At 52.8% G+C, this 1,126,561-nt stretch overlaps 21 protein-coding genes, 5 long non-coding RNA genes and 2 other non-coding genes across 61 annotated transcripts; 16 read left to right on the forward strand and 12 right to left on the reverse strand.

Annotated features, from left to right (window-relative positions):
- The first annotated feature begins 8,112 nt into the window (after window positions 1-8,112).
- LOC106980719 (NADPH--cytochrome P450 reductase) lies at window positions 8,113-70,917 on the forward strand. The gene is made up of 16 exons (XM_027041976.2): window positions 8,113-8,267; window positions 41,742-41,932; window positions 59,996-60,044; window positions 64,135-64,263; window positions 65,646-65,795; window positions 66,321-66,445; window positions 66,753-66,842; window positions 67,112-67,210; window positions 68,150-68,266; window positions 68,369-68,487; window positions 68,707-68,888; window positions 69,003-69,152; window positions 69,440-69,710; window positions 69,790-69,935; window positions 70,028-70,113; window positions 70,209-70,917. The coding sequence occupies exons 2-16, from the start codon at window positions 41,754-41,756 to the stop codon at window positions 70,351-70,353; spliced, it is 2,037 nt and encodes a 678-aa protein (XP_026897777.1). The 5' UTR covers window positions 8,113-8,267; window positions 41,742-41,753; the 3' UTR covers window positions 70,354-70,917.
- LOC128313679 (uncharacterized) lies at window positions 41,939-49,997 on the forward strand. The gene is made up of 2 exons (XR_008294693.1): window positions 41,939-46,678; window positions 47,226-49,997. It is a non-coding gene; the product is annotated as an uncharacterized LOC128313679 (long non-coding RNA).
- Window positions 70,846-76,765, reverse strand: TMEM120A (transmembrane protein 120A). The gene is made up of 12 exons (XM_027041977.2): window positions 76,558-76,765; window positions 74,782-74,900; window positions 74,431-74,547; window positions 72,744-72,803; window positions 72,408-72,503; window positions 72,245-72,334; window positions 71,994-72,059; window positions 71,822-71,883; window positions 71,628-71,720; window positions 71,455-71,519; window positions 71,280-71,348; window positions 70,846-71,201 (listed from the first exon to the last, which is right to left on the reverse strand). The coding sequence occupies exons 1-12, from the start codon at window positions 76,636-76,638 to the stop codon at window positions 71,088-71,090; spliced, it is 1,032 nt and encodes a 343-aa protein (XP_026897778.1). The 5' UTR covers window positions 76,639-76,765; the 3' UTR covers window positions 70,846-71,087.
- A 1,376-nt stretch (window positions 76,766-78,141) lies between these two features.
- On the reverse strand, window positions 78,142-148,568 carry STYXL1 (serine/threonine/tyrosine interacting like 1). Of its 2 annotated transcripts, none has more exons than XM_015078796.3 (9): window positions 148,350-148,568; window positions 136,709-136,812; window positions 121,083-121,144; window positions 117,461-117,596; window positions 112,205-112,350; window positions 103,730-103,875; window positions 95,537-95,634; window positions 93,740-93,852; window positions 78,142-78,394 (listed from the first exon to the last, which is right to left on the reverse strand). In XM_015078796.3, the coding sequence occupies exons 2-9, from the start codon at window positions 136,809-136,811 to the stop codon at window positions 78,263-78,265; spliced, it is 936 nt and encodes a 311-aa protein (XP_014934282.2). In that variant the 5' UTR covers window position 136,812; window positions 148,350-148,568; the 3' UTR covers window positions 78,142-78,262. The 2 variants fall into 2 exon arrangements, with proteins under 2 accessions (XP_014934282.2, XP_014934283.2); XM_015078797.3 differs by having other exon boundaries at window positions 136,709-136,815.
- Window positions 148,569-148,605: 37 nt separating this feature from the next.
- MDH2 (malate dehydrogenase 2) lies at window positions 148,606-164,188 on the forward strand. The gene is made up of 9 exons (XM_027041978.2): window positions 148,606-148,789; window positions 153,450-153,618; window positions 155,378-155,461; window positions 155,967-156,076; window positions 157,586-157,711; window positions 160,370-160,447; window positions 161,572-161,671; window positions 162,030-162,181; window positions 163,873-164,188. The coding sequence occupies exons 1-9, from the start codon at window positions 148,724-148,726 to the stop codon at window positions 164,002-164,004; spliced, it is 1,017 nt and encodes a 338-aa protein (XP_026897779.1). The 5' UTR covers window positions 148,606-148,723; the 3' UTR covers window positions 164,005-164,188.
- A 34,108-nt stretch (window positions 164,189-198,296) lies between these two features.
- SRRM3 (serine/arginine repetitive matrix 3) lies at window positions 198,297-241,267 on the forward strand. Its single transcript, XM_053213539.1, is given in 18 exon segments — window positions 198,297-198,431; window positions 205,956-206,220; window positions 212,788-212,889; window positions 221,829-221,957; window positions 222,058-222,138; window positions 222,654-222,683; window positions 223,135-223,197; window positions 223,317-223,352; window positions 225,160-225,210; window positions 225,676-225,780; window positions 226,134-226,311; window positions 236,360-236,520; window positions 236,522-236,707; window positions 237,576-237,800; window positions 237,901-238,038; window positions 238,389-238,428; window positions 238,430-238,468; window positions 239,733-241,267. Coding segments are annotated over 17 exon segments (2,538 nt in total). The 5' UTR covers window positions 198,297-198,431; window positions 205,956-205,987; the 3' UTR covers window positions 240,474-241,267.
- A 5,915-nt stretch (window positions 241,268-247,182) lies between these two features.
- HSPB1 (heat shock protein family B (small) member 1) lies at window positions 247,183-248,686 on the forward strand. Its single transcript, XM_027041982.2, has 3 exons — window positions 247,183-247,675; window positions 248,201-248,264; window positions 248,366-248,686. Exons 1-3 carry the CDS (start codon window positions 247,312-247,314, stop codon window positions 248,553-248,555), a joined length of 618 nt encoding a protein of 205 aa, XP_026897783.1. The 5' UTR covers window positions 247,183-247,311; the 3' UTR covers window positions 248,556-248,686.
- Window positions 248,687-262,491: 13,805 nt separating this feature from the next.
- On the reverse strand, window positions 262,492-290,949 carry YWHAG (tyrosine 3-monooxygenase/tryptophan 5-monooxygenase activation protein gamma). Its single transcript, XM_027041983.2, has 2 exons — window positions 290,631-290,949; window positions 262,492-265,975 (listed from the first exon to the last, which is right to left on the reverse strand). Exons 1-2 carry the CDS (start codon window positions 290,715-290,717, stop codon window positions 265,319-265,321), a joined length of 744 nt encoding a protein of 247 aa, XP_026897784.1. The 5' UTR covers window positions 290,718-290,949; the 3' UTR covers window positions 262,492-265,318.
- Window positions 290,950-310,160: 19,211 nt separating this feature from the next.
- On the reverse strand, window positions 310,161-321,748 carry SSC4D (scavenger receptor cysteine rich family member with 4 domains). 3 transcript variants are annotated; one of them, XM_027041984.2, is made up of 10 exons: window positions 321,517-321,748; window positions 319,930-319,965; window positions 319,354-319,659; window positions 318,571-318,648; window positions 316,841-317,155; window positions 315,649-315,726; window positions 315,011-315,085; window positions 314,584-314,895; window positions 313,667-313,744; window positions 310,898-313,044 (listed from the first exon to the last, which is right to left on the reverse strand). In XM_027041984.2, exons 1-10 carry the CDS (start codon window positions 321,680-321,682, stop codon window positions 312,728-312,730), a joined length of 1,761 nt encoding a protein of 586 aa, XP_026897785.1. In that variant the 5' UTR covers window positions 321,683-321,748; the 3' UTR covers window positions 310,898-312,727. The 3 variants fall into 3 exon arrangements, 2 of the variants coding, with proteins under 2 accessions (XP_053069245.1, XP_026897785.1); XM_053213270.1 differs by having other exon boundaries at window positions 310,161-313,044; window positions 314,584-315,102; XR_008294599.1 differs by having other exon boundaries at window positions 312,912-313,044; window positions 313,559-313,744; window positions 314,584-315,102.
- Window positions 321,749-338,228: 16,480 nt separating this feature from the next.
- On the forward strand, window positions 338,229-345,506 carry ZP3 (zona pellucida glycoprotein 3). Its single transcript, XM_015078784.3, has 8 exons — window positions 338,229-338,719; window positions 340,558-340,676; window positions 342,412-342,515; window positions 342,592-342,769; window positions 342,861-342,978; window positions 344,597-344,688; window positions 344,815-344,951; window positions 345,272-345,506. The coding sequence occupies exons 1-8, from the start codon at window positions 338,414-338,416 to the stop codon at window positions 345,490-345,492; spliced, it is 1,275 nt and encodes a 424-aa protein (XP_014934270.1). The 5' UTR covers window positions 338,229-338,413; the 3' UTR covers window positions 345,493-345,506.
- Window positions 345,507-365,701: 20,195 nt separating this feature from the next.
- Window positions 365,702-389,990, forward strand: DTX2 (deltex E3 ubiquitin ligase 2). 2 transcript variants are annotated; one of them, XM_015078791.3, is made up of 9 exons: window positions 365,702-367,705; window positions 370,056-370,692; window positions 376,509-376,609; window positions 381,282-381,422; window positions 384,456-384,529; window positions 385,876-386,034; window positions 386,705-386,866; window positions 388,113-388,202; window positions 389,339-389,990. In XM_015078791.3, the coding sequence occupies exons 1-9, from the start codon at window positions 367,438-367,440 to the stop codon at window positions 389,564-389,566; spliced, it is 1,860 nt and encodes a 619-aa protein (XP_014934277.2). In that variant the 5' UTR covers window positions 365,702-367,437; the 3' UTR covers window positions 389,567-389,990. The 2 variants fall into 2 exon arrangements, with proteins under 2 accessions (XP_014934277.2, XP_026897786.1); XM_027041985.2 differs by lacking the exon at window positions 381,282-381,422 and having other exon boundaries at window positions 365,703-367,705.
- A 44-nt stretch (window positions 389,991-390,034) lies between these two features.
- UPK3B (uroplakin 3B) lies at window positions 390,035-400,023 on the forward strand. The gene is made up of 6 exons (XM_053212892.1): window positions 390,035-392,075; window positions 392,193-392,342; window positions 392,562-392,799; window positions 394,082-394,161; window positions 395,015-395,144; window positions 395,599-400,023. Exons 1-6 carry the CDS (start codon window positions 391,988-391,990, stop codon window positions 395,756-395,758), a joined length of 846 nt encoding a protein of 281 aa, XP_053068867.1. The 5' UTR covers window positions 390,035-391,987; the 3' UTR covers window positions 395,759-400,023.
- Window positions 400,024-402,508: 2,485 nt separating this feature from the next.
- Window positions 402,509-413,566, reverse strand: LOC128313636 (uncharacterized). Its single transcript, XR_008294604.1, has 3 exons — window positions 412,899-413,566; window positions 411,117-411,284; window positions 402,509-407,053 (listed from the first exon to the last, which is right to left on the reverse strand). It is a non-coding gene; the product is annotated as an uncharacterized LOC128313636 (long non-coding RNA).
- On the forward strand, window positions 405,735-413,597 carry UPK3BL2 (uroplakin 3B like 2). Of its 5 annotated transcripts, none has more exons than XM_027041993.2 (8): window positions 405,742-405,862; window positions 406,501-406,634; window positions 406,967-407,078; window positions 411,062-411,214; window positions 411,404-411,623; window positions 412,138-412,214; window positions 412,478-412,598; window positions 413,458-413,597. In XM_027041993.2, the coding sequence occupies exons 2-8, from the start codon at window positions 406,593-406,595 to the stop codon at window positions 413,564-413,566; spliced, it is 834 nt and encodes a 277-aa protein (XP_026897794.1). In that variant the 5' UTR covers window positions 405,742-405,862; window positions 406,501-406,592; the 3' UTR covers window positions 413,567-413,597. The 5 variants fall into 5 exon arrangements, with proteins under 5 accessions (XP_053069248.1, XP_026897798.1, XP_026897794.1 ...); XM_027041994.2 differs by having other exon boundaries at window positions 406,967-407,062; window positions 411,430-411,623; XM_053213273.1 differs by lacking the exon at window positions 406,501-406,634 and having other exon boundaries at window positions 405,735-405,862.
- Window positions 413,598-430,562: 16,965 nt separating this feature from the next.
- On the forward strand, window positions 430,563-454,508 carry RASA4B (RAS p21 protein activator 4B). Of its 7 annotated transcripts, none has more exons than XR_008294737.1 (22): window positions 430,563-430,724; window positions 435,595-435,651; window positions 437,661-437,774; window positions 438,208-438,350; window positions 439,499-439,631; window positions 441,203-441,284; window positions 441,805-441,936; window positions 442,185-442,276; window positions 443,538-443,655; window positions 443,911-444,061; window positions 444,317-444,381; window positions 444,690-444,802; window positions 445,044-445,236; window positions 445,452-445,589; window positions 446,132-446,276; window positions 446,635-446,801; window positions 449,015-449,152; window positions 450,155-450,290; window positions 451,812-451,932; window positions 452,917-453,069; window positions 453,688-453,748; window positions 453,885-453,960. XR_008294737.1 is itself a non-coding variant. In XM_053213740.1 (22 exons), exons 4-22 carry the CDS (start codon window positions 437,755-437,757, stop codon window positions 454,004-454,006), a joined length of 2,274 nt encoding a protein of 757 aa, XP_053069715.1. In that variant the 5' UTR covers window positions 430,585-430,724; window positions 434,596-434,800; window positions 435,595-435,651; window positions 437,661-437,754; the 3' UTR covers window positions 454,007-454,508. The 7 variants fall into 7 exon arrangements, 6 of the variants coding, with proteins under 6 accessions (XP_053069712.1, XP_026897800.1, XP_053069713.1 ...); XM_053213740.1 differs by lacking the exon at window positions 452,917-453,069 and adding an exon at window positions 434,596-434,800 and having other exon boundaries at window positions 430,585-430,724; window positions 453,684-453,748; window positions 453,885-454,508; XM_053213739.1 differs by lacking the exon at window positions 452,917-453,069 and adding an exon at window positions 434,596-434,800 and having other exon boundaries at window positions 430,585-430,724; window positions 437,666-437,774; window positions 453,684-453,748; window positions 453,885-454,508.
- A 1,834-nt stretch (window positions 454,509-456,342) lies between these two features.
- Window positions 456,343-459,854, forward strand: POLR2J (RNA polymerase II subunit J). The gene is made up of 4 exons (XM_027042011.2): window positions 456,343-456,493; window positions 457,588-457,677; window positions 458,882-459,056; window positions 459,649-459,854. The coding sequence occupies exons 1-4, from the start codon at window positions 456,441-456,443 to the stop codon at window positions 459,682-459,684; spliced, it is 354 nt and encodes a 117-aa protein (XP_026897812.1). The 5' UTR covers window positions 456,343-456,440; the 3' UTR covers window positions 459,685-459,854.
- A 278-nt stretch (window positions 459,855-460,132) lies between these two features.
- LRWD1 (leucine rich repeats and WD repeat domain containing 1) lies at window positions 460,133-466,898 on the reverse strand. 2 transcript variants are annotated; one of them, XM_027042006.2, is made up of 15 exons: window positions 466,669-466,898; window positions 465,892-466,126; window positions 465,675-465,791; window positions 465,051-465,191; window positions 464,707-464,811; window positions 464,325-464,447; window positions 464,123-464,237; window positions 463,816-463,925; window positions 463,422-463,629; window positions 462,849-462,921; window positions 462,616-462,759; window positions 461,226-461,317; window positions 460,682-460,837; window positions 460,482-460,594; window positions 460,133-460,401 (listed from the first exon to the last, which is right to left on the reverse strand). In XM_027042006.2, the coding sequence occupies exons 1-15, from the start codon at window positions 466,746-466,748 to the stop codon at window positions 460,261-460,263; spliced, it is 1,953 nt and encodes a 650-aa protein (XP_026897807.1). In that variant the 5' UTR covers window positions 466,749-466,898; the 3' UTR covers window positions 460,133-460,260. The 2 variants fall into 2 exon arrangements, with proteins under 2 accessions (XP_026897807.1, XP_026897808.1); XM_027042007.2 differs by having other exon boundaries at window positions 462,616-462,756; window positions 466,669-466,897.
- A 56-nt stretch (window positions 466,899-466,954) lies between these two features.
- Window positions 466,955-473,335, forward strand: ALKBH4 (alkB homolog 4, lysine demethylase). The gene is made up of 3 exons (XM_027042008.2): window positions 466,955-467,113; window positions 469,434-469,631; window positions 472,388-473,335. Exons 1-3 carry the CDS (start codon window positions 466,991-466,993, stop codon window positions 472,973-472,975), a joined length of 909 nt encoding a protein of 302 aa, XP_026897809.2. The 5' UTR covers window positions 466,955-466,990; the 3' UTR covers window positions 472,976-473,335.
- A 4,869-nt stretch (window positions 473,336-478,204) lies between these two features.
- ORAI2 (ORAI calcium release-activated calcium modulator 2) lies at window positions 478,205-495,138 on the reverse strand. 2 transcript variants are annotated; one of them, XM_027042010.2, is made up of 5 exons: window positions 495,001-495,138; window positions 494,728-494,901; window positions 490,278-490,423; window positions 483,504-483,791; window positions 478,205-479,033 (listed from the first exon to the last, which is right to left on the reverse strand). In XM_027042010.2, the coding sequence occupies exons 4-5, from the start codon at window positions 483,726-483,728 to the stop codon at window positions 478,494-478,496; spliced, it is 765 nt and encodes a 254-aa protein (XP_026897811.1). In that variant the 5' UTR covers window positions 483,729-483,791; window positions 490,278-490,423; window positions 494,728-494,901; window positions 495,001-495,138; the 3' UTR covers window positions 478,205-478,493. The 2 variants fall into 2 exon arrangements, with proteins under 2 accessions (XP_026897811.1, XP_026897810.1); XM_027042009.2 differs by lacking the exons at window positions 490,278-490,423; window positions 494,728-494,901; window positions 495,001-495,138 and adding an exon at window positions 487,011-487,177.
- Window positions 487,231-490,815, forward strand: LOC113594481 (uncharacterized). Its single transcript, XR_008294738.1, has 3 exons — window positions 487,231-487,399; window positions 487,531-487,685; window positions 490,303-490,815. It is a non-coding gene; the product is annotated as an uncharacterized LOC113594481 (long non-coding RNA).
- On the reverse strand, window positions 495,039-527,459 carry PRKRIP1 (PRKR interacting protein 1). 2 transcript variants are annotated; one of them, XM_015078764.3, is made up of 6 exons: window positions 527,169-527,459; window positions 526,393-526,471; window positions 525,048-525,148; window positions 518,076-518,161; window positions 516,702-516,769; window positions 495,039-496,369 (listed from the first exon to the last, which is right to left on the reverse strand). In XM_015078764.3, the coding sequence occupies exons 1-6, from the start codon at window positions 527,442-527,444 to the stop codon at window positions 496,263-496,265; spliced, it is 717 nt and encodes a 238-aa protein (XP_014934250.2). In that variant the 5' UTR covers window positions 527,445-527,459; the 3' UTR covers window positions 495,039-496,262. The 2 variants fall into 2 exon arrangements, with proteins under 2 accessions (XP_014934250.2, XP_053069716.1); XM_053213741.1 differs by lacking the exon at window positions 495,039-496,369 and adding an exon at window positions 503,444-504,559.
- Window positions 527,460-548,394: 20,935 nt separating this feature from the next.
- Window positions 548,395-548,467, reverse strand: TRNAR-CCU (transfer RNA arginine (anticodon CCU)). The gene has a single exon. It is a non-coding gene; the product is annotated as a tRNA-Arg (tRNA).
- A 936-nt stretch (window positions 548,468-549,403) lies between these two features.
- Window positions 549,404-576,858, reverse strand: SH2B2 (SH2B adaptor protein 2). Of its 7 annotated transcripts, none has more exons than XM_027042020.2 (10): window positions 574,879-575,160; window positions 566,696-566,835; window positions 563,775-564,535; window positions 560,644-560,745; window positions 558,851-558,942; window positions 557,466-557,557; window positions 557,219-557,383; window positions 556,521-556,729; window positions 553,916-554,087; window positions 552,872-553,403 (listed from the first exon to the last, which is right to left on the reverse strand). In XM_027042020.2, exons 3-10 carry the CDS (start codon window positions 564,504-564,506, stop codon window positions 553,060-553,062), a joined length of 1,908 nt encoding a protein of 635 aa, XP_026897821.2. In that variant the 5' UTR covers window positions 564,507-564,535; window positions 566,696-566,835; window positions 574,879-575,160; the 3' UTR covers window positions 552,872-553,059. The 7 variants fall into 7 exon arrangements, with proteins under 7 accessions (XP_026897822.2, XP_026897821.2, XP_053069788.1 ...); XM_053213813.1 differs by lacking the exon at window positions 574,879-575,160 and adding an exon at window positions 567,421-570,198; XM_027042021.2 differs by lacking the exons at window positions 552,872-553,403; window positions 566,696-566,835; window positions 574,879-575,160 and adding exons at window positions 549,404-550,231; window positions 576,705-576,858.
- Window positions 576,859-577,705: 847 nt separating this feature from the next.
- On the reverse strand, window positions 577,706-953,556 carry CUX1 (cut like homeobox 1). Of its 9 annotated transcripts, none has more exons than XM_053213805.1 (25): window positions 942,551-943,476; window positions 941,928-942,049; window positions 865,323-865,433; window positions 777,049-777,096; window positions 747,913-747,991; window positions 728,069-728,206; window positions 723,642-723,765; window positions 719,873-719,949; window positions 718,380-718,446; window positions 686,122-686,170; window positions 671,561-671,665; window positions 664,608-664,790; window positions 656,020-656,078; window positions 652,929-652,977; window positions 652,028-652,124; window positions 650,341-651,012; window positions 649,181-649,246; window positions 647,723-647,824; window positions 644,348-645,177; window positions 642,252-642,417; window positions 641,702-641,758; window positions 619,929-620,231; window positions 616,312-616,500; window positions 610,395-610,659; window positions 599,148-605,120 (listed from the first exon to the last, which is right to left on the reverse strand). In XM_053213805.1, the coding sequence occupies exons 1-25, from the start codon at window positions 943,257-943,259 to the stop codon at window positions 604,403-604,405; spliced, it is 5,385 nt and encodes a 1,794-aa protein (XP_053069780.1). In that variant the 5' UTR covers window positions 943,260-943,476; the 3' UTR covers window positions 599,148-604,402. The 9 variants fall into 9 exon arrangements, with proteins under 9 accessions (XP_053069785.1, XP_053069784.1, XP_026897816.1 ...); XM_053213804.1 differs by having other exon boundaries at window positions 664,608-664,796; XM_053213808.1 differs by lacking the exons at window positions 941,928-942,049; window positions 942,551-943,476 and adding an exon at window positions 953,191-953,556 and having other exon boundaries at window positions 664,608-664,796.
- Window positions 734,168-734,269, forward strand: LOC113594607 (U6 spliceosomal RNA). The gene has a single exon (XR_003415010.1). It is a non-coding gene; the product is annotated as a U6 spliceosomal RNA (small nuclear RNA).
- LOC128313700 (uncharacterized) lies at window positions 907,292-932,306 on the reverse strand. The gene is made up of 3 exons (XR_008294757.1): window positions 925,445-932,306; window positions 917,239-925,205; window positions 907,292-913,793 (listed from the first exon to the last, which is right to left on the reverse strand). It is a non-coding gene; the product is annotated as an uncharacterized LOC128313700 (long non-coding RNA).
- A 104,980-nt stretch (window positions 953,557-1,058,536) lies between the features above and the next one.
- LOC128313655 (uncharacterized) lies at window positions 1,058,537-1,060,105 on the forward strand. The gene is made up of 2 exons (XR_008294654.1): window positions 1,058,537-1,058,709; window positions 1,059,217-1,060,105. It is a non-coding gene; the product is annotated as an uncharacterized LOC128313655 (long non-coding RNA).
- Window positions 1,060,106-1,072,644: 12,539 nt separating this feature from the next.
- Window positions 1,072,645-1,089,389, forward strand: MYL10 (myosin light chain 10). Of its 3 annotated transcripts, XM_027042024.2 has the most exons (10): window positions 1,073,053-1,074,183; window positions 1,074,743-1,074,856; window positions 1,075,629-1,075,828; window positions 1,079,484-1,079,572; window positions 1,081,907-1,081,999; window positions 1,082,442-1,082,517; window positions 1,083,362-1,083,466; window positions 1,086,567-1,086,645; window positions 1,088,794-1,088,842; window positions 1,089,141-1,089,389. In XM_027042024.2, the coding sequence occupies exons 4-10, from the start codon at window positions 1,079,570-1,079,572 to the stop codon at window positions 1,089,237-1,089,239; spliced, it is 504 nt and encodes a 167-aa protein (XP_026897825.1). In that variant the 5' UTR covers window positions 1,073,053-1,074,183; window positions 1,074,743-1,074,856; window positions 1,075,629-1,075,828; window positions 1,079,484-1,079,569; the 3' UTR covers window positions 1,089,240-1,089,389. The 3 variants fall into 3 exon arrangements, with proteins under 3 accessions (XP_026897826.1, XP_053069360.1, XP_026897825.1); XM_027042025.2 differs by lacking the exon at window positions 1,081,907-1,081,999 and having other exon boundaries at window positions 1,072,645-1,074,183; window positions 1,075,629-1,079,572; XM_053213385.1 differs by lacking the exons at window positions 1,081,907-1,081,999; window positions 1,082,442-1,082,517; window positions 1,083,362-1,083,466; ... (1 more) ...; window positions 1,088,794-1,088,842; window positions 1,089,141-1,089,389 and having other exon boundaries at window positions 1,072,645-1,074,183; window positions 1,075,629-1,079,567.
- The last annotated feature ends 37,172 nt before the right edge of the window (window positions 1,089,390-1,126,561 follow it).

Genomic DNA, 1,126,561 nt, shown 5'->3' on the forward strand with positions numbered 1-1,126,561 from the left:
CTTCTGTTTCTGCGAGGTGGCCGCTCAGGGCGGGCGCACGGCGGGTGCTGTCAGTACCTGTGGGCGAGCCGTTTGAACTGCGCGTGAATGGAAGCCAAGCAGTCTCCTCCTCAGAGGCCCTTCGAGATGGTTGTCAGCGGGTTCTGGTCGCCATAGCAACAGCTGGCCGCAGCTCAGCGATTTGGGGAAGTAACCACTTACCAGGCTCTTTGCGATATTGGGGAAAGAGTGCAGAGGTCCTGTCCTAGAGCACGTGGACAAGAACGTGGGCAATGTGGTTTTCGAAACCTCCCTTTGCCAGGCCACTGTTTTGCTGTTTGCTGGCAGTGAACCTACGAAGGATTTAAACTTTGGTTGCATAACAGAGAAAGGAACAAAGGGAAGGGTGGGTGTGTGGCTGGGTAGGGAGTGGGAAAGAGGAAGGAATCCTTATTCCTGAGAACCACAATGCGCTTGGCCTTGACACACATAGACCTGTGTTATCCTCACCCAGGCCCTAAGGGACCACATCACAAGGGCCCTCCTGGGACCCTTCCAAGGCCACACAGCTCACAGGGCCTTGGCAGTCCAGATTGGAAACCCAACCTGCCGTTGCCAAAGGCCATGTTTGTTCCTTCACTTCAGGGCTGCCTCTTTGAAACTGTTGAACTTTGGACATGGTTTGAGGGACCCGGGGGTGTGGGAGTAGCAGGGAGGCGGTGAGGAAGCCTTGGGGGGAAGTGTTTTCAACACCTCCGGGAGCCAGGCCAGTAGGTTGGTCGTATTCTGGACTTCGCCCTTTGTAGCAACCGCCCCCTCCTCTTTATTCGCTTTCGTGTTTGGATCCACCTGAGCCAGACTTCGGATGACGCACCCCCACCCCCAGTTCTGGCCAATTTACCCAGTAAGGCAGTGGTTCTTGTATTCCCATGTGCTGATTGATTTAAAGTTTCAATTTCTGTCTTGCCTGCAGAGATCCTGACCCAGTGGCTGGGGGTAGGGGTGCCCTAGGATTTGGCATTTAACAGGCCCCGTGATGACTCTGTTGGAGGCAGCCCATTACCTGCCCTTTGAGACATCCAGAGCCTCTGCCTTCCCCCGTATGTTCCAGATGCCTTCTGGAAGCCCCCAGGTTTCAGGGCCTTCTTATTCTAGTGCCCCAGCCGCTTCTGCCCTCTCCTCTCTGCTGTTCCCTGGGAACAATTTATCCAGCCCCCACAGCACTGTGTACACACAGGAGAGCCACAGCTGTCCCCAGCTGGCCAGCACACCCTGCAGCCAGCTCGGCCACATACACCTGGCTCATTAAGCCCAGCAGTCCGCCCCTCTGCTCTGTTTCATAAGGACCTGGCTCACGACCAGAGGCCTGAACTGGGAGGCTCTGCGCAGGCCAAGCCAGCTGTCCCTGACATCAGAAAGGAACTGTGATGTCTTGAGCCCTTTGGAAAAGGGATTTGGGCAGAGAAGCATCCCATCTGTGGAGAAAAAACTGACTTTGGGGTGCCCCAGCCAGAAGGGGCTGCTGCTCTAGTTCCCTGCCTCAGTTTCCTCCCCTGTAAGAGTGGGGACAAGACCAAGGGCTCATCGAAGAGCTTCAGGAAGTCCAGGGTCCTAGGCATGAGGTTTGGCCGTGGGCTTAGAGGTCAGGGAGGTGCGTCTTCGGGCTCTACCCTCCTCTCCTCTTTGACAGTGAGGCTCACCTGTGTACTGGCCTTCTACCCCGCTGTCACACAACCATCCTTTTGCTCATGATCACAAGCCTCAGGATGCCTGTGAGAAGTGGCAAAGGCAGGCACAGGATACCTGCCCCCGCCCCCACCCCCCATTTTGCGGATAAGGAAACTGATTTCTTATCCAGGAAGGGAAATAAAGAGACTAACCACGCATCTGGTTAGCAGTCAAAGCAGAATTTGGCCCTTGACCTCCTGATGGAGGTTCTGTGCATCTGTGCTTGGGTGACTGCCTCATCCCTGGCCCTGCAGATATCAGGAAATCTGCCTGTGGCATCGGGAAATCTGCAAAATCGTTTCCCCTGCATGCTTACGGAAACCTCCCGAGGGAAGAGGGCCAGGGCAATGCTTAATTTGACAGACTTGGAGGGCCCTGGTGGCATTTCAGACACCACGTCAGAGAGCTGGTGTGACACTTAGCATTTTTGAGCAGTGAGGAAGCTGCCTTCAGTTTACCAGCCGCACCCCTCTGCATCTGTGGGCAGTGTCAACCCAACTTCTCTGAGCGCCCAGCTGACCTACGACCCACTTTGCTGTCAGCACAGAGCCCAACGGTGGGGGCCCGAACCCACAAACCGTGAGATCATGACCTGAGCTGAAGCTCCACGCTCAACCGACTTAACCACCCAGGCGCCCTGGGCATGAAGACTCTTAAAGAAACTCCAAGGTCATGGGGCACCTGGGTGGCTCGGTGGGTTAAGTTCAAACTTCAGCTCAAGTCATGATCTCACAGCTCGTGAGTTCAAGCCCGGTGTCAGGCTCTGTGCTGACAGCTCAGAGCCTGGAGCCTGCTTCAGATTCTGTGTCTCCCTCTCTCTCTGCCCCTCCCCATTTGTGCTCTCTCTGTTTCTCTCTCTCTCAAAAATAAATAAACATTAAAAAAAAAAAAAAAAGAATCTGCATGCCCATGAAAGAGGAAGCCTGAGTCAGAAGGAGTAGAGAAGAGTCAGGCCCCTGGAACAGGGGCCCCGAGAGGCTAAGGCCAGAGCCCTCAGCAGAGGGGGCTGCCTGGGCACAAGTGTGGGGAGTCCATACCAACCTGGGGAATGGTACCACTCCAAAGTAAGAGCTGAACAGAGACCTCAGGAGCTGAGTGGGTATCCCAGGGTAGGGGTTGGGGGGAAGTGGGGTTGGGGAAGACCCAGCCTGACACTCCCAGGGATGGGGTGAGGTGGGAAGGGTTTGAACAAACTTGACAAGCTCACATGGGCACCAGGTTTGTCATAGTTCACACTTACTAGTTGTAGGATCTTGGGGAACTTGGGACAAATCCCTTCACTCTCTGAGCCTTTGTTTACTCATCTGTCAAGTGGGGATAAAAGTGTATACTTTTTTTAAAATGTTTATTTCTTTTTAAGAGAGAGCGAGAGAGAGCACGCAAGCAGGGGAGGGGCAGAGAGAGAGGGAGACACAGAATCCGAAGCAGGCTCCAGGCTCTGAGCTGTTAGCACGGAGCCCAATGCAGTGAGATCATGATCTCCCCTGAAGTCGGACTCCTAACTGCCTAACTGACTGAGCCACCCAGGCGTCCCACGTATACTTCTGAGAGAAGATTTGCAGTAACATGTAGAGAGTGATGAGCCCAGAGCTTGGGATCTATTTGGTACTCAATAAATGGTAGTTAGTCCCCTCTATCCCATAGCAAGTGGGAGCCCATTACAAGTGTTCAATAAGCATTTGGTTCTATAGAACAAGAGAAGGTTCCAAGGGATCATGGTGATCAAAAGGTAGTGATACAAGGTAAGATTAGCTTTGGAGGATGCTACAGTTTAAAGGCTGCTCCCAGGGAAAGACACTTTGTCTGTTGCAGGTGCAATGAGTTTTCACATTGTTCATGTTCTGGAGAACCTTATGGGGGAAATGTGTGGGACTGGACTGCCTGCAGCAGATAATAGCCCTGGTGCCCCCCCCCCCCATCACTCCCTTAAAAGATCACACATTCACAATGAACTGTTAATGCGGTCACACCTGCACCTGTTCAGTGGCGATAGCTCCCCTGCTCCAAAACCCAATAAACCAGGGCCCTGGGCAGGCCACCAAGTCCTTGTCCTGCAATGACCACAGTCCAGTCCCTAGCTCCCACCGACCCCAGTCTAGTCTCTGTAACTCCAGCCCACCTTTCCCGAATCCTCTGTGGCTCATCTAACACATGCCTCCTGTTGCCTGTATTTGGCAAGACTTGGGGGCAGAGAGACAGACAGAGGAGACCCCAGACACAGACATGACCTGGACGGACTCCAGATCAAAAGGAGACCAATATTCTGGAGATGTGACTTAAAGTAGGAAATAGTTGGGGCCTTGGAGGGCTGGACAGTAGTAAGAAGCCATCACTCCAGGAGGGCTAAGGGCAGCTTTTCGGAGGTGGGCACATTGGTGGGACACAGACATATAAACATGAAACAAGAATGACATTCCTGATGGCTCAGAGGAGTAAAAATACACAGCGCATACCAGGATTTGTTCAATTTTGCTGGAGTATAGAGTTTGTGGAGGAAAGTCATAAAGACCAAACTGGAAAGATAAGGCTGGCTTTTGAACACCCTTGCATTCCAGACTAAGGAGATCTATCCTTTCCACACACTTTGATTGTGCACCTGCTTGAGGACTGAAACAGATAGGAACTCACACTCCGTCCTTGACAGTGACTTGTCTGGATGGGGGCAGGGGGTTGTTCAAGAACCCTGGAGGGGGTCTCTGCAAAAAGCTTGATAAACCAGATCCAGGGAGAGACAGAAGACCTGTTTCTTTTACATCATGCCTGGGTGGGGCGGGGGGGGGGGGGAATGAACCTTTGGAAAGAGGGCAGCTGCACAGGAAGAGCCCTGAAGTCACAGGGCTGATTGGCTCATCTGTGCACACTCTGCCCAGTGTTACAGCAGTGTCAATGCCGCTTGTTGCCTGGACTTCCCACGTGAGACAAAGCCAAAAACACGTATAGAATGTAAACATTATCAAGCTCATTCGTGAAAATGTCAAGGGGCAGACGGCTGAACGTGGGAAGCAGAGGTGGGGGCACAGAGCAACAAGGACAAGGATACATCATGATAACATCATGGAGTATGAAGAGATATGCCTGCAGTGGATGGATGGAGAAAGGTCCAAGGCTGCTGCTTCAATTATAAAGATGACTAGTAGAGGAAGTAAAGTAAGTTATTAGTAATTATGTTGAAATGCGTGGGCAAGGGAGACAGGTTGTGGTTTTAATGACCATTAGCAGGACTGAAGAGGTAACACCTCAAATATGGGACAACAGTCAGCCACAAAGACATTTATTTACCAGCATGGAAATAAGGACCAGAATAAAGTGCTAAACAAGTTAAGAGGTGATTCTTTCTGGGCAGTGAAGATAAAGGGGAAAAGGAGGAGAATTGGCAGGAAACTCTTGTCTGAAACCCACATGTGTCTGATTTTGATTTCAGAAAAATCAAGTGTGTAGTTACTAATCTTTAGGGACTGGGAGCCAGTAAAAGAATTGGTTCTTTGGCCAGAGACAAGGTTGTTTGGGTATTTTTAAAAAGTGTGTATGCATTCAACTTAGGGTAAGTAAATAGTGCTTTCTTTTTCTTCTTTTTTAAATGTTTTAAATGTTTATTTTTGAGAGAGAGTGAGACACAGAGTAGGAGTGGGGGAGGGGCAGAGAGAGCCGGAGACACAGAATCGGAAGCAGGCTCCTGGCTCTGAGCTGTCAGCACAGACCGGGACAGTGCGGGGCTCCAACTCACGAACCTGCAAGATGGTGACCTGAGCTGAAGTCGGACGCTCAACCGACTGAGCCACCCAGGCACCGCAGCAACTTTCTCTAAAAACACAAACAGTAGGTCTCTACAACTGCTATCACTTTCATTTTTTAAAATCAATTTATTCGAGATTGTTCTACGTCAGCAGTGAACTTCCTCATTTGTCCTTTTTATAGCTGGGTGATATTCATGTACTGATGTAGCAACAATAAATGACAGTGTCTATTTCCCCATGGCTCCGCCCACAGTGTCTCATCAAGTTTTTGGGGTTTGTCATCATCATAGATTAAAAAGGTTATCCCAACTGAGTTTTGATTTGCATTTTTAAAAAAAAAATTTTTTTTTTTTTAACATTTATTTATTTTTGAGACAGAGAGAGACAGAGCATGAACGGGGTAGGGGCAGAGAGAGAGGGAGACCCAGAATCGGAAGCAGGCTCCAGGCTCTGAGCCATCAGCCCAGAGCCCAACGTGGGGCTCAAACTCACGGACCGCAAGATCGTGACCTGAGCTGAAGTCGGACGCTTAACCGACTGAGCCACCCAGGGGCCCCTGATTTGCATTTCTTTTACGTGTGGGGTTGAAAAACTCTTCCTATGGTGAAAGGCCATTTGTATTTCTTTTTTTCTGTGAACTGATGATTGATATCTTTTGTCCACTTATATTAATTTGTTTTTTCTCATTAATTAGTGCAGCTCTTTATGAGGGAAACTAGTCCTTTGATTCTTAATAATAGCAAATATTTTCCATTTGTCTTTTGACTTTGCCTGTAGGTCTTTTTTTTCTTTTTATGTTTATTTTTGAGAGACAGAGAGAGAGTACGAAAGCAGGCGAGTGGCAGAGGGAGAGGGGGGTGGGGACAAAGTATCAGGAGCAGAGAGCCCGATAGGGGGCTTGAACTCATGAATTCAGAGATCATAACCTGAACCAAAATTGGATGCTTAACCAACGGAGCCACCCAGGTGCCTCCCGTCTGCAGGTCTTTGGCACACAAGTTTTTATTTTTATGTAGGCAGATTTCCCAACCTTTCATTTATGTCTTTTGGAGTTTGTCATAATTCAGAACTCCCTTTTGGAGATTAACAGGAAATTCTCCAATGTTTCCTTGTAGGACTTTGCCTTTTTCTTCTTTTTTACATCCTTTAAATTTTTTATCCATCAGGAATGTATATTGGTGTGGAGTGTGAAGTGTGTACCCAACCTACTTTTTTTTTCCAGCGGGCCAGCGAGAGTGTGTTCTGGGGAGGACGAGACAGGGACAGGAAGGCAGGGCAGTGAGCAGAGAGGTACTTGAAGAAGCTTCCCTGGAAGTGGGTGTAGAAGAAACCGGAGTGACACGCACAGTCTTCAAGAACCGCTGACATCATCCAGGTGAGAGTTGAACCCAGGGAAGCCTGAACTAGGGCAGAGGCAGCAGATAAGGTGAGAAGGGGGAGGGAGGGTCCTGGATATAGAATCTATAGGACTCGGTTACTGGTTCATTGGGGAAAAGCACCAAGGTGTCTGTTCCTGCCTCAGTGATCTATGATTAGCGATTAGTGTCTAATTTGTGGCTTCACGGAAGCAGGGTACAAAGATTCAGAGTCAAAGGCTGAAGCCTCCCAGGGACACCCAGGGAAGATGTTCAACAAGATATTGGGAAGGTGGGAGGGAGTAGCAGAGATCTGGAAGAGGAATTTCCCCACCCCTCTCTTGAGGGCCAAGTGAAAGAGTTACACCTTTCCTTGCTCGGTTGGACAGGGTGCACCTCACCCTGAGGGCTATTACATTTATCACATCTGTTGGAGGGACTGGTTCTTGACAGACTGGCTCCAGAAGCCTAGAACTGGGGCCGCAGGAATAATCTCTCTCAAAGTATTGTTGTTGGTTGGCTGGTCCCGTCTTTAAAGATGGAGAATGGGCTCTGAAAGAAGTGAGTTGCCCACCGTTCCAAAAGGAATTTGCAACAGAGCCTCTACTACTACCGCTATGACGACTACTACTACTGGCAACGACTTCCATTTCTAGACCACTTACTACTGCACTGAGTTAAATCTTTTAGAAACACAAGTTATATCGCCTAGTCCTCCAAAATCAGTAACAGGCTCCCAGAGGTCAGCGCACAGAGCTGATGCGGGGCTCAAACTCACAAAACCGTGAAATTATGACCTGAGCCGAAATCAGGAGTAGGACGCTTAACCGACAGAGCCACCCAGGCGCCCCCAGAGGTGGGGTTCTTAACCACGACCAAAGCAGCCGGACCTTTCCAGCCAGAGGCGCCCTCTGCCCTGCCCCCTCTCCGCCTCCGCGGTCCAGTGCTCGCCCCCAGCCTGATCACTTCCCGTCCCCTACCCCAAGCGGACCCGCATTCCCGTCCCGGCCCTCCGCGAACTGGGTTAGGGAACTGGGCCGCGGAGGAGAGGAAGCGCGAACACACGCAAGCGGCAGCCGGCAGCAACAAGCCAGACAATCTCGGCGCACAGCCACGGCCCCGCGGTGACCCACGAAGCGGGGCAGCCCGCCCGGGTACCGTCAGCGTAACGAGCACTAAGACGCCCGCCGCCAGGAGACCCCAACGCCAGGCTCTCTGGCCCGGCGGCGGGGCGGGACCGCTAAGGGGGCGCGGCCGGGCTGGACCGTACCAACAGCTCGGATTTGCGGGGGGGGGGGGGGGGCGTGGGCGGAGGGCCCGGCTCTGACCGCGCGCGCGCGGCTCGGTGGGGCGGGGCGGAGTCCCGAAGGCCACGCCTCCACCCCCGCGGCCGGCGCGGGCTGTGGTAGCGCCTCAGTGGTGCGGGCCTGCGTCCTGCTCAGGTGGCCACAGTGTTGCCGGGCCGCCCGCGGTGAGTGCTTGCTTTCGTGGGTGTGGGGTTGAGAGGTCAGGGCGCCGGGGCTCTGGGTGTCGGCGCTCCTGGGCCCGACCGCTTTCGGCCGCTTCAGCTGCCCGAGCCCTCGGCGCTGGGGCGGGCTCTCGGGCCGGGTCGCTGCGTGTCAAAACTGGCGCTCTCACGGAAAGCGCGGCTCCCACCCTGGCTCTTCCAGGGGCGGCCTTTCCCCTCGCGCTGACCTCTCGCGGAGGCTTGAGGGTCGTGGTTTTCACGGCCGAGGGCGCCCGACGGGTCCTTCCGCCGAGGGCCGAGCCTCGGTGTCAGAGGGCTTGAGCTGCAATCTCCGCTCCGCCACCCTCGGCCAAGCCGCTTTTCCCCTCTGAGGCTCAGTTTCCCCATCTGTACAATGGGCCTCAGGAGAAGGCCAAGTTATTGCGGTAACTCACGTAGGAGATGCTCTGTGAATGAGACTGGAACCCGAATCCGACCCTACAGCATCAGGTGGACTCAGTCGAGGGCTCAGGGGAGCCTACCAGCCCTTCCTTTACTGAGAATCGCCCGGGGTGCGGGCAAGGGCATCCCTGGGGGGCAATGCCCCCTCCAGGGCAGGTGCCTTGGCGGCCGCTGCGACACATCGTTGCCGGGGTCTGCTAGTTAGTCGTGACCCCCTTAGCTCCTGGGAGGAATTGGGTAAGAGGTCAAGGTCCCCTGGGAGATGAGGGGGCTGCAGGGAACTTGACCTCGACATTTTGCTTACATTTCTCAAGCCCATTGTGTAAGCTGATGACCAGTACGGAAGAGTTTGGGTCCCTTTCAGTGAAGGTGGCTGCCCCTTCTCTCAGACCCACAAAACACAGCCTTTCCTCTGAATTTGGCTGGGCTGGGATTCTAGAGCTCTAGCATCCAGGGAGATGGGGCTGGAGTGGGCAGTTCTGGATTTGAATCTTGGCACCTTGGCAGGACCCTTAACTTCTTGGAGCCTTTGTTGCCTCCTCGGGAGTGCAGCTACTGATACAGCCCCGTCTGCCACCCACACAGGTGTTGAGGTTCTGAGCATCAAAAAAGGCTTGGAGGGTGCCACTGAGAACGGTGACCTTCCGTGTGAGCAGATCAGTTAACTAACCCTCTGGGATCCAGTGTCCTTACTGCGCTGTTACTCCTCGGGCCCTCTCGTTTGGGGAGGAGACATTGGTTCCAACTCCTCGCAAGTTCTGCGTATGCCGATGGCTCCCCTTTGGGTGGTTGTGAGTCCTAGTTGGTAGGTAGAGCAGTGAACCCAGAAGGCAACGCGTTCTTTTCTCGGTGGCCCTCTGCGGAGGTCTTCTTTTCTTTTTTGAGAGAATGGACAGTCCTTGCGTTTCTCCTGGTTTGTGTACCAGCTGAGATGAGAAACTGTTTCATTGGGCAGATAGCTTCATCATTGTCTCGAGTGTCCAAAAACCAGGGCTGCGTTTCAGAGAATGGAATATTAGCCTTCAGTTGTGTTGGGGTGTTGAAAACTGCAGAGGGGTCTTAACTGTCCCAGATTCTTTGTGGCTAGCACTTGGGGGAAAACAGCAAGTAGGTTTGAGACAGAGAGAACCCCAAGGATGTGCCTCAGCACCTGGGAAGAGCATTGACTGAAGCCGACGTGAGTAAGGCAGGTGAATACTTCTGGGTGGTATGAGTTTGTGAAAGGCCATGGGTTTGGTTGGTTGCCTGACAAACCTACCATTTTGGGACCTGCCAGTGTCTCTGAGTTGGTTCTTCCTTAACCCCTTGAAAGTCAGGATCTGAGTTACAGAAGTCCACCTGTGCTCAGGAGAGTATCTGGAATCGGGACTGCTTGGCAAATCTAGAACATTTATTTGCTAAACCTATAGAGCGTTTCAGGTTAAGAAGAGTTTAGCTTTTAAACAAAAAATTTTCCCCCTGATGGAAGCTTCTGTAGCTGTATGACCTTCCGTGGTTCCAGAGATCCCAGCTGCCCCTGCAACATCTCTGCTTCCTTGTGCCTTAGGAAGGAGCAAAGCACAGGGCTGGGGGTCACGGAACGTGCCTTCCAGCTATGGCACTAGCACCGTGTGCCTTTTGGCAAACCACATCGGGCCTGTGGGCCCTCAATTTAATGCTTTGGGATTTAACTTCTATGTCGGATTCATTTGAAAATTAAAATCAGAGGGTTTCCTGGGTGGCTCAGTTGGTTATGCATCTGACTGGATTTTGGCTCAGGTCATGATCTTGCGGTTTGTGGGTTTGAGCCCAAGCACAGAGACTGCTTAGGATTCTCTCTCTCCCACCCCCTCCCCCTCTGCCCCTTCCCTGCTCATGCTTGCACTCTCTTTCTCTCAAAATAAATAAATAAACTTAAAAAAAAAATTAAAATCAGAAAAAAATGAGATGGAAAAATGACTGTTTTTATAAAAATGTATTTTTTTCTGTTTACAAAACTATTAAGTGCTCATTATTAAAATTATAGAAATACACAGTGTATCCAGTGAACATCCCTCATAGCCTTACACTGAGACAAAAAAATCACCACTGGTGGTATAATACGTGTTCCCAGATATTTTCCTTCACGTATAAAGACACTTATTATCTAACTTTGTTTTACTTAAAACGACAGAAATCTTTTACTAGTTATTTTTACTATTTAAAAAAATTTTTTAAATGATTGTTTATTTTTGAGAGAGAGAGAGAAAGAGAGAACACAAGTGGGGGAGGGGCAGAGAGAGGGAGGGACACAGAATCCGAAGCAGGCTCCAGGCTCTGAGCTGTCAGCACAGAGCCTGACACGGGGCTCAAACTCACAAGCTGTGAGATCATGACCTGAGCCCAAGTCACACACTTAACCGACTGAGCCACTCAGGAACCCCTTATTATTTTAAATTTTAAATACAGAGTCATACTGTTAAACAGTCATACTGTTTTGAGGCTTGCTTTTTATTCCTTACCATGATGTCTCTATCACTTTGTAAAGATCTACCTCAGTCTTTTTTAAAATGACAGAATATTCCAGTAACCAGAATTATTGGGAAAAAATGTATTTTTTGCAGCTTTTTGCTATTGTGAATTCTGCGGCAGCCTTTGTTCTTTATCTTTGTGCCATTGGGCAAATATTTTTGTAGTATGAATTCTTAGAATTAGAAGAGCTGGAACAATGTTTATGAGCTTTTAAATGTATTATTTAACAGATACTGAATACCATATACCAGGCACTACTTAGGTATCGAAGGTTTGGCTATGACAAAACAGACAAACCCCCCATGAGTCTGACCTCTTATGGGGGGCAAACAACATAATGGTTTATCAAATGATACCTAATTTGGGATTTAACTTTTTATTACATAGCAGATTCACTTAAAAATGAAAATCAAAAAAAGTGAAATGGAGAAATGACTTTTTATAAAAAATGTATTTTTTCTGCTTACCAAAAAAGGAAGTGTTTTTTTTACTTAAAAAAGACTATTACAGATATATGCAATATAGACTGTGAATGTCCTTCATAGCCTTCCACTGCGACATTTTCTTTATCGAGAAAAATAATACAAAGGAGTGTGTGTATGTGTGTGTGTTTATAGAAATGGTGTGACTTTAAATGTCAATTGGTATTAAACTCCCCTCCAAAAACAGTACCTTATTATGCTCCAGAGACTCAGCATTTTTAAATTCAGAATTCTCAGGTCAGTCATGACAATGCAATGCTAATGGCAAAGAGTGTTTTTATTTCAGGAGAATTTGTGCCAGACTCTGTGTTAAGTTTGTATTATGTATGCACACGTGTGTGCATGCACACACCCAATATTGTGTGCGTGTGTGTGTATTTTTAAGTTCTTCCGATGACCCCAAAAGGCTAGTGTTTTCATGACCACCTCACAGCGGGGGAGGCCATCTCAGAGATGCAGTCATTTGCTCAAGGCTGAGGGTGAAGCGGAGGCCTCACCAGGGCCCCTCTGCCTCCAGAACCTTCGCTCTCCTATTGTGCTGTGTTATCTCATTTTCTGACTGTACAGGATTTTTTTTTTTTTTTGGGTGGAAGGGAAATCACATAATCCATGTAGTTGTTCAATAATATGATTGTTCCTCCCCACTTCCAATACCAAAACACCAGTAAGTATGTCTGTCTTTTCTTTTTTAATTAAAAAATATATATATATATATTTTTTTTTTTAAGTAAATTCTACCCCTGATGTGGCTGAAACTTACACCCGTTGAGATCAAGAGTTACATGTCCTTTCTACTGAGCCAGCCAGGTGCCCCTCAGTATGTTTTAATACGTCTCACTGTATGTTATAGTGTAAGAAACATAAATGAAATGAGTATCTTATATATAGAGAGACAATGCCTGTCCATTATCATCATTATCATGATCATCATCATATAGGCTACAGAACAAAGCTTCTTTTTCTGTGTAGTTCTGTTGTCTGGCATTCGATAGAGATTTAGACTCCCCTGGCAGGTGGGAGAAGCTCCTGGGTCAGAGGTAGCATACCAGCTTATACAGGTGTTGGCTTGCTCCAAGCCTTATTTGGTTCAGCCATGAAGTGGGAGAAAGAATCCACACTCCACCTGCCTCCTGGAACAGTTCAAAAGGTGTTTATTTTCCAGCGGTTAATTCTCCCCATTCTTGGCAGTGTTTCCATCCCTGTGGAATGATGCTTAAAAAACACGTATTTGGCCCTCAGGTTCTAAGAGTCTGTTTAGAGCCTGGTGCAGGCGCTTGAGAATTCTGTCAGGGAGGAGAGCAAACATAAAGCGAGCAATTACGGCAGAATGTGTTGAGTTCGTTCTGGAGATAGAGCGTTGTGAGATGCTTATCCTTGGTGCTGAGCCCAGCATGTGCTGGGGAACACTCAGGGTGAGCTGCTTTTATATAGGGGTCATGCAAGGCTCCACAGAAGAGGTGACATTTAATTTGGGTCTTGGAGGGTAGGTGGGATTTCACTGAACCCATGAAGGCACACTTCCCCCAGGGGGTGTAGGGTAGAGGTTGCCTGAGGCTTGGAAGCAATCTGGGGCTTATCTGAAGGGGTCTTGTGATCCATGCTAAGTGATGGGAAGGCTTTGAATTAGGTGGATGATGTGACTAGGACAGAGCAGCGTATTCTTGTAGTGGGTTTTCAGACCCTCTCACTGCCAATATCCTCCCTTCTGGGTGAATTGCTCATTTGGGAATCTTACTCCGCTTAAATCTGTACCCTACTGTTTTAGTCTTTTACATCCTGAAAGCGTTATTCCTTTCCCAACCCCCTCCCCGGGTGAGGTGTTCACATTAGTCGTGTACCTGTCAGGGTGTGTGTGTGTGTGTGTGTGTGTGTGTGTGTGTGTGTGAAGGTGGTGGAGGAGTCCCATGAGGCAGACTGTGGCTCTTAGAAGGCTGGTGGCTCCTGTGGGTCGGGTCCACTGGCACCAAATTCATCAGCCTGTTATGCCTGATGCTGGTTGGTGTGGCCACTCGGTTGACACTGGAGTATATTGTGAACAAAGCATCTCGGGGACCTGGTCCTTGTGGGTGTCTTGTGGAGAAAACTGCTGATGTGGGGGCTTTCTTTCACTTGTAAAAAGGTGACTGTGGAGGGGGGAAATCTCCTTTGATTGGGGTGCTGGAGGGGGAGGGATTCTGATCTTTGCACAGCACCTGCACATGGCTCAGAGGACTGGACACGCACCTCCCAGAAACTAATCAGTTTCTTTTTTTTTAATTTTTTTTTTAACGTTTATTTATTTTTGAGACAGAGAGAGACAGAGCATGAACGGGGGAGGGTCAGAGACAGAGGGAGACACAGAATCTGAAACAGGCTCCAGGCTCTGAGCTGTCAGCACAGAGCCCAACGCGGGGCTCGAACTCACAGACCGCGAGATCATGACCTGAGCCGAAGTCGGCCGCTTAGGCGACTGAGCCACCCAGGCGCCCCGAAACTAATCCATTTCAAGGCTAAACTAGAATATAATGATGGGCCAAATGGTGGTATCATCAGCCATGGACTGTTTCTCAGGGAATTGGATTCTTTCATCTTTATGTGTTTTTGAGAGAGAGAGAGAGAGAGAGAGAGAGAGAGAGAGAGAGAGAGAGAGAGAGAAAGAAAGAATGATCAGGGGAGGGTCAGAGAGAGAGGGAGACACAGAATCCAAAGCAGGCTCCAGGCTCTGAGGTGCCCTCTGATGTGGGATTTACATAATTTGCTTCTAGGTGAAATTTATGAACTATGTTTAGTCATTTTTTTTTTTAATCTCCCCTCATTTAATCTTCAGTGCCTTTTCCGGTGCCCTCCTACCCCCTGCCTCCCTTCTGTATGATCTGTTCCTTTGGTGCTCACGTAACAGCACTGTGACCTTGTGATACTTTGATCCTCACTGGCATACCACCTCACTGCATTGGGTAGGCTGAGTCTGTACAAAGGTTTGAGGGCGGTGTTGGAACACATGAACTTATGCTCACCTCTGAATCCAGAGGCGTTGACTGTATCTGTAGGTCACTTGGGGTCGGTTTTCAACACTGCAAACAGGGATGGAATGTGTTAGCCAATTGGGCTCAGCTGCTTCTGTGGGTGGGGTTTGGGTTGGGACTCATTCCAAACATCAGCAGGTTTCCTGGCTGGGATTTGTAGTCTTGTGAAGAGCATCGTTGGTTTCAGTTAAGGGTTTCAGAACCTTTGTGATTGTTTAAGAAACCACACGGTGTCATGTGGATAGGTTGAGCGCCGTCCTTTATGTAATGTGATTTGCAAACTCTAAAAGGTCGTGCGTGTAGCATGGCAACAGAGATGGAAAAGCTCGCTCCACCTGCCTGGAACCCCACCAGCAAGGTCTCTCTCCCTGTTAGTGACCTCACCCAGTTCCTGGTCCCTGAAGCTCTAAAGGCAAAAGACAGGTTGACCTCTGCCTTCCTCTTCATTCTCAGTTTCCACCACCATGCAGTCCTGTCTGTTTTTAGTCTTTGACTCTCTCTCCCCTGCTGTGGTCTTATCGCAACTCCTTCATTTCCTGCTGCAGTCGCCCCTCATTGGCCCCCCTGAATCCATAATTCCTTCCCACTCCTCCCTAGCACTTCTCAAGATCTATCCATGCTGGTTGATCTCCAAGCCCTGCTTTTTTTTTTTTTGAAATTGTTTGTTTGTTTATTTATTTGTTTGTTTATTTTGAGAGAGAGAAAGTGCATGTGTGCAAGCTGGGCAGAGAGAAAGGGAGAGCCCCCCAAGCAGGCTCCGCACTGTCACTACAGAGCCCGACACAGGGCTCGATCTCGAGAACCGTGAGATCACGACGGGAGCCGAAATCAAGAGTCGGATGCTTAACTGACTGAGCCACCCAGGCACTCCCTCCAAGCCCCCCTTTTATCACCCCCCCTTTGCTCAAAAACTCATAGTCGCTCTCACTGATATAATTGTTTGGTGTTTTTTCCTTTTTCCTCTTTTTTTTTCCTTTTACCCCTGTAAAGGATATGGAAGTGGCTTGTAATAAAAGGAGAGCCTACTTCTCTCTCTCTCCCTAATGGCAGTGTGGTTGGACTAGAACGTGAATTCAGTAAGAACAGGGAACCTCCCCATCATTGGCATGAGAGTCAGCCAGTGCGTGGTACAGCGCCATGTAAGGCAGGCACTCTTGCTGAATACCAACTGAAGAGGAATGAATGGGTGAATGAATGATTATGGCCCCTTTCTCCCTATTATCCTGCTAAGCTTCCTCCTACATTTTGATTGAGCCCAGATGCCAATGTTGGGTCTGATCTGTATTTTTTGAGATTATTCTAAGATGCAATATGAACCTTTTCGAGGATTTTAGTTTCCCATCTAGGTATGAAGATTTAAATGTTTCAAGTTCCTCCTGCAATTAGTCGCTTATTCAGTAATTCAACGATTAATCATTTTAGGGGCGCCTGGGTGGCTCAGTCGGTTGAGTGACCGACTTCAGCTCAGGTCGTGATCTTGCGGTTTGGGAGTTCGGGCCCTGCGTTGGGCTTTGTGCTGACAGCTCAGAGCCTGGAGCCTGCTTCGGATTCTGTGTCTCCCTCTCTCTCTGCCCCTACCCCACTCATGCTCTGTCTCTCTCTGTCTCAGAAATAAACATTAAAAAAAATTTTTTTTTAATAATTAATCATTTTATAATTGAAAAAGAGAAGGAACTTGGGTACCTTCCCTGTAATATTCTAGGTCTTCCTAGATATTTCTGGATTTGATCTGCATGTCAAAAACATGAATAAATGTGTTTATTTAAAAAAATTCTGAAGTGAAAAGAGGGTTCTAGTGTAACCTTTGATTGCTTCTCGGCCTTTTGGCTAAGATCAAGTATGGTGTAACCTTTGAGTGTCTGTTGCATGTCAGGTCCTGTGCTGGGTATTTTATATCTCATGTAATCATCCTAACACCGTGAGGATGGTCAGTGAGGGGACTGAGGCTGAGTGACAAGAGTGCCTAGGGTCCCACCGTGTGTAGGTGGCGTATCTGAACCACGGTCTGTCTGCCTACAAGGCCCATGTTCTTTCATGTCTCAGCTGGGTTTTAAGTTAGTTGAGTTCCAAGGCCAATCCTCTCCTCAGCCAAACCCCAAACCAAGGAGACAACTAAAAGCCGAGAGTCTAGTCATTGAGAGAAGTACACCGGGAGGCAGGTAATTGCACCAAAAGGTGGTCAAGGGAAGCTATTGGGTTAAGCACAAAAACACTCAGCTCAGCACTTCCTAGAAGGCAAGCCAGAGAAGGATGGGAACGAACAGCAAGCATTACTGAAAAAAGGAAGTGGGCCAGTTTAATACAAGAAGCCCTTTCCCTGGGCCTTCATCTGAGGCTCACTGAATAAGGCAGCGGAGCGGGTTCTGTATCCAGCAGGTGTTGGTAGAGCACTTGTGAGTACCAGGCCCTGTTAGAGGTGCTGGGACTGCGCCCATGTGTGGACACGACCAACGGGATGAAGGCGGCTCAGGCCTGGGCAGAGGGAGCGTTCCATAGAACAGAGGAGCATGGCCCACAGGGAGCCCTTCCTGGGACCCGCTTGGGTAAAGGCAGAGAACTTCAGTCTCCGTTATACTCCTGCAAGGGCAGATCTTTGGGGGGTGGGAGCAAGAGAAGGCTCGGCGTCATGGGGAAAGCAGTAGAATCCAGGACAGTGAGTGTGGAGAGTCCCTTTGCCAGAAGCAGGAGGCAGGCAGGCCAAAGTGGAGGCCCTGAGGGTCTTGGCACCTCCCACGTGCAGTGTCCTGCCATGCTGCTGTGGAAGTTGAAAGGCCTGGCTTGGCTTCGTGCCCCCTGAGTGGCCATGGGCAGAGCTGAGATTTGTCAGAAAGCAGTCCTGATTCTGTTCCAGTGCTCCTGGCTGAAGGGCCAGCAGGCTGGGCCATCGGGTGTGGAGTGGCGAGCCTGGCCCAGGAGATTTTGTTGCTTCAGTCGTGTAGCAGCATATTCTGAGCCTCACGTTATGCCAGGCCTCCTGAGCACTGGGGGTACAGAGATGCGAGGTAGCTCCAGCCAGACACCAGCCTCTGTGTGTCTCCAGGGATGGTTGAGTTTTGAGCGATGCTTTCACCTGTCAGTACAGCCAGGATGTTAACTGCACAATGAACTCTCATTCAGTGAAGCAGTGATGGAAGTGTCAATAACTCTGCCCTGCTCTGAGAAGGTTTTGAAAGGCAAATAAATGGAGAGGGTGGCTGTGATGCCAGCTGGTCTGGGTTTGAATCCTGGTCCTACCACTTATCCTTTCCCTGCCTTTGGACGAGGTACTTTAGCCTGTGTGGTAACTACTGCTCCTGTGCCTCAGAGGGTTATTGTAAGGATGAAATGAAATAATAGAATGTCATCTTACAGGTGCTTAATACATGTTAATTTTTGCAATCAGTATTTGTTTAGGAAAAAAAATAAATAGACGAGGAAAACAAAATGATGGCAGTGGGGGGACCCAGGATTAAGGATGGTGTGTGTGACTGCTAGAGGCTCTTTAAGTTTGTCCAGAGTTCCCTGATGTCCAGAGAAAGGGGGGGAAGACAAATCAGGAATGGGGAGTGACTACTGATGGGTAGAAGACTTCTTTTGGGGGTGATGGAAATGCTTATGAATTAAGCAGCAGTGGTGACCGCACAGTGGGTGAATATTCTGAAAACCACTGAGTTGCATACTTTGAAACGATGCATTTTATGATATGTGAATTAGATCTCCATTTTTTAAAGTATATTTATTTATTTTGAGAGAGAGAGAGAGGGAGAGATAGAAGCCCAAGCAGGCTCTGTGATGTAAGTGCAGAGCCCAGCACAGGGCTCGAACCCACGAACTGCAAGATCATGACCTGAGCTGAAATCAAGAGTCGGATGCTTAACCAGCCGAGCCACCCAGGCGCCCCGAGAGCTCCATTTTAAAATTAAGAGGCCATGAGTCTTTGAGTAGCTGGACTCCCTCTGGCTCTGCCACTGGCCGCCCGTGCCCTCTAGCAGGTTCCGTACACCTGCGGCACACACATTCACTGCTCGCTGTGTATTTCTGTGCTTCCCCACGTTTCTTAGCCCCCTTGAGAGCCGGTGATGTGTGTCACTTCCAGCCGGAAGCATTTAAGAGCTGGGGCTGACCCCTCGCACAGTCTTCTCCCCACCACAGCAACATGGAATTTATATGGCGAGGTCGTGGAGTCACAAGGAAAAAGCTGCTTGAACTACTGAGTCCCCTTATGGAGACCAAGAACCTAGTGGTCACCTAGCTTGCTTCCACTAGACATTGCATAACGTTAGGCGTTAAGCCGCCTGGGGGTATGTCGGTGTCAGAGGAGGACATCTTTTCCTAGTAGGGTGGCCTGGAGAAATGTCCTCATTTCCCTCGTCCAGGTGCGCTGTGTGATGTGGTGCACATCTTCTCTAGCAGGAAGCCGCTGCAGATGCAGTGAAGCAGTAGCATTCATAACCCAGGTGTGTCCCCGCAGCTTGCTGTGGCCAAGTACGTGGCAGCTCTCCTGGAAGCATCTGTCAGAGGGAGCATGAAACCGTCAGCCTCAGGAGCCTCTCATGCAACCTGGTACCCCAAGTGACAGCACGGCCCCAAAGGACTTTGTTTTCCTAGTCTCTAGGAGAACGTGGTTCTTGTCTGTGGGTAGCATAGCAAGGGTTGTAACAAGCAGTGACAGAGAAGGTCTCAGGCCCTTCACTGTCCCTCTGGATTGCTGGCTGTGGGACCGCCAGTAATTTGCTCGGCCCTTGGGTCTTTGAATCTGTGTCTGTAAAATGGGTGAAACAGGTTTATCATAAGAATTTAAAGGAAGAGCTCTTATGAAGTGCCCGACCTTGTGTTTGGCACATAGTAGGTGTTGAGTTAGTGCGAGTTCCCATTGCCTGCCTCCTGCTTAGTGCGCGGGCCCTGCACTTGGCACTCAGTAGGACTCCACGGGCCTTTCTCCTGCAATTCTGACAATTTGTTTTTTGAGACCCAAGGGCACCAACCCTTGTCTCTTGGGGTTCATGAGGAATCCAGGTCATCAGACATTGATTCAGCACTTGGCTGGAGGACTACAGAGATGAATAAGCCATAATTCTTGACCCTAAGTTGTTCATGACCAGGTAGGAGACGTAGATGTGGAAGTAAGGAACTCTCTTACAAGGTGCAGCTTCATGGCGTCACTGAGCATGGGTAGGAAGGAGGGCAGATTTTATGGAGGAAGTGGCGCTTGAGTTCATCCTTGAAGACACAGCTTTGATAGCTGCAGACAGAGAGGGAAGAACATTCTTAGTAGGGAGAACAGTGAAGCAAAAAGAGGCAGCAAACAGTGTGTAAGATGTTGGGAAGCTGATGGGAAGACCTTGGAATAAGGATGCCACTGGATTATTTCTTTTACACTTTTTATTTCCCACCAATTTTGGACTTATCGAAAAGTTACAAAAACAGTACAAAACAAGATTCCTTTTATTTCTCACCCACCTTCCTCTGACGCTAACATCTTATGAAATTATAATACAGTTACCGAGAATAAGAAATTAACATTGGTACAGTATCATTAACTATTAACGGAAGGCTGGCAAACTTTTCCTGAAAGTTTGGGGCCAGAAAGGAAATACTTTAGGCTTTGTGGGTTGTAAGGTCTCCATCACAACTCCCGACTCTGGTGTTTTAGCAAGCTGTAGTAGGTCATCTGGGTATGAATGAGCATGACTGTGTTCGAATGACACTTGATTTTCTTTCTTTTTTTTTTTAAATTAATTTATTTTTATGTCTTTTATTTTTTTTTTAATTTACATCCAAATTAGCATACAGTGCAACAGTGATTTCAGGAGTAGATTCCTTAGTGTCCCTTCCCCATTTAGCCCATCCCCCCTCCCACAACCCCTCCGGTAACCCTCAGTTTGTTCTCCATATTTATGAGTCTCTTCTGTTTTGTCCCCCTCCCTGTTTTTATATTATTTTTGTTTCCCTTCCCTTATGTTCATCTGTTTTGCCTCTTAAAGTCCTCATATGAGTGAAGTCCTATGATTTTTGTCTTTCTGACTAATTTCACTTAGCATAATACCCTCCAGTTCCATCCACGTAGTCGCAGATGGCAAGATTTCATTCTTTTTGATTGCCGAGTAATACTCCATTGTATATATAGACCACATCTTCTTTATCCATTCATCCATCGATGGACATTTGGACTCTTTCCATACTTTGGCTATTGTTGATAGTGCTGCTATAAACATGGGGGTGCCTGTGTCCCAAAACAGCACACCTGTATCCTGTGGATAAATGCCTAGTAGTGCAATTGTTAGGTCATAGGGTAGTTCTATTTTTAGTTTTTTGAGGAACCTCCATGCTGTTTTCCAGCGTGGCTGCACCAGCTTGCCTTCCCACCAACAATGTAAAAGAGACCCTCTTTCTCCGCATCCTCACCAACATCTGTTGTTGCCTGAGTTCTTCATGTTAGCCATTCCGACAAGTGTGAGGTGGTATCTCGTTGTGGTTTTGATTTGTATTTCCCTGATGATGAGTGATGTGGAGCATTTTTTCATGTGTCGGTTGGGCATCTGGATGTCTTCTTTGGAGAAGTGTCTACTCATGTCTTTTGCCCATTTCTTCACTGAATTATGTGTTTTTTGGGTGTTGAGTTTGAGAAGTTCTTTATAGATTTTGGATACTAACCCTTTATCTGATATGTTATTTGCAAATATCTTCTCCCATTCTGTCGGTTGCCTTTTAGTTTTGCTGATTGTTTCCTTCGCTGTGCAGAAGATTTTTATTTTGATAAGGTCTCAGTAGTTCATTTTTGCTTTTGTTTCCCTTGCCTCCAGAGACGTGTTGAGTAAGAAGTTGCTGTGGCCAAGATCAAAGAGGGTTTTGCCTGCTTTCTCCTTACGGATTTTGATGGCTTCCTGTCTTACATTGAGATCTTTCATCCATTTTGAGTTTATTTTTGTGTATGGTGTAAGAAAGTGGTCCAGGTTCATTCTTCTGCATGTCGCTGTCCAGTTTTCCCAGCACCACTTGCTGAAGAGACTGTCTTTCTTCCATTGGATATTCTTTCCTGCTTTGTCAAAGATTAGTTGGCCATATGTTTGTGGGTCCATTTCTGGGTTCTCTATTCTGTTCCATTGATCTGAGTGTCTCTTCTTGTGCCATGAAACCTGATTTTCAAAAGGAGTCAGCCAGCGGGGCCAGTGCTTGACTGTGATTTGCCAGCCCCGGACTACACAACATCCCTTATTTGGAATCGATCAGTTTTTCCACCAAAGTCCTCCCTCTGTTCTAGGATCCTGTCTGACATCCTGCCTGGCACTTAGTTGTCATGTCTCCTTCACCCCTTCCCATCTGGGACAGTCCCTTCACCTGTCCTAACCTCACTATTTTGAGAGAGTACCAGTCCATTATCTTCTAGAACACACCCCACTTTAGGTTTGACCAGTGGTTTCTCACGTTTGGAGGGAGGGAGGCAAGAATACCACAAAGGTGGTGTGTGCCCTTCTGAGTACACTGTTGAAGGGGGTTCATTACCAGTGACATGTGCCTTGATCTCCTGGTTGGGTTCGTGTCTGCAGGGCTTCTCCTCCGTAAAGTTTCTGCTTTACCCTTTGTAGTTAATGAGTATCTGGGGAGTGGTAACTTTGAGACTGTGCAAATCCTGCTTCTCCAGGGACTTTTGCCCACTAATTTTAGCACATCCAGTGGTAGGTCTTATCTGCAGTAGTACTTACTGTGGATCTGATGCTGATTTTCTGTTTCCCTCTTCCCTCCTACATTTATTAGTTGGAATTCTGTGAGGAGGAGCTGTGTCCGTTTATTTATTTGTTTATTTGACTATTCGATTATTTATATCAGGATAGACTCATGGATATTTATTTATTCTACTGTTAAAAACCCAGTACTCCTCTAGCTGTTAACAATCCAAAGAAGAAATTGAGAAAACAACTCCATTTACAACAGCATCAAAAAGAATAAACTACTTAGAGATGAATTTAAACAAGGAGGTGGAAGGGTTTTCCACTGGAAACTACAGAATGTTGCTGGAAGAAAATGAAGACAGTGGGAAGACATTTTGTGTTCATGGACTGGAAGTCTTCATATTGTTAACGTAGCATCACCCCCAAAACAGCACACAGGTTCAGTGCGGTCTATCAAAATCCCAGTGGCTTTTTACGCAGAAATGGAAAAGCTGATCCTAAAATTCCTGTGGCATTGCAGAGAACTTCAAATAGCCAAACCGTCTTGAAAATGAAGAACAAAGTGGGAGGATTCCTACCTCCTGATTTTAAAACTCACCACAAAGCTATAGTCATTAAGGCAGTGTGGTGCCATTATAAGGACAGACCTATAGGTCAATGGAATAGAATTGAAATCTAGAACTTAATTCATGTGTATGTGGTCAGTCGATTTTTGACAAGGGTACCAAGGCCATTCAATAGGGGGAAAGTCTTTCCAACAAATGGTGCTGGGACAACTGGATACTCACATGCAGAAGGAATAAAGCTGGACCCCTTACTTTACTTTACACCATATACAAAAACCAACTCATGGTGGATCAAAGACCTACACACATGTCCAAGATAAAACTGTAAAACGCCCAGGAAAAAACATAGAGGTAAATCTTTTTTTTTTTTTTTAATTTTTAATGTTTGTTTATTTTTGAGAGAGAGAGAGAGAGAGAGAGAGAGAGAGAGACGGAACATGAGTGGGGGAGGGGCAGAGAGAGAGAGGGAGACACAGAACTCGAAGCAGGCCCCAGGCTCTGAGCTGCCAGCGCAGAGCCTGATATGGGGCTCAAACCCATGAACCGTGAGATCATGACCTGAGCCGAAGTCCGATGCTTAACCGACTGAGCCACCCAGGCGCCCCATAGAGGTAAATCTTAACAACCTTGGACTTGGCAGTAGTTTCTTAGGATGTCAGAATCATAAGCAACAAAAGAAAAAGCACATAAATTGGGCTGTTATGAACTGAGTGTTTCTGTGCCCCTAATCGGCATATGTTGAAATCGTCATCCCTAATGTGATGGAATTAGGTGGGGCTTTGGGGAGGGAATTAGTTCATGAGGGTGGAACCCTAGTGAGTGGGATTAGTGCCCTTATAAGAAGTGACAGGAGGGCTTGTTTCCTCTTCACCTTATGAGGCTGCAAGAAAGCAGCTGTCAACCAACTGGACAGCAGGCTCTCACCAGACACTGGATCTGCTGATGCCTTGATCTGGACTTCCCAGTCTCCAGAACTGTGAAAAATAAAGGTTTCTTGTTTAACTGCCTCCTCTAGGATATTTGTTACAGTGGCTTGAGCTAAGACATGGACTTCATAAAAAGTAAAAACTTTGGCGCGTCAATGCTATGAAGAAAGTGAAAAGACAACTCACATAATGGGGAGAAGTATTTGCAGATTCTGTATCTGATAAAGGTCAAGTATCTAGCATATGTAAAGAACACTCATAACTCAACAACAACGTGAAAACAACCCAATTGAAAAATGAGTGAAGGACCTGAATATTCTTCCCAAGAAGATACACAGATGACCACAAGCACATGAAAAGATTCTCAACATCATTCGTCGTTAGGGAAATGCAGATCTAAAGCGCCAGGAGCTACCACTTCACACTCCACCAGCATGGCTGTTAACAACAAAAACAGAACCAGCAAATCACTGATGTTGGTGGGAACATGGAGAAATCGGACCCCTCGTATGCTGCTGATGGGAACGTAAAGTGGTGCGTTCGTTGTGGAAAACAGTCTGGCCGTTCCTCAGGGCGTGAAGCATAGCATTACCACATGACCCAGCAATTCCACTTGTACTTATATACCCTGAGAATTGAGAACAGGCACTCAAACTGTACTTGGACATGAATATAGCAGCATTATTTACGATAGCCAAAAAGCGAAAACAGCTCAGATTCTATCACCTAGTGAATGTATAAGTAAAGTGTAGTAGGTCCATATGATGGAATATTATGCGGCCATAAACAGGAATGAGTGGCTGACACCTGCTACAACATGAATGAACCTTGAACACATTCAGCCAAGTGAAAGAAGCCAGTCACAAAGGACTGCTGAATGTGTGGTTCCCTTTATGCGAGATGTTCGAGATGTTCATAATAAGCAAATTGACAGAGACGGAATGTAGAGGAGAGGTTGCCAGGGGCTGGGCAATGGGGATTGATTGCTTCCTGGACACAGTGTTTCCTTTGGGGTGATGAAAACCTTCCATAACTAGATAAAGGTGATGGTTGCACAATATTTTGCATGTACTTAATTCCACTGTACTGCAAATTTAAGATGGCAAATTTTACATGTATTTTGCCACAATAAAAAAAAATAACCTTAGAGATGAATTACACCTCCCTGATCCAATAATATTATTTATTTGGGTGCTTAAATTGTTCTAGCTTTAGCCGTTTGGGACCTCCTTTGGGAGGTCTTCTGGTTCTTTCGATAGCCTCATGTTTTCTTGAGCTTTTCCTTAATTTCTGGCACTATGCTGATGTTCCATGCTTGTTTTTTTGTTTTCCATGCTCCAGCCCTGGAACCAGCTTTTTCTTTAAAAAAAAAAAAAAAAATTTTTTTAACATTTATTCATTTTTTGAGAGGCAGAAAGAGACAGTATGAGTGGGGAAAGGACAGAGAGAGAGGGAGACACAGAATCCGAAGCAGGCTCCAGGCTCTGAGCTGCCAGCACAGAGCCTGACGCAGGGCTCGAACTCATGAACAGTGATATCGTGACCTGAGCCGAAGTTGGACGTTTAATTGACTGAGCCACCCAGGCGCCCCAGAACCAGCTCTTTCTTTAAGGAGCCCTGGTTCTTTTTATTGGAGAATGGTCTTTAGAAACCAAGATGTGGGTGCTTGGTGACACTGCTGATTTTCACTCTGTTTTGCCCCAAAGAATAGGAATAGGAGGGCCAGTAACCCAACGTTCTTTGAGCGTCTGCCATGTGCCCTGTGCAGTTTCCCCCCTGTGACTCGCCCATAGCCCTGGTAGAGTTCTCCATGGTGATGACTCTCCATTTTAGAAAAAGTGGCCAAGGGAGTTGAGATTTGTCCAGCGTCCTGGAACTATTTGGTGGCAGAAGCAATTTTGAACTTGCTTTTATTTTTTTCTAAAGCTGCGACACCCCCGCTGCCCCCACTTGCCCTTCAGATCCTTCTGGATACTCCTCCCCCGACCTTTCTCATTTTGTGCCTCCTTCGTCAGGAAGCCCTCCCTAGCCACTTTGGCTCACACCAGCCTCACCCAACTGTGAACTGGCACTGGCCTCCTGTGCCATTCATTTTGGCAAGGAAGTCACTGCCACTTGTCTCTTTTCAGCAGAAGGGCAGAGAACATTCCCTGACTTAGTTTGTCTTCCCTTGTCCAGCTGGCATGGTGTTGAGCACTTGACGGATGTGAAAGAGCCACTGTCTGGTATGAGTGTAGTGTTTCACCTCAAGGCAGCCTTACCTTTGACCGTCGCCCTCAGTGTTTCTGTGACACTTCACAGAATGCTTTCACATGCATCGTTTGTAGCAAAGCCAGACAAGGATTGATAGTCCATCTCATTGGCTAAACCTCGGCGAGGAGAAGTGATTTGCTAAGACTATGGTAAAGCCAATACCCAAATGTGATTTTTTGAACTCGACCCTTTTCACTCTGACCCTCTGTCTGCTTTGCTACTAATACTGTTTTATAATCCAGTGGACTAGAGAGAAATCAAAGAAAAAAACTGGGGCTGTTTGCCCCCGTCATATTTTAGTTGAAGCTCAAATACTACTTTTGAAAAAAAATTTTTTAGTGTTTTTATTTATTTTTGAAGGAGAGAGAGACAGAGCATGAGCAGGGGCGGAGCAGAGAGAGGGAGACACAGAATCTGAAGCAGGCTCCAGGCTCTAAGCTGTCAGCACAGAGCCGGATGTGGGGCTCAAACTCACGACCTGTGAGATAGTGACCTGAGCCGAAGTCGGACGCTTAACCGACTGAGCCACCCAGGTGCTCCTCAAATACTACTTTTGGAAAGTATTCGATTTCCTTTGCTGTGCCTAAAATCTAGGGGAATTCCAGGGTCAATAGATGACATAGAAGTAAGTAATTACTCCCTTTCCTTAGGGGCTACTGGAATGGGGGCATTTGAAAATTTAATATAGTACTATCGCTGTGGAGGAATATGTAAAAGGTAGGTAGGTTTTTGTTTTCTTCTGTGTTCCTGCTGAAATGGTCTGAACAAGTAGAGGCTACCTTTCATGCTAGAAAACACGTGAAGTGGGCTAAAGGTGCCATCACTTTTCCATTCTGGCTAGTGGGAATTCACAGAGACTGAGGTTTGCAAAAGACTAGCCTCGTCTACTGATGGTAGACACAGGCTTGGCAGGATTTCAGAATCCTAGCCTATGAGGCTGGAGGGGCTGCTACAGTCCCTTTTAGAGGGACTTTAGACCTTCTGGGCTCTCTTCTGTGCCTGCCCTTTGCCAGGCGTTGTCTTCTGTCCCCCTCACAGTAGCCGTTGTTCACTCCCTGCCCCCCGCCCCTTTAGCTAGAAGGATTTGTACTGTATCAAGTGACTAGGCTTAGACATATCTAAGGCTTTCCTGTTGGAAGTCAAGGTGAGTTGATCAAGGACTGTTGAAAGACGATGCGTGCGAACTCACCCTGCTCCTGTGGGCTGTGGGGTGGGGGTGGGTGGCAATGGTAGAGGGAAGGGAGCTGGTCCCTCCAGGTCCAATTCAGCTGGAGGCAGATCTCTGGGCAAAGTCCTGGTAGATGAAAGCCAGAATTGGACAGATTCTGGGAGTTCTAGACCTCAGAACCCAAACCTTACTTTCCCTTCAGTAAAGAAAGGTTGGCTTTCTCCAGAGCTTTTTGGGTTTCTCCAGATCCTGTTTCTCTAAACTCTTAAGGAAATACAGGAGCTTCTAGAAGTCACCCACACTGGCTTCCAGGGGGTAGAGCTGATGTATTCCACCATTTATCTACAAGTATTCTCATAGTTTGAGGCACAGAAGCAAACAGCAGAGGTTCTTTTCTTCACTATTTGCCTTGCACACACCTTGGTCTTGTATGATTCCACCAACAGCCCCTGTGAGGTAGGTAGTAACAGCCCCATTTTATAAAGGAAGAAACTGAGGCTCAGAGAGGTTTTGAGATTCGTGTGTGTGTGATGTTGTCATGACGTAAGGAGTTTAAACATACCTGTTTCCAGGCATAAGTAGTGTAAATGATTATTGAAATGTGCTTCCCCAGGACCCGGCTTCTTCCTTTCCATGTCACCCACTGCCCTGCCTTGACAGTCTCCCACCGGGAAGGGCTCAGGGGACAGAGGGGCAGCAGGTAATGAGTGCCTCACCGCAAGTGGAGGGCTAAGCGGTGGAACTTGTGTGTCCCCAAGCTGTGATCCTTGGGTTGGTGTGTAGTCATGACCCTGGGCCAGCACCTCCCCACACACACCTTTCCCACTTTATACCAGAGGGGTCTTATTTCCTGGGAATGATTTCCATCATTGAGAAGGCCCGTCTGGTCTGCACATCCATGTTCCCGGTCTCCTCTCTCTTTTTGCCCTTCTGGGGCACACGTGTCATGGCCTCCCTGGAGTGCTTACTGATTCTTGGATTTTGGGTTTGGTTTTCACTTGATTTCCTCCCGGGCTTCTGTGAGCACGGTGCTTTGTAAAGTCGTTCCCTTCTCTCCAGGTCAGCAGGTGTCCTGCAGAGGGAAAGCTGCAGAGAACTGTTGTAAATTACTCTTTGGAAAATAATTTGTCAGTAAGTCTCCTGACTTACCTTAAAAATATTTATTCTTTTTGGGGCGCCTGGCTGGCTCAATCAGTAGAGTATGTGACTCTTGATCTCGGGGTTGTGAATTTGAGCCGCACGTGGGGTGTAGAGATTACTTAAAAGAAATAAAAATATTTATTCCTTTTGACTCAGAAATATTTCTAAGACATATTCAGAAATTCCATTCACAGGAAGTAATCAGAGGCATGTGCAGATTCATCCTGAAAAGCTATCACTCATCATGATTATCACGGCATTGTTTGTAATAGTGAAAATATCCAGCAAGTGACTCTTACGTTCATAGGCTAGAATAACATTTGAGAATTTATAATGTTCACAATTTAATACATTAAAAAAAAGTGGGACCAAATTATATATGGTATAAAACCAATAATGATAAAAACGAATTTATAATATACACATAAACAGATTGGTGAACCAGGGGCGCCCAGCTGGCTCAGTCAGTGGAGCATGGGACTCTGGATCTCAGGGGTTGAATGTTCGAGCCCTCTGTGGGGTGTAGAGATTACTTAAGAATAAAATCTTAAAAAAAAAAAAAAAAAGCCTGTTTGAACAAGAACAACTAGTACATGTGTGGGTTGCATTCTTTAACTTCATGTGTTTAAATTTAGCATATTTTTTTCAATGGTCGTATATATTTAAAAAATTTTTTTAATGTTTATTTTTGAGAGAGAGAGAGAGAGAGCGCGCACAAGCGTGGGGGAGGGCCAGAGAGAGGGGGAGACACAGAATCCGAAGCAGGCTCCAGGTTCTGAACTGTCTGCACAGAGCCCAACGCGGGTCTTGAACTCACAAGCTGTGAGATCATGACCTGAGCTGAAGTCAGATGCTTAACCGACTGAGTCACCCAGGCGCCCCAATCATGTATACTTTTAACTTGTTTTATTTTGAAATAGTTTTATTTATAGGAAAGTTGCAAAAATAGTGAATTCTTGATTACTTTTTACTCAGTTTCCCCCAAATATTAACCATGTTTGCTAAATTTTACCATGTTTGCTTTATCATTCTCTTTCTCGCCACATATATATGTATATTTTTTAAACATTTTTTCCCCTGATGTACTTGAGAATAAGTTACAGATAGGGTGCTCATTTATCCATAAGTAATTCAGTGTTTATTTTCTAAAATTCAAGGATTTTTTTTTTTACATAACCATAGTTTTTCTGAATGTGGAGTTTATTCATATTTTGCCATTCATCTCTCTTATAGCAAAGGAAACTACTTTCTTTTTCTTTTCCTGGCCCAAGATTGCATTTGACTGTAACCACACTTCTGTGCCCTAAAGCAGTTCATTATTTCCTTATAATATTTGCCCTTGACATTTTCCAAAAAGGCCATACTTTGTAGTATGTTCCTCAGGGTGGATCTGACCATGATAAGATTCAGATTATATATTTTCGGCAGAGTATCACAGAAATGGCATTGTGTCCTTTAGAGCACCATGAAAGGTGGTGGGCAGTGTCACTTTGTCCCAGTATTGGAGCCATTACTTTTTTTTATTTTAATTTTTTAATGTTTATTTATTTTTGAGAGAGAGACAGACAGTGAGTGAGGGAGAGGCAGAGAGAGAGGGAAACACAGAATCTGAAGCAGGCTCCAGGCTCTGAGCTGTCAGCACAGAGCCCAATGCAGGGCTTGAACTCACAAGCCGTGAGATCATGACCTGAGCCAAAGGCAGACACTTAACCAACTGAGCCATCCAGGCACCCCTGGAGCCATTACCTTGGATCACTTGGTTACGGTGGTATCAGCCAGGCTGTCCTCCTTCTCATCAAACTTTGACTTGCAAGTTATTTATATCAGTATTGACTTGTGTCCTGTTCTTTTGTCCAATGGGTTCTAATCTGTCGCTCTGGTATTTATTTAGGTGTTCAAATTGTCCCAGATTTGGCCAGTGGGAACCCTTTCCAGGACCCTACGTCCTTTTGACGCATCCCCCTCATTCTTTAAGCCCTTCGTTACTTTTCTGCACTGCAAGGTGACCCAGGCCCAGTCATTATTTTCCTGTCCCAGTTCTGGAGTCGGCCATTTCTGCAGGGAGCCCTGGTTCCTTCTGATGGGGAACACTGTTTAGAAACCAGGATCTGGGGGGCTAGATGGGTCCTTGGTCCTGGGGTATCCTCACTCGGCCCTCTCCGCAGACAAAACTAAGAAATACACCCCGCACACACACGTTTCCATGCCCACACACACCCTCCAATTCCAGTGCAACAATGCAGCTGGCATCCCGTTTCTGTCTGCATTTGTAGCTCCCTTCTACAGCAGTAAGAAACCCAGCTGCCGTGTATTTATTTTTAATTTCCGATGTAACATGTGAATGTCACAAATGCCTGCCATCTCATTAAAGCGGACAGACAGGGACACCTGGATGTCTTAGTCTCTTGAGCATCCGCCTCTTGGTTTCGGCTCAGGTCATGATCCCAGGGTCATGGGATCGAGCCCCACATCTGGCTCTATGTGGAGCACAGAGCCTGCTTAGGATTCTCTCTCCTGTCCCTCCCCCACCATTTGCACAGGTGTGCACACTCTCTCTCTCCCCCCCCCAAAAAAAGACAAAGCAAAGAGCTCTTTAGACACTTATCTCTCTGGTCATAGTGTAGACATTCCCTAGAGGAAATCCCTCTGGATCATTTTTCTGGAGAAATACATAATTTTTCTATTTCATTAGTGGTTTCACAAGAGGAATATAACTTTTCATGTTTGGTAGGTTTTGGCCGTCTTCCAGTGAGAGGCCTATAGTTCTCCCTGCTTAGAGCCCCCATTGTGTGGCTTGGACACCTGAGCGTCCAGCTTGGGGTTCTTCGAAGCTGCAGTGAGCATGCTGTCAGTCCTAGCGAGAGGTGTAGCTCGCGAAAGGGCTCCCTAGACCCAGAGGCCTGGGCGTTTTTGTTTTTTTTTTTTCCCATGAGAAAACAGCTTTCAAATATTCTTCTGGCCCAGTAAGTAACGCACACTCATTATTTAAAATGCAAACAAATAATACGTTAAAAAGGAAGTGAGAAAAAAATTAAAACCTCATCCCTGAGGCACTGTTTTTGGGGCGATCCTCTGACGTGTCACTTTATGTGTACATGTACATGCTTTTCTATCACTGAGACCAAGCACACGTGCCTTTGTATTGTGGACATACACTCGCGCTGCGGTGTGACTCGCACGCGGTCAAGGGCACAGACCGTGAGTGCGCCACTCGCGGGAGTTTTATGCGGACAGACTCCCTGCTGCTGCCACCCCAGAGCAAGATAGTGCACATCGCCCAGTGTGCCAGGAGCGTCCCTGGTGTCTCCCGCTCGTGACTCGGGCCCCAGAGGTAACCACGAGTCTGATGCCTGTCCCTGTAGATTACTTCTGTCTATTTCTTGAAGTTCATCCATAAGCGGTTGGTGCTCTTACATATTTGACTTCTCTCGTTCAGCATCGTGTCTGTGAGATTCAGCCCTGTTCCCGTGGGTGGGGGTAGTGCACTCCTTTTTCATAGCTGCAGGGATCGATTCTTTCTGTTGTTGCTCTCTTCTTCAGGACTGCTAACAGTAACATTTTGAGTCTGTGCAGACCGAGGTGGGTGGGTAAAGACGCAGTGTAGACATGATGATGGCGTCCCTGGGAAGGCAGAAGCCCCAAAGGGGCTCCTCATTAAAGCTGAAAGCCCCACTCTGTGTGAAGTCCCAGTGTTCTTGGGACTGGTGTCTTAATCCAGAGAGTCAGTACGTCCGCCTTCCTTTTTCAGAGCTCTCTTCTCAGCCTCCCTGTTGTTCTTCCTCTTTTCTGAGTCCTTAGGCTGTGCTGTGGGATCTCCCATCACTGTGTCATCATCTGCCTTTGCTTTCCATGGCTCTTGTTGACTATGAACTAGAACTGTGTGTGTCTGTGTGTCTCAAAGGGTTCCGTGAAAGAGATCCAAGAACCCATATTTCAGTATTAACTCAGGTCAGAGACTTGGGCTTTGCCCCTCTGGCCTTAATCACCAACCTCAACCAGTCCAGGTTAATGAGCATACACTTGGCTGGTCTATTCCCAGGCTTCGGGGATGGCAGGCACTCTCTCTGTCATTGAGTTACCCAGCCTTCTGTTGACACATCTCTTATGATGGGGGCCCTGCTTCACAGCTACTCATTCTCCCTTCAGACTCCTTTATTAGAAAGTTCTCCTTGAACAGCGTATAAATCTCTGTCCCCCATTACCAGGGCTCACTTCTGCCCTCAGGAGACCTCTCCCTCCTCTGTTCTCTGATTACCCAAAGAGCAGATGGTCCCGCTGCCTCTGAATCCTCTTTACGGTAAACCTTCCTGTACTGTTTCTCATGTGGCATGTTTTGAGGACCGCTCCATCCTGGGACTCTTTTTTTTTTTTTTTTTTTAATTATTTTTAACATTGATTTGTTTTGAGAGAGATAGAGAACAAGCAAGGAAGGGGCAGAGAGAATCCCAAGCAGGCTGTCAGCACAAAGCCTGATGCGGGGCTTGAACTCACAAACACTGAAATCATGACCTGAGCCTAAATCAAGGGTTGGACCCCTACCTGACTGAGCCACCCGGGTGCCCCAGGGGACTTCCCAGCCCAGGGACTCTTTCTGATTGTGTTTCAATTTGTCTTTGATGATAAATGTGGAGCCCTTCTGTAACTCTCCCTCTCTTTTTTTTTTTTTTTTTTTTAAAGACATTTTTTTTAACGTTTATTCATTTTAGAGAGACAGAGACAGAGCCTGAGCAGGGGAGGGGCAGAGAGCGAGGGAGACACAGAATCTGACGCAGGCTCCAGGCTCTGAGCTGTAAGCACAGAGCCTGACACGGGGCTCAAACCCCCAAACCATGAGATCATGACCTGAGCTGAAACCAAGAGTCAGATGCTTAACCAGCTGAGCCACCCAGGTACCCCTTATTATTTTTTTTATTATAGAGAAAGAGCTCAAGAGCAAGGATGAGCAGTGGAGGGGCAGAGGGAGGGAGGGGAGAGAGAGAGAAAATATCTTAAGCAGGCTCCACACTCATTGCAGAGCTGATGTGGGGCTTGATCTCACGACCCTGGGATCATGACCTGAGCAAAAATCAAGAGGCGGACGCTAAACCGACTGAGCCACCCAGGGCCCCCCGGTCCCACTTCCGTCAAGCGTAGGAGAGTACCATGGTCCGTGCTGAGGCCTCCTGCGTGGATGTGCCGTGTGAACCATAACCTGCCCTGCGGGGAGGGTTCTGTTGGGGCTTCTCAAAAGCCTGTCGCTCCTATTCCTGCTGATGCTCTAGAGGCAGAGCAGACTTCAGAACTGGTCTGCCCAGTGAGTAAACTAAGGCATGTCCTCCAGCTTCCTGTGTTTCTCGTTTCCTCATTTGTGTTAAGAATTAATTGAGGCAAAGGTCTAGGCAGCAGGATGAACTGGTATGACCTTATATGAGAAAAGCCCACACTCACAGCACTTCTGACCCCAGATGTGGGGGTGGGGGTCCCCCACAACAAGCAATTCTGTGACAGGAACTGGGTACCCTTACAGTTGAACTCAACTCTGACTCCATCTACCTGGGGCTGATGTCAGATCCCGCACGTGAAGGGCTCAGTCCCACAGGGCTGCTCCCCCCGACTTCAGATGCCAATTGCAAATCCAGGTTGTCACCTGTGCATATGACTAATCAGCAGTAAAAGTGGGGGGGGTCCTACAACCCTCTCCTCAAGTTCAGTTTACTTGCTAGAGCAGTTCACGCCACGCAGGGAAACACATTTATTAAAGGACATGATAAAGGATACCGGTGAACAACAAGGTGAAGAGATACGCAGGGTGGGGTCTGGGAGGGGCCCCAAGTGCAGGAGTCGGGGGGCATCACCCGTGCTGGTATGTGGACACCCTCTGAACCCTGTACTATTGGGATCTTGGTGCTCCCGCTTCCTCGGGTAGCATGCTCAGTCATTAACTCCCTCTCTGGAGAAGGGGACAGGCAGGGCTGAAAGTTCCAAGCTGCCAGTTATGCCTTGTCTCTCTGGTGGCCATCTCCCCTCCAGGAGCCCACCCAGAGTCTCATTAGAACAAGAGATGCTCTTTGTGCTTTTTATTGCTTAGGAAATTACAAGGGTTTTAGGAGCTGTGTCCCAGGAACTGGAGGCAGAGACTGATACATATATTTTCTAGTATCTCATAGAGCTCCTGTGAAGTATGTTGTGCCCATCAGTTGCCCTGTGCTAACTTTTAAAACATTTTCTTTCTTTCTTTTTTTTTAATGTTTATTTTTGAGAGAGCATGAGTGGAGGAGGGGCAGAGAGAGAGGGAAACACAGAATCTGAAGCAGGCTCCAGACTCTGAGCTGTCAGCACAGAGCCCGACGCGGGGCTCGAACTCACAGACCGAGAGGTCGCAGATCCCTGAGTCAAAGTCGGATGCTCAATGGACTGAGCCACTCAGGCGCCCCACCCTGTGCTAACTTTTAGTGGTGTTACTAAGTATCCCCACCAAATGCCCTGGAGTATTTGCCAAGAGTGTAGGAGAGCTGTGGGTTCACCCCACTTGGAGTTCAGGCCAGGTGGCCGTGGCCCCAGAGGGAGTGGTGGGAGCAAGCCCGTGTGGTCCTCTATGGCAGCTACAGTCCCAGTGGTCTGCTCCTCTGGGCTTTGTCAGCTCAATTTGTGCTGAGTGATGCTGGCTGTCTTGCTTCCTTCTTGCCAAGTCATGCTCTGACACATCTAGTTCTCCTGGCTTCCTTCCTCTTTTACATCATTGCATCAGATACAGGCCCAGTCATGTGTCTCCAGATCACACCCACAAGTCCCATTTTGTGGGGGGGGGGGGGGGGGGGGGTAGGTCATCAGCGTGCTGTGGAATGTTGGCCTGAGCACGTGCCAGATCAGGATGCCTTGGTCAAGGCCTCGTGATTGTACTGACATGGTGGGTGGAGGCACCATTGTCCAGGTTCCCACCAATGGCATAGGTGTTAATCATGCCACACCCCTGCCCGGTTGTCCCTGGCTGCCCAGGGCCCAAAGGCCCCAGACACATATAGAGGGCTCCTGGCCCCTTTGCACACTGGTCTCGGCCTATTTCCAAAAGCTTGTCTCTTTCTGACCACCTGTGCACCCACACATACAAACACATCCCATCGTAGCACACTTGAGGCGCTCCAGATTCTGTAGCTACTGCTCTTCTACGGTTCGAGCCTTGGTATGCACTTCCCCTGTCTAAACCCTCTTATCTTCCTTATCTGGCTGCTGGGCCGGGGTCATTTTTTCATGATGTTAGTCCCTGGGTGTCCCTTCTTTGATTGTCTCAGATGATCTTACCTTCACCTTCCTCAGAGCTCAATTTATTCCCCCATGACGTTGTACTGGCCGGGACATGCTTATGAATGACAGCAATGAGTTGGCGCCTTCCATCCCCCAACCCTCATGGTGGCAGAGAAGACCTGATGAAAGAGAGCATATAAATAAGACTCAGAGTGTAACAACGCTCTTCCCAGAATGCCCAGGACACAGTCACAAATCACTCCCCGTACTGAACACTAGGAAAATTTCAACTTGAATGAGAAAAAAACAGTCAACAGTGATCAAAGTGACATCGATGTTGGAATCCTACAAGATATAAAGGAGAGCCAGACAATCCTCTTAGAACTGAAAAATACCATGGCGAAAGCTCCATGGATGGCGCCATAGTAGAATGGTGAAGACAAGGGAACTTGAAGGTAGAGTGCTTGATGGAATTATCTAGTCAGCGGGGAGCAATGGAGAGACATGAGGCGGAAAAAAGTGAACGGAGCCTCAGGGACTTGGAGGACCCGCCACAAAACATGTTTACGTCATCGTCATCCTGGCAGTAGAGAAAGGGGGGTGGGGAGCTGGAAAGATAGTCAAAGAAATAATGGCTGCAAGTCCTCAAACCTGCAGATTCAAGAAACCAAGTGAACCCTAAAAACGGTGACTCCAGAGAAATCCACAGTGGCCGTGTCTCGGTTTGCAGGGTCAACTTGGTGGGCAAGTTGCTAGAGAGGAATCTGCTGCTTTCTTGAGCCCTGCTTTTTAGAGGCCGCCTTGGGGAGGGCCCTTCCCCTGAGCACCCCCTCCCCCCCATCTCTGGAGGATAAGCTGTTAGGCGGGAGCAGGCTTGGCTCCCTTGAGGGTTTTTCCTCACCTTTTTTTTTTTTAAGACTTTTTTTTTTTAAGTTTATTTATTTGAGAGAGAGAGAGAGAGCGCAAGTGGAGGAGAGGCAGAGAGAGGAGAGAGAATCCCAAGCAGGCTCCACAGTGTCGGTGCAGAACCCGATACAGGGCTAGAACTCTTGAGATCGTGAGATCATGACCTGAGCCAAAGTCGGACGTGTAACCACCTGAGCCACCCAGGAGCCCCGGTCTCCCCTCATCTTGAAACCACTACTCATTGGCAGAGATTTGTGAACTTGAGCAGATGCTATTCCCACCGCAGCTGAGGGTGGACGCCATAAGGTGCCGGTGACTGCCGCTGGGTGATGTGCACGCCTGAGGGACAAACTAAATCGCTTGCTCAGGCTTCTTCCCTCCTCGTTGCTGCTTTAGGAGACCGGCTCACCCCGGTATCGGTGCCGGGTTGCTCAATCAGTCTTGTTTACTGACCAGAAATTGCATACAGTAAACGCAAAGCCATAAGTACTTCCTTGAGGATGATTTTACACTGCGGTGTTGTGAAGAGTCAGATGGAGAAAGGGCCCTTCTGCCTTGTTTGCCTTTTCAGACGTGCTAGGACGAGTCACCCTTGGCCTGCGGCATCACCTGTTGAAATTCAGGAGGAATGGTTTCTCTCATATCTGTCTGCCTACCTACGTGTGTCCTTTTCTGTATGTAATTGTCTTCTTCTTTTTTTAATGTTTATTTATTTTTGAGAGAGACAGACAGACAGTGTAACTGGGGTTGAAGCAGAGAGAGAGGGAGACACAGAATCCGTAGCAGGCTCCAGGCTCCGAGCTGCCAGCACAGAGCCTGACGGTGGGCCTCGAACTCCAGAGCCGCAAGACCATGACCTGAGCCGAAGTCGGACGCCCAACCGACCGAGCCACCCAGGTGCCCCATGTAATGTTCTTTTCTAATAAAAACAAAAGCTCTATGTACAGACCTAACTTGTAGTAAAAGATCAGATCTGATGTGCCCTTTTTTCCGTGCCTAATTTTCCAGAGGAGAACATTCAAGCCGCAGCCCTGTGGCCGAGAGCCTGCTCCGGTTAAGAAGTTGCTCTGTTTTCTCATGTACATTTTCCTTTTTGGTTTTGTTTTTTTTGTTTCTGCTGCGGACAAGTGTTGCCTTTGACCCCAAGAGCTCTGCACTTCCCAGCGTTCCTCCTCTTCACTAAATGTGGGAAGAAGAAACGGCCTACGGATTAGAGACTGTTCCAGGGCAGAAAGAGTGCACAGGGCTCCCAGAGTCTCCTTGGAGGGTCTCTGACGGACTGTCCTGCAGTCAGTCACCCTGCCATACTTGAAGTGGGGAACATTCTTGTAAAACAGGACATCCAAGATTTTCTTATCACAATCTTTCAGCCATCAGAGGAGAGTGGTTTTATACCAGACCGTGCAGAGGTGGCTCAGGGCACACTCCCAGAGGCACCTAATCTACCAGCGCGGTGCAAGTGACATCTGTCAAACTCTGCGTGAAGTATACCAGCTTGGGTTGCTAGTTTTGAACATTAGCTCACGCTGCCTTTCTTTGGCCGACTTGTGTCTTTGCCAGGCTGGGTTTTCAGGGGCTGTTTGGACCTGACTGCTTCATAAACAAAGTAGCCACGGGCCTGGGGAGACCGTGGAAATTTTACTAAGCTACCAGGGGCTCCGTGAGCAGAGAAAGTTTGGGAACCTCTGTCCTAGCAGATCACCACTTGGGCACACCGCCAGCACCAGATGCCTTTTAAATCTGCTTGTTATGTATTATCGGTTCATGCAAATTTTATATTTCACATGTCATAATATATTCACTGACACCTTCCATCCATTCCACGGGTAGTTATTCTGCATTAGATTGTGTGCCAGGCACTGTGCCAGGAAAGTATGACCCTGGCACAGTGCTTGGTAGTGACAGTCGAGCTGAGATTGTCAGGAAGCAACTGGAGGAAAAGCGTCTCAGGCACGTGTAAAGGCACTGGGGCAGGGGTGCAGAGACTTAGGCTGGGGATATAGGTGGGTGTCTTGTGTGTGTGCTTCAGTGTGAAAACAGTGACTCGGTGTGAAAATAATGGTTTAGCAGCTGTTCATGGCTTCTGCCCCAGTCACACTGCTGCTGTTCTCGTATGGGAAGCGTAGGGGTAAAGGGCTTTCCTCTCAGCGTGGCTTCCTTCTTGCCAGTCTGCCAGTCCTTCCTTTCCACTCTGTGCCAGATACAGAGGTACTTCCAATACTATTCCTCGTTCGGGAGCTCACAGCAGAGCAGGGGAAAGGCTCGTGTCTCTTAGATCATCCTGCCTACATGGGTCCTGAACACAGCCCTCCCCTGGGAAGCTGGGGCCCCTTTCTTGGTTTCAGCAGTCCTTGGAGCCTTCACTTCCCCAGAGTAGAAGGAGGCCTCGGATAAAATGATCATGATCTCCGGGTCTTTTCTACTGCTCCTCTGCCGCTCTTGTCTGAAGTTTTACACCTTGCAGTCAAAGCTGCTCTCAGTGCTTTTGAGACCCCTGAGTGCTGGCCTTGTCCCCCGTCCCGGTCAGGCCTCAGGGCCTGAGCCCCACCCTGGCTTGCTGCAGGGAGTCAGCATCCCGGTGGGCAGTGCCTGGTCGTCTCCCTGGGGTGCAAGAATGTATGGGGTTGTTCCTCTGAACTTGAGGGGAGTGGCGCAGATGCCAAAGGAGGCAGTATGGTCAGGTATCAGAGCCAGAGGGAAGGAAAGTGAACGTAGCCTCACAAACTGCGGTAATGATGTGTTATCTGTGTGATGCTTTGCAGATTATAAAGCCACCCGGTAATCTGTATGTCAGGCTGTGAACAAAATGAAGTCCTGCTCTTGTGGGCTGACCCTGCAGTCAGTGGAAGGAACGTATAACGTAATGCCAGGTAGTGATCAGTGCTGAGACGGAGTATGGGGAGGGAGAACGACCAGAAACTATACTGAGGCAGAGTCTCTCTGAGATGGTGACATCTGAGCAGAGATCTGAACGAAGTGAGGGAGAGAACCCTACAGATAACTAGAGGAATGGAGTCCAGGCAGCAGCATTAACGTGTGCAAAGGCCCTGAGGCAGGAGCAGACCTGGAGGCTTGAGCAGTAGCAGGGAGGCCAGTGTGACTGGTGAGGCGAGGTGAGAGCGGTAAGAAAGGTGGAGGGGGCAGAGCTTTTAGATTTTGTGCTCAGTAGGACATGAAGCCATTTGAGGATTTGGGTTAGGGAGGTGACTTGATCTGGCTTACTTTTTAAAAGGCTCCCTCTGGCTCCTGCATGGAGCAGGCCCCTTAGAGGTCTGTGGCAGTGGCCTGGGCAGCTGGAACCAAATGTGGGACTGTGAATCCACTGCCCTCCGACACACCATCCCTGCGGGAGCCCCCTGCAGAATGAGCTTTCTAGATGGCGTGGGCAGCTCACATAGGTGTCAGGAAACGATCATTGGTCATTTTCCTTCATGGCCAGGAGTCTCCCCGCAGTAAGGGGGGCTGGGTGGCCTGAGTCAGGGGGAGAAAGGGCCATGGGACAGGGAGCTGACGTTTGCTGTTCCTTGAGCCGGTGGGGGACAGGGGGGCTTTCCTGTGTCAGCCGGGCTCCGAGGGTCTGCACGGCATGACCCTGTGGGACGGATCCTCTCCCTCCATGGTTCTGTGAGAGCTTGGCAGACAGAAGACCTGTGGGTGTGCCAGACCACACTGGCAGGGTTGGACAGGAGGACGTGCAGAACAAACATTGAATAAATCTTCAACGTGCGTGAGTTCATCCTTGAATATGAAATATATCAAATATGATTATCGCAGGAACTGAGTCATTAGAAAAGCACCTCAGATGAACGAGAAAGCAGACAGCTGAGCCCAAGAGTCTGCTCTGAGTGGCCCGTGCCCGACAGGCCACAGAAGGGCAGAGCTGGTGCCGGGGCCCTCGGATGCCAGAGTGGCTGCGGGGGCCAACCTTGGAGTTGTTTCCCAGCGGCCGGGACAGCGAGCGGAAGGCAGATGTGAGGCAATCTCCCGTGCCTGAGCTGCCGAGATGTGACGAAGGCTTTCCCCGCTGAGGCTGGGAAGCCTGGTAGTGGTGAGAGCTGCCCACTTGGTTAACAGCGGCAATTGCAAAATCGAGTGACGAGGTTGCAGAGGTGAGCTCAGCCTCGATAAGTGGCAGAAGTGTCCTGCCGGGCTTTCAGGTTCCCCACGTTGCCCTTTGTGGACTCGGACCTGCCTCTCTGCCGGGTTTCAGTGGTGGCAGGACCAGGGGGGGCATCTTTCCAGGGAACGAATGAGGTTGGTGTGCTGAGGGTCCCCGGGACCACTGTCAGGCTCCATGATTCGCCAGGACTCGCAGAGAAAGCTCTCTCACCCCCTGTTGCAGTTTATTATGGCAGAAGGATATTATGGCACAGACAGAAACCAGCAAAGGAGAAGGCTCCATAGGCCGAGTCCGGCAGAAACCAGGCACGAGCTTCCAGTTGGCCTTGCCCGCTGGAGTCAGCAGCCAGGGCTTAACACTCCCAGCAACGACGCGTGGCGACACGTATAAAGTGTTACCAACCAGGGGGGCTCACCGGCCGCCTTCATGTGTGGGGTTTGTATGGGAGTCAGCCTAGCAGGCGTGGAGCGCCGCATCGCTAACCTCATCTACCCTGTCTCCCGCATCCCGGACGTCAAACCCAGACGATGCGGTCCAGAACCCCAGCCCTTCATCCTGAATGACATGGTTAACGTGAACCATCTGAGCCTGGCCGAGTGCCTCAGTAAACCATCTGTAAGGTCCACGCTCATCAGGCGGCGTCTTCCCAGGGCTCAGAAGTGATTTCCCAGCAGCCGTCCAAGGGCCAGCCCTGGAGGCCTTTGGAATGTGCAGGGTTTAGGGCCACCCAGGCCTGTCACACAGTTGGGGAAAAGATTTGCCTCGAAATGGTCCCCGTTCTCATGTGGAACCAAGCCCATGTGGGGCTGGAGGAGGCTCGGTGTCCCTGGGAGCCTGTGGCTTCTGTTCTCTGTTTGCAGGGACCCCAGTCCCAGCTCCATCTGTAGGACGTCCTTGGGCTCCACAGGGCCATTTAATATTTTAGTTTCCACCCAAAGCTGCAGCTGTGTCTTGGAGGGGCCAGCAGCTCCTGCCCCGGTGCCTTGCCTGCTGCTGTAGCCCTTGGGGCCCTGAGACCCAGGCTGAAGCTTTGAGGGGTGGGGGTGCGCCCCCGTGGGCCTCAGGCAGACCCCACTTCTCCCTGCTCATACGTGTCCCTTTCTCTCCCTGCAGATTCCTCTCGCCATGGGGGATTCCAACGTGGATGCCAGCGCCACAGTGTCTGAGACAGTGGCTGAAGAAGTGTCTCTTTTCAGCATGACAGACATGATTCTGTTTTCACTCATCATGGGCCTCCTGACCTACTGGTTCCTCTTCAGAAAGAAAAAAGACGAAGTCCCCGAGTTCACCAGAATTCAGCCAGTGTAAGTGACTGTGCTCCAGATCCCTCTCTGCATTCCAGAGCCCGTCCATCAGTCCCAGCGGTGCCCTGTCCTCAGACCTCGGTCAGGAGAGAGCCAGGCGACAGAGGTGCAGGTGGCCTTGCCGCATTTGGGGCTCAATCGGGGACATCGCCTTATCGGTGGCCTGTGCCTCAGAGCTACCTTAGCCTAACCCCTCATGTTTCCATAGCACGTTAGGGTTTACGAGGTTCTTTTACGTCTGTCCGCTTGTTCGAATCTCTCGTTGGCACCTCACAGGGACCAGAGTACAAGGTGCCATTTCACAGGTAGATAAGCTGAGGTTCAGGGGCACTACAAGTACTGCCCGAGGTCCTTAGCACAGGGCAGAGCTGCAGCCGGCACCCGGTTCATGTTTGACCCCAGGCCCGTGATCTTTCTGTCTATGACAGTTTTGTGAACATATGGGTCGTAGCGGAGCTATTGGCAAAGGACCACGTCGGGAGGCGCAGCTCACTGTCTTTCCGTCCTGTTGCATCACTGACATGGACAGGGTTGCAGTTTGGTGCTGATGCATCTTTACCACCTAACGCTTGCCAATTTCCCTTTTCAAATGAAGAGAGCAGCCTCAAGCTTAGAGCTTTGGGGGCGACAGCAGAGGAGGAAAACTGGTTTTCTCTTCTCCTCGAGACCCGCACTGAATAGTTCTGTGACCAGATGTATGGGGAGTTCTTGCACACCCTTGGGATGCCTCCATGTGTGAAACCGTCTGCCTGGAGTTAGCCTCGGGTCCTCTGGGTGGGGGACCTGGTCCCACAAGACTGCCCCCAGCTTCAGACACGAGTCTCGAGTCCCAGCATCACCTGTACTTATCAGCCAAAAACCAGAGCTAGAAACCAGCCTCCTCAGGTTTGATTCATTGGCTGCTGTGGCTCACAGAGCTCAGGAAAGCAGTTTCCTTATTACAAGGTTACCAGTTTATTTTAAAGGATAGAAGACAGTAATAGCCAGGGGCGCCTAGGTGACTCAGTTGGTTAAGCGTCCGACTCCGGCTCAGGCCGTGGTCTCACGGTTCATGGGTTCAAGCTGCACGTCAGGCTTTATGGTGACATCTGCCCCTCCTCCAGCTCCTGCTCTGTCTCTCTCTCTCAAAAATAAACATTAAAAAAAGAAAGAAAGAAAGAAGTCCTTAACAGCCAGATGGAAGAGATGCAGAGGGCAAGGTATGGGGAAAGCTGCGGAGTTTTATACCCTCGGTGGGGGCGCCACCCTCCCAGCACCTCCAAGGAAGTGTTCAGCAGCCTGACACTTGAAGTTCTCCAAACCCTGTGCTCTTGGGTTTTAATGTAGGTGTAGGTGCGACTGATTAAATCATCTGCCACTGGGGGTTCATTCACCCACCAGTTCCCCCGTCCCCAGAGGTCAGCAGCAGGCCTGGAAATTCACACCCTCTGACCACATGGTTGGTTCCCCCTGGCAACCATCCCCATCCTTCAGGGCTTTCCAGAAATTGCTTTATTCACATAAACTCCAGAGTGGCTGAAAGGGGCTGGTTATGAGGAAAGGAAGACACCTTTATTGTTTTTATCACTTAGGAAATGCCAAGGGTTTTAGGAGCTCTGTGCCAGAAACAGTACAAAACCCAAATTCGTATTTATTATAAGTCACGATATCACACACAGTCTCCGGCTTGAGTTTACTAATGGCACTGTTTGTTTTTTAATGTTTTTTTTTTTTTTTTCCTAAGTTTATTTTGAGAGAGAGAGCGTAAGCAAGGGGAGGGACAGAGAGAAAAGGAGAGAATCCCAAGCAGCCTCCTCACTGTCAGCACAGAGCCTGACATGGGGTTCGATCTCATAAACCTGAGCCAAAACCAAGAGTCGGACCCTTAACCAACTAAGCTGCCCAGGTGCCCCCATATTCTTTTTACTTTACTGATGTTTTTCAACCTTCCAGAAAGCTTCCTTGTAAGAAGTTTAAGTACAAAGGTAAATTAGCTTAATGAAAATATTAAGAGTACAGATGGTCATTAGCTATAAAAACATGACAGTGAAGGAGTGATATGGTGACGAAACCACTGTCCCCCCAAGACTGAGTTCCGAATCCTTCCTGCAGTCAGGTCACTTCTTCACATTCGCTGTTGGCTATGTTCTACCCAAACTCCAACCCTGGACACCTGCAGGCAGCTTTGAGTGAGGCCCTGTGCTGAGGGAGCCCTGGGGCCCAGCCCTGCCCTTGGGGGCTCCCTGAGTCCTGCTGGGAGTGGGTCTCAGGTGCAGGCCGTGGTTTCACACACTCGGGGCCAGGATTCCCCAGGCTGGGCAGGCTGGGCGCTCAGGGTCACATCCCCTCCTAATTCCCTCTCCCAGTTTTGGTAACCATTGTCTCCCCTGGAAAAGTTACGGTCTTCAAGCGTCACAGGAGATATTCAAAGGACTCAGTTCTTGTACCACTGACAGGACATTAGTTTCCTGTTTGCCGAAAGCTCAGCAGATATCCACTGAGGCCCCACTGTGTCCCAGGTAGCCACAGATAAAATAGAGGAAGTCCCTGTGTTCGAGCTCACATCCTGGGTGAGGTCCTCCCTTCACCTTGCCTCAGTTTTCCCCTCTGGAGGGGAATGACCCCACCTCCCGGGGCTCATGTGAGCATTAAGTGAGGTGCTGGAGGTGACAGCACCTAGTATGTTCCTGGTGCTGGTGGCTGCTGAGTCTGTCAGAGTATATTTCGTGTCAAGAAGACAAAGGTGGTGTTTACATTAACAAAACTGAGCCGTCAGGACGTTGAGTGGTACCTGTAGAAATGCTTTATGAAATGCTTTTGTGTGCATCGCCTAAGCATGGCCTCTGCGACAGCCCGGCACGCTGGGCAGGGCGTGGCTGGGAAGTCTCAGGGCCAGGCCAGGAGACACAGGCTCCAGGAACTCTGAGAAAAAGGGGGCAGGAGGGTGTGCTGAGGGAGGTGGTGTTGAGCAGGTCCTAGAAGGTGCTGCCACATCCCGAGGCTCAGAGGGCTTTGCCCGCAGAGGGCCAGCGGGTGGGACCGGCAGGCGAGCAGGAATCCGGCCTCTTGCATCCGGGGTTGGTCCAGCCAGGTACCTTCCTGGGGTGGAAGGTATTTTGGGCGGGGGGAATGTGGTACTCAAGATAAGGGATCAGTGTCCGGGTCCCAGTTTCCAGTGGCCCTGAGTTTCCTTGTCTGTAAAGCGGAGATGTCCCACCGCACTCCAAGAGAGGACGTGGGCGTGCCATACGAGCACATGGAGCCACCATCCTCCCCGTCACCTCTCCAGCCTCATGAGATGGACCTGAAATAAAACCAAAAGCCTAAAGTTTGTAGATTCTGTCTCTTTGCGGGGATGCTAAAACTGCCCTTCCCTCTTCGTAATCCTAAAGTTTCAGCCTTCCTGTTTCTGTGTCCGCTCACTCCACAGGGTCTCTTGTCCCTCGACATACCATGTGGAAGCCTGCTGGGGCCGGGTCATGTGTACCCTCCGCAGGGGACCCCTTCACAGTGCAGGGGATATGTTCTAGGGCCCAGAGTTGGGTGACAAAGGTTGTAGTCCTGCCTCCATCACCTAGAAGGCACGTGAAGACGTTGGCCGTGACTTTATCTTTTTTATGTCTGTGCTCTGGAAACGATAAGCGTCCTTATCTCATGGGACTGGCACTGAAATGACATCATCAGTGAGCGCTTTGCCCAGGTCCTGGTGCTCTTGGTCATGGCCTTGCCCTTGAATGGCACGTATTATTGTTTTTATCCTTACTATTAATATCACATCCTGTCTCACAAGAGCCCTACAAGGAAGGCTTTATTACCCCACTTTGCCGATGAGGAAGCTGAGACGCAAGTAGCCTCGGAGTTTGCCCAAGTCACGTCACTTACAAGTCGCAGGGCCAGCTTATCAAGCCACACCTGCAGACTCCACAAGCCACACTTCCCCCTTTGCCACGCTGCCTGATTTCAGCAGGGCCCCTCGTGGACTGCGTGGGGGGCGGATGGAGGGTCATCGGGAGGCAGGTGGTGGGGGGCGCTACAGGACGTGGGCCCGAGAGAGATGGGGAGGCCAGAAAAGGGAGTCCCGGGGCTCGCACAGTGAGGGCACAGTTGATGGGACACGCGGGCCTGGCTGGGCGTGAAGAGTCTGCACCAGGCAGCTGCTCAGAGCAGGTTTGGGAAACGGGGAGACAGGATGCCTCTGGGCGTAGGCGGAGCAAGGGAGCAGAGCAAAACCCAAAGTGTAGAGATTTGGACCCTTTGCAAGCAGCAGGGGATGGGGTGACTAGAGAAGAGAGGCCAGGCTGCTAGAAGGAAGACACTGGCTTTTTCTCTTAGGCTTTTGTTTCTCTTGTTAAGGCTGAGCATGAGCTGTGGGTAGCAGGGTGAGGCCACTCGCCGCTCCTCTGTCTCTCTGGTCCCTGTGGCCGACGGGGGGAGGCGAGGAACAAGAGACCAGGGAGGGTCAGAGGGAAGGTCAGTTCTGGAAGGACTGTTTTGTTTTGTTCGTCACCTTTTTGCTGAAGTGTATATAACATGCAAACAGAAGGACACGGGTCGTAGTGCACGGTTTGAAGGACGTGTGTAACCAAAATGGCCCCATGTTGTCTGTGTCACGGAGCATGCACTCTGAAGTTTACGTGGAGTTCTTTGGTCTCATTTGGTATTCCATTCTGTGAATAATCTGTGATTTATTCTTTCTGATGATGACGGACATTTCGCCGGTTCCCGGTCGGGAGAACAGTTGCAAACAGTGCTACCGTGAACATTCTGGTAGGTGTGTTTTAGTCCCCATAAGGCCATGTTTCTGTTCCGTGTGTGCTGTGACGTGGCACTGGCAGGTCATGGGCACGTCCCCTCCTCACGCTTACTTTTATCACCTTTTTCATCGTAGCCACTCAAACAGGCGTGCAGTAGCATCCTGTCGTGAGTTGCGTTTCCCTGAAGACCTACGACCTTGTCTGTCATAATGTTTATTGGCCATTTAGATACCTTTGTGAACGTCTGTTTGCTCAAGACTTTGCCCGTTTCTTCCACTGGGTTGGTGGCCCTGTTCATTTGCCAGGGTTCTTTATAGTCTAGATATGAGGCCTTTGTTAGATAAATGCACTGCAGATACGATCTCGCTTCTGTGACTTGCTCCTTACTCTCTTACTGGTGCCTTTTGATGAGCGGAAGTGCTTGACTTACACTTAGCCCAATTCCTCAACCTTTTGGTTGACCTTAAACCTTGACGGTTGATGTTTCTGTGTCCAGTTTAAGAAATCGTAACTTATCCCATGGTCCTAAAAAACGTTCTCTTTATGTTTCCTTCTGAAAGCTTCCTTGGTGTAGCCTTTAAACTTAGACCTCCATGCAGCTGACGTCGACTTGGCTTTGGCAAGTTGTGTGTGGTGCTTCGAGGTTCATTTTTCCCCCATCGGATATCCATCCACTGGTCACAGCACGAGGTGTTATAAAGGCCAGTCTCTTCCCACTGCCCTTCAGTGTCACTGGTGATATAAATCAGGTAACTGTCTGTATGCGGGTCAGTTTCTAGACTGTTCTGTCCTATGGATCTGTTTTCTGTTGCTTCATCGGGACCACACTATTCCATTTTCTGTGATCCCATAGTCACTCTGGACTTGATATCTGTAGGCCAAGTCCCCCAGCTTTGTTTTCTTCTAAGATTCTTTTGTCTTCTTCAGGCCCTTGACATTCCATGTAACTTTTAGACCAGAATGTCAATGTCCACCAAAACCAAAGCGGGGAGAAAACAAACCCTGCTGGGGTTTTAGTTGGGATTGGATCAAATCTATAAATTAATTGGCACTTTACAGTATTGAGCCTTTTATTTTTTTATTTCTTTAATATTTATTATTTTTGAGAGAGAGAGAGAGAGAGAGCGCACGCACGTGTGCAAGTGGGGTAGGGGCAGAGCGAGGGGGACAGAGGATCTGAAGCGGGCTCTGCGCTGACAGCAGCGAACCTGATGTGGGACTCAAACTTACGAACCGTGAGATCATGACCTGAGCCAAAGTCGGATGCTCAAACAACTGAACCACCCAGGTGCCCTTCAGTATTGAACCTTTTAATCCACAAACATAGTTGTTTACCCCAGGGAGATCTTCTGAGTTATATTAATAGCAATTAAAGGCTTGTTCAAGAGAGCAGCACGTTCTCTTAGTGACGGTGGTAATAATTCCGAAAGTGGCTCCTTGCCATCCACTCACACTTAGTCCTCAGCCTTCACTCAGCTTGTGCCTCTGGACAGAGCATTCCACGCTAGGGCAGCTCTTAGTCGCAGGGCACCCGGGGTGTGATGGTTCCCACGGGAGTCTGAAGCTCCAGGACCCCCCCGGAGCCCCCACTTAGCTCGCACACGTAACACAGCGCTCTGAGTGGAGCACCCCTCTTGTCGCATGGCCATTTGTATTTCTGCCTCCCATGATGCAGAGACAGCGTCCCATTCCTGTCCGGGTCCACTGTTGGACTAGCACTAACATGTACCTGTGGCTGCCTCTTGGGCAAAGTGGCCCACAGGCTGACCTTGGCTTACATGGGAGTTTTACATTTTTTAATTTATTTTATTTCATTTATTTATTTTTTAATTAAAAAAAAATTTTTTTTTTTAATGTTTATTTTTGAGAGAGAAAGAACTGTGAGCGGGGTAGGGACAGAGAGAGAGGGAGACACAGAATCTGAAGCAGGCTCCAGAGGCCTGAGCCGCCCAGGCGCCCCAAGGGAGTTTTACATTTTTAAATTACGACATTATTTGAAATTAGAACGTTGAAAAGGGTGGCATATCAAACCCAGACTTTCAGCTTCTCTTGAAAAAGAATCCGAGGCTCTGGCCCCACGGTGACGCCCGCCAGTGGTGGTAAAGCTGAGCTGGTGGCCAGCCCGGCCCAGCCTGGGCCGCTGGGCTCCTCCTCTGCTCTGCTGGAGGCAAGAAGCGCCCAAGTGGCCTCCACACATACCTCTGGCCTCACGTCTGGTGCCTGAGCTTGAAAGAAAAACAAAGCTTTTTATTGTGGAACGTTTCAAACAAACGCCAAAGGACAGAGCCCAGAAGATGTGAACACAGCCCCCCACCCACCGTGGGGGCTTGTTTCCTCCCGTCCCCGCTGCTCCTGGCTTATCTTAAAGCAGTCCAATTTCATAATTAGTCATATATGGATCTGAATAAAGGAATCAGGATTTCTTAGCAAATTGGAAACACTTCATGTGAAATGTGAAAATAGTTCGGCCTTCTCCTCTCCTTTTTGAACACAACTCTCTGCCATTGTCCTCACACCTGAGAGCCAGCGGCAAGCTTCGGGACTCTCAGGCACCCAGGAGCGTTTGTTTGTCGTTCCCTGATTGACTGATACGTATCTATTTTTTTCACACTTCTTCAAAAATTCAGGATCTAAACAAGATTGCAGTTGCACTGCCGTTGATAAATAAATCTTAAAAGTCTCCCTCCCTCGGAGGGCCAGGTATGTGGAGGTATAATTTATGTGCAGATGAGTCCTAAAAGAGGTATGCGGTTGTGCAGCCAGTGTTACGATCAAGATCTAGAACATTGCACGTGTTAGGGTGGCCGGTGATGGTGGGCGGCAAAGAATTGCACAAAGAGCGGGGCAACAAGCAGGACAGAGTTTATTCACTCGCCAAGGGAGGAGAGGGGCCAGACATCAAGAGAGGTGTCACCCCCGGTCGGGCTGGACCTTGTAAGCATTTTTTGTTTTAAGGATGTGATAAGGGTCGCAGCTGTGCCGGCGGGGGTGGGGGGGGGGGAGGGTATGGGGAGGGGCTTGATTCTTGGCCAGGCAGAACAGAAAGTGGCAGGTTTTTTGGGGGGGCTCATCTAGGATGCAGATTGTAGTCAGGCTAGAGGAGAATACATTTTGTAGTTGGGTCTGTTTTCTGAGAATGTAGGGCACCTTGACCTAGAAAAACAAAGAGTTAGGGCCAAGTGCAGACACCTGTGAGTTTTGTCTTTAAGTTTGATTGGGGGCGAGGGGGAGGGACTTTGAATAAATTCCTTTTACCCAAAGTCCCCGTGACCCCCTCCCCCCACTGTGTCCCTTTGCAGTTAATACCCACCCACCCCCACCTCTAGTGACCATGATCTTATTTGTGTCCCTGTACTTTTGCCTTTTCCCAAATGTCATGTGAATGGAATTATGTGGCTACGGCCTTCGGGGCCTGGCTTCTCCTCAACATGACAGGAAGTCTCTCACTGAACAGGCTTCCCCTCCATCCCTGGTTTTTCCCTGCAGCGTTTTTGTTCCAGAACCAGATCGTTTGTTTCAGTTTCCCACAGTCTGGATTTTGCCCATTCCATCCCACTGGGGCTTGCTTCTGAAAGCCACAGAGGAGCTCATTTTCCTATGTGATCTTTATCTGGGGGCTTGCTCTCGACAGAAGGGCCAGGAAATCCAGGAGCCGAGGCCGCCAACTTCGTTTCCATCCGCCTGCGTCTGGCGGGTGCCGACAGATGGAGAATGAGCCGGACTTCGTCCGCATCCAGTTCAGGGTCACTCTTGCTAGAGAGACGTCCTTGGCTCTGCCGAAGGTGAAAATAGAAACACACAGGAGTTGTGCAAAGAGGAGAGTGTGTAGGATAGGCTTCTGTGGACGCGGAGGGTGGACAGTGCCTGAAGCCTCCCGCCGTCGGGAAGTGGCGAGAAGAGGGGCTCTGGGGTATTCACGCCGCCCCCGCAAGCGCAGACCTGGGTTTTCCACTGCCCCCCCCCCCCCGACCGTGAGCGGCTTCACTGCCTCTCCTTCCTCCCTGTCCCCTGATGAGACCGGAGTGGCTTTGCCATTCTGCCTTGTGCCTACAACTCCAAAGGTGGCCTGTCCGGGAAGGCGTGGACCTCTCGACCTCACTGAGTAGCACCCGGTGCTCACAGCCCGTGGTTCCCTCTCTGTGCCAGGCACCAGGGCGCAGGGGTAAGCAGTGTCCTTGGGGGCTCTCGTGCATGTGGGAGAGAGGAGTGTTGCTAGAGGCGGTGGGAATGCAGAAGAGGGTCAGCCCTCCATGGGTGGGCACGTCAGGATTGAGGTGCCCCCAAACTGAGTCTGGGAGGCTAAGTAGAAAGCTGGCGTTGGCATAGACAGGAGGACATCGGCGAGGGTCCGTGGCACAGACAGAGCAGGGCACACAGAGCAGAGACGTGTGCAGAAGCCAGGGCTCCGCTGGCAATGGTGTGTCTGCCAGAGCCCAGGTAGAGGTCCCTGAGGGAGTTAGGTGTCATGAAGGGAGTCGAGGGTCGCTGACGGAATTGGGAATCATGAAGGAGTCGGGGGTCAGCAAGGGAGTTGGGGGTCACGGAGGCATTGGGGCTCGTGGAGGGGACTGAGGTTGATGGAGGGGGTCGGGTCATGGAGAGCATCAGGGTTACTAGTGGGTTGGGAGTCACAGTGGGGGTCAGGGGTCACCGAGCTGAGACAGGAGAGAAAAGGCTGGGGGTAAATTTTACAGGGCCTCGGGCCTTCCCCGGGGTGGGTTTTATCTGACACTAAAGGGGACCCAAGGGAAGGACTGAACCGGGGCAGAGTCCTGAGAGCAGCTGGAGTGGCTTGGAGGAAGGTCACCCAGTGGCACTGGCATTGACCGGCGGGCACTGGCAAGGGGCCTGAGGTTCCGAGGAGAACAGCGCACGCAGAGCAGAAGGTGTCAGCACTGCAGAGAAAGGGTTCTGGGCTGGGGCTTTTGTAAAACAGGGCTGTCATCTCCATTTGCAAATGGCAAAGCCGATGGAGACAAGAGACAAGGCATCTGAGCAGAGGATGACTTCTGTCTGTCACTGTCACTGGCAAATAACCCCGAGCAGGGCCGTGGACCTCAGTGTCTCTCTCGCTCTCCTGCACAAGAGCGCTGACCCTGCCCGCACCCAGTCTTCCAGAGGCACCGCCCCGGGGGTCTGTAGGGCTGGAAGGGAGAGGCCAGCGTGCTGCCCCGCGGTGTTGGGAAGGCAGGCCACCTGGGCCACGCACGGCAGGTGTGGAGGCCTGATGTGCGTGTTGGTGGATACGCGTTGAAGGCTGTATGGTAGGACGTCCCTGAAGGAAACGGCAGCCCCCTCGAGCCTCCGAACATGCCAAATGACAAGGGCCGAGGATCCCCGGGAGGGGCTGGGAAGTGTGCTCTCTGAGCGTGCCTGGTGACTCCTGTCAGCGGTGGTTGGCCCCACGGGGTGGGATGGGGGCACACAGTCTGCTCTGCTCATGGGGGCGGCCGTGCGCTGCTGTGGCTCTGGGCTTCCACAGGCCCGGAGTTGGCTTCCCACTGTCCCCAGAGCCTCGCTGCCCTTGGCTGTGAAATCCAAGAGGCCATCTGGCAGGGTGAGGAAGATTAAATGAAATACAGTATAGAGTTCCTTGAATACTAACTGTCATACAGTAGGCACTCAATAAGTTATACTTCCCATTCCCTGCTTTGGCTTTGACTCATGACCTCCCACCTGCCAGAGGGCAGCCACTGCTGGTGGCAGTGTCCTCCCGGGGTGCCCCCTGCTGATCTGCCCTTGTTCACCTGCTGGTTCTTATTTAAGCTCCGGGGAATCACTTTGTATTCACAAAAGGCGGCTCTTGCACACCGTTTGCTTTCAGCCACAGCCCTGGCTGGCCTGCCCCGGCTCACCCCTCTCTGGTGGCAGGCTCCTTGCCCCTGGGGGTGGAGAACCGGCCACCACACTGGCCCCAGAAGGCAGCTGTTCCACAGCGGCTGCCTGGCTGCCTCTTGTGTCGCCAAGGGCAGGGGAGAGTCTCAGGAGAAATCCGTGCTGTAGAAAAGGACACTCGAGTCGGAGTTTTCCAAACTCCTCTGCGTGTTGCCGGGACTGGAAAGGAAATGAATCACTCCGGGGACATCTTGGTTCATCTTCATGCAAGTGACTCAGTGCTTTCATCCGCCCTCCCTTTCGTGCATCCCGCAGTTGACTTCTGAAGCTTGGATGGAGAGACTCCTGCTCCCAATTTGGGAGTAGAAAATTCTAATTGGACCCGTGTGGTCTCTGGGCTCCAAGCCCGACCCAGCTGCCATCTCCTCTGCTGGCTTTTTGTCCTGGGGGGCCTCTGATGGGCTGCCCCCCCGCCCCCCCCCCCCCGCCGCCGGGAGGAAATGTCTCCGCAGCGAATGTGGGGTCCACCTTGTGGGGGGCAGGCCTGCCCTCTGCATACATGCTGCTCCCAGGTGACCTGGGCCCCGCATCTTGGGCTCTGCTGCCCATAGTTCTTTTGTGGGGAGGAAGACAGGAACCAGAACTAATTTAATATGATCCTGAGGCGCCCTGGCAGCGGGATCAATGCCGCTTCCTTTGTGGAGAGACAGCCCAGCCATAGCAACCTGCACAGCTGCCTTCTAGTGTCTAGAAGAGCTCTATTCAGCCTCAAGACTTCCCTTTTTTTTTTTTTTTTTAATTGGGAAAGGGGGAGGAAGTAGGGAGAAAGGACTCCGATATAAACAGTTACCAAGGAGACCCGAGTCGGGGTTGGAAAGGTTTTCTCCTTCCCTCGGTCCATACAGAAGGAGGAGGGGTGTACGCCCAAACGCAGGGGATCACGGGAGGTCTCAGGCTGGAGTCCCAAGTCCTGCCTGCGCCCGTGGGGACAGACGTAGGCAGGGGCTCAGCAGACACTTCGAGAGGGCTGGGGAGAACTTTTAGAGTCCCGGGCCAGTCTGCCGGCCTGCGGAGAGATGGACAGAGCCCGACTTCCTAGCCGCAGGCTCCCTGCCTGTTTCCCGGAGACAGCCGGAAGCTGCCTCTTCCCTTAAGTCCCGGGGGTCAGGAGAGAAACCATGGGGTGCACGTACTCCTCTCCGCGGGACGAGCCAACCTTGAGAAGGTCAGTTCCAGACGTGTCTCTGCTGCAGACCACGCTGATGCCCCTCGGGAGGGGGCCCCTTCCTGGACAGGGACACCCCAGATGCATGAGGAGGGTGCCCTGTGGAGTTGACCAGCAGAGTTGGAGCAGTCCCCTGGGGGGCTCAGCAGGGCATAGGACCATCAGCCCCTTTGGTCCTGGCTTGCAGGCTGCATTTCCCCACTTCCAAAGGAAGGGATTTGGACTGGAAACCAGGAAGGCCCCAGTCACCGAGTCTTCCACCTGGGGAAGATCAGGTTCCAGGGGCACATCCCAGGATGAAGCTGTCAGGTTGGGTTAGACCTTTTGAGGGCGCTCAGGTGTGGCCTTGCACAGGCCAAGCAGATGAACTCTGCCACCTTGAGCCTGGCATCAGGGCTTTGCGGGAGGTGGGGTGGGGGGGGAGGGTGGATTCTGCTGTTCCTCGAGGCCACATGTGACCAGTAGGAAACTGTACCGTGTCATGTCAGGCCAATGACTGGAGGCAAGGGGTCTTCCTTAGGGTCCTCGGCTTTCCCTTCCCCCCATGGGGTGCAATCTGCCCCCGATCTCTGGAAGCCAGCCCTGAAGCCAAGGGGAAAAGATGGGAGCATGCCTCCTTTCCCAGGGGCTGAAGCACAGAGGTGCTCAGGCTTCTTGGGAGAACTTCCTCTAGGGGCAGGAGGGCTAGCCCATCTCTCCCCACCTCGAACATTCTCAGCCAGACCTGGAGGGCCCCCCGGCTCCCAGAGCCGCCAGCCTGGCATTCCAGCCCCATGCGTCTGGGTCAGAGGCCACGCACCCCTGGGCCGCCAGGGCTGAGCTCCCCGCTGGCTGCACGGGCCTCATCCAAGAGCCTGTCAGCTGCCCGGTTTCCGTGGCTTTCCCTTGGGATCTGTTTTCTGTCTGAGAATAGAGCCCAGCCCTTCTGGGAGGCCTTTCCCGGTTTCTGCAGATGCCCTGTGGGTGGACTGTCTGGTCCCCCCTTTTGGTCTTAGCACTTGCCACTTTGTGCCACTCGGCGTTTTTGAAATTACAGAGTGACCCAGGTGGCTCTCTTCTAGGGAACACCCTCTTCATCCCTGAGAGTTAACCACACTCCCAATGCTGTACGAGGAACAGGGAGGGGACGTTGCAGAAGCCAAGATTCAATGTTTTCAGTAAGAGAAGTCCAAGGCCTTGCGATGCCACCACAGGCCCAGTTGGTGGCAGATCCAGGATTCAAACCGGAGCCTCCTCCCCTTCGGAGGGCTGGGCCCTTCCCTCCTCCATGATGGCCCTCGGAGCCTGTCTCTCCCCTAGCTGGTGGGAGGCCTTCAGAAGGCGGAGGCTGGCGCAGGCACTCAGGGCGGCAGGGCACCCCTCGTGTCTTCAAGCCCCCCTTCTTCAGATGCGGCTTCTATGGAAACCTCAGTCCTTGAGAAGAGACAAGAGTTGGCTTTTCTGCTGATGGCAGACCCTGACCCCTCCAACAGCCTCTCAGGCCTGACGCCCCAGAGGCCGTGCCCAGTGCCAGGCACGGTGCCCAGTGCCGAGGCCCTGACAGATCCCCCCAGGCCTCAGATGGAGCCATGAGTCGCGAACATGGAGTCGAGGGCCTGAACCGAGGCCTGTGCCCTATTGAAGGTGGTGACAAACAGGGTGCTCTGAAGAGGAAAGTGTATGTTGTGTCTTCAGAGATGGGGTACATAGGAGCTCGTGGGACAAAGTTAGAGAAAGGGCATAGTGGGCAGAGACGGAGGGCGACCCAGGGCAACGGTGAGCAGGAGGTCAGTGAGGCCCAGGGGATCTGCAGGGTGGAGACGCGCTCTGCATCAGAGGCCTCTGTGTTCCTCAGCCCTGCATCTCTGACGCCATCTCTACTCGGGACTTAGCCATTCCAATTGTCCTTATCGGACGGAACCTCCCAAATCTGTCCATATCCACGCACGTTTCTAAACCTAGAATGTAATTCTTATTTTCTTATTACAGAAGCATTACGTGTTCACTGTAGGAAGAACAGGGGTGAGGGGGTTAGGAGTAGAAATCAGCCGTAGAAGGAAACAAAAGAGACTCCCAGGCGCTCAACACGGGGAGAGAACAATCCTTAACGTGCTCACGCGTGCCCTTTTTTTTTTATTAAAACTGTTTATGCATTTAATTTCATTTCAGAGACCATGTGAGAGGGGCAGAGGGAGAGAGAAAATCTAAAGCAGACTCCACACTTAGCACGTAGCCTGACCCAGGGCTCGATCCCACCACCCTGGGATCATGACCTGAGCTGAAATCCAGAGTTGGATGCTCAGCTGACTGAGCCACCCAGGCGTCCATCACATGTGCGCTTCTGTACCCTCCCTTCTAAACAAAACGGGATCGTGTCGCCTGCATTATCCTATAACCTGCTTTTTTCCACTTAGTGAATCAAGAACATCCTTCCACGCCCATAGAGGCGATCCACACTTCCCTGTTCAGTAGTGAACAGTGTCATATTGTGCTGCGTAACCTGTCCAGCCTGTCCCTGATTTTTAGACATTGGAGTTGCCCCCAGTTTTATAACTATAAAATGTATTAAAAAAATTTTTTTTAATGTTTATATTTGAGACAGAGAGAGAGAGAGAGAGAGAGAACGCACAGTGGGGGAGGGACAGAGAAGGAGATACAGAATCCAAAGCAGGCTCCAGGCTCTGAGTTGTCAGCAGAGAGCCCGGCACGGGGCTTGAACCCATGAACTGTGAGATCGTGACCTGAGCCAAAGTTGGACGTTCAACTGACTGAGTCACCTCGCGCTTTTTAGGTGTCAACTAAATGCATTTAGTTTGTTCCACTTTTCAGTTGGGGAGAAATTCACACCTCTTAAACTTCATCTTTCTGACCATTTTTTAAAACGTACGATCAGTGGGTCTTGAACAGCCACAGCACCGTATAAATGGAAACTGCATGTCCTTGTGTGCCTGCTCTTTTCTTAGAGTATCTAATCAAAAACGCTCACCTAGCTGGCTGATATGTAAGCATCAGTTTGGATTTGAGTTTGATTTATGTTGAAATGCAGGCAGTCTGTTCTCCTAGCTCAGAACTCAGAAGGTGAGCCGCGGTGGGAGTCCCAACCCTGTGCGCCTTGCTGTATTCACCTGACGGGGTCCTGGGGGAGCATGCGTGTGAGCGCACGGGTGGGCACAGGTGGCAAGCGCTCTGGCTTAGGCAGAGCATAAACCGGAAGGGCAGGGAAGACGTGGCTGCTCGTGGCAGGGCAGGGACAGAAGTCGGACATGCGATCTGAGATGTCCAGACAGACACCAGATTCTTCTGGAGTACGGGTCGGAGTGGGGGGTGGGGGGGCCCGGCCTGAGGGCCTCCATTCTTGCTCTTGCCCTGGCCCTGCCGCCCTTAGGGGTGGGCCTTCCCCAGGGGGTGCTGGGTGGGGTAACGGGGAGTCAGGGAGGGCCTGCTCGGGGTTCCTGGGCAGCTGGGCCATCTCCGGGTGGGAGGTCTGGGCAGCCGGCCCCCAGCTGCCTGTCGGGGCGCCTCTGGGGTGGAGGGAAGAAGCTGGAGTGGCCAAGACGGGCGCCAGGCCTTGCCGCCCCTGGGGCCCCACAGGTGATGTTATTTCCCTCTGGGGCCCTAAAAGTGGCTCTGGTCCTGGAGCTGCCAATGTAGTGAGAAACCCAGGGGAGCGTAACCAAGTCTGTTATCTTTATGTCTGCAAAATCACGTGTCTAAGCAGCTTTGCAGAGGCGTCCTGAGAAGCAGCCTTCACCGAGGTCTTTCCACAGACTCCAGGCCTCTGGCCCCAGCAGATACCACATTTATGCGGTTGTAGGTTGTGTACACGTGTGTGAGCACGCACGTGCGGGTGCGTGCTGACTCCGCTTTTGCTTTATTGCGCTTTCCCGCATGCAGGAAGCCACAGGATGTAGTGGAAAGAGCAAAGACCTTGGAGTCAGACCGCGAGTCAGGCCTCCGGCAGCCTTCCTGTAAAGTGGGCGGCGGGTGCCGCCGAGAGCCTGCGCTTGCCGGACTGCGTGCTGCGTGCCTGTTGTGCTTTTTCTTCGTTTGACATTTGGAGAAGCCTCCGAAGCGGTATTTGTTGGTCCCGTGTTCTGGCTGAGGTTCAAGTTCACGCAGCTGCAAGGTGGCAGGCTGGGAATCGCACGGCTCCAGAGCCGCTGCTCGGCCCTCCACCTCGTTGCCACCCCTGCCTCCCCGAGGGTCTTGGTTGCCGGAAAAAGTGGATTTGGGGAGCAAATTGTGTAAGCGCGAGTGTTCTTGAGATACAGTATCTGCAGAAAGGTACACACAGGGTGACCTCGCCACGTGAGCGGGGGTGGGTAACCACCACCCGGATCAAGGCACAGATTGTTCGAGCACCCCGGGCGCCCCTGCTGTCCCTCCCCGGGTCCTGCCTCCTGTTCCTGCGTGGGGACCTTGCATAACAAAGTCACACGGGTGCCTTCCCTTGCATCTGGCGCCTCGAACTCAGCATTACGCCCTGAGGCTCCCTCCTCCCCGTGTGCGTACCGATCGTTTGTGGGTTTCCACTGCTGCGGTGGAGAATATTCCATCGTGTAAATGTGCCACTGTTTGTTTGTCCTCCTGCGGATGGACATCATTAGGGTTGTTTCCTGTTTGGCACCCGCGTGTCTAACGCTGCTGGAACCTTCTCTACACAGCTTTTGGTGCACAGGCACCAATGTGCTCTGCCCGCTGTCTACCAGGGACCGAATTGCCGGGTTGTAGGTTTAAGGAGATACTGCCGAATGGTGTTCCAGGGCAGCTGGGCCGTGCTGTGCTCCCCACCAGAGCTCTGCCTGCGTGTGATGCGCTCCGTCTCTCCCATGGTAGCCATTCTGGTGCGTGTGCAGATCTCACTGGGGTTTTGTTTTCCGTTTCTCTGGTTACTACTAACGTCCAGCACCTTCCCATATGTCCTTTGGCCATTTAGAGACTGTCTTTCAGAAAGCGCTTGTTCAGGGGGCGCCTGGCTGGCTCAGTTGGAAGAACACATGACTTTCAATCTCGGGGTTGTGGGTTCGAGCCCCACACTGGGTGTAGAGATTACTTAAAATCTTAAAAAAATAAATAAAAAGGAAAGTGCTTGTTCAAGTCTTTTGACAGTTTTTCTGTTGGATTATTCATCTTTCCCTAATTGACGTGTAGGGATTCCTGAGATTCTCAGCTCAAGTCCTTTGTCAGATAGACATAAGTTGCAAACATCTTGTCCCATGCTGTGGCTTGCCTTTCATTTCCTTAATCGTGTCGTGGTTTTTTTTCATTTTTATTTTTTTAGTGTTTGTTCATATTTGAGAGAGAGAGAGCGGAGGAGGGGCAGAGAGAGAGAGGAAGACACAGAATCCAAAGCAGGCTCCGGGCTCTGAGCTATCAGCACAGAGCCCAACGTGGGGCTCAAACTCACGGATTGTGAGATCATGACCTGAGCCAAAGTCGGACACTTAACCGACTGAGCCACCCAGGTGCCCCATTACTCATTTTGTTTTGAATGGAGACAGCCATATCTTAGACGGGCTGTATTTCACACAATCTAAAGATTTGCCGTTCAGAGAAAGGTATGTTTTTTGCACCTTGCTGGCATAGGCCTGAGAGTCCCTGGCGCGGCTCACTGGGCATCTTTACCTGGCCCTGCAGGCCTGGGGCAGGGAGAGAGAGAAGGGAAAGGATAGGAAATGGGAGGGAGTGGGCACGAGGCCAGCAGCAGGGAATGGAGAGTAGACGGGCTCCTCTCTGGAGAGGACGAGGTCTGGGGCTTTAGAAGGTGCCATGGTCACAGAGGAGGGAACAGGTAATGTGGCCCAGTGTGGGGGACGGAAACGGGGTTCAGGGGTGGAGCAGGGGTCTGTCAGCAGAGGAAGTGGCTGGAGGCCGCGGTGGGACAGAATGCTGAGGGCCATCACGAGGGAGCGGCATAGAAGTCGGTGCATCCGAGTGTGGAGCAGAATGTCAGGCGAGGCTGGGACAGCTTCTGAAGGGACTTGCCTGCCCCGGTCTGTGGCCCTGGGAGCCTGTGGGGATCAGAGGGGTGACCGGGCCATCGGAACTGTTGGCTGGATGGCACGGGATGGGAGTCAAGCCCTCCACCCTCGTTCTCCTCTGTCTGGGGCCGCAGGTCCTGGCTCTGAAGGTGGTGGTGTCTCCAGAGGCTTCGGGCCTGCCGTAGAGGACACGGGGAGGCCCCGCCCAGGGTCCTGTCCCCCAGCCCGAGGCGCGGCTCGGGCCGGAGCTGGGGCTCCCCTCCATGCTGCCACATGTGCCCCCTGCCCATCAGCTACTTCTGTTTTTCAGGACCTCCTCTGTCAAAGACAGCAGCTTTGTGGAAAAGATGAAGAAGACGGTGAGTTTTCTGTGTGTCTGTGCTCTTTGCGGGGGGTCGCGGCCCTGGCAGCCGGGGGAGGGAGGTCCAGCAGAAGGCCAGCTTCACTGGAGCCGAGGGAAGAGCGGGCTAGAACATTGTCATCTAACCAAAGCGTCAAAGGTGCTCTGCTTTCCTGGGACAGTTTACCCTCCGATGTTTACTTGGTGAACAAACCAGACTGTAAGGGTCTCCCCTCGCTCTGACTCTGGGGACTGTCCCTCGTCCTCCCTCCCGGTCCAGGCTCTGCCCACGAGCAGACGGAAACCTCACATAGCTGTGGCCGGAGCGCAGCTACAGCCTGATCCGGTTTTGTTTGTTACATGTTACGAGAAAGTACCTCATGTGCATGGTCAGAATCCCAAACTATTCAGGGGAAAGCCTCTCTCCTGCCACTCATCATCGTTGTTAGTATTTTATGGATCCTTCTAGAGCTTCTTGATGCACACGCGGGGAAAAAAAACCCAGATTCTCATTTTACATCTTTAAAACACAAAAGCTGGCCTATTACGTACACGGTTATAAACCGTGCCTTTTTTTTTTTTTTTTTTTTTTGGCTGATCTATGTTGGCGTTTCTTCCCTAGCGATTCAGAGACCCCGCCCTCGTTCCTTACTGTAGCTGCGTAGTGATTTCATCCCGTGACCGTGAATCCTAGAATTTGTTTGGACACTGCCCTGCCAGCGGGCACTTGGACTGTTCCTAACTTCCACCTCTTACAAACGATGCTGCTCTGACTCTAGGCCAATTTCCACATCTGCTAATACGATAAAATCCCAGAAGTGGAATCGTTGGACCCAGAGGTGTGTGCATTTGTAGTGTGATAGAAGCTGCCAGATTGTCCCTCCCCCGACCCCGGCTCACACCAGGGCACTCTCGTTAGCCGTGTGTGAGAAAACCTGTTGCCCCAAAGCCTTGCCAGTAGAGCGTATCGCGTGAGTCGGGGGGGGGGGGGGCAGTTTTCTAGGTTAAAAGCAGATATTCCTGTGCACTTCTAATTTGCATTTTCCTTATGAATGCATTTCAGCAGATTTTTGTAGCTGATGATGGCATTTCTTTCTTTATGGATTCTCTGTTCAAATCTTTTTTTTTTTTTAAGTTTATTTTAGAGAGCAAGAGCAGGGGAGGGGCCGAGAGAATCCCAAGCAGGCTCCACAATGTCAACGCAGAGCCCAACTTGGGGTTCGATCTCACAAACCGTGAGATCATGACCATAACCAAGCGTCAGATGCTTCACTGACTGAGCCACCCAGGCGCCCCCTCTCTGGTCAACTCTTTTGCCCACTTTTCTGTTGGGATTGAGCCTTCTCGAGGAATTCCTTAACATTTTAGGGAGATTAACCCCTTGTTTGTGACACGAGTTAAAGATATTTTCCCCAGTTAGTAGTTTGTGTTTTCACCTGGCGTTGTGTGTGTGTGTGTGTGTGTGTGTGTACAAGTTACACAGTGCACTTTATTGTTCTTCCTGCGACTCCTGGACTTGGAGTCATTGACTCTAAGGAGACGAAAGAATTCTTGCACGTTTTCTTCTGGTGCTTCCTAGTACTTTTTCCTTGTTCATAATTAACGTTCAGTCTGCTGGGAGTTTATCCCGGCATCAGCCGCGCAGCATGGATCCGGCTCCTTTTTGTGCACCGCTCAGTTCCGTGTAGTAGCATCCGCCTTTTCTCCACTGCTTTTATCAAATACATAATTCCCGTATGTATTTGGACCTTTTTCTAGATTTTCCTGTCCCAGTTCTTTGATCTGGCTTTCTGTGTTCAGTATCCTACAGTTTCAGTTACTGAGGTTTTAGAAAGCTTATTTTGATCATCCTTACTGCTAGGCCCTGCCCCACCCCCACAACTCTTCCCCTTTCCCTGGCCATTATTTCATATGTATGCATTTGGGGTAACAGCTTTAATGAGACAGTGTGCATTCCACACAGGTCACCCTTTTAAAGTAAGTATACACTTCAGGGCGCCTGGGGGGCTCAGTCAGTCAAGCGTCTGATTCTTGATTGCGGCTCAGGTCATGGTCTCATGGTTCATGAGATCGAGCCCCACGTTGGGCTCTGTGCTGAGCGAGAAGCCTGCGTGGGATTCTCTGTCTCCTTCTGCCCCTCTCCACTGCACTCGCTCTCTCAGATTAAAAAAAAAAAAAAAAAAAAAGCATATCCTTCAGTATTTTTTAACGTTTTCCCAGATTTATGCAAACCATCACCACTGCTTTAGAACCTCTTCAGCACCCCAAATGGCCACCCCATAGCCATTAGCAGCCACTTCCCACTAATTCCTAACCCCCACCCACAGCCCAAAGCAACCGCTCGTCCACTTTATTAATTGCCTGCATCCCTTACAGAGTTGCCAGTTTGGGACATTTCGTGTAAGTGGAATCATTCACTTAGTATCACGTCTTCAGGGTTTGTCCGGTCTGTGTTGCACATCAGCACTTCGTTCCTTTTCGCTGCTCAATCCTGTTCCAGTGGATGAATTTATATTTATTTTTTGATATCACTTTGAGGAAGTAAAAAGAGCTGTTCAGATTTTTTGCCAGCTCATGTTGCATTTCTGGATTGATAACGGAGAACTGGACCTCTTCTGTGTTGAGACTTCCCCTGCAAACCCAGGGCCTTTCCCTGTGGTTGAACCCTTTATCCGTAACTTCTTGCAGGTTCCTCCTAAGGCTTAATTTTTTTTTTAAGTTTATTTTGAGAGAGAAAGAGTAGGTGACGGGCAGAGAGAGAGTGCGAGAGAAAAATCACAAGCAGCGTCCGCATTGCTGGTGTGGAGCCCGCATGGGACTTGAACCCACAAACCTTGAGATCGTGACCGGAGGCAAAACCAAGAGTCGGATGTTTAACCGGCTGAACTACCCAGCGCTCCTTTTAAGGCTTATTTTGAAGTTCTTCATATGTTTTGATGCCGCTGTAAACATTTAGCTGCTATTTTATATCCTGTTTTGTCCCCTTAGCCTGATATTCTATAAGCCTTTCTTTTTTATAAAGTAGTTTTTGTAAGTGATTATTTTAAAATAACTTTTTAGGGGTGCCTGAGTGGCTCAGTCCGTTAAGTGTCCGACTTCGGCTCAGGTCATGATCTTGTGGTTCATGGCGTCGGGCTCCGTGCTGACAGCTCAGAGCCTGGAGCCTGCTTTGGATTCTGTGTCTCCCTCTCTCTCTGCCCCTCCCCAGCTCACGCTCTGTCTCAAAAATAAACATTAGAAAAAAAATTTTTTAATAAAGTAAAATACCTTTTTAAATGATTGGTAGAAAATTCAGGAAATGTAAAAGGTATGCAGACATTTTAAAGCAATTATAATCCATACATTTTTTTTCCTTTGTACCTATATGTAGGGCTCCATGCAAAAATCAGAGACCCCTCTAGGGGTCAGGGCACTGAAATCCTACTGCTGAGAAACCTCATGGCTACATAAAGGGACCAGAAGGTGGCCTGTACCTCACTTCCACCTTCCAGACCTCGTAAAGCACGTTGATTTGCTGGACCAAATTTGCTGCCCCACCTTGAGAGTCCGGGGAGTAGAGTTCCAGCTGTAGAGGCCACAGGAGGAGGAGGGTGGAATGAAGAATGTGGGAGCCAGCCCATTGGGCACCTTTCCTTTTATCTAGATTTTTATAAAGAATAGGTATTCAGAAAAACTTACCCATAATTCTCCATTTGGAGACTCTTGGTATACTTCTTGCTAGATTTTTTTTCCCTTGTGCGTGTGTGTGTATAAATGTATATATGGACACCATTGTGCGTAGAGAACAAAATTGGATTACGCTAGAATACTGTTTGGTCTTTTTTTTTACTGAACATTACATCGTGCTTTTTAACGTGTCTTTTAAAAATCTGTCCAAAGTGTGACCTTGAGCAGCTGCATGTCTGGGTGGCCTTTGTCACTGTCCTCCACAGTAGCTGGGGCAGTGGGACGATAGCCCCGGAGTGACTTAGGAAGACTTGGGGCAGGAAGGAAGAGGATGCCTTGGAAAGACCTCACCTGCCTAGCCCACCCTATGGCCACCTAGAGTCTCTGGAGAAGCCTCTGGGCTCTTGGTCCCTCACTGACCCCACGTGTCTGGCCTTCCCTAGGGCAGGAACATCATCGTGTTCTACGGCTCCCAGACGGGGACGGCGGAAGAGTTTGCCAACCGCTTGTCCAAGGACGCGCACCGCTACGGGATGCGGGGCATGGCTGCAGACCCCGAGGAGTATGACTTGGTGAGTAGTCCCCACTCCCGACCCTTCTCCTGGCTCCCCCAGTAGCACTGACCAGGGCATCCGGATCGTGGACGTGTGTAAAGGGCAAGTCAGCCACAGGGACGGACGCGGACGGGCCTCTCCTGTCATTTGTCCAGGCAGCCAGCTGGCTCCAGGCATGCGCATGGGCGCCTGGCACCGCCCACGCTCAGCCTTCCCAGCTCGGCTCTGGGCGGGGCTGGGCGGGGCTGGGCGGGGCTGGGCGGGGCAGGGCGGGGCGAGGGGATGCAAGCACGGGAGGGGGGGCGTGGCCTGTTAATGAAGGGGTCTCAGCAGTCTGGGGAAGAGGGGTCTCCGCTTCTTCCTCCACTCCCCTGCAGCCATCTCAGGGAGCCCTTCACTGGGCTTTGAAATGAGGCTGCATTAACTGGTGTGTCTGGCCACTTGGGGAGGGGCCCGGGGAGCCTGGGGTTTGGGGGTAGAGGCCCCCATTTGCCGTGGACCTGTCGCTCCCTCCGGCTACCACTGGACTCAGTCTGAAGGACTCAGTGTCCCTTCCAGGTGCTCTGCCCCCAGCGTGGCGCCGAGGGACAGGCTCACCTTGCTCACTGTCCTCAAGGGATCGGTTCTCTGTCCTTCCCCTAACATGGAAGCAGCTCTCAAAAGCCCAAGAAACTTCTAGCCGCCTGCTTGCCTCTTTCTGGGTCAGGGAGCTAATGACAGCCAGGCCACCAGCCCCACATAGACGCGGTGGACAGTAAGGGAAGAGGCTGATGGGCAGGAGGTCCTAGTCGCCATCTTTCTCCTCCCCTGATGGGGCTGCTGCCAGATGTACTTTCCCCCAAAACCAGTCTCTCCTGAGTTCACCACACGAGCTCTTCCCAAACCCAACCGTCTCCCAAACCCAACCGTCCCCCACCCGCTCCACCCCCACCCTTGGGTCTTGGGGACCAGCACTGCCGCCCGTCTGTCCGCAGACCTGGGTTTTAAGTTAGCCAGCAGCTGGTTAGGAATTTGCGAGAGCCCAGGCCCTGCTGTGGTCCCAGGACGTTGTGGGACCATGAGGTTCTCCCCCAGGGCCCGGTGCACAGAACCACGTTCTGCGCACTGGCTGGTGGCCCAGAACCCAGCCTGCTTCTGCCTGTCAACACCCAGGCCCTTACCCGTGTTCTTTTGTGCCTGCTGTTCCCTTTCCTTTGGAAAGGCACTGGTTCAAATGTCAGTCCCCTCCATGCAGCCTTCTCCGACTGCTCGTGCCCCTTCCCAACAGAATCATTCCCTCCCATCCCACAGCAGCCACCCTGGGCAGGGCCTGGGCTCTCCTGTCTGCATCCCATCAGGCACACCCCTGACATAGGCTCAGTCATGGTCGCTGGGCCCGGGCCCTGCTCTCGTCTCTCCAGGCCGACCTGGGCAGCCTGCCGGAGATCGAGAACTCCCTGGCGGTGTTCTGCATGGCCACCTATGGTGAGGGGGACCCCACGGACAACGCACAGGACTTCTACGACTGGCTCCAGGAGACGGATATGGACCTCTCCGGAGTCAAGTATGCGGTGAGCCTCCCCATCTTCTCTCCCATGGCTTCTGCACCTTACGGTGCCTCTGGACCCTCAGTTCCCACCTCGTCCTGATGAGCCAGGGCAGGCCAAGGTGTCAGAACAGAGGCTTAGAGCGGGGGACCTGGCGGGGAGGGCTGCTCACAGGTCAGGCCTCTCTTCTGCCCTGGGCCCCAGTGCTGACAGTCCCTGCTCCCGGGTCCCCAGCCCCGCTTTGCTCCAGGGGCACTATTTGCAGTAGACCAAAGACAAGAAGAGTGCAGCAGGCTGACCGCTGTAGGCCGGGCCAGGGACACCGGGCGGGGAGGGTGAATTGACCCTGCTGGCCGCCCAGGGTTGAGGCCTAGGGGCCACATGCCACTGAAACAAAGCCGCTTCCGGGGGCCAGAGGTGGCCCGCCTCACAGTGCAAGTTGTCTGCAAGATGTAGAGGCCCACGGGTGCGGTGTACCCTTGGGGGGCACGGGGGAAACCCACCCCTGACCGCTGACCAGGCCTCAGACCCGTCCCTGGGTCCACACAGGTATTTGGTCTCGGGAACAAGACCTACGAGCACTTCAATGCCATGGGCAAGTATGTGGACAAGCGGCTGGAGCAGCTCGGCGCCCAGCGGATCTTCGAGCTGGGGATGGGCGATGACGATGGGAAGTGAGTGCCCGGGCCCCCCTCCCCGGAGCCCCGACCCCGGCCGGCATGTCTGGGGAACCCACAGGGTCAGGGCCGACTCTGGCACGTGAGGGGAGCGCAAAGCCACCTGTACAGGCATCACCGAGGGCAAGGGAAGGCCGGCGCCATCCCCCCCTCACTTTTCTACATCCTCTGGGCTCCCAGCGCCCCTGCTTAGCACAGACGCCCCAAATGCCACCTGGTGGCTCGGGCCCCATCCCAGGGGGCTCCTCGGGCTGGGCGGGGAGAGGGGCTCCCTGGGGCCGGACTCATTCCCTCCTCCCGCCAGCCTGGAGGAGGACTTCATCACGTGGCGAGAGCAGTTCTGGCCGGCCGTGTGCGAACACTTTGGGGTGGAAGCCACCGGAGAGGAGTCCAGGTGAGTGTGTGTCCGCACACGGGGTGGGAGACCTGGCCCGCTGGGTTCCGGCGGGGACGCCGGGAGAAGGTGGCAGATGCTCAGTCACAGGACCAGGGGGTCCTGGGTCCCGCGTTAAGGCACTTGGGCTTTGCCTGGAAGGGACGGGCACTGGGGGGGCTTTCCTCACCTTCTCCCAGAATCACCTCGAAGCCTGTAGCACCCCGGGCTCCCCAGCCCTCCCACCATCCTCCGGACCCTCCCCACCTCACCCTGTCTCCCCTTGCCAGCATTCGCCAGTACGAGCTCGTGGTCCACACAGACGTAGACGTGGCCAAGGTGTACACGGGAGAGATGGGCCGACTGAAGAGCTACGAGAACCAGAAACCGTGAGTAGAGAGCACGGTTGGGGGCCTGTGGCCGTGGGTGCCCCCAATGGCTGGCAGTCCTGTGAGTCCCTGCAGGCCCTTGCCCGTGAGTGGGTGTGGGTGGGAGCACCCATGACTTCACCTTCACCACACGGGAGGGCGTAAGGCCCAGAGCAGAGGAACAGAGGCAGGCCCACACCTAGGCCCTGCCCCCTGGCTCTCTCCCAGGGGTCCCTCAGGCCAGGGCGCGGCCACCAGGAGACAGACACTTGCTCAGTTTGTACTTAATGTGACATTTTGCTCTAAGTATCCGGGGGCGGGGAGGCCCCTACCAGTGCCTGGAGCAGGACATCCGGAGTATGGCTATGGGTCCAGGTTGAGCCCTGGCAGGAAGGACTCGCTTTCTTAAAACCTGCCTCAGTATTTGGACTTTTTATCCAAAAACAGCATTCCTCTCTTGGGCCCCTGACTTGCCTTACCCCGGGGTGGTGCCCAGATTCCTGGAGCCGCCCAGGAAAAAGTCCCCCTAACACCCTGAGGATTTAAGACCAGTGGCCCTGCTTTAACAGGAAACCCAACATTTCAGTGACTGTGCAGGCAGAACCCAGGCGCCTTCTGTCGTAGGGAGCCATCTACAAGGGGCCTGGTCCTCCTGTGCACTCAGCCCACAAACAGGTAGTGGGTGAAGGGTCTCCCCCACATTTAGGAACCGGCTTCAGTTTCCTTATCTGTAAATGGAGACACTGATAACCTAGCTCTGCCCACTTCTGGGGGTCACTGGGGGCACTGCCTTGAATCTGGTTGGGAGAACCTTTTACATAATTGGAGAGGTTTCCTGGGGCCCTGGGAGGCTGGCTCTAAGGTTCCCTGTGTTCTGTGAAACCAGAAGGGTCCCTTGGGGGCAGGGAGATTCAGATTGAGGGCCTGGCCAATCACTGAGCTGCTCTCTTTCCCACCCAGCCCCTTTGATGCCAAGAATCCGTTCTTGGCTGAGGTCACCACCAACCGGAAGCTGAACCAGGGAACTGAGCGACACCTCATGCACCTGGAATTAGACATCTCAGACTCCAAACTCAGGTGCTGGCAGCCACCCCCTCCCCCAACCCACCCCTCTCAGAGCTTCCGGGCCCTGCCTTCCACCCCGTCCTGAGCCTCGAATCCACCCCCCACCAACCCTAGGTATGAATCTGGGGACCATGTGGCCGTTTACCCAGCCAATGACTCTGCCCTGGTCAGCCAGCTCGGCAAGATCTTGGGTGCTGACCTGGACGTCATCATGTCCCTGAACAATCTGGACGGTGAGTCCTGGAATCGAGGCTGCCTGCCCTCCAGCCCGGGACCCGAGGCAGCCGGCCGGAATGGGCCCCTGGCAAAGCTGTAGATAGGTTGAGCTGCTTAAGCCCAAAGCCCTGGTGCCCTCGTGGCCCTCAGACACAAGACCCCACGATTCCAGGTTCTGGAACAGATTAGCTGGGCAGCGGCCACTAACCCCAAATGCTTTTCCCCTCGCCCTGCAGAGGAGTCCAACAAGAAGCACCCCTTCCCCTGCCCCACCTCGTACCGCACGGCCCTCACCTACTACCTGGACATCACCAACCCGCCACGCACCAATGTGCTCTACGAGCTGGCACAGTACGCCTCGGAGCCCTCTGAGCAGGAGCACTTGCGCAAGATGGCGTCCTCCTCGGGCGAGGGCAAGGTAAGGCCTGCTGCCACTGCACCTGGGGAGCCACCACCTCAGCCCTGTCACCTGGGCCACGGCGCCTCCCTTCACTCCCCCCCCAGGTCTCACCCCGCATTTGGCCTTCCCCAGGAGCTGTACCTGAGCTGGGTGGTGGAGGCTCGGCGGCACATCCTGGCCATCCTGCAGGACTACCCGTCCCTGCGGCCCCCCATCGACCATCTGTGTGAGCTGCTGCCTCGTCTCCAGGCCCGCTACTACTCCATCGCCTCATCCTCCAAGGTGCGAGGCCCAGCCCACGTAGGGAGGGCACAGCCGATGGGTGCCCTGAGCTGTGGCCCCAGCTCTGCCCCAAGCGCCTCATGTCCAGCGGGCTGGACCACGAGACCGCAAACGGCTCTCTACTGGTGTTGAGAGCCAGCCAGGACAGCTGCTGGAAAGGGGCTTTCGAGGTTTGGGCACCAGGAAGGGTGAGAAGAGCCCCCGTGCTGAGGAGGCTGGGGTGACAGGGCCGGGGGGGCAGGAGAGAAGGGCCTCAGGTGTCTTCACCCCTGCCCCACTCCCACCAGGTCCACCCGAACTCCGTGCACATCTGTGCCGTGGCGGTGGAGTACGAGACCAAGTCTGGCCGAATCAACAAGGGGGTGGCCACCAGCTGGCTACGGGCCAAGGAGCCTGCAGGGGAGAACGGCCGCCGGGCCCTGGTGCCCATGTTTGTGCGCAAGTCCCAGTTCCGCCTGCCCTTCAAGGCCACCACCCCTGTCATCATGGTGGGCCCTGGCACAGGGGTGGCACCCTTCATAGGCTTCATCCAGGAGCGGGCCTGGCTGCGGCAGCAGGGTAAGTGTGTGGGCATGGGGTGGGGTTCCGTGGGGTTCCGTGTGCCTGGGTACCTGCTCACCCCTGCTCACCGCCCCAGGCAAGGACGTGGGGGAGACGCTGCTCTACTACGGCTGCCGCCGGTCTGATGAGGACTATCTGTACCGCGAAGAGCTGACTCAGTTCCACAAGGACGGCTCCCTCACCCAGCTCAACGTGGCCTTCTCTCGGGAGCAGCCCCACAAGGTGAGGCCTCGGGCGGCCCCTCTGGGCTGGGCCTCAGGGCCGCGGGACCCGCCTCGTCACCGTGCCACCTCTGCCCACCCCCCCCACCCCAGGTCTACGTGCAGCACTTACTGAAGAGGGACAAGGAGCACCTGTGGAAGCTGATCCACGAGGGGGGTGCCCACATCTACGTCTGCGGGTGAGTGGGGGCAGAGGAGGGGAGGGGCGGGGTGGGGTTTGCCTGCCCGGGGTTGGGGGGGCCCCTTGCCCAGTGCCACCTCCATCCTGCCCCAGGGATGCTCGGAACATGGCAAGGGATGTGCAGAACACCTTCTACGACATCGTAGCCGAGGTGGGGGCCATGGAGCACGCCCAGGCCGTGGACTACATCAAGAAGCTGATGACCAAGGGCCGCTACTCCCTGGACGTGTGGAGCTAGGGGCAGCCCGGCCCTGCTCCTCAAGCCCCACAGACTTGCTTCTCCCTGTAATCACCTTCCTCGCCCCCTTCTGCCAGTCTCCCGGCTGGTTTCTTGCCGCGGGAGGTGGGCCGAGGGACCATCCAGGCCCCAGACGCACCCTCTGGAGCACCCCGGCCCCAGGGCATGTGGTCAGGGGAGACCAGGGCCTGTGTTTTGTGAACATCTCCGGCCCTTGGTGGCTGTACAGAAGGGGCTCTTCTCAGCTGAGCTGGGGCCCAGCCCCTCCGCATTATTTTCAATGACTGTAAATAATTTTAAATAATCTCTGGTCCTTGGAATAAAGTTCTCTGTTTTCTGTATTTTGACTGGTATTGCTTGAGCAGATCCGGGGCCTCCCCCTGGGTCTACTCAGACCCCCCAGAGAGCAGCTCAGGAGCCCCGAGAACCCATGCTGTGGTGGCGCGGAGGCCCTGCCTCACCCTTTGGAGAGCACACGCCTCAAGCCACCTCTGTGCCGCTCTTCCTTTATTGAGGCTGCTGGCCCCCAGCTCCCCGCAGGCCTGGGCCATAGGCCCAGGCCCCTCCTCTCCAGCACAGCCTTTGGGGCCCACAGAGCCCACAACACCCCAGGGAGAGCAGAAGAGACCCTCCCGGTTGAGGGGAGCCCCCTACCCCCTCAACACAGGGGCCAGAACCCGCTTCCAGGCCAGGGGGTGTCGTAGGGAGCCGGGCGGGCGGGGGAAGACCCAGGCTCATTCTTTCTTGCTCCCACGCCTCTGACTGTGGAATTTCTGGTGCACAACCCGCAGGGTGGTGAAGAAGTTGCCAAGGAAGAGTAGGAGGAAGGGGAAGCCGCACATGAGCACCTGGGGGAGGAAGTGGGGTCAGGACGGGGCCGGGCGCCGGCCCTCCCGGCATGCCTCTCCGGGGGCCCCCCCGCTCACCTGCCACTCCTTGCACTCAGGATCCCGGGCCAGGTTGAACAACGTCAGCGCGTTAAAAAGCTGCCAGAACTGGGAGGAATGGGAGGTTTCAAGCAGCAGATCCCGGTCCCCACTCGGGCCCCAAGCCAGAACACGGGGATGCCCAGCCAGACGCGCAGGGGCAGGGACGACTTACGTGTCCAAAGAAAAGAAAGGGCAGCAGGAAGGTGAGGCCCCGCCACATCCAGGACTGGAAGCCCTCTGCGGGGAGGAAAGACGACGGAGATGGGCACGGTCTCTCAGACCCACGTGGACAGGAGAGGACTTCCCTTTCCGGGCTCCCAAGCAGGGCGGCCACGCCCGACTCACCCACAGTGAGGTCCATAGTGTGCCTCTCGCCCAGGGCCCGCAGGCGGTACAGGCAGCCGCTCTGGTAGTAATACTGCAGGAACTGCACAAAGCCTGGGGCGGGGGCATCAGAACCAGGCTGGGGCCCCAAGTCCTCGGCCCGCCCCTCCCCGTGGGGGATTCCTGAGCCGAGCGGGGCCCTCTGAGATACTCACTCTGGTACATGGAGAAAGACAGGAATTGGTTCCGGAACTTCTGGTACATGAGGCCGTCAGGCCTGAGGTAGAAAGCGGTGGGAAGGGTAAGGAGCTCGGGGGGCACCACCTTTCTGGCCCGCACTCACCCCCTCGACCCCCCAGGGCCTGGGAGCCAAGCCCTGCCACTCACCACGTCAGCATGACTCCCGACAGGAAGGTGGACACGTAATGATGGAAAACCCACCAGCCTTTGATCCTGCATACATAGGGAAGCCAGTGTCACTCCTGTCCCCTCAGCCCCCAGGACTGGTGCTCAGGGACAGGGAGCAAGGCCGAGGCGGGAAGAAAGCAGCACCCCGGTCCAGTGCCTGCTTCTCGGGGGCCCGGGGCACGCACCCCCTCCCCGGGGAGCTCCAGTGCCCGCCTCGCCCCCTTGCCCACCGGGAGCCGTTGTTGATGAGGATGCTCTCTCGGATGGTCAGCGTGCAGTAATACCAGACCAGCAGGAAGTTGAAGGCGGCATCTGTCACCCTGAGGAGGGGACAGAGGGTTGGTGCCAGAGCCTGGAGGGGGGCGGGGGCCTAGTCCTGAGCAGCGCACCCACCTGGAGTTGAGGAGGAAGCGGCAGGTGAAGGAGATGACGATGAGGATGATGGTGAGGTAGAGCTTGAACTTCTCGTACTCGTCCTTGTAGGCAAACCTGGGTGGGCACACACTCGTGGGACAGGCCGGGGTGCCGGCAGGGCCCACCCTCGCCTCCACCCGGAAGGGAGGCTCCTGTTCCAGACACACTTCCGCAGGAGGCACGGGCTGGCCCGGGACAGCGACCCCGGCGCTGACCGCTGCGCCCCAAGGCTTAGCCGGGGCAGCTGGGGCGGGATGGAAAGGACCCGGGAGGGTGGCGAGCAGGGTGGGGACCCAGCCCACGACAACAAATTACTTAGCCTGCTTGCTCAGGAGTGTCACGTTGACATTGCCCAGAACCAGGCTCAGGTACAACCTAGGAGAGGGGACACCAGGTGAGGAGAGGCTCCGACGGGGAGGGCAGCCAAAGGCGCAGAGCTGGGGCCGCCATCCCTACCCGGACTTCCCGTGGCCTTGGCCTAGGGTTCCGACCTTGGGGGTGCTGTGGACCCACTCGAGGGGAGGGAGACGCCAAGGCCCAGCCTCTCTGCCTGCTCCCCAGTCCCGCTCCAGGGTAAACCAGCAGCGTCCCCTCCCTCGTCTCTCCCCAGGGCCTCCAGGGCGGCCTGGCTCTCCCACCCTCTGGCAGCCATGCCCACATCTCGGATAGCCCCTGCGAGCCCGGGGCAGGGCTCGGTGCCTGTGATTGCGCACACCCGCTATCACCTCCTCCATTCCTGCTACCTGACAGCCTTCAGCCCCCAGTCCGCCCCGCCAGGGCCCCCTCCCGGCCCATAAGGGCTCCCTCCGAAATTCAGCCTGTGCTCTGACCCTGAGCCTCCCAGGTGGGTTGCCCCATGTGGACCCTGGCCCTCTCTGAGGCTTCCAGGCCCCCCAACCCCAGGCTCCTTTCCCAAGCCAGCTGAGGTTTCGAGCCCCCCTTGCACGTCAGCCACTTCGTCGACCCCATAACCCCCAGCTCCCTATGCCATCCCTGCAGTGGCCTCGTCAAACCCTCCCTCCAGGCGGCTGACCTCTCCTGGGCCTCCCTCCTCACCCTCTCAGCACGCCCTCCCTTCACAAATGAGAAGGGCCCATGCCCAGCCCTGCCCACCTCCCCAGGGATTTCCCTTTACTGGGTCTCCCACTCCGAGGGTCCCACCTCCCCGAAGGTACATGTGCCCAGGTCTTCCCCAGGTACAAAGTAACATACTCACACACACACACAAACGAGGGTGCAGCAAAAGCACTCCCCCACCCCCACCCCTAGGCCAAGTTCCAGTTGCTGGTTTCCCCTTCCACTCACAGCCAAGCTTGGGAAGAGCTGCCTAAATGTGCCCGTCCCCCAGCTCTTGGTCACCCGCTTACCAACTTCCACCTCCACCATCCTGTGGAGTGGTTCTCTCCAAGGCCGCCCTGACTTCCAGGAAACATTTCCCTTCCGTATGGCATCTGACCCCCCTGGGCCATCTGGTCTGAGGCTGCTGTCCCCTCCTTCTGGAACATGCTCTTTCTCAGCTGTCTTGCTGCCTGCGGTCTCTTTTACTCGGCCAAGGGTTGTACACCGTCCCCTGCCACTCTCCTCAGTGACGGTGGCTGATCTAAAGGTCCCTCTGCACGGCCTACTGGGGCCGAAGCAAACTCCGAGGCCTGGTTTCCCCTCTGGTCGCCCACCACCTCCCTGAGCTCTGGCCAGACCTGCGGTTTCCACCCTCCCATGCCCACCAGGCTCACTCCTTCGTGCTCCACGCTTTCCGTGACCTTCAGGTTGGGTGAGGCACCCCTCACTGTCCTCCTCTAGTTCTTGTCCTTCCTCCCCAAAGCACCCATCTCCGTGAACTGTCACTGTCACTCGTGCCATCTCCCGGACACAGGGCTGGGCCTGACTGTTCGGCCCAGAGTAGGTCGAGGGAACATTTGCCAGCCAAGCAACCAAAGGAAACTGCGCTTCAGGCCGCCGCCCAGGAGCATCTGTGAACGGAGCTTGGGGGAGGGGGTCTCACCCATTCTTCTTGGGCAAATAGGCCTCCATATCGAAGAAGAGGCCTTGGCGCTCCTTGATCTGGTTCTCCAGTTCCCGTGCAGCCTCCTCAGCCTCCGACTGAAGGGAGGGTTTGCATCTGCAGGTAGACAGAAGCCAGAGTCAGGGCAGGGGGCCCCCAGGTATCACCAGCCGACACCCGTGGGGCAGGAGGGTCAACAGGACCCAGCGAGGGGAGACGCCACGCCCGGGACACTCAGGAGTCAGTGCCAGCTCTCCCCCCAACCCAGATCCGACGCCCACTCCCCAGCCCTAGGCCAGGGCGGTACGGGAGGCATGGGGGACTATGGAAGCGGCGGGGGAGGGTCCTAACTTCTTCAGGACAAGAGCCAGCTCCTGGAGCCGCTTCTTCTGCCGAGTGATAGAGCTGGTACAACTGTTCTGCAGCTTGATCAGCTCCTCCAGCTTCAGGCGGTACAGCCGGTGGGTCTCCTGGGGAGCAGGCAGGGGAAGGCTCAGGCTGGTTAGAAGGCCCCTGAGCCAGCGCCTGCTGGACAGGGCGTGGGGCAGAGACGCCCCAGGGGCTCCTCTGGAGGGTCTGAGAAAGAAAGGAGACAGCCGGCCCAAGGACCTCCCTGAGGTTGCCCTCTCCCCAAGGCAGGCAAGGGGATGGGGCTCCTCCTCAAAGCCCAGAGGCCATCACGACCCCCTTGTCCCAGAAACAGACTAGTTTCTGAAAGTTTCTTGGTCTCAGCCCACCTACTAGCTCCCACCTCGAGTTCAGATCCTAGGCCCAAGGTCTACCTTCTGGACCAATCAGGCTGCCTGAAGCCATTCTGGTCCTCTCGGATCCTCCTGCCTACCCGGCCTGCTAGCACAGGGGAGCTGAGGTTGTCCAAGACGCCTGCTGCTCTGGCACTCCCCGCATCTGCTTCCCAGGTTAAAGGTCATCAGGCTCCAGCCCTTAGACCTCCAGCTGTAAGATCAGTCCTTCTACCCCTCCCCCAGCACCTTTGGCCCAAAGCTTCCCAGAGCACTTTGCCCTGGTGGGTGAGTTTCCAGAGGAGAAGCCTGGAGACAACCATAGGAAGTGTGAGGAAGGTCAGGCAGGGGTGGCCAGGCTGGGAGACTAAGTCTGCTCTGCTCAGGACTCCAGGAGAAACTCTAGTGACAGTAGCCTTGGCCAGGCCCAGGCTGGGCTACAAGGCTTCAGGGCAGACAGGAAGGAGCTGGAACCAGTACAGGAGAGATAAAGCCATGACCAGGTACCCAGCCGGCCTAGGTACTCTACCCTTTCTAGGTCTTCTTTTGTTTCTCATGGCCCAAAGGGGCCACCACACCCCCCTCAGAACCCAACACGTGCTACATCTGCCACCCCTACCAACCAGTTTCTCCTGTCCAGAGGAGACCAGCAGCCTTCACCCCTCCCCTCGGGGCTCCCCACAGAACAGCACAGGGTGCATACAAGTCAGATCCAGACACTTCCTCCCATGGCTCCCTACTGGTATCAGAAAGATTCTGATCCCGTCCATGAGGTCCCTGCAGGGTCTGGCCCACCCACTTCTCCCCTCACTCTCTTTACAGTAGCCACATAGTCCTGCCTCCGTGGCTGCTGTCCTTCACCCTGGATGGGCCCCGCCCCCATCCAGGCACTTCACCTACACACCACTACCCTGCCTCCCGGGGGAGCCCAGACCTCCCAGCGCTGTCCTAGGGCGGGGACCGCGCTGCTGGCGCTGCTCTGGCTCCAGCCGTGCCGGCGCCCGAGGCATGTTTGCGAGGTGACCGACCCAAGACTGGGCCTGGCCGGCTTTGACTCAGGAGGCCGCTCTCCTGGGAGAGGACGGGACAGGGACCTCTTTCCGAGGCCCCCGCACAAGGCCCCAGGTCCGCTAGGTGCAGCGGGTCCCCACCAGGGTCGCAGCGGCAGCGCCGGCGATGGGGGCTGCCGCCGGACACTCATTTGAGGCCGAGAGGAGGGTCCAGCTAGGGCCACCAGCACCCAGGGCCTCCTCGCCCTCCGGTGCCACACCAGCGTCCTCAACCCTTGGCCCTGAGCCCCCACTGCCTGACCCAGGGCTGCCCGACCCTTGACCTCGAGCCAGAGGGACATGGCTCTGGGCCAATGGACGCCCGCACTGGCACTCACCTGGAGGCTCTGGAAGTCCTGCTGCAGCTCCTCCCAGTCCCGCAGGCAGTCGCCTAACGGGCCCGGGACCTGGGAGTGCATGGCTGCCGGGCCACACGCCGGACAAGCCGAGTCTTGGGACCTCGCCGCAACCCCAGCCCGCCCGAGGCGCCTCAGCCGCCTCCGCCGCCGCCCCCGTCCGCTTCCGGGCTCGCGCCGCCAAGACCACCAATGGGAAAAGGCCTGAAGCTACCAGAGCGCTAGCCCCGCCCCCTGCCTGAGCCAATCCGAGCCCTGGGCGGGGCGGGGGCGGGGCCACGTGTGCTGGGGCGCTCTCCCCGCCGCTCGCAGCTCACAGCCCATCCTGGGGCTGGCGCGCGCCGGGGTCGCCGCCTCCAGCTCAGGCTCCACGGGATCATGCCAGCCACGTGCTACGCCCCGCAGAGCTCCGCCCGGTCACGCTGACAGTAAACTGAAGCCCACGGGGGTGACCCCTGCCTCAAACACTTTCGTCCTTGGGAAAGCAGCACCTCTGCAGGAAGAGGATTCCAAGCCTCTTTTCTGTCTTGGATTTTTACAGCGGCAGCCTTACGGTCTCCCAGCCTCCAGACTCACCGCTACTGTCCTTGCAGGAGCCACCAGACTGCCCGTCCTAACACACAAGGCTGATCCCCACCAGGTCCCCAAAGAAAACGTGCCAGCGACTCTGCCCTTCCTGCCAGGAGGTCCCTAACCCACAGAGCCATTGTTTGCAGCCTTCCCAAACTCTGTTCCAGTTCCTAGCCCAACGGATTTCAGGCCTGAGCTGGCTGGAAAGCCCTTATCCGTCGGGCAAAACCCCACTCCTTGAGGGCTTGGGCTTCCGTTGGGGAGGACAATTTCACCCTTCTGCAAAGAGTCCTGGAAGGTGAGATGGCCTTCACCTCTAGGTCCCTCCCCAGCCACACGTGGGTGGCAGAGAATGTTTGCTGACTGAACAGGGGCAGACATCCCAAATTCCCTGTCAGTCCCATCGTCTGTGCCATCTCCTGACTTGTGCTGTGGGTGCTTCCAGGGCTTGGAAGCACATTCCGAAGAAAATCCCCGTAAGGCCTGAGGAATTTCTAGAAGCATGGGTGTGGGAGATAGGAGGGGCGGAAATCTCTTCTTGGGGAAGCCAGCCAGGAGGAAACGAGTGGGGGGAGAAGGAAAGGAACTCTGAAGAAGCCATCAGACTGGCTGGGGAGTTCTAGGACCAGGGATGAGGCAACGGTGTGCCCCATGCCAGAAACCTGTCAGAACTGTGGAGACTGACACCTGGGCTGGCATCTCTGGAGCTGGGGGGGCGGGGGTGGATCTCTGCCCATAGGTGGGCACTGTGACACCCCTGTGGACCAACGTAAGGCAGTTCCCCTGGAACTCCTCCTAGGTAGCCTCCAAAGGGTCCAAGTCACCGGGGCATGTGGGATAGCTGTTCAGACAGCCCAATGCTTTTCCAGAGGCAGCCTCAGGAGTGCAGGAAGGGTGTCCAGGATGACCCAGGGATGGGAGGATTCCTGCTGAGTCTTGCCTGCTCTGTGGCATGAAGGAGGAGCCGGAGAAGAACCACCACAGGAGGCTGCTACGTGACTTCAGGCAGCAAAGGCCTTCTCTTTCCACACCAACCTGGTTACACATCCTGGCCCAGTACCCACAAGAAGCCCCCAAGCGAGGTTCTTCGGGACCCATAGCTGGGCCACAGAGGAGATCAGTTGGGTGGATCCAAGATGTCTGTGACACGGTCTCCGAGGACGACCTTCTCCCACTCTGACAGCTGAGCCACCAAGCCCCGGTTTGGACGCATGTTGGTTTTACACTTCTTGACATAGGCCCAGGACTTCTGTCAATGCAAGGAGAGAAAGCAGACCTCAGGGACTGGACCTGAGCCCTTCCACCTCTATCACAGCCAGCTCAGGAGGGACAGGAGGCACCTGCCCGTGGGCCAGCAACGCGGCTTAATGGCTGGACACAGAAGCAGCAGCAGCCTGGAGTAATTACATCAGGGCAAGGAGTCATAGGAGCTGGCTCTGCTTTGAGCAGGCACCTCTGCGCATCTGCTGCTGGATATGGAGGCAGAGATCATTCTTAGTTCAGACGGCTCCTGTGAAGGCTGAGACAACATGGGTGAAAGCTTCTGTGGGCAGGAGAGTACCATGCCCATGCCCGGCACACAGTGCAGCCCCAACAAAGGTTGGCATTGTGAACGGCTAAATGAACGGAAAGGGGAAGGGAACTGTGGGGAAATTCTCTGAAGAAGGGAACTTGCAACTGCTTTCCTTCAGGTGTCCACCTTAAAATGAAGGAAGGGTCATTACCCGAAGGAAGAGGACAAACTGGTCTCTATCTGGGTTGAGGACAGAGGAAAAAGGAAAAATGGGCCTCAGCAAACTAGGAACCGAAAAAACATACCTCAACATAATAAAGGCCATATAGGACAAGCCCACGGGTAATATCATACTCAACGGTGAAAGACTGAAAGCTTTTCCTCTAAGATCAGGAACAAGACAAGGATGCCAGCTTGCACCACCTCTATTCCACATTGTACTAGAGGTCCTAACCAGAGAGAGGAAGGGAGGGAGGGAGGAAAGAAGGAAGGAAGGAAGGGACACCCAAATTGGAAAGGAAGAAGTAAAATTACCTCTGTTTGCAGGTGACATGATTTGATGTGTAGAAAACCTTAAAGATTACACCAAAAAATCTGTTAGAATAAATGAATTTAGCAAAGTTGCAAAATTACAAAACCAACACTCAAAATTAGTTGTGTATCTATGCACTAACAACAAATGATCTCAAAAGTAAACTAAAAACAAAATTCCATTTACAGTGGCATCAAAAGGAATAAATACTTAGGAATAAACTTAACCAAGGGGGCGAAAGACCTGTAACCTAAAAATAATAAAACATGCTGTAAGGTATTTTAAAAGACACAGATGGGGCGCCTGGGTGGCTCAGTTGGTTAGGCGTCAGACTTTGGTTCAGGTCATGATCTCGCAGTTTGTGGGTTCAAGCCCTGCATTGGGCTCTGTGCTGACAGCTCAGAGCCTGGAGCCTGCTTCCGATTCTGTCTCCTCTCTCTTTGCCCCTCCCCCGCTCATGCTCGGGGTCTCTCTCTCTCTCTCTCTCTCTCTCTCTCAAAAATAAATAAACATTAAAAAAAAATGAAAAGACACAAATAAATGGAAAGACAGCCCGTTCACATGGACAGGAAGCCTGGATACTGTTAAGATGTCAGTACTACCCAAAGTGATGTATAGATTTAATACAACCTCTACCAAATCCCAACAGCATTTCGTGCAGAAATTGAAAAGCCCATCCTATAATTCTTATAGAATCTCAAGGGACCCCCACATAGCCAAAACAGTCTTGAAAGAAATAGAACAGCACTGGAATTCTCATATTCCCTGATTTCAAATCTCTGAAGCTATTACAAAACTATAGTAATCAAAAACAGCATAGTAGCGGGATAGACATTTAAGCCAAAGGAATAGGATAGACAGCCCAGAAATGAGCCCTTGTATATGTGGCCAAATGGTTTCAAGGAGGGTGCCAAAACCATTCAATGGAGAAAGAGCAAGGGGTGCTGGGAAAACTGGATACCCACATGCAAAAGAGTCAAGTTGAACACTTAACCTTACATCATATACAAAAATTAACTCAAAAACGATTGAAGACCTAAGTGTGAGAGTTTACACTACAAAAATCTTAGAAGAAAACATAGGAGAAAAACTTCGTAACACTGGATTTGGCAATGATTTCTTGGATAGGATACCAAAAGTACAGGGGATTAAAAATGGACAAATTGGACAAATCAAAAACAAACAAACAGACAAAACAAAACTTCCGTGCATCAAAAGACACAATGAGCAGAGTGAAAAGGCAAGCCACAGTTTGGGAGGGAACATTTTCAAGTGATATATCTGATTGATATCCAGGTGCTAATATGAAGAATATAGAAAGAACTCCTAAAACTCGACAAAAAACCAAACAGCCCAATTGAAACGTAAGCAAAAAACTTGAATAGACATTTTCCAAAGAAGATACGTGAATGGTCAATAAGCACATGAAAATACTTGCTCGACATCACCAATCAGTAGGGAAATGCAAATCAAATCTGTAGTAAGATAATGCCTCACTCCTATTAAGATGGTTATAATATTAAAAGAAAAACAACAAAAAACAACAACAAGCATTGGTGAGGATGTGGAGAAAAGGGAATCCTCGTGTACTGTTGGTGGGAATGTAAAATGGTACAGCCATGGTGGAAAAACAGTATGGAGATTCCTCAAAAAATTAAAAACAGAGATACCATATGATCCAGCTATACACCCCAAAGAATTGAAAACAGGGTCTTGAAAGAGATATTTGTACACCCATATTCGTAGCATCATTATTCACAATACCTCAAACACGGAGGCAACCCAAGTGTCCATCAACGGATGAATGGAAAAACAAAATGTGGCATATATACACAATGGAATGTTATTCTATCTTTAAAAAGAAGGAAATTCTTGGGGCACCTCGGTGGCTCAGTCGGTTGGGCGTCTGACTTCGGCTCAGGTCATGATCTCGCAGTTTGTGGGTTTGAGCCCTGCGTCAGGCTCTGTGCTGACAGCTCAGAGCCTGGAGCCTGCTTTGGATTCTGTGTCTGTGTCTCCCCTTCTCTCTCTGTCCCTTCCCTGCTCATTCTCTGCCTCTCTCTCTCAAAAACAAATAAACATTAAAAAAAATGTTTTTAAAGAAGGAAATTCTGACACGCTACAACATGGATGAACCTTGAGGACATCGTGAGAAGTAAAATAAGCCAGTCAACAAAAGAAAAAATACTGTGTGATCTACTGATATGAGGTAACTAGCAGAGTTAAAGTCATAGAGACAGGAAATAGAATGATGGTTGCCGGGCTTGGGGGGAGGGGAGAATGGGGAATTACTGTGTAATAGAGCTTAAAAGAGTTTCAGCTTTGCAAGATAAAAACAGTTATGGGGATGGATGATGGTAATGGCTGTACAACACTAGAAAGTATTTAAAGATTTAAAAAATTTTTATTTGAGAGAGAGAGCCCAGGTGGGGAAGAGGGGCAGAGGGAGAGAGAATCATAAGCAGTCTCCACCCTTAGCACAGAGCCCAACACAGGGCTCAATCCCATGACCCTGGGATCATGACCTGAGTCAAAATCAAGAGTTGGACACTCAACCGACCAAGCCACCCAGATGCCCCTAGAAAGTATTTAATACCACTGGACTGTACACCTTTTCAAAATGGTTAAGATGCACATAAGTAAATAAATGGTTAAGATGATAAGTGTTACATTATGTGTATTTTAACACAATAAAAAGAAAAAAACTGCAACGAGATATCACCTTACACCCATTGGGATGGCTACTATTTAAACAACAACAACAACAACAGAAAATAAGAAGTGTTAGTGAGGATGTGGAGAATCTGGAAACCTGGCACACCATTAGTGGGAATGTAAAATGGTGCAGCCGCTGTGGAAAACAGTACAGTGATTACTCAAAAAAGTAAAAATAGAATTACCATACGATCCAGCCATTCCACTCTGGGTGTACACCCAAAATAACCAAAAGCAGGTGGTCAGTGGGGCTTGTGTTTATGGGTTCAACAGGACAGTAGCAAACAAAGAAATAGCTCTTAACTGGCTATCATCCCAGTGGCTCAGTGTAAAAGGAGCAGACAGAAATGCCTATGTTCCCATCTTCCCCTGAAACGGGTATATTTGCATACTGTTTAAGCTGCTGCCTGAAGGTCAGGCTTCCAATCAGCCCGAATCTAGATGCAGACTAAGATCCTCCCCTGGACCCCTGACAGGTCTTGGCACACCCTCAACTATGGGGAGCCACTAAGAACAAAGCAAGCTGCTTTGACAATCAAAAAGGTGTGAGAGACAACCAAGAAATAGGGAAGGGTTGAACAATAAGGTTCATTTCCTACACCAGGCCATTCCTTCAAGACTGGGAGAGGTGGCTGTTTTCCCCACTGCATAGAAACCAACAGAGTCAAGGAAAATGAAAAAAACAAACAGAGGAATACATTCCAAATGATTGATATCCAGGTGCTAATATGAAGAATATAGAAAGAGCTCCTAAAACTCAACAACAACAACAAAAAAAAAACACCCCAATTGAAACATAAGCAAAAAACTTGAATAGACATTTTCCCAAAGAAGATACATGAATTGTCAATAAGCACATGAAACTATTTGCTCACAAGATAAATCTCACAAAACAAGATAAAACCTCACAAAAACATCCTCATGAAATGGGGATAAGTGATTTAGCTGATAAAGAGTTGATGTCATAAAGACGCTCACCGAGGTTCTCCTGAATCCCCTTGGTGGGAATTCCAGCTAAGAGACAGAAAACATAAGAAAGTACCAAACAGAAATCACAGAGCTGCGGGATACAATAACTAAACTGAAAAAGTACAACTAAAGGATTCAACTGCAGACTACATGAAGTGGAAGAAAGGATCTGTGGACTCAAAGACAGTGCAGTGCATCCAATCAAAGCAGAAACAGAAGAAGAAGAAGAAGAAGAAGAAGAAGAAGAAGAAGAAGAAGAAGAAGAAGAAGAAGAAGGAGGAGGAGGAGGAGGAGGAGGAGGAGGAGGAGGAGGGGAAGAGGAGGAGGAGGAGGAGGAGGAGGAGGACAAGGAGGAGGAAGAAGTGGGGGAGGAGGAGGAGGAGGAGGGGGAGAAGGAAAAGAAGGAGGAGGAGGAAGAGGAAGAGGAAGAGGAGAAAGAGAAGGGGGAGGAAGAAGAGGAGAAGGAGGAAGAGGAGGGGAAGGAGAAGAAGGAGGAGATAGAAAAGAAGAAGGCAGAAGAGGAGGAGAAGGAGGAGAAGGAGGAGGAGGAGGAGGGGAAGGAAGAGGAGGAGAAAGAGGAAGAGGAGAAGGAAGGGGAGGAGGAGAAGGAAAGAAAAACAAGAATACCTTAAGGGACTTATGGGCAATATCAAGAAGATCAATGTTCGCAGTACAGGGGTCCCAGAAGGAGAAGAAAGAGAAAGGGACAGAAAACTTATTTGAGGAAATAACACCAAAAACTTCTCTAACCTGGAAAAGGAAACAGATACCCAGAGCCCAGAGAATTCTAAAAAAGAGGAACCCAAAGATCCACACCAAGACATACCACAACTAATTAATCAAAAGTTAAAGACAACGAGGGAATCTTAAAAGCAGCAAAGGAAAAACAACTTGGTACACACAAGGAAGCCCCATTAGACTCTCAGCAGTTTTCCAGCAGAAACGTTGCAAGCCAGAAAGAAGTGACATGATATATTCAAAGCTGAAAGAAAAAACTGCCAACCAAGACTACTCTACACAGCATAGCTGTCCTTTAGAATTGAAGGAGAAATAAAGAGTTTTCCAGGCAATCAAGAGTTGAAGGAGTTCATCACCTCCAGAACAGTTTTACAAGAAGTGTTACAGGGACTTAAAGCTGAAATGAAATGGCACTAATTAGTAATAGGAAAAAAGGCAAGTATAAGAATCACTGGTAGAGTAAAATTCAAAATAATCTAATGTAAAGGTGGTAGGTTCACTTATAAATCTAGTGTGAAGGTTAAAAGACAAAAATACTACAAATAACTAAGACAAAAATATGTAAATTAGGATATCAAAAACATAAAACATTGGGAGGGGTAGTAAAAATGTAGAGTTTTAGACTGCGTTCAAACTTAAGTTGTTATCAGCTGAAAACAGACTGTTATAAGTTGTTTTATGTAAGTCTGATGGTAACCACAAAGCAAAAATCTGTAATAGATACACAAAAGAGAAAGAGAAAGGAATAAGCAAACCACTACAGAAAATCATAAATCACAAAGGAAGAGAGCAAGAAAAGGAAAAAAGGAATTATAAAACAGCCCCCCCCCCGAAAAACAGTTAAAATGGCAGTAATCCCAAACCTATCAATAATTACCTTAAATGTAAACAGACTAACTTCTCCCATTGAAAGACACAGAGTGGCAAAATGGATTAAAAAAAAAAGAGAAGACTCATCTATATGCTGCCTAAGACACTCACTTCAGATGTTAAGGAGACACACACACACACACACGCACGCACAAAGTGAAGGGAGGCAAGAGATACTCCAGGCAAATGGAAACCAGAAGAAAGCTGAAGCTGCTATATCAGACAAAATAGACCTTAAGACAAAGACTATGATAAGAAACAAAGGTCACTATATAATGATAAAAGGCTCAATCCAACAAGAGGGTGTAAAATTTGTACATATTTATGCACCCAACATAGAAGAACCTAAATACATAAAGCAAATATTAACAGACCTAAAGAGAGATATAGACGGCAATATAACAATAGTAGGGGATTTTAATACCCCCACTTGCATTAACAGGTCATCCAGACATAAAATCAATAATAAAACATTGGACTTGAAGTACACATTAAGCCAGATGGACCTAACAGACATTTACAGAACATTCCCTCTCAAAGTGAAATACACATTCTTCTCCAGTGCACATGAAACATCCTCCAGGACAGATCATATGTTTTGCCACAAAACAAATAATAAATTTAAGAAGACTGAGATATTATCAAGCATCTTTTATGACCACAATGGTATGAAACTAGAAATCAATTACAAGAAAACTGGAAAGTACACATATACATGGAGATTAAGCAACATGTTACTAAACAAACAATGGATCAATGAAGAAATCAAAAGAAATATCAAAAATATATCGAGGGCACCTGGCTGGCTCAGTCAGTGGAGCATGTGACAATCTCAGGGTTGTGGGTTCAAGCCCCACGTTGGGTGTAGAGACTGCTTAAAAATAAAATCTTTAAAAAATGTCTTGAAACAAATGAAAATGAAAATACAACATATCAACATTTATGGGCTGCAGCGAAAGCAGTTCTAAGAAGGACATTCATAGCAATAAATGCCTACATTAAGAAACAAAAACACCTCATGCAACTAGAAGAACAACAAACTAAGTCCAAAATTACTAGGAAGTGGGAAATAACCAAGATCAAAGTGGAAATAGAGACTAAAAAAGACAACAGAAAAGATCAATGAAACTAAGAGATGGGTTTTTTTTTAAAGATAAACAAAATAGACAAACTTTTAGCTAGACTCACCAAGAAAATAAAGGGCTCAAATAATATCAGAAATGAAAGTGGAAATGTTACAACTGATACCAAAGAAATGCAAAGGATAAGAGATTACTGTGAACAATTATACACCAACATATTGAACAAAATGGAAAAAATGGATAGATTCCTGGAATTTACAACCTACCAAGACTGAATTATGGAGAAATAGAAAATCTGAACAGACCAATTATTAGTAACGAGATTGAATCCATAATCAAAACCCCCCAAGAAACAAAAGTACAGGATCAGATAACTTCACTGATGAATTGGACCAAACATTATTAAACACTTCCTTATTAAACACTTCCCAAAAACAGAAGAGGAGGAACACTCCCAAATTCATTTTACAAGGCCAGCATTACCCTGATGCCAAACCAGACAAAGACACAACAAGAAAAGAAAATTACAGGCCAATATCCCTGATTAACATAGATGCAAAAATCCTGAACAAGATCTTAGCAAGTCAAATTCAACAATACATTAAAAGAATTATATACCAGGATCAAGCGGGATTGACTTCACGGATGCAAAGATGGTTTAACCTTTGCAAACCAGTCAATGTAATATACCATCATAACAAAATGAAGGATAAAAACTGTATGATTATCTCAACAGAGGCAGAAAAAGAATTTAACAAAAATCAACATCCAGTTATAAAAATTTTCCAAAACGTGGGTATAGAGGGAATACAATACACTGCAATGTAATGATAGCAATATATGACAAGCCCATCATCGTACTCAATGGTGAAAAGCTGAATAGCTTCTCCTTTAAGATCAGGAACAAGAGAAAGATGCCCACTCTTGCCATATTTATTCAACATAGTATTGCAAGCAGGAGCAATTAGGCAAGAAATAAAACGCATCCAAATTGGAAAGGAAGTAAAACTCTTTACAAATGGTATTATATTTGGAAAGCCCTAAAGTATCCATCAAAAAAACATCAGGAATAATAAATTTGGTAAAGTTGCAGGATACAAAATCAATACACAAAAATCATGTGCACTAATAATGAACTATCAGAAAGATAAATTAAGAGAACAATCCCATTTATAATTACACCAAAAAGAATAAAATCCCTAGGGATAAATTTAACCAAGGAGCTAAAAATGTATACACTGAAAACCGTAAGACATGAATAAAAGAAACTGAAGAGGATACAAATAAATAGATATTCCAGGCTCATGGATTGGAAGAATTAACATTGTTAAAACATCCCAAGTACCCAAAGCAATCTACAGATTCAACACAATCCCTGACAAAATTCCAATGGAATTTTTCACGTTAATAGAACAACCAATCTTAAAATTTGTATGGAATCGTAACAGACCCTCAGATAGCTAAAGCAATCTGAAGAAAGAAGAACAAAGCGGGAGGCATGACATCCTGATTTCAAACTATATTACAAAGCTATCATATTCAAGGCAGTATGGCATGGACATAAAAATACACACATAAGTCAATGGAACAAAATAGTCCAGAAATAAACCAACATGTATAAATCTTAATTTATGACAAAGGAGACAAGAATATACAATGGGTAAAGGACAATCTTCAATAAATGGCATTGGAAGGCTAGACAGCCACATGCAAAATAGTGAAACTGGAACATGTCTTCCTCCATACACAAAAATCAACTCAAAAAAAATTAAAGGCTTGAATGTAAGACCCCAAATCATAATGATCCTAGAAGAAAACATATCTGGTAAGCTCCCTGACATCAGTCCTGGTGATGATATTTTGGATTTGATACCAAAAGCAAAGGCAACAAGAACAAAAACAAACAACTACATCAAACTAAAAAGCTTTTGCACAACAAAGAAAACCATCAACCAAATGAAAAGGCAACCTACTGAATGGGAGAAGAGATCTGTAAATCATATATCTAATAAGAGGTTAATATCCAAAATATATAAATAACTCTTGCAATGTAATAGAAAAAAATCTGATTTTAAAAAGAGCAGAAGATCTGGATGTCTTTTCCCCAAGAAGACATACAGACGGCCAATGGGTACAGGAGAAGATGCTCAACATCACTGATCATCAGGGAAGTGCAAATCAAAATCACAATGAGGTAACAAATCACAGAATGGCTATTACCAAAAAAAATGTAAGAAATAACAAGTGCAAACAAGGATGTGGAGAAAAGGGAACCTCGATGCACTAATAGAACTGTAAATTGGTACAGTCACTATGGAAATAATATGGAGATTCATAAAAATTAGGAATATGGGGCACCTGGGTGGTTCAGTCTATTGAGCATCCAACTCTTGATTTCAGCTCTGGTCACAATCCTAGGCTCCACACTGAGCACGGAATGGAGCCTGCTTGAGATTCTCTCTCTCCCTCTGCCTGTCTCCCCTACTCACATGCACTCTCTCTCTCTAAAATAAAAAAAACAACAATAAAATAAAAAGAAAAGAATTACCATATGATCCAGAAATTCCATTTCTGGGTATTTATAGAAAGGAAACAAAAACACAGGGCGCCTAGGTGGCTCAGTCAGTTAAGCATCTGACTTCAGCTCAGGTCATGATCTCACAGTTCGTGAGTTTGAGCCCCACATAGGGCTCTCTGCTGTCAGCACGAAGCCCGCTTTGGATCCTCTGTCCCCCTCTCTCTCTGCCTCTCCCCTGCTTGCACATGTGCACTCTCTCAAGAATAAAAATAAACATTAAAAAAAAGGAAATACAAACACTAGCCCAAAAAGGTATCTGTACCTCATCTTCACTGCAGCATTATTTACAATAGCCAAGACATGAAACAACCATAGTGGCCACTGATGGCTGAATGGATAAAGACAACATGGAACAGAATGGAACACATAATGGAATATTATTCAACCATTAAAAAGGAAGGAATCCAGCTATCTGCAACAACATGGATCGACCTTGAAGGCATTATGCTAAGTGAAGTCAGACAAAGAAAAATACCATATGATCTCACTTATATGGAACCTAAAAAACAAAACAAAAACACACAGAAGCTGAACTCAGACACAGGGAATAGACTGAGGGTTGCCAGAGGTAGGGGCCAGAGGTGAGCAAAATGGGGAAAGTGGTCAAAAGGTACAAACTTCCAGTTACAAAATATGTCATAGGAATATACACAGTATGGTAACTATACTTAATGCTGTACTGTATAATTTACAGTTACTAAGAGAGTAGATCTTAAAAGTTCTCCTTACAAGAAAAAAATTTGTACCTATATGTGGTGATGGATGTTAACAAGACTTATTGTGATCATTTTGTAGTATGTACGTAACACTGAACAATTGTTATATACCTGAAACTGATGTTATATATTAATTATATCTTCACAAAGAATAAAACAGGAAAAAAAGAACTGAAAGCAGGATCTCAAAGATATTCACACACCCACAGTCACAGTAGCATTATTCAAAAAATAAACAAAAGGTAGAAGTAACCCAAAGGTCCATCAACAGATGAAGGGATAAACAAAATACGTATATACATACATACAGTGGCATGTACCTAACAACATCAATATATGTGAGGCAAGGAGAAATAGATGAATCCACTGTTCTAGAGACTTCATCACTTTTCTATCAGTAATGGACAGATTTGGCAGGCAGAAAATCAATAAGGTCATAGTTGAACTCAACAGCACCATTAATTAACTAGATATAACTGACACCTATAGAATATTCCATCCAAAAACAGCATATACATTCTTCTCAAGATCAAATGGAACATTCACAAGATGAATGTTCATCTACATCAATCCTCTAAGTTTTCCTTCTTAGGAAACTAAGAAGAGTAAATTAAACCCAAAGTAAGTAGAAAAAAATAAAAATTAAAGCCAAAATCAATGAAATTGAAAACAGAAAATCAACAGAAAAAAAATATCAATGAAATCAAAAGCTGGTTCTTTGGGGGAAAAAATCAGCAAAATTGATCAGCTTCTAGCAAGACTAAGAAAAGGAGGGAAGATACAATTCATTAATATCAGAAATGAAAAAGGGACATCACTACAGAGCCCATGGACATTAAAAGGAGACTAAAGGAATACTATGAACAACATCATGTCCACATAGCATCTAGATAAAACAGACCAATTCCTTGAAAGACACAATCTGCCAAAACTCACACAAAATCACACAATCTGAATAGGCCTTTATCTATTAAAGAAAAACATATCTTCCAAAACACAAAGCACCAGGCCCTGAAGGGCTCACTGGTGAATACTACATACAACAGAATATCATTCAGCAAGGAAATTCTGGCACATGCTACAACATAGATGAACCTTAAGGATATTATGTGAAGTGAAATAAGCCACTCACAAAAGGACAAATACTGTATGATTCCACTTATATGAGGTACCTGAAGGAGTCAAATTCATAGACACAGAAAGGAGAATGGTGGTTGCCAGAGGCTGGGCGGAGAGGAGAATGTGGAATTGTTACATAACGGGTATAGAGCTTTAGTTTTGCAAGATGAAAAGAGTTCTGGAGATCGGCTGCACAATAGTGTGAATGTACTTAACGCTGCTGAACTGCATGCTTACAAATGACAGAATGGTAAATTTCATGTTATCTGTATTTTGCCATTTAAAACAACAATAACAACAACAGTGGTACCTGGGGCAGAGCTATGCAGTTGTAAGGTTTACTAAGTCCTGATCAGGTCAGATGGGGCCCCTGAGGACAAACTATAATCACAGTCCCCCACACTCACTGCTCACAACCCCTTTCAGCCCACAAAGCATCTGCTTGGACTCACAGAAAACACCAGTGAGATCGAAGGATGAAGGTATGTGGCCAGGTCACTCTTGGTAAGAGGCAGCAGCCAGCCCACAGCCCCATTCTTCAGGGTGCAAGGCCAATGCTCTTCCCACCACCTTGGGCTCTGTGTAAAGCCCAGATTCTCAAACTGTGCCGTGTGGTGGTTTTGGATTCCAGCTTTGCCACTTACAGCTATGGAGCCTTGGGCAAATTACTCAGCCTCTAGAAGCCTCCTGCAAAACAGGGATAATAACAATCTGCGGGGTCCTTGTGGTTTCATTATGCAAGAAGTATTCACAACGACCTGGCACTCTGCCAATAGTAGCCATTACGGTGCCTCAGGAGTTGGGTTTTGTTTTATTTTGTTTTGTTTTTTCTCTGAAGATCTTTTAAGGGACAAAGTTACTGTCATCAGTTTAAAGGAACTGAAATAGATTTCTTAAGGACTTGCTGGCTCTGGGATCCCACACAACCTTGTGCCAAAGCTTTGAAAGCCCAGGACAAGCAGGGTGGCTCAGGGTTCACCCCTTAACTCCCCACTTCTGGTCTTGGTGCCCCAGTGAGCTCAGCTGGGACCATAAACCCCAGGAAGCAGTATATTGCCCCAGTGTGGCCCACACTTTTTTTTTTTTTTTTTTTTGCCAAGCCCATGGGCTCTGACCATCTCAACTGAGCTGACAACAGCCAGGGACATGGCTTCCCCAGTGCACGGAGGAGGACCCCAGGACCACACAGACAACAGGAGGAGGGAATGTCTTTCTGGACCCCAGGCAGCAGCAGAGCTGAGCCCAGGTCAACCTCTGTCAGTAATGCAGGGCACTGCTTGGTAATGGTTAGGAAAACTTAACCACCACACACGACTAACTCAGTCTGGAAAAGACCCAGCAAGGTCACAGTGGCAGTCCTTGCTGTCCACAGCTCTGGTTGCATAGCATTTTTTGTCAAGAGTTATCTAGATGGCATCTCAGGGCAGAACCCCAGCAACAGGACATCCCTGCACACAACACAGATTACTAATCCCAGGTTCCTCCTGAGAGGAGGACTTGGGTCCTTCAGGGACCCAAGCACCTGTCCTCCCACTGAGCAGGACAGCCACACCCAGATGGCCCTCGAATTCACTGCTAGAGTTATGTGGGGACCCGTGGGTGGGCCCATGGGTGCCACCACATTGCCGAGGGGACCTGGCCTTCGCTGCTAGAGAACTCAGAGGAGCCAGGTGGGTGAACCCTCCCTCTTGCACTCACCCCAGCCAGCTCTGGAAGCCTGGGAGCAGAGAGAAGACTGTGATGTGCTTGTCAGGGCTGGGAAACATCACTAAATATCAGAACTGCAAGATTCTCGCTCGACCTTTTTGTACCCAAACCTCACCGTGAGCCGTAAGGAAATCAGGGACCCCAGCAGGCCAGGGCTCCCATTGGCCCCATTCGAACTCCTGGGGAGCTCCCATCCTAGAACACCCCCTGCAAGCAGTGAGCTCTCCACACCTCCTGCCAGCTCCAGTCTTCTCCACATTCCAGCTCAACAAGGCAGCAGAGAAGGGGCCCCTTGCAGGCCAGCGCCCATTCCTGGAGAGGTGGCTGGAGAGGCATCTCTACAGGAGCAACGGCACAGGCCTCCCTCCCCAGATTTATCAGCAACATCGCGCCCTTCCCTGCAGCACACACCAAAACACTCAAGCAGGCAATGACCTCCGACAATTCACCTTGCACGGGGTGAGAACAGGGGTCTGGTTCACTCACTCCAGGCCTGCGATTCTGCATCCAGATGCTTTTCTTTTTCAATGGTGTCAATTGTGGTAAAATACACATACAGAAAACTTACCACCGTAACCGGGTTTGGACATACAGTTCAGTGGCATTAAGTACATTCGCTGCATCACACAACCAGCACCACCATCCATCTCCAGAACTCTTCCATCTTCCCAAACCAAAGCTTCATGTCCATTAAACAGCTCCCCGTTCCCGCTGCCCCCTGCCCTCGGCACCCACCATTCTACCTCCAATGTCTGTGATTTTGACGACTCCGGGTACCTCATATAAGCGGAATCATATGGTATTTGTCCTTTTGTGACTTATTCCACTCCACACAATGTCCTCCAGGTTCATGCATGTTGCAGCAGGTGTCAAAATGTCTTCCCTTTTTAAGGCTGAGTAATATTCCATTGTGTGGATAGACTACCCACTTATTTTCCCATCTGTCGATGGACACTTGGGTCACTCCCTCCTCCCGGCTACCGTCAGTGCTGCTGCCAAGAACATGGTTCTACAAACTTCGGAGTCTTTGCTTTCACTTCTGCCAGGTGTGTACCCACAGGTAGAATTCTTGGCCGTCTAAGACTCCTTCTAGCTTGCAATTTCACCCCCACAGAGCATGTGGGGTCAATATCCAAAACCACCAGCAGTAGGCCCTGACCATGGTCATTCTTCGATGCTCCCCTTCCTCCAAGCACAGCCCCGGGCATATATGGGAGCTGTGTGGGTCCTACCCAAGTCCTCGGAAATCAGGCACAAGCTGTTCCTCCCCTCAGGGCAGATCTGCCATTTCCCAGCGCACTCAGAACACACTGCCCTTGGCACCAGGAGCCCTGGTTCCACAGGGTTTGTGGAGATAGGTCTCTGCCCCCTTCTCCAATCTGGGTAAAGACTGTCAGAGTAGGTGCCCTTGGAGCCTGGGGGTGCTACAAGTCTCTGGCTCCAAGCAATAGCCAAAACTTACCTCCCTGGGAGAAGCCTGAACAAATGCTAGTAGTCAGATTGAGGAGGGACATGACAAGGGTGTGGCTGGCCATGGCCTTGCCCAGCCTGAGTCTCTGGGCTTGCCTCACACGCCAAGCCTCAGGTCTCTCTTTTTCTTTTTTTTTTTTTTTTCAACGTTTATTTATTTTTGGGACAGAGAGAGACAGAGCATGAACGGGGGAGGGGCAGTGAGAGAGGGAGACACAGAATCGGAAACAGGCTCCAGGCTCTGAGCCATCAGCCCAGAGCCTGACGCGGGGCTCAAACTCACAGACCGCGAGATCGTGACCTGGCTGAAGTCGGATGCTTAACCGACTGCACCACCCAGGCGCCCCAAGCCTCAGGTCTCTAATGTCACAGCCTCAGCCTCTGGCCCAGACTTCTGGGACCTTGCCCCTGGGTGTGTATGCTGGATAGAGCCCTAGACTTGGAGCTCCCTTCCCTGACCCCTCTCCCTCCAGCCCCCCAGTTAGGGCCCTAAGGTAGTGCCTGGGCCCCCTTCCTCCCAGGTCCAGCTCTGACACTGCCTGCTGGAGGTAGCTGCAGTCTGATCCTCGCCTGGGGAGTGCGTACCTTCAAGGTCTGCTCATTCCAGTGCATGAGGAAGGCCAAGATGGCCGCACAGCTGCGACTGATGCCCAGGGTGGAAAAGACCAGGATGACAGAGCCAAGCTGGAGGTGAAGTTCTGCAAGAGGAAGGAAAGGTGAGGGACCTGCATGGCCTTGTTCCCTGTGGACCTTAGTTGCTGTAAGCTGACTGGCTTCAGGGGCCAATGGTCCAAGAGTGCGTTCAGACCCAGCACACCATGGCATAGGCTAGTCACGCAACATCTCTGGGACACTGTTTCATCACCTGGCACATGGAGGTCCTCAGACCTCACTGGCAGTTCAAGAGAATCACACTGGGTATTCAGCATTATCATGCAAAGGTCTTTTTTTTTTTTTTTTTTTTTTTTTTTGGCTCTCCAGGTTTCTAGCCCAAGAAGCTCAGTTACCAGCTGGCCTCCTGAGTGGGATGAGAAGATGGTCCCCCCAGGACATGGGGGTGCTGACAGAGGCAGTACGGCCTGGGTATGAATCCTGGCTCGGCCACTCACTGGCTGTATGGCCCAAGCATGTTACTCTAAGGCACAGTTTTATCCTCCAGAAAATGGGGTTACAGTATACTACCTACCTCAAAAGGTTTTGTCCTGTGCTTAGCCCCATGCCTGACATGGAGAGGTCAGCTATGATCACACTTAATAACGCCCCTGAGGCTGAGGCTCACCCAGTGAGGGGTGGGGAGGAAATCTAAGCTGGTATCCTGAGCTGATCGGGTAACCTCTGAGAACTGGAGATAAACATACCACATGCAAAACTGCAGACCGTAAGCACTGGAGGAGATGGTTAAGGCCAAGTGCCTCATCATATGGACAAGGAATCAGAGACACAGAGCAGTTAAGGACTGGCCCAGCAAGTCCCACCCAGCAAGGTAGGGCTGGAGAGGGGGCCTCTATGGCACAGGACTCTGCCATCCCAAGGTGAGACACAGGGCAAGTCACAGTCTAGATACTGGTCAAGTGAATGTTGCAACCTCCCAGGCAAATAAGGATGTTTGGGCCAAAAAGCCATTCTCTGGCCCCTGGTGTGGCCATGTGGGCTGGGGGCTAAAGTGGTACCCAGCAGGCAGCCCTGGGGTAGGGCTCCTGACTGGACTCAACCTCAATCTCTCCAGCCATCTTGCTCTCCTTGGGCAATCACGAGCCCTGGGGTGACTGAAAACTGCACCCTCAATGAGGTAAGTGATTGGTGGGCACTGCCATGTGCGATGGGAGAACCAAAGGGACACTGGGCACACACACTGGGGATCCTGGAAGTCAGAGCTGGAGGGTTCTGGAATTTTCCATCCATTCCACCCATTGACAGGACAGGAGGGCAGGGATGGAGTATGATTCACCTCTGGGTTCCCAGAGCCCAGAGCAGGCTGCTCTGACCATATGCACCCACAGCAGGTGGTGGGGGGAGGGAGGCGGGCAACACTCTCATTTCCCAACAGGTGCAGTGAGGCCGGGACCAAGGCTTAAGTGGACCCAAAAGGGCTTACTGGTCCAGCCAGGGTCAGAATGCAGGGCGCTCAATCTGCAATCCAGTGGTCTTATCTGGCCCCACTACCCCCAAGGTAAACATGTGGCTGCCCTCATTGTCAAGGGCTCCTGAGGGACAGCTTGTCCTGGGGCTTGGCCCCACCTAGCCGGGCTTGTGCTGGGCCCCACCCTTTCTTTCCTCAGTGCTGACAGTCACAATCAGAAGCAGAAGCGTGGACAAGGTACCACAGCCCTTCTGGCCCCTGGGCACAGACCAGTGGCTTCCTGGTTGGAGATTGCCCCTTACCGAGAAAGTGACAGAGGTGCCTTAAAAAGGGGGAAAGGTTGGCTTCCGGGGAATCTTCTATCTTGATGTGCAGGAGGCTGTCAGCGTCATCTACAAAACTAAACAGAAGGAAAGCAGGCAATCGGGCAGCCTCACACACAGGCTCGCTGGAGCGGTCCTCGTCCACAGCAGCAGGCAAATAACTGGACCTCTTGCAGAAAAAAAAAAAGCCCCTACCCCATAGGTGTGTCATGTGGGTGAAGTTCATTCATCTATGTAAAGCATTTGGCAGTCTGCTTGGCACACTTACTGAATAAACGCTCAAGAAACAGGACATCATTATTATTATTAACCAAACGTGGTACTTTCCTAGAATATGGTGCAGAAAATAAAATGAGGATGGGAAGGAATAGGTAATGAACTTGGAGAATGAACCTGTCATGTTAAACGGAGAAAGCCCCAGATAGGAGATGGAGAGTGGTAGGTGGCTGTTTTAGCGGTCAGGGAAAGCTTCACTGAGGAGGTAACATTTGAGCACAGGCTTAAAAGAGGTGATGGAACAAGCCAAGCAGTCATCTGAGGAAAGAGGGCCCTGAGCAGAGGAGAACAGGGCAAAGGTGCAGAGATGGAGTATGTGTGATGGATTTGAGAACCAACAGAGAAATCAGAGTGGCTAGAACTTTATGAACACAGGAGAGAGAGGAGGAGAGGAGGTGTGTGACATGTTTAACGAGAAGATGCCTGCAGGGAGCTTGCAGAATGTCCAGCATGCCGTAAGTATTTGGTCAATGTTATTTATGAAGACTGCGGTCTACTGGTGACATTCAGCAGTATGCAGACCACTGTGGCACGCAGGAAGTTGCAGCAGATTCAGAAACAAAAATAGCCTGGTTTAGCAAATACAATTCCCATCCATCCGTCCATCCATCCATCCTTTCCTCCTCCATCTATCCCTCCCTCCCCCCTCCCTCCTCCATCTATCCATCCACACCCATCTATTCATTCTTTCCTCAGACACTCACTCAATGACTATTTATTGTGTGCCAGACCGTGGGCTGGACCCTAGTGGGCACAAGATGAACTAAATAGGAGCTGGCCTCTCCCAACGTCAAGGAGCTCCCGGTCTGATGGGGGAGGCAGACACAGAAACAAATGGTCCCAATCCAACTGGCTAGGTTTGGGGATAAAGACCTGCATGTGATACTGGAGAAGAAGAGCAGAGAGAAGTTGAGGGAGCTGGGGAAAGCTTCGCAGTGTAGGAGGCATCTAGATGGAGAAGGTAGAAGGGTACAAGCTTACTAAAAAAATCAACTGCATTTCTATATACTAGCAATGAACAATCAGAAATTGACATTTTAAAAATACCATTTATAACCACGTCAAAAATATCAAATACTTAGGAAGAAATCTGACACGAAGTGTGTAAAACATGTACACTGGGAAATTATAAAACATTTTTTAGAGAAATGAAAGAGCTAAGTAAATGGAGAGATAGACTATGCTCATGGATCAGGAGACTCAATGTTGGTAAGATTCTCCCCAAACTGACCTATGGATACAATTCAAACCCAATCAAAATTCCAGCAGGCTTTTTGTAGAAACTGGCAAGCTGCTTCTAAAATATATACAGAGGAGCACCTGGGTGTCTCAGTTGGTTGGGCGTCCAACTTGGACTCAGGTCATGATCTTGCAGTTTGTGAGTTCAAGCCCTGCGTCAGGCTCTGTGCTGACAGCTCAGAGCCTGGAGCGTGCTTCAGATTCTGTGTATCCCTCTCTCTCTGCCCCTCCCTCGCTCGAGCTCTGTCTCTGTCTATCTGTCTGTCTGTCTCTCTCAAAAATGAGTGAACATTAAAAAAAAAATTAAAATGTATGTGGAAATGCAAAGGAGACAACTTTGAAAAAGCTACAATAGTCAAGAGTGCAGAACTGGTATAAAAATACAGGCCAGTGAAAAAGAATAAAGAATCCAGAAAAAAAAAAAAAAAGAAGAATCCAGATATAATCCCCCACACACATGGTCAATGGATTTTCAACAAAGGTATCTAATCAGTCCAACAAGAGAAGAATCATTTTTTTTTCAACAAATAATGGGGGCCCCTGGCTGGCTCAGTTGGTAGAACATGTGACTCTTGATCTCGGGGTCATGAGTTCAAGCCCCATATTGGGTACAGACCCTACTGAAAAGCAAAACAAAACAAAACAAAAAAACCAAAAACTATGAACTTAGCTCTACATTTGGCACCATATGCAAGAATTATTTCAAAGTGGATCATGGACTTCTGGGTGGTTCAGTTGGTTGAGCATCTGACTCTTGATTTTGGCTCAGGTCGTGATCTCAGGGTCGTAGGATCAAGCCCCACACCCGGAAGAGATAAACCATGAGATCAATGACCTGAGCCGAAATGAAGAATCAGATGCTTAACCAACTGAGCCACCCAGGCACCCAGAGATGATCTATTTGTTATCAGGTGATTAGATAGCTTGAGTCTTTCAAGGAACGGGTTCATTTAATTGAAATTTCAAATGTGTTGGCATAAAATTACTCGTAATATTTCCTAATTATTTTTAAATTTTTAATTAAAACTTTTACTGAGGTCACTCTAGATTCACCCGCAGTTATAAGAAATAACACAGAGAGATTCACTGTATGCTTTGCCTAGTTTCCCCAATGATAACATTTTGCAAAACTGTATTATGATAGCCCAGGATATTGATGCTGATGCAATCTACCAACTGTATTCAGACTTCCCCAGTTTTGCTTGTATTGTGTGTGTGCGCGTGCATGTGCACATGCATGTAATAAGTTCTATACAGATTTATCACCTGTGCGGATTTATGTATCCGGGAGATACTAGCCAAAATACTGAACAGTTCTCGGGCACCTCAATGGCTCGGTTGGTTAAGCGTCTGACTTGATTTCAGCTCAGGTCATGATCTCACAGGCTTATGGGATTGATCCCTGTGCTATCAGCACGGAGCCTGCTTTGGATTTTCTGTCTCCCTCTCTCTCTGCCCCTCCCCTGCTTGCACATGCACTCTCTCCCTCAAAATAAAGAAACTTAAAAAACAAAAATACTTAACAGCTCTAACACTAAGGATTCCTCACGCGTGCCCTTTTGTAACCATACCTGCCCCACCCCGTGCCCCAAACTCAAACTTCCCTAATTTCTGATAACCACTAATCTGTCCTTTATTTCTAAAATTTTGTGATACCAAAAATGCTATACAAATGGAACAATAGGTAACCTTTTGGGATGGCCTTATTATTATCATTATTATTATCATCATTATCATCATCAGCTTGGTGTTAATTCCCTGGATATTTACCCAAGTTGTTGCACGTATCAGGAGTTCATTCCATTTATTACTGAGTAGGATTCTATGGTATATGTACACCACAGTCTGTCCAACCATTCATCCGCTAAATAGCCACTGTGGACATTCACACACAGGTTTGTGTAATTATAAGTTTTCACCTCTGTGGGATAAATGCCCACAGAATGCTTTTTAACATTTGTAGCATCTAGAATGAAAATTTTCCTTCCTCTGTACCTAAGATTGATGATTTTTGTCTTGTCTCTCTTCTTTTTTGATCAGTGTGGAATGGGTTTGGCAATATTATCGCTCTTTTCAGAGAGCCAGCTTTTGGTTTCATTGAGTTTCTGGAATTGTTTTGTTTTCTATTTCACTTATTTCTGCTCTTAATCATTTCCTTCCTCCTGCTTACTTTTTCTATTTTTTTTTTTTTTAAGTGGAAGTTTAGGTCCTTGATTTGAAACTCTTCGAATATAGGCATTTAGGCTATAAATTTCCCTCTATGCACTGCTGTACCTGCATCCACAAATTTTGACATGTGGTGTTTTTATTTTCATTCCGTTCAAAATACTTTCTAACTTCCCTTTTGGTTTCTTTTTGACCCATAGGCTACTTAGAAGTGTGTAACTTAGTTTCCAAACATTTGGAATTTTTCCGAGATATCTTGTTATTGGTTTCTGACTTAATTCCACTGTAGTCAGAACATAAAAACATAATTTTTATAACAAATTATTTGTCTTTTGACACTTGTTTTAATGCCCAGAATATTCTATCTTGGCAAAAAATGTTCCATGTTCCCTTGAAAAGAATGTGTACTATAGAACACATTCAAAGACCAGAAGAACACTACTTTTATTGGGTAGAGTGCCTTATAATTGTCAACTAGGTAAATGTGGATGGTAGTGCTCTTCTAATCTTTAAAATTATAACCTATTGTCTGTCTGTCAAGAGAGATGTTGAAATCTCTGATAATAATTGTGGATTCTTGGGGCACCTGGGTGACTCAAGTCGGTTGAGCATCCAACTTCATCTCAGGTCATGATCTCGCAGTTTGTGAGTTTGAGCCCCGTGTCAGACTCTGTGCTGACAGCTCAGAGCCTGGAGCCTGCTTCGGATTCTGTGTCTCCCTCTCTCTATCCCTCCCCTGCTCACGCTCTGTCTCTCTCACTCTCTCAAAAATAAATAAACATTAAAAATTAAAAAAAAATAATTGTGGATTCTCTAGAATCTAGCACCTAGATTAACTGACCACCTTCCCTTAATGAAATGAGGGGAATTTTTATGTGGTAGTATTCTTTGTTGTGAAGGTCAATTTATCTAATAATGGAGTCGCTCCAAAAGTTGTGTTTTTTTTTTTTTTAATTAATCTTAGCCTGAAATGTCTTTTCCCATCCTTTTATTTTTAACCTCTCTTTGTTTTGTATTTAAAGTATGTTTCTGGGGCACCTGGCTGGCTCTGTCAGAAGAGCGTGCAACTCTTGATCTTGGGGTCATGGGTTCGAGCCCCATGTTGGGTGTAGAGGTTACTTAAATAAACTTTACAAAAAGAGTACGTTTCTTATAAGCAGCCTACAACCTCTGCCTTATAATTGGGGTATTTAGACCATTTGCATTTAGTGTCATTATTGACATGATCGTCTTGCTATTTGTTTTCTATTGGTCTCATCTCTTCTCTGTTCCCCTCATCCTGCCTTCTTTGGATTGATTTTTTTTTTTAATCTTTATTTATTTTTGAGAGAGAGACAGTATGTGAGCAGGGAAGGAGCAGACAGAGAGGGAGACACAGAATCCGAAGCAGGCTCCAGGCTCCGAGCTGTCAGCACAGAGCCTGACGTGGGGCTCGAACTCACAAACTGTGAAATCATGACCTGAGCGGAAGTTGGACGCTTAACCAACTGAGCCACCCAGATGGCCCTGGATTGATTTTTTTATGATTCCCTTGTATCTGTGTCTTATTCATTATAATTCTTTGTTTTATTTTTTGTTCTATCTTTTGGTCACTGCCTTAGAGTTTCTAGAACACATCTTCAACTTTTTACTACATTGTACCACTTCATGTAAATAGGGTAAGAATCTTCCAGGTGTATACTTCTATTTTTCCTCTTCCTGCTTTAGTAAACTGTGGGCCATATTACCTCTACATATGTTATAATCCCAAAGTACATTGTTACTATTTTTTCTGTGGTCAATTATGTTTTGAAGAGATTTAAAAGTGATGGGTAAAGTATTTTATATGTATCCACATAATTATTATTTCTAGTGGTAAATTTTATTTATAGTTTATCAAATTTGAAAAACTTTTGGCCATTATTTCTTTAAATATGTGTTCTGTCTCATTTTCCTCTCCTTTGTAGATTCCAATTTACACATATGTTTGGCCTCTTGAATTTTCTTAATCTCACTGAAGTTCTGTTCTAGTTTTTCTTTTTATCTTTTTCTTCTCTAGGTTTTATTTTGGACACTTTCTACTAGTATGTCTTCCAATTCACCAACATTTTCTTCTGCAGTGTCTTATCTGTCATTAATTCCAGTCAGTGTATTTTTCATCTCAGACATTTTCTTTTTCATCCCTAATCTAGGCCTCACAACTGAGGCAATACTTTTTTCTTTTTAACAACCATTTATTTTTAAGTAATTTCCACACCCAACGTGGGGCTTGAACTCAGAACCCTGAGATCAAGAGTTGCATGCTCTACCAACTGAGCTAGCCAGGCACCCCGAGGCAATACTTCTCTGAGTGCTCTATGTGATGCCCAATATATAGTCAGTGTTGTCTCCTCTGATTGGAAACGCATACTACTCTGGCCGGAGATCAGTACTGGAGATTGTACTGTTAGCTCATTTCTATTGGTTTTTCTCCCAGCCTTGAGTAGTTTTCTCACATTCACGTGTTTAGCAGTATCCAGCTAAAAACTCGGGGCGATTCAAGAGCTTTTTCTTTTCAGTTTATCTTATTTATTTTGAGAGAGACAGGGAGTGCATGCACAGGAGGGGCACAAAGAGAGAATCCCAAGCAGGCTCCACACTGTCAGCGCAGAGCCCGATGTGGGGCTTGAACTCAGGAACCATGAGATCATGACCTAAGCTGAAATCAAGACTCAGACACTTAACTGAGTGAGCCACCCAGCTGCCCCAAGACCTTTTCTTTACATTCAGCTCTCTATTCTCCATGCAGTTCCCTCCCGCAAATTCTAGCCAACTTGACCTCTCTGAATTCTCAACTTCGCACCCTCAACTCAGAAAGAATGACGCAATCTGTCGTGGCCCTCTTACTGTACTGTGACTTGCGAACAGTCTCCTACCAATACACTGGATCAACTGAGGGGCTCATCTGGCTTTGTTTTTTTTTTTTTTCCCTTGTCTGAGGAATCAATCTCCTGTGCTGTCTGCCGGCCATTGTCTGAAGCCCTTGCTTTCACGTTTTGTCTGGGATTTGGGGGTTGTTCAAGTGAGACTGTAAATGGGAATGCAAACTGGTGCAGCCACTCTGGAAAACAGTATGGAGGTTCCTCAAAAAACTAAAAATAGAGCTACCTTATGACCCAGCAATTGCACTACTAGGTATTTATCCAAGGGATACATGTGTGCTGTTTCAAAGGGACACATGCACCCCAATGTTTATAGCAGCACTATCGACAATAGCCAAAGTATGGAAAGAGCCCAAATGCCCATCGATGGATGAATGGATAAAGAAGATGTGGTCTATATATACAATGCAGTATTACTCGGCGATCAAAAAGAATGAAATCTTGCCATTTGCAACTATGTGGATGGAACTAGAAGGTATTAATGCTAAGTGAAATTAGTCAGAGAAAGACAACTATCATATGACTTCACTCCTATGAGGACTTTAAGAGATAAAATAGATGAACATAAGGGAAGGGAAACAAAATAATATAAAAACAGGAAAGGAGACAAAGCATAAGAGACTCATAAATATGGATGACAAACAGAGGCTTACTGGAGGCGGTATGGGAGGGGGCATGAGCTAAATGGGTAAGGGTCATTAAGGAATCTACTCCTGAAACCATTGTCACACTATACGCTAATTTGTACGTTAATTAAAAAAATAAAATTTAAAACAAAAGTGAGACTATAAATCAGTCATGAGGGTGGAGCCCTCATGGATGGGATTAACACCCTTGTACAAAAGGCCCCAGATCACCCCCTTGCCCCTTCCACCATGTGAGGACACAGTAAAAATAGGGGTATCTATGAGTCAGGAAGCAGGCTGTCTCCAGGAATGAAATCGACTTGATCTTGAATTTCCCCAGCCTCCACACGGTGCAAAAGTAAATTTATTTTATGAATCACCAGAACCATCAGTCTATGGTAGTCTGCCATAGCAGTCCCAAAGGACTAAGACGGGGGTCATTTCTCAGAGGGCCTGAGATAAGCAAAGCAGGGCAAAACAGGATACTTTGCTCCATAATGCTAAATGCCAGGAAAGCATTAATTGTGGTGAGTTTTTTTTTTTTATGAGTACATTTTTATGAGTACATTTTAATTTTTTTTTATGGTCTATGTTTGAGAGAGAGACAGAGTACATGTGAGGGAGGGGCAGAGAGAGAAGGAGACAGAGTCCAAAGCAGGTTCCAGGCTCTGAGCTGTCAGCACAGAGCCCAATGCAGGGCTTGAACCCATGAACTGTAAGATCACGACCTGAGCCAAAGTCAGAGGCTTAACTGACTGAGCCACCCAGGTGCCCCTGACTGTGGTGAGATTTAAAGGGCAAGTGCTGAGTCTCAGAGGCAGAGGATGCCATGGCCAAGCCAGGAAATAGACTATAAACCAGGAACAGATGATGATAAGTACAGAGCCTTCAGCTCTATAAATGCACAGCACCAGGAATCTTATATACATACTTAATTTTTAAAAATCAGTAGTATTTCTACTTACAATGGCCCTGCCTCCATGGAGACGTTGACATGTGCTTTGATTTTCAAATCTTTCTGAATTTTCGGGTCGCAGGCTTGCCTGAAATTACCCAGGTAGATTCTACCTGGAATTATTTCAACAGGGTAGGGCTGAAATGCATCCAGTTCCTGAAAGGAAGGAGAAAGTACTATATAGAATATGTATGGTATATAATAATATAATAGTATTTTCTTTCCCTAGGGAAGAAATTTTTTTTTATTTTGTTTTTTTTGTTTTTTTGTTTTTGTTTTTTTGTCTCTCAAAATGTGGCTTAGCAAACAAACTTAAAAAGATAATCCAGAGGGGCATCTGGGTGGCTCAGTCAGTTAGGTGTCCAACTCTAGATTTCAGCTTGGGTCATGATCTCATGGTTTGTGGGTTTGAGCCCCACACTGGGCTCTGTGCTGGCAGCGTGGAGCCTGCTTGGGATTCTCTCTCCCCCTCCCTCCCCCCCCCCCTCTCTCTGCCCCTCCCCAGCTTGCTCACTATCTCTCTCTCTCAAAGTAAATAAACTTAAAAAAGGGGCACCTAGGTGGCTCAGTTGGTTAAGTGGCCGACTTTGGCTCAGGTCATGATCTCGCTGTCCGTGAGTTCGAGCCCTGCGTTGGGCTCTGTGCTGACAGCTCAGAGCCTGGAGCCTGTTTCGGATTCTGTGTCTCCCTCTCTCTGACCCTCCCCCATTCATGCTCTGTCTCTGTCTCAAAAATAAATAAACGTTTAAAAAAATTAAATAAACTTAAAAAAAAAAAAGATAATCCAGAACAGTGAATGAGATGGACATGTGGGCATTCAGAAAGACTGACAAGAACTTGAATAAGAAGTTAGAAGGCTGGTAGTAAGAGACGGGCAGAGCCAATGAATCATTGTACAGCACACTGCATCTGAACACCAACATCCCACTTACCCCCACGGCACCTGTGTGCACTTTTCTGGGTGCATGAAAATTGGTGTCTAATCCCCCTTGATGCAGAACTGTGTAAATCCAGGGTGTGCCCAGTAGGATAGGGAGAGGGGACAGCCCTATATTATGATATATCATAATTATATAATTACTGAAAGGATAGCCTTTTAATTATATAACTGTATATTATAATTATATCCTATTATTTTTGGAGGCCACCAAACTTTTAATACCTTCTTTAAAAAAAGAATGAAACTACCCACATAGAGCCTATTTGTCATCAGGAAATAAATTCTGAGGAGTTCTGATGTAGACAGGTAGGGAGAACAGGACACCACTTAAATGGAGACTCACTGCATTCCAGGTCCAAAGTTATGATATGAAAAATTGGGGTTTCTTTGAAAAACAAAGATCCTACATTTCCCAAAGCACGTTCTAGGAAACAGTGGTCCCTTCGCAATGCACTATGAAAAAAGCTTCAGAGAATCAAGTACATATGGGAAGCTGTACCTGACATCCCCATCTCAGAAATTGACAATGTACAGGGGTGCCTAGGTGGCTTAGTCGGTTAAGCATCCAACTTTGGCCAGGTCATGATCTCATGGTTTACGAGTTCGAGCCTCTTGTCGGGCTCTGTGCTGACAGCTCGAAGCCTGGAGCCTGCTTCAAATTCTGTCTCCCTCTCTCTCTGCCCCTCCCCCTACCTCTCTCTTTCTCTCTCTCTCCCCCTCTCCCTCTCTCTCTCAAAAAATGAATAAATGCTAAAAAAAAAAAAAAAGAAAGAAAAAAAAAAGAAAAAAAGAGAGAGAGAGGGGTGCCTGGGTGGCTCAGTTGGTTAAGTGTCCAACTTTGACTCAGGTCATGATCTCGCGGTTTGTGAGTGCAAGCCCCGTGTCAGGTCTGTGCTGACAGCTCAGAGCCTGGAGCCTGCTTCATAGTCTGTGTCTCCTCCTCTCTCTGCCCCTCCCATGCTCATGCTCTGTCTCTCAATAATAAATAAATGTTAAAGATAAAAATTAAAAAAAAAGAAATCGACAGCGTACATTACCAAGTAAAGGTTCAAGAAAGTCCTGTGATTAAAAAAAAAAAAATCCGCTCATTACAGTCACTATAGAAAACAGTATGGAGTTTTTTTAAAAACTTAAAAATAGAACTACCATATGATCCAGCCATCCCACTTCTTGGTATATACCCAAAAGAAATGAAATCACTATTTTGAGAAAGGAGTATCTCCCATGTTCCTTGCAACATTACCCATAGTAGCCAAGACACAGAAACAACCTACGTGTCCATCGACAGATGAATGGGTAAAGAAACGTGGTATGTATACAGAACGGAGTATTACTCAGTTACGAGAAAGAAGGACATCTTGCCATTTGTGACAACATGGGTGGACCCTGAGGGCATTATGCTAAGTGAAACACAGGAATACCTCCTTTTATTATGCTTCACTTTATTTTACTTCAAAGATACTGCCTTTTTCTCTTTCTTTTTCTTTTTTTTTTTTTTTTACAAACATTTGTGGCAACGCTGCATCGGGCAAGTCTATCAGTGGCATTTTTCCAACAGCCATCTGATCACTTCTATCACATTTTGGTAACTCTCACAAAATTTCTAACCTTTTCATTATTATTCTATGTATTATGGTGATCTCTGATCAGTGATTATGACTCACTGAAAGCTCAGATGATGGCTAGCATTGCTAAGTAATAAAGTACTTCAAAAAAATTTTTTTGATGTTTATTTTTGAGAGAAAGAAAGAGCACACAAGTGGGGGAGGGGCAGAGAGCTAGGGGTACAGAGGATCCAAGGCAGGCTCTGTGCTGAGAGCAGACAGCCTGATTCAGGGCTTGAACCCATGAACCATGAATGACCTAAGCCAAAGTCAGATGGTCAACCAACTGAGCCACCCAGGCTCCCCAGTAATAAAGTATTTTTAATTAAGGTACATTCATTGGTTGTTTTTTTTTTTTAGATGTAATGCTATAGTGCACTTAATAGACTACAGTATCGTCTAAACAGAACTTTTATATACACCAAAAAAAAGTCATCTGATTGGCTTTATTGCACTATTTGCTTAATTGTAGTGGTCTGGAACCAAACCCACAGTATTTCCAAGATATGCATGTAAGTCAGATAGAGAAAGATCAATACTGCCTGATCTCACTTATATGAGGAATCTAAAATGGCCAAATTCATAGAAACAGAGAGTGGAATGGTGGTTGCAGGGGGCTGGGGGGTAGGGAAATGGGAGATGTTGGTCAAAAGGATACAAACTTCCAGATATAAGAGGCACAAATTCTGCAGATCTAATGTACAACATGGGAACTTTACTTAACAATACTGTAATACAGGGGCACCTGGGTGGCTCAGTTGGTTAAGTGTCCCACTTTGGCTCAGATCATGATCTCATGGTTTGTGGGTTCAAGTCCCACACCGGGCTCTGTGCTAACTTCTTAGAGCCTGGAGCCTGCTTAGGATTCTGTGTCTCCCTCCCTCTCTCTCTCTCTCTCTCTGTCTCTCCCCTACTTGTGCTCTGTCTCTCTCTCAAAAATAAATAAACATTAAAAAATAATTAAAAAAAACCAATACTATATCGTACTTAAAAGTTGCTGGGAGAGTAGATCTTAAGTGTTCTCACCACCACACCAAAAAATGGTAATTACTTTTGAGGTAATGATTAACCCCACTTGGTGACCACTTCACAATATACACGTGTGTCGAATTAACACCCTGTACCCTTTAAACTTGACACAGGCTCTGTGTCCATTATATCGCAATAAAACTGACTAAAAAAAAATTACAAAATCTGTTTCAAGGAAAGAGGACGAGAGTGTTAGAAAGTGGTTAGAAAAAAAATTGTCATCAAATGCTAATTTATAAACTAGTTGGAAAACAGCCAATAAAGCATGCCAGTCTAAGACTACTCTCAAAATGTGCCTCCAGGAAACTGTTGAAAATCTTCCCAGTGGTTCCCTGGGCTGAGTTTTTGTAGCTCAGATGCTTGTAATAATACAGTAGCTACATATTTATTGTTGGTATGGGTTGAAAATCTACTTGTGATATTTAGTAAAATAAAACCCAGGCATAATGTCAAGAAAACAAACAAAACCCACTAACATTGTATACACTATTGTTTCCAATATGATCTGTTTAGAGGTCCCTTTTTTCCATGAGTGTTTCACGGGAAATGCTGATCTATGTAATTTCAAAGGTCAAACCTAGCTCTAAAATGCCTCTGGCCCCAAGATGGACTCAGAAATAACATCTGGGGCGCCTGGGTGGCTCAGTCAGTTAAGGGTCTTGATTTCGGCTCAGGTCTTAATCTCATGGTTCATTGAGATCGAGCCCCATGTCGGGCTCTGACCTGATAGCATGGAGCCTGCTTGAGATTCTCTCTCCCTCTCTCTCTGGCCCTCCCCCATTTGCGGGCATGCTCACTCTCTCTCTCAAAATAAATAAACAAACGTTTTTTAAAAAGAGAAAGAAATAACATTAAGTGATGAGGGACCATAAGGCAAGCCACCGATCAAGCACCAAGCACGAGCTAGCACAACCTCCCCACCCTCCAGGTGGGATATGTGTGACATTCCTGAGACACTCCGGCTGCCCAAGGACAAAGGAAAGGACAGGAAACAAATGGTTAAACTGATAGCATCTCCATCAGTTTACAAATATCTCATGAATCGCCTAATCCCCAAGAACTCCCTACTATCTTAATGATAATGCTTTCCTAGAGGGAAAAACAACCTTAGCTGGACAATAGCTAGGGCTCCAGTAATCTGTAAATCCTCTTTGGCATATGGAAATCCCTTTAAGAAACTTCCTCTGGACTTCACCTCCCCCACCTCCACAGGATACGGGCAGCCACTCTGCACAGCCCCAGTGCAGCTCTTCCTGCCCACGGGTTCTGTCCCTGTGCTTTCATAAAATCACCTTTTTGCACCAAAGACGCCTTCAAGAATTCTTTCTTGGCTGTCAGCTCCAAACCCCACCATCACCCAAAAAGTTCATCATTAAGTCCCGCAGGCTACTTGGCTGTTCACTTCAGAGACTTCAGAACCTTCTGGCCTCAGCACATGGGCCCTCCCAGTAAGCCCACTGCAAACCCACATTCTTCCCAAGCTGTCAGCCTCAAAAAACCTTTCTCCAAGAGCAGACACCAAGCCGAGCCAATTCTCAAGCATGTGAAAGGGACGAGTGACCCTTCCACCTGCAGGCAGGCCTGCTACTGACCCAAGGCTTCCCCAGAGCCCAGGCTGACACCACCCAGGATGCTCAGCTTGCTGGAGCCAAAGGAAACCCTCCTAGTTTCATCCGGAAAATCTCACTGAACACCTGACACAGATCTGTCTCCTATTCCCACTGCTTTCAAACCAGCTTCCTTCCCTGTGGCCGTGTGACAGGGAGAAAACACGCTGTGCTGTAAAGGGCAAGGGCATGTTAATTCTAGATGACATGGTTTTGATACCTATGTCGACAAGGATGTCCAAATGAAGCCCACTGCCCTTGCCCCACACTGCCGCCTCCTCCCGTGTCCCCCCACCAGTCACCCACACCGGGAACCAGGGCACTATTCCAGGCTCCTCCCTCCCCCACCATGTCCTGCCCCCGCCCCCTCCCTCCCCAAGTCTAATCAGTGCCACTGCCTAAGTGCTTCTTAAAGCTGCCCTCTCCTCACCATTCCCAGACCCACCTGCCCCCCACGGGTCTGCTTTCTGCACCGCAATCACCATCTTTCTCAAGTGCGATCTGACGGCACCAGCCACCCTGGGCTCACCACCATCTCTCTCTAGTGTGGTCTTCACATTTTAGTCCCAGAAGCTTTTGCTCTGAGCGAAACTTTATTTAAGGGAGGCCACATGTAAAATAGAGGAAGTTGCCAGTGGCTGCGTCTGAAGCGGGGTTCAGTGCCCCCATCACCCCTCCTGGGAGTTCCTTGGGGAGCAGCAGGGACACCCCTGCTTTATAGCACATCAAAGCACATAGCAGGAGGTGAGTGGGGCTTTCATCCTTGCCCAGGAATTACTAATGAAGGTCCCAAACAGAGACAAATACTAGGTGCCTACATTCTATAGAGGGCCACAGATCCCGGGGCAGAACTCACCCCTGCAGGCACTGCTAGCTACCACCACCAGCCACCCCTTTTCCCAATCTATGCTAAGACTGGGGCCAAGGGCAAGTCACAGGTGTGTACACATGTCAACGCTGACCCAAATGTACATTTAAACATGTGCAGTTCATCCTATGTCCGTTGTACTTTACTAAAGCTTTTTTTTACAAAAAGGGCAGGGGGTGAGTTATCAGCAGTGTGATGTTTGCAGAGAAATGCTTATTTCACACACTAAAAGGCCAATAACGGGGGGCTCCTCTCGGAGCAAGGAGTGTCTGGCAGGATGGGGAGGCTGGCTATACACCTGGTGAGCTGGAAATCAAACCATGGTTACGTCAGACGAAGGAGGGCAGGTAGACATGAATAGCCTGGATATGGGAACACGTACAACCTCAGACAGGAGTCTCTGCCTTTGTGCCCAGGCTGGCTGGGGCAGCTGAGTCAAGATAAGGAGCAGCTGCAGCAAGGTTGGCCTGGGTCTCTTTCCTTACCATCACTCCCTTGTGGCTCCTTCAGGGATTCAGGTGAAGGAGTGTGGACATGGTCAGGGGTCACGGACTGCCAGAGGAAAACAAGGAATTGGGGTGCTTCTGGCAGGAGGTCTCAGCGGGGTTTCTCTGAAAGATCCTTAGTAATAAATGGGCCCCCTGAACCAGGTCCCAGGAAAACCAGCAGCTAAGGCCACCAGCAACAGACAGAACAAGGCTGGGCCAGAGTAAGGAGGCATTTCCCCACCACTGAGGGCAGCCAGTCCGACAAGACGGGTCCCACTCTGGACCCCCAGCACCACAGTCACAGGCCCAGGAGCCGGGAAGAGAACAGAGGTCCCTATAGCTAACTCACCCCCCTTGTGACTCCCACCCCCACAAACCGAAGACTGTCTTCCAGCTCTGTGGGATGGAAGCACTGAGATTTGATCCAGATCTGAGAATGGAATGGTACACGAGCCTAGCTTGCACTGGACTGAATCTTTTTACTCTCCTTCAAAAAAATTATTTCACGAGCACCTGGGTGGCTCAGTCAGTTGAGCAGCTGACTTCAGCTCAGGTCATGATCTCACAGCTCAAAGGCTTGTGAGTTCGAGACCCACGTCGGCTCTGTGCTGACAGCTCAGAGCCTGGAGCCTGCTTCTGATTCTGTGTGTCCCTCTCTGTCTCTGCCCTCCTCAACGGCTGCTCACGTTCTGTCTCTCTCTGTCTCAAAAAATAAAATAAAACATTAAAAAAAAAATTTTTTTTAATTATTTCAGGGGTCCTTAGGTGGCTCAGTCGGTTGAGTGTCCGACTCTTGATTTCGGCTCAAGTCATGATCTCATGGTTCGTGGGTTCCAGCCCTGCGTCAGGCTCTGTGCTAACAGCTCAGAGCCGGGAGCCTGCTTCGGATTCTGTGTCTCCCTGTCTCTCTGCCCCTCCCCCACGGTCTCTCTTTCTCTCAAAAATAAACATTAAACTTTTAAAAATTATTTCAAAAATATACAAGAGCAGAGACGCACATCATAAACCCCTGAGAAGATCACTCATTTGCAAACGTGACCAACTAGTGGCCAATTTTGTTTTCTCTATTCCCTCACCAACTTCCCAACCCACCCTGTATTATTCTGAAGGAAGTTCCAGACGTTATATTGTTTTACCCATAAATATTTCACCATGTATCTCTAAAAAAATCCAGGTTATATGCACACTTCCCCAATCATTTTAGGATTATATTGGAAATGGCCAGAATTTATGAATCAGCCTAAGACACTAAGGGCAAAAAGCTAAAGGCAATTATCGGAAAGAAGGAAACCGCCCCCCCCCCGGGAATGTTTACATTCCACTGTCTTCAGACCCTCCAATAAGCTTGACACTGCCTTCCAGGGACCAGCCCCCCCCCCCCCCCCCACCCAGCCCCGGCCTGCAGGTCAAGGCCACTCCTGCATCCACTTCTCCTGCTCACCAGCTCCTCCTCCTTCCGGTTTGGCTCTAGGAGGTGCCTCTGGAGGCTCCAGATACCTAGGGTGCCCCTGGTCTCCCCTGCTAGCCAAGAACTCCTCATAGGTAGGGATGCTAGCTCACCCTTTCTTGGGTCCTCTGGACCAGTCAGGGCTTGTGGGTCCAGACAGCTGCCAATGGAGAGGCAGCCTCAAATCATGGTGCCCCTGCTGGTCTTTGGTGATGGCCCACCACCTGGAGCCCCCTCCCCTCAGGGATCCCTCCACTCTGGACGGGCCCTACCTCTTAAACACCACGCTAACTCTGGCTTGAATCTGGCGATGATAAATTCGTCACAGTGGCCTGGACCTCCTGCTGCCCCAAGTTCATTTCCCAAGCACAGGCTCCTACATCCCTTCTACCTTTCCCTGTCACTGGCCTCCTCTTTCCTCTACCCCAGCTCCCTACCCCTCCGTCCCTTGGGAAAACCGGGCTCCCACCTGAGCCTGCCTGTGCTGGATACCCTGCCTTACCTGTGGCATCCAGATGATCTTCTGCGTCCGGAAGAAGTGGTATATGGCCGAGAAGCCCTGATAGCCTCCTCTCAGGATGCAGACAGGGTGGCGGGTGAGGTTGGCCAGGGCTCTGCCACACTCGACGGCAGCTCCAGGCACCAGCCCTAAGAGCGGAGACCAAAGAGGTGAATGTCCCCTGTGTGCGCACCATTCACCCTGAGCTCCAGTAGATGGTCACCTGTCTGGAAAAGCAGCGGTCTAGGAAACTGAACAAATATAAATGGAGAGGAGTGTTAATAACTAAAATTTAAGGGGCCCGCCTGGGTGGCTCAGTCGGTTGGGTGTCCAACTTCGGCTCAGGCCATGATCTTGCGGTTAGTGCGTTTGAGCCCTGTGTCGGGCTCTGTGCTGACAGCCTGGAGCCTGCTTCGGATTCTGTCTCTCTCTTTCTCTCTGTCCCTGCTCACTCACTCTCTCACAAAAACAAACATTAAAAAATAAAATTTAAAAAGCCACTTGCTACTAATTAAGTTCATGCTTCTTTTCTGTAAACTCTTAAATTGTATAGATCCCCACGTTATTGCAAGGAAAGATGATTTAACAGAGAAATCTCTCTAATATATACACACAACACATATCGTATACCAGACAATTCACCTAGTTAAAGTGTATAAGGTAATGGTTTTTAGGGTATTCACAGAGTTGTGCAACCATCACCCCCCAAAAGGCACTCCTGCACCAGTTAGGTTTCGCTCCTTATTTCCCTTCAAACACCCTCAAACACCCAGCACGAGGCAACCACTGATCTAATTTCTCTCTACAGATTTGCCCATTCTGGACGTTTTGTGTAAAGGGAATCATGCAAATGGTGCTTTGGGTCTGGCTTCTTTCACCCAGCATAAGATCTTCAAATTTCATCCGCGTTGTAGCGTGGGCCAGTACTCTGTTCTTTTTTAGGGCTGAATACTATTTCATCATGTGACTCTACCGCCTTTTGGTTTATCCATTCATCTGCCAATGCACATAGGGCCATGTCCACATCTTGGCTATTGCGGATGGTGCTGCTGTGAACACTTGCACGCAAGATTCTGTGGGCACGTTTTCACATACGTACCGAGGAGCAGAACTGAACCATACAGTAACTCTACATTGAACTTTAAAAAAAATTTTTTTAATGTTTATTTTTGAGAGAGAGAGGCAGAGCATGAACTGGAGAGGGCAGAGAGAGAGGGAGACACAGAATCCAAAGCAGGCTCCAGGCTCTGTCTGCACAGAGCCCGATGCGGGGCTCAATGAATCATGAATCTCAAACTCATGAATCATGAGATCGTGACCTGAGCCAAAGTCAGACGCTTAACTGAGCCACCCAGACGCCCCTACAATGAACTTTTGGAAGGAAATACCAAACTGTTTCACAGCACCTGCACCACCTTACACTCAGACCAGCGAAGCAGGAGTGCTCCAATTTTTCCACACCCTCACTGATGCTCGTTAGCATCCATCTTTTGGATCGTGGCCATTCTAGTGGGTGTGAAGTGATAGCTCACTGTGGTTTTGACAATGTGTTCATCTTAAATGCCCTCGCTGATCCACAGAATCACGAGACCATATGCATGCATATAGATAGGTATAGGTATAGGTATAGGTATAGGTATGGCAGGAAGTTTACATAATTAAGGCTAAGCCAAGATATCCCAAGGCCAGGATCTGAGCCTTAAAGAGAAATACCATGCAGTAGACTCTGGAGAGCCAGCTAAAGGAGAAAGGGAAGGGCACAGACTCGGGCTTCTATATCGAACCTTTGTCCAAAGAGAGAAAGCCAATTCCAGCAGGGGCTGCTGAGCCCAACAATGGCCTCCAGACCTGTCGGGAGAGACTGTATCTAAAGAACCTGTAGCTGGCAAGACAGGGGCCAAACCCTATCCTAGAAGGCTGGGCTTGGAAACCAGAATGCTGGGTGTCTCAACACCATCTCCCTCTTGAGCGAGAGGCTGAATAATGGCTAAAGGGTCAGAGGGCCTAGGAGAGGGGAGTCCCCAGACACACTGCTGTTGCCTTTAAACCAGACAGCTGCTCCCCCGCCAATGTCACATGACTGGCTGGAGGCCTATCCATTGGGGTGCCATGGGGTCAATGGAAGAAGGCCAGTTTCCAGGAGAATAATTAGAGATTCCAGGGGAGAGCCATGAGAATAGCCAGGGGCCCAGGCTACCCAGCCATGGATACCATGGGGTTAATATTTTTAAAACCTTAAATTCATTTTTAATCCCATTAACCTTCAGTTCTCCACTGACACGAGGCTTCATACATGTTGAACTGGGCACCCACTGCTTCAAAAGGCCGGGACGACTTCCAGGCCAAGGGGCTTTCCATTCAGCAGGGAGCTTTAAGTTCAATTATTTTTGGTCCTCAGCACGAGGACAATTGGCTTGAAAGTCAGGCTGTGTTGAGAGAGGAAGAAAAAAAAAAATTCCCAAAGCTTCCCCCCATGGTTGTTGTGAATGCCCCAGCCCAGGGAACTCTACCCACACATATCAAGAGCCCAATTTGGGCAAGGGTGGGGAGTGTCTGTAATCCACATGTTACAAGGAAGGAAGGATGGTTTAACATAAGGGAAATGTCTCTCCTACAAGAAGGGGGCTGCCCTTGGCCTGGTAAAAGGAGTTTAGAGAAAGAGCCCCAGGGCAACATGGGTGGCTCCATCGGTTCAACACCCAAGTCTTGATTTTGACTCAGGTCATGATCTCATGGTTCGTGAGATCGAGCTCCATGTCGGGTTTCATGCTGAGTGTGGAGCCTGCTTGGGATTCTTTCTGTCTCTCTCTCTCTCTCTCTCTCTCTCTCTCTCTCTGCCTCTCTCCCCACTCACTTTCTCTCAAAATAGTAAAACACATATTAAGAAAGAAAGAAAGAAAGAAAGAAAGAAAGAAAGAAAGAAAGAAAGAAAGAACGAACCCACCGCAGAGGCCAAGACAAGGAAAGGTACTCTCCAGGTTCCTGAGAAGAGATCCAGCTGAGAAAGTGAAAACACCTCATCTGCAAGAGCTGGGGGGTCCTAAAAACCACCTGTGCCCCATTTCTGCCACAGCAGGACAGGAGGGTGGTTAACCTAACGCTGGATAGGAGAAAAGTAGCAACAGCCCAGGGACGAGCAGCACTCATGGAAAGCCTGAGAAGGAGGGCACAGAGCTGGGGGGCAGGGAACTGCTCAGGACTCACACTAGATGGGGACATGTCAGCCACAGACACAGCAAGGACAAAGGCCCGTGGCCACAGGCCACACAGGTGAGCTACACATCACCAGGAGGTCAGGAGAGATGGACCCCTGCTTCTAGGATGTGTGATGGAGGCTCCACCCACAAACAGATTTCCTTGGAGGGGGTGGGGAGGTGTGTGCTTAACAGTAGGAAGGGGAAAGGGATGGTGAGAGAAACCTCGAAATGGTCTTTTACCCCAAAGACTGCGTTCACCTGAAAGATGCCATTTTAAAGGAGAAAAGAGCCTTGACTGGGCAAGGTGTAGATATACGTGTGCGTGCGGTTTGAGGTCTTGCTGTGTTGTTTTGTGGTTGTGGTTTCCTAAGGAGTGAGAATGGGGGTCCCGTGGCAAGGTGAGGTCAGCTATAGAACGTAGAGGGGGTTATCTTTATTGACAACCATTTCCTATGGCTTTAGGGTCCAGCCCGCAATCTTAGGATTGCAGACTGGAACCCAACAAGATAAGCTTGGGGGAACAGGGCACAATTTCCTGACTAAGGACCTCCAGAAGACTGGTTTTATTAAAGGTGGAAGCCTGGCGCCACCTAGTGACCACTGTGGTGTGAATGCCCCGGGGCCATGGAAACACCCACACCTATTCACAGCTGAGCCAGAAGAAACAGAGCCTCTGTGCCCCATCCCTCACTCTCTGCCCTTCCCTGCTCACGCGTGCTCTCTCTCTCTCTCAAAATAAATAAACATTAAAAAAAAATAAAGGTTGAGGGGCACCTGGGTGGCTCAGTCTGTTGAGCATCTGACTCTTGATTTCGGTCAGGCCATGATCTCACGGTTTGTGAGTTCAAGCCCCACATAGGGCTCTGCACTGGCAGCACAGAGCCTGCTTGGGATTCTCTCTCCCTCTGCCCCTCCCCTGCTTGCTCTCTATCTCTCTCTCAAAATAAATAAAAAATGAACTTTAAAATAAATTTAAAAAAAATAAATAAGGTTGAGTCTGATTCTCCATCCCTTCAGAGTAAGCTGCACTTAGTGACTTCCTTCTAATGAACAGAATGTGGCAGAAGTGACCTTGGAAGTCTCAGGAGTCAGTTATAAAAGGCATGTGCCTTTCCTTTGCTCTCTCTCCTTCTTGGACGGCCCACTCTGGGGGAAACCAGCTGCCATGTCGCAAGGCCACGCAAGCGGTCCTATGGAGAGGTCTAGGTGGTGCAGAACGAAGGCCTCCTGGCCCTACCTGTGTGAGACACCTCAGATGCACATCGTCCTGGCCCAGCAACACCTTCAGATGACAGCGACCCTGGCCAGCATCTCGACTGCGATCTCGGGAGAGACCTGTGCTGGAACCTGGTACTGGTTAATTAATTAACCTTTGCTGCATTAAGCTACCAAACTGAGGGCTAACTCGTTATGTGGAAATAAATAACTCAACATGTGTGGGACCCTGAGTGAGTTACTGCACGTACCTTTCTGGGCCTCAATTTCCCCTTCTATAAAATGGGGGATGTTACCTATTAGGAAACCATTCTCTGTAGCTTCTCACGTTTCTACGTGTCCTTTGAGCAAAGGTACTGGCTTTTCAAAAACATCCGTATATCAAACAGCTTTGGAAGACAGATGGCTTCTCCCTCCAGAGTCAGGGGCGGGCAGGCTTTCTGCCCATTATCAAAGATTCAGGCCCCTGAGCTCAGAGTTCTCCTGGAACACAAGCCACCGTGTAGGTGGCTATTACCCGGCCCTCCTTCCTGGCACCCTGTGAGAGTCGGGGCTTGGGCACCAGCGTAGAGAATGGGGACATTCTGGAAGTGTTCAGTGCTCTGAGTCATGAAGTCCGTCGACTCGGACTCCGGAGCCTCAGGTCTTCTGCCAGCATCTGTGACACTGTGGCAGCCTCGCCTATCGTCTTGTGAGGAAGGGAAAACCTGAGCCAGACCCACCCCCGTTCTTGACATGCCCATTTCTCACAGGGATGTTCTACGGACTGCAGGCGTCGACCCGGGGAGAGCCTTTGGTATGGTTCCCAGCACGCGGCAGAAGTTATTCCCTAACTGTCAAGACCTACCCGGCCCGTCGTCACAGTTGTCACCTTCCTCCTCTTTTAAGACGATCTCCAGGGTGCTGGTGTTTTGGTCATACACCACACAGTATCTCACGCACTCCAGATCCACAGACTCTGGGAGAAGATACTCGCTCGCCTTCTACAGAAACCACAAGACAGGTGTGTGGGCAGGTGGGTTCAGTTGAGCAAATGCCCCCTGCACACCAGCACCAGAGGTCAGACCGTGCCCGTTCCCCTGACTACACCCACAGGCACGGAAGCACCGAGAAGGGACCGGAGAGTTTGCAGAGCTCCAAGCGCCTTCCGCACCCACGTGCCCTGCTGTGAATAGCTGACCACAGCTGAGCGGACCACAGACAGCGCCTGACCGAAGAAGTGCTGGTCCACTGACAAGCCCGCAGCCCGCTAGGCGGCCTGGCACGCTTGCCATCGAAGCGACCCTGGCCAGGCTGATGACACCCTCTCTGGGGGACGGTCATTGGCAGTGGCGGCCAAATCCAAAATCTGCCATAGAAAGGGCAGTAAGCAGAGAGCTTGGATAAGCAGGTCACGAGCAAGTGGCTATAACGGGGCCAACTGTACGCTCAAGTGTAAGCTCTCTGAGAGTGGGAACTTATGCCTTTTTGTGGTTGCAGATGTACCCTGACTCTAGAAGAGTGCCCGGCCTGTGGCTATAAATCCAGTCAGAGAGAGGAAAGGGCAAACAGGAACCAGGACGTCATGAGTAGTCGGGGCCGCTGAGTCGCCAGGGTGGTGGACAACGGACGCAGGAACAATGCCCAGGATGCCAAAGGGTGTTCCAGAGCTCGAGGAGGCCTGGCTGGGCACCGGCTGAGAAGTTAGTCTTCACTCGTTCGTAGTGCTCCCCCAAGGCCCCCACTGCTTAAGGGATCCCGAGCCTGCCTCTGTCCCTTGGGACCTGGTCTGACTGACAAAGATGGCCAGACAGAGCACCTGCCGGTGGAACAGGGAGAGTGTACGTCGACTCTACCTGAAGGCAGTCAGGCAAGGCCCGTGGAGGGACAGACCAGGAAGTTGTCTGGGACTGAGAGGGGAGGAATCACATTTGTCTGGAGGCACCAGGAGAGCGAGCGAGTGCTCAGGGGACCAGCAGGGTTTGGACAGCTAATGAGGGGAGGGGGTTTCCGGAGATGGAGAAGACACGAGCAAAGGGGAAGGAGAGGAGAGCCCACGGAGGCCAGAGCAGGCGGGAGAGCAGGAGAGATGTGGCTGGACATTCACGTGCCCTTTCACTTAAGTATTCACTGAGGATGCACTCTGCACGTACCCCGTGTGAGGTTCTGGAATACAGAGGTTCAAAAAGGCAAAGGGAAAGAGCCGTGTCAGCCTGGGAGACTCAGAAAGGCCGTGGAGGGCAGGGAGGTTTGGCGATGGGACCGCAAGGGCGAGGGGAAATTTGCCAGATGGACAAGGGTGGGGGGGATGTTCCAGGCAGAAGGAACAGCTTCCAGGTGTTCATTTTAGTCAACAAACAAGTGTTGAGTTCATCCCAGATGCCAGGGACCAGACTGAGCATCGGGGACACAGTGATTAGCAAAGCTGGCACATACATCCCTGTGCTCCCAGCAAAAGTTCTGGAAGCAGTGTGCTCAGGGGGCCATGAGAACTGGATTTCCTAGATTAAGAGACTGTTGGTTATGGGCGCCTGGTGGCTCAGTCGGTTAAGTGTCCCTCTTCGGCTCAGGTCATGATCTCACGGCTTGTCAGTTCGAACCCCGCGTCAGACTCTGTGGTGACCACTCAGAGCCTGGAGCCTGCTTCAGATTCTGTGTCTCCCTCTCTCTCTGCTCCTCCCTCACTCACACTCTGTCTCTGTCTCTCTCTCAAAAATAAATAAGCATTAAAAAAAAAAGTTTCTGGGGTGCCTGGGTGGCTCAGTTGGTTAAGCATCTGACTTCAGCTCAGGTCACAATCTCGTGGTTTGTGAGTTCGAGCCCCACGTCGGACTCTGTGCTGACAGCTCGGAGCCTGGAGCCTGCTTCCGATTCTGTGTGTGTATCTCTCTGCCCCTCCCCAACTCATGCTCTGTCTCTCTCCAGCTCTTAAAAATGAATAAATGTTAAAAATATTTTTTTAATGAAAAAAACTTTTTTTTAAATTTTTAAATAATAAAAATTTAAAAAAAGACACTGTTGGTTGTCAACACCACTAATTTGATCACCATTGCCGTCAGGAGTGAACATCCAAGGAAGGATTTACTGGCATCTAACACATCCGGCAGGGGTGGGGAGCAACTGATCCCCAGGAAAACCTGAACCAGGGCTCTGAAGCCCAGACCTCCCCCTCAGGTGCTCCTCTCCACTCCCCCTGCACACAGACCTCACCTTCTCCGTCAACGTGCTCCTGAGGCCTGTGACACAGCCACCAGTGATGCCCAGACGCCCACCCTCCAAAACTCAACTGCTCAATAGAGGAGGAGCCTGCTTCTCCGATCACAACTCCGTTTTGCTCTTTTCATCCTAGGCCCATGGCCAATCACTGAGGCCCGGATCTGAATACTAGTTTAGGGCCTATCACCAGACACCCGTGATTTGGGCAGGAAGAGTTCCCCTCAAAAAAGGGTGGGGGTGCTGCAACAGAAAAGGAACAGATATCCACCACATCCACTTTTCGGGGGAAAAGATACTGCCACATTAAAGTGGAAATCCACTGTAGGACACATTCCAATTTCGGCAGTGTTAAAATATGGGGGACTTATGTGCGTCTGAGAACCAAGGAAACGTGGGAGGGCAAGGTCATTGGGGGACCGGGTGAGAGTAGAAGCCTGTGTGCCCAGCGAGGGGGCTGGAGGGGGAGGCCATGAGCACCGAGTTGGGGGCCGTGTGTCCTGCTGGGGCTGCTGGTTAGAAAGTTGGGGAGGGGAGCCGGGAGGCGTCAGCCTGGCTGAGGCCCAGAGGAGGTCTCTTTCAGACCCAGGGAGCTGCCAGAATCAAAAGAATACGCAAATCTGAGAGTGGAGCCATACATCATCCCGAAGGAGCTCTGGACAGGCTGCAGAAGGCAGAGAATATTCTGAAATGGGGACTAAGAGCTAGAGTATGGAGCCAGAGAAGTGACAACCCCAGGAGGAAAAAAAAAAGCAGATACTGATGGGTAGGGGTGGGGAGAGGAGGGTGTTAGGTCGCAAGCTTACCCTGCAGTCAAATGCTCTACTGCTGAGCTACACTCCCAAGCAGTGAGCTTAACCCGGAAAAATGCCCGAGGCAGGGCCCACTCTGGCGAGGTACATGGCACAGGGCCAGAGACGGAGTATACACCCGCAGGGCGGCAGTGGGAAGGGGAGGGGATAGTTTCTCCAGACAAAATTTTACAGGTAAAACTGACAGCTCAGGTAATCGCGGATGGGTAGTCGAAACTGGAAGCCTGGGTGAGATCTCTGAACGAGAAGGTACACGGACAGATCTGAAGGAGACCCAGGACAAACCAGTGGTTGTCTTCACACAGCAGCTGGCGAAAATGAAGCTGAACCAGGCAGACAGAGGAGACACCAGGGAAAGAAGGAACGAACTTGGAAGTCAAGGGTGGAGGATGTGGTTGGGATGACGGAGGACAGAGACAGATCCTGAGTGAAGGCCCGCCCCACATTCTGACTCTGCCGGTATACCTTCTCCACTCGACGGGCTGTAATCACGTGGCTCTCGTCATACTCCCATTTGGAACGCACATCTGGAAAGGAAAAGTATTTTTTTTTAATGTTTGTTTTTGAGAGAGAGCACACACGTGCAGGGGAAGGAGAGTGGCAGAGGGAGAGGGGGACAGAGGATCTGAAGCAGGCTCTACACTGTCGGCAGGGAGCCCGATGCCGGGCTCACACCCACAAAACGTGAGATCATGACCTGAGCTGAAGTCAGACACTTAACCAACTGAGCCACCCAGGTGCCCGGAAAGGAAAAAGTCTTTTTTTTTTTAACATTTATTTATTTTTGAGAGAGACAGTGTGCATGCACAAGCAGGGGAGGAGCAGAGAGAGAGAGAGAGAGAGAGAGAATCTTAAGCAGTCTCTACACTGTCAGTGCACAACGTGATGCCAGACACGAACTCACGAACCATGAGATCAGGACCTGAGCCAAAATCAAGGGTCAGATGTTCAACCAACTAAGCCACCCAGGCACCCCATGAAAAGTATTCTCTTTAAATGTTTATTTATATTTGAGAGAGACAGACAGAGCTTGAGCCGGGGAGGGGCAGAGGGACAAAGACAGAATCCAAAGCAGGCTCTACGCCGTGGACCTGTGTGTCAGCACAGAGCCCAACGCGGGGCTCGAACACGAGCAGTGAGATCATGATCTGAGCCGAAGTTGGACGCTTAACCGACCAAGCCACCAAGGGGCCCCAGGAAAAGTGTTTTTTAATAACTGTATTTACATATGACCAAACTACTTAGAGTACTTGCACCATGTGCAACGTGTATTTGACAGTGAGGTGACAGGAACTGTAGTTCCTCCATTCCAGGCTGCCTGCATGCCTCTCCTGCCCCATCAGACTCACACTCACACAGCCCCTTAAGCAATGAGGCTTGGTATCTTTGATTTAGGGGAAGTTTTCTCTGAGGTCCAAAAAAGTGGGAAGGGGGAAAATCAAAGCCAGAGTGAGCTCATCCCAAACGCTCCATGGAATTTGAGACCCAAATTCAGACTCTAAAACCTACGAACTGAGGTTCTAAATGTCCCTGCAGAAGGTATGACACTGATGCCCTCAAAGTTGGGAGGAATGTGGAACAGGAACGGAGTCTTATGTATAAATTCTAAGAAGGACTGTTATCCAAAACATCATTTTTTAAGATATTATTTTTTTAAGTTTATGTATTTTGAGAGAGAGAACACACATGAGCAGGAGAGGGGGAGAGAGACAGAGAGAGACAGAGACAGAAAGAGAATCTAAGCAGGCTCCGCACTGTCAGTGCAGAGCCTGACACAGGGCTCAAACTCATGACGTAAGATCATGACCTGAGCCAAAATCAAGAGTCAGCTGCCTAACCGACTGAGCCACCCAGGTGCCCCTAAAATATCCTTTAAGTAATCTCTACATCCAACATGGGGCTCAAACTCACAAACCCAAGATCATGAGTTGTTTGCTCTATTGACTGAGAGCCAGGACCCCCCAAAACGATTCTTAAATTCAACAACAAACAACCCAATTTAAAAATGGGCAAAAGATATGAACAGACACAGCACACCAAAGGAGATGTGCAGGTGGCAAATAAACATAGAAAAAGATGCTCCACATCATGTCAAAGGAATGCAAATTGAAACAGTGAGATACCCCTACATGCCTATTTGTCTATTTGAGTGTCAAAAACCTGGGGCGCCTGGGTGGTTCAGCCGATTAAGCGTCCGACTTTGGCTCAGGTCATGATCTCACGGCTTGTGAGTTCAAGCCCCGTGTTGGGCTCTGTGCTGACAGCTCAGAGCCTGGAGCCTGCTTCAGATTCTGTGTCTCCCTCTCTCTCTGCCCCTCCCCCACTTGTGCTCTGTTTCTCTGTCTCTCTCTCTCTGTCTCTCTCTGTCTCTCTCTCTCAAAAATAAACATTAAAAAAAAAATCCAAAACACAGACAGCACCAAATGCTTGTGGAAACCAGAACGGTCCTTCACTTTGGAAGACAGTTTGCAGTTTCTAACAAAACTAAACATACTCTCACCAGCTAATGGTGCTCCTTGGTATTTACCCAAAGTAGTTAAAAGTTTATAACCACAAATGTTTATAGCAGCTTTTTCGTAACTGCCAGAAGTTGAAAGCAAAGATTTCCTTAAATAGGTGAATGGATATAGGGGTATATCCAGACAATGGAACACTATTGAGCATGCGTGCCTGCACGTACACACACACAGACACACACAGCTATCAAATCTGGAAGAGACATGGAAGAAAGTTAAATGCATGTAGAGGTGAAAGAAGCCAGTCCGAAAAGGCTATATATTGTATGGTTCCAAGTATAGGACATCCCTGAAAACACACAACTGTGTAGACCATAAAAAGATTAGTGGTTGCCAGGGGTCAGTGGGGAGGGAGGGATGAATACACAGAGCACTCAGGATTTCTAGGGCAGTGAAATGCAGGATCCTGTAATGATGCACATATGTCATCCATTTGCCAAAACCCAGAGAATGTACGACACTAAATGTAAACTCTGGGCTTTAGGTGATAACAGAATATCAATGTAGGTTCATCAGTAATAACACACACACCACTCTGGTGGGGGATGAGGACAGTTGGAGAGGCTGTGTTTAGGTGGGGAACGGGGAATTTAGGAAATCTCTACTTTTTAAAATGTTTACTTGAGGCGCGCCTGGGTGGCTCAGTCGATTGGGAGTCTGACTTCGGCTCAGGTCTTGATCTAATGGCTCATGAGTTCAAGCCCCGCATTGGGCTCTGTGCTGACAGCTCAGAACATGGAGCCTGCTTCAGATTCTGTGTCTGCCTCTCTCTCTGCCCCTCCCCTGCTCATGCTCTCTCTCTCTCTCTCTCTCAAAAATAAAGATTAAATATATATATACATATATATATATTTAAAAAAAGATTTGCAAGACCTTAAAAATAAAATGTTCGAGAGAGCACATGCACATGAGAGGCAAAGAGAGAGGGAGAGAAAGAATCTGAAGCAGGTTCCGCCCTGCCAGCGCACAGCCCTACTGGGTGCGATCCCACAAACTGTGAGATCAGCACATGAGCTGCAGTCAGGAGTTGGACGCTTAACTGACTGAGCCCCCCAGGCGCCCCAAGAAATCTCTACTTTCTGCCCAATTTTGCTATGAACTTAAAACTACTCTAAAAGTATTTCTTTAAAAAGACAGAAGAGGGGGAGGTTTCTGGGTGAGTCAGTCGGTTGAGCATCTGACTCTTGATTTTGTCTCCAGTCACGATCCCAGGGTTGTGGGTTTGAGCCCCGTGTTGGGCTCTGAGCTGAGCCAAGCCTGGACCTGCTTGGGATTCTCTGGTTCTCCCTCTGCCCCTCTCCCCACCTTGTGCACACCCGCTCTAAAATTAAAAAAAAAAAAAAAAAAAAAAAGGACATAAGAAAGCACAAACCAAAAAATACAGGTAAACCTAATTATATTAAAATTAAGAACTTCTATCTTTTTTCATCAAAATACAACATTAAGAAGGTGAAAGGGCAAGCCACAGAGTGAGGAAAAAGATCTGTGATACAAATAACAAAAGACTTGTAGCCAGAGTTTATACAGAGCTTGTGAGTCCATGAGTGAAGACATAAAACAAAACATCTCAGACATGTGACCATATCTTTATTTTAAATAAAGGCCACATCCCTAGGCTGACCCCAGCCTCCCTTAAAGCACCTTCCTGAGAAAACTCAAAGTTACCAAAAGAACTTTCTGTTTGCCCAGCCAACACCTGAAGGTAGGGCCCCTGTCTCCCAGCCTCTGGGGAAGGGTAGGAATCTAACTTTGATAAGCTCCAGTCAGCAAACCCAGATGGATTTCACAGGGATCACACCCCTTCCGCTTCTTGTAATTTTTCACTTTCCCCAGTCCCCTGAGCCCCACATTCCCTCTCCCTCTCCACCCGCCTCCCTCACTCCCTTAAATCACCCAGTGACCTCTGTGCAATCCAAAGCAGAGTTCAGTTCACACTGGACTCCTTCCTATTGCAACAGTATATTATTGATTAAAATCTGTCCTTGCCTCTTTAACTAGGGTCTGGCTTTGTTTACCTGTGGTGCTGTGCAAGCAACAAAAATGAATCAAGTACATGTAGCTAATGTAACATTACCAGGGAATTTTGTGTTTTGTTTTTTTTTTAGAGAGAATGCACGGGAGCGGGAAAGAGGAGCAGAGGGAAAGAGAAAATCTTAAGCAGGCTCCACATCCAGTGCAGAACCCACCGCGGGGCTTGATCCCAAGACTGTGAGATCACGACCTGAGCCCAAATCAAGAGTTGGACGCTCAAAAGACTGAGCCACACAGGCGTCCCAGGAATGAATCTTAACAATATAAACTTGAGCAAAAGAAGTCAGATACACGGTCTGTATGGTTTAAAAACAAGCAAAACTAAGCAGAGTAAACTGTAAGCTCATTTCACTCATTAATATAGATGTGAAAATCAGAAATCACAATAAGCCAAATCTAACAGCGTGCACATGCTATGTGATGATGGAGTAGGAACTATGTAATACTAGAAAATCACATTATTAAAGGGGCCCCTGGGTGGTTCAGTCAGTTAAGCGTCTGACTTTAGCTCGGGTCATGATCTCGCGGTTCGTGGGTCCCAGCCCCGCGTTGGGCTCTGTGCTGACAGCTCAGAGCCTAGAGCCTGCTTCAGATTCTGTGTCTCCCTCTCTCTCTCTGCCCCTTGGCTGCTCACACTCTGTCTCTCTCTCTCTCTCTCTCAAAAATAAATAAATATTTTTTTAATATTTTAATTGAAAAAATATTGTAATATTGTGACCAATCACTGTGGAAAAATAAATGCTATTTTCCCATACCCCTGAGCCTTATCCCACAGTCTGGTTTCAATGTTTCCAGTTTGCAAACTGTCTTTTCTGTGTGTATACAATAAATGTTTACTCGTTATTACTTCAGTGATTCACTGATTTTGCTTTGGCTGTTTGGAACTTTGGCAACAAAAGTTTCAACTCATGTCATGAAAAAAGTCTGTAGTAAAACTTCTTTAACCTGTTGGGGAAAATTACTAAATAGCTACAGCAAATATCATAGCAAATTGGTAAAGGCAGAAAAAAGACAAAACGCTCAGTCACGGTCCCTTGTAACACCAAACGGGAGAGCCAAGGGCACAGCAATGCAGTGAGATAAGGGGGGATAAAAAGTAAAATGTATAAGAATTTAAAAGGAAAAAATCAAACTGCCATTATACATAGATAAATATGGTGGTCTACATAGAAAATCCAACACAGGGGCGCCTACATAGAAAATCCAACACAGGGGAGCCTGGGTGGCTCAGTCGGCTAAGCCTCTGACTCTTGGTTTCGGCTCAGGTCACGGTCTTGGGATTTAAGTTCAAGACCCATGTCAGGCTCTGCACTGACAGCGTGGAGCCTGCTTAGGATTCTCTCTCTCTCTCCCTCTCTCTGCGCCCCTCCTCTTTCTCTCTCTCTCAAAATAAACTTAAAAAGAAAGAAAATCTAACAGAACCGCAAATAATTAGGATTAACAGGATAGCACATCAAGATCGCTAGATACAACATAGACGCACACATGCATATATATAAAACAATGGGCTGTAAAAGCCGGGGTGGGGGGTGGTGGTGGATAACATTTCAAAAGAGAAAAGACTTGTGGAAATACCTAATGATCCAAGGGTCTACCAGAACTCACAAATCAGTAACAGAGACTAAAGAAATGGATGTGCAGGGGCGCCTGGGGGGCTCAGTCGGTTAAGCGTCTGCCTTCGGCTCAGGTCATGATCTCCCGCGACGGGCTCTGTGCTGACAGCTCAGAGCCTAGAGCCTGAGCCTTCATATTCTATGTCTCCCTCTCTCTGCCCCTTCCCCACTCACACTGTCTGTCTGTCTGTCTCTCTCATAAAACAGCCAATGTAGGAAGTGTGCCCTTGGGAAGAATGCAGCAGTGCACTTGAAGCAAAGCGTCGGTGCCCAGGAGGCAATTAAGATCCCCGCACTTGGAGATCCAAGAGGCTTTCTGCCTGTGTTTGCATCTATAATCGTGGTCACCAGGAGCAGTGAGGAAGGGAGACCGTCTGCTCTCTGCAGAGGCCAAACATCAAGGTTCTCGTCCTGCAAACCCAAACAAGAGATGCGTGCTGGGAACACAAGTGGCTATTGGGAAACAGGTCTTCTCTTCTTTCCAGGTTTTTCTTCCCCTTAAACATATGACATTTCTAGAGGGCATGGAGAAGTCCAAATGCCATCACTGTGAAAAGTTAGATAAATTTTTCTCTACTAGAAACATGATTTGATTATTCCTTTGGAGGGATCTTTTCAGGAAACAAAAAAAATCATGCCCATGGTTAAAAAAGATCAAAAAGGGCAAAAGGAAGGGCGCCTTGGTGGCTCAGAGGGTTAAGTGTCAGACTCTTGATTTTGGCTCAGGTCATGATCTCGGGGTCATGGGATCAAACCCCACGTCAGGCTCCTCACTGAGCGTGGAGCCTGCTTGGGATTCTCTTTCTCTCCCTCTCTCTACCCCTCCCCCATTCATGCACACGCGCTCACTCTCTCTCTCAAAACTAAACACTTTTTTAAAAAAGACAAGGGAAGGGGCGCCTGGGTGGCTCAGTCAGTTAAGCATCCGACTTTGGCTCAGATCATGATCTCATGGTTCATGGGTTCGAGCCCCACGTCAGGCTCTGTGCTGATAGCTCGGAGCCTGGAGCCTGCTTCGGATTCTGTGTCTCCCTCTCTCTGTGTTCCTCCCCCACTTGCACTCTGTCTCTCTCTCTCTCTCTCTCAAAAATAAATAAAGATTTAAAAAAAATTTTTTTTTTTTAAAAGGACAAGGGGCGCCTAGGTGGCTCAGTCGGCTGAGCATCTGACTTCAGCTCAGGTCATGATCTCATGGTTCATGAGTTCAAGTCCTACGTTGGGCTCACTGCTGTCAGCACGGAGCCAGAATCGGATCCTCTGTCTCCCTCTCTCTCTGCCCCTCCCCCACTTGCGCTCGCTCTCAAAAATAAACATTTAAAAAAATTATGTCAATTAAAGTATCTTAATAATATGAACATCCAGTTCAGTTGCGAGTTCTTCCATTTGACATATGTAATATTTATGTGGAACTGCTGGAATCTTTTATTTTCTCAGTTTTTCCCTGACTGGATAGGACTGAAGCTAGAATTTTCCCTTTCGATAAAAGGAACACAAAAAAATGAACATGTTATGATGTACAACATGAGGACTGTAGCTAACACTACTGTAGGATATGTGGGAAACTTTTTTTTTCTTCTAAGAATTTTTTTAAAGTAATCTCTACACCCAACATGGGGCTCAAATTCACGACCCCAAAATCAAGAGTCATGTGATCTCCCATCTGAACTGGCCAGGCACCCCTGTGGGAAAGTTCTTAAGAGTGAATCCTAAGAGTTCCCATCGTAAGGAGAAATGCTCTATTCTTTTTATTGTATTTATAAGAGATGATGGATGTTAACTAAATCTATCACGATTTCACAATACATGCAAATCAAACCATCATGCTGTATGCCTTAAACTCCTACAGTGATATATGTTGATTATTTCTCAAGAAAAGTGGGGGAAAAAAGATTTGAAAAACTGAACATGTTATTTGTAAACTGATGTTTAGTAACTAGTCATAAACTTGAAATACTAGAATATATTAGAAGCCTAATTCTAGGTAGTCTTATGAATGGATCTCTTTTGACTAATGTAAATATAAATTCAAAAGACAGTTTCAAGATTATTTTTTAATTTTTTTTAAATGTTTATTCATTTCTTAGAGAGAGAGACAGAGCACGAGCCGGGGAGGGACAGAGATAGAGGGAGACACAGAATCTGAAGCAGGCTCCAGGCTCTGAGCTGTCAGCACAGAGCCCGATGCGGGGCTGGAACCCATGAACCAGGAGATCATAACCTGAGCCGAAGTTGGAAGCCAACCGACTGAGCCACCCAAGCACCGCTCAAGATGTTTTAACATGTAATTTTTTTCAATTTTAGAGAGAGAAAGAGAAACAGAGAGCAAGCGCACTAGTGGGGGAGAGGGGCAGAGGAAGAAAGAATGTTAAGCAGGCTCCACACTTAGTGCCATGGGGGTTATCATGACCCAAGCTGAAATCAAGAATCCGATGCTCGACTGAGCCATCCAAGCACCCAAATAAAAAAACTTAAAAAAAAAAAAAAATGTAGCTTCTTGTGAATCACACCTGAAAAAAAAAAAAAAAGAGGTGCTCCTGGGTAGCTCAGTCAGTTAGGTGTCCAACTCTTGATTTTGGCTCTGGTCATGATCTCACAGTTCATGGGTTCAAGCCCTGTGGTCAGACTCTGCGCTGATAATCCAAAGCCTGCTTGGGTTTCTCTCTCAACCTTGCTCTCTGACCCTCCCCCACTCACATGCTGACTCTCTCAAAAAGTAAGTAATTTGGGGGCACCTGGGTGGCTCAGTCAGTTGAGCGTCCGACTTCGGCTCAGGTCATGATCTCTCGGTCCGTGAGTTCGAGCCCCGCGTCGGGCTCTGTGCTGACAGCTCAGACCCTGGAGCCTGTTTTGGATTCTGTGTCTCCCTCTCTCTGACCCTCCCTTGTTCATGCTCTGTCTCTCCCTGTCTCAAAAATAAATAAAACATAAAAAAAACTTAAAATAAAATAAAATAAAATAAAATAAAATAAAATAAAATTAAATAAAATAAAATAAAATAAATAATCTTAAACAAAGGAAAAAGTAGCTCTGAAAAAAAAATATTTGTGGGGTACCTGGGTGGCTCAGTCAGTTGAGCATCTGGCTCTTGATATCAACTCAGATTATGATCTCAGGTTCTTGGGATTGAACCCTGCATTGGGCTCTGCACTGAACATGGAGCCTGTTTAAGATTCTCTCTCTCCCCCTCTGTCCCTCTCCTCTGCTCACACATTCTCTCGGGAAAAAAAAGACATTTAAAGTAGTTATTCATTTATTCATTTATGTGTTCTCTACACCCTATGTGGGGCTTGAACTCATGACCCCGAGATCAAGAGTTGCATGCTGTTCCAACTGAACCAGTTAGGCACCCCAAAGCTACAGTTTTTGATAAGGCTTTGAAACCATGCTCCATAGGGTTAATGGGGTTGAAACTAACAGGAAATTAAAAAAAAAATTTTTTTTTTTAATGTTTATCAATTTTTGAGAGAGAGAGGCAGACTGCAAGCAGAGGGAAGGGCAGAGAGAAAGGAAGTAGGCTTCAGGCTCCAAGCTGTCAGTGCAGAGCCCGATGCGGGGCTTGGACCCACAAACTGTGAGATCCTGACCTGAGCCAAAGTTGGTCGCTTAACCAATTGAGCCACCCAGGCACCCCGAAACTAACAGGAAATTTAAAGCTTGTTTTTCAGAGACCTGTTTCTCCCTAATCAGCTATGGCTTTTTTTTCCAGACCTCACTAACAAATCCACTACTGTCTCTGCAGAAGCCTAGACTCAAGGTCACTGATAGGGTTCCAGCCGATGAACATACAAAGCCCTGCATTCCTGACTGGAAATAAGAGCCCAAAACCCCATCCCGCTCTCAGAGCATGCACAGAGCCCCTTCTCTCTGCCCTAAGACGACCTCCTGAATTTTGTCTCATTTTAATGCTGTGTCCACTATAAAGTGAACATGAGATATATATTAACATACATTTGTGTGATATGAATGCTCCACCTTTCCTCATAAACAGTCTTAAGTCTCCCCATCCTTTTCATCAATATGTATGAAATCCCAACCCCTAGGATTATCAAACACTTGTTCTCTTCCCCTTCAGGAAGGCAGATTTGAGGCTCGCCCTCCTGTCATTTGGCTGTTCTCAAACCCTTTCCTCGCTGTAGGATTGGCTTTGCTGTGCCATGGCGGGCAGACAAACTGGGTTTGGTTATAGCTTCTTAACAAGAGGACTGGGAGACGCCTGGGGGGCTCAGTTGGTTAAGCAGATCTTGATCTCAGCTCAGGTCATGATCTCATGGTTTCGTGAGTTCGAGCCCCACATCGGGCTCTGTGCTGACAGCATGGAACCTGCCTGGGATTCTCTCTCTCCTCTCTCTCTGCCCCTCCCCTACTCGTGCTGTGCACCCCCCCCCATAAACAAACATTTAAAAAATTAAAAGTGAACAAACCAAGAGGATTGGATGTGTTGCTCTAATCTTCCAAGAAGGGCCATTTTATTTTTTTTTTAATTTCTACAATCATGTGGTCTTTAGCTTTGGGGACTATTGTGCATATATGTGCAGATACAAATTTAAATCAGCACAGACCTCATCACATGTGCCCCAGATGACATTGACTTAAAAAAAAATAATCCATGAAGCCAACAGTTGGCTCTTTGAAAAATAAAAATCAACAAACCTTTAGCTAGATGGACTAAGAAGAAGAAAAAGAGAGAGAAGATCCAAATTACTAAAGTCAGAAATCAAGGTAGGGACATTACTACCAAGTCTACGGAAATAAAGAAGACTGTAAAAGAGTACTATCAACAATTATATGCCAAAAAATTAAATAACCTAAATGAAATTGACAGATGCCTAGAAACACAAACCTACCAAGACCAAATCACAAAGAAGGAAAAAAATCTGAGTAGACCTATAACCAGTAAGGAGATTGAATCAATGATCAAAAATCTCCTGGGTGGCTCAGTTGGTTGAGCATCTCTCTCTTTTTTTTTTGTTTTTAAGTTTATTTATTTTGATGGGGGTAGGGGGGAGGGTCTTTCTGAGAGAGACAAAAAATCAGAGGGGGAGGAATCGGGGGGAGAGAGACAGAAAACCAGAGGGGGAGGGATGGGGGTGGGGGGAGACAGAGGATCAAAGTGGTCTCTGTGCTGACAACAAAGAGCCCAATGTGGGGCTCAAACTCACAAACTATGAGATCATGACCTGAGCCAAAGTTGGACGCTTGACCAACCCAGGAACTCAAGCATCTGACTCTTGATTTCCGCTCAGGTCATGATGCCAGGGTCATGGGATCAAGTCTGGCATCAGGTTCCATGCTCAGTTTAGGTTCCATTTCCCCCTCTCCTTATTCCCTGCTTGTGCTCTCTAAAAAAATTTAAAACTCTCCTGACAAAAAAAAAAAAAAAAAAGGAGAAGAAGCGTTGCATAGACCACTCAACCACTCTAATTATCAGGCTGGATCTATACAGGATATATATTCATAGAAAAGAGTTTAAACTACATTCAATATTATTATAATTCACATGTATATTCTTGTACTGGTAGAGTTGACCCAAAGCATAATTATAAGCCAGGTATAGTGCATGCACTGAGGTTTTTCCCTGGTCTGTACTCTCCCCAAGTCCACTACTCTGAAGGGTCTTTCCCATATCTGACCAAAAGCAGATCCCAGAAAAGATCTCATCCATTGCTTCTTACCAATCTAACACTTCAGAATTCAGTGTATTGTCTTGAAAGATGATGATAAACCTTTTGAAATCCCTGACCTAGAGATCTATTCATCCCCAAAGAGAAGAATTTCATGTGTTTATTAAAATATTGATTTAGAGTTCCTGGGTGGTGTAGACAGTTGAGCGTCCAACTCTTGGTTTCAGCTCAGGTCATGGTCTCATGGTTTGTGAGTTCGAGCCTCACATTGGGCTCTGTGCTGATGGCATGGAGCCTGCTTGAGATTCTGTCTCTCCTTCTCTCTGTCCCTCTTCCACTTGTGCTTGCATGCTCTCTCTCTCTCTCAAAAATAAATAAACTAAAAAAAAAAGATTTAAAATACAATTTATTTAATAAAGAAAAATCAGCCCTGGACCTGATGCATTCACTGGTGAATATGTAAAGAAGAACTAATCCCAATACTTCTCACTTTTCAAAAAAAATTGAAGAGGAAAGAACACTTCCTAAGTCATTCTATGAAGCCAACGTTACCCTGATACCAAAGCAAAAGAAACTACAAGAAAAACAGAGAAACAAAAAACCTACAGGCCAGTATGAACACTGATGCAAAAATTCTCCAAAAAAATATTAGCCGCATATTAAAAGGATTACATACCATAAACAAGTGGGATTTATTTGTGAAATGTAAGGACAATTCAACACACCAAAATGTCAATGTAATATACCACATCAACAGAATGAAAGAAAGAAACCACATGATCATTCCAACCGATGAGAAAAAGCATTTGACAAAATGTGGTACACTCTCATAAGAAAGACGTGCAACAAACCAGGAATAAAAAGAAACTACCTCAACATACTAAAACCACATGTTAAAAAAAAAAAAACAAAAAAATGGAGCAAACGTCATATTCAATGGTGAAAGACTAAAGACATTTCTTCTACGTCAGGAAAAACACAAGGATGTGGACTTTCACCACTTTTATTCAACAAAGTACTAGAAGCCCTAGCCAGAGCAATTAGGCAAGAAAAGGAAATAGAGGGCATCTAAATTGTAAAGGAAGAAGCAAAATCAGCTCAGTTTGCAGATGACATCATCTCATATGTGTAAAAACAAAACAAAAAAAACAAAAACAAAAAAAAGCAAAACAAAACAAAAAAAAACCCTAAAGGGCACCTGGCTGGCTCAGTTGGAGGAGCAAGTGACTCTTGATCTGGGGTTCATCAATTTGAGACCCATGGTGACTGCAGAAATTACTAAAAAAAAAATAAACTTCTAAAAATTCCATACATTAAAATATATTCTTTGTACTGTAAAGTTCAATGAGATTTGAAAAACCCTGAAGATCTGACCAAAAAAAACAAAACAAACAAACAAAAAAAACCTGTTAGAACTAACAAATGAATTCATCACAGCTACAGGATATAAAGTTAACACACAAAAATCAGTTGTGTTTCTATACACTCACAATAAACAACCTGACAAAGAAATTAATAATTCCATTTTCAATTATGTCAAAAGGAATAAAATACTTAAGAATTAATTTAACCAAAGAAGCAAAAGACTTGTACGTGGAAAACTACAAAATGTTGCTGAAAGAAATTAAAGGACAAATTAGTGGAAAAACTCTCCATGTTCATGAACTGGGAAACAATGTTGTTAAGATGTCAATACTATACAAAACAAAATTTCAAAACAATCTATAGATTCAATGCACTATCTATCAAACTCCCAATGATTTTTTTTATAGAAAGAGAAAAACCCAGGGTGCCTGGGTGGCTCAGTTAGTTAAGTGGCCGACTGATTTTGGCTCAGGTCATGGTCTCAGGATTCATGAGATCAAGCCCCACATCGGGCTCTGCACTATATCTTCCCCACCCCCTCCCACCCCCCCAAAATAAATAAACATGGAAGGAAGGAAGGAAGGAAGGAAGGAAGGAAGGAAGGAAGGAAGGAAGGAAGGAAGGAAGGAAGACACATCCTCTAAAATTCGTACAGAATCTCAAGACACTAAGAATGGGACAGTCTTTTCAAACAATGGTGCTGGGAAAATTGGATATCCTCATGCAAAAGAATGAAGTTGGACCTTTATCTAACACTACATACACAAATTAACTCAAAATGGATCAAAGACCTAAATGTAAGACCAGAAGTATAAACTTGAAGAAGAAAACATAGGGCAAATCTTCATGACATTGGATTCGGCAATGATTTCCTGGATAGGACACCAAAGGCATGGGCAACAAATGAAAAAGAATTAGGCAAACTGAAATTCATGACAGTTAAATTTGATAAGGTATTAATATCCAGAATATGTAGATAACTGATAAAACTCAAAGGTAAAAAAAAAAAATGATTCAAAAACGGGCAAAGGACTCGATCCCATATTTCTCCAAAGAAGATACACAAATGGCCAATAAGTACATGGAAAAGATGCTCAACATCACTAATCATTAGGGAAATGCAAATCAGAATTATATGGAGATTCTATCTCCTTCCTCTTAGAATGATTACTACCCCCCCCCAAAAAAAACAGAAAATAACAAGTGTTGACAATGACATGGAAGAATTAGAAATTTGTGAACCTTTGTGTTCATGTAAAATGATGCAGCTGCTGTGGAAAACAATGGGGCAATTTCTCAAAAAATTAAAAATAGAATCACCACATGATGCAACAATTCCATTTCTGGTTTATATACCCAAAATAAATAAAAGCAGGGGCTCAGAAATATTTGTACACCCATGATCATCATCATTCACGATAGCTAAAACATGCAGGCAACCCAAATGTCTGTTGACAAATAAATGGATAAGCAAAATGTGGTATATACATACAACGGAATATTATTCAGCCTTAGGAAAATTCTGCAATATGCTACAACATGAAGAACCCGGATGATGTGATGATGCTCAGTGAAATAAGCCGGTTGCAAAACACAAATACTGTATGGCTCCACTTACATGACCTGCAATGGTCAAAAATCATAGAGGCAGATGGGGCGCCTGGGTGGCTCAGTCGGTTAAGCATCCGACTTCGGCTCAGGTCATGATCTCACAGTTTGTGGGTTCAAGCCCCGCATCGGGCTCTGTGCTGACAGCTCAGAGCCTGGAGCCTGGCTTCGGATTCTGTGTCTCCCTCTCTCTCTGTTCTTCCCCTACTCATGCTCTGTCTCTCTCTCTCCTTCAAAAATAAATTTTAAAAAACATTCAAAAATTTTTTTAAAAATCACAGAGGCAGAAAGGAGAATGGGGATTTCCAGGGGATTAGGGATGGGAGGGATGGGGAGTTAGTGTTCAATGGGTGTAAGTTTTAGAGTTTACAGGACGAGGAGTTATGGAGATGGATGGTGGTGTGCATAATACCGTGCAACATTATGAACGTATTTGATACACTGAACTGTACAATTAAAAGTGGTCAAAACAGCACATTTTATGTTATGTGTATTTTATTGTGATTTTTTTAATTGGGGGAGAAAAAAAAATCACAAGTTCACACGAATCAGAATGCAAAAATTTTCCAGGCTGACAAAAGGTGTCGGTAGGTATGGGTCTTACACTGACGATGGGAATGCAAAATGATCATCTTTTTGGAGGCAATTTGACAATACTGTAGTGAAAGCAGAATCCGCAACTTGTCAATTCCATTTCTAGTTAGGTACCCTGAAGAAATTCTTGCCCATGAATAAGAGTCGCACAAGGCACTGTTCATCAATAGAAACACAACGCAAGCAACACATCGCGACTGATTAGCAATGGGCGCTACCCTGACAGTTAAAACAGATCTTCACATTTAGACATGGGGCGGGGAGGTGGGGCAGATCTCAAAAATTCTAAGAAAAAGCAAGCTGCAGAATGATTGTACATTACGGTGCAATTTGTATAAATGATCAAGCCACACGTTATTTCAGGATGCCTGCATATATAGTAAAAATGTAAAAATACAGAACCGATCATCTTTGGGGAGGAGAAGCGATGGGATCAGGATGGGGGACGATAGAGGGGTACATCTATGTGTAACGTTATGTACGCTGAATCTGAGTGGTGGGTACATGGGCATTTATCAGCATCACTATGTATTTGCTGGATGTTTGAAATGTTTCACTTGACAAGAACACAGGTCTTCCAAGAACTTCTAGACCTAACCTGGAATGATTTCCAAGTCATATGACAATTAGTAGCATCATTTTAAGCTATGTCGAAGGAATCTAAAGGTTTTCTAAAGTCATTTATTCCCTCATCCCCATAGATTTGCTGATTCACCAAAAATCGTATTTTTTAAAGCACTTACCCAATAGGCAGAGATAGTTGGGTTCAGTCAGTCGCGACAGTTTTGTGACCTGATTCAAGATGTTGTAAAGCTCTGTTGGTTCACACAAAACCAAACCAGCCATCCTACTGGGAAGAATCAACAATGTATAAGCTTAGTACCTCTTTATTTTATTTATTTACTTTAGAGTGAGAAAAAGCGCAAGAGCGAGCAGGGGAGAGAGGGAGAGGGAGGGAGAAAAAGGGGGGCAGGGAGGGGAAGACAGAACCTTAAGCAGGATCAATGCTCAGCATGGAGCCTAGTGGACTAGTGCCTCTTTCCATTTTATTTTTTATATATATATTTTAATTTTTTTTAACGTTTATTTATTTTTGAGACAGAGAGAGACAGAGCATGAACGGGGAAGGGTCAGAGAGAGGGAGACACAGAATCCGAAACAGGCTCCAGGCTCTGAGCTGTCAGCACAGAGCCGGACGCGGGGCTCGAACTCACGGACCGCGAGATCGTGACCCGAGCCGAAGTCGGCCGCCTAACCGACTGAGCCACCCAGGCGCCCCTATATATTTTAATTTTTAATGTTTATTTTTAAGAGAGAGAGTGCAAGCTGGGGAGGGACAGAGAGAGGGAGACACAGAAACGAAAGCAGGCTCCAGGCTCTGAGCCGTCAGCACAGAGCCCAAGGTGGGGCTCGAACTCACGAACTGCGAGATCGTGACCTGAGCCAAAGCCGGACGCTTAACCGACTGCGCCACCCAGGCGCCCCCTTCTTTCCATTTTAAATGAATGGCCAGGGGCGCCTGGGTGGCTCAGTCGGTTAAGCGTCCGACTTCGGCTCAGGTCACGATCTCGCGGTCCATGAGTTCGAGCCCCACCTCGGGCTCTGTGCTGACGGCTCAGAGCCTGGAGCCTGCTTTCGTTTCTGTGTCTCCCTCTCTCTGCCCCTCCCCCGTTCATGCTCTGTCTCTGTCTCAAAAATAAATAAAACGTTAAAAAAATTAAAAAAAAAAAAATGAATGGCCAAAGATACTGGATTAAACTCTTTAACACACCTTCAAACAAAGATGAAAATAATCATGAAGGTGATCCGGAAAGCTTCAAAAATTTGTAGTAACATGTGCATCACAGAGAATCAAGTATCGTACACAGCATATCTGAGCCAGAGAAATACACAGTAGGCTGTAATACAGTCACCGATTCCTTTCTTCTTTCATTTCCTTACTGAGCACCTACTGTATACCAGGCACTGGAAATAACTGGTGAAACAGACTACCCTCATGAAGGTTACAGCCTAGCATGGAGTACAGACATTGAGCCAAAAACCACATTATAAACAGGAAAAGCACTACAAGAGTCAGCATCCAGTGTTGGAGGACAAGCTAACAGGAGGGCCTCATCTGGCTGGAGCAGACAGAAAGGGCTGAGATGCGACTGCTAGGCTGAACCAGGTGGCTGTGCAAGACTTAGCCAGGCAGAGAAGGGAGAGAGGGTGAGGAAGGGAAGAAATTCAGTCCTTGACAGGGTCCAAAGGAGGCTGGTGGGACAGCAGGTAGAGAGTGATAAGCCACGACCCTGCGGAGGGGCCTTGCAGGCTGAGGACAAAGGTCACGGAGGCCAAAGTTGGGTGGAGAATCGCTGACGTGTACTGACAGAACTGCCTGCCCGGGCTGGGCTGGGCTCTTGTGCCCCAAGAACGTGGAGGGGGAAAGGTTGGGCCTGTGCAGCCACTTCTACAGGAAGGCTACCTTTTAGCAGGGGTGGGGGCTACAAAGAGTTAGCCAGCAGGCCTCCGGCGGCCAGCAGGGGGCACATGGGAGAGAAGTTGAGTCTAGGGATAATCTTGCTCAGGACAGTTAGGACCCACTTCAGAGTAACCAGTAGAATGCTCTTGGGAAAGGCCACCCCCCTCCCCATGGGCCCTGGATCCTTCCCACTGAGTCAGACTTTGGTTCTCAGCCTCCCCTCCAACATCACCAATTGCAGCCTCCACATGGATCATTCCTATCAGCAGGCAAACATCCTGGGTACCCATCTCTGTTCTCTACAGAGAGACATCTCACTCCCTCCACTTCCTCGCTTCCAGACCCTCTAGGTCCAAATCCTGGCTGTGCCGCTTACTGTCGGCGGCCTGATCAGGGGGGAGTAATTAGTCTCTCTGCGCCTCAGTTTCTACCTCTATAAAACGGGGCTATTAGTAATATTGCCACTTCTGTAAAAACGAAGATACTAGCACCTCCCTATTGTGTGTGGATTAATGAAATTACACATGTGAAACATTCTGAACAGGGAAGAAATACAATCTTCTCCCCTGGAGCCCATCAAACCGTAGGAATTGTTCTTATCAAGGTCATCAACAATGTCCACCTTGCCTCAGCCATTAATCACTTCTCCCTGGGCTCAAAGGATGGAGCCTCTTAGCACTTAACCCAGTTCAGCACCCCTCCCTCCCAATACTCTCTACTCTCAGAACACTCCACTCCCCAGGCTTCTCTTCTCCCACTGTTTGTTGCTACTTGGTCTTCTGGGTGGGAGGCTCTACCTCCTCATGTTAAGAAAGTCCATGGGGCTCCTGGGTGGCTCAGTGAGTTTTCAACTCCTGGTTTCCGCTCAGGTCACCATGATCTCACAGTTCAGGAGCTGGAACCCCTCATTGGGCTCTGCACTTGACACTGAGGAGCCTGCTTGGGATTCTCTCTCTCTCTCCCTCTCTCTCTGTTTATTTTAAGAGAGAGAGCACAAGTAGGGGAGAAACAAAATGAAAATAAAAAGATATTTAGATACATCCGGTCATGATCTCACAGTTCACAAGTTGGAGCCCCGCACCAGGCTCTGTGCTGACAGCTTATATCCTGGAGCCTGCTTTGGATTCTGTGTCTCCCACCTTCTCTGACCTCCCTGGCTCACGCTCTGTCTCTCTCTCTCAAAACATTAAAAAAAATTTTTTTAAAGATATATTTAAAAAAAAAATTCCTTAGGCAGTCATCTCTTTCCTTCTCTGTCTACACTGTCTCTGTAGGACAGGGCTCTCAACCTCAGCACCATTGACATTGACATTCAAGGCCAGATAATTCTGTGCTGTGGGGGGCTGACCTGTGCATTGCAGGATGTTTAGCAGCATCCCTGGCCTCCACCCCGTAGATGCCAGTAGCAAAGCCCTCCCCACCCAGTTGTAAACAACCAAAACTGTTTCTGGATGTTGCCAAATGTCCCCTGAAAGAAGAGGGTAAGTCACTGCTACTTGAGAACCACTACTAGAAGATCTAGAGCCTAGGGGTGCCTGGGGGTTCAGTCGGTTAAGTGTCTGACTTTGGCTCAGGTCATGATCTCACGGTCCATGGGTTTGAGTCCCATGTCGGGCTCTGTATTGACAGCTCAGAGCCTGGAGCCTGCTTTGGATTATGTGTCTCCCTCTCTCTGCCCCTCCCCCACTCATGCTGTCTCTGTCTCTTTAAAATAAATGTTAAAAAAGCAACTAAAGAAAAAAAAAAGATCTAGAGTCTAAGTGATTTGAATACCATTTATAAACCAATGAGTCCCAAATCGTAGTCCTGCTTGACCTCTCCATTGAGCTCGACCCACCTGGATGCCTCATTGGGCCTCTCAAACATAACATGGCCAAAACAACTTTTAATTCACACGTGCCCATACCTTCAATGCCTCTCTTTTAGTTTCCTCAGCCTCAAAAGACAGCACCATTATCCACCTAGCTATTCAAGTCCATACCCCGAATCCCTCTTTCCCCCGGCCCCTCACATCCAATCCATCAGCTCTAGTACTTAAACATATTTCAAACCCATCCACTTTGCTCCAGCTCCAGAGCTAACCTTCTACACCAGGGTACTATCATCTCTCTCCTGGTGATGCCATACTTCCCAACTGAGCTTCTGGCTTCTTGCCTTCTCCCTATGATCTCATCTTTACATGGCACTCAGGGCGATCTTTTCAAACTATGGGTGTCTTTGTCTTCACCTCACTGCCACCATTCGACACAATGCACTCATCGGTTTGCTTGCTTTACCACCAATCTTATCCTCTGGGAATGCGCGGGGCATACATACAACAAAGGGCAGGGACCTTGCCCTTTTGTTCACTGTATCCTCACCCAGTGCCCACGATTTTTGGTGAAGGGTGTTCAATAAGCACACGTTGGATGAACAGTCACCATTCCTGCCTTCGCCAATGGGGCCATCTTGACTTGAGGCCACACAGACGCGCCTAAGGACCTCCCCACTCCCACCCCCAGTCACATCCCAGATCCTCTGCCTCTGAAAGCCCGGGTTCACTAGTGGCGTCCAGGTGAAAACCCAGCCCCGGGGATCAACTCCTCCAGAGTTCTCTGCTTCCCCAAGGGAGAACTCTCCCTGGTCAAGCAAGAACTGCCCTCATCCGCTGATAAAGTATGGGAGGGATAAGAATGGCTCCTGAACCTAACAGCACAGTTTTGTGGGGTTTTTTAATGTTTATTTTTGAGAGAGGAGAGCATGAGCAGGGGAGGGGCAGAGAGAGACAGGGGAACAGAGGGTCCAAAGCGGGCTCTGTGCTGACAGCAGAGAGCCAGATGTAGAACTCAAACTCACGAACCAGGAGATTGTGACCTGAGCTGAAGTCGAACGCTTAACCAACTGGCACTATCACCCCTGCCCCTAAACGGCACAGTTCTGAAAGAGGACACAGCCCTGTGAGCTAAGATCACGGGCACTGCTAGCCTGGGCAGGTGGAAGGCTTTCCACCTCTTTTAGTGCTGCTCCCACCTCTACAAGGTTGGCAATGCTCTTGGCTCGGCTGTTGGGCCCTGAGAATATTTTGACATTTTGAGCTTTTACACAGACCATTAAACTAATGTTGGCAAGTTTTTGCCAAAAGTATTTTCCTTTGTGAGTTCCACTAAAGCGGACTGAATTCCTTGATTTCATTTCATAGTTAACTAATTCTGATTTTTTTCAATTTTGTTTAGCCAAAATTAGTTTCCCCAAGATCAAGCCTTTTTTTTTCTGTGTGATTTTTACAATAAAGGTTTGATCCCTCAGTCAGATGTTTATCCTAGCAGCATTGACTATGATTATTTCTATCAAGCATCCTTTTCCTAATGGCCTGTTCAAAACACTAGTGCCAAAATGGCAAGTTTAGGACATCCCCCTGTGGACTCTTTCAGCAGAGATAGAGATAGGCTCTTTTTGAGACTTTGGGGGTGGGGGTCAGTGTGATGGGTTTTGCAGGGGAACGGGGCAGGCAGATGGGAAGAGTGGCCAGAGGAAGCTGGCTTCAGGGGGTCAGAGAGACCAATCTTCCTGTGAATTGACCAGTTTGGGAAACCCACATGGCTTTGTGGGTGGCAAGCAGAGCCACTCCAAAACACTTGCACATTACACACCCACAGTAGGGAAGTTCTTCACCCTTCACTGTAAAGGCCTGGCCTCTCTCCGAACCAGGTGTGTGTGCAGTTGTCGGCCCAGAGCTGCCTGGATGCAATTGGGCTGGTAAACTCCACTCCAGTGAGGACACAAGGTCTATATTCGGGGAAAACTGCCAGTTAGGAAGGGATGTTTCATTAGGGGTTGACACAGCCTGAGATGAAGCTGGAAACTAGCCAGACCCAGCCCTTCTGGCCTCCCGGTGCTTGAGGAAAGGCTGTACCAGATCCTTTGGGTACACAAGGACTTCCACTCTGGCTGATGGCATCGCCGACAGAGGCTGGGCCTCACATCAGGCTTTTCAAAGGACTTTCAGGACAGAGTTTGGTCGACTCTTGGCCTCACACAGTCTGGGTGGACACAACTGATGGGCTTCCGGTGGAGAAGAGGCAATGCTCCATGCTCCTGGAGAAGCCAGCCCATAAGCTTTACTGTGGGTTCCTGGCTCGGGCTAAGCAGGAACCAGAGGACTGCACAGATAGGGTCCACAGCTAACCCCACTGTGCCCTGGTTCTCTGTGTGAAGCAGAGGCTGTGCCAGGATGACCAAGGCTTAAATACAGGAACAGGCTTTAACACTATAACTATCACCTATAAACTGAAGCAGTTTACACAGGATTACACTGGAAAGACTATAGGAATGTGACGTTGAAACAACAGACGTAAATTGCCCAGCACTGGCCCTGGTGTGGAGCAGGAGCTTAGGAGACAGAAGTTCCTTCACTCCTACCCTCTCTCTCCTTTCAATTTCACCTAGGAGCCTCTGACAGCTCCAAATCCAGTAGACACAGAGCACCATTCAGAGAATCTCAGGCCAAGGAGCGAAGCAGGAGCTAGCCAAGTTTGTAAGTAGAGGGAGCCTTTGGTGTTGCTGTAGAGTCAAGATCCCCAAGGATCTGGTATAGCCTTTCTTCAATCACAGCCTGCCCCTTGACAAAACTAGAGCACACAGCACCAGGCTATAGCGCCACGGGGTTGTGGAGGCTACCCGAGTGGTCTCGAAATCAGAGGCGCACCAGGTCCTACTGTTAGCGATGGCCAGAATCTCTGTATTTTGGAAGCAACAGGTATGGGCCAGGGGCCCAGACCCAGCCGCACACATCCCCATCCCTTGCCTTCTACCTTGCCTTCACTCCCATGTCCCCACACCTAGGTACACTACACACCTGAGAGGTACCCTAGTAGTCCTGAGAGTGACAGGTCTTGCAGGCAATTCACCCGTCAGAGGTAGGGGCTGGTGAACTGCAACATAGTCTCCCAAAGGCCATGACCATGACATCTGGTCTCTTCTCCTCCCACTCGGCCACCAGCATTTGCCTCTCCTCTGCTCCTTGATCAGGCTTAGGCCTCCCTTTCTGCTCCTCTGGCACGGGTCCTCGGCCCTGACCAGGCTCTGGACTGGGCACTGCTCCTACTTCCCTGACCTCTGGCTGACCTGGGAGACGGAAGGCTCTGCTCCTGACTCAGATCGGCCACCGTTGGCGACTCTCAGCTCTTGGGACCTCTTGGGAGCTCCCTGCCGGTGCTTCTTGCTGCCGTGCTGCTGCTGGCCCACCACCTCCTACGTGTTCGGCCGGAACAGGTCTTGGAAGCCAAGTCCTTTGACTTCTGGCAGACATGAGCCACAGCTAAGTTAAAGCTATTTATCCCGATACAGTTCTGTTTTAAAACATCCAAGAGCACCTAGAGAAAAATAAACTCCCATGCAAGGTGGAATGATTACCACCTTTCTAACTTTTTCTTTTAGCTCCAAGGATCTGAAAGGAGAGATTGAAAATACTTCACTTGAGGGGAGCCTGGGTGGCTCAGTGGGTTAAATGTCCGACTCTTGGTTTCTGCTCAGGTCATGATTCACGGTTCAGGAGTTCTAGCCCTGCATCTGGCTCTGTGCTGGTGGTGCAGAGTCTGCTTGAGATTCTCTCTCTCCCTCTCTCTCTGCCCCTCCCCTGCTCACACTCTCTCTCAAAATAAATAAATAAACTTAAAAATTTTTGAAAAAAAAAAAAAGACTTCACTTGAGGTATGATTTTAGTGTTGAAGAGAAGATAGGTTAGCACATATACTGCACATATATATATTCATATGGGATATGTATCCAACATATATATAGGTTAGCATATATAGCAGCTAATAGAGACAGGATAGCCCATGACCATGGTCTAAGTCTATTGTAAGGCACAAAACGGTCAGTATATGTGGATGTGGATGGCTTGTGTACGTGAGGGGTAGGGCAAGGAGGAGGGGGTCAACATATTCGCATATCATATATAAAAACATACAATGAAGAACAAACAAAATGAAACTATGGTGACAGAAGCAACAGTCTTGGGGGGACTGATGTAAAGGAGCATGAAGGAACTTTCTGGAATATTGAAAATGTTTTATAGATTGTGTTGGGGGGTGGCGATTAAGGGTGTAAATAGTAAAAAACAGTCAACTGAACACTTAAGATCTGTATCATATACAAACCATACAACAATAAAAATAAATCCCCCTTGTAGATTCACGTTTGTGTGTTCAAAGATATGAATACGCAGATGTGTATGTGTGGATAGGAGTGTATGCAGCCCCATTTGTACATTGGTGACCTTGATCTAGGGTCTGGGCTGTGGAAACCATGTGGACTTGGACACACAGAAGTACACACTGCAGAATTCAGCTTGGCCTCCACAGCTGTCAACTAATCCCTTTCTCACTATTCATTTGCCCAGAATTTTCCCAGTTGCTGTAACTGTTATCCAAACCTCCTCAACCCTCCTGGGGTCCCCATGGAGCATATTCTCTCATTTCCTATTTCTTGCCTGGGAAAGTTAAGGCCACTAGGTGTGAACAGCCCTTCTCAGCCAGCTGCACCCCCCCCCCCCGCCCCGCCAATCTCCGTTGGGGGCGGGGGGGGGGGAGGCTATATGCTTTCTCCTGGAATCCTCTGACTTTATCCTCTCCCACTTAATCTTTCTCTCCTTTCAGGATCTCAGAGTTCTCCCCCCTCCTCCATTAGCATCTTTCTGAATTCCAAAATTCACAAGCCTGAGCTTTCTTGAAACAATTCATAAAGCCAGAAAGAAAATCCCTAGAATAGCTTGGCCTATGCCCTTTGAAGCTAGTGCAGGCAGAGAGGAAGGTGCCAGGCCCCAGCCCGGAAAAGTCTGAGGTTGGCTAGCTGTTAGCAAAGCAAGGAGAGTCAGATGCATTTGAAATGCCTTGCGCTCACCCAACTTCCACCCCAGGATTTTTTGGGGCAAAGAATGTGTGTTTCCTATAGATAAAATGTGGGCAAGAGAGAAGGCCAGCTAGAAGCCATCATAAAGGGACTTTGCCCAAGATGACCACTTGGAGGCACAATGGGCCAACTGCAGGTAGTAGGGAATTTCAGAAACCAGGGGCTGAAGAACAACTGAAAGCAAGACTGAGGCATAACCACTTAGGTCAAAGGAACTGCAGCTAGAGACCCACACAAGCACCACATGGAAGATAATCAGCTACAAACTCCTGTCAAGCTCAGAGAATACTAATACCAGATGACACAGGGACCTTTCCTGCCCCTACCTCTACTCCTACAACTGCAGTCTGAAGCCACAGTCTTTCGGGGGAGGTGGGGGTGTGAGGAAGCAAGATGGGAGAAATGGAGAAGTCAAGCACTCTCCCCTCCAAGGGTGGGAGCCTAAAGCAAGCTTAAGAGAGGAAGAGGAAGGGCTTGGACACTGAATTCGCTTGATTTGACTACTAATGTAAACGGGACATTACGGCTATTGCACGAAGTCTGTTTCGATGACTGGGGTGATCCGAGAGCAAGCAAAGAAATAAAGCAAGCATGGGGACGACAACAAAGCTGTTTCAGGACTGCAGTAGGCTTTCTGGACGAGGCCCTGCATGTTCGGTGTAACAGTCACACATGCAAAGGACAGCAGAGACACGCCGTTTAATACAGCAGCTGTTAATGCTGTTATGAGCAATCTTGGGATTTGAAGGGAAGCAGCTGTGAACTGAATGCGAGGCTGGCTTTTCTAACAGTCAAGTTGCTTGGGATGGCCCGAGTAGACAACTTGGCAAGGAGAGGGAGGGTGTAGCCCAGTTGTAGGAGTATGAGACTCCATGATTCACATTTTTCTCAGGGCCTCACCTCTCTCCCCCCTCTACAGGGATGCCTTTGGCCCTGGCCTCTCTCATGGGTTTCAATCCCACATTTCATGTTGGAGTAACTCCCAACCTGTCCACCGATATTTCTATGTGGACAAATCATCATCACTTCTAATTCAACCCAACTAAAATGGAGCTATTTTTTGCCTCTCTAGCCAGCTCTCCTTCCACATAACCCCCAAATCCCATTTCTGTACTTATATACTTCTCAGTCTGATCTTCCACATTTCTTTCATTCCTTTTTTTAAAAAAAATTATATATATAATAATGTATATGCACATATAATTATATATATGTATATACATATGTATATATAATTTTATAGATAGACAGATAGATAGATAGATAGATATAAAGGGAGAGAGGGAGAGAGAAGGTGCACACGCACTGGGAGGGGCAGAGAGAATCCCAAGGGGGCTCCATGCTATCAGTGCAGAGCCCAATGTGGGGCTCGATCCCACGAACCATGAGATCATGGCCTGAGCTAAAATCAAGGGTTGGATGCTTAACTGACTGAACCATCCAGGCGCCCCCATCTTTCATTTCTTAAACCCGCAAACTAATCAATTTTTCCCTGGAGACTTCTCCCTCATTGGCCCCACTCCCTCCATGTCTATGGCCACCGTAACTCAGATCTTTAACATCTCCTAGGATAGCCTCCCAAACAATTTCCCTGCCCTCCAGATCTTGCCATCCGAATCCTTGGCAGGTTAAGGTCAGTTCAATCTTCCCCCATAGTGCCAGCGGCATCATCATAAACACTTGCTGCCTAAGGAATAAAATATAAACTTCTCAGCTAACATTCGTTGCTCCTGCACAATGTTTGTTCATTTGTTTTGCAACCTGCTTTTCTCAGCCTTATCTAAAGCTATTCAACTCTTCCAAAATTCAGAGATCTATGCTCAGTCTGCTGGACAGTAAAGGCTCAGGGATGAGAGATGTACTGGACCACAAGGTAGTCTCGGTTCTAGTGGTAAAATAGAGGGGTAAATAATTAACCAGAGAACAGTTGGTGGTAAGATACACTGCTCGTCTGCAGGTCCCCACTCCAACAGAGAGGATCTATTCACCATCTGTAGACTTGGGCTTTCCTAGCCCCAGGTTTTACTTTGGGCTCTTCTTCCTCAACTCAAACACTTGCACCCCCACAGCCAGGCAAGGCTCTCTCTCTTCTCTGGAGTCGAATGGTCCCACTGAGTAACTCCCTCCTGAATGTCTCAGCTTGTTGCAGGGTTGGATGCACCTCCTGCTCTCATCGCACCTGGTAACTCTCCTGGTGTTGCCCGTATCATGCTGCCTGCAATTTGCCCCTCTCTCCCACTAGACCCAGCTCCCTAAACGCAAGAAAATGGGCGGATCTTGTTAAACCAACAACCTGCTGCACCTCTATCTGCCCCCCACCCCCACCCCTTGACTGAGGGCAAGGAACTCTCTGTGTACCCAGGAAACAGTTGGGGGGAAATGAAGCTTCTATAATTCAGCTTATAAATGTAAGTGATAAGTTCCTTGTGAGCAAGAACCACAGCTTTACTTCCTGTCTGGATAAACTCCAAACAAATCCCCTTATAACTGGGTGTCAAGCGAGTTTCTCCGTACCTAAAGCAGAAACAACGTGGCCATGTTCACAGCATGGCTGGGTAGACCTGAGGAGTAGGGATCGGGTGACCATGCAAGTTACCACCTAGATACCGGTTTTCTCCTCTGCAACACGGGGCTGCTTTCCTGAAAGCATAACGGTGCCTCGCCCAGCAGTGCTGTGTCCGCCATTCTCAGTGGTGGTGTCTGTAAAGCTCTCTGAACCCTAACAGAGGGTCCTGTGCACCTCCAAGGACTAGGGTACTGGTGGGTGGGCGGTACGTGTACGTGACCCGGGGGAAGGAGGGGTGCATCGAAGTGACTGATGAGAGGGGACCCCATTCTCCCACCCCACCCCCAGGGCTCAACCTCCTCTCCCCTTTTCTTTTCCAGAGCTTTCCAGAGCTCGGAGGCCCTGCGGCCTCCCGGAGCAGGCTGGGTGGTATGGGCTGAGGTCTAGGGCCCGGACCGCACCCCCTCCGCCCGGCCTGCAGCGCGACCTCGACCTGTCTCCCTGTCAGGGCCTTTGTCTGGAGCCCCACCTGTAAAACGGCTCCTCTAAGGCTCTTCCAGTCTAAATCTCGACCTCTTCCACCGCTCTGGTGAGAACTCTCCCTCCCACTCGCGACCGCGGCTCCACCACCGGCCGCACGGAACGCTTCGCGCGCTACGACCCTGCCCTGACGGCGCGTCCTGCGCGAAGAAATCGATCCCCGGCAGCCCTTCTCCACCACAACCCAGAGATGGACGTGATACCGCGAGACTTGGGGGGGGGAGGGCGGGGCCGGAAGCCGGGCCATTCTCGCGAGGCCGGGCGGAGCGGAGCCGGCAGGGCCTGTACACCGTGGAGGTCGTTGGTGTCACTTGCCTCCGCCAGCTCCTTTGCCTGCCGGTCCGCGCCCCTCCCGCTACAGCCATGCTGTCCGCCCTCGCCCGCCCTGCCGGCGCCGCTCTCCGCCGCAGCTTCAGCACCTCAGCCCAGGTAGGCCCGATGAGGGGCTGCCTGCAGGCGGGGGTCCCCTGCCTGGGCCACGTGGGTTCTGGGCTCGCGAGCAGCCCTGATCCCCGGGGCCGCCCTAGATCGCAGGGCGGCCCGGTACCGACCCGCGGCTGTGGCGCCCTGGGCCGGCCCGGTTACTGTGCGGGAAGTGCCAAAAGAAAGCCCGGGAGAACGTGGTGGGGGGAGTCCCCCAGCTCGTCCTCCGGACCCCAAGAGGACCTGTTCTTGCCCTGCATTCCTTCAGGGTTGAGAAGCCCGGGCTGCAGGGCCGAAAGTAATTTATGCTTGTATGCAACTGTCTATAGTACTAACCTTGTTCTTTCTGTAGCATCCGTACAAATAACGTGTAATTATTAACTCCATAGTACAGAATGAGATACCGAGGGTAGGGAACTGGTCCAAGGTTGTTACACAGTCATTTAGCCAGAGGATTAAAAGCCAGCTTTTCCGCTCACCGTCAGTGGCTTTTGAATTACCAAGCTTCCTTTTAAGAACCTAAAGACGCTGCTTCCTCTTAAGGACTCTTTTGAAGGATCCTTCCTGCTGTGGGCGGACTGGGCCTGACCCCAGGTGTGGTGACTGTGCAACACTTGGCCTGGGAGTACTTAACCTAAGCTATTTTTAGGCATCTTCTAGGATGGTGGTTCTCAAACTGGTGTGTGTCAGAATCACCTGAAAGCTAATGCAGACCAGACCCAGGTTCATTGAAGGGAGGGTAGTACCTGCACCTTTGTATGTTTATCAGGTGTCCCAGGTGATTCCAATATAACCAAAGTGTGAGAACCCAGGAGATGCCTACGTTGCCTCTTAAGCACTGCATCCAAAAGGGAGGTGATTAGTAAAGGAGATTCCAAATTTCTGCTTTAGCTTCTGTCCTTCAGGTCAGTTTCTTGTGTATTCAGTTCATTTGAAAAATAAGTACACAATAATAGCATTGAGTATCCATGCTTGCCAAGATCTGTGCTGGGTGCTGTAGGAGATAAGATGTCTAAGAAGTGGCACTTGAGATAGGCTCAAAAGGAGTAAACTTAGGACAGATGCTGAAGATTGATGCTGAGGAGTGGGGGGAAGGGAACTGATCACAGGTAACACCGTAGGATTTGCCGACAGATGGTCTGATAAAGGGTTCCAGACGGAGGACACCAAGACTTCAGGCTTTGACATTGCTGATTGCTGAGATGGGAAAGACTGCTGGCAGAGAGTGGATTTGGACAGGGGGAGGCTATCAGGAGCTCAGTTTGAAATGTTGAGTTTAAAATGCATATTGGAGGGGCACCGGTTGAGCGTCGACTCTTGATTTTGGCCCAGGTCATGGTCCCAGAGTCATGAGATTGAGCCCCGCGTCAGGCTCCGTGCTGAACATGGAGCCTGCTTAAGACTGTCTCTCCCTCTGCCTCCTCCCCCACTTGGCACTCTTTCTCTCTAAAAAATTAAAATAAAATGCACATGGACATGGAAGTGGCAATATTGATGAAGGCATTAGAGTAAGTCAGAAAGATGAGCTTGAGCAAAGTAGATAACATTGGTCTAGAGACTTTGGATCCTCTGTCCTTAACAGTAAAAGTGAATCAAGTGCACAGCCTCAATATATTCATTTCTCCCTGTGTGTACTAATATATGTGTTACAACACAAGAAAATAGAACTTTAAAAAGAAACTATAGTAAACTTACATCATAAAGCACACCGAGCAGTGTGCTGTTGACCACCACTCCTCAGCGCAGAAAAGGTCAGCAAGTTTGGAGACTGGTCTTTTAGGAAGAGATCACCAGTTAATCTCTGCAGTACCACAGATTCTCATCACATTGTAAAGATTCTGCCACTGAAGGACTGTGTTTTTATACATGTTAACTAAATTAACGAAACCTTGTAATAGACAAACAATGGCATCACCTCAACATTGAAAGTAAAAGAAAGAGCGAGGAGGTCATCTTATGTATCATAAGGGAGGAGAGTATCTTATGTATCATAAGGGACCGATTCACTTAAGGACCCTGGTGAGGGCATCAGGTCAGTCTGTTTCTTTTTTATTTTATTTTTGAGTAATCTCCATGGGGCTCCATGGTGGATCCACTGCCCTGGTCAGCCTTGGAAGCCGAGCTGAGCAATCTGGGCATGAGGAACTTCAAGGAGATTTTTGAGCAAGGAAGTGAAATGCCCAAAAGTTTAATTTTCTTTTTTTTAATAAAATTTTTTATTATATTTTGAGAGAGAGACAGAGTGTGAGCGGGGGAGGGGCAGAGAGAGAGAGAGGGAGACAATCTGAAGCAGCCTCCAGGCTCCCAGCTGTCAGCACAGAGCCCCATGCAGGGCTCGAACCCACAAGCCGTGAGATCATGACCTGAGCCGAAGTCGGATGCTTTACTGACTAAGCCACCCAGGCGCCCCTCAAAAGTTTAATTTTCTGAAGAATGGTTGAAGGTGGTGGTGAGGGGCCTAAGATAGACAATGGAACAGGAACAGAAGTCAGGGACAGGTTGGGAAGATGTTTGAGATGCCAAGTCCTTCCTGTCTTAACTGGGGGAAGGGAAGGCAGGATAAGGGAAGAGGCAGGAAATGCTTCTAAGGGTTTGGATTTGGGAGAACACAGGTACTATTTGGGAACAGGGTAGGAGAGATAGCATAAACTTATTTAGACAGTTGGAATGTCTGACAGAGCTGGGAATGTGGGAGTTGGAATTTGAGAGTTCCAAGGATTAGAGACAAGACGTGAGAGTGATAACTGAAGGTCTGGAAGTGGATGACATTGCCAGGCCTTGGGTTCTGGTTGATGTGGCTAGTGAAGTCTTCTGGGAAGTCAGGGGTCCCCCTTTACAGTACCAATTTAAAAAACAAAACAAAACTGAGTTTGAATTTTAGTTGTGTATGCTTTTAGGGTTTACCTTTCTTAAGCAGATGGCACATGATGGGCGGTTGGTTGGGCTTGGTTTGGGGTTTAGTTTCAGGTTTTGATAACCAAAGTCCATAATTACCAGCATCCGTTGCCGTAGAGATCTGTGTCGATAGTATAAGGACCCTAGATGGCCACATGCAGTGCTTTGGATTTTTGTCTCTGTTTTCTCAGTTTGTCTCCTTCCCTGGCACCTGCCCGCCTGCCTGCCAGGGATAATCCCCCTTCTCATTTGTTGGGTTACAGCAGAAACCAGCTCACCGAGGAATTTTGGTTAGGCCTTGAGTGAGCCTTATGGAGAAGGGTACCTTGTGTATAATAAGAGCGAGCTTCAGAGCACTGCTTAGAATAGATCTGTTCTTCTAAGACTTAGTTTTTCTTCTTTTCCTTTCTTTTCTTTCTCTCTCCTTCCTTCCTTCCTTCCTTCCTTCCTTCCTTCCTTCCTTCCTTCCTTCCTTCCTTCCTTCCTTCCTTCCCAAATTGAAGAATCAAATTGCCTGTGTTTGGCTTGTATCCCACTTCATCAATTCCTTTCATAGGAAAGGTTACCAGGAGGCAGTCATTGAATTAGTCATTCAGGATGGCTGGGGTGAGGGTGGCCTTAATTTAAGTCTCACCTGGTCATCATCCTTCACAGACTCCTCTTCCTCCTTTATGCTGGTATTCATAGGGCTCTGTCTCTAGTGCTCCTGTCACTCTGTGTTCTCTTTTGTGCCTTGTCCGTGGCTACCATTAATCCCAGTGCAGATGGATAGGACCTCCAGACCAAGCTTAAAGGCAACATTGTCTACTTAAGCCAGGAAGCTGTCATCCCAGATTTGTCCCTCTGCTCACCATCTGGATAGAGGGAGAGGGGAGGGAGTAACTGAATCACTTGTAGCTCACCCATCCTTCATGCTTGCCTTTATCCCACCCTTGAATCATGCTTGGACTATTGCAGTAGTCTCCCTGCCTCCATTCTTGAAGATCTACAGTCTGTCTTCCATTCTGCCTCATAACTTTGTAAAACACAGTTCTGGACATGCTTTTCCCAGCTTTTAAGGCCTTTCAGTGGTCCTCCTTTGCCCAAAAGAACTAGATGCACTCTGCTAGGCCCTTAGCTTTGGCCCTACCTTCTTCCTTCCTCCACGTGTGTCCAGCAATGCTTGAGCCATAGAGGACTGTTTCCCTTCAGTAGGCCATATTCCATACTCCTCCCCCTGGCATCCATCTGGTAAACTCCTACTCATCCTTCAAAATCCCCCCCAAACAGCTCGTTCTCTTTGCACCTCTGCCTTTCCCGGCATCTACCTGTGTAGCGCTTGTCACACTAGATGCCCCTTACCCCGTTTGCACGTCTTTCAGCTCGCAGGCCTTGTTGTAGTTTGCAAGTCATTCTAGCGTGTGGCAGGTAGGAAGTCCGCATCCCGTACTGTGACAGCCTGCTGGGAGGTGCTTGCATGCATGTGTGTATAGTTTTTAAAACTACAGGCTGCAGGGAAGGCAGCCTGAGTGAGGCTTGTTCCCCTTGCGGAGGGTGTGTGCAGTACGACCTGGACCATGACAACATCTGTAGACCTAAGTTCCTCATTTTCCTGAGATAAGCTTCTGTGTTTCAAAAGAAAACTGGACCTTTGGACTGGTCGAAATACAATTGTGTCTTCTTTGGCACCATGGCCATAAAGGAGGCCCAGTGTGGTATTTTACAGGCTGTCACGTGAATACTTTTAATGCCGATTCTATATTAAGAGTCCTTTCTCTGTGCCCCTTTACAGAACAATGCTAAAGTAGCCGTGTTAGGGGCTTCTGGAGGAATTGGACAGCCCCTTTCGCTTCTCCTCAAGAACAGCCCCTTGGTGAGCCGCCTGACCCTCTACGACATTGCTCACACACCCGGAGTGGCTGCAGATCTGAGCCACATCGAGACCAGAGCAGCTGTGAAAGGTACTGGGCACGCTGACCCTGGACTCTGCTTCTCTTCTCCCCGGTAGACCGGGATCCAAGCCGTAGAATAGAATTCTTCGACGAAACTACATCAGAGCCAGGGTTTCCAAGTTTATCGTAAAACTGAATTTCACAAGTAATTAATGTCTTTCTGGACTTGAGCCTGTAAAAATTATATAGCAATATCTTTCAGAAGAAAACAAAGGTGGTCTAATCTTCCCATTTTTAATTTTTTCTAATTTGAAAAGACAATAGGATCAGGAAGGGGAATTTGGGGGGGACTTATATATCCTGGTTATTTTAACTTTTTTTTTTTTTTTTTAGAGTTTACTTTTGAGAGAGAGAGAGCATGCGAGTGGGGCAGGGGCAGAGAGAGAGCGGGACAGAGGATCTAAAGCAGGCTCTGTGCTGACAGCAGAGAGCCTGATATGGGGCTTGAACTCAGAAAACCATGAGATCATGGCCTGAGCCGAAGTCAGAAGTTCAACTGACTGAGCCACCCAGGCGCCCCTTACCTTTACTTTGTAGCAGTATTTATCCGTGTTACCAAATTGGTTAAACCATTTTTTTTTAAGTTTATTCTTAGAGCGAGAATATGTACACACACACACACACACACACGCATACACATGCACGAGTGGGGGACGGGCAGAGAGGGACTCCCAAGCAGCCTCCACACTCAGCGCAGAACCCAACATGGGGCTCAATCCCACAACCCTGAGGTCATGACCTGAGCCGAAATCAAGAGTCGGATCCTCAATCGACTGAGCCACCCAGGTGCCCCTTGGTTAAATCATTTTTAAGGCAATTCTGTAGTTGGTCACTGATTTATTATGCCCGTCCTGTTGGCCTTTGGGCTATTTCCTGTGTTTCTCCACTGGAGACACAAACACAAGCTGTGACGAACATCTTCATCTTCACATCTTGTTTCTTAGGATTCCAAAAGTGGAATCAGGAGGTGTGACTATGTCAAAGATTATACCGTATTATACACCAAATGGCAGTGATCCGTCTCTGCTGACGGTGTATGGAAGTGCCCTGTGTGGTGGTGTTTACACGCATCCTCCGCTGGTGCAAACAGCTCAGGAGGTCAACTGTCAGAACTTACGTTTATGTGCCTTCCATAGCCTCAGTTGGTTTGCTCGTCCTCTTTCAGGTCTTCTGGAAGGTCCTGCAATAAGGAAAAAGTTCAAATCAAAGCAGATATTGGTCATTGGAGCAAATTTCCCTTGAAATCTTTGAAAATGGACCTTTTCCCCTACGAGCAAGCAAACTAGATCCAAATGCTTAGAGGTCCTGCGTTGTCAGCTCTGTGACTTTCTTTTCATGGCGTGCAGTGTGCCTTCTGATCTGACCCCGAGATGGAGCTTTCGTCAGGATGATTGGGGAGGGAGATGAGCAGCTCTTTGACCTGGGAGCTGAGAAGGCCTTTCAGGAGCTAGCGGGTCAGGTGAAGGCAAACAGCGGACTTGGTTTGGTTTGGGGAAAACCTCTAGGGTTGGTCCATTCTGAATGGGTCGGGGGCTGGGCAGTTGGCGGCTGGAGGAAAGTAGCGTGAGAGAGTGCCGGGATTGTCAAACTCATGGGCATTAGTGGCCAGGAAGCACTTCACAGGTGGGCCTTACACCTGAGGCCTTCAGTCGGCGTCGGACCCGGGTGGGGCTGGCCATCTTCCCCAGCTCTGTCCCCAAAGATGTGCTCGCCTGCCCAGGTCAGAAACGGTGAACTTGCTCTTTCCTGGGGGGATGGTATTTTCTAGGCTACCTCGGACCTGAGCAGCTGCCAGACTGCCTGAAAGGTTGTGATGTGGTGGTTATTCCCGCAGGAGTTCCGAGAAAACCAGGTGTGTGTTTGAAAGCCCTCCCTCGTGTCTCCCTGCGGGTCAGGTGAGGAAGTGGTTTTCCTTTAAACTGGATCAAGTCATTGTTTCATGGCAGAGAAAAATTCCAAAGGCTCCCCAGTACCTGCGGGATAGAGGGAAATCTCCTCCTTGGCCTGGCTAAAGCCTTACACACGTCTGCTGTGTCTGTCCCCTGCTCAGTCTGGTGCTTCTGTGCCCGCTGTCTGCGTGGAGTGCCCTTTCCTTCACCCGCCCCTCGGGAGTTCTCACTGATCCTGGATGATCCTCCTCAGATCCCTCCCTCCCTGGCTCCTCCCCACACTCCACCCCCTCCACCAGCCTCTGTTTGGGCACGTGTCACACTAGGTTGTTTCTCCTACAAGATAGATTTCCTTGGAAGGGGGACCCTGTCTCACCCAGGGTATCTAACAACCGTAACAGAGCACTTGCTACACCTTTGGCAATTCCTTCCGTGCTCTGTGAGCATGTTGAATTGGATCGTTCTCAGGCATGACACGGGATGATCTGTTCAACACCAATGCCTCCATCGTGGCCACCCTGACCGCTGCCTGCGCCCAGCATTGCCCCGAGGCCATGATCTGCATCATTTCAAACCCGGTAAGTGCCTGTGGCAGGTAGGCCGTGAATACTGTGCCGAAAGCTCGTAATTAGCAAAAGTGTGCAGATATGCTTACAGGGACAAATATCCGGTTAAGGTGCTGCAGGGGACAGACTGGATGAAGTAACTGGGAATTTCAGCCTGGGTTTTCCACCATTTGTGTGCCTTTGGGCAAATCACTTCCCCTCTCTGTCTTAGTTTCTCCACCTGAAAAGTCCGTCGTTGTTGTTTTAGTGTTTATTTATTTATTTTGAGAGAACACGTGCACATGTGCAAGAGGAAGAGGGACAGAGAGAGAGAGAATCCCAGACAGGCTCCGCTGTCCACACAGACGCGGGGCTCGATCCCACGACCCTGAGATCATGACCTGAGCTGAAATCAAGAGTTGGATGCTCAACCGACCGAGCCACCCAGGCACCCTGAAAAAGTCCATTCATTAGGCTCCATTCCACCCTGATGGTTGCGGCCTGTTGACTTCTTTTACTGTATTCTACTCGGGGTTTGCCCTTCCTGGTTCCCTGTCACACTTGCACAGCCACCCCAGGCCCTGCTCGCGGGTTTTTGTAGGGAGCTTATCCTCCAAACCTGAAAGCACGTGTGCTGTCTCCTCCCTGAGAAGACGGCGTGGCCCCCAAGCCTCCCCAACAGCCCGGGTTGCATTTAACCACAGCCCTCTCCGTGCCTCCCTCCTGGGCGAATCTGGTCTCTGAGGATCGGGTTCTGGGTAGAAGTGCAACCACAGTGGTGTTGACTGGGGATGTGCCTGCCAATCCACGAGATTGTGCCCCACAAGAGGCTGTGCCCAGTGCCTCTGAGAAGCGGATCTCCACCTGGCTCGCCCTCCTCGGGGCATCCAGTCAGCCATGGAAAGCAGCTGCTGCCGGGAAGCTAACCTGGTGCCTGATAGAAGTCCTGCCGTTTTCTTTCGTTTTTATTATGTGTTTTCTACGCACCCGGCAACGTGTCCGCACTTGCTGTATATTAAGTCCTGTAACCCTCACAGCCTCGTGGGGTAGTTGTCTCCTCTGTGTGACGGTGAGGAACCAAGCCCTAGGAGTTGAGGAAGCTTGCCCAGGGTTGCCTCGCAGAGCAGCAGAGCTGGGACTTGACCCCGAGCCCTCGGTCTCTGGCCGTGTGCGATGCCGTCCTGTTTTAGGAATGGCCGTTCAGGTGTCAGCCCCAGCTGGGGAGGACGGTGTCCGGTGGAGCCGTCCTCACGATTTAGGTCGATAGCTGGCAAGGCACGTGCCCATTGGAGCTGTGGGCCCAGAAACCACTAGGGGTAAATAGCACCTGCCAAGACGAAGGGCTCTTTGTTCACGTCAGGGGGAAAAGAGGAAGTTGGCCCACGGTGACCTGTTCTGTCTTGAGGGTGGCTTGCCTGTAAACAGCGGAGCGGTTTGGCACCTTAGGACTTATTAATGGTCTGGGGAAGAGACTTGTCCTTCGGTCGCATGCCTCTTCTCTCAGAATGCAGGGCAAGTTACGCCACTCTCTCAATCTACTAGGTTAACTCCACCATCCCGATTACGGCGGAAGTTTTCAAGAAGCATGGAGTATACAACCCCAATAAAATCTTCGGGGTGACAACCCTGGACATTGTCAGAGCCAACACTTTTATTGCAGAACTGAAGGTAAGAGCTGCGCCGGATATTTTTCAAGTTATGTTCCTGGCTGCTTGGCTGACCTATGGGCATAGGAGACCAGGCACTTACACATCACTTGTGACTCCAGAATCATCAGTGTTCTTGGGGCTTGCCCCTGTTGGGGAGAGTTGCCCTCACGCTTTCTTGGGCAATCCACACAGGCCCATGCAGGTTTGAACCGTGGTCAGCTTCAGTCTTGACTCGACTCTGTCTGTCCTCCCTGGTGCCTTATGGGTCCAGGCTTTTCCTGGGTTTCTCGCTGGCTCAGCTGGGTTGTACTCTCCAATTTCATTGCCTCTGAAAATTAGAACTAACAGGATTTACCTGCTGATTGTTAGACAAATGGTAAAGTTGGCAAACACGAAGAACTAAGGAAGGTTCCGGAAGGCCTGAGGTGTCAGGACTTTCATTCCTGATCGATAGTTCTGGCTCCCGTCTTGGGTTGCCTCAGCGAGTTCGCATCTGGCCAGTTGCCTGCGGCTCCTTGGGCTGCCGACTGAGCTGCCAGGCCCGTCCTGGGGTGGGTTCGACATGGGCGCCAGCTCTGGCGTCCTCGGTGCCTCTCGTTGCTCGCTTCCGAGTCTTGGGGTGTGGATCCAGCAGAACCACTTCCTCTGACCTAAAGAAGTGCCCCTCCTGAGCTTCAGGCCATTTTTTTTCTGACTTTGCAGATGAGGGGGACTCTAAAGTAGGAACAGGGGTCATGCGCACGGCCAAGCAAGGAGGGCACACACGACACCGTTGACCTTCGTTGTACCCCCTGCTCCCTGTGCGCCTGGCAGGTTCGCCTCTGAGGGGTGACACCCTGCTTTAGCTCGTGCTGCAGCGTGTCCCCGGCTTCTGTGCTAGGCGCGGGTGTCCCAGAGATCCAGAAGATAGGGGAGCCCTTGGGATTCAAGAGACAATATTATCGAGTAACCGGTTCGGCGCGGGTGTGTAGGGTGGTTGTCTGAGTCAGGACCAGCTTTCTGGGCAAGCTTGTGCTCAGCTGAGTCTGACCGAGAACGGGCCGAGAGGGTGGGGTTCGGGCTTCCTGAGGCTCCCAGCCCGGTTTCATGGAAGCCACAGTGTTCATTCCCTTTGGGCTCTCGTGGTGCTACCAGCTCTTGGCCGAAGCACACCATCTCCCCCAGGCCCCAGTCCTGCGGCAACACACCGGCTACATGGGGCTGGTTTGGTTACTTAGAATTACATAAAACTAGAAATCCATGTCCTCGTTGCACTGGCCACATTTCAGATGTGGCTTCTGTGTCCTTGCAGAAAGTTCTGGACGGTGCTATCGTAGCCAGAGAAGTTCTTTTTGAGGTGAAGGAAGGGGGGGGCGGGTCTTGGCCCCTGGCAGAGACTCTAATGCTTGTCAGGCTTCAGTTCAGTGAATTGCCCTTTACCTCAGGTCTCTGGCGTTCTGAGAAAATCCTGAATTGTATCAGGAATGAAAGTTGGCCCTTAAACCTCCAGCATCTGGACCCTCCTCAGTCCCTCGGCCATCTCTTGCCCCCTTTGCCACCTTCTCTTTGCATTTCTGCTGATGTTGTAGGTATTTCTTGTACCCTAGGCCTCTGCTCATTTAGCCATAGAAAACGCTTCCTTTGGCAAAGTCCTGCTGCTGCTTCCCAGATGAAGTTAAGTCTCTCCCAAAAAGGCTCTCCCAGGCTAAGGAAGTGCTTACCCTTCCGAGGCCGCCCCATGCGGCTGTCTTAGCACATGACAGTGGGACGTCATTTGTGTCTGTCTTGTAATCGACAGTGAGTGTCTCAAAAACGGGGGCTCTGTCTGTCCACGCCTGCGTCCCTGGTGACCAGCACACTGCCTTGGCACAGAGGTACTTCCACGTGAGCCCCCTGCTCCGTGAACTTGATCCAGCCGTGTCCCCCTTTCCGGGCAAGACTGGTTCCTAACTGAGGGCTGCTCTCTTTAGCAGCCACGGCATTTGAGAAAAGTGGCGTCATTTGGGGACTGCTCACTTCCCTCCCAGGACTCCCACCAGATTCCTTTTTTTGACCGTCTTAAGAAATACCTGGTCCACAGATTTGTGGGGGCGTTGTGCCTCCGGTTTAACAAACGAATCAGCCTCTTCTGGCAGGCCCCCACAAAGAACCATGGGGTTTTGACCCCTTACAACTCAGTTTTATTCTGTCCTGATCACAGATTGAGCTGACAGAGTTCTCACCCCCAGGTTTCCTAGAATTGTTTTTGAATTTTGCTCTAGAATGAAGGCAAGGGAATTTGACTTGTTGTCTCTGACACAGTGTAGGGACATGAGTCTGGGCTTGTGCTAGGAGAATGACATTAGCTCTGGGGAAGACGACGGTCATCCTCAGGTTCTGAGAAGATACCAGACCGACGGGGACCGACGGGGACCACCGGGGGGGACCTACATGGAGGCCGTTTTCTGCTCACTGTAAAGGAAGACCCTCGTAGTAACCTCCCCGGATGACGCACCACTCCACGCTGCCCCGTTCACACTGCTGCTCCACCATGTGGTGGGGCCGGGGGAGGGACTCTAAATACAGCTGGACTCAGTCTTTTGTGGTTTCTTTGTTCTGAGTTCCGTGGGTTTTTCCAGGATCGGTGCTTTAGGTGGATATGACATTTTATACTCAAAGAGCTTTAAAAATTAACAAAGCTTCATACTCTGGTGGCCAGGGTTTAGATCCAGCTCGAGTCAATGTTCCTGTCATTGGTGGCCATGCTGGGAAGACCATCATCCCCCTGATCTCTCAGGTAAGTGTGTCACCTTTGCCAGGAAGCCTTAGGATCACGAACGCCTTTCAGGGGTTCCGCTTTGAGGCACTAAAGACAGACTGACAAAGAACTCAGCATCTTTGTATTTCGAGAGGATTCCTGCTGTGGTTACGGCCCGCCCATTGTCTGGGGGGCTCTCGAGTGGCCTGTGGGGCTGCGGTTGGGCTCCAGCAACTCGGGGTCCACACCTGCGGGAGCGAGCGCGGTCAGAAGGTGCTCGTGGCAGCCTGCTCCCAACACGGCGAGACTGCCGCGGGGACCGCTGAATTCCCGGGTAGGTCAGAGCAGGCAAAGCTGTTGTGTTTAAAAACGAGTAGAGACCAGGTGAACGCCACTGCGAATGAGGAAAATGAAACCAGTGTCCTGATCCCCGAGTTTAACGCACACGGAAGGAGTCAAAATATTTGTGGTGTCCTCACCAAAAGCGCATAACGTTGTAAGAAAAGCATGAGGGAAACCTCCCATAAATCTAAATTGAGAGACATTCTACAAAACGAGCAGTCGGTAGGTACTCTTGACAAGTGTCCCGGAAGACGGGACCACTAAGGAGTAGACTGAGCTGGGATAACCGTCCGCTGGGGTCCTGGATCAGAAAAGGGACAGGAAAGGGACAGCAGTGGGGAAGTGGGTGACCTCTGGGTGGGGCCCGTAGTCAACATGTCAATGATGATTTTCTGTTCCTTAGAATTGCCCCGTGGTTATGTGAGATGCTAACATTAGGGTAGGCTGGGTGAGGGAAATCTTTGTGCTGTTTTTACGACTCTTCGCTAAATCTAAAATTAGTCCAAAATACTAAAAGTTCTTTAAAAATGAGTAGGAACCGGGAGCACCTGGCTGGCTCAGTCGCTGGAGCCTATGACTCTTAATCTCGGGGTCGTGAGTTCAAGCCCCAGGTTGGGTGTGGAACCCACTTAAAAAAAAAAAAAAAAGAGTAGGGACCGCACTACACCTCCCAAAAAGGTGACGTACTTTAAAGCGAAGGTGGTCTTTGCTTTAAGTGCAGTGGCGGTGGGGGGGGTCCTGCCATGACAGGGGGAGGGGACACGGGGTCTGGGAGTGGCAGCAGCCCCTGCTCACGTGCTCCCTGTGACTTTGGCCTGCAGTGTACTCCCAAGGTGGACCTACCCCAGGACCAGCTGACAGCCGTCACTGGGCGGATCCAGGAGGCCGGCACAGAGGTGGTGAAGGCCAAAGCTGGAGCAGGTAGATTCTTGGGGGACGACCCCCGTGTGGGGTGCTGATGCTAGAGGCCCTCCAGCTCATGGCTGAAGACCGGAAGGGCCCCGGGCAGGCAGCGAACCCTTCTCTTAGCTTCAGGTGTGTTCACTGGGTGAGCCCGTCCCGCAGCAGAGGGCAGCTCGGCTGTGTGGCATGGAAGGGCGTCTGAGCTTGGCGAAGCCAGTTGTGTGCCATTCATGAGTTTGTAAAACGAAGAAACGCCGACTGAATTCTTCACCGCTAAAGGGGAAGATGTGGAAGATGTTACTTAGCTGACAGAGCGGCCTCTCCTGGGCTTTACGGTCCCGGTGCTGGCTTGGCTAACTTGCCCGTGCCCTCCTAGGCTCTGCCACCCTGTCCATGGCATACGCCGGAGCCCGGTTTGTCTTCTCCCTCGTGGATGCCATCAACGGAAAGGAAGGAGTTGTCGAATGTTCCTTCGTTAAATCCCAAGAAACAGACTGTCCCTATTTCTCCACACCTTTACTGCTGGGGGTACGTATCCTGGAGGCTGTGTCTTGGGCTCGTGGAAGGAGGCTCATTGTCTATGCTTAAGGTCGGGAGCCCTGGCTGTTTGCTCCGTAATTCGGTTTCCCGTTGTGCGGTAACTGCATCCCGGTGCCTGGCCTGTGCTGGGGTTTGGAGGGTGGACGTACATCATAGAATTAAGAGCAGGGAGAAACCTCAGGCTGAGGGGGGCTGGGTAGGAACCCGCTGGCATGTGAATCCCTTCCCTGTGGCTCTGCCGGCTGGTCAGCGCAGCTGTCTCACTGTGTTTCTTTCTTTTTTGTTTTAATTTTTTTTTTAATGTTTCTTTTTGAGAAGGAGAGAGACAGAGCACGAGCTGGGGAGGGGCGGGGCGAGAATGAGACACAGAATCCGAAGCAGGCTCCAGGCTCTGAGCTGTCAGCACAGAGCCCAATGCGAGGCTCGAACCCACAAGCTGTGAGATCATGACCTGAGCTGAAGTCGGACGCTCAACCGACTGAGCCACCCAGGCGCCCCTCACTGTGTTTCTCGATGAGACACGTGTTCTGTCTCCAGGCGGCCGTGGGCACTTCTGGAGGAAAAGGCTTCCCTTCCCCATCCTGTGTGACGTCGCCCCGTGGCTCATGCTTGTTCGTTCTTGCTCTGACCTCGGGGCGCGCCGAGCCCCTTCCCTCTTCCAGGGAGGCCTGAAGAGCTGGCAGAGCTGTGATATTTTCCAGCTCAGGTGTCCCTGCTCCCTTGCTCTCGCCCCTACCGGTTTTCTTCCTGGAACGTGTTGCAGACCCCCTTGGAACCGTGGTGTCTGGGATAGAGCCCCTCTGGCCCCAGTGCTTGGCTTCAGTCAGGCTGTTTTGGAGGCAGCTGTCCGGTCTGATGACCCTCCCCAAGTCTTCAGGGAGCAGAAACCCCTAAGTCTCACTCTGTTTCTGATGTGCGGGTGGCTGCTGACGTCAGGCAGATGTGTGGTTGCCTTCATCTTCTCCCCAGAAAGGAACTGTGTGGTGACATGCCAAGCCACCCAGGGGCCCTTCCCACAGATGCCCTGGTGTCCAAAGATCCCGGAGACATTGGCCCCGGGCCTCGGGGACTCCGTGTGGCGGAGAGACCCACTAAACAGACTAATGCCGTGACCAGTGTGGTGGGGCAGGCCCTGCAGGCCCTGGAGTCAGGGAGGGCTCTCCAGGGAGATGGACTGGAAGCCTCCCCTGCTCACACAGACACCAGCTCAACTGTGGAGGTGACACGGTGACAGACACCTGTTGTTTTCCTGATGTCACATGTGTGCCTACTTGATTACATTGGACCCGGGTGGCTATTACCAACTCGGGGAAAAGACTAGAACCCAAAAGTATGCTGTGTGTTGGGAAGAAGAACATGCGGCGCTGCTAACGACCGAGCACCCTGGGTGCCAAGTCGCCCGCGTGTGTTCTCACCGCCTCCTTTGAGGTGGAAAGTATGCCCGTTTTCTAGATGAGAAACCGCCTTGGCCAAAGTGCACATGGTGTGAGTGACCGAGTCCAGATCCTAGCCGAGGATCGTCTGCCTGAAGCCCGGGCTCGGGGCAGAGCCGTGAAGTTACATGGCAGGTTTTGTTCAACAGCCTCGTCCACAGAAACCGGCTGTAAAATTTACAGTATTTTTAGCGGTTGTTGTTAATTTCAGAATTGTCCGTTTTTACCACCTCCTCTCTCCTCCAGAAAAAGGGCATCGAGAAGAACCTAGGCATCGGCAAGATCTCTCCTTTCGAAGAGAAGATGATCGCCGAAGCCCTCCCTGAGCTGAAGGCCTCCATCAAGAAAGGAGAAGAGTTCGTGAAGAACATGAAATGAGAGGGCAGCTGGTGAGCGGTCCGCGTCCCTAACTTATGAAGGCATCATGTCCCTGTAAAGCCGTCTCACACCCCTTCGTGTTTCAGTCGCGTTACCCACGAGTGTTGTGTTAACGTTGCTGCCCCTTCCAAATCGTGGGTCCGTCTGTGGGTGCCTCAATAAAAGCAGGCTCTGAATTTCTTTATCAAGGTCTCCGTAAATGTGCTTTCTTCCCCCTGCTTCAGAGGGTCTGGCATCACGAATCGGAAGATGTTATTTACATATTAGACTGACGCATGATGGTCTCATCAGTAGCTTCGAGAACATCTAGAATCTTTATCAGTGGCTGTTCTCCCCCCAACCCTGCCCTGCAACAATGTGTCCCTCAGCTGTGCAAACTGAGGAGGGCTCGGCTCCAGCCCGATTCCTCAGAGTCCTTGGAACGCAGCTGTGGCGGGGTGACAGCTGGTGGCACTTGCCCAGCTGCCCTTTCCCATCCCCAGTTCTTCCCACGTGGTGGTTTCTGCCTAAGCAGACCGCTCCATCGTTTACGCTGGAGCTGCCTTGGCTGACCTCCGTCTCGCTCTGAACCCCATCCTCCCCTCACCAGGCCCGGGTGTTCAGAGACGGGGACTGCCCCAGGCAGAGTTGTGAGGAAAGCCGGGGCAGGAGCAGAAAAAACCAAAACGCCAGCTGCCGTGGCTGCGCTGGGGACACAGGAAGGCTGGCTCCGTGTCTTCATCAGAGTCCTAAAAAGGAACTTGGTTGTATTCTCTGGCCTTAGCGTACATGGAGGGGACCTGTTCCCATTGTCCGCGCCTGAGAAGGAACGTGGCGGCGGCAACTGGATGAACTTACGTGAAGGGCAAAAGGGCTGGTGGGGGCGGAGCTGAGCCCAGCGCCCAACACCCACGTGTCTACAGCAGCTTCTCTTTAATGACGGACGTGATCATTACATCGTTGTTTTGTTACGAGTCCTCAGTATGTGCTGCTTAAAACCTAAAACAGCAGCCAAAAAATAAAGCAGGAAAATAATCGCTGGTAATGGAATCTGTCCTCTTACTTTTGCTTATTTCGTAAGTTAACACTTCGTGTGCCCGTTTGCATGCAGCCCACGCTTCCGGTTCTGTTACTGTAAAACAACCCCCCCCCCCAGTCTAGTTGCTCAAGAGCCACTTTATGTACCTCCCCCCCTTTCTGCATGTGGACAAGGTTCCGCTGGGTGGTCCCCACCCCACCAGGTGCAGGAACTGGCCAGTCTGGCCCACTGGAGACTGTAGCTCGCCACGGCTGGTGTTGGGGGGACCCTGGGGCAGCCAGGCTTGTCACTCTCCACGGGGCCTCTGTGCAGAGTGGGCAGACTTCTTCCTTGACAGCTCAGGGTTCCCAAAAGTGCAAAAGCAGAAACTGCCAGGCATTAGGACAGGCTCAGAACCGGCCCGGCATCACTTCTGCCACATCCTCGTGCTTAAAGCAGGTCCCCCGGCAGGCCCCGGCGTGTGGTGGGAGCGGACTGGGCAGGGCAGGCAGGCCTGGCTCTTCAGGGGCCCACTTAGATGAGCGACCACACGTGACTCCTGTAAGCACAGATACATCTTCCCTTCCCACTTGTAATAACGGAGTAACCCTTAAGGTGAGCCCACAGTAATCTATTCCACTGCCATTAGATAATTCAGTTGCTGAGTTTCACTACTGTAGTTTATAGTTTCACTACTATAAAGGGCACGGCTCCGGACACCACCTTTGGAGTAATTCCACATGTGCAGCACCACGCTAGCTCTCTCGGGTCATTTGCTATGTCATGGGATCCTTGGGACAACCCTGACAGGCAGGACCGAGTGCTGGTGACTCAAAGCAGGTTGTCTTGTTTAGGATGGTCGGAGCCCTTCTCCACGTACCAGCAGTCACCACACAAAGGCCTCCCAAGCCCGTTTGCCAAAGATGCAGCTTCCTGGGGCGCCTGGGTGGCTCAGTCATTTGCGCCTCCGACTCTTGGCTTCTGCTCAGGTCATGATCTCAGTTCATGAGTTTGAGCCCCAAGTCGGGCTCTGCACTGACAGGGTGGATCCTGCTTGGGATTTTCTCCCTCTCTCTCTCTGCCCCTCCCCTGCTCACACACGCTCTCTCAAAATAAATAAATAAACTTAAAAAAAAAAGATGCAGCTTCCTGACTCCCACCTCTCAAAAGTTCTGATCTAGCAGTCTGAGAAGGGGGAGTGGGGGACAAGAATGGAGAATGCTCCAGATTCTTCCAGACTGTGCTGGGGAAGTGGCGTTGGCCCACCCATCCCTTTGGACACTGGCTACCTCAGAGCTCTTTCTACATAGGTAGGCCTCCTGCCCTTTGGGGCTCAAGTCAGGTACGTTGAGAACCAGAGAGAAAAGTACAGATAAAGTAGGGCAGGACTCAGGACAAGGTTATTTCTGGATATTTTGGCAGAGGCAAGGATCCAGGGAGAGGCCCCACCGAGGTATTCGGGAGGGGGAGGAGGCTGTGAGCTGGGTAGGATTCCCACGGTCAGGGGAGCAGGATGGGCTTGTCTGGCAACAGCAGGGGTGGCTGGACTTGAGAGAATGGGCTCAAGATGTGCTTGAGGAAGGGCCAAGTGTATGGCTGGCAGCCTAGGGCACAGGCGGAGGGAGCTGGCACTATTCTGGGGATGGTCTTAAATGCCAGGTTGAAGAGCCTGGGCTCCACTCTGGAAATGGGGACCGGGAGGAGGATGCCAGAGGCGCCCACTCGATCCTAGGATGGGGCTTTTAACACCCCACTGGGGGGGGGGGGTGCAGGTGACAGCCTTGCTACAGGCCTGGAGGCTGCCCTTTAAGTAGGGAAGATGCAGCAGCAGAAAGGCTGAAGGCCCAAAATAGGGTGGCAGTGAGTGGGAGGGAAGGGATGACAAGGACATGGAGACGCACCAGCATCTCCCAGCCCCGTCCCCACCACGCAGAAGTCCATCAGCCAGTTATCGGTGAGGGTGAGGCGAGCCGCACCCCCACTTTCAAGCTCCAATTATGTGCCTCCGGGTCCACACAGACCCGCTGCCTCCTGACACACGATTCCGGTCCCCCTGGGCGAGGAACAAAAACCCAGGGATTGAGGGTTTGAGGGTTTGGTGTTAATGACCATAATGAGCTGGCTGAGCCCTTTGCAGGAGGAAGCCAAGAAGCAGCCTTTAGAAAGCAGAGGGGAACCTGGCGTGGAAGCCGCGGGGCATCCGTGCCGAGGGTAATTGCATGGCCCAAGAGCTGGTCCCGCGGAGGAGCTGCGTGGATGCGTGGAAGTCCCGGGTACACACGGCCAAGTTGGCTAATGATGAGAGCAGAGGGGTTCGTCCGCGCCGCTAGGGCAGTGGGGGGAGGGGGCGAACATCTTAACCCCCGCAAGGACCCTGACCTCGCTCGGGAGGGACCTGGCGCGCAGCCCAACCTCCCCTGCAGTTCTCCCCGGTTACCTGGAGAGGGCGCCGGAGGCTGGTGCTGCAAAGCGGCTCCCGGGGACCAGCAGGTCAGGTGGTGGAGCGAGGATTAGCATTCCAGAGCCAAATCCGGCTCTCTGCCCTGTCTGGTCTCTGCTCACCCAGACCGGGAGGGGCAGCCACCTCTTCCAGGGTGGAGGAGTTGGGAACCAGCCCAGAGAAGTCGGTGGAAACCGGCCTGGAGACACAATAGGCAGGGAGAGGGTGGCCGGAGGGGAGGGGTCTGGGAAGAAACACCCCCTTCCCCCGAGAGCCTCCCTGGAGACTCAACGCCTTGCCCCTGAGCTGGTAGAGGGGAGGGAGGGTAACTTCCCACTTCAGTTAACCGGGTGACCTTGGGCTCCTCCTGTCTGCAAGTGCCCCGTGTGGACGGCAAGGGGCAGACCACTGCTTCTGGCACCCCGAGGAAGTGGGGATTAGTTAACCCAGACCCAGGGTGGACAGAAGCTGCTGGATGGCCAGGAGAGAAAGCCCCGGGGCCTGAGGCCTGCAGCCCCTACAGGTACCCCGGGGCCACTTACCCAGTTTCTAATCCCGCAGGGTCTCAGAGGGGGCTCCCCAGTTAACCCACTTTCAGAGGCCAGCCACACCCTCCCCCAACCTGCCTTCCCGGCCTGTGCGCTCACTGCGTGGGGGAGGGGGGAGGGGGAGGCGGCGCAAACTCCTAAAAGCAGCTGGAGCTAGCCAACCAGAAATGTTCTTGCATCCCCTTCCTTTTCTTCTGGATGCTTAACGAAAGTCCCTCATAAGGGTGCCTGGGTGGCTCCATCAGCTGATTTTGGCTGAGGTCATGATCTCACAGTTCGTGAGTTTGAGCCCCCCCCCCCCCCATCATCAGGGCTGGCTATTGTCAGTGCAGAGCCTACTTCAGACCCTCTGTCCCCGCCCCCCGTCCCTCCTGCACTGTGCTTTCTCTCTCAAAAATAAATAAAAATAAAACACATTATTTAAGGTCCCTCATAAAATCCAACAGGGTCACCCAGAACCGGATGCCCCAAGCAGGGCCAGGTGGGTTGATGATCTTTGGTTGGTTTGCACCAGTACAGCTGCTCTGGTTGTGAAATAGATCCTGGAACCCACTGATGAGCAGCTCCTGCCCCAGTCTGCTAGCCCCTCCCCCTGGGACCCCCTGGACCTCCCCACGGTGAAGGGGTAACTTCTGGTGGCATGGCATCATCCAATGGATTAGCCATTGCCAAAGTGCTTTTGGTCATTAAATTTTTTTTTAATGTTTATTTCTTTTGAAGTGGGGGAAGGGGCAGAGAGAGGGAGAGAGAGATTCCCAAGCAGGCTCTGAGCTGCCAGCACAGATCCCAGTTCGGGCCTCAATCCCACAAATCGTGAGATCATAACCTGAGATGAAATCAAGAGTTGGAGGCTCAGCCCACTGAGCCACCCAGGTGCCCTGCCCCGGTGGTTAAATATTTTAATACTACCCTGGAGGGGGTCCCTTCTGAAGAGGAACCAGAGAATAAGGCTGGAGAGTAAGCTCCCCACCCCAGCACAGGGCACCCCCCCCCACCACCACCACCCCAGGCCTTGCTTCAGCTGGGGGTGGGGTGGGCGTGGGCGTCCAGGCACTGGGCTTTCCAGCAGTTCACCTCCCCGACCGCCCTCCCTGGGCCCAAAGCTAGTAAATGAAGCACTGATCTAACACAAAAGCCTCCCTACAACCTATTAAATGGAAACAAAAGTGCATTACATGATTCCATGTAAAGTAGAAAAGCCACGAAAAGTCTTAAAGCCCTGCAACCCACCCCCCCCCAAACCCATTTGTGTTTAAATATTAAGTGCACTGGGGCGTCTGGGTGGCGCAGTTGGTTAAGCGTCCGACTTCAGCCAGGTCACGATCTCGCGGTCCGTGAGTTCGAGCCCCGCGTCAGGCTCTGGGCTGATGGCTCAGAGCCTGGAGCCTGTTTCTGATTCTGTGTCTCCCTCTCTCTCTGCCCCTCCCCCGTTCATGCTCTGTCTCTCTGTCCCAAAAATAAGTAAACGTTGAAAAAAAAAAATAAATATTAAGTGCATAGAAAAAGGTCTTGAAGTTAGCCGGGTATTAACTTGAGGAATGAGGAAGTTGCTTCTGGAGTGCATGCTGTACATAGCGTGCCCTCAGCTTTTCCTTCTATATACTTTGTCTTATATAAGGGTTGAATTGTGTCCCTAAAAATTCAGATGTTGAAGTCTTAACCCCTGGTACCTCAGAATGTGACCTCTGGAAATAGGATGGTTGCAGATGTAATTAGTTAAGGTCGCACGGGGGTAGGGTGGGTCTCTAATCCAAAAAACGGCTGGTGTCCTTATAAAAAGGGGAAATCGGGGCCACGTGGGGTGGCTCAGTTGGTTAAGTGTCCAACTCTTGATTTCGGCTCAGGTCATGAGTTTGAGCCCCGAGTCAGGTGCATGGAGCCTGCCTGAGGTTCTCTCCCTCCCCTGCCCCTCCCCTGCTCATTCTCCTGTCTGTCTGTCTGTCTGTCTGTCTCTCTCTCTCTCTGTCTCTCTCTCTGAAAATAAATAAACTTTAATAAAAAGGGTAAATTTGCACACAGACATGCGCACAGGGAGAACGTGTGAACACAAAGGCAGAGATGGGCGATGTGTCTGTCTGCAAGGCAAGGAATGCCAAATATTGCCTAAAAAACACCCGAAGCCTGGGGAGAGACATGGGACAGAGCCACCCTCATGGCCCCAGAACAAATCAATACCGCAGACGCCTTGATCTGGCCTCCAGGACTGTGAGACCATAAATTTCTGTTGTGGAAGCCACTCCTGTGCAGTAGTTTGTTATAGCGGACCCAGCACAACCAACATACTTTGTACAGTTAAATATTGCACAGTGAGAACGAAATCCTTCCCAACAGAGGTCAAAATGCACAATGAGTATCACTTATGAAATTAAAAATCAAATCAAACTGAGCCTGGGTGGCCACGTCGGTTATGCATCCGACTCTTGGTTTCAGCTTAGGTCATGATCTCACGGTTTGTGGGATCGAGCCCCGCAACAGGCTCTGTGCTGACAGTGTGGAGCCTGCTTGGGATTCTCTCTCTCCCTCTCTCTCTCTCTGCGCCTACCTTGCTCACTCTCTACCCCTCTCTCTGTCTCTCTCAAAATGAATACACATTTTTAAAAAACTCAAATCTGTCTTTCCAGAGAACATTATTGAGCTAACCCCAGACTCTAGCACCACGTGGGTCTTGTCATGTAATGCGGCAGCCACCCAGTGCTGCCCCTTTCACGGACAAGGGTGACCTGCCCAAGCTCACACAGCTTAAGTGACAGTGCAGGACGGGGGCCCAGGCTGCTCCCCAAACCCAGTGGCCTTTGCTCTTCTCGGGGCACCATGCCCACTCCCGGCGTCCTGACCACACTTCTCAGCTGTGGGGGGCACAGAGGCACCTGGTGTGTGGTGGGAAGATCCCCCAGACTTAGAGTCCAACAGCCCTGGATGCAGCCCTGGTTCTGCCATTTATACCCGAGTGACCTTGGGGGAAGGTCATGCTGAGCCTCAGCAAGCATGATTTCTTCTCTTCTATGAGATCGCGAAAAGCCCTTTCCAAACTGTAAAGGGCCGTGCACCAGGGAGTTGTAATGTCCCTGGTACCTGATTCTGATGTCACGTTCTGCCTAAAACAGGGACAACTTTTCCTGGCAGCCTCTGGAAACCCCTATTGACGCAACCATCTCCCACCGCTGTCCAGGCCGTGAGCACGTTTTGCCCTCTCTCACATCTGTTAAGCCCTCCCGACTCCCCAAGATGCTGCTCTGAGCCTCTACAAAGAAGGAGGAGGGGTCCCCAGCTGAGGAATTCGGGCAGCCTCGAGGAAGGCAGGCAAGGGAGACGGACCCTCCCCTAAAGCCTCCAGAAGAACAGCAGCCCCGTTGACCCTGGTTCTAGAACGTCTGACCTCCAGAATTGTTAGATAATTGGCAGATAACAAGCCACTGAGTTTGTAGTAATTGCTGCAGCAGCCACAGGAAGCTGGTGCGCCTCCTAGGGGTTTGCAGGCATATTCCTCTTAACCCTCACCACAATCCTCTCAAGTGGGTACAGTTTGCATCTCCATTCCACAGCCAAGAGAACTGGTGCTCAGAGAGGTTGAGTACCTTGTCCAAGGTCACACAGCAGGTAAAAGGAGCTGGGATTTGAACCTCTTCAGCGAAGAGCCTGCGGCTTATACAGGGCCGTGCCTCAGACATCTTGGAGCTGGGCAACCCTCCCTGCACATGGGTTGGTTGACCCTTGGATTTCTTGGGTTCCTTGGCTCACCAGTGCTCTGATGTCTTACATGCTTGTTGGGGGTGGGGTTCCACTGTGACCCCCCAGGAGGCAGAATCTTGGGGGCACTCCACAGGGGACAGATCCCTGCTCAGGGCAAGAAGTCACATCACAGTCCCTGCCTGCCACTGCCCAGCTACTCTCAAAGGCCTGACAGAGAGGCCCCGCCCTGCTCCCACCCTGTCTCTCTGTGGGTGTGGGGGAGGGGCTGTCAGATCACACAGAGCCTTCTCCCCAGCCCCTCCCCCACCCAGGGGACCGCTCTGCTAGCTAGTGTTGGCAAGTTCCTCCTGCCTTCACTCAGCCCCTCCCACGTCCCTGGGAGCCCCAGGTTGGCCTGGTCCCTCTTCGGAGGCCAGAGCCAGGCTGCCTCCTCCTCCTCCTGACCTGAGCCCTCCCTCCCTCTGAGACCCCTCCTCCCTAGGCCAGGGCCCCCCTCCACTGCAAACCCCACCTCTTGCCTAAAATAACTCTCTCCTCCCTGCTCTCTCCCTCCCGGGCTCCTGCTGGTGTTAATATTCTCCCAGCCAGGCTACAGGCAGACCAGGCCAGTAATTAGGTTAGCCTCCTGCCAGGGAGGTCTGCTGGTTGGGTTCCTGGGGTGGGGGTGATTGGAAATGCTCCTTTTGTGGGCTGGAGTGATTGTGTGTGTGTGTGTGTGTGTGTGTGTGTGTGTGTGTGTGTGTGGTGTATGGTATGCATGTGTGTAGTGTGTGGATGTGGTGTGTGTGTGCACGTGTGTGGTGTGCATGTGTGTGTGCGTGTGCGTGTGTGTATGCAAGAACCGCTCCCTCCTTTGTCCCTTTCTGCCTGCCAATTGCCCGGTGTGAGATGGCGGTGGCAGGGGCGTGGTGTGTGTGTGTGTGGTGTGATACGTATGCATATGTGTATGTAGTGTGCATGTGCATGGTGTGTGTGGTACATGAGTGTACTGTGTGTGTGTATATGTGTGGTGTGCACATGTGGTGAGTGCATGTGTATGTGTGGAGGGGGATGCGTGTCTGTGTGTGTTGGGGAGCCGACATTGTAAGCTTCAAAGGCAAGTGCAAGACGCACCTGCGCTGGGCTGGGCTCGACGGTGCACTGGGACCTTGAGCCGCCGCTGCTGCCCGTTTGGAGCAAACCAGGAAGTGCCTGTTTGCATCAAAGAGCATCTTATTCTCCGGAACTTTCCACATCTGCCATCTCACAGTGTGCCTGAGCGGAGGCCTCTGTTACAAACAGGGAAGCACAGAGGGCCTGCCCAGCCGCCCCCTTCCCCGTGCGAGCCTGGAGCAACTTTAGCGCCTTTATAGGACAGCTCCTCTGTGCCACGCTCCCACTAGATGTGGGTATGGTGTGAGGACAGTTAGCAAACTGAGGCTCAAGTCAAGTGACCTTGCCGGTGGTGATTCGTGGCCGGAACCTGAGACTCCATCCCAGGGAGCTTTCTATGGGGAGAAGCAGGGTCATAGTCTGGCTGTCGGAGAGGAGGGACTGTCTCAGCAGCTATGGGAGGGGCCGCAGGACAGAATGCACTGACCACACGCCGTGGAGTCCCGGCCAGTGCTGGGCACCCGGCCAGGCCTCTCCACGGGGCCCTGCCGTGGTTTAGGCACATCTACTGTGATGTGTGTCTAAATGTTGGGAACCAGCACGTCAAACCTGCCATGTCCGGGGCAGCATTGCTCAAACACGGCTGAGGACAGACAGCAGCCAGTTTAAAGAAAGCGCTCAACAGCGGCCCAGAAGGTGCTTGGAGGAACAAGAGTGTGGAGACAGAACTCCAATTGCCTAAGTTCCACTGGCAACATGCTACATTATAAATGACTCTATACTTCCCAGTGCCACAGAACCTTCCAGAAGGGAGAGTCCAGCAGGGCGGGAGTCCTCCGGAAGGACAGCCTGGAAGATGAGGTTGCTGAGGGTCAAGAGATCACTTCACTCCAGACCCCAGACCTCTTCCCCAACCTCAACCCCCCAAGGCTGTGGAGCCTTGAGCAAATGACTTAATTTCCCGGGGCCCCAGCTTCCTCACTAGTATCGCTGAGAGGACTAAGTATACTAAGTCCACAACATAGTGTAGGCACTCAAGAAATGGTGGCCGTCCTTATGATTTTCCTCACTTGGGGGCCGGGGCACTCTTGGGGCTCACACGGAGGCTCCTGGCCTGAGAATGGGGGCTGCTGGGAGGAGGGCTCTGGCTGGACCCAGTGGGAGCCAGAGATAAAGAACCGGGGGTCCACAGGGCAGCCACAGGCAGAGCAAATGTGCAGGGCTTACCTGCCCCCCCCCACCCCGGTCCCCCCACAGGGCTGGGCTAGAGCAACCTTTGTCTGAGCTGGCCTCTGGCTGCAGAGGCAAATGCAGCCTGCTAGGGTCCCTGGAGGAGTAATTAAAGCAGGGCCGGGGGGAGAAGGAGGGCCTGCTGCCGTCAGGGCATCAGGAGACTTCTGGGTAGCGTGCGATTAAATGCACCATATTTATACCAACTGTTGTGTCTGTGCGCACATACACACACGTGCGGCTCTTTTCTGGGTAGCGGGGCTCCCTCCCTGTCCATACCGACAGCCTGCCCCAAGCCACCCGCCACCCTAGTGGGCATGCTGAGGTTGTCCCAGTCCAAGGACCCTGGAGCTCCCCAGGGGCTCCCACCTGGCCCTGCCCCCAGCTCACTCTGACTGCTGCCCAGGCCGCGGTAAGGGTGGGGGGAGGGGGGCTCTGGCAGATCCCAACAAGGACGTGAGTCATCTGTCCTTTCCTGTAAGGCAGGATTTCTGCAGCTGGACAGTCAGCAAAGGCCTCGTGGAAGAGGTGGCGCCTGGCTTAAGACCCCACGAGAGGACCCTCAGTCGATCCACTGCTGCCTCTGGGTTCCTGGGAGTCTGTGTCACTGTGGGTGTGCTCCTCCCCAGTCAGGCCATCTCTAGCCATCTCTGTCCCAGGGACACTTCGTGTCACCTGACGTGCTGGTGTGTTTCTGCACACGTGCACCCGCGTGGGCCCCGTGTTGAGGCCACAGCGCGTATGTGCACGCTGTGTATCTGGGTCGTACCGGTGCAGAGGAGGAGCTGGTATTTCACGAGTGTGGCGTGCTGGCTGAGCGGATATGGCATGGGAAGGCGTTTGTATGAGGCACGTATGTGATATGTGTGTGGGCATACGTGTAAGGTGTGTACCCGAGGCATGGGTATGGGACCTGCGGGGGGGACGTGTCTCTGGGGCATGGGTATAGGTATGAAGGAGTGTGGGGGCATGTATGTGGCACACGTATGGGACGGGGCATGTGGCATGTATCGAGATACATGGGAGTTGTGTACGAGTCTGGCGTGTGGGTGCCATGTAGACGTGTACAGGGTGTTCAGGTGACCGGGCTCTTTTCTGCTAGTGGACGGACGCTGGACGTGAAACTGGGTCACCTCCTCCAAGACAGCCTCAGCCACCTCTGCAGCCGCCCTGCCCCCTGCCCTCCCCCCGACCCTAAACTCACCCCATGTGCCCTGTCCTAATCAGAACACATGGTGTTCAGGCCTCCAAGAAACGCTTGCTGCACACTCCTTGGGGGTGGGGGTTCCCAGGCCATAGCACCTGCCCAGGGGGGCGGCCTGGATGCTTTCTGGACCTGGACATAGGTGCCTGTGTGGGATGGAAGGACAGTGGGTGGTGTGTGATGGCCTATGGTGGCCTGCCAAGGAGAGAGAGGAGGTATCCACCCCAGGTCACAGTGACGGGTGCACCCCTCCCTCATCCCTCTGCCAACACCCTCCCCTCGTTTCCACCCCATCTTCTTCCCCCTCTTTCTCTCCACACCCTACCTTCCCTCTGCTGGGCACTTAAAATGTTTTTTTTTTTCTTTTTCTTGAAATACAATACATACAGAGACAGTGTGGAAATTGTACGCATACAGCTCACTGAATTTTCACAAACTGAACACACCCAAGTACCCAGCATCTAGATCAAGGAACAGAACATTCTCAGCCTTCCTTGCCCCCCTTCTAGCCCCACCCGCACCCCCCACTCTTGGAAGAATAGTATCCTGACTTCTGACACTGTAGATAAGTTTGGGCTAATTCGACATTTTTAACCCCAACATCTGAGTCCTTCATCCAACACAGAAGCAACATTAACTCTTCCCCGAATGTGGGAGGTGAGGAGAAAGCTGCGAGGCCATGCCATGCTCAGGCAAAAGCGGGGAGGGCCTCACTGGCCCTCCTCACAGGCGCCTGTCATCTTAGCCCCTACTAAGTTCCATAGTTTTACCTTGAGTAATAGCTTCTATTGAGTGTGTCAGTTAAGGCAATGCTAGCTGCTGTGACAATAAACTCTGAAGTGTCAGTAGCTTATCACTACTTATTATTTCTCATTCTCTAATGGCCCTAGGCTGATATTCCTGGTAGACAGGCAAGCTTTCTTCCATGTGATAGCATAGGGACCCAGGCTCCTTCCATCCTGTGGCTCCCTCTCCCCTCTCCAGGGCCTTGGAGTCTTGTATGGTCTTCCAGCGGGGGGGCGGGGGGGGGGGCAGGAGAGGGGGTAGGAAGGGAGGGGAGAGAGGGCACACCCACTTCTTAGGCTCCTCTTCCAGGAAAATGTCACTTCTGCCCACATCCCATTGGTGAGCATTAGTCACATGGTCTATCTACATGCAAAGTATGCTGGGAGATGTAGTCCCTGGATGGGCATTCACATCCCATTGACAACTATACACTCTGGAAGGGGAGCATGAACATGTGGCGGGCGTCTCTGTCACAGCAGGCCTCACGGGAAGGGAGAGCCCCAAGAGGGCACAGTCTCTGCTCCTGGTTCTACCTTGCCTGGCACACAACACCTCATTCGCTTGTCCATTTGAGTGACTTATTCATTCATTCATTTGCAAATTCACACTCATTTCTCACCCACATGCTTTAAACACGCTATATGCACTCATCTGTGCACACACATCCATACACATGGCTAGACCTCCCATACACCTGTAAGATCTATTCGAGCCCTAAGGGCACAGCGGCTGAGCCAGCCAGACTCACATACCCACCATGTGCACAGCTCAGGGGGATTCCCAAAAGGCCCAGGGGGAAAGAGGGACATACTGAGGAACCAGGGAATTGGTACCCTGGTTCTGGGAGGTCTATCCCTCCCACAAGGACTATGTTCAAGGGCCTAAGCGAGTTCCAGCCTTGGTGCAGAAGAGAAGCTGGCTGCCCCGGTCAGGGCAGTGGTAAGACTGTGCACAGCTCCGAGGCCAGTGGTCCCAGGAGAGAGCTGGGTTTTGGATTCAAGGCATTGCCCTAGCCACCTACCGACTGGGTGGCCGCAGGCAGCTCTGAAACCCTCTGGTCCTTGGTGTCCTCACCTGTGAGTTGGGACAATGATCTCCAGCTCACAGGCTCAACATGAGGATTCGAGGTCATGAGGATGAACACAATGCTGGGATCAGGCCAAGTTGAGAGTGTGAGCCACTCTCCCTCCTGAGCCCACTTGCTGCTGCTGTTGCTGCTGGCCCCCCAACTCCAGTCCATGAGAGCCTCGCACCAGGGTAGGGGCTGGACCACTGGGACAGTTGTGAAGCCTTGGTGGGGTTGATTCCAATGGAAAGCTATAAGGCAGAAGCAGGCAGGGCCCACGGCCTCAGAGTATAACCCACTCTCCCCATACCCTTCCCCAATGCAACCAAAAGCTTCCTCCCTTCATGCTCCCGCATCCCAGGGATCAGTGCCCTCCAAAGTTCCCTAATGAAGGCAGTGCTTAACCAGAGCAAGGGCTCCTTATGGGGGATTCACAGGCAAAGAGAAGAGAGCAGGAGGTGGGAGGGAGGAGGGGAGTGCAGGGGAGGCGAGCGAGGGAGGCTGCCGCCTCTGCTCATTTTTTATTAAAGATCCACTTCAAGGTCAGCCCAGCCTGTCTGCCACAAGGGACTCTTCAATTTCCCAGGCTCTGCAGAGAGAGAGAGCGAGAGAGAGAGACAGAGACAGAGACAGACACAGAGATGTGCCAGTGGAGGGGAAGGAAATGGAGAGGAAGAGGCCTGGGGTGGGCTGGGCAGAGGCACAGCGAGGGAGAGGCAGTGGTCCCTGAATGAAGTGTGGAACCAGCATACTGCTGGCCAAGGAGGGGGCACCAGGGCGGCAGGGATGGGACCCAGGAGAGAGGGTTGGGCCAGGGGCAAAGAGTGAACAGTTAAGGTACCAGGACAAGGGGAGTGACCTGGATGCCCAGGTCTTGTCATTTGCCAGAACATCATTGGCCCTTCACCCATATCACCACTTTGCTGCAAGCTATGACCCTGAGGAGATCTATAATAATTCAAAACGGAGCACAACACTCGGACGGGTATTATCAGCCCCGTTTTGCAGATGAGGAAACAGGCCCAACGAGGCTTACATCATTTCTCCAAATCTACCGCTAGTCAGCAGCAAATCTGGCTCCAGACCCCACTCTTCCCACTGAGTCTGTCACACCCTCCCCACACTTTGGGCCCAGCTCAAGACTCTCCTCCAAAAATACCTCCCAGATTGCTTCAGGAGCCTCCTGAGGGCCCAAGTCCAGCCAGTCTCAGAAGAAGTTTTAGGCCCCTTGACCCCTCCCCACACCTGCCTGCATGGGAGGACGGTGGCAATGCCTTCAGAGTCCCTAGGCCCACGGCCAGCCAGGAGCACCCCAGGCACATGCTCATCGCTCACTGGAGGATCGACAATTCCAGGTGGCCTCAGACCATCACCTCTGGTCTTATGTGCCCGGGTGGCTTTGCACAAATCCCCTGGAGTTGAGGTTCAAGGGACTATTTTTATCTTCCAGTTCCCAGCCTTTCTCTCCAGTGAGAACAGGCTTATGCAATCACTCAGCTTCCACCGCATGTCTGGTGCAGTCTCTTGCAAATGCCTGCTGGCCGCTCATGCTTGAATCCTGCCATCCTTCTGGGGCCTACCCACATGTCTCGCACAAGTGTCACTGTGGGCTCTGGGAGGTAGGCCAAGGAAGGAGACTGTTGAATGACAGGGTAAGCCCAGGGTGACGGGGCTGTGAGGCATGCCAGGCAAAGGAACAGCCTAGGGGTTGAGGGGCATGAGCTCTTGGACAGATGAGGGCCATTGCACTGGGTCTTCAAGTTCAGGCGCACGATCATGGGTCTACCAAGGTGTGTGACTCAGTAGATATGGTGGTTTAAAGATGGCCACCAAGGGGTGCCTGGGTGGCTCAGTCGGTGGAGCATGCAACTCTTGATCTCAGGGTACTGAGTTCAAGCCCCACGCTGGGTGTAGAGATTACATAAATCTTAAAAAAAAAAGATGGCCACCAACTCCTTGCCCCTCCTCCCATGTAGAGGTGTCCCACCTTTGAATATGAATGATGAAGCAATTCTCTAAATGGAGTGGGGTGGGGGGTGGGGGAGGGCGCCTGGGTGGCTCAGTCAGTTAAGCCTCCATCAGCTTAGATCATGATCTCCTGGCTTCATGGGCTTGAGCCCTGCATCGGCTCTATGCTGGCAGCACGGAACCTGCTTGTGATTCTCTCTCTCCCTCTCCCTCCCTTTGCCCCTCCCTCACTCATCCTCTCTCTCTCTCTCTCTCTCTCTCTCAAAATAAATAAACTTAAATGAATGAATGAATGAATGAATGAATGAATAAGTGGAGTGGGGTAACTGCTTTGACCAATAGAAAATGGGGACGGTTATGTCATGCCTTCTGAGGGAGGGCCTTAAGAAATTGGCAGCTTCTATATCCCCTTCTTTGAAGCTGGCGTTTTCAGAGCCCTGAGCTGCCATGTGAGAAGTCTGATGACCCTGCTTGGAGATACCACATGGAGAGACCAGAGATTATTTGCAGAAGGAGAGAAAGCAAGCTGAGCCTAACCCTCCAGCCATCCCCACCGGGGGCCCCAGACATGTGAATGAAGGTATCCCTGACCTTCTGGTCCACAACCCATCCCTCAGCTGAAAGCCACCCCATGAGGGGCGCCAGGGGGGCTCAGTCGGTTAAGTGTCAGGCTATTGATTTCGGCTCAGGTCAAGATCTCGTGGTCCGTGAGTTCAAGCTCCATAATGGGGCTCCTCGATGACAGGGCAGAGCTTGCTTGGGATCCTCTGTCTCCCACTCTCTCTGCTCCTCCCATGTGCGCTCTCGCTCAAAATAAATAAACTTAAAAAAAACCCCACCCTATGAAAAGTGGGACCCCATTCAAAGCCTTGTGGTACAAAAGAATCACCTACCCAAGCCCTGCCCAAATTTCCAACCCCCAAACTTGTGACATGTAATAAAATCGTCATTATTTTGAGTCATTACGTTTTGGACTATTTGTTACCCTTGTAGGGTAAGTCTGCAGAGAGGCTCAGACACGAAAACATTTAATAAGCATTTAAGGTGGTTCTGATGCAGAGGGTTGAGGGGACACTTGAAGAAGCACCAGAAGAGGGGAGCCTGGGTAGCTCAGTCGGTGTCCGACTCTTGATTTTGGCTCAGGTCATGGTCTCAAGGTTCATGGGTTTGAGGCCTCTGTGCTGACAGTGTGGAACCTACTTGGGATTCTACCCCTCCCTCCCTCACTTGCACACGCACTCTCTTTCTCTCTCTTAAAAAATAAGTAAATAAACAAACAAATAAATAAACTTTAAAAATTAAAAAAAAAAAAAAAGAGGAAGAGGCACCAGAAGAGAGGGACTAACTCTAAGGTCAAGTGCCCCAAGGTACAAGTCTACATCATATCATACAGAAAGATAAATGGACAAGGCAGAGCCAGAGAAAAGAGGAGCAGAGTAGACTGAGGGGCAGAGAGGCAAAAAATTAAAATTAAAATTAAAAAAAGGGGGGGGGGAGACAGAGAGCAGCTTGAAGGCAGACAGAAAACTAAACAACTCGATTCAACAAGCAATGACTCTTGCCTTCCGTGGCTGGTGTGGGAGATGCAGAGACAGGCATGACCGAGTCCTGCCTTCATGGAGTTCGTGCTCTAGACACAAGATGGCACAGAAAGAGGGTGGCAGAGGCACAGCAGAGTAAGAGAGAAAGGGCAGCTGTACTGACAGCTCAGAGCCCAGAGCCTGCTTTAGATTCTGGGTCTCCCTCCCTCTCTGCCCTTCCCCTGCTCACTTGCTCTCTCTCTCTCTCTCTCAAAAATGAACAGTAAAAAAAATCAAACATGGAATTACCATGTAATCCAGTCATTCCACTTCTGGCGATGTGCCCAAAAGAACTGAAAGCAGGGACTCAACCAGATATTTATACACTGATGTTCACAGCAGCATCACTCACAATAGCCAAAAAGTGGAAACAACCCAAATGTCCATTGATGGATGGATGGAGAAACAAAATACACTATTTTATCTACCATAAAATAGTATTCAGCCTTAAAAAGGAAGGACATCCTGGCGCGCCTGGGTGGCTCAGTTGATTAAGCGTCCAATTTCAGCTCAGGTCATGATCTCACGGTTCGTGAGTTTGAGCCCCACATTGGGCTCTCTGCTCTCAGCACAGATCTGTTTCGGATCCTCTGCCTGCCTCTCTCTCTGCCCCTCCCCTCCTCTCTCTGAAAAATAAATGAGCATTTTAAAAAGTGTTAAAAAAAAATAAATAAAAGGAAGGGGCGCCTGGGTGGCTCAGTCGGTTAAGCGGCCGACACCAGCTCAGGTCATGATCTCGCGGTCCGTGAGTTCGAGCCCCGCGTCGGGCTCTGTGCTGACAGCTCAGAGCCTGGAGCCTGTTTCAGATTCTGTGTCTCCCTCTCTCTGACCCTCCCCTGTTCATGCTCTGTCTCTCCCTGTCTCAAAAATAAATAAAAACGTTTAAAAATTTTTTAAAAAAATAAAAGGAAGGACATTCCTACACCTGCTACAACATGGATGAAACTTGATGACATGATGTTAAGTGAAATAAGCCAGACACAAAAGGGCACACGCTATATGATTCCTCTTATATGAGGTTCCCAAAGGAGACACATTCACAGAGAACAACAGTAGAGTGGCAGGTGCCAGGGCACTGAGGGGAGAGGAGACGGGGAGTTAATGTTTCTTGTGTACAGGGTCCCAGTTTGGATTTGGGTGATGCCTGTACAGCATGTGGACGTACCTGATGCCACTGAACCGTGCACTTGAAATGGTTAAATGGTAAATTTTATGTCATATATTTTACCACAACATTTTTTTTTAAGTTTCTTTATTTTGAGAGAGAGAGGGAGCATGCAGGCTAGCAGGAGAGGGGCAGAGAAAGAGGGAGACAGAGAATCGCAGACAGGCTCCATGCTGTCAGCGCGGAGCTCAATGTAGGGCTCGATCTCACGAACCGGAGATCATGACCTGAGCCAAAATCAAGAGTCAGACACAACCGACTGAGCCACCCAGGCGCCCAATAATTTTTTTTAAAGGAGGGTCAGAGGGGAAAAGATTGCTGGGCAGGGAGATGCTATTCTACACGGGGAGGTCTTTGAAGGGTTCATTGGTCAAGTGCGATTCAAGTAGAGATGTATGTTCCAGGGGAGAGAGAATGGGGAAGGGTGGGCACGAGACGGGGGTCCGGGACCTGGGCCAGGCAGACACCATGGAGGTGAAGAAGGCAGTTCCAGGAGGGGGAAGGTCTGCAGGGAGAAGGGGAACCAGAGGGAGGGCTGGAGGCCTCACAGGGCTCTGACTCGGAGGCTGGGCTTGGGGGTGGGGGTGTAGAAGTGAGTGGAGCAGGGACCCAGAATGGAGTAGGCAGCACCTCCAAAGTCTTAACTGAAGAGAGTGTAATAAAGGGACAGTGCACAGAGCTGCAGGTGGGGATATCAGAACAAGCCAACAAGGACAGAAGAGCACCCAGATTCACAGCAGTAGGAGCCACCCCCAGTAGGCCTGATGTGCCACAGGGAGGTAACAATGCCAGAGCCTGGCCAGGAGCCCTGGAGCTGTGGACAAAGAGCCACTGGACCAGAGCTAGAGAAGAACTCAGTAGGGGAATAAATACCTAGCTTCTCCCTCCTCCTGTTCTTCATTCTCCTGGTGACACTTCCCCTCGAATGAACCCAATCAGTAGTCAAGGGCAAGGGAACCTGGCTAATCAGTCTGCAGAGGTCAACCTCCCAAGGCCTGGAGGAGGGCAGAGAAGGGAGAAAAATGGACCCAGAGGGGCAAATGGAGAAAAACCAGCACAGATGGTGATGCCGTTTGTTGAAATGAATACAAGGGAAGGAGCCCTTTTTGGAAAATTAGCTGGCTGGTAGAGAGCCCAAGGTAAAGGCTTAGTCCTCGGAGGCAGGGCAAAGGAGTACAAGGCATGAGGGGGCTCCTGGGGCTGAGGGGCTACCCAGGTGTCCAGGGTTTGCGAATCCCAGGTCTGGTAGAATAGAGGGCCTAAGGGAGCTGGGGAGGCTAGCTTGAGCCAGCTGCAGGCCCTCCTCCCCTTGTGTACTGAAGTACCTCCCACTGTGAAGCCAGGGGGGCAGCGTCTACAGAGGCAGCTGAGGGGAGGGCAGGAGGAAGGGTGCCCAGCTAGGGCAAGGTGTTCCCAGACACTAGTCCCAAACAGTTGAGGTTTAGGCCAGGGCTGGTCAGGAACCAAATCAGTGTGGTGAGGTTTCATAAAGCCAACCTGATTTCATCAAAGGAACAAGCTTCCCTCTGAGGATGCCCCAGCCCTGCACCGCCTCTGGCCTCGCCTACTCCCCCTCTGTACACTCAGCCATGGCTCCCCAGGTGAGGCCAGGCCTGTGGGCCCTTCAGGGGCCCTCTCCCAGCCCTTGGTCTGTCTACTGCCTACTCTGCTTTGGGAGGCCGAGCCAGGCAAAGGGGGCAGGAAGAGGGAGCACACTGGTGCTAGGCCAGCCCAAGGCCCCAGCAGATGAAATATTCATGCAGCCAGAAGGCAGGAGACCAGCAGAGGACTTGCCCCTGGGGCCTTGGGTCTGTGGTAATGACAAAAACAGCTGTAGCTCCTCTCCCCGACCCCAAGCTTTGTTCTGCAGACTGGAATGGGCCTGCAGTGCCAGGAGGCCAATCATTCAAACACACCCCAAAGACGCATGTGGATGAAGAAACTTGGGAGAGTGGGGAAGGGAGGAGGGCACACACAGACACACACATAGACAGATTGGGCACACATGCACATAGACCTGCACAGACTTACAACAAACATACACTCCATCCAGGGATGACTCTCAGGGTCGTATACATGCCTTCTTAAAACCTACGCCCCAAGAGCCTCACCTGCCTCACCCTAGTCTGGGTGCCGCTCAAGTCTGCTCTGGCACTTCCAGCCCTGTTGCCTGGGACAGGAAGCTTCCACCAGGACACCACTAGTGGGTTCCAAGCAAAGGCCTCCTCCACGTTCCTGGCTTCCATTAAAGAAAGGTCTCCGGGATTCCAAAGCCTCTTCAGGAGCCTGCCCTACCCCTGAATTTCCTGCATTCAGCTGGCTCACTGTTCAGTCAAAGAAAGAAAGGTGGAAGCTGCAGGACAGACAAACCACCCCAAGGTCTTGAAGAGAGTAACCAAAGGGTGACTTCGACTCACAACTCCAGACGCCCAACCAAGCACCACCAAAGGCCCAGCAATTCCATTCCCAAATTCCTCTACCAGTTACGATGGCCCTCCCCCTCCACCCTTCCCAGCCTCTGTCCAGCTACCAGGATGCGCGATAAAAGGGGCCTCCTGGGACATCTCCCGGCCGGATCCCAGGGCCCTCTTAGACACCAGCTGCTCAGTCAGTGTCCTGGCGAGAATTCAGGATGCCGAGTTCTTTTTCCAGTTCCAAATTAATAACCTCCCTAGCCCCGGGCGACTCTGGGGACTGGAGTGCTCCCACCCGCAAGGACTGGACCTGATGTAACTAAGGTGAAGGAGAGTCCAAGCCGGACGCCCGTCCCTGGCCTCCGCTGTGGAGGGCCCTCCGGGCCTGCGGAGGGCGCTGTGGAGGCAGGACCGCTCTGGCCGGCAGGCGGTCAGGGAGACCGCCTCCATGGTGGTGCGCTGTCCAGCATTTCAGCGATCGGCGGCGGCGGCGGAGAGACGGAGGGCGCGGGGCCGTGGGGGCCGCGGAGCTGCCCTGTCGAGTCGAGCGGAGGAGGAAGCTGGGACTAGCGGGGCCGGAGGGCCTGGCTTCAGCACCCGGCGGAGCGCGGCGGCCAGCGGGGAGGTGAGAGCCCCTAGTGGGGCGGGGGCATTTCCCATAGGGGCTGGGGCTGGGTTGAACCTCGGGCCTCCACAGTCGGACAGGGGCTCGAGGTCCGCAGGCCCGCGAGCAGATGGTAGATTGGGGGACTGCAAGAGTGTTTGATCGAGGGTGCCAGGCACCTGGGAAACAGAGATGAGGAACATTGTTCATTTCACTGAGAGGAACGGAGAAAGTGGGAACCCTGTGGGGTCATGGGCAGGACTCCCCTGGGCATAAATGGCCATGGCCTGGCCCATGAGGATGTTAGGGAGACGCTCAGCTGCAGCCCAGTTGCCCTCCCCCAGCTGAGGAGAAGGACCTGCTCCCTAGGGAAGGGAGAGATTAACGCAGGGACCCTGTGGAGAGGCTGGCCACTGGGAGGGGTGGAAGGCGCAAGCCCCCACCTGAATGCTGGGCTTCTGTCCAGAAGGGGGTGGCAGCATAGGGGACAGCCTGGCCCCTTTCCCAGCTGCCCAAATGCCCCTAGGGAGGCAGGATCTGGCAACGAGAACTGGGTCTCACACAGGATGGCATTTACTCTCACACTGGGAAGAGGATGGAGGGCACAGAAGAGAAAATAGCCACCAGGAGTTTAGGGGGGTTCTCTGTGGCCTCTCTGAATGCCCAGGGAGAGTTTCTGAAGCTCCGAGTGGGCCCAAGCTCAGAGCAAATTCCTGGTAAAAAGGAGAGATAAGAGAAGAGATGCAGCCTCTGCCTTGCATCCTCTCCCCCCCACCCCCCCTCCCAGGGCTCCTGCCTGGGCAGTGTTGAAGCTTCCTGCAGTTCCTGCTCCTGGCAGCAGGTCCATTGTGGGGATGGGTTTGGCGGGTAGAGAAAGAAGGGCACCCAGGTCTGGCCTGGTACTCCAATGCCTATGCTCTGTCCCAGCCATGACTTCTCACTCCCCTAAGACCACACTCACTTGCCCACTTCTGGCATCAGAGGGCCTGGGCTGGCCTTTTGTCCTGTGTCAAGGGAAAAGGCAGGAACTTAGGCGGAGAGCAGGGCAGGAGCTGGAGAGTTTGTCTGTGCATCTTAAGGTCATGGCCCCGGCATGTACCAAATTCTCCCCCAGCCAGAAATAGGACCAAGCTGGCTAGGGAATCGCTCCCACACATTACCAGCTTTTTGGTTCCTTAACTTTATGCCCCATCCCACTCTCCTGTGAGGGGTGGAGGAGGAATTCTTGAAGGGTGAATAAAGACTTGATTGGATCTTAAGAGGTGGGGGTAGGTGGGTACGGTGTCATGGACTCTGAAGTCTGAGAGACATGGGTTCAAATCTAAGCTACATGACTTCAGGTAAGCCACTTAACCTTTCGGAGCCCGTTTCCTAATCTGTAAAACAGGTGTCATGTTAACAGTCTCTACTTGGCTATTCCAAGAAATAATCCAGATAAGGACTGAGAAACTACTTTGGGGCTGTAAAATTCTGGGGGAGTGTTTGTCAGTTGAATGCAAGTAAGAATTTCTTAAGGAGGAGCTGGATAAAGGTGGGAAAGTTCTTAGCATTGTTTGAAGCACATCTTTCTCTTCCCAGAGGAGGGGGACACTGGCTGAGGGAGGGCCTTGGAGCAGGCTCCACGCTTGGCACAGTGCTACTGTTGATTCAGTCAATCCTCACAAAAACTTCCCAGGGAAGCCATCGCTGTCCCTATTTCACAGCTGAGAAATGAGACTCGAGTAGCTTTCCCAAGGTCACGAAGCACCCAAGCTGTCTTCCCTGGGTGCAGCTGATGACCTGTCCCAGCCCCTTGATATCAAGGCCCACTTAAATGCCAGTTTCTTGATTCATGATGCCCGCTTTCCAGGTGGGGAGCCTGAGGCATATGAGTGAGGGTGTGCAGTGCAGTGAGGAGCTGACTCCCCCAAGGTCACTGGGATATTTGGAGGTAGAATGTGCTTTGAACTGGCCAGCTGCGTGCCCCCACCGCAACCCACCCCTGCCACTGTCACGCCTGCCAGAGGGGGAGTCTGGGTCTGGCAGGCCCAACTGCTCACTGCCGTATCCACTTCTCACCTCCTCTGCCTGCCAGCCTCTTGCTGACCTCAGCAAGCCAGTGACTGCCTGTTCCTTTCTGAGCAGTTAGCGCCCCCCCGCCCCCCCCCCCCCCCGAGATGGGGCCATGGTCACAAGCCACTGCTAGTACTGCTGGGGTCAGCCTCCCCTACTGACTTTTCTCTTCCTCCGCCCACTGCTTGCTGCCCCAGGGGCAGAATCAAGGCTCCTCCTGTCCCAGCAGCCATCAGGGGTTCTGCTAAAGAGATGAGGGGAACTCACCCTCTCCCTTGACTCCTTCCCATATTCTGAGCCCCTGCCATGGACCTGTCACTTCATGTACGTTGCTTCACTTCATCCTCACGTAACCTGGTATCAAAGGTGGCCTTGATCCCTTTCACAGAGGAGCAAAACCGGGCCTGGAAGTGATGTGACTTTCCCAAGGTCACAGAGCAAGGTCTTGGTGCAGCCCACACCCACTGCCGCAGGGGCCCAGCGAGGCTTCCACAACATCACTCTGTCCTCAATTCCCCAGGCTCTCCTGAGTGAGGGTCAACCAGGGCACTGTAGGCCAGCGGGAGGTGGGAGGAGGTGTGTGGCACAGGCATCTGAAGGGCTCTGGGACAGGATCCCAAGGACCTTCCTTCTGGGCCCATCTCTGACCCTGGCTGCTTGTGTGACCTTGAGCAGGTCCCTTCCTGTCTCTGGGCCTTGGTGTCCTCAGCCATAAAATGATGGGGTTTGACCGAATGACCCCCCGAAAGCCCTGCCATCGTGACGATTTTAAGATCTCTCTGCCCTATAAATCTGTATATCGGGAAGCCCGTGGTTCTATTGGCAGAGATAGGAGTCACCGCCAAGTGTTTCAAGGTTTGAGTTATTAGTTGGAGCTGAGATTTAAAATTCACCTGTCCCTCCCAGCTACGAACTTGGGGTCTTAACTAAAGGGGGGGAACAAAGCTTGGAGAGGCCCAATGGCTTACCTGGAGACCCCAGATTCTTTGGCTGAGCCAGGATTTAGCTTTCCTGGCCCAGGACTTGAGGTGACCTGCAGGGACACTGAAGGTGCCCTCCACACGCCCCCCAGAGTTGTTCGCCAGACTCTAGGAGGCTCCCAGGACACACATACACAGGCCCCAAATCCACGGAAGCAGCAGGAGTGCAGTGGTTGAGGCTTATTCATGGTGTCGTGGGGAGAGGGAGGGATTTTGCAGCTGATGCTCTAAAGACAGGATGCAGGGCCCTGTAGAGGGAGTGAGTCTGCCTGGTGACTAGTCTAGTCCGAGTGGGGAGGGAAAGCCAGGCAAGAAAGGGAAAAGTTCCTTCTCAATTCTAACACCCACCTGGGCCCAGCAGAAAGGTCAGGGGCTCAGAGAGGTGGGAGGATCAAAGAGGGCACTCAGAGTGGGTACAGAGAGGAAGGGGGGTGTGCTGCCCTATGGTGGGGGTGGGGGGGAAGAGGTCAGTGAGAAGGTAGGAGGCCCAAAGGAGCTGAGGGGGCTTATGACAGGCTCATCACCAACAGTTATAGACCCCAGCCTGGCCCAGGCTAGGTTTTTCACTGTGGCTTTGGTGCCTGCTGACACCTCTGGGTTCTGCCCCTTCTCCTTCTTCTGGGTCATGAGCACAGGAGGGTGACAGCTCCACCCCTAGAGGCCAAGCCCTGTTGACTCCATGTCATCCAGAAGGGGGGGCTCAGGGGGCCTGGGCAAGTGACCAGGTCCAGGCTACCCAAGCTGGCCCTTGGCCTGGGAGAAAGGCCACAGTGGCCATGTGTGCTTTGGCTCCAGAGCAGCCCCCGACCCCCAGGGACACCCCTGTCCCCCACCAAAAGCCGCCAGCCCATCCACCTGCGGCACTGCTTCCTGGGCACTCAGCCTGGCCTCAGCCTCCTGCCGCCCCCAGCCTGGCCTCTTGCCCACCGCAGAGGCTTCTGTGCCAGCTGGAGCTGGCAGGCAGAGCACACTTCCCTTAGCATCTTGCCGGGGTCTTTGAGGCCTATGAGGCGGTCTGGGCCCAGTGAATCGAACCCCGGGGTGCAGGCAGCTCACTGAGCTGGGGAGCTCTTGGCCTATCTATTTTATTCCTAGCTTTGAGTATGGCCTGTGGCTCCGAGACCCCTCCCATACTGAGCTCCATCCCCACCACCATCCCCCCAAACTCCCCGGGATGGAGACAGGTAGATAAAAGCAAGTTTCATTGGATTCTTGTGATTCTAAACATAGTACACCTTCCTTGTGTGAGACCTGAGAAGTAGAGAAGCCAAGGAGAAAATGGAAATCATCTGTAGTCCCACCACCCAGAGACAGCCACTGTGAACATCAGAAGGTGGGGGGCGGGGGGAGGGTACTTTTTCCAGGATTTGTCCATGTGTTCATAGATACATAGAGTTTAAAAACCGGGAGCACACTGCTGAGGGAAGCCAGCATCCCATTTTTCACTCTATCATGAGAATTCTCTGATGTCTTTAAAGATTCTTTAAACAGCTGGCTTTTAGTGGCCATTTGAAGGCTGGACATGGGAAGAGCCACTTCCCAAGGGAGCCCGGGAGACCTGTGGGGAGAACCTTCCACCACCCCCCCCTTCCCTCTTAGGTGGAGCACACCTTTGGAGTCTGCTGGCTGTGGGTTTCCCTTGGTGAGGATGGCTTTGGGCCCTGTGACGCTCAGCCCGGGACCAAGGTGGGGAAGGCCAGAGCTGCTAAGGGGAAAAGAGGAGCATGTGAGGGTCACACATCCCCCAGGAAAGGTGAGAACCTGAATCCAACAAGACCTAAGAAGAAAGCTGAGGCGATTGCCAGTCTCCTGGACTCTGATCTCATTTGGGCCCCAACCTCCACGACCACATCTGTTTCCTCCCTTGTAAAATGGGCGTAATGCTACCTGCCCCCAAGTGTGCTATGAGAAGTGACTCAGGAAAGGATTAAACCCAGTGCGCTCAGTGGCCATCATCTGAGTGTGAGACCACACGGTCAAGATCTACTGAGTGCCTCCTATTTTCTGGGTCCGGTCTGAGCACTGAGGACACAGGTGAACCAGACAGCAACCCTGAACTTGAGGAACTCCCTGACTAGTGGGAAAGGCAGGCATGAGGGAACTGACATTGACGACCTGCTGAGGTTCTGCCAAGGCTAAGATGACCATGGTGATGTGGGCAGCCAGAGGAGGCTTCTGGGAGGGGGGCATTTACGTTGGGCTTTCAAGAACGACAGGGAAGGTGCCAGACAGAGAAGGCTGGGGCATGACACCCAGAGAACAGCATAGGCACAAAGGTATGAAAAGTCCTGGTGAATAATCTAATGCAGCCGTAGCACACAGGGAATGCCTGAGAATAAACGGCGGAGGGCAGCCCAGTGGGGAGTGAAGAAGTCCCAGCCAGGTCGAGAAATACCTTAGGAACCACTGTAAGAGCAGAGGATTTATTTGGAAAGCAACAGAAGTCATGGGAGGCTTTGCAGCATTGTCATTAACTGGTCAGATCTGCCCTTTAGGAAGCCCACTCTGGCTGCACTGGGGTGGAGGGAAGGATGGAAAGAGGACAAAGAGGCTGGGCGTTGGGGGGAGGTGACTGCAAAGGGGACAGGTACCGGAGACATGCCTCTGGGAGATTTGACATGTATGTGTACGTGCACGTGCACCAGGCTAGACTCATTCAGGGAGGAAGAAAGACCCATGGGCCAGGGGCAGGGCTAGAATGGGGTGGGCAGCCTGTCCCCGCACCCAGCCCCAGCTGCTGGCACAGCCCTCGGTATCAAACAGAGAACCCCAGGCTGGGGGAGCGGGCGCCCGCTCAGGGCTCCCAGCTTCAGGGCTGGGAGAGGACCTGAGCCACCCCTTCTCCCAACAGGATGCCACTTCTGGGGACTTCTGGGACGGGAAGGAAGCTAGGACACCCAGCAGGTCCTGCCTCCAGGCAGCCCTGTCCCCCCTCCCTGTCTGGGCCTGACACATGCTTATTGGTCTTTGTGAGCCATCCTTTAGTGTCCCCAGAACATCTCTCTTCTCTGCCTCCAAATTCTCTCTCCCTCTGTCCCCCTGCTCTTCATGTATCAGAAAGCAGAGAGGATCATTCGCTCATTCATTCAAACACTCATTCGTTCATCAAACTTTTGCTCAGCGGCTCCTCTCACCTTAAAAGCTCAATTATCATTGTCATCCCCAAATTCTGTGCTAGGCACTGGAGAAAGGGAGGAGCATTCCCCAGCCTGGTGGGGAACAAGGCCCATAAACTGGTGAATGTTTTGAGACAGAATATGGGTTAAGGGGGGAGCATTCCAAGGACAGCTAGGGCCCTGGCGGTGGGGGAGGTTGCCTGCCCAGTGGACTTTGGGGCCAGCTTCACAGATGGACTTGCTAAGAGGAGTCCAGGTTTGCCAGGGAGAGGGGGAGAGGGGAAGGCATTTTTGGCAGAGGGAACAGCATGTGCAGAGATATGGAGGGAACACCAGGCACTTGGGGAACGGCATGGCTGGAGAGTCGGGGTCTGGACCCAGGCTGGGGAGGGAGGCCTCACGAAGGGCCACAGTGCCGGTCCGGGGAGCCTAGCCTTTCTCCTGTGGGCAGCAGAGAAACCATGGGATGTTTCCAGCAGGTAAGCGAAAGGCCAGAGCTGTTTCGGGAAGGTCACCACTGAAGGGCAAGCATGATTTGAACAGATGGAGAGAACTAGGGGCCTGTGGTGTGTTTTCAGGACATGGGTCACATGGCCAGGGGCCTCTCCTACTGTCGCTCAGCTCCTCCCAACCTGGGACACTCAGAACCACTGCAGCCATGGTCTCTAGGCGTAGAGTACCCGCCTCCGGATTTCTAGAACAGTCCGTGAAAAGCAGATTCCTGGGACCCACCCAAAATGATGCGTTCAGAATCTGTGTGTGGGGCCTGGGGGTCTGCAGTTTTTTAAAGCTCCCAGGTGACTGTCCATGCTAGAGTTGAAAACCGGCGCCTTATCACTTCGCATATGCTGTTGCCTTTGCCTGGATGCCCTTCCTCCCTCTTCTTCTACCTCTTCGAATTTCAGCCTCTGCTCACAAGTCTTCTGGACAATACCTTGTTCCAAACTCTCCTCCCTCCATGTGCTCCCGAGTGTCCCATGCTACTTCCTTCTCGGCCCCTTTTACGTTCTGTCCTGGCAGGTCATTTAGTCACCGTGAACACTCATTTGGCATTTCCCGCTCAGTCCTCAAAATATCCTATGAGGTAGCCAGGTCACAGCAGGGGATACTGAGGCACAGAGAGGTTAATAAGGTCACCAACATCACCCAGCTAAGACATGGCAGGAACAAAGAGGCTGCACCATTTGATGGTACCCCAGGAGCTCTCTGAGGGCAGGGACGCTGCATTACTCACCGTTGCAGGTCCCGGGTGCGAACACAGGGTCTGGCATATGGGAGGTGTTCGGTTTCCACATCTGAAGGATGGGCTTAAGGATGACGATTCCCTTCCAGGGCTACTCTGCAGCTCGGGGAAGTCCATGGCCCCGACAGGGGTCGAAGCAGCGAGGTGCCCAGTCTGGAGCGGGTGTGGTGGCAGCAGAGGCAAGGACTCCTCTCTGCGATTTTAGAGTGGAACAGTCTTCCAGACAATAGGCCTCTCTCCCTCCTCTGCTGTGCTGAGGTGTGGCCTCTCCCACATAAGTCAATCCTGGCCAGGGAGCAGGGGAGGGCATGTTACTGGGGTGGGATCAGATGAGGCCCTGATGAACATTCTGGGGCTCATGGCAGAGCAAGGTGAGACTTGGAGAGGCTACAGCTGCACAAGCCGCCCCCGCCCAACCTGACCTTAAGGGACTCACCCCTTCCTGGAGCAAGGAGAGCCCCCCACCATTCCTGCCTCCCACCCACAATCCCTCAGGAGCCGTAGGTTATTGTCAATGATGTTGTTAATTAACTGCTTAATTAACTATTTAGGCTAATCAGATTAATTGACATTAATTGGCTACCATTTGTCAAGGACCCTGGAAAGCTGTGCCTCTCAGAGTTGACGTGTGTGACTGGGGCTGAGCAGGGGAGGCAGCAAGGAGCTGTCACAGTGCCGCAGAGCTGGGGGAGCAGGTGGCAGACCGTGGCAGGACCAATGGCACCAGGACTGTGGCTCTCAGGGCTGAGCCCGTGAACTCCTAAGTCTGGCTCTTTATACTTCAGGAAGTGCATCCCTCTTCCTGCCCCTCAGTTGCATTAAAAAAAAAAGGTCTGATGAGGGACCAGAGGGAAAAGGGAGATGCTTTCCATCCCTAAGGGCTCTAAAGACCTCGGAAGGGGGAGAGACCTTAAAATCCTAAATAAGCCATGATATAAGTAGGTCACCACAGAACAACTGCGGGATGGCATGCATGTATTCAGTTAAAGGAAAAAAAGGACAGATGAGCAGGATAGGGTAGATGAAATGTGCACAATATTAAATGTGATAAAATGATCAGATTTGTATTATTTAGTCAATTACAGCCCCCAAAACCCACAGTACATTTTTGTGCCTGTTTTAAAACACAACTTACAGTTTTAAATTATAGCACTTGAAACAAAAAAGAAAAAACTACTATGAAATGCATCCTACGTTTTGGAAAAAGAAAAAAAAATGCCAACCCACTCAAAACTGGGAGTGTGAATTTGTCTTCAGAGTCGTTCTCTTAAGATTAAATGGCTCCCACATCTATTGCAGCGCTGGGCTGGAAGTTGGTAGCCTTGACTTTTTCGCTGACCCCTTGAGTGTCCCTTCTCCTCTCGAGAATCCCTGGCCTGTCTTCCTGAGAGAGTGTGTATGTGGAGCACAGGAGGTGTGAATTTCGAGTATTCTGGAGATGAATACAAATGTGGGGGAAGAAAGGGGTCCATTTTTGCAGGAGGGTCAACCTGCCAGGATGAGGGAGGTGGCTTTCTGGGTAAGAGAAGGGCTTTTTGACAGAGATCTCTAGCTTGGTAAGGAAAGACCTGGAGAACAAATGTGGGGTCTCTCTTCTCCCCTTACTGCCCGATCCTGCAGCCCCTGGGGGAGGAAGGACCAGGAGAGACTGGAGGCTGTTGCCTAGCAACGGGAGGCGCATCTGGATCGATGGGAATGGCAGGCGAGGCTCCAGCCCCCAGCCCGGCTCTCTCTTTGATCTCACCCGGCCCAGCAGAAACCTGGGGGGGATGCCCAGGGCAGCCTGCTTGATTAGAGCTGAGTCAATAGAGGGAATTTTCCATAATGAGATTGTGTGGGCAATGGAGGCAGCTGCCCTGGCTTCTCCTGTCACCCTCCCCAGTGGGTGGAAGGGGCTTGTCTGTCTGTCCTGCACACACCCCTCCGGCTGATTACTCCTGGAGCTGCACATCACCAGCAACTTTGATTCTTCTAAGTCTTGCACTGCCAGAGACTCAGAGCCAGCCCTTCCCTGGCCCCAGTAGTATCCAGGCTCCTGACACTTCGTCCAGATGGGGAAACTGAGGCTCAAAAAGGAAAAGAGATCTGGTCACACAGCTTCTAGCTCATCTTGCCCTTCCTCGGCCCAGCTCCTGGGTGTGAGCCTGAAGGATCGGGTCCTTGAGGGGAGAAGGGGGCAAAGGGGATAATGGAAGCTGATGTCAGCCCACGGGCTCCTCTGACTTCACTCCACATTCAGCCCCAGAGGCCAACTAGGAAGAGTCCTCAGAGAGCAGGGAGTCCTGGCACACAGATGCCTCTCCCTAGGATGCCTCACCAAGGCCACCTGGCTTGGACCCTCCCCAGGACACAGAGATCACCTCTCTGGCAGCCCATGCCACCAGTGACAGGTCAGCCATACAAAGCTTCTTTCTCAGGCTCCCTATGCCCGAACCTCAGATACCCATTCTAGCTCAGGCAGCCACAGGGACACTGTCTGCTCCCTGGCTGAAGACTGTAGCTCCCGAAGGCTAGCGAGGGCCCGGAAGAGAAGTAGAGTGGGCTGAGTGGGATGCGTTCCTTTGTTCCACTAGGGTGAGGGGAAGGGAGACTAACGAACTCCTTGTTTGTGTGGTCTCAGCACTGGTCTACACACGCCTGCCTTCCAGGTTGAACTGGTCGGCGTTATTGTCAATGACCAGTATTACACGTCCTGCTCTGGTCCACTGATCTATAATACTGATCTGCGTGGGTCTGTGGGTTCCCGCACTGTCCACTGTTGATGTACCCAGTCTGAACTCCAGCTTCAGGCTCTCCATGGCCTGTCCTGGGCTACACTGGTCTGTACCGGATCTCACCTGGGCTGAATTGCCTATACTGTGTGCTCCTCTGTAGGGAGCAGAAGGCCGAGGCCTCCTTGTCTCTAGGGACCGGTCACCGAAATCCTCTGCCCTGGGAACCCAAACCAGAGCCAACAGGAGCAAGGACAGAGGTTCTGGGCTGATAGGCAGGGGCCTGGGTCCCAGGGCAAGTCCTTTGTATCCATTCAAGACAAGCTAAACTCCAAGGTTTGCAAAGTATATGACAATGTGACCTGTGTGAAAACGTGAGCACACGCAAAGTCTGGGCATACTAAGAGCAGTAACCAGGGACCTTTTCTGCTGAGGTCTCTGGCAGTGGTAAAAACAAAAAAAACAAAAAAACAAAAAAAAAACAAAAGGAGTGAGCTCCCCATCAGTGCAAACACAGGCTGACTTTCAGCGAAGTGTCACAGATGGTTTAATAAAGGTTCACAGCTCGGTTGCTTTGTGCCAAGCCCCATGCGGGGCACAAGGGACACAAAGATGGATGTTACCCTTGGTGAGCCCTTGGAGTCACTGCCCTCACTAGCCCAGGGAGCAAACAGTCACAGTAGGACGAAGAGAACTGGAGAGTAGTAGCCAGTGGGTAAGGTTCTGAGGGCACAGCAGAGGAGCGTCCCCCAGTGGAGGTTGCAGAAGGCTTCCTAGAGGAGGTGATGCTTGCGCAGAGTCTTACAGGAAAAAAAAAACGGAAAGGGAAGGGCATTCGGGGCAGAGGGAGCAGCGTGGGCCAGGGTGTTCTTAGGTGGACCAGAGTGTCGTGCGTCTGAGACACAGGGCACCTGGACAGATTGTTCAGGACCCAAGGGCCAGCTAAGCTGCCTGGGCTTTGTCCTGTGGACGGTAGGTTTGCCCGCCCTCCCTTGCCTGCCCTGGACAACCCATCCTGGCTCTTAGGGACTCAGATAGCCCGGCCGCATCCATTCCACGGCAGACCCAGACTGCAGGGAGGGGACAGCTCAGAGCCCTGCCCGGGGCCCAGTGCAGGGCTTGGATGGGGGGGACCGGAGTGGGACCACGAGTGAGCGCTGCAGCCCAGGCTGTGGTGCCAGCACCCCTACGGGCCAGGCTGCCGGCCCCTCCTAGAACCAGCCATCCAGGCCCAACCCAGCCAGACCCAGCCCAGGGGCTCCGGCCAGAGCCTGCCTCTGGCTCCAACAGGGGCAGCAGGAAGCTCTGACTGCTGAATAATTGAAAGGAAGGCTTTCAGTGATTCTCCCTCCCCCCTGCCGCGTCTTCTCGAGGCTTGGGTAACAAATGGCAGTGCCAGCACCTCCCAAGAGAGGCTCCAAGGCAGGGACGAAGCTCACGCTGCTAACCCTCTAGTTGCCAGGCTGGCTGAGTACTTCCTCCCAGGCCTCCTGCCGCAGCAGGTACCGGTCTCAGTGGGTGGCTGGCTGTGGAAAGCCGCCTTGTTGGCCCGTCTTCACACGTTGGTGCTGATTTGGAGAGGTACTCATCTACCTGGTCCCGTTCTGATTTAGACTGATCTATATGCCTTACTGGTTAACTCACGCCTGTCGTGGTTTAGGCCGGTTGGCATCATTTATGGGGAAAACTAGCGGTTAACACTTACTCATAGAACTTACTGTGTACCCTTAATTTAAAGGTGAATTACGTCACCCCTAAGCAGGGGAGGGGTGTAGGTATTTATAGGAGTCCCATTTTACGAATGAGGAAACTGAGCACAGAGGTTAAGTCGTTTTAAGGCACACAGGAGAGGACTTGAACACGGGCTGGCTCTTCGGCCACTTGCTGGTCTGCGCCTGGCTAATGTGCATCGGGCTGCCCTTAGGGCCAGACCGCTCCATCCAAAGGGCAGGGATCACCAAGAGTGAGGGCACTGGGCGGCAAGAGAGAGCTTTCCAAAATGCAAATCTGACCATGACCTCCCCAGCTCAACAGCCTTCACTGACTTCCTATTGCCTGCAGGGTATGATCCTAGCTCCTTCGTTCCCACTCCCCAGCCCCCTGGCCCGCTGTGCTCAGCCCTGCACAGGCCTATGCTCTTCCCTCTTTCCTCTCCAAGCCTTCTTCCCACGCACCCCCACACTGTGCCCACAACTTCCTTCCTTCCCTTCTTTGTCCCACCAGCTCCTACTTCCACTTCAAGATCTCGCCTCTGGGAAGACCTCCCAGCTATGCCCCTCCCCACACACCCCAGCTCAGTTGATGTCTCTGCCACATCTCCCATCCCAGTACTTATCTTGCTATATCATAGGCATCGGTACATTTTCGCCTGCATCTCTTATCCTCTGAGGGGCCCTGGAGGGGCCACTTGCTGAATAGCTATGACACGAATGAGTGACCCGAACCTAGAGCTGAGGGTGCTGTTACCTGGCCCCGTGGCCCGTGGCCCCCAGCCCCACCCTCTTGCCTGGGCAGCATAGGTCTTCCAGTTTGTTGCACCCACTACTTGATTATCTTTACCCCCCTCCCCATGCTCATGCTTGCGGGCTGGAGGTTTGGAGAAGGGTCCCCACAGGGAAGGGAGGGGTCAATAGCGTCAGTGCCAAGGGTGGGAGGAGGCTAGAGGCACACCTGGATTCCTCTGCACAGTGGAGATGGTCTTTCTTTTCCAGCTTCATAAAATATCTTGACACACAATTATTGTTGCACACTTCCTTCTACAAAGACCTGGACCCAGTTTCACAACCTAAGTACCTGGGTTTCCTGTGGGTAAGGTCCATCACGTTTCTGATAGCCACCAAGAAATTTTTTTCCTCCAGGAAACTCAGGAGGCGTGTCCCTCCCCACTGCCTTCTCCACACACCGGGCTCACCCTGTGTTCACAGACCCCGCCTGCACCCCATCATGCAGGCCATGCCACCCTGCCCCTCCTAGTCCCAGGTCCCTGGACCCTGCCGTGTCTCTGCCCTCTGCCCGTGCTTTGCCCTGCCTGTGCTCCCCCTTCCTTACATGGACAAGACTCACCCTTCAAAGGGCCAGTTCAAACATCCTTGCCTTTGTGAAGCCTTCTCTGAGCATCACCAGCAAAGACAGGCCCTCTCTGGTCTCTCTTTTTGCTCCCCCAGCATGGAAACCAGGATCTGTTTTCATAACAAGCATGTCACTGAAAGAATGAATGATCCTACCACGTCATCAAGTAGGGAGTATTGTCTTCAGTTTACAGATGAGAAAACTCGAGGCTTGGGGAGGTTTAATGACTTCCCTTGGTCACCCAGACAGAAGCGATAGAACTGGAATTCAGGCTCAAGTCTTCTGACTCTGAATTCAGAGTCTTCTTGTCTACCCCCCATCCCTGTCCTGGGCCAACAGGAGACAGCGGAAGGACCTTACTGGCAAGATGGCGGCTAACTTGTGTGTGGCCATGGATCTAGAGCTTGCTTGAAGCTGTGGCCTGTACCTTGAGGGGGTGGTGGCCCTGAGTCCTGGCACTATCGCTGGGAAGGTGGGTCTCTGGCGCGCAGGGGCAGGGAAACGAGCCCCCAGGAGAAGGGTGCTGTGCTCTGGGCCAGATAGGTTTCTGAACCCCAGGAGCAAAGGCAGCCCCTGGGGGCCTGCCTTGGGGTGCCCCGGTGCTGGGGGCTGAGAAGATGGGGAGGGGGAAAAGTGGCCTGTAGGGAGGGAAGGGAAAGCGGCCGGGGTCAGTCCGGCAAGCCCCCTGGAATGGTGCCCATCCCCTGCCCTGGCCGGCCTCTGCCCTCTCCTCCCTCTACAATTAACTCCCTGGTTCACTCTGGGGTTTCAGTCTTCCCGATGTAATGACAACCCCCAAATCAGGCCCAGGTTATGGGCTCCCAAGTGCCAGACCCCCTGACCTGGGGCTTCCTAGACATCTTCACCCAGATTTCCAGGGATTCCTCACACCCACCGTGTCCAAAAAGAGGACAGTCAACAACCACCAGTATTCACTGCACGCTAGGCACCCACTGTGATACCATTTCCCAGGGGTTAGTCCTTTACAGCAAGTCTCTGGGGAGGATGCTATCATTAGTTCCATCTTACAGGCAAGGAAACTGAGGCACAGAGTTTCAGTCACATGACACTCAGCTCATGAGTTCCCAAAGAGCCACCCTGTCTCCCCATCAAACCAGAGTTCCCCAGGACAGGGCCCACGCTCCCCCTCAGACGCACATGTGTCCTGTGGCCACCTCTCCCAGGCCTGGCCAGGCCGCTACTGACCTGAGCATCCTACCCCTCTGAGCCCCGGGGTGAGTGATGATCTCATTAGCTGAGAGGCCTCCGGCCCTGTCAGCAGACTGGACCCCACAGCACAGAAGGGCTGCTTCACTTTCACTTAATCTCTACCAGCAGAACTGGACTTGGAGGTACCAGCAGCCAGAAAGTGTTCCATCCTGTTCTCAGCCAGGCCTCAGCGGAGCCCAGCTTGGGTTGAGGAAAGGAGGCAAGCCCAGGGACTCAGTCAGGGCTCTGGCCCTGGAGTCACTTCCTGGCCAGCAAGAGAGGAGATGCTCCCCTGCCTGCCAGCATTAAATTAGAGTTCCATGACTTCATGTGCACATGGGTGTGGCTGGCCCGTGGGACCTGACCCAGTGCTGAGGACAGCCTCAGGGCTGAGCTCTCGAGGTGGCTGGTGTGGCTCTGACCACTGACTACATCAGCAGGAAGAGGATGGGCTGAAGGCTTGGCAGTATATATACAAGTTAGCATTACCTAGATTTCTAGAGTAAGAAAGGACCCACGGGACCTTTGAGTCCAGTGTCCTCATCGTCCAGAGAGGGAGAGTGACTTCCTCGGGGTCTCACAGCCAATCAGCAGCAGAGAAAACATTTCCCATTTTCTGCTCCACCTCTAAAGGACTCAGTGTGAATGTCCCCAAGGACCTCAACATGTTATGGCTCAGGCCCCACATCTGCCTGCTTGACCCCCACAAGCTCCTCACTCCCGACGCACCCCTCATTTGCCCTCCACGCTCCCCATCACAGTAAATGGCCTGCACCATCCATCCGGTCTCCCAAGCTAGAGACCCACTGTCATTCAAGACACCTCCCCCTGTCCTACATCCAGCCAGTCATGGTCCCGCCAAATCTACCCATTTCTTTCTTTCTTTCTTTCTTCTTTCTTTCTTTCTTTCTTTCTTTCTTTCTTTCTTTTTCTTCCTTCCTTCCTTTCCTTCCTTTCCTTCCTTCCTTCCTTCCTTCCTTTCCTTTTCTTCCTTCCTTCCTTTCCTTCCTTTCCTTCCTTTCCTTCCTTCCTTCCTTTCCTTCCTTTCCTTCCTTCCTTCCTTCCTTCCTTCCCTTTCCTTTCCTTTCTTTTTAAGTTTATTTATTTATTTTCAGGAGGGGTACAGAGAGAGAGGGAGAAAGAATCCCAAGCAGGCACTGCACTCTCAGTGCAGAGTCCTACATGGGGCTTGAACTCATGAACCATAAGATCATGACCTGAGCCTAAATCAAGAGTCAGACACTTAACTGACTGAGCCACCCAGTCGCCCGCATCCATTTATTTCTTGAATTGAGGTCCAGGCCTCATGTGCTTTAGTGTCCCTGTCTCCAGCCCTGCCTCACCCCTTCTGGGAAGCCATCCCTGACCAACCAGGTTGAGCTGCAAGAAACTCCTCGAATCCTTTGATCACACTACACCACTGGTCTCCCAACCCAGCCCATGAGCTCCCAGACTTTCATAGGGTAAGGCCCAGAGTAGATGCTGGGTGGGTATTTGCTGAGTGAGTATAATGTCTATCTCGTGTTGGAACATTCCTGTGATGGGGAATTCACTTATCCTGGGACGAAATGAACTGCTTAGTTGTTGTTTTTTTTCAAGGTTTGATTGCTAGGAAAAAAAAAAACAAAAAAATCCTGTCTCGGACTTAGCTGAAGTCTGCTCTAGATGACTTCCCTGCAGGAGTCCTGGCTTCCTTCTGGAGCAGCCCAGATTGTCTAGGTCTTTCCTCTTCTCAGTGTGATCGAGGACTCACTCACAGCATCAAGGGCACTCGAGAACTTGTTAGAAATGCAAATTCTCAGACACCACCCCAGACCTACTGAATCGGAAACTCTGAAGCTGTGTTTTAACAAACCCTCTGGGTGACTTTGACGCCTAATAAAATTTAGCACTGCTGTTCTAGACGCCAGCCCCCAGCTGCCGGTCCAGAGATAGTCTGTTGTCAGAATCACTGGGCAAACATTAACAATGCCCCAGAGACTTGGATTCAGTAGGTCTGGGGTGGGTCCCAGGTAGGATAGACATATAAGATACAAGACACCCAGTTAAATTTGAATTTCAGGGGTGCCTGGGTGGCTCAGTCGTTTAAGCGTCCGACTCTTGACTTCAGCTCAGGTCATGATGTCATGGTTTGTGAGTTCCAGCCCCACATCGGGCTCTCTGCTATCAGCACAGAGCCTGCCTCAGATCCCCTCTCCCTCTCTCTCTCTCTCTCTCTCTCTCTCTCTGCCCCACCCTCGCTCTCCCTCTCTCAAAAATAAATAAGCATTAAAAAAAAGATTCCCTCTTGGGCGCCTGGGTGGCTCAGTCGGTTCAGCGTCCAACTTTGGCTCGGGTCATGATCTCACGGCTCGTGAGTTCGAGCCCCGCATCGGGCTCTGTGCTGACAACTCAGAGCCTGGAGCCTGCTTCTGCTTCTGTGTCTCCCTCTCTCTCTGCCCCTAACCCACTCGCATTCTGTCTCTGTCTCTCTCATAAATAAGTAAACATTTTTTAAAAATTAAAAAAAAAAAAGATTCCCTCCTAAAAAATTTCTGAATTTCAGATAAACAAGGAATTTTTTTTGGTATAAGTATGCCCCAAATGTGAAATTCATGAATTTCTGGTTTAATTTTACTGTGCATCCTGTATTTTCATTTGCCAAATCTGGAAGCCCTACCTCATTTTAACAAGCTTCCCCACAGATTCAGCCAGGTTTGGCCTAAATCCTCCACCATCCTTCAAGTATTTCGAGATGGGGATTCTGACCACCTATATATTCTTATCACCTCCCCTTTCTAGACATTGTGTTTTTGTTGATGTAGCCTAAGAGAACACGCACTTCTGGCACCACGCTATGATACTGACTCAAATTGGGTCTGTGACCATTGAAAAACCCCTAAATCCTTTCTAAATACGCTGCTTTAAATTATGTCTATCCCATTTTTAGAAAGTGAATTCGGGATCCAGTTTCCAAGTGAGGGATTTCTCACTGTCCTGCTCAACCTTCTTCAATTCCTCCCATCTTTCCAGCCTGTTGAGTCCTTCTAGAAACTGATTGTATTTAGAAGCTTTCCCACATGCTGTCCTCTATGAATCTGATCATCAGATTATCAATGTTCCATCCAGTCAGTGGTGAACATACTGGATCAGACATGGGTGAGGACAGAGCCCTGTTTTGTGGTCCTTCACTAAATACCTCCATCTAATGTGACATCAACCCATTAATCAGCTCCCTTTGAGCACAGGTCAATCTATCCGCCAATTACAACGGTGCAGAACAGGATATTAGTTCCAATAAATCGCAATCTTTCTCTCTCTTTATGCAATTTCACAGGGATTCCATAAAAAATAATGTGAAATGCCTCTCAGAGAGACCGTGTGTCTGCAGTAACTCCCTGGTCTGCAGGCCCAGCAACTGCAACTTGGAAAGAAGCGGGTTTCACGTGCAATGACTCTTAGGGGCCTGGCCCCTCGTCTTGGGGTTCAGGGGTCGTCCTCCAATCACCTGCCTCTGATTCCTGTCTAGTGGCCTCCAACTCACCAGGTGAAGCTGGGAGAATCCACCGTCTGTCCTAATGAAAATCCAGACTGTCCCTGCCCCCATGCCTATGCACCTCTCTCTTTTACTTCTTAGAGACACGTCTGAAAGATTACCTGGACAGTCCAGCAATCTTACTTAGCCGGGCGTTCTCCTGATTCTAGGGATAGAACAGCTCGGGGTCTGGAGATGTGTGCTCAGCACTGCTCCCACCAGCTTCCCCTCCCCTGCCTTCAAGGAGCTCAAACAAACTTCTAGGCAAGGGCACCACGCCCATGTCAGAAGGAAAGAGTGCAAAGCAGCATCACTCAGAACCTGGCTCCCCCGAGGCCTAAGCACTTTATCCCTATACCCTCAGCACGCCTCTTCCATTGCCAGTGCTGGGTAGGCTCTGGGGAACCAGAAAGAAGGGATCCATCCCCCCAAAGCGCTCACAGTTCAGAAGGGGGGTCAGATGCAAAGAACAAGTCGAACTTCCGTTATCTATAGAGGTGAGGACAGAGCTAGAGCACAAGGAGATAATAACTCACCCTTCCTCAGAAGCAGGGACAGCTTCCCGGAGGCGGTGACATCTCTGGGCCCTGAAGGATGAACACAAGTCCCCCAAGTGGAAAAGTGAGGAAATGGAATCCCAGCATAGGGGAACCATAGGACACAAAGGAGTGAGCACATGCCTTGGGACAGATGACCAAGGCCGAAGGGCTGGATGTTGTTTGCAGGAGGAGGTGTAGCAAGGGATAAAGTTGCAGGACAGCGTAAGGCAAAATGCGAAGGGATCTTGCAACCCATATTAAGGACTATACCAGGTAGTCCTCTGTCCCGCCTCGTGTTGTGATATCTTCTGTTTGTTCCATCCACGTGCACTGGGCACCACCTGCTCGCTCAGGCACTTTGCTGGCACTAGGAGTTGAAAGCCAAACTGTCCCCAGCACAGAGGGAGCCAGACCCGTGAGTCCACAGTGACAACAATGAGCGGCAAGGGCTCTGGCAGGACGGCACCAGCCACGGGGTTTAAGGGAAGCCTTCGAGAAGGTGGTGATGCCTATGGGCAGTGACTCTGGGGACACAAAGGAGTCAGGAGAAGAGAAGGAGTCCCAGGGAAAGGGAGCACTGAATGAAAAAGCCTGGACACAAGAGAGATGCGGAATCTGTGCGGCAGGGTGTCCGTGGGGTGGTTACAGCTAGACCAGAAGGCAGGCCGTGGCACGACTTTAAGCGACCGGAAGCCACCAGAAGCTGTTACTCAGGTCATGACACAGTCTGATTTGCTCCTGGACTGATCTCTCAGGTTGCTGATGAGGGGGCGGGGAGGCGGGCAGGATGCCGGAGCAGCAGATCAGAGTGAGGGGCTTGGATTTTGGTGGCAACAGGAGGGGAGCGAGTGGATAAATGGAAGTGATACCAAGAAGGGATGGAGGACCAAACTTGCTGACAGGTGAGCTGTGATGGGCCGGGGCAGCAGGGATCTCCAAGCTCCACATGTGTTCCTGGCACAGGTGACCAACAGCCAGAAGGGTCACCCATGGGCCAAGCACTATGGCCAAGGCAGGTGGAGAACAGGGCTCCCAGAGCTCTGTGCGGGGCTTGATGAGTGTGGGATGCTTGTGGGTGACCCCAGGAGAGGCCCCGGTGGAGCTGGGGTGCAGGGCTGGGCTAGGACAGAGGCAGGAAGCTGGCAGGGCTTAGGGATGGAGAGAGAGGTTAGAAGAACAGGTTTGGTCTGTAAAGTCCCAAAAGCCTTCCTCTCCTGAAAAATCTGGATGATGCTCCCAGGCACAGGTAGGGACCAGAGGCTCGGAAAGGGTCAGTGACATCCTCAGGGTCACACAGCAAGGAGTGAGGAGCCTGGCCTAGAACCCAGGGACTTGGGATTTAGGGGGATGGACACATGAGCTTATGTTCTCATCGCCACCTCATCATCCCTGTCTGTCACTCTGTCCCCTTCTCTACCTTCCAGGTTTTGTGGCTCTGAACACCTCCCACCCCATCACTCTGAGGCCCATGAGGGGAATGTGTGTTGGGAGGTTATGTTGCAGGAAAGGCCCCGTCCAGGATGTCCAGACATGCCCAATCCCTTCTTCCCACCTCCCTCCACCCCTTCCCTCTCTCCCATCCCACTCGCTGGGAAGAAGGCCTCCCTGTTGCTTAGCAACTAGCTGGAGCCTAGGAGAAAGGAAATGGAAATAGCTCAGGAGGTGCCTCCCCTCTGTCAAGATAGGTCCTTGGTGTGTGTGTGCGCGTGTGTGCGTGCGTGTGCTTGCACGTGTGTGTATGCCGACTCTACTTTGAGCCTAGTGTGGAGTCTTATCTTTCAAGACATGCTGACGCCCACCTCGCCCTGAGCCTGAAGGAGGATGTGGCTGTCTGGAAAGCTAATGTCAGTGCCAATTTGGTTGTATCTTCAGAAGCAGTGTTTCCAGAACAAAGGAGGGGACAGACCTGTGGGGCTTCAGTCTGGATCTGGCCCACTGCTGGAAGGCTGGCTTTGGAAAAGTTGACCAGATCAACTGCAACCTGCATCTGTGGTGGGAATGCAGTTGACTTCATCTTCATATCTCCGCAGGGCTGCCCTGGGAGCTGGGGACACACGTGACCGCATGGGCCAGCAGGACAATGGGTGTTTGGGGGGAGGAGGTGGGGGGTTCAACTGAGGCTGAAGGGAAAAACAAAAATAAAACGAACAAATTTTACCTGGGGCACCTGGCTGGCTCTGTGTGAAGAGCATGTGAGTCTTGATCTCAGGGCTGTGAGTTTGAGCCCCACGATGGGTGTAGAGATTACTTAAATAAATAAATAAACAAACAAACAAATAAGCAAGCAAGCAAGTAACCAAACTTAAAAAAACAACAACAACCTAACACGTTTTCCCAGAGACCAATGTGGTTGCCTACAACCACAAGGGAGTTGCAAGCAGAGGCTAGGATTCAGGCCCAGGAACTGGTACAAGGGAGAGAGGGTTGCCCTAAGCGATTGCTAGGTCCCTCCCTGGAGAGGACTATTCCAAGCACAGGGCCCTTAGAGGCCATCTAGTCCAACCTGCATGAACCCACTTTACAGATGGGAAAGCCTGGGGTCCAATCTCCCCTCATGCCCTGAGGCGTGACCCGAAGGTGCTAACCTGACGTCCGCCCCCCTCTGCAGCTTGAGGGGGAGCGGATTAGAGCCATGAGTGGGCCTTTAAATCTCCAGGATTAACCCGCGCGGAGAGGAGCTTAGCAGGTGGCCGAGAAGTGACCATCCCGCCTGGTGTCTGTGTCTGTCTCGCAGGGCCGAGGCCAGCGGCTCCGGGGCCAGCCGCCATGTCCTCCACCGTGAACAACGGGGCGGCCGGCATGCCGTCCCCACCGGACGCGGCGAACGGCTTCCCTCAGCCGGGGGCCTCCTCGGGGACCTGGCCGCGGGCCGAGGAGGAGCTGCGCGCCGCGGAGCCGGGCCTGGTAAAGCGCGCGCATCGCGAGATCCTGGACCACGAGCGCAAGCGGCGCGTGGAGCTCAAGTGCATGGAGCTGCAGGAGATGATGGAGGAGCAAGGGTGAGCGGGCCACGGGGCTGGGCGGGTCACGGGGCGGGGCGGGGCCGGGCGAGGCTCGGACTGCAGTCAGGCTGGGAGGGGCCGCACTCGGAGCCAGTCCAGGTGGAGCCACTGCAAGGCCAGAACTTGCCTTCTTGTATTCATTTATCAACCGTCTTGGCCGCCTGCTCTACGTCAAGCTCTGAACTAGGCTCAGATTCACAGAAGCCAAGGAGACACACAGTCCATGTCTTCCAGAAACATCCAGTCCGGGGGGGAGAGAAGCATGCAAACACCTATGCTAACCAACTCAAGGTCTCAGTTTCCCCTTCTCTAAAACAACTCCATTGAGCTTCCTGGACTGTGCCAAGGTGGGTGCTGCAGCCAGGCAAGAGGGGACGATGGGCTTTTTTTAGTACAAGGCTACCTGTGGTTTCAGCAGAGGAACCCCAGCCAGCAGCCACACCCAGAAGCTTCAGTGTTACCTGTCCAGTTCAGACCCAGTCACAGGGACACACAAGTGCGCCAGCCACCGTGCTGCACAATGTTGGAGCTGGATCAGGGTCACTTCCTCAAAGACTGCCCCTCACTCCCTCCCCGACTGAGAAGAGAGACAACCATGTTTAGAGCCAACTCCGGTATAAAACGGATCGGAATCGTGGTTAAAGGACAGGACAGGAGAGGACCAAGCACTTCAGGAGCTCAGAGGAGAGATTCTGAGAGGAGACATTCGAATGGGCCTTGAAGGATGAGTAGGGGTTCGCCAGGGCTTGTGCATCGATCAGTCAGTAAGGCTCTTTTTAGGGACTTTCCTCAAAAGTCCAGTGGAGACAGGACAGGCCTGACACATGGGGCTGGAGGCAAAGAAACAGAACAAAGCCATTCCCATTTGTGCAGCTCTAAGGAAAGCTGGTAGTCTTGAGTGTCCATTTTGTATCTACCCTGAGGATTTTGAAACTATTGGGCTGGCTATTGAGGGAGTCAAAGTGAGGAGCAGGGCCCGCCCATCAGACTGGCACTGTTGGGGAGCTGACAAGTTGGAAATGCCCAGTGCACTGGGGCCCGGAGCCACACTGGGACAGACAGCCTGTGTACAGAAGTGCTTCTAAGCCTCGCCTTTGTCCGTCCAGGCCTCTGGGCTCCCCAAGAGGCAGCCAAGACATGGTTCACCATCACTATAAAGCCCAGGAAGACACTGAAGCTCAGACAGAGACAGTCCCTGGCTGCAGGCAGAGCCAAGGCTGGGCCCAGATCCAGGGTCCTCAGGGAGGCTGCCAGGCAGGGCCCCTGAGACACAGAGACTTGGTGTTCATCTCCAGCTGGGGACCAGGTGGGGGTGGGGGGGTCCCTGCCGAGAGGGATAAATGGATGGAAAGCAGCTGAAGGCAGACGGAAAGGAGGCTTCCAGCTGGCAATGAAACCAGGTTTGATGAGCCGTGGATGTGGACAGAGGAAATGAGATCCCCAGGGGTGGGAAGAGGAGAGCCCACGGACCTTATTTCAACCTGCAAATCCCAATAAGTTGGGGCGACTTGGGCAGTGAAGGGTTGACAGGCAGGTGGGCGAGTTGAGGGAACAGGAGGGGCGCCTGGGCCAGAAGAGGGCCAGCCTTCTGCGCTGCATTCTTGGAAACTGTCCCCTCCCCCTCCCACAGCCCCACCTCCTTCCTGAGCCCCCTCTCTCCCCCTTGAAGAGCCCCATCCTCCCAGGGAATCCCTAAGGCACCCCTCTCATGGGGCTCCTCCCCTCCCCAAGCCTCCTCCCCTGGCTGAATCTCCCTCTCCTCCAGGAGCCCCCCAGACCCTCACGGCACACAAGAAGGTCATCGCAGGATGAGGGCAGCCTCACACAGAGGGGATGGTCAGGCAGAGGTCATTTGACCATGACCTCAGTGTTGGTCCCCTGGCATCAAGGACCGTGCCTCTCTGGGACGCACCCACTAGGTCTCCAGTCAGGACCCCTTACCCTACCCAAGCCCTCACTCCAACGTTTATTTATTTTGGGGACAGAGAGAGACAGAGCATGAACGGGGGAGGGGCAGAGAGAGAGGGAGACACAGAATCGGAAACAGGCTCCAGGCTCCGAGCCATCAGCCCAGAACCTGACGCGGGGCTCGAACTCACGGACCGCAAGATCGTGACCTGCCCAAGCCCTCACTCCAGATGGTCCTTAGCCTGGAGTCTCCTGTAAAGCTAGCTCTCAAGTCACCAGTGCCCCCCAGCCCCCAAACCCCTAGCGGCAGCCTGGTCAGTGGAGGGCACAGCCACTCTGGAACCCAACAATCCAGAACTGAGCAAGCTATGGCTACTGGAAGTTGTTCTACGTCCTGTGGGCTGAAGATGTACAGGGCTCTCCCACCTCCAGCCAGTCCCCAGAAGGTGCTCCACAAACACTGGGGACCCTTGCTCTGTTACAAAATCCGGTCATTAATATCCATTTCTACAAACACGGGTTCATTCGAGTCTATTTACCAGGTTCTCAGGCATTTGACAGATATTCCCACTCGTCACAGGAACACACATTCTTTGGCCCCATTAAAAAGCAATCCCTTCCTTAATATTGATGGATGGATGGCTAATTCATTGGTGATTGATGCTGCATTGGAATCACCTTCACGCAGCCTGCAATCACCATGGGGCCAGGGACAGAGTCCCTCGCCTGTGTGATGTGCTGTTCCCACCCCAGCCCCAACCTGTGCCCCTTCCTCTGCCCCGGAGGCGGGCAGAGCCATGCTCTGGGGCTTGGAGCTTGGAGCCTCCCTTCTCCCTGTTCTGTTTCCAAATCCATCAAATGGGAAGAGGAAGACCGTCCACCCTCTCCGAGCTGGAGTCAAGAACAAATTAGTGACCCAGGGACCCAGGAAGTGATTACATAGGAGCATCCCAGTCTGGGTGGAGACAGGCAGAAGGAAACATTTTCAACTCTGAGGACCTCTTTTAAAATGCAGTATTCTGGGGCACCTGCGTGACACAGTCAGTTGGTTAAGCGTCTAGCTCTTGATTTCACCTCAGGTCAGGATCTCACAGTTTGGGAGTTCAGGCCCCGCATCGGGCTTTGCGCTGATGGCGCAGAGCCTGCTTGGGATTTTGTCTCTTTCTCTCTGGCCCTCCATCGCTTGTGTGCTCTCTCTCTCTCTCTCTCTGTCAAAATAAATACATTAAAAAAAAATTTAATGCAGTGTCCCCTCACCCTGCCCCAGCCTCAGAGGGCGGTCCAGGAAGCAACGACGAATTTGGCACATCGTTCCCTCGTGGCCCATAGAGTGGAGGCGAGACAAGGGAGCCAGATTGCCTGAGCCAGGCAGCTGGGGCACTGAGACAGGTGTCATTGCTGTCCCTGTCCCCAGTCCCCTGGCCAAGCCTTCGACTTCCAGTCTGGCTTTGGCACGGCTGCCAGGCCTCTGCATGGCAGGCACTGCCACCTTCACAAGGACAGGGTAGCAGCCTCCCTACCTCGGCCTTTGCCTCTGGGAGAACAGGGAGATGGACCGGAGGTGATTCCTGACCTGGGACACTGCTGACCTGGCAGGGGTGTAGGGTGGAAGAAGGCAGGGAGCCTGGGACAGCTAGACCCTCGGTCCCTCCTGCTCTGGGACAAAGGGTCCTTGGTCACTACTATTTATTGGGCAGCTATTATGTGCCACGCACTGCGCAGAGTGCTTTGTAAGCATCATTTCCCTTAATCCTTGTGACAGCCTTGAAAGACAAGTCACTGTCCCTTTTCACAGATGTAGAGGTCAAGGTCACAGAGCTAGAAAATGGAGGGTGCCAGGACTCAAACGCAGGACCGCCTGGTTCTCGGACCTCTTCCCTTAATCACTGTCCAACGTGGCCTCAGCTGAGGGCTGACCTCAAGAGATACGAGGGAACGGGAGACTTGAAGGCAGAGGTTGTACCTGACACCTCTTTGCCCAGCAACCAGACGGTCATCCCTGGGTCCCCACCTTCTCCTAGCAAGATGCTCTGGGGCATAGAGGGGTCCTCCCTAAGCCTCCAAGTCGATTCAATCCAGCACTCCTGGCCTCCCAATGGCCTGCGCTGAAGTTCGTCAACTTGCCTCAGACCTGCCTGCTCTGGGATGGGCCCTAAATTCCTGCACATGTCCTGCTCTAGGTCTTAGCGAACCCTGAGTCCTGCTCCTACCTCCCGGCCCCCTATGCTCCATAGACTCCAGGAGTCTGGGGAACTTGGGCCCTGGCCTGAAGCCCATCCCACTCAACTGAGGATGCGGCCCAGCCTCGCTCTTGGGCCATCTCCCCAGCCCCACCAGGTCCAGGGCCCCATGGCCTGAGACAGCCGGCCTGTCTCTCCCACCCAGAGATCCACGAGTCAGGGTCTGGGCAGCGTGGAAGGGCCTCTGCTGCCTGTCTCAATGTTGGTGCCAATGACAAGCTGGTCCCCTGAGGAGAAGGCGAGAAGGAAGCAGTTCCCATGTGCCTGCACTGCTCAGAAAAGGGGCCACCACCCCTTCTTCCCGGGCACCAGGACAGCCCAGCCGACCAAGGGCTCTGCACTGCCCAGCAAACAAGGCCAAGGCACCTGCAGCCAAATGCCCGAGTCTGAGCCTAACAGGGACAGAGGTGGACATTGATGAGCATGAGCCAGTCGGCAGGCGGTCCCCAGGTCCCAGCCACCCTGCATCCTGGATGCCTTGCTGTCCACTTCTTCCCCTGGGTCCTCCCGCCCACTCCCCACGCCCACTGCCCAGCTCTGACTTCACGGTCTCCCACACAAAGCCCTGCAGTAGCCAGTGCCGGCCTCCCTGCCTCCAGATCCCCCGCCTCTAGCCACGCAGCCACCAGAGTCAAGTGTCCAAAACGAACATCCAACCTTCGAACTGTTCGATGCCTCTCCGTCACCAGTCACTCATTTGTCAAAGCAATTTGGAGGCCACATGTGGCAGGCAAGGTGCCAGATGCTGGGACACAATGGCAATCCAGACAGACAAGGTCTCTGCCCTCAGGAACCCCCAAGCCAGTGCAGGATACAGAGGAGTCGGTCAACAGGTAACAACACAGGAGCTACCTGCTGGGACCTGGAGGCACAGGTTGCTATGGAAACACAACCTAACCTGGTCGGGGGTATCTGTCCTGCGGTAAACAGCCCATGAGTCACGTCTTTGTGCTTAGCCATGATTATTTCCACTGGCTAAGCCAGGAAGTTAATTTTGTGAGGCAAAAGATGTGCTCATTTCTTCTGGCTTTTGAAAGGAATTGCCAGATTGCTCTCCAAAAAGGCTGGGCCAATCCCAAATGCTTGGTGGAGAGGGTAGGAGGGGAGGGGAGGAGGGTAGGAGAAGAGAGGGGAGGACAGAGATGGGGTCCCTGAGAGGCAACAACGTGCCATTTTCATGGACAAACTGAGTGCAGAGGCCTGGGTCTGCTGTGAGGACAGAGTGGATGGTGAGTGAAGGACAGAGACAAGACGGGACCCCGGTCCTATTTTGCCACCATGTTTCCCATCCAGGACAATGACCTGCAGCCCAGAGATGGGAGGGTGAGGGGATTAGGAGGCCAAGATTCATCCGGCAACAGACGCGATATCGGCTGTGCGCCAGGCACAGGGCACGGGGCTGAGCGCTGAGCGAGCGAAGGCCCCCACACCCTGCCCCGGAGCAGCATGGACACAGGCTGGAGGGGGAAATGCCAGAGGAGCCAAGAGGCTGTCACGGGGATGCAGTGACAGGGGATGATGACTGACCCCAGGGTGGGAGCAAGGGTGATAATTCTGGACTTTGGTCCTTAGCCTGAACCCAGGCTTAGGGAGGGGGGGAGGGAATAGAGAAGTTGGGGGACTCCATTCAAGACCAGACTTGGGGCTCCCGGGTGGTTCAGTCGGTTAAGTGTCCGACTTCGGCTCAGGTCATGATCTCACAGTTTGTGGGTTCAAGCCCGGCATCGGGCTCTGTGCTGACCGCTCAGAGCCTGGAGCCTGCGTCAGATTCTGTGTCTCCCCTTCTCTCTGCCCCTCCCCTGCTCGCACTCTCTCTCTCTCTCTCTCTCCCTCTGCAAAAATAAATAAACATTAAAAAAAAAAAAAGACCAGCCTTCACCCACCTCCCCCCCCAAAACAGAGAAGCAATGGATCTGGTACTGGGATCTGGGACAAGCCGCTTGCAGCCTCGCTCTTGCAGAGGTTGGGATGAGTTGAGGACTTCCCAAGGCTATTGTAAGGATCAGGAAAGCGGAAAAGTCCTGGACCTTCACTTCTCCCTTAAAACGTCTCCAGAGAGTGACTGCGGCCTGGACGTGGGAGGGTGACCTGCCCTGGGAGTGGGGGGGACCAGGAGGAAGGGCACAGCTTCCTCCCCACAGTCTCCCCCCCTTCCCCCACCTCCCGGGACAACTCTTCCCTTTTTTTCATCCATTTGTTTGTTTGGCTGGTTGTTGCTTGTTTGTTTAGTTGGTTGATTGTCTGGTTTGGCGCAAAAAGCCTTGAGCTTCCCCAGGGCTGAGAGCCTTGCTTGGTTGTGTGACCTCAGACAGGTCTTTGCAAGCTGGAAGGTGCACTTGTGATGGGGGGGGATGGGGGGGGTGGGGAGGGAAAGAAAGCCAAGAGGACAGCCCTCACCCACCCTGTGCCCCTGCAGGTACTCGGAGGAGGAGACCCGACAGAAGGTCAGGACTTTCCGGCAGATGCTGATGGAGAAGGAGGGAATGCTGACCAGGGAGGACCGGCCTGGGGGCCACATGTGAGTGCTCACTGCTTGGGGGTAGGGGTGGGGGAGGGAGGGTGATCCGGAAACTTCAAAAACATTCTGAGCCCAGCGTGGCCGCTGGCTGACAGTGTGGCCCCAGGCTAGTCCCACTTCCCCAGTTATTACCACCTGTAAAATGGGCCCCGGAGTAAGCACGTGTTCCGGAAAGTGGGAACCGACACACCGAATGCCATTGCTAGCGTGGCCAAAGAACCATCAGGTAAAGAGAGCAAGGGCTCCGCAGGGGTCACATCTTGCGCCCCTCACAGGACAGGAGGAACACCAGTGTGCCATGGGCCATGGGCTTGGCATCCAACAGGGGAGCTATGGGGAGGCAGATTTATCTGGGGTTAGAGAAACTGGGGACAAGAATGCCACACAAGAGTGCAGCAGGCTGCTGTAGGAGTGTGAGGGCAGCCCGTCCCTGCGCCAGTCCCGGCCCCACTGGATGGCTGACCGCGCCCCATGCCTGGCAGGCAGTGCGCACTGAGGGGGCTTCATGGAATCCACTCAATGGGCCTTCCCCTCCCCTCACTGAGCCTCAGAGCCCTACCTGGTTCTGGCTCTGGGCGGGACAGAGGCTTCTAGAGCAGCCAAGGTAAATACTCCTGGCATTTCTTCTGGGGGGGGGGGCGGGGACTAATTTGAGGAGCAGGCATTTTGCCAAGGCCCCTAAACCCCTGTCACTTTTGCTTACACCCCAAACAAAAAGAGAGCAGCATGTTCTGAGAGATTCTCCTGTTGAGGACAGAGAGAGAGACAGAGCACAAGTTGGGGAGGGTCAGAGAGAGCGGGAGACACAGAATCCAAAGCAGCCTCCAGGCTCCCAGTGGGTCAGCACAGAGCCCAACTCGGGGCTTGAACTCACAAGCCTTGAGATCATGACCTGAGCCAAAGTCAGAAGCTTAACCGACTGAACCACTCAGGCGCCCCTCCTGTCGCCAATGTCTTAAAGACAAACAGCATCGCAGGAGTAGCCAACCTGGGTGGGCAGCGGGGAAGCCCTTTCTTTGTCCTTCTGGATGGCTGGGGGCTCCGGGGGTGGGGGAGTCCCGCCGTACCCCACCTAAACCTCACCTCTCTGGTTCAGGTATGGAGAGGAGCAAACACAGGGCAGTGGAGGCTTGCGAGGGGCTCATGGGTGATCTCGGGGAGCCAGGCGATAAGGTGGCGCTAATCACCACCTCCCTCTCTGCAGCCGCCCTCAACTCACAGCACCCTCAGCCACTCCCGTGCCCTCCCTTCAGTGATGCCCATCCAGCCCCCTGCCCCCCACCCCCACCAAGAGCAGGACAGCACCTCTCTTCCCTTCCTAAAGCTCCTGAGAGCCGGATCCTCCTGCTGCTGCCCGCACCACCTCCAGACTCGGAGGTCCTGGCTTTCCCACTTGTGCCCCCTCAAATCACCCCAGTGCTTTTCTGGAAAATCGCCCTCCTCTACACAGTGCAAGGGACAGAGGCCTGTGTGGACTCTCCTGCCACTTTCCCTGGCCCTTTCAGCAAGAAGCGTGCCCTTCTCCGCTCTCCCAGGCTCCTTCCTTCCTTCCTTTCTTTTTTATTTTAATGTTTATTTATTTTTGAGAGAGAGAGAGCGCACATGCACCCGCCTGCTCTTGAGCAGGGGAGGGGCAGAGAGAAGGGGAGAGAGGATCTGAAGGGGGCTCCATACTGATAGCAGAGAGCCTAATGTGGGCCTTGAACGCACAAACCACGAGATCATGATCTGAGCCAAACAAAGTTGGACACTTAACTGACTGAGCCACCCAGGTGCCTCCCAGGCTCCTTCCTTTTAATTGAATTCCCCGTCCTTCCTCAGCTCTGCTTCCTCCTCTGGCCACTGTCCCATGTTTTTCTCTCCTTTTTCAATCGAATTTCTGTAGACCATGAGGCACGTGTTGCCCCTACTTCCTTAGGCCACGCAGCCGTGGTCGGCTTCCGCCCCAATCCCTGGGACCTGCTGACACCAAGGCCTCCAGAGTCCTACTTCCGGTGGCCCGTGCTTCTCGGCAGGCCTGGCCTCTCTCTAGTCGGGGCTACCACTGTGCTTCCCCTTCTGGAAGCCTACTTTTCCCCTGGCTTCTGTGTTTCCTCCTGCCTCCCCTGGTGGCTCTCTCTGTCTCCCTTTGCCCCTGCCCTCCTCCCGGATGTTGGGCCCTTCCCTCTGCCTTCCCTCTTCTCCCCAGGAGGGGGGGATCTCACCTGTTCCCCTGCTGAGATGCCTCCTGTCAGGGGGTGCTCTCAAGTCTTTGCCAGGGGTCTTGATCATATCTTCCCCTGTAAGAACCAGGATGCACTGGGAAATTCACCAGCGTGTCCATCATCAGAAGAAATGTCCTTGAGGGTCTGTGCTGGGTGTCCCCCCCCCCACCCTTCCCTGTGCTAGGAGCAGGGAGGAGAGGAGGAGGGGAAGGGGCCCCCTGCCTCCCCCCCCCCCCCCCCCCCCCCCGCCGTGGCAACACAAACCTGAAACCTGAAACCAGGAATCACCAGCAACCCCTGACAAGAAACACCAGGGCCGCTTGAACCACGAAGCCCTTGTGTGTGCTCAGTAGAGGAAGAGAGAGCGACAGGCTGGGGTGGTCAGTCAGGAAGGGTCCCTTGGAAGAGGCAGTGTCTGGAAGATTCGATGATCAGGGAGCACTCCTGCTTTGGAGGCAGAGAAGAGTGTAGACTAGGCTGGGTCCTGGGATTCCGCTAGCTAGCGTGTTAGAAGATGCTATCAGAAGACTGATCTTTATCGGTTTTGTTTACTGCTCTATCTCTGGTACCTAGAACACTGCAGCTCGCCTGATTTTCCCCAAAGCCTGGGTTTCCTCCTCTACGTGGGAAAAGGGGTGGGGCCGGAAGGTTTCTTCTAGCTCAGGGAGCCAAAACGATGTGAAAATAGCACTCCAAACGGTGACTGAGGCAAGCTAAGGAGGCTGATGGTGGCCTGGATAATAACTCGCAGGCTGGGAGGAGCCCGAGGCCCAAGGCAGAGAGGTGACAGGGAGCTGGTGACCGATGGGTCGTGTGCCTTCCTGTGGACCTGGCATCAGACCGTGGATCTTCGCTTCCTAGCTCGGAGTCTGGGGTAGTGGAGGGAGAGTGTGGGCTCTGGTGTCAGACACGTCACCTGTCCCAACCTCCAAGCTCCATGTTAACCCCCCGGGCCCTGGATCCCAGCTCGACCACACCCCGGCTGTGTGACTTGGGCACGTCCTTGACTTCTCTGGGCCTTTACTTCTTTACTTATAAAAGGGACCACTCGGCAATCTCTGTGCTTATGCCTCTGGCTTCCTGACCCCGATACCCCAACCCCCTCATGGACTGGATTTTGAGACATGGAGAAATCCAGTGCCCTCTTAGAGGGAGGTGACAATGCCAGAGCCAGTAGAATGTCACCTCTCAGGAGGAAGAGAGGAGGGATATCTGATTTTAACCCTCCATGGACTGTAGGAGCCTATGGTACCTCCCCTTCAGGAAAAGGGTCTTAAAGGGGCAGGATCACTCCCAGCGATCTTAAATTAATCTACCAGTTTGAGTGACCGTCTCTTGAGACAGACCGCCAGGACACCATATTGCTGCAGTACCTGGACTGGATTCCATAGACGGTGGCAGCCGGTGGAAGGTTTGGGGGAGGTGTGATGTGGTCAGACAGGTGTTTGGGGACTTTCTTCTTGGAAAGAGGAATCAGAAGGGTGACAGGCGGGGAGAACCGTGGGGCAGCTGGCATGGTAATCTGGAAGCCAGATGACAGACAGGAGTCAGGTCCCAGAGACATTGAGAGAGGACATGCCTTTGTCCTTGCAAACTGACTGATGTTGGGAGCCTATCTTACCCCCGAAACCCTCTGTGGTTCCCCACCATCCATGCAGCCCTGGACACCCTGGCCTCCTACTGAAGGGTCTCCACACTCTCAACCCAGCCCGGTTCCCGGCTCCCAGCCTCAGGCAGCAGCCATCCCGACCTGCAGTTCCCAGCTCCCTCCTGCTGTTCCCAGGTCCATGCCTTTGCTCACCCTGGGCCCTCGGTCTGGAACACCCTGGGCCCCTCTGCACTGGCTCTAATTCACCCCATCATTCAGGGCTGCCTCTAAAAACCACTCCACCAACATTCCCGGGATAAAAGTAAACCGTTTTCCTCTTTGGAATCCACACAATGCTTTCTTACTTCTCGTGGTTGCTCTCGGTTCTATTTTGTTTTTTCCCTCGCTCTAATAGACAAGCTTTAAGAATAATTGTTTTCCTAGTTATGTAACATTAAAAAAAAATGCTCGGGAGAGAGGGTTTCTGGAAAACAATATTCATAAGCTACTCCCTAACACAGTGAGCAAATTCCAGTCTTTTTTTTTTTCCTGTGCATCCGGTTTGCTGCATAGTGTGACATCTCTGTGCCTCATGGTTTTATCTATAAGATGGGAATTTTCATGATGGTACCTATGTCACAGAGCGGTTTGAGCATTAAATGATTAAATGAGATAAATACAGACACAGTGCTTAGAATCGTGCCTGACAATACGCCCCCATGCACTGTGTGGAGCAAGGGGAGGGGCCTCAGGCCTGACTCATCCCTGTTCCCGCCACCTGTCCTGCCATCCTGCTCATCCCTGTTCCTGCCACCGCTGTCCCTGTCCCAGGCCCCAGGCAGACCTGGCATGCCGGCTGAGTGAATGAGCTGGGAAAGCAGACCCTTTGCCTGGAATCCTCCCCTCCTCTGTCTGGACTCATTCATCTGTTGATTGGCCATTATGCTCTTGGCTAATGGGAAACAGAACCAGTTAATGAGAGAAGCTGCTGGCATGAGGAAGAGCGTGTGACAGGCAGTCTTTACTCAGGTCAGAGCCTTGGCCGTGGCGGCCGGTCCAACACATGTCCTGTGCGGTGAGGACCCTTGGTCCGTTCGTTCTTGGTCTCTCGTCACTAGACCCAGACTGTTTGGCTGGCTTTGCTCAGCTCTGTGGGGGCTGGGTTCATTGTATCACAGGGGAGTAACGCCTCCCGCACCTATTCCACAGATGTGGTGAGGAGTCAACTAGATGACAAACTCGAATTTAAAGGCAGGAAGTACTAGGGGCACCTGGGTGGCTCAGCTGATTAAGCATCAGACTCTTGATTTTGGCTCAGGTCATGATCTCACATTTCGTGAGTTTGAGCCCCACATGGGGCTCTGTGTTGACAGTGCAGAGCCTGCTTGGGATTCTCTCTCCCTCTCTCTGTCCCTCTCCTGCTCACATACAGGTGCATGCATGCTCTCTCTCTCTCTCAAAATAAATAAATAAGCCTAAAAAAAAAAAAAAAAAAAGAGCAAGGGGGTACCTGGGTGGCTCAGTTGGTTCAGCGTCTGACTTCAGCTCAGGTCATGATCTCGAGGTTTGTGAGTTTGAGCCCCATGTCAGGCTCTGTGCTGACAGCTCAGAGCCTGGAGCCTGCTTCAGATTCTGTGTCTCCCTCTCTCTCTGCCCCTCCCCTGCTCACACTCTGTCTCTGTCTCTCAAAAATGAATAAACTTTTAAAAAAATGTTTTAAAAAGAGGAGGAAGTGCTACACAAATCTAGAACTCCATGCATATCCAGAACTCCGTGAATACACCCACAACGGTGTCTATAAAGTAGAGGCCAGGGCTGAGCTAACATCGGCAGCAGGGGCTGGCCAGTGAAGTCAAGGCCTGTCCTGTTTGCACATGAATTCTCAAAGCCAATTGCATAAGTGAACTTGTATCCTTTAGTCAAAAGTTCCCAAACCAAAGGGGATGTTCCTTTCCTTCTCTGGGCCTCAGTTTTCTCCTCTGTAAAATGGGGAGGTACAATTTCTCTAAATCAGGCAGTGACTCTGATTGGGATTTGTGGACATTCGAGGGCAATTGAAACATTAGAGAACATTATTGTTGGTGATATTATCATCCAGGAAAGGCAGGCTAGGAGAACACAGGGTTCTAGCCTTGGGAGATCCTGAAAAACAGATGTGCTGATATCAGCTGCACAAAGTCAGCAAGAGAAGCATCAGCCTAGGCCCTTTTATACCCCTGGAACCTGCAGGACACAGAGGTTCTGGAACCAGAAGGCTCTGAGAACTGTGCCCCTCCCTGAGCCCACTACTTAATGCCCTGTGCTTGTACTTTCAATGCTCCCAGCAGCCGAGAGCCCAAGTAAATCTCTCGGAAGGGACCACAGACTGAGAAAGGCCAGCTGAGAAGTCCCCAAGGAGGGAGAATACAGAAGCTCTGTCCCCAGGACAGAGGAAGAAAGATGTCTGTAGGGGTGCAGCCGGCAGAGCAGGAGGGCACAGTGTGGGGAAGGAGGAGTTCGGATGTTACAGGCAAAAAAGGATCCCTGCCCAGGGCAGTGCCCAGATGGAGCTGTTTTATTTTGTAAATAACCTTTATCACATTTTCGTCAGGATAGACTCCGGAGCTCCCTCCTGCCATCGGCTCACCCACAGTGTTTGAGGTGCCCTTAAGTTTTGCCAAAGACCGTGTTTATGTGTCAGGCATTTGTGCGGCTGAGGACTGTGTGGGGGTGACACCGTCAGGGTAGGGGACAGTGGGGGGGGGGGGGGTTGGCGCACGGGACAGGCCGAAGAGCTGGAGATTTCAGGAACAGGAAGGAGGCCACTGGCTTCAGGAAGAGGAATGTGGGGAAGAGCAGAGAGGTCTGAATGGAGGGGTATGGGGATGTTTGGCTCTGTGGGGTGCAGGGGGAATGACGTGAAGCCCCCCCCCCCACCTCTGTCGCCCCAGAGAAACCTCCCACACTACCCGTGCAACTTCAGGGTTGCCCCGGGCCAGGTCGGGGTTTAGGAACCAAACAGCATTCTTAATACTGGCCTCCAGGCTAGCTAACACTGTCAGATTTGGGTTACGTTCTTTTTTTGTTTTTGTTTTTTTAAGTTTATTTTAAGATAGGGAGAGAGAGAACGAGCAGAGGAGGGGCAGAGAGAGAGAGAGAGAGAGAGAGAGAGAGAGAGAATCCCAAGCAGGCCCCTTGCTGTCAGTGCAAAGCCCAATGCAGGGCTCGAACTCACAAACTGTGAGATCATGACCTGAGCCAAAACTAAGTCAAAACACTTAACCTACTGAACCACCCAGGCTCCCCAATTCTTTTTTTTTTTATACAAGATCAGTTCTTTATTATTATTATTTTTTTTTTTAGTTTTTTGTTTTATTTTTGAGAGAGAGAGAAACAGAGTGTGAGCAGGGGAGGGGCAGAGAGAGAGGGAGACACAGGATCCTAAGCAGGCTCCAGGCTCTGAGCTGTCAGCACAGAGCCTGACATGGGGCTCGAACTCATGAGCTGTGGATCATGACCTGAGCTGAAGTCAGATGCTTAACCAACTGAGCCACCCAGGTGCCCTACAAAATCAGTTCTTCAAAGAACAGATTAGTGGGTGCTCTACTAGAGATTTGCTCCTGGAAATTCTTTCACCTTGTAGCTGTGGGGAGAAGGTGAGGGTGCGTTAGTGTCTGACAGGGGTCCCTCTGTCTAACAGTGGCAACCATGTGTGGGACGACCGTCTGGGGCCAGGCCTGTCGCTCATGTCAGGAGCTTCATAGAGCGAATCTCACTTAATCCTCTCCTCAGCTGGGATATTCTTTTCGGGCTTGTGGAGATAAAGGCCTGGGGACTCAGTGAGCATGGTCATGCCTGGATTGAGACCTGTCTGTGTGAATCCAAAGCTCGTGTCATGTCCTTAATGCTCTGCCACCCCCAGTGCTGGCCTGCCTTGCTCCGGGCAGGGAAAGAGTGAGCCTGGCGAACAGCACCCAGGAGTGAGGGTAGTGGTACCTGAAGCAGGGCTGAGCCTCCATCTGGGAAGGGCACTGTCTGAGCCAGAAACAAAGAACGGAAAGTGGGGAAGCCACCACCTTGAAGCCATTACCCTGGAGATGGGCTTTGGAGGGTCGCTTCTGGGCTTGAAGAAGAAGTTGCACAGTACTGTTTCCCCCAGAGAATCCCCCAGCGGCCCTGTGACAGTTATCACGCTCCTCTCGGAGAAGGGGCTCAGAGAGGGGGGATGACAGGTACCAAGTCACACACGGACTCAGGGCCAGTGCACGATGAGGCCACGCCTGCGGCTTCAAAGCTCATGCTCCAGCCGCAAGCCCCGCTGCCTTTAGGAAGAGAGCATCCCTCGGCGAAGCGCCCGCAGGGAGCGAACATCTGTGGCGGAAGACGGCTGTGGGCTCCAGAGCCGAGAGCAGGGACGGGACGCTGCGGTCCCTGCTGAGCGCAGGGGAGGGCTCTGCAAGATAGATGGGGAGCCGCGGAGGCGGCGGAGTGGCGGGGCCCGCGCCGCTGCCACCGGGCGGTGATTGATGACAGCCCGGCAGCGGCAGCGGGAGAAGAGCAGCCGGGCCTCGGGAGGCTGCGGAGAGGAGGGCGAGAAGAGGCCATGAATATTTCAGAACCGCGGCCGGGGGCGGGGGGACCGGATGGGGGCCGGGAGGGAGGCGCTCGGCGGGGAGGAGGGTGGGGACCAGGCCGGCGAGCGGGGTTAGGGAGCTAGGAGGGTGGGGAGAGCGGGGCTCACGAGATGAAGGGGGGCTGCGGACGGGGAGTGGGCTGAGCGAGGGGCAGGCGGGTAGGGGTAGGACAGTGGGGCTCAGGGGCACAGGGATCGGTGAAAGGGGCTCTGTGCGGGAAAGGGGGGCTGGGGAGGGCAGAGGAGCACTATGAATGGGAGTGAGGGGCTTGGCGAGGGGAGGGGGCTCACTGAGAGGTGAGACTAAAGAAGGGGACGAAGGGGCCGAAGGGGCGGGAGGGCCCGGCTGAGGCCGGGTGTCTGCAAGGGAGGCGGCTCTTTGGGTCGCCCAGATCCCCGACTGACCTTCTAGGGGTCGGGGCCGCATCCCGCAGACCTTGCGGGAGGACCAGGCCTCGGGGCGCCGCGCTGAGAAAGGGGCAGGCGGAAGGCCCGGCCCTGGGGCGCGGGTGGTGAGCGTCCCTGTCGCCGGCAGCGTGGCGGAGACCCCGCGGCTGCTCGAGGGCGCGGAGCCGGGCCTGGAGTACGCGCCCTTGGACGAGGACGACGGCCCGGTGGACTGCGACTGCCCGGCCGCCTGCTACCGCGGGCACCGGGGGTACAGGTCAGCGCCCGCCGCGGCGGGGAGGGGCGGGGGGAAGGGGGCCGGAGCCTCCCCTCCTCCCTCACCGCCCACCCCCAACCCCCCACCCCCTCTCACCCAGGACCAAGCACTGGTCCAGCAGCTCGGCGTCGCCCCCTCCCAAGAAGAAGAAGAAAAAGAAAGGCGGCCACCGGAGAAGCCGGTGAGAGCGCCGCCCGGCCGGAAGGGGCGGGAGGGGCACGGTGGGGTCCCCCAGGTGCGCACCCTTCTGCGGGCAGGAGACCCAAAGTTGCATTTGTGAGCCCCGCGCCTCGCCGCGACCCTTTGCCCTTACAGATTCCCGCCCCCTCACTGTGGGGGGGGGGAGGGGGGGGCGGCAACGAAGGGCCCGCCCCCTCACCAGGCTCCTCCCCCTCGCGGAGCCCCTCCCTTTCGCCCAGCCCCCTCCCCTTATTGGCACTCACCTACCCCAGAACTAGACACACTGATCCGGCTCCTGGGTCGACCGCTAGACCCGCGCTCGCAGTCCCCCCTTCTCGCTCCCCCGGCGGTCCTGCACTCACCACCACAAGTGTGAGTGGCCCGGGGAGGAGGGGTTTAGCTGGGTCACATCTGTGGCTCCCCATCTGTGTGTCCCCCTCTCCTATCCCTTGCAGACTTCTGGAGCCCCAACTAACTCTGTCCAACTGTCTGTCCTTTTCTCTCCCTGGCCCTCAGCAAAAAGAGGAGACTGGACTCTGAGTGCAGGTCAGTATCACTGGTTACCAGGGGCGGGGGGGGAGGGGGGGACAGGAGTGGGGATGTCTGTGGGTGGGCAAGACTCCAAGACCATCCCCCAGAGGCAGGAGGCCTGCCACATCAGGCCCTGGACACTGCCAATGTGCCAGCTGTGCCTACGGAGGCCAGAAATCCCACCATTGGAGCCTCTAACATTTGGGTTTGAAACAGCCCTCACTCAAAATGCCAAGGAGGCTGAAGGGTGGCTAGGGGACAACACAGGCAGCTCGATCACCTACCTTAGGGACCTTGCTGGCCCTCAGGGCCTCGGTTCGCTTTGTACAATGGGCAGCCGCTTTGTACAATGGGCAGCCGGCTTCAGCTAGATGCCCGAGACACCCAGGTTTCCCCAGCATTTCCAGCTGCCCCTCCCCGTCCCGGGCACCAGTTCACTAGAACCTACCCCACCCTGTGTCCGCAGCTGTGGGAGCTCCTCACCCCTGCGCAAGAAGAAGAAGAGTGTGAAGAAGCACCGAAGAGACAGGTACCTTCCCTCCCCTGGGGCCTCCTCTCACTCCTGTCGGCCCAGGACCATGGCTTTGCAGATCTGTGTCCCCAGGCCACCCCAGACAAGCTCAAGAGAACCCTTTCGTGGCCCTACAGGTCTGATTCTGGGTCCCGGAAGAAGAGACGACACAGGTGAGTGATGCCCTGCTAAGGATGTGGACAGAGGCTAGTGCCACCCCGTGGGGACCAAGGCCCAAGGGAAGCAGTGATGGGAGGGGATTGGTGAGGGTCTTCCCTTGCTCCATCCTCCCTCCGGGACTCCTTCCGGGAGGCAGGCAGGGAAAGTTGGGGGTGGGGGGCGAGAAGGAAGGCCAATTGTTTGCAAAGCTTTCTGGTCCCATGAGTCAGCCTTGATGTCAGGAAGGGAGAAGCTCAAGACCCCACATTTGCAGGGAAAGGGCATCCATACAGAAGGAAAGCTCAGTGGGTGGGAGACAGGTGGGCGAGCTGTGGCTGTGGCTGGCAGTTGTGTCTGGAGGACAGGTGCCAGCCCCCAAAAAGACCTGACTGACAGGTCAAGGAGCTGGCCTCCAACCAGGCGGGGCTGGGAGCCAGCATGGGGCTCTGAGCAGGACAGAGATTGTTCAGGATGGATTAGGGGAGGGGAGGGAGGAGGTGAAAGTCAAGAGCCCTGGCAGAGGCTGGAGTGGGGAAAGTAGAGAACTCAGCATGGAGGGAAGGAAGATGTAAGGCCGTCCCAGCCCCAGGGTGGGCATGAGGGCCAGAGGACCTCCCAGCAGCCCTGAAGAGGGACAGAATCCCCAGTCTCATTCCTGCAGTGGGAATTCGCCGAGGGTCATTTGCCAGGTGGGGTAGGAGCCTAAATAAATAATCCTGAATCTCTAATTTCCCCAATTTCCCATCTTCCCTTCCTCTCTTCCCCCCTTCTCAGGGGCCAGTATGGGCCCCTACTGCCCCCTAGTGGTCACCATCCATCTGCACAGATCCTCTGGCCAGCTCCCAGGAGTCCTGGGAAGGACCTAGAGACCACCTAGGGCTAGAGCAGCTCCAGGTGGGGAGACTGAAGCCCAAAGCAAGCAACATGGGTTCTAGAACTAAAATCTTTGGCCTCCTGGGCCTGCCCCCACCCACTCTGCTCCTGTGAGAAACACATCCCAGTTTTTTCTTAGCATCACTTCATATTTGGTCAGAAAGAGGCATCTGTTCAGGACTAGAAGCATCCAGCTGGAAATCTGGTGGCATCAGGGAGAGTGGGGCTAAGAGATCTACAGGGATCAGGGGTGCAGTGAGACCTTAGACACCTACTAGGAAACTTTTCAATCCTTTTGTCAAAGGTAGAAGGAGAACACTGTGGGGCCTGGCCCAGGGAGCTGGATGGGATGGGACTATAGGGGGCAGGACTGGGTGGGATGGAAAGCTTTGGGAACAGCGCTTGATGAGAATCCAGAGGACTCAAATGCAGGGAGATCATGCCCAAGGGAAAGCATTTCTTTCCTAAACCCCCGGGGAGCTAGCCCAGAGTTGGGCCACTCTCTGAGGGGGCAGAGAGGCAGGAAGCCTGGGCTCTGCCCTAGAGAGCCCCATCTGAGGGGACCTGGGAACAGGGGACACAAATTAGGTGTGGAAGGGCCACCCCCACCACCATGACTCATAGAGGGGCCTGTCCTGAGACCAATTCCAGAAGGAAAGGACAAGTCAACCTTCTGGGGTGGTGGACACATCGCTTATGGCACCCCCAGGAGGAGCAAGACTCTGGCCCAGATGGGCAGTGATCCTGGGAGAAGGAAGGAAGGAGGCTTGGCTGTGTGAAAAGGAACCAAAGCAGTGAGGTGGGATGAGCGAGTCCACACCAGCTGGGGTAGGGGTGGGGGGCTCAGATCCCAGACAGGAACAAATCTCAGCTCCCTCAGCTCCCTACCTAGGCACACCCCCTGCTGGGCTCAGGCCGAGCTGTCCCCTCAGCCTCTGCTTTCTGCAGATCTCGAAGCCCCAAGAGCAAAAGGAAAGAGAAGAACAAAGAGAGGAAGAGGTGAGAACCTGTCACCATTCTCTAGCTCCTCCGCCTCCCTCCACTCTTCCCCCACTCCGGCAAACCTGGCCTTCTAGAAGCACGGAATTGGGCCCTTGGAGATAGTTCGTTTGGTCCCCATTGCCCAGATGAAAAATTCCGACCCAGAGAGGAAGCCAAGAGCCCCTGTGTGTCAGTGGCAGAGCCAGAACTGGAATGGGGGCCTCTTGCCTCCCAGTCCTGGGTTCTTTCAAACTCTGTCTTTGTTACTCCCCGCGTCCCTCACCCCCTAGTCACAAGAGCACCAGCTGAGGAGCCGGTGAGGTCTTGGGGGTCCGGGCTGTCTAGAGAAGAGGGTGCTTTCTCCTAATTCCCACAAATGACCCCCATGGACTAGAGAGGCTATTTCTGTAGGGTACTATAGGGGGCGGGGTCCCCCGTGGGGCAGTCAGGCGGAACTTAGGTACTGGCTGGTTTCTCTCCCAGGCCACACGCGGAGTCCCCAGGTCGGAGGCCCCGTCGCCACAGCAGCGGCAGCTCCCAGAGCCCCTCCCTCTCCTCCCACTACAGCGATTCCAGATCACCCAGCAGGTAGGTCCTGGGCCCCTTCGAAACGCTCCAGAGGACGTTCAGCTCGGTTCAGCTCTGCTGGGGGGTGGAGAGTTGCAGATCGAACCCTCCCAAGGGCTGGGGAAGAGGCTGGTGGACAGAAGAGCAGTTGGTGGGTGGAAGTCTACCAGGAGGGTGCAGGTGCCCACCCCCCTGCAAATGGGCGAGGAAGAGCTTCCGGCCGCGGCTCTTGGAAGTCGAGGCAATAGGTGGGCCAGGGCCTTGCTCTCTAAATGCAAGTGAGAGGCAGGAGAAGGGGCAGCGGTTCCGCTCGCAGAGGGGGCGGTCCCACGCCGGCTGCCCGCCACGTCCCCTCCCCACGCCCCACCCCCCAGGCTGAGCCCCAAGCACCGAGATGACGGGCGGAAGACGGGCAGCCAGCGGTCCAGCGGGAGCCGGTCGCCTTCCCCGTCCGGCGGCAGCGGGTGGGGGTCGCCCCAGCAGAACGGCGGCAACAGACAGCGGAGCGGAGCGCACGGGGGCCGCCCCGGCTCGGCGCAAAGCCCGCCAGATGTACGTACGCTTCGCTTTGCGGAGGGTTCCCGCGCCGTGCGGGCTGCGCCGCGCTGGGTGGGGTGTCACCGCCGGGCGGGACGCGGTGAGTGTGTAAATGGGGGAGGGAGGCGCCGCTTCCCCCTCCCGGCTCGGGAGCGGCCTGGAATGCTTGGTTGTTGCGCCCACCTGGCCCTAGTGTCAGGGCGAGGGGGGCCTGCAGGCTTGGGCCACCCTTGAGCTTGGCAAACTGATGGCCAGAGGGGGTTGACCACTGGGACTCCCAGCCAGTTGGGTAGAGAGCTGAGGAGAATCCGGGGTCTCCTGCCTCCCTCTCTCCAGGCATACTGGGGTGGGAGGGGCATGGACAATGCTAGGGGTCGCAGTCAGGAACCGGATTCAGAGACGGGGTCTCCCCTGGGCACCACTTAGGCCCTGAGCCTCCCTCTCCCTCTCCAAGCGCCCTCCCTCCCTCAACCCTCTCACTGGCCCCTCCCTCTCCCTCGAAGCCCTCCCCTTTCTCTGTCCCCAAGCGGCCACCGAGCTGCATTTCTGAAGTCCCTTTTCCAAGGAGAGTGTGTCCTTTCCCCCAGGGACTGGCTGCCCACGTGTGGACAGATGTCTCAAACCTGCAGGCGCCCTTGTTCCCCGTGTTCCAACCTTCCTAAAGCACCTGCCAGTGTCCCCATTGCTCCCTCAGAGACTCCACACCAACACCTCCCAAAAACTGTTCCCACCCATCCTCCAAGAGGGGCCAGGACTCCTTGAGACCCACAAGCAGCTGTGGCGATGGCAGGGGCTGGCAGAACAGACAGGCTTCTCGGCCTTTCCCAGGTGGAGGGGCTAGGCTGGGCTGGGAAGGGGGCGTTCTCCCAAGCCCCAGGGGAGCCCCACATCCCCTTGTATCCGTTGATCTCAGGGAGACGGGGCTGCAGTACTGGCAGGGGCACTGGGTGGGCAGGGGGACTTGGGGTGGACAGGCCTGCAGGTGCCCCCACCCCAGACCCTAAGGCTGCCTCCCAGCAGGGAGGGTGGGGGCTGCCCCTCCCCAGACCTCCGGTCTCAGCAGCAAATATGTCCGTGTTGGTCAGTTTCATTTTGATTTTTGGCTGTTTCCTTCACTCCCTTTATTTTCTCAAACACCCTCACCGCCAAGGCCTTAGTGAGGAAAGCCAAAGGCCGCAGACAAAAGGCTCTTGGCGTCAAGGTTAATTTTTGTTTAAGGACGTTACCTGTTTCGGGACTGCCCCACTTGGACAGGGTGCCAGGCTCCTGAGCTCCCAAGGGCCTGGCTGGGCCACATAGGGAGGATCACACCAGTGTCCCTGGATCTGTCCTGGGGGTGGAAGAGGACACACAAAGGTAGCTGAAGGCAGCCAGGACAGAGACGGTGGACAAACTCAGAAGAGAGTGTGCCCGTCCCCCCACCACCATGGGCACAGAGCCCCCAAACACCTTCTCAGGGGAGCTTATCATCCTCCTGGAAAGGCACAGAACGAAGCCAGGGCCAAAAGGAAGCTCCATCCCACTTCTGGTCCCCTCCCCTCCCTGAGCAGTAGGCCACCAAGAGCCCTGGACACGTACAGACAAAATAGCCACAGCAACGAAGTAGACCCCAGGACAGAGCAACCAGGGAAGAGGGTGTAGCCTCCAGCCTTGGGGAGGGTGCCCTGTCGGCCGCACCCAAATCTTGACTGCCTCCCAGAATGGGATTCCATTTTGACATTGCTCCAGGAGCCTCCTGGGAGACGGCACTCTGTTACCCCTTTCACAAAGCATGTTCCCCAAATCCTCTCCCTTCCCTCGGGCCCTGCGAGATCTGGGACCTCAGGACATCCAGGCCTCTCACCTGCACCCTTCCAGGGAGGTGAGATGGGGGCGGGGGTGTGTGTGTGTGTGTGTGTGGAGACTTTGCCAGTCACCAAAAATGTCTTTGGGGACAAGTACTGGGGGGCGGGGGTATTCTTGGACGCTACCTTAAAAAAAAAAAAAAAGAGAGAGAACAAACGGAAAAAAAGAAAAGCTCACCATTTTTAACCCCGTCTATGTTTTTGCTTGTTTTTTTAGCCTCCCATTTGAACCGTGGTAATATTGTGATTCCATTTTCCTGTTCAGTTGGCAAGGGAAGAGGGTGGGGAAGTTTATGTAACTTTTTCCTGTTTTGTTTTTGTTTGTATTTTCTTTCTTTTTTTTTTTTTTTTTTCCTTTGGTAATGTACAGAAATGCAAACTATCTCTCTGGTTGTTTTTTTCTTTTTTTCTATCTTCTATGTTGCTCTAGAATTTTGCTTTTGTGCGTGTTACTGTGGGAGCCTCTCCTCCTAATGCAGAGATGGGTCCTGAATCTCAAGTGAATATTGACCATATACATATGTCTTTATACTTATTCTTTTTCCCTTTGTAACCAGAATTTAAAAGGGAAGATAACTCTTAAAAAATGACTCCCACGCCAGCAGCCCCTGCGAAATCTGCAGCGGCAGCCAATCAACCCCTCAACCCCAGGGCATGTGCTGGAAATGCCTCAGCTTTTAAATGAACAGAAGTGGGCCCCCGGCCAGGCCATTCTTCCGTGTCCCTGTCTCTAAGGAACGTTGGAGGGAAGCTGGGAGACGGGAGGAAGAGAGATATTTCCCAGGTCACCGGAGGAACATCCAGGGGCAGTGAGCACCCTATGGCTCCCCAGTTCCTTCTAGTATAAGATGGCTGGGGGAGACAGGGACAGGCTACACAAGGCCTTCAGTGCCAGGCCCCAGATCCTAGAGGAGGGAGCTGTCCACACCTGTAGCCCAGGTGAGGGCTTCAGAGCCGGACATTCCCAGGCAAGACAAAAATCCTCATCTTGAGACAAAGGCCAGCTGGGTGCTGGCTCCCGCCACGGCTCTCTTGTCCCGTCCCAGGTCAGGATTAAACCCCCAAAGGGATTTCTGGGTTCTGCTATTTACTGCCAGGAGCTCAGAGAGGTCAAGTGACCGGCTCAAGGTCACACAGCTTTTTAGAGGTAGATCCAAAAGGAGACTCCAGCCCCCTCACCTCGAGACCACCAGCCAGTGGAGAGAGTAGCCAGTGGAAAAGCACACTCTGGGAGCCCTGAGTAAGGGGAGGAGGGCTTGGAGGTGGGTGCTGGTTGTCTCAGCTCCTGCCTTCCCCCTGGGGACCCCTTCAGATGTCCACGGCACACTCCCAGCTCTCAATTCCCTGGCACTGGGGCCCACCCACACAGAGACCAGGGAATAGGTGGGCCCAGCATTAAGCAAACCCAACTCTATAAAACTGTCACCTCAGTGACTCAGAAACCCTAAGCCCTCACAGTTCACACACGTATGGGGACAGAAATAGTGAGGCAGAGAGGGAAGGGGGCTGCTCATGGTCACGTGATTTGGCGATGGAGAAGTAAGATGCTGAGCCCAAGTGCCAGAAAAGGTGTGAGGTGTTTAAGGACTTAGAAGGAGGGCCCCCTGCCTTGGCTCCACCTGTCCCTGGCATTGGAAGTGTCAAGGGAAGCCTCTCCATTTGGTGAGGGTGACAGAGAAGGTTCCTGAGCGAGGCCCCCAGGCTCTCCCTGGCCTCCGCCTCTGGCTCAAATTTCATCACGAAATGGGCAGCCTAGGGTGACCCAAGAAGAGGTGTCTGTGGGACTGCCTCACCTGCTCCACCCCGGCCCCCCCCTCCTGCCCCCAGGAAAGAGCAGTAACCACAGCTGGGGTGGGGGGGGGGGGTGGCAGTCTGAATAGGAAGCGGCATCTTGGCATTTCTCCCAGGCCGAAGCCAGAAGGCAGGAGGGATGGGTTTTGCTAAAATGACGCCTAAGCAGAGGGGGAAAGCAGTTGACCTGAGGCAGGTTCAGGCCTCCAAACTGAATCTGTGGTTGCCTTCCCTTTTAAATGCACTGATCCCTTCACCCCATCTGTCCACTCTGCCTCATTGTAATAGCTTCTCTCTCTTTGTTCTGTCTGGGCCCGCCTCTCTCTATTTCCCTGCCTGTCTGTTTCCTTCTGCCTTTGTTTCCCTCTCTCTCTGCATCTCTCTGTCTCTGTCTCTCTCTCCATCTCTCCCCCCACATGGGCCTCTCTCCCCCTGCTGCCAGCCCCTCCTGAGCCCACCCTCTGGTTCTGCTTCCATCCGCTGCTTCCTGCATGCCCTCTGGAGGTTTTCTGTTGTTTAAAGAGTTAAGGAAAGCTTGGCTATTGGAGCCTGCGGGTTTAAACACAAAAAGAAAAAAACAAACAAAAAAAGCAGACCAAAATGGCTGGGCAGGAGCCCCCTCCCACCCCTGGGACTAGACCGAAAGCCACGCTGGCTGCACATGCAGGTGCCAGTTCCCAAGGGGGAGCACAGCTTAGAGTCACCGTCTTCCCCCCCACCTTCTGCATTCCCAATGCGGAGATCTTCTTTTCTTTTTTATTATTGCATTCCTGTCCCTGACCACTGAGAAGGTAGGTATCCCGGCCCGCTGTGCGCCCCGCCCCGCTCGCTCCCATCTCCAGATAAGCCCCCTGCCACTCTGCTTGGTTTGAATGTGGTTTTCTTTCTCTCTCTTTCTCTCGATCTCGCTCTGGTTGGTTTTCTCTCCTTCCCTTTTCTTTCTTTATTTTAGTGACTCCTCATTTGTAACTTGCATTTTTTTCTCCAAATGAGCTACGTACGAAAGCTGTGTTTCCTGGTTTGTCGTTTGGTTTTCTTGACTTTCCCCGACAACTTTTCTGGTTCATTTTCCCCCTCCTTTCCACCTTCCCTGCTCCTTCTTCTTCCTCTCCGACCCCACCTCCACCCCCACCCCTCCAAGCCCCGTCCCCCCACTCCCTCTCTTTCTCATTTTGTTGTCCGAATGCATTTCTGTGTGGTTAGCATTTCCAAGTTTGTGTTCTCCTCCTGGACTGTATGCTGCGGTTGAGCCAATTTGATTTCTGTTGTCTGGAGTAGCTGCTAAGCCCCCCACCCCTCACCCCTGCCAGCCCCCGGGGCCCATTTTGGCACTAAGCAGTGGTGGAGGAGCGTGTGCTGGCCTCTTGGCCTCCAGATCCTGGAAGAAGTTCTGGCTGAGGCCAAACCTGAGGAAAGAGCCCTGCCCCACCCTCCAGGGCCTGCTGGGCTCCCAAGGGTCCTGCCCTGGTGGCAGCTGGAGCTTCCAGGCAGGACCTACAGACTCTGGGGCAGCAGCTGGCACCAGGGCTGAACCTCACAGCTCCATCTTTTGGGTGTAATGGTCGTTGAACTTCAGGGGCCCAGTGAGCTGGCACTGGACTCAGAGGGCCTACTTAGTAAAGTTTCAGTGGGGCAATGTGGGGGACGAAGGGGACTCTCAGCTCACCCTCCCCCCTGCCTGGACCACTACTCAGCTCAGACAGGGTCTCCCTCTGCCCCCAGCATCGTTCCATCTTCTGAATTTGAGTTTAATGTGCAGAATGATTCGGAAAGGACAGTCAGTGAGAGCCGGGGTTCCCCGAGGTGTTGGAGCGGAACCGAGCTTAGGTCCTGAGACTTGCGACTCCCAGGCCAGTGCCCAATCCAGCCACGTTGGGGGTAGGTCCTAGGACCCCACCGCCCACCCCAGCTCTTTAAACTGTTTCCTGTCCCACCTGGGAGTAGCTGCAGAAGTTTGACATCCCAGCCCTTGTGAGGCATCAGCGGACCTCCGTCCTCAGCTCTGGAAAGAGAAAGTCCGGCTCTTCACCCTCCTCGCCGCCCCGCCCCCTACCCCCCCCCCCCCCCCGCTCCCCTATGTTGACCCCAGGGGCAGGTTGTGAGGAGCTCACCCACTCAGAATATTGCTCGGCTGTGAGTGGTGTTGGGAGGGCAGACAGGAAGTTGTTCAGGGAGAGAGAAATCACTCTGGGTCCCACGGGGAGACTGTCCCAGCCTGATGGGAGGAGTAGAGGACCTGATGTGACCAGGGACCCAGAAACGGGATCGCCACATGCTGAGCTAGAGGGGGTAGTTAGCTGAGCCCTGGGGGAGAGGGGGTGGAGCATCTCAGATGCTCACTGTTCTCGTCCTTAAGAATCCCGGGATGGGGCTGGCACATCATCTTTTGCCTTACTCTTTTCCATTGCCTTTTCCCTCCAAACATTTCTTATGTAAGCTAAAGAGAAGGTATCAGAGAGCAGGTGGTACGAAGGAGCAGAGGGGCTCCTGGAAGCCTGGAAGCCGGGCTCAGAGACAGGCGAGGTCCTCTGTGTTCACTGACTCATTCGCTCACACACACACTCAGCCAGCATCCGCTGAGCCCTCCTCGGTGCCAGGTCCCGTGCTAAGTGTCCGTGCCTGGGTTTGAGGGAACTGGTTTGCGGCCCCCACCTATCAGGCTGGGGCACTGACAAAGGTCACTCAGAACAATTAGAGGGGAAAAGCCGAGCCAACAGGTGGGGAACTCTGCTCACCACAGTAGGCCTCACAGCCCTGCACTGTCCAGACTGAGAGAAGGCCCAAGGGTCTGTGGGATCACAGAGGAATGCACCTGTTTCAGGGTGAGAGTCGGGGAGGCTTCCTGGAGGAGGTGGTCTTGATTGAGCACAGGGCCCACAGGCATTAGCCAGGCTGTGAGGGGGTGGTGAGGGCAAGGAAGGGGAAGAGGGAACAGGAGTCACAAAGAGCAGGCTTCTGGAGGAGATGCTTGGAGGTCCCTGGCCACAACAGTCCCGTCTAGCTATGAAATCCCATGGTGTCTGGACTGATTTCTCCCTCAGTTCCTGGGAAAAATGAGACCCGGCCAAGCTGAGGAGGGGGCTCTCACTCTGGCGGGACCATGGCGACCCTTTCTCCAGGGAGGTATGGGTGGATAAGAATGTGAGATTGGCCCAAGGAGTCTTCCCCCAGGGAAGGCGCTGTCTGCCACCCTGCCCAGCAGCGCCTTCGTCCCGTCCTCTGCCATCCTGGCACGTGGCCATGCCCAGACCTTCCTGCGCTGCTCTGACCCCGTTCATCCGTGAGGGGACTGTGAGTCACTTGTGCTCTGAAAAGAACCTTTCGACTCCTATACAGGCACCTCCCCCAGCAAAGACCCCAGTTATCCCCACTTTATCGATGGGGAAACTGAGGCCCCCAGAGTTAGATCACAGCAAACTCATATCAGGGCTGATTCCAGGTGTGCCACTTTTCCACTTACCATCATCTTAAGCTATGGCATTTGGCTTGGAGGAGGGGAGAGGGAGGAGGACTTGACTTCAAGGCATGCCAGGCAGGAAGCTTCCAGATAAGCACAGGGGGTCTGGCACAGAGGTTTGGGCCTCAGTGGTTGCGGACAGCAACGTGATGCAGGTGGGCGTCCACCCAACCCAGACCCTTTTGCTCCTAACAGTCCCACCACACGCCCAGCCCAACAGTGGGAAGTAGAGAGGACCCCCCCCCCCCAGTGTCTGTGGGAAGGAACACTGGGGCCTTCAGTCTCCTTCCCCCACTGCTGGCCTGTCTCCTGGAGTCAGAGAAGCTGGCTCAGATCCAGGGTCTAAGCTGGAGCCAGGGTTCACAGCAAGGTCTTGACCCCCATGTTTACTATTCTGCCCGCTTGCCTGGCTGCACGCCCCCCCCCCATCAGAATAGCAAGCAAAGGCTTCTTTAGGGTGGGGTCCAGCGTTTCCTGGGTTTGGGTACTATGCCTTGGCCACCAGGGCCCCCACTCCCCTGCCTGGGATCTGTTCACTTTCCACTCTCAGACAACCCAGGAGATAGGAAAGAACTTGGAAATGTGAAGATTCTGGAGATTTTTCTCATTTGCCTCCTCTGGGGGCTTTGGAGCTGTAGGCGCTGGCCACCCGCTGGGGTGCAGGGGATATGTGTTAGGAGAGCCAAGTGTCTCCTGGTAATGTCTCTTGACTTTGGAGCTGCCGTCTCAGAGGGGCCATGGCTCCTAGCCCAGGATGAGAGGTGAGCTGGTCATCAGGAGAGCTGGGGTGCTCAGATATCCACCCTGCCCACCTATGCCTGCCTGAGCCCCCAAGGGAGAGACGCCAGGCTCTCCCAGGAGGCCTTTATGGCCCATTTGACTCTGGACAGCTGCTCTCACCTGCTATGGCTAGTGTTCATTGGCTGCTTCAGCCACCAATCAGAGCTGGCTGTGCCTTTCCTCCCATGGGACCGACTTCTTGGCTCTGCCTCCAAGCCCTGGCTGGATCCAGGCTTGCAGGGAAGGGCCTGGGCACCACCCCGCCTCCTGCAGGAAGCATAGGCCATGCCAAGGAAACCACGCTCCTTTCAGTCTCTGGCAGTAAGGTGCCCTGAGGGGTGGTAGGTAGCTGGTTTTGTTCTCCCATCCCAGGAGCCTGCCAAAAAAGCTTGGCCCAGACCCTGCCCCTCTTTTAGTACTACCTGGTTTGGCCCCGACCCTTGTAATGATTCCTTCTTCAGCAACGGCATTGAGGCCCTACTAAATGCCAAGTTCTGCGATAAAAACTGAGGTTACGGAGCTGAATCCAACCAAAAATTTCTGCCCTGGAGGTGCTTCGAAGTCAAGTTGGTGCTGGTGGTTGGGGGTGGGGTAGACAGGTGGAACCAACTGTTACCAGATAGACAGAAAGCTGGAAACCCGAGGACAAGAGGAGGGGTCTGTTCTGTGAGGGGAGGAGGATGGAGAGGGTGGTCAGGGGTACACAGAGAATCCTGGAGTATTTGCTCTGGTAGGGACATCAGGAAGCAGAGCCCAACCCTCTCGTTTTGGGGATGGGGAAACTGAGGCCCAGAGTGGGGAAGTGACTTAGCCAGGGTCACTCATTGAGGAAGAGGCAGGCTCTCAGACCCCTGGTTGCCAGCTAGGGCCCTTTTGATGGTACCAGGCTCCCTTTCTGGTTTTCTGTACCCCAACCCTTGTGTCCTAACTGCACTTTTGGAAGAACATTGGACATCTCTATCCAGCAGTCACCCAAGAGGTGCCTGCTCAGGCCCGAGGAGCCGGGCGCGGCCAGTCCTTCCTCCAGAGGCGGTGTGGCCTCCTCTCGGCCTAGAATGGGGTGGTTGCGTTTTTTTTTTCTCTCTCTCTCTATCTCTCTTGCATTTTTGTGAATCTAATGATGAACTTACGCTACCACACTTTTCCCTTCTCTTACACACCTTACCTACTAAAGGAGGAAGTGCCACTTTATTGGTAAGTGGACGTTAACCAAGAGGGACTTAAAAAAAAAATCAGAACTTTAAAAAAAAAAAAAAAAAGGAAAGGAAAAGAAAAGAGAGAAACAGAAAGACAGTCGGGTGTTACTGACAGTTCCACAGGTCTCTGCAGGGCCGGAAAACAAAGAAAGAAAAATGTTAACAGAAAAAATGTCAGTTCCCCAGGAGTTCAGACATTGTTTTTGATTTTGGTATCTAATGACATTTGTGGATTTTGTTTTTTATTTCTGTTTTTCCTCCCTTTCTTCGGTTCAGTTTTGAGTTCAGTTGTCCCGCCCCGCCCCCACCCCCATCTGTGTGCCGTGTGCCCCTTCCATCCCCTCACCCACCCCCCACGCGCTGGGGGGGGCCTGGCCTGGGGGGCTGGCCCCGGCCCGGCCTCCCGGTGCCCGCCCTCTCTCTACTCTCTGCCGGGATCGTCCGTCCCATCGGGGGGCAATGCCAGCCCCCGTGCCCGTCCTGGAGCCCCCTCCGTTTCAACCCCCCTCCCCCCACCGCTCCGTCCCTCTTGTGTTTTGCATGCCGAGAACCTTGCATGAGCTGCACTGTTGAGGCCAGAAGGTGGACACTCAGGAGAGGCAGAGGCAGGGCAGGCGCGGGGAACCGTGTGTGCGATGCTCCGGGACTGGCAGCCCCCGGCCTGGGCCCGGTGAAAGCCCCCTCTCCTTCTCTCCCCCCCCCCCCACCCCACCCGTCCGCTCTCTCACCCTCGACCTCGCTCCTTCTCTTGGCCTGTCCTCTCTCTGTCTCTCCTCTGCTCCCCCCCCCCCCCCCCCCCCCCCCCCCGTCTCCGCCTTTTCTCTCTGCTTCTCTAACTTCCCCTGCTCCTCCGCCTCCGCCTCTCTCTCTGCTCTGGACTCTCTCGACCTCCTCGGTTTCCTCTGTCTCTGCGGGCATCTCTTCCGTCCCGTCTCTGTCTGCGCCCCCGTCCCCTCCACCCCCCTCCGTGCCCTCTCTGCCTCTCTCCCCGTCAGAAGCCCAGCTCGCCCTCGCCCAGGGCCCGCGACCAGGCGGAGGCCGGCGCAGCCACGCCGCCCGCGCGGGGCAAGGAGAGCCCGAGCCCGCGCTCGGCTCCGTCGTCGCAGGGCAGAGGAGGCCGCGCGGCGGGCGGGACGGCCAGGCGGCGGCGGCGGCGCGCGCTCCCGGTCCTCGGCGTCCGCGCCCCGCCGCAGGGGCCGCCGGCGCGCCCGGCCCGCGCCGCCCCGGGGTTCGTCGCGCTCGCTCAGCAGGGCGCGCTCCAGCAGCGACTCCGGCGGCGGCGGCGCCCCCGGCCCCGGGCCCGAGCCCGGCTCCGAGCGAGGCCACGGCGCGCACGGGAAACGGTGAGCGGCTCCCCTCCCCGCCCCGAGCGCTGCCCCGCCCCCGCGGAACACCTGCTCCCACCGGTCCCGTCCATCCACGCGGAACACCCTTCCCCGCGCTCTCGCCCCTCCCTCCCCACAGAACAGCTTCCCCTCTCCACCGACCCCTCTCCCCCACCCCTCGAACAGCCCCCACCCCCACCCCCACCGGCCCCTCTGACCACTCTCCCTGCTCCCAAAGACCCCTTACCCCCCACCCACCGACTGTTCTCCCCACACTGACCGCTCTCCCTCCTTCTCATTAAGCTCCCCCTTCTGTGATCACTCCCCCCACCCACGGTGCAAACTCCCTTCCACTCTGCAATTCTCCCTCTCTGCAAACTGCCTCCCATTCTCCTTCCCCACTCACTGAGGTCCCCCCTCACTGATCGCTCTCTCCTCACACACGGAGCCCTCCCTTCCCCACACTGATCACTCTCCTACCCAACAGAGTCCCCCCCCACCCCCGCCCCGCCCCACACCCAGGATTCTCCTCCCATCAGGGAGCTCTCTCTCCTCCCTCACTTGCCCGCCCCCACCGATCACTCTCCCTCCACACCAGGGAACACACTCTTCCACACTGATCTCACTCCCCACGCCCCTATCCCAGCCCTTTCCCTGCTCAGGAAACCTTCCCCCGCGCCACCAACTCGCGCATCACCTCTTCCCGCTCACTAACCCTTCTCTCCTGCATAGAACTCCTCCCCCTACTGAATCCCTTTCCCTCCCCTGAGCCCACTTTGTCCCTAGCTGAGCCCCCTCCCTGTCACCCGCACCCTCTTCAACCCCCCCCCCCCCCGCCCCAGCCCACTTTCTCCCTAGCTAAGCCCCTGTCGCCGTGCCTCTGCAGGACCAAGGAGCGGCCCCCGCGCGCTCGGCCGGCCAGCACCTCCCCGTCCCCGGGCGCGCACGGCAGGCACGGCGGCCCGGAGGGGAAGAGCTCGTCGCGCAGCCCGGGCCCCCACCCGCGCTCGTGGAGCTCCAGCCGCTCGCCCTCCAAGTCCCGCTCGCGCTCCGCGGAGAAGAGGACCCGCAGCCCCAGCCGCTCGCCGTCGCCCAAGAAAAACCTGGGCCGGTAAGTGCGGGCCCGGGGGTCCCCGCCGGGCGCTGGGGTGGCGGCGGGGCCGGGGCCGGGGCTGGCCGGGCCGCGTCGCTCACCTCGGCCGGGCCCGCAGGGACAAGGACGGCGAAGGCCGCGCGAGGCACGCCGAGGCCGAGGCCGCCCGCGCCCGGCGCCGCTCCCGCAGCTACTCGCCCATCCGCAAGCGGCGCCGGGACTCGCCCAGCTTCATGGAGCCGCGGCGCATCACCAGGTACGGAGGGGCCCCGGCCGGCCCGCTGGGGACCTCCAGGGGAACGGACTGAACCCGGTGCGGGAGGAGAGGTGTCGTTCTGGTGGGGGCGGGGGGGGGGAGGGGAGGAAGAGGCCCCTGGAGGAGGAGAGGGGCCAGAACTGGAGGTGCTGGGGAGGTGGGACTCAGAGGCAGGGGTCTGAAGGCCCACGGAGGGGAGGGGGCTGTGCGCTCGGGCCTGGGTAGGCAGCAGCAGGCATGGAGTTCAGCTCCGGAAGATTCCAGCCATCCCTCCTGGAGCCCCTCCCTCTCTCCTTCCTCCCCACATCCATCTCCTGGCAATGATGTCTCCTTTTCTCCTTCATCCCAAGGTCCAGCCTGCCGAGTGGCCTGTGGCCGGCCTGGGGGCCGAGGGGACCCCCTCCCCACAGGCTGCAGGGGAGATGCCCATGTGAGCTGATCGGGCTCTGTTCAGCTGTCATCTGTCTGCCTCTCCTTTTCTCACTAACCTCACTGCTCACCTCCCAGCCCCCTGGGGAATTTGGAGGAGGGGGCACCAGCGGCCTACCCTCTGGGGCAGCTGTGGGAGGTCCCATCCCTTCCACTGCCCCTCTCAGTCCTATGGGGCTGTGCAGAGGGTGTGGCTGATGTGACAGAAGCCCCATGAGAAAGCTTCTTTGGCCCAGACCGGTGGGCGTGGGCGTGGGCCTGGGCCTCCGGGTGAGATTATGGTCTGTGTTCGTGGAAATCACTCTGCTAGCCCTAGACCCCTGACATGGGGTAGAGGGCTACAGGCAAAATTCTGAACCCAGCTCTGAGACTTTGCTGGGCAGCCTTGGGAGATCAGTGTGCCTCTCTGGGGCTCGGTTCTCATGTCTGAACAATAAGCAGGGCTCCCTGAGCATCTTTTCAGCTCTAACATGGACTGATTCTCTAACCAGCCCTTCCAAGTCCTTGGTGATCCAGATCGCCATACGCAGAGGGTCCTAAGACAGCTGGAGCCCTGCACCTTCCACCTGGCACCCACCTCGGCCCCTCTCCTGGGCTGCCTCCTCCTCCATCCACTAACGTACACCTGTTTTCTTCCTCAGAATTAACCCCACGCCATGGGGCACTGTTGCCCCCTTAACCACTCTCCTTTCTTTTCTCTGGGTCACAGCTTCCTGGCTTCAAACTAACTCCGGGCCGGCGGGAGGTAGCTGAGTGAGGAGAAGGGGCCGGCGGGACTGGGCTGGGCCATGGGCATGGGCAGCGATGGCCGGGGGGTCTCCTCCTTGTTCCCTTGAAGTGACCTGAAAAACCAAATCCTTCGATTCTGTGAGGAAGAGAGAAGCAGGGCTGGGCTATATCCACAACCGTTCCCATGCACAGAAACCACTACTTAGCTTGGTTGACGCGAGTTGTCTATATTTAAAAGTTTCATTTATTCAACAAATTGTTGAGCGCCTACTCGGGTCAAGCAGAGACTGGGTCCCCTTTCCCTAAAGACAAGTGAGCAAAAAACAAAAGGTCCAACATGAAATTGGCAAGTGACCACTGACTGCCTGATCCTTTTGGGGTAGAGGGCACTCCAAGGCCAGAGCTCAGGGGAAACTGAGGCAGGAAAGCCCTGGCCACTGCTGGGGAAGCCCTGGCCTGAGTGAGGGGCCAAGCTAGAGCCTGGGGCAGAGCTCAGGGACCCGAATGGCCTGTAATCAGCTTTTCCCTCCTGGCAGTGCCCGAAAGCGTCCCATCCCCTACTACCGGCCCAGCCCCTCGTCCTCCTCCAGCTGCCTGAGCAGCGACTACTCAAGCCGGAGCCCCAGCCGCAGCCCCAGTCCCGGTCACAGCCACGGAAGCTACAGCAGCCGCAGCCGCGGGACCCGCAGCCGCACGCGCAGCCCCTCCCGGACCCCCAGTCCCAGCTACCACAGCCGGAGCAGCTCAGAGAGTGGGGGCTTCTGAGCCCGGACAGACCCAGCTTGGTGCCCCCTGGCATAGGGAGAGGCGAGGGGTCAGGCCCCAGGACCCGTGAGGGGGCCTGCACCCCACTGCTACAAGGGGGTCCCTGGGCCAGGGAAGACCTTGAGTGTGGGCGCCCTGCAGACAAGGAGGAGCTGGGTTCTGCTGCTTCTAGAGGGTCCCCACCCCCACCTCCTGCCTGCCCACCGTGTCCAGGGAACAAAGAGCCGTTGCGAACACAGGGATCGCCCTGTCCCCCTTCCTGCTTGATGCCAGCTCACCAGGCTGGGGACAGCTCGGTGGACCCAGGGACACCTCGGAAGGTGCCAGACCTGGAAGCCTCCCGCACCCACTCCACAGGGCCCTCGGCTCCTTTCTATCAACGCGCAGACGAGGAGGTGGGATGGCAGGCAGGATCTAAGTTAGACAGAAGGAAGAACGACCTAACCCTTGGTGCATCACCATCCAAGCTGGGGAGCGGCTTCCTTCTGAGCTGGCTGCAGGATCCTGGCTGATGGCTGGAGGCTGGCCCCACAGCCTCCCCCGACCCCTCCCCTGGCCCAGGAGGACCCAGACTAGGTGGGCCCCTAAGCCCCAGCCTGAGGAGCCGGGGAGCTTACTCTTGGTCCCACCTCTCCCTTCCAGGCCAGGCTCTCCCCTTCGGCCCTCACCCCATGCCCGGGGCCAAGGCCGCAGCAGCAGCCAGGCCTTCTGCATGACAAGAGATGGGAAGTATAGACTATGCTGCATCCGAGCCTGACATCAAAAGGGGTTCAGGTCAGAAGGTGAAGAGAGAAGAGGTAGATGGAAGAGAGCCTGTGAGGAGTGGGAGAAGGCAACGCAGTCCGATGACCGAGCAAGCCCTCGTGTCCCAGTGTGCCCTGTGTCTGGGACATGGGCCAGATGGCAGCACAGGGTCGCAGGTATAGGATAACAGGCACTTCGGGGCCTGCCCGAGGGAGCGCTTCCTTCTCGGGATTTGGTGGGGAGGTAGTCAGTGGAGGCTACCCAGAGAGGGGTGCTACAGCAAAGGGTAAGATCTAGATGCAGGGCCTCGGCCTGGGACCTCGAGTGGCACCCCAACCCCCACCCCCAGCCCTCTTCTGCTGCTCCCAGCCCACTCCTCCTGGGGCCCTCAGGGATCTCACAAAGTCTTCCTTGGCCCAACAGGGCATCTGCCCTGGGCTCCCACAGGGGGGAGGGGTCTGGGGTCTGGTCCGGGTTCCCCCTCTCTCTATTTTCCCCTCCCTCTTTCTCCGCGGTGCGGATAAAAATTGGACTCTAATAAACACTCGGTGCCCGGATGGCAGGTGGTGAGACTAGGTCTCTGTGGATTTGGGCACCTGGGGAGTGTGGGGAGGGCATAAGGTCCTGGAAAGGAGAGGGTCGCAGACTCCACCCCAGAGAGGAGATCTGGCGGGAAGGAACCAGAACCCAGGGTGTCCATCTCCCTGCCTGAGTGCTGGAGCGGAGCGTGCAGCTCAGTGGGGAGGAAAACGGGGACCCAAGAAGACTTTCCTTTCAGCCTGGAGACCCCGTGGGCTTTGAACACCCCCACCTCCCTCAAGCCCCACACCCCACCTAGCTTCCCCTCCCATCATTGTCCTTGACTCCAATACACCCCATCCAGCTGACCCACCTCCTCGGGCCCTCCATGCATGCCCTCTCCACCTCCAAACGTTCAGGTGAGCTCCTGGTTCAGGACCTAGCTCAGCTGCCTCCTACTCCGAGGAGCCTTCCCGATCTCCAGCTGCAATGCCCACTCTCACCTCTGGGTCCCTCCAGCTCTTTGGGGTCTGTACCTGCCTTTAGGTCCCTAAGCTCTTGTTCAGCTTATCTGTTGGCATGCCTATCTTTCCCTAAATCTATGAGTTTCTGGAGCCAGGCCATGCCTTCTTGGCCTCTGCATCTCCCAAATAAGCACCTTTGAGATGTCTGTCAACTGAGTAAACAAGTGAATCAGGGAGCCAGGGAGCGAGCGGTTCCAGAAACCTTGGGGGAGGGCATGAACCAAAGGCAAGGTGCGGTGGTGGCAGATAGACACTAGAGGGCGACAGAGAGAAAAGGAAAATTGCCTGTTGGTGGCTGGCCAGTAGTGACACAAAACTGGCCTGAATGGAGAGGGAGCCCTGGGGGATGGTCTAGGTCAGCCTGGAAACCCCAAGCTTCTGTCCTCAGCACCCACCCCGGCTACTTGGGGAAACAGCGTCCAATCCCCGGGGAAGGAGGGGGAGAGGACAAAGCCCCTGCCCACCCACCAACTGAGGGTTCAGCCTAAACTCTGCTCTACAGCTTGGGAAAAGAGAAAAAAAATACCTCCAGGAAGGCAAGCAGGAAAATACAAAACTCCAATTCTGCACCTGGTAGCAAGGGGTGGAGGGGATGGGGCGGGGGGAACCTCCCCAGGACGTGGGCCTTTGGGGTGTCGTAGGTCCTCTCCTGGTCTCTCTGCACATGGGGGCCTCAGGGACCCCTCTAACCTTGTGCTCCCAATATGGTAGCTGGGAGTCAGGCTGGGCAGGGCTTCCTGTGTTGCGTTCTGGTGGTGTTTTCTCTTCTTAATTGGTTTCCCGCAGTCCCAGACCAGGGTAGCAAGTCACAAGAGTACACGCCCAGTTTGGGTGTCCCAGATAGCGTCTCCCATCCCCTGCCTCTCTGAGATGCTCTTGAAAGCCCCTTGGACTCGCACCGGCCTCTCGGCTGAGGGCGTGTTCAGCAAACAGGCCCGATCACAAGACACCTGCCCTTCCTTCACCAGGCCCCTCTCCTCCACTCAAGGACACCCAAGACATGAAGGCGCTCCGGCTGTAGGGCCTCCCACCTCCACAGACATCACAGGGGATGCCAGGTCCTCCCTCTCTGCCTCCCTCCACTCACCACACACACACCCCTTCCAGCGGTATTAGATGGCACAGCGGGCAGTGCGGAGGGGCTGGGGGAGTGAGGGCGAGTGGAGGAGAAACTGTTGATTCACCAAGCTGGAAGGAGCCTTCGAGAACATCCAGTCCAATGGTCTCATTGTACAGATGAAGAAAATGAGTCACGGGAGCCGGCTGCTGGCCAAGGTCACAGAGCCAGAGACAGTGCAGGTCCCCAGACTCCCAGACTAGACAGATTCCTTCTGCTAGACAGCAGGGCGGGAGGGGCCAGGGGATGGATCCCCAGCCCTCCCCACATGGCTCCTCCTTGGCCCCCTTTCAGTGGTGGTGGGGTGAGGTGACACCCAAGGTTAGCCAGAAGCCTAGGGGGTGGGCAGGTTGGAGAGATACTCCCAGAGGGGCAGTATCTAGATGCTTCCAGAAAGATCCAGTGCCCCCCACCCCCATGTGCTCTAATTACTGTTGCCCATATTTTTAATTCCCAGTAAGCCCAGCGACTGGTACAACCCATCAGCTGTCAGGCCTCTCCAGGGAGCTCGGGCAGCTGCCTGAAGACTCTCGAGCTTTCTCTAAGGCTGAGCCAGGGAGGGAGGGGCTGGCTCAGCCACAGTTGGCAAAGGCCTGTCAAAGGTGTGGCTAGTGTGGCCAAGGCCTTGGGCTCAGTGCCAGGCAAGGAGGCTCTGAGGCTGGCCTTGGGTTGCTGCAGAGTACCACAGACTTCGGGGCTAAGGATGAGGGGAGGGGCCCCTCTGATCAAGGAATCCCAGACCCTGCAGTGCCAACCTCCCCCCCAACTCCCCTTTTGGCTACTGGGAAATCTCTGGGGGTGGAGTTGTCCTCTTAATCCCAGAAAGCCTAGCCCTGGCAGCTCAGTGCCCAGAATGATACAGTAGAAGATTGTCAAAGAATATTTGGGCAGGTAGACAAGTAGGGGCTGACATTCAGCCTTTGCTTCCCTTGCCCTGTGCCCAGGGAATAATGGTGTGACCTCCCAAAAGGGGGACTGGTCAGGGCGGCAAGGGACTCCAGAGAGGCTGGCCCGACCTTCCCTCCCCCTTGGCTACACACCTCCCCCTGCACCCACAAGCTCACAGACCACAGCCCTCCCTGGACAGCTCGGAAAGTCTCTCCCCTCAGTCAGGAGGCTTGAGTTCCAATCCACTCCCCCACCACCCCCTCCCACCCCCTTACCAGCTTTGTGACCTTGGGGCAATTCTAACTCCGTTTTCTCATCTCAGAAACGAGACTTTGATAAGATACTTGGACCTGCTCTAGAATGCATACAACTGGGTAATTCACATTAGCCTAAATCTCAGTATCCAAAATGAAAGGACCTCTTTCCTTAATAACAATGAGCACTTACTGAGCGCCAGGCACTTCCCATACATTACTACATTTGAGATTCACCACCGCCCGGCAACACGGGTGCCTTATTATTGCCGACGTTTTGCAGATGGGGTCGGCGGGCTCAGAGAGGTCACCAGGCCAGTGAACAGCAGCACCCAGATTCAAGCCCAGCCTTGTCTGACCCCAAAACCCAGTTTGTCCCCCACCCCACCCCCTTACCATCACCCAGAGCCACCCATGTCCCTTCCCTTGTGATTGGCAGGGTCCCTCAAGAACTGACCCGCTGAAGATTGATATGAACTCTCAGTCCTGCCCCCCCCCCACCCACCATGGGCAGGGTGCTAGGAACTGTTGGGCCCTGGCTTACACAACTTCCCTGGCTGGGGCAACAGGAATGGACCCTCCCCACCCTGGCTTCGGGCAAGATGCAGGGAGCTACGAGGGAGCTTCTGTCTACAAAGTGTTGGCAGGGAGGCAGCCCAGCAGTCCCCACCCAGAACGTGGCTGGGCCGGGCAGGACCACACTTGAAAGCATCCATGACCACATCTGACAGCTCCCTGTAGGGTGGGGCTCCTGGGCTCCAGTCTGGGCCAAGGTGGGCAAGCAGGGGCGGACAAGGGCCCTCCCTGGCTCCTGACCTCACCTCCACTTTACAGAGCTGGGGATGGGTGGGCCTGGGAGTGCCAGGGAGTGAAGGCCTGGGGCTCGCTAAAGCTGAAACCCTTGTGGGCCCGGGGTGGGGGGGGGGGGCAGCCAGTAGCTCCCAAAGGAGACCCACTGGGCCCATGACACGACCCAGCAAGGGAGGTGGAACAGAAACAGGGGTTCCATCTGCTTTGCACCTTGGCCCACAAAAGTCCCAGGAGCTCAGAGGTGACCAGAACAACCTCAGACTCATGCCCCGGCCCCTGCTGTTCCTAGATGGGAGGAGATGGACAAGAAAGAAAAGAAAAGAAAAGAAAAGAAAAGAAAAGAAAAGAAAAGAAAAGAAAAGAAAAGAAAAGAAAAGAAAAGAAAAGAAAAGAAAAGAAAAGAAAAGAAAAGAAAAGAAAAGAAAGAAAGAAAAGAAAGAGAGAGAGAGAGAAAGAAAGGAAGGAAGGAAGGAAGGAAGGAAGGAAGGAAGGAAGGAAGGAAAAAAGAAAGAGGGAAAGGAAGAAAGAAAGAAAAGAAAGAAGGAAAGGAAGGAAGGAAGGAAGGAAGGAAGGAAGGAAGGAAGGAAGGAAGGAAGGAAGAAAGAAAGAAAGAAAGAAAGAAAGAAAGAAAGAAAGAAAGAAAGAAAGAAAGAGAGAAAGGCATCCAGGAGCTCTCTCCTGAAGAGGAAACAGACACAGAGAAGGCATGAGATTTGTTGCTACCCTGAGCTCATCAAAGCGAGTGGCTGGAGTCTGGCTTCTAGTTTCTCAGGCATCTACAGGGCTCCCTGTAAAACTGGTCGGGGTTCAGCCTCAGCGCAGCCCTGGGAAAGGGGCATTAAGCAGAGTGGGCCTCCTAAAGAGCAGAAGTGGAGGACTCCAAGGTGGGAGCCTCACAAGGGTAAGAGCTAGGGCACTAGAGAGGCAAGAGGCTCACTGTGCTAGCGTCTCACAGGAGACAGTACGCCAGTCACTGTATCTCTTTGAACTCCAGTTTCCTCATCTAAAAAGGAGGGATAGGGGCACCTGGGTGGCTGAGTCAGTTAAGCATCTGACTCTTGATCTCAGCTCAGGTCATGGTCTCATGGTTTGTGGGTTTGAGCCCCGAGTTGGGCTCTGCACTGACAGCATGGAGCCTGCTTGGGATTCTCTCTCTGCCCCTCCCCTGCTCTCAAAATAAATAAACATTAAAAAAATAAAAAGGAGGGATAATAGGGTATAAATCAGGAGAAAGAATGGAGGGGGGTCATGCCTATGAAAGCAGGAGATAGGGAATGTCAGGATTATGGCAGGAGCCTAGGTGCAGCACCCTCTCCCAGAGGTGGGAGGTGGGGGCCTGGATCTCACAGGTGGTCAGACAGGAGGTAGGGGCCCAAGGGCAGGCCTCAGGCTCCAAGCAAGTTTGAGAGAAATGTACTGCCTAGCGCTCTCCCTCCCTTGGTCCTGTGGGAATCATAAACAAAAGGGACTTTGAGATAAGAATCTACAAAAAAGGAAACGGAGGTCTGGAGAAAGGAGGGGACTTGCCCCAAATCACAGTAAGTCAACAGCAAAGCCCAGGCTAAATTCAAAGTTACTGCCTTTCAAGTTCCCGGTCCAGGGCTTCTCGAGGAAAAATAAGATATATGGGGGGATTTGCAACAACTTTCCTCCTGCCCCCTGTCAGCAGTGGGTTTCCGACCTGGGTCACTGCCTCTGCAACAGAGATACATAACACACTCTCCTTCCTCTTCCCCCCTTTAACTGCAGATAGATCAAATAACAACAATGAACAATGAGCAGGTACCAGGCCCTGGCCCTGGCCTAAAATCTCTACTTGCTTTAAGTTGCTGAATTCTCACATCAACCCAATGATGTAAGCATTTTTATCATCATCATCATCATCATCATCATCACCATCTCCATTTTCCAGATAGGGAAACTGAGGCACAGAGTCTGACTTGGGCACATCCACCCAGTTAGTGGCAGAACCAGGATGTGAAGTCAGACAGCCTGGCTCCAGAGCCCACACTCTCATCGACGACACCACGCTGCTTTTAAAGACATTATTTCATAGACACCTTGTGGTTCAAATCCCGGCTCTGCCACTTCCAGATACCCGTGGCCTGGGACAAGTAGCCCAGCCTCTCTGGGCTTTGTCCTCCAGGGCAAAGGGATAGGACTGACCACCAGCCGCGCCACTCAGCGTTTTACCGTCCAGGCCTGCGAGTGTCCGGCAGCGGGCACTGCACCAGCACCGGTGCTCCAGTCATTTGTTTTCTCAAACAAGAGAAGGTTCCAGATGTGGGCAGGGCCTTCCTCGGCCCGCCCCCGCCCCGAGTGCAGGGGAGGAATGCAGGGGGAGGGGCTGCCCCCAGCCCGTCATTGCCTTTAATAGAGACCTGAAACACCGCCTGCTAAAAATACCCGGCTGGAGACGCATAAAAGCGCTGCGGGGCCGCCGCTCCGCACTTCTCTCTCCAAGCCTCAGCCAGACGCGCGGAGCAGAGCCAACATGACCGAGCGCCGAGTGCCCTTCTCGCTCCTGCGGAGCCCCAGCTGGGACCCTTTCCGCGACTGGTACCCGGCCCACAGCCGCCTCTTCGACCAGGCCTTCGGGCTGCCCCGGCTGCCCGAGGAGTGGGCGCAGTGGTTCGGCCACAGCGGCTGGCCGGGCTACGTGCGCCCGCTGCCCGCGGTCGAGGGCCCCGCCGCGGTGGCCGCGCCCGCCTACAGCCGCGCGCTCAGCCGGCAGCTCAGCAGCGGCGTCTCGGAGATCCGGCAGACGGCCGACCGCTGGCGCGTGTCCCTGGACGTCAACCACTTCGCCCCCGAGGAGCTGACGGTCAAGACCAAGGACGGCGTGGTGGAGATCACCGGTGAGCCCCCGGCCCTGCGGGGACCAAGCGGGCGAGGTGGGAGGTTGAGCCGTGGGCGCGGGGGAACTGGGCAGGGAAACTCCACCAAGGGACCCGGAAGACTTGGGACTCACCCTTCCCCCAGGCTCTGGCTCCGGCTCTGGAAAGGGGACTGCGTGTGCTTCCTCAGGGCCCTTCTGGCCCGAAAAGTGCTCTATTTGAGGGAAGAAATGGCTCCTTCCGGAGGAGACCTCCAGCCCCGCCCCCAAATGACCAGATCTCCTCGGGGCCATCCGCAGGCCCGGGCAGAGGGGACTGGCGCTGGCCCTGCTGCTTGCCCTATGCCCGGGTCCGCAGAGGGGGCGTGTGCGCTTCCTTGGCGCGGCGCCCTGCCCCACCCTACTTTGAACCCAACTTTCCAGAAGCTTCTGAGGGGCCTCGGGCTTAGTCTGGCCACTCACTGGGGCATGTGTGGATTTGGGCGGGCCCCTCCCCCTCCCTGCAGCTTCTGACCTCCTTCTCCCCTCCCCACCCCTTCCCCCCTAGGCAAGCATGAAGAGCGTCAGGATGAGCACGGCTACATCTCCCGGTGCTTCACTCGCAAATACACGTGAGTCTTGGCCCCAGATTGAGGGGGGCGGGAAGAGGGGTGCGGGGCGGAGGGGGCAGTGAGGCATGGGGGTGTAACTCTTGTCTTCCTCCTCTGTCTAGGCTGCCCCCTGGTGTGGACCCCACTCTGGTCTCCTCCTCCCTGTCCCCTGAGGGCACGCTCACCGTGGAGGCCCCCATGCCCAAGCCAGCCACACAGTCGGCAGAAATCACTATTCCTGTCACCTTCGAGGCACGTGCCCAGCTTGGGGGCCCAGAAGCTGGGAAGTCGGAGCAGCCTGCAGCCAAGTAAAGACCTTAGCCCTGCTGTCTACTGCCCCTTGCCTCAGTAGCCATCACTGACCATCCCCACCCACCAACCTGTATGCTCTTTTGATACGTTAACCTTCTGTTTTTCTCAAATAAAGTTTGAAGCAACTGCCACCCTCTGCCTCTGCCTCTGCCTCAGATCCAAGCTTCTCCAGGCCTTTCCCTGATTTTCAGTTGGGCCCTCTCTAATGGCCTGGGGTTCCGTGCCGTTTGCTGGCTGACACACTGATCACTTTTGCCCAGGGTCTCCTGTGTGCCGAGCCCGATGCTAGGCCCTGAGTCCACGAAGAGAGAAGAAATGATTGTAACTAGCTGTGATTGGGGAAACCAGGTCCAGGCTTGGGCAGTCAGGGACTCAGAGGCTGCAGTCAGGTGCAGAGGGACAGAGCAGGGCCAGGGGAGGGGAGCTTCTTGGGAGCTCAGAGTCCCTTGCTGACTTCAGTGAGACTTCACTATTCTCCCCGGGAGGGGCAGGACCCTGTAGAAGGTATGGGAGGTGTAGCACTCCAGGTGACTTTCTGAGAGGAGGTTGACCTTGTCGAAGTTTCTATCCCCCAGTGCCCACGCATGCAGGAAGCAGGCCTGGGCTCTCGGGTCAAGGGCGCTCCGCAGAGGGTGAGGGCAGTGCGGCCCAGGCTTTGATGGAAAAGAGGCAAAGACCCTGACAGGGAAGACGTGCACTCCAGGAAGGGCCTGCCTTGACGAGCCCAGGTAGGAAGAGTCACACCTATCTGGGTCCTCTCCCTGGCCCTCGTCCTACCCACCACCCTCTCATCTCACCTGGCCCAAGAAGGGTTCGGAAGGATCTGGGAGAGGAACAGAGCAGATGGGGGTTTGGGAGCCCAGGGTGAAGTCTCTGAGAACTTGAGAGATCCCACACCATCTCCACCTACAAGGTCACAGAGCCTGAAGCTGTGACAAGACACCGTGACATTCTAAGCCCACAGCCCGACTTGCCCGGGGTCTGTGAGAGCAGCCATGTGCACACATACACACGAGCGCGTTACCCTCAACACTGCGCGGCTCCTTAATTGCCACTGCTTGGTGCGGGGCTCCCCGTTGGGATACCACAATCTGGAGCAGGCAGGAGGCCAAAGCAGGTCCCTGGCTTTGAAGGCCTCGCTGGACCTGGAGGGGAGCCAACAAGGGAAATAAATAAACACATGGAACGAGGATTGTGCCGGCCCGGCTGGCAGCACAGGTCTGGGCCTGTTGGCCAGGGCACTGCCCCATCTACCCAGCCCTACCACTATTCATTTCTTGAGCTCCTATCTCCTCAATCTGCCATCCTCCTCCCTGACAACACACATGCCGCATCTCAGGTGTCTCCTGGACGTGTCCACATTCCTGTGGTCCCAACTGAATCAGCCCAGCCCGTCCAGGGCTCGCCCTCACTCTGCTCGCCAGCTCCCTTCTGGCTGGCAGCAGGATGGCCCTGGCTTCCAGGGGTGTGGCTGCCTCCTCACGTCTTGTCAGAGTGGGAGCAAGGCTGCCAGCGAACTGGAAGTGTGGGAAAGCTGGTGCCAAGCTTTGACAAGGTAATCCTCGCGTCAAGAGGTGTGGCTGGTCCTGCCTTCCACCTGGGCGCCTCGAGCCTCAAAGAAGTGAATGGACTTGCCCGGGTCCACACAGCTAGTCCTGGAGGGGGGGAGGGACATCAGTGTGGCCATAGGCAGGGGAGGGCAGATTAGCTCAGACAGGAAGGCTGGAGAGGAGGAGGGCATATCGAAGTGTCCCATGCTTCAAGCTTGAAGTACAACCGAAAGAGGCTCGGTGGGGCCACAGCAGAAGGGGGATGCAGTGAGCCTAGGGGCCAGGGCTGCTCGAGGGGGCTGAGGGATCCTAGTGTCCAAGGCCATGGCCTGGGGCAGGTAGAGGTCAGCGCTCAGGGGACTGTCAGTGCCTACCACAGGAGTGAGTCCAAGGGCAGCAGCTTTGAGGTCTTGAGGGTTCAGGCCATCACTTGGGACACAGCTGGGCACAGGGTAGGTGGGCGGGAAGGGATTCAGTTCCTGCAAAGGAAACAGGCCCCAGTTTCCAGAGGAAACGAAGCAGAAGGCAAGGAAAACTGTAGCCTGCCTGGGCCACCATGGGGCAGAGACAAGAGGGGAGTCTGAGGCTGGACTGGCCCTATGCCCAGAGCACCACCACTCAGATATGGGGTCTGGGCCAGCACCCCTGGGTAGACTGGCTGGCTCATGTCTGTGGGTTTCCACCGGGACAGGCTGGCACTGGGCACTGGGACACCTGCTGTGGTCCAGGAGCATTTCCAAGCTTCTCCAGGCCTTTCCCTGATTTTCAGTTGGGCCCTCTCTAAAAGCCTCTGATGTCCTTCAGGTCTGCAGACTCCAGACATTGACCTTGATTCAATGAATACTAGCAATAGGGCCCCTCTGCTCAGCAGAAGGGTGCCTGAGAGGCAATGCTCTGTGCTCCAGGCTGATGAGGACCTCAAGTCCCCGTGGCCACCTCTCACCAGGTCCAGCCTCCCTAGGATCTGTGGAGTGCACAAGCCATCCTCAGTTCCAGGCCAATCCCTGGGTCTCTCCTTTTCTCTCTCCCTCCCAGTTGTGAAATCTGCCATCCCTGTTGGCACTGCCTCTGGGCATAGGACCCAGCCAGTCAGTCTGAGTCTCTGCTCAAGGGACCAAATGGAGGAAACCTCTCAGTGACAAGCAGTATTATACCATTAGAGATGGGGTGGGGGTGGGGAGGGCAGGACATCCTGTGGGGTCTTAGTGGGGGCAGGATTTCCAGAAGTGACCCTTGGATAGGCAAGGGGGAATCACATAGGCCAGGGCTGGCAAACTGGCAAGGTCAGGCTGGAGGAAGGAAAGCAAGAGGGCAAGTGAGGGAGGTGAGCGGGGCCCATCTCAGAGGGCCCTGAAGGCCACGCTAAGTGTAAGCGACCATACTGGAGAGGTTTAAGCATCCTGCTTTATTTATTTAAAGTTTATTTTATTTATTTTGAGAGAGAGAGAGAGAGAGCAGGGTGGGGGCAGAAGAAGAGAGAAAGAGAATCCCAAGCAGGTTCCGTGCTGTCAGCACAGAGGCGGACATGGGGTTCGATCTCACAAACTGAGATCATGATCAGAGCCGAGATCGAGAGTCAGACGCTTAACAGACTGAGCCACCCAGGCGTTCCCTAAGCATTCCTGCTTTAGGAAAAAGGGTCCAGATCTTAGAGGAGAGTGGTTGGCAGGAACCAGTCAAAAGGCAGGGGACAGTGTGCTGCTGAGGTGTAGTGGGCATGGGTCCCGCCAGGGGGAGAGGGGAAGGAGGACAGATGTCAGGGTGTGGCAGCAGTAGGCTCCGTGGTGTGGGGTAACAGACCGCAGCGTGGGGATGTGGGGGGCAGGGAAGAAAGGGATCCGCTGAGGCTCTGAGCCATTGACTCTTGTGGCTTCCTGCCCAGCTTGCTGATCCTAGTTTCCGTAAGTCCAGGCAGACCCCCAGACCTCTGCTGCTGGGGAATGAATTGTTTCCAGATAGCATCATCTTCCTTGCTACAAAATCGACTCAGGGTTTGCCAGGCACAGACTTCTCCATGGAGAGGTTGGGGTGGGAAGCAAAAGCCCGAAGAATGGCTGCAGAGGACCCTAGTGCTGGGTCCAAAGGGCATGGTCAGAGCACCTGTGTGATGGGGAAGGGGCAACCAGGCAGAGAAAGAAGGCAGGACCAGAGCCTGGCCCATGGTTGATAGAGACCCCGGACCCCCTGGTCTGTTGGCAGCCACCCAAAGTCTCCTGGCAGAGCCTAAGACAGGGCAGGGCTCAGGCTGGTCAGGGTCCTATCGGCTCACTTTACCTTGGACTCCCCTACACCTCCCTACCCTGCCCCACCACCCCATGCAATTGGTGGGACCTGGGGATCTGAGGCAGCTCCAGAGCTCAGGGCTTGGCCTCTGGCCCAGACTTGCACAGCAGCAGTGAGCTGCCAGCTCAGGACCAAAGCAGGGAGGAAGCTGCATAGGTAAGGGCAAGCCTAGGCTGGTCTTAGCCAGAATCTGGCACTGGGCCTGGCAGCTCAGACCCAGTGAAATGGGGGCTAAGCCCCACTCCCCCTCCCATGCTGCCCTCCCAGGAAAGTGGCCCCCCACCCCAAAATATGTACTGTCTGTCCACCAGACAATGCCCCTGTGTGCCAGTCCTGAGGAGCACAGGGTTGCACGGGGGGAGACCCACACATGAGCAGGAAATATCTCCATCCCCAGCACAACCCTCTTAGCTAAGGGCTCTGGGTCCTCCCTTCTTCCACCTGGCCAGGTGACTTTGGATTTCACTGCGTGCATCTCACTCTGTATCCCAAGGATGAGCCATGTTCTCATGGGCTTCTCACGAGACAGTTCTGCCAACCATTCCTTGTGCTGGGAGAGCTGGCAGCGTGAAAAATGCCAGGAATCCCAGGCTTGATGAAGAAGGGACGGCTTCAGATCAGTAACAGAACCGCTGGATGGTTTCATGTAGGAGCATGGAGGGCAGAAGAGCCCTGGCCAGCCAGCCACCTCCTTCTCTTCCGAGGGGCAGACTGAGGGCAAAGGAAAGTCAAGTGCCCAGCCAGGGCTCCCAACACCCAGAGAGAAAAGGTCACGTCTGGGGACCCTGGGGAAACCCACCAGCCCTGGGAGGAGTCTCTGTAGCATAATGGCCCCTGCCACCTTCCTTCCAGCCTTGCACACCTACCAGCCTGGTATAACCACCCTGTCCGGACTATGGTGGCAGTAATTGGATCAAGATGTGGCACCAGTGGTCCAGGGGGCTGCCTCAGAGGAAGAAAGTCTACCCCCGCCCCTTCCCCTGGGCCAAACAGGGCAGAACTTACTAGGAAGGCTTGGATTAAAAAATGGATTGAGGGGCGCCTGGCTGGCTCAGTCCAGGGAACATGCGACTCTTGATCTCGGGGCTGTGAGTTTGAGCCCCGAGTTGGGTGTAGAGATTAAATAAATAAAACTTAAAAACAAAATGGACCGAGGTGGCATAAACAGTTGTGTTCAGGAAAAAGCACTGGGCTGAGGCCAGCTCCGTCCCTGTTGGAGATATGGTCTGGGGCCCACCCTGCTCTGGGCTCAGTTTCCATTTTGAGAGTCTGGGTGACCTCTGAGGCCCCTCCTGCCTTGGGTTGTCAGTGTTGTCAGCCCTATGCAGAACGGGCATCAAGGGAGAATCGTGAAGACTGGCAGCTGCCCAGGGTCTCCTAACAATGGTAGGAAGGCCAAAGTCCCAGGGGCGCCCAAGGATATAAGGACAGCTCTCTGCAGGACCAACAAGGCCTGGCATGGGGAAGGAAGGCCTTCCTTCAGTCTTGGCCCTGACTCCAGGGCAGGTCCGGCTAACCCTTCCCTTCTCACATCCTCCCCCTCCACAAGATAGCTTGAAAGGTTTTCTGAAAGTCCCTCCAGGATGGCTGAGTCTGAGTGTTCATTCAGGCTGGCAATGGGACAGGGACACAGAGGACTTACTTAGGTGAATGAATGACCAGAGAGGTCAGTGAGCCCTCTCCCCTCAGCCCCCTCTCTCTCTGAATTCTCCCACCCTCTCCCAGACCCTTCTGACCTTCTGCTGCCCTTCCCTGTCTCTCTCACTGCACCCCCCTTACTCAGACCCACCCCTCACTGCATCCCTCCCCACCCCCAAACCCCTTCTCCAAACCTCCCCCCCTTTTTCTCAGAGTTCTTCCATTTTCACTGAACCCCCACCCTCCATCGCTGTACTTTCTCACTTCATCATGCCCCCTTCCATTCTGAGCCCCTCCCCATCTGAACTCCACCCCCATCTCTCTCTGAGCCCTGGTGGGTAAGCTATCTTTTTTACAGTCCCCTCAGTGGGCCTGCTGAAAACCCCCTTCTCTAGGCCTGAGCAGCCTGGAAGCCTTGAACCCTAGGAGTGGCCCCACAGGCCAATCTTTCAGCAGGGGCCCTGGAGCCTCTTGGGTAGAAGAGAGGTTGTGGAGGAGGAGAAACCAATCCCCACCAAGCATGCTGCAGGCCCTGCCAGCTGGGGCCTTGGGCTGGTGGTACTGGCCAATTCCAGAAAGGAAGCCCAGCCTAGGCCCCACCTGGGAGGGGGGACGGAGCCAAGTGCCAAGCAAGGCAGGCTCTGACTGCCCCCTGCCGGACCTTCTGGGGCTGGGCTTCCTCACCCTCCCCTCCTCCAGGCCCAAAGAGGACAGTCAAGGACTGCCCCCTGGTGCTCTCCCAGAGAGCCAACACGGCCTACCCCAGAACCCTCAGGAGTCTCTGCCCTAGTTCTAGGTCCTGCCAGGCCCAGAGCAGAAATGGGGCAGGGGACGGGCACCCTCAGCTCTGCGCCTTCCGTACCTTTGGCCCTGTTCTCTGCTCTGGGCCTCAGTCTCTGAGAGCCCTCAAGCCTCCTAGAAGCTCGGGTCTGGAGGACCCAGCTCACCCCCAGCCACCCCTTTCTCTGCCTTTGCAGGGTCTGGCAGCCAAGGCCTGGAGGCCTCTTCTCTGCCCTGCTGCATAGATACTCGCCACCATTTCTCTTATCACAATTGGCAAGCACTGGGCACCTGCTAGCTGTCAATCACTGCTTAGCTTAGGAAATCCTCGGAGCAACCCTATGCCACCGAGAGGCAGCAGAGGATTGTGGTTACGACTTCTGCCTCTTGTGTCAAAACTGCCTGGGTCAACCGTCATTGGGCCCACATACTAACGGTGGGAACTCGGGCAAGTTACAAAGTCTTGGTTTCTTCCTCTGCACAGTGAAGCCGACTACACGGACAAATACAAGTCTTGGACACCCAGCCACACTAGGCATTTTTATGAGGTAGACTGTATTAGTCCCATTTTACAGATCGGGAAACTGTCGGCCTGAAAGGCTAAGGGACTTGAGAGATTACACCACACAGCTAGGACGGGGTAAGGTGGGCATTCAAAGCCCCGCCTCCTAAGCTTTCTGCCACTGACACAGCCCTTCCGTTTGGAACACGACAGACATGGCTGAGCGACAGAAATTTCACCTTCGAGAACCATAGCCAGCCACGCTGAAGCTGACCCAGCCTTCTCCCCTCCCGGGCCCTCAGGCTGAATTAGCCCTTTGCTTGGGGAGATGTTTGGGGTGGAGATTGGGGTGCGTGCCCTCCTTTCCAACGTCCGATTCTGGGGCTGGCCCTGGGCGGCCACCACGAAGTTCCAAGTTGGGAGTCTCTCTTCAAAGGCGTCGGGGAAGAAAGGGCTTTTTCAGGGGTGGAACAAGCACTGGCCGAAGGAGGACGAGGCTGTGACGTGAGGCGGGCGGCAGGTGAGGCTGGAGAAACCTTGAACGCCAAAGACAGGCAGGGGGGGCTTCGTTGCATCCGGACGCCAGGTTACGGGGCCACGGGGCCAGCATGTGCCAGACCCAAGTCGCCACCAGCCCTGAGCCCGCTTCAGCTGTGCGGGTCGAGCAGGCTGTGCCGAGCCCGGCTTCCTCCTCCGCAATCTGCGGGAAACGTGCCCGCTGGGGCCGGCGCCGGATGACGGCTCCGGAGGTAAGACAGCACCGCAAACCCGCACAGGGCATCTGCGGTCGTGCCGGCCGTTCACAAACTGAGGGGCAGGCACGGGGTCAGGGGGAAAGCTGACGCCTGAGGCCCTGTCCCCTCCAACGCGCTCCCTTCACCGACCGCGGCAATGGACAGGGCCCGGAGACGTGGCCAATCGCCTACACGGCCTCAGAACCCCCCACACAGCCCAGGCCCGGCTGCTCTCTGGGTGACGACCGCACACGAGGAGAGTGGAGGCGGGCTGGGGGAGGGCGGAAGAGGGAGGACCGAGTGGGAGGGGCGCCGGGTCGGGAGCGAATCGGACCTAGGCAGCTGCGGGGGCAGATCGGGGAGCGGGGCTAGCAACAGGCCGACCATTGGAGGAGAGGGACAGACCGGCCCGTGATTGGCTTTCGCCACTGCCGGAGATTGGAAGGGCGGGCCGTGTCCCGCCCAGCCTACATCCGGGTATCTGGCTGGTCCTGGAACCTTCGCGATTCCTGCTGGTCAGACGCCCTCCCTCTCCCCACCCCAGTTCTTGACAGCGCGCGCGGGCTCGTTCTTAGACCCGCGGCGGGACCGTGGTGGGGGCGAGCACCTGCGGGGAGCGCGCGGGGCTGTGCGGCTTACTCACGCGGCCTCGCCCGTGTGCCCGCGCAGAACTGAGGCCTGGCGGGCCCGGGTGTCTGGGGTGGGAGGCGACCCGAGAAGCCGGAGGATGGAGCTCCTACGTGGGTTGGCGCCGAGGCGGCCCAGAGGTCTGGGTCCAGCCTCGGTGTCGCAGAGGCTTGCAAGAAGCAGAACCTGGGGGGATCCTGGCGGAATCCCGGGGAGGGTGGGGCTCCGTAGACGCGGACCTGCTGCAGAGCCGGGCGGGACCCAGTTGGGGACAGCGCTTAGGCGGGGCCGGGCCCAGGTGGATTCCGAACCACCCCCCCCCAACCCGCTGCCGCGTGCGCCCCGAGTCTCGGGCCCAGCAAACCATTCAGCACCCCCAAAGTAATGGTGCGAGAGCGGTCTGACCACTCGTCGCTGGTCAATTCTGGGGGGAAGCCGTGAGGGATGGGCCAAGGTTTTGTTTTTTTTTTTTTACTTCTGGTATGCAGGCTTATTTTGGCCCTGTCCCCACCAGGCTAAAGAATACTTGGGGGAGCAATTATTATTGCTCCTTTTGCTTTTGCCCAGCAGTGGGATGTAGTAGATGGTTTGATGTTGGGGATCTGGACAGAATTTAGGGAGACTGCATGGGAAGGTACTCGCTCTCAAATGAGTCAGCCATAAGCTGCTCGTCCTTTATACCCGGCTACCCAGCCATTATTTCCTACATCTCTCGTCTCTCTTTTCAATGCGATCTTCAAATTTAGGGCAAGAGAATATGTTTCACTCTCAGTCTGCCTACAATCCAATGCCCTGCCTCTTGGAACTCATCACTGAGGGACCACAACATTCCCCAAAAGAAATGTTTTCAGGGGCACCTGGGTGGTTCAGTCGGTTTAAGCGTCCAACTCTTGATCTCAGCACAGGTCTTGACCTCAGGATTCTGAGTTCAAATCCCACACTGGGCGCAAAGCCTAAAAATTAGACTGTTTTTAAGACTAAGCAGTTTGCAAATGGAGAAGGCAAAAACCCTGTAAACCATGATGACCTTATACTTCCATATTTGGGGAGGCAAGGACTTTTGGAAGGCAATATGCTTTGATAACCTTATGGAACCCAGAATCCCACTAGGCTTTAAGGAACCCACCAGCTATCAAAACCCCATCCCTAAAATCTGGGCTTAGCGCCTAAGAGGTAGAAGGAAGGGTTTGAGGTCTCTTCCTGGTCCCGAAGAGTCAGTAAGTAGGGGAACTTGTCCATCATTGTGGGAAGAACCAGTTTCTACCAAGGTTGGTTTAAAACGAGTCTAGATTTATTCTCCTAATGTACATTCAGTATGAAGACAGCCTCTCAGACATGCCTGCCTGTTCCTGAGAACTCCTGGGAACATGGCGGGCGACACTGTTTTGCCACCTTCCCCAGGCAGAGGGGGACAACTGCAGACCGCCAGGACTCACCCTGTGGGGTGCACGTGTGCTGGCTTGCAAAGTCAGAGTGAGACTGGGTGCCTACATAAGACTTTCTCCATCTGGGGGAGACGAGAGGGCTGAAAGGAGGCAAAACATCCTAGCCTAGAAGACTCCGGTTCCCTTGGGCAGCAGGCACTCCCTCTAGCCTGTCCAGTAGGCTCAGGGGACAGGCCCTGGTGCTGGCTACTGCTTAAGATCGCCTGATTCTCAGTAGAGCACTATGAGGCTCCCATTTAATTTCACGTAAACCATTGAAGACTGGACGGAGGGGCAAAGCAAAACCCTTGTGCAAGGCAAGTGCCCACACAGAGCTGGGAACAAGTTAAAGGACACAGGAGGACACTGGACAAACCTGCAATGTGGGACATTCCATAAGACCATCTCTTGAGGGGCACCTGACTAGCCCCGTCAGTAGAGCTCTTGATGTTAGGAGTGGTAAGTTGAAATCCCACACTGGATGTAGAGAGTACTTAAATCTCTAAAAAAGACCCATCTTGTGAAGATGCCTGGTTTCTTGAAAAAGTCATTATCCTAAAAGAGGTGGAAGGAATAGAGGCTAAAGAAACCTAATAATGAAATCCAGTTAATGAATTAATTAGATCCGAGCTGGTGGTGGGGAAGGCATTGTGGGGATAACTTAAGGAAACCTGAATATGGGGTGACATTAGCAATTATTGATTTCCTTAGGTGTGATGACAATAGGGGTAGTCATGTGAGAGCATGTCCTGATATTTGAGAGAAATATGAATATAGGGAGTAAATGTCATTACTCTCAAAGTTCCACAAGATACAGAGAAATATAAAGCAAAGATAACAAAATGCTAACTACCGTACTAACCAGTGGGTATTTGGTTATACCATTCTTTCCAGCTTTTTTGTCTGAAATTTCTCAAAATGCTGGAGGTTCAGTGCCCCACCCAACACCACCTCCATTTAAATGGAGTTATATCTTTAGAGTAATCCCCCCCCCCCCCAAAGCTTACTTATTTGGGGAGAGAATGAGAGAGGGCATGATCAGAGGAGGGGCAGAGAGGGAGAGAATCCCAGGCAGGCCCCACGCTATTAGTGCGGAGCCTGATGGGGGGCTCAAACTCACAAACCCTGTGATCAGGACCCAGCCGAAATCAAGAGTTGGATGCTTAACCGACTGAGCCACTCAGGTGCCCCTAAACACGGTTAAAGTATCCAAGTAAGAAGTACTCACTGAGATCACCAAATTTCAATTCACCGTATTTAAAATCACAAGGCAAAACCTTCTTTGGACCAATAGTCACTGCTCGGAAGCAGAAATCCTTCCATCTCAAAGCCAGAGTCAACTCTACTGTCTCAAACTGAGCCAGGTAAGAATAGAGAACAGTGGTTTACCTCTAAGAGGAGGAAACGGATGGCTGGGAAAAGGGTGTGGGAGAGTGAGTTATTGATAAACCAGGGGTCACCCAACTGCTGGCCAGATGGTAAACGTTTTAAGTTTCGTGGGCAATATACTGTCCCTTTGCACTTTTTTTACAACCCTTTTAAAATGGAAAACCAGTCTTAGCTCAAAGACAATACAAAAGCCTGTTTTAGACTACACCCTGGTGTACTTTCATGTGCCTGCACTACCTACTGATATAAAACCCCCCAAACCAGCTAATGTTCCCCAAATTCCTGACTTTCCTCTCCTGCAGGTGGATAATTGAATGCCACCTCAGAGTACTACTTAAAATAGGAAATCCTGACCCGTTTGTCTTGCCAGGTGTGGATGAAGTACAAACACAAGATACCAACAAACTTGACCTGGTACTGAAGGTTCTTGTCACCTTGACCCAGCCACTCTTGCCCCCACCCTCTCTCTCACTGACCACAGATACCCGGTTCATTAGAGGCAGGGTTTGTGGCCGTTCCCGTTCGACCATTTATCCCAACCCATACCAGAACTGTGTAAAATTCAAACCAGCAGACTAATGAGCAAGCTGGTATACCACACTGTAATGTTCTGATTAGGCTGGGTTACTGCTTACTGTCAACTCCGAGAATTAGACAAGTGTTTACCCAGCTAGTTTTCGGCAGGCTGTTTTTCCACGCTTGGAGAACTGTACACCCAGGAGGGGGCCGCCACTCTCAGCCACTCCGATCAGCCAGCGTTATTCAACACGCAGTCTCAGCTGACCAGCGCAGAGGCCAACGCGTGTGGTAATTACACATAAATAGAGTGCGGGAAAACTGCACTGGCACCGAACAGCAACTCGCTTGCTACACTCAAGTGCCCTGCCACTAAATCTCATTTGACAGCCCTTCCGCCCCAGCCTTGGAATGGAGAATTCTGCTTTACAGAGACGCCCCAAGTAGAGTGGATCCACTCTTCCTAATTGCTCTCCTACCCCTACCCATCACCATTATTTAATTGCTTCACACAATGTTATTTTTAACACTCTGGAGTGCACTGAGGAAGAGGACTCAATCATTGGTGCCTAACATGGGGCATCCTTCAGTTCCTGACCTCTTTAAGGCCATCCATTTCCAACTACTTCTCCTTTCTTTTCCCCTTTCCAAATACTTCAGCTCAAAAAAACATCACAACATATCGAGTGCAGGAGCAGGTATAGAGAGTCCAGCTGACCTCTACTAAGAGATCAGGAAAACTGTAAAAACAATGCTCTTTTGGGGCGCCTGGGTGGCTCAGTCGGTTAAGCGGCCGACTTCGGCTCAGGTCATGATCTCGCGGTCCGTGAGTTCGAGCCCCGTGTCGGGCTCTGTGCTGACAGCTCAGAGCCTGGAGCCTGTTTCGGATTCTGTGTCTCCCTCTCTCTGACCCTCACCCGTTCATGCTTTGTCTCTCTCTGTCTCAAAAATAAAAAACGTTAAAAAAATTAAAAAATTAAAAAAAAAAAACAACAATGCTCTTTTTTTTGGCGGCGGGGGGGCGGGGGGGAAGCGGGGCACACAATTACTGTTCTTGAAGTTATTACTTAACATGTCATGGATTTTTATTAAACAAATGAGTTATTTTTAATATCTGGTTTTTGATATTCTTCGAAACTGGATAGAAATGCAGCAACAGACAGCGTCCTAGCTCAAGAGAAATTTAAGTGTCCGTCCAAGTACTCTGAGCAAATTCCAGGCACTCATAATGGGAAGTTACACGGAAGAAATAGGAGTATAATGGCAGCACCTTCCAGGAGCTAACCCTTCTTTCTGATGAGCCTTGGTGGGCCTGTTACTTTACTTAACCCAGTTTGACTGCTGTGATGATGCCCGCACCTCTACTGTCCTATTGGCAAAATGTCGTCTGATGGTCTATACCCTCAATATCTCCTGCACTGAAAGAGCTCAATCACCATGTGCTGATGCTGGCTGACGCTCAGTTTCTTAGTCTTCCTGGCTGAACAAAAGTAGCCTGGTGTTTGTAGGCCAAGTTCAGGAGGGCCCAGGACTGGGGCTGTGACATCTTGGGAACTTGGGCACGGCAGCCACTTCTATTTCCACAGCTATGCCTGCAGGGGCACTCTCAGGGTGGTTCTGAGTGACAAACGAGCCAACATGGGTGAATTCATCCAGCACGTGGCAAAAACTCGGTCACACAAATTGTTATTCCTAAAATGTGAATTCTGATTACTCAAAAAGTTAAAACAACAACAACAAAAAACCCACAACCCTCCACCTCTTTCCTGGAGCAAACCCAACCTGACGAGGAAAGCCTTTGTCCTGGCATTCTTCCTTCCTACAAATATCCCTCCCCACAGTGATCAAGGCAGGACACACCCCACACACCCAGGGATGCAATTGTCATGATGGCCACACTCTGACAGCTGCCATCAGCCGACAGTGGGCTACTGAGAGCTCAGCCCACACCAACTAAGGCTGCTGGCCACCTCAGAGGGGCTAAAACCACAAGACAGTTTTACTTACCAACACCTTTAAGTGCAAAGAACCACCTCATCTAAGACTTCATGAGATCTCCAACAATACTGGGAAACTAATGGAGTTACCAAACCAGGCACGTGACCCAGTTTTCATTCACACCCACATCTTCCCCCCCCCCCCGCCCCAAAGCTCAGAAGTTCTGTAATTTGCCCGAGGCCCAGAAGGGAGCCAGACTCAAACTCAGGTCTGTGCTTCTCCCAAATGATACCCCCAGAAGGACCTTTAGAGATCTACTTGAACGTGCTCGTTCTTGTAAGAGAAACAACGGAGGCTCCAAAGGTGCTATGGTTTTTCAAGGTCAGCAAACCCGGTCTGACTCCTAGCTAGAGGTGCTTTCCAATAGTCTTGTCCCTTGCCCCCAGTCCAACTTCATTCTTTGAGCGGACAGGGGGACAGAGGCCCCCCGCCCCCGTCCAAGCAAACCTTCAAAGGCAAATTACACTCATTAAATAAAACTAAGTGGCACTGACATCAGATCTGTAAGTTTATTTGCTCAATGTACGACAGCTACATAATGACTCACATTCATGATATTCCATCACTGAGGAAAACTGCTAAGAATGGTCCGTGTGTGAAAGAATTCCTTAGAGAAACACGGAGTTGGAAAAATAATCACTGATTAGACCTTAAAAATAGTTCACTGCATAACATGACAAAAAAGCACAGAGGCTCATTCAGAGAACATCTTCATTGTTCTCCTACACTGTAATAGTTATAATTTCACCATGACAAACACCAGACATTAAGATTAAGCTAACACTGGTGTTTCTTTTGCTTCCCCCCCACCCTTAAAAACAAAATATATAACTGCATGTCACTATAGCAACATCCAAAACAGATCAATTTGTTACGATCACTATTTGGTAGAGCAAACTGTACCCCCAAAAGGAAAAATTAAATTAAAAAAACTTTAAAAAATTTGAAGACTTAATTTTTTTGTCATAGGAATACATAACACCTACAGTATAAGTTAATAAATTTCAAGCTACTGTATAGAAATACAACACTAGCATGCACAATATTGTATCAATAGAGTAATGGAGGAGTAATCATTTCACTGGAGAGACAGTATCAGAGGCAAGTGCATTTCTTTAAAAATAAAGAAAAGAAAAGAAACCATTCAAGCTGCTTAAATATCAAGTCTCCCATCCCCTCTTCATTTTTAGCCCTCGGGTATAATTTTATCTTGCATTATTCTAAAAAGCAGCCAGAGCCAAAGCTGAAATTTGAAAGAAAAAATAGGTTTTGTAATTCCAGTAAATCATTTCCAAATGCTACAAGAAAGGACACAACACTGCTCACTGGACATGAAGATAAGTTAAGGAAAAGCCCCACCTACCCCCTCCCCCCACCCCCAATCTTTTCCCATCCATGGCATTGACTTTAGGCCCCAGTGATGGCACAAAAGCTGTACAGCTCTCTTCTAGGAGTTTACTGCTAGGGTTCAGTTAATTGGGACTTCTGCTCTAGCGTATGGAGGGAACCTTCTAAGGAAAGTCACGCTGTATAAACTATGCGATGCCACAGAGCATCAATTCGTCGTACTTCTGGTCTTCACGGTCACCTGGATCCTGTCACACATATCCATTTCCTAACCGTAAGTTCAATTTTGGTAACAGCAAAAGCAACGGTCAGTGCTTCCTCAATTATTACTCATACCTCTCCTTGACTAAATAAAACAAAGAAACAGACAAAACAATTCTGGCGTCATTACCTGTCTCGGGAGTTCACACTGTTACTGATCTTCTAAAAAAGACTGAACACATACTCAACGGTTCGCGTTTTCAGACAGATTTTTTCCAAAATGAGAAATGAAGGACCGAAGGCTAACTGAGAACAAATTTGTGGAAAACAGCAAGGTTGTTTCCCTTCAATTCCAAATCATGCGTCGACCACGCGCGAGAGAAAAGGACTCTCCAGCTTCGATGCTTTCGTTAAAAAGAAAAAAATGTAGATATATAGAAAAAGTTTTGGTCAAATAGGAGTTATTTATTATCCGAGGATGATTTTAGTTCATCTTCCTACAACAATTACTCGGGGAAGGAGTGTTTTCGGGGAGGAAAAGACTGACATGCTTACGGAGGCTCCCGCCATTGGACAGAATGTGTATGACTAGAAGAGCTCTTCCTTCTGGATTTTTCTACCAGTAAGCTTCTAGCACCTGAATTTTCACACACTGCACCGCAGACTTTCTCAGGAGGACGGCCCAGCCTTTGCAGCCCCACAGCGTCTCCACCCCCTGGGCGCCGCCAGCAGAAGGTACAGTGGGGAGCACTCAAGTGAAGAGTGAAATGGCAGCATGATCCCTGAGGAAGGAGCTGTGGCAGCTTAAAAATCAGGAGTTCTCTGAAAATATCAACACAATAAATGACATACAGACCTGAATTTTCTCTATTTTTGTGGTGTGTAACGTTTCTATTAAAGCGAGTAATCCATTTTTGTGGCGGATTGAAGTTAAGAGGAAAGAAAGACAAAAATCCCACAGCCACCTGCCAAGCACCTATTAACCAAAACCTAAAGTAGCTCGGATTCTCCTCAGGCAAGCCTTTTTGGCCTAGGAGACAGGGAACAGCAACACCAACCTGGGTAAAGGCTGACTAAGGATGGAAAGCCAAAAGAACCAGCAAAGAAAAATGCACACTCGATGGCTTGATGTTACATATGGCTGTCATGTAGAAATACTGTAAACTGCAATTTAGTGTTAATACTGTCAACTAATCGGAGACTTCAGAAAACTGGCAAGGCCTAAAACCACAAGGATAAATATACCTTCTGTCCCAAGTCTGTCAGTTTGGGATTTAAACTATTCCCTGGCTGGTCGAGTGCACCCTGAAAAAAAACACAACAGAACAAAACGAAAATGCACGACTAAAAACAGATGAGCTAGGAAGTACCCAGAACTTAAGATTAAGAGCGTATGTACATACAAATCCTTACTGGAACCACAGAACTTCCTGAATGAGGGCCATTCCATTTTTCAGTTTTCTTTTGGACTCCAAACCCTACTCTGGCAATAAGTTAGACTCAAGACAGACAGCTCCACCTGCGTTCATCTACAGAACAGTCCGTATGCCAGTGTGAGGCTGCTATTCCAATACCAGCACAGCTAACCTGACTTTCCACTAGTGGTGTTTTGGCAAAAACGTCAAAGAGGCGATCAAAGACAGGACAGGTCGTGGGCTTCTCCCTGGGAAGGTCGTCCCTCCCTTCCCCTCCCCCACCCGACCCCCCACTCATGGGAAAAAAATAAAGACTGCGGTAGGAGCATCAGCGTGCGCTGCCAGTCCACCTGGGGGCCTTAGTTGTTGCCTTCTCCGCCGTCGTCATCTTGCTGGTCGCTCGTCCAGAGCGTTAGGTTGTCGCGGAGCAGCTGCATGATGAGAGTGGAGTCCTTGTAGGAGTCCTCGTTCAGAGTGTCGAGCTCGGCGATGGCGTCGTCGAAAGCGGTCTTGGCCAAGTGGCACGCCTGCTCCGGCGCATTCTGGATCTCGTAGTAGAAAACGGAGTAGTTAAGAGCCAGGCCTAATCGGATGGGGTGAGTAGGCTGCATGTGCTCCTTGCTGATCTCGTGGGCCTCACTGTAGGCCTTCTCGGAGGACTCCACGACAGTCGCCCTCTTCTCTCCAGTGGCCACTTCAGCCAGGTAGCGGTAATAGTCCCCTTTCATCTTCAGGTAGAACACTTTGCTCTCGTACTGGGTCTCACTGCAATTCTTGATCAGGTAGTTATCCAGCAGGCTCAGCACATCCTGACACACCGCTTCCAACTCCTTCTCGATCTTTTCGCGGTAAGCACGGACCATCTCTATCTTCTTCTCATTGCCATCTGCAGAGGTCTTCTGCTCAATGCTACTAATGACCCTCCAGGAAGAGCGGCGGGCCCCGACTACGTTCTTGTAGGCCACGGACAGGAGGTTTCTTTCTTCGTTGGACAGTGGCTCGTTCAGCTCTGTCACCTATTAGGAGGAGAGAACGAGGAGTCGTTATGGTCCAGATGATGGCAGTGGATTAATCCTATCTCTGTGCCACTAAAACACAAACAGACTCGTCGGCTGATTAAAGTGATTAACAGCCGAGAACTGAGGCCGTGTGGGTGTACGGAAGGGGATGGAGGCGGAATGAACAACAAAGAAGGAAAACACTGCTGCTCATCAGTGGTGCCTGAACCCCTGCTTCCTCCCCGGGAAAGGACACAGCCTTAGCACATAGCTGTTCCGAAGAACGATCAAGTCGAGCTCCTAGAGGACAAACCAAAATTTGATCTACGTTGCAAAAGGTCAACAGATCTCTCCTGTAACATTACATACCTACCTACCAAATCCCGGGGGTCGTTAAGCACAGGTGGCCAACCTACCTCAACAGATTTTTAGGAAATCAGACTGACCCTTTCCTTCTAACCTCGTCCTGTCTACTCATTTCCGTCCCTCTTCAGGGAGAATACTGTGAGTCAACTTCAAGTTGACATTTGAGAAATGAGAAGGCTTTTCTGCTCTTGTGTTAAGACCGTATGAATTACAAATCTCAGAAGGGAAATCAAAACCACCGGGGGCATGGGGCTGAGTCTGGCCATGGAGATACGTCAGCAACTGGGAGAACACGGACCTGTTGCTGTGTTCAGCCTAACGCTACGAGTAACACAAAAGAATGGAGAGATGAGCAAGGTATTTCTAAGCTGAGGTGGCCAATAGGAATTAATGCTTCTTTCCATGTGGGCATTTCGACAAGTTTCGATCTTCATCACCCCAAAGATTAATCACCCTGAGGAAGTTAAAGCAATGTCCCACCAATGATCTGTATTTTTAGGACTACCACACAACTGCTTAGAATAAGAAAGTCAGTAACACTGCACTGACTCAATTTATATTACCTGATGTCTGTCATATCAGAGCCAGACACCGCTGTCTGACAACATGTGAAATAGAAAATTTTACAAGGATAGGGCTTTTTATTCCTATCCAAAGGCACATTTTTTATTTGTCTGGCTATCCTATCTACACTGGTAGTTATACTAAGTCAATGGCTAAGCCACAACATCAGGAACCACGATTCATTCACTATTTCATAAAGTCTTACAGAGGACCAGACACCTCCCTTGTCCTGTCCTCTCCTACCTGTGGCTCCAGTCACGACACCTTAATTGCAACTAAACAAAACAAAAACTTCACACTTCTGCCCTTTGTTCTTCCCCTCCCTGAAATACTATACAAGTGTCAAGAATCCAAGTTAAGGGGCGCCTGGGTGGCTCAGTTGGTTAAGCATCCGACTTCGGCTTGGGTCACAATCTCACAGTTTGTGAGTCTGAGTCCCACATTGGGCTCTGTGCGGACAGCTTGGAACCTGGAGCCTGCTTCGGATTCTCTGTCTCCCTCTCTCTCTGCCCCTCCCCGGCTTGAGCTCTCTTTCTCAGAAATAAACATTAAAAAAAGTTAATATCCTCTATTCGTATCCTCTCTGAAACCTTCCCCATCTCTCCCTCCAACCCCAGTTAAAACTGGCCACTCTAGGGGCGCCTGGGTGGCTCAGTCAGTTAAGCGTCCGACTTCGGCTCAGGTCATGATCTCGCGGTCCGGTCCGTGAGTTCAAGCCCCACGTCAGGCTCTGTGCTGACTGCTCAAAGCCTGGAGCCTGTTTCAGATTCTGTGTCTCCCTCTCTCTGACCCTCCCCCGTTCATGCTCTGTCTCTCTCTGTCTCAAAAATAAATAAACGCTAAAAAAAAAAATTAAAAAAAAAAAAACAAAACAAAACTGGCCACTCTACATAGTGTTATATTACTTACAGATGTGAAGAGTGGGGGGAGGACATAATGCAAAATGATATACCAAAACTATTTTGAGGAGTTGGGATACCAAGAGACTTTTTCGTACGTGTGAATCATTCACATTCAGTCTGTATGGCACTTTTATAAACTGGGGAGGTGGGGAGGGTTATGCTTAGTGCAACTGGTTGTATAAATTAAACAGTATCTCTGAGGAGATAATTAAATCAGAACACAAACCAAATCATGCATATTAATTTACGGCAAGCAATTCATCCTTTGAAAGAATTAATCATGCTTTGCTCGCTAATTCCCACAATATCCGGCAAATGACGTATCTGCAAGTATTTCTTAAACTCATCAGCCGCTTTTCTTATGTTACCCTTTTGCTATGCATTATTGGTTCCCCATTATAATGCTGGAGAACAGGACCTTCCCCAGACATGGCCTACATGAGACACAGAGTGAGGAGACAGGGTTTTTGTGCAGAAGGAAATCAGGACACAGGTGCTTTCTGTTCCATGACCTCTGACCCCCATGCCCCTGTGGAAACTCCACTTCTTCAGAATAAGGCGGCGTGTATCATCTCACGTCCAATTCTTTATATGTTCTAGGCTCTGGAGACACTATTCTCAGCCCACAGACCACACTGTCACTCCTGATGATTTGAGGCGTATTCAGATAACCCAGAAGACTGGGGTTTTCCCAGGCCCACCATTTCACTAAGTGACCTTGGGTGCAAGCATTTCATCCTCCTGGCATCTCATTTTCTTATCCGTTAAAATAAGAGTTCTGCCTCTTTCATAAAATTACTATTAAGAGTGTATCAGATGAGGGGCGACTGGGTGGCTCGGTCAGTTGAGTGTCTGACTTGGTTTCCACTCAGGTCATGCTCTCATGGGTCACTGCATCGAGCCCTGCATCAGGCTCTGTGCTGGCAGCATGGAGACTGCTTGGGATTCACTCTACCCCCACCTCTCTCTCAAAATAAATAAAACATTAAAAAAATTTTTTTAATTTTTTTCAAAATTAAAAAAGCGTATCAGATGAACGGTAAAGTGCTCTTGACTCAATAAAGTGACAAAGAGGTGAGCAATTACTTTTGAGAATGCCTTGAATAGTTTTCCATTTTAATTCTCAGCATCAGAAGGCTCTAAATTTCTTACATAACAATCTGCTAGCTTACATCCCTGTATCAAGTATCGCTTCTCCATTTCATCCTGTTCTCTGTTCAAAGCTGAAATTTCTGTAGCTACCTTACATCACTTCCTTTCCAGAAACTTTAACATCATATAGCCCGAAAAAAAACAAAAACAAAAACCTCCCCAGACTGGCTTTCAAACAGGCAGAGGCCTCTGTAAGCCTCAGCCACGCAAACCATAGGACTCCAGCCTATATTCACTGGACACTCGCCTCTAGTGCAACCTGATAACTGTCTCTGATGCAAAAAGAAGCCAGAGTGCCTAAGGCCATTGAGATCGAGTTCTGGCCTTTCCCCTAAATCATGCTGTCCTTATTTCTAGAGCCGGCAACTATTTAAAGCTCAAATGACCTCACCAGTACCCTATACTGTTAGGTCTCCTGCTGCAAATGCAGTAGGGCTGCAGAGCCCACGGGCAGAAATGTGCTTATGTCAAGACGGCACGGTTGCCCCAGACGGGCACACGGAGATTATGAAACGGCAGTATCGCCTTTAGATATAGTAACTCGATCACATTTGGAACATACCCAGATGTTCTCTGCCACTGAAGAACTAAGTGAGAGGGAAAAACCTTGACTCTTAAAAAGTCTGCTCAAAGGAAAGATGAGGTTCCTCTAGGAGCCTTAAGCAAGCACTTCAAAAACTCCTTAAGATCAAAATGACTTGTGTGAGAATTAACCTGTGATTTTTACGTTCAAACAAGAGATCCCAAACAGGCTAGTTTTAGGAGTCAAGAGAACTTTTGAAAAGGGGAGAAAAAAAATTATTCTCATAGTGTCCAAAAAAAGGTTTAACCAAGATAGAAGGAGAGTGTTCGATGTGGGAAGATGAGAGAGATGTATCATCTGGGAAGGGAGAGACTTATTTTTCAAAAGCAGTCACTGAATTGTTTCTACGAATGCAACACATTTAAATATGGTCCCCAAAATATACTGTCACGGCAGCTGGAAAATGTAGAAAGTCTGTATTCTCTGATGTGTCACATGTTCCGCTTAAAAACAAAATGAAACTTTCCGTCTTTTCAACTCCTAGGATACTAGTCCAAGTTCAAATTTCTTTCAGTGAGTTCAAGATAAACAGAGAAGTAAAAAGACCCAGAAAATCTGATATTCTCAGACAGGTTAAGAACTAGAACTCCCCAAATCCCATCTGCTAAGGGATCAGATATTAATTAGTGTCAACTGTTCTCCCCTAAGAGTTGATGCAGAGACTTTTCAACCAAAGATCAGCAACTCTCAAGATTCTTGGAAAGCTATTTAGAGGACTTTCTGACCCCAAGATTCAGAGCACTGAGTCATTTACAATTTCCTCAACTTCTCTATCAAGGACCTTAAATCGTAATGAACACAACTTCAAATGTTTAATCTTCTTAAATAAGAAAAAACTTGAATCAGGCTTACTTTATTTAAAATCTATTTCTATTGGGGCACCCGGGTGGCTCAGCTGGTTGAGTGTCTGGCTTCCACTCAGGTCATGATCTCATGGTTTGTGGGTTCGAGCCCTAGATCAGGCTCTGTGCTGATACCTCAGAGCCTAGAGCTTGCTTTGGATTCTGTGTCTGTCTCCCTCTCTCTCTGCCTCTCCCCTGCTTGTGCTCTCAAAAAATGGACAAATAAACATTAAAAAATATATAAATAAATAATATCTATTCCTATCTTGCAGAAGCTTACGAAGAAGTTACAAAACAACAGTTATGGTGGTGACCACAAAACATCTTGATTTAAGAAAGCTGAAAATCTCCAGAAAGAACTGAGTTCACATCCCCAAAAAATAAGACAGAAGGGATGAACAGGTGGAAAAAAGGATGTTTAGGACATGAAACTATTCTGTATGATACCCTACTGGCGAGTACATGTCATTACACACTCGTCAAAATCCATAGAACATGTATCACTGAGAATAAACCCTAATGTAAACAAATCATGGACGGTAGGTCTAGGCCCACTGACTCTAACAGACCAGTCAAAAGACACTGACAGCACAGGGCATTGTGCAGGCAGGCGGTGGCAGGGCAGGTAGGGGGCACATGGGAACTCTGTGCTTTCCACTCAATTTCGCTGTGAACCTGAAACTGCTCTTAAAAAAAAAAAAAAAGAAAAAGTCTATTAAAGAAAAGTAGAAAAAAGAGGGCTAGCAGACACTAGGTATAACATTTGGCCCCGTCTTCCATTTTTTAGGGCCCTCAGGTGTGGAGTACTAACCACCCAGAAGGGCCAAGAAGAAATGAAAAAGATAAACACAGTGACTGCTGTATAGGAACATCCTATGCCAAAAACAGAAAAAACAAGGTGACAACGTGCAGGATGGGCATCAGCGTCCATGTAACGGACACAGTATCTATATGCTGTACAGACAGAAGAATAAACCATTGGAAAGAAACACTTTCAAGTGTTCTGCTTGAATACAGAACGAATCCTGTATTCTAGAGATGACCAGTCTACTAAATAACTACAAAAACTTTACAAAATAACCTGAAGCTATGTCTCGCCTGAGTAAAACGCCTTTAAACTTGAAAAACTTGAATTACAGTCTGCGTGGAAGAGTTAACTGGAGACTGCTATCTTTAGAAAGGTCTGCTGGCAAAGCTGACCCCTGGCTGGCATCTGAGAACTTGAATTTTGGAAGGGTTCCCATCATTCCCAGATAAGAATGGCTCCCTGTCCCTAAACTGTTTGCGCAAACAATGTGGTTCATGGTAAACACCTGTTTTCCTTCTAGGAGTCTTCATTTTTGGTATGTGCTAGGCAGGAAGTACTATGTGAATAGTCCCAGTAAAACCCGTGGTCACTAAATCTCTTATGAAACTCCTTGGCAGACACCATTTCACACACACACCCTACGTAGGAGTCCCTAGCAGGAGTCCCCGGGGGGAGAGGATTCTCGCTTGGGCCTGGTTTACTCTTTGCCCGAGGCACCTTTTTTCTTTGCTGATTTCGCTCAGTATGGCTTCACCGTAATAAATCAACAGCCCTGAGCACAACTGTATGCACATCCCAGGGGGTGGGGGGTAGTCTTGGAGACCACCAGTACACTCATTCTGGAAAACTTGATAGAATGTGTCCTGTAAGGTCTGATGACAAGGAAAATGTACTGAAAAGCCATGCCATCAGATAATCCACCAGACATTTGTTGAGCATCTATCTAGCACGTGTCCCACGCCACCACTCTGTGAAGACAGAAAACAGACATCCTGGAGGGGGCACACACTTATTCACTTTAGGTCACCAGCCACACAGGTGGATCTTCTGAGAGTAGCACGCTACCTGGGCAGTTTAGAGGAAATCTTAATTAGAAAATAACATCAGCTGGGCTTTAAAAAAAAAAAAACAAAAAACCCGGCAGCAACCATCCTGGATAAACACTGTGCGGAAGGGAAACATTTCAGGAAGAGGAACATCCTACAAACAGTCATGTAACTTCATATTCATCAGGGCCAACTGCAAGGTCTCACAGGTGACAGGAGAGCTGGCCAAGCACCGGGGCTTTTCTGACAGCCACCAAGTCCTGAGTTTTTTTCACAACCACTCTACAGAGGCGACATTACACTTACTTCACGGGTGTGAGGCAGAGATACGAAATGATTTTTCCCCCAAAGCACACCACGAACACACAGCAGAGATGGGACATAAACGTGGGCCCTGTGGCTTCAAGCCCTGTGTTCTTTCTCTGACGATATAAACGTTGCTGACACATCACAGAGAAAGGGCTGATTTCTCTAACACAGACCTAAAAAAGAATTTCAGACCAACCAGCAATAGCAAAAGGAGTAAAAGGAACGGACAGTTGAAAGAAAGGGAAACACAAGCAGAGCACCCAAACCTCATCCATTACAAATGTTCATTTTTTCTCTGATCAGACGGGCAATATCTCAAGTCAGACGACTTATGAAGGTGATGGCGTGGGTAAAGCACTCGCTTACAGTGGGAAACTATAAACGGGCAAGACCTTTATTGGAGGGCAATCTGGAAAGGACTATCAAAATTACAACTGCTCAACAACCTTTTGACTCTGCAATCCCCACCCCCCTTTTCAAAGTAAGCTCTATGCCCGACGTGGGGCTTGAACTCACAACCCCAAAATCAAGAGTTGCGTGCTCTACCAAATGAACCAGCCAGGCGACCCTCTGCAATTCCCTTGCTTGAAAGGGAGTCACTGCATTATTGCTAACAGCTGAAGCCTGGAGCCACCTAAATGGTCTTCGGTAAGAGGCTAGTTATTAGATTAGGACACATCCATACAGTGGAATTCTTAAGACAGCCAATCAAAAAGTATTTGTGTAAGGGTGCCTGGGTGGCTCGGTTGGTTAAGCGGCCAACTTCAGCTCAGGTCATGATCTCGCGGTTCAGGAGTTCGTGCCCCACATCAGGCTCTATACTAACAGCTCAGAGCCTGGAGCCCACTTCAGATTCTGTGTCTTCCTCCCTTTCTCTCTCAAAAATTTAAAAAAAAAAGTATCTGCGTATTCTCAGTGTACTTTCTAGAAAGGTCTGAAAACAGAGTGGCTGGGAGGCAGTCAAGATTGAGAAGGTTGAATTTTGACCTGTTACGGTATACCCAAACAAACCCGCTCCACAATTTACCCTGTTAATCAGATCTACAATTAAAGTTTAAAGCCAATTTTGAAAAACGAGTTAAAAAAAAAAAAAGCTGAAGCCAGTAATTTTATATAGTTTATTGATATAAATGATTGTACATCTGCTGGTTAGTGCTCACTACCCCACCCCTACCAAGAACAACTTTTTTCCATTCATTTTAGTTGTATAAAAATCTTTCACTGTATCTTTATACAGATTAGGACCAGTATATAGTATATATACCATAGATTTCAGCCCTGTCATTAAACCAATTATTACTTCGTATATTTTCCCATTTTATTCCCTACATAATCTTTGTTAAATCCAACACTTTTTTGAATTTTTAAAAAAATATTTTAATGTTTATTTTATTTTTGAGAGAGAGAAAGAGAGAGGGAGACACAGAATCTGAAGCAGGCTCCAGGCTCCGAGCTGTCAGCACAGAGCCCGACGCGGGGCTTGAACTCACAAACCATGAGATCATGACCTGAGCTGAAGTCAGACGCTTAACTGACTGAGCCACCCAGGTGCCCCTATTCCCTACATAATCTTCTGGTTTCCAAGTATCACTCTCTTTCCCGTAGTTATATTTCTTATACTTGTAATCACATCTTCCTGCATGCACAAGGGCAATGTTACTATCGCTGATCATGGGCATCTTTGTTTGGTTTTGAATTTAATGGAATACTTCCAGTGTTTCATTCTTAAATACTGACTTTCGCTTTAAATGAGATTTCTCTACCATGTTGAGAAAGTATCCATCTATTCCGTATCTTTCTAAGTAACTTTCGTCATATTAGAAATGGGTTCTTTACCAAATTGTAACTTCTATTTTGGTCCTCCAGATAACGCTTTATGATTTAGTACTGTTATTCCCATTTTATTTATTTATTTATTTTTTATTTTTTTTAATTTTTTTTTATAACGTTTATTTATTTTTGAGACAGAGAGAGACACAGCATGAATGGGGGAGGGGCAGAGAGAGAGGGAGACACAGAATTGGAAGCAGGCTCCAGGCTCTGAGCCATCAGCCCAGAGCCCGACACGGGGCTCGAACTCGCGGACCGCGAGATCGTGACCTGAGCTGAAGTCGGACGCTTAACCGACTGAGCCACCCAGGCGCCCCTGTTATTCCCATTTTAAAGTTAGGAACATTAAGGCTCAGAGCCCCAGAATGGAACCCATACCTAATGGCTCAAAATCCTATATGCCTTCCACTATAGGCCTAGTTCTTAACCAAGGAGGGGGAAGCTTTTTTAAAGTATCTCCCTACGCAGCCCTAACCCTTGAAGACTCAGTAGTGAGTGGAATCCATACTTCTGTTTCTCCAGGTTAAGAACTGCAGCACAACGTTCCTCAAAATGTGGAGTTACCACGTGACTCAGCAATTCCACCCTTTGGTAAGTACAGAGGAGAGTACTGACAACGTAACGTCCACACAAAAACTTGTCAACAAATGTTCACAGCAGCACTAGTCAAAACAGCCCCAAAATGGAAACAATCTGTCAGCTGGTGAGCAGACAAAATTAAATGCAGTATTATCCAAACAACAGAGGAGGGACACAGGCTACAACATGGGGGACACTGGAAATGCTATGCCGAACGAAAAAGCCCCTCACAAGACCACATACTGTAGGTTTCCAGTTTTAGGAAATGTCCCAAATAGGCAAATCTCTAGAAACACAGACTGGTGGTAGCTTAGGGCTCAGGGGTTTTGAGGGCAGGGGAGTAGGGAGTGACTCCCAATGGGTACAGGGTTTCTTTGTGGGGAATGACAATATTTATTCCAGGACTCAGACACTGGTGCCAGTTACACAACCCTGAACATGCTAAAAACCACTGAGAGGTGTCTGGGTGGCTCAGTCAGTTAAGCGTCTGACTTTGGCTCAGGTCATGATCTCGTGGTTCCTGAGTTCGAGCCCCAAGTCGGGCTCTGTGCTGACAGCTCAGAGCCTGGAACCTGCTTCGGATTCTGTGTCTCCTCTCTCTCTCTGCTCTCCCCTGCTCGTGCTTTTGGCGCTCTCTCTCTCTCAAAATTAAACATTAAAAAAGAAAAAAATCACTGAATTGTACATTTTCAATGGGTGACTGGTAGGTGGATTTTACCTCAATAAAGCTATAAAAATAAAACTGCTGCACTGTATCATAGTCTACACAGCACTTTCACACATACCAGCAATTAAACATTAACTCACATGTTTGAGGAGTTCAGAATTCCAGATACTTCGTGCTTCATAATACATGGGCTTATACAAAGAAAAGTAACTATAACAGAGCACAAACCTTGTGTTTTTAATTCTCCTCAAAATGAGAACAAGAGTACTATGTTATGTTTATTGCTCACGCGTACTTACATAAACCTGAAAAGGGCTAAGAAATTTACATTCCCTACCACAGGTTATTTTTCCATTATGATAATAAGCATCCAATCCTGCCATTAGGGGAGGGAAATGCCAAGGAGAGAAACATACTAAGATTACTTAACTTCCCGAAATACAGACAATCCACACAAATAGCAAACCAGAGCTCCCTTCCCTCTTACAGACCGAGTGAATGTCTTCTACCCTCTACCTGCATGCTTTCCGGAAGAACTCAGCCTAAACCCACCTTTAGAGATTCACTTCATGTTAAAACCTAGTTCATCTCCCTACAACTGCCACGGGCTAGCCTTAAGAATTTTATCTTTTGGGGCCAGAATCAATTCCTCATACAGATGAAGAGAGCCCTCCTATCTCTGGATCTCGCCTGCTTACTATTTTCTATGATCTGGATACAATTCCCCTGCCCATCCGGACTCTCTTCCCCCAAAGAGGCTCCCTGGTCACTGCCCTTCAGCCTGCTACTTAGAATACAAGACTGCAAGAGGGCGCCTGGGTGGCGCAGTCGGTTAAGCGTCCGACTTCAGCCAGGTCACGATCTCGCGGTCCGTGAGTTCGAGCCCCGCGTCGGGCTCTGGGCTGATGGCTCAGAGCCTGGAGCCTGTTTCCGATTCTGTGTCTTCCTCTCTCTCTGCCCCTCCCCCGTTCATGCTCTGTCTCTCTCTGTCCCAAAAATAAATAAACGTTGAAAAAAAAAAAAAAAAGAATACAAGACTGCAAGCTTCAGCAAACAAATGAGCTAATATTTATAACTGCTGCTTTTATGACAGATCTGTGTTTTGGTGGGAAAGGGGGAATTCCCCCAGCTGAAAATGAAACAAACTGGCGTGTATGAAAGTGCTGTATAAACTATGGTACAGCACAGCAGTTTCTTGAAAACCACTCTACTGAGATATTACCTATCGGGCAAAGGCCAGGGATGCTATTGCCACACAATATACAGGACAGCCATCCTACAGGAGCTAAGAACAATACAATCCAAATATCGATGTAGAAAAACCCTGCACCAAGTTACCGACACTCGGGTCATGATATTCACATTCTTCCTCATACCACACACTTCTTGCTCTCATGCTTTTCCAACCACCTAAACACACTTCCAGAACCCATAAAGAAAAATTATATATCCATCAGGTCCTAATTCAAATACTACATACACTTCTTGAAAAATTCTCAGGCAGCTCTAATCACTGCTTATTCTGTGTAACTTTTACCTTCCACCTTTTATACTGGGTTTTTTGGGGGTTTTTTTTTGTGTTTTTTTGGTAAATTTTTTTTAATTTATTTTTGAGGGCAGGGGAACACAGAGAGGAAGACAGAGAATTCCAAGCAGGCTCCGTGCTGCCGGTGCAGAGTCCAACACGGGGCTCAAACTCACGAGCTGTGAGATCATGACCCGAGTGGAAATCAAGAGTCAGACACTCAATCGACTAAGCCACCCAGGCGCCCCAACATGCTGCCGATTCCTAACACTTTGTACCGTTAACTGTATACCTTTCCTTTCCCCAAGAAGACTGAAGTCCTTAAGGGGCAGGTACCACCTTGCACTCACCAATGAATCACCATGTTACCTAACAGTCACTTCTGAATGTGTAAGTGACGTGAATTTACACATGATGTATCAAGCCCAGACTGTTTGCAAAAGTGGCAATAATATTTCTTCCCAACCCTGTACACATCTTCCTTTTCACTATGATTTTGTAGCTCCTCCTATGAAGAAATGGAATATAGTTCTCCACCCCATAGGCTGCACTCGGTCATGTGACTTACATTAACTAGTGGAATATTATCGAGTATAAGGCAAGCAAAGGCCTAAAAAGTGCTCGAGAGTCAGGAAGGGCTTGCTGCTAGGAAACTTCCACGGCCACTGTAGTTTCATCTAGCCAAACTGAGGCTGGCCTAAACCAAAAATACTTGGCCAACCAACAGAATCATGAGAAGAAAGAAATCTTTGTTTGGGGTAATTTGATATCAACAAAAACTAACTTATATACTTGTTTTAATATTATCTTGCAGTGTTAAATTCTGCTTAAATTAACTTCTGAAAATCAATCAAACTGAATTCCTACTGCGATCTCAATCAACACCCTAGGTCTCTTTGCCCCCAACAGGTGCTATTGTTAAGTGCCATCCGCACCACATGGAATAATGAAAAGCTGAATTTGGGGGCCAAAATACAAGACTTTAAGCAAAAAAAATAAGGCCATTACCCTAGATTCCACCCACTGCTCCAGTCTGATCTCACTTTCTAACAACTAGGACATTTGTCAAAACTTTGCTGTGTAACCCCACATAGGAGGAAAAACACCTGACCTGAATGTCTTGAAAAAATTCAGGTATACATATTCCAGTGTTCCCTTGGCTGGTAGTCAAATAACCCTTTTCTAAAAAGTAATTCAATCAAAATTAGTTAAAAATTAAACAGCTTCTTCTACAAACCCATACTGACTTTCTTTTATAATAAGTTCCACTTTTGGGCCTTTTCTTTGCTTCTACAACTTCTCCCAGAATCAACATCACGTTCACTTCCGTTGGGATTGTTCACTTATGTCCATATCTCTTGTTCCACCTCCATTATCCAAGAATATTCCCCCAAATCCATTATGAACAATAGTTCAGCTATCTCATCAAATTTGACAACTTCTCACCCAAGCTACACCCTTGACCTCTTTGTTCAGAATCACTCACTTTATTTTTTAAGTTTTTACAAGTTTGCTTATTTATTTTGAGAATAAGAGCACAAGTGGGAGAGGGAGAGCCAGAATACCAAGCAGGCTCCATGATGTCAGCATGGGGCCTGATGCAGGGCTCAATCCCATGAACCATGAGATCATGACCTGAGCCGAAATCAAGAGTGGGACACTCAACTGACTGAGCCACCCAGGCACTCCAGAATCACTCGCTTTTTTTTTTAAAGTTTATTTTACTTGTTTTGAGAGAGACAGTGCAAGCCAGGGAGGGGCAAAGAGAGAGGGAGAGAGAAAATTCCAAGCAGGTTCCATAATACCAATGCAGAGCCTGATGTGGGGCTCGAACTCACGAACCATGAGATCATGACCTGAGCTGAAACCAAGAGTCAGATGTTTAACTGACTGAGCCACCCAGGCGACCCCCAGAGAAATCACTCACTTTTAAAATCAAACTCTTACAACCTCCAGTAATACCAGTCCTCACTCCCACCGTGCTCTTGAATCCCATCCTTTCTCTTCCCCTTCAGACTTTACTCCTTTCTTCTAAGATTCACCAATTCAATTGTTTTTGTTTAAATATAAACTTTCCTGTGCCTTGTCCTTCTGTTCTACGAGCTCTAAAGCATCCAAATGCGCAATCAGTCCAACCACTCAGCCTTTTTTATTCTTCCACCCAAAACTGAAGCGAGTAAAGACAGGGAGGGAGACTGAGACAGACACCAAGAGAAGACCAGCCGCTGCGCATTAGGGTTTTTCTGACCCTCTGCACTCACTGCCTAGCGATCCTTGCTTACCACTGCCTCTTTGTAGAGGAAAGCGACCACTAGGTAAGCAGATTCCAAGGCCTTTTCTTGGCAAACAACTTCTATCGTTGCCTCCTCCCTATGCGCCAACTAAGTGTTTCTTCCCTCTATGTGCCCAGTGGTCAGTCATTCTCTCCCCTGTATGTTCCCTCCTCCTCTCCTGCTCTTTCCCATTAACATATAACCCAAGTTTAGGGTGAAAATAAGTGATGCCTTTTAATCTCATTTTTTTTCCATCTCTTTATTTCCTACAAAATCAAACTTCTGAAAGTTCAGTCTAGGGGTGCCTGGGTGGCTCAGGCGGTTAAGCGTCCGACTTCGGCTCAGGTCATGATCTCACAGTTTGTGAGTTTGAGCCCTGCGTTGGGGTTGTGCTGAGTGCTCATAGCCTGGAGACTGTTTCAGATTCTGTGTCTCATTCTCTCTGCTCCTCCCTGACTTGTGCTCTATCTCTTAAAAAATAAATAAATGTAAAAACAAATTTTTTTAATGAAAAAAAAGAAAGTCTATACTTCCTAGCATTTCCTTTCATTCACTCCCCACCTCACCACCCCTGTACCCATCTAATAAAATGCCATTAACTATCCTTCCCATTTCATATCCCCAACCAATGTTCCCTTAAGTCAACTTAAATTTTTATTCATAAAGGAACCCAACACTGCCGACCACTCCCCCTTTCTTGACACTCTCTTCCCTTTGTTAGCATTCTTTCCTGGTTTTCTGCCTTCATCACTACCAACTCAGCTTCCTCATTCTGGTAACCATAGAAGTGCTATTCCCCAGGGTTACATGTTTTGACTCCAACTCTCTGCTTTCCCTAGGTGACCTTACTACGCCTGGTTTTAACCACCATGGATATATAGTGACCCCCACTGGAATGGCAGTTCTAGGAGGGGAATGGGACACGTGTTCTCCAGCTCTTGGACCAGAACGTAGTCTATAGTTGGTCCTAAAAAAATATGTTTACTTGGGGTACCTGGGTGGCTCAGTAGGTTAAGAGTCCAGCTCTTGGTTTCAGCTCAGGTCATGATCTCAGTTTGTGGGATTGAGCCCCAAGTCCAGCTCTGCAGAGCCTGCCTGGAATCCTCTCTCCCTCTCTCTCTGCCCCTCCCCTGCTCATTCTCTCTCAAAATAAATAAAAATATTTAACATCTAAAAATACACACACACACACACACACACACACACACGCTTACGCTCTGCCAGGCACTACTCTAAGTGCTCCTCATGTACTATCTTGTAGCCATTATCTTTTATCTACTTCCACTTAAATGCTTCCCCAAACTCTGCAGGACAGCTGCATTCCTCTTCTCCATCATTTTTCCTTCTTCCTCTTTCTTATTCTATCTCTGACCATCAAGTTGTCTCTGATCTACCCTCACTATCCTTGTCCAGGTGCTCCTCCTTCAAACTAGACCCCTTGTAATACTCTAATTAGTCTCCCTCCCTTTGTCTCACTGTCCTTGAGTTTCCAAATCTCTCCAGGCCAAAAATCAGATCACGATCCTCCTCTGCCTAGAATCCTTCCATGACTCTCCAGAGCTTAGAGAAAGAACTCAAACTCCACAAGGCCCTTCAATAAACTGGTTCCAACTTACCTCTTTGGACTCCTTTGCTAATATTCTCTCAAATGCACAGTACTGCAGCAACCAACAGTGAATAAATGAATCCCGCACCACACTCTGCTCTTCTGAACCTACACATGCTATTCCCTCTCCCAGGACAGTCCTTCCTCTACATGTTCCCCCCTCCCTTGCAGTCCCCCAAGGGACTATGCCAGCATCACTTCTTTAGGAAAGAGCCACTGAAGTCCAGTGTGACTTCAGTGCCCTGTTACTCTATTACGCCGTTACTATACCTGTTTGAAGTTTACCATATTATTTTCCTTTCCTCAATAAACGGATCCTGTCCCAAAAATCTCAAGTTTTAACTGCAGGACCTTCAGATGGCATAAAATAAACAGAACGGCAGCATATCCGTCTAAATTACTGCTAACATCATTAGATTGGTCTGCTCCATACTTCTGAGCATGGATTCAAAGCCAGGCTGTCTGGGCTCAGACAGCTATTACATATGCTGACTATCTACCCGCCCATGCATCCCCACACTCAGCAGGACACTGACCTTAAGGCAAAAAGGATTTTTAAAAAATGCCTGGCAAGTAACAAGGCGAAATAAAAGCAAAACGTGTTTACTTGCATCATCCTCTGCAAGTTCATTGGGTTTTAGCTCTTCTGTCAGAAGAATCTACCTCCCCCACCCTAAAGAAAAAAGGCAGCAAGAAAGGAATCCCAGTCCTGTAGTGATCACACTCTTACCCCACAGATAACACATTACCTGCATGTCAACTGAAGAGAAGCACCTTAAAATCAAGGGAAAAGTGACAATCAGCCGCCATCTGGATTAAATGGTTTAAGCAAGAAACTACTTTGCAGGGTGCCAAATTTAAATAAATGTAGGGAGACCCTGCTGCTAACTTGACCATTTACAGCAAAAAAAGGGTAATTTTAGGTCAGTAAGAAGCCATCTTCCAAGATGGTAAATCCCAAGGGGATCAACCAGTAGGCAAGTACGTAGATAAAAAGATTGACTGCTGTGCTGCCACCTGGTGAAGCAGGTTATGGGGAGGTTTACTCCGCTATTCATCTCAACAAATGTTGTGAAAATTTCCATATCATTGTTTTCTTTTTATTTTTTTAAATGTTTATTTATTTTTAAGAGAGAGACAGAGCACAAATGGGGGAGGGGCAGAGAGAGAAGGAGACACAGAATCTGATGCAGGGCTCGAACCCATGAACCACAGGATCATGACCTGAGCCAAGGTCGGACACTTAACCAACTGAGCCACCCAGGTGTCCCTTCTTTTTATTTTTTTAACGTCCATTTTTTAGAATAATCTCTACACCCAACGTGGGGCTTGAACTTACGACCTAGAGATCAAGAGTCCCATGCTCTTCAGACTGAGCCAGTCAGGTGCCCCCAGGGTTTTCTTTTTAAAGGCAGTCATTCCAACCAGAAAAAAGTAACAAAAGGGAGATCTGTTGAGAGCAGAGGTCTTCAGTTTATTTTTCTTCATGTAGTAAAAGGGCAACAGGGCATCCTTGAATTTTGAACCATGTGTATGTTTACCTATTCAGTTACATCTCTCACTACTTTTTTTTTTTTTAACGTTTATTTATTTTTGAGACAGAGAGAGACAGAGCATGAACGGGGGAGGGGCAGAGAGAAAGGGAGACACAGAATCCGAAACAGGCTCCACGCTCTGAGCGGTCAGCACAGAGCCCGACGCGGGGCCCGAACTCACGGAGTGTGAGATCGTGACCTGAGCCGAAGTCGGCCGCCCAACCGACTGAGCCACCCAGGCGCCCCACATCTCTCACTACTTTTAAGAACACGCAGTACTACTGATGATTGCAAAAGGCTTAAAATTTTATGCTTTCAAAAATTCCACTTTTGGGTCTCGGTCCTAATATATCAACTGTGGTCGAAGCTTTAGCCACAAAGATATTCACGGCAACATTACCACAAATTTGCAAAGAGCATGGATGTTAAATAAAAATATAAGTAAATTATGACACATCCACAGACTTATTCAGCCATTGAACATACTAGTAACAGAAAAAAAAACTCCTTGAAATAATGAATGTCAAGGAAGAAGGCAGGTACAAAAGCAAGCCTAAACCCCAAGGAAAAAAAAGACATGATGGACATATACCCCTGCATGGGGAATTATGGGGATACCTATCTTTTCCCCCCAAATTTTCTAGCATCATAAAGGTCAGACATTTTTGTCATCAGTCATCACTCCCAACAATGACTCCAAAGACTCTCTCAGAAATTAACAACATCCCAGGGCCCGTAGGTGGGTGGCTCAGTTGGTTATGCATCAAACTCTAGATTTTGGCTCAGGTCATGACATGATCTCAGTTTCACGAGTTCAAGCCTGGCACTGGACTCTGTGCTAGCCGTCGGTGCCCCTCCCCAACTTGCGCGCTCTCTCTCTCAAAATAACTAAATTTTCAAAAATTAAAAAAAGAAAAAAAAAGGACATTAATTAACAGCATCCCCAAATTCAAGATACTCTACCATATTCCTTCCCAAAAGAAAACAAATTAGGGGCGCTTGGGTGGCGGCTAAGCGTCTGAACTTTTGCTCAGGTCATCATTTCAGAGTTTGTGAGTTCAAGCCCGGCATCCGGCTCTCTGCTGTCAGCACAGGGCCTGCTTCAGATGCTCTGTCCCCCACTCCCCACCCATCCTCTCTCTCTCTCTCTCAAAATAAATAAATAAACTTAAAAAAAAAATTAGGGGCACCTGGCAAGCTCAGTTGGTGCAGCATGTGACTCTTGATCTGAGGGTTGCAAGTTTGAGCACCCACGCTGGGCATAGAGATTACTTAAAAATAAAACCTTTTCTGGGACGCCTGGGTGGCTCAGTCGGTTGAGCGTCCGACTTCAGCTCAGGTCACGATCTCACGGTTCGTGAGTTTTGAGCCCCTCGTCAGGCTCTGGGCTGATGGCTCAGAGCCTGGAGCCTGCTTCCGATTCTGTGTCTCCCTCTCTCTCTGCCCCTCCCCCATTCATGCTCTGTCTCTCTCTGTCTCAAAAAATAAATAAACATTAAAAAAATTTTAAAAAACTAAAACTTTTCTAAAAAATTTAAAAAACTGAAAAAAAAAAAAAAAAAGGAATATTCCTTCTCTACTACCCACTTGTTCCCAACTAGCTTTTCCTTGCTTCAGGATGCTCTTTTCTGAGCCTATCCTATGAATTCTCCCTGCCCTTCTGGACTGGGTCATTTTCAACTTAGTAGAAAAAATTTAGTGTCTAACGTCTATTTCTATTACACAGATGTAGTTACAAAGACTAGATATAGGTCGTATGTGAAGAGTGGGGCGGGCATCATTTGCAATAGCTTCTATCCCACCCAGCCTGTCCAGCTCAAGCAGCAGAACTGCACTGGCAGGGGGGGCATGGGATTACCTGCAAGGCTACCATCCATGCTGGGCCACCAGGGCACACACATACTCATTTGCTAGTTCTTGTTAGCTACAAAAGGCGCGCTGTATTGAACTGAAGGGTCCGGAACTGGAACAATTCAGGCAAAAGAAAGTTTATTTCCACATCCTTAAAGTACTGGCACCAGTGACCACAGTTTCCTAGATCCAGGTTATGAAAGTATGGGAGCTCAGGTGTTGGACATTTAAATGATATATCTCAAAACAAACCTGCGTCTTTAAAAAAAAAGCCTTCCTCTTGGGGCGCCTGGGTGGCGTCCAAGCTTGGTTTTGGCTCAGGTCATGATCTCAGTTTGTGGGATCGAGCCCTGAGTCTGGCTCTGCACTGACAGCGTGCAGAGCCTGCTTGGGATTCTGTGTCCTTCTCTCTGCCCCTCCCCCGCTCACTGTGTCTCTCTCAAAGTAAACAAACATTAAAATAAATAAAAATGAAAGCCTTCCTCTGATTACCTCTTACCCTTCTCTCCACCACCACAGCTGCCCTACACACTTGGCTGTGGGGGAGGGCGGCTAAGGGATTCCTCTTAAGCTCCTGTCATTACATGTGCAGCTGCCCACTGCTGTCACTGTCCTATTCCCAGCTCTGACACCCCCGTTCTAGTAACAGAATTAAGAGGAGAAAGCTGACACTACACCTGGGTCCTACTCAGTTCAGCTTTCATCCATCTCTCCAAAAATACGGTATTACTCCAAAGATTAGGAGGATAAGACCGAGGAGTTTCTTTGGAAATTTATTTTCTAAACCTCATGTTTAAAAATTTCTGTATGTGGGGTGCCTGGCTGGCTCAGTCGGAACAGCACACAACTCCTGATCTCGGGGTCATGAGATCACTTAAGTAAAAACTTAGAAGGGAAAAAAAAAATCTGTGTATGTGAGAACACTCTCATTTCCATTTACCTAGTCACAACCGAATTAACGTTACGCAGCACATTAACAGTATTCAACTTATGCAAGGAAAAGTCTCCCTCTGTAGGACACACCCTTACAGGTGAAATGCTGATGAAAATTTAGCTTAGACTTCACCAGTTCTTTAAAAAGGAAAGAAACAAAAGACTCATGCCAAGTCCTTAAGACGTAATTTTTATTGTTGCTGCAAGATCGGGGGACCAAACCAATTATTTAACCGTTTACCTTTAAACTAAAGCTCTCCTTTGGGAACTTCTACTGATCATTTCTCACAGAACGGTTTTGTGCACCATTCAAATTTATAAATTAGAAAAAACAAAACTCAAGGATCTCTACAAGTGCCCAATTTAAAAAGTAGGATGATGTGGTGGTAGTGAACCAAACTCAACAGCTCATACCTAAAACAGAATTTGGGGAGAAGAGGAACGGGATTATGAAAGGCAAGGCCAAAAGGGAGATATTGACAGCCTTCACAACCTACAAAGGCGGCAAACATAGCATCCTCTGATTATAACCTTAAATATCTGGTTAAGCACTAATAGAACTTAGAAAATAAGACAAAAGATGGGCGCCTGACTGGCTCAGTCGGTAGCACATGTGACTCCTGATTGCAGGGTCCTGAGTTCAGGCCCCACGTTGGGCACAGAGCTTACTCAAACGAACAAAAGACGGTGGTTTATGTGTAATTTTTTTCCTCCTTTGACTATTAAGTACCTAAGATGGCCTGTGCTCTCTTTCTCCCACATCCCACGGAATCTGATAGCAATACAGAAACAGTCAGATGCCCTGCCAGATAAAAGGGTTAAGGCTGGTGATTATGGGAGGGAGAAGCTCCTGGCAGCCTCAGAAGCCCCCAAACGATGTGTGTGACATCATATACACGGGACTATCAGTGTAGCATCCGTGCTTGAACAGCTCCCCCTCTCAGCACTGCGCGGTGCTCATTAGGGTGCCGTGCGGTGCTCATTAGGGGACTGCTGCCACACAGCAGAGAAATCATTTACAACGAAGTCAGCACTGGAGTGGAAAATGAGTCCTAGTACAACCCAGCAAAATTTCCATAATCTCCAAATGATTAATAGTTTGTTCCAATTTCAGATACATTGTTACTTATTTGGGGGACCATCATATGGTTTTTAAGCTCTGGAACTTCGATGGAAATCTTAATCTAGCTAAGACAAGTCTCTTTTCTTTTCAATTTATGCCAAAAAGGTCCAGATGTTAGAAAACAAAGAGAAGGATCCCGATTACCAGTGGCTGTAAGCTGCTGTGGTTACTTCATTATTGACACATTCCTGAATCAGTAATGTTTTGAAATCCAGCCAGTTATAGCCAAGCCATCATCCTTTTTAGAAACGGCATTCTCCCAGTTTTTCAGCTAGAGGGGACGGTTGCACAACATTGCGAATGTGCAAAATGTTACTGAACCGTATGCTTGAAAACGGTTTGCTGCACGTTACGCTGACTTTTACCTCAATAAAAACAAAATTATTTTTTCTTCTTAATGATTAGGAGTTAGGCTTAACAAATAAATAAGGCTTCCTGCCAATACTAGGGGATGAAACTCCCCCCATGGTCTGCTGTTAACACAAAGCTCTGTTAACAAGAATACACGTTTAGCAGCACCTTTTATCTGGATAGAATTCAAAAGATCCATGGGAGGTTGCTTTTTTTTTTTAATAATTAGAAAACGCACTTAATCGTCATTTCAGTTACTGCAAAGACTACTACATAAAAAGCCAACTGTTATCTGTATCCTTCCCACCCCAAAGAAGAGAACAATTGAAACCACATGACTTAGAATAATGGCTGGCAGAACTCCACCTCTGAAGTCTACAGAGGTGTCATTACTCCATTAGTGATAATGGCTATTGATCTGGCCCCTCCTGGAAGGGCTAGTAGGAAAAACACAATATTTAAGATAGGAAGAATTTTCAACTATATTGATTCCAGCAAGACTTTTTTTTTTTTTTTTTTTAAATAGAATTAAGAAGGCCTTTTACAAGCAAACCCCCCAATCGGGTCACTTCAACAAGAGGAGCCCAGAAGCTTTTCTCCCTCCGGAGGCGAATACTAGTATCCTACTTAGATTATTAACTTCTCTTCAGAGGCTATTAGAATCCAAAGGACAGGACAGAACCATCTAACAAGAAACATCTAGGTGTTCCCTCTCCCCTTAAATGGAAGACTACACACTTCTCTTAAAAATTAAACCTTGGGGCGCCTGGGTGGCTCAGCTGGTTAAGCATCCGACTTCGGCTCAGGTCATGCATGATCTCATAGTTTGTGAGTTCGAGCCCTGCGTCGGGCTCTGTGCTGACAGCTCAGAGCCTGGAGCCTGATTCAGATCTCTCTCTCTCTCTCTGCCCCTCCCCCACTTGCATGCTGTCTCTCCCTCTCTCAAAAATAGACAGTAAAAATAAATAAATAAATAAACAAACAAACAAACAAACAAACTGGCTGTCTCATTTGGAAGCGTGTGATTCTTGCTCTTGGGGTCCTGAGTTCGAGCCCCACACTGGGCATAGGGATTACTAACACAAAAAATAATAACTTAAGGAAAAAACCCAACACTAAACTTCCCTCTTTCTTCCTTTTCAATATATTGCATGCTGATTTTCATTCCTATTGTGTTATGTCACCCACACACAATTTATTCCTCCATACAGGCCTCAGTGACATTATTACTAGGATAATTTCATTAAATGTAAATAGTCTTAATCCCTCTATCATTAGGATGATTTCAGCCTTAGAAGAACACTCATTTGAGTGACAGGACAGAGTATTTTTCTCTGTATCTTTCGGTCTTTCCCAAATTCTCCATAAGGAGATGACTCTCATAAACAGGGGAAGAATCAAAGTTTTAGAAATAGTTACTATTTTCGAACACCTACTAACTTCTTATTCCTCACACCTTTTTCAAGGGGATATTGACCTATTTCACAGATGAGGAAAATGAGGGTCGGAGAGGTAAGCACACTTCCTCATAAGTGGGTTTGAAGAAAGGTCTGCTTTATTTTACAATTGCCCTTTCCTCCATACTGACAAGGACCAGAGGCACAAGAGAACTTTTGCCTTGTGTTTTGTAACCAGTTCTCACTCTCTAACATTACTGAAAACGACCCAGTAGGAAGTCAAGAGTTTTTTAAGGTTTTTATTAACACCTGCCAAGTTAATAATCTGCAAAAAACCCAAGTATACAGCCCAGCCCAGCACTATGATTAAGACATATTCTTGTTTAAAATTTCTATCTTTATTCCATTATTGTCCAATTTAACAATGAGACAAATGTTTAAAAATACAAATGTAGCTTATAAACTTTTGTGGGTAAACTAGAAATTGGAAAATGAATTGGCATATCTAGAGGTCACTGCTCTGCATGCCTAAAGGTAAATGATATTCTTATTTTCTGGACCAATTCTTATCTGGTGGATAAGATGAAGTCCTCAATTCCACCTGCTTATCTGCTAATTTCTGCATTACCTTGGACAAATGCCATTTGCATACTCCCTACCAGCCCTTAGGTGCATTGCAGCCTCTGTGTCATTGTGTGTGACATCACTGGGTTGCTATGGATATAGGTGCGAGGTCACTCACTTTCCTGTGAAACTAGAAATATGGAAAAATTAGAAGAGTCTAAATAACATGAACTAAACATATTTCCAACACTGATATCTATTAAGAGCAGAACTTCTCATTTGAGCTTTAAAATGTTTTAAGGTAGCATCTGTGGCAATACATTAACACGGCAATACTCCCCATTTCAGAATCAAGTCTCTTCCTTAATGAGATAAAAATCTTTTGGTAAGGTAGCCGGCTTAAATAAAAAAGCATCAGCACTGTTATCTTTTATGAACTGGCAAAGTTGTTCAAGGATTAAGCTGGGATACCTACATTGCTTCATTAAAAAAAATTAACACGCAAGATACACTCCTGAATCCACTTCACACTGGAGATGCATTTTAAAAACCTTTGTTACATAAGACAGGAAGTTAAATGTTAAGACAGTGGGAGACCGAAATCATTAACCAGATAATTTCCCATGTTTTATTTAATAATGCTCAATATTTGCCCCCTCCTCTAATATCAAACTCTTTGATAGCCAATTAGATAAATGTAGTGTTACTGACAAAATGGTGCAATACAGGCAGGAATCTGCATCCCAGACAAAATGCGACAACTGGCGATCAGTATTCTCTTTTCATCAGCATGAGGATGCGCTAGCTTTTTTTTTTTTTTAAGCCTCGGATGTATCTAACAGAACAAATTATTAAAAAAAAAAAAAAAAGACTTTTTCCTCCTTTAAAATAACTCCTCCCAGCCTCCACCCAGTCTAGGCTCTCTGCAATATGACAAATGCAGAATCTTCTAGAATGACTTGATACTGCCTCCCACCACTGCTTTGTTTGCAATATCAGATTAGGGAGAATATTTTTTCGACTTATAGGATGAACAGATGTGTGCCTATTTAAAAAAGAAACAGCATTTGTCACAAATTAAACCAGTCAGCTAAATGCATAACCTTTATTTTAAAGACAATACCTACCCTTTTCAATACAAAACACGTTAGGAAAAAACGGAGATGACATGTCGAGAACGATCAATGAAAACGCTAGCGAGAAATACGTTCCCCGCAAGAGGACGTGCTTTGGGGTATAGAGAAAGAGGAGCCTTTTGTTAACAAAAACGTGAGAGCAGCAAGGTTTCGATTTTGCACCATTGAGCCCAGGTTTTCAGGAGAGCCTACGTTTTTTCTGTGGAGATTCTAAAGGATCTGTCAGGAGAGGCAATGGGGAATATCGGGGGGGGGAGAGGTATTAGAAAACCAGGAGACCTGATGAGTGAATGGGAAAGGCGCCGCCCAGACACCAGGGAGAGAAAGAGGAACCGCATCCATGCGGTCCCCCCGCCCCCACGCCCAGGCTGGGAGGAGGGGAAGTGGGGCACAAAGGATGTTCACGGCCCCCGCTCAAGTCCCCAGCGGACCCGGAGACGCGGGGGCCAGAGACCCCGCTCCCGAGACCAGCCCTGCAAGATCCCGCCCCAGCCAGAGTCCGGGGAGGGCCGAGAAGGCAGCGCCGCCGGCCCTGGGGGACGCTCGGGGAGAGGCCGCGTCACAACCCGGGTCCCTATCGCTGCCGGGGCCCTCCCCAGCTCCCCGAGTGGGTGGGGAGGGGCAGTCAACGCTGCAATCGCGAATGGCGACTAGTCCCTGGGCCGTCCACGCGAAGGCCCGCGTCTGCGAAGGGACTGGGGCGAGGCGGGGGGAGGGGAGGAGAAACTCACGTTCTTCATGGCCGCGGCCATGTCGTCGTAGCGCTCCGCCTGCTCGGCCAGCCGGGCTTTCTGCACCAGTTGCTCGCGGTCCACCATCTTCGAGGGCTGGATCGGGCCGGGTGAGGAGACCGGGGCGGCCTGAAGGGCTCGGAGGGCAGCTACGGCGCGGCTGGAGCCCGTGTGCCGGAGAGACCGACCCACGAAGCGAGCGGCTAAGGCGACGGCGACGGCGGCGGCGCGGAGGCTGCGGCTTGAGCTGCGACCGCGGGACCAGGCGCGAGGCGGCTGCGGCTGCTGTGCGTGCCGCGGGCGGACAACCCCCTGCGGCCCCGCCCACGCCGCGTGACGCAGACGGTCCCGCCTACCCGCCCGCGCACCCCGCCCCGGCCCCGCCCCGGCCCTTCCGCCTCTCGAGCTTCTCCTCACCGACTCAGCTTACCTTCGCTTTCTGGGCGTCCCTCCCTTCCCCGCTGCCCCCCCCGCACAGTGCTCCCCGTTCTTCACTTTACCCCGGTTCCTGCGCCTCAGCTTCTCCAGATCACCCCCAACCTCGCCCCTCACACCGCCCCCCGCCCTGCCAGGTCCCCAGCGCGTGGGCCCCTGGGAATTGTAGTTTGCCCGGCAGTGGGGTGATATGTTGGAGAGATCAAGGACAAAGGGGCAGTTAGGACTACATCTCCCAGTGGTCATAGCGCGCGAGCGGAGGTGAAGGGAGGGGTTCTAATTCCGCGGCCACGGGGGACCCCTGGCGGGGACTGAGGCTGCTTCAGTCTTAGCGAGTGCTGATTCACGGCCCCGCCCCATATTCTCCGGGAAATTACGAGGTGAGGGGGCCAGGACCTCAGCCCTGGACCCCGTCTCAGAGATAAAGTAGCAGCAGGCCAAGGAGGGACAGAGGAGAGGACACGCGTCCACCGTAGGTCCAAACTTGCCAGGGTGGTGCCCGCCGGCAGGATGGGTTGAATTACGGAGCTTAATATTGGGAGCTAAACTGTCACCCTCCCCCACAGGCTTCCATTTCCCCACACGCACTTTGAGGTTCTTGGACCTGATGAGGTGAAAACATGGAAGGACAAATACTGGCTGGGCATACTGGTTAATTTACAGAAAGGATGCAGCTGTCTTCAGGCTGACCCCCGGGGGAGCTCCTTCCTCTCCAGCGTGGAGTGTCAAAGATTAAGTTCTGTTGCCAAGAGCCTACTGTATGCTTCACATGAGGTTGTTACCTGAGGGTTGACCAACCCTTCTCTCCCCACCTAAGACGCACACACTGAGGTCGAGCTGACAAATTCTTGCTCATATGCTTCCATTTACAACGTTCCGTGGAGCTTACACATCCATAGTTTTGACTGCACATTTTATTGGCTTCATTTTTTTTTCCCCGGCAGTTATCTGTTGAGCACCTACTGTGTTCCAAGCACTGTTCTAAGCAATGGGGTACAGCAAGGAACGACACAAAAAAAACCCTACCCCCCAAAAAACAGGTAAGATAAAGATAAATATGTCGAGTAAAATGTTAGGAAGTGATAAGGAGTTAAAACAACAACAGGATATGAAGTGTTGTGTATGAGAATCTAGAATGAAGGAGTCTCTGTGAAGGACTATTCAGGCTCTATGCTAGATGGTAGAGGAAGAGGGCACAGAATCCTGCCCTCAAGGAATTTAGAATGTTTTAAGTGCTGTTAAGTTTTGTTTGTTCGTTTGTTTGTTAATTCTTTCAGGCTGGATAGGAAGAGGTTCTGAAAAGCTTCTCTAGGAAGGTTGGTAACGTTTCCAACCCAGCTCTTAAAAGGATGGGTAGCATTTGAGAGCATGGAAAGGACACAGGCAGCAGGACTCAGAGGCACGTTTTCCCCTGACATATTTATCGTTAGGCAAAGAATCCAAAGTGTTTGTTGCCTTAAGTGACCGGGAGTGGGGTTGGGGATGGAGTCGGGAGCCAGAACAGGAGGAGCCCTGAATGGCAGGCAAGGGAGTGAAGTCCTTATCCTGAAATAAGTAGGAAGCCTGTGAGAGGTTTTAACGAGGGCAAAAAATGATGAGATTTGCATCCTGCGTCCATCATCGTGGCCTCCTCAGAGCACTGCACAGTGCCTGGCACACAGTAAATCTGTAGAATGTATGAAATAAAGAAATGAATTAATGAATGCATGCACTTTAGGGAGGCTGCCCCGGCAGAAGTGGAGGAGATGGACTGAGTGAGGAGAGGGTCTAGAAATTGCTCTCCCCACCACTGACATAGCATCTAGTCCCTCCTCTCTTACTACAACACTCAGCAAAATGCAGTCCTGGGGGTGAATAAACTCTCCCCCTTCTCCTGTCTCCTATGTGAGTGTTCACCAAGTCATTCCTCTTCCTCTCTCTTCCTCTCTGGTCCAGGCCTGGGCATCACAGGTCCGTGGCAATGAGCCCTCATAGCCAACCCTGCTTGTCCTCCTGTGCATTAAATGTGTCAATGATTCAGGCCCCAGATGCAAAATCTTGGGAACTTCCTGGCTCATTTCAGGCTGCCTCTCTGACCTCTCCGTATCAGTTCCTTCCCCCACCAGTTTAATGTGCATTAATATAATAATAATAATTATTATTATTATTATAAAAATCCAGGCCAAATATGGTTGGGAAAAGAAAGCAGATGCAAAGAAAAGGATGTTCCAAAGCCAAAGAGGAATGACATCTGCAGTCCCCACATCAAAGCTTCCCTCCAATGGTGCAGGGGAGAGCTGGCCCTGCCCTCCTTTCCTTTTTTTTTTTTTTTTTTTTTTTTGAGACTCTAAGCTTAAAGCTGCAGCAGCCCAGCCGTGCCTGGATGTTGAGAGGGCTGCTTCAGAGGTAGAGCGACATTACACAGAACAAATGGCTTAATCTTCTGGCTTCTTTCGCCACTGCCTGGTACTGCTGAAAAACACCTGGAACAGGGAGGTGGAAAACTAGCATCCTGGCTTCTGCCTGCCCCCACCCACCTCACTCCCCGCCCCCCGCCCCCCCCCCCCCCCCCCGGCTCTGTGTGCAAAGCCTGCCCCTTCTCAGGGTTTTAATTTCCCCAACTTTGAAGGGAGAAATCAAACGAAGTGAGCGCTAGATGCCCCACCCAGCCGCGACAAGACAAAGTTCTAGATTCGGCTTGTTCCTCTTCTTTAGCCTCTCAGCAACAGGGAATCTGTACCTGCAGACCTGGGAGACGATTTAATCCCAAGGATTGAGAGGCTCAAAATCATCCCTGTTTTATAGATCGGGAAGCTGAGGCACGGAGAGGCTGTATGACTAGCCAAAGATCACACATCAGTGACTGAGATGATCAGTGACTGAATTCAAACCCAGGGAGATCGTCCAGACTCCCAATGGCAAGGGCACCCTTCCCTGCCCAGGCTGTGAGGATCTACCCTTTGGCATCTGCTCAGGAAGGGAGGGGCCTTGCCCTCTGGTGATGGGCCTGACACGAGGGCCCTGGGCAAGCACCCTGTATGGCTGAGCCTCTGCCCCATCTCCAGCCCTGGGGGACGTGACCTTTAGATCCATGCTCTCTGGCTGAGCTGGCAGACAAGTAGGCCGGCCAGAGACATTAGTGTCCTGCTGTTTCTGTGCAGTCATAAATCACTGCAGTCCCATCCCCTGGCTCCTGGCTTCCTCCTGCGGCTAGAAAGCTCCCTGATTGGCGGGGAGGCGGCAGCAGCGGTGGCAGCAGCAGCAGCAACATCTTCTGAAGCAGGCAATACTCCCCGCCCTGTCCTCTGGGAACACTTCCCTGTCACTCTCCTCGAGGGTTGGGCTGTGGTAGGGACAGAGCACATAACAGATTCAGAAGCAAAGGATGGAAAAGAAATCTCAGTGGGTGGCCCACCCTCCTGAGGAGTGTGGGGCAGTGAAGGGAGCCTGTGCTGGGAGGCAGGACCCACAGGTTGAAGCCTTGACTTTGCTATTGATCTTGCTGGGTGACCTTGAGCAAGTCACTTGACCTCTCTGGGCCTCAGACTGTGCATCTATAAAAGAATAGAATTAGACGGCTGCTTCTTAAGATCTGCCAGCCGGTAGCAACAGCCTTTCAGCTGGCCCGCCTCAATGTCTTCCCAGCGTCTCCAGTAAAAGATCTAAAAGATCTTTCCAAATAGACATCCCATCTTCTCCTTCCCTTGCCTTGGCTCCACCATACATGTCACTCCCCTTGCATATGGGCCAAAGTCACTTTGCTTTAGCCTGGAGTTCAAGGCTTTCCTAAGGGCCCCTGCCCACGTCTCTAGCTTCATTTTTCACAGGGCACTCGATGGGCATTTCCTAGCCATGTAGTACCCTCGTCCAACTCCGGGCCTTCTCAAAAGCTATGCCTTCTGCAGGGAACTCCTTCTACTTCTACCCCCATTCCATCCTTACCTCCTATCTTTCAGACTCAGATACTGTAAGTTAAACTGAACTGCTCCCTTTTGGAGCCCCTACCGGCTCCTATGCTACAATACTTCCGGCAAGGGGTTTAAATCTCCTTATTACCCTTATATGTATGAGTCTGTCTTTCCCTGAGGTCTTACAAACGGGTTCCTCAGAGACAGAGCTCCACCTGAGCCACTTCTGAGCTCCAAGCCTAGCATGGAGCAGGTTTTCAGGGCAGTTTGGTTCAATGAAAGGGACTCTCCACTTCGAGAAAGGATTGGCCCGGTGATGGTCTAGCCTCTTGAGGGGGATTTGAAAAGTTTTACCCCAAAAGCAATGGTCATGGGCAAGTTGCAGCAAAAACTCGGGAAAGCAGAACCATAAACAATCCCAGGAACAGATAGGGCTATGGCCAGAAAGGATAGTTTTGAAGAGCATCCATACAGGATTTCAAAGAAGGGCCTGTTGACATGGGGCTCACTACCAGCAGAAATTCTCTGTTCTGCCTCCCTGGAGGCTGACCACTGCTCACCAAACCAGCTTCCCTACTCCAGGACCAAACTCTCAAATCCCCTAAAATCTCCTATGAAGAGGAAGAGATTAAAAAGTCTAATAGATCTTTATATTTTTTTTGAAGATTTCATTTTCATTTTTTTTTTTTTAAGTAATTCTACATCCAATGTGAGGCTTGAACTTATAATCCTGAGATCCAGAGTCACATGCTTCATCAACTAAGCCATCCAGGTGCTCCTGACATATCTTTACATTTTAAGTTTTGCATTCCCCTAAAAAGAACCAAATTCAAAATTTACCATACCAATGGAATGTCTGTCACAGTAAAAAAAAAAAAAAAAAAAAAAAAGGGTCATTGTCTCGAAGAGATAAACTGTGCCATTCCCAAGAGATGGGCGTTCCTGGCGCACCTGGGTGGTTCAGTGGGTTAAGCATCTGACTCTTGGTTTCAGTTCAGGTTGTAATCTTGCAGTTCGTGAGTTCAAGCCCTGTGCTGGGCTCTGTGCTGACAATGTAGAATCTGCTTGGCATTTCTCTCTCCTTCTCTCTCTGCCCCTCCCCAACTTGCTGTGGTGCACTTTCTGTCAAAAAATAAATAGGGGTGCCTGGGTGGCTCTGTTCGACTTCCTCTCAGGTCATGATCTCATGGTTCCTGGGTTCGAGCCCCGCGTCGGGCTCTGTGCAGACCACTCAGAGCCTGGAGCCTGCTTCAGATTCTGTGTCTATCTCTTTCTCTGCCCTACCTTACTCATGCTCTCTCTCTCTCAAAAATAAATAAGCATTAGATAAATAAACATTAAATAAATAAATAAATAACCTTTAAAATAATAATAATAAAGTGAAAAGAAAGAGATAGGTGTTCCAGAGCAGAGGCGCCTGAGCTAGGATCTTCTCCCAAAACTCAGCTATGTAAACTTGGGCCAAATGCTTCACCAATCTGGACCTCAGATTCCCTACTGAATCTTTTTCTTTTTAAGTTTATTCAATTTTTTGAGAGGGAGTTAAAGCACGAGTGGGGGAGGGCCAGAGGGACAGGGAGGGAGAGGATCCCAACCAGGCTCTGCACTGAGCCCAACACGGGGCTCCAACGAACTCATGAAACATGAGATCATGACCTCAGCTGAAGTCAAGAATCAGATGCTCAACCACTCAACCGACTGAGCCACCCAGGTGCCCCTCCCCACCGAATCTTAAAGAGAAATCTCCACCCTGCTCTCTGAATCGTACGATGGCAGGAATATGTTCTTTGACTTGATAGAGGGGTCTGAAGCAGCGTTCTGAGGCTTCGAACTCCAACGGAGGACTCGTGGGAGACTGATAGTGATGAGGCGGTGGCAGCCTGCCAACTGATCACACGGAGTGAGGTGGACCTTTCTATCTTTGGAGGATTGCAAGCTTCAGAGAGCCCACCAATGCCTGCTCATCTCAAGGAAGCAATTACTCCATCAGCTGGAGCTGTATGGTGATGACACGAGCGGGTCTGGAGGGCTTGGGGCAGGAATCGGGGGTCAAGGGTCAGCAGATAAACAGTGATTCTCAAGCTGGCTGGACATCACTGCTTCCCAATACCTGGGGTTGGGGGAGTGTGTCGAGAATATAGAGTCCCAGGTGCAGCTTAGACATCCTGGGTCAGAATCTCTAAGGGTGGGGTCCGGGGAACTGTATGCTTTCAAAGCTCTCTGGGGGATTCTTCCTATCACCCATGGTCTGCCAGGGTAACCTCAAAAGGCCCTGGCGACTTTGAAGGAGGAGAGGCTGGGTTGCCTGAAGAGGAAGTCAAGCGGCCATGAGGCCTTCTGAGAACTGGCTGGGAGAGGTGGGGGAACTGGCATTTTCTCGTGTTGGCCATTCTGCCGAGTCAGCCCAGCACTAATGCTTCCAGAGTGCAAATCCCACTCGGTCATGTAATAGGAACACTGGTGCTGACGCAGCAGGCAGTCGGGAGCCCAGGCTGCACCAGGGGACAGACACTCCGCACCAACTCCTCACTCCGGGCCCCAGGACAGGCAGGGGCCAGAGGCACTCCCTCCATGCCAAGCCTCAAGTGAGCCAAGACGACTCGAGAGCATGGGGCCTGCACCGTGCTCTGAGTTGTGGGCCCAGCCGGGCTTCCTCTCCGTCTTCCTGGAGTTTGGGGTTCATAATTGGAAGGGACAATAGGAGGACTCCTGTTAGTCCAGGAGAGGAAGCCCTTCCTTACGCGGCACCCCACCTCCTGGGTGTCGGCCCTTGCTAGCACCCCTCCAGCCACAGATCATTTGCTGTTCTCCTGAGGTCCCCCTTCCTCTTCGGGACAGCACTCCTGTTCCCAGAGCATCTGTCCATTGTTCCTCATTCTGCCTCCCAGCATTGCAAGAGGGAGGAGAAGGCTTCTCCCCAAAAACCTTTTATGGGTAAGGCCAGAACGCTGAAGCCCTGTGGTCTCCACACTGGACGGCTTCCCCAGCAGCGGAAAGTAGGTTTGAGCACATGCTTTTCTGCCTCCAGAGTGCCTGATATGCGATGCAAACGGAAAGATGGCCAAAAAGAGATTGCCAGGACACGCAGTACCGATTCCCTGCACACAGAGGCTTCTACGAGGCCGAAGGACACTTCGTGACAAAGAGGAGGGGTTTGGTCTCCAACCTCATAGCAGCAGCGCCCCTTCCCCCAACCCAGGCTGGGTGCCCAGCTACATCCAAGTCTTACCTGGGGGTCTATAATCGATGCTCCTCCCCCCAAGTCCTCACCTTAGTCTCTAATCTCAGAGAGCCGGGAAAGGCCAATAGGTGAGAAAAAAGAACAAGAGAGCGGATGTGATTGTTCCCATGCCCCTATAGATACTAGAGAACCCATAGCACAGATGAGGAACCCAAGACACACAGAAGATAAGTAACCTGTCCAGGTCATACAGCTAGTAAGTGGAGGCTTTGGGTCATAAAGGAGGTTCATGTGTCTCTTACTCCTTATCCACCATCTGGAAGCACCCAGCTGGGCCTATTTCTTTTCTTTTTTGATGTTTTTATTTAGTTTTGAGAGAGAAAGAAAGAGAGAGACAGGGTGGGAGCAGGGGAGGAGCAGAGAGAGGGAGACGCAGAGTATGAAGCAGGCTCCAGGCTCTGAGCTGTCAGCACAGAGCCTGACGTGGGCTCTAACTCACAAACCCCATGAGACCATGACCTGAGCCGAAGTCGGGGGCTCAACTGACTGAGCCATCCAGGCGCCCCTCTTGGTTTTTGTTTTTGTTTTGTTTTGTTTTGTTTTTAACTTTTTTCAATGTTTCTTTGTTTTTTCAATGTTCCAGTGTTTTTTTTTTTAACTTTTTTCAATGTTTATTTTTGAGGCAGAGGGCGCACAAGTGGGGGAGGGACAGAGAGAGGGGGACAGAGGATCTGAAGCCGGCTCTGCACTTTCAGATGCAGGGCTCAAACTCACGAACCGTGAGATCATGACCTGAGCCAAAGGTGGACACTCAACCGACTGAGCCCCCCAGGCGCCCCCAGCTGGGTCTGTTTCTAACGGAGGGAGGAAGTAAGTGACTTACTCATTCACAGGAAGGAGTGTGGTCTCTAGGGGAGTGAATCAGAGCAAAAGCCCTCCCAGAGAAGTTGGAGGGACCGCAGTTTCCAGGTGTACAGCCCACGGGGGTGGCCATCCATGCTGGGTTCCGGGCCCTGGGACAGTGAACAGAACTGCTCCACTAATGACTTGCTGAATAACTTTAAACAAATTACTTCTCTTCTCTGGAACTCTGTCCCTCCTTTGCCAAATGAGGAACCAATGACTCATGACGCATCAGGTCAAAACAAGCCACTTGGGCTAATACTAAAACCTTTACATTTTGATACCTTCTCTAAAATGATCTGAACTCAGGTTCTCCCGTGCAGATCAGAAGCACCCAATGATGTCACGGGGCTTTGCTGGCTATCTGTGATATCACGGGGCTTTCCTGGGTTCTAGGGAGGAGAGAACAAGTAAAAAGGTGCCAAGAGGAACCAAGGTTGGGAATCTCAGAATGGACCAGCCCTTCAGAATCTTCAGCTAGGAGAGGTTTCACGCAAGGCAGAAAAAAATGGCATTTTAGAACACAGGCACTGTGGCAGCTGGGACAGAGGATGGACTGGATGAGAAGAAGGCCAGAGGGAGGGAGACCACTTGGGGGGTTCCTGTGAGAGGTGGGAGGTTGGGTCAGGGCCGGCCGTTGTAGTGGCTGTGGGAGGTGGGACATACCCAGCGTGACTCCCAAGATGATTCCATTTTCCGAGATAGAACAGGCTTAAGGGAAAGGTGATGGGCTCAGTTGGGAAGTGACAAGTGTGAAAGCGTATCTAGGGGCGCCTGGGTGGCTCAGTCAGTTAAACGTCTGACTCTTGGTTTCAGCTGAAGTCATGATCTCACAGTTCCTGAGTCTGAGCCCTGCATCCGGCTCCACCTCACATGGCAGAGCCTGCTTGGGATTCTCTCTCCCTCTCTGTCTGCCCCTCCCCCACTCGTGCTCACTCTCTCTCTCAAAAATAAATAAATTAAAAAAAAAAGAGTATCTAAGTATAGGGTTGTTGAATCATTGTATTACACACACGAAACTGATACAGCACTATATGTATGTTAACTATGCTGGGCTTAAAATATAAAAAACAAATTAATAAAATTTAAAATTTAATTTAGTTGAAAGAAAGAAAGAATATCCGAATGAGATGCCCAGGTTGGGGCCGGAAGTAGAAATCTGAAACAGCAGGCCCTCACGCATGGGCTCAAGAGGAGACCTGGAGGGAACACCAGGAAAAGCAGAGTTCCTGTGTCTCAGGGATCATGGAATGATATGATCACCAGATCCTCCTGGTGCTCTATGGCCATGTTGCCAGATGCCTGCAGAAAACTCATGTGAGGGCAGAAAGGAAGACCTTTTCTTTCTTTCTTTCTTTCTTTCTTTCTTTCTTTCTTTCTTTCTTTCTTTCTTTCTTTCTTTCTCAATATTTATTTTTGAGAGAGAGAGAGAGAGCAAGCAGGGGAGGGGCAGAGAGAGAGGGAGACAGAGGATCTGAAGTAGGCTCCACGCTGTCAGTGCAAAGCCCGATGCGGGGCTCAAACGTACGAACCACGGGATCATGACCTGAGCCGAAGTCAGACATTCAACCCACTGAGCCACCCAGGAGCCCCAGGAAGGCCTTTTCTTGAGTTAGGGCGTCCTTGTTGACCTAGGCCAGCAGTTTGGACAGCAAGGGGTAAAGGGGTGAAGAGTTAAAATGTGGAGCCGACCGCTTTCATCAGCAATTTAATGGTCAGATGAAGGAGAGAGAAGCCTATGTTCTGGCAGCTCAGGCAGAGGGAGGGTTTTATTTGTTCCAGAGGAGGCTGAGGGTTGTTTCAATGCTCAGAGGAGTGGCTGGAAGAGGAGAGGACTGGGAGGGACAGGGGGGTGAGCTGAGGTGGGAGAGGGCAGGGTCCCCAGATGAGGGGTCAGCTGGGATGGCAGGTGGGTGGATGGGTCTCTGAGTGAAAAGCAGGGAGGTTCCTGGGAACCTCTTTCTCTGAGAAGGAGAAGCTGAAGTCATTCGCTGCTGAGTCATGAGAGGAGGAGGGAGGTTTGAGGAAGTATCTGGGGAGGAGGGGGGAGTGAGCTGGGGAAAGACCGGCCATTCCAGGACTGGCTGGACCCAGAGGCCACCACACAGGGCCCCTGTCCGCACAGACTTGTGCTTTTCACCTGCAGCCCTGGCAATGTGAGTCTTAGCTAAGAAGGCGAAGGTCAGATCACCCGGAGCAGGCAGTGGTCAGCTGTGGCCAAGTTGTTGAGGGGCCAAGAGTCTGGGGGACAGGGAGGGAGCCTGATACAGCAAAGGAGTGAGGGCCCAGATGGGCCAAGGACTGAGCTAGGTAAGGGAAATAGAGGCCAGGAGGGAGTCAGGCGCGGGAGGCCTCAGGGACAGGGAAGAGCAGGGAGTGGGGAGGAGGGAAGTGGATGTGACACAGGAGTGTCGTCATTCTCAGAGGACCCCCAAGGCCTGAAGAAAATTCTGGGGAGTAGTCATGGCTAAGGTTAAAGGTTAAAGAGCTTCCCCGAGAGGCTCTGTTGCAAGACGCTTGTCCTGTGGATGCTGGAATCCCAGGAGGCAGGGCCTGGGGAAAAGGCAAACTCCCATCAGGCCACAGGCCTCAGGAATGCCACCCGGGACCGGCTGTTTAGGCAAAGGGACGAGTCACAGAGCTGCAAGGCCTGAGCCCCAAGGAAGGGGACTTGCTCGAGGCATTTGGAAGGAGCAGAACTGGCAGGACACCTCATGGCTTGGACCATCATACCTCTCCGTTCTGCCTGGCACAGAGGCCTGCCACTCACACATCTTGTTCCCCTAACTGATCTCTGGGGCACACTTCCGCCTCCGAGATGGGTACGATTCAGGCCCTCTTGAGCTTCATAACAAAGGGAAGAGGAAGTCAAGGGCTTGAACAAATAGGAGCGTGACCACGGTGCACCCTGCTTGGTCGTTTGTGGGTTTTTTTAATTTGTTTTTGTTTTTTTGTTTTTTTGGGGGGGGGGTTGTTTTGTTTTTAGTAGTTTTTTTTATCCACTGGGTTATGCAGAGTAGAGAGCATTCCCAAGGGGCTGGATGTCCTGGGGATCCTCCCAAGGCAGGGGAAAGAGCAGGGAGAAGGTCCTGAGGCTGAGCTCCGTCCCCCCCTCCCCCCGGAAAAAAACAGAGATTAGAGAACAGTAATGACAGAGAGATAGACACACTGTAGTAGAGACAACAGACCCAGAGAGAGAGAGAGAGAAGGAGAGAGACAAGGATTCAACAGAGGGACGGACAGGAAGACAGACCGCCTGAGACAGAGACGGGGAGAGAAGGTGCTGAGCAGGCTGGCCAGGTGCCCACGGCTCATCCGGGAAGCTGCTGGGCTGGACCCAATCAGTGCAAGATGGATGGCTGCTTTGGGAGAGCGAGAGGCCGCCAGGCAGGGCAGCTGGGCCGTCTCTCCCATCTGCACGATGCGCTGCAGAAAGCCCGGCCAGCTGACCCTGTTTCCCAATAGGCCGATGGTGGGGTGCGCCCTCGGAGCTTCCTCAAGGACAGCAGGAGGGTGAGGAAGGGCTCTGCTTTGGAGACACGGACCCCAGCTCTGCCTCTCACTAGCTGTGAGGTCTCGAGGCCATCGAGTTCCCTGGGCTGTCTTCATTCCCAGCTCTAAAATGAGAACCACCACCCCGGTCCTCAGTGGTTCTGACATGTTTTCACCTACTCCGCAGAAACAGGGACCTGGGTGAGCTGGGACGTCACAGTGTCCTTCAGGTCCAACAGGAACATGAAGGGAACAGATGCCTTCTGTGCCTGGCACCCTTTGGGGCTAGTTCCAAAAATCTGGCCAAGCAGTTTGGGCTGAGGGTGGTGGCGAGTCAGGAGAATAGGTTGTGACCCCAGGTCCCAGAGTTGCACAACTGATAAAGATCCCACCAGTAAAGGGCTCCTATCCAGCTCCCCTTACTTCCAAACCCCGGCACTTATGCTCGGTGCCAACCCCCACAGCAACAGGAAAGTAGACAGGGGCAAGTTTCATCGTTCTGTCCTAACCATCCAAGGGCTCTACTCCAGACAGTAGCCCTCAGCAGCAGGACTGGGAAAGACTCTTGCTCCTGGTCACCAAGGCCACCTGCACCCTAGCCTCATCCAGTCTCTCTGCCATTCATTTACCCCTTCATTCACTCAAACATCGAACATCTACCAGGTGCACTGGTAGGTGTGATGAGCCCAGGATGCGGGAAGAGGACACAGAGGGGATCAATCACCCTCTCCCCGCCTATCCAAACCTCAGCTTAAATGTTCCCTCTTCCGGAAGGCTTCCCATAACATCTACTAGGATTGAGGCCTTTTTCCACCTCTGAGCCCATAACACTTCTCCAAAGACCCACACCCTGGGGTCTTATACAAGGTCTAGGAACGTATATGCATTATATCCCTATAGATGGTCTCCTTTCTGGAGGCAGAGCCCACTCCCCGTTCATCTTTGCCTCCTACAGAGCCCAGCACAGTAGCAAGGGGTCAGGGTTCGAAGGATACATATTTGCCAGTCTTTGAACCTCAACGATGCATAATAATTACTGTCTTTAAACCTCAGTCTTTTCACTTGTAAAGTGAGGACAATAATCTTCACTTGCCAGTGTGGCCAGATGGATCAAATGAGATATTGCATGCGAGGTCCCCTGGCAAGCTGGAGGCCCTACACTCCTTGCAGCCATGGGCTGTTGCTAATAATATAGCAATCTCAGGGCCGGAGCTGGGCTCAGAGAGGCAGGGAGCAGGCGCCCCTCTGTCTGCAGCTTCCCCTGCCTGACGGTGTGGAGGGGTTCTCTGAGCCTGAAACAACCCAAATGTGGGCAGCCAGACTGCAGGGGCAGGAGAGAAGCTGTGGGAACCCGGATACCCAGTTTCCAAGTCTGCCTTTAGCTCAAGGTGAGTGACCTTGGTCGGGGTAGTCCCTTTTCTGAGCATGAGGTTATCCATCTGCCAAGCGGGAATAGTAATTCCGGGCTGGCAGCAGAGAGGAGGCGAGGCCCCGGTGAGGGCTGCAATGCGTAGGAACCCCCACATCAGTGTCCAAATACTGTGCACTTGTGGGGTCACAGAAGAGGAGTGCGCCAACCCCTCTGCAGACATCACCTCTTGCCTTCTATCCTGACTGGGTCAGACAGCAGCCCCTTTCCCTGGCAGACTGGGCATTCATTTCTGGGCCAGAGTGGTGCTCAAATGCTTGCTGAATGGGAGAATGAATGAATGAATAGGAACCCAGGAAGCATTAGAGCTCCCTTTAGACAGGTCAACAGCTCATCCTGTGCTCACTGTCTACCACTCCCACCAGAGTCCAACCACCCTCACCTCCCCTGCATTAATGCGGCAGTCTCTAGTCTCTCTACTTCTATATTATTACCCGACAAGCTCTCTCTTCTCCATAGGATGCCCAGGGTGATCTTCATAAAATTCAGATCTTATGTCTCTCCTCTGCTTATAAACTGCTAGTTAGCCTACTGGTACCCTCACGATAATCTCCATAATCTTTAATGAGCCTACAAGGCTCTCCTCCCTTCTAAACCCACCATCTCGATTGAACCTCCATTCCAGCCATCTGATTTTCCTCCTACCCCAATAAGGCCAGCCTCCTTTTCCTCTTCTGAAAAGTAACTTTCCTCTCAAAGTTTTCCCTGGCCTCTCCCCCCAGTATAAATTAGGGGCCCCTGTAACCTGACCCTCACTTAACACTGTTCTTTCCCATTGCAATGCTCATCAGGCTTTGATGGACTCTTTGCTTCATCTCCCGCCTGGACTGTAAACTCTTGAAGAGCACAGACCTGGTTTGCCCTGCAATGGAGCTTTTCATCCCTGCCTGGCACAAGGAAGGGGCTCAGAATATTTGATGAGTAGCTGAGTGAGCCGGAAAGAAAGACTGCAAGGAGTCTTTGAGAGTAAGCGCAAGCAGGAGCAGAGGCCAGGATGGGTGGCCGGAGAGAGGGGCAGAGCCAGCCTCCGAGACAGAGCATCTGGCCTTGACTATGAGTTTGAGAATCCACTAAGAGCCAGAGATCACCTTCCCAGCCTTGCCTGTATCACGAAAGCCCTGAGAGCCAACTCCAGAGACCACATGGGCCACATCCTCAGAGTATGACCCTGCGCCCCAGCCCGTGCCTTTTCTCGGGTGCCTCTAAGAGCGCGGCTGGTTGTTAGACTCTCAGTTTAGTGTGCATGTCTGGGAGTGTTCAAGGGTGCCCTTCTCTAATGTGTTCACTCAAAAACTGGCTTTACAGTTTTAACAAGCCTCTGTAGGTTAATCCTCCCCTCTGGAAACAAGAGTGGAGACCCCAGCCGGGCCCGAGTGGTGGGCCAGTCTTTTAAGCTGCGAAAGGCCTCACAGACTAGAAAATGTCGCCTGCACTCCAAGCTCCCGGCGGTCATTCCCCATCGTTCCTTCCCACGCCGCCGAGATAGGCTGCACCAGGGCTCCCTGGCCCAGGTTCCGGCCAGCCCCACCCGTCCAGTGGCCGGGGCCGAGCACTCCCAAAAGCTCCAACGGGTGCGCCCGGGAGGGGCTATTTCCAGGGGAGGAGAGGGCGTCTCCTTTGCTTTAGGATCGTCTCAGCGGCACTTCGCAGCTTGCTGTGATTGGCTATGCCGTTCCCAGGCTCTCCAATCGGGAGGCCAGCGCGGAGCCAGGGGTGGGGCTTCAGTTCCCACGCGGGACGGGCTCCTACCCGCTTTTTCTCTGTCCGCCACGCCCCGCCAGCGCCAGGGCGGTGACTCAGCTGGAAGGCGCGACCCGACTGGGCCGGAAAGGCCAAGCCGTGGGGCTCCCTCCGGGCCCGCGGCACTGAGCACTGAGCGGGTGGGACTCGGGCAAGGATTTGTGGGTTGGGGTGGGAGTCCCTACATCTGATTCCCCGATCTTTCTATGTGATCCGGAGAAGCTCCAGAGCCTTCTCCGTAGTTTCCCTTTTCTGCAGTAGAGATAAGAATACTGGGAGATCTTGAGACAAGCTAGGACTAGCTAGTTAGCAGAAAGAGCGTGGGGCTTTTGGGAATTTACTCTGGTTGCAAATCCCTCCCCCTAGTTAACCAGTTGTGGGATCCTGGGCAATCGCCAAAGACTCGTGTGTGAAATCAGAGAAGGATTTTACCTTCATCCTCTGGTTGTGATGGTGAAAATAAGACAAAATGACATAGATACACAGAAGGCAGCAAAATTCCAATTAGGACAGCCAGCTTTGATGAGCAAAACAAAAAGGGCAGTTTTGGAAGGCTAGCCCTGGAGGCTAGGCTTTGGATAAGATAGCTAGACAGTTCTGCATGAGAAATGAGCAAGAACCCAATTGAAGAGTGGGCAACGGCCTTGAATAGACATTTCTCCAAAGAAGATATATAAATAGCCAATAAGAACAAGGAAAGATACTCAACATAATTAGTCATTAAAAAGGTGTAGGGTGCCTGGCTGGCTCAGTCAGTGGAGCATGCGACACTTTTTTTTTTTTTAAGTTTATTTATTTATTTTGAGAGAGACAGAGACAGCATGAGTGGAGGAGGAGCAGAGAGGGGGGAGAGAGAGAATCCCAAGCAGGCTCCACACTGTCAGCCCAGAGACTGATGCCAGGCTTGGCCCCACGAAATCGTGAGATCATGACGTGAGCTGAAACCAAGAGTCAGACACTTAAATGACTGAGCCACCCAGGTGCCCCAAAAATGTTTAAAAAATAAAGACGCAAATCAAAACCAGGAGGTACCGCTTCACAACCACTAGGCTGGCTAGAATTTCATTTGTTTTTGTCTTAGAATTTTTTTTTTTTTAATAGGGAGGGAATAACAAGTTAGCAAGGATGTGGAGTGTTGGAACCCAGGTCATTGCGGGTGGGAATGTAAGAGGTGCAACCAGTGTGGAAAAGTTTGGTGGTGCCTCAAAATGTCAAACAGGGAATTACCACATGGCTCAGGAATTCCCTTCCTAGGTACATACCCAAGAGAATTGAAAAGAAATTCTCAAATGGATACTTGTACGTCAATATTCACAGAGCACTATTCATAATTGCCAGAAGGTACAAACAGCCTGAGTATCCATCAACAGATGAATGGATAAACACAATTGGCTGAGTCCACACAAAGGAATATTATTCCACCAGAAAATGAATGACGTCCGGGGGACAAAACAGAAGAGACTCATAAATATGGAGAACAAACTGAGGGTTACTGGAGGGGTTGTGGGAGGGGGATGGGCTAAATGGGTAAGGGGCACTAAGGAATCTACCCCTGAAAACATTGTTGCACTATATGCTAATTTGGATGTAAATTTAAAAAAATTAAAAATTAAAAGAAAAAGAAAATGAATGGCGTCCTGATACATGCTATAACGCAGATGAACCTTGAAAACATTATTTATTCTAAGTGATAGAAGCCAGACTAGAAAGGCCACCTATTTATTGCATGACTCCGCATCTATGAAATGTCTAGAATCGGCTAATCCACAGAGAAAGTAGATTAGTGGTTGCCAGGAGCTGGGGGAAGGGGAATGAAGAGCGATGGCTCATGGGCATAAGGGTTTTTTGGGGGGAGGGGTGATGAAACGTTCTGGAGTTAGGTGGTGGTGATGGTTGCACAACCCTGTGGATATACTCAAAAAACCACTGCACTGTGTACTTGAAAAGGGTGAGCTTTACGATAAGCAAATTTTATCTCGATGAAACTTATTTAAAAGAGAAAAAAAAAAGCGCAATGACCAAAAGGCAGGAGTCAGAGGGTTTGCAAAACAGAGAGGAGAAAGAAAGAAGCATAGTAGGAGAAAGGGAGGGTTTCCGCACTGACATAGGCCGTTAGGGCTAGAGTGGAGGAAATGAGTAAAAGTTATCTGGGCATGTGAATGTGTGGGGTGGTGTGTATGAATATAGAAGGGCTTTGTCAAAACAAAGTATCTGCTTCTCAATTTTCAGTTGGTGGTTCGGTCCTTGCTCCAAAGCATCAGCCAAGTGTGGTACAGGCACAGCCTGGAATTGGTGCAACCAGGAATGAAGGGCTTAGTGAACAGGAAAAAGGAGAGTCACGGTGGAGGCAAAAGCAGATGGAAGTTTCAGACATCAGCAAAAGTCAGGAGTGCTTGGCAGAATCTAAGCTCCTGAAGAATTCCTGAGGTTTCTGGTAGGGATGCTGGGTGTCCTACTGTAACAGGAGACACGTGGCTGGGTCCTTTTAAGTAAATTTTGAGAGGCAAGGTGCACTCATCAAGTTGAAAGACGTGGAAGATATCCAAGAGGCTGACATCTGGGGCACCTGTATCACTCATTTTCCAATGGGTTCCCATTGCCCTTGGAAAAAAAACTTCTCCCCACAGCCTAGAAAGCCCCAAGTGATCTCGCCCCCTACCACTTTTTCCTGACTCCTCTCTTAGCACGTTCCTCTTTGCTCCAATCATAGAGTGCCCTTCTCTCTGGCCCGTCTACAGCTCAGGCTAAATCCCCACTGAGGGATTTGGAATGTGTCTCCCCAAACCTTTTTGTGGCCAAAAGGTTCATGGCCACCTTCCTCTCATTACTGAGGCCCAACTCAAGCCTCACCTCCTTGGAGACCCTCCCTCACCACCCAGTCCCTAGCAGGACAGCCTGCTTTACGTTCTTTAGAGCACTTATCAGTAGCTCAAATTCTTTCGACTATTTTTTTAAGTTATTTATTTATTTTGAGAGGGGGAGAGAGAGAGAGAGAAAGAGAGAGCGCCTGTAGGCAAACCTGTGCATGAAGGGGGAGGGGCAAAGAGAGGAGAGAGAGAGAGAGAGAGAGAGAGAGAGAGAGAGAGAGAATCCCAAGTAGACTCTGTGCTCCACGCTGAGCCCAATGTGGGGCTCGATCTCACAACTGTGAGATCATGACCTGAGCCGAAATCAAGGGTCAGACACTTAACTGACTGAGCCACCCAGGCGCCTCTCTCTCAACTATTTATATGTTCAATGGCTTATCACTGGTCTTCTCCTCTTGAAGGTAATCCCTGTGCCATGCAGACAGGAAGCTGCTTTAGATTTCTTCTTGCTCTGGAGCCCCAGAGCACGACACTGTGCTTGACCTAGCACACTAGGTGCTCCAGAAATATTTGCTCATGTTCTCTATTCACCCAACAAATATTATTTGAGCAACTACTATGTGTAGTCCTGTGCACGAAGTTGGGCACGACAGCCCCAGCCGCAGCCCACAAAGGCCCCCTGAGCTAGGAGAGGAGACAGCCAAGTCAGCAGTCTCAGCAGGGGTGAGTGCTGTCCCCGGGGAGGTACAGGGTGCGATGTTGGCTGCTTCTAGTCCAGACCGAGAGGAGGTGGTATCAGAGAAGGCCTTCTGGAGAAAATGAAAGCTGAGACATGAGGCTAAAAAGAGTTGACTCAGGGGAAGGAGGGGAGAGGGTGACGCGTATCCCAGGCAGAGAGAACAGCATGTGCAGAGGCCTGGTGGGAAGAGAGCCCAGACATTAGAGGAATTGAAAGTAGTTCAGCCTGGCGAGATCCTGGCAGCAAGTGGCAAGAGATGATGCCGGAAACGCAGGCAGAGCCAGCCTGGACAGGACCTTGCAAACCGAGCTGAAGAGTTGAGGAAGAGCACTGGGGAGCCATGGGAGGGGTTTGAGCAGGGGAGTGGTACCATCGGGGTTGTAAACAGCTCACTGTTCTTGTGGCATGGGGAACAGCCTAGAGACAGGGAGACAGTGAAGAAGCCGTAGTAAGAAATGGGGGGGACGGAGAGAAGTGAACAGATTCCAGCAAGGTTTGGGAGATAGAATCAGTAACATTCGGTGACTAATTGGTTTTGGGGGGGTGGAGATTGTTGGGGATAACACTCAGGTTCATGGCTTAAGCTAGTGGTTGGTAGTGCTACTTACCAAACAGGGAAACCCAGGTTTGTGTCGTTCTTGTTGTTTTCTTTTATTTTAGAGAGAAAGAGCGTGAGTGCATAAGTTGGGGAAAAGGGCACAGGGAGAGGGAGAGAGAATCTTAAGCAGGCTTCACGCTGAGCGTGGAGTGTAACGCAGGGCCCAATCCTACGAACCATGAGATCATGGCCCGAGCGGAAACCAAGAGTCAGACGATTAACCAACTGAGCCACCAGGCGCCCCACTTACAAAGATTTGTTTCTCGTGAGTCAACAGAGGCTTTGCTCCAGGTGGCCCTCACTCAGGGACACAGGTTGATGGGGCCTCCACTCTCTGGAACATCACTGGTCACCCTGAAGGAAGGAATGTGGCAAACTGTGCTCAGGTCCTTGAGGGCTCCTCTATGAAGGGTACTTCCATTCACATGTCATTGGCCAAAGCGTGTCACAGGGCCATGCCTCACTTTAAGAGGGCAGGGAAGTACAAGTCCACCGTGTGCCAGGAAGGGGAGTATTGGACATGTTGGTGACCAGTATTGAGGCATCAAAATCTTAGGCTTTAAGGGGACACCTGGTGGGCTTGGTGGGTAAAACGTGACCCTTGATCTTGGAGTCATGAGTTCAAGCCCCACACTGGGTATAGAGCTTACTTTAAAAAAATAGAGAAATCTTAGGTTTTGTTATGGGAAACTCTGAGAAACTTGGACAAATCAGTTTCCCTCCCTGAGCCTCAGTTTTCCCTGTCTGTAAAAGGGGGCGATGTTACTTCTCTTGCAGGGCTGCTATGAGGGTTAATGGGCAGAGCATTGGTACTGATGAAAGCACTTTGTTTAGATGCGAAAGAGGAATCCAGGGATGGGAAGCTGTAACACTTCTCAGGATGAAGGAGACACACACTTGAATGTGGGCGTGGCCGCAGTGGCTAAGTGGATCTGAGCGTGCTGCACTCAGATCTGGGGGCTACAGGCTGGCTGGTCCCTCTGCCCCGACTCCCTGAGTCCTTAAGTATTTTCATTCCTTTCGTTGCTCAGATCCTCATCCTTCCAATGACACTGTGGGTCTTGGAGCTCCCTAACAAATGGAGACAAAGCCACTACTGCCAAGCGCTGATGGACTTTGGAGCTCAAGTGTCTGCCTCACTCCTTGGCTGGGAGCCAGGACCCGGGTCTGGAGCCTGTGGGAGGCAGAATAATGCCCTCCCCCAACCAAGATGTCTATGTCCTAATCCCTGGAGCTCCTGAACAGTGTTATTTTAAATGGCTAAAGGGATTTTGTAGATGTGGTTAAGTTAAGGACCTTGAGATGGGGGGAGTACCCTGGATTATCCAGGGTCTAATATAATCACAAGGGGTTTCAGAGGATGGAAGAGGGAGGCAGGAATGTCAGGAAAGGAGATGAGGCGGTGGAAACAGAGGTCCAAGTGATACAATTGTTGGCTACAAGGAGGTCATGAGCAGGCATGGGAGGCAGGCAGCCTCTAGAAGCTGGAAAGGTAAGGAAACGGATTCTTCTTTAGACTCTCCTGAAAGAACAGCATCCTGCCGAGACCTTGAACTTAGCTCAGGGAGACCCATTTCAGACTAGCGACCCCCCAAAACTGTAGGATAATAAATTTGTGTTGTTTTAAGCCACTCAGTTTGTGATAATTTGGTACAGCAGCCATAGGAAACGAGAGAGCCTGTGTGCTGGACGTGGAGGGCAGAGGCTTGACCAGGACAGTTACTAAACAGGCAGGTCACCTACCCTGGGGCTGAGAGGGGCTCTGGCAAGATCACCCACTTCTTTCTGCCCCTAGGAGCTCCAGGTGAGGTGCCCCAAGAGCAGCCCCCGGGGATGCCCCTGTGCTGCTTTGCTCTTATCTCCCTGCTTTTTCTTGAGTATTGCTCTAGTGCCTCTCCCACCTTGCAACGTGTCTTGGAGCAGACCCTTTCCTTCTGCAGGACTTAAGTTTCTCTATATGCAAAAGGAAAGCAGGGGTGGGCTTGGGGACCCTCTGGGGCCTTACAGGCCTCATACTGCGAGTCAGCACTTCTAAGACTGTGCGGGCCTGCTGAGAGCTCTCTGATGATGCTCTTGCACGGCCCTCCATCCCCGAGCCGGTTTCCTCCAGAAAGTTCTAACCAGTCTTTGCTGCTTTCACAAATGATACACTTGTGCCCGCAAGTAAAAAGACAGGGGTGGGGGGTGGGGGGGACAATGCTTTATTGACTTGGCACCTATAAACAGGTGGCTACAGGCCCCCAGGGTTCTTCGCTACCGCAAAGTGGAGGCTCTGTGGTGGGGGCAGCATAAATCAGAGATGTTGGTTCCAGCTGCAGGGAGGGGCCGCTGTCCCTGCTTTGGCCCCTCCAGTCCCCTTGTCCAGCCAAGCACCATCTGAGTCTGGGCCCTCACGGAGAAGGCCAGGGCAATGACCCAGGTTCTTCTGCAGCCACAGGCAGTCTAAGGTAAGAGCTGTGGGTCTCTCCTGCCTTCCCTCTTCTTGGGGCTCCCAATATGGGTTGGGGAGAGGGGGGATACTCCATTTATAGAGAGCCCCTGAGCCTCCTGGACCAGGGTCCAGGAAGGCAGGGTCAGGTGTTGTAACAGGAGCCCCACCGAAGAAAACAGTTATGAGTCATTCCCTTCCCCCCATTTTATATTCTGGCTGAGCAGCAAGTGGGAACTCTTATTGAATTGGGCCCACAATAATTGGTGACAGGTGATGTCACCTGGGTAGAGCCAGGCTCCCCCATGCAGGACCACACTCTCTGAATAGGCTCTCTCCCAGGCAAGAGGAGGGAAGGGCAGAGTGAACTGAAGTTGTCAGAGGAGGAGGGCTTCCTGGAGGAAGAGGGGCAGGCCACAGCAGGCTCCCAGAAGAGATGGTCTGCAGAATGGGCTGGGTCACAATGGCTGGCACAGGACGCTGGCGTCTTCACTGTGGTCACAGTTGTGGGCATCCCAGCGGATGTGAGAGCAGAGCAGAAGGGCACTCTCGTCCCCACGGCACTTGACATTGTCCAGGAGGATAGGGCCTCGGCCCGGGCCGAAGTGGGCCTCGCCGGGGGCTGCCAGGGCCTGGCCACAGCCCAGCTGGTGGCACAGGACAGTGGCTGCCCGCAGGTCCCAAGCGTCATCGCAAACAGTGCCCCACCGTTGCCCTAGGAAGAGTTCTACGCGCCCCTCACATTGGTGGGCTCCATTGGCCAGACGCAGGTGCCCTGTGGAGAGACAAGGCCCAGGGCTGGAAGGGGCTGGCCCATGCCAGGCCATGAAAGGGGTAGACAGAAAAGGCAAAGGGTAGTGATGTCAGACACAGCATTGCTCTGGGGGCTGATGGACAAGGGCAGATAAATCAGGTTAAAATAAGCTGGGTGGCAGTCTAGACTCAGTCTCTGGACTGGAAGAATGTGTACGAGCCTTTGTGGGGTGCTGTGTCCCTGCTGAGTGCTTCCTGTCTGCTCTTTCCTTAGTCCTCTGTTCATAACCCCAGACCCTCAGCCCCAGTGCCACTCTCTGGAGACTGTGCTTGTGTCCCCTGGAGGTTATCATCTCCCCTCACCCACAGGCTTAAAATTGAATTCTTTCCTTTCATCTCTTCAGGAAGGAGCCCCTTATTTTGATCCCATCTCTAGAAATCTCTAAGATTGCTCCTTTAAAACCCACTTCCCTCTTCCGGATACCATACCCTTATTAACGAGAACAGAGACTAACACAAAACAAAGGTTCTCAAACCTGGTACAAATCTGCTGAGCTGTGTAACCTCAGGCTGTGATCTCCCCCAGTTCTGGTCCTTCCGATCCTAACGCCTCTACTTCCATCTTTGGGGCTGTGGGCACCTACCGTCCCTGGGCCGAGGAGTGGGCGCCCGGGTGGTCTCAGAACCATCCTGCTGGACTTGAAGTCCTAGCTCCTCTGGGCCTGGCTCAGCAAGGACAAAGAAAAAGAGGTGGCTGTCACATTAGGGAACATGTTCCTTGAGGCCAGGTTACCTTCTACCCTCCCAAGGGGAGCCTGATTAAGGGACAGGGAGGGCCTCACAGGACCCTGAAGGAGAACTGCTTTCTGCCACTTGGATCAGAAATGGGGTTGTGATTCTTTCACCCTGGAAACCAAAGCAGCACCCTTTGTAGCTACCCCTTTGTGGCCAAGGCTCCTAGGCCAAGGGCACCAAAGGAGGGTGAAGATCTCATTTCCCACACCAATCAATAAACAGGAGCATTTTAAAATAGGTCAGACTCTACAAACACCCCTTTCCATTGATTCTTAAAGGTCAGACGCTTGCTCCCCGAAAGCTGATCAACTCTGCTTCCTAGAGCTTTGCGGGTCCTTGACTCAGCAGATAGAAAGAGACCCTGCCCCTCCCTTCACACAGATTTCCAGACTTTGTCCCTTGCTTTCCGCCTCTCGCCTTCCCCTCACTGCCGCAGCGGGCGCGCCCGCCCCAAGCCCTACCCCCCTCTCACTGCAGAGGGCGCTCCCTTCCCGGCTCCGCCCATGCTGCGCAGCCGCAGAGCGCGTCTATGGTCGGGCTCCGCCTCTCTGCGGAGTGCGCGTCCTCTCCAGCCCCTCCCACGCTGCAGTGCCGCAGAGAGCCCTCACGCACGGCCCCGCCCATTTCTCAGAGCCTTACCCCGCCTGCGCCGCAGTACGCGTCTGCGCGCGGCCCCTCCCATTCCCGGGAGGCCGTGCTGCGCGGCCCCGCCCGCGCGGCAGTGCGCGCCTCTGCGCGCCTCTGCGCGGTCCCGCCGCCACCTCACCTGAGCAGAGCGCGCCGGCATCTTCGTGGTGGCCGCAGTTGTGCTGGCCCCAGCCCAGGTGGAAGCAGTCGCTCAGGTGGGCCTCCGTCCCGGCGCAGCCCACGTTGTCCAGCAGCACGGGTCCGCGCCCGTAGCCGAAGTGGCCGAGGCCCGTGGCGCCCAACGCAGGCCCGCAGCCCGCCTCGCGGCAGGCCACACGCGCGTCCGCGAAGTCCCAGTCATCGTCGCACACGGTGCCCCAGCCCCCGGCGTACATCACCTCCACGCGGCCGCGGCACGGGCCCGGACCGCCCACCAGCCGCAGCCGCCCGCCTGCGGGGCGCACAGGCCCGTGGCCATAGGGGCTGGGCTGGGGCCTCTGGCTCCGGGACAGAGCCCCGGCCCTACCCCTCTCCCACCCCCACAGGACCCTGGCTCTGCCACTTACTTTTCTTCCCCGCGACCCAGGTGGCTGTGGTGAACAGTGCCATCTCCCTGGAAGGCAGGGCACCAACTCCTGTAGCTGCAGAGACAGGGCCTCTAGAGCATGTGAAGGGGACGAGGAGGCCTTCTGGCCTACAACAGGGCACAGCGATGCCTACGAGCCCCCAGCTGTACCACACCTGCACCCCACACTCAGCCTCAATCCTAGTGTCGCCGTGTAGTCCGGTGTGGTCCCCAGGAAACTTGATTGGAATGAACCGAATCCTGTTTCCAGGCATTATTCTAACTTGAATCTCAATGATAGTTCCAGACGGGATTCCCAATGTGCTTCTAGCCTTCATTCAGCCTTTAGCTCAACCCTCTCACAAGGTCTCTCGATTTCCAACCTCAGCACCCACCCAAATTGTACCTCAGAGCTTTGAAGAAATCTGTCTCCTCCCACCTTGCTGAACTTTTCAGAGCTCTGGATTTCATCCTTGCTCCATCTGCTCGTGATTCTCTCGCCCACCTCTTTACCATCGGGCGGAAAGTCCTGGTCGGCTAGCCAGGGCCGCCTTCCAGTAGATCCAGAACAGCCTTTCTATTTCCCAGCCCTGTCTGCCTTGTCCCTACCATTCCAGCCCAGAAGGCTGGGCTCCTTACCTTCTGGCTCTGTGTGCCAGGCCCAGTCCTCTCTTGTGGCCAAGGGTGGTAGTGCGGTGAGAGTCGGGGGGCCCAGGACTAGAGCAGGAGAGAAGGGAGCAGGGTCAGAGGCCAAGGTTTTGGTTCCGGGTCAGCCTTGCCCCGTCAGGGGAGGATGGGAGGGTCTCCGTGGAGAGCACAACAGATTTTATTCCCAAACTGGGGTGGGGGTGGGGGGGGGATCTGCCCTACTTGACAGTGTTTGTAATTTACTTTTGGTGCACAGGTGTCCACATTGCAGTTTATAAAGGGCTTTGACACACATGCTTTCGTTTCTCTCCAGTGTTTTCAGAAGCCCAGTGTGTGTCCAAGATGGAGAGACAGAGAAGGCCTTACCCACCAGGGAGGGCCATGCACAGTCCTGAGGGGCTTACAGCACAAGACTCATCCCCATCTTGCAGATAAAATAGGACTAGAAAGGGCAAGAGTCATGCTGGAGACTGTGCAGCAAGGTTAGCTGTGGCTTTGCCAGGACTCACTATGTGACCATGAGTAAGGCTCTGCCTCACTGGGCCTCAGCTTTCCCATCTGTAAACCAGGAATAATGGCCCCTGGTGTGCTGTGAGGCAGAGCAAACAATTTATATGCTATAGAGTGGAGTCCATCTGTGAAGTGCCATTACTGGCCCTATTATTCCTATTTGCTCAGGAAAAATCTCAAAATGGGAGAGGGACCAGGTGGGTGAACACACTATTGTGGTTACAGATTACAAAGGATTACAGACGGCTATGCTTGGTAATTCTGGGGGCATACCTGGGCTACAGTGAGAGAATTCTGGAGTAGCTCTGGGGTAATTCTAGAGTACTATTACTTTACTCTGGAGTATTCCATGAAGAGCACTTAGAAATTGCTAGAAAATTCCGGAGGCTTTCTTGGGGTACTGCTAAATAATTCTGGAGTATTGGTGGCACAATACCGTGAAACCTACCACAAAGAGTACTGGGACTTTCAGAGGCACTTCTAGAGCAGTACTGAGCAGTACTGAGACGTTAAAAGTAATTTTGGGGCCTTCCCGGAGAGCACTGGGGTGCATGGTGGGGGAGCCACCAAGCCCCGCCCGGCCCCGCTCCGCCTCCGCTCCGCCTCCGCCTCCGCTCGCGTCAGGACGGGGCCCCGCCCCGGTCCCCGCCCAGCTCCGCCCCCGAGCCCGCACCTGCGCAGAGCGCGCCGGCGTCCTCGTGGTGGCCGCAGTTGTGCACACCCCAGCCCAGGCTTAGGCAGGCTGCCAGGCGGGGCTCGCTGCCTTCGCAGTGCACGTTGTCCAGAAGGATGTGCCCCGTGCCATAACCGAAGAAGGCGTTGGTGGTGGCGGCAAGGGCCGCCCCACAGCCCAGTTGGCGGCAGACCACAGCAGCATCCGGCAGCCCCCAGTCGTCGTCGCAGACCGTGCCCCACAGGCCACCATGAAGGATCTCGACTCTGCCCTGACACGGGCCCACGCCCCCAACCAGGCGCACGCTGCCCTCACCTGGTGGGGGGGCGGGCCGGGAGCATTTCCCACAGGGCTGTGCCTCCCCCACCAACAGTGCACCCAATCCAGTGCTTCCCCAATGCCTCAGGCCCTCCACGTACCCACAGTGCATGGGGCCCCAGCACCTAAAACCAAGGAGAAGCTTCTCACCCAATTACCCGAAGGCACTTCCTCCTCACAGTCCCAGATTGGGGGAGGTTTGTGGGATCAGGACAAACTGGCTTTGACTGGGTCATTTTCTGCCTCAAACCAACCTTCCTGGTACCGGTCCACACTCTGCTGTTTCCTCACTTACTCCTGCAGTGAAAGGAGCCTCACCTTTCCAGGTGCATTGCCAACAATTCTTCCTCTAGGAAGCCCTCCCATATCTCTAGTAGGTGAGACCCTCTTCCTCCTCTGGGCTTCCTTGCTTATTTAATCTGTCCCTCTTTGGGGGCACTTTTCATTTTCTCGTTCTCCGTCATTATCCATATTTCTGTACATATCTGAGTCTCCCATTGGATTAAGCTCCAGTCCTCACCTCTTTAGCAACTTGTGCTGGTTTTTAAGTTTATTTTGAGAGAGAGAGAGAGAGAGAGAGAGAGAGAGAGAGAGTGTGTGTGTGTGTGTGTGTGTGTGTGTATTCGGGAGGAGTGCAGAGAGAGAGAGAGAATCCCAAGCAGGTTCTGCACCAGGAACACGGAGCCTGACAAAGGGCTCAAACTCACAGTGAGGTCATGACCTGAGCCAAAACCAAGAGTCTTATGTGTAAATAATCAAGCCATCCAGGTGCCCTCAGCTGACTATTTTTTTTAAGTTTATTTATTTTGAGAGAAATAGCATGCAAGAGAGAGGAGCAGGAGAGAGGGAGAGACAGAATCCCAAGTAGGCTCTGCACTGTCAGCACAGAGCCCAACACTGGGCTCGAACCCACAAACCATGAGATCATGACGTGAGCCAAAATCAAGAGTTGGACCCTTAACCGATCGAGCCACCCAGGTGCCCCTGTGATGACTTTTTAAAAAAATATATTTTTTAATATTTACTTTTGAAAGAGGGAAAGACAGAGAGGCAGAGTGTGAGCGGGGGAGGGGCAAAGAGAGAGGGAGGCACAGAACCCCAAGCAGGCTCCAGGCTCTGAGCTGTCTGCACAGCCGGACGTGGGGCTCGAACTCACAAACCGTGAGCTCATGACCTGAGCTGAAGTCAGTCGGAGCCCCTGTGCTATTTTTAATCACCCCACAGGAATGCCTCCTCTTTCCCTAGCCGGACTGTGAGCAGCCTGGGGCCTGCAAGGGGCAGGATGGGAAGGGAATGTCCCAGCTCACCCATCGGTAATCCCTTCTCTTCCCACCATCAAAGGTAAGGGTGGCAGACTCCTCTCGGGGTCCTTCTCCTATGACCCAGGTGGTCCCCATGTTGCCCTTACTTACCTTTCCCATTCTGGGGAGTTGTAGGGGGCGCCCTACTGGTTAACACTTTCCTTGTTGGGGGCTGCGTGGGCAAGAATTCTGGGAAGGAAGCAGGGTGGAAGGGAGGAGGATACATGGATCTTTCTGTTCTTCATCCTCACACCGGATGTGTGAGCGGCAGGGCATGGACCCCTAAGGTACCTGCCATAGGGCCTCTGGCCACACAAAGGGTCAAAGCCAGGAACCCTGGGGTATGAGAGGAGAAGGGGCCCCCTGAGTCCAGAGAGCAGTAGCTTCAGACAAGTTCTTTGTGTTCTTAGAGCAACATTACGTTACTTGAGAACTTATTAGAAATGCAAATTCCCAGGCCCCACCCCAGACCTGCAGAATCAGAAACTCTGGGATGGGGCCACCGTCTGTGTTTTATTTAATGAGCCCACCAGGCGATTTTCTTGAAAACTAGAACAAATACTCTCAAGGTCAACGCCTCTCAGAGATGTCTGCTGCAGCTCCACACCAAACGGACCTCACTGCCAGTGTTGACCCCAATTGTTTGATTTTCAAAATGGGGAGAGAGTTCGGCTGGAACCATCAAGGCCCCACATAGAAGCAATAATGCTGGTTTTCCTTCAGCCAGGATCGCACAATGAGGCAGAAGGGCCGCTGGGACCCTGACAACGAGGCCGGGGCTCCTCCCCCACACCGTGCAATGCCACCTCTGGATTGTTCTTCTGCCATGCCAGTCCCTTCATTCGTCCATACAACCCTGCTGCCCGCCCTCCCGGGTCACAGGTCTCTGCTTACCATCGCACAGGACAGCCACATCTTCGTAGTGGAAGCAATTGTGGACGCCCCAGCCTCGGCTGCCGCACTGGCTCAGCGCAGCTTCCTGCCCGCCACACTCCACGTTGTCCAGCAGGATGGGACCTCGGCCTTGGCCGAAGGCGAGGGGCCGCGGCACGGGCAGTGCCAGGCCGCAGCCCAGCTGTCGACACACCACGTTGGCATCCACCACATCCCAGTCATCGTCACAGACGCTGCCCCAGGAGCCGCCGTGCAAGACCTCCAGGCGCCCCCGGCAGCGGCTCGGGCCCCCCACCAGCCTCAGCTCTGTGGAGAGGGTTGGGCTGGCACCAGGGGGATTGCTGGGCCTGATGTGCAGGATGCCCACCTTGCTGCGAAGCCGTGGGAGCCTTACGGTCAGTCCCTTCCGGGCCTTATTTCTCCCTCTCTGTAAAATGGGGAGACTAGCACAATCTCTTTGGGGGCATCTAGAGTTACGGAGGGCTGGTTAGTTGTCATTCCCTGAGGCCTTCCGTCTGCTCATCTGGGTACCTGGGGGCAGGGCAGGGTATGGGCAGGAGGGGCAGGGGCACCTACCTGGAAAGGGCAGTGGGGTGGGCTGTAGGGCGCTGGCTGAAACAGAATGAGAAAAAGCATTGGTCCCTCTGTCCCCTCCCTTGGCCACAGGGCCCTGGGAACAGCCTCCTTTCCCCCCATGATCCTTACCATCATCCCCCTCCTCTTCACTTTCCCTGCCTTTTCCAAGCTTCTCTTCTCTCTCCCTGCCTGAAACGGGTCTGTCTGCTTCTCCCCCTCCACTGTGAAGAGCCTCAAAGACTCCCCATTTCCTGCAGGAGTCCCAGATCCTGAGCTTTCTCTACAAAGCCTTTTAGCCAGCTTCCTCTCACTTCTTTTTTTTTTTTTTGAAATATTTTATTTTTAAGTAATTTTTTTTAAAGTAGTCTTTACAGCCAGCGTGGGGCTGGAACTCACAACCTCAAAATCAGGAGTTGCACGCTCCACCCGCTGAGCCAGCCAGGAGTCCCGCCTTCCTTTACTTAATTTCCCATCAGTCTTGTCTTTGGGTCTTTAACCCTGCAGTCTCGTCTACTTAAACAGTTCTGCTCGTTAGAGCCTGCAGATCCTTCTAGATTAGCTCAGAGTCCCTGCCCCTGGAGAGCCTTCCTGGAGCCTTCAGCTAGAAATGCGGTTTCCTCTCAATCTCTGGACACAGTCTCCAAGCCTTCTTGGGCCTTCTGCCTGGTGATGTGGCCCTGCCTGTCTGTGTGTTTCCTGGTATTACTCAGCAGACGGTCAGTAGCTCTGTCTTAAGTGTGCCAATTGGCTTTGGGATTTATTAGGATATCCCCCCAAAGATTTACCTATACAAGGCCTTCTGCTTCAGCTCTCATTATGTGTAAGTCAGGCACTGTGCCCATTGCTTTATGTGGCCTGGCTAACTTAACCAGTGGGACGCATAAGGTAGGTAGGATTTCGCACACGAGGAAACTTCTTCTGGTTTAGTGAAGTGAGGCCACTTGCTCAAGGCCACACAGAGAACAAAGAATAGAGCTGAGATTCTGACCCAAATAGCCACACTCTTCTTCAGCACACAATTCTAGGCACATGGCCTGGGGCGGGGTGGGGGGAGGTGGTAGGAAACAGGGAAACTGGCCCAGCTTGGGAAATTGACAAACCCATAAAAGCCCCTCACTCGTGCGCAGGGTGTGACGGTTCTCAGGCACCTTCATGTGCCTCCAGGCGCCTCATAGAATCCTTAGGACAATGCTGTGAGGTGTGTACTGGTGTGCCCATTTTACAGATGAAGAAACTGAGACTCGGTAGCTTCTTTCTCAAGTTAGCATGGCCCCTAGGTCATTTGGTTCTATGTATTCCACCAGCTGCCTTTCCAACAGCCATTGGTGAGCCCACTCCTTTCCCTCCTTCCCTATTTCCGGTGTCCCCTAACCGCCCAGACCCTGTTTACATCGAGCCCTCACCTCCAGCACCGAGCCCTCCACTTCCCCAACTCAGACAGACCCTTAGATTTCATCAACCCTGAACAAATGTCAGAGCTGAAAAGAACTTCGGAAACGATCTCATTCACAAACCATAATTTTACAGCTGGGAAAACCAAGAGCCAGACAAGGGAAGGGTCCGGGGTTGAGGGGGGAGGGCACTCACCCAGCGGCAAAAGGAGGAGGAAGGACAGGGCCGGGGGGAGGCGTGAAGAGCCAGTGCTCCAGTCTCCCAGCCCCCGCCCCCTGCTCTTCTCTGCTGTCTGGGGACCAATTCGCATCTCTGCTTCCTCGTGCATCCAGCCAGTGGATGGCCGTTCAGATGGTCCCATCAAGGGGTGGTGGAGAAGTCACAGCTGGAACATCTGGAAATAAAGATCCTAAGTCACTTCCTCCAGCTGGAAGGGGCTCAGCGAGAGCCTCAGGGGGATGTGACATTTCCGCTTGGATTTGGCATTCTGAGTGGAGGCGGAGGTGGAGGCGGCGGGGGCAACAGCTGGGCTCTCTGAGGGTAGAGCACAAGACTTAGGTCTGGCTGGAGCAGAGGGTGTGTGAGAGCCACGGCAGGAGACAAAGTTGGACTCCTGCCTGGTCCCAAAGCATCACAGGCCCGGAGTCTGTGCCGAGGGCTCAGGGTTTATCCTCCAGGGCACCGTATCCCAAAGCCTGGTGCTGGTGCCACTGGTGGTAATCCACATAATTTTAGTGGGAGATGAAAGGATGTCTACTATTGTCTTCTTTCTTTCTCTATTGAGAGAGGGGAGGGGAGGGGTAGAGAGAGAGGGAGAGAGAGAATCCCAAGCAGGCTCTGCACTGTCAGCGTGGAGCCTGGTGCAGGGCTTGAACCCATGAACCTCGAAACCCTGATCTGAGCCAAGATCATGTTCTGAGCCAAAATCATGACATGGGCTGAAATCAAGAGTCAGATGCCTAACCAACTGAGCCACCAGGCACCCCTATTTTCTTTCTTTCTTTTTTTTTTTACAATGCTTTCTGTTTATAGTAAAGGATTCTGGTTTTCCATTTATTTGGAGCATTATAAAGTTTATTTTTATTTATTTATTTATTTATTTACATTTTATTTATTTTTGATAGACACAGAGCATGAGCAGGGGAGGGGCAGAGAGAGAGGGAGACACAGAATCCGAAGCAGGCTCCAGGCTCCGAGCTGTCAGCACAGAGCCCGACGCGGGGCTCGAACTCACAAACCGAGATCATGACCTGAGCCAAAGACCAACGCTCAACCGATTGAGCCACCCAGGCACCCCTATAAAGTTTATTTTTAAAGTTAATTTAAATCAGGGGCACCTGGATGGCTCAGTTGGTTAAATGTCTAACTCTTGATTTTGTCTCAGGTCGTGATCTCACAGTTAATGGGATTCTCTCTCTCCCTCTCTCTGCCCCTTCCCTGCTCCTGTGCCCTCTCTCTGTCTAAAATAAATAAAATAACATTTTTTTTAAAAAACGTTAATACAAATCAGAAGAAATGAGGGCACCTGAGCTTGGGTGGCTCAGTCGTTAAGCATCTGACTTTGGCTCAGGTCATGATCTCACAGTTGGGGAGTTCGAGTCCGGCATCAGGTTAGCTCATCCCTGCTTTGGGTAAGCACAAGCCCACTTCGAGTGAGCCCCACTTCTCTCCGTCTCTCTCTCTCTCTCTCTCCCTCTCCCTCTACTCCTCCCCTGCTCTCTCTCTCTCTCTCTCAAAATAAATAAATAAACCTAAAACATGTATTTTGGATTGAGTAGGAGTGCCTGGCTGGCTTGGTCAGAAGAGCATGCGACTCTTTTTTTTTTTTTTTAATGTTTATTTATTTTTAAGAGAGACAGAGACAGAGTGTGAGCAGCGGCAAGGGAGGGGCAGAGAGAGAGGGAGACACAGAATCCGAAGCAAACTCCAGGCTCCAAGCTGTCAGCACAGAGCCCGCCACGGGCTCGAACTCACAAACCGTGAGATCATGACCTGAGCTGAAGTCGGACACTTAACCGACTGAGCCTCCCAGGTGCCCCAAGAGCATGCGACATTTAATCTCAGCGTTGTGAGTTTGAGCCCCACGTTGGGTGTAGAGATTCCTTAAAAATAAACAAATTTTGGAGTGAGGTATACAAGCCCCAGCATGTGTAAATCCTACGCATGCAACTCAGTGAACATTTGCACCATGTAAGCACGTCCCAGTAAGACCCTAGGTCCCCTTTCCTGACAGACCTCCAGCAAGAGGCCGATACAGCGCATGGACAGTGATGCGACGGCTGGGGGGAGATGGGGGCCTGGTTTAGAGGATGGGTCTGTTTGGGCTACATTGAGAGGGAGATACCTCCCGGCAGGAGACCCCTGCCATTTCCCCCTGGCTTGGCCTCCGTCCGGGTATACAAACAGTCTTGTTGGGGAGAGATTGAAAATCTATCTGGATGTGGACACAGGGTTTTCAATACTCCATTCATGGGGCCCAGAACAGCCCCCAGTGGAATAATCAGCTTTTGTATTCCCTCTGCCCGACCCGGGACAGCTGGGAGATGGGGACTGAGGACTCCAAGGAGGCGTAGTCACGGGCCTGTCTTTGCTGAGGGACTCCATAGTGATCTGGGCCTGCCCCTGCTTCACCCCTGGGACCCTTGGTGGAAATGAGACTTAACTGTTCCCTGCCCTCCGGGAACTGTGACTCTCTGAAGCTCTCATACTCCCTCCTTTTGTGTGTTATTAGTTCATCTTCTGCCTTTACAGGGCGGGCCAGGCAGCACAGCACAGTGGTCAGAAGCATCAGTTCCACCACCAACCAGCTCTGTGATCTCACCTCACTAAGCCTCACTATTGTAATCTGTAAAATGGGGTTAGTAATATACTTAGCTCTGACGATTGTGGCTAGGTCAAAGGAGCTAAAGTTTTGGGTTTTTGTTTTTTTTTTCCTAAATGTTTACCTATTTTTGAGAGACAGCACAGCAGGGGAGGGGCAGAGAGAGAGAGGGAGACAGAGGATCTGAAGCTGGCTCTGTGCGGATAGCAGAGTGCCCAACGCAGGGCTCAAACTCCCAAATCGTGAGATCATGACCTGAGCCAAAATTGGACGCTTAACCTACTGAGCCACGCAGGTGCCCCTAAAGAGCTAAAGTTTATAGAAGGTTTAGCCCAGTGCCTGACCCACCGTATGTGTGGGAGCTACTGCTATTGTTACTACTATCTGTGGACCTTTTTTGGGGCAAGTGCCAGATCTTGTTCAATGGCACCATCTGGCACAGGGTGGACACTCAGGAAATGTTTGTTGAATGACTGAATGAAGTTTAGGGCTGCAGAATCATAGAATGAAGCAGTCAGAGGGGCCCGGGATATCATCAAGGGCAATTCCACATCCGACCAGTAGAAAACTTGTCATCCTCCCTCTCTCCCTCCCTCTCTCTCTCTCTCTCTCTCTCTCTCTCTCTCTCTCACACACACACACACACACACACACACACACACTAGCAGAAGTGAAGTATTCATACCTGGGTGAATGTTGGGCTCTTTCTGTCCCTTCTTCCACGGTCAATCCAAGGTTAAATCTCAAATCGCTTTTTCTGCCCCCAGTAGTTTAGGAGGGGGAAGAATCCCCCAAATGCAAATCAGCACAGTCCTTTCTTCTTTCCTTTCCAAAGCTGGAAGATAAGCTGAGGCCAAGTCCCCGTCCATGGAGCTCACTCGTGGCCCCAGCCTGTCCCCACCAGACCTCAGGGGCAGAGGGAGGCAAAGGGAGAGTGGAGGTGACCCGCACAGTCTGGAGCAGCCCCAGAGAAGGGGCATCCAGGCAGAGGAGGAGCTCCCAGCTGCAGGGGGGGGTGCGGCGCAGGGGGGGAGGCAGGCGTGGATTCCCAGGGCCAGGCAGCCCCTCCTTCCCCTTCCCCTACCCCCAGGGCTCAGGTTTCAGAAAGGCAGCTCTGCCAAGCATCCCTGAGCTCCTGCAACAGCCCTGCTCCAACTGTTGCCGCCTGGGAGTCCCCTTGATTAAGCCCTGACCCACGTCCCACTGGGGGGTTGGAAACATGGTCACAGGAGCCAGAGTGTATGCGGTGGGCTTCGCGTTCAGGCAGGGCCCTGATCTTGCTGCTGATTGTGCCTTGCTGTTGTTCCTCTTGAGTTACCCTTTGAGCTTTGGGGCTGTTGTAGTTATAGGTGACAAGAAGTGGCAGGAGGCTTATTCTATAGTTTGCAGCTCCCATGAAATGCTGTGCTAGAATTCTGCACCTTCCCACTGGAACAACAAACTCTCAAAGCTGAAGGGCCTCTCGCCTCCGCAGGGCAGTGCACCCACATCAGCCCCGGGGCCACTTTAAAAATATATACAGATTCCTTGGGGGCACCTGGGTGGCTCAGTCGGTCGAGCGTCTGTCCAATGTCCACTTAGGTCATGATCTCGCGGTTCATGAATTTGAGCCCCACATCAGGCTCACTGCTGTCAGCACAGAGCCCGCTTTGGATCTTCTGTCCTCTCTTTCACTCCCACTTGCACTATCTCAAAACTAAATACATGTTATATATATACACACACACACACACACACACATATGTATGTGCATGTATACATGTACATGTACATATATACACATGTATGTGTGTACATGTATGCACGCACATATATACATACATGTATGTACACACACACACACACACACATACACACACACATACAGATTCCTGCCCTCGCCACTTCTAACCCCAGAGATTCATGGGTAGGGCCTCCCAAAGTGTATTTAAAAAAAAATTTTTTTTTAATGTTTATTTTTTAGACAGAGAGAGACAGAGCATGAACAGGGAAGGTCAGAGAGAGAGGGAGACACAGAATCTGAAGCAGGCTCCAAGCTCTGAGCTGTCAGCACAGAGCCCGCTTCAGATTTCTGTCCTCTCTTTCATTCCCACTTGCACTATCTCAAAACTAAATACATGTTATATATATATATACACACATACATATATGTATGTGCATGTATACATGTATACATGCACATATATACATACATGTATGCGCGCGCGCACACACACACACACACACATATACACACATACAGATTCCTGCCCCCCGCCACTTCTAACCCCAGAGATTCACGGGTAGTGTATTTTTAAAAAAAAAAAAATGTTTTAATGTTTATTTTTTAGAGACAGACAGAGCATGAATGGGGGAGGGTCAGAGAGAGAGGGAGACACAGAATCTGAAGCAGGCTCCAGGCTCTGAGCTGTCAGCACGGAGCCCGACGCGGGGCTCGAACTCACGGACCATGAGATCATGACCTGAGCCGAAGTCGGATGCTTAACCGACTGAGCCACCTAGGCGCCCCCCAAAAGTGTATTTTTGAAAACTTCCTGAGGATCAAACAAGTTTGGGGACTAGGGGTGCAGACCAAGCTGTTTATCCTGCAGGTTGGGAAGATGAGGCCAAGAGAGGAAAAGGGAGACACAGCCCGGCGCCTCTCAGGACTTTGCTTCCTGGCTCTTGGGCCTGATCATGCTTTCCATTTCTCAGAGAAGGAAAACCTCTGAGGAGAGGTCTGCCATCACCCTGCTCCCAAACCTGTATCCCCTCGTGGGTCTGCGCCCACCCCTCCTTTCCTCCTGCTGCTTCCTTTCTACCCTGGCCTGAGGAGATGTTCCCCGCTGTCCAAACCCCGTGTCTTTCTGCCTCGTCGAGGACCTCCCTCTCTCCATCTGTGCGTCTTCTCTTCCCCATATTCAGCTGCTCTTTCCCAACTGGATTCTTCACATTGGGCTTTTTTTTTTTTTAATTTAAATCCAACTTAGTTAACATATAGTGTAATAATGATTTCAGGAGTAGAATTCAGTGATTCATCACTTACATACCACACCCAGTGCTCATCCCAACAAATGCCCTCCTTAGTGCCCACCACCCACTTAGCCCATCCCCCCTCCCAACACCCCTCCAGCAACTCTGTTCTCTGTATTTAAGAGTTTCTTCTGGTTTTCCTTTCTCTCTGTTTTTATCTTATTTTTCCTTCATTTCACCTACATTTATCTGTTTTGTTTCTTAAATTCTACGTATGAGTGAAATCATATGATATTTGTCTTTCTCTGACTTATTTCGCTTAGCATAATACACTCTAGTTCCATCCACATTGTTGCAAATGGTACCATTTCATTCTTTTTGATCACCAATATACAATATACTATATATATATATATATGTGTGTGTGTGTGTGTATATATACATACACACATATATATATATATATATATACACACCAACATCTTCTTTATCCATTCATCTGTCGATGAACATTGGACTCTTTCCATTATTTGGCCATTATCGATAATACTGCTATAAACATTGGGGTGCATGTGCCCCTTCGAATCCCATTTTTGTATCCTTTGGATAAATACGTAATAGAGCAATTGCTGGGTCACAGGGTAGCTCTATTTTTAATTTTTTGAGAAACCTCCACACTATTTTCCAGAGCAGCTGCACCAGTTTGCATTCCTGGCAGCAGTGCAAAAGGGTTCCTCTTTCTCCGAATCCTTGCCAACATCTGTTGTTTCCTGAGTTGTTAATTTTAGCCATTCTGACAGGTGTGAGGTGGTGTCTCATTGTGGTTTTGATGTGTGTTTCCCTGCTGATGAGTGATGTTGAACATCTCTTCATGTGTCTGTTGGCCATCTGGATGTCTTCTTTGGAAAAGTGTCTCTTCGTGTCTTTTGCCCATTTCTTCACTGGATTGTTTGGTTTTTTTGGGGTTCACATTGGGTTCACATTTTGGGTTGACATCCTTTCATGTGTCTGTTTGCCGTCTGGATGTCTTTCACCACAGCCCCTGCCATTACGCTTTTATTTTGGTAGATACATCAGTCAGCTGCACGTCAAAATGCCATAGACCACGAGGCTTAAACCACAAAAATTTATTCTCTCACAGTTCTGGAGAGGCTAGAAGTCCAAGATCAAGGTTCTGGAAGGGTTTGGTCCCTAGTGAGGACCCTCCTCCTGGCTCGCGAATGGCTGCCTTCTCTCTGTGTTCTCACATCGGGGTGGGGAGCACTCTCCGGTGTCTCTTCTTATAAGGACACTAATCCCATGGGATGAGGGCCCTACCCTTATGACCTAAAGTAATTTAAATTACCCCCTAAAGGTCCTATTTCCATTAATAGCCACATTTGGGGTCAGGGATTCAGCATGAATTTTGGAGGGATACATTTAGTCCGTAACAGGCAACAAAAGGGGAAAGAAGGGAGAAATGGAGAGCTTTTTCATGCTCCTTCCTTAAAGGCTATGACCATAAGCCTTCTCGTATCTCATGGCCAGAACTTCTCCTGACCATAGCCCAGCTAAGGATTCCATTACTGTGTAAGAAGGGAGAGCAGATACAGGGGACAAGCGAAGTTTTCACCACCGTCCTCTCACTCCATGGAAGGCAGCTACGCTCACCACTGTACTGTCAATGCACGTTGTCCTTGTATTACTTGATGTGTCAGCAGCATTTGATACTCTATCAGTTGACAGTGCTTTTGTCGGCAAGTAACAGAAAGCACAAATCAAAGTTGCTCGAGACTTTATCTACTGAACAAGAAGTCCAGAGGTAGAGCCATTTCAGGATTGGTGAATTCATGGAGTGACATCATCAGGGACCCAGGTGCTACCCATCCATCTACATTGCCATCGTCCTCCTCTTGGCTGCCCTCTTGAGTCATGAGGCTGCCTTCCCTGGTGACTCAAGATGGCAGCCTCGGTTCTGAGTATCTCCTGCATATGACAATGTTGAGACCTAGAATATCTCTATCTGCGTCCTATGTTTTTAGGTTTATTTGCTTATTTTGAGAGAGAGAGGGAGAGCAAGGGAGGGTGAGAGAGAGGGAGAGAGAGAGGCAGAGAGGGAATCCCAAGCAGGTTCCACACTGTCAGTGAATTCATGAACCATGAGATCATGATCTGAGCCAAAATCAAGAGGCAGACACTTAACCGACTGAGCCACCCAGGTGCCCCTGTGTCCTCCTTTAAAAGCTGTGAGGTCTTTCCCAGAAAACCCCCAACAGATATCCCTTTGAGTCTCCTTGACCAGATTCAACTACTTGCCCATTGTAACATGACTGGCAAGTGGAGGGGAGCCCTAGGCCTAGTGTCCAGCCTACTGCTCTGTCCATACTCCCTCCAGGAGGCCTTGAACAAACTCAAGGTGTACAATACGTTGGTTTTAGTACAGTCACACAACTGTACAACCATCACCATAATCTAATTCCAGAACATTTTCATCGCCCCCCCAAAGGAGAAACCCTGTACCTATAAGCAGTCAATCCCAATTCTCTTTCCCTTCAACCCATAGCAACCACTGATTTATTTTCTGTCCCCATGGATTTGCCTATTCTGGATATTTCAGAGAAATGCAAGCTTACAATAGGTGGCCTTTTGTGTTGGCTTCTTTAACTTAGTGTAGTTTTTAAGGCTCATCCATGTTATAGCACGTATCAGTACTTTTTTTTCTTTCTAAATTTTATGTACATATGTATTTAAATATTTATTTCCATATCATCTTTTCTTTCTTTAAAAAAAATTAAAAAAAAAATTTTTTTTTTTAACGTTTATTTATTTTTGGGACAGAGAGAGACAGAGCATGAACGGGGGAGGGGCAGAGAGAGAGGGAGACACAGAATGGGAAGCAGGCTCCAGGCTCTGAGCCATCAGCCCAGAGCCTAACGTGGGGCTCGAACTCACGGACCGCGAGATCGTGACCTGAGCCGAAGTCGGACGCTTAACCGACTGAGCCACCCAGGCGCCCCTAAAAAAAAATTTTTTTTTAATTTTTTTTTTTAATGTTTATTTATTTTTGAGACAGAGAGAGACAGAGCATGAGCAGGGGAGGGTCAGAGAGAAAGGGAGACAGAATCTGAAACAGGCTCCAGGCTCTGAGCTGTCAGCACGGAGCCCGACACGGGGCTTGAACTCACGGACCTCGAGATCATGACCTGAGCCGAAGTCAGAGGCTTAACCGACTGAGCCACCCAGGCACCCCCCAAAAAAATTTTTTTAACGTTTATTCATTTTAGAGACACAGAGGGTGAGCGGGGGAGGGGCCGAGAGAGAGGTTCTAGGCTCTGAGCCATCAGCACAGAGCCCGACGCAGGGCTCGAACTCATGAGCTGTGAGATAGTGACCTGAGCCACAGTCAGATGCTTAATGACTATGAGCCACCCAGGTGCCTCTCTTTCTTTCTTTTTTAAGTAGGTTTCATGCCCAGCGTGGAGCCCAATGCGGGACCTGAACTCACAACCCTGAGATCAAGACCCAAGCTGAGACCAAGAGTCGGATGCTTAACTGACTGAGCCACCCAGGTGCCCCACATATCATCATTTTTTAAAAACGATGGAGTACATTTTTTTAAGTTTATTTATTTAATTTATTTTATTTTGAGAGAGCACAAGTTGAGGAGAGGCAGAGAGAGAGGCAGAGAGAGACAGAGCAGAGAATCCCAAGAAGGCTCTGCACTGTAAGCGATGTGGGGCTCAAACTCACTAACCGTGAGATCATGACCTGAGCTGAAGTTGGACACTTAACCGACTGAGCCACCCAAGCGCCCCTGGATGGACTACATTTTATTTATCCAGTGAAGTCATTCTTTCTGTTCTTTTTCTTGCATCTGGCCGTCAGCATCCATTTCATCAGAAAGTCTTTTCAACCTTGCATTCAAAATATATCCAGAACCCAGCCCCTTCCTACCTCCTCCATGCCAACTCCAGTACTGCCATACATTTCTCAATGGGCTGATTTTGGCCAAAGGGGCATTTGGCAACTTTTATTTTTTTAAGTGTTTATTTATTTATTTTGAGAAAGAGAGAGCACGGGCAAGTGAGCGGGGGGAAGGGCAGAGAGAGAGGGAGAGAGGGAACCCCAAGTAGGCTCTACCCTATCAGCACAGAGTCCAATGTGGGGCTCGATCTCACAAACCCTGAGATCGTGACATGAACCGAAATTAAGAGTCATGTGCTTAACTGACTGAGCCACCCAGGCACCCTGGCATTTGGCAAGTTCTAGAAACATTTTTGTTGTCACACCTGGGGAGGGTAGATTTGGGGTTGTCACAACTGGATAGATGCTACTTACGATGCATAGGACAGGCCTTCGCAACAAAGAATTATCTGGGCTAAAATGTCAATAGTGCTGAGCTCGAGAAATCACACGCAGATACACACCTCCATCCTATCTCGCTTGAACTGTGGCAGTAGTAATATCCGTCAGTATTAACCAAACCCCAGATTTCATGTGGTTACTTCCAGTTTTAACATTAATGTCTTTTTTTGTTGTTGTTGTTCCAGGATCCAATCCAGGACCTCACATTGCATTTGGCAAGTGTATTTTTTTAAGCTTATTTATTTATTTTGAGGGCGAGAGAGCACAAGTGGGGGAGGGGCAGAGAGAGAGAAAGAGAGAATCCCAAGCAGGCTCCATACTGTCAGTGCAGAGTCCGATGTGAGGCTCCAACTCATGCACCATGAGATCATGACCTGAGCCAAAGTCGGACACTCAACCAACTGAGCCACCCAGGCCCCCCAGTAAGTGTATTTTTGAATGATTATATATGCATATAATATAACGTCTGGGAAAAAAGTCTGGAAGGATCCACCACAAATTGGTAACAATGTGGGTGGGAGGGAGTGGGTTCCATTTTTACTTTAGACTCTTTCCCTTTCTTCCTTTCTTCTTTCCTTCCTCCCTCCCTCCCTCCCTCCCTTCCTTCCTTCCTTCCTTCCTTCCTTCCTTCCTTCCTTCCTTCCTTCAAATACTTATTTTTGTAAGGGAGAGAGAGAATGAGAGGGAGAATCCCAAGCAGGGTCCACCCTGTCAGCACAGAGCCCTACGCGGGGCTGGGTCCCACAGATTGCAAGATCATGACCTGAGGTGAAATCAAGAGTCAGATGCTTAACCAACTGAGCCACCCAGGCACCCCAGACATTTCTTTATTTTTTAAAGGTAATTTTTAATACCCTATAATAAAAAGCCAAAACATGGTACAAAATATCCATTTTCTTTCGCTGTAATCAAGGTCACCTATTGGCTCAAGTGGGCTGTAAATTTTATACATCATTTGACATTTAATAATGAAATAGTGGGGGTGGGGCACCTGGCTGGCTCTGTTGTGAAGCATGTGACTCTTTTCTCAGGATTGTGAGTTCAAGCCCCATGTTGGGTGTAGAGATTACTTTAAAAAAATCTTTAATAATGAAATAGTGAAAAGTTCCCCCCCACCACCAAAATTCCCCCTTGACTTCACCCCCTGCACAAAAAATGTGCCAAATTCCAGCCCATCAGGATCTCTCGAGTCTGACTAAAGTCTGCCTGCAGAATTAAGCAGTAGAATCAGCAGCATGCGGATATGTGTGTCTGGCAAATTCCAGCTGCCCCACAATTTATGGCTGTTCTTATTCTCTATTACGTATCAGCTATTTTGTCTTCCCAGGGTGACAGGCAGAACGGAGAGTCCTATATTTTTTAAAAGATTTTATTTTATTTTTTTAAGTAATCTCCACAGCCAACATGGGGCCTGAACCCGCAGCCCCGAGATCAAGAGTCACACACTCCACCTCCTGAGCCAGCCAGGGGCCCCAGGAAAGTCCTGTTTTTTAAGCACCTGCTGAATGTGTACTATAAACTAGTTGGGGAGATGGGCACATCAACCCTAACACTCATTCACATTGGAGTTGTTTATCTGAGTGCATCTCCCCCATATACACACTGGGTGTTATTAACTCTAAAGTATCAGAGAGACAGTAAGGTGTACACAGAAGAACAGGAACTGGAGTCCAGTAGAGCTGGGATTGAATCTTGGTTTGGCCTTGACTGGCTGTGTGACCTTGGGCACAACTTCTCCGACTGCTTGTTTGCTCATCTGTAAAAATGGGGCCAATAATGCTTCTGTAGATGGGTATGAGGATGAGGGCACTTAGTCTAGTCCCGGCGTATGGTGAGTCAGTGATAAACGATAGATTATTGTAGTTATTTTTATCACTTATGCAAATGTCCTAAAAAGTCACTTTTCCTTTTTAAAAAAAAATTTTTTTTAACATTCATTTATCATTGAGAGACAGAGAGAGACAGAGCATGAGGATGGGAGGGGCAGAGAGAGGAGGAGACACAGAATCCGAAGCAGGTTCCAGGCTCTGAGCTGGCTGACGGCTCAGAGCCCGATGCGGGGCTGGAACTCACAAACCGCGAGATCATGACCTGAGCCGAAGGCGGTCGCTCAACCGACTTAGCCACCCCCGCGCTCCAAAAGTCACTTCTCTTAAATGGTGTGTGCTTTTTTCTTAGGAGAGGGCAGGGGAGGGGAGGGGAGAGTAGTGGGAGTCAGGTTAACAAATACCCCTCCATCTCACTCCATCCTGAGAGGTTATAGTTCCTTCCACAGATTTTAAAGTTTTGTTCTTACACATTCAGCTCCTCCATTGATCTAGAATTCATTTTTATGTGTGAAGTCGAAATCCAGTTTTTTTCCCCATATGGATAATGACTGTCATAGCTCCTTTTATTAAGTTGTCCATCTGTCCCCTCTGTCATGTGTCATATTTCACATATGCAAGTGGCTGTTTCTGGGCTCACTCATCTATTCCACTGCTGTTGTTTTTCTGTCCTAACAGCACCCCATTTAAATTACCGTGGTTCTAGAATATGTCTTCATAGCTGCAAAAGTGTGTCTTTCATATTGTTCTTTTTCTTCAAAAGACTTGATTTCTTTCAGGGTGCCCTGGTGGCTCCATTGGTTGAGCGTCTGACTTCGGCTCAGGTCATGATCTCGCGCTCCATGAGTTTGAGCCCCGCATCGGGTTCTGTGCTGACAGCTCAGAGCCTGGAGCCTGCTTTGGATTCTGTCTCCTTCTCTCACTGCTCCTCCCCTGCTCGTGCTCTGTATCTCTCTCTCTCTCGAAATAAATAATAAAAACAGTTACAATTTTTTTTTTAAAACGTCTTGATTTCTTTGGTCCTTAGCCCTTCCATATAAATTTTAGAATCAGTTTGTGAAGTTCTGTACACCGTACACACACACACACACACACACACACACACACGCACACATACCTGTTGGGATTTTGATAGAGATTATCAATTAACTTTCGGAGAATTGGTATCTTTATGATAAATGTGTTTCCCATTCACAAATATGGAATATCTCTCAGTGCATTTTGATATTCTTTGATGACTTTCAATAAAGTTTCATAAAGTCATTCCTCAAAGATCTTGCACGATGGGGCGCCTGGGTGGCTCAGTCATTTAAGCGCCTGACTCTTGATTTCAGCTCAGGTCATGACGTCACAAGTTGTGAGTTCGAGCCCCACATTGGGCTCTGTGCTAACAGTGCAGAGCCTGCTTGGGATTCTCTCTCTCTCCCTCTCTCTCTGCCCCTCTCCCACTGGTGCACGTGTGCATGCATACACACTCTCTCTCTCTCAAAATAAATTTTTAAAAAATTTCAAAAAAGATCTTGCACATTTTTTGTTGGTATGTTTTATGCCCAGTAACCTCATATTTTATTTCAGCAATTGCTTTTGAGAACTAGTTAAAAGCCTTCTTCTGAAATTGGATCCCATTGACTTCTCTTTCCCTTGAATCTGACCTAGAGAGGGTTTATTTTTCACTTTTCATCTTGAAATCCTGTTTACCCTTTACCCTGATTTAGCAAATATGAACATTTTGCTGCATACACTTCTCTGTATCCCTTTATGTTTGTATGTGTATATATGTACAAAGACGTGTATACACACATGCACATGCGTGTACACACGCACATATATGTATACACATACAAGTGTATGCACACGCATACATATACATACATTTCCCCCAAAACCGGGCATCATCGCCTCACATCAGAAGGCACACGATGTCAGTTTATCCCACTAGTGAGACAATTTTTTTTCCCACTAATTGTTAGTTAACTTTGACAATGTGGCTAAAGTGGTGTCTGCCATATTTATTCACCATGAAGTAACCACTTACTCCTTTGTAATTAATACAGAATCTTAAGGGAAAAATTTTGAGACTGTGCAAAGCTTCCATCCACTGTTCCCCCCCCCCGTGTTGTTTTTGTTGTGTCAAAATGTACATAAAATTTACCATTTGGGGGCACCTGGCTGGCTCGGTCAGTGGGGCATGCAACTCTTGATCTTGGGGTTGTAAGTTTGAGCCCCACATTGGGTATAGAGTTTACTTAAAAATAAAATCTTTCTAGGGGCGCCTGGGTGGCTCAGTGGGTTGAGCGCTCGATCAACACACTCGATCAGAGAGCTCGATCTCATGAAACCCGTGAGATTATGATCTGAGCTGAAATTAAGAGTCACCTGACCCACCCAGGCGCCCCACAAATGGTCATTTCTAAACTATCATTCTTCTTATGATTGTTAGTTGGCATTCTACTATAAGGAAGTTACTTCCCTTTTCTGGAAAAATTTTCCCATGTATGTGTATTTATGGATCATGAGAATTGGATGCTCATGGATTCTTACTTTATTCGATGTGGAGTCCCCAGTTTGGCCAGTGGGATTCCCCTCCCCCCACCATTCAATTTGGCTTGTATCCTTTTTTAAATTTATTTTTAAATGTTTATTTATTTTTGAGAGAGAGAGAGTGCGCGCGCGTGCACGCACAAGTGGGGGAGGGGTGGAGACAGAGAGGGACAGAGGACAAAGCAGGCTCTGTGATGACAGCAGCAAACCTGATGTGGGGCTCGAACTCACAAACCTCAAGATCATTACCTGAGCCGAAGTTGGATGCTCAACCAACTGAGCCACCCAGGCACCTCCTTGTTTGTGTCCTTTTGACAGGTCCTCATCATTTTGTGAGTTTTTGCCGTAACAGGATATTCCAGATTGACCTTGTACTTTGCTGGCTCTAGTCCTGCAATCAGCCAATCTTTTAAGGAGCCCTAGGTCCCCCTCTTAGAGAGGAATTGTATTTAGAAACCAGTATCTGGGGGTGCCTGGGTGGCTTAGTGAAGTGTCCAGTTTGCGAATCTGAGCCCTGTGTTGGGCCCCGTTCTGACATCATGGAGCCTGCTTGGGATTCTCTCTCTCTGCCCCTCCCCTGCTTGCTCATGCCTGCACTCTCTCTCTCAAAAGAAATAAACACTTTTTTTTTTTTTTTTTTAAAGAAAAGAAACCAATATCTGGCCTCTACCATATTGTAAGGAAAATGCTCTAGGCTGGTGGCCTTGCCTTTGGTGAATTCTGGCCACCAGGTGGCAGCACTTCTCAGAAAAATGGGAAAGACCCAGAATCTGGACTGGCCACGCTCCCCGCTGGGAATGTTTTTGGTCCTCTTTCTGGAAAGGGAAAACACAACCTTACTACCACCTCATGTGCATACAGACACTCCTCCAGCCTCACCTATCCCTCCCTCTCCTCCCAATACATGCCTCACACCCTCACCAATGTCTTCATGTCTTGTTTGTTTGTAAGCTCTAAGCCCAACGTGGGGGGGGGCTCCAACCCATGACCCCAAAATCAAGAGTCACATGCTCCACTGAGGCAAGTGCCCTATGTCCTTCTATCCTGAAGCTTTCTAAAAGGGGTTAGCTCCAGGGCAGAGAGGGAGAGGGGACAGATCCCAGGCTTCAGGGAGGTCCTGATCTCTAGTCCCCAGCCCACCCCACCCTATTTCCAGCACAATCCACAAACACAGCTGTGGGCAACAAGCGTGGAGAGGCCCCTCCCCCTGAGGGCTGCCACTCCTAAGACACAATGTCTCCAACTAGCTGTTCCTTGGGGCCTCAGGCTACAGCTGGCTCCCTCCCTCTGGGACTGGGTAGGTAAGTTAAAAAGAAAACTACAGGCCCAAAATGACATCACTTGTGTTAAGGTAAGACTTATACCTAACCTACCTGCAGTTTCAACCCCTCAGAAAGGTAACCTTTAACCAGCCAACATAGGAATTTCCTGCACTAGTTTGAGTACTAGGAACTTGACTGAAAGACCACCTTCCGTTCACCCTAGGAGGGCAACCTTGACTAAAACAATGAATTCTTTCATAATAATTTCCTTTATGTCACTCCCTATTTTTTTAAATTATATTTTCTTTAAAAAAATATTTTTAATGTTTACTTCTTTTGGGGGGGGGGAGGGGAAGGGGCAGAGAGAGAGGGAGACACAGAATCCGAAGCAGGATCCAGGTTCTGAGCTGCCAGCTCAGAGCCCAACACAGGGCTCGAACCTAAAAACCGTGAGATCAAGACCTGAGTCGAAGTCGATGGCTCAACCGACTGAGCCACCCAGGCACCCCCTCCCTCTTTATTTTATTTTTAATTTTATTGGTTTTTGAAAGAGAGAGACAGAGCATGAGCCTCAGCACCTTCCACGGCCTCCCTTGCCCACACAGCAAAGTCTGGCATCTCAGCCAGACACTTTCAGGTCTCCGCCCCACCCACCTCCCCAGCCCCCCCAACAGCCACTCTCCCTCCCAGGGATCCGAGGCTCTGGCAACTCTGAGTTCCTAGGCTTTTCTCCCAAGCCTCCCCTGCGCCCTCTCTTCACCTCTGTTCACCCAGCTGCCTCTGCCGGAACGGACCTCCCCTTCTATCACCCATAAAATTGGGCAAGAGCCCCTAAAATTACCTGGTCTTTTTTTTTTTTTTTTCCTGGTCTCTTAACAATGCTTCCTGTTCTCTCACTTGGAATAAGCTCCCTGAATAAGCCACGCCCTGATCAGTTCTCCCGACCCTTCCAGCCAGGAAGGCCTTTCTCCTGGTCTCCCCCATCGACCTGGGGCAGCTCTTAACTCCCTCGCAGGGCTGGCAAAAGGGTAGACACGTAGGCGTAGGGGCGGGGCAAGACGTGACTGAATAGGCTGCCAGCCCACGCTTCTCAGATTTAACTAGTATACAAATCACTTGGGAAGAGAGTAAAACACCAGATTCGGACTGGGTAGGTCTGGGGTGGGGCTGAGCAGCAGCAGTTCTAACAAGCTCCCAGGTGGTGCTGATGTTTCTAGATGGGGGACTAGCCCACTGATTGGTTGGGGAAGGGAAGCAGGTGGGAGCCCAGGTGCAAGTGGCATCATCCGGGGTATAAGACCACTGGGTGGTGGCTGTAGTTACCAGCGGGAGTGAGCGTAGGCGCCATGGGGCTGAGCTACGAGCTTTTCATCTGCTTTCTGCTTTGGGGAGGTACGGGGCTGTGCTATCCCCCAACCACCACCGAGGATAAGACCCACCCCTCGTTGCCATCAAGCCCCTCTGTGGTGGTAGAGTGTCGGCATGCCTGGCTGGCGGTCAACGTCAGCAAAAACCTTTTTGGTACTGGGAGGCTTGTGAGGCCTGCAGACCTCACCCTGGGTCCGGAGAACTGTGAGCCCCTGATCTCTGGGGACTCAGATGATATGGTCAGGTTTGAAGTCGAGCTGCACAAGTGTGGCAACAGCGTGCAGGTGAGACTTGGCCTTCTGGGGGGCGCTGGGGAGGGTGGATGTCCGGTGAGAGGTGGGGCTGGGCCAGATCCCTTTCATTGGGGGCAGGCTGAGGCCTAAAGCTGGGCATTGGTGACACCAGGCTGGGGTGGTTGAAAGCTCTGGCCTCTAGTGGCTGGAATCGGGTGGGGGGCAGTGGAGTCCAGAGGTGGCAGTGAACTTTGGTCCAGATAGGGCATCCCCCACTCTGATTCCTGAGGATTTGTGAACCCCTGGAGAGCATCCAGGAGAGATGTGGCTGATTTGGGGGCTGTTCATGACCTGCGGGTGGCCCAGCATTTGCAAGAGCCCTAGGAGCTTGTGGGGAAGAGGTAAAGCTCGAAGCAATCACAGGGGGGGAAAAAAACCCCTAATGTTGGCCTCCCTCATTCATGTTTAATGCCTCGAAGCCTGGAACTAAAAGAGGGAGGGGGCGAAGGGCATCATAATCCCCTCTGTGTTGAGGATTTTACAGGCACAAACAGGGCAGTCCCAAGTGGGGGATAGGGAAGCTTAATGCGGGAGTCGGGTACAAACAAGGGAAGAGCTGAATAATTCAGGCTACAAGGAGGGGCTTCCAACAAAGCAGGGCTGGACTGGACACAGGATCCCTAGCTGGTCCACAATTCTCTGGACGGACTTCCTGGTACCCCACTGAGAGCCATCTTCTCTGTCCTCGGCCCCTGCTCCCGCCCACCAGGTCTTAGCTTGGCAAGGGTGGGTACAAGCTCAGCACCTGGAGCCCTCCTGGGACTCTGATCTTAGGTGCACCCCCCCCACCCCCACCCCACCCCACCAGGGCTTGCCCCAAGACCTGGCACTTGCTCCCCCGGGGAGAGGGGAGAGAGCCCAGAGAACTGCGGGAGTTATTTGAGGAATTATTCTAGTTGAGTAACCCTCAATCTTTGAGCATTGGAATCACCTGGGGAGCATTTAAAAATTGATTCCCACTGCCTATGCTAAATCAGACCCCAGAAGTGGGAGCCAGACATCGGGATCTTTAAGGTCCCCAGGTGAGGCCGGTGGGCACAATCTGGCCACGCCTTTCTCCTGGGCAGGGTCTCCCAATCTTGCCGGACAATCACCTACGGCCAGGACCTGTGCTGTCTCCCAGGGCCATGATTGCTTTAACGCCCTGAAATTCTGAACTTCTGAACAAGGGGACCCACAAATTCTGCAGCTGGTCCATTTGGGGCCCTCACTAATAGCAAGCTAGGACTCTCCCCTGAAGATTGAGCGGTTAGGGGCCAGGCAGCCTCACTGTCCCCTTGTGGGTGGCCCACTGGAAGGTGCAGATTTCCCCAGTAGCACCTGCCTGGCTCTTCCTGCCTCGGGCAATCCCTGAACAGTTTCCCCTTCTGTGAAATGGGTGTGACAATAAGTCCGAAGATGACGGGCAACTTGAGTGTCCACTGCTGTGGCAACAAGTTAAAGTTCCTGGTACTTTCTAGCTTCTTCCAGGGAGCTTTTTGGTCCCAGACCTCAGCACCCCCCGAAGGAAGCTGTGTGTGGGGATGGGGGTGGCAGCCTGAGCGGGAGCCTGTGCCCGACACTCCTGGTCACTGGGCACTGCTTAGTGCCAGACATGGAGCTGATCCAGACCCCCTACGGGGGTGTCAGGAGTCAAGTCTGAAAAAACGGAGTTTCCAAGGTGGTACATGTTCAGGCTTTCCCATGGGTCAGCGGTAGGTGAACTTTGGGTCCAGGGCCTGTGGTCCCTCCATCCCCAGTGGGCTGCCCCTCCCTATACCCTCACATGGGTTGGCAAACCTAGGGCAGGTGATGCCGGTAGGGTCAACCCCCCCCCCCCCTCGCTGCAGGTGACCGAAGATGCCCTGGTGTATAGCACCTTCCTGCTCCACAACCCCCGCCCCGTGGGAAACCTGTCCATCCTGAGGACCAACCGCGCGGAAGTTCCCATCGAGTGCCGCTACCCCAGGTCAGTGTGGGTTGGGGCCTGTCGCGGCCCCTCAGCGAGCACGTCGGCCTCCCGGCAGCATGACTGCGATAAGGCGGAGGTACTTAAGCCGTGGTCCCTGCTCCCTTTCCCAGCTGGGAGTGGGGAGCCCGTGGAGTCTCCTCTGAGTCTCCGGAATGCATCTGGGCCACAGCTGCCTCTCGGTGGAAGCTGCAGGGCTGCCCAGCCCAGGCCTTGGAGTTCAGAGAGCCTCTGAGTAAAGCGAGAAGTTCTAGGCTCCTGTGATCCCTGCTTGCCCTTTGCCCAAGTCTTCCCCCAGTACCCGAGTGCAGGTGGCGGGAGCCCCTCAAGCCTTAGCCCTAAGGATGTGCCTGTGAACTTGGGCACGGAGGCATGAGGAGAGGGCAACTAGGCTCATAACGACAAGGCCACGATGGCGAGTCCTATGTGGCTGAGTCGAGTGCAGAGTGCATAGGCTTTAATCCTGCCCCTCCATCTGGGAGGAGGTCAGGAAGGTCCGTGCTGCTACCACAAGGGCAGGGGAGATGAGCCATGGCATAGGCCTGGGGAGGAGTCAAGGTAGAAGCTCTCAGAACAAGATCCTGGGAGGGTACATAAAGGGGCAGGTGGGGGTGAGACCCTCTGGGCAGGGCCACACACTCACGCATACCAGGGCAGCGTGTCACTAATAGAGGCTGTAGCCCAGGGCCCCTTCAATAAGGGAAGGGGGACAGATAGGTTCTAAAGGCCCAACAGATCCAGAGAAGGTGCTCAGGCTGGCACCTTAGCAGGAACCCCCTGCCCCCCCAACCGCTGCTGCCACCGTGAACCTAACTGAATGGCAAGGATGGTCTCTGAACCCGGAAGGTCCTCTGGCCGGTGGTACAGGAGGCAGATGGAGTCAGGGAGACCAGCTGAGATGGGATGGAGGGAGTCCTGACCTGTGGCAGCAGGGGTGGAGGGGCGGGCTGGAGAGAGCTCAGCGCCTGACCGGGTAGCGTAGGGGAGATGGAGGAGCCAAGGGCAGGAAGGCTAGCTGCCCCTCTCTCACTAGAGAGGCCAAAGCCCTCCTCGGACCACAGCTGTCTTGCTCCAGAAGGTCTCTGCCTGGGACAGACCTGAGAATGTTGGCCTGCCTGGCCCCACGGGGGTGGGCAGTGCAGGGGGCCTGCCACAGGCTGGGGTGCTCGGACTTCCAGATGCCCGAGGCCTGGTTCTCAGATGACCTAGCCTCTTCCGTGAGTCCCGGTGGGGTGACTCCCACTGCTTCTGAGGACCTTCCCGTCCTGGTCTAGGCTCAGACGGTCTCCGTGGCTTCTCAAGGACCGGAGGCCTAGCTGTATTTCTCTCTGAAGGACTGCACTAGATCTCAGCTCAAGAACGCTGAGGGGTGCAGGGAGGGAGGGCTGCCTCAGACCCAAAACCTGAGCCCCGATAAGCCCAGCTGGGTCTAAGGGCCAGACTCCTCACACAGGTGTATCCCATTTTCGTGCCTCCGCCTGGGTCATGGCCGGAGGGCGGGGGCCCACTCGCAGGTGTCGAGTTTGGGAGGGTCAAGGGGCAGGCTCAGACTTCAGGTGTCGGTTCAGCTGCCTTGGATTAGCTGCCTGGCTGGGCCACAGCTGAAGACTGGTGAGGCAGAAATGCGTGCGCGCACACACACACGCCTCCTCCCCCACCACCCCCCACTGAAGACTCCCCTGAAGCCAGATGGGGTGAGCTCAGGACAGGTGTGGGCAACCGCTCTTCTCCGTAGGCACAGCAACGTGAGCAGCGAGGCCATCCTGCCCACCTGGGTGCCCTTCAGGACCACAATGCTCTCAGAGGAGAAGCTGGCTTTCTCTCTGCGCCTGATGGAGGGTGAGCACAGGGGGATGGCGGAGGGGGGCTGCAGGGAGAGCTCTGGCGGTCTCTCACCCCTGGCTGTGCCTTTCAGAGGACTGGGGCTCCGAGAAGCAGTCCCCCACTTTCCAGTTGGGAGACCTAGCCCACCTCCAGGCCGAAGTCCACACCGGCCGCCACATACCACTGCGACTGTTTGTGGACTACTGTGTGGCCACGTTGACACCAGACCAGAACGCCTCCCCTCATCACACCATCGTGGACTTCCACGGGTGAGGGCTGGGCCACCTCTGGGGGAGCCCTTGTAACATGACCTTTACCGCCTTAGCGCCTGACTCCGTTGTCTCCTCCTTCTCTTCAAAGCTGTCTCGTGGATGGTCTCTCTGATGCCTCTTCTGCCTTCAAAGCCCCCAGACCCAGGCCGGAGACTCTCCAGTTCACAGTAGACACGTTCCACTTTGCTAATGACCCCAGAAACATGGTAATAGCCTTAAAAAAATCACTTTGGGGTACCTGGCTGGCTCAGTTGGTAAAGCATGCAACTCTGATCCCAGGGTTGGGTGTTAAAGCCCCACATTCTGAAGTTTGGAACAGCTGGTCAGGAAGTGATGAAAAATCCCTGTTACCGACTGACTCTATATTAACCCCCTGGAAAGGTCACCTAATACCATATATTTTCACTTAATTGGGGTGGGGGCCTGGCATTACTTCTTGAACATGGTTATGGAAACCTTCATAGAATTTTACGGCAAATACCTACACACCTACCATCTAGAGCTCTATTAGACTGGTAGGTGAACGTGAGTAAAGTACTATCTGGTTTTACTTGGAAATCCTCAAAAGCTACTTAAGCTCCTTAGAGGACTCTAAGCAGCTGGGTTTGCAAGCCACTGAACCCGAGGCTCCTATGGCTGGGGCGGGGGGGGGGGGGGGGGCATTAAGGGGTGAGCACAGTGAATTTGTAGAAGATGATACTGAAGCTACCTGCCCCCACCCCCTGCAGTTCTGTTGAACAGGAAGTTTGATACAGACTGGCAGGTAGCAGGACGGGTATGAATTGAAGACCTGTCCTATTGGTGACATGTCCTAAAGCTGATGGTAGGTCCTGGGGTGGGGGATAAAGGAGAGCAGACTGAGAAAGGGTCCTGGTCCCCAGATCAGTGACCTTGTAGGTCCTAGGGTAGAGGAGCCCAGTTGGGGTTGGGAATGCCGTTAACCTCAGAGGAGGTCTGGTGGAGGGGAGGGGGAGAAGTTTTCATACGGGGGGTGGTTCTCAGCGCGGGAGCCACCAGAGCTGGGATCTGTATCTTGTGGGGGGAGGAGGCAGGGCGGGTGCCAGAGGACAATGCTGAAGAATGAAAGGTAGCCTGAGTTCTGGGAATGTTCCCCTCAAAGGTAGATAGGGTGGTTTGGCCGCCTGTGGCCACGGCAGGGGCGGGTGTAAACCCTTATTTACGAGGATCAGGGAACCATTCTATGGTCACGGGCTCCAGTTAACATCAAAAAAATGTCCTGGGAGGGAGCTGAGGATAAAAGCAGTACTTCTCTGAAATAAGGATTCTGAGGGACTCTGAAGACCTTCTCTGCTGGGGCAGATACAAGGCCAGTGGCCAGAAGTGCCTCCCGGCTCGTTGGAGTTTCTGGAGCGGCTTCCTTGCTGGTGTGCTCAGCCACTAGGCGGTGGCCAAGGCTGTGGCTTTGCGAAAGGCTTCAGAGAGAAGGTGGTAGAACTTCTATGCCCTTGTGGGGTTGGCAGGGGGTGTGAAGTGTACTACCTAGAGTATGAAAGGGACCTCTGCCTGGAGATCCCTCTGCCAAATGGGCCGGGGCTGACCTGAGCCCCAGTTTTGTCAAAATTTCCCCTGCCCCAGGTGGCAGGGTAAGCCATCGGACAGGGTTGGGGAAAGACGGCAGGGAATAAAGCTGGTGGGTTTTAGTCCTAGGGTCTGGTCTGCCACTCCCTCCAAAATCTTGGGCAAGTTCACCTCTGACCTTCCATCTGTGAAATGGAACTGAGGGTTAAGAGTTAAAGAATTGGCTTCCTGAAGTCACTGGTAGAGCCTAGACCTCCACCCTGTAACTGCTGCTCTTACTTCTAGATCTATATCACCTGCCATCTGAAAGTCACTCCAGCTAGCCGAGTCCCGGACCAGCTAAACAAAGCCTGTTCCTTCATCAAGTCTTCTAACAGGTGAGGCAACAGGTTAGACGTGGCTGGGGTAGAAAGCCTGCCCGGCTTCCCTGGTGTGTAGGTCATCAGCAAGCTGCTTCCGGCTGGCAACCTAGCCGTCCGATCTTTTCGTCTTCCTCTGCTCAGGTGGTTCCCAGTAGAAGGCCCTGCTGACATCTGTAACTGTTGTAACAAAGGTAGCTGTGGCCTTCCGGGCCGCTCCTGGAGGCTGTCCCACCTAGACAGACCGCGGCACAAGATGGCTTCCCGAAATCGCAGGCATGGTATGGCTTAGGGCTGCTGCGGGGCTACGGCTCTCCCCTCAGTATAGGGTAACTGCCTTACTGCAGAGGGACATTCCTCCTCTGTCCCCCATTCAAGGCTGCTCACCTCTGGGGCAATGCTGTTCGTGGCCTTCCTAACATAGAAGCCTTGGGGTTAATAGGGGGCTCTAAACCCCCATACCAGTGTCAGCCGGGGGGTTCTGAATAGGGCATAATGACAATTGTGGGGTGATAATGCAGCTGTTAGAATAAAACCTCGTTCAGTCTACTGGAACAGAGCAAAACCCTTTATCTGACCCCAGGTGTCCTGTATCTTTCAGTGACCGAAGAAGCGGATATCACCGTGGGGCCTCTGATCTTCCTGGGAAAGGCTGCCGATCATGGTGTGGAGGGGTCGACCTCGCCTCACACACCTGTGATGGTGGGCATAGGCCTGGCCACGGTGTTGTCCCTGACTCTGGCTACCATTGTCCTGGGTCTCGCCAGGAGGCATCACACTGCTTCCCGCCCTATGATCTGCCCTGTGTCTGCTTCCCAATAAAAGAAAAAAATGAGCTTTTTGGGTATAGCACAGTGATGTCAGATAGGGGTGAGCTGGGGAGGGGGGCGACGGTAAAACAGTGTCACGGGCTCAAAGGAGCCCAACCCAACAAGGACTGTTGTACTAGTGTGGGGGTGATCTACCAGTGGAGAGGGCAGACTGATTTGTGAGGGCAAGCCTGCATTTTCCTGGCTTTGGGCAATGTGGCCTTCCTGGGGCAGGAGTTGGGGTGGGGGGTAGGGGCTCATCTTCCCTGGTGACAGTAATCCCATGCCTCCCAGGAGGCCAGGGTGTAAGCTGTTGGAGGCCAGGCCTCCTCCTGGGCTAGCAAAGGGTTTGTGTCTCTGGACCCCATGCATCTGAATTGGGTGTGGGGGCAGGGGCAGGCAGGAAAGGACTGAGTCTTCTAGGGGCAGCAGGCTAGAGGCCCAGAGGCCAGAGGTGACTAGGTCCAGGGCAGTGGTCTGGACAGTGGTCCCCTTGGGCCTGAAGGTGCTGTAAAGGAGAATGTCGTGTGTGTGTGTGTGTGTGTGTGTGTGTGTGAGAGAGAGAGAGGGAGAGGGAGCTCTGGACAGGTCCCTGGCTTGGGGGTGGGCACCTCAGGAGGGCTGGGACTGCCTGAAGCTTCTTGTCACTGATGGGAGCTGTCTTGCTGCCTCTGTTGCTCCCAGGTAGAACTGCCCTCCTCTCCCAGGCCCTGGGAGTGTCCAGGAGGGAATGTGGCCCCTTGTCTGAGTGCTGTGGCTCTTGGCTGGTTCCATTCCCCACTCCCCCCCTCATTCCCCCCCATTCCCTCCCCATTCCACCCCCCCCCAATCAGGTCTGGCTCGTTTTCCTGAGTGAAAATCACCTTCACCAGGACTCCCCACCTTGCCAGTTACCTGCTGTGAGCCTGAGGCTCCTCATGGGCAAAATGGAGCTGGTACCTGTTGGGCAGGCCTGTTGGACACAAATTGATTGGAAGCGAAAGGAGCCGTGTGTCTCTGCAGCCTGGGGCCTGGCTGGGGGCAGGGGCTCAAGTGTGTTGATAGAGGCAGTTGGCCAAAGTCTTGGGATTCTGGGTCTACTGAGAACAGGAAGCCCCTTGACCTTGGCTCTTGCCCCTCTAAGTGTGGCCTGTGAACACTATTGGCCTTTCCGCAAATCCCCAGGTGATGCTAAGTTTTGGGTCCCATGCCAGACTGAATCTGCATTTTAAAATCTCCAGGTGATTCAAGTGCACCGGGCCGGGGGTTTGCATCCCGAAAGAATCCTTCTCCCCCCCCCCCCCCCCAGCAGGTCAGAGTGGGCTGTGTGAGGAAGTAAAAGGCTGGAGGTAAGAGGGGTGGGCCTCCTGGAGCTGGTGACCCTGGAGCAAATCCTTCAAGAGTGGGCAGGCCCTAGCTGGACAAAACGGGATGTGGGTGTGGAGGGAAGAGAGAAAGGGAGAACACTTCTCCCTGGCAGAAGGGAGGGCTTTGATGGTCTATGAGCCATAGAGTAGAGAGGGAGGCCTCCTAGGGCCGCCAACAATGAAAAGGAGCCACTGAATGGAAGGTCATGTCAGGAAAACCCATAGGGACAGAGACTGGCCTGGAGGCAGAGAAAGGACCAGCCCGGCTCCCCACCACTGCTGCCTTGGCAGGCCACTTCATCTGTAACACGCACCGTGAGCAGAGTGGCATCCGGGCTCAGGCAGCAGGACTTGGGCCAGAGGGCCTGTGTCCCGTCCCACACAGCTTGACTCCTCACTGAACATGTTTCCTCCTCCTCGGCATCGACCCCTTTCAGGAGGTTTGAGTTCTCAACTTCAGCATTCCTGGGAGGGGTAATGTGTTACTTGGGGCCCAGTACAGGGGTTCAGAACAAGCTCCCCCCCCCCTGCAAAGTGTGCTTTGCCTGTAGCTCACGATCACCTCTGTGCCCATCAAGACCCAACAGTTCAAGAGAAATTTTTGCCCCCTTAACTACCTAGAAGAATTGAAGTTGGGCGTCTTTCCCACAATGGGGTTCTTACCAGAGCTAAATCTTCTCTAAGTGATCCATCTGTGGGGGGGGGGGGTGGGGGGGGTGGGGAGGCGCACACATTCACTCTTCCTGGTCTGTGAATTGCCTTCTGTGCCTTTGAAGCCCCAGGCTCTCATCCCTTTTGGTTCAGGAGGGCATATGTACTTCCTTTTAACTTTGGGAACCCCATATTTGTGAGAGATTCGCACAAGCAAAATTAAACCTGCTGTTCTGTTAATCTGTTTCCTGTCAACTTTTAGCCTAACCAACGTGAGTTCGCTCCTCAGAGAGCCAAGGAGATCATAGGGAATGGCTTCCAAAGCAGTGACTCCCTGAGAGAGACGGCGAATGGGTCCCTTCTGTTTAGGGTTAGGATGGCTATTTAGACAGGGAGGCCTAGGTAGAGGTGGGCGTGATGCATGTGTCTTAAGGAAACCCGCCTGTAGAGACCTTGTATGTTACATAAATGAGGCTGAGGCTCCTCCCTGGGGGAGGGTTTTAGTATTCTAATGAGGTAAACTTAAAGGTGGGTCATTCCAGAGGCCACTCTGGTCCATCTGCCCCAGTGCAAGTCAAGTTTAGCTCAAAAGGTCTGGGTGGTCTGGGAGGCCTTGTCAGGGCCTTCGCTATCCCCTGAGGGGTGGTTTCGGATTTCATTTGCCTGAGTTTAGAAATAAGCTGGAAAGAAGAGTTTAGGGGAAGATGTAAGACAAAGGTTAATGGGTACAAGCAGGTAGGCAGCAACTGTCGAGTCTTGAGGTCTAGCTGGTGACCAACTTAATTCTTAGACCGGCCAGAAAAACCTGTGGAAGACGAGGCTTTTCCCTCCCCAACACCAGCAGGTGTTCAGACAGAACCACACTCTGAGCTCCAGCTGCTTCCACAACCCCCGGGGGGACTGTCCATCCGCTACTTGCCCTCCTGTTTCTGGGGCTTGCAACATCCTGGGAAGTCCTCTCCAACTTCCGCTGTCCTTGGGAACAGGAAGTGGTTGTAGCTGGTGTGAGGAGGAAGTGTGGGGAGCAGGTCAGCTCCAGCCAGTTCCAGATGGGCCTCATCTCTCCGGGTGCCACCGAGAGGCAGCCTCCAGCCCTGAGATCCGAGGGCCCTGCCTCCAGTCTCCACTGGAGGCTAGAGCCGGGAAAGGGAGGGAGGTGGCCGGCAGCTGAGGGTCTGGATTTCCATTGCCTACGGCCACCTGTTTCCCTGGTGTTTGGGGCAGCTGCCTATCACATCCCATGAAACTCTCAGTGGACCGACACTCCGTGGGTTTAAAACTTTGCCTTTGTGCTTCCTGGTGGCCAGGGGAAAAAAGGACAATGCGGAGAAAGGGGGGAGCCGGGGAGTAAAATCATGTTTGTACAAATACAAAATGAAAATATGTCCAAGGTCTTTTTTTAAGATTATTTTGAGAGCGAACTCTCGTGTGCGCAAGCGGGGGAGGGGCACAAAGAGAGAGAGAGGGAGAGAGGGAGAGTGAGAAAATCCCAAGCAGGCTCCCTCCACATGGTCAGCGCAGAGCCCAATGCGGGCTGGAACCCACAAACTATGAGATCGCCCCCCAGTCGCCCCAAAGGTCTTGTTTTAACTCCTTCCTTGAGGGGAACTGCCAGAGGCGAAATGGGTTCAAAGGAGAATCCGAAGATTTGCATAAAGTAATCAGGAATGCAGAAATGAATTTGTTGATAGACGCAAGTTTGGCTTCCTACAAAGGGCAGAAATCAATTGCATCTCCCCAGACAAGACTTATTTGCAATAATTTGCACTACTGATTTTCCACAATATACAGAATTGCAAAATATCTTCCGTCAAAGACCAGGAAAGGCAGACTTTTACAGAGTCAGGGTATCTGGAAGGGTGCGAGAGGACATTTCGTAATCTCTTTGTTCATGTCTGTATCTGAGACTCACGCTTTTTCCTGATGGATGTTAGATTTATCACGTATTTTTAGCAATCAATTCTAAGCAGCAGCCAGGGACTATTGGAAGTTTTCCGGGGGAGGTTGGCTACCACCAGAAAGACAACTTTGTCTCTCGGGGGTGCCTCTTGCCCTCAGCCTTTAGGCTAAAAGGCCTGCCTTGTCCACGCACAACTGACACCTCTCTTCTATGGATCTCAAACCAGGATGCCAGAGTACTAACTTACAATGAGTAAGTAACTTACAATGGGGTGGAGGGCATAGATCCAGTGAGATTGCCTGGTGTGAAAGCAAACTTCTCGGATGAGTTAACTGTGAGTACACATCAATTATTTCAGACTCGCAGCAAAGGAACCAGCAAAAAGGACAAGCCAGTTCAAAACGTGTTCCAAGGGGCTGGGACTTACATAAGATGACGAACACTTTTAGGGGCTTCGTCCTGGGGCTGTAGAGCCATCACGCTTTTGTTGGCCGTGTAGGTCACACCTGGGTCCTGAGTGGGCACTGTTGCCCAGAGATGCCAGGTGCTGTCTATTAATCAGAAATAATGAGCCAGGCAGCTGTGGCTTCTAATCAGACGGTCCCTCCAGAGCGTCAGATGGAGGCCAATTAGCCGAGTGGCACCAAGCAACAAAATTCTGCCTTTCCAAGCAAAACCTCAGAAAGTGCTTGAGTCCCTGAGCGGTGATGCTGGGCCCCTATGTCATGGATCTTTTCTTGCTCCCTGAGTGAGCTGGGGCTGTTCCAGGATCGGAACCTTCGGAAGCAGTAAATCCTGGCACCTGGAATGGAGTCTAAGAACTTTTGGGGGAAAAAAAAAAGAGTTTCTTTGGCCACCATCACTCCCCATTCCGTGGCCAATAGCCACATTCTTTCTTGGGCCACGCCATTCATTCTTAGTTGCTAGGGAGCCTTCGGAAGCTGGCGAGCAAGCTCCATTTGAGATGTTAAAACACACACACAAAGCTCCCCTTCGGGGCAGATGATTTTTGTGAGGACAAAGAGCCCATGCCAGGAATGTTTCCGTCCCCTTTCACCCCTATGTGCCCTTTGCGCCAGGCATACCTAACCTGCCCTACTGTGTGTGTGGAGGGGGAGGGAGGCGTGTTCACATTTTCCAAACCAAAACCACAAATAGGTGCATGTTCCGTATGCTGTGAAAGTTTCTTTTTTGCTTAACCCTAGACCTTGGCCATTGTTCCCTTAGTACCTGTGCATCTTCCTCATTCTTCTTAACTAGTGTTCCAAGGTCATTTAACCTGCCCTCTTCTAGTTGCTGCGGATCCTTTGCTACTATATTGGTTTCAAGTTCAGTTTGCAAGTGGCCGATCCCAGGCCCCTCATTTCCAGCTTCCTGAGGGCCATCCTGCTGCAGTCTCAGAACACAGCACACTCGCTCTGTCTTGCCTAAAAATTAAAAGTCCATGCCCCCGCACATGCTCCCTCTTGCTGCTGCCCTATTTTGCTGCTTTTTCACTACCAGAACTCTCTATTTTCCCCAAATAAAAATAGTCTTTCTTTTCAGGTTACAAAAAAGGAAACCATTCATTGGGACACACTCAAATGGGGCAAGAAAAGTACAAAGAAAGTGAAAATCACCTGCTATCCTGCCTCTCAGACTTGACCGTGTTGTCTAGTGTCTTTCCAGGCACACACAGCCATGGGCAACCTTATGTAAGTAGCCTCATTCCACACGTGTGGGTTTATCCTCCCCCCGCCCCCCGCCCCCATGCGTGGAACACAAAGACTGTTTTTGGAACCTTCCCAACCTTCCCAAGCACACACACCTATGTGCATCTCTGTGCTCAGGCCTCTGCTTCTCAACGGAAACCACGAGGGACACACCAGTGGCCTCTGTGTAGTTAAGTTGGAAGTTTGGGGCGTTTCCTGGAGCCCGCAAGGTGAGAGAGCCCAGAGCTGGGAGACAGGAGCCCTCGGTTCTGGTATAGTCTTGCCTCCCAGCCGGCCACCTTGTTGGGCCTCTCAGAAGCATCTGTCACCACTGAGTACCACCTCCATGGGACACTCCCCTTGATTCTCTGATTCACCAGGCTCGCCCCAGTCCAGCCTCCCTTCAGACACTTCTATGTTTCATCTGTCCTTCAAAGGTCAGTGTTCCTTAGCCTCGGACTAACCTTGCTTATCTTCTGAGGTCTTTCCACGTGATCTCAGTCTCATTGCCGGTGACTCCCCAGCCCTTGCCTCTACCCAGGCGGCTCCAGAACCTCCCACCTGGCTGTTCTTGCCGGTCTCCCTACCTCCCCCTCACCTTGTTGACCGGACACCCCCCGCCACATTTCTAGTGTCCTCTACCTCATGGAAAGCCACCCCATGCACCCAGCCTTCCAGGCTGTGTCCTCTGTGAAGCTTCTCTACCCTGGCTTTCCCTCTGGTTCCCACACTGGTCCCCAACCTGGGCAGCCCCATCAAGCCTTCCTCAGCGCTCTGGCTCCTCCTGCTCTCTGAGTTGAGATGTCTTCCCCTCTCCAGAGCCTAGGTTCCAGAACCTTTCCAGCCTGGCCTGCCACCACAGTTCTGTTTGAGCCTGTAGGTGTGTGTGCAGTGGGACTTTTGGACAATATCAGGCAAGCATTTCACTGAGGAGAAAGGAAGCACTTAAGAAAATATCTTTTGAGTGTTGAAAAGCTTTTCTAATGCTTCAGACCGTTTCACCTTGTACCACCCTCCCACCAGCGAGGCCACTCATATAGGGGTGCTCAATCCGGAGTTAGACGCCACCTTGATTTTAAGACCAGCTCTGCCAGTTGCTGGCTGTGTGACCTTAGACACATCGCTTAAACTGTGTCTCGGTGACCCCATCTTTAAAATGGGGATAACGAGGGGGCATCTGGCTGGCTCACTTGGTAGAGCATGTGACTCTTGATCTCAGGGTTGTGAGTTCAAGCCCCACCCCTTCCATGGCATGGAGCCCACTTAAAAAATAAATAACATGGGGAGAATGATAATACCTACCTCATTGAGGGGCTTTAATGAAGTGATGCATGCCAAGTGTTTGGCACATACTAAGTGCTTTAGAAATGTTTGGTGTAGGGGTGTCTGGGTGGCTCAGCCAGTTGAGCGTCTGACTTCAGCTCAGGTCATGATCTCACCATTCATGGGTTCAAGCCTCACATTGGGCTCTGTGCTGACAGCTGAGAGCCTGGACCCTGCTTTGGATTCTGTGTCTCCTTTTCTCTCTGCCCCTTCCCTTGCTTGCTTGCATTGTGTCTCTCTCACTTTCAAAAATAAATAAACAGTAAAAAATTTTTTTAAAAAGAAATGTTTGGTGTAGATGGTTACGGCTGAGAAAACTGATTCTGAAAGAAGATGGGGAAATGTTTGCATCCTAATCTGTAGCCACTGCAGTCACATAGTATAAATCACAACTAGAAAGTTACCCTTCAGTTCTAGAAAGAGAGCTAGCTCTGGGTGTAATTGGGAGAACCTGACTTTGGTGTGTCCCCAAACTCAAGGCCTGTGTCCTGTAAGTCAGGTCCTGGGTCATAAAGAGTCCTGGCCTAGGGTACCAGAAGTGGGGCCACAGGCACTCCTTCCCCTCCTCTCTGGGCCTCAGCTTCCTCTTCTATAAAATGAAGTTTTGAGGGGCACCTGGGTGGCTCAGTCGGTTGAGCGTCCGACTTCGGTTCAGGTCATGATCTCACGGTTTGTGAGTTCTAGCCCCGCATTGGGCTCTGTGCTGACAGCTCGGAGCCTGGAGCCTGCTTCGGATTCTGTGCCTCTCTGCGCCTCCCCCACTCACACTGTCTCTCTCTCCTTCAAAAATAAATAAACATTAAAAAAATAAAAAAAAATGAAGTTTTGAACTGAATGATGGGGGAGTTAGGGGAGCGTCTCTTTCTGAAATCCCTGATGAAGTGTGAGGGGCATTAGTGCAAGGGACTCTACTCAACTAGAGTCCAAGATTCAGAGAACTCTGAACCCCCTGAACCTGTGTGCAAGATTGTACATGTAACATGTGTGTACGTGTGTGTGAGCATGTACATCTGAGCATATTTTGGGAATAGCTTTCTTTAGCTTTGAAAGGGAAGTCTGTGATCCCAGAAGGGCAGTCTCCAACCTGGTTCAGGCCTCATCACCTTCTATCTGGACAGCAATGTCCACCAAACTGGTCTCCTAGCTCTTTTCTCTGTCCCTTTAACCTATCCTCTACCTACTGCACACGGTATCCTTCTAAAGTGCAATGCTGACTGTCATCCCCTTGCTTTGAATCTTTCTATTGGTTCCAGCTGCCTAAATTCCTTGCATGGCATTTAAAGACGATCATAATCTTACCCAGCCTGCTCACCACACTCCTGTCCTGACACACCCTAATCTATTTTCTCTGTCCTCAGCCCCTCCATAAACCCTTTGCCCTGACCACAGAGAACATTTCACTGCTTCCCGATTGTGTCAGGCACTTTCACACGTCTCCTCCTTTGCAAGAACTTCTCTGTACTCCATCTGGCAAACCCCTATATACTGCTTCAAAATCCGATTCATGCAACACCGCTTTGTGATGTCTTCCTGACACCCCCTCTCAAATTAAGCACACCCTTCTGCGCTCCAACTCCTGTGTTCAAACTCCCATTTATCCCACTGTACCGTAATTCTATGTTTGAGTATCTGTCTCCCCAAATAGATACGAAGCTCTCCCAGGAGAAAAACCAAGTTCATAACTCACGTTTTAATCCCCGGTACCCAGCACAGGGCCTGACATCACCTACGTATCGGTTAAAAAGTACCTAAAACGAGTCAGTAAGTTAACGAAGTCAGTGAGTGAACAGAGTGAGGAGGAATAGATATACCTGAACAGGTGCGCGACGGGTTGGGCCCCGCCCCGCCCCCAACCCACGGAACTACATTTCCCAGAAGGCCCCGCGTCCTGGGCATGCGCACCGGGGCGCTAGGAAGCTGCGACGCCGAGTTTCACTCTGGCTGCCTCCTCAGAGTCGGAGCTTCAGCGGGAGCGGTGCCCAGGCCGAACCCCAGCTGTAGCCCGAGCGCGGCGGTGCCCTCAGCCTGCGCCCTCGCCTTCCTCAGCCTCGGTGAGAGGGGCGAGCAGGCCACCTGCTTGTCGTCAGGGCTGGGGACGCGGGGGGGGGGGGGGGAGGACGGGGGGTCGAGCCGAGCTGGGACCGGAAGGGGGCGGGCGTGCGAGTGAGGGAGGGCCGGGCCGGGGAAGAGCCCCGGGGTGAGGTCCTGGGGGGATTGGGAGGACGGGCCGCCGTGTCGGGGAAATCGGAGGCGCGGGCAGCTTAGGACGGGACTGGGTGCCGGCTGCGAGGGTGAACGCCGGGTGGAAGCCGAAGGGCTAGCAGGGGGAGGGGCGCAGACCCTGGGAGTTTGGGGCCGTCGCGAAGTGGGTACCCCTCCCCACAGGACCGGGAGGAGGCGGGGGTGGCCTTGTCACCGGGCTACGCGGTGAGGGCGTGGATTCTCCCGGGGTCCGGGGTCTGCCTTCAGGTGGACGACTTCGCTGGAGCCCAGGGCCGTACTTTGAAAGAGTTTTTGCCCCGTAACTCTGCTTCCCTCGCCTCAAGTAGGGGTCGCCCTCCAGGAAACAGGAGTTTGCTGGGGCCCTGGGTTACTTTTGAGGGGTGCATACTGTATGTGGAGGAGGATTTAGAAGACCTTCTTTTCTGAAGCTGGCCTTCCGTCCGCCCCCCTCCCCTCAAGCCAGCTGCTCCCCTCCACACTGGTTCCACTTCCCTAAGTGCCAGTAACAATGGAAATGGTGTGTGCACGGGCGCTTGGCCCCTTAAGAATGAACTCCGAATATTTCTGCCTGCCGTCCTAGCTCCCCTGGGGTTCTGGAAGGTGAACTTTCTGATGAAGCCAACATCAGGCTTTACCATCAGGGTAGCTGTAACTAGGCCTCTTGTTCTTTTGCTGTGTGACCTTGGCCAAACTTTCACCCTCTCTGGTGTGTTAATTTTCTGGATACTTATCACTGCAGAGTGGCTTATGGAGTCCATTCAGGCCTTTTCATGAAATTGCTGAGGTGTTTGTTTGTTTGTTTGTTTCCACCGTTCCCTTGATGACTGAGTGGGTGGAGGGAGACTGTTGTACCTTCTGCCCTGCCCAGGCTGTTGGAAAATAAACCTGGTGGTTTCCAGTCCCCAGCCGCAGCACACAGACCCAACATCTGTGCATTCGCTTTCACTGACTGCTGTTTCTCAATTTAAAACCTGATCATCTTTTTCCTTGTTGGCAAAGGTGCCTTGGAATTTGTGTTGCCGAGTCAGCAGGCCTTTCGGATTTGCTCGGCTTTTGTTGTTTGCGTTTATATCAAGATGGGAACTCAAACAAGTCAGTCCTCCTAAGGATCTACTGTCTCCATCAAGAAGGGACAGTTTGTGCCAGCTCTCCAGAGAAAAGGTAAGAGCCCCGGGGACGTTACATTGCTCCCTTCTCAATCTGGTTTTCGGTAGGGGAGGCTGGACTTTGAGGTCTCCGGGATGAAAAGTCAGCCTTGGGAGTTGATAGTTGATTGCCAACTGTCTTCAAATAAATTCAAGTGCTTTCTTGCCAAGGGCTTCTCCTGTTTAACCAGTCTTAGAGGATACTTTCCACGTGGTTTCCATTAGGGCATGCTTTATGGGATGAAGGACACAAGTCATGTTTTCTGCATCTGACCTGGAAATGTTTATGTCTCTTTTTTTTTTTTCCTGCACAAACAAAACTGGGTACCTCCTTTGTGTCAAGGCCCATGCCCAGTGCTGGGGTCCACTGGTGGGCAACGGTTCTTTCTGTCACCCGGGAACGTACGGTTTGGTGGAAGAGACAGACGAACCACAGGCAGTGGCAAGGTGTTGTTGGTGCGTATTTGTTGAGGCGGAGGGGGAGAGGGGGGAGTTGCAGGGCAGGACCCCAACCCCCCGACCCCGTTTGTCCAGGAAGAGGTAGGAGGGAAGAGGAAAACTAAGGTGAGTCGTGGAGGAGGAGTAGGACTTGGAAAGGAGGGAAGAAGCCCCACAGAGGAGTTGACGTCTGCAGAGTCCAGAAGTTGCCTGGTGTGCCTGGGCCCCTGTAAGGAGCTCCGTGTGGCAGAAGCAACAAGGGATGGGTGTGGGGTAGAGGAGGCTGGTGAAGTAGGGAGAGGGCTGAGCGCGGAAGGTTTTGGGGGCCCTGCCAAGGCTCCGGGGAGCAGGATTTTAGCAGAAGAGGCATTTTTCTTTTTTTAAACGTTTATTTATTTTTGAGACAGAGAGAGACAGAGTATGAACGGGGGAGGGTCAGAGAGAGGGAGACACAGAATCCGAAACAGGCTCCAGGCTCGCTCTGAGCTGTCAGCACAGAGCCTGACGCGGGGCTCGATCTCACGGACCGCGAGATCATGACCTGAGCCGAAGTCGGCCGCTTAACCGACTGAGCCACCCAGGCGCCCCAGCAGAAGAGGCATTTTATTTTATTTTATTTTTTATTTATTTAAAAAAAAATTTTTTTTTCAACGTTTTTTATTTATTTTTGGGACAGAGAGAGACAGAGCATGAATGGGGGAGGGGCAGAGAGAGAGGGAGACACAGAATCGGAAACAGGCTCCAGGCTCTGAGCCATCAGCCCAGAGCCTGACACGGGGCTCGAACTCACGGACCGCGAGATCGTGAGACCTGGCTGAAGTCGGACGCTTAACCGACTGCGCCACCCAGGCGCCCCAGCAGAAGAGGCATTTTAGATGAGCACACTGGCCGGAAAGTATGGGATGGATTCGACTGGGTTATTCTCTTTGTGACTGTTTCCTTATGCCATGAGATGTGGCCCCCAGTTTGCTCATAGTCTCCTTGGAGAGATAGAATGGACGTAGAGAACTGTGGAGGGCAGACAGGTGCTGTGGAAGTTGATAAGCGGGTGTTTTCTTTCAGTCAGGCACATCGAGGCATCTTGGAGGTGCTGTTTAAATTGGGTCCTGGGGCGCCTGGGTGGCTCAGTCTGTTAAGCGTCCGATTTCAGCTCTGGTCATGATCTCATGGTTCGTGAGTTCGAGCCCCACGTTGGGCTCTCTGCTGTCAGAGTGATGCCCACCTCTCAGATCTTCTGTCTCCCACTCTTTTTGCCCCTCCCCCAGTGGTGCTTTCTCTCTGCCCCTCTCTCTCTCAAAAATAAATAAACATTAAAAAAATAAAAAATAAATAAATTGGGTCTTGAAAGTATGGGTAAGGTGAGGATGTGTAGCTACGTGGGTGGGATTCTGCACAGAGCCAAGGTATGGAGGTGGGAAAACTGGATGTATATGGGGGTAGCAGGTATGGATTGGGGGAAGGGGAGGCACAGACAAAAGTAAGGTATTGAAGGGAAGCTCCCTGGCAAATACAGTTGATAGGAAGGGACCAGTCTGTGATGGGCTTTCAGTGTCAACCTAAGGAACTTGAACTTTATTCCGGAAGTATACTTCGGGAGGCTCAATCTTGCACTTGCCTCTCAGGTGGACCAGGAGGAGAGAGAGATTTGGGGAAGCTACTTCAGAGAGAATACTTATCAGGGTGAGAGGCATATAAGTCCCAAGCAACAGGGCCTGAGGAGGGAGGAGAAAAAGGAAGCCGTGGCAGCTGCGGGGCTGGAGGGGAAAGGTTGTGAGGATCTAGAAACCCAGCTTTTTCTCGTAACTGCCTGGGGCCAGGGAATCCAGGGGGAAAGGACAATCAGGAAGGAAGATGAGTCTGGGTTCAGACATATTAAACTAAAAAAAAAAAAAAAAAAAGCTTTTGTTAATGTTTGTTTATTTTTGAGAGAGAGTGCAAGCAGGGGAGGGGCAGAGAGAGGGGGAGACACGGAGAATCCGAAGCAACTCCAGGCTCTGAGCTGTCAGCACGGAGCCCAACGCAGGGCCCGAACCCACGGACCATGAGATCATGACCTGAGCCGAAGTCGGTTGCTTCACTGTCTGAGCCACCCAGACGCCCCTGGGTTCAGACATATTAAAGGTACCTAAGAGGCCAGCAGGAATGGGGCCATGGGCCACACAGAAACCCTGTGTCAGGGGTAGGGCTTGGTACTTGGGTTAAAATGTGTTGGTTTTCATTTCTACTTTGGGTAAACACAGAGATAGATTAATACATGCTCATCACTGTTCACGCATGGCTTGCTTTTACTTATTTTCTAAGTGATTTGTAAGGAATGTAGTAAGTTACCGCATTCCACCCACCCAGAACAAAAGCTTGAAACGAAAGTTTACCTGTAGTCATTTTATCATTCTCCCCATCCTGAGATAACCATTTTCCCCTCGCTTTCATGCTCATGTAGTTTTATGTGTTTCTGAGGAAAGTAAGAAAACGTTGCTAAGATTTCCCATCTTATTGCATGTCCTCTGATTCATTCGTATTCATTACTGAAGAATCCGTGAACACACCACAGCTTATGCATCTAATCTTCCACTGATGGGCACTTAGTTGTTTCCAGATTTTTGCTGTTGCAAATGTGCTGCTCTGAACATCCCCATACACGTCTGTAGTACAGGTGCAAGAGGTTTTCTTGGGTATGAATTTAGGGGTGATATTTTGCTGGGTCATCCATCATGTGCAACTTTCATAGATGTAGCCAGACTGTTTTCTGAAGTGGTCCTACCAGTATCCACTCCCTCAGCACCAGCGCATGGGACTCAGTTGCTTCACGTTTTTGCCAACACTCACTATAGGCAGACTTCACTTTTCCTGATTGAATGGATATAAAATGGGATCGTTGGGATCTTGATTTCTATGTTCCTGAGCCCTGACATTGAATATCTCTTCATGAGCTTATTGGCATGTGTGTTTCCTGTGAAGTATTTGCTTGTGATTTTTGCCAACTTTTTATTATTTACTGGTTGTAAGAGTTCTTTATATATTCTTGATTTCGATCCTTTGTTCATATTGTGAGTATTTTCTTCCAGCTTGTAATGGGTCATTCTACTTAAAGACGTCTTTTGTTGACCAACCATTCTTTTAAAAAATTTTTTAATGTTTATTTTTGAGAGAGAGAGAGAGAGAGAGAGAGAGAGACAGAGTACGATCAGGGGAGGGGCAGAGAGAGAGAGAGAGGGAGACACAGAATCCGAAGCAGGCCCCAAGCTCCAAGCTGTCAGCACAGAGCCCGACGTGGGGCTTGAACTCATGAACCATGAGTTCATGATCTGAGCCAAAGTTGGACGCTTAACCGATTGAGCCACCCAGGTGCCCCATGTTGAACAATCATTCTTAATTTTCACATAGTGAAATGGTTTTTTTTTTTTCATGTTTGTTTATTTTGAGAGAGAGAGTGTGTGTGAGTGGGGGAAGGGCAGAGAGAAGTGATAGAATCCCAAGAAGGCTCGGTGCCGTCAGCACAGAGCCTGATGTGGTGCTTGATCCCATGACTCTGGGATCATGACCTGAGCCAAAATCAAGAGTCAGATGCTTAACTGACCAAGCCACCCAGGCGCCCCCCCCCCTTTTTTTTCTTTTTTGTTTTTGTACTCAGCATTCTGTATCTTGTTTAAAAAGTCTTTTCCTGACCTTAGTCCTTGCCTTAAGGACCCTATGCCCTAGTGGAGGGCCAGGTAGATAATTGCACTCAGATATTACATGGACATTGATTGTTAGAAGTGGCCACTTCTGCCAGAGTGGAGGAGTGGGTGAAAGTAAAGATTTCACAGGGTAGAGAGTCTCAAGCTGCCCTCAGGTACTGGGGGAAGACTGGCATGTCGGCAGAGGCCCTTTCCTACTTTCTGATAGAGACGTGGGTTCAGAGAAGTATTTCTCAACTATAGGACGCTGTGAGCACGGCGATGGGTGTTGGGGAAGCTGTACACTGATCACTCTGTGGTTAGTTTGCACATTGTCTGTGGCTGTTTTCACACTGTCATGGCAGAGTTGCATAGATGTGACAGATGCCTTGTGTTCTGCAAAACCTAAAATATATGTGTACTTTCTGGCCCCTTACAGGAGAAGGTTGCTCACTCCTGCCGGGGGGGGGGGGGGGGGCGTCACGGTAACCGTGGTGACCTGGCGAGAGTGTGTCCCAGCCACCACAGTGGTTTAGTGAGTTGTTGCCGGATGGATAATGAATCTAGGTCAGCGCTGCAAATGTTGCCAACTTTTCTGCTTTCTAAAAGCTGGAAATCTGGAATTTTTTTTTTTAATCGTGAATATTCCAATTTTTAAACATCAACTCAGTTTTTAAAAAAACTGAAAACTGTATAGGCCAGGAAAAACACATCTGGCAGGCCGATTTGTCCAGCATCAGTGGACCCCTTCTGTCTCAGTGGACCCTGGGAACAGATTTGGGTTTCTTTATACCCGTGTATTCTTGGGCGGGTTGGTCATCCTTTTTTGCCTCCTCTTCTCGTCTATAAAGTCAGGAGAAGACCCGCCCGAGGACTCATGAGAGTTTCTTAGCGCCTGGTGCCTCGTAAGCTCTTGGTTGGTAGCCATCGCTGTTACTCCTGCCACTGCTTCCATTGCTCCCCCATTTTGACCCCTGGGTAGGCCTGGGGACCAGGGCTCTGTCCTGACAGGTCACCAGTGGTCACATTGCTCCTGGTAGAGAAGGATCAAAGGGATCCTTCGATACAGGGGATCGAAGATTGCTAATGCCTGCCATCTGCTAGTGCCTGTCGCCTGTGGCTTTCGGTGCCCTATTTGAAGGCTCTGCCCTGACCAGCCCCTGGAGGGCTCAGGTAGGCACAGCTAGAGGAGGAGTTATCACTTCCCTTGCAGCGTGCAAGGGACAGATCATGTATTAGTATCCTTCCATAACTCAGAAACCTAGTAAGTTCTGGGCGGCACCGGCTCGAGCCATCTCTCTTCAAGACAAAAGCCTCGTCTTGCAGTGCCTACCTCTTGCAGTAGTTCAGGCACCTGGGTGGTTGTACCTTTTCTTGCAACTCAGAGATGGGGATGTCTCTTGGCAAAGAGGTGGCATGGTACTCTGACCAGGTCTGTTGTTTGTGAAACCCGCTGGGATAGTCAGTGGCCATCTAAAGTAACAATGCTAAGTCATGACGGTGGTGCTGGTTTGGTTTCTATTTATGATCTTTTAAAAGTGTTGGGCATATTAAAGAGACGTGTTACTGCTAACAGAAGTAATACTTTCTCACTTTAGAAAATGTGAAGAGTTCGGGTACGTAAGGAAGTTGAACAAAAGGCCTCCTGAGGTTTCTCTAGTCAGTGGCCGCAGCTGTCCCGAACATTTTAGTGTTTCTGTTGAGTTTTCTCTCTGCTTCTCTTTTACCTGGTCAGAATAGCGCTACAGCAAATACCTTTATGTCAAAGGTTTTCTATAATCTCCTTAGGTTGTTGGGTCAAAGTGAGTAAGCATTTCTAAACCACTTGATACCTATTACCACACTTTTCTGGAAAGGGTTTATCCTTCCCAGTGATATGAGGACTCTGTACTCCTGCCAGCACCAAGTATTGAAATTAAGGGGTGTTTGTGTGTGTGTGTTGTTTTTTCTACTATTTTGATAGGCCAAAAAATAATGTTCCGTTGTTTTTAATTTGTATTAAAAACGTTTCTAGTCAGGTAGAACATTTCTTTGCTGGGCTTGTGTGCAGGATTGGACTTTCCCAGGTCTGCGGGAGGGCTTCCTGATGGGACCCGGGGGGCTGGCTGCACTGTGAGAGGTCTGGGAAGGTTATACTCCCTGGGTCAACTGGTGGGTATGGAGTTCCAGGCTGAGCTTCTTGGAAAGGGTCCGAAGAAGAGGTGGAATAGAAAATAGGCCTCCTTGGGGCACCTGGGTGGCTCCAGCGGTTAAGTGTCTTGATCTCTAGGTCGTGAGGTCAAGCCCCGTGTCGGGCCTGGGTGTGGGGCCTACTTAAAAAAAAAAAAAAAAAAAAAAATAGGCCTCCTGTTTGCCTGCTCTCACTGATTTCCCATCCATGCCCTTCAGAACTCTTCTGCAGAAGAGCATCCTGGGCGTTTCGAGAAGAAGGAATGAAGACCATTTCCGTGTCAAAAAGAACACCTCGTGTTCCTATATTTTATTCAGTGGGTGGCCTGTGATCACATTTGGAAACAGGTTCCACTGCTTGTAACAGGCTGGCAAACCCATCTGACTGCCTGATTGGTGGAGTCTACAGACAGGGAAGTGACTGCCCCAAAGTCACCGAGTGTGGAGCATATGTGTGCGCGTGCCGAGGGGGTCCTGACAGATCTCTCCGTTTCCATCTCCTCTCGGGACATTGGAGAGTGTGGGACAGCCACTGTCCCAAGCATGGACTACGGGTGGGCTTTGGAGGGATGAAGTGGGGTCCTCATGTATTGGCAAGGTGGTGATCACTCAGTGTGAGCACTGCTTTAAAAACCACACTCGAAGCCTTCTGCCCAGAGGCCGCAGCTGTGGTGGGATCCCTTCGTGTGGTTCACCCACCTGGAGGCCCACAATTAGGCAAGATGGTTTTCACTCACGTTCTTGTGCCAGCTCAGATCTTGTTCGAAAGCTTTTCTAAATCCTCTGGGGATAGAAAGACTGTGGGACACATGTAACTTTTTTTCTTATGTGTGAAAACTCCTCTCTGGTAGAACAGCAAATTTCCTCTGTGCCTCACAGCCACAGTACTGTGGACAGGATTTGCAGCTAAATTGCACAAGAAAATGCGAAGGAAAGCAGGAAGGTTTTCTTCGTGGTCAAGGTTGTTGATATTTTTAATTTATTTTTTAAGTTTATTTATTTATTTTGAGAGAAGGCGAGAAGGGGAGGGGCAGAAAGAGAGAGGGAGAGGATCCCAAGCAGGCTCCGAGTTGCCAGTGCATAGCCCAACATGGGGCTTGAATCCATAAACCATGAGATCATGAGCTGAGCTGAAACCAAGAGACAAACGCTCAATCGATTGAGCCACCCAGGTGCCCCGTTAATATTTTTTAAAATGTTACTTTGGTCTCATAAGAAGTAATATGACCATTGTAGAGCATTTGTATGTACAGAAAGAGGTAAAAAAAAAAATCCCATGATCCATCACTCCTATTAACATTTTAGAGATCTTCCTTCCAGTCTTTTTTCTCCTTTCAGCCTTTTTTTTTTTCTAGGTTTATTTATTTTTAGTAATCTCTGCACCCAGCATGGGGCTTGAACTCATGGTGATCGAGTCTCAGTCAGGCTCCTCCAACTGAGCCAGCCAGGCACCCCTTCCTTCCAGCCTTTTAAAAATTAGTTCATGCAGGGCAGAAAGGACATAGGTTTTATGGCATCATAGATTTTGGTAAATTCTTAATTTCTTTTTTTTTTTTTTTTTAAGATTTTATTTTTAAGTAGTCTCTATATCCAATGAGGAGCTCAAACTCACAACCCTGAGATCAAAAGTCACATGCTCTTCTGACCGAGCCAGCCAGGCACCCCAATTCTTAATTTCTTTTGGCCTCAGTTCTCTCGTCTATAAAATGGGCATAATTCCAGTTGAGGGTTGAGGGCTGGATGACAAGAGCACCAGGCAGAGTGTGTGCCCCGCAGTAGGTGTTCAATAAAGGGCACACCCTCCTGCCTAACGGTGGGGCCTGTGCAGTTCCATATCTTGTATTTTTCATTTGTCGTGAACATTATCTTAGGTGTGTAAGCCTTTCTTTTTTTTAAATGTTTACTGATTTTGAGAGACAGAAATAGAGCGGGAGCAGGGGAGGGGCAGAGGGAGAGGGAGAATCTGCTCTGTCAGCGCAGAGCCTGACGTGGGGCTCAAACTCACGAACCACAAGATCATGATCTTAGCCGAAATCAAGAGTCAGTTGCTCAACCAACTGAGCCACCCAGGTGCCCCAGGTCTGTAAGCCTTTTGTAAACATTTTTCAAGACTTATATTCCATCATTAGAATGTACTGTAACTTATTTAAGAATTCCATTATTGTAGGTGTTCAGGTTACTTCCAGATCGAGGACTATTTCTATGGGCAATTATAATAATTATTATTTTCATAATTAGGAACACCCTAAATAGCCCCCATCATTAGGAGCCGAGACAAATTAGGTTTTTGGACTGCAGCTTCGTGATGGCTGAGGTTGTTGCAGAGAATGGGCGCATTGACATGGCTGTTGGACATGAGTAATTGCTCTGTTCAGGTGCCATGCCAGTGGGCATTTTTGGGCATTGCTTCAAATGTGCCCCAGGCCCCTGGAGCAGAAGGTTCACCTCTCTTCTGTCCGCTGGGGTTTTAGACCCTCTGGGATATTAGGCATTTGAAGAACTAAAGCCCCAGCTTTGGGCCAGCACTAGCTCTGTCCTCAGAGAGTTCCTGTTCCGGTGGGCAGACAGACACCGAGACCAGTGAATGTCGTCGTGTTCATGTTTGGATAAGTAGGATACGCAGTGAAGACTCACAGGTGGGTGGAGTCAGCACTTTTCTGGTGAGGTGTGGGTCAGAGGGCTCAGGAGAGGGGTGCTGTGACTGATTCTGGAAAGATGGGCATGTTTGGGTTCTTGGTGAAGAGAAGACTGGAGTCTGGACACACGTAGCAGCAGGATCTACAGCTGTGAGGTGGTAGGAAATGGCTTGGAATGTTCTGGCACTTGCTAAAATTTGGTATGGCTGGATGTAAGTTGGAGGCCTTGGTTTGAGGGGGGACCAGCGGCCGTGTCTTTTTCATTTCTGGGTCTTTAGGACCCCAACAGTGCCTGAGGAGGGTGTGCCCTTGGTCGGTGGAGGCCGAACACGTTCAGGAAAAACTTGAGCTGCAGCACTAGCCTGCATTTCTCTGGCTGTTTGGCAAAGTTCTGCGAGTTGGTTCATCCGGGGATGTGCGGACATGCTGGAGCGGACCACGGGTGCTGATCTGTGGGAGGCCCCCGCTGCCTGCCGGGTGAGTGATGCCTGCCAGGAGGTGCCAGGAGGAAAGTCCGGGCCCGGGAGTAGCTGGCTCTGAAACCGGTCCTGTGATTTGTACCTGGATGTGGTTACAGAGACTTCTAATTGTAGTCACGGAGCTAATAAGCCAGCCACCCAAGGGCATCCCAGGTCTGATCCTCCAGAGTGGGATGTGTGCTCTTGTTGGAGCAGCTGGCAGCTCACTGGCGGCCCTGGCACCCGCGGGCGTGCTCCGCGTTCTTGCAGGCCTGACTCATCGCCCGCGTTCTCGTGCTGTGTAGCCCAGTGCCGCCCCAGGCTGCCGCTCCTCACCTGGACTTGAGGGGTGGGAGGGAGGCCCCGGGGGCTGGGGGGCAGGGGTGGGCAGGGAAAGGGAGGGAGGACAGGCTCCGCGGATATCTGCTGTGTGCTCTGTACCACCTGTCTGTCTGAATGCCCGTGAAAAGCACGGAACATGGATGTTGTTATCATCATTGTCAAGTAGGGGAAAGCAAACTTGGAGAGCTCGGGTACCTCTGTCAGGATGACACAGCGAGTGGAGTAAGTAAGCCTGTGCCTGTTCCTTTCACCTAGGGCTCCAGCTCTGCCTTCCTTGTGGCGGGTATCTTTGGCCTTCTCGACACCTTGACAGTGCAGTGCACTCGCAGGGACAGCAGCAAAAAGCCCAGGGTCCCACTGTGTAAGCAAGTCCCCACAACTGCCTGGGCCTTGATTTCCTCATCTGCAAAATGGGGAGAAAATTCAGCGTGTTCACTTAAGAGGGTTGTGTAGGAATCCAAACAGATGGTGTGACTGGGAACCGTACTGGCACCGGGGCCCTGGGTGGACGTGCTGTAACCGCTGAGGGTGCTGGGGGACTTGGGACACAGCTTCCTCTCTCCTTCCGCCTTTCTCAGCGCGGCCTGTAAGTGGAGCCCAAGGTGGAGTCAGGCTGAGTTTTCTTCTCTCAGAAATGGACATTAGAGCCGGGTTGATCTGGGCTTGTTCTCTGCCGCCACTCAACAGTATTCATGTGACCTTCAATAAGACCTTGACCTCTCTGAGCCTTGTAAAGTGGGAGAAATGCCACCTTGTCAGTCTGTTAGGCGTACACGAGACAGGTATATTTGGTGTTTGCCACTACACTGGTCCTGTTCCTACTGAACTCCGAGTGCTGGTGCTCCGGGCGCCTGGCGCGGTACGTTCACAGTATAGCGCCCTTCCTCAGACCGCTGCAGGCGGCTTCGCGTTCAGCCGTGTTGTCAACTAGTATGTATACAACACTTCGCACATGACAAGATCTCTGCTGGAGCTGGCGATATGACTGTGGACAAGACAGACTCCCCGGCTCGCTGCTGTCTGGAGGAGCAGAAAAATCTGGAACGTCCTCCTCCTCATACATATATAGAGGCATTAGCATTCTGGCCGGTGCTACAAGGCAGAAGCTCACGTGAGCCAGGGAAGGGCTCCCTGAACCACACAGGCTGGGCCTCAAGGCTGAGTAGAGTTTACAAGAGAAGAGGATGGGCGAGGGTGGCCGAGAGAAGAGTGTCTCAGGAGCTGGGTGTAAACTCTCTGGGCCTGACTGATGGTCAGCTAGGCCCAGACAGGGGTGCGGAGAGGCCGGCCTTCTGCATCTGTGAGATCTTAATGTTTATCTAGGGCGCCCTTCATGGTTAATGAAGTCTCTTGGGTACCCTGGAGACCTGGGCGGAGCTAGGACCAGGCTTTCAGTCTCAGCTCTGCCATTGACCCTCTTGAGGGTCCTTGAGCCCCCAGTCCTTTCTGAGACACAGGTTTTTCCCATCAGGAGCATAGCGGTATCTCCCAAACCTGCATTGGAAACCATAGAGTGTTCACATAATTGTAAGGGGTCATTGTGGCCTCAGTACACGAAGGATTTGGGGTGACTCACGAAAACAGTATACAAGGATATACTCAGTAGTTAGGTCAGAGGGAAATGATTGGTAAAAAGAAGCTGGGCTGTTGATTAGCACCCAAAATTCACTCCACAGTATCTTGCTGAACATTTACAGAGGCAGGTACGTTGCTTGATTGACTGAATTCTTCCTGGCTGCCTGAACAAAAAGACAGGATCAGGTACTTGATTCACAGTGCTCTTTTCTTTTAGGGAAAAAAGTGATTGTGGGAAAATACTTTTTTTTCCCCTGCACGGAGGCCAACTCTCAGGGACACCGTGTATGTTGATAACTGTTTGTCCTGTTTACAGGTCTGCTGGAAGCACTGGGCAATGAACCCGAGACTTCAGCCCAGAGTGGTCTGAAACCGTTTGGGAAGGAAGAGGGAGTCCTGGGGAAGATGGCCATGGCCCCAGGCCCTTCCCTGGCTCAGGTGTACACCAGTCCCGTGGCAGTGGCCGTGTGGGAATGGCAGGACGGGCTGGGCACCTGGCACCCCTACAGTGCCACTGTCTGCAGCTACATCGAGCAGCAGTTTGTCCAGCAGAAGGGCCAGCGCTTTGGGCTGGGGAGTCTGGCCCACAGCATCCCCTTAGGCCAAGCTGACCCCTCGCTGGCCCCTTACATCATTGACCTCCCCAGCTGGACCCAGTTCCGCCAGGACACTGGTAAGACACTTCCTGCCTCTAGTACTTGTTGGAGCTCCCGCTTTGGGCCAGGTGCCATGCTGATGGTGGAGTTATATATAGAATTGACTCTCGGCCCTTCATCCTGCCCCCGACAGGTGCTGTGAGTGGTACAGGTACCACAGTATGGGATGTACCTCTTAGTAGTAGGAAGTGCCTTGAGAGCACAGGGCAGAGGCCCGCCCCGCCCCTTCCCCCCTGTTTCCTAAACCCAAACTGCCTGCTTCCACCTGCAGAAATGGAGGGGCTTGTGGGCAGAGAGGCCAGCACAGAGGAAGAGCGCTGTGCTAGTTAAGAGGGCCTGGTGATGAGTTCTGCTTCCGCTGCACAGTGTCCGTGTGACCTGAGCAGGTTACTTTATTCTCCTGTGTGCTCACATTAGGGTTTGTTGTGTGTTTTGATCAGTATTACTGAGAATGGGACCACCAAGTTCCCCTCGGAGTTGTGCCCCGTCTGTCTAACCCAGTGGTTCTCAACTGGGGGTGTTTTGTCCCCTAGGACATTTGACAATGTTTGGACACATTTTTAATTGTCACAAGTGGGGCAGGGAGCCACTGGCGTCTAGTCAGTAGAGGCCAGGGATGCTGCTAAATGCACGGGACCGGCCCCACGACAAAGAATTCTTGGCCCAGGATGTCACTGGTGGGGAGACTGAGAAACGCTACTCTGATCCCTACGGCAGCATCCTTGGGTGTGTGAGGACTAAGCCTTCCAATCAGTTGGATACAGAAGAAAGTCCTTGCCTTCCTGATGTTTGGAGTCCACTGAGAAAGGCAGCAAACAAGATATGTAATGTGGAAATTGTGTATTGTGTTAGATGGCAATAAGTGTTAATCAGGGAATGGAGGTGTTGGGAGAGGTGGAGGTCTGAGCCAGGGTGGCCAGGTCACCAGGAAGGGGGTCTAAGACAGACCTGAGGGAGGGGCAGGTTGTCCCTTGAAGGGACTTTGGCTTTGGCTTTTATTCTTTTTTTTATTTTTTATTTTTTTCATGTTTATTTATTTATTTTGAGAGACAGAGAGGGAGAGGGAGAGTACAAGCAGGGGAGGGGCAGAGAGAGAGAATCCTAAGCAGGCTCCGCACTGTCAGCGCAGGGCCCGATGCAGGCCTCAGTCTCACCAACTGTGAGATCATGAGCTGAGCTGAAATCAAGCTGAGCTGAAATCAAGCCAGACGCTCAATTGACTGAGCCACCCAGGTGCCCCTTGGCTTTTATTCTGAAAGGGGGAGCCGTGGGAGGATTTGGGCAGAGGAGTGCTGTAATCTGATTTGGAGGTGAAGAGTATCCCTCTGGCTGCCAAGGATGGAGGCGAGGTGGGGGTCAGGAGACCAGTAGAAGCAAATTGCAGTGATCATCTTTTGGCAAGTGCTCTTGGAAACATGGCCCGAATTAATTTTTCTCTGTAATCATCAGGTTTGGTTTATTAAGAATATAAGCTAACCACGGGGTATTTCCCAGTAGTTGTTGCTTGAAGAGTCAAAGGGTATGGTACATCCACGTAAGAGACTTACATAACAATGAATACTGAGTTATGTATAAAATTTTAGAGATGTAAGGAAAACTGATGGCCTAACAGAAGAAAACAGCCCAAAAAGTTTTCAGTGTGATTGTCAGCTTCCTAAAAGGACGTGTCTAGAAGATGAAATGGGAAGAAATGCATTGTGATATAAGCTGTGTGGTTAGATTATGGACGGTTTAATTTTCTTAACTTTCCTTTTTTTTTTTTTTTTTTTTTTTTTTTTTCAGTTTTTTAAGTGAAGCTACATACGTTTCATCATTAGAAATATTTTGAAAAAGCCTGGAATCTGAGCCATAGCTGTTCTTTGACCTAAGCTCCTGGTATCCCCTACTCCTGCCGAGGAGCACAGATCCCCCTCTGCCATTAGGTCCCTTTGGGCCATTGTTTCTTTACAGAGAGGGAGCTTTCTACCCTTTCTACCCTTCACCCAAAATTTGGAAGGAATAACCAGTACTAGCCTTTAGGTCAGATAGCAACATGACCCTATATACACTGACCATGTTGGTTTCTTTTGGTTGTAGAAAAAGAATTTTTTTTTTAATGTGTATTTATTTTTGAGAGAGCATGAGCGGCGGAGGGGCGGAGAGAGGGGGAGACACAGAATCGAAGCAGGCTCAGGCTCTGAGCTGTCAGCACAGAGCCGGACATGGGGCTTGAACTCACAAACCATGACATGAGATCATGACCTGAACCGAAGTCGGACGCTCAACCGACTGAGCCACCCAGGCGCCCCCAAAAAGAATTTTTAAGCCCTTTTTGTTTTGGGGGGCTAGCAGATGAGCCATTTACGTGTCCTCCTCCTTTTCAAACAGGTACCATGCGGGCTGTGCGGAGGCATCTGTTCCCCCAACATTCAGCCCCGGGCCGGGGCATCGTCTGGGAGTGGCTGAGTGACGATGGCTCCTGGACAGCATATGAAGCCAGTGTCTGTGACTTCCTGGAGCAGCAGGTGGCCAGGGGCAACCATCTTGTGGACTTGGCTCCCCTGGGGTACAACTATACCGTCAACTACGCCACCCACACGCAGACCAATAAGACTTCGAGCTTCTGCCGTAGTGTGCGGCGCCAAGCAGGACCCCCATACCCGGTGACCACCATCATTGCCCCGCCGGGCCACACGGGAGTCGCCTGCTCTTGCCATCAGTGCCTCAGTGGTGGTGGAACTGGCCCCGTGTCGGGCCGCTACCGCCACTCCATGACCAACCTCCCGGCTTACCCTGTCCCCCAGCCCCCCCACAGGACCGCCATTGTCTTTGGGACCCACCAGGCCTTTGCCCCGTACAATAAGCCCTCACTCTCTGGGGCTAGGTCTGCACCCAGGCTGAATACCACCAACCCCTGGGGTGGGGCACCGCCCTCCTTGGGGAACCAGCCCCTCTACCGCTCCAGCCTCTCCCACCTGGGACCGCAGCACCAGCCCCCAGGATTGTCCACTGCCGGCGGAGCCAGGTATCTTATGTTTTTGAGGGTCATTTTGTCTACCTCTGTGCCCTGTCAGCAGGCTTGGGTTTCTGCTTTTACTTAGCTGGGAAGATGTGCCCAAATACCTACAGACCTGGCCCCTGCTTCCTTGTCTCTGCGTCGTCTCCTTTGCACGTGCCACCTGGTACCCAGGCGCTGGCCTTCCACAGCCTTGCAATGCATGGAGCCTCCCTGACCTCTGGTGCTTGAGCGCTGATCGTTGCCACATGGGTTAAAAACAGTAATGCTTGCAGCCAGCCAGGAGAATCAGGTTCTCTGTAGAGCAGGTAAAGGTGTGCCTGTGTGCCACATCGCTCATGCCGTGCACCTGAGAATGTTTCGTTGATTCCTCCTCTGTGCCAGGCACTGAAGACACAGACATGGGACATTCTCTCCCACAAGCCCACAGTGTGGTCCAGGGGGAGGCTGTGAGGCCAGTTTTGGTGCTTAACAATTGGTTGAGGAGAGAACAAAACACTGGGTGTGTGGCAGGTGGCATCAGGTGACAGGACGGCTTCCATGCTGGTGTAGTCTGGCCCAGTGCCTCCTAGAGCTCTCTGCTCCTTGAGGGGGATGGTGAAATGTGCCCCATCCGGACCAGGGGGCACCTAAAAGTCAGGAAACCTCTTGGAGTGGCCAGTGGGGGCTGCTCTCTGGGTGCTTGGAGACTTGTCACTGACAAGGGGCCTTGTCAGTGATCATTACTGAGGGTGTTGGGCTTGGAGAACATTTAGAGAATTCCAAATGGGAGCTGGGATGGGGGGCTGGTTTCTGAGATGGTGACCGGAGAGGGTGGGTAATGACTGGATGTGTGGGCCTGTAGCGGATCTGTGACTGCCCTGCCCCCCAAGGGGGTCAACATCTTGTTGGTTTGGACTGACGTTGGCCAGTCAGCTTCTTGGTTCTGCCTTGCTCATCACCCAGCTGCATCCCTGCCTCCTTGACCATGGTGAGTGAGGGCTTCCCAGTGTGGACAACACTTTCTCAGCGGCTTCCTGGACCTCTAGCTAATTTTTTTTCCCAATGTTTATTTAATTTTTAGAGAGGCAGAGAGCAGACAGGGCAGGGGTGCAGAGAGGGAGACACAGAATCTGAAGCAGGCTCTAGGCTCTGAACTGTCAGCAAAGAGCCTGACGTGGGGCTCAAACCCACGAACCTTGAGATCATGACTTGAGTTGAAATCCGACGCTTAACCAACTGAGCCACCCAGGCACTCCTAGCATTTTTTTAAAGCTAGGTTTCAGAGGACCCTGCCAGCTTCTATAAGACAGGGTGACAGCTGCCATTCACTGAGCACACATTGCCAGGCCCTATCAAGCAGGCTGTGTGAATGATGTCAGTAATCCTTGTAGTGACCATATGGTAGGTGGTGTCCTCAGCTTACCAGTGAGCACACCGAGGTTGACAAGGTTGGCAGCATAGCCAGCAAGTGGTAGAGTTGGGGTTAAACCAGGCCCCACAGCAGGCTGTAAGGGACACGTGGAGTTCTTGAAGCTGTCTTAAAGGCAGAGTAATAGGAAGGCAGTGGTATCTTGAGGGATGACCGTGGGGAGTCCGTAGACAGGAGGAGAATGGGTCGGGGCATCTTCTGGGGGCATCTCCTTCAGGGAGTGGGAGCAGGTGGACCTGAGTTCTTTCTGGGAATGGGGCTACAGGAGCTTTCACTTGGCCTTCTCCCCGGATTTTCACGTGGGCGTTAGCGAACGGGGCTCTGGGCTGTCCCAGCCCCACCCAGCGTGCTGTGAGGCCCCCTATAGTAAGTGGGTCAGAATCTTTCAGGGAAAAGTATGCTGTCTGCCAGCCCAGAATGGTTATCAGCAGGACCAGAGCCTCTTCTACTAGGTCAGTTCTGCTGAGCCTCCTGGGGCTTCTTAAGTTCTTACAGATTATTTTGAGGCACATTTCTAGATAGTTCTAGGGGATTCTGGGATTGAGCCAAGTGATTTGATTGATGGGCTTTGTTGCTCTTTCCTGGTACAGGGCTCCCATTGGTCTCTCCTGATATTTCTCTGGCGTCCCCCCTCCCCAGCCTGAGGGCCCGAGAGACTGCCAAAGGGGGCCCCCTGGTACAGGCCAGGCAAGTTACAGAAGGGAAGGTCTTACCTTTGCTTCTGGGCCTGCATGTTGCTACTTGCCCTGCTTGCCTTGGTTGTAAGCCAGGAAGGGGACCAGGCCAGCCAGCTCTGTTAGTTGAAACCACCTCGAAGGAGCCTTCCTCCTGAGGTGGGTGTTCATCTTTATCTCCTCCAGCTTTTCAGGAGCTGGGAGAGGCACAGTTCACTTGCATGGGCCTATCCTTGTTTGGAAAAACAGGATTTCTCCCACATCTTATTTGTATCGATGCTCTTTAGTTCACCCCCTTCCGGTGGGTGTCGTAGAGCTGGCTGGAAGGGGTGTAACGAATACCTGGTGTCTTGACCCAGCAGGGCCAGGATGATCGAAAACACTGGACCCCTTGGTCTCCTTGGGGGCCGTGGTCTGGTTCTCCAAGGTGAATGATTGTCAGCTACATTAACTGAAAATTCCCCAGGGAGTGGCAGGCTGGCGGCACCATGGGCTGGGGAAGCCTGAGAACCAGCTGTACTTACTGGTAGCCGCTGGAAAGAACATGTGAATGAGTGGAATCAAAATTCACGGAACCCATGTGGTTTTTATTTGGGAACCCGTGTGGTTTCACATCGCTTCTTGCTCAACCTGGGTAAAACCTTGGCCGACTGACTTCCTTGTGGGAGGCTTTCTGAGTAGGCAGTAATACATTGAGAAGGGACTTCGTCTGTCTGTCACTGAGCTGCTGGGTTTAAGAAAATTTCCTAGTAGCTGAACTTTATCCCTTTAAGCACCAAAACTTGTGTTTTAATGATGTGGGGTGGAAAACTTTCCAAAATGTGTCATGCACACTCTCGTCGTCTTTAATAGGGGGTGTGGTGGCTTAACGTTTTGATGACTCCCGGTAGTGATCGTGACCAGCAGTCTGTTGCAGCTTTGGTGTGGCTGAGCCCTGGGGCGCCTTGCCTTTGCACTAAATGGCCCTTGGAAATGGCTCTGCCGGTTTGCTTTCATCTGCTCTGTTCTTGCTACTGCTGTTCTCCCAGCCTCTAAAGGCACTCCCACCTGCTCTCAGCCTGGCCTGGGTGCTCGGGGGTCCTGGGTCCCAGGGGGACCTTCCTCCCGACTGGCTGTAGGCCCTTGGGTCAGCTCTGTTCCCTTTCCACGTCCCTCCTTTCCCCTCTTAAGATTAAGGAGTTGGGCTGGGAAGTGTGACATTTCCTTTTGCTCCAGTATTACAGTTTTCAAGGTTTCAGGGGAGCCCTGCAGGAAGGTACCCGGCGGCTCCTCAGCTTTCCTGTGTCCCCTTTGCTCCTCTGAGAACAGGGGAACAGTGGACATTTGTACTGGGCTGTGGATTGAGCCTCACAACCACCCCAAGGGCCTTTTAGAATTGTTTTCATCTTACAGATAGAAAAATTGAAGCTCAGAAAGGGTACTCGACCTGGCCAAGGGCACACAGCTTTAAGCTGGAGCGGGTGCTGTTAGCGGGGTCTCCAGAGCACCCCGCCCCGAGCCGTATCACATTCCTCATACTGCACGTGCTGCCCAGGGTTGCTGATTAGTGCTGGCTCACCCTGTGGGAAGCTGGTAGGAGGCTATGCATTTCCTTGGTCCAGCCTCCCAGCCTTGCCCTTTGCACAGGGGCTGTCCAATCTCACCTTCACAGAAGACTAGAAATCCTCGTGTCTCATTCTGAGCTCCATTTGGAAGCTCCTGGGGATAGTCCCAGACAAGAAAGCCAGGTTGGGCCTTGTAGATAGACCCAGGAACAGGGGAGGCCCGGAAGGTTGCCTGAGTCCATGACTAGAAGGGCTCTACCTTCTGGAATTCCTTCACTTCTAGAACCTAAGAATTGCAAAGACCATCAGAGATTATCTACCTTCCTTTAAAAAACCCAAATGGGGGGCGCCTGGGTGGCTCAGTCGGTTAAGCAGCTGACTTCGGCTCAGGTCATGATCCATGATCTCGTGGTCCGTGAGTTCGAGCTCCGCGTCGGGCTCTGTGCCGACAGCTCGGAGCCTGGAGCCTGTTTCGGATTCTGTGTCTCCCTCTCTCTGACCCTCCCCTGTTCATGCTCTGTCTCTCCCTGTCTCAAAAATAAATAAAACGTTAAAAAAAAAAATTAAAAAAAATAAATAAATAAAAATAAAAAACCCAAATGGAGAAACAGGCCCAGGAAGGGGGTTGTGGTTGCTCCAAATCAAACAGTGTAGTGGGACCAAACCTTAGCGCAGGTGGTCTGAATGCCTGGCTCTTCCCCTGCATTATCAGAGCACTCCGGAGCCAGGTCTCTTGTTCCCTCAGGCTTGAGTGTAGCCGAGGCGGGGGCCACGATGTGAGTAGTGTGGCCACACGGGTTATTCTCTTTGGGGAGAAGAATCAAGAAATGAAAACAAAACAACATCTTTCTTCACTCAGACAAATACCGAGGTGCCCCAGGATGGGCTGGAAGACGTGGGAATTGGGCCGGTGGGGGGGGGGGGGGTGGATTGTCAGGCGTTTCGGGCCATCTCCGCCAGCCGGTCTCCAGTGTGGGGCTCTTCCCAAACCAGAGTCGTGTAGATTTATTAACACTTGAGAAATAGAATGTCTTAGAACCAGATGAATGACTCAAACATAGTTACTGTGGGAAGCAAGACCCCCATTTAAAAAAAAAAAAAAAAATCCAAAAAGAAATTCTTTTATTTTGAACTGGTTTTAGGTTTATAGAAAAGTTAAGAAATAGTGCAGAGTTACCATATCTCCCTTCCTTGACTCCTCTCATAAACATCTTTCATAACCATGCTGCAGTCCTCAGAACCCGGGAATGGCCGTGCGTGCGTTCCTGTTAACCAAGGACTTTTCTCGATTTTCACCGGTTTTTCACCACTGTTTCCATTCTGTCCCAGGATCCTGGGGGACCCCACTTCGCATCCAGTTTTGTTTTCTTCTTCCTTTCCTCCCTTCAGTAGGAGTTCCTCCTTTATCTCCAATAACCTTGACACTTTTAAAGAGTTACTTTGTCGAATGTCCCTTAATTTGGGCTTGTCGGTTTCTCATGCTTGAGGTTATGCACTTTTGGCAGGAACCACAAAAATGGTGTTCTGTCCCTTTCAGAGCACCATTTCTGGGGTTCCTGGTGTTGATTGGCCCTATTACTGGTGATACTGGTCTTGAGTACTTGTTAGAGCGGTTGCTGCCAGATTTCCCCTCTTCAGGTACCATAGAGCTCTTATTCTGACAAAGTGAGTGAGCTCAGAATTCTTTTAGGATTGTCTTCAGAGTCTGAATTGCCCAGGAAAACATTTTTTTTTTTTCTGACAGTTTATGCTTCCTTCTTGATCGCTTGTAAAAAGCGGAGGCTCACCCCCCCGCCGCCCCCGCCCCCAGCAGTGTTCTGTCCCATCACTGCTCTGGCCCTGCCAGCCGATGCTCCCCCCACTCGATGCCTGGCTTGGAGTTTTACGCCCCCACTTGATTTTTGTGGCGGTGGTGGGGCTGGCTCTGGGCTTCACATCCTCAGCAGTCAGATTCTGTAGGTTAGTTTGGGTCTAAGAGTGCTGAAATTCAGATTTCTTTGATTCTCTTTCCAGACATCAGGATCTTTTTAATTAAAAGAAAACCCAGAAATCCTCACTCACACAGAAGCAGCCATGCAGGGTGAAGCTGCGAAGTGGCCCCGGCAACACCAGCGAATTCCTATCTTGGTCTTTCTCTGGCTCTTGTTCCTGCTAAATCGGCTCCTACATTAAGCTTTGTTCTCTCCTCTCCCCTAGTGCCTCCCTCCCCAGCGGTCCTGCCAGCAGCCCTGGGAGCGTCCCTGCCGCTGTGCCTGTGCAGATGCCGAAGCCCAGCCGGGTCCAGCAAGCCCTCGCAGGTAGGCACCCTGCTGGGTTCCAGGTTCCAGAACAGACCACCCGGCAGGGGGCAGGATGCGGAGGTGGTGGGAGAATGCATGGTTGAGGGAGGAGATGGTGGGGTGGGCGTGCTGTTACCTTGTTTCTTCTCACGGAAAGCCGCAGCCACTCCCTAGGGGGCGGTGCCTCTTTTGGGTGATGGGTGACAGTGTACGTACCCTCAGCATACCCTCAGCGAGTGGGCCTGGGGCCGCCCCTCCTTTGTCTCTCCAGGGGAGTCCTGCTTGATATCAGTGGGAACCATGGTGTGGACCTTTCCACCTTTTACATTTTCACGTCACTTCAATTATGGTTTGAGTCACTGCTCTGTCCTGAGATGCTTTAGGCATTTCCCGAAAGGGGCCCTTCGGGGGAACTTGCAGCTATTTTGGTTGCAGTTACGTTTTGCATTAAGTGGCTTTGTGTCCAACTGGATCATTTGTTAACCATACATCTTTGAACTGTTTTTTAGATTCCTTTTATAGTTTAGGGAGCTACTGAAAGTTACTTTTTAACTAATGGGAAATGCAATGTGTTATGGAAAGCTAGAGGGGAGGAGTGTCGTGAGGTTGAAGCAGGGGAATAAGATAACCCGAGTCTGTGTGTTAGGGTGAGTCACCGTAGTAGACAGTGGGAGTTCGAGGGGACAGGCCCGGGGCAGGGAGACCCGTGTGGAGCCCGACACGATGGCTCAGGGGAGCCGTGGCAGTCGTGGAGGTAAGAGCGTCTGACTTGGTGACTGGGTGCGCCGTGAGAGAGAAGGAATAGAAGGAGGCCCGGTGTGAGGCTGCCGATGCGGTGCTATAACACGTCATGATCGTTCTTGAGGATCATGTAGGGGCTTTGCATGTGTCTTCCTTCACTTCTTCCCAGTAACAGCTCTGTGAGGTATGAACTTTTATTCCTATTTCATACTTGGGGAAATAGCCTCAGAGAATTCCAGACACTTCCCAAGATGAGCCAGTCAGCCCTTGGTAGAGCTGGGACTCAGCCCCAGGCGTTCTAGGCCTCAGCACCTGGGTTCTTAGCCATCACACTGCGCCGATCCGGAGTCTGGTGGGAGCGCGGGGAGAGGTGGGGGGTGCTGGCTGTGGTTGTGGCCCGGCGCATCTGGCCTGGGGGCAGTGGGAGTTTGGGTGTGCAGTTCAGAAGAACATTCTGGGGTGGAATGGGGTGGCCTCTGCCCCCACGGGGGGATCGTATGAGCTCACAGAGACTGTAAGTGGGATTCTGGGAAGAGCCCTTGAAGGAAATGGAGGGACCAATCAGAAAAGTGGTAGAAGACAGGAGAGGGGGCCCCTCTGGAACCTGCTTCAGCTGCTCAGCCATCAGCCTTCTGCGGGGGCAAAGAGAACAGTGAGCAAAGATGTGGTGACTGGAAAGTTCCTCCTGAGTTTAGGTCCTCTGTGGCATCAGATGCCATAGGTGAGTCAGACCTGTGTGTGTGTGTGTGTGTGTGTGTGTGTGTGCGCGCGCGCACGCGCGCGCATGCGCGCGTGCACGTGTGTGTGGTGGTGGTCTTATTGGAGAACGGTTGTAGGTGAATAGGCCTGGCCTGCATATGGCCCAGCTCCATTCAGCACTGTAATCACTAAGGCTTGAATACAGATGTTATAATAACTTTTCTAATATTTTTAAGTTTATTTATTTAGAGAGAGAGAGAATGAGCGGAGGAGGGGCAGAGAGAGAGGGGGACAGAGGATCCGAAGCAGGCTCCATGCAGACAGCAGAGAGCAGGATGCGGGCCTCGAACTCACGAACTGTGAGATCATAACCGGAGCCAAAGTCGGATGCTTAACCAACTGAGCCACCTGGGCGCCCCTGTAATAACTTTTCTAAACGCGTCTCAGAAGTAGTCTGGGGATTGAGTAGCATTTGCTCCCTTTCCGCTGCTCTTGAGGCTGAGGACCTTCTCTGGTCTGTATCCCAGATTGTCTCCAATGTCCCCTGTCACCTTGGCTCTCAGATCGATGCAGGAGGTAGGTAGGTCTTTTAACCTCCATTTTACTCACTGGGGAAACCTCAAAGATTTAGGAACTCGGTCCCAGCGAGCACAGAGTGGAGACTCAAGCCACTGGTCAGATGCCACCTCCTCTGAACACAGCCTCTGGCTTGTAGTTGTTGGTGGGACCCTAGTCTAAAGTGTCAGGGAAGGAGAGATCCTGAGCCAGCCTCCAGGAAGCAGGGTCTGGAGAACAGAGTGTTGTCTTCCCTGCACTGAGCACTCTGTGGGTAGGTTTACAAGCAAATGGTCATCTGCACTGGGACAGGAGGTCCACCAAGGAGCCACCTCCAGGTCAGGCCTCAGTGCCTCAGGTGACAGCTTCCCTGGCTGCAGCATGGCCCAGCCCTCTCCTTGGAGTTTTCTGCTTTCACAGCCTGCCCAAGCCCAGACAGCCAGGAGGAGTGGGGCTGGCCGGGCAAGGCCAGAGTCAGGACGGGCTTGGACCTGAGCCCCAGTCACTAGACGAAGGGCCGACCCCTGGTGTCAGAAAGAAAGTGATGGTACATCTGACCGCGACAGGGACTGCTCTCTCGGGGTCTCTGACAGATAAGTGGGAATCCTCTCAGAAGAGTGGAGAAGCTGTGGCCCTTCAAGCTGCTACAGTTATTTGGGGATGTGAGGAGTTTGGGGGGTTGTCCCTGAGCTCTGCTGTTGGGAAGATGTGATGGCCCCCTCTGGGTGTCTCCCCACCTCATCCTGTCCAGTGGATGTTGCTTTCGCGAAGTGTGGGTGTGGGGTGGTTCTCGCACGTTCTTGCAAGAAGGCAGGCCACAGAGCAGGGGCTGCTTCTCCGCAGGCTTTTAAGTTGAGACTTCTGTGTCCGTGACTTGAATTCAGGGGAGGGGGTCCTGCATTGACCGGAGCAGAAGTGTTGTTCATGCTGGCCTCACAGCAGCCACCCAGCAGCATTTGGGGATATCTTGGTTCCCCAGCAGACAGGTGCTGTGAACACCTCCTGTGACCAGGCCCTGCCCTGGGTGTTCATTGCAGGGAAGACAGCAGTCCCCAAAACAGGTATGCGAGTCCTTTCAGGTAACACTAAGTTGGGTAAAGGAGGCAGAGATGGAGGGGACGTGGCTCTTGTAGATGGGGTGGTCAGGGCAGGGCTGCCTCCTAGGAGACACTTGGGGAGAGGTCTGGTCGAAGTGAGGCAGTGGGTGTTGGGGGAGGAGGTCATGGTCAGCACAGAGGCCCAGGGCTCTACTAAGGCATCATTCCCGTCCCCTCCATCATTCTGTCCCCGTGCCTGCTTGTCATTATTCTGTCCACCGGACGGTTAGGTTCAGACTCACATCTGAGCTCAGAAGCACTCAACCCTAAGACGCTGGTGGCATTGCATTACCTGACAAGCGAGCGCCTGGGGTGCAGCCGTGGTCTTCTGATGTGCACTTTTGTGTCTCTTGCAAGTGGCTGCCACGGCACCCCCTGCCTGCCTCTGCTGTGCTGCCCATGCCCAGGCTGCTGGCTGGCCTCTGCTTCTGTCCCTGACTGGGCATGTTTGCCACATTGAATCTTTGTTCTGCAGAGGCCACAGTGGCTGGCCCGGCCAGGTCCTAGGGCCGGGTTTCCCCTCACCCATCTGCGTTGGGCAGCACCAGCTGCGGGATCTCCACTTCCTTTCCCAGGCTGCCCGCAGGGAAGGTGGCAGAGTGGAACCCAGAGCTCTCCGGGGGAGGAGGTGGTTTTGAGCTAGACAGAGGGCAGGGGGCACTGGGTAGGGGTGCTGTGGAACAGCAAAGTAGGCTGAGGGTGTAGTAGGACTACAGACTGCAGCAGGAGGACAGGCCGTGTTCCACGATGTGTCAGGTCCTCAGGGAGCGGTGAGGGGGGAGAGTCCAGCGAGGGTGTGTGTGGAGCACCAGGCTGAGGAGTGAGGCCTTTCCCCTGTGGGTATGCCCACCCTGCTCCGTCCAGGGCAGAGGGGCTGTTTGAACCCTGACCGAGGGCACAAGAGGAGGAGGCCACGGCCCGGGACCCTTGCTGCTCCAGAGGAGCAAGGGCCTTGGTGCCTTGGTGGGAGAGCAGGTCCCGGGGCCAGCATTCCTGCCCGCCCACCCTAGCAATGGCGCTGAAAACACCTAGACAGGCCAGATGGGGGACAGGAGGCTGACAGCACCCCACTGGAGGCAAGGTGACCAGGAGCCAAGAGGGCACATCCGGGGGAGCACAGGGGGTGGACTGGGAGCTCGAGACCCCGTCCACATCTCCATAGCTTGGCCGCATCCTTCCGTGTCACTGCCTGCTCTCCTTGCTCCTAGCACAGGGAGACCCCATCCGGAACTGCTTAGGAGGCTTCCTGGGATGGCTTCCTGCCCTCTGCCCTCCTGAAGCAAGCGGCCTCGCCCCGCCGCCTTCCCCGCATGCTGTGAGCGCGGGCTGGGTGGTTGCTTGTACAGTTAGCTGTGGAACTTGGGGCCGGGGCTCCGATGAGCCAGGCGTTTCACTGGTTCCTGGCCTGGAGCTTAGCCCAGTGCGCCCGAGTAGGCCCTGGCAGCCTCGAGCGGCTGAGTCCTCAGGGAGATCGGTGGGTCCTGCTGGCCATTGACAGTGCCACCTGGACTCAGCCAGGGTTTGTGGACATCACATGCCGAATGACTCCTTCTAACGTTTCTCCCCTCTCTGCATGTCTGATCTCGCACCCCGTGTAGGCATGACGAGTATTCTGATGTCAGCCATTGGACTCCCTGTGTGTCTTAGCCGCGCACCCCAGCCCGCCAGCCCTCCCGCCTCCTGTCTGGCCTCTAAAAGTCACAGCTCAGTTAAGAGATTGAGGAAAATGTCCATGAAAGGTAGTTCCTGCTCACAAATGCTCTCTGGCCTCTGCTAAGCCTCCGAGTCTTGCTGCCTCTGACTCTCCTGCATCGACTGCTCTTCTTTGACTCCTACGGCCCTTCTCTGCTTCCTTTACCCCCCAGGGGAGGGGCTCAGTGGCCCTTCTCCCTGCTCTCAGCACAGAGGTGGCCCCCAGAATCTACTTAACACTCAAGACCCAGAGTTAAGCTCCTATCTTCCTGGCACAGTTGGAGCATGAGGGGCCTGTTCTTGAGGACCCTGTGACTCTATATGGGGTGAGGCCGGCTCAGGATGGGGGTGACTCTGTCCCTCCCACCGGGACCAGCATGTGTCTCAGGAAAGGCCCCCAGCCCTATCTGGCCTACTTCCGAGGGGTCTCCCACTGAGCACCGTGCTGCCCATCACACGGCTGGGGAGGAAGGGGTTTCAGAACCGTGGAAGGTGCAGTGAGTTTTAAGCAGACTTACATGAAGGAGCCTGTGGGTAGTAGGTTCTAAAGCTGCCATTTCTAAAGCTGATAGCGGCTCTGCCTCCAGCTTTGGGCTGGCGACGCACAGACTGCTGAAAGCCCAGTGACCTTCAGGACGGTGGGGTGAGCAGGGAGCATGGCTCTGGCTCAGCCAGTCTTGGTTCCAGTCGTGGCTTCTGTGCTCACTGCTTTAGGATCTCACGCCCGTGTCTCCCTTCATGAGCCGGTACCTCCCACTTAGCAGATTGGTCGTGGGAGGAATAGGAAATCCACATGTGAGGTGCCTGGCACAGAGTGATGGGGGCTGCTCTGACCCTGGCCCACCATCTGTCTAACCCCGACCCCGCAGGTGGCACGGAGGCCCAGGGAGCGGCAGGGCTTCATACCCAGTCCCCCACCTCACCCGGGTCTCCGAAGTCAGGCAGGCCTCGGATGTCCTGACCCACTCCCCTTTTCCTCTGCGTTGGAGGTAGAGGCAGGTCTGCGGGCAGGGCAGGCCAGGAGTTTCCTGAGATACTTGGGCTTCCCCGGGAAGGACACACGTTCTTGGCAGACCCTCTGGCCTTCCTGGGCTCAGGTGTCCCTTTCTTGGGGTTGGTGGTCACCTGGCTGGCCCCCTTTGAGAAACACGGCTCATGGAAAGCTACCTTCGGTTCTAAAAGGCTGCCCGGGCAAAGGCGAATGGTGGGCAAATGGGATGCGGAGCTGAGCCAGAGGTGGGCCCAAGGCTGGTCCTGGCAGATGGGGTCCTGGGATCCTTCTAGAGACTGACTTGTAGCCACCAGGCTTTTCTAAAACGCCTCTTCCCTAAGTCCAAGTAGAGTCGCAGCTACGAGGATGGCCACTGGTGCTGGTGGTCATTGTGCTTTGGCCTGACTTTCTTACCAGTGACCAGTCAGTGGCTTAGAAATCTGTGTATGTGTCTGTATGTATACTGGGTGGGGGAGGGGTGTGTGTGTGTGTGTGTGTGTGTGTGTGTGTGTGTGTGTGTGTGTGACAGAGTGTGGGGTGCATGTGTGTGTGTGGATGTATGTGGGGTACATGTGTGAGGGGGTGTGGGTGTATATTGTATGTGTGAGGGGATGGGGGTATATTTGTATGAGGCGGTGGGAGATGCGTTTGTGTGTATGGGTGTGTGTGTGTGTGTGAGGGGGTATGGGATATGTTTGTGGGGGATGGGGTGTGTGTGTGTGGAGCAGGGGGAGAGGGATAGGGTATGTGTGTGAGGGGGTGTGGGATATGTTTGTGGGGGATGGTGGTATGTTTGTGTGTGTGAGGGGGGTGGGGAGTGTGTGTGTGTGTGTGTGTGTGTGGAAGAGAGGGTGATATTCCTTTGCCAGTCACTGCCTTTTAGGTAGTAGCGGTTCATGCCTTCACAGCAATCACAGTTTCGGTCAGGGTTAGGTTTCTGTTTTTAGGTGAGGGAACTGAGATTCAGGTGACGTGATTTGGTCCCAGCACAAGAGCCAGAATCAAGCCTGACGTCGCCTGCTCCCAGCCTCTGCTCCCTTCATAGCTGACCCTTAGCCTTCTCTGGTTTTGAGGGCGCTTGGCTGTGGAGCCGTCAGGCTTGTATGTCCTTGCAGCCATAGGCTGGTGGCTATGAGTTTGAGTTCAAACCGGGTCCCTCGGGACTCAGAGGCTAGGACCAGGAGCTGCCTGGTGACCTGGAGGCAGGATGTGGAGCCCTGCCGGGGTTGCTTTCCCAGGCCACATTGGTCTCCCTGGTCCCTCCTTTCTGCCCCTGCACGGCTTTGCTGCCATTCTTTGTGATTCTGCCGCTGCCTCTGGCTGGAGAGCCCCCCCACCCCGCACCCCGCCCCGGGCCTAGCCGGTTCTCTCGCCCGCTGTGGGAGTTTCTTGTTTTGGGGGCGTGGGGGCCGGTGCTCGTGCAGGTGCAGCGTCATGCACATGTGCACAGAGGAGTGGGGTGGCCAGGGTGCCCCTCCTGCTGCTCCTCAGCTCCTTCCCAGAGTTGGGGTGTCACTGAGACCCCACAGTCCAGGGACAGGCGAGAGAAAACCGGGGTTTGTCGTGACCCTGTCAGCGTGGCCGTCATCCGCAGTCAGTGGGCATCTGTGTGCCGCGGGGGTGGGCACCCGCTGCACGTTCGGCTCCTGAAACTTCTCCTGCCTTGGCTTTCGCACCAGAGTAATGACAGTTGAGTGAAACAGCACTGCCGGGACACTCCCCACAGTAGTTTGTTTTAGAAGCTGCTGTTTGGCTTTTCTGTGTGTCCTCCTGGGGAGCCTGGGTCCGTCTAGCTTCCTGACTGAACGTGCACAGGGACGTGGTGGAGGCCCAGCACGCAGCTCCTGGGGGCTGTGACCGGCAGCCGTCTCTGGTCCTCGTCCTGGTGGGGCCAGAGGGGGCTCTGCCCGGCAGGGCTCTGAGTGGCCGAGTCGGCCCCCACCACCCCCCCCCGTCTCTTCTTGCACGCTCACCCTCCTGCCCTGGCCTCTCTGAATGTCCCTCCTGGCAGCTTGTCCTCTTCCTCTCTGGATCCAGCGTCCCCAGTTCGTACTCCTTGGGACACTGCTTCTGTCCTTCTCTCTTCTAGGAGGGACTCCAAAGCCAGAGCCAGAACAGGTGATAAAAAACTATACCGAAGAGCTGAAGATAGCCCCAGATGAGGTATGTGTCACGGGAGCCATGTTGCCTTTGGTTTCGTTTGGAGACCAGGAGTAGCGCCAGAGAAGGATACCAGCCCTTCCTGTGCCGCGGGGGGTACTTCCCACAGTGCCTCTGGGTGCTGGCCGTGCTCCAGGTGCTTGGGTTTAATCTCCCAGCCTCCCATAGGAGGCTGGCCCTACCAGGAGGAGGCAGCCTGCACTTCAGAGGCCTGGATTCTGATCCTAGCTTTGCCGCCAGTGAGCAGAGCTCCTACACAGGCCTCTGGGTGCTCCTGTGCCTGTGCCGTCCTGGTGCCTGGGAGTCCTGGAGGCCAAGGATGGGAGAGCCTGCCGCACTCCCCACGGGCTGAGTGGCTTTGTCCCCATAGCAGTCCTGCCCCTCTGGCTACCGGGAAAGCCAGCCAGGCTTCCTGTAATTACAGGGCCTGCCAGACCCTCGTAGCTGCTTGGGCAGGACCGGAGCCTCTGTGCTGAGCCTTGTTTCAGGGGCCGCAGCGCCACTTGTCTGTGATTTGAATGGGGCATCCTGGGGACTCTGGACAGTGGGTTAAAGGGCGGTCATGCCCATGCGGAACCGAGGGCTCTGCCCTGCCTCTCCCCTGCAGCTCTGGCTGGTAAAGCTTTAGACAGTGACCTGGAGGCCGTCTTCGTGTCTCCCACTTGACAGCATACGTCTGTGTCCTTGTCTTTGCCCTTGTGCTCACCCGGCATCACTGGGCCGCTCTGTGCCAGCCTCCTGCCCTCCAAGCTGCCACCTGTACAGCCTGCACGCAGCTGTGGTCCTGGTGGTGCCCCCACTGTAGAGCACCTCAGCAGGGTCCCCTGACGTGTGAGACGAAGCCCAGCTCTGAGCTTAGCCATCAGAACCTTCTGGGACCTGGTCCTGTCCCACCGGTCTCTTACACCCTACTCACCCCTTGGCCCCTGCAATTACCACCGCCCTCCCCAAACTCTGTGCTGGTTCCTGCTTCAGAACATCCTCTTCCCTTTCTCTGGAATGCCCGTTCCTGTGCTTGTCTACCCGACAAGGTCCTTTCCCCTGTGACACCCAACTTGCGGGGCACCTCTAAGGAGCCTGCCCTGTTCTGTCCCCTCTCCCTGCCCGTGCCCTGTTACTGCCAAGGCCCCCGTGTCCCCCATGCTCACTGCTGCCTGTTGTCTTCTGTACTACGGTGAGCCCTCTGAGGGCGCAGAATCTGGGGACTCCTCTGTGTTCCCAGCTGTGTTCCCAGCTGTAGAATTGTCCGTAATCCTGGAGTTTCAGCAGACAAAGGCTTTTTCTTTCCCTTCTCCCCTTTTGGCACAGTGGGCCATTGGTGAGCGTGCCCTGTGTTGGTCTCCTTCTAGGACTGCATCATCTGTATGGAGAAACTGTCCGTGGTGTCCGGGTACAGCGATGTGACCGACAGCAAGACCATTGGGCCAGTGGCCGTGGGCCGCCTCGTCAAGTGCAGCCATGCCTTCCACCTGCTCTGCCTGCTGGCCATGTACTGCAATGGGAACAAGGTGCCCACACGTCTGACCCCAGGGTGGGGGTCGGGGCAACCTGCCCATAGTCCTCTCCCAGTCCTGTCGCATCTGAGCTGGTGACTGCTGCTGCCGTGTGAGCCCCAGGGCACTCAGAGGCGACCTTAAGATGTCTGTAGGCCTTGGCCTCACAGCAGGATAGGGGTTGGCCGCCGGGGGTGCCGAGGGTGACAGGTGATACTTGGCTGCTTCCCTTCAGTGGAGTTCAGCCGGAATGGACAGGTTGGGAGGACAGAGAGAACTGAGTCACGTGGCAGACCTTCGGGCCCGGCTTGGCCTCTCTGCAGATCGCTGTGCCACCCCTGTACCAGCCAGGGTGCCAGCACAGTCAGTTGAGAGGTCACGGGGTTTTTTGTTTGATTTTAAATATGTTAGACCGTGGAGACTTTTGCTCATAAACCTGATTTTCCTACTTGATGCTCGCCTCCTGGTACCTCACCCCTTGGATGGAAATGGCTTGAGGAGTTTCTGGTGTAGGACATCTTCACAGGGACGCTCTCAGGATCGGGTTTCTGTGCAAGGAGGGACCTGCTGTGTGACAGCGGGCCAAGCTGAGCCCCTGTGGGCTCTTCCCCACCTCGACAGCCAGACAGCGTGCCTGGGTGCTCTCTCGGCACCGGCTGAGACTAGGTGCTCTGCTCTGCCTCAGGACGGGAGTTTGCAGTGTCCTTCCTGCAAAACCATCTACGGAGAGAAAACCGGGACCCAGCCCCAGGGAAAGATGGAGGTGTTCAAGTTCCAGGTGTCCCTCCCTGGCCATGAGGACTGTGGGACGATACTTATAGTTTACAACATTCCTCACGGCATCCAGGTAAGGGGCCCCAGCACAGGAGGAGCCTCCTCAGACCGTTCTGGACTCGGTCCCTCTCGCTCTGGGGCACACTTCTTCCTACCCTGCCCCTCTCCCTGTAGTCTGCCTCCCCCCCCCCCCCGGCCCCCCACCCCAGGCACTCAGGATGCCCGGGCTTCCTAAGTTCAGGCTCCCAGGAACCGGGGGCACTGGTGTCTGGAGGTGGAACAAGCTCTTAGGGCTGTGGAAGCAAAGAGATGGCCTCCAGCCCTTTCCTGACGCAGGGAGGGCATCCTGGAGGCAGAGACATCCTGGCTGGACTTGTGCTGGGCGGGAGGCCAAGTGTATAAGCAGGAAGAACACTTGTGTTGAAGGTCTGGATAGTGGAAGAACCCAGAGGGCAGGGAGGTGCCAACACTGAGGACTGTCCTTGAGATACTAGCTCGGTGGCCAGATCCAGGCCTGTGGCAGGGCTGTGTCTGATGTCAAGAGCGAGACAGGAGCCCGAGCAGAAGGTCGCAGTAGAGACCCAGACAGGAGCCCTGGACCCTTAGGCCTCCTGCTTGGGCCAAGACTGACCTCAGAGCTGGTGGCGGGTGGGGAAGATACAGGGCTGTGGAGGCCAGGACCCAGGTGGCCTGTCTGTGACAGATGGAGAGTCCCTCTTTCGTTTAACCATATGCTTTTCCCTGGTTTCCCTCCATTTCTTCTCAGTGGGTTGTAGTGAATTTTAAAAACATTCCAGACAGCCCCAGAACCACAGAGCAGGAGGGGAGTGTGGAGTATACGTGGCGTAGATGTGGTGTGTCTCTGAGTGGCAGAGGGCACGGGCAAGGATCCCTCACTGTTCCAGCCGCCCACCCTTCGGTCCAGTTTGCTGCCACTGTCTCCGGCCCCGCTGTGGCACCATCTCGAGCAAGGAGCGAGGGTGTCAGGAAGGGAGGCCTGGCCTTCTAGGCCAAAGAGCCCAGTGCCCAGCGGAATGGGAGCCCCAGCCTTTGATGAATTCCAGTCTCATCAGGACATTTGCAGGAGTGTGTGATGCCAAGCCGAATGGCGTGGGGTCAGGGAAGGTGGTCGCCGGAGGCAGGCCACGTCATGTTGGGTCTCTGAGGGGCAAGATTTGAGACAGCGATCTGTTTGGTCACTTGAGTGCAGACAAAGCTCTGGCTAGGGAGGTGAAGGCGGGCCGGGCTGCGAGGGCCTCTGCAGCTGCTGGGCCCCTCTCAGGGTACCCCGCCTCCTTGTGTCTGTGTTCCTCCTGCAGGGCCCAGAGCACCCCAATCCCGGGAAACCATTCACCGCCAGGGGCTTTCCCCGTCAGTGCTACCTTCCGGACAATGCCCAGGGCCGCAAGGTAAGGCCCCACCACCCTGGGGGCACCCCCCGCCCTCTGCTGGCAGGCCTTGGCCTGGCTGCTCGTGGGCTGTTCGAGCAGGTGGGATGGGGAGGGCCCAGCTTGGTGGCCATACCTGCTCTGCCCTGTTCACCTTCTTCTGGGGCTGGCTGGGGTGCTGGCCACTCCTTCCCGGGACTGCCTGCTATCCGTGAGGCATCCTTGACCAGGAGAGACGACCAGCAGGGAGAGATGACCAGCAGGGAGGGGAGGCCACTTCTAGCAACCTCTCTGGCCAGGTCACCTGCTCTTAAGTCAGGCTAGTGTGACGCGTTGGGCAGAGTGGGGACAGGGGAACAGGACTGGGTGACCGTGATGGCCTGCAAGCCACCTCTGCATTACAACCCAGGAGAGCATTCTGGTCAGACGAGCAGCTTGAGTGGCAGCTTTGAGAGTCGCAGAGGTGGGCTGGGCTGGAGGGTGTGAGGCGTCTGGGGAGGATCAGATCCCAGAGAGAGAGAGAGAGAGAGAGAGAGAGAGAGAGAGAGAGAGAGAGTGTGTGTGTGTGTGTGTGTGTGTGTGTGTGTGTGTGTGTGGCAGTGAGGCATCGGGCGCCCTCTGGCTGCTGTGAGCCTGGCCTGGGGAGAGGCTGACTTGGAAGTAGGGCAGAGTTAGCCTGGCCCCGGGTGTGGCTTGAGCGGCAGCAGAGCAGTGGATGGCGGCGCCCTCTGAGGTGGGGGGTCCTCCTGGGCGGTCAGGTCAGCATATGGAGTTCTGGGGGGTGGGGGCGGTGGTCAAGACTGGGGCTGGAGGCTGAGGATCCCGACAGATGGGGCCCCGGCCCGGAACTGTGGATGTGATCACTTGGGAGAGCGGCCCAACCTCAGCCTGCCAGTGGCTCGCAGTAAAGGCCAAAGGGACAGAGAGCCTCGTCCCTCAGTGTGCCCCACCCCGCAGCTGGCATTTGGTGGGTGGCTGCTCCTGCCGTACTGGCCCTCACTGCTGGGGAGATCAGACCAGGGAAGGAGGGGGAGCCGCAGATGCTCTCACCCTGTCACCTGGCCACCCACCGCTCCAGAGTGAAAAACCCGTGCCCAGGTTTGCACTTGTTCACCAGGCCCTCCCTCCTTTCCCCTCCCCCCTTTCCTCGAGGGCAGGTCCTGGAGCTGCTGAAAGTGGCCTGGAAGAGGCGACTGATCTTCACGGTAGGGACATCCAGCACCACGGGAGAGACTGACACAGTGGTGTGGAATGAGATCCACCACAAGACAGAGATGGACCGCAATGTGACAGGCCATGGCTACCCCGACCCCAACTACCTGCAGAATGTGCTGGCCGAGCTGGCCGCCCAGGGGGTGACCGAGGACTGCCTGGAGCAGCAGTGAGCCCTGGGCCTGGCCGGCCCCATCCCCGCCCTGCCACGCCTGCCTCTGGCAGCCAGCTGCCCTCTCCCCCTGCTGCCGGCTGGGCTGCCCCGGGATGGGCAGGCGGGAAGGTGCCTTTCCTCAGAGGCTGCGAGGTTTGTGGGGGCCCGCCTTTTGCCCCCATCCTCCCCTCCAGGCCCAGATCTACAGGCGAATCAGGCAGGCCCGGGGAGTTGTACTTGTGGGGGCTTAAGATGCAGCTACCTCAGTGCGTGGGGCCCTCTGCCGCTGGCGGGCTGCTTCGGGGCCGTAGTGCCGGGGGCCTGGCGTGGGGTGAGGCGAGACTGCCCTGTCCCCCATCGTAGCCAGGGCAGGCGTGGGTTCTGGGTCAGCTTCTCATACCTCAGATGTTCTGTTTGCAATAAATGCCCTATAGCCAAAGTCAGCAGGCCTGGTGTGTTTTTGGTGGAGAGGTTGTGTGTGTGTGTGTTCTGATGTGAGAAGGCAGCACACACATACGTGCCCTGCTGCATCAAGGCAGGAGGGAGCTCACACGCTGCCCGTCCGACTCGCATTTTCCCCAGTGACGAAACTGAGGCCGCAGAGAGGGCCCAAGAGCCCGAGCACTGACCTTGCTGCTTCCCCATCCCCGGCTCTAGTTCTCGCCGTGTGCGGTCCAGCAGCTCCGCCAGGCCCACCGTCCCGTTCACTCCCGCAGTAAAGCGCCACTCACATGTGGCTGGTGCTGCTGTCTTCCCTGTTACAGATGGGGAAACGGTCATGGATGCAGTGACCCGCCCCAGGTCGCAGGCTCATAGTAGGGCGTAGAGCCGGGGCTGGAATTGGGCCAGGATTGGTTTGACGTCATCCTTGAAGTCCTAATTCTTCCCAGCCCTCTTAGGAACATCAAATACCCCATCTTGCTGTCTGCCTGGGGGCGGTGATTGGGGCCTGGGGCTGCAGGGCCCCGGCGGGGAGGGTGGCACATCCTGAGTGGGCCAGGGATACTTTTGCCTCCTTGAGGTCCTTTTCTCCGTAAGAAAAAAATTAAGTTCTATTTCATGATGTGTTGGTTTAAAGCTGAGTGTATTATATATTACAGCATTTTCTTCCATCTAAAAGTTTGAGTGTCTTGTGGCACTTGGCTCGCCCAGTTGGCAAAGCATGCAACGCTAGATCTCGGGGTCGTGAGTTCGAGCCCCACATCAGGTGTAGAGATTACTTACAAATAAAATATTAAAAAAAAAAAAAAAAAAAAGCAATTACCCTATGACTCAGCAATTCCACCCCAGGTGTGTATCCGAGAACGGAAAACAGGTCCACACAAAACTTGGGCATGAGCGCGCATGACAGCCTTACTTACAGAAGCCAAACAGCGGGAATGGGTGTCAGCGGAGGAGCCGGTGAATAAAATGCCTGGTTTCCATCCGGTGGGATGAAAGTTCCACAGCCCTGAGGAAGAACCAACTCCCGCCTCGTGCTATTGCGTGGACGAACCTGGACAACAGGATGCTAGGTGACAGAAACCAGACGCAAGATGTGTGTGATTCCGTTGCCGTGAAATGTCCGGCACAGGCAAGTCTGTAGAGGCAGAGAGCGGGTGCGAGGTTGCCAGGGGAGCTGGGAATGGGGAGTGACTTTCAATGGGTACAGACTGTCCTCTTGGGGTGTTGCAAATGTGCTGACCTTGGTGATGCTTGCACAACCTTGTGAAAACCCACTGAGCTGTATGCTTTAAAAGGATGAATTTTATACTGTGTGAATTCTATCTTCTTTTGAATTATGTCTCAATTTAAAAAAAATAGAGCCAAAGGGAGTAAAGTATGTGGAGGCTTGTCAGCTGTCAGAGGTCCTTCGTCTGGCTCCAGATTCTTCCTTCAGACAAGAATGTGGCCTTGTGGAGGGAGGGCAGGGCGCAGAGATGGCAGCAGGACCAGGGGGGCTATGGGTGGGGCTGGAGCTGGACAGGTCGGGACCTCTGCTCTGTTCTCCACTCCCTGGGTGGGGATGGAAGGCCAGAGGGAGGCTCCTGGCACCCGGGGTGTGGGAATCTCAGGCATGTGGCCCTGAGCCCATGTTTCCAGAGACTGGGTCCTCTCCAGGGCTGGGAGGCTGGGTGGGACCCCTGTTCAGACATGGGAGTCTCTGGCCTCCTGGCTGGCATCTGGGGGGCCGGTGGCATCCGCCTCCCTCCCGGCAGTGGGGCCTGGCACTGGCCTGCCCCACCCTGCAGCCCTGCCTAGCTCCCTCCTCATGGTAGGCTGGGCCAGTGGGAGGGGTGGGGTGCATTTACATTTTCAGGTCTTTCCAGCCCTGGCCGGCCTGGAAGCCTGACTAACCAGCTCCTCCAGGGTCAAGGTGTTGGGGGAGGGGGTGCAGCAGGAGGTGGCCAGATCGCCCTGGGCTGTGGATGTGGAAGAAGCCCCAGCTTGGGCAGCCATCATGGGACTCTCCCAGAGGCAGCCTGGCCCATTGCTGTCTCTCCTCCTCATGGGGGCGCTGGTCTGGCCCCCGCCCTGTATGAGCCTGGGTGAGTGGGGGTCCTGGGATGAATTCACAGACCCTGGGAATCCACCCCTCCAACTGGGAAAGGCAGCCCCAGGGAAGGCAGGCCCCAGGACCCTCATGCTTATCTCTGTGACTACAGAGCTGATCCCCTACACGCCGCAGATAACAGCCTGGGACCTGGAAGGGAAGGTCACAGCCACCACGTTCTCCCTGGAGCAGCCACGCTGTGTCCTGGATGGGCATGCCGCTGTTGCCAACACCATCTGGCTGGTGGTGGCCTTCAGCAACGGTGCGTCATGGTGCGGGTCTGGGGCTGAGGAGAGCTGCAGGGAGGTGGACTGGGCGTGGGGCTTTATCCTGGGGGGCTCTGGGAGGGTAGCAAAGTGACCTGATTTGTGTCTGGAGGGAGCCTCTGGGCCCGAAGGCATGGAAAGCCAGGGTGGGAGGCCTCGGACCCAGCCTGGGGCTATGCCCTCTAGCCCCATCCGTCTGTCCCTTTCTCCTGCAGCCTCCAGGGACTTCCGGAACCCACAGACGCTGGCTGAGATCCCAGCCTTCCCACGGCTGCTGACCGATGGCCACTATATGACGCTGCCCCTGTCCCTGGACCAGCTGCCCTGTGAGGACCCCGTGGGGGGCGGCAGGGGCATCCCCCTGCTTCGGGTGGGCAATGACCCTGGCTGCCTTGCTGACCTCCGTGAGCCACCCTTCTGCAACACCCCCCTCCCCAGCCCTGGACCTTACAGGTGAGTCATTCTGCCTGGACCCTGGGACAGGGCCTGTACTGGGGGAGAAGGGGTCTGGGGGAACAGGGCTGCCCTCCCTAGCCTCTCCCCAGGGCCCCATCCTGGCGGCAGGCTCCTCCCCTTCACAAGCCTTGGGGGGGGTCAGGGAGCAACGCTCATCCAAGCTGGGGGGCAGGCAGAATGTGGCCTTTCCAGGAGACCTCCCCACGAGGAAGTGGGCACCACAGGGCTTGTGGGGGCAGGGTGGGGTCTCAGGCCCAGGGTCAGGGGTGGGGAGCTGCCGGGCTGCAGCCACGAGCCCCGGGGTAGATCTGGTAGGAATCTGAGCCCAGGGCTGAGTCCAGACCCAATCAGTGGGTACAAGACAGGGGAACAGGAAATAAGCCTACTGCTCACTTTTACAGGTGAAGAAACCGAGGCACAGGGCACCAAGGGCTTGTCAGGGTCACGGGGGGAGCCAGAGTGAGAGAGCAGGTGTCCAGATGAGGGCCGCCTGGGCCACAGGACAGGACCAGGTGTCCTCAGGGAGACCAAGTCCAGCTGAGAGAACCAGCATGGGGCGCAGGGAAGGTGGGGCTTGGTGTGGGCTGGACCGGCACCTCCGTTAACCGCCTCCCTCTGCCCTCTCCCCGGCCCGGCCCTGACAGAACTGCCTTCCTACCTCCCCCCATGCCCACTTCCTGGCTCAGCCTCATCTTAACTTCCTGCCCCCATTCCTAGCAGCCACCAGAGCTGGCTGCCCTCCTCGCCAGCCTGCCTGGGCCCCTCCATGCTCAGACATCTGCCAAGCCCCCCACCTGGCACAAAGATACAACCTGAGCTCCTCTGCATGGCCTCTGGTGCCCTCGGGTCTCACCCTGCCTCTGCTTGTGATCCCAGGCTCTTGAACACCCCTCTCCTCCCTGGGCTTTTGCTTAGGGTGCCTGACCCTACTGGGGAGACTTCTATGGTTTTCTAGGTGTCACTTGGCCAGCTGTTCTCTACAAGGCCCGGGGCCCCCAGCCCCATCTGACTGCTGAGGCACTCTGTATGGGACAGTGATGGGGGCCCCCTAAACCTGATGGGGAGTCTGGAGAGCAACGGCTCAGGTGGACTGGGGCTGCTGGCAGAGGTCACTGTGGCCAGAGAGGTCTTGAGGGGGTTCTCAGAGCAGGACCAGGCCATGGCTGGCCCTGACAGGCCCTACAAGAGCCCGGCCCAGAACTGCCTGGGGCTTGGCTGCTTTGGTCACCGGGCCCAGGGCAGTTCAGGCTCTGAGCCCCACTCCTTCTCCTCTCCCCAGGGTGAAGTTCCTCCTGATGGACGCCAGCGGCTCACCCCAGGCCGAGACCAGGTGGTCCGACCCCATTACTCTCCACCAAGGTAGCGTAGGGGGGCGGGGTGTGCTCTGGCCCAGTCTCCCCCTGTGGACAAGTCACCCTCTGCCCAGTGGTCCTGCTCAGCCAGCCCCTCCCCCTGCTGCCATGAGACTGGGGGCCTGGAGGAAGTCTCCAAGTCCAGCCCATCCCCCCAAAAGAACCTCATGCTGGGGGCGAGGAGGCACTGGGTCAGCCTCACTGGCAGAGACACCAGCTGTGTCCATCCACATCAACACAACCTCGGGTGCCCAGGTCCCAGCCCAGTTGTGGGCAGAAACAGTCTTCCCCTCCAATGGGGACCTAGCCCTGGGCCAAGCACTGCCAGGTGGAGAAGGGCCAGGGCACCAAGAGGCTGGGGTCAGAGTCAGGGCCGCAGGTTCTGGGAGACTTCCCTCAGCGGGGCCCTAAAGGGCTGGTGATGGACCAGGCCAAGGAAACTGCATGTGGGAAGGCCAGTGCCCCGGGGTGAGGGACACCTGGGAGACTGGCTGTAGAGGCTGGGTGTTGGCGGGGGTGGAGGGTCTTGTCATCTGAAGGCCTTGAATGCCACGCTCCAGGAAACGAGGCGGCCACCCGGTTGGTCCTGAGGTCGGCCGCAGCTCTGCCCACTGTGGGCAGTGCAGTGGGGTGGGCGTGTTGGCAAGAACAGCCTAGAAAGTGAGACTAAGAAAAAAGGCTGGAGTGGTGGTGGGTGGTCCGGGCTGGGAAGGCACTGATGCCCCGCTGGGATGGACAAATGGGGTGGGCTCAAGGGGCTGTCTTGGGACTCGAGGCAGTCAGGCCTTGAGCGTGAGTCTGGAGGGGGAAGCGACTGCCCTGGGCTGGAGGGGCAGCCTCTGAGCGTACGCTGTGTGCAGGGAAGGCCCCAGGCTCTATCGACACGTGGCCAGGGCGGCGAAGCGGTGACATGATTGTCATCGCCTCCATCCTCTCCTCTCTGGCCGGCCTCCTGCTCCTGGCCTTCCTGGCTGCATCCACCGTGCGCTTGTGAGTGCTGACATCCTCCTGGGCCCCTCTTCCACCCAGAGCCCCTTCCCTCTCACTGGTCCCAGCACCTGAAAGCCCTCCAGGAACACTGCGGCTGAGTTGGCGGTTCCCCTTCCAGGGGTGTGCGGGAAATTTCCGCCCTGAGTATCTCTCGCCTGGACAGCAGGGAGGTGGGCCAGAGGCTCCTCTGATGACAGGTTCAGAGAAGGGGCCACCTCGCTCTGCCCTGTCCTTCAGCGTGTCCTTGGCCCCGGCCTTACTCCTCCCGGCCGTGTTTTCTCTCCAAGGAGGCTTCAGTGAACTGAAACCGGGGTATTCAGGGCAACCACCTGGAGGAGGTGGGCCAGAAGCAGGTTCTGGAAGGAAGGAAAGGGAGAGGCTGCGGGAGGAGGCCCTGACTTGGCAGATGGCTCCCCACAGCAGGGACCCAGTCTGGTCTCCTCTCCCCATCCAGCTCTAGCCTGTGGTGGCCGGAGGAAGTCCCGGAGCAGCTGCGGATTGGCTCCTTCAAGGGGAAGCGCTACATGACCCACCACATCCCACCCACTGAGGCCGCCACCCTGCCCGTGGGCTATGAGCCTGGCCTGGACCCCCTCCCCAGCCTCAGCCCCTAGCCTGGTGGAAGGGGCTGGGGCGGGGCCCTGGGAAGTTGGGGGCCACATACGCAGTGCGCATTCCCAGCTCCTGCGCCCACATGCCCCTCCCCCATTGCGCCTCCCTACCCGCCCGATGTCCCACCACCTGCAGCCCTGCCTTTGCCTTTTCCATTCTGCCCTCTCCAGGCAACTGAAGTTGCATCAAGTCTGGGGGGAGGGTCATGGTCAGGCCAGCATGCAGCCCCCACTTCCAACCCTACCTCTGTGAGAGGTAATGTGGAGAGGCCACACTGACCAGAAGCTTCCAGGCTCCAGGAGGGGCCCAGTGGGGGCCTTGCTCTGCCCTGTCCAGGGGACTGGGCCAGGCCCATCACCGGGTGCATGAAGTCCGAGCCTCCCTCTGTCTCTCTGTCCTACCTTCCAGTGGCTGGGGCTGCAGTGAAGCCTTCAGAGGCACCTCCATTGTCCCCCGGGCAGGGGCACTTTCTGAGGGTGGCCAGAAGTTCAGAGTGTAGAGGCACATTGTGGCCGTCTGACCACTGATTCCACCACTTCCAACCCTATTGCACACACAGATGGCTTACTCATTCTCGCTCCACCAACATTTATTAAGCACCTGCTGTATGCCACTGCCAGTGTTAGACATGGAGCCTCAGGAGGAACCAGTCCTGAACTTGGGGAGCTCACTCACCACTCTGGACCTGAGATGACCACGTGCCCAGATGTGACCTGTTACTGTTAGGGCTGTCAGATTGCCACATACCCTCGGGTTCAAGCTCCTTAGATGCTCACCCCAATGGGCTCTCTGAGGCCCCGGAGCCCCCCACCATCAGGCAGTACACACTTTAGACTTCCCCCTAGCGTCCGACTTCTCGCAGGGCCGGTGGGTCCAGCTTTGGCCACACGGTGGCGCCGGTGCGCCGCAGCCGTCCGGCCCCGCGCACGCGCACTCGTATTCACAGACCCGCCTGAGGCAATTGACTGGCAGGTTCCAACGGTGACCTGATGCTGAGGAGCCGTCGCCACTTTCTGGAGGTCAGGGCTCCAGACCTCATCTGGGTCAAGCCAGAGGGATGAGCAGTCACGCACTCGCTTGAGGGCCGTCCAGTCTACACAACCGCCACCATTTTCTAGATGGAGAAACTGAGGCTGGGCGACTTGTCCTCCACGCTCTGCCCACTGCCGCCCCTCCCACCACCGCCACGCCCCTCTTGTCCCCGGGCATCTCCCATCTTATCCGGTGGGACCGCGGCTCCCAGCATGCAGGCTCCCCCGCCCCTGCACGGCGCCCGGCCGTGACCCATGTGTACCCGCCCTCCTCAGAGGTGAATAAACGCGGTCTCCGTCCCCCTAGCGGTGCCCGCGCTGGTGTGGGGAAAGGGGCATCTGCGCCCGGGGCCCAGCCCCGTTTCACCCCTTCCACCCTGGGGTCTGCCCCGAGCCTGTCCTTTTGACGCACAGCCCTAACTGCATTTTCGAGGTGCCCCATCTCCTAATGGGCCCCAGGGAAACTCATCCTTGCCTTTCAGGGCCAAGAGGCCACCGCTAATGCAGCTTCCGCGGATTTAGCAGTACTGTCTCCCAGGCAAACACTTCAGGGAGGTTTTGCTTTCAAAACCCATGAAGCCCTGGTCCCTAGTGGTTTATCCTCCATCCTACTTGCAGCCCCTTCGGCCGCAATACCTCCAGGTGCAGGCAGAAGCCGATTCAAATGCAGTCAGGAGCTCAGGCTCCTGTGTCCTGGGTGACATCTGGCCATGGGAGCCAGCCGCTTTGGGCAGCCGCTTTTGAAATGCTGCTGCTGTGGAACCTAGGTCCCTCTTGGCCTCTAAGCCTTCCAAGTGCCTCCCACCCTCACCAGCTGTGTCCAACAGCGCCTGTCTCGCGCTGTCCAGGCCTGGCTCCAGCACCAGATGGAGAGGCCCTCTGGGCCCAGACACCCAGCTCGGGTATGGCGAGGAGGAAAAGGGTTCCACTGGTGTTGGCTGAGTGAAAACATGAACGAACCAGCTCAGGGCCGGAAGATCAGGCAGCAGCAAGAATTGCCCTGAGCTCCTGTGTGTCCCAGGGCCCTCTTGTGGCTTATTCTTAGTGCCGGAACCTGTGCTGATCCCAGGTACAGCCCCAGCGATGTCTCCTGTGTGTGCAGGGCACCCCGGAGCCCTGTGAGGAGCTGTGTTTGCCCCATCCGACCATGTAGGGCTTGACTGTGAAGATGGGCCCAAAACAGACACTACAGCACAGTAGGTGAAGCGTGGCTGCGGGAGTGGGGGGGGGGGGTGACCCCACCCGAGGTCAAGGGGGCTTCCCAAGGGTGACTTCTGAGAGGAGTCTTTAGGGGCACATGGAAGTGAGTCAAGTAGGAGGGGAGGGAGGGAGAAAGAGAGAGCAAGAGAGTCAGGGAGACCAGTGAACAGTCTCCCCCTCGATGGCACAAATGGTGCCCCGGGGGGCTGGCAGCAGGGACTAGGAGACAGGAGGCCAGAGCAAGGGGGACTGGCCTGGTCTTCCAGGCAAATGGAACCAGGCCTGAACCAGGGCAGACAAAGGGAGTTGGAGAGGAGGAGGTGGATTCCAGAATATTCAGGAGGTGACCCAAGGAACTGGGACTTCATAGATGAGAGAGATGCCCCAGGAGAGGCCATGCTCGGGTTTCTGATGGGGGTGGAGTGGGGTGTGTGACTGGAAAATGGAGGCGCTTTATGTTCTGAAAGTGGTTCCGTCCCCCAGCTTGCTTCAGAGCAGACTTCTGGAAAAGGGGGTTCTGGGGACACCATCTTAGCAGATGGGTGCATTCAGAAGAACGTTAACAAGTCGTTAATATTTTACGAGCCTGTCCTGGGTCAGGGGGAGGCCACCCTGTGACTCCGCCAGAATGGGGTGTTCTGGCCCAGGGCTGTGGTGACCAGCACGCCAGGGTGTCGCAGAAGCCACTTGGAGAAAGGGCAGCAGGATTGGTCATGGCCAGCACAGGCCCTGAGGAAGCATGTCGGGGCATTCTGCCCCAGAGTCACGCTTCAGAGGGTTACCAGCCGGACCCCAGCTCTGCACGGGCCAGATCGTGACAGCCTTGAGTAGAGCCTGTAGTGACAGCCATGTGATGGTGCATCTTTTATTAAATAGCGTTTAAAATTTTTCCCCAGGGCTATATTTGACAGAGGGCCTCCAAATCCGTTGGCGTGTAAGGTAATGGCTCAGTGGCAAAAAACAAGTTCATTGTTAAAAAGAAAAAAACAGCAGCAGTTGTGGGGGTGATGACTCTCAGATGACTCATCAGACCAGAAATCGAAAGGATCAGGATGACAGCAGGTGGAAACCAAGCGGGGGTGGGGGGGTGGGGGGGGTACTGAGCACTCTCTCGCACCCCCTGGGTTCACTTCGTCTGTGCCTCTGAACCACCTATTCCTGCCCGTTGTCCCTGCAACCCCCAGCCAGCCCCCTCCTGCCTCTGGCAGCATTCCTGACCCCCACAGCCCTCCTCCTCTCAGTATCCAGAGGGACCAGATTGTGAACCTGATGGTGTTCACCTTTGCTCCCAACTTGCAGTCACTTCCTGCTGCAAGACCAGAGTCTAGATTCACCATCTCAGTTTTGAGGCCCCATTGATCCATCCCTTATTCCCTGTGTTCTGGCCACACAGGTCCCTGGTTAGCCCTGCTGCCACAGGGCCTTTGCACTTGCTTTCCCACCTCAGTGTAAGACATTTCTCCACCTCGCTCCTCTAGATCATTCATCAGCTCCAGTGTGGCTTCTGCAGGGAAGCCCTTTCTGACCCTTCAGCTCTCCTGGAGCCCTCTTCTTTCTCTTCTCAGCACGTCTTCCATTTTGTAGTTAGACATTAAAAAGGGTGACTTTTGCATCTCTCCCACTAAACTGTGAACTCCAGGAGGTCAGGGACCATGTCTGATTTGCTCACCAAGGTGCCCCTGGAACTAACACAGTGCCTGACTCCCCGTGGGTGCTTAATGAACATTTGTTGACTGACTGCCTTATAAAAGGCAAAGATATGTTCACGTTCTTTTTTAAAAAAATATCAGCTTCAGGGGCACCTGGGTGGCTCAGTCGGTTAAGTGTCAGATTCTTGATTTCGGCTCAGGTCATGATTTCCCGGTTTGTGAGTGTGAGCCCCACGTTGGGCTCTGTGCTGACAGCATGGAGTCTGCTTGGGATTCCCTCTCTGCCCCTCCCCTGCCCTCTCTCTCTCTCTCTCTCTTTCTCTCTCTCGGAATACATAAATAAACTTAAAAAAATAATCAGCTTCATTGAGATAGAATTCAAATACCATGCGATATACCTACTTACAGTGTTCAGTTTGCTGAATTCTGGCATATTCGTAGACCTGTCCACTCATCATCAGTACTTCCAACTTCAGAATATTGTAATCATCCTAAAAGACACCCTGTGCCCATGAGGCAGTCGCCTCTCTTCGTCCCTGGCAACCGCTTGTCTACTTCCTGAACATTTCCTAGAAACATGGTCCTTTGTGACTGGTGTCATTTTTTGGGGAAAAGAAAACAGGAGTCCTGATGTTTGTCTGTCATGGGTTCTGTCACTCACTGCTCCTCTCATTTGGCTGAATCACTTCTTAATCGTTTTTAACTGGGCAGAACTGCATTCTGCCCAGAAGTGGAGTCTCTCTCACACACCCAGGAAACGGTCGGCTGGGGGGCTCAGGCTCCACAGGGCCCGGGAACCCCCACCCCAGTGTGCTCTCAGCCGCAAACAGTGGAACACTGGGACTAGGAAGCAACTGGAACAAGGAACCAACTTTGGTGAGCCCGGTGGGGAAGGAATGTTCTAGAAGAGCTTAGGAAGCCCCTGGAGCTCTGAGAGCCAGGGCTGGAGACCACATCAGGAATCCCAGTGCAGAACAAAGCTGCATTCCTTGGGTCCCACCATGCGAGCTTCTGGCCTGGTTGCCTCTGGAAGCTGGGCATGGCGGTCACTTCTTTGTCTGGTGTGGGTGCATGACTGGTGGGCACCCTAGCTGCATGGGAGGCTGGAAAGTCACACTCTCCTGCAGCTACAGTAGGAGCGCAGACTCAAGCCCCCAGCAGAAGTGGGCCTGTGCAGTGTCGTACCTGCTGTGGGTGAGGGGCCGCGTCCTTGAGAAGGGACACCTTTGTGTGATTCTCACGAAGACGTCCTGTGGCCAGTGCTGGCTCTGGGAGTGCACGTAGCAGGAAGGCAATGTCCCAGCCATAAGAAGGGTGTGGCAGGAGCTAGACAGTCAGAATGGCAGCCATCTATCCCTCCAGAAGGTGGCCGGGCCCAGTTTCACTAAATTCAGAGCTTTGCTGGGCTCTGTGACTGTCTGCCTTCTAGGAAGACCCCCAGGGCCAGTGTGGGGAAGAGCAAGGACCTCTCCAGGGTCGAGCCCTTGGACTTGTTACACCTCGCCTGCGAGCCTTAGTGTTCACGTCTGTACAATGGGTCAGTCATTCTCGTCACCCAGGGCTGCTGTGAGGGGCAGGGAGATGCGATGGTTCAAGGGGTCTGATGTGTAGATGTTCAATTAATGACTTTTTCTATTTTTCTCTGAGATACCTTTTGTTATTCCAGAGGAAGAGCTGTCACTTTGACCTTTCTTTGCCACCGCCCCAGAGACCCCTCCCCCCTCCCCAGGATGGGGACACAAGAAAACTTTGGGGGCTCGTCCCTCCCCGCTGTCCGTAGGAAGGCCTGGAGCACAGACCGGGCACAGCCAGCTCCTGGCCACACGGCTGGGCAGCTGACCCCCGGCAGCCCAGCCCACTGGCTCCCTGGAGCCCTCTCTGTCCCTGCCCCCAGCAGCCCTGGAAGCTGCCTGGCCTGAGGCGGAAGGCACCATGTTCTTGGGCGGGGGTCCCCATGAAACAGAAGCATAGGGACACAGCCCTCACCCCTCACTCTGCGTCCTTCCTCCCCCCACCCGCTCCTCCAAGGGGAGCGGGAGGAGGGGGCCGTTGCCGGGCACCCACTTCAGGGTAGGACAACACACCTGGGGCCCGGCCCGGCCCAGAGACCCTCCGGTCCTTACAGAGGCCTCAGATCCCGTCCCTGTCCTTAGAGAGTGTCCCACCCACAGGGGAATTGTGGGTGGGATGGAATTGTGTCTCTCAAAATTCGCATGTTGAAGCCCTAACCCTTAGTGCCTCGGAATGTAGGGTATCTGGAGATGGGGTCTTTAAGATGGAATTCAGTTAAAGAGGTAATCAAGTAAGGCCTTTAGGGTGGGGTGCAATCCAGTCTGACTGGTGTCTTTATAAAAGATTAGGACAAGCAGTCACCAGGGATGCAGCGCAGAGGGAAGACCACGTGACCAGAGGACAGCCGTCCGCCCGCCAAGGACAGAGGTCTCAGAAGAAACCAACCAAGTGGACTTGATCTTGACTTCCAGCCTCCAGAACTGTGACAAAATAGATGCTTGGTTTTTGTTTTTGTTTTTAAGTAGGCTCTATGCGGCTTGACATCACGACCCCCAGATCAAGAATCACATGTTACTTTTTTTTTTTTCTTTTTTAATGTCTATTTATTTTTGAGAGAGACAGAGACAGAGTGCAAGCAGGGAAGGGGCAGAGAGAGAGGGAGACACGGAATCTGAAACAGGCTTCAGGCTCTGAGCTGTCAGCACAGAGCCCGACGCGGGGCTCGAACTCACAGACCACGAGATCATGACTGGAGCCAAAGTCGGATGCTTAACTGAGCCACCCAAAGCCCCAAGAATCACGTGTTCTAATGACTGAGCCAGCCAGGCACCCTGATGATGCTTGTTTTTTTTTTGTCGTTTTGTTTTTTTTTTGATGATGCTTAAGCACCCTGATCTGTGGCTTTTTGCTGTGGCCGCCGAGTGGGCTAATCCACCCACCATTACAGCAGAGTGGGCAGGAGTAGTCACGGAGCTGGAGCGCACGGAGTAGGGGTCAGGGGGAGACGTTTAACGTCCAGCCAACAGGTGAGCAGAGGCTTTTGTGCATAGAGGCTCGGAAGTAGGACGGGGCTTGGGGGGTGCACTGGGCAGGCCGAGGCCTTCACAATGGACTTGGATGGGTGTAGGCCAGGATCTGCTCACAACCCCCGACCCAGCTCTCTGGGTGGCCTTCCCCTTCCCTCCCCATACAGAAGCCAGAGGCCACTACAGCCGTGTCCTCGTCCTCCCCTACCATCCCCCGCACCTGTCCTAGCCTGGACACCCCTGACTCCTGAGAGAGAGCCCCAGGAGCGAGACGGGAGCCTGGCATTCTCCTTTATACCTCGTTTGCCCCACCAGGCAACCCCGCCCTCCTCCCCTGGCCTCAGTTTCCCTCTGTAAAATGAGCGAAGACCTCCAAGCTTCCCGGCTCAGACCCTCCAGTCCTGGCCTCCCCCAAACCCCACTCCCTGTGGATGACACAAGCTAGAGTTACCCACAGGAAAAGAATGTGTTGCCCTTGACAACCACTCTTCTCCGTGACTTTTCTCCCGGAGGGACAGAGAGGAATGCCTCATTAGTCATCCTGGCCTCTCCCTCCTGGTCCCCAGCCCTGGTCCCTCTGCTCCCCTCCCCACCCAGTGGAGGTGGCCCAAAGCCCCTCCACCGCATGTTTTTAATGGAATCTCCAGGCTCAACTTTGCCCTCCGATCCCTGTGACTGGAACCCTGTCCTTGTCTGAGCCCCAACTCCATGGGGCTGGGGCAGTGGGAGAGCCCCCAGGGTAGAGGGTGCCATGGGCTGGGGTGAGGAGGGGTGGGCGGGAGGGTTTGGGGGCTGAGGGGGCTCAGCTCATCAGACATCTCCGGGTGCCTCTTCAAGTGGGGGTCCTCTGCGGGCAGAGCTGCTGGGCTCTCTGACGGCCTATTGGGGGGATCAGTGAATAAATTACCCACCCTGGAGCGCCTGGGTGGCTCAGTCAGTTGAGTGTCTGGCTCTTGATTCTGGCTCAGGTCACGATCTCACGGTTTGTGAGTTTGAGCCCTGCGTTGGGCTCAGTGCTGACAGCTCAGAGCCTGGAGCCTGCTTCAGATTCTCTCTCTCTCTCTCTCTCTCTCTCTCTGTTTCTCTCTCCCTCCGCCCCTCCGCTGCTCACACTCTCTGTCTCTCTCAAAAATAAACATTTAAAAAAATATTTTAATAAAATAAAAATAAAGTACCCACTCTTTTCCCAACCCACACTTCTCCTCTAGAGCTTCTGCCCATGACCTGTGCCCGCAGGGGTCCTGGCACACAGTAGCCCTTCAATAAACAGTGTGGCAGCTGCACTGGACATAGAAAGTAAAAAGGCCTCAGTTTCCTGACCTCCAGCAGCCCTGTGTCCCGTGGGGGGAGATGTAAGCCCACCTACCCCAGGCTTCGGTGGATCAAGAGTGAGCCAGGCTTGCTTGCCTCTTGGCCCCAAAGTTGTGCAATTTCACTCAAAGGAGGCACCCCCCTATTGAAAGAGCTTTCTGCTTTATGATTCCAGGTGTCTGATGCTATCACTAGACCAGGGAAGTGGTGAGCTGCCTGTCTCGAGGGATGAACCAGCAGAACTGGAAGGGGCTGGATCACTGTGCCGTGGAAAGATTAAGGACCAGGGTGGGCTCAATGAACCGTGGGCGTCTGTCCCCCTTGGGATTAGCACCGCTGGGTCTCTGTCAGCATTCGGTGAGTGGCCCCTAGGCTAAGCTGGTGCAGGGGGAAGGGACTGGGTCACCCGTACTTCCCCTCCCTGCACAAAGTCCCAGGCTGCCCCTGGAGGTGCCCGAGCCTCTCCTCGGGACAGGCTGTGATGGTTGCCATGGAGCTGGGGCCCTGCCTGGGGACATGGGGCTGGGGTGGGCCTTTGGGAGCATTTCTCTGGTGGCCCTGTGTTTGGGGGCGGGTGGAAGCCACACCTCATCACATGAGTCACCCCAAAGGTACAAGGCAAGGTAGGTCCTTGGGAATAGACTGTTCCCTGGGGCTTGGCATGGGCCCCACCCAGTCCCTCTGGGCATCGTGGGCCCCTTCCCTTCACACAGGGACTCACTGGAGCTGGGGACATCTGGACCAGGAAGAGGGGATCCAACAGAGAAGCTGGCCTCTACCCAGAAGCCACAACATTCTAGTTGTCAGACTGATGCTGTAAAACAAGATGGTAACCGCTGGCCACCCGGCCAGATCCATGGAACAGGGAGGTGGCCATATTAGCAGTCAAAATAACTACTGAGCACAGATATTGTGCTGGACCCTGGGCTCAGCAATGGGGACACAGTGGGGGAACCAAACAGACCCAATCACTGCACTCCAGGAGTCACTGTTAACGAAGAGAAGAAGCATTCGTCAAATAACGGTACAGCCAGTTAGTACTGTGGTCGAGTAGAACGTAGGGCATAGTTACAAAGACTAAAATGGCCTGATACTGATACCCAAATAGAAGATTGGTCCAAGAGGGGCGCCTGGGTGGCTCAGTTAAGTCCGACTTCAGCTCAGGTCGTGATCCTGCAGTTCACGAGTTCAAGCCTTGCATCAGGCTCTGTGCTGACGGTTCAGAGCCTAGAATCTACTTCAGATTCTGTGTCTTCCTCTCTCAACCCCTGCCACGCTCACGCAATGTCTCTCTGTCTCAATAAATAAACATTTTTTTAATTTAATAAAAAATAATTTAAAAAAAAGAAGATTGGTCCAAGAAATGAATCAGGAAGTCCAGGAGCTGACCTGAACACACACACACACACACACACACACACACACACACACACGAATCAGGCATGAATGTCTGTAACCTTTGAGATATAGGATGCATCAGACTTCTTTGTTTTCTGAATCATAGCAACTCTGCTTCCTGGTGTCCACTCTCTGGGGCTGTGGGTCCCATAGTGATCACTTTGTGTGGCTTTTCTTCCCTCCTTGAGCTTGTGCCAAAGTCCCAGGGCTGACCCAGGCTAGAAAAATGGCAGTGGGTGGAGGTGGTGTCTCTGGCCTTGGATCTGCCCCAGTCCTCCTTGTCACTATCATCATTTCTGCCACATAGTGACACACTGCTGGGAGCTGCTTCCCCTGGTGATATCCAGTTGTGCCCGAGTGGGGGCCGGCCATCAGCTCACCGACCAACATCAGAGAGCATCCCCCAGCCTGGCTGAGCCTGTCACCTGCAGCAGCCCCACGATGAATCTTGCAGGACTGGGGAGAACCCCTGGAGGCCGGTGAGTCTGGGGAGGAGCCCTCGTACCTTGTCCTTGGCAGGACAAACTAAGCCAACGGCACCCCAAGTGGGCTGTGGGTGTGGATACCGCTGGTACATTATGGGAGCTTGTCCTGGGTCAAGCTGAGAGGGGACACTGAGAATTGCCTATGTCTGTGGTATATGACAACAAAGGGAAAGGACTGATTTTTTTTCAGTATTTTTCAGTTTTGGGGTTTTTATGGAGGCTTGATGTAGGAATAATTGATTAAGCCACTGGCCACTGGGGAAGTAGGGGGGATGGGGCAGAAAATTCCAATCCTCTCTTCGTGCTGGTGTCCTTGGCCACCAGTGCCCATCCTGGGGTTATCTAGGGGCCTTCCAAATGTCACCTCATTAACATAAACTCAGGGGGAAAGGGGCTTGTTATTGGGGTGCCTGGGTAGCTCAGTGGGTTAAGCGTCCTACTCTTGATTTCGGTTTAGGTCATGATGTCACAGTTCATGAGTTCGAACTTCACATCGGGCTCTGTGCTGACAGTGCAGAGCCTACTTGGGATTCTCTCTCTCCCTCTCCCTCTGCCCGTGCTGTGCTCTCTCTCTCTCTCTCTCTCTCTCTCTCTCTCTGTCAAAATAAGTAAAATAAATTATTTTTTTAAAGAAAGGGGCTTGTTATGAAAAACAAAAACACTATTTTTGTCTTTACTACTGTGGCGCACTTTGAGGGAACAAAGATACCCCTTTAGGGGCCTCATGCCGGGTACCGGACCACAGTATATCTCACGGCAGACACAGGTAAGTGATCCTGGACACACAGCAAACCGAGGACAGTGGGGGTCCTGGGGGTGGGGGCAGGAGACAGAGGGACGCAGGCACAAAGAGGGAAAATACAAAAGTAAACTCAGGGCCTTGTGCAGAGCAGTAATCAGCGTGGGCCACGAACTGAGACGGGAAACATCAGTGTTCCCGCCGGCCCCCAATGCCACACAGATCCACAGGGAGAGAGTCCTGAGTATGACCAACCTGGGGCCGATCTCCAGCTCGAGAGGCCACTGCAGGAAGGTTGGGCTCTGTTTTCTCGTCTGTGTAATGAGATTAGTCATAATGCCTGCCCTACTCACTTCTAGAGGAGCTGTGGAGATGAGTCGATGAGCAGGAACGTGTCTTCAGAAAGAAGCGAGCTCTCCAGCTGTTGTGATGTTCGCTCTCAACGCCTTTCAAAGGTAGAGGAGAAAAAAAGTAAATACGTATATTTATTAATATGTATTGTATAAAAATACGTAATATATGAAAACATGTTGGGGCACTTAACTGACTCACTGGGTGGGAACGTGCAAGTCCTGATCTCAGGGTCATGAGTTCAAGCCCCATGAGCATAGAGCTTCATAAAAAACAAAAAGAGAGAGAGAGAGAGAGAAGGGGCATCTGGGTGGCTCAGTCAGTTAAGCATCTGACTCTTGATTTCGGCTCAGGTCATGATCCCGGAGTCATGGGCTCGAGCCCCACATTGGGCTCTGCACAGGACATGGAGCCTGCTTGAGATTCTCTCTCCCTCTGCCCCTCCCCTGCTCATACTTGCACACTCTCTCTCTCTTTCTCTCAAAAAAAAAAAAAAAAAAAAGGAAGAGAGAACTTATTATATATAAGTATATATATTATATACACAATAAGTATGTAAAGGTACAGAGGTACATAGAGAGTAACATAGCGTATATATACTTGTATATCTGGGAGGGAGAAGGTGGAGGGCAAATACAGCCAAACGCTCACAGTTGTGAATGCGGGTGGAGGCTCTATGAATGGGCATTCACTGTACTATATATTTTCAACTGTCCTAAAGGTGTGACCATTTCTATAATAAAGAGCTGGGGAGGGGCGCCCGGAGGGCTCAGCCGGTTGAGCGTCTGACTCTTAATTTCCGCTCAGGTCACGATCCCAGGGTCATGGGATGGATCCCCTCGTCGGATTCTGTGCTGGGCGTGGCGCCTGCTTAAGATTCTCTCTCTCTCCCTCTGCCTATCTCCCTTCCGCTCGCTCTCTCTCTCTTAAAAAAAAAAAAAAAAGCTGGGGAGTTAAAGAAAGCCCAGACCCTCTGGTTGGCCCCCACCCTTCTCCCCTCCACACCCCGCGGGTACGGGAGGGCCAGTGCCCGCCTCCACGGGCTGTCAGCAGGAGCAGGGCACAGGTGTGTGCAAGGATGCCCTTGAGGTGACAGCGCATGACATTACAGTGATGAAAATGGAGACGCGTGCCAGGGGGCGAGGGTGTTAGGGGAGCATTTGGGGGGGCACCAAGCCCGACCAGAGCACATGTCTAATAGTACTGGCCCCTGAGGTAGGTAGGACAGGAGGCTTCTGGGTACTGCAAGGTAGCAGGGTCTTCCCGGAGGAGGCTCCCCCCACGCACACCCCCAGACTCCCCCTGACCTCATTCTCATTTCCCTTCCCTGAGCTTTTTTTTTTTTTAATTTTAATTTTATTTTTGGGTTTTTTTTCCCCATTTATTTATTTACTTACTTACTTTTAAATTCGCATCCAAGTTAGTTAGCATACAGGGCACTAATGATTACAGGAGTAGAATCCGGTGATTTCCCTGAGCTTTTGTTCTGGCTTCGGCCCCCAGTTCCCTTGGGGCCGAGTCAATCATGAAGGAAATACAGTGATTTCCAATCTTGAAAAATCTGAAACTCTCTGCCAACATGTCCCGGTAAAGAGTTGGTCACGAAAAGCCTACCAGGCAGCTCCATAGTTGGCAGGAGTATTTACCCCTTTTGGAGGTCACTGTCATAAACAGTTGGCACAGTTTAAGTCCTTTCGGGGGGGGGGGGGAATAGTGTACGTGGGCTGGCAATCAAATAGCATGTAAATGCATCATAATAACCAGAGAATATTTATAATTTTTTTAAAAGTTGTTCTCTAAAAGTTGTTTCCTTGTCCCCGAAGGAGTCTGAGTTTTAGGAGGGTGGCTCCGGCCGGATGCAGCTGGATAAGGAGAGGAGGCAGGGCGATGTCGGGGAGCTCCTCCCTCCAGGGCCCAGGCTGCAGGGGGACAGCAGGGAGTGCCCTAAACTTGCCTTTGGGTGTGACCGGCTAATCCAGGCTCTGCCCCACCCGGCCGGTGATCTTGGACAAGCCCCTTTGGCTCCATGCTCCTTCCGACTAGAAAATGAGGGTAACTCCCTTCAGCACAGGGTGACTGTGGGGGGCCCCAGGTGCCAGGTAGGCAGGACTGTCACGGGGGCCATGGGGACCCCGGAGCTACCACCGCCTTCCTTGGCCCCTCCCTGGCCAGGGCCTCCTGGAGTGGGGGGTGGGAGCATCCACGGGCTTGTCCAGGCAGCGGTGCCTGATTGTTCTCTTCAGACCCCTCCCTGGGATGCCAAATCCGTAGGGCCAGTGGATTCTGCCCCCAAACCTGTCCGACCAGTTGTTTGGGAAGAGGGGGCACCTGGGAGGAGCTTCAGGAGGTACCGGAGGCAAGCTCTCCAGTCCCCCGGCAGACAGCACAGCGGAAGCTCTGGGACGCTGCAGACAGACGGACGGTCAGACACTTGGCCTGGCCATGGGGCTCGGTGGGGGACAGTATCGGCTGCCGGTGCCACTGTGGCTGCTGTTGACCTGCCTCCAGCAGGGGACAGGCCTGGGTGAGTGAGGGGGGATGGGGCACTGTGCCTCCGGCTTCAGGAGGACAGACCCCACCTCCCCAGCTGCTTCCCAAGCCCCAAGTCTGGGGACTGGGTCCTGGGTGGGTCAGGGGAGACGGCCCACCAAAGGGGTCACAGACAGACACCTGTCCCCACACCCAAGACAAGGGAGTGAGCAATGCTTCCTCCCTCTCTTTAGGGTTCTCATCCCCATGCCTCCTGAGCTCCCATCCTGTTCTCAGCAACCACCTCCCCTCCTTCTGTCCCTGAGGAGGGTTTAAACAAGTTTACAAGGGCAACTCCCGGAAGGAAGGAAGCTCTCCCGGGGGGCTGCAGGCACTGGTCACTGTGGGCTCTTACACTAGAGGGGCTTAGAGATGCAGCGCCCCATCTCGGCTGCTCCACTCCTCCCTCGTTAAGTGGACATTAAGTACCTGCTGTATGCAGTGTGCACTGGGCCTTGGAGACAGGAGCGGGGGCTCTGAGGAAGGAAGAGTCTAGTCCTGAACCTCAGGAGCTGAATGGGATGGACATGAATCCTGCTGAGGGGAACTGAACGAAAAGAGGGAGAGGGCTCTGAAGACTTGCATGAAAGCCAGCCTCCCCTTTCTGCTGCCCTCCAGGACTGGTGACTGAAGAGAGAAGGGGCACTGTCCTCAGGAGCCTTCTGGGCAGCAAGGCTGGACGTGGCCACATTACTTGTCCTGGGTCCTGAGTCCGTTGCGCCCCCATCTCTGACATGGGGGCCCAGGGTTCTTGTCCTTTCCTGTCCCCACCCTTCCCCAGTGAGGCTGAAGCAGGAGGGTGGGGGTGGGGGGTTAGGGCACAAGATCCAGAGGGCCAGGTGCCTGGGGTGGGCTGGCAGGTGGCACAGCCCTGGGCCAGGAAGAGAGGATGTCCCGTGCTCTCAGCCAGGACACCTCCAGGAGGGGCACGTCTGGGCCTGGGGTCTTGCTGGGGACCTTCCTGTGTCACCCCCTCCCAGGCCCCCAAACCACTCATTCCTCTTCTCAAGCAAACCAACCTGGACCATCTGGGTGGAGCTGAGGGACTTGAGAGGCAGGTAAACTGAGGCCCAGAGAGTGCCGGAGCTCAAGGTCACTGTCAAGAGTCCCATCTAAGGTTTGGGCTCAGGCTCAGGCTCCCTTAAATCTGAGTCTCGCCCCAACAAGGCCTAAGACATCTTCTTCAGAATTGTGTATGCAGTGGGGGAAGGGGTCTCCTGTGTCTCTATGCCTTCCCCAGGCCCTGCCCACCGCGGAGACCCCAGTGACTCAGGTGGGGCAGGGCCTCCCTCCTGACCTCCCACAGTTCCTACCCCTAGTAGGCGAGCAAGGCAGGAGGCAGGGCCGGACTCGGTCACCGGCCCATGCCCCACGGGCAGACCCTCCTGATTAATGCCTGACTGGAGCTTCCAGGAAGAGCCTCCACTCCTCCCTCAGATTGGGGTCCCCAGATCAAGTCTGTGCCTCCCCCTTCAGACTGGGGCTTCCAGGACCATGACTCCCACTTCAGACTGGGCTGTGGGGGCTTGGTTGTCCTGTTGAGCCCTTCTGTCTGTCCCCCCCCCCCGCCCCAGAGCGCATCAGCTACGTGCCCCAGCTCTCCAGCCCCACCCTGGCAGGGACACTCACCCAGTCTACCTTCACGCTGGAGCAGCCAAGGGGCCAGTTCAGTCGCCTCAACATCTCCGACTTGGACACCATCTGGCTGGTGGTGGCCCACAGCAACGGTGGGTGCTGCAGGGGCAGGCCTGGGTGTTCCCTCTGTGAAATGGGCAGGAGGCCTGGGCGGAGCAGCGGCTGTGGCGGGAGGGGAGGCTGGTCTGCAGGGGATGAGGCGTGAGGGCTGTCTGGCCAGGTGGGATGGGGTGGGGCCCTGCCCTCGCGGCCCCCACCATCTGACCTGCGGCTACCCTCAGCCACCCAGAACTTCGCTGCCCCACAGAGGGTGGAGGACATCCCAGTCCCGGCTGACTTCAGCCAGAGGGGCTACTATCTCACGCTGATGGCCAACCGGTTGCTCTACCCGGGCAACCAGCCTGGCAACCAGCTCCGGGTCCTACGCGTTGGCAATGATACCCGCTGCTCCCCTAAGACGAGAGGCTGTAACCACCCCCTGCCAGGCCCGGGCCCCTATCGGTGAGCTCCTGCCTGTGCCCAAACCTGAGCCTGGGGCAGCTCCGAGCTGAGTGCCTGGGTTTCTGCTGGGGGGGGTGGGGGTGGGCAGGGGGCAGGGACCAGGGATGCCTTGGTGAATTCTCCCTTCTTTCTTGGGCAGAGGGCCCCCCATTTGAGCCCCTCCCCCCATGGGCCATCTCGCCCCTGCGGGTGTTTTCCCGTCCACAAACTGTCCCCAGCCCTGTCTCCCCTCACTCAGGGCTTGATTCACTGATGTGGGGTGCTGGGGAGCTAGTGCATTCCACACACATTTCCTAAGTGAGGATGTTGAGGCCCAGAGAGGGTGAGGGATGCGCCCAAGGCTACACAGCTGGAATTGGAACCCCTTCTGGTGGGTTCTAAGGCTGGCTTTCAGGCCCAGTCCCCAATTCCCCAACCTCCCAGTACCCGGGAGTCAAGAGGTCAGACAGGTGCCGGGGCCAGAGGGTTTCAGGTTCCGGGGACCCCCACCCCCAATCCTGGGTCTCCTTCTCAGAGTGAAGTTCCTGGTGATGAGTGACAGGGGACCTGTGGCTGAGACAGAATGGTCCAGCGAGACCCGCCTGCAGCAAGGTACGGGGCCAAACGAGCAGGTCAAACACTGGGGCTGGGGGGCTGGGGCCTGGGGGGCTCCTGAGGTCGGGCTGGGCTGGGGAGAATGGACCAGTCCCCCATCAGAGCCACCATTACCATCCTGCTGTCTGCAGGTGCCCCTCCCCCAGCTGGGGCAGGGATGGTTGGTCTGGAGGCTGTTCCAAGTCCCCCTTCTGGGTCAGAACTCTCTTCCCTCCCCCCCAACCCCCCACCTGCCTGGGGGACCCCCTCACACCTCTCAGCCAAGGCACTACAGGCTGTCCCAGGACCCCAAAGCGCGGGCACCGTGGTCATCATTGCCATTTTGTCGGTCTTGCTGGCTGTCCTTTTCACTGCCCTCCTTGCTCTGCTTATCTACACCTGGTAAGTGGCCAGGGTCTGGGCCCCCCGGGAAGGGTGGGGTCTCTGACCCAGACCACCTCTTATCCTCCTCATCCTCTCTACCCAGAAGCCAGTAGGGCTTGTGAGTGTGTGTTCGTGTGCGTGTGCGTGTGTGTGTGTGTGTGTGTGTGTGTGTGTATGCATGAACCCCTCCCTCCTTTGTCCCTTTCTGCCCACCAATTGCCGGTGTGGGACGGTGGTGGCCTGGGCGTGTCCTCGCTCTCTGAGCGGCACCCTTCGCCCCCTGGCGGCAGCAGCTGGAATTGCGAGTAGGGGGCTCACCGCAGACACTCCAGATGGGAGACACCGAGGCAGAGAATTTCTTTCAGTTGAAGCGCTGAGCTTTGCCCTCAAAACTTCATTCAGAACTCGCATGCTGGGGCCTGGTGGACAGGGGTGCCCACAGGGCTTCCTAGAGAAAAGGGGAAACCTGGTCTCTGGGTGGGATTTGGGGAAGGGGGGAGCAGTTCTAGGAGGGAGGGGGGAGGGTCTGGGGCAGGAGGGTTTCTGGCAGCCAAGCAAGGGGTGGGGGCGGGGGTCATGACTCCCAGCTGAGGAAAAGGGCTGTGTCCTGAAGGCCAGAGGGAGCCAGTGGCGGCTCTTGATGAGGGGAGACAGGGCAGACCCTGGGGTACGGGGAGTAGAGGAGAGTGTGGGGGCTGGGAGGGCACAGCTGGATTTGTGAGGTTTAGAGGAATAGCCCGGTTCCCTTAGGTTAATCCAGCCCGGCCAGTGGAGCCTCGGTTTCCCCAATGCTCCTATGCCTCGAGCTCCAAGCCATGGGCAGTAGCTGTAGTACTTGGATCAGGCCCTACACTCATCTTCTCTCCCCTCCCCAAAGTCATGACACCTGCAGGAGCGCTCCCATTTCGGGCCCAGAGCAGTCGACTTGCGTGAGAAGATACAACACCCACCACGTGACTGACCCCCCAGCCGTGGGGGCCTCATGAGGGGTCCGCACCTGCCCCTTGGCCTCCTCCCTGGTCCAGGCTGCAGATCCCGGGCTGGGAGCATGCCTGGAAGCTTCTGGAGCCCTGGAAGAGAGTGTTTCCAAGTGAGGGTGAGGGGAGAGTGTCCTTAGCCCAAAATTAGGCCTGTCCCTGTCAGCAATAAATGTCCCCAGCAGCCCTGCACATCTGTGTTGTTGTTCACCTGGGGAGTCTCCCTGGACCCCTGTCCCCAGCTCTCCTGAGCAGGGTGGGAGTGGGGGCTCTTAGGAAAATATAGCACCGGAGGTGAGACCCAGGGTCCCAGGCCAGCTGAGCCATCTGGGTCCCGGTAAGCCTCTCGTCTGGCCTCTATGTCCCTATCTGGAAAACGAGGGTGATTACACTGGCCTCACTGGGCCCAGGTTACTCTCCACCAATGAGATGAATGTGTTCACCCTGCCCTGCATGTCTGGCCCTGGGTGTCCCAGCCCGCAGTGTCCTTCCGGTGGCTCCCTCTCCAGCTGACCTGGCCTCCCGGCTGGAGGGCTCAGGGCCTCTAAGCCTCACACCCAGCCCTGTGCTCACTCTGGGCATGGGGGGGAAGCAAGTGCATGTGGCCCTAGGGCTCCTAGGGAAGCCTGGGCTCAGCCCAGAGCTGACTCTGGCCCCAAACCTAGGCCAGGGCGCCCAGCATTTGTTGTCATCAGCCCCACTCCGGGCCGGGTGGGAGATGACCCGAGCAGGGATCTGCCCTCAAGTTGCCCTGTGCTGGGGGGGGGGGGGGCGGGAAGGGAGGTGGGGGGAGTAGAGGGACACCAGCACTTCGAGGACTAGAGGGGATGCAGGTGCCAGATCCAGATGAGGCTTCACAAGAGGCTTGCTGGGCAGGTGTGTCCTTGGAAAAGGAGCAGTGCTGTGCCAGGTGACATGGGAAGGGGGCACAGGTCGAGGCAGCAGCCTATGCAAAGGACTGGAAGCAACTAGGGGCTGGTGGGCGGGCAGGATTGGGTGGCTTGAGGATGGGGTGAGGGATGGCAGGGAGGCGAGGGGCGACCCTTGCCACATGCCCCTTGGGGCAGGGGGCAGGGAAGGAGGGCGCTGGCTGGGTTCCCAGGTGCCTGTCTCTGGGAGGGGCAAATGGCCCTGATTTAATAGCCAGTGCAGACACATCCTGTTCCAGGCTGGGAGGGGTGAGGGTGGGGAGGGGGTTAAACAGGCTTCCGCCCCCTGCCTAGGTCAGCCTTGACCTCTCCAGAGCCTTTTCAGAGCAGCCATGAGCTCCAACCCTGGGCCTGGGTGACCCTGGACACGTCCCTTACCCTCTCTGGTCCTCAGTTTCCCTTTTTGTAAAAAGGGAGGGTTGAACTGGGTGACTAAGGCCCTTACTGCACAAACCGACGCCCTGTATGGTGAGGCCTGGCAGGAAACAGATGGCATGCTGTCTGGCAGGGCAATTGAGAGCGTTTACAAAGGTGTGGTCAGCGTGCTAAGGGAGCCAACAGGAGAGGGCCCGGACCCAGTGTTTATGACGGGGACATAATCACTCCCGTACCTCAAGGGCTGACAAGAGGGGAGTGGTATCTCCAGGGCCAGTGAGCAGGAGTCGAGGGTGCGGGTCTGCCCAGGAGGGGCTGGAGATAGAAGGACGCAACCACTAGAGGGAGCCGGCAAGTAAATACCCCTCTTTCTCCTGCCTTCTGACCTCGCGCTGGTGTCTCGTGACCACACCTAACCAGAAACAACAGGGCAGGGGGCTCTGGGTGATGTGGTCCATGTGCCACCCTCTTGGGACCAGAGCGGGACAGAGAAGGACCAAAAATGGGTAACAGAGGACTCCTGTGATCTGTTTTACTCACAGCACTTCTGACACCAACCAATTCTCTGTTCTCTACTATGATTTATTTTTCTTAAATGTTTATTTTTGAGAGAGAGAGAGAGAGCGGGGGAGGGGCAGAGAGAGAAGGAGACAGAGGCTCCGAAGCAGGCTCTATGCCGACAGCAGGGCTTGAACGCGCGAACTGTGACGTCATGACCTGAACCGAAGTCAGATGCTCAACCGACGGAGTCACCCAGGCACCCGGGTGTACTATGATTTAATTCCATTCTGACACTAACTCCCTGAAGTTAGTATAGACGGGTAAAGGGCTCAGCCCCATAAGACTGCCCCCTCCGGCTTCAGACACTGCTGACAAGTACTGAGTTCAGGGATACCCACATTTCTCTCCAACTGGGCTACAACTCAGGGACTCCTGTGACCCCATCCATGGATTGGCTGATTTGTTAGACCGGCTCACGGAACTCAGGAAAACCGTTTACTTGCTATTCCGGGATTGTCATAAAGGCTACAACTGAAGAGCAAAATAGAAGAGCCGCCTAGCGTGAGGTATGGGGGGAGGGGTGCAAGGTTTGCATGCCCTCTCTGGGTGCCCCACTCTCCCAGCATGTTTACCAACCCGGAAGCTCTCTGAACAGGGGCGCCTGGGTGGCTCAGTCCCTTAAGCGTCCAACTCCGGCTCAGGTCATGATCTTGTGGTTCCTGAGTTCAAGCCCCGCGTCGGGCTCTGTGCTGACAGCTCAGAGCCTGGATCCTGCTTTGAATTCTGGCTCTCCCTCCTCTCTGCCCCTCCCCTGCATGTGCTCTGTCTCTCCCCTTCTCTCAAACATAAATGTTAAAAAGAAGAAGAAGAAGAAGAAGAAGCTGAACCCCATCGACTAGGGTCTTTCTGGAGGCTCCATCACGGAGGCATGGTTGATTCAATCACTGGCTCAACTTGCAGCCCCTCGATCCTCACCAGCGGTTGTCACGGGGTGGGGGTGGGGCTGGAAGTCCCAACCATCTAAGCGCATGGCTGGTGCCTCTGGTGACCAGCCCCATCCCGAAGCCACCCAGGGCCCCCCCAAGAGTCACCTCATTAGCATGGGCTCAGGTGTGGTTGAAAGAAGCTTGTCTGAAAACAAAGGACCTTCTTGTCTCCCCTAACATTCAAAAACTTCTAAGACTCTTAGGAGCTCAGTGCTGGGAATCAGGAACAAAGATAATTAAATAAATACACACATTAGTTTGAGAGAGAGCAAGTGTGAGAATGGGAGGGGCGGAGGGAGAAAAAGAGAATTTTAAGCAGACTCCATGCTCAGCGCAGAGCTCGATGCGCAACTCGATTCCATGAACCCCGGATCGTGACCTGAGCCGAAATCGAGAGTCGGGTGCTCAACTGACTGAACCACCCAGGCGCCCCAATATCATGATGATATCAGAGAGGGTCACAGGCCACCTTTGTGCCAAGCCTGTGGAATCAGACCCTTCCCCACCTTTGTGGTCTCCAGACCGGACAGAAGGGCAAACAGGTGACCTGAAAGTCCTGTCCCAGACAGAGGGCTGCCTGAGGCCAGAGTGGGGGTGGGGGCGTGCAGAGGGGACGCTGCAGGAGCGCATCCCGGAGTCTTGGAGGACAGGGACCTCTGACGGGAGATCCCAGAGGCCCCCAGGGCCACCATACAACCTCCATAGCCAAACCTAGATCTGCTCCCAGACCCCCACCTCCTCCTGGTGCCCTGGTCCTCCAGGCCCCAGGCCAAATGTTGAAGCCCCTGATGAACCTCTCCCCTTAACTACAAGCCTCCGCTGAGTACACGCACCGTTTTCGGTGACAGGCACAGCCAGGCCCCGAAGCCGAAGCCATCTCCTCGGGTCCTGCCCGGTGCTGAGCTCAGAGCCCAAGCTCAGGGATGTGGAGAGCCCAGCACGTGTAGGCGGGATTCTCTCCCACCTGAGCTCCCGTGGAGCCTCAAACAGGCCTGGGTTTGCTTCCCTGAGCTCTTCCGGGGCCTGGGAGCTCGGGGCTGGCTGGAGGGGGAGGCCCGAGCCAGGGTGGCCCCATAAAGCTGCTGATCACGATCTGCATGCAGCAGACAAGGAACCTCAGCTCCGGAGCTGTGTCGGGGGACCCGCTGTCGGGGAGAGTCACACGGCGGTCAGGGCCCTGGGAAGGTCCATGCCCTGGCCCCAGCCCCAGCCCCGGCCCCCTGCCTGACCCTCCTGGCTCTTTTCGTCCATGAGAAGGACAGAAGACACGGGCCACAAGCTCCCATCATCCCCTTCCCCGATCACCCACTCCTACACCCAGCAGACCCTCACTGACTTCAGGCTCGCCGGGCACGAGACATGGAAACCTGGACTCGTGGGGGCTAGGTATGCACAGAGGTAACAAGGGGACCTTTATGTGACGGAGCAGGAGCTGGTGGGGTGACACTGACCGCTGACCCACTCAGCATGCCTGCTGTCAGGGGCATAAACCTGGGGAACACGGGCTTGGGGACAATCGTCTTGAGCCATGAAATGATGTCCAGTGGGTCCCCATGTCACCTGCTATCAGGCTGAAAAACGGACAAATGGATCCGGGCAGGGGCCTTTTTCTGCCTTGCTAGCTGTTTCACTTTTTCTTTTCTTTTCTTTTTTTTTTTTAAGTTTATTTTTGAGAGAGAGAGCGAGCTCGAGCAGGGGAGGTGCAGAGAGAAGGGAACAGAGGATCTGAAGCAGGCTCTGCACTGACAGCACGGAGCCCGACGCCGGGCCCGAACTCACAAACGGTGAGATCACGACCTGAGCTGAAGTCAGACGCTCAACCGACTGAGCCCCCCAGGACAAGCCATGGGAACTTGGCTCGCTTCCTGGAGGAAGCTGTCTGAGCCGGCCCAGAGACGGGCATGACCGTCTCCCAGTGGACACGGGATAAAATCAGAGAGCTGGCTTCTGTTCCCGGGTTGGGCTCAGTACAGGAAGAGGACAAAAATGGAGCAGACACCCAGACACCCAGCTGTCCCCTGCAGCAGGAACCCAGGTGGCCCTCGTGGACTGTCATGGGAATGTAGACAGCTCCACCCCCTCCTCCCTGCCCGTGGGTATTTGCACCCCATCTTTGGCACAGGACCCAGCTCCGCTGGGAACACTGGCTCGCACAGAGGGGTCTGAAGGCCTGGGTGGTGCCAGAAGCCAGGCAGGCAGGAAGGGCTGCGAGGCCCCGGAGAGGAGGGAATCAGCTAGTCCTGGAGTCCGGGAGGGGGCTGCTTCTGCATCTGACCCTATCCTCTTAAACTCCCTGGGGGATGTTTCCACCCTGAGCCGCCAAAATGCACCCCAACTTGAGAGAGGGGTCTCTCTAGGGTCCCAGTCACCCAGTTGGGAGGCCTCTCCCAGGGAGGACAGTCCAGCCAGGGGGGTGGTCTCCTCCACCCTCCCAGGATCCGTTGGTGAATCCCAGGCCAAGGAGCAGGTGCTCCTGGGATCCCCCTGGGGATGTGCTGTTTCAGGGGCCAGAATCTCTGCTTGCTGGGTGGGTCTGAGCCGCCCAGAGTCAGGTCTAAGGTTCCTATCAAGATGGCCCAGGGGCTCACATGTGATGGTCCCCTTGCCCTGCTGATGCTGTTCCCGCCTTCATGGAGACCCCAAACCCTCCTGGCCCTTCAAGCCCAGCTTGTACGTCTCCCTTCTTGTGGCCACCTGTGACCCCTTCACTGCAAGTTATTTGTCCCCCCTGAATCTCAAGGACTCCAAGAATATTCCCTGGTTGTCCATCCATCCCTAGTGGGGTGAAGGGTCCAAGAAAGACAGACGCGGAGCATGGGAAACAGACAGGAGACGCAAACCACCCTTGTCAGCCACCCCTGGTCACTCCAGCCCAGCCCAGCGAATGCCACCCACAGAGGGCTCGGTGAGTCACAGGAGGGACTGACCCATGGCACAGCACTTACTGGGTCCCAGGAACGGGCCGAACAATTCCCAGACGTGAACCCCTAAATCCTCAGGCAAGCCCATGATAAACTCATTTTACAGATGAAGAAATGGAGGCATGGTGAGAGCCACCAGGGCAGGAAACACAGGGGAAGGGAACCCAGCTTGGGGTGGGGCAGGGAGGGTCTCAGAGCTTGGCTGGCGGGGATGGGGCTGGAGGGCTCCTGGAGGGGACTCAGGGTGCCCAAGGCTCCCACCCCTGCCTCTGATCTAGACAGCAGCTTGGGTGGTCCCCTTACCACACCCAACTCCCTCCCCCAGCTTCCTCAGCGGGAGGATGGGGCAGGGCTTTCCACTCCTTTCGGAAAGGTTCAAGAGGTTAATGAGAGCCAAGCACGGAACTGCAATCAGGAGACGAACATCTCGGAAGCCAGGAACCTGGATCTGGGCTGAAGGCCAAGGGTGGGGTGGCCAACGGCATCTCTGGTCACGGAGCCTGACTACCTGCTGTCCCAGGGCCACAGCTGAGCCCCTCTGACCAGCCAAGGGCCCCCACGGAATCCCCAAGAATGTCAGAGACCCCTTCTCTTCCACTACGCACCTGCTCCAATCAGGGTCATTTGGGAGGTGGGCCCTCAGGGCTGACAGACTCTGCTTGTCCCCAACTCACCTGCCTTGAGTCTAAGGCCCGGTTGACAGGGGTAAAGGGGAGAACAGGTTCGGAATCCCGCCAGGACCCTGGAGGGATCCCAGGCCTGTGTTAAGGTCCCAAGGCGTTAAGAGCGGCACACAGACTGGACCTTGAGTCTCCGTCTTCAGGCTTGGTCCCCAAGGTGGGGACATTTATCTCTCGACCTTTCTCCATGTCCCCGGCTGCCTGTTGTCCTTCCCAGGCTGCATGCTGGGCACCGGGGGCAGAAACAGCTTAGCCACAGTCCCTGTCCTAGGGGGCAGAGGGTAGCCAAGACAGAGGGGTGTCCTTTTGGGGGTAAGGAAGCGCTCTGTCCTTGCTGACCAGTCAGGCGGGCCCTTTGGCGGGGGGAGGGGTGCGGGGGGGTTGGGTTCATGAGGTGGCCGGAATGATGCCAGAGGTGTCCTTCTCTGCCAGACAAGGCTGAAGAATCTGGGCCGGTGGAGGAGACATCTGGTAGGTCCACCGGGCAGAGGTGGGGACAGGCGTGAAATGCCCTGGGAAGGACCTTAAGAGTTGACCCGTTTAGGATTCTACCCTAGGACCTCGTAATTCCGCTCGGAGGTATTTCCCCAAGGGAAGCGAGCACTCGTGTCCAGCAGAAGACACACGAGCTATGTTCACCGCCGTCTTACTCGTGACAGCCCCCAAACTGAACACAGCGCGGGTGTCTCTCCACGGGCCAAGGGAGAAGAAATTGGAGGAAATTGTGGGAAGCCAGGAACACAGTACATTCTGTATGGTTGCATCCATCTGAAGGTCAAAAGCAAGCAAGACTGTCAGGATAGCTGTTGTCTCTGGGGGAGGCAGTGACTGGACGGGGGCGCGAGGAAACCAGCTCGGGGCTGGGAATGTTCTAGATCTCCGTCTCGGGGATGGTTACCCAGGTGTATGCATGTGTGAAAAATTAAGCTGCTCGCTCAAGATCTGTGTGGGTTTGGTGGCACCTGGCGGCTCAGTGAAGCGTTAGATTTCTGGGTTGTGGCTCAGGGCATGATCTCGCGGTTTGTGAGTTCGAGCCCTGCGTCTGGCTTTGTGCTGACAGCTCGGAGCCCGCTTGGGATTCTGTCTCTCTCTCTGCCCCTCCCCAACTCGCTTGCACATGCTGTCTCTCTCTCTCTCTCTCTCAAAAGTAAATAAACATTAAAAAAGAAGAGATTTGTGTGTTTTACTGTAGGAGAAAGGGTCCGTGTTTATTCATGAGCCTCTACGGACGACGGCACCGCGGCCACGAGGCCCTGACCCAGAGACGAACTGGTCCCCCCCCCCCCCACGCCTGCCCTCACCATCAGCCAGGCTGCCCCTCCCCCCAGGCGCAGGCCAGAGAGACGTGGGCCAGGAAGAGAGCGCGTGGGGTCCAGCAGGGGAAGAGGGGACAGTCACACAGAAGGTGTAGGAGGACGGTGGAGATCCTGCAGGGGGCGGCTAGGGCAGGAGACCCCAGTGAGGCCGGGGGCCAGAGTGCCCGCTAGGCCCCAGGAGCAACCGGAGTGGAGGAGGGGGCGGTGGGGAGCACGGCCCTTGGTTGGGAGTGAGGGGTGCGCTGGAGCCTCTGGGCAGGAGTCAGGCTGAGAACCGGGAGCCGCCTCCACCTCCTGTGTCCCCCCCCCCCCCCCGCCAACCCTGCACCTCCCTTCTTTACCCCAAGACCCCTGGTTCCTGTCAGCCCAGCCAGGGTCCTGTGCGGAGGGGAGCGGGGAGGCGATGGCGCCAGAAGCCACAGCAGGTTTATGTCCTGGCTGCGGCTGCCCTGCTCTCAAGCCAAGTTCCTGTCTCACACATACATCCTTCTCCCCTTGGAGCCGGAAGAGGCCCGGTCGGGGCCCAAGAGGCCAGGGTCTCCCTGTGATCATGCCGTCCCCACAGTCTTGGGCCATTTCTGTTCAGGGGACACCCCGAGATCTGGGCCTGGCCCCTTCATCCCTACTTCCTGGCCCCATCTCTACTCCTTCCAATCCAGCCTGGTGTCACCCCTTCCAGGAAGCCCACTCGGAACACCGCCACCCTGTGTAGGAAGGGTGTGCTTTGGTTTTCTTAGAGGCCCTGGCGGAGATCTGGACCCAAGACCGTGGACTCCTGGCCTTCAGCTTGCAACACCCAGGACTCCTGGTTTCTCACTCACCTTGCCACGCCTCAGTTGCCCACTTTGGGGGTGGTGGGAAAGTAGTTTTTACCCACAGGGGCTGAGGCTGAGGGGGTTCACAGAAAGGGGCCTCTGAGCTCCCTGCTGGCAGCCACCCTCTGTCACTGGTGGGATCTCCATGCCCACAGGGTGCCTGAGGGACACCTGTCACCAGCCCTGTGCCTGCCTCGGCCCACCTCGGCATCTTGCCCGAGACCACTCTCAGCCACTTTGGAAAGCCCAGAGGGACCCGCAGCCTGTTCCCACCCCAGCCCCCAACAAGGGGTCCCTGGGGAGAATTGAGGGGCCATATCGTCCTTCCCTCTGTCCCCACCTCAGTCCGGGGGCTAGGATGGTCCCCTCTCTTTCTGTATTTTCTCTTTCTGACTTCCTGTCTCTCTCGCTCTGTTTCTGAATGTTTTTCTCCACCTATTTCTCTCTCTTTCACTCCGGGCCGGGTCTTCTCTCTGTCTTGCCAAGGACAAGGACAGGGCCCTGCTAGGAGAGGACAGCTTTGTCAAAGCGATGTTGCAGCTCCTTGTTTATAAAGCAAACGTGATGCCAGCACTTAGGCCCGAGTTGTGCTGTGGATCCAGAGCCGATGACGCCTGTCCTCAGGGGCTCTGTCTGTGGTTTCCTCATCCCCTCGCACTGGAAAAAGAATGTCCCTGACGTGCTCCGCACTGGAAGGTGCCTCCTGAGGTCTGGTGACATCAGCATGCCGTCTTCACAGCCACTCACTCTACGGGGTGCAGCCGCCACTGTCCCACTTTACAGATTAGGCAAGTGAGGCCCAGAGAGGCAGAGTGACTCGCCTAAAATCACACAGCAAGTCCTATTGGAGTAGTGGATTCAGGATTTGAACTCAGTGCTACAGCTCCAGTGTCCACACTCTTTACCACGGGCCTCAGTTTTAAAAACTGTGTTTAAAAAAAAATTTTTTTTTAATATTTATTTATTTTTGAGAGACAGAGCATGGGTGAGGGAGGGGCAGAGAGAGAAGGAGACACAGAATCTGAAGCAGGCTCTGGACTGTGAGCTGTCAGCACAGAGCCGACGCGGGGCTCGAACCCACGAACCGTGAGATCCTGACCTGAGCTGAAGTCAGCTGCTTAACCGACTGAGCTGCCCAGATGCCCCTTAAAAAGTGTATTTAACGCTCTCTGTCTACATGGGGTGGGTGGGGTGCCAAGGCCAGCCGAAAGAGGGGAAGCTGGGAACAGAGCCCCATCTGGCCTGTGAATGCCCTTCCACCTGCCCCCCCAGACTTCTCATGGCTGCTGAGTCCACACTGCCTGGCACACGGCTTCACTCGGCCCAGAGCCTGCCAGGGCTCCCTGCGGCCCCGGGCTCAGTCCAGAGTCCTGCACCCGGAATTTGCGGGTGCCCAGCTGGGCCTCTCTGACCTTTGTGTGTGGGCGGCCCTCCCCACCTTCAGCACATCTCCGCAGCTGCTGGGATCCCCATTCCCTCTCCTTCCTCTGACCCACCGTCTCAGCACCCCCTTTGAGCTGCAATGCCCGAGTGCCATTGCCCCCGTCCTGTCTCCTCCCCGTAGAAGGGACGGTACCAGCAGCCACTGTGTGGGGGGTGGGGGTCGGGGGTGGCAGGGTGGCATGACAAGGCCTTTCCTCTGGGCAGTGACAGTTTTCCCCAGGAAGCGCTGTGGGCGTGGGCCTCCAGCTCAGGAAAATCCACAAGGTCTGGTTGGGGCAAATGCAATGGCTCCAAAATATTGAAACCACAAAACCGAAAACAATAGTAAATGTTTATACTTAAGTTTCTTCTAGAAGTAACACTCCGTCAGCCTCACCCACTGTTACACTTAGTATTTTAAAACATGTCACTGCGCGTGAAAACAATTTGTAGGTCACATTTTCTCACTTTGGAAAAATCCCCAAGATTCCCAAGAATGCATGGCGTTTGTAGAAAAATCAAGGCCAGCAGCAAATCACAAGAGCTACTTGCACCCAGATAGCTTCAAAAGCTAAGTTAGAACATTATTTTCAAATATGTTTATGGCCAAAATATACATATAAAGTTGGGGTCTATTTGCAATTTTTATTTTTTATTTAAAAAAATTTTTTTTTCATTTATTTTGAGAGAGAGATAGCAAGGGAGGGGCAGGCAGAGAGAGGGAGGGGGAGAGAGAGAGAGAATCCCAAGCAGGCTCTGCCCTGTCAGCGCAAAGCCCAACTCGGGGCTTGAACCCGCGAACTGAGACATCGTGACCTGAGCTGAAATCAAGAGTCGCCTGAGCCACCCAGGCGCCCCTGAACCAATTTTTTTTTTAAGCGCACTCTTCAGCGGTATCAAGTGCATTCACATTGTTGGGCAACCCATCTCCAGAACGTTCTCATCTTGCAAAACTGAAACTCTATACCCATGAAACAGCAACTCCCCATCCCCCGTCCTTCCACCTTCCGGTCCCTGGCAGCCACCATCCCACTTACTATGTCTAAGAATTTGACGACACCAGGTATCACATATAAGTGGAAGCATGCCGTGTTTGCCTTTTCATGGCTGGTTGATTTCACCGGGCGTGATGGCCACAAGGTTCATTGGTGTGGTAGCATGTGACAGGATTTCCTTCTTTTCTTTTTTTTAATGTAAACACTACCCCCAACGCGGGGCTCGAACTCACAGCCCTGAGATCAAGAGTTGCATGTTCAGGGCGCCTGGGTGGCTCAGTCGGTTGAACGTCTGACTTCGGCTTAGGTCATGATCTCTCGGTTCGTGAGCTCGAGCCCCATGTCGGGCTCTGTGTGGACAGCTCAGAGCCTGGAGCCTGCTTCGGACTCTGTGTCTCCTTCTCTCTCTGCCCCTCCCCTGCTCATGCTCTGTCTGTCTGTCTCTCTCAACAATAAACTTTTTTAAAAAATTAAAATAAAAAAAAGAGTTGATATTCTCCTCTAGCCTCCAGGAGTCGCTTCTTTGTTTGAGTCAGAATATTCCCATGAGTGTGCATGCACGCGTGTGTGTAACACATTGTCTCTGTCCATTCTCCTGCTGATGGACATTCAAGTTGCTTCTATCTCTTGGCTATTACCAAAAATGCTGCAATGAACTTGAAGGTACAGATACCTTTCAAGACCCTGGTTTCAGTTCTGTTGGCTAGATACCCAGAAGTGGGATTGATGAATCATGTGGTAATTCTATTTTTAATTTTTGGAGGAACCTGGTATGGGTGCGTTTAATCGATTTTGTTCCAGTTTTACAAGGATGTGAGCGACTTATAACCTCGTATTCGTTTTTGGTATACAACACGATGATGTGACACAGGTATGCATTGTGAAGTGATCACCACCAGAAGTTTCCTTAAAGTCCACTACCTCACGTAATTATCATTTTTTTTTCTTGTGATGAGAACTTTTAAGATCTACGCTTTTTGCAACTTTCAAATACGTGACACGGTATTGTTAATTACAGTCACCAGGCCATACGGTTAGATCCTCAGGGCTTATTTGACCTTATGTCTGGAAGTTTGGAACTTTTGACCAGCTTCACTCATTTCACCTACCCCGCACTGGGTGCATTTTTAAATGTTTTTATTGGGATGTGGAGTGGAGCCCTCGCTGAGGCAGGTGTAAAAATAGCCCCGTGTGTGGGCAAGGCATTCAGCGTGCAAGCTGGGGGGTGGGGGGGTCCCCAAGTAAAACTATTTTTCTATCACTCAATGTCATCTTAAAGTTTTTAAATTCATTTTGACAGAGGGAGAGAGAGCAAGTGGAGGAGGGGCAGAGAGAGGAGACAGAGAGAGAGAGAGAGAATCCCAAGCAGACTCCTACTGCCAGGGTGGAGTCCTATGTGGGGATCGAACCCACAAACCATGAGATCATGACCTGAGCCAAAACCAGGAGTCGGACACTTAACCGACTGAGCCACCCAGGCGCCCCATCACTCAATGTAATCTCGATCGAACACTCATTTTTGATCTCAAGGCTGTCCCTTGTCCAGGGCTCTTTCCCTATCCCTGCAGAGCCCGGAGGCCGTCACTGGTCCTGCCGGCCCCTTGCAAGGCTCCTCTGAAGCTCCAACATCCAGACTCTGCAACTCCAACACGTTCTTCTTCCCACCTTTCTGATCCGCTGTGAATTGGCTTTCATGAGCCCTGGGCACTTTTGACTGGCATGGGTCAAGATATTAAAACCTATTTAATGACTGGGCACCTGGGTGACTCCGTTGTTAGGCATCTGACTTTGGCTCAGGTCGTGATCTCACAGTTTGTGAGTTCAAGCCCCACACGGGGTGAGCTTGAGCCCCACATGGGGTGAGCCCTGCTTCTCTCTCTCTCTCTCTCTCTCTCAAACAAAACAAAACAAAACAAAAACCAAAAGACGTATATTTTATGACTGCTTTGGTATAAAGATGAACACAGTCCTGACTGGACTCATTTGTTATATATTCACTAGATTATATTCATTTTTTTGTCCTTCTAAAACATTTCTGTGGGTTCCTAAAAACAGGTGCGTGGAGATACTCCATTCGCCCGACCACGTGGGGCAGGGGCACAGAAGTTCAGGGTGGGAGGGAGACCCGTATGCTAATGCCTCAAAATGTCAGCCTCCTGTATCTCCAGCACCCACGTCCACCCACGTCGCTCCTCTGCTCCAAACCTTCTCTCCACGGGGAGCATTCCCCTCCCACCTGTGACCGCATCATGCACGGCCTCCCCATCCTTCCAGACCAGCTCAGTGTCACGGCCTCCGCAAGATCTCCTGAGCCCACACCACCTCCATACCTCTCATTCATTTCTCCGCCCTCCACTTACCCACCCCTGCATGTCCATTTCTTCCCTTCAGCTGTGAACCCCTTGAGGGCACGGACCACAGCTGGCTGTTCTCTGGGTCCCCAGTGCCCAGCAGGCGGCCTGGCACACAGCAGACACGCAGTGAATGCCGAACACATAAGCGGGCGGCCGAGTGAATGAATGAGTGAGTGAGCAAGGAGGATGGGAAAGGAGGGCAGTGGTCTGCTCCACAAAGGGGTCCGCTCTGCAGGCCTCCACAGACGGAGGGTCTGGGCAGATGGGGGAGCCAGGGCTGGGCTCCCCTCCCGGCCCCGCCCTCTGACTCACTCCTCCCCAGAGACCGATTTCTGGGAACACGCCGACAACTTGGCTGGCCTCCCTGGCTGAATCCTCCGTGTTGACCATGTTCTGCCCCGGGAGTCCCCGCATTCAGAGGCTGTGCTCCCAGGCTGCAAGGCCAAGGCCAAGGTGGTGCAGAGGGAGAGCAGTCATGTGTCAGCAGGAGGGGCGGGAGCAGCCCCCATACAGCCTCCTCCTTCCTTGTAAAGTGGGTGCGCTGCAGGACGCTGAGCACCCCGCGGGCGTCTCTGGGGAAAGGGGGTGACAGCACCTGAGGCTCCGGGTGTCACATGAATCAAATGAGAAACCTGTGTGGGTGGCATCTAGAGAAACCAGGTGGCATCTAGTGGGTGCTAGATATGTCATCCGGGTGCAACATGGCAATTCGAGACCTTGCGGTGAATACCGTCACTCCCGGGGATGCCCGGCCCCTCAAGCCCCTTCCTCTCCGCAAGCCCCTCCTCCCTCCCCCCCACCCCCAACCCATCTTCTGAGGTAGGTCCCTCCCAGGACAGATGTGTGCTGTCATTGGCTTTCCCAGCCCTGTGGTGACCAGGGGGGATGCCACAGTTCAGTGCTTGTGACTGCAACACCCTGGCTTCCGGTGTCAGCGTGACATGAGGGGTCTGTGGTTAGGGCCGGCGCTGGGGGTGTCTGCACAGAGTCACTTCTGGCATGTGCCTTGGGGCGTTGTTTTCGGCTGGGTGTGGCCTTTGGGCCTGGTTCTCTGGCCCTCCCACAGAATCTGTGACACGCTCAATGGCCTTCTAAGGAATCCCTTTCTGTTTAAATTAGTCAGAGCTGGTTTCTGTTGTTTGGAAGTAGAAACCAGGGCAGTACGGCCCAAAAAAGCTAAGGGGGGGGGGGTTGTGGGTGGTATCATTAAAGGTCTAGCGCCCAGACAAAAGGAGGGTTTGGTCTGTTCATGTTTGCTCTGCGTGGCACAGCAGAGCAAGGAGGCCCAGCCCCTCTCTGAAAGCTCCACTCCAGAAAGGCCTGTGACAAACTGGAGGCTTTCTAGGGACAGTGACCGGGGCAGCGTGGGATCTAGAACTCATGGCAGGGGAGGGGAGCCTGCCTTGGGGCTGAGGAAGCTGGGGAGAACAGCCATGGTTTAGGCCTCGAGGGCCACTCTGGCAGCTCGGAGGGGTGGGGATCCAGGCCTTGTTCACATCTGGAACAGTCTTTGAAGATGGACAGGGCTGCCTGTGGAGGAGGTGGGCTCCCCAGCACTGGGGGTGAGCAGGGACTAGATCCTGAAGTGGACAAGAGAAGCCTGGCTTCAGGGCACCTGGGAGGCTCAGCTGGTTAAGCATCTGACTTCAGTTCCGGTTACGATCTCCCAGTTCGTGGGTGCGAGCCCCGCGTCAGGCTCTGTGCTGACAGCTCAGAGCCTGGAGCCTGCTTCAGATTCTGTGTCTCCCTCTCTCTCTGCCCCCTGCCGGCTCGCACACACACGTGCGCTCTTGCTGTCTCTCACTCTCTCTCAATAGTAAACTCTAAAAACAAATTTTAAAAAATAAAGAAAAACATATATGTCTGCTGTTCCATTGGGACAGAGACTGTCTCCAGTAGGCAGTACAAAGAATTAGGGATGTGGATTCGTTGGAGGAGGGGATTTGTGGCTGGGAGAGAAGAAAGACTGACTCTTCATTGAAAGCATTAAAATTTTTTTTTTAATGTTTATTTTGGAGAGAGAGAAAGAGAGAGACAGAGTGTGAGTTGGGGAGGGGCAGAGAGAGAGGGAGCGAGAGAGGGAGACACATAATCCGAAGCAGGCTGCAGACTCCCAGCTGTCAGCACAGAGCCGGATGTGGGGCTTGAACCCACAAACTGTGAGATCATGAACTGAGCTGAAGTTGGGTGCTTAACTGACTGAGCCACCCAGGCTCCCCAAATGCATTTTTGTTGTGTTTGTTTTTTATGTTTGAGAGAGAGGGGGAGAGAGAGAGACAGAGAGAGAGAGAGAACAAGTGGGGGAAGGGCAGAGAATAAGGGAGACAGAGGATCTGAAGCAGATTCTGTGCTGACAGCAGAGAACCCGATGTGGGGCTCGAACTCACAAACCGTGAGCTTGTGACCTGAGCTGCAGACGCTCAACCGGCTGAGCCACCTAAGCACCCCTGAAAGCATTTTTTAAAAAAGCAATCTCTACACTCAAGGTGGAGCTTGAACTCAAAACCTCCAGGCCAAGAGTCACATGCTCTACCAACTGAGCCAGCCAGGCACCCTCTTTCTTTTTCTTTTCTTTTTTTTTTAAAGGAAGCATTGGAAAGCATTGTAAATATCCAACGGCTTTTGAACTTGGTAAAGTGTGCGTGTGTTGTACAAATAACAAAATAGGAAAAGAAAACAGAAGGTAAGAGAAAATAGAACCTGTGCTAGGCACCCACACATAGTGTTTCCTGGGCATCCTTGGCAGGTGTCACTACGCCCTTGTTGCTGGTGATGAAATGAAACCAGCTCATGGCAGTTCAGAAAGCCACCCAGAGTGACCCAGCAAGGGAGTGGTGAAGCTGGGTCTAGGATCCAAGTCTGCAGTGATGTTTCAGACGGTGCCCTCGGAGCAGGAAGGGTGGGGGGAGGGGGGACAGATGCCCAGGGCCAGTTATGGCTGTGCCAGTCCCAGGACTGTGACCTCTAGATCTGGGAGAAAACCGCGAGGGGCCAATTCTAGAAACCTGAGCTCCTCATCCAAGTTCCCACCTCGGGGGAGGGAGGAGGCGTTAAGTGAGGTGATCACTGAGAAAGCCCCCTCCTCACAAACAGGTTCTCAAAAAGAATCCTGGTCTTTCAGACTCAAATACACTGTCCCCAAAGCTCTGGACTGCCCTGGCTCTGGCTGCCTCCTTCTGTGTCCAGGTGGCTCTAACATAAACACACATATTGTTTGCTAAGTTCGTCCGATTGTTCATTCATTCATCTGACACCTACGCAGCGCGTCCCACGGTCCCACGCGTCAGGCTCCGGTGGCCAGGGCTGTCCTCCTCGCGCGTCCCCTCCCCGCGTGTCCCCGCACTTGCCCGCGCCTCTGAGTACACACTAGGGCCCACTGCCCCCGTGCACCTGGGAACTGGCATTGGGACCACGCCCGCCGCCCACACATACCCGTGGCACGGGCCACCCGGCGCCGACTGTTGCCCCCTAGCCCCACCGCGCCCCCGAGCCAGCAGGGCAACAGATCTCGGCGCAGGCCCCGCCCATCCCCCCAGGCAGCCAATGAGCGCGGCGGCCTGGGCCGGCCCCGCCCACGCCGGGGAGCCCCGGCCGCCGATTGGCCCTCCGGGGAGCACTGGCCCCCGCACGTGGGGCGGGGGCGGGGGTGAATGAAGTGGAAGCGATTCCCCCGCCCCCGCGCTTACCTCCCGCGCCCGGCGCGGCCCGCCCCCCCGCCCCCCGGCGCCCAGTCCCGCGCTGGCCGCCCGCTGCAGCCGACCCCGGCGTCCGGCTTTCCCGGACCCGCATCCCGCGTCGCGGACCCGCGATGGCCAAGCGCAGCTCGCTGTCCATCCGCATCGTGGAGGGGAAGAACCTGCCCGCCAAGGACATGTGAGCGCTGCCGCGGGTGGGGGCCCCAACTTTCTGGGGAGGGGCGCTGCCCCTTGTGCCTGACCTTTCTGGGGTCCGCACGGCCCGCCCACAAGTGGAGCAGCGGCGAGGGTGTGGCGAGTGTGGCCGCGGTGGGGGACTGGAAGGGAAATGGGGACAGTTAAGATTTGTTGCAGGCACCGGGCAGGGGGTGACAGAGAAGGGCTGTGGACTGGGGAGGGGACGGGGGTCTATAAGGGGCCTTAGTTAGCAGGGAGACAGCGAACGGCGGCTCAAGAAAGGAAGGGTAGAGCTTTAACAGGACAGGGGCTGAGCGTGGGGGAGACCTCGCTAGGAGATGCCTCAGTGAACTGCGGGGGGTGTGGCTGGGGGGGTGGGGGTGCCCCCTGGAAACTAGGGGTCTTCCTCAGTAATTCCGAAACCTTTAGTACCCGGGAGTGTGCACCTGAAACACGCCCCCAGGGCGGGGGGCTGTCTCGGGGCTTCCAGCTGCGCGCTGGCGTGGAGGGTGAACCTGTAGGTCAGGAGGCCGGTACCGTGCAAAGATGGGGTGGCTGAGCCATGCGGTGGCTTTACCTCCTCACAACTGCCCAGCAAGGCCGTTCTCATCGTTCCATTTTACAAATGAGGAAACTGAGGCTCAGAGACGTGAAATGCTGGCTCCAAACGGCTGAGCACCATCTTGGGGCCAGAGCTCCTAACCAACACCAACATCTAGGGCTTTCCCTGGTCCCTGGCCAGATTTGAGGAGGTTTTAGGGGCCCCCTTGTCCCAGCCCCTTTCTCAGTAGGTTCCAGAGCTGAGTTGCCCCATCCAATCCTTGCCTCCCTCGCATACAGCCTTAGACAGCATCTTATCTCCGAAGCCTCAGTTTCCCCTTCTGTAGACTGGAGGTCAGAATCCCTTAAGCACAGGGGTGTCTGGCTGGCTCAGTCAGTAGAGCATGTGACTCTTGATCTCAGGATTGTGAGTTCTAGCCCCAGGTTGGGTGTAGAGTTCACTTAAAAATGAAATCTTAAAAAAATAAAATAAAATCTCTTCAGCACAAAGCTCCAGGTGCGCTGGCTGCCTGGAGCAGGGTGTGGGGGAAGGGGAGCCCAGAGGCGGCATTGGGTCCAAAGTCTACTGTCGCGAGCCCCCCTCCACACCCCTCCTCTGCCCAACCCCGGCTCCTCAGCAGGCACCTGGATGCGAATGGGGAGGGGTGCAGGAGGCTGGGGCGCGGGCATCTCTCCCATAGGCGCAGTGGCCCCTGGCCCCCGTGAATTTCCCGCTCTCTCAGCGCCTTGAGCAGTTCTAGTTCAAGGCCCCCTGGGCCAGGCGAGGCCAGACTCAGCAGTTGCTATGGCAATGGGTGAGGGAGGGGGCTGCGAGGGCCATCTCCAGGTGGGTTTCTGAGCTTGTAGGTGGGGCGGGAGCTGAGCCTGTGGTCTCTGGGGAGAGCAGGCAAATGAACTCCGAGGGTCTTAGCCTCCAGGCCCAGCCTCTGAGCACCCCCCTTGCTGGCACTGGTAACTAGGTCAGCTGGGCCTCCTCTGGCTGGTGGCTGCCGGGAGGAGCATCCCCTCCGTCTGTCACCTTCCCCCCCCCCCCCACCCCCCTGCCATCCCCGCAGGCCCTAGTGCCTGGCCATAGGCTTTCCCCAGCCCTGGGTGGTGAAGACGTGGACTTCGTCTACCAGGGGGCCAAGGTGCCGGCTTCTCTGGCCAGCCCTGCCTCTGCACAGCCGAGGGGCCTTGGGTCTCCTTCCCTGGGGGCGTGGCCACCGAGGCCTGTTGGTTTGCCTCCGGGATCTCTTTCCTTGCCCTGCCCCCCTCCCTACTCACCTCCCCTCACCTCCTTTCCTCCGCCCTCCCCTTAGTGGTTCTGACCTGTCACCTGGCTCTTAAATCTAGCTGTGACCCCGGCTCCCGGCTCCCCCCCCTCCCCCCGCCAGCCTCTCCTGGTTGGGCTCTTCCCCGCCCTGCTTTTGCACACGTTTAGGATCTTCTGCCTTCAAACACGCCCCTTCAGAGTCCTCCAGAAAACTCCTGGTCATCCTTCAGGACCCCTCTCAGACGTCCGCTCTGGCTTTCCCTGGTGCCCTCCGGCAGGGCTGTTCGTTTGCTGTTTTGTGTCCTCCAGCGGTTTGGGGGCAGTTAGGATGAAGCCCTTGGTGGCAGCTGCTGCTTCTTGGGCAGCCTGGGGGTGAGGGTAGGAACCGGGACACATTCATCTTGGCATTCCTGGGGCTCTGGGGTCGCCTGGTCCACAGTAGGGGGGGGGAATAAGGGGTGTGGAGGACCTTTCCATTTAATCCTTTTATTTGTCCTATAAAGTAGATATGCTCAATTTGTAGAAGGGGAAACTGAGGCTCAGGGTGTGCAAGTCACCTGCCAAGGCTACACAGCATTTGGGTAGGGAAGTCAGCATTCAAACCCACTCTTTCTGCTGCTGACAAGCCAAGAATCCTGGCTGGACCAAGGTTTCAGGCCTGCTGTGGGGCTCTGTGGGGACTGAGCCTTGCAAATGCCATGCAAATGATTTAGCTCCCGGATGTCAGGGGTTTGAAGATCACCGGAGGCCCCGCACTGAGTGCTGGAGGCAGGGGTGGTGGTGAGCCTGCCTCACTGTGCCTCATTAGCCTGTCTCCTGAGTAGCATCTCTTCCAGCCAGGACTCGCACACCTCTGAGGACGGGGAGCTCACTACCTTTATAGTGGCCCATGTTGACTGAGACTGTTCTAAGGAGGGAGACATCATCACACGGCCGGCCGCGGCCTGCCTCCCTGCCACCTCCACTCATGGGCTTTTCGTTCTCTTAAGGGCACAGAGCACAGCTGTGCTCCCCATCACCGACAGCTTTTAGAGCCCACCTGTTCCTGTTTTGTTTCCCTCTACCGTCTCCCATCCTTGGGTGCCTGGGTCAGCCAGACAGGAGCTAAGTCTCATAATGACTGGTGACTGGCTCCCACGCCCAGTGGCCCTGGGGACGGGCCCGGAACTATTTCAGGGTTTGCCCTGATCCTTCCCCTTCCACAGCCTGGAAACTGCCAAAGGCCTAAATATAGAGACCCTGCAAGTAGCCAGGCTGGGGAAGGAGAAGTCAGACAGGGGACCAGCCCAGGGGCCTCATCAGGGCAGAGGGCACTGGGCAGGGCCACAGGTCCCAGCAGCTGGCCAGGGATCGTGGTCGGGCCTCTGGCTTCAGCCCGCTCTTGACACCGGCCCCTCTGCCCCCTGTGACCCAGCCACCCAGCTCACCCTGCCCCTGCACACGCAGGTCTGTTCCAGCCTCCGGGCCTTTGCCCACTCCAGCGACCTTGCCTGTAACACAAGCCACAGACCTCACTCTTCATTCAGAGATTCATTCGCTGAGTGAGAACTGCGCTGTGGGCAGAGCTGGGCTACAGGGGTGCCAGGGGTGAAGGCAGAGGCGGGGTAGAGGGGGTCCACCCCCCAGAGGCCTCAGCCCACGCCGACGTCTCCCTCCTTCGGAGTTCCGGTGCAAACATGCACGCAGCTGCCGGGGCCCTGCCGCCCAGCCCAGCTCCTGGGGCGCACAGGGCCCTGATTGCTGGAGGCCTACGGCCCCCTGGCTTTGGGGTGGTGGGATGCAAGCTGGGGTGTTCCCCAGGGGCTCTTTGGAGGAGGGGGCTCCTAAAGGACAAGGGGAGGGGTTACAGGAAGAAGAGCAAGGCGTCTAGGGCGGTGCCAACATTTACTGAACCTCTCCCACTGGCTGGCCCTCTTCGAAGGTCAGGGCCCGAGGCAGCCATGAGCCACCGTCGTGGCCCCACCGTGCCATGTGGGGAACTGAGTCTTGGCAGACATTTCCGGTCAGCATCAGGAGGACCTTTGGAGATGTTTGCATCTCGTGGCTTCCTCTGCAGGAAGGGCCCCTTCTGAGAAGGGAAGCAAGACTTGGAATTTCCCCAACCTCCAACAAGCAAATACACTTCCTTTTAATGGACACTGGGCCTGAAAGGCACTTCTGGAGACAGTGCTCACCCCCTTACTTGCCTGGGACCAGCCCTAGGCCTAGACCACCCCAGGAATCCCCCACCAACGGAGACCAGGGCGCCTGAGCAGTCCCAGGTTGGTCTGCCCCTTCCTTCTTTCCCAGGTGGCCGAGAGCTCGGGGGCAGACTTACATTTGTTCATTCATTCGTGTATCCAGGAAACATTCCTGGGACCCCTGTCCTCGCCCCTGGGGGGACGCAGAAGTGGCCCCTGCGCTCAGGTAGTCAGGTGGGGATGGCAGCTGAGGACAGTACTCACGAGCAGTCCCGGGATGGAGAGAAGATGGAGAGTTTGTAGGCAGTGGGACCCAAGGGGAGACCTTACTTCCTGCCTCTGGGACGGGGCAGGGCTCTTGGGGGGGGTAGGTGGGGGGGGGTGGGGGAGGCTGAGGCTGGGAGATGGGCCTCGCTGTCCAGGCTGGGGAGCAGCAGTAGCAAGGGGTAAGGGTTCAAGGGCTCAGAGGAGAAAACTGGCTGACTTGGGTGTTGAGGATAGGGGTTTCTCTAGCTTGCCCGGGGCTGTTCTTTGGGCACCGTTACAGGGCGGGGCGGGAGGAAAGGGTGGCAGGAAGAGGCATCCATTCATGAGCGGGGAGGGGGGGGAAGGGGGGTGTGGGGGGGTGGGGGGGTGGGCAGTGAGCCGTTTCTCCCCTTCCCCTGCATCTGGGCAGGGGAGCCTCGGTGCCTCCCACACTGATGGCGGGGCACACGTTTTGGCCTGAGGAGCCTTCAGGCACCAGCCCGGGCCCTGGTACCTCAGACTTGATGGTCTTTCTCCTGGGGTCACCGAGGGGAGGGCTGGGAACCCCTATCCTCACCCTGCCTGCAGCTGGACGCCAGTCCGCCCCTCCCTGGCCTTCTGTCTTGCAGCACCGGCAGCAGCGACCCCTACTGCATCGTGAAGGTGGACAATGAGCCCATCATCAGGTACGGGGGTGGGGGTGGGGGGTAGAAGGGGGAGGTCTTGGAGCATCTAATCCCCTGTCCCCCACCCCCACCCCCAATGCCCTGACACACCCACTTGGAGGGGAGAAAGACCCGACCCAACCAGTAACTCCTCATGCTAATGACTGACCTTGACGCCCATCCAGGGATTATATCCAAGGGCTTCTCACCAACTCTGCCCTTTTTTTTTTTTAATGTTTATTATTTATTTATTTATTATTTTTTTTTTTTTATAAACATAGGGGCACATGTGTCCCTTTGTTTTTTTTTTTAATTTATTTTTAATGTTTATTTTTGAGACAGAAAGAGACAGAGCATGAGTGGGGGAGGGTCAGAGAGAGAGGGAGACACAGAATCTGCACAGGCTCCAGGCTCTGAGCTGTCAGCACAGAGCCAGACACGGGGCTCGAACTCACAGACCGTGAGATCTTGACCTGGGCCCAAGTCGGAAGCTCAACCGACTGAGCCACCCAGGCGCCCCTAACGTTTATTTATTTTTGAGAGACAGAGAGTGAGCGGAGGAGGGGCAGAAAGAGAGGGAGACACAGACTCCGAAGCAGGCTCCGGGCTCCGAGCTGTCAGCACAGGGCGCGATGTGGGGCTTGAACGCACGAACCGTGAGGTCATAACCTAAGCCGAAGTCGGCCGCTTAACGGACCGAGCCACCCAGGCGCCCCGTTTACAATCTTTACAGCCCTCAGAAGGGACAGAGGATGATGATTAGGACCAGCAGCTGTCATTTACGGAGTACAGTCTGCCCGGCCCTGTGCTACACCTTTTGCAGCCCATTTGAAAGCTTACAACGAGCTGGCTGTGATATTATTAAATCGCGTTTGCAGATGAGGAGCCCGGAGGCTCAGAGAGACTAAGTAACCTGCCCAGGGTCACCTACCTAGGAGGTGGCAGATTCGGACTGGAACCCAAATCTGGCAGAGCCCAAAGCCAGAGCTCCTTCCCCCTCCCCGGCCCTTGCTCCCGCTTCCTGAGAGACTCCCACAGTGGTGGTACCCCAGAAAGGCTGCTCCAGCCTGGGGGCCCCAGCCTCTACCCAGAAGGGCCACATCCCCTGGGTGTGGACAAAAGGGCTCCACGATTCTGGGCAGGGCCTTTGCGGTCTCGTGCCCTCCGTGTCCCGGACTTCGTGGCCAGAGCCGCCCCCCTGTTCCGCCCACCTGAGCGCCCATGGCTGACCGCCAGCCAAGGCTGACAGACTTGCGGTTCTTCCCCCCACTGCAAACAGGACCTCAAGTCTTTTGCCTCATTCCCTCCAAACCACGATACCAAGAGGGGGCAGGCAGGATGGCTCTGGTTGTCTCTGTGACAGACAGGGAAACCGAGGCTCCAGAGTTCAACTTACCTGAGAAGTGGTTGGGGTGAAGGTGACGCCCTGAACCTTCATCCGGGTCCTTGGGGGTTTCAGCTCTGCCCCACCCCCACCCCCACATGCCCTGCTGAGTCCCGTGAGCTGAGGGGCGCTGCCCTGGGGGTTTGGCCAGAGCTGGGTGAGGCTCTGCCCACGCAAGACCTCTCTGGGTCAGGCTCTGGACCGTGACGCCTAGGCCCCCCCAGGAGGATTGTCTAGCTCCAGGGTCAGCTTGGCCATCCCCCTGTTCCCACCCTTAGTAAGTCTGTTCAGCATCAGGAGCCAGGGTGAGGCTGGGAGGCCGGGCTTCTGGTCCCGGCTCTGCCACTGCCCCGTCACGGGACCTGAGGCCAGCTACGGCCACCTGTGGTCTCAGTTTCCCCAGATGGAAAATGGCCTGATGGATGCGGCCCTGTGCCCTGCCCAGAGCAGCAAGGAAGGTCAGGAAGGAATGATTAATGGTGGGCAGTAGGGTCTAGGACAAGGAAAACCATCCACTGGCAGAGCACTTGTTCCCGGGAGTGGAAGGAGATGTGGGGAAAGGTGGACTTAGGTCACACGGCCCCGTCTTGCCGTGGCCTGGGTCCTGCGGGGGGCCCAGACAGGTGCTGAGGGTCCTCTCCTGTAGGACAGCCACCGTGTGGAAGACCCTGTGCCCGTTCTGGGGTGAGGAGTACCAGGTGCACCTGCCGCCCGCCTTCCACGTGGTGGCCTTCTACGTCATGGATGAGGATGCCCTCAGGTGGGCGGGCCCCCACTCTTTGGCTGGGGCCCAGACCCCACCACCTGCCCATTTCACTGCTGGGACTGCTGGTCGCTTTGCATCCTCTTTACAGCCTGGCGGGAGGGGGAGCCCAGAAGGGTCTGGAAGGGATCGGGGTTTGAGCGTGTGGGTGTCTGTGGGGGCGGAGGGTTCACTGGACTCACACCACATCGTACGTGTGCGTGTGCGGGGACACAGGCACGGGTGTGCTGGGCCGCGCATGGGGGCTGTGAGCTAGAGAACCCACAGAGCATGAGCTCGGCAGATGCGTGGGCACACGTGTCCATCCGTGCGCAGAAACGGGGCACATACCCACGAGAGGGTCCCGAATGCAGGGCCTACGGGAGGGTCATGGGTCCTGCTGCAGTAGGCTCCTGTAAGTGACGAGTGTCAGCCTCCCTGCTTCCCACAGGGCCCCTGAACTGGGCAGGAGGGGGGGTCCCGGGCCCCCTGTAGAGCCCTGCCCAGCTCTGGTTCCCTCTTCATCCTCCAGCCGGGACGACGTTATTGGGAAGGTCTGCCTTACCAGGGACACCCTGGCCGCTCACCCTAAGGGTAAGACCCCCGGGAGGGAGCCTGTGGCCCACTCTGGCCTCCCTCCTCTCTTGCCCCACTGCTCTGCTTGTCCCTGGCCTTCCCCCATTTCAGAGACGCTTCTTCTAGGCTGCTTCAGGGCCCATGCTCACGGAGAGCCATGTCTGCCCTCCCTAGAAGGGCCTCTGGCCAGCTCCGGCACCCTGGCCTCTGTGCCCTGGGCCCCATTCTGCCCCCTGGCTGGGACTGCACCCCCCTAGGGCCGAGGGGGGCTGCTAGCAGTGGGATCTGAAGCCTCGGCAGGCAGAAGAAGGGCCTCTCTATGCCCCATTGCTGAGGTGTAGAGGCCCCCTCCTCCCAATCGGGCTGGCTCTTTCTGTACCCCTGGAGTCCCCCCAGCTTGGGCCCCAGTGCCATCGTGTCCTAAGCCTGTGAGGGGTCAGCCTGTGGCTGGGCTGGGCCCCTTTGGTGACTGCCAGGATGCTGACATTGTTTCCAGGGTCAGCTCTTTCCCAGCCTCACTGTGTGACCCGGGGCCTCCTCTGGGCTGGGTCCCTATCTGCCAGGGAGGGTTCAGGCCAGGAGCTCTCAGACAGTACAGGTTCCGCTTGTCTGAGTCCCCAGGACTCTCCCGGGGCCTTCCCGGCACGCACCTGCTCCTGTCTGTGAGGCCAGGCAGGCATGCGGGGGTGGGGGGGACTTTGCTGACTCATGGAGCCTCTTGGCCCCTGCCAGGCCAGAGGCCTTTCCTGCCCGCTGCCCCCACCAGCCCCTCAGGGTCCAGTGGCCCAAGTGATGCTGTTCCCTTGCTGCTTCCCCGTCTGGCCTTAGTTCCTCCTCCAGCAGCCCTAGACAAGAGCCATTGTTTTAAGTTGGAGAAACTGAGGACAGAGAAGGCAGTCCCGTCGTGAGTCAGGGTCAGAGCCGTCACATGCCTTGTAACACAATAGTAAGGACACAGGGGTCACCGGATTTGGATGCTCATCAAGCCTCTTCCAAGTGCTGTTGCTCAGCTGCTGAGCCTCAGTTTCCTCATCTGTCAGTGGGGACAACAGCCCCCGCCTCACGGAGCTTGAGAGGACCCCGAGGGGCCTGCAGAGGGGGCTGGGTGGCGCCTGGCGGGGCTGAGGGAGAGGGCCAGGCCCCCGGCTGAGCCGCCAGCCCTACAGGTTTCAGCGGATGGGCGCACCTGACGGAGGTCGATCCCGATGAGGAGGTGCAGGGCGAGATCCACCTGCGCCTGGAGGTGGTGCCGGGGCCGCGGGCCCGCCGGCTGCTGCGCTGCTCTGTGCTGGAGGCCAGGTGAGACGGGAGGCGCGGGGGCGCGGGGCGGAGGGCCCCACACAGCTAGGGACGCCGGCTAGGACTCCCCGTGTGCCGTCCCCCGCTCCATGTCCTGGCCCTGCACCTCCTCCCACGAGGAGGGCCTCGGACCCCAAGAGGTTTCCTGGGTGACCGCACACGGGAGGCTATGTCTCTTGGAGAAAGGGGTGAGGTTCTAATGGTGGAGCTTCGGGCATCACAGAGGGGACCCCAAACTCTGAACGTGCAGGCCCAGTGCTAAGACTGGGCTTCTGCTGCCTTTAACTCCAGTATGAACTTGACCTGATACAGTGTGGATGTGTAGCGGGGTCCTCAGTGGGGTGCGGGGTGGAAGGAGTTGCTGGAAAACTCCAGATGGGAGGGGCGGGGTTCTCTCCAGGAGGGAGGCTTGGGTGGGAAGGTGGGCCTGAGTCACCTGTGACAGGGTTCCCCCTCCCCCACCACCCCCGGCTATTTTTAGCTGCAGGCTCCCCTCCCGTCTGGGCCTGAGTGTGAGTCACACACGTTCCATGGGAAGCGCCTTCCTTTCTGGCTCCAGCCCACCTCCACAGGGTCCTTGCTCGCCTCTGGGGCGGCAGGGTGGGGAGTGGAACCCCATGTGGGTGGGTGGCTTCCCTGGGAGGAAGATCTCTCTCCTGCCAATGAGGACTGTGGCTCCCCTGGGCTTTATTTTCTGTCCTGGGGCTGGAACGTGGAACAGCCACAAACACATGGAAAACTTGTGGGTGGCCAAGGCTCCAGCCTGGCCTCCACTCAGCAGGTGCCTGGGTGGGAGGAGTGGTCTGTCCAGACCTCTCTGTAAAGTGTGAGGGGCCTTGGCCCCCGCTGCCCCCAGCTCAGACCCTGCTGGGGTCCTGAGAGGCCTACGAAGCTGCCTTTGCTGCAGAGGCAGAAAGAACGTTTCTCATCTTTCTGGGCAGGTCCTCAAGGCCAAGCTCTGGGATTCCTATTAGACGGTTCTGAGGAAGAAAAAAAACCAGGCATGAGAGGCTTTGAGCTGAAAATACCAAAAAGAGCAGAAGCTAATATTTATAGTAGATGGAAGAAGGATGGGCTTTGTTGTTTTGGCGCAAAGGGTCCTGAGCTGGGGGCGCCTGACCGCCCTTGGGCCTTGCAAAGGACCAGCTGTGGAGACAGGGCAGGATGGCCTATCGGGGCTGCTCATGAAACCCCCCTGGCCCTGTGGGGCAGGCCTTCTAGAAGCCCGTGATCTCAATTGTTGGGGCGATCTTCTCCATTCCACTGACAAGGAAACCGAGGCTCAGAGAGGTGGCCCCAGCTCAGTCCTGCCCTGGGAACAGATTGGGGGTGGGGCGGCACAGCCCGGGCTGTTCCACGGATGCGCTTGCCTCCCCCAGTCCCCAGAGCAGCAGCTAGTCCTGCCGAGTCAGAGGATCCCTGGTCTGGTGTGGGTGCCCCTGGAGGCCCATGGGGTGAACGCTGTGGGAATCAGGGTCCAGAAAAGGGAGGGGTGCTGTGCACCGTTACCCGGTGGGCCCGGATGACCCCCGCAACAGTCATGTGACAAGTGGATGCTCCACTTTCCCCAGGGACCTGGCCCCGAAGGACCGGAATGGTGCCTCTGACCCCTTTGTCCGAGTGCGCTACAGCGGCCGGACACAGGAGACCTCGGTGAGGGGGCTGGGGAGGGGGCAGGCAGGCTCAGGGTCTGGCCTGGGCCCTCATCACCCGGGAGGTCAGGCTGGGACTACGGTCCCACAGAAGAGGCTTGGAAAAGCGGGGTGACCTGTGTGAGGGTGTTAACAGATCCCAGCCCTTCTGGCACCAATCCCTGCAGGCTGGGCCGAGACAACCAGTGTGGGGTTCATCTGCACAGTCCAGCAGCTCCCCGCATGGCTTTCCTCACCTCCAGCAAATACTGGGGTGGTGGGCGCAACCCTGGGAGGAGAAGGGGGTGGAGTCTTGGCTTCTCAGTGCCATCTGCTACCTTTTTGCTGTGTGGCCTTGGACAAGTGCCTTACCCACTCTGAGCCCCAATTTCTCCCGGTTTGGGGAAGGTTTGAACAGGAAGTTTATACCTCTCCTGCTGCAAGGCCCCTGCAGGGATCCCACGTGGGGTGTTTGGGGTGGCTGGGCCTTGGGGGGGGGCCCCTTGGGGTCACCCCACCCCTACTCACCCCGTTTTGGGCAGATCGTGAAGAAATCACGCTACCCACGCTGGAACGAGATGTTTGAGTTTGAGTTGGAGGAGGGGGCCGCGGAGGTGCTGTGTGTGGAAGCCTGGGACTGGGACCTCGTCAGCAGGAATGACTTCTTGGGCAAAGTGAGCACCCTGCCCCTTCTGGCTGCACCTGCCCCGCCTCCATTCCAGCACTACCCCCCTTCTCCCCTCCTCCCCCACCCCGCCTTGCTGCTGCTTCAAAGGGGCACTCCCCAGGGCCAGCCACTGGTGCTCAGGGACCCCTGGAAGGGACTCCCCCAAAGGAAGATTCCTTGGCAAGGAAGAGCGCTGAGGGCCCCAACCCCAGCCCCAGCCCCAGCGCGGCTTCCCTGCCTCTGCCTTGTCCCCAGGTGGTGTTCAATGTCCAGAAACTGTGCGCGGCCCAGAAGGAGGAGGGCTGGTTCCGGCTGCAGCCCGACCAGTCCAAGAATCGGCGGGGAGAGTGAGTGCCTGGGGCTCGGTGGTGGGGCTGGTGGGCTCGGGGTCCCCAGGGCAGGGGGGCGCAGACAGTGGCTCCAATAGGCGGGGCTGCGTGTGGTGGGGGGAGGGGCTGACGCAGCTCCAGGTTTCTTTCTGCGCTTGCCCGATGGCCCAGGCTCCGTTATCCTGGCCTATCCTGCCGCCTCTGGCTTCTCACAGACTTGGACTCAGCCCTGTCCTCCAAGGCAGTCTCCTGCTTTCCACCTTCTGGCAGATTCTGGAACAGACCTTCAGCCCTTTCCCTTTAAGGGTTTCTCTGCAGACCTCAGACCATAGTTTGAGTCCCCAGAGCTCTGACTCTCCCCCCAAATTCTCCAGGAATAAGGTTGCCAGATAAAATACAAGCTGTCCCCTTAAAGCTGAGTTTCAGACAAACAATGAATAATTTTTAGTGTAAGTATGTCCGTGCGATGTTGGGGACCGACTTCTACCAAAGATATTCAGATTTAACTGGGTTTCTTGTATTTTTATTTTGGTAAATCTGGCAACCCCCTCAAGGAAGCCCTCTGGCCTCCTCGCTCACCACTCAGCCCGGAAGTGGGGGATCAGCAGTGTCCCCCACCTTGGATGGTTCACTCTCTCTGCAGAGGACCCCAGACCCCCCATCCCCACCATCAGCGGGGCCGGGGCAGGGCAGGGGCTGAGTCCCGCAGCAGGCATTTCCATAGGACGAGCCGTTTTGGCGGCTTCTACTGTGTATGAGGCCATGTGCTAGTGCATCACTCAGTGAACTGTCCTGTGCTTCTGGACATGGGGGCCTTAGAGAGGTTAAGCCTTGGTCAGCACCCTCCCCAGAAGGGGTCTGAGCAGAGGAGCTTGGTAGTTAGATCCATTATGGCGAGTTGCTTAATCCCCTCGAGCCTCAGTTTCCCCTGGCAGGTTGTTATGACAGTTGGGGATTGTGTATGTGGAGGAGCGGATCTCTGAGAGTTTACAGATTCAAAGCTGGGAGCCCCGCATGTCCATATGGGTCAAGCGCAGAGTTCAAGGCGTCTAGAAGTGACAGGGAGCCAGGCGGTGAAAATGGGTGGTGTTCCCCTGAGTTTGGAGGCGGGAAGGGCTTTCCAAGCAGAGAGCACCTTGGGGAAAAAGTGGGAGGGGTGCAGTGCAGGGAACCAAGGTGGAGGGCAGGCCCCAAGGGGGAGTATGGAGGCAGTGCGGGAGGGGGCACGGCCCAGGTGGCCTGGGTCCCTGGTGGAGAGGTCACAGGCTGCCCGTTCCAGGGGCAACCTGGGCTCCTTGCAGCTGGAGGTGCGGCTGCGGGACGAGACGGTACTGCCCTCCGGCTGCTACCAGCCCCTGGTGCAGCTGCTGTGCCGTGAGGTGAAGCTGGGCACCCAGGTGAGGGGGCCCCGGGGGGAGGTGGGAGGGTCCAGGGACAGCAGGCCTGTTCTCCCTGTCCTCCTAAACCTGCTCTGAAGAGCAACACTCTCAGTTCTCAGGATGGTAAGGAATTAACCAATGCCCAGGGCCCCTCGCCATTCTGTGGGAAAGCACCCCTCCCCCTTCCCCGTGGTGGTCCCAGGCCCTCAGAGTGAAGGGTTTGGGTTCCCCTGTGCGTCTTCTGACCCTGCCTCTCCTTGCTGCCTCCTGCAGGGCCCAGGGCAGCTGATAGTACTTATCGAGGAGACAACAAGCACCGAATGCCGCCAGGATGTGGCCACCAACCTGCTCAAACTGTTCCTGGGGCAGGGACTGGCCAAAGACTTTCTGGACCTGCTCTTCCAGCTGGAGCTGGGTCGTACCAGTGAGGCCTGGGAGGGAGTGGCCTGTCTGAGGGTGTGGTGGAGAGGGGAGCCAGGAGCCAAGGACTCCAGAGATGCTGAGAGGGGAGAAATCTGGGAAGTCTTCCTGTAGGAAGCTGCCTGATCTGATTAGGGGGCAAAGGAAAGAGCAAAAGGCAGAGTTGGGGCAGTGGGCTGCGGGCTCCCAAGGTCCTCTGTCCTCCCCAAAGCCTGGTCCCTCTCTCAACCCCCCTACCCACTAGAACCTCTGCTTGTAGGTGAGGCTAACACCCTGTTCCGGAGCAACTCTCTGGCCTCGAAGTCCATGGAGTCTTTTCTGAAGGTGAGGTTGAGTGATATGTGCTCTTTGTTTCATAGATGAGGAGTTTCAGAAGGGCCAAGAAGCAGAGTGGGAGCTTAGATTCCAGTTTCCTGTGTCCAGGGCCCTTTAAGGCTAAGAATTGCCTTCATCCGTCCATGCAGTCATCCTGTGGCAGCAGTGTGTTGCGCCGTCCCCATGTGTGCCCCGTTCTCTCCTGAGTAGACACAGCAGGCAGATGGTGTAGGGGGTGGCTGGGAGGTCAGCTGCAGGGAGATGGCAGGCAGCTGGAGGTGGGAGACGGGACCAACGCCACTCACCGCCGCCCCCAGGTGGCTGGGATGCGGTATCTGCACGGCGTCCTGGGCCCCATCATTGACAAGGTGTTTGAGGAGAAGAAGTACGTGGAGCTGGACCCCAGCAAAGTGGAAGTCAAGGACGTAGGGTGAGGCCGGGGGCGATCCCTGGGGGCGGGAGTGTCAGGCCCTTTATGCAAATGTATGTTTTTCGCCCTTTATGCCTGGGCCTGGGTCTACCTTTTCATCGCTCTGCCCACCTGTGCGTTGCCTGTGTGCCCCTGTCTCCGCTGATGCCTTACTGCGCCTGTCTCCAGGAGCCCCTGTGCAGCCGTGTGCACGGGCGCTGACCTCGACCTTCTCTTGCGGGTCCCCTGCGGGCCAACGCAGGTGCTCGGGGCTGCACCGCCCGCAGACAGAGGCCGAGGTGCTGGAGCAGAGCGCGCAGACGCTGCGCGCCCACCTGGCGGCGCTGCTGAGCGCGCTCAGTCGCTCCGTTCGCGCATGCCCCGCCGTTGTCCGCGCCACCTTCCGCCAGCTTTTCCGGCGCGTGCGCGAGCGCTTCCCCAGCGCCCAGCACGAGGTGCGCCCTCTGCCGGTGGGGCCGGGCGGAGGGAAGAAAGCGGTGGGGAAGGGGGCAGCTGTGGCGCCCGGAGGCGCGGTGTTGGGGGGGTGGGGCTTCGAAGCGCCTGGCGGGGTCGTGGGGAGAGGGAGAGGCGGGGACAGCACCAAAACCCAGCGGGCTGTTCCGAGCCCCGGCCTCAGGGAGTCCAGCCCCTGCTCTCCCGCACCCCCTAGAACGTGCCATTCATCGCCGTCACCAGCTTCCTGTGCCTGCGCTTCGTCTCTCCCGCCATCATGGCGCCCAAGCTCTTCCACCTGCGGGAGCGGCACGCGGACGCCCGCACCAGCCGCACCCTGCTCCTGCTGGCCAAGGTGCGGGCCCGTGGACACTGGCGAGATGCCCGACCGGGTGCCCGGGGGGGCCCTTGCCTGGACAGCGGTGTGCCCCCCACTGGCTCCAGGAACACCTGTAGCACCGCACTTTATAGTTTGCAAAGCGTTTTCACGGGCACCGATCTCGTGTGGATGAGGAAACGGGTCTCCGAGGGGCAAGAGGTTCCCCAAGGCCGTGTAGCCTGCGTGTGAATAGGGGGCCTTGTAGCTCCAGCTCTACTCACTTCCAGGCTGGGGTCGTCACACCCAGTGGAACAGGCTGATATTAAACTTGCTGTGAAAGGCCAGCCGGTTGGGCTCAAGTAGCCTCCACTGTCGGGTCCCGAAAGGCTTCAGACTCCATGGGGTGCTCGGCGCCGAGTCCCAATGGGGATGGAATGGGCCTGTGAGCAGTGCGTGTGCTGCTTCCACCTCTGCTTCTACAGTGGAGGTAGCACAGATTTGGTGGTGGGGCGGGGGAGGTTGCAGGGGTGGGCCCTTGACCCAGCAGAGCCTGGCCCTCGGCGGCCGTCCCCCCTCAGGCGGTTCAGAACGTGGGCAACATGGACGCGCCAGCTTCCAGAGCCAAGGAGGCTTGGATGGAGCCGCTGCAGCCCACCGTGCGCCAGGGCGTGGCCCAGCTGAAGGACTTCATCACCAAGCTGGTGGACATCGAGGAGAAGGAGGGTGAGCTCTCCCGGAGAGAGAAGCCCCGCGCCCCGAGCAACCGCCCCAGACACGCGTTTGCTCCGCCCCCCGGCTGGTGGCCCCGCCCACACCGGATCCTCCTCCGGCCCCGCCCACAGCTTCCAGGTGTCGTCTGCCCCGGCCTGTGCCTCCGGTCCCCACCTACCTCTGCGCCTCTGGTTGCATCCGTGGCCTCTTGGTCATGTTTGCCCGGCTCCCTGCCCCATGGCCTTGCTCGCTGCCGCCTGTGCCCCTCGAGGCCCTGCCCACTGCCTGCTGTCGATGTTTGCTCTGCCCGACTCCCTGCTTCAGCTTGGTCTCTCGGCTCACATTTTGCCCTCCCTCCCTTGCCCGCCAGAGCTGGGCCTGCAGCGGGCGCTGAGCTTGCAGGCGCCGCCGGTGAAGGAGGGGCCGCTCTTCATCCACAGGACCAAGGGCAAGGGTCCCCTCATGTCCTCCTTCAAGAAACTCCACTTTTCCCTCACCACCGAGGCCCTCAGCTTCGCCAAAACGCCCAACTCCAAGGTGGGTGAGGAAGGAGGTGGGCAAGCGGGGGCACCCTGGAGGCACCTGTCCCTCCCTTGGAGCCCATCCCAGGGTCGGGCAGGACCCTGTTTGGGTGGCAGCCACGGTATCTCTTAAGACTCACGGGAGGGAAGCTTCTCTTCCCCAAGGGCTGGGGGTGGGGGGACAGTGCTGCAGTATCAGTCCTGGCTTCCTGGTGCATGAATTGGGTGGGGGGCTGAGGGGTGCTTCCGGGAAATCAAGGAATTAGAGAGGGTCTGGGAGGAGTTCTGGTTTCCAGCTCTAGGAAGGGTCTCAGTCGCTCTGAGCCTTGTTGCCTTGGTCTTCAAGTTGAGGATGACGGTCCCTACGTGCCAAGCTGTTGAGGGTAGAGGAGATGGTCGCGCTGAGGTGCAGCACCTGGGCCCTGCACGGGGCAGGATCTTGGCCAGTGGACTGACTGAAGGCCCAGGGCTGGTCCCTCTGTGCTTTTCTCCCAGGAGGGGTGGAGGGCATGCTTCTTGGGCAGATCTGCTGACCCCGAGCTGGGCCGACCCGGCCCCCAGTCAGTCAGGCTCTGGGGACAGTCTTCCGGGGATGCCCAATCCAGCCCTGAGCAGTTGATGGGGGAACTGAGCTCCCTGGGTGACTCCTCAGCCTGGGCCTCTCACTTTCCAGCGCATTCCACTCTAGGCAGCTACCTGGCCACTGAGTCCCCTCAGCATTTTTTGCAGCCTCAGCAGAGCCCAGCAGGACCTTCCCTCATCCCCCTCTGGGCTCAGCATTGAGCTCTGCCCTGTTGTGGACATACCGCCTATCCCCCTGTGCAGCACCACCCCCGTCTGCCCCCCTCCTGTCTCCCCTCCAGCAGGTGTACCCCAGAATGGGCAGCACATCCTCTGCCCTTTTCTTTTTTTGATAAAAAAAATTTTTTTTAATGTGTATTTATTTCTGAGAGAGAGACACAGAATCCAAGGCAGGCTCCAGGCTCTGAACTGTCAGCACAGAGCCCGACGTGGGGCTCGAACTCACGAACCGTGAGATCATGACCTGAGCTGGTCAGACGCTGAACTGACTGAGCCACCCAGGCGCCCCTGATTTTTTTTTTTAATTTTTTTTTAACGTTTATTTATTTTTCAGAGAGAGAGAGACAGAGCATGAACAGGGGAGGGGCAGAGAGAGAGAGGGAGACACAGAATCTGAAACAGGCTCCAGGCTCTGAGCTGTCAGCACAGAGCCCGACGCGGGGCTCGAACTCACGGACCGTGAGATCATGACCTGAGCCGAAGTCGGACACTTAACTGACCAAGCCACCCAGGCGCCCCGCCCCTGATTTTTTAAAATTGAAAAAAAAATTTTTTATTTTAGAGACAGCATATGTGAGAGGGGCAGAGGGAGAAAGAATCTTAAGCAGGCTCCACAGTGAGCATGGAGCCTGTGCAGGGCTCGATCCCACAACCCTGGATCATAACCTGAGCCGAAATCAAGAGTCAGATGCTTAACCGACTGAGCCACCCAGGTGCCCCTCCATCCTCTGCCCTTTGGGAGGCTCTGCCCCAAGATGGCTCAGATGTGTGTCCCCAAGTCTCCCCTCCAGGTTTCTCCACTCGCTGCTCGTCACTGAGGCCAGCAGGGGTTGGTGGGCTTGGATGCCAGGCTGGGGGGTGTGGGTGCTCTCCAGAGGGCCGCGGGGACTGGTTATCTGTGTGCTAAGGGCCCCGGCAAGCTCTGATGGGAGAGACAAGGGGCTGGGGGCCGCTGGCACAGGCGGAGTTTCAGCAGCTTGGGGGCCCCTCGGGGATGTGGATCTGTTAGGCGCAGAACTCCCCATCATCCCGTTTGTGTCTTACCATATTGGATGACGACAGGAGTGAGAAGGGGTCAGGAGGTGGGTTGTGACTCTTAGAGCTAGGCAAGGTAAAGGCAAGTTGGGGAATTATTCATAAGGGAAAAGGCACAGGGTCTGATTCCGGCAGGTGCTACCTTCCAGCCCTGGGGAATGCTGGGATTCCAGACAATGTTTCCCATGCTCAGACCTCCCGGGGCCGCCGGGAACCCTCGAGAGGCCAGGCATCGGTCACCATCTGTCTGCACTGCATCTGGCCGAGGTCACTCACAGAGCTGGGTCCTCTACGCCAACCCCCGCTGCTGCAGAAAGGGAGACTAAGGCCCAGAACTAGGAAATGGCGGGGCCCCGGCTGGGACCCTGAGTCTGCCCACTCCACCCACTCCAGAAAAGTGCCCTCATCAAGCCGGCCAACATCCGGGCGGCGGAGAAGGTGGAGGAGAAGAGCTTCGGCAGCTCGAACGTCATGCAGCTCATCTACGAGGACGATGCGGGCAAGCCCCAGACGGTCTACCTGCAGTGCAGGGTGGGGGCCGTGGAGGGCCCTGGAGGGGAGGGGCGCTGTGGGAATGGCCACCTGGGGGGCGGCTACACGGAGGCCCCAGGGAGTCCCCTACCCCTTTGTCGGCCACATCGGGTCCAGCAGGGTGTGAGATCCGGCGTGTGTGTGTGTGTGTGTGTCTCGTGTGTCTGTGTCCTAGACTCGGGGTGCCGTGCCTGCCTTTCCCTGGGCCTGTCTGGTTACCCACATGTAGGTCTGTGCGAGGCCCAGCGTCTGGACGTGTATGTCCCCATGATTTGGAGCTTCGTGTTGTACCTGTTTGCGGGAAACTGGATTTCTGAGTATGTGTGTTGGTGCCTGTGTGTTTGTGTGTGTGTATCAACACGTAATAATCACACGTTTACGGAAGTGTGTGGCCCCGAGTGCGTGACCTCAAACCGCCTTCTCGTCTTTTCACGTATTAACTCATTCACTCATCTAAAAAATATCTGATGAGCACGTGCAAGGTCCCCGGCTGTTCTCAGCGGTGGGGGTTCAGCGGCAGGCGGAACACAGCCTTGCCCTGGTGGAGCTCGTGTCCCAGGGGAGCAGATGGATGTTAAATAAATATTTAAAATGTCAAATGGTGGCAGTGCCTTCAAGAGCACAAAGGGGACTTAGGGAGGGAAATAGGACAAAGTAGGCTTCGGTGGGGGGAGGACCCCCGACGCGTGGCATTTGAGCAGGGCCACTGTGAAGGAGGGACCATCTAGGGGGGACACAGGGATCAGGAAGGAAGGCTGAAGTGGGAGGGGTTTGGCTTGTTCTGGGAAGTGACTGTCCCAAGCCACAGGGGGAAACAGTGACAGCAGGGCCACCACGTATCGTCGGCAGGGGGTATGCTGCCCCAAGGACAGCGGAGGGGGCCGGTGGTGGCCGCGGTCCAGCCCACGCTTTGTGCGTTGGCCCACGTGCCTGGGAGTGCCAGGGAGGGAGGGCTTCCCAGAGGGGGTGACCTCTGACCGCCGCCCCCCGTGTCGCCTGCAGTGCGTGAACGAGCTGAACCAGTGGCTGTCTGCGCTGCGGAAGGTGAGCATCGGCAACCCTGGCCTGCTCGGCTCCTACCACCCTGGCGTCTTCCGCGGGGACAAGTGGAGCTGTTGCCACCAGAAGGACAAGTCAGGTGGGAGAGGAGGCGTGGGCCCCTACCCTGCACCCATCCACGCGGGGCCTTCGAGCCATGGCTTGCTGGCCTGGCTTGGGGGGCTGCCTGTGCGCCTGCAGGAACTCGCCAGAGGCCGGCCGGCCCCTGCAGGTGCTCCGGGCAAGGAGGGTTCGTGACTGGCTGGTTTGGGAAATGCTGTGTGGTGTGTGTGCCGCGTGAGGGGACACGGAAGGCCCTGTGGTGGCCTGAAGCCCAGTTGGGATTCCGTTTCTAACACCCTGTGACCCAGGGCTCCCTAACTCACTTGACAGGAAGCCTTGTCTTGCCCAGTGACTGAGGTTCTTGCAGAACCAGGGTTCCAAGGAACACGCTTTAGGAATTCCTTGCTGATGAGGGCAAGAGAGGGCCCCGGAGTTCACAGTCGGGTACCGGAGCTGTGGGCAGGGGGACCCTGGGCACTAGAGGGCTGGCCGGGAGGAGCCTCTGCTAGAACTTTCGGTGATGACGGAAATGGTATGTGTCTGTGCTGCCTGGTACTGAGCACGTGCTGGTCGTGAGCGTGTGTCTAGGCTTGAAATGTGGCTAGTGTGGCCCGGGAACTGAGTTTTAAGTTTGTTTTCTCGTATATAATTTTATTTTAGTATTGCTATTTTTTTAACGTTTAATCGAGAGAGAGTGGGAGCAGGGGAGGGGCAGAGAGAGAGGGGGGCAGAGGATCTGAGGCAGGCGCTGTGCTGACAGCAGAGAGCCCGATGTGGGGCTCGAACCCATAAACCGCGAGATCATGACTTGAGCCGAAGTCGGATGCTCAACTGACTGAGCCCCCCAGGCGTGGCTAGTGGCTACCCTGTTGCACAGCTCAGTTCTGGACCTGTGACGATCTTCCCTTACCTCCGGCTGCTTCACAAAATTCTTGCTCCCCAGTCACAGAAGAGCCTCAGCCCTTGGAGCCCCCCCGCCTCCAGGCCGGGCCCCTGGAGCCTGGCACGGGAGGCCCTCGGAAGCTGACCCACCCACTCTAGCCCGGGCCCGCGTGTGGGACTGAGCAGTGGCGGGTCTTTACAAGGGTGTCGCTGGTCAGTTGGCCTGACCTGGAGCTGTTGGCTTTGACCTTGGTGACAACCCTCGTCATTGGTGAGGGGGGCTCCCCAGGGCACTAGGTGGCAGGGTCTGGTAGCCCATTTTACGGAGGCGGAAACTGAGGCTTACCAAGGGCCAGTACCTCTGCCAAGGTCGTAAAGCCAGCAAGTGGCAGGGCCAGCTCATTCCAAGGCACAAACCCCTCAGCTTCCCTCCTCGTGATCTTACGGTTCCAGGGCACTCCCTTCTTCCTTCCAGAAGGTTGTGCAGCTCCCACGCTCTGCCTTCGTGTGTCCCAGGGCTCAGGAGCGAATCCGAGGGATGAGCTGCTGCCCTCCTGGGGCCCCTGAGCGTATTCCTGTCCCTCTCCCGGCCTCAGTGTCCCCACCTGCACTCCCAGGAAGTTGGACGTAAGCTCTCACAGGGCCTGCCCACACCCTGCCCTCTCTGTGCCCCCAGATCTGGGCTGTGACAAGACCCGGTCACGGGTGACCCTGCAGGAGTGGAATGACCCTCTTGATCACGACCTGGAGGCCCAGCTCATCTACCGGCACCTGCTGGGCGTGGAGCCTGCGCTGCGGTGAGGGGGCCCGTGCAGCCCCAGGGAATGTGCCAGGCGAGGCCCAGAGTTGGGACTCGGGCTCAGGGCTGCTCTGTGTGGCTGGTCTCTCCCTTCGCATCAGGCCCGGCACGGGCCTGCCTTTGGTGGCCACACCTGGGGAGGGACACATAGGTCTCTGCGGTATGAGGCACTTAGGGCAAAGGTCCATGGGCTGTGGAAGCCCCAGCCTCCCAGCCTGTCCAGCCTTCCTGTTGTGCCCTCGGGGCTCAGGGGTTGCCCTCGGCCACCTCTCCGAGTTCCTCAGCCACCTCCGTGGTGCCCTGGTTCCCAGCCCTGGCCCCAGCTCCCTAGCTCAGGAACCAACGGGATGCCTGCGCCCTACCCCACTGACTCAGAGGTTCTGGAGGACAAGGCCAGCATGGCGATATTTTTAAGCAACCCGGTGTTTCCTGAGAGTACTGCCTCCCCGAGTCTGCGGAATGGGGGCGGTTTTCTCTCCCACACTCCTGTCCCCGGGCCCTGGGGGAGGGGGGCTACGGTCCTCGCTCCTTCACGACTTTTCCTTGTTTCCAGCGGTTAACTCTCTTCCTCAAAACCCTTCAAAGCTCATGCGGTCAGATTAGAACCACTGGCCCCCTTGTGAGCCACAGTCACCAGTAGCCTCCAGGCCACCCTGCAGCCACCTCCTTTCTGCTGGTGCGGCCCTGTCACCAGCTCCCTCTCCACCCCTACTCTGGCCCCCTTGTTCAGGGACTTCATCCTCCACCTCCAAGATGAAGCCACCACCTTGTCTGCTCTGTTCCTGGGACCCACGGTTACCCCCATTTAAGCCAGGAAGTGCCAAAGGTTTGAACCCAAGCAGCCTTGTGTTCGGGTGGTCCCAACACGGGACAGGGCTCATAGTCCCAATCACAGCACCCTGCCTGGAGAGCCTCTCCCACCTCCAGAACGCCTCGGCCACCCTTCTCATTGTACCCACCTCCTTGCCACCCACACCACCAGACCTCCTGCCTCACCCGCACCTCTGATCCACTGACACGGTGGCCTGTCCTCAGCCCTGCTGTACCCACTTCCCATGGCTGCTGGTACCAATTACTGAACACTTGGTGGCTGGAAACAACGCAGATGTATTCTCTCGTGGTAAATGTCGAATAAGTAAATGAACAGAGCAGGTGAGGGCCTGGACCGACCCCACAGGACCTAGAAGGCATCTGAGGAAGAGGACCCCGTTAGATCTTAGCACAGGGACACCTCTCTTCCAACAGTCGAATTCCTAACTAAGGAACTTCAAGCCTGGGGTCCACTTGGCCGCCCACTCTCCCTCTGTGCAAACTCACAGGACTGTACCTGAGAGGGCCCAGGGTGGCCCAGGTCTGGTGGACCCCGGTTAGGAACCGTGCTTGAATTGTCAGTTTCCTATTTCCAGAAGAAAGAAGCTGGTTCCACAGCCAGTTAATAGTGGGGACTTTCAGGCCCCAGTTGGCCCCTTTCCCCAGGGCCCTCTGAAATAGGAGTGGTGCCTTCTGATGACCACCGCCCCCCGCTCCCCTCTCCCCCCCGCCCCGCCCCGTTTTGGAAGTGGGGAGGACCAGAGGAGGCTGGAAGAGGAAAAGTGCCAGGGGACCAGGGGACCAAGACCTGGGCCTCTGTTTCTTCCCCACAGACTGAAAGGGTCAGCCCCCCAGTCCCAGGACCCCGTCCAGCTCAGGGGGGTCACCCAGCCTTCCTGGCCAGGGCACCAGGAGCCCTCACTCTGTCCTCCCCCGCAGGGAGAAGCACCGGGAGCTGAGCGCGGGCACAGAGGCGGGCTCTGTGCTCACAGGCCCTGGTGGAGGTAGGTCACCCCCCCCCCCCATGTGGACTCTTGCAGGGGCCCGAGCTCCCTTCAGGGCTACTATGGGCGGGGCCCCACTCCCAGGGGCTCTCTGGCCTTTGGCCCCACCTTGCCCCCATCCCGCATCTGCCTCCAGCCCCTGAGGACCCACTGGCCCAGCTGCTGCAGGTGCTGCGGGACCTCCAGGAGGCCCACAGATCCAGCCCAGCCAGCTCACCGCCTTCCGAGCCCAGCTGCCTCCTGGAGCTGCAGACGTGAGGCCTGCCCCACACTTCCTGCCGAGCCCCCTGACCCCCGCCCCCATGTGCTTCTGGCTCTCACTTCAGTCTCCCTCCCTGGGGAGCAAGGCTCAGGGCTCTCCTGGGCTGGGTGAGTCCGAAGGGACCAGGCAGCAGGGGGTCCATTGTCACCCACCTCAAGTCTCTAGGGGACTTGGGGAGCTCCTGGTTCTCCGTGAAGCCTGGCTGCTCCCCGCGGGCCCTGCAGCCCTCGCTGCTACTGGCCCAGACTCTGGGGACCCCTCCTGCCCAGGACAGATCTAGCCAGAAACCACCCCTAGGATGGCCCCTGCCTGTTGGACTGATGCTCCTTGGGCCCAGAGAGGTGGGAGGGGACACGGATCCTAGGAGGCCAGGTCTCGACCTCAGCATCCCCTTCGCTCCTGGCCACCCCTACCTGCTCCCCTGCGGCCACTGCCTGGGCCCCGGGGAGAGCTTCGCGGTGCTCTGTCGCTGACAATAAACCTGCTGTGACTGCCTGGCCTCTGGGGTCTTGTGATGGGGGTCGGTGGAGGGAGTGGGCCTGGGGACTCCAGTGGCTCTTGTGGGTGGCCAAGGACTGGGGCCACCAGCATAGCCTTTGTGTATCCCTTCTGTCTCCCACCCCCAAATCCCGGGGGGATTCCCTCCTCCCCACAACTGTTGTCCCCACCACACCCCTGGGTCCCACGGCTCCATCCCCCACAGGCTCCAGAGCCTGACTTGTCTCCCCTTCCCTTCCTGGCATAGGGGGTGCTGAGGCTGCGCTGCCCCCCGCCCCCCAGCAGCATCTGTTCTCTGGCTGCTTCCTTAGGGCCTCACACAAGTCTGCACACCTGTTGAATCTCCTTGGGTTTCAAGAACCTTGTGGTCAGGGACTATGGACCCCAGGAGCTGCTGTGCCCTAATGCAGAGTGAAGGGGAAAGAGGTGTGCACGTAAGGGGCTGCCACAAGTAGAAGCCCAGGCTTTCACCGCATACACGCGGCCCCGTAGTGTCACCCACCACCCTCTCCTCCAAAAGGGTCCTGGGGTGGGGCGGCTGCTGCAGCCCAAAGGGGGTTACAACAAAGTGCCTGGCCATGTACCCCCGCGCCCTCAGGGTCTCTCAGGCAGGGAATGAGGTCCCGTTTGGGTGAAAACGACATCCCCTTTTCCGCTCACCCCCGCCCAGAACAGTTAAGTAGCAATCCCTGGTCCAAACTTTCCCAGGATGGCCCAGAAGGGCGGGTTACAGCCTCAGGGCATCGTCACCCTCCGTGCCTTCCATTCCTCCCCACCTACTTAGCCTGGTGTGGCCTGGCTTGCAGGCCGGTGCCAGCCTCCACTTCCTCACCCCAGGGGCCCAAAGCTCAGGAGGAAACAGCCCCTCCCAGGAAGTGGTGTGGAAGCTCCAGGCTTCCTTGGGGGCTCCTCCGCTGCTGAGGCTTCGGTAGCTTATGGGAGACCCAGGCCCTTGGTTCTGCCAGCTCAGGCAGGGCCTTTAAACAGTAGTAGGGGCGCCTGGGTGGCTCAGTTAAACCTCCGACCTTTAAGTTTCCGACTTTGGATAGGGTCATGAGCTCCGGGCTCCTGAGTTCAAGCCCCACGTGGGGCCCTCTGCTGTCAGCACAGAGCCCACTTTGAATCCTGTCCCCCTACCCCTCTCTCACAAATAAACATTAAAAAAAAAAAAAGATTAAATTGGCTTTGGGATAGATCTCAACAGCAGTCATTAAAAAACCAAAACCCCCTAAACCGTAGTCTGCCGAATACCAACCAATGAAAACGGACTCCTACACTTGCCCCTCCAAGCTCCTCTCTCCCCTTGGATACACCTGTCCCCAGCCCTTACCCGCTGTCTGGCTAACAAGAAGCTCATTAGGCCACAAGCCCCCTTGGCCAGCCAGGGACGGCACAGCCGGGGGCCCGTGGCAGGCGGCCTTGGCGGGGGCTTCACAACCCACTGGCCCGGGGACCGGGAGCCCGTGAGGCGTCTTCCGCCCCCCGCCGGCCACAGCTGCCCACTGCGCCCTGGCTCCACCCTCCGAGGGGCTCGCTGGGTACTCCGAGGGCACATCTGCAAAGAAGGATCAAGGGGCACGGGGAAGCGGAGAGGGGCACATTGCCGCTTAGCCCGGTGAGGCCCTCTCAGCACCAGCAGAGCAGCTGCCAGCACCGCGAGCGGTGGCCGAATCGCGCCCACAAGTGAACGAGCACACGGAGCCGACTCCGGGTTTACGCATGCGCAGAACCACCAGCCCCCCCCCCGCCCCCGCCTTCGGTCCCACGGGCTTTCCTCGTGCCTGCGGTACATCCTCCGGGCCGATAGGGGGCAATCAGCCGGTCTTCACACGGGTTCGGCCCGGCCGGAGTAACCCGGAAGCAGCCTCTAACCCGGAAGAGGTGGTGTTATAGGATTCCGCCGGCGGCGGTGGTGGCGGCTGCGACGCTAGGATGAACGCCCCTCCCGCCTTCGAGTCGTTCTTGCTCTTCGAGGGCGAGAAGAAGTAAGTGGAGGCGGGGCGGGCCGGGGGTCGCGGGCAGAGTCTGGGGCTCCTCCGGCTCGTCCACTGCCGGGAGGACGGAAGCAGCTTTTTACTGGGCGTCCCGTCCGCTTCGCCCTGCGTTCGCCAAACTTGAGACTGCCCTGCCGGGCGGTGGTGAATGTCTCCATTCTGCAGAGGAGGAAACTGAGGCTCAGAGAGGCTGAGTAACTGCCCCGGCACACAGGAAGTGGCGGTCTGTATCGGAACTCAGGGTACCTGATGCCAGAGTGCTTTTCCTCTGGGATCCGAGAGCCTCCTCATTTCTCTTCCTGGCCGCTGCTTTCATCCTCCTGATGCAGCCAGAGTGATGACTCCTAGGCTCTAGTCCGATCTTCACTCGCCCGTGGGGAACCCTGGGTGACCTCTTGCCTGCAGGGGGAAGGAGAAGGGTGTCTCGTGGTCTCAGACTGGACTTGGCTCCTGGATCCCCCACTTAACGTCTCCATACCTTTGGGCAAGTGACTTAATCTGCTTGGAGCCTCCTCTGGAAAATGGGCTTCTTGCTGTATTCAATCACAGGATTTTCTCTTAGGGGAGCTTAACGAGGTAATTTGCGGAAAGCCAATTAAGCATCGGCTTTTCCTTCTCTTAACAGCCTGGCATGCAGGGAGGGCTCTGTGGTCTAGCCCTTACCAGCCACTTAGTCTCCCTTGGGAGCAGGGGTTGTCGACTGGGGCCCATTTTGCCCCCCAGGGGGGCTTTGGCAGTGTCTGCATTTTTCGTTGTCATGAAGGGGGTAGGGACCAGGGATACCAGTCGTGTCCTGCGGTGTACAAGACAGCCCCCGACAAAAACGAACTATCCGCCCTTAAATGCCAGTGGTGCCAAGGTGGAGGAACTCTGCTTTAGGAACAAGGAACAGTCCAGAGTAGGTGAGGGTCCCGGCAGAATCAGGGCGTAGCCACCCTGCGCGCTGAGTCAGAGGTCTTTATGGTTGAAGAGATTGAGGAAGGCTTCCAGGAGGAGGTAGGACTTGGGCCAGTGTTGAAGGGCAGGGTTTAGACTTGGAGGAGGAGAGACCCTGTTCCCCATCAGTTGCTCTTGTCTCTTCCTAGGATTACCATTAACAAGGACACCAAGGTACCCAATGCCTGTTTGTTCACCATCAACAAAGAAGACCACACGCTAGGAAACATCATTAAATCGTAAGTTCCAAGTCAAAGGCTCTTGGGCAGTGTTTAGGGGGCTCTCTGAGGCAGAGCAGAAATTCCAGATTTCCTGGTCTTTCTGAGCTACTGGAAGATCTGGGTGCTTGTTCTGGCAGCTCACACGTAAACGTGCATTTTCTGCAGGACACTGACCCGTGTCGGTTCACGTAGCCATGTTTCTGTGTTGGCTCATCTAGCTGAGGAAAGGAAGCGAACGCGCAGTGAGCCAGAGGAAAGCAGACCTACTTGTGTTTTGGGGCTGGGCACGGAGCAGCAGTCAGGATTAGTGGCCCCCCACCCCAGCCACCCCGGTTTGTCACGGTGACCTCAGTAACACCTGGCATGCCAAGATAACACGTGCCATAGACTGTAACGTACAGAGTAAAGGAAAGAGGTGGGAGAGAGGCTGTGGTGATCTGGTGCCCCTGTGGACAGAGCGCGGATATGGGTTGGTGGGTGTTTGTTTACGCCAGTGAGATCCCGGCCAGATGCGATTGCTGTTCTGGCCCAAGGATTTGTTTCACTGATGAAAAGCACTATCGGTGAGGCCGGGTCTTTCCAAGGTTTGAGGTCGTGGGCAGGAGCCTGCCCGGTCTCCCGGCTGAAAGGAGGAGGTGGACTTGGCCGCCTGTCTTCTCTCTGGCCGAGTCCTGCCCTGAGCCGGGTGGTGGTGCTCAGGCCCTCCTGGGGCCTCGCTGCTCCCATGCAAGGCGAGGCACGTCCCCCGGGCTTCAGTTCACTTCGCCACAGCCTTGCAGAACGGGGCCCTCTGTGTGTGGGCAGCAGCTGCCAGCCCGTGTTGCCCAGAGGACTTCGATTTCTCCCCCTGCTGCCTTTACTGCTCTCATTGGGCTGGAAGCTGGGCTTTGTATTTTGTGTTCTGGTTTACTGAATCCTGGCTGCCTAGGGAGGGCTCTTTTGACTTCCCCTGAGGGAAGTTTTCTGGAAATCCTGCTTACCACGTGGGATTCCCACAGATGTGTTTATGAGAGGCTTCCCCATGTGGTCTATCTTCGAAGCGTTTTCTTTCAGGATTTTTTTGGGGAAATCAAGAGCAGGGAGCCACCTGGGGTCAGCCCCCCGGCTGTATTTGCTTATAGGTTTCAACCCAATGGGAAGATTCCTTGGTTATAGGCCTGGTAATCCCCAGGGGTGCTAGGCTCAGCCTCCCTGCGTCACACTGGCCATCTGTGTGTCCCAGACAGCTGCTGAAGGACCCCCAGGTGCTGTTTGCGGGCTACAAAGTCCCCCACCCCTTGGAGCACAAGATCATCATTCGGGTGCAGACCACACCGGACTACAGCCCCCAGGAGGCCTTCACCAATGCCATCACAGACCTCATCAGTGAGCTCTCGCTGCTGGAAGAGCGATTCCGGGTGAGGAGCCAGCTGTGCAGGGGGGCGGGGATGTTCTCGTGCCCACATCCGGGGCAACCATTGGGGGCAGGTGGTGACAGAGCAGGGATGTGACTATAGTCTCGAGCAAGTGCGGACTAAGGGGTTATGGAGCCTTCTGTCTGCACGCATGGGTGGGACCTTACTGAGGGCTCCAGGCTTTCCTTGGGTGCTCTTATGGCCCCTTGGGGCTCCTCCCCCAAGTCTTCTCTGTGGTGCCGGCTACTCTGGTTTGTAAGGCCTGGCTGCTTCCAGGGCATTTCTGGAGGGGGCAGCTCATCCTGGGGTAGGGGTCCCATAGTTAGGGGGGATGGCCACACCTGTCCCTTCAGGGGGGCTCAAAGTCTACACCCAAGATAGAGTGGGAAAGATCCACGGCTTGTCAGATTTTAACATCTGTGTCATCTGCACCTTGCACAGATGGGGTGGGGCCGCTGCTGACTGCCCGGCTCCCAGGAGAGGGGCCAGGGTGGCAGTTCCCTGGCAGACCTCTGTCAGGGACCCTGGGGTTGTGTTCCCGGCACCCAGCCCCGGGCCTCTCCGGCTAAGTGCTCTGCTGCCCCTCTCTGCTCAGGTGGCCATCAAAGACAAGCAAGAAGGCATCGAATAGAAAGCTGGAGGGGTCTTGCTTGGCACCTGCATTGGAACCTTCTCCAGGCCTCAAGTAGAGAGCTGCTTCTCCAGCTTCGGGGACATCCTGGTGAGCCCCTCCCTCCAGAGCCAATGTGTATGTACATAGAGTCTGTTTTACCTTCCAAATAAAAGTGTGGCAGGAAGAGACCTGGATGTGGGCTAAAGCAAGGTGATCACACAGCATGTGGATTGCGAGGCTCCATGGAGGTAGATGACCTCTTGCACGGTTACTCTGGGGCTGTTTTTCAGAGTGGAAGACTCAGAGTTTTGTCTGAGAAGGTGGCGCGATCCCTCATTCTAGACCAACAAGTGCAAAGCTGGGGGCGGCCAGGGAGGCAGTGCTTCCAGGAGTCCCTCAGCTGCCAGGTCCGCCTGCCCGTCTCAGACTAGGAACGCCAGACGGGGCCACAAACCGCTCTCCAGTCTTCTCTTAAACAGTAGAGACTTTAATAAAAACATTCGCTGATAAAAAGCTCCCTGTCATTAGCCCCAAAGCTGAATAAGTTAAGTTGTGTCCCTGGTGCTCTGCGACAGGCAGGAGGCCCTGCTCTGGCTACGGTCTCTTCCAGATGGCCACGATATTGGAGTCTGTCAGAGCGGTGAGGTAGGTAAAGGTGGGGTTGGCCACCACTGTGTTCACCATGGTCTTGGTCACCATCTGGCCGAGGGCCCAGGGCTGGGGCCACTTAAGGATCTGGGGGGAAGAGAGGGGGGCTGGGCTCCTGCTTCCTACACAGCAGTCCCAGCAGCAGGAGAGGGACACGCGGTGCCTACCTGCGTCGGGGCCTGTGGAGCTGCCGGCAGTGGAGGCTGCTGGGTCAGGATGTGCCTGACGTCGTAGACCCACACGTTGCCCTCCTCGTCTCCACACAGCACGATGCCCTCATCTGCCAGGACACACGTTGAGATTGAAGGTGGAGCAGAGCTCCGGGAGGTGGAGGGCACGCTGGGGGGGGGGGGGGGGGGGGGCTCACCAGGACAGGTGCTGAGCGAGAAGTAGGCCAGCTTGGTGGGTGACCACTGCAGCCGAGCCAGGACCACCACCGCTAGTGTGGACCGCTTGCCCCGGCCCACCCACGTCTGGCTCCAGCTCCACAGGCAGATGGTGCCCAGGCTGTTCCCCTTGGAGGCTGCGGGCGAGAACTGGGGTTGGGGGGGGCCCTCTCCACAAACACTTCTGTTGCATAGCGGGGACCGCTCAGGAGCCCCTAAACCCCAGCCCAGGGAGGGGCGCCTGAGTGGCTCAGTCGGTTAAGCATCCGATTCTTAATCTCATCCCACATCACGATCTCGCAGTTGGGGAGTTTGAGCCCCACGTTGGGCTCTGCACTGATGGTGCAGTGCCTGCCTGAGATTCTGTCTCTCCTCTCTGCCTCTCTCCCGCTTGTGCTCTCTCTCAAAATAAAAAAATTTTAAACCAAAAAACCCAGCCCAGGGAGAAACGACCCACAAAGGCCTTACCGGGGCCTATCCTTGGTTCTCAGGAAGCCAGGCTGTCCCTGAGCAGGGCTCACTCACCCACGACATCCTCATTCACAAACGCCAGCCCGTCCACTCTCCGCCCTGGTGCCTCCGAGCCCTCGGAGAAGACAAACTCCACCTCACACACCCTGCGGGGCAGCAGCAGATACCGGTCAGCTACCCCTGCATGGACAGGAGCCGTGTGCCTCTAGATGTACCTTCTGCCCCAACTAGGAGATGCGACAAGATCTGTCCCGGGTCCTGGAGAGGTTCGGCTTTGCCCTGGAAGGGGAGCCAGCACCTCTGGGGACACAGCCACAGGTGGTGGGAACTCAGGAGCAGGAGGGGCTGGTTCTCCCACCCCATCCTGGGGGGCGGGGCCGGGGATGGTCTGGAGAGGCAGGCAGTTCTGGGCCGGTGCAGGGAGCCAGAGGGTGGTGGGAAGTGACTGCTGCACTTTTCCAAGCTGAGAAGCGTATGGGGTCGACGCTGCTTGGAAAGGCTGCCTGGCAGCTGCCCACGGTCCCCGTGCCACCTGGAGCCAGATAGGCAGCTGAGGAGCAGCAGACCCATCTGAGGCGTGGGCCACCATAGGGCTTGGACCCCAGACAGATGTGGGTGGGCAAAGGGTAGGGGGCAGGCCCAGGGCTTAACCAGGTGTGGCACAGGGCCACCACAAGCACTGGGCCAGACAACTGCTCCAGCCCGTGCTGAAGCTTCTGGGATTTGCCTCCATGTAGCAGCTGCCTCACTCCTGTCCCCTACCTCTAAGGTTCTTCCCAGGCCATCGACTGCATTTAGGACAAAATTCACAATCTTACCGGGGCCGACGGCCAGTGGCCCCGGCCCGAGCAACCTCACCACCTCCTGTGCCATCTCCTCCAGCTTCCCAAGCTGGGCCAGACCTCCCAGGTCAGGCAGCTGTCCCCACCCTGTGCACAGGCTGCTGCCTCTGTGTGAGCACCTCCCCCCTCTGCCTGACTCCCTGCTAGGCTCACATGGTACCTTAGTCTTCCTTTGCACCTGACCTCACACCTTGGGGGTAACAGGCCATCTTTTTTAATGCCTGTCTCTGCCACAAGGCTGTGAGCCCCACAAGGGCAGGGATGCTATGCTGAGCTCAGTCTCTGGCCTACCAGGTGGTACAGATGAGCCCCGCGCCTCCCCATTGCCCTCAAAGGTGAGGTGATCACAGCTCAGAGAAGTGACCCGGCCTGGTCCCCCTCCCCCCCCTACTGAACACCAGGGAAGGAATGGGTCACGAGGCTTTCCTCGAGAGACTGGCAGGAGGTGGGGACAGACCAGACTTGGGAAGAGGCCCCTGAAAACAGCCTCTGGCTGCCCAGAACAGGGCACAGCTTGGGCACCACCCCCGGCAGTCCCACTCAGGGTCAGACATCTGGACTGGCCGCGGCCAGGCTTTTGAGGCCTCCCGGGCCGGCCTCACCTCCTCTTCTGAGGCTGGTCCAGCCGCACGTCCCAGCAGCAGCAGCCACCCTCGCAGCCAGCCAGCAGGTAGGCCTCCGGGCAGGACGCCACAGGGCAGAGGCGCAGCGGGATGGAGGCAGCATCGAGTGTGAGCAGCTGGCTGCCGGCAGGTGGGGAAGAGTGTGAGGCCGCAGCCCTGTGTTGGCACCCCGCCCCCCCCACCCCCCGCCCCCCGCCCCTCAGCATCATCACCTGGCCTGGAATTCATAATCGTGGTTGGGCACCCCGACGTCCCAGAGGATGATCCGCTTGTCATAGGAGGCCGCTGGGCAGGGGATGGGGAAGGGGAGAGGCGGCTCTAAGGAGGCCCTGCTCCCTCCCGCGGACTCCATTCCAGGCTGAGGCCGTGGTCACAAGGCCAGCCCGAGGCAGGCCGGGCCACAGCTGGGCCACAGAGGGCTCGAGTACGCTGCCTACCTCGCCCTAATCTAACGTGCCCCACGGCAGGCAGCCATCTTCTTAGGCCTCTGCTCACACATCACCCTGTCTGGCTTACCACTCTTGGGGGGCAGGGGTTTCCACCCAGGTCACAGAGCAGCCCAGGCTGTGGGAAAGCTTCAAGGCCATGGAGCAGCTGGGGGCAAAGCCAGGATCTGACACCCTGTCAGTCGTCTGCAAAGCCACGCTGTTTCTACTACTGCCAGAGCAGAGCGTGGCGCCAGCCATGAAGCCCGCCAGCAGCAGGAGCTCCCTACCGTGCTGGGGAGGGCGCACTGAGGCGTCTGGGTGCTGGGGACACCTCAGGGGTGTGGGAGAGGGTCTTACTGAAGAGGTGGGTCTCGTGGGTGGGGCTGAAGCAGAGGGTGGCAATGGCCTTCTTGTGGGCCCGGATGACTCCGCAGCAGAAGCCAGCACGCACGTGCAGCAGCCGGACCAGGCCCCGCAGGCCTGCAGCCGCCAGCACACTCCAGCGCTTCTTGTGGCCTGCCTGCGTGACCACTGTCAGGGCTGTCCAGGCCACCGAGAAGAACTCCTGGGGGAGAGGAGGGAGAGGGCGTTACTAAGGGGCAGGGCTACGTGCGCACGGTGCCTGCTAGGTCAGGCCTGTGGCACTGAAGCCCGGCAGAACAGAGTCACCTAGCGAGTGGGTGGCCGAGCCTGGGCTCCCAACCCCGGCACTCTGCCCACAGTCCCGCACAAGCAGGGCCCTGGCACTCACCTCGCCAGGCGCCTTGTACTTGTGCAGTACGATGCCCGTCTGGCAGTCTATCACACACACGGCCTCCCCGCCACACGTGGCCACAGTCTGTGATGTGGCCCCTGCCTGCCCTGTTGTGAGGGGTCAGCCTAAGTAAAAGCGTTTCCTGTGAGGTTTGCCCCAGCAGCTCCTTCCTGGCCTTGACGACACTTCATGAGCTGTCTCTTGCAGGTCCCCCATCCACCGAGGCGGCCCCCTGACCAGAAAGCTTGTTCCTGCTCGGTCCCTTGGCTGTCACCCTGGCCCTGCCTGCCCCACAAGGATGTACCCTCCTCCCAGGCCGGCTCGAAGGCGCAGGCCCAGAGCTGGGTCTCCAGGTCCCGAGGGCTGTTGTTCTTGCTGTGACACTGCAGAAAGTGCAGGGGCTCCAGGTCCAGGGCAGGCTGTGGGGGCAGAGGTGGGGTTCACAGCTGCCCCAGCCCTCACTCCCTGCCAGCTGCCCAGCTGCTTCCTGGCCCCTGCGAGCTTACCTGGCTGCCATCGGAGCCCATGGGGCTGCCCTCCACATGGGCCGGTGGGGAGGGGCATCCCCGCTTGCTGGGAGACAAGCTGAGTGAGACGTCACCCGATCGTTTCAAGGCCATCGGTCTGGCCTGTGGAGGGGGTCAAGGCTGGGCTGAGAAGAGCCTGGTGACCATGGGCCCATCTGCCCAGGGCTTCCTTCCTCTGCATCACTCTCCCATGGGTGTAGAAAGCCAGGGTTGGCCCAAGGTCAGCTTGAACTTGCCCAGGCATCAGAGGCCATCTCCTGGGCTCATTTCCAGGACCCCTCCCCTTCCCTCCTCTAGTCTCCCTAGGCGGGAAAGGCCAAGACAGGCCTGTGGAGCCTTGAGAGCTGCATGATACACCTACCCTGGGCTCCTGGGCGGCTGTGGCTTTTGAAGGCCTCTCCGGGATGCCGGTCTCACGCACCTGGGTCCCACCAGAGGCCACCAGCGCCTCAGAAATCATCTGCACCTATGTGGGGCCAGGACATCAGGAAGCTGGGTACATGCAGTCCTAGGGGCCCCCAGCCCCTCCCCAACTGCTGGGACAAACAGCCTGTGCTTCCCATGCAACCATTAAGTCAGCCTTCCCTGACCCATGCCACTCTCCCATAAATCCTTATGGCCAGAGGCTTCCAGGGCAGCTGAAGGCATGGGAGCCATAGAGGATCTGGGAGAACCAACTCCCAGCACAGCAGGGTGAGGCCATACCCGCCACTGGGTGAACTCGCTGAGGGACTCAGGCCCATAGCGGACGTTCCTGACTGCAGACTTCACAAAGTCAGCCTGGGCCTTCTCTGCCTCCTCCTCTGGGCTCCGTGTGGCCATGAACTTCTCCCAGTGAGCGGTGACCTGCCACCAGAGGGACCAGATTCAAGCCCAGCCCACCCCAGATCTCCTGGACCCTCTGTGGAACCTCTGCATCCAATCTTCTGGCCCCAATTGTCTCCACCTCACTGTCTCCTGGAAGTCTCCCTGAACCACAGCCTTCTTAGCTGCAGCATACACAGTCCTAAACAACCCACACGTGAGCAACAGCCCCAAGGAGAAGTGGGCCCAGAGTAAGGTTACTTGAAAGTGTCTTAGCCTCCCTGGCCGGGCCCCGCTCCCACACCTGGAGAGCCAGACCTCTCAGGACGAGAGACCAAGCACCACAGCCAGGCTCAGAGCAACATGTCAGGCTAGGACATAAAGGCCACTCAGTATCAGGGCAGAGCCACTCAGTATCAGGGCAGAGCACTCCCGTGACCCTCACTCGGGGTTCCCCCAGTGTTGCTCATTCCTCAAGGTCCCCAAGCGTTTCCAAACACCAGAGAAGCCTGCTGGCTCCCTTACCCTGCTGGTCAGCTCCCGGTTTAGGTTCTCCACCTGAGAGGAAGTGGAGGAAGCATCCTTGCCATTGACCTTACGGAGCTTGGGCAGAAGAAAGGAGACTTTCAGGTTGTCACTGACCTGGGGGATGAGGGAGAGTGGCTCAGTGTCCACCTGTGGCTCAGCCCAAGCGTGCCGGCCCTGGGTACGGGGCAGGTGGGGGAGGGGGTACCCTACTTACAGTCAGGAAGGGGTTGCCTTCCAGGCTCAGCTCCTCAAGCTGCGGGAATTGACACAAGGCAGTGACGTCTCCCAGCTGGTTGTTGGCGCAGCGGAGGATGCGCAGGTGGGGCAGGCCCAGATTGGCGGGCAGCGTCTCCAGCTGGTTGTTGGAAAGGTCCAGCTCTTGCAGCTGCGTCAAGCGGCTCAGGAGCTTGGGGTCCAAGTGCTCCGAGAGCAGCTTCAGGCCAGACAAGCTGGGTGGGGGCAGACAGGGAGGGCTGAGGGGAGGGGAGGGGAGGGGAGGGGAGGGGAGGAGCCCCCCCCCCCCCCCCCAGGACAGTCCAGGGTGCCTCTGAAGCCTTTTCCAGCAGAGGATCACCTTCGTGCACAGCTTTTCCTTCTTAAAATCTAGTAACTACTTTACAACTGAGTACAGCTGGCACCTCCAGAACGCTTTCCCTCATCCTCTATGGGAACTCCTCTGTGCTGCCCTGGGCCTCGGGAATTAGCTCAACAGGTTGCTCAATACCCTTTCTGCAGGACTGTCTCCCCCTAAGCCCGGGCCCCCTTCAGGGAAAAGGCCACTCAGGGCCCAGCCGGCCCCTCTCATAACGGCAGCCCTGAGTTTGGCCCGAGTGATCAGCCTCCGCCTAACCGACAAGGCGATAACGGGGCCAGGGAGGGAGTGGGCATGGGTCGCAGACTTTCTTCACTCCCAGCGGGCGACGCAGGCCCGGGTGGCGGGCTGTGTGTCCCCGGCCCGGCGGACCCCCGTCGCCCCCGGCCCGCCTCTTACTCCAAGCTCCGGATTTTCCCCAGCCGGTCGCTCTTGGGACGCCCCCGCTGCATGAGCAGCCGCGCCGAGAGGGGGCCCATGGCGAGGAGACGCGACCCGCGCTGGCCGGTCGGCGGCACCGGCGTCCGGCCGAGTCCGTGCCTCCTGGAGACCGAAGTTAACGTCCGCGGCTGGCGGAGCTCTGGAGGCGGCGCCGCGCGAGCCCGTCGGGGGCGACGACCGGAAGGAAGCGGCCCGGCGGACCTCGTGCCCCGCGGGCTGACTACGACTCCCAGCGGCCCCCGCGGCCCCGCGCCTGCGCTTTGGCCGCCAGGACGCGGCGATGGCGGCTGCGGCGGTGGCGGCCCCCGAAGTCCTCCGGGAATGCGGCTGCAAGGGCATCCGGACCTGTCTGATCTGCGAGCGGCAGCGCGGAGGTGACCCGCCCTGGCAGCACCCCCCGCAGGTGAGGGTTGGGGGAGGGGCCGTGCCATAACTCCCTTCTTCAGATAGGGAAACTGAGGCCCAAACTGGCTACGAAGATGGGCCCCGGTTCAACCCGTGTCAAAGACCCTCGCCGTGGGGGCGTTGCAGGATCAGATGAGTGCTTTGAGGGGGGTTTGGATCGGGGAAGGGGCTGGAGTGGGTGCCATCTGACTGCAACTCCCCTCTGAGCCCTGGGGGTGGGGGGTAGTGTGACAGCGGACCTCCACGTAACCCCCGTGGGGCCAGGAGCTTCACGGAGTGGGGAGACGAACCGGAAAGAGGAAAGGATGCCGAAAACCAGGCAAGGCGAAGGTCCTAGAAACCGTTGGGCAGAAGTGGGCAAGGAGGAAATTAATTCCAGTTAATTAATGAAAAAGTACTTAGAACCTTTGAGGTGGGCGAGGACATTTCCACTGGGGGAGCTGCTTAGATAAAGGCCTGGGGTAGGTGCGTGTGTTTGGAAGGAGGGTGATGCTTGGGGGGGTGGTCAGTGGGGACTGATCACAGAGGGCTCTGTGTGTGGCTGCTGGATAGCCTGGATTTGTCCTGAGGGCCATGGAGAGCTGCTGAGGGTTTTAAAGGAAGTTAACACGTGAGTTTTAGAAAGATCCTGGGAGGGGGAGGGGAGGATAGGAAAGTATGGAGCCTGGGAAGCCAAGGAAGAAACTGTCACAGTGTCCCTGGCAAAAGCTTGGAAGGGTCAGTGGGAAACAGTATGGTGATTCCTCAGTAAATTAAGAGTAGAATTACTGTATGATCCAGCAATTCTGGGTATACACCCAAAAGAATTGAAAGCAGACACTTGAAGAGAGATTTGTACACCCACATTCACAGCAGCCTCATTCCCAGTAGCTAAAAAGTGGAAGCGATGTAAGCATCCATCAGTGGATGAGTGGATAAACAAAATGTGACACAATATGCACAGAATATTACGCACCTTAAAAGGGAAGGGCATTCTGACATCTACGACATGAATGAATCCCGAGGTCATTATACTGACTGAAATGTCAGTCACAAAAGGGTAAATGTTGTAGGATTCCACTTATATGAGGTTCAGAGAGTAATCAGATTCTTAGAGTCAGAAAGTAGAATGATGGGTGCCTGGGCCTGGGGGAAAAGAAGGAGTTGTGGTTTAATGGGTACAGAGGTTTGCTTTTACGTGATGAAAAAATGCTGGAGATGGGTGTACAACGTGAAGGTTTGGTGGTGAAGGCGGTGAATACGTTATATATATACGTATATACTTACATGTGTACATATATGTACATATGCGTGTGTACATATATATACTTTTTTTTTCTTACCGCAATTGAAGTGTGAAAAGTGCCAAAAGTCTGAACTTTGCCTGTGACCATGGGTGTGGAGACACAGGGCACTGTGGGGTAGCACCTGCTCAACTTGATGTCTGTGGGATGAGCACAAGGTCCAGGATGGCTCCCTCACTGTAACATGTCCGTGTGAAGTGCTAGAAGACAGAGGACAATGGGGTGGGTAGCAACGGCCATGAAATGCAAAAGGGGAGGGAGCAGAATTAATTGGGCAGGGAGGGCTCCGTGCTGCCACACCGCTGGAACAAAGTCATGGCCAACCCAGCTGGGAGCTCCGGAGCAGACTGACTGGTAGAGGAGTCCCATGTTGGGTATGAAAAGCCAGACCTGCGCTGAGTCATTGGCCGGGGGCTGCCTGGGACCCGGATGGTCTCTGGCCGAAACCTGGGGCAGATTCTGAAGGCACTGCAGCAGGAGGGGGTCAGCCGGGCACTCCTCCAGGATGACTGGCAAGTTCTCTCCTTCGAAGGGAGATTGAGGCAGTGCCTGTGCAACCACAGAGGAGGGCCGGGCCCGGAGTCCTCCCCACCTCTCCCTCTAGCTGTCCAACGTGCTCGCCCTCTGAACAGCTCCGGAGTCCTTTCCTTTAGACGCTGGGGAGGGCAGGAGACACCCCACAGTGACGCTAGAACAGTGTGAACTCGCGGGCAGCCTTGGGCTGTGTAGCCTTCAGCCGGTTCCTTAACTTCATTCGTCCTGGGTCACCCCATCTTTAAAACAGAACAGGAAATGGTTACATGGATGCTCTTCCCACCTACAATGAGGAATGTGACAAAGGAGAGGGCCCCAGGCAGGGCTTCTGCATCACTGCCTCTCTCAGCCTAGTCTGGACTCCAGCTGCTTCCCAAAGTGGCACCAGGGGAGGGAGAAGCTCTCGGCAGGGGCTGCTCCTAAGAAGGGGCCTCCGGAAGGTGCACACACAGTGTGAGGAAGGGCTTCGGCGGCTCCAGGTCCCTCGTCTTTCTTTTGCAGAAAACACACCGCTTCATTTACTACTCTGACACTGGCTGGGCCGTGGGGGCTGAGGAGTCTGACTTTGAAGGCTGGGCCTTCCCGTTCCCTGGTGTGACGCTGATAGAGGACTTCGTGACCCGGGAGGAAGAAGCTGAGATGGTACAGCTGATGGACCGGGAGCCTTGGAAGCTCTCCCAGTCTGGACGGAGGAAGCAGGTAGGACGGCCCAGAGCCGGGGACTCCAGGAGGGCCAGGCTGGCTGGTCAGAGAGGAGTCACCCTGCTGGGCCCCTGCACACTCCTTGCCCCGTGCCTTGTTCACCTCCCTCCCAGCGCCTCTCTCGGCAGCCACAACCCGTGACACCCCCTCACCAGGGCCGCTAGGGGGCGAGCTCCTCTGACCTTGGGGCTCTGGCAGCTGGGGCGTGGGTGTGCTGGAGGGAGGGGCGGAGGGAGGGGCAGAGGAGGGCCCAGCCTGCTCTGCTTCCCCAGACGCACCAGACTCGGTGAGGCGGGGCCCTAAGGCAGACTGGTGCCCAGCTCAGAGGGTTTCTGGAAGGCTGCCACTCGCCTTCCCACCGAAGTCCTCTCCCCATCCGTTTCGAGATACTTGGGCCTCCGAGTCCTCGGCCTCCTCTTTGTCAGGAATGACAGCCCCTCTTTTCTGCAGCCTTGTCGGCCAGGACCTGAGAGCCATCCATCGGCCGCCTTCTCTCCTTCCCTCCCCCTCCTGTGGGCTTTTCCGTCCCCACTTCGGTGCCTGGCTAGTTATCACACCACTTCCTCTGCTGCTCCTGTGCCCTTTCGTCCCTCGCTATCCTCCTTCCGCTAAACCACAGCCCCCGTCAAGTCTGGCTCCTCTCGCTGGGCGCCTCCCAGTCCTGGCTCTCCAACCCTGAGCTGGGCCGTCCTGCTCTGGAGGTCATGCCAACCTCCCCCAAGGTGGCCCTTTTGCGGCTCTCCTTCCAAACCTTCCCTTTCCCCCCCGCCGGCTCTCCGCCGAGCCCCCTCTGACTCAGAAGATGCTGGCGGGTGTTGCTCCCCTCTCTCTCCGACATTAGTTTTGCCTCAACTGGGTCTTTTCCACCAGACTGCCAGTAAGCTCTAGCTCTCTCTGCGGCCCGATTCCTCAGAAGAGTTGTTTATTCCGTCTCCTGCTCCTCTCCTCCTGTTCCGCTTACTGTACTCAGCACTTCCATCCTGGCCTCTGTGCCCTAAACCCTGTGGCCGACTTTCAGGCTCAGTCCTGGGGCCTCTTCTCTTCCAGACGCCCCCTTGCCAGGCTCCATGAGTCACGGCTCTGACTTGAGTGTGTGTTTGCAACTCCCACGTTCGTGTCTCTGGCCGGCTTCTCCTATTTGTCAGACCTGAACAGAGCTTTGAGTCTTCATCCCCACCCCCGTGCCCCCCTGTAGTGTCCCCACCTTGGTAAATTCCAGCTTCCATCTGCTCAGGCTGGCAACCGTGGAGCTTTCCAGATTCCTCGCTGTGTCTCATTGGTAATCCCCATCAGCTCTCTTCCTTCAGACATACTCGGGATCTGAGAACACAGCACCCCTACCACTGCCACCCCTTTAGGTCCCAGCCCCCAGATCTGTCACTGGGATTCCCACAGGAGCTTCCCTTACCCCTCTTCTGTCACTTTCCACTGGAGAGGAAGGTGACCCCCATTGACGCCCCCTCAGATGGACTCACTGCTCTGCTACAAATCCACTGGGCCTTCCACCCCAGCCTGGGCTTCCCCTTCTGCTTGGTGCTCCTGGGATGTCCCCACAGCAGCCTGCTCGGTACTCCTGAGATGCTCCAGCATCAAGCCCTCCCTTCTGGCCTGCCACCGCCTGGGGGACCCAGCCACTCAGTCGTGCCAAAGCCGGCAGGAGAAAGATGTTTCCACCAGACATTGCCCCCCTCCACTAGAGGGGGACTGCAGGGGCCAGGAGGCGGTGGATAAATGCTCATCCCTTGGGCCACAGGTCTGAGGTGTATTCTAGAAGCTTCCTCCCTAACACTTGTTTTGGGGTTATTTTTTTAAGATAGAACCCACACACTGTAAAATCTGCCCATTTAACACGTACAGTTTGTTTTGGTATATTCATAATGTCACACAGCCATCTCCACTGCCTTACTTCTGGAACGTGCCCATCACCCCAGAGGCAACCTGTACCCATTAGCAGTCGCTCCCCGTTCCCCTGTCCCCTGGCAACCACTAATCTACTTTCTTTCTGGATTTGCCTGTTCTGGATATTTCACGCAAATGGGATTGTATCACACGTGGCCTTTTATGTCGGCTCCTCTCGCTGACCATAACGTCGGCCTGTGTCGGTGCTACGCTGTTTGCAGCTGGACAAAGAGCTCCTCCGTCATGTGGCTCTGCCACCATTGCTTCATCCATTTGTCCGATTGCAGACACTGGGCTGTTTCCGCTTTCTGGCCATTGTGCCCTAGTGTTGCTTTGAATGCCCACGTGGCAAGTGTCTGCATGGCCGTGTTTTTGGGACTGGGCGTGGAGCTGGGAGTTTGACTCCTGGGCTGTGTGCTAATTTCTCTCTCGTGGTTCTGATCCCCAGCTTCGATCAGCTTGATGAGGCTGCCTCGGGCTAGCCCGCCCTCCCTCGCCGCTCCTTCTACCCACATCCCGACCCCTTGGTCTCCCGTCGCAAAACACCCTACCTGCATATGGGCCTTCTGTCTTTAGCTCTGCTTTCGGGGGCATGTAGTCTAAGACATCCCCCCTGAGCACATCACGTCCTTTTCCTGCTTTATTTTCTCCCTTAGCATTTACCAACGTCTGAGTGTTGGCTGTTTGTCATTGGTGCAGGCCTCCTGCTGCTGGAGAGCAAGATCCTGATCCACGGAGTCAGGAGTTTTTGCTTGTCTTGGTCACCGCGATCGGATTCTTCAGCCCTGGTCTGTGATAGCCATTCCTATAAACTCAAGACGCTTCTCTGCTTCTTTTTTGTCCGCCCCCTTCAGGACTATGGCCCCAAAGTCAACTTTAGGAAACAGAAGCTAAAGACCGCTGGCTTCAGAGGCCTCCCCAGCTTCAGCCGGGAGGTGGTGCGGAGGATGGGCCTGTACCCCATCCTGGAGGACTTCCGGCCCGTGGAGCAGTGTAACCTGGACTACTGCCCTGAGCGGGGCTCGGCCATCGACCCCCACCTGGACGACGCCTGGCTGTGGGGGGAGCGGCTGGTGAGCCTCAACCTCCTGTCCCCGACCGTGCTGTCCATGTCCCGGGAGGCGCCCGGCAGCCTGCTGCTCTGTCTGGCCCCATCTGGCTTCCCGGAGGCCTTGGTGGAGGGTGTGATGGCTCCCAGCAGGTCCGTCCTGTGCCAGGAGGTGGAGGTGGCCGTCCCCTTGCCCCGCCGCTCTCTGCTCGTGCTCACGGGTGCCGCGCGGCACCAGTGGAAACACGCCATCCACCGCAGACACATCGAGGCCCGCCGCGTGTGCGCCACCTTCAGGGAGCTGTCGGCCGAGTTCCGTCCCGGCGGGAGGCAGCAAGAACTGGGGCAGGAACTCCTGCAGATCTCTCTCTCCTTTCAAGGGAGACCTATGTGAGCCACCTCCCTGGGGCCGGGAGCTGGCGCTGGGCCTGGCCAGGGCACCGGCTCCAGAGTTGGCTGCCTGCCAGGACGGAAGGGCGGGAAGCCCAGCACAAGGGGCTTTCTCCCCAGCCAATTAGCTTTTCAGAGAAGACTGCTCAGCACCCTGACATCACGACAGCGTGGGCCCTGCCCGGGAGCTGGTTGTGATGGGAATGCGCCTCGGGTCAGTCCTCTTTGACCCGCACCACGGCCACCTGTGTGGCTTGTCACAGTTTGAGGGCAGTGGGATCGTTTGAGCTTAAACACGTTGGTACCACCTGAAACCGTTTTCTCCTTTATCCCTTGCTCTTAATGAAGTTCCCTGATAGCCCATTCTCCAGTCCTTTCATTTGGGAAGTGAGTTGGAGAACAGAATCGACAGAACATTTGAAGTTATGTCCGACTTCAGAGCTGGTGATGGCCTCTGAGCCAGGCTCTGCCCAGGTCATGCTTGATCCCAGGGAGGTGGGCGATGCAATGAGGAGAGGGAAGTCTCCGGAGAGTCTGGTCCCACCTCCCCATCCCATGCTGTTAAAAAGTAGGGGAAGGCGCAGTGTAGTTTGCTTCCTGGCGCTGGTGTTTTGTGGGTTGCTCACCTTGGATGCTCAGCCAGCCCTCTTCTGCTTATGAGACAAAATATACTCGCTAGCCACTTGCTCAGTGCCAAACTTTGGAACCAGGGCCCCATCGTAGCCCAGAAAGGTTCATGGTAGGCACTGGTCTTCATTCTAGAACCTTCTGTCACCTGTCAGGTTGGGGGAGTCACTGGCCACCACACACTGTGAAGTGGCATTGATCTGGAGACCCATGGAGAGGCTGCTGAGTTTCCAGTGGCTATATGAGCCTGGCTGCAGGGCGGGTGGCTCCCTAAGCTCACTTGGAGCAGGAGGGTAGAGGATAGCTTCTTCCCAAGGTCGTGACCCTCCCAGACCCTGCACTGGGCATTTAGATGTAGGCCTGCCGGTGAGCAACACAGTAGGCTTGCAAGCTGGCGAGGGGTGGGGGGGTCCTACCCCATGGGGCCTGTGAGGCCTTTACCCTGACAGGCTGGGCCTTGGAACACCGTGAACGCGGAGCCTGCAAGGTGTTCTGCCAATGAAGGGCTCCACAGGAAACGTACATCTGGGAAACTGCACACCCAGGCCTGCTGGGGAGAGGCCTGTTAGGGCCGGGAGAGCCACTAAGCAAAGCAGCCCACTTCCCCCAGAATCACCCAGTGCTTGCCAGACATCTGACAGTGGGCCCTTCCTCCAGCCCTACCGAGCGCACCTCAGGTCCACCTGGTCCGCACAGTACGCAAAGCCCACCTCGGGACGTGCATCGTGTCACGTTCAAACCGGTGACCCTGCATCGGGTTTGTTCTTGAAACTACACCATGAAGACCATCAGATTCTGTGTGTCCACCTAAGCATCCACTGCTTGCGCCCTCAACTAGGATGGGGCTGGGGATGGCCAGGTTGGGCGGTTCAGCCACTGCCTGAGGGGTAGTAACCCTGTCTTTCAGGTGGCCGTTTCTGCAGCCAGTGTGCTCTCAAAACACCACACGTGTGTCGTGCAGACAGTCGTGTCTGTTGCAATGCTCTGACCATCTCAGGCGACAGGAAGGGATGAGCCTTATGGGATTGTATTCCTGTGGAAGCATCCGCTCTGAGGGTGGCTTCCTGCACGGTCTTCCAGAGTAAGCCAGGGAGAGCTCAGCTGATACTCCTCAGCCTAGCTTGTTTTGAAAGATGTTAAGGAAGCTCAGGGCCATTTGCTTGTTTGGAGCTGGGGGCTGGGAGACGCTGAGCTCTGTCCAGGAAGCATCCTCTGGGTTATCCCTGTTGAGATGGATATCCCTGTTTGTACCGTCCCCAGTAACCGTGGGGGTGCTGGAGACATCGGGGTTGGAAAGCGGGTTCAGCAGGTTCTAAAAGGGTCTAACAAGGAATCCCGGCTCGGTCCTGTGCCACTCACCCCGCTGAGCCCCTACACCCGGCTCTGTGGACCCTGCCTCTCCACCTACTGGGGGCAATGAGTCAAGACTTCGATGAGCCTTCTATGGGTTGGCCGCACTCACTGGGAAATGGTCCATGGAGTGGGCTCGCTGGACACAGGCTTCTTTAGACCTGGGGGGCCTTGGAAGTCATCCTCCCGAGCTGCAGCGGCAGGGCCCCCCTCGGCTGGCAGAACCTGTCCATACAGCAGTGTTGGTTGCTTTGCACACCTGATTCCTAGGAGCCGCTAGGTTCAAGGGCCTGCAAGTTAAAAATAATACAAGACATCTTTTCCTAGGTGGAGGCCTCCGTGGAAAACAGTTACAAAACAGAATGGGAGCTTCCTCATGAGTGTCACTGGGCTGTGGGAGGGATTCCTGCTGCCTGGCTGGCTGGACCCCGCAGCCACAGGTACCTGGGATGGAAAAGGCCGTGAGACCACAGCTTCAGCGGCTCCCCAGCGTTTTCAACTGGGGGATCTGGGGACCTTCAAACCAACCCCTTCAGCACTTAGCCCTGAGGCCGTCTCTTGCTGTGTTTCTGGAAAGGGAGAGCCCGCTGGGGAAGGGAAGCAGCAGAGATGCCCCATTCTCCCGGGGCCCCGCCAGAAGGGAGCTTCGCAACGTGCCCGGGCCCAGGCCCCCCCACTTGTCCATTCCAGAAAAGTCCACCGCCCTGGTCCGGGGAGACACATGGCCGGTGACCAGCGATTAGGAAGAGGCAGGAGGGGCTTCAGGAGAAGCAGTCTTCCACGATGCATCAGACACTAGGGGAGAGCCAGGGGCTTCATAGCTTTACCTGTTTATTCAGCTCACTCCAGGGCAACTGTTTTAAAAACCTACACGCGGGACGGGGGTTATGTACACCGCACGTGATCTCCGCAGCGTCACGCATAATGAGTCAATCAGCGCAAGACGGAACAGCCGCCGACACCCGGGCTCACGCGGTTTTCGCCTCAGCAGGCTTTCCTAGAAGACACTAGGAATACATCCTGCCCTCGCAGTTTCTAAAATAGAAACACCTGGAGTTTTGAAACTTCTGGTCAGGTATTAAATGGAGACCGTGTTCCGCTCTGGAAAGGGCCCCAGCGTACCTGTGGGGGGAGGCTCCGCTCAGAGGAAAATAGGGCAAGCCCACACCGGCTCCAGGGCGGCCTGCGTGGCCTCACCACCCGGCGGCCGCTGCACTTGGAACGCTTCACAATCAGGTTAAGCCTCCAGAAAGTGACTTTCTAGTTTGTAATGTGCCTTGCCCTCCCCCCAACCCACCCCGCTGAGTCGTGTCTGCAGCTCCAAATAGCAGCTGGTCCCTCCATCTCCCCAGAAGCTCTGGGGCCACCAGGAAGGTTCCCTGCTGACCACCAGTCCCCAGACCATGGTCTTCTCTGTCCCCACAGAAATTCCTCTGCTTGCCCCCTGCCTCTGGGAGCTGGGAGAACGCTCTGGATGAAAGAGAGCAAGAATTACACTCTTCCAATCATTGTTAAAAACGAGATGTGGCACCTTTCCTGCCCATGTGCCAGTCACAGGTAACCCAGTGTGTAGCCCTGTGTGGTCAGGCCCGAGGCTCTGCCCATGGAGCAGGCATTAACAGCTGGCTCCTAGCTGGAACCGGGGGGTGCTTTCTAGTCTTGGGAGCTTGGCACATCTGGTGCACTTGGGGCGGAGGCACCAGATGGCCCAGGACAGTGAGGCCAGCATGGCCCCTCTCAAAAGGCCCAGGCTGGAGGAAGGGCCTACTGCCCACTCCCAGCCGTGGGGAGAAGCCAGCCTGTCTTGTCCAGGACAGAGTGGCTGTCTTACAGAGACGCAGACACAAAGCAAATACACAGTAAGCCAGACAAGCCTTTTCAACAAGGCCCCAAGAAAGAACAGACATGCACCAGAGAGCAAGCAAATTAACGACAGACATCTGCAGGATGCAAGGAACACGCCCTTTGGAAGATGCCAGGCTCTTGTCCAGGCTCCCACAATGTCCCGACTTAACAACGGTTGATTCTCGGCACAGCTCCCAGGCAGCCCCTTGGCATTTTGGTTACGTGTTAAGGTTTGTGTCCTCAACAGTGTGTCACATTCCCAGCAACCTCCGCCAGGCCAGCCAGGATTTCTTGGCGTGGGCGACTCAGACCCCACAGAGAGTAAGCTGTCCACAGAAATGCCATCAGAGCATGACGTCCGAGGACTATGAAAACAAAAGTCTCCCTCTCTAGGTGGCTGTTGGCCAGTGTGGTAAGCCTGGTTTTTGAAAGCAGCTCAGGATGTGGCATGCTTCCCCGAGTTGAGCTGTAGTATGTATATGCATGACCCAAGAACATGGGCTATAGTCTAATGAAAACAGCAGAACCCACGGTGCACAAGGCCCAGGAAATGTAGGAGCTGGGCCCCTGCGTGGGGCTGGGAGGACTGGGGGTTGCTGCAGGGGAACACTATATGGGGATTCGCCTTCCATTAGAAGCGGGACCCGCATTTGGCCAGGGCCGGCCAATGGCCTTGTCTAAACAGAAAGTCCCCCAGGCTGCCCCCTCCCGCCTCCTGGGGTCACAAGGCAGCAGGGAGACAGGAAGCAGGCTCTGCTTCCTGAGCAAGTGACTTTGGCAGCCATAGCCTGGAGAGGCAGCTGACTTGGGCTCCAAGGCCATTTTGTAGCCCAAACATGGAGAACTCTGGACTTGAGCCCTTTCCCCGGCCCAGTGGCTTTGTTGGGTCATTGTGATTGGGCTCCAGGCTGGCTAGAAAGAGAGAATTTGAGCCCAGTGTGCCTCAGAGCACCCCTCAGTTAAAAGTCTCCTCAAGAGGGCCTTTCACACGGGATGCCCACAGATGTGCCTTGCCAGCCCCAGCAGGCCTCCATCCTTGGATGTCTTCCCAGGGGCCTGACAAATCTGATGGCCGGCTGAGCACCGGCAGCACCAGCTGAGCAGACCAGTGCTCCAGGTTCCTGCCCTCCTCCTGTGAGCCAGGCCACTGATTCCCCCCAGGGCAGCAGAGGAAACCACCAGGCAAAGCTGTGGGTCTGTACCCCATCTCATCAGACACCCAGCCACCAGGAAACCCACCTCACGTGTCACCGGGCAATCCCTTCTCTGAAACTCTCCGCCCTCCCCTTGCTCTCCCACCTCTGCTGGCCGCCTGTTCCACGTGTCTGAGATTGCCCTTGCCCATGACGCCTGGGTGCTGCCTGGAGCCCTGTCCCCTGCCGCAGAGAATCCCCAGGCCCAAGGACTCAGGTTTTTGTTTTTGTTTTTTTTTTGTTTTTTTTTTTGCTCTCAGCTCTTGGCAACAGAGTCTCTCTTTTAACTACAGATTTCCACTTTCTGCGGGAGCATCATCCAGCCAGGTTCTCCGACATGCAGACAGGGATGAGACTTTGGTCTGGAACTTTCTGGCAGTGCCTAGGCAGCCTTGTCAGGAATCCCCACGTTCCCGTGTGATGCTCCCCAGAAGGCAACCAGCTCATTGCTGGCTCCCGGGGGGTGTGTGGGGGGGGCTGCTGGCCTGTGCCCAGGGCGCCGCGCCCTCACACGACCTGCAGGCTGCGTTCGTGCCCGTCCAGCTGCACCTTGAGCTTGTGCAGCTCCTCGATCTCGCGGTTATGCCGCTCGGTTTTGTGGCGTACCAGCGAGCGGTAGAAGTGGATGGTGAAGACCACAAAGATGAGACCTACGGGCACCATGATGATGGTGGACACGAGCGCGGCCTGCCAGCCCGTGTGGCCGCCGGGGCCGGGCGGGGGGCCGGGCTGGCGCCGCGCGTCCACGGGCAGGAACTTGATCCAGCAGAGCAGCACCACCTCAGCCAGGAAGAGCAGGATCCCCAGCACGGTCGAGAAGCCCCAGGCCAGCTCGATGTAGGGGTGCATGCGCTCGTGCGGGGACTCGCTGATGGAGTTCAGGTTGTGGATGTTGCTCACGGCCTCCACGTTGGGCAGGATGCACGTGCTGATGAGCAGGGCAAAGAGGTGCACGGCCACCAGCACTGTGGTGCAGGCGCTGAAGGCGATGAGCAGCGGCCGCGGGTACTGGTACTGCGTCTCCAGCTGCACCTCCACCATGGCCACCTGCAACGCAGAGCAGGTGAGGCTGGGCCGGGGTGCCCGCAGCCGCCCCCCCACCTCCCCGTGCCGAGCCCACTCGGGGCAGAGGGCTCCCACCTCACTGTCCACATACTTCCAATTCTCCTGTTTTCTGATGAGCTAAAGGACACATCTCACTAAGGAAGAATCCAGAAAATTCAGGGGAGATTAAAGCACAAGGTGGGGGGCGGTGGGGCTCACCCCCCGGGGGGGCCCTCCCAGCCCAGAACTAAGAGTGTACCTGGGGTACCGAGCTCTGACCCAGGAGGCCACCCTTCCCTGGGAACAGGTGGCTTTGCTGCTGACTTAGCTGCAAGACAATGGCTGTTTTTCAAAAACTAAAAGCTAACCTTTCAAAAAGTAAAAAAAAAAAAAAAAAAAAAAAAAAAAAAGAAAAAGAAATCGTGGAGGCTCCCGTGGGTCCCCAGGTTCCCAGACTCAGAGGTGTACGCCCAGACAGCCTCACACAGGCCACAGGGTGCAGCTCACAGCCCTAGAAGCCCTGGGGGAGAAGCCCGCATCCCGCATCTCAAAGGCCAGGAATGGAAACAAAAACGAGGGCAACGGTGAGGGGGGGAGGCTGTGGGGAGGGGGCTGGGCTGGGCAAAAAGCTGAGTCATCAACCGCAGTCACAGGAAGCCCGGGCCAATAGGTAATGCCTGAGATGGATAAATCGAGAAACAGCAGTCTGGAGAAAGTTTTTCAGAGCGAAGAGCCTGAGGGTGCCGCAGCTGGGCGCAGGGGGGGTGGGGGGGGGGGTGGTTGCTGGGGTGGCTTACCTGCCCTGCAGCAGCAGTTTGGTTTTAAACTGCATGCACGTATTCATTTTGATAAAATAAAAAAGACTTTTTTTAATTAAAAAAAATTAATTTATTTTGAGAGAGCGAGCACAAGTGACGAAGGAACAGAGCAAAAGGGAGAGAAAGCCCAAGTGGGGGAGGAACATACAGGGAGGGGGAGAGCGAGAATCCCAGGCAGATTCCACGCTGTCAGCGCAGAGCCCAATGTGGGGCTCGAACCCACGAACCATGAGATCATGACCTGAGCCGAAACCAAGAGTCAGACGCCTAACCGACTGAGCCACCCAGGTGCCCCCGACAAGAAAAAAAAATTTTAATCCATGACCCCGAGATCAAGAGTCACATGCTCTACCAACTGAACCAGCCAGGCACCCCAAAACGAATTTTAAATAAAAGGGAAAAAAAGACCCACAGAGGGAACCAGAAGCCCCAGCCTAGCTCTGTAGTAGTGAAGGTCTACAGCCAGTCAGGCAGGATTTGCTCACCACAGGCCCTAAAGGGCATTCACACTACAGGCCGGGCAACGTGGCCCTCCCCCACGTCCCCCAGGGCAGACCCAGGCTACCGAGAACTCCCTCTGTGGCCTGGCATTCCCCTGCCCCTCAGCACAGTGGACCACCCCCAGCGGATGGTGCAGTTCAGGCCTGGCAAGGACTCCGGGGCTCACCAAGGGTCTTCCCCCAGGTGCCCACAGGTAAGAAACCAGACCAGTCAAGGAAGGGGGACGGGGAGGCAGAAAGAGAGAAGGCAGAGGAAGGCTTCTCCACCCACTGCGTTTGCTTCCTAGATCCGAGCCATCTTCTGTTTTTACATTTTTACAAGAAAGACAACTTCACAACTTCTAGCAAGTCCTGCCTCCTAGAGTGAGAGACTCATCCTTTCAGCACAGATGGAACATTTGGTTGGTAAAAAGAAGATACGGCAGTGCCAGTGGACCACAGCTGAACAGAAACTCAGAACTGACCACTGCTCCATACAGTTGCCATAGGACACGCGTTGAGGGGGTGGTCTTTTCTCAGTGACCCCTGTGGCCTGGGCAGGCTCTCGTTACCACAAAGGACATGGCTCAACAAAAAGGCGTCGTAAAACACAGAGGGCATTGAGGTAAGAAACAAAGATAATTAAAGGGCCTGCAGTAGGAAAGCAGTTTTGTTCAGCCTCATGGAGAGAAAAGGCCGAAAGGCCATTTTCCAATGTGTTTATGCAAAGATTTTATGAGGCGGCCACGGTTCACTGGCTCTCTGTGTTAGCAGAAGGATAAACATGAACAAACGGGCTTAAGGTTAGGCATAAATGCTTGCTGTGGGGCAAAAGAACAGCTTTGCAATTCTAATCGGGGACACCTAGCAAACGGACTCTTCACTTTTTCTTGGCCCGCCCTTGTTCAGCCATGGTTTCCACTGTTGAGATCCTATCCGATGATCTGTGTTGGTCTTTTTTCTCGCAAGCTGCTCCACAGTCTGAACAGTTACCTGGCCTGCAGGTGGCGTGTTAATCTAGTGGGCCCACTGCTGCTTTCCCACCCCTGGTTCTGCTGCCTTCCAGTTTTCACCATTACCACTGAATGTCCGGTGCGTATTAGGCCGTGGCTGCCCCCATGAGAGGAACCTTCTAGAAGAGAAGGTGAGGGCACCGCATGGCTTCTGAAGTGTATCCCAGGTTGCTTAAGGAAGCATTTGCTGGTAGAGGAGACGCCCCATAAATGTTGAAGAAACGAACGACTGATCACTGGCAAGTGTGACTGCCATTGCCGAGCTAAGGACAGACAGCAACCTGCAGGATGCATCCAGGCCCTGCCATCCTGGTCTCTGCCTGCGGTCACTGTCTTCAACCTAAGACCACTTCGTACCCCTGCGGGCCGCCGGTAAGTGTCAGACTAGTCCTCCAGAATTCGATCTAGGTTTTAGAACCTTATGCACAGGGCCTTTAAACAAGCAGTTTGGGAGGCTTCAACTTGGGTGAGCCTTTCGTTGGCTGGGGAAGACCGCGAAGCTTCTCAGAGTTTGGAGATCTGGGTGTTGGGAAGGCGGGGGTCTAAGAAGACAGCTGCAGACAGGAAGTGACTTCGGAGACCCGGGCCCCGCGCACAAAGGAAACTGTCTTACTGCATCACATCACACAGCACTTCTCACAGTGTGTTTTCCAGAGTTAAAAACACAAGTGCGAGCCAGACAAACCTAACCGGAGACTATAATTCTGCCATGTGGAAAACAAGCCTTCATAGAGTCGTTTAAACTTCTTACCCGCATTCTGTACAATTAAGCTTGAGAAAACATTCTATCTTTTGCATGTGATGGAAACCACAGGAAGAAAATAACTATATGCCAAAGTTGTGCACCATATGATTTTATGCTTTTGGTGTTATGTTAAAAATAAATAAATAACACAATACAACATATAAATAAAGCCTTTGCTTTAAACTACTGACCTGGGGGTGCCTGGGTGGCTCTGTCAATTAAGTGTCTGACTCTTAATATTGGCTCAGGTCATGATCTCACGGTTTCTGGGATGGATCCCCAAGTGGGGCTCCGTGCTGACGGACAGCATGGAGCCTGCTTGGGATTCTGTCCCTCTCTGCCCCTCCCCCGCTTGCATGTTTGCTTTCTCTCAAAATAAACATTAAAAAAATTTTTTAAAGGGGCACCTGGGTGGCTCAGTTGGTTAAGCATCCGACTTCAGCTCAGGTCATGATCTCACTGTTCAGAGTTCGAGCCTGGTGTCAGGCTCTGTGCTGACAGCTCAGAGCTTGGAGCCTGTTTCAGATTCTGTTTTCCTCTCTCTCTCTGCCCCTCCCCTAATACTCTCTCTGTCTCTCTCTCAAAAATAAACTTTAAAAAAAAAGGGGGGGGGGGAGGTGCCTAGGTGTCTCAGTCAGTTAAGCATTTGACTTCGGCTCAGGTCATGATCTCGCGGTCCGTGAGTTCGAGCCCCATGTCGGGCTCTGTGCTGACAGCTCAGAGCCTGGAGCCTGCTTCGGATTCTGTCTCCCTCTTTCTCTGCCCCTCCTTCACATTCTCTATCTCACTCTCAAAAATAAATAAATAAACATTAAAAAAAAATTTTTTTTTAAAGGAAAAAAATTATTTCCACTCAATGGAGAAGAAAGAGGGGTGGCCCTCCCTGCGTTCTCACTCTGAATCCTGGCATCTTCACCTTCTGGGACAGTTCCCTGAAGGGATGTGAGTCAGGGACTTTGGAGTCAACAGGTGACATGGCCCTTCTCAGGGCCCGCAGTTTGGCCCAAGACTGACTCCTGTGCTGGGGAATGACTCAGAAGGAAGGTGGTGGCCTGGCAGCCAGGAGTCAGGTCAGAGGCTCTGCTTCATCACCCCAGATGCCACATTTGGGGGGCATCTGCGTCCTGAGTTGGGCCAAACTGAGCAAACCCCAATCATTGCAAGAGTCCTGCTCAAATCCTTCAGATTTTCCAAAGTCTTGAGGGGTGCCCAAGGTGGGAGCACACAGGGGTACTTCTCTCCCTGCATACTGAAGCTATTTTGATTACCCTTGGGGACTGCCTGGGGACCATCCTTGGCAGCCAGCCTGTCTGCCAGTGGGGCCTAGAGGGAGTGCTTTGCTCCCTGAAGCATCATAGCATCTCGACAGCAAAAGCCCATTTTGCAGGCCGCGTTCCCCACCACGTGTCTGCACTCACCATGGCGAAGCCTGACAGCAGGGCAGAGGTCCGGCTGGAGGCCTTCAGCTTGGCTCTGCTCAGGTAGAGCTTCCTCCAGGAGAGCGCCTGCACAGAGTGGTGGTTGGACGTGACCAGTTCCAGGTAGCTGCGGCGGACCCAGTCCCGGTAATCCATGCCCTTGTGGCCGGGTTCAGAGCAGGCAGGAGTGGAGGGGTCCACAGGCACGTTGAGCTCGGCGCTCATGGTGGGAGCCAGGCTGGGGGCAGGAGGCAGATACTCTCAGGCATCCCAGAGGGTTCCCGGGACCTGGAAAAGCCAGAAGCCAAGCAAGTTGACGTTCTCTGGGACCTGCTGTCTATACCTGACACTGGGGGGTAGTGGGAGTATGGGACCCTGATCCCTAACACAGGACCGTGGGGACCATCTGTGGGAGAGGAGGGTCAGGAGTACACTTCCAGGAACCACCACAGTGTCCACTGTGCCTCCCTCCACAAAGCTAGAACCCGGCCTTCCATCCCTATGTTAGAAAGGCTCCAGTCAAATGTGGGTGAATGGAATTCTAAGGTCAGCCCCGCACCTAAGGAACCTTCCAATCTGTTGCTATCCTCAGGGAATAGGGAGCTATAGCATTTACAGAGACCCTAGGACCTAGTGGCTAGGCCTGGCTTTTAATCTACCATGTGATCTTGAGCACGACATCTGAACTTTCTGACCTTGTGCATCTTCAGATGGGGGACATCCCCACCCTTACAAGGCTCTTAAACAAAATAACAGACCCAAAGACTCAAAACTGCTTTTCAGTGTCTAGGGTCCAACCACAAGAAAAAAAAAATAATAATTCCAAACAGCAGCTAATTTCTCAAATCCAATTTAAATTTTAATCAGCGCAGTTCAACCCCCAAAATACCTGGTTTATATAACTGAAGGAAAAGCCACATCCAGGCTGTGGTGGAAACCCTGAGCAAAAGGAAAAGCTGAATCCACCAACTGACATGAGCACATGTTACAGAGAAACGGAGACCAGAGACCTCTGCGGTCATCCCAGGTAGATATCAGGTTTGACAATAACACGGAATGAAGATCAGAAGGGCCGATCTGTCAAGACTTGTGAATTTAAACCCAAATCTCCACTAATCCAAATAGGGGATTGGCGGTCTCATGTGGCCCAAGGGACCGGCCCGCGCAGCAGCACGCCAGGATCGGTTCTAATTAATCTGCAGGGCAGACTTCAAGGGCATCGGCACCTCGCAGCTCACTTGGCATCGGATGTGAACTTGTATGTTCAGGCCCGCATAGGCCCCACAAAAAGCCAACTTAAGGCTATTACAAACAGATCAGTGTTTCTAGGTCCCAGGGAGCAGAGCTCGGGGTGGGTAGGTGGTAGAAGGGGTGTTTACCAGGGTCAGTGGCTGTGGAAATGCCCCAAACTTGATCTATCCACACCAATCTCTGAAAAGGTTCTATGGGAGGGTCCTAGAGGTGGAGAAGAGCTCTCTCTTTTGGGGTGCCTTCCTCTTTGTTCTCTACTAGGCTGCAGAGGTACAGCTTTTACTGGCCAACAAGACCCTGGGGAACAGTTCTGTGTTCTCCTATTTCTGCCAGGGGATACCAATTACTAGGTCGTTTCTAGGAAAGTTGGCTTGGGAGCCCTGGTCACTGCCCCATGCCCCTGTCTGCAGCCAGAAGCATTGCTTTCCAGCTCTTCAATCACTGGACCGTCCCTTCCTTCGGGGAGAATTAAGAGAAACGTTGCTCACTAACTAATCCATTGGTTAGCACCAAATAATTTAGAATGGCGTCATTTGGAAATTGACTTTTCCTCTTTTCTTTATCCATACATAACAGAAGCCAGCCAACAGGTATGAGGAAGACAGCATATGGCAGGTGGATGGGTGAAAGGCACAACCTTTGCCCTCACAGAGTATCCACCTCTCCATTCTCCATCCAAAAGACACTTCTTACTGGGCTTTAAGGTCAGACTGCATTTGGTACTTAGGCATCAGAGATGAAAACGGTGAGGATCCTGTGAGTTGGGTGGGGAAGCAACATAAGGGGGGGGAGTTTCACCCAATGAGCTAAATGCTGCTTTCGTGGAGGGGGTGTGAGGGCAAAGGAGCAACTTTGGGCAGGGAGAAGGTCCCTGCTAGGGAGCAAGGACAGGAGTCAAGGGCATAGGTAGTAAAGGCAGTACTTGCAAAGAGGGACCCTCCCTCAAAGACGAGATTCTGCCCTCACGGGAGGGTTCTGAGAGGCAAGGGACGTGGCAGGAAGGCTGGCTGCAGAGGGAGTCAGGGAAATGTAGGTGGAAAGCAGGATGTGGTAAGTGTGTGGAGCCCAAGGCAGCCCAGGCAGTGTGACCGTGCTGGACTCTATGGTGGTGCCAGGCTGCAGGGGCTTTGAAGGAGCTAGTGAAGGGAGCAGCAGCCTGGGGTCGGTGTGGTCTGGGTGGTTGTCCGCTGAAATGTCTGGCTGCCTGGGAGGAGCAGGAGGACCTGGTTGCCTCCAAAGGGTGAAAAGACAAGCCCAGGGGCCATCAGTGGGCCTGGGCTGGGCTCAAGTTGGAGGGTGGAGAGGGAGGGCTTTGGGGGCCATGAGGGCTGACACTGGCCTCTGGGTAGTGCCCGGGCAGTCTTGGCCCTGCACATGTCCTCTGAGTGGCAGGGAGTGGAAGGAAGGGCAGGCTGTCCGTCTGCTTGGAGCCTGGGTCTTGAGGCAGGCCTGTGGGTCCTGGAGATAGAAAGTCCACTTCCTGCTGAAGGAGTAGCCTGGACTGGATTCATATCCCACCTAACCGTCCCAGTCCAGGTGTCCTACCTTCTGCCAGGCCTCCTCCCCCTGCCCCAGGAGAGGCAGAGTTCTCACACTCTGGGCTGGGGGTAGCGGTGGGGTGGGACAAGATGAAAATTGACATCTCTGTCGGGTGACAGAGGCTTCAAAGGATGCCCTCCTGGCTAAACTTCACGGAGGCTTTTTTGTTTGTTTTTTATATGTAAGGAGCAGTCAGAAAAAAAAAGCTCTTGAAAAATAATGGTGTCTCTAAAGATGAGCTATTTATTCTCCTTGGCAGGCCTGCCTGAAACATTTCTAGGCGGTAGGTTTGGGGTTTGCCTGTCCTAACTTCCTTTAAACATCTGGGGCATGAGCAATGGCGAGTCTGACTCTGTCACACCCGCGCGGGGCGGGGGTGCAGGGGCCCCCGCAGCCTCCACAGGGTTCTCCCAGAAGCGTCTACCTGTATCTCTGTCCCTTCCCCTAGGAAAGCCTCAGTAGAAGCAGGACCCGCACTCGGTCCCTGTTCTGGACTTCCAAGTCTTCTCAGCGCCGCACTCCTCCCAAGGATCCCTTAGGGTTGGGGTCACCTGGCCACCCTCCAAATCCGCAGCCACCCCATCCCAAACCAGCCCAGGAGAAAGCCCACCCCCTCCCCCGCGTCGAGTCTCCCACTGCAATTTTGGTCCCCCAACAGGGCGGGGTACCTCCCCCCCCCCCCCACTCCGCCAACCGCCCCCCACGGCCAGCACTCACCGAGCTGCCCTGCCTGCCGGCCGGCTCCGCTCCCACTCAGGCTTGTGGCATGCGGCGTGGCCGTGTTGCCCTGTGGCCCCGTGGCCCGGCCGGGGCGCTGAGCACGGCCCCCTCCCTCCTTCCGTGCGTCCCGCCGGGTCCCCCCCTCCCCGGCCCCGCCCCCGCGGGCTGCCCCACCCCCGCAGGCCACCGCAGCCGCTGCCAAGGCAACGGCGAGCCGCCGTCACGTGGCTGGCCCTTGGGGGCGCTACGGACCACGTGATCTGGCTGGCCGGGAGGGGAGGGGAGGGGCGGGACTCGCTGCCCCTCCTGCCTTACACCCCGGCTTCGGGGATCCGTTCTAGCCAGGACCACCCGGCCGGAAGCCGGGGAGCGGAAACCGGTAAAAGGTGCGCATCTCTCCCGTTTCCCCGGCGGGCGTGCCGTGGGCCACAGTGCACTCGGATTGGCGCTGCCGCGAAGGGGGCCGGAAGCCTGGGCATCCCTCGCTTTCACCATCCTCCCTTCCTTTTCCCCCCAGCCGCGCGGGCGCCCGGCCCTGACGACGGAACACAGGACGATGTGGTAGCGCTTCTCTGGGTCCCTGGATCTGGACAACAGGTCCAGGACAGGGTGAGCCCTGCTCGGCCCGAGTGCGTGGGTCTGAGTAGAGGAAGGGAGCACAGAATCCCCAGGGTGAGCCGCAAAGGATGCCCAGGACTGGCTGTGGGCCAGGTGGAGGGCTGGGGAGAGACCAGAAGGGCACGCCCGGTGGGGAGAGGGAACAGGTATCCCATTACCAGGCCACAGGGCGGGTGGGTGTGAGGTGAGTGCGGTAAAGGGCTGGAAGGTGAGGCTCTATTTGGTAAGGGTTCAGGCAGCCACACCCGCTTGCCAGGGTGGACCCTGGCACTCCGTAGAGTGTGCAGGAGCTGGTCAGGTGGTCATCCGCCGCACCCCCTACCCACAGGCCCAGGGAGACACTTGGGGTCCTAGGCTGGGTGCAACTTGCTGGGCCCCTGATAGACCTCCACCAAGCTGTTATACTGAGATCTAAAACAGGAACGTTTTTCAGGAAGTGCACACGATAAGAGGCAGGATGGGTTCATATCAACCCCTGTGCCAGAGGGCCCCTCACAGTCCTTCCTCACAGTCCTTCCTGCGTGCCCTACATAGGATTTTTCCATCTGTCACAACAGCATCTGACAGTGACACATTTATCCAAATGAAAGAAAAATTCCACTCGTGTCAACCAGTCCAAGTTTTCTGACAATTGTAAGAGGAGAGGTTAACGGATGTCAGGCCAAATCCATTAATCTCTCAAGGCGCATTTTAGAGGCCATTGCTGAGAGCCAGAACGACACCTTTTAATCCAGGAAGACAAAAACAGACCACAGCATAGGGAAATCCCAGGGTCTGAGTACCGACCTTCCCCCATCAACACACACACATTATAGATGGCTATAGGAAAGGGATCATCTGAATTTCACAGGGCAAAATCCTCAAAAAGCAATAGCTCTTTGTAAAATGATGTGGAAAACAGGAAGATGACACTTGGTAAACTAGAGTAATTGCATCACAGATGAACATTCTTTCCACAACAGAGTCACTTGCTTAAGTTTTCACCGTTGGAGTCTGATCTGACTGCACATCCTTTAGAAGGCTTTCGGTACTAGTCAGTGATGCCTCCACCCTCAAGCACATTTATCCAGCATGTCTGGACAAAAGGAAAATCTAAGTCATAATTACCTGTGCTTTTCAGAGTCCATTTCCTAACCAAACACAGAAAATGGCTCCCCCCCCCCCCCCCCGCCTAGACGAGTAAGGAAGGTGCTGGCACCATGCTGAAAGGTGGTGCAAATTACAACACTAATAGTTGGAGGGCCCCTCAGGTGCACAGGTAGTTGAGCGTGAGTTACACAGAAGTGAGGGAAAGGCCCACAGGGACCAGCCACCCAGTTGGGATGTCTGGGTGACAGTCTGGGCTGTGATATCCCTAGCTGTTTGGCCATGGCAAGTTGCTCCCTTGCCCAAGGCCTCAGTTTGAAAAAGACCAGTTCTTGGAGGCACATCCCGGGGGCCTATCGCGTTCATCTTCCCCATCAATGCATACCCTTATTCGGCTAAGACTGTGGCCCTGCTGTCCCCTTCCCTGAGTCTTCTCATCCAGAGGGCCTCTCAGCTGCCCTGGACTATGTAACCAGTCCGGACAGTTCTGTCCCCTTGGCCATATGGCCGAGTCCTCGTCACTACCCCTTATGAGATCTTCAGTTCCCATCTCTCACTTTCTGACCCTTTCTCACCCAGTCCTCAGCCGACCACCTCGCTTCCTGGACTCTGCTGAGACCCGCTTTTTGCCCCCAGCCTCCTTTCTGACTCAGCCTGAGCCCTCGCAACCTCTCCTTCCACCACGTTCCACTTCACGCCCAACTTCTCAAGTGACCTGTCCTTGCCATCTCCTTCTCGGCCCCTCTGCAGCTGCCTGCCAGCATGGTGCTGACTCTGGGACAGATGTCAGCCGGGCCCTTTTCTGTCTTTGGGAACCCGTCGTTCCAGCTAGAAACATCTCTTTCCTTGTTCTGGTGACCTCGCCTTTTTTTCTTTTTTTTTTTTTTAAACCTCTGTGCAGTCTCCTCCTCTTCTGTCCCCTAGATGTGGATGTCTCTCCACTTTCCCCTGACTGGTTTCATCCATTCCCCTTGTGCCAAGCAGCCTGTTGACTCCAAATGGTTCACCCCAGCCCGGCAGGGTGAGGCCCAAGGGCCCCCACCTCACCATGCTCACAGCTGAATTCCCCGTTTTCCTTCACATGCCTGCTCTACGTCCTGGGTTACCTGTGTCAGGAAGTCCCAGCAGCTACGCAGCTGGTGACATTACAGATCGGTTATTAATGATGACTCCCATCCCCATCCAGTCCTGTGAAGTCTCCCGTTTGTCTCCACAGGTCTCAGACTAATTCAGGCCCTCGTCACCTCTGCACTGTGTTACTGCAAGTGCCTTCCACCTGTCCCCTTCCCATCTAATCTGCACACTACAAAGTGCAAAATTCCCGCCCCCCACCCCCCGGCCCCCACTGAGCCCTTCAGTTTTCCCTGGGGCCTTAGATCAACTCCAGCCCCCTCACCTCGTGACTGAGGGCCATGACAGGGCATCTGCTTCTCCTCGGCTTGGTTTCTTAGAACTCCTGCATTACTGGGCTACCCAGGAGCTCAGCTCAGACCTGCCCTCATCCCCAAGGCCTGGGTCACGTGCCACACTGTACTCCGTGCTGTGTGCAGCGGTGCTGACCTTTTTCTTGTCTGTGTCTTATCAGATCTGGAGCTCCTTAGAGGCAAGGCCTGTGTCTTGCTCACCATCGTCCCCACTGCTGAGCCAGGTACACTCAGGAAACCTTCAGATTAAGCTTTCAGTCATGTTCAACAATTTGCTGTATTCTGTGGAAAAAGAAAACTGCTTCAGGACTTGCACCGGGGTGTTCTCTTGACTGAAATATATTAAAATGCGGTAACGGCAGCTCACTTTAATCAAGTGTGCCAAAGACTAAACATAAATAAACTTCCACGGGGGAGGAGAAGGCACACCTGTCCTCACAACTCTCCTTCCGTGCAGCCTCGAAACTGATTTAGCGATATTCCCATTCCCAGAAGCAACATCGCTCCTCTAACTCAATTAAGTAACACGCTTTTTCCAGAAGGGTTAATGTTGAAAACAGGAGAGTAAGCTAGCAACAGTCCTTGATAGGTTAAACCAGTGTTTCCGAAGGGGGGCCTGTGGCAGAATCTGCTGGGGTGCCTGTCCCAAATGCCCGAGCTGCCACGAGGTGGTCTCTGGGGCGCGGTCGGGGAGTCCAGATGTCAGAGGTGGGCTCCGCGGTGGCCGGGGCCATGGCACCAGTGGCCTCCGGCAGACACGACCACGTGCGCCTGTTCAGGCTCTTCCTGCCGTAGCGGCCATTTTTCTGGTATGAGCAACTTCCCCGCCTGCTTTCCGTCACAGATCTGCTCAGTCACCCCTCATTTATCGAGCACCCGTGGTGTCTCGGGCACTGTGCTGGCACTAGAGGTACAGCAGAGGACAGAACAGGCAGGTCCTTGCTCTCGTGGTGCTCTGAGGTGGGGAGGGGAGGGGTGCTAGTGGGGCAGGGTACAGACCAGTAAACGAGATGGATGCTAGGAAGAGAATGGAACAGAACGGGGTGGGCGGAAAGCTGAGGTCCAACAGCACAGGAAGAGGCAGAGCAAGAGGGGAGTGGGGTACGGACCCGGGCTGAGGCTCCAAAGGGAACCTGAAGCCACAAACCCAGAACACATCAGCGAGGATGGTATTTGAAGCCCGGGTCAGGTCAAGATCTCCTGGGGCCTGGGTGTCAATGACAAAAGGCAGCGCACTGGGTCACCCAAAAATTTAGAGTTTGAGCAGAGAAGCCAGCCAGGGAAAGGCAGGAAGAAAGGCAGGAGGCAGCACTGTCAGAGATGCTGAGAGTTCAGGCTTCTCTACTGTGCAGATGCCTCCACGGGCTGGATGTGGTGAAACTGAAGGCTTTCAGTTTGGGGGTGAAACCTTGCAGAGGCAGAAGAACTCTGGGATTTGGGCTGAGAAGGGAGGAGATAAATGGCGTGGTAGGTGCAGGAGAACCTGGAGCTTTGCTCTGTTGCCACAAATGGGAGACCCCAAGACTGCTGGAGGTTGTTGGGGTGGGGGTGGGGTGGGGTGGGGGGACAGTGGCTCCAGCGACGGAGGGCGACCAAGGCAGGTGTGTGAAGTCCTGGGGCATGAGGGCTTGGCCTGAACTCCTGCTCTCTCTGCTCTAAGAGGGCTACTTGATGAAGGGGGAGGTGCTGTAAAAGCACCTTTCAGATGGTGGGAGATGAGCCTGTTCGGGAAGACCTAAGGATGGGTGGGGGGGTGCCGGTTCCCAGGTGACACCTGTGGTCTTGCATGCCAAGCGGGACTGAGGAGTTCAGCTCCTGATGCCCAGTGAGATAAGCACCGTTCACTCAGGGAACACACCAGTCAAGTCCAATCCCCTGCATTAGCAAACACCACTCTCTGGAAGCCCAGGCTCGCTCACATTTGACACATACACAGCCGGTTCTCATTATTCCTGGTAGTTCCATTCTGCAAAGTCACTGTGAGCACTGAGTGTTAGTGACTGCCTGGCCGCTGCCATCTGGGGAAACATGGGACTTGGTCACGTCAACGGATCAACACATAACCTTGTTTTATGTGTTTGTTCAAAAGCACTCCTGGTTGGGGGTGGCTGGCTGGCTCAGTCAGCAGAGCACGCGACTCTTGATCTCGGGGATGTGAGTTCAAGCCCCACACTAGCTAAAGAGATTAAGAATAAACTCTTTAAAAGAGAAAACTAAAAAAGCTTTCGTTTATATTGATTAACAACAAACTTGCAGCCAACAGCACTGTAACTCATGCCCGGACAAAGCTTACGTAAGGAAAGCACATCCTGGCCTTCTTGCTCTTAGGACACTACACAAAATACTTTGAGCACTATGCTTCAGGGCCGTTTTAAAAATGGCAAAATCGGGGCGCCTGGGTGGCTCAGTCGGTTAAGCATCCGACTTTGGCTCAGGTCATGATCTCGCGGTCCGTGAGTTCGAGCCCCGCGTCGGGCTCTGTGCTGACAGGTCAGAGCCTGGAGCCTGTTTCAGATTCTGTGTCTCCCTCTCTCTGACCCTCCCCCGTTCATGCTCGGTCTCTCTCTGTCTCAAAAATAAACGTTAAAAAAAATAAAAAAAAAAAAAAGGCAAAATCAAGAAAAAGCCAAAAAAACTGTTACTAAATGATGTGTTTGAGCTGAACAAGAAAAACAATGTTTTTTCTTGAACTCAGCTGGGAACAGGGCATTAGGCGACTCCGATTTCTCACCACTCTGTGCCTGCAAATGACCACAGAGCACCATGAGTACTGATCTTAGGGTTACAAATAAGTGTTTAATGAACAGGAGACTTCACAAACAGAACCTGTGAGTGGGTAAGGGGCAACTATATTTAATTTTTTTTAACGTTTATTCATTTTTGAGAGACAGCATGAGTAGGGGAAGGGCAGAGAGAGAGAGGGAGACACAGAATCTGAAGCAGGCTCCAGGCTCCGAGCCGTCAGCAGAGCCCGATGCGGGGCTCGAACTCACGAACTGTGAGATCATGACCTGAGCCGAAGTCAGACGCTTAACTGGCTGAGCCACCCAGGCGCCCCTGGGGGGGCAACTGTATTTAAAATTATCATATATAATCACATGTACGCATGTGCAGGCACGCACCAGGAGGTTACTAAAGAAGCAGCCTTCCTCATCAGGGAAATATAAATCAAAACCACACTGAGATACCACCTCACGCTGCTCAGAGTGGCTAAAATGTACAAATCAGGAGACTATAGATGCTGGAGAGGATGTGGAGAAACGGGAACCCTCTTGCACTGTTGGTGGGAATGCAAACTGGTGCAGCCACTCTGGAAAACAGTGTGGAGGTTCCTCAAAAAATTAAAAGTAGATCTACCCTGTGACCCAGCAATAGCACTGCTAGGAATTTACCCAAGGGATACAGGAGTGCTGATGCACAGGGGCACTTGTACCCCAATGTTTATAGCAGCACTTTCAACAAAAGCCAAATTATGGAAAGAGCCTAAATGTCCATCAACTAAGGAATGGATAAAGAAATTGTGGTTTATATACACAATGGAATACTACTTGGCAATGAGAAAGAATGAAATATGGCCTTTTGTAGCAACGTGGATGGAACTGGAGTGTTATGCTAAGTGAAGTAAGTCATACAGAGAAAGACAGATACCATATGTTTTCACTCTTATGTGGATCCTGAGAAACTTAACAGAAGACCAGGGGGGAGGGGAAGGGAAAAAAAAAAGAGAGGGAGACTCTTAAAAACTGAGAATAAACTGAGGGTTGATGGGGGGTGGGAAGGAGGGGAAAGTGGGTGATGGGCACTGAGGAGGGCACCTGTTGGGATGAGCACTGGGTGTTGCATGGAAACCAATTCGACAATAAGTTTCATATTAAAGAAAAAAAAAAGCGGCCTTCAGCCTATAGCTCTGGCACTAAGAGAGCAGTGCACGGGCACCCCTTGTCACTAGGTCTGGGCCGCACACAGCGTCTCCCCAGAGCAGCACAGCGCTGTGGTGCAGGGGCTAGAATGGTGGGTTCTGGAGTCACACTGCTGGGATTCAAATGCCAGCTCTACACTTACTGGCTGGGTGACCTGGGCAAGTTTCCAGACCTGTGTTCATGAATCTTGTCTGGTAAACCTATAAGGCCATCTAATCGAAGGACAGAGTATTCTAATACGAGTACGTTGGCTGGCACAGGGCTGTCTCGTTAAGTGCTCAATAAGTGTGGGGAGGAAGTCCGAATTCCTGTACCTGAGGTTTCCTGACATGACCAAGTTATGCACACCTGTGTCGATCAATTCCAGAGTTTTCTCCACCCACAAGCCAATGAACGAGGACATTACTGAATGATTCCCCCCTCATCATGGTTTTTTTGAGGTGGGGGGGGTGTCTCTCTCTGTATCTCCCACTCCCTTCTCAATGATGACACCTAACTGTTCTCTTTTCTCGAACAATACACTGAAGACCAAGAGTCATTCAACCGAAGGTATGACAGCACCTTAAAAATCGCCAGAAATTGCCACAGACATTTCCTAGCTAAACATCCTCTTCTGAAATGCAGTAAAGGTGAAGAACATAAACCTCCAGTCTGGCACCCTGTTACCTGCTCTGGCACATGCCGCCCCATCCAACACAATCTGCTCTGCTGTGTCACTAAGCTCTTGACCAGGTGAACCGGGCAGAGGTGGTGTCAGAACTGGAATCCTTAGGTCTTTGGGTTCCAAGCTCTGGCACCCTCGACAGCCTCGAGGGCAAGCGAACACCCACAAGATCCAGGCTGCAGATTCAAAGCGAGAGTTGTGACACACATCTTGTGGGGAGATAAGGAGACCAACAGCTCAAAGACAGTAGAACAAAAAACCAGCACAGAACTAACCAGCCAGTTCCTGATGAGAGAAACACAGGTTCCAAACGTACAGCCACGGGGCGTGCCCATTTATTAGGGCTGATTTTCCATTTCAGCTTCCTGGGAAAGAAAAATTCCTGTGGCTTGAATTGCTTAAAGGACAGAAGTTATCACAGATGTCGCCCGGCTCAGGGCGGGGCCGGGAAATCCATACCGCAGAAATGAAAAACAAGTAGAATGTTTCTTAGTTTCCCTTCACTCAAAACCACTGTATCTTTAATTCTATCAAACTCCATAAAAGGCACAAAATATACTTAGAAACTTGGAACTGGAGATAAATCATCCAAAAAGTGAGCAAAGGCTCTCATTCACACCATCTCTGTCCCTCCCGCTGGCCTGAAAGGCTGCCCCTGGCCACCTCCCACTTTACTTAGCCCCCCTTTTCTGCAGGATGAAGACACAGCTTTTGGTTACCACCCCCCCCACCCCCCCCACTTCTGGTTGGGCCAGGACTCCCCATACTCTGCTCTGGTTCAGCCCAGCCTGGATTCTCAACCTGCTTATTTTTCTTGTTTTCCTCAAAGCTTTCTTCACACTCCAAGTCACCCTTCCTATGGCTCGGCCCCCTGGTTAAGCCCCCCATCTCCCCTTGCACACGTGCGGGGCTTCCTGATTCACACCTGTGGACAGGGGGCAGCCGGGCGGCAGCACGTATCACAGGGTACAGTCTGCCCCGCAGCTGAGGGAAATGGTGGTCAAGCACCCTGCGGTGCACCGTTGGCCCCAGAGCCAAGGCCATTTCCTTCAGCGTGGAAAACAGGTCCATGTTACAGGACCATCCCTGTCACACCATGTCCCAGCCTTCCCTATAGCTTCTGAACAACATTTCACAGGTCTGAACAAAATCTAAGATGTTTCTGCTCTTTACTAAACATTTCTTTCACAGAAGCCTAAACTCATTACTGTCCAAATAGCAGAACAGGGATCAGGGGCAGAAGGTTACACATTTTCCCCATCAGCAGGAACATGAATGAACTCTGCTTGGCAGCCCTGAGTGTCCAAGAGACAGTGTCCAACAGACAGTCCTCTCTGTCCCACAGGCTCAGAGTCCTGCTGACAGGTGGGGCTGGGAATGATCAGGAGGGGATCCCACTTGCTTCTCTCTAGCAAAGCGTTGGGAGGGAAACTGAGTTGAAACACACATTCCTTTTCCCTCGGGTTGTGTGGACAGTTTCCTGAGGTCTTGGTCACAGCATGGGTTAGGCCGCAGAGAGTTGCTACAGCAAACACTGTCATCGACCCATGATGAAGCTGGGCTGCTCCTCCTCCTCCTCCTCCTCCTCCGTTCCAGACGCTTCCTCGGAGCTACTGGATGGCTGCTCCTGGGACTGACCAGATCCTGTAATCACATGACATTTGATTAGAGACATACAAATTCACCCAGAGAAGCAAAGGGCACTTTAAAAATGGAGGAGCACTGAGGAAAAATTAGGATCTACAGTTTGCTCTAGAACAATGCAGAGCTTAGGGGCACCAACCCCTCACCCCCCACAGTAAAAAGTCCTTGTATAACTCTTGACTCTCCCAAAATGTAACTATTAACAGCCCACTGCTGACCAGAAGCCTTATCAATAACGTAAACAGTCCATTAACATATTTTGTATGTTGGGGCGCCTGGGTGACCCAGTCGGTTGGGCGGCCGACTACAGCTCACGTCATGATCTTGGGGTCTGTGAATTCGAGCCCCACATCGGGCTCTGTGCTGACAGCTCAGAGCCTGGAGCCTGCTTCGGATTCTGTGTCTCCCTCTCTCTCTGCCCCTTCCCTGCTTGCTCTCTGTCTCTCTCTCTCAAAAGTAATAAATATTAAAAAAAAAAATTAAAAAGAACATTTTGTATGTTACGTGCATTGTATACTGTATTCCTACAATAAAGTAAGCTAGAGAGAAAAAATGGTATTAAGAAAATACATTTATAGTGCTGTACTATAAAAAAAAAATCCATGTCTACATGGACCCACGCAGTTCAAACCCAGGTTGTTCAAGGGTCAGCTGTAGTTGTTCCCGTACAGTAGAGCGAGGGGCCAGAGGGGGTCCTCATGTCCATCAGTCCCTCACGCCACTTCTCGGGTATAAAGGGTCAGTCACAGAACTACTCTTCCACTGCTGGCAGGTGGATCTCATCCTTGTGAAGAAGGTCCAGGAGCATCCATAAAGAGAGCCCAACACCCCATCTAGTGGGCCTCACTGTCTTTTTTTGAAAGGCAATTCCTTTTATTTTTAAGGTATTATAAGGTATTCATTAAAAAATTTTTTTTAACATTTATTTATTTTTGAGAGACAAAGAGAGACAGAGCATGAGCAGGAAAGGGGCAGAGGAAGGGAGACACAGAATCCGAAGCAAGTTCCAGGCTCCAAGCTATCAGCTCAGAGCCTGATGTGGGGTCGAATTCACAGACCACAAGATCATGACCTGAGCTGAAGTCGGACGCTTAACCGACTGAGCCACTCAGGCGCCCCATAAGGTATTTTTTTAATTTATTTTTTTAATTTACATCCAAGTTAGTTAGCATATAGTGCAACAATGGTTTCAGGAGTAGATTCCTTAATGCCCCTTACCCATTTAGCCCATCCCCCCCGCCACAGCCCCTCCAGCAACCCTGTTTTTCTGCATATCTAAGAGTCTCTTATGTTTTGTCCCCCTCCCTGTTTATACATTATTTTTGCTTCTCTTCCCTTATGTTCATCTGTTTTGTATCTTAAAGTCCTCGTATGAGTGAAGTCATATGATATTTGTCTTTCTCTGACTGACTGATTTCACTTAGCATAATAGCCTCCAGTTCCATCCACGTAGTTGCAAATGGCAAGATTGCATTGTTTTTGACTGCCGAGTAATACTCCATTGTATATACAGACCACATCTTTATTCGTTAATCCATCGATGGACATTTGGGCTCTTTCCGTACTTTGGCTACTGTCCATAGTGCTGCTATAAACATTGGGGTGCATGTGCCCCTTCGAAACAGCACACCTGTATCCCTTGGATAAATACCTAGTAGTACAATTGCTGGCTTGTAGGGTAGTTCTATTTTTAATTTTTTGAGGAACCTCCATACTGTTTTCCAGCGTGGCTGCACCAGTTTGCATTCCCACCACCAATGCAAAAGAGATCCTCTTTTCTCCACATCCTTGCCAAATGTGTCATTGCCTGAGTTGTTAATGTTAGCCATTCTGACAGGCATGAGGTGGTATCTCTTTGTGGTTTTGATATTTATTTCCCCGATGATGAGTGACGTTGAGCACTTTTTCATGTGTCGGTTGGCCATTTGGATGTCTTCTTTGGAGAAGTGTCTATTCATGTCTTATGCCCATTTCTTCACTGGATTCTTTGTTTTTTGGATGTCGAGTTTGATAAGTTCTTTATAGATTTTGGATACTAACCCTTTATCTGATATGTAGTTTGCAAACATCTTCTCCCATTCCATCGGTTGCCTTTTAGTTTTGCCTATTGTTTCCTTCACTGTGCAGAAGCTTTTTATTTCGATGAAGTCCCAATAGTTCATTTCTGCTTTTGTTTCCCTTGCCTCCGGAGACGTGTTGAGTAAGAAGTTGCTGCGGCCAAGATCAAAGAGGTTTTTGCCTGCTTTCTCCTCGAGGATTTTGATGGCTTCCTGTCTTACATTGAGGTCTCTCGTCCATTTTGAGTTTATTTTTGTGTCTGGTGTAAGAAACTGGTCTGGGTTCATTTTTCTGCATGTCGCTGTCCAGTTCTCCCAGGACCACTTGCTGAAGACACTGTCTTTACTCCATTGGATATTCTTTCCTGCTCTGTCAAAGATTAGTTGCCCATACGTTTGTGGGTCCGTTTCTGGGTTCTCTATTCTGTTCCACTGATCTGAGTGTCTGTTCTCGTGCCAGTTCCATACTGTCTTGATGATTACAGCTTTGTAATACAGCTTGAAGTCTGCCTTTTTATATGCCCCCCCCCCCCCCCCCGCCACCCAGGTCTGTCAACATGGCAGCGCGATGTCCCCGGCCAGCCCTTTAGCATTTAACACTAGGCTGACAATGCTCTTGTGGAGGTCTCAAGCTCTCACTACAGTCCACAAAAGGATTCGAAAACTGTGTAGCAGAGGGCTCTGCCCACAACAAACAAGCCAGCTTCCCCACTCTTCCCACAGACCCAGAAACCTTCTCTCTTGACACTCCACGTGCAGCTCTGAATTCCAGTGCTTCCCCGGCACGACTGCCGGTACCCACAGTGCAGCTGAGCTGGCCGACAGCAGAGCAGAGAGACAACTTATTCCCAACTCCTCCTCCTCTCTCCTCTCCGCGGGAGCAGGGCAGTGGGCGAGAGCTGGAACAGCAGAGCCAGAGCCACCAAAGCAGCCGGGTCCTCCAGCCCCTTGCGGGCACAGTGGGCTCCCCGGGCCCGCCCACGGACCTCCTCCCTGCAGACGCACAGGAGCTCAGCCCAGCACCCCCAGAGCACAAGGCACCCGGAGCTTTGCTACGCTGCCATCACTGCATCAGACAGAGAGCTTCAAGGCAGGAGGTGTGGGGTGCCCAGGACACAGCAGAGCCTACATTCACCCGCACACCCTGGGACGCAACACTAAAGAGCACTCACGGCAGTGGGTGGAAACCTCTCAGATTTAATGACTTTCGGGTATTCCTCCTCCTCCTCAACCTCCTGCCAGAAGTACAAACAGTGAGCACCGAACACCTCTCCACGCAGCGCCTTGCTTCACTCTAACAGAAGTCTCTGGACAAGTCCCACGACAAGAGATCCAGTTCGCGGATGAGGAACGGGGTTCAGAGAGATTAAGTAGCTGCTACTCAACGTGTCATAATCGGTAAGACCCAGGCCTCTAACCTGACTGATTCTCTAGGACTCAGCCTACCTTGCATGCACAAGTGCACAGGGAAACTGAGGCAAAAGAATAACGAGAAGGAGACAGGAGTGAGGTGAGCACACTGAGTGGATAAGCAGGGTGTGGTCTGTGGTCTGTGACTGGAATACCAGTCAGCCTTAGAAAGGGATATCATGACGCCTGACAGACACCACATGGAGAAAACTTGAGGACACGACACTAAGTGAAATAAGCCAGAGAAAAAGATACCTCTGGGTCCTCTTCTGTGAGATGCTCAGAGTAGTCCAATTCTCAGAGACCAGAGTAAATGGGCGGTGCCAGGGGCTGGCAGGAGGGAGAAGGGGGAGTCAGGGTTGAATAGATACAGTTCCCGTTTCACAAGATGAAGAGTTCTGGAGACGGATGGCGGCACCATGAGAAAGTACTTAACACCACTGAACTGGTTAAGATGGTAAATGTTAAGGGGCACCTGGGTGGCTTAGTTGGTTAAGCATCTGACTTAGGCACAGGTCATGATCTCACGGTTTGTGAGTTCGAGTCCTACATTGGGTGAGCTTGGGCCCTGCTTCTCTCTCTCTCTGCCCCTCATGGGGTTGTCTCTCTCTCTCCACCCTCACTCACTTGCACACTCTCTCTCAAAAAAAAAAAAAAAAAAAAAGTAAATGTTATTTCACCACAGTTAAAAAAAAGAGACACACGCATACCATGGAAAAACGATGAAAGCTAGAGATGGACTGAAAAGCCGGCTCTGAGCCCCAGATGCTACCCCTCAGCTCTCTGAGCACAGCAGTCAACGGAAAAGGACGTTATTTCTATGGCACACGGCGCGATGCCTACAAGACCGTGGGCACTCGGTCTCCACCCTGAAGAACAAGGAGGCAGAGTCTTTGCCGCTTGTAGCCCTTTCCCCACATACCAGCTGGGAGTCCTGCTCTAGAACGTGGGCTCCAACGCGGAGCCCGTATTCTGTCCGTCTCAAGGCTCTCTAAGAACCACCAACCACCCCTGCACAGGTCTGAACGCAGGAGAGGAGCACAGGATTTGATCTTACACTCTGATCTTTTTTTAAAAATTTCTATTTAAACCTATTTTATTTCTACTTTTTATTATTTTTTTTAAAGTTATTTTAAGAGAGTGAGCGAGAGACAGCGCACATATGCAGGAGGGACAGAGAGACAGAGAGACAGAGAAAGAGAGGATCCCAAGCAGGCTCTGTGCTGTCAGTGTGGAGCCCAACTCGGGGCTCAATCTCACTACCTGTTGAGTTCATGACCTGAGCTGAAATCAAGAGTTAGATGCTCAACCAACTGAGCCATCCAGGTGTCCCTTCAACTCCGATCTTGAAGAAACCGTGAGACGCTGACTAACCTGGGTGTTTGTGCAATGCGTGTTTCGGAAGCCTGAGATGCTAACAAGAAGAGGAGGGCTCGAATCATCCCTTGTGATGGAAAAACACCTGAAAATGTGGTACCTCACCTAATAGTAAACACAACTGATTCCTATGTGTGGGAAACATCTCAGGGCCTAGAAGCGTTGCTCTCAAAGAGGAGAAACCTAGGAGTCTGGTGCACATTCGAGTCCTTTGGTAATTCAATAAAATTATTTCACTCGCTCCGTCTTTCAACATAGTAAAGAAATAAAAAACGAAGTGCTCATTACTACTGTGTTTAGTATCTAGGACCTAAGAATTCAGAAAGATGCTGTCCCAAATGAAAACAACGAGACACCACAACACACACCCCCAGCATGGCTCAATTATGCAAACTGACGCTACCAATTGCCGGCGGGGATGTGCAACATTGGCAGCTCTCACTTGCTGGAGGGACGGCGACACGGAACAGCTGTTCTGCAGACCGTCCGTCAGTTTCTTATGCGGCTACACGCGCTTATCGTGTGACCTAGCAATCACCTCCTAGGTACACAGTCAACTGACCTGGAAACACATCCACACAAAAGTCACACGTAAGTGTTTGTAGAGGTTTTCATCACGATCACCAGAAACAGAAGGCCACCAAGATGTCCTTTACTAGACGAATGGACAAAGAAACCATGGTGTATCCGTACGACGGAATGGTGGAATACTATTCCACAATAAAAAGGAATGAGCTATAGGGCCGGGCCAAGGCATGGATGGATCTTAAACGTATTTCTCTGAGTGAAAGAAGCCCGTCTGAGAAGGCTGCGTGCTGCGGGACCCCGGCTATCTGGTACTGTGGAACACGGTGAAGAGATCGAGGCTGCCAGGGACTGCGGGTGGCAGGAGGCTGGAGAGGTGAGCACAGGGGATTCTTTTTAAGGCAGTGAAGCTATTCCGCGTGATACTGTAATAGTGAACACGTGACGTCGTGCCTTTGTCAAAACTCACAGAACTTCACAGCACAAAGAATCAATCTTAACGTGTGCAAATGTAAAGAGTTATTTAGGATGTCAAGGATCCCAGGATGAATGCAAAAAGTGGCACATGAATCCAACTGTGTAACAAATGGAGGAAACGACCTCTGTGAAGGGGGTGGGGTGCCGCCCCGACGTACTTTTGGATACGGCGGTGTCTGTAAGACCAAAGGCAAAGGAACTGTGCCTAACACTGCACCAGCTGATAAAAGTGGTGTTGCACGGGTAACGGGTTACCAATTCTGAGCCACGATCCACGTCCATCGGAACTGAACAACTGAATAACTGAACGGTAGGTAGTAGGGGCCAGGTTACTCACTGTCACAAGTGGGAGGTTATAGGCAAACAAGTGAGAAGGCTGGAATGATCCATGTGGCAATGAATTAGGGTTGGAGACATCGAGATAAACTCACCTTGAGTGAAATACAGATTAATACGGATGGTTATATATAGAAATAACTATAAAAATGCACTTATACACTGGTCAGTACACGTGCACTTTTCCTTGGCCTACAAACAACCACACCCCAGTAGTGAAGAGCACACCTAACCCCCAGATCTCGGTTTGTACTACCGTTCCCCAATAAAACAAACCAAGACTCCTCAGAGAAATGGCTGCTTCTAGGTCTGGGGCAGGAAATACACGAGGTAAGTCTGGAATAGCTTGTAGTGCCAGGAAGGGAGGAAGGGAGGAAGGGAGGAAGGGAGGAAGGGAGGAAGGAAGGAGGGGGAGGAAGGGAGGAAGGGAGGAAGGGAGGAAGGGAGGAAGGGGGGAGGGAGGGAGGGAGGAAGGAAGGAGGGGGAGGAAGGGAGGAAGGGAGGAAGGGAGGAAGGGAGGAAGGGAGGAAGGGGGGAGGGAGGGAGGGAGGGAGAAGGGAGGGAGGGAGGAAGGGGGGAGGGAGGGAGGAAGGGGGGAGGGAGGAAGGGGGAGGGAGGGAGGGAGGAAGGGAGGAAGGAAGGAGGGGGAGGAAGGGAGGAAGGGAGGAAGGGAGGAAGGGAGGAAGGGGGGAGGGAGGGAGGGAGGAAGGAAGGAGGGGGAGGAAGGGAGGAAGGGAGGAAGGGAGGAAGGGAGGAAGGGAGGAAGGGGGGAGGGAGGGAGGGAGGGAGGAGGGAGGGAGGGAGGAAGGGGGGAGGGAGGAAGGGGGAGGGAGGGAGGGAGGAAGGGGGGAGGGGGGGAGGGGGTTGGGAGGGAGGGAGGGAGGGAGGGAGGGAGGAAGGAAACCCCACCTAAATCCCACAGTAACAGGAGTATGTAAAAGGGACACAGGAGCCAAAGCAAAGTGCCCCCAATGGCCAAAGCTATAACAATTTGAGTAACAAAATAAATAAAGTGGTACTGGATTCGACCTAAAGTATAAAATAAATATCCACAAGTCCATATTGATATAAATAGACAAACAGGGGAGAAGGGACAAATCTGTGAAGGATTTCCAATAATTCATGTAGCATTCCCACCCACACAGAGAGGGTGCATAATCCCCCACTCCATACGTGCGGGCTGCACATAGTGACTTCTTCCCAAAATGTACAGTGTGGGAAGGAGGGAAAAGGAGTGAATTTACAGTAGGCAATCCTGACAAGCACTGCCTCAGCCAGGTGATCGAGGTCAACACATCAATAGTGCCAGTCATCTTGACAGTATACAGCCTTGACATGATGTCATTAAGAATGGAACTTCACCTCTTTGGCCTTCCTCCCCAAAATAAGTAACTCCAGTCTCATCATGAGAAAAATATCAGACCAGTCCCAATCGAGGGACACTCTACAGGACACCAGACCCTCAAAACTCTCAAAGGCAAAAAACAAGCAAAGTCTGAGAAACTGTGACTGAATGTAACGTGATATCCTGGGTGGGATTCTGGAACAAGAAAAAGGCATTAGAGGTGAAAACTAAAGAAGTCTGAATAAAGTATGGACTTTAGCTAATATATCTATCAATAATTGGTTCATTAATTGTGACAAAGGAACGGTTAACTTCAGATGTTAATAACAAAGGAAGCTGAGTATATGGAAAGCCTTTGTACTATTTTTGCACTTTTTCTGTAAATCTAAAACCATGTTAAAAAGTTCTTATTAAAAAAAAAAAAAAGGACACTGTACCACATTCATGGAACTGGGATTACAGCTGAATAGTGTTGGGAGGAAGAATTTCTTCTGCCCTTCAAGGTCCCTCTAGCTGGATTAAGAATCAAATTGACATGGGACAGTAATAGGAGAAAATCAAATTTAGTTTTGTCTGTATGGGGAATCCAGACAGATACAAAATTCCAAGAACACGCAACATGAAGGTTTGAGTGACATCCTGAGCATAGGAGAGGGCAGGAGCCTGAGGATACAAAGAGGCGGAAAACCGTTAGCAGGAAGGTAATAGGAGATGTTTGGAAAACAAAGGTTGTCCTATTGTGCAGATAATTTCTTAGGTAATGAGGAATCTCTATTAATAGCTCTCTTCCTGACAGAGCAGGCAGTTGAGGGGGGAGGTAAAGAGCTTTTCCTGAATCTGCTAGGTTTTGGTTGCTTTTAACTTACGAAAACTAGTAACAGGAAACCTCACCAAAATGGAGTTGAGGGGTTTTGGCAGGGGGAGGTCTCACACCCTACCATTCAAGGTCAGCTGCAGACCCAACAGGGAGAGATGGGCTTGACTCTGCATGTGGTTACTACTCTTCTATCCCAGGCAGAGGAAGAAATGCTTTACTGTGTATCCCCCCCAAAAGCCCAGCCACTGAGAAGCCACCATACTTTGAATTCTCAGTTTACTCCACTGGACTTCCGGTTTGTAACGGCCTTCCCAACTTACCCCTGTCCTCTTTAAAAAAGCATTACCTCGCCTTTGTTCCCTAGACTTGTCTATGGTTTTCTGCAGCTTGTCTGCCCCGACTGCGGTTCTTTTCTATTTCCAAATAACCCCCTTTTGGCTGCTAAGATAACTAGCAATTTTTTTTAATGTTTTTATTTATTTTTGAGACAGAGAGACAGAGCATGGGCAGGGGAGGGGCAGAGAGAGAGGGAGACACAGAATCTGAAGCAGGCTCCAGGCTCCGAGCTGTCAGCCGAGAGCCCAACGCGGGGCGCAAACTCATGGACTGTGAGATCATGACCTGAGCTGAAGTCAGACGCTCAACCACCTGAGCCACCCAGGCGCCCCAGATTACTAGCAATTTTTATTTTTAAGGTTAACAAACTCAAAATAATGTTCCTGCCAACGTGGCCCATCTTGGGACAGCCCGATCCTGGCTCCTTCAATAGACAACTACATTACAGGATTTAGCAGATTCTATAAACCGAGTAAGCATGTGCAGCACCCTCTGGGAGCAAGGTGGAGGGGACAGTTTGGTTAGGTTGAGGAGGGATGTTAGGTAAGGCTTTACAAAGAGAGAAAACATGGCAAGAGGAAGGTGGGGGATGACTACAAGCCCTTTGGGCAGAGGGGGATTCAGGGGGCGGGAAAAAGGAAAGAGCGCAGAGCCCAGAGCGCATGAAGTGAGGTGGAGAACAGAGGGGTACACCTGGCGAGGGCAGAGAACCGTTGGAAGGGAGTGGCCAGACCCAACTGGTGGAGAGTCTGGAAAGGAAGAACGGGAACACGGGAGCTGCTGACTAGATCTCAAGCAGGGTCACCTCGTGGGTAAACACGGAACGTGGAGCCACATCACTTGGGGTCAAATCCTGCCCTGTCCCCTCCCTCCCTCCGGCTCTGTGGGTGCCAGCACTGTTTGGTGCCTAAGGTCCCTCAACTGTAAACTGGGGATACCACAGTGCCTGTCTCTCAGGGTCGTCGGGAGGATCATGTTAGTATTCACAAAGCTCGTACAGCTGGGGGTACATAATAAATTTTCAATAAACGTTAGCCGTTGTTGTAATTTTTTTTAAGTAAACTCTACCCCCAGGGCTTGAACTCATGACTCTGAGATCAAGAGTCACATGCTCTACCGACCGAGCCAGCCAGGTGCCCCTGGTATTACATAATGTTAAAAAAGAAAAAAGAAGCCCAAAATTGAGTCATTTGCCGCCCCCCCCGCCCCCCAACGACAGCAAACAAGACTTAATGACAGTTTCAACCTATGCCAGGAATGTGACTTTTAAACAGTGGACCTGAAATTTCCAGATCTACACGGGAGAGGTCATCTGAATGATAAACACCCTGCCATTCCCTTTGCCCTCCCCACAAAGATTTCCCAGCTTGAAACAATCCTTTCTTTTCTTTTGCTTGTATCTTCTTGCCTGACCCTCCTTCCAATAAAAACCTTCCATTTTGTACACCTCCTGGGGGCATCTCTCCACTTGCTAGATGGGATGGTGTCAATTTCATGAATCGCTTAAAATTAAGCCAATTTGATCCTCAAATTGACTCAGATGAATTTTGTTTGAAGTCACATTCTTATCCATGCGGAGGAACATAAAACTTTTTTTTTTAGTTTATTTATTTATTTTGAGAGAGACAGAGCAAGCAGGGGAGAGACAGGGAGAGAAGGAGAGACAGAATCCCAGGCAGGCTCTGCACTGTCAGCACAGAGCCCAATGCGAGGCTCGAACTCACAAACCGTGAGATCGTGACCTGAGCCAAAAGCAACAGGCAGACAGTTAGCTGACTGAGCCACCCAGGTGCCCCTGGAGGAACAATTTTTTTAAAAGCCAGCGCTGGCAAGGATATGGCAGAAGTGTACCCCACTGCATTCTGTAGGTGACAGTAACAACTGGAACTACTCCTTTGGGAAGTAGCGTATTTCAAGAGGCACGGAATCTTTTTAGATTCGATGATCTAGTAATTCCCACTGCTAGAAATGTATCTTAAGGAAATAAACCATAAAGGGGGAAGGGAGACAGGTATATAATAGTTGCTAACGTGTCTTCTAAAGAAGATAAAAAACAAATCAAGCTAATGTCTAACAAAAGGGAAAAAGGTTAGACGTACCATAGCACGTCAACTGCTGGATGTCATCAGTCACTGAAAAAATTAGGAAGGACTGGAAATTCTCACCATATTAAATAAAATAAGCAAAACAGAAAACTGTTCATACACTGTAACTACATACAAACGACACGTGCATGTGGCAAGAGACTGAAGCAAAAGAACAGAAAAGAGGCTTTACCAGATAACATTTGAGCTGTTTCCATTAGTGCTATACTATTGTTTACATAACATTTTAAAATCCAGGAATCTGACTTTATTCACATATTTTAGGAATACTAAGTAAATGCCACTGAGTGTAACTGAAACGGATACTTTTTATTTTTTGCTTCTTTACTTTTTATTTTTACTTTTTACTTAAAATTTTTTTTAATTTTAGCTTTTTAATTTTTTTTTAATATTTTATTTATTTTTGAGAGAGAGAGAAAGAGAGAGAGACAGAGCACAAGTGGGGGATGGGCAGAGAGAGAGGGAGACACAGAATCCCAAGCAGGCTCCAGTTTCCAAGCTGTCAGCACAGAGCCTGACACGGGGCTCAAACCCACAAACCATGAGATCATGACCTGAGCCAAAGTCAGATGCTCAACCGACTGAGCCACCCAGGTGCCCCAACTTTTTAAAGTTTATTGGTCTTTGTGATCTCTGTACCCAACATGGGGCTTGAACTCATGACCCCGAGGTCAAGAGCCACAGGCTCTTCTGACTGAGCCAGTCAGTGCCCCAAAACTAGGATTAACTTTTTAAAAGAACAAATGAAAGAATAGACTAGGACAAAAAAAAATCCTTCCTTGTACTACTGAATTGTAAGGATGTGGGAAAATATTTATGAGACAATGTTATGTGATAAAATTAGAATAACTATAAATATAGCATTTATATAAATGGATTTATATAATATACACTTAAAAACTGGGATTAAAAAACATGTCATTACAGTGTTAAAGTCACTATTTTCAGTAAGGATTAAAGTTTTTTTGTGTGTGTGTTTTCTTAATGTTTATTGATTTTTTGAAAGAGAGACAGACAGACAGAGCATGAGTGGGGGAGGGGCAGAGAGAGAGGGAGACACAGAATCCCAAGCAGGCTCCAGGCTCTGAGCTGTCAGCACAGAGCCCGATGCGGGGCTCAAACTCAAACCCCAAGATCATGACCTGAGCCAAAGTCGGAGACTCAACCAACTGAGCCACCCAGGAGCCCCAGGATTAAAGTTTTGACTTTATTCTTTTCTGCATATTCCAAAAATTTTTATTTTTTTAAAGTTATTTATTTTGAAATCCAGAGACAGTGTGAGCAGGGGAGGGGCAGAGAGAGAAAGAGAGAAAGAGAGAGAGAGAGAGAGAGAGAGAGAGAGAGAGAGAATCCCAAGCAGGCTCTGCACTGTCAGCACAGAGCCCGATGTGGGGGAACTCACAAAATTGTTAGACCATGACCTGAGCCAAAACTGAGAGTCAGACGCTTCAATGATAAAGCGACCCAGGCCCCCAGATTTCTTTTTTTTAATCAATTGATTGATTAATTTTGAGAAAGAGAGAGTGAGTGAGTGAGCGCAAGTGGCAGGGCTCGAGCTCACAAACCTTGAGATCATGAACTGTCTGCATATTCCAAAAATTTCTAAAATGACCATATATTATCTTTATTCTCAAAAGACACAAACAATACGAATAGTTTCTCAACATAGCACGTATAAGAATTTTGGCACTGAAACAAACAGTTCAATCCAAAACATATATTGAGTTCCTTCTGAACACACCAGTTGACGTGAGTCTTGACTGGGGCAATTTTGTCCCCCCTCCCCACTGGCAATGTCTGGAGACCTTTTTTTTTTTAAGTTTTATTTATTTTCAAGAGACAGCGTGTGGGGGAGAGGCAGACAGAGAGAGGGAGACAGAGAATCCCAAGCAGGCTCCACACCGGCAGTGCAGAGCCTGATGTGGGGCTTGAACTCACAAACCGTGAGACCTTGACCTGAGCCAAAATCAAGAGTTGGATGCTTAACCGACTGAGCCACCCAGGCACCCCAGTCTGGAGACCTTTTTGATTGTCAGTAACCTAGGTAACAGTGGGTCCTACTGGCCTCTAGCTGGTAGAGTTAAACATCCCACAGTGAACAGGATATAGCCCCTCCCAGCAAAGAATTCTTCAGCCCAAAATGTCGCTAGCAGGATAGCACAGAGGATGAGAAACTGCTCTTGACATACCTAACAACAAATCACCTGAGGCCACCCTGGGTTTCTTTGATAGGGAGGCCTATGTCAGGACAAGTAACATTGGTGTTAGAACACATCGTTTCAGGAGTTCAAGGTTTCAAAAATCCAGATTGGCTTAATGCCATCCCGTGGTGTTGTTCAGACTGCACTACAGGGTGTCTTCACTGAATTACTGGACCGGCAAGGACAACAAACGGAGAGATTTCCTCGTGAACAACAGAATGGAACTCGTAGCCAGCTGTCCCTTGCTGCTTTTTAGAAGGGCCTAAAAAGCTGGACCGATTTCAGTCCAAGCCCATCAAGAACCCAGCGGTGCACAGAAGCCACCTTGTGGCACAACTCGGTATCACCACATTAAGTTTCTATTCATTTCAATCAGACAACAAGAAGATCTATTTTGTCTTTCACAATATGAAAAATAAGGAAGGAAACTGAGAAGGCACAGTAAAAGGCACACACACTGTCTTTATGACCAGCACTCTATCCTGCTCACTGGTACCAAGCACACACAACCATGTATTATTACTGATCACTGTTTAGTACGTACAGGTGCTAACTTCACAATTAAGCGTAAGAGCAGGGCCCATGAATCTGAACAATGATTTTCAAATTTGTTGGTCTGCAGCCCATAGCTGACACTATTCTTTCAGAATCTGAAAGAAAATTTCGCAAATACTTAACCAGAGTGTGATGCACTCTGACAATTTCTAGTCTGTTCTATTAATGTCTGGAAAAATGACAGCTGCAGCCTCAAAACTAACTGCATGACTTAGCGAGTGAAGATCACACCCTCGGCCTGAGAAAACACGTTACTGTGGTGTGACTCCAGGATGTGGCATTATGACAAACATCTGTCTTTTTGATAGAACTGAAGTTTAAGACAGGCGGAGACCCAGGGAGAGGGCACAAGGCTGCTATAAAGAGGCTGGAGGCTCCAGATGAAATCTCCCCGAAAACACTAAAGCCTGCTGTAAGATCTCAAATACACTTCATAGCCTTGGGCAAATTAAAGAAAGGCGACAAAACTGTACGGTCAGGTGCACCAAATGTCTAGAAGAGGTTAGAAAAGGAGGATTCAAGAGGCCCCAGCTCTGTGATGGTGCCACTGGTCCCCTTCAATTATAGAATCGATTACTAAAAAGTTTATACGCCATTCCAAAGACCCAATACAGGTTCGTTCATTAAGTGCAAACTAACACCTGTTTCTTGTTCTGAAAGAGTTTTTAGACTCACTGGTGAGGGACCACCCCACGCCCCCAAATATAGTAATTACAGCAAGGCATTTGGCAAAGTTATCAAACTACAGAATTTTAGATCGAGAAAGAGCTTATCAGTTATAAGCTAAAAAAGAAATTTCAAATAAGAGAACCCAGATGTTTGAGGTCAGGGTGAGCCAGAGGGAGAGCTAACTCTAGAACTTACCTCTACTGTACTCACTCCATGATCTCATATTACCACTTAGTTTCTTATGCCACGTCTGTTGGTAAGAGGAAAGAAGAGGGAGTCTGGTTGATTTCTTAGTGGGAGAATTAACTCCACACTAAGAGTTTTAACAAACCCGTTCCTGCCAGCCTACAAGGAGGAACTCTCCTGTGGATGTTAAAGGGCTCTGGCCCCCACCCAGGCTCAGTCTGGTTCAACATTTTTATCAATGACAAGGGAATTATGTTTATCAAATCTGCCTATGACAACATCAGGAAGACATGGTAGGCAACATGCTGATTTCAGGATATGAATTCAAAAGGATTTTGGAACCTGAATCAACAGAGCCAAGAGCAGCAAGTTAAAATGCAAAAGAGCTAAAGTCCGTGTTTGAATTAAAAACAAAACAAAACAAAAAACAAATAGAAGGTTCCAGGTAAGATAAAGCAAGCACACGGACTCCTTCTCTCCACTGAATATAGTGACAGGACCTGGACAGAATGATGGACTCTTGAGAAGCAAGCAGACTGCGGAAAAAGACCAGCCTACAAAGTGCCACTGGAACGGTTTTGAATTCCTAGGGTTTTTCCCCACTCCAGTATCCCTCAGTCCAGACTCAGATGTTCAACATGCAGAAGTGAAGCCTGGGCGCAGACAGAACACAAGAAACCCTCCGCTTGTAGTCTGAGGAGTAAGAAAGGGGGTTCCCGATGCTCAGAGTAAGGGAAATTCTGTGCTTCTTGGTTCTCCATTCTCTCACACCCTAGCTCCCAGGCCATTCTGCCAGAGTCACAGTGGCAACAGCAACTGCGGCGGCAATGGGGGCCTGCTGGCACAAACACTTCAAAAGAGGGGAGCTTTTCTCTCCCATCAGAGGAGCTGTGGGTCCTAAGATAGCCGGGCAAGCCTGCCGCTTTCCCCCTCCGCCCTGGATGCAGGGGCAACTGGAGGAAGGACGAACCAGAGTGGTAACTAAAGCCCCGGCTTTCTGCCTGGAGTTCTGAAAAGGAGAGTCCTAGGGATCCGGAGAGTACAGGAGCAGTCACGGAGAAAAAGATTAGAACCTCCCGAATCCCTGGGCTCACGCTGACAAGCACACGTATGGATGTGGCCCTAGTCATCATACCAAATGCTCTGAGAACCCGACACTGGAGCCGCAACCACAACCTACAGAAGGCTGGCGAGAACCAGGCTGCCTGCCTGCTAAAATAAGTATCAATAAGACCAAAGCCTCATGATAGAGTATTCAAAATGCCCAGGATACAGTAGACAGTTACTTGACATATGAAAAATCAGGAAAATCTCGACTTGCACAGGGAAAGACAATCAACAAATTCCAATGCAAAGATGACTTAGATGCTGGAGTAACCAAATACTTTAAAGCAGTTGCTTAGAAATCTTTCCGGGAAGAGTGAACGCTCTCTCTCGAAATGAATGGAAAGAGAGAAAATTGCAGCAAATAGAAGGCATATAAAGAAGAATCTACTGGAAATTTCAGGACTTTTCTGAAAAAACACAGTAACTGAGATAAAAAAAAATCCATTGGAAAGGATCAACAGCAGAATAGATGGCATAGGAAAGAGATAGTTTGAAGTCAGATCAGTAGGAATTATCCAATAGGAAGACCAGAAACAAAAACGATTGAATAAAAATTTTTCCAAAAAAATTTTGTTTTTAATTTAATTTACATCCAAGTTTGCAGCATATGGTGCAACAATGATTTCAGGGGTAGATTCCTTAATGCCCCTTACCCATTTAGTCCATCCCCCCTCCCACAACCCCTCCAGTAACCCTCTGTTTGTTCTCCATATTCAAGAGTCTCTTATGTTTTGTCCCCCTCCCTGTTTTTATATTCTTTTTGCTTCCAAAATTTTTCCAAATTTGACAAAAGACAAACAGGCCTACAGATTGGAGTAGCTCAGTGAAATCCAAACAGGATTAAACCAAAGAAATCCATGTGCAGACCCATCATAATCAAACTGTTGACATCTAAAGACAGAAATATTAAAAGCAGCCAGATAAAAATAATGATAGAACAATCTCAATAGTTATAAAATTTTCATCAGAAACCATGCAGGCCACAGAAAGTGGCATGGTATTTCTAAAGTGCTGGAAGAAAAAACTGCCAACCCAAAATTTTTTTTTAAGTTCATCTATTTGAAAGAGGGGTAGGGGGAGAGATTGAGAGTGAGTAAGCGAGTGCAGGCAGGGGAGGGGCAGAGAGAGAGAGAGCAGGCTCCACAATGACAGTGCGGAGCTCAAACAGTGAGATCATGACCCAATGTGGGGCTCGGATTCACAAACAGTGAGATCATGACCTAAGCCAAAATCAAGAGTCAGACACTTAACCGACTGAGCCACCAAGGTGCTCCCTAAATTTTATATCTAGTGAGAATGTCCTTCAGGAACAAAGGTGATATAAAGACAGCCTCATATGAAGAAAAGCAAAGAAAATTCATAGCCAGCAGACCTCTTCTAACCAAATGACTGAAGGAAGTTCTTCAGACAGAAAGGAAATGATGCCAGAGGTAAGCTTGGAACATCAGGGACAAAGGAGGAACAACAGAAATGTAACTATCTGGTTACTATTATTATTCTAGACAATTCTCCTCCTGATCTTGAAATGTACTGGATGATTGAAAACAAAAATAACATTATCCACTAGGGTTTTCAATGTATGTAGATGTAATACATAAGACAACCACAACATAAAAGGGCAAGAGACCTATATGGTGACAAGTTTCTACATTCCACTTAAATACCGATTCTAAGTAGACTGTGAAAGGAGTACATATATAGCAAGCTGCAGAGGAACAACTAAAAAGCTAGAAAGAGGGATACAGTTAAAAACACAATACATTAAAGGGAGATAAAAAATGTTCAAATAATACAAAAGACAGAGAAAAAGAAACAGAGAAATACAGAAGGAACAACAGAAAACCCCCCAAATAAAATGGTAGCCCTAAAATCCAAACATATCAATATAACAAGGTAGAGACTCTAAGAATGGGGAGGGGGAAACCCATGACTCAAACATCTGATAGCTACATGAAACATATTTATTCAGAAGAAAAAATTTTTTAAGTTTATTAGTGCATTTTATTTTTAAATGTTTATTTTTGAGAGACAGAGGCACGCGCACAAACAGGGGACGGGCGGAGAGAGAAAGGGAGACATAGAATCTGAAGCAGTCTCCAGGCTCTGAGCTGCTAGCGCAGAGCCTGACACAGGGCACGAACCCACAAACTGTGAGATCACGATCTGAGCTGAAGTCAGACACCCAAATGACCGAGCCACCCAGGTGCCCCAAGAAACATTTCCAATATAGGCAGGGTAAAGTCTAAAGGGATGGAAGCACTTTCAGAATGGCAGAGTAAGGATCTCTAAAAATCTGCTCCTCCATAAAAATAATTAAGAACATCAACAATTGTCAAAACCAACTTTTTCAGAACTCTGGAAACGCTCCTTGGATTGTTCAAGAAAAATGGCTGAACCTTGGTAAGTACAGCAAGTTCTGTGATTCTAACATCTCTCTCTCACCATATCCAAGGTAGCCCTCATCACCACAGCAGTTGTGGAAGCCAACCGCCTGGCAGCCACTGGAGGAAGAAAACTGTTGGAAGGTCCTCAGAGGTTCCATACTCAGAGCACTGTCCCTACGTGAGCTGTCTAGCTGCTCCCCAGAAACTTCCACTCCCAAGGCTTATCTTCATTCAACCTTAGTGCAAACAGCCCTTTCTCAAGGGTGGTCGTCAAAAACAACCAGTGGCAACTGTTTAACATTGCAGCTGCCTAAGGTATTAACAGTTGGAGCAATCAAGAAATCCATCAAAACCTGAGGAAAAGCTGGGAATTTAGACAGTCACATGCAGAGCTGTGTACATGTCTAAGAAAGACAAGTGATGGTCCTAATCTCACCTCTGGCTGACCTTGAAGCTCTGTGCAAGGAGGGCATGAAGGCCAAAGCAAATTGTGAACCGCCTGCCAAAACATTGAAGGCATGTTCCTACAGATACGTAGAGCCCCTCGGCAAAGGCTGTGAGACTTGGAAGTTCAAAGAAATCTCTACTCTTCAGCTGACCACTAAGCTAACAAAGCAGACTCAATAAAGAATGCAGGCTTTACAAAATTAGCTCAGGAAATTCACTAAACACTAAATAACAGCAATGACAACACAAAGAAAAAATAAATCACCTAGAGACAAGGACCTTTCTATATCCTGATGTCATGGGTCCAAGTTACAATACCTCCTTCAATATAACACGAGACTGGCTCGGGGCGCCTGGGTGGCTCAGTCGGTTCAGTATCCGACTCTTGATTTTGGCTCAGGTCATGATCCCAGGGTCATGGGATTGAGCCCTGCATCAGGCTTTGCACTGAGTGTGACGCCTGTTTGGGATTCTCTCTCCTTCTTTCTCTCCCCTACTCACACATGCGCTCGCTCCGTCTAAAATAAATAAAACAAAAAACCAAAAACCGTGAGATTGGCTCCTGTGCCCAATCCTCCAGCCCTTGGATCAGTACTGGATGTTCCTGTGTGTGTGGGGAGGAAGAGGGCTGGGAAAGTAATGAGGTGGTTTCTTTCAGGGATGAGGTCCTAGCAATCACATTTCAGTGTTATAAAAGAAATGATTCTAAGAAATGGGGAGGAAGAGTCTAAGACTATACCATACAGACGGTGTCACGCAGTATATTTACAAACCATAAGGAAACTGATCCTGGAAGGGACCAATCATATTTAGTGTGTCAGTGAAAGTCTGACTTTATCTTAAGACCAAAACTCACAACCGTCTAACCAGGAACCATGCCTAGTCAATCAGGGAACAACCACCAATTCAGTAATGTGTATGCACTTGTCGTTTTTTGGTCTCTTAGCATCTTCGGTCCTTTCCATCTGATGCCCCTCTTTCCCGGGTTCTCAGCTCAGGGGCTCTCAGGGGAGCGGCTGGCACCTCTGGCCATGTGGAGTGCTCAGAGGTGGATAGGACTGGTAGCACTGTGGGACACTGACACGTGACTCACCCCTATTCCTCCTCGTTAACAAAATCTCATCCCAGTCCAGGGTGGCAATGTACCCGGCTCCCAGGGATAAATCATGACAGGTTAAACACGGTCACAACAGTTCGGTTTTCTATTCGTCTAGCCTAATAGCAGCAAGGGATGGCAAAGTGACCAGTGAAATATAAAATGCCATCTGTTGGGCACTTCTGGGGGATCTTCTGCTCTTCTGTTAAAATACCAGCATCCCCTGCACTTCTCTCCCCTTTGGACACAGGTATGATGCCAGGAGCCACAGGAGCCATCTCACACCCACAAAGTAAAGGCCAAGAGAAGTACGGGGGATACTGGGCCTGCCACTCCTGAGCTGCTGAACCACAAGAGGCTGCCACCTACCACCAGATTTCTTATTAAGTGAGAGAAATGAACTCTTCTTTGTTTAACTACTGCTAGTTTTCTGGTTTGTTGTTTTTTTTTTATAACCCAAAGCATTCTTAACTGACTTGCCAAGTGACTCCATCAGGGCCAAAAAAACACAAAAGCACTTTTGCGAGGGACATCCCCTCAGTCTTTCCTACTGGACAAGAATGAGGCACGGTGCAGCCCCAGGTACCCCACAACCACAGGGAGGACATGCATCTGCCTGAGGACAAGGAGCCAGGGGACAGAGGGAGACAAAGAAGGCCAGTAACATCACTGAGCTCATTTACTAGCCATCCCTGAAGGGAGGTCTGTCCTGACTTAATGCCAGTCAGCATCTTTCTTTTTGCTTACACCAGTTTAACATTCTGACACTTGCAATGAAATGAGTCCTAACTAATGGAAATAAGTCCTCGTGTCTTCAGTGGCCAGCCAACCAGCTCCAAATTCTAAATCTCACTCCTGATAGGTGAGAAAGATCCCAACCAAGAAAAGCAGGTACCACTCACCTTCTTTTTGTTTCTTCTGTTCAAGTTTCATCTTCTTTGCCAATAATTTCTTCTCTTTTAACTTCTGGCTACAAATATAAAATAAATCTATTAATTCCCCACTACCTTACTATATATTTTAGAAAACAAATAACTACTTATGGAATGTTTAAAGACCTTACAATTACACAAACACTACAATAATGAAATGGAAGAAATACTTTCTCATGATTCTGCTACTCCAACACCATCAACATTATCAAGCTGTTTTCTTCTTGAATCAAAATGAAACAACCTTTCAGAGTCTTGACGTGATTAAAACAATCTCAGAAATATTGGGAGAGATTTTTCATTCCAAGATGTTTAGGGACTGTTTTTATTTATTTATTTTTATTTATTTTTTTAGGTGGCACTTCATTGCAGCCATCAGCAAAGGTCAGATTTCCGAAGCTGGTGAAGGCTGGGCAGCATTTCCATGTGAAATGTTACAGCTTTACAGGTTTTGTTTCTTATTTAATTCTACATGCAGAAACTGGAACATGATAAAAGAAAAAATACAAAACAGAAAAAAAGATGTAATCAAGTTGCAGCATACAGATGTGCTCTTTAACTACCTTTACTATGCCTATTGGAAAGCAAAAGAAAAAGAACTATCCCACTACACGAACAGATTGCCAGAAACAGACTAAGAATGAAGGACCGTTCAGGAGCGCCTGCGTGGCTCAGTTGGTCAAGCGTCTGACTCTTGATTTTGGCGCAGATCATGATCTCATGGTTAGTGAGTTCGAGCCCCACGTTGGGCTCTGTACTGACAGTGTGGAGCCTGCCTGGGATTCTCTCACCCCTTCTCTTTCTGCCCCTACCCTGCTCGTGCTCTCTCTCTCAAAATAAATAAATAAATAAACTTAAATAAGTAAATGAATAAATAAGAATTAAGGACTGTTTTCAGAATCCTGCTCAGCTCTTTAAAAGTCGAGGGAGTATTTATTAAAACACACACACACACACACACACATGCAGTCTACATGCTCACATGATGTCACTGAGGGAGGTCACACACCCTAATTTAAGGAACAAGCCAAAGGAACCTTACTCACAGCATATTGTTAAACTTGGTGTTAAAATACAGAAGGGAAGGAGACCCAGAAATCCATGTGAGCACCAAAGTGCTGACCTGAGCTATGGAGAATCTGTACGGGGGGAGGGGGATGTAGTGGTAGTAAGTGACTTAATCTCTTCTCGGTTATTGGAAGAAAGGCCATTCCTCTACTGGGTAACACCTAAGACCTTGACAGGTCATAAGGTGAACTTCTGACCGCAAGGACGACTCATTCCCCAGCTTTCACATTTCTGCCTTTAAGTTTCATCGGTTATGAGAAGCCACAAAGCCCTTACCGCTTTTTTCGGCGCTTTGCTGTCTGTTCTTCTGCAGCAATTTTATTTCTCTCCAGTCTCTTCTGAAACTCTGCATCCAATTTTTGCTGTGAAAAAACACATCATTTAGACACACTCTGGGCTGGGTATGGGAGCTCTGGAAGTCACACCACTGGGGGTGCCATAGGCACATCCGGGTCTCTGGGGCCACTGTAACCATTAAGAGGATGCCCCCAGTATCTGGTTCTCCGATGGCGAAAGTTACTTCGTTCCGTAGGGTGGCAGTCATACACAAAATACGAGAGCATGAGAAGGTGCACACTGTGTATTCCCTGAAGGCAGAGGAAGAATTACCGGCTACGTAGCCAGGGCCTTGGCTAGTGTGACACTGTGATTTATAGTAAGAAACGTATACAGCTGACCTTTGAACAACACAGGTTTGAACTGTGCGGGTCCACCTACATGCGGATTTTTTCGATAAATACAGTCCAGTACTGTATTTTCTCTTCCTCGGGAAGAGAAACATTCTTTTCTCTAGCTTACTTTATTATTTAACATTCTTTTCTCTAGCTTACTTTATTATAAGAATACAGTATATAATACACGTAACCAAATATATGTTAACTGACTACATTATCAGGCTTTGGGTCAATAGTTAAGGCTATTAGAGTTTTAGGAAAGTCAAAAGTTATATACAGATTTTACTGCATAGTGGAGGGGTTGGTGCCCCTAATCACCTGCTAATAGCCAACTGTATTTGGTCTTCATCCATTACTTCTGGAACGTGGTTCCAAAAGCTCCTATAAATTTCCTATTCAAGAGCCACAGGGGCACCTTTTATTATAATACTTATGTTCCCAGTTTCTGAAATAGCTCCCAAGAGAAAGGTGAAATGGTGTCTTTTTTTTATAACAAGCCCCTTTTCAACCACAGGAGTTTAAGTTAACGAGTGAGTTCTGGAAAGCCCTTAAGGAGCAGGGCTGGTCACCGGGGTAACTTTCAGCCCCACCTCCTGTGCTCCAGGGAGGGAGAGGAGCTGCAGGCTGAACTAACTGCCAAATGCCAATGAGTTGATCAATTGTGCCTTAGTAGTAATGCCTCCAAAACCCCAAAAAGATGGGGTTCAGATGGTTTCCGAGTTGGTGAACATGTGGAGGGGCTGGGAGGGGACAGAAGCTCTGTGCCCCCTTCTTCCACCTGGCTTCTCCTGAGTTCTGTGAGTCCCTCTGAGCAACTTAATTGAACCTGAGGAGGGAGTGGTGGGGGACCTCTAATCCACAGCCAGTCGGTCAGAAGGACAGGGGACAACACCTGGGCCTGGGACTGGCCTTTGAGGTGGTTGGGGGCGGGGAGGCAGTCTCATGGGACTGAGCCCGTTGAACATGTGGCATTGGACATTCTTGCCTGGTGGATGGCATCAGGATTGAGTTAAACTGTAGGATGCTCAGCTAGCGTCACAGAATTGCTTGGTGTGAGAGAAATCCCCACATACTTGGTGACCAGAAGTGTCAGAAGAGAAGCAGAGAACTGAGAGTAGAGGAGACACACAGGAGCACGTTTTTTCCTTACGGTGACCTGGGCTCATCAGATGGAACAGCCAGAGAGGTGGAACCATGGGATTTTCAAGTCCTAATGATGACAGTCATCAGGTGACTGATTCCACAGCAAGACAACACCCAGTGCCATCACTGCTACTAAGCACATACATGTGTCACACAGGAAAACGTGAGTGTACACACGTCCATACAAAGCCAACCCTTGTATTATCCCTTCCTAGCAGCTCCCTGTCTCTGAGCCTTTGTTTTCTCACCTATAAAATGGGGAAAAGACCAATTCCTCTCTCCCAGAGCCTTTAGAAAGGATAACACATGATAACCTACTAGAAAGCACTTGTAAACCACAAAGATACAATGATCTAAAATGCCGTCTCTGAGGCGCGTAGGTGGCTAGGTCGGTTAAGCGTCCAACTTCGGTGCAGGTCATGATCTCACAGTTCGTGAATTCGAGCCCCGCTTCGGGTTCTGTGCTGACAGCTCGGAGCCTGGAGGCCTGCTTCAGAGTCTCTGTCTCGCTCTCTCTGCCCCTCCCCCACTTGCGCTGTCTCTCTCCCTCTCAAACAATAAAATTAAATTAAAAAAAATAATAAAATGCCATCTCTTTCTTCTAGTCAAAGCCTTAAAGGTCAACAGAGTAAATAAGGGGCCAGCAGAGGACAAGGTGGCTTCAACCCCTCTGTTGGCCTGCACTGCCAGGGCTGTGTGGCTCTGCTTAGAGTGACGCAGAAACTCTCTGAGAGCAGAGATCATGAAATAAGAGGAGTCAGGACGCCTGGCTGGCTCAGTCCGAAGAACGTGCAACTCTTGATCTCGGGGTGGCGAGTTCCAGCCCCCCGCGGGGTACAGAGATCACTAAAAAAAATAAAATAAGTAAAACAGGGTACCTGGGTGGCTTAGTCAGTCGAGCGTCTGACTCTTGATTTCGGCCCAGGGTTGTGGGATGGAGCCCCGAGTTGGGCTCCGCGCTGAGCACGAAGCCTGCTTAAGATTCTCTCCCTCTCCCCCAACTGGGCCCTCTCCCCCACTCACACTCTAAAATAGAAAGTAAAAAATAATAAGTAAATACGAAAAAAAAGAGAGAAGGGTCTCCTTTCAAGGAACTCAGTTCCGATTAGAGCACCAGAAAGCAAACGACTTAAAAGGAAAAGCATGTGGTCTGTTCACAGCTGGACCGTAAACTTACTCTGCTGCCGGAGCAGCTGCAGCCAACAAGTGACCCACCGGAGCCCCGTCGGGCTTGGCAGGACTTGAGCTCACCACGAGCTCTTCCAGTGGTGACGCCGTTAGTCACCGTGAAAGGTGAGGACACCCTTGCCTCTTTGTTTCTTCTAACCTCAGAGCCTGTCTTTCGCCGTGTGAAATAAGAACCTGGGTGTCTGTGTGGATTCAAGGTCTGTGAAACATTTTTCTGTATTTTCCCTGGGTCTTTGATCGATGTATAAAAACCAGACTAGCTGATGGTAGTTGAGCCAACAGCCTGCTCTGTTTCCTTCCCTCTAAAGTAGTTTCAATATGTAAAGTAGTTTCAAAATGAAGCTAAAGTAGCTTCAGATAGTTTCTACATAGAGTTTTATTTATTCTCGGTAGTGGAAAACCCACTACAGTGACTAGGTAGAGGTGTGACCAGCCACCAGAAACTCCCCACTAGAATTGAGAATGCCACATCCAGAGGACGGCAGTAGCTGGAGAAGAACCACCAACAGCTGGGGGCCAAGAGAGACGGAGGACAAGCAAACAGCAGGTGAAAACGACCACGGCAATGATTCCCTTCTGTTCCAAAATCATAAAGGTATTTTTCAAACTCAATTTTTGGCCATTCCAGTAAATTTTTACATATTTTCTTCTGTATCATATCTATCCCTTTAATAATTTCCCTGGCATTTTACGTTGGAAAATTTCCAACAGAAAAGTTGAAGGAATCATACAGTCTGTATACCCACCACTAAATCCTACAGACATTTTGCTACTTGCTTTAGCACATGCCTGTCCACCTATCTATCCCTCTATCCTTCCGTCAATCCATCTTATTTCTTTTTAACACATTTCAAAGTAAGTTGCAGACACCAGGACATTTCACCTCTAAAGATTTAAGCATGCATATCATCAACTAGAGTTTAATATTTGTTAACGGTTTTTCTGTTTTTTTCCACTTAAGGTAATACATACAACAAAATGATCAAATCTAGAGTGTACAATGTAATCACACCAGAAAGTTCCCTCGTACCTTTTCTTATCCAACTCAGAAACAACTATTCTGATTTTTAAAAAATGTTTATTTTGACAGAGTGAGAGAGCTCAAGAGAGAGCTCGAGAGAATCCCAAGCAGCCTCTGCTGTTAGCATAGAGTCAGGTGCGGGGCTTGAACCCATAAACCATTGAGACCACGACCTGAGTGGAAATCAAGAGTTGGACGCTTAACCAACTAAGTCACCCAGGAGCCCCTGATTTTTTTTTTTTCTTTACATACATTAGTTTTCCCTCTTGTAGAACTTCATATAAATGGAATTTTACAGTGTGGTCTCTTTTATGCAAGGCTTCTTTCACTCAGCATGTTGTAAGAATCATCCACACTGTTGCATATATCAGTAGTTTATTCCTTTTTATTGCTAAGTAGTATTCTATTTTTTGTGAATGATTATTTTAATGTTTGTTTTTGAGAGACAGAGCGCGAGTTCGGGACAGGGAGAGACAGAGGGAGACACAGAGTCTGAAGCAGGCTCCTGACTCTGAGCTGTCAGCGCAGAGCCCGATGCAGGGCTAGAACTCACAAACTGTGAGATCATGACCTGCATTGAAGTTGGACGCTTAACCGCCTGAGCCACCCAGGTACCCCTTGTGAATGATTATTTTAAATTTTTAAAGCATTTTATTTCCTTTATATAGGAAAAAGTTCTACAGTGAGTTAATTTTTTTTAAAGGGAATCATTGGAAAACCACATGCTGTTGCCCAAAGTGGTTTCCTCCTTTATAAAAAGCAAATAAGAGATACCTGGGTGGCTCAGCCAGTTAAGTGTCTGACTCTATCTTAGCTCAGGTCTTGATCTCAAGGTGGTGACTTCACAATACAAATACATATCATTTTAAAGCATGTGAATCTCTAAAACACACAAACGTATTCCATGAAAAAATAGGCACCATAGTCAGAGTGAGGAAAAGGTCCTACATTGCATGGTGTAAGATTAAGAATGAGAGGTAATCTCTCATACATGTTAAAAGGAGAAATCAGGGGCGCCTGGGTGGCTCAGTCAGTTGGGCGTCTGACTTCGGCTCGGGTCATGATCTCGTGGTTCACGAGCTCAGGCCCTGTGTCAGGCTCTGTGCTGACAGCTCAGAGCCTACAGCCTGCTTTGGAGGGAGGGAGGGAGGGAGGGAGGGAGTGTCTCTGCCCCTACCCCACTCATGCTCTCTCTCTCAAAAATAAATAAAAACATTAAAACAAAATTTTTTAAATAAAAAAATTAAAAAATTTAAAAAGGAGAAATCAAATGTGGGAATCACAAAGAATTTGCCAAATAATATTTGGTTTTTATTAATTGCCAGGTTGGAAAATAGAAGAGCCCTAAAACATCAGGATTTTTTCTGATTTTTACTAATAGTCAAGAATAAAACATAAAGGAGCACCTAGCACCACTGCAATAAAAAAATCCCTTAAAATCTTGGGGGCGGCTGGGTGGCTCAGTCGGTTAAGTGTCCACCTTCAGCTCAGGTCATGACCTCACAGTTCATGGGTTCGAGCCCTGCACCAAGCTCTGAACTGACAGTGTGGAGCCTGCTTGGGATTCATTCTCTCTCTCTGTCCCTCCCCAACTTGCACTCTCTCTCAAAATAAATAAACAAACTTTAAAAAAAACAACAACAATTTAAAATCTTTGGGGCACCTGGCTGGCTCAGTCAGTAGAGCACGCAACTCTTGATCTCAGGGTCATGAGTTTGAGCCCCACGTTGGGCATGGAGCCTACTTAAAAACAAGCCCCGCCAAAACTTAAAATCTATGAACAAATATAGTGAGATCAGTATCAAATCTCCATAAGTCATCATTGAGAGACACAAAAATTTTTAAACAAAAAAAGATAAAACTTTCCAGAGGGGATAACTAAACACTATAACATCCATTCTTATTCAATTTAAGTGACAGACTCAACTCAATTCTAGTAAAAAAAAAAAAAAAAAAATCCAACACAATTTTTGGTGTGGATAAAATAACTCCAAAACTCTCTCTGAAAAATAAATAAAATAAGCGAAATGTCCAAAGAGCATTTTTTAAGAGCAATAAAAAAGAGGTTTCTGGCCCTTCCAGTCAGGTAACAAAAACCTTAATAGTTCTTTAAAAAAATTTTTTTTCATGTTTATTTACTTTTGAGAGAAAGAGAGACAGAGCATGAGTGGGGGAGGGACAGAGAGAGGGAGACACAGAATCCGAAGCAGGCTCCAGGCTCTGAGATGTCAGCACAGAGCCAGACGTGGGGCTCGAACTCATGAACTGTGAGATCATGACCCGAGCCAAAGTCGGACACTCAACGGACCAGGCCACCCAGGCATCCCTTATGATACAATTTCTGATTTTATTTTTGAAAAAGAGACAGACACAAAGCATGAGTGGGGGAGGGGCACAGAAAGAGGGAGACACAGAATCTGAAGCAGGCTCCAGGCTCTGAGTTGTCAGCACAGAGCCTGACATGGGGCTGGAACCCACGAACCATGAGATCATGACCTGAGCCAAAGTCAGATCCTTAACCACCTGAGCCACCCAGGTGCCCCTCAATTTCTAAAGCCATTCCCAATTCTTATTTGACACCTGTCATGAAGAAATGCCAGTCTCTACGCTAGACAACTCAAAGTAGACACACGCATACACACTATCCACACTAAACACATAGCTGAATGGAATTATAGGCATTCAGCCAAAAAGAGAACAACAGAATTAGAAATAATAACTCAAGTGATGCGGGACATCTTGCTTTCTATTCCATTTCACGGCAAATGGCCTGGAAGGGAGAGAGGCCTCTGCTGTCCTTTCTGCCCAACTGGAAGTCTCCCTTCTCTCATACATCTCCCAGTGGGAGCATCTTGATGTGCTGAATCTGACCTTGGACTAACCTGGATTTACTTGACGTCTGTTTCCCATGCTGACTTAAGAAGGCAGCCTTCACACCAGGTGTATCTTCTCTTCTTTAAATGCCTCTTCCTGGGGAGCCTGGGTGGCTCTGTTAAGGACCCAACTCTTAATTTCAGCTTAGGTCACGATCTCATGGTTCCTGAGATCGAGTCCCACATCAGGCTCTGTGTTGCAAGAGCCTGCTTGGGACTTTCTCTTTCTTAAAAAAAAAAAAAAAAAAAAAAAAAAAAAGCCAAAAACAGCAGCAGCAGCTTTTTCCTAAAAGTCCCAAGTGTACATTGCCCAAATGCAAGGGCTCAGCCAGCCTTGTCACTCACTGACCTTCTCAGCCATGGCATCCATGTAGTCCTGTCGCTGGTACTCTCTCCGGCGCAGATGCCTGTACACGTGGAACTCTCCACTGCCAGCCCCAGCGCTGGAACCTATAGCCAGGAGAGTACAGAGTTCTTAATGAAATCCAGTTACCGACACGGGTGACCCTTGATCAAAAAGGACCAAAAAAACAAACTGGAAGTAATGGAAAGGACCATGCCCCACTGAACTCCAGAATCTAGCAGTGACTTGCATAGTGTCGGCATCATTAAAGAATTGTTGCATGAATGTTGAAGGGGAAGTCACTAAAAATTCCACCCTAACACAGTAGTAAGAGGAGAAACAGTCTGCAGTTAAGTGACCAGAAACCTAGAAGATCGCTTAAGACCTTTCCCTCCCCTGCCAGATGACTTCACACTTGACACGCTAAATTTCTACTGAGCTGAAAAGATGTCCATGTATATTAAAGGAAAAAGGTAGGTTACTAAATAGTATGTGTAGAATGGCCACATTTTTAAAAATCATTTTTCCGGGGCAAGCCTGGGTGGCTCGGTCGGTTGGGCATCCGACTTCAGCTCAGGTCATGATCTCACGGTCCCACGGTCCGTGAGTTCGAGCCCCACGTCGGGCTCTGTGCTGGCTGCTCGGAGCCTGGAGCCTGTGTCGGATTCTGTGTCTCCCTCTCTCTCTGCCCCTCCCCTGTTCACGCTCTGTCTCTCTCTGTCTCAAGAATAAATAAAAAAATAAAAACGTTTAAAAAAAATAAAATAAAAATCATTTTTTCTTACACGAGTGATTTTGACTAGGGGAGTTTAGAAGGCTGTAGCAGCATGCTACAAGAGGAATGATGGAATTATGGGGGTTCAACATTTTTCAGACCTCTGTTACTTAGTCCTCTTTATAATCAGTATGTTAATTTACAACCACCCAAAATAATAAAGCTATTTCCAGTTAGATTAAAAAAAATATGTTATTTAAACAATGCAGAAGGGATTCCTGGGTGGCTTGAGCACGTGACCCTGATTTCAGCTCAGTCTTGATCTCACAGTTCCTAGGTTTGAGCACAGAGCCTGCTTAGGAATTTCTCTCTCTCCCTCTGTGCCTCATACCGCTTGCGCTGTTTCTCAAAGTAAATAAACTTTTTTTTTAAATGCAGAAGAAAATTCTCTAATGCCAAACTGTAAGCAACAATACCCCTTTGCTGTAAGTACAAAGTTACTGAAACAGTGAACTTTTTTTTCCTATTATAGATTTAATTAAATGCTAACTGCAGGATTTTTAGATCTACGCTTCAAAAACTATATTTACACACACACACACACACACACACACACACACACACACACGACATTACCCATTACATCTCGAACAAATTCTGGGGGAGGCCGGGGTGCCCATTCACTCATTTTTTCTGGAATCGGAACTGCTTTGTCCTGCAACATTTAAACACAAAAGCGTTTTTAAGCACAAACCTGCTGACAATCACATCTCTTAAAACCAAAGCATTTTAACTGGATTGGTGAAGAAAGGCTGCTTTGCTCCTTGGACCTAAAGCCGATTTTCTTCGCTGCCTTAGATTTACTTCATCCCATACATCTTTGGGGTCTACCACAGCCCGTGGCCTTGCCAGGGCTACACTTAACTTTCCAAAACAAAACTCAGAAACGTAACTCACCATTTATGGCTGGAAACTTCTAACCCTAACTCTACTACATGCGGAGTCAACCCTTTCTAGCCAAAGGTGTAAGAGACCTCACCCAATTATTTTTATGACTGAGGGAGTGATTTGCTCCGGGTGGCTCAGCCAAAGCCTTTCTAACAATCAGTGCTGTTTAGAAGTTAATAAACCCTTGTGCTAACCCATGAATGCTATCGTTCCAGTCAACGCTTCTGTTCACAGAAAGTTAAACTCTAAGTGTCTAAAAGCACCCTCATCCGGGCTGGGCTCCAACACAAGGACAGAAGAAGCTCAAGGTCTGCGAGGTAGCCTACTCCTTCCTAAGGGCTGGCCCTGGGGTTCGGGTACTCAGTTCCTAAGACTAGAGGTGGGAGAGGTGGGCCCGTGGGTCCCCAGCAGCGCCGTAACGGAAGGGGACTCGGAGGAGGAGTCGAACCAGTGCTTCGTCTCACCGGGTTCTTCATGAGCCGCTCCAGCTTGAGCTTCTGCTCTTCTGCCGCATTCTTGGGGATGACGAGCGCTTGTGGCTCTTTCTTGGGCCTCGGCGGTCGCACCGAGGAAGCAGCCGAACTCGCCATGACAGCTTTCCAGTTCCCCACGGCGAGCGGCGGCGGTGGCGGCGCGTACTTATGACGACAGAGCCGCGCGCAAGCGGGGCAAGCGCAGTCTTCTCGCAGGGCGGGGCTGGGGCGGAGTCGCAAGCCGGAAGCATCCTGCTGAATATTCATGAGCTCGTGGCCGAGTAGGTTGTCTTGATCAAAGCTGTTTGCTTTCGTTTCCTGTGTTTGTACAAATCAAGGCAACCGAGAGCCCAAGTTCCTATGAGAGAGGTGGCCTTGCACGCCCGAGGGTGCGACCCCAGTCGCCCTCTCCAGTCCGCGTACGTGTCGTGGCGCCGCCGGGAGCCCTGCTAATGGCTCTCAGCATCCCCTCCTGCCCCCGGGCCTTTGTCCTGGCCGTTCCTCGGGGCTGGTCCACTCTCCCATTTATGACAGTCTTATGAGAAAGAGAAAAGGGCCCTTCCCGTCTGGGAGCTGGCTTGGCACTTACAGCTAGACCTTGATGTCCTCCTGTTGGACGTAAACAATTTCCCAGAACACCGACCTCACACAAGGCATAAACAAGACTGCTCTGTAATCATGTTTGAAAGTAGATGAAAACAGGAATATTGTTGAAACCTCATTCTGGCTCTTATGAGTAACTACTGCTTCTTTAAAGCATTAGCTTCGGTTCACTTTATTTTATTTATTTCTTTTTCTCTATTTTTCCTTTTTCTTTCTTTTCTGTTTTTTGTGTTTGTTTTTTTTTTTTTTTTTTTTTCCCGGTTCTCTTTAAATATTAAGACAGCCAGTCATGGAATTGTGTTGCTTCCTGACAGCACCTAGAGTTAAATCCACTTACTTGAACCCTCCCCCAAATCACTTCACCCAAGCACAAGTGCTACAAGAAGTCCTCTTTCACACCCCCTTGTTGAAGTCAGTGTAGTCTCCTTTCCTAAAAGAGACAACAGACCCCAATTGTTTTTTCAACCGCAGGTGTATTTCTGCTGGTCCTCACACTTGCTAGTTTTCTCCTGTATTTGTCACCAGCTAAAGAATGGGCATTCTATTCACTGCTGGGCATTCTATTCACTGCTGTATTTCGACATCTGGGGCAAGGACTGGCTCACAGCGAAGGACACAATTAACCTTTGCTGATGACCATGGGATCCTGGGGGCCAGGCACCTCAGATACTAATGTTGCTGCTGTCTGCACAGCCTGCTCATCCAGGCAGCTCTCTCACTGAGTGTCCCAGTCCAGCCAGGTGACCCCGGTGACAGGGTGTTTTGTTAATGCCTTAAAGCTATTCCTGGCCCCCCCGATAGTGGGTGGTTTTCCAGTGACCAAGGGTGATGAATTAGAAGTCCTTGATTGGCCTATGACTGTCACCGGAACCTAGGGAGAGACTGACCTGGATGTTGTCATGGACACATGACCTACATCATATACCCCAGCCACCCAGGTACCTCACTTTTCCCCAAACGTACCACACACACAAAAAGACTTTACCTGGAGTGTCTTTCCCTTCCTGCAGAACTGCCCTACACCCTTCTTAACTTTGTTTAAATGCTAACTCCTCCACGAAGCCTCTTCTGATTGCCCCCCTGTTCCCTCCTCCAGGCAGTCAGTTGCTCCCTTCTTGGTGCTCTCCCTGCTCTGGGTCCTGATGGCTGGCATATGGTAGTTAGCACAGCGTGTCCTCACCATCTGCCTACCCACAAGTCTGGGAGGAGGGTTGAGCCAGAATGCCAGCATCTAATCCTGGCCTCGAGTTGAGTGGTGCTTCCAGAATGCTTGCAAAACAGGAATTAGGGAAGGAGGAAGGGGGGCGGGGAGTCAACAATTGCCTGAAAAAATAAAGGAAGAATGGATGTGTCAATGTGATAACCAAGGGACGGATGAATGAATGAAAAAGGAATTTCAGTGAGTCTGAAAAAGAACGAAGGAACACTCAATAAATAAATGGATACTCCAGGAATGAATGAATGCATGAGATAGTGGATCAGCTGAGTTAAGAGCCAGGAGAGCAGCCGTCTCTGTCACCCCTCCACCTCCGGGTCTGGCACAAAGCTGGTGCTTGGCAGATAGCTGCTGGATGGAAGTTAAGTCAGTGAACGGAGTGAATGAGTGCACAAGGGTGGGGGGCATGTGGGTGTGATGGAGCTGGTAATTACAACCTCAGTGTCTAAGCCTAGTCTAAGTGTGTCGACACGCTCATCATCCTGATTTACAGATAAGGAACTGAAGCCCCGAGGGCTGAGTGATTGGCTCAGGATTACACACAGACTCAAACCCAGCACTCTGGCCCTAGGTCTGTGAGGGCCCGATTGATCACGTGACTCGTGGACGGCTGGACCAAGGTCCCCAGCAGGCCTTGGTGGGGTCCCTCCATGTGGCACCTTTCTAGGGCCGAGGCCAGATTTGAGGTCCTGCTCCCTGGGGGGAACGGGTGTCTTCCGGCTCCCACCACTGGCTGCTCTGACCCAGAGTGCCTCCTCTGCTGCCACCAGAGGGCAGCAGAGCTCTACCCAGGTGTACCTGCTGGCGTGTACCCCTGAAGCCCAGGACCCCGGGGGGATGCTTTGGAGTCTGGCAGATCTGGTGCCAAAGTTTGGCTCCACCTATTCCGGAGCGTGGGCTGGGGAAGCAACTTAACCTCTAGAAGGTTGTACCCTCATGCACGAGTCAGGGCACAAACCCACCCTTGACACTTTCTCGTGAATAAAACGATGTGATGGATGTTCAGTGCCCCGGCATTCAGTGGCCACATATCCCCGTTTGGTGCCAGGATGGAGGGGTTTCTCAGGATGCAGGACTTTCAGTGTTAAAACCAGGAGAATCTCGGGCACACTGGCAAGTTAGTCACCCTAGCCGGGTGGGCACTCCTACTTTTAATCCTTTGAGTTGTGGTTGGTGCTTAAAGAACTGAAACACCAAAAATATTTACGGCTATTCCATAATTTGAGTTTCTCACTGAATTAGTGAGTCAGTGGTCTTCCCACAATGGTCCTGCCAAACATGACAAGAGGAAAGTTCCACCAAGGGGAATAAAAACTAAGGTGGAATACACCCACTTGGGAAAAGAGTTTGTCAGTTTCCTATCAAGATAAACATACATGTACCATATATCCCAGAAATCTCACTCCTAGGGCACCTGGGTGGCTCAGTCGGTTAAGTGTCCGACTTGGGCTCAGGTCATGATCTCACAGTTTGTGGGTTCGAGCCCCACCTTTGGCTCTCTGCTGTCAGCATGGAGCCTGCTTCAGATCCTCTGTCCCCCCTCTCTCTGCCCCTCCCCTGTCTCAAAAATAAATAAACATAAAAAAAAAATCTGGGGCGCCTGGGTGGCGCAGTCAGTTAAGCGTCCGACTTCAGCCAGGTCACGATCTCGCGGTCCGTGAGTTCAAGCCCCGCGTCAGGCTCTGGGCTGATGGCTCAGAGCCTGGAGCCTGTTTCCGATTCTGTGTCTCCCTCTCTCTCTGCCCCTCCCCCGTTCATGCTCTGTCTCTCTCTGTCCCAAAAATAAACGTTGAAAAAAAAATTAAAAAAAAAAATCTAATCTTTTTTTTTTTTTAAAGGTGTGTGGGGGGTGCCTGGGTGGTGCAGTTGGTTGAGTCTGACTTCAGCTCAAGTCATGACCTCATGGTTCGTAAGTTCAAGCCCCACATCGGGCTCTCTGTTGTCAGCATGGAGCCTGCTTCAGATCCTCTGTCTCCCTCTCTTTCACCCCTCCCCTGCTCGTCCATGCTCTCTCAAAAATAAATAAAAGCATTAAAAAAAAAAAAAAGAATCTCACTCCTAAGCATTACCCTAGAGAAATGAAAATATGCATCCAGTGAGAGACCTGTATGCAAATACCTATAGTAGCTTGATTCATAATTGCCCCAAACTGGAAGCAACCCAAATGACCATCAAATTGTGATATATCCATACAGTGACGCACTTCTGAGGAATAAAGCGGAAGGAACTATTGATATTTGCAACCACATGGATGAATTTCAAAAGCATTATGCTTAGTGAATGAAGCCAGGTTTGAAAGACTACAACCTGAATGATTCCATTACTTGACATTTTGGAAAAGCCGAAAACGATGGGGACAGAACACAGATCAGTAGATGGCCAGGGGCCAAGGGCAGGGGGAGGGGATTGACTGTCAAGGGGCCAAGGGAACTTTTGGGGGTGATGAACATGGTATGTCTGGATTGGGCTTGTGGTTATGTGAACACACACATTTGTCAAACTCATTGAAGTATATGCTTAAATTTTTTTTTAAATTTTTTTTTTTAACGTTTTGTTATTTTTGAGACAGAGAGAGACAGAGCATGAACGGGGGAGGGGCAGAGAGAGAGGGAGACACAGAATGGGAAGCAGGCTCCAGGCTCTGAGCCATCAGCCCAGAGCTTAACGCGGGGCTCGAACTCATGGACCGCGAGATCGTGACCTGGCTGAAGTCAGACGCTTAACCGACTGAGCCACCCAGGCGCCCCTTAAATTTTTTTTTTTAATGTTCACCTCTGAGAGAGAGACAGAGACAGAGCATGAGCGGGGGAGGGGCAGAGAGAGAGAGGGAGACACAGAATCTGAAGCAGGCTCCAGGCTCTGAGATGTCAAGCACTGATCCCAACACGAGGCTCAAACTCACAAGCTGCAAGATCACGACCTGGGCCAAAGTTGGATGCTTAACCGACTGAGCCACCCAGGTGTCCCAGTATATGCTTAAAAAAGATGAATTTGGGGCACCTGGGTGGCTCAGTCGGTTGAGCATTCAACTCTTGATTTCCACTCAGGTCATGATCCCGGGGCTAGGGGATCGAACCCCATGTGGGGCTCTGGGCTGAGTGTGGAGGCTGCTTGAGATTCTCTTTCTCTCTCTCCCTCTGCCCCTCTCCCCCACTCATGCTTGCTCTCTCTCTAAAATAAAATAAAATTAAATTAAATAAAATTAAATTAAATTAAATAATTTTTTAAAAGAGTGAATTTAAGGGGTGCCTGGATGACTCAGTCAGTTAAGTGTCTGACTTTGGCTCAGGTCACGATCTCACCGTTTGTGGATTTGAATTCTGCATTGGGCTCTGTGCTGACAGCTCCCAGCCTGGAGCCACTTCAGATTCTGTATTTCCCCCTCTCTCTCTCTCTGCCTCTCTCCTGCTTGTGGTCTCTCTCTCTCTCTCAAGAATAATTTTTTTTTATATAAAAAAGGTGAATTTATGGGGCGTCTGGGTGGCTTAGTCAGTTAAGCATCTGACTCGTGATTTTGGCTCAGGTCATGACCTCGTGGTTTGTGAGTTTGAGCCCCGCATCGGGCTCTGCGTTAACAATGCGGCACCTGCTTGGGATTCTCTCTTTCCCTGTGTCTCTGCCCCTCCCCTACTCATGCTCACTCTCTCTCTAATTAAATAAATCCACGTAAAAAAAAATACAAATAAAAATGTAAAAAGGTGAATTTGATTGTATGATAATTATACTCCAGTACACTCGACATAATAAACAGAAGTCACCTGCCAGGTTACAGAGGTGCCAACCCCCTATTGTCTGGGTGGCTTTGGGGAGCACTGCCAGCTTTGAGCCCATCGTGCTCACCTGAGGCAGCTCAAACCCTGTATACGTGCCCTGCTCTGGCCTGTCTAGAGTGGGGCTAAGGGCTCGGGTGGCAGCAATAGGTTTTCCAAAGCCCAGAGGCCAATGTAGATGAAGCCCCCATGTTTCCGCCTCTGGGCCCCACACACCCACAGGCCAGGGTCCTGGCGGCTCCGGCTGAGGCAAGTCAGCACCCAAAGCCCAGGGCTCTCTCTGACCCAGGCCACACTGAGCAATGGTAGGAGGGGCTTAGAGCAGCAGGTGCACAATCCCCATCCTCCAGAGCTCCCCGTCTGACTTACTAAAGTACCTTCCTATTCCTGAACTTGGACTCCTAAGGTTAGGGGACTTCAGTCTGCTGGTTGCAGGACCCAATGGGAGAGATGAATTGCCCTATCTGGGTTGGGCCATCATCTCTCCCCTTCCGACACTATCTGCCCCACCTGTGTCCCACACACCTTCCCTGGGTGGCCGTCCACGAATACATGTGGACCGCCCACAAATCTGCGAAGTTCCACATGCAAGGTCACATTCAAAACACCCCCAGCCCAACGATAATCAGAGACGCTAACCTTGGCAGGTACCTTCCCATACGCCAGGCTCTTTGTGATGGGGTCCTGTGCAGTATTTCACGCAGAGCTTCACAAAAACCTTCTGAGATAGACACTATTTTAAACTTTTATCTTGTGAGATAGAACACACACGCAGAAAAATGTACGCAGACAAAACACAGCTCGATGAACGAACACAAAACAAACACCCATACAGCACCATTCCCGTCAAGGGCGAGAACACAGCCCACGGGCCACTCCCAATCGTCCAAATCACGACTCTGTTCCCCCTAGAGGTAACCACTCTTCTGGCTTGAATGGTAATGGCTTCCTCGATTTTCTTTATATCTTTATAGTTTCACCATCTAACCATATGCCTCTAAAACTCATGTGGTCGGTCAGATGTTTGAAACTCGACATGCTTGGAATCAATCAGAACGCATTTTAAATATCTTCCTTCCACTCTGTGTTCACCTGTTTACTTGTTTACTGCCATCAGTTGTCAAAAAGGAACTCCCCATTATTCTTTTTATGTTTGTTTATTGATTCTGAGAAAGACGGAGTGCTTGAGAGTGGGGGAGGGGCAGAGAGAGAATCCCAGGCAGGCTCTGCGCTGGCGATGCGGGGCTCGATTTCGGGAACCATGAGAACATGAGTGGAGCCAAAATCAAGAGTCAAACGTTCAACCAACTGAGCCACTCAGGTGCCCCAGCTCTTTATTCTAATGTGGTCAAATTTATCACCATTTCCTTTGGTTAGGGCTTTTTGTGTCCCATTTAATTTTTTTCCTTTTTTTTTTTTTAAATTTAAATTTTACTTAACCTACAGGGCAATCAGTACTGGTGTCAGGAGTTGGGTTCAGTGATTCCTCACCTACCTACAACACCCAGGGCTCATCACAATAAGTGCCCTCCTTAGTACCCATCACCCAGTTAGCCCATCCCCCACCCACCTCCCTCCCTCAACCCATAGTCTGTTCTCTGTCATTAAGAGTCTCTTGTGGTTTGTTTCCCTCTCTTCTATTGCCCCCCCCCAATCCCGTATGTTCATCTGTTTTGTTTCTTAAATTCCACGTAGGAGTAAAATCACATGGCATTTTTCTTTCTCTGATTGGCATATTTTGCTTAGCATAATACATTCTAGCTCCATCCACATCATTGCAAATGGCAAGATTTCATTCTTTTTGATGGTCAAGTAATATTCCATTATATATATATATATATATATATATATATATATACACACATATATATCACATCTTCTTTTTCCATTCAACCGTCAATGGACATTTGGGCTCTCTCCATAGTCTGGCTGTTGTTGCTATGAAAATCAGGGTGCACGTACCCCTTCAAGCCTGTATTTTCGTATCCTTTGGATAAATACCTAATAGTGCAATTGCTGGATTGGAGGGTAGTTCTATTTTTAGTGTCTTAAGGAACCTCCATACTGTTCTCCAGAGTGGCTGCACCAGTTTCCACTCCCACCAACTGTGCAAGAGGGCCCCCCTTTCTCCACATCCTCGCCAACACCCGTTGTTTCTTGTGTTGTTCATTTTAGCCATTCTGGCCGGCGTGAGGTGGTATCTCATCGTGGTTTTGATTTGTCTTTCCCTGACGATGAGTGATGTTGAGCATCTTTCCATGTGTCTGTTAGCCATCAGGATGCCTTCTGTGTCCTATGTGAAAGGTTTTTTTTTTTTTTTTTTTTATGTTTATTTCAGGAGAGAGAGAGAGAAAGAGGCAGGGGGAGGGGCAGAGAGAGAGGAGAGAGAAAACTCTACGAAGGCTCCGAGCTGTCAGTGTAGACCCCCACGTGGGGCTGAATCCTGAGAACCATGAGACCACGGCCTGAGCCAAAATCAAGAGTTGGATGCTTAACTGACTGGGCCGCCCAGGCACCCCTTTCAGTGTCCTACTTTAAGCAATTCTTTTCTTACCCACTTCGTTAGCTTGCCTTTGCCATTTGGATCTGTGATTTACCCAAAACTGTTTCGAGGGCTTGAGGTAAAGTCAAGAACTAATTTCGCTTTCTGGTTATCTCATTATCTGGTTTCCCCAGCATCGCTTACCGGAAAAACTGCCTTTCCTCACTGTTCTTGTCCTTCCCTTCAGATCTTCCCGACCCGACTTTTATTATGGGCCTTGTCCCTGGAGCATGGCACTTGTCTTGCTTGATGCCCTGGGGCCCACTGGTACTCACGCAGATCCAGAGCTGGTCGCGGAAGGGAGTTAACGTTACATGTGGGGTGCTTGACCGATGGGGACAGGAATTGATGGATAAATGCTTCTGTCTTCCGCCCCTGGAGTGGAAAATTCTGAGATGTGCTCTATGGGGCTTCGCAGAGGGTCCGAGTTGGCTTCAGCCCCAGAACGCCCACAGCGGGGAGCAGCTCAATCAATCTCTCTTGGATTGGCTCTTTCTCTTCCTTGTTTCCATCTTCCTTGTCCCCTACTTTCTGTCACCCTGGGATCGCTTCCCAAAATAAATGACTCATCCTTCTGGATGGAACCCAGGCTAAGACAGTTGGTAGTAGAAGTGACTCAAGAAAGCGGCCCCTCAGGATGGGATTGTAGGATTGGGTTGTGCACTGGGCAGGCTGTGGGAGGGGTCCGTGGGGGTGGTGACAACCCCCAGCAGGCAACAGCAGCGTGATTGCTCCTGCTGTCTCCTGTGACAGATGGAGCCAAGACCCAGGTGGAAGGTGTGTTCGCTCATGCGCCTTGATGGCACTTGAAAGGCTTAGGAGCAATGGAAAGTGTGAGAAGTACGCTGTGGGCTGTTTCCTGTCAACTGCTTCAGAAGGGCCAAAAGAAGAAAACGCAGGCTCGGGTTGGCCAACCACGAACTCAAGGCAGGCTGCGAAAGGCAGAAGGCATCCAAAGTGACAACGGACCCCAGGTAGACAAGATGACTCGTCTGGTGCTGGTCATTCAGCTTCTGTCTGAAGCCCCTCCGGTGTCTGTGCATTTGGCTCAGAAACAGGTGTCTACGCAGGAGCAGGGCACAGCTGCACAGAGCATGGAAGTTCAGGTGCAGTCAGAGCACCGTGAGATGGGGGTAGTCTTGGGCATCGCCTCCCCTTCCTGGGGCTCTTGGTAGCAGCTGAATTCCTGGGGCTCTTGGAGAAGCTGCCGCAGAGTGGGAGGGGGCCACGTGAGGCACCTGACGATTCTCCCTGTGGAATTTCCTTGTGGGGACACCTCCGCCTCCCCGGCTGGCCCAGTGTGACCAGCAGGGCGGGCACCCTGTCCTTAACAGCTCCCAATCAGCTGCCCAAGGAAGAGAGGCGACCAGTCGCACAGGCTGCGTCTGTCGTCACCTCTGTCACCTCCAATGGTTGACATTCCGCTCTCACCACCTTCATCCCGTCTCACAGCTCCAAGCTTTGGAAGTACAGCAACTTTGGTTTCAATCCAGGATCTGCCATTTACGGGTTGTCTGAACCTGAGTGAGTCACCCAACTTTCGGAGTCTCGATTCCTTATCTCTAAAATGGGAATAATGACGCCATCTCATGGGATGGCTGTAAGGGCCAATTAAGATCAAATGTGTGACTAGGGCACAAGCTGGCATTCATCTAATGGAGGCTGGACTGTAGTTGCCACCCTCGCCAAGGTCAAGCCTGCCACCTGGGCTTTGCATCCTTTTTTCCCGGGACCCTCCAGCCCTGACTCCACGGGGGAGTTCTTTTTCTGTCATTCTATTCCTCCTTCCACATATAAACATGCTCCAGGCTCGACGTCCCCGTGCAGGGGCTCTCCTTCTCCTCACCATCCAACTTGTGCTTTTTGAAAAGTTTAATTATGGTTATAAAAAATAGTCCTAAGAAGAGCGAATACAAAGTGATTCCCACGTACTCATCACCTAGCTTCAACACCTGTCAACACTTTCGTTTCTGTCCCTGCCCCCACCCCACCCCCACTGGAATATTAGCGAATTCCAGACATCATATTGTCTTATCTGTAAATATTTCTGCATGTGTCCCCAACAAATAAGAACCTTAAAAAAAATCCGTAATACCACTATCACACCTAACAAAATTAACAAGAATTCTTTTATGCTTAATACCCAATGTTTTCATATTGCCAATTGTCTCAAAAATGCTGGGTTTTTTTTTTTTTTTACAGTTGGATGATTTCATTTAGTTCCTACATCTTATCTATGTCAGCTCCCCTCCCTTTTTTTTCTTAAAACATTGTTTTTTTAAATCTTTATTTATTTTTGAGAGAGAGACAGCGTGTGAGCGGGGGAGGAGCAGAGGGAGAGGGAGACACAGAATGCAAAGCAGGCTCCAGGCTCTGAGCTGTCAGCATGGAGACCGACACGGGGCTCGAACTCATGAACCGTGAGATCATGACCTGAGCCAAAGTTGGACGCTCAACCGACTGAGCCACCCAGGTGCCCCATCCCCTCCCATTTTTCTTTTTCATGACAATTATTTGTTGAAGAAACAGAGTATATATTCCTGTAGATTTTCTCAGTTCTAGATTTGGCTAAATGTGTTCTTTTCTTTTTCTTTTTTAAGTTTATTTTTATTTATTTTGAGAGATAGAGAGCAAGCAGGGGAGGGGCAGAGGGAGAGGGAGACAGAATCCCAAGCAGGCTCCGTGCTGTCAGCACAGAGCCTGACTCAGGGCTCAAACTCATGAACTGTGAGATCATGACCTGAGCCAAAGTCAAGATTAGGATGCTTAACCAACTGAGCCACCCAGGTGGCCCCCCCTTTTTTTCCCCAAGTGTTCTTTGACATGTTCATCTATCCCCGTATTACAATAATGTTTTAAATAAACCCATATTTAGATCTAGAGACGTGATTGGATTCAAGTTCAATTTTTTTGCTTATTTGTTTGATTCATAAGAAGTTCTATGTTCTTTCCATCATCTCACTTCAGGACTCGCTTTTAGTCATGATAGGATTGATTGGGGGTTAGAAGTTGGCAGGCTAATCCATCCATTATAAAGCTCCAAAAACCTGACCTAATGGTTTTTGCAGCCCGTGGTGGTTGTTCCTGCATCCATTACTTCCCTGAGTGCTATAAGATGTTGAATTTTATCATTCCTTATGCATTTATTAGCTGGTATTTTTCTCTAAAGAGCTTTCCTCATTGCCCATCTGGTTATCTTGTAGAGATAATGCTATCGAAGCTATAACCCACATATCTTTGGCTGACCTTTGAGTTTACCACGTGCCCTGAGAGCCACACACCTCAACTGTCCATGTCTCTCTGCTCCTGTGGATGTGGCACGACAGTTGCCAAGAATCTCACGTATGTTGTAGTCTTAGATCCTGAAGGATATGGGGGCAATGGCAATTCTATGAACTGTGGAGTTGGCTGACTTTTCTTTACCGCCTGAGAAAACTTGAAGGAAGACAATAACAAGCTCAGGACAGCCAGTGGAACCCAGCCCAGATACAGTGCCTTGATGCAACCCTTAAAGGGACTTCTCATTTCTAGTAGCTGGAGGCGAGTCAGTGCTGAAAACCAGAGCCAGCAGGAGAAGATGGAGAAAAAGCACCAGAGTACTAAGAGTTACTGGCTGAGAAATTTCTAAAATTGATAAAAGGTATGAATCCACATATTTAAGAAGCGCAGTAAACCCTAATGGGCTCAATACAGAGCAAACCATACCTTGGCATATCAAAGTCAAACTTCAGTAGACTGAAGAGAGAAAGAGAAAATTCTTCAACAGCCAGAGGAAGAGGACATTTTAAATTCAGGGAAACAAAGGGGCACCTGGGTGGCTCAGTCAGTTAAGCGTCCGACTTCAGTTCAGGTCATGATCTCACGGCTCCTGGGTTCGAGCCCCGTGTCGGGCTGTGTGCTGACAGCTCAGAGCCTGGAGCCTGCTTCAGATTCTGTGTCCCGCCCCCCCCACCCCGCCCCTCGCCTGTGCATTCTTTGTCTCTCTCTCTCTCTCAAAAATAAATAAAAATTAGAAAAAATATTAAGACATTATGTTAAGAGAAACAAGGGAGACACATAAGACATGTGTTGCATGACTCTGCTTATATGAGGTCCCGAGATTTGTCAAATTCAGAGAGACAGAGTGGAATCACCTTTCAGGGGCTGGGAGAGGGGAATGGGGAGCTAGTGTTTAAAGGGGAGAGCGTTTCGGTTTGCGAACATGGGCAAGTTCGGGATACTGCCCACGCCTTCCTCCGTAGGGTGATGCTGACAGTGATGATGTGCCAGAAGCAAAGGAAGTTGCCTGATTGCTTCTTTTACTTCTGGTCTCTGGACCTGCTTCAGTCAGATCCCAAACGTACCATCTCCACTATTCGATGACTGCACTGTGTCCATCCAGCCTCGTGACCCGGTGGATCTCACACCATCGCCCTCATGACAGCCACTCCAGTTCCAAAGACCATGATTCCCAGGGACAGCGCTCTGTTTCTTCCGGAAACCAGTAGTCTGGATGGTTCTCCACGAAAGAAGCACTCTTCCCCAACACTTCAAACGCTAGAGACAAGAACTTAGTTCCAGTCCGAACACAATGCTGAATCAAAATTATTGTGCAAAACAGGGGCGCTTGGGCGGCTCAGTGGGTGAAGTGCCTCACTTTTGGCCCTGGCTCAGGTCACCGTCACACAGTTCGTGAGTTCGAGCTCCACGTCGGGCTTCCTGATGATGGTGTAGAGCCTGCTTGGGATTCTCTCTCTCCCTGTCTCTCTGCCCCTCCCCTGCTCTCTCTCAAAATAAATAATAAATAAACTTAAAAAATTACTATGCAAAACAGAAAACAAAACTCTGGTGTTTTATGAGAGCAAAACACACTTTCTGAAACATTTAGCATCATTTTCGTGTTTCAAAGAGGACATCTAGTAGACCTGGGAGCAGAGAGGTGAATAGAATGATTAAAACAACAACAACAACAACAACAAAAACACAGCCGGTGGGTAATTTTTCCCCTCCCGTGGCTGGAAACTTGGGCAGGTGCTCTTTGTCCCTTCTGCCTCGAGGGTCCTCTGGTCACTGTAAAGGGAACAGTAGAACATAGTCCCTGTTCAGACCAAGTTATGGCTCAACCTCGAACTCACTGAGGGGTGTCAGGCCGTTCTGACAGATTTGGCTGGTAAAGAAATGACCAGACCTTTTTAGATTTGTCAGTTTGTCATTTACATAGAGAGCAAAAGCGAGTTGGGCAAAAGTATCAATAACCCACGTTCTTGTTCAACAGGATGACACCCAAAACAACAGATGATAGTGTAACATGAAGAGTTGAGTTGTTCCCACCTTATTTTGTCCCCCCACACCTGCCTCTGGCCGCTTTTAGGATTTTCACTTTATTACTGATCAATCCAATTTGATTGTAATATGTCTTTTTATTTTTATTTTTTTAATGTTTATTTATTTTTGAGACAGAGAGGATAGAACATGAGTGGGGAGGGACAGAGAGAGAGGGAGCCACAGAATCAGAAGCAGGCTCCAGGCTCTGAGCTGTCAGCCCAGAGCCCGATGCAGGGCTCGAACACACGGACCGCGAGATCATGACCTGAGCTGAAGTTGGACGTTTAATGGACTGAGGCAGCCAGGCACCCCTGATTGTGATATGTCTTGATAGAATTTTCTTCATGTTTCTTGCACTTAGGATTTACGGAGTTTCTTGAATGTGTAGGTTTAGTGTGTTATGAATTTGGAAAAAATTTCAGCCATTATTTCTTCAATATTTTGGTCCCCTTCTCTCTCTCCTCTCCCCTTCTTTGGGGACTCCAAATTCATGGATGTTTAGCAGCCTGAAGTTTTTCTACAGTTCGCTGATGCTCTGTTCATTTTTAAAACAGCTTATCTTATTTAATTTTATTTATTAGCTATTCTTAATTTTTAGTTTTTAAGTAGGCTTCATGTCCACTGTAAGGCTTGAACCCATGACCCTGATAACAAGAGTCACATGCTTTACCAACTGAGCCAGCTAGGCATCCCATTTTATTAATTCTTTTATTGTGAATAAATATATATTATATATATATCAAAACACATAGGTATACATTTATATATAAATAATATCTGTTGTATATATAAATAATATCTACCATATATAAAATATATAATTTATATAAATATATATATAGTTTGCCACTTTAACCTTTTTGACTGTAATTCAATGGCATGAATTACGTTCGTGGTGTTGCACAACTGTCACCACACTGTTCCCAGATTTTTTTGTCAGCCCCAACAGAAACTCTGCAGCCTTAAGCAATAATCCCATGCCCTCCTCCACTCAGCCTCTGGTAAACTCTGATCTACTTCCTGTCTCTGTGTAACCTGCAGATTCTAGATATTTCAAATGAGTGTGATCATACAATATTTGTCTTCTCGCACCTGGGCCGTTAATTTTTATTCAGTTTCCCTCTGGTTAGTTTCTGATACTCCCCCTCCAAGCTCGCTAACCTGTTCTTTTGCAAGGCCCAGTCTGCTGTTAATCAGGTCTTGGGTATTTTTCTTCTTAGTCCTTGTAATTTTCATCTCTAGAAGCTTGATTTGGGCACTCTGCTTGCTGTATGTTTCACGTTTCTACTTATCGAGTTCACTACTTTGTATAGCTTCTAGACCATGTGGAATCTCATTATAAGAACCATTCCGGATCTCCTTGTCTCCTAATCTATCATCAGTGTCATTTCTGGGTCACTTTTGGTTGATTGTCTTCCTCGTTATGGGTTAAACTTTCTTTTCTCTTCATACTCCTGCTAAGTTTTAACTGGATGTCAGACCTTGTGAGCTGTACCTTGTTGGATGCTGGGTAATTTTTTTTTTTTAAGTTTTTCTTTTTTTTTAAGTTTATTTATTTTTAGAGAGAGACAGCATGAGTAGGGGAGGGACAGAGAGAGAGAGGGAGACACAGAATCTTAAGCAGGATCCAGGCTCTGAGCTGTCAGCACAGAGCCCGATGCAGGGCTTGAACCCACAAACCGCGAGATCATGACCTGAGCTGAAGTCGGACCCTTAACCGACTGATCCACCCAGGCACCCCTTGGGTATTTTTATATTCTTCTAAATATCCTTGAGTTTTGTTCTGGGACACTGTTCTGTTACTTGGAGACAATTTGTTCTTTTTTCTTTTTTAATGTTTGTTTATTTTTGAGAGAGACACAGAGCATGAGCGGAGGAGGGGCAGAGAGAGAGAGAGAGAGAGAGAGAGGAAGACACAGAACCCTAAGTAGGCTCCAGGCTCTGAGCTGTCAGCACAGAGCCCAACATGAGGCTTAAACCCACGAACTGCGAGATCATGACCTGAGCCAAAGTTGGACACTTAACTGACTGAGACACCCAGGCGCCCCCAGTTTGTTCCTTTATTTTATTTTATTTTATTTACATTGATTTATTTTTGAGAGACAGAGAGAGACAGAGCGTGAGCAGGGGAGGGGCACAGAGAGAGGGAGACACAGAATCCGAAGCAGGCTCCAGGCTCTGAGCTGTCAGCACAGAGCCCGACGCAGATCCACGAGATCGTGACCTGAGCCGAAGTCGGAGTCTTAACCGACTGAGCCACCCAGGCCCCCACCCCCTCCCAGTTTATTCCTTTTAAACTTGAAGTGCTGTTTGGTCCGGGGTTGATTCTCTCCACTGCTGAGGCCACACCCTGCCTTGCACTCTGATGTTCTCTGGACTTGGAGGTTTCCCACTCTGGCTGTTGGACTCATGCACTATTGTTGGCCCCGCGGTGGGTACGGCACACTGTTCCCACTGATCCTTCCAGGCGGCTCTCTTCCTGGCCTCTGGTAGTTTCTTCACATCACATACTGCAGGTGCATTCAGTATTCTCAACTGAACGCTCAGCGAGGGCCCTCGGCCGGTCTCCATAATTCTGTCACCATGCAGCTTGCTCTTCCCGCTACTTGCCCTGCGGACTGTAGCCATTTTACTTTGTAGATTTCTGCCTCTGCTTCCTCAGCTTTCGGAGGCTGCTGGGCTCTTCCTGGCTCCCCCGTCCCTGCACCGCAGCCTGGAAACCTTTTCCAGGTGGTAATCTGGGACCCTCGTGGGGCTCAGCTCATTTGCTTCCCGTCTGCCAGACATCGCTGTTCCCTCCCTCCCGCTGTCCAATGTTCTGCGTGGCAGTGAGGATGGAGAGTGAATTTGGTCCATGCTACCCCGTGTTGACTCAGGTCTAGAACCTTAGCTTTGTCCTTTCGTTAATTACCATTCATTTTATTTTAATGTTTATTTATTTATTTTTCATGTTTATTTATTTGAGAGACGGAGCTCGAGCTGGGGAAGGGCAGAGAGAGAGGCAGACAGAGAATCCCAAGCAGGCTCTGTGTTGTCAGTATGGAGCCTGATGTGGGGTTCAAACCCACGAACTGTGAGATCATGACCTGGACTGAAACCAAGAGTCAGTCACTTAACCAACTGAGCCACCTGAGCACCCCCTGTGTTTATTTATTTTTGAGAGAGAGAGAGAGAGAGAGAGAGAGAGAGAGAACACAAGCTGGGAAGGGGCAGAGAGAGAGGGAGAGAGAGTGTCTGAAGCAGGCTCCAGGCTCTGAGCTGTCAGCTCTGAGCTGTTGAGCCTCACAGAGCCCGACACGGGGCCCGAACCCACGAACCCCATGAGATCATGACTGAGCTGAAGTTGGATGCTCAACTGACTGAGCCACCCAGGAGCCCCTTGTTTATTTATTTCTTTATCATAGGCACTTTTAGTGTTTATATGCAGATAAATGCAGATACAAATTTATAAAAGCTAAAATCAGAAAATTCAATTGCACTAATGTTAAGTAAAATTAATAAGAAGTACCAGAGAAGTATGTCAAATACTACATTTAAAAAAGTATCTTGGGGTGCCTGGGTGGCTCATTCAGTTAAGCGTCCGACTTCAGCTCAGGTCATGATCTCGCGGTCCGTGAGTTCGAGCCCCGCGTCGGGCTCTGTGCTGACAGCTCAGAGCCTGGAGCCTGTTTCAGATTCTTTGTCTCCCTCTCTATCTGACCATCCCCCGTTCATGCTCTGTCTCTCTCTGTCTCAAAAATAAATAAACGTTAAAAAAAAATTAAAAAAAAAAACCCAAAAAACTATCTCAAGGGGCACCTGGGTGGCTCAGTTGGTTAACTGTCTGAGTTTTGATCTCAGCTCAGGTCTTGATCTTGGGATGGTGAGTTCAAACCCCATGCTGGGCTCCGTACTGGGTGTGGAGCCTACTGACAACAAAATAAAACAAAACAAACCATCCTGAGACTGGGGTCGAGGGGGAAAATGGGGAGCTGCTGTTTACTAGGTGTAGAGTTTGAGTCTGGGGTAATGGAACTGTTCTGCAAGGGGTGGTGACAGCAGCTACACAACATGAATATGCTTAATGCCACTGAATTATATCCTTAAAGCGGGTTAAAGTGGTACGTTGTGAAGTATACACATCTTACCAAAATAAAAAACCATGCCGAGAAAACTTACATGAAACACCTTCCGTAAGTCCACGGAATGTTTATACTGTTATCCGAGTTCCTCAAGAGCCAGTGTATAAACAGATTCTACCAGCACCCTTGCTTAATATACATTTGAGCTGCCCATCCACCCTTATATTTTATTTATAAACTCCATAGTGTCATTTTGGTTGGTGGTATACTTCAGAGTTTAATGCGACACAGCAGAGAAAAATGAGAGCTACAGCCACGGGCACTGAACACATTCTATCTTCCAATGATGGGTACGACAATATCTTTCATCTTGGGGCACCTGGTTGGCTCAGGAGGTGGAGCGTGCAACTCTTGATCCCAGGGTCGTGGGTTCGAACCCCACGTTGGGTGTAGAGATTACTTAAAAATAAAATCTTAAAAAAAAAAAAATCTTCTATCTCATATGCTCTTTGAGGACCTTACCACTTTTACTACTAAGAGATGCTGTCTGAGTCCCTTCCCCTTGAATTCTGGGTAGGCTTGTAACCAACCTTGCAGTAGCCATACTAGATGTTTTTCAAGCTTAGGTCATAAGACTGCAATTCAGTTCCTTTCTTTCTATACTCCCTCTGGAGTGGCCTTCTGCCACCTCATAAGCAATGCAACAGCCCTGAGGCCGCCATGTTGTAAGGGAGCCCCAACTAGCCTAAATGGAGAGGCCCCAAGGCTACTGGAAGAGTATGAGAAGGCTGGCCAGCCCGAGCTGCTAGGCTCCAACCACCATTTATTTGCAACTGCATAAGATACCTGAGCCAGAACCACCCAGCCAAGCCCTTCGTGAATTTCTGATGCGCCGCCACCGTGAGAGATAATAAAATGATTGTTGTTGTTTTATGCCATGAAGCTTTGAGGTGAGTTATTATGCAGCCACAGTGACTAGAAGAGACATCGAAAAGCTACCTTGAATTCGGTGCAAAAATCTAAATCCATGTATGACCTCCGGGCAGGATTTTAAAGTAACTTAAAAAGAAACTTCCCATTTCCCATTTGACCTCAGCCTTGGTGGAGAACGTGCTGCTGATCATGGTTCTGGGGATCTTGTTCTCTTGTATTTCAGTTTAACCTCCCCTCAGTGAGGCTGTCTTTTTCCATAAATAAGTCATTTCAGAAACACGAAGATTAGCAACTGACAAGCCAACCCAAGGTACGGTTATACTGTATTGGGACCTTACAAAGCCTTATTAATTTTGAATATTGGGATCCATGGATTTTCCTAGAAATGGTAAAAGTTAAAGCATTTTATGTGTTTACTCCAGATATTTAAATATTTTGCCTTGGGGCGCCTGGGTGGCTCAGTCAGTTGAATATCTGACTCTTGATTTCAGCTCAGGTCCTGATCTTGTGGTTTGTGGATTCGAGCCCCGCGTTGGAGTTTGCGCTGACAGTGAAACATTAAAAAAAAAAAAAAAAAAAAAAAAAGAATTTTGACTTAGTGGGGCACCATCATACATTTATTTTTTAAAACACAAAAATGAAAATCAGAAGTTTAAATATAATATGTATATATGGAGGTTTAAAAAATTATCTTGAAATTTTACACAAAGAATTTTGTGTAAATTTTTCCTTTTTCAAGCATAGAATTATTTTTGAGATTCGTATGAAGTTTTCTTTAATAATTTCATTTGTAAATTATTTATCTCAGTAGCTTTATTGACATGTAATTCACATATTTACATCTACATTAAAATTCACCTTAAAAATTGTTTTTAATGTTTATCTATTTAAAACACTTTTAATGTTTATTTATTTTTGAAAGAGAGATAGACAGAGTCAGGTGGGGACTCTGGGGGGGAAGAGAGAGAGAGAGAGAGAGAAAGAGAGAGACAGACAGATAGACAGACAGACACAGAATCCAAAGCAGAATCCAGGCTCTGAGCTGTCCGCACAGAGACAGATGTGGTGGGGCCTGAACCCACGAACTGTGAGATCATGACTTGAGCCAAAGTCAGACACTCAACCTATTGCGCCACCCAGGTGCCTCTAAAATTCACCCTTTTGAACTGTAACCAGTTCAGTGGTTATCGGTATATTCTCTGAGCTGTGCAACCATCACCATTATCTGACTCCAGAACATTTTCATGGCCCACAGAAGAAATCCTGTACTCAGAGCGATCACTTCCTATTGCCCTCTCCCCCCTGCCAGCCCCTGGCAGCCACTAATCTACTCTCTGTCTCTGTGGATTTGCTTATTCTGGACATTTCAGACTACATGGAATAATTATAATGTGCAGCATTTTGCGTCTGACTTCTTTTCAGCTAGCATAATGTTTCAGGGTTCACCTATGTTGCAGCATGTATCAATACTTCTTCCTTTTTATGGCTGAAGAGTATTCCATCGCATGGTTAGAATGTATTTTATTTATCCATTCATCCACCGATGATGGATATTTTGGTTGTCATCACTTTTTGGTTACTATGAATAACGCTGCTTTGAACACTCATGTTTGCATTTTTGTGTGAACATACGCTTTGAATTCTCTTGGGTATATACCTAGGAGCAGAACTGCTGTGTTATTTGGTAACTCTGAATTACTAAACTGTTTCCCAAAGTGGCTCTACCGTTTTGCATTCCCACAAGCAACATAAAAAAGTTCCCATTTTTCTACACATTCTTGCCAACACATGGTGTTTTCCAATTTTTTGATTACTGCCATCCTGGTGGGTGTAAAATGGTATCTCATTGTGGTTTTGATTTGCATTTCCCTAACGACTAACGATGTTGAGCATTTTTTCATGAGCTGATTTGCCACTTGTATATGTTCTTGGGAGAAATGTCTTTTTTTTTTTTTTTTTGAGAGAGAGAGAGAGAGAAAGAGTCTGTGTGTGAATGCGTGTGTGCCTGCACAAGTGGGGGAGGGGCAGAGGGAGAGGGAGAGAGAGAATCTTAAGCAAGACCCTTGCCCAGTGTTGAGCCCAATGAGGGGCTCGATCTCAAGACAGTGAGATCATGACCTGAGCTGAAATCAAGAGTTGCATACTTAACCGACTGAACCACCTAGGCATCCCAGAAATGTCTATTTATTCTTTTAAAATTAATGTTTACTTATTTTTGAGGAGGGGGGAGGCTCAGAGAGAGAGAGAGAGAGAGACAGAGAGAGAGAGAGAATCCCAAGCTGGCTCCATACTGCCAGTGCAGAGCTGGACGCAGGGCTCAAACTCACAAACTGTGAGATCATAACCTAAGCTGAAATCAAGTGTCGGATGCTTAACTGCCTGAGCCACCCAGGAGCCCCAGAAACGTCTATTTTGGTACCCATTTTTTCATTTGAGTTATTTATCTTTTTGTTGTTGAGTTTTAAGAGTTCTTTATATATCCTGGATGCTAGACTATTATCAGATAGACTATTTGGAAATAATTTCTCCCATTCTATGCGTTGTGTTTCACTTTCTTTTTCTTAAAACAACCAGTTAATGGGGTGCCTGGGTGACTTGGTTGAGCATCCAACTTTGGCTCAGGTTTGTGGGTTTCAGCCTCACGTTGGGCTTTGTGCTGACAGCATGGAGACTGCTTTGGATTCTCTGTCTCCCTCTCTCTCTGCCCCTCCCCTGCTCACACTCTGTGAGCTTTTCAAAGTGGCTATCCCATTAACTCTTTTTTTTTTTTTTTTTAAAGTAAGCTCTACACTCAACATGGGGCTTGAACTCATGACCTTGAGATCAGGAGCCACATGCTCTACCAACTGAGCCAGCCAGGCACCCCTGTTTTTACTCTTTAGAGCAGGGTTGTTAACCTGAGGTTCTGAGATGGTGCATGCATAAATCATTCAGTAAGTCCATGAACTTGAATGGGTATAAAATTACATCTTTAACTAACAGCTAGCTAAGAGTTACAATTCTTTAATTGAAGGAGAAACCACAGCAGTATTAGCAGCACCTGTCGCTTTGCCACGGCTAGAAATCAGGGATATTTTCATATCAGATCTCGGTTGTTGCAGAAACTTCGAAGCATCAATTACACTAGTCATTCTTTGAAATTATGGTACTTATTAGAGCCACTGCTAGAGCTCGCTATTTAAAGCGTTAATAGGGGCACCTGGGTGGCTCAGTCAGTTAAGTGTTTGACGCTTGATCTCAGTTCATGTCCTGATCTCAGGTTCATGAGTTCAAGCCCCTCATTGGCCTCCGTGCTGTGCGTGGAGCCTACTTGAAAAAAAAAAAAAAAAAGAAAGAAAGAAAAGTGTTAACAAAGAAGCGTGTAGCTTGCCGTATCACAGGTTAAAATTCTTATTTGAATTATTTTTTATCTTTTTTAATGTTTATTTATTTATTTTGAGAGAGAGTGTGTGTGAGCACGGGAGAGGCAGAGAGAGAGAGGGAGAGAGAATACCAAGGAGGCTCCACACTGCCAGTGCACAGCCCAATGAGGGGCTCGAACTCATGAGCCGTGAGCTCCTGACTTGAGTCGAAATCAAGAGTCAGATTCTTAACCAACGGAGCTACCCAGGTGCCCCAAATTAGTTTTTAATTGTAGTTAATATTTTGGCTGAATTCCAGTAAAATTTGTTTCCTTTGCAAGTCTATGCATTTTACTTCATGAGGTGTTTATTTTTTTCCCCCAGATTTTATTTTTAAGTAATCTCTACACCCAACGCGGGGCTCAAACTCACAACCCTGAGATCAAGAGTCGTTGCACATTCCACCGACTGAGCCAGCCAGGTGCCCTGCTTCGTGAGTTTTAGAACATTATTCTGAGCATTATTCTTAATCAGACTACCACAAGGTCTGAGGCACACATGAGATTGAGGACTCTTGGCTTTTTCTACCCACAGGATGGCAATTTGGGCCAGATGAATCTTTTTTCTGTTTTTATTTTTTTTTTAATTTTTTTTTTAGTGTTTATTTCTGAGACAGAGAGAGACAGAGCATGAGTGGGGGAGGGGCAGAGAGAGAGGGGGACACAGAATCCGAAGCAGGCTCCAGGCTCTGAGCGGTCAGCACAGAGCCCGACGCGGGGCTCGAACTCCCAGACTGCGAGATCATGACCTGAGCCGAAGCCGGACGCTCAACCGACTGAGCCACCCAGGCACCCCAGTCTTTTTTCTGTTTTTAAAGGATTTGGGGACACCGACTAAGGTTCATTAGTCAAAATCTGCATTAGAGCACTGCTTTGCTGTCTGTTGATACGTATAAGAACCCCCCTAAGTCCCAGGAAATTTTACATCTTCTATGCCCAAAGGGCTCAAACTTGGCTGTTAGGAGCCCCCCTCCCCCCGGCAGAGGATACTGTTTATTTGAGCCCTTGTTGGTACATCAGTTTTCTTTCTGCAAGTATTTTCACCACCAGGACCATAAAATACTGGCTTTGCATTTTGATGGAGGAGGCACAGGTGTGGACCCTCTGGCCTACCCCAACGCACATACCTCCATTCCCATGGCAATGGCCTTGGAGCAAGTTCAGCTTCATGACTGGAGGCAGGATGGAAAGTATCTCCCCGCTTCTTGGTCTGGCAGGTGGGAGGCTGAGTAAGGGAAAACCCACCTCACATAGTCAGGTCTGGGTGCCCTCCGGAGAGACCCTGAAGCCTTGGTTTAGCCTGGAGCCCTCTGACACAAGGTCGCTTGGGTATTGCGCATGGGCCCAGATTTAGCCTGACAGTGTAACGCTCTCGCCTCGGGCGAGATTTCTTCCTTCTCTCCAAGGTGTGGGGAGTGGATTCCGAGTTCTCCACAGCCCCTCTCAGGTGGAACCCTCCAGGTGGGTCCAACTGGCCTCCAAGCCTCAAGCCTGAGTTCCCCTGCCCCCAACCTCCCCCCACCCCGTCTCCGCCCCTGCCCCTCCCCCTCCCCCTCCCATCAGTCTGTGGATGATCTTCCCTCGCTCTCCTCCTCCTTCCCTTTGCCCTGACACAGCTCACCGCCCCTCCCCAGACCTCCGTGCCCTCCTGGGCCCCCTGCCCTCGTTTCTGCCCCTTCCAATCCCTCCTCCCCCTGCCCCTGACCTTCCGGCCCCAGGATGATCTGTCTAAAATGCAGAACTGACCATCTCTGCTCCCATTTCAAGCTGGCTCTGGTTCCCCAGTGCCTTCAGTTCTGGCCTGGCATTCAAGACCCTCTCACCTGGAGGTTTCCCCCCCTCCCTGCCCCTCACACCTGGGGCCCCCAGCCCCACCGGTGCCCCAACAGGCAGTCTGGGCACATCTGCCATGTGGTTGCCGTGCATGGGACAGCCCCCTGTCACTGCTCGTCACACTACGATGGGCCTGCCTGGCTGCCCGCCCTGCTACCCTGTGGGCCCCATCTGGCACAGAGTGGGCACCTGGAATGTCCCCCACCCCGCCACAAGAAATGTTGCTGCCACCGGACAATGGCGGTGGTTTCCTCAGGGCCCCAGAGTCTGGGCTTTCTGGAAGCACCATTTTGAGTAGCAGGCCTGAGGGTATCGCCCTGGGGGCCACGCTGCGGAGAGTCCCCTTTCTACTTGACCTCCTGCTGCTGGCCCTTCGTGCCTCTTGGAGAAGCCAGGGTGGTCCCCATTCTCTGCTATTCTCCCCCAAATTCATTTTACCCTGGGAACACCTCAGGAGTAGTGCCTGACTTGCCAAGTGGGAGGTGGGCGCAGACCCTTCTGCACTTCCTCATGTGCCCCCAGTTCAGCAAAGGTGACAGGCTTCATTCCTTTTGCCCTACTTCCACATCCAGATTCCTGCTTGGGGGCACTCCAGGGTGGCCCCCTGTGCCAGGAGGGGAGGGTGGAGAGGGCCTGAAGGCCCACACACTTTGGGCTCACGTCTTAACCCTGCCCTGAGGCCACTCCGAACACTTCCAAGGGGCAGTCCCCTCAGGGAACAAGGACGGAGCCCCAGGCTTGGGGTGCTGTCTGGGGCTCAGCATCTTGCTGGAGAGAGGAATGTTCTGGGACTCCAGATGACTGAGGGGCAGAAGGCAGCCAAACAGAGCTCTCACCAGCCCCTGGGCCTCTGCCCAGCTTGAGCCTCACCCCAGATCTCCTCTAATCCAGGCAGGGTGGGACAGACCCCAAACCACCAGGGCCTGGCGGCAAGAGCGCAAAGGGCCCCTGGCCAAATGGATGGAGACGTGGGAGGCCCGAGGAACAGGCTGCTCTCCAGAGCATTGGCCTTGCACTCCTCCTTCTGCGAGACGGCAGCAGCAGGAGCACGGCTGTCACTTCCAGGTCACTTTGTGAATCAGAATTGGGTAGCTGCAGCAGCAAAGCCCCGGGAGCGCCATGCGGGTGCCAGTGCCCCCCATGTGGGGAAGGGCATGTGGGTGCTGCAACCAGCAGACCCAGGAGGATCACTGGTCTGGGGGGAGGGGTCCCGAAAGGCACATCACTGCAGGCTGTGCAAGGACACAGCTGGGCAGGGGAACCTTGAGTCTGTGGCCCCAGGTGTTTGGATTGAGGGAGGGGCGTGTGCTTTGGCTCAGCAGGAAGGAGATCCTCCCCAGAGGGAGTATTGCCAGAGGGCTGGGGTGCTGCGACCTTGAGCAGGCTGTGCCTCCAGTGGTTGGGGACACAGGAGCCACAGCTGGACCTCTGCCTGCAGGGAAGCATGGGCTGGGGCTGGGGGCGGGAGGGCCTTCAGTCCTCTTCCCAGTTTGAACCTAGGTCAGAGATGGAGACTCAGCCTCCCAGTGCGCTAATGTGGAGGAAACCTGCCCCGTCACCTCCAAGAACACTCTTATTCTCTCTTAGCCAGGGACTACTCCTTCTCTTGGCATTCAAGGCCCCCACCATGTTCCCCGAGTCCCTGCATCAAAGGACCCCTCCTTTCTCCTTTTTCCCCAACCACCACCCTTCATTCTTCCCCCCAAGGGTCTGCTCAGGTCACAGCTCACCCAAAATTCCAATAAAGCCCCCTCCCCCATCCCTTTCCCCCCGGGGCCGTCTCCCCGAGCCCTGCTGTGGGGCCTAGTGCTTTAGCACGGTGTCTCTTTCGGGTCGTCTCCTCGCGGGACTGGGAGCTGGATCCCCTAAGGCAGAGCCGGATCCAGCTGGATCCAGCCACTGTGGGCCTGGATAGAGAAGGGCGGGTGTAGGAGATGGGGATGCCCGGTGTGGTACCCGCCCTCCTTCCCCGCAGTCCCAGAGGAGCGGTGTCCGAGGCCAGGGCAGGAGAAAGGACGACAGGAGAGCCGTGTGCAGTCCCTAAAACAGGCTCTTTAATAACATTTATGTCTTCACTGAAGAGCTTCGCTTTTCCCACCCAGCGCCGGGCTGGGGCCGGCCGGGTCCGCTGGACGGAGGGATGGACGGGGACGGGGGCGGCCGCACGGCGCGTCCGGGGGGGTGGGGAGGGGCCCAGGGCCTTGGCGCCGCCGCGCCGGGCTAGTAGAAGGAGTACTGGTTCTCGACGGCGCGCGTGCGGCCCCGCGCTCCCTCGCCGGGCGCGGCCTCCGGGGGCTCGTCCGCGCCGCCCCCCGCCGCCTCCAGGAGGCGCTCGGCGCTGTTGCTGCGGCTGCGCGCGCTCAGCGGGCCCTCGGCGGGGCGCGGGGCGGCCGGCGCCGACGCGGCCGAGGACGACGAGGCTGACGAGGACGAGGCGCCGCCCGCCTCCGAGGGCGAGGCGGGAGGGCAGGCGGCGGCGGCCAGGCTGGAGAAGTAGTGCTGGCCGGCCGGCTCGCTCCAGCAGGCGGGGGGCGCGGGCGCGGCGCTGGGCGAGGGCCCCGGGGCTGCGGCGGGAGAGCGCGGGCGCGTCAGGGCCCGGCCGGGCACCCTTGGCCGCCCCCAGCCCTCCGCAGCCCCGGCGTTGTCACGCGGGGACGCGGAGCGCCGGGTAGCCTGGGATCACACCCGGGGCCAGGACTCGCATTCAGGTCTCCCGGCTCCGGTCCCCCATCCCTGCGTACCTAACGTCCCAGGTACACACAAACCTGCGCGTGCTGGCCACCCTCACCACCCCCCTCGACACTTCCTTCAGCAGCTCGGCACCGAGCCCCACTTGTGCAGGCGTCTGGGACCCCCGCAGCGCCGCCTCTGGGCGACCTCCTTCCGCCTGCCCGGAATCACTCCGGACCTGGCCCCGGGCTGCCACTCTCCTCCCAACCCCGATGGCCCAGAGTGCTTACAACCGCCCAAGACCTGGCGCTCCTCCGACCCGGACTGGCAGTGCCGCGCCCACCTGTGGGTGACTCCCTCTGCCCACCGCCCACCTGTCTACACAGGCCCACTGGGGGAGCCTTACCGGGTGGGGGGCCCTGGGCCCGCACGTAGCTGCGTAGGGTGATGTCTGCAGAGCCCCCTGACTCCAGTGGGATCGGGTGGGTGTGGAAGTGGCGCAGCATGTCAAGCACAGACTGGAACCACAGGTGCTGCACGTGGCACTGCCCGTGGCTGTTCAAGGACAGGCGCAGGTGCTGTGGACACAGGTGGGTATGGTCAGTGGTGGGGTCCTGGACTAGCCAGGGGCTTTGCAAGCGCCTCTGGGGGGCACGGGGAACACGAGGTCTCGAAGAGGCCACATGGGGCTGTGTCAGAGCGGGGACACCGCACACGTGAGCCCCCTCTTAGGGGGTTACCCCTGTAGTAAGGATGGGGAAGGAGGGCAACAGAGCCAGGCTGGGACTGAAGGGAGCCATGCATTCGTCCCTGTGCTAGACGCACCCACGTCATGCCCTTCACACCCCATCTCTCGTCTCCACTAGCCCTCGAGGGTCGAGATACAGCCCCCATGTTAGAGATGGGGAAACTGAGGCACTGGGAGGGACTCGCCCACAGTCACAGGGCACCCAGCTGGGAAGAGAACTCATTTGTGTGATTCTCCCACCCCAGCAGGGAGCGGTCGGCTGTTATTCCTGTAGAGTCCAAGCCCAGAGGGTAGAAACAACCCTGAGTCCAGCTGGGGAGGAGTGACCACATCTTGCTTCCCAATTGTGCTGTCGCAGGAGCCCCTGAAGCACGAGGGATAGCGCTGGTTCCTCCTGGGTCTCCAGAGGAGCCCACATGTGACAGGTGCCTCAGGGAGAGGAGACACAGGCCTGTGGTCTCTAGTGGTGAGCCACAGGTCTCTGGCCTCAGTCTTATTTTGCTCAATGTGTGTACTACAGGAGGAAGGGTGGTTTTTGGGGGGGGGGGGGTGGCGGGAGAGTGTAGCAAGAGAGCCAGCGACAGGAGGGTTTCAGGGTACGCCCAGGAGAGGAAACAGGCCTGGCCCCCTACATAAAGGACAGAGAAGCCCCGTGAGGAAGTTCTGCCACTCAGCAGGGCCAGAAGTTGCCAGAACAGTGTGAGCTAACCCAGGCAGCATCAATGGCAGCCTACGGCAGGGGCTCAGCCGGAGAGGAAAAGCATAGTGGGTCCTACTATAGCCTCAAGTCTGGGCAGGGCCTTTGGGGGTAGAGGCCCAGGCAGAGCGTCTCAGTTTTCGGGACATATTACCCGAAGGTGGAGAGAGCTGTGGGTCCTGCTCTATTCCACGACTAACACGTCAAATGCTGGACAGTCACCCTGCTCTGATGGGGCAGCAGATGGGGTGAGTTCAAGGCTGGGTCACGCTCTCGGAAGGAGAGGAGCCTCCCACTCTGCTTCACCACCTCCCAACTCCCTTCCCCCACTGATGTCCCACAGGGGGCCGGACACGGTCCTAGCCTCTGGCTTGGGTAGGAGTCAGACCCAGGCCCTCCAGGGAGTCTGTGTGGGGCAGTGCTGGCCCGGAAGGTAAACTTCAGGCTGCCAGGGACGGGCGTTAAGTGCCTGGTTGCCAGAGGAACTGGGAAGGGCAGCTGCTTTCCAAGGAGGTGTCCCCCGGGGAGGCGCCGTCTCTTTCATGGCGGGGCCCGGCGCTGCTGAGGAGAGATGCCCAGGGAGCCGGGGGAGGGCCTGTGGCAGGCCAACCAGGGGTTGGGGCACTGACCACCAATGCAGGCCTGGAGCAGGAGTCCTGGGGTGCCCCCTCCTCCAGCAGGGACTGACGGGAACCGTGTCCTGGGAGGAGCCGGGGCCGGGTCTGTTTCCTTATCGGAAACTTGGGATGGTTGGGGGGAGTGGGATGGGGTTCCTGCCCATTCTGGTCACATTGTAGCCACAAACCACCCCTCCCCGCCCCAACGTTCTGTCATATTTTCCTTTGCACTTTAGGTCATTGTTAGCACACAGTACCCTTCCTCAGGAGCCCCCCCCATCTGGATGCACGGCCACTCCCTTGCTGTGCCCTGTTTGGACCTCCCTTCTGCTCGTCTTCCCCTCGAGGATTCTCCATTCACTGCATGCCTCGGGTCACTGACCCCTTATTCTGGCTGGTGGGGTCAGGAGCACCCCCCGGCCCTAAGACCCTGCATGGCAGCCCTCTGGCCCAGCCCACCTCCTCCTCCTTTGCTGCCTGGCTCTTCGGTTCTGTGACCCTGGGCCTGCCACCGGTCTGGCTCAGAGCCGGGGCCCGGGAGGGCTTGGGGAACTGACCTGAGCAGGGAAGAAGAGAGCCGTGTGGGGGTGGGTGGGGCAGGAGGGCCTTGGTTGACTCCGCTCTGCACCAATGTGGCGGAGACCCTCAGAAATCTCAGTGGTAAGCGAACCGCAAGGTACAGGGTCAAATTTAAACTCTCAGAAGGGCCCGGCCTCCTGTGGGCTCAGCCAAAACGTGGGTGGCTTCCCCATGTGGACAATGAAGAAGCCACATCTGGGGCTGACTGCAGCCCTCAGAGGGGTGGGGGGGAAAAGGTGGGGTGAAGGCATGCCTGTGGGCAGTCACGCCCCGCCTGTACCGCGGAGCCTGCTCCTGGCACCTCCTTAGCACCCCTCCCTTCCAGCCGGCCACTCGGCCTCTGTGCGCCACCTCCCCTGCCCTGACTTGCCTTGGCCTTGCCCTGGAAGTTGAAGGTCAGCACGTACTCCCCAGGCCTAGTCTCGCTCTGGCGGATCACGAAGAGGCCGTGGCTCCGGGGTCCTCCCGCTAGCACCAGCTGAGCCGCCCTGACCCGTGACAACGTGCCGTGGAACCAGGGGTAGTCGGAGAGTTCCAGCTCAGGCTCGGCCTCAGGCTCTGCCTCCGTTCCCTCCTCCCCTGGGAGAGGACGACAGCGTGAGGGGCATGGGGGAGTGGACGGGAGGCGGTGGCGGGGGGTAAGTAAATGAGAGGTGATGCGACAGCTTGTTGGGTATTTGCACATAAAATGCTGTTTGAATGATCTTAGAACAGGGCAGGGCACCAACCCAACCCACTAGTTCAGCATATGAGGTAAACTGAGGCACAGGGCGACCAATGATCCTGGAGTCACTCTGTAAGTCGGCAACAAACCTGGGAACGAGTCAAGTCTCCTCGTCCCCCACTCCTGGTTCCAACCCTTTACAAGCATGTTCCACGGAACCCGGGGCTGGTGGGAGGGGTCAAGTAGGACTTGCCTACTGAGTTGTTGAGCACTGGACCCGGTGGCGGGAAATGTCATGACTTCTGAGGCTCAGGAATGGCCTTAGAGGGAGTCCAGGGGCCTCTGCGGCCTGGGGTGGGGGTCCAGGAAGGAGGGCCGGGGACAGAACCCCACACCCACTGCACCTGTGTTACTGCTGTCCCTGCCTCTGCCACCCGGGGATTCCAGGGTCTCCAGGAAGGTCTCCAGCGGGACGTGGACCAGGGACTCCCCAACACCATCTCGAGCTCGGCTGTGTGGAGCTGTCACCACGGCTGCCGTTGTCTCTGGGGGCCGGGGCAGGTCCCCTGCTGGAGAGAAGTGGCCGTCTGGGAACACCCACCCCCTCCGGCCCTGCCCTCTGCTACCCCCGCCAGCTCGGCCCCCACCTACCGTCAGTCAGAAGCTCACAGCTGCAGGAGGCTACTCGGCTGGCCAGACAGCCTCCCCGGGCACAGGACAGCTCGGCGTCTTCCTCGCTGTCCCTGTTAAGGCAGGAAAGCAGAACCGTGTCCTGCCACGGGACTCGGACCCCAGCCACCGGCTGCTCAGGGTGCCATGCCCCGGCTGACAACGGCAGCCCTCTCCTGCTGGCCTGGGTCCCTCTGCCTCCACGTCCCTCTGTCACACCATCAGCTCACTGTCTGGCCACCATGTACATGACTAGGCCATATGGACGGCTCGCCAAGTGGGTGCAGTCTTCCTCCTGGGACCCCAGGGGGTGTCCCTCAGACGATGGCAGGGCACGGTGGTAGGCGGGGCCCCGGGCGGCTCCCTTCCCTGCCCCGGCCTTTGTCTCCCTGTCCGTGACATGAGGCATCTGGGACCCTGCCAGCTCGAAAATGCTGCAAAGTGAGGGTCACCTTCACAGGGGCTGGGGGAAGAGTTTGCAGACCAGATGGCTGGGACGGTGGCAAGGGAGGGATTACAGCCACTTTGGGGATCGGGGGGCCTGGGAGGCACTCAGGCCTTTAATTGTGCTTCTTCAAATGAAGCTGTTAATTAGAAAGCAGCAGCCCCTCCCCCCGGGCCTGGCTCACCCCATTAGCCAGACAAGCTGCTGCCAAGTGCTCCGGGGTTGGCCAGCCTGCCCCTCCTACTCCTGGCCTCAGAGTCTCTCCTGGATCATGCAGCCAGCCTCCCTGCTGCTCCTCCCCACACAGCTGACCGTAGCTGCCCTCTGCCTATGACTAGCCATGGCTCCCCGCTGCCCCCAACTTCCCAGGCTCTCATCAAAGTCGCCCTCATCAACTCTACTTCCAGCAACCCGAGGCCTCGACATTCCCTGCAAGTCCCAGGCGCTCACACACCTCACACCTTTGGCCGAGCAGTCCCCTCTGCCTGGCTCAGGCCTGCTCTTCCTTTACGTTTCAGAAGAGGTGAGTCCTTCTACCAGCACGCCTTCTCTGAGCCCCAGGGCTGGGTTCGGGGGCTTGCCTCTGTTCCCCCACCCCTGGCCCTTTGGGCTCTCCCCATCACTGCCCATCTCCTAGTGGTCTCAGACTACCTTGGAGTGGGGACAAGCATCAGTCTAACCTTCTCCCAGGTCCCGAGGCCCTGGCCCTGTGCAGTAGGCTTCAAAGAGCCTGTTGGGGGTGGGGAATGACGTGAGCCTGGCCGGCAGCACCAACATGGACAGGACTGCCATGAGCAAAGCCCAGCTTCCAAGCTCAGCCCCCGCCCTCGCTGGAAACCTCATCCCCTAGAGGGAACCAAGGGTACTACCCAGCCAGGCCCCCACCCCATCTACCCATCTGAGGGCCACCTGGGGCACTCACCCGGGGTCCACACAGCCCTGGATGTCAGCCACCCACGAGTGTTTCTGCAGTGAGTCGATGGTCTCCAGGATATATTCGGCTCCATTCTCTACCTGGGGAGGGGGTAGCCAGGAGTCCCGGTCTGTTAGTGCCCTCAGCCAAGGGCTCCAGACTCCGGGACAAACGGCTCATCCCGCCCCTCCATCACGGGGGCTCACTGGTGCGGGCAGCAGGGAAGACAGCGGGGTCACCATCGGGTAGCACCCCAAGCCCAGGTCAGGGTCCTGGGGTGGAGCCTTGGCCACACTTTCGGCAGCCCCTCCCTCCAGAGCCTGCCAGTGGGGATCACCCGGAGCGATGTCCGGCCCTGCTGACCAGTTCCTTGGGCCCTGGGGACGCAGCCTCTGAGGAAGCCATGCTGGCCAAGGAAGGGACGTACCCTGGCACCCCAGAGATGGAGTAAAAGAGTGTCACAGCCCTTAAGTGAATGAAGGGCCAGCTGGCCTAGCACATCGAGTCGAGGGGCTCCCACACCTTAGCGTCTGGAGGGGCGGAGAGGAGGAGGAAGCCCCTGCTGTGGTCCAAAGTGCAATTCTGCACATCCATCACCTGAGGACCTCTTCCCAGCAGCCCTGTGAGGGGGGCGGTATGTTTTCCCCATTTGATGGCAAAGACTGAGGGTCAGAGAGGTCAGCTGACTTGTTCACACCAGCACTCAGTGGCAGTGCTGGGACCTGACCCCACATTTCCGTGATGCCAAGGCCCCGAGCTCTCAGCCTGCAGTGTGCGCGTCTCGGTTAAAAAGCGGTTGCAGACTCCTGGCATCTTAGAGCTGGTGGTGGTGGTGGGGTTTAAGTCCTGTCTCGACAGATGGGGAAACTGAGGCCCAGAGCGGAGCTGGCAGGTGAGCCCCTCTGCCTTGGGGCTCCCAGGCACAGTCAGAAGCTGTCAGGAGTGAGGCTCTGGGCCTGTCTCGCCCAGCAGACAAGAATGCCAGGCAGGGAGGGACTACCTTCTCAGCCCCTGGCCTGGGGTGACTCAGGGTAGGGGCTTGGCAAACATTTGCTAAATGAATAAGGGAGTTTGTGACTAAACAAACAGGGCCAAGTAAAACATAAACCCGACGAGGAGCCTAGAGAGGGGGGTGGGAGCTTCATGTAGCTTTGGGTGGGTGGAACCGGGCCTCCTTGGGGACTTGGCCTCACAAACACCCTCCAGTGCTTCGAGGAGGCACAGGGCCACAGCGCTGGCAGCCTGGAGCTGTGTCCTCAGCAACCCCAGCGGGCCACCCTGGTACCGTGGAGCCTGGGAAAAAGGACGAGCTGCCCCCAGACCCACTGGGGTGCCCCTCCTGCCCACCCTCAATGCCTTTGTGCCCTCCGTGGGGCCAGGCAGGTTCCCACACTCCAGTGCCCTGCGACAGGGGCATTTGCATAACTGCTGCAGACTACGGGGTGGGGACATGCTGGTTCCAGTTGGGGAAGGGAGGCAAGGAAGTGAAACTCAGAGGAGCTTCAAGGGGTCAGGAGGAAATGGGAATGGGGCGGGGGGGGGGGGCAGATGGTGGGTGACACCCAGAGCCCACGGTGCTAGAGCCCAGGCCTGGGTTCGAGTCCTAGCTGTGTGCTAGACATTGGGGTAGGGTCCTGGGCCTCCCCACCAGGGCTGCCTCTCCGTGCCCTGCTGCTGGCTCCTTACCCTCACCACCCGCAGCCCCCCCACCCTCACCCCGGCAGCGGCCGCAGGCTGTGCTGCCCTCAGCAGAGGTGGCCTGGGGCAGCCAGAGGGTCTGTGAGGTTGGGGGTGGGGCTCACCTTGAGCACAAACGTGTTGTCCTTCTCTGGCATCTCCAGGGGCATGGTCGTGCGGACCTCAATGATGGCTGAGAGAGGGATGCTGACCTTGGGCCTGGAAGCCTGGGAGACCAGGGGAAGGGGCGGTGAGAGAGTCACCCGGGGCCTTCTGACACCCTCGCTGCCCTCCCACCTCTCGGAGGTCAGAGCAGCCCTGGGCACAGAGGTGCTCTGAACTCCATCTTCCACCAATGGCTACATTGAGGGGGTTTCTGGGAAACAAGGGACCTCCCCCCATAGTTACAGGGCAAGTCACAGACAGCTGGAGCTGACACCGGAGTCTCCCACCTCTGAGCCCTGAGGGGAAAATCACCCAGGCTGCCCTTCTGCAGCCCTTCTACCCACCACATCTGTGGTTCTCACATTTTTGACCTTGACCCATAGTAAGAAATAGATTTGACATCGTGACCCGGCACATACGTGCTGAGGTAAAAATATCTCTGAAACGAACGTTTGACAGACAATATTCCCCCTGACTGTGTGTGATGGAGGGAGGGATCTTCTGGTCTGTCTTAGTTCATTTAGGGAAAAAATGCTCGTCTCCCCCTTTAGACTAGACTTTCCAGAGCCTGGCTCTGGAGTCCCTGACTTAGAACAGGGCTCCCGGAGCTGGGCAGGGCCATGTCCCCGGGGGGAGGAAAAGGGACCAGTGTGGGGTTTAACTAAGGTGAGCCATCAGGTCTCCGGGGGAGGGCCACCCTGTGCCTGGCCCCGCCCCACTCTGCTCCAAAGCTCCTGGCCATGGCCCTAAAGTCCCCCCCGGCTGGCTTGAGACTGGGCTTCCCGGCAGGGCTTGGGCTCCAGAATAGGGACTTTCTCAGGAGGAAAGGGAAGGGCCACACGCTGGGTGGGCAGGCTGATGGGAATTCCTGGTAGCACTGGCTGCCATCCAGCGGGTGCAGGCTGGCGGGACTTGGAGCAGGGACCGAGGGCCTCGGCTGACCAGGGCAGGCCATCGTGCCAGCCAGTGGAGCAGGGGCATGTGGTCCTGCAGGGCAGGCCTGGACTGGGGGCTTTAGCTGGATTCCCCTGCCTGGCATCTGAACTGCGTCTGTCCTGGCCCAGCGGCCTTTGACCCCGCTCCAGCCACACCTCCCCATTCCTCTTCCCTGGCCAGAGCTGTCAGGCTGTGTCGCACCTCCAGCCTTTGCTCACTCAGCTCGTGTGCCTCCAGAGAGGCCCGTCCCGGGGGCTCTGCTCCTGGTGGACACTTCTGCAGCCCGAGCTTCCCCTCCTTAGGGCCCCCAGAGTATCCAATGCTTGCCCCACTGAAGTTGACCGTCTAGTCCTGCATATACAGGTTTCCTGATGGCTCCCCAACAGCACGGGCCAGGCCCACTGCTCCCTGGGCCCCCAGGGCTGGCCTGGCAAAGGGCTATGGTGGGGGGGACCTGAGGTCTAGGAGGCTTCCTGCAGGATGAGGGAGCAGGAGGCCAGAGACTTGACTCATGGGGCTGTGAGAGGGAAGTCTGAGGATCCCAGGAAAAAGTCCCTGAGCCTGCGGACTCCGTGCTCCTGTGCTCCAAGGGTGCAGCTAGGCCTCCAGGAGCAGGAGATCTGGCCCAGGGGTGGGTGAACAGGACTAAAAGGCATTGGGAAGGGGTGTCAGCAGGGATGCCCTGTGGGGTTCACACACCCTGGGAGCCAACACATTTGGGGGACCTGACCTGAGCCCTGACCATAGTATTATCTACCTTCTATGGGGTTCACTTCTGAATTCACAAACACTTCGTTGGAAAAAGGAGGGTCTGAGGCCAGATCAGGGGCTAGGAACCCACCCGTCTGCCTTCCTCAGAGCTGGGAAAGTGACCCTTCAGGAGCTCTGCCCTCTGTCAGTGGTGAATGGTGGGCTCCAGAGAGACTAACAGAGAGGCCCCATCTCCTGTACGTCCTCCCCCCAAGGGCTGCAGACACTGGTATTTATGGCCAGGCAGCTGTGACTGCCACTCAGGCCCAGAGGCTTTGGAGCCCTGGGCCTCTGCCCCTGCCCTTTGGGCAACTCTGGGCAAGCCCCACCCCCCTCCCCCACTTGCCAGGCCTCGGTCTGTCTGACAAGCGGTGGAGCTGGGCATAGTGGTCAGTGATTTCTCTCAGGGGCCTAACGGTGGGGGCCTGGCAGGGGAAAAAACCCTCAGGAAGTCGGGGTCCTTGGACTCAAGGAGAAAGCTCTTCAGGGAGTAAGCGTGTCCCTGGGAAGTCACTTCTCCAGAGTCCACGCAGCTCGTGGGCACCGAGCCTTGGGGAGCCCACGCCCTGTACCTCCAGTGGAGAGAGGGCAGGAGGCAGTGGGGAGAGACAGACCGGGAGATGGAGAAGGCGAGAGGCTCAGGGTGACTAAAGGTGCCTGGGAGTAGAGTAGGCCTGGGGTGGGGGCTGAGGGCCTGGGTGGTTCCTGGGGATGCTGCCAGCTGCTGCACCAGCACGACCTCCCACCTTTCCGAATCTCCTAGCACACACGCGGCTCCCACCTCCACGCTCCCTCATTCTAGGGACCACCAGGGTGGTGGGTATAATTAGCCCGGCTCTGCCACCCACCAGCAGTGTGCCTTTGGGGCAGGCCACACCTCCTCTCTGAGCATTCCTTTGTTCTCTGTTCTGTGACCTGGGGACCACGATGCCCACCCTGCAGGGGTCTTGGCGGGGGATGAGACTGCGCACCAGGCTTAGGCCTGGGCAGGCCGCATGCCCTTGGAAAGTGGGCCGCTGTTACTACAATGCTTCCCACTTTCCAAATAGGGCAGGTGTGCCCCCTGGAGGAGGCCTATAGCTGCCCCCCGGGGCTCCCATGGAGAGCCCCCAAGTTGGGGAGGGGCCGGGTGCACTCAGGTGAGCAGCAATGCTGATGACAGCGAGAAGCTCAGCTTTCAAAGCCTGAAAAGGGTCAGAAAAGGGCCGACCAGCAGGGGCTGGGCGGCACTGGGGACCAACACATTTCAGGCACCCTCTCTGTGCCACTGTCACCCTGTCTGGGAGGCTCCAGCCACCCAGGGGCCCCAGATGAAGGATGGAGGAGGGCAGGCAGCCAGGCAGTGTGGCCCGGAAGCCAGCCCCTGGCACCCGCAGCCGCCCCCCTGGTCGGGGCTGGCGCTCACCTTGGGCGGCACGAAGAACTCCAGGCGGAAGCGCTCACCGGCCACGGCCCTGCGCAGGAGCAGGCGGCACTTCTGCCACTGGGCGGTGCCGCCCGGGCCCGCGGCCGCGTCGTCGGCCACCATGAAGCGCAGCGCGCCCTCGCGCTGGATGTCCACCAGCTCCACCTTGGCCGCCAGCGTCCGCGACAGCCGCAGGCGCCGTGTCCACTTGTCTCGCGGCTCGGCTGGGGGCTCGGCGGCCCGCGGGGCGGCGCTAGCGTCGGGCTCCGGGGAGGCGCGCCGGTGCCACATGTCGCGCACGCCGTCCACGACGCACAGGCTCATGTTGCGCAGCGAGAAGCCCTTGCGGACGCGGGCCTTGGCGGCCGCCTGCGCCGACACGTCCTCGGAGCTCCGCGAGTGGCCATACGCCGCCGCCTTGAGCGCCGCGGGCCCCGCCGGCTCGGGCTCCATGGCCTCGGGGTGCTCGGCCACCCCCCGAGGCGCCGGCCCGGCCACCAGCACGCGGCGCACCTCCTCGCCGAAGACGTCCAGAAAGTTGGCGGCGAAGTGGCGCGAGAAGGAGGCGCCGGCGTCGGGCGTGTCGTAGGCCGGGTTGTCCCGCAGGAAGCGGCAGAACTTGTGCGCGAAGTCCACGGCGGCCGCCTGCGCGTGCAGCTCACAGAACTGCCGCCAGTCTGGGACCGGGGCGGGGGCGGGGGCGGCGGCGGGGCCGGAGGCGGCACCATTCATGGCTCCCGTCCCATCGCAGCCCCCTGTGGCTGTGGGCGACAAGAGTGCGGAGTGACCCTGTGACCACAGCGCTCACTACTCGGCCCCTCTCCCCCCACCCCCCCAGGGCTCCCTGGGGCTGTGTGTGTGTTGAGGTGGGGGCGGGGGGGGGAGGGCTACGTCCTGTGGCCATTCGGAGCAGAGAGAGAGAGGCGTCTGCAGGAGGCAGCCTCCTCCCCCCAGTCATACCCTTCAAAGAGCATTCTCAAGCTCATTTCTGGGGCTGGTGAAAGAGGCTGGGGTGCCAGGTGCCTTGATTTGGGGTCCCTATGAGCTTCCTGTTGTCTAGCATCCCAAGCTAACCTCTATCCGAGGGCCTCCGAAGGCAGGTGGGCAAGAAGTCAAGTGCAATACGCTCGGCTCTGCCTTTGAAATATGCCAAGAACCCAACCTTTCCTCCACTCCTCATCATCCAGGCTGCCGCCCAGGGGCCCATGTGACCCTTTCTCTGGCCTCCAGTATTTGAGCAGCCTCTTCACCGGTCCCCCGGAACCTGACCTCACCCCCGAATCATCTGTTCTCCACCCAGACACCCAGTCATCACTCCTAAAACAAGAGAGATCAGGTCCCCCCTTTGCTCCAAATCCTGCATTGGCTCCCATCCCACTCAAGAGAAAAAGTAGAAGTCCTACTCATAACCACCTAGGCCTCACATGATCTGCCTCTACTTACCTCACTGAGCTTATCTCCTGCCACTCTGCTCTGGCTGCTGTTGGGTCCAGCCTCAGGGCCTTTGCACTTGCAATTCTCTCTTGCACTTGCCTGGAATATTCTTTTCCCCCACACTCCCTTACCTCCTTCAGGTTTCTGCTCATATACCATCTTGTCCAACAGCCTTCCCCAACCCCCCACTCCACTGAGAGGAAGGAAGATTCCTGCTCCACTCAGTGCTGGTGTCTCCACACCCTTTGGCTGCTTACTACTCTCCACGATGCTTATCCTCTCTGATATATCATTGATTCCACTGCTTGGTTGTGTTGTCCTATCCCCAACTGCCCGCCATGGCCTTCCCCTGAGAATGCAGTATTTTAAGTGGCTGTGTCCCCAGTGCTGGGCACATGGAGGCGCAGTAAACACTGAATGAATGGCGGTGGATCAGTTGGAGGAGCACATGGCTCTTGATCTCAGGGTCGTGAGTTCGAGCTCTACATTGGCCCACAGGCATGTCACAGCTGTCACTGCCTAAGCCCTCGCATGGGGCCCAAGAACATGCAGCTTGTTAGTGATCGACTGGGGATTCTCACCCTGACTCCAGGACTCGTGGGTCACCTGGTATGGATAAAGTAGGGCCGATTTGGGGGTGCCTGGGTGGCTCGGTCAGTTAAGCATTAGACTTCAGCTCAGATCATGATCTCACGGTTTGTGAGTTCGAGCCCCACATTGGGCTCTGTGCTGGCAACACAGAGCCCGCTTTGGATGCTCTGTTCTTGTCTCTCTCTCTCCCTCCCTCTCTCTCTCAAAATAAAGAAGCTTCAAAAGAAAAGTAGGAGTCAACTTTTCATACTGGCACCGAAGGCACTGCCCTCTCAGGTCTCTCTCCACCCCCGGAGCCTGCACTCTCTATTGTGTTCCCACCTTCTAGAATCCTGTTCCCTCCAGAGCTCCATCCAAACCTGGTTTTCCTAAAGAGGCCCCAACACAGGGATCCCAGCTGTCTCGTCAGCCAGCTTTCTCCTGCTCCCAGGCCCATCCAGCCTTCATCAGTCTGAATCGCCACCCTACTGGTGTGGCCAGTCATTTGGGCGGCCTTGCTTCCTTGTCCCCCAAGGTGGCCATCACCCATGGGGGCACAGAGCAAGCTCATTGTGTGTACGTATGTAGTCCACCCCTGACCCCAGGCCAGGGTGAAAATTACCAGTGGAGAATAAGTGGGGTAATGTGGTCCTGCCCTGCCTTGGGGAGCCCCTGTCTGAAGGGGCCAGCCTGGTGTTAGGGGAATTGAGACAGAGGGTCAAGCCCTCACCTGTCTTCCCAGGATCCCCACGTTACCCAGCATGGCCTTTCCCTCACAGCTTCTGGGAGCATCATCTCATCTCTCCTCTGGGATCCAAACTCTGTAATTAAACGCCTGGTAAAAATAGCTGCCCCACTTCTGTGAGATCATCTGTGGGGCCTCTGGGCCATAGGGCACTGTGGGAATTCCCTCTCACCTTGGGGCAACCTCGGCCATCGATCTGCAGTCAATAACCACAGGGCAGCCCCAGGGAGGAAACGGGCCACTTGATGAGGCACTTAGCATAGAGGACAGTTTTCCAAACCAGCGGTCTGCTCAGCGACTCCTGCCCCCGCACTGCGAAGAGGGTAGCGAGGAGTTAGGAGGGTTTCCCGGAGGAGGTAGGGTTTGCGATGGCCTTTATGGCAGTGAAGAGGGAGGAGAACAAAGAGTGACCTCACTGTAGGCAAGAACAATAACTCGGAGGCTGACTTTCAGGACATAGGGGAAGGGGCTGGGGGAGAACGGGGGCTGAGGCACCCATAATTAATCCAGGGGCACTTCCTCCAGGAAGCCTTCCCTGACCTCCCCCACCCATGTGGCATGAGGATCTCCTCCAAGCTCCCACAGTCCCCTCCGGTATGCCCCTCGGGAAAGGTGCCAATGACAGGGTGCTCCAGGTGTCTATTTCCACGTCTGCCCCCCCCATCCAGCATAGACACTCCTTGGGGGCAGGAGACAGGCCTGAGTCATAATGCCAGGAATGAGGGCGGAGGTGGGAACACACCTGCCACTACCAGCAAGGCCTCCAGGGAAGGTGGAGAGACAAGGCCTTGGCCTGACCTGCCGAGGGGGTACGTTTTTGGGGGTGGGAGTGGGGAGAAAGCCCAGCGGCTAAGCCGGTGAGGCTCTGTTCCTGTTGTTCCAAGCTCATCCACTTACCCCGTGTGGTTGTGCTCCCCACAGGTGGGAGTGCTCCCTACTTCTCCCCCTGTACCATCAGGGCGGTCAGAGTGGATGACACAGCAGCCTGGGAAGGGCTAGCACCGAATCCAGCACCGAATGTGAACACCCGTTTGCCCCACAGGGAAACGGGGCGCAGGGAGGAAATCAGTCCCGGTGCGCCTCTTTGCACATCAATCCCTGGTCCTCCCTGTTCTTCCTGCTGCTTGAAGGGGACAGAGTGGAGGCATGGGGCCCTGAGGGGAGGCTCTCACAGCGTGGGTCCCAGCTAGCCCTCACTGGAGATAGGGGTGGACCTCAAGAGAAGAATCTGGCAAGGGTATGGTGGCTGTGGCCACGTCCTAGGCAGAGACTGGACTGCCTTGATCTCCCCTACCCACCCCTGCTCGCTGGCCAGGAGCCTATGGGCCTCAGTGTCCCCTGGGTCTAGCCAGGGCTACATAGAAAGGACAAGGGTTGGGCATGGAGAGGTAAGTGACAAACAATAGGGCCAGCAGGGAGCCCCACACTAGCTACAGACAGGGAGACAGAGGCCCAGACATGGCTGTCTGCAAAGAGAAGGCTGCAAGCCATACAGAAGAGGCCTCGGCCTTGGCAGGAGCAGTGAGGTACTGTCCCCAACCGAACTGCCCTCGGAGCCAAAATGGGGGATGAGACCAAGTGCAGGGATCTTGGCCGACCTAGGCTCAAAGCCTGACCCCACCGCTCTCTGGGTGAGTGACGATGACCACAACTCCCACCTCTGAGCCTGTTTTTTCACTTTAAAATGGGGGTAAGGGGTGTCCCTTCCTGGAAGGACAGCATAGGAGGTGGACTCTGCAATGTTATAATCCATGGGCGGTCACGAACAGAGCCAGGGTCCTCCCTAACTTCAGGTGCAGTCAGGAGGCCTTTCCAGCCCTCTCCAGGGACCAGCCAGTGTCACCCAATGAATGAGATGGGGCCCTCTCCCATTCTGTAGGTGACCAGACCCCAACGTGGGAAAAGCTGAGCCCAGCGATCCTGGAAGCAGGGTGGATGAACTCACCCTGGCCCCCACTGTCTGGCTCGCCTGGAAGGTTTATGGATGAATCCAGATGGCCCTGGGCTCTCCCTCCTCCAGTGGCCCCCTGGTCCTGGCCTGTGCCAGTCTCCTGCCTGAACAGCTGTCCTCACTCTACTGACTACTCAAATTCTACTTGGCGTTTAGACTGTGTAAAACCTCTTCTTCCAGGAAGCCTTCTCCCTACACTGGCCCTCCCTCCCCGAGCTCCCATGGTCTCTGTGGTCCTTGGCCCTCTTGTTTCCATGGGCAGAGTCCCAGTTCCTCCTGTGGCCCCATACAGCCAGAAGAGACCTGCTGAGTTGGTGCGGGAGGGCACTGGAGGACTGGGCTCTGTCTCAGGCCAGGCTCTGTGTCTCCTCAGGCTTCCTCACCAGTAAAATGGGGCGCTGGAGCGGTGGCCTCTAAGGCCTGAGACTGTTACGGCACCTTGGACACTGGTGACAGGGGCCTCACTGTCACCCCCCTGGGACCAGGGACGGGCAGGGGTTGCTTCTTCTCTGAGGACTGGGGCTGGAGACAAAGGGTACCCACCCAGGTAGACCACCCTCCCCTGATCCATCACCTGGGGGGTTTCTGAGGCTCAACCGGCCTGTCTGGCTTCTGGTTTTCATTCTCATTTCACCAGGGCCAGAGCGGGAAGGGAGGGGGCTTCAGGGAGGAAGCCTAATCAAGTCCCTGCCTGTCACTTTTCCAAGCCACGGACTCTCCTAACCCTGCGGCCAGGAACCCAGATGGGAGACCCTACCCCCACCCGGTTAGCCGCCTGGGAGAGGGGGCGGCTGGCCTTCCGGTAGTAAAAATAGCACTCACAATTGGAATAGAAAAAAGGCCAGTCATCAGCCCCTGCCACACGCAGTTCCGGACCCCACGGCCAGGTCATGCCTTAAAATATTGATGAGGCAGCCTGGCCACCCCCGCTAATGGGCTGACGACCAATCGATCCAACTCGCGGAGGACCTCTGCCCCGCTGGAACAGGAGGCACCGGCCTGGCCCACGACCTGCAGGGGCCTCACGGCCTTGTTTGTGGGAGCCCCAGCTGGGGGTTTTACCATCACGGAAGGCAGTCTGCCCCTAGGGAAGGGAAGGAGGCCCTGCAGCGCAAACTAGCCACCCAGTACCCTGCAAAGGTGTCCTGGGGGGCAAGCTCCTTCATCGCCAAGGTCCTCGACCCTTCGCCTGCACCCTCGCTCAGCTCCGTGCTTGGAGAGCACCCAGACGGCCAAGCACCAGAAGGGGTGGTGAGGGTCAGAACTAAGGGCGCTCTGTTTTGCACCGGGTGAGCAGTGCTCCCCTCCCCCGCCATGAGCCACTCACGCTGGGGAAGCTTGTGGTCTCTATCAGGGGCCCCCCAGCACCAGAAGAGGAGACAAGGCCTCACGTGGCCTCAACCATGCCCACTGTTGTCTTCTCCTCCTGGCTTCCTGACCCGGCTACCCCGACCCCACACGTTCCTTCTGTCCTCCATCCTGCTCTCCTTCCAACTGACCTCCTGGCCTCTGTGGGACAGTCCCCTCCAGCCCCTCCTCTGCACCCCTCCCTTCACAGGATGCAGACAACCTCTGGGCTGTTCCTTCAGCCAGCGGTGCCGTCTGCCTACTGGCTGCCTGAGTCTGTCCTGCGGACGGAGGCTCAGAGTACATGGGGCACATTCTCTGCATCACTGCTGGGGCCTCGGGCCTTGGCTCTAGAGTCTAGTCCTCACCCCACCCACCCCCAGAGAGCATCCTCATCTTCTTGGGGCAGGCTCTGAACCAGGGCCTCCTTGGGAGGAGGCGGCTGGAATTCCCCGCCTCCCCACACAGAATATCCGTGCTCACCCCACGACCCTGGAGAGGCAGAAATGGGTGTGATTTCTGGTCTTAACAACCTCGAACCTGCTGGGACTTTGCTGCAGAGTGGGTGTGGGAGGAGGGCGCTCTGGCTAGTGACAGGGACAGGTGCAGGTTAAGAGCCCTTGGGATTCTGGCCCTGTATGGGTGGTGGTGGTGGGGGGGGGGTTCCCTTAGGTGGCCCTGGCTTTTCTTAAAAAAAAATTTTTTTTTAATATTTATTTTTGAGACAGACAGAGACAGTGACAGAGTGTGAGCAGGGAAGATGCAGAGAGAGAGGGAGACATAGAATCTGAAGCAGGCTCCAAGCTCCGAGCTGTCAGCACAGAGCCCGACGTGGGGCTCGAACCCACAAACTATGAGATCATGACCTGAGCCCAAGTTGGACACTTAACTGCTCAGGCACTCGGGTCCTGGCTTTTCTGAGCAGCAGTTTCTACAGCCGTGAAGGGACCAACAACCATGCTGCTCTCCCACACGGGCTGCTTCCTGGCCCAAGGCCCATGCTGAGGAGCAGCGCTGGGAGGCAGCTCTGTGCCCAGGGTTTCCCCACGCCTATCATACGCTCCTGGCCTTTCCCACTGTGGGGTGGTAAAAACCCTTCTGCTGAGCCCCTGGGCTTCCACTGATGCCCCCAACCCTGGACGAACTCTGGGACCCATAGACCCCCAGTCCTTGGGGCTTCCATAGCTGCCCCCCTCACAGAGGCCCCACTGCTTGGGCGTCCACATCTGATCATCTGACACGCGGGATGGTGGAGAAGGTTAAAAGCCTGAGATCGGGAGCCAGTGCGTCTGGGTTTGAATCCCAGCTCCACAGCTTCCTAGGGCCTCAGTTTCCTCATCTGTTAAAGGGCTCAGAGGGCCATCACAGGATTAAATAACTGTGGGGGAGGGTGGGCACCTGGCTGGCTCAGTCAGTGGAACATGCAACTCTTGACCTTGGGATTGTGAGTTTGAGCCCCACACCTGGTGCAGAGATTACTTGAAAATAAATTTTAAAGGGGCGCCTGGGTGGCTCAGTCGGTTGAGTGTCTGACTCTTGGTTTCGGCTCAGGTCATGATCTCGTGGTTTATGGGTTCGAGCCCCACATTGGGGCCTGTGCTGACAGCTCAGAGCCTGGAACCTGCTTTGGATTCTGTGTCTGTTTCTCTCTGCCCCTCTTCCACTCGTACTCTGTCTCTCAAAAATAAATAAACATTTAAAAAAATGTTTAAAAAAACGTAGGCCTCAAACTCACAAACCATGAAGTCATGACCTGAGCTCAAGTCAGATTGTCAGCCTTCAATCAACTGAGCCACCCAAGATGCCCCTCAAACCCTTCTCCCCTCACACCTTCCCGGCCAGGAGGGCAGGATTTGCCCATTGCACAGATGAAGAAATTAAGTGCTGCAAGGGAGGTGACTAGCCTATCGTTCACTGGATGTGTGCTGGCTTCCCACTATATGTCAGCAGCCATGCTGGTGGGTCTGGGGTCACAGAATGGGCAAGAAGGGAGTGTCCAGCAGAGTTCACACCTGTCTGCGGCATGTGCTACTCACAGCAGGGCCCTGTCCCTGGGAAGCTCTCCTTTGAGGGCATTCGTGGTGGGCGTGGGGGACCTAGGCCCCGCCTCCCGAGGGGAGATGCCCACCGTGAGAAGCGGCACTCTGACAGAGTGGAGGGCAGGGGAGTCCAGAGCTGGGCCTTGCAGGAAACAGAAGTCAGAAGAGCAGGCAGCAGGGCCCAGGACAATAAGCTAGGCTGGGGCCTGGGGGGCTTAGAGGGAAGCCCATCTTTCTTCAGGAGCACCTGGTGCTGGACAGTTCCTGGACAGGCTCTGTAGGTGGAATGCAGGCTGGGATGGCTCCAGCTGTACTAGTACAGAGCGGGGGCACCCCCTCTCCAGCCTTGGCCTAAGCCTCAAAGGTCTCTCCCTCTCTCTCAGTGCCATGGATCTCACCTAGGTCCGGATGCATACCCTTCCCAGACCTCCCTGGCCTGGCCCCTGAAACCTGCGAGACGCTCTCAACCCCCACCACCCAGCCCACCTGTCTGCCTTCTGGCTTTTTCATGACACACATACCAGTGACTCCTGAGACCTTCAGTACCTCCCCTCAGTTCTGAGATACTCTGGGTACTGCAGATGCTTATACGGCTTCCTTGGGTCTTTCTCCAAGCACCTGAACTCCCAGCCTGGCTGATCACCAGGCGCCTCAAACTCACCACCTCCAAGTTCTATTACATCTTCGTCCTCCAACCCCTGCTTGTTCTCTGCTCGGAGTCTCAGCATCCAGCCAGGCATTGCCCCGCCTGCTCCCACTCCTCTGCCCCAGTAGCTGCCAGGCCACTGAGCCCATGGAGGCCTTGGGAACGCCCCCTTTGTCCTGTCCCCGCCTCCACCCTCCCTCTCCTGCCCCTCTACAATAGCACCAGACCATGAACCCCCAGCAGATGTTATACGCACCCCCAGGTGGGCCCTATACATAGAGGGTCCGAAGTATCTGGAGAATGGAGCCCAAATCCTGCATCACCCAGAGGAGTCAAAAGATACTATACTCCTACACACTGATGCTCTGCCCAAAGAGGTGCTGGCTGTAACCTCCTCTAGACAAGGAGGCACACTCCCTTGGGATAGAGTGCAGACATAAAAAACAGACCTAGCCAGGTGAGAAGGGAAGAGAAACTTCCCCAAGGCTCCAAGGCTGACCCTGCCCTTGGAGCCACGTGAACAAATGAGGAGCAGGAAGTGAGGTGGGCTCCAAGACTGGACCAAGAACCCCATGTGGACAGCAGCCGGGAGGCTCAAGACACCTACGCCCCATTTCCCTACAACCCAGGATAGGTAGTGCAAGAGGTAACAACCAGGCTTTTGTCAGACACGAGTGGTTTGGAGGCCTGGCTTGTTGGTTGAGTGACTCTGGCCGAGTCATTTCACTTCCCTTAAACTGTTTCTCTCTCTGTAAAATGGTGGTAATAATAGTAACAAACCCACAGGGTTATTGTAAAGACTACACGAGAAACAGCAGGACGCCCTCAGCTTGGCACATCGACTCAAAACCAAATGCTCAGCCTTGGTGGAATACCACCCTTAGGTATGTATGTATGGATTCTCCTTGGAGACCCACTAAGTAGGTAGGAAGGGTTTAGAAAATTTAGACACAATTTTCACAGTAGGTAAGAGGAAAAGCATGCATAGATGAACCCTCAATTACTTCGAACCATTCCATTAACCTGCTTCGGAATCTCTTGCCCACCATCATTCATTCATGCCCTCTAGGGGGAGAGAGGAGTAAAAGGGAACAGTTTGTGGGAAACTCTGCCTTCCAGACCCCCATGAACACCCTGACTCATGCCAGCCTCCCAGCACTGCCCCTACTGCCAGACCTCTCCCAAAGTTCCTAGAGCTAGAAGGTTCTAATCAGTCCCCTGACCAATGGCCTCCTGGATGGAGCAGGGAGGTTAGGAGGGAAGAGATCTGTTTAAAGTGGGGGCAGAGTCGGGGAGGTTTCAGATCATGTCCCCGGTAGAGACAGCTTAGGGGAACCTCCCCTCGCTCCTGCTGCTGCCCTCACTCACCCCACGACCGGTGGCCTGTGTTGAAGCGGACAACTCTTACTGGTCACCCAGCTAGGAGATAGGCGGCACAGTCTCCATTTTACAAGGTAGATAATGGAGGCTCAAAGTGCAGAAGTAGGGGTCAACCCAGGTTTGGCTCCCACCCCTGAGGTTCTCCCCTGCACCAAGTCGGTGTGAACACAGATTCTGGTTTATCCATGTTCAGTTACTCCTGAGGCTGGCAGCCGGACCGGCCTTGCGCGGTTCCTAAGGGACCCCCGTCACTGTAGCCTTCTCCCTCTGAGGACCTCACTTCGTGGGCTGATGGGGGCCGGGCCGGGTCCCAGCCTCTGCCTGGCCTTGGCGCGGTTCCCGGGCCCCGCGCGGCCAGTAGGTTCATCAATGGTTGAGGCCGAAGGGCCTGAATGGAGGGCATGAACCCGCCCCTTCTTAAAGGAGCCGGCCCCTCGGGCACCCTCCACGGTCCTCCCCACTATCGAGGGCGGTCGGAGAGCTCCCGGGGTGGGCGGGCCGAACTGGGGACCGTGAGAAAGATGGCCTGGGCCGAATGGAGGGCGTGCCGGCCCGGTGACTGTGGACTGGATAGGGTCCTCTCGGGGCTCGTACCCTCCTTCCAGGTGGGCCCGCCCCCGCCCTCGCAGCCAAGGGAAGAGTCTCGGTCTCGCTTGCGACGCTCCCGGGCCAGAGACCCCTCCTCCAGGGGGCCCGCTGAGCTCGCCCCACCACTCGGCCTGGGCCCTAGGAGGGGGCGGGGGCGCAGCTGCTCCGGAGGCGGCCCGGCCCCTCCCGCCCAGCCCGGGAGGGGGTCGGCTAGTGGGTCCCCGCTGGGGACGCATCTCCTCCGTCGCGCTCCCTCCCACCCGCGCACACAAAGACGACACGCGCGGACCAGGGCGCGTGCGGCCGCGCTTCCCCGGGCAGCCGTGCGCACACACACGCACGCCCTCAGGGACGGACCGGGTCTGGGGAGATGGACGAGGGAACTGAGGACGAGCAGGCCGTACCTACAGGCGCGCAGCTGCGACCGGGCGGGCCGGGGCGCCGGCGGAGCGCTGCCCCGACCGCGGCCCGGCTCTCGGGGCCCGGCGGCTCATGGCCCGCGGCGGGTTCGGGCTCTCTCCCGGCGGGCGCCGGCGTCGGCTGCGGCTCCTCCTTCCCTCGTCCGCAACCTCGAAGGCTCGTGCGCTCCTCGCGGGCCCTGCGCGGCCCCGGCTCGGCGGTCCCGGCGGCCGAGCCCCGCGCGCTGCGAGCTCAGCCCCGCGCCGCGCGCGCCCCGCCCGCTCCCCCTCCGCCCCCCGCCCGCGCGGCGCGCGCCTCCTCGGCCCCGCCCCCGGCGCGGGCCCCGCCCCCGCCCGCCTCGGGCCGCGTCGGCCCCGCCCCCGTCGCGCCCCCAGCCCTTAGCGGAGCCTGAACCTCGCCCGCTGCTGGTGTTAGCGTCCGTGGGGCTGCAGCGGCGGCGGCAACAGAGTGCTGGGGCCCAGGGACTTAGGAACTGGCCGGCAGCCGCCTATTTTGGGGCGAAAGTCTCCCCCTCGCGGAAGCGTGCCCCGGGAGCGCGGCGGGTGGGGTCCGGGTGGGTGGCCTGAATAGTGGGGTGTATGGGGGCGTAGGCGCCCCTTGGAGATGGGCCTCCAGCGGGGGCCGCCGCCGTCTTGGACCCCTCCGCCTCGGGAACAATGGGAGCCTCGAGGAGGCCCAGATGTCGCAACAGGGGAAGTCGACGTCTGGTTCTCATAAATCCCCAGGGCGAGCACCACGCCCTCTCTTCTCCGCCCTCCCCTTGCCGGAAATAGCCCAAGGGCTAGAGGGCGGGAAGACCCAAGCAGGGCCCCATCTATGCACCTTCACAGTGATGGGGAGACTGAGGGCTCCCGGAGAGATCTTCAGAGGTCAAATGGGGCTGATGAGGGTGGGACACAGCCCTGGCTTTTTCACCCCTGCTGGGTTCTGCAGCCCCCAAAGCCCAAGGCAGAGATTAGGGCCAAGACCACTCTGGCTAAGAAAACAGACTCCTGCTGGTCTTTGCAGAGCAATTATGGACTGACCCCTCGCAAGCTGGGGCCTCCAAGAGGCTAGCAGGGGTCCAGGGGGAGTGGGAGGGCAGCTCAGAGATCAGACCTATTGCTTGCTCCCGGGGAGAGGAGGGTGCTGGAACTCCTTCTCCCCTCCTCTCCTGTGCCAAGCCCTCCACCCCTGCAGGGGTGGTTAGATCAGTTCTCCCTGCCCTTACTAAACCTTCCGCAGCCCCACCTCTGGCAGTTGTGTGGTCGGCCATGGCCTCCCTACTAGCCGCGAGCGCCTCCATCTGTTGTCCTTTTCCACCCATAATGACCTCTGATCTTTGTACAGAGCCCTCTAACCTTTCTCAAAGCCATTTCACATCTCTGATTTCCACGGAAGCAGGACAGGCAAGGAAAGGTTTTTATCCCAATCTTGTGGATGGGAAGGGTGGGGCCTAGAGAGGAGCATTGGGCTGGTGAAGGTGGAGACTGGCCTGGAGCCCTTACCTTCTGCCCCCCAGCCCTGGACTGCCCTCCACAGGGGTGCTGAAGTAAGTCAGGTGTCATCCGAGGTCCTGGTACCTGGTCTCTTCCCTTCCACACCCAGACCAGCTGCCCCCTCAGCAGGACCTGGCTAACAGACACTTAATGAAAGCTTAGACGTGGACCAGCTATCGATTGGAGCTGCACAGAGGCCTGTACTCCTGGCTGGCGACCAGGAGGTCTATGAATGAAGCCGGCACAGCTGCGGGAGTGTGTGTGGGTGGCCTGGCTATGGTCCCCCTCCACCCTTCTGGGAGATGGGAGGGCCTGGCCCCCCATGGACTAACCTGGTTCCTCCAAGTTGTGAGCTGAGCTCTGCTGATGGGCTGTCATCGGCCAGGGAGGGTCCTGGGATTTGGAGCCCCGGGCAGGACAATTGCTCTGATCTCCAGGGAGGAGGAAGCGAGGAGGAGCCGGCTGCTTGGTGACTCTGACCCATAAGAGGAACCAGTGGGAAACAGTGGAAGGAGGGTGGAGGGTGTTGGTGATTGGCCAAGAGCAGCTTTGTCGTGGGGACAGGAATGAGAGTCAGGGAGGACAGGTTCATCATCTGGGGTCCCTGAGGGCAGGAGCCTCTGGGGCCTTGGAGGAAGGTCTGATGGGGCAGGTGCTGAGGGTGGGACCCCAGGGTCCTGAACTCTAGAGTCCAGGACTAAAACGGAGACAATGATGGTACAGGGGACTCTGGTCTGGTGAACTGTGGGGCGGTAGCTGGGTGTGGAGCCAGCTTTGAGGCCAGCTGGCCAGTGGGGCCGTCACAAACCAAAAGGAGGCCCCTCGGTCTGGGTGGGAAGGGACCCATATGAATAGAGCTGGGCTGGGGCGGACCTGTGGCTCAGGGGGTCCCCATGCAAAGCTGGTACTCAGCAGGCTTGGTGGGCATGGCCAGCTGGGGCCCAAGGGAAAGTGGCAGAGAGTGCATGGCTCCAGGGCACACAGAAAGGGATTCCCCAGAAGCTGACATCGCACATGCATCACGCGTCATACATCCAAATGCAGCCTGACAGATAGTTTAGGTTTTTTTTTTAAAGAGAGATTTCTCTTCTTGATTGGGTTGCTTATCTGCTCAAGAGAACTCAGACTTTGTGGATTTTGGTTCCCGCAAAGGTCTGGACCCACTCACGGAATTCCTGGGGGATGGGAAAAGGAAGAGACATCCCACGTCCTGGGGGGCCATGCCTGAAACGAGCAGAGCAGCTGGAAGGTCTGGCTACAGCTCCCAGGCACGTGGCTGCAGGCACCCACCAGCCTCCTGTACCCCGGGAGTCACAGAGCATGGGCACCAGTGTCGCTGCAGCCATGTGTTTATTTGAAATGTGCAAAGCTGAACACGCGAGTGCAAATCTAACCTAGGAGGATCGGCCAGTGGCCCCAAGGTGGCCATGCAACGATGGCCCACGGCCAGTTCTGCTTGGCTGAGAAAAACACCTGGGCCCCTTGGACCAGTCCTTGGGTCTGAAGACCCTGAAGCCCAGGGGCTCACTGGAGACCCGTCCTTGCCTAGAAGCCAAAATAGCTTGCTAAAGAAGAAAGCAAAAATCACAGTGGGTCTGGGGGCAGGAAGGAGGTCATGGAAAACTATCCCGTGCCCGCCGGGGCCTCCCCTTCTTGGGGTGGGGTGGGGACTCAAAGCCTGCTGGCCTGTTAGGAAGGGCCCTCTATCTCTTGGGGAGTGGTGGTAGATCCTAGGGGGGCCCTAGGGGATCCCAGAGTCTGGCACAGAGAGGCCCATGGGTTCCCAGCTGGATTAACCATGGCCAGAATCAGTGAGGACTCCATCAGCATCATAACTGGGAGGTGACTGCCACCAGGCCTGATGGCCAGGCTGTGGGTGGCGCCCCTAAGATGGGGCTGAGGGGGCCCCTTGGACCTTAGCCTGGCTGGGCCTTGGGGGCTTTTTGGACCTAGGGGGCCTGATATGGCTAAGACATTCTTTTAAGGGGGCACGGTGGGGGGGAACCTGGACCTCTGGCACCGGTGGCTGGTTTCTTAGGGGAATTCTCCAGGGAAGTCTAAATCATTAGAAGCAGCTGAACAAGCAGGGGGGCAGAATGCAGCCATCACTGTCGTGTCGGGGGGGCCCCCGGGGACTCATTGCCACAAGTCACCGGCGGCCGCCCCATTGTCATTCTCGTGGAACTTGTGCAGGTGATCAGCGAACCTGTTGGGGACAGAAACCTTTGCTGAGACCGAGTGTAAAACGGAGAGAAGTGCTTGTGTGTGTGTGGAGGGGGGCACGGGGATCCCCAGGGGGCGTGCACCATGTGACAGGGTAGGTGCTGGGGAGCCAGGGGTGGGGGGCAGGTGAGGGGCTGAGGGTGGGGAACACGGGAGGAGCTCGGTGGGGCTGGGGGGCTCAGTGCAGGGCTGTGGTGGGACTCGGGTGATGTCCTCACTTCTTAGCGCAGAAGGTGGCACAGTCCCTCTCCATGCTCTCGCTCCACGCCAGCTTGTAGAGCACCTGGCCAGGCAGAGACACAGTGAGCCGTCTGTCCTGCCTCACCCCCACTCCTGCCGTCTACCCCCAGACCCTGGGCCTGGCTTCCCGGCGGCACATGACGGTTCTCACGGCCCAGACCCCAGGGCAGGAGAGCCTCAGAGATGCCCCTGTGCCCACCTGTGTCACACACGGCCAGGCGGGCCTGGACACGGAGGCACGGTCCTTAACATTGTAACCTATTGGCCCTGGGGTGGGAGTTGGAGCCCAGGCTAATCATGTAGGGGCCTTGCTGGGGACGGGAGTCCCCGAGGCCGGAGCCTTCCGCAGGCACGCCCTACCCTCTCCGATTCCCTGACTCAGCGGACTTGCAGACATCATTAGGCCATGCCCTCTAACTGGACCATCACTCTGCATCTGAGGAGATTCAGTTCAAGACGTCCCTGCTTGTGCAGCCCACCTGGCTGGCCCTAGTAGAGTTTTCAGACCTTCTTTCCTGCCTGCCTCAGGCTTCCACAGTGGCCATTCTAGGCCCCCGAGCCCCTCTAGGCCCGGCCCCTGGATGGAGTCAGCCAGGCTGTTTCCACAGAGCAAGCACCTGGGCTGCAGCCCCAGCCAGAGGGAGAGAAGGGGCGAGAAGTGGTCAAGGGTAGACGGTGTGGCTTAGGGTTGGCCCAGGGTGCCAGGCCACGATAATAGGGACCCCGCTGCCCTTGGAGGTCCGGGAAGCATGGTGAAGGCAGTCCTGGCTGCCTGCCTGGATACTCACCAGGAAGACCAAGCAATGCAGGAACAGTGTGTAGAAGAAGCCAATGGTGCGTGCTATCTTATTGGAGAGAACCAGTCGTCCCTGGAGAGCAACAAGGTGTGGAGTGGGGAGGCGACAGGCCTCATCCAGCCCTGAAGGGCCGCCCTGGGTTCCTGCACAGAGGGACCCCCGGCAGCGAGAGGAGGGGAGGGCAGGCAGCGGGGCTGAGAAATCGGGCCCCAGGAGTGCTAAGGAATGGCTCCCCCTGCGGCACCATTCCAGAACCTAACATGAATGGTGCTACCAAGAGGAGCTGTCCTGGTCAGGGAGGGACCCTGTTCTAGGTCCCACAGCCACTCATGGCAGGGCCTGTGAGGGGTGAGTGGGGTCCCTGGGGCCTCTCCAGACTGGACGGAGGGCAGGTGTCTTTGGAGGCCCAGAGTCAGAGGTTCGGCTGGGCGTGGAGGAGGGGACTCACCATGCTGAGTGTGGCCTTGTCCCAAGGGCTCAGGCTCAGGTACTTCCGCTGCCGCTCCTGAAGGGGGGGAGATGATGAGGAGAGGACCCGAGGGTCCCACAGGCCCCGGCGTGCCGCAGAGAGGGACCGTGCCCTGCCGTTCCTGCAGAACCCCAGGGGGCTGCCGGGGGCCTCCCTGGTGTCCCGTTCCACTCAGCGGCACATTTAGGCTCACCCGACCCCTGTGTGAGCAACTCCCGCCATAGCTGCCTCCCTCTGCCCTCTTCGGAGGCCCATTCTCCCTGGCAGGGTCTCTGCAGCCAGAGATGGGGGCCTCCCGGAGGCCCCTTGACATGGGGAGCTCTGTGCCTGTCTGCCTGACCCCCGAGCATGCACGTGGGGTTCACCCACTCGCTGTCACGCATCCCCACAGAGCTGTCAGATATTCTGGGCGCCCTTGGCCTGCCCGGCGTGGACCCTGGGCCTCCGCGGCACCAAAGCAGGCACGGAGGCCGCGCCGGTGGTCTGGGGTGTGTGCGGGGCCGTGTGGCCGAGCGCGGGGCGAGGCCGGGCCTGAGCGAACAGACCAGGGCTGGTGGCGTGGGGAGTGAGGGCGGGCTGAGGCCCGGTCAGCTGGTGGGTCCTCCGGGCTTCCCTGCAGCCCCCGTGGCCGGGCCAGTGAGGGCGTCTGCCCTGCTCTGAGGCCGGGCTCACGCACCCGCCTGCTGAAGGAGGAGAAGGGGTCCAGGCGCTCCTCGTACTGGGAGGAGTACCGCAGCTCTGTGTCGTCACTGCTGCCACCCTGCAGGAAGAGGAGAGACCCAGTCACCAAGGGCCCGGCAGGGAGGCCAGGGATAAGGCTCTGCGGCTGGCAGGATCACCCAGGAGCCTCAGTTCCTCATCAGCACAGCGGAGGCGAGGGAGGGGCCCCGCACCCTAGAGCCGGGAGTGGGCTGGGTGACAGCAGGCTGGGGCCACATGTCTAGGAGCATTGCCACGGGTGTCTGGGCCGCCTGACTCCGGGCAGGTCGTGGGAACTCAAAGCCCAGTCTGGGGCTGGAACGCCCAGCACAGGCAGGGCTGGACCAGTGCAGGGAAGTGGGTTTGGAAGGGGTTCGCTGGGAGCGTGCAGGGTGGCCGGGGGGCATGGGCGGGCACCTTAGAGGTGAGATGGTCACACTCGCCCCAGCCGGGGGCACTGGGTACATGGCGCTAGTTTGCACAGAGTCTGAGCGCCCTCTGCTGGCCTGAGTACAGTTCCAACAGGTACGGTGGGCGATCGTGGCTGAGGCTCTTGTCCTAGGGTGGCCCCCGCCGGGACCCTTCCACAGGCCACTCTGTCTCCCTATGGTCACAAAGGGTTTCCTCGCACGAGGAGGTCCCGTGTGAAGCCGAGGGGCTGAGAGAAGCCAGGGAGGGCACTCCGAGGCTCAGAATGGAATAGGTGTTTGTTCTGCTTTTCTGGATTGTTTTTGGGGATATTGGAGCCAATTCGTGTTTTTTTTTTTTTTTTTTAAAGAATGTAAGTTTAAAACCTATGGATTCCCCAGGGCCTATCCTGCATGTTAAAATCCCTGGATCCCAAGATCAACTAGGAGATCACTCCCACTTCTTGGAGGGGTCACCCGGGCCCATGGGTGGGCCCCCCCCCCCCTCTTGTAGCACCTCACCACCTCCCGACTGCTTCTGATGAATGCACCTGCACAAAGGCTCCGCTGTGGGGGGCTCTCCCCGGCTTAGGGAGGACCGCCGGTAGGCAGGGCGGGCTGGATGGCCTCTGAGGGCTCCTATGCCCAGTGCTGCCCAGCAGGTCACTGTCTCCAACCCTCTGGCCTTGGAGGGCCCCGTCGACCCCTCTCCCTGCCTGGGCCTACACCTGGGGCTGAAATCGGGGAGGGCGCTTACACGGCCCGGGTAGCTCTGCAGGAACTTGATCTTCTCGAAGAGCTTGATGTTGTCGGCACGCAAACTGTCCAGCTCGCTCTGCAGGGCTTGGATGGTGTGCTGGGCCAGGCGGTTCTCCTGGGGGCAGGCGGGCAGGTAGGCAGTGGGCAGGTGGGCGGGCAGGCAGGGCCCGCGGTGGAAGGGGAGGTGGGGGGTGGAGAGGCCACCAGGCTAGCACAAGTATTCCTCCATCTACCTGGAGCCCCTTCTTTGCCTGTGGCTATCTCCCTGACCTTCTAGACTCTGGCAAGTCCCCCTTCTCCTCCTGCAGGGTGTGACCCACCCTGAGCAGAAGACAGATTGGGGTCAGGTTTCTTCATGTTTTGTTTGTTTATGGTGTCATCAACCTTTTATAAGGTTTTATATATATGTTATATACATAGTATATATAATAAACACTTAAAGTATGTATATACTATATATCTGTAGTATATATACTATAGATATATACTATATATACTATGCTATACTATAGATATATACTATATACTATATATGCTATATATATACTATATATACTATACTATATATATACTATATATAGTATATATACTATACTATATACTATATATATATATATATATATATATATATATATATACTTTAAATGTTTATTTTTGAGAGAGAGAGAGAGGGAGAGAGTGGGGAAAGGGCAGAGAGAGGGAGACACAGAATCCGAAGCAGGCTCCAGGCTCTGAGCTGTCAGCACAGAGCCTGACATGGGGCTTGAACCCAAGAACTGGGAGATCATGACCTGAACCGAAGTCGGACACTCAACTGACTGAGCCACCCAGATGCCCCTATAAAGCTATATAGTTTTTAATGTTTTATTTATTTTGAGAGACAGAGAATGAGCAAGGAAGGGGCAGAGAGGGAGGGAGACAGAATCCCAAGCAGGCTCCGCACTGTCAGCGCAGAGCTTGGTGCAGGGCTCGAACTCATGAACCATGAACTCATGACCTGAGCTGAAATCAAGAGTCGGACACTTAAACCGCCCAGGCGCCCCTGGTGCCATCAACCTTTAAAAAACCATCAAGATGTAATTTGTATAATAAACGCCACCGGCTTCAAGTATACGGTTCAGTTTTCTAAAACATAGGCACAGTGTGATGAAACCATCCCCACCATCCCATTTCACAATATCCTTATTACCCCAACAGGAAACTCCAAACCCATCGGTCATTCCCTCTTCCTGTCTCTTTCAATTTGCCTATTCTGGACACTTCGTATAAACGGAATCATACACTATGTGATTTTAGTGTTTGCCCATCCAGGAGCAAACGAGAGGGGACCTTATTTGTCAGTTTATTCCAATGCTTAAGTCGCTGTTTCCTTCATACTGTTAACAATTCAAACAGGACTAGAAGTATGTGGGAACAGGATGGCTCCGTATGGAATTGCCAAAGGATCCAGGAATCCCACTTCTGGGTATCTACCGGGCGAGAGCTGAAAGCAGGGACTCGAGGAAATCTTGGTCTGCCCGTGTTCATGGCAGCATCGTTCACAGGCACCAAAAGATGGGAGCAAAGCAAGGGACCGCGGATGGATGAATGGATGACCAACACTTGGTCTAGAGCACAACAGAATACTACTCAGGAAGGAAGGGCATTCGGACACCTGCTACAGCATGGATGGACCTTGAGGACATTATGGTCAGTGAAATAAGCCAGTGCACAAACAAATACTGTACGATTCCACTTAGGTGAGGTCCCCGGCGTAGTCAAATGACAGACACAGAGAGTAGAAGGGTGGCTAGCGGGGGCTGGGGGAACGTGGGGTTAATGTTTAATGGGGGACAGAGTTTCTGTTTGGGAAGACGAACAGAATTCTGGAGATGGACGGTGGTGATGTTCGTCCAACGCCGTGAATGTACTTAATGCCCCTGAACTGAACACTTAAAAATGGTTAAGATGGTAAATTTTATGTTATGTGTGTTTTGCCACAATTTTTAAAAAGTAAGTCCCTTAATTAAAAAAACCTGGATTTTTAAAGCAAAAGGTGGAATTCTAGAAAACATTTTTCCTCCCATTTAATCTATTTTTAAGACCTCCTGTTAAGGGCTGCATAGGATTCCACTGTGCGGCTGTCCCTGGTCCCCAAGGAGAGTGTTTCCAGCCCGTGCTGTGAGGGGAGCGGTCCCGACCATCTTTGTTTGAAGCCTCTAGCTGCGGAGCCCAGATCACAGGAGGTCCTGTTGGATCGGGCCCACCCTTGGACCCGCAGTGGGCGCTCATTGAACATCGGCCTCCCCTTGGCCCGAGCCTGAAAATCCCATGGGGGCAACCGTGGGTTTGGAGAGGAAAGGTCTAGAAACTCCCTCATCAGCTCAAACAGTGACTCTCCCTGGCTCCTGCTTGCACTGGACAAGATCGGTGATGACATGGGCTGGCTCTGTGGGGAGGGGAGTCCGCAGGGTCCCCAAGGCCAGGATGGTGCCACCTCCCAGTATGCCTCTGGTCTGTCACTGGGCCCTCTGCAGTCTGGTTCCAGCGTCCACCCCCTCGGTGGGGGGGGGGAGGGGAGGGGGAAACGCCCTGGCCTGGGACTTTGTGTCCAGGATATTCCTTGCTCATGCCCCTTTCACTTCCTCCCTGACCCCACTCTCGTTTCCTGTTCCCCTTTCCGGAACCACAGCCGTCCTGCTGGCACCGCAGTCGCCATCCAAGGGTCAGCAGCACCCACGGGGAGGCGCCTCACGGTAAAGGTCACCTTTGCAGACCACCCCTACCTCAGGGCACGCCTCCAGGAAGGCCCCTCAGCCTGGCGCTCTCCCCATCCTTACAGAGCTCGTCAACAGTTCCAGATTGTTCCTCCTTACAGGGCTCCAAGACCTCACTCTCTCCAACCTGCTCTTGTCTCCGGTCCCCCACCTGATTTAGATGTTTCTTCCAGGACAATGGTGACCACCCCCCAGTCATCTTCTGGGGCCAAGTTCTGTCCCGAATTGGCTGCCGAGTGGCCCTTCTTACGCTCCCTTCGGACCGTGTCACTGCCCTGCTTAAGTCTTAGGGCACAGCCTTTCTGGTTTTGTGGGCCGCTTAGTCTCCTCTACTACCCTTTCAAAGCCCAGCGTGGCATAACCTCCTCCTGGAAGCCTTCGCAGACCGCACGGAACACATCTAACCCCTCTGAGGTGACACCCCCCTCCTCTCCAAGCCTGTGTGTCCCCCACTGCGTCCTCAGGTCCAAGGGGTGTAAGGGAGGGAAGAACGTGACTCACGGACTCCAGCTCCTGGTTCCGGGCGCGGAAGCGCTCCCTCTGGCTGGAGATGATGGAAAGCAGCGAGTCTACCTGGCCCTCGGGGAGGGTGCCGCTGGCTGGTGCCGAGGGGCCTAGGATGTAGGGGTAGAGCGTCCGGGTGGTGGGAGGCAGAACCCACCAGTGGGCCCTCAGCTGGAGCAGCCCCAGCTCTGACGGAGCTCTGGCCAAGTGCCATGAGGGCAGAGGCAAAGGTGTCTGAGCACAAGGTGCTGGGCGGTTGGGGAAACAGAAGGGTGGCCAACAGAAGAGGTGCGACAGGGAACAGGGATCCTGGGAGGGGAGGGCCACGCTGTCTGAGGGTCAGGCCCCAAAGCCCCCTCCTCATTCCTCTGTACTTGAGTCTGAGACCCCTGCATTTGTCAGACTCGGGCCCCGGCTCCTGGGGAAGCAAAGGGACGCTGAAGGTGCCGGGAAGCCACGAGAGCCCCCGCTCCAGCGTCCTGGCCCCGGAGCCCTGGGTTCCGCCTCAATACCGAGACCGGAGGAGGCCACCTCCCCGGCAGCGCAGGGGGCTCCCTGACAGCATCTCAGCGCTGAGGCCTCCCGTGGGGAGCTGTCGACAGGCCACTGGCAGGGCAGAGGGGGTCAGGGTCCTAGGAGGGGATGTCAAGCTAAGGCACAGAAGGGCAAGTAGGGGGGACTCAGCCCCCTCGTTTAGGTTGCTGCTGCACTGCTGGGCTGGGGGACCCTGACCTCTGAGGAAGGGGAGTGCCCTTTAGGGATCAGCGCTCAGACTGTAGCACGTCTCCTCTCCCTGCTCCTGCCCCGCGCATCGCTGCCTGGGAGACAGGTCAGCCCGTGCTTACCGTAGAACAGGGCAGTGGCCTCCTTGATGGGCTCTGGGATCTTCTCCAGGCCGTGCTCAGCGGCGCCCTGCAGGGGAGAGGAAGAGGCTCCTCCATACGTGCTGCCGAACAGATGGGGGGCAAGGCCCAGGCGGGGCGGCCTGGCGTCAGGGCTGGGCACGCTGGTGGCCACGAGAGGCCTGGAGAGCGTGCCTTACATGGGCCGCCAAAGGGAAGGCTGGGCCTTAAATTGACCCCGAGGCGGGAGCTCAGCGGCGGTGCTGTCACGGGGCCACTCGGCCCTGCCTGCCAGCCTGCTGGGTGACCTGGGCCGGCCCGGCTGCTCTCGCCGAGCCCCATTTCTTCATCTATAAAATGAGGTGGGGGACAGAGCAGAGTGACTTCCAAGGGCCCTGTGTCCCAGCCTTCCATGCTCTTGCGGCCTCAGTCCTCTAGCTGTGGGATGGCTGGGTGAGCCCACAGCTCCCAGGGCCCAGTTCCAAGCCGGCCTGGACACAGGGTGCCTCATGCCAGCTCCAGGAAGCCTGCCCCCCGTGCCCTGTGGTCCGGCGTCCCGGAACAAGGCCTTTGCGGTGACGCGTGCAGGCGATGCTCAGAGGCTGTGAGTGACAGGCCCCGCGGGCCTTGTGGGGGCCGGTGGACACCAGCTGCCTGAGGACCGGGCTGGTCAACCTGCAGAGTTGCAATTTCCGAGACTCAAAGCCTGGGGCAGGCGGTGAGGGGGCAGGGTGGAGGGGGTGGGCTCACCTCGGCGTCTGGCCGCTGAATGGACTGGATGGTACTGAGGTCCTGCTCCAAGCGGGCGATCAGGTCCCTCTGCTCAGCGGCCGTGGCCATGGCCTCGGTGACGTGGGCTTGCAGATCTGCGCAGCGCCCTGTGCCAGAGGAAGACGTGGTCGTCAGAGGGAGCCTGGTGTGGCCTGTGCCGCCTCTCCAACCCACAGCCTGTGCCGCTGCCTAAGGCACCACCGTTAGGCCAACCAGCGAGGCCAGGGGTGCTCCTGGCTCTAAGAACTCATTACGCGGGGACGGGAAGGAGCCCAGGTCGGGGATGCGGGAGGAACGGGTCCACTCTGGCTCTGCCGTGACCAGCCTGGCCAGCCCCTGGCCCGCTCCAGGCCTCGCTTTGCCTCTGTCAAGCAAGACAAGGAGGTGGAACCCGGCAAACCCCATGTTCCTTCCAGGGCCGGTGCCCTGGGATAACGACCAGAGCGAGGCCTCGGGGTAGGAGTCAGAGAGAAAGGTATCAGCAGGTGGTAGGAGGTGCAGGGGTGGGCAGGCCCCCAGCAGATCCAGCAGGAGGTGGGGGAGTGAGGGGTCCCACCTCTGGAGCTCAAGGCCAGACTTGCTTGGCCTCTTCCTCAACAGGCTCTGGCCCAGTGAGGGGGGTGGGGTGGCCCCCCAAGAAACCTCTGATCCACCCACATGCCACCCAAGTGTCTTTGCAACGGCGCCAATTCAAAATAATTTTGTGTGGAGGGTGGGAGATATTGGGGAGATCTAATCCAGGCCCTGGTGGGTGCCATCAGCAGCCAGTGGCAGGGGGGACGGCGGGGGCCTGGGGGCCAGCCGACCTGAGCTTGAGGTCTGGCTCTACTCCTGGTTGGCTGCGACTCGGCAGCAGCATGGCCCTGTCTGGGCCTCAACGCCTGAGGCCCTGGGCGCAGTCCTCTGGGATAGACCGCATGGCCACCAGGGGGCACTGTGACACCAGAAATGCCCAAAGGCTCAAGGCTATGGGCAGTGTCAGGAGAGCTGCCCGTCCTCTCCCCATCACAGAGATTCGCCCGTCGATCACTGTGCCGCTTGCTGACCTGCTGGCCAACCTGGCCTTGTCCATGCTCAGCGTCCCGGGCTGGGGGCGGGGGGCAGCTGACCCCACCCCTACCTGCTCCATCTCCCGGGGGCCCACTGCACGCCCGAGTTCTTTACACATCTCCTAACAATTCAATCAGGCAGAAAAGGCGACCCCCATTTTATAGATGAAAAACTGAGGCCTCTTGGTCCAGGCCCAAACCTAAGGGGGTCCACTCCTGGCCATGTCGCAGCCCTTCCCCACCGCAGGGTCTGCACCGGGTCAGGCCCTGAATGGCCTTCTTCCTTCAGACGTCGGTACCCGGCAGGTAGGTGTGGTGGTGAAAGTGAGGGTCTCGGGGGGAGGGGGTTGGGGGAAGAGGCTGGATCTGAGGGCAGGGTCAGGTCATGGAGGGAGAGCTGTGGGGGTGGGAGGGCAGGGTTGGGGTCTGGCCTTCGGGCCGTAGGCCCTGGGGACAGAAGGGACAGAGAGGCCAGCAAGAGGATTCCTTGATCTGCCACCGGCGTGTGGCCATTCCAGCACGGTCCTGGCCAGGCCCCTGGGGTAAGGACGATCTGCAGCTCCTGGAACCCGTGGTGGGTACGGGGGAGCGGAGGGGGCGCCCCGCCCAGGTTTCCTGTGCCTTCGTGCCTGTGCCCGCTGCTGTGGGTGTGGGCACACGTTCCCTGCCCACGCACACACGTGACACTGGGCACGTGAGGGGCCCTGACAGCAAACCCTGTGTTCTGGGCCGCCCCAGACGCTGGGTCCGCCACCGAGGGGACCGCTGTGGGGGGGGCGCAAAGCTGGGTGTTGGGAGTGGCCGTCCCCGAAGCGGTGACTCTGTGCAGATCTGAGGGCTGGTGGGCACGCACTCGCAGCGGACTCGGTGGACCGCTGCCCCTGGGGTGCGGGGAAGAGGCTGGGCATGGCGGGCCAGCGGAGGGGAAGGGGTAAAGCTGAAGGACGGCCCCGGGTGTGGTGGGACACGGGAGGCCCCAGAGCCAGGACCTGGATGCCGTCAAGGAGCCCAGCCAGACCCCGGCGGCAAACTGTCGCTCCACGCCGCGGGGACGAGAATAACCGCGTGGGCATCCCCAAAGGAGGGACGTCAGTTAGAGACCCCGCTTGGCACTTGGGACACAGAGTCCCGAGCCACTTAAATCTGCTACGTGAGGGTCCCCTGGCTGCCACCTCCTTGCTTTCCTCTGCCTCCACTACCGGGGGAAGGAGCATCTCAGACCAAGAAGTTAGGGGTCACCTCTCCGGGTGGCCACTCAGTGGTGTCAAGGGAGGCCTGAGCCGGATTCTGGCGGAACTGGGCTTGAGTTCTGGCCCAGGGACAAGGCAGGAGAAGGTACTGGAGAAATTGTGACCCCTTCGTCATACAGAACCCAGGGGGGGGAAGCCCGTGCCTGGAACTGGCTCCCCAAGTGGGGAAGGGGAGAGCAGCAGCGTCGTTTGGCTTTGGAGAGTACAAAGTGCCAGTGGACCGGCTGAGGGGGTCGTGTGGATGGGGGAGGGGGACCCGTGGCCGGAGGCAGGGAGAGCTCAGCAAACCCCGCCACCCACCCGCCCCGACCCCCCCCCCCCCCGCCGGGTCCCACCCCCAGGGCGGCAAACGTGGAAGCCCAGAGAGAGCTGCGGTGAGAATGGCCAGAATCTTCAGGAACGCGGACACGTTCAGGGGTGCCCCAGAAAAGACCCAGAGAGGAGGTGGCAGGAAACGGGGCGGGGGGGAGAGGGGGAATCAGGAGGAAGCGTGCCAAAGTGCCAAGGTGAATAGTGACTGTCAGTGAGTTAAGGAGGGGTCACCGGCGTCTCAAGAAAGGCTGAGCAAGGAGGCCGAGGGAAGCCACCGGTCAAGGGGTGGTGGAGCGGGAGCAGCAGGGGTGTGGAGGGACCTGGGGACAAGCCCACTCTGGACAGACACCGGATGGTGATGGTGCCGTGCAGTGGGCAGAACCTGGAGCAGGAGGCACGCAGGATGCTGTATCTAAGAATGAGGGGGAAGCTTCTGGAGAGGGAGGGGCTGGGCAGGGGGAGGTGTGGGGGCAGGGGTGACTGATAGAGGAATGCCTGTGTGTGAGCCAGACAGTCTCCCCCCCACGAAAGTTCGGGGGACCTCGTCCTTCTGGAAGAATCCAGGAAGGCTTCCTGGAGGGTGCACTTCCCAGAGGGGAGAAAGAAATCCAAGCAACATCAAGGTCAAGACTTAAGGAGACTGGACTATGACTTAAGATCGAGGCACGATTTCGGACCGTGGGCCGATTAAATGCGCAACTTAGCACAACTGGACGGCAGGCCCGGGGGTGTGGTGCCCACAGCTTTCCCGGGGGTGGGGGACCCCGCATCATTCCACCAGCCACTTGCGAGCCAGCTGGGAGTGCTGGGGCTGCTCGTCACACACCGTCTCTGCACCTGTCTGTCCCCACAGGTGCCCAGAGATGAGTGCTGGGGGCTCCCGCACCTGCAGGTGGCAGCTCCCCTCCCCTCCCCCTGCCCCCACTCCCAGGCCAGAGGACCCTAGCCCGTGAGCGCCTTCTGTCCTGTGCCATCGGCTCTTGTGCTCCTGTCCACAAATACACCAGCGTGTTGACCTTGTTCTGGAACACACACACACACACACACACACTCCTGTTGACTCCACTTCCCAAGTGTCCTTAAACCTTTCCCGTCTGACTTGGACGCCCACCATGCCAACTGTCCTCGCCGGGTGGCCGATGACGTCGCACACACTGCTGTGTCCCCAGCCCCGTCTTACTGACCCACCAGCACCTGGCTTCTCAGGCCTCCTGCCCCCCCTTGCCTGTGCTGCCCCTTCTCCCTGCTCAGCTCTCAACACTCAGGCACCCGGAGCTGGCCCCGCACACCACTGTCCCGTCCCTTCCCTCTGGCCACCTTGCGTGCCTCTGAAAGCTGGTAACTCTCCAGCGTGTCGTCCAGGCCGCTCCTCTCCCTGAGCTCACTGTGCGGAGTCCAAACAGGTCCAGCCTGAAGGCCGATCCCCCCCGCCCCCAAGCCTGCCTCACCCCAGCTGGACCCCCTTTGCACAGCCCAGGAGGTGGTATCCTCGGGGCGGTGGGAGCAGAGGCCGGGCCACCCGTGAGCGGCCCGGCCCGATTCCCTGGGGGCCACCCTTGCTCCTTCTCTATGACTCCTTTCATCTAATCTGTCTCAAGTCCTATCTTCGGCCCTACCATCAAAACACGTCCAGACTCCAGTCACTTTTCACGGCTGCTGCCAGCAGGTGCCGGTCGTCGGCTCTCGTCATTATGGTGACAGCTTCCTCGCTGACTTCCCTTCTTCCACCCCCACCCCTACAATCACAAAGCAGCAGTCAGAGAGTCTTTTAAACAGTGAGATCAGACCACCTTCTGTTCACACTGTCCAATGGGCCCTACATCCCTCAGAGTAATAGCCAAAACTCTACAACGGCCTCCGAGGCCTTCCTTGCCCTGCCCTGTCCTCATCTCTCTGACCTGGTTGCCTCCCACTCTTTCCCTTGGTGGCTGTGCTCCAGCTCGTCTGGCTCCCAGGCACATTGACACCACAGGACCTTTGCACTTACTGTTTCCCCTCTTCCTGGAATGTTCTGACCTCAGGCATCGGCCATAGTTCATTCCCTCCCCTCTGTCAAGACTCTGTTCACACGTTAGGTTCTTAAGGAGGCCTACCCTGACCTCCTGGTTTAAAACTGTAACTCCTCTACTTGATTTTCCAGTTGTCCTCCTTCCCTTGTTTCTGTCCCATAACACTTATCACTGTCTAAAGCACCGTGGAATTCTCTTACTTATTATGTCTACCGTCTGACAGCTCCCACTAAAAGGCAAGCTCCTTGTTTGTCCCCTGCTATCACTGCAGTGCCCAGATCAGTGGCACACAGTTAGCCCTTAATGCCTACTAGCTGACGGGCTGAGTTTGCTCCCCCCCAGCGGGGAAGCGCCCATTCCTTTAGGTGGAAAGTTGCAAAGGGATTTCCGGGGCCACACAGTCTCCCAGGTTGGGTCAGAGGTGGCTGGACACAGGCAGCAAGGGCCTGGCATGGCCAGCTGGTCTCTGCTGGTCCCACCACCTGATAACTGCCCAGGCCTCACCCAGAATCCTCTGGGCCATGCCCTGATTGGGACTGCGGATCCATTTTTGACTTGGGCACACGCTGCCTCTCACTCTCGTGTGCCCTCCCTGCCTCCTGCAGATGGCTCTTCCCTTTTCAAGGCCACTCCCCATCAAGGTCTCCTGCCTTTTCCCAAGCCGGTGCTCCGGTGCCCCCTCAATGCCAATTACAGGCCCGGACCTGGGCTGTGGTTGCGCACCTGCTCTGTCTCCTCTCTGGGCCGTGAACCACTTGAGGCTGCCGGACTCCTAGCCTGGAGCGTGTCCCTGGCACAGGGCAGTTGTCAGTGACGATCTGCTGACTAAGCCCGGGAAGGACTGGAGAGAGAGCTGCTGGGTGTGGGGGACTCTGCCGCCCCAGCTGTGTGCCCGCCGTGTGTCACTGGGCATCACTGGCGGTGGTCAGGCCGCAGCCACTGGTGCTCTGGCTAACCCGCCAGAGGGCCCGGCCCTGAGTGGGGTCCCCTCCCGCCCCGGCACAAGGTGGACACAACTGTGACTAGAGGGAGCTTCTCCAGCCACTAAATCCAATGACATGACACCCACATCAACAGCTCCAACTGCCACGTCCCGAGTGCCCGCCGTGGGTTGGGCGCTGCGCCTACAGGTGCCATCGCTCGGTCCCACCCCCACCCCCACCTCTCAGCGGCCCTTCGAGTCCGGCATTATTATATCCCCTTCAAAGAGACAGAAATGGAATCTCAAAGAAGCTAAAACTCATTCATTCTTTGAGAAAGGGTTTCCTGAGCATTGACCGGGACTTGCCCAAGGCCACCACCAGCCAGCTGGTAGAAGACACTGGGAGTCCCGTGCGTTGCCACTTGACCGATGCCTCACTGGAAGGTGAGTGGGGTCCTCAAACCTCGCTCCCTGGAGCCCCCTCCCCGCCCCCCCGTTCCACTGTCCCAACAGAACAGCCTTTTACCTGTCCACAAACCAATTTCCTGGAAAAAAAAAAAAAGCCCTTCCTAGTGACATCCTGGAAGAGGTGCTAAGTTCCAAATGCCCCAGACTCTGCACGCGCCCTGCTTCCTGCTTCTACTAAATTGGCTCACGCCACACTGGGTGGGCCAGATGCAGATCAAGGGCCTGGTGACCGGAAGCCCCCCACCAACATCAAAACAGCTCTCCGGGGCCCTCTGGGCTCTCAGCTCGGCCCCCCACACCCCTGGCTCCTCACAGGAACCGATGCCGCACCCAAGCGGAGACCAGCAAGCCGCGTGCCCCCCCAGAGCCGGCACACTGGGGCTGCGGAGGAGGCAGGCCGTACCCCAAACACGAGCAGACAGGATCACGGCGGATGGCTCGCACACTCTAATACCTCCTGCGGCCCCTTGGACAACGCGGGCTTGAATCGCGCGGGTCCACTTAGACGGCGGGTGTTTTGAATAGCACCGTACCGCACACATATTTTCTCTTCCTTAGGATTTTCTTAACAACGTTTTTTTCTCTAGCTGACTTTATTGTAAGAATACAGCGTATCATACGTATAAATACAAAACGTGTTCAGCGACTACATTACCGGAAAGATTTCGGGTCAACGGTAGGCCATTAGTAGTTAGTTATGTTTTGGGGGAGTCCAGGGTTATGCGCGGATTTTCGACTACATGGGGGGGGTCGGCGCCCCAAACCTCCGTGTTTTCCAAGGCTCAACCGTTGCTTCACCCCCTGTATCACCGACCGTGTTTCCTCCGGGCATCAAACAAGGCACATCATTGCTCAGACTCACTTAACTGTAGGGGGAGGAGGGAGGCTGGGGGCCCAGCCGGGAGTAGGGCCACCCGCCCCCCCCCCCCCCAGTCGCAGTCCCTCTTCTGCCTTAGGAACTGGCAGTTTGCAAAACGAGTCAGGCCGACCAAACCACGGGGAACAGCAGTTTTGCTTAATTAAATCTCCCTTTAAAAGCACCTGGGGAGACTTTCTGGGTTAAGAGATTTTGTGCCAAGTGTTTTTTTTTTTTATTTTTTTACATTTTACATTTTAATTTAGTTACCAGATCTTTGAAGGGGGACGGGGCATACATAAACTAGCAATCTGCTCAAAGTCGCAGATAATGTTAGCTGAATCAGACTTCAAGTTTGTCAAAGTCAGACGGACAGAGCTCTGTTGGTTTTAGGCACATTTCTCCCATCTGTGGGGGCAGACATTCGGGGACAGTTCTAGATGCGCTCAGGTCCCTGAGTGACCAGATGAGGCGCAGGGCTGCCGTGAGTGCCTGGCCTTGGTGCGGGACCGTCTTATGCTGGGGGGCTCCTCCCACTGGAGGCAGGATCGCTGAGGCTCCCGTGTCACATTAGGAGCGTCTCATTCCGAAACCTACAAATTAATGCACAACAAACTAATCACGCCCCCGCCCCCCATCACACATGGGTGAGGAATGGCCAATTCTTTTCCAACCTTCTAGATTTCAAGATGAGAAACCAGCCAATTCTGCGGAGCTCTCTTGCCTCCAGCCTCGAGCGCTGGCTGGAGACCCCTTCTCAGGAGCCCCATCATTCCAGAAACCCACAGACATCACTTCCTCCTTCCTCTTCCCACTCACTTGCTCGCATTAACCAGCGCCCCTGGCTTATCCTTCACGTCGCGATTCAGGGACAAGGCGAGAGATCCCCACAGTGCAGGCAAAGCCAGGCCACCGGCTGAGCGCTGGCTGCTCTGAAGACGTACCTGGCTGCGGCCCTGGGGCCCCTGAGCCCCACTTACTGGGCTGCTACCATCAGCCTAGTGCCTCGCTCAGCACTGCCGACTACCATTCCTGGTCCTCAAACAGCAAGGGTGACAACAGCAAGCAGGGACGCAGACCCGGATGCAGACCCGGTGGAGAGCAGAGAGCGGGGCCAGCTGGTGCACAGAGCCCTGCGCATCCCGCCTCACGCCAGGTTTCTGCCGACACCTGCCATCGGGGACACTGGGAGGCGGAGGGATGGCAATACTTTTTTTGTTTTACTTTAGAGAGACAGAGAGAGAGAGCACGAGCGGGGGAGAGGGGCAGAGAGAGAGAGAGAGAGAGAGCGAGAATCCCAAGCAGACTCCACACTCAGCGAGGAGCCCAACGCGCGGCGCGATCCCACGACCCCTGGGATCACGAGCCGAAATCAAGAGCCAGACGCTCAACTGACTGAGCCACCCAGGCGCCCCCGGAATGGCAGTCCCCGAGGTGCCCTTTGGACACAGAATGACAGTGTTTGCTGCTTCTCCTCAGGCCGGGGCACTTTAAATAAACACAACCCACACATTCTTGTGTTTGTATAAAAGATATTTACTTCAATTATCACACCTAGGGTGCTAGTGAATAATAATAATACATGGTGTGAGTTTCATACAGTGATATTGCTTCTCCATATCATATAGGGACCGTTGTACAGTGCTGAGAACAGACATCGTATGGCTAACCAAAGACAGAAGGGACGACGTCGAGGGGCCGACGGGTGCCTCCCCCACCCCCACGCCAGCTGGATCAACTTTTGACTCTTAATGTCCAAAACAAATAGCAAGAAAAAAAAAAAATGTTACCAGAGATGGGTCACAGCAACACAACAGAGGCTTCTCAAAGCTATTTGTACAAAAACGACGCCTTTTTTTTTTTTCGTTTGTTTTTTGTTTTTGTTTTTGGTCAATCGGGTCTCTGTGAGGATTTAAAAAAAAAAAAAAAAGGTCTGTGATTGTATTAACAAACGAGCTCTAAAAACATCTAAGACTTAGTGCGTTACAGAAAATATAAAATACTGCTAAAATGTAAGACACCACGATACACTGGGGGATGGGGGTGGGGGGGGGGAGCTGAGCTTATGAAGAGTTTTCCGGAAGAAGTCCGCCACTCTGCGAGCGAGCTTGTCTTGTGCTGTGTTAGTAGTCTGGGCAGGAGCGTGCTGCTCCCCGCTCTCGCGGCAAGTAGTTATTGCACATTGCAAAGAGCTAGGTCTTACTCAGTGGAAAGGGACGTGGGGAAACCCACCTTTTCTGCTGCTGCTGCTTTTTTTTTCCCCCACTTGTATTTGCTAACGAGTTGTTCTCAAACGCGGTAAAGAGTTTTGCACGAATCCTCACGTCTCCAAAATGCACAGCATTTTCTGAGGGGTCTCGGTGGGACAGGAGAGGCCCGTTTTCCCCAGGAAAGAGGCAGAAAACGGCTCAAGAGAGAAATGCATAGACTGATTCGAGAGAAACGAGAACTCTTTGGGGCGCGGGGTGGGGGAGATGGGGGCGGTTATTTCATCGGAGGGCTTTCTTTCAGAGATGAGGACAGAATCAGGACCCCCGACAATTTCAGAGAAGGGAAGTCATGGCACAGAAAGCGAGTCGGAGTTGGGGGGGGCCCTCTGGGAGCGGGGGTCAGCCGCGCAGCCCCACCTGGACCTCGGCCTGGCGGGCAGTCCCCTTCTCCTGGGCCCCACCCCACCTTCACACCCGATTAGCAAGCAACGGGCTGTGTTAGGCTGTGTTACTCCCTCTAAGCTTCAGAGCTTCACCGCATTAAGGGGGGAGGGGTTCCCCCCCACCTCGCTGGTGTGGGTCCTCAAGCCACAGCCGGACCAGAATACACTGTTGCTTCGCAAGATGCAAGACGGTTTTGACCAACTTTGGGTGCAAGGAAAACAACCACAATCACAACAAGAAAAGCCAACAGAACACAGCAACCCACGCGAGCCTTGCAAGAAACCGCTCTCTCCCTCGGAAGCCACGGTCTCGACCAGGCCGCTGCCGCGCCGCCCTCTCTGACCAGGGCTCGCTGAAACTTCATGAACCCAGAAGTCTTAACCAGAGGCTCTAGGAGGCTTTGGGGAGCTGAACTTTGCTTTTCTACGTCTCTGCAGCTCCTTGCACTGAGTGTTCTTCTTCAACTCTCTCGTTTAAGAAAGTTAGACACGCGGAGACCGCTAGTTTTTGAGTGGCTACTCTGGACACAGATGTCTGATTCTGCTGGAGAAGCCCCCTCTGGCCCCCCAGTCGAATCCCCAGACCCTTCGGTTCTTTTGGGGACTGGGGGGCGGCGGAGGGGGGGGAGAGGGCAGGAGGCAGAAGACAGTAACCACTGGAGTGATAGCAAGAAGCATTTATAACAACAACAACAACAACAACACAAAACAACAATACACTCCTGATAAGTACTTAAATGATTAACCTAACAATAAATAGAAGAGGATAGAAATAATTTTTTTCTTCTTCTCAAGGAAACATCCTTTTATAATTCTCCTCACGCACGCTGGCAGGTCAGTAGCAGTCAATCCATCTCAACAAGAAAAGGTTAAGTGCTGGAAGGGATGGCTGTGGTCTCACACTTGGGAGGGTTCTGAGCTGCTGGGTCACAAACACCGCCCCCCCCCGCCCCCCCACCCCCCCTCCCCCAGCCAGCGGTTCCAGCAGGTGCCTGGGGGGGGCCCTGTGCACCTGCACACCTCGCTCGGTGGTCAGTAAGAGGCAGGCTGAGATGAGGGGGTGGGGGGGATGCTGGGGAGGCCTGTTTTCCCTTCAGTTCATGAACAAACGGAACTACAGTGAACATGCTCACCCACAACCTGAATCGTCCTGGTCTAAAGCTTACTTCGAGTTCATTTGGTGTGCAATACATTATCTCTTAAAAATGAAGGAAAATGATTTCTATTGCACAGAGCTTTTTACAACATAGTCATCTACTTAAGTGCTTTCTGTTTAAAGCAAACTACAAAAAAAAAAAAAAAAAGGAAGCGGGGGCGGGGGGAGAAAAAGAAAAAGACAAAGAAGGGAAAATGAAAAGGGAGAGGAACTTTCGAACAAAAGCAGCCCCGTGCCACTTCGATGCATCTTGCTGAATGGTGTCTGGTTTCACCAACGGAAGTCCCAACGCTTCCGTACACACTGTGCTTCTGATTATTTTTTCCATAGGGATGTAGCCGTGACATTGGGATATAAGGCACCTTTCCTTTCTGATCACAGAAAGCTTGATACATAGCATATAGCATTATTTTGTGGTAGAAATGAAAGCCTAAACACTACAGAAAACGACAGTAACAAGACTACACTTAACGTTACTGGAGAAGCAAAAATGATCCATGGAAAGCAACTCAAAGGTATTTTAAAAGGTTAATACCAGGGGGATGGGGAAGTGCACATTTATGCATAGCCTAATGCCTTTCTCTCACTAGCCTTTTTTAGGATTCTTCGCCTACAATGCCCAACTTTTCAAGTTAGCATTCCGGAGGAGACTAGGCGCTTTGGAAATGTCTTGTTAAAGCTAAATGTCACTTCATGCAAAAATGAGAATGGAGATACCGCTGACGGCGTGGTCACGGTATCTTTGGAGGGGAGGTGGAGGAAGGGCCGCAGGGCCTGGACAGGTGGGGGCAGGTCCCCTGAGAGGAGAGCGCCCGGGGAACCTGCCTTTCCTTCTTCCCTCAGCAGGATGAGGCTCCAGGGCTGCTGGGGCAGGGAACTCGGGCGGAGCTCATTTCCTGCCCAGCTCACTGCTCTCCACGCCCCTCCTCTGCCTTCCGGATTCACCCCCTGGGTTTGGGCCTCCACTTTTCAGCACATCTGTAAAGGGTTCACAGGCTGGATCTTTTCGGAACTTTCATTGGGAACTGGTTTTCTTCTCCTGATGGTTTTCATCTACAAAAAGGCAGAAACTGATGGGAATGGAAAGATTTTTGTCAAACTGGACCCTTGCTCAGCAAACGTTCCGGGCAACGGGACTGTATCACGTTGGAGTCCCAGGCCACCATCTTGCCACTTGGGGTGGGAGCTCTGCCCTGGGTACAGGGGTGGGGGTGGCGGTCACGAAGGCTCTCCTGTTGCCACTGAGGCGCAGACGAAACTACAAAAAGCATTGGGGCGGGGGGGACTTCTAAGTGCGAGCTTTCCCGGCAGATGCGCAGGCAGGCGATCATGGCACAAATCTTCAGTTAGGCTCCCGGGTCGTTCCGGCAGGAGAATACTCTGGCCACCAGAGAGGGCGCACCCACATCTAACCGGCGGCTCAGGGAGCTGTTTTTGTTTTTGTTTTTTTTTCTTCCTTCCTCTGCACTGCATAGAAACTGGCATGTTCTTTTGGGAAGAGTCACGTGATTGAAGACTGGGTTTGTGGACTGGAGAACACCATCTCCTCTCCTGACCTTGAGAGGCTTCCAAAGGAGGTCTCGCGGTGGAGCTGAAATCAGAGCCTCCCTGTGCCAGAGACAATAAAGGCAGAGTTCCCCAACGCCAGGTAGGGATCCTGGGGAAGTGTCCTCACGTGGCCATGTAGGGGCAGCCCAGGGCAAGGGAAAAACGGCTTTGATGGAGCTCAACAGCTGAGCAGGAACGGACAGAAAGCAAAGGCAGGCCAAAGACAAGGCCCTCTGAGGCCCGAGACCGCCCCCGCCAGCAAAGGAAACAGCTGTCAGAGCGTTAGGAACAGGTGGAAGTCGAGAGAAAAATCCATGTGCCTCGTGGAGCACAGCTGTCCGTCCATGTTGCGCTCACAAAAGAGAAGAGGGGGAAGGAGCCTGCCCGCCAGGCCAAGACACTCAGGAATGCCGCGCCTCTAGCGTTTTCCCTTTCTCCCGCGCCGGAGTCCACTCGGGCCTCGCGGTTCTGAGGGGCTCGGGGTGGGGAGTGGCATCGAGTGGGAGCACGGGTCAGTGAGGTAGAAGGGGATGGAGGAGGAGCGTGCTGACGAGGGAGGACACCCAGGGAGGGAAGCAGACCTCCCGTCCTTCCCAGGGAGGGAAGGGACGTGGCTAACCCGAACCTCGCCTTGCTACATCTCCCCTGCACGGCTGGCTTACTGGCCTCAGAAAGCGGGGGCTCGGGATGGCTAAGGGCGGACTCTTGTTTTTACAGGCCTGTCCAGAGGCGCCCGGCAGAGTGCATTTAAGGCAACGGCCGCCGTCCCCCAGCTCCAGGTGTAGTTGGTCACGAACACCGGTTCACTTTGTGCTAATCCCAGAAGGGCGTGCATACACCTCCCCCCCCCCCCCCCCCCCCCCGCCCCCGGCTCCCCTGCTACTTTCAAGGAGGTTTGTTTTTCTAAGGAGGAATGAGAAACATTGCATAGAATGTCAACAGGGTTCATTGATCACCGTGCCAGAGGGGGCAGGCGTTCAGGAGGAACCCCAGTTCGCCTGCAGCCGGGAAGGCACCGGCCTGTGGACTGAGCCGTCCGGTGACTCTTGTCCCGACCTCTTAGGGCACGACTGGGGCATGATCTTAGGGCAACGAGCCGACACCAGAGCTTTCCCTCGGATTAGAGTACAACCTGCCTTCTGCTTGGTTTCCTCATGAGCCGCACGACTGACGTGGCTCCGGGCCGGTGGGGGGTGGGGGGGCGGCGGTACATGGGGAGGGTCTCCCATGGCCAGAGAGAGCACAAACACTCAACCCCAAGCTCTGTAGCACTCTGGGTCTGGACCACCAACCAGCGGGCCCAAACGTCCACATCGGAGGGGATGAGTTTTAAATGGGGAGAACAACAAAGATGCCAAAAGGAAGGAGACTGGGCAGGGAGGCACCTGTGCTTTGGAAGCACAGGGAACCGGCCCCGGGGAGGCAACCGTCATCTTTTTGCCTCAGTCACTCTCACAGACACAGCGGCCATGGTTTGATGGTGGTCATACGGGTCAAGATCCTGGCACTTCCTGGAGACTTCTCCAAGCCTGCATCCCGGGACAGTCTGCTGACCACGAGCCACCTTATGTTGTGATGTTCCTCACGCAGGTCGGCTCTGAGCATACTCGAGTTGAGCTGGATGGCTACGGCAATCCTTTCTGAAGATCAGTCTGGCGGCCAGAGATCCCGGACGGGCCGACTGATCCAGAAGTTCAAGGCTGGCGGTCGCCTGGGAGCCAGACGGTGGAGGCGAGCGGGCACAGGTCTAGGACGGAGCCCACACGCCTTCCGCCTCCGATCCCACAAAGGGAGTGTGGCTGGAACCGAGGGTCCAGAGGCCGAACGCGAACGCGGATTTTACACCGAACCTCCACTTAGCCAGCTAAGTAATGGCAAAACCCTCAAGTTATGAACACTGCCTCCAATTAACAAAAAGAAGCCATTTAAAATGGTATAATGGAGCTTGTAATTAAGTGTTAGTGTTTTATACGGAACCGCTTTCCCCAGGGGAGAGGTACAAATCAGCTTTTTAAACTGATGGAGCGTAAAGAGGAGGTCGGCTGCCTGTGGGGGCTACAGCTTGGAATGCCAGCCAGCTGAAGGTAAGCCCCCCCCGAGAGGATGCTGTTCAAGGCACTTGAATATTGCTTATCAAGATGAAAGATCAACCCTTAGACTCACACTGAGGTGCAACGAGGAGGGGGGACACTCCCCCGACCCCCTGACAGGTTTCTGTTATATAGTGGCAGCTCTTAGAAGTATTACAGTGAAAGCTTAACACAAAAGATCATAGGGTTGGGATCACGATAAAAAAAAATATATATATAAATAAAGAAAAAATACAAACACAGAACCGCAAGCAAACTTTAACCAACTGATTGTATCGAGCACCCAGATGTAAGTCTGGCAAAAAAGGTAGAGCGGAAGTCAACATAAACCTAGTTTAAAAACCACCACCACCACCACCACCACCACCACCACCACCAAAACCCAACAAAAATGACTAAATCGCTTGGAAGAGCCAAAGTGGCTGTTTTAGACTGTTACTATTTGGCCACGAGGATGGACAAATCTATACTTTTTTCAATTCCCTCGGATTTAACGCCTTGGTAAATAACAGTCATGCCTTGAAAACTAAAACACTACCCTAATATTTCTGGTTAACACCCTGCTTTTCATTGCAATGAAAAATCAGATATTTAGAGATTCATCACACATGATGACACGGTTCCCTCGAGGTTTTCGTGGAGAGGACACCACAGTACTGTCAGGGGCTCTGCTACTCACTGTCCTGGGGGGGGGGTCACTAATGCAAACTCGCTCTTCTTAATGCACCTGAATCGAGCCAGATGTTAATCTGTTTCCCCTTAAGCTCCTCCATTTTGAATTCTCTTCTCACTGAACCAGGTATCGAGTTCAGAGATGATACGACCATCAAAAGGCAAATAGCCTGCCTCCCAGCCTCCTAGAGCCTTCTGAAAACTTCTTATTCATGAAAAGGCATTGTCTTTAGTGTAGTGACTCTTAAATTTGTGAAAACTTTAACTAAGTGCTGCAGTTGCAGGTTAAAGGACTGTAAATGAACTACGTAATTTCTAAAACATCATGCAAGAAATGTGGTTTCACATCTTACAGTCAAAGTCCTACAAGTTAATTAATACAAGCACACTGAGGTGTAATAGCGGGGGCATACCTTGAAAATTATAACTCCCTCCCACCCCCCCATCAAAAAAAAAAAAAGGTAATATTAATTAAACTTAAGAAATAATGAATGCACCATTAAAATGCCATCCAAAGATGTTGACCTAAGACAAAGGTTTCAATGATACACAATACGGTCAAAAAGTTTTCAATCAGTAATATACAGTATGACAACTACATCTTGTAAATTATACCCAATACTGCCGGCAGTCTATCCCTCTAAAGAATATTTGCCCCTTTCATCCCTTCCTAACAATCAGATAATAAAATACAGCACCTATAAATAAGCAAAAAAAAATATATATATATACCGAAATCATCTATTGTTAGTTTAAAGATATGGCAATAAAGGAGTCTAAATTAGCAAACTTGTAGAAGCCATAACTGATAAAACAGCTTATTGAAAAAAGGTGGCAGTAATGCACTCTATGTGTGCACAGGTACTTAAGAAAATACACAGACGTATAAAATTGCACACACGCACACACGCACACTCTCACCCACCTCTATTCTCACGCGTATACACATAGACAACAGGAGGAATCAGAGACAAGTTAGACTTCAGGTTTGTACTTAGACTGCCCTACACTGTGCATAAAAGAACTGTTCCAAGAGGCAGAATGAATGAAGGGTCGATGGATGGTCTGGTCTGGAAGTGAAGAGCAACAACGTTTTGGTGGGAGTGTGGGCCATCTCTACAGGGGTGAGGGCAGAGCCCGGACTGCCACGTTCTCTCCGCTGCAGGGAAGGAAGCTTCCCACGACGGTCAACAGTCCTCAGTGCTTGTGGTGGGAAGAGCGGGAGAGAGAGAGAGAGAGTGCGCGTGCGCCAGAGCCTGCCGGCCCGGGGAGCGGCGGCCCCTGGTGGGGCTCAGTCCATCAGGCGCCCGGGAGAGTGCTGAGAGGTGTGCTGCCTTCTGTGCCAAGGGAAGCCTGCTGACCACGGGGGGTGGGACCCCTGCGGCACCCCCCCCCCCCCCCCCCAAGCTGCCTGCTGCCACCTCGGCGGCCCACTCTTTCCTCCTTCCTTTACACGCTCGCACGTGTGCGGACTCACTAACGCAGACGTAGACACCATAAATTAAAACAGAATGAACGGGGACATGCTACAGTTCTAACTTGTCTCCTAACCTCCGAGATATGAGGTCTGATCAGCGTGCTCTGCGGTTAGAGGTTAAAAAGCAGATTATAAAATACCTAGATTCGGATCTTTTCTTTTTGTCCTGATTTGGCCTAGAATGGAGTGTATTAAACAGACCCTGGCCAGCAAAAGCCCAGAGCCAGTTAAAGCTATGGATCATGTGCACTACATGTCAGGATTCTATTCACGTACAAGAAAACACTACGTCAGCTACCACAAAATCAGATCGTTTCCTGATGTGACTTCTCTTTCTGTTAAAAAATATGTGGAGTAAATGTGTTTTATTTTAATTCAAAGTTTCAAACGAGAAGATTCTTTACTTGAAAATATTTAGGAATCCAAACTAGTGTGTTTAGAGTCGGTTTGACTGTGCAATCTCTTAGTGGCAACTGAACAGCTACAAAAACTTTCTTTTTTTAATTTTTCTGAAAAATCCCCCCTCCCACCCCCCCCCCTTTTTTTTTCCTGGTTTAAGAAGATAATAGTGTATTATCGCTCTGAAGCCATTAGATGGCAGATAAAAAGCCCCCTTTTAATATGTGGGTTTGATTTTTTTTTTTTTTTAAAGCCCACACGAAAGAGGAGGGCGCAAGGCAAAGCTGTAAGAGTTATTCCAGAACCTGTGGAAATCACTTAGGGCAATAAAAAAAACACTTCAGGGTACAAAAAAGCTCGACTACACATTTCCGTTTTCTTCCTTGAAAACACGACATAGATTGGGCTTAATGCTCCTTTGTTTTCTATATGCACCTTGGCCTATGGCGATTTTGCCCTGTGGCCCGCAGGGCGGTTAAGTGCGCAACACGGTCCAGGCCGCGGAGTCGGCGCCCGCCCCTCTGCCCGGCCCAGCCCTGCCCAGCTCAGCTCGGCTCGGCTCGGCTCGGCCCAGCTCGGCTCGGCCCGGCTCGGTTCGGCCAGACCCGGCTTAGCTCGGCCCGGCCCGGCCCAGCTCGGCCCGGCTCGGCTCGGCCCGACTCTGCTCGGCTCGGCTCGGCGGGACGGGCGGGCAGCGCCCTCTCAGAACTCCCATTCGATGGGCTCCTCCCGGCTGGCGGCCTTCTCCAGGCGGTGGATTATGCTGTTCAAGTTCGCGGCCTTCTTCTTCCTCAAGGGGTTGTCTCGAGAGTCCCTGGCGCCCGCCGCCTCCGGGAGGCCGAAGAGGCTCTGCAGCGAGCTGACCCTGCGGGCGGCCGCCGGCGCGCTGGTGCTTGGCAAAGCGGAACTCCTGTCGGCGCCGTCCCGGGCCCGGCAGGGGCCCTCCGCCGGCGGGGCGGCTGAGGTAGCGGCGTCCTCCCCGGCCGCGGGCGCGGCGGCGGCGGCGGCGGGGTTTGGCACGGGCCCCGGGCCGTCGGCGGGGCCCTCGGGCGGCGGCGGCGGCGGAGGGGGCGGCGGCGGCGCCCGGGGCCGGCCCTCGTCGTCCGCGTCGTCCGGGGCCGGGGCCCCCGAGGGCGGCGGATGCGCCTTCTCCGCCGGCCTGGGCGGCTCCTCCCGCTCCTCCGGGGCCGCGGCCGCGTCGGCCGGCCCTCCCTGAGACTTGGCGGCGGCCGCGGGGCCGCCCGACTCCTCGGCGTCCGCGGCGCTCGGGCCCTCGGCGGCCTCCACGCCGTCGCAGCTGTCGCCCTCCGAGCTGGGCGCGGCTCGGCCGCTTCGGGCCGACGGGGAGTCGCTGGCCCCGGCCTGGCCCTGGCTCCCGGCCTGAATCTCCTCAATGAACAGTTCTCTGCGGATCCGAGACCTGCGAGACACAAGCGGAGCGGCGCCGTGAGCAGGGGGCGGCCGTGCGTGCGCTCGGAGCCGCGGGGGACCCCTCCCCAGCCAGGCAGGGCGCCCCGCCCCCGGCGTCACCCCCCACGCCAGGCCCGGGCCTCGCCCCCGCCACCTCCCAAACTCAGTGCCTTTGCCCGAGTCGCCCCTCGGGGCCGGTGCCAGGCCCCTCTTTTCAGGGAGGATGGCGCGCCAGGGTTACTTGTTCAATGGCACTTTTCCTGCATCTCCTGTCCCACCCCACCTCCAATCGCGCTGTGAATGGCGCGGCCCACCCTTCGCGCACCCCAGGCCCGGCATGGTGCTTGGTATACGGTCTTAAATGAGGACTGAACTAACAAATGGAAATGCAGAATGGATGGTAGCCACGGCTTCCTCACCGGGACTTTGGGTAGTCGCCCAAAGTGTCTGAGCCACAGGTCAGGGGTCAAGGCCCCGGGCAGGGTTCTCCCAGATTATGTTTCAACCAATTCCCTCCTTTAAGAGGAGACCAGGGAAGGGTCACTTTTGAACAAGCAGGAAGGAGACCAGACGCGCTCCAACACAGCAAGCGTGTTATAATCAAGCTCCCATACTTTGTTGGGTGTGAAGGGAACAGCTGCGCACGGGCCCTGGCCGTCCCTGGTTTGGGACGTCATGAAATGGCTCTTGTTAAGTCTGCTTTTGTGCCTGCGTTTCTCCTTCATCTTGCCCACTGTACTAGGCTCGATGAGAAGTCTCTCTAGGTGGTTCCAAAGAGCTGAAAAAGTCTCTGATTAATGTGCCAACTGTTAGTGGAAAAGCATCCTCAGGTCAAGTTAGCACTAAGCCCATTGTCTTGCAGAAAGAAACCGGGCCTTGGGCTAGGCATGCATAAAAATATTTTCTGCAGTACATAGACCCCAGTGAAGGTAACCTGTTTTGAGAGTCCACTATATGCCAGGTCTTGTGTTGGAGAAGGGCAGCGTTGAAGCCACCGGGAATCTGGCTGTAGTTTAGTCCAGTGTATCAGAACCCTGATGGCACTGATGTGTCAACACTTATTTGCTCCCTGCGGAGGACTCTTGTCCAGAGGATGGTTTCTGAGCCAGAGCTTCAGGGTGAGGTCCTAAAGCACCCCCCCTCCCGAAGTTCTCAGGGGTAACAGAAGACTTTCCTCCCTCTCTGGGCTCCCATGGGAGCCTATGAAGTGGGAGCCCCTGCCGTCAGGTTCCTGGATGCTGTGCTGTGAGGGCAGGCCTGTCTGCTGCCTTTCAGGCCCCTTGGCAGCCAAGAATGCCAGCCGGGGTGAACACCTAATCCCATCCCACCCTGGCTGGGGAGGTGGGAGGCCAGACAGGCAGACCTGTGGGTTGTAACTCTGAGCCCCAGGGGGTAGACTCGCCCCAGAACGGAGCACAGGCTCTGTGGAACCAGGCAAACCTGGGTTTGTAAACTTACTAGCTCTGCAACATGGCAAAAATTCCTGAACCTTTTGGAGCCTCTCCGTATGATCTGAAAATCATGGAGAATAGTTTCTTCCTTGCAGAGATGTTAGGAATAAAATATTAACGCATAATATGGGACACAAAGTAGACCCAGAAAAAAAGGGCACTGTTCTGACCATCCAGCTGCCTTTTGAATGCCACAATCCCCGTTGTAAGTGCTAAGGCTGAGGTCAAGGGGCTGCAGGGCGGGAAGGGACAGCTTCGTGCCTGTGGCCTGGCATCCTGGCCGCCCCCCTCTGCAGCTGGGTGAACCCGTGTAACCTCTGTCTGGAAAATGGGGCCGGTAGCACCGCACTCCGCTGCCGATCAGAGGATCTGATGAGACAACACACATGATGCTCCCGGCTCGGTGCCTGGCACACGTTCTATGCTCAGGTGACAGGAGACATCATCTTTCCTCGCCTAGATTTGTCTCTGCGTCTGTGAGGAATATCCTCTTCTGAGCTAGAAACACCAGGTCCCGGGAGCAGAGAGCCATGTAAGGTGAGGTTTGCAGGGCGCCACGGTATTTAGGGTTCAGAAGAGTTTCTACTGGGTGGACCTGTTCTTCCGGGAGGAGACCAGGTGTCCTGTGACACCCTGTTCTGGCATTCCTGGCCCTGTGCCCGGGTAAATGGTCACCCTAAGATACTTCTAATTCCTTGAGGGTGAAATGGTAAGAGGAAGCAAAGTTTTACTCTTTTGATGGGGGTGAAAATCGATCTCCAACCCCCCCCCCGCCCCACCACCATTCCCTGTGGGTTCCCGTGGGCAGGAGAAAACAAAAGTCAACTTCTCCTGTTTAATTAACTCCTGCAGAATATGAGAGACATCTCCTCCCTTAGGAACTCAGTGTGTGTGTCAGGGGCCTGGGTGGCTCAGTCTGTTAAGTGTCTGACTCTTGGTTTCCGCTCAGGTCATGATCTCCTGGTTTGTGGGTTCGAGCCCTGTGTCCGGCTCTGTGCTGATACTGTGGAGCCTGCTTGGGATTCTCTCTCCCTGCCCCTCCCCTGCGTGCTCTCTCTCTCTCTCTCAAAATAAATCAGCATTTTAAGAAAAAAGGAAAGGAACTCTGTGCATGTGTGCTAAGTGCTGCTGTGTGCCAGTTCTTGTAAGAAGCTCTGGGGTCTACTGGGCTGGTCTCTGCTGGAAGCATCTCGTTGGAAGAGCTAAAAGCCATGGAGGGGGTGTGCTCTCCGTCTGAATCTCTGCTCTGCACTTTGCCTCCCGGGTGACCCAAGTGACCTCAGTTCTTGGGGCTTTATGCCAATTCTGAATGACCTAGCGCTCACTTCTCATCTGATCTATTTTGTGGCTTATAAAACTCTTCTCAGTTCTTTTGTCAAGACCCTGCACATCTCCTACTGCTTGCAGAAGATCTTTCCAGATCTCGGCAGCTGAAGCGAATCTGTGCCCTAGGTTCTTCCGTTTGTCAGCCTGGCCAAGCTCTGTTACGGTTATTTTTGCAAGAAAACATTTACTGAGCATCCACTCTAGATATGCATCTGAGCTCATTTCCTAAGTTTTGAGGTTCTCTTCCTCCTCCTCCTCTCTCCCCCTTCTGTCTTTACTTTTGTGGTGTACGGTTGACCCCGGTCCTGTTAAACGCACACGTGGGGCGTCTCCACAGTGAGCAGCTGACCACCTGTACTGTGATGGGCGTTACACAGTTGTCAGGAAGGCGAGTGACCAAAGCTAAGAAACCGGGCGAGAGCGTGCCCCGGCCAGGAGGCAGTGACTGTCGTTCAGCTGAGGCCCGTAGGGGAGGGTCTGGGGAACGAGGTGACCCCAGCAGGGCCAGGGGAAATGTTTTGGAGGTGTTTTGGGTAACAGGTGGCAACCCGACCCAGATAACTCCGCCGTCTCCAGGGTTCCCGTGCTTGCACTGAAGTGGACGTCGCTTGGGGCGCCTGGGTGGCTCAGTCAGTTAAGCATCCGACTCTGGCTCAGGTCATGATCTTGAGCTTTGTGAGTTCAAACCCCTCAGAGCCTGGGGCCTGCTTTGGATTCTGTGTCGCCCTCTCTCTCTCTCTGCCTGCCCCCCCGCCCCCCCCCCCCCACCCCATGCTCTGTGTGTCCCTCTCTCAAAAATAAATATTAAAAAAAAAAAGCGAACATAGTTGCAGAAGACCCAAAACAACACATTCCAATGCACCTTTGCGTCTAGAAAGTAAAAATGGGATTGCATAACACCTGGCGGGGAGAGGCCCCGCGGTGATCCTCTGCCCAGGATTCCGTTCCTTCGCCTTCATTTCACTTGTTTCCCACTCTCAGAGCTTCCGTCCAGGTGGAGGGAGCTCCACCATTGCAACTGCTAGCCTCGCTCTGCCTCTGTTCTTATCTCATCTGTAGATTGAGGATGAATAAGCTGGCTGTGCTCAGTTCGTGTACTGTCTTTGTCCTCGCGGGAGCCAGGCCGCGCCCGGGAGGCCGGCTGGGGACAGTGCTGCCATCGTGGCTCCCCTTGCCTGGTTCCAGGGGTCAGGCAGCAGGTCTGTCTGGCTCTCACACTAAGCTACAAATGCTTACTTAGCTTTCACCGGCAATAAAGGTACTGTTTTGGGTCCCATCTAATATTTTCAAAGTCCCCACCTTGTTTAGCACCTGGTGGGAGGGGGGGTGGTTACCAGGGCGGCTTGGGAAGCTGCAGCAGAACCTAACAGGTAAGGCAGGGCCCAGTCCGAGACACCAGTCCCTGTGGTCCCCGGCTGCCTGGGATATACTCTGTTGCCCGACACCTGTCTCAGGTGAGTAACCATGAGGGCTCTGCCCGCACTGGCCACCTGCGTGTGCTTGTCCCCTGGGTGGAACCAGGAGCCCCCGACTCAGTTTTGTTGGGCCCTAGAGAAAATGATGTTCTGATGACAACCAGCAGTTTGAGACAGTCACTTCAGGGCATTAAACAAGCAGGGATTTCCATCAGGCCACCGGGAAGTCCCGGTTTCTAGCGGCAGGAAGTCTTGGTTGCAGCTACGATCGACAATTCATTGTATGTGGGTGTCATGACCTAATCCAAACATTTTACCCCAGTCGGCTTCATTCTACGGGAGAGCACTAGGCCCTAAGCTGACACGCCTAGCTCAGGTATTTAGTCTGAGTGAGTTTTATGTCTTTCATCTGTAAAATGCAGGTAAGGGGCACCTGAGTGGCTCAGTCGGTTAAGCGTTCCACTCGATTTCGGCTCAGGGCTTGATCTTCTGGTTCGTGGGATGGAGCCCCATGCCGGGCTCTGCAATGACGACGTGCAGCTTGCTTGGGATTCTCTCTCCTCTCTCTCTCTCTGTGCCTCTCCCCTCCTCGTGCACTCTCTCTCTCTCAAAATAAATACTTGGCTCAGTGTCTGGAGATCTGGGAGGTGCTCAATAAGTCTCATTAATTTGACTGGATTTAGTTCATTTCGAAACAAATCAGGCTGATTTGGAAGACAATGCTGTAAAAGAACCTTTGGGTCTGCACTGAGACACGCTCGCTGCTATGGAACCTCGGCCGCCTGCGCGCTCCCTCACTAAGTGATCTCGTTTTCCTGGCACGGCAGACAGACGCGGATTGTCCCTAATGACGTGATCCTCCACCTTGGGAGCTAAAACCTCCAACGAAACATAAAAAGCCAAACTAACCGACCCAGCACCAGGCTTTCAGTCCCCAGCCCGCCAGGGCCAAGTCCCCAGAACGTCAGCCTGCTGCGCCGTTCGTGGCCCTTCCCTGCGGGACAGACGGGCCGCCTCCCAAGGGCCGACGGCGCACTGCTCTCTCGGAGCCCGGACTGACGGCGCCGGGGGCCGGACCAAGCCGGGACGTACCTGTAATTGTGGAACCAGTTGATGACGGTGCTGGTTTTCAAGTTGAGCTGGGTGGCGAGTTCCTCGATGGTTTTTGGTGACGGGTATGGCTTTTGCTGATACGCTCGCTTCAGAGCTTCTTTCTCTTCAGGAGCCAGCACCACGCGGGGTTTCTTCAGCTGGTGCTGGGGCTGCGGGCTGGCGCCCTGGCTGTAGTCGATGCCAACGGAGGGGGGCTCGCAGGGCTGGCTGTCGCTGACCGAGCTGTGCCGCCGCTTCATGTAGGCTGAGGGAGGGAGAGAAGGCGGATTGGGGTGCAGGCCCAGCCGGGAGATGAGCCCGGGCCCCTGACCCCCAAGAGCGCCACGGGGCGCTGCCGGCTCACACTCGTGTGTACGTCGTGGCAGCCGGCCGTTCGGCCCTGCTCTTCCAAGAGCGTCTCGGAACCCCTGGGCCAGAACCGTTCTGAAACCCAGCCCACGTTCGCCAAGCGCCTGCTCTGTGGGCACACGACGTCGCCGGCTGGCCCTGCCTGGCGGCTCAGCGGGGGACGCGGGGAAGCGTACCGGCGACCCCGGGGGAAGCGCGGTGAGGGAGATACCAAGGGAGGGAGGTACCCAGCTCAGCCCGGGGAGGGGTCAAGGGAGGCTTCCCAGGAGAGACGGCGGCGTTTAAGCTGGATCTTGAAGGCCAAGGGTGATTAACCAGAAAAAGAGAGGATGAGGTAGGAGGGGGTAGGAGGCTGTCCTGGAAAGTGGGACCGGCAGGTGTAAAAAAGAGGGCACAAGGGCACGAGACAGCACAATTCCAGAGCGTGTATGTGTGTGAGCGTGCGTGTGCCCGCGTGCGCGTGGGGTGTGGAGGGGGAGGGAGGAGCCGGAGAGACGGGCGGCGCCGGGGTAGGCTGGAAGTTTGGACTTTACCTCAGAGGCAGAGGGAAGGAACGAAAAGGTTTTCGTCGGGAATGGTCTGATCAGCTGCATGCGTTTTGGAAAGGCTGTTCTGGCTGCAGTTTGGAGGATGGAGCGGATGGCAGGGCTGGCAGGAAGGTGCTCCGTTAGGAGGTAAGAATGAAAAAGATCTGAACTGGGGCAGTGGCGGTGGGGCTGGAGAAAAGTCCAGAGGGTGTGGAGATGGTAAGGGCCAGAGCTGACAGGACGGTGGGGGCGGGGGGGGGGGGGCGGACTGACGCAGGAGGGGCTGAGGAGGGCGGAGGAGCCCCCGGTCCCAGGCTGGGAAGTGAGGAGGGTGCTCGTGTCTCTGGGTTGGGCGCCACGGAAGAAGGGAGAAGACGGTGGCTCGTCTTGGAACTGTGGAGTCGGAGGGGTCTCTGGGTTGCCCACCTGGAGATGGCCTGTGGGCAGTGAGACAGGTAGGTACGAAGCCTAGAAGAACGGCTGGGCCAGAGAGAGGGATTTTGGACCACAAGAACACAAACTGTGGTTGCGGTCCGTGCCGTCGGTGAGAAAGACGGGGGCTGGGAACGGAACCCTGGGACATCCACAGGCAGAGAGCGCCCCCACGAAGAAGCAGCCACGAGGGATCCAGAGATGGGAGGAAAACCAGGAGACAATGGTGGGAGAGAGGATGAGATCTACAGTGTCAGTGCTGCAGTGAGTCTGACAAGGACCCCGGAGACCCTCTGGCTTTAGGAGATAACCAGAGACTGGGGGAAGCAGGCAGAGCAGGGCTGTGGGAGCAGAAGAATCCAGGTGGCTGTAGGCCGAGTACCGAATGGGAGGTGAGGAGGTGACGGCAGTGAGCACGAGTTGCTATTTTAAGACGCCTGAATGTAAAAGAACAGCGAGAGACAGGATAGTTTCTAGAAGGGCCGAGGGTGGATCTGAAGCTGAGAGCGAGCTGATCGTGTTTCCACGCTGAGGGGTGAGAGCTGGCGGTACAGGTGAGAGAGATGATCGTTGCAGGTGCACCAGGATGGCGTCTGAACAGGACAGGCGGGGAGGGCTGGAGGTACAGACGAGCTCATAGGGGCTGTGGCGGGGAAGGCTGGTGGCTGGCATTTTCCTGCTGAAGTAGGAAGGCAGGAGTGATGATCTGAAGTGATGGGAAAGGAAGGAGTCTTGGAGGGGTAGAGGAGAGCGGTGGAGAAAACAGGCAGAGCACGAACCCGAGGTTGGGATCTGCAGGGGGACGGGGAATGGGAAGGCGGGAGAGAGATGGCTGTGTCTGGGACAATGGCAGGAGGAGGTAAGGGCACCAGGTAGCAAAATGATGGGGACAAGGGTGGGAACAGGGATTGGCGGGCCTGGAGGCAGAATGAGCCATGAAACATGAGAGACCTGGAAAGACAGAAGGACAGCAGAATGTGGTCAGTGAGTGGGGTGCCTGAATTTAGTCTCTGAGAAGTAGAGTAGTCGTGGGTGACAGCAAGACTTGGGGAAAAGCCCAGGGTTAAGGAGATCAAAGAACTTGAGGCCTGGCCCTGGACGGGGTCTGAGGGTCTTAAAACACCCCTGAATGAGGTGGGACGAGGGTACGGAGGAAGGCAGGAATCCAGGGGCCACGGTCTTGAGAAAAAGTCCAGTAGTGCGGGGGGGGGGGGGCGGCTGGAGGGGGCTCGGCGCTTCAGGGAACATGCACCTGCCCTGGGGGACTTGCCCTTGCCCTTGCTTTTGGGGACAAACAGGGTCCTTGTGCCCTTGATATGGATTTTTACTGTGGAAGGACTACAGGGGGGAGCAGTGGGCAGCAGTGAAGTAAAGGGGACGCGCCTCCAGATTCAAGTTCTCTGTTCTCTCTGTGCTGTTGGGGCTTCATCTGCCCCGTCTGTCCTTATGCATCACCTGTCCCCAGCTATGCTTCAAGTTAAAAACCATTCGGGCTTGAGCCAATAAGTCCTCCATAGTGATCTTTCTAGTGGATTAGCTTGGTTGGAATAGAGTCTGCAAATCTTTGAAAACTTCTTAAAACTGATGGAAGATGGGAGGTAATATTATTGAATAGGAGGAGGGGAGTGGCCAACATCTGGGACGGGATCCTCCCACGTATGCGGTGGGAGAGGGGTCATTGCCGCCCCTGCGTACGGGGGAAGAAACCGAGGCCTAGAGAAGCGAAATGCTGGGCTTCAGGTCACACACCTGGTAAGTGACAGGACTGAGGTCTGACCCAAGTCCGTGCTGGGCAGTGCTGCTTGCCTCGAGCTGCCTGATGGTGGCCAGTGCCCCGGCCCCGCAGCTCGGGAGCACACCCTTCAGCGGCACTGATGTTCAGGTCTCAAAAAAATGTTGCAGGAGAAGACTGGATTGTCAGGGTCCATCTGTAGCCACCAGGAAGAGATACCGATGAGCTAGCCCACGCTGTACGGGTGCACGTCTAGGGGCTGGTGGCTGTGTGGACAGGTTGGTTCAAGGGCCGTCTCGTGAAGGGACGGAAAGCAAGAAGGCAGACCAGGATGGAGACAAAAGTTTATGAAGAAGGAAAAAGAGCAATAAAAGATTCGAGCTAACGGGAGAAGCAGCAAAGTCTTTCTGGAAGAGAGGGAAGCATGACGCACGTGTGAACCCCATAGTCTGGATCACCCGGTGCTCACTTTTTCATAGAGTCCAGCCTGGGAGCATGATGGACCTTCATCTGCTTTAGAGGAACCCAACTCATTTTAAAAACTGTGACATACGGAGCACTTAGATGTGCTGGTGGTTAAGTTCTGTACATTCTTTCTAATGCTCACAAACCTGAAGGAGGTCATATTACCATCCCCTTTCTACAGATGCAGAAACTTAGACTAAGGAGTTACTTAACTAACTTGCCATTTTATGACTGACCTAGGACACAGCTGAGAAGGCAAATCTTCCCCCAAAGAAAACGAAAATCATACTGTCAGTGGCCAGAAAGAAATGAGCCTGGTCTGCCGGCCGCTCCCACTGGGTGGACGGCCGGTAATCGGCAGAAATCCCAGGGAAGTGCTGTGCTTGGGGTCACCCACTGTGGTGAAGGCTCCTCCAGTGAGCATCCCTCCTAGAGGGAGAAGACAGTGGGGCCACAGCCGCTTTTAGGGAACTTGGGACGTGGGGAGGGGCCTAGGCCTGGCTGAAACAGTAACTCCTTTGTAACACAAGATGGCGCCCAGAGCCCGTGCGAAAGAAGGAGGCCTGTGCCGCCCCCCAGAGATCTACCTGTGGGGGCAAGGGTCCTTTCCTAGTGGCCTAGGAGAAGCACGCCAGGGTGGTAGAACCAGGGCTGTCCCCCTCCTGACACCTGCAGCGACGGGAGGCTGTGCAGGAGGTGGCCTCGGAGGGCCGGCCACAGGGAGGGGGTTCCCCAGCACAGGGGAGCTCAAGGAGCTCAAGGTGGCAGGCCCCGCCCCTTGACAACGCAGAGAGCTCTAACATTGCTTGGGTGAGCACTGATAAGCGTCGCAACTCGGTGATGGATATATGGGGTTCACGATGCCATTCTACGTCTTTATTTGAAATTTCCCCAAGGGGGAAATGTTAAAAAAACTTTTGGGGGTGATGAGGCACCAGGCGTCACATCATGTGCAGCTGCCCAAAGGGTTGTGGCCTATGTCAGAGCCGTGGCCTACACACCGGGAGGCAGGCCAGGGTCCATTGGAGGGCCCTGGGTGGGGTGGAAGGCTGCTGCCTGGGCACAGGGCCCCAGTGTGGCTGATTCTGGACAGAAGGCCGCACAACACACATCTGAGAGCACCAGCTTCAGAGCCTGATGGCCCGTGAGTGCAGGTGCCGGCTCCCTACTTATTAGGCCAGCGGTTGAAAACAGACAAGTCTCGTAACGCGAGGGCCTCATCTCTCCTGGATAATATGCCTACGCTAGACAGAGCTGTGTGGACTGAGTCAAGTTTGGGCACCGCGCCAAACAGGAGCCTCAGGACCCAAGTCTCCGTCTTTAGACAAGGCCTGACCCCACAGAGCTCTGGGAAGAGACGTCAGAGGTGCCTGCTTCCTCCTGGAGCTCCAGCCCTGGCTGGGTGACAACAGTGCCACTAGGCCGGCGGCGAACAGCAGACTCCCTTGGTGAACTCGGGACGCAAGCCTGGGCTTGGTGCCTGGCCCCCGGCTCAGACACGCATGCCTCAGCCACGTGGGTGGGTGGTGCCTCGTTCCCACATCTGAGGGACTCGGGTTCGACCACTCCGTGAGCTCAGGCCACCGTGCCCTCCGCAGGGAGGAGCAGCAGGTACCAGTACAGACCAGGAGACAGAGAAGACATTCCTTGCCACCACCAAGGTGCCCCTGCTTTGGGATTTCTCCCGTGTTGTGGCCTCCGGGGTGCGGGAAGAATGCCGATCAGCATCCGAGAGGGCTCCAGATGCGCACAGAAAGAACAGCCACGCTTGGCCCTCAAGGAGGCTAATCCCACGCAGCCCCACAGCCCATAAAGTAACAGCAAGAGGGATCTGTTCTGGCTGGAATGTGCTCTTCCGGTGACCAGGCGGGGTGACCTTAACGGAGGCACCTGGCTTCTCTGAACGCGGGTTTCCTTATCTACAAACGTGTTTATAAATGAGCTCTCCGATAAGACGGGAGACGGAAGGCCCTGGCTGGTGGTCCACATGCAAGAGACAGAGCTCCCCAGGCGCCCAGCAAGGCAAAGACAAGAAACAAATGGGCCACCACCGAGTGCTGTGACGCTCGCTTCTTGGTGGCCTGAAACAAGAAAAGGGCTATGCTGACCGCCAGGGCGACCATGAGGAACTCTCAGAGTGCCCCCCTCGATACTAAAATGTATTTGGGTTCAGTCGGCTGGGTAGAAAAGTCACAAACCTTCCCAGTCCTCTTAGGTACTCCTCCATTGATAATTGTCAGAAGAGACCCCCTCCCCCGCCCCCCTCCCAGCCCTGCCTGAGGGCCCTTCGGCCACAGATCAGTGCCCTTCGCTGCTCTGTGCGAAGGCTTTAGAAGCGACGGCGCGTCTGTACACGAGAAAGCAATGAGCCGGGGCAGGCGCCGGGGCTTACCTTTCTTTTCCATCCGTTTCATGTCCATCAACTTCTCCACGTTGTTGGGGTCATTCAGCCATAGCTGCATCCGGACGAAGGGCTCCCGTCCCTTCAGACTGAGCTTGTGCCAGGGTTTTGGGCGAGCAAGGAGGTCGGAGACGGAGCCTTGGGTGAGCCCCAAGATGGTCTCCCCAAATAAGCGCTGACCTGGCGAGAAAACGGAACGGAGAGAGACGTCACTACAGAGACCCAGGGATCTGGAAGGACAAGGTTAAATTCAGGCACGGGTTGAAAGACCCAGAGTCTGGTCAGCTGGGTCCTGCCTCGGAGCGAGCACTTGTTAGAAAGAGCTCTTCAGCCAGACTTGTGACGAACTCCACTGGTGATGGAGACAGTATCACTCCCGCGTGCTGCTGGCACACAACGACGTCTCTCGCAAAAAAGCCTTCAGGCTCTGGAGGCACCGAGGCCTGGATGACACCGGCAGCGCTTATCAGAGGTGGTTAATCCCTCACCCAAGCTCAGGAGGTTAATAGCACACGGGAAGCCCTCTCTTATACAACCTCAAACCACAGGGCTGTCTGGCTCCTTTCACGATTAGCAAGGTTATTCGGTCTTGCTGAGAAAACAGGCCACTTGACCCAAGGTCACAGCAGGAAAGAGAAGGAGAAAGAGCCCTTTAGCGCTGTTTTTCTGAAAAGCAGGCCATTTCCAATTCTAAAGTCTATTCCCGCAGTCTCAGCTGCCTCCGCTGACTGGAGCTCAAAGGCGATCGCAACCCCTTCCTCGAAGCCTTTTCTCCGAGGCCGTGGTGGGCAGCCCGCTCCCCAGGCCGATCAGAGGGAATTCTGCTCTGGAGAGCACAGCGACACCAGGGCTGCTGGGTTCGTCAGAGGCTTCAAGAGAAAATTTCTCTTCTCTGAGAGCCATTCAGCCTCGGGTGAAGAGGGGCCGGCACTTTTGAAGGCGCAAATGAGAATGCGGCACAACCTGAATGACCAGATGGGTTCGGAACGTGACTAACAGGACTTATTAGGCGGAAATGGAGACTGGGATCAGACAGGCCGGCGCTGGGTACCACACAGAGTAGGGAACACGACACCTGGGTCCCCGAGCGGCAGGGTGACCGCGGATGACAGGCTCATGGGTTCCCGTCTCCGAGAGGGAAACACCACCCCCTGTGCTCCCAGGGCAGGTGTGAGCAACGGTGGAGTACCTCCTTGTAAAAAAGCGGGGCTTCAGGGGCTCCCGGGGGGCTCAGTGAATTAAGCGTCTGACTTCAGTTCAGGTCGTGATCTCACAGTTCGGGAGTTCCAGCCCCGCCTCGGGCTCTGTGCTGTCAGCACAGAGCCGGCTTTGGATCCTCTGTGTCCCTCTGTCTCTGCCCCTCCCCTACTCGCATGCATGCACCCTCTTTCTCTCACAAATAAACGTTAAGAAAAAAGAGCAGCCCTTCAAGTGGAAGTTTACAGCCTGGAAAGCACTGGATTTGAGATATGATTATTTTTTGTTTCCATCATTTTCACTTAGGGATACATGTACCGATTTCGTAAACCTGTGGTTCCCTGCATTTCAAACTCACAGGGCCTATAAGCGTCCTAAGTCCTCACCAGATTTTTGCTGTGGTAGTTTTAAATAAATTCTATCTAATTCTCATCTGGCAAATGAATCTCATTTACATTCCAAGGAGCTTGGGATGGTCAGGAAAGTGATATATGTATACACGGCTAGTTACTACTTGCTTGACCCACCCAGTTGTATGGCAGGGGGGATTATTCTTGGAAATCTGTATTGCTTCTAGAGCTTTCGCAGCGGTGGCTCTCAATCATTTTTGGGTCACAGACCCACTTGAGAACCCGAGGGACGCTACCTACCCTCTCCCGATAAAATGTGTGCACGCACATACTCTGCTTATGATCTCAAGAGACTGACCCCCGAACGTCTCAAGATCTCAAGCCAGAGGTTGAGGATGCCTGGGTGTGACAGCTGCATAATTCAGCGGTAATTTGGCCCCCTCAGTGCCCACTCAGAGACCCCCAGCAGGGGAGATGGGCTCTTCCTCGGAGAAGCTAGGACCGGCTAGAGCTACCACTGTGCTGGCTTCTCAGCTCCACGGTGGCGCTGCTCTGGAGCTCTTCTGGAAGTTCCTGCTCTAAGAGGAGGCGGTCATCTCTCTGGAGAAGTTTCACCCCTGAGAGCACTGATTTACGCATCACACGGCATTGGTGGTGCATGCCCAACACCGGCTGAAACTCCAGCAAGGATGGAGACACGGACGGGAAGGCCAAGGTGGAGACTTTCACGCTCGTGATCTCACGACTGCGACCTTGCAACTTAGCAGTGGGCTAACGGCAGAGTTGTCTTCAGCCGCTTGCCCACATTTACAGAAAACGACACTTCCTGTGAGGGGGTGGGCGGCAATAAGATATCGGGCCTGCTTCTCTGGACTCCTGATGGGACTGTAAGGTAGGGGAGGACCCAGGTCTAGGAATCCCTGCGTATTTCGATCATTGATGAACATATGGGGCTTCACAGCCATTTCATTTCTGTGAATTAACTTCGTTAAAAACGTTCCCAGCTGACACCGCTTCTTCCCTTGTTCTGGTTTGCACAAGCGGTGGGGTAGAGAACCTCAACCAGGCAAGCTGGCCACCTAACCCCTCCACCACACAAACTTCCCCGGACTTCACTGCTCCTTCCTTCTTGTGCTATCCCCTGGGAGAAACAGACACGTAGGGCCCCTCTGCAAATTCCAGCCGCTCTTCGGGGTTGTCTCAACACGCACCGCACGCAACACTGTTCCTTCCGTTGACCTTTACGCCCGGGAAGTAAGGACAGCGTGTTTGGGGACAGGCTGTTTCCATTCTCTGGGTGTCTACGACCAGGAGAATCCCATCTGGTCAATGCTGTACCATGGGGGCACGGAAGTTTAAAATGACCAAACACTCTTAGTATTCCGACAGACAAAGCCACCGCCCGTGTGCCCCAGAGGCTTCAGACAGAGCTGCCTCGGGTGGCGCACGCACGAAGCAAAATGGCCTGGGTCTGGGGCTGAGCCCCAGTGAGAGGGGTGGTGAACTCAGTTCCACCGAGGCTACTGCCTCCCAGTGGAGGGCCTGGGGAAGGGAGCCGGCTTCCTGGAGCAGCGGGGAGGACAGTAATAGACTATTAGCTGCCAGGCGCGGTGCGAAGCAATGGCTTCTGCTCATAAGCCCCCGTCGGGCATTGCCGTCCCAGATTTACAGGGGAGGCTCTGAGAGTGGCTTGCTCAGGATCACAGACACAGTAAGAGGAAGAGCTGAGACGTGAACCCTGTCTGTGGATTCTTCAAGCATGCCATCCGGATGCTGCTTCCGCCCGGCAGCGCCCGTGAGGACCGGGGAGTTGCACCGGGCATGCCCTGGTCAGGGCGCACGGGCGTTGGCTGAGACGTCCCGGTGGGCGCGCCGGGGAGGGAGCAGGCTGGGACCGACCGCCCTCGGGAGCCCTGGTATTCACAACTGGAGGGTGTTTTATGTCCTTAGCGATGGCTTACAAACGTTTAAACTCACTGGCTGGTCCCTGCACCCATTCTTCCAGAAACCACCAGGAAGCCACCCGCCGCCCCCAACGTGGCAGCCGGGGAGGGCACCTACCGAGGTTGTTGTCTGTCAGCACCTCCTTGACTCTCTTGGTTATGCCGTAGGTGTCCAGCTCGGGAGACATGGCCACCAGCTCTTGAATGCTGAGGGCCGAGTGTCCCGAGAGAGGCAGTGGCGTGGCGGGCTGGGAGTCTGAGGCGGGCGGGTCGCTGGGCTCCGGAGGCTTGCCGTCCTTATTCGTCTCAATGGGGGGACAGGGCTGTTGGACCAGTTCAGTCAAACTCTTCACTGATTCGCTAGAGCTCATCGGCGACTCGGGCGCAGGGCTGCAGCTGGCAGAGGTCTTGGGAGTGCTTTCTGTAATGAAAGGACACGAAAATCTGAGGCTGAAAATAGCCCTCTTTCACTATGAGCATTACTTTCCTCACCCAGGAAACACATTCAACGCCTGTGTAAGAAGACAGCATGGCGAGCCACTGGGTCTATGGCCTGAGAGAAACTTCATCTTCTGCATTAAAAAATGAAAAAACAAACAAACAAACAAGAACCCTGAAAACCGCAACAGAAGAAAAACTAGAGGTTTGAACAAAAGGGATCTGAAGGCTTAAGACAAGGGCATCCTGTTGCGAAACTGCTGTCGTATTAACCATGGGCCATCACGGTCGTGACGTCTTCCGGCGGGACCCCGTGATCCCAGAATTCAGAAGTCCCTCGGCTAAATTATAATCTGCATCTTATATTCTGTCCCTAATTTTCAGAACAAAATGAACGGGTGGATTATTTTAAATGAGGGCGGCCCACGACGTGTGGTTAGGAAGGCCCCAGAAGAGGAGACCTAAGGCCGCGGCCGCTGGCCCCAGGCCCCCCCCCCCCCCCCCCCCCCCACCGTGCTGAGTCCTGGGACTCCCTGTGGGTTCTTGCTGTGATCCCAGAGGGCTCCACAGCACCCAGCCTGGAGGGGACCGACAGAAGAGAAGCACTCACTCTGCTCCCTGTCAAACCCCAGGACGTGCTTCTGAAGGCCAAGCTCTGTCACACACGCTGGCACCGGGAGAGATGGGGCCAGAGTGGCAGTCAGGTCTCCATGCTCTCCCTTCTGTCCTGGTCCGGGTGCCCAGTAGGGAGCGCCAGCCCGTGCCACCCGTGAAACCCAGCCTCCATCGGAGTCCTAGGATGTCTGGAATGAAGGCTTTGGCCATTTCCTAATTACCAAATACACAGAAAGGCTGTGTCCGGGAGGAAAACGCAGAGTGAGATAGCGCTAAGGTCCTATTCGAGGTAAAGTCAGCTGATGGCTTGGTGTCTTGGGACAGGCTCCCTCTTGCCGCCTCCCATCAAGCCTGGCACATAGCAAGAGCCCATGTGCCACGTGTGAGGGGCCAGGCCAGGTCCTGTCACTTGGGCTGTATGGCCTCAGAGAGATAAGTCTCAGGAAGCAGGCCCCTCATGGGACATCAGAGCACCTGGGTGGCCCCCAAAACACTCGCTACCTGATTAGACAAAATGTGACATGGAGTAGTGACTGAATTTCAATTGGCCATAGAAGTGGAGTGTCCTTTGCTGGACATGTCACATCCAAGATAGCAACCTGGATCAGACGCAGGATAACGACCTATTCTGAACTCAACAAGATGGGAGATGTATTCTGAATACAAGGGATGTTTTGTGTAAATACCTAGAAAAAATCCCAAATGAAACAACTTCAATTCAACCAGTGAACCTGTTTATCATCCTAAACAGGACCAGGGTTCCACCATCACATAAACCCGTGTCCTCAACCTGGAAATTCTGGTTTAAAAAAAAAAAAAAACAAACAAAAAACAACCCGCTGGTTTGTAGAAGATGTAAAAGAGCTAGACGTAAACAGCAGAAATGATCCGTATAAATCTTGAAGGCAATATGAATCCTACAAATCGGATTTCTTCTCTCTGCTCACCTCCGGGTCATCGTACAACTGGATATAAAACCCAGCAAATGTTATTTTTGTTTCTGAAGCAGCAAAGAAATTGTACTGTAAATTTGCCCCGATTCACCCATGCGAGGGACCGATGTGGCAGACCATCCATCTTGCTCACTGCAGACTGTCAAGGATGGCATGAATCCCCACATGATAAACAGATTCCTTCTCAGGTTTGTGTCCTGTAACCCACAGCAAGGTCAAAAGCATGGCTGCCTGGCTAACAAACTGCACGGTGCCACCGCCTGGTGCTTCCCCTGTTTTGTCTGGTGCCGGCCGAGACCGAGCTCCCGAATCCCCGGAAGGCGGTGCGTTTCTTTCTCGCAGGCGTTCCCGGCCAGTACTCGTGTGGATTTTTGCCACGCAGAAGCCCTGAGAGAACCGAACAGAGGCACTGGCCGCACGTGACTGGCGTCCCTCTGCGCTCCCAACCATGGCTGCAGACAAAGGCAAGGCCTTCAACATCAACCCCCCCCCAACGCTGGGCCTGGAAATGTACCGGGAAAGTGCCGCTGGGCGGGTTTGCATTGGATCTCCACTCTGTGTCGAAACTGCAACTGACAACTCGAAGCGGAGTGCTCTTTCCGGGGGACGACGATTCACGCACCGACACGGGCACACACACGCCACTGCGCTCTCGGGTCACGGAAAGCAGACTGGGCCCACGTGTTTGGCTAGGCACGGACAGATACAATGGCAAATGGCCCCGTGGGAGACGCCACAAATCCTCACGCAGAGAGCATCACGTTGGAAAGGGAGTCGTTTCTTTAGAAAGCTGTTTTCAGGAAGCCCTACGCTCCAGCGGCCGGACCGGCACCACAGCGGCTAATTAACCAGAACCAAGCCCGTTTTGGTGGGAGCACCAGAGACAGGCTCTAGAGCCCCTGGCAAGGTGGCCCGGCCCCTGGGTGCAGGAAGGACAGGTGGTTGCCTGTCCTTGATCATCTTGACAGAATAAGAAACGTTGTCAACAGAAAAGGATAGTACTTTTTTTGTTTGTTTTCCCCCAAATCACCAAATGGAGGCCTCTGACTAAAACAATACTTTTTTTTTTTGAGACAGAGAGAGAGAGAGAGAGACAGAGCATGAACAGGGGAGGGGCAAAGAGAGAGGGAGATACAGAATCTGAAGCAGCTCTGGGCTCTAGGCTGTCAGCACAGGGCCCGAATCGGGGCTCGAGCCCACAAACCAGGAGATCATGACCTGAGCCGAAGTCGGATGCTTCACCGACTGAGCCACCCAGGCACCCCTAAACCAATACTTTTTTGAAGGAATAAGGCTTTCTTCCACTCCACGTAATTACAAGTAATTTAGAAAACAAAAAAAGGAGGAGTCCTGGGTTTGGCATTAAGATACGAACTTGGGGGTAGGGCTACCTCTGTTAGCCAGCTGTTTTAACATGAGTGGGATTCTCAACTTCTTGGAACATCCTGGTTTCCTCATCTGGAAAATGCAGACAGCGTTGTAGTGAGGAATGAACCTGGCACATGGTTGGTGCTAAGAAACAAAACCCAAGTTGGATGTTTTTTTTTTTTTTTCTTTTCAAAGCAGTTATTAGGGGCATCGATCGGGCTGGCTCCTTTGGAAGAGCGCGTGACTCTTCATCTTGGAATTTTGAGTTCAAGCCCCACACTGGGTATAGAGATTACTTAGAAATAAAAGCTTTAGGAAAAAAAAATAAAAGCAATTATTAAATTGTATTGAAATACATTTGTTTATATAAAGGGAACCTACATTCAGTATAAATCTCCTCCTGATTACTGCTGTTTCTTCCACAGTTCCTGGTGGATACCATGGAGATAACATTCTGGCAAAGGTAGGACTGTAGGGGCATAAAGCAGATCAGGGTGGCAGGCAGGACTAGACTACAAAGGGGTCCCAGGGAATTCTGGGGGAGGGGCGGGGATGATGGGATTCTTCTGTGTCTTGATTGCCAGAACTCACGGGACACTTCCATGAGCCAAGAGTGAATTCTGCTGTATGTAAATTACACTTTGGCACCAACTTGCTGAGGACAAAGTTCTGGAAAGAATGAGATGTCATTCCCTTCATTCTTTCACCCGCTCCATAATCTGCTGAGTCAGGCCACTGGGCATATGGTGGTCGCCTGGTCAGAGGTGGTCCTGCCCCCTTGGGGCTCATGCCTAGTGGGGAGACGGCCATCTGACAGAAGTACCTAAAGGGCAGTGGGGGTTCTGAGGTAGGACAGGGGGCAGTGGGCAGGCAGGGGACACTGATGTGGCATGAGGATCAGAGAGATCCCCCGGGAGGGGGATGCCTCAGGTGCGCTTCAGGCACGAGCAGGAGTTAGCCAGGTGAGTCGCGAGAGGCAGGAGTGGCAAGGGAGGTGTAGGCTACTCCGGACGTCTGGTGGGCTGAGGCACGAGTGAAATGTCGTGTAGCAAGAATATGAAGCAAAGAGAGGCCCCCTGAGGCTGGCCGGTGCAGGGGCTTTGAACGGGCCCCGATGTCTGCTGTAACCCTCACGCACTTGGGAGCCAGGGCAAGGTCTGTTAGAAAGTGGGCCTACCCTTCACCCCAGCGGTGCTTCTCTTCTGGGGACTCAGAGCGGCCACTAGGATGTGTATTGAGGCCTCATGTGGAAGAACACAAGACTGGGAACAGGGTCCGTCGCTGGGAGACCGGGTCTCCAGATTGTGGCTTGTTGATACAACATACTGCGTGCTATGTAATCAGCGGCGAGGACGTCAGGGCTGGGGCCACACATACCGGCACCCGGAGTATGCTGGGGGAGCCCACAAAGCAAGGGACAGAATGAAACAGAGCGTAACGTTTGTGTACGTTGAGGGCCCATACGTACTTTACGTTTTGCATGGCTATGTAGATACGTAGAGGCGAGGATTTAAAATCATGCATGGAAACTGGGGCACTTGGGCGGCTCAGCCGGTTGAGCGTCCGACTTCAGTTCAGGGTCATGATCTCACTACTCGTAGGTTCGAGCCCCGCATCAGGCTCTGTGCTGACAGCTCAGAGCCCGCTTCAGATTCTGTATCTCCCTCTCTCTCTGCCCCCACCTTCCCCGAGCATGCTCTGTCTCTGCCTCTCAAAGATGAATAAACATTAAAAAAATTTAAGGAATAAAATAAATAAAATCATGCACAGGAACGATAAACAGCAAATCCAGGAGGGGTGGCCTTCAAGGACCAATGAGATTAGGGAGAGGGATTCAACTCTATCTTTGAGGTTTTGTTTCTCTTACAAATAAAGGATTGGATGGTGGCCAAATGGTAAGGGTAAAGTTGGGTGTTGGAACATGGGTGCTTACTGCGTTATTCTGGGATTTTAAATATCACAGGCCTAATGTCAAAAAATAAGAAACCAATTCAGCTCCCTATTGCTTCAGGGGGGGAGAATGAACTTGCGAGCAGTGAGGCTGGGGCCTGGGGTCTTGTGGAGGCTGCAGTGCTGTAGGGGGAGAGCGGGTGCTGGCCCGCAAAGCAGACAGGCAGTGGGGTGGGGAGAAATATCTAGGTTCAAGACAGATGGAGGGGATGATATGGGGAGTGGATGGAGGAAGAGGGAAGAAACAGGGGTGCTTTCCACGGTGGGGTCTGGGTACCTGGACAGAGTGCTATTCACTCTGGTGAGTGCCTTAACAGCAGGAGCACCTTGGGGTGGGGTGGGGTGGGAGTGAGACCATATTAAGAAGGCTTATGTTACCATCATTTGTAAGAGCAGCTACCACTGAAGCTAACATCATGTCTCATGCACTCCCTGTGTGCCAGGCTCTGGGCTAAGGCTCACGAGAATGCCCGACTGCACTCCTCGAAAGGACCAGAAGGGACATCCATGTTCCTCTTTTCACAGATCTAAGACGTCACGTTCAGCGACACAGCTGGGAACCAGTCTGTATTCATAATAGGCCACCTATATAGTGGGGCCATGCCTGCACCTGTGTGTCCTTTCGTGGCAGAAGAACCGGGCCTGCCTTCCAGGACACAGTTGCTCTGCGATCCGTGTCAACATGCGCGAGTCTCAGAAACATGGCGGTCAGGGCCAAAAAGCCAACCCACTACTGGGGTGAGGGAAGGGAACCAAAACGTAATTAGCAGCGAGAGAAGGGCGTTTACGCCCGGCTGCATCAAATTCTCCTGATGGCCCCGCGATGGGAATATAAATCCTGCAACTCCAGGTAGGGAAACTGAGGCTCAGACTGGCAACATGAGTTGTCCAGACCACGTTGGATGGAGAAGGATCTGAACCAGATTGAGAGTAGAAACTCTCCACATTTCCACTGTCCTTTGTCTGGCAATTACGGAAGTATAAGCATAGGCATGCTTTCATTCATTCATTCATTCATTCATTCATTCATTTGCTCGCTCGCTCGCTCGCGCATTCTGAAAGCACCCACTCTGTGTCATGCACTCCGCTGGCACTGGGGATAAGTGAGAATCAGACACCCATCTTGCTTTCAAGGCATCTATAGCCAGGAGGGCGGGGACAATTGGAAATGGGTCGTCTGCATATTTGAAAAGCCCAGCCACAGAGTTCACGTATCCAATTTTGACAGCAATAGTAAGGTGTTACATTAAAAAGTGATCCATGTGGATTAGGGTTTTTGTTTTTTTTTTCTTTTTTGCAAGGCTTCGAATCTTACACAAGAGTAGCTTGTAAGATTACAAGAAAGATACAGAAAGCAGAGACAGTGACGCGAGCCCCTATGAAACACACGAGGCATTCAGGAACTATAAAAGGATTATGAAAAATATTATATTCCAAAAACAGCAGGCAAACAACAGCTGCCTTAAGTTTCCCATACAAGCCAACTGAAAATCCTCGCCCGCCATGATTTCCAGAGACAAATCTCTCTGCAGTTTATCCGATCCACTGTTTAAATTTCCATACCCAGCCCTCTATCTGCAGTAATAATAACCCAAATTCCATTTAGTGTTCATTTGAGCAGTCAGGATAAAGTCGTTTCTTATTATCTCCCCACTGTGTAAAAAACAGCTTGAAGGTAGGAAGTCAGCAAGCATTTTCACCAAAAAGTAATTATTGTAAGTGACATTTTTACTGCTGGCATGCCATAAGGCGAACTGTGCATTCAGAAGGACAAGTTGCTGAAACAAAATGACAGGGTACTCTGTGACATTCTGACAAGAACCCAAACATTATTTAACTGGTGGCCGGTCTGATGCACTACTTTTCATTATGTCCATAGTTTAGGCTTTGAGCCCCTGCCAAGCCAGGAAATTCCAAGTGACTACAAAGACAGACAAGTATGGAAAGATGGGAGAGCGGAGGGAGAAGATGGGGGGGGGGTAGTGGTTGGCCAAACGGAGCCGGGGTGCAGCGTGGTTGTGGTCCGGCACGTGGAAATGTGAGCAAGAGGGAATCAAGGAGAAGATACAAGGGGGGTGTAGGGGAGAGGCAGAGAGTGGAAGACGGAGCCACGGGGGGACAGCACCTCGGCAGCTGCGGCCGCACAGTGGGGCGAGGACGTGCAGAAGGTTCTGGAGTGCCCGGTGCTGGCACCCTGGGTCCAGCGGGAGCTCTGGTGGCCTGGAAGGACCCTGCCCGGCTGCAGGCCCTCCCGGCTGATGGTGCCGACAGCTTCCAAGGCCACAACAGCGTGACCACTGGTCTGCAACACTTCTCAGTGGAGTTCGGATGTGGGTTGTGTGACGGAGCCACTGCACCCGAGCCGAAGCGTGGGGACTCCTCACTTTCCTCCGAGAGTCGCACCACCCCTCTGAACAGCAAGGCTCATTTGCCCTCCGGTGTTTAGCCAGAAATCGACCAGGCCTGCACCACACCTCTTAGGATGTCCCCAACGCCACGCCCTGTCCCAGCGGCAGGGGGCGGTGTAGACGGGCTCCTCAGCCCCGAACCCTGCCTCTGGGGCTGACAGCAGACGCTCATGGCCCCTCAGGACTACCGCCGACTTCTCCAGGCCAGCAGAAAACGTGGAGTTGTTTGTTTTTGAGTATGAGCAGCCTTTTGATGGATTAGCACGGGCTTGAAACCAAATACATGGATACTCGAATAGATGTCAGAGCTTTCCACACGCGTCCTACCACGTCCCTGGACGTTTTCTACCGAGAAAGAACCGGAAGTAATCTAACCACACACTAACCACATCCATGCTACAAAACAGCCTTCTTTCTGAGGGTCGAGGCCTGCGTCTGATACCCTAGGGGAGTAAGTAAAGGGCCCTCCCCAGACCCCATTCCCGAGGGTCTCCCCCACCCACAGGAAGGTCCATTCCCAAACAGGTGGTGGCATCGAGCATCAGCACAAAACGTCCCCTCCTTGGGCTGGCAACACGCTTCGGCTCCAAGCCAACCTTGCCTTATATCGCCGAAACTCCCAGCAAACCTGCCAAATCATTTGTTTTTTTTCCAATGGCAGAAAGGAGTAACCGGAGGAAGGTTTGGGGCAGGAACCCCTGGGGAGGACCCTCTGCTGTCCTCCCTGGGAGGACCCAGGAAAGGAAAGTGTCTCCGTCGGTCCTGGTTTCTTCTGTAATAGGGAACATCCGTGTTTTCTCTCCCACAAACCCGGATCCTACTGGGTCGCGCTGGCCAGGATAGAAGCGAGGGTAGGAAAAGACAGCAGCCCCAGCACGCAGCGGGTACTGAGCTGGGTGTGTGAACAGAACATTTCTAATGCCTGCCTAAGGAACTCTTACAGTGACATTAAAGCCCAAATCCTTTACTTGTTAACTGAGAAAACTAAAACAACTAAAATAAAATAAAAGCAAGGTTATTTAACTTGAGCCATGTAGAGCTTATCTCCCCAAACTTGACTTCTAGGCCACTTGAAGAGAGGGCCTGGGCTTTCCATTCAATGAGGGGGCCCTCTAAGTGCCAGGCAGGGTGCTAGGGGACGGGGGCACGGTCGTGAGCCAGGAAGACTTCATTAAGCAAGTCACGGTCACAAAGACCCTGAGACGAGGGTGGGATGGGGACGCTTGGGGGCACCGTGACCCCGAAACTGAGGCTGGGTGGGTGTGGAGGAGAGGCCGCGGTATGCCAAGGCCCGGGTGGAGAGGAGATGGGGGCCGGGTCACACACTAAGAAGGTGGGACCCTAGGGAAGGGCGTGAAGCAGGGAAGGGAGTGTCCCAGCCGGAAGTGCCATCTGGGACGATGGCTCTGAGGCTTGGGCCAGGGTGGGGACTGAGGGAATGGAAAGAAAAAAATTCTGCGAGACACTTAGGAAACAGAAACTGTGTGTGTGTGTGCACGTGTGCATCTGTGCGCACACACTCGACTGTGTGTCTGGGAGGGTGCGTAAGAGGGAGAGAAGGACCGAGAAGGGCTGCCAGGGTTTGGCTCAGATGACCAGGGTTACAGGCTTGCTGTTCACCGAAAGGAGCAGTCCTGGGGAGATGAGGCTGAGTTCAAGGTTGGGTGCATTTCACTGGAGGTGGCCCTGAGTTCTTGGGTCTGGTGGTGGCGGTCCACCTGCGGTGGGAGGAGATGGGAGGCAGACGGTCGCTGCACACGCAGGTGCGGGAGATGCTAGCCTCTGTGACCGCTGCCTCGCGGTCACCCAGAGACCCGCGGATGTTCGGCTCCTCCCGTCCGACACCGTCCTGTGCCTGCCTCATTCTCCAGACTGTTTTTCACTCTCTTTTCTCCCCACACTGGGGAAGCACACGGGGGAGAGACGTTCTCAGCAACCCTGGGCTGACCCAGCTATGGCAGAGCCAGGGCGGGCTCGGCGGAAAATTCATGGCACTGTCTGCCCTCTCCCAGGGATCCTCGTATTTGTGGTGCACGTTGTACAAGCTCTTGAGGAAACACGCACATCAAAAGCAGAGTTTGGGAATTCAGCGTTCATTTAATTCAGTTCAAAATTAAAAACCCTTCTTAAATCACGATTCGCCTTTTGCAGTGAACCCGGTCTGGCGAAAGTTTGCACTGGGCGACACGGTTGGCCCTGCTTCGGAGCTCGGTGATCTCCCGGCTTCCAGCTTTTCTGCAGATCTATACTGATTTAGAAATAATGCTTTCAAATTACCTTCAATAACCTTATTACCGAACCAGCTGTGTGTATGAACACTTATCAATGCGTCCCTGTGCATTAAGAGAAAATGTATGTCATACAAACAGTCTAAATATATATTACTGAGATGGGAAAAAACAAACCCTCTAGTTAAATTGCTTTGCTGTAATCAAAGATTAATCACTCTGAGCGCGTGTGAGTGTGTGTGCCCGCGTCCTCGCTTTTTCTCCAGGGTTCCGTTTCTGGCTTTGGGCAAACCTGTCCATCCTTCACCAATATTCATATTCTCCGGCAGACCGGTCACACTGCTGTTCCGAGGGTGGAATTAGTTTTCCCAGATTTCTGAGAGTTGGAGGTGGTTTTGGATATTGGTTTATTTCTGCGCCTTCTAGGCCTGCAGCTCAGAAACCCTCCTGTCCCCAGGCACATGGTGGACAGCAGGCTTCGAAGCATCCATAGTGCAGAGGTGCTAAGCGCCTGCCCCGAGAGCAGCCTGTCCCTGCTCAGTAACACTGCCAGGCAGCCTGGCATGTGGGTAATGATGTTTGGGCTGTGACGGAATGTTCCTCAGAGGATCCAGGGCCGATGGCAGGCGCCAAATGTGACAGTGTGGTGGGCCGGGACCCGGCTTTCCAACAGCACGCAGGTGGGTGAATGGGTCTGGCCCCACACGGGCACCGGGCCGTGCCAAGCAGAACCAGTAACGTCTCGTCGTACACGATGGTATTAGAAAAGCTATTAAGGTCCGTTATTTTACACATCCTCCTAATCTCTCCATACTGCTTTACTTAATTTGTGATGAAATTGTTGAGAAAGGGTACTTAATGTAGGACAGTCAGTAAAAGTAATTTATCATCTTCCCGCTTCGGTGCTCACGTTATCAGCGAACTCATTTTCTGCATGCATCATGCAATCAGCCTATTATTTGCATATTAATCAGGCAGTGGACCATGAAAGAACTGTATCCCAGCCAAACGCCGCACTATCTCAGGAGAAACACTCCGTAATTATCATACATCAGTGTTATGATGTGGTAATTGATTATAACATCTTTCTGCTGCCCCTGGGGAGCCCCTCTGCTCACCCAGCTCCAGGCACTCTGGACAGATTGTTCTTTTCCTCCCCAAAACCGAGTCACCGCTGCTGTTTTCGCTGACTGCTATTTCCGTGGAGTATTGATTCTCTCTTCCAATTTTGGGAGGTATTTAAACCACGTGGAACGCAACTGACCGTAACTCATGGACGAGCAGGTCTAGCCACGAGGAAGGCACGTCCCTCTGGACTCCGTGTTCTCTCTCTCTCTCTCTCTGTCTCTCTCTTTCTCCTCCCTCAGCTTTTGGCTTTGGAGGTGCTGCTGAAGCTTCCAAGGAAGTTTCCTTACCAGACAAAATGCCCCAACTTCAGTCCTCCTTGTTGCAAAGTTGGTACAAAGGCAGTTCGGCTGCTTTATTTAAGTGCCAAATGACAGACTAATTTTGGTCCTCTCATAAAGGACAAACCCAACATCTGCCAATTCAGACTCAGACTATATTTGGGAATCCGGTTCCAAAGGGAAGAGCAAAACACAAAATCAAGATGAAGCTGGTGATGGAGCCTCCTGGTTTGCTCTGTATCGGAGCCCCTCCTCCTCACTTCTCGTGCAGACCCTGAGCGTGGCCCAGGGGCCAGTCGTAAGGGGCTGGGGCTCGGTCCCTGGCTGGCTCAGGGCTCCCAGCAGGGAGAGGGCCAAACAGCTGAAGGGCAGGGCTATCCTTCAGGAAGGGAAAGGGCCCTGCACCACTGTGTGTATTTTCCGTGCATGTAGACGGGAAGGGTTTCAGAGCAGCACCGACCTGTATCCCCGGCTGGATGGATTATATACGTTCCATTGCAAACTGCATAAAGTCGGGTCCGGCTCTGCCACTGATTTGTCGCTGGCTTCTCTCCTCTTCTCCTGCCCAACTCCTGGCTGAAATACAAGGGACGCGTCCCGGGGTAATGGAGGGATCTGCTTTTCCTATTGTTTCTTTAGTCTTGGATCTGCTTTTCTATATTTATTCAAATTTATAATTTGGATCCAGTTTTGTTTCTGGTTTTGAAATGTGGCCTTGGCTTCTCTCTGAGCATGTCGTTCCAGGCACCAACCTTTACCCATGGCGGGGGGGGGGGGGGGGTGTGTGGGGGGGGTGGGGGACAGAGCCCTCGGGGCTGAGTGACAGCTCGCCTGGGCCCAGCTCCATGGCAGTAGGGCCGCTGGCCTCAGGACCACGGTCGCTTTTTCCATCTTCTTGACTGAGGGCAAATCACCGCTCATCTCTGAGCCTTGGTTTTCTCCATCCGTAAGATGGGGGAAATCACTTCCCCTTACTGATGGAGGATTAAAGGTATCAGCTCCGTGCAGGGCACATAAAAGATACAAATGCGCGAGTTTTCTCCTTTCAGGCCTGAAAATCCCTGAGGATAGATACGCATGTCAGCTCCTTCGTCTTTCCCTGGAACCAAACCACTGAAAGCCCAAGTCCTCACTTGCTCCTACGACCTACTTTTGCTTCTTGCACCGAATGCCCAACGTACTGTAAATTCTGATTTCTGAAGAAAGCCTAAAGGGGAGAGAAGGGAGACGTGTCCAGAGGCCTGTGACGAGGCTCCGCAAGGGCTTTCTCTCAAAGGCGATTTAGGCGGTGCATGGAGGTCCAGGCAGAGTAACCAAGGGAACCTGAGTGGGCTGGCACGGCTCACCCGTGCCGACGGTCGGTCACCCCTATATCCCGGCAGGGTGGCCGCGTTCCACGCCGCTCGGCCCCAGATGGCAGGGGTGACAGAACCTGCAGCCTTTACTCTGGAAGCTCAGGATTTGGGGTCAACTTTACAGGATGGTAGACGGGCAGGCCGCTCCCAAAGACCGACGGCATTTCCGAGAAGCCGGGAGTCTGGAGAGCTGCACGCAGCTTCCCCTGCAGCGGACCCTGGCTGCCGGCTTCCACCCAGTGATGTTCGCGCCTGACGAGCTCCACCCCAGGAGCGAGCGGCTGGGCTGCTTTCCTGTTTGAAAGCGGGAGGCCTGACGTTCTGTGTGTGCACATGTATCATTCACGTATACGCGGGGCAACATGTAACGCAAGTGTAGCAGCAGAAGTAAATGTTCCAACGGCGGCCCCTGTTCTTTTTATTTCCTTTTAAACAGAGTTTGAATCTTTTTTAAGTTTATGTATTTTGAGAGAGAGAGAGAGAGAGAGAGAGAGAATGAGTGGGGGAGGGGCAGAGAGAGAGAGAGAGAGAGAGAGAGAGAGAGAGAGAGAATATCCCAAGCAGGCTCCACACTGTCGGCGCAGAGCCCAAATGCGGGGCTTGAACCGTGAGATCGGGGTCCGAGCCAGTATCAAAAGTCGGTCGCTGAACCGAATGAGCCACCCAGGTGCCCCCAGCGGGCCCGGTTCTGAAAGGCTTTTGTACCCAAAGTCATTTAAAGCTCCCAACAGCCTGGGAGACAGGTCCCGTATTTGCCCCATCTTACAGAAGAAGAATCTGAGACAGAGAAGTCGGGGCACTTGCCCAAGGCCGCACCGTCGCTCGGCGGCAGAGGCCGGACGAGCCCTCGGCAGTCAGCTGAGCCCGCTGCGCACACGGCCGCTGACACGCACTCAAGGCTGGTCACTGCAGGGCAGTTGCTTAGGTTTTGCTGTTGAAATCAATGGAAATATTTCTCACCAGTGACTGGTTAAATAAGATACCGTATATCCAGATATGGGACTTCCCTATAGCTGTAAAAAGAGAAGATTCTTTGCATACTGGGCTAACAAGTACCTGCTAACATATTGCTGCTTGAGGAAAGCAAGACACGGCACCTGGATGCCTGCAGGCTTCCTTCTGTGCAGAACAGTATCTAGTTACAGGGACCGTCTGCAGGAAACGGGATAGGACGGTCTCCGGGGAGGGCGGCTGGAAGACGGGGGTTTTGGGAGGGTGGGCAACTCATTATTTTTCTCAATTAAATGTTTACTTATTTTTTTTTGAAACATTTTGTTTTTAAATTATTTTTAACGTTCATCTATCTTTGAGAGACAGAGAGAGAGCACGAGCACGGGAGGAGCAGAGAGAGAGGGAGACACGGAATCCCAAGCAGGCTCCAGGCTCTGAGCTGTCAGCACAGAACCCAACACGGGGCTCGAACCCACGAACCACGAGATCATGACCTGAGCCAAAGTCCGAAGCTCAACCGACTGAGCCACCCAGGTGCCCCAATGTTTACTTATTTCTCAGACAGAGCGTGTGTGAGCACAGGAGAAGCAGAGAGAGTGACGTGGGGCCTGAACTCAAGAACCATGAGAGCACGACCAGAGCCGAAGTCAGACGCTTCACCAGCGGAGATCAACTCATTTTTAAAAAAGGGGTGTAAACTCTTTGAAAGCTTGCATTTTATAATCATGGTGTACACTTCATTTATTCAAGAAAACCCCACAAGTCATAATTTTTTAACAAAGTCAAATCTCTTACCCTGAGTTGCTCTCTCTCTGTCTCTTTTTTGGAGAGGTAATGGTGGCAAATCCCACTCTAGGAACAGAGACTTTGGGGGCTGATTTACAAAGGAGCAGTCTTTCCCAGGAACGGTGAGGCTGATGTCTGCTGCCTGAGAGCGAACCCCATGCGGGGCCTGCAGGTACAGTGTGCTCCGGGTGAAGGCAGGCGGGGCCGGGCCTCCACTCTCCCCCTGCCCTCCTACGTTAACATTGCAGTGGGGGCTGCTTCCGGGTCACATGGCCAGACCCCCGTGGTGAATTCCCACAAAGCGGCGAGTGCACACGCACTAGGGGGAGCTGACAATAAGTCCCATTTCGAGGGGGCTCAAGAGAGGGCCCCCTCCTGTCCTGTGGCGTGGCCGAGGCCCCTCCTGCGTTTGCTGTGCCTGGCCTGCATCTCATCATTCTTGAAGGGTTAGCTCTAGAATGCCCAAACCCCTTGTCACCTGAGCTCAGCTGAGATAAGGCTGACAATTTTTGAAAGACATTAATTAGAAGGCAATTCACAGAGCACAGTTTCCTAGACCGTCTGGACTGGCACAGGGGATATCTCGCTCTTGGCAGAGCAAGTTACTCCACTGCACCCAAGGTGAGGAAGGAACTTTCTAGGCCCTGGTGGGACATTCCCTAAGCCCCGCCTCAGCTGAGGGCCCCAGGCCTGGTGGCTCTGGGGCATGTGCTCCTCGGGCTCACAGCCTCCTCAGCCTACCCTGTTTGAACAAGGCCCTTCCCCATACGGGGCCAAATGACCTTTGGGCTTTGGGCCATCATCGTCCACCTCCTCTCCCTCTCTGCCTCTGAGCCCCCTAAGCCTATCCTGTAGCCCTGGACAATGTCTTCTTGAACTGTTCCCCCCTCCCCCGCCTGCGCATATTCAGCCACTGCTAATGCCATCTCAGTGCCCTGCATACTGGAGGCTATGCCGCTGGCCGAGTGTCAACCCCTCACCTGCCCCTCCCACGGTCCAGCGGCGGGAAGTTCTTTCCTGCTTATTTCCTGGCTCCCTGTGGTCCAGCGGCTCAGCTCTGAGGTCAGGAGTTTCTTCCCTCCATCCTCTGATCTCTTTGGACGGGGTGGGTGAGAACTCAGGAGGGCTGTGCCACCGATCACGGGCCTCAGCCCCCCTCCTCTCAAGAAAGAGCCACTGGGGGCGGGTAGGGGTGAGGAGAAGCACTTTGGTAGGAGAGGCAGCAGGTACACATCGCAGGCCCAACACCACCAGGGAAGGGGCGGGGCAGGTCGCCAAGGTCCCCCTGAAAGAGCACGGAGCCTCCCTTCTGTCCCACCGTCCACACTTTTCTCCTCCTCCTCCTCGTTCTTCTTCTTCTTTTTTTAAGTTTATTTATTTTGAGAGACAGAGAGAGTGAGTAGGTGAGGGGCAGAGAGAGAGGGGGAGAGAGAGAGAGAATCCCAAGCAGGCCCTGCACTGTCCGCAAAAGGAGCCGGATGCGGAGCTCGAACTCACGAACCGTGAGATCATGACCTGAGACACAGCCAAGAGTTGGATGTTTAACTGACTGAGCCCCCCAGGCGCCTGCACACTTTTCTTCTTACCACACAAGCCTCAAGGCAGCACAGCCAACGGTAGACTACACACAGGAAAGACCAAACGCTCCCAGGATCTACTCTCCTACTGTTGTTTTAAAAGGAAAACAAACCAAAAAAAAGCCCTCTGCGTCAGGGGCTTCTCACCCTTTTCAAAGGTTCTGCACATGTCATGTGCTTCCCTGTCTATGAACTTTGTACCTGCAATATTCTCCTCCCTGACCCCTTAGCCCTTTACGGCCCAGTCCCTCTGTGGAGCTCCCTCAGCGTCGCGGGGCCTGCACCCACACATACCGACAATAGGAAGGCAGGCTGTGTCTGAATCCAGAAACCCGTCTTTTCTGACCTTAGAACAGTTATTCCTTTATCACGGCGTTCTTGATATAACAAAGCATCCGAACGCAGGTTGCAACCAAGAAAGAAAGGCACACATGGCACACTGAGTTCTCCTGGCCACACTGCGTCGATGAGTGGGTGCACAAGGCCGAGCCCTGAGCCAAATGATCAGCAGCGGCCTACCCTCTGCTCAGGGAAGGGCACTCTCTAGTTCATAGGTGGCTTTCCAGAATCCTCTTTTGTTTTCGATCTGTTCTCTGCGGCCAGGTATAAATCAGTTATATACAAATCTTTTCAGGGGTTAGAAAAATTCTTCTTAGAGAGAACCGACAGTTACGATCACTGATTTATTTCGATGGAAGAGAAAGAAAAAAAAATCAAATCAAATCTAGTCTAAGGCACTAAACTGAGGCACTAAAACTGACAAGTTTTAGATACTGCCATGGAATTTTCTGGCAGTCCCTATTAACAAGCTATCCAAATGCCTGCCCGAGAATCCCACTGCTGAGTTCAAAGCACTAAAACCCCGGACAGATTTTCCTGGTCATCTCATGGGCACCAAGCAAGAGTCATTCTGCGTATTACACAGGAATGTTGGCCCGTCCCTAACTGGGGGCTGTGGCCACGGGTCTCTCCTGGGTGTGTGAGGCCACCCACGTTCAAGACACTGTGGCAGCTGTCTCCTCGGGAGGCAGCTGCTGCTCTGCTGACTGACAACAGTCAGCCATGGGATTCTCCACGGGTGTAGAGGACCCGGAACCCACAGCTCCTGACTCACATGCTGGGAAAAAACTGGATGTTGCAGAATTAATCCGAGGAGACTGGGGCATGCTTTGGCTTATGCGGTTTGCAATAATCCATCTGAAGGGTGGTGTGGAAGCTTATTAACTGCAGTAACAGAATGCTTTCGTGTTCAAAAGTTACGCTCTGTAATGTAATGACTAACATCGCATCCAGGAAAATCTGTTCCTTTCCCTTTTTTTTCCCTCCCCCTTTTAGATCGTCTCTTGTCTCCTTCCTTCCCTTGGGGCAAAGAGATTAATCACACCAAGGAACTGTGAATATAAAATGAGCTGTAGGGAACGAAAGTGGAAAAAAAAAAAAACAACACAAAAAACCCCAGCGGTTTACCAGATCGTATCTGCCTACCGATCTATGTACCTACCTACCTACCTACCTACACACGTGCCCTCACACAAACCCCTTCCGTGCATCTTGAGGTTTTCTTCCTTTTAAAAGAAAGCCTGCTACCTGATCAGCAAGGACTGGAGGCCACACTCAGGGGAAACAACCCTTACAGGGCCCCTCCCTTCATCCGTAAGTGCTTTCTTTTGCTTCCCCAGAGCATGGCGATCGCTAAGCAGCGAGGTCAGCTGATGCCTGGTACCTGGGACGGAAGACCGACAACAGGAAGAAGCAGAGAACCAATCCCCAAAGGACTATCGCCCAATAAGTTTGCCGTATTAGGTCAAACACGACCCCGTGCAGAACCACCGGCTCACCTCCCCCAAGGCACTGGGAACTCCGAAAGAAGCCAACTCAAAATGTTTGTAGGGAACTAGACTGCCTGGAAACCTCAACGAGTACCTGATCGGAAGTTCTGGCCTTTAAAAACCTATCTATCTATCTACCTATCTATCTATTAAAAGTTAACTCATGTGATCAACATGGGACCCTCTGCTCGCTCTATCTATCTATTTATCTATCTATCTATCTATCTATTAAAAGTTAACTCATGTGATCAACATGGGACCCTCTGCTCGCTCTATCTATCTATCTATTAAAAGTTAACTCATGTGATCAACACGGGACCCTCTGCTCGCTCTATCTATCTATTAAAAGTTAACTCATGTGATCAACACGGGACCCTCTGCTCGCTCTATCTATCTATCTATCTATCTATCTATCTATCTATTAAAAGTTAACTCATGTGATCAACACGGGACCCTCTGCTCGCTCTATCTATCTATCTATCTATCTACCTATCTATTAAAAGTTAACTCATGTGATCAACACGGGACCCTCTGCTCGCTCTATCTATCTATCTATCTATCTATCTATCTATCTACCTACCTATCTATTAAAAGTTAACTCATGTGATCAACACGGGACCCTCTGCTCGCTCTATCTATCTATCTATCTATCTATCTATCTATCTATCTATCTATTAAAAGTTAACTCATGTGATCAACACGGGACCCTCTGCTCGCTCTATCTATCTATCTATTAAAAGTTAACTCATGTGATCAACACGGGACCCTCTGCTCTCCTAACTCTTCGTCAAGGCCCCAACAGCTTCCAAGAAAAAGCGCAGACCGCCAGCAGAAAATGGCATTGACCCTCCTGACTGCCCGAGGCCATCACCCCAATGCTCAGATCATCAAAGGAACATTCAGGAACGGTTCCGTTCAAGAAGAGGAAGGGGCGATGTAATGAAAAGTTCGGTCTCTCTCTCTCTCTCTCTCTCTCTCTCTCCTCGTAAAGCTTATCAGCAAGCTTGACGTGCAGATCATTAAGGAAAACGGAGACCCCGAGGGGCAGCAGCGCCTGGCACAGAGAGGCAGGCAGGGAGCCTTTAGTGAGGCAAGCAGACTCCTGTGTCAGCAGCTTGCTGTTCAGATGAGTGAGGCCACTTCACTCCCGGGCATCTTATCGCCATGGTAACTGAGCACAGAGTCCTGCGCTGGGCCCACGCATTCTCTGCCGGGCAACTGTAGTCTCTCACTGCTGGGCCGTGGACAGAAGGCCGGGCTTCCAAAGCCCTTCCACACCCGGGAGGCTACTGTGGCCACTAGGCCGGCCCAGGGCCCGGGCTGCTCAGACGCGGAGTGTTTCTCCCCAGCATCCAGGAACCAACCAACCTAGGCTTGGAATTACCTTCCCACAGCCATCTGTTTCTACCATGCTGAGCCACCTCTGGCACGGGCCTCATGGAGTCACTGCCAAGGACAGCACCTTTCTGGGCCTGGGGGCCTTGGGGAAGGATTCCGTGGTAGCCGCGGTGAGAACAGAGAACTCGAATCCTGGGGAAATCCTGGAACCGGAGGCTTTGCTAACGTGCCTCTGGGGCAGCACGGCTTCACTGGAGGCTTCCTCACAGACGCTCATTTTCTACTCTGTCGAGGAAGATTCTGGCGTCCCCTCTGGGCATCCATCCCAATGATACAGCGATACTCATCATTACAAAATAATTCTCTTTTTCAAATCTAAATCCCACAAAGTGAAAAGCTCTGCTACTTTGACTTTTAGAAATACTCCTGAAAAGAGACCACTGGTAGTAAAGAACTTTCACGCGAGAAAAACTACCACCCACAATCTTGCCGCAGTGATCATCTTTCTTTGAACGTTGACGAGCGCTTTTTCTCGTCTTTGCGATCCAGAGAAACGTTTTTGCTTAGCGACTGTCATATTAAAAAATTTGTACTTTCCTACAATGTAGGAAATATTTTTCCGTCTTTTCCCCCACAATCCCCACAATGAGTGTTTCTACTGACAACTTCCCTATGGCTGACTGCCCATGGGTGCGATGGGCAAGCGGTCTATAACCCGTCGTCTCCCGTTTTGCCGGGATGACACAGGGAGAGGCCCGCCTGCCACCTCTTCACAGAAACTGCTGGAAAGTTCTTTGGTGCTCATTTTGATCCAGAGGCTCCCTGCCTCCGCCAATCTGCAGACTCTCCAAGAGTCTTACACATCGCTTTATTTTATAAAGTAATTTGACATCTTATTACAGATACCACTTACGTCCCTCTGAGGGGCCCAGCGTGGTTTCCCTATGTCGGAAATGTGACAACGGACCTTCCAGCACAAGAGCAAATACCTGCCATACGATAAAGAGCGAGAGGCCATTCTTCAAGGATGTGTTCGCACATGGAGAAGATTTTGGCACCGATCATGACTGACTAGGAGCTGCGGGAGAGCTCCTGTTTTCTTTAGGAACAAGTGATTTAAAAAAAAATTTTTTTTAATGTTTTTGAGAGAGAGAGAGAGAGAGAGAGAGAGAGAGAGAGAGAGAGAATGAACACGGGAAGAAGAGAGAGAGGGAGACACAGAATCTGAAGCAGGCTCCAGGCTCTGAGCTGTCAGCACAGAGCCAGACACGGGGCTTGAACTCATGAACCCTGAGATCACGACCTGAGCCGAAGGCAGAGGCTTAACCGACTAAGCCACCCAGGAGCCCCAGGAACAAGTGATTTTGATCTAAAATACGTTCGTCACGATCTGCCAAGTGCAGTCCTAACTCTGTTGGGCGGCAAATACTCTTGGAGAGTTTAAGGGGAGGCCAACTTTCCGCTGGGGCAAGAGGCGAGGCGAATTTTCCATGCAAATGTCTGTGAAGCTCTGGCACAAACAAGTCTGTGCATTATTTGCCCTGATGTATCTGGGACGCGAGCCGGTGCTCCGTTAAGTTCTCTGGGACTCGCTACTTCAGCTGACCTACCCAGACATGAGGGGGGGAAGGAAGTACATGTGGTCCCTCTTCAGGTGGACAAACCACTCCATTCAGAGGTCCGGCCAAGAAGACCAACGATTTGGGTAAGACACCGACTTCCACCCCCCGTTGTGGTCAAAATCAAAGGGAAGCACCCAAAATGCAAACTCAACCAGGCCCTTTGCGGCCGACGCCCCGCTCGGGGTGCATCTGTGTGCGGGTTCGGTGTCTCTCGGGCCGCTGCCCAGCTGCTCCGTGTGCTACGCGCGTTTTCCCTCATAAAACTTGCAGCAGGCTGGCGGGCTTCGTGCCCCTCCCTTAGCTCTGAGTTTTCAATGAATCGATGGGACATGGAGGCTAATCCGTGTGTTTAGAAAAATAAAAGCAAACAGAGGAGCAGCTCAAGACGCTGGCTGTTCCCAGAAGCCGGGCAAGCAAGGCTCCGAGCTCACGGAAGCACAGGGTGGACGTGTGACGACGGCCAGGAGCACGGTGCCGCCGCAAGGGGTCCGCAGAGCAGAAACACCGGCTCAAAGGCCCCGGGGCTCCACATGCCAACCGGAAGGCGCCAGGTGTCTCGGCCGGCCGGCACTGCAGGCCTTCCTCCCTCCACCCACCTCTAGGCTGGATTCCCACCCTCAGCCCGTGCTGGCTTCCTTCGTCCCCATCCTTCTTGCTTGAAGGTGGCCCCAAGGTCTTCTGGATGGACTCAACTTCTGCCTGCCCATGACCCTGCCGGGAGAGGTCCAGTTCCCTCCTGTTAGAATGGAGGCGCCCGCGAGTGCAGAATCTATCTCTGACTTGGACCTCAGCCCCCGGTCCCGAGCACCTAGAAGCCACAGGCCGATGAAAGAATTTGGTGGCGAGCAGGAAAATGCCGGAGGAAACCCTCACGTAGCTGCTAACTCTCCCTGTGTCCATTAGAAACCAGGACCACGAGGAATCCAGTGTGCCAGCCGCATATGGTGTTTTCGGCTCACCGAATCCAGAACCAGGGATCCTCGGAGACCCCCCGCTACAGACCAGAGGACAGGGAAACGTAGAGGGAGGGAAGTATTCCACACAAAACAACAGAAATCGCTAGTTACCTGAACTCACGCAGCCCTGCTGCTGGGGGTCCTGTAGTGACGTCACAGAATGGAGGACTGAATAAGACAAAGGGTTACAATTAAATGAGGAAACAAACCCCAGGGGTTTAAAACTTCCTAACACACCGAGCATAGCAGAGCGTAGACGGCATAAAGTTCCCAAAGGTCCCGCTCCTTACAGGGGGGCCAGAACTCGGGGTCCACGCAGGCAGAAGCTGGAGCCCGTTGTATCTTTCACCTCTGTGTCTCTGGCTGATTTCCTTTCCTGATTCCCTGATTTAGCTACTTGACTTTTACCTATATTTATGTACAAACAGCATTTTCCTAATTAGTAACTCATTTTCTGCTGCTTATAAAATTAGCTAGGCACAGCTTTCTGTCTCCGAAAAACTAAAGTCAGTCCCATGGCAACAGGTTGTGGAGGAAGGGGACAGTTCTCCGCCCCCCAGGCGCCGGCCAACAGTCCAGGGCGCGGTTGGTGGCCTCACCACCCCCTGCATACATTTCCCTTCCCCCCATCTGCAGGAGCCCAGGGAGGGGCTGCCCTTACCTGGCCCTTGCTGTTGCCCTTGGACAGGCAGGACACCCTGGCCCAGCTCGCCGTTCAGCCAGAGCTGCATCCGGATGAAGGGTTCTCGGCCTTTCTGGGTCAGCTTGCTCCAAGGCTTCGGCCGGGACAGCATGTCGCTGACACTGCCCTGGGACAGGCCCAGTACCTGGTGGGGCAACCAAAGACATGCATCGGTGCCCAGGATTTAGTGTGAGGCCACCAAATGCTTTAGTGATGCACACATGGCCACGGAGAGGTGGGGACGGACGACACCCAAGCGAGGGCTTCAGGGGCTGAGCGCGGAACCCCTGCCCGGTGGATGGCGCCAGCCTGGGGTTGGGGCATCAGCTTGTCACAGGCCCCGGTGGGCGGAGGCCCTGGCTTGGGGAGCCCTAGTTCAGTCACAGCTTTCTACTCCCAGGGAGAGGAGCAGTGGGAGGAGGAGGGGAGGGGATCTCGCCCAGGGCCTCCATCCTGCCAAGGCCTCGGGGGTGGCGTCCCGACAGCCCGAGGAGGAAGCGCTGAAAGCTTGCTCTTTGCCCGGAGGTGCCAGGAAAGGCTGAGGTGCCGGGGCCAAGGACCCCTTTAGTGGCCAGAGCGGCGGGGGCCGGCGGGGTGCGGGAGGCCGGTCTTCTTTGTGGCGCTGGGCCGGGCTGGCGCCGAGAAAGGTTTGCTCTCTCTGACCGCATCCTGCTCGGCAGTGGGGGCCCAGAGGTGAGCCGGCGGCGATGGGGGCGCCAGCCTGGGAGTGAAACTCACTGCAGACAACCGACAAATTGCACGTACATGCCCGAGTTTTCTTAACGCTCACATATGGCCATACATATGTATGGGCACAAACACCCCCCACAGGACACAGATGCAGCCCAGAGATATTTAGGGGCTGCGTTCGATCACTCTTGTGAAAAGTTCTCAAGTTCCAGAATAAACTGCACTCACGGGCCAAACAAGTTCAACGCTATTAAGTCTCTGCTAAATTTAAGGCATGAGCACAAATGTCTATTTAAATGTTCTCAAATGATATTTTTACAACACTGAACTAGAAATTTCAAGGGACTTGAAATTCTCATCCTCACTTCTATCCGCCCCATCACCTTTTGTAAAATCAGGACAAAGAAATCACAATCAGATATTGTAAGGATCCACCGCACGGTTCGGCGCAAACGCTGAGCGGAAGGCAGGACAATGCAGGGCAGGGAGGGCAGGGAGGGCCGGGAGGCGGGAGGGGAGACCCCCGCATGGGGGTTCCTCAGAGGCCACTGTCGACCCCACCACATACCCCTCGGGAAGGCTGCCTTTCAGGGGAGTGGAGCACTTCTTATGCTCAGTAATGACTTAATCTGAAACAACGCTGGGGTATTATGTTTACCTTCTTTTTTACAGGCCTGGTAAATCCCCATTATCGAGAAACTGTTACCGGGAAGTGCCTGGCACAGAAAGGGTCTGGGGGCTCATTCAGAAATCACTGACTTTCGTGAGCCAGGGAGGGAAGGGGTGGAAGCAGGGGCTTTGCGGGCATGGCAGTTGTGCCCGGGGCCACCTCTAGCTGTGTATCCTGGGCAGGTCAGTTCACCGATCTGGCCGACAGGACCCGGGAAAATGCTGAATTGGGAGACAGGTACGATTATGCCTATCACATGACATAAGCTTCTCCTGTCACATGCATCTTCCTTCTCTAGGTCTCTCTATGGGATCAGAGCTTTTTTTGGCCAAAAAAGCCTGCAGAGTTGTGTCTGGGCCACCCTGGGCAGAGAGACGGGACTTGAACTCAGGCACCGGCCGGCTGGGGGCATGTAGTTTCAACTTTCCTGAGCTGCACTTTCCTTATCTGTCAAACGGCGACTGTCCACACCCTCACGTGTCACTGGGAGCCTAAAGGAGCATGGGGGGTGACACGGCCTAGCCCAGAGTCTCGCCCCAGGTGGGGCGAACAGTGGAACATTCATCGGCCGGCCTCTCCGGAAGTCTGGGAGTGGATAAATCTTTCTGCCCCGTGGCTCACTGAATGGGGTGACGGCCACGTCCTCCAGACAGATGCTGCCAGAGAGCAGCGAAAAGAGATGAGAAGGCCCAGGCCCCCGAGTCCACCCCCTTACCTTCTCCCCGAAGATCCTTTGGCAGATGCCGTTCTTGGCCAGCTTCTCTTTCACCTGCCGGGTGAGCTCGATGGTGTCCACCTCCTGGTACATGTAGATCTCGTACTGCTCCGGGGTCAGCGGAGGGACCGAGGGCTTGGCGGGCTTGGACATGGGCACGATCGGGGAGGAGGGCAGGGGGCTGTTCTGGGGCGTCTCGCTGCGGCTGGCTCCGGTCAGGCTCAGCTCCGAGCTCTGGGAGTACGGCGACTCGGCACTGGGCCACTCCTTCCAGTACTCTGACGACGAGGGTCCCTGGAGCTGGCCGCGCTCCGCCCGCGGCTGGCCGCCACCGCCCTTCTCCTTCGTGCTGCTGGCTTCTTCCAGCTTGGTGTCCTCGGGAGGAACGGCGCTCTTCCTCTCCGGCTGGACGGTGCTCCACCAGTGGTCCTTCCACACGCCGCTGCGGCCCAGCTCGTTCTTCACGTGTCTCAGGACGCCCTGTGCAGACTCGGCCGCTCCCTGGAGGTCCAGCCCGGGCGCGTCCTGGGACTCTTTTTTGAGGGCCGGGGGGTTGGGCAGAGCGGAGGCGCTGGCGTCGGGGGCGGACGGGGGCTTCTTCAGGGAGAGGGCGAGCGGAGGGTAGCTGGACACGGACGACATGGGCGAGGAGGGTATCAACTTGGGGGTCAGGATGGCGATGTCGGCCTGGGACAGTGGCGCTGGCTTTAAGGCGGGGTCGAGGGCGGCCTGCTGGGCCTCCATTTCGCGGCGGGCCTGCTGCAGGATGGAGCGGATGGCGTCGTCCGAGCTCCCGCTGCTGGATGCGGAAGAAGGCTGGGCCGGCTCTGCTGCACGGAGCAAACACGGAGGTGAGATGGCGGCGGGGCCGTCCCCAGCGGGTGGGAACATGCTGCTTTCCCTCCGCTCCGGTCTAACCTGCCCCGCCCACAACGCGCGGATTAGCCGGGAGACCCGAGCTGCTCTGCCCTGCCATCGTTTCCTCCGTCAGCGAACCACGCGTGCGTCTGTCCGGGCAGGGACGGACAGACTAACATCACCGCTCCGAGACCGCTGGCCTCTATTCCGCACCATCTGAAAGGGTTCATTATCCTGGGGTGTCACGGGGGCGGGGGGGAAGCGGGCCAACACCCGGGGACGTGCCGTCATCCCTGGTGATTTTTTTTTTTTTTTTTAATCCTTGATGATTTGTAAGCAGTATTTTTGTGCGCTAAATTCCAAAATTGTAGTGGTTTCGTCAAACTTCAGAAACCTAATTTCTGTTAACGGTTGTGGTGTGAGACCAGAGTCTCCAGTGATAAATGGCCGCGTCTGGGTTGGCTCACATTTATTTTCCTCTGGGCAGGGGACGGTGGTGTGGCCAGCAATAGAGGGCCCCAGGATGGTGGCGGGGGACAGCGGGTAGGCCCTGGTCCAGAACCGGGGGCCACGACCTTGGGGGGGATCGCGGGGCACTGCTAGGCCTCAGGATTTCCGTCGGCAAGTTTGGGATGGGTACTGGTCTAGATCAAGGGCTCCTGACTAGGGCTGTGCCCCAGAACCTCCCATTGGGCTTGTTAAAACGCACATGCCCAGGCCCCAGCCCTGAAGTGTCTGACTGAGTAGGCAGGTGGGGGCCTGGACCAGCACCGCATTAAAAAAAAATTTTTTTTTTAAAGTTTATGTATTTCGAGAGAGACAGAGCGAGTGGGAAGGGACACAGAGAGAAAATCCCAAGCAGGCTCCTCACTGTCAGCACAGAGCCCAATGTGGGGCTCGAACTCATGAACTGTGAGATCATGACCTGAGCTGAAACCAAGAGTTGGACACTCGACCAACTGAGCCCCCCAGGCGCCCCAGCACCCAGCGCTCCCAGATGACTGTGGAGCAAGGCCCTGGCTGAGAAGCACGGAACTGAACCCCGCCCCCACACCTGCTCTAACTCTAAGACACCTTCGCGTCTGGGGGAAGGAATCACAATAAGCTGGCTCCTTACCCACGTTAATGGGGCCGAAAAATGCTTCAGATACCAGAGACAACCTTTTAGGCCTCTCGGGGACTTGGTTTCACTGGGTGGACAGAAGGCCCTCCTCCTCTAGCGCACACGACCGGGGGCAGGCAGGCACAACTGCGGCTCGCGGAAGGGGGCAGGGCATGGCTCGAGCCACCCCTCAAAGTGGGCCTTTCCGCTCTCAATTTAGGGCTATCTCCCCCTGCAGGGGGGCCCGGCCAAGCTTCTCGGCTGTTCAGCCACCCAGACGAGGGGCCGGCTTAAACGTCCACTCTGGTCTTGAGAGTAGGAGCCGCACCAAAGGGAAGGTCCACCACGGTCAGGCTTGAGGCCTCACAGGCCAGTCCCCCACCCACCGCTCTGGGGTCCCTGCAAGGAGGCAGAGGGGAAAGTGCCGGGACAGGAGCTGAGGGACGAGGATTTGCATCTAGGACCTGCCATTTAATGTACCTGGGCATACCGTTCTCCCTCGGAGCCCGAGTTTGCTAATCACGCATAGCAGGGTAACAAAATCCGTCTTCCGGGGCGGTGGTGAGGACTCGGTTTGAGTAGGATGGGGGGTGGGTAAAGACGCCAAGCCCAGGCCTGGTTCCCAGAAGGGAGCCCCGAGCTCACCTCTGAATACGTCATGTGGGAATGGGGTGGCCTGGGGAGAAGGCCCAGTGGTCAGGGGAGTGACCGGGTGGCGGCCCGTCCTCAGCTGCCATGGCTGCCCGTGGCCAGGCCTGGTGGGAGCCCAGTGGCCAGGTCTGCGGTGGAAGGGCTCTGCAGAGCAGGGGTTTCATGGGGACGGGGCGGGTGTGTGTCCATACGTTGAACCCCAGAGCGAGAGAACTCAGGCACTCAGTCTCCTCTCCGGCAGAGGGTCTGAGCTGAATCTACAGCACCGTGTGCCTCTCAATTCCAACTCAGCGGGGGCGCGGGAGCTCCGAGGGCCGGTTCCTGAGGCCGACCTCCTGCACTCAGACACCCCTCCCCAGCCGCGTTCATCCCATGAAGGAGCTTAGGATTTATTTTCTGGCCGCTCTTTTTCAGTGTTTAGTCAAGTATGTATCCAAATAACGAAGCCTGGATGGCATTTAAAGAAGGAAATCTGATACCAACTACTTGTTCACTTGTTTAAGTCAAGGAGGGTCTAGGCCGAAGGTACGTTCTTGAGTCAAGTGCTAGGAAATGACATTATAAAAAGAGCGGTCACTAGTGGCAACATTCAGATCACACAGACCTGTTTCCGTCCGTGCTTGCCCAAATGCCTGAAAACATACACTGTTGTTTTTGGTTTCGTTTTTTTTTTTTTTTTTTTAAGATTAATTACTGCTAACCAGAACCCTTAGGACAATTCTTCTGAGTTTGGAAGGCAGTGGTCAAAAAAGTGGAATCCGTACCGGTTTTCTGCACCTGCAGCTCTCTTTTGGCTTGTTCCAGGATGGACTTGATTGCTTCATCGGACCCGGTCTCGGAGGCTCGGATCCGGGTCGTGATGTTACCTGCAGGGAGAAGCCATACCAATGACATCAAGCCCACCCGTGGAACAACAACCAAAAAATCAGTGCTGCACGAAGATGTCATTCTGATCAATAGCTCCCGAGTTGAGGCCGGTGACGGTTACGGAGGCAGGCGTGGCCTCCCCTTTACCCGTATCTGCTGTGCGTGCAACTTCACAGCAGGTACTGCGGCCCCGCGCAGGAAGGGCTCCTGCTGAATCTCCCTGGTGTTATCTGGCCAGCGGGACAAGCTCTCACGTTTAGCCAAACTGGACGGCACCCGTGGGCTGGGGCCAGGGAGAGCACGTCACTTAATCCGGCACAAAAACAGATGAGGGATTAAAAGGCAGTGGTGCCCGTGAGCCCTTTAAACGCAGCCTCAACGGCTGTCTTGGCCTGGGACTACGCTTGAGGTTCTGTGCACCTGTGGGACGCCGGGATCACAAAGAGCAGAGATGGGAGAGGAGGGGGCAGGGCTGAGGCTGATCGCCTATCGGTCATTTGCACGTACAAGGTGAAGAGGGTGAAGATTTAACATTTAGGCTCTATCATCCCATGCTGGGTCTTAAAAATTCGTGAACGAGGACAGAAGCCTGCAGAGATTCCCTCCAGGGCAAGAATTCCGTCTCTGGGTCACAGGGGGACGCTCTGCAGAGTAGCCACGTGCACAGAGGCACCGAAGCTACTGCGGCGGGGGGTGGGGGCGGGGGCGGGGGGGAGCTGGCCCCAGTTCTTTCTGGAAGCCTTCCGCGTATTTTCATCCTCCACTTCCCTGCTACGTAAGGCCACCGCCGCACCAAACCACTGCCAGACAAGCACACCGCTGGGGCGCGGCCCCTGTGAAGATGCAGCGCCCAGGAGCACAGTGGGGGTTGGCTCGCCAGGGCCCAGAGGAAAGCCGATAATGACACTGGGGATCTGTCCACTCTGTAGCACCTTTAACGTATTTCAGAGTTAAAAGGAAGTACGAGGAAGCAGCAGTATCTCATTGCCTCGGTCACCTGATTTTTCTCAGAGCGAAAGTCGTTAGCTCTTGGCTGCTTCTGAGAAAACGGGGAAAGGTGTAATTTGCACCTGAGCGGGGGCTGGGCTGGTCCGGGGTGGGGGTGGGGATGGGGGCTGGTTCTTAGCGGTGCTTCCCCGCCTCACCTCTTGCGCACCCAGTAGGGTGCGGGCAGCTGGGGAGGAAGGGACCGTGCGCACTTGAACCCGTGCTTTGTTTTATACTTACTAGCTGTTTTTCCATCAGGTTCCAGGCCAGAATCACACTGCACAGTTTTAACCCAAATGCACAGCTAAGGACATGCTGCTTCCTAGGTTTTTACTAACTGCAAAGAAAAACACCTGCCTGCGACATACCTTCAGACCCATTTCTTCGTTTCGGTACTTCCTGAAATAGTCTGTTCAGGCTCTGGCCTGGATTCTCTGTTGAAAAACAAGTGTGGTAAGAACAAAACAATCAGGGGGACGGTGGCGTTGACGCTATGGGCTGTGTGACATGATGTCTGAGCCTCCTGTCACTACAGAAAGGGCTCAGGGCTTCCTGTACACCTCGGGAGGTACTAGAAACTTTTGAGAGGCCCTTCCCTGGCTGGCCAGCCCGCAGAGGCCAAGGCCCTGCTGTGCAAGATCAGACAGACCTAAGGAGTGGCCCACGGCACCGAAGCCGTGAGGGTCAAAGGGAGGGGGCACCGCCTGCCGCCGAGCGCGTCGCCCACCAGCCCCCGGCACAAAGCTCACATTAATCATCCAAAGACAGTCAATTTCAGTTAACATCGCCACAGAAAGCTCAACGTGCCCTGTGCAAATCGACGCTCCTGGAAGCGTCTCCCTTCCCTGTTTGCTGCGTCTCCAGTGTGTCTGGTAAGACTACCCTTCTCTACCACTGCTGGTCGAGCGGAATGATCCCATCGTTCGGGAGGGAAGGGGATTCTTTCAATCAGGGATAGGAGTGGCTGTCAGATTTGTGGAGGGTGGGGGAGGAAGGCGGTTTTCATAGAGCTTTCACGGATCTTACTCAAGGCAGGCTGGTGTCTGGCGGGTTTCGGCTAAAGGAACCACTAATGGAAGGTCACTCCGGGAGAGAGCTGGCCACGGGACACACCCCCCGTGTGCGTGGGAAGAGGAGGGGCACGTGGCTGCTGCTGCTGTGCTGGGGCCGGGCGCTACCCGAGGGCTCCTCCCACGTGAGGCCAGCGCCCACCGCCAATCGGCCCGCTGGACGCGACACGCGTCGGGACGTTGTACAGGATGCGATTCTGTCCGATTTGATGGGTGGCACTTTGGTTCTGAGTTTACTGCATGCGGGGGGCTGAGCGAGTGTCAGAGGCCAGGCCCCCCGTATCTGTCGGCTCCGGCTCACGCCGCCGACCTTCGGACCCCAGAGATGGTAGCGGCGAACGGAATTTTTTACCTGCTGTGACGCGCGGACGTTTCAGCTCACACACACGCGCACGCGCACTCACACACAACTCCGTGCCGGGCTCGCACGCTGGCACCACCCCGCGAGAGCCTCTCACCTCTTTGTCTGCCTTGGATGCTGCGAAGAGCCAGGATGTTCTGCTCGTCCGAGAGGAACTGCTTCATCTTGTGAAAGGGCTCCTTGCCGCGAACGGTCAGTTTATTCCATGGCTTGGGCCGGGCCAGAATCTCGCTCACGGACCCTTGAGACAGTCCCAAGACATAATGTCCGAAAATGCGCTGTCCGATATTGTGCTTGATCAACTGTTCCTTCACCTGCCGGGCGATTTCCGCAGTGTCTATCTCCTCGCCCTCGGAGACGCTCCCAGCACTTTCTGACTGGCTGGGAGACGGGGCCATGCCATTTACATCTGGGCTTTGTTGTAATGGACTTTGGGAAGATATGGAGTTTGTGCTGTATGGACCTGTTGAAAAAATCACGCTTGTGCTTCCTGCTTCCTGCATGGCCTTGGAGTAGAAGGACTGCATTAGCTGTCGCTGGAGGAGAGAGTTTAGTGCAAATTTTCCCGTAGAAGCCAGGGGCAGGCTGGGGCTTGCCAGGGATGAGCTGAAAAAGTCTTGCGTTAACCCCGTTGGTGAGAACTGGTGTGTACCATTAGTATTGGAAGCCTGCTCCCCCGTGTTGCGGGGCAACTGAGGAGGAGGGGAGGCCGGCAAAGGTCCAGGACGCTGACTCTCAGGCTGGTCTTTCCCTTTCCTCCTGGCTGACCCTACAAGGAAGGGCAAACATAATGCATTATGGGGGATTCAAAAGGGAAAAAAAACCAAGACCAAAATGCAGAGTTTGCCCCACAAAAGGGAAAAAAAAAAACCAAAAAGTGCAGATTTTACAAGGGCCAATGAGGTGTGTTGGTCTGTTTTTCAATTGAATTTTTAAATTAGCCAAACGAGGCCCCCCGAAACAAGCAACATGCATTTCATGTTTGCACCTTTCTTGTACGTTGCAGCCTGGAGAGTCCCCTCGACATAGATTTAAAGTCCTAAAGTGACAAGGAGCCGGTACCACACACAGTAAAGAGTCGACAGGTCGCGGGGCCTCTGATCGGGCCGCTAGCATTCGAGCTATTACCAGAAGGGCCCCACCTGAGGAGCAGCAAACACTGACATTTTGGGACCAACGGGTTCTCTCACACCACTTGCTCTGAGGCGAATGCACTGTACCGAGTCCACTCGATCGAAGGCACGCACATTTTAAGAACGAAATATCATCGGAGCCCGAGACACTGTTAAACGGTTTACCAGCTGCCAAAACCAGAAGCAGTCAGTGACGCCACCATTTTGGGACGAGCAAAGAAAGGCTAAGGACGGGGGATGCGCTCCCAAGGAAAACCTGACGAAGGAAGAAAAGCTCCACTGAGGCTGGAAGGGCCGGGCCTCCGCAAGCAGCCCCGGAAAACACCACAAGAGAGAGGCCGCACAACTGGGAAAAGACCAGAAAAGCCAACATCCTCCGAGTGTCCCTCCTGGATGTCCTGCAACACTGGCTCTAACTGACCTCCGCAGGCGCTCTGCGGCCACACATCCGGCCTTGACCATCTTTAAGCGGGGCGGGGAGGGGAGGGGAGGAGCAGTGAGGAGGACCAGGAGGAGACCAAGCACTCATTAGTCAAGGCTGTCATCCACCGGTGACGTTCCCGTCATGCATCGGCCCAGACTCACGGTTCACCTTCCTCTTCCTCGACCCCCGGAAGGGACCGAGCACGGCACGCCATGCCGTCCACCTACCGCTCAGGTCGCTGTTGGAGATGCGCAGCGCGGCATTCTCGGACTGCAGCGAGCGGTTCTTCTCCAGCAGCAGCACCTCCAGGGGCTTGGATGCGTCCTAGATGGGGCAGAGCAGGGCTCACCGCGGGGCCGGCCACCCTCCCGCTCCCCGGGGCCACCAGAACCCCACACCCCCTGCTCTGATGGCTCGTGCGCCCGACTCGGCTGACTCTGATACGTTACAGAGATCGGCCTTCCCCTGAAGATGGTCACGCGCACGTGGGAGACGCTCGAGTTCCTTTCCAAAGGAATGCGTTCCACCTGGAGCTTTTGCGTCTTCTTTTACGTCCACGTGGCTGCTAGACAACTAATCATGCTCTATTCCGTCCCCACGTCCAGGGAGTCTAGACCTGTGCCTCATCGGGCATTAGAACTGGCTGTCCGAAGGTCACTGCAGAGGTGGCCAGCCCCAAAGAGTCAGCTGCCGTCTGGGCATCAGGAGTGGGCTTCTGTTTGGTGCCTCAAAGTCTACGCGGCCACCAGGTAGACGATGTGCCGCTGTCATCTTGCCCCGTCCCTTTCCCACGTGAGGCAGCAGATAATAAAAGCCAGTCCATTTTGGGCGGGTCTCTGACATAATCTAAGACTGTTTTTAGCCATGTTCTTAGTGCCCGCCCGAGTTAAATCACAGTGTCACGTGAACCGAGTTACCAGTTTGGAAAACACTGACTCTTCTCTTCTTGCCTCTTTTTACATTAAAGATAACGTGCCTGAACTTGCTTAAGGTTCCTGAGAAATTGCTCGTCAGCTGCAGGTGGGAGGTTCCATAGACATTTCGAGCTCGTGATGCTCGCCCGGGGACGGACGAGTGAGCACGGCGAGCTGACCCTCGCACACACTGAAAGCAAATGAGACCGTGTACCTGTGTCCCAGCTCCCTCGGACGGTGCAAACTCCATGGATTTCAGAATGCTGTGAAGAGCAAGACAGAGCAGTCATTTCCCCCGTGTACCTCTGACGACCGCCACACTCACGAGCACTGACATCAGTTTCCTGCACTCCAGGAACCGAGGAACCGAGAGCTCTAACCACCTCCCTGGCAGCATTATCATCTGATAGTGTCTCTAGAATAGCTATTCAACTAGCAGTTGGCCCGCAAAAGTTTCTTGCCCAGCATGTAAATCATTCCATATGGAATCACACCAGGGCTGTTCAGAGTATAATTTTAAAGTTGAACACAGACATAACATTGTTGCAAGTGGAATGTATTTGTCAAGCGTACAGGGAACGTTAAGGTTGTAAGAAGGAAGCCAGGGAGAGAAAGCTCATCCCTCCTACCTGCTCCCGGGGCCAGACGCTCGCTTGGTGCCTGGCACCTGGGCCCCGGGGGAAATGGTCAAAGAGCAAGTCCCAAGTTGGATGGCTCAAAGGCTGGTCGCAGACCTACTCTGTAGCCCCTGGTGGTGTGGGGAAGCAGGACTATTTCTCCTTTGTCCTCCTTATCACCGAAATCACTTCGTCCAGGCCTGTTTCAACAAGTCCCACAGCCGAGTTGAGTGCAGGTGCCCAGAACCACTATTTAAGGGGACACCCTTTCCTTTCTGTGAGTCCACATGGCCCCAGGAGCTCGGGAAGGTGAGTAAGAGCCTCCGTAGTCCCAGGCAGTGGGCCACCTGTGCTCTCCCAGAGTTCTTATGGCTGTGACTCTGGCCCCTGCCCTCTTTAAGCTCCACGGAAGTGTCAGAGAGAGAGCATGGTGTAAAAATGCCCAGGGCCCCAGGAGACCATGCTCTGCCATTGCCACCGTGGCAGACAGTAAGGAGCTGACGGCTTAGTTTATCTGTGGTTATATCTTCAGAGTGGCCCTCGTCACGTAGACTAAGAAAACAGGAACGGAAGAGCAGCTGCGGGGAGGGGTGGAGCGAACCTCATAATTTTATTTTATGGTGAGCTATTGAAAATAATAAGAACTCGGGGCCCCACTGCATCAGCCAGGAGAGAAGTGACGAGCAGTCTGGAACTTGTCTTTTTTTATGGCCTTCGTGTGCGCAACTATATTCTTGTCTGAGATCTTTAACATCGTGTAACAAAAGACCGGAGTGAGTCTATGAGCTTAGACCCCAAATACCAGTATCTTTTCAATATATTCAGCAAATCTTTACCGATGACCTATTAGGTGCCTGGCACTCGGGAGGATCAGAGCCACTCTGCCCCTCACCCGTGTGGACTCCGTCGGCTGTCATGTGCGTAGAAGACAAAATTCAAAGAGTGTGTGAAAGTGAAAACCTGGTGGGTCCCCCTGGCGGCAGAAACCCCATTGGGTTGGAGACGGGGTCTGTCTCAGGAGGAGTCAGTGTCTCACAAAGGCCTGGAAGGAGCAGGGTATTTTACAGACCACCAAGGTGGGCAGGGAGCCCGCGGAGGGGATGGGTATGGGGACTGAGGCGTGTGTTTGGGAGGGCACTTGGGTTGAACACATTTCAGCAGCAAAGCCATCCCAATGGGGCATTCGGATGCAGACGTGGGGCTGAGGTGGGGCCTTGGTGCGCGCAGGTGCGACAGAAAGGGCCTCCAGGAATACGGGTGCGGTTCTGGGAGGGGCCGGGGGCCGGCATGCAGCGGCTGGGCTGGGGGCGAAGGCCTTCGCATCAGAGTTTTCTGACTCAACACTAGAAGGCACACGATGTTTCCTTTTGCGTGGGAGGAAGAGAGGGAGGAGGGGACGTGGGGACAGGAGAGGCAGATCTAGAAGGCCGGACGGGTAAGTAACGAACGCCCCACGGCTGGATCTGCGTGTCGGCAGGTGTACGGGTGGCCACAGAGGGGTTGCGAGGCTGCCTGTGGCCAGAGGGGGCGAGACTGTGCGGGGAGAGCCGCGCGCGCTGGGCGTGGGGCTGGGGAGCCGCCTGCAGGCAACTCCCTTGGGAGGCCGGAAGTGTTCGTGGCCCAGCCAGGGCGATGGGAGACCTGGTGGCAAGAAGGTCGAAGAGGCCTTCCCGTGGGCATTTTTGGCAAACCCGAGGGATCATTAAGAATACAAAGAACAGCATGGCAAGGGGGTGTGGCCTATTTTTAAAGGAGAAGTTAAAAATATCAGCAAGAGAGAGGAGCTGGTGGGTTGGCAGGGGAGGGGGAGGGGGCCCAAGGTGCAGGGGGAGGTCAGCCCGGAGAGGTGGGAGGGAGATGCCGGGGTCAGAGCGGGGATCCGGAGGCCAAGGGGGAGGCTGCGGGACGCCAGGAGGTCTGCGGAGGGGTTGGCGGGGAGCAGAAGGACCCTCATTCCAGCAGCAGTGGAGAGCACAGGCCTGGAGGGCCGGGTGGCTGTCTTCGCAGTGTTTGAGGGCCCAGCCACGGAGGCAGGGACGCTCAGGGACAGACTCTGCAGCCAGAATGGGGGGGGAGAGGGCCCTTTGCACTGTGGGGGCTGCCCATGAACTCCAGGGCTGGGCGACCTTGGCGGGGGGGGGGGGGGGGGGGGGGGGGGGGGAGGGAGCAGGGAGTCTGAGATGGCAGGGGGAGGCGGGGAGGCAGGGAGGCCGGGTGTGGGGAGGGGACTTCACCTTGAGAGTGTAAACGTTAGCACTGGAGGGGTGACAGGCTTTTAGCTGTTTCCTCTCGGAGGGGAAACTGGACACTGGGAGAAGAAAGTCCTGGCACCTGCAGGTGGGCAGGGGGTGGGAGGCCACGGGAACTCTTTCCACGGGAAAGCATTTCCCTGCTCTGCTCCTGTTCAGGGAACTTCTGTCTGCAACACGGCCCTGTGTTTTATAATTGCTTGAAAGGCAACGTCTCCCTTGATTCTGTGCGTGCTGGCCTACTTTAAACGCGCAGAGTTTTATGGAAAGTCCGGAGAATTCAGGCACAGGCCTGAGTGCAAACGCCCACGGCTCTGGGCGGCCCGGGGCAAGGACCCGTGGCTGGTCCCCCCACCCATTCCTGGTGCAGAGTCTCCTGAGCAAATGTCGCTGAGGAGCCCCGACTGGCGGGTGGCCGAGCAGGCGTCTCCACACTTACCTTAGTTCCTTCTTCACTTCCTCATAGTCAGCCTGTCCCTTGAGTTTTTCTTCCAGTTGCTGCAAACAGAGGAACTTTATTAGTGGCTGTGTCTGAAACAGGTGGACGGACTTGGCTACGAAACAAATGTCTGTGCCCCCCCCCCCCCCAATTCGTGTATCGCATCCCGACCCCCAAGGGGGTGGTGTGAGGAGGCGGGGTCTTCAGGGGTGACGGGGGCGTGAGGGGGGAGCCCCATGGATGAGACCAGCACCCTCATCAAAGAGACCCCGCAGAGCTCCCTTGCCCTGCTAGGAATGTGAGGACACAGTGGACGGACAGACGGCAGTCCGTGACCCAGGAGAGGAGCCCTCACCGTATGCGGAATTTGCCAGAGCCTCGATGCTGGACTTCCCAGCCTCCAGAACTCTGAGAATAAAATGTTTGTGGCTTAAACCCCTGGCTTAGGATGTTGTGTTAGGGCAGCCTGTGTGGACTGGGATAGCCATCGCCGACTGCACTCCCTCTGAGCCATCCAGCCGTCCCTGAGGGGGAACACCGGCACCTAGAAACGAATGGTGGTGACACGTGGGGTCGCCTTTTGGCCCTCACGCTTCCGGTCCGGCGCGCCTGTGTGTGTGTGTGTGAACGGGCACGGTCGGGTGTGAACGGGCCCGCGTGCAGGCGTGGTCACACACAGTGTAGCATAAAACTTAACCGAGGTGGGACAAAGCTTTACGTAAATGGAAAACAGAACAAGAAAAGGCCATTTTGTATGAAATACCGTGAAATGGCAAACAGGACGGAGAGAAGTTCTCAGCACTTTAAAATCAGCGCGTGGCTTTTCCCGAAATATATTAGGCAAGCTGACACAGGCAGTCAGTCGCATGTCAAGACCTCTGGCGGGGACCCTGCTGACAAGGGGTTCGAGCCCTTCGTGGTGGAGCGCTGGCATCGGGAAAGAAGAGCATTTGTACTTCCAGACCCCCCGCCCCCCCCAGATGTGGGCATTTTAGGAGCGGAGACCCATTGAGCTGGTCGGTCTTTCTGTCGGAATCCCACGGGAGGACCCTCGGAGGGCAGCTGGCCAGCAGGGCCAAGGCGGGGCACAGCCGACTCCCTGGCCCTCGCGTGCCCTTCAGAGGGAGGGCGAGGTGACACGCTCCCCTGATAGGATGACGCTCTGACGTGCTCCATCAGGGTCTGCGAACTCACGGGGCATTGATGTAATCGGTTTGCACAGAGCTCTGCAGGGCTTTCTTGCCAGGAGAGGCCGTTAGCTGTGGGTGGTGGGCAGAGGACACGCTCCTCCGTGAGGGTGTTTGGACTAGTTTGCCTTTGACCTCCTGCAAAGGGGAAGGAGACCAGACCCAGCTGGGGCAGGGGATGGCAGACGATTTAGCAGGTTTCCGGGCCTGGGGGGGAATCGACAGCGCCTTCCCATCTACAGGGTTCTGCGTGGCCAGCCACGACCACAGCTACAGTTTAAGTCCGGCTGAGAATGTTCTAGAGTTTGGGGAGGACATGCCCATCCGGCCCATCGGGCCGGATGCTCAACCTGCATCTCAATCTGCCTGCTGTTTAAGGATTCGGGTGTTCTGTAAGCTAAACTCATTTCGCTCCTCTTTCCCTGTCGTCTTTGCTGGCAGTTTCTTGTGTATTTCCATGGTGTAAAACTGCTCTGCCCTAGTTCCTTTTAATGACCCCTTGTCAACTTCCTAACGGTTTCTCGTCCTAGTCAAAAGGGGGTAGCATGCAGTCACATTCCCACACCAGGGTCTCTGCAGGTGCTCTTGAAGAAGCGCTTATGTCACTCCCCTACGATCGCGTGCAGGGAGCACTCCCAGACAAAAGGTGATCTGGCACCAGGCCGGAGGTCAGGGATGCTGGATTTGGGACACACGCACAACTTGGTCGTGTTCAGGGAACACGAGACAGACAGGAGGGAGGGCAGGGAGAGGGGAAAATACGGAGCGCTTCCGAACCCGGTGCGGCACGGAACCTGGAGTCAGTTCCGTCACTCACGAGCTGGACACCTTGGGGCTCGGTAATGAGTGGTTCATCTGTGAAATACGGGAAGGGCAGCAACAACCTCAAAGGGCCAAGCAGAAGAGCACGGGGCAAGGTCCTGGTGCAGATGAGGCGCCACAGGGCCTTTGATGTGGGGCTGTCATCACGGCCCAGCCTCCCAGGGAGCATGGCTTTGCAGACCTGTGATGGGCCCTAATTAGAAGGTTTTAGGACTGGAGCTGTGTAACTTGGTCGGATGTGACATTTTTCGCTGAGAACTGAATAGCTTTTGCTGAAATTTGTCACCCCCCTGGGGGCATCTTAATCAAGAAGAACCCAAGACCGCATCTGTAAACCTCTGATGTTCATTTCTTTGGGCAGATGATTGGATGCGGGCTGGCGGGGCCGCCTGACAGAGCCTGTCCTGACCCGTGAGCACCTCGAGCCCGTCTTCACCACGGTCTCTGGGGAGTGCGATGTCCCCAGAGCCACACTCGTAGTGGCGTGAAGGGGCAGGAGGCACACGGCCTGTGGTACCAGATATGCCCACCATGGAAAAAAGATCAATGGTCCTCTGCTTGGGCTTCAGACCAGAAACTCCCTGCTGGGTGCCTGCAAAGTCTAGTTTCTAAAACTCTCAATCTGGAAAGGCAACAGGTGCTCCGTCTGTCGTTCTCTGTGGAGGAAGGCTCCGCTCCGATTTTGCTGGTGCTCCTCGGGGTGGGCCGGGTTCCGTGCCCCAAACGCGATCTCATTTAATGGTGGCATCGCTTCTGCAGAGGTGGCTGTCTGCCCAGAGAGCAAACGTGTCACTGGGTTCTACCATCAGACCTAGTTAGAGCAGAGGCCGGCCGCACCTGTCGGTAATTCCAGGAGGAACCGAGAAGGTGCGTGTGCTGAGGCCAGACCAGGCGCTCACTGGAAGCCTGGGCTCCGGAGCCCGACAGGTCAGGGCCAAGGCCTGGCTCTGCCACTTAGTTGCGGGGTGACCTTTAACAAGACACCAAACTCAGTTTCTTCATGTATAAAATGGGGGTCTTGGTGCACACGGTATAGTGGTTTGGGGAGGACTGGAGGAAATAATGCTAAGTGCTTGGCACGCGGCAAAACGCTTCGCAAATGGTTGTTACCGTTACCGTGGTTGCTAGGACTTTAACCCTGGGGGGTGGTACTGGATAGACTGTATGATTCTGGAAGGGACTCTCCGGTTCTGAATCCAGGGGTTCCCCTTATGGAGTTCTCCACATCCCAGCTCCCCGGCAGACCCACGGAGGAGGAGCACGGGTGCCCGGGGCAGCGCTGGCCGTGAAGTGCTGGTGGCAGGCAGGCAGCGCATCTAGTGTGTGCAGCATCTGGGAACCAGGGTATCTTCCGGAAAAGGTGCTTGGTGAAGGAACCCGCCTGGGCTTTAACAGAGAGGTGAGAAAAGGTCAAGGGTCAGAGATGGGCTGCTGGCCCACTCCTGGCCCTGTCGGGCCTCACGCTCCTCATCTGGACGACGGGTTTTCAAAGGGCCGCGGCGAGGACACGCAGGACACCCAAGTGCCCCTCTGAGAGGACCACGTGATGTGGGTCACGTCCATTCAGCGACAGGGAGCACACACGTCGTTCCGGGAGCTCAGGAGGTGCTCGTCAAATTGTCTTGAATGGCTAGATGAATTAATTATCCAGAGGAAGTGCTTAAGAACCTGGCTAAGCCTTGAAGAATTAAGGAAATTTAATTTGAAACGCAAGGCATACCGGCGTGTGGCAGACGGGTGCCACGTTTATAAAAGACGCCTCTTACTCAAGATCTGACATGCCTGCCCCCTGTTTTAGGGCTGCCAAATGAAGGGGCCTCTGAGGCAGAGACCCTCGGCAAGGCCCTTCTTCTGGCTGGCACAGCAGGGGTTGGGCAGTAACATATCTCTGCCCCAACAGAGACGGTGGGCCGGTCAGGTGGGGGCACTGCCGTGGGCAGATGCCTCCGTCTTTCCTCCAGAGATGGTCAGAGCCAGGCTTTCAGCCGTGTTTTCTTAGGAGCGACAGCGCCGGCCAGGGGCATCAGGGTGTGACCCCTGTCTTCACGGGGACCACCAGTCACGAATGAGGAGGTGTGACCGGGCTCCCGTTCCAGGGCGGTGGCGGTGGGGGCGGCGGGGGGGGGGAGGGTCTGAGGCCCAGCCCCTCAGGTAGACACTGCATGTCTGAGGTCCAGGCTTAGGATTCCACCTGCACGGGGAGCCCGTTTGGTCTCCACGGTTCCTACGCGAATTTAGGATCTATAGATGCTGGGTGTGGCGGGGTGGGGGGAAGCCCAGAGGGCCTGAGGGCACAAGGCCAGGCCATGGAGGGGGAGTGACAGTTATACTGGAGGGCTCGCTCCCGGCACGGGTCACTGCCAGTTTCCACGAGCTGTGGTCCAGGTGTGACTAGGCAGCCAACTCCTTCTCACGGAATGGCGCCATCACAGACTAGGAGGGCCCAGGCTCCGTGCTCAGGCCGCCTGGACGTTGCCCGTCATGGTCAGCTAGGTGTGCCGCGATCTGGGGCGGCCTACAGGTGAAACGCCTCGGTCCATCTCCAGGTGGCCAGGGGCACAGGTGTCCTGCCAAAGAGGACGCGTCGTAGGTTCCCGTACGTAATCAGCTCCTGAAAACGTTTCCAGTAATGGGTCCGGGTTTACAGCCACTCTGGAGGAGCCCACTTGTGGCCTCCCGCTCCTACCTCAATCCTCACATGGACCTCAAGGCCGCTAGCATGGAGCCCCTCAGGTTTTCAGAGACTGAGTCCAGTGTGCTCTCCCCCGGGGCCTCGCCACCGCGGCCGCGCAGATCGCCTCTGTTTCCTGCACCGGGGCCACCTTTGCCTCCTCTTCCCCACGGAAACCTCCTTCTTTCCTCTCCCTGACTCTGTGCTCACAGCGTTTTCAAGATCCAGCCAGGACAAGGCTGTGGGGAGCTCGGTCCCGGGCTCCCTGCTGTCGGGACGTTTGAGGTTCGGGCTCGCCTGTGCCATCCAGGCTAAGTCAGTCCTGCTGGCGGGCAGGCGCGTGCACGGGCCTCTCCTCACCTCAGTGACCTCCTCCGTGAGACCGGATCACCATCACACCTGCTCGTGTGGTGAGCCCGAGACATCGATGGGACGCTCACCGAAACAGGACGGAAGGCGGCCTCAGTGCAGAGTAAATCCGCTGCCGGGCGAGGGAACCTACGTGCCAAAGAGGCAGCGTCCAGGATCAAGGGCACCAAGTGAGTCTACGGAAGTGGTTGTTTCTTTTTTCCTGGCCCAACCCCCCGAGGGACAAGGCGAGCTCCACGGTGGCTCAACAGGACCTTGCAGGAGATGGGGGTGAGGGGAACAGAGAGTTGGGGAGGCATGTGGTTTGGAGACAGCCTCCCCCAGGTGATGCTAATACACCTGCCCACCACCCCCTTAGTGGGAAGTACTCATCTTTAAAAAATATACCTTCTCCTAATGGGAGAATGGCATTCTTTTAGCTAGCCTTTCTTATAAATAGCCATTTTAAATGGAAGCTATTTATCGGGAGCTTTATTTTCTGTGCTTTAGCAAGTAGAGTGCAGGTGACTGCCTAATTATACTGCCTCCGTATTGAAGTGCTCCAACAGAAGACCACAGAATAGAGTTATCGAAAATAGCTGGCTTGTAATGGCAGTCGGGTTAGTTCATTAATTACAAATACAGAATTGGCCCGGACAAGTGGCACTGTGCTTGAGCACTTGTCAGATGAGACAGGAAGAAACATCACCCACGTCTGAGCGTGTTTTGCCGTCTAAGACTACAGGGTATGCCGCTGCGTGTGGAGAGCGATGCGTTTAGGGTGAATCTGGCTCGAGAAAGCAGAGCATGGCGGGAAGAGAGACTGGAGAACATCCACCTGTCCATTTATCCTCACACGGTTGCCAATCGATCGTCGAGGCAAAGGGAGGAAATACTGGTTGCGAGAGATGGAGAGTTTCAAGGTGTCAGAGAAAGCGAACCAGTGAGTCCCCAGATATGGTCCATTTCAGTGCTACCACCAAGAAGTACTGTACTGGTCGAGAAACCCCAAGAAGCCGCAGCGTAAGGGCTCTGCCCGTTATGCCTTGTGCCCTGTGGGATCAGCCCCACACCCCACCAGTGACTGCCATCAGGCACAGGAGCATCTGTCTCAAAGACCATCGCCAACATGCATGGCAAAACCACGCCCGATGTCAAGCAGCTGAGCCGGGCCTGAAGCCTCAGCATCCTCAAGCGGCGGTCCCAATTCGAGCCTCACGCGCCGCGTCCCAGGGTCCCCCAGAACTGAACGGCACGGCCCAAGAAGGAACAGGCTGCGGCGGGGCGGGAGAGGGAGGAGGAAGAAAGGAAAGCCCCAGGGCAAGCTCAGGTGCGGCTCCTGGCTGCTTCCGAGGGACCGCTGCTGGGTCGGAGACCCGCCCCCTGCCACCACTGCGGAAGCAGCAAAGCTGCCCATTTGACAGGTCTCCTTCCTATTTTCTTCATAATTGTATTGCTGTTTAGTTTAGATTTGAGACTACAAATTATACACATTAGGAAAAAAAAAAAAAAAGCCCCGGGAAGGGAACTGGTTCAATTAACCTCGTTCCTTTGGGTGAGGGAGGCATAGACGCGTTCTTTGGGGGATGCTGATGCCTTTTGCGTGCGGGTTCAATATTGGGGAGATCTTCACTCCTGGTGACAAGGGGTTAAGATAATGAGAATCAGAGTCTTGTTACTAGAGGATATGTTTTGATTATTAGATCGGATGAAGATAAGGGAGCGGTAATTTTGGAAGAAGTATTGCCAAATTGTTTCATTAACTGCACCGTATTAAAGAATTCCCCCAAGATACGGATAAAGAACATTAATTTGTGAAACTGCGTTTCATTTTTTTTTTTTTTTGAGAAGGCAAACATTAAAACGTTAACTGATTTAGAAGAAATTGCTCTATAATAAAAAATGTAAGGTCTATAGCCTCCCTCTCATAGTCAAATGCGGGATTGTATCTGAGTCAGACCCCTTAACTGTAACAAAGGAGAGGAAGGCAAATTATCTAATAATAATGCCACTGCTGGGGTCAGAAATGGCTATAACATGAGAAAATTAAATTTAATCTAGAAATAAAAAATGAGCGCTAGTGCTCACTGGGCAGGCTGATGGGAGAGTAAGAAACTCAAGAAGAAATAAATGCCACGGGTCCTCAACCCTCTCCCCAAAGTCGGCAGGACCGGCTCTTCCGAGGGGCCCAGGCACCCAGTGGTTCCTCGGACAGTGAGTGAAATCCACCCCGAAGGGGCCAGGAAGAGACCAGGGGGGATGTACGGTGGGGGCCCTGAGTCAGCGAGGTCAGGCCAGCGAGCTGACGGGAGCACAGAACCTGTTGGAAACTCGCCTCTGGGTCAGAGACACGGTCGTGCGCTGGGAAGGAAAATGTCAGTTTTTTAAAAAAAAAATCCAAACGGGCCTAACTACGCCCTGGAAGTACTTTCTATAAGAAAAAGTTTTCCTGATGTTTTTGTATAACTCATCTGGACGTACTGCATTTAGTATACGGACGGCTGTGCTCGGCCGTCATTCATGTGCTCTGCACACACACGCGGGGCAGGGCGGGAGGCCCGGGAGGGCATCGCCCTGGCTGGGGAGGCACGGCGGAGCGGGGGCACATCTGGCCCGGGAGCTGGGCCCACACGTCACTAGTCCTGTCACTTAGCGTCAAACAAGCTACCTCCGAGGCCCCTTGGCTCTCTGGTGCACCACAAACCTAGGGTGCGAGGATTACCTTCACGTTACATTAGCTGCAACAGGCTGGAAATAAATCAAGTGCAATTATTTTTAAAAAGTATACTAAAAGGTTGGCAGAGCTGGACGAACGAAGGGCACATCTGTGCAGGCAGCTTGTGACCAACTCTTCACCAGCAAGTGTACAAAGTGGCAGTCTGACATCCCGGGCTGGGAAGCATGGCCACGGGTGGGCGCGGGATGGGGCCTTCTACCAAGCGCTGCCTGCAAGGGATGCCGCCCATCGAGGGCAGTGCCGTCCAGGCAAGAGCTGGTAAGGGTTCAAAGGCACTCTCCCCGTCTTGGGCCCCAGGACCCTGCTTCTAGCTCCCTCACGGAGGCTCAAGGTTGCCCTACTTGCGGTCAGTTCCAGACAAGATGCTCTCCAGAAACATCTGACGGCCCCGGTGCACCCAGGCTTCTGACAGACGTGTCCAGGGGATCCTCACTGTTCCCACAGGAGGGAAAAACGCTTGTTGACGGTTGGAGTTCAGACCAAGAAAAACCTAAGCGGTCACTTTGGCTTTCTGACGGAGAACAAATTCTCACCGTGACCCGTGCAGATTGCAAACATGAGATCTACTCATTGCAACAGCCAAGACAGGGCAAACGAATAAGGTGGCTTCTGGGACAAGGGCTCCTGCCACAGTCACTACACCCGGCACGTGCCCCCGATGCCAGGGACAGAAGCAACCCACTGAGGGGCTGTGGGTGTCAGAGGGGAGCCAGAAGAGCCGCGCCAGTCGCCCCCCCCCCCCCACCAGGGCCGTGTGCGGAGGAAGGCGGGGCAGCGGGCAGGCGCGCGGGTCCAGCCCTCCCTCGGCCCGCGGCCCCCTTACTTTGAGCGTGCTGTTCTTGGCACTCAGCTGCTGCTCGAGCTGGGAGATCTGGCTGGCCGAGTTCTCCCGCAGCTTCGTGAGGCTGGCCTGGAGTCTCTGCACGTCCTCCACCAGCTGGGCGATCTCCCGCTCTTTGGCGGCCAACTCCACTTCCAGGCTGGAGCGGGTCAGCACCTCTATGGCCTGCTCCTGCGGAGGAGAAAGGAAATGACAAAGCCCCCCGGGGTTCGGGCAGGGCTTGGGCAAGAACACGCAGGTGGAGGGATGCGGATGGTGAGCTCAGGGTGAGGCATGACCTCCTGCCTCTGCCGGGACCCGCCAACACCCTCCCTGCACCACCTTCCTGTCTGCACGGCAAACGCGCCTGGATTCGGCCGGCAGACAAGGATTTACTGGGTGCCCACCAGGAGCCGGGCGTACAGTGAGCACAGGACAACGGTCCCTGTCGTTACGGAGCATCCAGCCAGCGGGAGGAGGCTGGGCACGCGAGCCGCATCAGATGTGTTGGCTGATAGCATAAGCGTGCTGGGCGGCAACCAGGCCATCAGGAGACTGAAGCGGGGGTGGGGCCCGGGGTCAGACTTGGGCTAGGTGGTGGGGTTTTACTGATTTGCATTTTTTTAAAGTTTATTTATTTTTGAGAGAGAGAGCGCGCGCACGTGCGTGCAAGTGGGGGAGGGGCAGAGAGAGAGAAAGAGACAGAGACAGAGACAGAGACGCCTAAGCAGGCTCTGCGCCACCAGCGCAGAGCCTGACAGGGGGCTTGGACCCACGGACCGTGAGATCATGACCCGAGCCAGAATCAAGAGTCAGAGGCTTAACGGCCTGAGCCACCCCGGTGCCCCGGCAGTGGGGTTTTAATAAGATGGTCAGGAAAAGCCCCGTTGACATTGTGACACCTGTGCAAAGATCTGAATAAGGTGACAGAAAGGGTCCAGCTGTGTGCTGGGGGCATGAGCGGGGGAGGGGCAGACAGAGAGGGAGAGAGAGAATCCCAAGCAGGCTCCACACTGCCAGCACAGAGCCCGACGCGGGGCTCCAGACCCACGAGCCGTGAGACAATGCCCTGAACTGAAACCAAGAGTCAGACGCTCAATTGACCGAGCCGCCCGGGTGCCCCCACTTCACGGGGATGGAAAACACTAGCGGCTACAGCCCCAGCCGGCAGGTGCAGCCAATCCATCCCACGCACGATGCGCTGGTCACCGACTTCCCACGTTGGGGGACAGCCCGTCGTCAGGGAAATAACTTTTCATATCTACTGCCCCCGCCCCATGAAATTAAGGACTTTTGTCACTTAAGAATGTCAAGTTCTGTGTGTAAAGGACTGACTCTTTTCTGTTTCTTTGGTTTGTGTCGTATTATAAAGTGGGTTCATTTCCTGCTGACTTCTGGCAGACGTGCACATGGCCCTAGCGAGCGTCTTCCCGCCAGCTTACTTAAAAGGGCGCGTGCTGTCCAGATCAGCTCTGTCCAGAGTGTGCTCCGTGGCCTGGTGCCAGCTCACAGACTGTTGCTGATACAGCGAGACACGCAGCGAAATGCGGAGTGAGCATTTAGAAACTTGTACCACAGTTCGCCACGGCTGTGACGCTCTTACTGTCTTTTGTAAAACCATCGGTCTGCAACGGATCGGCAGTGAATGAGCAAACAAGCCGTCCTTGGCCACAGAGAGTTTGGGGAGCACCACGCCAGCCAACAACCAAGGTCAGGAGCCACGGGGACCCGAGACAAGTCCTCCTGGCAACGCCAGGGGTTAGGGCCTGGGACACTAGTGACAGAAACACCTGGGAGCCGTGAGAGGGAGAGGCGGGGGTGGAGTGTTGGCAGGAGTTGTCAGAAGGAAGAGGGGCTCCATTTGAGGGTGGGGGCACCACAGGAGGGCAGAGAGGTCAGAAAGAGCAGGGACAGGGCATAAGGGGGAGTGACTGATGCCGAGGCCAGCTTGAAAAGGACCGAGCCTGCTGCCACCTGATGGTGACCGACTGCTCAGAAGGGTGGCCAGAGGCGCCTTGAGGTGGCGGGCTTGGGGACACAATGCAAGGGATATCTGGGGAGGTCAGACTTATGGGGGGTAAAGACTGAGCCACAATACCTAATTTATTTGTCAATTTTCCAACCCGAGGGATGCCAGCCATAACAACAGTTTCGAGTGCTCTTAGGGAGAGTTGGTAAAACAAGCCAAATCGGGGGATCCGGGATTTTAAACGGGCAAGTGCAAGTTCACAGACCAGGGATCAGTGGCTCACATGATATGTGTAAAAACAGCAGCTCTCACTGCTGAACCTGGATTTAGGCTGGGGACCTGGGGGCAGGCGGTCCCAGAGGGCCATCTACTCAACGCCAGGGTCCTAGTCTGGCCTGGCCACAAGCTGGCCGTGTGAGACCTTGGGCACATCAACTATGTCTCAGGCACCCAGGCCAGATTCCTCATTCATAACACAGCCAAAGCCATTTGTGTCTTACATAAGCTAAATGAGATGAGATCATCCACCCAAATCAGTAAGACCTTGGAAATGAGACAGAAGAGAGCATTCTACTTGAAGCCCAAACGTGGCTCACTTCCTGGCTGTCCCATCATGAAGACACACAGGAGATAGGAAGAAGCAGACAAGGGCCCAGGAGACGGTCACAAGGAGGGTCAGCACCGCCGGCTCCCTCGTGTCCGTCTGGGCCTCAATTCAGTTGCACCCGAATCACTTGGGGGCTTCGGAAAATGTATGGGTTCTGGGCTCAACCCTGGAGACACAGGCTCAGGGAGTGTGGGGTAGGACCCAGGAAACTCCCCGGCGAGTCTGATGGGGTTCAGGGTCAGGACTCTGGCTCGGACAAGCCTCTCAAGGAAGGAACAGAAACTGACTTCTCCAAGTCCGACAAGAGGCCCGGGTGGGCACCACAACCAGGTCCCCAGAGTCTGTCCCAGCAGGGACGTACCCACGGCTCTGGGCTTCCACGACCCAGAGGGGGTCCTACGCTCTTCATGGGTGCCAGGTCTTGGGGGTGGGGGCTCTGACAGCTCAGGAGCCAGGAGAGGATGTGGAAATACTCTGCAGAGTCTAAAAACATTACAGGGACACCCGGGTGGCTCAGTCGGTTGAATGTCTGACTTTGGCTCAGGTCTCGATCCGAGGTTTGTGAATTTGAGCCCCACATCGGGCTTTGTGCTGACAGCGTGGAGCCCACTTCAGATTCTCTGTCCCCCTCTCTCTGCCCCTCTTCCACTTGCACTCTCTTTAAACTAAACATTAACAAAATAAATAAACATTATAAAAAGAGGGTGCCTGGGTGGTTCAGTCAGTTAAGTGTCTGACTCTTGATTTCAGCTCAAGGTCATGGTCTCACAGTTTTGTGAGTCTGAGGCCCACGTGGGGCTCTGGAGCTGGCGGCACGGAGCCCGCTTGGGATTCTCTCTGCCCTTCCCCCACTCACGCGGTCTCTGTTTCTCTCCAAAAAAAAAAAAAAAAAAAAAAAGAAAAAACAACAACAACAAAAAAACAACTTAAATGAACATAAAAGCAGAAGCTATTGGTGGAGGACCCCAATGAGTTATGTCCCTTTGAACTCTGTTCACCTCCCCTCTCTCCCCAGTTGCCTGCGTCTGAGTCCTGGATAAGCTACGTAATGACCTCTTTTCTCCGGCGGCCGTTTCCATATCAAATAGGGGTGAGATGCCAGAGCCCCATGCAAGACAGGGAAAATCAGGGAAAATCGAACTGTGAAACGAAGGTGCACCTAGGACCTGAGACTCAGAGACAGATGCCTGAACCTAGGCAAATACCTTACTTACATTTACTCCCGCAGGGGAAAGATGAGGCCACAGGGACCTCAGTTTTACTCCTCTTTCCTACCGACCCCCCGTATTTCTGCCAACACCAAGTGGCCAAAGTAGGCAGACTCCATCCGGTAGAGTCACCTGGTAGGTTCGCCTGCCTGATGCGTTTTCTACTGTTATGGTTTGTTTAGGTTCAAGGGGTGGCCTGAGGTGGTGTCCCGGAGCCCTGGACTAATACTGGTCTATAACTACTTGACAAAGGACCTGAATATGTCCCGTCTCATTCAACGCACACGAAGGAGAGTAGCTTGACGTGGGGGAGAAAGAATGCGTTCTGGAGTAGGACAACTTAGGATCAAGTTCTGCTTGGGCGTTTTCTAGCTCTGTGACCTTGGGTACATTACTTAACTCCTCTGAGCCCGTTCCCTTACTTGTAAAACGAGGATAATAAAACCTACTTCTAATGACTGCGGTGTCTTGAGGCATAAACGAGACAACCATATAAAGCCCCAGTGAGGCCCCTCACGCAGAGCTAGAGCTCGCCGAGAGACGGCTCACCTTCCAGAACAGGCGATTCCGTGAAGACACCCAACGGATCGGTTTTGGCTTTTGCTAGATCTATAGACTCTACTGTTTCTCTGCCGAGTCCTGCCAGCCAAGCCCAACAGATATTTTCCCGCTGGCCCCGTTTCCTATGTTTGCTCCCCGGCCGGCTGGGGCTGGGGCTGGAGCTCCTGGGAACACACACCCGGGGGGAGCCCTGGCAGGCCCGCTCCTGGAAGGCTGAACCGGAGCCATGTAAACACTGCACTTAGCCCATGATGAAGTGCTTAAGCGCCTCAAGGACCCACAACTGACTCTACCTGCAAAAACATTCATTTCCTCCTGAAATGTTTTGGTTGCTACAGTCCAGGATGGTGCCAGAAAGCCCTTCAATCAAAAACCTTTAGCTCAGGAGCCCCGTGTAGACACGGAGGATGGACAGCTTTCTCGAGAGAACCCAAGGTGACCAGAGAGGCTGAGAGACGCCAAACCGGCTCCTTCCTCGAGGGCTTCCGCTTGCCTCAGCGTGGCGCTGGGTCCAGGGAGGTACACTTGGATCAGGGGACGGTGACAGAGCCCGTGGGACACTTCAGGTAAAATTAATATCAGGGCCCATGAAGTTGGGATGGCCCCTTGAGCGAAGAATTTTTCTGTTTTTGGAAACACTTAAATCATGTTTTAGTTAATATTAATTAATTACTATTATTATTTTAAGTGATTTTTTTAAAATGGTTATTTCTGAGAGAGGGAGAGCGCGCGCAAGTGGGGGAGGGACAGAGAGAGCGGGACAGAGTATGCGAGGTGGGCTCACTGATAGCTGAGAGTCCAATGCGGGGCTTGAACTCATGAACCGTGAGATCACGTCCTGAGCCAAAGTCGGACATTTAACTGACTGAGTCATCAGGCGCCCTTAATTAATTTTAAAAATTAAACGTTAACTTAAGGAAAGAATACGAAAACCCATTCTTTTTTAAAATTTTTTTAACGCTCATTTTTTTTGAGAGAGAGAGAGAGAGAGAGAGAGAGAGAGAGGGAGGGAGATGGAGTGTGAGCAGGGGAGGGGCACAGAGAGAGGGAGACACAGAATCCGAAGCAGGCTCCAGGCTCTGAGCTGTCAGCACAGAGCCGGACGTGGGGCACGAACCCATGAACTGTGAGATCATGACCTGAGCCGAAGTCGGATGCTTAACCGACTGGGCCAACTGGGTGTCCGAAAATCCATTCATAAAAAGGGGTCCTAGCACTAAAACTAGGTTTGCTCCTAGGGAATAATTTTACAAAGACCCAGTCGAGTCCTGGCTTAGCCCCTGCGGGGCCCAGCGTTCTGGGGCAAGGGGTGCACAGTCCAGAACTTCCGCTTCCTCATCTAGGTAAAGAAATGAAACACCCGCCTCACGGGTGAAGTAGAAGAATGGCTGTCCGACCGACGTGTGAGTTATCACAGCAGCAAGGCTCCTGGTTAGACTGTGCCCTCTCTGGAAGGGCCTGGCGCCTCCCCCCCCACCCCCCTGCTCTCCCACCGTCCACTGCGGGTCCTGGCACACGGCAGGCACCCTGTAACTCTTTGTTAAAGAAAAGGACACTTATAAGCATAATTCACCCACCACAGGTGACAGGAGCTGAAGGGCCTCAGGGCCACTCACTCCTACTCTGCGCACGAGGACACTGACGCTGCACAAGTTTGACTACCTGAGGTCTGTGAGTAAACAGGTTATGAGTCAGCGCTTTGAACCCAGGGTTCCCGGATCAGAGATGGTGAGGCCAGCCGCAGTAAGAGGAACCGTTGAAGCCGAATGACACAGATTACAGGTCAGGCCTTATTCTAAGCTATTTGCTCATAAGAATGTCCTGGAACCCTTACAAAACCAGTGATGAAACCCAGGCTCAGGGAAGGCAAGTTCCTTGCCCCAAGTCACACAGCTAACGAAAGGCGGGTCTGACCCCAGGGGCGTGGTTCCAATATCCGGGTCTTAATTCCGTGCTGCCCTAAGTCACTGCTCAGAGCCAGAAGGTGAGAGCCTGTAATCTGATAGGTCCAAGCTGCCTTGCTCAAGCTGGGAAAAGTTCCGGCTAAGAACAATTTTTACTAATCTTAGAAAAATCCAGAAGCAAAGAAGGGACCGAGACGAGTGCCTCGCTCCTTCGGAATGCTGGCACTTCCAGAGAGATTCTGCCATTACGCAGACTCAGAGCACGTTAACTGTGTTATTACTTCTTTGGCCCGCCCTGCTCATCGCCAACTGTTTTCTCACTCTGGAAGGACACATCGAGGTGGAGACCAAACCTCCAATTTTCCAATGTGATTCTGGCAAGGCTCTTGTTTCACACCCCCACCCCCCTGCCAGCCGTCTCCCCACAGGCCTAGCCAGGAAGGCACTCCCTCTGGGAGTGAGGGGGATCTCCCGCCTCGGCCTCTATGCTGGGCTGGCGACCAGGTAGCACTGACGCGCCATCGGCATAGTCCTTCCTCTGACCCTAACGAGTCCCGTCCCCAGACTGTCCGAAGCATTCCCGACCAACACAGCACCGGTTCAACTGTTTTCCCCCAGATGCAACATTCGTGAGCAAAGGCAAGCAGCCATAGCACAGAGGTGCAGACGCGAGGCGCACAGAGTCCCCACGGGGCCGGGCTACCCACCACGTCCGGCGCCTTCTGGATCTGCGAGGCCAGCTGGAGAGAGTGGTTGGCCGACGAGAGCTGTTCCCTCAAGGTCTCCGCCTCTCTCTGAGCCACCTCTGCCCTCTGAAGGAAATGAAAAGAGTGAGAAGAGAAAGTACATTCAGTTTAACAACTGACAATTATTACAAGAACATTCATCAATTCATGCCTGACTGACTATAATTGATTTTCCTAAACACTCAACCTAATAAATGCTAGAAAAAAAACATAGAATGTGATGGATTTTTATTTTAAACAGTACAAGGAAGAAATAATTGAGCGATTATGACAGTAATTTAACGCTAGGAGCAAGGAATCCCCTGCTGATACTAATGCTCCGGCCCACTGAATTTCCCAGACTGAATAAATACAAGTGGAAATAGAGTCTTTTGATTCAATTTCTCTCTATTCTCATAGACCAAGAAGATTTTATTGCAGGATCACTCCTGGGAGTAATTCTCACGGGTAAACAGTGAATTAAAGACACTTTGGCCGTTCTCTTCCTAAAAACACGCACAATGTTGTGGTTGTTTTCCTTCGGCAAGTATTTCCATAAACGTCCAGGGTGTAAATGTCACTTCTTTTGTGAGGTCCAGGCTTATTTCAACACATTTAACCCTTCACCTGACCAAGCCGGCCGAGGCCGGCACCCCCAGGCAGCCGGGGCAACCCGGGGCCGCAGGCGGGAGGGCGGCCGGGCCCACTCGGGGTGAGGAGCCAACCGCAGGAAGGGGGCCGAGGAGGAAAGGGTGGACCCTTGTGCTCTTTGCAGGTCATTCCCAGACGAGGCGACCAATGCTACCGGATGGCAAAGCAGGATTTCCCACCGGACGAGACTGGGACACGCCAGTGCCCGCCGCCCGCGAAGGCGCCGGGTCGCGGCGCAACCGGGGCAAGTACCTCTGCCCACGACGCCTCCACCGTCCCCGCCAGAACTGGGGACACAGTCACCTTCTCAGGGACCTCGCGGGGATTAGCGTCCGCCGAAGTATACTGTGCTCAAGTATACTGTGCTCACAGCTCATCCGCAAGCGTCTCGTGAACGGGCTCGTCCCGATTCTACAATTGCGAGGCAGACGGAACTCTGAGACGGGGGGGAGGCTGGCAGTCCTGGGCATGCGGGCTGAGAGATAGCGCGCCGCTTCTTTCCACCGGCCTCACGTCGCGCCGACAGAAGAGATGAACGAGGAGAGCCCGGCCGAGCAGGGCTATTCTGTGTGTTTTCCGATTTTGCGGCGCGACAGCACGTGTCAACTAATTGCTGAAAGAACTGAAGGGAATCGGGGAGTGAGCCCGATCAATGGAGCTGGCGGAGGGAGGGGCGGACGGGTCCGGCGGCCTGGAGCGGTTCTCTGACGCACGATCGTTCTGCGAAATCTATCTCTGCGCGCAGACAAATTCGGGTATTTCTAACGGCAACAGAAATTGGTGCTGATGGCCGCCTGCCTTGCTTCTCCGGGGGCGCCCGGAGCCTCACCCCATCTAATTCACATGGCGCCTGGCCAGGCCCCGCTGAGCTCACACAGCCGCCGCCCACGCTCTGCTCCAAACAGAATCCGGGACGGCCTGTCGGGAAAGGCGACAACGTGACCGGCGTGGCGACGATAGCAGGGGTGATTTCTGGTTCACTTTCTGCAGAGAGTCTCCTCTTCAGTGAGGAAGAGTTCCAGATGCGCCCCTCCGAGTTTTTCCGATAATCGTGTCGTTCCTACTGAAAAGTTTTCCCTTCCTTTTCTGGTAGGCAGAACCCTGGGGCATAAAAATCTCCACAACTCTGCCAGGAATGAGGTGTTCTTTGACACGTTTCTAGTATCTCTGACTAGGAAAACTATTCCTTAGCCGAGTGGAGAAGCTGTTCCGGGAGCAGCCAGTGAGGCCGCACCACCACCCTGCCCCGCCTGGGAGTGTTCTGGAACCAGCAGAGCTCAGGCAGGCCCGGGCGATGGGTTCACGGCAAGGCTCTCATACGGGCATTTAGCTGCCCCCCCACCCCCCAAGCTGGGCAGCTCATGGAACAAGGGATCTGGCTGTTGAGGATTTTCTCCTCAGCTTGTGGAGTTTCTCCAGAGCTTCTGCACCTCGTTCTGTTTCCAAGTTCGTGTGCAGAGTCACTCTGTGGCCTGTCCATGCTGGTCACGGCCTTTTCTCACTTGGCTTGACTTGGTTACTTCAGGGCAGCGTTTTGACGATTTGGAATTTTTAGGATTTGTTTAGGATGTACGCCCCGAGGACATCAAAAACAACACAACACAAAACAGTTGAGGTGGCTTGTGCAGCTAAACAGGCACAAAGCAGACTAAAAAAAAAAAAAAAGAAAAAGCAGGCCTAAGAGCAGCTGAAGGACGGAGTGGGAGCAGCCGGGCGGAATTAGCTCCTGCAGTTGGAAATTCAGGCCCATGGCCGGCGCTGAGGCAGAAAAGAAGGGGCGCTGGGCTGGGTCAGTGCCGCGCGATCACCTGTGTGCAGGGCCTCCGTCTTCCCGGGGACAGCGATCCAACCGGATGAAGGGTTTCTAAGAACCGGCATCAGCCATGGCAGGCGGGAGGCGGTGGTGTTTTCTGACCCGGAACCCCAGACACGGAGCCGCGGCTGCCACGAGACCCCTGACTCCTTGTGTCCGGTGACGGGCTCCCTCGCTCCAACCCGCCAGGCTCAGGCAAAGCTGCAGGGGCGAGGCCGCGGTTCTGGCTGACAGATCACCCGGGGGTGACCGAGGGGCCGCCCCGTGATGAGAACGGCGCCTCGCCAAGCCTGAGCTGCTCCCCTGAGACGCTTCCTTTGCTGGCTGTTGCTTACTTTCGGTACTTCCCTGGGAGGGGAGAGTAAACACCGAGAGCACAGGGGACAGCGAGGGAGGAGGTCACATGAATGAATGGGGACACGGCCTGCATCTGCCGGTAACCTGGATACAAACACAGAAGCAGCCGCCTCACGGGCTCTCACAGGCCAACGGAGGACCCAAGAGGTAACATGAGCCAAGGGCCTAACAGTGCCCACCTTGTGGGGACAGGGGTCTAATCAAACAGGAAAGATGACCAGACACTGTAGGCGGTCTTCAGCAGTCACTTGGAAGGCGGGAGGTGGCTTGAAGCACTTTGTTTCAAGAATTCTTCTGTCAGTCACGATACCAGAAAGAAGTGACAATACCCACGCGTGTGACACTGGCTGGCCCAAATCACAGCTCTGTGTCTTGGGAAGGGCAGCCTGAACCGTGTGTCCGGGGTATCTCCTCATCCTAAAGGAAGGCCTAAGGGGAGCCCCCCACCCCGGCTCCTCAAGGGCTCCTGAAGGGCCCCAGGAAGGGCAGTATAAGAAAGCTTTTCCCTAAGCTCCGCCCCTGAAGTCGGACACATTAGAATGTGAATATACGATGCTGACAGCTATTTCCAGATCTTCAGGTCTGAAAAATTTGATTCATAAAATGTGGAGGAGAGGCATGGCGGGGTGGGACAGAGAGAGCGGGCGAGGGCAGAGCCCCGGGTGGCTGCGGCTGGTGGGGCCAGCGAAGGCTCATGGGAAGGGCTGGCGAGGCCAGACACAACCTGGTGTGGGATGCAGGCTCCAGGCCCACGTAAAGGCGGCTCTGGTTGGGCGTTCTCTAGGGAGGCGTGTCTTCTCCTCCCAGTACCATGGTTGAGACAAGCCGGAATCCAATCCGTTTCCCAGTTTAGCCATTTCAGGTGTAGCCTTTGGGGGTCCCTGGTTTTCAACAGTGGTGGTGGTGGTGGGTGTCGGATCCAGTGTTCTTCCATCTTGGTCCCGGTCTTTGTGTCTTGTCCCCCTCTGTATGTGTCTCCATGAAAACCCAGGCTCGGGGCCACCAGAGATGAGCAAGTCTCTCCAGTGACTGAGCAGCCACACGAGCCGGCAATGGACTGAGCCTCCAGGTAGACCCACGGCTTCCCAGAGGTGGGCCCTGGATCGGAACAGGGGTCTATTAGCAGGCAGCCCTCCTTGAATTACTTTGCTAAGGCTGCTGGAATGAATTACTACAAATTCAGTTGATTTTAGCAACACAAATTTATTATCTTTGTTCGGAGTCTGCACTGGGGCTCACTGGGCTGAGATCAAGGTGTGGGCGGGACTGGGTTGCCGAGGCTCTGGGGGAGAATCTGTTTTCCTATCACTCCTTGCTTCTGGAGGCCACCCAGACTCCTTGGCAGTGGCCCCTTCCTCCATCTTCAAAGCCAGCCTATCACCCTGACGTGGACTCTTCTGCCTCCGGGGACCCTGTGATTATCCTGGGTGCACTCACACACACCTGGGTCATCTCCCCACCTCAAGGTCAGCTGTTAACAGCCTTAACCCCCCCCCCCCCTTTGCCAGGTACACTAATATATTCACAAGTTGTGGGGTTTGGGAAGCGGCATCTTTTGGGGCCATTTTTCTGGCCACCATGCTCAAGGGCAAATAACCCCACATTTGGACAATTTCAAGGAGAAGGCAAGCTCTCCTGGGGGATGACCTCTCGGCCTGCTCCCCACAAGGCCCTGTACTCTGGAGGGAGGGGATAAAAGAGAGGGGGAGGCTGGCAAGGCCAACAAGTGAGCCTTCCTATGGGATGGACTCCATTGCTTTGCAAAGTGCACACCAACCAAAGTCATCCTTCTGGGCAATACCCACACGCGACTCTGGAGAACAGCCAGAACCCCAGAGGTGACCCTGCTTCAGTGGTTCTGCAGAAGGGAAGTCAGAAAGGTCCTCTATACACCAGACAGGAGACACTTCTTGCCATGTGCCCCAAGGTGGCCCTGTGCTGGTGACTGGAGTCCCTCTGTAGACCTACCTAACTCTAAGACTCCTGTATTAGGATGAGTTAGAAATGGGCTACAGACAGCGACACTAGGGAACCTGTCAACCTCAAGAAAACTTCAATGCAGCGAGGTAACACTGTTAAACATCACACAGCTCCCAACCCAGCGGCCTATCCCTTGTAGATATTAGTTTTGCTCCAAAAGACCCAAAGGCTTAGCTAAAATCGTAATAACAATTCTGAGGATAAGCATACTACCTCCTGGCACACCCACTTATTTTAAGTCTAGGAACTATAGTCTCAGAAACTTTAAATACCTGCAAAAACGGCAGAATCTTAGTAAAAACGACCTAGAATTACAAGGGCCATTATGAGGAAGGATCTAGTTAGATAAGATCATTTAAGAAGTGCACTTGAAAGTCAGGGCCCCCAAATCAAACAAACAGAATAGGATACCAACTGAATTGGTGAGCAGAAGCCTCCGAAATGCTTCCAAATTCCAAAGTGGCTTCACCGAGAGGTTCACTGCAAGAAGCTAGTTAATCACGGAACACAGGTTTATCCACTCTTGGCTTCCTTTTACGGAGGAACCAAAGGTATTTGGGTCTACCGGTAAAACACGTTTTGTGCTACACTGAAAAATTTATGAGAAAGTATGCTTCTAGAAATTATACGTTGCATTTACAAATCTGCTGAGCCACAGAATGCTGATGTAAAAGTTCCCAATAACTTACTTCTTCATTGCCACTAGAAATGAAAAGTTTCTAAGGGTTAAAAATCCTAGGGGCGCCTGGGTGGCACAGTCGGTTGAGCGTCCGACTTCAGCCAGGTCACGATCTCGCGGTCCGGGAGTTCGAGCCCCGAGTCAGGCTCTGGGCTGGTGGCTCGGAGCCTGGAGCCTGTTTCCGATTCTGTGTCTCCCTCTCTCTCTGCCCCTCCCCCGTGCATGCTCTGTCTCTCTCTGTCCCAAAAATAAATAAACGTTGAAAAAAAAATTTTTTTTTAAATTCTAACATATGTAATTAAGCTACTAGAAATAATAAAGGAAACATCTCCATAGGTAAAGAAAGTAAGAGGTGTGTTTTTACTCAAAGAAGGTATGAGGAAAGGAAAGGCTTTTGTGTTGAGGGAAAAGAAAGAAATTTTGGCTTAAAGTGAAGCTGTTTATTTCACAATGGGAAAGAGGGAAAACGTATGGCAAAATCTGAATGTAAAAGAGAATGTTGTAGATTTGCGGAAAAGAAGTCTTTGGAAAGAGATTGTCATGGCTGGTCAAGCCAGCTATGATTAGAATAAATTTAATAAAGTTACATGGCTTTTAACATCAAAAGTAATACGGTGCAAAATTACAATTTGGTTTTCTCTCTTTTAAAAGGACAATATTTGGGGTGCATGGGTGGCGGTTAAGTCGCTTAAGTGTCTGACTCTTGATTTCGGCTCAGGTCATGATCTCATGATTTGTGAGATTGAGCCTCATGTTGGGCTCTGTGCTGACAGCGTGGAGCTTGCTTGGGATTCTCTCTCTCCCTCTCTCTCAAAAAAGATAAACTTAAAAATATTAAAAAAATAAAAAAAGGACAAAGTTTTCTTGAACTATTGGTTGCTCTTTTTTTTAATTCTTATTGTTTTTAACGTTTTTATTTACTTTTGAGAGACAGCATGAGCAGGGGAGGGGCAGAGAGAGAGAGAGGGAGACACAGAATCGAAAGCAGTCTCCAGGCTCTGAGCTGTCAGTCCAGACCCCGATGTGGGGCTTGAACACGAACTGTGAGATCATGACCTGAGCTGCAGTTGGACGCTTTACCCACTGAGCCACCCAGGAGCCCCTGGTTGCTCTTGATAAGATATTGTAAAAGGCTCTTCCTTACCTTTTAAGTTATCTGCCCGGAAAACAAAGATTTTGTGTCTTGTCAAAAATAATTTCCTGGGTCTTTATTATTAGGTCTTTGATTCCTTAAGAAAGCTGAGTCTTCTCTATTAAAAGAGCTAAGGTTTTACTTATTTATTTATGTGTTTATTTATGTATTTATGCATGTATGTATTTATTTATTTTTATTTTTAAACAACTATTTAACTTCCTGTATTTGCCTTCAAGGTCTTCAGTCGTTACTGTGGTTAAATAGATGAGTAAATATTGTGTCACTGTGACCTATGATCCTACTTGACCAAGTGTTTTAAAATCTTTTGATTTTTTAAATAAACTTCTAAGAATCAAATGCTAAATGAACCCTTTAAAAAAATGCTTTTTAATGTTTATTTATTTTTGATAGAGAAACTGAGTGCAAGGGAGGAGGAGCAGAGAGAGAGGGAAACACAGAATCCAAAGCAGGCTCCAGGCTCTGGGCTGTCAGCCCAGAGCCCGATGCAGGACGCAAACTCACAAGCCACAAGATCGTGACCTGAGCCAAAGTCAGATGCTTAACCGACTGAACCACCCTGGGGCCCCTAAATGAACTCTTTTTAACTTTCAACTAACTTTGAGATTTTTCAGAGAGGCCCTTGGACATCTCAACAGATTTGTTCTCTCACCTTACAAAAAGGGAGATGTTAAACTACCTTGGCTTATTTGGTATGTTAAATCACAAAGGAAGTGTTGTCAAAATATAATACTAAACCTTCTTTATTTGTATAGGTATGTAAGAGTTGCAGAAATTGCATGACATTCCTAGAAATCTGTTTGTTCTGGTATTATGTCATGATTCCAGTTATTATCTTAAAACGTCATACATCACGGAAATAACTGCAATTCCTTATCAAGTGAACTCTCAGCCGATCTTTAACAATGGACACTTTTAAGTCTCTGTCATTTACAGAAAGTTACGGTCTTACTCAGATGCTTTTGCAAACGTTTTCCTACAAAAGTGTTTCGTCTTCACGGGGCTTCATGCAAAGAACTTTGACAAGTCCAGATTTCAGATAAGTTCAAGGTCATAAAACTGAACTGGGTAAGAATTTTCAGAACTAATGAGGAAAAAAAAAGAAAAACCGAATTCAAGCAGAATGAGGATTAATAACAAGGAAATGGACCAGCTGAGGAGGATGACTGTAATTTTTATGACTTCCTGTTTGAAACACTGATGTTTCGTTTTTCCAGACAGAAGGAAACTTTTCTCACACAGCAATTTGGTAAAGTATACCTTTGTAAACAAAGATGAAACATTTACTTTTTCTCCTGAGCTGATCCCTCTGGAACTCAGAAACTTTAAAGTTTTCTTTTCATGGCAATATAATTAGTTATTTGCATAAGTTCAATGAGAACGTGTTATCCTTGTAACAGGACACAACTGGAAATATTGGCTGTATTACCAAGGCTTTGACTCACTTGTCGTATTTGAGAGAGACAGGCCTAGACGCAGATATGACCAGACAGCTTCAAGGAACTGAGGCTGACTGTATGGGCCCAATAAATAAAGCCCCTTAAAAAAAAAAAAAAAAAAAAAAAGTCAACCTGGTACTTTGCTTACATGGTTCTAGCTTTGAAACCATGGAGAAGCTTATGTGGTCGGTCAGTGTTCTCGCTGCACTTAACCAGGCCGAACTGAATGTAAAATTACTTTTGCTGGGATTATCTGTAGTGCATAAAGAATAGGGGTAATCGCAGAGAGAAAAATGATGCTTGCACCTTTGTAGGTATCAGATTCTAATCCTGTTAATTGTCTTTGAGGTTTTGTGGTAGACCCGAAAACTGGACTGGATCCTGAATACTTCTGGTTTCCTCAAGTGTCCGACCCTGACTCTTGAAACTAACGTTTCTAATTTTCTCCTACCCTTCTGATTTGGAATCATTAGGAACAAAGACTGCCCCTGAGGGAGACCTGGAAGCGACTAGGCCCGGTCTTCCTGTCTGGATGGCAGCCAGGGTCTAGGGACCTGAAGCTTCCCTACACATCTCACAGCTAAAGAAGGCGCCCCCTGGCAGCTGGTCTTGTAGGATCACTGGAGATCCTCTGCATCAAATGACTGGGGAGAGAAGCAGTGGACATCTGTGTAGACTGCTTCTGCCCAAGATGCTGGATGGAGACCTCAGACTTTAACTGAATGTGAAACTCTTTCTTCTTCCTTTTCATTCCTGGATCTGGCATTCGTCTGGGGAGACAGCACCATCATCCCTATCTCCTAGGCCACTACTGGGTTGGGGGCGGGGGGTAAACCTTTGCCTTCAGGCTGCTGGGTTTGTTATAAAAAAAAAAAAACTCCTACCTGGCCATTAACGGCGTCACCTTAGTGGGAATGCTTTGTGCCCCGACAGGACTGATCTCTGTCTGGGGGTGGTTACCATTCTCCCTGGGCCCGCGAACGCCTGGCTGGCTGGCACATAACTGGGCAGAGCCTCTTAGGGTTATCGAACGTGCCCCTAACTGTCTACAGACCGAGACACCTCATCGGTCAGCCCCTGAATTTAGAGTTGGGAAGGACCCGTTGGGAGGTCTCTGTGAGTCAGGACCTGCTTCCTTCGGCTGGGGCCTACTACCCTGGTTAGCAGTAAATTCAAATGATGCTGTGACCAGGAACCTTTCCTTACTCATGAAAGTACCGGGCACTCTGCTGCTTAAGCAACAACTGCTCAGCAAAGATCCTTAGGCTCTCTGGCCAAGGTTGTTCTGATAAGAGAATAGGCCTTGATCATGTTCTGGCTGAACGAGGGGTCTGTGCTGGGGTCAACATTGCTTATGCACCTGGATGAACACTTCAGGGAAAGCAGAAATTCATTTACATAAAACCACAGTGGAGCAAGCCGCCAGGCTTAGACAAGCAACTCTTTCAACAGGATCTCTCTTTGACTTCCTTGATTTTGAGTAGTTTGGGTCTTGGGGACCACAGCTCCAAAGTGCATTCCAGACACTGGGAATTCTCCTGCTTCTAATAATCACAGTAACTTCCTGGTGCGCTGTCTTCCCTCAAAAGTTTTAAACGCATGTTCGAAACCACTAACTGCCAAGCAAATGATCTCGCAAAGACTGGAATGAATGTCAGGAAAGGAACGAAGAGAATGACCCACTAAGAAACCGTGAGCCTGAGGTCGTGACTCTGTGACCACCATAGGAAGCCTGCAAAAACCACCATGACCTGGGAATGTCGCACAGATCAAAGCTGCGAGAACGACAGAGTGGTGGCTCAAAATGGCACTGACGCCTTAAATTTCGATCGCGTCTCTCAGGATGAGGGTCTGATCGAAAGGGGGGAATTTTGCTGGAGCACCTGGATGGCTCAGCTGGTTAAGCATCTGACTCCCCATTTCTGCTCAGGTCATGATCTCACAGTTCGTGAGTTTGAGCCCTGCATCCGTCTCACCGCTGACAGTGCAGTCTGCTTGGGATTCTCTCTCTCTCTGCCCCTCCCCCCGCACTCTTTCAAAACAAGCAAACATTAAAAAAAAAAAAAAAAGGGAGGAACTGTTAAAAAAGAGACAACAAGCCCCAAATGGAGTCCCTTGTGCCAAGCCCCAAGTCAGCAAACCAAGACTGAAGATCTTAACCTAGCTGCAGTGTCAGCCTCTCCTGGGAATGTGACCTTTAACCCGTCAATCTGGAATTTCCTGGTCAGTGCTAGTGAGGTCATCTGCCCACGGACAGGCCCCTCCCGGCCCCCGCAGGAAGGTGACCTTGCCTGAAGCAATCCACTCTTTCCTTGTCCTTCCTTTTTCTGCCTAGGAAAGCCTTCCATTTGGCACAGCTCCTCAGAGCTCCTTTCTGCCTGCTAGATGGTGTGCCGCCCGATTCATGAATCCTCGGGTAGAAAGTCGGTAGGACTGAGTAAAAAGCCAGAAAGGTCTTTAAAATGTCCTCAGCGAATGCGTTTTTCCAGCAGTGTTCTCTCAGGTGTGTGAATTACTACCCTCATTCTATAGATGGGGAAACACACTGGGAGCCTGGGGGTTCGTTCAAGGCCGCAGCGGGGTGGGTCTGGGACTCCAGCCCAGGTGTTCCCCGCTGAACACAGAAACCCTGGTGGAAGAAAGTGCCACGCCTTTCTTGTGGCTCTCTGCAATCTTCTCCACCCTTGACTCTTCGCCTCGGTGGAGATGAACCGGGCTTCCCAACTAGACTTCGAGGGGCGGCCCTCGCGGCGGGGCAGTCTCCTCCAGAAGGACCAGGTGGGTTAGAGGGAAGAGGGCCACTCACCGAAAGGATGTCCTCGCCGTCCCCCCCCGGGACTCTGTGCGGCCGGCCGCTCGCACCAGAGCCACTCGGAAGGGCTCCCAGGTGAAGGCGCAGCTGGCCAAGTGACAGAACGGCGGAGGCCCCAGACGGTTTGACACGGTCGCGAAGCACAGAGTTGTGGCTTCTTGTTCACCACGAGGTCTCGAAAGTTCTGGACCCTCACTGTCCCCTATTAAGGCGGAGCACTAATGCAAGTGCCTTGGAGTTTAACAAACAGGTGTAAGCGGGACCTGGGGCCGCCGGCCGCTCTTCGGCTTTTCCATGATAGAAACACGAGCGCTTCAGCGATAAAACAGCGTCAGGTCTCGGTAGAACATTTTGACTATAAACCTGGTGCAAAAATAATGTTATATGCCAATGAACTAGGAAATTGCTCCTCCTGGGGATCTCCCTTGATGGGAAAGGCGGCCGAACCAGATGTCTGGCTGCGCCTGCACGGGCGCGTGGCTCCGGCGGCCCCTCCTCCAGCCCCGCCGCCTCCTCTCCGCTGGGACCACCTCAGCTCAGGCCCGAGTCATCACGGCCCGGATGTATCACGACAGCTGCTCACGGCTCTCCTGGCTTCCGTTCTCTCTGCTCCCATCCGTTCTCTGATGTTTCGCCAGGGTGATCCTTCTAGAACGTAAGCCCGACGCCTCGCTCCCGGTGATCCTCCGCCGTTCTCCGACAGAGCCCCTCCCCCGAACTTGGATCTAGACCCCCCCCCCCCCGGGGGGGCCACCCTCCCACCCAGCACTCCCTCATTCTAGCCTTATGGAATGGCTGGAACCCGCAGAGCTCGCCGCGCCCTTCGGTGCCACCTGTAACACTGTCTTCCTCGTGGCCACCTGGGGGATTTTTCTCCTTGTCAAGCCGCCAAGTCGTCGAGCGCGATCCCTCCTTCTGTTCCTCTGTGTCTGCTCCCGCACCTCACACCCTCGGTGAGGGCTGGCCCGCATCTGCCTTCACAGCTCTGGTGGCAGGCAGCTCCGGGCACCTCTGGAGAGCCAGGACTGAGAGAGGGCTTCTCTACGTTGGAGTGGGTTCCCTCCGAGGGAGCCTCCGAGCTTAGCCTCCAAGCCTCCGAGCCTGGCCGTGGCCATGCGTTCCAGGCACACTTTTCCTCACAGTGTGGTTTCCAGGATATATGGGAATTCCCTGGGCATGGCCGGACTGCTGGAGACCGATGCAGAGACTCTACCTCCTTCATTCTAGAAACTCTATCTCTATTAATACAGCCTCTTGGCAGCCACATCATCAGGCTATAGCTCACCCTTAGTTGTCGCTCAGAACTCCCCTGTACTTTTCCCGTGCCCACCATGCTGGTATTTCCCTAGCGCAGGACTTTGTAATTCTCCCGTCAAATCAGCGCTACTTTGGCAACTGTGGAAGCTAACGTTTATCTATGGACCTACTTTTTACTTGGGCGTTTTAACCTCTAACCTTCAAAACACTCGTGCAGAGAACCACCAGTTCTCGTTCCCTCCCCTTCTTTCTCACGTTATAAAAAAAGGTTTAAACATTAAACATTTTAATGGTGGTAAAATACAAATAAAATACACCATCGTAACCAATCTTTAAGCGTATGCTTCAGCAGTGTTAAGAACTTTCACGTTGTTGTGTCACCAATCTCCACAAGCTTTTCATCTCGCATCTTAGTTTGCAGAGCTCATCTCGCTTTTTTCCTTTTCTTTTTTTAAAGAGATATAAGCAGTTAAGAGACTTGCCCGAGGCTACATGGCCAGCAAATACCAGACTCCTGGACCTGAACCAAGTGTCACTCTGGAGTTGCCCCGTTTCTCCACAGTCCAGCCTCGTGTCTCCCAGGACTGAGATCCCTCCAGGTGGCCCTCGGCACTTTCAAGTGCACCGACCCCGCCAAACTTCTTCAGTTCCTGGGGGCTGCCTCGGAGACGGTACGAGACAGCCAGGCTCGATACCCCCAGGACGAGGCTCTCTGTTTAACAAACTGGAGCCTACCCTAAAGTGCCATCGAAACGACAGGCACGCCCAAGATGGGCCCGGGAACAAATCTGAGATGTGCAAATGGCAACTGTCTCGCAGAGAAGGTCAACTCTCTCCAGCAACTACTCCCGTGTTAAGGTCGCTGCAACGTTGAGCCGTGCTGTGTAAAAGCAAAGGGGCCAAAGCAAATTCGTTCAGCAAATAAAGGTAAACAAATGCTCAAGCGCCTTCGTGAGGTGAAGCAGAAACAGTGCCTCACAGCAAGGAGTTGTGGGGGCGGGTGCGTCGGGAGCTGGGACGGTCTGCAGGAAAGGCCAAGTGAACGCCGGTCCCGCGTCCCTGGCTCTGGGTGTGGCGGTGAGGAGCACGGGCCCTACCCCTGGCTCTGTGCCTGAGCAGCCGTGACCTCAGTTTCCTTGTCTGTAAGATGGGAGTTGTAACAGCACTGACCCCGGCGGGCTGCCGTGAGGGTTCAGCGACTCCGTTCATGTGAAGTGCTCAGAACAGAGCCAGGCACAGAAGAAGTTACTACTAGGATCAGGAGAGCTAACGCACGAAGATTCTAGCTCGGGTGACTCATTCCGTGCCTCTCTATTGCATGCCTTCTATGGCGCAGGCCCAGGATCCTCAGCGGTGAGTCTGAGTGCGCAACGCCGAACCCGCACAGTTTCCTTCCAGAATAAAGGGCATCCACAAACCCCCGGATCGCTCCCATGCATGAACGGACTTCCGTATTCCAGTCAGATTCCGGGGTGTTTTTACTGGACAGGATGGACAAGGACACGCTTTCCTGAGCACGTGCCAAGCTGCGGGCCAGCAGTGCCAGCCGCCAGGAGGCCGCTGGCCTGTGGAACTCTCGCGAGGTGGGATGCGGGGACCGCAGATCCGGGGAGGGTTTTCATCCTATGGGGGGCTGCACCTGCCCAGGCCACCCGAGGCAAACCGCTGAGCAAACCGCTAAGCTCTCCTGTGCTCTCGGGGTGGCTACCCTGCTGTGAACTGAGTGGGGAGAGGCCGCAGCCTGTGGCCTCCTGGGGCTGAGATCCATCCCGGCTCTGGGCGCGTCTCCTCGCTCATAAAGGAAAGAAACAGGAGAGCCCTTCTCTCCAAAGCAGCAGCATCATTTGTGAATGTGGAATGTTTTACTGCTCTGTGGAGTCCCCGGGGGGAAGTCAGGGGTTCCGCAGGGTGGCTCAAGTCTTTCCAGGCAGCTGAGGGTTTAGAGCCCCCCCCCGTACTGTGTGGTGTTCCTTTCCCGACATGGTGCCGGGTGCTTTCCCCAAAGCATCTGTGACGACTTAAATACCAGGCGGGAGGGGGCTGTGCATCCAAAGGCAGAGGTAGAGACCTCTTTACGGTGCGAGTCACTGCGACGAAGTCTGGGGCATGACGGCCGCCACGGGAGCCGAGACGGATGTTTGAGGGATTGGTTAAGAAAAAGGACCAGCAGCGGCCACCCTGAAGTGGATTCTCAGCACGGAGTCTGGGGCGCTGGGACCACACCAAACACTTTGCCCAGGAAAGCACTTCTCAGGGCATCAGAAGAAGCGTCGACATGGACAGTTGTTATGTAAAAAAATACAAGAGTAACTGGCCTGCTAACTCAGAGAGAAATGTCTTGCAAGATGACAGAAATGGCTATGCTGTGGTGACTTTAAGTCCGAGGCTGTGAAGCATCCTACCTGGTTTGCTCTTTCAAGGTCCGTCATGATCATTTCAATTTCGTCGGCCCTGGAAAGGTGAGAGAGAGAGACTGCTGTTAGTTGGCAACGGGCGGGCTCAGGGTGACCACGGCTCCCAGCTGGGCACAATGACCCGCCGTCACACAGGCCAGAGTCCCTGGCGCTGGGGAAGCGAGGGGTTGTGTGGACCTGCCCATCGGGAGGAGGTGTGCTTGAGTTGTGGGGAAGGCCGCCCTGTTCGTGGGTGGGGGTGGGGCTCCCAATCTCGTCAGGGAGACAGAGCCAGGAAAAGATAGGTTAAGATGTGTCCTTCCAGGAGAAAAGGGAACCCTCGTTGGGGTTCAGGGCCCGCTCCGGCGGGGGACCCCTGACTCCACACTCCAAGTGGGCCGGAACCCTCTGTCGCCTACCGGCCCCAGTCTCCTGCTCCGTGCTCTACACCAGGTCCTGCCATGAGGCTGTGCCCACCACCTGCCCTGGCCCACCCACCAGCCCAGGGCCCCGCGTTCCGACAGCAAACGCCACTCGTGGGCCCGCAGTGAGCCTGTGCTGTCTCCCTGGCTTGCCCTCTGCTCCTGGGACCCTCATCTGCTTCTGCCCCCATCCCCAGCACTTCCCAACCCCTCCTAGCTGCTCCATCTCAGGGGAGTGGCAGGGCTTTGAGTTTACAGGTTAGAGGTGAGGTCCCCACGCACTGGGAGCGGGGTCTCCTTCACTCTCATCCCTGGAGCTTCACAGGGCTTGGCCTCAGGCCTGGCTACTCCCTGGGGCAGCTCAGCGCACCCGTAATGGGCCCACCTCCGAGAGGGTTTTTCTGTCCCTGAAGCCTGCCCGTCTGGCCCTAACCACCCACCCCTAATACGAGGAGTTAGCCAAACTGTACTCAGGCCCTGGTTTTTGCTGTTTGCTGCATCTGGGCTCCCTCTGGCCCGGAGGCTTTTCCAGACTGCAGTGGAAGGAACACTGATTTGAGGCAACTGTATCAGCGCCTAGCCGCCTGAATGGGGTAACCGATGCCTTGTGATCGGGTTCAACGCTCTTTATAAACCTGTTTGAAATAGTATCCTGCTTTCAGATCGGTCTGAAAAAAAAAAAAAAAGTCCTAAGCAACTCATAAAATGGCTTAGAGACACAAAGCTATTTTTAGGGTGGCTCTGTGAAGAAGACAGTGTCTCGGGGCCCCTGCAGCCAAGTGCTGGGTACGAGGGGGCGGGCCGGGGTGGCTTCAATTACGAAACATCTCAGCACATCATCTCAACTGGAAACCGCCGAGACCGCAAGGAAAAATGGCAGGGCCATAGAAAAGAGAGTCTGCTGACTACAGAGGGTAAAGAAACCAATGTAAGTGTTGAGGGTCTTAAACATAACTGCCTGACAGTCAGTACTGACAGGTGCCATCCTGACCACCTGCCGATGATGTGCAAAGTTCACTGGGTTCAAGATGAAATAGCGAACTTTTCCCAAGGCAAATCCCAACTTTTTTTAAAACCCTTTTTTTAATGTTTCCTTTTGAGAGAGAGAGAGAGAGAGAGAGAGAGCGAGCGCGCGCGTCAGAGAGAGCATGAGCAGGGGGAGGGGCAGAGAGAGAGAGGGAGACACAGAACCGGAAGCAGGCTCCAGGCTCTGAGCTGTCAGCACAGAGCCCGACGAGGAGCTTGAACTCACAAATCATGACCTGAGCCCAAGTGGGACGTTTAAGTGACTGAGCCATCCAGGCGCCCCAGGCAAATCCCAACTTTTAAACTCAGGTTGGAACTTAAATCAGACGGTTATTCATCATGTACTTAGGAAATTCAGGTATGCATGGCAGATCTCCCCGGCGATGGGCATGGCTCATTCATTCCCTCGCTCCTTCTGCAACCATTTCCCGACAGCTGCCAGCATCTGGCCTTGGCCGGGGACTATAGGACGGGCACACGTGGCTGCTGGGTACCCAGACCAGCTATGCTGGCGACCACGCCTCACCTCTCCCTTGGACAGGTCAGGCTGGGGAATGGCCTGGGTGGAGGAAGCCCAGGTCCTGAGCCCGTGCCGCTGAGGGTTTTCCCCAAATTCTCCTGCTGGGTCTCCCATGCACCCACATCTCCTTCCGTGTCTCCACGTCCCACAACCTTTGCTGTGCACCTGCCGTCTCTCTAGCCTTTCCTGCTGCCTTCCGGTCGGTTCTTTGGTCTGACCCAAGTGTGGCTGCACCCACCCTGGAACATTTCTCATTTGCTCCTTAGTTTGCTTATTCTGTTCTTCTTACTCGGCGTTGCCAGTTCAGGAGGTTTTTGATCACTCCTTGCTTTTGCTTCACACGGCGGATACACTGTTGGGTTGGGGGTTGGTCTTCCAGAGGGGTGTTTTCCTCTGGGGCTGTTTACCCCTGGAGGACCAGCTACTCTTTATCTGGCAGGGAAGGTGGAGGGAGGAGAGAGGGCGGGCTTTGCTGTGTGTCTCTCAAGGTGAATTGGAGCAGAAAGGTGCATGGCGGGGGTTCAACGCATTCTTGCCGTGTGTGTAGGGAGAGGATGACTCCAGGCCCCCAGAGCCCTCACTGGTAACTCCCTTCCACCGGGAGAAGTCTCCGGCCAGGGCTTCCACTTTAATTCTCAGAGGGAAGCCGTATGAAGAGGAGCGGTGGTCCCCCTGGGTGCAGTTCCCCAGTCCTGGGGGTCTGGAGACACGGGGTAGACGTGTGGCTGCCTTGGGGGGGGGGGGGGTCACTGGGCCACCGTCGCCTGTTTTCAGCCATTCCTCACTTCTCACCTGGCCGCTGCCAGTGGCCAAGGGGCCGGTTCAGGGTCAGATACACACTGGAGCTAGAGAACAGAGGGGTTCCCAGGGGCCTGGCTTTACCTACAGGCAGGGATGGGTAAGGCTGGCACCCGTGGGGGCTGGGAAGTGGCATCCAGATCCTGCTTGGTTTAGGGGACGTGGGTGGAACTTGACAACCTCCTCACAAACGCAGACTCTCTGGATTTCTTCTCAGAAAGCGAATAGTTTTGGATATTCGTTAGTATACCTAACATCCAGGAAATAGTGCATCATCTCCAAAAGATTTCAAGTCACTTCTAGAAAGATTAGTCACATTGAAACAGGAAGGTGCCTTCTTGGCAGGCTGCGGCAATCCCTGGAAATGAATTTCAACTTTTTCCATCTTCTGGTCAGTTTCACCTCGGTTACTAAGCAACCGCTAAATGGACCAAAATATTGAACCTGATAACAACTACCTCACTTACCTTTCATTCTATGAGCAGCTCTCAGATTTCCAAAGCTTTCAAATGATAATCACAACACTGAGTTCTGCTGGTAACAAGTAGGGAGGGGGGTGGTGGCTATTCAATACCAGGTATCCTGATGACAGTGGGGCCTGGCTGCTACAGGTTCCCATTCACAGAATGGACCCGAAACCACAGGAGGAGACAATGGAAGGAACCAGGGATGCCGGGGGTGAGGAAAGGTTCGGATTCTTATTTTACAAGTCTGTAGGCTCCTGACTGGCTTTTCCAAGAGGCATACCTCTTAAGAGGTCAAAGAAGACCACAACTAGTGTGGTCAGGGCTTCTGAAGACAGAAAGCGTGGCCATTGGCATTTGTAGACAAGGACCAAGATGGCCGGCTCTCGGATGCGTGTGCTGGTCTCGTCTGAGGACACAACTGCTGCTGAGCCTACAAGTCTACTCCCCTCCCAATGGCTGCCCCCAGCCCCCAACAAAATTAATCCTACCGGACACACTGCCCTCAGCAGTAAGTATTAGGAAAACGCCCAGGGGTTCATACCACAAGTAGAAATGTTATCTGAAAAGCACAGTAATGAGCGAAATGGCATGTGCTTTCACGGCACGAGTGTCAACGGTATTCCAGAGGTTTCTTGTCCTTTTCATTCTGAAGGCTCACCGACCACGTCAGGGTCTGGAACCTGACATTAGCCTAAAATCACTTATTTCCTCCAAAGTCCATAATAGCCACACGTACTGGCTGCCCAGCAAAACTATTTATTATAAAAATTTGGTTCTCTCACCTTTTTATGAGCTGACAAAACAGCTTTCACTGATCTACTAACCTGTACTGCGTTATGTTCTGCTCTGACTTCACAAAGCAGATAATTTGTGCTAGGCCTAGAATGTGCAGTTCGTCCAATCCATTCCCCACAGATCATTTCAGGGTCCTCTCTGGGCTAGCACACAACTTTTATGAGGAACTTGAAGGGATGCGGTCAGTGCGGAAGACAAACTATACCCACACTAGAAATTCCGTATTTACTTTCGTACTTAGCCTCCCCAAGCGCTAAGGGATGGCATCAGGGCAAGGTTGGCACAGATTCCAACAGCAAAGAATCACAACCACATTGGGAGCTGTTAAAACAAAGCGTATCTATAGGGCAGTTGGAAAAGCGTCCGGGGCAACCTTCAGATCAGTATGTCTTCTTGGACCCAAGTCAAGAGCCAGTAGTCTCAACACTAGACTGTAAGATTCTTGGACACCAGAAGAAGTATCTAAAGATTAATTCTCCCTGCTTTAAAAATTAAAAACACATTTTCATTTTTTGAGAGAGAGAGTACGAGTGCAGGCAGGAGAGAGGCAGAGAGAGAGAGGGAGAGACAGAGAATCTCCAGCAGGCTCCGTGTGGTCAGTGCAGAGCCCAACTCGGGGCTCGATCGCGTGAAACGCGGGATCATGACCTGAGCCGAAATCAAGAGTTGGGTGCCCACCCGGCCGAGCCACCCAGGTGCCCCGCAAATGCAACTTTAAAAAGCTGTAGGATGTTTAATAAGGTGACTCTCCCCCTCCACCTGGACGCTGCATGTGCTGGCCTCCGCTGTCAGGAAGGTGGTCAGTCACTGGTCACCCAGGCCAGGCTCTCTTAGCACAGGAGGCAGAGATACAGGAGTGGGGCTCACCGGCCTGGGTTCAGAAATAACACGCAGGAAAGGGAAAAAGAGGTGGCTAGAGGGCCAGGTGCAGAAGAAGGCTTCCTGGCCGTGGTCTGGAATTCCCTAAATTGGGGGCAGAATTTCTCAGGAAAGGTCTCTCCCTGCCCCTGCGCAGGCACACAGCTGAGGACCTGTGCACGGCACAGGCACCCGATGCCGCCAAGAGGAAAGGCTGGTCTGCAGAGGATCGTGTGACAAGCCGGGGCAAGGCTGTGCCCAGAGAAGGCGGCACCGTGCCCTCCTCCGGGACGGGCACCACTCGCTCGGACTCAAGTGTGGGGGATCTCCACTCAATAACGCCTACTGAGCACGTTCTACGTGCCCCGTCGGAGAGGGACACAAATGTCCCCGTGCCGAGTGCACAGTGCCTAATGGCGTCTGCCTTAACTGCTAGTGCACAGGACACACCCTGCCCGTCCTACGAACTCAGAAATATGCACCCACTAGGACCCTGTCACCGCCTACTCAGCTGGGGGGGCGGATGCAGGGACATGAAGAGGCCCCAATGATTTGGGATGTAACTTGGTACAGTAATAGCCCGCCGAGGGACCGTGTCTCCTCTGCAGACAGGAGGAGGGACAGTCTCACGGGTGAGGGGCCATCTGGTCTACATCCCGGAGGATAAAGAGGTGTCTGCGGGCACAGAACGGTGGGGCAGAGGGCGGAACAGCCTTCCAGCCAGAGAAAAGGCTCATAACACGGTAGACGCCGGTTCAACTTCGTGAATGGCTTTCTGGTTGCTCTCTTGGGCTTTTGGGGTGTCCTGTCCCTCACGTGCATGTGACAGGACGGTCTCCTCCTGCCCTTTTATCTCTCTTCGTTCCCTCGGATGGTGGCGGTGGCCTGTGCTTCCGGAACCACGTGACATAGCGAGGCGGCGGTGGGGACCCCCGCCTGGTGTCTGGCTTTGAGGGTGATGCATAGAATGTTCCACCGTTAAGCGCGTTGCTCACTGTGGACCTTAAGTATATGTGTTTTTATTTTGTTAATGAAATATCCAACTGTTCCTATTTTATTAAGACTTTTTAATAAAAGACAGATATTGATTTCATTAAGTGCCTTTTAAGCATTTATGAAGTGAATTAAGTGGGTTTTCTCCTCTGACTTGCTAAAATGGTAAATTATACTGACAGTTATTTGCCCCTGTTTGTGGTGTATCACATGGTTATGTGTTCCTGATTTCTACATGCTGATATTTTACTCAGTGTTTTTTTCATAAATACTTACGTAGGAGCTTTGCTTGCAGTTTCTTTTGTCTTATCTTTGCCAAAGTGAAGTCATAACAGATTTGACGGTATTGCTTTTTTTTTTTTTTTAAAGATTTTGTTTTCAAGGAATTTCTACACCCAACCGTGGGGCTCGAACTCGTGACCCTGAGATCAAGGGTCACGTGCTCTACCGACTGAGCCAGCCAGGTGCCCTGATGCCGCTGCTCTTAAAAAACCCAAACCAAATTCCCTTTGTACGGCCTGCATGCCGTCGTTGGGCACACGAGCCCTGGGGTGCCTGTACCCGCCGCCCACTAACCCCAGGTGGCAGTACCCCGGCCACCATCTCTCGGGGAGGGTCTGTCCAGCCCTTCCTCTCCCATGAGGTCCGTGGCCTCTTTTGCCCGGACTAGCCCTTCCCTCCACTGCATTCCCATGGCAGTTTGTGGTCAAATCTAGTCTGCTGGCCACCAGTCAGCCTTGGTTGGCACCATGGATCCCAGGAGCTTCCTTTTGGCTTGTTCTCTCCCAATGAGGTCCAAATGAGGCCCAATGAGGTCTGTCTTTTGGGCCAGAGGCCCCTCATCCCCTCAGGGGCCCCAACCCTGCAGGGAACAGAGCCGATTGCAGACCTGCCTCCCATAAACACCTGGGCTCCTTTTCCACATTTCCCACGTTTCAAACAACCAAGTCTTCCAACCCAAGAGACTTGCTGGGGTTCATCCTTCTTGCAGAGAAACCTGCCAGCAACACGCATGCCATGTAAATTTCCTTCTGTAGCTCGTTTAACTAACACTTCATGGCTTCTTCAGTCCTGTTCCTTGGGACTATGCTTGTCCCTACAGCTGTCCCCTCTGCTGAGGTCCTGATGGATGGCTGCAGTCACCACCCAGGTCTCAGCTCTAGTGGCTGTCCTCCGAAAGGCCTCCCAGCAGCCCCACTCCCCACTGTCCCTTCGCCTTCTTTTTATCGCACTTATTCTGGCCTCAAAGTATCTTATTCATATATTGATCACTTATTTATTCGCCGCTATAATCTCAGCGAACACAGCAGGTGCACACTGAAACACCGGTTGACTCAACATGCAGATTAACGATGACATCTGTGTGTTACGTGAAGTCCTCTTGGCACTTGACAGGCAGCAGCCGGTGGGCTGGTATTTTAAAGAACAGACGGTTGGGGCGCCGGGGTGGCTCAGTCGGTTGAGTGTCTGACTCTAGATTGCTGCTCGGGTCATGACCCCAGGGTCGTGAGTTCCGGCTCCATGTTGGGTTCCGAGCTGAGTGTGGGGCCTGCTTAGGATTCTCTCTGTTTCCCTCTGCCCCTCTCCCTGACTCGAGCTCTCTCTCTCTCAAAGCAAAACAAAAAAGACCAGAGGGTGTAGGGGTATTTTATCAAACTGTAAATATGACTTATTATTTTTTTTTAACGTTTACTTATTTTTTGAGAGACGGAGCGTGAGTGGAGGAGGGGCAGAGAGAGAGGGACACACAGAATCGGAAGCAGGCTCCAGGCTCTGAGCTGTCAGCACAGAGCCCGACGTGGGGCTTGAACTCATGAACTATGAGATCATGACCTGAGCCGAAGTCAGACACTTAACCGACTGAGCCGCCCAGGCGCCCCATGTAAATATGACTCTTAAGGAAAGAGTCTGTAAGTTGCTTTTGCAGACTTAAGTTCTTGGCACTTTTCATAGCCTTTGAAAAAAGGGACAACAATCTCCTTGGAGAAAAAAAAATATGCAAAGACCCAGAGTTAGGCTTCCTTTTTCTACTAGACCGGGAGTTCCCCAAGGCAGGGCCAGTCGTCCTGGCTCCCAGCGTATCTGTGTGCCTGGCACAGAGCTGGGCATAAATCGGGACTCAGCAGACACTGACTGGGAGGGCAAGTGGAGAGGAGGAGAGTGTTCTCTGGGGAGAGGTTTTCTGGACAACCCTCTTGTGTGTGACCAGACCGATCTTTCATGTTCCACTGGCGTTAAGCTATCTCTGCTCTGGCAGAATCGGAGGGCAGGGGAGAAGCCACTTGGCTCCCTTCCAAGCCTCTGATCAAACGTGTCGCTCCAGAGCGGACCCATCCCTCCCCAGTCAAATCAAGGGCCTGAGCAGAGAGATGGCCGCAGCGCTTAACCTCCAGGTCAAACCTTCCGGAAACAGTGGTTTTTAGTCTTATTGGAAATGAAATCGTGTCGAGGCAGTGAAACGGCCAGAGCATCACCTCTGCCTACACGGAAATTAACCACAATTGGTTTGTTTTTTTCCTGACCATTCTATTTAAATTTAAACGATACAACAAGTAACAAAATCAATTTCAGTTAGACTCCTCCTGTCGCTCCCAAACGGGAAGAAAATCTCCCTTCTTGCCCCATTCTTTGGCGGACTCGGTTTCATGAAATGATTTAAATAAAACCCTCCTTTAGGTTAACCTGGTTCTAGCTGACCCACGAAGTGGTCTGCACAAGGTTTGCCAAACCGACAAGGACAGCTCCGGCAGGCCGGTCACTTGCCAGTGTGTATGACCCCCGGTGTGATCAGAAACAGCCTGTGACTGTCACTCAGGCTTCAGTCATCTCTGGGCAGGGACGTGGGACAGCTGTAGCCGAGAATTAGGTTATGCGATTGCACAATTCATTCTGCTTTTGCTACCGAGACCATCCAAAGCCTCTTGGGATAAGTGTCGGGATTAAACTTTGGATGCCTCTTGCCATTTCTCTCGAGTTGAAACACTGTTGCCCTCAGAGCAGCCGGAAGCAGGGTGGATAGGAACATCCTCTTCTCTCCTCAAATCAAGGGCCGGGTTGGGGGGGGGGGGGGGTCGTCCCAAGTGGGATGGAGGTACTGGAGGTAAAATGGGGGAAACTGTGGTCTGGAGAAGCCCAGGAGTGTGGCCAGGAGAGCAAACAGGCTCGAATTCTTCCCCGCTGCCGTTTTAGCTGTTTGACCTTGGGCAGACTTTTGAGCTTGACAGCCATCTGCTCAGCAGGAATAATACGGCCTTTCTCAAAGAAGCTGGAATGAGGATAAAGTAAGAGCTCTGCTGGAGCGGAAAAGGGCTTGGAAACCACCAAGACCACGCACATACCCAGGCTCACTGTCGTGCGTGAAAAACAGGATCTTTCCCGCTCAGCCGATTTTCAGTACCTGAGAACATTACAAGGTACTCAACCCGACCCACGAAGCGGCTTTTGCCAACAATTTCCAGTCTGAATCTGATCAAGCCTCCAGGTTCAACTACACACTTAGAGGAATTACGGAGGACAGAAGAACACGCTCGGCTATACCCGGGGATGCTGCTGGCAAAATCCGGACCGTGGGAAAACTCTTCAGGACAAATGAGCCAGTTTTTTTTACGCAGGTAGATTGCAGGGAAGAGGAAAAGGGATGAAGGGCGATCTGGAAAATGAACGAGGCTTAAAGGTGTACCAACCAATTCCAACATCTGGATTTTACTTGAATCCCGGGTCCAACAAATTTAAAAAAATCAAAGCATCTGGGATTGGGCGCAACTAGAAATTTAAGTATTGATGACATTAAGAAATTAGCTTTTGATCTGGTGATAGTATTGTGGTTACATTAAAGAAGAGTCTAGGGGCGTCTTGCTGGCTCAGTGGGCGGAGTGTGCAACTCTTGGTCGTGAGTTCGAGCCCCGTGTTGGGAGAAGAGGTTACTTAAAAAATATATAAAATCTTAAAAAAACCACACACACACACACACACACACACACACACACACACACACACACAAGGAGTCTTTATGTGACGTATATATGCTACAACAGTTAGAAGTGAAGGGAAAGGATTCTGGAAGAGCCTCAAGATAAAACTGGGGTGGAAGGAGGCAGACGAGACAGGCGGCCATGAACGGGATGGCCACAACTACATGACAGGAACCTCGGGGTCCTGTCCTCTACTGTGTGTGGGAAATTTAACATAATAAGGAATGCCCCCCTCCCCAATAAAAAGTATAAGTAAAGAAAGCAACTCACAGCAGGGGAGGGGGGGGGGCGGGCCTCTGTGCTGGAAGTCTGGCTCTGCCCAGACTCGGCGCTTTGCAGACTTTGGGGAAGTCAGTTAACCTTCCAGAATCTTAACGGACTCCCTCAGCAAAGGGGAGGAACGAACTCCGTAAGAGAAACATGATTGAAACGTCACATATGAGTATTTGTCTTTGATACAGAAAAAAAGACTGCTGAGAACAGAGAACGGGAGGACAATGAATTCTGGGGGGGGGGGACGCCCCCGTCCCACGCACCCCTCACCGCTCACTGAGTGCCCCTGCCCCCCAGGAGCGGCACCATCAGTACGAGGGCCCTTCGGCAGAGACCATCCCGGCAGCACTGAGGACCCAGGTTGCTGCCTGTTTGCTTTCAGACTTTTAAAAAAATGTTTGGGGAGGGCCCGCTGTTACGTCACTTTTCACATACACATTTTAAACGTCTTCTGCACTATTCAGCGTGGAATCTGTCAGCGCAACTTTCCAGCAGCTGGAGCACCGCTTTCCCCATTTGAGCCCGGCTCTTCTAGAACCGCCCGGCAGATTTTGTTTCTCTTTCCCTGTTTACTTGACCTGCAGGGGCCCTGCCTACCGCCGACAGGTGCTGGCCAAGCGAGGGACTGCTCCAGAGAATCATCGGATTCCTGCCACCGCCCCTGCTTCCCCCGTCTCCGCGTACAGGGCATGCGCGGCCAATGGGAACCACAGGCCTACAGGAGAAAACTGCTCGTACTTCCCAGGTGGGGAAACTGAGGCCCAGGGTGGAGGAGTGACAGAGGAGCTGGCCGGTGAGCGGCCGGCCTAGGGCAAGAGCCCTGCTTTCATTCCTCAGTGTAACGGATCCTAATGACCCCACCTCTCCCCTAAGTACTACCTGGTAGGAAAGGCTAAGAGAAGGCTTGGTGGCAGAGAAGCTAAAACTAAGAATAAAAAAGATCTCCAGTTGCACCCTGGTTCTTACTCTCGGCTCCCTCCCCCTCCTCGCCTCCAAGCCCAAGGCCCAGGCAACTTCCCCAGGCCCATCTCAGGCCCGGCAAACCTTCCTGGCCCCCTGGTCTTTCCCCAGCAAATCCAACACTCAGCTCCACTGGAGGCTGCGGAGGCCCCTCCGGTGTTTGTCCCCAACCCCCTCCCCCTCGAGTGGCCCGCACTCCAGCCAGCTGGTGGTTGCCTCTGCCCTGTGCCCTGCGGGGCTGGGAAGTGAAACTCGAGGCCGCAGCACACTCAGGAAAGACTGCATCCTTCCTCTTCCTCTCGCTGGCACCAAAAGTCTGCATTTCGGCAGCGTAAGTGCCTTTTTTAGGGCAACTTGAAAATGAATAATTCAGCGGTTCCTATTCTCCTTGTGAAGTGTTAGACAAACAATTCAGACGGGGCCAGACTTGCTGGCCCCACGAAGACCGTCCCTTCCCTTCATTCTGACATCATCGGACTTGGCCATGAATCTTTAAGAACACCCTCCATCCTGTCTAATCACTAAAATACCACAAAGGAAGTTCACAATACTTAGACGCAGGGGAAAAAAATAGAAAGGTTAATTGCAACATAAAGTTTTCCCTCGTAGCCAAGCAAACAGTACATCAGTCACACTAATACGGAACTCTTTAAAAACCCTATGTATGGAATGTCTTAGTCACGTCGGGTTACTGAATAGTCGAGCCTTTTTATTCAAATCCAAGCCTTAAAAGTATCTTCCCCATAGAGCTTTACCCTTGAACTCCCAGGGTCCACCCTCAGAGCCTCAGTGATTCTGTGGGTTGTGTTAAAGCCACTTGCAATCCTTTTTGGAGGTAGGTATGATGACAATTTTGCGTTAAACAAACAACCTTCCCGGTCTTATTACAGAATTGATTTTGGAAGGGATGCTTATTAGCCAAGCCAAACCCTCTTTCACATGCTCATGGTTGGAAAACCTCAGCTGATGTTATCTCGAGGCCCTGCCGTCAGGAAGACATGTGCAGCAAAAAGCTGCCTTTCGGCCCAGCTATGCTTGTGATCGCTGATGTACAATGCCATTGTAATTCCGGACAGGAAATTGGATTTGGTCGCTTTTCAAATGACAGGGTAGGGGGCTCCCCAGGTTCAACCCTTCTGAGAAGGACCCTGAGTACCCAGATGATAAATCCCTGAGTTTAGTGAAAGTGAAAACAATGTTAATGGTAAGAGCCTATCTGTCTATGTCTGTCACCCATTGGCATCTGCCTGGCATGCTTCAAGTCTGTGAAAAGTACTTACCACGAGCTAGAGAACAAAGGATTCTTATTGGGGCACCTGGCTGGCTCGGTCCGAGAAGCACGCAACTTGTTTTTTTTAATTTTTTTAATGTTTATTTATTTTTGAGAGAGAGGGGCAGAAAGAGAGAGAGAAAGAGAGATACACAGAATCGGAAGCGGATCTAGACTCTGAGCTGTCAGCACAGAGCCCGACGTGGGGCTCAAACCCACAAACTGTGAGATCATGACCTGAGCCGAAGTCGGACGCTTACCCAACTGAGCCACCCAGGTGCCTCTTGGGGCTGTGAGTTTGAGTCCCATGTCAGATGTAGAGATTCCTTAATCAATGAAGACTCAAAAGGGGCACCTGGGAGGCCCAGGCGGTTAAGTGCCCAACTCTCGATCTCAGGTCATGATCGCACAGTTTGTGGGTTCGAGCCCTGCATCTCACTGGTTGTGGGTTCGAGCCCCGTGCTGACAGTGGGAAGCCTGTTTGGGATCCTCTCTCTCTGCCCTCTCCTGCTTGTGCGCGCGCACGGTCTTTCTCTCTCAAAATAAATGAACTTAAAAAAAAAAAAAAAGGATTTTTATTTCTAGTCAATAATCCTGCTACATAGCACTGCTTTGTGAAGATAGCAGGTAATCTCTGGAAAATCCAAATAACTTGGAAGAATTCACAGCTGGAGTCTGTAGGCTCAAGAGTACCGCATCCAAGAGTGAGCCTCATTGCAGGGGGAGCGGCAAAGGTTAATGCAGTGTGCTGTCACTTGCTGCTATGTGTGATGTGTCACGTAATTACGCACAGTCTGGTAAGAGAATCAAAACCAAATGGATGCTGGGGCACCTGGGTGGCTCAGTCAGGCGAGTGTCCGACTTTGGCTCAGGTCACGATCTCAACAGTTCGTGAGTTTGAGCCCCGCGTCGGGCCCTGGGCTGACAGCTCAGAGCCTGGAGCCTGCTTCGGATTCTGTGTCTCCCTCTCTCTCTGCCCCTCCCCCACTCACGCTCTGTCTCTCTCTCTCTCTCTCAAGCATAAATAAACATTAAAAACAAAATGGATGCTCTTTTTTAAAAGGTTTCAGAAGGGCTCTACAGTTCTGCATCTGACGTAAGATTCCAGTAAGAAAAGGAGACACAGAGTGGGGCTGGGCTGGAGGACTGGGGACACTCCAGGAGTCAATTAAGCTTCCTGGCCCTATTCCTTAAATAGATCAGAGAGTATATGACAGATACTAAGGATTGGAGAAAAGTCCAGCATCCACAATAAAGGAAAATGTTGAAAGAAGGGTCACATCAGCAAATGGAACCAGGCCAAGTTCACCTATAAACGTAAAATACGTATTTGAAGAAAACGCCAAATCTAACAAAATGCAGTAGAAACCCACTTGGAGGCAGAAGGTGAACCTTGATGAGATGTCTTTAAAAGGCCCAGGTATGGTTTTGAACCACAGCAGCCAATATGCTATGCAGAAAATAACTTTCCAGACAAGTAAGTCACACTAAAAGGCACAGTAAATAATAAAACACAACAAGCCTGCACTTGTCTTAAGTCCGGAGGCAGGAAAATCTATAAAATATGTAATATAAAAATGGAAAGAGACACAGTACACAGAACATAATCCTACTGGAGTTTGGCCTACGCCACTCGGAGCCTATGGCACAGTTCGGGGGTTCCTATCACGTGGAGTCTGAAAACCAGGTCACGGTTGAGTTGAAATGGGGAAGTCGCGAGATTGTCTAGCGTGATCAGGACAGATCCTCGGAACCAAGAGGCTCCAGGAGGATCAGATGAACCGGTTCTCACAAAAGGGTGCAAATTCCCCGTCTGTGGGTAACACAGTCACCTGCTCACCAAATCTAAGGGATTCACTTGAGTAAATGAGCAGAGATAACCCAGGAATGCAGCAGAACCCCGTGGTTTTTGGTAAAGACACACACACACAAAAGATGAAACTCCCACGTACCAGTAAGAAGCATCCAGAAAAACGAAAGCTCTATCTCGTCTACAACAGGGATACAGGTATTAAACACGTGGGAATTAAAATAACACGGTATAAATTCCACTTGTAGAAAATCGAATCACAAAATGCTAATGGCAAAGTTAATGACAACGCTTCTTAACTTGCAGTTGGATTAAAGGTAAATAAACATAAATTCAGCTCCCAAGCTGATTTAGAAAACTTGGTGAAATGACAAGATGTGTACAGAAAAATCAGGCGATCAAAATACCAAAGGTTTTTTTAAACCAAAAACCAAAAACTAACCAAAACAACAACAACAAAAAAGAACAAAAAAATTCCAACAACAGCAAACTGGGTGTACAGGATATCAAAATAGAAAACAGAGAGACATTAGCAAACAGCATGGTGCTTACTAGAATGAAAAGTTAGATCAACAGAACGCCATTCCAGACGGGAGTCCAGATACGTATGCAATTTACCCCTGATTTGCCCAGTGTTAAATACTGGGTGAAGGGATCGTCCACACTATTGAATAAACTGGATATTCACATGAAGAACAATAAACAGACACGCAACTCACCCTCATATTCTAGAACAAATTCCAAAGAGGTGGAAGATATAATAAGTCATAAAATGATACTCAGAAAATGGACTAGAAAGGAAAGCCCATTTTCTATTATTGAAACCACATTGAAAACGATGAACGATAAGCTTGATGGGACCCATCTCATATAAACTAGATATAATACCTCTGGACACTGAAATCACTAAAACTGAAATAAAAGAACATCAATTACTAGGTAAAAGTCTCTACAAATGTGACTAATTAAAATCCAGAATACCTGTAGAATCACCCCCCTGTTCCCACTGTAGTCATGTTCTTGGGATAGAACGAAACGGAGTCAACGAGGAGACGGGAATGTGCTGACTTCCGTGCTACCACACAGAAAGCTCGACACGTACGAGGTCCCACCTAGCAGGGCAGGGAGGAGGTGGGAATCACTGTAGCCCACCTCTCATGTTCTGGATTTGGCACAGGAGGTCTGAGTCAAGTCATGTTCGTTCCCCGGGCCCGACTGGAGCTCTGGGCTTACACCTTGGAAATTTGGGCTGGGGGTGGGGAGGGGAGAAAACTTAGCTGCGCCAGCGGTCCCTTCCTCTGCTGAGCGACATCCTATGAAAGCGTAAAACGGCATCTCTTTCCCTCTGATGATCTCTCTTTCTGAAACGTATTTTAAGGAGCTGTTTTTCTACACAAAAAGTCACTGTGAAAACCCCAAACCGAGATGCTCGCAACTCGGGCCCGGGTACGTAAGCCCTAATGCGTCGAGAGAAGAAAATAAAAATTTGCCATCGAAATGACAGATGGGCAGATGAGGTGTTACAGAAACTGGAAATGATGTCAAGCCAAAGGAACAAAGGACAGACACCAAGTGGAATGTCCTGAGCCCGCCCGGTCGTACGCGCGTGCCCGCTGCCGTGGGCATCTGAGATGCGTCCAAGTGTCTGTTTTCGAGAAGAAAACTGGTTAGGCGGAGACAAAACACGTCTCGGGTTTTATCTCTTACGATTAAGAGGGCTAGTTATTTCACCGCCAACAACAGAGACGGGCCCGGTGCAAGTCAGACATGTTAGTAATGATGACGGCCGCTACTGTTGCCTGAACCCTGGCAGAGGGACCACCGGACACTTTACGCCAGTTAACTCCTGGGAGCTCACGTGGAGGCAGACCCATTCACGGGCCACGGAACCCAGGCCACGGCGGAGTGCCTGCTGTTCACCGGCAAGTAGAACCGGGTGAGCCCCCAGATTTGGGCTGCGCGTGCTCGGGCCTCCTATCCACAGGGTCTGCCGGGCACGTTTAACTAAGCTTTCGGTAGAGAAGTACGAACTGCTTGAAAGATACACACGCTCACACAGGGGGTTCCAAAGTCCTTTTTCGTTTATCCTGGTGATGGAGTCGAAGCTGGACAGAGATGGGGCTAAACGTGGGTCCGGCCTGCCGAGCACAGAAGGACTGACCAGATAGGTTCTCATTCAACTGGAGGCTCAAAATTCAGAAAAGGGTACGGTCAAAAATGCCTCTCTCCCCGCCCCCCCAGATCCCCCTCAAAAGTGCCTCTCTCCCTACCCCCAGGTCCCCCTTTAGAGCCAGTGTCTGAATTTACAAGCGCACAGAGCACATTAAAAGAGCGAGGTTCTGAACCTTGCGTTTTCCACTTAATTACGTATGTTGGCGATCTCCCCACAGCAGTGCAGAAGGGGCTTCTGCGTTCGTTGAGTAACAGAAGACTAACTTAGCAAGCAGAGCGCACATACGTTCCAGAAGACCAGAAGCAGAAGAGTTTCTGCTACCTGCAACACGTCCCGCCCCGACCAGCCCCTCATAGCGCTCGGGCGTCATGAGGACCCTGGGGCTGTCACAGGCCGCCGAGTGAACTCCGCCGCCAGGCTCGAACCTACACCTGGCTGTGCGTCCTAAGAATTATGAATCACAAAAGCCCTCCTTTGCTACTTTTGCACTTGGCATTGGGACTCCCCAGTGGGAGAAGCACGAAGGACTGCCAGAGATGGCACGGCAGAGCCTCGTGGAGCCGACCGCCCATCACAGAGCCAGCCGTGGCCATCACCCACGTGTGTGCCCCTCCCCCGTGCTGGCTCTCACGCTATGCTAATGTTCCACGCATCTTTAGACCTTCCAGTACGGGGACTCTGTGACTAGGAGAATCCTAAGGGCGAGGCCACGAAATGATGTGGAGAAGTGTCTGCTCCTCCTGGGAACATCAGCTCATGGATTATCCAAATGCTGATGGACATCTCGCTGGGTGCCAGGCACGGTCACAGACCCTCGGAGCCCAGACGCGAGCCCTCAAGGAGCTCCTGGTCCGGTACGGCGGATGGGACGACCAGACACCCGCGTCTGACACGGTGCGGGCCCGGGGAGGGAAGCGCCCGAGCCCTGGGCACAGACGAGGGGCTCCGGAGGAGACACCACGGTTCCCTTATCGTTATTTGGACAACTCTTTCCTCAAACCCAAAATGACAATTAAACCAGAATGACTGGCTTGGAGTTTTCCAGAGTGTGGTCACCAGATGCCACGTGTGTGGGAGGGCCCCAGGGCTGTGGGTCCCATCCCAGACCCACTGAGTCAGAACTACGGGATGCGGCCCAGGAAGCTGCATGTTTAACCACGCCTCCGAGGAACCTTAGTCAAGGTCAGGGGTCCAGGACCTGTGTGATGAGGGGCAGGGCACTGAATTCCAACGCGTCTGGAGTTGGGGCAGAGCTAGGTCAACGATCTTACACGGCGTCGAAGGCACAGACGTGTTCCACTCCTCCCTCCCACCGTACATTCCTGTCCTTCTAGGAGACACCTGGACCTGCCCTGTATTTTCTGATCTGAACGTATTAGGGGAGTTCTACCCTTCAGCATGAGCCTCCTCATGTTGGGGCCGGGTCGAAGGACCCCCATTTAAGCCATCTCTGCATAAACGTCCACATTAAAAGACAAGTAACGAGTGAAGCACACAGGGGGTGGATGTGATACACACACAGAATGGAGCCCCCGCTCCGGGCTTTTACATTTCATTGGCAACCAAGCGGCTTTCCCTGGCCATCCGTGGAAGCCGGCCAGGCTCTCTCCCTGCCGTCCGCCTTCCTTAACTTGCTTTAATTTTCTCAGCAGCACTTGGCACTTGACCCCACCCAAACTTTCACTACATGGCAATCTGCTTGGAGATGGCCTCCAGGAGAGCAGAGGCTTTGCTGTCATTCACTCGAAAACCTCTGTGAGGACCGAGCAGGCCTTGTTCTGGGACACTGGGGACACAGTAGCAAATGAGATCACAGGACTAGGGAACCTGTATTCTAGCAAGGAGAGAGACCGTCGGCAAGTCAGGAAACAAAGGCGGTGCCAGAAGGAGAGAAATGAAAAGGGACGAGAGGACAGAGACTGCCAAGAGGAGAGAGGGCCGCCTGCGTGGCAAGCTGCAGGTCTGGAAGGACCCACCACCTTTGATTCCTGGAGAGATGGGAGGCCCTTTCCAGGTTCTGTGAGCAGTGCCATGGCCAACTTGCAAAGTGACGGGATCCCTTCGGCGGCCGTCTTGCCAGGTTTGATGGGAAGATCAGAAGTTTGACTTTGTCTGGGTGAAGCCTGTGATGTCTTTATTAAGGATGGCTGCCAAGCCTGGAGGGGAGGGGAGAGGTCTGAGCCGGAAACAGGAATGCGGGGGTCATCGGCGTGTGGCTGGGACTTAAGGTGATGGCGGGGAGTGGACCTCTCAGGGACGCGGGGAGCAAGTGTAAAGACAGCCCTGAGGCTGCTCCCTGTGCCCGTAAGTGCCAAGCACACAGGAGGCACCCCAGCAGATCCTTACTGAGTAGATCAATGTTCAAAATAACCCCTGACATAGGCGTGTGAGGGGTAATGCCTCGATTTTGATGAAAGGAGGAAGGTCCTTTAGCTTAGATGAAAATACGTTTACACCTTCCCCTCGTTAGGAAAATCAGCCGCAGACTTTCTGATGCACATTCTCTGACTGTGGCTCACTTCCATTCACGCCCCGTGTTATGCTAATGGTGTGCGAGGCAAGATAACCCCCACCTTGCTTCTTCCCGCAGGGGTCCGGGCACGTGAGGTGCACACCCACGGGGGCAGGCAGGCATCCACCACCCCTAGAGGAAGGGTCTGTCAGGCACAATCAGAACTATGCGTGTACGGATGCGTACAATACCTCCTCCAGCCCCAACTGTTTCGTGGCTGGGAGAGGTGGGTTTGATGAAAGCCACACAGACTGTTATTAAAAGCCCACGTAATGTGGCAAGCACTGTGCGAAGTTCTAGGGCAAAGCACTAGGCGGCACCAGTCGTGGCCCTCGGGATGCTGCCAGTCTCATGTGGACGCTGACCCTCTCTCGTGCCGTGGTCCCCTCCGAAAGTCTAGTAAGAGCATATGGACCTCTTCCTAGAAGAATGTTTTAAAAATATGTATGTTTACTAAGGAAAACACTTATTTTGAAGTGCAGTTACTATAGTACTTAAAACAATACCCGAATTTAGGAGATAGTAACAAACGTTCTTTATCGAAGCATGAAATAAGGAATCTTGTGGTGGCTCTAAGAACCACGGGCTATTTGAGGGATCAACAACAATTGTAATGTGATGGAAAATGTGATTTCCACTTGCAACCAAGTCACAGGTTCCTATTCTGTTTTTTTTTTTTTAATTAATTTTTTTAAAGTTTATTTATTCACCTTAAGAGAGAGAGAATGCAAGTCGGGGAGGGAGAGAGAGAGGGAGACAGAATCCCAAGCGGGCTCTGCACCGTCAGCGCAAAGCCTGATGTGGGGCTTGAACTCACGAACCCTGAGATCACGACCTGAGCCAAAGTCGGACGATTAGCCGACTGAGCCACCCAGGCGCCCCTCTTATTTCTGGTTTGTTGACCTCACTTGCAAGGGAAGGAAATGCTACATCATAGTCAGGTGTTAGTGAAAATAAAGATGTATGTTTTCTGGGGGGGGGAGGGGGGTCCCAAATTCACGGTCCCCTCCCACCTGGAATCCTCTCCCTGGAACGGGAGAGACCAGATCCCCTCTTAACATGCACGCAGAGGCTGGTGCAGGTAAGTGTGGGCACAGGAACGGGATGTGGAGGGGCAGGGATCTGCTTCTGAAGAAAGGCTGGTGACGATGCGCTGGGATGTCAGAGCATGGTGAGCCTGGAAAGGCCCGAGATTCTACGAGGGGAGTGATCATCAGATTCGGCATGAAATGAGGCGGTGAAGGCCGGGCGGACTCGCGAAGCCTCTCGCGCACTACGTCATGATTTTTCAGCAGAGGCAAGAGAGAGCCATGGAAAGATTTTAAGGAGGACAGATTTTAACAGGATAAGACTTACATTTCAGGAAGATACTTTCAGCAGACACTTGGAGGATGGATTAGTCCAGGGAGAAACTGGCAGCAAGGAGATCCATTGGGAAGATACTAATGTAGCAGGGCCAAGAGACGAAAAGTGAGCCAAACGATTATAGTGAAAAGGGAGGGATGCAGAATGTCTCAAGGAGGTGGAATTAATATGGGTTAGATAGCAGGGATGGTAAGAGGCAGGAAGGACCCTCTGTCTCTGGAAAAAAGGAGGACCCTGTTTGCCTTAAGTGGGAAGAAAAGCTGTCTGCAGGGAAGTCATGGACAGTGAGGTCACTTGAATTTGAGATGCCCATGAAAGAACTGTCTGGAAAGGAGATGGAGCTGAAAATACAGAGCTTTCTCTACTGGGGTTCTCAACTTTTTCTTATTGCTCCGTCAGGACTCTTTATATATAGATAGATATCTGTCATAGACAATGCAAATCTTTTTTGTCCGTTTATCAATCAACCAATTCACAGAAAGCTGTGAATTTCCCTGATTTCCACCTTTGGCCTCATGCTTCGAAAGGTTTTTCCCACCCCCACATCATGTAAGTAGCCATCTGAAGTTTCTCCTAGTGTTTTTACGTTTTTTTACACTCACATATTCAAAACATCTAGACTTGATTCTAGATGGGGCTCAGCTCTGACTCTTGTCTTTTACATAGTTAGCCAATTATTCTGACACCACCTACTGAAAACTCCACCCTTCTCTAACTTATTTAAACTCATGCAACTTTTACAGACAGTGTTTTCTAAAACAAATCCTTAATGTCAAAACTTTCACTAATATACAGAGCTACCAGCAAAACAAACAAACAAACAAAAAAAAAACAATCATATGCCTACACACAGAACTGACCATTTGATGTAAGTGGTACTTTTTCCATTACTGATGGTTAATCCCTTCCTTCCTTCCTTCCTTCCTTCCTTCCTTCCTTCCTTCCTTCCTTCCTTCCTTCCTTCCTCCCTTCCCTCCCCTCCCCTCCCCTCCCTCCCTTCCCTTCCCTTCCCTTCCCTTTTTTTAGTAGGCTTCATGCCCAGAGTGGAGTCCAACACAGGGCTTGAACTCACAACCCTGAGATCAAGACCAGAGCTGAAATCAACAGTTGGACACTTAACAGACTGAGCCACCCACGTGCCCCCGGATTCTGGATTTCTAACTACATTTGTGCTTCCCAGGGAAAAATGGGAGTGTCCAGTAATCTTTCTGCTCGGTAAATCCTAAAAATCGTACAGCTTTCTTAAGGGTCGAGAAGAGCGCAGAAGTCCATCAAAGTGAGGACAAACGTTGAAAAGATAAATGAAAAGGTAAAAATATATGCTAGCTAATAAAATTTTGAGAGTAGGCTGCTTTAGTGCTCCAGGCTATTTTGAGAAGTTTCCAAACACCACATCATTTCATTTCTTCCCCCCTCCCGACTCCTTTAGGTTTACCTTTAGGGAAATTAGAGGGCGCACGTGCGGTCGTTTGGGGGTTAATTCTCACTGATGCTGAATGCCCTGAGTCTTTGCTTGTTCATCAGAGCATTAAATCTGAAAGCTCAGGAGAGCAGTGCAGCCAGGCTGCAACAGTGAAGCTATAAAGTTCTGCATTAAAAATTCATATCGCAGGCTCGCCTCGGAACTCGGCTCTGGCTGAAAGGTGAGCTGACGGGGAAATATGAGACACCCCACTGTCTTTCTGGCAATTGGAGACATTCCTCAACAAACAGCACCTCAGGAAGGGAATGAAAGGGCAAACAGGCCGTGAAGGAAATCAATGAGTTCAATTATCTCGCTCGCTCTTACTCTCCTATAGGAAACTTTTCATTCTTAAGGCTGGTTCCAAAAAGTTTTTTTTTTTTTTTTTTTACCATATCCCCAAACCAGAGCCCTAGACATCCTTGCTGGTGCCCAGATGTTTGGCACCTCTCTTAATTTGTTTTACGACAGCCCAGAGAGCCCTGAAATTCTCCAAGCCACACGGGGTGAGATGTCTCCTGGAGTCTGAGTCGCCTCGATGCGCGACCGGCAGGGACCACACGCGAACGACTTGCTCTCGCGTCGGGAGATGGGCCTGCGCACGTGTGGCATTTAGGTTTCAGCAGAGCTGCTCGGCGGTTATGAACCTCCAGAGGTTAAGGCATCAACAGCTCTGCAATAGTATGTGCTCGGAGCTTTCTGCACCCCACCCCCCTCACCCCCGCCTTAGCAGCGCCCACAGGGTAACTGGCTACGAGTCCCTTAGGACGATGACTCCCACAGCCACAGCGTGCTGACGTGGACCAAGAGGCACAGACACACCGACTCTCATAAGGTCAACACAGATAAAGGATGGGGCCCTTCAGGGCTGGGAAAGACCTCAGGCTGGGGGAACTCGGCCACCATTTTTCCGACGGGCCAGGAAGGACGCGAGGGGCCTGGTAGGCAACAGTGGTGGTGACCGCGAGCCCCATTTGCCGAGGGTCCGTGTGCAGATACCACGGCAGGCACTTTCTACGGGCATTACTTCATTCCACTGGTGAGGAAACTCAGGCCCGAGCACAGAAACGGAGCGCCTGAGGCCGGGGCTCTCCTCCTCCTCCTCCCAGAGTGTCTTCCCTGGAGACCACTCCACAAACAGGCTGCAGGGGCCCAGGTGGCACACAGGATGGGGGATCCAGGTTCTGGGAAGCAAGTGGGCGGATAAAGTGAAGAGGCCAAAAAGGGAGCAGGTTCCTCAATGTCGCCCGTTGTCATCTAGCCCAATCTGCTCGTTTTACTGGTGAGCACACAGCTACTGCTGAGGGACGGGACTCTGAGGGGCCACACCGGTGACAGAGCTGGGGCCGGAACCCAGGGTCTCCTGACAACAGGCCTAGCCCCTTCCACCGCCCACTGACCAGAGGAGGCCGGGACGTCTATCAGTGTCACAGAGCAGCAGTCTGGTGGCGAGGCCAGTGCCGCAGGAGCCCTCGGAGCATTCTGGGAGTCCAGACTCTCCCGCCTGGTGATGCCACAGGGAAGCCACCTAAAAATGCGACAGCCACTGGCAGGATAAAGAGGCACAGAAAGACGGAGCGTGTCTGGAGTGTTCTAGTTTTAACCTGCAAGGCAAGGAGGGCAGTGTAATGAATCAGGCTCCCAAACAACAGGGAAATTAACGAGTAACTATCCCACGGCACACCTATTTGATGGAATACTGCACTGCCCGCTTTTAGTTTCTGAAGGATGGTTAATGACACAAAAGAAACACTTAGATGTCAAGTAAAACAAAAAACAAACAACCAACAGCCTAGAAGTGAAAAGTGCCTATCCATCTGATGCCGTCTGTAAAAGACAACAGAATTAATAAACCACGGTCCAGAAAAAAAGACCGGAAGGAATATGCCAGAGCGTTAACAAGTTATGTCTGCATCATGAGATGACGCCTGATGACCTCTATTTTCTAAAACCATTTAAAATTTTCTAAATTTGGTATAATCCACAGGCAGGACTTTTGTAATTAAAAATACTGTGTCATATAAAAGGGCTTGATCTTCACCGATCTGGGGGCAGTCCGTGGAAAGAAGAATCTCTCGCCTCTCCCAGCCCTCCTGCTTCCCTTCCAAAGGGCTGTCGACCGGTCGGCGTGCATCCGATCACATCTCCTCTGCCACCTGGGGAGCGGGGAGGCACTGGAGGAGACGTGCTGCGTCATGGTGATCGGCGTGGTCACAGACCTCCCGCAGAGAGCCAGAAACGCGTGGCCCTCGGAGGAATTCCATTAGGGTTAGGAACTGGTGTGCGTTCTCTAGGCTGGGCCTCTGTAAGGCTTCCTCTTGAAGCCCTCTTGTGGTTTAGATGGCTCCCTCTCTCTTCCTAGAAGCCACCAGGTTCCTTAGGTTGTCCTGCCAGAGTGTCCTTGATGTCAATGGTCAGGGTCCAAGCCCTGTGCTACTCAGACCTCATCCACCTGTCGTCAAGGCGAAGGCTCATGCTGATTCAGTACATCGATCAAAGTCTCTCTCTTGATGACGTACCTGTGACCGTGCTGACGCGCACATGGTATACAGAGAATAAGATGAGGGTCATCGTTGGGGCACCTGCGTGGCTCCATTGGTTAAGTGTCCAACTTTGGCTCAGGTCGTGATCTCACGGTTCCATGAGTTCGAGCCCCGTGTCAGGCTCTGTGCTGACAGTGTAAAGTCCGCTTTGGAATCTCGGTCTCCCTCTCTCTCTGCCCCTCCCCCACTCTCACAAATGAAAAAAAGAAAGAAGATGAGGTCCCTCTTTGGAGACAGTTCAGTTGACATTTGTTTGTCAACTTACAGGTGTTCTTACAGGTCATTAGATACACCTTGATGGCCACAAATTGATGATTTTCTCCAACGGTCCCCAAACCTGTTTCCTTGAGTTTCAAACTGTGAGCTCCTCAAGATTTACCTTTATAGAGAATCAGGAAAACTTCAAGGGTCTCTAAAAACACAACATTTTGAGCCTGGGTGGCTCAGTCGGTTGAGCTTCCAACTTCAGCTCAGGTCATGATCTCACAGTTCATGGGTTCGAGCCCTGCATCAGGCCCTGTGCTGACGGCTCAGAGCCTGGAGCCTGTTTCGGATTCTGTGTCTCCCTCCCTCTCTCTCTCTGCCCTTCTCTACTCGCACTGTCTGTTTCTCAAAAATAAATAAACATTAAAAAAAATTTTTTTAAAATGCACAAAATTTTTATGAATGCCTGCCAAACCCAGATGACAATCGAGGAATAATGCTTTTTCCCTACAACACCGTCTCCAAGGATGCTGTATGAATATGATCACTATCTCTCCATCCATAAACATGTTACATACACACACCACATACGGGATCGCCCTCTGTACCGTATATATATGCGTGTTTTAGCGTACAGAGCACAGCGTGTGAGCCCATGTGCGGATCCCATCTGGAACCGCCCGCCCCCTTCACTCTGCCGTTCTGGTAGGTGACACAACGCCTGACATTTTAACACAGGCCTTTAGGAAGATTAGCTGAAGGCGGGAGGCGTAGAGATTGCTGGTTCTCACTGCTGCCACGTAATTTCCAGCTGCATCTGGAGTCCACGGAACAGGTGAAGAATCCTTGGCACTCAGAGGAAATTCTACATGAATTTGAAAACACGAAACCACCCCCTCCTTCCCGTGCAGCGCCCTGGGCTGGGAAATCTCCAGATCTGGGCTGTGCTGCTTTAGAGATGCTGCTGTTGCTGCAGAAGCCAAGGAAAGCCTTTTAGGGCTCACCCAGGCATCGGACTTTAGGTGTGAAGTGAAATACTTGTACGGGGATGGAAAATCCCAGGAATTCTACAAAATGCACAGTTATACTCTTTGGGAGATAAGCTACAGAAAGAAAAAAAAAGTCCTCAGCTGTTCCCTGCAATTGTGATTTGGTTGCCTCTAAGGTTGAAGGGACAGGAGGGTTCTTTATTCAAGCCCATCCCCACGAAACCATGAAAGAAGCTGCCTATTTTTAGGGAAATTAATCTAACCAGGATAATTACAGCAACTGGTACTGGAAATTGATGACTCATCAAAAAGACAGGAAATAGAAAATGTTCCCTTCTTAAAGGTACAGCAGAGAGACTCCGTTCAGACACTAAAGTTGGTATTTGCAAATGCAACTGGGGGACGACGATGTGTCCTACAGGACCATCAAAATACTAGTGTGGTTCTCAGGCTTTGTCGGTTGGGCTCTACCTGGCCCAGGTTTCTAAGTTTTTCATGTGGCAATGTAAAAAAATAAATATGAGAGCGACCAGTCTGGAAGGGCCAATAGGGTGGGGCTTGTGGGGAGAGGAGGCTTGAAACTCTCCTGGGAACCTCTCACCTGGCGCTCTCTTAAGAAGGCAGCACCAGAACGGGACTTCGTGGGCCACCATGGCAGTGTGTGAACTGCCCTGGATTCTGAGTGTGCGCAAAAACCACCGCGAAAGAGTCCAGGGCGATCCGTGTGCAGGGAAGGTGTCTACACCACAGCCACTCACTGGCACACCATCTGCACTTCCTACCTGGGCGTCGTGTCTGGAGCCGCCCCTCGGTCAAATTGCCTCTCGGGGCCTCTGTGCCCCGCTGCTGGGCATTCCCTACCTCTACGATGTGGGGTACGGGTTCCCCTCAACAATTCCATAAAGCCCTAAGCCAGGCTCACTTGGGAAGGTTTCCTTTCTCAGAGCACACTGCGTTTTGTGAGAAAGCACTGGTTACAGACATGCGATAAAGAAAATACTCTCCAATCAACCCAAGTGAAGTTCCCCATAAATGTCTCTTTTGTAATATACTAGGTAAGTATGTGTATATACAATGTAGTTCTTTTAAAGAAGCACATAGAAAAGGAATAGAACACGAGTAACCTTAAGAAATGTGCATTTTTTCTGGCAGGAGAGGGCTTGGTAGGTTCAAATTCTCCTAAGACTAACGTTAGCTGTTAAAAAAAAAAAATAGAGCATTTCAGTGTAATCAGGTATTTTCTTTTATCGGAGGCTCAGAGTCACAGACCCCAAGCTGAAGGGGATGGAACAAGCCGTCTGTATGTGTTAGCACCGAAGCTACTTTTGCAACCGGCATTCGGGGGACAGACCAAAGAGGTAGGTGGCCGTGCACTTGCACTTGAGAAAAGAAGAGGAAGAAAAAAAAGGGAATTCCTGCACTGGTGCCCAGGACGCTAGTCTGGGAGGGTAACCCCCTCCTGCGGTGTGAGGTGCCAGCCCAGCCACCAGCCCAGGTGAATAGCTGCAGCAGGCGAGCCAGAAGCGAGGCAGGCTTCTCTCTGGGGCCAGATGCCACGCGCTGAAACGAAGCCCGCCCGCCCGCCCCCACGGCCATCCTGGGAACTGTCTAAAGTCCACACGCTGTGCTTGGCTGCAATCTCCGAGGCAAAGCCGGTCAGGGTGCTACATCTCCATTTGCTAACACAAGTGGGATGAGCTGAGCTGCACCTCTGAGAAAGGAGGGATCTTTTTAACTAAAAAAAAAAAAAAAAAAAAAAAAAAGCAGAGAAATAATTCATTTATTTAACCCAGAAACGGTTATAATCTGCAACCCTGCAATCCTCTTACACAACTGTTTTGGCAAACCCCCCTGTGTTCCGACAAATATTAAACTGTGCTTGCCATTTGTCTAAGGAACCTCGCATTAATAAACATGAAGAAGAACACTTTTACCTCCCACTCTCAATGACGGGACAAAACAAAGACCAGCTGTATTCATCAATGGGTCCTTGTTCTGCACATAAAGGCTAATTACATTTTGCTTCAAGCCTACACATGGAAAACTTTACTGCTGCTGTCCCTGACAAAGTCAGCCTGCGCTGTCCCAGCTGACGCAGGGCGGTGACCGCACACAATGAACCAGGCTCTCTCGGAACAGCCCTGGTGCCTTCGACCTGCAGGCTTCTTTCCAAAACGGGGGTGAGGGAGGGTCACCCCGGTGACATCCCCCGGTGACGGAAATGCAGAGGCAACGTGGGCTCTTCAAATCCCATTGGGATTTGGGGCCATTAACGTCAACCTTCCCTGAGGACGGCTAATTTCAGAAACGCACAGCAAGCCCTACTGTGAGCTTGCTGGGCATAGGTTCTTTTTGGCGACAATAGAGTGGCTGATGGCCGGGGCGGGCTGTCACCGCGCTGGGGGCTGCCTGCACACCTTCCCGTTACCCTGCACAGCCAGCCGGTCTCTTGACCGCCACTGTGCCCGCCCATTGCAGGGTGAGGGCAGCGGGAGTGGTGGGCAGCGAGCTCCCCCAAGGACACATGGAGAGTCGTGGACCCCGCGACCCGCTCCGGGTCAGCCTTCTCCAAAGCCCCCACCCACTTCCTGCATTTTCTGTAACAAGTATTTAAGAATCCCTACTGTCACAGAGAGAAAATAAATTGTTGTGGGACATTTTAAGGCCATTTGTGAAAAGACTTGCCCCTGGAGGGCTTATATTCATAGGTACTGATGAAAAGACATGAAGTCTAATGAGATACATGGAGGGTGGGCGTGAGGACGGGACAAACGTTTCCCAGAAAACAGAAGAGGGGAGGGACGCCGAGGGGGAAGCTTCCATCTACATGGGATCTCCAAGACTGAAGCAACCCCCTGAAAGCTACAAGAAAGTAGTGATTATTAACTCAGTCCATTCTCCACATTTTTTGCGGATTACTTACTCTGGGAACCATGTACAGTCAGTGTTTGGCCCTAGGCTGCCTTTTTGTCAACAGCTAGTCCATTTCTGACTTGGGAAACGACCGAGCCCTGTGGGGGCCTGAGTCCGCCCCCTTCCCCTCCCCCGGCCCCACACACACTGCGCCCACCTTGCCCCGTCCCCATGTCCGGCACTTCTGGCTGGCTCCCCAGGTCAGTGTGGCTGCCCTGTGTTTTCATTCCCTTTGCCTCCAGCAGCCCCTGGCTGGAACTCATCTTTCAACCTCAAACCACACGTCACCCCCTTCAGGAAGGCTTCCCTGATTACCCTCTCCTTTTGTTCAAGCTGGGTGGACTTCCCACTGGCCTCTGCGGAGTCTGGCCATGAGAGTCCTGGCACCAGGAAGCGGGGAGGGTGAGGTCAGGGGTCCTCTCAATGCTGCCGCATTGCCTCTGTGGTTTCCCTGCTCCCTGCCCCGGGCTGAGTGCACCGTCTGGTTTCCGTGGACACCCTGACAGCACAGGGCCTGTCACAGCAGTGATCACACCGGATTTCAATGGCTCCCCACCCCCACCCTGCTGAGCCTTCTTTCTCAGGGCTTCCAGAGCCCAGCTAAGTGCCAAGCACAGAAGAGGCCTCCAGGAATGTCTGCTGCACCAACGAGTGGATCTATTCTGAGTCGTGCCCATCACGAGAGTTAGGCTTTTTCTCTCCACGCACAGCCGTATATGCCACACCTCTGGCTCCCTTCTCATCACCGGAGAAGGTGAGAATTTCCTGCTCGGATCCCGGGAGGGGACGCACCCCAAGAGTGCCCACGGCCCCATAAGCAGTTTTTAACAATAGCCATAGTCCCAAAGCAAAGCATTTTTACACGATAGAATAAGCAACTCTCATACTTTTTGATTCTACGTTCCGCTTCCTGTAGTTTGGTGAAAATGAGCAAGTAACGCATAGATTTTCATTTATATGGGGAAAACACCTTTTTGGCCTTAAGACATGCGGATACAAAGAGAAAGAGTCTAGAGACGTTTTTCACTGAGCCCACACCAGTTACAACCACACCGTTTCTCGTCAGATGCCAGTAGGGTTGGAGCCTAGGAGAGGTCTAGGGCCTCTGAGGCTCCCCCCCAGTGACCTTGCTGATTCAGGGGACCCAAGACTTAATGTTCTTGCCTATAAAATGACAGAGCGGGCTGCTTAGGGAAAGCCCAGGAGTCAATGCACCTGTGAACAGCAACTAGAAAAACACTTTAGACTGAAAATCGTCCTCGTCATCTTAAGAGGTACCTCTGAGCCTGTTCTAGGGAGCCGATTCCCCTGAGAGCAGGGCCCTGTCCTTGGATAACTGGCGGTTCTGGGTGAGAGAAGCGAGTCCTTCCCCAGCGTCAGCCCGGCCTCTAGCAAGGTCAGACAGGGTGGGGACAGACAATGAGAGACACTGCCTCTCTGGCCTGTCTCCCAGTTGCCCCCCCCCGGGCCGCCATATTCTCAACCAAAGAAATGGAAACCTGTGAGCAGGGGACATTTAAGTCCTTCCTACATGGCTGTTCTCTGCTGCGTTGCTTCCTCAACCCCGAAAACAAACCGATTACATGGACACCCGTTTTCTACGTGGCCTTTAGAAGCCCAGTAAAAAATTATGAATGTAAACCAGGGGCCAGTACTTAGCAATCATGTGACAAGTGGCATTATCTGCTGTCATTTCTGAACAGTTTCGGTAGACGCTATGTGTCACCAGGCCGTTTCTCTCCCCTAAGTAGGTGGACGTTCGTGACTAACAGCATCTCCCCAGCGTGCCCCACGAGGACACGGTAGGAGACATCGGCTTCTGAAAGTCAAGCTTTTGTAACACTCTCAGAGCAGTGGCTTTCAAAAGAAAATTCTGATTGAGATCCACTGGAAGAACTACATTCTACACTGTGGCCCAGTAACTGTACGTTTACATTTTTACAGTTAGACACACGATTAACCCAAAAGGGTCACAAAACAATACCCGACTCTCCTATGTGCCATGAGCCATGATACTTTCGACTCTATTCTGTTATTTTGTTTTCCATTGAATTTTACTGCCCAACTGGCTGGTCGCCACTCACTAAATGGATTTCACCACTGTGACACCCAGTTTCAAAAACGCTAGCTTAGAGGCGCTCAGAGACTGGTTGTACGAGCTTTTACATGCGTAGTAATGCAAACTTTGGTTAATTATAGAAACACAAGATGTATCTATGTCTTCCAGAAAGAGGTGTGGTTTGCTAAAAATAAAATATTGAAAACTAGTGAAATAAATAGATCACCACCGAAGTCACTATGAATTTTGTCAGTGAGTAAACTGATGTTAATAAGAAGGCATGGGCCAGAGGACCAGAAGGAACTATTTTAGAAAGGAAATGCTATAAACTGAGGACTGTATCAGATGGAACAGATACCGATTGACCTCTGTATCAGATGAAAATATTGTAACTTACAAAACTGGAATTTACTGAGAAAAACAACTACTATTCTACTTAGTAGATAAGGTCCAGACAGAAAGGATAGAAAAACAAAGATGGCGGACTGGCAGAGTAGGGAAGCCGGACGCGGATACCAGGGAACATCAGGGTGACAGCAGCTGAAACGGCTTCTGCGGAGCTTACATCTAGGGGGGTGAAGGGGAGACAGCTCTGCACGTTTGCCACATCCCGTTGACAGCGACGCCCAGGTTGGAGAAGTTAATACGAGAGCCTCCGGGTCTCAAAGTGAAATCTCAACCAGCTATCCCACCCCTTAGAGCCAGCTCGTTCTACCTCACCTCAAGCCACACTTTAGCACACTGGCCGGAGAGGGAACGCCCACGGGGATTAGATATGCCAACAGGCCGAGTCGCCGAGACTGAGGAAGGTATTTAGTCTTTGTGCGGGAATTCTGGGCTCACGATCAAAGTTGGTTTTGAGCACCAGGCCTGGGTAGGTGGGCGCTCACAGTCTGGAGCTACTAACTCACACAGAGCAAAGGCAGAGAGCCCACCGAGAGAGGCCCCGTGAGCAGCAGGCCCAGCAGCAACCTTGAAGGCCAAGGGCAAGTGTGATGGGACAGAGGGACGCCCTATGCAATACAGGAGCCTCGGAGGGGGTGCACTATTCAGAGCCCCTGCCCGCTACCCAGAAGGCCCGCTGTGGGAGCACAGCAGGAGGACATGGGTCTCTAAGGGGGACAGGGGGACCCTCCCAGGACAGGAGAAGGCGAACCAACGCCTTGCCTGGTGCCGCCTGTCTGGACTTCGGCAGAGGAGAGCGTGGCTAGGGACAACCTCTGTTGCTTCTCCACCTCTCTTGACTTATGTCAATACTATTCCTTCTTTTCTGGTGTTCTGCAGGGAGAGCGGGCTGGAACAGGTGTCCCTGTGGCAGATCACACACTTCCTTCCGCCACAGCCACCTGTGACATACCTGCCCAAATGCACGCATTCCCGACGTACACACAGACGTGTCTACGTGTATACATTCCCGACGTGTGCACAGAGATGCCCGGTGTCCTAAGGTAGGAGTTGAATAAATACATCCGTGTGGGAGCCAAGGACCCAGACACAGGGAAAGGTGACGTGATTTGCACAGACCAAGCTCCTCAAAACGTCTCCTGTATCACATCTTCTGTAAGTTGCCTTTTCCCCAAGTTTTCTTAGAAAAAGGCACATGTTGAGGAGGCTTCACATTAATTAAAGACAAAAGTTTCAGCGTTCTGAGAGCACCAGAGATTACGGTCACATCGTGGGGAGTAAACTGACGCCAGGAGCTCATGGGGGTGCTGCTGTGTTCCTCACGGCGGCTCTGAGGCCAAGCACCTCCTGAATCCCGTACCGTTTGGCAAAAGCTGACAGACAGGAGGGCAGAGCCGGGGGAATTTTCTATGGATTAGCAAAATACAGGTGACACCTGACCGAAAGCATGCAGACAGAGGAAGTCAGGCAGAGACTTACTTGGCAGTAATTTCTTCATCGTATTTGGTTTTCAGGTCAAATAATTCTGTTCGGGTTTTTTCCAGGGCTGAAAGGCAGAGGACACAAAGCCGTAATGTAAGATGCCAGTTGTCCGAATTAAATTAAAAAAGCAAAAATATACAAGCAATATATTCTCATCTGAGGAGTCGAAGATAATGCAAATGCACAGAAGTTCCAAAAACCCCTTTTTTTCCATTTCATCCACACACCTCCTGGGAGAGAACGCCGGTTACTGGCTCGGTGTGCAGATTTCCTGCCTTTATGTGTATTTTATTGCTTAAAAAAATATTTCCATACATAACCGCATATGTACATATTTTCACCTCTGCATAAATAGGAGGCTACAAATATATTCTGAGACTTGTTCTTTTCCTTTAGCAGAAAGGCATGAAAAACTCTCCAGGTCAGGACATAGGCAGTAACAATTAGCTTTCGTACAGAGCTTGCCAAATGCCCAGCACCTCAGGACCCGCAGAAGCGAAGGTTCTGGGGTAAGGATACTTAGATACTCCAAAACAGGCCACTCCCACCCAGCTGGCTCCCCCCGCAGAGGCAATTTACATTCCCATCAATACCGCGAGTGTAGCAATGGTGCCTCTACGCTCACCAACACCGGATAGTATCAATTAAAAAAAAATTCTTTTGACAGTCTGACGGGCAAAACGATCTTTCCCTGATTTAATGAGCATCTTCCTGCCTGGGAAGAATGGTTAACTTTTTTTTTTTTTCATATGTGTACTGGCCACGTGCATTTTTTCCGCAAACCGCCTATTTGCGTCTCTAGCCCCTGCTTCTATTGGACTGTTTATCTCTTTTTCTTGATGTGTTACTGGTGTTTAGGAGGTCTCTAGATTTGGGGGGGGGGGGATTATTCACGTGTCTGTAAATGTGCTGTGACTACACAGCACAGCACTCGGTCGGGTGGTTTTCACTTGGATTCTGAGGTCGTCCAATATTTTTGCCCCCACGTTTCAATTCATTATATCGTGCGGTTTCCCTTTCAGAAAAAAAAAAAAAAAAAAGAAAAAAGAAAGACAGAGAAGAAAAAAGAAGTGTAAAGAAACGATAAAAACTGTTAGCACACCCTTTTTTTGGTGTCTTAAATTTGAAAGGTCTGCCATGAGTGTTCTTAATTTCGCTCAGGGTGGAAATAAGTGGTTGGTTTTTTGTTTTTTTTTTTCTTTCCTATTATTGTTCCAAATGAAATGTCAGTCCCTGACAGTTTGGTGATTTAGATGTGTTTGTTGGAAAAGGCGCAGGAAAGAAAGGATGGCTTGTGGAAGGATGAAAATGGAATTCAGATCCTCCCGCTTCCGACACCAACAACTCAGGGTGGGCGGCTAACGAAGGGAAGGCGGAGGCGCTGGGGGCTCCGAGGAGTCACTGCTTCGGGGCAACCGGGAGACGGCCCGGAGTGCCCCCTAACTTCGGCCTGCCCTGGACGGACTTTATTAGGATGACGGACAGCACACCTGTCTGCAGAGTCTGGACTTTGTGCTCCGCTTCCTCCAGCTTTGAGGTGGTGGACATCTGTGTCTCCTGCAGCTTTCTGGAAAGGAAGAGAACAAAGCCAAGCTGGTCATCTCGTTTCCCAACGTGAAGGTCTCGTGTGCTCTGCAGCTCGGTGACCGGCAGCTGGCGAGAGGCACACAATCGGTGGCCGCTGACGGTGGGCGCGCGCCCGCTCCCTGATCTTTGGCGCCCCGACTCTGCACCCACGTAGGACCGAATGTGCAGGGTGCATCCTGACGTGTGCTAACTGACGCAGCCGGTTATCTTAAATGTGACTTGTTCTTCAAATGCCAGATATTAAAAAAAAAAACAAAACAAACAAAAAAAAAACCCAACCATCATCACGAACTCATTGTTTTCTGAAGTTACCCAAGAAGAATGATACATTTACATTTTGCTGACACAATGAAGGAATTTGTTGGGATAAAGGATGTGCTAATAGATGTGACAGCTGTTCCATGTCTGTTATAATGGAATGCAGATGTGACCGTAATACCTAATGGGTGGTTCTCAATGTCTGAACCCAACATCCCCAGATTTACATTTCCCCTGATCTCCAAATGAATTCCCTGGTCAATAAATAGCATTCCTTGCTCCTCATCTGCAGAGGATGTCTAAAAATAAGTTTATTATTTTTACATCATATGAATAGAACACATGCGCTCATACTAACGAACCTGGGAATATAGAAAAGTAGAAATTACAGCGTAAAAAAAAAAAATCACCCGAATCTCCATCACCTATGGAAAAAGCCTGCTCGTGTTTTTTGTATATTCTAATGATAAAACTAATAGAGGCTCCAAGTTAAAAAAAAACAAACAAAAACAAAACACATGCACAAATATAGACACTCCGATGTAAGAGCGTAACATACACTCCCCGCCCCTTTGAACACAAAAGGGATCACAGCCCACTGGGCATTCTTGCTCTTCTCCTCATTTCCACACTCTGGAAACATTCTTCCTCATTCTTATTAAATAATTAACGTAACCAGCCTCTGTGGACACTTAGCTTGTTTATCGCCTCTTTCTACTAAACAGTTCTGCAGTGATCATTATGTAGATATTGCCGTGTAATTCTGAGACGGAATCTGTCGGATGAAATGCTAACAGAGGATGTATATGGTCACAGAGTAGATGCAATGTGTTGTTGTTGTTCTGATGTTGAGAAACTTCCCCTCCCAAAAAACCTCACTAACTTAAACTCTTGCTAACAATACATGTTTGTTTTCCTGTGCCAACACTGGATAAAATTAAGCCTAATTTTCCTGCTGAGTAAAGCTGAGCATTTCTCTTTGTATGAACTATCTGTACATCTCCTTGGTCCACTTTGTAGCGCTCAATTTTCCCTATTAATTTCTAAGAGCTCTTATGTGGTGCAAAAATTTCTTCCCAGTTTTTTTATTTTTATTTCTTTTCTTCCCAATTTTTTGATGCTTTTAAAATGTTTATTGTGAGGGGAGCCTGGGTGGTTCAGTGGGTTCAGTGTCTGACTTCAGCTCAGGTCATGATCTCACGGTTCGTGGGTTCGAGCCCCGCGTCGGGCTCTGTGCTGACAGCTCAGAGCCTGGAGCCTGCTTCCGATTCTGTGTCTCCCCTCTCTCTGCCCCTCCCCTGCTCGCGCGCTGTCTTTCTCTCTCTCTCAGAAGTAAATAAACATTAAAAAAAAGAAAAAAAATGTTTATTATTTATTTTTTTAAAAATTCGGTTTTCAATTAGAAATACCTACTCCAAAGTTACTAAAAACAAAATACTGCCTAAGTTTTCTTCCAGTATGTCCATGATTTAATGATTGATATTTAAACCCGAGAGCCATTTCAATTTCTTGGTTGTAAAGAATGAGATGGAAAAAAAACCTGTTTTCATCCTCCACCCTGAGTGGTCAGCCCGTCGCTTCCAACTTTAAATATAACTCATCCTTTCACCTAGTTTGAAAAGTCAACTTAATAATATCAAATTCCCAGATGAATTTACTTCCACAATTTTCTAACTTTGCTCTGTGCAGCTGTAATCACACTGCATGTGATTCTGTATCACGCATTTTTCACTCCATATCTTGCTGGATGCGTTTGCGTTTCTGGTCTTAATGCAAATTCTGCATGACTATTATTGCAAGGGCTGCATACTGTTCCAGTTGGGGGTGGCCCATCTTTACCCCCCATGTCTCTTTGGCAGAGGGCATTTTGATTGCTCGCACCCCGCCCCTACAGCCCAGTATCAGTAACATGGTAAGAAACTGCTGTGGCCATAAAGTGCTCTCCTGGGAAGCACATTTAGGCTGGGTCAAGAATCTGCTCATCTTGGGGTGCCTGGGTGCCTCAGTGGGTTAAGCATCTGAGTCTTCATTTTGGCTCAGGTCATGATCTCATGGTGAGTTCGAGCCCTGCACCTGCCCCTGTATTGAGCTCTGCGCTGACAGCGTGGAGCCTGCTTGGGATTCTCTCTCTCTGCCCCCCTTCCCCACTCGTGCTCTCTCTCTCAAAATAAATAAGCAAACCTAAAAAAAAAAAAAAAAAAAGTCTGCTCACCTTTCAGAACCTGGACTCTCTACCTGGCTCCCTTCTTTCTTGGGGGGGCTGCACCTGGCCCTGCTCTCCCAGGCCCCGAGGGACTGGCCTTGGTCCCGCAGCCAGGACTTTGGGAGGCGACACAGGAGCATAAAGGGAGGCCAGGGCTGGAGCAGGGGGATGGGCTCTGGTCCCACCTCTGGGTGACTAGCTGGGACAGCGTGGGCAGATCCCTAATCTGAAGCCCGGTTTCTCGATCTGGAAAATGAGACCGTCCCCTCTTGAGGAATGTTCTGGGCACTCAGTGAGACACCGGGAGGGCGTGGCACACAATGAGTAGGCACTGGGTGAGTGAATTGGGTCTTGTTAGTTTTCATCAGTTTTTACAAGAAATCTAACCTGCATTAAACTGTCCTAACAGTATTAAACTCCCCCGTTTGTGGAAAAGCTCCGGGCAAGGCAGGCCACCAGAAATCCAACGCCCACAGCAGATGGATGGTGCACTAACATATTTTACTGATATCAGCTGCTCGACATATGAAGCACTGTGAGATAAAGAAAAGGAGGCAAAAAAAAAAAGCAAGCAACCAACCAAACAAAACCCCAAGATTTGTGGGTGATGTCAAATATCCAAATTCTTTTCAGAAGGTGTCAGGCGTTGAGCCTGCATCCAAGGGCTTCCCACAGAGGGTGAACCGTCATTCCCTGTCATCTCACTTTCTGCTCAATCCCCGGCCCCAGGCGACCCCAACGGACATACCGTGGCCCCTTAACTACCTGAAGCAATCCACCTGTTGGGAAAGACCAACGACTGTCACTCAAGGTAATCTGACAGATCAGAGAGTAAGGGACGCCTTTATCCTTCAAACAAAATTCTGCTGAGAGCCCCACAGAACTGCGCTGGTCTCACAGGCCCATCTTCAATACTTCTCGAAAAGTGGGGGCGCCTGGGTGGCTCTGTCAGTCGAGCGTCTGACTTTTGATTTCGGCTCAGGTCATGATCTCACGGTTCGTGAGTTCGAGCCGCACGTCGGGCTCTGTGCTGACAGTGTGGAGCCTGCCTGGGACTCTCTCTCTCCCTCTCTCTCTGTGCCTCCCCTCATTCTTTCTCTCAAAATAAACAAACAAACTTAAAAAAAAAAAAAACAACAGATACTTCTTGCATTGTGAACTTGGGAGGTAAAAAAAACGTCAAGTGCGGGCAGATGCTGATAGACACTCACCTCTCCTTTTCTGCAAAATCATTTTGTAACTTTTGTTCCTTTTCGAGAGCTATAGTCTCCGCTTGGTTCTTCAGAGTCTGTTCATATTCTCGGATTTTTTCTTTAAGTGCTTTTATCGTAACCTCTGCAGAAAGGGGAAAAAACGACGGTGACAGAGGACACAACTCCATGAGGTGACACACACGGGGCTTTTGTAACCTACTAGGATCGCTGTGTTTTAAACTTTGGCTCCTCAACCCTGACACAAAATCAATGGTTACGAGTCCCTTCGGAGACCTTTTACTCCCTAAATGTTAAATTGAACTTTAAACATTTAGGCTGGGAGGATCAATGGATTTTGCTCAGAAGAAGAGCTATCGTTTCTCCAATACAACTTTAAAAAAAAGGGGGGGGGATCGATGGTAACATAGAATATCATCTTATTGATGAGCTTTAAATTAGTCCTCTACCGAGAGAAGATTAATAATGTTTTTGTGTGGTTGAAGTCTTTCTCTAAAGAAAACAGTTCATGACTGTGCGTGCGTTTTGGAGGAAGCGGTTTTAGCCAAAGTCAGGCGGGTCCACAGACCTCCCCGGCCGTGGGCTCAGCAGGGATGGAACACTATGTGCCAGGTGGATGCGGCGCAGATCTCTGCTAGAAGGGCGCAGCTGCAACCTGGGTGCCAAGGGCACCCTCCCCCAGGCCGGAGTCTGGCGGGTGGGGGCTGTGTGTGCAGGGCAGGTGGCACAGGGCCCGGGGGAGCCACATCTGAGGGAGAGCGAGTGCCAGGCGCACGGGTGGCAGTGCTGGACGACGGAGGAGCCCTGCGGTGCTCAGTGCTGGGGACACAAGGGCCCTCCGGGGGCAGGGCCGTCCCTGGAAAGTCCAGCCCTCCCCCTGCCCCCCCCGAGTGCGTGTTTACAGCCCTCGCTTTCACTACCCAAAATGGAAACACCGGGGCAGATGTAACGGACAGGGCGGGGTCCTGCCTCAGACCCCTGGCTGGCTCGCTGCACCTGCTCCCTCCCACAGGTACCCGCATATCACCCTCTGTGCCAGACGGTCCCGGGCAGGGCACTGTGGTCCCAGCTCCAAGGAGAGGCGAGCTCCTGGGCCACCACGCCTGCCGTGCATAGATCATCGCGTAGAAGGCCAGGCCGAGGAAGGGCTGAGGCACAAACGAACGGAGGAGGCCAGGCAGGCTGACCGGAGAGGCCCAGGTAGGGCTTGTGACAACGAGGCTCGGGGCCCAGGCCTCAGCGCTGGCTGCCAGGTCTTTGCCCAAGTGACAGGGGCCCCTGGCCGTTCAGGTTGTAGCCCACATCCACGCTTACTCCCTGCGCTGCACGGACGTGCCGGCTGAGGCAGGTGCACACCGCTGGGCGGTCAGCACCCGTGTGGCTTAGTGGGCAAGAGCGAACGGCTCTTTTGTTAAGAGAAGCAATTGGCCCTTTTCATTAAGTGGAACCCAAAGGGTTCTCCTTAGAGGGAGAGAGAGGAAATTAAAACCAGTGACCCCGTCAGGGCATCTGAAAGAAAAAGAGGGGGGCTTTCTGCCTTTGGGGCTGGCTGTTCGGGGCCTGAAAGAAACACTCTGAGACCCTAATGGCTAGTGATACATACACATCACTGTCGACCCACAGTGACAGGGCCAAAGTCGGGCAGGAACGAACACTTCCCAAGCGGACACTGCGACAGGTCAACTCTGCAAACACATGCGTGTTCTTTTACGTCAATGATCTCTGTGGCCGTGGGAACGTCTAGCACATCTGCCTTTCACAATTGGTTGGAAAGATCTACACAGCCCGCGGACCTCCGGGCTCCGTCCAATGCGGTTTCTCAGTGTGACACAGCTATGCTCCTTCCAGAGGAGTCTGCGGCACTAGCTGGAGGCTCCCACTCTGTCTGAGGAGGTCTCTTTGCCATCCCCACCAGGGGTGGGCGGCTCGCTGGCCGACCGACGCTAAGCCAGGGGCCAGCTTGTCCTGGAGCCCCTGGGGCCCCTCTGGGTCCAGGACAGCCCCCTGGGTGTGTCCCAGCAGGATCCCGCACGTGTGAGCCCAGGAGGAGGAAGAACAGCCTGGCAGAGAGAGGATCCCAGCGCTCTGTTCTAATCAGCTGCGCCTGGGCGCCAATGGACTCATCTTTAAATGGCGGGGAGAGTTCCAGCACGTGAGAGAGAGATGCCTTTCCCGCAACTTTCTCAGTCTACACCACGGTGGCGATGATAAAAACAAATGATGTACACCCCACCTTTCCAAATCAAAATCCCTGTGTACTGCGAAGTAAAGAGAGGAAGTTGACATTTTTTTGGATGTTGGGAAAATCGGTAAAGATATCAATAAATAAAGAAGCGGGGGGAGTGGGAATTTCTAGAAAAAAACAACGGTGCCTAAGAGTCATTAATATTTGCTGAGTGTTGGGAAAAGTGCTAAACGCCTCCCCAGCACCCCATGTAAGCCTACCCCAATCCTGAGAGGTCAGTATGCAAAAGGAGGATTTTCAAGAGGTGAGATCATGTGATCACTTGCTCAAGGTCTCAGAGGTACACAGTGGCATCGAAGCCTCTCAAACCAGGTCTGTTTGCCTCTGGAGTCTTTGTCTTAAGTTATTTCATTTAAAAAAGCCCATCAGGGGCACCTGGGGGGTTCAGTCGGTTAAGCACCCAACTTCAGCTCTGGTCATGATCTCGCAGTTCATGAGTTCGAGCCCCGCATCGGGCTCTGTGCTGACAGCTCGGAGCCTGGAACCTGTTTTGGATTCCGTGTCTCCCTCTCTCTCTGCCCCCCTGCTCACGCTCTGTCTCTCCATCTCTCTCAAAGTCTCTCAAAGATAAATAAATCCTAAAAAAAAAAAAAAAAAAGTTGTTTTTTTTTTTTTTTTAAATAATATAAAAAAAAAACCCCATCAGAGGGGTGCCTGGGTGGCTCAGTCAGTTAAGCGTCCAACTTCGGCTCAGGTCATGAGCTCACAGTTCGTTGAGTTCGAGCCCCGTGTGGGGCTCTGTGTTGACAGCTCGGAGCCTGGAACCGGGTTCGGATTCTGTGTCTCCCTCTCGCTCTGCCCCTCCCCTGCTCTTACTCTGTCTCTGTCTCTCTCTCAAAAATAAACATTAAAAAAAATTTAAAAAAGAAAAAGCCCATCAGATGAGGCCTCTGGGGAGGAGGACACCCCACACTCAGTTACAGTTCCTCGCTGGGCAACTGGCCACTGGGGTGCTGACAGAGCTGTGTGGTGGGGGAAGGGGGCCACGCAGAGCCCCGGGCCCCCCCGCACGTCCTCCAACGAAACGAAATCGAACTACAGAAAACGCACAGGGCGGGCCTGTTAAAATGAGATGTCAGGGGTCACGGGAGGGAAAAAAGAAGCACCTCCTCTTGGGACAGTGTGGCACCCATACCCGGATGTATGCATTTACAGCTTCTCTCTCACCTGCGTGTGGGGGCGGGGCGGGGGAGGCAGCACCTTCTCCCACCTGGATCCCAGCCCACTCAGTCCAACACCTCCCTCTGAAGCGGGACGAAGCTGTGTGGACGCGCCCCAAAGGCTCACTGCTCCCTGTGGAGCCGGATGGAGGCGGGGCCTCGGCTGGTTCCGTCCCCCCACCACGGGGGAAGGGGGGCATCCTCGGGACTGCACCTCGAAGCCTGTCTCGTGGTCTCAGAGCTAAAGGACACTTCAAGGCCCTTCAACAAGTAATCCCGTGTCCAGCCCTCGGGGCGTCTTAGACCCGCTAAGGGGAAGCCCTCCAAGTCGCCCAAGCAGTCGGCCTCCCGCACCCAGCTCCTCCCGCATCTGCTTCGAGAAGGAGCTGTGATTTGTGATTTTCGAGAAGGAGCTGAACACAGCTGGATTTTAGGTGCAGGGGGGACTCTGTCCTTCCCTGACAGGAAAAGCCGGGCAACCTCTGCCCTCTCTGCCGGGGCTGACGGCCGGGCGGCCACGCCACGGGGTTGTTCCCTTTCATTAAACTCGTAACCAACAGGCGCCGCCGACAAGGGGACGGTGGGGCTTAGGCACGCGGGCTTGAAGGATGCGTCTGAAGCCCTCGTGTCCCGGCAGCCATCGCTAACTGACTTCCTGGACGGGGCCCTTTGATCACAGGCTGGCTCTCTGGCAGGTGTCGCCCGCAGGCGACACGGTGGCCTTTTGAAAGGCGGATCCTATGGCAGGATGATCCAGAAAGAATGTTCAAGAATCCCGGCCGGTCCTGTCACAGGGCCAGAAAATCATATGTAGCTATGGCGCTGAGGAAAAGTTCCACCTCCCAACAGCTAAGCGTCACCATTCTCTCTCTTCAATGAGGCCGATGGGGGCCCCACCCGGCCTTCGCGTTGTGTAGCCCGGTTCGAGCTCCGCTCGTCGCAACAGGGTGGGGAAGGCAATTAGCAGCAGGGAAAAAAGAAAGAAAAGACAGAGCGGGGCGCACAGTGCATCTCCCACCAACCTTGGTTTTTCACTTCAGCGAATTCCTTGTTGTACTCTTCCAGAGTTTCCCGCAGCTTCTGGTTCTCTGTTTCAATGTCGTGCAGACGCTGCACTTTGAGCTGGAGTTGCTGCCCGAGGTCCAGAGCCGGCACGGGATCTGCGGGAGGGGAAAACGCGCGTCACCCCCACTCTGGACACAAGACGAGCCACTTTCACGGTCACACGGAGGCTCAGGGCAGGCCAACCGGGGTGCCCAGGGAGTTGCCCCCCCCCCGCCCCCCGCCGGCTCCCCACGGGCTGCCACCGCTTGCCAGAGGCCAGGGCACCTGTGGCCTCAACACCCCCTGTCCGCCCCCAAGCCCCCAGCGGAGTCCCGGGCCGCACGGCTGGCTGGTTGGGGTCGCTCCTCTGCGGCCTACCAAGGACGTGTGCGCAGAGCCACCCCCCGGGGCCGCAGCGTATGGACTCGGCCTGGGAACGGCTGGGATTTGCCCACTGCTCTGGCACGGTATGACACCGGAAGGACTTCTCGGTCCTTGATCTGACGGACAGGAAGGGGATGCATGTGGTGACGGCAAGCGGAGGAGCCCCGGGAAGTCAACCCCGTACCGAGAGCCGCGCCTGCAGGATGGACAGTGTGTGCGGAGGTCCCGTAAGCCTCAAGTGTCCCATAATTCTTACGAAGCTGGAAAAAACACCTGATACTCCGAGAGCGTCTTGCCGTCATGAGATACCCTGATGGACATTATCTCACTCGAGCCTCACAGCAATCACGGGAAGAGGATGTGCGGGCCAAAGCGCCGGTAAGCGCAGGGACTTGCCCGAGGGTTCCCGGCTAGTGAGCGGACAGAAAGAACTCGAACCCAGTCTGTTAACTCCACGTGACCATCCTCCCAGTGAGGAAGGTTCCCTGGTGGAGCGGAGGACATCAACGAGGCCTTCCTACGAGGCCACCCTATATAGGGCATGATGGCTCCCCATTGCCGTCCCCCTTTACCAGGGAAGGGTGCTCTGAGGGGGAGTCAGGGCTCAGCACGTGATGATCTGGCTTCTGCTTTTCCCAAGACACAGCTGGTGACCTGGCCCAGTGTGAGCCTGCCCAGGCCAGCGGGCCAGCCAGCAGGGGGAAGGGGGAGGGAGCACCTGGGCTGGCTAGGTGAGGTCCTGTGGCCAATTCAACATACAACCTGCCATCAGATTTACTTACAAAAAACTGGATTTTAACCTAAAATTAGAGATTGCAGACACACGGAATTGAAAATACGGACTCCTGGTCTTTGACTTTATCATTAATTCAGCCCGAAATGGAGAGGCGTTAAATGTTCTTCTGGCGTCGATCGGATCTTTTGTTTTTCCTTCTGCCTAAAAGGCACGTCTGGGCACCTGCTGGGCACCAGCGGAACACTCTGCCCTAGCGTTCTCGGCCCCGTCAGAGAGAAGTATCTAAGTCCGCTGGGCTTAGAAGAGATTATTGAAGATATTTCTGGAATGGACGCCAGCATCACTTGTGAGGTGGCTGCGAAGATTTAGTCTCTGGTTGAGGAATGCTAAACACCGAGCCCAGTGGATCCGCAAGGGTGTATATTCAAGAGCTCACTTAATTTTCAAATACCAGAGTCATTAATTTTTCAGACCACCCTCAGTTCCTGGAAGCGAGGGTAGATCTCCCGTGCCTCAGTCGGCCAGTCCGCCGGGAGCCAGGAACTCCGTGAGATGCCAACGCCTTTGCAGAGTTTACAAAAGGCAGGCTCTGGGATCTGTCCAGCACAACAGTGGGCCTGCGCGTGGGGCTTAACATAACACTGCCCATCACGTGACGCCCCTGGCCACTGGGCATTTATTCTGTGTGTATATACAGTTTATGACTACACCCCTTTCTCATTTGTGGCTTTTCATTCTTATTTTAATCAGCATTAAAATATTTACATTAAATTAGGTTTCAAAAGCTATTTTGGGGAAAACGGTTCCTTCGAAGTAGGGGTAGCAATAGCACTAGAGACTGAATTCCTCAGAACATTCCAGGTGCAGTTTTTTGGTTGTGTTTGTTCATTTCAAGATCTTTCCAGGGTACGCTCCTATGCGCCTCACACTCCCCCAACCTCTACCTTTTTTACCCTTCTTCCTATGGCCTCACACTGGGCCACTGGCCTGCAGAAAACAAACAGTCTGCCCACAGCCACCTTCGTATACAACTACAATGTGAACTTGACCCCGAGGTCAGAGAAGGATTGAGAAGGAGAACTGTTCCACTTGGACAACATTCTACTAACGTTCGCGCACGTAGGCTTTGTGGCACAACAGCCAGCACAAATTATATTTTTGAAGAGCCAAGCTAGTATACTGCCCTTTCCTTCCCTAAAATTTCTGTCGACAACTTTTCCAGCCCATTCCTTTTAAAAGGCCAAGACCCACTGTGTCTGCTTCGGATAGAAAATCGCTTCTCTCGTTCGATCGAGCGAGGAACTCAGTGACATATAAAAATAACATGCACGTTATCGAGTGAATGGTAACTAGACCTTTAGACGAATTTTCAAAGCCTTCTATTGTAAATGAAAATTCTGGCAATCTCATAATTATTCATTAGGCATGTATATTTAATTTAACACTATTAAAGGTTAATGCCTAAGTAGCAAAACTGGTCACAGAATAAAGAATGAACCGAATGTTCCAACATCCCCGTGCATTAAGCTTCAAACTTTACTACAGTACAGCTGGATGGCTATATGCCTACAGCATTTGAATATTGTTTTGGATTATGTAAAAGGCGTTGCTAAAGTACCTCTTAGGCTTAATTTTTATTACTTGTATTAAAGGAACAGCTAATTACCACATGACAATATAATGACTCTAGCATGTTTGGGCTGGAGACCAAAACAATGAATCCCGACATGCCAAACCCCAACCTGCATGTTAATCTAGGGGAAATCATGGCTTTTTGTCTTGTTAATGACTCCCCGTGCCATTAAACCCCACACAAGCATTGTTGGGTCTCATTCTGAACGTCACAAGCCTCCAACCTCAGCAGCTCAATTAGGGAATTGTCTGGGGGAGGCCAGAGAACACACCCAAGCGAGGAACAGGAACACAGCAAATCCTGCAACCCGGCTGCCGGGCCTCCTCCAACTCAACACGCTTTACCGTTAGTTCCATTCACCCAACGTGACAACCTTGCCAAGTGTTTTACAGCCACCCAACAGTTAATTCCTAAAGCACTCTTGGAGGCATTGCATAGCTCATCACGCAGCCCCGGACTCAGAACGTAACTACAACAGACAACAACAATACCATCACCTGTATTTATGCAGCACCTTCTCCCAAGTACTTGTATAACAGGACCTCATTAATTCCAGCATCACAGTCAGAGGGGAAAGGGGGCGCCGGCATCCCACCCGGGGACAGGGGGAGGAGAGACGCCACCTGGGCCAACAGGCACGCACAATTCTAATTAAGATTTCTGCTTCCCGAATCACCAGTCACCTAAATTACACTGTCTCGTCGAGTACTAATTTAACAAGTATTTCCTACTCATCTGTCTGCACCAGGCCCGGCCCAGGTGAGGCACTGGACAAGGCATTCAGCTGATTCAGCTGGGACCATGCCTCACAGTAGAGAGAAACCAAGTTCACAAATGACAAAGGGAAAGCAAGGAGGGCCACCCGGAAGATCAGATGAGGGGAAGGCCACTCCCAGATGGAGAAACTGGCAAAGGTAAACTTTTTTCGTATTTTTTTTTTTTTTAAAGAGACAGAATTTCGACCCATGGGGACCGTGGTGCGATTAGTCCCTGTGGAAGATGCAGCAAAGGGATGATCAAGGAGCAGAGAAGTGCCAGGCACGGCCAAAGGAACACTTCAGTCCGAATGCAGGCACCCACGTACATTCGATGACGTCAGGAATGTTCTAGGTGCTGGCGGGGGGGGGTGAGGGGGGAATCACGGTGGCAAAAAGACAAAAATCCTTGCTCCCAAGGCTTGACATTCTACTGAAGTGTAGGAAACCGACAAAAAAAGCAAAACTAAACAAAACAGAATGCTTTCAAGTACTGCCAAGCAGGAGTAAGAGAGGAAACGGGGTGTGGGAACGGGGAATGGGTCCTGGAGACAGACGGACAGGGAGGGCCTCTTGGAAGAGGTGACGTGGAGATTAAGATCTGTGTGGCAAAGGGGAGAAACTCTGAAGCTTCTTGGCAGAAGGAAGGGCAGTGCAAAGGCCCAGAGGTGAGTATGAATGCGGCATATTCAAGGCACAGAGGGAAGCCGGTAAGGCTGCAATGAAGGGGAGAGAGTAACTAGGGACACGTCGTCAGTGAGGCCTGTGCACAAGGATATGAACAAAGTTAAGGAGAGAAATAAAAGATATAAAGAAGAATCAAATTGAATTCCGGAGCTGAAAACACCATGTTTGAAGTGCCCTCCTGGTGAGGTGCAGTAGGTAGCACATTGGTCTCTTGAAAATACAATGTCTGAACCAAGTCTGTATTCAACTCTACTCCCGATGGGAAAACCCACCAGAGAAGAGGCTTCTTCCGAGGTGAGCCACTGGGGCATGAGAAGAAAATTGCAGGACGTTGAGCCAAAAAAAGTTTTGTCGGTTTAGTGGTGAAGAGTTTTACGCTTAAAGATGAGTTATACGATTTTCTTTTGAAAATTCAAGAGTTCCAAATTAGCTGCCCTGATCGCTGATGGCAAATGGCTATCAGTAATTGCTGCCTGAGAGGCATTTCTGAAAAAACAAACACATAAACTATGTCTTTGAAGTGGATGTGATGGTTTAACACTTAGTCGCAAAAAAACCACTTCTTGAAAGATACTCATGCTATAGTGACAGCATTTTAGTAGCAGATATTTGGAAACATTCTCATCATCGTCTAAACTTATTCAGGGGTGCCTGGGTGGCTCAGTTGGTTAAGCATCTGACTTCGGCTCAGGTCACGATCTCACAACTCGTGGGTTCGAGCCCTGCGTCAGGCTCTGTGCTGACAGCTCAGAGCCTGGATCCTGTTTCGGATTCTGTGTCTCTGTCTCTCTCTGCCCCTCCCCTACTCGTGCTCTGTCCCTCCCTCTCTCAAAAGTAAATATACATTAAAAAAAAATAAACTTGTGGGCAAAGACAACATCCTTTACAAAAATGTCTCAACCACTAAAAATTTCTGCAAAAAACGCAAAGAGGCAGGATAATATGGGGGAGGGGAGAGATCAGCTAATCAAAACAGAACCAGAAATGACAAGAGATAATGGGATTTGTTGACAAAAACTAAAACAGCTATTATAAGTCTGCTTGAGGATTTAAAGAAAAATAAGAACACACTAAGGAGAGAAATGGAAGAGACAAAGAAGAGAATGGAATTCTAGAGCTTGAAATACAACATCAGAAATGAAAAAATTCCCTAGACTTGGCTTAACACTGGATTAGACACTGCAAAAGAAAAAAAGATTAGTAAATTCAAAGACAAGATCATAGAAACTGTCTGAACAGAAACATGAAGACAAGACTGAAAAAAAAGTTACTAAAACCTCAGCAACCTGTGGAATGGTATCAGGTAATCTAACATACCTGTCCTAGAGAGGAGCAGCAGGTGTATTTGAAGAAATAGTGGTGAAATTTTCCAAATCTGGTAAAAGTTATAAAGCTAAAACTCCAAGAAACTCAACAAACTACAAACATGATAAACACAGAACACCAATAAACATGATCAAACTGCTGGAAAGAAGAATAAAAGGGCAATCTTAAAAGCCAGAGAAAAGAAGACTCATTCTATACAGGGGAAGAAAGATACAACTAGCTGGAGATGTCCTGTCAGAAATAAAGTGGGTCAGTCCTGAGAGAAAAAAAACAAAACCCAAAGTTGCCAACATACAGTTTTATACCCAACAAAAATACCTTTCAGAAATGTAAGGTAGAGGTTTTTCCCTCCCCCCACTATTTTAAATGAACAAAAGGTGGCAGAATTCACTGTCAGTGTGCCCATACTATAAGAAAAATGAAAGAAAATGGTGCCAGATGGAAACCTGGATGTGCACAAAGGAATAAACAACACCAGAAATTATAATTATGTAGGTGAAAATAAAATACTACTTTTTTCATTTTTAATTTCCTGAAAAGACTATTTAAAAGCAAAAACAGTAGCGCTCGGTTTGGCAGCACATGGAATGATACAGAGAAGATCGCATGGCCTCCATGCAAGGATGACCCACAAATTCATGAATGTTCCATATTTTTTTAACGTGAAAAAAAAGAAAAAATAGTAACACCGTATTGTAGGGTTATAACCAATGCAGAAGTAAAATGAATAGTGATACACAAAGGACTGGAGGGAGAAAATAAGTGTACTGGAAGATTCTTACACTGTATGTAAAATAGTATAATATTATTTGAAGGTACAGTGTAATAAATTAAAGATGCTGACTGTAAAGCCTAAGTAATCACTAAGAAAATAAGACAAAGAGTTATAGCTAATAAGACAATTGGGGAGATAAAATAAGATCATAAAAATAATCAAATGAAAGTAGAAAAATATAACAAAAACACGTAACACAAGTAGAAAACAGTGAGATGGAAGATTTAAACCCAACTTTAACTATAATTGCATCAAATGTAAAAGATCTAACATTCCACTTAAAAAGAAGATTGCTGGACTAGATAATAAAGGAAGGCATAGCTGTTTACAAGAAATGCAAGTTAAACATAATAACAAAAATAGGTTAATAGGAAAAGGGCAGAAAAAGATATAATACGAAAACACTAATCAAAAGAAAACTGGAGTGCCTAAATTAAAATCAAAGGAAACTTCAGGACATGAAATATTACTAGGGATAAAGAAAACCACTGTACAAAACTTAGAGAACTGAATCATTGACAAGCTATCACAATCCTAAAGATATACACACCCCAAAACAAAGCTTCAAAAGCATGAATCAAAAATTGAAAGAACTGAAAGGAGGGAAAAAAATGCACATTAATGAAGGTTTCAAAACTCTGTTCTCACTAACAGGACAACTAGATACAAAATCAGTATGGATACAAAATGCTTGAACAACACGATCAACCAACCTGACCTGATTACCATTTATGGAACACCCCACTCAAAAACTACAGAATATTCATTCTCTTCAAGTGCACACACTCATAGGGACAGAACATATACTAGATCATAAAATAAGTCTTGATAAATTTAAAGGAACAGAAATCATGCAATGCATGTCTTGCAACCACAATGGAATACATCAATGATCTAACCCCTCAACACCACTTTAAGAAAGCTGATAAAGACGAGTGGATATAACCCAAAGTAAGTAGAAATTAGTAAATAATAAGAACAGAGAGTAATAAAACTTAAATGGGGGGGGGGGAGAGAAAAAGTAAGGCAAGCAAAAACTGGTTCTTAAGAAAATAATCACTATAATTGAGAAGACCCTAGCCAGAATGATCAAAGGGAAAAAAGAGAGAATCCACAAATTCTAAGATCAGGAATGAAATAGGGGGCATCACTACACATCCTACAGATATTTGAAAGATAACAGAATATTATGAATAGCATTATGCCAATAAACTGGCTAATTTACATGGAATGAATCATTTCTTGAAAAATTATCAAAACAGACCCAAGAGGAAATAAAAAATCTTAATAGTCATATAAATGTTAAAGATGTTAAATTTGCAATGAAAAACCTTGCACCAAAGAAAACCCCAGGCACAGACAGATTCACTGGTAAACTAGAGAAGTTTTAGGGAAGAATAATAGATATCTTCCATAAACCCTTTCAGCAAATAGGGGAAGGGGCAGCACTTCTCAATTCATCTTGTTAGACAGCATTATCTTGATACCAAAACTCAACAGAGTTTAAAAGGAAAACAAAAACAAAAACAAAAACAAAAAACAACCAAACAAGCAAAAAAAAAAAAAAAAAAAAAACCACTAAAGTCCTATATTCCTTATGAGCTTAAATGCTAAAGTCCTTAATAAAATATTAGGAAACTGAATCCAGCTAATTCATAACAAAGTTAAGATTTATCCTAGGAATATTAGGCTGGGTTAACATCAAGCAACGAATCAAATGATTGCACCATATTAATAAAGGAGAAAATCGTATGATCACCTCAACAGATGCAGGAAAAAAATCTGACAAAATTCAATATCCACTCATGACAAAAACTCTCAGCAAACTAGGAATAGAAGGGCATTTTCTCAACCTTATAAAAAGAGTCTACAACCCCCCCCCCCCCACAGTTAATATCATACTTAATGGTGAAAGACTGAATGCTTTCCCATCAAGTTGGGACCAATGTGATATGTCTGCTTTCTCCACTTCTGTTCACTGTCATACTTGAGGTCCTAGCCAGTACAAAAGAAAAAAAAAAAAAACCGGCGGAGGGGGGTGGGGAAGCAAGAAAAAGAAATATTTGATATTACAGATTGGAAACCAATGTGGATACAGAAAACTTCAGTTAACACTGTCAACCGATTTGACCTAACTGATAGTTATGGAACATGCTGCCCAACAACTACAAAGCACACAATCTCTTCAGGATGGAATGTCCCAAGGAATCTACAAAAAAAAACCTTCGAGAATAAGTGAGTTTGAAAAAGCCACGGACACAGTATTATTATATAAAAATTAACTGCATTAAAAAAAGTTTATTTATTTTTGAAATAAAGAGCATGAGCGGGGGGAGGGTCAGAGAGATAGAGAGAGAGAGAGAGAGAGAAGATGAATGAATGAGTGAATGAGTCCCAAGCAGGCTCTGTGCCGTCAGTGTAGATTCCAGCACTGGGCTCGATCCCATGAACTGGGAGATCACGACCTGAGCTGAAATTAAGAGCGGGATGCTCAACTGATTGAGCCACCCAGGCACTGCTAAAAATTAACTGCATTTCTATATAAAAATGACAACTGGAAAAGAAGATTATGAAGAAAACCCTATTTACTATATCATCCAAAAACATGACCAACTTGGGGATATGCTGGACAAGATATGTGCCAGGTTAGTATGTTGAAAACTATAAACTATTGGTGAGGGACATTACAGAAGACCTAAATAAATAAACCATGCTTGAACTGAAAGATTTCCATAGGGGTAAGTTATCAATTTTCCTCAGATTATCGACAGATACAGTGGAACCCTGATAAAAGTCCTTAGAAACACGTTTGTAAAAATTGACAAATTAAATCTATAATTTATACTGAAATTCACCTAGCCAAAACAATTTTTAAAAAGAAGACCAAAGATAAAGGACTTATATTACCTGATTTTAAGACTGATAAGCCACAGTAACCAAGATAGTGTGACATTAACATAAGGAAAGATACACAGATCAATGGAGTAAAATAGAGGCTCCAGAAAAATATCTCACATATAGCGTCCATTAATGTTCAATGAAACTTGGCCCAACATCACACCATACATGAAAGTTAACTCAAAATGTTTACAGGCCTAGAGGTAAAAGATAAAATCATACCACTTCACTCAAAAAACACAAGAGAAGAAAATTATAACTAAAGCAGTGACTCCTCAGAACATAAAAAGGAACAACCAACAAATAATAATAACCTGGACTTTATTAAAATAAAACCTTATCCTCATATGGGGAAAAAACATTTGCAGTGCATATATTTGAAAAAGGACTTGTATCTAGAATATGTTAAACATTTACAACTCGGTACGACATTCCTTTTTTTCTTTTTTTTTTTTTAACGGGCAAAAGATTTTAAACCCTAGTGAAGATCTAAGAATGACCAAAAGGCACATGAAAAAATAGCATCATCAGTCGTCAGGAAAATGCTAATTAAAATCGCAACAAAACACGCCATGTGGAAAGTCGAAGAGACCGAAAGGAACAACTGATGGAGGGAACATGGAGCAAATGCAACTCCTTCTGGTTTCTCACTGGGGATAAAACGACACCGCTACTTGGAAAAGGACAGTTTGGCAGTTTCTTACCAAGCTAACCACAACCTGCCCTAGGTCTGAGCAATTCTAGCCCTAAATTCTAGCCCGTTTAAAATGTATGTCCAGGGGAGCCTGGGTGGCTCAGTTGGGTAAGCATCCGACTCTTGATTCCGGCTCAGGTCATGATCTCGCGGTTCGAGGGTTCAAGCCCCACGTCGGGCTCTGATAGTACGGAGCCTGCTTGGGATTCTGTCCCCCTATCTCTCTGTTGCTCCTCTACATACGCGTGCGTGCGTTCTCTCTCTCAAAATAAATCATAAATAAATGAAATGTACATGAGTGCTTATAGCGGGCCAAATACAACAGCCCCACGCTGGAAACAACCTGAATGTCCGTCAGCAGACGGATGGATAAGCACGCTGTACTATCCCATAGAATGGAACACCATTCCGCAACGACAAGGAAAGGACTGTGATACAGACGAATGACACAGATGAATCCCCAGCATACCATGCTGAGGGGAGGAAGCCAGACACATCAGAGAACATACCCGAAGACTCCCTTTATGCGAAATGCTGGAAATGGCCAATCTCATCGAAAGCGACAGAAAGCAGATCAGCGGTTGTTGGGGTCTGAGATCATCAGGGAACTTTTGAGGCGATGGATATGATCCATATCCAGGCTCTGAGGGTGGCCACACTATCAAATTATATACATAAAACGGGTGCGTTTTATCATATGCAAATCACGCCTCCATCAAGTTGACTTTGAAGTATGATTTTTTTCATGAGAGCAAAGTTTTTTGTACTGCTGATAAAATACAAATGTGAAGTTGCTTTTACTCTTCACCACAACCTTCTAATTCCATTTTTAGCATATGTCTTACAGTGTATTTAATACGTTTCTGTAATTACACGTGTGTTATTATTTAAACAAGTACATACATAAGCATACGCTGGGGGTATGAATTCAGGATTTGGGGCACATGAACAAAAGTGGTTTGGACACCACTGACTTAGACCTGTCTGGCTGCTGTGCTGGACAGGAGAAGGGGGAGCAAAGAGACAGGAGAGGTCACAGTGGCCTGGAAGAGGGTGGTAACGGCTGATGTGCATCAGGCCGAATTTGGGATACCCTCTGGAGGTCGGGTCGGCAGGACTTACTGATGCACTGATACAGGCGTGAGGGAAAGAAAGGATTCCAGGCTGACTCCCTGGGTGATGCTCTTTCCCTTCCTCGGAAGGTTGGGGGGGGGGGGCGCGCGGGGGAGGGGCAGGGAATCAACCGGTGGAATTTGGGTGCATAACACACATTGGAAGTCCCTTAGGAAGGGGCACCTGGGTGGTTCAGTCAGGTTGAGCGTCAGAACTCTTGATTTCAGCTCATGGTTCATGAGATCAAGCCCCACATCGAGCTCTGGGCTAACGGCACAGAGCCTGCTTTGGATTTTCTCCCTCTCTCTCTGCACCTCCCCTGCTCATGATCTCTCTCTCGCTCTCTCAAAATAAATAAACAAACTTAAAAAGAAAAGTCACTTAGGGAGAGAATGTAAATGGTGAAAAGAAAAAGGCTAAGCAGAGACTGGGATCTGTCCCCCCATTCAGAGCCTGGCCAGGAAGAGAGGCGGCCGTGACGCTGGGGGAGGGTTGCAGGTGGTCGGGGGCCGGAGGGTGGTCAGCAGGCATTACCGACTCTCAGAGTCTTAGAGAGGTGGCCAGTGGCTGAAGACGTCCCCCTCCTCTGATCACGTGTATTTTCTCGCGCACCAGGAGGGGTGCGGAGATCAGGGTGGAAAGACGGTATGAATAGTACCCGTATGGGGAAGAGGGCGATGAGGCTGGGCCGGTCTATGCTCCTTACGCTTTGCGTAAACTGACTTCCCTGGTCTTCCTCTCCTTTTGAGTTCTCTGAGTCACCATAAAAGAAGCCCTGGCGCGCTCCCATAAAACGTGGCAGTCTTGGTGCAGGGAACTTCTGGAGGGAGGAGGATGCCACGGGACTTCATGGAGAGCGAGCGGCAGAGGCTGGGAAGCAGGGCTTCCGATTGGCTGGGGCCCGAGGTGCGCCGGGGAGGGTGTGGACAGGCTGGTGGCGAGCTGCTTCTCCACAGACACCGCGAGGGCTGGAAAGAACGACCTTGCTAAATCCAAGCCCACGTCTGCGCAGAGAGCTCTGCGGGCGACGGGGCCCCCCGCCACCATCGGAGGGCGAATGTGCCCCTGTGAGTGCCATCCCTGCGATGACATCACAGCGTGGCAGACGCTACTTTTCGCCGGGGCACTCTAGGCTAATGTAATCATACGATTACATAATTAACCCAGCTGTCTCATTAAGAAAATCAACTGGAATTCAGGGCATAATTAGTCATACAGCAATTAGCATGCTGATGAGCAACTGATGAAAAGCTGTCTAGATATGAAGTGTGCCAGGACCACCCCGGCTATGGCTAAGGGGGGAAGAGGCGCCACACCTCCCCACGCCAGGGAACCCAGGATCCCCAAGTCCCGGCTCACGAGTTCCCGCACGGGGACGGGGACGAGGGACCGGGAAAGGAAGGGGCAGGGACAGCCCAGGAGAGGAGGGCAGCGTGCAGAAGTGGCGGCCGGCACTCTGACGCCCATCTTGGTCACGTTCGCCTTTCTTTAAAACGTAGCCGATTCCTCAGCTCGCAGACCTACGATGGTGAGGCTCGTCAGGCCCCACGTTTGTTTGAGGCTGGCCAGGGAGGGCAGAGAATCTCCACCCTGTCTGGTTTACAGTCACCTGTGCTGGGCAGAGCGGAACTGTCCCTCGTCCTCTGGTCCCCAGGCTGCTTCGGGACCAGCTCTGGCCCTGCACCCAGAGGGGAGACAGGAGGGCATCTGAAACCCACAGGCTTCATATCTTGGCTGCAGCCCTAGTTCGTCCTCTGGCCTGTTAGGGTGCTGGTGGCTGATTCTTGCGTGTGAATGAAAATGTCTTATGAAGGTAAACTGAAAATGTGCAAAGGGGATCCTGAGGTTACAGAGTTCTCTCTGGAGGGGCCTGGGCACCGGCTGGGCTGCCAACACCAGGAGACCTACAATACACGGACTGGAGCAGCCTCACAGGATCAGGCTGGAGCGGCCACATCTGTAAGGTCTTAAAAAATGCCACCAAGTGGCACGTCCTTTTAAAGCTTGATATGAGAAGCCAGGGGTGTTTCTAACTAAATCCTAAGATCTCACCTCTTTTTTCCCAGCGGTCTTGCAATTGGGATCCTCGAGTCGGGGGGACAGGCAGGGAAAGGAGAACGGAAGTAACAGTATTTTTCAATGTTAACTGACGGTGTGGTGTCCTCACTTGGAACCAGCGTGATGGGCCCAGATGACCAGATTAGTACTGTCTTCTTATGCAGGAGCATTACAAAGCAGTTCTTAAAAACGATGACGTGCTCCTTTATTTCTAGATCCTCAAACGCTGGGCAGGCGGGGATATTTACACCAGCGCAGGTATTCCCCGAGGGCAAATGAAAACCTCCCGGAGGAGCCCCTTGGAGGCATTTCGATGGGTTCCGAACACACAGTGGCCTCTCTCCGGCTAGCTCTCTTCCAAGACTTCTGCAAACTACTGCCTCAACTTACACCTGCAGGCCAGTTATTCCGCGGAAACCAAGTGAGAGCGGGCAGTCATGAAACATGGAGTTCTAGCGGCGTGTCATGAGTCAATGAATATTTTATATCACTGGTAATGTGCTTCCTAAGATTTAAATCTTAAAATAAACCCTTCCAGGCACTGCCTTTGTGTTTGAAGGGTTTGTGTCTGGAGGACCTAGACCACATCTTAGCAAGGAGTGAAAGATGATTCCTTGTCGGGCTGGCCACAGATGAAGGCAAGAAGGCGATGCGAGCTTTTGCGGGGAGGCTCTCCCGATGCACCGGCACCCAAAGCCTTGAGAGGCACAGGCGGGAGCTCCTCCTGCTCTGTCTTTTTCTCCTTTCTCAACTTAGAAAACAAACCAAAAAAATGTCCGAGGTGCTTCTGAGACAGAAGAGTCACAGTTGTGCTTCCCACCAATTGAGAAGTGTCTCACAGATACTCAACTGACAAGGGCTTAAGTTCTTATCTGTGATCCACTAATAAGGGCTATTCACAAACTAAGATTGTGATTATTTTCCTGATTTATGCTTCCCCCCCAGACTCCCCCCCCCCCCACCCCGTTGTCGGGATAAATACATGCTCATTGTTAAAAAAAAAAAAATCTGAAGAGTATCAAGAAGCAAGAGCAAGTCGCTCAGGCGAGGTAAATTTCTGGCAGATTACGCGTATCATCATCAGTTTTCTCACAGTACAGTAACATGCCAGCTATCTCAGAGCCTTGAGGTGGTCATTCCAGAATATTTCCAGCCGTCTGAGAGGATCCCCCCTTTAAGAGAAACTTATTTCCCCATTCACTACAGTTAGGGATGGACGCTGCCAGTTTCACTATGGGAGTGTTTTCTCAAAGGCCGTGTGGTCCCCCCGCTGCTCGAAAAGGAGCCACCCAGGAAGGGCCAAGCCTCGACTACCTTTTATGTCGGGTGCATGCGCCGGGCAGGCACACAGCAGACGGCCAGGAGGTGCTGGCCGAGGGAACGTGTTTTGGGACTTCTCACACAGCACACCTTGAACATCTCTGCGCACACTCGGGGTCACTGTTGTTGACGGATATTCACTGAACTTGGCCCTCACCCACAGATCCCCATGCAGAAGGACGCAAGGCTCCGGAGGGAGCCGGCCGCAGAGGGACTCCCCATCTGGGGGGGCCATGCCTAGGTGTCCTTACCAAGTCACGTTGTTGGCAGATGGCTACCATGAAGCTCTTCTCCGTATGGCTAATCATCAGCAAGTAATAAATATAAATATGAATCTCAATCAGAGGTGTATTAAAATAAAAAGATCTTAGCTCTGTCCAAGTGTAAGCTACCCCTATCTGCTCACCATAAACATGAGGATATAAAAATCCGTCTGTGACAAAATTGACAGATGAAGCCATCTAGACTGACGCAGTAAAATCCTAACTTATTTATGAATCAAAATGTAAATCTGCTCTCCTACTGCCATGACATTGACGATAAAGCCAAAGGCCACTTTCAATTAGGACAACGATCAGAGACGATAAGAGAACCAGGAAGAGAGATTAATCCTCCGAACTTGTCTGTTGGTCCTCCTTTTAAGTAATACACCAGAGGGAACCACGGAAACCAGTCCTGAAGGAAACTGCACCGCGCTCACCGTGTCCAGGCGCGGACTGCCCTGGTGGCCTTCCTCAACCATCCACCGTTACCTCCTACATGCAGGTGAAATCTGTCCATTTCCTCTAATCTCACTCCTGCCGCCTGAAACCAAAGGACCTCATCTCTCGCACCCCAGATCCCCTCGGGACACCTCTGTAATCTGCTGTCCTACCCGTATAGTCGGGATGACTTTTTTGTTACACGCATCTGATCGTGGCATTTCCATGCTCACGAGCCATGCTTGGTTTCTCGGTCAGACAAAGTCCAGAATCCTTCACATAACCTACCAGGCCCCCACCTGCCTTTGCAGCTGGGTGACCATACTGGTGTGTGACCTTTACTCGGGCGTTAACTATTAGCGCCCCCTTGACCCGTGAACCCAGCGCCCCCTAAACCAGTGTCTTGGTTTAGATGACATTACTGCCCTCTCCTCGTGCTCGCCAAGCTGGGACCCTGCCCAGTCCTTCCCAATCTACACTTCATGCCCAATGGGCTCTGTCTCCAAAGTTGTCACACCCACGCTACAATGACTATGTGTGTGATTACTTTTAATGCCCACATTCCCAGCACCCTCTGAAGCCCATGAGAACGGGAAGCCATGTGGCTGATTTGCTCCCGGCTCTACCCCTGGGACTCAGCATGGTTCCTGCGATACAGGGAGGGGCCAGCTTTTGAGGTGCTGACCCACTGACTCATCAGTGGGAGGTGGGGCGGGGGAGGTCACAGCAGTGCGGAAAGAGAGTGCTCTGGCTGAAGTAAGCAGGGTATTTCCGATAAAAAGCAGCTTAAGATACTCTTCGAGTTGACCAGAGAATGCAGAACAGTCTGGTGGCAAATGAGGAAGAAAGCAAAGATGGGGGTCCTAACTATTTTAACCGTTCGGCGGAATCCGCAGGACAATTACATATTTAAAAGTTTATTCCGTGTCTTTAGCACGAATGAACTTTGGGGAAGAGAAATAACATGATCTGGGATTCGGGATGTCGAAGATGAACAAGAAGGAAGAACCAGGGCTCCGATGTTACTTCTCCCCCAGAGCTGGGCGACACCACTGCACGAGAGGGGGGCAGGAGGGGGAGGGGGTGGGCACAGGGATTTCCAGCAGGGCGGCTGGGAAACCAAACACGAGTTCTGGACGTCAGTCCCTAAGAGGCGCATGTGCCGATCTGCTGAACCCGGAATGCTAAGGGTCTTATAAATGTCTACGCAGGCAGGTGAATCTGTATGGAGTGATACGAAAGCAAAAGGAGGCTCAGACAGGTATCACATGGCTACGGCTCAACGCATGATACGCTCTGCTCTCTTGCAATCCGGGTTGTTACAACGTGCCAGAGTGCTCTCCCTCAGTGAGAGTGCCACTCTAGGGAGCACGGTTCAGCGTGAACAATTAAGAGACCGCAAAACCTCAGAAAACGTTCTGAAGAAACAATTTGACCCTTTCATTTATTCCCTCAACCAATATTTGGGGAGTTTCTGCTACGTGGCAGGCACTGGGGTAGACACTAGGAAAATGAGGAGGGACAGAAGGGAAACCAGCAGAGCACCAAGTAGCTATAACAGGGGCCAACCCACAGGGCGCGGGGAGTGGGTGTGTGTGTGGGAGAGCAGAGGCACATCTAAGCCGGACCTGGGACGTCAGGCAATGGTGTCTCAAGTGAATCTGGAGGAGTAAGCGATCGGCCTGTCCTGCCTGCAGGGTGAAGACCAACCCCTCCTTGCAAGCTCAGAGACTCGCTTTGAGGCAGTGTAGACGCGAGGAGGGTGGCCTGAAGTACGAAGTGGAGAGCAAAAGCTGGGGTGGAGAGACGTGGATGGAATCCAGAACATTCTGGAGACAGCATGGCCAGGGCTCGGTGACCCCGTGCTCCGGCGTGAGCAGCTGGGTGGAAGGTGGTACTGCTCGCTGAGAGAGGAAACGCAAGGAGGAGCCAGTTTGCTCCGGACACAGTGGGTGGTTTCGGGGTACCCGTATCATCCCAGTGGGGATGCGCAGGGGCTACCGGATATTCAGGCTGAACCTCAGGAGTCAGGACTGAGACGAGGTTGAACTTCAGGAGCCACCGGTGTGACCCCTGGTGGCTCTCGGATGACGGGCCCCTCGGGCCATGTAACATACTGCACCTGTGATATGCCAGGCTCCGCTCCAGGTGCTGGGCATAGAGCGACAACGCAAAGCTAAACTCACGGGGCCTTCCTTCCAATAGAGCCAACAGGTGAGAAACAAGGAAAAGATACAAACAAGTAAGATTTCGGGCAGGGGGTCCGTGCGGGGCAGGGGGTGGTTCTGTCAGGCTTCCAGGCCAGCCTCCTTGGCCGGTGGGACCTTGGCTCCCCCTCTTCCTAGAGCCACCTGGTCGGCTCCTCCTGGGCTCCTGGAACTGGGCCACGTGACGCAGGGCCGAAATCCCCATCCCGCTATTCTCAGGAGCGTCCTTCACTTTTCTGACAGTGTAAGTTGCTGTTTCTTGCGACTACAACTCAACACACCCCGCCAATGTTTCTGGGTTCAGCTGGATCGAAGCCTGAAGCGCACAGACAGCTAAGACACCCTGACTCCCCGCAACTGCGTGGCTGTCAGTAAATGCAATGCTATTGACCAGGCCCTTCCTGTAAGCCTCAGCCGCAGGATTACTTCATCTGAGCAGTAAGCAGACTTCAACACACAGGTAGAATGCTCCAAGCTCCATTCCTGCTTTTCAAGGCACTTGTTAGAGCCATCAGGCCATGGCATTTGTAAAGAAAGAAATACCTGGGAGGGGGGCAAAACAGGTGGACGAATTTCGATGGACTTTTACTCTAACAGAAAACATCAAACGTCGTTTGCTCCTACCATCTGAAATTGAAACTGCCAAGCTAGGATTCTCTCGCCAAAAACGATCATTATGAAGAGTGTCATCAATATGGGAAAAAATGCTTCTGGGACGGTAGTAAGCAAGAAAAGCAAAATATAAATATATGCCCATGTTACAATCAAAATTCTGTAAAAATTATCTATGTCTCTGAATGAGTCCTGCTCAGGCAAAGAGGAGTTTTGGTAAAAAAAAATAAATAAATAAAATAAAATAAAATAAAATAAAATAAAATAAAATAAAATAAAATAAAATAAAATAAAAAATCTCTTCTTGGTTTATGGGAAATAAAGACAGAAAATAATTTCAGAAAGAGAAATCCGATAGACTGCCCAGTTGAGAAACTTCACTAAGGGAAAACTCAGGTACAAATGGACGTGTAAGAAAGAGAGTGTACATTATTTAGAAAACAGTAGTGAAAGGCTCTCTGGGTCTCTGGCGAAGACAAAATAAGCCTGTCCCCTTTCAACTAAGTCACCAACACAAAACTTGCAAAAGAAAATGCAAAGAGGCCCAACACGCGGCCGATTCCGGAGATGTAGTGCGCGTAAGGCATCGAATGATCCAGTTACTGTGAAGGAGCCTCTTCGTGAGCCCCAGCCAGAGTCTTCAGGGAACCCCTAGGGGGATACAAACTCTTGCAGAAAATCAACAGGCTAGAATTTGGAACCTAGGGCTGGATGTGCTCCAAGACTGTGAGAAGTTCAAAGAAAACCATTCTCATCACTAGGCTGTTCCCCACCTTATTCCATTTTCCAGATGAGGAAGCTGAGGTCCAGAGAAGAAAAAGAATGTGGCCAAGACCTCACAATAGGCCCTGGCAGGAGACTCTCTATCTCCCTCCTCTTTGTCCACAGCGTCCAGAACTTTTTCCGCCACTTTTAGCTTGGTGTGGCCTCCATGAACCCCCACTCCCGGAGGGCACAGCAGAGCCAATGGTGAACCTGAACTGGAGCCCAAGTACAGACACCAAGGAGACGTGCTTCTGCTCTGTCTTGTTAAAAGTGGCTCCAGTAATGCCAGCAATGTTCAAAGGATTGCTAGGAGCAAGTGAGCAACTCCAGCAGCTGCGGAGGGGAGGGTGGTGATAACTGGGCTTTCTTGGTCAAAAGAGGAGGACATTCAAACTGCTTTCCTAATTTTCTGATCTGAGCCTTCCCAGGACTGAGCTGGGACTCACGTGATCATGGCCATCACTACCCCCATGGATTCCTGGTGAGGGCAACACCCAGAAAGAGAGGACCAATGGGACCCATGGCTCAAGGTGCCCTAAAATCTGCCTCACTTTTCTAAAATAAGGAATGAAAAGCCATCGCTTCTCTGAATGCCCAGCGAGCATCATTAAAAATTTAACTCCTTAGTTTCTTTAAAGGAAAGAACCCACATATGTGGTCAACAGGCCACCCCTTGCCCTTGGCTATAACCCTTCAGTGAAAGACTTGCCCAGAGGCTGCGGATTCCCTGGATGACCTGAGAGGGAGGAAGCGTTCCAGGTGCCCCATTAGGGCCACTCCTGAAAGCGGAATCGGCCAGCCCAGAACCGTGAACGTTCACAATGTCTACGTAGCACACACATGGGTTCTATTTCTTCTCTGGGAATGTGTAGCCTTTTATACCAAAGAGAAAGGTAGCCCCACGGATTTGAGTCTCTGCATTTACAAAGGCATCAAAGGGAAGCTATCTGATTAACTTCAGCAAATATGCAGCTGATGTCCGTACCCAACCAAAGTCTGGGTTTTGGAGACTCCATAGTCCCAGAATTCCCTGTTTCCTGGGGGAGATGCCATTGCTAGTATAATTCCCTTAGAGAAGCTGAGAAGAGTGAGCCCAAGACCCACCACCTCGCCAACACACAGCGCCCACTGGTGGGCCGGGTGAGCGTAGGGGCTTACCTGGAACGTCAATCAATCTTTTGTAGACATTCAAGAAGGCTGCCTCAGCTTCTTTGCTTCTTTTACTCAGTGCATCAATCTGAAAGGCGATGGAAGAAGGAAAAGAAAAACAAAGAGCTTAAAATGTGTCAAGAGGTAATGTAGAAATCATCACACATCTAGTGAGTTCCCACGGCAAACAGAAGCCTGGTTTGTTCACGAAAATGCCGGACAGCTGGGCCTTCCTCTCGGGGAAGATGGCTGCAAACACACGAAAGGGAGACAATCCACGTGGCCCAGTTGGCGAGGGGGACGAGGCAGGAGCGGTGCTGTGCAATTATGTGGCCATTTGTGACACTCGGTCCCACTGCCCAGCTGAGTGGGGGCTCCCCACAGAGGAAGACGGTCCCTTTCCTTCCTCTGCCAGTGGTTACTGGGAGCTGACCGTAGGCGGACACCGTGTGGGAGGTGAGGGCACAGCGACAGCTCCCAGCCACAGGAGCTGTGGTCCGGTAGGGGAAACAGGTGACTGAATCCCCGCCGGGTAAGCGCTGGGTAAGCAGAGGCATAGGGACACTGAGAAAGGGCCATCAAGCAGGAAAGTGAGTGACCATCCAAGAGCAGTTCACCAGATGGGAAGGAGAGAGACTGTGTGAAAAGGGAGGGACCTATTCAAACACCTGGAGCAAAACTCTTAAAATCTGGGGGTTCATACATCCTCCTTAGGAATTTAATGAGGGGTGCCTCACAATTCTTAGACATACTTCTGCCTAATTTTATGAGGGTGGCTCAGTCAGTTGAGCACCTGACTCCTGATTTCGGCTCAGGTCACGATCTCATGGCTTGTGGGATCGAGCCCCGCGTTGGGCTCTGTGCTGAGTGCGGAATCTGCCTGGGATTCTCTCTCTCTGCCCCTCCACCTACCGCCCACCCCCCGCCCCGTCCCACATAAGCACTCTCTCTCTCTCTCTCTCTCTCTCTCAAAGTAAATAAATAAACTTTAAAAAGTAAAAGAATTTCATGAAAGCCAAGGACCCTCCTCCTAGAAACACACGCACACGTGGTTATGTGCTCTCCTTAGAGCACTCGCATGTCCTCTTGTGTTCTGGCCCTGGAATCCAGATCAACAACCCACGGATGGGGCTGTCACAACACACCAGGGAACATGGGGGTCTGCTGGGGTGGGAATGTGGATACGTGGGTAACAGGAGTGGGCAGGTGAGCAGGTCAGATCGCGAAAGGCCAGCAGTGCATGTAGGAGTGACCATTCCGGGGTCTGTGCCCTCACCCAGTGAGCGATGGCAACCACAGGGATTGGGGAAAAGGGGCCAATCGGGGAGAACGGGGTCAAACCGAGTTGATACGAGGAGGCACAGAGGAGGCAGGCAAGTCAAGGACGGCGCCCAGGTTTCTAGCTTAGGCACCAGGCCAGTTTCTGTGACAGTGGCCAGCATCAGTTTGTCTCGTGACTTAACCCGGATGAGCCAGCAGAAAGTCTATTCATCAAAGGAAGGGAGCGCATGAAACTCCTAAATGTGCCGGACACACATCCAGAGAGCCTCTGATTGCTGGATGAACTCAGTACGTTGTTTTGCTCGCAGAACACACTTGTTGAGACATCAGATCACTTTTTACACCTGAAGCACGCAGGATACTACATGCACGGGGTTCATATTGGCTCAGGAAGAGGACACTAAATTACATACTCCTTCTGTCCCCTCGCAGAATTATACTGTCTCCAGCGTTATTAAAGGGGCAAAAGGATGTGGCTTAATTACAGGGCCTCTCGTGGGAGCCAACCAACAATTTGTTCGGGGCCGAGAGAGGCCACCTGAGGTAGGACTGGAAGATGCTGGGGAGTAGGACCCAAGGGCTGGCGGGGGACAGGTCTCCGGAAGCCCAGTGCAGAGCAAGCACACCAGCAGTTCGAGCTTCCAGCACGTTGTGCCCCCCAATTCCCGTTTGAAGTCAGCTGTCTGGAACCCAGACACACGTCCCCCCGTAAAACGAGAGTGGGATTTAGGTGCTGGGGAAGTGTTTGGAGAAACCTGAAGGACTACTTCAAAGAGACAAGATAGTTCTCTCTTTATTTGTAAAATAAAACATTTCTCCCCCCTCCCGAGTGTTAGCAATTCATGCTCATTGAGTAATTAGAAAAATACGGAAAGAGAGAGAGAGAGAGAGAGGGAGAGAAATAAAAATCCGAATTCTGCCACTCTCTAGTAGAAGTCATCCCCTGGTCTCTAGTTCCCTTCAAAAATTTTTTTTTTTCTAATTGAAAACAACATATAGTTGAACGAAATGTAGTCACAGAGGCAAATTATAGAGACCAGAAAGTAGACGAGTGGTTGTCTGGGGCCAGGGAGGATGGGGGGTTTGGAGAATGATGGCTTAGGGGTGCCGGGTTTCTTTTTGGGGTGATGAAATGCTCTACAGTTAATTGTGGAAATGGTTGCACATTGACTGTATTGACTATATTCAAAGTCAATGGGCTGTGGACTTTAAATGAGTGAGTTATATGGTACGTGAATTATATCTCAATAAAGCTGTTAAAATATGTGTATTTGAGATTAAATCATACATAAAATTTTATACTGTGCTTTCGTAACCTAAAAACCTTTTTCAATATCTATTGCAAGATTTGGAAAATGTGTTAACAGTACCGATTTCCTCTGTATCCGACTACTCCACACATAGATGGTTTGAGGAAAAGTGGAGTTACCTCTTCAGATGTCTGCAACACTCCCTGTGCTCTGGATCCTTCTGTTCCCTCTGGGGAGCAATGTGCTCACGGGGAGCAGAGTTTCTGCCCAGAAAACAGGGCAGATGTCCTGCCTGTTCTTTGTACCTCTCGACACCAACAGAGGCTTCTCCACCCAACTCAAGATGCACCTGGCGAGGGTCCCTCGCTTTCCAGGTATTCTGACCAAGGGTACAAAGGGTAGCTGCCCCTGTGGTAGGCAAAGGATAGGATGTGGAAGGATCCTGAAATGTGGTCCTGTCTCTCCTATCTGGGTTGTTGATGGGGAGGGAGGTGGGAATGGTGTTGGTAATTTACACAGCAAACTTGGGGACTGTTATGGGTTGAACTGTGTCCCCTCAAAGATGTTGAAGTCCTGATTCCCAATACTTGTCAATGTGACCTTATTTGGAAATAAGGCCTTTGCAGGTGATCAAGGTAAGAGGAGGTTATTGGGGGGAAGCCTAATTCAATATGACCCTGTCCTTATAGAACGGGGAGCTTAGGACACAGAGACAAACATCCAGGGAGGACCCCATGTGGACACAAAGGCAGAGACCGGGGTGATAAACACTGAAGTCTGACAGCAAACCACGAGAAGCCAGGAGAGAGGCTGGGGACAGATCCTCCCTCATAGCCTCAGAAGGAACCCATACTGCCCACATCTTGATCTTGGCCTTCTAGTCCCCAGAAGCGTGAGTTGTTTAAGCTGGTCAGTGTGGTACCTGCTCACGGCAGCTCCAGCAGATTAACACAGGGACCGTGATTCTGAGCTCTCTTCCTGTGTGTCCCCTTTCCACAAATGCAAGAAAATTCAAAGCCCGCCCCTGGGAGAACAAGGTCAGGGCAATGAGCTTAATTAATTCATTAAGCAGCTGGACTGACTACAAGGCGATGGATGAGCACTCCGCACGTGGTTGAGTTTCTACTTGATGAGGGACCCTACCCAGCCCCCCGTACAATCTCCGAACCTGGAACAATGTGTTGGTTCTGGGAATGATGCTACTCTCTATTCTCATTCACTCTCTTGACGCCCATATGGTCAGCACCCTCATCCACGACCAGCGCTGGAGTCTGCGTTTCGGTCGATCCTCTGTCCCAGCTCCGTGGTGGGATTCCCCTCGCTGCGGCCAGGCACTTCCTAGTGCTTCTGCGTACTAGACTACCCCTTGCTCGCATCCCCGCTGCTGGAGACCTATCCACGCTTGGAGAGACGGCGGCTGCCGGGTTCCCGTGGCTGGCAGGGCTCTGAGTTGAGGGCGAAGGGGGGCCCCGGGGCTGGGCTGGGGGTGATGGCGCCCACCTGCCAGGACGGAGCGGGCAGATGAGCTCACGGGGGTAAGGAGGCTCAGTGCCTGGCCCGGGGAAGGGCTGGCTTTGTCACGTTCCAGAGCTTTCCTGGGGTATGCATGCAGTTACGGCCCGGGACGCGGGGCCATCTCCCTTTAGCGTTCTGTGAGTGAGGGGGAGAGGGACAGTGTCGTCCTCGTCCCCAAACTGCTCCCCTCTCCACGCCTGTCTGCTGCAGGTGCTCGGGTGTGTGCTCTGCCTGCCTTTGTGACCTTGAGCCAGGCCCTCAGCAGGCAGCCCCGAGGAGGTGTGAGGTAAGGTCTTCCAGCAGATAACTGGAAGGAGGATCCAGGTTAGACACTCTGCCTACGTAGTGTGCAGAGATAGCCTGAGGTAGAGTCTGCCTGCCATCCCCGCCCCCTCAAAGCCATTGTGAGCGAGGTCAAGGTCAGGGGTGGCGGAACTGGGCCAGGTCTGGCGCAGCTCTGGTTGCACTCAAGCCCTGGCCCTGGGGAAAACCTGTTCGGCTCCAGGGATCAGCCTCACCTCCTGCCACGCCCGGTTACTCCCTGTTCCCTGAATACTCGAGCAATTTCCCTGCAGCCTGGAAGGCGCCTCCTTGGAATGTTCCTCTGATCCTCGAGGCTCCACTGACCCATCTCCCCGCTGCCTGTGGGACACACCCATCACCACATGGGATTGTCTGGAAGTTCCAGGACTGCGGATGAGGCTCCCTCTGGAGATCCTGGGTTCCTTGAAAGCCCGCACTATGCTTTTTGCCTCAACTGCCTTTCCTCCTGACTGGCGCACGGCAGGTGTCTGATATCTTCTTATTGTACGAGTGGCCACGTGCCTCAAGTGAGCACCAGCTTCACCTGCCGAAGTGAGCAGGCAGTTAGGGGATCCCGTTTTAAGTCTACATGAAAATGCTTAGTAACGTAAAGAGTTCTTTGGAAAGTATGGTTCATGTGCTGATGTGACGACAGCCACTTGGCTGGGGCCCGTGCTCGAAGCCTCTCTCCCCACGGCAGCCGCCCGACAGCGCCCTCCTGCGGTGGGCCGTGCATCCTCAGCGGCAGGAAGCGTGGGGGGGCTGCTCGGCAGGTCCCCGGACCCACCGGTTACCCCCTCAGCAACGCCATGCTCACCGTGCGGACTTTGGCTTTTCTGTGATAAGAATTAAAGCCAAAGATACAAGTGTATTGGAAGGGAGCTTATTCTGAGTCTGAAACAACCCATCCTTGCCTACAGTCGTATGCACACTCAGGCCAGGTTGGGAGGGTTTTGGAGATCACCTGTGTGACCCCTGAAGCCGGGAGGGGGTGAGCAGGTGCCCGGGCACAGGGGCGCCAGCAGAACCGCACTGTGGGGTTTTGGGGGTCGTGCGGGTTCTCGACTCGTTGCCGCCGTGACCGTCACCCTCCCTGTGTGACGGAGAGCAGGCGGCGGCACTGGCAGTGTGCTTGTGGCGGGCGCTTTCCTGCCCCCCTGACGTCAGGTTTGACCACGTGAGCTGCTCTGGCCGACGCAATACAAGTGACAGGGCCAGGCGCCACGCCCAAGCTTAAGATTAAAAAAGCAATCTAGTAGTGGTTCAGCCACAGCACGGCACTCTTTTCTTCTGTCGTGAGGCCAGTGTGGCCTGACAGGAGCCACTTTTTCCCCTGGGGTCTCCTAATGAGGACCACACACGGTCCGCGGGCCGGCAGTCGGCCCACGGCCCGTATTATATGGACCAGAAGCAATCTGTTGCCGTAGGCCACTGAGACTTGGGGTTGTTACTGCAGCACGATCTAGTCAAGCTGTCTGTTATCAGTCCCGGGGTGGTCACACTGCTAAGATAGCACAAAGTAAAAACAAGGACCAAATCCCCAATATCGTGAGGGCCAAAGGATATTTCATATTATTTTTACCGCGGGCAGGGCGGGGGAGGGTCGTATCAAAGTAGAAAGGGCACAGGACTTGAAACCACTAGACTGGATTGACGACAGGGCTCCGTTCGTGCATTTGGGAATGTTAAGCCAGCCACGTACCCTCTGCCTCTCTGCATTTTGTTTTCTATGCCTACGAGAAGGGAACGGCCGGAATGCCTGTCTTACAGGAGCCCTGGAGAATCAAATGAGACAGAAGATCTAACGGCGTGGAGCTCTTGGTGAGCTGGTTCTCAGGGCTGGGGATAATCACTGACCCGTGATGTACCTAGAAGGGGAATGAAACATCATGCAAATATCATCTAAATTACGTGTCCACTTTCAGAGGATCAGTCGGAAGAGAATTTACACACTCAAGGCATCCGTTTTTGTACAAACCGCCACGCCACTTTTAAAGGAATCAACCTGTTCCGACTGGCCCCTGTGTGACACGCACAGGGTGCGCTCTCACTCTCAGGGGCATGCTGATGTCTTCAGGTGACGTTCCCTGCGGAAATCCCTCACTCGCCCGTGACTTGGAACACTGACGGGTCTGAGGCGTTGGGGGCTGTTACTTGAATTTGCGATAGGATTCTCCTGTTTGCCGCTGGGGAAGGGAATGGGGGGGGAGGGGGGAAACGAACACAGGCCTGAATTTTAACCGGAAGATGCTTTGCTTAGAGGTGGAAAAAGGACGGAACGGTGTAATATTTACAGATGTATAAATCCCCCTTGACGACCAGCCTTAACCATCAATCAAGTAACAAGTTCTGTCCGTTTGGCCTCAGAAATCGATCTCAGAACTATCTCCTTCCTGCCTTTGATGCTTCAGACTTAATTGACACCCTCCCCCCCCCCCCACCCCACCCCCACGACTTCCAGTTCGGACGCTGCAGACCCATGCCCGGCAGATCTCCGGAACTGTGGCCTGCCACGGAGTATGGTGTGTCCTTCTCAGGGCCTCTGGGTCCCTGTCCCAGAACCCAGAAAAAACATAGAGCCACTCTGCCCTGGTGGCTTCTCCTCACTCCCATTCTACAATCCACACTCCTCAGGCTGAGGCCCCAAAGCCCTTCCCAGGGCAGCCCGTGCTTCACCCTGCTGACTTCACCTCCCACGAAGTCCCAGCACTGACCAGGCTTCTCCACACCAAGCCCCGGTCCCCTCGACACGCCACGCCCCTCCAGGCCTCTAGGTCTTTGTACACTAGGTCCTCTGCCTGGAATGCTCTTCACCTATGGGGGAGTCCAGCTCTCTTTCTCGAGCCAGTCTCGGTGATGCCTCCTTTGCGGTGTCTTCCTGATTTCCCGGGCGCCATTGGTCACTCGGTCCCTGTGCCACCTGGGCTCTTTGCAAATCCCTCTCTGCACACTTCCCACACCATGTGATGATGACTCACGTCCACGAGCTTCCTCCCCACCACCCTGTGGTCTATCCCAGGCCAGGAGCAGGGGCACAGGCGCCTTCCTCTCTTTACCCCAGAGCCCGGGTCCCAACGGACGCGGGAGGCTGCCTGGGGAGCATCTGTGAATGGATGCGGGTAGGTTCCAGGCAGAAACGGCTGACGGGCTAAGGGACTCCTCGTAATGCACTGCTGCATCCTGCGGCATTGGTAACTGTAGCATCAGACTGGAGGAGGCAGCTTCCTATAATTAAGAGCTTCAGGGGGGCTTTTACCGTGCCCCATTTAGTCTAGTCTAAAAAGCGGGAAGCCATGAGAGCCAAGTTCGGGCCTAGTTTAGGGAAGCGCTAACTTCCTTGTTGGAACAAGACAAGCCCTGGGGAAGTGGCAGCAGCGGAGGAAAGCGGTGGGGCGGGCGGGTGGGGGGGGGGTGCGGGGGGCGGGTGGGGTAAATAACCAGGTGATGAAATCACCAGGTGATGTCGTCTCTAAAATGGGAGAAAATAAGACCTCTTCGTAGGTTTTAGGTAAATAGTAACAAGGAATGTGCCCGTAACTGGGCCGAGCACTTGGGAGGCGCAGGATACCCTCGCTGTTATGACAGCGCGCACCCGGCTTGTACACTGGTGGCCTCGGTCTGGGTGCCACACCCGTCGCACGCCGCGCTCAGAGACAAGGAAGCCATTCCTCGGTGCGGTGAGCAGGTTGCTGCGGGCGCCTGGCCCTGCCCCGCTGGGCTGCCACCCCCCACAGGCCACACGCGGGTACCCCGTCACGCCAGGCGTGAGGCCCAGGTACAGACAATGGTGTGGGCTTTTTACAAGGGCCTAGGGATCACCAAAAACATACGAGATGAGACGGAAGGACTGGTCCTCATGCTCCCCCAGTGTTGTGTTTCCTGAAATGCAAAGGCTCGTGTTTCCAGGGTGCCGCCCGGGGCCCTGCCAGGCACAGGTGGTAGGCAGGGTGGTGGCACGCAGGGCTGAGGGCCTGGATATGGTGTGGGAAGAAGAAGGGTGAGTCCCGGCTCCAGCACTGACACAGGTGTGCTACCTCAGCCACCGAATTAACCTCTGTGCCTCAGTTTCCTTGTCTGCAAAGTAGGGAGAATCAGCCTTGGTTGCTGTGAATGGTGATGCGGTTGCCAGATCGGTAACGCCGCTTCTCAGATGCGGAAACCGACCACGTCTGGAGCCAGGCCCCTAAAGGACGCCACTAAGCATATGATGACACCCAGCACAGCACCCTGGGGCTTGCACGGGGCCCGGGGCCGTGCAGTCAGTGGAAAGAAACGTGCGCTTCGAAGGAACAGAGACGCCGGTGTGAGGTCGGCCCTAGCGCATGCTTGTCGGATGGTCTGGAGGGGGGTTACTTAAACTACGCCTTGGTCTCTTCATCTGTCTAGTGAATAACCTGCTCCTTGCTGGGCTGTGAAAATCAACTATGAGAATCTCCCATATCAAGCAGCCGGCAGAATCTGGAGTGTACAGAATCTGAGAAAACATTGGTAACTTTCTAGAAAAAATCCAAATGCAGCATTCTCTTGCCACCACGCCACAGGCCGTCTTCCTCTGTTTCAAGTCTTGGGGGAACGGAGACGCTTAAACAACACCTACGATGCCGTGGCGGCAATGGCACGCCCACAAACACCCCCTAGCCTGCACCCTGGGAATTCCCAAGCTAATGAGTTAGGAATAAACACGGACCATTCACAGAATCTTCAGATCGATGTGCTCTGCTGGACTATAGGCCGACAAGGACCAGCAAGAGCTTCAGGGACGAGAACAGTTCTGTCTCGCTCTCCGTCTTTCAAGAGCAAAACACGATTGATTGGAGGAGTCACGTGGAATAACCGGAAGTCAACGGAGAATGACCAAGATCCTGTCCAAAAGAGATGCGGGCGTGGCCCCAGCTTTGGAGTTCTCATTTGAAATGAACACGGCCACGTAAAAGGAAGGTATACGTTTTCTACAGCAAGATCACAGCGGCAGAGAGCATATTTGCTGTGAGATACGTGGGAGACACGAGAGGACCCCGGGGCGGAGGGTGCCCCTCTTCTGGCGCCCAGGCTGCCTTTGGAGCAACGTGGAAGGAGGAGAGACTGGGAACGCGCCCACGTGGGAGCCCAGCTGCCCACCTGCCCCGGCCAGCCCAGCAGCCATCACCAGGTTTCTTTGTCAAGGTCACATTCCTTCATGACCTCCAACTCGCAGACAGACACCAGTGAGGAAGCATCACATCCGGGATACTCCGCGTGGCAGGGAATTAATTATAGGAAACGCCTTCTCCAGTCTGTTACTGCAAAGTTACCAAGTGGACAAGATTCGCTGGAAATCCCCACACGGCTGGAAGCGGGATGGACAAATCCCACAGGACGCTTTCAGTTAGGAAGCAATCCAGTGTAGACGTGGGTAACACCACGCAGTTGCTTCCTATACAACCGATGGAATATTCCGTAACCACCCGCCTCCCGCCTGGACCAAGTCTCTAAGAGAAGGCAACCGGAGAGGCCCGGAGAAGATCGTGTCACGAAGGACAGGCGGGGAAATAAAGGTGTGGGGCCACGGGGAAGGGATCTGTGGCAGAGAACAGCAGGACAATTACGGTAGAGACGATGAAAGCAGTAACCGGCGGTTAGTCCTCTCTTTCCTTTACCGTTTGCCACGCACATCTGACCTTCCGGCTGTCAGCACGCTCTGAAGGGCTGCTGTGGGCAAGGACGATGAGCTGTCTTTTCTCCCCCGACTGCAAAACCAGGCCCAACAGGTAGAGGCTACGAGGCAGGGTCACAGCTTCCCAGCAGGAAAGCCTCTGCCAACAGCAGGGCGCCCCTGAGGTGGACCGTCTGGCTGCCCGAATTCCTTCCTGGTTTGTTCAGCCCTTCACTTGGGCAACAGGGTCATTTAAGCGGTGGCTGACGTGTGCCTGGCGTTGTGCTAGCCTATCTTCTGGGGCCTCAGCCGACCCCCGCCCAAACCTCACAGATAAATCACAGTGGGGCCGTGGAGGAGGCCGAATGCCTACCCGAGGTTTTCTTCCTTTTCTTTTCCTACGTGACGCATTTCAAACACGGTTTTTATGAACAGGATATATATGTGTATAGTAAAAAAAAAAAAAACCTTAAAGATATAAAAATACATATAGTGTTCAGCAAGGTTCCACAATACAAGATCAATACACAAAAATCGATGGTCTTTCTATCCACTAGCCATAAACCATCTGAAAGTGAGATTTTAAAATGTCCACGGACTGGGAGACTTAATATTGTTAAGATGGCAAAAGTCCCAAATTCGATCTACAGATTCGGTGCAATGCCTGTCAAAACCCCAGCCAGCTTTGTGGCAGAAACTGGCAAGATGATCCTTAAGATTCGTATTGAAATGCAAGGGGTCCGGGGGCGCCTGAGTGGCTCAGTCGGTTAAGCGGCCGACTTCGGCTCAGGTCATGATCTCACAGTCCGTGAGTTCGAGCCCCACGTCGGGCTCTGTGCTGACAGCTCAGAGCCTGGAGCCTGTTTCAGATTCTGTGTCTCCCTGTCTCTGACCCTCCCCCATTCATGCTCTGTTCTCTGTCTCAAAAATAAATATACGTTAAAAAAAAAAAAAAAAAAGAAATGCAAGGGGTCCAAAACAGCCGAAACATTCTCGAGAAAGAAAACCAAAGGTGGGGGAACTCACACTTATCAATCTCAAAACTCACCGCAAAGCTACATTAATCAAGAATGTGTGGTACTGGCGGGCGCATGGGTGGCTCGGTCGGTTAAGCGTGCGACTTCGGCTCAGGTCCTGATCTTGCAGTACATGAGTTCGAGACCCACGTCCGGCTCTGTGCTGACAGCTCAGAGCCTGGAGACTGCTTTGGATTCTGTCTACCTCTCTGCCCCTCCCCCCACTCATGCTGCTTCTCTCTCTCTCTCTCTCTCTCTTTTCTCTCTCAAAAGTGAATACACATTAAAAAAAAAAAAGAATGTGTGGTATTGGCATAAGGGCAGACATGCCATTAGATCAGTGGGACAGAACTGAGAGTCTGCAAATAACCTTTCACATTGTAGTTAACTGAGTTTTGACAAGGGTGAAAAGACAATTCAGTGGGGAAAGAATTTTTGACAGACAATGCAGAGACACACTGAAATCCACACGCCAAAGAAGGAAGCCGGACCCCTACTTCACACCGTACGTGGAAATTAACTCAAAATGTATCAGACACCAAAATATAAGAGCTAAAACTGTAAAACCCTTATAAGGAAACACCACTGTAAATCTTTGTGACTTTCAGTACAATACCAAAAGCATAAACAACAAAAGAAAAATAGGTAAATTGGATTTCATCACATTTAAAACTTGTGTGCTTCAAAGGACGCTATCAGGAAAACGAAAGAACCCACAGATTGGGATCCCAGAACATTTTTGCAAATCACTTATCTGACGAGGGATTAGAATAGAGAATAAATAAAGACCTCTTACAACTCAACAAAGAGACAAACAACTGAATTTAAAGATAGACAAAAGATCCGAATAGATATTTCTCCAAAGAAGATATGCAAATGGCCAATAAGCACGTGAAAAGATGCACAACGTCCTTAGTCATTAGGAACATGCAAATCAAAACCCCTAATTCAATGAGATACCACTTCATATCCACTAGGCTATAGAGGGAAGTGTTAGAGAGGATGGAGAGAAACTGGAACCCTCATACACCGGCGATGGAAATGTAAAATGAGGCACTTTGGAAAACACCCTGGCAATTCCTCAAACAGCTGAACACAGAGTTACCATATTATCCAGCAATTTCACTCCTGGGTTCATATCCAAGAGAAAGGAAACCGTGAATCTGTGCAAAAAACTTGCGTATGAATGTTCACACCAGCATACTCACAATAGCCAAAAGGCGTCAGAAACCCAAATGGCCATCACATCAACCGACAATGGATTAAAAAAACATGGCGTATCGATACGATGGATTATTATTCAGCCATTAAAAGGAATGAAGCACTGACACAGGATACGACACGGATAAATCTTGAAACTCTGATGCTAGGTGAAAGGAGTCAGTCACAAAAGACCACACAGTGTATGATTTCATTTAAGTGAAATGTTTAGAGGGGTCAACCCCTGCAGAGACAGAAAGGCAGTCAATTCGTGGTTGCCTGGGTGGGGGGAGATGGGGAGTGTAAATGGGTACAGGGTTTCTTTTCTCGGGTGATGGAAATGTTCTGGAATCAGGCGGTGGTGATGGCGGCACAACTTGGAGAATATCCTAACCACCATTTAATTTCAAAAAGAAAATAAAAATAGAAATGACAGAAAGTGTAAGAATGCAGTGAAAAGTAGGTCTCCTTCCCATGCACATCCACCTTCACCCAGCTGCCTGGCTGACAGGCGGAGACCATCTTGTGCATCTTTCCAGAAATATTTTACGCATTTACAAGCATCTGTATACACACGTCGTCGTCCCTTTCAAAAAAAGGCAAACGGTAGGGTATTACAGATCCTGTTCTGTACCTCGTGTTGTGAACACTCACGGAAGAGAAGAGTGAACTTCCTCGTGGTGGGAGGGCCGGGGCTTAGTGGGGAAGGGGAGCCTGCACAGAGACAGGGTGTGCTGCCTTCCAGAAAAGTCGGGGTGCTGCTGTGCCCGTAGCCAGGGCAGCTGGGAGGCAGGGCCTGGGGGCTAAGCCAGGGCCCCCGGTTTTATGCTGTAAGGTTGGGGACGGCAATCAGGAGGTGACCCGAGGTGATCACTCTGGATTGGAAGGCAACTCTGAGGGAAAGAGAAGAAGGAAGCTGTGTGTTGAGAAGGAGGCAGCCGAAGAGGGGGAGGAGGGCGGCGCCTGGGTGGCTCAGCTGGTTCAGTGAGTTCAAACCCACCTGTGTATGAACCACCCGCGTCGGGCTTTGCTCTGACAGCACGGAGCCTGCTTGGGATTCCATCTCCCTCTCTCTCTCTTCCCCTTCCCTGCTCAGTCTCATCTGTCTCATAGATAGATAGACAGACAGACAGACAGACACACAGATAGGCAGCCAAAATGAACGAATGAACGAACAAGTGCAGTGGGGGAGGCCGAATTCCCAGGGTCTCTTGGCAGAAGTGGGTCTCTCAGAGATCTGTGGCCAGGGTGACTGGCGGCTGGCTGAGGACATGCTCTCTCCTTCCACTCCCTCCTCTCTCCAAGGGCTGTGCTCAGAGTCCGCAGGCTTCAGGGGGACGTCTTCTCCAGGTTACTCTCCCTTCCCACTAGGGGGCTCAGCTAGCGTGAGCTTCTGGGTGGGCCCGACTCGACTCTTACCCCCTTCTCCTGCCACTCTGGGTCCTCACGATGGCAGCGGATGAGGCCGAGGAACAGCCAGGAGGGGAGCTGGGCGGTCACTGGGCTACTTGGCCGGGTTGCCTTTTCCTGGCTGGCAACTTGGAAGGCTCTGGAAGTTGTAGTTACATGAAACAACGGTCCATGCCCCCTTCCGTGGCGGTGAGTGGAATGACTATCTGCCTGAGTCCAAACACCTGGGTTCCGACCTGTAACCCTGTTCAGGCCACTCGCGACCCCGACGATTGTCGCGACGCTTGTCTGTGCAGGTGGCTAACAAGTGTGTGGCTGATAGTCACTGCAGGGGTGGGCTCCCGCCATCCGGGAATACTTGCTAGAGATGGTATTTAGTGACAAGCAGGTGGCACGTGGCTGGCCACAACGAGGCTCCAGGGAGCCACAGATCCCAGGACAGGTAGGACCAAGAGACGGTGACAGGGGAGGCGTCAAGGGCACGGAGCTGGGGGCGAGGGGTGGGGCACAGACCTCACTCCCGGGAACCCACTCTGCTCAAGTTCACGGCCATCCTCCCATCCTGTCGCTCTGGTTGCAATAACGTCGCTAAGCACAAGGTCGTGGGTAATGCTGTGTGAGATCGCGGGAATGGGAACTTACAGACGTAAAGTGTTGTGCAAATGATTACCAGCGAAGGGAGCAGTGGCACGACTGTAACAGACCGAGGGAGAGGTGGCACGTGGGCAAACTCGTCTGAGCTCTCAGCCGGTATCAGCATCTCTCAGCCCCTCCGGGGCCCCGCACACACCTTCACAGTCCTCCTTTGGACCATCTGGTCCTTGGTGTCAGTTTCATTTAAGAAATTACTGCATTAAATTGATGGAACATTAGTAAAACCTAATTAACATCCAGATTGAGTTTTTCCAAGGAAGAGAGCTCTGCAGAAAGTAAAATACCCTAATAATTTAAATTCCACAGTATTCAAATAAATACAATAGGACCATTACAAGTTGGATAACTTTAGTCCAGAAAAAATAAATTAGACAAATACTACTTCTAATCATCATTTGAAGCTATTTCCCCCAATCCTTCATGTTTATCACATGAGGAAAGAGAGGCAGTGAGAGGGCCACTGACATGGTGAAAGTCAAGGTCATGGTAAGTCAGGCCTCAAACCCAGGCCTTGTAACTCTGGGCCCTTATCTTCATATCACAGCTGCCTCTTGGTATCACATGGTTCCCCACAAAGTTCTGGAAGTGTAGGCAGACAGAATGGGGTCTCTTTTATGGACAGAGAATACTTCTGATTTATACACTGGGGGTGTTAACTCTCCATCTCTCCATCCATCCATCCACTTACTCATCCATCCATCTACCCACCCATCCGTCCATCCACTTGCTCATCTATACATCCAACTCACACATCCACCCATGTATCTACCCACCCATCTATCCATCCACCCGCCCACCCATCCATCCATCCACTTGCTCATCCATCCATCCATCCATCCATCCAGTTGCTCATCTATCCATCCACACATCCATCTACTTGCTCATCCATCCATCCACCCATCCATCCACTTGTTCGCCATCCATCCATCCATCCATCCATCCATCCATCCATCCATCCATCCACCCACCCATCCATCCACTTGCTCATCCATCCATCCATCCATCCACCCACCCACCCATCCATCCACTTGCTCATCCATCCATCCATCCATCCATCCATCCATCCAGTTGCTCATCTATCCATCCACACATCCATCTACTTGCTCATCCATCCATCTACCCATCCATCCACTTGTTCGCCCATTCATCCATCTATCCATCCATCCATCCATCCATCCACCCACCCACCCATCCATCCACTTGCTCATCTATCCATCCACACATCCATCCACTTGTTCATCCATCCATCCATCCATCCATCCATCCATCCATCCATCCATCCACTTGCTCATCCATCCATCCATCCATCCATCCATCCATCCACTTGCTCATCTATCCATCCACACATCCATCTACTTGCTCATCCATCCATCCACCCATCCACCCATCCATCCACTTGTTCGCCCATCCATCCATCTATCCATCCACCATCCATCCATCCATCCACCCACCCATCCATCCACTTGCTCATCTATCCATCCACACATCCATCCACTTGTTCATCCATCCATCCATCCATCCATCCATCCATCCATCCATCCATCCACTTGCTCATCCATCCATCCACACATCCATCTACTTGCTCATCCATCCATCCACCCATCCATCCACTTGTTCGCCCATCCATCTATCTATCCATCCATCCATCCATCCATCCACATGCTCATCCATCCATCAATCCACCCATCCACTTGCTCATCTATATATCCAACTCACGCATCCACCCATGTATCTACCCACCCATCCATCCATCCACTTGCTCATCCATCCATCCACCCACCCATCCATTCACCCACCCCCACCCATCCCTCATTTACTATCTGCCATCTGAGGACACAGATCCCGCTCAGCTATTAAGCACCATGAAAGCAGCTTAATTACCTACAACTAGAGACCACAGTCTAGGTCAGGTCCAGACTGGCACAGAGTAGGTGTTCAGTAAATACTAACTGAATGAAAGAATAAATGAGTAAACCCTGACCTCTGGAAGCTTAGTCTGGAAGGAGAGACTAAAGAGTGTGACATGAGTCAGTGTGACCAGGGTCATCTCCCGGCTGCGAACAGAGTGGTGGAGCAGCCGAGGAGGTGGCCTCTGCCAAGGTGACCCCCACTCAGCTGGCAACACGATCACTCTGGTGGCTCCATCAGCAGGGGCTCCCTGACACAGAGCCTGTCTCCCCAGCTGTCGAGGAGCAGAAGGGCAGTGGGCGAGTCCTGGGGCTCCCTCTGGGTACAGCACATGGGACCTCGAATTCTTGACCTGTGACCCTCTGGTCTCTAGAGGCTCCGGAGCCAACATAGCATTTTCCTCTCTTATTCTAGAGCTCTTTGCCTCCTTGCTCCATGTCAACTCAGTTCATCTGAGTTCAGCCAGTGCTTCCTGGGGCCCCGCCGCGTGCCAGGCTCGGGGAGACCGGAACCCCCGTGTCCTTCTCCGGGAGCAGGGTCTGCCGGTGAACCCTGCAGGGGGACCCCGAGTTCGGAGCGGTGGGTGGGGCTGCCTTGGGGCCTCCGGCAGAGGCAGATGAGAGCCGAGGAGGGCCCACCGCACGCGGGTCCGCGCTGGAAACATCCAAGAGCTCTACTGACGGTTACCGAGAGGATGTTAAAAATAATTATCCACTGAAAATATTAGATTTGCTCTGGATTGTTCATTACGTACAATGGCTTAATAGGACTTTTATTGAATAGCTGCAGAGCTCTGGGCCGAAATCAATTTGCCATACACTCGGAGTTTTGATGTATGCTGTTGACTTCCACAACGCAGAGCAATTTGTAATAGCTTTGGCTCACTGTTGTTTTCAAAGCTCCTGCTACATCACAAGCATTTATGTCTGACCACAAAATTACATTTATTCAACAGAAAGCAGCTCCGGGTCTTTAAGAGGTTAACTTCTGGAGTGCTTGGCTGCGGTCCAGCCCCGTCGGAGGGGCGGCCCCGGCGCAGAGGCCCACGCGGTGGCGGCAGCGCCGGGCGGGCGGCCGTGATTAATGGACTGCTGAGTGCGCCCCTTTCCACATGCACACGGCTCGCTCCCCTGCTTCCATAGATCACGGGCTTAGCCTCAACATATCTGACTGAAATTGAATTTGGCTTCTCTCTCAACCGTTCATTTCCTATGTTAGGCAAGGTTATATCCTTTTCTGCATGAGCAGAAGCAAACCAGCTGCAGCTTCGGAGGGGAAAATGTGTTTTCAATTAGGAAGCTGGCCTGAATATTGAACCACAGCCCTATCGCTCCCCTAATTGAGCCGTCACGGAGGGAGCCTCCAGGAAGACACCGTGTGCACCCGGTCTTCGGACCGCGCCGTGAGGTCATTAAAACACTGTCGCGTCACCACCGTGGCCACAACTACCAACGCACGTGAAAAGGCCTACAAGTCCGACGATGGCCGTGTGGGGTGAGAAACAAGGCCCCCCCGGGGAAGGCGGACAGCCGGCGCCTGCCAGTGTCCTCGGGGGTGCCCGGTCTGCTCCACGCTCACCTGTCCGGGACACGGGGTCCCAACTCACAGATGGCCCTGCCGTCTCCCCGGGGGGAGAAGCGGCCTTGCTGCTCCTGTGGGTCACTCAGGAACCTGGCAGGGAGCCTGGCACACAGCACTCGAGGAGCACTCAGTAACAGGGGAAGGACGGCTCGGGAAGGCCAGGAAGAGGGTATGAAGCCGAAGAGAAGGAAAAAGCTAGAAGCTCAGGCTGGGGCGGCAGGAAGAGGAACGAAGGAGGCAGACGCTCAGGTCTTTAGGGAGGGACATGGTGTTTCTAGGTGAGGAACGGCGGAAGGTTCCAATAGCTGAGGCTGTGACTTTAGGAGAAGGTCAGAGGCGGGAAACCACAGGGGCATGCTCAGGGACGGTAGACGGACCAGTCTGGCCGGAGCAGAAGCCACGGACCGAAAGCCCGGAAAGACTGCAAGCTGAATCACGGAGCCCCTTCCCCGCCAGTCTCAGGTGCTCGAGCGGGCAGCGCCACAGAGCGTAACCCGGAGAGGAGGCACCCGCGCAGGGAACCCAGCCCAGTGGGCAGCCATGCAGGAGAACCATGCGTGGACTCTGTCCAATTCCAGCTTCTCGGGCCCTGCCCCGGGCAGCTGAACCAGAACCTCGGTGGGAGGAGCCCGGGGAGCAGAATTTCTGGGAACACGTGGGTGATTCTCATGCAGCCCTGTTGGCCCCTCTGAGGACCCGCCTGGGGAACCAGAGTCCGGTCCAACTTTCTGACACAGTCCCGCCCACGGCACTCAGTGCGGCCCTCGCTAAGTGTAGGCATGACGGGGCCCCGAAGGACGAATGGGTAAGAGCTGACCGCCTCCCTGACCTTGGTCCTCTGGCCCTGTCTGAACACTCTTAGCGACAGGAAACTCACTACCTTAGAGGACAGCTCATTCCATTTCTGAGCGGCTCTAACTGCTGACAAATGTCCTCTTCTATTCTGCTGATGACGGTCAACCCAAGGGTTAGTCCGCTGAGTCATACTGGACTTCAGAGCTACGGGGCTTCGCGCCGACCATCTCGCTCACCCGCTCATTTTACAGATGAGCGAAGTCAGGCGGAAGGAGGCCGGAGCTGCCCGAGGTTACCGGAGAGTGAGCGGCAGTGCCCGGGGCCAACTCCCAGGTCCTTCCAAGTCCCTGGGAAATGTTCTTTGGAATAAAGTCCTTGGACGTTCTGGCTTTATTTAGACATGGCCTTTAGATCTAAAAGCTTAAGTATGTAACAGGGCCACAGACATGGGCTACAGAACATCCTCAAAACTCTTAGTTCCTCTTAACGAATTCATAGGATACTGACCCACCGTTAATCCATTTCAGCTACTGGTGGATGGCAAATGGTTCCCAAGGGTGTTCGGGGGCCTCCGAGTGCTCTGGCCTTCCACCCTCCCTCGTCCCCTCAGCCTTCCGGGCACCGGGAGCACCGCCCCTGCTCGGCCTGCTCTGCCTCACGCTCCTTCCCCAGCCCCGAGCTCGTCGCCATCTGACATCACTCCTCGTCTTTATTACGCTTCCCTTCCCCAGAACGTGGGCTTCAAGGTAGCAGGGGCTTTGTCAACTGTATCCAGGGTTATATCCTTGGCTCCCGGTTGGCCCCGAGCTGTACATACTCAGAGAGTTTCACTGCATGAAGACATAAACAGGTATCAGAGAAGCGGTGTGGAGTTTCACACGGCCTGGCCGCGGCTCTGAGCACTGTCGGTAGGTCACGCACACAGTGGGCCTTCGGGAGGACGGCAAGTTTCAAAAGATGATTTTGGCCGTCCGTGTGGGTCATGGAGCAGGGGACACAGGCGTGAAGCCCCCGTCTTCAGTTAACCAGGGCCCCCCACTCCTCCCAGGAGTACAGATCAAGTTGTGGCAAAGCGTCTGCACTCGGGGGTATTTACGTACGTGTGAGACACAGCACGGCGGGCAGAATCCACACAGGAGGGGCTGGTCAGAAGAGGGGGGCCGGAGGGACACTTGCAAAGCACGCTGCGCGGCACCAACGCCCGAGGTCCTTATCAAAGACCGGGGAGGGTGACTGAGATGATGGAGGGCAGGTGCCCCCTCCCTGTTCCCCGAGCAGTATCGGACGGAACCAACGTGGGTCTCAGCCCTGCCGTGACCACCCGTGCGACTCTGGGTGGGTACTTTTCCTCTCTGGGCGTAGCTTTGCCATCTGTGAAATAAGGATAGTGCTGCCCCCTGGCCCTCACCCATCTAGTGGACACCTACTGCATGCTCGCTAGGGCCAGGCAGTGGGTCTACAAGGCCACGCAGACACAGAAAGTCTGGAGAGAGTGGTGGACACAGACAAACCCACAAAGACAATGAGAAAAGCACTCCGGACAAAGGGACAAGGTGCTACAAGAGGAAGAGTTAGAACACCCTGGTTTGGACTGGCAGGCAGGGACCTCTTGATGGCATGACACCTGAAGAAAGCACCAAAAAGCGAGTAAGACAGGGCTGGGTGGAGGGCAGGACGTAGCCAGGCCAGGCACCCTGAAGGCTGAGGTCGGGGTTCCGTGCTTGCCTCAAGGGCAGTGGAGCCACAGAAGGGCAGTAAGCAGGAAGGGACCTGCTCCCGGCTGATGTGTGGAGCTAAGGTGGGGGTGGAGCGGGCAGGGGCCGGAACAGAGAACAGGGGTGTCAGTGGCAAACGATGGCTTTGGACGCGCTGTGGGGAGTAGGGATGGTAAGATGTGGGCAGATGAGGACGGCGGGAGGAAGGATGGCGAGTGAGGTGGACGGGAGGGAGCGGGTGTCCTAGATTTCCAGCCGAGGCTGCCGAGCGGACCGCGGAGCCATTGCCGAGAAGGGAAAGGAGGCAGCCGGAGACCCCAGCAGGTATGGGAGCTGGAGACGGGAGGGCTGTGGGCGAAGAGTCCTTTCCGGTGGAATACCTAAGGGGTAATATGCAAGAGGCAGTCTCGTGAGCCTGGAACACAAAGGAGAAGACCGAGTTAGAGACAGACGTGTGAGTTTCCAGCAGACGGGTCCCGGGAGATCGCACAGCACAGGACGCCGTCATTCAGAGGTCTGAATGCAGAGGAGCTGCCCAAGAAGACTAAAAATCAATAGGCAGAGAAGTAGACGGAAAGTCTGGAAGGCATGATATCGTGGGATGTCAAAAGGGAACACATGGAGAGGAGCTGCCGGGAGGCCTGAATGTCCCTGACATGAGAGAGCCGAGGACCACAGGGGTCAAGGGAGAGGGGGCAGACGCCAGACCGGGGTGGGTCCGAGAGTAATGGGCACACGGGGGTGGAGACAGCTCTCTGGAGAAGCCTGGCCAACAAGGTTGGGAGACAGGGGCGCCAGGAGTTGGTTAAGCGTCTGACTCTCGATTTTGGCTCTGGTCGTGATGTCACGGTTTGTGAGCGTTTGAGCCCCGCGTCGGCCTTCGCACTAACAGTGCGGAGCCTGCTTGAGATGCTCCCTCTCTCTGTGCCCCATCCCCACTTGCACTCTCTCTGTCTCTCTCAATATAAATAAACTTTAACAGAAAAGTAAGAGAAAAAAAAAGAAGGCGGCAGCTTGGGGACAAGGGAGGCACTTGCCCACTCACTCTGTCTCAAGATGGAACATACTAGTGCTTACAGAATGCAGATGAGCAGAGACTGAAGACCCAGGACAGGGGTCCCCGCAGGGCTGTGGCTCCTGTGAGGGCAAGAGAGGAGGGTTCCAGAGCCCACGTGGAGGGACCGGTATTTGAGGAAGGGGCAGAGCCTTTCCAGTGCCGTGTAGACGGTGTGCGCACGTGCTTGGAAAGCACTTAGCACACAGCGCTTGACTTGCTTGGTGTCCCACAAACGTCATTGCGAACACCATTCACAACTGTGCTTTTCCCCCCTGGCCCTCCCAGGTGCACGGCCTCCCCAGAAGCACCCACTTGCCGGGAGAGGAAAATTCATCATGGACAAAATGCAAAGGGGAGGGAGGATACTTGGTTCCTCCCGTGCAAGACTGTAATCACGCAGCCGCCGCCTTCTAAGGGTGATTATTTCTTCTCCAAAGAAACAGCTCATGCTTACAAAAGAATACACCGGGTATAATTAACAAAACGAGCACCTGGGAGTAGGGACGCTTCCGTGACCTTTGAAACTTCGCCTGTGCCTCGCTATGATAACCTCTATTCTGAATTTCCTGTTTAACTCTTCCTTTACGGTTTCACTATGTCGTAAAGGGACACACGTACCCCTGAACAACGTCAGCGCGGTAGCGCGCGTTTTCACGTCGTTAACTTTCTCTTGCTACGCTGTATTCCATCGTATGGATGTACCGTGCTTGACGTAATTCTTTCTACTGCTGGATGGAAAGTGGGCTGTGTCTGCTTGCTTACTCATTTCCAACACTCCTGAGCGTGCTTCCTGGGGCCCACGTTTCAGCTTATTTAGGACACAGGAGTGGAACTGCTGTGTCAAGGTGAACGTGCTTCTTAAGCTTTAGTATCTGATGCCAGACTGGTCTCCAGAATGGCTACACAATTTACACTCCTATCTTGAGTTTTGGAGTTTGGCCAACCTGGCAGATAGGAGGAAGCTGCGATGAAGTCATTTGAATTTGCGTCTTTCTGCTCACTAGGCTGGGTATCTTTTCATATACTTAGGGACCATTCTGATTTTCGCCTCTGAGGACGCCGTTCGTGGCTTTTGTCCCCTGTTCCTATGTCTTTTTCTTATTAACGGGCCAAATTTTAAAATATTTTCTGAATATCGATCCTTTGTTACCTAAGTGTGTGGCAACGGTCTCCTCCTGGTTTGTGACTCGCGGCCAAAGATCCCTCCCCCCTCCCCCCACCCATGACCTATTCCCAGTCTGGCCTTGGGGAGCACTGTTCATGTCGGAGACATTCGGTCTTTACGTAGTAAGTCTGAATCTTTATTACAAGTTTCCAACAGATACTGTAAAATGTCTTCAGAAAGGTGGAGCATTTTCCTACACTGTTTGTGGGTTCGAGCCCCCCATCCGGCTCTGTGCTGACAGCTCTGAGCCTGGAGCCTGCTTCAGATTCTGTGTCTCCTTCTCTCTCTGCCCCTCCCCCACCTTCTCTCAAAAATAAACAAACATTAAAAAACAAAAAACAAAAAAACTTATACGTTAAAATGTTAATGCGGTTAATAAATGTAACAATTTCTTCCTTTACGGTTTCTTATTTAAGGAATCCTCCCCAACCCAAAGTCGTCATCATCCATATTTTCTTCTAAAAGGCTTAAAGTGTTGCCTTAAGTCTTCACCTGTATTTTGTGTTTGCATATGGTGTGAGGTATGGATCTCACTTAATTGCAAAAAGGGAACCAACTATTGGGGGAACCATTACTGAGAAATCCACCCTTACCTCACCGATCTACAGTCCCATCTCTGCAATACTCGTGGCTTCTGTGGGTGCAGATGTCAGTTCCTGATCTTTTATTTTGTCCCATTACTGTATTTATATTTATCCCTGTGCCAATCACTGTAGCTTTCATCATCATCTGGCAGGGCAAAGCCTCCATTTTGCTCTGCTCTCTTTTAAATGTTTATTGATTTTTGAGAGAGAGAGAAGGAGGGGGGCAGGGAGACAGGGAGGATCTCTGCAGGAGAGGATCTGAAGCAGGATCCATGCTGACGGTAGAGTCCGATGCTGGGCTCGAGCTCACAAACCATGAGATCACGACCTGAGCTGAAACATCAGATGCTTAACCGACCGAGCCACCAAGGTGTCCCATCTTGTTCGTATTTAATACGACCTTCACCATTACTGACCACTTGTTCTTGCTTTATCACTTCTGGAATTAGTTTTTCAAGTTTTCTGAAAAGTAGTATTGGAATTTTGATTGGAATGACAATGACTCCCTCTAATCGACTTGAGGGAAATTGATTATCTTTAATAATAGTGGGAATTTCTATCCTTGAATACTTTCTCTCTCTCTCTCTCTCTCCATTTAAGTCCTCTTTAATGTCTTTCAGGTTAAATAAATGATCTACTTTTTTCTCCAGGAAGAGTTAGTTCCTATGCATTATTATCTTTACTTCTAGGTAGGCTTTATTTTTTGTTGCTAACTCTAGTTGTGTCGTTTCTCAGTTTGCTGTCCATGTAGAAGTATGTCATTTCTTTTGCATATTGATTTTGTATCTGGCAACCTTGTTTAATAATTGAGGCTCACTTGGAAAATGACAGTTTTGTTGCTTCTCTGACAATACTTGATCTCTTTCTTGCCTACCATGCTAGCTAAGACTTCCAGGACAATGTTAAATAAAAGCAGTAATAGTACACATTCTTTTCTTGCTCCTGATTTTTAAGGGATTTTTTTTTAATATCATAGAACATAATGATCGACATAGGCTTTTGGCAAATACTTTTCCCCAGATTAAAGACATTCTCCTCTATATCAGTTGGCTGGTAGTTTTGTTTTGTTTTGTTTTGAAATCATGAATGGATGCTGAATTTTATCAAATTCTTTTCCTAGAACTATTATGATAATTTTTTCTTTAATCTGCTAATGACATTAATATACACTAATACATTTTTCTAATGTTAAACCAAACGGTATTCTTGACATACATGGAACTTGATGGACTCCATTTGTGAATACTCTTTTAAGGACTTCTGGATATCTATTCATAAATACGACTGACTTTGAATTTTCTTTTCTTGTACTATTCTTTACCGGTTTGGGTATCAAGGTGACACTAGCTTCGCAAAAAGAGTTAGGGAGTGTTCTTTCTTTTTTTATTTTCTAAAGGAGCCTGCAAAAGATTAGAACGTGTCTGTTTCATGGATGATGGACAGAACACTCCCTAAAAGCACCCATACCTGATGGGAATACTTCTGTAATAGTTACAAGGCTACTCAGGGTTTCTACTTCTTCTTTAATCAGCTTTAGTGCATTCTGGTATTCCGGAAATGTGTCCATGTTGTCTAGGTTTTAAAATGTTATTGGCATGAAATTGACTGTAATATTCCCTTACTATCTTTTTAATCTCTGCTGCAGCTGCAACATTATCCCTATTTCCATTACTAACATTTTCTTTCTTGATTTAGGAAGAAAGGTGGGTTGTCTATTGTAGTAGCCTCTTCAAAGAACCAGTTTTGGGGCTGTTTCTCTCTTCGGTCTTTTTATTATTATTATTGTTATTATTATATTTTTATTATTATTTATATTTGTTATTTCCTTCTTCCTGTTTCGAGTTTATTCTGTTGTACTTCTCTAACTTTTTAAGCTAGATGCTGAGCTCACAGAGTTTCAGTCTTTCATTTCCTTTCTGATACAAGCACCTAAGTTATTTCCTAAGAGGATTTTCTTCTCTGAGTACACCTGGCTTAAGCATCCGGCTCCCCGGCGGCCAAGAGGAGTAGGCTCTAAGGCCACTCCTTCCCAGCTCAACCTTTTATACCAGGACCCCGGTCAGGGAGCGAAGCACGGAGCGGGGAGACAAGTTACAAGACTTAGCACTTTCCTAGAGAGTGGGTCACTTTACTGAAGGGACTGTCTAAATTACTAGATTAAGATAAGTCTTAAATTGGATCGACCATCTAGGTTATTCCCCTTCCCCACATTGATCTGTTGGCCAGGCTCGTGAAACACACAAACTTAGGTATAGCAACCAATCAGTCAATCAGTCAGTCAAATTTCAGGGAGTGAAATGTGAAGACTTCGTTATAATAACTCTGAGTGACCATTACGATCCATAGTATTCCCTACTATTCAACCAGCTGTATAAATACAGTTATTTACTAGTTTCTTTTTCCTTTTTTTTTTTTTTAAGTTTATTCATTCATTTTGAGAGAGAGAGAGAGAGAACACACTGGGGAGAGGCAGGGCAGGGCAGAGAGAGAGAGAGAAGGAGAGAGAATCCCAAGCAGACTCTCTGCTGTCAGTGCAGAGCCCAATGTGGGGCTCGATCCCACAAACTGTGAGATCAGGACCTGAGCCGAAATCAAGAGTCAGGTGCTTAACTGACTGAGCTACCCAGGCGCCCCTCATTTCTTTTAAAGGTATGTTCCAAGCAGACTTTCCGGTGTACCTTTTTCCTTATTAATACAACACAACCCGACGAGAGGATGGAGGCAAAATGTTTTAAAAACCACCTCCAGAGGAACCTTACTGCTCCATCATCTATTCTGTAGCCATTGTTGAGAGCCTCAAGACTTTTGAGCTTCTGCTATGCCCGGTGCTGGGAAACAACGGCCAACAAGCCCAGGCGCAGTGGTTGCCCTCACACGTTTTACAGGCTAAAGAGGACGAGGGACAAAGGGACAGGCGGTGCTCAGGCATGACGACAAACGTGTCGAAGCCATGCGCGTGCAATGGGAACACGTGTAGAAGGGGCGTGGCCTATCATTTGGGGCTCAGGGGACACCTTCCTTGAGGAAGGGGCGCCCAAGCTGAAGGAGCCAGGTAAGGAAGCGGTTCTGCCTGTGCCAAGGCCCGGGGGCCGGCGAGGATGCCCCAAACACCAGGGCCTGACAGAAATTCAGAATGGCGTGTATCCAGTGATAGGGGTTAGGAGTGAGAAGAGTCTAGAAAGGCAAGCGGCCACCCAAGCATGCGGGTCTCATCCACCTGGAAGGTGCCTGGATTTACACGGAGGACCACCAGGAAACACTGAAGGGGGTGATGGTCCTCTGGCCAGGCTAACGTCTCTCAGGACAGTCCGACACACCACAGATACATGAATGTCTAGTTGTCTGAACACTTTATCTCATTCTTTGGTTTTTTTCTTTCGGGGACCTCCACCAGCAAAGTGATCTACACAAATTCGAAGGCAAAGAACGTGTTCTCACCGACACCATATGCTGTTCCAGGGGAAACTCTAGCACTGGGGGATACACTCCAAGAATACATCCAATAAATAAAATCGCGTGCAACGAACACTGACAAAGGATACGAAAGCAATCCTCTGATTAGAGAGGGCAGCTTTGTAGAAACACAGGCCGGATGGATCCTGCTTCATTGGAGCACCAAGGCTTGCTGCCTTCTGGCCTTACTCGTTGGAAAACCGACCCTGTACATGTGGTCCCCGTCTGCAGCTGCCCTCTGCTAGAATAGTTCTTTCTTCAGAAACAAGTAGCATTTAGCCCTTTCTACTCAAATTAGCTTACTAGAAAGCACAGATTATTTCACATAAACAGAGCAATTAGCGGGGGCTTGGTAAATATTAGCGGTGCTATAAAAATATTTATTTTTCCAATAGCCTTTTAAAAAATAGGCAGATAAGAAATCTGGATGTCTCTCAGGCATTTCAAAATTAATATATCCTGAACCACAGCCATTACCCCATTCAGAATGTGGGGCAATCTGTAATAAGTGTATTAAATTCTCTTTTAAAAAAATTTTTTTTAATGTTCATTTTATTTTTGAGTGAGAGAGAGAGAGACCATGCGAGTGAGCGAGTACAGGCAGGAGGGGGTAGGGGCAGAGAGAGGAAGACACAGAATCTGAAGCAGGCTCCAGGCTCTGAGCTGTCGGCACAGAGCCCGACACGGGGCTCGAACTCACAAACCGTGAGATCGTGACCTGAGCTGAAGTTGGATGCTTAACCAACTGAGCCACCTGGGTGACCCAAGTGTGTTAAATTTTTAAAAATGACTGGGTGTAGAGGCAGTGTTTTATATTAAAAGAGAGGTGTGTATGTGTGTGTGTACGTATATATACGTGGATGTATACATATACGTACACACGCACACACACACACATGCATATACATATACATACATACACCCACCCATCCCCAAATCCAATGCATGAACCTGACTGAACCCCAGTTCAAGGGCAGGGCAGTTATAAAAGACATTTTGGGAATAACTGGGAGATAGATTTGGGACCAAATATTAGGTATCGTGGTGCGTTACTCTCCCGGGTGAGATACTCAGGGTTTCTGTGGTATTACCGGGGAAACTTACTTTTAGGAGACACAAGCATGGATGTGTTTAGGGGCACAGAGCGGGGCCACCTCAAAAGGGCAGGGGGAGCAAAATGGCAGCAAGCGGCAAGGCTGGGTAGAGGGCGTACGCGGGCCCGTCACGCTAGCCTCTCCGCTTTTAGGCGGATTGGGAATTTTTCAGAAAGAAGGAGAAACAAGCAAACACCCCCAAAACGGCACCCTGAGCTGCTGCGGCTGCAGAAATACTAAGCCACCGGGCCTCACGAAAGCCGCTGAACAGGGAAAAGAAGAGATCAGATCAATGTGGGCAGGTGTAAGGTGACGGTCTCGCTCAGAAAACGAGGCTCGGAGATGCAGTTCTGAGGAAAGGCAGTTCGTGTCCTTCCGGCCCTGGGACAGTGATAGCCTCTGAGCCTCGGGGAGCCGAGCGCGGGAGGGCTTCCTGCGGCAGGAGATGGTGAGCAGAGAAGGGCCCTCTGCTGCGTCCCTCCTCAAACCTTTGGCGGTGCCAACGGTGCCCGCTGCTTCCTGCATGGCTCCCCTGCCCTCTGGGGTCACCTGGAGAATCTGCCAAAGGGCAGCCCCCGCCCCCTCCTCTGGAGCCCCGGGCCCAGGATGCCGGCCTCCTTCGCTGCGGGGCCGAGAAGGCCCGCCCTGAACCTGCCGTCTCACTTGCGCGGGTCCGGCCCCCTCCCCCCGTTCTCTGGGCATCGGGAAGTGGCCCAAAAATAGAATCCCACGATCCTACCAATCTGGGTTCTCTGGAGGGCTCTGAAAAAGTCTCGTCCCCTCTCCTCAGTATTACCACTGCTGCCATCATTCCAACGGGAGAACAGCCCAGAGGGAAGTCAGCTGGGAACGGGTAACTCCGCAACCATCACAAAATTCCCGGTGTTCTCAAGTTCACCGGGACCACACAAAGGGCCATGAAGGAGCTGGAGCGTTACCCACCTCGACCGCTCACGTCTCCAAGGGCTGTCCGCCATCTTGCCAGACGGCGCGGTCCCCGTCTGGAAAGACCCGACAGAGAGCTCTTGCTTATACTGAGCCCAAACGGACTCCTCGTGGCTGTTGCCAGCCTCAAGCAAGTGACGATCCCTCTCCCCTCAGGAGCTGGGCGCGAAGGCACCGGCCTGCCCCGCTGCATCCTCCCCACACAGGAGGCCCCCTGGCGGCTGCAGCCCCGGGCTAACTCCAGGAACCAGCGAGCCTGAGGACGTGCGGGCTCCCAGAGGCCGCGGTGTGGACAAACTCAGTCCACCGTGGGAAGTGCAAGCGTGCAGGCCGCCTCGCCCCTGGATCCACCACACCTTCTTCCATTGCAGACACGGCTTCGCTTTCCACTCGGGCTTTAATGGAGGACCCAGTGGAAACATCACACCGGGAAGCACAAAATCCACATGACATTGAGTTAGTGCGGCTGGGAGGGTTCCATCTGGGCAAGCCCCTTCTGTCAATGCCATTTACTTAATGAGAATAAAAAGAAAGCACGATGAACTACGAAGGGTGGCTCAGGGTATAAAATAAACATAAATGCTTACCTCCCCCTGGAAGCTCTTCAGCAGTGGCGCTACCTGCTTGCGCAAATCCTGGAGCGAGAGGGGCGCGTCAGGAAACAGCCATCGGAGAAGGAAAGAGAAGGGAAACATTCGTTAAGTCCTCCTATCAAAACAGCTTTGAATTCAGTGATGACTGCCACCAGATAAAGCAATCTTGGTCCCTCCCCTGTCCGTTTCCTTCGTTCGGACAACATAAATCACACCGACTGGCGCTCTGTCGTTTAAATGAACTTCCTCGAGAATACCATTAGATTTTATTTCTACCCCGTCCAGGTGAGACGCACCTCACCCCCCAACGCGCTAGGGACGCAAGTTTTTGCTCCTGTCGGTCTGAGGTAACCTGCTTAGCATAAAACAGGAGTTAACGGTGTAGACTGGACTGAAAAGGTGTCTGAAAAGGATCTGGGGTCCCCGTGTCGCATTTTAGCTGTTGCCTTAGAGCGCTGTCACTCACTAGGAGATACGTCTTTTTGGAAGCCATGTCTGACACGGTCAGTGGAAATTTCATCCCAAGCCACCAGTCTACATTTTAAGACGATAGAACAGCCCAGAGGGAAGTCAGTATGAGTCTCCTTGAGAAGATTCTCTTTGAAATGAAGTAACTGGCTGCGGCACAACGTAGCAATCATCGTCAACGCCACTGTATCGTAAACTTCTAAGCTGCGGGGAGACTAGATCTGAACTGTTCTCAACGCAACAAGGAAATGACAATCACGCGATGCGATAAAGGCGGTAGCTCGCGCTGTTACAGCAACGACGGCGCAAAATACAAACGTGCCGAACCAACACACCAGACGCCTCCGACTCCCACGACGTCGTGTCAGTTGTACCGACAAGTCAGTGACGTGAGGCACGGACATCTGAGGTGTTCACTGAGCCCGACCTACGCGCCAGATCGGATTTAGTAAGTCTGGACCAAAGCCAGGTATCCACGTACTTCCGGGTTCCGGGCCTTAAGCACATGCCAACGGACACTGACTAGACCGGTGAGGACTGGACATGTGCCAACCAATCCAGAACACAAGAAGAAGGCAAAGCATTCTGTCAGGAGCCCCGGGGATGGTGGGGGGGGGGGGTGGGAAACACAGAGGAAGGGTCAATTCAGATTAAGGGAGGTGAGGAGTGGTTTCACAGAGGAAGTGGCTTCCGAGCCGGGAAGGCAGGCAGGATCTTTGTAGGTCAGCTGCCAATGTGCCCGTCTGGGTTCTCGCCACCTCTAAACCGCTGAACCGGGCCGTTGTCGAACCTACGGGCGCTACCAAGCAAAGGAAGGGTCTGGATGTCTGTCCACAGCTCCTAGGTCAGAACCACGTCTGGAAGACGGAAGGCAGAAGGCGGGGGCCCTGATTCCAAATTCTGGCCCCGCCACTCACCATCCACGGGAGCTCTGGATGCCAGTTCGCCTCCCAAAGCTCAGTTTTCTCAGCTCCACATGCTCAAGGGTCACGATGGCCTCCCTGAAGAGGGGATCAAGTGTAATCTACATGGGTAGTATTGCTCCTGACACACGGCAAGTACTTAATAGTATGAACGACTTCTTATTATTATGAGTAACATCGCCATTACCATTCAGGGAAAAGCTTTCTAGCAAATTTTTAAAAAGTTATTTATTTATTTATTTTTAAAATTTATTTTATTTATTTTTGAGAGACAGAGTACAAGGAAGACAGGGGGACACAGAATCCGAAGCAGGCTCCAGCTCCGAGCTGTCAGCACAGAGCCTGACGCGGGGCTCGAACCCACAAATTGCGAGATCGTGACCCGAGCCGAGGTCGGTTGCTTAACTGACTGAGCCACCCGGGCGCCCCTCTAGCAAATTTAGAGTTATCCTAAATCGATCGGAGTGCACAGAAGACAGTCTTTTCTGGCATCGGGATTTTCAAGCATCACTTGAAGGTGGATGAGGAGGGAATTTATGGACCCCGGAAGGGGTGGGGGCTGAGCGCCCGGCCTCTCCAGCTCTGGGGTGCTGGGATGGTCTAAGTAGCCCAGCCCTGGGCCTGCTCGCCGCCCCCCCCCCCCCCCCCGCCCCGAGGTGAGCCGTCCTTGTCAGCTGCACGTCTGGCACCTGCTCGCTCTTTCAGCGACTGACAGCGTTTTGTGCTCCTTTAGCCAAGCACCTGAGCCAAAGGGCCCTTCGGTCGTAAGCTCGGACCCACCTCACTCACTCGCCGAGCTGAGCACTATTAGGGAGCACTATCAGCAAGGGCGGCTCCGGGTATTTAGTGCTCCAGTGTCCTCGGTGGTTTTCCTCTGGACCAGGGCCCCTACCCCTCCTGGGTCGTGAGACCTTCCGAGAATCTGAGGAAAGCGAGCGATGCTTCCCTCAGGGATACTGTCCGGCAAATCACCCCACCGTGGCCTTCCTAAAGCCTCCCCAGAACCCAGGTTAGGACCCTGAGGACCCCTTGCCCCCGCCTGAATTGTCACTTAAAGCAACTGAATTTAAGAATTCAGTTCCTCGGTGGCAGGATCTACCTTTCAAGTGCTCGGCAGCCACGGGAGGCTGGCGGCCATCGTGCCAGACACGGAGCACCTCCCTCACTGCAGAGTCAGCCATGAGTAGGGGCTGTACCATCAGCTCTGGGCCAGACACAGCTAACCCACGTTATTCTGGATTGTAACCCCGCCAAGGTATCTGATCAAGAAGTATCTGGTTTCCCTTTTAATTATACGTCTTCCTCTAAGTTGCATTCCTATGGGTGACGCCAGTATTTCCGTGGAGAAGTCCACGCTTTCGCTCCTCCCCAGGACACGGGTGGAGCACTCCCGAGGGTCACCGTCCACGGCGTGCCCCTGCCACAGGCTGGGGGACCTTTCTGCCACCTGCTGAATTCCTCAGCATCCAAAGACCCTGATCCTTTGCAAATGCAGCCCACTCATGTGGAGGTGGCAATGCATCATCTTCCGTGTTTTTGCGCCAAGTTCGACGACCAAAACCAATCAGACTCTTCACCAGGCTCTTCCTAAATAAATAAGGCCATCTGTGCTAGGCCCACTATCGGCCCCCAGGGACGCCCACGTCCTGATCCCCGGGACCTGTGGCTCTATTAGGCTACATGGTAAAAGGGACTCTGCAGATGGCAGTCGGGGGCCCTGAGTCTGGGAGACGCGCCTGGATCCCAAGCGAGCCGGAGGCAGGAGGGAGGAAGGAGGGTGAGAGCCCGAGAGGGTGTGACGGTGAAAGCGGGGGTCAGAATGACAGGGGTGGACGCCAAGAGGTGCAGGCGGCCCGGGAAGCTGCAGGCGCCTAGAGAATGATTCTCCCTGGAGCTTCTTCTTTTTTTTTTTTTTTTAATGTTTATTTATTTTTGAGACAGAGACAGAGCATGAGCAGGGAAGGGGCAGAGAGAGAGGGAGACACAGAATCAGAAGCAGGCTCCAGGCCCTGAGCTGTCAGCACAGAGCCCGACGTGGGGCTCGAACTCACGCACCGCGAGATCGTGACCCGAGCCGAAGTCGGATGCTTAACCGACTGAGCCACCCAGGCGCCCCTCCCTGGAGCTTCTGAGAGAATACAGCTCTGCCAACACCTGGCTTCAGCCCCGTGGCACCAGTGTTGGCCTTCTGATCCTCGGCACTGTTGGATGAGGAGTTTCTGATGTTTTGAGCCAGCAGGTCCACGGTGCAGCCACAGGAGACCCTACTACGACACCGTCTCACTTAGCCCGTGTCCCTCTCGGGAGGACGCAGCACAGAGGACGAAAAGGGCGAGGAACGAGGGGAGGTCACCTCTGGGTCCCGGGCAGGGTCAGGGGTAAAAGCCTATGTTGTGACCGCGAGGAACGAGCCACGCTTCTTTGGCAGAAACCCGCGACCACGGGTAATGACGCGGAGGTCTGGGGTGGAGGTGGGGAGAGCCCGGGGACTCTGGGCTGACTCCCTTCCCTCCCCCCACCTCCCCAAGGCCGGGCCAGGCAGGCAGGACGGGCGCCCGGCACAGCTCTGGTCACAGACTGCAGACGCAGGAGGATGGCAAGAGCGCGTCTGTTGCTGGTTTTCTAAAAAAGCCGACTTCGGGGAAGGTGACGGGCTAATGAGGTGCGGCTGTAGTCTCCGGTGTTCTCGCCGGGCAGCCCGGCACTAGGGTGCGCATCCCAGCGGGTAAAGAGCTGGCGAACTTTCCCGAGGCGGCACCGGCACAGTTCGCGGCACGCAAGCTCCGCTTTCACACGCGCGCGGCGAGTCCCCCTCTCTGAGGCCACAGAGCCACGCGAATCTACTACGTACAAGCAAGACGTAAACAGCTCGAGGACGGGAACTCAGCGCGATGCCCACCTCACGACCACTGCAGGGACGGCCCTTGGCTTTCCAGGGAGCTATGGCTGAGCCCCCGCCCCACCGGCAGGTAGTAGTCGGGGGGCTCTGGGGGCAGGCGGCGGGCCTGCCTTGCTGGTCCGATGGCCGGAGGCACCTCCTGGGCCTCGGACTCTGGAGAGGGGACTCCCAAGGCTTTCAACGGGTCTAGATCTGGGCCTGCAGAACCGAGGCAGCCAAGGCCCCTGTGTCCGTCACAGGATGTGTTTCCTGTCGTTTCCCACTGGGAGTCTGTAAGGGCAGGAGCGATCCTGTTCTTTCCGGACCGAGGGCTGCTTGAGGGCAGGGAATGGGTTGTAGTCCTTCCCACCCGAGCGGGGCTGGATGATATTTTGCCAGGGAAGTCTAGGCGTGGGACGCTTCAAAACTCCAGAGGTTGGGGGCGCCTGGGTGGCTTAGTCAGTTAAGAGTCCGACTCTTGATTTTGGCTCGGGTCACGACCTCACAGTTCACGAGATTGCGCCCAAGGTCAGTGCAGAGCCTGCTTGGGATATTCTCTCTCTCTCTCTCTCTCTCTCTCTCTCTCTCTCTCTCTCTCCACTCCCCCCACCCCCCTCGGCCCTGCCCATGCTCGCTCTCTCCAAGTAAATAAATAAATAACACAACAAAACAAAGGGTGGACTGAGGAAGCCGGTCACATTCAGGGGTCAGTCCCACTCCCTGGGGGTACAGGGGGAGGGCGGCGGGTGCGGCCCGGCCTGATGCACACGGTGCCCTCTGCAGCCCACGGCCTGGTTGCGGCCCAGAGAGCGGACATGACGTCGGGCTGCACTTCCAGGAGCACTGATCTCAGTCTCCTGTGTGTACGGCAGGGGCCCGGCACACAGGCGTGACACAAAAGACACGGGGTGGGTGCAAGCGAGAGAGAGACCCAGAGAGAGAGAGCGCGCGACTGAACGCCCCGTCCGAGCGCATCAAGACCCGGGCGCGTGAGGGGGGCCTGCTGCAGGGCCCGGTCCGCAGTCCAGGCCAGCGCCACCACCGCCAAAATCCGGGTGCCAACCTCCTAGGTGACTTAGAACTCTCCAAAGCCATGTTGAAAAAGCAAAAAGAACCAGATGAAATGAATATCCCCCCAATATTTTCATTTCCTGCCCCATCAATATAGAAGTTATTAGCAGAGAACAGATACCTCTGGTACTAAGCTTTTGACACCTGGGGGGCATTTTACGCCTCAGCACATCTCTTTGGACCGGCCGCATGTCAAGTGCCACCCCCCCCCCCCCAGACCCCATCTCATGGAGCAGCCCAGGGCCGATTCACAAATCGGTCCCCTGGGAGAGAGGCTCGGGGCTAGCCAGCTCTCGCTCTCTCAGCCGGTCGGAGGCAGAAGTCAAAGAACAGGAATGGAGAGAAGCAGGAGGAGAGCGGGGAGAGCAGAGGTCAGGAGGAGGCGGTTCCAAGAGGGAGAAGGTGCTCGCTTCTATCAAACGGCATCACCGACGTGAGGCTCGCGGAAAGCTCTGGATTTGGCCGCCAGGGAGGTCCCGGGAATGCTGAGCGCCCCCTGAATGGAGTTGGGGGTAGAAGCCAACCTGTGAGGGGCTGAGGGGCTGGGGCTCTGAGCTCTCAGGAGAGAGGTGGGAAGGGGTGGGGGGAGCAGGTCTCGGGCAGAGTTGACAACAGTTCTCACTGAGCACGCCCTACGCACCGAGCGCTGCAGCAGGGACCTCAGACGTGCTAGCGTCACCGCTGTTCGCAACAGTCCTGCCGGCAGAAGGGACGGACCCCTCCATTTCACAGATAAGGACAGCTGAGGCTGAGCAGGGGAGGAGCACTTGTCCAAGGTGCCACAGCCAGAAAGGAGGACGTGACCCCAGCTCTCCAAGGCCCGTGCCACGGCGAGATTTTGTACAGGAGTCAATCGCCTTGACCAGCCGTGGGCACAGGGATGACATCTGGGGGCCACCTGGACGGGGATATGGAGTCGGGGACTCATCTGTCACTCAAGAGTCTTATAATGGGCCCAAACTCTGAGGGGAAATGGTAAAACTGGACGGGGTCAGAGAACGTAAAAGGTGGCGGGGCCGAGGCATCTGGCACCACCGTGGAGGACGGAAGAGGCAGGGAGAGGGGGTGAGGGCACAGAGGCCTTGGTGCAGGGTCCGGATGGTACAAGACCCGGGCACCCTGGAGCCGAACCCACAGAACGGCGCCTCTTACCAGGCTTGCCTCAGTCTACCCCACACCCCGCCAACCCGGGTCTGGGCCTGCCTCACGAAAACACCAGCTGTGAGAAGTAGAGGAGGTGACCGAAGTACTCCTGAGTTCTGGCGCTGCATTCTGGGAAGGCAAAGAGAGCCGAGCCTCCCATCGTGACCGTAAAGGAAGTAAACTCATCTCCACTGTCCCTGCTGTAAGCAACCTGCTGTATTCTCGCAATTATTCCTCCAGGAACAATCCCGTTGCATGACAGACTTGCTTAAAGAACCTCTTAAGATGTTAAAGCTGGATGCGTGTGTCGGCACTTACGCGTGTATATATGTTTCAACAGCTCTAGAGAGGGGCGCCCGGGTGGCTCAGTTGGTTACGTGTCCAGCTCCTGATTTTGGCTCAGGTCACAATCTCACGGTCCGTGAGTTCGAGCCCCGCGTCGGGCTCTGTGCTGACAGCTCAGAGCCTGGAGCCTGTTTCGGATTCTGTGTCTCCCTCTCTCCGACCCTCCCCTGTTCATGCTCTGTCTCTCTCTGTCTCAAAAATAAACGTTGGGGCACCTGGGTGGCTCAGTCGGTTAGGCGTCCAACTTCAGCTCAGGTCACGATCTCGCAGTCCGTGAGTTCGAGCCCTGCGTCAGGCTCTGGGCTGATGGCTCAGAGCCTGGAGCCTGCTTCCGATTCTGTGTCTCCCTCTCTCTCTGCCCCTCCCCCGTTCATGCTCTCTCTCTGTCTCAAAAATAAATAAAAAAAAAAAAAAACGTTAAAAAATTTTTTTAAATAAATAAATAAATAAACGTTAAAAAATTAAAAAAAAAAGAAAACCTTAATAATTTAGGGGTACCCACTTCACCCAGTGACAGGCTTTGCAGTGCGGTTTTCAATTCACTTTGATTCTGTACCATTTATTGAACAAAAAGCAGCAGACATCTTAATGCACAGAGTGACATCCTCAAGACTGTTACTATCGATGTCTGTTGGCAAAGCCAGAAAGGCGCATTTCAACCTCCTCTCCCCCGCGTTCATTCCAAATAATAAGCAATGTTTATCGAGAGACGCTTCTAGGCAGAAAGGATTTTCGTTGTTCTCCACACCACGGATTCGCAGCTCATGTTTTAGATTGGAAAGCTGAATGGTACAATGCGATTGAGGAAACTTTCTGGGTCATGATGATTCTTGGAGAAAATCGTTCTGATTTAAAAGCCCCAAACAAAACAAAACAGGACCACCACGTGGCACTCCGCGGCCCCACTTGTGAGCTACAAGTGGAAGACGTCCCAAAACGCAGCGTGGGGCGCTGGCTTTCTGCCCATTCAGGGCACTTGGATAGTTTCTGGAAGGCTCTGTTCCCACTTTGGGGCCTGGTATTTGCTCTACCGTTCCCAGGGCCAGGCTTATCACAGAATCTCGTACCACAGATTGGGCACTGGTGGCCACCAAGGTCTACCTCTGTGTCCAGGAAAAGAATGGTGCCCAGGACACGGCTGTTTAAGGCTTTGAAGGACAAGCAGGTGAAGGGGGACAGCCTGGCTGTCGCGGCTGAACGAAAAGAGGCTGTGAATCACAAACACATCTTCCATCATAAAACGGTGTCTATTTTCAAAATATCGCATGGTCCTGATTTCTCAGGATGTTTTACTCAATTGCACAATGTCCCTTTCGCTTCGGCTCCGCGGTGTTAACTCATGTGTCCTTCTGTGAAATGACACCGTAACACTCACAGCTGTCTAGCTGCGTCCCTCAGAGGTATCTCATCCTCTATGGTGGTGGCCCAGGAGTGGGTCCTGTCTTCTCTGGGGACAGCACGGCCTTCCCAGGAGTACTGAGCAGGGGGGCGGGGGGGGGGGGGGGGGACAGTGGAGGCGCTGGGCCAGGTCGCCTCTGAAAGGCTCGACCAGGGCTGTCACAGGATCTGTCAGGGACCCAGCCGGCAGCAGCAGTGGCTACCCTTGGGCAACTGTTTCAGAACCACCTTGGCCCAGGGCCACTCTCCATGCTCCCCTCTCCACTCAGTTCACATTTTTAGAAGATTTTTAATGTTTATTTTTATTTTTGAGAGAGACAGAGAAAGAAACAAGTGTGAGCGGGTAAGGAGCAGAGAGAGGGAGACCCAGAATCCAAAGCGGGCTCCAGGCTCCGAGCTGTCAGCAGAGAGCCCGACGCAGGGCTCGAACCCACGGACCGTGAGATCGTGACCTGAGCCGAAGTCAGATGCTTAATCGACTAAGCCACCCAGGCTCCCCCGTTTCAGTTCACATTTTGCTGGCTGTGTTTGGATGGTGAAAGGTGGGAGGGGAATAACCCCTGCTAGAGGCCAGGCTAAAGTAGGAGACTGGCTTGCACTGAAAACCCTCTTAATGCTTATGTATGCATCAGCTGAATGCATGTAACACACCCACCTGGGGCTGAAAAAGTGATCTCCAAATGAGTTTATTCACCCCCCCCCCGTTCCCCCCTTCCTACTCAGGCCTCCAAGGGAGAAAATGCTCATTTGAAAACGTTTTAGGTATATATTCAGTATATGGCGGAGTAATATGTAGTGTTGTCGTAAAATGTAGTATCGTCACACGTAAGATGTACCACGATTTTATGCCACATCAAGGAAAAGGTGTTGCTTATAAAACTGAAGTCACTGGGGCGCCAGGTGGGTCAGTTGGTTAAGTATCCGACTTCAGCTCAGGTTGCGATCTTGGCAGTTTGTGACTTAGGGCCCCGCGCTGGGCTCTGTGCTGACAGCTCAGAGCCTGGAGCCTGCTTCGGATTCTGGGTCTCCCTCTCTCTCTGCCCCTCCCCTCACTCACGCTGAGAATGAGAAAGGACAAGTGTGCCGGTCGTTGGCACAGAGGGACGATGGGCACCGGGGTTCACGGTACTCCTCACCCTATCTTGTGTATGTTTGAAACAGAAAGTGTTTTTAGATTTCACTCTGAGAGACACCAAGCCTTCAGCTGACTGATCCCAGGGAACAGGCAGGGGGAGATTCATGAGGTTGGGGGGGAGGGTCCGTTCGCTCTTAGATCACACGCTGCCAGCTAGTCACCCGTCACCTCCATCAGGTTAACCTGGAGATCGAAGGGTCAACTGGTCCAATCTCCGACCTGTCTGTGGTGTCCCGGCCACGCGGCTTGCCCTCCCAAGGCCACTCCCGTCCCCTCCTGGGTCAGTCATGGTGTCAGGATGCGCCTCGTCGTGGATCACAGATTTCAAACACCGAGCTGGCGTGTCTTCCCTCTGGACCAAATGCCCCCCCAACCATTGTTGTGGGACCCCCTCGGCAAAGCCCTCCCGCCTCCGGAGGGTGCAAACGCTCAGATTCTAGCTGCTAGAGGTACAGCTGACACAGAAGCTGGATAGGGGTAACTGGATGGGCTCATTTCCTTTGGACACCAAGAAACCCCTATCCCGAGGATTTTCTTAAAGAAAAATACGAATACATTTATTTTCCGAAATGGGGCCCACCATTTAAAAGTACATTAACACACACTAAGTACAGCATTAGGTGAGAGAAAAATACTGCAGGTTAACGGAACCATAGCTTTGCTGAGAAGTAATCAGAAATTGGGGATTTATTTTTTTCCAACCAAGATCCTCATCGGACTGAATGGAGAAAATAGGGTCTCTTTTCTCCATCTTAAGGCCAAAATGCTGAAGACAGACTGTTCAAAACACTGGGCTACTGATTCTTTCTTCTGAGGTCTTTGGGGTTCTCAAACACCCTGATGATGTCTGAACCATCCTTATCAGCAAAGAAAAACCCACGTGGTGCACCATACCAAAGGCTGGCCTTATGGACGGTCACAGAACAGTCTGCTTTCGTATTGATGAGCCATCCCTTCTACAGATACGTCTATGCATCTTTGTCCGGTATATTTTTATAAGGTCCCGGTGGCACCAATGAAAGAATCGTAATTATCCGTAAAAGAAAAAAAATGTTCTTGGCCTTTATTTCCCTGGACGCCACTTAGATTTAAGGAATTTCTCCCTTACCGCGTCCGGCGGATCACGGCCCAGGTGTGGAGGTTCTGAACCCAGACAACGTATATTGTACGATGCACACGCTGTCCAGCTCAACTTAAGATACAGTTCGGTGAAGAGGGAAGTTTCTCTCTGTGCCGCGATACTGAAACCGCTTCCCGACTCATCATCGGAAGGTGAATCACGCGGCTACCAATGGAGCACCCTACTTTTGGTGACTTTTAGAGATGAACACGTACTCCCCGCAGTCCTTGTGATAGAAAAAGGTAATGTTAAATGGCATTTAAACTGAAGTGTTAAATAAAAAATATGTTTCTATACAACAGCAGACAGTATGTCCTGGCAATTTCTCAAAGATTGTAGTTCACAGATTTGAGAAAATTCCATTAGCTTTAATTATTTATCAGCAGTCAATTTAGATTACTGTTCTTGACCTATTTTTACAGTGTATGGGCCACCCGGCAATGAAATAAATGAATAGTCCTTTTCTACAGTGGCTGATTTTCTGAAATAATAGAAATCTAGTTTAAGGAAGGGAATGGAACCCCAAACATGTAATTACCACAATATATAACCTGCCACGCTGCCTTTGTAGCTGGATAAAGTGCACATCTTTGTGAGTTTTTTGGTTATTAAATGAGATTATCTTGAAAGGGATAAACTCGCTCATGCTATAATTTCTTCCCATTTAAATTTCTTTGCTCCATTTAAAACATGTTCTGTATCTTGGCAAAAAGTCTCTAACACTGATGGATATGCCTTAAGCACTGTGCCTAATGAAACCGCGTAATGGGAAGGCCCGGCTTTGCGGAGCCGGAGGGGAGCGTCTGCGGGGCTCGAGGGGAGGGTTCCCGGTGGGGAGTGCCGAGGGCCAGCCACGGGCACAGGAAGGCAGAGGGGGGCACCGCTGGGTCCCTGGGCAAGAGCAAGTGGTGTCCTTCCTTCGAAGACTCGTTTGATGATGAGAAGTGGCAGGTTGATCAGTCTGGTACACTTGAACTTGGACCTAAGGTGATAAGGGCTGGGGACGGTGCCCAGATTCGAGACGCAGAGGCCCTGCTTTGAAGCAAAAACAGATAGTGCCTCGTGGCGGCCCAGGAGTTACGGGACGGCCCAAAGGTCGCCAAGCCAGTGGTTCTCAGAGTGAGGTCTGGGGACTCCCTGCTCCCTGAGATCCTTCCAAGGGTCCACGAGCTCCCAACTATTTTTGTGATTCGCCTTTTCCACTCTCATTGTCTCCCGAATGTCCGTGGAGTTTTCCGGATGCTCTGTGATGCGTGATGAGGTCATCACTCTGATGTGATGGCAACGTGGGCTTGTGTCTTCTTGTGCTTTAAAAAGTCTCAGTTTCGATCTCTAACACACCACTGCTGATGGATATGCACCCCGACACAAAAGCTCTCTGGAGTCAATTTTAAGAGACCAAGATGTTTGAGATACAGCAGCTCTAAGGTTTCTAGGCTTGGGGCAGAGATGTGCATCCGGCGGCCGGCAGGTCAAGGCTGTCTGAGGATCTGCTGGTGTCCCGGGAACCAGCTGGGCCGGCCAGCCGCCTCTGGGCCTGGAAGCCCTCCCCCAGCGTCCCGTGGCGCCCGCCGGCCTGAGGGCTTGGAAACACTGGCTGTCGCAGCCTGGGCTGGCGTCTGCCCTGCCCGGGGGCACAGGGACTTCCTGCCAGGGCTTTGGGTGGCCGGGGGGAAGAGGCAACCTCAGGTTCCTCCAACCAGTATTCTAAATACCTCTGATTTGCCTTTAGGTCACTTCTGAATAAACGCTCATGCCTAAACTCTTGGTTTTACTTCAGAACTTTGAAAACACTGCTGTGATTTGTTTACGTATCTACACATCACTGGGTTCTGAGTCTGTCAAAGAGAGGAACCACGTGTTGGACGTCTAACCCACTATAAAACCGTTCAAGCCTTTACTACGGGCCAGGAGTGAGCTCGTCGCTGCCTTCGTGGGGTTTATATTCTGTGTGAAAGATGAATCGAGTCCGGATTCCCAGCAGACAGCAGAGGGGCCACGCACACCCCAAGTCTGCTCCCGGGGCCACTGACGGTGTGCAGCCTGCGGACTGAGTAAGAAAACGAGTAGATGCTCAGACGCATCATCAGCACCTTGACCTTTTATGGGGTCATGTACCAGACAGGGGACCTGCCCCAGAGGTGTCTTTTTACCCTGGGGCTCCTCAAAAGAACCAGGAAGCGTGACCGTACTTCACCACACGCGCCCACCGTGTTAATTCACACCAGGCCTTAGGCCCTGTGGACATTGAGACAAAGGGGCTACTTGGGATTAGAATGTAGGTTAATCCGTCAGTTTGGTGTTCCTACTTCTGGGAGTTTATCCATAAGGATGGCCACAGACGTAGGCAGAGATTTATGGGCAGGCATGTTTAGCATGCCCTGTTTAGAAAAGAAAAAAATCAGAAATAATACAGAGGCCAACGGTATGGGGTTACTTGTTAAATCCGAGTAAAGCAATAAAATGGCACGTTAGGTAGCCAGTAAAAGTATCTTTCAAAGGACAGTCAATACCATTAAATGATGCACCGTTGCCATTTTTCCACCAGATATTTGTTGGGTGGCTATTACGGGCCCTCGGGTGCTGTTACTGGAGCTCCTTCAGTCGTGAGCCAGACCACTGGGCTCCTGTGCCACCTGGGGGTTCCTGTCTAGGGGGTGGGAGACACTAGTCAAATGTTGGTGCTGTGAAGGGGAATCGCGTGGTGCTGGGGGTCGGGGTGTCCTAAGGGGCAAACGTGGCCTGGGACGGCAGGGGGCGCTCCACTGACCAAGAGGCACCAAGCCCAGATCCGTAGGACAAGCAGGGGCTAAAGAAGGAAAGCGAAGCCACAGACGACACAGGGTTTAGAGTATGACCCCCATGTGGGTAAAAATGAATAAACATACATATACTGTGTTTGGGGGGAAAGGGCAAGAACTACATCAATGTGATGTGGTAAGTGAACAGAGTTACAGCATATTCGTCACTTCTTTGCCTTTAAATAATTCACATCCTCTTGACAGGAAAAACGTTCTTTTGAAAATCGAGGATGGGGATCAGATAATAGTTTAAAAAGTAAGAGGCGTTGTTAAGGTTTACCCTCCGCTGCTCCTCAATGGCAGAATCTCCGGACACGGTGACATCCACGCGGCCGAGCGTTAATCAGTCTACGCACGGCCCACAGAGAAAAGAAATGCTCTGCCTGCTAACACGTGGCCAAACTACACATATTTCTCTACGGAAAAATTATTTGATAAGTGCGGTAAGTGTTAGCAGGAAATCTACTGATCTGCCGTTTGTTTTACATTTTTTCATGTATATAAAATACTCTGGTTTGCGGAAAACCGTGCTACAAAGCAGGATGCATGGCATGATCTTTATTGTTTTAAAATATGTAACATTCATGAACAAGAGGAGACTGGAAAGATCTAAAGGCAACACGCTAACATTTATGTCTAGGATTACGAGTGATTTCTTTCTTTCTTTACGCTCTATGCAAATTTCTATAATCAACACTCACGAAGTCACAGATCTCAGACAATATTGGGGAGACTTAAAACATCATCGTAAACCAACAGCAAAGGGGCAGGAAGAGCCCACACCACACGCGGATCCCAGACAGGGAGGCTGGCGCTCAGCAGGCAAATCACCCGACAAGGATGGATTTTGCCAAAGACAGAGAAGATTTAAAACCAGATCTCGAACATACCACCCCCCTTCCCAGTTCCGGTCTCCATTTTGTTTCCCCACCTGAAGGCCTTACTTTCAATTTATTCATCATTTGTGTGCAACGAGCTTACCTAAAATTCAGCGTCATGGAAAAGATATACCTTCGTCCTAACTTAATAATCAGCGCATATTGTTATTAATATTTACTTGCTTCACAGAGCTGCTCAGAGGAGTAATTAATAATAAACGACAGGAAAATCTACCCGCAGACACAGAGCACACTGTAAGTGCTTTCTCAGAAACCCGTTCACACGCACGCATGTCGACAGAGGCAGGGGCAGGGGCCTCCGTCTGCACGGTCCCGCTCTTTAGTGGCCGAACAAGGTACTTGGTGACCCCCGTGCAACCAGGAGGCCCCAGTGACGTGCGATCAAACCAGGGGCTTTATGATCATTCCTTGTATTTTCGCTTTTGGAGAAGACTACAGAGCCAAGGGCATGTGAAATGCAGGCCATCATTTCTTAATTTCTAAACGGAATTATTTATATCATACTGCTGGAAACCAAGTCTAAGAAACATATGTGAGTCAGCGGGCAACTGGGGAATTTGTACCTTTGGAATCAGATTTGATGTCTAAAGACACTCAGAGGCTTCCCAAGTGGATTACCTCAGCCAAGCAATTAAGGGGAAACAAAGGCTTCCAGGGCGAAGACAGACTTTCTGGCCCTCCTAGACTTCAGCATCCCAAACACGTGGCAGAATAGCACCGTTCGGCTCCAGGAAGGAGACCAGACTTCATCCCGCCACCAAAGGATGTCCTTGGAGGCCTCAAGGAAGCATCTCCTTAGTTTCTTCCAGTCTTATCCAGCAGGTGGGGCACCTGGGTGGCTCTGTCCTTAGTGAAGCGTCCAACTTCGGCTCGGGTCATGATCTCACGGTTCGTGAGTTCGAGTCCCACGTCCGGGCTCTGCACTGACAGCCCAGAGCCTGGAGTCAGCTTTGGATTCTGTGTCTCCCTCTCTCCCTCTCTGCCCCTCCGCTGCGTGTGCTCTTTCTCTCTCTCTCTCAAAAATAAATAAAACCTTACAAAATTAAAAAAAAAAAAAAAAAAAAAAAAAAGAAGTCTGCTGGGTATTGATGGGTACACGCCACACTGCGGTCCTAGGCTGACATGCCATTTCAAAATTTGCACGTTTCACGGGAAATCTGGGCAGGGAAACGTGGTGTGTCGGGGGAGCAAAGGGCATACCCGGTGTCCCTTTGGGATGTGTCCCCTCGTGGCGCTGTAAAGGTGGCTTCTAAAGCCATCCGTGACGGCAACCTACCACGAAGGCCGTCGAATTTGGTTTCTACCAGGCCTACTGCCCAGGAAGTGCCAGGACCTGGACGGCAAGACCCAGACCCAGCTTGGAAACCGCTGGACTTCAGGAAAAAAGGCAAGGTGCTCACTTTTAATCCTGTCCCTGGAAATGGAGCCAGGATTCACACCAGACTCTGTGACAGATGAAAGCGGAACAGCGTGCATCTGGGTCACTCGGGGGAAAAAGCAGAGCCCTGTGGTCCCGGTGTGGGACGGACAAGATACAAAACACACAAAACCCACTGGGTCTGGACCTGGGTCCAGAAAACTGCTAATGCTTAGAGGATGATCATGCTTCTGGTCAACAAGTGGCCTTAAAACCCTTCTAGAATTCCTCTAGCAATCCTGCTCAGGCCTGTTACCAAATGCTGACTTTGACACAGTTCTGGAATTTTTTTTTCTAAATATTCAGCACTGCTTCTCTGTAAGCGAAACAATTCAGGAAAGAGATACAGCTTAACGAATTCTAGATCTCTTGGCCAGTGCCGTTGGCCCTGCTAGATGAATCATAGAGAAGTCCATAAATGTCGAGAGCATTTACACAGGCTTTTCCTTTATTACCTTATATGGTGAATATAGATCTATGTATCTCTAATCAACTCAACATGAGCTTTAGCGTTTTCCCTACCTTACTGCCCTTCTGAAAAAGGTCTCTTGCTCTACGACTGAGCCGCACGCGGCAGCACACCCAGTGACAATACTGATATTCATAACCTGGGGCTGGTTTTTTGTTTTTTTTTTTTGTATGAGGACAGAATGTTTTACATCGGTAAATATTTGAGGTAGGTCAAAATCCCTAGCTATTTACATTCTTGCTACATTGGAGCCGAACGTCATGGGGCTAGAAGGCTTTCCGCAAGAATTTAACCTGAACCAGTTTTCTCCCTCAAGGAATCATGTTTCTTATCACACATTCGGGAATCAGCTAAAAAATAGTGGTTAGGGCTGATTTTTTTTTTTTTTTTTTTGACATACTCCTTAAAGAGATAAATATCAAAAATATTTTCGGGTTTCCAAAAGCTGACTGCAGGGCAATTCCATGAGTGGCTAAGTCAGTTTAAGAACGCTCTGGGCAACGCTTACTGCCTGCGTTCATTCGTTCATTCATTCATTCACTCCTGTCCGTCGTATTTCATATTCATTTCAGACTTCCCCTTGTGACAACAGCAAAGTCTTAGGCTATAACCTCTAAAAGGCGCTGGAGGCTGCCAGAGATCCGTGAAGGAAACTGGCTGTGTAGACCCGGGATCAAACATGCATCTGTCCGACCTCAGATTAGGAGGATTCACCTGCAGATGTGCATATCATTACATTCCATCAGGTGGCTCCTTGAGAATCTACGGACACAAAAGGGTGTCTGTTGGGAAGGTCTGTATATTTGGAGGACCGCTGGGAGGTCTGTTTATATAAAAATAACGTGAAATCAACAATATGGCGACCTGCGCTTAAAACTTCATTTGGTAAAATTACCTGGGAATACCCTCTACCGGTTATCCAAAGTTACCCGCAACAAAACACGTATTTTAAATTCAAGTGTCCAGGCAAACTAATAACTGCTCCCCGCCCCCCACCATATGCTTTGCAAGGGGGTGCGTAACTCCGTCTCCTGCCTGGCTGGCTCTACACGGTAGTTGTCTTACATAGAGGAGTTCACGAAAACAGGCAGAAAAGGCCGTCTTTGTCTCCCAAATGCCACCAACATCCGAAGAGAGGAGCAAAGCTTTCCAGAAAGACACTCCTTGGTGGTCTTGGGGAGTTTAGGGGAATCTGTGGTTTCTGCCAGGCAGAGGATCACGGGATCAGAGTGCACCCTTCTCCAAACGTCCCCTGTGCGCAGAGCGCTGGGCTTGGCGGTGCTGGGACACACCGCCCTCTTACGACTCTCTCTCTGGAACACAGGGCTCTTAGCCGATTCCGACTCCATGGGAGGAATGCCGGGACAGCGGATGGCAACGTGGGTATACTCTATGCTATAAAGCGATATATCCAGAGAGGGGTTCTCCCCCACAAAACATCCTTGGGAGGGGCCGTAGGAATAAAGTTTAATAAAATATAACACAGGCCTCGGGCCGAGCAAGGTAAGCCGACAGTCTGACTGGCATCTTCTGGAAGAGCCCTCAGGCTAGCAAGTCACAGGTGCTTACACACATGAACCCCTCCTTCTCTGCCTGCCCAGGGGCTCCATCAGTATTCACCTGAGCCTCTTTGGGATCCTCTTTATCGTGCAGACATGCATGATGATGCACATACAAACAAGTCAACAAACAACTCTATCACCTGGGAGCCCCGGCCCCTTCCAGGCTATGGCCTTACAGATGGGCCTTACTGGGTGTGGCCTTATAGATGAGATGCCCAACACACACGGTCCCCAAATATAGATTTGATTCCAGAAATGCTGTGCATGCTTCAGTCGCTCTGTGAAGCGCCCTTCCTTACGTAAGCACATCTGCAAAGTCATCCTTATGGAAAATTTCAAATCAGCCTGGGCTGGAACTCCAGCTCTGGCGTCGTGGCTGTGTGAATTCAGCTCCTTGCTAGGATTTCATCTCTCTGAACATCAGGTTTTCCCCCATCGGGTAGAAATGATCCTCCCAGCCTTACAAGAACAGTGTTCGACACAAAGCAGGAATCCAGTGAATATTTTGGAATGAATAGGAACGCGGTGGGTCCTTGAGGGAGCTGTTACCGGGACAATGACAGGGATGGGACCCCATTACTGCGTGTGCACTACGCGGAGCCCCTCAACTTCTCTCATTTTTTTTTAACTTTTGTTTTAAGGTTTATTTATTTTTGAGAGAGGAGAGACAGAGCATGAGCAGGGGAGGGGCAGGAAGAGAGGGAGACACAGGATCCGAAGCAGGCTCTGGGCTCCAAGCCGTCAGCACAGAGCCCGATGCGGGGCTCGAACTCACGGACCGCGAGATCGTGACCTGAGCTGAAGTCGGATGCTTAACTGACTCAGCCACCCAGGCGCCCCTCTGCCATCTTTTACCCAAGTGGTCTGCAAAGCGCTCCTCTGTGGCAGGTAGGCCCTTAGGTAGTCTAACCTGATTGGCGGCAAGGCTGTTACTTCTCCCAGGCACTCAGTCAAGAACCTGGCACTTGCTGGGTGTTCGCCCCATGCTGGTGGCTCCGGGGCAGCCAGCAGTATCTCAATAGCCCCTCTCGCTCGAGCTCCTCCCAAAGCCATCCCTAAGGCTGCCAAAGGCAGCTCACGGCGTCTTGGGCAGGGCTTGGCTAAGAGGGCTTTTCCCAAGCAGAAATTTCTGAAGGTGATCTCTGCTCGTTTGTGGCCGGGAAGGTCCGTTAATGTCACCAGTTTCCCCCGCTGTAACCCCAAACTCGGTGCCTGGCCCTCTCCTCCCAGAAGATGTGGGAATGACTTCCGATGCCCTCCCTGTGGGCATTTGGCATTTTTGTATCAGGCTAAGGGAGGCCACTCACCTCACTTTTTCTTTTTTAAGACGCGCGCTATTCTGAGAGGCTAGATCAGTGTGACCTTTCGTTTCCAAGCTCCCTGTGTATGCTAGAGACACCCTCTTTCTATGTCTTAACATGCACCAAAGAGAGATTAAGCTAAATGAGGCATGCCATTCATGAAGGCTCACTGAAATTATGCCTGCTAATCTTTTAAATGGCAAGAACGTTATGCAATACAAAAGGAATCTTAGTAATTCTAAAGCTTTTACCCAACTGAGAAAGTCTAAATTTACAGAAACATGCTAGAGGTAAAGAAGTTCAAGAAGCCTGCCCCAACTGCCCCCCACGCGGCGTGGAGAAACAGACCCCAGGGTAAGTGAGAAGGGGTGGAGAGAGGAGGGCGGAGGGCACAGGGCACAGGGCACAAGGCTGGGGTCCAGACCTGGCCCCGGCCATCAGTTCACTTGTAGAAAGAGGCTCCTCTCCCTGGTCCGGACCGAGCCATTTCCTGAGACTTCTCAGACTGAGCTGATCTGCTGCCCCCGCAGAGCCTTTCTGTAGCGTGGACTTTTGGGTGTTGGGGGACGCCCGGCCACATCCCACGAGGCGTTCTAGGGGCATCCTTCACGAGACCTGCGCCATGGCAGGCCCTCTCCTGGGCTCTCTCGCACAAGCATCAGAACAGCCCTTCAGGCGTGCAGAACGATGCTCATTGTGGAGACAGGAAATCTGAGGCTCGGAGAGGCCGTGTTTCACCTGAGGCCACTTGGCTGTAACGCAAACTCAGGGGCCAGCTGGTGCCAAAGCCACGACGCTGCGCCGGGCGACGCCTAAGCAAGCCAAGCCTTTGCACACGTTCATTCTGGTTAAGCCCTGGGCTGCTGGAGTGCGCATGTCCGAAGGGTCCCTGAACTGTGCTGAGCGATCAAGAACCCCACCGACTCCTGATTCGCCACCTGCGAGCCTGTGTCCAGCAGGTGGAAGAAAATCCTGGCAAGGGCCCGTCTGCACAAAGCCATGCTTTCACACAACCCTATCCTAGTCTCTCCTCCTGAAACAGTATTTCGTCCAGCTTCAATGTGCAATTTGACGTGTGCTACGTGTTATGGTCCTACATGTGAGTTGTCCTACTCCAGGTTAGGAACGGAGCCTCACCCCGGCACGCAAGCTCACAGCAGAGCAGGACAGCATGAGAATCCGCATTCAGGTGCTCGTGCCAACGGGGACTGAGCACGGTCACTCTGACTGCAGGGCGTGGCGGTGCACGCGGGGCCTGCTCCCCCTTCTACCTGGAAGCCGGCACAGGGCACGAGGGTGTGTGTGCAAATCATGACACGGCGAGGGGGGGTGGGGGGCCGACGACACAGGAAAGAAAGGCACAGGGAAAACACGATGGAGGCTCAAGAGAGAGAAAGCTTTTCTCGGATCAAAGAAGGATAAAAGGACAATAGGATGAGGCCACGGAGACTGGTATGAGCTCGGAGAGAGCAGCGGGGTTAAAGGTCAGGGGTGAAGGTGGAGAGGGCGGCCAGGCCAGTGAGGAGAGTCTACTCCTCTGACCAGGTTAGCGGCAGGGATGGGGCGACCGGCCCCAAGACAGCTCACCGCCTTACGGCGACAGCAACGAAATCAAAAAGAAATTCACGTCCACGTGGAGAATCTGGAAAAGCAAAGAAAGGCCTCCGTCTGCGGCCTGGTCCACGCTGATAGGGCGGGGACTTGGGTTCCTGCGCCCCCAGTTTCTTGCCCGGGGAGCTGCTGATGACACTTAATCGGACGTGCAGGACGGTTTTTATTCCACTCCCGCCACACACATCTTGTTCTAGATTCAACCTGTTTCTGAGGAGGATGGGCCAGACTCATTCACGAGAACCTTCTCTTCCCTGAGAAAAAAAATCTGTCGTCCCTGGATGACACCGTGTACCCTGAGAATGTTGCCCTTTAAGAAAGTGCAACACTCGAGATGCCTGGTGCACGAGAGATATTAAAAAAAAAAAAATGTTTTTATTCATTTTTGACAGAGGAAGAGACAGAGCATGAGCAGGGGAGGGGCAGAGAGAGAGGGAGACGCAGAATCTGAAGCAGGCTCCAGGCTGTCAGCACAGAGCCCGACGCGGGGCTCGAACCCACTGACCATGAGGATCATGACCTGAGCCCAAGTCGTACGCTAAGCTGACTGAGCCACCCAGCCGCCTCTCCAGAGAGTCTAGTAAGACTTCCCTGTTTCAAAAGTACCCAGACAACGGGCCCCGTCGTTAAAAAACACAAGTTAGCAACCAGAGCGCCCAAAGCTGGTCCAAACCAAGGGAGACAGACCTCATGCCGATCTGTTTTCTTCTCCCAGGCAGGAAGGAGGAAGACTGAAACCAAACCCGGGCGGCTTTCTCTTCGTGGCTACAGCGTCCCCCGGAACCTTGCACTTCCCGCTTCCCCAGGTCCGCAATGATCACCTCGCCCTTAAGCTCCCGTGGCCTTATTTTCCAAGCTCATCTTCCATCATCTGCAAAAATCCGACTGCCTGGCTCAAATCCTCGACGTGCCCCCCCCCCCCCCCATTCCTGGCTCTCTTTCTCTTTGGGATCCTTTGCAGCTGCTCTTTCTTCAGGGAAAGGGCCTCAGAGAGGCTGCACTGCCTGTACCTCTAGGAACAGGTTCCGGAAGGGAACTGAGAACCATAACGTTAGCAGGGAGCTGGGCAGGGAGGCAGGGGACGCGTCCCCGGGAGTATTCCGTGGGTCCTATCTGACTCTATCCAAGGCCAAGTTCTGTGTGACCACAACACAGGGAAACTTGGAGACTGCCAGGGACTCCCGTGGGAGGCTGAGGAGGGCTGTGCCAGGACAACGTGCAGAATCCTGCCCGTGACAAGCAGTAGACCACCCACCCCTGCCAAATCCAGCAGGATTTAACGTTTATTTATTTGGGGGGGGGAGGGGAGAGGGAGAGAGAGAGAAAGAGAGAGAGAGAGGGAGGGAGGGAGGGAGGGAGAGACAGAATCTCATGCAGGCTCTGTGCTGACAACACAGACGTGGGGTTCGATCACAAACTGTGAGATCGTGACCTGAGCCAAAATCCAGTGTAGGAAGCTGAATCCACAGAGCTGCCCAGGCGCCCCACTGCCAGTATTTTTATGGCCAGCGAGCTGGGAGTGGTTTTTATGCCTTTCAATGATTACATTTCAGAGGGTTGGAGAAGTAACTACATAATATCCTTATTTTGCCTCTCGGGCAGCCAGGCCTACCATATTTAGCATCTGGGCCTTTAAGTGAAAGTTTGGGGGGCGCCTGGGTGGCTCGGTTGAGCGACCGACTTCGGCTCAGGTCACGATCTCGAGGTTGGTGGGTTCCAAAGCCCCGCGTCGGGCTCTGTGCTGACAGCTCGGAGCCTGGAGCCTGCTTCAGATTCCGTGTCTCCTTCCCTCTGCCCCTCCCCGACGAGAGCTATGTCTCTGTCTCTCAAAGATGAATAAATGTTAAAAAAAAAAAAAAATTTTTTTAAAGAGAAAGTTTGGGGCCCCTGATTTGCTCCCTCGTTCTTCTCTTCACTCGCCACCCCACTCGCCTGTCGCAGGTGTGCGCACCTGTGAGGGGGAGTGTGACTTCGCTTCGGGGAAATGAGGCCGACTGGAAGGAGCCAGGAGACCGGAGCACATCAATGGGCAGCACCCTCCGGCCTCAGTTTCCCCACTTGGGTAGGACCCAGCAAATGAGATGTGGGATATGAATCTCTCTTTCAAGAGCTCAGAACGTTCTGGAGATGAAAGTTGATTGTCACTGGTGCTTATTTACGAGCTGATTTATCACCAAAATTTATTTTCTCTTCTTGTAAACGTTGAAGCCTGACGTTCTCTCCAAGTCCACACAAATATAGAATGCGTGTGAGGATTTGCTCAGCTGCCAGGCAGATGATTCGAGCAGCCTAACCCGTGCTCCCACGATCCAATTTCATCCCTGGGTCAGGCTAACCGCCCCCCCCCCCACTTGTCCCTCGTGAAGCCCGTGTGCTGGGGGTGGACGCTGCCCGGCCCGCTGGACACGGCTTACCCGGGCCACACTCTGCCATTTGGAAAACCTTCCCGACTGCGCCCAGATGTGTGTGACGGGAGACAAAGGATTGAGCCCTATTTTTTAAGGAAACCCACACTGTCTACGCATCTTGTAACACAAGGCAGAGAGAAATTCAGGGAGAAGGGTGATATTTCACATTCGAGGTCATTCTAAAGCTGGGGTCGCAATTCGAGATTAATTTAAGTGACACTGTGGTGACCTTATTACCTCGTGAGTCCCGGTCATTTAATGTAACGGCCTGGTAGGCCACTCTGAGAGCGAGGAACCAGAGCCTGGAGAAGCTTGGGGCGGCCTGATGGGAGTGGCGGGGCTGGCATGGGCCCCAGGCCTCTGGGGGGGGGGGGGGGCCTGCTCTGTCCACAGGAGCCCCTTCCTCCAATCCCGAGACCCTCCAACATGGTCGCTATCGTTTGCAAATACGAGGCTGGTGGTCAGCCCCTCCTCCCAGGGCACTTTCTGACTAGCCAAAAAATAACCTCCTTTATTAGGATAGCTTCCGCCGGTCCCCCGAAACCAAAGTATGTCTCTAACAGCATGGAGACATGTGCCAGCCCCTTCTGCCTGTGGCACTGTGTCCCAGGCGGTGGACCTGTTAGATGGGGGGGGGGGGGGGGAGACAGAGACCTTCCCTCGAAGGACCAGATGACTCTCACTGGATGGTCCCTCCGTGGGGGGGCCACAGCTCCCATCTCCCTTCCAAGGAGGGGAAGGACTCCACACTTCTAATACGGCGTATGTGACGGGAGGGAGTGGCCAGGAAGCCCAGAGATGCTGTCTGAGCCACAGAGCGCCCTCATTTCCCTGGGAGCCCCCAAATAATCTAACAGGGAGCCCCGTCCAGACACCCAAGCAGACCTCACGTCAGCCTCAAGCCAAGAGGGGACGGAGCTCTGAGAGGGCTGTGGCCCCCCCAGCAAGGTGTCTTTGGGCCACAACAGCCGGGGAGGCCACCACCTGGAATTGTACTCATGCTGGGGAGGGCCGCACAAGACCTGGGAGCCCTGGAAGGGCAAGACCCTGCAAGAAAACAGGAGGCGGAATATGCCAGGGAGGAACAGAACCACCCCAAACGCCACGGCCACGGAGGCAAGGGAGAAGGGACCGAAAGCCAAAGTTCCCTCCCTGCCCCGGACTCAAGCTGTGACACAGAAGCTGCAACCACACACCCTTTCACTTTGCACAACACTTCCCTGACCATCAGTCAAACGTCTGTAAGCGAGTCTCATTTTTCTATTCACGTCAGTAGTGAGCGGATAGCGAGGTCTCTAACTTGAGCACATGGGTTGGTGAAAAAACTCAAAGGTGCAGAAAGAGCATTTCCATTCTCCATCCTTAAAGCTAAACAAACAAGAGATTTTCAGTTAGAACACAAGGAACCCCCAAATTAAACAACTTTGTTCCCGGGGGACAGGGCGACTGGAGCTCCCGGGAGTACCCAGGACAAACGCCCACGGTCGGTCCCCCTCCGGCCGGAGTCTGGTGGGCAGGTGGGCACAGTCATTCTTGAAAGACCCCAAGCCGTCCCACGGATTCTCCACGCGAGGGCTGCAGGACATCGGTCGAAAGCGAGTGCTCAGAAACATCTTGCCCTCAATACGGATGGACCCCAACCCATCGGCACCGTGGGGAACTGCACTCGCCCCACCGAGTGAACTCTTCACGGGTGTGCGGACGGCTGGCTGCGGGAGAGAACTGGGTGCAGGTCAAGCAACGGGACATCTTGTGCTCCCGCCTCCACGCGAGGACCGGGATGAAGCTGGGTCAAGCCGGCGTACTTGGCAAAACACTTGGAAGCAGTTCCACCGACAAGTTGCCTGTGAGAGATCCTGCGCACAGAGTCCGATTTCTATTTTAGTGCCAACATCGGGAAATGAGCTCAAGACACATGTGTCTCAAGTCGGGGCGGCTGCTTTTCCAAACAGCTCAAAATAGAGACTCTTTAAAACACGCTCACACGACATCGACAAAACCAACAGGCCCTGGGTGGGGACAAAGGATTCCGTTTTCTTACCAGACCCAAAGGCTTCAAAAGCTATAGAGTTTTCAACCAGACCCAATTCAATACGCTCATCAAGTAATCTGAAACCAAGCAGCTGGACCACTCACAGGGCAGCACAGACCGCCGGGCCAAGTGCAATCTTGGACGCAATTGGGCCCACCAGTGGCCGTGCTGCCGATGAACCCATCGTCCTCTGTCGGGGGGTCTCCTCAGGCAATTTGTCACGGGCCTCAGCGGAGCAGAAACCACACTCAGACACTCTAATTGCGGGGTGCTCTCTCGAAGCGGTGGCCAGCCTGCTGTCTGGATGTAGCCAACATAAATCAAAGGACGTCAGCTCCCGGGCTGGTGTATTTGCTGGAGACCCGAGATCTCAAAGTAATCTTCTGACACTTGACATCGATGGAGTTCAAGGGGCCATGCGCAGGCGCGGCCGGCAGCTCCTGCTGAGGCTAGGAGGAGGGGAACCTCAGAGGAGATGAGGGCTGCTTCTCTGGACGAACACCCAGGAGGCCCTAGGGACCGGCCGCCTCCCCTTTCCTGACAATCAGATCGCCCGCTTTGAGCCGGCGCGGGGACAGCAGGTGCCCCGACACGTAGGTCTCGATGGCACGACAGAAGCCAATGTGCCTTTTCTGAATGTCTGCAGAACCGGGAGGAAGCTGATGGGCTGGGCTCGAGGAGGGAAACGCTCCTGCCCGAGGGCCAAGAGGAAACACACGGCAAAGCCCCGCCATACACCAGAGAGGTCAAGGGCCTTCATCAGCCGTCATCTATCATGCCCTCAAGAGAACAACTCCCCAGGACTTCTAGAAAGGAGGAAGAAAGAGCTGGGTGCTGACACCCACACAAGCAAGGCCCCCTGCCCGCAGGTGCTGTGACGCATCCTGGGAAGCGTGTCCCCCGACCGCCCCCCCCCCCAGGGCAGCTAGGGTACCATGTGCCAAGGCTGCGTGCTTCGTTCCAAAACGCCCGTTTTCACCAGGAATCGGTTTACCTTCAGGAAGACTGAAGTCGGGAAAGCCGCCTCTCCCTCTCCATCCTTCCTGAAACTTCATGGGCCTAAATGGAAAAGCTGCTCTGCCACAGCAGGAGGTAGATGAAGACGACGGGTGCCTTCCAGGCCGTCCTGGGGGAACGCTCGGCCGGGGTCTGTCCTGTATTGGGACGCCTCCATCCGGCGGGGGGGGGGGGGGGGGGGGGGGGGGCAGGAAGTGGCTGCCTCATCCGTGCACCCCAGGCTCAGCTCCGCAGTGGGCACTCTGGACACCCCGGAAACGTGGGGAAGCGGAGAGCTATCTTTACAAGGCTCATGGCTCTGTGCCAGGTCCCGGGGTGGGGCCGGGGGGGGCGCACGGCCAGGACGACACAGTAATTGAGCAGCGCCTGCTCCGCGGCCGGGGAGCCCCAGGGCTGCAGGTGGGGAGTCCAGGCCAGTGAGAGCTGCTCTGGGGGGGCCGGCAGAGCCCCGCAGCGCTGGGCGGGGTTGGCCTTATGACCAGACACTCTGACCCACAGTCAACCCTCCCTGCGATCCTCAGGCGGGAAGGGAGAGCCGAGGCCTGTCAGCAAAGCCTCGCCCTGGAGCCCGGCTCTCAGCTGTGCTTGGCTGGCTTCCTCCGTCAGGGGCCGGGTGGCTTCGAGCAGCTTCCTAACTACGAGTCTGTTCTTCTCGTCTGCGGGATGGGGAGGACAGAAGGCAAGCGCCCAGATACGGACAACACAGGGGAGGGCTGAAGCGCACACAGAGGGAAGTTTCTAGAGCAGGCTGCTTTGGACAGGCCCACGGAAGGGGGTGTGAGATTTTTCTGGGTGGTTTTTATTGGTGGACATCGGATGGCAAGGCCGTGGTAGAGGAGAAAGAGGAGACAGCGAGGGGGCCGTATCGACAAGTCACAGAAAGAAAGAAGGAAAAAAGGATGCCGGGAAAGGAAGAAGGGAGGCAGAACGAAAGCTCTGCATTCAGGGATCGTCACTTCATCTTCTCCCCCGTGTGTTTGCTTCAGTACCACCACCTCCAGATCCGCCCCAGGGCCCCTCCGGGCTTGGTCACGCCAAGCGAGGCAGAGGCGAACCAGAAAAAAACGACTTGCCGCAATATGCCTGAGCAGCTGGGGCTGGCTGCCAGAGGCACGGGCTGCCGTCCACCCGGAAGGCCTGGAGCGGGGACTCCTCCAGGTCAGCTGGGCCTGAGAGCACGGGACCCAGTTTGGAGCAGCGTTCCCTCCGCCCTCTCTCCCAGTGCCGACCCGGAGCAGAGGACGGCGACTCCCGAAGTGCCCAGTCACCCTCCGGCCACCCTCCGAGGAACGGTCTCCCCGGGAGTCCTCCTCCCCAGGAAGGTCAGACATCGCCACCAAAATGTAAAAAAAGGCAGATGGCCCTGCAGCTCTTGGATAAATATGAATAAGCACTGCCAAGCTGACTGCAAACTACCCACCAATCTGCTAAGTCCCCATAAACACAAATCGCTCTGTGTTCACCAGGGTGTCGTCTTGCCTACGGGCCCAGGGCCAGACCCATGTGCTTTTCAAACATCAACACGAGTTTTGTACAAGCAAATCTAATCTTTGACAACTGCGGCCTAAGGACATTTTATCACAGTCGGCAAGGTTCTTTTTTGGCACTTGATTTTCTATTTGGTGATCGAGATCACTTCCCAAGGCAAGTGTGGCCGGAAGTTCTGACAACGTTGATCAGAAGTGACCCTTCACTCAGATCAGAGAGATGTGATTAGGGTCATTTAGTCAAAAGGCAGAAGGCCGTAATTTAAGCCAAACAGGTTCAGATGGTGCTGACTTAGGAGAAGAAGAAATCTAGACTCGTTAATTTTTAAAAGAACGGCAGAAAGAACAGGAAGGAGCCGATGAGGTACACAGTATATGCTATGTCACGGCGTGTGGTTTCTCCGGCTTATACAAACAGGAGGAAATCAGCTAGGGTGGCTTTAACGGGCTCTCTCAGGAGGATGTGAGGCGGCGTCCTGAACGATCTGGGAAAAACGGCAGTGGGGAGGGGGGTGCCTGGAAATCCCGACCCCCAACGGTTCCCAATAACAGTCCACCGGCAGTCACCAAAGCCACCCGGTTCCTATGGTTTCTCTTCTGGATAAATGAGTTTTTAAATGCCCTCCACCAATGAAAGCAAAGCCCTCTGTAACATCCTTGGAAGGCAGATAACAAGTGGTACCAGAAGGCAAGAACAGAGAGAGCCAACGCCTTCGGCCCAGGTCTAAATCCAACTGTCTGGGCAAAGAAAGCCAATTAAAGGTGCACAAGACTGGCCGAGGTGTCCCGGAGAGACTGCTAAGATAACCAGCAGAGCTCTAGATAAAATAAAAGCTAAGAAAAAATAAAATCAAAGCGACTCGTAAGGCATGATGGAGAGAAAAATGAATGAACCTGAGGCCTTTAGAAGATGAGCTTGGCGAGCCTGGTAATGTGCTGATGAGGGAGGCGAGTGCCACGTGGTCGCTCCCAGGCTGCAGGCCGGGGCGGCTCAGTGGGCGACGCAGCCACCACCAGGGAGGCAGAAAGCCTGAGCAAGCGGAGATCACTATGTTGGCTTTGGACACTCTGACGCACAGAGACACTGGGTAAATGGACCCAGAGCTGGTCGGGCTGGGAGCTGAGGGACAGAGAGAGTAAGTGATGCCCTCGTAAAGTCCCAGCCCGCTGAACAGACACACAGGTGTAAAGGGCCAGTGTGTGCTCCCAGGAGCACCATGATGACAGAGAGAGGGGACCTCAGGGAACCAGGGAGGGGTGCATTCTCAGGTGAAGGCATGTGGAAGACAAGGCCCGAGGGTGTCTTCTGCACTTGGAGACACGGTCCAGGGACGGTGGCCGAGGCCAGAGGAAGGGACTGGGGACATAGTGGGCAGTAAGGAGAGGATGCCACAGAGAGGGAAAAGCTGAAACCCGGATGAAACCCCAAGCTGACTGCGGTCGGCACAGCAAGCCCAGCCCAACTTGGGAGGTCAGAGGTCCCCAGATTTGAAGACTGGGGTATTATATACTTATATATATATACACTGTATTATTCTCTACTTAAAATGGAACTACATTACTTTCTAATGGCATATAATTGCCATAAACAAAGAAACCCCTCAAATGATACAAGAGCAAAGTCTTGTTAACCCATCGAGAGTTTGATGAATCACCTTCCAGACACAGCCACGACCATCTGACTTTCCGTTTTCGTGTCTGAGTTTACCTCTCCAGCCAAGCTGAAATAAGAGAACTAAATCAGTGTCATCCTATGGGCCATATGGCCAATTGGAAAATGTCTATTTACTCCAATTTACAACCATGTACTGAGCCTCGACACACCCTTGATGGGCACTGGGCACATGGTCCTTGGGGACCCACCAGCCATGGGCAGTGTATGAGGTGAGGTGACAACCGGCACCCAGCTCACTAGTCGGCCACCTCCCTTCTGTGGTCCTAAGTTTCCCAAATCAAAAACAAGGAGGTGAGAGTCTAGGTTAGTGATTTTCAAACCTTTTTTTTTTAATGTTTGGTTGTAGAAAACTATTTTCAAACAAAACTTTACACAGATGTGGTACCTGGGTGTGTGCGGGCAAAGATGGAACTACTCTGGTGGAAGATGGGGAGGCCGGTAAGGCCAGCCCCCTCCCCACTTCCCCAGGAGCTTCAAAACACTGACCGGGAAACCTCCACGCTAGAGGAGCTGGCTTTCCTCCAGTGACCCTCTCTGCGTCCATGCTTAACCTGGGACACAGACCACGAGTGCTGTCTCGGCAGTGACCTCGGCACTCGGCCTGGGTGCCTGGCTTCTCTTGGGGACAACATTTCAGCTGCCACTGTGGAGCGCTTCAACTGCTCCGCCCACGGTGGCGGGAGGGAGGGGAACCCGCCGTTTGTTTCGAACGCTATTTGCGTTTCCACAGCGTTTTTCTTAGGTACTCTTTTTAATGTCATGAAACCAGAAGCGCCGGATCTCGTGAGCCACCCGGGGAAGTGCTGCCTCTCTGAGCTGGGTGGGGGTGGGGAGGGGACACGGCCTCAGCAGCACCTGGACAGCCCGGCAAGTTCACCCCGTCCCGCAGGCTCAGGCAGCATTTGGCGTGGCTCAGTGCAAACACACACTGAAAGGAAAAGGGGATTCTGAAATCCCCGTGGCTTTCGTCCTGCGACTTCTGCTGGCCGCCCTCTCCCCAGGGTTTCCACCAGGAACGTCAGCAGCATTACCCGGTGCAAAGGCTGAGGAGCTGGGGGATTGAGAAGGGAAGAAATACAGCCGGTGGTTCTCCCCGACCACACGTCGGGGAGTCCTGCTTCTTGGTACACTTAGCAGCTACTTTACTTACCTGGCCTTTTTCAAGTTCACTTTCTCCACGTACCCCGTTGACTCTTATTTGCATGCAGATGCTATTCTAACACAAAACCTTTTACTCTGACCCTCATCTACTCCGGATGCACCCAGAACCATCTACCAAAGGGAAGACGGAGCGCCGAGCGGCCAAACGGGCTTTCCCTCGCACTGCACGGCCCCGGGCCCGATGAGGCCGGACGGCTCCTCATCTGTCACCGGGGACGTAACGACACGAACTTGGAGAGGCTCTGGGGCAGACGAGCACGCACGTGTGCCGAATGAACTTAAGGTCACTGCACTGTACCTGTTCTTCCCGGCAGGGCTGGGGCTGCAGGAACCACCCTGGGGGTGGCCGCCCTCCACCCCTCAGCCTCTCCCCAGTGTGGCTCGTCTCCGCCGTGGTGAGGCCGTCGTCGTCGTCACTCCCCGGAGCACAGGAACCCACACACAAACTACAGCCACAGAAAGCAGGTGCGGAGAGACCCGACGGGTGTCCTTCCCGGGGAGCCACGCTCTGCCCCAATCTACCCACGCGGCTGCCTTTCTGCTCTCCATGCACCTGGTGGTGGGGGTGACGGAGGAGATGAGAACGCGAGCAGCTGGAGGAGACCAGGCTGGGGTCAGCACACGGTGCCCGCCCTCCAGCCGTGCCTCCACCCACCGTGTGCACCCAGGACGTCTCTGTGCCAGGCTCAGCTTCCATCAGGCGCCAGCACTGGGCCTCCTCACCTGCAAACGGCCTTCGAACTCCTAAACACAAGGACCTTCAGCTAAAATTCACACTGAGCACGGCCAGTGGTTTGGGTTTGAGTGTGGGCTCTGCCCCTGGGCAGCTCCGTGACCTTCCGTGAGAGCCTGGAAACTTCCCTGATGCTTCGGGGCCTGTGTTTTCCCATCTGTGAAATCCAGAGATGATTACCCACCCCGCCGGGATGCCGTGAGGTGGAATAAAATAATAGCGGCTGCAGAGCACCGAGCGCTGTGCCCAACATAAAGCCAGCCACCACTCCTGCTATTACTGTCGTCATCAGCACCGCCTGGCACAGGCAAGGTCGTAGGCGAGGCGCCAGTGGGGACGCCGTGTGGGATCTGACACCACCACCCAGGGTCTCTGGTTCTTTAGGAGGAGCGGGGGCCTCGGCCACGCACGGAGGCAGGATGGAGTGAGGAAGGTACCGTGGGAGGGGAGGGGGGCCTGGGAAGGTCACAGAGGGGCAGGCAGCCCGGCTGGGCCTTGGAAGGTGGGCAGGATGTCGACAGGCGGAAGGAGAGGAACGAGCAAGCCCAAAGGCCCCGGAACGTGGGAGCCCTCGCTTCCAGAGGGGACCCCGGCGTCCCGAGCACAGGGACCCTGGCGCATCTGGGCCGAGGCCGAGTCTGTCTGGTACTGGGCTGTGGGACCCATCGTCGCCAAGAGCCCCGGGGTGCCTGTCAGGGTGTGGAGGCCTCATTCCAAACGCGCCGGGATGCAGGGAAGATCACGAGCACGATGGTGACAGGAAGGGCTGGCCAGGCCACCTCCCAGAGACCTGGGAACCGTGAGAGGTCTGCAGGGCCGGCCACGTGAGGGACGGGAGGGCGCATGAGCAGGGCTGTGGAGTTGGGAGTGACGGAAAAACCGAAGTGGAGATGTGAGACTGGGGGAAGAGGTCTGAGGCAGGAGGTGCAGAGGAGGAGAAGTTGGTGCGGACCCAGCCAGGAGGGCTGCCGCTGACGAAGAAGAGATTTCAGGCGAGGTGAGGCCTGCCGTGGTGCGGGCACCGCAAATAAAGCTTCGAGCTTTCACAGCCAGGGAGGGTGACACTTTCTTCACAGCTCACCCCGGACTTCAGGGTTCAGCCCGGATTTCCCACCTCCCACCCCAGCCCCCGCTGGGATGATGCAGGCCGTGAAGATGGCGCTCGGGACACCTGGGAGACGCCGGGGCTGACGCGTGGGGGGGGCGGGGGGGGGCAGATTCTCCCAGCGGGACCTCTACCTTTTCTGACCTTGGCCTTTCTGGCCAACAGTTATTTCGAACTTATTCCCAACATAAAATACATCACACGTTTGTTTTTAGCCTGAGTCAGGAATACGAGGGCGCCAGACCGATTCTGTTGCTTTCATGTATTCTATTGGACCTGCCACCAGAGTCCCCAGTTGGCCTCCGAGAAGCGCTCGGGCAGGTGCTCTGTGCCGCCACGGCGGTGACCAAGGAAGACACTGTCCCTGTCCTTGCCTCTTGTAAGGGAACCTGAGGGGCTCCGCCGTCACGTGGAGTAATCAGGATAAAGGTCCCCAACACTCATGAGACAAATTTCTTTTTGATTAAGAAATAAACGTCCAAAAGCTCTGAAACGACTCTGATCCATGACAGACTTCGAGACAAGCAGTGTTTCCACACTGATCAGCTCTCCCACTTGAGGACATGACAACCCGTCAGTAACCACTGCCACGACGTGACTATGCGCACGGTGCCCCCCGCCTTTCGAATCTCACCATTAAAGAGGCACCTGGCGGTGGGCCACGTGGCCCACGCTCATCCATTCTATGTGTGCGGCACCTGCCACGTGCGGGGCACTGTGTCCGGGCGAGGGGACTTAACTGGGGAGGAAGCATGACGAACCCCACACGAGGGCTGCTGCCACTCGTCGGAGGCATCATCGTGCACAGGAGTCAGAGCTCCAGGGTGGCAGGGACCCGAGCTGAGCCGTGAGTGAAGCGTATGGACGAATAAGGCAGAGTGCAGGAAGTGGCAGGGAGGGGACAGACCGGACGCTCCACAGAGGTCGGCAAGGCTGGAGACGGGCTTGGGGTCGGAAGGAGCCGGATTTGTCCTGCAGCCTGCAGGGAGATGCTGAACAATCTGAAGTGGGACCAAGCTCCGCGCTGGAGCCGGACCGTCCTGCATCTATAACCTCACGTTCCGGATGGGGAAGAGGTCCACAAAGACATCTTCTCCGGACCAGCAGGCTCTATTGGTCTCCAGAGCTCAGCCCGGGTCCTTCACGGAGGCAGACGAGGCGGAGTGACAGCGGGGGCTCTGTGACAGAGACCAGCTCGGACCCAGGCTCTGTCACGCACCGGTATAGCGACGGGGCGTCGGGAAGCGCCCTGGCCTCATCCCCCCCGGGAGGATCCAGTAAAAGGCCAAGCGTAGCTCAGAAGAGGTATTTGGAAAATGCTGCTCGTTTTCTCTTAGGTGAGTCACGAGGCAGGTTTTTTTGTTCAATCAACCAGGAGCTCAAACACTTTCAGGTTTTCTTTCCTTGTGGAAAAGAGCTTTGCATTCTAAGTAATAAATAAATGCCCTGCAAACAAGCTCGTGGAACAAAACAAGGAAAAGCACTAAATTCAACCTTCTTCTTAGAAGAAGAGAGAACTAAGGTCAACTGAGGAAATTTTACAAAAATATTAAGTTCTGACTTCAAGTGCATCGTTATGAATTGCAATCACCGAGTGCTGTGATCACTTGTGCAAAATGACACATGCGAGCAGGAACCACTTTGTATCTGGAAGCATCCCTGCACCGTCTGCCAGGGCCTCTGGTTCACATGTCGACAGTTCACCCAGCTCCACGCTTCTGTGGGACACCCACCAGCCTCGGCAGCCACCGGGCCCGAGACGGCCTGGACCCTCCTCCCAGGACGGCACCTCAGGGGCCAACGCCACAGAGGCACTTTGGAGGATTACTGTTCAGGGGCCTTACTCCGGGGAAACGATGTTTCCTGAAAACGTTCTAGAAAGTAGGGGTGCCAGAGTGGCTTAGTCGGTTTAGTGTCTGACTTCGACTCAGGTCATGATCTCACGGTTCGTAGGTTCAAGCCCCGCTTCGGGCTCTGTGCTGGCAGCTCAGAGCCTGGAGCCTGCTTCAGATTCTGTGTCTCTCTCTCTCTCTGCCCTTCCCCCACTCGTACTCTCTCTCCCAATAAATAAATAGATAGATAGATAGATAAATTTCTTCAGCGTTCTAGAAAGTACACTTCTGCAGCCCTCACGCACGGCTGTTGAAGCAACCGGTGCGGGCACTTGCTCCGATGAACAAGGAGGCTCTGCGGGGCTCACGACCATGCTGGCGCTCTCTGTCTTGTAATTCCTGTTGGCCCCGCTCAGCAGCACCCCCACCGTCATTTACCGGGCACCGTACTTTGAACCCTGCACGGTGCCTCCTGTTGTTTTATGGGATCATCTCATTCAATCCCTGTAACAGGGAGGCGGCTCCTGCCGTCATTCACATTTTACAGACGGAGGGACGTGAGATCAGGGCACGTCCCCAAGGTCGCCGGGCCGGCCGGTGGCAGTCAGGCCAGGGCCTCGGGCCACCTGGCTCCAGGGCCCGAGCTCTCAGTGTCTGTCCCGCAAAATGCAGCAAGTCGCCTCCCCTGCGTCTCGCCGCTTGTTCCAGAAGGACGGTGAGGTCGGCAGTGCCCGTGGCATCCGAATGTCACATGCGGTAGTGCCGCCTCAGAGCCGCCACCGTAACCTGGGAGGGGCGTCTCCCGAAGGCCGGCGGCTCCTCCTGGCCCCGGCTCCCAGGCTGGGCCCGCGGTGCAGGTACCGGCAGCATCTGGGGCCCAGCACTTCCTGGGTTCCCATCTGATCCGCCCCCGAACCCCGGGGGCCTGGCTGTGTCCCCACCCTGGCGCGGGAAGCCCTTCCCAGCGCCGCCGCGTCTCCCCTGGTCGGCCAGCAGCAGGGCGGCGCGGAACCGAAGGTGAAAGTATCTGAAAGCCAAGACTATAGACTGTATACACATAGCAATTTGTTACTGTGAAAAACCATCTGTTTCTCGGTATTACAATCCTCAGAGGGCAAATTATAGCTAGCGTTCAACATAAAACATCAATTTAAACCATCAACTATTCATAATTTCAATTCTTTATTGGAAACCAAGGACATAAATGTCAGGGAATAAAGCAATATTTCTTTTATTAACTGTTCCATTCATCTGGCTATTAAATAAAACCAGGGCCCCAATAAATGGCAGGAGTCCTTGCCTGACAGCCACACCAAATAGCTCTATAATTCTCAGACGGTTTAAAACAACGAAAACTGCATTATTTGAAAAGTTAGAAACTTTAATATATAATAAAATTAAGATTAATGCGATCTTAATACCTTGCGAAACTGTTTGCAGTGCCCTCGTATTCAAATGTATTTCTTCTCGCACGCACGTTTTATTTTTAACAGTGTTCATTTTGTCCTGAGAACGCACCGGTTTTACGACCAGGTTCCGCGGATGCCAAGCACCCCCAGCATTTTTCACTGATGTCTAGCTTTCCCAGCTGGGGGCCACCTCCCGCTGTGGGGCCTGCGCCATGTGAAAGTGCGGCGGTCGTGCGGGGCGGGGGGGGGGGGGGGGGGGCAGTGCATGGCCTTGAAAACCCAGTCCCACGGTACACTCATGGAAAAGGTTAAGTAAAAACAGCCCAATAGGGTACAGGGCATGTTGCTGTCGGAAGCAATTTTTTTAAATGTTTATTTTTGAGAGACAGACAGACACACACACACACACACACACACACACACACACACACACACAGAATGAGCGGGGGAGGGGCAGAGAGAAGAGCCCAAAGGGGGCTCTGTGCTGCTAACAGCAAGCCCGAGGCGGGGCTCGACCTCACGAACCTCGAGATCACGACCTGAGCCGAAGTCGGAAGCTCAACCGACTGAGCCACCCAGGCGCCCCACGAGCAATTTTTTTAAGAGGACAATCTGAGCATTTGAGAATGAAGGCCACAAAAGAGGGAAGAAAATACTCACTGAGCACCCTTTGTGCACGAGGACCTGCACACCCAACCATCCTGCAGTGTGGGTACAACGCATGAATTTGGAAACAGGTTTAGAAAGGTGAACCACCCGCTCGCCCTACTCCTGGGAGGCGCACCTATGCGCTAACCAGCAAGGAAATCAGGACAAATTAAGACGCGGGGCCCACGCCCAACACCTTCCAGTCCACTGGCCATGATGACTCCTAAGTGGCTGTTGAGTGTGAACAACAGCAACAGGTGTGGGGCGTCAGGGGCACCAAGAGACTTCACGTCTCAGCCCACAGAGGGAGGGAGGGAGGGAGGGACGGCCGCCAGTGGGGGCAGCAGGCCAGGCTCCCGGGGGAAGAGGCTGCCCATGGGCTTGCTTTTGCTTTTTCTTTTTCAAGGTTTGCTTTCTAAAACAGAGGCTGCCACCCTCAGAATAATCGCTTTAAGGAGAATACATGTGACAGCATTAGAGAGTTCATATCCGGAACACCTACAGTCCACACTGCGTCCGAGCAGAGCCACATTCTCTGGGCCGCGCCGTCTGGGTGAGGGGAGCACTTTGGGGAACCGCGGTGTCCGCAGCGCTGCCGTTGGGATGAAGGGCGAGGCCAGCAGGGGCTTCTCCGCCCAGGAGCACCAGAGCAGACCTTACTCCTGCTTTTTGCGGACGCTGACAACCCTCCCAACTCTGGAAGAAGAGAAATCTCTGAGGGCAAACCCTTTTTTATTGGTGTGTTATTGGCCATAGCTGACTCATACCTTTTAGCCTGAAATGCAGGTAATAAAGAGAAAATCCAGCCATCAGCAGGCAAGAAGATACCTGCACAGATACACTTGCATAAGCCTCTCGGGGTTTGGTTTTCTTCCTTTCCTGCCACTTTCAGATTGCAGGCCATTCTGGTGAATACAGAAAACAATTGCCGACCTTCCCTCCTGCGAATGTGACCAGGCAACATTCCTGGTTTCATTAGAGTCTCGAGACTCGAGACTTCAGGGTTCCTGACATCTGTATCCACGACTTAGATACCACGCAGAATCTTCTAGATGTAATTCCTATAAACACGCATCTGTCAAAGGGAGTGACGGAGAGCCCCTCCTGGGAATGGCCCGCCACCCTCGTTCGGCCACTAAGCAATTGGTGGTTCTGTGAAGCTCAGGCCAGACTCGCTGTCTGTGTCCTGAGTTGATCTCCATCATTCATCAAACCGATATTCCGGGGCCTGCTACGTGCCAGGCACTATGGCGGATACAGAAACGAAACAAGTGTTTGTATTCACGGAACTTACACCCTGATGGGGAAACATAGGTGTCGAACAGATAGATGATGTGTCAGGAGACAGTTAAATGCAATGGAGAAAATACAGCCGAGTAAGGGAGGGGGGCTGGGGGCCATAGTGCCGGTCAGGATTCCCGAAAAGGAGCAGGGGAGTGTTCGCGCCACAGACCTACCCTTGCTCAGCTCCTGGAGCAAGTGAGGGGTGTCTGTAGCGCCCCCTAGGCCAAGCCGGCCGTTCACACGTTAATTTTCTGTTTATTTTCAAAATTCCAAGACACAGAATATAACTTGGTGGCTCAAAATCAGAAAACAAAAACTCTGGCGTTTAAGTACCGAGAAAATCGTATCCAAAGGCTGGATTAGGAGAGAGGAGAGAAAGGACCAGTGCACTCATCTTGGGGAGAAAGCCCTGAACCATGCAGGGAGCTGTGGCTTCCGGGACCTCCCGGACCACAGAGTTAACCCTGAGGACTGGCTGGCAGGGGAACGTACGCAGTGAAGAGCTGACGAAGGGCACAGGGAGGCCATCAACATCACAGCAGCTGTCCCTCGGGTCGGAAGAGGGGAGAAGCCAAAGTCTCAGGGCCTGCCCGGGAACCAATCTACCACTTGCTCTGCACTGTCATTTTCTGCTCCAGTGCCAGGCAGAGAACTGGTCTGATCTGCTAACACAGAAGTGCTTACTCGGTAAGGTCTTGTATTCTTGAGAGGCAGCAGGATAGAAGCCCTTTTTTTATCGCGATGTTAATCACGCTACCCGCGGCCTGGAGCGCCCCTGTGGGTGCCTGCTTCACGAGCTTAGGGCTGGACCAAAGCCCCTCCATTCAGCCGGTGAGTCCCTGCTCACTGCACTCCCGCACCTCCCACTGGGCGTGGCATCCACACACTGCCCAAAACACACTGGCTGAATGAACACAATGAGTGAGGACATAAGAAACCGGGGCCCGGTGACGGGGGGACAATCTTGCCCAAACACACAGGCTGATTAAGGACCACTGGGGAGTCAATCCCGAGGAATCTTCTCTTTGGAGCTGTTTCTGAGTTGCTATTCTATGGGCGAGACCCTAGACGTGATCCTTTTAACCCAACACTTGATTTATAATAGTACACTGATAATTAATTATAAGGCTTATCTGACTGCAATTCAAAATCCAATAACATCAACTTCTCATGCTATTGCATTAACTCGGGCTTCTGCCAAACATTCAAACTTCTAAGCACTACCAAATTCAAACTTGGTTCTGCCTCTGTGTGAGATAACCTGCTCAGGGCGAGAGCCCCCGGGGTCTCCCCGTCAAGCCCCTCTTCTCTCCAGGGGCCCTAGACACCGGCCTGCCCCAGGGGGCCCCCGCCTGCTCCTCCAGCCCAGAACCCAATTTTCCAGCCTCACAGGCTAGGGCACGCCGGTGTCTCTCCACTCATCACCTGGAACATTTTCTGAGTAGTAAAAGCACTCCTCCTCTGAGAGCTTACATCTGTACGGCTTGTCCAGGAGCTAAGTCCCTCTGCAATTAAATGGGCACTCCCGGCTTTATGGAAAAGGGCGGATAGCCCCTCTGTAACTTGTAATCATCAGTCATTATTCCCCCCACCAGAAGATCTAGCCAGCTAGTCGGCTGGTATTTATTGAGCACCTATTACATCCCAGGCTCTGTGCTGGGGGCTGGAGGTAAAGCCATGAAATGACCATAAAGGGTCCCTTTGCTCTCCTGGGACTAACGTTCCAGTCTGTCTGCGCAGACAGGCAGCAAAGGGAAACAATACGCGAGACAACGTGTGCCAGTGTCACAGGATAAGGACCTGAGCCTGGGGTGTGAGCACTGGGGACTCCCGGGGCCAGGGCGGGGGCCGGGGAAGGAACGGCAGGGCACAGCCTGGGGCAGGTGCTGGGCTGGCACCGGCCGTGGCTCAGTGAGCGAGGCCCAGGGTGCCCCTCTCACGGGGGGGGGGGGGGGGGCCGTGGCCCAGGGGAAGGTGGCTGTAGGGTCTGAGCTGCGTGGGTTAAGGGGAAGTGAAAAGCAAGAAAGGAAAAGCGTATTCAAATTCTAGTTTCGGTATCCACTCAAGGGAGCCGAGGCTAATTTAAACAATTCTCTGTAATGTGAGTTACGGTGACTTCTGTTTCCTCGGAACTGTGATGCGCGGGACAGGTGTACAAAGCGGGACGCGGGATGCGCACACCTCGGGCGTGATGAGGCGCGGCAGACGGACCGACGCGAGTTTAGAGCGTGTCGGCCCGTGTGATCACGCCACCATCCTAAATGCCACAACGCCGCCACGTTCACACTAGTCCTCAGCTCCTTGGTGGCTGCCCGGAAAGAGTAAGGGAAAGAGTCAAGGCTGATCGCAGGAATGCTCATTACAGCTCTCTGGAAAGCCCTCGGGCTATCATTTCTACAAGTTTTGGCTTTTAGGGGAAATTCATTTCAAACGCCTGCTCCCGTCTGGGTTTTTAAATTAAAATTGCTCTGCATATTTTTGGCTCCCAATCCCCATCTCTCAGAGACCAACCTTTCTTCTCTTTGATTCAGAGTATTTAAAAGAATACTGCACTGGGAAAATTCGCTCTCCGACTTGGGGGAAAAAAAAAAAACCCAACGAGAAACCAGAACTCTTCCATTGTTGTAAGAGAATATCATAAAAAAATGTTTATATTTACAAGGCAAATGACAGATTGGGGGGAAATGTCTGTAATACATAAGAGAGGAAGAATTAAATACCATTCACTCTGAAAGCCAGTGAGAACCAAGACAAGGCAAGCAACTCGCGAGAAAAATGGGCAACGAAGGTCAAGAGGCAGTTTACACGAGAGACGCCACGGGCTGAGACACGCCAAAGGACCAACCTGACTGCTGACTGATGAAATGTGAACTTGAAGCAATATATATATATTTTTTACTAGTGGAAGACGTAACAGCAGACACGTGGCCAGTACTGGTGGGGTGTGAGGAAAAGGACAGTCCCACTGTCTCTTCTGTGACCTGGTAAGGAGTGACAACTGAGGGGATGCCATTTTGATGACTGAGAGAACCAGCGAAAGGAAACCACATGCGAATCTTACGGCCCAGTGATTTCGCACCTAAGTAAATCCATCCGCAAGCAGTTCCTGCACCAAGGGTCAAGGGCTCATGTACAAAGATGCCCGCCGCAGCATGGATTTGTCCCACGGACATTTATGTGCCACCTACTGCGTGCAACACGCTCTTCCCGGTGCCTGAGTGACCTTGCGAACAAAAGAGAAGATCCTGGTCTTTATGTTCAAATAGGGAAAACAACCATGAAAATAAATAGGCACATGCTATGTAATTAATAGTGGTGACCTCAGAAACATAGGACAGAGAGGGGGCTTTACCTTTTTCTTAGGTTACGCGAATCTGCAAGTGGTTTCATGTTTATGAGCATGTTAATTTTGTGATAGAACATTTTGTAAATAAAAGAGCCCCTGCCACACAATGGCTAACAGCTAGTTGACTTCAGGAGGGTCTCTGTGTCCCACGGATCGGGGGCAGCTGACCACCTTCATCTGCCACGGTCACCACGGCAGGAAAGGCAAGCGCCACTTGAAAACTTCCCCCGTCCACGCCCCAAAACGCTCCCTCTTGGTGGCTGAACCCCAGGACCTGAAAACACTCCGTCTTCCCTCCTGTCCTTTCCATTCGTGTATTACACATGTAATGTACAAATGCATTCTTATTATACGATTTAAGAAAGACTGTGGAATAAAATAGCAAAAGCCCCTCCTTGCCCTTCTGAGCTGTCACCACGGCCACCAGCTCTCCTGACACAAAAGGCACTTTTTAAAGTGAATGATCCTCTCCCGAGCTGAAAAGGCCAACCTGTAATATATCTACATCTATATTTAGATTATAGAATTAGATCCCAATTTAGCTGACTTTCATCTCAGAGCGTGTGATGTTTCCCAGGACGGCCTGAATTAGATTTCCTACTAGTTAGAATTTCCTGTAAGCTGGGATTAAAAGCTCTCGTTTCCTAGTTTCTATCTTAATCATTATACCGCACTTCAAATTTCTTGAGAACTTTTGAAAATATTAATATGGCATTTCATCTCCTAACAATCTATAAGAGATGAAGAGAGAATTGAAAAACGCTCACCACTGTGGTTTATGGAAAAGAGCACTGAACTGAGATTTTGGGAGAGCTGGTTCCGTGGCCCCGGCCTCTGGTCAAGCCACTCATCCCTTCCGGGTCGGATTCCTAATCTTCCAAACAAGGGTTTGGGGCCAGGGGAAAAGTGTGCCAGAGCCTGTCCCATAAGGGAGTCTGGGAAGACCGTTTTGCTTTCCTCCTTCCTGTAAACCTTTTTCCAATTCCACGGGCTTCTGTGGGTGCTGGTAACATTCCTGCTCTGGGTGCTGATGACAAGGACACGGTCAGTTTGGGGACACTGGGTGAGTATGCACTTAACGAAGTGAGCTTGCTTCCTGTGGGTGTGTCTAGCAAACCTAATCCAAACGGTCAAAGCAAAAGGTAGGCGACTCGTGCGGCCCCCAATGTTCCAATCAGCAGACCGCGTCCTGGCACCGGCTTGTCTGGGTTGAGGCCAGCCTCTCCTAGGAAACGAGTGCCTTCCAGGGGCTGGGCCAAGAGCAGGAGATGTGTCCTGCCCGGGCCGCAGAGCCACGGGGCGGGAGCCGATGTCACCTGGGGGCCGGGGACACGGAGCGGGGAAGGTCACGAGGCGACTTGAGGCCACACGGGAAATCCGAAGGCACCCGGCTGGGGGAAGCAGGCCCAGCTGTGCGGACGCCCAGAAACGCTCCACCGGCCTGAGCACCTGGACAAGGACAGAGGAATCTCCTCCTTCCCTCCTGAATCATGCCCCAGGCGCACGAGCAGGGACTTCAGCTGCCTGAAAAGCAATCCTCTAAGGCCCCCCGGTATCAGTTTTAGAATCAAATAAAGGAAGGCGGTAGCTGGTTAGATTGGTCAGTCATGAGATCCAGAGCTTGTCACCCTACGGTCACTGATGAGAACGCTGTCCAGGTCAGTGGGGACAGGAAGTCATGACTCCTTGAAGGCGTGAGGCCGCATCTCCGCATGTGGAGAAGGGAACGGGCTCCCGACGCCCAATGGGGGCCGGCGCACACCGGTCTGAAGGAGACGGCGGCCCCGCGCTGGGTCAGGGTCCTGCCCTGAAGTTCTAGAAACGAAACTAAGGGCTGTGAGGAGCAAGGGAGCCTCTCCCCGTCTTGGCGGCTCAACGCAAGGTCACGGGTACACAGGATGCGCCGAAAGCATCGTTCCACCGCGCGAACGCAGCCGAAGCAGGTCGCCGGCAGAGCCGGAGTCCAGGGAGAGCCAGGATGTGCACAGGCGCCAAGGGTCGGAGGATGCCTCGGCGCCGGCTCCGCCCCCTTCCAGGCTGTTTGTGGCGTGGGCTCCGTGAGACAGCCCCCACCCCCACCCCGATCTTCACCCAGACAGCATCAGATGCTGTTATCAGTAGCCAAGAAAATTCTCATAAACCTCCCTGTCCCAAAACAGTATGTACCTAAGAAGAGGGAACCAAGAACCTTCAGACAGGCAGAGTTCTCTGTTTCGAACGATCACGATTTTCTACGCCACATTTGCCCTGCATCTAAAATCAGAACGTGTCTCCCACACCTGGTAAATCCAGACACAAACCAGTACCAGAGGAGCTGTGCTCTTCCCACACAAATACTCCATTTTTAGCTCATGGATAGTAGGAGTCACGTGACCCATCTGGTCGCCCTCTTTGCACTGGATGCTAGGAAGCTCAAGTAGGGACCGCTTCTCACGGCTATGAAGCATACGAGGCCTGAAACCAGAACTGGATGGTTACCCAGCTTTGGGCCCCGTCACTGTTTTCCCCTCCCTTTGTTTCTTCTTCCTTCCCCACTCGCTCCCAGCCCCGCCGCCTTGTTCCTTCTCTCTGTGAAATCTTTTTGAAAGCAGACAGAACGCGATCGGGACGGGAATAGCGTCGTGGCAAAAGCATGGTTGTAGGGTCAGATGAGCCGGGGCTCAGTATCAGCTCTACTGCTTACCAGCCCCACCACCTTGGGAGGCCAGGGCCCTCTCTGAGCCTCACCCTCTCCTCAGATGCAAAAGGGGGAAAGGATCTTTCCACGGTTGTCGTGAGCGTTTAACTGGCTGACGTGCATGCACGTGCTCAGCCTGGTGCCTGGCACAAAGCAGGTGCTTCAGAAAACTCCCGTTTTTCACTGCCCCTCCTCCCGGATCCTCTCTCCTCCAAACAAGGCAAAACTGGTGGAGATCCCACCCCAAGTCCCCACACAGCCCCAAGGAGGTCAGCTGACCCAAAGGCCGGTCTGGACTGGGAACGCGAAAGCTCGAGATGCTCGGCAGAGGCCTGGGGAGACCACGTCCCACTCTTGGAGATCAGGCTCCGCGTTCCTGGGAACATAGCCCCCAGCCGATGCTCCTGTGCCCCCATCTGGCTGTATGTGAGCGAGTGTTTCCCTCAGTGACCACAGGTCAGGCCCCACGGCCACGGCCAAACTAGGTATGGCAAAAACGCTTTGTCTCCAAAGCATCTGTAATAGAAGTGCTGAAAGTCAGGTCCACTCCTTGTGAACACTCTGCCCCATGTTTTCTAGCCCAGGTCCCCTGGCCCCCATCACTCAACAGGATTCTGGGCCATTTTCTGCAACAGCCAGTCCAGGCTGGTTTGGGAAAATAAAGACAAACTTGAATCTGAACAAGCACAGCGATGACAAAGGCCAATCTGCTGCTAAGAGCATCACGGAACACATTTGAAACCCAAATACAAACGCTTCAGATTATGCCCCAGCAGGAACATCCATTTTAATTTATGGCACGTAAACTGAAAATTCTTTCCCACGTCTGCTCACGGAGGTTTTCAAAAGTATGATCGATCCCACGACCAACTCCGGCGAGAGGACAGGGATGAACTAAGGCAAAGGCGAGAGGCCCATCTATACCGTGGAATCCTGACTCGGGGGGCCAGGGACGTCCGGGGCAGAGAAAAGGATTTCAGTATGAGCCCAGGCCAAACGCCTCATTTTCCAAGGTAAATGCTCATTTCAATGGATACATTTAAGTAGGCTCCAGGAGCATACACTGCACACATTTTCCAACTAAAGATAGAAACTATGCTTAAAAAGCTAATTTGGTATTTTTAGAAGTTTGGGTTTCTTTGATCCGGCCAAAAGAGGCTTAAAATTCAACTTCCAACTATTTTAGTCTCTGCTTCACAACTTCGAAATAGCTGGTACATCTTAAGTTCCTTTCAACCACTGAAAGCAGATGATTCTATAAACCCTCACGCTGAAAATGCAGGAAATTCGGCCGAGAATCCAGGACCAACCTGGCATCAGATTTTGCTTTATTGTGAGGATTCCACTTGTGTAAAAATGGAGGTGAAATTTCAGAAAGTAGGAGCTGGTCACTTTTGTTTCTAAAACAACTCCAGGACCCTCATCTGAGCTCCAGCTTTCTGTTTCTCAGGCTCAGGGAAATCCGGATTATACTCAGCCCACGTGGTGTACCTTCCTTAGGGGACCGAGGGCCGCCAGCTGCCGGGTGCTCACGGCCACCGTGGTGGCCCGGACAGTCCTCTTGACCGAGAACGGAAGGGGGATGAGAGGGGGTCAAGGCCACAGAGCCGGTGAGCTGCAGAGCTGAGGTCAGCCTCCGGATCTGCTCCTCCACACCTCTGCCTCCCGCTCGGACCGTAGGGATATCCGGGAAAGGGCCGAAAGGTTCTAGGTGCTCTTCCTGTGCCCTCACCACCCATGTGTCCAGGGTTCAGAGCCACTTAAAAAGCAATGGCAAGCCCGGACAGGGTTGACCAGGAGTTCCGTGTGAACCATGGTCTTGGTCTTTTGATTCTCATATTTCAATAGTCATTTGATATGGGAATCCCCTACCATTTAATTTTTATGTGAAGACGGGGGTGGGGGGGGGGGGTGTGGGGGGAGGCTAAAAGCCCAAGGCATTACAAATCTTTAAAGACTTACCATGAGGTTACATCCTGATAAAATCGTTAAGTTGAAGATATCCTAAGTGGAAAACGTATTTAACACACTTAACCTACCAAGCACCGGAGCGTAGCAGCCTCGCCTACCTTAAACGTGCTCGGAACACCTACGATAGCCGGCAGTTGAGCAAAAATCACCTCGCACAAAGCCTATTGGACAATGGAGCATTGAACGTCTCATGGAAGGTACCGGATGCCGCACGGAAGGCGAGAAGCAGAGCGGCTGCCTGGGCACAGGAGGGCCGGCGGCGCGTGGCTGGCTGGCTGGGGGCTGTGGCTGTCGCTGCCCAGCACTGCGAGGCAGCAAGCGCTCCGCCGCCAGCCCGGGAAGGAAAGGCCGAAATTCAACATTCAAAGTACGGTTTCTCCTGAATGCGTTATCACGCTGGCAAAGTGGAAAAATCCTAAGTTGAGCCGCTGTAAGTCGGGACCGTCTGTGCGGTTACCCCAAGTAACAGAAGAATCTTCGAACTGCATTACCCCAAGGATTTTGTGGCTGTCCCAGCCCTGCTACCTCATTTTACAGATGAGGAAACAGGTCCAGAGAGAGGAAATGACTTGTCTAGGATAAATTCTGATTATTTGTTTCTGGGGACCCTTTACATATCTTTTCAGAAAGTGTGCTGCACATATTGTCCCTTCATATGGCGCGGATCATTCCGAGGATGTGGCTTAATTACACACAATTCAGCTAATAGAATGTGTGCTTGTGGTTTTACCATCGACAGATATGTGCCCCAGCTAAGCAAGTGGAGTTTATTTCTTTAAAGCATTTGCAGACCATTATTTGCAAAAGAATTGTGCTCAATGAACATTACACAAACAAGAAGCTTTTAAAAGCTTCTAAAACCCGCAGTTTTGAATCTTTCCCACTGGAGACGGAATCCAAATTGTCAACTAGTATCGGGTAGACTGTGGTGTTTCAGAAGCTGTTAAGGCTTTATTAGACTTTGAAAAAGACACTTAGCTAAGTCGCAAATGTGTTAAGTGGAAAAAGATTCAAACGGTCCCTTTCCAAAGGCAGCTGGGCCCCACGTCATGGGGCTGGGTATCGGTGCCAGGATGGGCTTATTAAGTCCCTCTTGGATGGGTGGGGACATCCTTGCATGAGGCCAGCACAGAGGAGATGCTCACGAAAGAGTCTGTGGTCTTGTCCTTCTACGAAGAAGTTTCTCTGGATCCACTCAAACCATCCTCAGATCCTCCAACTGGAATTAGTCTCTCATTTTGGGGTTTTAATACCATTCTGCACCCATTACATCATAATAGAATACTTGTGTGTATATATACACACACACACACACACACACACACACACACACACACACACACTATATACTATACTGCCAGCATGGAGCCCGACTTGGGGCTCGAACTCACGAACCCTGAGATCGTGACCTGAGCCAAAACCAAGAGTCGGAGGCTTAACCCACTAAGCCACCCCGCGCCCCTTGAATATGCTGTATTTTCTAAAATAGCATGCCGTAAAACCACATGCCTGTCTTCAGGTCTGCCTCCTGCCCAGCACCGTGGTGCTCCCAAAGGGGGGCTGGCTCTGGGCCCAGTGCACCTGGTGCCCAGCATGGACGACCCTGCGAGCCCACGAGAACTAGCCCGCATGGCTCCAGACACAGGGGTGCTTCCTGGGCTTCTGGCTTCTCCCTAACTCTCAGCAGCAGGTGGTACGTCTTCCGCACACCCTTGGGGCGTCCTCTGGTTGCCGGGGTGACGCGGCTCCCTCGTCCGGCCTCTACCACAACAGTAACCAACGCTTTACTTGCCCTTACCCCGTGCCAGCCTCTCTTCTAAATGCTTTACCTGCGTTAACTCACGGAAAGCTCGTAACAGTGTCCCAGTCCCTCCCTTTCTCAGATGGGGACACCAAGGCACAGTGACGTGCCCAAGTCACGGTGCAGTGAAAGTGCAGGAGCGGAGTGCAAACCCAGGCGAGCTGGTTCCTCATGTCAGGGCGGCGCGGCGCTATGTGCTCAGGGGTACCTGGTCTGTGTCCCTGTGGATGCCCAGAACATCCCAGTAAAACCAGGTGTTGCACCCGTTTCCTCCCTGACCTCTCACGGTGACGGTCACAGACAGGTCCTGGTTCACGGCCTCGGAAGGACACTTTTGAAAGGGATGATTCCGATTTGTGAACACGTTAACAGCTAGAAGAAGTATCTGGTATCTTCCCTGCTTAAAGAATGCAGAGGTATCCTCTCCCCAGAGACGGGAGACCGCTAATACTTCAAAACGCTGAGACGGCTTACGACATGATTAAATCTCTCATTTTTATTATGTCCCAACAGATCTGTTTTAGATAGGTCACCTTAGTGATGCACTGAAGTTGTATTCTGTGTGGATTCCATTTATAATTGATAGCTCATCAGGGCCCACTGTGTAATCACTGTGGGCACCACACTGATGCCCGTCTTCCTGAACCCGCAACCCGGGCTGATGAGTTCAGGCTACTGCGCAGGTTTGGGGGGGTATCACGGCTTTGCTCCTTGGGATATTTTTTGGCAATATCTGCAAAGCTGAGTCGGCAAAGCAACCCTAACCACGCGCTATTTGCGGGAGGTACAATTCCTCGCGCAAAGACCTGCCATTCCTGACCACGTGCCGTGGCAAAAACACAGGAATGACTCTTCCGTTTGACTAGAAAAAGGTTCGTCGATGTCAGAGCCAGGCTTGACACAGAACGAAAGGTGAAAGGGCAAAGGCAGTCAGGGCTCTGCCAGAATCCATGATCACCATCAACCCGTGTGCACGCGCACATGCCTACCGTTAAACCCTATGCGTGCACGCGATCAAATTCAACACAAATGCATCAACACCAATAAACTACACACACACACACACACTTTGGGAAGGGAAAGCACCCCCCCCCCCCCGCCCCCGCTCCTTGGAAATGAATCCGGTCCCTGTGATTTGGTGGAGATAAGCTTGCTTCACAATCTCTTCTATTTCATTTGCAGGCCTGTAAGAAAGAGATGTTCTCTGCTCTGGGCCAAATGAAACTGTCCTCCATGTGGAGCCTGCGACCAGACAGGGTGGGCTGGCAGACTCCGCGGCCCCTCCCAACCCCAACACGACACTCCGCTGCCTGGGGACGGTCTGAAGGCACTGAGGTGTGCTCGCTGATGTGGGATCCGTGCAAAACCAGCAAAACCACTTAAAACAGGATTTCCAACATGTGTCTCTGGGAGTTGTGGCTTCTAGAACTCCTGATCAAAAGAGGAGGTGGACAGAAGAGTATGGGAAACTCTGGACAAAGCAAGCTAGCCTTCTCTTTCTTGGGCTTCTCAGAAGGTGTATGTGTTCTGCACACCATTCTACATCCTGAGCCGACAGCAACAGCAATGGCAGTGAGAACAACAGCGAACGAACACACACACACACACACACACACACACACACACACGCCGCTTAGCACAGGTCCTGGTCTGAGTATTTCACTTGTGTGACCTCAGCTGCTTCTCCTAACAAGCCAGTGAGGCAAGGTCTTCAAAGACAGTGAGTGGAAGTGGCTGCCTAAGGAAAGTGCTGGGGCCACAACCCACAGCCAGGGGGTCTGGCTCCCCACCCCTGCCCTCTTTAACCACGGCCGCGTGCTGCTTCCCCGGCCTCTAGGCAAATGGGCAAAACACCAAGCGAAGGATTAGCGCCATCGGAGCCTGGAACTTCGGAGTGCGGTGTTGCCCAAAGCAACCTGGTCACGAAGGCTTTTCTCCCGAGAATGCCATCTACAACCCATCTGGAACAGACTTAGGGAAATAATCCCTCGGGCCGATCGGCTGTTTGGAGCGGGGGGGAGGGGAATCCTCAGTCCCCAAACCTGGATCCAGATTCCTGCTCTACCATTTCATGGGTGTCCCTGAACTTCAAGTCCTTTGCATGTGGAATTGGGACAAAAATGGCCAACTTACACCACAGGTGAGAAGAGGCAGTAAAACTACACAGTAAAACTACAGGAAGGGCCTGTGCTAGTTGGTAATAAAGGACTGGCTTTGCCGTGGTTACTAGCCCCATCAGTGGGGAATCGGCAAGTTAGTGACCCAAGTGGGACTAGACTCAGGTCTCCTGCTCCGTCCCCAACCCTGCACTTCCCCTTTCTTCCGCATAATGCCCTCCGCCCGAGGTCCAGCCCACGAACCAGCAACAACCCCCTCTCAAGAGAGAGAAGAGGAAAGAAGAAGGACTGAAAGCCGATCCCCAGACACAGGGATGAACTACTGAGTCCAACACAGGGGGCGGGATCTGGGTCTGTCTCGTCCACCACGTCCACACCGGCTCACAGCGTGGGAGCCCCGTCTCGGACAGGCACCGAGCAGGCGAGCAAACACGTGGATGGATGAACGATTCACCAACATGATTCTTCCTCCACCTGATTAGCAGCAAAATATCGGCTATCCACACACAGGGGAGAGAGGGGTTTCGGAGACGCTGGAGGGTCGACCACAGAGCAAGTGTCAGCAGAGAGAACCAGAAGGCACAGATGACCACAGCTCAGGCAAGGACAAGAGTCCCAGAAGGGGCACACGGGGACACCACAAACACAGGAAAAAGGCACAGATGACAGCCAGACCGAAAGAGCAAGTGCTTTTGGGCCAAATCAGAAATCTGAGATTGATAAATATGGTAAGAGGACTATTCCTCGTAACAAAGGGAAGAAGCCCAGAACCCCGAAAGCCCTGGAGAAATCCACTTGTCCCAGAAAAGAATATCAGGCACGCTGGTGCCACCCTCTTAGGCATGACGGGGCACACATGAAAACATCCATTTCCACGCGCCTGCGAACCGGCATCCATGGCGCACGAGGACAACAGAGAAGATAAACGACAATTTGTTATCTTCGGTCTCCGCGGGCTGCTAAAAACATCCACTACGCGCAAATGTTAGATGAATACACAATAAGCTTTAGCTGAAATCGAGATCAAATTTCATGATCAAAAAACGTAAACAGGAGATCCCAAAAGGGCAGAGCAATTTGAGACTCTGCTCAGGGACATTTTGGTTTTGTTCCCGCCGTTTCTGTGCAGTCACATTTAAGTTTTTACTGCCAGATGGAAACGGGGGTTTTTCAGGCAAGACGAATACAGGAAACTATGAACAAGATGAGACCAACGTGTGTTCTTTCAGTTCTTCGGACTTCTACTTCCCAGCCGTGTGCTGTTGGTGGGGAGAGCGTAGGGCTGCTGTTGTTAATTCGTTTGTTTCCTGATTACAGGAGTAATATATGCCATGGTAATATATGCTTAAGGCATAGAAAAGTATTAACGAAGAAGAAAAATTTGGGGCGCCTGGGTGGCTCAGTCGGTTGGTTGAGCGTCCGACTTCGGCTCACGTCGTGATCTCACGGTTCGTGGGTTTCGAGCCCCACGTCGGGCTCTCTGCTGTCAGCACAGAGCCTGTTTTGGATTCTCTGTCTCCTTCTTTCTCTGCCCCTTCCCTGCTCACACTCTCTCTCAAAAATAAACAAACATTTAAAAGGAGGAGGAGGAGGAGGAGGAGGAGGAGGAGAAGAAGAAAAATTACTCTAAGTTTTACCTCCCCCAAGGCCCTCACTCCCCATTCCGGCACAGAACGGTGCATCTCTTCTGCCTGTTTCTTTTATAGTTGTAATAATCTGCTGTATGGACTTTCTAAGCTGCTTATTTTGTTGAAGCCTGCCCAGACATTACAAACTCTCTCTGCAAACATAATTTTTGATGGCTGTAGAACACGTCGAAGAATGGCTGCTCCTGGCTGCTTTTTAAAACATACTGCTTTAGTTGTTTGAATACTAATCAATATTGTGACGGAGCGAACAAACAGATAATAATATGCCCTGCACATCTCCATGTGGGGCTGTGGCGCGCAAGGCTTCCCAAACGGCTTGGGCCAATGATATTTTAACAGAAGAATGATTGTAACAATAACGAGCAATATTTATAGTTAGTTTAACAACTTATAAAGCATTTTCATGTGCGTTAAGCTTGTTCAACCCTCGCAGCAATGTTGTAGGGGAGTTCTTTTTATGTCTACTTTACAGACAGAGAAAAACCAAGGATTCGAGGTTCAACGACTGTCCCGCGGTCACGCTGCCAGAAGTGACACGGGACACGGAGGTGGGACCTGTCTCCGGATCAAGGGTTCCCACATCAACACCCAGAAACAGAAGGCCAGCCTGTCTACTGCGTGGCTCTGCCTGGTGGCATCTTGCAAGGCTCTCACTAGTCCTCCTCCCTCCCCTGATCCCTCCTCCCGCACCCCTACATCCAACCACTCCCAAGGCTCGGTCTACATTGCACAGAAAGGCCCTGGTCAAACTCACCTTTTTCCACAGGGCACAATGGTTGACAAATAAGGGACCTTTAGCAGACACGGGGTGGAGGGAATCTCCTGACTCCATACACTCTGCTCTGTTACAACAACACACTGTCTGCCCTACAATGGAATTAGAGTCGTAGCAAATGCACAGAAAAAAAAAAATATATCGTCCAGCTCACTGAATTCTCTTTACATGATCATGCTCTTAAAAATAACAGACAGGGGCGCCTGGGTGGCTCAGTCAGTTGAGCGTCCAACTCGATTTCGGCTCAGATCACGATCCCAGGGTCGTGGGATTGAGCCCCGTGTCGGGCTTCCCCACTGATTGGGGTTCTCTCTCTCTCTCTCTCTCTCTCTCTCTCTCTCTCTCTCTGTCTCTCCTTCTGCTCCTCTCCCCAGCTCGTGCTCTCTCTTGCTCCCTCAAAAATTAAAAACTAAAAAATAAAAAACGTATTTCAAGGGCTTATTATGCATTTTATCGGAAGCCAGGACATCTACGACTTCCCCTGGTTAAGAATAAGAATCTTGCAATTAATCATCCAATTAATTTTCAATTCTCCTTTTACAAAATGAATCTCATTAGCGAAACGTGGAGTGGGGCAAGACAAACACAAGGCACCTCGCCATAGGCTAAAAAAGCTCGTGAACGTGAATGGGAAAGAACGTTAGGGTCAACACGGTAACTGTGGTTGAGGGCAGAAGCAGCATGTCGCCGGGGCCGCCTCGAACAACCCGGCAGCCATAAAACGTTCCCTACAATTCATCTTAAGGGACTATGCTATTATAAAGCAAGCATGCCAATTTAAGGCGTCTTGATGACATTCGTGTCTTATTAAAACAGCCAACCTATTCTTTTAAAATGAACAATGGCATTCTGAAAGGCAGTGCAGAATTAATCTAGTTATTGCCCTATAAAGAGTCAAGCACATAACTATGTTTTAAAGGGTCCACAGGTTGTACCATGTTCAAACAGAGAACAGGCCCATGATAAAATCCTCAACAGAACACTTCCCCATTAATTAGGCAATGAAAACAGCAGCCTCCCCAAATCGAGCAGGAACAAACAAGAAAGCAAAGAATACACGTCTTGTGAGGGGGCAAAAGACTACACGCACACAAAGAAATTAAAGGCAACGTGCCTCCACCCTCAGTATAATCGGTTTCAACAGAAATAATTAGGGAGCTCGACTTGGGCTCCCTGGTTTCCTCACGCTGCTCTAAAGAACAGAAAGAACCCCTCGGTGCCCAGGCAAACGGGAGCACCCTCTGGTCTGCCCTAGAAGGAACGAGAGGAAAAGCATGACGCTTGGGAGAAGAGAATCGGATTCTTCTCCGACGGGATGGGGTAAAAAGGCATATCCAACAGACCGAGGTGACCAAAGACAGACAACTCAGAAATGGTGATGCCAGGCAAAAACTCCTGGTGTAACCATGCGCCTTCCCATCTCTCTGTCTCTCTCTCTCTCTCTCTCTCTCTCTCTCTGTCTCTCTCTCTCTCTCTCTCACACACACACACACACACACACACACACACCCTCAGATGAGGTGAACACTGGAAAAAAGGGGAAAAAGTCTGTTTTCTCCTTAAAGTAAAGGCATCATCTCCCTATGATGTGAAAAAAGTTCCCCGTTGGACAGATGCCCCAGTTAAAATCTCAGTGCCACCCCAGATCCCTTTTGATCATCCCTCCCACTGAACCAAGTTCTCTAGATACTTCCTCCTCCTCAGTGTCCTCGAACCTGGCTCGGGCCTCAGCCCAGACCCTCTCCGCTGGCTCTCAGGGAGGCCCCAGTCACACCACACCCCATTCCCCCATCTCCAGGCTGCGACTTTAACCACAACAACAATCGTGTGAGTTAAGTGTAGCGGGTGTTCCGGACCTGTGTGCCACCCAGGGGCTCAAGCACCTCGTCCCACTTAATCATGGCAACCAACTTCAAAGGACGGTGCCAGAAGTGTCCCATTTTACGGACAAGGACACTGAGGTTTAGAGGTTCAGTGACTCTCTTGGGGACGAGAACGAGTAAATGGCAGGCCAGGATCCTGGCCTTAACCCATTTCCCACTTAACAAGGCCTGGTAAATGGCTTCGTAAATGCCAGAGCCTTCCAAAAAGTCTCTTTTCTTGTTGCAAAGTTCAGCATTTTCTTACTATTTTCAAATTATCAAGTAATAACGTTCTCACTATAGAAAATTTGAAAACTATAGAAAGGCCTCACAAAGAAATTTTTTAGAAATCAAACAATCTCACACCATCCAGAAATAAGCCCCGCGGAGACTATTTTCTTCCCTTCCTTTTTCTACGTACTTATGCGCACCAGCCCTTGTGTTTGTGTAATGGGCGTTTGCATGTGCTCGTGTTCTGTTTATATTTTTGCATATTTTTCTCTCATAAAACTAAGGTGACGCAGCTTCTATAGTTCTTGCTTTGGGTTAGATCGTGGTCATTTTCCATATTATTAAATATTCTTGGAAAAACAGCATCAGTTACATCCATTTGAATGAACGGATTTTAACACAATTTACCGACCTCCTACACTGAACACGAGGCTGTTCCCGGCTTATTAGTGTTACAAATAACACTATAACAAACATTCTTGTTCATAAAGCTTGGGCCACATTTCTAATTCTGAGGACAGAGTCTCAAAAAATAGGTTTGGTGGGTCAGTGGAGTATCGTTTTCAAGGGAACGGTCTTCAGAAAGGTCTGACAATCCCCTTAAGGCCATCCCACAAAGTTTTCCAGAAGAAGCTGAGTCCATACCCCAACTCGATTTGCTCCAACTGATCTACTTAACCCACTGAGTCACGAACTATCTATTCTTTCACGAGTCAGGTTACAAACTCTAGAGTATCTGGCGTCACATGCCGATAAGTTAGCTGGTGATAAATATAACCAGTTATCTGCAAAAGGCCGTTCCTGATACAGAAATGGAAATGACCTAAGCCTGGCGTCGCCGAGGGCGCGGGGCGACCAGGACACCGCGATTCTCACGTCAGACGTGGCCTGTGCGCTCTGTCCCGTCTGCGAGGGGTGCGGACATGGCAGTGGGGACTCCCCCTCCTCCCACGCTGCTCGTTTCTGTTCGACTCTAGAAACAAGGCTGGAGAAGGAACGGATGCTTTAGGGCAGAGGTTAATTCCTGACTCTCGGCTCTGGCACAGTCGGCCTCCTGTGGGCAGCGCGAACCCTCAGGGTCCGAGCCTGGGGCCCTGGCTCCCTCGGCCTCCCCCGCAGGCCGACCCAGCTGTCTGTCCCTGGCCAGAGAGGACCCAGGAGTAAGGACGGGGACCGTGTCCGGGTGGGAGAGGGGCCCCCACTGCGTGTTCTCTGAGACGCCAGGCTGTGGAGGTGAGCAGCAGGTGGCAGGCCTGGGCGAGCGCCTCAGTTTCCCCATCTAGGAAACAGGTATGCTGCTCTGCTGGCCTCAGAGGCAGTTGGAGATACTCATGAAGGGAATAAATGTAAAGTGCTCCCCGTGGCGAAGGTAAGTGGCGAACGTCTGCTACTGTCGTCGTTGAGAAGCAACACATTCCTTTTCCCTCACGGCTTCGGAGCAGCGGCACAGCCAGGACCACCCCCCCAGCCCCCAATCCTGCATTTAAACAGCTTCCCCATGGGGCGCCTGGGTGGTTCAGTCGGTTAAGCGGCCGACTTCGGCTCAGGTCACGATCTTGCAGTCCGTGAGTTCGAGCCCCGCGTCGGGCTCTAGGTTGACGGCTCAGAGCCTGGAGCCTGTTTCAGATTCTGTGTCTCCCTCTCCTTCTGCCCCTCCCCTGCTCATGCTCTGTCTCAAAAATAAATAAACATTAAAAAAAATTTTTGGGGGGGCACCTGGGTGGCTCAGTCGGTTAAGCGGCCGACTTCGGCTCAGGTCACGATCTCGCGGTCCGTGAGTTCGAGCCCCGCGTCGGGCTCTGTGCTGACAGCTCAGAGCCTGGAGCCTGTTTCGGATTCTGTGTCTCCCTCTCTCTGACCCTCCCCCGTTCATGCTCTGTCTCTCTCTGTCTCAAAAATAAATATACGTTAAAAAAAATTTTTTTTTTTAAATAAACAGCTTCCCCACAACAGTTACTTCTGTGTGACGGGTTTCTTACTTGGGAAGACCTCGGGCACCGGCGTCAGGAAGCCTGAGGGCCATGGAGCCAAGAGTGTGTCCCAGAGTCCCTCTAGGCCACAGCGTCCGCGCCCTCCAGGGGTGACAGCATGGCACTTGCACGGTCAGGCCGTTTCAGGCACGTTACGTTCGGTAACACATAAAGGAACCTAAGGTGGCGAGTGTTACGCCCGGCAAATAATAAGGATGGTGATGATAAAAGTAGCGTAACAACCCTTCGCTGAAGTTAGGATGTGAAAAGACGTTGACCTCATTGGTCGGTTTTCTGGAAGCAAGAGCCTAAAACCCTCCAGAAGTGCTGAACACGCAGAGAATCAAAGGCTGACGCACAACGCCAAGCTCCAGCTCCACTATTACGTGAGAAGTAAGCCAACGCCTTTTTTTGGGGTTCCCAGGAGAAGACTCTGGAGAGCCGGGGCGGTGCCCCCCGCCCGCGCCCCCCCCCCCCCCCCCCGCCTCCAGTCGCCACTGTCATGACACAAAACAGACATCACCAGATTCAACTGTTTGGCACCGGGATGAGCCCCAGGCCGAGAGCCCAGCTGATCCAGGCCTTATCTATATTTGGTACATGATGTCAACCTAGAACATCTTATTCTTTCACATTTAATAAACCAGCTTAACACATCATTACTCACCCCCCTAGCGAACTCATTTTGAAACTCTGAAGGCGGCAGGGGTACACCTCACATTTCTTACTAAAAGAGAAGTGGCTTTAACTTTTAACGCCGCACCGGTGACACGTGAATTGCCACAAATACCTTTAAAAAAGAGGGAGGGCCAATTCCCACACCAACTCGCTTTACGATTCCACAGACAAGGAGGCCGACAACAAACACACCGGGAAGATTTTTCTCCTAATAAGCACCCTTCGACGAGAAGCTACCAATTATGAAAACCAGAAATGCATTTAAAAATGTTTCGTATTGCACCAAGTGGGATGGCGGCCGTGTTTATTTCTCGCTTATTTGAAAGGGAGGGGGAACGAGGAGGGTAAAATTCCCTTTTCCTTCTCTAACAAGATGGGTCACAATTTCCAAACATCAATCAATCAGTGAGCTGGGGGGTGTGGGGGTAGGGAAAGAGGAAATGACTGGGGAGCCCCTACTGCACCTTCCAGAACCGCAGGAAGCCAGGAAGCCCCGAGGCACTGCCCCCACCCTCCCACCTCCTCACACATGGAGACCAGGCGGCCCAGCTGGAAATGGGCATCGTGCCCCAAGTACAGGGTTTGCCCATTTATTTAACCACCCAGCAAACATCTCCGTGGTGCCCGCGTGCTGGGAACACAGAGATGAGTAAAATGGCCCCATCTGAGGAGTCCACACCAGCAACTACACAAGTGCAGAGGTGGAAAACCCAACAGGCGGGGTGGGGCGGTGGGGGGGGGGGGGGGGTTGGTTAGCAGGGAGGCCGGGAGGCTCCAGACAGAGTTCTATTAAAAAAAAAAAAAAAAAAAAAAGGTTTTATTTATTGCTAAAAAAGAATGAGTGGGGGACAGAGTATCCTAAGCAGGCTCAGCACTGGGAGCAGAGAGCCCGATGCGGGGCTCGAACCCACGAAGCACGAGATCAAGACCTGAGCCAAAGTCGGACACAACCGACTGAGTCACCCAGGCGCCCCTCCAAACAGATTTCTGAGACAGATACTACCTGAACCAAGTCACAAACGACTAGCAGAAGTGAGGGAAGAGGCAGGTGGCAGCCAGGGAGGGGAGCTGGTCCATACAGAAGGTCACCTGTGCAGGCGCACAGGCCAGGAACAGGATGGCAATGCCGAGGAACCTACGGGTGGTTCAGCCTGAGTGCAATGTCTGCTAAATGTAGGCAGGAAGCTGGTCAGAGGCCAGATCTCGGAGGGCCTCCGGTCTCTGCTAATGTTAGCCTTCGTTCCTGAAGCAGACGCTCCCCGAAGTGTGTCCTGTGTTTCTGTAACAGGGGCTCTCACTTAGCTGGCAGGTGGGGCTGGTTAAGACACAGACTGCTGGGCCACCCCCAGAGTTTCCAATTCGGTATTCAGGTGAGGGGAGGCTGCTGGTCTGGGACCACCCTAAGAGAACCACTGTTCTACAGAACAAGGGGTCAGCACAGCAAATCTGGCCCATGGCCTGTTTTATTTTTCTATATAAAATTTTATTGGAGGGTGCCTGGGTGGTTCAGTTGTTGAGAATCAGACTTTGGCTCAGATCATGATCTCGAGGTTCAGGAGTTCGAGCACTGCGTGGGGCTCTGTACCGACAGCTCGGAGACTGGAGCCTGCTTCAGATTCTGTGTCTCCCTCTCTCTGTGCCTCTCCCCTGCTGGAGCTCTGTCTCTCTCTCTGTCTCTCAAAAACGGGTAAGTGTTAAAAAATAAAATAAAATATTTTATTGGAACATGCCCACCATTTACATATTGTCTATGGCTAATTTACAACAGACCCAAGTGGCTGCAAAAGAGACCATATGACCTACAGAGCCCACGGTATTTTACCACCTGGCCCTTCATAGTAAAGGTTTGCTCACCCCTGCTATCGGATGCTCGCAGGTGATGAGAAAAAGAAAATAATGATTTTACAGTCAATTAATTTAGGAAGATATTGAATTAATTGACGTTCAGCAGGATTTTTTTCTGCAGGGCTTTTCAGGGCCTTTAATAGCTAGAGTTGTTTTTCTGGGGCTGGTGCTCCCAGGAACACGGCATTGGTCCATGCGACGCCCCTAAAGGATTCTAATAGAGGAGGTTCATTGACAGAAGTGCGTCTTAGGGGGATCGCTCCAGGGGCAGATTGGAAAGAAATGTAACTGTAGGTAAGGAGACCAGTTAGGTGGTTGCTATGGTAACTGTGCGAGATAAGAGGCACTAGGGCAGAGGTCAGCAAACTTTTGCTGGAAAGGGCTTTGCGGGCCATATGTCTCTGTTGCAACTACTCGGCTCTGTCCTGGCAGCAGAAAAGGAGGCGCAGACAGCAGGTAAACAAATGAGCATGGCCGTGTTCCAATAAAACTTTATTTACAGAGTCTCGGATGGGACGATGGACAGTGGTGACGATTACACGGTATGAATGTTCTTAATGCACCAACCTGTACACTCAAAATGGTTAAAGTGGTAAATTTTGTGTTAGGTACGTTTTACTGCAATTAAAAAAAAAAAAGACTTTATTTGTGGACACTGTCATTTGAATTTCCTAACTTACGTTATCATTGTCTTCTTTTGTTTTCTTTTAACCATTTAGAAGAGGAAATGCCATTGTGAGCCGGCAGGGCAGGCCAACAGGAGGTGGCCGTCCCCCACTCTACGCACTGGGCATAAAGAGGACCCAAGAGATTCGAGGGTCGGGCAAGAGCTCCAATCAGGAACTGGTGGCTGGCTGAGGGGGAAGGCGGAATCTGGGCCTCTGTTCCCCCGCCCTCCCCATCAAGGTCTGGAAATCGTGGAAGGCAATTCGACGGGGTGGCAGGCAGGCAGGCAGGCAGGCAGGCAGGCAGGCAGGCCAGAGGATGCCCAGCCAACACGTGAAAGGCAACGTCCGGGGCCCGAGACCGGAGCCTGTCCCAAATTGTCAGGTCCTGGTAGATAGGCTCAGAAGACACCAGCACCCCCAGAGAGGCCCCCACTCCAGGCTGCCAGCCACTGGGGGTCATCGGTCTCTCCCAAGGGCCCCTGTCTGCCTCTGGGGACTCGGCCTTCTCCTTTCAGAAGCCCCTTCCTCGGTGACTGTACCTGCAGACCACTCCCCAGCAGAAAAAGAAAATATTCGGCCTTGCCCAACATGAATTATTGCTGTGAAATGCAACCAGGGATCAGGGGTTAATTAATGACCAATGCCTCTGACACAATCTGTGGGGGAGGCCACGGCAGGGATTTTTAAATTTCCAATCTGCTCTGGGCTGGTATTTTTATAAAATACAGCAAAAATGCCACTTGGATGTCACTGTAATGTCAAGATGCTATAAACGTTTTTAAATGTCTGCTCTGAATTTCTATGCTTCTCTAGCTGGAGGCCGGTTAATGACCGGTTAACTGGCCCTCGGGCCACACTCTGACACACTTTGAGTGGCACACTGGCCTAGAACATGCCTCCTGAAGTTTCTGCTGAAAACAGAGCAAAATGTACAACCAAATCAGGCCACCAGGCCTGCTTCCCCGGGGACGAGCCTCCCCGGAAAACCGGGAACCTTACTGCACCAGCAGGAGGAAAACCACCTGCTGGGGGTCAGCGACCGGCAGAGAACAGACGCTGTGACCCCGCGCCTCTAGGGCACGGGTCAGACCCCAGGGCCACCACTGAGTTAGTGCCAGAAGGTGGGTGAGGTGGGGACCCAGCAATGCAAATCCAGCACCAGCCCCCAGGGCCTCTCAAGGAACCGGCGGGGCCAGGACCCTCCTCCGTCATTAAAAAGAGATCAGACAACCCTAACGCCGAACACCTACAAAACAGGCGACATTCAAAGGCTACTCCTTATCGTAAAGGCCAACGTTTATCGTAAAATCCCAAGGCATGTCGTCCCCCTGTGAGAAGTCGATTCTTGAGGTGTGTCTGGGGCACAGAGGGAACGCGCTGCTCACTCCATACAGGCGGCCGTGGGTTTCCCATTGAAGAGACGTGACTGCAAATCATTTTAGAAAACGCTCAACAACTAATTGTCATTACAATACCCAGTTTACACAGGCAAAATAATGGACAAATATCACCATGTAATAGAATAGTACAAAAATGGTAATTTTACTATGGAAAGTTGGAACTTGCCATTTCAAATCAGCAGGAGCTTTGAAGTGGGCATTACTGACGATGTGAATATAGTAATTGGGGCTGATTTCTTGGCGCCTGGCCGCATCTGGCTGCCTGGCGTCCTGTGAGTTAATTATAGCTCTGTTAACAGAGCAGGAACACTTTGCAAAAAGACACAGAGATAAAACTCAGCTCAGGTCTCTCTGCAGATGAGGCAAAATGTGAATGTTTTGGCTAGGGACCTGGTCACCAGACAGCGCTCTCAATTTCTTAAAGCGACAGCTCAGAGAAAACACAGCCATTTTATTGCGAGGGGTCAACGATCCTCAGGAGCCAAACTTTTGGAGGGTGTCCTTGCTAACCCCAAATTTGTCTTCGTACTTTCCTCACTGTCGATGTACTCCTGAAGTAAGTCATCTCAGTATACATCCAAAAATATTTAATTTACTGCTTGAAAAGTTTCCTTAAAAAAAAAAAAAAAAATCCCAAAGAAATCAAAATATGTGATTCTCCCCAAATTAGCTCTAGCCACAGACTGAGACAATTATTTCACTGTAGGCTTTTTAAAAATCCTTCTTTTCTTTAATTTTAGAGACTTTGCCGTGTTCTTTAAAATTTAAGGGGGATTCTTGCCATCCCCACCCTAAGTCGCCGCCTCCCCGCACGCCCTGTCCCGAGCAGCTCCCTTCCTCGGGAACCCCGTGGATGTGCGCACGGCATTAGCTTATGGATTTACAGGGAAAATATTCGAGCTCGAGGTCACTCCCGGGTGAGTGAGGTCGTTCTGGCGTGAAGTTAGTCAAGTTTTAAATCTGTCACCAAAGCATTTAAAATAAAGGTCGCTGCTTTCTTGCTCTGCAGCCTGCTTCCACCTTCCTCCCCCACCAGATCTCTCCGTTCCGCTCGAAACATGGACAACACACCCCGGCGCTCCCCGTGGTTCCCTCTGCTCTGCATCTTCGGCCGTTCACCGCCAAGCCCATGGGGAAACCGGACTCTTCAGTCTCTCTTGACACCCGTGCCAGCCCTCCGGCGGTGGCGCGGGGCGGCCAAGGCCGGAGTCTGCAGAGCCCGGTGCAGATCCCCGCCGACTGGCCCTGGGCAAGCTCTGGAACGCTCTCGACTGTCCTCAGCTGTAGAGGTAAGGCAGCGAGGTCTGCCTCGGACGACCAGAGGGGACCCACGCAAGAGGCCTGGCACAGCCCTTGGCTTTGGTGTTGAGTAAATGAGGCAGGCTATCCACCGCCCCCTGCCTGGCCCAGACCCGCACCTCTGGCTCCTCCCTCTTGCCCACAGAATCTACGCGTGCTTCTTCTGCCCAGAGCCCTGGGCTGCAACAGCTCTCACGATGCCCCCACCCCAACCCCCGGGGACCCCAGGCCCGTGCAGAACGTCTGCTCCATGAGGGAAGGGCAGCTGTGGCACGCCAGCCCCTCGCACAGAGCCCAACACACAGGAGACGCTCGACGAAGGCAGAGTTTCCATGGGTCCTTGTGCAATTTCAAACAGCAATAAATTAACTCGTAGAGATAATCTACAAAATGTAACAGGGGGAATTTACTCACAATTTAAATAAAATTATTAATGACTGTTTTGATTTGTTTTATTTTCCTGGCAATGAACTCTGAATTCCACCGAATGGCTTCAGCCGTGTGATGCTTTGTATCTAAATGATAGTGGATGTGTCGAAAGCAAACATATCCTGGAGCTGAGCCGGGGCCCAGCCGGGGCTGGAGCGGGCTGCAGTCCAAGGCCCTCGGTGGGCTCTGCCGGGCATGCCGACCCCACTCCCGCACACACCTGCACCTGCCCCACGGGCTCGTTAGTCTCTGGCGACTACGAGCTGGACCAGCAGTTGCAAAGCAGGCACGGGGTGGGGAGCACCCAGGAGCGACAGCACTTTGGGAAAGTACAGCGCCCCCATCCTTTTCTGACATTTGGTCTTAACTCGGGGTAACGGAAGAAGCAGGGCGACCCTGACCCGTGTGCTCCTCCCCAGGTCAAACCGCAGGGCCTCGCTCCAGAAAACAGGCCCTCTCGTCTCACGCCTGGCAGGCAGGAGTGGGGCGCAGAAGGCACCGACATGGCAATGTGGGAGCCCTGGCTCTCCCGGGGGCAACGTGGACACGTGCACCTGCTCTCTGGTCAGGCCCAGGTGTGTGCTGGGGGCCAAATGGATGCACAAGAGGGAAGAGCACCAACCAAAAAGCACAGGAGTTCATTGCAAACAAAAACAGAATCACCCACAGGCAGACGCAGCGTGGCAAGTGACGACAAAGCAGAGGCGATGTGGAGACACTGTCCGCTCGGTGGGGGCCCGGTAGAAAGATGAAGGCCCAGCTCCTAGGCTCGATCTGGTAACTCACTGAAGTGCAACCACGAGCATCCGTGCAGTGGGAGGGGTGGACCGGATCAGGGGTCCCAAGTGGGGGATTCACTGGCCGCCACCGGAAAGCAGGCGTGAGTCTGGCCCAAAGAGAGCGTTCCTAACAGTGATAGGCGGTCACTTTCCTCGGCTCGCACGGGTCTGTCTGCCCAGACCACCCACCTCCCTTGGGAGTTCGGGGAGTGAGCCAGGACCTAAGCACCTGGCATTTCCCCCATTTGTTCCCCACCTTCCAGCGGGCGGGCTTATTAGGTCACTAACACCAGCGAGACTCCTGAGGCACACAGGATCTGCCTTGGGAAAAGCGGTTTTGTTTCCTTCGTTCTGGGGGCCGATAATAACCCCCCCGACCCTATCATGTAGGGCTCAGACGGTCCCTCTCTGTGGGGCCGGGGCTCCCTCCTGTGCCTCTGACAGGTCAACCACCTGCTCTCCAGGCCTCGATCACTCACACCTGGAATGGCCTGGCACCTGGAGAAAAAGCAAGTTTTCTTACCTGAGTCACAGCACGGGCAGAGGGCTTGGCAAGAACCTGTTAGCGGCTCAAGTTGTGGTATCGTTGGATTAGACATGGTCTACTTAAAATAACAAGGACCATGAATTCCCATCGAGTGAGGGCTGGCCGAACGTATCGGGACGAGCCAGGCCCGGGGTCACCATGCAGCCATGGGAGGCACAGAGGCCAGGCCCGAACAGACTGGACAGATGTCCCGACGCACCAGCTCAGAGGAGGGCTTGTACGTGCTACGACCCCCAAGTCCCCGGCACGTAGTAGGTGCTTTCCAACCTTATGGAGCAAAACTTGAGCCTGTGCGTGCATTCAGAGATACTGCAGATACGGTTTGCAAAATGTTCACGGTTGTTATCTTGAGATGGCAGAACTGGGGAGGACTTTTTGTGTCTTCATTAATTGAATGTTTTGCAACTAGCCTGTTTGACCCTCATAATGAGAAAAAGAAAACAAAGCTTTTTTTGTTTCTCTTCCCCATCTTGCAAAGCAGAGGTGTGCTCTATACAGTCCGATTTCGTAGATCCCCGAAGGACAGCAAAGGGTATCTCATCCACAAAGAGAATCAACAAAGAGTCACCATCAGGTCTGTCTCTGTGCAATGCAAGAGCGTAAACGATATTTTTGTAAGTTACTTATTCACTTACTGTAACGGTCACACAGCGGGCGTGGCGCGGTGTGGTGCATACGACAGTGGTCGAGATTACATTCTGAACCCCTAAAAGCCAAAAGGAGCCCACAAACGTAGTCACTGCCTGTTGTTGTTTTTAACTAAAAATTCAGGCTCTGAAGGGACATGGCTCCCACCCTACTACCGGTCCTCCTACTCCTTTCACTCTCGGTGTCTCTGAGGCCGGCTCCTCACTCGGCATCTGCCCTTGACACACGGTAACTGAAAGCAGCCGGCTTGAGAGGACCCACTGCAACCAGAAGATGTCCACAGATGGGCCGCGTCCAGCCACGCGCACGTAGGGAAGCACCTACTACCCAGTTAGGTGGCTTGTTCGCTTTTCTGCGATTCCCGTGCGTGCCCATTTGCCGGGCTGGGAAGGAGAGTCACGGCTGCCAGACACCCGTGGGCAGGGCGCTAAGCTAACGACGAGCAGGGACGTGGCGGTGATGATTTAATCACAGCAGTTCTAGACCGGGCAGACTCCCACACCGGCTGAATGGCCAGCAAGCCAGCGGGGTCGAGATCTGAACCCAGGTCCACGCGGCTCCGCAGCCACGCACAGCGCACGTCGCACACGGGCTCTCCGCAGGCCGGGGCTGCTCACCTGCGAAGGCGAAGCAGCAGGATCTCTGGGAAGAGATGCTGCTCGCTTTCTGCCCTAAGACGTGTGTCCCGCCGAGCGACAGGAGGACATTTCGGCCGGCTGTCTGGAGTAGGCCACCGCCACCGCAAGGGAACATCGCTTGAAATGATACTGAATACGAGTTGGGACCAAAAGACACACACCTGCGGGAGCTGGGCCTTTTGGAGTGAGAGTTCAGAAAAACTTTTGGTCCGTTTCACTTATTCCGTGAAAGCAAATCTATGAGCCAACGTGTCTGCATGACAGACAGGCTGCTTTGCTGCTGGGAATTTTCCTGTCCTGGCCGTGAGGCCCCACCCTGTTAGCTTTGGGAGTTGTCTTTCTCTCCCTTAGTCAGACTTTTTTGGAAGTCCTCCAGCCCTCGGGCTAAACCTGCCATACCCTAAAAAGGTAGGTGAGCAGTGTGCTTCTAGGACTGGAGTCTCTTTCTCCACCTACTGGAACAGAAGTCGGATAGTTTTCGGGAAGCAGTATGTGTCGGCAGGTCTGATAAACTACCCTTAAAACTACCACCCACCAGCAAGACTGACAACGGGGCGGGGGCTTTGCCTGGTCTGTGACGTGACGAGTCATTCTCAGCATTTTCTAGGCTTTTAAAAAAAAATTTTTTTATAAGTTGATTTATTCATTTGGAGAGAGACAGACAAAGAGAGTGAGCTGGGGAGGGGAAGAGAGAGGAAGAGAGAGAATCCCACACAGGCTCCGCACTGTCTTTGCGGGGCTCAAACTCACGGCCCGTGAGATCATGACGTGAGCTGAAACCACCAGTTGGGCGCTTCACACACTGAGCCACCCAGGCACCCCTACATTTTCTAGTCTTTTAAGGTTTGCAGTCAACTCTGAAATTTAGTAACGCAAATTGCCCCTCAGCACCGATGAGTCCAGAGGCTTAGGTGGGGGGGGGTGATTAAAAACTCAGAATTCTTGAAAGAACATTATCTGTTGACTAGTTAACACAATAATGGCTTCCTTACTGAGCTGTGATCCTCACGTGAAATGAAGCCAGCCAAGCTCAGGAATGTCTAAGACGTCAAAACCACTGGATGAGAGGGGCGCCTTGGTGGCTCAGTCAGTTAAAGCATCAGACTTCGGCTCAGGTCATGATCTCCCGGTTAGTGAGTTCAAGCCCAGCGTCAGGCTCTGTGCTGACAGCTCAGAGCCTGGAGCCTGCTTCGGATTCTGTGTCTCCCCGTCTCTCTGCCCCTCCCCAGCTTGTGCACTCTCTCTCTCTCTCTCTCTCTCAAATAAATAAACATTTAAAATTTTTTTAAAAAGTTAAAAAAAAAACAACTACCAGGTAAGACAGGCAGCAAACCTATGGCAAACTGGAAAACTACCATCTCAGCAAGAAAGAAATTCCAGGAGCTTGAGGAAACTGATTTCAAGAAACAGATGCCATTGAGATACTTGGTTTTTTGAAGTGCACGCTTACCGTATGGAACAAAGTTGCTACATATTTCTTCCTTTTTCACCTTGAAGATGCTCCGGGGACGATAAACAAAGACAGGGTCCACAGGGGTACCCCACCACGTCCCCAGTGCCGTGGCGAAGGCCACCCCTGTGCCAGTCCCGGGGACAGAGGAGGCTGGCAAGAGCAATTCCCCGGCTTTCCCTTCAAACCACACTCCTGCGGCAAAAAGCGGGTAGGAGGGGGACACCAGCGGGGCTCCTGGGTCCCCCCTCCTCTGAGTGAGCTGGCCAGCTCCTGCAGCCTGTCAGGGGCCCAGGCTCCACCAGGCCTCAGGTTGACAGGAACAAGCTGCCCCACTGGCTGCTTCCATGGAAACGAGGTCAGATTGGCAACAAGCCCCAGCTTTAAAAGAGCCACCTGCCTCAAGGAAGCCCGGCGGGCCGCCCTTTTCCTTCTGCCTTTCCAAATCTGCAGCGGAGACGTGCGGAGCGGCTGGGCCCGAGGGAGCGCACACCCCGCCCGCGTGTCCCTAGGTCCTCTGAGGGCCTGTCGTGTGATTCCGGGGAGACCAGTGGCCCTCTCTGAGCCTTGGTGTTCTCCCGAAGAACTTCACACGGTGGGCTTCCGACCGCTCCACGCTGCCACCCTCTCTCTCTGTCCCCCACAGACACACTCCGCGGCGAGGGAGGGGGGTCTGGACCACTCAGTGCACATCGGTATTCTAGCATTTACCCAACCAGCCAATCCAGCCAAGGACCGAGGAGGATCTGAGGTATCCGTACCTTCCCGGAGCTTACGATCGAAGCCGGAGAAAGCACCTCCCATGAAACTGAATGACAAAATAAGGATATATCAGAAGAACATCTATAGTTCGGAGACCAGAGGGAGCCAGACACCTGTTTTACTGCCCAGCTGCTCGTGAGTAACTGACTGCCCTCCTGCCACACCTGTGACACCTATGCCTCCACGAACACACCGCGGGCTGGCCTCGCCCCCCCCCCCCCCCCGCCCCCCGCCTCGGCGGCCGGGGCCGGGGTCTTCACAGAGCGGATCTCTGGGTGAGCCCGTTTCCGACGACAGCGCTCACATCCTTCCTTCCTTGTGACACAAAGCAGAAGCCAGCCAGCTTTACCAACACCAACCAAGCCCTCCTTCTTCAAGGAAGACAGCTCTCGCTCACAACGACGGTGGACAGGCAACGCAGAGGAATGGCAGCACGTCGCCCCGATCATCCTGTGTAAGGGTGGAAAGCGCACGTGCCTGCCTCCCTGTGAGGCTGAGGCTGAGGCTGAGGCTGAGGATGAGGATGAGGCAGGATTGGGTGTGAGGCTGTGCGTAGCTTTACGCCCCTCGTGGGGCTTGAACTCACAACTCCAAGATCAAGTCGTGTGCTCTACCGACCCGGCCAGCCAGGTGCCCTGGCTGTGCGCGGCTCCAACGGCCCAGGGGACTGGATCCTGGGGATCCTGAGCTAAGGGGAGTCCAACCAGTTTTGCCAATCCCTCCCTGCTGTGGTACGTCCATGCAAGGGAATTCGAGTGGGCCCTCCTTTAAGCAGACAGGAAGTATTGACACCTTTCACCAGCGTGGCTAAGGGACAGAAGCCAGACTCAAAGGCTGTATGATCCATTTACCTGGCATTCTGGAAAATGTAAAATTATGGGAACAGAAAACAGACCAGGCGTCACCACGGGCTAGGGACGGGGTTAGAGGCTGATGACAAAGAGGCGTGAAAGAATCTGGCACTGCTCAGTGGTCAGGCGGCCCCTAACGGTACACGCCTCAAAATTCACAGAGGCAGACGCCCTAACACGGGTGAATTTTACCGAGCGTAAACCTGACCTTAAAAAAAAAAAAAATCTCTCCCCAAGTGAAGAATTGATTTTACACTAATATCTCCACGCTGTTCCCAGAAAAGGGATTACAGCGTAACCAAAAACAGGTCACAGCGTTTCTCACCGACTGATAACATTCAAGCCCCATGAGTAGCTAGACTGGGACAGGCGCTACTAATGATTATAATTACTTCACTTATTCACCCTTCTCATGGCCTTTTACAGGGACGGGGGGGCAGGAGGGGTTAAGTGTGGGTAGAACAGAGAAAGAATCTGCTCAACTTAAGATGGTCTCCCATTATTTATAAAAACTTCGGTGCCTGCTAAACTCACATCGGCTAGAAAGCACTGGGGAGGAGGAAACGTGTGATATCGTAACATCACCACTAACATCATTCATGGGAAAACAGGACACTGGCCAGGTGCCTCGGACCACCGGTGCCATGCTCCGTGCTGCGGGGGTGAGAGAGCAGGGATGCAGAGCACGGCTCTGGGGCCAGGCTGGCAGGCTGGGACCCTGCACGGCCACATCCCAGCCGGGCAGCTTGGTGCCAGCGAGGCCTCATCCCCCTCCTCGGCACGCTGGGGGTGAGGACAGCCTGCCTCAGAGGCTTGTTGGGACAAGCGCTCGGGACGCCTGTGCAGGGCACGTTAGCACAGTGCCCGGGTGTGATGCGCAAGCCCCGAGCGCCGGCGTCCGTGATTATTGTTACCACCATGCTTTGGGTACCACAGAGACCACTGCCACCAAATCCTCCTCTGGGTGGGGGCCTCCCAGACACGGTTTCTGGCCTCTACACGCTCCGGGCGTCCTACCGCAGCCCCTCCGAGGTAGGAGAGTTCCAGCCCGTGGCTCCTCCCCGCTCCAGGACTCCGCACGGTGCCCTCGCACCCCGCCACCAGGGACATCTCAATAACCCTGGCCTACCCCAAAGCCGGGGCGGTGGGCGGTCTCTGGCCAAAAGGAATTCCGTGGAATCCTGGCACCGCCCCTGTACAGTGCTGAGGCCTCAGCCAGTCACGGAGCCCTGGGCTGGAAGCCCCAGGAAACGCTTCCCAATCTTCACAATTTAGGACAACACCCCTTTCCACGAGGCTTTCCTGAACGCCGCGAGGGAGGGTTCCCAGCTGCCCTCCAGAAGGGACAGCACTGATGTCACGGAGGGCTCGTGACTGACCCCCCCCCCCCACCGCCTGTCCTGGCCACCCCTGGGTCTCAGGTGGCCACTCTGCACACGCTCCCTGCACGTCGACAGTGTCGTGGGGCATCAGAGAAAAAGGCAAATGAAAGCCGGAGCTGCCTCATGGCCCGGCAGAAAAAGGCGTCTACATCTTCACGGAGGAAGAGGCCACCCCAACCGGGGAGACCGAGGGAGCCTGGGCGCCCCAACCCAGAACGAATTCCCCAAGCAAGAACTGGCGGGTGCTGGTTGTAAATGCAGGTCCCCGGGCCCTTCCCAGGAGATCACGGCTCACTATGCGCGGGGTGGGGCCCAGGGACAGTATTTTTAACAAGCACACACCCAGGAGACTTTTATGATTCGCTAAGTTAGGAAAATACCGACACAGGGTGGTGGCTCCTGCGTGACGGGAAGCAAGGCTGATTTCTTCACCATTAAAACCAGGAGAGGTGAGAAACGTGCTGGGTACTGTATAGTTTCAAGAGCATGGGGGCCGGCGTGAGCAGGCGAAGAGACAGGAAACCCCAAGGCAAGGAAGCCGGTGGGACCACAGGGTTGGTCACCCGGGGAACTTCTCCACGGGTCCCGTGCCATCCTAAACAGGACCCCCACCGTGTCCTTCTGCACGCCTGGAGGGCGGGCACCACCCCACATCCATGACTGCCACATCCTGGTTTGCTTCGCCAAATCCCTCCGCCGTCACGTTCTTGGCCATCTCAAACCTTGCCCTCTCCCCACCCCCTAGCACTCGGCCCCCCTGCTCACCCCTCAAGGACAATTTCTTCTCCTACTTCCCCAGGAGAGTCCGTGTCACTAGCCGGAACTTGTCTTTGCTTCTGGCCGATTCCCTATTATCCACCCGAACTCACTCCTGCCCTCTAGCCGGGGAGGCCGGTCCCTCTTCCCACTTCTGTGACTCAGACCTTCCTTCAGAATGACGCCCCTGGTCTCATGGACTCTCGCTCTCCCCACCCACTGCCACCTAGACGCAAGCTCAGGTCCCCCTAAGGGTGGGGAAAACCACCCCCTGAAACCTTGTCGTTCTGGCCACTGCCTGCCTCTTTCCTGCCCTTCTCAGCCAAGCATTTCCCAAGTTCACAGTCTCTGCTTCCACAATCCCAGGATTGGATTCCATATCCACATTTCCCGGAACGTGTTCCTATGTTCTGGCTTGCTATCGCCTCCACTCAGAGGTAAGCATCGAGAGGGCAGGCGTTTGGGGTATTCTGTTCACTGCCGTGTCCTTGGGGACTGGGACAGTGCCTGGCACAGAGAAGGTACACAACAGGCACTTGCTGTATGAATACGACATAACCGTGGCTTGCTCGCTTACTCATAGAGCATGCTGTTTCTCGCCGGGCCCATGAGAGCAGCGTCTCACATGTTCTGGCTCCACCTCTGTTCCTGGAACATCCATGTGCTTGACCACGGCGCGTGGCACCGACCCCGCAGCACGTAAACCTGGCCACATCCCTTCTACGTGTGCGCCCTGTGACCACTTGGCAGAGGGAGGCCCACGCTCCCCAGCCTTGCCCTGGAGTCTCTCCACCGGGCCAGTGCCCACCCCACCTGCCGCGGGCTGTTCACCCCTGGTGACAGTCCCACACTGGCCCAGGCCGGGTCAGGGCTCCTGCCTCTCCCACGGACCCCTCCTCTTTGCCCCAAGCGTCCACGGGGTGCCACCCCCTCCATTTGCCAATTACTACTCTTCACTGAAATGTTCCATTTCCACACCGATCTCCGGCCGGATCAGGGGTGGCCTGGGGGAACTCCGGGGACCGCCAGCACCTCTCGCATGGCACAGGACTGAGAAAGGGCTAACTGAGGCGGGCCTCAGTCCTCCGTGCCCCTGGTTCCGCACGTCCAAACTGCCCCCCCAGGTGGCGTCCGGATCCCTTCCCCCTCCCGGGCCAGGGTGATGCCGTTCTCGCCTCGACTCCTCCAGGACACGGCAAACCCAACTGCACTTTGGCCAGAAGCGACTTGAAACAAACCCGAAAGTTTACTTTGGAAAGGAGTTAATAATAAAAGTTGGAAGGCGTCTTTGGGACGATAAACACCTCCTTTCTCCTTTCTTCCAGCTTCTGGCACAGCACCTTCCCCTGGTGGAAATGCTTTCTGGGACACAACCGCAAGGCTCACGCCGATGGGGCCACCAAGTCCAAGGGCAGGGGGTGGACGGAGAGGGGGAAGAAAACTCCACAGGAAGCCAGAGAATGTGTTTCTCATCTACTGAAAGCAGGAACACCACTTCTATAATCTGCTCTCGTCGCTCTTGTAAGAGTCATGAGAGGCTCCCCTCTGAGAGCTGCGTTTTTAAAAGCTGGACACTCACGAAACCCTTGCACTTCACCAGGCGGCCTGAGGTATGCCCCCTCAAGTTTCCAGAAGTGCAGAAGTACAAGGAACAGAAGTTACTCCGTTAAGTGTAGACGGTTGTCAGAGCAGGCACGACGGGAATAAACATCTCTGAGAATGAAGTGATGTTATTAACGAAGAGAAGGCACTTTAAAAGATGTCTAAATAGCCAGGACTCTCAAATAAGCAGAAACAAAGAAAACGGCCGTTTCTTTTCATCCTTAGGTCAAAGGTTTTCGAGCTTATACAGCACAACTGGACTTTCGGATCGTAGCGTGAACCCTGTTAAATTCTGCATTTTAAACACAACACCCTCCTTTGAACAATGACCTATAAGCCATCTCACAAAGGACTGAGGGCTACAGACTTCCTGATAAACATATTAAGGCTCCCCTGGGGGAGGGGGGGGAGGCAGGGGGGAGCCAATCCCTCCTCTGATTGGCCGCAGTCATTTCAATGGGCTGAGACATATTTTATACTGAAAACTTTATTGACCAGCTAATGAGAGTCAGGGAAAGAGAAGGTTAGACATCGCAAATAAAGCAAACTTCTTCAGAAAACCATGAATGGCCTTTCCGGCTTTTTCACTACCATAGAAGTCACTTTTTAAAATTTTGCAATAAAAACCAGAAATAATTCTTCTTCTCGTCATTTCGAGGTAAAGCTCTGAACGTTTTCCTAACTTAGAGCTTAGAAGACACAATGATTATTTTTAAATGTCTGGTTAAAAATTAGAAAGTCTCAAAGGTAAGCCACAAGTATGTGAAACTCACCCTGAGCATTTCTATTTCTGGTCAAGCACCAAATAGGGTTCTAAATGAATGAATATATTCATCTTCACTTATAACAAAAACGGCCAAATGCATTTACGAAATTAAAAAATTACTAAAAGAGAAATTCTTATTTTCTGTGTCTCATGAAACCTAGAGAAAATTTATAGAAATTAGTCTGATCTAAAGATCGGGCTCCTTTTCTCCTGCCGGTTTTAATCCAAAGAAGAAAGAAAGGAAATAAAAGTCTATTAAGAAATCCACGACAGCTGATAATGTGGGAAGACAGACTTAATATTGTTTGCTTAAGAGAAAGGTAAATAGCTCCAAATTCTTTTTTAAAAAATCTAAATCATTATTTTTTTTAAGGAAAATGTCCACTTAAAATATAAATACTAACAAAGGCTCTGTATTTTTTTTTCAAGATCTTCAGAATCCCTGGAATAATGCCTCTGCCAACTAAAACACCTACTATGAATTTAGTAATGGGTTATGCAAACATAAATTACGAGGCCAGACATTTTAAAAGGAAAAAAAAGGTGATTTATTGACGTGCTGGAGACACGGCAGGATAGAAGCACTATTTCAATTTTCCATATATTCCTCAACACTGCAGATGTATTAATGCGAAAAGAATTTCAAATAAAAATGACTCTCAGCTCTTCTGGTTCTAACATATCAGTTCAGTCACTTGAAAAGGGTTACCAAGGAACTCACTTCTCGCACTTAAAATCAAGGAACTGAATACAGTGAATCTAATTTGAAGTACAAATAGATTCGAAAGAAAAAGAAAAAAAAATAGGTGACTGTTTCCCTTGCCTTAAAGGAGCAAAGAGAATTAAACCATAAGTTCTGTTCTCCACGGTATTAGCCCAACCTGTCCAGATCAAATTTTTTACTATTAACTTCACTCCTATTCACAGATCATTGGCGGGGGGTGGGGGGGTGGGGTAGAGAGTCATATCACTGTGGGAACCAGCATTTTTTCTTTGCTGTGGCAAATTAATCATTTCAATATATATGAAATGCTTTTCCTGGCTTGTTTATATATAAACAAAATAAATAAAAATTTCCTCGTCGTCACTGACTTTTAATTAAAGGAAACAGAAGCTATCACCCTTTCCCGAATAGGTCATGGGAACTGCATTGGCTGATGAAAATCCCTGAACACACATCAACAGAAAAGGGATCTTCATTTTTCTTCGCCGTGCCAACGGTTGACAGCTTCACAAATGGTCATTTTCGAAAGCACACGTAACTGGCTGAACAAGCCTGTCTCAAAAACAGGCCGGAAAACGCTCTACTAATAAAGGGCGCACATTTTAAAATGCAAACATGAGAAGAACATCTCTGTATCTTGCCCTCGTGCGTTCCTCCCCAGAGGAGGCTGACCCGGGCTCGTACGTGCACACTCACACACGCACGCACGCACACAGGCTATGGGCTCCCGGCACTTTGATTATGTGAACACACCTGGCCCCAGGGAAACAGGCTGAGACCAGCCCCATATTTCAGACAAACCAAACAGCCAATAGACAGTAATGGCTTTAAGCTACTGATGGCCTGGGCCAAAAATGAAGAACCACTTAATCTTCTGAGCGAAACTGTCAATGTTGGGAGGCATGCAGCCGACCTTTCCCCCTGATCTTAATCACAGCCACCTATGATAACAGAGCGGGGTTTATTTTTGTGCCTGGCTCCAGACTACAATGATCAATCCTTCAGCTGGGACTATGCCGTATCCACACCATGAACGAGGGCAAGTGAAGAGGGTACCGTTTTCACGGATGCCTGCAGTCACGCACTGAATGAAATTCACCTAAGATCTAAATGAAGTGATTCCATCAGAACCCTCAACACTTTATAAAGTCTCTCCAAACGAATCTACAAATTCAGTGGGATCCCAGTACAAATGCCTATGGAATTTTTAGAATGGAAGTGAATAAATGATTCTGGAAAGTCATGCAGAAGTACAATCTAGATCATTCTGAAGAGCAGTGAGGACACTGCTCTACAGGATGCCCAGCCTTAGCAATGAGACTGGGGAAAGGTGGACCCCACGGTAAATGGTTCTGGGATGAGGGGCTCTCAACGGACAGGAGCAAATCAGAGCATCACACAAACACATTACAGGCCTAACGTTAAAAGCAACACCAAAAAACTATTGAAAGAAAACACAGGAGGGGCACCTGGCTGGCTTGGTCAGAAGAGCATGCGACTCCTGATCTTGGGGTTGTGAGTTCGAGCCTCATGCTGGGTATAGAGATTACTTAAGTTTAAAAAAAAAAAAAAACTTAAAAAGAAAGAAAAGAAAACACAGGAGACTGTCTTTATGACATCAGCATAGGGAAGACTTCTGAAATAAGATATAGAAAGAATGTAAACTTCACATCTAAAACTGGAAAACATTCGTCTGCACTAAAATTAAAATCTTCCAGCGACAAATGACACTAGAAACATAGAGAAAAGACCGGCCACGGCCGGGGAGGAAATACCAGCAGGGCACACACAACAGAAGGTCCCGATTGAGAGTATTAAAACTGCCCACAGATCGGTGAGAAAATAGTCAAGGGCCAAGGAGATAAAATGAGCAAAGGATATGAGCAGTTAAAACACAAAAGACGACACCGTGCAGGCGAGTCATTCGTTGTCCAAGAGAGTGCTCACCCACATCGGAAATGAGGAAATAACAGCAAAAATCAGTGAGGACCTGGCCGGAAGCTCGCCGGTGGGGGTAACGGCGTGCGCCACTGAGAGCGACTCTGTGGCCCACGGAGCTTTTCAAGCTGCGACCAGCGACCGCACCTCTGGATGTCCCCACCCCACAGAACTCCCCAGCACGAGCACCATGGCCAGTCAGTCCACGGCATCATAAGGAAAGGGTGTCAGCCGTGACCAGAAACCCACTTGCTGCCTCAGGGGCAACGGCTGCCATCTGCTGTGGTTCCCACACACGGCGGAACACCAGGTCACAGCTCGAGCGAATACGCGAGGTGCATACAGGCAGCACACAGGACTAACTCTCCGACACGTGAAAAAGGCCAGGGGTCAAAGGACATATACGTATATAGCAAGATACGGTTTGCACAGCACGGTTTGTATAAATAGTAAAATCTGTGTACGCACACAATATCCACTGCTTACGCGGGCATAAACGTTGCCATGAATGCAAAAAGCGGACGGAAAGGAAACATCGGTTTTAGGATGCGGTTTACAGCTAAGGAAGAAGGTAGGAGAAGGAACAGAGGTAGGATCTGAGCTGTGTGTGTAAGGTGTTACTCCTATTTGAAAAAACGGGCATCAGAAGCAAATGGGCAAAATGTCAACATGGACCCGATCTTCAGGAAGGGCAAGAAAGTGTTGTTTTCCCCACTTCTCAGGATGCTAGAAGTATTTCATAGAAAAAATATAATTAAACCCAGGTACACAGCTTGGTGTACAAAAGGACGAAGTCACTGCAGGTAATATCCTGCATGAGGCCCGTGAGTGGGGCCTGGGGGAGGCAGGAGGGCACAGACCTTCCGGGTCTTTCTGCCTCAGTGGCTACTCCCTCAGACGAGTTCTTAAAAGAAACACGGGACAGGGTCTGTTTGACGCAAAATGTTTTTAGGGGTGAAATGTGTCCCATACCTTCCGAATGCAGTCCTCGCGGCACAGCGTTGCGGGTGGCGAGGAACGTGTCAGGGGCTGAGGTCGGGAAGAGCCGGACCGTGGCCAGACGTCAGGATACCTGTCCCAGAGGCTCTTAGCGGCGGCCTCCTTGAAGCACCCCAAGTGCAGACTCAGCGGATGGATGAATAAGTACGAGGTCAAATCAGGGGGACCTGGCCGGCCTTCTGAAGCTAGAACGGTGACCTTTCAAATGTGAAGGAGGGAACCACAGGGGGGGTGGGGAGGGGTCCTGCAGTTGGAAGCTGCATCAGGCTGCAGTGATCCAGGCTCGTTCACCCGCTAAGTGCACTGGGAAGTGTAGCTGCTGGGGAGACTGGGGCAGGGGAGGGAGGCTCTGCGTGCCGGGACTGTAGCCGCCAGAGCTCGTAAGTGCTCCCCAAGGACCTGCTCTGGCACAGCCCTGCGGCCAATCGGCCCGGACTGGAAATCTCCAGCCAGCTTCTCCACTTATTAGCTGTGGTCCTTCTCCCTGCCCCTCCTCCTCTCTGAGCCTCAGTTTCCCGCTCTTTGCAACGGGGATAAACGACGTACTTATTTCACAGGCATCCTGTGTTAAATGAGCCGATACATCTAAAGCGTTCAGAACACTGTTCGGCACGCGGTGAAGGGCTCAGTAAGCGGCAGCTGCTGTTACTGGCTGTTACACACTGCTGTGTCCCTGCAGCGACCGGAGCCCTCAAAACAGAGCCGCCCGGGGACACCCACTGCACACCCAGTGGGATCGCCATGACTCTCAGCTACATGCAAAATGAACTCAGAACAGAAAACCCCAAGAGGGTAAAGTAGGCGAGGCCTGCTACGAAAGGGCCGCACCTAAGTCTGGAGCCACGGGGAGGGTGTGCAGGAGCAAGCTGGGGGCGCTTTCCGGAGGTCCGGTGCTCGGCCACACAGCATCATGCCGTTGCTCCTTTCTCAGATCCAACGACAGAAGAGACCTCGCTTGCTTGGATCAGAAACGCAGGCCCTGGCGGAGCCAGAATCAGGATCCAAGTGTCCAGATTCCCGAAAAACACACTCTTTAACTCTATCGACCGTATCATGAGGTCTTCTGGAAAAAATAGTGGGCTACAGACAAAATTACCGTGCTCCGCACGGCAGGCTCGTAACACTCCTTGTAAACTTACTGTTTTTACGCAACTCAGGTTTGCCAGTTAAAACCCAGAGTGGGCACATTACTGCATCATCAACGTTCAGGGATTAGTTGCACCCACCCCAGCCTGCAGCCCCCTGCCCCCGACCAATGAAAGAAAAACTCGAGACAACAAATCTCAGGGTCGGTGGGATGGCAGGTGTCTTTCCTTGACTGACGTAATTTCAAGACACAAGGGGAAACTTTGCTGTGCTCTGGTTTACGATAAATCCCAGCATGTCAGCTGCTGACTCCTCCCTGGGCACACTCCCACAGAACACACACACACACACACACACACACACACACACGCACACACACACGCTGTAGGAGTGCGTCACTTCGGAGTAATACTCAAAGTCGGTACTGTTTTCTACCAATAGAAGAGGCGCCGCTCACAGTTAAGTGGCGAAAAGTCAGCTTCTAGAAGCTAAAAGGAGACAGAGCAGCACAGTGGTTACGGCCTCATTCTCGGGAGCCTGCTGCCTGGTAGGCAGGTGGCTGACGCGCGCTTAAGTGGCACTAACGGCACCCGCATCCTGGGGTGACAGTGAGGGGTCGTGAAGCTGGCATAATGCCGAGCTCTTCGGAAACAACGAAGTGTCAGTAAACGAGAGTTCGCCACAATTCCGACCAAAACATATGGCCTTCACGTTCAGCCGCCTTACAACCTGCACACAACCAGGGTGCCTAGCGAGAAGACCGTCCCGAGAATGACCTCCTCCATTCAACATGCGTTTGGGCTGAGGTTACCATTACAGACTGGAAAGACGCATTCCATGCCACTCGGGAAGAACGGTTTCCACAGAGCAAGTCCAGGGGCAAGTACTTGCCCCATGAACAGCCAAGCTCAGCCAAAGGGAGAGAAAACGACCATCTCTATACAGAAACTGCTTTTCTTTCACTCAATCGACTCAAGTCCGCACTAGAAACTGGGTCTGTAGTTTTACAGACTGATAGGTCTACCCTGAGCTTTTAAGAGTACTTTGAAAATTTCATTGTTCATTTATAGCTTTAACATATGCGTGTGGGGGCGCCTGGCTGGCTCAGTGGGAAGAGTGTGTGACTCTTGAGCTCAGGGATGTGAGTTCAAGCCCCAAGCTGGGTGTAGAGATTATTAAAAAAAACAAAAACAAAAACAAAAACAAACTTAAAAATAAAACACATTAGTGACCACAATTTCTCCTTTCAGAAGATTAGATTTTAATAACGCACATACAACATGCCGTTTATGGAGCCTCTACTATTTGCCAAGGTTATTCTGGATTATTCTACAACATGTTGTCTGACTCATAAGAACTCCGGGAGAGTTGTCATCACTCCCCGTGTTTGGACGAGAAGACGGGGGCCCAGAGAGGTCATACAACTCAGCATGGTCCCGACTAAACTTCATACCACGTGAATCCAATTACAGGCTTTTCCTTTTGACACTTACTTGTCTGTTATACTTAAAATAGTCCTTTAAAGACTGCCAGACACACAAGGAGACGACACGCAGGCTCAGGAAGGAAAGGGAACGCCAGCCCCATCCACGTTTCGGGGAGTGACCTGGACAGATGGCCTCATGGGGTTCACAGCTTGAAGGAAGCGTGGCCTGGGGCGGGGCGGCGGGTGGTGCGTTCTCCGACGCCACCCTGTCGCCCCTTGGTCCGGCTCCTGGGTCACCAACACATCAAACTCAAAGATTAATTCTTCACTGATTACCTAAGAAGTCACTTTTCTGGGCCAAAGGCGACTGAACAAAATAAGGTAACTCTCATACTCAGAGGTCCATTGACCGAACTTTCTAATGTCCAAAGTGAATAGCATCCTGGTCTCAGAAATTAGAGGGACCGAATCTGTGGTTGGAAAGTAACTGAGTATCAGGAATAAACAAAGATGACCAGGCTTCGACCTAAAAGGAACTTGAGAGACACCCCCCCCCCACCACCACCACCACTAACAACTTGCCCAAGTTCATCCTCTGTGGGGAGATACAAAGGGCCCTTGTCCATCTTTGATTCAAAAAGCTGCCCGAACTCTCTGAAGAACCCTCACCCCATCCATACTCACCTGCTACCTTAGTGTTCTGTTTCAGTTCTGACCACCACCTTTAGGTACCCTGCGTGCCAGGTGCTTGCTGTGTTTACTTGGCCACTGTCTGCCTGCCCCCTAGGAGAGCTGGAACCTTCTCTCAGTGCCTGCTGTCTCCCCGAACCTCAGATTGCCCCTGGCTCCTGGCAAGGGTTCAGAACTACTTGTAGAACAGAGCGAGGGAGAAAAGAACACAGCACAGAAATGTTTACTGAGCACCTACTATATGCTCTGTTTACCTGAATTCATTTCACCTGCCTAGTAACCGGGACCTGATTAGTTCCGTGTATATATATGGGTCCGAATCTCAGAATGCTCAGTGACCTTGGTCAAGATCACCTGACCCGAGTATCTGTTCCACTCCTGGTGTGGGGCTGGACATTTACCTTCAAGGAATCTCACACACTTCTCACATGACCCCTGCATGCATGACCCCACATGCATGAAGGATGCAGGATATATTTCTGCAGAAGAAGAAGCTGAAGTTTCTGTCCCGATGCTACTAAGATCAACATGCAAATGAGCGATGGAGCTAGCTAGCACTGGATTCTCTCTCAAATGGTCCGTGCTCAAGTTAACTCCTCTGCTCCGGGCCTCCCCAGTGGCTTGGGGTCTGCTGCAGGATCTGGCAGGGGCGCAGGGAGGAAATAGAGCCACCAGCCATTTACTGACCAGGGCTGAATTCGGTGCGATTTGCACCCATTACTCCATCACGCTCGAGGGCAGGTTTTCTCTCTGAGGGACCCCAAAGAAAGGAGGAAATAACCTCTTGGGTTGATAAACTGGCTTAAAGAGTTTAATTGGTAACAGTTAAAAATCTCACTTTTAATCTTTAAACTTTTCCTAGTTAAAGTCTTATGATAACTTAACGGTGGGTGATTCTAGAATGATTAAACGTCCAAGTTTATTATTTGAGCTTTATCATTTTGCCAGATACCGGAGTGGCCCTTTAGGAACCAAGGCGTTACCGCCGAAAGGAAAAATTCACCAGATACTTCTGGGGGGGGGGGGGGGGGAGGGAGGGTTTCTATGGAGTATCAGAGAGAACAAATGAATAATTTCCTACCCCCACAAAGAGCGGCATTAACAAAACAAAGTTAAATTGAGAGAAAAGTCACATACCGCAAAGTTTACCCTTTTAACGTGTGCAGTTCAGTCGTGTCTGACATTGTCCCAGAGTTGTGCCACTGCTACCACTAGCCAATGCCCGAACATTTCCACCATCCCAGAAAGAAACCTTGTGTTATTAGTCACCCCCCCCCCCCCCCCCCCCCACCCGTGCCACTTCTCCACTTTCTGCCTCTTTGGCTTTGCCTCTTTCTTGACATTTTATAGACACGGGATCAGGAGGCATTTCGTGTCTGGCCTCTTCTACTCTGTGTAATGTTTTCCAAGTTCATCCCTCTTGGAGCAGATGTCACTGCTTCATCCCTGTTGACAGCTGAATAACGTTCCTTTGTATGGACGGGCCACACTTTGTTTATCAATTCATCCCTCGGGGGACATTGGGGTTGCTGCTACTTTTTGGCTCTTTTGAATTATGCTGCTGTGAGCATTCGTGTGCAAGTTTCTGGGTGGACCTGTTCTCCATTCTTTTGAATATATACACACACCTAGAGGTAGAAAGGGTGGGTCGCAGGGTGACGCTATGTTTAACATTTTGAAGAACTGCCAAGGAAAGGCGTTCCTTGAATTCCTTTTTTAAAAAGTTCTATACACAAAAAAATAATAATAAAACTGAAGCATCAAATAAAATTTTACGAGCTGCCTGTCTGAGAAATGAATCTTGCAGGGTAATTTGCATTTTTAAGAATTCTCTTTTGTAAAGGAAAGATTTCAGAAGCAAATGCTATAAATATGGTAAGGCTTTTGCATGCTAGGGTCGTCATCAAGTGCTCATTGTATCCAAAGTGCATGGCTCAAAACAAAGGCCTTGCCCATCAGAAGTGGGGCGGGGGGCGGGGCCTGGGTGGCTCAGTCAATTAAGCTTCCGACTTCGGCTCAGGTCATGATCTCATGGCTGGGGGGGGGGGGGCGTGGTTCAAGCCCCGCATCCACAGCTCAGAGCCTGGAGCCTGCTTCCGATTCTGTGTCTCCCTCTCTCTCTGCCCCTTCCCTGCTTGCCCTCTGTCTCCCCCTCTCTCTGCACCCCTGCCCCCCCGCACTCTATCTCTGTCTCTCTCTAAAAAAATAAATAAATACTAAAAAAAAAAAAAAAAAGCGAGAGAGGGGCACCTAGGTGGCTTAGTCAGTTAAGTGTCCAACTCTTGATCTCAACTCAGGTCTGCAATTCACGGTCGTGAGTTCAAGCCCCACATTGGGTTCTGTGCCAGGCATGAAGCCTACTTAAGAAAAAAAAAAAAGAAGAAGCAGGAGAGAGTCGTTCTACCGGAGCTGCTGCAGGTTCCTGGACCCCCAACATGAGAAGTGTGTCGGCGGCGGGGGTTGTCCAGCTGGTGCCCAGCCTGCCTCCCTGGCCTGCTAGGCTTATAAGCCTCCTCCCCCATCACTGAGGGGCATGTCTGGTCCGCCCAGCTCTGTGAAAACCAGTCTGTCAATCGGCACTGTGGTCTTCAATAAACCCAACCGCTCCCACGTCCGACGAGACATGAGGAAACGTATGCCGGTGTTTCAGGCCTTTTGCGTGCATCGGTTGTAGATTCTTACAAGGACAGAGGCACGAAACAAAAGCTGAGTGGTCACTGAAGAGCCGCACGGCCTCCGGACTCCGTCCGTTTGTAGAAGACGAAGAGCGGAGAATTCGCTCGCTACTCAACACAAACGTTCCCAGTAGCTGCTAATAACGTCTCCGCACTGCTTTATAGTTTAAGAGGCACAGGGGGTCACGTGTGAGCCCCCCCCCACCCCGACTCCACGATGCAGTAAGTGATGCCGGAAGCACCCGGCCCCCCTCCAGCACCACGCAGGGCATGGACGCCCCCGCTGCTCACCGAGACCCGGCCACGCGGGCTCCAGGCGGCCCGTGCAGGACGTGTCCATTTGAGTTGCAACTTTATTTTTAAGTGACTCTCTTTTTCCAGGCTGAGTCACTCCCTGCAGTGTCTATATAAAGGCTGTAGAGGCAGTGACTAAATGCATTTGGGCCTGGGCCACAACTATATATTACTCCCCCCATCCCCCGGCCTGCTGGCTCCTCCTCTCACGGGGAGCACGGAAGGACTCACAGAGTTGGCAGTGTCGTCCTCACCTCGGCCACAGGGGACTGGGTGACCTGCGTGTGAGGGACACGACGCTGGGGCACACGCTTTCTCATTTCATTCCGAGGGTGCATCCTGATCAACAACTAGATGGCTGTGGCTTTCCTGAAGAAGGTATCCCCTCCTGGGCCCCCCTGGGTCCCCCCTGCTGGAGGTGGGAAGGGATCCACAGCCCTAGTTACGGTTGTACGGAGGGACAGCACGAGATTCCTTTCCAGGTGGTACCCCAAGATGACTCCTGACTTTTGGTAACAGTTTCCCAAGAATGAAAAATTCAGAGCAGCGAACCAACAAGGGGCGAACCAAGATTCTGCCACTCAGGAAATGAATGCCAGCGAGCAGGCGGTCAGGTCAGCCTTGAAGAGAATGTTCCCTGTCAGGGAGCCGGGTGTGCGGCTGGCATCGGGCCCAGGACCACCTTCCAGCGTGGATGGCGAGGGAGGGAGGGGCGGTCAGTCCCGGTGTTGACCCCAGGCAGCTGTGCCCACGACAGTGAGGGCCGTGACAGGAGAAGACACGCCATGGCACTCGGGCAGGAGGGACGCGGAAAACTACGACCCTGACGATGACCGCCACGGGCCGGGTTTCACGATGATTAACGCTCTCGAGGGCAAGTCATGTCGAGGTACAAGTACGTCGGGACAAAAAGGACCATCAAGAGTCCCTAAACGGCAGCCCCAGTTGACATGGCCCCTTTTATAGGAAACATGAATCAACCTGGCCAAGTTGGGCAGACAAGTGCCTAAGACCGACTCTGGGGTAGCAGCTGGACACAGACAGGGCAGAAGTGAGTTCTGAGGGTGGTTCTGCGATGAAATCGCTGCGCCCCTGCTCCCTGCTTCCCCTCCCCACCCCCCACGAAGGATGGTTCCTCCCTCACTGAAAAGAGCAGGAACAGAACAAAACAAAGCCCATGCTCCTTGTAGAATGGAGTCTGACACTGAGGACCTTTCTTCTGAGAGTCGAGCATTCCATCCAAATAGCATGGCGGTGAGCTGGGCCTGCTGTCCCCCTGCAGGCGCCCTGGGACCTCCCTGGAAGGGCCCACGCCTCACTCAGCCTCAGAGCCCGGCAGTTAAGAGCACGGACTCAGTGGCCACACCGCCTGGGCTCACGTCACCGCCTGGCCAAGTAGTGGAAAACTTAACTGATGGGAGAACAAGAAAAAGGAATCCCTGAGTGGAATCGTGAAACCCTAGCGCTGTCCCAGACTTTCCAGAAATGACTGTTTCCAGGAGTGCGGAGTGGGCCCGGCCTCCCAGGGCCAGTTGCGGGCAGTGCCCACATGCTTCCACGTCCCTGCTGACCCAGTCCGCAGTCAGCTTCATTGACGCGAATGCCATCCGAGGCCTCAAAGGTCATCCCGGCCTGTACCTGGGATCTCTGATCAGGGCAAGAGCAAAGCAGAAGGCGAGCACTTTGTGGCATACAATCTTCAAGAAAGCCACCACCGCCCTTCCTGCACATACTGCCACCAGCCTAACCTCCCCCTTCACCACCCTCCTCCTGTCTCCCACCCCTACCCCCAGTGCCCTCCAGATGTGGCACACTGAGGCCGCAGATGTGCATCTCGGGGACTGTGTTCTAGGCCAGGGGCTTCCGGGTGAGCTTCAGCGGGTCCAGGAGAAACTATGCAAGCGCGTGCATTTCTCAGGGGAGGAAGGAGGTCCTTAACACCCACCGGTGTTTCAGAGACTGAGAACCAAGGCCCAACAGGGGCCCTGTTGACCTACAACAAGGGTTACTGAAGCACATGGGGCTGAGACCTTTACCACGGATAGAAGAGTGTTTCTGGGGGGGAAGTCTACATTCAGAAGATTCCAATTATAACATCTTAGCACTTAACATGCCAGATCAAGATGTTCAACTTGCTGGTAAGAAAGATAAGGAACTCTTTAAGAACAAGGATAGGGTTGTATCCTCAGGGCGGAACCATCTGGCACATGGAAGGTGTTCCAAAAATATTTGCAAAATGATTACCTGTCACCACAAACCAACTTCTGAAATACTACGAGCTGAAACTACCTGCATTTGTTGTGGGTTTTTTTTTAATGTTTATTTATTTATTTTGAGAGACACAGAGAAAGAGAGAGAAAATGCTCGTACGAGCAGGGGAGGGGCAGAGAGAGAGGGAGAGAGAATCCCAAGCAGGCTCCATGCTGTCAGCACAGAGCCCCACTCAGGGCTCAATCCCATGAACCGTGAGATCATGACCTGAGCTGAAATCAAGAGGCGGATGCTCAACAGATTGAGCCCCCCCAGGAGCCCCCTTGTTATGTCTTTTTTTTTTTTTTTTTTTAAGTTCCCCGAGCTGGCTTTGAGAAGCAGAAATCAACTACATCTAATGTGCTCCGTACTCTATGTCCCAAGCTCATACTGGTAACAAACACGCCCTGGACTCGAGGTTCCAGGCTTGTGTGGAGCCGTCCACACGTTCACACACACACACAAATACACAACATATGCATGCATACACACACACACACACACACACACACACACACACACACAGCAACCCCTGTGAGCTGGGCCCTATCATCACACTTTTGACAGGTGACAACGCTGAGACTCTGGGAGGTGAAGTAATTCACCAGTGCCACGAGGCAGTAAGCCACCGGAGGTGATACACACGGAAAGTGACAGAATATAGAAATATCCCCCCAGTCTTTTATGTTCACCTAATCAATTATTAATCCAATAGGGAAGGGATGTTTCATTCCAAAATTAAAATTAAAAACCATTTTTCTTTGAAAGGGGCTTTTTTTGTTTGTTTGTTTTGAATCAGAACAATGTCTACCACTTTTTTTTGGAGTAATTGCAACCATCTTCAAATTGACCACAATTTGGGGGTTAAAAAGATGTAAGCAGTAATATCAACTGACCGTGAAGGGATTAATCTAATGACACAAAATGGAAACTTAAAAGAAAAAATGCACCATACACGAAAAACCTTCAGGGCTCTGGCCACCGCGGCACCTGTCGCTCTGTGCTCCCGGGGCTCATCCCGTGTGGAAGGACCTGCCCGCTGGCTCTGAGGCCTCCTGCACAGCCCCCCTTTCCCTCTGCACTTGAGCTTCCCCAGCTACCCGTGGGCAGGGCCAGGTTGGAAAATAGGAACTCCCTGTTGGGAGACCAGCACACTCGCCTCTGACTTTTCTCTGGTGCCCTCATCCTGCATAATAGATTCACTAAACATTCGACGGATGCTAGGAGCGCATTATCTTCTTCCCCAGAACACAGAGGGGGGACTCCCGCGTGCTCATCAGCAATCAGCACACCAGGTACAAACCAGTCACAGCGCTGGCCACCCGCCCTGGAACGAGGGCCTCGTCCTCAATCGGCCAACTTTCTGAGGTGTGGAGATCCTGGTCTGTGTCCCCCTAAGGAAGATGCCTCTCCTGCCAATGAGCCAATTTTTTTTTTTTTTTTTTAACCCCTGAGAACAAGCTCTAAGCAACCTTCACTTTTATGTCCAATCTCTCAAAGAGTTTCCTCGACGGTAAGTGTGAATTGATTCCCTCCGTTGCTGAACGATCCGTCCAGGAGTGTAGTCACAAGAGGGGACCGATGTTGGAAAACCATGGGGGCCCCTCTGCACTGTGACCCCAAACAGACAATTCAATATCCCCTGCGGACCCCAGGCCCCGCACTCGCTAGAGTCCCGACACGTGCCACCAGACCCGCACACGCGTGTACCCTCCCCCTCCACGAACCCCGGAGGACTTGGCTATAGCTACGCCCCCACCCCCGTTCTGGCCTCACGTGGCTTCACTATTCACACGGGATTCTGGCCGGCTGGTGGCATCAGTGAACCTATCTCCCCTATCAGTTCTCGCCTCAGGGTTCCCAAAGGGACCCCACACAGATGTCGTGGACGGTCCTGGGAAAGAAAGAGCCGAGAGAAGGGGGCGGGAGCCGCAGGGGGCGTCACCCTTCCCGGCTTCCTGGAAATTCCTGTTGCAGCGAGACTCTCCTCATTGCAGCAAGAGTAGCCTGAGCGAGCACTAGCCTGGACCAGCTGGCAGAGGCCAGGAGCAAGCAGCACAGAAACCTTCTGTCCCCTTCCGGGTGTTTCTGGGCCCCTCTTCTCCACGGAAGACAGGGTCTAAAACTGTGCTTTGGAAAGAAATGCTCCAAATGGCATTTATGAACCACACTGCTTCTCCCCCAAGCCTCTTCCAGTGACTGAGATTAGGAGATAAAATGCTGCGTGTTTCGGAGGGGGAGGGCTCTTCAAGCTGTGTGAGCTGGTCTCCCATTTCCATGTCAGGGGAGGGGCCGTACCCTCAGTGGCCGGAGGGGAACGCACCCCCTCGGCGGGCCCCCGCCCCCACAGCTGACAGGAGCCTGGGACTCGGAACATCCAGGAATCCGGGTCTCTGCTGCTCTTCATAGTCCCAACCATGGGACAGATTATGTTTACTGAATTGTCTGCCGCCTCGGAAGGATGACCTTGACCTTCTGTTTTAGATTTTCCAAGGAAAATGGTCACCAAGGGAAGGGCAGTAAGAACACGGGGCAGAGGATGACAGCTCACTACGGGAACGGTACGAAGCGTGGCTCGAGGGACAGATGTGAAGGGCGCCGGCCAGGGGAAACAGGAGTCAAGGACAAGGATGAGAGCTCGGGAAACCCCACAGTGAGACCCTCCAGGAAGGCCTGCTCTGAAGTGGCCTTAGAGAAGGAAAGTAATTAGAGGAAGGCAGTCCTGGATCCTGTCTTTACTCAACACAGAGCAGAGCAGATCCCCGATGCCACATGGAAGGCGGTAACCAGGCCCGAATCTCTACAATGTGCACCTGTGCTTGGATAGGACGGGAAGATCCGCGTTTAAGGGAGGGGGTGAGGGCAGGCAGTGGATCTAAAATTTAAAGCCCTTAGGTGGGTCTGCCCCTAAAGCCCCCTTTCTTCCCGCTGGGCTATCGTGTTTTCTCCCCAAATATTTATTCTGAAAACAGAGGGTTAATGATTTGTTTCCCAAAATGACTCACAATAGCACACCCCCTCAAGCAGCAAGCTAGGCGGTACACTTGACACGGGTCTGCCCTTGAAAGTTCCAATCACGCATCATTTTTCAGGAATATTATGAAAGTCTGGGGCATGCCTCCCAGAAAGCAGCTTTCCTTCCAGACCTGATCCTTTGTCCTGCACGGAAGAACGTGGGCAGTCCGCTCTCGCCTGACGGGAGGGTGCAGGAGACTGGGGCGAGAGCCCGCGGCCCGAGAACCGTCGTGGGCCAGCCTGGCAGAAGCTCCCGGAAAGCAATTCCCACGTCTGTCCAATGGTCTCTAAAACCCTCCTTGCTTTTCGTTTCTTACAAACCCTTGGACAGGGACCGGGGGAACCAGGGGCCTCGAAAACAGACTGGGAAAATGCTGCCCAAGGCCCTCTGAACACGGCCTTTCAAACGTGTACTTACAAGAAAAAAAGAGGAGCCCACGAGGAGCACATTTCCAGTGCCCTTTAAAGCGTATTTCAGGAAACAGAGGCGTTTAACAGGCCCTACCGGACTAAATGTCTGTTCGACAAGAAGGATCGGCACATCGCGTCCTCAGAAGTGTGCAGCCTCAGACAGGGCAGCAGGGAAGGGGCCCTCTGAGGACCCCCCGCACCCCCTCCCGCTATGCTCTCATGCTCAGGGCTCCTGCAAGGACTCGGGGTCACGTGCTAACAGGCGTGGGCACGGAGCGTGGGGGCTGGAGCCCCGAATGGGCCACGCAGCCGGCCACGTGCTCTCGCACACCCAAGTGGGTCAGCAGGCGCATCTGGAATTAGCTCGTGCTCTCCTGCGTTCAGACAACCGACCGACGCCCGAGGGCCCCCAGCCCGCCGTGAGGCACGCAGTCTGCTGGGGGCGAAATGCTTACAAACACAGCTTCTGAATATGTCCGAGGGCAGGGAGACCCCTCTCAAAGACACCTGGACGGTCCTGCGGCCTCACCTCTGGAGTGTTCTTCTTGAACTCTCGGCTCTGCTCGATAAGCCGCTTTCTGGACTGCTCGCTTTCATCTTGCCGGTTCGCCAGTACTGTTGCGGTGGCATCGAGTTCCCTCTGTCGAGAGAGACACAAAGGAAGACAAGGTTGTCACTGCTGCTTCGTACCAGAGGGGATCGTATCTGCATTCGACCAGAACCCGGGAGAGCCCCCCCCCCCCTGCCGCCCCGTGGCTCTGGGGGTTACCAACTCCCGGGCAGAGGAGGGGCTGGGGCTGCAGAGGGGAGTGGACACACTCGGGCAGTTGCCATCGTCCCGTGCGCACGTCCCGGAACACCACGCTCCCCCGGCTCAATGTGCCATGGGTCCACACGCACCTCACAAATGACTGCTTTGGGGACAGAACACGCAGACACGTTTTTCTTTGCTAAAGCCAGCGTCAGCCCAATGCCCTGATGCCGTCTAACATACTCTATTTTTATTTGGAGAGAGAGAAAGAGAGCGTGAGCTGGGGAGGGGCTAGGAGTGCAAATCCCAAGCAAGTTCCACACTGTCAGCACAGGGCCAGATGCGGGACTCGCACCCGTGAACTGCGAGATCACGACCTGAACCGAAATCAAGAGATGGACGCGTGACCCACTGAGCCACCCAGGCGCTCCTGGTTTCTGTTCTTAGCAAGCTTTCCCTCTTGCCGAGTCTCCGTGCCCTGATGACTCTGCTTTACTCTGGGCTTCTCGCTGGGGCGTGCTATTCATCTGTCTTCAACAGTGTGGGCCTGGGGGCTTGTGTGCTGATAACTGGGTCTGCTTTCATTTAACAGTACATATTGTGGGTTTCAGAGAGGTGAGGTATCATGCCCATAACCTGTGACTAGTTTTCAGGAGGGACCTTTACGGGGCAAATTCCAAGAATAATGATTCGCAGGATGCAGTCAACTTCGGGAATGGGGCACCTGGTAACAACAGCTATTCTCAAGCTACTGTCCTTGCACTGAAACTCTGAGAGCCACCAGGGCCGGGTGCCCTGTAAGAAGGACCTCGGCTCACACAACAAAATAACGCTCAGAGCATCAGAGAACCTGTGCCCTGGCCTCGGAAATTCTGGGAGGAGCTGCCAACGGGATCCGTTTCAAACAAGCCTGCAGCAGATGGGCCCAGAGTGGTGTCCCAAGCCGACAGCAGGGGCACAAGGACACGCTGCCGTAGCCACCAAAAGGCCCATTTTCTTGCCCAGCGGCCTCAGTTACTAAAGACACACACTGGCATCTTCTGATTAGGATTCGATGTGGCTGTTGCGCATGGCTTCTCTGTGGTATGCCCCATCCCCTGGGGCCCAGCAGGGCAAGGACCCAATTGAGGACTGAAGAGCGAGGCAAATCAGACACAGAGATCCTTCCACAGACATCCGGGAAGCACGTGAGTCTCCCCCTCTCCCCCTCCCCCACCCCCACCCCTATGAGGTTTCACCTGCTTCCCTTTTTGGCGGAAGTAACCGGAGGAGTTTGGTGGGGCCTCCTGATGGGCACTTCACTTGTACAGTATGGGGCGGGTCACTGCCAGAGAGGACGACAGGGCGCTGGAGCCACATCCAGCGTGGTGTCGACTTGGAAATCATAAGACGGTTTTTACTGAGGGGGTGGGGGGTGGGGGGTGGGGAGGGGGAGACACTCCCCACCGCACTCTCTCTCCCCTGTCGTGTTTCTGGCATTACAGCAAATCTTGAGCAAACAAGTCCAAAAGAATAACATGGGCTAGAATTCAAGAACAGATGTCAAAGCTACTGCAGAAAAGAGGGAAACACTGCACATTTTGATAGACCACATTTGAAACACATCCCAGTCGAGTGAAGGCAGGGAAAAAAGAGCAACCGAAACGAATGTGGTGATGCGGGGATGGAGACGGAGAAGAGAGAGCAATCGCAGATAAGCAGAAGGCTTTTCAAAAATATAAACAATCTGGTAAGGAGGAGGACTTAGACGGCTATATTTAAGCAGCAGGAGCAGAAGTTATAAAAGGAGGCTTCAAGAAGTGGGGAGAAACGCCAATATTGAAACATGACAGAAAAAGTAGAGTTGATGTTTTGTTCTAATCGCCCGCAGATGCAGAAAACTTGGGCACTGACTGCTTCCAACGAAGACCTAAATTCCAGGGCGGGGGGGGGGGGGGGAGGGGGGGCGCTGTCACCCAATCAGCCATAACGGCTGGACAGTGGGGGGCACAGAGGGGACTGTGGTCCCAGCCCTGACCCCCACCTTCCCACCTAGAGGGACGAGCGTGGGGACAGTGGGGCAATGCTGCGGAAGACGTGACAGAGCACACGGTCCCCTCGGGTCCCTGCATGCCCCACACGCTGAAGTCCGACCCAGCCCACAAGATCCATGGGCACATCCATCAGAAAACCCCACCAAGGAGGGCTGAGTCTGAGACAGGACCCTTGATACAAGGCAGCGAACCCACCTTTGTCACGGGGCCACAGGGCCAGTGAGCCTGGGGTGACGTACTGCTGGCAGTCGGGGACCCCCCGGGGGGCCGCCACACTCCCTTCCCCACGCGTGCAGACATACGCAGGTCCACATGAGAAACCAACGCGAGTCTCCAGATTTAATACCGTGCCTCGGCCCGCCAGCACAGAAACTGACCAGCACGGCCAAGGAGGACAGGCTGGGCTTGCCCGGCCCCGGGGTCTGGTTGGTCAGACTTAGGGCTCGAGATCTTTGGCCAGGTCCCTTACAAAACCACCACGAGGCCTTCTGAAGGACACGGAGGCTTTGTACGGTTGTTGGGACAACGCAGAGAAGAGACGGCTATTAAACATAAGCCAAATACTGTTTTATTATCTACCCGGCCCGCCTATGCTCAAAGTGTCAAATACAATGACACATTAACAAGGGAATTTAATGTGTTTACGGGAGGTGGCAGTGGGGGCCTAAAATACAGAACCCTCAGTCCCAGAGTCACTGGTCACGTGTAAAAAAGAGCATGGAGGGTCCCCACACCTGAAAGGCACTCAAAACTCGCCAAGAGAAAACAAAAACCAAAAACCCACACCTGGGAATCAACCAGTGTCCAACGAGAGCGTGTTGGCATATCCACTCAAGGATCATTCTGCAATGGTAAGAAAAAGTCCTACATGTGCTAGGAGATGGGCTGATCTTCGAGATATATTTAAGCAAAAAGAGCAAAGTGCAAGAACAATGCCAGTATTGTTTAAAAGAGTATCTATACATATGCTTGCATAAGCTTTGATTGTCTCCAGAATGATACAAAAGACACTTGTAACTGCTTGGCTCTGAGAAGGCGCTGGGGGGGTAGGGGGAGGGGGGAGGCGGAACCTTCCCTTCAGTGTCCAGCTGACCCTCGAAGAACATGGGTTTGAACTGCATGTGCCGCTTAGACGCGGGGGTTTTTTATAGCACAGTACTGTAAATGTATTTTCTCTTCCTTATGATTTTCTTCGGAACGTTTTCTTTTCCCTTTATTGTAGGAATATGGTATATGATACGTAGGGCATACAAAGTACGAGTTAATCGACTATTTATGTTATAGGTCAGGCTTCCAGTCAACAGTAGGCTCTGAGTAGTTAAGGTTCAGGGGGAGTCAAACGTTGGATGTGGATCTTTGACCAGCCGGGGGTCAGCACCCCTAATCCCCCTATTGTTCAAGGGTCAATTGTACCTCTTTTGACTATTCTAGCCATGTGCATGCATTATTACCCAATTCGAAACACTGTATTGTTAACTTTTTAAATCCTGCTGATGTGAAAAATACACACATATATTGTTCTAGAAACATATTTTACATCGTGCGGCCCATAATACGCATGTTCAATGGCCCGCATGTCCCCCTGCCCAGCAGCAGAGGCCTGGAATAGATGAGCTCTTGACTCACTCTGGTAACTCAAAAACTGAGGCAAGCACGTCCTTTGTCAAAACAACAGGTGTTTCTTGCACAACGCGTCGCACACTGGCCAGTCTCCGGGCTTATGAACGAGGAGGTGGCGGCCAGTTACAGAAAACGCCGCTCACCCAGGCCAGAGCTTTCCCAGGGAATGGCAGAGGAGGGCGTCCCCTCAAAACGATTTAGAAATATTCTCCCGCTGGAAACAGCCGACAGCCCCAAGTCCAAAGTCATGGGAAGTTGGCAGGGCTGGTGGCGAACCGGCGGGCTCTGAACACCCGGGCACTTTCAACTAGGCTGGAAGTGGTGGAAATTGTCCTGGGTGAGTGTCTCACAAGGACAGGCACCTGGAGGCAGAAACTGCGGTTTTCTTTCAAAGTCATCGTGTGGCAGCCGATGCCAGGAGGTGACGAGGCCCAGTGTTTGAACCTGAGGCCCCGTGTGCACAGGCACACCCCCTGCTATAAGGCGGGTAGGCTCCCGCAGAGCCGTGGACGCCTGTAGTCCTGCCTTCCTCTCTGGCGAGAACTTCTGGCAGGCTTTCCCTCCCATTTCTGACAGATCCTCAAAGGGCAAAGTGCCTAACTTTTTAACTTTCTCTCTGCCTGAACTCCGGCCTCTCAACCGAGTATTAAAGATTTATCAAACACAAGAAACAGGGGCGCCTGGGTGGCTCGGTCGGTTGAGCGCCCAACTTCGGCTCGAGACACGATCTCAAGGCTTGTGAGTTTGAGCCCCACGTTGGGCTCTGTGCTGACAGTGCGAAGCCTGATTGGGATTCTCTCTCACTCCCTCTGCTTTCTCTCTCTCTCTCAAAATAAATAAATAAGCTTAAAACACACACACACACACACACACACACACAGGAAATAAAATGTGACCACAAGCCTATTTAAAAGAAAATTTTCCCAAATAAAACAGGTCTTAATAACCTCAGTGATCAATTTGAAATCAATTTAAAGTAGGTATGCCTGCCGTTTGTCTGTATTGAACCGGGGGGAGGGGGGTACCTGCAGTGCTTTTGGGAGACTCCTCTCATAAAGTCCCATTGCCAGGCCCTCAAGGGCTCCCTGTTCCTCCTGGGCCCAGGGAGGTGAGCCCTCTCCCCCAGCACCCTTGGGGTGGCCGGAAAACATACCTGGCCAACTGCCTCCACAAGGCAAATAAGTATTCTCTGCTTATTGTCTGTAACTTTAATTCAAAGTTCGTTCATCTGGTATTTCCTTTGGGTTTACCTGTCAAGCTAATCAAACAGCAGATCACGTATACGAATCCAAAATGGCTTTATCGGTGAAACCAAGAGGACCCGTACAAAAAGGGAAAGGCAACCCCGGTCTCTGCATGGGGTGGTCCTGGGGCTTTTTCTGCTTCCTTTCCAGCAACAGGGTCATTTGGACAACTGCAGGAAGTGGGTAAGGGCCCCAGCCCACCTACCAGCCGCCCCCACCCAGCCCCCTACACAGAACAGCTTTAGACTCCTCAGACAGTGGCCTCAGAGCAACCCGGCCGGGATTCCAGGCTCCATCCCAGCTGTAACCTGTGTGGTTTTGGTCCAATGACATTCCCTCTCTGGAGGGAATTAAGATAAAGCATGTTCAATTCGGGGCACGGGACGTGCTCCATCAAGGGGAGTTTTTCTGTACTATAAGAGCCACGCACTTGACCTCAGGCCTGAGCTCAGTCTGCCACCAGTGTCTCCAACCAGGTCGGGGGCTCCAGAGAATGCACAGATGAGTCAGAAGCCGACCCTGACCTCCAGGTGCCCACTGTCCAGCGGAGGAAACCAGGCAGGCACGGAAAAGCAACAGGACAGAAGGGCCTGGCCCAGTGGAACCAAAAGAGAGCAGGGGTTAGAAAAGGGAGAATATAAGTTCCAGCAAGAAAGCCCTATGAGCGTTCGCAGAAGATGCCCATCTTGGCTGGGGCCTGTGGGGGGGATGGGCTCAATCCCCATTACCCTCCCCCTCCTCCTCTTCCCCTCACTGAGTCCCTGGCACAACCTTGGGGGGGGGGGGGCGGTTGCTGTCAGAGACCAAGAATAGGGGCTCAGAGGAACCAGGAGCCTGGTCAGGCCCCCCCAGGGTAGGGGTGGCAGGGACACAAGAGGAACACGCCAATATGGAAATAACTGGGTTCAAATAGAAACATGGAGGCTGCTTCCCCAGACATGTCCACCAACAGCGACCAAGACACCCACCGTAAGTGGACAGGTACGTGTGCACACATTTCATTTGCTCATATGTACACAAGACGCCTCTGGAAGAGATATGGGTACCACCCCGTATCCTGGGGAGGAGAACGAGGCGGGGGGCCTTTTACTTTCTCCCCTTTATACCTTTTGAATTTGAGCACCTGACTGTAATGTCTTCTGCTAAAAAGTATGCATTTATCTCTCCAAATCTCAGTTTTTCCCTACAATGAGACGCAGGCTCTGGTGGATGGATAGGCCGGCTGACTGCCCCCCCATCCCCGTTTCCCAGAGTGGTGCTCCCCGTGGAGCTGCGGGAAGTGCATTTTGTTCCGTCCGTGGGTGTGTGCACCGACAATGCACGGTATTTAAAGGAGAACCTTGCACAAGTCCTGAAGCAAACGCCCCTGCTTTCACTTACTTTGTAAGTTTCGGCAGAGGACCGAGTCTGAGGCTGTGTTTCTCGGGTGCCCTTTTCAGACCCTTGGTTCTCACCCATCGCTTTCCCCGCGCACGATCCCCAATTCACTGAGAGTCCCACCGAAGTCTGAATCGCGGCTACGGGGCTGTCAGGCGGTGGCAGCCAGGGGCCGGGGGTGAGCACTCCCGCTCGGGAAGCCCTACGTGCCGCCGGTTAGACAGACCTCCAGCGGGGACCCTGGGGGGCACTGAACGGTGGAAAACAGCACACCTAAAGGCAGGAAGGCAGGGATCCTGGAGTCCTACAGGAGCTGCGAGAGTGCACCCGGACACAAGACTCAGGCACCCTTTATCCCCTGGGGGCACCAATGACCTCTCTGAGCTGGGGGGAGCTGTAAAGCTGGCCAGGACAAGCACACACCCTCCCGGGGAGGCAGGAGAGGGGATCTGAGCGTGTCAGTCCTAGGGGGCCTCGGATAAGACCATGGCACACTGGCTTTCCTCTACTGTCCCCAGAGGGCTGGGTCCCCTCCCTCCCTCAGACCCTCAGCGTCAGCTGTTCCCTCCACTTGGGAGACCTATCCCTGCTCCCCTCCATCAAACTGTCAGAGGAGCTCCGATTGAACACCATTTCCCCAGCCCCCAGCCCCTCCCACCCCCCTCCGGAAGAGACTGTAAGGTATGAGCCCAGCTCCCTGAACTGTGCCTCGTGGAAGTGACCCTGGTTTGCAAAAGGGTCTGCAATGCTGCATTTGCGTGCAAGTGTGTGAGATCAGCACGTCTCCCGATGGGCTGTAAGCTCCAGTAGGGCTCGCCTTCTGCTCACTGGAGAGTTCCCAGCACTTCACATGGCAGTGGGGCACATCACAGGTAGGCAGTCAATATTTGCTAAATGAAAGGGTAAGCTTAAGAAAGAAGGAAAGGAAAAATAAAAAGCAAAATATACAGGAAGGGGGCAGAAATTTAACAACTCTGCAAGGCTTCCTTCCCGTCAGAAAGAGAGGCTGCAAGCAAAAGGCTGGCCCGAGCACTGAGGCCTTGAATGGTAGAGAATGTTTGAGAACAGTTCAGGAGACTGTGGGGGCTGAGGAGGAACAGGGGGTCAGCTGACAGAGCCAGCTTCTTAAAGGCAAGATGGATGGGAAAGGAGGCGTGGGGGGCCTGGAGGAGACCCACACTCCCCTCTTGCTCAGCCTCAAAGGATCCTGGGTCTAGCCCTAAAATGGCACCGTTTTACGAGAATTAGGATCATTTGCCCACGAGGGCCTCCTCCCTGCTGGAGCCGCCCTAGCAAGCTCTCCTAGCAGCCTAGGAAACAACTTTCATTGAGCCCCCTCCTAAGAATGCGGAATGGAAAAACAGTGGTGGGAAAGTCCATCCTGATAGTGCTTTGGGGAAATCAGGCAGCAGCAAAGCAGATATGGGGTTCGCTGCTGGGGCTCTTCCCCTGCCTATGAGAAGGGCCCGCATGTGCCCCCTCTCTGTGTCCACGTGCCCCCAAGAAGGAGATCCCAGGAGGGGTCCGGGGGAGGGAATGCTCTTCCCAGGGCACCCAGTACAGAGCCCAGCTCCTAGCAGGGACTCAGTAAACGCTGGCCACAGAGAAGTGAGCTCTCTGGGTTAATCACACCCTGTGCCTCTTCAACTCAGGGAACAAAGAAGCAGGCAGGTGAACAGGCAAGGGACTGCCTACAGTTCAGGTTTCTAGCTCGCTGGGGCTGAATCCAAAACACTGCGCATTCCAGCCAGCCGTCTTCTCCCACCTTAGAGGGGGACGCAGCCTCCTGGCCGGGTCCCCAGGGCACAGGTGATGTACTCACAGCACGGGTTTCCCACCATGAGAGTGGGTCCTGCTCCCCCGTACCCCGGACAGAGACAGGGACAGGGACAGAGAGGAGGTGCCTACGGGGCGGTGTATTGGGGGACCGGTGTGCCTATGGACCTGTGAGCTCTGCGACCAGCCGGGCTCTCTAACCTAAACCGGGGACACTAATACACATCTCACAGGGCTGTCATGAGGATTAAATAAGATAAAATGCCCGGGACGATGACAATGGTAGTTCCTCTTCTCCTCTCCCTATTCAAGCTGACCCCACCTCGTATGAAGATTATTTCCTCGTGCTGCTCTCGCTCTAAAGATGCTATTGTTCATCTAATATGTACTCAACAGTTCTCAATTCTGGGACACAACTTGGTATTCATTCCTGATCTAGGAAATTCAAGTAAAAAGATTTACTCCAACACAGACTTCCTCCCTGTCACGGTTCCATCTAAAGACTCCACCACTGGGGATGGCAGGGGCAAGCTTTCTCGGTGTACGCTTTTTATTTTTACTTTTAAAGCAGGCTCCATGCCCACCGTGGAGCCCCACACGGGGCTTAAACTCACAACCCTGACATCAAGACCTGAGCTGAGATCAAGAGTCGGACGCTTAGGGGACTGAGCCACCCAGGCACCCCCTCGGTATCTACCTTCAAATGGAAATGCGATTTTGAACCAAGTGAATGCGTTACCGACTCAGAAAATAAAAATAAATAAAGGGGCCTAACAAAGGCTACGAGCACAAAGTTTTTATACAAGCCCTTTTGTGAATTCCTCGGGATTGAGAAATTTCAATAGAGCACCGAGATCTTGTTTTTTGTTGTTCCTCACCCTGCTGAAAACCCACTATGCAAAGACAAAAATGCCAGATGTATCCCACAAGCATTGCACTACATATAATACTTGCCAGACTCTCATTTAAACAGTGAGACGTGAGAGACGGCGTCTCAGTGATGCATAATGAAATACAGACGGATCGGAGCACCGGTGTGGCAAAGAGTAGGTCCGCGTGGCCCGGGGCCGGTGCAGGGAGAGGGCAGGACGCTTTTAACTGGGACGAGAAGGCTCCTGCTTTACATATTGACCAAACCATAGGAAATTGCTGACACTTGCCCAGTTTTGAGCTACAAAAATAAATGTCTGTTTCGTAAGGAGCCTTCTTTACCATTCTCTTTGGCTAGATCACAAAACAAAACTAAACTCTGCCCAGCAGCCTCCACCGAACAACAGAGTGCTGACCCCCTCCCACCTTGGACTTCTCCAGGGCGCCCAGAGAACCCTTCCTCCGCTCGTAGCCCCTCCACCTTGTCCTTGCTAATTATCTCGTTTGCTTTCTCTCCCGGGGAGAAGCGAGAGCCTCCTTGTCTGAATACCTGGTCTTCTGCCTCCTCTGTGTTCCCCTGCAGGACCCACACTGGGGGCCAGGGAGGGCCAATGAAGTCTGACCTATTGGCACCCCCCGGCCACGCACACGCACACACACACCCCGTGGGCCTCGGGATGAACTTGAAAGAGAAGCAGTCACAGGAGCTTTGCTACTCCCATGTCACAGATGAGGAGACCGAGGCAGGGCACGTCTGTGACTCCCCCTTGTTAACAAATGCCCAGGGAATAGTTCCCTCCACTCCGTGACTCCCGTTCTTCTTACACTTAGTGCACATTGCGAGACGTATTCTAAAACCAAATGAGAACTTGTTACAATTTTAAAACGTCCACGTCCACGAAGGTTGATCCCGGAGGGGCTGTGGTCTAGTTAAAGGGAACTGCCCCGCTGCTCTCTGGCTGCAGGACAGGAGGTGAGTGTCAGAGAGAACAGAAGCCCCGAAACCCCCACAGCTGCATTCAGGATGCCGGCAGATCTGTAGCAGGCTGGCCTGTCAACCAAGTAATTGGACCCAGGGACCAATTAATTGAGGAGAATGAATGAGACTGCACTATCCCAATGACAGCCACTAGCCACATGTGACTATGTCCACTTAAGATAAATTAGAAATTCAGTTTCTGTTACAGTAGCCACACTCCAAGGGCCAGTGGCCAACTATATTTGATGACACAGATAAAGACCATTCCATCAATGCAGGAAGTTCTACCACACACTGCTGGTCTAGAATGACTCTCCAGGGTCTGAGGGTGATGCTGTTAACTGTTACAAGACCGATACTTAACACACTGATGAAACTGATGATAAGCTGTTGGGGGGGGGGGGGGAGGATTGGCCCAAAGTACCCCACCCAGGGATCAGGGGCCAAGCCGAGTTCTGAACCCAGACCTGGGAGACCATCTCCATGGAAGCTGAGGCTCTCAGCAGTAAACCATGCAGACACCCCTTCCCCGTGTCCCAGCTTAATGCACTTGACATTCTCCAGCAAATAGGGGGTAAGGTCACGGGCTCAAAATTAGGCAGGGACACGAATAGCATGTTTTAATCTCAAAAAATAATGATGCCACTGCCAGAAGGAATAGCTCCGATCTCATCTATGCTGGTAAACGCTTTTCTCCTAAAGTATTTGTTTCAGAAATAAAGCCCTTAATTTGAATGCTTTAGGAGCCAAAATTTCTGTCTGTTGAAAATATTTGCTTCTATTGTTTGGCAGGAATCAATTTGTTAGGGCACCAGCCACCCTGGCAACGGCTCCCTTCCCCTTCCCTGGAAAAGAGCTTGGCGGCAAAGCCATCCGCCGCCCTGCAGCTCTCGCTCGCTCTCTCTGTTTGGGCTATCCCGGCCACAAACATCTGCCGGCACAGACACAGGCTGTGAATCGAGCCAACCAGCCAGTGCTTGCTGGGGCTGAGCCGCTTTGGGGGTTATTAGGAATATATGACTGGGCTTGGCGGGCAATCAGCTGAATTTGATTTGCAGAATGAGAGTCCATTTCGCTTAATTATCTTGCAAGCGGTCCAAGACGGGTCACCCAAATGGTGGGCGATTGGCCCACATAGCCCCATCCCTTGGGGCATCCATGAGGTCCAGGGAGAGAGCAGCTGGAAAATCTCTGGTGACCAGGCTCCATCCTGGCTACAAGAATTAGGTCACCAAGACACCCTGAGCCTTGGTTTTCTCATCTGTAAAAGATCCCACCTACCCTGGCTCACGGGGGTTGTCGGAAGACATCATGGCATGAAGGAGGAGAAAAACTCCTGTAAGTTAAAAAGGTTCCGCAAAAATGGGAGCTCTTTTTCTCCTCTGCAAGGGTAAAGTATCCTCCAACTTCCTCACTTAGCTCCCTTTTTTGAAATGCTACGGGGGCGGGGGGGGGGGGGGTGTGCGCTTAAGAGACAGATCATGAAAGTTAAAAGCTATCACAGTTATAGGTGAAGTGCTAATAACTTCATTTTGAAAGTGTCAGGTTGGGGTTGTTTTTTTTGTTTTTTTTTTTTGCCAAATCACAGCTGTGGCTTGCACGAGAACTCCACCTGTAGCTGTGTTCCCTTCTCACGTTTTAATTAGCAAATAAAACCCCGAAAAGCTCTCCAAATGTTTTTCGCCTGGAATTTATCAGCAAAAGTTAAAAGAATGCCGAAGTGACTCCTGGGGGAAACCGAACGTGTAACAGGCATCTATCAACGACTCAGACCAGCTTCCCTTGGAACGGCCTGTGTCCTGTGTCGGGCCCAGGGATGTCACCTCGGAGCCAGCTTTGATTTTTATCTCTGCAGTTAATTTTCGAGGCTTTCGGTGCCACGTTCAGCGAGCAAGGTTTACAACATCCTGCCACTGGCGGAGACCTGCTGCCAGCCAGATGGCCCCACAGAACGACACTCGCATGGCAGAGAAGGTGAATGTCGTGATTCCTCTGCTCTCCCCTGGCACCGGTGCTGCTGGCCGCAGTCAGGAAACCTGGGTGCTGGGCACCGACAGGTGACGCTGCAGGCGGGCTCCCCGTGCCCACAGCGGAAGTGTGACGTTAAGGGGACCCATTTGAATCCTCTGAGAGTTTCACCTCTAGCTGCGCCAGATGCACGGGACGCCCAGGGAGGAAGAGGGGCTGCTCCCAGTCTGCCCACTCTGGGCGCTGGAAATGACGGCCCCGCCCTCAGCTGCCCTCCATCTGGCCTGGGGAGCTTTCTGAAAAATAGCTGGAGGGACGCATTAACTCAGACTTTACAAGGCGCTAACTATCGAACACACACAATTGAGAAACAGGATTACGACCAACTACTACTATGTGAGGGGGTTCTCATACTTAACCCAAATCCAGCTCGCTCAGCCAGCGCGGCCCCCCAATACCCTCCCAGCTCCGACCCGGCACGAACAGCCCTCTCTTCATCCCAGGGCCACATGGGGCGCGAGGGAAAGGTTCTTGAGGCAGGAAAGTAATGCCGATTACAAGGCGTTCTGATCTGTGACTGCTCCAAGTTCAGGTTCTTGGCACCGGTTTCCCCCCCCCCTCACACCGCATTGTCATTTTTTTTTAATTTCTTTTAATGTTTATTTATTTTTGAGAGAGAGAAAGAGAGAGAGAGGGGCAGGGAGGGGCAGGAAGAGAGGGAGACACAGAATTCGAAGCAGGCTCCAGGCTCTGACCTGCCAGCACAGAGCCCGATGCGGGGCTCAAACTAACAAACCGTGAGATCATGACCCGAGCTGAAGTCAGATGCCTAACCCACTGAGCCACCCAGGCGCCCCTCGTGTTGTCACCTTTCAATCGCACAGACGCTGCTTATTTCAGCCTAGGAATGACATTTCTCTAACGCATGTTCTTGGTTCTCTATCGGTTGTGTCCCTTGTGACTTGTCGAGGGGCGAAGGGGACCAGAGGGTTCTAGTTTGGCGGCGAAAGGCAGCTCCCAGTAGAGGGTGATCTACAAAAGGGCACCTCCCACCCCACCCCACCCCACCGGGCCCTCTCAGCGGTACCAGTCAGGGGCCCAGGCACCGGGGCATCGCCCGGGCAGCATCAGGAAGGAGCTCGGGCCAAGCGGCCTCGGTTACGCTCTCTGGTTACTTCCCTGCCCAGGCCATTCCATCGCAGGCAGGAGGCCACAGGCAGTGAGGTTTCAGCAGAGGGCCAGCGTCCTTCCGTGCCAGCGTTCACATCCGATGCTGCGAGCTAATGCAAGCACAAAGGAAGTATTGCCACAGATCCGAAACGATAATCGAGATCGCCAATGATGGCAAACGAAAACAACCAATTACGTTCGGTACAGTCTACTAATTCTGGAAGCTACAGCAACACAGTTACTTTATCAAGATGTTCCACAAGAGCTGAGACAAAAGAGGATTTCCTGGTTTACTCCTGGCTACCCTCCCGCCCCGAAGCGTCTGCTTAATGGGTTTCACCGGATTTCTATACACCTGTATTTCACTTAAGGAGCTGTAAGTAACCGCCAAGCCAACAGCCCAGCACATGTGGCTGCGGCGCGAACACCCGGACTGGGGAGGGGAGGTCCGAGGGGATCCCTCACAAGAGAGGCCACGACTGGTTTCAGAGAGAGCCGGACCACATTTGCACACTTATGCCAAACAAGGGCCGCAGAGACCAAAGGCTTCGCTCCCGGGGACACTACACGGGCCGAATGCGCCAGGAAACCGCTGCTCTCCCGCCCAGCCGCTGGGTCAACGTACGATGCACCCGTCAGAGGAAGCCCCTCGTGGGAAAGACCGGGCACAAAAGGCGCAACAAACCGCACTGGTGCGCAGACAGCTTCCGAGCTGGGGATACAACCGGACTACTGTCACGGCAGAGCTACAGGACCGGTATCCAGACTACCTGGGAGCGGACAGGAAGGGAGGGGACTTCCTGTCGGCAGGACTGGGACAATGTCACAGGCGAGGCAACAAGAGGCGGCCTTGAGGGGTGGGGGAAGAGGCTCCATGGAGGGGGAAGGGGGCGCGAAGGAGGTTTCCAGAAGGCCTAGAGTGGGCAGAGGTAAGAAAAACAGCCGCAGCTCCAGCGGACAGACTCAGGTTCTACATCCCTTGTTGCCCGAACCGCCACACTGACCCCACAACACGGTCATTACGGCCGTCCCACCCTTACCTCCACGGTGGCCTTACCTCGGTCACCCGACCGAGAACACACAGCCATGCATCGAGATTTTAAAGGCACGATTTTCTGCCCCGAAATCTGCTCCTTCCACTCCAGCAGAAAACTCAAAGGCGCAACAGGCTTGGGGCGGACACGGGGACAGCCGGCTCCCAAGGGCACGGAGGGAAAGAACTCGAGGGCTCCCTCCTCTTCTAAAGTTCCGTGATTAGGTCTTAACTGTGGAGCAGGTGAAGCTGGTCTCCCCTTCCATCGGCCGGGGGCAGGCAGAGCGCCCTCAGCTCGTTGCTGCCAGATCTGCTTTGAGAAAAGGCAAGGACAGTGGGGTCTCGAGTGCCAAAGTCACCCATTATTCGCTGGGTCACTAAGAAAGGAGGGGGGGTGGATCGAGGAACAGACCGGGGGCACCTAACGAGGCCCCGCGTGTGCATCTGACGCTGCATTGAGTCAATGCGTTGTCAACTCTCGGAAGCGATTAGTGATCAATGCAGGTCTTTAGAAAGACCGTTCTGGCGGCCACAGGAAGGATGGACTGGAAGGAGGAGAGGCTGAGTAAGAGCAGGCCCTGCAGTTCCGCGAAGAAGCCACAGGAACAAGGGACACGGGTCCCCAAGGGTGAGAGATGTCCCGCCTGAACGCCTGTGGGGCAGACAGCTGCCCAGGGAAGGCTGCAATGAGATAAAGGAAAAAGAAAGAAACCAGAGCTGTCTCTAAATTAATCCTGAATCAGCTTCAGTGGATAAAGTAAATACAGGAAGCAGCCCCAAGAAGAGAAAATAGGATCCACTAGAATGGAATTCGCCGAGCATCAAACAGCGGTGGAGACCTGCCCAGCCCAGCTGCGGCCAACGCCTGCTCGTGGACCCCACCCCCGCGCTTTAAATGCTCACGGGGGTCCCGGAGCCAATCGGCGTGGGACCTGTCAAATCCGACTGCTGGAATAAAAATGGAAAGGCCGAGTGGCAGCCGTAACATGGAATTTCCTTGTTTTTATTAGTTTAAGGCTCTTAAAGAGTAACTTTTACATTGGGGAAAACTTTTCAAATATGTACTACTTGAAACTTAGATCCAGTTACTTCTCACATGTTTTCAATCACTCTGCTTGCCAATTTTACTAGTTATCAGAAGACATTTGCAGTTTAAAGCAGGGGAATGGGCTTCCCCCTCCCAGTACATCTGCCCTTTCCCGGGGTGACCTCACCCCGCTGGATCCCCAAGCCGGCCGGCTGCCAGAAAGGCCCAACGGGGCAGCCCGGGGAGTGCTACTGGGTCTCACAGCTGGAGGACAGAGCCCTGGCGGTGCAGGGACACCTGAGTAAGGATTGTTTTTTTTCGAACACTGGTAAAGCCCAGCTTGTTGCCACGTGGATGTATCCAGGAACACGCGTCGCTTACTCAATTTTCAGTCCCTGCAGCTAAGGCCACCATGGAGGCTTGGGGACCATAATGGGCTGGCCGTGCTACGTCCTGGCCGTTACTCAGAGCTGAGGCCGCCTGTGATCTTTAAACCAGCAAATCTCCTAGTTCTTCACCGCGAGGCCCTTGTCTGTTCTTGTGACGCTCACCTAGCACACCCGGGAGTGGCTACGCTTCCAAGGGTCAGACCACAGAGGTCTCCTATCCAATGGCCTGCAGCTCCGCGTTGTGGCCCAGAGAACAGAGAGGGGCAGGGGGAGTTTGAAACCTCATTGAAAACAAAATGAAACACACACACACACGTGTCCTAAATAGTTGGCTTGATGTAAATTCAGAGCAAGGCCTAGTAAGACGACAGGTGCACTGGGTGTGTGGGCTGGAAGGAGGCTGTGCCTCCTGTGTGCTCTTTACTGCACACGTGGTCGCGGGAGCGCCACTTCCTGCTGATCCACGTCCACTCAGGGGCCCCGGGGAGCTGGGCTGCATCTTGGCGGGGCCTGCCTGCCGGCCCGTGGGCATAAAGAATAGTACGGACTCCTCCTGAGAGATCATGGGGTTGGGGGGGTGGCAAATGGCTATCGGTCTGCACCTTCCCCATCAACGCCAAAAGGCAAGCGAATCCTCTCAAGTGACAAACTTCAGATGTAGTTAGGGACAGGCTCCAAATTTCCGGCATCAACATTTATTTTTAATCGAGCCGATTTTTTTTTTTTTTTCATTTCGAAACCTGTTAATTCCATGACTGAGAATTCATCAAGTTTCAGGCTGGAATTAATTTTAGCAACCGCTTTGTACCAAAAATATTAGTAGATGGAGCTGTGGAACTGGCCTCCTTCGCACACTGTCATTGCCAAGTCTGTGTGTTCACGTTCCTTTCGGAGAGTGTGGTTCACGCCAACAGAGTTCTGAAGTCGGCGAGCTCTGTCCCCTCCCGAGGAGCACGCAGGGCTGTGGAAGTGGGGCTGGCCATCTGCTCACCGGCCCTTCTTACACACAGCTGTGTCCCCTCCCCACCCAGGGTGGGGACTGTCACCGCACACACCCATCCGCCTTTCACCGAAGGCACAAGGATGACACACGTACTCTGGGTGGGAGCCTGTCCCCAGGGTGACAGGTAGGGCTTTATTCTCACATCTGCCCGCTTGCTGATCTTCCCGAACCTTACCCCCGCGAGTAAGTGTGCCCGCCTGGGAGGCCGCCTGCAGGAGTGAGAGAGCTCCACGTCGGGAGGCTGTCGACTGGCGTCCGCCCTCCCGAAACAGGCTATCTGGCTTCATTTTATTGGTGATACAAGAAAACATGGCCCCTGAGTCAGCAGGGACGGCCTCGCACACACTGCCCCCAGTGTCACCACCACAATCTGGCAACAGTAACCACCTCTGATTCTGCCTAAAGACCTAATCCCCGTGACACCTCTTAGAGGGCGGCTCTGACCTGCAGGTCGCTGCACGGAGCTACTCGGGTTCCACTGTGAAGGGTTCAGAATTTCGGGGCCTCAGTCCTTCCTCCCCTAGAATTGTAAGGACACGGGTTCTTCTTGTCGCCCCGAGGCTGAGCCCAGCTGGTCACGCAGCAAAGCTTACTGACACCCCTCCCCACAGACAAGCACTCTCCGCTGAACAGAACACCCCCATCGCAGCCATATCAAAGCTTCAGGTTCCTTTTGTCCAAATATAATCCACACCCAACACCCCCGGTCTCTTCTTTGGGCCACACCAGTCCTCAAAGAGCAGCCAGTACCCAGGGCCGGGCTTGCCCCGGCTACCAGGCCCGAAAGGGCTTTGCCATCAGGATTCCCACCCACCGTGGCTTGTAACGGCGGGGGGGGGGGCTCACGGATTAGCTCCACCTTTTCCTTCATGTCACCAGGAAAAGCGATGCCCACGTAACTTCTACAATGTCCAGCATCTAAGGAACCTGGAAAGCTGGCTGGAGCTCAGCCTGGGACGGAACTTGGCTCGTGCGGCTTAGCAAGGCCACCATCCTCCCTGCACGCGGACGTAACCCAGGCAGGGACTGCCCGGGGGAGCACACTGCAGGGCTGCGGGGACTACGCTGTAGTTTAACAGTCACCAGGGCCAGGGCTCTTTGCTCCAGAGACACCCTTCAGGAGCCCCCACGCTGCTTAAACGCTTCTCCTCCCCAGGAGCACCCCCCCCCCCCGTATGATTTATCCATTGGGAGTCTCATTTAAGCCTGCATTCAAGCCTGCCATTACTTATGAATCGGAGGGCCTGCCAAAGTCCAAACCCCGCTCTGCACTCGGTGCTCCATTGCCAGAGCATTTCCAGTCTTCAGAGCCTGGACCATAATTCACACAGTTACACGTCTGAATGAAATTCTGGTCACACCTTGCATAACTTTCTGGAGAACTAGAATACCTCCAGACTTGTTAGCAGATTTAAATTAAAAACAACAACAACAACAACAACAACAACAACAACAACAACAAAACAGGGGCCCCTGCATGGTTCGGTCGATTAAGTGTCTGTTTGACTCTTGATTTCGGCTCACGTCATGATCTCGCGGTTCGTGGGTTCAAGCCCCACGTCCGAGCTCTGCTCTGATGGCACAGGACCTTCTTGGGATTCTCTCTCTCTTTGTCCCTTCCTCACTCACACTGTCTCTCTCAAAATAAATCAACATTAAACACACACACACACACACACACACACACACACACACAATCCCCATATAAAACATTTTCCTACCAGGCAACCTCACCATGGTGACAAGGTCCCATACCCGTACAACCTCCTAAGTGTGCAAAGCACAGACATGGGCCCAAACAGTAGCGTGGATTTTGGAGCAAAGAGTGTGCCCCTTATTTACAGCGTCTCCAAAGCATTGCAGGCTCTAACTTGAATATATATTTCACACAGTACCAAAACTTTTAAATATCCACGAGAAGATTTCATTTTTATAGGCAATAAACATTAAATCTAAAGGGCTAGAACATAAAAAGTGTTTTAATGCTATATAAATCACCTTTCCCTAGACAGACTAAATCTCCGAAGGTTTTAAGGACTGCAGTATAAATTTTTATGGCAAATTATCTACATAGAAATTATCTGCATGAGATGTGCATTCCTGTCTCATTTACATAGTGCTGACAATCTTTTCCGCCCCTACAGCCAATCCAGTTCGGGGGACTCCAACAAACAGGGGAAATACAAGAGCCCGAGCCAGGCGGGGATCCCCCCTTCCTTCTCTGTGCCCATTGAGCCTACCTTCGATGCAACGAGGTCTATGCATCATTCCACAAAAGTCTCTGGCTAACCCTCAGCCCAAATGGGTATGGCTGCCCCAAGGATGAAAGGAACATTCACAGGCTGGGCCCCAGGTATGCTTCCTGCCGAGTTTCTTGTGGGCCAGGGCCAGCCTGCTCGATGCCCCCGGAACTGGTGTTGTAAGAACTTTCTATGTACGAGGCAAGTCTTTCGCACATGGTTTTGTCTTCCATGTGAACATTTTCAAAGGAATCCCTATCGAAGTAGAAATTAGGACCATTCTATCAAAGATAAATGGGATCATGTTAGGAAGCAACATTTTCTTATATGGTGAGTTATAAAATTTACAACCTGCCACCCAAAATGCAAGGAGACTGACAGTTTCTATTCCCTCTTAAGAGTTATTTTCTTGGGAATGCAAGCTGGTGCAGCCACTCTGGAAAACAGTATGAAGGTTCCTCAAAAAACTAAAAATAGAACTACCCTAGGACCCAGCAACTGCACTACTAGGCATTTATCCATGGGATACAGGCGTGCTGTTTCAAAGAGACACAGGCACCCCCATGTTTATAGCAGCACTATCGACAATAGCCAAAGTATGGAAAGAGCCCAAATGCCCATCGATGGATGAATGCATAAAGAAGATGTGGTCTATATACACAATGGAGTATTACTCGGCAATCAAAAAGAATGAAATCTTGCCATTTGCGACTACGTGGATGGAACTGGAGGGTATTATGCTAAGTGAAATCAGTCAGTCAGAGAAAGACAAAAATCATATGACTTCACTCATGAGGACTTTTAGAGACAAAACAGATGAACATAAGGGAAGGGAAATAAAAATAATATAAAAATAGGGAGGGAGACAAAACAAAAGAGACTCATAAATATGGAGAACAAACTGAGGGTTACTGGAGGGGTTGTGGGAGGGGGGATGGGCTAAATGGGTAAGGGGCACTAAGGAATCTACCCGTGAAATCATTGTTGCACAATATAGTAACTAATTTGGATGTAAATTAAAAAAAATTAAATTAAATTTTTTTTAAAAAGTTATTTTCTGGGGACGCCTGGGTGGCTCAGTCCATTGAGCGTCCGACTTCGGCTCAGGTCATGATCTCACGACTCTTGAGTTCGAGCTCCACATCGGGCTCTGTGCTGACAGCTCAGAGTCTGGAGCCTGCTTCGGGTTCTGTGGTTCCCTCTCTCTCTGCCCCTCCCCCACTTGCATTCTGTCTCTCAAAAATGAATAAATATTAAAAAAATTAAAAATTAAAAAAAAAAGACTTATTTTCTGGTAACAGAACAAGAAGTAACAGTAAACATCCCTGCTTTCTGGCCTGCTATTAATCTTAGCCGTCCGAGGAAGGAAAAAGAGAGAAGGTTTCTGGAAATATTCTCTGTATTGGTTTTATCCACATAATAAATATTAAAGTTAATTTTTTGTGCCTCTCATCTAGGATGGTTTTAGGTCCTTTAATGGTCTAAAAATTTAAATACCGCTCTCCTTCATATTCTTGCAGGGCCTAATTAAACAAAAATAGATCTAGCACCACAGAATTCTGCACAAGAAATGAGAAAGGGAAGAAGTATTTTGGCAAAGGGGCACCCATTTTAACGGACTCTCGCTTGAATGTAGACGCGTTAACAAGGGCCTGACGGCAAGGGAAAGGACACTTTAAGAGCATTTTTCAATTAAACAGTCACTTTCTCCTGAAATAAAAATCCACACAGATTTTTAGGCTGCATATAACAGAGTAATGACGAGCCCATTTCCTCTGGCTCATTACAAAATTTTCTTGTTGAAGTGACAGTTTCTGCCCTGGACGGCTAAATGAGGGTAATTAGAAGCCCACAGTAAGTTTCGAAAAACAGAACCACCAGAAGACGCTCCAGAATATGGTACCACAGCGCTCTGCTTTGCAAATGAAGGCACTAACATTTTCTCTCCAGATTAAACGACACTTGATGCCAGCTAAAGGCAGCTTGTGTATCTTATTTAAAATGTGCTAAACCATTACCAAATGGGAGAGAAAGGAGCAACACCAAAACCTAAGATGAAAAGAATCTGACTGACAAACTGCCTCTCAGAGCTGTTTTCTCAAGGGGTCCACCGTTCTCCGCTTGCCACTGGTCAGCTCAGAGCGAGGAAAGGGACAGGACGTGGACGGCCTCGCCATTTAGACCCATGAAGGATGCTCCTGGTGTCTGACTCCTTCAAAGACCATCGGGTGAGTCCCTCGCCTCTGGTGGGTCCGTTTGTGGGGACAAAAAGCTAAAATGAGCCCTGCCAATACCCACACGGGGCTTCCAGTCTACGGTCTATGTGAAACAAAATAAGGCAACCCCGCTCATCCACAGCAGCGGCAACAACAAAGCCTTACATAGGATACACTTTAGCATTTACTGACACTATGCAGTGGAAGAGACGATGAAAAAAAATGAGCAGGTGTTCTCTGTACAGAAATTCAACGCCCACACCAACTGGTTTAAAAACCCAAATGTCACAATGCCTTTGAATTTGGGGGGGGGGACAAAAACTGCAGACTATCACCCCAAATTTAATATCTGAACCCAACAGCCCCAAATTTGGAAACCAAATGCCACCATCTCCTTGAATCCTTCTCTGTTCTCCCCTGCCTGTCCTCTGTGTCACACGGCACGTGGCACATTCTGTGCAGCTTTCAGTTACTAGTGGGTCCTCTTGGCCCTACTAAACACAGCTCCTAGGAGACGGGAGCTGTCTCATTTTCCCTCGGACTCCCCGGAAGCCTCTAGCACAGGTCAGAAATACACACCCATCATCAAGTGAATCTTCGTCCGATATGCATTCTTAGAAGGTCCGATTCTGGGAGCTCGTTTTAAACAGCCAACTTCCCTGGGGTAGAGTTCTCAATGAATGATTGCACCAAGTGTGTCTGGTGTCTACACCTAACAGTTAAATATCTTCGAGAACAGAATCACAGGATCTGCAGCAAACGTGAAAGATCTTTCCATAGGAAAATGTTCAAAACGCGATACAAAAACATTAAAAAAAAAAAAATAGCAAAAAAAAAAAAAAAATCTGCTAAGTGATCTAACGCTAAATAAGAATGAAGACATCCTACTTAAGTGACAAAAGAGGAGTCGAAAATAAGAAGCAAGCAGCAGCTTAGACAATGTCAAACCACACTTCAGAAATAAAAAAGACCTCACAGCGTGTCAAGTGAGAGGGGGCAGGTGGCAGTGACCACAGCCATGGAAAAGTCCGAGGTTAACGAGCCCAGTTCACGAAGTCTATAAGGACTTAAAAATTCGAAGAAATGCAATTCAGAAAACAGGAACGTAGATTTGTGTTCTAGCAGGGAGAATACACACAAAAGAGACTGGAGCTCATGTTTCTCTTTTAAGAGACCCTCCCTTTTGCCCCAGACTAACCCACAAAAGCAGCAACTTAAAAATGTAAGGCATGTGTATCGCTCTGACCCCAGTAAATCCAGCGCAGGGCTCTGCCAGGTGCTTCGCCCCCTCCAGCCCTGACTCCTGCCCACGAAAGTAGGCTTGGCTGTCCGGCCAGGTTGGACCCAAGGCAGGAGAGATGGGGCTTCCGGGGATAAGAGCCCTCCTGTCGGTCTGCTCGGACCAAGCTCTCGTGTCCCCATTTGGGTCACTGTCTGGACCTTTGTTACCTCTGGAACCGCCGCCCTGCCCTTCTTTGACCAGTGCCCACTTACCCCACTGTGCCAGGATGGGGCTCCTGCTCTGAGCCGACAGCGTCCCCAGCGCCCCCACTCTTTAGGTCCCCGAACACTGCCAGCTTCAGGTCTCCTTGTCCTGCCTGCCTGTCATCCACGTGAGGCCGCCCTGGTGCGAAAACCTGTTCATCTGTGACCCCGTTTTTCCCAGCACTCTCTTCTTCTAGTCCTTTCCTGCCACTGGCTTTCCTTCTCCCCAGATCATTTGGGACGCCCCACTTTCAGGATTTACTTTCAGGGCGGCCATCTCTCTACTATAAAGACCCTGGTATCCCATCTGGGCTGAGCAGGGGTAGGAAAGCTTGGATCTCCAGAAAACAGAGCACCTCCAATCACTATTTATGACAGGAGGTTCACGCCACCCTGCATGCAGCCAGCAATACTGTATTTGCAACGGCAGAGTTCCTCCTAAGAAATTATTGCCTGAACACTTCACTATTTCATGAATCCTTGAAAGCTGAAAGTGAGTACAAAACGAAAGGAAGGGGGAAAACAAAACCCAAAAGCTAGTGTGCGCCTGGAGACAAAGTCGTGGCACAGAGTAAAAGACCTGGATTGGAATGGCACAGCCACCCTCGGGGGAAAAATTCTCTCTCTGAGCATCAATTTCCTAATCCGCAAAACAGGAGTGATACTAAGTGTATGGAGTTTTCTGAGAACTGATTCAATTCAGCAAGCTTTAATGACCGTCTCCCGTGTGCCGGATCCCGGGGAGAAAGACTGAGCCTCGTTCATTCATTCGTCTGTTCGCGCAGTTTGGGAAGTGAAATCACCACAGGGAACACGATCTTCAGGCTGACGGTGTATGGGGGAAGGGCAGTAAACCAGTTAAGTGTTAAGGACTTTTATTTACAAGCAAACACGAATATAAGCACGTGTATGTAAATCCGAAAGCTAACATGAGTTTAGTTTAACAGCCAGGGGAATTAAATGAGATGAAACATGTTGCCAGGCACAAGGAAAACACTTACGAATGTTTAGTGAGGGGTGTGTGGGTGGCTCGGTCAGTGGAGTGTCCGACTCTGGATTTCTGGATTTCAGCTCAGGTCATGATCTTATGGCTAATGAGGTCGAGCCCCCATCAGTCTCCACACTAGCAGTGCGGACGGGGCCTGACTGGGATTCTCTCTCTCTCTCTCTCTCTCTCTCTCTCTCTCTCTGCCCACCCCCACCCCTGCCCAGCTCATTCTCTTTCTTTCTTTCAAAGGAAATAAATAAACTCGAAGAAAAAAAGTTTGGTGAACTGTCTTTCAGTGAGCTTTCTCCTGGAAATCCCTAAATTCAACTCTATATAACTTAACACATCAGTTATTTAGCCTTGCGTGTGCTCTCCTGGAGTGAGCGTACTGAGGTCCCCATGACCGCTGAGCTGCACATAAGCCAAAAGGCACCTGAGAACTGAAAGCTTCTAAGCAAAATCAAGGTCGTTGTCATCACTAGGTACTGTTTGGTTTGGGTACTAAGAGTAAGAAATGCCGTTTGAGAACAAATGCGGCTCAGGAGCTTGTACTGAGCAGTGGTTGAGGGTCCCGCCCCACTCGCTGGCTCCTCCCAGAGGCCCCCGTCAGGGCCGGGGGGGTGTCCGTGGCCCAGGGTCCATGCAGGTGGTCTCAAGGCTGATGCCAGTGTCTTGGGTGGCTCTCGCCCTCTTTGTCAACACACAGTTCAGAGGGGAAGGGACAGAGGACTGGGCGGTTACAAAGAGGGGAAGCGGGGAGGCAGTGCTGCCAGCACCCCCAACGCCCCAAGTCAGGGCCTCCCTCTCCCGAATCTCTGAGTCACAGAGCTCCTTTAGAGCCTCACCTCCAGCGTCCACCAGCCCAGAGGCGACCCCCCACCCTGCCGTGATCCCGTTCGCAAGAACACCTATTCTCGGGCACAACTGCTTTCCCAGATCTGTGCCCCGGATGGGGTGGGGGCCGCGCTGTGGCAGAGTCCCGGGGTCCCAGAGTCCCGAAACCCCGGCAGGCCAGGAAACGTGTGAGCCTCAGGCTGCCTCCAAATCCCAACAGGGCACAGGTGACCCAGAGCCAGCGGGAGGAAAGGGACGGCAATGGCCGTGTGCGGGGCCTCCCACAAAAGCCAGAGCCAGAGCCCACCTGACCCCCCCCGAGGGGGGGGGGGGCGCTGCTGCATCCTTGGGGACAAAAATCCAACTTCAGCCAGGCTGGGGTCCACACTTACAAGACCGGAACCTTCCAAACCCACACTGCTCGTGGGGGTCCTCACACGGGACTGTAACCGTTCAGTGAGCAGTTTGGGAGGAGGGTACTGTTGGGCCCCCCCGCCAGGAGTGCTGAGTGTGGCTGAGTCAACAGTAGAGTCAGCGCAAAGAGCCGGCGCCCCTCGCAAGGGGAGTCCCTGCAGGCTCCCAAGGCTGGGACTGACGTCCGGCAAGGCCTCTGCGCTCACGCCCACACAGAGACCTGGGTCTGTCAGGAGACAGGAGAGGCCTGAGCAACTTCACCTGCCACTCCCGGAGTGTCTTCCCAGGGGGTCACAGGGACCCTGGGGCCAGAACCGCTACCAGCACCTCACTTTCCTCCTCGTGAGGGATGACTCAGTTGGAAGACGCGAAGAGCTCAGACTGGTCCCCGGCACACAGAGCAAACATCCCCTAAGCGTGAGCCTGGGTTTTCCGTCAGAAAGAGCCAGGCAAAACATCCTTGGAACGCGTGGATATTTACCGGCTAATCCACAAGATACAGAGAGGACGTCCTGACGGCACCGAGCTGGGCCTTGAAGGGCCAGGGAACTCTGAGGTCTTCGATGCCTTCTCTCTCCCCTCTTCCCCTTCGGCCCAGCCATGGGAGGGACTGCTTCTCCTACAGCGTCCATCCAGAGGCCTCGAGATACCCCCCCTGACTGTCACCACTGACAAACCACTGTCCTCTCTGCCTGAATGCTGTCCAGGGGGATGTGGGCACGCGCCTCGTGCACCGCCCCCCGAGGAGGGCAGGGCGCCCCTGTACCTGAAGCTATCGATGCTCCTCGGGGGACTGGAAGATTTCTCCCCGCCTCCAGCCAAAGGAAACAGACCTCAAAACGCCGGCCACATGAAAGACTCGTGTGTAAAAATAATTCAGTTCAACAAGTATTTCCGCTACATGCAAATCACAGAAGTAGGCGCTGCAGAGGGCACACACACACAGAAGAGAGGAAGCTGGTGCTTCAAAGCGCCTGAAACCCAGTGAGGAAGCGAGGAGACCAGAGTGAGCGGAACGCTCCAGAGAAGAGCATTCTGTGGCTCTGGCACCACCACAACTAGGCAGAAGTGGAGCCCAGCATTCCAGAAGGCAAGGGGGAAAACGGCTTCGAATCACTGAAGATCTCATTAGAACAAATCCCCTGTTTATCCAACATCTGTGGTGTCACTGTGTAAATATCCATTAAAGTGCCAAATCAAGTATTAAGCACTTCTATGCTAAAGTCAATGTTCTATAATGCACAGGACTTTGCAAAAAGGAGGGGGGGAAAGGACATTAAACAGAATTAACGGTAATCCATGAAATTGACAACCGCGTGTATTCCGTTCTCAGAGCCCCACCTAAAAGCTCTGATCTGCTCTCCTGGAGAAGCCTGCTTTCCCAGGCACTCCTCGCAGGAGACTGTGCAACACTCACCTACCCTGCCGGGGGGTTGAACAATCACCTTTCCAAAACTGCACCTGGTCTCTGAGACGAGCCCCCTCCCCAGAGCACACTGCCTTCCCTACCCCTCTACAAACCAGCGCTGCGGCAATTACAGGGCAGAGAAAAGCACATATCAAACCGTGGGAGAAAAGCAAGGAGTTCTGGCATCAGATTATTTCTGGGAATCTATCAGGAGGACTCTTAACTACAGATAAGACGAGAGATCTCGAGGTCTGTGGCCAGGGACTCCATTCCCCCGAATTTCTCAATAGCATCTGGTACACCGTGGGGGCTCTCTAACATGAGCTAATAAAAGCACAACAATAAACAGAAGTAGCCTTCTGAACTAAAGCCAACTCTGTCTGCATGTACATATTATAAAAATCGCACGCAAGCCAACAATTTCTATATTATGTTAGTTTCATCCCAATATAATTTCAATAGCTCTATTGTAAACAGAAATTACTGGCAGAGTTCTGATTAAAAAGATGGCAACGTTCCGTATTCAGACCGTGTGACAGACTCACCCCGTAATATAAGTAACTTGATCAAAAAAAAAACAAAACAAACAAAAAAACCCAGGGTGATGAGCACCATTCCTCCACACAAAAAATCGGTGAGATAGAAAGATTAAATGAACAACCATCCCCTTCACAGCCTAAAAATTTTAAAACTGAGCCTGTAAGGTTGGGGCTGGGAATCAGTCAATGATCTGGATTCTCTGGTCCCCGTTTGCAGCGACTCAGAGCTTTGTTGTTAAACAACAAAGGGGACATAACACCACACAGAGGTGCTGTTTCTTAGAACAGTGGGGGCTTCACAAGCCTGATTCTCAAATCCCAGGATATCCTGAGGTGGGGGATTCCGGGCCTCCAGAGACTCCAGAGGTCACCAGGTCATCACGAAAGGAAGATCCCGATCAAGGAGCCCGGATGGGAGCAGGGACCACACACACTGTGGTGCGTAGTTGGCTCCTCCTGGAACACCCGCCTCAGTGGCTCCTGTCCCGAGCACCTACACGCAGCTCTGCACAGGGTCCCGGGTTTCCGGGTTTCAAAGTCGAAGGGTAATGGGAGGCGCCCCCAGACTCAGGTTCTGAGTGGGAGACCAGGAAGGGCAGGCACCCTGACTTCATTTCCATGCACGGCTTCCCTGGCGATCCTTTTTTTTTCCTACAATGAAGTCGCACCGATGGTATTTGATGACCGTTGCAAATTTCCACTTTTTTTTTTTTTTTCAAATTTCAGGAAAATAGGTCTCTGAAACGAGACACTTAGGGTAAGTAGGCTAAACCGAAAGCTGTGGGGGGGGGGGGGGGTGCTCCACGGTGTCACTGTCAGCTGGTCATCAGCCCTCTAGCAGGGAACGTTAGGAACTAGCCACTGGCGCCTCACCGAGTTAGTGGGCTGGCTTACATGCGTGCTCATGGATTTACTAGCCTCATCGGCCTCTTCCATTCCCCAACCCTGTAAGGCAGTAACCGTAGAGTGACATGGACCAGCCCTTCCGGACCCAAGCACTGTACTAAGCGTTGTCGCCCTGGGCGTCCGCACTGAGACCCCATCTCCGCCCTGGGCGGGGGGAGGGGGGAGGGGTCCTTTCTCAGTCAAGGACGCTGGCTCAGAGATGGCGAGAACCGTGCCCTGGACCCCACGGCCAGGGCCCAGCTCTGCCAGGTTTCTGAACCAACCTCTCCATCCCCAGATGGCCTGCCTCTCCAGAGGGCAGGGGACAAGGCTATCACAGAAGATGCTCGTCAGCAGGACTCTGCCACTGTGTTTTCCCGCAGAGATGAGGGCAGGCTCCACGTCCATCCTCCTCCCCCCAGCTCGGGGCCTGGTGCCAAGGGCCGCGGTGGGCAGTCAAGGCCAGCAAGGGCGTGATTATCCTCGTGGCTCCTTCGCCCACTGGCGCGCTGCGCTTGCTCAGAAGCACAGGGTCACTTGGCCCCCTTTTGGGAACTGATTTTCTGTATTAGATTCCGACTGTGACTCAGTTCCAGTGTGACAAAGTGACTCGGCCGTCCTGCAGAAGTGCAGGAAGGAGCCAACGTCATTCTTTTTCCCCACTCTGTCTTCACAAACCCCCCCTTCCGGGAGGTTTCTGGATGCCCGAGTGACGCGGAGTTGTTGGTTCCCTTTTCTCTGCAGACCGAATCCCTGATCACATGATTTGGTGGCCCAACAGGTTCTGTCAAATTGCTGAAAAGGCAGAAGAAATTCCTGACAAATCGGGAGCGTCAGAAAATCAATTCCCAAATGCCATGTAATTCACTGACAAGCCCACCGGGGCATTAGTATTGAATGGGAACGGATTTCTTTTCTTAAAAAGGACCAAGATAAGAGCAAGAAACATATTTACATTTTGTCTGCAGAGCCGGGCTCTCGAGCCGGCAAGCAGGAGTAACGAGAACAGCTCGTCACAAACAACTCGGGCCTGCCAGCGATGAAAATTAATGGCAAGGTAAAGAGCTTCTTTTGATGCTGGAAGGGCTCCAGTAAAAACTGGTCTGTACATGGGAACACGGTGTCAGACTAAGAGAGAATCAGCTTGTCTGACTTGTGGTTTTCTTGACAACATTCATCTTCCCTTGGCCTGATACAGGGCAATTAGTGCTTGTCAGCTGAATCATGTGTTATTAAGATCATTCAGGCATTTTTTAATTACGGTTAGCGAGACAGACAGTAATGAGATCTCCAGCAACTTAAACTTCCCACTTCCTTTTCAGATAAATCTTAAGCTGCCTTGTTTCTCCCCCCACCCCAGTGATGTTTCAAAAGAATTGTTTATTCCTGCAGGTAGGTACACGCAACCCAGCCCCGGCTTCCCCTACGCCACGTAAAACATCAACTGCTGGGGGGCACCCCCCAATCGATGAGACAAAGACACCTTTCTCGAACATCTGCTCCCTCGGCTGGGACGCGGGGACGGGCGATCTCTGCTCGAGGAAATGCTCTTTGCAGGGGGACCGTGTTCCGGAGAACTCTCGATCTGCAGACCTTCCAACCCTGGGCGGGCCCTTGCTCGGCTAGTTTCTCTCCCGTCCCTATAAAGGGTCACAGCCTGTGCTTGATCTGACACGAGCCCAGTCCTCCGTCCAAAAGCTGCTTTTCTCGATTAGCTCTTCCAGTCACGTGACGCCAAAGCCCCAGGAAGCATAAAAATGATTTAATTTGCTTTTATAGTCTATATTTCATTCGATTTGCTTTTAAATTAACAATTCTCAAAAAGGTTAAGGTATAGTCCCTGGTTCGACTTGAATCTGGGTTCATAATTTTTGTCTTTTTAAATGCTCCCTTTACATCGATATTTCATGGAGGGAGTAATTTCCTTTCCTGGGAGATTTCAAATTTTTATGGTCCCAGTTCTTTCTCTTTATACAGCCAGGAGCCAACGTGACTTCTGAGCTATTTCTGGTGCACCATCTGTTTCTTTACGAGGCCAGCGAGAGGGGTCTGGGGGATGCGCGATAAGGAGGAAAGGCCCCCAAAGCCCACTCTTGCGGGGGACACGCACCCTCCTCAAAAATCCTTCCTGAGGTGGCCGCTTCTAGGGAATACAGACTTCCAAATGTCTCCCAAGAAGCTTCGATCGCCAGTCAACACACTGGAACTGAACTTCCTGAAGGCAAGTTCTCCAAACCTTTATGACCCATTCCTAGGAGTATTTTTGCGAAAGCCATTTTTAAAAATTCTTTTCCTAAGTTTGCTCAAAATGTTCCTTTCGGTGGCACGCGTTATATAACGCATCCTGGATATTCTTGTGCTTTGAGTCCCGTGGGCCTTTAGTTGCTTTTGAAAGCCAGCCTTTTCCTGTAGGTTTTTATACAATCCTGGACTGATGTGCACTATAGTCCACAAACACATCCTTTTCTTCCCCCAGAAGTCACCTGTCCAGTCCGAGGCGACTTCTGTTTGTCATCGCCCGCCACCAAGGTTCATTAGCAGGGGAAAAGGAGAGCAGGATCCTACAGTCCCACACATGCACACACGTACCCCAATGCAACAGCGGCCTTGGCCTGTGCTTCGTGACCATGGTTCACCCAGCCGGGTGCCTTCTGTGCAGCCACTGTGATTCCTCTGGTCAAGGACTGATCCAGAAGGCAAATCAATGCCTGTATCCAGAATCGCACCAGGGACCCTACAGGCGACCCGCTTGGCACCCAGGGAGCCCACTTTTACCTTCCGGCCAAGGTGAGGCCATGGAAGAAGCGGACCATGCTGGTTCTCAGAAGACAGCATGCCCCCCGCCCCCGTCTCGGCGAGCCAGGGGAACCCACTGTGGGAGGTCACACTGACTCAGGAGACCACTGGCTGGGCCTCCAGACTCAGACCTCCGGAATGGGAGGCAGCAAGCCCAAGAAAACTCTGAAGGCCACCAGAGCCATGGTAAGACCGGTTCCATCCAGGAAAGAGCAGCCACATCCAATAAGACCACCATCGGGTAAAACCAGTTTCATCCAGGTAAGGCCGGCCTCATCCATGTAAGACCACCTTCATCAGGAAAGAACAGCCTCATCAGGTAAGCCCAGCCTCATCCAGGAAGAAGCTAACAGCCCCTGAGAAAGGAACTCTGACATTCCAATGGTTAGAATGTACTTATCTAGAAGAATAAAGCAGAAAGCTATGGTATTTTAAAGGGCCAGAAACTAGATATAAAATGGGGAAAAGGGAGGGAGGGACCCACCCTGTTTTCAGTGTCCCTGCACAGGGAGGATGACTTAGAAACATTTTTACATAAAAGCCATCAGGAAGGGACACAAGAGGGACAGGGAGGGCGTCAAGGTCCCCCAAAGCTGCCAGGTGGTACCCTGCATTCCCATGAGCAGCCCCACGCCCTCTCCCTGGGCTCAGCTCAACAGCACAAGTTGGCCCCGAGGGGGTGGAGGAGCTGTGCCTTGTAAGAGTTTGAAAAAGCCCCAGCACACTGTCTAGATTTGCATCACTTACACGGAAAGGACAGGGCCGGGACGCCCGAAGAGAACGCAGACGGGCCTCCTACCCTCACGGGACTTGGAAGAAAACAGTTTCTTCTATTTAAAAACCTGCAAGCTCTTGGTTCATCTCTCTGCGTTGTAAAAAATTAATTGTATTAAAAAGCATCAGTTTGTTTCTGTGATGAGGCAACCACACTGTTCCGGACAGAACCGCGTGGAGCCCGGCCGCATCCAGGCTGGAGCGGCACCCCCGGGGCCGCTGCCAGGCCGGCCGCCCGCTGGCTAACAGGTTGCTGCCACTCTTGTTCCTTCGGCCCCGCCTACATCTTGCCAGGCTTCGCTGTGCTCCCTTAGTTGCCTCGATTCCTCAAACTGCCAGAATGTTTGCTTCAAATACCATCTCGGTAAGACGCCAGTACCTGCTGCTTGCTGGCTGTGAGGTCAGTCCCTAAGAAGACCCATTGCTTTTCAGATGGCACGCACCGAAAGCCACGGCCAGGTTCATAAGAGGAAGTGGTGCTGGTTCAGGTTGGAGGGGAGGAGGAGGGAGGGAAGAGACAGGGAGGACGCTCCCTCGTGCGGGGGTGGTAGCCCACAGTAACGGATTTTACTCTCTCTTCTGACTCCATGCTTCAGCGCTCGCTTCCACACTCCCATGCAACAGAAGGTGGTCTGTTTTGCTTTGGCTTCTGCATCCCTTAGGCGCATACTATCTGCACAACTGGAACGATCAGGAAAGAACCAGAACTCAAGGCAGACTCCACGGTGGGGACAGCTACATGGGCATGTGGGGGTAAGCCGGCAGCGCTCATCACGTTCACAGACGCCCCTGTCCGTGGACCCCGCCACTCGCCTTGCAGGAACATACCCTGCAGACATACGTGTAACCGTGTCAAATGGCGTGTGTACAAAGCTGTTCGAGGCGGTGCTGTCGGAACAGCAAGGACTGGAAGCAACCCAAGTATCTATCGATGGGGACCTGGGTGCATCGAATACGGCCATCTATAGCAGGGAATATCCTGCCACTTTGGGAGAGGGATATGGAGGAAGGGCCGGAGATCGAATTTGCTTCTGCCGCATTTGGAAAGTCTAAGAAGCAGTTTTTGTTTGTTTGTTTGTTTGTTTGTTTTAATTAAAAAGCAAGGTATAGAAGACTGGGCATAGCATGCTAGATTTTGTGTACATAGAGGATAATGACATAAATTCATATTTGCTTCTGTGCATATAAAGAAATTCTGGGGGCGCCTGAGTGGCATCCGACTTCGGCTCAGGTCATGATCTCACAGCTCGTGAGTTTGAGCCCCGCGTCGGGCTCTGTGCTGATGGCTCAGAGCCTGGAGCCTGCTTCTGTTTCTGTGTCTCCCTCTCTCTCTGCCCCTAACCCACTTGCATTCTGTCTCTGTCTCTGTCAAAAATAAATAAACATTAAAAAAAAAAAAAAAAAGAAATTCTGGAAGGATACTCAAAGAAATCAGCAATAGTAGGGGCGGGGAGGGCAGACAGGAGCCTTTTGTTTCGGAACCATGGGACTGTTACTTGGAAATAGGCAATACAAGGAATTTACTGCAATTGCTGCTATAAAAATGGTCCAACTTTTCTGGAAAGTTCGGGGAATAGGTACCCACAGTCTTAAAAATATACTTACACTACTCACTCAGCATGGCTTTTAGGAACTTAACCTAAAGAAATAATCAGACATCAGGAACAATCATCAAAAACACACATAGATGTAGAAGGATGTTCATCCTGATGCTTGAATATAGTAAATGCCTAAAGTACTAAAAAGCAGAAAAAGAAAAGATCAATTTAACGCAATATGGGGCATACTGTACTAAATGTAACTTCAATGAACAGCATACTAATTTCCTTCAACTAACATGGAAAAATAATCTTTTTTTTTTCATTTTGTTAAAAAACATTTACTTATTGGGGCGCCTGGGTGGCTCAGTCAGTTGAGCGTCTGACTTCGGTTCAGGTCATGATCTCGCAGTGTGTGGGTTCGAGCCCCGCATCGGGCTCTGTGTTGACAGCTCAGAGCCTGGAGCCTGCTTCAGATTCTGTGTCTCCCTCTCTCTCTGCCCCTCCCCTGCTCATGCTCTGTCTCTCTCTCGCAAAAATAAAAAATAAAAAAAATAAAACATTAAAAAAAAAAAACATTTACTTATTTTTTGAGAGAGAGAGAACAAGAGAGTGCTATCAGGGGAAAAGCACAGAGAGAGAATCTCAAGCAGGCTCTGTGCTCTCGGCACAGAGCCCGACAAGAGGCTCGATCCCACGAAGTGTGAGTTCGTGACTGGGCGAGATCAAGAGCCAGAGGCTTAACCAACTGAGCCCTGCAGGCACCCCTCGGAGAGATATTCTTAACATCACAGGAAACTCTCCGCTGGGGAAAGATCAGGAAAGCTAGTTACACAACAGTTTCCAAAGTGTTATACCACTCACCTAGCTTTATGTTTACATAAACGAGGTTTCTGGAAGGACGTTTGCCAAAATGTGAACAGTAATAGGACCAGTGGTGACTTTTGCTTCCTTTGTGTTATATTTTGCAGTTGCTTCATTTTTACTAGCCTTTCTCACTTCTGAAAATCAGAGAGACAGAGTCATTTCCATTTTGCAAAGAAAAATTAAAGAGGCCACATAAAGAGTTGCTTTTTTCTCTCTCTCTCTCGGGCAGAATGCTAAGGCCCACATAATAATGAAGGAAACCTCGAAGGCCAGAACGAGAAGAGCACTCGGCCAGGGCACAGACGTTGTGCCCGAGCACCAGGCAGGAGGAGGGTCTCCCTCTCACGGGCCCTGACCGACCTCAGGCCAGGTGTTCTTTCCCCAGGAAGTAGAAGTGGTAAACAGAAACCAGAACCAGAAGAGCAAACACAACACCAGGGGCTCAAATGGGGAGCTGGGGGAGCAGAAGGGTTTTCATCCTCCCTTCCCTTCCCTTCTATGTTTGGCACAAACAGTTCTTTGGCTTTATTATAGGGCAGTGTGACAAAAATACATTCTAGCGGCAATTAAACACCATGTCTAACAGTCAAGTGTTTTCAGTTAATAAAGGGCTCTGCTTATAATAAGAGAAATCACTGTCTAATTCAAAGCGGCTGAAATCTAAGCCCTCACCCTGGTTTCTGAGTGATTAGCGGTATTTTTTTTAAAACGAGAAGAACCATCACCACCCCACCAAAGGCATGGCACACAGTTTATTGGATCTGAGAGTGTGAACTTGTAACCAAAGTGGCCTGGGTTTGGAACCTAGCTTTACTACTTAATGAAAAACTGCCCTGAACAAGTTCACCTTTCCAATATCCCCCCTTTCCTTGCCGGTAAAACAGAGAGACCCTGTTGCTAAGTCCCCCTGCAAGATGCCGGGACCCGGCAGCAAAGACAACAGGCCCCAGTTAGCCTCATTTCCCCTTCTTGACCTTTTCCTAACCATTTCTGGCCAGAACTGTTAAGCACGGAAACAGTCTAGCCCCTGGCACCGGGTGGGCCCCGTTCAAGGGGCCCAATAAAGTCCAGCGACAGAGGCTACGAATGCACGATGCATGCATTCTGGAAGCTCTGGGGTAGGCAGGCCCCTTCTAGTGTCAGGAAGCAGGAGTTCAAATGCCCTGGAACTCTACTCAATGGTCCCAAATGCTTTCATTTAGGTAAAAGTGAGTTCAATGGTCTTACACATGACATCGACCTCAACCAAGTTTGTCGGTCTGGCTTCGGGTACCTTGAACCTCCGCCTTCGACCACAGGTCCCCCTGGTTTCTCTTTCACTGCCAGGCTGGACGCACGGCCTGGCAGCGGAGGTCGGGCTCAGGGGGGGGGGGGGGGGGAGACAGGGGACAGGGCAGCACGCGGGCCTGTCGCTAACCAGCTGGGGACTCAGGGCCAGGGTCCGGACGGCCCCGTGAGGGCCCCGGAGGACTCCGCCCCCCACCTCCCCGAACCGCACTCGGGATCCAAAGGGATCACAATCCCACGAGTTCCCAACACAGCCCTGCGCGGCGGCCCACATCATGGCTACTTCCTTCCTCCTCCGTGTGCCTCGTTCCTCTCCGCCGCCGGTCAGGTTCACGGGCTCCTGGCTAGCACCTCGAGAGGAGTCCGAGGGCTCCCGGGGAACTCAGACTCCTCGTGCTTCAGCTGCTTTTTAAGTAAAAGGCAGATAATGCTACCTGCCTTCCTTTCACCTTTAAGGATGTTGTCAGGATTAATTGAACGGGGCCGAGTAAGCTCTTATTTCCTCAGAGAGAGACACTGAGTAAGTAACAGGGTATTATTCTATCAACGGCCTGCTTTAATGTCACCCCCCACAACGGGCACGAAAGGAATGTACCATTTCACTCCCATCCTGACTGCAATAATCCTAATTCAATTAAGCCAGAAATCACATTCTGAGCAGCAACTCCTATCTCAGGGACAATAGGAAACCATTACAGGCGCACGGCCTGGACGATACTAAATATAATTTATGGTTTACTTTTGCCGAGGCATCCCGAATATTCTAAGGAAATTCGGGCGTTACGGGTTCTCGTCACTTAGCAGTTCGCTTGTCCTCATTTTTCTGTAGAAGATTCACCAGGTATTGAACAGAAACAGTGGCAAGAGGCATAATCCAAGGAGGAAACACACCTTCAAGTTGCCTTTTAAAAATGGAGACAATCCTAAAAAGTGTCACCTAACTCCCAACATGTAAAATGAGAGAACATAAAGATTCTTCAACAGAAACAATTAAAGTCACCATAATTTTAGTATATTCTGCAAGTGAGCAGATGAGGAGTATGCACATAAAACACCACAATCTTGAAAAGTTTACGCTGTAAGTACAATAGGTTACCATTCACACAGATATATATAAATAGCATACATTGCTTTATTTAAAAAAAAATTTTTTTTTTTTTTTATTTTAGAGAGAAAGGCGGGGAGGGGAGGAAGTGAGCAGGGGAGAGGGGCAGAGGGAGAGAGAGAATCCCAAGCAGGCTCCCGACGACCCTGGGATCAATCAATCCATCCATCCCACGACCCTGGGATCATGACCTGAGCTGAAATCAGGAGTTGGACACAATCGACGGAGCCACTCAGGCGCCCCCACCACCACACGGAACAGCATAAATCCCTGCGTGCCCCCCACTCAGCTTCACCAAACTTTAACATTCTGCCATCTTTGCTATTTTTAAAGGAATAAAATAGGGGCGCCTGGGTGGCTCAGTCGGTTAAGCGGCCGACTTCGGCTCAGGTCACGATCTCGCGGTCCGTGAGTTCAAGCCCCGTGTCGGGCTCTGTGCTGACAGCTCGGAGCCTGGAGCCTGTTTTGGATTCTGTGTCTCCCTCTCTCTGACCCTCCCCCATTCATGCTCTGTCTCTGTCTCAAAAATAAATAAACATTAAAAAAAAAATAAAAAAATAAAGGAATAAAGTATACTCGGAGACCCCTCCTCAGTCCCATTTTCTCCCTCCCTCCCCCAAAATAATCACTTCCCAGAATTTGCCGCTGGCCCTTCTCAAGAAATCTCTCTCCATTTTCTAGCTCTTTAAGATCCCACTGACAACATAAGGTACGGTTTTGCACGTTTAACACAGAGATAGGACGGCGCTGCGCACCCCCTTCAGCGGGCCTTCCAGGCTCCACACGGTGTCTGCAAGGTCCAGGCGCGTGTGGCCTGTCCTCCAGAACAGCCCTGGATGACAGCGACATGCCTCCGGGACCCTGATGTGCTTTCCGACCGTTCGCTCCGGGATGCCGCCATGACGGTTCTTGTAAGCGTCTCCCCAGGACATCGCTAAGAGTGCTCCAGGATACAAGCGCCTTCTACACCTCACTGCGAAGTGGTCATTCCGGTTCACGGGCCCACCGACGGGACGGAGGTCACACCGTGAGCCCTCGGTATATTCAGACTTCAAATCTTGCCATTCGGATGGGTGTGTAAAAGGGCGGAGGGGCCTTACTTTTGAAAGCCATCGCCTCACCGGGAACAACCCCTCTTGGTCCTCACTAGGGGACCCATTCACAGGGAGCGGGGGCCTGTGTTCTGATGAGCCAGGTGGCCCCACAGTGCCGGGAGTCAGACCACAGGAGGGTGAACGCCACCGTCTCCCGAGCCCTGGAAGCTAGGATCGCAGACTAACACCCACCAAGGAGAGGGGCTCAGACAGCAGGTGCAACTCTGATGCACTGTGGGATTCTGAGAAGAAAATGTCAAGAGAGGGGGGATGTCAGGACCTCCGGCTCTGAGCCCCAGCCCCTCCAAGCAGACAGATGAGTCCAGCGATGTAAACTGATAGGTGCAAGGCACTGACTAGGCAAGGATTTTTTTTTAATTCTTATTTACAGACTTCACAAGCATCTATCCTGAAATCACTCATTACCAACTCAAAAAACAAAAAAAAGAAAGCAAAACTCTCTACCCTCACAGCTTTATCTGAACAACTGTAACGGGAAAAATGAAAACTTTACCGTGAGGGGGGAAAAATCTGGCTAAACCAGCTCTGCAACTTAAGGTTAGGTATGTACCGCTGTTCATATTCTCGAGGTTTCCTCAAGAAACAATCTGACAAGATTCCCTAGCTTCTCTCACCCATTAATTTTTAGACACGAGTTTAGGTAGGGCGGAGAAGAACCAGCCTTGACCGAATTAGCAGTTTCTTTCGGTCCCCTGGACGCCCCCTCTGGACCTGGAGGTCGATGACCCACCTACCAAAATGAGACATCAGCCGCGCCGGGCTACGTGACCTCGAAAGGTGTTCTGTGGGGCTGAGGGGACACAGGGATCGAACGGCCGCAAGGTGCTCCAGCCCCCTCCAGGGTGAAGGAAGACGGGGGACGCAGGCTTCCACCAGGAAGGCCATCTCGGGAGGGGCTCAAGAGGGTTCGGGGAGGGTAGGCCCAAGACAGAGGGACAAAGGCCCGGCTGCCCAGGGGGTGGTGGCCCCAAGTCGTCCACCTCCCTCCCACTGTCCTCTGTGGGCAGTGAGACTATGGGGGAAGGAGCGCTTGCAGGGGCAGCGGTGTTCAGATTTAGGGGCGGCCAGGGGAAGCCAGCAGAAACCCGAACGAGGTTTCTTATCCTATGCCCTCTGGCCCGTGTGCCCACAGTAGCCACCCCCTCACAGGAGCCTCCTGACCTTGGCTGACCTTGTGCCATGCCATTTTCCTCCCACCCCTGGTCATTCCCTTCCTGACTCCTTTGCTGAGTCCTCTGCCTCCAGTGTGCCCAGCGCTGCCCACGCCTGCCCTCAGCCCTTGGCTCTCCTGCCTTTAAATTCCATCCCTCGGGAACTCATTCACTCACCACCAGGCCTGAGGACCTGGGGCCTGTCCTGACTTCCCCTCCGCCCCCTTCAGTCCTTGTATCTATGGAGCACCTACTACGCGCCAGGCACCGTCCAGGACACGGGGAGTTCGGCACAGAGGGGACAGCCCTGCCTGGTGTCTTGAACACTTCTCCTGATTCGAGAGGTCTGTGAGACCACCCTCCGGCCCTCTGGGTTTTTGACCCAGACCTTGATTCACATCCCAGTCATGCCCAAGGGCACACCTGGGCTCATCCTAGTCTCCTCCCTCCCCTGCCCCCGAAAAACAGGTTCCATGTCCTCTCTTTCTCACCTCTGACATCGGCCACGGGCCCTCTTAACCTTGGATCCAGGCTCCAGGCCCTCCACCCACTCAGCTCTCCAAAGACGGAGGTCTTCTTGACCCATCATTGCGGCCATCGTGCCGCCCTCCTGCGCGAAGTCTCCAATGGTCGGTTGGCCCCCCCATCACCACACCTGGGTCCCCAGGCCCGGTACTCTTCCGCTGGGCCCCAAGCTCCCTGACTCCCTTTCCGATCCAGCCACAGCATCCCCAAGTTTACGGGCCCTGCTCACGTGCGCGCCCCTTCCCAAGACCCCGCCCCCTTCCCTGCTGGCCACGTGATCCTACCCTTCACCTCCCGCTTCAGCCGGTGCCTCCTCCCAGAAGCCTTTCCCAACAGCTCCGGTACCAGTGGCCCTTCTCCTGTTGCTTCCTAAAGCACAAACTGTCTGTCCCCTTGGAGTTCTGTGCTGCTCAGGAGATTTCCTGCAGTCAACATGGCTGACTTTTTCCCCAAACAGCCCATCGCCCAGTTAAGGGAACACCCCCTGAGAGTGGGACAGGGTCGCAGATGTCATGGATCGAGTGCTCCACACAGGGAGCACCAACAGCTCGCACCTTGCAGGGTAAGATGGACTGAGCAGGGGAGGTCGGCCCGCAACTGGGGCAGAGGTGCAGGGCTGGAGGGGAAGAGACAGGGGAGAGGCAAATTCAAGACGCCCCCAGCGACACCAGAGGAGGTGACGAGGCCAAGGCTCAGTGGGCGAGCAGGAGGACAGAAGCCAGCTCTGCACAGGGGGGAAGCACGGATGAGGCTAGCCTCAGCCCAACTGAAGGGAAGTGGGGCCACCGAGCAACCAAGCCCACAGGACTGACTTCCAACGCACTGACACTGATGCGGCATTAAAGGTTAAAGCCGCAAGTGAGTGATTAGTTGGCTTAAAAAGAGAAGAGCAAATTTATCTGAAGTCTGAGCTTCTGGAGACACCCCGAGATGAAGGTCCAGAGAGGAAGGCCAGCAGGGTGAGCATCGGTCAGCTGATGCACTGGCTGGCTTCTGTGATGTGCGCCCCCACCCCCCAGGTGTCAGGGAGGACGCACACAGTGTGTGGCTCAGAATCTCGCCAGTGTCCTATATGCCTGTCCTCACCCCCCAGCCTTCCCCCCCTCTTCCCTGGCGGCAGCACCTCAGATCTGCCACAGCCGTGCCACTTGGCACGCCGGGTATGACTTCACCCTGGTCACTGCCAGCACCCCCAGGACGTGCAGGCGCGTCGCCGTGGCTAGGGCTGGGAGACTCGCCTCTTGGTGGCCAGACTTCAAATCAACAGTCCGCCATTAAACCTGAGCTTCCGAAGGGCCACCTGAACCACTGGGCTGCTGTCCCCACCCCCACCCCCACCCCGAGCTGGCTCCACCGCGCACGTTCTGGAAGGCATCTCTGTGGAAGAGACTGCCATGCTCCTCTCTGCTTTGTAAACTTAAGCATTCTGAAGAAAACAGAGCTAAGAGGCTTGTGGAAACACAGAGCACGTTAATTATCACCATGGAAAATCAAACCACACTGAAACTTCAAATCTAACTTTTATGAAACTTTGTGAACCTTCTCATATGCCAATCTCCCCCACAGGCCCCCTGTGGTGCCTTCTCTAGAAGCTTTGAAGTCAGAGGACAAAGTAGAATCACCTTTACGTCAACGTTTTACGGCTTGGGCTGTCTGGAATGTCTCAGGGTTGAAATTCTCACGATTCCATTTGCCAGCAGCAACGTACGGAGTTGTGGATTGCATCAGCCGTGAACCATCAGCAAACAACTACGCCTGCTCGTTTATCTACTCCGGTTTAATTTGAGCCCTTAAAATAAATGTTCACGTCTGCAACAAAGGGTCTGATGTGATTTTTTTTGTCTGCAGACTATCAAACGAGCACTCCAAAGCTCTTCCTTTGGTAGATTTCAAGGTCGTTTGCTTCGCCAAGGTCTCACAAAAGCAAGTGTTGTTTTCCTTTGGAACCACTAAAATCTAAGTCCCGTGAGGGCAGGGGCCGTCACAGTCCCCAGCTCCTAGCATTGTGCCCGGCTCTCCCTAACAAGCGATAAAGACGAACTTCATGAAGGAGCGAATGAACCTCGCTGGTTCATGGCCATCATGAACTGCACTCGGGACATTCGTGCCCTTGCAAGGCGTACGCACGGGCTTCCTCCGTTCGTGAATATCTGGGTTCACAGACTACGCACAAGTGTGTAAACCCAGGCCGGCTGCCCCTAGGAGGACAGGCAACGTGACACAGGCTACGTGGCTGCTTGCAGCTGACGGTCCGATGCCCCCCTCTGCTCCGTCCTGCCCACGTGCACCAGACACCCAGCCCTGTACAGCACCAACCATGACAGGGCTTAACTAACATCAGACTTTAACACCGCTCTCTGCCAAGGGGCTCTTCTGTCATCTGAAAATAATATACTAAATTATACAGGATGTCTAATAAACATTTAACGGCATGAGAAACACAATAACTCCACAAAGTGCAATTCTTAAAGGCACAGAGGCCACTGCAACTGAAAGAAAGAAAAGATTTAACTCAAGCTGATCTGCATGAACATCAGTGCCTCTACAGCATCCAGAAATATGTTCTCAAAAGGTCATGTGCATAAGCATCCACTGTGAAGAATAAAAACAGTTGTTCTGGGTTTCTTGACAAATAAGAATAACCACTCTGTAATACGAGCAATTGCTGGTGGGCATGTGTAGCCAAACAAGCAGGGCTTTGTGCACCTGGCCCTCGCCACCCAAACACCACAGCAGGGCGCGTGGAAGGACAGGGCAGACAGGAGACTTGGACCTCGGATCCCAGGAGGCTCCAGCCTTCTCTCCCCTCTTGTGGGGTTGAGGCCGTGGGCAAAGACTCAGCCCTCTCTGGCTTTCCGCTTCTTCATGATAAACTCTCAGAGGACTGGTCTCATTTGGGGGATTCTACAAAGCCTTTCAGACAAACGATAATATCCATCGTGAATACTGTTTAGGAACTAGTATTTTCCAGTTTTAAAAAAATTTTTTAAGTTTACTTATTTACTTATTACTTACTTATTTTGAGACAGAATCCCAAGCAGGTTCCATGCTGTCAGCGCAGAGCCGGACCATGAGATCATGACCTGAGCCAAAACCAAGAGTTGGACGCTTAACCGACTGAGCCACCCAGGTACCTCTCATTGTTTTTAGAATTAAGGTGGCTCACAAAATACATTCCCCATCTTGAAGCACCCACAGATGAGATATTAAGTTTAAATAAGTTATTAAAAATAAGTGCCATCATTACGGAAACACAAATCAAAACCACAAGGACATCTTACCCTCACACCCATTAAGGATGGCAATCAAAACATACATACATACATACATACATACATACATACATAAATAACCAGGGGTACCTGGGTGGCTTAGTCGGTTGAGCATCCAACTTTGACTCAGGCCATTATCTCACGGTTTGTGAGTTCAAGCCCCGCATCGGGTTCTCTGCTGTCAGCACAGACCCCACTTCAGGTCCTCTGTCCCTGTCTGTCTGCCCCTCTCTTGCTCACACTCTCTCAAAAATAAATAAACATTAACACACACACACACACACACACACACACACACACACACACACAGAAAATAAGTACTGGTGAAGTAAGGCAATGAGCCCTTGCGCACCATGGGTGGGATTGCAAACTGGTGCGGCCGCTATGGAAAACAGTATAACCATTTCTCAAAATATCAAAAATAGAACCAACATATGATCCAGCAAACCTCTGGGTATATACTCAAAAGAACTGAAAGCAGGGTCTCAAAGAGTTATCTGCACGTCAATGTTCACAGCAGCGTTACTCACAAAAGCGACCCGAGTGTCCGCCCATGGAGGAATGAATAAGCAAAGTGTGGTCTATCCATATGACGGAATACTATTCAGCCTTAAAAAGGAAAAGTGTTATGTCATGTGCTACAACCAGGATCAACCTTGAGGACGTTGTGTTGAGCGAAATAAGCCAGTCACAAAAAGTCAAACACTGTTACGATTCCACTTACACAAACACCTACAGTAGTCCTCCATAGACGCAGAAAGCACCGTGGTTGCCCGTAGACGGGGGATGGGGAGTTAGTGTTCCGTGGGGACAGAGTTTTAGTCTCACAAGATGAAGAGCATTCTGGAGATGGTGGTAATGGTTTGCCCAATAGCGTGAATGTGCTTAACGCCACTGAGCAATACAGTTAAAAATAGTGAAGACAGTATCTTCTCTGTGTACTTCACAATTTTAAAAATTAGGAGAAAAAAGTCTGCCATCACATACACATTACGTGTGCCTCCGGACGGTCTGATGGAAATGCATGCCATCACCTAGGGAAGGATCGAGCCCCCCCCACCCCCGCCCCCCAAAAAAGCCCAAATGTGATCTTCCGAAATAGAAATAGATGCGGGGTGGGGGTAAGAAAGGGGGGGGGTGTTCTGGTCAATTAAAAGAATGAAAAGACTAAGATGCATGAACCAATCACAATGTGAGGATCTTACTTGGTTCCTGAATCGGATTTTCTTTAATTATGATATTTATGGGAAAATGGAAATTTGGGTATTTGAGTAGATAGTTGATATTAATGATTTTTTTGGGGTTTTTTTGCCATCTGGGGGGAAATATGATAATGGATTGTGGTTACATTAAAAAAAAAAGTCCTTATCTTTTGAAGATACACACTGAAATATTTATGGATGAAACAAGATCCACTGTCTGGGATTTGTTTCAAAATTAAGTTGGGGTGGGGAATGAGAACATACAGCTAAAACGAGGTTGGCTGTGAGCAGATAATTATGGAAGCTGGATAATGGGTACAAAAGGATTCATTATGCTCTTCTGTTTGGGTGTATATTTGAATTTAGAACCAAATTTTCCAAATACACTGAACGATATAGGGTATTTATCCTTTCTGAATTTTAAACTTCAGATGTGACATATCCAAACACATACCTGGCACCTATGTATCTAAGAAAACCAACACAACAGTTGCCCCCACACCGCCCCTGGCAATGGAACAATTTAAGGGCATACTTGGGTTGCAAATTATACCAGGATTTTAAATCTGCCCCTCAATGCAAATTAGGTCAGTATAATCACTCAAAAAGAGGAAAAACCCACCCTTCACAGGCAACCCAAAGGGAAAGGGGGCAGGTCCTGAGCCCGCCCAGCTGGAAGCCATCTCTGAGCACCTTCTGAGCCTGTTAGTGGGGCTGGTGTTGAGAGGGTCACATGTCACGGGCAGCTGTTCTCTGTCAAGCTGAAGGGCAATTGCAGGCTGGAAGGGCAGGCAAATAATTCCACGGATGGCCTGGTGTGATTTGTAAAGTGAGCCAAACCGAACACAGATACCATCAACTGTATGATGGGATTTGTTCCATAAACGTACCAGAATGTAAGCTCCTTAAGGGCAAGAATTACCTTGACCTCTCCCCACCAACCCCAGAACCAAGAAAGAGGGTCTGGCCCATGGCCAGGTGCTCAATACAGGCTTCCTGAGTTACTGGTTGCTTGAATAGATGTCATAAATACATATATTTGTAGGGAAATATCCAAAGGAAATGAATCACAACGTTCACGGTATAGGACTCTGGTAGTGGGATTATGGGTGATCGACACAGGGCTACCCCCCACCCCCCACCCCCTGGACATGTGCAAATCTCACGCATGCTCCAAGGCCCAGCAGGACCATTACCACCACTCAGGACCTTCTGTCCACCCAGCCCCCTAGCACTGAGCTCCCAGCCCTATGCCTGGCTCATCCTCCTGCAGTGAAGGCAGGAGCTCCTGGACACACAGCCAGTACCTGAACGAGCTCTGAAGCCCCAGTGTCTGGTGCAGAGCCAGGCAGTTCGTTAAATTCAAATGACCGAAACATCTCAGTCCCAAAAGACTGGGGCGACAGTGGGTTGCAAATGTTGACCCCTGTTAACTGGCCCTAAACACTAACCCACTGAATGTGGAAACCGATCTTCCACATAGAGAATCAACTACTACACAGAGTTTCAGATAATCGGCACAAGCGAAAGGAGGGGAATCCGAGGCACACACAATGATCCGCCAGGACAGAAACGGGATGATCAGGAGCACAGGTTCCACTACCAGGTGGATGCAGCCGAAGTCCAACATTCAAACTCCCCCCACCGGCAGGAACGAGGCAGGGCACACCCTCGCGCAAGCAGAATCGGTCAACACGAGGCACGTGCCTACCTCCTCCTGCAACCAAGCCCAAGTGGCCAACTCCAAAGCAAGTCAGAGCCTCGAACATCCAGAGACTCAGGATTTTGAGTCAGAGGAACTAGCACAACTCCTGGGTCGTAGCAGTAACTAGCTCAGGACGCTAGGGCAGGTGCAGCAGCAAAGGACCTGGGGCAGAGTTCTGAGTCAAAGCCCCTCTCCTCCCGTGACTCCCACAGACTGACTCAGTAGGGTGCCACACGGTAGAAACTCCTTCCTCACACTGTTGCTTTCTTTTTTTGAGGTATGATGTTGGGTATATGGTGCTTAAAAAAAATAAACACGTTATCTTTTAGAGATACATATTGAAATATTTACGGGGAAGTATGATGTCCTTTCCAAAATGCAAGTAAGCGGGGGCAGAGATGAAACCAGGCATAATGTTAGGTCCTAACTTTGTAAAGCTGGTTGAGGGGTAGGAACACGGAGGTTTCGTTCTAGTTGCCTCTCTACTTTGGGGTCTGTCTGAAATTTTTCTTAAGTGCACTTCAAAATACCAGGCAGCAGCAATGCTAACTTCCTCAAGGACAGTTGGTAACACATCTAGGGCCTCTCCAAAAAAAAAGAAGAAAAAAGAGGAGGGGAGGAGAGGACGGAGGTGGGGTGGAGGGAGTAAAAGAAAGAGAAAGGAAGGGGAAAAAAAAACCCCACTACTGTCTTTAAGACACTGCCCATAAAGCTTGTGGTAGCAGGAAGAGAAGAGGAGAGGAGAGAAAAGAAAAGAAAAGAAAAGAAAAGAGAAGAGAAGAGAAGAGAAGAGAAGAGAAGAGAAGAGAAGAGAAGAGAAGAGAAGAGAAGAGAAGAGAAGAGAAGAGAAAAGAAAAGAAAAGAAAAGAAAAGAAAAGAAAAGAAAAGAAAAGAAAAGAAAAAAGAAAGAACAGCGTGGCTCACTAAGAGGGGAGTTTATTGAACAAGTAAGTTATCAAATCAGCGGAGAAAACAAGCCATGTCAGTATTAGATCATTAAATCAGCATTCTGGCAAAAAAAAATATTTCCAAACGTTCTGATGACAGCTGGATCAAACCCGCCAATACTTGACAGTAATAAATACAGTTCTTTGGGAAGAGAACTAGGGAGTGACCTTACAGTTCCACTGAAATATGCCAAATAAGGGAAGCTCGGAGCTGCAGGAAATGGAAAAGACCAGCTAATATTTGGCAAGCTTCCTTTATGATCAACAAATTAAAATGTTAAGGAAGCAATTTGTTGAGAAAAGATATTTTTAAAAGGAGCTGAATCATGCAGGTTCAGCCCCGGATATCGTCAATTGGTAATTTTAAATCATTTTGTAAAAGTTAATGTTTTCAGCCCCCAGCAATCACATTGAAGACATCACCGAGTTAATCATAGACCCGCCTCCCTCCCAGCTCAGGTGGAGGCAGGGCCACCTGGTCTCCAGCGGCTGGGGCTTGGCTTACCCCCGGTGCACAGTGACTGCAAAGTCAGCTGCCATTGGAGGCGCTTTGACGAGAGGAAGAGAAACACGAATGCAGCCCGAGTCCAGCTTTAGGTTCCCAAAGACACCGGACGCCAATCCATCTTCAATCATTAGCCATCTGACCCACTTTGGATCTAGAAAGCCTAGGGTTACTGGATTTCTTCAAGGGGAGAAAGAAAAAAAAAAAAGGAGCAGTGTACTGGTTTCCACGATCCAGGAATAAATAGCAAGGCGTTCTTGGGATTAAAAAGCCGTTCCCATACTAGGGGCCAAGGTGTACCTTCATTAAGCAGCCACAGTTCACATGGTGGGGGGAGTGGGGGAGGGAGGGGACAGACTTTATAAATAGTGGCTCACGTGACTGATAAGTCAATGAAGAAAAAGTCCAGGGAGGGGCCGGGAGGGGGTGCTCTCTTATGCGGGAAGGAACACCAGACCTGCGTCCTGAAGGAAGTAAAACCAACTGAAGCAAACCCAAGTCAGCCTCTGAGATGGAACCCCTGCCACCACTACCCCAAAAACAGAAACTGAAATGCTTCTGGCGACACTTCTGTCCATTTGCTCGGTAACAAGCTGCTTCAGCTTTGTCGTAACCTTGAGGAATCTAGATAACGGCATTTTTTTTTCCTTAAATTCAAGCTCCCTGGTAATGAGTCCTGCTCCTGGGTGTAACAACTGAAACACAGTGTCCAGTGTTCAAAATACTCTGTTCTGGCCCGAGCACTTCACTGAGTGGAGGGCCTGGGCTGTGCACTCCGGGCATTTGCTTAAAATGCTGGCCTGGAGCCACAGATGCCTGACCTGACCCCTGAAGGGCCGCACTATCTGGAATGGCCCTGAGTGGCCGACAAGACCACGCCCAGGCAAAGGCTGGCTCCAAGGAAGGGGGCACTCAGCTCCCGTAAGAACCACCAGCACCAGGTGCCCACCACGAGGGACGAGCCTGACTGGAGAAAACACGTAGGGGGGCAAATTCACTGCTGTCCACACGGTTCACTCCAAGTCGACTGAGCTGGAGGATCCAGAATTTCCCAGGACTTAGTTCTACCAGCTGGCCAAAGGCATTTTACTAGTCCCCACCCAGAATGGAGAAGAGAACTCCCTTCTGTGTTGAAGTTCATTAACAGCTGGCCTCGAGCAAGGGAAGATCGCCTCTGCCACCTTCGGGGTCAGACTAGGGACCCCCACTGCTCCACCGAGACAGAGGTCAGGTCAACAGGTCCTGCAAGGACATTTCGTGACTTTAGTCCCGTTCCCATAGTCTCCGTGCAAAGCTGGCTAGGGGCCCCGCTGGATACACGACATCCAGGCCACCATGCTCCACGTGGAGAGCAGGGGACAGGGGCACTCGACCCACCCAAAACACCTGCAGACGCCCACGGAGCCGAGAGGGCCTCCAGGTGCTCACCCGCCCCGGACATTCAGACAACTCGCTCCCGGACTCGGAATCCTCACTTGCTAAGCCAGCCCGGTGAAGCGGGTCTCCGAAAAGCACCCGGAACTACAGCTAAGGGGGGAAAAATCCCCGCGAAAAACCCCCCAGAACACCTCCTTGCAATTATGCAAAGCCATGGGAAGGATGAAGTCATCCTGAGCCAAGTCGAGGTAAGGGGGCGACAGCCCTGTTGGGGCAGAAGTGGGGGGGAGAGGGGCAGACAAGCCCTGTCCACCCCTCACACATTTCAGAGAAGACGGTCCCTTGGCTTAAAGGAGCCGGCGTATTAATCCTCACTGGCTAAATGCCATCTTCTCGCTTCACCTGACTCCAACCTCACTCTGCTTTATTTAATTCAAAACAGCTGATTTCAGAGGTGTTCATCCTCATTTTTCATTCTAGTCCACATCTTTCCAAAAGCTGACTATTAAGAGCGGTGAAAGGCCTTTCTGTGTTGAAAACATCTTTTATGTGTTGAAAGTGGATGAAAGCCATGCATTTTGACTCCTGGAAAATAAAAAAAAATAAATAAAAAAAAATTTTTTTTTAAAAAGCACTTCTTTTTATTTCTACGGATATTTCAAAAATGACATTTACTGAATGCTATGCCTATAATATGCGAGGCACTGCGGGAGGTGCGGGAGGTGCGGGAGGCGCGGGAGCGTCAGAGCCCCTGCACAGCCCCTGCGCTGCTGAAGGCCTACAAGAGGCGCCAAACAAGGACCCAGGCGACCGACACCGGGTGCAATGAGAGCAGAAACCCGGGGCAGGCCCGGGGGCTTTAGAGGAGGGCAGATTCTGTCTGCTGGAGGGGATCGGAAGGGCTCCGGTCAAACAGAAACAGGAACTGGAGCTGGGCAGGGCTTGAGAGGCTGGGGGAGAAGGACGGGAGAGGGTGCTCCTGGGAGAAGACAGAGGCATGACCGAGGAGGGCCGGTTCAAAGGCCCAGGGGCCTGGTACAGCCGGCACGTGTGGGAGTCGAGGAGGTGGAGGTCAAGGAGGATGAGGCCTGAGGAGGGATCCCTGAGTTAATTTGGCTTCAGGAAAGCAGTTTCGGTTTGACACTGAAGGGCCCAGAAAGAACGAACAGGAAAGCTCGTAAGCTTCTTCTCCCGGGGGGTCCGGAGGAGGCTTTTCCTCAAGGGCCCGAGCAACAGTGGCTGCGGCAGCGTGACCGGCTGCCCCCCAGTCGTGGAAACTGGAGAAACGGTTGAACTTCATCTAACTGGGGCAACTTTTGAAGTCACTAACCACAAGGAGGAAGCATTCCCTTCGGGCCTGCAGGAAACAGATTGCGTTGCTGCGTCTGTCCCGGCTCGGAGAGGCCCAGCCTTCTCAAGGCTTTCCTAAGACCCGTCTGTTCGGGCCATCCTTCTGTGAAGCCCGCCTCCTTCCCACATCCACGAGCCTTCTTGACGGGCCCATTTTTAGAGCCTTCAATTAGAGAATGGGAAACAGCGGCCTGGGTAAACAATTAAGGTCAGGGAGGAGAATGGATGGACACACAACTCTAATGAGGTAAACAAATTGCAACCGTGGAATAACATTCTGGTCATTACGTATCGTGACAACTTAAAGCTTACTGGTTACTTGCACGCTTCCTGCTGACCCAAGCTGTTTCTCACACGGCGGTGGGGGGAGAACACGGAGAAGGCGCCAGACTCAGTGTTGGAACTTAAATTATAAAATCCCTGCGGAAACACTGAGGACTCTCCCACTGTGCCACCTGCAGGTGCCCTAAGCCTCGTGAGTTCGAGCCCCACGCTGGGCATAGAGATTACTTAAATAAAATAAACTTTAAAAAAAGGTGGGGGGGAAGGAGAGAAAACGGAGAGGGAGGATTGTATCGCAATCCAAAGTGAGTCTGTTTTTAGTCCTTTTGAGCATGTGTGCGTGTGAATAAAAACGGGTGGGAGCACGTTGCTGCAAATGAGGTGACATTTCTTGGTCCAGCAAGGGTGTAGGGTTAATAATAGCTCCTGTTTACAGAGCGGCTCCCTGCCGGCACCTCACATCTACCCCCTCGTTTTGTTTTTGTAACCACCCAGCCAAGAAAGTCTCGCCTCATACAGGTGAGGGAGGTGAGGGTGTGCGGCCAGGCAACCAGTAACCAATGCAGGCAGGACTGGAAGCCGCGCCCACCCCCCCCCCCCCCCCCCCCGGCACAGCCAAGGCCCCTACGGTAAGGAGACGGCTGTTCTCGGCCGTTCCTGAGGCAGCTCTGAAGACAATCCCAGCATGTGCTTCCCATGTGTCACTCACTGGCAGCCTGGCTGGGAGCAGCTCCCAAAAGATCGCTGTGAAAGACAAAACTGGTGTTTCCTACAAAACCGGTGTCCTCGTAGAAAGCCTCAGCCCGTCCATAAATTCGGTCCTCTTGAAAACGTGTGAGTTCCAGGTTAATGTGGCAGACCAACACATGCGTCATCTCTGCACCCTCGGCAGCAGTAAGGTCTGAACTCACAGGACACAGAGGAGAGGGGAAGGAGCAAAAGGGAAGCCCCTGAACGTGAGGGGCTGGAAGGTGCTGGACCAGCCACACCGCAGCCTCAAGAGAGCAGAGGAAGCTTACGGCCTGACCTCAAGATGGGACCCAATATGCAGTAAGGTCATCTGTTCCACAGAACTTGGACAGGGAGCGGCAGGGGCTTGGCAAGGTGGGGGCGCAAGGTGGGCAAAATGCCATGCAGAGGCGCAGGCAGACCCCTCCCCCACCTCAAGCAGCCTGGGACCTCCCCCCACCTCACCCCCATCAGCAGAAGACTGAAATTGCTCTCTGCCACACGCAGGGGGACTGAGTGAACATCCCAGGCCCTTCCCCGGCCTGGGCACTGGAAAACCGGCAATCAGCTGTCTCGCCCCCAACCTCCCCTCCCTGCAGGGAAACCAAGGGCCTCTTGCTAAAGAAACTGTCAGCTCAAAAGAAAAGAGCCACAGACACTGACACATCAGGGACTCCCCCCCCAAAACACCTGACTGATCTCTTACAGGGAAGGCCATCACCTGTCAACTGTCCCCAACTCTGCGCCCCCCCCCCCACTCTATATAAGCATGCTGACGCCTTGCTCTTAAGTATGGACAGATGACAGAAATGTCACCAGGCATTTGACGAAACCTCTAACTGGGACCAAGACAAAGAGAAAAAAAAAAAAAGAAAAGAGACGAATCAACAGGAGAAGGGATAAATAAAATTGGTCCAGTCACACAACTGGGTACCAACATCAGAGAAAATAGAGACCACGTTTCCTGCAACGTCACAGATGAATCTCCGTGACACAATAGTGAAAAAAGTAAGTGCCAGCAGTCGGCATGCCAAATGATACCATTTTTACAGAGCTCAAAACCAAGCAAGAGTAAATACCACAGCATATACACATTTGCGATAAACGACATTATTTTAAGGCTATGACATAATAGATACAGAACTGAGGACAGGGGTCGCCTGTCTGGATAAGGAGGCAGAGAAACAGGAGGGAGTCTCCCGGTGGATGCAAATTATTGGGGATGTTCTTGGGTTCAAGAGGGAGGAGGGGAGAGACGTTTGCGGATTTTAGTTACTACGCTTTGTGACCAAAATGTGTTCCATCCAATTGTTTACAGATATTAAATCAGACGGATTTTAAAAAGTAAAAAAATGAAGAGAAGTCAACGAAGACAAGAGAACTTTTAAAAGAAACCGTGGTGAATGCAGCCGGCGAGATCAAAAAGGACCCTTCGGGTGGGAACAAGAGTAGGGCGTAAGAATGTAACATTCAGAGAACAAGAAAGAAAACTCAGAAGTTACAACCATGACAGATAAAAGCACAGGAAGATTGGACGGTTGAACAGTTCTCCCAGATACATCAAAAAAGACAAAGACATGAAAAATGGAAGGGGAGAAAAATGGCCAGATTCGGCCACAAGGCCCGGCGCCTGCATAACGAACTCTGGAGGACAGAGAACGAGACCCACCCCGAGGAGAACCATCACGATCCCGGAGAACAGGAGGCGAAGGTCAGGGCTCTGAACGGTGTCACAGAGAAACGGCAAAGGATGGGAAACGAGCCTGTCCTTGACCAGCGGAGCCACGTCTTTGACTTGCGAGGGTGGAATTCTAGAATTCTATGTTCGGCAACCATCTTTATCAGGAAGCTACTGGAGGAGATTCCCCAAATGAGAGAAAGACAAAATCGCAGAATTCAGGAGACAGGGATCCAAAGCAGGAGGGGGAAAGGGTGGCCCAAGATGATGGGGAAGAGACCAGGAGGAAAGTGGGGGCCCTGTGCCAGGCAGCAGCCCGTCCAGCAGGAGAAGGACAAGGGACCAGGAGGGGGCTCCCAAAGAAAAGATGAACCCCTACCTACCTGATGTTTTAAGAGATACGTGTTGCTGGAAAAGAGTTTGGGGGTAAATTAGACCTTGTACACAGAAACTCCTATTTCCATAGTCGTAGCTATCCAAATGCCCAATAGTTGAAAATCGGGTGAGCAGAGAAACAAGGCCACTCTGCAGGGGCCCCATGGTGAGGCCTCCACTGCACCTGCCGGTCCCAGTCCCACGGCACCCCACCAGCAAGCAATGCCCACGCTGAAACCTGGGGACCAGGTGCAGAAGCCAGCTGCATAGACAGAGAACAGTTCCAGGGTGCAGGTGCTGACGGTGGGGAGAGGTGGGCAGGGGGCCGGGGCTGGTCCTTTTCTCATACTGATAGAATCGGGGTAAAAACTGAAAATAAAGTGCTTTGAGAGAAAGAAAACCTGCAAAAACAATGACTACCGTTAGGCCGTTTTTATTTTAAAATGAAATACATTCAAAAGGACGGACAACCTTCTTTTTTTTTTCTTTTTCTGGTTCCTTCAACAACTCCACACTGTGATAACCATAAGGATCACATGGAAGAGTGTTTATTCTGCCTTCACAACTGTTTTTCCTCCCAAGCTTCTCATCCCTTACCCTTTCCTTTTTTTTGTTTTTGTTTTTTTTTATTTTACTTATTTTTAGGTAAAGTCTATGCCAGTGTGGGGCTCAAACTCACAACCCAAAAGATCACAGGTTGCACACTCCTCCAACTGAGCCAGTCAGGTGCCCTCCCTGACCATTTTCTTAAAAAATTTTTAAGTGTTTATTTATCTATTTTGAGAGAGAGAGACAGAGTGAGCAAGGGAGGGGCAGAGAGACAGGGAGGGAGAGAATCCCAAGTTGGCTCCGCACCGTGAGCACGAAGCCCGATGTGGGGCTCGAACTCAGGAACCGTGAGAGCATGACCTGAGCTGAAACCAAGAGTCGGATGCTTCACGGACTGAGCCGCCCAGGCGCCCCCCTCCCCCCCCCCCCCACACCCTGACCATTTTCTCAAGGCAGAACCTAGGAGCTCTGCTCCAACCTGGGCTGGAAATGTCAGGTGGAGGGGGCTCCCAGCCTCCCACTTCCCCAGAGGCTGCCGGGAGCTGCTGGGACCAAAAGCCCAGGAGGCCCTTCCTGTAGCCCCGGGCCCAGCCGGGCACCCGGGAGCACCTATGTCTCAGGGGAGCCTCGAGCCCCTACCAGGCACGGAATTCTTTTTCCTTATCATCCAAGATTTCTCCCCAGTAAACTTTCTGACTTTGCTCCTGAAATCCCTAGGGGCTGCTGCATGTTCTGTAAAACGATTTCACCATTTCCTCCAAATTTTGTCTTCCTCTTACATACCTAAAAGTCAGACCCAAGTGCGCTTTATAGGAACTGCCTACATTCAAAATCCAGGCAACAGTGCCAGTCCGTTAGAGATTACATGATCCAGGAGGGAGGGAACGCTAATATTAGCCACTCTGCCCCTCTCCCATCCCCCCACGGCGGCTCCCCTTCAGAAAAGGACAGGGCTGACTACATAACAGCCCAGATCTGCCGCCAAGGAAGAAACACCTACTTGGAAACAGCCTTCCAGATCCTGGCCAAGAAAACAAAACTCAGAGCCTGACACGTAAGTCACATGGCAAGCTGCTGGGTCCTGCTGGTCGCTGTCAGCAACCACCGGAGACAAAAAAAAAAAAAAACAAAAGATGCCTTGCGCGTTGCTCTACACGCGCTCTCTTTTCTATCTGCTGTGCATTCGAGAAGCTGCTAGGATGGCTTGTTCTCATCCTTCGAGGTAGGCACATTCCCCAGGCACACAGCCTCGCTGTACCGACACGGTCCCTTCTGAACAAAACTGGGCCCCCGGAGAGGCCCAGCAGGCCAAGGAAACAGGAGGAGAAAATTCAATCACTAGTCCCAACCGACACCGGAGAATCCTTTGGCCATCTGGATCTGAAAGGACTTCCACTTTCAAAGTCCTCCTCTCCGTAGGAAGTTTGCCACCAAATATTAAAAGCCCAAGGTGCCAAGCACTGCATGACTCACGTTTTTCATTTGCCCGCTGAACGTCTGACGTGCAAGCTACTCACGCCCAGGAGCAGGCTTTTGCCTTAAAAATGCAATTATTCAAACTGAATTGGGTCTAATGTGGAAGCAGATATTTTTAATCTTCTAAGGCAGAACAGTCTTTGGGGAAAAAAGCGTAAAAGAAAAATACCAACGCCACAACATCAGTACGTACCCGGTGAGCCAGACGGCCCAGGCATCCCTGCCGCCCTGACGACGGGACATCTCAGTCTGGGTTACTACCACTATTATTCTTTTCAGAGAGGGCGGTCTCTTCTGGTGAGCTGCCTCCCCCGTAACACCTTCCTTGACTTTTTCAGGCTAAACCAACCAAGGATCGTGGATCAGGCACCGTCCTAAGCGGAGTCTTAACAAAACCCTTACGAAGTGAGAGTAGTCTTACTATCACCCTTGTACAGACAGAGGAAGCAGGTTAAGGGCCCAAGGTCACACGGCTCATAAATGGAAAAGCAAAGGTTCCAAGTCAGAAGGGTCGGCCGCCCAGGCCAGCGTGCCCTCAGCCGGCAGGGCAGGCAGCTGACGGCTTCTGGGCGCATCCAAAGGCAGGCCACCCAGACAACCCCACGTTCTCACACCGAGAGCCACCATTTCCAGATGACGGTACATCATGGGCCCAGCACAATGAGCGGAAGAAAGGCGCCCCAAAGTTCAACTTCCAAGTGAGTGTCTTCGGTCTCGGCCCCGACATTTGCTACAGCGCAGGAGAAAATACGCCTCCTCCACAGGGATGGTCGGCACAGGGGTCTAACCAGAACCTAACTTAATCACTTAGTGGCTCGGGCTAAGCATAATGAAGGTTAGTGCCGAAATCCGTCCCGCATCCGTACGTTCCTCAACAGTCTGCATGCAGAAACTGCCCCCGCACGACACAGCCCGGGGCCTGCAATTCTTTTGTCTTTCTGGTCTTCTGCTCCCAAGTGGACAGCCAGTCCTACCTCGAGGACGTCCCTTGCCTTCTTCCGATTTGTTGTTTTAACGTGTTAGGACCTTGAGAAGCAGATGATCGATACTATTAGAAGCGTGTGTACAAGAGGAGCTGGGTGGAAGCGAGGCTTGGGAGGGGGCAAGAGAGGCGCCCTTGGAGAGCCATCCCCTGGCAGCTCAGCCCCCTGACTACTACCTGTGTTCTGGAAAGCTCATTGGAGCAGATAAGGGAAGCGTCATTCTCTTAAAATATGAATTAAATAAAACCAACCCTCCCTTTTAAGGATCTAGCCCAGTGCTTCTCAAATTCTAATGCGTCTATGAATCACCTGGGGAATCTCATAAAAATGCAGATTCTGACTCAGGAGGTCTGGCTGGGGCCTGACATTCTGCACTTCTAACAAGCTCCCAGGGGATGCCCAAACGGGTTTGTGGACCTCTTTGAGTAGCGAGAGTCTACGTTAGAACAGCGCTGTCCAGCAGAAACGTAATAGACCCATTTTAACTGTTCTCGCAGTTAGCCCCAGGTCTAGCTAGCTGGCCTCCTCCATGCCGTCCACCAGAATTCCTGGGTGTTAGCTGGGAAGTGATCAGAATTTTAGCTGTGCATGAATTTTAGTTGGATGTTCAACCGCTGTCAATTCATAATCAGTCCATACTGTACCCTATTCCTATCATGAGAAACTTTTAAAAGGTACCAATACCCACCCCAAACTAGCAGAATCAGAATCCCTGAGGGTGGCCCATGCCCAGGGGGATCTGCGGCCCAGGACATCAGAGGCAGGTAGCCCCAGGAAAACAGGTGTGGCTGGAGAGAAGACCCCAAGGTTGCCTGAGGGGCCTCAGTGCACCCCCTCAAGCCCTCTAACCACCAAACTCAGTGACTGACAAGCTGTAGCCTAACTCTCCCCCCTCAGGGGCAAGGGATCAGCTAATACCCTGGGGCCCAGGCCGAGGGATCAGGGGTCACCAGGAAAAACAGTCTGAAGGAGAGGAAACACTAGACAAAAGAAATTAACCAGCCCAGCAACCTGCACAGACGAAGCAGAGTTCATGGATCCGAACTGAAACAGATGCAGCCAAAACGAGCAGAGAGGACAGAGACGGGCTGGTGTTAATAGGACAGAGATACTGACTTTAGAAACGGAGAGGAAAAAATAAATACGGGAGTGGGTCTTAATCATTTCAGGAATAATCTGGATTCTGAATTTCAGGAAAAGAAAATAGATGGCATAATTATAAAATCCAGCAGAGGGAAAAAAAAAATCAACCCAATCAAACATTGCAAGGAAAGATACCCTCCCGAAAATAATGGTAAAAAGAAAACATAAAATAATACTCCAGAAGTGCTAATATAATCACAATTACCCTAAATGTATGCCAGTTAAATTCACTAATCAAAGACAGACTCTCAACCTGGGTTTAAAAAACAAGATCCGGGGCGCCTGGGTGGCTCAGTAGGTTAAGTGTCCGACTTCAACTCAGGTCACGATCTTGGAGTTTGTGGATTCAAGCCCCGCATCAGGCTCTGTGCTGACAGCTCAGAGCCTGGAGCCTGCTTTGGATTCTGTGTCTCCCTCTCTCTCTGCTCCTCCCCAACTCATGCGCTGTCTATCTCTCTCTCTCTCTCTCAAAAATAAATAAACATTAAAAAAATAAATAAATTAAAAAACAAGATCCCACATCGTATATCTAAAATAAAACACATTTAAAGCAAAAGGATCTGGAAAGACTGAAAATCTGGACAGAAGAGAAAAAAGCTTTATCGGGCACACAGAAACTAAAAACAAAAGAATAAACAAAATTACTGTAGCATCAACACAAATAGAATGTAAGGTGAAAAAAACATCATAAAAGAGGAAGAAAGAGGCTGCACAGACACCAGGAAAAGAAACTGTTAATCAGGAAGATGTAAAGACCGTGCTCGTATGTGCATCTAACAATATAGCCTTAACATTCTATAATAAAACAGCTGTCAAAACTATGGGAAGAAAATTAGCAGAGGCGTAGAAGAATTAAGTACCACAGATAAGCTCAAAATAATACATGGAAAATTCTATCCTCAAACAAAAAACACATTACGTTTGAGCACATATGGAACATTCCAAGTGCAAATGCCATAGGGTCTCTTAAATATCTATTCCAAAGAAATCGGCATTCACGTGAACTATGCTCTCTGGCCATATGCAATCAAAACAGACATCAACAGAATAAAAAGTTTTTGTTTTGTTTTGTTCTTTGACAGAGAGAGCTCGTGAGCACGCATACGAGCAGGGGAGAGGGGCAGAGAGAGTGACAGAAACTCAAGCTGGCTCCACGTTTAGTGAGGAGTCAGACACAGGGTTCGATCCCACGACCCGGGGATGACGACCTGAGCCAAAATCAAGAGTGGGACACTCAACGGACTGAGCCAACCAGGCACCCCCAAGAAGTTTTTGTTTGTTTGTTTTTTGTTTTTTGTTTTTTTAATGTCAAAAATCCAGGGGCCCTGGCTGGCTCAGTTGGTAGAGCACGTGACTCCTAATCTCAAGGTTGTGAGTTCAAGCTCCACGTTGGGCGTGGAGCCCACGATCAATCAATAAAATAAATGTCAAAAATCTAGGAAAGACATTCAATTAACTAACCCTTGGGTTACAGGGGGAAATTACAAAACGAATACAAAATTACGAAGTGAATAAAAATGAAAGCACTAACTGTCCGTTTATGGAGCAGTGCTAAGGCAATTTTTAGAAGAAATATTACGGCTTTCAATACACTCATCAGAAAACAATAAAGAATTTAAACTATTAAAAGCTGAACTTTCAAAAAAAGACGTTTGCAAAAAAGAGTGCCCTCTAAGAGGAGTGAAATAAAGGAGAAAAATCAGTGACGCAAAAGAAAAAAAAAAAAGGACAAAGAGGGCAAGAAGGGCAAAAGGCAGGTTTCGTTTAAGAGCTCGTAAGACAAACCAAACTCTACAGGAGACTGAAAAGAAGTCACAGAGACGTTCAGAAATACAGAATCTAGAAAGAAAACGCGAAGCAGCTAGCACTAAAACAACAGATTTACACAAATCACGAAAATATTATGAACACTCATACAAGAATAAGTGTTAAAACCACGATGAAATGGACATACTTCTAGAAAGTTAGAAAATGCCCAGATGGGTCTACAAAAGGAAGAGTCAGACTAATAAAGAGAGTGAGACGGTAAACGCCTGCTCGCCACACTCAGTCTCAGGACCCACGGCGGGACAGGGGGAGCGCGATCACACTGAAGCTACAGGCGTTCCTCATCTCATAGAAATGATCCCAAAACAAGTTTAACCTATTTTACACGAGACCCGTAGAGTTTCAATTCCAACTAGATATGGGTAAGAAAAGTATATAGGCCGATTTGATTGGGAAACACAGATGTCAAAACTATGCATCAAATCCAACCATATTTTAAAATTCAAGACACGGTTGGCCCCACAATGCACTGCATGATCTGGCCTCAAAGCATCCATCACTGTAATGCAATTTATCACACGCATGGACTAAGGGATCAAAGTCGCATGGCCATGAATAGATTTTAAGAAAAAGTATTTGCTAAAGGTCAACACCTAATTATTATTTAAAAAAAAAAAAAAACAACTCTCAGAAAAGGAAGGGAAAGGGAATCAAGGTAATTGCTTAATCTGTTTCAGGCGTCTACCAAAACTTCCCTTGAGACCAGGAAAGAGCAGGCCACCATCACTAAACCACTATGCAACGGAGTCCTTGAGTTTCTGGCCAACAAAACAAGCCACTCTGGTTCAAGGAGTGGAAGGAAAGGGGTAAACAAAAGAGTCACTTATTTTGCATATGATATTATCCCCAGGGAAAGGTAACAGAGTCAAGGTAATCAGTAAAACTAGAAAGAGACTCAGCAAGCCTGCCAGTTTCAAAATCGGCAAACAAAACCAGTTGTTTTTCTTCCATACCACAATCAACAATCAGAAGAAAAAAAAAATGTTTTTAAATAAGACACTGGTCACAACACCACAAAAACTGTAAAGGACTAGAAATTAATTAAATAAAGATTTCACAAAACCTTTTTGGAGGAGGAAGACCTAAATAAATGGAGAAGTATCTTTGTTCAAGGATGGGACAACTTAAAAGGTCTTCATTTCCCCCTGCCCCCAAATTAACCTGTAGATTTCATCCAAATGCAATAGAGACTCCAGCAGAACTTGAGGGGGAACCAGACAGATACGTGCATCAAAGAACAATAGACCTTGAGTCGCCAAGGTGCTTTGAAAAAGAGCCAAAGAGGATAAATTCACGTGATCAGAAATTAAAACGCATATAAAGCCACCGTAAAATTGGGTGGTGCCAGTGCAAGAAGAAACAAATAAGGGGCAGAACAAAAGAATGACCCTAGAAGCATCCCCACATGTATATGAGGCCCTGACGTACAAGAGACGCAGCTCCCAAAATCACAGGGTAGGAGACAAAACAACTGTTCAGCAATGTTGGAAAACCTGGCTACCTATCTGTACAAAAACCATTTCCAACCTAAAGATCTAAACGAGGAAGACCAATGTTTGATAGTTATGTGACATAGCCATCAAAATACAAGTATCTTTGGGGCGCCTGGGTGGCGCAGTCGGTTGAGCGTCCGACTTCAGCCAGGTCACGATCTCGCGGTCCGTGGGTTCGAGCCCCGCGTCGGGCTCTGGGCTGATGGCTCAGAGCCTGGAGCCTGTTTCCGATTCTGTGTCTCCCTCTCTCTCTGCCCCTCCCCCGTTCATGCTCTGTCTCTCTCTGTCCCAAAAATAAATAAAAAACGTTGAAAAAAAATTAAAAAAAAAATACAAGTATCTTTGGGGCACCTGGCTGGCTCACTTGGTAGAGCATGAGACTCCTGATCTCAGGGTTATGACTTCAAGCCCCACGTTGGGCATAAAGATTACTTAATAAACTTTAAAAGAGAAAAAAAAAAAGACAGGGGGGCCCTTGGGTGGCTCGGTCGATTGGGCACCCAACTTCAGCTCAGGTGACGATCTCACTGTTTGTGGGTTTGAGCCCATAGTTCAGAGCCTGCAGCCTGCTTCGTTTGGATTCTGTGTCTCCCTCTCTCTCTGCCCCTCCCTGGCTTGTGCTCTGTCTCCCTCTCAAAAATGAAAACCAACCAAAAATGAATTAGAAAAGAATTCATTTTTAAAGAAGCATTAAAAAAAAAAAAAGTACATGATAACCTTTGTGATTCCGAATGGGGAAAGATGTTCTCAAGAGGGAAATCACACACCAAACATGAGGGGGAAAATCGGATAGATTGGAGTTCATCAAAATTAAGTTTTTTTACATATCGAAGGACACTACAGACAAATCAACAAAAGAGACTGGGAAAGATTATTTGCAACAGCAAAAACCAACAAAGGATTAGCATGCAAAACATACAAAGAACTCTTACAAATCAACAAAAAAAAAAGTAAATCATTAAAAAAACAAAACAAAACAAAATACTATATGACCAGACAATTTACAGAAGGGTAAATCTGAAAATCTTAGAAGTATAAAAGAGGTAGGTAACAAGTATGAACCTTACCGGTGATTAGAGAAGAATCACACAACGCTGAAGTACCACTTTAAAACCATCAGAATGGCAAAAAGTCTCCAGGAAGTGCTGACACGAACGTGGAGAGAGCAGTGGTGCCTCTGCTCTGGGAAGCAATCTGGCAGCACTTAGTGAAATTAACAGCCCTTTTCACTCTGGACCCAGCAACCCACTCCTGGACCAGCCATCATGCCCTGTGCGTTAAGGATGCCAGAGGCACTGGGGTATTAGAGACCACAATGTGGAGCCACCCCCACGGAAATGGACCCAGAAGCCGGGCGGTGCTAAGAACTGAACTTGTGTCCCCCAAATTCATATGCTGAAGTCCTAGCCCTTGAAGTGATGACATCTGGAGGTGGGTCTTTCGAAGGTCATGAGGGTGGGGTCCCCACGATGGCATTAGCAACCTTGTAAGAGACACCAGAGTGCTCCCTCACTCTCTCTCAGGCCCGTCTGTCGCCTGGAGGATACAGCAGTCTGAAAGCCAGAAGAGGACGCTCACCAGGAATGCAATCTGCAGGCACCTTGACCTTGGACTTTCAGCCTCCAGAGCTGTGAGAAATAAAATGTGTGTTGTTTAAGCCGCCCAGTCTAGAGTATCTTGTTAGATCAGCCTGAGCGAACCAAGACAAGTGGATTCTTCAGATGGAATCCAACGCAGCTATCATGAAGGACGACCAAACTGTGTAGGGAGGAACATGGTCAGATCTCCAAACCAGTGACGAGTGAAAAGGAGGGAGAAAGATGTACAGCACATCCCCAGACAGGAGTTAAGCTACTTATACCTACAAAGCAGGGTGCCCAGTTCACAAGAATACAGCTGTGTAGAGGCACACTAAACACCAGCATAGGGCGGGAGGGCCAGCGTCTAGAAATGGGGGTGGAGCCTAAAGGAAGAAAAACTTACTAAGATGAATCATGTGTGCTGTGAACTGATGAGTGATGAGGGTGAGACACACACACACATACCCCCAGAGGCAGACAGAAAACAGGGGTCTGGATTTTCCTGCCCATCTCGTACAAATCGGTGTTAAAACTCTTACACTTTGACTTAAGGATTTCAATGTTTAACACCATAAAACAATCGGCCGGATGTTCCTAAACTTTTAAAATTACAACGAACTGAGTTGGTGACGGCCCTCCGTGTCAATTCCACACCTATCTGAATCAACAGACCCTCGCAGAACACACACACACACACACACACACACACACACACACACACACACACACACACAGCTGAAAAAGATTTGGTATTTTGCCTTAACTTCTGGAACCCGTCAATTTCATTCACAATTTACACCAGCTTCTAATTATACTTAACTGAATATTAACCATTCTAATTGCTTAATGCTTTATTGGCTCCATGCAAAGTATCGAGGGACATCTGGCTGGGCAAATGGGACCCTGCCTGCTGCTAGGAGAGACAGCTTGGAGCACACACTCCTCCTCATGCTCTCATGTCTACCCTCACCCAGAACCAGAGTATCTCAAAAGCAGGACTAGTAAGTCCACACCAGCAAAGCAGCCAAAAGAAACTTTCTACCATCCGGATTTTAACCGTAACACTCCTGTTTCCCATCACAGAAAGTTGGGGGCAGGGTGACTGCAAGACTGAGGGCCCAGGCCCCTTCCACATTCCTGCTCCGCGTCCCCTGCATTGCACACTGTCCTGCCCCCCAACCCCCACCAGCCCACCAATGCTTAGATTGGTGGCAGCTGGCCCTGGAGCCTCTTTGCCCACAGGCACGTTCATGGGCTTTGTCCTGGCTCATCTCCTTTTATGAGAGAAGCAGCACGTTTCCAGCAGCAACCCTGACATCCCCTGCCTCTCTGGCCAGAACTAAGTGCAACCCCCACCACGCCTGGCCACAGGGAAGGCCCTGCCAGGACAGTTTAGACAAACATCTGGTTTCGCCCCGGTGCGGGGAAGAGTGAGGAGGCAGGCGGGCGCAGAGGGGAGAGACCCCAGGGTGGGCCACCAACAGCATCTGCCGTTAGCCAAACACACAGCCTGCTCACGCGTCCACCTGTCTCTCACGCTGGTTCCAAAGTGCGGCAGCTCCACCATGCAAGGAACCCGACGAGGCGGCCGGAGGGAGACCAGAGCAGGGAAAGGTGCAGCGGCCCAGGCATTAGATGAGCACCTGGAGAACAAACAGGAGCCGCACCCAAGACGTCAAACAGCAGCAGGCTCGGAAACGGGAACACAGAGTCCCCATATGTGACCCAGCATTCCTACTCCTGGGCGTGTACCGAAAAAAGCCGAAAACGCTTCGCACAGAAACTTGCACACAGACAGGTGTTCGCAACAGCATGATTCGTAAAAGCCCCAAAGCGGAAACGATCCAAATGCCCACCGTTTATGAAAGGATCATCAGATGTCGTATACCCACACCGCGGGATCTCATTCGGCCATAAAAGGAATGAAGAATGGATACACACTACAACGTGCGTGAACACAGAAAATAACTACACCGAATGAAAGAAGCCAGACACAAAAGGCCACGTGTTGTAGGGTTCCATTTATATGTGAAAAATCCAGAACAGGGAAATCCATGGAGGCAGAAAGTAGAGTGATGGTTACACAGAGCCTCGGGCGAGAAGGGGCAGGGGGAGGCGCAGGGCAGATGCAGGGGTCACGGCTAACAGGTACGAGCCTCTTGCTGGAGGGTGGAAAATGTTCTGGAATTCGACTGTGGTGACAGTTGCACAACATGATGAACATGAAACTGAACTGCACACTTTAAAAAGGTGAATACAGTGGATTTTATATGAATTTGATCTTAAAAAACAAAAAGTAACAAATGAGTTCCTGGCTGACTCTGTCTTGATCTCGGGGTGATGAGTTCAAGCCCCATGCTGGACATAAGAGCTTACATTTAAAAACATTTAGAAATTAAAAAAAAAAAAGTAACAACACAGGTATGGGCGTTGTGTGCAGGGAGCTGTCCTCTGAAGCGTGTTCAATAGAAAAAAAAGTGTTCCGAGAGCACTCTGTACCAGGACATCCCCTAACCAAAATGTAAACCTAGTCGTATACTCAAAATGTTTTCAGGTCACACTGTCCCTTAAAAAACAGAAATCTGTAAGACGTTTAGACACCCTATTGGCCCTCTCCCTAACCCAAATATCAGCCTCAGCTCAAGCTTCCGGAAGCAGGGGCTCCTCGGCCAGCGCATCTGCTCTGTACACCCAATGGGGAACACACTGGAAAACTCAGAGACGGCATTAAAAAAAAAAACTCTCTATTTGAGGCGTAAGAATCAGCTTTTGGAAAAACGCCCTAAGCCTCTCAAATAAACAGCAGGCATCTCACAGACACAGGACACTGGCCACTGAATTCCATACGCAGGCACCTCTGTTTCAAGTCCCTTCCAAGGAGCCTCCCGGCAAGAACAGCTGGATGGCAGGTGTGCCTGGGGCAGGGAGGGCAGGCGGGCAGCTGTGCTGGGACATGGCGGAAGGGCCCGACCCTCCTCCTCCCTCGTGGGAACGCTGCATCCCCATTCTGGAAGGGGCTGCACAGCCCCCATTAGGAGACGTGGGTGTTTTAGAGGCAGCCGTCAACTCGGGTATTTCTTAGCTAGACCCCTTCCCTCCTCCTAAGGCAAAGTAAAACCACCACCATGTGCAAAGTTGGGGGGGGGGGGGGTGGGCAGACTTTCTGGAAAGTCCGCAAACACACACTCTGTCCTGGGGTCTGAGGCTCGGTTTCCTGGTCCCAGAAGCCCTGCATGTGGGCCACCTGGAAACAACACCACCACGCAGTAACCTTTTTAAACCTGCTTCCACCTTCCTTGTTCACCCCAGAGTGGTTCTCACACCTTTTCTTTTCGCTGGAAACCATCTCTTCGGCTCTTTGACACTCCGCTTTAACCTGGGAGCGGCCTCCCTCCCGCATCCCAGAAGAATGTCACAACAGGGCCCTCCGCTTCCCCTGGCACCCCAAACTTACAAAGAAGAGTCCTTCCCTTCAACCTGGAAACAAGTTCGAGCCTTTGCATCCCCAAACAACCCTCCCACACCCGCACTTCCCACGCGTCTCACACCCCGCACCTCGCACCTCAGCAGAGGGGGATTGGAAGGCGCCCTGGGCAACCCAGGGGCAGGCGACCTGTCCCTGGGGCACCGTGGCTCCCATGCTGAACGGAAAGTGGCCCTCCCAATAGCCAGCAGGCATGAACCCCCACCAGTACCTGCCTGACTTGCCACCAGGTATCACGCTATAATTAGTCATTGTAATTGAAGCCGAACGTAATTAATTACATAATTTCGAAGTGTTCAAGTTTAATTCCATTAAAATTACATCATGAAACTGGGGAATTACAAAGGATTACCGACAAAAAGCAAATAGGGATGAATAAAGGAACTCCAGACTGACTCCCTGAATGTCTGAGTCACGCCCAACGCTCAAGAACAGGATAGTAGTGACCGCACCTGCCTTTAATAAACCCGTGGGCCCAGCCAGGCGGCAGGGTGCAAGGGCTGCCTCTCTAAGGGCCAGCCCCAGGTGACACCAGCCTGCCGGACTTCCAGGGTCCAATGGACCCAGAAGGCCCTCCCTGCGCCGCTCCCTGCCCCTCCCCCACTCAGGTTCCTCTGCTGACACCTCGCCCATAGGTGGCCCCTTCTCAACCAAGGCCACCACGACCCCACGGGCCCTGCCCCAAAATTCCAGGGCCCAGGTTCGGTCTGCCCTCTTCCTTACCCCACACCCTCGGGCCAGTATCTTCTCTCCTTTCCCTCCCCACCTCTCACCAGAACTGTGCCTTCCACACACCCCTCCCACTGTCTTTACCACCCCTCCCGCCTCACTCTGGTCAGCCCTTCTGATGACTCAGTGGGGCTGTGCGCTGAGGTCCTGTTCTGTCTGCTCCACGGCCCTGGGCACGGGCAATACGTCATGGATGTATTCCATACCTTCGCTCTCCATCTCCCTGCTAGAAGGTAGGTCCCCTGAAGGCTGGGGTTTCCCCACTGTTCTGGTCATTAGAATGCTGTGCTACAACCCTGCATGGTCCACAGGGGATGAAATCAGTCAAGGGAGCAGGACAGCCAAGGACCACCTTTCCAGGACCCAGGCCTTATAACCCTGACACCTGGGGATACGGGGTGTCCTGCAGTTCATCGACCAGCAGGGTTGGGGACCCGTTCCTCTTGGCACCCCAGGGGTGATCAGGCACCGTGGAGACACTCTTGAGGAATGAACGAATGGCCCCAACGGTCCGTGCAAAAAAGGAGTCACTCCAAAACAAACCAAACTGCCAGCAACTTCGCTCAAACACGCTGCTTATTTCCAAGCCGGCTGCACCTTGTAGGTTTTCTTTTTAAATTTGTAAAACTTCATTACAAAAAAAGCTGCATCGTCCCAAAAAAACCAGACACGCAAAAACAGTCATCTGAATCCAGAGTAGCCTAGAAGCTCCGTTTTTCCACGATAATGTCCTCGACTAAAGTAAGCTGAGCTCTAAGGAGTATCACCTGGCCAGACTTTCTTCTCTCGGGACAGATGCTCACCCGCAGACCCCTTACAAAGCCAGCCTCTCACCAAACACACCCCAACAATGCCTTCCATGTGTAACTGAGGACGGAGCCCTGGTGTGGCTGGTGCTGGCGGGTGATACTGCACGGATCTGAACCCAGCATCACTGCTGTGCCTCAATCGGCCAGACTCCCAGGGGCTCAGCGAGCGGGGATTTTGTCTTGGCCATCCAGAGTGAAAACACAAATATTAGGCTCTCACAGCAAATTGTTCCCCAACACCAGCTCAAGTCCCATGTCTCAGAGATCAGCCCTGGTTAGGTTCGCGTTCCCCAGCCACTGCAGCTGAACAGGGCACAGCCTCTGGGCCACCAGCTCCTTCCCTCCTTCCCCGTGGCCCAGGTCCCGGGATCAGGCCTCTCTCCTGCCTCCCATTTCCCCAGATCTCTTCCGCTGCCATTTGCTGGATGCACAGACAGGGCACAGAGGATAGCAGGGGACACAGAAAGGAGGGCTACCTTCAGCTCGAGGCCATCACTGCACCCCAGGTACCAACCAGATAAAGTTTGCTGATGGGAAGATTCATTGCCGGCCAAGGAGGATCGGATTTACCTTCTCTTTGATGCTCCATCGCTAGGACTCCGAGTCTCAAGGCAGGGGAGGCTCTAGAAAAATTCTCTCGAGTCTCAAGGCAGGGGAGGCTCTAGAAAGGCTCACAAATCCACCAAGGTCTCCCACAGAAGGTGTCCACCCGCCGAGGTCAACTCGGGTACATACACGTCCACCACCCCAGGCTTCATTTTCATCCCGGGTGACTCACACTAAGTGACTTCCCCACCCCAAACTCATCTCAGGGCTGGGTGCGGGGAGTGGTCCATGGACAGGGGCCTGCTCCTGAGTCCCCCCACTGCAGCGCCTCATCACGAGGACCCTGCGGCTTCTGCAGAGCCGGCCTCGTGAACAGCAGGGATCAGCAGGAAAGCCATGGGCCCAGGAATCAGCTACCGCTCTTGGGCTCCGGGCTTCTCACCTAACCAGCTGGGTCCTCTGGCCTCCGCGGGGCTGCTGTGTGTGCACGAAGGGAAAGAAGTTAAGGGCCCACGCCGCATCTGCCCCTAGTCAATACTCAGGAAATGATAGCTGTTAGCATATATTTAACAACAACAACAACAAAACCGGTTTCAGCCTCTGCCTCGTCACCAGTGGTCATAAGACCAGCTATGATAACGTGCGATCCACATTACCAGCAGCGACGCTGTCCTTCTCTTGCCCCTCGACTGAAACATCACAGGAGTCCGGGCCCCAGGGCCGGGAAGTTAAGATTCAGACAGGGGTCCCCCAGTTGAGATCGGCTCTCCAGCCCTCCCCACCTCAAGTGAGAGGCCAGCCTCTCGACACCAACTGAAAGGCATACAAACCTTCCACCAGCTTCAAACCCCGCGACTCAACTCCTCACCTGTGCCTTCAACGGCAGCCTCTCCACTGAGCTCCGCCCTCCTCCTCCCCAGGGCTCAGCCCCTGAACTCCCACCGGACCTCCCAAATCCCACAGACCCCGCAGGGAACACACCCTCTGCCCTTGGCAGGGGTGGCTCCTCTCCCTCCTCCCCGTCCCTGTGGACATCGCCCCTCCCCCCCCAGGCTGGGCCCTGGGGTCTGTGGCTCCTCAGATGCCCCTGGCAAGCCTTGCTTCCCCCAAACCCATGCAAATGCTTCTGCAGCCAGACAGTGACGTCACCTTCACAAAAATATCCTAGGTACTTTCTTTGTAAATGAAGAAACACAGAAAGGCAGGCAGGCTACCGAGGCCACTGCTCCGCCCGGGGCTGGTCCGAGGCCTCTGCCCAGCTGCACGCCAGGCCCACGGGGCGGCTTCCAGGGGCTGCGCACATTCTCCACCCTTCTCCAGTGCTGACACCCGGACCTTCGGGCCTCCTGCTGCTTGCTTTCTTGTGCACGGGTTGGGTTCTAATCATTACAGTGCGCACTTTCCCCATTCACAGGGGGAAGTTTCCTCCCACTCAGGCCCTGGGCAGAGTCAAAGAATAAATCTCTGTCAGAGGATTGTTCTGCCTAATTCTATTTTTAAAAATGTGGATTTTTTTTTTATGTTTTATATACCACAAATACAATTACATATACTTTAACCAATGTACACATCACTTCACAAAGACGGAATAAATGGAAATAAACAAGAAATCCGTGTTCTGTCGCGATTACGTATATGGCTATCAGTAGCTTTCAAAACACAACCATTTTCTATACGTATCTACTTTGCACAATCCAAAAAGGAATCCCGTTTGCTTTCTTAAATGAACTAGCTGAACTAGTCTTAAATCCGAATATATGGGGCTGCCCCCTTGAAAAAGGCCAATGGCTCTCCTGCAGCAGGACTTACAGGTGCATAACAACACAAGGTGGAGAACAGGAGCGTGAATGGTTAAGGAGAGCCGGAAGCTATGGCGGATGCTACGTGGGGTCCATCAGAAACACCAGAGAAGGGAGGCAGAGCTTAGAGACCACCGGCCACCCTCCAACTGTTCTGCTGGCAGTGGCGAGGGGTGGGGTGGGGTGGTCCCCAGTTTGGACTCCCTTCCTCTACAGCCCTCCACCAACTCATAGCACACAGCTCCGTCACAGCCAATGCCAGCGGCCCGCTCCCCCAGGATGGGAAGTGCTGGAATCCCACCCTGCATCACCAGCGCCTGGTGCACGGGGCTCCCACGGCTGTTAAAAGGAAGGAAAAAAGGAGTTGCGCGAAATAAGGTTTGATGCTCAGATGTGCACAGGGAGGACGAGAGCGTTCTCCCAAATTCAGCATGAATCTGGGATCCTTCTAAGTGGGGCAAAAGGTTTAGGTAAGGTAGGACCAACCATCAGGGACGCTGTCTGCCAAAGGAAAGTGGTCTCCATTCTACACCCAAGTGAGCCACTACAGGACAGAGAACAGCATGACGGGATCAATGATTTGGAAAGATTAATCTGGCAGCCACATCTATGATGGGTTGCGACCTGTTTTGAACACTTTTGAAACAAGTAAAAGCTACATATTCGGTCCTCATGTGCTAGAAAGATCTGGCTCTCATATACAACAAGCAGCCCCCAACGCTAACTGCAAACACACACACAAGAGATTCATTAAAACATCCTTGCGGTGTAAAATGGCAGCATAATTGCACACCAACACAGAGCAAAGTAAAACAATCAGCAACGATTTCTCACTCCCCTGACAATGACCTTTTAGCCACAACTGGCAACACCCTCCCTCTCTCAATTCCATGCCAATGGTGACAAATTTGAGAAGTGGGGAGAAGAGAGATGACTGAGGGGTCCCCCGGGATGACCCACTCCAGGTAATGACTTCCTGACTGCCTAGTACCGCTCTCCAGGCTGTTGGCACTCACCGGCCCCTTAGGCTCACCTGCAACTGTGAGGTCCATGGCGGACCAAGTCACCTGGATGGGCGCCTTGCAGCAGCCTGGGCTTCCCATCTGGCTCCTGGATCCCACACATGCCTATGGAACAGAAGCCTATGGACTCCAGACCTGACTTTGTCCCCCACTTGGCTGATCGCTGTGACAGCACATGGGATTATGTAAGCAAGAAACCGAGGCACAGCTGAAATGAAGCCATTCCAGTAAATTAATGCTTCCACGAATGCTCCTAAACTCAGTTTTCACTTTCAAAATCATACAACTTAGAACATCTCTGCCGTGTGAACAAGACGGGAAGGTGGAAATTGATCCGTAGGTCTTCTTAAAATTTTAGTTGTAATTTCTGCATGTTGGTGACTCAAAATCTTTCCCCTTTAAAAGGTTCGTGTTCTTTTTTTTTTTTAATGTTTATTTATTTTTGAGACAGAGAGAGACAGACCATGAGCAGGGAGGGGGCAGAGAGAGAGGGAGACACAGAATCCGAAACAGGCTCCAGGCTCCGAGCTGTCAGCACAGAGCCCGACATAGGGCTCGAACTCATGAACTGTGAGATCATGACCTGAGCCGAAGTCGGACACTCAACCGAGCCACCCAGGCGCCCCTAAAAGGTTAGTGTTCTATGGGCAGTAGCTATCTATGCACTCAGTGAGGGCAGGGCAGAGCAATGTGAAACAGAAGTAATTCACCATAGGCAGAACCGCGTGAGTTCAAGTTCTAGGTCAACTACCACGGTGAAAAACAGAAAATAAAGGACGTGTTTCACCATTATCTGCCACACCTTGTGGAATGAAGCAAAAATGGTGATAGGAGCAACAGAATGTTCCTATTTTCAGGGTAAGGGGGGAAAAAGAAGTCTTTCCCAAACCTAATCAAAAAAATTAAATGCACAATTCCCTCCAGCAAGAATTTTATTTTTAATTTTCATTTACATAGCTCTCTTTCTTCCAAGAATCTCAAAATAATGGAGCTCCACAAATACTTAGCAAAAAAAATAAAATAAAACAATTATAAAACAACAGTTGTCACAACAGGACAGGCTTGGCAGGGCAGGAGCTCAGAAGGGCAAGAAGCGGCAGGCAGAGGTGACGGAGGGGGTGACAGCAGGGGTGACAGCAGGCACTTAGGGCAGCACCTCAAAGGCCGTTCCTGCTCTTGCTTGCAGCTTCGGGCTTTTCAAGACACGGATCTACCTTTGGTGTCGTTTATTAGCTTTTTTATTCTGACCCAAATAACGCTCTCTTCCCTAAAAGCAGGAGAGAAGGCGGTAATCAACCAAGGACCATCACAGGTCCAATATATCATCAGAACTGAGATGCCTAAAATGACTTCATATTCTTTTTGGTCTTAAAAACTATGTGAGGAAATAAAATATTAAAAATGTATTGGGGGGAAAGAACCAATGTGAGACAAACTGTCTTTTAGGGGGAAATTGGGAATAAGCTTTTAAGCTAGTTGTTTTTGGTTTGTTGGGTTTTTTTTTTTTTTTTCCAGCTGAGTGGACAGGATCTGAACATCTTACATTTAGCAAAAAGCTGTCAACACCCAAATAAAATCTTAATGACAGTCAGAATGGCATTCCATTTCTTGCAATTTCGCGATGTTCCCTTAAAAAAGAGCTAATTTGTCAATTTGTTTTTCCCTTAACCAAATTCAGGATACCTTGCAACCATATATAACTTTTTTAAAAAACGTTAACTCATTTAACTTTTTGAATAAACACAGCCAAATACAAAGATGTCTTTAAGAAAACAACCCTCGTGCTGGTATACTCAGGATGATGCTAAAACATGCTTCAGAGTAAGTTCTGATAATTTCTTCCAACATTGTTCGTAAATCACAGTCAAAAGCATCGAAGGTTTCAATTGTCGGCCGAGTGGGCCCCACTGTGGCGTCTGGGGTTTTACAGAGGTGTGGGCCAGGCACCTGGGAGGCTCAGTCACTTAAGCGGCTGACTCCTGATCTCTGCTCAGGTCATGACCTCACCGATCATGGGTTCAAGCCCTGTGCCTGGTTCCGTGCTGACAGCGTGGGGCCTGCTTGGGATTCTCTCTCTGCCCCTCCCTGGCTCACTTGAGGTCCCCCCCACACACACACACTCTCTCTCTCTCTCTCTTAAAACACATAAACTTAAAAAATAAAAAAATAAATTTAAAAAAAAGGGGATGTGGGCCAACTCATTTTCACAAATGCTTCAGTGAAAAGCAGTAGAATCTATTCAGTTCCATGTAAATCCTGTACCTGGCTATTTTTCCAGGTACTTTGTGATGCTGGGTAAATTCTGGGGAGGAATGAACACCCCCAACCTCGCTCCTCTCCAGCCACCTGTCTGACAGGGGTCCTGAGGAAGGCGGGGGTGGGGGTTCACGTCTGAGGAGCTTCCCCAGGCTGCCCATGGCCCAGGGCTCTAACACACACAAAAATTCTGCCAACTGCCCTGGGCCTCCTGCAGCAAGGAAGAGCCTTCAGATTCAAATGAAGAAATGACAAGATTTATTTCGTGCACGGACATCATCCTATCAGAATTTAATTACAGCAAGAATTAGAATTATTTTTATTAGAGAGTTGTTTACTTTTCCAAGGAAAGGTCCTTGATGGGTTTTGCAACAAATTAGATGGCTTTCAGAAACTGCTGTTGGCCCTCATTATGTTTTTTAACGGTGTCATACTATGTGAGTAGGGTAGCACTTGTCATTTTTAAAAATCTAAGGCGCTTCAAAGCTGCTTCTACCAATGAAGGCGACGCCATGGGTCCCCCCACACACCCACCCATCCCAGGTAACTTCCTGCAGGGACATCTCCTGCCCAGCCAAAGACCACTGTCCTCTCCCCACCTCCTTAGAATACGGATGAAAATTGGGACTGATTACAGCCCAGCAAATCCAGAACTGTGACAGGACCCACAGCTCAATACAAATCCTGGCTGTCCTCTTCAATAAAATCAACACGTAAACACAAACCAAAACCTAGTCCTTAACCATGCAGCAAAACCAGGCTATTTAGCTGGCTTTGAAAACGAGAATAGGAAACATGACTAAGATATTTCAGAGAGCCCCGCCACTGACGTTTTGTTGAAATATCCCAAACTTGGGGCAGTTTTTTTTTTTTTTTTTTTGGCTGCTATGTGACTTTATATCCCTAAATGTCGAGTTTGTAGGAACAGTAATTTCTCTGTGAATTCTAAATCATTACCAGGGTGTAATAAAATGTATCCAAATGCTCATGTCAATAAATGTTTATTAAATCAGAAATCACAAATGAATTCACAACTTCTTTGCTATAAAAGCTGTATAACAGATATTAAATCGCTTGTCTAATTATGCCATTCAAGTTCCTTTTTCACTCCACGATCTGCACATGCATAGTTCTCTCGGGTGTCTGGGCAGACACAGGCATCCAGTTCCGAAAATGCCCAGCACGACTGGAACGTCCAGGTAAACAGTAGTGAGGCACAATGAGAGGTCATGGGGCCCCTCTTCAAACAGCTTCAACAAAACAAATGGCCATAAGTAAAAAGTGTCTCTGTGCTATGCTATAATAAGATTCAAACACAGGATTCCAAGAATTCCACCTGTTTCCAATTAGATACCAGAATTGCTTTGAGTGTTTAAACTACATTCACTTGCTACTTATACAAAACAATTCTTCCGGGTTTTTTTGAACGTTTTAAGTATGTTAAAATAAGATTAAGGGTCTGGTTTAAACAATCAGAGGCAGGGGAATTTCAGTTGAAACCAAAACTGTCTCTCTGCAGCCATAATGCAGAGCTTCAGACAAAACAATGGAACAAGATAACGAATTTCTCTCTCTGACAGTTCCTTGTAAAAATCAGACCTTTCATAGGAAAAGCAATTATATACACACACTTTCATATATTAAATGACTGTAAATAGGTTTTTAAATAATTTCTCAAATAGTGTGTGATCCTATACATTAAAGTAACTTTCAGGTAGGATTTGTGTTACAGGCCGGCGGATGCACCTGCCTTTTTAAAAACGGGAAATTTACAGGACATCAAATGTGAACTGTGTGAAATGGAAGCACAGGTAGGAATTTGGCCTAGCTCTGCAGGATTTTTTCACAGGACGAATTTCTCTCTTTAAAAATGTGCAAGCTTCCCTCTAACAAATCTGTCCTTCCTTCGTTTCACTGAGGATGTTCGCGGCGCCTTATACAATGAGCTGAAACGGATACAGATTTTCTACCTCGAGCCTCGTTTTCTCTCCTAAGACGGACCCTGAGCACAGCCCTGGGAGCAGTTCTGCTGGTTGACTGCTACAGGTGGACCCAGAAGGGGGGAGGACGGGAGGGAAGCGCAGGCCATCCCTTCCGCACAGCTCCTGCAGAAACCCTGCTGGGTTTGTTTTAATTGTACACAACAGGACAGGGGACTTTTTCAACAGCCTGTAAAAGTCTCGGGGGCTCCATAGGCTCACCAGACAACATTTTTAAGGTTAGCTCAGTGGATGAGGAGAGAGTGATTCCGGAGGGGATTGGCAATTTGTCCCCTCGCCCTTCCAAATCCCCCCCTCCACCGCAGCTAACTACTGGCAAGAGCTGTGTGAAACTGGGAAAGGAGGCAAAGGGAGACTCCACGGACCCAACTGTATCAGAGGCTGTTGTGTAACCCCAGCCCTTCACCGCCTTGCACCTTTAAAAGACAAAAACAGAAAAACCACACAGAATTTCACACAGAGAAGAAAACTTTAATCCACTGACAATGACCCCCTCCCACACGCCATCTCAAAGACACTGATATTAAAAGAGCCAAGAAAACAAAGACAGCAGCTGTGTAGAAGCCCTTGATTTGTTTACTAGATGGGATACATACTGTAATCAAAATAATACACTTCTGGGGAATACTTCCCTAACAGGGAAACACAAAATAAAAGCTATCAGAGAAACGGACTTTGGGCAAAACTGGAATTATTTTCGGATTTTGACAAAGAGGAAAATGTTTAAAGTTAATTTTTGCAGAGACTCCTTAAAGGGGAACACCAGTCACCACGGAAGAATAACGCCCCGAAGGGAAGTGGGTCGCTGGCAGGCCCCATCCCCAAAAGCTTCACTCACACACAGAGTTACGAGAGCTTGTTTTAGAAAGTGTCCTCTTTTCAAACATGTATTTAAAAGGCAAATTTATACAATGGTGTTTTTCTTGTCTTAAAAAAAAAAAAAAAAAAACCTTTTTTTTTTTACAAGTCTGGGATAGGATAAAAACTTGTCCAACTAGTCTTATTAGCAACACCGAAGCACTGACACTTCCATACCACAAGCCTTTGGGACTGAAAAGCAAACGAAATTGAGCCCGATCTTCACAAACTCTCTTTCTGGGCACCCAGTCCACGTCCCAGGGCAGCTTTAAGACCACATCGAGGGACCAGAACTCAGCCCACGCTCACTGGGGGACAGCAGGGGCATGGGAGGGACACACAACCATCTTGTCGCCAGCAAACCCGCTGAGGTCTCCAACCTGGGTCTGAGTCTAGCTCAGACAGGGTCTCTTTACCCTCAGGTGGCGATGCCACAACCCACACTGGGCTCCGCAGGCAACCCGATCTCCGGGTCAGGGGTTCTGGAAAGATGAGAAGAGCCTGAAACTAATGAATTCTCTCTTCTCAAACTGCAGTCTCATCGGCTCACTTAACTGTCTATGGGAACAGAGATGACGTTAAACTGGATACCAACTCAATAGGCCTCTTCAGGGCCCAGAGAAAGAACCAGTTTAGCCTTCTGCTTGAACTTTGACATTCCATAGTCAAATGAAGTTTTTCAAACCTGTCAAGAAGGGGCAGAAAATCATCTCAGCCCCAATCTTCACCTACCACCAAAAGCTAAAAGGAAGCTCCGTACAGACAATGATAATGATGCTCGCTCACATAATTTTGTTTGCAAGATCAACACCTTAAAGCTCATTCACATAAACGGACAAGGAACCTTCCAGGCCGATCCTGGAGTTACACAGTTAAATATCCTCATGATATCCCGAAGTAGCTCATCACTGGCAGGTTGTGCGGTGTCAATGAGATCCTAAAATCTAATACCTTTCTGGAAACCGAATCGACCTCCCACGCAGTTTTTTTGCCAAAAAAAAAAAAAATGCTTAAAAAATAAACTTCATGGATGTTCAGCTAAATGTCACATTTAGGAAGACAAGGAAAAAAAATTAAGGTTTGTCTCTTCAAAATTCCACAACGGGTTTTACAGTAAGCACAGGAATTAAATTATGGTAAAAGGGAGCTATTTTTACTAAAACAGGGTAGACCAATTTATCAAAAATGCCATTCGGCTGTGTTCATTACATTCAGGAATCTAATTTACACAATAGACACTTTGGAGTAATCTATTTTAGTCAATAAATACTCAAACTCCTTTAAGTTTTAATCTTATCGAAAATACATATTTCACATAGTCTTCTTCCTAGTTAAGCGAGAAATCTGAAGAAATTTCATAACGACTATGAGTCTGTTTTACCGTTCTTACGTAGGCAGGAACAGAAAACAAGCATATACAATTAAAGTTGTCAGACCCCATTTATATAGGTTTTAATCCAATCCGCTTCATTTCATCCAAGGCTGCATCTGGAGTTCATTTGCTTCCCTCCTAAAAGTACTGTAGGTCACTATCACCAGTCCTCCGGGTTAGGAAAGTTCGGCCAAGTTTACCTTCCCGCACACCTTAAAGCAGGGCGCCGCGGCCGTCCCTAAGGGACGCTGGGCGACCCCCGCGGTACCAGGCCGCCCCGGGGCCCTTCGGAGCCGAAGACCGACCTCCCCTCCCGCGCCCCCACGCCCCCCCCCCCCCACCACCCCCGCATCGCTCTCCTGACCCACACGCCGCTCACCTTCAACTTGGCTCCGGCTACGCACAACATCCACCTGGCGGGGTCCCGGGGCCGTCCAGGCGCGGCGAGCGCGGAGCCTGCAGATTCGGGGCGAACCCCGAGGGCGCGCGGCTCCTCTGGGTCTGGGGTGACAGGCAGAAACGCGCCCCCTGGGCACAGCGGCAGCACCGGAGCCGGACGGGGAGCCCCAGCACGATCCCCTAGCAACGCCCCGGGCTCGGCGCGCGGACCACGGCCCGGCACACCACAGTCCAGGGGGGCCCCCGGGGCTTTGCTTTCGAGAAGCCGGCCCGAGGCGGCATTTCGGACGGGACCCGCCGCGCGCTCCATCGAGCCCCGCGGACCCTGTTGGGAGGACAGGGCCTCGGAGGAGAGCGCCAGAGCGGAGCCGGCGGGTCACCGGGGGCCGCGGGAGCCTCGGGGCTCGGGCCGCCCAGACCGGCGGCGGGGAGGAAGCGTCCCCCCACCCGTGTAGACGGCGCGCCAGGGCGCAGCGCGGGGCCTGCGCTCGGGGAAAGTTGCTGCCCTCCGCCCGCACCGGCTCCCGCCGGGCGCTCCGACCCTCGGGCTCCGCGCGCGGGGTGCCCGCCGCCCCTCGCAAGTTTACCCCCAAGCACCCCTACCCGCGTCTCCGGCCGCGGAGGGGCCGGTCCGCGCCACTCGTGCAGGCACACAAAAGAGCCGGGCGGCTGCGGGTGGCCCCGGGGCGCCCGTCCGGACGTAAACAAACCCCGGGGTCCGCGCGGAGACCCCCGCGCCGGGTGCGGGAGCGGCGGCGCGGCCCCGGCCCGCTGACAGCCCCGGCGCGGCGGCCGGGGCCCGGGCCGGCCGGGGCCGGGGCGCGCGGACGCCCGGCCGCCCGCCCGGCCACCCGCCCGCCTGGCCGGAGCCGGGCCGCGCCGCCGCCGCCGCCGCCGGTGGCCGCTCTGACCCTCCCCCGAGCCGGCGGCACCACAGCGCCACCAGCCCCAGCTCCGCCGCGCCGGCGGCAGTGGCGGCGGCGGCTCCTCCTGGAGAGGCAGGCGCTTCACCCCCCACAGCAACTCCCCACAAACTTTCCCCGGGAATACGGCGGGCCGGGGGCGCGGGGCGCGCGGCCGGGCGCCGCCGCCGGGCCGCAGCCCCCTCCCGGCGCAGCGCCCGCCGCCGCCGCCGCCGCCCGCCGCCGCCCGCTCCCCGCTCGCGCGCGCACCCCGCGGGCCGCCGGGGCCGCCCCCCTCCCCGGTCCCGCGGCGGCGGCGGCGGCGGTGGCGGCGGCGCAGGGCCGGGGGGGCGCCCGGGGTGGGGGCCGACACCGGGGGCAGCGGTGGCGGCGGCGGCTCCCGGCGCCATCTTGGGCTGATCGATGAATTGAACAAAGAGGATCAATTTCTGATCAAGCGAGTTATCAATGGGGGCCGGGGAGCGAGAGGGACTTGTCCCCGACTCGGCCCCGCTTTCCCCGGCACCCCCCTCCTCCCCGCCGCCGCGGCCCCCCGGCGGCCGGGCAGCCCGGGGCCCCGGGGGAGGCCGCGACCGCCCGCAGCCCCCACCCCCGGGCGAGAGGCCGAGCGAGCAGAAGCCTGACCTGCAGCTGCTGTAAATCAAAGCGCTTCCAATATTGAAACATCGATCCCACATTGGCCGCCATCTTGAGACATATTGAGACGGAGTGAGAGGCTGATAGAGAGGGGGCTGGAGTTCAGGAGCCGCCAGGAGGCAGCAGGCGGGCGGCGCCAAAACCCGGCCTGGAGCCGGCCGCCGCCGCCGCCACGGAGGACGCGGACTCCTCCTCACGGCGCCGCCGCAGCCATGGCGAGCCCGAGCCGGAGCCGGAGTCGGAGCCCGAGGGCGCGGCGGCCGCCGCGGGGCCTGGAGCGCGCGGCCCCTGCCCCCTCCCCCCGGCGCCCGGCGCCGGGCCCGCGACCCCCGCCCCTCCCGGGCCCCCGGCCCCAGCGGGCGGCGGCCCCCGGCCCGGCCCCGAGGGGGCGCTGGAGGGCGGCGGGAGGGGCTCCGGGGCCCCGCGGGAGGCCCCGGGCCGGGCTCACCTGGGGCTTGCTTCGGGCCCCTGGGGGTCGCGGGGGCCGCCGGCCGCAGAGCGCAGCCCTTGGGGGGCCCTGAGTCCCGGGCTTTCGGCCGCGTCCGGGCGGGCGCCTGAGCCGCGCCGCTTTCGCTCGCCCTCCTGCGGGCCCCGAGCGCGCGGAGCCGCCGCGACCACCTGCCCGAGCCCCGAGCGCCGACCCCGCGCAAACCGGGCCCACGGCGGCCGCGCGTGTGCGAGGCGGACTGGCGGGCGGCTGAGGCGCACCCACCTCCCCGGGGCCCCAGCCGGACCCCGGTCGAGCCTGCCAGGGACAGCGTTTGAGGTTGGGGGGAGTGGAGTTGGGGTGAAACCAGCCCTGACCCTGCTGTCGCTGCACACGTTAACGCCCCGAACGGTGGCAGCGCGGTCCCCGCGCCGCACCGCCACGCACCCGCAAGCCGGGTGGCCAGGGGTCCTAGCTGCGCCAGCTTAGGCCACGACAGGAAAAGTCTTGGCGCACCGTTGTGTATGCCCCGCACCGCTTCGGCGGAACAGCCTTGGAAACTTCCTGTAGTTCAGACACTCTGGTTTTCACTCCTTTTGGCGCAGAAACTTGGAAAGTGTAGGTGCACTTACAACAAAGTATGGTCCCTGGTTTACAGAAATGCTAGCATTTAAACCCCGGAGTCAATTCGCTTTTGATTTCTTTTTTCGCAGAAACCTGGCAAAAGCACCCCGTTTTATGATCGTCATGTTTAATTGATTATACACACGTGTGAGTTGGACTTCCCAGCAGGAACACTGTACTTTTAGTCCCCCGCACTTCATTTGACGTGTGATTACATCCCCAAATTCCTTAATCTTGAAAATTATATGTAAATAAAATTCGGATGGGATACGACATAAAACGTGTAAGGATAGAACTGCTTTTCAACTGAGTTCGAGGGCTTAGCGCTGATCATTGGGGTGAACGGAAGCAGTTTTGAATGAAGGGCCTGGAAATGAAAGGCCACGAGATTTAGAGAACACACGTGCCCCCAGGTCTCGGCCCGCGAAGAACCTCAGTTCCGTCAGTGCGTGACTGGCTCCTGAGGTCGGCCGGCGGCGGGCGGGGGTGGGGGTCCCCCGGCGTCCCCATCGCAGCTTCGCCCAGCAGAGGGGGCAGGAAGCAGGTGGGTGGGAGCGCGCGAGCGCAGGGCAGGGGCGCCGCGAGCCTCCGCCGCAGATGCTGTGACGCCGCGCGGGGCAGGGCACTGGCGACCTCGGGAACGCCGAGGACCGCCTCGGTGTGGGGCGCCCGAGCCCGCGCGCGCAGTCGGCAGGCGGCCGCGCTGCAGCTCCGACCGCGCCGCCCGGTAGAGGGCAGCGGCGCCCCGACACTCGCGTCCTCGGGTCCCCGCGCACGTGCCCACCCGCGCGCCCCGCGCCTGGCCACGCCCTGTCCCGGAGCCAGGCCCCAGGCGGGAAACTGCACTGCCACCTCAAGGGATCCTTGTCCGGACGAAATACCACCTCTAATGATTCCCACCCCCTCCAGGCCCGGTATCCCAACACTTGGGGGTACGTCTGCGCTCCTCTCCTATTCGTGCCGTGGCAGGCAGGCGAGACCTCGCAATTGCCCTGAAGGTGGCCAGACAAATAAAATGTGCAGGGGCTTAAAAAAAAAACAGAAAACCCCCAAAACTTCCGTAGGGAAGGCTCAAGGAAGGATCAGGGAAATGGTTTGGATTTGGTGCAGATGTTCTCAATCTAATTATCGTGTCGATCCCCTGGGTTTGAACCAAAAAAAAAAAAAAGTGAAATATATATGACCTGTGTAATACTCCAGAAGTACATCTGGTTGGAATTCAGGGTTCTGAATCCACTGCAATATTTTAGAAATAAATTTGATGAGTATTAGATACCCTTGTTACATTTCTGGTTATGTTTAGGTTATTTGCATGCTAACTTGACTTCTTAGAGAAATAATACATTGACTGGCCCAGAGGTCAAGCTCTATTTAAAGAACATGTAGATTTTTTTCTTCCAGAGTTTTGCCTTATACTAGGCTTCTTGCTCTCTGGGCATTGGGGGGGGGGGGGGGGGGGGGCGCGGGTAGACAAAAGTTAGGAATGATTTTGCCAACACCACAAAATGTTACCACTTTAAAATGGCATTCAGAACAAACCACCGATCAAAAATTATCTTAGCCGAGGTAAGTGATCAGCAGAGACCTAGAAAGCTTGTAAAAGTACATTTCCTTTTTCTTGAGCGTAGACATAGAATCAGAACAAATTGCATCTATTCCTAAAGGCGATTTTGTTTTGTTTTGTTTCTGCTTGACTTTGTCTCATCATTGTAGAAGGTTAGGAGGACTCTCTTGGACATCCAAATACAGTAAATCCATGAATGTGGATTTTGTATAAAATACTTAGAAAATGGAAAGGCTTTAGGACCTAGATCTCCATTAGCACCCACAAAGACAATAAAATGATGGCTAGCCTCCCCCCCCCCCCCCCCAACAAAGTGTGAGAAAAAGACAGGTTAGGAAGATAACTGACCCACTACACAGAAGCAACAGGACTAAAACTCATTCTCTAACAATGGAGCAGGAGGAAAACAACCCAGGGCCATTCTTTGTACCTTTTGATGTTCAGGCTCTCCCTTTAGGGAAAGAAAGCTCACAGGTCCCAAGTTTATGATGAATTCTCCATCCCCAACTTTCAAAAATCAAGCCCCAAGTAATCAGAATGGGGCAGTGGGAGAGTGACCTGAGTGTTCCTGACCCCTTTAAATGAAATGCAGCTTAGCACCGAACAAGGCAGCTAACAACTAGGATCTGAGCCCAGACTTCCAAAATTTCCTTTCTGACCCGTTTTATCTTGCCTGAGAAAAATACAGTGGCCGTCTTAGGGGCATGATAATACTAGTAAATGTAACTTAGAAGGTTGTAAAGCACTTTTGGAAGTTCAGGCTCTCCTACCCTCCTGGCATTGGGGGACCCTCCTAGCTCCTGACACCGACACGTAATTGATTAAATCCTAAGGTGAAAATTGGCAAAATCTCTAAAACACCCGGTGGATTGACGGTGACTAAATTGGTCCTCTTTGGTAGCCACCGAGAAAGGAAAAGACCTTACCTTGTTTTCTAAAACTTCTGGTTTAGTAATTGTTCTGATACCCTTTAACCTAATTTTTTGAAGGAATTAACCATCAAGACATTCTTCCAATGTCTTATAATGTAGAGCATTAGAAAAAACAAAACCAAACCAAAAAAAGCCATAGTATTTATCTCTCATAAGAGAGTTTTTATGTTCTGAGATCTTATTTATTTATAAGGGACTCATAAAACGAAGTTTCACCTAGAAACGTTATCTCCAGAAAAAGCTGAAAAATAATCTGAACTCCACAAATAATGATGAAAAAACTCAGAGATTCTTGTATCCCATGTGATAGGCTTTAAAAGAAAACTTTACAAGACAGGCCTTCTGAAAGCTTCATTCACTTTCTGGATATTTTTGCATCCAAATTAGAACTGGTTGGGGGGCACCTGGGTAGCTCAGCCGGTTAAGCACCCGACTTCGGCTCAGGTCACGATCTCACGGTTTGTAGGTTTGAGCCCCATGTCAGGCTCTGTACTGACAGCTCAGAGCCTGGAGCCTCCTTCAGATTCTGTATCTCCCTCTCTCTCTGCCCCTCCCCTGCTTGCACTCTGTCTCTCTCTCTCTCTGTCTCAAAAAATAAATTAAACATCAAAAATTAAAAAAAAAAAACTGGTTTTGAAAAGTATTCGGCAAGAAATATTTCAGATAGGCAGAGACAGAACATACTGCTAAGTGTTTTACATCATAAATTTATTCCCAAACAAACATAAAGGCATGCCTACTCTGTGGGGCATGGGTAAAAATGAATCGTACTCCTAATAAGTCACACAGGAATCTCAATTTCACAAAGACAGAAGTTGAAAATTATACCAAGGTATTCATTCAAGCTGACTGAATTTGAAATGTTTTAAATTTAGGAATATCTAAGGCCAGACAGAAGTTTTGAGACACTTTAAATTTGAAGAGGCCTTTTCCTTAAATCAAAAGAGTATGAATAACAGAAGGAAATTACTTTGTCTTCCTTTTGTCTTTGGCGACTGCCTTCCAGAACAATTTGGCATAGATGACTGGAATAAATAAAAGGAAGGTTCCAGATTCTTTTTTTTTTTTTTTTTGAGCTCAAGACAACCAAACTACTTTTAATTGTTTTGTTTTTTAAATAATGCTTTCTGTTAATTATTTCTAAGTACACCATTCACTGTACTATGTAAATACCCACCGAATAAAAGTACACATTTTGCTACATGTAATTACATGCATAGTACATAATTCGTCTCCATCCGCCAAATGTACGTGTAGTTATATAATTGTACCAAGAACCTGCCGAACTTGTAAGATCAAACTATAATGACTTGTAAGCAGTAGGCTCTCCGCCTCACCACCCCTCTCGGCCTCTCTCTGGTGACAGCATCTCTCAGGCTCCGAGACCCTGTTAGAAATCTTCAAAGACTTAATTTCTGGCCCACCGTTTAACTTTGCCTTACACTTCTGGACAGCATATGCCGACGCCACTAACTGTAGGTATCTTTCTACACCTCTAATGATTACGTTCTGCGGTCCTCCGCTCCTCTTGAACGAGAAAGCTTGTAGCTGGAGCTTTTTGGTTGGAGTTCGGTCTTACCCTTGGAAAACACAGCTAGCTTCATACTCCCAAGCCCCGAGGACAGACCTGGGGCATCTCATCACCCAACAATTCCCTTCAACCCCACCTTACCAGCCACGCCCCCTCCCCCACCGCAGCAGCCTCGTTTGACCAAACTTCTATTCTAATATAAATTTGCTGGAAATGTTGAGTGTATTAGGATAACACATCTCTCTTCTCCCTTTTTGCCTCTTCCGCATCTTAAAATGCCCATGGAAATGTCATATTACATATTTCCTGTACACAGGGGCCATAAATGCCTTCCTATGTGACTCTCACTGATGTCATTGCTGAATCACTAGAAATTAATAGTGTACCTCGTCAGTCGCTTGAAAGGGCTTGAAATATGTAAGGTATTGTATAAATATCATTATTATCTTGCTTAATGTAAAGTTCACATTCTGTGCTAAGACCTTATATTAATTCCTTTTCTTTTCTCCTGGGAGATATGAGCCATATGCATTCTATTTATATTGACCTTTCATTATCAATATTGCTCTTACAATATCAGTTTGCCATCCAATATTTTAAACACACAACTACATCTCCGGTGCCAGGACATCCACAGTAGATACATGTGTTGTTTTTTTGTTGAAAAATTGCATTTGCAACATGACGGCAAATATTGTTTTGTTTCTCCGCAAGATCATTTATGACACATCTCTGCAGTTATATGGTTGGAGTTGAATGAAGATTTGTTTTCATGAAATGTAATTAGATTTTCTTTTGTCATGAGCGCTGTCAGATTGGATATTATTTTTTTTCCCGGGTAAATGTGGTTTGGAAGTTCCCGAAAGCGTGTTTTCCACTGGAAAATAGGGAAGCTGATCTTTCTAGCAGTGAGGAAAAAACTTTCTTCATTCCCTCGAGCTCCATTCACACTAAATATTTGATCTAATGTCAGTTTTTGGAGATCTGTATTATAATATCTTTAGAGCTTTAAGTCGCTAGCAGAATCCCATTGGATGTCAAAATTTTGTGTGCGTGTGAGACACAGAAAAAAGGAGGAGGAAAGTGGGCCTCTAATCTAGGAACTGTTTTTTCTAATTAAAATATTCACACACACACGTGTCATCTGAAAAGTCAAAACGTTAAATAAAAGAATGAAATGCAAATATTCTCAGCACAGAAGTATTTCTGGTAACAAAACAAGCAAAATAAAAAATAAACAAACAAAAAAAAAGACGGACCGACCTAAAGTGTCCAACAATACAGAAACGTCCAACAACACAGAAATGATGAAATATTGTATAGCCATTAAAAGTCATGCTTGTAAAATATGTAATGACACGAGAAAGTGTTTCTCATATAAGCAGAAAATAGGCCATAGCGTGACCCCAACTGCAAAGAACAGCGTGTTTTGTCTTCGTATAAAATGCGGTAAGAAAGTACACGACAATGTTAACAGCAGATGCCTCTACACAGCGCCTGGATGGGCAAGTTTTATCTTCTTTAACATTTCTGTATTTTGTATAATTTCTACATGAGCATTATGCCGTCTTTATAATACAGGAAAATAGTGAATATTGTTCAAAAGAAGGCTGGCGAAAAGGGCTGGCATGTCATTTTTTAAGCAGCAATTTAACTCTAACCAGAAGGGGTAGCATGACCTAGTGATTAAAATAGACAATTGAAAACAGAGGGAAAATCATGTCCTAATTTTGCCACTGAGTCACTGACTTTGCCTCAGGTTTCCTGCCTGTAAAATAGGAATAATTAATACTTTCTTGTAAAATGCTTTTGAGCTCTCCGACGAGAGATCCCATAAAGGTACAAAGTGTTGTTCTATTAATGCTAATTGAAGTGGATATAAAATACAAAGGCACTCGAGAAAAACTGCAGTCATTACGGTCGGTGGAAGAAGGCACTGTAGATACCCTGCCAAATGCCAAACTGTGGCTGTGTGGGCTCCCTGTGCTCTTTATAAAAGTTGTTTTGGGGGCAGATAAGGATGTCACCAACAATGCTGTCTAATCACCAAACACTGTTGAGCAAAGTGCTGTGTCACACACTATAAAGAAGCAGAGAAGCAGTGGACAAGATCCCTGCCCTTAGAAGCTTACAGTTCTGTTGGGAATAGGTCCATAATGATAGTAAAAAAATATATAACAATCTTTTTTCAACATGGAAAAAAAAGCAACAATTCAACTTGAGCAGAAGGCAATACGTACAAAAGAAACTGATGAAGTGGGAATACGTGCCGTAGCATTAGCTTTTTAAAAACATATTTTTAAAGTAGTCTCTACCCCCAATGTGGGGCTCGAACTCGCGACCCCGAGATCAAGAGTGGTGTGCTCTACCGACTGAGCCAGCCAGGCGTCCCCATCACACTAGCTTTGATCTGAGCAGTGAAGGGAGATGCCCCTGTCAGTTCAGATGAGCAGAGGACTTCAGAAATGTTGGGGTGTTGGCCAGGGCAGGAGGTAAGAGGTGGTAGGAAAGATGGGGTGTGTTAGGGGTCAGGAAAAGCACGCACGATGCCCACGAAGGAGGGGAACAGTGAGTGGGTTGTTTCAGCTGGGAGCCCAGGAGGTGGAGAGCAGACTGGCATGTTAAAGGCTTGGCCAGATGGGAAGACGCTGGTGGCATCGCCGAAGGGGCAAGTGGGGACTCTGCCATTTTGGAAGATGGGCCACAGAGCTGCCGGCCACGTGCTGTTCCTGTGAACACGTGAGCCCCCGTTTCCAATTCACCGTGCCAGAAACACCCTTGCCTTAGCAGTCAGCATTTGAGCAGTAGGGCTCAGGAGAGGCGGTTCGCGCTGAAGCCAGCAGCCAGAGGGTCGGATGTGGGTTCAAATTCTAGTAAAGAACGTTTTGCCCTTGGGCATGTTCTTGAACCTCGCCGAGTCTCAGTCTCCACCAGAGACTTGCCCACCTCCTTGTGTGCGGTGCCGATGAAATCAGAAAATGTACATAAAATGCTTTGAGCTCTACCTGCGTGGACTAAGCACCCAGTAAGAGCGAGCCACTGTTTCATTTACATCCACGTACCCTAACTTGGCGTCTCTGCATTCACACGGATATAATACCATTTTAGAGACAAGCAGACTGAGCTTCTGGGCACCAGTCGTTTGGTGAACAGGTTGGATGTCCCGGCCAGGTGGCCAAGCTCCTGCTCAAATTTCTGACCACCCCTTGATGACGGGATCTCAGCTGCCCGCTCCCAAATGCCTTTCAGAAGCGATGGATGCCTTTCTGCATTTATTCCTCCCAAAGATATTTATTGAAGGCCTACTGTGTGCCAAGTCCCGGCGCCTTCTCCACAGGATGGTTGAGCACCATGGGAAGAAACCCCAGAGCGAGGGAGAACGGCCCCTCGCAGCCTTCTCACCCTCTGCCACATCAGCCATGTCATTGCTAGTTAAATGCCTTCTCCTTCCCCAACATACATTCTTCAGGCCACAGAGCACTGTAATCCTTCAGCCTTTTTTGGCAACGTAAGCACTTATCACCAGAATGAAGTCTTTGGTAGGTCTGACCTTGGCAAAGGCTACTCTCGTTCTCAGCGTCAAGGCCTGTTTCCCCCAGACCTTTTATTTCAGAAATCAGGGCTGAGACCACAACCATATACAGAGAAGCAACGTTCCCCGCTTGCCCAAATGTGATGTGAAATGAAGTCAGCTCAAATCTTCAAATGCTCCCAATCAGGCTGGTGTGGGATGTGTGTGTGTGTGTGTGTGTGTGTGTGTGTGTGCGCGCGCACGCGCGTGCTGGGGGCAGGTGGAAAGGCAAGGTGGGGGCGTATATACAGCCAAATGAAATGCGGTAGCCTTTTGCCTTTGGAGAAAGTTTAAAATCTGGCTGAAAAGACACTGGAAACACGTAACTGGTTCCATCGTACAGGCTCTTTGATGTGCATGAGGAAATATCCGATGCTGGCAAAGGCCCGGAACACCCCAAATGCACGCAGGTCCATTGCTGTCGCTGGTAGATAGTGCTCTGGGGACATCAGGGTCTGAGGCACCCAGCCCCATTCTGACACAGCCATGCACCTCCCTTAGACTTCTCTCCCATTTGGAGACTCCTGAGGTCAGGCGTCCTCCTCCCCCCCCCCCCCCACCCGCCACCACAGTAAAACATATTCATGGAAACTCTTGCAAGAGGTTGGGAATAGAGCCATAAAGGGTATCCTATTATCTACTGATGTCCTGAGGGTGAAAAGGCCAGATTGAAAGTCACAAGCCTGGAAGAGTCATCTTTGTCTGTAAAACCACCAAATAACAACAATTATTATCCAGGGAGCACCTGCCATCTGTCCTGAGCCATACAAAGCTTTTATCTCCGATCTTCACAGCAGGTTTGCAAGCAGGAAGCATTTTGCATATAAGAAAGCCGAGGATCGGAGAGGCAAGGAGACTTCTCCAGTGTCTGGTCTTACTGCTCGGCCCTAGACCTACCTGCAGCTGCCCCGTCACCCCCAGGCCCCCGCCTGGTCCGTCGGAACCCACCTGGGACATGGGGAGAGGCAGCCTCTCTGTCACCCCTTCAGGAAGTCCTGGGTATTGCCTTCCCCGGGACGGATGCCTTCATCTTACCTTACAGCAGCCTGCTTGCCAGGAGTCCTCCCCGATGTCTCCGGACATTTCTCTGAGGCAGTAGAGGCTCCAGACACCCTGGTCCAGGGCATCTATAATAAAGATTGATAACCTGACCTTGGTCTTGAATGAGGCATCGATTGCAAATGAGAGGCGTCGGGGAGAGTCAAAAGTCCCCTTAAGTACAGGAAGACTGGATGTTTGGCAATCCAGGCGGCTGGAGAGAGGGGTGTGTTTTCCTAGCCAGCATTGGGATTCTCCTCGCCGATTGCCCAGGGGCTTCTCACTTCTTCACGTTCGGGGAGTCTGGTCTAATGGACTGTCTGGGGAAATATCTGATCAACGATCCAGTTCTGGCTACAAGTGTGGCTGGGAGGGTGGGGTCACGGGTTCGCTATCAGAGGCGGTTCAGTAAAGCGATTACAAGTCATTCCAAGTTGGGTATCCTACCCTGTCTCCTTCCTAAATGTAACGCTGACTTGTGAGTGGGAGGTGGGATTAGTTTACACAAGCTCTGTTGATCCGATGGCATTTTATTACCGACCAAGGCGGGCCAGGTGGTGGGGTTTGGTTTTGTTTTCTTTTGGAACAGCTCTGCGTGTTACTGTCGAGCCGATCTCTCCCACCCCCACCTTTAGACGCTGTGTTTTCCTTCCCCAACAGGCTCCCTTCGAGAAAAAAAGAGAACTGACCCCCCAGCCCCTCTCGCTGTCCCCTGTAGCCTGATCTATTTAAGACATGTTCTCTTCAAACAGATCCTGCCCCAGTTTCTCCGAGGGCTGCCTCTTCCTCTCCTGCCCTCCGCCACCGCTGCCGTGAGCATTTGACACCAGCTCAGGAATCTCGTAGCTTCTCGCCTTTCCATTCCCGGAGGAATTTGTTATTCAACACTTCAAAGCGGAGACTTGTTTGCACCTCTTGTTTCAAACAATAGACCAAATTTCCTGTCACGGCTTCTCTTAAAAACTGCCTGCCTCACGCTCCCGGGAGCAATTGCAGCAGCGACTCGACTGATGAAGAAAAGAGCTAAGTCCTCACCCACCCATCTTCTCAGAGGAGACAGGGCCACGGGCGGGGTGGAGTGGGGGGGGGGGGGACAGGGAAGGTCACAGGCTTGGACCTCAGAGGGGACAGATCCATGTGCAAACCCTAGGCTCGAAGCCAGGCGACTTTGAGCCGGTTCCTTAACCTCTCTGAGTCTTTGTGGCCTCACCTGTCACATCTGCACCATAGCTAACCTATCCCGTGGGGCTGTCGTGAATTGTGCTGAAATGAGGCAGCAAACTCCTGCCTCGCGATGGAAGTTAAGAGCACATTCCCTGCTTCTCCGCCGCCCGGATTCAAATCCTAGCTGCGGCATGATCTTTCTCTGCGTCCTTGGGCTCAAATTGCTTGAACTCTGTGCCTGCCCTTCCTTATCTGTAAAATAGAACTAATTACCGTGCCTACCTTGTGGGATTAAAGAAAACATCAGACTTGGGCTCAGACCTCACCCAGTCAAGATTTACTCTCCCTCAGCAACCCTATTTTACATTCTTCTGCCTGTAATTCTTTTCTTTGCTATTACAGTTTTTGTTTAGCAGCCCAGATCCGTCATAGAACGTTCCTAGCCCATCGGGAGTGGAATATTTGTTCATACTTCCTTGTTCCAGGAGTATGGTTTTTGCTTAACTCCAGGATGATGACACTACCCGTGGGATCGGAATGGATCCGTAGCAATGGAGGTTTAAGGTGGGGAAACTCTTCTGTATGATACTGCAATAGTCCATACATGACCTTATGCACATGTCGAAACTCATAGAAAATACACCACTAAGAGTTAGCCCTTATGTAAACTGTGGACTTTGGTTCATAATAACATATCAGTATGGGTTCTTCACCGTAACAAATGTACTATGTGATAATGCAAGATGTTAATGAAAGTGGAGACTGGGGGGCGGGGAGGGAGGCATATGGGAATTCTCTGTACTATCTGCTCAGATTGTCTGTACAACTAAAACTCAAAAATAAAGTTGCTTTTTAAAAAAAAATTTTTTAAGTTTATTTGAGAGACACAGAGACAGTGCAAGTGGGGGAGGGGCAGAGAGAGACGAAGAGAGAGAGAATCCCAAGCAGGCTCCGCACTGCCAGTGCAGAGCCTGACACGGGGCTTGATCCCACGTCAGATCATGACCTGAGCCAAAATCAAGAGTCAGATGCTTAACTGACTGAGCCACCCAGACGCCCCATAAAGCTGCTTTTTTTTTAAGTTTATTTATTTATTTTGAGAGAGAGAGCACGCGAGAGCACACACATGCACACACACATGTGAGCAGGGGAGGGGCAGAGAGAGAGAGTAGGAGGAGAATCCCGAGTAGGCTCTGAACTGTCAGCACAGAGCCCAACACAGGGCTCAGTCTCACGAACCGTGAGGTCATGATCTGAGCTGAAATCAAGAGTCAGAGTCGGGCACCTAACCGACTAAGCCACCCAGGCACCCCTCGAAACTAAAGCTTCTTGATTAAAAAAGAAAAAGGTGAGGCAGGTTCTGTTGCATACTGTTACCCTCCTAACACACTCACAAATAGGGACCAGCAGCCAGGAAGTGACAGCATCATGCTGTATGGGTGACCCAAAATTAACAACTCTTTTCTTGTGGGCAGGTCCCATGCTAATGGCTCACAGTGAATCAGCTTTGTCCCTGGAGGTAGAGACCCAGACTGGAGGCTTTCTCAGGGGTCTCAGGATCGAGGTCCCTTCAATGTCTCCTGGGTTCTGGAGTAGGTAGTGCTGGGAGTGGAGGTCCCTTATCTCCTTGTCCCGAGTTCACCAGAGCAAGGGATCGTCTGTCATTTCCTACCTTTTGAGTCCTGGAATCTTCTGTAACCACAGTTAATGGACTTGTCTTTCTCAGGCTCTTGAGCCACTGGCCTCATCATCCTGCCTTGCAAGATATGGTTCTGTGGTCGAGTGAATCCCTGAAGCTTCTCTCTGGTCCAAAGCCTCTGAAGCGCAAACTCAATGAGAAAAAGCAATTGAATCTCACGGAATTAAAGCAGCCTTCCAGGGGCTCCTGGGTGGCTCAGTCAGTTAAGTGTCCAGCTTCAGCTCGGATCATGATCTCAGGGTTCGTGAGTTCAAGCCCCACATCTGCACTGTGAGTGCAGAGCCTGCTTGGGATTCTCTGTCTCCCTCTCATTCTGCCCCTCCCTGCACCCCCTCTCAAAATAAATAAATAAATAAATAAATAAATAAATAAATAACTTAAAAAATAAATAAACAAAACAGCCTCCCCACCCAACACAAATCCCCCAGAGCAACTGAGGTCTGATTACTTAGTGTCTCGAGGCCAATAACCCTGGAGTAAAAAGCAACCACAAAAAGGAAGGCAGAAACTCCAAAAACATATTTTAAATACAGACAGAAACTTCCCCCAGCGTATCCTGTCTGGTTGCCAAGACCCCAAACTCTTACCCTGGGAGACTGAGTTTTCAAGGCATGTCACCTATTAATAAAACCATCAATTTAGATACACTCACACAGCGTATCATGGAAGGGGGTTGGCACCGAAACTGTGATCAGGCGCTAAGATTGCTAAGATCCGACGAAAGCCAAATCGTAAGGCAATGGCATTTGATGTGAACTGTGGCGTTGGGATTATAGTAGGTAATTATCACAAGTTGTGTTAGCAGCACGATATAGTGGAGAAAACACAAAATGGTGACGCAGAACAGTGGGGCCAGATCAGGCCCTGCCGCTCGCGGGCTGTGCCAGCCCTTCCAGCCTCTCTGTTCTCATCTGCAAAACGGGCACAGTCATACTTGCCTCACGCACCGGCTGCAGAGAGTATTTGGGATAGGAGACGTCCAGCGTCTGGGAAGGCACCTAGCACACGCACCAGCACAGTCTGGTTTCTGTCCCCGACACATGGTTGTAGATCTTTATGAAAGATGTTCCTGTAAAATTTCACCCGAGCCCAGTAAGATGGAGTAGTGAAAAATAACATGAAACGAGGCATCAGTGACATCTTCTGTATTTTGCTTTGTGTTTCCAAGCTCCTGGTGTAAATAATTTACGGTGTTAAAAATGAGTTACCAGCAGGTTTTTGAAGGACAGAAGAAAATTCTTTCTAAAATGAGGGATAGTCTTCATAATGAGGGACTACTGAGTGGAGGAAAAATTTAGAATTTAGACCAGCATCTTTTACATAGTTATTAATCTAGTTGGAGAGGATCTTTAATAATTAAATGATATTACTGCAATATAAGTGATATTTTATTAAGCTTAAATGAAATGTACATTTAGGAACTTAATTTGAAACATCGCCTGCTTTGTTATTCTATTTTTCATAATTGCATATGCTTGGAAATTATGTTTTGTTTTCTGCACTGGATTATCTGCCTATGTACTTAGCCTTTTGCTTTATTTATAGGAATGTTATTTCTCGTGTTATAAGGAAATTGATATGAAAGCTCTAAATGACAGACCCCAAAGTTAGCTTCAAGTCTCTGACTAATCGCTAATGAAATATCCATAATTGATGAGGAAGAAATCATAAATTGCAATGAAACACAACTTCATTTCATAAATGCCTCCTGTTTGCTTGACAGCTTGGGAAATTTCTTTGTCGTTTTGGAAATCAATACAACAGACAGCCAAACACCAGACGTCGCAGCTCAGCCTGAGACGAAATAAAAGATTGAAAACCCCTCCATCACCAGCTGTCAATTGCTGAAGATCATATTGCTGAACGCAATAAATTTTTTTCTCCATCCAAACATTACTCAGCCTCCGTGAACTCTCGTTAAGGGCCAGATGCACACACATTATGGCTGTGAATTCGCAGCACAGAGAACAGGACAGCTGGTAGTTATCTGGTTAGTTGATCGATAAGGACAGGACAGGCTGGTGACGAACCTCCACCATTACCACCCCCGCCCTCCCGCCCTCCCTATCCCATTTCGGGACTGAGCTATGCGCTCTGACTACCCAAACAGCACGGATTAACCAGCTCTCCTGACTTTTTCTTCCTTCTTCCACGCCTCCAAGTTCCCAGCAGATCACGCCTATGGAATGATGCACATCCCAACTCCTGGAAATCTTAGCCTGTCTTCCTTCCAACAGTTCAGAGTTATGCTCACTGACTCCCCCCCACCCCCACCCCACCCCACAGCCACTCTCCGCCTTTAATCCCCTGCCCTATGCTTAGGGTGGCCACTTTGCCAGGGTCCCTTGCACTCTGGCTTCCCTGTGGCTCCAGCTGTCACAACCCTCCCCCTGCCCCTTCCGGCCTGGGGTAGTGACAGCTTCCTGCTGCTGGTAATCTCAGGGGGCCCAACACCCCTTGTTGGCTCCCTCATTCTTGCCCACACCTTGTACCTAGTCCCTGGTTAACTTCCCTTGACTCATCTGCGTTTGACGCTTGTTTTCTGGTAGGCCCCTGACTGATACAGCAGGAATTCAAAATATATATGTCACTTACATTACATGAATGAAAAGGGATAAAGAGAACACCTATGCACTCAGCAAAGCGATATTCAGGTAGGATTTCGTTCATTTTAGCCCCCCTGTTGTCAGTATGCATAATACCAAGCTTTTAAAGTGCCCCTGGTTTGCTTGTCTTTTCTGCTAACCCCTAGCAGCAGCGAGGCTGGGAAAGGGGTCTGTCTTCCTCCCTCTTGCTGTTTTGTCTCTCAGGGTCTGAAGCTCTGTCAATGGTGATGTGTTGAATGAATGAAAGCGTCGACCAATCTTATTCATCAAGACCATCTCTTGCTGGGGCCGAGGCAGTGGTCCTGTGCAGTTCCGATCTGAGGGCATTTAGCTCAGAGGATTAAGGGAGAAGCCACTAAGGTAACACGCTAGCAGGCTAGGACCCCTGTTTCCTGAAGCCCATAGAATAGCATAGGGCAGTTAAGGATCACAGACTCTCTTGCAAATGGCTCATGGGGTTTCCTGGGAAGCCTCCTCTCCAGGGACACCTGTGGTTTCTGAGCCTGGCTGGGGATTGAGAAAGGTATTTCTGCAAAGTAGGTCTGTAGCTGGGGCCCTAGGGTCAGAACTCATGGCCTTCCCCCCCACCACCAGAGAGAAGGATCATCTGAATGATCATCTTTTCCACCTAAAGAGTTGGGGGTCAGTTCATACACTTCAAATCTTGAAAGTTGAGCTCACTTGGGAACGGTCAGCACCAAAAGGACGGGGCAGGGAGGGGAAAACAACACAGGCTTCAGAGCAGGGCACGACCAGGCTCCACGGCTGTCCAGCTGGGCGGCTGCGGGCGAGTGGCCGACACTGAGTGGGGGTCTCCTGACCTGCAAAGTGGCGGTGATTCCATGGGTCCTCGGCACCGTGGGCTTAGCGCCTGTGGGTTCCGGGATTTGGGACCAACCCTGAAGGTCTGTGATCTGCGCTGTTGTGCAGTTTCGCGGGATGCCAGCAGGCAGGTGCATGGGGGCTGGTCATTTCGCCAAAGAGTCATCTAACAGATGGTCCAGCCTCCGTACTGGGCTTTCACACACCGCCGTGGACCCGTTTGGAGGGGTAGAGCTATGCACGCTACGGTATATTTCGTAGCTTTGTGCTTTGGAGGAAGGACGAGTTCAAAAACACATGGTAGGGAATCGGCAAAGAAGTGTCTCAAGCCCTCTGGCCAAGTTGAAAGGCGGCCGGGCCTTGTCCAAGGCAGCGCCGCTCCAGAGGGCATGGTCAGGGTGGACTCCTCCTCCAGGCTGGGCTGGGCCGTACCAGGTCTTAGGTGGGGCTGGAAAAGAGGAGATGAGAAGGGGTTAAGAAATCAGGTTTACATGGCCCCACTCCCGCTTTCAGCTTCTAAGTCATGGACAACATGATAGAAGGGGACATCAGGTGGCTGGATGCTGGCCTCACGTTCAGAAAGAAAGGAAGTAGGGGACCCGTGGCCCAGGCCTCTGTGCTTTCCATGTCCCTTCCATTCTGTCAATCTCGGCTTCTGTATTCTCAGGTGCACAGGACATAGGGACCAAATCATCCACTTGACATGCGCAGGGCCACCTGAGCGAGCATCTTGAAGCTCTCTGGCGTGGCCTGCCTCCTGCTAACCTTTTAGCTTCGCCTCCATTTCCCCTTGAGTTGAACCTCTCAGCCCCCACGACCATCTCAGCCCCACAGTCACCACTCTAGCCACACCAGACTCTTCCCAGCTCCCCCCCCCACCCCGCCACACCCACAGTATAGCATCAGCGGCTCCCTCGCGGCCAGCACCCACTCTGATTGGTCAGAGCCCTTCTGTTCCGATGGGCCAGTTGCTAGCATTTTCTAACACCAAGACACCAGACTTGTCACTGACTCCGTTCTTTGCCCAGAGTGTAACCACCAGCGCAAGGGGCAGGCAAGTCTCCCTGCCAGGAGTTCGGTCAGCCACCCCCCGGGATGGGCAGGTGGCCCCAACTCTCAAGGCCAACGCCATCCTTTGGCCCCAAATCCACGACACACAGATTCCATCGCAGAGTCGAAAGTTATCTGCAATCTGTCTAAACATACTTCGGTGACTTTTCAGTTTCTGCCCCTGGACTGAGCTGTCTGAGGACAGGGGCCTCGCCTCGTGTCTCTTTGTATCCCCCTCACCTCCAAGTCGGACACAGAGTAGGTGTTTAATAGACACTTGACGAAGGCAGGAGGCAGGTTCACGCTTCGGTTGAGAGTCCAAGGTCAAGAGATCACGAGTCGATCCTACAGTGCTCCTCATTTTTAGGGGCTTTCTTCGAATTTAAGAATGGGAGAGCCATGGCAGCCACCACCGCTGCATTTACTGGTGGCCAGGGGAGCGCTGAGCGCCTTCCAAACATCTGGCGCCGGTGCGAAAGGAGCCGGGAGAGGCCTGGAGCCAGCATTAGGCCATCAGAGAGCTCTGAACCTGATAAAATCCTGACAGTCCCAGAAGCCAAGCCGGACTGGGGTGTGAGATCATCAGATGCCTGAGATACTTGAATCAACTTGTTCACAGCCTTCCCCGGTCATGTTTTTCATAATTCATGATTCACATGAGATTTTTAACAACAAAAACACTCAGATTAAATTTTTATATGAGATGTTTTTCACTCCTTATACAAGCGTTATCAACCATTTTGATCAGAAAAAAAGAAAAAAAAACACTTCTGCCCACTTCCATAATTATTTAAGGATTTTTTTTTTTTTAACTTGTTTTTGTACTTAATTTGATTTGGAGACAGGAACTCTGGGCAGTAGAAGGTGGCTTTAAATTGTGGCCTCTCAGGTGACTCAGGCAATTCGATGATCCAATTTGCTTTCAAGGGTGGGACAGAACATCATGTATTATTTACCAAAAGAAAGAAAAAAAAAGCTTCAGCAAATACCCTAAAGTCAGTTTCCCTTCTTTTCTGCTGAAAGCGTATTTAAAGGGATAGCCTATCTTTTTCTATTCCACCCAGATGTTTTTCAGCAGTTTATGGGCAGAACCAACAAGGGACAAGAGAAACCCATCTCTTTGAGTAAAACGTTGGCTTCCCCAATTCTCCAATCACGCTCGTTATTAGTACTGTCTTAAAACCCTCCGCTGATCTTATTTTCTCAATTGTCACGGCCCTGCTGCTTCTTCGAGGGTGAGCCTTGTGCCCAAATGCCTTCAAACGGCAGCAGGGGAGAAAAAACTAAAGATTCAAAAACAACGACGGACGAATGTTATGTTCTGTGGATTGTATCTCCATTTTCAGAAAGCTTTAAAAGGGGCGCCTGGGTGGCTCAGTCGGGTAAGTGTCCACTCTTGGTTTCGGCTCAGGTCGTGATCTCACGGTACCTGAGTCCGAGCCCCACGTCAGGCTCTGCGCTGTCCGGGCTACTTGGGATTCTGTCTCTCCTTCTCGGTCTCCCTTTCTCTCTGCCCCTCCACCATTTGTGCTGTCTCTGTCTCTCTCAAAATAAAAAAATAAACTTTTTTTTTAAAAAGAATATTTTAAAAGAAGAAAAACACAAGGAAGAAACAGGAGAGAATGCAAGGATTATGTTCCTCCTCCTTGGGCCAGAAATGTGCTATAACGCAGCTATTTTAAAGATTATCCGTAGAATGGTCTTTTCAAAACAAGTCTGCCTTTTTTTTTTTTTTAATATTTTTAAAGTAACCTCTACCTCCTGAGGTGCCTGGGTGAGCTCAGTCGGTTAAGCATCTGACTCTTGATCTCAGTCTGTAAAGTGTCTGACTCATGATCTCACGGTTCGTGAGTTCAAACCCTGTATCAGGCTCCTTGATGACGAGACAGAGCCTGCTTGGGATTCTGTCTCTCCCTCTCTCTTCCCCTCCCCTGCCCTGATGCTCTCTCTGTCTCTTTCTCTCAAAATAAGTAAATCAACTTCCTGACATTAAAAAAAGAGTAAATTCTACCCCCAATGTGGGGCTCGAACTGACAACTCTGAGATCAAGAGTTGTGTGCTCCACTGACAGAGCAAGCCAGGTGCCCCATAAATCTGCCTTCTTTTGTTTTATCTGTGCTGTGAGGCCAGGGGGACAGGCTTACTCCTTGGAGGTGAGGCTTCTCGCTGTCAGCGGTGGAAAGCAGGTCTCCAGGCTTTTGGAAGAGCAACATGGTGAATGATGGGGGTAGTGCCCAGACCCTCCCTCCAGGGCTGACGCCCTCAGGCTTCCTGCTTCTGGGAGTGTTCGTGGCCCCCAGTGCTCAGCTGAATGCTTTCTCAAGGACTGTCCTTCCCCAAAGACGGCCATGTTGCTCAAGGTCATGCTCCTTCCTGGGGGGACAACCTCCAACTCAAGAGGCCTAAGCCCCCCTGCCTCCAGTGTGGCAAGTCTCCTGGGTCAACTCAGTTCCGAAGGTCACCACAGGAGTGGCTGAGGCCTTTTCATGACTGCATCCCAGCCCAACCCTTCCTCCCGCATCAACCTGCTTCCGTCAAAAGTACGGATCCAGAATTACTGAGCCGTTGCCGGTAGACTTCCTGCCCGTGAATCTCTCCTTCAGAATCTGCTTCTAGGAGAAACTGACCTACTGCGGGCAGGGAGGTGGTGACCGGAAATTGGCTGCTCAGGGGACCAGGAGTACCTATCAAGGGAGAATCTCCAGGAACACGACTGATGACTCTTGGGCCAGGAAGTACTCTCGTGTTGCTTCTTCTTTTCTTTTGTCAACAGCTTTACTGGGATAAATTCACGTACCACACCCTCTCCCCATTTAGATTGGACCATCCGCTTGTGTTTGGCCTACTCGCTGAGGTCTGCAACCATCAACCATCCCTTTAATAAGTTTTTAGAGGGCCACCCGGGTGGCTCAGTCGGTTGGGTGTCCGACTTCGGCTCAGGTCATGATCTCACAGCTCGTGGGTTCGAGCCCCGCGTCGGGTCTGTGCTGACAGCTCAGAGCCTGGAGGCTGCTTTGGATTCTGTGTCTCCCTCTCTCTCTGCCCCTCCCCTGCTCACACTCTGTGCCTCTCTCTCTCTCTCTCAAAAATAAATAAACATTAAACAAAAAAAAAGTTTATAGGGCATTTTCACCAGCCCAAAGAGAAGCCCCATACCCGTTATCAGTCCCTCCCTATGCTTCTCTGATCCCTCAGTCCCAGCCCCCGGCAACCACTAACTGCTTTCTGTCTCTCTAGAGATTTGCCTCTTCTGGACGTTTCTTATAAATGGCCTCATACGATCTGTGGTCCTTTGCGTCTGACTTCTTTCACTTGGCATAGTGTTCTCAAGGCTCGCCCACATCGTAGCGTGCATCATTCCTTTCTCTGGCTGAATGATATTCTGCTGTGTGGGCACACCACATTTTGTTTATCTCTTCATTAAGTGATGGACATTTGGGCTGTTTCCACTGCTTGGCTATTGTGAATCACCCTGCTGTTTGTGTATGAGTGTCTGCGAGACTGTATGTTTTCCCTTCTTTTGAGTATGGACCTAGGAGAGGGAATGCCAGGTCATAGGTTAACTCAATGTTTAACCTTTTGATTAACGGCACACTGTTTTCCAAAGCAGCCGCAGCCTGTGACATTCCCACCAGCATGGTAACCCTCATGCTTCTTCTTCTTCTTCTTCTTCTTTTTTTTTTTTTTTTTTTTTGGAGAGATAGAGACATAGCAGGGGAGGGGCAGAGAGAGAGGGAGACACAGAATCCGAAAGAGGCTCCAGGCTCTGAGCTGTCAGCACAGAGCCCAATGCGGGGCTCGAACTCATGAACTGTGAGATCATGACCTGAGCTGAAGTCGGATGCTTAACCAACTGAGCCACCCAGGTGCCCCCTCATGCTTCTTGACTAGATTTTCCTGTAGGGCGGGGGGGGGGGTGTCTTTCTGGGGTGTTCACCCTTGATTCTCTCCCCATCTTCACCGATGTCCCATTTCCAATGATCTTTATCTTTATAATCCTTAAGGCTCATCTGAAATCTCACCTCCTCTACGAAGCCCTCCCTGATTACCTCAGCTCTCTTCTCTGTGCGTACTGCTTTCTTTCTCTTGGTGGTACCACATGGGGAGGGGCCCTGTGCCTGGTCCACCTCTGTGCCCCCCCGCATCAGACCCGGTACCTGGCAAGAGAAGGGAAACCTCTGAAAAATGCTTGCTGGACCAGGTGGATGGAGTTCAATGTGGATGGGGAGTGAGCAGGAGTGTGCTGAGCTTGGAGAATGGAGGAAGCCTCAGGCAACAAAGGACAACTGGGCAGAAGCAACATCTTGTTCACGGATTCCTGTGGCCGTGGCCGGGCAGTTTCCTGTGGGCACAATAACATTCTTGTAACTTACTCTCTTTTGTCCACCTTGACTGTGGAAGGGAACTTTGGCTGTGTTTTCGGAAGCCCACTGACCACACTAGCCCCAGCCTCCATGGAGACCTTTTGGGGTTGGGCTTTCCAAAGCAGCACGACCCCCCTCAGCGAGCAGTGTCCCCACAGTGCATCACAAAACCAAAAGCCACTGTTCTAAAGGGAGAGAAGCTGGGAAGCCTCGGCAGGGTTGGGGCTGCTGCAGAGGGGGCTCTCTGACTATATTCCCACCTTCCCTTGTCCAAGCCAACCAGGACCCCCGGGGGACTAACTCACCGCATCACAGAATCACAGAAGTGTAGGAACTTGGGGCTGGCGGACGTGCCAAAGTTCAGCCAGACTTATGGGGGCTCCTGGGATCAGCAGTGTTGGCATGGCCTGGAGGCCGTGTGGAAACACAGTCTTAGGTCCTACCTTGGGCCCACTGAGTCAAGATCTGCATTTTCACAAGGTCCCCGGGGTGATTGAGGGGCTCATTAAAGGACACGTGCCTCCCTGTTGTGCCCTCACCCTTCCTGAGGAGCCTGGTCCATCTCTCTGGGTGCCACTAGAAGGTTCCCCCCTCTAAGGTCCTAGCACCACACCTTGGAGCCATTCATGGGAGGCTTGATCTCTCCCACATGAGACCCATCAGCAGGGGCGGGACCGTCTTGCTACTCGTGAGCTGAGCTGGTAAGATTGTTCCTGAAGAGTGCAACAGGCTTCTCAGAAGTGGTGTGAACACACCTGCCTGGAAGGTCCCGGGAATAGAGGAAATGGGGCAGAAGGCAGCTTTCGGAGTTGCATGTACCTGTTTGGACCCAGGCAAGGTGGAATCCCCTGCCAGCAAGTTTGGCCTTGTGCAGGTATTCAGAAGAAAATCGTAAACATGCTTAGCCTCCTCATCCAAAGGCTGCTGGAGGTTAGTTCACAGATGCATAATTACCGTGCAAGCATTCCGCGAAAGAAGCGTCAGCACACCCATCTTACAGATCGGTAAAAGGGGGGCACACGGAGACTGACACCTCGCTCAGAGGCACCGGGGCTCAACCTCAAGCGGGCACAGGGAGTCTGGCCTGCCAGCCTCTCGCTCCGGCCAGCAGAGATGGGTAGCGGCGACTTCGGTCATCAGTTAGCCGGGACTGATTCTGCGACTGAGCGTTTGCCCAGAGAATGCAGTTTAGATAAACTCCAAGATGCACACGAGATGGAAATCGAGACGGAGCGGGAGCATATACCTCACTTCTGCCCACAAGAGATGCGACACATTTTCATAGCTGAAATTTACATAGTTCTTTATTCATGAAATTATGAACAGCTGCTATTTTGTTGCTTCCCAAGAAGAGTTGAAAAGGCAGCAGAGAAGAGAACAGACACGCTAGGCAAACTCCATCTGCCCCTTGAGTCTAACACTTTCTTCCCCGCAGATAGCAGACAATGGGGTTACCAGATGTCATTGCCTGCTTGGGAAGGACCCAGCAATTCTGTGTGACCGTCCGCCAGCCAGCGCAGGCGATGCCTTCTCGGCCTCTGAAAATTATAAAGGTGACGGCTCCGTCCACTTCTCAACGGCCGTGTTCCAAGACAGGCTCTTCCCGAAGGAATGCTGATTCCTTCAAAGTGGCGGATTCGCAGGGCAACTTCAGAAACGTCGCCCGGTCTGGACCCACGTCCACTCACCCTGGCTTCTTCCTGGCTTTTGAGGGGGGCTTTTATGGTGCCCAAGTCTCCTACATTCTTGGGCCCTCCGGGGATTCTGGAAGGTCAGTGATCATCTCTCACCATGGGGCGGGACACGGAACCCAGACACCTGGACTGACGGCCTGAGGTCACCCAGCCAGTGGGGTCAGGTTCCCATCACGTTTGTGTCCACAGAGTGGCAGAGCGTGGACTGAATGTCCTGAGTAGGTCCTCTGGCCCTCCTCGGCACCGTGAGGCACCTGTTTCCCACCGCGAGTGTCCCAGGAAGCACATCCTGGCCCCCCAGGCCCCACCGTTGCCTAACGCGGTTCTCTGACCAAACTCCACTTGGACACCTGTGTGTCTGCATCCCGTGAGGTCACCCAAAGTTCTCCTCCTCAGCCTCCTGTCGCAGCGGGCACTGAATGCCAGAAACATCACAACTGTCTCGCCCTTTCCCTACATTTGTCTCTGGACCTTTATTCCAGAAGCCACAGTATGGCTCTCCCAGGGCCACTCAGGACAGAACACTCTGGAAGGTCATCCAGCAGAAAGAAGCTGGGACAGATCCAGATGAAAGGGCCCCCGGACAATCTCAGGGATCCCTCTTCGCTTGTAGGTGTGAGAAAAGCCAGCAGCCATTTTGCACACTGGTTAACGGGGAGGGTGTGTTTTTCTTGTTGTTGTTGTTTTTTGGTTTTTTTTTTCCCAGAGAGCCGCCTGCCTGTCCACACCTTGAGGCTGAAATTAAAGCAGGGAGGAGCACATTCTGAAAGATGTCGTAAGAGAGATCAATTACCCCACTTTCTTTGCCAATGCAAGCCCTGGGCTGCCATCTCCGAAAGTCAGAATACCAGGAGGGTAACAAGAGGGTATCGTCTTATCTCCTTATAGCTGTTTATGCTTTGTCTCTCGCTGTCTCCGAATAGGAGAGAAAGGGAAAGTGAGCTGGGAAGCTCTGTGTCTCTTTTGCCTGACCAGAGACCCTTCAGGGCTGGGGCATAACCTCCAAATCCAGGATTCTCGTTCTGGGCTAGCACCGGTGATCTTTGACATTACCCTCGGGGCTTTGATCTTTATCAAGGCGAGGAAGGAAAGTCAGATATTATTTTGTCTCCTATCAGGTTCTGATAGTTAAAGAGACGGAGCCCCAGGCAATTAGTCTGCCCCTTGAGAGGCCCTTTCTGGTGAGGCGTTAGCAAGCACCCGGCTACCACCCACCGGGCAAGAAAGGGGGATCCACTCTCTGGAGATAGACTTCCGGGGTGACAGCCAAGCTTTCTTGCCTGGGAGTCGTCCTGGGGATAGAAGGGCCCATGGGCCAAGGGGCCAGGCGCCATGTCTGCAGTTCTGGATGCTTCCCCTCCGTCGTTCAGCAATGTGGCCTTGGGCCGGTCACTTCATTTCTCCCGCGTTGGGCTCATCTCAACTGTGGCCATGTGTATGCAGGCACTTTACAAGCTGCACATCCGGGTGCGGCTAAAGATTTTCTCACGGGGAGGAGGGCGGTGGATGGATGTCCGCCTTGACCCGGAAGGCCGGACCTCCATGCTCTGTGTGGGTCTTGCCAGAAGTCCTCAGTCCATCCCGTCAGTGGACAAATAGGACACCCGTGCGGAGCAAGTCGGCAGGGTGGACGTGGAGAGCTGCCATCGGGGAGAATGGACGGAGGCTCCCAGTTCCGAGCCGGTGCGGTTGCCCCACGCTGCCCCGGCTTGGGCTGTGACCTTGTCGCCTGAAAGAGAGGTAGACGTGTTCAGCCCTGGGCAAAAAACCCAAGGGCCTGTTGGCACCCACACTGGAAGGGCTTTTCCTGGAGGCTAGCACCATGGTGAAACGGTAATGGTGCTCCAGGTTGCTGTCACCCCTAAACCCTCCCCTGGGATCAGGAGAGATGGCACTCAGATGGCACAGGGCCAGCCCAGGCCCAAATCTGAGGCGTTCTGGCGTCCAGGCTCCAGGACCTCCGTGCTTGACGTTCATGTACTTGGGAGCGCGAATCCGCGGCCAGGCCCCCAACGAACAACGCTCCACAGCTGCCCGGCCGGGCCCTCTGTGTCCCTCTTTGAGATGGTCTCCCACTTAGAGAGAAGCTGAAGGTTCACCTGGCCTCTTCTCCGAGACACATAGTAGCAAAATAAGGCGAAGAAAGTTAACAAATGGTGGCATCAAAGCCCTAACTCAACCTGGACCAGGAGATATGTACAAGGCTGGCTGCTTCTTTCTAAGCAATTCAGAGTGACTGTCACACCCCTGCCCGCAGGTTGCCCCGAGGAATCAGGTCAGAGGTCCATCTGCGAGCCTGCTACGGGTGCCTCCCCCCACCCCCCCCCCCCCCCCCCCCGTTAGCAGGGTGAGGCCAGAGCTGGTGTGGAGGGGGCTGTTCCAGGCCCAACGGACCGTCAGCATGTTGGGGGGTGTGGGGGCCTTGGCATTCTGACCCGCATGTGCCGTAGCTGGAAACAAAGCCCGGCATGAGGGGCTGAGCCTGGTGAACGGGACCCCGTGGGCCTTAGAACCCTGGACAAGAGGAACGTTCCCGCCCGGCCTTTGGGACAGGGCAGCCACGGACACTGCAGCCACCTGGAAGAGGCACGGGGCTCCCGGCTCTGGGTCGAACTTGATGAAAGCCCTGCCCTGGGGCCCCCATCGCCGTCGGGTCCGTGGGTGCCCGGACCTGAGGTGAGAGAAGAGACCCGGGACAGCTTTCCTGTCCTGTTTCCAAGGCTGACCGCCCTCTCCCCTGAGACCCGTCTGCCGTCTGAGGCGGCGGGAGGAGAGGGAAATGAGGGAGGAGAAAGAGGGGGGAGGGGGCAGGAGGGGGAGAGCCTCGACTGGGCAGGGGGGGCTCGGGGGAGCGGGGTGGGCTGCATGTTCACGCCCGCCGCGCCCTTTGGTGGGCAGCCCCCTGCCTCTCTGCCAAAGCCCCCCGGCCCTCGCCGGGGACGGGTCCTCGGGCTTCCCTGCAGCCTGCCAACAGCCCAGCCTTGCCGACAGCCTTTTTCGCGTTCTGCTCTTTTCTGAAGCTTCCATTCAAACGCTTTTAGCACAGATGCCTCATGCATCAGTCCAATGCTAAAAAGATGCAGTAAGTGAAATTTTTGCCATATGTTAATACACATGTTTTAGTTTCCATAAATGCTCAACGTGGTTTTTATGGTACTCGGAATGGTGGTGTTTATACTGTTTTGAGGGGCTTTGAATTCAAATGTGCAAATGATTTTTTACAAGATGTGATTCAAGGACGAGCTACAGTTGGGGTCGCCTGCCATCCAGATGGAGGAGGCTCCTGGTTGCCGTGAGCCTCACGCTCCTGACGCGGGGGCAAAGCCCCTGCTGTCCCTGGCTCCTCGCTGCAGGGGGGTGGGGGGGGAGGGGGGGATGGGGGCTGGTTCGGTTAAGTGTCCGACTCTCAGTTTCAGCTCAGGTCATGATCTCACCGGTTGTGAGTTCGAGCCCCGATATCAACGCAGAGCCTGCTTCGGATTCTCAGTCTCTTCCTCTCTCTGCCCATTCCCCGCTCATTCTCCCTCTCTCTCTCTCTCTCTCTCTCTCTCTCTCAAAATAAATAAATATTAAAAAAAAAATCTCCTTCCCCTGTATGCCCACCTGGAAATTCTCTACTGATCCCTTAAAGCCCAGCTTCTGCCTTCCCTGACCGGTCCTGCCCCACCTGCCCTGTCCAGGTACTCTGCCTGGACACATGTGTTTCACATGTATTTCACGACAGGCCCTTCTTTGGCCACGGACCTCTCCCTCCGAGCTCCCTCAGGACAGACCTGTGCCCTTTATGTGACTCTCCCCAGAGGCTGGCCCAGGAGGCCCACAGAAGGAAGCAAGCAAGGAAGAGAGGGGTGGTGCCTGGCCCGGGGACCCAGAGCAGAACTGGGGTGCGGCCCAGCTTTTCCCATCTCCCTCCTGCCCAGGGGTCCCCGGGAGGAGCTGAGCTGGGCCGTGACTCACAGCTCCCTGCCATCGGCCCAGCGGCGGGAAGGGTCCACAGCCCGCCTCAGGCAGGCCAGGCCCCCACCCCTCGCCCCGCCACCACTCTGCAGGACAGAACAGTGCGGGGGTATAGGGGTTACCAGACCGGTGCCAGGCTCTGGGAATCACCCCAGTGGAGTGAGGACGTCTCTGAGGGCACCAATGCTCGGCTAGTCCTGGGAGGCAGAGGTGTCCTTGAGGGTGTCCTCCGAGAGTGCCCGAGGGGAGCCACAGGGCTCCCGGCCACCCGGCTGGAGTGTCCCAGGGTCTGCGTCTGCTGTCTGGATGCCAGCCCTTCCCCCTGGAGCTCCATGCCAGGGCACTTCTGTTCTCAGTCTCCCCCTGAGAGTTTGCCCTCACATGTCCAGATTTGTTCACGCCAACATCTCAGGCTTGGTGCCTTCCGTGGGGAGAGCTGATATGTTCTGGGGAAGCCCGGGGGTGTGTGCATGAACATGGCAGGGGGCGTCTCTGTTGTTTTAACCGAGCGTCCCTGAGATTTGGAAATAGGTTAACTCCCCTCCTTGGCAGCGGGCTTTTTCCCAGGGGATCCAGGGGCGAAGGGACGTAATCTCGGAGACTCAGTTCCTTCAGGGGGATTCGTATATATGTTGCCTGTAATTATAGGTCGATAATGATATAATTTATAGTATGTATATCATCATTTGTGAGTGACTGGGCAAGCTGGCAGCCGGGGAGGGTGCAACCATGTCATAAGCTCATAAAAAGGTAATTATATTTCTTTCTGATCTAGCTTTCGCCTACCTGGCCAGGCTGGGGAATTGAGAAATGGGTGATGATGGCTGAACGCAGGAATTGCTGGACGTTCAATAAATGTGGGCAGCCGTCTTTTTTTTTTTTTTTTTTTTTTTTTTGGTCTGGAAGTGGGGTCTGACTTGGGGCCAGGAAAACTGTGGGAAGGGATCCCACAAGGGGTCCCAGTTTAACCCAGAGAGGGGCCCCAGAAAGAGAGTGCATGGCCAGATGACTCAGGGTCTATGCAGCGGGGAGCAGTGTCTGTATGAATTCAGAAGATCCCTTGATCTCCTAAGACCACCCTCCCCTCCAAAAAAACGGTTGCTCTCAGGAGGAGACTCAGGAGACAGTCTTTCTCATTGTCTCTCTGGCCCTGGGGCAGTTCTGAGGCTGGAGACGCTTGTCATGTTTTCCAAGCTTGATGGAATCTCCCGGAATTTAGATCTGGATGCAGTTTGGTTGGGGTTTGGAGCGATGGTTGGGGGAGATTGGGTTTTATCTGCACCCCATCGCCCATTCTCAGTAATAAGTGCAGCTGCAGAAAACCCTTGGCCTGAGATATAATAGTGTAATGTAATTACAGTAATGATACTTTGTAGTTCTATAGCGCCTTTCATCTGTGGACCTCCAGGTCCTTTATAAACATTAATTAATTCCCATAACTCGGCGATGAGGTAGGTAAGTATCATCATCCCCATTTCGCAGATGAGAAAGCCAAGACACAAAGAGGGTAAACGATTAGCTCAAGTCGCCCCGAGAGCCCACTGGGTCTAGCTGGCAGGGGGCTGAGAAGTCCGTTCTCCTGAGCTGGGTCGCCCACCGTTGGAGGGAGGATCGCGGGTGTCCTGGGGCGTCCCTCTGCAGGTACTCCAGGGATTTGTGTGGTGCCTGCCTCCAGAAGAGGTCAGGCGGATGTCCCTTGTGTGCCCACACCCTGGCCTTGGGGACCAGGGAGGTCTCTGAAGTCATTTGGATCTGTAGGGGTTCCCAGCAGGTTGATCCTTGAAAGAGAATCTCTGGAATGAGCTCACCCTGTATCGGAAGAGTGGAACCCTGTCCCGAGCTCTTCTCATCGCTGCTCATTCCGTAATGCCTCCTTCTCACCACCAACCCAAGCCAGGTGACACATCACACCGAGCCCACGTTTATTTTTCAACACCTGCTAGGTACCGAGATCCGAGTCGCCCCCTGAGAGGACTTGGTGTAATAGAAAGACATCTTGTTAGAAATGAAAAAATAACAACAAAATCAAGTCTGGCCCAGGCTCTGTTCCTTGATAGCTGTGTGACCTTGGCCACATCACTTTCCCTCTCTGGGCCCTGCTTTCTCACCCGCGGATGATGGGAGATGCAGATCATCATTTATTACCTTCTCTGGGTGACGTTCTGTAATTTCTCACCTCCCACTCGGATGGCAGGGTGGCCAACCAGTGTGGGTTCCCTTCCTCCCCTCCCCATCCCCGGTCCACCCCCTAAACTTTCTGAATCAACGGCCAGCTCACAAACCTTCAGTCATTTCTCTAGGCCTGCAAGGAATCCAAAGCTCTGAACCTGTCATTCAAGGCTTTGCATGAGCTGTCCCAACTCCCCAGTTCAGCCCGGGTCTCCCATCATGAACCCCTGGCTCAGCCAGACCCATTTTGTCTCCAAACAGGCCATGATTGTTTTTGACTCCACAGCTTTGGCCATACCACACTCTCTATTTTCTGTGTACGTTTGAGGGTGACTTCCAATCACCACTGTGTTGGATACTGGATTACGATCCTGTTGTTCCTCAAACTCAGCTCACACCTTTCGTGGTTTAGGAGATGACCGCCTGAAGCGCAAATGGGAATTTGGGCTGCATTACTAGAGGCCTAGTATCCCATAAAAAGGGAGGTGACCGTTCTGTTCTCCAGAACTGAGTGCTTTGAAAGAAGAAGCAGGCCAATGAGGGAGCTCTGTCGTGTGCGGAACAGTAAGGGAGCCCACAATCATTTTCCTGGGGGGAAAACTTGGTGGGGCCGGAGACCCTCCCTCCCCTGAAAGAAAGATGGTTCTTTGAGGTCACAAAGGGCCCACAGGCAGAGCTTCCAGGAAGCAGGGTTTCAGTTCAATGTAAGGAAGAGCATTTTTCCCCACGGGAGCTGCTGGGAAATGTGATGGGGTAATCAGTTGTCTGACACTGTCAGCCGGGCGGCCCCCGAAGGGCCCAGGACAGCAGCCCTCCCGGTGTGAGCTCCCAGCCTCCTGCCCAGTAAGTACTTCCCTGGGTCCCTCATGCTCCTGGTGGGTGTTCTAAAAGAAAGGACGGAAAAGTGTTGCCTGACCTGTCAGACAACATTCCAAGACAACAGACTCCGACAGCAGAGCCCTGTCTGGGTTCTCAGGTCCTCACGGAGCGCCAACTCCTTGCTAGGCGCTCCCCTGTCTCTTACCCCGGTGGCGATGCAGTGTTGGAAGTTTTTCCGTCCCTGCCGGACCCTGGAGGACAGACCGCAGAGCTCAGGTTCAGGAGAGTTAGGTTTTGAGTCTCCGCTGAGCTCCTTTACGAGCTGTGTGGCCTCAGGGAAGTTACTTAACCTTTCTGGGTCTTGGATTCTGAGCGTAATTGTGTCCGCCTCCACAGGTGGGTATGAGGCTGAACTAGGCTGCGAGACAGAATTACAAACTGTCTGCCATTTCCGGGGGGCAGGGGGGAGGCCGGGGTGGGGGGACGGGAGAGACCATTCTCGGAGGAGGGAAAGGGCCCAGGGGATGGCGGTAGTGCTGGGGGCTAGGGCGGCATGAGGAAGGGAAGGATTGGCCAGGGAAGGGCTAGATGAAGAGGAAGCCCCATCTTCCTCATGCAACCCCCGCCCAGCATAGTGGCATAAGGCCAACCACGCCAGGGGCTGGACGGTGGAAATCAGGATGTGCTCACAGGCGTCCAGTGAGAAAATTCCTCACTGCCCCGAGACCCTGATAGCATCGGTCCAATCCATTCATTTCACGGGCACCTCTTAAATGCCAAGGACTGTCTGGGCACTGGGGATGCAGTAATTAACAAAACAGAGTCCCCGCCACTCTGGCTCTTATATTCAGGCCCGGGAAGACAGGGCGTAAACAAAAGAAAACAATTAATAAAGAACAGAATATCTGGGAATGTTCAGAGCTGTGAAGAACTGAGGGGTGCTGCTTTACAAACGGGGTGTGCAGGGAGGGCCTCTGAAGAGCTGACTGGTAAGCAGAGACCTGCTTGTCCTAAGAAGATAAGCCCTGGGGATGTTGAGAGGACGAGTCTCCCACACAGAGGGACAGCAGGTGCAAGGGCCCTGAGGCAGGGCAAGGCTCTGGCTATGCCCGGGTTGGGGCACACAAGCAGACCAAAGCCCTGAAAAGGGCAAGCTTCGATCGATGTTGAGCTGGCCCTGCCCCCGGCTTGCTATGTGACACAGGTAACATTTTTTTCCCTCCCTGGGCTCTATTTCTCTCTCTGCATAACGAAGGATCGGCCTGAGCTCCAAGGGTTGGGTTCTAACATGCGTGACCTTGAAATCTGGCAACCAGAAAACAGGCCCACCGTGTGGGGATAAGGATGGAGTGGAGAGTTGGGAGACGGCCCACACAGAAGGGGCTTAGCAGTGGCAGAGAGATGCCCCGTGGCCCCTTAGACTCTAAGCCCCTCGCTCTGCCCGGTTTCAGTTGCTGCGGGCACTGGTGGCCAGGTAAAACTCTACCTGTCCAGGTGACAGGCACAGCTATCTGTGCAGTTTGCTCAGATCGGGCTTGTTACCCGAGAGACCTCTCGGTCTGGGAGGGCGTTGCGGGGAGCTGGCCTGATAGTCCTTGAAAACCAGCCAGCCCGTAGCGAGGCACCAGGGCAAGCAAGGACTTATTCCAAGGAGGCCCTCTCCTTGGGGGCCGGCCACCTCCTCCCGGGGTGTTCTTGTAAGTTGCCAGAGAAGACCCCCGAGCCCAGCCTCTCAGCTCTAACGAGGGGACTTTTGGCGGCCAAGTGTCAGGCCACTGGACGGGGCCTTTAGGGGGAAGTCCCCTGCTCTCTGAGCTGAAGCTTCTTCTAGAAAGCTGAGAAACAGCTCATTCTGAACTTGCTGGGCTCCACCTGTAGGTTTAAGCCAGACTCAAGTAAGACCGTGCATGTGGAGAGCCCTTGGTGAATTTGATGATCCTATGGCCTGGTTGGTTTTCACTAGGAGAATGACCCAGGACCCAAATCGGGGCCCCTGGACTTACTCTCCTTTCGCCCTTTGGACCAGGCTGCCGTCTGATGGCCGGGATGCCCCGCATAGGCCTGCCACTCTGTCCGTCCCTTTGCCTTTCTGCAGCCTTAAGTTGTCATAGATGTGTGCCTTTTACTGCAAGGAGCCATTCCAGGCCCCTTAAATCGGTGCTTTTCAAAGCTAACGTGCGCATGACTCATGGGCAGGGGAACTCGTTAACATCAGCGCCCTGGTGCAGTAGGTCGGGGCACTGGCGATCTGGCACCAGAGACCCCCGCATCTCTAACTAGCTCCCAGTGTTTAAGAAAACATTATCCAATGACACTTGTTAAAGCTGGTAAGCAAGGCTTTATTCAAGGGGAGGCAATGGACTGTCACGCTAGGTCTTGGGACCACCGAAATGGGGTCTTGCGGTCGGGGAGGGAGGTTTGGGTCACCTCCAATGACAATGAGAGGTGGGGACCCAGAGCCAAGAAGCAGGGTGGGGCTTGTGATAGAAAATTACTCACGGGAAGCACCAGGGGTAAGGGGGATTGTGGCTAAACTGACCCTAACAGGATTCTTGCCAAAGGCAGGCCAGGGTGTCACCATCCGGGGGGAGGGTGGAAGGGGGTGAAGAATTTAGTCAGATACCGAGGGTGATCAGATATGGAGAATGGGGGATTCTGGTTAAACTGACTTAGCAGGATTCTTGTTAAAACTGAACAGCGCCCGGATGGCTCAGTCAGTTCAGCGTTCAACTTCGGCTCGGATCGTGATCTCGCGGTTCGTGAGTTCAAGCCCCGCGTCGGGCTCTGTGCTGACAGCTCGGAGGCCGGAGCCTGCTCTGGATTCCGTGTCTCCTTCTGTCTCTGCCCCTTTGCCACTCATTCTCTCCCTGTCTCTCTCTCAAAAATAAATAAAGCATTAAAAAAACTGGACAAGGCAGAAACAAACATGGCAGGTAAAAGTGAGGGCCTAGTTGAAAAAGAGTTAGGAGAGTCCGAATAAACTTCGGTCCAGGAGAGAATCTGTCACTCAAGCTGCAGGTATAGGGATCCCTCTTTGAGTAGAAAACCACAGACATTTGAAATGCAACATATCAAAGACAGGGTTCAGAGTCTTCCCTTCCACACCCTCCCCTGCCCCTTATCCTATATTCCCCAGGGCACTGACAAACACTACCATCATTCTCTTCTTCTCCTGGGCTTTTTTTTTTTTTTTTTTTTTTAAAGGTGTACGTTTCATACAATAAAATGTACCCATTTTAAGTTCATTTTGCTACTTGTACACACTCATGTAACCATCACCCCCATCAGGTTCTAGAACTTTCTCCCTTTGAGTTCTAGAACTTTCTATAACCCCCAAAAGTTCCCTTTTGCTGTTGATATCCATCATCGGCAGCCAACCTTCTCACGGCCTTTGCTCTTACATAGGTCTTTCCCACTCGTGTGCCAACACGCTGTGGTATACCCTCCCTTGACCCCACACGCTTTCCCATCAGAACAAGATGGGCTGGATTTGACTGTTGACCTACGGTGCCTTTGATTTTTTTTTTTTTTTTTTTTTTTAGTGTTTATTTTTGAGAGACAGAGAGAGAGACCAAGAGAGGGGCAGAGAGAGGAGACACAGAATCCGAAGCAGGCTCCAGGCTCTGAGCTGTCAGCACAGAGCCCGACGCGGGGCTTGAACTCAAGAACTGTGAGACCATGACCTGAACCGAAGTTGGACGCTTAACTGACTGAGCCACCAACCTATGGTGCCTTTGAAGGCAGGGATTGAATCTTGTTTTCTTATCATATCCTTCACAGTCAAGAAACACTTAACTGAAGGGACCAGTGTTAATTTCTGAGGCCCCAACTTTCCTGTTGTTTATGCATTGTTAAATGAATAGATGCTTGTCTACCTGGAATGTGAATATTCATCTGTTTCCATAGATACCTGGTCGTAATGCCTAATTAAACAAAAAAAGGGTTTTTTCTATTTTATTATCTCTCTGGTATGTATGTTTCCCAACCTTTTTATTTTATTCACATTTTTTCTTTTTGGAAGGGGAAACATGACCAGTCTTTTATGGCTTTAATAAAGATTGCACAGGGGCACCTGAGTGGCTCGGTTGATTAAGTGTCCGACTCTTGGTTTCAGCTCAGGTCATACCCTCATGGTTCATGAGTTTGAGCCCTGCACTGGGATCTGCCCTGACAGTGCAGAGCCTGCTTGGGATTCTCTCTCTCCCTCTCTCTCTGACCCTCCTGTGCTCATTCTCTCTCTCTCTCTCAAAATAAATAAAAACTTTTTTTTATTTAAATTTTTTTTAACGTTTTTTATTTATTTTTGAGACAGAGAAAGACAGAACATGAACGGGGGAGGGTCAGAGAGAGGGAGACACAGAATCTGAAACAGGCTCCAGGCTCTGAGCTGTCAGCACAGAGCCCGACGCAGGGCTCGAACTCACGGACCGCGAGATCATGACCTGAGCCGAAGTCGGCCGCTTAACCGACGGAGCCACCCAGGCACCCCAATAAAAACTTTTTTAAAAAGACATTAAAAAAAAACCAAAACACTTCATAGATAGAGTTCAGGCTTTTCCTTTATAATGTGGTCTTTAGTGTTTATTCTCAAAGACGACACCGGGTGAAAATCTCTTCCCTTCACCATTTCAGAAATTTTATTCATTTGTTCATCAAACTGGCCCTGTGGGCTCTGGGGAAGGGTAAATACGACCCAGTTAGTTGGGGAGGCAGATAAGCAGAGACCCAGGGCTCACTGTGACATTTGCTGGGATGCAGGGGAGCCCAAGAGGTCCTCGAAACACAGAAGAGGGAGTATCTATCCTAGAAGGGTCACAGCTGGACTTTGAAACTACATTTGGTTTTTTTATTTTCTTTTACGTTTTTTTTTTTAACGTTTATTTATTTTTTGGAGAGAGAGACAGAGAGACAGAGTGCGAGCAGGGGAGGGGCAGAGAGAGAGGGAGACACAGAATCCGAAGCGGGCTCCAGGCTCCGAGCTGTCAGTACAGAGCCCGAGGCGGGGCTCGAACTCACAAACCGTGAGATCATGACCTGAGCCGAAGTCGGACGCTCAACCGACGGAGCCACCCAGGCGCCCCGAAGCTGCGTTTTGTTTTGAAGGATGAATAGGAGTTCACAAAGTAAGCATCCTGGAAGGCATGTGGGTGGAAACGGCAGTGGGAGCCAGGCTCCCACTAGCAAATAGTGGATATTTGTTAGATATTTGTGCCCTTGCTGCAACCACATGAGGTAGGAATCGTTATTATCCTCACTTTTCAGGTATGGCCGTCAAGGTGGAGTGAAGTTCAGCAACTTGCTCAAATTCACGCACCGAAAGACTTGTACTTGACATTGCCAGGATCCGCAGCCCCGCGGCTGGACTCCAGAGCCAAGGTCCTCGCTACTATTCCACCCTACACGGGCGATGCCGAAACGTGAAACGTCGAGAGGCTGGTGGGTAAAGGGTGGGGTATAAATGGGAGCAGAGACAAGGAAAGTTTTTCAGAATTTTGAGAGGTCCCAGACGCTGGGCTGATGAGTTTGGACATCTCCCTGTAGGCAGTGGGGAGTCATTTAAGGACTGAGATGGGAGAGAAATGAGAGCAATTTGCATTACGGACCACTGCCCAGGCAGCAGTTTGGCGTATGGACGGGAGGGGCAGAGGCTGGAGGCAGAGGAGCCTAGGGAAGGAAGGTGAGGATCCCCAGGCAGTGTGGGGAGGACGGAGGGGAGGAGCAGGCTAGGAGCAGGGTAAATGGAGAAGGAAGTGGATGAGGTACCCAACCGCCCGCAGAATCCAGACGCTGGGTTTGCTTTCCTCCCTCCCTGTGGATTGACTCGAGTGGAGGTGAGCCTGGCCCCACAAAGAGCACCCTCCCTGGCGAGGCCACTGGCCGGCGCCCAAGGTCACAACCGAGCCGTCTTCGCCATTCCGAGGCGGCCATCGGGATCGCTGAGCTCAGCATCGCGGCCCCGAAATGCGGGACTAGGGGGTGTGGCTCCCCGGGGAATGGCACCCTCCTTTTCTCACACTTGGGTCCGTAGGATCTGGGCTCAGGCAGGTGGCCTAGGCGCAGACAGGCCGGAGACCCTGCCACCGTGTGTCCCAGCTGGGGCCCGGGCCGTCCTTGTTATACGTCCCCATCACGGAGCCAACAAAGCTTGGGGGCTGGGGGGCCGGGGGTCCTCCCTGTACTGGTGCCAGTTGACAGCCTGCCTCCCCGCAAAGGTGGCCAGAGGTCCCGGGGAAGACCCCTTCCTCACCCGCCGCGTACACCCATTTCTGCTTGGGGGAGCTCTGAGTGCCAAAATCAGGTTGGGTGGACAGATTAGGAACTTCAGCTTGAAACTGAATCTGCACCTTCCTTTTACTTCGGTTGCGTGGCTCCCGGTGTGTTGGTGGGGATTCTGGTGTGGCCCCGGTCATTTCTGGGAAACTGACTCATTCCTCCTGCCACACTGCAGTCAGAAGAAATGGGCCACCTGTCTTCCGCAGTTACCACATTATCTTGTGATACAGCGACAAGTACAGGTGATCTCGGAACCACACAGGTTTGAACTGCACGGGTCCGCTTATGCACGGATTTTTTTCTTTTTAAATAAATACAGGACTGTAGTGTACCTGTATTTTCTCTTTTGTAGGATTGTCTTTTTTTTTTTTTTTAGTTTATTTATTTATTTTGAGAGAGAGAGAGAGAGAGAGCACAAGCTTGAATGGGGGGAGGTGGAGAGAGAGGAGGAGAGAAAGAATCCCAAGCAGGCTCCGTGTGGTCAGCACAGAGCCCGCTGCGGGGCTTGAACTCACGAGCCTCGAGATCGTGACCTGAGCCCAAACCAAGAGTCAGACGCTTAACCGACTGAGCCACCCAGGCGCCCCTCTTCTGTATGATTTTCTTTTTCTTTTTTTAGTTAAAAAAATTTTTTTTAGTGTTTATTTTTGAGAGAGACAGAGCACGAGCAGGGGAGGGGCAGAGAGAGAGGGAGACACAGAACCCCAAGCAGGCTCCAGGCTCTGAGCTGTCAGCACAAAGCCTGATGCAGGGCTTGAACTCACAAATCATGATTATAACCGACTGAACCACCCAGGCGCCCCTTCCATATGATTTTCTAGGTAAAATTTTCCTTTCTCTCGCTTACTTTATTGTAAGAATACAGTACATGATACATATAAATACAAAAATATGTGTTTATCAACTATTTATGTTATCGGTAAGGCTTCTTCTCAACAGTAGGCTATGAGTTAAGTTTTGGGGGAGCCAAAAGTTCTACGCGGATAATTGTGCGAGGAGTAAGTGCCCCTAACCCATACATTGTTCAGAGGTCGCCTGTATATATTTGGCTCTGTTCCCAGTTCCTGACACAGGGCTTCTAAAACCCTTGGAATTTCCTGGGGTGGGGGGGGCGTGGGAGGGGAGATAGGAACACCTTCTGTTATCCGTAACGAGTCCGTTGTACCCTTTGTAATATTGTTTAGAGTAAACTGGTAATAGCGTTTCCCTGAGTTCTGTGAGCCGTTCTAACAAATTGCCAAGTCTAAGGAGGGGGTCATAGTAACCTGTGACTTTGCAGCCACGTCAGACAGAAGCGTGGGCACTTTGGGCGCCTAATACTTGCGCCTGACGTCTGAAGTGGGGGGCAGTCTTGAGGGACAGAGCCCTTGAGCTGGGTTAGTAACTCCAGGGAGTTAGTATCAGAATTGAACTGAATCGTAGGCCAAAGTCAGAGAATCGGCTGGTGTGGGGTGAAGCCCCCCCACAACTGGTTTCAAGAAAGGTTGCAGAGAAAAACAGTTTAGAACCGTCTACGTCTGTGGGCACCTGGACAGCTTAGTCGCTCAAGCGCTCGACTCTTGATTTCAGCTCACGTCACGATCTCACAGTTTGTGGGTATGAGCCCCGAGTCGGGGTGGTGCAGAGCCTGCTTGGGATTCTCTCTCTCTCTCTCTCTCTCTCTCTCTCTCTGCCTGCACTCGCTCTCTCTCAAAATAAATAAATAAACTTAAAAAAAAAAAAGAATTGTCTATACCTGTCTTGCCCTGGGTGCTAGGAGCTTCCCAGCTGTGACGTGATGAGTGGTTCATCTACGTGCCCAGAGCCCAGCTGCAGGCCCGGCATGGAAAGGTCCAAGGAGTCAGAGGATGAACAGAGGCATCCCAACCTCCCAAAGACAGAGGGCGAAGAAACTACTTGAACCGTCGGAAATGTGACAGAAAAGTCAAAGAGCCAGGGAATCAGGGGCACCTGGGTGGCTCAGTTGGTTAAGATGCTGACTCGGGCTCCAGTCGTGATCTCGCGGTTCGTGAGTTTGAGCCCGAGTCGGGCTCTGTGCTGGAGTCGACCTGGTGCAATCCAGCACTCCTGGTGTTTCCTTATTACCGAATAATCTGTATACAAATGATGCCAATATATAGGGAGAAAGTAGTATGGTTTGAAATGTGGGATGAATAAACTAATTTTTTGTTTAAGAGAGAAAGTACAAACAGAGGAGACGGGCAGAGAGAGAGAGAGAGAATCTTAAGCAATCTGAGCGTGGAGCCTGACGTGGGGCTCAGTCCCACGACTGTGAGATCGTGACCTGAGCCCAAATCAAGAGTTGGAGGCTCAACCACGTGAGCCACCCAGGCGCCCCAAAATGTATTTTTTAAAGTTTATTTATTCATTTTGAGAGGGAGGGGAGAAGCAGAGAGAGGGAGAGAGAATCCCAAGCAAGCTCCGAGCTGTCAGCACAGAGCCCGATGTGGGGCCCAAACTCATGAACTGTGAGATCATGACCTGAGCCTACGTCAAGAGCTGGACACTTAAGTGACTGAGCCACCCAGGAACCACCGCAAAATCTATTTTTTTTTTAAATTTTTTTTATTTAAAAAAAATTTTTTTTTCAACGTTTATTTATTTATTTTGGGACAGAGAGAGACAGAGCATGAACGGGGGAGGGGCAGAGAGAGAGGGAGACACAGAATCGGAAACAGGCTCCAGGCTCCGAGCCATCAGCCCAGAGCCTGACGTAGGGCTCGAACTCACGGACCGCGAGATCGTGACCTGGCTGAAGTCGGACGCTTAACCGACTGCGTCACCCAGGCGCCCCGACAAAATCTATTTTTAATGTATGAGGAGTTTAAGGCCCGTCTGGAAATTATGAGGACTCCTAATGTTCAGATTTGCAAGGGGAGTAGGAAAGGAGGTGGTAAAACATGATCCCCTCATTTCTTGTACCGATGGTTTGCCAACACAATGCACCCGCAGAGGAGAATCAGTCCCGTAGTACAGGGAGTTTCTGTTTTGGGAGAAAAAAAAAAATCTCCGTGAAAAATCTGAAAACACGAAAGACGTAAAATGCACCTGAAATCATTGCGGTTGGGGCAGGGACGGGGGAGAAAGCATCGATTTCCTGGTGAAACAGTCACTAACAAATTATTATCTGCTCACTCCTAACAGCTTGAGGAAACAGAACATTCCGGAAATCCAGAGTTAAACGTATTTTATCCCTTGGAAAACAGTGTTTATCGTGAAGAAGTCGTGACAAGTGTATTTCATCCGTGAATAAAGGCAATTTGGAGGGAGAGAGAGAAAGCCAGCCATTCTATCTCATGAATTCATCGGTGCCTAAAGAAGTCAGCAGATTCAAAAGGAAATCGCCAGAAAAAAATAAAACCTGAAACGTTCCAGGGCACAGCAGATGAAATCGATGTTCCCCGATTGGCTAACATGTGACAGGACCACCGGTCGGGCAGAGAAGGAGCCCCGGCAGTGTAGGTGGGAAAGGTCTCGATTGCGGGGTCAGTCACAGAGGTGCCTGGTGCCTGGATTTGGCTGGTATCGAAAAAGATGACCGGGGCCAACTCACATATGGTCCCTAAAGGTTTGTCTGCAGCAAATCAAAGTGGGGTTCCTAACACGGGCGATCAAATCCGCCACGCAAACGTGGGAAACGTGGGGGTGCCGCGCCGTGGGGCGCGAGCACCAGAGGTGTTCAGGAGCATTGGCGTGCCCATCGGTTGTGCTCTGTGATGCCAAGGCCTCTGCAGAAAAACGCAAAAACCTGTGACGCGCTTCCACGATGCTCCGTTCCTTGTTCCACGCCACCCATGCATCTGTCACAAGACTGGCGATTGCCCAAAACACATGTAACCAGAGCAGCGAGGCAGTATCGGGGACACGGAGTGGTTCGCTCCAGTCACATTGGGCCGTGCATCAGCAGGCTTTATCTGCCGTGATTTGAGCGGCTTGCAAAGATTATTGAAACTTGGGAAGCAGCATTAAACGATTATCAGACACACAGGTGGCCCATGAATTGAGAATTCCTTTACACGTGCTAAATGTTATAGGGGTTTTTTTCTTCCCCGACGAGCTTCAAAGTGAAACTGTAGACATGTTTTCACTGCCTTCAGAAGTAAAAGCAATCTTTAGCATCTCAGAGAAATGATGACTATTTCAAAACCATTTGGTAGACAGCAAAGGAAACTCGCCAGAGACGAATCTCGGGGGGAGGGGGCGGGGGGGTTCAAACTAAAAACAAAACAAAAACCCCTTTCCTTCAGAGAATAAAGATGCTGGCATGGGGGCAGTGTGTGTGGGTGTTGGGGTGCGGGGAGATCATGCAAGTTCAGATGGTGGAATTTTCCCTGCTTTGTCGGAACAGCATCCAACAATATTCGACCCATAAAAGTGTTACTGTATCACTAAATTTGAAGTGTATTTATTTATTTAATTTTTTTGGGGGGGGGAGAGAGCGAGAGAGAGCACGCGTGCAAGCGAGCAGTGGGGGAGGGACAGAGAGCAAGGGAGAGAGAGAGAGAATCCCAAGCCGTCAGTGCAGAGCCTGATGCGGGGCTCGACCTCATGAACTGTGAGATCATGACCTGAGCCGAAATGAGTCGGTCACTTAATTGACTGAGCCACCCAGGCGCCCCGCTTTATTACTAGATTTAAAAACCTTTTTAACGTTTTTTATTTATTTTTGAGAGAGAGAGAGAGAGAGGGAGAGAAACAGTGTGAGTGGGGGAGGGGCAGAGAGAGGGAGACACAGAATCCGAAGCAGGCTCCAGGCTCCGAGGTATCAGCACAGAGCCCGACGCGGGGCTCGAACTCACGAACTGTGAGATCATGACCTGAGCCAAACTCGGATGCTCAACCAACCGAGCCAGCCAGTCCCCAAAACAAATTAAACGTTTTTACGTAACTGCTTAAATGCAACGAACGTGAAGCAATGGACGGACGCATGGGGCGCATCCGCAGACCCGATGTAAAAAAGACGCTAGAACTTGAGTCTCACCAGAGCCGCACAGAGGCTCAGCTTCCCCATGACGGCTGGCGCCGACCGGAGCTTCAACACCATCACCCAGGACAGCCTGTATCTCAGCTTTGCACTCGGCCCTGGCTTGGCCAAGTCCTGGGACAAGTGAGGAGGCTTGCTTTGGACCCTGGGAGGGACCTGGTGGCTGACACTGACAACGGCCGGGCAGGTCCTCATGCCAGGACGAAGGAAGGAAGCAAAGGCAGCTCTCGGGGATGGTGCCTCGGAGAACCTTATGGCCCCGACAGGTGTGTGAGCCCAGCTTCCATATTTTACCCTTGAAGCCTTAACTCACGGGTCTCCAAACTGGCTGCCCCAGTCTCGAGTTGAAGGAGGGGTGGTTATTAGAAAATCAAGAAGCCTTTTGGAAAACAGTTAGCCGGAGACTTGTCGAACTCTCACTCCTGTCCACCGGCGGACGGGGTAGTTACTAAGCGTGCAGGTAAACAAATGGTCAAACACCGGGATCGAATTCAAACGAAGGAGCGACTGCATGCCTGGGAGGAGAGTGGGGGGACGGGGACGGCACTGGGCCGGCTTCCTTTCCCGCCTACATGCCTTGGCATGTGGCTTCTGTCGCCCCACACTGCCGCCATCCGCACCTGTGTCCTCCCCCCGAAGCCACGGGTCCAGCCCGAGGGTGCCCTGAAAAGAGCCTTCATGAGGTGGAAGCCTGGATGCCCCCTCTGTCCTGCCGTATGTACCTTGCCCCGTGACCTCCGGGAGCCCTGGCCCCACCATGTGACATGCGACCTGCCAAGTCCTCTGCTGGCTGGCATTAGCTGACATCGGTCCCTTCCAGCTGCCCAGGCTGACCTGTGTGACCTCTCTGAGGGGGTTCTCCAGATACACAGAGGGATAAAGAGAGATTCACTGGAAGGGATCGGCTTCTGTGATTATGGCGACTGTTAAGTCCCACGATCTGCCGTTTGCAAGCTAGAGGCCCAGGAAAGCTGGTTGAGTTTCAGTCCAAGAATTAGGAAAACTGAGGGTGTAAGCGCTAGCCAAAGCCCTAAGGCCTGCAGCCCAGGGCCAGCCAGTGGCAAGTTCCAGTCTGAGTGCTGGAGAAGACCGAGGTCCGGGTTCGCAGTCAGGAAGAGAGTCTATGCAGGCCCTCAACTGGTTAGGCGAGGCCCACCTATGTTGGGGGAGGGCCATCTGCTTTACTCAGTCTACTGATTCAAAGGCGAATCTCGTCCAGAAACACCCTCACAGACACACCCGGAAATTAAGTTTAGCCAAACATCTGGGCACCCCACGTCCCGGGCAACTGACACACAAGGTTAACTATCGTGGGGGTGGCGGGCCTTGAGCCCTGAAGCTTCAGGATGCAGGGCCCATCCTGGAGCCCCGCCGGTGGGTTTCAGGGCCCACGTATGGGGTCTGCTGAGGTTTCCAAGAGAAGAACTAGGGTCGGGGAGAGGCCCCCTGGGAGACCAGACACTGAGGCGGCTCACCTTGTCAGCCGGGTGGGAACCCTGGACGACCTGAGCCTTAAGTCCTTCAACTTCAAGTGGGAATAAGAGAATACCCTCCTGGAGGGCGACAGTGGATCTCAGGTGGGATAGAAAAAAACCACTTGGTCAAGTACAAAGCACAGCCCAAACGGGAGGCTTTACCATCAAGAATCCCAACCCAGTTCCCATCTTCTGGCTTGCTTCCTTCCCGGGGCGTCGATCTCCCCGTCTCGCAAAGCATTGCCAGATAAAGTATAGACTGGATACTTCTTCATATAGGCATGCCCCAAGCATTGCCTGGGACCCACTTACACTGAAAAAAAAAAAAAAAAAAAAAAGGCATTGTTTATCTGAAATTCAAATTTAACTGGGTGCCCTGTATTTTTTATTTGTTAAATCTGACACTTCTATCCCCGCAGGAAGCCCAAGGTGAGTGCAGGCTTCATTTCAAGTAACCTTCAGCGTGCCCTCAGATGACCAGAGGTTTATTTACATCTCATTATCCCTGCCTTGTGTTTGCCCAGAAACCACAGGGCTCCGGGGACGGCAGATCACCCAGAGAGTAAGACAGGGGGCCAGGCCTCACCCCAAACCAGCCTCCATTCCTCCAGACCAGCCTGCCGAAAGGCCGGTGGGGCTGGGGGCTGCTTTTCTCAGAGCTGAGGACAGCCTCTGTCCCCTAGGTAGTAGCTATGAAAAACATTTCTTCCTGGCGTGCATGTTGAAGTACGTAGGGCGAAGTTACTGTTGCCTGCAATTTACTTTAAAATGCGTTAAAACACAAAACCAAACCAAGGTGGATTTATGGGTGGATCGAGGGAGGGATAGGCGGGTACGTGACGTAGCGTAATACAAAGTTAGTGATAGAACTGGAAAGAGGTACCAACTTGGCTCCATGTTTGAACTCTTTCCAATGAAGACGCTGGGGAATCTTGAACTAAAACACATTTAAAAAAACCCGCCCCTTACAGAAAATCTCTAATCCCACAACTCGGCAACATTTTGTTGCATTTCCTTCCCGCCTTTTTCTACGCATGTTTTACAGACTCGAGATCATTCCATATACCGTGTTTACTCATTCCTGCTTTTTAATCGCACTCCAACCAGGGGCAAACGTCGGTGTCCATCATGTTGCAGGCACCTACCTTACTTACCTTCTGTAATCCTCGTGTCGTCCTGAAGCATTTCCCGTGTTCATGAACCCCAGCCACGAGCGCCGCTTGGAACAGTGATGTGGCGTTCGGCTGCATCCCGTTTCTTGGCATCGTGTGTAAAGCTTCCGGAACATCCTTGGTACTTCTTGTCGCTCATTTTTCCCCCTCCCCTGGAGATGGCTTCCTAGCCTGAGCATTTCTCTGGCTCTGTCTCCCCTTAAAGACCTTCAAGTGTCCTTTCTGGGCCAACTTCTGGGGCCCCTGTGGGGCTGGAGGCCTTGCTCACTAAGGCACGTGCCTTCTTCCCAGGCCAGGCACTGGAGCCCGGGGGGCACAGGGCTGCACCCGGGTGCCCACAGCTAGTCAGCACCCCAGGCATGTGGCTCCACGTGCTCTCTGTCCACTGGAGAGGGGCTTTTGGGGGGCATGGGGGTCAGATGTCTGGAGGTCCGTGAGAGTCCAAGCTTATAGGACATCTTTTGGAATTGACTGGGGGATGTCTAGAAAGAGGTCAGTCGCCAGCAAAGCACACCGGTGGGGAGAGATCTTATAGATGTTTTTACAGTTGAATGTGTCATTTAAATCCTATTCTGGAGGCACCTGGCTGGCTTAGTCAGTAGAGCGTGTGACTATTTTTTTTTTTTAATTTTAATAAAAAAAAAATTGATTTATTTTGAGAGCGAGCGAGTGGGAGAGGGACAGAGAGAGAGGGAGACAGAGAATCCCAAGCAGGCTCCACACTGTCAGCGCAGAGCCTGGCACAGGGCTCGAACTCACCAACCGGGAGGTCATAACCTGAGCTGAAGTCAAGAGTCTGACGCTTAACCGACTGAGCCACCCGGGCGCCCCTTCGAAGTTGTTAATCTCACAGTCGTGAGTTCAAGCCCTACGCTGGGCACGGAGGCTACTTAAAAACAATAAATAAACAAATTCCGTTCCTGTCTGTGGTATTACCGCTTCCCGGTATCTCCAAGAGATCTCTGTCCTGTTTCTCTATCTCTAGGTTACGCCTAGAGTTTAAAATCGGGCCGTTGCTCCGGGCTGGGCACCAGCAGGGAGAGTTGGGAGACACTCTTCCTTCTGCGCTCCCTTTTCGGGGAAGCGTGAGGTCCTGAAGAGCAAGGCATTTGAGCCGGAACCCCGGCTCTGCGGGTGCCCTGGGTGACCCTGGGCACAGGAGTCCTCCCCTGCCAGCCTCAGTTTCCCCATCTGTAAAGCAAAGGCAGTGCTTTCTGTTCCTGTGGGCGGGCTGACAGGACGCACGCGGGTGTGCAGCACGGGGCCAGACACACACTAGGCCCTCGGGCCGCTAGTGGGACTGGCCGCCTCCACTCACCGCCCCCTCGGGGAGGTCACGTTCACTTGCAGACCTGGCTGTGCTCCATCTTGCTCGGCTCTCTTCCCTGGAGCCCGAGAGGAATGTTTTCTCTTCCCTCCTCCTCCTCCTCTTCCTGTGCACTGTCTGTGGGACTCCTCCAGTGTCCCGGGCCCCCCAGGGGAGGCCTGAGTCCTCTCCCAGCCCTGCTCCTGCCCCATAGCCCACCAGGCTGTTTCCAATTTGGACGCCATGCATCTTGCCCCCTTCAGATCCCAGCCGCCTCTTTGATGGAACTAATGATGATCTAGGACTCCAGGGCCCCGGACCTCCCCAAACTGAGATAAATCCTGCTTCTTTTCAGACAAGGGGCCTCCAGCCCTGCAGCTGACGCCCCTCCTCCAGGCAGGATGAGGAGGAGAGGTGTCTCTGGGAGCCCCCTCCTGGAGGGCTGTGCGCTTGGCTGGATCCAGGGAGACAGGAAGAGAGGGATTTCTCCAAGGCTCCCAGAGGGTCCCACCACTTGGTGGGGGGAGTTGGCAGGTTTGTGAAAGAGCCGACTGCAACACTCCTGCGCTGCCCCTCAGCTACCCTGGGATTCACTGGGATTGACTGGTATCTCTTGAGCACGCTGTGTCTCTCAGGCCGGCCACTGGATGCGGGAAGTGATGGCGCCATGTTCCAAGAGGTTGGACGACTTGGAGAAGAGCCAGTAGTGAGGGGAGTGGAGGGGCGGAACCGTCCGGTTTTGCCCAAGGACACTCTTTGCTGGCCTCCAGCCAGCACCCCTTTCTTCTCGGCGGCCCAACGCGGCCCCGCTGCCTTTTTAACCTTTCACTTCCTCCTCCTTCACCCCCTGCTGCTGGCTGCCCCAATTTTACCTCAAATGTATCAATGTAAAAACTTAAAACGAATTCAGGTTTAACTAAAGGGCTTTGGGCTTTCTGGGGGTGTCACTTCCTCCCGAGCAAAGGGCTCCATCAAACCACTGCAGTTGAACATCAGAAACGCGTGGGACCCTCACATGTGAAAGCCAGAGCTCACCTGGCCCCGCCCTCGGGGGGTTGAACTCCAAAAGGGACAAGTGCTCCCGTCCTGGCCTTGTCTTTCGGACTCCTGCTTGACGTCTGAAGCCGTGGCTTCGGGGACCCCAACAGCCTGGGCTACTGCCTATGTACCCCGACCGGTGGGACCCGATCTTCTGAGTCCTGTAGCTGCTTAGAAGAGGCCTCCACTCAGGCTGGCGGTGACCCCCCTTTGCAGGGGCCCGAGGAAGGGATGAAGGGTGAGGAAAGAGGGTGTGGCAGCTCTCCCTGGGGCCTTGTGGTGGGGGTGGCAAGCCCTCCGTGTCCAGCTTTGCCACTTGCCACCCGGAGCAACTTCCGGCCCCAATCCCGCCCCTGGAAGCCCTCTTCTCTTTCCTGCTTAGGGGTGTGTGGTCCCAGGCGCCTCTGGACTGGGAGGCCCCGAGGGCAGGCACTGTTCTTGCTTGTCTTTGAGGTCAGGGCTTTGTTCAGGGCCTGGGGATACAGCAGGTGCCCAATAAAGGTTTGCAGCGTGAGGCTCTGTGCCCAGCACACCCTCTCTGTTCAGTCTTCCAGCAGACAGCCATGCCCCCCCCCCCCCCCCCCGCCCCGTGTGTGGCCTTTGGGGAGGTGGCCTGGTTATGGGAGGAGGGGTCGGTCGTGCAGAATCGTGGGAGCGATTGAGAGGAGGGTCGTCCCACGGGGCTGGGCTAGCCCAGACGCGGACCCTGGACCTTGGCTTTGCCGAAGGTGCCTGGGCTGTGGTTTCTCACCCCGGGGCGGCCGCCGAGCACCCGGAGGAGGAGGAGGAGGAGGAGGCGTCTGCAGTCTGTGCCCATCACCTGAGCTGCACCGGGCGGGGAGGATAACAATTATTGGGAGAGGTTTAAAAAAAAAAAATCATTATCAAATAACTACAGCTTGAAAAAGTTGGCGGGCGGCACGGAAAACGCGGCCTGGATCGCGCCGGGGCCGCCGCCGCCGCTCGCAGGCGCCCCGCGGTAGCCAAAAATGGAAGGAAACACATCTGTAACGCATTTGTGTGATGTTCACCTTTGAGACCGCGCGGCTGGATGGAGGCGGTGAGTTCACGCGAAAGGAAAAACTCTTTAAGAGGACTTTCCTTAGGGGACCGGCCAGGCGCGGCGGCCGCGGGGCCCGGGCGGCGGGGAAGGGCGCCCCCTGCCTGGCGCGGGCGGAGCGGGGACGCGCAAGTGGTGGTGGTGGTTGGGGGGGGGCACCCTCTCCGAGCCTCAGTTTCCCAGCCTGGATAACAAGGCGGTTGGATTTTACAAGGGCCCTTCCGCTGGGAGACATTCCAGGAGTCTCTTCTTGTCCCTTGTGGTTCTGTGCGCGTCCCGGGCTCGGAGGAGAGGGACTGGCCCTTGGGTGGGGGGAAGGGAGGAGCCCTGACGTCCTGCGGGTTGCCAGGCCGCTGTCACGGCATTCCCAGCTCTCTCTCTACATTCCAGAGCCAGTGACGTCTTCTGGGTGAGCGTTGGTCCCCCGAGCCAGGCCAGATCCACCTTCCTGGACAGTCCCTGCTCAGTTGGTGTGGGGAAAGTGCAAGGGGCCTCTGCTCCTCAAGGGCAGGGGTGACCCACTCCCTCCAACCTTCTCATCCGCAACCATTCTTACCTCTTCAACACACCCCTCCCTCCTCGGGCCCCACACATCCCTGTCTCCCTTAGAGCCCCTTTTGTCCAGGTACCCACCACCTGCCTGCCTTCCCCATGGGGATTTCCTTCCCAGAATGCTCCAGCTCTCCCCATCCCCCTCCCTCTTTGACAGTGACCCAAGCTTCCCCACCCTCACATCCCAGGGGCCCAGCCTGACTCCAGAGAAAAAGCAGATTGCAGGCTGACTCAGGCTTCCAGCAGGCTGGGGAGAGAGATGTAGGAATGAAGTATAGGGACTCTCTTCCCTGGGCAGGGGGTGGGGGGGGTCTGCTTCCTGCCACTGGACGCACACACACACACACACACACACACACACACACAGTCCCACTTTGCCCAGGAGAGGCACAGCTGGGGCATTCTCAAGGTCCAGGATTTCTGTCCATAATGTTATGTCCCTTGCAGCCTTTGCCCACAAGGAGACAGAAAGCACTGGAAAAATGGTTAGGTAGAGCCAGAAACACAGATAGTCCCTTTGCACAGGTCATGGTCAAATGTGCACTTAAAAATGGTAAAGATGGTAAATGTTATGTGTATTTTACTGCAACTAAGAAAACAATTAAAGGGGCGCCTGGGTGGCACCGTCTTTGGAGCCAAAGCATCCGACTTTGGCTCAGGTCATGATCTCACGGTTCGTGAGTTCGAGCCCTGCACCCGGCTATCTGCTGTCAGTACAGAGCCCGCTTCGGATCCTCTGTCCGCCTCTCTCTCTGCCACCCCCCCCCCCATAAATAAACATTAAAAAAAAAAAAAAAGAAGCATCTGTATTTAAAAAAAAAAAGCAGAGAAGGGACTTGAACTCAGGCCATTTGGCCCCAGAGTCTGGGCTCTTATCTCTGTACTATCCTACATGCCTAGAAGAAGCTCAAGAAATATTTGTTGAAGGACTGAACGGGAAAATGAATGAGTAACTTCAGAGACTTTCACACAGGTCAGTTTTTCTTCCACTCCCTGGCGCCTCGGTGTCCCCGTATTACCCACAGCCCCGGACACATGCGGTCCCCACGTGTGTCTTCACAGTGGTGATCTGTGAACACCGGTCCCCCTGCACTTGCTGCTGTCTCTCTCCTTCCCCGGGTTTCTCAGCCCTCCCTCAAGCACCTTCTGGCCAGTGCCAGTGCTGCCCAGTCTGGTTGTGGGGCAGGGAGGCAGCCGGGCACGGGAACAGCCACCTGGGGCTCTCACACCTTCTCCTTTCTCCTCAGGTGTTGCTGTTTCCCGTACACCTCGCCTTGGACATGACCGTGACCACAGGCAGCGTCTGAGAGATCGTGTGACCCTCTTGGGCACTGACTTCCTTCCTAGATCTCAGAGTGGAGTCTGGCAGGTTAGTAGGGTTGGTGGGATTCCACTTAGGCCATTCCCCTGTGTTTTGCGGCATCTCGACTGAAGTCGGGGATCCAGGCGTCTGGTTCTCTGTGCCCCCCCCCCCCCCGGCCGTAGGGATCGGTTTCTGGATGACAGATAAGAGCATCTCGTTTGCCATCACTGGTCAGAGTTTGGCCAACCCAACCCCAGGCCACGCCTCCATCCCAGGTTGCCGTAAGACCATTTCTCCCGACTGAACCCAAGCCAGCTGTCTCTCTCTGTTCATTCGCCTCATCTGTTCCTTACATGGCCCAGACACGGCACAGGTTGAGTACTGGACAGAGATTCAGAGTTAGCCAGATCTGGGTCAGCCTTGAACTTGGGCCCTGGACGGGCCCAGAGGGATGGTCAGGGGGCTTGGGAGCTGGCTGGTTTACAGACGATTGGGGATCACGAGTGCAGACCCTCGGCCTCCCAGGGTGCGAGTTACATTTGGTCAGGAGGTGGTCCCTCGGGTGGACAGACGCCTCGGGGCAGGAGCAGGTAGGAGGAGGGACCAGCAGCCTGGCAGCCCTGAGTGAAGCTGAGTCTGGGGCTCTGGGGCTTGGGTGAGGCGGGGATCCGCGGGTGCAGACAGGGCTCCAGGCTGGCAAGAGTTCTGGGCAGATTGACAAGGGCAAGGCCATCCCTTAGAGACCCCAGGAGGATGCGGGACGCTCGTTAGAACTGGGCCACCGGGTCACACAGAGCACACGTGGCAGGGCATCAAAAGGTCTTTACCAGGGGATGGCCGGGTAGCAGAAAGATATGGAGGGGCCAGTTTCCGTGGCAGATTCTCTCACTGTGCCTCTGTCATGAATTACCCAGAGCTCCCAGTTCAGGAGCCAAAGCAAACCCCTCAGCCCAGCAGGCCCAACTGCCTCTTGGTCATCCGTCGGGTGGGTTCCTTGTAGCTCCCTGCCTCTCCCCTCACTTCCCCCTGCCAAAGCTGGCCCTGTCCGGAAGATGGAGCCTGACATGGGCAGACAGCTGGGCACGGCTTTGGCGTTGTCCTGCCTGTCCCGTCCGCTCCAGACCCAGGGCCCACCTGGGCTTGCTTTTCTCCCCCTCATTTTCCCCGAGAGGCCAGTTTCTGGCACCAACTGTCATCAAATTCTAAACAGCCCAGCACAAACCCCCCTAAGAAGTTTAAGATAAGAGACACCCTTGCGGGGAAGGAAGAAAAAACCTAACAGGAAGCCAAGTGGGTAAACCGTTACTGGCATTGATGTGAGGGTCGTGTCTCTCTGTCCCGGGCAAGAGACACTGTGACTTTGGCTCCCAGGCTGGTGCAGTGGGGAGTCACAGAGGGGAGACCTCTGTGCACCTGGGTGGGGGGCGGGGAAGCCAGGGAGCAGTGTCACCAAGTCATGTCATTTCCTTTTATGACCTTCTGGTCCCTGCCAAGGTCTCTCTGCATGGTCACTTCTTTTTTTCTTTTCTTTTAAACTTCTTTTAACGTTTATTTATTTTTGAGAGACACAGAGAGACAGAGCACGAGTGGGGCGGGGGGGGGGGGGCAAGGAGAGAGGGAGACACAGAATCCGAAGCAGGCTCCAGACCCTGAGCTGAGCTGTCAGCACAGAGCCCAATGCGGGGCTCAAACTCACAAACTGTGAGATTGTGACCTGAGCCAAAGTTGGACGCTTAACCGATGGAGCCATCCCAGGCGCCCCTGCATGGTCACTTCTGAGTGGCCTCCCGAGGGGCGGGCAGTTCGGAAGCAAAGTGACCAGGAGCAGAGACCCGGAGGTCAGACAGGCCTGCCATGAAGTTACTGAGTGTCCTTGGGAAGTCACTTGGCCCTCTTGAGTGTCCTTTTTTTTTTTTTAATTTTTTTTTAACGTTCATTCATTTTTTTTTCAATATATGAAGTTTATTGTCAAATTGGTTTCCATACAACACCCAGTGCTCATCCCAAAAGGTGCCCTCCTCAATACTCATTCATTTTTTAAGAGACAGAGAGCACGCGAGAGAGGGGGACACGCAGATCCGAAGCAGGCTCCGGGCTCCCAGCTGTCAACACAGCGCCCGACGCGGAGCTTGAACCCACGAACCGCGAGACCGTGACCTGAGCTGAAGTCGGATGCTTCACCGACTGAGCCACCCAGGTGCCGCTTGAGTGCCTTTCTTGAGACCCTCCCGAACGTACCTCCTGAATCAAGTCATGGGGGTATCGAGAGAATTACCCGAGACAATGCGGGTGACGTTAGCACTGTGCCCGCCAGCACCTGCCACACCGTGAGTGCCCAGTGAAGGGTCCCTGCTGTTCCTTCCAGCCATGACTGGTTAAGGCTGGCAGCTGGAGACAGGCTGGGGGGTGCCTTTTGCAGATCTGGAACCTGGGGAGAAAAATCTTCCTCAACCATCCAGAGCTGGGATTGGTCTCCCGAGGAGAAACCCCCTACCCCCACCATCTTATGACAGAGACAGAGACAGAAACAAAGACAGGGGCACCTGGGTGGCTCAGCCCATTAAGCATCCGAGTCTTGGTTTTGGCTCAGGGTCATGATCTCCCAGTTTGTGAGTTCCAGCCCCATGTTGGGCTCTGGGCCGGACAGCACAGAGCCTGCTTGGCATTCTCTGTCTCCTTCTCTCTCTGCCCCTCCCCTGCTTGCACGCAGGTGCACGCTCTCTCTTTCTCTCTCTCAAAATAAATAAACATTCTAAAAAAAAAGAGAGAGAGATCTTCAGCCTAGCTTGAGAACTATGAATCAAACACTTTTGATTCAACACACCAAACATCGAGTAAGCACCCAGTATGCACAGACGAGAGCTTGAAAGTTGGCAGAATTGCCCCGGCCAAGTCTGTGTCTTCAAGTGGGATCGTGGAGAGCAGAGGAGGGCTGCCCGTTCAGGTGGGAAAGTGGCAGAAAGGAGGGTCCCGAAGACCAGGACTGACACCGAGCTCCATACCTGATGGCACGCTGGCCCCCCCTAGAGGTGGAGGCACGAAGTGCAAGCCTGTGACTCACTGTGCCCAGCTCGGCCTGGACAGCTGCATGACCGGTGGAGGAAGGGGCATCCCGGCCTCTCTCTCCCCCTCCCTCACCCCTCCCGTCCTCCCCGGAGTCCGCCCACGCTGCCTCCATCGCTGCTTCCGGCCCCAGCCTTTTCTCTCCCCGAAACTGCAGGAATGTGTGCCAGTGTGGCCGGAAGAAGTGGGGAGGTGGGCTGTGGAGGGGTCGGGGCCAGCTGGGTCTCCCAACTCAGAGTCCCAGTTCCCAAGAACTCTCAAGACCTGCTTCCATGCACAGCAGGCCAGCCCTCGGCTCTAGTGAGGGCACCCACTCACCTGGCCCCCATTCTGTCCCCAAACCCTCTAGCACTCACCCCTGAGCACCAGCCCCTGTACCCTGCTGCCCCTTAACACCTCCACCTGGACGTCCCCAGGACACGCCCAACTCCCCATGTCCCCAACTCAACGCTGACCATTTCTCCTGTCCAGAAAGCCCGTCACATGGTGTGGCTTCCAGCTCCAAAGTGCACCCCCCATAAGGCTACTGCACCATGGCCACGGCCATCACGCCCGTTTCAGCTGCCACGACCCATCGTCTGGACCCGCCGTAGCGGCCACAGCACGAGCTCCACCTCCCGTCCGTCGTCCACACAGCAGCCAGAGCAACTGACATGCCGATCAGGTCCCGTCTCTCCCTGCGGAGAACTTCAGAACGGCCTTCGATGAGATTTAAGGTAAAATCCGAATTCTGTGCTGAAGCCCATGAGGCCTCCATGATCGATCTGTGTGTGTTGTTTCATATTCTGCCCCGGTAGACTGGAGGCTCCGTGAGGGCAGGACAGGGCCGCTTTTACTCCACAATTCATAGCGCCTGGCGTATAATAGGCACTCAGTAAATATTTGTGGATCGAACTCATTTACTGACATGCTCACGCACACATTCATGCTACACCTGTTCACCTAGGCCCTCCTCCGGGCCGCCTCCCACACTGGTCTGGGGAAACGGGGTGAATCAGAGGGCCCTCCTTGGCCTGCTCGGGAGTGGATGACCCAGTACCAAGCCCAGGTTACGACGGTCTGCCCAACAGAATTGCCCTTTCTTACCAGACTGTGACCGTCTGATCCTCTGTGAGTCAGGCCAGTACTGGCTTAGGGTCAGGAATCCGGGAGAGCTCACTGGGGCTCCTGTGGGGTGTAGGAGAGAATCCTAGCCCTCTGCCATTGTCCTGAGCTGGTGTATTGCACACAGCTTCTCCATACACGTTTCCATAGCATCCTCACAGAACCCATCTCGCTGGGTGCCATCATTACAACCAGCACGTAGGCAAAGAAGTCAAGGTTCAGAGAGGGCAAGTGACTTGTCCAAGGTCACACAGACGGGAACCAGAATGTATCGAGCACATCCTGCACACCATGCCTGGCTGCCAGCATTCTACATGTACTTTTAATTTTTAATTTTTAATTTTAGAGAGATAGAGAGCACGAGCAGGGGAGAGGGGCAGAGGAAGGGAGGGAGAGAGAGAGAGACAGTCTTTTTTTTTTTTCATTTTTTTTAACGTTTATTTATTTTTGAGACAGAGAGAGACAGAGCATGAACAGGGGAGGGTCAGAGAGAGAGAGGGAGACACAGAATCTGAAACAGGCTCCAGGCTCTGAGCTGTCAGCACAGAGCCCGACGCGGGGCTCGAACTCATGGACCACGAGATCATGACTTGAGCCGAAGTCGGACGCTGAACCGACTGAGCCACCCAGGCGCCCCGAGAGAGAGAATCTTAAGCAGCTTCTGTGCTCAGCGCAGAGCCTGACATGGGGCTTGATCCCACAACCCCGGGATCATGACCTGAGCTGAAATCAAGAGTCGGCCACTCAACCGACTGAGCCACCCAGGCGCCCCTCTGCGTGTGCTTTTATACGGAATGCTCGCACACTTTTGCCCTGAGCTGGTTACACAGTGTTATTTCTAGCTGGGTAGCTAGAAGCCTGTTTTTACACGGCATCTCATTCAGTGCTTTCTGATGAGAACTCTCGATGCGTCTGGTTTTCACTGCAAGCTTCTAGAAGGCAGTGGTGACGTCTGATGGTTTTCTCTGAGGTCTGGTCTGTGAGGGGAGATGGCAAGTGCCACGGAGCGAGAACTGGACGGGAGTCACCAGGCCTGAGTTCTAAGGGTGCCTGCGGCACAGGCTATGTGCCTGACACGCCACCTTCTGAATCCCTCGGTCCCATCCCTGAAGAGTGGGTGGTCTTAGGTCATTTAGCCTCAGTTGTCCCTGTCCTTCAAATGGGAATAATAGTAATACGCACCTTACCGTGTTGTTGGATAATTATTACGTACCTGCTGTTGGGGGTTTGGGGAGGCCAAGAAATACAACTTCTCCCCTGGCAGATTCGGAACCCAGTTGATTCAGACACTTGCAGGAGGTAGACCCTCCCTGCACGTGGCCGGTTGGCAAGGAGCATGCCCAGAAGGAACTACGCTGGGCACGGTCATTCCTGCTCCAAACTCCACCAGTCCGGGGAGTCCATTCTCCTCCCCGGGGGTGGGGGGGGAGGGGAGGAGGATCAGGAAGCGAATAGGGGGCACCCTGCCCCAATGGACACTTCAGCTGATATTTAGAATGTCTGGCACAAAATAACTAGTAGCTGTGATGATCTTTTTCCAGCTTTTCAGGGCGCCTTGCATCACCCATCTGGGCGGACGATGTCATTCCTAAAACCCTTCGCGGGCTCACACGCACAGCCCCGGGGTGCGATCCGAACCAGGCTACCATCCCCTCTCCGTGCGCGTTTGTGCTGAGATGTGCCCTGGGCCATGCCGCTTCAATCTCAGCAAAATTTCCCAAAACATATTTGAAACCCAGTTTCCCTTTGCTCGCTTCAACCCCAGCAGGAATTAAGTCCCAACTGAGTTGGCCTCTGGTGCAGGGGCGGCGGGGGCTCGCCATCGGGGGGTTGGGTTTGGGGCTGGCGCTCGCCTGGCTTGGCGGTGTCACGATAGGAAGGAGCTCTCAAGGCCTCAGTTTCTCCGGAAAGGGGGTCCCAGGGCCTTGCCCTTTCTTCTTGCCCTCTGCTACGGTCTGAATGTTTGCGTTGTATCCTAACCCCCGGTTTGTAACGGTGGTAGGAGGCGCGGCCTTCGGGAGATGATTATGTCAGGACGGTGGAGCCCTCGGGAATGGGATTAGCGCCCTCATAAAAGGGGCCCCCCCAAGAGCTCCCTTGCCCCTCCTGCCACATGAGGACACATCAGGACGAACGCTATGGACCAGGAAGAGAGCTCTCACCTGAAACCATATCTGCCAGAGCCTTGATCTTGGACTTCCCAGCCTCCAGAACTGTAAGAAATAAGCTTCTGTTGTTTATAAGCCACTCAGTCCCTGGTACTTCCGCTACAGTCACCTGGGTGGACTACACCATCTTCCGTTCCAGAGCCGATACGAGCAGCAAACTAAATCGTAGCCATGGGGGACGGACGTCTGAGCCTGTCTGCCCTGCGCTAATTCCTTGCTTCTCCTTTTAAAAAAAATTTTAAAATGTATTTATTTAGTTTTGAGAGACAGAGCACGAGCGGGGGAGACGCAGAATCCGAAGCAGGCTCCAGGCTCTCAGCGGTCAGCACAGAGCCCCACGCGGGCCTCAAACTCACAAACCGCGAGATCATGACCTGAGTCGGAGCTTAACTGTCTGAGCCACCCAGGCGCCCTTCCTTGCTTTTTCTGAAGGACCCAGTTCTCTGGCCACCGTGACTGGGCCAAAGGGTGGTCACATGACACCACATACGCCTATCACAGTCCTTCGCTGGGGCTTTAGAATCTGGAGTGGGGAGAACAAAAGTGACTTTGTACCCTGGTGGCGAGTTTGAGGAAGTGGATCTGGAGCAGCCAGGAGGAGAGAGAGGTCCGCAGTGACAGCAGAGGAAGTAGGGACAAGAGGCGGAGCCAGAGGCATGCAGGGTCTCAACCGCCTGAACCAAAGTGCCTAAAGCCAGCACCTCCGCGGCCTGACCTACATTTGGGTCACTGGAGTCAACGGATTTCCCATTTTTGTAAACATTTTTTGTTAGTTTATTTATTTTGAGAGAGTGAGAGAGAATGAGCTGGGGAGGGGCAGAGAGGGAGAGAGAGAATCCCAAGCAGGCTCCTCACTGTCAGCTTAGAGCCCGACGCGGGGCTCCATCCCATGAAGCGTGAGATCATGACGTGGGCCAAAATCAAGAGTCAGACGTTCCACCGACAGAGCCACCCAGACGCCCCTAGATTTTCCATTTTTGATTAAGCTTGTTCCGTTTGGATCTCTGTCATTTGCATCTGACAATCCCAGCTGCTATCTCCTCGGGAAGTTCCAGAAGGCACGTGCCACGAGGATGGGACTCTGCATGGTTCTCTGCTGTCACTTCAGTGTCTGTTCGAGGCTGAGCTTATGGGAGGTGCTCAAATAACAAGCACTTGCTGAATGGATGGTTCCCGTTGCTCCAGTAGCCCCTGTGGGGGTAAGATCGCAGGTCCTGAATGCTGCCACCCTGCCCGGCTTCATCTCCCACCTCCCCTCCCCTCTCCTCCCCGCTTTCTTCTTTCCTTCTGCAGCCTGGCCCCGAGCTAGCATTCTGGTCTGCAGGAATTAGGCCCAACCCAAGCCTTGCCTTCCCAGAGCGAGGATTCTGGGTGGGCCGGTAGGATGGAATTCCTATGCCCACACGAGAATCAGATTGTAAATGTACCCTTGGGGCACAGACCCAACGTGTTGGGGCTCGGAGAGGGAGAGAACTTAAGGTGAGCTTCTAGACAAGTCTCTTCTGCTCTGTGGGCCCCAATCCCTGTCTTGTGGACTTGGGCTTAAAAGTGAAAATGGACAGGGCGAGGCTCGGTCGGCTGGGAATACGGGCGGAGGGAGCTGAGGTCTCAGGAGGAGGCTGGGGGCGAAGGAGGTATACCCTGGCAGAGACCCTTAGGCTGATCTGTCCACCCGGAAGCCCTGACACCCCATCCAGAAGCCCCGACAGTCCCCTTCTGGGGCTGTCCCAGATTCTAGGTTTACCTGGGAGAGCAAGGTCTCCAACTCAGAAAGCTCAGGAAGCTGGAGACAAGGAGAAGAGGCCAGTGGCCGGTGTGGTCCCCATGGGCCCCTTGGTAGCTCCGTGTGAGTCTGGCCCCAGCTCTGTTATGGCCATTCCAGCCCTGACTGCCCTCTTGGATTTGTTAGCTGTGGGGTTGTCAGACGTTGGAAATGAAGGTTCATTTCCAAGGAAGGAGTCATTACACACTTGACTATCTTTTCTAACACCTACTAATGTCCTTCATGTTGGGCTCAGAGTTCCGGACGGCTCCCTTCTCATAGAATCTTCAGGAATGGGCGTGGGGGTGAGGTCGTGGGATTCCTCTGGCAGTAGCCAGCCATAGACCTGCAGGCAGGTGGGGAAGAGCCGGGGGGGGGGGGGGGTCTGTTAGGAGAGGAGGGTGCTGTGGAGGAGGGGTGGGGGGTGGGAGTGGGCTAGGGAGGTCAGGGTTCACATTTCCCTAAAAAGGTAGAAGGCGGAGCTCCTGGCTTTCTTGCACAAGCTGCTGCCTTTCTCTGAGACTCAGTTCCATCGTCTGTAAAATGGGCACAATTAGTGTTCCCCCAAGGATGGTTGTGAGGCCCCAGTGCATCATGGTGTGCGTGGCTAATGTCTGTGACGGCGGCGGGACCCTAACAAGGGCCAGATCTGAGCGGCCGAATCTATCTGAATCCCCTTGCGAAAACTGGAACAGAGGACTGTTTTCCCGGCCAGGGTTTCCCAGCCCACTTGGCCAGTGTTTCTTTCCCTGGTGTTTCTGTTGAAATTTTACAATTGACAACGATTTGTGCTGCCTGACTAGTCATTAAGCAGGACCTCGCTTGATCCTTTCTGAGAACAGGGCCCCAATCCTGCCTCTTCTCCCCGCTGTCATTTATTCCCTCTCTGCTGTTGGGGGGCAGGGGGCAGAGGCACAGGAAGGCGCTCCCCACTGGAGTCTGACCAGCTGGCTCCCCGTTGGCTATAACTTTGCCCCAGTTTACTCATCCAAAAAAATGCAGAGAACTCGGCCTCCCTGATAGGAGAGTAAGATACTCGTAGATCGGGGTGAGGGGAAATGCCGGCACAAGGAACAGCCAGGAAGAATATTCAGAGGCTTTCTGTTTTGCTCTCACCGCCCCGCCATCCGCAGCGAGGCTCATGGCATAGAGGCTCGATGGAAGGATCTAGAATGCCCACGCTCATCTCAGAGGAAGCCAACAGACCTTAAATGGATGCCATAGCCCTTCCCAAGCCCCAGTCCAGAAAGCCTGTCACGTGAGGGCTGCTTGAATTCCTGCAGTGTGACTGAGTGACTGAGCCCCCACCTCCCTCCCTGGCAGGAAATGCTGACCTGCCCAGCCATGTGGAGTGATATAAAATTCGTGCCTGTGTCAGGGAACCCCGAAGGCAGAACACGAGCTTTGCCCTCCCTTTTCCTACACCTGACCAAGAGGAGAATGGACGGTGGGCATCATCCCGCAGAGCAGTGACGTGCAAGGTGGGGGCAGGTGTGTGAGTGGCCTGTGGTCCTTCCCGGGTGCAGGCGGCAAGGGGGTGCGTCATCTGCGGAGGATTTAACAGCGATAATAAAATGGACCCAGAGTTTGCTTGCTGACACTGCGTGCTGACAATTCTATGTGATGTCAGCGATAAAACTCTTCTGATTGGGGGCACCTGGCACCCCCCCTTGCTGGGCCAGGGGGGTACAGGCCCCCAGGAGGCTGGCAGGTGGTTCTTCGGGTCAAGCTCAGTGCTCAGGGCTGGCCCTCCTTTCTGACTGGCTTGGCCCCACGCAATGTGGAGACGGAAATGCATTTGGAGGGGTCAAGGGGCACAAAGAGGTCAAAGTGGCAGCTCAGGAGGCAGAGGCTTGCCTAGAACCCTCCAGGGCTTCCCGTAGAGATGGAAGAGAGAGGCGGAGGGATGAGGCCCCGCGAGTCCTTGTAGACGGAGGCAAGGAGTTTGGATTTTATTACAGTCACAGTGGGAAGCTTTTGGAGGGTTCTAGGCAGAGGAAGGCTGTAATCTGATTTATGTTTGGAGAGAATGGGGTAATTCAGGAAGCTGAACACAGGAATGGGCGCCAGTGAGACTTCAGAACGGCGTTCTTTCTTTTGTTTCTATCAACAAGGCCTTTTTAAAAAAAAATGTTTATTTATTTTTTGAGAGAGAAAGAGACAGAGCGTGAGCAGGGGAGGGACAGAGAGAGAGGGAGACACAGAATCTGAAGCAGGCTCCAGGCTCTGAGCTGTCGGTACAGAGCCGGCCATGGGGCTCGAACTCATGAACTGCGTGAGATCATAACATGAGCCGAAGTCGGACACTTAACCGACGGAGCCACCCAGGCGCCCCAGCCACCCAGGCGCCCCGGGGTTTTTTGAATGTCTGCTGTGTGCCAGGCTCTAGGCCAGCTACACGGGCGTGACCGCGTGAGTGAAGCAGAGACACATCCCCTGCCTTCAGGGGATGCTCAGCCTGGCAGGGGAGACAGACATTAATTCCATCATTGCACCAATGTGGACAACGCTGGCCAGTGCTGGAAGGGGAGGTGCCAGAGTCCTGGGGCATCAGGGAAGACGTTCTCGAAAGAGGGGTTTCAGCCCTCAATGAGCTAATCAACTAGGTGTGAGAAAAGCAGGGGGAAGGTTGTCCAGGGGCCCGGAGGCGAGAGGGGACAGGGGGACTTGGAGGAGCCGAAATAAAGCCAGCGTGTTTGAGAGTGAGCAGAACACGTGCTCGCGAGGCCCTGCAGGAGCACGCCCCCTGGAAGTCACACCAGGCCAGCTTTGGAAGCTCCTTCTTTACCCTGGGAAGGCATCGAAGGGCATTAAGCCGAAGGCAGGGGCCCTGACTGAAGTTGGTTTTCTTTTTTTGGTCTTTTTTTTTTTTTATTTTAATTTTAATTATTTATTTATTTATTTTATTAAAAAAATTTTTTTTAATGTTTATTTATTTTTGACAGAGAGAGAGAGAGAGAGAGACAGAGCATGAGCGAGGGAGGGGCAGAGAGAGAGGGAGACACAGAATCCAAAGCAGGCTCCAGGCTCCCAGCTGTCAGCACAGAGCCTGCCCGCGGGGCTCGAACCCACAGACCGTGAGATCATGACCTGAGCCGGAGTCGGACGCTCAACCGACTGAGCCACCCCTAATTTTTTATTGTTTAAAGTAGGCCTCACACCCAGCACGGAGCCAACGCGGGGCTTGAGCTCACGGCCCCTGAGATCAAGATCTGAGCTGAGATCAAGAGTCAGATGCTTAACCGACTCAGCCACCCAAGTGCCCCGCTCTTGGTGGGTTTTTTGGGGGGACATAATTGACACATGTCATACAGCCTAGTGACTCGATATTGGTATATCTTGTGAACTGATGGGCACGGGAAGTCTAGTTAACATGTATCGAGTTAACATCCACCGCCGCCCTTTGTAGTTACAAGATTTTTTTTCTAGAGGCGCCTGGGTGGCTCAGTGGGTTGGGCATCCGACTTGGGCTCAGGTCATGATCTCACAGTTCATAGGTCTGATCCCCACCCTCCCCCTTCGGGCTCTGTGCTGACGGCTCAGAGTCTGGAGCCTGCTTCCGATTCTGTGTCTCCCTCTCTCTCTCCCCCTCCCCCTCCCCCTCCGTGCTCTGTCCCTATGTCTCTCTCAAAGATAAATGCAGCATTAAAACATTTTTTTAATAGAAAAAATAAAAAGATTTTTTTTTCTCGTAATGAAAACTTTTAAGATCTCTTCGCGCCTTTCAGATGCAATGCAGTATGTTAACTGTAGTCCCCACACCGTGCCTTGCATCCCCAGGACTTATTTAGTTTACAGCTGGGAGTTTGTATTTTTAACTCCTCTCCTCCTATCACCCCTCCTCCCCCTCCCCACCCCCATAGGGTTGTGTTTTATAACGTAACGTGAAGGAGAGTAAGAAAGCCAAAGCCAGGGAACCCAGCATGGGCCCGGCCCGGGCCTGGCTCACCCACCAGAGTCACTGAAGCGGCAAATGGGGACGCAGACTGCCAGGCTCCCAGCGGCACCGCTGTGACGCCACGGGAAAGGTATGCCCCGGGGGCGGCGTGTGGTGAGTCCAGAAGGATCCGGGAGCACGGCTCTCCCCAGTGGGCACCAGGGTGCGGCCCGGCCCTCTGCCACGAAGGCGCCAAGAAATGTGGGTTGTTTCTTCTACATGCACAGTGACCGCAGCCTTCGGTCCTGATAAGTGGATTATGTTGATTCATGGCCTTGGGCTTCAAGGCACAAAGCCACAGTCTGGCTGAGGATGTTTCACGGGGGGAGTGAAGAGATAGCTGGTCAAAACGCAGCCGTGAATCTTCCCCGTCCTAATCACGGGAAAGTCTGTCACGCTGGCCCGTGGGGGTTGCCGGGCCTGAGAGCGTTGTTGATTCTCTGCTGGGCTAGTTGGGTGTCAGCTCCTTTGGGCCAGAGCAGCTGGAGGCCGGAACTCAGGCGGCCGGACTGGGCTGGGCAGGGACGCGGAAACTTCCTTCTCCTACAAAACTCCGAGAATGTTGTTGTTGTTGGTGTGTGTGTGTGTGTGTGTGTAATAACAGCTATTGAGATATAACTGTAATAACAGCTATATTGAGATATAATTCACATACCATACAGGCCACCCATTTGAGATATACAAATTAAAAAAAATTTTTAATGTTTAGTTTTGAGAGAGAGAGAGAGAGCAAGCACGAGAGGGGGAAAGGCAGAGAGAGAGGGAGACACAGAATCTGAAGCAGGCTCCAGGCTCTGAGCTGTCAGCACAGAGCCCGACACGGGGCTCGAACTCACGGACCGTGAGATCATGACCTGAGCCGAAGTCGGACGCTCAACCGACTGAGCCACCCAGGCGCCCCTGAGGTCTATAATTTTTAGTGTATTCATGGGGTAGGGCAGCAACTGTCACAATTTTAGAACATTTTGCTCACCCCAAAAAGAAACCCCGTACCTATTAAGAGTCACTCCCTTGCCCCAGCCTCTGGCAATCACTAATCTACCTTCTGTCTCTGTAAATTTGCTTATTCAGGACATTTCCTGAGTGGAATCATAGAACCTGGGGTCCTTTGCGTCTGGCTTCGTTTACTTAGCATCACGTTGTCAAGGTTCGCCCGTGGGGTAGCAGCACGTATCTGTCCATCATTTCCTCTTACGGCCAGATAACATCCGTCGGGTGGGTAGGCCACACCTTATTTGTACACTTCTCACCGGATGGGTATTGGATGGTTTCCACCTTTTTTGCCACGAACATTTCCATACAAGTCTTTGCGAGAACGTACGCTGTTTCTCTTGGGTATATGCCTGGGGGTAGGAGAACTAGGGGCATGGGAGCTCGTATCTTTAACCTTTGGAGGAAAAGCTAGACTTTTCCCAAGCAGCTGCACCATTTATATTCCTCCCGGCAGCAAGTGACCGTTCTAATCTCTGCAGCTTTGCCAACACTTGTTAGTGTCTATTTCTCTCTCTCTCTTTTTTTATTTACTTATTTCGAGAGAGACGGAGAGCATGTGAGCTGGGGAGGGGCAGAGAGAGAGGGAGAATCCCAAGCAGGCCGCACACTGCCAGTGTGATCACAAACCGCAAGATCACGACCTGAGCCAAAATCACGAGTTGGACGCGTCACCGACTGAGCCACCCAGGCGCCCGGTGTCTGTTTCTTCGAGACAGCCATCCCAGTGTGCAGAAAGTACATCTTACAGCAGTTCTAACGTCCATTCCCCTAACCATTATGTGGAATATCTGTTCACGCTTATCGGTCACTTGTAAGTATTTTTGTAGAAAAATGCCAATTCCGGGGATGCCTGTGGCTCAGTCAGTCGGGCATCTGACTTCGGCTCAGGTCACGATCTCGCGGTTCGTGGGGTCGAGCCCCGCGTTGGGCTGTGTGCTGACAGCTCAGAGCCTGGAGCCTGCTTCGGATTCTGTGTCTTCCTCTCTCTCCAACCCTCCCCCTGTCAGGTGCTCATGCTCTCTCTCTCCCCTCTCTCTCTCTCAAAAATACATAATAAACATTTTAAAAATTAAAAAAAAAAAAAAAGAAAAATGTCAATTCCAATCCCTTGCCCATGTTTTTAAACTGGCTCATTTGTTTTTTTTTATTATTGAGTTGTAAGCGTTTTAAAATATATTCCAGATAAAGTTTGCAATATATCAGGTGAGCTGCTGTGATTCCCAGAGACCATCCTCTGTTGAGTGGATCCTGCTTTTCTCTTCCTGACAGCAGAATTTCAACCAATAAATGTAGGAGTCGATGGGCTTGAGGATCACCATTTGGCAAATGCCAGGGTAGAAACTGTTTCCGGTGAGTATGGGTGTTAAAATTGGTGGGCTGCGTGTATATGAAAAACACGATATTTATAGTTCTTTTTAAAAAAAGTTTTTTATGTTTATTCATTTTGAGAGACAGAGCGCGTGGGGGAGGGACAGAGAGAGAGGGAGACACAGAATCCGAAGCAGGCTCCAGGCTCCGAGCGGTCAGCACGGAGCCCGACGTGGGGCTCGAACTCATGAACCGTGAGATCGTGACCTGAGCCGAAGTCGGATACTTAACCAATTAAGCCACTCAGGCGGCCCGGATATTTATAGTTTTAAAGCATTCTCCCCCCAGGATACTTATTAATAAACTTGGCAGGCAACATCTCAATCACTCGGTCAGAATTAATATCAACCATATTGGGATGAGCTGACATCACATGCCTCCTAGGATGATACACTGAGAAAGATACAACCTGTCTTTTGTGGCATTTTTTACTCAACCAACATGCATACCTTGGATTGAATGACGAGGAAACATCAGAAAAAGGCAAGTAGAAGGGCATTCTAGAAAAGAAGTGGCCAGTGTGGACACAAAGGTGTCAAGATCGCGAAAGACACGGATGAGGAACTGTTCCAGATTCAAGGAGACCGGAGAGTCGTGACAACTGAGAGCAACGTGACCCTAGACTGAATCCTGAACCAGAAGACGTTAGGGCAACTACCTAGGAAATGCAAATAAGGTCTGTAGGTTACGTAGTGGGATGTCCCGATTTTGACGCTGTGCCGTGCCATGTTGACATCTGGAGAATCGGGATAGAGTTGATGGGGATTCTTTGTCCCATTTTTGCAGCTTCTTGGAAAGTATGAAGTTCCTTCAAAATGAAAAGTTCACGAGAACAACAAACTCTTGCTTCCAAAACTCTTTTAGTGCCCGTTGCCTGAAGGAAGAGGCCCAATTTCTTAGCCAGACTGTCACCAACCTTGTGTCTCTTGCTCCAACCCACCTGGAGCGGGGTCGGTGGCCCCGGAGCACACAGGGTGGGTCTGCCTGTTACCCCGAAGGCAGTGGGGGTTTCCTGGGAAGGTTTTGGCTGGGAAGGGCCGTGGGTCAAGTCGACGGCATTTTGCTGGGAGGATTCGATTGGATACGGAGAAGCCAGTGGAGAGAGGATTTGCAGAAGTCCAAGGGGGAGAGAATGAAGACAGAGGAGAGGCCAGACTCCAGAAGTGTTCGGGAGATGGCATCATTAGGACCTGGTGATGGCATGTGGGGGGAGAATAAACAGAGAAAGCAAGGGTGACTTTAAAGCCGTTGGGTCCCTGGAGCCCCAGGGCAGATTCCATCTGGGTGGCCGTTCAGGGTGTGGAACGTTCCACGCTTGTTCCTGAAGATGTGTTCCCCACGCTTCCGCATCCGCTCAGTGCTTGGAAGGCGCTATGGATTGCCTCGCTCGGGCTCTCTCTGGCTTCCGGTTATGTTCAGCCAAGGAGAGGGCAACAGGGGACAGAGACTGGGGTATTCCCCCAATGCCTACTCTTCCCAGTTTGGCAGTGGCTGTGCTAATCCCGCTACGGCCGCCACTAGTTGGACAACCTCCCCGTGGCCTTCCGTGCCTGGAGGGGGGTGTGGAACCGCTGATCCCCGGTGCCTCGCCACCCCTTCCCGGCCCCCTTCGCTCTCACCCTTGTAACGAGTCTCCTTATTCAGTTTCTTCAATCACCGCTTTGAGTGAGAGATCTGCTTCTTACCGGGTCCCAGCAAATAAATACACCCGGTCAACAATGCCTTCTCTGGAGTTTGTCGCTGTTGGTATTATTCCTCTAACACTACGAATGGTTAGTCTTTGCGGGAAGAGGGGTTGTTGGGATGGGGCTTCACTCCTCCGTCTTAAATGGAGTTCCTCTGTCTGCATGTTACCGTCTGTGCTCGGCGACCCCACGCTCCTGGCTTCAGCAGAGTGGTGGAGGGTGGGCACTTGACCAGACTCCTTAGAGTCCTTCCCTGGGATCTTTCAGCGTGGAGCGGTGCCGTTCTTGGTGATGGTGGTGAGTGTCAGAACCAAATGGCTCCTTGGGCCCCCTGGTACCCAGCACCCCATGGCTACAGATGATACCCCAAAGCCTCCCATTGACCGGGCTAGTTCAACTTGGTTTCCCGTCACGACGGCCGAAAGCAGACGACGGATCCAGCTGTCCAGCGGGAGGGTGGGGCCCTGGGACGGGTGGAGCTCCGTACCGCGTGCATCTGTCCCTGTGCGATTGTGATTTGGGGACGGAGAGTCTCTCTGGGCTGGACGCTGAGATTTAGGCGTCATCTGAAACGGTGGCGGCTGAAGTCATTGAGCTGGGCAAGCTCTGAAAGAGGGGACAGACCTTAGTACCAAGAGCCAGACTTCCTTCGAGGTACACGTGTCCCGTGGGCACTTGCCTTTTTTGCTGCACGAGATGCTACAGCAGAATAATCATTTTTTTGTTCAATAAAGTGCCGATGCCGGGGCCCCACCCCCAGACCAGTCAAACCAGTCTCCTTGGAGGTGGGGCCCAGGGAATCAGTATTTTCTCAAATGTCCCTGGTGATTCTTTTTTTTTTTTTTTTAATTTTTTTTTAACGTTTATTTATTTTTGAGACAGAGACAGACAGAGCATGAATGGGGAAGGGTCACAGAGAGAGGGAGACCCAGAATCCAAAACAGGCTCCAGGCTCCGAGCTGTCAACACAGAGCCCGATGCGGGGCTCGAACTCACGGACCGCGAGATCGTGACCTGAGCCGAAGTCGGCCGCTCAACTGACTGAGCCACCCAGGCGCCCCATGTCCCCGGTGATTCTAATGGGTGGCCAATGTGCAGAGGGGCCAGCTGCCCCTGCTGGATTCCAAGGGAGAGCTGTGGACCTGGTTCCGGGCTGGCACTGTGGGAGGTGGTGGGCACAGAGAAGATGAAGAAGGTACGGCCTCTGTGCTCGAGGGTCCAGTGCTTGATGGAAAAGGCCTTTCGCAGGAGTGACCCGAGGACCCGCAGCCCCTGATCCTTCTCACTTTCGGTGCAAAGTGATCACGTCCACGGCCAAGTCCGCCTCTTGTCTCTGCCCTAGCATCAGGGGTCCTGCGGCCGCCAGCACCCCCGGACTCTAGATGCTGCCATGGCTCTCTCACCCCTACTCACCTTCCTTCCCTTCCTTCCTCCCAGGGCTGAGACTGATCGAACTTGGCCCTTGAAAGGAGATCACCTTCCAGAGCTCCCGGCCTGGCGGAGGAGGCAGACCCAACAGCCAGTGATCACCGCGCAGCCTCAGCAGGTGAATCTTAGAGAGGCGCCAATGAGGATTCTGGCCCCACTACCTCTCGCGCTCTTGGAACCCATTCAAGGCCAGCTATCCCATCACGTCTTTGGTGAGGCCCTTTCTGGCTCCTCCATGTGGGGGGAGCTGTCCCTCATCTGTCCTTGCCCATCTGTGTTGTGCCTCCCTCCACCCGGTGTCTCCCCACCTTCTCTGCCGTGGGCGAACCCCTTAGGGCTTGACCCTGACCTTGGACTCCGTGAGGTCTGCACCTGTGCTCCATTCAATTCTGGGTCCCTGGAAGGCAGGAGGGACCGGGAGCTGTGAGTCTGGTGGCAACATAGCAGCCGAAAATTCATCATTTTAAGAACTAGTACCAAGTTCCCCTTGAAAGCGGATCCTCCTATCAGCCTCGCTAGGGGAGGAAATGGGACTATGGGGCCAGATTGTTCTGCTTTGATAGTGGGTGGGCAGGATTGGGGGGGCAGGGGGAGGGGAGTAGTGGGTGGGCCAAGGCAGAGACAACAGAGAGACATCTAGGGAGAAGGATTTTTTTGTTCATGTTTATTTATTTTGAGAGAGAGAGAGAGAGAGAGAGGGAAAGCGAGAGAGCGTGAGCCAGGGAGGGAAGGAGGCAGAGACAGAGACAGAGACAGAGGGAGAATCCCAAGTAGGCTCCACACTGTCAACACAGAGCCCAGCAAGGGGCTCGATCCCACGAACAGTGAAGTCATGACCTGAGAGTGTTTCTGGTGACCATGACCTGGAGGAACAGAGACCCCTGGCACTTTGACCCTTTGCTGCCCTTGGCACCTGGCTGGTGCAGTGCAGTGGCCCGATGGCCTCTGAGCAGCTTGCCCGGAGCTTCCCCTGCCTGCCAGGGAAGGAGGGAGAGGGGGAGGCGTATGCCCAAAGGGATGCACTTGACTTCTCTACCCAGTGTCGCTCAGGAAACCGCTCTTGCGGCCACGTGCCTTGATGTCTGCGTGACAGGCGTCCCAGGCAAACAAATGGAGAGGCTTAAATCTCCAAGATACAAATCAATGTGGGATAAAGGGGGCCTTGAAGCCAGTCGGTAGCTCTAGATTTATTTCCCGGGAAATCTTTTCCTGTTGAATTTGCTCTGAAACTCGCGCGGTGGATGGGGCTGCAGGCATGGACCAGCCGCACACATTCCCTTTGCACAGAAGCAAGCCGAGCACGTGCCTGCCGGCCTGGGGGTTCAGGTAGGGGTGGGCGTGCCCGCCAAGCCCCAAGGCCCTGCTGTAACTGTCTTCCCTCTCCCGTTTTCACCGAGCCCAGAGACCCCTGGCTTCTCCCACCCACTCACTCAGTCACTCAGCAAACGTTCCCGGGGCATCTCCTGTATGCCGGGAGCACTGAGTGCTCGGAGTGGACCAGAGGTGACCCCTGCCCTCAGGAGGGGGCAATAGACAGTGACCGTGCAACGTGGAAGGGCATTGTCAGATGTGGCCCTGGGGGCTCTGGGAGCACCGAGGAGGCGCCTGGCCCAGAGGGGTGGGGCTGGAAGCTTCCAGAAATAGACAATGAGAACCCGAGTCTCTCAGGATGATAAGGAGTTATCGGAAGTGGTTGGGGGTGTGGATAGGCAGAGGCCTGAGCAGGGGCAAAGACACAGCGGTGAGAGCCGACCCCCACAGCTGTGGAGCCAACCTCAGGATGTAAAGCAGCCTCTTCTCAGGGTCCCCACTTTGGTGCGTGGGCACCTCTGGTTCCCCCTGCCCCCCGCCTCCCCCAGCCTGCTGCCCCACACAAGGCCTGACGTCTTACTCACACACAAATACTTCTCGAAACTGGGACCTGCCAAGGCTTCCTGGGGCACGTTCATCACCGTGAGGTGAACAGGTCGGGGTCTATGATTTCAGACACAGAAATCAACTCCATCAACTCTGGCCAGGTTGAGTAGACAAAGAGTTTATTCAAGGGTACCCCATAGCACAGACTCTCTGAGAAAGGCTGTGCAGAGCCAGGAGTGGGAGGAGTGGGGGCCCCCAAACCCACGGCAGGAATCGCTGCAGGGAGCTCACGCCAGCTGCTCCCCCCTGGGCACCCTGCACGAGTCTCAGCACTGCCTCCTGCCCGCCAGAGTAGATTCTACACCGCAGCACCTGCCTCCTGGGTCGTCCCTGCCCATCCTGAGTCTGGCAGGCTTGTGATGGTGGAGCCCAGGTCACATGATGTAACTCTAGCTGCAAGGGAGGCTGAAGGGGGCTGGCCGGAAGATGAAAGACGGAAAGGAGGCGATTCACCAGGTGGAGGAGATGCGGCCAGAGGTGCTGGGCAGGCAAAGAAATGATGTGCCGGTGTTCTCCGAAGCAGAGGGTGAGGGCTGTGCTTGGGAGGGCCCCAGCGCCACCTGAGGGTACCTCAAGGCCCCCCAGGCCCCTCTGCTTCCTCTTCTTTCGTCTTTTTGCTCATTCATTCGGCCAATGGCATTCCCGTGTTCTGGGGGGGGGGCCCTGTGCTGAGCCACACCCTTCACTGCGTGCCCCCTACCCTCGCCCCAGGAGCTCACCGTCTGATGGGGGGACAGAGGTAGCAGGCCTACACCCGTGATGCCAGCTGCGATCCGGGCGGCGGTCGCCTTCACTGTGGGGTGACTTCTGGGAGGGTGGAATCGGCGCTGGGCATTGACGCGCCTGTGGACTCAGATGCGGCTGGCTGGTGGGCTCCGGGAGCGTGAAACTCCAGGCCGGGGCCTGGAAGGGGGGGCACGGTGTGCACAGGGACCGGTCTGCAGCTTAGTACAGCCCGGGCGGACAGGAAACCGTGCGCTGGCCGTACATCAGCCGCTCTCAGGCCAAAGCAGAGAGACTGTGCAGTTGTGAAGCGGGAGGGGAGAGGGGGAGGGCCTCCAGTGGAGGCTGAGGAATCCCTTGACCATCTGGGCGGCGGGGTTGGGGGCGCACTGTTGGATCTGGGTGGGCCAGGGGCGGGATTGGAGGATCCCCCTGCTGCACGCGGGGCTGGATGGCAAGGCTGAGGCTGGGGGCGGGGGCAGGGGGAAGGGCAGGGGCAGGGGCAGGGCCGGGTCTACCCCCACCCCCAGGCCTCTACCGCCAGCCCCGGGCACAGAGTGGGCTCTGGGGCAATGCTTGTGGGCTAAGGAGGAGAACGCGGGGGGCAGGTCCAGGCACTGTGTTTTCTAGGTGTTTTGGTGTCCCAGCTCAAAGGGTGAAGGGAGATGAGACAAGGGAGAGCTCTCTGTAAACTGTGAAGGCCCTGCCCAGCTGTGAGGGGTCCTCGGGTCCAGGCCCGGACCGGTGGGATGTGACCGGGACCAGTGACTGACTCTCCCCGGGGGACCCACCCCTCCCCGACCCCCCCCACCCCCACCCCAGCAAGCGTGGTGATTCACGAGGGAGGCAGGGAGGGCCGAGGCTGAGGCTGTCATTTATAAACCACCATGGTCAGCCAGCCACGGCGCTTTCCACGGGAGCAGGACAGGCCCGCTTCGAGTTGGACGTTCCCATTAACAGCCGTGAAGAAATCAGCTCCAGGGAGAACACCCAGGCCGAGAGGCCATTAGGTCAAGTGGCCACATTTTCCCCTTCTGGGGACAGCTCTGAGGGAGACACTCAAGAAGGGGCCTGGGTGCTGACTCAGTCACAATGATCTCGTGAGGTCCATCCAGGAGAGCCCTGCCTGCCCCTCAATGAGCTGAGCGGAGCGCTTCCCCTTCCCGCTTCCCCCCTGCTTGGGGGGGTCACCTCGTGTTGTAATCACTATCCCTCAGGGGACTAACCTGAGAGGGTGGAGTGAAGGCATCCAGGGCGGCATTGCTTTGGTGCCAGGGTGGTTTTTAGGTACCTTTGTGAAGCGGGCACCTGTCTGCCTAGGGAACAAGGCCACGTGGCTCTGTGTGTCCCTCCCCTGAGGGTCTGAAAGTTTCCTGTGTGGCTTTGCATGTGTGTGGCGGGCAGGGCAGAGCAGAGAGAGCCTAGGGCAAAACGCGCCAAGGGAAACTGAGCCTCCCCAGGGCTTGGAGCTGACAGCTTTGTTCCAGAACAGCTCCCCCCAGGCCCACATCACCACTCTAGCCACATAGAAGGTTCTAGACACCAGGGGCTGCAGGCCAGGAGTCCCAAAGGCCTACAGGAAACCCTGCACAAAGCTACAATAAGTTTTAAGCTCTTCTCTAAACACACCTTTATCGCCATCCCCAGCATGGGGGGCCCCACCCTTGCCCCTATGTAAGCTCCACCCCCCTCCCGGGGGCAGGGGAATTAGTCCTGAAGTTGTGTTGCAGTCTCTCTAGGGGGTGCTCCACCTCGGTCAGCCTCCCTTTTCCTTTCTCCTTGCTGTCATGGTGACAGCTGTTGACCTGCCTTGGAGGTCCAGGCAAATGTGTGCACCCCGGAAATCGCAAATTCCATGGAGGAAGTGCGCGGAGTCACGAGGAAAGGGAGGGCGTGCAGGGCACTCTACCCGGAGCTGCGGTGAACATTCTGGAGAACCCTCCACCTCCTTCTTCTCCTGCGCGGGGAGGCAGGTGCACGGGGCCCGGGGAACCCCTCTCTCGTTTGTTCTAGGTGGGATGTCATGACTTGTTTCCTCCTACCCCTTCCAAGCTTCGGGGTTCCCATCTGGAAAATGGCGGCCTCTCTCTGGAGAAGCACGCACGTCGTTGAACTAACTTAGTCCTGCTCCCGCTTTGTTGGTTGTTTCCCGAGCCTGGAATGAAGCATTGGCCGTGGCTTTTTATTGAAATAGTTATCACCATGGACTTCCACCCGATGCCCCCTCCATTAGACGCGCACAGCATCTCCATCCCGGGGCGGCACGGTGGCGAAATCCCTGGGTCTCACCAGCTTTGTGACATTGGGAGATCCCGCTTCGCCTCTGCGGTCTCCGCTCTCATCCGGATAATGGGGATAACAGGACTCGCCTGGCTCGGGGAGGAGAGGGCCTGGTCGATGAGCCCAGGGCGGGTGGGATCCACTGAGAGGACAGGGTCCGGGGTCACCGGCTCACCAGCGGGCGGGACTCGCTAGGGTCCCTCTCCTGGGGGGACGTCATCCTCTTCCGAGAGCCGCGGTGGCCGGAGATGGCCCCGTGGCCCGCTCCACCTGTGGGAGCCCCCGAGCACCTTCCCGGGGACGTGGAGACGGCTCCCCTCCGCGCCTCCGGAGAGCAGCCACTCCTGCGAGTCAGAGGAGTGGAGAGAAACGTGGCACCGAAATAGCTCTTTTCCATAAACAAAGCTGCTTTCCGTTGGGGTAATGTAAACAGGCAGATGCAGCCGGAGCCGGTGCCATCCGGCAGAGCCGTGGGGGAGGCAGGAGGCCGCTCCGCTCCCGGGGCGGCACAGCGGACGGGCCACGCTCGGAGGGACCCATCGTGACGGGGACGGGCCTCTCCTCGGGCTGGGTGTAGCTCCGGGGGCCGGGGGATCAGGGCCCTCTGGGCCTGGCGTGGGCCTGGCAGGCCGCAGGCGGGAGGGAACGTGGCTGTCCCCGGGTGCCCCCGTCCCGCCCCTTGTGGTTCGCCTTCTCTGCTCCCCAGCCTGGGTTCCCGGTGCGTTCAGCGCGCTTCGTATTTGGTCATCCTGTCCCGTGAATCAGCCTCCGATCCCGAGAGTGTGCCTTTCGCCGGGAGGGCTGTATTGGGTGCAGAGAGGTCTTCCTGGCGAGGCGTCCATGGGACGGGGAGAAGGAGATGGGCCGGGGGAGAGCGAGTGAGAGACACGGCGTGAACGTGCCTGTCCCAGCTGGTCTGCCTCCACCGGGAGGGAGGGTGGCACGGGCTCCTGGTGCCTCCCGAGTCACCGCCCAGCCTCAGGGGTCTGGAGCCCCCCGCGGAGATCCCTTGGCTGGACTCCAGCAACTCCGGTATGGGCCCATTTCCGGGTTTGCAGCTGTGGCCTTACAGGGACCTCTACACAGACCTGTTTTGGGCGAAGGGGTTGGTGGTCCAGCCTCAGCGCTGCTGAAGCTGTCCCCTGGGAAGATGGTCTGTCAAAGAACTATAGAAAGTTCTAGAGCCAGACTGAACCTTGACTGAAAATATCACACAGTACCCTGGTTGCACCTGCCCTGGGCTGAATGCGAGGAAGAAACGCTGTTAGATCCCACTGACTCATGAGAAGACACGGGCCCAGAGCAGTGAGGAGGCCCAGCTCCAAGAGGCAGAGCTAGAAACCCACCCCCGCGGCCAGCCTGCCTCGGTGGCGGCTGTCCATTGTGCTGTGTTGCCGTCTCTTACCCGGAGAAGCTGGAGGCCACTGTCCCTTTGGCAGGGGTGGGAACAGAAGCCCAGGGGTGGTCAATAACTTCCCCCAAGATGATGGAGCTGGGACAGCCACGTGTCTGCCAGCCCCAAGGCCAGGGTCCTGTCCCGCTTCGTTTGGGGCAAGGCTGGTCTGAGACACCGGACGGCGGGCAGGTGCCTGGGAGGAAGCCAGGCCGGGGTGTGGGGGAGGGCAGGGACTGGGTGGCCCCCACCTGCCCAGGAAGCAGAGGGTGGCTGAGGCGGGCCCTGCCTCATGGGAGCAGCGGGTCCCCTCATCTGTGAAATGGGACGCTCGTGGTGCCTGCCACGGAGGGCAGGTGTGAGCACCAACTGAGACCCTGGCACCGGTCGGAGGAAACCGTCCCCCCTACCTAGACTTTGTGTGTGTGAGGGTGTCGACAGACAACACTTGGAAAGCGGCCTCTGGCAGAGGGGAAGTGACAGTCCTGCTGACAGGTCTCTGCCCCAGGACAGGCAGCGAATGCCTGGTTGAGGCACGGCGGGTGCACTTCCTGTGGGGAAGCTGGGTGGGGACCGAGGCTTGGGGCGCAAGGAGGGGACTTGCCTGCAGCAGAGGAGCCCGGTCCGAGAGGGGGCCCGGCGGGGGGCGAGCGTGGGCTGAACAGCGGGGGGGACAGGAGTGGGCCGTGTGGAGGACTGTTGTGGGGGTGGCTGAGGGGCCTGGGGCCCTGCGAAGGGCCTCCCTGGTGACCCCGAGAGGCCATGAAAAGCCAGGGGGAGGAGGGTGAATCTGGAGAAAGAGGAGGTGGGATCAGCGGGGATCAGGAAGGAGTTTGAGTCCTGGAGCAGGGGGCCAAGAACCACATAAAACCATTTTCTGGATCCATGTGTCCCTTTGGGAGAGTCTCCGACTGGCTGCAGAAAGTCCGACCAGAGCAGAGGCTCAGCGTCCCTGCTGAGGGGGACATGGGACCAGCTGGGGTCCCGGAAGGGCCGACTCCCGCAAAGACCCCAGAGTTTCCCTTGAGCCTCTCCCCACCCTTGAGGCCTGTTTCTGAGAGGGACCTGCTCCTTGTCCCTGTCCTCCCAGCGTGGGACCCAGTCCCGATGCGTCTACTCGAAAATGTCCTTGGGCCCATACCTCCTCTGCCTTTTCCTCTGCTCGCTCACGCTGGCCACCGTCCCCATCCGGCCGCTGTCAGCTTCCTGGTCATGCTCGGTGCCTCCCGCCTTCCTGGACCCTCCCCTGGAACTGTCTGCTCGCTTCTTGCTGCCCCCCCTCTGCCCCCCGCCACCAGCCAGAACCCTCTGTCCCAGGATGCTTTGTAAACGTGTGTGTGTGGGGAGGGGGGGTGTTGGGCATGGAGGGGAAGGTGGGGAGGTTGGTTCTCAGCTCGGACGTGCCCAGCATCGCTCCCAACCGCTGGTCTCCCCGCGTGATTGGCGACTGCTCTCTCCTCTAGACGACACCTCCCTGTTGGCGGCTGGCCCTACGCTACCTTCCACTCTCCCCTCGGCCTCCCTACGGGGTGGTTGGGGTTCAGATGAAATCTTGGATGGGGGCTGAGCTGAATCGAGGATTTCCAGTTCGAGATCTACGGAGGGGAGGCCAGCGGGTTCCTGAAGCCTCCCCCACAGCCTTTGGAGAAGCCGCCATGATGGGAGGGTGGCCAGCCGTGGGTGTTGAGCCAGAGCTCTGAGGACCCACACGCTTGTCCACCCCCAGGGAAGTGGGAACGCGGTCGGGGCCATGATTCACAGCTGCTGCTGCCATGAGGTCATCTGCGGCCTCCTTCTCGCACGGGGCCGGCCTAGGTGGGGGCCGGCCCCGCGGGATGGGGCCGGCTGGTCCTCCCCTCTCCCTCTCCCTGGCAGGCGGGAGGGAAGGCAGGAAGGCGGGCTATCTATCTCTGCCACCATCTAATTACCCCAAGAGGTAATTGCTTTGGGTTTTCTCTGACACCTTGAGATTTCTCTCCAGGGCCTTCCACGGTGGAGCCAAAATAACCCTAAGGAGGCTGCAGGCCCCAAGACAGCACCAATTGCTAAACCCCAACAGCTCCCCGTCAGCCCCGCTGCGACGTGCCTGAGCTTTGAGACAGCGTGAGTTTATGACAGGTCCCATTATGTCTCTTGCACAAGCACCGAGTGTTGAAATACCCAACGGATGATGACACTGTTGAAATAACCTGTCGCCTCAGCACTTTCTCCGTCATTAGCCAGATGTTCCAGCCCTCAGAAGCGTCTGCAGCCTTTTGGAGCGAGGCGGGGGGTGGGGGGGGGGGAGCTGGATGGAGGCGGCTGGGGCCTGGGTGGGAGGACGGGGCTGGGGGCTTGGAGGCCTGGGGAGAGCATGGCAGGGGCTGGTTCAGCCGTGGAGGAGTGTGGGAACGGGCAGAGGGGCAGGTGGGGCCTCCCGGAGGAGGAGGAGGGCGGGAGGCTGGCCTCCACTGTCCCTTCATCCCGGAGTCCCATGATCACCGTGGAGAACCCGGCATGTGCTTTGCCTGCTGGGACGGTCTGGGGAGGGAGTCTCTGTCGGGGCCCACGGGGAGCTGGGCCTGTGGGCTCGTTTGCTCAGGGTGCAGCTCAGAGAGGTGAAGTGACGTCCTGAGACACCCCCTGCCCCCCGCCAGGGAAAGACGAAGCCTCGTATCGAATCCGGCTTGTGCCCCTGTCATGCCATCGCCTCCCGCCCCAGCCCGGCCGGCAGTGGCCTTCCGGAGACCACACTTTAGCCAGAAGGGGAGCTAAGAGCGGGGCAAGCTGACCAGGCCACCACCTGCTAGAGAAGTTTCTAGAATCAGCCCCCGCCCCCCTGCCTGGGTTTGCATCCTGGCTCCATTCTTGCCCCATGATGTTGGATAATCCTTCACCTCTCCGTGCCTCAGTTTCTTTATCTAAAAAGGGAAACCGATTTATCCACCTGTGTTTGCTTTATACCCACCTGTAGGGCGCACACCTATAGGAAAGCACTTTCTGGGAGATGTCAAATAGCGTAAGATCCCTTGATAAGCATAAGGCCCTGTCACTGGAGGCGTCCCAGCCCGAGGAGGGACAGCCACCAACTGTGGAGGGGACCGCAGGCATTAGTGGGGGGCGGTGACGAGAGCCTGAGCTCCTACATCTGTTGTTGATTTGGGGGAATTAAGTGGAGGAGTTTGCGGCTAATAACTGAGCCCCAAGGGGCTACAGCTGCCAAGAGGGTACAAATGGGAGGGGACAAAGTTTGTATCTTTAGTACCTTCCTGTTTCTCCTGCTTCTGGAACCCATTGTGCGTCCCCTTTCAGGAAAGGGCTAACTATCAGTCATTCACACTTTAGTAAGAACGGCTTTCCTGGGAGCCTGGCTTCTCTCGGCTGAGGCCCTGGGCACCCCGGAGATGAACGTGCTGCCACCTTCAGGCTGTGTGGACCCAGCCTAGCTTGGGCTCTCAGTCCTGCTCCTGTTCGTCAAGACCACCGGGCAGCTTTCTGTCAACAAGTCCTCTCACCCTCCTGGCTCAGAGGAAGGAGGTGGGCCCGAATCGGGGACCCAGCCCAGGGCAGTGGAACCGTCAGTCCTGGATTTCACTTGTTGTGTGGTGTTGAGTGAATGCCTTTGCCTCTCTGAGCTTGAGTTTCCCCATCAGTATTAGGGACTCTGAGAACACGTGCTTACGGGGCGAGTGTGAAATGTGGTCCGTTAAGGTGTGTGGGTGCCTCTACAGGAGGGGACCTTGTGGCCACGACGGCTCTGGCTGGGGGGCAATAGGGCTCAAACAGTAGGCTGAACGCGCAAGGGCGATTTGATTCTGCTACCCAGCCTCGGGGCTGGTGGGGGCTGGGCGGCCAAGGGGCCTGTTTCAGTGGGTTGGCATCTCCTCTGTTGTCACCTCCCTGAGTCCAAGCCACCATCATCTCTCTCCCAGACAGAGTGAGGAGCCTCCCGACAATTCAGTCTCCACCTGGCAGCTAGAGTGATCTTTTTGCTTTCTAGAGACCTTTTAACATCCTAAACCAGATCAAAGATGGTCCTCCCACCCGACCGAACCTGCTGCAACCCTTACTGAAGTCTCTCCATTGCGCCAAGAATGAAACCCAGACTCCTTGTCGGTGGTGACTCCCTCTCCAGTGCTCCCCCCTCCCTCCAGCTTCGGGGCTGCCTCAGGGCTCTGGCACCTGCTGTTCTCTTTGTAGCAAGTGCTCCTCCACCCCCCACCGTCTCTTCTCCTGGTTCTGTCCTTCCCATCATTCCAGTTTAACTGTTACCTCCTCCGGGATGCCCTCCTGAACTACTCCATCAAATGGGAGCTCCCACCTCTCCGGTTACTTTCTGCTGTGTCTCCTTATTTCCTTTAGAGTCCCCGTCATGTGTAATGATCTCCCTTTTTTATGGTTTGTCTCCCCCATGAGGGGATCCATGAGGATCCATGAGGATCTTGTCTCTCTTGTCCATCACTGCACCCTTGCCGTGTCTTGCACATAGTAGGTATTCAATAACACTTGTTGAATGCACGAAGGTGTCAGGTGATAAACTTAACACATTTATGTGGGTAGATGATGATTTACTGAAGGCCTGCGAGGGGCCAAGTGATTGCAGATGGCCCACCCTTCCTCTGCAGACAGCCCACCCCGGCGCTGTAAATGGCATCCCGGAGGCTTGTAAACTATTCCTGCCCTCGGTTCCTCCCCCGGAGATGCTGATCCAGCTGGTCTGAGGAGGGGCCTGGGCCTCCTCTAAGTGATTCAAATTGTGTTTCCAAGGTTAAGAACCCCTGAGATGGTCCTTTAAAAAACATACAAAAACAAAACAAAACACAAAAACCAACGAAACTGTTTATTTTAAGCTCATTGCAGGCTTAACGCGGAAAACTTACAAAAAACAGGTAGAGTTCCTATGTATCTTTCAGCCGGCTTCCCCTAACGTGAGCACCTTATACGACTGCAGTACGATGACCCAGAGCAGGACATTAGCATTGGCACAATCCTACATGAGTAAGTAAACCGCAGATCTCGCTCCAGCGTCACTTGACTGGCCACTGCCGACCCCTTGCGGGCCCCGGACCCTAGCCAGGACCCCACGTTGCTTTTCAGCTGTCATTTCTCCTCCAGTTGCTAGCAGTTCCTTGATCCGAATTAATCTTTACAGCCTTGACGCTCTGGGAGAGTCCCGATCAGTTACTCTGTTGAATTTGCCTCCGTCTGGGTTTGTCCTGAGTGTTCTCCCGATTGGTGTGAGGTGACGCGTTTTAGCGGGAATGCCACAAAAACAATCGTGTGTCCTTCTCCGTGCCTCGTGGCCGGATGCCTTGTCACGTTAGCCTCCATCGCTTGGCCACAGCGTGCCGGCCAGGTGTCTCCTTATAAAGTTACTGTCCTTCCCCCGTCGTGAGCAAATAACTATCTGGGGAGTGATACTTTGAGGCCAGGCATCTCCCATTTCTCTCGAACCTTTTGTCCATCAATGTTAACATCGTCCATTGGCGGATCTTACTTGCAACGAGCATTGTCGGGTCGTTGGTTCACTGACCACTTTTCTGTTTCCTTCTTTCCTTCTGCAGGGTCGAGTGGCATTCTGGTGCCTGGAGGAAGTACCCTTTCTCTCCATTTCTTTATTTCTCTCCGTGTGGCTGAGTCCCTCTTTTTGTCCCTGTTAAATCTTGCCACCTTGGGAACCAGACGGCACCGCTGAGATTTAGGAACGAGGAACTGTGGTCAGGAGCAGGAGATCACTTACCCGAGGCCGGTAAGTGGCTGAGGAGGGATTCAAGCCCCGTCCGTCTTTTGCCTGGATCGCTGCCCTGGCGTCTGCACTGCCTCTGCCTCCACCTTTGGCCTCAAAATTCACATTTGGCCCCGCCCTTGATATGCCATAGCACCAGAAGACTTTCAAATCCTTTGCAGGGCTCCTGGTGCCCTCTAGATTGAGCTCAAACCTCAAAGGCCTTCGCCTGGCTGAAAAGGCCCTTTTGGATCTCGCCTCAGGGGCTCTTCAGGCCTTGGCTCTCCCCATCCTTCCCTTTAGGCTCCGGCGGTGTTTTGCCTCAGGACCTTTGCACATGTTGTTTTCCTGTGTGAAACACTACAGTCCTTTTCTGGCTCACTCTGACTCTTCCTCCAGGGCACAGAGTCAGGCATGCATCACCCTAGGGTTGCTTCTGAGCCCTCTGGCCTGTCTGGGGCCTGCTCGGGAGGGAGGGCAGAGCCCCCTTGGGCTTCCCTTGATCGTGGGGCTTGCCACCTGCCTTGTCTCCCCTGTTATTACTCTGAGTCTCCTCCCTGGCTGGACTGTGAGCCCCTCAAGGGCAGGGAGTGGGTCTCCAGATCCCCAGCACCTGGTGCGTCAAGGTATTTGGTTAATACTTACGGAATGGATGAAAAGTGGCCTCCAAAACGCGGGCTCTTTCCGCAGCCCTGTGTACCTACTGTGTGCACGGTAGACATTGACAGAGTTGGAGGGACAGGAAAGATGCTTGTAAAACTAAACCGTAGGAGGGCCTTTGCAGGACTCAGCATTGATGGAATGTCTGCCGTCAGCTCAATCATCCACCCCACTGGGAGTGGTGCCATTCTATAGGAAAGCAAACGCAGGCTCAGAGAGGTGAAGTTCCTTGTCTGGGGTCACACAGCGGGTTAGCACCAGAGGCAAGGTTTGAATGCAGGCCTGCGGGATGGGGAAGCACGTGCACCAGCCGCCACCCCGCACCCACCCAGAGGGCCCGTGCCCTGTCCAGACACAGCGCTTCCTTCGGGCCCCGAACCCCGTGGTTTTGCGTGGCTATTCCATATGTCATTAATTGCCTTCCAGACCCTGCCTCTTTGGGTGTTTCTGCTACACTTAAAAGAGCAATAAAACACGGCATAATTGGAAGACAAAGGCGACTGCCTGGCCAGCCCGCCCCAAGGAGCGGAGTGCCGGTAACTTGGGTGTGATCCTGCCTGTGATTCATGCAGAGAAATTACAGTCTTCCGTGTACAGGCGTGTACAAGCCGCCGGGCGGGGTGCAAGCGAACACGGCATTTAGTGGGGCAGTAAAACTCAGGCCCGTGGTGGGGGAAGCACCTCTCCCTCTGCCTCCCTCCCGCCCCCAGGGAGACACGACTGATGCACAGCCCTTTAAAGTCTGCAGAGCGCTCTTGATGGTGTGTTTCTCTGGACAGAGCCCCACCCATGCTGGGGCCCGACGGTGAGGGGCTGCGCGCTCCGGGCCGGGGGGCCTGACGTGCCAGGGCTGAGGGGAGGGTCATGGGATGGTGACCGTGTGCCGTCAGGGTCAAGGGTCCTAGCCCTGGACAGGTTGTGGCCCAGCAGAGGGCCTCTGAAAAGATGTCCTCCCGTCTCGATGAATCCAGGAAGACTTCCTGAAGGAGGTGGGGCATGGAGAGCCATCTAGGATTCCCTTCTTCCCTATCTAACCCTTGTCCGCGGCTGGCGAGAAGTCATTTTGAGAGAGAGGAGAGGGACACCCACCAGGTCCCCCCGCTGAGTATCAGAGCTGCTCAGCCACCTACCATCATGACGGCTGACAGGCCCTGGGCTCAGAGACTGGCCGCCGTGGGCTTACTGAGCTCGCTGATGTGGCCCCTCTCCCCGAAACAGAATCCTGCTTAGCAGAAAGCAGCCTGCACAGAAGCCGGGAGCCCGCGCTAAGCTGCTTCCAGGGAGCTTGGACATTGGGCATGTGGGGTTGTGACAGCTTGGGGCCCCGAGGAGGCCCCTTCTTGACCCAGAGCTGCCCCCAGGGCTCTGGCCACAGGTCCCCTTGCCCTGCAGGTATGTCCGTTGATCCCAAGCCCTGGTCACAGGGTTGTGGGCTTTCTTGCCCACACGTGCCTACCCCGCCTAGGACCCTCCCCACTGCCTACAGCTCTTTCTCCCCAAATGGAGAGGGACAGATTCCTGTGGATCTAGGACTTGGTGTCTAGGGCTAAACAGACCGCCAGATACCTGATAAACATCGGTGTTCACCTGGCAAGTTTTATTTCTGGAAATGCAAGTCACATTTCCCTCCACGTCCCGGCATCCCAACCCCCTGCTCCCTAGAGAAACCCTTAGGATCTCTTGTGTATCCTCCGGGTATTTCTACGTAAATGCATCAAGTGGTGGGTGTTTGCATACATATATGCTGTTCGACTTCTTGTGTTTTACCTAATGGTACACACGGGAGACTTCTGCTTATGCAAAGCTGCCCCCTCCTTCTTCCTCCTCCCCCTCCTCCTCCTCCCCCTCACGAGGTCCACTCGTGGCTGAAGCATGCTTTAATTCGCTTCTCCTTTCACGTAGACCCTTGGGTTGTGCATACGCACGCGTTTCTCACGTGCTCAACGTGTACCTGTGGATTGAATTCCCAAGCAGTGGGATCGTCGGCTCAGGGGTCAACCCATCTGCATCTATGATAAAAATGCCTAAATCATCTTTTATCAGGGTCGTATCATCTTGCATTCATAGTGACCTAGGAGAGCGCCTGGTTCCCAGTGCGACAGCCTTACCGAGAGGCTGTGTCGTCGCGCTTTGGGTATTTGCCTGATAGGTAAGAAATGGGATCCTTGGTATGGTTTTTCTTCATATTTCTCTTAATGGGAACGAGGTGGACTATCTTTTCCAATGTTTAAAGGCCGCTTGTGTGTCTTTATCTATTATTAGTCATTTTTTTTAAATTTTTTTTTTAACGTTTATTTATTTTTGAGACAGAGAGAGAGCATGAACAGGGGAGGGTCAGAGAGAGAGGGAGACACAGAATCTGAAACAGGCTCCAGGCTCTGAGCGGTCAGCACAGAGCCCGACGCAGGGCTCGAACTCACGAACTGTAAGATCATGACCCGAGCCAAAGTCGGCCGCTTAACCGACTGAGCCACCCAGGCGCCCCTTATTAGTCATTTTTAATGTTTATTTTTTTATTTTTGAGAGAGAGCAAGAGCGAGGGCGAGTGGGGAAGGGGCAGAGAGAGAGGGAGGCACAGAATCTGAAGCAGGCTCCAGGCTCCGGGCTGTCAGCACAGATCCCAACGTGGGACTCGAACCCACAAACCGTGAGGTCATGGCCTGAGCTGACTGAGCCACCCAGGCGCCCCTGTTATTAGTCATTTAATTGATCATCCTTTCCAGCTTCTGAATTTCAAGTCATTGTTGGAAGACTTTCCGCGTGCCACGGTTGTAAAGGGAGTCAATCACGTTTTCCTCTGATTGTCTGAGGATTTCAATTTCTACATCTAAATCTCAGATCTCTTTGGAGTTTGTCCCGGGGGCTCTCTGGTGAGGCTGAGATGCAGCCTGATTGGTCACCAGATGGCTTCCTTGTTGTGCCAACACCATGGATTGAAACTCCCGTCTTTGCCTCCCTTCTTAGCCGCCTTCGTCCCGCCCTCACTTCCAGTGTTTGGGGGTGTATTTCTAGGCTTTCTTTCTGTCCCATTGATCCATCTACTCATGAATGTGGTAAGCAATTTGAAAACGTGTTTTCCGGGGCACCCGGGTGGGTCAGTTGGTTAAGCATCCGGCTTTGGCTCAGGTCACGGTCTTGCTTGTGAGTTCGAGCCCCACGTCGGCTCTGTGCTGACAGCTGGGAGCCTGGAGCCTGCTTCGGGTTCTGTGTGTCTCTCTCTGTCCCTCCCCTGCTCACGCTCTGTCTCTGTCTCTCTCACAATAAATAAATAAATAAGTAAACCTTAAAAACAATTTTTTAAACCCTGTTTTTCTCTGAGAACGAAGGCTATACTGTGGAGCAGAATGAGAACTTTCACGTGTATTTCCAAGATGACTCTGTAAAGCTTCAAAGTGATTCTGAACTTGCCCCCAACCCTCTTCCCTTGGCGACGGACCCAGCCGCTTTCTGCTCCACACAACGGACCCACCTCAAGGTGTCAGCTGAGCTCTGCCATTAGGACAAGTCCTAGCTAGCCGCTAGCTGATGCCTATGAACCGGGTGTCCCCTCTTCCAGGAAGTCTTCCCGGCCATCTCCTTGCCCCCCGGGCAGAGTTAGCAACTTGCCCGGCCTGCACCTGAGTGAGCTCTCCTCTCCAGGCACCCATTCAAGCTACTGGGCTGCACTGTAATCACCTGTTTACTCGTCTCAGGCTCGAGTCCTCCTGGTCGTGAATCCGTCAACATGCTCCTTACTCATTTATAGGGCAATCATCTGGCTGCAGTCCGAGCGCCACGTGCAAAGGGTGTGAGTCTTGTAAAGTGTCAGTCAGTCCGTGGGCATTTTCTAGTTCCTTCTAGGCGCTCCGCGCTGGATTTCTCTCCTCCTCCCATTGGCCCCACCCCTCAGCCTTGCCTCCTGGCGGCCATGGGCCCCCTCACCCTTGGAAGAGGGCTCTGCAGAGTGGCTGAGGGCCCAGACCCCCACTTGTCCCAGACCCTTGCCCGGGAGAGCTGAAGGGCCATCATTGCTCCTTCCTGGACACCTCACCATGGCTTCCTGGGCCTGGCTGACATGCCCCCCGCCAACCCTGAACGCCAGACCCCGGCAATTTCATGGGCAACGAGTCTCAAAGGGCTGTTACAGTGGGTACCGATGAGCCACAGACGGATGCAGATTGGGGGGGGGGGGCTTCCTTCATCTTCCAGAGGAGAAAGCTGATGTGAGGTGGGGGAGGGCCAGGGGACGGGAACCGGGGCTCCGGGGGCCTCCTCAGGTAACCCTGGTTCCCCAGCCCGCGGCCTGGATTCTGGCAGAGTGTGACCGGAGGGCTTAGGGCAGGGCCAGGGCTGGACTCACAGCGGGAGCCGAGACTGCACGGAGCCGGGTTCTGAGCAGGTGCCCTGAGGCTGGGGCCAGAAGACGGTGGCGGGGACGGGGCACAGAGATGCAGTGCGGGGGACAGAGCCTCGCTCCTCCAGACCCCTCCTGTGCCGCCTCCACCTGTGGCCCGAGGTCCTCATCTGAAAGACTGAACAGTGACCCGGGCCTGGGCTTCCTGCCTCAAAGGCCTGTGTGTTGTGTAGACAGCGGTCGTGAAGGTGCTCCGGGAACCGTGAAGCTGGCCCTTCTTGTATGCGGTGCCGTTGCGTCGCTGGATGACCGCTGTCTGCAGGGCCCCGAGGGGTCCCCGTGAGTCCCCAGAAGAATGGCTCTGAGGAGACCCTGAGGGGCTGGTTCCATCTCATTCTCTAGCCAGAGCTGTAAGCAGCTGGGACCGACTGGACTTAGGCGGTGAGTTCCCCGTCACTGGCAGGGTGAATGCAAGGGCCGGCGGTTTCCCTGCCTGGGAGACCATGAAAAGACGCAAGCATTGGATGCTATTCTGTCCTTTCCAGCCCTGAAAGGCTCTGGTGGTTGCTTTGAAGACTTGTTTCCTTTACTCCAGCTTTCAGCGCCCCCCCCCACCACCCCCAGGCACACAGGGCTCCCCTCTCCCGGCCCTGCAGAGCTCGGGCGGGGACAGCAGGGGTGGAAGCCGAGAACCTTCTACTTACCTGACGCCTGACAGCTGAGACGTCATCTCCCAGTCCGAGGGTCCTGCTGGCTCAACATGGCCGGGATGGCAAGGATTCCGCATAGTTAGCCAGGGCAGGGCAACTTCAGCTCTTTCTCTGCTGGACCCCCACCCTGTCCCCCCGTTGAAACCCGTCTCCTGTTCTCTCCTGCTTGGTGGCAGTCTGTGGAATCCAAGCTGCGCTGTGATGGAGGGACCTTCATAATTTAACTCTGACCACGTGGCTCGGGGAGGAGGACCAGGGAGTGGGCCCTCATCCAACCCTCTCTTCCCCTTGCACGACCTGAGGGCAGCCAACTCCACTGACCTCAACTTTGGGGGGGCGGTAACCCAAGGACATTCTCCCTCCCCACACTCGGCTCTCTCCTTCTGTTTCCCAGACCCGTCTCCTTCGATCCGGCAACCCAGCCCTCCCCAGAGGGTAGAGGGCCGTGGTCCCATCCCTTCTGGTGCCACGGGCATTGGCGACGGGGAGCCTACGTCCCCTGACCCCACGAGCGAGGGAGACGGTGAGTGCTTCAGTCCCAGTTCTGTCCCCTCTCCCCGGACAGGTAGGGATGCCACCCAAAAGGAAAACACACCTTGTGTCTCAAGGAGCATCTCAATTTCTCAGCGTTTAACCCTGAGGATGGAGAGGCTGTTTCCTTCGGGACTGTGACTTTGACCGTGACCCTTGCTGGCGAGGTCACGCCTCCATCTAGGACGGATGCAAGCACATGCCTTACCTCTCAGCCCTGCTGCCCCATAGGTTGTGCTGTTTGCTTGTCAAGATCCTTCGCCAGGATGGGGGAAGGGGGCGACCCAGCCCAGGTCCTGAGTCTGTGATGGGGGCAGTGAAACACGGCCCCCAGTAGCCCAGGCCCTGGGGCTCTTCGGGAGCTGGGTTTGCCTGTGGTTCTGTGGCTTTAAGAAGCTTTGTGACCTTTGGCAAGTTTCTCAGCCTCCTCTGGGTCCCAGCCCATCCGCCACCCCCCCTCACCAGGCTGTTGTCAGATGAGACACGGTGGCGCGGTCGGCCACACGGCGACCGCTCGGTAAGCCCGGCTCTGTTGCCGGCTGGAATGGAGACGCCAGCCTCTGGCCCTCGGCCCCCTACTCCCCTACACCCCCAGTTCCCTGTCTGGCCCCAGCACACAGGCCCCCTTCCGCTGGTGCCCCCCACCCCCACCCCATTAGAGCCAGATCATAAAATCTCCAGGGGAGGGAGGCTGGTGACATCTTTAGTGGCGACATTTGGGTGAAAAATTCATGACCATCAGTGACTCAAGGAAGAGGGGAAAAATGAGCCATTTCCACGGCTCGGGAACGTGGCTCTCCCCGGCTGTGAGTCCACAAATCTATTTTATGTGACGAGATCTATAGTCTAATAGAAGGAGCTTATCACAGACTTAAGAAAAAGTGCACAATAATGCTCCACTCTTTCCCCACCTCTCGGCCCCGCAAGGCGCCCTTCGGGAAGGTGAGGGCACTGGCTCTCCAGGAGCCACAGAGAGTTCACCAGCCAGCGGGGTCCCGTGGGGGGACGGCTGGGTGGCCCAGGGTGGGAACCGGTGACCCCCGTGCCCTGCCTGTGTTCTGCACCCCTGGAGGCCACACGCCATCCTCTTCACCACGGTGGAGGGGACCCTGGGAAACCCGCCACCTTGTTGTGACAGACACGAGTCAGTCTGTCTGTCTGTCTGGCAGCACAAAGGAGGAATGGAGGTTTCTCTTCTCCTACTGCCTCTCATCCTGGGGAGGGGGGGCCAGGCCGAGTAAGAGGCAGGCAGGTGGGGTTGCAAATCCTCTCTGAGACCCAACAGCCTTGGGCCCAGGTCCCGGGGGGCCCCGGGGGGCCCCGGGGCAGCTCTGAGGGGAAGGGGCTTGGCGGCTACTCTTTGGGGAGCCTTGGTGCGGTGCTGGGGGAGGCTGATGCCCTGAATGCTGCAAAGAGCAGGGCTAGGGATGCCGGGGCCCGACCTGGGGGCCCACATCTGTGGCAGGGGGCAGCCGGGGCCAGCTCCCAGCTCTGGAGGCCCACGGCAACCCCTCATCCAGGACCACCGTGTCCATCTGGCCCCATCGACCAACCTCTAAGACCCCCTCTCCCCGAGACGTGGGTGAGCCAGACGGCGGGTCCCCGTGGAGCCTTGCACCGTGTGCCTCACAGATGAAGAGTGAGTGAATGAATGGATGGCTGGGGGCGGGCAGATCCCAGCTTGGTCCCAAGCCTCTTCCCCTGCAATGTTGGGCCACGTCCAGAACTGGAGGGCAGACCGGCCTGGGGTTTGTTTGCATGAGAAGCCTGGAGCTTCCAGGGAATAAAGTCACCTGGGCCTTGAGACACACACTTTTGGATGGGGGTGATGGCTCGGCGCTGGGGGCGGGTGGGGGAGGTCATTTTAAATTTATCTGGGGGCGCCTGGGGGGCTCCGTCGGTTAAGCATCAGACTTTGGCTCAGGTCATGATCTCACGGTTCGTGGGTTCGAGCTCCTCATCGGGCTCTATGCTGACAGCTCGGAGCCTGCAGCCTGCTTCCGATTCTGTGTCTCCCTCTCTCTCTGCCCCTCTCCTGCTTGCTCTCTGTCGCTCGCTCTCAAATATAAAATAAACATTAAAAAATAAGAAAAAATGTATCTGGTTGGTTAGCTGTATTTACCTTGTCTGGCAAAGAGTTTCGTGAGGTATATGGGGCCAGGGGGGTTCTGGGGGGCCCCCCGGGGGATAGAAGCAAGAGGAAGAAGGTTGCAGGTCTGGTCGGAATCCCAGGTCCATAACCTGTGGCCTCCATTTTCTCATCTCTAAAATGGGGGCAATAGAGAGCCTTGGGTTGTTGTAAGGATTCAACGAGAAGAAACCTGAAAAGCAGCCCACACAGTGACTGACATGGGAGCCTCAATACATGACAAACCAGCCAGTAAATAATCAGTTCAACCAGGGACGTTGTTCTGATTACCGCATGGCCCGAGGGCCACTTGCTGGGCCGGACAGCTGGACTGCTAAGGTCCTAGGAGGCCAAGCAAAGAGGGAAAGTGGACCAAAGGGTTTCGCGAGGTATACGATATCAGTTTTGGTGTGTCTGAATTCACGCAGTGAAAGAGATCACATTCCGTGAGTAGGTTAAGCATCTCCGTTGCGATCCTGAGTATAGCTCAAGAAAGATGTTTTTTTTTTTTTTTTTTTCTAGAATGTTCGAAGGCCAGCGTCAGCTGAGCCCATGTCCCACTTAGGCCAACTCCACACTGCTGCTGCCTGAATTCGTGAGGGTCCTGCCTGCCCATCTCCCTGATGGATCAGTTCTGCCGGCGCCGGGGACTGTATGAGCAGATTCTCCGTGGCTTGGGTTTGCTGCTGTGTCTCCCCTGCGTTGAACCCCAGAAACCACTTCCTTCTGTTATTGATGGTCTCCACGAGGCCCAGAGGTGGCTCTGTTAAAATATCATCTCCTCCAGGGACGCTCCGGGACCAGAGTGCTTGAGGCACGCGTCAGGTAGGATGGGGGGATCCGGACGGTTCTCCGCGCTCGTGTAAGGGAAGGAAGAAATCAAGGAAGTGATACAACAGACATTGTGGCCTTCCTCTGTGTGGCCCGGTGGGGCCACGTCTGCTGCTGGGAGGGGCCGGCTTGCTTCCCGAGCCCGCTGTTCCCCAGGGGGAGGAAGGTGCCACTCCCCCAGACTCTGAAGGACAAAGATGGACAGCTGGCTCTAAGGGGCGCCTGGGTGGCTCAGTCGGTTGGGCGTCCGACTTCGGCTCAGGTCACGACCTCGCGGTCCGCGAGTTCGAGCCCCGCGTCGGGCTCTGTGCTGACCGCTCAGAGCCTGGAGCCTGCTTCGGATTCTGTGTCTCCCTCTCTCTCTGACCTTCCCCCATTCATGCTCTGTCTCTCTCTGTCTCTAAAATGAATAAACGTTAAAAAAAAAAAAATTTAAAAAGACATAGAAATAGAGACGGGCGTCTGGGTGGCTGGCTCATTCGGTTACGTGTCTGACTTCGGCTCATGTCGTGATCTCATAGTTCCATGAGTTTGAGCCCTGCGTGCTTGGGATTCTCTCTCTCCCTCTCTCTCTCTCTCTGCCTCTTTCCCCCTCACACTTTCTCTCTTTCAAACAAACAAAAAAAACATAAAAAAAAAAAGGGAAGGAGGGAGGGAGGGAAGGAAGGAGGGAGGGAGGGTGGGAGGGAGGAAGGAGCAAGCAATGACGTTTGCTACCTGCCATGGTGCGAATCCCCCCGCCAAGGCCGGGAGGCACCCACTCTCTCTAGAGCCGTGTGAGATGCCCCCGGCACACGGCCACTCAGAGCCCATCCTCGGATTGATGAAACCCAAAGAAGACCCCCAAGGCTACGCAGGGGCAGGGGCGGAGTGGGGCCGGGACCCAGGCTTCCAACGCCCCCAGCCAAAGGCTGGCTCCGTGATGCCATGCCGGGGGCACTCTCCGGAACGTCCACGGTGCCCGGTGACTCGGCCTGAGACCCCCAGAGAGAGGATCAAGGCCGGTGGGCCTGGCCCGAGTCAGCCCAGCCCACCGCGGGCCGTCAGAGCCATCAGCCCTGGGGACCAGAGGTGCAGCTTTCTCAGCTACACAAGCCGGGCCATGACAGATGGCATGTGGTGACAAGGCCCAGGACCCAGCAGCGGGCATTTCTGGCTGTGAGTCACTCCCTCCCAGCTGCATTCCACAACGTCACCATGTCTGGCCCCTTGAGTGAGTGGACGCGTGTGTTTTAAATTCATCCCTCTGGGGACTCCCTTTTTCCTTATACATGTACATTTTCTTCTCACGAAGTGTGTGACCAGACCTTGGTTTGCGTCTAGTCTGTGCTCTGGTTTGCTGTGTGACCATGTCGGCCACCTGGCCCCTCCGGGCCCGGGTTTCATCATCTATCCTGTCTGAGCTTGGCCTACCGGAACAAATACCACAGACCGGGCGGCTTAGACAACAGACAATTTTTTTTTTTTCTCACAGTTTTCTGGAGACTGGGAAGTGCAAGTTTAAGTACTGGCAGATTTGGCTCTCTCCGTGAGAGCCACTTACGGTCTCGCAGGCAGCCACCGTCTGGCTGTGTCTTCACGTACCGGGGAAAGCGCTCGGGTTTCTCTCCCCCTTCTTATAAGGACACTGATCTCACTGCGGGGGCCCCACCCTCACGAGCTCAGCCATAACCTCATCACGTCTCGGGCCCCGCCTCCTAACACCATCGCATTGGGGTTTGGGGCTTCGGTGTATGAATTTTGGAGGGACGCATTCAGTCCATGACGTACCCCAACGGCCCTTCTAAGAGCTGCTTTGTGGGGGCGCCTGGGTGACTCAGTCGGTTAGGTGTCCGACTTCGGCTCAGGTCATGATCTCACAGTTTGTAAGTTCGAGCCCCGCGTCGGGCTCTGTGCTGACAGCTCGGCTCCTGGAGCCTGCTTCTGAATCTGTGTGTGTGTGTGTGTCTCTCTCTCTCTCTCTCTCTCTCAAAACAATAAACATTAAAAGCTTCTTTGTAGACTGGGTTTGGTATGAGGTGTAGGTCCCCCCATGGAACAGCACCATGGGGGTGGTGTGGCCCCTGACAGCTGGCTAAGTCCACATGTGTCTGGGCAACGGACCAAGTGAGGTGCTAAGCTAAGGACACCCTCCCAGGGAGGGTCCACTGAAGCCTCCACCTAAGGAGTAGTCATGGAAGGCTTCCCGCAGGAGGTGATGCCAGGGTGGGCCCTAAAGGATGAGACTGGAAAGACATCTTTCTTGGCGGGAGGATTGGCCTCTGCAAAGGCTGGCCTCAGAGGAACCGAGGTGGAGCAGAGTCAGGAAGTCCGAGACTAGCCCAGTCGCTACACCTCGGGGATTAGTCTCAGGCAGGGAAAGAGGGGCTCATCACAGCGAGGGTCTGGGGCACCCTGGAGCGTGGCCACCCTGGCTATCATTGGCCCCTGTGTGACCTCGGGCTCTCTGGGCCCCGGCTGCCTTGATGTCTGTAAAGCACACAGAATTGTTGGGAGAATATGGTAGAGAAGCCGCTTTCACGGTCCCTGGCATGGCGTGGGGTCCATACGTGTTGTTAGCGCCCTGTCTCTTCCTCGCATGAATCGAGTTAACAAGCATTTATTGAGCACTTACTGTGCTCCCCCTTCCTGTGCCAGGCCGCTCTGATTGAACAGGATTTCCCTGTCCCAGGAGCCTACAGGGCTGGTGACAGGGGTGGGGTAGACCCACAGGACAGGCACAGAGGCCAGAAGTCTGGTGAATGCGGGTGTCCTAAGGCCTCCTCGTGTCTCTCTCCATTCTGGAAGTGGGGGTTGGGCCAAATGTGCCAAGGGGGAGAACACGGCCTTCCTTTTCTGGGGGCGCAGGGGTGGGGTGCCGGCTGCTGTTCATTAGATGCTCTGGGCTGCAGCCTGTGCTGTGGTGAGGGTGCCAGGGGCACGAACACTTGGCAACTGACTGGGCAAAGGCGGAGCTCAGGGGATCCCGGGGAGATATGAAGGGCAAACTGAATGGTAGGGGGAGGGTATCATCGCGTTTCCTATCTATTCACCTCTGCACTGTGCCCCAGGAGCAGAGGCTCCTTGTGGAGTCTGTGCCCTGGAGGACCAAAGGAGCTGCCCAGGGGGGAAGCGGGGCCACGGGTGGGGGTGGTGGAGGGAGCCCCGAGGGGGTATGTCCTGAGCCCCAGCCTGAGCCTGGGGCCGGCAGGGAGCGTGGGTCGGGGTCTGGGGGGCCACGGGGACCGGGGTGTGAGCAGCCGCGTGAGAGGGGGGCGCCTAGACTCTCCGCCCCTCACTCTGCCGACCAGCCCGTCCATCCCGATCCTCGTTAGCGCGGCGCCACCTAGCGGCGCTCGGGGGAAGCGGCGGCGCGACCTCGTCCGTGCCCACGGGCTGGGTCCCCGAGTTCCTGGGCAATCAGGCCCAGAGGAGCAGGCGGTGACACCCGACACCTAAAGGGCTGAAGGAGTGGGGGCAGAGCTTGGAGGGAAGCAGCCGGGCACACCAGGCTTTGACCTTGACCCTAGTCTCTGTTTGCCCCCTCCTCAGCCTCAGCATCAGGGAGTACAAAGAGGAGGCGGGAGAAGGAACAAGCCCGGAAGGGCAGGCAGGAAGAAACGTGCAGGTGTCCATGGTCCAGGAGCCCAGGACCGAGTGGGAACCCATCGCTACGGAACCTCAGTGGGAGGTGAGGCCATGCACACCTGCTTTCCGACGTTGGGGGCGTTCGTGTGGTGGTGGGGTCTGTGTTTCTGTGTGTGCGCCTGTGCGAGTGTATGAATGCACGTCTGCATGAGTGTATCTGTGCCGGTGTGCGATTGGATGTCTCTGTGTGTCTGTGTGAGTGTGTGTGAGCGAAACACTGGGCAGAGCTGTCCCTTTGGCTGTACGTTTGGGGACAGCCTGTCCTCTGTGCCCCACACCCCTTCCTGGGCCAGTTCATGCCCTCCCGTGTCCCCGGGGGGACGTGCGTGGAAACCTCTCCCAGGTGGGGCCCCTTCTGTCCCCACGCCAGCCCCACGCCTCAGCCCCAGCCCCAGCCTACAGGCCCAGTGTCAGCCGCTGAGGGAAATTGCTCCTTAAAGCTGGACGTGGAGGCCACCCAGCTTTACAGCCTCAGCCCGAGAGCCCTGTGTAAGGACATTCAGGTGGAAAATATGAGGACGTCCAGCAGCCCTTTGGTGTGTGCCTTAAAAAGCCACGTGTTGGGGCGCCTGGGTGGCTCAGTCGATTAGGCTGCTGATTCTTGGTTTCGGCTCAGGTCCTGATCTCACGGTTCGTGGGTTCGAGCCCCATGTCTGGCTCTGTGCTGGCAGCATGGAGCCTGCTCGGGATTCTCAATCTCTCTCTCTCTCTCTCTGTCCCTCCCCCACTCACTCTCTGTCTCTCTCAAATAAATAAGCAAACTTAAGAAAAATAGAAATGATTTTAAAAGTCAGGTGCGCGAGGACAAGGGTGTTTCTTCTGCCCGGAAGAGACCAGAACCTGATGCTCTAAACCCCGAATGAGGAGGTTTAGAGGAGACTGCCGCTCAGTGAGGACTCTCAGACCAAGGCAGTTACTGTGCCTGTTTGTTTTCTGGCCACTCTCGGAGTCTCTGTCTCCTGGAGAGGAAGGGGCTGTGTCAGTGCATGAAACAGTAACGCTCGAGGAAATCGGAGGGTGACGGCCACAAATCTGACCGACATTGTCCTTTGGTAATGCCCTTCCCAGGAGTGATCAGGCCCCAGATGTCCACGGTGGAGGGGGAGGGGGCTCCCCCTGGCCGAGGGCCATTAGCTCAGCCCCGAGTGTGGGTATCTCCTTACAGAAGCAGGGGCCGAACCTCAGGGAAGTTATAAAACCTCCTTGCCCAAGGCCCCTGTGCTTCTAAGTGACACAGGGAGGATTTGAACCAGCTGTGTCAATGCCCACAGGCAGGAGCACCGACAGATATCAAGGGCATGGTCGGGCATGGTGGGGCCGGGTGTGCCTCAGGGTGGGCACAGCTGCCCGGATCCCTGGCTGCTGTTCCCTGACTGTGGTGTCACGGGTGGACTTTGTGTGTGGTGCTCGAGCCTTTGGCTCTGAATTCCAGGCAGGAGTCTGGGAGTGCGGTCTTGCCTCTCTGAGCACTGTCTGCCCGCCCGCCACACCGTGTGGGCCCACAGGGAGGGGTTTTCTTGGAGCTTATCCGGGGACAGGCATCTCTGTCCTGGGATCTGATAACGGCTCCCAGTTTCCCCCAGGAGGCAAGAGGCTCTCCTGGGAAACCAGTAAATGTGTTTTCCACCCGTGCTGCTTCCCAGCGTTTCCTTCTCTGACTTCCTCCTCCTCCTCCTGCGCCCCGAGGGCTGGCACTGGCTTCTAGGGTCCTCCTGTCTTCCTCTAAGAGATTGTCTGGCTCCCCGCCCCCCGAGGCCCCAGGGAGACCTAGGGTGGGCCTAACAGAGGCCACACAGAGTTCTGAACTGGCCGTGGCGGGGGAGGGGGGCGTGCCTTTGCCTCTGCTTCCTCATCTGGGAGGAGGGCGTCGGCTCCAGAAAGCTCTGACCATCAGTACCTTCGTGGCAGGGGGTTGGCCTGTGGGACTGTGGCTCCTCGTCCGGGCCTCTTATTCTTCCTGGCTGCCCCTGGGCTCTGGTCTAGGGGCTCCCAGGCCTTTGCCCAGTGATTTCCCTGCTTGGGCCTCTCATTAACAGATTTGAAAAACCGAGGCTCATAATATTAGTGTCAAAAGGCAAGTAGGGAAACTGAGGCTTAGGGAAGAAGCTGATCTGAGGTCACACAGAAGTTGGCGGTGGGTTGGGCCAGAATCCAGAACCCTGCGCCATGTTCCCTTGCTGGGGATAACTGGGGGAAGGGTCCTAGGAACTGTTTCTCATCCTTGTCCCAATTGACCCCTCCAAATGGTTTTAAGGTTCCTCAAGTGTGAGCATATATGCTTTTAAAAAGAACATAGAAGTTGACTTCTCTCACACAAGCGGCCCAAGGTTTACCTGGCAGTGTCCTAGGAACCATTGTCCTTGCATCCGACTGTACGGCCATGCTCAACAGGTGACTTCCATCTGTGAGTCCAAAAAGGCTGCCTGAGCTCCTGCCATCATTTCTACACCCCAGCCAGTGGCAAGGGGGAAAGAGGAATGAGAAAGCTTAAGCCTTTCTTTTTCCCTTTTTTTTTTCAATTTAAGAAATTGTGTTAGGGGAGCCTGGGTGGCTCAGTCGGTTGGGTGGCCGACTTCAGCTCAGGTCATGATCTCGCAGTCTGTGAGTTCAAGCCCCGCGTCGGGCTCTGTGCTGACAGCTCGGAGCCTGGAGCCTGTTTCAGATTCTGTGTCTCCCTCTCTCTGACCCTTCCCCGTTCATGCTCTGTCTCTCTCTGTCTCAAAAATAAATAAACGTTTTTAAAAAAGGAAGAAATTGTGTTAAAACACACAAAACATAAAGTTTACCATCTTAACACTTGAAGCATACGGTTCGGCGTTATTAAGTACGTTCACATTGCTGTCCAACTGGAGGATGAAGATGTTTTCTAGAAAAAAAAAAACCGAGGCTCAGAATGGGTGCCTGGCTCAAAGTCACACAGCGGGTAAATAGGTCTTTCGACTCTAAGGCCTGCCTTGGGAGCTCCTGCCTGAGCTGGGTGTCACTTTCATTAGAAAGGTGGCCTTGTGAACAGTATCGGTGGTGGGGTGGGGTCCCCACGTGCCCCTCACCCCCAAGGAGATGAAGAAGCCCAGCGGGCACCTCCACGCTTGGGGGGCCCGGCCGGGAATTTCCACCCAAAGTTCACAGGGCTCACATGAGCACCTGCCTGCCCCCTCTCTCTGCTCCCTAGAAGCTTTAAGAGGCTGGGAAAAATAGGAACGACTTAGTACTGAGGCCCTCTCATTGGATTTTCCCCAGCATTTGGAGAGCTGACTACCGAACGATTTACTGAGGGGCCCGGGGCCAGAGTGTTCTCGCGGCGTCCCGAGCGTGCACGCGCGTGTATGCGTGTGCCCCGCGCACGGTGCCTGGTGCGAGCGTAGATGCGTGTGTTTCCGCGTGGACGTGCGTGTGCGTGCACGCGTGTGCCCTTCGCGTCCGGAAGTACCACCAAGAGCCCGGTACCCGGCGGGCATGCTGCCCGCCCGACCCCTGCCTCTCGGAGGAGGGACCCTGGGGCCCGCAGCGGTGAGCGGGGAGGGCGGGTGCCAGCTGGGCCTGGTGAGGAGTGCTGTCTGGGGTTGTGTGTTGTAACTGGCAGCCTGGCATATGAGTCACCGGCCAAATTAACTCAAGTTTCCTTTGGGGAAAAATGTAATCAGTGAGTGCGCTCCCTTCCATTTTAGCAAATTAACTTCTCCATTTTTTTCTTTCTTTCTTTCTTTCTTTCTTTTTTTTTTTTTTTAATTTGGGGGGTGGGTGGGCACAGAGCGGGGCAGAGAATCTTGGAGAGAGGTTGGGTCCGGGCTGAAGCGGGGGGCGGGGGCCACGCTGCTCCTGGAGGTCCTGCTGGGACCTGGGGGTAGACACACATATTTGAGGAAGAACTGTGTTTTCCTCTGAGCACGTTTCCTGGACGCTTTTTTCTGTGCCCACCAACTGGAAGGACGTAACAGCCCCACTGGGAGCAAATGGGGGGGGTTTTCCCGGGCCGGAGCAGGCCTCCTGGGAGAGATCGTTCCAGTGCCAGAAAACACCAGTCTGGAAGCTTCTACAGGCCTTCCTGTGTGTGAATGACCACACTGCCGTCATTCGCACGGGCACCGGAGGGCCCAGCCTGCCGTTTCTAGGACTTTCATCTCCATTCTTCATGTTCATACCTCTGAGGAAGGTACTGCAACCCCCCCTACCCAGGCGAGGAGTCTTTATCCCCTGAGAAGTGACACAGTGACCCCAGACCCTGTTCCCTTCAGCCCTTAGCTGGGCCACGTGATCCTTTCCCCTCAGATGTTGGGGGATACAAAAGGTATTTGATCTTTTTTAACATTTTTAATTTTTTTTATTTTTTAAGTTTGTTTCTTTATTTCTTTATTTAAATGTTTATTTATTTTAGAGACAGAGGAAAAGAGACAGAGCGTGAGCAGGGAGGGGGACACAGAATGCCAAGCAGGCTCCAGGCTCTGAGCTGTCAGCACAGAGCCTGACGTGGGGCTCGAGCCCACGAACTGTGAGATCATGACTTGAGCCGAATTCAGACGCTTAACCAACTGAGCCACCCAGATGCCCCTGAAGTTTATTTATTTTGAGAGAGACAGAGACAGCACAGGTGGGGGAGGGACAGAGAGAGAGGGAGAGAGTGCTGCCAGCCCAGAGCCCCCGTGCAGGGCTCGAACTCACGAAACCATGAGATCGTGACCTGAGCCCAAACCAAGAGTCAGATGTTTAACTGACTGAGCTACCCAGGCGTCCCCAAAAGATATTTGATCTTAAAGAGCCCAAGAGTGCCCTGATTCAGACCCTGGGCCTGTGGTGTGGCCTGGGTGCATGTCGAATCTCTCCTTGGGGGTCCACCCCTCTGTTGGCATCAGGCCCCTTCATTGCCCAGCCCTTACAGGCTGAGGTTCTGCTTTCTCTGAGAAGCTTCCAGACTGTCCCCAGCCCACATATTCTCCCCCACCCTCCTCCCACCTCCCATTGGTAAGTGCCCTGATATGCTGACCGCGGGTGCTGGATTTGTGTCCACTGTGGGCACGGAAAGCTGTTCCATCATGCATGGGTGGAGGGTGGGATGGGCAGGCCGAGCAGGGGGCAAAGGTGAAGTGTGTACCCAGCCTGGCCTGTGGGGTCTGGTCCACAGGGAGGTGGCTTCGGGCAAGAGCAGGGGCAGGCGTGGGGCCCGAGGAGCTGTGTGGTCCCGAGGAAGCAGTCCTCTGCCCCGAGCCTGGGTGGGGCTCTAGGGTGCTCCTCCCTCTAGGGTGCTCCTGAGCACTGCCATTTGGACTCCTTGGAGTCGCAGCCTGTGGGGTGCTGGGCTCCCTCGGTGCCTGGCAAGCACCTGACTTCCCCGGTGGGCGGAGTCAGGGAGGGGAAGGATCAGGGATCCAGGCTCCACTCAAGCAGGGTTTCTGGCCCCCGTTGCCCCCACAGCGTGACCGTGGGGCAGGAGCTGAAGCAGACGCCGTGTGGCCAGCCCCACCTTCAGGTGAGCATCATCAAGCCGGTTGTGGGTGGCATCAGATGGTCAGAGCAGCGCAGGACGACCTGGCGAGCAGCCCATCGGGGGCTCCCTGCGGGTGTTTCAGATGTGGGGTCCCGTGGGTGGCACTTATGGTGGTCACGATGCCGGGGGGGACGACTGGCGCTTGGCAGGTGGGGATGCGCGCGGGTCTCTAACGTGCCCAGTGAGAAATGGTGACTGCATCCCAGGGAAAACTGTAAATGTCCCTCCAGGCATTCCTGTGGGCGAAAAACTTGCTGAAAATGATCTGAGCCTAGGGACGCCTGGGTAGCTCCGTTGGTTGAGTGTCTGACTTCAGCTCAGGTCACGATCTCACGGTTCGTGGGCTCAAGCCCCGCGTGGGGCTCTGTGCGGACGGCTCGGAGCCTGGAGCCTGCTACGGATCCTGTGTCTCCCCCTCTCTCTCTGCCCCTCTCCCGCTTGTCCTCTATCTTTCTCTCTCAAAAATAAAACAGACCTTAAAAAGTCGTTCTAGAAAATGATCGGAGCCTAGAACTGGACCCTGCTTTTCACATTTTACATATCAGCACACAGTTTGGGGGTAGGGTTTTTGTTTGTTTGTTTGTTTGTTTGTTTGCACAATTTTAACAAAAAAGGAGTCTCCTGTGCTTGCAACTAGAGCGACAGTTGAGGAGAGATCGTCTCTTGTTTTGTCACGGGATTTTACCGAGAGTGTCCACTCTTCCAGACACGTCCCTCAACGCGAGGCTGCTCCCGGTATTTCAGTGTCAGATACAGCGTCACGGCACCAGCCCGTGCTTGGAAATGTCACATTCGTGGTGAGGAGATGAGCAGGTGCCTCAGTTCCACTGCCTCCCTAGTGTCTGGCTGCCGAAGCATTGAAAACAAAACATCGTTTGGTTGTAAATCACTGCCCTTTTATTTCTCCTTTGCGTTACAGGCTAGGGCACTATTATCCTGATTTTTATAATTATGTATGTGAATAGGTCGTGTTATCAATGAACTTTATTTCTGGAGGGAGAAGGAGGGGTCACCGAGCATTCGTTACAGGACAGAAATGCTGGGTCTGATCACGTGAGGACCGTTTCACGGATGGGAAATCTGAGTCCAGGATGTCATTGTGACCTGCTGGATGTCACCCTAGGAAGGGGCAGGACAGAATTGGAGCGCAGGTCCCTCAGGATTCCTGGTCCCGGGCTCTTTCTGCTTCCTCAACAGCCCTTAGCAGCCCTCCTCGGCCTGTCTTCTCAGCATAAGCCCTGCTCCCTGTTATAAAGGGAAACGAAAGATTTTTACCAACGTGTCGACTTTTGTTTGTCATGTCGTGGAAACTTCCTGAAAAGGCCTCGAGGCCCTAGGCTGTGTGAGCCCAGCAGTCTGCCGGTGTGCGGGGCCTCTCTGGGCTGTACCATCCGGTCACTCTGGCCACGCTCCCTCTGGAGACAGGGGGAGGGACCAGATGACCTCCTGTGACCTCATCCAGCCAGCACTATTTTCCCCCTTTCGAGATTGTTTTTCCAATCACCAAGTGAATCTGAGTGAGACTCTCTATTCTTTCGACGACTACCTTTCAACTCAAGTTATGGTTTTATAAATAATATATATGGCAAGTCGGGACTGGGGAAAGGACGTTCATTCGGCTCTGAAATATTTATGGCCTGGAGTGTCTGCTTACTTTTCTTTGGAGTCATTTTTTAGCATGGCGTGCCAGAAAGCGCGACAGCCCAGGGCATCTTCGGAAAGGGAGGCACGGATGGCCCTTCCAGCCAGGCTGCGGGGCCTATCCATCCTGCGGCCGACAGGGGAGGGGACAGCGCTGCCCGGGGGAGCGCTCCTGAGCCCAGACCTCCTAAATTATCTCGGGGAAGGCTCTGCTCGGGTGACAAGAATCAGCTTTCCAGCGTGCAGTTTGAATACTAACAGACTCTATATCAGACTTTCTCAGATACGTTCTGGAACCCTTGGGCCTTTCTTGGGAGGTGTGCATTCTAACCTTCATTTTACAGATGGAGAAACCGAGGCTCGGCGAGATCAAGGAATTTCTCAAGGTCAAAGCCACAATCCAGTAAGAGCCTGGATCTTTACCCAGCCTGGCTGCCTTCTTATTTCGATCTTTTCTCCTTACCCCACGATGCTGCCCAGCCTGGCCCATCACTCACCCGCAGCTGGGAGCCAGTGAATGGATTGTAGATCAGTTTCTGAGGCTGCACAGGCCGGTTTGTAACGGTTTGCAATTCCGGAGGCCTTGGATGTGGGACTAGCATAGCAATCTGTGCTGAACAGCCGGGCTCGAATCCCAATCCTAACGGAATGGATACATTCCTGCATGTGCTGAAGTGGAGCCAGATGGTGCTGGAAAGACCCACAGAGTCATCTTGTTCAACTTCCCATGTTACAGGTGGGATATGAGGAGCCTGGCAGGCGTAGGGGTTTGCTCAAGGCCGCAGAGATAGTTGGAACCCATTGGTCACAATGGTGTCTCTTGGAGACATCTGGTCAACCTCGTCTCCCTCTCATTACCCCTTTTCTTACAGGGGAAAACCAGCACCTGGAGAGTTAAAAGCTCGATCAGCGTCACAACGGTGGATAGCTATAGGGCCGTGTGCTTCCCTGGTCTGGCTGTAAATCCGCGAGGGAGTCAAATAATTTTGAGACTGTGCTTGAGGAAAAAATTCCAGGGCGTTTCTAAACTAGTTGGACCATGGAGTGGGCTGTAGTTGATAAATTATAGATATTTAATCAGTGATCGGATTGAGTAGTGAGGACAGGAATGTCTCACACCGTTGCTCCACTGGGAAAGACACTTCTTTTCCTGATAGTTGGTGACTCTAGGCACCCTGTGGGGCCAGGCTGGCACTGAGTCATAACGGGGGCAGGCAACAGAGAATAGTTGTGAAATCAGTCGGAGACAACATTTCTGAAGAAGTCTGGCTCAACTCTGAGCCAGATGGAACTGTCGGGCTGTCCTGCTCTGGCCGCCTTGGGCCTGGGACCCCCTCCCTGCTCCTGCCATAGGAACCCCCCCTGTGGTAGATATAATCTTCAGAGATGGCCCCCACAGTGAGCCGTGCCTCCTGGAGTTCATGCTCTTGTACAGCCCTCTCCCCTTGAATGTGGGCTGCCCCTGTGTGCACCAATAGATGTCGCGGACGTGACCGAGTGACTTCCAAGGCCACGTCGGAAGAAGAGGCTCCTCGGAGGTGACCTCTCCACAAACGAGAGCACGTGCAGGCATGGGGGAAAGCGGGGGCCTATGGAAGGAGGGTCTCTCTGCCCTTCCCTCTGGACAGCCCTGCCTCACCTTGAGTCATTCTTAGACCTCACCTCTGCCCTTGGTTTCTGACCATCTCCCAAAAAGTGTGGTCAGCAGGCCCGAATTGTCAGTATGTGAGGGGTGTCCCATTTGACCTGAGCAGCATTCTGGTCGCGTGCAGAGGGACCGCACATTGTCCGCGATGGTACCCTGCTGGCTTTGGAGATGCAGGAGGGCCATGGGCCAAGGGATGCAGAAAGTCTGCAGGAGGAGGAAGAGGTGAGTGGACAAGATTCTCCCCAGAGCCTCTGGAGTGGGAAGCAGCCAATGCTGACCCCCCGAAGAACGCAGTGAGCCCGCGTCAGATCTCCAACTCCAGAACTAGAAGATAATCGAAATGCATGGTTTTAAGCTGCTACATTTTGTGGTCACTTGCTACAGCAGCTGTAGAAAACTAATCCAGTGGGGCTCAGAGAGGCTCTGTAACTTACCCAAAATGACACAGTGTTAGGAGCGATCCCAGGTCAGCCTGACCCCAGAGCCCTTGTTCCTCTCTGCTCCACACTGCCTCCTGCTGGTGCTCAAGGTGGCCTCCATACGGGGGCGGGGAGAGCTCGGGGAACTGGGTACTTGAAGAATGGGGCAGAGAGACACAAAGCCGGGAGGGATCTGTGACCCTGCTGCCCATGGAGAGGCCCCCTCTCTTGGCCCCAGCTTCGAACAAGACAAACTGTGAGATCATGATCCGAGTCAAAGTCAGACACTCAACCGACTGAGCCACCCAGGCGCCCCTAGCCTGTTATATTTTTATGTTACTTAACGTATCTTGCTTATTTCGTGCCTCCCTCCGTAGAATTTTAGTTCCGTGAGGGGAGGGACTTTGTACATCTTCTCCTCCAAGGTGTCCCCAGACCAAACACAGTGCCTGGTACAAGACAGGTGCTCCAAATGCGTTTGTTGACTGAGTGAGTGAGCGAATGACAGCGTAATGAGTGAAAGCGGTCCTCTGTGGACGTGAGTCTCCCACCGAGGCATCGCTGAGGGCTGGGGATTTGAGGGACTGATTTTCTCACAAAGGGCCAGCAGCGAGTGCACCGGGTTGGGGAGGGGACTTTTAGGAGGCTGGCGGAAGCAGCTATGATCTGAGCGCACGAAATGGGCCTGACACGGCCGACCTCACAGGCCTGAAGGACACGGAAGGAGTCCTTGGCCTCCCAGTGACTTTCAGCGGCGGGGGGGGGGGGGGGGGGCGGAAGGGGGGTTGGGGGGACGGGCACCTGGGTTTATTTATAGCTTGAGTGGACTGTGTTCTCCATTCGGAAGGAGCAGAGAACAAGGAGCATGAGCTGAGTCATGAGCTTGGGGAACGGGCAGTGGTGGGGAGGGTCTGGGGCCCCTGGAGTGAGTGGGGGACGGGCAGAGGGAAGGAAGCAGGATCTGGGATTCCAAAGCGACGGGTGACTCCAGAAGGTCAGGTCCCCAGAAAGCGGACTCGGGCTGGAGACTTTGTGCCGGAAGGTTAATGGGGTTGCTCCCTGGATCAGTGCCTAAGAGGGAAGGGCAGCAGCGGGGCTCAGAGGGAGAACTGGCCTTGCAGCCAGACCTCAGCCAACCTCAGGGCTGCCGCTGGGCCTCCAGAGCCCCACGCTCGGCTCTCAGGGGCACAGGCTGCCCCAGTACGGGGTCCGGCCCGAGGGCAGGGGTGGGGCTCGCCTCAGAGAGGGCCATGCAGTCACCTTCCCTGCCGGCCGTTGGGGGATAATCCTTCGGACTTTCAGGAGCCTTTGGGTGGCCGGGGGAGAGCAGCAGGGGCTGGGGTGCGTGTGGGCAGGTGGGGGCGGAGGGGAAGGATGTGGGTGTGCAAGAGCATGGCCACGTGCGGACAGGGTCAGAGCCTCCACGGGCCAGCTGTGTGTGTGGGAGCCCGCCTCTGTCAGGGCTGTGTTGCTGAGGGTCCTTGGGGTCCCATCTCCGGGGGTGGAGAGCCCCTCTACTTCCTTGGCGACGTCGAGGAGGTGCTGGGGCGGCCCTCAGGGTGGGGGACACTGGGGCCGCCCCACCCTGAGGCCCACGGGGGACTCCGGGCTGAGGGCGAGTGGGGGAATTTATAACCAGAGAGCGTCGTCAAAGCCAAGCCCGAGAAACTAAGCCCCGGGTCCCCCCAAAGCCTGCACAGCCAATTGCTGGTGAAAACAGCAATTATGAGCCGTGTTATTAAAGGCTGCAGGATTTTAATTAACAATGGAATTACCGGGCCAGGGAAGGGATAATGACGGATTGCTGGAAGGCAGTTGGGGTTGGCTGTGGGTTGGCTGCCTTTACAGCCTCTGTCAGCCCCTGCTAGGCCCGGGAGCTGGTGGGGCCGCCCCCCACCTCCTTCCCCAGGCTTTCTAGTTGCTAATGAGAAGCATTTGCACAGAGCTCGGGGCCAGGCTGGCCAGAGCTGGCGATGGTGGCGGTGTGTGTGTTCCTAGGGGGCAGCCGACACCCCAGGACTCCAAGGCCTGGGTGTGGACCGATGACCGGACCAGATAGGGGGGTTTCCCGGCAGGGCCAGGATGGGGAGCCCAGCAGAACCGAGGGACCGCCAGCTACAAGGCCGCTGGGAAGGAGGCTGTTCTCAACACTTGGGTCCGCCGCCAGCCTCCCCAGAACCTCCTGGGCCTCTTATACAGCCGGTCCCCGGGTCCCGTCCATGGGCAGGTTAACGAGGAGATTCTCATCAGGTTCAAGTTTCAAAACCAGTGAATTTGAGGCCTTTGGTTTTCAAATGTTTGGCTTGTCTCCTGCCTTAGCAACCCTTGCCTCAAATGCAATCTTAGGGGGAAGGTGAATGAACCCAGCAGAGTGCTCCGTCAATGCCAGGATTGGGGAGGGGGTGGGTCCCCTTTTGCAAACAGCCCCTAGGATCGGTTCAGGCAAAGGCAATTTCTTCTCTGCCTCCATCACCTGCCCCTTCCCTATGCAGCCCTGGGACGGTTCAGATGGTGGCCGGAGCGAGGCCTTAAGGAATGGACTGGGCAGGGTAGCAGCTGAATTCCTCAAGATTTTGACCCAGGAAGGACAAACTGAAGAGCGCTTCGTGGCTGAGACTTGGGGTAACGAGGGCAGGCTCTGCAGTCAGACTGCCTGGGTCCAGCTCTGTGGGGGACTCCTACTGCGTGATGAAACTCACCGCACGAGTTACGACGCTTGCGTGCCTCAGTTTCCTCAGCTGTGAAATGGGTGTGAGGCGGGACTCTGAGACTCTCTTTCAAAAAAGGCAATGTCAACACCCCGCCCAATGTCACCTTGTGGAATGTTCTGGAACTCCAGTGAGGACCATGAGTCCACACGGGCCAAGCCCTTAGAACCGGGCTCGTCGGCAGTGACTGGTCAGGAAGTGCTCCCTGTGACGGACCAGCTCAGAGCCATTTGACAAAGCGCACGGGGCTCCTGCCCAGAGCCTGCCGGGGGTGTCAGGAGAGGAGGTCTCTCAGCTTGGAGGCAACCACTGGCATTTCAACCTTGCCTCTGGTGCCCCCTCCCCACGTGACCCCCGGCCAGACGCTTGCTCCTCTGAAGCCAGGTCCGGAGGGATGACAAGAGATGGCTGCCTGGTTCCCAGTCTACATCACCCGGGACTTCCCAGTGGCTTTTGGCACAACTGACCTCTGTCCTCCAGAAGCGCGTTCTCAGCTTGTCCTCTGGGACCCTGCACCCTCCTCGCCTTCGCTGGCGGCTCCTCAGCGGGGCGGACAGGCTCTCCCTGAGGGCCTCGGTGCTGTCTGGGTGCACACACGGCTTTTTCAGCTCCTCCTGGGTAACTGGGGCGGACGGATGACTCTCTTGGTTTCTGTGGCTGGGTCTTTCCTTTGGACGATCTTCTGAGGTCTGGATCTGACTCTTGATTATCTCTTGAGTTAGCTCTAGCGTTCCCGTTGTCAAGCAGCCCTCTGCGTTGGACTCATAGCCAGGGTGCAAGCAAGGTTTATTAAATGGCCAACAAGAGAAGTGGAGTGAGGTCAGACAGTTTCTAGGACATTTCCTGGCTATGCGAACTTTCTTCTTTTTTTAATACATTTTTTGAAACGTGTAGTTATTTTTGAAAGACAGAGAGAGACAGCACGAGTTGGGGAGGGGCAGAGAGAGACAGGGAGGCACAATCCGAAGCAGGCTCCAGGCTCTGAGCTGTCAGCACAGAGCCCGACGTGGGGCTCGAACTCACAAACCGAGAGATGGTGACCTGAGCCAGAGTCGGACACTTAACTAACTGAGCCACCCAGGTGCCCCTACATAAACATTAATTCTGTGAGATTAACTGGAAATGGTGCTTGGGGCCCGGCAGTCACTGCATGTGTGGGTTCAGTGCCAATATAAGGATGCAAGAAGTAACCCCTTCATTATTTGCTGAGCCCTTGGACGTGATCCCATGAGGTCCTCTGAACCGGTATTATTCTATTATGTACATGAATATTCTGAAGCACAGACACATCGGCCATTTTGCCCAGCATTGCCACCCAGAAATGCACTTATAAAGAACTGGGCAAATAATTATTGAGCCGATTGTGTGGCAGAGAATAAAAGAAGGTTATATACAGTCCAGCTGCGTTTTTTGCGGATGCCGGGTTTGTGAATTCACCCGCTCACTAAAGTTTATCTGTAATCCAAATGTGCCATCAACGCTCACAGTGCTTTCACTGTTATCATGAATCTCTGCAGGGTGGTGACAATTTCTATTTGCCCAATGCGCATGTCCCCTGCGGAGGTTGAACGAGGCCACGCCCTGTCTTCTTGTTTCAGCTCTCATATGGAGATCCCCAGAGGCTGGAGAGGTCAGGGGCCATTCAGCCTAGTGCATGCTCTGACCCTGGGGCCAATGGCACGGGTTTGAATCCCAAGGTTGGCACCTGCTAATGGGGCAGCCACTTAACCCTTCTGGGCTTCATTTAATCTTTTTAAAAATAAAAATAAAAAAATAAGGGGCTCCTGGGCGGCTTAGTCAGTTAAGCATCTGACTCTTGACCTCAGCTCAGGTCATGACTTCAATGGTTTGTGAGACAGAGTCTGCTTGGGATTCTCCCTCTCTCTCTCTCTCTCTCTCTCCCTCTCTCTCTGCCCCTCCTCCATTCTTTCTCTCGATTCTCTCTCTTTCAAAATAAATAAGCATTTAAAAAATAAATAAAGGGAAGCCTGGATGGCTCAGTCAGTTAAGCATCTGACTCTTGATTTTGGCTCAGGTCATGATCTCGTGGTTTATGAATTTGAGCCCTACATCAGGCTCTGTGCTGACAGTGCAGAAGCTGCTTGGGATTCTCTCTCTCCCTCTCTCTCTCTGCTCCTCCCCTGCTCGCTCTCTCTCTCTCTCTCTCTCTCTTTCAAAATAAGTAAACTTTAAACAAAATCTATTAAAAATTTTAAAAATAAGTAATAAATAAAAAGTAAAAAGATAGAACCTTCCAAACTGATCACCAATCACTAAAATATAAATGAGCTAAACTCTCTAGTTAAAAGGCAAAGACTGTCAAAGAACATTAAATGAGAATCCAACAATATACTATTTACAAGGGATATATACACACACACATACACACACACAGAAAAACATTAAGGATATGGAAAGATGGAGAATCAAAGGAAAAAAGATATGTTCTAGGAAAATGAAAAAAATAAGAAAAGAAAAACAGGATAACTATATTAATGTCCGAAAGAAAGAAAAAAACAGACTGTAATTCAGGCCAAAAGCATTATCAGAGATAAAGAAGGTCAATGGGAAATAAAAAAGAATTAATTCAATAGGAAGATAGACAATTTGAATATTTTATACCTTAATCACACAGCCTAAGATATTTAAACTTTTTTAAATGGTTATTTATTTTTCAGCCGGGGGAGGGAGGGAGAGAGAGAGCTCAGCGGGGGAGGGCAGAGAGAGAGGAAAACACAGAATGGGAGGCAGGCTCCAGGCTCTGAGATGTCAGCACAGAGCCTGACACGGGGCTCCGAACACATGAACCGTGAGATCATGACCTGAGCCAAAGTTGGATGCTTAACCGATTGAGCCACCCAGGAGCCCCTCATAGCCTAAGGTATTTAAAGCAAGAATTGACAGATATAAAAGGAGATATGAAAGTCCAATATTATAATGGAACAGTTAAACTTAATGGTTACAATAACTTATAAATCAAGTGGATAAAAATAAGAAAGCACTTAAAAGATTTAATAGTACATATCACAAACTTAAAGCAGCCATACAGAGAACATTGTACCCAACGATGGGAGAATATTTTTTTTCCCCAAGGGCACACATACACTTATGAGAAATGACCACATTCGTTCATAAAGCTAGCTTCAACAACTTTCAAAGGATGTGTTCCATAAGACTGTATTTTAGGACCACAGTGAAATTAATTTCGAAATCAATGGGAAATAGATAACTCGAAAGACAGTATACATTTGGAAATTTAAGCAGAAAAACCTCTCAATCCACGGTTAATAAAAAAATAATAATCCATGTTCATGGGGTAGAATGCTATTGAGAATAAAAACAAATTAAATACAGCCACACGCATCAATGTAAATCAACCTCCAAAGGGTATTTAGCAAAAGAAGAAAGTCATAGACGCGTATCCAGGATGGTCTCCATTTATCTTAAGGTCACAGAGAAGCAAAGGGAACAATACATCACTTAGAGATACAGATGTGGGTGGTTTTAAAGAGAAAAGCAAGGGGATAATGAATGTGAAATTTGGAACAATGTATTTCACAATAAACATTGTTTTACAAAGAGCCTCTGACCTGGGACTTCTCCTTTATCTGGCCGGAAAGGTGGCCCCTCTCGCGGGACTAAAGAGCTTCTTTCTGGAAAGATGCAGCAGGACAGGCACAAAACTTGGCTTTAGTTCATTAGTGGAAAAAAAAAAATCAGTCCTGTTGAATTTAGACTTTTTTTTTTTTCCCCAGATGGTACTCATTTCAGGAGACAGCCTGAGCATCATCACTGTCTCTCATTTGCTGAAACAAATTCCTCACAAATAAAGGCATGTTTCCATCTTGAGCTGCTGTTCTGTCAGCTGCTATTGTGACATCTCCTCTCTTGCCTTGGGCCTGTTTCGCTCTCCCCACCCTCCCCCTGCTCTCCTCCTCCTCTTCCTCCTCCTCCTCCTCCTCCTCCTCCTCCTCCTTCTTCTCCTTCTGGTCCCTTTCTTAGAGTTTTGGCACTGGAGGAGATGCTCATCCCATGCATGGGTATGAGCTTCCTGGGTAGATGTGTGGCCTCTACTTACATACCTCCCTTGATGGGGAACTCACTCCTTCAAGTGGACTTATTGGAACCCAAGTCCAACTGCCTTTGGCATCCACCTGTTGCCGATGGCTCAGCAACTGGGGTCCCCGACCACAGCCAGTCTACCTCTCCTCCTTGGATATGCTGCAGATGTTTGCCAACGGTAGCCCTGTCCTCCCTCCTCCCGTGCAAAATCCTCTGCTTCTGGGAAAATGTATTTAGTTTCTGTGTTCCTTCCCTACATCACTGCTGGGCTGTCTGAAAAGTATATCCCCTCCCTATTGTGCACATGCTGGTGTGGGACGTTGTGAGGGCCAGGTGGGGGGTGCTTACGGACTTCTCTCAGGATTTGGGCGGGTATGGGCATGAGGCAGGACGGACCAGCAGGTGGCCAGGGGGATGAGCTTGGGCAGTGGGCCAAGTACAGAGCCTGGTCTCACCTCTCATTCAGGGAAGACATCAGGCCCCCACTCAGACTTTCTCTCATGCCACCAGCCTGGTGGCCTGTGTGCCTGGTGGGTCACCTATGCCACATTCCTGCCGGCACTTCCTGTCCGTACCACTCAGCCACGTCCCCCTCAACCGTCACAACCTGAGAGTTATCATCAACTAGAACTTGATCCTGAAAATTAAAAAGAAGAGGAAGAAGAAGAAGAAGAAGAAGAGGAAGGAGAAGGAGAAGAAGGAGAAGAAAAAATATATATAGGTGCCTGGGTGGCTCAGTAGGTTAGGTATCTGACTTTGCCTCTGGTCACGATCTCATGGGTCACGGATTCATGGGTTCAAGCCCAGTCTCTCTGCCATCAGCACGGAACCTGGAGCCTGCTTCGGAACCTCTGTACCTCTGTCTCCCTCTCTCTCTCTGCTTGTTCCCTCTCTCCCTCTCTCTCTCTCTCTCACACACACACACACACACACACACACACACACACAAATATATAGATATATAAATTAAATTGTCATCAGATGAATGAATGCACATGAAGAAAAAGATCACATAGAGAGGCTTAGATGAGGAAAAGCAGCAAGTCTTACCCCCCACCCTCGTCCAGCCCCCCATCCTCAGTTACCCTGTATGTGTAACCACTTCCTCCTTACTTCTACCTGGAGATTACCTTCTGATCTCTAAGAACAAGCTCATACTGCTCTTATCCATCGGCATTTTGAGTTGGAGGCGATAGAAACCAGCTCTGGGTAATTTAAATAGAAAGAGCACTTATTAGTAGCTTACTGGGAGGTCCCACCAATAGGAGACTGGAGATCTGGGGGGGTGGGGGAACCCCCGATTCAAGCCTCGGCGTTGGCCCAGTGAAGACTGCTCCGGGCCCTGGGTGCTGCAGACTGTGTATCTAGCACCCCGGATGCTGGACGTTGCTCTGTGCTCCCAGCCGCTTCTAGAAGCCGGGGTGGCCGCCCCCAGGCGGCTCTGGCTTCTCCAGGGTGGAAGCCGGGTGGCATCTCCTCTGTCTCGTGACTTTGGAATCACAGTCCAGCCGAGCGCATCTGATCGGCCGAGCCGGGCCGGCGGCCGAATCTGAGCCTGGCTGCAAGGAAGGGCTGGGAAGGAGGATTTGGCCTTTCCCCCTTTCTATGGGTGGAGGAGGGTTCCCCAAACAAGGGAGAGGCACCGCGATGCCGAGCCCCCGATAAGGAGGACGTGTCTCCTATGCTGGGATTTATCAGTTGTAGGTATCGCGTGACCTCTTGCTTGGAGACCTGAAGATCTAACTTATTTCTCCCCCTTTCAGCCCCACCTCTCCTCCCAGTTAGCTATCCCCCCATTTATAGTTATTATTTATCTTCAGACTTTGTTTCCGCAATTATTGACAGCCTGCTGCATACGATAAGGCTATGGACCTTTCTCCCATTAATGCTGGCTCTCTTCCCCCCCCTCTGGTCTCCCTACAGCCGTCTTGTGTCTGTTTCCACCCTCACGTTTGAAAATATGTGCATTTTAAATGTTTATTTATTTATTTTTGAGAGAGAGAGAGAGAGAATGCACCAGCAGGAGAGGGGCAGAGAGAGAGGGAGACAGAGAATCCCAAGCAGGCTCCACGACAGTGCGGAGCCTGAGGTAGGGCTCAGTCCCACGAACCATGACCTGAGCTGGAATCAAGAGTTAGATACTTAACCGACCGAGCCACCCATGCCCCAGAAAATATGTGCATTCCTTAGCCTGAATTAAGTCTTCTCTGCTCTGTTATAGGCTGACTATGGAAGCCGAAAATAAATAAAGCGCTTCCCCTGTTATGATTATGTAAACAGTGCCCATCCTCTTTGCTGATCAGGACACTGCCAGTCTAGAACTTTCCTTCATTGTCCCCTTGGGCTGGAACCACTGTGGCTTACCATCCACTTCTTCCTCTTTCTCAGTTTACTTACTTTTTTCCTCTGGGGGGGGTGGGAGAGCGAGGGGAGGGAGAGTGGGTAAGCGATGGGCTAGCTGAGACTTTGCATGTCCCATAAAATACAATCTGGTCCTCTGGTTTGGGTGCTGGTTTGACTGGGTCTAGAATTTTAGGTTAAAAATCACTTCCCCTCAGAAAATAGAAGGCAGTGCTCTATTATCTTCTGGTAGACGGTGCTGCGAAAGAGACTGGTGTGGCCGGTTGGCCGATAGTTTCTCTGTAGGTGACTTCCGCTTCTGCCCGCCAGAAATGTTTAGCGCTGTCTGTTTACCATGGGTGTGTCTGCTGAGGTGTCTCCATGATGGGTCTCTGTGGCTTTTCTTTAGATTCCTTCACTGTGCTGGATGCTCAGTCCGAAGCCTTGTGGCCTCTCTGTTCCGGAAACTTCTCTTCGGTGTGTCTTTGATAATTTATTCCCTTTGTGTTCTGAGTTCTCCTTCTAGAGTTCCCAGTGTCAGCCATTGATTCTCCTTCATCCCATCTTTCCTTTTATCTTCTGTCTCTCTTTTCCCCTACTTTCTCATCAGTAACTTTTATGAGATTTTACAAAGTCTAGCAAACACAGGGGCACCTGGGTGGCTCCGTCGGTTGAGCGTCCAGCCCTGGTTCGGGTCGTGATCTCACGGTTCATGAGTTTGAGCCCCGCATCGGGCTCTCTGCTGTCAGCGTGGAGCCCACTTCAGATCCTCTGTCCTCCTCTCTCTCTGCCCCTCCCCTGCTGGTTCTTTCTCTCTCTCTCAAAATAAGTAAATAAACTTAAAAATAAAATAAAAAATAAAAATTCTGCCAAACACATTGAAGATTTTTTTGGATGTTTATTTATTTTTGAAGGGGGGGAGGGGCAGAGAGAGAAGGAGATACAGAATCGGAAGCAGGCTCCAGGCTCTGAGCTGTCAGCACAGAGCCTGACGTGGGGCTTGAACTCACAAACTGCGAGATCGTGACCTGAACCAAAGTCAGACACCTGAGTGACCGAGCCACCCAGGCACCCTGCAAAAACATTTTAAATTCCTTCCAACTCTTTTTTGTTTTCTTATCGAATCCCCTGGCGCTGTGAATTGGAGTTTTTGTTAAAATGATTTTCTAACCCCTGAATTAGGTCGTCTTCCTTGGCGGCATTTTTTTTTCAGGGTAAATTTTATTGACACGCGTAAAGTGAAAAGCCAGAAATAGTTGGTTTTTCAAACCCCCACAAGCCCCACATTTCTGGATCCTCTCGCTTCCCTTCTGTTTGTGTGTGCGAACTGGTTCAGTCTCTTCTGAGCTCATCTCTTTCTTTTTTTTTTTTTTTAATTTTTTTTTTTAACGTTTATTTATTTTTGAGACAGAGAGAGACAGAGCATGAACGGGGCGGGGGGGAGGGGGTCAGAGAGAGGGAGACACAGAATCCGAAACAGGCTTCAGGCTCTGAGCTGTCGGCACAGAGCCCGACGCGGGGCTCGAACTCATGGACAGCGAGATCATGACCTGAGCCGAAGTCGGCCGCTTCACCGACTGAGCCACCCAGGCGCCCCTGAGCTCATCTCTTTCTTGCCACGTCTTATTCGTGGCACACACAGGTCACGCTGCCTTTTTCCAGCGACTTTCCCTAAAGCTACATACAGGCTCAGAGGGCACAGGGCACGCGTTCTGATAACAGGGGTTACCGCAGACCCAACCTATAAGGTATTATTACCCAGACCCAGAGTTCCGTCGTGGTTTCATGGGGCTCCCCGGCCCCCCAACCAGATAAGCCTAGTTCCTTATCATCTGCCACCCAATTCCTAAGCCCGTGTCACGTTTCTGGTTTGTTATCACAGCTGCACTGCTCTGTTTCCTTCCTGTACTCGTCAGGGTGGTCAGTGAGCTGCTGTAATGAGTAAACCCCTGCCGTGGCTTATTTCTGAGACTTCCTTCTTCCTGGCCGGTTTCATTCACAGACAGGCTGGACGTTTCCCCCAGGGAAACGGCTCCGAGCTGTCATTCCTTCCGCGTGCCCCGCGTCCGACACCTCATTCACGGGATCACGGCAGCCCCTCCGTCTTCCACCGGAGGCTTCCAAGGTCAGTCTGGGTGTCGACCTGCAGCTGGCAGAAAGAGGGAGAGCGCAAAGAACCACGCACGGGGGATGTGGATGGACGGGGCCTGGAAGCGTGCCCATCACCGCCCGTCACGTGGATCGGGCCAGAGCGCAGCCGCAAGACTATACCTCGTTGCCAGGAGCACTGGAAAACTTAGTCACGTGCCCCGGGAGACGAGGAAGTGGCTTTGGTGAACACCCAGCAATTGCTGTGATGTCCCCCGTTAGTTCAACGCCAGCCTCTCTTCCGGCCTAGGCCGCCTCCCCCACCGGCTCCTTCCCCACGTTGGAGTGAGCATGATCTTTTAAAAAGGCTCATCTAACCACTCCGGCTCCAGCCTAAAGACCTCTGGGGCTTCTCATCACCTTCGGGACAGTGACTATTTTTCCTACCGTGCGCTGGGCTATCTCCAGGACTCGGCTCATTAGGACCCACCAACCACCCAGTCCACCTCTCGGTCACCGTCCGTGCCCCCTCCAGCAGCACCGGGCCATGTGCTGGTACAGAAGGTGCCAGAAGTTTTCATCTCTGGACTGAGAATTCTCTCTCTCCTCCTCTTTTTTATTTATCTATTTATTATTTATTTATTTATTTATTTATTTATTTATTATTTGTTTGTTTGTTTTTGAGAGAGAGAGAGACAGAGCATGAGCAAGGGAGAGGCAGAGACAGAATCCGAAGCAGGCTTCAGGCTCTGAGCTGGCAGCACAGAGCCCGACGCGGGGCTCGAACTCACAAACCATGAGATCATGACCTGAGCTAAAGTCAGATGCTCAAACTGACTGAGCCCCTCAGGCGCCTCTCTCTTCTCCTCTTTTTGGCCAAGCTCTGCCTATCTTCCAGTCCTCTGAGGACACATTATTTCTTGCAGGAAGCCCCCTCTGGCCCCCAAAGATGGGTGTTGCCCGTCCCGTGTGCCCACCAGTGTGCTGTTACTCATGCAGGAATGACCCCGGGGCCGTGCTCACGCTGGAGCCTGCCCTTGTTCTGGGCTGGGCCCAGGATGCACCACCAGGTCCCCAGTGACCCGGGGTGCATTCTGAATGAATGAACACCGTTCCCGAGCTGAGCTGCGGGGTCTGAGAGCTGGGGCAGGGCATGCAGGGACCAGAGGGAGCGAGGGGGGAAGGTTGGCTACATGGGTGCTGGGGGAGGGGACAGCAGCCCGAAGCACCCCTGCTCCTGCCAGTATGGAGATCACCAAGCCATTCAGCTACTTCCTTCTAGAGGCTTCCCGCCTCCCCAGCCCTCTGCCTGGCTTCTGCTCAGACCCAGATCTGACCTGCCGGCTGCCGCCAGAATGTCTGGAGGGGGTAGCCCAAGGTCTGGGTAGACAGGAGGGCTGGCCCAGAACCCAGTTTACCGATTAGCTGTTCTCTGGGTCTGACAATATCACAAGAAGGGCACTTGGGAAGACTAGACGCTTCAGGTTAGACACGGCAGCCCGGCAGGACCTGGGGGAGGGCAGAGGTGGGGTTTGGGAGCTATTCGGACAGGAGCTCGCGTACTGGGTTCCTGGTTCTCTTTCTCCTCTTTCCCTTCACGCTCTTCCCAGCTGGGTGTCTGACTCAGCATCTGCAGCATCTACGGCCCTGGTGCATCTCAACCGAGAGAGCATCGCCCAGAGGGCTCGGTAAACGCAGGATGCTGGGCCCACCGCTAGCACTTCCGATTCGGCGGGCCGGGGTGGGGCCCAAGAACGTGCATTTCTAACAAGTTCCCAGGAGGTACTGATGTCTCGGGGGCCTCCCACCTCCCACCTCCCAGAGTTCTGGAGGCTACTTCAAAAGATGCCAAGGTAGCAGGATGGCCTCCTCTCCATACCTCTGCTTACCTGCTTCTCCCACCAGGGAATGCCTCTCCCAGCCCCTTTGTGTCTCCCCTTCCTATCTGCCCTTCAAGCCCAAGGGCCGTGCTGCCTTCTCCAGGAAGCCTGCAGAGACCACCCCGCCCTTTGTGATCTTTCCTGTCTGATCCTCTCCCCACCCTCAGGTTAGTCTTCTCTTCAAAAAGACAGCAGCACCCAAGGGACGCAGAAACACACGCCCACACAAAAGCTTGTCCACCCGTGTCCCTCGCAGCACCGTTCACAACAACTAGAAAGTGGAAACGACCCAAACGTCCGTCCGTGGATGAGGGGAGGAACAAGATATGGCAGGCGCATCACAATGGGATATTATGCAGCTAGGAAAAGGAAGGGCGTGCGGGTACATGTTACGGCGTGGAGGGACCTCAAAACGCTGTGCCGGGCGAGGGCAGCGCGTAGCGTATCGTTTGCACCTGCGGAATGCCCAGGATCGGCAAATCCGCAGCGACAGAAAGCAGATTAGCGGTTGCCGGGGGCCCTGGGAAGGCGATCGAAAAGTACAGGGTTTCTTTAGGGGGGGCGAAGGAAATGTCCAAAAAAATCGATTGTGGCAACAGCTGCGCAACCCTGTGAACGTACCAAAAAAACTCTTGACTTGCATGCTTTCTTTTATTCATGTTTATTTATTTTTGAGAGAGAGAGAGACAGAACGTGAGTGGGGAAGGGCAGAGAGAGAGGGAGACACAGACTCCGAAGCAGGCTCCAGGCTCCGAGCTGTCAGTACAGAGCCCCACGCGGGGCTCGAACCCACGGACCGTGAGATCATGACCTGAGCGGAAGTCGGATGCTTAACCCACTGAGCCGTCCAGGCGCCCCGAGGTGTATACTTTAAACAGGGGAAGTGTGTGGTATGTGAATTAGATCGCAATAAGGCTGTTACCGAAAAAAAAAGAAAAAAGGAGGACACGAGTGGCAGCGGCTGTGCCCCTGGGGCCCCGGGGAAAGGCCTGCTGTGGAGTCGCGACTCCCACGGCCTCCTTCTCTTGTGCAAATGGCAGCTCAGAGCAGGAGCTTTGGACTGGAGTCAGCAGCTTGCTGTGTGTGCTGGGGTGAACCTACGCCCTCTCTGAGCCTCCGTCTCTCCCCTGGCTCCCCCAGGAGCGCTGAGATGTAATGCAGGAGGCGGCCTCGGTGCACGGAGGAGCCAGGAAGCCCCACAGCAGGATTGTGTGTGAGGTCTGTAGCCCGGACCCTGGCCGGACAGCGGCTGAGGGTAGGACGTCCCCACGGCTTCCGGCTCTGAGGGAGGAGGCAACCCCCTCGTGCTCTGTCTTCTAACGTCCCGGAGCCCGAGGGTTTTGAAACTGCGGAGAATGACAGCAAATTACCAGCTAAAAGCCCTGGGTTGTTGGAGGTAAGTGGCGCATTCAGCCGTAACTGGTATCCACAGCAATTTTGCCAGAGTCTTTTTTTAGATGATGTTTTCTTAACAACCTACAGAGAACTTCAGTCTCCTCCCCTCCTAATCCCCTGCTTTGCACAAACATGAAATTAATCTTCTAAATACCCAAGCTGGTTCCAGAGAGAAGTGAGCTGGGAGAAGGGTGCGGGGAGGGCGGGGCGGGGGGGGGGGCGGAACTGTTACCCGATGCTTCCTAATGTCTCCTGGACCCAGTCTCCGGTCCTGCTTGCACACCTCCGGGGACCGGGAGCTCATCACCTCCAAAGGCAGCTCGCTCTATCTGAAATAGCTCTGCCCACAGCAAAATTCTCCCTCGGAGTAAGTCAGCCTCTATCCCCTTTTGCACCCCTCTTCTGGGCCTAGCCCCGCCCTCTGGGGATTTTAGGACGGTCATCCTGAGCCTGTTACTGGTTCGTCCGACCCTCAATCCAACCTGTGGCCCCTTTCTGCTGGCCTCAGGTGGGAAAGACAAGCCCTGGGAGCAGCTCAAGCCCACGGACACTCCTCAAGCGTGGAACACATACTCTTTCCCCACCCCTGCCCGCGCTCCAAGGGGATCTCATGCCAGTTAGAAAAAGACACCCCTTCCTCCAGGAAGAAGCAGCTTCATGCCAGGGGCAGGGGTTCAGCCCCCACCGATCCCTTAGCCAAGAGCACTTGAGCAGTGAACAACATACACAACTATACCGTGGTCTCATGGCCGTGTACCTGTAAACCACCCCCCACCCCCCACCCACAACCGGATGCCTGGTCTCAGCAAGTGGCTGTGTCTTTCCTCCATGGTGGTTTGTGCTGAGTCAAGTGGCCTGGCAGGAAACTTGCTTCCTGGAATCTCCTCTCCTCTAGGAGTCTGAGTTGGAATTCGCCGGTGGAGAAATCTGTGCTTGGAGGGCCACCATGGCTAGCGATGGGAGGGACGGACACAGAAGTGCCAGCGGGGGCCAGCTTGTCCCCATTCCTTCTTCTACATGTCCTCCTCCTGATCCGCGGCCAGTGCTCCCTCCAGACTGCTGGCCCTGCTGACTCACAGTGACCCAGTATTTCCACCGGATGCTCGGCTGTGATCTCACCGAGTGGAGGCTGCAAAGACAAGGCGGCCTTCCCTAGACTTCTGTCGGTGTCTACACTGGCCCCGGCCTCCTGCGCCAGCTGCTGGACCCGCCTGACTTCCAGCTTGTCCACGAGCTCCGCTGGTGCCTCTGCTACAGAGGGCTGGCTGGTGACGGTCCCCGGGTCCCCGTAAAACTTCCCGCTTTGGACCTTTACTTCCCAGACCCTCCCCCGGGGCAGTAAGGCTAATTGCTGTGCTATAAAACTCACAGTGGCTCTGCTTCTGATGGAGCCCGAATGTGTGCACCGTTACCCGCATCAGAGCAAGCAGGGGGCGCCCCATGCCTGCCTCCCTCCTCTGCCCCCAGGCCACCTCCTGTCGGCTGTACCCCATTACTGACCCTCGAATCAGTGCCCTTCCCACTGAGGCGCCCCCCGCTCCAGGCATCTCCCTTCTTACCGGCACCATTTCACCAGACTCCTGGTTTTCTAGTTCTGGTCCAGCTCTGCGTCTGTGGCCAGCGACTGCTTCCTACTTCTCTCTGCCCCGAATGTCTCTGCAGCTGTCAGTCGTACACAGGGACCACGGCCCTTACCTGGTGTCCCAGCCTCCCTGCAGCATCTCCACTCACCACCTTCACAGACAAGTCCCCGCCGTTTCCTTGTTCCTATGTCAGCCACACCGAATGCCCCCCCACCCCCCCACCCCCAGTGATCTTTCTGGAAAAATCGAGAGGCAAAGGCAGTGTCCCGCAGACAGACTGAATCCCCCCTCCCCACTCGGTGCCTGGCCTCCCTTCTCCGTCTGGAGAACTTCTACTCATCCTTCAAAACCTCAGCTTCGGTGTCCCCTCTCCTCACTCGTTCCCATGGCTGCACTGTCCCTGGCAGGAGGGGCCAGCCCAGCTCTGTTCTCATCTTCTTCCCCATCGGCCCCAGAAGCAGCCTCAGCCCTGCCAACAATGACCATCCGCTTTGGGTTTCGAGGTTTGGAAGACGTGCTCAATCCGTGTTGCTTGGAGGGACTCAGGGACTCAGCGAGGGGAATCCTGCAGGGCCCCCTTACTGGGGTGGAAGCCGAGACGAGGCCTGGATCTGGATCTCTGTGACCCGAGCTCTGGGCCCCAAGATGCCCAGAGCACGTGGTTGGGCTGAGCTCGGGGGGGTGGCGCCCCCGGCGTGCCGGCCTGGGGGGTGGGGGGTTCGGGTCTGGCCTGTGGTGACTGGTTCTGACCAGGCCGTGCCTGGGACCAGAAGCAGAACCAGAAGAGGATCCTGTGTGCATAGTGCTGCCCAGCACAGCCTCTGCAGCCGAGGCAGGGGACTGCTCAGCCCTCTCCTGGCTCCTCTACACCCTGGACTGTGTGCACTTGGCCAGTCACTTGCTGTGTCTCCACTTACTCCTCTGCACAGTGGGGCGATAGCAGTCTGCTTCCAGAGGGTTACCCGAGTGTGACCTGAGTTACCATATGTGCTACGGCACCAGGGCTATGTGAGTAAGGACTCTATGTTCTGCCTTCCTGGCCTCCGTGCGTCATTTTCTCCAGTGACCTGGAGCCTGTCCCCTCCCTCTGTGCCTTGAGTCACCATGTCAGGTGGGGACCCTGGCCGCTGGGGGGGGGGCCCGGGAGCCCAAAGCCCCGCTCCGACGATGTCCCGGCAGAAGCAGATTCCGGACTGTCTGACGTTCGACTCAGGCTCTCGTGTGGGTTTTATCAGAATCAACAGGTTTTGTTGTGCACTTCACAATCTCAGCATCTCTGATTTATCGCCCAACAAATTGGAGAGGATTTAGCGTGTATTTAATTAATTTGACGAAAGTAGTTCAACAACTGTAAACCAGGCTGTGGAAACACGCTTGCCGGGAAGCGGGGGCCCGGCTCCTCGAGGGCTCAGGGCGGGCGCTGGCTTGAGGCTGAAGTGTGGTCTCTGCAGGGCAGGGAGAGGGGGCCCAGGGGGGAGGCGGGGCCCGGAGCAGTGGGCCAGGGGCGGGGGGGGGGGAGGCGGGAGAGCTGGGCAGAGGCAGGAGGCCTGGGGACAGTGTGGTCACAGACCCCCTGGGAGCCGTGGTTCCTCGGGCCCTCGAAGGGATGGTGACCTCTGCCCTCTTTCCCGCTCAGGGAACCTCATGAGGGTTTCCAGGGGCAATGGGTTAAAAAAAAAAAAAAAAAAAGCTGTGTTGCGGCCGGGAAGGTGCTGGTGTTACCTGTGCTCAGTCTGCTGCTGAACTGCTTCCTTGAAGACGAAACTCAGGCATTTCCTCTTCCAAAAAGTATTTTGTACCAGGCAGGGACTGTGTGTGGCTGTGAATAACACAGAGTGTCCTCCAAGTACAGCTTAAACAAACCAAGGGTTTAGCATATGACAAACAGGAGGTTCAAGGCTGGAGCTAGGACTCCAGGACGTTCTTAATGTCCCTGGCTCCTTCACCATCCTTACTGCGTGCCTTCCATCATTGGAGTCCCCTCCTGGCCTTGAGACAGCCGCTACCGCTCCAGCCATCACATCTCCATCCTTGGTGGCACAAAGGAGGAAGCGGAAAGTGCAGTTTGGGTCCGTGCCTCCCTCCGAAGGTGCTTTCCTAGAAACAACGCTCGGTGCCTTTCACGTGTCCTGGGCAAGAATTTAGTGACACGATTACCTCTGTCTTCAAGAGAGACTGAGAAATGTGGCACCTTGAGTAGGCACAGAGTCGGGGTTCTGTAGGAAGGAAGGAGAGGAGAATGGGCATGGGGGGGGCGGGGAACCCGCAGTGTCCAGCCCACCCTCCCTCAGCCTAGGTTGGTGCAGGGCCCCCCGGACCGGCCTCTCTCCCAGCTCCTGGGAAGGGCGGCTTCCTGGGGCAGGAGGGGTGTTGGAGTCCTCCAGAGTCCTCCGCTCTGAGGGCAGCACCTGGTCCCCACAGGCGTGGCAGGTGACTGAGTGGGTGGGTGATGAAGCTGCCTGCTTCCTGGTTTCGGTCGGAGAAGGATAGAGAGGCTGGGAACGCCTGGGTTTGAATCCCAGCCCCACCGTTTCCCGGCTGGGTGACTTCAGTATTCTGGAAGCTCTGGTCCTCGTGGGGAGTATGAGGAGGACGAGGGCTCCAGCGAAGGGAAGAGAGAGAGCTTCTCTGACGCGCTCAGGGGACTCCCCTAGGGAGGCCACTCCCTGAGCCCTCCCTGCCTCTCTACCTTCGGGAGACCCCTGAGGCCACCCTGGGCCCACCCTGCAGGCCTTGGCCAGCTCCTCCCATGGGGCAGCGCGTGCGGCCACGGTGGGCCACCAACTCAATAAACCCTGTTCTGGGAAACCCCTCGGTCTGGGGGGGCTGGGATGCTCGGTCACCCTCCCACACGCTTCCTTCCTCTGGCTTTTCTGCAGCTCAGTTTACCTAGAGCAGAAACGCCAGCTAGGAAATGGAAGGGAGAAAACCCAAATACTGGAGACACCTTCTAGGCCCAGGCCTGAGGGGGTAGGGGTGGGGGGGGGGGGTGGGGAGGTGGGGCTGACCCCAGGTGACACCACTCTTCCCTCCCCCGGGAGTTTTTTTTTTTTTTTCTTCCAACTAGCTTTATTGAGTTTTACCCGACACATAATAAAGGGCTTCTAGTAACCACAGACCTGATCTCTTTTTCTAGGAGTTTGGTTTTTGTTTTTATTTTAAATTCCACGTATAGGAGAGATCGTATGGTGTCTGTCTTTCTCTGTGGGACTTCTTTCACTTAGCACGATGCCCTCAAGGTCCAGCCACGTTGTCACAAATGGCAGGATTTCCTTTTTTTTTTTTTTTTTAATGTTTATTTATTTTTGAGAGACAGAGAGAGAGTGTGCGTGCGCCAGTGGGGGAGGAGTGGGGGGTTACAGAGGAACTGAATCTGACTCCGAGCTGACACCACAGAGCCCGATGTGGGGCTCGAACCCACAACCTGCGAGATCATGACCTGAACCGAAATCAAGAGTCGGACGCTCAACCGACTGAGCCACCCAGGCGCCCCTCAAGCAGACGTTTTCACGTCTTCCTTTTCAGTTCTGATGGCTTTTCTTTCTTTTTCTTGCCCGTCTGCTCCGGCTAGGGTTTCCAGTACTGGGTTGATTAGGAGTGGTGAGAGCGGACATCTTTGTCTTTTCCTGATCTTAGATGAAGAGCTTTCAACCTTTCACCATTGAGTATGAAATGGAGGTACTGAACTTGGCCTTGGCCTTAGCTTTTCTGAGCCTCGGTTGCCTCATCTGCAAAATGGGGGAAGTGATCCCTACCCAGGCTTTTGTTCTTAGTGAAAATATACGCGAGGTCTGGACCCTCAGTTCAAGGTGGCTAATCTGATTATGTCGGGATGGGCCACTGCAATCATGGAGGGCTTCCTGCAGGAATGTCTGGGTCCTAAAAGACGGGAAGGGCTTGGTGAACGAGACACCTGTGTGTCTGGAGGTGCGAGTGGGTGAGGAGTATTGGGGGAAATGGCTAATTTGGCCTCCTGGGATGGCTGCAAAGTAGGGGTCCCACAGACGGTGGGGACCGTGGGTATGTCTGGGCACTTACTGGAGCTGAGCAGGGGCCTTGGGGTGACAAGCAGGGAGCAGAGGGTGTGGTGGGGATCGGATGCAGGAGGAGAGGGAGAGGGTAGGGCAGATGTCTCCGAAGTCTCAAACTGGAGTGGCCATGAGCTCAGGGGTAGGTGAGGGACTGCCTTGAGAGGAGTCCATGGCAGCTCGGGGACCTGCCAGTGACTGAATTGTGGAAGAATTCCCAAATTCACGTGTTGAAGCTCTGAACGCCCCCCCCCCCAGCCCCCCACCATGACTATATTTGGAGACAGAGCTTTTTTTTTTTTTTTCAACGTTTATTTATTTTTGGGACAGAGAGAGACAGAGCATGAACGGGGGAGGGGCAGAGAGAGGGAGACACAGAATCGGAAACAGGCTCCAGGCTCCGAGCCATCAGCCCAGAGCCTGACGTGGGGCTCGAACTCCCAGACCGCGAGATCGTGACCTGGCTGAAGTCGGACGCTTAACCGACTGCGTCACCCAGGTGCCCCCAGAAGACATATTTTAAAAATATTAAGCTTCACTAGTAATCAAAGAAATGACCATTAAAACCACTGATGAGATTTTCCCCTATCAGGTTATCAAAAAGTGTTTTAAATCTTAACACCCAATCTTCTTGAGTAGAGTGAAATGGAGCATTTGAAATCATGAGGGTACAAATGTGAGAATAGACATTGGTGTAAAATTTCTAGGGAAAAACCGGCTTTATGCCGCCAAGTTTTAAAAAGTTCTTACCGTTAACTTGGTACCCCCACTTCTAACACATTTTAAAAGGGTCAAGATTGAAGCTAAAATGTGAACATACAATATTTATTGTAAGTGATTAACATAAATTTGTAATTCACTTAAACTCTAGGGCATGGCTAAATAAATTACAGTACATAAATATGAAATATTGGGCAGCTATTAAACTAATATTTTGAAACATATTTAATGGCATGAAAATATGTCTAAGATATAAGACTCAGTGGAACATAGCATATCATGCAGCACCTCGCTGGCTCAGTCAGTAGAGTGTGCAATTCTTGATCTTGGGGTCAGGAGTCTGAGCCCCACGTTGGGTGTAGAGGTAACTTTAAAATAAAATCTTTTTTGAAAAAAAAAAGAAAGAAAAGAGTGTATCAGTTGGAATTCTTAACCGCTGGCGTTCGGAACCCACTCCATCTGGCTAGGTAAGGCAGAGAAGGAGGGAAATCATTGGGAGAATCTGGAATCGCTCAGAATCAGCAGGTACGTGGGAGTGGGGGCTGGACTGAGAAAATAACCAGGCAGCAAGACAGCCACAAACACAGCTCGAATCAGGAAGCTTCTGGTGAGGAAACTGCTCAGAGACCGCCTTGCACAGAATACCGCTTCCTGTGGCTGCCATGACAGTCCCTGCCGGTCTGATTGGTCAAGCCTCACCAGCAATGTGCCCAGGATATTGTTGTGTGTTCTATCGATGTCTGTTTGCTTACTAGTGTTCCTTTAATTCTTTAGACATAGTCCCCTTCAGGTTTTTTGCACATATTTATAATAGTGTATTTAAAAATTAAAAAAATATTTTTTTAACGTTTATTTATTTTTGAGACAGAGAGAGAGAGAGACAGAGCATGAACGGGGGAGGGGCAGAGAGAGGGAGACACAGAATCGGAAACAGGCTCCAGGCTCCGAGCTGTCAGCCCAGAGCCCGACACGGGGCTCGAACTCACGGACCGCGAGATCGTGACCTGGCTGACGTCGGACGCTTAACCGACTGCGCCACCCAGGCGCCCCGAGACGGAGCTTTTAAAGAGATAATTAAGGGGCGTCTGCGTGGCTCAGGTCATGATCTCATAGTCCGTGAGTTCGAGCCCGGCATCGGGCTCTCTGCGGTCAGCGTGTGGTCCGCTTTGGGTTCTCTGTCCCTCCCTCTGCCCCTCCCTATCTTGTGCATGTTCTTTCTCTCTCAAAAATAAATAAAACATTAGAAAAAAAAACCCAAAGATTAAAAAAAATAAAGAGGTAATTCAGGTTAAATGGCATCGCAAGGCGGCCCTGAGGCGGTAGGGCTGGGGTCCTCGTAAGAGGAACAGACCAGGAAAGGCCACGTCGGGACACAGGGAGAAGGCTGCCGTCTGCAGGCCAAGGAGAGGCCTCAGGAGAAGCAGGCCCTGCCGATACCCTGACTTGGACAGCCGGCCTCCAGAACTGAGGCACGGGGTCCTGGTGTTTAAGCCCCCCGCTCAGGGGGACGGTGGGAGGGCAGGCGGAGCAGACGAACACAGGACCCGAGGGAGGCAACAGCCCCTCAGTGCCATCCCTGGGAGCCTCACCGGGCAGGTCCTGAGAGGCCCCGGTGGGACCTCCGGGAGGGGACAGGCGGGTCTGAGGCCTGGTTGTCCTCGGCGGCAGGGGTGAAGGCACCCCTCCCCTCCTTCTCTTCTTTGAGCCTCAATTTTCCACCACAGGACCGGGGGAATGGACCACAGGGTCACAGGGGCCCTTCGAGCCCTCACTGTGGTGACGGAGTCCAGCCTGAAGCTCGGACCCCGTGGCTCAGAGGAAGCTCCTGAGATGAGTGTCCAACACGGTGAGCGTTTTGATGTGACATCCTGGCAGGAAGGTGCCGGGCTGTGTGGGGGACCCGGGCATCCCCTGGTGCTCTCCCAAGAAGATCAGCGTTTCTTAGAAACAGATGAGCTCTCCCAGAGCAAAGGCAGACCCCCCTTGACCAGATTACAGATTACAGGCCCCCCCCCCCGATGTCCTCCCACCCCCCTTGGACCTGCCCAGAGGGAGAGCGAGCCGTCGTCAGGGTCGGCCTGCCTCGGGTCACGGTCTCCTCGGACAGTCCACACCCGGTGGCCAAGCGAGGCGAGGGTCTAAGGTCCGGCCACCTCGGGCCCGGCTGGGAGGCTTCAGCGGGTCCCAGTCTCTGCGGCACCCCGAGCCCGAGGGGCCGAGGATTTGTCAGACGCCCGATCCTGCTTCCCCGCTCCCCTCACAGGCATGATCCTTAATAAGCCTGTTGCGTCGCAAACTCGGTGTCAGCGTCTGTTTCCGGAAGCCTGACCTGTGATGACCCCACTGGGCTCGGCCGGGCCCCTCATCCCTCCTGGGGCGCATCGGTTACAGTCCCTAAGGCGGCGTCCCGTGACATCTGTCCTGTTGGTGGTGCTTTTGTGGAATCCTTACCCTTTGAGTGTGGGTGGCCCTGTGACTTGCTTCTAGCCGAGTAAATATGGCCCAAGGGATGGGATGCCCCGCCCATGACTGTCTCGTGACATCAGCCTCCATCTTAGCAGGCTGGAGAGACTCCTCACTGGTCACTCAGCTGTCCAGACTCCTGCCCTATGGAAACCATGACATAAAAACGCGTATGTTGAGGGACACCTGGGTAGCTCAGTCAGTTGAGTGTGTAACTCTTGATTTCGGTGCCGGTCATGTTTCCGGGGTTGTGGGATCGAGCCCCACGTCAGGCTCTGCCCTGAGCATGGAGCTTGCTGAAGATCCTCTCCCTCTCTCTCTCTCTCTCTCCATCCCTCTCCGCCCCTCTCTCCCACTTGCCCTATCTCTAAAAATCAAAACCAAACACGTGTATGTTGTGAAGTCACTAGATGTGTGGTTACGTTTTATGCGGCAATAGAAACGAATTCAGGAGGCGTCGAAGAAAGAGCTGGGCTCTCGCCAACACGACGCCCCCCACTCGTTGAGGGCCCAGTTCCTCACCTGTGAGCTGGGGGTGGTCATAGCTCCCCGGGGGTAGCTGAGACCCGATCCACTCAGCACGGCGGCCACAGCAGGTCACTTCCCGCGTGGAATGTTCACTCTCCATCTCCGAGTGCCACGTGGTTTGGGGAAACTGGGCCACACCTCTACATTTGACTCGAGTTTGAAGACTGTCTTAAGACTCGCCTCCACTGTTGGGGACGTTACAGTTTACAAGGAACTTTCCCACGGGGCAGGGAAGCAGGAATTAACCAGCAGCGAGAGGCAAGCAGGTCACCCGGTGGCCAGGGCGGGTGGGAAACGGAGCCGAGGCCCTTCCCGGAGCTGCTTCGGGCAGCGGGTCCTGGCTCTGGGTTGCAACGGGTCCTTGAGAGACAAACGCAGCCTCGGCCCTCGGTGTGTGAACGGGATGCAGAGGACGCGCAGTAGGAGAGGCCGGAGCTGGTCCCAGCTCGCTGGCTTGGAAGGTTGGATGGATGGTTCTCAGCAACCGGGAGAAAGAGCCTGACTTCCCGATCTGGCTCGGAGGGGCTTGCAGGGGAGAAGCTGGGGACCTCCCCGCCCCCCGGAGGCTGGGGGTCTGCAAGATGTGGCTGCCCGTTGAGGGACAGATGCCACGCAGTCTTCCGAGGACCTCATTTACCGGCCTCCGAGCTGCAGGCGGGGCAGATGCCGAGGAACTTGGGGACCGCGCAGTGCAAGGTGGTGGTCACTAGCTCAGCCTGGAACGGCTCATTTGTGCGCTGGGTGAACTGGGGAAGTCACTTAGCCTCCTCTGAACACGGGGGCCCTAACTTTCTGGGGCTGGGGTGCAGGTCCCATGGGCCGGCCCAGGGAAAGCACTGGACACAGTGCCTGGTCCACGGGAAGCACCGGGGAGGCGTGGCTGCTGAGCAGGTTGCCCTGGGACGACGGCCTTGCCTGTTCGCCTCTTGCCCACTGCTTCAGTCCAAGCAGAGAGCGTCACACGGGAGGGGCTCAGTAGATATTTGCGACATTAATGGAACGGGAGCCACAGGGCCAGCTGCCCTCTGTCTCTTCACGGAGGTTACATCCCGCAGAGGATGTTGGGGTGACCCTGAGTGAGAAGGAGCAGCCCCAGCAACCGGGCTGGGGCGGGCCTTCCTTTACTCCTGCCGGGCAGGGTGGAGGGCTGCAGGGTGGGGGCCCTGGGGGGCCCTGCTGCCGCATCTCTGCTGACTTCTCACCTGCCCTGGCCCCGCGGGACCCCGCGCTCTGACTCACGCTGGCTTCCGCGCCCACCCAGACCGCCTTTCCCGGCCCTCGTCGGGTCCTCCGCCCGGGCAGCGCCTGGCCCCCACTGTTTACTCTTGGCACATGGGACCTTCCTGTTTCTAAGAAAATGGCTTTAATTGGTAATTATCTCATGTTTTTATATGGCGTCTTTCATCCAGGTGCCCGCAGAGCCCAGCTTGTTAAACCGAATCCTTGGAAGGTGCCGAGACTTCAAACAGTGTCCCTGGTTCTTTGGGGCGCCTTGCAGGCTCCCCACAGCGTGACCACCCCGAGGTCAACGCGAGGCGTCTGCTGCACCTCTGTGCCCCAGGGTCGGGTGGGAGGAGGATCACGACCTCGCGAGGCTTCACTACAAATCCCGATGTGCCCAGCCCCGTGCAGGGCCCTGAGGTGGGGTGGGGAGAGGAAAGGCCTGCCCTTGTCTTCAAGAGTTCAGTCTTGTATGCACCCATCCCCCTCCCACCCCCCCCTCCCCCCCGCTGCCCCAATCCCCCAGGGCTGGAGACCCCGCCACAACCTTCATTCACTCACCACTCGTTTGACGATATTAACTGAGCACTTACTCTCCGCCTGTGGAAGCCGTGGGGGACCTCACTACCTTCCTTGTTGCGATGGAAGCCTGACTTCTCCCTCTGCCCCAAGCCAGGCTCATAGCAGGTGTTCCTCCTACAGGGTATAGTTAGCTGAGACAGAGAGAGCTAGAGTGAGAGCGAGAAAGAGAGAGAGCGCCTGAGATTTATTTTAAGGAATAGGCCTATGCTATCATGGAAGTTGTAAATCCCAAGCCCGCAGGGAAAAGTTACAGTCTGATTCCAAAGTCTGTTGGCAGAATTCCTTCTTGCTGGAGGCGGGGCGGGGTGGGGGGGAGGTGGGAGGTGAGGGAAGTTTTTTTTCTATTATGGCCTTCAACTGATTGGATGAGGCCCACCCACATCCTGGAGGGTATCTGCTTTACCCAGAGACCACAGATTTTATCTCCACTAAGACATTTTTTTAAAAAAAAATTTAAGAATGAAAATTGACACGGCCGCTTTGAAAAACAATGTGACACCATCTTATAAAGTTGAACATGTGCATTTCTGCTTCTCACTATATTCCCAAGAGAAATTCTTAGAAATTCTTGCTCACATGCCCCGAGAGACATTTGTAAGAGTGTCCAAGGCAGCATTGTTCATGACAGCAAAAGGGTGACCAGGGTCCCACGGTCACATGATTGACAATGAACCACATAGAGCTTCATGTGACAGCGCAGACGAATCTTGGTGTAATGGTTAGCTATTGACGTAATGCTGCGTAACAAACCACTCCAAGTCTTCAATGGTGAAAGTGACAGTCCTTCGTTCTCATGGATCTTCAGCTTGACTGGGGCTTGTCGATCTCAGCTGATCTAGACTGAGCTGGGCTGGCAGGCCTGCTTCAGCCAAAGGTCTGAAGATTGATGAGCGCTGCTCTACTCAAAGATGTCAGGGCACTACTTGAATTTTTAGACCTTACATCACGACACGGTCAAGCACAAAGTCTCAGGACAGGGAAATAGTCTGCCCACGGTAAGGTCACGGCGAGGGTGCTGAGCTGGGAGGTGAGAAAGACTGGAGCCAACCATTCAATTTCCTGTGCTTAGTAATATAATGTTGAGTGGAAAAGCAAGTCCCAGAAGACTCTTTGCTGCACTTTTGCACTAAAGTTCAAAAATAAGAGGGGTGCCTGGGTGGCTCAATCAGTTGAAGGTCTGACTCTTGATTTTGGCGCAGGTCATGATCCCAGGGTGGTGGGATTGAGCCTTGCATTGGGCCCTGCCCTGAGCATGGGGCCTGCTTACAATTCTCTCTCTCTCTCTCTCTCTCTCTCTCTCTCTCTCTCTCTCTTTGCCTCTCTTCCCTGCTCATACTTTGTCTCTCTAAAATAAAAAATACTGGGGTGCCTGGATGGCTCAGTCAGCTAAGTGTCCGAATTCAGCTCAGGTCATGATCTCACGGCTCTTGGGTTCGAGCCCCACATCGGGCTCTGTGCTCACAACTTGGAGCCTGGAGCCTGCTTTGGATTCTGTGTCTCCCTCTCTGTCTGCCCCTTCTCTGCTTGCACTCTGTCTCTCTCTCTCTCTATCAAAAATAAACATTAAAAAATTTTTTTAATTAAAAAAATAAACTAAATAAAAACTATTAAATTAAATTAAATAAGCAAAGCACCTGGCTGGCTCAGTTGGTAGACAGTACAACTCTTGATCTTACGGTCATGAGTTCAAGTCCCACATTGGGTGTGGAGCCTACTTAAAAAAAAAAAAAATTATATATATATATATATATATATATATATATATATATACTCTCTTTCAGTGTGTCTGTTTCTTCCCCAAAGGGGGCCAGAACAGTACTCAGAACTCTAGGATAGCACCAACCCAGAAGAAAGTGGAGAAGGGAGTCTTTCCTCTACTTCATAGAGAACATCATCCTTCTGGGCTAGTAGTCTCACAGGAGAGATCACTTGGGTGTCTGGGCCTGTGTCCAGGTTGAGAGAAAGAGTTGAGAGTATGTGCCTTGGAGGAGGGTTGCCATGTACAGCCATCCAGGTTGTGCACTGCTCCACTGTAGAGGCCACCATTTCCATTGTAGTCTAGATTCTAGGGGGTTGCAGTATATGTGAGCATCCCTCTGGAGCTGGTGTCCTGGCTCAATAACTGGGTCCTGGAGGTGTGGGATTAAAGACTGAAACATGAGAATGACTGCGGGCCATGTCCAAGGGGGCCTGGTCTCCTGCAACAGAGGCAACATTCAGACTCACTGGACACCTGGGATTCTAGATCAAAAGGGATTAGCCAGATCGAGGCATGGAGTCAGACAGAGGTCAAGAGGGGAAGCCAGGGCTCAGGCGATGACCGGAGAGAGACGAAGGGCCGAAGCCTGGCTGGGGCAAGGTTCTGAGGAGCCCCTCGGCCTCCTCTTCTGCTACTCCTCCCTGAAGCCAGAGCTGTGCACAAGCAGAACTCCCCATATCCCTTGGAAGTGGCGGGGAGAGACAGGCAGAGAATAAGGCATAAAGAACCTGGCTCCTTGCTGGACTGGGGGCCCCACCGAGGGGAGCCAGGCAGCCCCAGTTCCCTGAGGCTTTGTCCCAGCCAGGCTGAGTGTTGGGACACGGGGGTGGTGTGGTAGGGGCAGGCCTTGGGTCCTTCTGGGAAATTTACCTGGGGTGCCCACTTTCAGGGGCTCCTCTGGTGTGGGGGGCTCCAGCCTGCCCAGGCACCATGAGCAATGATAATGGCAGGGATCAAGGGGTGAGGCGGTGTCTCGTCAGTGGAGCGCCTGGTCCGGAGGGTTTGCGGCCCCCAGAAGTGGCCCCCAGAACAGCCCGCTTAGTCCAGGGGGGGCCCCTGCCAATGACCAGACACAGTGGGCAAGCACCGATCACGTTCCAGGCACGATGCCTTAATCCTTGCGACAGAAGGGAACGAGACTCACTCTGTGTTACGGGTGACCTTGGGGAAACGGAGCGACTTGTGAGGTCACGGAGAGCCGATGCCACCACCTAGAGGGACTTGCCCCCGGGTCTATCTGATTTCAGTCTGTGGCTGTACTGCCAGTCCCCCCACAGCTCAGCCCATAAGCCTGGGCGCCAGGGAGGGGCTGTCTTCCAGGGAGGCCTCTGCCCTCCGCTGTCCCCTTCATGGTGGGGGTCCCGGCCCGTGTGGGATGGAGTGGGGGTCCTGGCTCGGCGATCTCCCTCAGAGCGTGATTGAGGTCCGGCTGGAGCCACGGGAGGGCCAGCTGGGGAAGGCAGCCCCATTTTCAGGTTCATTACTGGGGGAGGGGCTCTGGGGGGGGGCTTTAAGAAGCGGCCCACTCCCCCTCCCAGCTTCTGATCCGCCACACCCCGGCCCGGGGTGGGGTGGAAGTTGCTGGATGCGGGGCGACCTGGCTAATTGCTGAGCAAGGTAGCAGGGTGTGGCTTGACATAATTATAGCCTGCTCTCTTGCCCCTGGCCCGGCTCACAGCACAGGGTGTGAGAAAGCTTCAAGCAGCAGAAGGCACACATTAGTACAGCAAATTGGGCTTGTCTGGCAGCCTCGGGGCCCCAGGGAGGGCCCCGAGCCCCAGCCCTCGCCCGAGCCACCGTCCGCGGCCGGGATGTCCCGCGTCTCAAGGGAGGGCCCGTTCTCATCGCCCCGTTCTGCTCCTCGGTAGCCCTTGGGGGGTGAGGCGTAAGTCTTCCAGACACCTTGACCCGGCCCTTCCCTGCTCCAGGCCTCCGTTTCCTGAGCCGTCCGGCGGGATAAGGGCTGCCTGCCCCTTTGTGAACCGGGGGGCCGGGCCTCTCCTCCCTGCCCTGGCCCCTTTCTAACCTCGGCCCTTCTGGCTGCGGACAGAGGCTGACCACCCACCACACGGCCCCGGGCGAGCTTCCCAGTCTTCCTGGGCTCCCGTACTTTCTGTGGGACGGAGCCCCTCCGGGCTGGATCTGAATTCCGGCTCCCCTACCTACCAGGTCTGTGACCTCAGGCCACTTCCTGAGCTCCCCTGAGCCCAGGCTGGGTGGGACGGGCAGGTGTAAAACGTGCCTGCCAAGTCTTTGGCTCATCCCGTCAAGACGCAGGTCCGTACCGTCTCTCCTTACCGTGCCGGGCAGGCGTTGGTGACTGCTTTGACCGAGGGAGTCGGATAGAAGTGTCACTATCTGACTTCTGAGCGTAGACCTCAAGAAGCGACAGGCTTCCACCTTAATTGCTGGGGCGTCTGTGTGGCGTCCTGGCCACCCCGTAGAAGTCGGACGGCCATGACTTTGGGTCTTCTCAGCCCCGACACCAGACACGCGAGTGGTCCAGCCTTGGATGATTCCAGCACTAGCTGTCCAGCCACTCGCAGCCTCGGAGTCTTGCCAGCTGAGGTCCCAGGTGCCATGGGACAGAGGTGAGCTATCCTCACTGGGCCTTTCCTGCGTTTCTGAGCTCACGCCACTGTAATTGGGGGCGATTCTTCAGACAGCAAGAGCTAATGACCCAAATAATGGGATTTAAATGGGGTAACAGAGGGAACGTTCTTCCCAAGGGGCCAAGCTTGGAGAAGGGGGTGAGCCTGACTGCAAACACCAGGAGGTAGGGAGACGATGGCCGTTAGAGCTGAGTGCTGGTGCCAGGCTGGGTGAGCGTACGGGCCTCGGCCCGGCTGGTAAACTAACAAAGCTGCCACACTGATGCTCCCCACTAAAGCCGCTTCTCTCCAGCTGGGAGCCCCTAGCCCCTCAGCCACAATTCATGTGATACATGCTGCTATCCTCCAAAAACCACCCTCCCTAAAGCACAGTACTAGGACCGAGCATAAGTCTTCTGTTGTCTGTGTTAGTCAGTGGAAGGTAGCACCGTCACCTCCCTGGCTTGAGGACGTAGACCTCTACTAATGCAGACCAAGGGTATTTTCACTTTTATAACAACATGTCTGAGTTGAGCTGACTGTGAGCAACAATCTCTAGGTTGCTGCTGTGCTGTCGAGTCCCCGCAACAACTCAGCACAAGCTGGTGCTCGGTCCAACCCGCCTTGCGGCTACCGTGGCTGGGGAGATGCATCGCCATCGTTCTCTGGGCAGGTAAGGCTGCACTGAGAGCCCCGTGCTTCCGCTGCTGGACCCCTGAATTGTCTCGGCTGTGGCCTGGTCCCCAGGCCAGCCCCGTCCACATCTGAAGCCACCTGGGTCTGAGAAAGGAGATGTGAGCATGAGGGAAGGGTCTCCCGCACGCGGTCCGTAGGTCAGGGGGCCTGGATTCCGCTCCTCGCTTCTCGCCATCCCCCACCTCCTTATCACCTCCTCAGTAATGAAATCAGAGATGGCGCAGAGGGGCAGTTCCCCGCCACCCCCCACCCCCGCACCTCTGAGACTCTCCACATTTAGCTCTAGGAGGCGGGGCCCCGATACCGGGGAAGTCCGCGCTCCTTGAGGACGATCCTCCCCACTCGGAATCCAGAATAAAGCTGGCATTGAGCCAGGGGCCTCCACCACGTGCTGCTGGCACGGTAGCCTGGACCTCAAAGTGCGCCCGGACTCACTTCCGGGGGCCCCACCGCGTGCCTTTTCTGGCCCGTCCAAGGCAGCATGGCTCTCCGGGCTCCCCCATCCCTCCTCCCGAGGGACCAGGGCCAGCGCGTGGGTCAGGCCAGGGCAGCCCAACCCCCTGGAGTTAATATTTCGGGCAGGACCCGGACTTAGAGCCGACGAGCTGTTTTCTCCCTCTTACCCCAAAGGAAATCGCCTTTTTTGCACTGTCAACTCCCTAATTACCAGATGGGACGACCGAGATTTTGAAGACAATTAGGGGGAGGTCTGTCTTTTCCCAAACGCCCCGGTGTCCCCTCCACCCCAGGCCCGCCCCTGTCTGGAGCCTTCCTCTAATTTGGAGCCACTTAGAGAAGACAAGGAAACCTTTAAAGCTAAGAAGAATGTCTCCCGGAATGCCTCCTGCCTGTTTTATAGCTGTGGTGGAACAGCCGGCAGACGCACTCACTCTGCAGAAGCACGAACGATGCATCCTGTTCAAGGGGCCTGTGGCTACGGCATCCTGCTGTAAAAATAGCTGCGGGTTTGATGGGCGAAGAGGGGAGAACGGGGCGGGATTCTCTGCCCAGCAGGCCAGGAGTCACCCTAAACCAGAAGAGGGAGCCTCCAAGCCAGGTCTGGGAACTCTCTGCCCGGTCCCGTTTGGGTCACCTCTGGACGGTTCGGCCACCACCTCTGAGCAGCCCTGGCCCCCCTCTGCTCCCCTCCCCTGCCTGACCCTGGCCCCTCACATTATACGCCTTCATATCTGGCCACCCCTGTGGGTGCCCTGGAATGTTCTACACATCCACCTGCTCTTCTCGCAGAGCGATGAGAACGCCCATTGTGTCCTCATCCTTCAAGGCCCAGTGTTGATGGACCCCAGCCCACGGTGCCTCCTCTGAATGGGGAAAGGCACTCTGTCTGGGCCCCTTCACTCCTGGAGCCACACTAGTTTTGTTTTATTTTATTTTATTTTATTTTTTCACCTCCGTGTCTGCCATGCTCAGCATTCAATAAGTACTCCATAAATATTTGATGAGTGAATGAATACACTTGGCACACATCGTCTGACACTTGCTAAAATAATTCAGACCCAGGGATTGCAAAGGATGCGTTTTTAGCCCCCGCAGAACACCAGTGTAGGGCCACGGTCGCTCGTCAGTGAGTGTTTGCCAATTTGAGTTGCCTTTGCTTGGGGAAGCGGTGAGTTCCCCATGACAGATGGTGTGCAAGCAAGGGCCACTTGAGTCTGTAAGGGACACTCGGCATCGAGCAGGGCTCGATGGGCTCGACTGAGAGGGCCAGTGACGCCCCACATGGAAGATTATGCATGAACAACCCCTGGGAGCGTGTTTCTGAGCCCCCACTGTGCTCTTAGGGGCCAGGTGGCCGGAGGCCAAGGAGCAATGATGGCAAGGCCCCAACGTCAAGGGAAAGGTGGGTAGTCGCTGATCTGAAGAGTGGAGGGCAGAGAGAAGCAGTGATTCTAGTGGGAGAGGGAGGGAAACCCGGGAAGTCTTCTGGGAGGAGGTGAGAGGTGATGGAAAGTGGGGGGATGGAGGTGCGGCTGGGGAGGGAACATGTTCCACGGTCAAAGGCAGGGAGGAAGGAGACTTTGCAAAGTGGTGAAGGCCAGGTGGCGGCGGGCAGGGATGGGGGCCTGGGAGGCCGAGGACAGCCGGCTAGCCATGAAATGTTAGAGGGCAGAGTTAGGGGTGAGAAGTGACAAGGCGAGGTCACCTGGCCCACTTTGCGGCATGAGTGACAGCTGTCACCCTGCAGGGGGAAGGCCAAGTCCAAAGGCGGCTGGTGCCTTTCAAGCTCCCTTTCAGGTTTGGTGGCTCCCGGGACCGTGAGTTGCGCTCTGGAAAGCGGGGTGCTCTTCGCAGGGGGCTAAGTACTCCTCTGACTTCCCCGGGCCGACCCGGGATTCCAGTTCTGTGGCTGCTCACTCCCAGGAGGCCCCTGGCTGGCAGCACAGACCCCTCAGCGGTCTCTCCGACCCCCCCAGAACTGGCCATCATCCCAGGGTCAGCTGGGCCAAACAGTGTGACCCAGCAACGACAACAGACGCGCCCCAGCCTCACCTGGCTGACGAGGCCGTGAGTTTTGTCAGCGCGGGGGATCTGCCTTCCAAACCCCGCCCTTGATTCCAGAGGCCACCTCCTTTTCATGGCACCCGGCGGCCCAGTGGCAGCTTCTAGGGGGCCAGACCGCTGGCACCACCTCTCCCCAGGGGAAACTGAGAGTCTAGGTGTTGCTGAGGGGATCGCCCAAAGACAGGGTGGAGCTCACAGCACCCCCTGCTCAGGGCACACTGCGTGCCCGCCCCCTCACCACTCCCCTGCTCGCCCCAGGGACAAACCCTCCCCAACCACCTCTCCCGCGAGTTTTCAGTCTCCACCGGATTTCTGATCAGCTCTCCCTGCTTTCGTAACATGGAGAAGGAGGCCAGGGAAGGAAAACATCAGAACTAGTTTGCTAAGCACTTGTAGCCTCTGTTGTGGCTTATCCACATCTCACTGCGATTCCGTCTCGCACTGCCTTCCTCCCGGCAGGCTGGGTGGGTGGCTCTCCGCTCACTCAGGACCGTCCTGAGCCCTCCGGAACCCCTCTGCGGTCCTGGGTGGTGATCCCCAGAGGCAGGAGCTTAGGGGCGTCGAGCCCTTGCATGAGGAGGCCTCCAGCCAGCAGGAAGCAGGTGGTAAAAAGCCCCACATGGCAAGTATCTTCCTGCTCAGCAAGCCCAGGGCCAGGAAGCCCCAGGGCCAGGCTCGTGGACCCGGCAAGGAAAGGGGGCTCCCTTGTAGTAGGTGCAGACGGTGGCCACCAGCCCCTCCACGTGGACCCAGAAAGGGGCAGGCCCCTCGCCACACTTACCCAGCCCATCTCCCGCAGCAGTCTCGGCAGGACGGGGACCTGAACCCCAGGGTTCTTCACCCCAGCCTGCTGAACACCTGCGGGGCGTGTGGTTGGTCCCTGCCAGGGGACAGCATGGCAGTCCTGGCCCCAGATCAGGGTGGAGGATTTCGTCAGAGGTCTCAGGGAGGTCAGGGAGGTGAGCACTGGGATGGGCAGAACCTTCCAGAAGCACCCTTCTGGAACGACTAGAGAGACTCATCCTGGCACCACCACTTATCGGCCTTGGATGAGTGACTTTACCCCGTGTGAGCCTCAGTTTCCTCACCTGGAAAGTGGGGCAAGGATTCACTGGGAGGACACGTTTTAGAACATGGCCTGCCCTTCTGTGTTTTATAAATGTTAGCTACTCATCACATCCCCTCCCCCAAGGCAGGGATCAGCCGTACTGGGGCCCGGAGGCCTGGAGACCAGCTCCGGGGACAGTTAAGCTGTGCAGTGCCTGGAGACGGGTGGGCTCACTGCCTGAGCCCAGCAATGCCGGCCCTGGCAGCCGATCAGACGTGGTGGGTCCCACATGGGAGCCAACTTGGCCGGGCAGACGGGGGCTGCCGGGCTGCCCTGGACACATGGGGGCCTGCCAGGGGCAGGTGCGGACTCGGCTTGGCCCATCTCCTGGAGAATCCTTGGGCGGGGTCGGGCCTGGTGGAGATGGGCCACATCCGGGGGTATGTCTGGCCAGACAGGAATGGAGATCTGATTTTCCAGTTCTCCCCCCATCGGGGTCACCTCCACTTTTCTTTTGTCCGTCTCTTTGCGTTTTCAGCTCCCTGGACATTGTCGACAGACGGAGGGCTGGAGCGGGTAATGGTAGCACTGATGACCACGAGGCAGTAGTCGTCTTGGTGGAGGGGCCTTGTGGGTCAGGCTGAGGCAGAAACCCTCTCCCCAGGCTGACGGGGGTGACACGTGCTTGCCTGCCACTTTTCGCCGGGGGTTGGTGACCCACTGAGAGGCACAGAGCTCAAGGGGCTGGGCCATGTTGCAGCCCTGAGTTTCCCCAGCTGGTGCGGGGTGGCCCTGCCTTGGAAGTTCTCCTGACCTCAAATGGCCCGAGGCCAAGTCCTCCCAGCTAGTTCCAGGCCTCAACATGCTGTGTGTCCTCGGCCGAGTGCCCCTTCCTGGGCCTTTGTCCCTCGGGTGCAGAGATCCGGTTGGCCCAGTATAGGCGGAGATCCTGTGGTTTGGCCCACCCACTCCGAGTGGCCCCAGACAGGTGCCTGGCAGGGAGGCCTTCATCCTGTCCTTTGTCACCTTCCAGACTGTTGTCCGGATCTGGAGCACTATTTAAAGAGCCTTCCCTGAGAACCCCCAGTGCTGCTGCGTCGAGAGAGAGCACTCCAGACCATGGTAGGCTGGGGCTGCCCTGCCTCCTGACCCTGACCTCATTCCTCAACTCTGACCTCATCCTGTGACCTTGATTTCACTTGTGACTCTGACCTTCACCTCATGCCTGAACTCACCCTGACCTTGACCTTGCTTCTCTCACTGACATCCCTGACCTTGACCTCATGTCCCTAGTCCTGACCTTTTCTTCACCCTTGATGTTGTCCCTGCACCTGGCCCACCCGGGACGGTCCTTAATGGGTGGCCAGTCTATCCACGTAGGTCCTGATCTGGGTCTCTGCTTCCTGGATTTGGTGGGGGCTGCTGAGTTGAAGCTGCCGGGGGTGGGGGATAGGAACGAGGAAGAGGAGGGCAGAGGAAGGAGGGGGCTAGGCTTAGAGGTTTCATGGCAGAAGCAGGGCTCTGCTCCCATTGACAGAGGACATGGTTCCTGGGGGGTCGGGGTTGATATTCCAGGATAGCCTGGGTCCCATGCACACTGGCATGGGGCCTGTCCTGCTGCCCTCCCCCTGTCCCTGTCTCCAGCCCCTTGGGTGTCCCTACAGGGTCTCAACAGCACCGCTCTTTCACGTCTCTGTGTCTCACACCTTTGATCTTCCTCTTGGCCTGAGAACTCGGACCCAGCTGTCAAGCCTCAGCTCAGAAGCCACCCCCTCCGGGAGGTCTGCCCTGAGTGGCCCAGTGGCCCAGAGGCTTCTCTGTGTCCTCAGTGTCTGCCTCTCCCTCTATCGCTCTCCACTGATCACCTGTCTCCCGGCTGGACTGGGGGCTCCTTGGGGACAAGACAGGGCCTGATTCAGCTCTGGGTTCCTGGGACTGGGCACAAGGCCTGGCTGGAGGTCAGCAGGTGCCTAATAAATGTCCTGATGCTCGGAAGGAGGCATTACCTTGGTTTCATAAATGGGGACACTGAGACTCAGAGAAGGCCACTGATTTTCTCAATATCACGGGGCTGTGAGCAGCAGGATTAGAACTCAGGTCCGGTGACCCCCTCCTGCCCCGAGGTGTTCCGTTCAGAAGATTTTTTATTTTCTAGGGGTACAGTGCAAAAGGCAATTTCCAAGACAGCTGGGCTGGCCGGGGTCCCAGCTGGGAGAGCAGAAGGCACGTCAGGGCTCTGGGGCTCAGGGTCCCGTCTCCTCTTGGGGGTTCTGGAAGAGGGCCCGGCACACAGTGGGGCGACGTTCCACAAGAGGGACATGAAAGACTGGCTGAGGCAGGGATGGGGGAAGCCAAGGTCGAGGGCAGGTCTGAGAAGAGAAAGGGCAGAATATCCCACAGACGGAAGTGATTGTTTTTTATTAATCAGAGGGAAATGTATATGTAATTATGTGAGATGAGCTCCTCAGGGAGGTTCCTTTCTTTATGATGTCTGAAGGGATTTATAAATATTACAGAGGTTTTACAGCATCATAACGTCCTGGCTACCCTGCCAGCCCCCTTTCAAAGGATTAGTGGAGACAAAGCACCCAGTAAAAGCTAATTATAAGTCAGCCTGGGAGCCGGAGGGGGAGTGGGGGTGGGGGCGGGGTGGGGGTGGGGGGAAGGAGTGAGCTCGGGGAGGGGAGACCACACAGGGGCTGGGGTGCAGGGGGAGCCCACGCTCTGGGGTGGGGTAGGCAGGGGGCTTGGCACAGAGGGCGGTGCCCGCTGAGATGGAGGCGGGGGCTGGGAGTGGGGGGCTGGGGGCGGGAAGCCGCTGTCTGTGGTGGGGACCCCGCCTTCCCCCTCCCGGGCTGTCCTTGCTTGCACCGCCAGCCAAGCCTGAGCCCTGGTGATGGCTGCTGAGGGAAAGGCCCCCTGGGGGAATCTTGGGGACCCAAAGCTTTCAGGGAATGCGTAGCAGTGGGCTCTCAGGCCCCTGATATCCTGAAAGAAGCAAGTAGAGGCAGGAAGGCTGGCCGGAGACCCTCCACGTGGGTGGCCTCCTGCGCTACCTGCTGCGGAGATGGGCCCTGAGCTCTGGGCAGCCGTTTCCCGACGGATCCGCACTCTGAGCCGGGCCCTGGGTGGGCGCAGGGGAGCCCGCAGATGGGATGGACACAGGGAGCCGTGGCCGGACGGAGTCCTCTCTGCTGTCCTGCCTGGGTCTCCCCCGCCAGCTCAGGAAGCCACTGACTGGCCCGTGGGGTGGGGAGGGGGCCCCCAGGCCTCTGGCCTCAGCGGATCCACAAGGCTTCCTCAGGAGCCCTGTCTGTCTGCTACACCCCGCAGCTGGGGGTGGCCGTGTCGTTTGGGACTGTGACACTCTGGGAGGTGGGACGAAAGGGCGGGCCGGGTGCTTGGCTGACCTCCAGAGGAAGGGTTTCTGCAATGCCCCCCGCTGGCATCTCACAGGCACCAAGAAGGGCCCGCAAGAGAGCGGAGGGCGGAGCCAGCTCCAATGTCTTCTCCATGTTTGATCAGTCCCAGATCCAGGAGTTTAAAGAGGTTGGTCAGTGCCCTCTGGGGCCACCGGGAGGGTTAATGCAACGCACGGAAAGCACCCATGGGGCCGGCGAGGCCTGGGTCGCCCTCAGTCCCTGAGGGTGATGATGTCACCCTTCTCAGGGGGCACCCCGGTGCCCCTCCCTGTCTAGAGGTGTGACTTGTCTTCCTTGGGCAGCCCCCGCCCCTCCTTTGCTTGCTGTGTGACCTTGGGAGAGTCCTTCTGCTCTCTGAGCCTCAGTTTCCCTCTCTGTAAAATGGGGTTGCTGTGAGCATGAGGGGGAGGGACGGGCATGGCGCCCGGCACGCAGCGGGAGCAGAGTGGGTTAGCTGACACTCTCTGGCTGGTGCCATCTGAGCTGGGACAGCAGCCGGCCGGAGGGGTCTGTGGAGCCCGGGCTCAGGTGGGTGGGTCGCTGGCCGTTCAGTACCCACGTCTCACCAGGCCTTCACCATCATGGACCAGAACCGGGATGGCTTCATCGACAAGGAGGACCTGAGAGACACCTTTGCTGCCTTGGGTGCGTGACCAGCAGCTGTGGAGGCTCCGGGCTTGGGGCGGAACCGAGCCCAGCCCTTCTGGGAGGAGCGGGCAGCTGGGGACAACAGGGGCTTGGGTGCCGTCGGGGGGCAGGGGAGGGGCAGCCAGTGCCTGGAAGGTTGGCAGGTGGGGGGGGGGTGCTCCTTCAGGTGCGGGAATGGCCCTTGCAAAGGCCTGGCCTGGAAGGCCCGGGTGGGGTCAGGGGTCAAGAGAGCAGTGGGGGATGCTGGGGCAAGAGGCTGGACACGTCCGCAGGACTCAAGGCTGCCCGGCTTTGGTTACCAGGGGAGGGTTTTTCACCTCTAAGGGCCCAGGGAGAGGCCTTCAGGCATGAATGGGGTGGGGGTCAGGCCGGGGGGAGAGGGCATAACCAAGTCCTGTCTGAACTGAACTTGGAGCTCCTGGAGATGTGACTGTCTGCTGGAACCATGGGGAACCCGAGTCCCCCACCTCCAGTTGACCTCATCCGGGGGCCCATGAGCCCCGAGGCCCAGGTCTTCCGGCCCCTATGCACCTGGGCTCCACCTTCTTTGGGCCTCAGTTCCTTCATCTGCAAAATGGGGATAATCGCCAACTGGTTCTCCTTTCTAAGGAGGCTGAGGTGGTGGCGGGAGTGGGGGAGGCTGGGAGCGCTGACTGTGGCTGAATGTGTCGCCCTTCCTGAGGTCCCCGGTCAGGTAGGCAGGGCCTGAGGACAGCTGAGCTGGGAGACCCTGTAGGACGCTCCCTGGTCCTGAGCTCTGCTCTCCTGGAACTGTCTGCAGGCAGGGGCCCCTCTGTCCCTCATTATGCTCCTGGGTGTCCCCACTCCTCCCCTCCTCCAGGCCGCATCAACGTGAAGAACGAGGAGCTGGAGGCCATGGTGAAGGAGGCCCCTGGGCCCATCAACTTCACCGTCTTCCTGACCATGTTCGGGGAGAAGCTGAAGGGTGAGTGAGGCCCTGGGTGGCCCCGGGGAGCGGCTGGGCCGCCTGGTCCTGTGTGCGGACAGCTGGGAGCGAGGTGTAGCCCCCAGATGCCAGCCCCCTGGGTGCACACACCCCACCCCAGGGGCCTCTACACCACAGAGTAGCGGTAACTGTAATAACACCCGCCTGCAGGGCTGGGGGTGGGGGGCGCCAACGGGACAGTTTTGTGAGAAAACCCTCCGCCCACCATCAGGACGGGCCCCAGCCCCGCTTCCCTACCCCCCAGGCTCGCTCGTCTTACCTGCTCTGCCTCATTACCCACTGCCGATGGGAGCAGGGGCACCGGAGGGGGTTTTGGAAGTTCCTGTGGCTGACCCCGGGGCTGGACAGGTCACTCACACAGCTTGCAGGGAAAGGATCAAGGGGCTGAGGGGTGTCACCACCCCTGCCCCAGGTGTCCCAGCATCAAAGTGGCAGGGGAGAGAACCTAACCACGGCTCCCAGCTCTTACCACCACACCCTGGGGTCAGGGCAACTCTGTCCCTTTCTCTCCGGGCCGCGGCGAGCTACCTTCCACCCCTCAGTAACGTCTTCCTGGGCTGGAAGATTCTAGGGTCAGAAGGAATGGCCAGTCTGGGCTGTGGCTGCTCTGGGAGGTGAGCCTTGTCACTCCCCACCCCCCTCAGGCTGCCTGATGCCCTCTCACTGACCCCCAGGATGACCCCGGGCAAGTCTCGTCTGCTTTGTACCTCGGTTTTTTTGTCTGTAAAATGGGGTTGTGTTCGTTTCCTGAGGCCACTCTAGTTAATAACCACAACCTGGTGGCTCGCAAAAGCAGTAAAGTGTTCACTCAGTTGTGGAGTCTGGAAGCCCGACATCTGGCAAGAGGCTCTAGGGGAGATCCTGCCTCTGTGGCCACACTGCTCCTTCCTCTTCTGTCTGTCCGTCTCCCCCTGCCTTGAGCTCAGCAGGACACTTGTCACTGGATTTAGGGCCCACCAGCCCAGGGTGATTAGCCCAGGGTGATTTCCCATCTCAACATTTCCTTACATCTGCAAAGGCCCTTTTTCCAAGTAAGGTGATATTTCCAGGTTCCGGAGACAAGGACATGGGCGTATGTTCTGGGGGCCACCATCAACCCCACTGCAGGGGTGGACCCCCAACAGCATCACAGATTGCGTCTGGCAGGAAATCATAATACCTTCATGGGCTGTGTCCTCCCAGAAGGTACAATAACCTCTACACATGCTGTCCTCACTGTCCTGCCTGATCCTGGAGCTAGAAGGCCAACAATTGACCTGTGACCTAACAGCCCCACCCTCCCACGGGTGGCGACGAGGAGACCGAGGGCCAGACATGGAGCCTGGGCCTGGCCCTCCTCCAGGACGGGAAGCCGTTAGGGGTTATTGCTGGAACTGGGCCCCAGGGGCTGGGCCCAGGGTCCACTCTTGGGAAAGACACGCGTGACCCCGGCCAGTGATTCTGCAGGGAGGCCTGAAGTTCATGTCGTGCACGGCTGAGCTAACAGTTATGATCCAGGGCCAGGCAGGGCCAAGAGACTGCAGCTTTTTCTCATTTTTTGCGGGCGTGGCAGGACAGGGGTTCCATCTGAGCCTGTCATGTGAACTTGGCTGAGCCTGCACGCTTGGCCAGTGGTGGGGACAGGAGCCGGGGGCTAGGACAGGCACCGCCTCATCCTCTAATTGGGGCGCGGACACTTGGTCCCAACAGCCACTGCACCCCATCTGGTGAGGTTCACAGTCCGCAGGGCAGAGAGCCTCTCTGGGAGGAGGGACGGGAGGATCGGGCTGTGGTCACTGTCCGGCCACTGGGCCTGAGCCCCAGGTAGCAGGTCCTCAGGAAAGTGGGCCGGAGACACCTGCCCCTACTGCCGGGGCTCTTCAAAAACCCTGGGAGGCCGAGAGCTCCCACCAGCCCCCCTCCCCATAATCCCTCGGGCACCCCTTCTCTGCTTTCGCGGCCAGGCTGTGAGGGCCTGGGGCTGTGCCCCAGCTGGACCTTGGGCTGAGCCCCTGGGCTGGCCACATGGGCTCCCCGCTGCCCTCCCCAGAGGAAGCCCACTGCCGCGCCCTCCATGAGCCCCCAGGCCAGCACTCGGTCGCTCGGCCAGCCTCAGAGGCACCGAATGACACGGACAGCAAGACTCCTGTCCTAGTAAGGCTCCAGTCCGCCGGGCAGGAGCCCAGAGCAGCACAACAAGCGAGGGCTCTGGAGTCCAAAGACCTGCCTTCTAACCCTCCCTCCCCTCATTAGCGGGGGCCTCAGGCAAGCGCAGAGCCCCCCTCTGCCTCGGTTTCCTCTTTGACAAACTGAGGACATCAATACCTACCCCACGGGGTGTCCTGGGGGTTCCATGAGATAAAATGGCAGGCACGGAGCACTCAGAGGTGTCTGTGACCGTGATCAATCCGTGTTTGACAAGATCTTTACCGTTGACGACCCGTCTCTGTCAACTGATCCCGGGAGGTGGGCAGCAACCACCGTCCTTGCCTCCATTTCACTGGTGATAGAGCTGGGCCTCGAAGAAAGAAGAGGATGTCCCTGGGCTGCGGTGAGCAGGGTGGCAGTGTGGCAGAGGGCAAGGCGCTCAGGCAAGGGTCACCAGGTCACCTGCTGTCATCCAGAAGCCATGAGGCCTTGGGCGAGACCCTGAGTCTCTCTGGGCCTCAGTTTCCCCATCTGCACAACCGGGGGCTGGGCGTTCGACCCTGTTGTGGTAGTCGACACACTTCTGATGCCAAACCCGCGCTGCGGGGGTGGTCAAGCGGGGACTGCTCTGGCTGTGCCCCGCCCCCACCTCACTAATCACGACCTCTGAGCTTCAGTTCCTCCGTCTCCAAAATCAGGCCAGTCGTCAGGAGGGGGAGGCATGAACCAAGTGCTCAGTTGGGGTGTCCACGCACCGCGGGGCAGGCCGCTCACAGCCCTTCCTGTTGCTCCCACTCCTTGCTTCTCAGGAGTCTCCCTTCTCTTGCTTCCACTGGGTCTGGCCCCCGCTCTGGAGGGGAGGAAGCCCCTCCACCCCCAGCCCCTGCCCAGCCCTGGCCTGGCCTGGCCTCGTCACCCTAGCTCTCTCCCTGCCTGTGTGTCCTGCTTCCAGGTACGGACCCAGAGGAGACCATTCTCCACGCCTTCAAGGTGTTTGACACCGAAGGGAAAGGTTTCGTCAAGGCTGATTTGTAAGTCCCCTCTGTCCTCCGTTCTGGGTTTTCTCTCCCCAGAGGCTCAGGTGATAAGTGAGCTGGAGTGAAGTCAGGCTGGATGGCAGCTCAGTGTCCTCCCGACCCGATGCTCAGGCACCGTGCGACCGGGAGCCAGGAGGGCGCCGCCCTGCCCAGCTGAGCCGTCACTCGATGTGCCCCTTCCCCTCTCTGGGCCTCACTGTCCCCACTTCTGTGTGGAACTGTACAGGGAGTACGGAGTCACCAGGGGTGGGTTTCCCAGTGGAGACAGGGAGTGGCAGTAGAGGGGGGCCTTGAAGGGCGACTACGGGTTGCCTAGGCTGGGGAAGGGAACATTCTAGATGCAGGAACACGGCGGTGAAAGGCCAGGGCTTGGCATTGCGAGTTTGGCCAGGGGGTGGCTGGACTCCGGGTCCACGTTGGGGGCATGGGAGAGCCTGAGGTGGAGTTAGATGGGGCGAGATGACCCCCAGCCTGGTGGAGGAAGGACGGGGTTACGGTCATCGCGAGGGTGGGGACAGAGGGGAGCCGATGGGTCGTTGAAACACCGGAGGCCAGTGCCAATAGGATCCAGGGTTCTGGGGAGAGGTATGGGGGAGGGGACACGGGAGGGAAGGGACCAGCTCAGCTGGGGACGCGCAGCGTGAGTGGCTGAGGGCAGCTGTCTGGCGGGCCACTGGGCTGGCATTGTAGAGGTGGGGGCTCAGACGCCTGCTATCCTCAGCCCAGCAAGAGCACTGAGCAGAGAGCTAAGGGCTGGGGGCAAGGGCGGCCTGCCCAGGGATTAGGACACGGAACTGTCCCTGGGCGGTCCCTTCAGAGCCTCCAAGGTCTCTCCGGGCCTGTGGGTAACCCGGACACAGGCAAGTTTCTTCCCCAGGCACGGGCTTTCTGGCGGATTACTGTGATGCTTGAGGCCTTGACTTTGAGGCTAGATTTGCTGCCTGCTAGAATCATCACACAACAGGGGTGGGGGTGGGGGGCTGGGCAGTGGTGAAACAGGGAGGGTCTGTCTACTCTCACACCTTCTCACCGACCCCCAGCCCCCAAAGTTGTGAGTCACATGCTCGCCAGGGGTAGACAAGGGGACGTCCGGGGTTCCTGCAGGCTGGGACCCTCTCCTTCACCCCTCCTCCAGGGGTCCACAGTTCCCACACCCATCTTGGGGGACCCCGGGAGGCACTGAGGGCGACCCCCGCGGTGGTCGGGATCCACCAGTGCAGGGCCAGGAACACCTTAGGGACCCAGTTTGGGAACCGAAGGCCCCACCCCCTGGGGTATCAGACCCGGAGGATGTGGCTGCCTGCCAGGCAGGCCACAGCAGAGGCTCTGCCAGCGACGGAGTCTGTGAACAGTCCCCAGCTCGGAGAGCTGGAAACTGTGACTGTCCCACAGTAACGTAAATAATGGAAAATGTGCGTCGGCCTTTAGCGGGCTTGCCATGCTGGCGCCACGGGACGCTTGGCGCTCGGGCCTGGGGTCCCTCCCCCGCCCGCCGTGTCCCCTGAGGGCCCATCTACTCCTGTCCTGCCCCATCTCCTGCTGCTCCTCTGGGCCCCGCGGACAGCTGCTCCCCAGGACCACCCAGGGACACGGGCCCAACCCGCCACCACAAATCCTTACCCTTCCTGAACCTCAGTTTCCCTTGGTGATGGGGGACCGCTGGCACTCACTTCCAGGGCCAGGAGGAGCAAATGAGACCCGGGCAGGACATGGGCTCAGCCCGACCCCTGGCTGAGCGCGAACAGCTTGTACTCTCGAAAGCCCGGTGTAGACGTCAGCCAGAGGCACCAGCTGGAATAGTGGTCCATCTAGAACCAAGAAAGAGGGGCTCCCCTCCGTGACCTGGAGGTTGATTATTGCTGCATGATGGGACATCAGAGTGGGCCCTAAGGTCATGTCAGAGCCCCAAGTTCACTTCTTTTGGTCCCCGCCTGATGTGTGGAGGAGAGTGTGTGTTACAAAGGAGGAAACTGAGGCCGAGAGGCGAGGGGTCCACCCCAGGCAACACAGACATCTGGTTGGTGTCCTCCTGGGGCAGGGCTCCTCCCCACAGCCTGCCTGCCCTCATGACCCCCGGAATCTGCGCGTGCACGCCCAGGGTGGCCCTTCCCCTGAACGTGGCCCTTCCTCTTCTTTGAGCAGCATCAAAGAGAAACTCATGACCCAGGCGGACCGGTTCAGTGAGGAGGAGGTAAGTGCGGGCTTTTCAGGGCTCCGCCCCGGGGCTGCTGATCTTTCTGGAAGGTGCGGGCCGGCCCCGGGCCCATCTCAGCAGCCCCTCCTCTGGAGATCGCTCTTCCTCAGATGCTGAGGTGATGACCCCCTTGGATGAGAACAAGGATGGGTGGGGGCGGCCGTGGGACCCCGGCCTCTGGGCCCTCCATCCCTGCCTCCAACCGCAGAGAGGGGAGCGATGTTGTGCCCCACGGCCTCGGGTGACCCCCCTGCTCCCGACCGTCATCCGGGCCGACTCCCTGCTCCTCCCCCAGGTCAAGCAGATGTTCGCGGCTTTCCCTCCAGACGTGTGTGGCAACCTGGACTACAGGAGCCTGTGCTACATCATCACCCACGGCGAAGAGAAGGACTAGGGGTCCAAGGGCCCCCCCCCACCTTCGGAGGCGGCAAACACCTGCGGTGTTTCGGGGGTGGCCACTGGGGAGGCCCCGCAGCCAATGTGTGTAAAGAAAAGGCTCCCCTCGCCCCGTGGGCTGGGGGCAAAGCAAGAATAAATCGTGCAAGCAAGACCTGAGTTTTTGTGATTAATGCCCCGGTGGGGGAGAAAGCGAAACATTCCTGCGTTGTTGGTTTTTCCAAAATTTTTACTTCCCCAGCTTTGCTCAAATGTTCCTGATGAGCTGGTGTTTAGAGCTAATTGACAGTTTTAACGGTCCCCAGCTGGGCCACAGGACATTGCCTTCATTTATGGAGCTTTGGTTGGGCACCTAGGGCGGGCCAGACCCCGTGCCAGTCCGGGGGACACAGCAGAGGAGCAAGCCCTGTCCCTGAGCCAGAAGGCCACGCAGTGAGGAAGACAAGAATCGGGGTGGAGACACGGGGAGAGGGGTCGGAGCAGCCCAGAGGGGACCCGGCAGCTGGCAGCTGGGCTGAGGCCAAGAAGGTGGAGACGAGGGGGTGGATGCAAGGGACACGTAAGGAGTAGGCGAGGACTCCTTGAGCAGGATGCACCGAGCACCAACCATGAAATAAAAGCTCATCAAACGGACTTCTTCAAAATTAAAAACTTCCACTCAGCAAAGACACCTTGAAGAGTGTGAAAAGGCAAAGCCCAGTGCTGGGAATAGATTTTGACAAAGATCTCGTATCCCGAATATACTTTTCAAAAATCCGGGGCACCCGGCGGCTCAGTCAGTGAAGAGTCCAACTTCGGCTCGGGTCACGAGCTTGGTTTGTGGGTTCGAGCCCCACGTTGGGCTCTGTGCTGACAGTTTAGAGCCTGGAGCCTGCTTCACATTCTGTGTCTCCCTCTCTCTCTCTCTGCCCCTCCCCGACCTGTGCTCTCTTTCTCTCTGTTTCAAAAATACATAAACCTTAAAATAAATAAATGGTAAGATGTCCACACATTGGAACACCACACAGCTGTAAGACGAAGCTGACACGCGCCGTAACAAGGTGACTCTGATCTATGACATTGTGCGGAAGAAGACACACAAAAGGGGCACCTGGCTGGCTCAGTCGGAGGAGTGTGCGACTCTTGCTCTTGGGGTTGTGAGTTCGAGCCCCACGTTGGGTGTAGAGATTATTTAAAGTCTTTAAAAAAGAACAAGACACACACACACCACGAGAGTATACTTCCTTCTTTAACTTATTTTAATGAGAATGTATTTAAAAATAACTCTCTTATTGAGATATAATTCACGTACCATAAAATCCACCGTTTTTAAAGTGTATCCTTCAGTGGCTGTTAGTACACTCCCAGGGTCATGCAACCATCACCACTGTCTGTATCTAGAACATTACCATTGCCTCCAGAGAGAAATCGTTGGCAATCATTCCCCATCCGTTCCGTGCCAAGTTATGCTGGCAACCACCAATGTACTTTCTTTATGGATTTGCCTACTCTAGACATTTCACGTAAATGGAGTCATACGATATATGGCCTTTTGTGTCTGGCTTCTTAGCGTAGTGTTTCCGTGGCTCATCTGTGTTGCAGTATTTCATTCCTCTTTATAGCTGAATAACATTCCATCGTATGGCTAGACCACACTGTGTTCCTCCGTTCATCTCCGGATGGGCATGAGGGATGTTCCCACTTTGGGGGCTCTTACGAATAACAGTGCTGTGAACATTCACGGGAAGTTTTTGTGTGAGTGTGTTTTTGATTCTCTTGGGCAAACACCTAAGAGTAGGATCGATGGGTCGCATGGACGCTGAACTTTTCCAGGAACTGCTAAGCACCTTTTCAAAGTGACTGCACCATTTTACATTCCCACCGGTAACGTTTTGGGGTTCTTCTACTTTCTTCACATCCTCACCAGCACTGTTATTTTCTGTGGGTTTTTCAAAATGTTTTTAATTTTTATTGTTTTAAAGTAAGCTCTATACCCATGTGGGGCTTGAACTCCCAACCCAAGATCAAGAGTTGCATGGTCTACCAGCTGAGCCAACCAGGTGCCCCATTGTTGTTATTCTTTATAATTTCTTTTTTTTTTAATGTTTATTCATTTTTTTGAGAGAGAGAGAGACAGGGTGTGAGCAGGGGAGGGGCAGAGAGAGAGGGAGACACAGAATCCGAGCAAGCTCCAGGCTCCGAGCTGTCAGCACAGCTGACAAACCATGAGATCATGACCTGAGCCGAATTAGGACGCTCAACCGACTGAGCCACCCAGGCACTCCCTATAGACTCTTTAGATATATGATTTGCAAAAATTTTCTCCAATTCTGTGTGTTGTCTTTTCCTTTTCTTGACAGTGTTATTTTATGCCTATTCTTTCCTTTAAAAGTTTGATAGTTTCAGCTTTCACATTTAGGACACTGAGGCATCTTGAAGGTTTTACTATTGTTGTTGTATATGGTGTGAGGTAGGGGTCCCGCTTCATTCTTTGCCTGTGTAAATCCAGTTCTTCCAGCACCATTTGTTGGCGAGACTATGTTCCTCCATTGAATGATTTTGGTATCTTTGTCAAAGATGAACTGACCACAGAGTTGTATATGTTTATGTATGGACTCTAATCTCCAACTCGTTGACCTGGATGTCTAAGAGCACCTACCTTTTGATTCCACATCTGTGGAGTTCAAAATCAGGCGAAACTAATTTACGGAGGTAGAAGGCAGAATAATGGTTATTTCTGGGGCAAGGAAGGGCCATGAGAGAAACCTGTGGGAGATGAAAATGCTCTATGTCTTGATCCAGATGGCAGGTACTCAGGTATAGATATGAAAGATGATCGAATCGAATGGTATCATTAAGATTCATGCAATTAAGGCAATTTACTGTATTTATGTTATATCCCAACAGGAAGGAAGGGAGCAAGAAAAGGAAAAGGAAGGAGAAAGAAAAAAAGAAAGAAAGAAAGAAAGAAAGAAAGAAAGAAAGAAAGAGGGAGAGGGAAGGAGGGAAAGAGAAAAGACAGCTTGGTTAGGAAATAGGTGGAGATGATGGGCATGGGAGGTGGGGGGGATCCATGGGGACAAGGCTTTGCTGACTGATGGCCTCATGCCCTGGGCAAAGTGCCTCCGGGGAGAGAGGCTGAGCTCAGTTGGGGGCCGTTGAGTGTGAGTGGCGAGGCTCTGGAGGCAGTGGCCCATGTGCGGTGCAGAGCCAGGACCTGGGCTAGCCTGTGAACGGTCAGCCAGCAGTGGGACAAGAATAAGCCACGGAGTAACCCTGAGCCCTCAGAGCAGGAGGAGGACCGGGCAGAGACCAGGCTGGGAGGTGAGACCTGAGGTAGAACATCAGGTGGGGAACCGGCCGCGACGTCACATCCAAAGCGCTGGGCCCAAGGCTAAGGTCTGCCCGTGTTCTTAGGCAGCTCAGCCCTGGGAGTGCAGGGCAGGAAAGGGGGGCACAGAGCTTGTCCGAGGTCAGTGGTGGAGCCCAGGGAGCCAGCCTCTGAGCCTGCACCAGTAAGAGTTGCCCCACACTCCCACCCAATGCCACGGGATGTGGGGGTGGGAGCAGTTTGGGGTCACAACAAGGAGGTCCCTTTCCTTGTCCCTCACCTTCTTAAGCTCCTTGATGCCCCTGGGGAAGGTGGGGAGAGAGGGGTGCCCATCAGCCTGGAGCTCCCCAGCTCGGGCCGCAAGGGCAAGGTCTGCAAACAGGGCCCTGGTGGGGGGGCAAGGCGCAGGGTAGAAGAGGAGCGATATTCCAAAAAAGCTCTCCCTCCACCCAGGCTTCGTTCCTTCTGCTCTCTAAGAGTCTGGCTTTCCTGGAAATCAAGGACTCAGCTGCTGAGGAACTTGTCAGACCTGTTTGTGCCCTGAGGAACCAGGCCAGAGCCAAGCTGGAAGGAACAGGAGCCATGGGCACCTGCTGGCCCTCCTGACAGCTCCAGGCTGCCCGGCTCCATAAGGACACAGGGGCGGCCAGCCAGGACGGCAAAGGAGCCCCGTGCAGCTTGGGAGAGGAGCCTGGGGGCTGTTCCTTCGCTCGTTCATTCCTCCGTCCTTCCGACGTCCATCCGCTTACACACCCCTCTTCGAGGGCCCAGAGATGACCAGTAACACCAGTAACACCACCTCTGTCTTCGAAGGTCTCTGGAGCCACGGGCATGGGCGTGAGCTGGCTCCAGCGGCCTTGAGAAAAGAAGGCAGGAGCTGCGTGGTGGGCCAGCTGGGAGTCTGCTGAAGGTTTCAACGTGCTGGACTCTGCCTTTCTTGATGTCTCCACAGTGTGGCTTGTCCACGGCCTCTCTCCTTCCACTGTGGTTCATTGATGGTCTTGGCTGCCCCCGACCCGAGCCCACAACCAGAGTCCTTTAGTCTGACTCTCCCTCCAGTTCTCGCGGGACACTTGGGTTGGCCCCGTACGATCCCCAGGTGGGCCCCACTGGGTCGTCCTGTGCTCCAGGAAGCTGGGGAGACCTACGGAGCTGCCCTTCCAGGGCTGGGGGTTGAGCTTCCTGAAAGCCAGAGAGACGTTGGGAGGAACATGTATGTGGACGGAGTCATCGTGCCTCCTGAGTCATATCTGGGATGGTCCTTTAAAGGTACAAGAACTCCTTGTGGCCTCCCTAACCTTCCCCTGCACAGAGGACAGTGATCCTCTTGGCTCTGGGCTCCAGCTGCACAACTTCGTTTGGTTCCTTGGGTGCCCTACATTTCCTCCTGCCACAGGGCCTTTGCATATGCTGTTCCTTCTACCTGGAAAACTCTCCTGCCTGGTACCACCCTCTCCTTTGCCCACTTACCCCGCTCAGCTTACTGTTCTCAGCTCCGCATCACGTCCCCAGTTTCTGCTGCCTGGAATGGGTCACAGCGCCTCCAGGGCATTTCCCTGGCACCACGCACTTTTGCTGGGGATATGGAAGTGCGCCTTCCTTCCCCCTAGGGCTTCAAGCCCGGGACCAGGTTGGATTCTGTCTCTCGCTGTACCCTTAGCACTCTGCACAGGGCCTGGCACACAGTAGACTCTTGGGAAACATTTAACCAACTCCAGGAGGCCTAGAGAGCTGACCTGAACTGCACGAGGCCTCTGGAGGTAGCTTCTGTGGCCACTGTCGTGGGCTCTGGGCCTCCGAGAAGACACTGTGGGCCAGAGGCTGTGGCCACAGCCTGCAACCCGTGCAGAGCCATCCCCAGAGCTCCACGGAGCGTGCCCTATCTGTCTGGGCCTCAGTCTCCCCACATACAGAACGGGACCCAATGGCTCCTAGAGTCTCAGGGCTCTCCAGCCCCCTGGGCCACAGGAAACCCTGAGGCGGTGGTCATCCCGGGGCCTGCCTGGCTGGGCTGCACCGAGGGTGACCTGTGTTGAGAGCTGGCCAGACTGGATCTCCTGGAATTCTTGGTGGCCCCAGCCCGAGCCTGGTAGGTGACAGGCAGCAAGCCCAGGCACAGCCGTGGCAGGCCTTCGTGTCCCCAGGGAGCTGGGTGCAGGGCTCTGGCCCTGCCCTGGCCCCGTCGGCTCCCTCGGCCAGCTGGGTCTCATTGAGGGTAATTAGCCCAATGAGCCGCCTGGGTCTTGGCATTTGATTTTCCACTGCGATCCGTCAGCCGGGGCCTTCGGACAGTGGCCCCCGTATAAATCACGAGGGGGTCGCTGTTAAGAGAAACGGCAAATTCCTTCCACCCGTGCGGCTGGCTAAATTGACTCGGAGAGCAGATTCCCTCCTGGCTCTCGCTCAAGAATGGCCAAGTCCTTTGAAGGTCTTTCCAGGACGGACCCCAGGGGCTTGGAGCCGGCTGGGCGGGAATGTCCCAGGGAGCCTCTGCTGACCGCGGGAGGGCGGGGCCCCTCTGGGGGCCCGGTGGCTGCTGGAGGGACCCTGCTGGGCTCTGCCGGTGCTGGCTGCGTCTGTGGCAACCCTGGGGGTGACTCTATACCTTTTTCGCAGCCAGGAAGTGGTGGGGGTGGGGATGGGGGGAGCCCACTGCGTCCTGGGCCGGGGACACCAGCCCTCGGAGCAACAAAATGTCTTGGTAGAATTTCAGGCCTCAGGGGTGGCGAAGGCAGGCGGTGAGGTTCTGAGGGGACACCCCCGTAGCCACGGGGTCTGTTTGGTGGGAAATTCTACCCCGTTCCCGCCGTGAGCTGAGCCCTGGTCTGGGCCAAGATTTCAGTCTGGCTGAGGGTTAGTCTGGGCCTCTGGGGACCCCTCAGTGTCTGTGTCTGCGTATCTCACACGTAAGGCCTTCAGGTCTCAGCTGACTAAGGTGAAGAAAAGTCTCGCAAAGGCAGAAGGTAGCAGATGACCTTGCCTGGCTCCAAAGCCTGGACGCCTGAGTTTGCATCCGGTTCACCAGGTGGGCGACCCTTGGCAAGTCACTAGCCTCGCTGTGACTCAGTTTCCCTATTTGGAAAATGAAGATCATGACAGTGCTAAGCTCACAGGAGGGCTCCTGGCTTCATGCAGGCCAGGCTCAGGGATCCAGTGGTGGACAGACAGCTATTGTCCCGGCCCCCACTGAGCCCACACCCAGGGCCTGGCAGACACCAAGGCCAATAACGATGTCATGATACAAGAAGGACTCAAGGTGGTCTAGGGGTGGATGGGCAAGGGGCAGGTGGGGAGGTAGCAGGCACCACCCCCCCATCCCCCGCCACCATGCAGGCCACAGTAAGGTCGTGTCCTAGGCGTAGGGACACTTCCATGTTAGTGGGAACGACATGGGCACAAGTGCAACTTAATAACCCAGGGTGCCAAGTGCAAAGTCAGGAGAGGCCCGTGGAACCGCGAAAGCACAGAAGTGGGGCCCAATCCAGCCTGGAAGGCTTCCTGGAGGAGGCGATGACCTGAAGAGTGGGCAGGAGAAATGCAAAGAGGGTGGTGGCAGGCCTCCAGGTGGGAGATGAAAAACGGGGGTCTTCCTCCAGAGAAGCCCACGCCTGACTGCATCAAGCAGAGAGGCTCGGGTTGATATTGGCGGGGCTCTGACAGGGAGCGGACCGCAGGCCAAGGGTGTTCCTTCAGCCGCAGCCGCCAAGCTAGAATTGAACAACGTGGTTCTGTTCACCCTCTGTATTTTTATGGTCATCTCCTGCTTAGGGCGCTTCTCACTTTTGGTAGCAGGGGTTTTGTTTTGTTTTGTTTTGTTTTGTTTTGTTTTGGAAAAGCTTTGTTCAAAAGAAATGTATGTACGTGGGTCGTCGTACAGAACACAGTGTAGACCTTATCGAAGGGCAAAAATCATAAACGTGGTGTGGGAATCGCGGAGGTTTGGTAAGAGGCGAATTCAAGGGACTGTGGAGAGACTATTCTCAAAGCGAATGTTCCGGAACTCTCTGGAACACGAGTTCTAGAACCCCTAGGCTGAAAGCATTAGCTTTCAGTCTTGACTCCAAATCCCCTTGAACAAAGAGGCTCCATCTGAGACCCCAAACCAGTAGGGTGGGGCGGAGGGAGTGTGGCTGCTTGCTGACAGACAGACAGACGGACAGGCTCTCAGCCACATGAGAGCGTGTTGCCAGGCACGCACATGAGCTCAGAGTCCATTGTCTTGAAGCCAAACCCCCTGGGTGATTCAGGCGCCAGCTCAGTCCCACTGATGCGGCCTCCTGGGGCACTTTGCATCTGTCGCTCTCCTAAAGGCTGCCCAGAGTGGCACCCAGTTCCCTCACTCCGCCTGCCCCCCCCCCCCCCCCCCCGCCCCAGCCTCTCCCAGCCTGTGGCGCTCGCGGCTTGTGGCCTTGCCTGGTGCCTGCTTGGTGAGGGTGGAGGGAATGGGACGCCAAGGCTTCATTCTTCGTTCACTTGGGACCATCGCGGGCCACACGGCAGGGATGGGACTGGCCGGCTTACAGAGACCCAGTCACCACTCAGGACAGAAAGATAAGGGTCCCTAAAGCGCCTAGCCTGTGGCCTGGTATGCCGTGTGGGTGTCCCTCCCCTCCCACACCTGTAGCCTGGCCTGCAGTGTGGTTGTGGCCCAACCAGAGCCGCAGAGCCCACGGCAGGCTGAGCTGGAAGGACCCTCCAGGGTCACTGAGGTGCAAAGTGCTCCGTGAGCGGAAGAGGAAGCTGAGACCCGGCTCCACACCTTGCACACTCATCCCCCTTCCATTTGCCCCACACCCCTGCACGTATTCAGGATCACATTCCTGTCCAAGACGTTTTATTGAGGTGATAGGTGCTGTGGCATTGTGTCAGTGGGGCCAGGAAGGGGGACAACACGTTGGCGTGACATCCCTTGGGGGCGCTGATAGGGGGCTGTGAGGTGGGATTTCAGGCCTGTCGCAGGTCTCAGGGGGACGTGGGGCTCCTTAGCAGGGAGCTCCTTAGCTCCTTCCCTCGCTGGGCCCCAGATCTTTCTGTGCCAAGAGGACGCTGGACGGGGGGGGGGGGGGGGGTGGAGGGGGCGTGGGCGTGGGCGTGGGCCCGGCGACGGGGCTGGGAGGGACAGGCCAGCCTGGAGCCACCCTAATCTGGGGCTTAGCTCTGACTTCAAAGCTGGCAGCTTGAGCTTTGTTGGAATGTCCAGCCATAGTGGGGGCCGAAGGGGGATGCCTGGTTCCCATCAAGCTCCAGAGAATAACTGTGGCCTCTTGGGGCCCATGAGGGTGGGGTGGGTGTCATGAAGGCAGGGCTGGGGATCTCAGTGGGTGCATCTGGGGTGGAGGAGCCCCAACACTTAAGGCTAAGCCCTTGGGCCAGTGGCTTAATCTCTCCGGGTGCTCGTTTGCCTCATCAGAGAAACAGCGTGAGTGGTACCTCCCACCCAGGGCAGCACCTTGAGTCGGGTATGGTCCCGGGGGTGGGAGGACCCCAGTCTGTGCAAGACCTGATGGGCCAGCACACGCTCTTGGCGCGAAGGTGGCCCTTGTGGCCCCACAGCGCCATCTACTGACGGCTGAGCAGCCGTGCCCAGTTCTAGCTTCCTCAAGGCCCCGGCATCTTCCGGGCAACCTGGGGCGCAAGGTTAAAAGTGTAACTTGTCTACCCAAAGCTGGGTGCCTCCGTGTCCTCTTCGACGGCTTGGAGCAGGGTCAGAGATGAAGCTGGGAAGGGATACCCAGCACCCGCAACAGCGAGCTCTTCGTTGTTCTCACGTACCAGTGATGTCCTTGCTCCAGGCGGGTGGCCCCTGAAGGTTCCTGTGTGCTCAGAGATGGCTGGCACCCGAGCTGCTGCTGCTGTCGCTGCCCTATGTCTCTGCAGTACCAGAAAGTTCTGCGATTGGCAAGGGGCTCGGTGTTCAGGGGGAAGCGACCTTTGTCCTGGTTCCCGAGTCCAGGAAAGTCAACTGAGGCTGCCTGAGCCCTGGGACTCAGGTAGAGGGAAGAGCGGCTGTGGAGAGGCCTCGCCCTGACCCTTCTACCCACTTGGGACCCCGCTTGGGGGGGGCCTCCCAGGACAACGGCAGGGGTGAGAGGAAACGCCTACCGCTGCCTGTCGTGTGATCCGCTCTGTGATCCCTGGTTTCCTGGTCTGCAAATGGGGTTCCTTTGTCCCTGCAGCCACTTCCGGCTCTCGCCTCCCTCACGGTGCCCCGTCAGAGTGTTGGATTAGCCAGGGACACGGTTCTTGGCCTCCAAACACCTCCACCGGGGAGGGCCTTGTCTGTACGGTCTCGCCCTCCAGTGAGAGCAGCCAGCTGCCCAGCTGCCATGGTGGGGGGTGGAAGGGCGGAGGAGGGGGCCACCAGGCTCAGGTTCCGAGGACAATCATCCGGATCCAGCCTGCCCTTTTTCCATGCGGGCCTCCCGCTCAGTGCAATGCCCGTCCCAGAAATGCCCTCATCAGCTCTGTAATTACCGGTTCTCCTTCCTTCCCCACCCCCAAGCTTCGTGAAGTTTTTGTCTGCAGACAGGAGCCTGTTGTAAAAAGCTGGAGGCCCAGGCGGGCTTCAGCACATCCAACTAAAATGGAAAGGGAAGCAGGCACCCTAGAAACCCGACGTCCAGCCTGGGAGACTTTGGGATGGGACCACAGATCCAGCCGGGCCCGGAGTAGCCCCGGCTGGGGGCTGAGGACCCTTACTGGACCACCAGCCACGGGGGGCACTCCTCGTCGGGGGCTGTCTCTACACAAACCTGCCAGCGATGGGGTGCACTCCCCATCCCCAAGAGCTGAGGGGCCTGGGCCACCTGCCGTGTAGCCTTGGACGGTCTGCAGCACTAGGACCTCCGCTCTGAGGTCCAGGCCTGTCACCACCTGGGAGGAGGCAGAAGCCCATTTTACAGATGAGGAATCCAAAGCCCAGAGAAGGACAGCGGCTTGCCTTTGGACATGTAGGAAGGAAGCGGCAGAGTGATCCCAGAATCCAGGGCTGAGGACTCTGGGTGTGGGGCTCCCGCCACTGCCTGCCTGGGGGTCCAGCCCCTGACTCGGGTCTGCTCCCCGGGGACTGGGTGTGGAGGACATGGGCCCTCAAAGAGTGCTCAAGGTTGGGGCTGCGGCCGGGGCTGGTCGCATCTAGAAAAGTCCGTGGCATGGGCTGTGCAGTCCTGGGGGGCCCGGAGGACCCCCGAGGAGCAGCTCTCGCTGCTGGGGGAGGAGGGAGAAGCCTGGGAGGAGCTTGGGAGGCAGCAGAGGCCAAGCTGTGCAGGCGGTCGGGAGGCAGGGCTGGGGGCTGGGAGAGGTCCTGGAGGGTCAGACAGCAGGGCCTGGGGCCTCCAGCCAGAGCTGGGTGGTTACCCAAAGGGCATGGAAGAGTCATCTTCAAGGGCCTGGGGACCCACATGGGCCCTGCAGCATAGCCTTCCCTGTGGGGAATGACTGGGAGACCCCCACTGTTGTGCACAGAGTGGTGACAGGTCACGAGGCCAGGCACAGTGAGGGGTGTGTGTGCCCAGTCCTGGACTCCTGTCCCAGGAGTGCCCGGAGAAGCCAGAGACGTGCCCCATCTTCCCGAGTAGAGTCAACACGGCATGCCGTGAGGGCAGGGGGCATTGCTGCTTTGGCCATCTGAGCTACATTTCTGCTGGGTCGGTTTTGGCTCCCAGCCCGTGTCCTGTGAGCTCACAGAAAGTAGGGCCTCCCGTGAGCTGCAGGCTAAGGAGTTCTGGCAGGTTCCATCCACGATGGAGCCACTGCTCCCCTTGTTGGTGCCTCTCCCCACAGGGACCAGGCGGCCATCAGGGGACAAAGCCCGGATCCCTTTCGCTCCGGCCCCCCGCTGCACCCGGTGCGTCGAGGCCACGAGTCTGGGGTGGCGTGTGTGGCCTTGCCTGAGCTGCCTGACCAGAGCAAACGGGCTGCTGGGTCCCAGGGAGCAGGACCTGAGGGGGCTGGGCTGCCCTGCCCGCCAGGTGCTCAAGGCGGTGGGGTCTGGGCTCCCGCTGGGCCTGTGGTCCCACCCTGTGGTCCCACCCATCTGTGCCCCCCTTTAGGACTCGGCCGTTTGTCCACGGAGTGGGGTGTGGGCCGGGCCTGGGAGACCTGGGGACCTGTGATTTGTGTCCTCCACGCCAGGCCATCAAAGGCTTTATGAGGCGCTCTGGCAGCCCCACTGGGTTTCCGCGAGGTGAGATCATGCACCTGAAAGTGGGGCCCGCCCGGCCCTGTACCCTGAAAGGGTTTCTTGTTCTCCAGGACCCAGTTGTCAGCACGCGGCTTGTTAACGGGAGCCGGTTCTGGCAGCCACACCTGCCGGCCAGAGGCCCTGCCAGAGGCCAGGCGAGGGTGGGGGCGGCGCAGGCTTGGCCCTGAATGTGCCCACCGGTCGGGGAGCCCCGATCTCTCTTCATCCCCGGTCCCCGGGGGGGCTAAGGGGGTGCCTTATCACGGAGATGTGCTCTGTTTGGTCTGCTCTGCATCCTTGGGTTTCCGGGTACCTAAACCCTCAGCAAGGGCTTCGGGGCTCCTTCGGTCAGCAGCTGGGCTCTGATGCCTCCCCTGCGGCCCCATCGCTGCCTTCCAGGTGCTTCCGGCCCAGGGGGAGGGACAAGCAGGCGTGTCTCAGCGCCCCTACATGCAGATGGGCTCTTCGAGGGACTTCCACAGGGCCTTGGGAGCAGAAGGGAATGAACACGGGCTTGAGGGTAGGGAAGACCTCACGGAGTGGGGGCCCCAAGCTCCGTCTAGACTTCTGGCGGAAAAAAACCAGACGTGAGAGCAAGGGGATGGGCGAGGATCGTGTGCAGGAAGGGGCGTCGGGGGTGCAGGGATCGGAGGGTGGGGGCTGGCCCGCTCAAAGGCCTACGAGGCCACCGGTAGAAGCCAAGGCACAAGCGGGAAGCTGGCTGGGGACAAAGAGGGACACAGTGGTTGTAACCCCCCAGGGCAGGGTGGCAGCGATGGAGGGGTGGTGAGGCAGGCTACAAGGTGCAGCCCATCTTTGTTCTCTTCCTTCATCATCAAGAAGTTTCCATTTGATCTCTCCCGAGCTGCTGTCTTCGCATTCCTCCCATGATCGGTTACATTTTTTGCCCGGTTTGCCCATTTCTAAACTTCTTAAAACTTGAAAACTTTTTTTTTTTCAAGCTGCAAACTTTTTTTCATTTATTTTGAGGGAGAGAGAGAGAAAGAAAGCGCACGTGTGAGCAGGGGGAGGGGCAGAGAGAGAGGAGAGAGAGAATTCTAAGCAGGCTTCGAGTGCTGTCAGCGCAAAGCCAGATGGGGGGCCTAAACCCAGCGAACCGTGAGCTCACGACCTGAGCCGAAATCAGGAGTCAGCCGCTTAACCGGCTGAGCCACCCAGGCGCCCCAAAACTTGCAAACTTTGAAAGATACAAACAAACGAATAAATAAGCAAAAAAGGTCCACAGTGAGTTCTTGCTGTGGTGTTTTTTACGCAGCAGGCTAAGTGAATAAAATGCCCAGAAACACACACGAATCCTTTTATGCAATGTTTTAGGTTCAGAACGGTGACACATTTTTCATGTTCTGTAGCAGGGATCGGTAAACTTCCTGTAACGGGGCAGGTACTAAATCTTCCAGCTTCTGCCACCGTCAGGCCTCTGCCCGTGACCACACAGCTCTGCCCTTGTACGAAAGCAGTGTGGACGGGGGTGGATGGTGTGTAGACAGATGCGCGTGCCTTTTGCTGACGGAGACTGAATTTTGAGTTTTATATAATCTTCACTCGTCAGTCACCAAACGATTTTTACCTTCCAGGCCGTACAGGTACCAACAGGCAGCTGGCTGTTTGCCATGGTTTTCGGACTCTTGTTCAATATAGAGAGGTTATTTAATTTTTTAATTTTTTATTTTATTATTACTTTTTAATAAATTTTTTAATGTTTAGTTGGTTTTGAAAGAGGCAGAGCATGAGTGGGGGAGGGGCAGAGAGAGAGGGAGACACAGAATCGGAAGCAGGCTCCAGGCTCTGAGCTGTCAGCACAGAGCCCGATGCGGGGATCGAACCCACCAGCTGTGAGATCACGACCTGAGCCGAAGTCCGATGCTCAACCCACTGAGCCATCCAGGTGCCCCTAAAATTCACTTTGTTATACTGGTGCTTTGGATTACAAGCATGTTTCCGAAACGAATTATGCTCACAAACCAAGGTTTCATGTCTTGTAAATAGGTACACTGGAAGTTTTGGTTATACCAATCTCACTTAAATGTTGTGATTCTGTGAGTTGACTGTGCTCGGCTGGGAAGTTCTCCTGCTTCATGCAGTGTGTTCAGTGTTCGCTGGGGGCTGCAGCCATGCGGGGCCCGATAGGGCTGGAACATCCCAGATGGCTCATTCCCGTGACTGGTGACTGATGCTGGTTGTCGGCTGGGACCTCAGCAGGGGGTGTCACACGGGCTGCCCGCATGTGGCTTCTGCACACGTTTTTGGAGCCAGATGGCTAGATTTTAAGAGGGAGTGTCTAAGAAGGAGAAATCAGAAGCCACTGGTCTTTTATCTTTAAGTTTATTTTTATTTATTTTGAGAGAGAGAGAATCCCAAGCAGGCTCCGTACTGCCAGCACAGAGCCTGATGCGGGGCTCGAACTCGAACCATGAGATCGTGACCTGAGCCGAACCCAAGAATCGGATGCTTCACTGACTGAGCCACCCAGGCGCCCCAAAGCTACCTGTCTTCTTAAAGGCTGGGACTGGGGCCAGCACAGTGTCCATTCCGTGGCGTTCTGTGGGTTATGCCGTCACAAGGCCAGCCTAGACTCTAAGGGAGGAGAAATCGATCTCTTGAAGGAAGTGACAAAAAATCTGTGGCCGTCTTTAATCCACCAGACCAGCTGCCAAGGTCAACAGGTAGATGGATGAATGCTACGGATTTCAAGTGATTGTCGGATGCTCGGACGTTCAGGGGCCACACGCGTGAACACCACAGCCAGCGGTCCACGGGGACATGTCCCTAGCCACGTAGTGGCTAACATTTACTGGGCGTCTACAATGGGCTTGTTAGAACTATGATATTGTATCTCATTAATTGTTAGAACTATGATATTTTATCTCATTAATTTCCTGATACGTAAAGTAGAAACTGTTGTCAGTCTGAAATCACAGGGAAGAAAACAGAGTCCACCTGGGATGGGCTGGAGTCCCTGGGACACCGCAGGACAAGGTCCAGGTGGTAGAGACCCCAGGGTCTAGGCAATTAGAGAGGGGGCAGAATGGCATAGATGAGGAGAAGTGACTCCTCCAGGGTCACCCCTGTTGTCACGAGTGGAACAGAGATGAGAACTGAAGCTCCCCCTGCCCCCCACCCCCGCAAGGAGGGCTCACTTTGCCTCCCGCCCCGGACTCAGGGCAGAGAATTCTGCATTTTTACTCTGACTTGCAAGGTGGATGGGTCAACTTCTCTGAGCTTCCGTTTCCTCGCTGGCAAACAGATGGAACAATGACTTCCTCTCAGAGCTGCGGCAAAGGTCAAACGAGAAAAAAAATAAATCACCCTTTGTGTTTGAGGCCCGGCAGTTTTCACATCCATGAAATGGGCCCCGGGGTTGTGAGGGTTCGGTGAGATACTGGGGGGGGGGGGCAGGCACACAGCCCCGAGCAGCCTCCCCCAGCCCCTGAGCTGGTACAGGACAGCAGCCTGCCCCATCGTCTCAGCCCAGTGCCCCCCAGCAGCACCCAACAGACACTGGGTGGGTGAGTCAATGAACGCCATCTTGGGGTCCCTGGGAAGAGAGAGGAGGGGCAGGTTCTGTGTCATGCTGGAAAATGGGGGGGAAAGCCCCAATTTTGACAGATGCCATTTCCTCCTACTCCGTGGAGCGGGGTAGGGCGGGTGGGCGCGCCGTGGGTATGCCGGTGACCGTGAGGGAGAAAAGACCCAGATGCGGACATCCCCTGAAACTCCGCGGGGTTGCCTTGTTGCTTTATTTATGTATCTCCACCTTCTCCCCAAAACAAAATCAAGGCATTTTACAGCAACAAAGATGGAGTGATTATATAAGGATTTGGAGGCTGATACACGTGAAAGTTTGGAAGGAATAGAACAAAGCCAAGAACGAGGTTAAGATCCAAATTTATGCCACAACGTACTTTCCTCCCTCTGCTCTCTGGGGCTGCCTCCCCTCTCCTGTGGCCTCCATGATGCACTTGGCCTTCTGTGCCAGACTGACAGCTGGGAGGGGACTTGGGAGGGGGAGCGTAGAGGGAAAGAGAGGGCTCGGCGATACCACCGCTATCTTCGGGTTTCTGCAGAGACATTCTGGGGCAGCAGGAATATACACGGTCCAGGGGCAGGACCGGGACCAACGGGGACCTCCATCCACCAAAGAGCAGTTCACAGTCAGAGCTATTCGTGGAGGAGCCTTGCTGCCTGGGAACGGAGTAAGCTTCTTGTCAGGGGAGGTGTGTAAGCAGGTGCCGAACAGCCACTGAATGGCACTTTTCTGGGCATTTGACTTGAGGGCCCTAAGTACAGGCTGTTGACAGATCGGTACAAGGCAGAGGTTAGGAATGTGCCTCTGGGCCCACATCCTAGCTCAGCAGCTTCCTAGCCACGGAGTCATGACTTAGCCTCTCTGTGCCTGGGTTTCCTGCCTCCTCACCTCTACCTCCGTATCCACGCCCTCAGGCGGACTCCTGGTGGAAACATTCCTGGTCTCCCGGGGTTCCCAAAGCAAGCTGAGCTTGAGGGCAGAGGGCGCATCAGCAGCGGTAAGAAGCATTCGTGCTCGAGGGTTGCCATCCCGGGTCTTATGCTCTTTTTTGCTCCCTCAGCTCCTGCCTGTGCCTCTCTGCTGCTGCTGACAGCTTCTACCTGGGAGGGGGTCCTGGAGGCAGGTCCTGCTTCTGACCCCCCTCGGTCCCTCAGATCCTAACACAGGCTTGGCACACAGGAGGCCTCGGTGAGTGGTTGTTAAATGAACAGGGACAAAAGCATGGGTGGTTGGATGGATGGATGGATGGATGATGGAGGGATGAATGAATGGATGGAGGGAGGGATGAATGGATGGGTGGATGGGTGGATGATGGAGGCATGAATGGATGGGTGGAGGGATGGGTAAAAGGATGGATGGGTGTGTGGGTGGACAAATGAGTGGTGGATGGATTGAATGTTTGGATGGATGGATGAGTTGATAATGGGTGGGTTGGTGGACAGATGGGTGGGTGGAGGGAAGGAGGGATGGTGAATGGCTTTAATACAATTGCAAAGCATCTCAACTTCTTTACTTTGCTTTATCCTCATAACTCTGTTGCTGAAGCCCCTTGGGGCCGCCCAGTACTGGGGACCCTGAAATGGAGCAGACCTTCTCCCTGGCTTTGAGGAGCTCCCAGGCCCACAAATAGTGACAGGATCAGGGCAGAGGCCTGGGCTATAAATGCAGGGGACACCAACTCTTCTGGGAGGTGACTCAGAGTTTCTGAGGAGGCTGAGGTAGGCCCCAACCTGGAAGGAGGAGCCGGGGTCGCCCAGGTAGAGAAAGATAAGGCCGTCGATTTCAGGCCCAGTCTCACAGCAGCTCGGCTCCGGTCTGGGACAAGCCGGGCATTCTGGTCAGCCGAAGACAGGGATGAGGGGTGGAGGGGGCAGGGGTACTGCCAGGGCAGCTGGCAGGGCTGGATCTGCAGGGCTCTGAACACCCAGCCGTGGAGTTGGGACCTCATCTGAGGCGGAGGGGAGATGCTGAAGGGTGGAGGTGAGAGGGGGGGTCTCCCTGCTGACAGAAGACGGGTGTCGGCCCCTCCCCTGGGCTGCTTCACAGACCCTTGCTCCTCAGGCCTGCCCCCGGCACCAGGCCACCCCCAGACGCCGCGACCTGGGCCCCAGTGCCGCCCCTTGAGGGCAGCGGTAGAGGCAGCGGGAACAAAGGCCCACCCACGACTGCCCACCCCAGGAGGGTGGCCCTCGCTGCCAAGGGTGCCGCCAGCCGCACTGGAAGACCCCAGGGCTGGGTTCAGGAAGCACCGCACCTCAGAAGCCGCCTCCACGGGTGAGGCCACGACGCCAGGTGCGCCCGGCGCTCATTAGGCCTCGGTGCGCGGCCCAGGCTTTCCGTGTCTTTCCGAGAATCCCCGAAGAAGAAAGAAATCAAAGGCTGGGGATTGAAAAACAAGAATGGGGAGATATAAAACAAGATTTCTATCTAAATAATTTCCTCTAATTGCTGGTAAGAGACATTAATTTTCCTTTTGAAGCTCCCCGCGGCCCCAGGCGCCTCAGGACGTGCCAAGATGGCAGCCCGTCTAGCCGGATTATTTCACCACCCGCCCGCAGGGCTGGCACGGCGCCCACCGCGGGGGCGGGCGGGGTGGCGGGCTGGGTGCTGCTCAGCCCAAGGTGGGGGTGCCCCGGGTGGGGGTTGGGAAGGAGGGAGGGAGCCTTGATCTGGTGCACTGAGGCTGAAGCACAAGAGGCCTTCAAGGCTCTGCGTCTACATCAGGCCTCCCGGCCTCCCTCCACCCAAATGGACGCAAGAGTGTCAGAACCCTGGGAGGCCTGGGCCCCTCTTCCTTGGGCATGCTGGGCATGCAGGGTGGGGGCCCCAGGGACTGCTCTCTCGCCTCTACTGCCCCCGCTGCAGCCCGCAAAGAGGACACAGCCAGGTGAGGCCAGCAAAGATGGGGCCGTGGTGAGAGAGAGGCCGAAGCAAGCGCCCGCCTGTCCATGGCCCCTCACAGCCCCCCCCATTTACAGGTGGCTGGTTGAGGTTCGAGGCTGGGGCAGAGCCTCACAGTAAGAGGGAGGCCGATTGGAGCTTCTGTCCCCAAACCCGGGTCCTCGGAAAGCTCTGGAAGGAAAGCGCACAGGGAAATCCAGATTCTTGAGGAGCATCGTCAAGGCAATCCTGCTCTGTTCCCAGCTCACATCTCATTTCTTCTCCAACTGTCCCTTGTCCTGTTCCCTCACTTGGCAGGGCTCGAGGCTTCTGCAGCTTTCCCCAGCCCCGAGCTTTTGCCCCCCGGCACCGGTCACGGCGACTGCCATTGCCCCTCACTGCTGGTGCTCCCTCCTGCCTCTGAGCACCCTGGGTATGAGCCGCATCTGAGCCTCCCCCGTGGCCCACGCCCAGCCTGGGGCTCACATTCGCCTGAGGGGGGTGGCGGAGGGCACAGCGGGTGCTGGTGGAAGGAAGCGCCGGATGGAAGGCGGGGGGGGGGGGTGTGGGGGGCGTTTGGGCTGGTGATGGAACTTGCATTGTCTTTTACCCTGAGAGATTTTTCCTTCCCTTTTGATCTTTTGCAATTTATGAAAAATAGAACACATGTGTTCCTGATTAATTTCTACAAAATCACGGAAATGTTGACGTTTTCAAAGAGTCATTTTATACGGAGGCTCCTTTTAGATTCTTTCAAGACGTCCTTTGAATTTGGGCAGAAGCAGGGTCACCCTGCCACCCCCAGCCTCCCCTCAACATGGCAACAGGTGGCCCTGTCACAAAGACGGGTCCTGGTGGGTAGGTGTCCCTGGTCGTCCCCACCTCACGCACCCTCCTCCTTGGCTCCCCAAGGCCCTCAGGATAAAGTCTGGGCTCCTTAGCCTGGCGTTCAAGGCCTCTACACTCAGCCCTCCTGCCCTCTTTGGAACCCCTCTCATCCCTCAGGCACCTTGCAATCCAGCCCTGCTGAACTTCCACTTGCTCCTGAAATATTCCGGTCTGTTTCTTTCCCTATCCCTTTGCACACACTGCTCCCTCTGCTGACAATGCTCTCCCACCCCACTTCTCCCCACCCCCACGAACTTCTACTCATCCTTCAAAACCCAGACCCAGTGTTCCTTCCTCTGCCCTGCATTTGTTGCCTCATCCAGGCAGCCCCTCGTGGTCACCCCAGCATTCCTAGAAGTGAGTCCTCATTTGACCAAAGAGACCGGGACGCACTGCCTTTGGTCTCCCTCCCAGGGTCACTGACCCGAGTGCACAGAGATGAAAGGCTGGTATATCGTGGTAAGAAGTAATAAAAGGGGAAAGACAAACCTTCTTCAAATGAAAGCCATGCACAGTGTTTATTTCTGGTATTTTATGGGGTGCTTTGGAGAATAGGAGATGGAAACAAGAGAGTTCTACCGGGGACAAACAGCAGATTGCTCTTGGGGTGGCAGGAAGGAGAGAGAAACAGTAGCTCCTCGGTCATCCAGAGCTGACCTCTGGGCCCCGCCTGGATTCCAGAGAAGTTGGACTTGCCGTCCCAGCCCAGAGGTGCTCACAAGCAGGAGTTTAGATCCCATCAGAGGGTTCCCTCTGGCCTCTCACACCTCACCTTCCCACCCCCACCCAGAACCCCTGCTTGGGTGCTTTGTAGCTAACCTCGTAAGGTGGGCGGGATGAAACCCAGCCCCATTTTACAGATGTGCAAGTTGAGGCCCAGGCATGAAAGGGTTGGCTTAAGGCCACAGGCTAAATTAGCACCCAGGCCGAGACTAGAACTCAGGGCATCTGCCCCTACAGTTTAGACAGACTCACTATAATGCAGCGGTCTCCAGCCGTGGGCAAGGGGGTCCTGGGGGGTCTCCAACCCTTTGCCCTGGTAGCAGGGTATTCTATCAGTCTGTTTCCTCCAACCACACCGGGCCCTGCCCTCTGGGATATCCTGCTTCCCCGCCTTACCATGGCCCACTGCTTCTATGTTTGACAAGGAGGGCAGGCCACGCATAAGGGGCTCTAGTCGTGAATCCACGTGGCCAGCTGGGGCGGGGGCTGTTCGGCAGGCGTCAGGCCCCAGAGACAAGGAAGACCCTCCTAGGCCAGACTGCTTCCTCCCTATCCAGCCACAGTGCTGAGGACGCCACAGCCTCCTCTCTCCCCATGCTCACAGGAGCCCAGGAAATCCCGGAAGGCTTCCTGCAAGCGGGGCCCAGCTGCAGACAGGGAGCCTTCCTCGAGTCCTCTTGACTAAGTCACAACAGAGGCCGGGAGGAGCCAGGGGCTGGGAGAAAGGCCATAGGTGCTGTTAGCCAGCCCAAGGGAGGGCTAGGTGATGGGGAGTAGAGGAGAGAGAGTTTGGCCCTCAGAGACCATGTGTTGTATCACGGATGCGAGCGAGGGGACCCCCCTCACTTCCGGGCTGGGGGCAGCTCCGAGGCGACATGCTCCCTCCCGTCTCTCCCTTCTCCGGCTGCGGTCTTCGAGGGACACACATTCCAGATAATGAAGCCCTGAGGTGGAAGAAGGCCTCCAGGTGGGACTTTGCAGGGACAGAAATTAAACCCTTGTGTTGGGATTCAGCCACTGAGGTTTGAGGCTTTCTCTGACGCGGGTTACCCGAGGATTACGATCCTGGGTAAAACCATCGTGGGAAGTAGGGATGACTGTCTCCATCCTGCAGGCGAGCGCACTGAGGCCCAGAGAAGGGACGGGGCTGCAGTCCCCAGTTACAGAACCGCTTCGGCCCGCTGTGTCCGGAACTCCAGACCCCGCCAGGTTTTCCCTGCCCCGTGCTTCGTTGGCGTGTTGGAAACAGCCCGCAGAGGCCCAGGCCCAGGGGAGGGGAGAGGCGAGGACCGGCCACAGCCTGCTTTTAAGAACTGCGTGTCGTTGAACCCCATCAGGCTGGTGTGAACCATCATTCGTGGTGTGGCTGCTGTTCAGCAAAGCGCAAAGGAGGCCTCGAATGGGAGAGACGCCCCGGCCCCCCGGGATGGTGGCAGGTTGTGCACGGGGGGTTTAAGGGCGGCGTGGGGGGCCGGCTGTCAGATGCTCCACCCGCCGCATAACCGATGGCAGGTAGGGGCGGCCGGGAAGACAGAGGAGGAGAAGGAGATGGGCCTGATTTACAGGCCCCCGGGAAGAAAACGCAGCCAAGATTTATGGCAACTCAAGTGACTCGTTGGAGCCGAGTTTATTATCCATTGCGTGCATCTGAATGTGTATTTATGACTTTCCCAATGGTCCTGTCTCGCTGAAAATTATGTCCCAGGAACACCAACAGCAGTCCATCTGCATTGAGGGAGGCTGATCGAGAGTGGAGTTCAAGGCTGCTCCCCGTCACCCAGGGAGGCCGGGGGGTGGGGGCTGGTCTCACTCGTGCATGCTCAGGTTCAAGAAGCGGACACGGGCAGGCAGGCGCTCTGAGCTGGGCCCTGCACTGGAGGCGGTGTGCAGAGCCGAACCCATCTCCTAGGCCCCTGCCTGAACCCCCCTGTGCCAGGCACTGAGCCGAGTGGTAGAACCCACAGTCCTGCTAAGGAGCAGACGGGGTGTGAAAATACTGACTCTGTCACATGACTGCTGGGTGTCCCTGGGCCAGCGGCTTAACCTTTCTGAGCTCGATTTCCTCACCCAGAAAATGGAAGGGACACTGATGGTGACCCCGGAGAGTCAACAAGCATCCAAGACGCTGCATGTGGACACCCATCATTCCTTAAGCGCTCACGGGTGTTGTGTTATTTTTCTGTTATCGTCACGGTTATTCTTCGAAGCATCTTATGCGATGTTTGGTACCACGTGAACGTCAGGCCTAACAACACAAGACAAATTTCGGGCCGAAGCCCCATTTAGTCAAAGAACGACCGCTTGCCTGCTTTGCACAGGCTGGGTACCAGGGAGGAAGGCCCCGCCAATCAGATAACCGCCTAAAAGCTCTTTTTCTCTTGGGACTTTATGAATACGTGGAGGAAATGATTGTCGACATGTAGGGACCCCTGAAAAGCGTACAAAATGTCCTTCCGGAATTGTCTTTCCGGAAGAAGGAGGACGCAGCATTTTTCCGCTGCCTCCTGTGCCCCAGTGGCTGAGTGTTTCTCCTGGGAGTTTTGGCTCTCCCACAATTCTGCCTGCAGTATTTGCTCGTAGCCTCAGGGAGAGGACCCTGAGCCAGAGAGGGGAGGGACACACGTCACAGGCTTACGTGGGACACTATCCGTGTGCCTGAGCTCACCTACAACTCTCCGCCCAGCTGCTGCTGCAGTCAGAGGGGGTGTGACACAGGGCCACCAAAAAGCATCTGCTACAGTCCACCCCTTGTGACGCTCGGATCTATTCGTGCCCACATTAAGTCCACTGGGATGCTGCGAGTCTTCAAGGTGGTGGACAGCCATAATCTCTAAAAAATTCAATACAGGATTCTGGGAGGGTGGAGTAGGAAGCACCAGGAATCTCTCTCTCTGCCTAGATGACCCTCTGCACTGGACAGAATCTGTCTGATGTGAGTATTTTGGGGCTCTGGAGTCTCCTGAAGGCTTCAACCTCCAAGGGAAGATATAGATGGTAAATGGCCACCGATTTGGGGATGAACGATAAGCCAAATGTGGTCCTTCTGCACAATGGAATGTTCTTCAACCACGAAGTGGAAAAAGCACTGATACCTGCCTGCTACAACATGCGTGAGCCTTGAGAACATGATGCTCATAAAAGAAGCCAGAGTGTGTGACTTCATTTGTATGAAGCATCCAGAACAGACAAATTCCGAGACAAAAAGCAGATGAGTAGTCTGGTGGGGGGGGGGGGACAGTGCAGGGGGTATGGAGTGATTAGGGGTGATGGGTAAATGATAAGGTTTTTTTGTTGTTGTTGTGGAGGGGGGCGATGAGAATGTTCTAAAGTTGATTGTCCTGATAGTTGCACAACACTGTGAATAGACTAAAAACCATTGAACTGTTCACTTTACGTGGGTGAGTTGTGTGACATGGGAATTCTATCTCAATAAAGCTGTTGTTGTTTTTTTTTAATGTAACTGTGGTTGACTTCAGTTACTTTAAAAAAATGTTTATTTGCTTTTTAGAGAGAGTGCAAGCTGGGGAGAAGCCGAGAGAGGGGAACAGAAGATCCAAAGCAGGCTCTGTGCAGACAGCAGACAGCCTGATGTGGGGCTTGAACTCATGAATTGTGAGATCATGACCTGAGCTGAGGTCAGACGCTTAACCAACTGAGCCACCCAGGTGTCCCGACTTTAGTAGCCGTGACCAATCCCCCACCCCATCTCCACGGCAGGCACCTATGCATGTATTCCTGGCATAGAGCTGGTGGGAGCCAGGGTTGGGGGAAACACCCCAAGACATTCAAAACAACTGCGTATTGGGGGAAAATTAGAAAGTGAACAGCATGCCCAAAGAAAGGCTCAACGAAGATCTGAGAACACTTTAAGTTTACACTTCGGTTTGATCTTCAGCACAGAGATAGCCTCTAATAGAAAAAAACGCAAAGACGATAAATAATCATAAAGAGAAAAGCCCAGCAAACCCAGGGGAAGGGAGAGAATAGATTTCCAGAGTTACCACAGAATTAGAGTCAAATGCCCAGCTCTCAACAATGACGACAAAAAATCACAAGGCATACCAAAGAAATCGGAAAACGGGGCCCGGTCAAAGGGAAAAAATAATTCGCCAGAAACTGTCCCTGAAAGTGACCTGACTGATGGCAAACACACCAGACAGAGACTTTAAAACATCTGTCTTAATGATGCTCAACAAACTACAGCAGGAGGCAGAGAAAGTCAAGAAAACAACGTGTGAACACGAGAGAAGTACTGTAAGGCGACGGAAAACCTGAAAGAAACCAGAAGGAAATTCTGGAGCTGAAAAGTCCGACAACGGAAATGAAAAACTCACTAGAGGGATTCCAAGCGGATTTGAGTAGGCAGAAGAAAAGAGCCTGAAGATAAGGCAAGGGAAAATACTGGGGCTGAGGAACAGGAACAAAAAAGATTGAACGAAAGTAACCAGAGCCCAAGAGACCATCTCAAAGACCAACATGGGCACCACGGGAATCCCAGAAGGAAGGAGTGAGGGGGGCAGAGAACGTTTGAAGAAATAATAGCTGGAAACCTCCCGAATTTGATGAAGGACATGAATGTAACTTCCAAGTTCTACGCACTTTACGTAGAATGAACTCAAAGACACCCCTACCGAGACACACTGTAATCCAAACTTTCCAAAGGCAAAGACGAGGGTGCCCGGGCGGCTGAGTTGGTTAAGCATCCAACTCTTGGTCTCAGCTTAGGTCTTGATCTCAGGGTTGTGAGTTCAAGCCCTGCGTGGCAGAGACAAAGAGAGAATTTTTTTTTTCAAGTTTATTTGTTTCTTTTGAGAGAGACGGAGACAGCGTGAGCAGGGAAGAGACAGAGAGAGAGACGCGGGGCGCAAACTCACAAAACCGCGGGATCACGACCTGAGCCAAAACCAAGAGTCGGATGCTTGACTGACTGAGCCGCCCAGGCGCTCCCAAAGGAAGAGTCTTGAAAGAAGTGGGAGAGAAGTGACCCTTCACCCATGATGGGTCCTCTCAATCAGATTGTCAGCAGATTTCTCATCGGCAACTTTGAGGCCAGAAGACCCGGGGCTGATATACTCAAAGAGCCAAAAGAATCCTCTGTCTGGCCAAACTGGCCTTCAGAAGTGAGGGAGAAATGAAGACACTCCCAGATAAACAGAAGCTGAGAGCGTGTATGACCATACAACCCACTCTGCGAGAAACGCCCAAGAGGGTCTTACGAGGTGGCATTGAAGATCACTAGGCAGCAACACGAAGATGTTGTTGAGATCATAAAGATCTCAATAAATAAAGCAGACGCACTGGCAATGATAAAAGCCACTGATAGCGTAACAATGGTTTGTAACCATACTTTTTGTTTGTTCGCTACACAATTCAAGAGACTGATGTATTTTGGGGGGTGGAGGGATGGGGCGGAATATGTGAAAGGGATTAAGGGTAAACTTGTCAGGATGAGCACCGAGTCACGTATAGAATTATTGAGTCACTATATTGTGCGCCTGAAACGAACATGACACTCTATGTTAACTACACTGGAAATTTTTCTTAAGGTTTATTTATTTATTTTTGAGACAGAGAGAGAAGGCACGAGTGGAGGAGGGGCAGAGAGAGAGGGAGAGGGAGAATCCCAAGCAGACTCTGCATCATCAGTGAGGAGCCCGACGCGGGGCTCAAACCCAGAAACCGTGCGATCATGACCTGAGTCGAAGTTGGACGCTTAACTGACTGAACCATCCAGATGCTCCTAACTACACTGGAATTTAAAAGAGAGAGACAGAGAGAGAGAGAGAGAGAGAGAGAAAGACTAATATATTAAAAAAACAAAACAGTGTAGGGATGGCTCAGTGGGTTAAGCATCCAATGTCAGCTCAGGTCATGATCTCGCGGTTTGAGTTCGAGCCCCGCATCGGGCTCTGTGCTGACAGCTCAGAGCCTGGAGCCTGCTTTCGTTTCTGTGTCTCCCTCTGTCTGCCCCTCCCCTGCTTGTGCTCTGTGTCTGTCTCTCTTTCAAAAATAAACATTAAAAAATGTTTAAAAAATATTAGTGTAATAACTAGATTACTGTAACTTTGGTTTATAACTCCAAATCTTGTTTTCTACATAATGCAGGAGACTAATGCATTTAAAGGAACTACAAGTTTGTGTTTTTTGCAAACACAAAGTATAAAGATGTAATTTTCTGACATCAGCACCTGAAAGGGGTGGGGCCAGAGCTATAAAAGAGCAGAATATTTGCGCTTTATTGATGTTCAACTGCCATAAATTCAGATTCGAGTGTTATAACTTTAGCACGTTACATACAATCCCCATAGTAACCCCAAAGAACACAGCTATAGAATAGACACAAAAGGAAATAAGAAAGAAATTTCAACATTTCAGTAAGAAATTCAACTAAACACAAAAGAAGACGGTGATGCGGGAGATGAGGGACACAAAAAAAGCTATAAAGCATATAGAAAACAAGTAGAAAAATGACAGAAGTCTCTCCTCATCAGTAATTACTTTAAATGTAAAGGAATTAAACTCTCCGATCAAGAGACAGAGACGAACGTAAGGAAACAACACAGCAAACAGACTCGCTCCAACAGGCATATTCAGAACAATCTACCCCAAACCGGAATATGTATTCTTCTCAAGTGCACAGGGAACATTTTCCAGGACAGTCTATGTTAGGCCACAAATTAAGTCTCAATGGATTTGAAAAGGTTGCTATCATACAAAGTATCTTCTCTGACCGAAAAGAGATGAAGTTAGAAATCTGTAACAGAAGGAAAACTGGGACATTCGCAAAATCGTGGGAATTATACAACAGAATTTTAAACAACCCATGGGTCAAAGAAGAAATCACAAAGGAAATGAGAAAATACTTGGAGAGAAAACAAAAACACAACATACCCGAAGTTATGGGGTGCAGCAAAAGCAGTACCAAGGGGGATATTTATAGTCATAAACACACTTACATTAAAAAAAAAAAACAAGAGGGGCGCCTGGGTGGCTCAGTTGGTCGAGTATCTGACTTCAGCTCAGGTCATGATCTCACGGTTCATGGGTTGGAGCCCAGTATCGGGCTCCGTGCTGACGGCTCAGAGCCTGGAACCTGCTTCGGATTCTGTGTCTTCTTCATTCTCAGCCCTTCCCCTGCTCCTATTCTCTCTCTCTCTCTCTCTCAGAAATAAGTAAATATAAAAAAAAAAAAACCAAACAAGAAAGAGTGCAAATCAACAATTTAACTTTATAACTTAAAGAATAAAAAAAGAAAAACAAACTGGATCCACAGCTAGCAAACAGAAAGAAATAATAAAGATTAGAGCAGGGATCAACAAAATAGAGAAGAGAAAAACAATAGAGAAAAATCAATGAAACCAGAAGTCAGTTCTTTGAAAAGTTCAACTAAATCGACAAATTTTTTAGCTAGTGACTAGGAAAAAAAGGGAGAAGATGCAAATTATTAAAGTCAGAAATGACAGCTGAGCTATTGCTGGATCTGCAGAAAGATTCTAAGACAGCACTACGAACAGCACTACCAACAAACTGAGTAGGGGCTGGTTGGCAAGCTCTTAGGGAGCATCCCGGGTGAGATTTGAAAGTGGTCCCGTTTACAGAGGACAAGGAGAGGCCAAAGAAAGGGGCAGGCCACTCCAGACTGGTAGATGGCAGGTGTAATAAACACGGGAAATTACCTACGAGGCTGGTCTTGGGCGGCTGCAAGACGAGATCTCCAAACTGCCTGCCATATCTTAGAAGTTTATACACACGGTGGTGCCTGGGTGACTCAATCAGTTAAGCGTCCTACTCTTGATTTGGGCTCAAGTCATGATCTCACGGTTCGTGCACTCAAGCCCTGTGTTGGGCTCTGCGCGGGCACCGTGGAGCCTGCTTAGGATCCTCTCTCTCCCTCTCTGTCTGCCTTCCCCCCCCCAAAATAAACAGATAAACTTTAAAAAATAAATTAATTAAAAAAATAAAGTTTATAGAGAGGTCTTCACTGCATTCAGTCACATATATCGGTCTGAATGCAACACCATTATCTCAAGACTCTGTCCTGGGAGCAGCCGCTGGGAGCAGAAAAGGCAAGTGAAACCCATATTCCAAGGATGGGAGAGGGGAGGGGACTGGGGTCCGGCCCATGGGTCAACCAGTGGTCATGTCTCCTGGATGACATCTCCCGACAATAACCTGCATAAAATGGACAAACTCCTGGAAACACAAAACCTATCAGCATTAAACTGCGAAGAAATAGAGGAGATTGAAGAAAAAAGGAGATTGAATCAGTAATTAAAAATCTCCCCACAAAGAAAATTCTGGACCCGATGGCATCACCAGTCAATTCTCCCAAACACCAAAAGAAGACCCAATACCAATTCTTCTCAAAATTTTCCCAGAAACCGAAGCGAAGGATCTCCTAACGCATTCTATGAAGCCAGCATTAATTACCCTATACCAAAGCCGGACAAAGACACTACAGGAAAAATAATACGCCAATATCTCTTACAAACATCAATGCAAAAATCTTCATTAAAAATACTAGCCAACCAAATTTGGCAACCTATTAAAAGAATCATAAGCCATGACCAAATGGGATTTATTCCTGGAACCACACAGATGTTTCAACATAGCAAAATCAGTCTGTGTAATATCTCACATGAACAAAATGAGAAACAAAAAACCCACATGATCATCTCAATTGATCACTGGACTGAATTATACCACCAGCGTTCCTGGGTCTCTAGCTTGCAGAGAGTCGACTGGGGACTTGCTGGGCCTCCACGGCGGCACGAACCAATTCCTATAATAAATCTCTTCTTCATCGCATCTCTGTCTGTATATCCTACCACCTCTTTTCCCCTGGAGAACGCTGACTAATGCAGCAAATGATTAGCATTTCCCTTAAGAATTATTAACATGTTCCTGGTTCTTCTCATGTGGAGTAAGTTTGGATTTTGTCCTGGAATTCTGAGCGTTATGTTAGGAAACTCTAGGTCCTATTAAAATCTTGTGATAAATGTTGATTTTTCTTTTCTTTTCTTTTTTTTTTAAGAAGGAAATCATCGTGGCTAGGTTCAGACCCCAAGTTGGGATCCTCCTCCATTGAGCTATGATTCCAAAGAAAATTCCATTTGTTTGGTTTTTTTTTTAATTTTTTTAACGTTTATTTATTTTTGAGACAGAGACAGAGCATGAATGGGGGGAGGGGCAGAGAGAGAGGGAGACACAGAATCGGAAGCAGGCTCCGGGCTCCGAGCCGTCAGCACAGAGCCCGACGCGGGGCTTGAACTCACAAACTGCGAGATCATGACCTGAGCCGAAGTCGGACACTTAACCGACTGAGCCACCCAGGCACCCCAGAAAATTCCATTTGAAAAAAACCTTTGCCATGCTGGCTTGGTCCACGGTACGTGTGCATTGCCCAGGGGCCAGTTTGGGACCTCGGTAGTGGTCTACACTAGGGGTTGGCCTACTACACCCCACAAATCAAATCCAGTTTGTGGTTTGTTTTTGGAATAGCTTATGAGATAAAACTGGTTTTTATATTTGTAGGAGAGAGAGAGAGAGAGGAAGGAAGGAAGGAAGGAAGGAAGGAAGGAAGGAAAGAAGGAAGGAAGGACTATGTAGCAGAGAACATATGTTACTCACAAAGCCTAAAATACTGACTCTCTGGCCCTTTATGGAGAAAGTTGTCTCATCTCAGTTCTCAAAGCCTTTGCTAGGCTGTTTCATGTTAGTTCCACGCACGCACAACTCGGGCCTTGGGACTTTGTGCACACATTTAAAGAATCCTTTTTCCCCGCTCTGTCCTCTCCATGACTTCCCCTACACTCTCCAAACCTCCAAGACCCCCTTTTCCTGGTTCTCTCCCTAGAAAGTCAGGGTTTGGGGAGGAGGTAAGATGGCGAAGTAGGGGGACTGGGATTTCCCTCGTCCCTCAAGCACGGCTCTATTGGGGTCAGAACGCTAGGGACACGCAGGAAATCAAATCTGCAGAGTGACAGATTGCCACTGGTGGAGGGAGACAGCCGGGCGGGACAGAGGCGTGTAGATGCGAACTGGGGGAGATAGAACAACATAGGCATGGAGGAGAGGGAACCCCTTCTGTGGAGAGACTGAAGGGAGAGAAAGAGAGGCTGTGGAAGGGCAGCACTGTGCTAGGACAAGGGGAAAACCTCTCCGGACCCGGGACTGGGGAACGAGAAATGCGGAGACTGCCGGTCCCTCTTTGCAAACAGCTTCAGGGGCTGAAGACTGCAGTTTTCAAAAGTGCGAGGCTTTCTCCGGACCCGAGCCTGGCCGTGCACAGCTCGGGGGTAGGGAGGCCGACCCCAGGGCGCGGTAGCAGTCTCGGGGGAGTGCTGGGAGAGAACAGCCCCCTTTCTTGAGTACTGGGGTTTATTGCCCCCCTCCCCCCCCCCCCAAGGACAAAAGACCTGCCAGCACCAGCCAGAGGCCCTTTGTCGGCTGGGTGGAGTGGCACTCCTCCAGACAGAATCTGTGAGGTGTGGGGCTCTTAAGACATCGGGTTCTGGGGGCACCTGGGTGGCTCAGTCAGTTGAGCGTTGGACTTCGGCTCAGGTCATGATCTTCCAGTTCGTGAGTTCAAGCCCCACATCGGGCTTGCTGCTCTCAGCGCATAGCCCGCTTTGGATCTCCTGTCCCCCTCTCTGTCCCTCCCCTGTTTGTGCTCTCCCTCTCTCTGTCAAAAATTAATAAACATTAAAAAAAAAAAAGACACCAGGTTTTGAATCCCAGTCGAGCGCCTCAGAAGGCGTGGAACACCGGAGCAGGACAAGCCAGCTGCCCCCGCTACTCTGTGAGGGCCACCTGAACAGCCTGGTTATTTTTGAGACAGAGAGAGACAGAGCATGAACAGGGGAGGGGCAGAGAGAGAGGGAGACACAGAATCTGAAACAGGCTCCAGGCTCTGAGCTGTCAGCACAGAGCCCGACGCGGGGCTTGAACTCACGGACCATGAAATCATGACCTGAGCCGAAGTTGGACGCTTAACCGACCGAGCCACCCAGGCACCCCGAATGTTAGTCTCTCTTTTTCTCTTTTCTTTTCTTCTCTTTTCTTTTTCTTTCTACCCTCTTCTTTTTTTCCTTTGGAATCAGGCTCATAGTTTCTGATTTGATTTTTGGCCAATTATATATATATATATATATATATATATATATATATATTTCTCTGTTTTGTTTGTTTAATCGGGCATTTTTACTCTATTCTTTCTACACCTTTTGTATATCTCCTTCTTCTTTGTTTTCCTTTCTCTCTCTCTGGATTAAGCTTTACAGTTTCTTTGATTCTCTGCTTGGTCTTTTTTTCCTCCCCTTTCATTTTTCTCTTTGTATGGGATCAGGTGCTCCCATTTCCTTTTTTCCAGGGTTACTTCAGTGAACAAATCAAAGCTCACGTGGTAGAAGGCCCAAACAATCCGCCACTATGAGCAGGGAGAAGCTTTGCCGAGGGCTGAGCAGTGGGACAGAGCAGCCAAATACGCAACAACAGAGTGCACACAGCATGTTCCAAAAACACTTGCTGAAGTGCCAGGCCCTGGACAGTGTGTGACCCCATTGTAATATCACAGTACTCGCAGTTGCAGGAAGAGACCAAGCTATCAGAACACGTAAAAGACAGAAACCTAGCTAAAAGGATGAGACAGAAGAACTCTCCTCAAAAGAAAATCCGGGAAGAAATGACAGCCAGAGAATTGCTCAAAGCAGATGTAAACAATATATCTGAACCAGAATTTGGAAGAACAGTCATAAGACTAATAGCCAGGCTTGAAAACAACATAGAAAGACAACAGAGAATCTATTGCTGCAGAGGCCAAAGACCTAAGAACTAGTCTCGATGAATGAAGAAATGCTACAAGTGAGATGTAAAATAAACTAGGTACAGTGGCACCGAGAATGGAGGAAGCAGAGGAGAGAAGAGGTGAAAGAAAAGATAAAATTGTGGGAAATGATAAAGCTGAAAAAAAGAGGGAAAGGAAATTGCTAGACTGTGAGGGGAGAACTAGAGGCCTAAGTGATTTGACGAAATGGAATAATACCCATATTAGAGGAGTTCCAGAAGAAGAAGAGAGAGAAAGGGGCAGAAGGTTTCCTTGAACAAATTATAGTTGAGAACTTCCCTAACCCGAGGAAGGAAACAGGCATCCAAGTCCAAGAGGCACAGGCACAGAGAACTCCCTCCAAAATTGACAAAAACGGGTCAACACCGTGACATATCACAGTGAAACTGGCAAAGTACAAAGATAGAGAGAATTCTGAAAGCAGCGAGGGACAAACAGGCCTTAGCTAACAAGGACAGACACATAAGGGTAGTAGCTGACCTGTCCGCTGACACTTGGCAGGCCAGAAGGGAATGGCAGGAAATATTCAATGTGCTGAATAGGAAAAATCTGCAGCCAAGAATCCTTTATCCAGCAAGGCTGTCATTCAGAATAGAAGGAGAGATAAAGTCTCTTCCAGACAAACAAAACCTAAAGGAGTTTATGACCACTAAGCCAGCCCTGCAGGAGATCCTAAGAGGGACTCTGTGAGTGGAAAGCAGCAAAGACGACAAGGACCAGAGACAACCACAAACATGAAACCTACAGATAACACAGTGACACTAAATCTTTCAATAATCGCTCTGAATGTAAATGGGTGAACCACCCCAATCAAAAGACATAGGGAGTCAGAATGGATGAAAAAAACGAGATCCGTCTACACGCTGCCTACAAGAGACTCATTTTAGAACTAAGGAGACCTGCGGATTGAAAGTGATGCTACCAGACATCAAAAGAAAGCTGGAGTAGCCATACTCCAGACAGACAAACTAGGTTTAAAACAAAGACTGTAACAAGAGATGAAGAAGGGCATTATGTCATAATTAAGGGGTCTCTCCACCAAGAAGACCTAACAATTGAAAATGTTTATGTCCCCAACATGGAACCCCCAAATATATAAATCAATTAATCACAAACGTAAATAAATGTATAGATAATAATACCTTGATTGAAGGGGATTTTAATACTCCACTTACAACAATGGACAGATCATCTAAGCAGAAAATCAACAAGGAAACAATGGCTTTGAATGACACACTGGACCAGATGGACTCATATTCAGAATATTTCGCCCTAAAGCAGCAGAATACATATTCTTCTCGAGTGCACATGGAACATTCTCAAAAACAGATCACATACTGGGTCGCAAAACAGCGCTCAACAAGTATAAAAGGATTGAGATCATACCAGGATATTTTCAGATCACAATGCTATGAATATTGAAATCAACCACAAGAAAAAAATTGGGAAGCTCCCAAATGCATGGAGGTTAAAGAATATCCTCCTGAAGAATGAATGGGTCCACCAGGAAATCAAAGAAGACATTTAAAAATATAGGGAAGCAAATGAAAATGACAACACTACAGTCCAAACCCTTTGGGACTGCAGCAAAGCAGTTCTAAGAGGGAAATACATTGCAAATCAGGCCTATCTCAAGAAGCAAGAAAGGTCCCAAATACACAACTTAACCTCACACCTAAAGGAACTAGAAAGGCAGCAGCAAAGAAAGCCCAAAGCTAGCGGAAGAGAAATGATAAAGATTAGAGCAGAAATAAACAATATAGAATAATAATAATAAAAAAAAAACCCAGTGGAACAGATCAATGAATTTAAGAGCTGGTTTTTCAAAAACATTAACAAAATTGATAACCCCCTAGCCAGACTTCTCAAAATGAAAAGAGAAAGGACCCAAATAGATAAAATCATGAATGAAAGAGGAGAGATCACAACCAACACCACAGAAATACAATTATTAGAGAATGTATGAAAAATTATATGCCAACTAACTGGACAACCTGGAAGAAACGGACAAATTCCTAGGCACTCACACACTACCAAAACCCAAACGGGAAGAAATAAGAAATTTGAACAGACCCATAAGCAGCAAAGAAATGGAATCAGTTATCAAAAATCTCCCAGCAAATAAGAGTTCTGGGCCAGATGGAATTCTATTAGACATTTAAAGCAGAGTTAATACCTGTTCTTCTCAAGCTGTTCCAAAAAATATAAATGGAAGGAAAGCTTCCAGACTCATTCTATTACGCCAGCATTACCTTGATTCCCAAACCAGACAGAGACCCCACTAAAAAGGAGAATTACAGGCCAACATCCCTGATGAACATGGATACAAAAATTCTCAGTAAGATACTAGCAGATAGAATTCAACAGTATATTAAAAGAATCATTCACCATGATCAAGTGGGATTCATTCCTGGGCTGCAGGGCTGGTTCAATGTTCACAAATCAATCCACGTGACACATCACATTAATAGAAGAAAGGATAAGAACCATTTGATCTTGTCAATAGATGCAGAAAAAGGATTTGACAGAATACAACATCCCTTCTTAATGAAAAACCCTCAAGAAAGTCGGGATGGAAGGAGCATATCTTAACATCATAAAAGCCATATATCAAAGGCCCACACAGCTAATATCATCCTCAATGGGGAAAAACTGAGAGCTTTCCCCCTCAGGAACATGATCAGGCAACAGGGATGTCCACTCCCACCACTGCTGTTTACCATAGTGTTGGAAGTCCCATGTCTGACTGATGTCAGCAATCAGACACCAAAATGAAATAAAAGGCATCCAAATTGGCAAAGGAGAAGTCAAACTTTCACTGTTTGCAGATGACATGGAAAACCTGAAACACTCCATCAAAAAACTGCTAGGGCTGATACATGAATTCAGCAACAACACAAGACATAAAAAGTCAATGTACAGAAATCAGTTGCATTTCTATACACCTATAATGGAGCAACAGGAAGAGACATCAAGGAATCAGTCCCATTTACCATTGCACCACAAACCATAAAATACCTAGGAATAAACCTAACCAAAGAGGTAAAAGGTCTATATGCTGAAAACTATAGAAAGCTTACAGGAGAAATTGAAGAAGACACAAAGAAATGGAAACACATCCCGTGCTCATGGATTCGAAAAATAAATATTGTTAAAATGTCAATACTACCCAAAGCAATCTACACATTCAAGGCAATGCCAATCAAAATGGCACCAGCATTCTTCACAGGGCTAGAACAAACAATCCTAAAATTTGTACAGAACCACAAAAGACCGCGAATAGCCAAAAGAATGTTGAAAAAGAAAACCAAAGCAGGACGCATCACAATCCTGGACTCTAGCCTGTATTACAAAGCTGTAATCATCAAGACAGTATGGTATTGGCACAAAAACAGACACATAGACCAATGGAATAGAATACAGAACCCAGAAATGGACCTGCAAACGTATGGCCAGCTAAATCTTCAACAAAGCAGGAAAGAGTAACCAGTGGAGTAAAGACAGTCTCTTTAGCAAATGGTACTGGGAGAGCTGGACAGCAACATGCAGAAGAATGAACCCGGACCACTTTCTTACACCATACACAAAAATAAATTCAAAATGAATGAAAGACCTAAATGTGAGACAGGAGACCATCAAAAAATCCTACAGGCAGCAACATCTTTGACCTCAGCTGCAGCAACTTCCTACTTGACATGTCTCCAAAGGCAAGGGAAATAAAAGCAAAAATGAACCCTTGGGACATTATCAAGATAAAAAATCTGCACAGCAAAGGAAACAATCAGCAAAACCAAAAAGCAACCGATGGAATGGGAGAAGATATTTGCAAATGACATATTGGATAAAGGATAAGTATAAAAAATCTATAAAGAACTTAACAAACTCAACACCCTAGAAACAAATAATCCAGTGAAGAAATGGGCAGAAGACATGAATAGACTCTTTCCCAAAGAAGACACCCAGATGGCCAACAGACACATGAAAAGATGCTCAACATCACTCATCATCAGGGAAATACAAATCAAAACCACACTGAGATACCACCTCACGCTGCTCAGAGTGGCTAAAAGGAACAAATCAGGAGACTATAGATGCTGGAGAGGATGTGGAGAAACGGGAACCCTCTTGCACTGTTGGTGGGAATGCAAACTGGTGCAGCTGCTCTGGAAAACAGTGTGGAGGTTCCTCAAAAAATTAAAAATAGAATGACCCTACGGCCCAGCAATAGCACTACTAGGTATTCATCCAAAGGATATAGGAGTGCTGATTCAAAGGGGCACATGCACCCCAATATTTATAGCAGCACTACCGACAATAGCCAAATCATGGAAAGAGCCCAAAAGCCCATCAACTGATGAATGGATAAGGAATAGGGAGTGTGTGAGTGTGTGTGTGTGTGTGTGTGTGTGTGTGTGTGTATACATACACGCAATGGAATACTACTCAGTTATGAAAAAGAATGAAATCTTGACATTTGCAACAATGTGGATGGAACTGGAGGGTATTAGGCCAAGCGAAATAAGTCAGTCAGAGAAAGATATCAGATGATTTCACTCGTATGTGCAATTTGAGAAACTTAACAGATGACCATAGGGGAAGGGAAGGAAAAAATGAGACCAAAACAGAGAGGGAGGCAAACCATAAGAGACTCTTAAATACAGAGAACAAACTGAGGGTTGATGGGGGTGGAGGGTTGGGGGGGGCGGAAATGGGTGATGGGCATTGAGGAGGGCACTTGTTGGGATGAGCACTGGGTGTTGGATGTAAGTGATGAATCATGGGAACCTACTCCTGAAGCCAAGATTTCACTGTTAGCTAATTTGAGAATAAATTTTAAAAATAAATAAATAAAGGAAAAAAAAAAAAAGAAAGAAGGCCGGTGTTTTAGTCTCTGTGTTATCAGGCACTCCTTACAAAATGGGTCATCTCTGGGAGAAGTGGTTTAGGCTCCCTCAGGAACAGGCTCCTATCACGGGGCCATACTGGCAACAGAAAAAAAAGAGAAGAACATGGGGATCCCTCACCCTCTTTGAATGACAAGAGCCAGAGAGCAATGTTTTCCCTCAGAGGTTTAAGTGCTTGTGGGATTGGCTGGTGACACCCCATGAGTGTAGACTCATGACCGGGGCTTGCCTCAGGACAGGGACAGTCAAAAGTGAAAAAAAAGGGGGGGGCTCTCCTGCCACGTTCTCTGTCCTACCCCATTCTTGCTTCTCTGGTCAGAAAGACAGGGTTTTTCTTAGAGCTTATTTTGTTTCCGCCCTCTTCACCGTTCCAGAATTTGAGCTATACTCGAGCTTAATGTGGGACTGTGGAGAAAACAGAAAAAAGCCAACAACGAACGTTGGAGATTAAAATAACTTTGATTTCCCTGCCCAATCCACTTTCTCTGATTTAGTCTTCACAGTCCTCAGATATGTGTTCTGTCCAGGCATTTTAGTTGTAATCAGTGGGAGAGGTGGGATGGAATGGGCTTACACTAGCTTCACTGAATCCAGAAGACCTACAGTCGGGTTCTGTACACCTGTCTTGCTAAGCACTTATTAATTCTAACAAGTTGTTTACCAATGCTTAAAACTTCTAAATGCAAAATAATTTCATCCGTGAGTAATGGCAGTTTACTTCCTCTGATCTTTATATCATTTTCTTGCCTTGCTCTTGGGGTTGGCAAACTTTTTCTGTAAAGGCCAGATAGTACTCATTTTAGACTTTGCAGACCATATGGTTTCTGTTGCAACTACTCAGCTCTTCAATTGTAGTTGAAAGCAGCTATAGACAATATATAAATGAATGGGCATGGCTGGATTCCAATAAAATTTTCGGTACACAAACAGGTGGGGCGAAGCTCTTCCAGAATGACCGAGTAAGGACTTCCAAAAACATACTTCTTTGTAAAAGCAATGAGCATGTTGGCCAAAATGATCGGAATCAATTTTTTAATGATT

This window comes from Acinonyx jubatus, chromosome E3 (genome assembly GCF_027475565.1).
Source record: "Acinonyx jubatus isolate Ajub_Pintada_27869175 chromosome E3, VMU_Ajub_asm_v1.0, whole genome shotgun sequence".
Classification (NCBI taxonomy): Eukaryota; Metazoa; Chordata; class Mammalia; order Carnivora; family Felidae; genus Acinonyx; species Acinonyx jubatus.

Excerpts from the sequence above, each read along its gene's own strand:
- ALKBH4 (XM_027042008.2), top strand. The coding sequence starts at position 466,991 with ATGGCGGCTGCGGCGGTGGCGGCCCCCGAAGTCCTCCGGGAATGCGGC. Across the intron at positions 467,114-469,433 it reads CCTGGCAGCACCCCCCGCAG|AAAACACACCGCTTCATTTA; the intron begins GTGAGGGTTGGG and ends TTTCTTTTGCAG. Across the intron at positions 469,632-472,387 it reads AGTCTGGACGGAGGAAGCAG|GACTATGGCCCCAAAGTCAA; the intron begins GTAGGACGGCCC and ends CGCCCCCTTCAG.
- SSC4D (XM_053213270.1), bottom strand. The coding sequence starts at position 321,682 with ATGGGACCATCTGAACGGCCATCCACTGGCTGGATGCACGAGGAAGCA. Across the intron at positions 319,966-321,516 it reads CCTCCTCCTTTTGCCGCTGG|CCAGCGCCCTACAGCCCACC; the intron begins GTGAGTGCCCTC and ends ATTCTGTTTCAG. Across the intron at positions 313,745-314,583 it reads TGCCGGCGCGCTCTGCTCAG|GCCCAGAGGAGCTAGGACTT; the intron begins GTGAGGTGGCGG and ends TTGCTGAGCCAG.
- LRWD1 (XM_027042006.2), bottom strand. The coding sequence starts at position 466,748 with ATGGGCCCCCTCTCGGCGCGGCTGCTCATGCAGCGGGGGCGTCCCAAG. Across the intron at positions 463,926-464,122 it reads CGAGCCGGCCTGGGAGGAGG|GGCAGGCAGGGGCCACATCA; the intron begins GTACATCCTTGT and ends CCCTCACAACAG. Across the intron at positions 460,402-460,481 it reads CTCCACAGGCCCCGACGCAG|ATCCTTAAGTGGCCCCAGCC; the intron begins GTAGGCACCGCG and ends TCTTCCCCCCAG.
- LOC106980719 (XM_027041976.2), top strand. The coding sequence starts at position 41,754 with ATGGGGGATTCCAACGTGGATGCCAGCGCCACAGTGTCTGAGACAGTG. Across the intron at positions 41,933-59,995 it reads TTCACCAGAATTCAGCCAGT|GACCTCCTCTGTCAAAGACA; the intron begins GTAAGTGACTGT and ends TCTGTTTTTCAG. Across the intron at positions 66,843-67,111 it reads GCCACCGGAGAGGAGTCCAG|CATTCGCCAGTACGAGCTCG; the intron begins GTGAGTGTGTGT and ends TCCCCTTGCCAG.
- UPK3BL2 (XM_027041993.2), top strand. The coding sequence starts at position 406,593 with ATGCCGGGTACCGGACCACAGTATATCTCACGGCAGACACAG. Across the intron at positions 411,215-411,403 it reads GGTGGTGGCCCACAGCAACG|CCACCCAGAACTTCGCTGCC; the intron begins GTGGGTGCTGCA and ends GGCTACCCTCAG. Across the intron at positions 412,215-412,477 it reads CGAGACCCGCCTGCAGCAAG|CCAAGGCACTACAGGCTGTC; the intron begins GTACGGGGCCAA and ends CACACCTCTCAG.
- PRKRIP1 (XM_053213741.1), bottom strand. The coding sequence starts at position 527,444 with ATGAATATTCAGCAGGATGCTTCCGGCTTGCGACTCCGCCCCAGCCCC. Across the intron at positions 516,770-518,075 it reads GCAAAGCGCCGAAAAAAGCG|CCAGAAGTTAAAAGAGAAGA; the intron begins GTAAGGGCTTTG and ends TTATATTTGTAG. Across the intron at positions 504,560-516,701 it reads ACAGAAGAAACAAAAAGAAG|GCTCCTGCCCTCTCCTATGC; the intron begins GTGAGTGGTACC and ends TTGTATCCTCAG.
- RASA4B (XM_053213737.1), top strand. The coding sequence starts at position 430,660 with ATGGCCAAGCGCAGCTCGCTGTCCATCCGCATCGTGGAGGGGAAGAAC. Across the intron at positions 439,632-441,202 it reads TGCTCTGTGCTGGAGGCCAG|GGACCTGGCCCCGAAGGACC; the intron begins GTGAGACGGGAG and ends CACTTTCCCCAG. Across the intron at positions 444,062-444,316 it reads GCTGGAGCTGGGTCGTACCA|GTGAGGCTAACACCCTGTTC; the intron begins GTGAGGCCTGGG and ends CTCTGCTTGTAG.
- STYXL1 (XM_015078796.3), bottom strand. The coding sequence starts at position 136,811 with ATGGCTGGTTTGGTTTTGTGTGAACCAACAGAGCTTTACAACATCTTG. Across the intron at positions 117,597-121,082 it reads CAGCCCGTCGAGTGGAGAAG|AAGGCGAGCGAGTATCTTCT; the intron begins GTATACCGGCAG and ends TGGTTTCTGTAG. Across the intron at positions 78,395-93,739 it reads GGAATGAGCAGACCTTGAAG|AAGTCCTGGGCCTATGTCAA; the intron begins GTACGCACTCCC and ends TTGCATTGACAG.
- CUX1 (XM_053213804.1), bottom strand. The coding sequence starts at position 943,259 with ATGGCGCCGGGAGCCGCCGCCGCCACCGCTGCCCCCGGTGTCGGCCCC. Across the intron at positions 671,666-686,121 it reads ACCTTGAAAGAGCAAACCAG|AGGGCAGAGGTGGCTCAGAG; the intron begins GTAGGATGCTTC and ends CATTTCCTTCAG. Across the intron at positions 645,178-647,722 it reads GCTGCAGGTGCAGAAAACCG|CAGAGCCGGCCCAGCCTTCT; the intron begins GTACGGATTCCA and ends TGCTCCGTGCAG.
- UPK3B (XM_053212892.1), top strand. The coding sequence starts at position 391,988 with ATGGGACTCTCCCAGAGGCAGCCTGGCCCATTGCTGTCTCTCCTCCTC. Across the intron at positions 392,343-392,561 it reads GGTGGTGGCCTTCAGCAACG|CCTCCAGGGACTTCCGGAAC; the intron begins GTGCGTCATGGT and ends TTTCTCCTGCAG. Across the intron at positions 392,800-394,081 it reads CCCAGCCCTGGACCTTACAG|GGTGAAGTTCCTCCTGATGG; the intron begins GTGAGTCATTCT and ends TCCTCTCCCCAG.
- YWHAG (XM_027041983.2), bottom strand. The coding sequence starts at position 290,717 with ATGGTGGACCGCGAGCAACTGGTGCAGAAAGCCCGGCTGGCCGAGCAG. Across the intron at positions 265,976-290,630 it reads TGGCCGCGGCCATGAAGAAC|GTGACAGAGCTGAACGAGCC; the intron begins GTGAGTTTCTCC and ends TCCTCCTAATAG.
- MDH2 (XM_027041978.2), top strand. The coding sequence starts at position 148,724 with ATGCTGTCCGCCCTCGCCCGCCCTGCCGGCGCCGCTCTCCGCCGCAGC. Across the intron at positions 153,619-155,377 it reads GACCAGAGCAGCTGTGAAAG|GCTACCTCGGACCTGAGCAG; the intron begins GTACTGGGCACG and ends GGTATTTTCTAG. Across the intron at positions 155,462-155,966 it reads AGGAGTTCCGAGAAAACCAG|GCATGACACGGGATGATCTG; the intron begins GTGTGTGTTTGA and ends GATCGTTCTCAG.
- MYL10 (XM_053213385.1), top strand. The coding sequence starts at position 1,074,050 with ATGACTTTGGGTCTTCTCAGCCCCGACACCAGACACGCGAGTGGTCCA. Across the intron at positions 1,074,184-1,074,742 it reads CCAGGTGCCATGGGACAGAG|GTTGCTGCTGTGCTGTCGAG; the intron begins GTGAGCTATCCT and ends AACAATCTCTAG. Across the intron at positions 1,074,857-1,075,628 it reads CGCCATCGTTCTCTGGGCAG|GCCCGCCCCTGTCTGGAGCC; the intron begins GTAAGGCTGCAC and ends CCTCCACCCCAG.
- TMEM120A (XM_027041977.2), bottom strand. The coding sequence starts at position 76,638 with ATGCACTCCCAGGTCCCGGGCCCGTTAGGCGACTGCCTGCGGGACTGG. Across the intron at positions 74,548-74,781 it reads CTGGCTCTTGTCCTGAAGAA|ATGCAAACCCTCCCTTCAGT; the intron begins GTTAGGACCCTC and ends GTCTACCTGCAG. Across the intron at positions 71,202-71,279 it reads CTGAGTGCAAGGAGTGGCAG|GTGCTCATGTGCGGCTTCCC; the intron begins GTGAGCGGGGGG and ends TTCCTCCCCCAG.
- SH2B2 (XM_027042017.2), bottom strand. The coding sequence starts at position 576,750 with ATGACAGCCCATCAGCAGAGCTCAGCTCACAACTTGGAGGAACCAG. Across the intron at positions 556,730-557,218 it reads CAGGGACAGCAGTAACACAG|GGGAGGAGGGAACGGAGGCA; the intron begins GTGCAGTGGGTG and ends GTCCTCTCCCAG. Across the intron at positions 553,404-553,915 it reads GGCCCAGGGCCCCCCACCCG|CCCCGGGGCCCTCGCCCAGC; the intron begins GTAAGGCTCCCC and ends CTCCCGCCGCAG.
- ZP3 (XM_015078784.3), top strand. The coding sequence starts at position 338,414 with ATGGGGCTGAGCTACGAGCTTTTCATCTGCTTTCTGCTTTGGGGAGGT. Across the intron at positions 340,677-342,411 it reads ATCGAGTGCCGCTACCCCAG|GCACAGCAACGTGAGCAGCG; the intron begins GTCAGTGTGGGT and ends TCTTCTCCGTAG. Across the intron at positions 342,770-342,860 it reads ACCATCGTGGACTTCCACGG|CTGTCTCGTGGATGGTCTCT; the intron begins GTGAGGGCTGGG and ends TTCTCTTCAAAG.
- POLR2J (XM_027042011.2), top strand. The coding sequence starts at position 456,441 with ATGAACGCCCCTCCCGCCTTCGAGTCGTTCTTGCTCTTCGAGGGCGAG. Across the intron at positions 456,494-457,587 it reads CTCTTCGAGGGCGAGAAGAA|GATTACCATTAACAAGGACA; the intron begins GTAAGTGGAGGC and ends GTCTCTTCCTAG. Across the intron at positions 457,678-458,881 it reads CTAGGAAACATCATTAAATC|ACAGCTGCTGAAGGACCCCC; the intron begins GTAAGTTCCAAG and ends TGTGTGTCCCAG.
- DTX2 (XM_015078791.3), top strand. The coding sequence starts at position 367,438 with ATGGCCATGGCCCCAGGCCCTTCCCTGGCTCAGGTGTACACCAGTCCC. Across the intron at positions 367,706-370,055 it reads CCAGTTCCGCCAGGACACTG|GTACCATGCGGGCTGTGCGG; the intron begins GTAAGACACTTC and ends CTTTTCAAACAG. Across the intron at positions 370,693-376,508 it reads TCCACTGCCGGCGGAGCCAG|TGCCTCCCTCCCCAGCGGTC; the intron begins GTATCTTATGTT and ends CCTCTCCCCTAG.
- HSPB1 (XM_027041982.2), top strand. The coding sequence starts at position 247,312 with ATGACCGAGCGCCGAGTGCCCTTCTCGCTCCTGCGGAGCCCCAGCTGG. Across the intron at positions 247,676-248,200 it reads CGGCGTGGTGGAGATCACCG|GCAAGCATGAAGAGCGTCAG; the intron begins GTGAGCCCCCGG and ends CTTCCCCCCTAG. Across the intron at positions 248,265-248,365 it reads TGCTTCACTCGCAAATACAC|GCTGCCCCCTGGTGTGGACC; the intron begins GTGAGTCTTGGC and ends TCCTCTGTCTAG.
- ORAI2 (XM_027042010.2), bottom strand. The coding sequence starts at position 483,728 with ATGAGCGCCGAGCTCAACGTGCCTGTGGACCCCTCCACTCCTGCCTGC. Across the intron at positions 479,034-483,503 it reads TGCTGTCAGGCTTCGCCATG|GTGGCCATGGTGGAGGTGCA; the intron begins GTGAGTGCAGAC and ends TCTGCGTTGCAG.